The sequence below is a fragment of the Prinia subflava genome, chromosome 5 (genome assembly GCF_021018805.1).
Source record: "Prinia subflava isolate CZ2003 ecotype Zambia chromosome 5, Cam_Psub_1.2, whole genome shotgun sequence".
Lineage (NCBI taxonomy): Eukaryota > Metazoa > Chordata > Aves > Passeriformes > Cisticolidae > Prinia > Prinia subflava.
In genome coordinates, this window is record NC_086251.1 from 23,790,069 (window position 1) to 24,916,515 (window position 1,126,447).

At 41.6% G+C, this 1,126,447-nt stretch overlaps 27 protein-coding genes, 1 long non-coding RNA gene and 1 other non-coding gene across 89 annotated transcripts; 16 read left to right on the forward strand and 13 right to left on the reverse strand.

The window, feature by feature from the left end:
• Positions 1-8,251: 8,251 nt before the first annotated feature.
• Positions 8,252-74,472, reverse strand: FUT8 (fucosyltransferase 8). The gene is made up of 10 exons (XM_063398381.1): positions 74,378-74,472; positions 64,819-65,234; positions 56,497-56,612; positions 56,198-56,366; positions 50,183-50,297; positions 43,945-44,182; positions 30,295-30,541; positions 28,962-29,138; positions 22,587-22,737; positions 8,252-18,798 (listed from the first exon to the last, which is right to left on the reverse strand). The coding sequence occupies exons 2-10, from the start codon at positions 65,019-65,021 to the stop codon at positions 18,481-18,483; spliced, it is 1,734 nt and encodes a 577-aa protein (XP_063254451.1). The 5' UTR covers positions 65,022-65,234; positions 74,378-74,472; the 3' UTR covers positions 8,252-18,480.
• A 59,055-nt stretch (positions 74,473-133,527) lies between these two features.
• LOC134551157 (uncharacterized) lies at positions 133,528-144,277 on the reverse strand. 3 transcript variants are annotated; one of them, XR_010080537.1, is made up of 5 exons: positions 143,908-144,277; positions 139,811-140,026; positions 138,302-138,454; positions 137,274-137,491; positions 133,528-135,432 (listed from the first exon to the last, which is right to left on the reverse strand). It is a non-coding gene; the product is annotated as an uncharacterized LOC134551157 (long non-coding RNA). The 3 variants fall into 3 exon arrangements; XR_010080535.1 differs by having other exon boundaries at positions 133,528-137,491; XR_010080536.1 differs by lacking the exon at positions 139,811-140,026 and having other exon boundaries at positions 133,528-137,491.
• Positions 144,278-175,023: 30,746 nt separating this feature from the next.
• C1QTNF4 (C1q and TNF related 4) lies at positions 175,024-224,086 on the forward strand. 9 transcript variants are annotated; one of them, XM_063398388.1, is made up of 6 exons: positions 175,331-175,449; positions 176,402-176,691; positions 186,187-186,292; positions 187,106-187,193; positions 216,937-216,996; positions 222,579-224,085. In XM_063398388.1, exon 6 carries the CDS (start codon positions 222,584-222,586, stop codon positions 223,685-223,687), a length of 1,104 nt encoding a protein of 367 aa, XP_063254458.1. In that variant the 5' UTR covers positions 175,331-175,449; positions 176,402-176,691; positions 186,187-186,292; positions 187,106-187,193; positions 216,937-216,996; positions 222,579-222,583; the 3' UTR covers positions 223,688-224,085. The 9 variants fall into 9 exon arrangements, with proteins under 9 accessions (XP_063254452.1, XP_063254453.1, XP_063254456.1 ...); XM_063398384.1 differs by lacking the exon at positions 216,937-216,996 and having other exon boundaries at positions 222,579-224,086; XM_063398386.1 differs by lacking the exons at positions 176,402-176,691; positions 216,937-216,996 and having other exon boundaries at positions 175,323-175,449; positions 222,579-224,086.
• Positions 224,087-224,376: 290 nt separating this feature from the next.
• FAM180B (family with sequence similarity 180 member B) lies at positions 224,377-229,969 on the reverse strand. Of its 2 annotated transcripts, XM_063397327.1 has the most exons (3): positions 229,557-229,969; positions 227,653-227,720; positions 224,379-227,146 (listed from the first exon to the last, which is right to left on the reverse strand). In XM_063397327.1, the coding sequence occupies exons 1-3, from the start codon at positions 229,744-229,746 to the stop codon at positions 226,703-226,705; spliced, it is 702 nt and encodes a 233-aa protein (XP_063253397.1). In that variant the 5' UTR covers positions 229,747-229,969; the 3' UTR covers positions 224,379-226,702. The 2 variants fall into 2 exon arrangements, with proteins under 2 accessions (XP_063253398.1, XP_063253397.1); XM_063397328.1 differs by lacking the exons at positions 227,653-227,720; positions 229,557-229,969 and adding an exon at positions 227,385-227,580 and having other exon boundaries at positions 224,377-227,146.
• Positions 229,970-234,670: 4,701 nt separating this feature from the next.
• NDUFS3 (NADH:ubiquinone oxidoreductase core subunit S3) lies at positions 234,671-238,986 on the reverse strand. The gene is made up of 7 exons (XM_063398415.1): positions 238,915-238,986; positions 238,731-238,793; positions 237,863-237,960; positions 237,453-237,602; positions 236,524-236,649; positions 236,120-236,239; positions 234,671-234,916 (listed from the first exon to the last, which is right to left on the reverse strand). The coding sequence occupies exons 1-7, from the start codon at positions 238,958-238,960 to the stop codon at positions 234,749-234,751; spliced, it is 771 nt and encodes a 256-aa protein (XP_063254485.1). The 5' UTR covers positions 238,961-238,986; the 3' UTR covers positions 234,671-234,748.
• Positions 238,987-239,006: 20 nt separating this feature from the next.
• On the forward strand, positions 239,007-247,018 carry KBTBD4 (kelch repeat and BTB domain containing 4). 2 transcript variants are annotated; one of them, XM_063398393.1, is made up of 4 exons: positions 239,007-239,117; positions 241,570-242,190; positions 244,692-244,798; positions 245,377-247,018. In XM_063398393.1, the coding sequence occupies exons 2-4, from the start codon at positions 241,599-241,601 to the stop codon at positions 246,235-246,237; spliced, it is 1,560 nt and encodes a 519-aa protein (XP_063254463.1). In that variant the 5' UTR covers positions 239,007-239,117; positions 241,570-241,598; the 3' UTR covers positions 246,238-247,018. The 2 variants fall into 2 exon arrangements, with proteins under 2 accessions (XP_063254463.1, XP_063254462.1); XM_063398392.1 differs by having other exon boundaries at positions 239,014-239,179.
• A 218-nt stretch (positions 247,019-247,236) lies between these two features.
• Positions 247,237-249,484, reverse strand: PTPMT1 (protein tyrosine phosphatase mitochondrial 1). Its single transcript, XM_063398414.1, has 4 exons — positions 249,225-249,484; positions 249,069-249,149; positions 248,366-248,557; positions 247,237-247,433 (listed from the first exon to the last, which is right to left on the reverse strand). Exons 1-4 carry the CDS (start codon positions 249,393-249,395, stop codon positions 247,302-247,304), a joined length of 576 nt encoding a protein of 191 aa, XP_063254484.1. The 5' UTR covers positions 249,396-249,484; the 3' UTR covers positions 247,237-247,301.
• A 111-nt stretch (positions 249,485-249,595) lies between these two features.
• CELF1 (CUGBP Elav-like family member 1) lies at positions 249,596-311,346 on the forward strand. 18 transcript variants are annotated; one of them, XM_063398401.1, is made up of 16 exons: positions 249,633-249,706; positions 260,943-261,027; positions 265,871-265,911; positions 283,830-284,017; positions 284,806-284,888; positions 285,294-285,342; positions 288,415-288,546; positions 288,738-288,817; positions 289,205-289,366; positions 290,689-290,770; positions 293,752-293,880; positions 299,461-299,571; positions 299,753-299,938; positions 300,798-300,941; positions 302,492-302,659; positions 308,357-311,346. In XM_063398401.1, the coding sequence occupies exons 4-15, from the start codon at positions 283,840-283,842 to the stop codon at positions 302,617-302,619; spliced, it is 1,464 nt and encodes a 487-aa protein (XP_063254471.1). In that variant the 5' UTR covers positions 249,633-249,706; positions 260,943-261,027; positions 265,871-265,911; positions 283,830-283,839; the 3' UTR covers positions 302,620-302,659; positions 308,357-311,346. The 18 variants fall into 18 exon arrangements, with proteins under 18 accessions (XP_063254477.1, XP_063254478.1, XP_063254480.1 ...); XM_063398394.1 differs by having other exon boundaries at positions 249,634-249,706; positions 288,412-288,546; positions 299,458-299,571; XM_063398399.1 differs by having other exon boundaries at positions 249,634-249,706; positions 288,412-288,546.
• A 4,158-nt stretch (positions 311,347-315,504) lies between these two features.
• Positions 315,505-324,984, forward strand: RAPSN (receptor associated protein of the synapse). The gene is made up of 8 exons (XM_063398418.1): positions 315,505-316,056; positions 318,550-318,888; positions 319,996-320,154; positions 320,481-320,579; positions 320,675-320,797; positions 323,210-323,263; positions 323,805-324,004; positions 324,765-324,984. The coding sequence occupies exons 1-8, from the start codon at positions 315,841-315,843 to the stop codon at positions 324,835-324,837; spliced, it is 1,263 nt and encodes a 420-aa protein (XP_063254488.1). The 5' UTR covers positions 315,505-315,840; the 3' UTR covers positions 324,838-324,984.
• A 179-nt stretch (positions 324,985-325,163) lies between these two features.
• Positions 325,164-332,033, forward strand: PSMC3 (proteasome 26S subunit, ATPase 3). Its single transcript, XM_063398417.1, has 12 exons — positions 325,164-325,326; positions 325,409-325,489; positions 328,241-328,366; positions 329,099-329,203; positions 329,298-329,360; positions 329,821-329,958; positions 330,085-330,228; positions 330,454-330,602; positions 331,071-331,167; positions 331,305-331,450; positions 331,613-331,694; positions 331,814-332,033. The coding sequence occupies exons 1-12, from the start codon at positions 325,300-325,302 to the stop codon at positions 331,922-331,924; spliced, it is 1,269 nt and encodes a 422-aa protein (XP_063254487.1). The 5' UTR covers positions 325,164-325,299; the 3' UTR covers positions 331,925-332,033.
• A 2,325-nt stretch (positions 332,034-334,358) lies between these two features.
• Positions 334,359-346,415, reverse strand: LOC134551166 (transmembrane protein 178B-like). The gene is made up of 4 exons (XM_063398419.1): positions 345,616-346,415; positions 338,545-338,658; positions 337,154-337,291; positions 334,359-336,031 (listed from the first exon to the last, which is right to left on the reverse strand). The coding sequence occupies exons 1-4, from the start codon at positions 345,995-345,997 to the stop codon at positions 335,787-335,789; spliced, it is 879 nt and encodes a 292-aa protein (XP_063254489.1). The 5' UTR covers positions 345,998-346,415; the 3' UTR covers positions 334,359-335,786.
• Positions 346,416-348,324: 1,909 nt separating this feature from the next.
• Positions 348,325-368,886, reverse strand: SLC39A13 (solute carrier family 39 member 13). Of its 4 annotated transcripts, none has more exons than XM_063398422.1 (11): positions 368,727-368,819; positions 364,196-364,254; positions 362,668-362,967; positions 362,106-362,219; positions 360,351-360,469; positions 358,958-359,101; positions 353,698-353,787; positions 353,109-353,159; positions 352,741-352,873; positions 352,527-352,626; positions 348,325-351,028 (listed from the first exon to the last, which is right to left on the reverse strand). In XM_063398422.1, the coding sequence occupies exons 3-11, from the start codon at positions 362,933-362,935 to the stop codon at positions 350,953-350,955; spliced, it is 1,095 nt and encodes a 364-aa protein (XP_063254492.1). In that variant the 5' UTR covers positions 362,936-362,967; positions 364,196-364,254; positions 368,727-368,819; the 3' UTR covers positions 348,325-350,952. The 4 variants fall into 4 exon arrangements, with proteins under 4 accessions (XP_063254492.1, XP_063254491.1, XP_063254490.1 ...); XM_063398421.1 differs by having other exon boundaries at positions 364,156-364,254; positions 368,727-368,776; XM_063398420.1 differs by lacking the exon at positions 364,196-364,254 and having other exon boundaries at positions 368,727-368,886.
• Positions 368,887-400,356: 31,470 nt separating this feature from the next.
• Positions 400,357-420,524, forward strand: SPI1 (Spi-1 proto-oncogene). The gene is made up of 5 exons (XM_063398424.1): positions 400,357-400,999; positions 407,445-407,538; positions 414,947-415,134; positions 418,850-418,997; positions 419,680-420,524. The coding sequence occupies exons 1-5, from the start codon at positions 400,955-400,957 to the stop codon at positions 419,994-419,996; spliced, it is 792 nt and encodes a 263-aa protein (XP_063254494.1). The 5' UTR covers positions 400,357-400,954; the 3' UTR covers positions 419,997-420,524.
• An 8,536-nt stretch (positions 420,525-429,060) lies between these two features.
• On the forward strand, positions 429,061-489,072 carry MYBPC3 (myosin binding protein C3). Its single transcript, XM_063398425.1, has 32 exons — positions 429,061-429,198; positions 437,860-438,126; positions 440,036-440,131; positions 440,355-440,441; positions 440,581-440,729; positions 441,655-441,772; positions 443,132-443,180; positions 446,406-446,462; positions 451,110-451,133; positions 451,879-452,045; positions 452,822-452,954; positions 453,189-453,191; positions 453,609-453,733; positions 454,327-454,432; positions 458,432-458,598; positions 458,982-459,147; positions 460,060-460,166; positions 460,531-460,560; positions 460,720-460,856; positions 462,341-462,418; positions 463,521-463,680; positions 465,672-465,776; positions 468,998-469,186; positions 471,133-471,267; positions 472,490-472,657; positions 473,937-474,025; positions 478,970-479,165; positions 483,644-483,783; positions 484,531-484,690; positions 485,283-485,419; positions 487,929-488,115; positions 489,032-489,072. The coding sequence occupies exons 1-32, from the start codon at positions 429,174-429,176 to the stop codon at positions 489,040-489,042; spliced, it is 3,768 nt and encodes a 1,255-aa protein (XP_063254495.1). The 5' UTR covers positions 429,061-429,173; the 3' UTR covers positions 489,043-489,072.
• Positions 489,073-499,393: 10,321 nt separating this feature from the next.
• Positions 499,394-568,626, reverse strand: MADD (MAP kinase activating death domain). 7 transcript variants are annotated; one of them, XM_063398430.1, is made up of 34 exons: positions 568,538-568,626; positions 554,099-554,290; positions 550,964-551,578; positions 548,042-548,345; positions 547,553-547,684; positions 546,231-546,344; positions 545,473-545,553; positions 544,250-544,306; positions 543,320-543,498; positions 542,503-542,738; positions 541,984-542,140; positions 540,903-541,006; positions 539,879-540,072; positions 538,976-539,256; positions 538,175-538,314; positions 536,850-536,951; positions 534,341-534,443; positions 533,126-533,312; positions 532,807-532,957; positions 530,226-530,432; positions 522,233-522,330; positions 521,811-521,894; positions 521,185-521,343; positions 519,617-519,725; positions 518,495-518,615; positions 517,276-517,381; positions 516,135-516,245; positions 515,134-515,241; positions 514,879-515,043; positions 513,682-513,754; positions 512,646-512,752; positions 507,249-507,318; positions 502,294-502,340; positions 499,394-500,865 (listed from the first exon to the last, which is right to left on the reverse strand). In XM_063398430.1, exons 2-34 carry the CDS (start codon positions 554,158-554,160, stop codon positions 500,758-500,760), a joined length of 4,872 nt encoding a protein of 1,623 aa, XP_063254500.1. In that variant the 5' UTR covers positions 554,161-554,290; positions 568,538-568,626; the 3' UTR covers positions 499,394-500,757. The 7 variants fall into 7 exon arrangements, with proteins under 7 accessions (XP_063254500.1, XP_063254497.1, XP_063254498.1 ...); XM_063398427.1 differs by having other exon boundaries at positions 538,976-539,307; XM_063398428.1 differs by having other exon boundaries at positions 540,903-541,009.
• Positions 568,627-571,243: 2,617 nt separating this feature from the next.
• On the reverse strand, positions 571,244-602,121 carry NR1H3 (nuclear receptor subfamily 1 group H member 3). 4 transcript variants are annotated; one of them, XM_063398454.1, is made up of 10 exons: positions 601,985-602,091; positions 601,147-601,232; positions 584,028-584,271; positions 580,966-581,232; positions 577,055-577,263; positions 576,638-576,817; positions 576,109-576,208; positions 574,500-574,613; positions 573,577-573,671; positions 571,244-573,179 (listed from the first exon to the last, which is right to left on the reverse strand). In XM_063398454.1, exons 3-10 carry the CDS (start codon positions 584,143-584,145, stop codon positions 573,033-573,035), a joined length of 1,230 nt encoding a protein of 409 aa, XP_063254524.1. In that variant the 5' UTR covers positions 584,146-584,271; positions 601,147-601,232; positions 601,985-602,091; the 3' UTR covers positions 571,244-573,032. The 4 variants fall into 4 exon arrangements, with proteins under 4 accessions (XP_063254524.1, XP_063254523.1, XP_063254522.1 ...); XM_063398453.1 differs by lacking the exons at positions 601,147-601,232; positions 601,985-602,091 and adding exons at positions 588,498-588,591; positions 600,724-600,863; XM_063398452.1 differs by lacking the exon at positions 601,147-601,232 and having other exon boundaries at positions 601,985-602,121.
• On the reverse strand, positions 590,712-919,952 carry F2 (coagulation factor II, thrombin). 2 transcript variants are annotated; one of them, XR_010080538.1, is made up of 15 exons: positions 919,798-919,952; positions 918,738-918,901; positions 917,719-917,743; positions 917,449-917,499; positions 916,854-916,959; positions 916,642-916,772; positions 914,735-915,031; positions 914,263-914,376; positions 913,864-913,987; positions 913,235-913,402; positions 912,731-912,904; positions 912,437-912,615; positions 911,100-911,170; positions 910,112-910,364; positions 590,712-590,725 (listed from the first exon to the last, which is right to left on the reverse strand). XR_010080538.1 is itself a non-coding variant. In XM_063398444.1 (14 exons), exons 1-14 carry the CDS (start codon positions 919,874-919,876, stop codon positions 910,221-910,223), a joined length of 1,827 nt encoding a protein of 608 aa, XP_063254514.1. In that variant the 5' UTR covers positions 919,877-919,952; the 3' UTR covers positions 907,350-910,220. The 2 variants fall into 2 exon arrangements, 1 of the variants encoding a protein (XP_063254514.1); XM_063398444.1 differs by lacking the exon at positions 590,712-590,725 and having other exon boundaries at positions 907,350-910,364.
• ACP2 (acid phosphatase 2, lysosomal) lies at positions 602,015-611,515 on the forward strand. Its single transcript, XM_063398445.1, has 11 exons — positions 602,015-602,326; positions 602,401-602,496; positions 602,578-602,664; positions 605,063-605,215; positions 605,550-605,648; positions 605,799-605,888; positions 608,144-608,276; positions 608,352-608,440; positions 609,057-609,163; positions 609,380-609,555; positions 609,638-611,515. Exons 1-11 carry the CDS (start codon positions 602,015-602,017, stop codon positions 609,772-609,774), a joined length of 1,479 nt encoding a protein of 492 aa, XP_063254515.1. The 3' UTR covers positions 609,775-611,515.
• DDB2 (damage specific DNA binding protein 2) lies at positions 611,863-625,650 on the reverse strand. The gene is made up of 11 exons (XM_063398446.1): positions 625,491-625,650; positions 624,409-624,592; positions 621,484-621,614; positions 620,669-620,860; positions 617,835-618,001; positions 616,693-616,792; positions 615,120-615,297; positions 614,292-614,437; positions 613,876-614,040; positions 613,521-613,566; positions 611,863-613,076 (listed from the first exon to the last, which is right to left on the reverse strand). Exons 2-11 carry the CDS (start codon positions 624,578-624,580, stop codon positions 612,982-612,984), a joined length of 1,392 nt encoding a protein of 463 aa, XP_063254516.1. The 5' UTR covers positions 624,581-624,592; positions 625,491-625,650; the 3' UTR covers positions 611,863-612,981.
• On the forward strand, positions 629,384-653,739 carry PACSIN3 (protein kinase C and casein kinase substrate in neurons 3). Of its 3 annotated transcripts, none has more exons than XM_063398449.1 (12): positions 629,384-629,579; positions 641,690-641,771; positions 643,229-643,329; positions 643,767-643,923; positions 644,703-644,938; positions 645,337-645,492; positions 646,049-646,224; positions 647,042-647,162; positions 647,626-647,756; positions 648,485-648,550; positions 649,062-649,222; positions 650,771-653,739. In XM_063398449.1, exons 3-12 carry the CDS (start codon positions 643,276-643,278, stop codon positions 650,884-650,886), a joined length of 1,374 nt encoding a protein of 457 aa, XP_063254519.1. In that variant the 5' UTR covers positions 629,384-629,579; positions 641,690-641,771; positions 643,229-643,275; the 3' UTR covers positions 650,887-653,739. The 3 variants fall into 3 exon arrangements, with proteins under 3 accessions (XP_063254519.1, XP_063254518.1, XP_063254520.1); XM_063398448.1 differs by lacking the exon at positions 629,384-629,579 and adding an exon at positions 629,744-629,871; XM_063398450.1 differs by lacking the exons at positions 629,384-629,579; positions 648,485-648,550 and adding an exon at positions 629,744-629,871.
• ARFGAP2 (ADP ribosylation factor GTPase activating protein 2) lies at positions 661,473-671,105 on the forward strand. 2 transcript variants are annotated; one of them, XM_063398434.1, is made up of 17 exons: positions 661,473-661,630; positions 661,875-661,993; positions 662,934-663,006; positions 663,510-663,641; positions 663,723-663,803; positions 664,569-664,668; positions 665,297-665,353; positions 665,896-665,940; positions 667,023-667,075; positions 667,488-667,624; positions 668,156-668,287; positions 668,766-668,894; positions 668,974-669,102; positions 669,484-669,610; positions 669,728-669,818; positions 669,935-670,053; positions 670,476-671,105. In XM_063398434.1, exons 1-17 carry the CDS (start codon positions 661,559-661,561, stop codon positions 670,494-670,496), a joined length of 1,617 nt encoding a protein of 538 aa, XP_063254504.1. In that variant the 5' UTR covers positions 661,473-661,558; the 3' UTR covers positions 670,497-671,105. The 2 variants fall into 2 exon arrangements, with proteins under 2 accessions (XP_063254504.1, XP_063254505.1); XM_063398435.1 differs by lacking the exon at positions 665,896-665,940.
• CSTPP1 (centriolar satellite-associated tubulin polyglutamylase complex regulator 1) lies at positions 671,778-756,876 on the reverse strand. Its single transcript, XM_063398436.1, has 9 exons — positions 756,709-756,876; positions 747,709-747,811; positions 731,986-732,116; positions 686,345-686,429; positions 681,301-681,386; positions 678,687-678,882; positions 676,892-677,001; positions 673,752-673,815; positions 671,778-673,266 (listed from the first exon to the last, which is right to left on the reverse strand). Exons 1-9 carry the CDS (start codon positions 756,752-756,754, stop codon positions 673,086-673,088), a joined length of 1,002 nt encoding a protein of 333 aa, XP_063254506.1. The 5' UTR covers positions 756,755-756,876; the 3' UTR covers positions 671,778-673,085.
• LRP4 (LDL receptor related protein 4) lies at positions 771,355-854,689 on the forward strand. Of its 2 annotated transcripts, none has more exons than XM_063398437.1 (38): positions 771,355-771,571; positions 812,055-812,201; positions 822,800-822,916; positions 824,501-824,614; positions 825,053-825,169; positions 827,583-827,711; positions 828,057-828,176; positions 828,307-828,432; positions 830,681-830,806; positions 831,255-831,389; positions 831,555-831,680; positions 832,701-832,931; positions 833,188-833,344; positions 833,691-833,908; positions 834,827-835,003; positions 835,559-835,684; positions 836,392-836,600; positions 837,186-837,267; positions 837,873-837,978; positions 838,782-838,983; positions 839,384-839,573; positions 839,812-839,943; positions 840,621-840,761; positions 841,458-841,544; positions 841,738-841,909; positions 841,993-842,155; positions 842,410-842,635; positions 844,033-844,336; positions 844,626-844,844; positions 845,150-845,284; positions 845,524-845,632; positions 845,962-846,106; positions 846,644-846,757; positions 847,060-847,183; positions 848,167-848,234; positions 848,839-848,926; positions 849,456-849,597; positions 851,364-854,689. In XM_063398437.1, exons 1-38 carry the CDS (start codon positions 771,487-771,489, stop codon positions 851,697-851,699), a joined length of 5,745 nt encoding a protein of 1,914 aa, XP_063254507.1. In that variant the 5' UTR covers positions 771,355-771,486; the 3' UTR covers positions 851,700-854,689. The 2 variants fall into 2 exon arrangements, with proteins under 2 accessions (XP_063254507.1, XP_063254508.1); XM_063398438.1 differs by having other exon boundaries at positions 835,562-835,684.
• CKAP5 (cytoskeleton associated protein 5) lies at positions 856,128-907,195 on the forward strand. 4 transcript variants are annotated; one of them, XM_063398439.1, is made up of 45 exons: positions 856,128-856,264; positions 866,002-866,093; positions 866,611-866,804; positions 867,917-868,123; positions 870,563-870,734; positions 871,586-871,718; positions 871,991-872,094; positions 872,445-872,558; positions 872,809-872,913; positions 875,903-875,992; positions 876,096-876,260; positions 877,051-877,179; positions 877,868-878,050; positions 878,950-879,063; positions 880,258-880,368; positions 881,554-881,646; positions 882,229-882,414; positions 883,330-883,424; positions 884,738-884,795; positions 884,877-885,002; positions 885,342-885,478; positions 885,643-885,817; positions 886,282-886,395; positions 888,474-888,602; positions 889,185-889,379; positions 889,938-890,073; positions 890,794-890,882; positions 891,687-891,797; positions 892,080-892,205; positions 892,862-893,011; positions 893,375-893,578; positions 894,264-894,399; positions 895,161-895,354; positions 897,566-897,738; positions 898,814-898,987; positions 899,413-899,533; positions 900,197-900,376; positions 900,801-900,988; positions 901,391-901,466; positions 902,246-902,434; positions 902,544-902,678; positions 903,194-903,277; positions 903,371-903,530; positions 905,125-905,279; positions 906,462-907,195. In XM_063398439.1, the coding sequence occupies exons 2-45, from the start codon at positions 866,037-866,039 to the stop codon at positions 906,714-906,716; spliced, it is 6,222 nt and encodes a 2,073-aa protein (XP_063254509.1). In that variant the 5' UTR covers positions 856,128-856,264; positions 866,002-866,036; the 3' UTR covers positions 906,717-907,195. The 4 variants fall into 4 exon arrangements, with proteins under 4 accessions (XP_063254509.1, XP_063254512.1, XP_063254511.1 ...); XM_063398441.1 differs by lacking the exon at positions 856,128-856,264 and adding an exon at positions 856,276-856,294; XM_063398440.1 differs by lacking the exon at positions 856,128-856,264 and adding an exon at positions 860,000-860,033.
• On the forward strand, positions 899,581-899,691 carry LOC134551781 (small nucleolar RNA SNORD67). Its single transcript, XR_010080681.1, has one exon. It is a non-coding gene; the product is annotated as a small nucleolar RNA SNORD67 (small nucleolar RNA).
• A 6,641-nt stretch (positions 919,953-926,593) lies between the features above and the next one.
• Positions 926,594-952,540, forward strand: ARHGAP1 (Rho GTPase activating protein 1). 5 transcript variants are annotated; one of them, XM_063398460.1, is made up of 14 exons: positions 926,594-926,734; positions 931,658-931,829; positions 932,598-932,690; positions 937,903-937,932; positions 943,103-943,190; positions 943,430-943,561; positions 944,065-944,151; positions 944,749-944,847; positions 945,554-945,661; positions 946,870-946,946; positions 947,332-947,409; positions 947,943-948,071; positions 948,224-948,327; positions 948,753-952,540. In XM_063398460.1, exons 2-14 carry the CDS (start codon positions 931,691-931,693, stop codon positions 948,930-948,932), a joined length of 1,344 nt encoding a protein of 447 aa, XP_063254530.1. In that variant the 5' UTR covers positions 926,594-926,734; positions 931,658-931,690; the 3' UTR covers positions 948,933-952,540. The 5 variants fall into 5 exon arrangements, with proteins under 5 accessions (XP_063254530.1, XP_063254534.1, XP_063254532.1 ...); XM_063398462.1 differs by having other exon boundaries at positions 926,666-926,729; positions 931,656-931,829; XM_063398463.1 differs by lacking the exon at positions 926,594-926,734 and adding an exon at positions 926,800-926,820.
• Positions 952,541-954,638: 2,098 nt separating this feature from the next.
• On the reverse strand, positions 954,639-978,971 carry ATG13 (autophagy related 13). Of its 4 annotated transcripts, none has more exons than XM_063398457.1 (17): positions 978,644-978,971; positions 974,236-974,290; positions 973,028-973,109; positions 971,971-972,051; positions 971,222-971,341; positions 970,667-970,713; positions 969,963-970,103; positions 968,875-968,915; positions 968,241-968,337; positions 967,795-967,893; positions 966,983-967,073; positions 962,041-962,174; positions 960,736-960,853; positions 959,945-960,022; positions 959,524-959,640; positions 958,918-959,046; positions 954,639-957,674 (listed from the first exon to the last, which is right to left on the reverse strand). In XM_063398457.1, exons 3-17 carry the CDS (start codon positions 973,094-973,096, stop codon positions 957,597-957,599), a joined length of 1,440 nt encoding a protein of 479 aa, XP_063254527.1. In that variant the 5' UTR covers positions 973,097-973,109; positions 974,236-974,290; positions 978,644-978,971; the 3' UTR covers positions 954,639-957,596. The 4 variants fall into 4 exon arrangements, with proteins under 4 accessions (XP_063254527.1, XP_063254528.1, XP_063254525.1 ...); XM_063398458.1 differs by lacking the exon at positions 974,236-974,290 and adding an exon at positions 976,977-977,070; XM_063398455.1 differs by lacking the exon at positions 974,236-974,290 and having other exon boundaries at positions 978,644-978,970.
• A 143-nt stretch (positions 978,972-979,114) lies between these two features.
• HARBI1 (harbinger transposase derived 1) lies at positions 979,115-981,672 on the forward strand. Of its 3 annotated transcripts, none has more exons than XM_063398465.1 (3): positions 979,115-979,249; positions 979,587-980,318; positions 980,858-981,672. In XM_063398465.1, exons 2-3 carry the CDS (start codon positions 979,649-979,651, stop codon positions 981,232-981,234), a joined length of 1,047 nt encoding a protein of 348 aa, XP_063254535.1. In that variant the 5' UTR covers positions 979,115-979,249; positions 979,587-979,648; the 3' UTR covers positions 981,235-981,672. The 3 variants fall into 3 exon arrangements, with proteins under 3 accessions (XP_063254535.1, XP_063254536.1, XP_063254537.1); XM_063398466.1 differs by lacking the exon at positions 979,115-979,249 and adding an exon at positions 979,256-979,494; XM_063398467.1 differs by lacking the exon at positions 979,115-979,249 and adding an exon at positions 979,256-979,408.
• A 3,187-nt stretch (positions 981,673-984,859) lies between these two features.
• On the forward strand, positions 984,860-1,112,228 carry AMBRA1 (autophagy and beclin 1 regulator 1). 3 transcript variants are annotated; one of them, XM_063398470.1, is made up of 19 exons: positions 984,864-985,064; positions 995,545-995,800; positions 996,051-996,109; positions 996,835-997,018; positions 997,689-997,861; positions 998,649-998,715; positions 999,289-999,435; positions 1,000,594-1,000,748; positions 1,017,688-1,017,774; positions 1,022,088-1,022,270; positions 1,034,192-1,034,275; positions 1,034,829-1,034,929; positions 1,060,740-1,060,850; positions 1,069,689-1,069,877; positions 1,070,325-1,070,479; positions 1,083,878-1,084,017; positions 1,100,314-1,100,406; positions 1,101,937-1,102,130; positions 1,110,646-1,112,228. In XM_063398470.1, the coding sequence occupies exons 2-19, from the start codon at positions 995,666-995,668 to the stop codon at positions 1,111,134-1,111,136; spliced, it is 2,748 nt and encodes a 915-aa protein (XP_063254540.1). In that variant the 5' UTR covers positions 984,864-985,064; positions 995,545-995,665; the 3' UTR covers positions 1,111,137-1,112,228. The 3 variants fall into 3 exon arrangements, with proteins under 3 accessions (XP_063254538.1, XP_063254539.1, XP_063254540.1); XM_063398468.1 differs by having other exon boundaries at positions 984,860-985,064; positions 999,289-1,000,748; XM_063398469.1 differs by having other exon boundaries at positions 984,861-985,064; positions 999,289-1,000,748; positions 1,034,195-1,034,275.
• The last annotated feature ends 14,219 nt before the right edge of the window (positions 1,112,229-1,126,447 follow it).

Sequence of the window (1,126,447 nt, forward strand, 5' to 3'; positions counted from 1 at the left end):
TTTAAAGCATTGATATATTTTTGTTGTATGTGTATACAGTTCCCAAAACCCTAAGCCAAGCTTCTAGGTGCTCCTACAAGGGCAAAATAAACTTTTAAGAACCTATAATCGGCGAGCTCTTTGAACAAACATGGATATCCTCAAAGCCTTCCCTTTTCCCTTCAATAATCTCAAAAAATGCCATTATCACTATTCATTATGTTGTTGTTCTTGAGTTATCAATCGAAAATAGCAATTGCTCTGACTCCTGTTACAGGAAAAAACAAGTACACAAGACAATTTTTAAATTAAATTCCTAATGGTAGTTTAAATAAAATTCCTTAAACTCTGAAATGCATGCTAAAGAGCTCTGTGTTTCTTTTTACATGATCAGTTAAAGTTTTAGCTGAGAGCAGACAGGAAGAAGACAGTTAGTGCTGGAACATTGACTCTGACTCAAATAGCGAGATGAACGCGTATGTTAATACCGCTGAAGACGAAAAATTTGTGAAGTGGAAGGAAAGAAGCAGCTCCATGAGCCTATGTAGACAGTAGCTTTAGATAATGATCCAAGAATTTAGCATTTCTGGCTCAGGGAAGCAAAAAAAATGTGCAATGAGGAACGTCAGAACTGTTTAAATCTCTTCCCTCAGATGCATTATGTTCAGTACACAAGGAAATTCAGGGCAATACCCCTGTGGTCAGGAGTATCAGTAAGCATAAAAAACACTGCACACCCCCAAGCATGTTTGTCAGCTGCACCATTCAGCTAATTTCAGAAGCAACCTAATGTGGAAGTGTCTACAGTTAATGTGTGATCAAGCTACACAAATTGTAAAACCAATCTGGCTATATACGATTTCTTTGGTTGGCTAATGCCTTTCCAAGACCATGGATGCAGACCATAATTTTTACTACCTGACTGCTTTTCAGGACTATACTGGGGGTTGTGTTATGCAAGTCTTCATCAGCAACAATTTCTTCTAGGCTGGCTGCCATCAACAAGAGCTTTAAAAGCAAGGTAGATCTCCTAACTGACCTTTTTTCTGAAATACAAGGGCTTACTTTGAGCTGCTGTGCTTACAGAGCAGGAGATGCCACCACTAACATTGTTCTCACAAATGGGCTATGATGATTAGGCAACTTTCTCAGTCTATTTTTGAAAGACCTTTCAGATTGTTAAGGTCTTGCTTATACCTGCACAGGCAGGCCTCAGTGTTTGTCCTTGGTTAAAGAGGATACTTTTTTTGCTTTAAAATATCTGATAGGTTTCCTCCCCTCAAAGTCTTCCCCAGGATGAACAATCCCAGCTGATTCAGCATGGCCAGTTTTTCAATCCCTTAATCTTCATGGCCTTTCCCTGGACTCATTCCAAGTCCACATTTTTCTTGTACTGTTGAGCCCAGAGCTGAATACAGCATTTCAGATGTGCCCTCAACCAGCGCTGAGGAGAGGGGAATAATCACTTTTCCTGACCTGCTGGGGATAATTTCCTCATGCAGCCTAAGACAAATGCTAACATTTGTTGCTGATTCATTCATCTTTTCATCCAGCAGGAACTCCAGGTCTTTTTTTTTTTTGCCAAGCTCTTTTTCAGCCATTTGGTTTTCAGTGCTGCTCCAGTGCGTGGAGTTGTTCCTCCCCAGGTGCAGAGGAGGAACTTGGCACTTCCCCCTGTTGAACTCTACCAGATTCCTGGCAGCCCATTCTCTGGGCTGTCAGGGTCCCTTAGAATATCAGGGTGTAAAACTGAGCCCCCATCATCCATGTCTTCCCTGAAGCTGCTAAACAATATTGGTCCTACCATTCTGGGTCACACCACCAGTGACTAGACTCCATCTGGACTTTCTGCTAATGGAAAACCTTTGAGCCAGCAGCTCAGCTAATTTTCACTCCACCCCACTGCCCACTTCTCTAGTCATAACTTACTTTGTAAGTTTGACTTGAGGATGCATTTCAGACTCTGTCAAAAGCTCAGATCAAGATAAACAGCGTTCACAGCTCTCCTCTCATCCACTGAGCCAGTCAATCTTGCAGGCTGCCAGGCTGATTGAGCAAAAAAGTCCTTTCGTAATTGCATGTCAACACCAAATCACCTTCTGTCTTTAATATGTTTAGAAGCTGATTATCAGCCCCATGGACTCCCTTCCCTTGAAGAAAGGCTGGCCAGTTTGTACATCCCAAGATCCTCTTCCCCAAGGATAAGAATGACATTTGTGACATTTGGCTTCTTCTAGCTCTTAGGAATCTCTCCCAAACACAATGACTCCTCAAAACCACTTAAGAGTGTCCTTGCAACGGCATTAGCCAATTCCATCAGCACTTGCTGTCAGGTTTCTCATGGACTTGGGTATGTCCAGTTTTTTAAATCTTCCCTAAACCAACTCTCTAAAAGAAGATGTGGCTATATTGATCCTGTCAAAGATGATTGAAGTACTCACAGCAGATGCCTGAATTACCCTTGGGTGAGGACTTTGCTAATCCTGTTTTATGCCAGATCAATCTGAATGACGAATACAATGACCAGAAACTGCCACACAGCCTCAGTGAATCTTCTGGAATACATTCACTGCAATACCATTTGAGTGCATGAGACTAGGGGAGTAAAATAGAATAGCAGTTTCATTTCTTCTGGACTGAGGTTATGATCAGGAATTAAACTCTCCATGTTTAATAGTGCAGAGAGAATTATCATGCTCAAATTATGTTGCCTCAGTGGGCTCCCCACTTATGCTATGGAAAGGAGTATCACTAAAGAAGAATCGTCTTTGTCAGGAATGTAACATTGCAGTGCTTTGCAGAAGAATTATATGACTTAAATAAAAATTAAATAAGTAACTAAAAACTTGGAGAAAAATAAAAAGCATGTCAGATCTCAGGACGCTTCTGTGGCAAAGTGGAAAACATATTTGCCTAAGGGAAAAAACCCACACAAAATTATTCTTTCTATAAGGTTTTCTGGTTTGCAGCAGAAATTCTTTTCACACTCTCAGAATAATCATAACATTATTCAAATAATGTCCAAACAATTAGAAACAGGGATAATGGAGCATGCTGAAAAGTTTTGTCTTACAAGGATCCACCATCAAGGCATAACAGGTCATAAATGACAGGTAGCAAACAGAAAGGAAACTTTTTATCTATACTACCTTATCCTTGAAAGAGTAATAGAAAAATGAAGTACAAACATAGATAAAGGTTCTATTCAATTAAAAATATAACATGCATTAAATATCCTTGAGTCCTCCCTCAGAATTTATTTCCTAGAGAGAGCTGTCACAAGTAAACAGACTTGAGAAACTCTATTTTTCAAAGAGCACATTGACTTCAGATCTCTTCACAGGACACAACACTACTTGGTAAGTTCATCTGCTAAGATGTCATTTGTGTTTCAAGGACAAACAAAGCAAACAGTACCTCCCCCATGGCTATGGTATGTTAATTAACCTATCATTTCTAGAATATAATAGCTTGTCAGCAGAAATTGTTAACTGACTTCAGTAAGGTTCCCCATTCCAGATGATAAGTATTTTTAATTAGTATTTAAGCACTACTAGGTAGCCATATTTGGATGGTTCAAACTGCTTTTATTAGGCTTGATAGCCATTAGGAGTTTAAAAAGAGCATCCTACATTAAACTTTGTCCTCAAGACATATTCTCAAAAGGGCAACTAGCAAGTCCCTGCTGGCCATCTTAACAGTAATTTTTTTCAAGTGCATCTACAATGAGGACTTCAGTGTTGTGTAGGTGTGTTTAATCTAGAGTTACACTGAATGGAAGTGTAATCAGGCTGTGATGACTTCACTTTTCTGTGGTTAGCTGCTGTGTCCCTCCCTGGTGTATTCAAACTATCTGAAGTATGTCTGACCACAATCCAGTGGAGTACTGGCAACAGACCACTGAGAAATTGATATACATGATGAACAGGACTTTGCTGACAGCTGTACCACCTTCCAGCAGATACGGACTAAGGCACGATTAAAGCAAAATTCAATTAATTTATAATTATGCAGCAATAATGATTATGTTTTCTCTTTCTCTGAACATCTGTCATGAAATGTTTTCATCCTCACTGAACATTAGTCAAACACCTGCTTCTCTGAGCTGTGATGCTGTGGGGAATCATTCTCCAACAGGGGTTTAATGTGTGTTGAAATGGGAATGAGTATCTGGGCCTTTAATTAACAAGGAAAAATGTAATAATACCAAAATCCTCTAACAGCTCTTGGAAGCTGAAACATAAACTTAAGTTCTCTTTCAAACTGAATTGAACCACTTGAAGTCATTTCAAAATAAGAATCAAGACCAATTATGAGGGGTTTCATATCTGAAACAGAGTGCACTATCATTAATCTTCAGGGCTCAGAATTCCTCCTCCACTTTGTCTTTGGCACATTTCATTTCCTGTAAAACCAGGATCCAAGCATTTTGGAGTAGTTTAAGTGCTTGTGTTTTTACTTGGCACATGTAGTTCAATCTATATTTCCCATTGTCATTCCTCATATATAAATTATACCTTGTTTTCAGAAGAAATTGTCCATTACTTAGATTGAAAATAGATAAAATGTACATGACCACACTTACAAAACAGGAATATTTTGTTTAACAAAAACCTTATTAAAAGATTACTGTTAACAAATGGTGACACAATATGAACTCAAACATGGGGTTCTTATGTTTCATATATTTTAAGGCTTGTATTACACACTGGCAGGCTGAAACCTGAGTTAGTCCTGCCACTGGCCTAATCTAAATGATGTCAAGGCAGCTGCAAACAGAGATCACCACCTGGTGACATTTTCATGAATAATGTTTAGGACCATTAGCATTGTTCAGAATATATGTGCTGAAATTAGGCACATTTCCCAGCCATTACAGCCTTTATCAGTGCCAACTTCTGGAGACCAACATGGCTCTTGAAAATAGAGAAATAAAGAGAAAATCACAGTAGGCATAAATTACAATGCAGTTGAATAAATGATAATGGAAAAGTAGTGAATCAACCTGAGTATCAGACAGATTGTTATAAGTTCAGTAAAGAAATTAGCAAGCTGCAGTAGATGGTTACATACAGGGACAGCTCAGCTCCTGTTCTTTTATTCCCTTTCTGGAGTGAGACTACCAAACACCAGATTTTTACTGTAAACCTCTCCATACATGCAAAAATCCAAGGCCCTCACTAACACTCTGCTAGATTTCAACTACCATTTCAGATTCCACATTGTCTAAGTGCATTCTCCATCAAGAGACTACAATGCTAGTATTGTGTATGCACAGGCTATTGATATACTCACTTAGAAAACAAATTTCTGGGATTTCTTCTCTAACCACGTGAATATATAGAATAGTGCTGGATGTGAGGGTTTTACTGCACAAAAGCAAACTGCTAGCTGAGTTGTGTTTAGTCCCTGCCCCCTAAACTTGGGTGAAGATTAAACTAATTTTGACCTCCAAGCAATTAAATTCTCAAAGGGATGACTGCCTGGGTTTCACTAATTTGCATCTTTTAATTCTGCTGAACGAGAGAAGGACTCTCAGCTGTATTACCACACTGCAATAATAGCTACAGACAGTGTGTGGCTGGTGCTAATGGAGACAAGGCTTTGCAGTAGTGCTAGAATGATTGCAATTATCCTGAGCCAAACTTTGTATCTAGCTCAAAAATCTGAGACCTTCAGTTCAAGTCTCCTTAGGGCCTCATGCTAGTATTATATCTAATTTAATGAAGAAGGAAAACTTACACTGGTTTCAAGAAAATAATTGAGCAGGCCTCAGTTCTGGTAAGATCAAAATATAAAACTATAGGGAACCAAAGGAATTGCAGCTTAGTGGTAAAAATATTAATTATTCACATTGCTATCTGCACATTTCTTTTATTCCCTTGACCACCCAGAGTGGTCACCATAATTTCTAGATACCTGGACAATAAGGGAAAACATCCTAAAATGAGTGACTTAAATTTTCTAATAAAAGGACTCAGTCCGCCCTAACAATATTTTCTCAAAACACAAACTCTAACAATAACATAGAATGATATATACACACATTCTATAACATGGATAAATAATCTTAAGTCAGTAATGACTAAAACAGAAAACTATCACTATGAATTTAGGAATAACATGTTGGGGGAAAAGCACTGCTAATTATTTCATCTTTTAATAAGGCTGTAAGGGAAAGAACTGACAGAGAACTGAGCTGGGTTTCTTGCCATAAACCCTCAGAAACCCTATTAAGTCCAAGAGTGTAGGGGCTGATAACTAAAACATCCAGGACACCTCATACTGAAGAGCAGAATAAATAATTAAGGCAACCACTGAGAGAAGAGCAGATGCACAACTATCTCAATATTAAAACCCTAATAATTAAAAAATACACACTTGTAAAGTATCTTACTTTTTCCTGAAGCCTCACTAAAATGTGCACTCCACTGGGGCTGGGTAGGCATTCCTGCACCTAGATCAAGAAAACTGAGGCTCTTCAATTCGTAAGTACACTTCAGCACACTGTAAGGGAAACACTCCACACTTATTTCTTTTTCATTATCAAGTTCATGAGGTATAAGAATGAAACACAAAGCAAGTGGGAAGTTGGGAAAACTGGAACACATTAGGGAACAGCACACTACAAACATAAATCTGTTAGAGGCAATTAACTTTTCTCTTTCTTGACCTGTTTATTCCTATCCAGTGGACATTTTATTCCAAACAATCAATGAATGAGGTAAGAAATCAGTCCTTTTTCAAGGGACTGAATAGAAAGATATGACTAATTAAAAAACATACTCAGAAGAATAATTGTTAAAAATATTTTGGAAAAGTTCCCTAGAGAAATCTATGTTATTTTTTTGTACTGGCCAATGAGTAAAGCTGGTGAAAATTTTTGGACATGTTTGGTTTACACTGAGCAGTCCTGTCCTTGACCATTCACAGCACTGCACTCCACTCACATCTAGCTTGAAATTTTCTGGTGCAAACTATAAGACTTATAAGACCCTGAAAAGAGAAAAAATCTGAACAGCTTAATTTAAAACCAAATCAGGATTGCAGTCATTATGACACCTGAGTTGTGTATATTAATCAGTATTTTTAGAAGCATTGGTTATGATTCAATGAAAACTTTGTAATGATGAAACACAGAGTATTTGTACATGTCTAGGGCCTTCTGATATCAAAACTTTCAAAAGTCTGTTCTAGCTACTGAAGTTTTAAAAAATACATACCTATCACAAAGAGACAAAGAAAGGCAACACATGCATGAAGAACACTGCAAAGAAAAAATTTAGGAATGTTAATAGGGTATAAGACAAAGTGTGGTGGTGTGGATGGTTGAATTTTCCCCATTTAGTGTGTTAAACCCTGGCCGGACCCTCCAGAGAAGGTTGGACAGTGTAAGCAGGAGACAGCAGGTGCTTCGAAGGAATGTGTCAAGGAGAAGAAAGACAGACGAGAGAGAAGATTTAATAAGAGACTCGAGGAAGAGAGAGAGGGAGCAGAAAGAAGGATATTAAAGAAAGGATTTTGGAGATAGGGTAGAGCTGAAAGACATATGGGGGGTTTACCGGGTGGAGTGGATTTAGGCATAAAATGATTGAAAAAAGTTAGAAGGTTGATGGGTCCAATACTGTATGTTCTATGTACCCCTTCCCCTAATTGATATTCATAAGTTGATACATCCTCCCTACAAGCTTCTATTTTTAGCTCCCTTCAGTTACATGTTATTCCCCCTTTCTTCCCGCCACTATGTTCTCCCTCCCCTACTCCCCAATTGGCCCAAGGAGTGCAACCCCTCCCTTTATCTCCTTGGTGACAAGTTATGATTGGAGGCCACAAAGAGGAACTCCCATTTCCCCTCCCCTTCCCTGAAAGTTTATAAGCCCCTGAATTCCTTTGTTCTGGGTCCAGTCCAACCTGGCCCCGACAGTGTTGGTGAAGATTAAAGTTACTGTTTTAACTGTCTGGCTGACTGGGCCCTCCTTTCTTACTCTCTGCGTTGTCGCTTGATACACCTTATCGCCTTTCAGCCTTCTCCCAGGGAAAAGGACCCACAAGGGCTGACTCCTCACAAATTGCCGAGGAGCAGCTCAGACTCACGCTTGCTCCGGTGACTGGGCTGGCTCGGGGCGAAGCCGTGGGGCTTCAATTTCGGCACCGCGACAACAAAGGATGCTGCCTTTTAAGGGACAGAAGACTCTAACTACTGGCACAAAGTCCTTGGAGTAGTCCAAAACTTGCGAAGAAAACTATGAAGAAAACAACACTCATCGGAAGCTGCAGTTAAACAAACAACTTTATTTCCATATTTAATTTTTTGGTAGATATTTTTCCTAGTATTCAGATTAACCTTTTCTTGAATGTAACCTGTATACATCAGAAATGCATACAAGAGCAATCTTCCTAGATGCTGTTGAAAAATGTTACATATTACATGTTTCAGCATGAAACAAATACCTTGTCATCAGTCAGAAAAATCATTATTTTCCCCACAAAGCACTCAGATAATTTGAACTACCCTGTGGAGTGTGTTTTCCTTGTCTATGAAGAAATTGCCAGAATAAAATGCTTCAGCTGAATTTTTGAGACATCTCAGTAGCAAGAGAATTGTAAGGAATGCTTCCATCAGCAAACCTCCCTGGGATTGAAAAGGCATCCTCAGGAAAACATGGATTCCAACAGGCTCTGATGAAAGGCTCGCTGCCTTCCATTGCAAACAGATACATCACAAATTGGTACTGCTGAAAATAAGGATCACCCATCTAAGCAATTTTCAATTGTGATTCCTTGAAAAACATTTTCTCTAATTGCAAGCATGCTAGAGATACTTAACTTCAAGTATTGACAGGATAATCTTATGACACTCTCAGGCATCCATTCCAGAGCACAAATAATAATGTATACAGAAGGAAAAAGGATTTATGGAATTTGGAACATCCTTGTCTGCTTGTGCATATATTACTATATTGTTATACACAAATAGCAGCTTGACCTATGTGAGGAATCCTGAGAAAGCATTACATCAGCAACATAAAATTCCTCAGACAAGCAGTAATAATAAGAAAATATGGGTAAAGTGCACTGTTCTGATACACACTTGGAAAACTCAATCCTCCATAGACAGAATCTGAAAACTCCAGATCAGAGAGTTTTCACTGAAATCTGTATGAGTATTTTTGTCCAATAACATGTTCTGAAGTGATTTGTGAGACTCAACTACCCCTTGAATCTGTCTCCAGTCATAAAATGTAGTTCCCACTCTTGATTACTCAGCCAGTGAGAGTGTGCCATGATAAACAAGTGGCAGACTTCAAAGTAAAACTGTTGGTCATAGACACTGTCCTTTAATAAAAACATCCCAGTTAGAATGGACAGTGATTTCATGAATCATTTGCTAGCCATACTGCTGTGCAGCAAACACTGATCCACTCTGTACTTCCTACGACTTGAAAATGATTAATTAACATGACACATCAATGTCTTGCCTTATGCATAAACAGCTGTTCCATTCCATATCCAGATGGATATACTTAAAGTTCTATCATTCATGTTATATATCGCTCACAAGTGGTTCTCTGAAAACCTCAAGATGCCAAAATACTAAATACCCTAAGAGAACATCAAGGTAATTTTGTAGTTTGATTTAAAAAGTCTTGATACCTAATTTCATGTAGCTATTCTGACATGCAGCCTGCACACTAAAGGGTCTGTCCAGTTCCACAGATGCAAATTAATGCGGATTCCTCACAGATAAGCAGAAATTTAGATGAGCTGTGAAACCAACAGGGGAAAACCAAATTATAATCCCATGTATTTCTACTCTGGCACTCTCAGTAGTCTTTCACCCAGGTCTACTCTTGGGAATTCAATAAGCTTTCTATTTTTCATTGTTCGTGCTAGGGCTAAATGATCTACTGTTTCTGGAAAAGCTTTACTTCTCCTAGAAACCTTTTTGTTCATTGTTTCAGGATTAAGATGTCTGAACAAAAAGGATTTTTTTTCTTGTTTTTGCTTCAGAGAACCTACCATTTAAAAATGTGATATATAGAAGATAAAATTTGATTTAAAAATCAGATGTGTTGATAATATCTTTGCATTTAGTTTTCTGTTTTCAGTTTTTGTACATATGCAGGGGTTTTTTGATATATAAAGGCACAAAGTAGAAGACCACTCCATCTATAAGCAGAGACCTATAAGGGAGGCAATCAGTTTGAAAGAAAAGAAGTTGGAAACAGCAGTAGAAAACTTGCTGGAGAAGTTATTGCACAAATTAAGAGAGTAATGTTATGCCTTGTACTATCAGCATTATTAACACACTTATTTACAACTCTCTTTCAATCAGACAACACTATTGCCTTGTTTCTAAATTCTAAAATTAATTCAAACTGGATAAAAGAGACTTAGGTAAAAGAGTGGCAATATTGAGAGAAAAATTGTATAACATGGTATTAGCCCTAACTAGTTCTTGTGAACTCCATACATCTGCTGTCAGGAGGGGTCACAACTCTTTCTCAGACAGTAATAAGAGACAGAAATATTTTCAGAGACTTAAAGCTTCTTTTCAGCACCAAATTGTTGGCAACAGCTAACAGTAGTAAGCTACTTGCTAGAGGAGAGAAGTTGAAATCTACTTTGTGGATTTGTATGCCAGCAAGGCCAGTTACAGCTACTTCAGAAATAAAGTATCAGACACTTAGCGGTAAAGAATGGTGTTATTTTCTTTTTTTCAACCACTGTGTGTGGCTTTACCAAAAGGAGACTTTTCATGAGAAACGATGAAGAGGGAGTAACATCAACATTGCTCTGAGAAAACCCAGACTGTTTCACTACAGAGGCAGTACAGCAGAGCACCTGTATTAACATGATGCATCTTATGAAAAACAAACAGGATGTTCTGGAACCAGTGCCCATCCAGCATGAAATCATGACAAAATGATTTCATGAGGAAGAGAAGAACAACAAGACCTCCAGGTAATTACAAGTCTGGCACACCTTCATATCAAGCCAAGACTGTGTTTTGGTCTTCTCAAGGTTTCTTCAGATGGTTCAACAGGTTTTATCCCTTTGTATAAGATACATTACTGTCTATCTGTGCATATTAAAAATAAAAAAGGGCATAAGTAAGCCCTAGCCACTTCACCAAAAGGTTAGAAAAGCCTGTTATTCCAATGGCTCCTTCACTTATTCTCCTACTCAGTTTTAAAAGCACAGAAATGAAGGATATACATTCATGCTTACTGCCAAAATTAGCTTTGACTAACATACACCAAACCAATCAGCATGGCAACGAACCTGTTTCAATTCACAGTTAAATAGATTTAGCATACACATGGTCGGTTATTAACTTCCAAGAGAAGAAGTGAGAGCAGAAAAAGTACACAAGATAATTCCTTCAATCACTGTGCTGTTTCAGAACCAAAGACTTAAATATACTATCAATGACAAAGGTCATAAGCATGCAGGAGATATCTAAGACAACTTCTTGAATCTGACTTCTGATATTTGGATTCCTTGAGGGTTAAGTAATTTTTTTCATACACACACAATGGCAAATAAGCAATATAAATAACTAAATAAAATATTAATGTTACATAAATAAAAGAAAACACTAAAAAATCATTATGCATTTAGCATTACAGATTAAATGTTTAAGCCATTTTATGGCTACAGTAATTATTCTTAGTACTGTACTGTCTAGGGATCCTACTGAATGAAGAATCTCATTGGGACAAAGAGGTGGAAACAAACAAAGGCAACTCCAGAACCGTAAATCTTACAGTCTAAACATTGGACCAAAGGAATGAGCAATACACTCAGAAACATACAAACAAGCTAATATAAATCATTGTCATAAAAAGCAGTCATAGCACATCACCAGCCCCAAAGAAATACATTTTGAGCAGGGAGACACATTGTAACTTTAACTTTCTAATATTAACAAAACAATTTTTCAGTTGTTTATAAACAAAAGGATCAGTTAAGGGAACGAATCTATCAATCCCAAATCTATTACATAATGATTCTCTAGCCCCTGTATAATCTCTGCTGATGTACAGGTTAAAAAATGGTCAAGCCAGCCTAAAAAGATTTTTCTATCTTTGCTGAATAACTGAATCTTATTCATGAGCAAACATCTTTTTAAGCAAAGCTAACACACCATCTGAAGCAAGAATGAAACTTTTTAATTCCACAAGTCTCAACTTATTGTGTATAACAGTTTTATTCTTAAGTGAAAACAAAATTTTATAGATGTTACAAACTGACCAGAGATTTAGAATTATAAACTCATCATCACAGGTCATTCTCCAGCAATAAGCTGAAGTACTGAAGCAAAATACTTCCACCAACTTAACACAGTCCCAATTCCTTCTCATTCACAAAGAAGCGTGTAGGATGTCCTGGTTTTTGGTCTCTTTCCATTCTTCCAGTTTGCTACTGCTTGGAATGGTGTCAGCAAATAGACTTGGCTTCTTTAAGAAGATCTTCTTTAAGAAGAAGAGACAGATCTTCTGTAGACAGCCAAATTGGACAGCAACCTCTACATCCAGTGGCTTCTCACAGCTGAGCTGCAATATCCTCATGGCTCTGCTTGCAGTGGACGTATTAACTGAGAATGGTGCAAATTATCTGTATGGTCCTGTAAAAAGACTGCATCCACATTTTGTCTCTTGCAAATGAAGCTGCAGGCACTAGTGTACAATAAGCACTAGCCAAAAATGAATAGGGAATGCTATGAAAATGCATCCTTCATCTGGTCAAGATACTTGTCATGGTATGAGCTGTAAACCTTATTATTAAAGGTGTTTCTATGCCTTGGAAGTCTCCTAAACACTTATCAGGTACATCAGATTATAGTTTTTCCTCTTTGAATCCTTGACTATACTAAGGAGGGAGAACACAAAAATGCATTTCTAAAAAATAAAAACAAAAATGCAAACATGCCAGAAATATAATTTCACGTGTTATTATGAAACACCAAATACAGACTTGTCCCTTGGAATCCTGCTCAAGTAATGACCACTGGATTAGGAAATCAAAATATGTGAAGCAGAAAGGTGTGAAGAAGGTTCACACAACCATGGTCGATCAGGATCAGATGCAAGTAGGTGGTAGGGCTAATAGAAGAGCAAAAAAATGCCACAGTCTTCAGGAAACATCAAGCTAGCTGCTTCTACTAAAATGGTGCAACTGAAGGATGTCTTTAAGACAGTTAAGAGGAAATGGGATGAGGTCTGTTATACTACTTGAAGAAAATGTAGGATATTTGGGACTTCATCTCATTATCCTCAGAAAACCCTTCATAAATATACTAAAATGAAAACCAAACCTTGAGTCTGGATAAAGTGGCGAAATCATGCAAAGCTGAAAGCAAAAGCAGCACATGTACTGCCAGGAGTTATGAAATGTGCAGTACAGTGCAGTGGAGATGGCTCCCTCCCTCAACAGCACCTCCCAAAGAGCCAGCCTGAGTGTGACATTAATTCTGAGCAATGGCAAAGATTATTTTGTGCAAACAACTGACATGCCTTTGCATTAATCCGAACTTGTTTGAACTGCAGTGGCAATAGGATTCTGCTGACAAGCTGAGTCAAAGGAAACGAACATAAAAAATAAAGGGATTCCACTGAATAACAAATATCACCAGCACTGTCTGTGCACAGTACCAAAAGGCCTGAAGACAGCAAACATCAGTGGAAGGGATTCAGCAGTAACACTGAAAGACCTCTGCCTTATGTACTTAGATTCCTAAATAATCTTGTACACAGTGAATGTGACCAGCAATGCAGGCAAACAGACAAGCAATTCTTTTGTGCAGACTTGGGAATTTTATACTATCCTCTTATTTATATCATGCAGGGCCACGTTTCATGCTTTTTGGAAATGAACAGGATCCTAGGAAGTCAAACACAACCTGTATGCAGTTCATATTTATAAATAAATTTCATTGTTTCAGTCCTGCTCCAGGTAAATTTCCAGGTAGATAGAGAGGACCTCGACACAAGTCTGGAGATTACAATTACAAATCTAGGGGCACCTCATGGAAGTAGAATTTAAATGAGCCTCAAAAGCAATTTTAATTCCATACAATAAGAATACCCAACAACCTTTTGAGCTCCTTGACACCCTGCTCCCATGCCATCAAAATAGAAATTAAACTGTAGTATATTAACGACCAAGAATCAGAATATGACCATGAAGTTTATACATGACTCGGACTGGTATTAGGAAAAATCAAAGGGAGGATTGCAAATTCTATGTATGATTTCACTATCAGAGGTGCTTAACCCAGTACAGAAATGTTTATTTGTGGCTTTATAAAATGATATAGCAACTCATAGTAAAAGCACAATATCATATCTTACTAGACTCTCTCTCCTTCCCATTTTGCAAACTAAGCAAATTATTTTTATCTGGGTTCCTCAGTCACATCAGAGATTATATTGTGAAGAAACTAATGACCTGGAAAAACCAAGTTCAATTCACTGTTATGAAAAGGTTCCAAAAGGTAGGTGCTACTCCACTGGCATAAAGAATATCAGTATCTCCCTCCCCATATCAAGAATTTGTCATGAAAATTTTCCATTTATTTTCTATGATGTTCCTAGATCAGAAGACTCTTATTTTATAATTGCAAACCAAGGAAACAAAAAGCCCATTATGAAGGAAACATTTACATCGTGAACATCTCTCTGTAAAAAAAAGGTATCATTAGATCTCCTTTCAGAAAATTTGTAAAGGAGAAAAATCTTTCTGTTTTTCCTAAGGTTTTCTTAAAATTCAGTGATAGAAGGGTTAAACAAAAGACTTATCTGAAGTAAACATTTAAAAACATTTATCTGAAGGTAAACATTTCAAATATGTAAAAACTTTGAAATAAAACATCGCCCTTCATGAACAAATCCATAATACTCAGCAGTTCACATGGGCAGGATGCTGGTAGAGAAAGCCTGTAAATCCCACACATTGCACTGTGGGCTGGCCTGAGAACCAAGAACTCAGGTCGGTGGTACATCAGTGTCACAGAAGAGAAGTTAACTGAACCACTCAGAACAAACCTCTTAGCTCCCAAGCAGCACGTAGGATAACAAGGTTTCCAAAGATTCCATTTACCTGGCCAGTAAGTTTTCACAGACAATGTGACAGTGATAATGTAAAATAGCAAAGAACACAAGAGTGCTGTTCACATTGGGTTTTATGTATGCCACATGCCTATGCACACACACGCACCAAAGTTTCTTAGAGAGGAAAAGTTTAATTAAACAGCAGCTGTTTAAGGGGGTATGAGGGTTTGTTGTTTTATGGATATCAGAGAGGGTGGGGTTTGGTATGAGGCAAAAATTACAAGACTAGACTGCTGCAGAGCTACAAGGTAAACAGAAGGAACACGATGTATGCTTGCTTCTTCACAAGCATTCTGGCTAGTAATTTAATGAGTTCATAGCTTTCAAAAGATTCAGCTTTCTCCCAGGTATTCAAGACAAAATTTTTATTTCCTATTATTTCACTTTTCTGTGAGCTACAATAAAAATCTGGGGGTCTCTTTTCCATGTTCCCATCAATCCATCTATATTACCTGGACCCCACTGTACACCGAGAATAAAGTCTCGAATATTCATTTTGTTTAATATAAAACAAAATCAGTTTTAATGTACCAATGTCCCAGGATTCCAAAATATAACTAATTGGTAGTCTTAAAGGAAATAAATCTCTAGGAACATGCATCTAGCAAGCAGGGTATTGCTAGATTTCTTCCTCTGAGAAGTATTGAAGCACTAGAGGATCATACTGCCCTGGGGAATAAGATCATAGCATCTACATTAGTACAGTTCTGAATTATTAACAGTAATGCTGTAATTTTGTATCATTTCATGATCATTTTCTCAAAGATGGTGACCTAATTATTCATTAGGTACTTAGAATATGTAAGGAGGCATGTGTACCTTGCCAATATTTTGTCAGATACAGTCTGCTGAGGAATTGCCACATTATACAGGTACAGCTTCTACAACATCAGTGTTTTCAGTTCTCTCATTACCACACCAGAAGATGTGCTTTTGCCTTTGGGCTCATCTTAGATATTCTTTTATCTTCTTATGTTGTATTTTTAACTGAGTTACCTGACTACAGAAAAATTTTAGTGTTAATTTATTTATGAATACTATTGCTTAATCACACTCTAAGAAATGAGCTAGAAATGAGGGGCTGTAAGTAAATAGCTTAAAAAAAAAACATTTTCAAAATCTATAAATCTATATCAATTGGCTAATGCAGTATTTGTGGAGAAACAACTAAACTAGTTTTTCCCAAAAATAAAATGCATTGACCTAATTGCTGAGGAAGAAACATTCATGGGTTTGGATTTTTTTTCAAGTTGGAAAGGAAAGTACTAGTGGCTTTATATGTACAATTCAAAATAAAGTAAAAAAAAAAAGTTATTATTTAGCCCACATTTGTACCTCTGAAATACAATATTTGCCTGAGTTAGTGGAAAATTTACCAAAATCACTTAGGAAACTAACATAAAGCTGCTTCCTTAGCAGCACCAAAATACAGAAACATCAGTTGACTCTAGGCATCTTCCGTCGTAAAAATTCATCTTTATCACTTCCTGGCTGCTCTTACTAATAATATTCCATCATCCTTTAATCAATCTTTTTAAATCTTGTTTTGTATCTAAGCTCGTTTTCACTGATATATCTATTTAACACTATGGTAAACGTATTCTTTTTCCCCCAAAATTTTTCAACTTTGATTTTGTTACTCTTTTTCAAGACACAAAATAATTCTTCAGTTGAAGGACACGTCACTGGAGGGGATCTACAGGATTAGTCCTGCAAGTCATGTCAGGAAGTACTACTTTGTAATTCCTTCACACACCAACCCAGTTCCATCTCACCACTATTTCAATTGGAAGCCTGCTGCTGCACTGCACATTGCCAGAGATTTCCTTTTATTTTTCAGCCTAAAATTTATTCATAGTCAAGTGCATCCATTCATTATGTTAACACTGTCCTTAGCCTATTCATAAACATAATTAAGTGTACTTTTGCTTTGCTAAGGTCAACTAGCCATGCTGTTTTAACCTTTACTGACGTGGCATTTCCTCGGTCTCTGAACAGTAAACATTTTCTGCACTTCCAGTAATCCAAATTGGATTGCACTGGAAGCTACAAAATGCTATTAAATATTCTTTTTACTTGGAAACAATCTCTCATCATCTTACATATTACATGGATCCATATATACAACCATCAAATTTATGAATTTTTCTGTAAAATTATTTTGTAAATTATCTATTTTCTTAATGAGAGATGACTGGCAAGAGATTTCAAAACACTAAGAATTACTAACAATCTTATGACATGCATAAAAATTCATCCTTGTAAATTTCTTGTAACCTATTACTTTGGGGTAAACTGTTGAATTTTTCTAAAGTAGTCCAGACTGACAGGTTCTATAAATGGGATAACCTGATGTATTCTACTTAAAAGTAATTACACTCAATGCCAAAATGCTAAGTGGACATCCATAATAACCCCAAACCCTGAATTATTTTCAGAAGACAACCAGAAAAGGTAAGAAAATAGTGTCAGAGGGTAAATGTAAGCAATTTAGCACTGAAGTAATCCTGCCTTTACCTACTGTCCACAAAGCTGAGCAGCACTGTGCCCTACACAACTGCTGTACTGCACAAGTGTTTTAAAATTCAATGAAACTCAGGCTACATTTTCCTTCTTTTGTGGATTTTGTGTTGTTGGTTTTTTCAATCAAAGGCAATGTCCAGAAATCACCAGTACTAAAGAATCTGTCCATGGTATTGTTTACAAAAGCTCCTAAGAGACAGTGACCGCTTTATTGTTGAATGTAACTTTTATTTTATTAATGATGAGAAGTAATCAATGGAATGCTAAAAAAACCCCAAAATTGTAACGAAATCTAGTCTGAAATCTGAATCTGTTGTTTGAAGCAAGTTCAGTGGTCATGGTAACACCAGATGAAAGTGGACTCTTGCCCATTTTGAAACAGGCATGGCTCTTCTAAAAAGGTCACAAACTTTTCAAATATAGGCACCATGTTCCAAATTTTGCACATACAAAATATGTTCATGTCACTCAAATTACACAATGTGGCAGTGTTGTAAGTCTGAACATTATTGTCAATTAATGGCGCAGAAAAGAGCCCAAAGCTCACGTAAGACTAATGACTGGGACAGCTCCTGGAAAGAGACAAGAAGTATAAAACAACAGTTTTCCTGTTGTACGTGGGTTTGTGTGTGCATGTGTGAGACTGCATATAACAAAAATGTTTAAGAGTAAGTTCAGACAACAGCCCATCCACTTGTTCTCAGCTTCTTCTCCAGTTTCATTGCAAAGGCTTTGATTTTAACCGCATGATAAAATGCAAATTCGAATCCCATAGAAACCAATAGTTAGTGTGTTGTTGACTGGTTTGAACCAATCAAAATCGAGTTTTTTTATAATAACTGCTGAATGTCTTCCTTTTAATCTACTTGTCAGCCTCTGGGTATGTAGGATACTTGACTGTCTCAATTTTCTCCTTAACTTTATAGGATGGGTACAGGCCTGTTCTTCCTAATTTCCTATTGATGCCTTTTGAATAACCATCCCAGTGGTTTCCAGCTACTCCAATTATATCTCCAGGTTCCATAGGAATTTCATCAGCAGTTCGTGGATGATGAGCATAAATAGCAATCTGGTTGTGAGCGTTCTGTCCCCCAAAGTAGTAGATATCATCCAACGAATGGAAATACGCCGAAGCATCCGGATGCAACGTCTGCATAATTTCATAGGCAACTCGACAAACCTTAAAAATAAAAACAGAAGTCATTAATATGGTGTGTGACTGAAATATATCACAGAAATCAACCACCAATGTATACATTTCCTAAGAGTATCAGAGTCTGGAATGTCTGGGTTAAAAAAATCAACTAACGAACCAACCAATAAAAATAGTCCCCAAAAAATCAAAAACCAAGTGAAACCAAACCAAATAGCCCACCAAAAAACCCCACAGAATCCCTGCACATTTGCTACTAAAAAGCATGAAGTTTTGCAGAATCTTAATTAGGCCTCTGGTGATCAGATCTGGTAAACAAATAAATAAATAAGTGATAGATAAATAATTAGTACAGTCTACTCTTCAGTATAAAATGAAAACATTTACATGAACACTAGCAATTCTGCTTTTTTAAATTAATGATCTGTAACCAATCAAATGTAAAAGCAATACAGTTTTTTTTTTCTACAACTACTACTAAAAATTGTATTTGCTTCCCTTTGAATCTTTAGAATTTACGTTTTTAAATTTATCCTGCAATGATGAGGCCTTGCATTTACTTTTCTAAAGGAAATTTTCACAATCAAACAGTACCATAAGGTTTTAAAAACAGTACCAAGGATTTAAAATATATTAAAATATATTTTAAAATATATAATCTGTTTATATTAGAAGAGTAATAGAATTGTGACTACTGACAACTTAGAAGACAAATAAACGAAACTGAATTCCATCAAGACAATGATTATGTCAGAGAGGAGAAAGATGCATTTTTATTTGTCATTGTATCCCATTTCATGAAGGGAATTTTCTTCAGATTGAACAGATGGCCCCACATCAGAATTACGTTGTATTTCCCAGAGTTGCCAGAGACACAAAAGCTTATCACTATATTAAAAAAGATATTTTTTTCAACAACTGACTAGAAAGCTTTTCTCTGTCAGGTGTCTGACTCGGCTACTGTGGGTTTTCTGACTTCTGACCTCCATTACAGTGTCTTTCTCTGATTTTGCACAAGTTTGATAAAGACTGATTAACAATACAGCAGATTTCTTCAATATGAAGAAGCATTTGAGCTTTTTCATAATTTTCAGTCTATGTTAATATAGTAAAGCTTGATTTTGATTTTGCTTTTATTTTCTCCCTTTGAAGATACAGTGAATAGAACTTTGATCAGTCATACGAGACGTATTTGTACTTTCTTAGCTCCTTTGAGAGAGGCATTTGCTTTAAAAATGTAATAGATTTCCTTTTATCCCTCTGCATCTGAACTTCAAAATAACTTTTCAGAAGTACCTTTCAGAAGATCAGGCTGAAGTTAATTATTTCAAAGTACCTGTTACCCACCACAATATAGAAACAAATTTGATTACCCATATATTTGCAAAAGGCTATTTATTTTATAGCTTTGTTTTGTTGTCTGCATGTCTGTGTACCCCTGGAAGCAGACATACACAATACACACTACAAAGATTTTAAATCTTTTCAGTAGAAATGCCTTTAATAAGTGTGTCCTGCATATCTGACATAAAACATTCAACATATCCTCTCAGCAACTGTTTTCTTTGTAGCACCAAACCTGGGAGACTAAACTGTAAACTGTTGAGGACAGCAGGCAAAACATCCACCAGCAGAAATATAGCTAAAGCCAGCCCCCTATTTTTTTATTCCTAGATCCCTTGTTCTGCAGCCTGTATACTTACCTGTACAATGAAAAATACCAAGACTAATAAATTCTGGAAGGAAATGTCAGTCAGAGGGAGCTATGACTTCATCTCAATGAAGACTGAAGAGACAAGAAAAAGTCTTTGTTCTAACACGTAATCTTAACTCTCCTACTGAGTTATGATTTGTGTAACTCCCATGTGGCTTTTCTATAAAATTAAATAGTCTATTCAATTAATGTGACACTGCTGAAATGTAGTGCCAAGGTAGGTTGCTTTCCTTGACTCTCCATTACATGGTAGGACTAATTCCTTAACTAAGCAAATACCTATTCTTCAACTTCTACCAGTGTTCTTTTATTTTCAGCACCATAAAATCCAATCAATACAGGGGAATTCCTGATTCTATTCACGTATAGCATCATTTTCTCTTAATACCTCTGTAATGGAGTTTAGAGTCCTTTTGGAAAAATGGAAAAAAAAAGTCAGCATAGAATTGATTAATGAGAAAGTCCAAAACCACAATGGAAATAAATAAGAAAACATTTTTAACCTTACTTTCTCTTCATACCTTTTGGACAAAAGATGCTCATTAAGCGCCTTATTTTGCTTATCTTCAATACCAAAGTAACTATCAAATACTTTATTTTATTGGTGAAAGGACAAGGATGGCATTTCAAATGTTAGAGATAAGAGAATCACATTTTAAACCCCTTAAAAGGAAACTTTATGAATAATGAGAAAACTTGCAACAGACCTTAGAAAAGCCCAATATATGAAGATTCTGTAGAGATCCACAATGTTGCATGCCCAGAAAAACTGGTATTAAACTATTATTGAGGAGTTTGAATTATTAAAGCACAATAAATTGCCTAGAATAAATTAAGTAAAATACTGGACCGAATTCATAGTCCAGCTATGGATAGTAACACTCTAATATTGGATCTAATGTACTTCAGTAGAATTTTCTGCAGCTCTGGAAAACCAAATATGTTATCCAAATAAACAAGTCTAGTGTCAAATGCATGGTGAAAGAGAATGAGAGTTGAGCTCCAAGACACCATGTACCTCAAAGGGGGTTGTAGCAGATGCCCTCCAGAGGTCCTGATCAACCCGTATCCCCTGTATACAACTGTACTGATGTATTTTAAACACATATTCTTCTTTCAAAATGACTCCAACACTTAAAATTCAATTACAAGATATTCTGGCCAAGCCATTTAGAGCTGTAGTGAAAGTATGTTTATACCCAGGGTTTTACTTAAAGCAAACACTTATCACTTTTAACACAGCTATCTGAATATAATAACAGCAGAAAATGCTACAGATTTTTCATTAAGTTTTTATCCAAAGCTACATAATTCTTCCTTCAGACTATGAACTGTCTCTATACCAATGCATGTGTGGCATTTAAGACATACAGCCACAGGTTTTGTTTCTTTCACTGTGATATGTGTGCACTGGATGTGCTTCAGCTAAATCAAACATTATTATTAAAGTGGATGGCTCCTCACAGCTCTTCTTAGTGAGGATTTTTACTTTGGATTTCACTCAGGTCTTTTGTCTGAAACAGCCTGTACTAATAACTTTCTAAATATGCTATAAAATGTCATTCTCTCTACAGGATGTGGTGAATGGTAAAATGTATCCACAAGCATGATTTAGGGATGAGAGGCTTTTCTATACTTTTTGTGGTTTTGCTGTCTTCTTGCTATGGCAATTTTATTAAGAATTCTGCCAAGGTCAATATATCACTGTATTGACCACCTATTGATATTAATATTGTGGTTTTTACCTATTTGCCATTACAGTGCAGCAGAAAATTACATTTGAGGATATGGAAAACATTAAGTTTTTAAGTGAATTTACCGTTTGACTTTTGCGTCCACTTCCATCTAACAGTACAATCATGTGTGATTGTGTCACCCAAGAGAATTTTACAACAGCAAGTAAAAAACATTCAATCTGATAGAAATTGTGTCTTGCCATATGTGAATAAGCTGGATCAGCGTATTAGCCACAAAATACTCCTTGGTGATTTTTTTCCTGTGCTTTTAATCTTAGAACAGATTTTTATAAACAGAAGTATGAAGAAAACTAAGATTCAGAACTAGTACATATAATCAACATTGTCTCTGCATTGCAATTTACCTGGGATGAAAATGTACAGACCAGGAAGTCTGCCTGAGACAAAAAGTGAATATCCAGAATGACACCTCTCAGGGAGTTTTCAGTGTATCGGTTATGGAGTCCTGCTGACCACGATATGGAGTTATCACTGATAAATTCATAATTTGGGTACCTGTGAAAATACAATACACAGTTAATAGCAGGGTTCTGTTTATTTTTTTTAAGAAGCATTACCTCTGCTGCAAGATAGAGTTGTTAATTCATTTTAAGTGGGTCTCTGCTTTACAGGGAATTCATTACAATTTCTCTGAATCCTCTAGAATGTCACTGCTGCCTCCAAGCATGCTCTCTCTTTATCTAGAAAGAATAATTAAATACAAAGATCCTGTAAGTCTGTCTAATACATAACAAAGTAGAAGTGAAAGAAATATCAGGAAGTATATACCACATTCTGCAAATGATGCTGACTTCAGATGAAATATACTCTGACCACTGAGTTTTCTCTGCTGCTAAATGGGATATGGGATTCTGACTTTACTAGGTTACATTTATTACCATACTATTAGATACTGATCAGGACGTTGCAAAAAAATCAGTCACCTGTAAAAGGGACATATTAAATAAGTGCATGTTAACTAATGAAAATTTTAAAAAAAGGCCATATGGAGAACAAATTTTGCAATTCACTGGTCAAAAGGAAATAAATGTAAAATTCCATGCCAATACACTTTTCTTGACTTATTACAAAAAAAATTAGTACTACTATAAGGCAAAATATATTTTTTTTTAATATGAAACCTTAGTTCATATTATATTAAAATAAAATATTTTATAATGTAACAATAACTTCAAAAAATCAAATCCTTTTAAAAAATATTGGAAAAATGGTCTTTCTCAAAATATTTACACTTCTGTACTGGGGAACTGAAATCTGAACAAAACTGTGGAAAGGAGCACAAATCAACCAAATTTTCAGTCAGCCTCCTACCAAGAAAATTATTACAGATGTAACAAAGGTGGTAACTACATTGCTGTTACATAGCCATTATATTTCAATCATGAAGTCACTCACATGACTAACCAGGCAACTACAAAATTTCAACTATATGGCTTATCATAAAACAAAACTATATATATAAGAGCTTTTTTTTTTTTTCAAATTTGTAACTTCATTGCAAATATAAATAAATACATTATATAAGAGAGCAAGAGAGGTAATATAAATAACGTGCCGAATTCATTCCATTTTAATGTTAAAAATACAGAGAAACTATATTCAAAAGTGAAATGGTCAAATATAGCTGCCTTTTGTGACTACCAAATCAGCAAATTTATCTCAAGGGTAAATCGAAAAACTGAAAGCAAAATGTCCACTTTTGATGTGGAATGCATGGGACAACTTTAAAGGGTGCACCTGATCATCAGTGTCAGGGAAAGTTCCTACAACATTACAAACAATAAAAAAACAAAAGAAAACCAACAGAAAAAAGGAAGAGAAGGTGGAAATAGTATTAGAATAACTTAAAATTCTTCTTCTGAGAAATTACAGAAGCTTATATGAAGCTAAAAATAGTTTTTTCAGTAAGAACTCTTTCACAATTTTAATTTTATTTCTGATCTTTTTGTGTCTAACATTTTTGTCAATATTTAACCAGCTCTCAAAACACAACAGATGACACCACAATATTTGTTGCATATTCTAATTTCCATTGTGTTAATCATATTTGTATTTTTTAAAAGAAGGAAGAAGTACAGACCAAATGGAAAGACATCATACTCTGAGAACTAGCTGAGAAACAGAGCTCAGCATCAGCCTTATCTCAGTAAACAACTGGGAGTGGAGCAACATGAAGAACATTTAACAGAAGATGGCATTTCTACAGACAACCAACGTGGTAAAGATATTGGCAGACCCTTTGCAAGTTCTTGGTATCAGGAATATCAAGATTAATCACTTCCTTCAGACTTCAAAAATCAGAATCCATATGGCTAAGCAGACACAAAAGAACTTCTCTTCTTCACAAAAGAAGAATCTGATTTTTTTATTATCAAAAGATCACTCTAATAACTTTAAGGAATGAAGCACAAGGAAAAAAGTGTCATATCTGATCTGGCAAAAAGCAAAAGGTCAGAATTATTTACACGTCTTTATTAGGCATACATTTAAAATGTTCTCCTTCTTTCCATTAATCTGGAAACAGTCGAGATGCTTTTAGATCTGGTCTTCAATTCCATTTTATAAAGTTGATCCAAATTCATCTCACCAATGGTTTCAGAGCCCCTCGTCAAAACAATCATCAAAGCTTGTAATTTATCCACTCACATGTTGAACTTTTCAAACAAGCACTTTTATGTTGTCTCCCACACACAATGCCTGGGAAAAGAGGCTTCTTTTAAGATGTGAGTGAAAAGCAGCCATGCTCAGTGTGACCAAAGAATCTTCTGGTCCTCTATCCTATCCCCAATTGAGGCTGAAAGCAGAGTATAAAGAACAATACAGGAAAAGGCCAGGTGCACACTCCTCTCCAGCTGTATGTGGCCCACTGAGTTCCTGCACCAGGAGAGGTTTAATTCTCCTTCCCACTCACTACAGTGCTTGAGATTTTATTTGAAGCTATTCTTGCCACAATGACTGCAAAGAATAAAGGAAGTGAAACTATCAAAGTTCTATAGTTAGCTCTTGCTTCCTTCCATTCCCTTTTCCATCTATATTTATATTACGATTAATATAATGCTTACATTTTAGGTTTTTGGAGAATTTTTTTTTCTTTTTTAAGTAGAACTTCGGCACAATGCTTTTATTAGGATTCCTGAATGTGTAGAAAATGATTCATATGTAGTAAGTTGTCATATTTTTATTGACAGAATCACCAAAACACAATGTTGTGTAGGATGCCTTCTAGCTTTTCTCACAGTCTCTTCTCTGAAACAGGAAAGGCCCAGATTGTGAATCGTGGAATCATTTAAGTTAGAAAAGACCTTTAAGGCCATTGAGTCCAACTATAAACCCAGCAATGCCAAGTCCACCACTAAACCACGTCCCTAAAGTGCTACACAACTTTTAAATACCTCCAGAGACACTTCCTTGGGCGGTCTGCTCAAAGATAAAACCAAATAATGGAAACTGGCACAACTCTGTTTTCTTTGTAATGGATTACATAGAGATTGTGTATATCTCTTCCACATATCTAAAAATAATTCCCACTTCTTCTAAAGCTATCTACAAGACTCCTGAAATCTATCTAAAGGTCAGGAAGAATTTTATTTTTTTTCCCTCTTATGAGCAAAGGAAATTGAGAAATCAAAAGAAGGTGGGGAGAAGATAGTTAAACATCTTTCCTTCCTTCACCTAACAGCCTCAGATAAGGACACAAATCAAGCACAGTTAAGGGACTGTTTCAAGTTTCCACTGGCTTCAGAAGCTGATCAGCTCCTTGTGTAACTACAGCTCATCACTGCAGGTGCAAAGCAAGGCTCCTGTCCTCATTTGCTAGGCCTGTGGAAGTGTCCAGAACAGGCACTGAAAATTTTCTTCCCCCTGAAAGAAGATTGGGAGTACGTGTCAACAGATCAAGTAAAAAATAATGTGTTTTCTCAGGTCTTGCTCTGAAAAAAATTGGAAAATATATGAGCTGTTCATCAGATTCTAGTACTTTGAAGCACTGCTGAATTCTATCTATCAGGCATGCTATGACTTGGGGCAGTGGGAGGGTTAGCCAAACTACACATAGCAGAAAGGGAGCAAAGACATTAACCTGATACTGTGGAAGTAAATAAACAGTAAAAAAAGGAGAAAAAAGAAAATACAGATGACTTTAGAGGTAAACATTCTGGAAGGAAGAATGTGATTTGTTGAATTTTTGGTGCTCATATACAACAGAAAGACACCTAAATAGGTTCATATACAAACCAGAAATATATTAAATAAGGCCTCCTAAGAATTTAGGTATATATCATCTGTATTATTTTGAATACCTTGAAGAGTGAAGATACTGCAAGTAGTATTATAGACTAGAAACACATATACTAGACATTCAATAACTTGCATGTGAAAATTATTAAATCAACCAAAGAAAAAGCAATTTACACCATCCCTAACACATCACTTACCCAAGATAAATACCATGACCTCTGCTTACCAGAAGCTGTCAAATGTTTTAATCCCCTGTTCATTACAGTTGTTGAACTCTCAACCCTGCTACGCTCTACTGAAATTGTTCTATATGATCCTAAGTCTGAAAATTTATCACTTCTTTCCTTCTTTTGGAAATAGAACACAAACACTCTACAAACTGCTGGTAGTGACTGCACTATCTTTACTTCTGTACTTGCAGTTTGTAGACATCTGACTGCAAGGGAAGTTTTGGAAACTTAAAGTCAAAACATTTCTGTTTTCATGACTACGAATAGTTTAAAATACGTCTCTTGCTAGAAACAACATGCCTATTCATGTGAATGTTGGCTAAAATTTCTTTACTTAAATGCCAACGCTGTTTGACAGCCAGTCACTCTCTTGTGGAGAGATACAGTATCTTATACTTACTAATATTATTGCACCAAATAATGGATGCAACAGAAGCTACCGCAATGTGACAGCTGTTCCTATCAAAGCTGGGTAGTTCAATGTGACTAGAACATTTTTGTCACAAGCGTAAACCAATTTATAGCCTATTTCACAAGAAGAGAAAGAAAAGCTTCTTTGCTGCCAAAACATGACCTTAACCTGCCTTCAGATACTATTAAATGCCCAGACATCAAACTGCATCTTGCCTTCTGTGAAATCACAGGAAGTTTCAAACGCCTTCCACTCAAGGCATCTTGCTGCAAGCAACAGTAGGGTGCAAGCAACATAGGAAATTATCTTCCAGTGTAAGCTGTGACCTGAAAATGCAGCAGCAACACCTAAAAATTCTTCAATACCTACAGATTCTATGCCTTTGATGAAGAAAACATAAAATTAATGCTGTTTGACTGACCTGTGTCTTAACATATTAAAGTAAAATTATGATTTAGAATGGACTTGAGTTGTAGTTCTTAATAAAATTCAGTACTGTTTTACTGAATAAGTTACAATTCTACAATTATTTTTTGTTGCTATTAAAAACTTGGGGTGATATGTTTACACAGGTAGAGCATCTCATTATTATTCACAAAGAATGCCCAGGTTTGAAAGTTAAACAAAAATAAAGAAAAATGCATAAGATTGTTACATCAATATTGAATTCTGAATATAAACTGTTACAAACAGTTATTAAAGTTATTTAGGACAATATAATGAATTAAATATTATAACCTCAACTTTGTATTATCTGTCTTTTCATTGTTTAGATTTGCACTTTCAATGCTATAATTGTTTCTGCTATTGTTCTTGCCTCTACACATACAAAACCAGAAGGATTATGTTGCCATCATCTGGAGTTGAGTTTGTTCATTTAGTTTTTACAAAACACCATAATGTTAAACACCAGCCTTTGATAGATATGACAGAAAAACAGAAACAGCACCGTTGAAACAGACAGGTTTGCAATCCTGTAGAAAATGCTTCTACAACAAAATAATTTTCTGCTTACCTTGCATATGCCAAAGAAAATCTGCTATGTCATATGTTATCTTATATACTTTTCCAAGGATGTAACCAAGAATAGAACAGTTCAAAAATTTACCACTAAACTGCTTTGATTTTAGAAAGAATTAATTAATTTACAAGGAAATACAAGCTATGTAGGAGTAAATTAATGTTTACTGTGTATCCACGTTCTAGGCAGCTAGGATACAGAGTGAAAAAAAGGGATGAAGACACTGTAAGAATTTGAGAATCCCACCTATATTTAAGGAAAAATTTACTCAACATGTAGGATGAAAGGCCTCTATGTTATCACTACAGAAGTCTTTCTGAAAGAGGGAGGAGCTTCATCATAAACATTTCAACCCACTTATAAAAATTCCCCAGGCAACTGTGCAAAGAGAGGTATTTTTTGAACAGATTTTATATACTTCTTAATATATTAACCAGTTTTTACAATATTTCTAAGTAGTTTCTTTTTAAGATGTATGTTCAATAGGAATTTGTGTGTTTATTATTTATATTTATATTACTTATATGTATATTATTTTTATTTACCTGCCTTCTGCAGCATTGATTTGCTTTTGCACAGCCACATATATCTTGCTCAACTCTTCTAGATTTTTAACATTAGGCTTTGAAAACCTTACTTGGGAGAAAAAAATCCCAAAAAAGCCTATCTGAGAGAAAAATCAAAATCACTGGAAAATGGAATGCAGTCTTAACTGAACAAAGGGTTAAAAAATTATACTAGAACTTGTGGTGCACAATAGTCAGAAACTGTAAAGCTAACCATAAGGAAGGAACTGTAATATAAACATAATTCATCTTACTTTGATTTTGCCTCTTGCAACAATGAAGGGTCGTCTGTGGCCAAGTACACTCTTTTTTTATCCACGTGCATCCTGCGAGCCAGCAGCTCAAACCTCTCCTCCACGTGCACCATGTACTCCTCGATGGGGTGGAACGCTGCCTCTGTCCCTACTTTGTCTGTCCTTCGCACGTGAATGCTGGAAAAAAGGAGGAACTAGGAATTACACTTACAAATACTACACACGCTTTAGCAAATGAAATTTTGAATTGAATCCGTACATAAAACAAGGAGGGATTAAAACTCATCGGTGCCCATCGAGACACACTGACAATAAGACGTTAGTCTGTTCTCAAAAGCAATACAATAATCTGACAAGGAAGGCAAAGGGTAACTGAAAGAAAGGAATGGAGGACATTGAATTACAGCATATAAGGTGGCACTCCTTTTGTGCACAAGGTTAAGTTATCTACTGTAGATAGATAATGCTTGATCAATACAGGTCAAAAGGAAAATGGGAATATTTGCACCATATAATGACTAGTTTGAATTAAGGTAGTTACAAATTGATTTTTTGACCTCCTTGAAACGTAACAAGTCTTCAGATACAGCAGCAGTGAAGTGCCCTACTGGCTCAATGTCAAAAGCCAACTAACATTTGGACAACCTACTGTGTACTCCTAGAAGAAGAAAGCTTAAGGACTGAAGGAAATTCTGGCATAAGGAAGAAGAGTCTGCACAGCAGTAGCAACATTTTTCACACTACATGATGGAAAAACCTTTCTCCCAATAGCTGCTTTTCACTGCTTTTTTTCCTTCTCCCCGTATCTCCCCACACAGTCCTTTCCAAGTCACCAGCATCACTGAGAAACTACAACTGTGAAAACAGCAGCAGGAAAGGTAAAGGCACATACCATGTTCATATGTACCCAGTGATAAAATCAGTTGTGAATTGTGGCATGTAAAATGTAGGTTTAGCCTTCTTTCCTTAAATGTTAAAGCTATAGGCACTGGAAAGAAGACACAGACAGTAAAGTGCCTGGAATACAAGCAGTAAGGCAATTATATTAATGAAATTTTCTATTACCAGATGTGGAAGGATGTGTTAAAAAACCTTCTATTGAGCTGCCTTTTATATATCTCTCCAAATACAGGTAGACAAGTGTGCTGAAGTACTTGTAATCAACTTGTATTATGAACAGTTAAAAAATATGAGGTTCATCCAGAAATCACCCTCTCTCCCCACAGAATACTTCAAGACTCTGATTATCATCATAAAACAATTTTTCCTGAACACGAATCACTATATACACATACTAAAGCACAGACAGTTAAAAAGAAAACTAAATACCCACCCGATCACTGGATGTTTGAAACCAAGTTTCCTTGTGGCTTCCTCTATTTCTTTTTCTAGCCAAGGCTGTGGACGAATCAAGTATTTCACAAACTGTGAGACCCACCACACTGCAGGATCCCCATGTACACGAATTAGTCTATCAGCCAAGTCTTCAGGGACAGCCAAGGGCAAGTAGGGTGGCCGTGGGTGTAAGCTGTCAACAATGGGAAGTTCCACCACCTGAACGTCCTTGTCATTAGCCTCACCTGTTTTAAAATACATACTAAGATGAGTCAAGTAGTTTATTAACAAGCTTTATCATTGGCAAATAATAGCTCAAACATATCAACTCATCTGCATCTTCAATTTCAAAATCCTTGCTCAACTTCTTCAGAAACAGAATTAACAAATCTGATAAAAATCACAGCTTTAGACTAGATTTATATACAAACTTTATCTAACAATGCATTCAAGCAGAATTCTTAGCAGCTGGTAGTTAATAAAATATAAAATGTGTTTCTGTTTATATATTGATACCTTCTTATATATAACTATGCCATTACTGTGTGCGAAGGCTTATCCGGACAGACTATCTAAAATGTTTAAAATTCAGTTACTCATTTAAAAATTAAACAAAGAAATATTTTAAGGCATAAGAAATTGTTTAAAAAGTAAAGCTCTGCCGCTCCTTTGACATTTTTATTGCAGTAAATTTCAGCATTTCAGACATCATTATAACCACTGAATTAGCTACTCTGTTGTTTGAAGAGGAGCAAGACAATTCCTGTCTTCAAGACCTTAAACTATGAAGCAGCAAATTAAAAAGATCATGGAAAACACAAGCACTATATAAGTATGTGTTGTACATACAGTTAAGAATTTGTTATGTTTCAAATATTAACTACAGTAGAATATACAGATGGTTAAGACAGGATTTTAATTCAAGGCTTAACTGCCGCCAAACATCTTTTAAGAGCTTTTACAAATTACACAAACACAACTGTCTACATAACTGATAATTCAAAGCTATTCATTCACATACTGAAATAAATTATAATACATGACAATATAAAACAAAGCATTACATTTTTAAAGCATTGAACATTTCAGCTAATATTTCTAGTGCGCTTATTTCCTTCAAAATAATGTTTCCATTGTCTGAAGTATTTACTGGCAAAGATGGTTAGTTCTCCCTTTAGTGCTCACCAGCCAGGAAAAAAAACTGCTTTAAATATAAGCAAATCAAACTCATATAATTGTTGATGACCAAGTAAATCTTAATGCTGAAAAAATCAATTCAGGGAAAGAATAATGAGTTTAAGAACAGTTAAAAGATCCCAAAGGTTTTTTTTTAAAGACTAGTCAAAATTCTGCAGTAACTCTCTGATATATAGTTATTTAAATAAGGAATGTTTGTTATGCTCAGGTGTATTTTCAACTCATTCTTACCAGATTTGAAAATCTACCTTCCAAGATGTACCTATATGTCAGTATTTCATCACTGCACTGTACACCATCACTGTAAGGGATTCTTTGGAAGAATTTCCCATACTACAGATATGGATGATTCTTTTTAATTCAAGAAGCCAGTTCATATTTTTATCATCTATTATATCACACTCACAGGAAAAGATCTAATAAAAGTTCATAAATTCAGCAAAAAATATTGAGCATTTAAATCTTATAATATGGTGGATAATACTTTATTAGTATGACTTCAGAAAGCCGCAATAAAGAAAAGCAGCATGAAGCCAGAGAAGTGCTAAATCTGGTGCAGATGTGAAGTATCAGGCAAAAGTTTAGACAATAAAAGTTTAGCTTGGGATGAAAGAATGCTTGAGGTTCCATTCTTTTTATGTTTTTCCTCTCAGCTGACAATGGGAGAAGAAACAGGGTGGCAAATAAAACAATTGCAGCCTTAGCCAAGAGAAGGAAGAAAAGATTTCCATCTTAAGTTAGAGAAGGAAATTTGCTGCAAACCTTTTTAGGGGAAAAAGCAGGTGATGCAAAGCTGCGTAAAAAAGGTGTATTTTTATTAAGTACAGCATCACTGATAAGCTTTTAAACTTTGTTCTGTGACTAATAAATAAATTCTGTGAATAAATATGCTGGTCTGTAAAGACAGTGATTTGTAAAATCTTGCTATTGATAAAGGTGATTGAGCACTCTGACCTACTATTTGACATTCCTACCCTGAAAAGCACTCAATATATTGTTCCATCCTATTTAAAGGATGAATTCTAAAAATTTCCCTAGGCTATCTTAAGGTTTTGAAGAAAATGAAATTCGCCAGAAAGAACTAGGAAAACTCTCAGCATATATAGTAAACTATATTCAAGTATACCAAAATCACAGACTATCAAAGAAAATTGTGAAAAAATAATCAGATTTCAGCTTTCAGCTCTATGTGACATGCTGTTTGAATAGTAATGAAGCTGCAAGACTTGCTGCAAATCAAATTCAGAAACAAACAAAATGTATTCCATTAAGGAAAAACAATTTGATAGTTCAAAATTAACTAGTAGGTTGAGTGCTGTCTTCAAAAAAATTACTAAACAGATCATAAATATGGTCATGGCTATTTCAATGATGCTGTAGTTTGTTAATTGCTTACATACAATTATCATCTACATAATCAAACACACAGATATGAATTTCAGAAAACCTTATGGCAAGTCTCTAGATTGTATTACCTATATTATCATATCCAAATAAAGGAAAAACTCCCTATTAGTCTTCATTCACTTTTCAAAGTATGAGATAATAAATGCAATGAAAGGAAAGCTTACAGCAACTGTTTGCTTTTGCACTGGACAAAACAAATGTAGAGTAACTCTTTAGTGACCCTGAAGGAGGAAACAACTCTCTGCAACAGCCAGACACAGCCAAGAGACAGCATTCTTACCCTACTGATCCCTTTTTCAGTATTTGTGAAAAGATTCCTAATAGGCAATGAGCGTGTCCTATTTTCAACATACTTTAGAAAACTGTTATCCTTTTTTGGACAGCAGGATATTGTTCTATTTTACGCAGAAATAAGCTGCAATCAAAATCAATGATACAGGAGATAACCAAAAGTCAGTCAGATCAATAGACAAGCAGATACATTAGAAAATGGTAACTCACACTGCTGATTCATATGAATTTTCAACTGAAGATAATGAAACCTAGTTAAAAATACAGAATGAATTTTTAATCCACACTTCTGTTGTTAGCTACATTTTGTCTGATTTGTAAAATATTTGAGTTTTTTCTACTTGACAGATGTATTTTGTTAAGTAATAGATAAGCCATAAAAGGTAATAATCCATACTAATGTTTATGTATTTTTCTCCTGTTAGTAGTTTTAATCACACCATTATGTCAATCAGGTCTAAATCCCTGCTCAGTGGTGGTACAATTTTGACATCTGATAACATAATAGTAGAATTATTAGGTCGGAAGATACCTCTAGAGTTGTTATACATAACTTACATGTCAGCAATATTTCAAGTTCCTTCTCCTGATGTGATTTATTTTACTTTTACAGCTGTCAAAATTTGTCACTATAATTCTACTTATAGCTTAACTTTCATATGATTCCAGGTGCTATTTTTCAGTTTGGAATAACCTAAAAAATTCTCCCCCAGAGTTCTGTAGCTTAATCCTGTTTTGGATTTTACTTCACCGAGTAACCAAAGATTGGGTGTTTTTCAAGAGTCATAAAGTACTGCAATACTGAAAACACTCCTACCATAACAACATGCTCTGGAGGAAGGTCCTGGACTGAAATTGATTTTAATTCAGATGACCCATGCTAATTGTACCATCTAGTTCGTATTTATTACGTTTTTGGATATGCTGATCACTAATACATCAGTAACACAGTTTCAATTTCCAGGAGACACACTGAATACTTTTTAAATACTGAAAAGAGCTCTGTGTGTTACAAAAAGCATAACTTAGCTTTGCCACAGCATCCCAATATGCTTTAATCACTTTATAGCTCTCAGAACTTATATAATTTTTGTGATTTGGCATAACCTTACCATCTGTCTACTTTTCAAATTTATTCTAATTTAAAGCCCTTTTAAAAACATTTGTTATTTGTATCTTTCTTACCAACTTCCTTTTCTTGGAAGCCTGAAAAATGTTGGTTTGACTCAAAAAGACCTTTGGAATTTTGTCATTTTAGGTAACCTTACTTCCTGCCATCTGAACATTGGCTCATACCTGCACTTGGATGGGCATTTTCATTGGGTGCTGATTAATTTCTCACCTGAAAGGAGTAAGGAGATTGCATTTTACCCTGCAGTCACTACTTTTAGTTAATGTTAACTGAAAACCTGCCTGATCATTCATTCTCCTATTATTTCAAAATTCATCAGCTAATTTCATTTTTTTCAAGAAATCCTTAAAAGCATGCCAAAGAACGCCATGCTATGGACATTCCTGTCTTGTAACTGAGAACTTCAATTTAATTTCAGTTTGTCTTGCTAGAAACACAACTGAATAAACTTATGTAAAAATGGAATAGCTTGCTGCTTCTCTGTCTCTATAATATACTTAATTAAGGTGATACCAACTTGCATAGACTTATCACAGATATACTTAACCAAGCCCTACAGCACAAAGGACTGGCTGCCAATTTGGAACCTTACCCAAGTGAACAACTCTAAATTCAGCTGCAGGAGATGTGTCAGGGTGCTGGGAAAGCTGTTTGATTAGCATAGGGTATGGTGAGAGGACTGTGCTGAATTCTCTCAAGGCTCTTCATTGTCCTGCTTGTTCCTGTTATGTATTGCAAAGGACAGCAGGTTCAGGGTTCATCAATGATATTTCAGTGCTTTTCTTTTCAGACATTGTAAAAAGTGAAAAATATGTAAAGTTATGGCATGTTACTCTCTGTATGAATTGTCAAATAGTTCAGAAGAGAGTAAAAGTATGCTTTTATCTGTTTTGTGATGCAGACTACACCTCCTACGACTATCTTCTGGGCATTTGCAAACTTAAATAAAGTTACTTCGTAAGAGCTTTATGCCATGGTTGAATTATAAAATGGAATTGATACAAGGTAAAAATCATATTTTTCTTTTAAAGTAGTCAATGTAAAATATAACTCATATACCTAAATGCTTTTTTCTCTAAGCTTCTGCTTTGTACAATTTTAATACAGAATTTTTAAACTTGTTTTCTGAATTATTTCTCATTAGTGTTCCACTTATTAATTTCTTAATAATCCTTTATGTAACCAAGCCTTTTAAGACAGACGGGTGTTGAACAAATTTGCTGCAATTCTGTTTTAAAGAAACTGAAAATACAGTTCTTTCTTCGCAGGTTTCATATGCCATATGGATAGTGTTGTCCCATTTGTCATCTCAAGGGGCTGAATCTCGATACCTTCAGGAGTGAATAAACCAAAATGTTTTCAAACATGCCAACTTGCCTTCTATTACTTTTCTCAACCCAGCACTTCCAAGGGTTTTTTCCTGCATTCTTTCCTCTCCTCTCCTGCACAACTCTTGCAAATACCCTCACTTGCTCTCAAGTCTCTTACCTCTCTGGATACTGTTTGTGTTGAAAAGTGGCATCTGTGGTCAGTCACTGCCTCTTGCTTCCTCACAGGCCTGAATGTTGACTCCAGTGAATGTTTACACACACCCAGTTTATCTATTTTGAGGACTTTTAAGAGACCTTAACAAGACCTATTTCTTTTAGCCAAATCTGGCCAAATCCAATATTCTAAGTTAGGCTTAAGAAGAAAAAGAGCAGATAGACAGGTAAAGCATGATGACAAAACTTTTGCTCTCACAAGAAACCAGTCTAAAAAAAATCTGTAAAGATATTATTTAATCATCTCCCTCCCAAAACCTAAAACTTTCATGCTTTAAGTGTTTTCTGCTCCTGCAAAAATTGTAACTTCCAGAGCTACTGAACTACCAACATGTCTTTGTAACACAAGTGACAGTCTTGCAATAATATTTATTTTCCCATGTTACTCCAGTTCTTTGATAATCCTACCCACAATCAAAACCACAGCATGAAGATGAACAGTGCTGTTTCTGTCCTAACAAGTGATGAGATTCCAGTGAATGTTTTCCCTTTTGACGTGATGGAGGCCTCGACTGAGTGTAACAATTTCTGCATTTGCAATAGCTCTGTCCCTCACAGAACAAAAGCAGCGGTGCCTTTAGAGCCTCTGTGCCCTTTTTAGCATCTCAGATGAGCTGCATTATATAGACCTGTATTTCTGTTTCACTCTACTGAAAACTCCTTATTGCTTACTAGAAGCTTTATGCAGCAACTGTCACATCACTTTGAGAGAACTTTAAAAAGTAAAGATTTTTCCTATCTTCAATTGTTTAGATACCCAGTGTGTCAGCTGCAAAGTTTACAGATGAAGAGATTGCAAAAATGGACTTCATAGAACACTCAGAAGACTAAAATAGGTAGAAATCAAGAAGCTTACTAGCAATTTATTTTTCCTTTTATCTTTATATATTCAAACTGCTTTTGAATAATGCCCCATTTCATCTAAACAGCCAATATGGAAGGGGTACCTGTTAAAGAGGAGCTCCAGTTCCCTGGCTGCCAAAAAACATCATGAAATGTATGTGCAAAGGCAAATACACTTTTATAAATGCAAAGGCGTTCTGCCATGTTACCCAAGTTTAGTCATTCAAGTAAACAGTAAACAGAATTGATGTTTTAAAAGTAAGATCATACGTAAGGATAGCCAAAATAACTCAGGAACACATACAAAAGATCATTATAGCTATATTGATGAAAAAACAATTTTGGATTACTTTTCAAACAATTCCACTGAAGATTTTTCTCTATTTCAGTCTAATGTTAATTATTATATATTTGAAAATGGTTCCAGATACTTGCTTGCAATATTAGGTTATCTTCTCTGGAATAGAAAATAGGTTATTTTTATAACAATCCTTCAACAGCTTCAGAGATTTATCTCTTGCATGCATATGCTGACTGGACATACACTCAAGCCTGTAACAGGCATGTGTAAGCATGTAAAAAACAAGACAACATGCAGACAATATCTCGTATCTCATGACCTAGAAGTTTCCAATAAGTCATGACAATGGAGCTGAATATTTGCAGCTGGCTGTCCTGGCATGTAGTAGAGAAGCACTCCCATTTATTGTCTTTTTGAGATAGTGGTTTGTAACTCCCAGTCTTGTATTGTTCTAATTTGAACACTTGGAGGACTCCTCTTTCAATGAATTAGTAAAAGTACCTCCATATGCAAATCCAGATGGAACACAGCTCTCAAGGTATTTGTACACAAAAGGACATTTTAGTTACCCATAAATAAAACAGAATGGAATAAACCTTCATTGTTGTTTGAGATTCATAGCAGTGAGGCACATGTCACCTTAACAATGCATCTGAAAGAAACAAGGATGCATTCTACTTCAAATGGTCTACCAAGAAAATCAAGAGTGTAAGCCTGCAAAAATGGCAAAGGAAATTGTTCTGATCTTCAGTCATAGGGGAAAATGTAATTGAAGTATTAGAAAAAAACCAAAATGCATGAAGAGAAAGAATGGCCACCAAAATAATTGATATATTCACAAGCATCAGAGCTAAAACCCATAGTGCTGGTGGGGCTCTGGGATGTCTCCCACCTGGAAATGGCAGTAGTCATTTTCAAGACATAGGAAGGGTTTGCATTACTTCAATTGAACTCCACAGCTGCCAGTTCAGGTTACCCTTGTTTAAAGATTACTTTAAAATACGTAATGTTACTTAACTAGAACATTGTAATGACCAGTGCAATACATTCGAAAGCTCAAAACTTGAATGCATTCCCCAAAAACCTAACAATGATTCAGTCTGGACTGAAATTTATGCAGCCAAACAAAGAACTCAGATTAACACTTCAAACTTTGCAGTTTGAGACCTAACATACTTAGTTTACCTCATGCCATCTCTTCATATTAAAAAAAAAAACCTGATTTTTTTTCATTTGAATACAAAACACACTATTTTCCCCTACTATGCATGCTGCAGTACAATGTTTCAAGTAAAGAATGGTTACCTTAAATTAAATAAACTCTAATATTAAGTGAAAAAGCTACAAATTTGCTTATTAAACAATTCCTAGAAGGGCAACAGTTAAGCAAAAACCTTATTTACAATTTGTAATGGACACTTTTTTGGCCAATCTGTAATTTGTCACCCAAGATTTAATGTTCTTGAGGAAAGTTTGTAATTAACCCCTAACCCACAGGTACTAGTTTTGCTACTACATCGTGGGGGGGGCAACATCAATCTGCTAGGAGAAAGGGAAAGTCATGCTTCAAAGTGTAGTATTTCATATGAACAGCATAAGATCTGTGATCAAATGTGAGACTGATTATTCCTACCACTGAACAGGCCAGAACCAAGAATCCTTTCCCCCACATCCATGCACTCTTTGGATTTCTAAATCTTCAGCTTCAGCTTCCCCTTATCAAGAAATGTAGGGAAAGAAGCCCCTGCTATTTGGAAAGTAATGATTTCAGTGGGCATATTTAAATTCCCTTCCTTCATTTCAACACAGTGAAAGAATTCTCATGGAAGGTGTTTGCTAATCTGCTTATGGTGGTCCTGCCCATGCAAGGAACTCTTATCAAACACTCATTTGCTTTTTATACAGACATCAAATCTTCATCTAAACTAGCCATGACGTAAGGAGAACTCACTGTATACAATCCCAACGTTTTTGCTTCTTGAACATTTCTTTATAGATAGCACAATTGTACACATCAACCTTTAAAGAAATAGACATTCTTACTTCAGCTATCAGAAAATTTACTAGAGAATGGCTGTATTTAAATGAAAGTATTTTCCATTTATCTCTCATTCTGTTAAAAGATACTACTGACATGCAAAACAACTTCCAAGAGCACCATTCTTTTACCAAGAATAGATTTGATGAAATTCCTCATATAATTAGATGAGAGACAGTGGTACATTTAGGCCACATAAATGGCTTAATTAGGATCATCTTGGCTTGATTGATAATAGCATGACAGAACACACAGATGTATTTTATGATAACCTCCTTAAAATACAAATTAATTTAGTTTAGTATGGCAGATTTGGGACTACACAAGTGAACTTTGTGACACAAGTTGTAAGACAATATTAGTACAACTACAAAATAATAGTACAGCTACAAAATAAACAAAGTAAAAAACCCCACACCCACTCAAAAACCAAAGGCAAACATTCTTCTGTGTTAAAAATCCCCAAAAGAAATAAAGCCAGTTACAAGAAAAGACTGCATCTCCTGTAATTCCAATTTCAGATCATGTAATTTTCTTGCTTTTCTGCTTCTGGACCATAATAGGTCAACGGCAGCAGCGAGTTGCTAAAAAGCAGATCTCATCTCTAATCAAAATTGTCCAGCCACATCTTTGACTAAATGTAGAAATACTTCCCATATGGAAATACCTACAAAATGTGGCAGGACCAGCTTTTCACGCCTGCTTTATTTTAGAACTGAATTATGGTTTTTCATCTCCCACTGAAATGCAGCTTTTTTATGTCCTTGAATCAGTGTAGGTCTTTCTCAGAATCCTTTCATATTTATCAATATTCATTTTGAAGGCCAGATAACCCAAGCAGACAATGTCCTGCAGCCTGTCTTTGCTCTGCACAGTGAAAATAACTTCTTGCTAGTATTCAATAACCCTTAGATATGAATAAGGATCACTTAGCTCTTTTAGGCTACTGCATTGCTCTGAAAATTCAGATCTACCTCATTAGAATTCCAAGGTCCTTTTAAGAGTTACCACTTCCTAAATATATTTATGGGTTTACACAGCCAAATGTCTTTACATAGAGCATCTTACAAGGCACCTTGAGGACAAAAAAAAAATCTACACAATATCAGTAGCTTGATTTCAAGATTACACAATTGAAAAAGAGAGAAAATTCAGAGGTTGTTGTTATACTCTGTTCTGTTCTCTCAACTCCGTTCCCCAGCTTGCTTCACAGAAATGGAACTTGCTTGAATTAAAATGTAAATAATGAAAGTCACTGTATAAAAACAATGTTAAGAACTAGAACTAGAAATGAATCCATTTTTTTCTGAAGATTTTATAAATAAGAGTGAGATGTGGCAGCAAAACATAATTCATACAATTATATGCAATTTAAAGGGGTTTTTAGGCCAATACTAAATATTCAGCTGATTTCCATAAAAAACTACTTTCAAGGAATATCTAGTTCATGGAGTGAAACTTTTTAATTTATTGCAATTAATTCTGTACAACTTTTTATGATTTGATTTTGCAATTTTTATTTAGTCCTCTTGATTACTGTTGCCAGATAGGCTTTAATAAATTAAACATTCATTTTGTGTACCCACAGTATCCTTCACACTTGAATTATACATATAAACATATTAGTTAATTCATATTTTAAGATTGTAGTTCAATTAATACTTAAAAGCTGGCACTACCGACAAATGAAGAGCTCTGCCATTTTCTCCCCTCTGGGTATCCCTTCCTCAAAAGCATTAACTCATCAAACCAAAGTTAGAGGCAGCAAAATCAATATTCAGTGATAACTGCAGGAAACTTTGTTTCAGGTTTCCTTTTTCAAGTTATCTTTCATCTTTCTGGTTTTTAAGTCTTATGGGAAGGAGCACAGAGTGTTATTTAAAGCAAGTTGATGGCTTCTTTACCTCCACATCCCTTCATTTTCCAGCTGGAAATGCAGATATGACTTATAAAAGTACATTAATCTGTCCTTCCTAATAATCTGTTTTCTTTTTCATTTATTTTATAATTCTTTTTGTCTAGTTATATTATAGACCTCTTTCAATTTATTATTGGGGAATGCCACCATAAAACATCATAAATCAGCAAGTAAAAATTGATAAGAAGAGGCTCCGTTTCAGCATGCAGCAATGATAACAGAACATCATGACCTGCCTAACTAATTAATTTAAAGAAAATTAATCAAAAATTTCATGATAAATATGTCTTCACAAGTTCTCTACGTTTTGGCTCTTACTGCTAGTAAATCATTCATGTTTCTTATAGAAATTCATACCTAAATTATTCATAAACAGCTTGACCATAGATATCAAAGCAAAAATGAACTACAAGAAAGATGCAATTACAGGCAAGACAATTTTAGAACTAAAAAGAGCATATATACAATCATATCTTGAGATTTTTTTCCCCTGGAATGACAGTATGAGTGAAATAAAGGACAAGGAAAACTTATGCAACAGTGTAAAATAACTGCTGTATTTACAGAAATCTGCAATAGAATTCTCAATCATTTAATATGCTTAAGCCAGAAAAGTTAACCTTGATTCCAGAACTACCATGTCAAACACAAAGAACAATTCCTGCAAGATTAATACGTGGGCTGAGCTGACCCTTAATTCTTCACAGATGAGAACAGGTCCTACTTATCTTCTTCTATCAGGCAAATATCAGCTTGCTCATTAAAATTCACTCTACTTCCCAATTCCAAAAACAAGCTTAGCTTTTATACCTAGCAAGAAGAGGACTGGACAAAGAAAATTCCAGAACTATATGTATTCTCAGCTTATATAAGCCTCTTAATTCTTTGGAGAAGGTATTACTATCTAAATTGTTTCACTGAAGATAAAGTTCAGAAACAGCAAAATTTGTGCTGCAAATAAAATGTCAAGCAGAAGCAATTAAAATAAAAAGAAGATAAAGGTACAAATGTAAACAATTTTGTCATGAAGCACATTTTACTAAATTATTATCTATTCAGGTCTACAAATTACATGAAAGCATTTCTCTTAGATGATATACTTTTCTGATTTGTTGGCCTAGTTCTCTAATTTCTATTGAACACTTGCTATAATTATTCACTTGTGCAAATATTTTTAATGCATAATTTTACAAAATCATGAAAAATCCCTAAACTACACAGGAGAAACATTTTTTTATGAAAATGAAAACCGATAAATGCCATTACATTTTAATACATTTATTTTGAAAATCTAGAAAATCTAATACTGGCCTCAAAATTTGTAGAGAAAAGAAAAAATTAAAGCTGTTGTTTTGCAAACAAACTGCTCTTAATTGGAGTTAAGACTTTCAGACTTATTTGTCCCTGAAAAAACAGAATAAATAAATAGATATACATGCTTTTAAAAATCTATATAAATTTAGGGAGATATAAAAAACACACAGAAGTCTTCAGCAAAATACATTGTCTTTAAAACTTTGCAGCAGTGAAGTATCCAGTGAAGACTCCTACTGACTATTCCTTTCATAGCTCAGTGTCCCCTAGCTCTAGAATATCAACACTCAAATGAGTGGCATTCATTATTTAAAAAATAATTGATCAAAAAAAAAAGAATCAACCAACAAACAAAAAACCAAACTCAAGCTGTAGGTACCTAAACTGAAGCATTATTTGTATTTTCATCAGCAAGAGCCTTTTGCTGGAATATTGCAGGAAATTATCATCTATTTAAATAGATTTTCACGAAAGTATATAATCTTTTGAAGCCATGTGTGCATGAGTGCACTGTTTTCCAGCTTACTGTGCTCTAATATTGCTCACAAAACTCCTTGCATCTAAATTCTGGAGTCACAGAGAGGAGCCCACTGAGAGCCATGACCAGACAGTAGTTTCACTTACTAACTTTGCCAAACACAAATAAAACTTCATCTGGAGTTCTCAATACCTGTTTTCCATTTATAGCTGTTTTTACAAAACATCCAATCATTTCTAAGAAGAATCTTCTTGCAAAAAAAATTCATTCACAAAACCCACTAGAATTCTCACAGCTAATTTTTGTAGCATCATGAAGCTCTGAAGAACAGATGCTATTTCAATGTGAAAATGCTGTTTCAATGTGTAAACAGATAAATTTACATGCAATCTGTAAACTGGATTTTGTAAATCTGATTAAGTTATTTTCAGACCTGTAAAACTTTAATAGTTACTTTAAGATTCCATATGCACTGGGTATACAGCATCCCAGTGAAAAGACCAAAGATGTTGATATGTTTTGACTATCAATCACATGGAGAAAGATGTCATTTAAAACAAATATTGTTTACTTTGATACAAACAAAGCTACCTGATCCTCCAAACATCAGTGCCTAGTGCTTATTCTAGGTACATTGTTCCACATGATATAAGAATGGACCAACTTGCTGTTGTACAAATAAAATTCATATGTAACATTGCCATTGTTTTTACAACATGAATTTTGGATCTGTTCAGCTTGCATTAGGAATTATTTCAACTATTTCTTGCTTTTGTTGAGGTGTGAATAACTATTGGATACCATTTCTTTTATATTTCTATTGCTTAATATTGGCAACATCCCTTATTTTTAAAAAAGTTTATTAACAACAGCCTCTATTTAATACTCTCTTCCCATCAAAATGAGATTAGTATCTAGCAAAGAACACAGCAGCAACCTCCTGAAAATTTGTAATTTACATGTCAAATACAAAACTTTCATACTAAAAAACCTCTGCCAATGCAGAGCTATCCTGCCAAAGAATTGTTTTTCAATACAGTGGGCAAATAAGACGTAAAAAGTGCTTACGTACATAACTCAGTCATAGTCACCATGCTCCGCACAACATGACAGAGACAATGAATCAGTTCTGTGGGAATGGACCTGCAAAAGCCAGGAGCTGTGGTGGGGGTGGTGAAGCCTCACCTGACCAGTGGCCCGTGGAGGAGCCGGCCCTGTCGGTGCAGGTCTCGCTGACGGGGCGGAACACGGTCTCCCAGCCGCCGGTGGCGTAGCGCCAGTTCTGCGACTCCAGGATGAGCGTGCGCTGCGTGCCGTACGCGATCATGAAGCAATACACCACGTGGTGCAGCTGGCAGCCATAGCCACAGCCTTTGTTGATGTTGCACACCAGCTTCTTGGCTTTGCTGCAGTCCTTCGGGTTCTGTAAGGAGGGATGAAGAAGTGAGCTGAAGACAGGATTCACCAAAGGCTTGCGTCTTTCCGAAAAACTGGCAAATGTCATAAATCACAGCAGCCATCCCGCTATAACACATCTCCAATTAAAATGGATGAGCAAGCTTCAGCTCCATGAAATTTTTATGTGAATTCCTCACTGTGAACATGAACAGTTATTGAACGTACTTCACAATCCTAATGTAAAATAGAATACATTTAAGATTTTAAATTACTTTCTCATTTGTAAATCTGTCAGAATAAGCCAACATTTGGACTCCGAGTTCACATTTCATCAACATGATTCTCAGTATTGGAATGCTTTTTCCTTTGGTATTTTTTCAAGTTTGTTAGTTCTCTTCCAATAAGCATGCATGTCATCCAATAAAAGAAAATTTCCACCTGTCTACAACGTACAGAATAAAACAAACGGTACAGAATAAAACAAATGCTTTTAAGGGACTGTTTCCCAGGCAAACTGGCCACATAGTAAATACAGAATGTAAAACACATACCTGAGCAGACTGATGAAGGACAGAATTTTAATCTGCATACACTTTCCATAAAATAACATACTTCACTTCCACAAAACAAGAAACCACAAGATAGCAGGCAAATGCCTACATTGTATGAATGCTTCGTTTAAAATTACAAACTAATAAACATTTTTAGGTATGTGGAATTTTTCGGTATGTGGACCATGCAACATCATAACCAACAGAATTTTTTTGTTATGTAAAAGATAATACTTTTTTTGTACATATTCATACTTGCGTGACTCCAGACATACTTCTAAATTCTAGAAAGGTCTTCCATAAATTCTACAGGATGAAAGTTTCAGATAAGGCACGAGAATACTGATATTTGAGCATCAAGATTCTGTTTCAAAATCAAGATTCTGTTTCTTTCACATCTAACAACTTTAAATAAAATTTTCTGTACATTTGCCACAATCAAATCAAATCTTAAAAAAACAGTGATCAGTGTCTGGAGAACTGAGATCCCTCCTTCAAGTGATCTTAAAGACAGGCTGAATATCCTAAAATACTTTAAAAGAAAATTAATTTGTGCATTTAGTGGTATAAAGGAGGGGACAACAATTCAGACTGAGGGGAGGCAGGAATAATAAAACATCCAAAACAAACCCAAAACTGTACAACATGTGCTATAATTTCAGCATTTTATTTTTTTCATTTTAAATACACCTGATTCCAAGCCTAACTAGGTATGAAAACAATAAATTAAATAAAATTTCCATTCCCAATTTTTGTTGTTCAGACCAGTACTTTTGTCATCACAAATCTAATGGATAACTTGAGACTAAACCAAACATGTATCTTTGAAATTATAACAAATGTATTTCCCACAGTCTTTCAGAAGAGAAAAAGGGCCTTTCTAGTATTCTCTCCAAGTCCACACAGAAAGAACTCCATGAAAAAATACCTCTTCATATCTTTATTATTAGCAGTATTATACCTTTATTATTACTATTGTCATTAATATTACCATATTTTGCTTGGTTTCAGTTAATAAATTGTTCTTATCTCAACCCACAATGGCGTTTCTTTGTGGGGTTTGTTTGTTTGTTTTGGGGGCTTTTTTCCCATTTATTCTCCACCCTGTCCTACCAGGGAGGAGGAGGAGAGAGTGTCTGGGGGGTTCTTTGTTGCTAGCCTGGGTAAAGCCATAACACTATTGTTTTTGAAAGGCATAATCTCTGTGAATTTTTAGAAAATGCCCTTAGATTTTGCTTTCTGCAGTTGCCATTGCCCTCAAATGCTTGTGTCCTCTAAAATGAAAGCATTTAATCAATGGCATATTTGAAATATTGTCAAAGTGTGACCTTCTCACTTTCTTTCATGCAAATGCAAGCTTCATAAAATAGCTTATGAACAATACTATGGAAATCAAGTAGTAATCACACAATAAAACAATGTGATAGTGTGACTGCTTACCAATGTTAATATAATGCACTTACACGGGTTTTACCATTATTTGTAGATTTAACTGAAAACTCTATATATTAGTATTAGTTTGTGAGTTTAAAAGGAAGCTATTTAACCAATCTCTTTATGACTGTGGGGTTTTTTCAAATTGCTATACTCAAGTAGCAAAAAGACAAAGCTGTATTTGAGCTTCAATTGTCTACTGAGAATTTTAGAAGAAAAAAGAAAGTAGAGATACTTGGATATATTGCAATTTCAACTGGTGTTTCCAGGAAAAGGTGGAAATATTATCTACTGATAAGGAAGAAAAGTTACATTTCAAGCATCAGAACAGCTTGGGTGTTCACAACCAGAACTGCCAACTAAAGCAACCAGTAAAAGTATTGAGCTGATAAAGGATAACAGTCATCTTCAAAACCAATTAAGACTGACAAAAGAGTTTTCCTCCTGGCACAAAGTCACAGAAAAGGATTATAAATCCCTGATTTGAATGGGTAGTACATTCTGTTCTCAACCCTAATGACACTGCTCATCACACCCCTATCTCCAATTTAATGATCTGTATAATGAAGAGAGGGATGAAAGGGACCTCCACGAATGTCAGCCCCTGTAAAGTAACAGCCATACAACTGCAATAAAAACAAATACCAAAAAAATCCAAACAAAAATTAAACAAACCCACACAAAATCAAAAACAAACCAAAAACCTACAGGTGACGAATCACACAAAACATACTTCAATATACAGACTAGATTATCAAGCCTATCCAGAGTTTACACCTTTTATCTTCCTCAGAATAACTTCTAGGAACAATGCAACTGAAAAAATTAACAAACTTTCAGAACAGCAAAACAGTTAGAATTACATATTTCTATGGAAGAGAGTACCATATAAAATAAAAGTAGATTTTTGTAACTGGCAAGATGGATTTGATGGTCTTTCATCACAAAGAACATGGGCATATACTCTTGCTCTCACAAAATTCAGGATTTCCACTGTATTCTTCTTCCAGGGCTCTTGGCTGGCCTGTTCACAGAAAGCAGGCTCAGATGGGAATAATGTCCCAAGTGCTGCCTCAACGTCTCACCATCTTCCAGTGCTTTCAAGTGTGTAGTCAAACACCAAAACACAAGACAAACTGGCAAAAGTAAACCCTGTTCCTTAACATATTTTACTAGATGAGAAATGACTGTGTTGTTAATGAATATGAAACAGCTCACAGAAATGTACTCAATCCAATGAATACCAGCAGGTTAGAGTGGAGGGGGAAAGCACTCTGCTACCATTTACTGATCAACCTCATAAACACAGTATGATGCTCATTAACAAAGCTGCTATTTTTTTATATTTTCAATAAATTTTATTTTTTATGCTACACAGTCTGCTGGAGAAGAGAGTCCCACACAAAATCTTTGGAAAATCTCATTTTTTAGAGAAATATGTCAAAAGTGGGTGTTTCTCATCCTAATTATCACAAATGTAATTCATACCATCTTCTATTTCCCTTCCTTCGTGATGTCATTTGTAATCCTCCCTTTTTATACCAGCTCCCCTCAAGACTTCGGGGGTCAGAAAGAATCCCAAGAAACAAAGAAAGACCAAGCAAACCACAGAAGTTTCTTCCAGCTGCTGGAAGAAAACATTCTTCTCTCCCTAGTCAGAAATAGTAAGTATTTGATTTGAGAGACAGAGATCTCAAATCTTCCTCTAATATTAATTCCTCTAGTTTGCACCTACCCTCCTACAACACATAAGTTTCAGCTTAAGTAAAACATTTCAGCATGCAGATGGACTTAAACACACTGTGCTCCTCAATCCTACAGAAATCACAGATATCAGCAGTGATCACACCTTCTTAGGTGGTTATTGTACTGAAACCATAAAATAACTTTTGATTTGATTGATTACAGCTGTACCGGGAGTATGTACATGTATGCAGAGTGCCCAGAGCTGCCTTTGTTGTTGTTGTTGTCATTTCAGTATGAGGAATTTTATTAAAAGTTATTTTAATGTGAGAGAGAGGGCTTAATACACCTTAAGACAGAAAAATCTAAGTGACACATCAAATTGCCAAAAATACTGCAAAGTCCAGTAACCTCAGAAAGAAGTCTTCTGACCAACTTTCTTTTCTCTGCATACATACAAAGCCCCAACTAAATAATATGGCAGAATATGACTAGAATATGGCAAACCATGACTAATATAATTGATGCGTTGTTGAGTACTTAGTAACCTTTCTCACCTGATTGTATTTTTAACCTTCAAAACTGAACAAAAAGGTTTGTGTTTTTTTTAAATCAGAGGCAAAAATATTCTGCTTTTGAGAGACTGCATGCTGAATCACAAACTTCCTAAAATAAACAGAACAAAAATAAGCACAAGAGAAGGGACAGAAAACTGCTGCCTTCATAGTAATTTACTCACTTGATTGCAGTACTACAGGTTCTCTTATCTGACTTTTCCTGCACATTCTCTTCAACTATGTGATAAAAAGCATCTCTGAAAATAAAGCCTCTTCCTTAAATATAAAGTTCTTGCTTCTTAAATGTTGCTCCAACTATAGGGAATTAGTTACATGTAGCCTCATTAAATCAAATTTATGGTAATGTCTTCCAAATGAAGCAGCAGTCATCATCATTCACAATCACTCAGCTAAATGACTTCCCAATGAGATGTCCCAAAATAATGCAGCTGTCACTGTTCAACATGTACCAGAAAAAAAACTATGCAGTACTTTCATACTTAACTAAAAAACAATTACAAATATAATTCTTTTTGGCATCAACTTGAGGGCCAAAGGTTGTTGAATTTTTCATTTTATTTTATTTTTAATACAGTTTTATCTTTAATAGAGGTGTATCAATATGTATAATTTCAAACCATTTGACTGCTTTACATTGGTGCATATTTGTAAAAGCAAATTACTGTGTGCTCTTTTTGATGACTTGCACACTTGTATTACTAAATAGGACAACAAATGTATAGTGAAAAACAAGGAAAAGGTAGAGAAAGGCTGTATTTATCAGCATAAAAAGCAGTTACAGTATACTACTGCCAAATAGTGGAATCAAAATGAAAAAATAAGGAACAATTCTCAGAAAGGAGTTGAAGTACTATAAAGTGATGACTCCTGCACAATTTAGAGAGATTTTTCTCCTCAGAAGGGTGTCCTCTTTTATTTAACAAGCAACAAATACATAGCTTCATCACAGAAGAGCAGTTTCCAACAGCTGAACTGTGAAATAATGAAAATCTGAGAAAAATTTCAGTGTTTACATAAGAGTAAAAATCAGACATTAGGAGTGACCATACAAAACAGCTGTACACATACCATAAAAAAAAACCAATAATAAAACAGACTACAGTGAATATCGTTTTGATATTCACTACATAAATAGCTGCATGCATTCAATCGTGGAAAAAAGTCCAAGCACCTTTGGATCAAGTTTTATTTAAATTTTATACACACACAAAAAAGGCCTTATACACTCAAAAATATGAGCATCTAGAGAAGTCTCAAACATCTGTTGAAACAGTCTAGGACTAGATAATGCACTACGCAAGCACTTCAATTTTGCTTCCTTATGTTTTTAAAAACGGGCTGCTAGTTCAGAAGTTTGATACAAGAATTTTTATATCATTAATACTATGCAAATGTATTTATGCACTTTGATATGCTAAAGAGGAAAATGAAAAAACATCAAGCAGAGAATTATCTTTTACAATAAAGTGAAGCATTCAGACAGGTAAGTACAGCCCAGTAAAAACCACGGATCCAAAAAAAAACCATAAACAAAGAAACAAATAAACCAAAATAACCAACAAGAAAAATACTAATACCAATGATTGCCTTGGAATATTACCTTCCATACACATGTAAAATAATGTTTGAAACAAATGTAATAATTCCTACACAATTCAGTCATATATCAACATCCATTTTAAGCTGCAATGTAATTATTCTATTGCAAGGTTTTAGCTAAGTCCTATGTGTACAAGAAGGAAAAATGTTTACCATGATTCAAAAGCTCTATCCTCTCACCTGTAAATAAGTTATTCTTCTCTGTACCAAATCTGTTAGATCTTTGGCCTCTTTTTCCCGCCAATCCCCAGCTCCATCTGTTTGACTGAGGTAGTACAAGTCGGTCATTATTGACCTACAAACAACAATGGAAAACAACCTTAACATTACTAAATTGGAGGATTAAATTAAATCAAAGACAAATTAAAGAGATATTTCAATTGTAGCTTCGAAGTCAGTTTCATGCCACCTCCTACTGCACAATTCACAGCAGCCAAGACAGACTGACTACATCCTTCATCTCACTCATTAGCAATTAAAAATTAAAAATTCTAAACAGACTCATGGCCATGCAAGTCCATACTACAGAATGTGAAATTTGAGGAACTATCAAATACTAACTTGACATTATCCAATACATTAGAGATTTTCTTCTTAGGGTTATAACATTTCATTTGCCAAATGGGAGAATAAAGAATTCATCATCATGAAAATGCAAATGTTATATGATATTTATTTGTTAAAATTTGAAGATTAGTCAAAATTACCGATTTTGTACAAACAGTACCACCCTAGAAAAGATTTTTTTTAATATCTGTGGCTTTTGGGAAGAAATAGAAAACTAGAGACAAACTATTCAAAGTGTTTCTAGAAATGTTAATGGTTATTCTAAAAGTAAAAGGCAGCCCAGTTCAGAACCAGTAATCTCAGAGTTGGTTTCATAGATTGAGAATATTTAATATTGCTAAACATTTCTCTATAACAGTGCTAAACTTGTAAGTTTAAACCACTTTCTTAATACTTTCATCTGAACTTCAGATGCTGCTATTTATTGCCTGAAATTCTTGACAAACCACAAGTTTGATCACTCAGAACAAGAAGACACCGAACAAAGGCAGAGAAATTTGGGAGATGACCAAAAAACAGCATGAGGATAAGACAAATACATTCCTAACAACATCTGAAGTGGTCTTGTCAAGCTGTTGGCAGCACTTGTTAGCACGGGAAGCACAAACCCCATTGGCCGAGGCTACCCCTTGTTCACAAGTGAGAGGAGCAGGCTGCATATCTCTACTAGGGAACTACTCCCAATGACACAATATTCAAGCAGTAAACATCGAGATAAATCAAATCAGGGCATCCCTATCTTTATCAGCAGAGTTACCAGACAAACTTTTCCTGCTAATTTAGTAACTGGATTTATGGATCTGTAGTTTTATTCTCATACACTCATTCTGGTCTTTATCCCCATGCTTCTACACAGGGTAACAGAGACACTGATTATGGCATCTACTCTTCTTGTATTAAATACTTCACCTAAATTATTCAGCAGCAGTAATCCTCACCTTCTGTCAATCAACTGGAAGAACTTTATCTACATTCTAATCTGAAACTACGTAAACTGGATTTTCTTTTACAAGGCAATTGAGCTTGAAACACTCTATTGCAGCTTGGCATAAAAATTAATTTAAAGTATCACCAGGTAACTAGTTTTAAATCAGTAACTATTAAAGACAGATAATACTCACAGCAACACGCACACACAGTTTAAAGAGAATAAGAACAGAACTAATGATGGCCTAGTTCTAATACAATGGATTATATACAGATAACTGAAGAGATAAAGGGTCTGCTCCTCTTAAGACATTTTCCTTATTTATAGAAAACACATAGGATAGCAGGCATACTAGAAATGGAAACTAATGCATTTCCTTGGGAGTTTAAATATATTTTTCTTCCCATCAGGATGTAACCATGTTGGGTGTTTAAAGAAAAAATACAAAGTTAAGGTTTACACATTAAAAATGAAGAAAAATCCTCTATCATTAAAAGCACCTATGCAACCACATAGCCACATTTTAAACCATTTTCAAATGCTTTCATTAGCCTTAAAAAAGTATTTTCTGTACCTGTGATGTAAGCAATCACTGTACTCTCCCTACACTTTATAGAAATATATTTCTATTAAATATTGAAAAAATAACTGAAAATACAATGTTTACCAATTAAAAAAAAAATCTGTCAGCTCTTAAGTAAATTTTCCTATTTCCACAGAAAAAAAGTGTTGCCCAAATCTTACTTTTTATATTACTGGCCATGGTGACCATGACAAAGAAAAGGCAGTAGCTTAGTTTTAATCATCAGCCTTATGGATGAAATATAATTACTTGGATAATTTTTGAGGTAAGAGAAATGTGACAGCGTCCTTGCACAGCCTCAATGACTCACCACATTAGGTAAAGGCAGTTTTGCTTGGTAGAAACCATAAAAAATATCAAATGAGTTGCAGGAAATGTTATAAATTCATGAGTTCTCAGACAGTATCCATAATCTTAAAAAAAATTATAAAACCCTGAAGTAAACCAGAAAGCAAAGAATTCACAGGTTCTATCACAGAAATGATTATAAGGTAGTGCTGTTTTAAGACACAGTGACAGAGATCTTCTTTCTTTCATTGTTACTGCTCAGAAATGTCCATTTTCTAGATACATCTGCTAGGGTTTCTTGAATGTGACAGGTCACTGTGATAACTTATTAATACAGATTTAGAAGAGACACAAACACCAAAGAGCAGGGTCATGCTCCATGCAGAGAGTTAAAAGCACAGGGATGGTGACCCATGAGCCCCAGATAGCTCCGTGCAGACCAGGATGAGCCTGCACAGGGTTATTAGAGGCTGCTGCAGGAGGTAAAATGGCAGGAAATTTCACTTACTAACCAACAACATTAACTTGTTGCTGTTGTTGCTTCATATCATAAAATAAATCTTAGAGCTGCACTTAAAAGCATTTTGCTCCTGGAAAGCAGAATTGAAGAAAAAAATCTGGCTGTGTTTTATCTGTATTTGATTGCCAAAATAAAGAGGGGAAGGGTGGGCGTTTTTAACAATCAGTCTAGACATTTAGTCCAGTCACATGGAAAAATTTAAACCTCCTACAAAATTTACATCAACAAATAAAAACTCAAAGGAAAATATGTAATTCAAAGGAAATAACGCGAAATTGTCCAAACACTATGCATCAAATGTTGGCCAGTTACTACTAAATCCCTGATGACCACTACTCCCCGGGAGAAGGAATGAAACTCAGTTACACAGCCACCTTGCAAACAACTTTTGTCAACACAGGAAACAACCATGACAACTACAGGATTAATATGCTCTTTTTTAATAACTCAATATCAAATAGGCTTTCCAATGTTTAGATGAATTTACTCTCAACAGCCCTCTTCCCTATAGCAACTACGAGAATACAATTACGTAATTCTCAAGGAAACTCTTGTGTTGGGCAACACTGCTTCTCAAACAGAATCACCACTGAAATACTGGACAAAAATATATGCAAGAGCAGCACTCTCCCAGAGAAAATCCACACAGCTCCTAGGGCATAGCCAACAGTGATTAAGGCATCCAACAAGAAGCACTATGATATTAGTAAACAATTTGCTTAACATCACCAAAATTAACAAAGAACTCGAATACTGCTTGTCCAGAACCACAGAAACGAAAGTTTATCATCTCTTAGAAACTCTTGATCTATGACACAGTAGGCTTTCCTCAAACAAAACAAAATAAATATTAGCCTCTTTCCTTATGCAGCTATCTCATGATTTGATATACACCTCTTTGTTTTCACACATAAGGACAGCATGAAAACTCTTTAAGTACTTATAATTAACACTAATCTTTCTAATCCAAACATTAGATTATAATATATATTAAAATTTCTGAGATATCTTCATGTATATTTATGTGCATATATATATATATAAAAGTAAGTAGTAACAGCTTCACTTGTAGTGTTCCATTTATCTAAAACATAACTTTTTAAGACACTACTGTAAACAAAAGAGCATTTGGCAACAGGTTCAACCCCTTTAAAAAAAAAATTGGAAAGTACTTAAAAAAACAACCAAATCAACAAACAGGCAATAGGAAAAAAACAAACAAAAATCCCAAACAAACCAACAAAAAATCTAAACAAACAAACAAAAAGGAAAAATAAAAAAAAGAAAGGAAAAATATTTAAAAAACCAAAACACTGTGCTTCTCAGCACAATGAGTAAATCAGATGTTCTCATTCCAAACTTATGCTCTGTTCCTCTCAGAGGAGAGACCAGATGGACAGCGTGGAGGGGAGATGAGACCGCTCCTTCCCTGGGGAGCTCCTGTGCACTGTCAGGAAAAGAACACCCCAGAGACAGCAGCGCACCACATGCCAAAGGATGTGCACACAAAAAACTGGGAATTTTCCTGCAATTCACACAACAAGACTGAAAGATTAAAGGGAATAAAGGAGACAGCTTGACCTCAAAGGTGCAGGAGAAAATTTCTTCAGGACCAGAGGCAACCAAGAAGTGCACTCTGCAACACAAGATAATTCTACTGCTTGAAGGCAACATTGCAAATGCACCAGGAATACAGGCTGAATATTGTAGAAACATTTTTGTGTCTGTTTTTTCCTAATGCAATTCCTTTGAATTTCTATATTGTAAACAGATTGTCTAGATTCAGTTTAATAAAAACTAGTTTATGGCTGTTTGATTTCAGCTTAAATTACTTCTTTACTTTGACTTCACCAGACAGGAAGGTCTACACAGACATATTACTAAGACTAAATAGACTTCAGATTATTGTATATTTAATAACCACCTTGACAACTGACGGAATACTTGGACTCAACATAAAAATTCTCAGAGGAAAAAAAAAGAAAAAAAGAGCAGTTGTGATTGGTTACATCATATACAAACTTCTTTCAGTTCCACAGTGAGATTCACATTATAATTTCAAGGTCTACTGGACAGTTTTATAATTCAATGCAAAGGAGTTTATGCACCTCTCGAATGGGTTTCACCTCATCCTGAAGTATAGAGTGACATGAACATAAGGGTGTCAGAAATGCAGAACCTTGCAATTAAAGATTTAATGATTTAATAATCACTGGTGTAGAACAGAAAGGACTAAGGAAAAGGACTCATTCTGGGAGATGGCAACATAAAAACCTTCCGGCATCAAACACAACATTATTCAAGGTTTCATGTGATGTCTGCCTCATCCTGGCTTTACAAACAGAGCAATAACGAGCACACAAGTGATTTTGTTACCATGACCTATGTCAGAAAGTCTGGTATTAGACTACTTGCTCCAGTTTATAGCAGAGATAGTTTAAAAGGTTCTTAAGAATCCATGACCTAAAGTTCAAGAAGCCCAGACAGAAACAACTTCTATGGAGAAGAAATATTTCTGAGAGGAGATAACTATTGAAACAAACCATCCAGGGAAGTGGCAGCTTCTCTGTCAGTTCACTGCTCAAGTGAAGATCTCAAGTCTTTTAGAAAATTCTGCTTCAGGCAAGCACTACTTTTATTTCAGTCAAATATATAAAACTGCACTTGGCAGAGCACTAATTGGATGAAGTTTAATCATGTCTTTCATATAAACACTAACTCTCAATAATTGAATAGTCCCTTCTCACTTTCAACTCAATCTGTGACAAAATGAATTTTGGAATTGTGGAATATTAAATTACAAAATTTAATGGACTATACTATTTGCCCATATTAATAATCAAATTCATAATGTCTTTATGTTTTAGATAATTTTTGCATTATTTCTAAGGAATTGAAAATTCTTGTGATTTTTTTCCCATTACTATATTATTATTTTCAAAGGCTCTTGCTTTATTATTGATGTTCACACATCACAGCTTTTTTCAGGGCATTTAAGGTAGTATATTTAGTTAATTCAACTATTTTTGTTCAACTGCTTACTGATGAGACACAAACTGTCATTGCAATCCTGTTGGGAACAGAGTTATAATATGCTTAAAGACAGATGTCACTGAATTTTTAACAGTTCCTGGATTAATTTTGTTCAGCACAAACAAAACTCACACAGAATATTTTAATATAATACAAAAGGTACTCCAACAATAAGGAGGCCTGACAATTGACAGCAATGAAAAATGCAATTGCCACACATCTCTGAACAACATAATGACAGTTAAATCAAAGGTCAGAATCAATGAATGCAAGTACCTTTCCTGATGACCCAAATCAGACAGAAATTCATCAATGCGGGTTTGCAGTTCACTTCCTTCCAGATTTTTCAACTTCTTCAGTTCACTCTGGAGGAAAAACCAAAGTTCCTTAGCCCCATTTTCAATCCTCCTTCTCAGTATTTCATGGTCTTTTCCAAGGCCTTCAACTTAAAAAAAAAAAAAAAGGCATAAAAGCATCAGTACTTGTAGTTGAATTACTTCTTAAGAAGCCAATACATCTGTGATTGCAAAACACCAAAACTTGTTTTAGAAGTAAAACAAAACTTATCTACCAACCATCTCCTGTCCGCTTCTTATAGTTTTCTATCTGTTCTTTGGCCTTTAGAAGTTGCTCCTCTAAAGCATGTACCCTTCCTGCAGCTGGTCCCTGATCAACAGGACCATCTGGTATCCTAGAGACAGAAAATAAAGAAATTGCATGATTTAGAAATATAATTATTTGATAAATTATTTGCATTAACAATTCAGCTCTTTCCTCATTTTCATTTCATACTGTTGTACTGATAAACCTTCATCAGATTTCCTTAGAACCATAAGAAATGAAACATATTGACCAAGATTTTAAAAGCACAATCCAAAGGAGAAAAACAGTGAACAACACAGCTGCAAGGTATGATCCAGCCTGAACCTAAATGTGTTTTTTACAAGACTTCTACTCACCGACAAGAACAACCCAAGGCTCTGCTTGTGAAAATGGTATCTGTGGCAGTGGAATTGTTACCCTGACTGGCGCACAAACAAAGCCATCCTGCTCTGGAACCCTGGGCGTACATCCTGAGAGAACCGGGGCTCCAGCGCTTGATCTCCAGTTAAGTCTCCTACACATTCACACAGGATGATTTCAATGTGTCTGGACTCAGAACAAGATCCAACCTTCTTCAATGTACCACTATCATGAGTTTTTATGACAACTCAAGTATTCTAAAGTGTAAATCACCTAAAAAAACACCAGCAATTGTAACATCCATCTGTTAAACTTCTGATATGGAAATACATATCCTGAAATCTATGAGCCATAAATCAGCCTCATTATTGAGGTATCTTCATCATCTCAACTTGAATCCACATATTAATAATGCAAAATTAAAGTTTAAAAATTAGATGCTCACTTCTTTTTGGCTCACAAATGTAATGCAGGAAAAATAAAACCCCTTTTCATTTCAAGAGAAAACACCCTTCTGGTTAAAACTTACTCCAGTTTTATTAGCTTTTTTAAGAGCTGACCCTAGAAAGAAAAAGAGAAGCAGACATGCAATGAGAAGTCTTTAGAATGGCAAAGAACACTGAATTCTTGCACAACGTGAAGATGATACTTCCTTCATAAAGGAATATGAACATAAATAGAAAGATATTCTCTGCACACACAAACACACAGAGTTTCACAGCACCATACACAGGAAGAGTCCTTGACAGACAAAAGATGCCTCAAGCATAGAGAAAACAGTGGTTTGAGGGAGCACCTTCCCTGTAAAAATGAAATGACAGCATTCTATATATCCTGAGATGTTATTAATTTTAATGTCTCTCAGGTATGGATAACTAAATGCCAATAACATTTCAGGAACTGATGAAAAGTTCATTTTCCCGGGAACAGCTGAACAGAACAAATACCTAATGTAAGCATCAGAAATGTGCATCACATGGAGCATTGCATTTAAGCACTTTTTTTAAGAAGGGGGTAGGAGAGGTGGAGAAAGAAGCAGTCACGTAGCCTGGCAGATATTTAGTAAAAAATTCTGCAGTCTTAATGCTTCCTGTTGAAAACTATCCTATGCCTATCTCACTAGGGATAATTAAGTTATTGAAAAAAAACATTCGTGTTCCAAAAGTACTATGGTAAACAAAAAGGAATTATCATTAACTGTTCATACATCTGCTTTTTCATGCACTGATGAAACAAGCATGTCAGAACTGTGTAAATTATCCTAATCTTAAAAATGTGCACTCCCTAAATATCCTCTGTTTCAACAATCCATTTGTAAATTTGTTTCTACAAAAAATGTCCGGTGTTATATCCTACTGAGACAGTATTGTATTGCCATGTACAACACAAACAAGCCTCTAAAAAGTATATTGAAGGACAATTACGCTCTTACACTAATTTAAAACCACCAGATGGAAATGTGTTTGTGATCTGCTGACTTGCTACCACAATTTGAGTTGTGAAGGAACAACTAACCACAAAATTACCAGAAAAAAATTGGAGTTTCTTGTGTACAAGTCACATACCCTAAAGTCAGAATCTGTGAACAACAGGGTGAAAGGATAGAAAATCATCACCATAAGAAGTCTTGAGACAGTGCACACATCCTCTCAGCATAAGGAAAGTCTGTAAAGTAGCAATTAGAGAATCCTAATGGAAGGATGGTTGTGGATGACATGCAAGAAGCACAGTAATGTTGATCATTTGATATAATTAAGATCTTAAAAAGAAAAGTACCATTTTACCATTTAACATTCATCTTGCTTTGGCACACTGCAATAAAAAATTTTATTATACTTAGAATGTTAGATAAAAGAGCTGGAATGGGGGACATTCTCTAAGCTAGTTGCTTGGACTTCCAAAAATCACACCTTTTTAGGATGAAACCAAGATAGCTTATTCTTTTTTCATTTGTGTCTACATCTGTTATCTCATCAGATTTGGAACTGCTGTTTTCCTCATTTTCATCCAGTCTCAAAATTAAGGAAAGATTCTTCTCTGCAACCAGCACAGCTTGGGTGTTATTACCCTCTACAAGTACTTCAACTGAGTTGGAGGTAAGAAGACATTTGAGGGAAAAGCATTTGAATTAAAATCCTTGTCTAGTCTCATGGCATCCTGTATGCAGATAACATCTAGTGCAGAATACCCTAGTAATTATGCATACTTATGAATAAGAATTCCTATTGAAAAACTGGATTTTTTACCAAAAAAATTTTTACTGAAGTCCTGACACCTATTTTACTCATTAAAATATGACAAATGAGTTTAAAGTGAGTTCATCTAAACTAAGATGATGCTAAGCAGTAATAAAAACCACATCAGTTCAGTAAGCACCTAGTGCAGAGTATTCTTCACTTGTTACTATGGTAAAACTGTATATTAAGTTATGAACACAAAATATAAACCATTATAATCCACTTAAACAGTCAGTCAAGCTAATAAACCAAGCAGTGGGTTTATTTCAATTCTCAAGAGTTACAAGGTATGATGTTTGCATGCTGCTTCCATCTGATAGCAAATATAAATTATGTTTTCCATCATCAACTCATCAAATAAAGATATTATCATATAACTTTAAACAACAAAAAGATTATGTTTTATAGATGACCTGTTCCAGCTTTGTCCCTTGTTAGTAACCCAGATAAAGAAAAATAATTCTTTGTACATAATCCATATGACTGAGGCCACTTTCTCACCACCTTCAGGTGACAGAGGGGCAATGACAAAGCAATGATCTCTAGTCTGGATCTCTGAAGGCAAAAAGAACCCTTAAAAATTAATCATAGTGACATTCAATTTAGCTGGAAGAACTGCCATACTGTGTAAAATAATTGTAAAAATAGTTTTTAAAAACCCATAAATTATAAAAACCATTCTAACCTTTTCCTATTTCCAATATATCTAAAAGGTTACACTAATTTATCAGCAAAAGGAAAAATGTAAGATTTCACAAGTTCACACTCAAATACTTTCTCATTCTTTCATTTATATCCAAGTTCTTTGTATGGAGCTAGAAGGTTCATAACTAACTAAAGCCACATTATGACTGCCTTTTATTTTTTCACTTTTTTCTCTTCTCCAAGAAGAAAATCATGCTCAATTATTAATGACCACTAGCACACACAAACCAAAAGAATACAGGCTGTCTGTCACTTCATCCTTCCTAGATAAAATCTCCTCAGTAAATAAAACTGAAATAAAAGAGTCCATGTCATCTGCAAATAAAGAGCCAATCCCTTATCAATTTAGATCAGCACAGCCCTGATCAGCACTGATTTACATCCACTGCACATCTTCCCTTAACTCAGAACTGCACAAAAAACAGTAAAAAGAGCAGAGGTGCCCACCATTTAGTTCAATTCCCTTCATTTTTCCCACACTGACCTATGCAATATCCCCGGCTTCACACTTGAGATATTTTAAACACATGTAGTAGAAAAGTGTGCCTTAATATTTTAATTTTTATCAACCCAAAACTATTTTTTTCTACAACTCTAATAGACCCAAAAACTGCCCAGAGTAGTTGATAGAAGTACTCTAATAGAGTTGTTCATGATTCATTGATCTTGAGTTTGGATTCTCCATCAGCCTCAGCACCAGCTAGATTAAAGCAACTCTAGTGCTCCTTCAAAATTAAAATCTGATCTCTTCTTTCTGAAGTTACACTCAGAAATATAAGAATAATGTGTAGAGATACTGGGGTTTGGTTTTATGTATTTGATGACATTTTGCTCTTTTCCACCTCTGTTCTACTTTATAACACACGCTCCTAATTCAAAGTGAGAAACAGTTCATATTTATTAAAAGAATTGCAGGTTCTACAAAATGCAATATTTAAAAGACTCCAGGAAGCAAATATAGTCCAAATGTGATGTATTCATAACATGAACACAGTATGAATCCATTTAACAAGATTCTCTATTTCCCTGAGGAGAACTGTGAAATTACTGGTTTCTAAACTGCCAGGTTTATCTTCCATCAAAATACCCTAAAATATAAAAATTTGACTACCACCCAGTAATACACAAAGAAGCACATGAACACTATGAAGCATTCCTGTATTGCACAAATAAAGCAAGCCTGGGACAAGGATGAAATCATACACAGCTTCACATTTTCCATCCAAGAAAATGGGACATGATGAAAGTTGCAATTTTAAACTCTCCTATTCCTAAAAGCCTTTTATCATCTCTATGCAACAGGGACAGTCTTTAGCAGTCATATCAAAATCCTAATAGTAAGTAAAATTTTCAGGTAAAACTACTGGTTTTAGGAAACAACCTTATGTAATACTTTGATTTGATTATTACTCCCTCTCAAGTTTCCCTTAAATAACTACAAAAATTGCAGTAAAGATTTCCAGTTTTGCTGTTGCACCCACTACATCTGTAATAAGTGTCCCTGAAAGGACTCTTCCAGGTCTACTGGATATAAAATACTAAAACAACAACCTATAAAAAAACCTCAGATTTATTACTATTTTGCACTAATGAAATCTAGAATGTTTCTAAAATCAACCAGATCTGCTCCCACAATATGGGTTATAATCATATACAGACTATGGTAACTCTCTATACTACAATATTCATGCACATAATTTCTAAAACTCAGACAATACAAAACACTTTTAATTCCATTTATCTTCTGCATCATTAATATACATCTGTGCCTCGTTCTAGCCCACAAGGAAGGTTTTTACAAAGCATCATATTGGCAAAAGAAAAACTTCTCACCTAAGGCTTTTTAAATACACCATAAAAACTATGTGGTACCTGATGTAATTTCAAGTAATCAGAAGACCACCACAAAAGTATACTCAGTCCCTAAAGGAATATTTTTTTTTTATTTCAGGCCATTTTTAGGAAGATGTGACTGTTCCAAGTTACACTCCTGCAAAGGTACATCTTAGAAAATAACTACCAAAAAATATGCTCACCACAAATCCTTGCAAAAATATGAACTACTCTTAACTAATATGGGCAGTAAATTAAAAATATTTTAAAAATCATAAATTTATAAGAACATAACATGTTTTTTGAAATCAAACATACAAATGGTTGCAGTGGGTAGGAAATAAACCAGAATAACCCAAACAACTACCCATCCCTGCCCTAAAGCCTAATGCTACTCCCTATATATCTTGTGTGAAAAGAAGCAAGCAAGAGAAAATTAGAAAATCATATATAAGTATCACAGAGCAAAATAGGTTAAGCAAGATTTTAGAAACTTTTCGTACATATGATCTTTGTCAAGTTTTGAATGGTTGGTTTTGCACACACATAAGATATGTTTCACAAGGCACACTTGTGGTTTTCTTCTCTGTGGTCTTTGGGGATGAGAAGCTGCTACATAAATTGGCAGCAAAGGAGGATTCAGATCTCAGAGTGGAAAGATCACTTCTTGTCATTGTATGCTGGCATTCATAGCGAGATGAATGGAAACAAGCACAGCCAGCTCCTGATTTCAACCATCCCAGAAGATGACACTTTTATCAGGTGATATGGAAGTCACAGGAATCCATTATAATGAAAAAGTCCAGGCAATTGAAATGTACTGAAATGCATTTTAACTAACAGTTAAAGACAAAATACCAATTTTCTCTAACTTCAAAATGGAACATAAAATCAACTTACAGTTTTGTTAAGTTACTAATTCTTGTAACCATACCTGCCTTCTGCCCCTTCCTGCCTGCCCTAACTAGCTATTATTATTAGCACTAATATTCATTATGATTTCCAACATTCACAAAACTTCTTTGCTCACTAAGGTAAATTCGGTTAACTTGGAGCTTTTTACCATGCAGAAGTTTTATCTAATAGTGCCAAAATACTTTAACTAGTATAGTTAACTAGTATAGTTAATCAGATGTTTGTTTACTGTTTCAATTTTACAGGTAGGCATTGCCATCTTGTATAAACTCATCCACAAGTAACATTAAGTTCTTATTTGGAATATTCCTAATTTCAGGTATTATGTTAGCCCTGTTGCATACCATAATATATGCTATATTTTAACCACAAAACATGCTGGATTGTTCTCTAGATATAAAATCTTAGTGGAAAAGGGCAGCAAACCCAAGTTTTTACCTCATGCCCTTTAAGAGCTGTACTGATGTAGAGAGTATTGTCTTATCCACTCAGATTTAATTGCCAGTATGAGTAATTAGAGTTTTCAACACAAAACAAAAAAAAATCCAGCAATTAAATCATGTTCAAATAATTGTTTCAGTCTTTCTGTCTTTGATCAGTAAAGCCTAAAATAAATCATGTCTTTACTTTAAGATGTAAACTGAAGCAAAAGTAATGTTTTCCATCTAATTGGACTTCTGAAGTTAAGAGGTGTTTTGTTTCTACAATGTATGCTCACATACATTGATCATCAGCAGTGATCTCTTCCAGGAGAGGACTGCTGGTTAGTGCCTCATTTTAAGCAGACACACTGCTACAAAACTACAAATGGGACAGTTTTAAAGCTAACAGGTATTTTCCACACAGCTTATTCTATCTGGCAAACAAAGAAATGAGATACTGAAATTCTGTACCACATTACGATTTAATACTTCAATAATACAGGTTGACCAGGATATTTCTAAAACCTATTTATGATGTTTCTGTGTAAACAGTACCATGGATTTGACACAGTAAAAATAATGAAAAGGCCCTATATTGTCATGCCTCATTTCCCTCAAAGTCCAGTACTTCACCAATCTCAGATTACTTCCAGCAAAAGCTATGCCTGCTGATCTTTCAGTCTCAAGCTGGCTCCCTCCTGGAGAGCCTGCTGACTGCTGAACCTGGACATGTGTGACTATTCAACTGCTACTCATTTGGGATTTCTCATGCTAGAATTTCAGATTCTCCTGCAGATATGACATACAAACACTCTCAGGAAAGGTCTCAGAAATATTGTTAAACAACAAGTTACAAAAAAGCTGAACAGAGTCCAGTCAACACGGTTTTTCATCTAATTCCAGCATCCTGGCACCATTAATGGAATCATAGAGAAGGAATGTTGGAATACTGTAGCATGTTTAGAGTAGATATAAACTGCTGGTTTTAGTTTTATAAATCATGGGAAATTATCAACAATACAAGCTATTATTAAAAACTTGCCCACCAAAAATGTAATATTTATTGGAATATAGATAAAGTTAGTGAAATATAGAAAGGTATTCAGAAAAAACATCACTGCCTAAAATATAGTTTAGCCTCTATGTATCATCTCCTGTCTCTACTGCCTCCTTCTTGAGAGGCAAACAGTACCCTGTCACCAGTAAAATCATTTACTCTCTTCTAGTCACTGTGTAATTTGAATGGGTTATATTTCAATGACTGTGTAATTGTAAAAAAGGAGATGATCCTACTGTTTTACAAGTATTTCTACAAGTTTAGCAGCAAGCCAAGAGAGAAAACTTAGATAAAAGAATTTGTATAATGCAGCAATCTATTGCAGATCATCTTCAGCAAGTCAGCATTTATCTTCAACAAGCTGTACAAATGTTTTCAGCAATTTTAAAACGAGCTCTTCCAATTACTGCATGCAGAAGTATAAAGAACTAGATGTTCTAATTTGTATGAATGTCATAATAACTGCACTTGTTTAAAGCTGGCACTGAGGGGTGAATCACCTACAGAACTCTGTTATTGTGACAGCAACTTCCACACCATTAAGTGGCTCTTAAGTGATGATTAGGTTAGACCAGAACTAAATGTATATTGTTTATTTAAAGGTTTTGCAATATATTTTCAGCTACTTATAGCACTTATATATACTTGTAAATAATGTGAAATATAATTTTGCAAGAACTCCCACAAACAACCCTTACAATTTAAATTCTATTATTTCATATTCCAAACATTTTCTGAACAGCTTTAATTACTTTGCGATCCTACCTGAGAGATTCTGCCATGCGCCTTAGGTCCTCATTTTGCTGCTTTAACCGTTCCAGTTTAGCAAGGATCTTGGACAATTCCCGACTGGAGTGATCCGGGTGCTCGCTGTCTCGTACCAGGTGCCCACCAATATAAAAGAGTAAAGTTCCCCAAGCAAAGAGGATGAGCATAATCCAACGCCAGGAACCAGTCCATGGCCGCATTTTCAGAAGTCAATTCACTCCAGAGATGCTTCCACTCACAAAATAGCAAACATTTTCCAAGCTTGGACAAAGGTGGACAATTCCAGTTCCTCTGCTTCAACACATTGTACCAGGGAAAAGTTGTTTTCAGTGTTTGTCTTACTGCAGCTCCTTAAAGAAGATTCTTATAAGGTTGTACATACAAAGAATATTGCATCATTCTTCATTTATATTCTGTGGGGGAAAAAAATCAGACATTATAATTCTGACATGTAAAAATATAGTGGACTGAAACTGAGCTAAGTGTATTGACATTAACATTCAAGAATGACAATAGACAATATTACTACTTTCTGTCACAGAGACAAAGAAAAAAGCTTTTAACTTTCCACAGAACACTATGCTGAATTCACCAATGAATGACAAAGAATATGCAATTAATCCTGGCTTTGAAATGGCTAGAAGAAATGCTGCTTTTTATAAGAGAAATATTTACCATTTCATGTGTCATTTCAGACATTAAAATAACTTAAAAGTCACTGTGTAAACTTGATGTTTTCCTTTACTACCAACAAATCGCTTTTATTCAACTACAAATACATCTTTTCACTTTCATTAACTTTATTCTTCATTTTTATCTTGCTATCTATGATTGCTACTCTAACAAATGAATTATAGCCATTTTAACTGTCTATTCTGCTATTTGCAAGTATTTAAAAATCAAGCATGACTTTAGAAACACTTCTCTGCTGGTTCAAAACTATCAAACCCATTTTGACAAGTTATTATTAAAACTATTAAACGAAAAAAAAAAAGTGCTCCAAAGGTCATATCGTCCCTCACAAAAAAACCACCACGCCATTTTAAAAAATGCAAAATCACCTCAACTAATTTTCTGCTTGGCAAAACATCATTCAATTAGGGAAAATTTCCTCATCTTTCTAGATCAAATTTTAACTGACAGCATGTTCAGAATTTTCTTTAAGTATTTCTCCCCTCTCCTTTCTCAGGATGTAACATTGCTACCTTTTCTAAAGGGCACATATATGCCATTCTGACTCAATTTTCAAAGTAACCCATTTTTTGAACTCACAAATCTCTAAATCCACTGTGTTTCCTCTGAGATACCATCCACATCTACCTTCTTCCAAATTATTCTTTTCTGTTTGATCCTTCTTTCACCTTAACTACTTTCTAATTTCATTTAATTATTTAATTCTGTTCCAACTCATTTAAACTCTAGAGCAAAATCTTCCCAAAATGCAATAACTTCCAAACTCATCCAGTTATGGAAATATGCCTGGAGCACACACCTCCAGATACAATAACTAACATTGAAAATGCTTAGTGTTTTCAACAGCACTGAAAATGCTGAGAAATTTCTTTAGTTATCTTGAGAAGAAGGGTAGTTTGTATACGTTTAAAAGAGGAAAAAAATCCAGTTATGACTAATAAGATGGGACACAATTGTTTATATAGAGTACTTTGAAAGCAAAATACTGAGTTTATTTTTTTGCAATCTGTTTCTCATAAAACATGGACTTAAGCAGACTCACAAATCAGGTATCTTTTTCACAGGCAGTATGTTTGTCTGTCTCAAACAACAGTGTTAGTAGATTAGACAATCAAAAATCAAAAAAATTGACATAAGAAGTCATCAGGAACGGATGGTACTCTTCCAGCTGTTCTAAAGAAGTTAAAGAATGCAATAGTTTAATTATTAACAGAGGTGTGCAACCCCTTACTTATAACAACTTTGTAGCAGGGGAATGGAAAATTAAAAAAGTAAACGGAATTATTTCCAAGGGCTACAGCAAGGAACCCTGCAATTATAGGCCAGGAAAAAATACATTTATGTCAGCAAAACTGGCAGAAATAATAAGATGAAATAAATCTGCAGACATTAGGATGAAAGTAATCAAAGTAAAAAAAGTACTAACATTACTTTTAGAAAGACAAATTGTGCCCCATAAATTTATTAAAGCTGTTCTGAGGATGTAAACAAACATACAGGCACAACAGAACCGGTTCTAATTGTTATGTAATTGATTCAGTCAATATGGATTTTCAAATGGCATTCAACAAGATGCCCAAAATGTTCCAAGAAACCTAAGCTGAATGGAAGAAGAAAGATCACCATGTGAGTCCCCACCCCACTAGAAGAGAAGAAACATGCAGTACGACCAGGCAATCAGTGTAAGGGGAAAGAGTGAGCAGGGACTTCTCTGCACCCATGGCAGAGTTCATACAGCTTGATATATTCATAAGTCTTGGAAAACAAGGTGAAACATGAGGTGGAGAAGTCTGATAGCAGTGAACTGGAGTTAATCAAGATGTTTAATGAGGAAAAAATCAAAAATGGGGAAAAAATCAGTGTGTAGCAGATCAGTGTGTAGAGCTGTGTATAGATGACCTTTGAGGCCCATTAGGAATGAGCTTTAGCTGTGATTAGTAATTCCATGAAATATCAGTTCAGCATTGGCCTAAATGCAACAAAGTCCTCACAGGTTTTATCAGGTTGCTATAAATCTCTGAAGATGTCATTGTTCTCTTCATAAGTTAAGTCACAGTACAGTTAAATACAAAATACAGATGTCAAACAACAAATGAATAGGAAGAACATTCTGAAAAAAAACATTAAAAAGCCTGTGTTTCAAATGTGGTACATCTAATTATACGTGATTTCCAACAACAATTAAGTATCAACTTGGTGCTGTAATATGACTTTCACATTAATTCTTTCATTTCATACTGTTCTGCGAATGAACAGAGTCAAGTATTTGACATTTTGTCACAGTATTTGACATTCCAGGGATGAGACATCCAGTATCCCTGGATGCCCAATCTCTGGAAGAGTTGGAAGCCAGGCTGGATGGGACTTTGAGCAACCTGATCTAGTGAGTGACATCCCTGCTCATGGCAGGGGAGTTGGAACTGGATGATCTTTAAGGTTCCTTCCAACCAAACCATTCTGTCATTCTGTGATCATTATTTCAAAGTTCACACAAGATCTTTAGATAAATCAAATTAAAGGAAAAAATCCTCACATTTTTAAAACTGTTCAATTCTTATAGTTTGTCTCAGGTTTCTGAAAGATCTCCACATGCAGATGTATCCCACAGCTATCTGCCTGACAGAAAGCCAAGATATAATGTCAATATTTTACTTGTTTAATTTTCTACAGCTATTTATGAGGTTTCATACTGTAAAAGAAGCTCAAGACTGGCAAGATTGAAAGTATGATCCTTGAGTTAGGGAAAAAAGCCACAGCAGCAGCCCACAAATGCAGCAATTCAAACCTGTCATGGATCGTAACATGGTTATTAACACCATCTGACACCGAATATCTAAATAAAAGTCCACCAAACCCAAAAGGTGGGGCAGAGCAACACCAATAAATATATTTTATTAAGCAGGAGACAGAAAAATATCTAAATAGCACTTGTCAGTGTTATTATAAATTTATGTTATAATTATATAGTGAAGGTCCTTTATCTGTGAATATTATGTTACTTTTATTTTACCAGAGAAAGCCATGGTTTTAATTTAGTAGTTAGTTATCCCCTGAGATCTACTATGATTTCTTGTCTTACGTTTGATTAGATTTACCCATACCCTGGCATTTTCCAGGGCATAAGCACATCAAAATATAATATATTGGCAATTAGCTTATTTTTTTCCTTAAATTTTAGATTAGTTCTTGTTTCCTTTCTAGAAGATCCTGAGAATGGCTGGCTACATTCTTACAATGTTACTATCTAAAAAAATGTAAAAAAAAATCTCATATCTCTTTCAAAAGGCTTAGCCTGGATATATGGACTGAAAAAGAATGTATTACTCTATTCACCCCAGCAGCTCTAGGGTAATCTTTCAAACTAATTTTCTTTACAAATTTCATCACTACACACAGCTAAGAGGGTTTTTCAACCTGATCCCTCAGGTAAATCATCTCCATTTATAAGAGTCCAGCTACCAACCACAGAAATGCCAACCACAGGTGCTAGGCAAGGATGGAAAGGCAAAGCTCAGGACAAGAAGGAGCTTCCATCAGTGCAGGAAATCAAAGCCAGCTCTAGTGCCAGTATCAGTGTGGGGCTGCAGGTGCCACAGTGACATTGGCAACCTTCAGTCACTCCTGAAGGCATGGCTGTAGACACAACTTTAGCTGCCGTGAAATAAAGCAAATTGCTATGACATTAGCAGTGCAAAATCTTCCATACACAAATTAAAAAGGTCTCCTGGCTCCCTAAGAGAGAAGATGAACAGACTACAGACATCTATAAAATTTTCTCAACATAATGAGAAATAAAACAGCCCATTGATGTTGATTAAAATGAATGCTTTTTGTTTTTAAATGCAGGAGTTCTCTATCACTCCTTACAAATTGATTTGTTACTTAAGGCACTAAAGACATCAAACCAATATTGGGAAAAGGTTTTGTAAAATAAGAATGAAGTAACATTAAAAGCAAATGCTAAGTTGAAAGTATCACAGACAGTAAGCTATTTCGCAGGTTTAATTTAATCTTTTAGGTCTATTACAAAAAGTCACTACAAAATGTGCAGCATTATCTAATGAACCAGAATAGGTAAGTAGTGGCTACCATAAATTATTTGGACTACATAATATTCAATAAATCAGTTGAATGAAAAATAACACTGTGAGAAAGGAACTCAAGTTTAAATTTATTTATTGTAAGTGCATAACAAAAAAATGTGGTTAGTGTCACAAACTTATTTAGACTCCATGAAGAGGAGACAGAATATTTACCTAAAAATAAAGGTCCACTTCAAGCCTTAATTAGCAAATTAAATTGTGCATACTACACCCGTAAGCCACAGTTGATTTTAAGAATATGAAAATGGTTTTTTGCCAAATAACAAGAAAAATTTGGTTAAAAAACATTGCTTCAATGCAATGGAATGCACTGAATGACTGAGTAAAAACAACTAAATGAAACATGAAAGAGACTTGATTAAAATGATAACTAAAAAAAGAGACTAAAGTGTAGCACCAATAACTTAATGAGAAATAATGTGCATCCATGTTGAAGTTATTTTGCTATAGCAAAAATGATTAATAAAAAAACCCCAAAACATACTACCTTTCTTCACCTTGCTACCATAAAGCCTTCAAGTTATTTTAAACCTTTAAAAGGTACTTAAAAATTAGAAAATTGAATAGCCCAATACTATGTAATTTCAAATGGATGGGCATCTTATGTGACTTAAATAAAGTTCTTTTTCATGTACTATTTCAAACATGTTTTCAATAGTAAATTCAGTCATGCAGTGTGTATTTTCTCCTTGTGTATTTTTGCTTCCTACAGAATTACAGCCCCAGAACAGCATTATGATTTTTCTTGGCAATGTACTGTTTCAAGTTATTTTAGATTAAATTCAAAGCAAACTAAGCAAGTCTACTTTTGGCTCAACCACCTACTGGCCTAGATTCACTCAAAGAAAGTGTACCTTATGTAAGCTGAAAAGGAGAAAATTACTCATGAAGTAAAGCACACACACCACTATAGCTAACATTTACAGCACTGTATTTTAACACATGTATATAACCTAAAGTTATACAATGTACAGAACATGAAATTCATTCCAGTCTAAGAGCTGTCACAATGACTTACCACTAATTGTGACACACTCAAAAAGCATGTTACACCAGATATACAACTTAGATTGAACTCTCACAACACTGTTAGTTTCCCTTAAAAGTAAATTTATATAAGTATTTTTAAGATTTTGTATTTTTAAGATTTCAGTAACAAAAATTACCTTCTTAGGAAAGCATTCTACTCTAAGTAATGTTAGCCTGTTGTGCTCTCATAAAAACGAAAATTAAAACCAACTTTCTGATTCTAGTTCCTATTTAAGAATAATGTGATGGTACAGCCTCTGACAAAATATTAGAGCCTAAGGAAATAATCCTTTTAGGATATTAAGATAAAACTAAGGATCAAAGGACAAAAGTAACAAGTAAATCCTTCTGTAGTGTTCGATAAAAGTAAGCAAACCTTACAAATATTATTCATGGTGTATGCAATGCATTCTTTATGAAGTTCTTACACAGTAATTCAATCAGAATTCTACATGTAACACACAAGGCATTGCTGGAGTCTTGTATGAACCAAATATTTGCTTTTCTCTCTTGGACCTGCCTACTGTGATGTATCCCAAAACAGGATTTCTCTTTTCATGCCTGCATTGCTCTGGCAGTCAGCAACCATTTTGCAAGGACATAATACATTCAAACCTTTTTGCATCTGTCTCTCTTCAAATTCATAAGCTCCTATCTTATATACAGAAATTCTTATTTTTCATCTTTTTACTTTTATGTTATTACACTTTATCCCATTCTACCACTCTAGTATCCCAAGTAAAAAATAATTGTACATTTTTCTGACCCCATCAGAACCCTCCTCTGATTTGTGACCTATATTTCATTATAAACTACTATATTTTTGTGACATTCTCACTGCTGAAAACATCCAAGATGAATAACACATGTAATCCACAGCCTCTCCTCCAGGCTGATACTCTTCCTTGCGGCACAAGTCCCTGTCACTTCATCCCTTCAGCTACTTCCTTTTCCAACAAATGATTCTATTTTTCATCCACAATTTCTCTCACTCAATACAGAACTTTCTATGTGCCAAGAAATGCTGAAAAGGATACATACACATTATCTCCCCAACTGTGTTTCATTGGGAAACTGACTTCATTGAAACAGTAAGTAAACCCAGAATAATACAGATCAAAAAATCTTTGATAACAAATCTATGTTGCATTTATCTAATTTCCCATTTTTATCTACCTCTACCTTGTTAATCATCATTTCTTTGAAATTTGTCCCCATGTTTTGCACCTTACTGTGATCAAGCCAGGACTGGTAATTATTTCTAATTCTAGCATTCATAGATATCAATCCCAAGAGACATTTTCCCATTTAGTTGCAAGCATTTTTAGAATTGTGACTGGAAACAATTTGGAAAGCATTTCATTCATCTATAACTTTTTAATTACCTTTATTACCATACAAATTATATCTATTGTTTTCCACAATCAGAGACCAGAAATCCATTCACAGAGCATGCACTAAAGTTTATTTTCTAAAAGTATCCAAAATGAAGTTCATTTAGTTTCCTAGTCAAGCTCACTGTTTTAGTTATTTTTTTTCCCATAAAAACTATCCACTTCCTCTTTTTTCTGGAACAAGGAAATAAAATCATAGTATTCCACATATATATATATATATATATATACTCAATTATTGTAAAAATTTATTTCTTTTTCCTTAACTTCTATTCACATGTATCAGAGGCCATAAATTGACGTAACCATTAGACTTGCTCACTATTTACTCATACATCCACAACTCCCTCTTTACTACTGCTTCTTTCTGTAAAACTCCAATTTTATATCTGTGCAGGTTGCTCTGAGCAATTTGCATGATATTCTCTTCATACAGTCCCTTATTATTGTATGTGAATGAACATGGTCCATGCATCTGATACAGTCTGCAGATTATTCTCAAATTAAACATTTGAGAAGGAAGACATGGTACTGAGGAACTTCCTTAACTGTGTGAAAGCTACAGGCTCGCTCATTTGGTTAGAAAACAAAACCTTAACCAAGCAGAACAAGCTTTGGAGAATGACAAACGTGGTTGATCCTTCCTGAAATTTCGCTAAAGAGGTTCTGCCACTGAATGTAGAAGCTTGATGATTTTTCAGACTTAGAGAGATTATAAAGGATGTGAATTGCTAGGACTTGAGGAAGTAAAACCTCAACTCTAAAAGCAAGGTTATCAACTTGAGAAGAGTCATCTGAAGATCCATTTAGAAGCTTCGGCAGAATACATATTACAATACAAACAAAACATTCAAAGCAGGGGAATGTAAGGGAAGATTCTGATATTATTTTGGAGTTTATAGTGTGTATTTGATGTAAAATGCTCAGCTGAGGAGCACAGAAACCATTTTCAATTTAACTGCATAGCATTTTATACCTGAAAACAACTTTGCAAAAATCTGAAATGAAAACACCTTCAGAATGGAAGGCAGAGGACAAATACTCAGAATGACCAATTAGTAATCTTGTGCCAAATTTATTCTTCTTTTAGGAAGTCAATATTTACTGATGCAACAAAAATAAATCAACAGGATAAAAATTCAACACACAGAACACAAACTAAGAGATGATCAACAGCTCAAGTTGTTGCATTTGCAACTGAAGTAGCATCAATAAATTTCCCACAGTGACTGACAATCAGTGAAGACATGACAGAAATCACCAAACCAAGGTGGCTACTGCCTTTTCCAAGGCCTTAAGGTGGTGTGTAGCAGAAAAACTGAAGCTGAGAGAATACTAAGTGCTATTTCCCTCACAAGTCTAAGTTTAATCAAAATCATGTAGAAAAGTAATTAAGGAATATATGCAATTATTTCCTATAAGCCGCCTCCTCCTCCTCCATCAGTGATCTCTAACTATTACAAATACCTGAGTTGTTATCAAGAATAATAATCTTTCAGGCACTGAACAAGGTCTTAGTTCTTTCAACCCAAAAGAATTTCTAATATTACTTCTATTTTATTCTATTCCTTTACATTATTCCTTACATTATCTCCTTGCTGTTCAAAATGGTAGAAATTATCCAAGAAATTTCTGGATTTTTATCCTGCGCAAGTCTAAATATTCACCATTAAGAAGAAGAAAAGAAAAAAAAAAAAGCTACCCACAAAACACAAAACCAAAACCCACATAATTAGGAAGTTTCACATCAATCAGAGGTTAATGGAAATGATTCCTCAAAAAAAAAAAAACCAAAACAAAAGTGGTTATAATAAATACAAGTGTTTGATGCAAATTTTTTGAAAAAATAGAAAAGATTGATTCAGAATATCTAGAAAAAGAAAACTCTTGGATACTTGCTAGTTATTTGTTTTTCATGATCAAAAAAACAGTTCATTATTAAAAGCTCCCATGACAGCTTATTTTATACAGCATGTTACATTGTAACAAATTCCTTGTATTTAGTACAGCCCGTGGTCACACTGGTGAATGTGCAGCAAGAGGTGTCCATGAAGTCTCCATCCCTGGAAGCTGGGCAAAGACCCAAGCAATGCACTCCAATCAACCCTGCTTTGATCACTGGTATTGGACTAGAAGATCCCCAAAGAAACTTTCCAAAGCAAGCTATGATGTGATTCCATGAAATAAAAAAAACTTTTACAGCTTTTGGTGTGTAAAAAAATACTATTCTAAAAGGCATAACATGCAAATGTGCAATGTATTTTATCGGTCACACAGAGACTACAGTAAATTTTAAAAAAAGTCCTGTCTTGGTAACACACACGAAGAAGGGCTTACCCTCTCCGTGACAGCAGGAATGAAACACAATTGCATCATGGAGGTTGGAGGTTAACACGTAATTCCACTATTCCAGCAGCCAGTGAAATTAGTAACTGTTTGAAAGAAAAAAACCAAGTCCCTTTAATTTCACATTCTGTAAGAACAAGTTCCTTTTGATTTACTCTTTATCATAACAGTGAGAAAGAATCTAATGTTCTCTTTTAAAGTACCACATTTTCTACTTGTTATTTAGCTAATCATGGATTATCCACAAAGATCAATCACTCAATCAGAATATTTTTAACTACCATCTTTCATTATATCTAGATTAGATACAATGTGATCTAGCAACCAAAGAATTAAATCAAAGAATATTTTAGGCTCTGTATCGATTTAATGAGCAAATTTTACAAGTCAGTCTCACCAGGCCCCAATTTCCCTTGTTAATATTTGCCAACTTCAAAATTATGTTTGAAGTTGATTCATTAATATTTACAGATACCATCAAATTTGCAGCTGAAAGATGTTATACATGATGAATGAAAGATATAAATCTGCATAATCAATTAAAGCAGTTCAGCCATTTAGCAGTTTTGTCAAATAATTGTTTCCCCATCTCAAAGTGTTACTCCCTGCTGAAAATACCACGCAAAAGTATGAAATGGAAAAAAATAAAATCCAAGATAGAACATTTACCCTTAATTTAAATAAAATTAACAGAAGAATACTGAAATACTCTTCCATATCTTTTGTCATTTATGTATTTTTATCATTGATAAAAATTATGATTATGTTAAGGAAACCTTGGAAAGAATTTTCTTTTAATCAAAATTTTAGAAGTCACTAGAATGATCACTGGAGAAATCACAGATGTGGAGATTTGGAGAAAACAAAACACAAAAGTTAAACAGCTCTTTAAAAGTATTCCATAGCAAAAGAATACAACTTCCAAAATTTCAAGGAAATTCCTGCTGTCTTCCACAGAAACATAAGCTTTCTTCATGCAATTCAAGGCTTAAAGGCACTGAATTAACTGTGAGCAAGTAGAAGCAACAGTACACTCACAATTGCAATGTGGGCAGAGAAAACCTTGTAGAAAAATTTTCCCTTTTCTTCTTTTTTCCCTATTCTCTGAGTTTGCAATACTTAAAGTGTTAATTATCCAAACTGTTAGCCTAATAAAACTTGGCACCCTTTCAGTTAAAAAAACTTTGGTTTTCTTTGAGGAGCTAATTACACAGAGAACACCTAAGGTGAATCACATAAAAATTATGGCCAGCTCCTATGCCCCTGTAGTTACTGAATTTATTTCTACTGGAAGAAAAAAAACCCAAAGCACACACATACAATAACAAAAACACAATGGAGTTAAGTACTAATCCTACTTCAACTACATAGCTTCTGGTCAGAGATAAAAAACAAACAATCAAAACACCAATTTAGATACTTTTAACATCAGAGTCACAATATTCCTCAAAATTATGCTATGTGAACACCTAAAGATTCAGATGTCATAGCAGCAGTGGCTCAGAGAAGTCCATACCCACAGCACTTGGGGGCTTTTAAGCTAAAGCTAAACATAGAACACTGACCTTGAAAGAGTTTATCAGGAGTTAAGAATCTAATCAGAATTATTTACTTTTCTAAACTAGATAAAAGAATCGACAGTACATCAACAGTAACAAATACAGTTTGGAAATAATAAGCACTCTACATTACACAGTAATAAATATAAGTGCTTGTGATTCTTGTAACATAGTAACATTTGAAAGCTTCAAAAATGATACAGTAATTTCTTTTTTTTTTTAATCAATGTTATTTTGAACAAAAGAGGGAATTGTACCTTGAAAGAAAAAGAGCGGTGTAGTTGTCAAATATAGACAAGATTTTCTGTCAAACAGACAAAAACTTAGTGGTGTTTCTTCTCTTAGAAAGATAAAAGAGTCAATTGTAGAAACAATGCACTCCTCCAATGAAATTATACATATGGATTCACTTTAATATGTAAAATGAGTCCATATATATATATATATATATATATATATATATATATATATATGGATAAAGCAGTCTTCACTTTTGCAGTCCTTTTTAACTACTAAGATAATACTTTAACCAGAAACACAGTGGAGTGAGAAGTTACCTTCATTTAATCTGAACTAATAAAACGTCTTTGTAACATAAAAATTACCTCAGAAAATTAAAAATTTCTGACAATCACATGATAGTAAAGGTGTATTTTCTCTTGTTGACTTACTCCACACAACCCTATTCTAATGTAACCACAGTTGATGAATAATAAAAATTCAAACCTATGCCTCTAACATCAAGCATGATCTTCCCCCACTATAGTAAGTGAATAATCTACTGATAACCCTTGCAGAAGCCTCATTCTGAAAAAAAAAAACAGGAGGAAAATCTTTGGAAGCAATGAATAAAAGAACAGACTGTGGAAGTTAGAAGGACATAACTTATGTGTTACAAAAAGAAAGAATTTGTGACATTGAATTGTTTCTTGTACTCACAAATAAACACATAACAAAATCTGAGGATTAGCAGTTCCACCTGGATAAATTTGGCTCATGAGGTAGGAGAAAATAGTTCCTGAACATGTAAGTGCAAAACAGATAAAGGAAACAGCCACTGAAACAGATGATTTCTTTAAGTAATGGATTCCCAGTTGCTCATTCCCTTTTAACTGAAGCACCAAAAATGCTTTCTAAAACACACAGTAGTTGAATCAAGAAGCTGAGCAGACCAGGGCTTTCTGCCCTGCATTAGTTACAAACAGAATGGTGCACTCCTTTCTTAACAGAACTTAATAGAACGTTTGCCTCCTGTTTCAGTACTAATCTGGGACCAAAGTACAGCTGCCTCTTCTTGGGAAAGTGCAGCTCCCTATCAGTAGAATAATCTGGATACCTTGGGAAAGGAACAGAGAGGGAGGAAAAAAACCAATGGACAACCTTAAGGTAATATTGACTTTTCTATTCTTGTTTCTGCTGAAGCGCACCACAAAATTTTCTCATCTTTTCCACTTGCTTCCCTCTATCATTCCTTAATGGCTGCAAACATCAGAAGCAAGATCAGAGGTAAGATCTTTCCTCTCCGGCTGGCATCAAAGCAACATGCAAAAATCTAATAACCAGGAAACTTAACATCAGTCTGTTCACAACTCAGCTGGATGTTTATAAATCAAGATGAAAAACGGGCAGATGAGAGAGCTGCTGAGTTTGTAATAGTTATGCAAAAATGTATGACATTTGGCAGCCATAAGAAAACTGAAGTGATATTTGCAGCCAGGAGGTTTTGCAAAATCAAAGCCTAGTGAAGGCTATATGGTATTCAGATGCTGAGAAAAAAAAAGTCACAGAACGGAGCTAAAGACTTTCTTCTTACATATGGCAGGCTTGGAGACTGGATGATTTGACAGAAATACTGGAATACAGTTTTGAGTGGGCCACATCAGGGAAAGAATGTCAAATGGGATCATTAACTAAATAATCAGACTTGCTTCATATCCTCATTTCCTAGTTCAAATTGAACAATATTTTATGCAGTACTTTTATTAGAGCAAGACGAATTTTACTGAGGATTGCAAATAGTAATATTGCCATTTGATAAAGAAGTATCTGCCTTGACTTTAATTCCACTCTGCCAAACTACGCAAATCTTAGTCTGTAAAAATTTCCCTTGGCACTCCAGTTTTCTTTTACTTGGGATACAGAACTTTACATACTAAAAAGCACCAAAAAAGGCACCTAATGTGCTAATTCAAGTATGGGAAACAATTTACTTGCATTAGCATATAGGTTCCTGCTGTCTAATTTACACTGGTTTACAGCTTTTGTAGAGCTCCATGCCACCACAAATTGATTGCTTTCTGCATGTGATCCTCACCATCACCATGGCTCAAGTGTACCACTGATCTAAGATCTGTGCATTTATTTAAAAGTGAAGGAACTGAAAAACACAAAGCACTTTGTACAATAGTAAGGCTATGAATAAAACAGAGCTGTGAAGTTGCAAGTCAAAACCTCACATAATGCTGCCAATGCCTTTTCCTCTCAAAATTGGTGTGACACATTATTAAGGAAAAATGACAGGTGAGTTTAAGACTTACTGAGTTTAAAACACCTTTGAAAGTATTAGCTTCTTGCTTAGCTCCTTTTATGTCCTTTTAAACTTAATACTTCAAGTTTACACTGTTAATCAGAACTCCCATTTTTATTTATAACAACTATCACTAATGCATAAATTTGCTGTCAAACCATGGCAATGTTAGCAACTATCGGCTTTATGGAGTGAGCTATTTTCTGTTGTATGTAAGATGGGATTTTTGTGTCTGTGTGCCCAGAGATATATATAACCTTTTCTACAGCAATTAAAGCAAGCTTGATGTTTTTTACCAAAGAATATTTTCTTTTATAAGCTAAATATTCTAGAAATAAGATTTCAAATTCATTTTCCATATAAAGTCTGTAATTATTAAAGTAATATTAATACTTTACAGTAACAAAAGACTTCAAAGCTAAATTTGCATATGTCCTCAAAGGTAATTCTAGTGAAATCCCATTCAAGTATTTCAGACTGATAATAAGTAACAAAATGCAGCATTTTAAATCACCATTTGAATCAATTTGGAAGTCAAGCACTTGCAGGAAAAACCTGAAATCGTATTATTCTTACTGTTTCCTAAGCAAACTTACATAGCAACACAGCCATTTACTTCATAGAATAATTGTGTATAAACTTATTATTTGTGAGAAAAGCAGTACTTTCCTTTGTGGTGAGCACATTATAATAAGGATGTGACTATCGTAGCCAGCGGCTCCAATGTTTAGCTGCTCTCCAGCAGTATCTCACAATTCCTTACCTTGCAAGTTAGGCTTTTTCCACCTACACTTTTATAACATGTATTACATTCTTGTTCCTACTTTCAGTGTAGACTTTTTATAGCCCTTCAGTTTCCTTCATTTCTGAATAGCTCAGGCTAATTTTAGCAACAATAACAAGAAAAAATCAAGGATGCCCATTATTGCCCATACTGGAATTTGAAAGAGCTCTCCATGGTTCTGAGCTGCCTCCTGCAAGAGTCACATACACTCCACAAACTCTTTCTTACTCAAGAGTCTGGCTAAGGCCCAAACACAGATAGGAGGCTTTTGGTTTATAAATCTTTGTATTCTTTCTAAAGCAAGCAAACCTGCTTTAGCAAATTGAGTCTCAGGACAGAATCTCCTAGTAATTTAAAGGAGATTCTGGATGGCATTGAGAGTTCAGTTCCACAAGGAAGGGGGGCATGAAGGGTCTACATCTCTAGCCCCTGAGTTACTCACAAAATCAAAAAGCAACAATGAAACAAGAAAATCAGTCTGCAACCCAACTTGAAAATTGCAAATGAAGACTATAACAAATGGCAGCAGAAGATTAAAGGCAGGGGCTACCCCATCATACAGCATTATACATGTAATTATCTACGCTGAGGTAGGTAAGTGAGGAACTTAAGTGAAACACTGGTTTTTAAAGTTGGTTTTGCTAAGATCAAAATATTCTAGACAGACAAGTAGACTTATACAGTCAGAGAACTTTTTAGCTTGGAAAAGACCTCTAGATCATGTAGTCCAACCACAACCCAGCATTGCCAAGTCCACCACCAAACCATGTCCCAAAGTGCCACATCTACACATAAGTACACCAAACAATTTTTTTAATACTTTGAGCTCTCTGGACTCACAAGTCAACGGAGCCTCAAGAAGATTTTGGAAAAGAAATGGTCCCATAAGTAGTTGATACCAACATCCTTCTTATGTAGAGACTAACAGGCATTCTAAAGGATAGAAGGCAGGTTACACAGTAAGGTATAAAAATACCACCTGTATAGGATAACAAGCTGTTTAACAGTAGTGATTGCTCTGTGGTGAAGTGACTGCCAAGAATAAAGACAGAATTTTATAAGAAAACCAGATGGTCTTTTAGAAAATGCTGGGAAGGAGCTGATCACTTCAAGTCCACAATCACTTCCAGTAACAACACCAGAAGCAGCAAAAAAGAAGTCTTTGGAGTACAATTTAAGCTGCTTTATAAAATACCAATGACCAAGTTTTTGCTCCCTATGACACTTAAACCAAGCAGAGAAGTTGTGATGAGGCTTAATTGGAAGATACTAAATTGACAGCCGACAGAAGTTTTGAGAAGCCAATTCTTACATGTATAAAAGCTACATCAAATATTTTTAAAGCACAATGGAACTGAAAGACTTGCATAAGTGCAAATGATGTTTGAGCTGATCATTACAGCACATTAAATACAGGACCACAGCAGGAAAGCTAAATGAAATAAATCCATTAGCAGTTAATAGAAGGAACTTAAATTGATGCCGATATTGAAATCTTTATTCACAAAGATGACAGAAGAATTCTTGCAGCTAGGAAACTACAATACTCATCAGGAAAAATAAGCACATCAATTAACACTAGATACTGGGAAATAAAGAACATTGTTTTTATGAGGGATGTCATGCCTCAGAAGGTGACTAAGTTTTATAAATTAAATTAGCATGGAATTAGGGAAACCTGGTTGATGTAGAATATTAGGATTTTCAGAAGGCACTACTAGATTGTGAAATTCACAGTAATTAAAATGTTTGAGTTTTAGGAATTTGATATGTTAAAGAAAGCAGACTTAGATATTCTTTCTACAAAAATCCATCCATGGATACTATACTGCATCTGTCTTAGAACAACCCAAGTCCTGGAAGCTCAGAAAGTAAGCTACAAGGGTCATGGCTCCTTGCTTCCACTTCTACAGATAACTGCTACTGACATTTGAGTAGGACAGGGAGCCTTTTCAGACAAAAGCTCAGATCACATTAACTTTAAACATGACTTTTTCTGACTAGATCTTATGTAGGCATGGTCATTGCAGAAAATCTATTCAGTAAGTGAAGGAAAAAAGTGAAGAAGATTGCAACAAAATACAGTAAATAAACAGTGCCATGGAACTCAGCCCATTCTGACAGAGCTTTGATACTGTTCTTAAGAGTCTTTAAGATACCCAAAATAATAAACTTGAACTTCTGAAGACCAGAGTTAGAGAGAATATCTTGACTGCAAGAATTTCAAAAGCAATTATTTGGGAGTGGAATGATACAGTGCATGTGTGTGCATTTGGAAGTAGGTAGCAAGAGTTGAATTCTGCAGATACACAACAAACCCACACTGCTGGAGAATTTAGGGAAAACTTTTTCAAAGCTTTACCATTCAATGTTAATGCAGGTTAAATATATAATAGAGAAAATAAATTTTACTTTTAAGATCACTTTCTCTCACACTCTTCTTTTTATGAAAAGCAGCAGTAAACCATAGAAAGAAAGAAGTCACAATGTGTGACCAGTCATGTAAAAACAAAAGAAGATGAGACAACACAAGCATTTCCAGAAAAGAAATGTTATGAAAGACGCTTGGATGGTAAACTAAAACATGAAACCTGACTTTTTTACCTGTAGTTTATAAAACAATCAGTATTGGAGCTTAGAGGAAACAAACCTATTACATTCTGTCTGTAACTTTGTTCTTATCAGAGAGCTTTCCATCCCTCATAACAAATTGATTAAAAATCCCAATAATAAGTTTTGTAAATGCAGTAATTACTATGTTCTTCTACAAACTAACAGAGCATTATTAGTACAAACACAGTTAAAGGCTCCAAAAAGCAGTCTATTAGGAAAACAAGATCAAAGAAATTTTGTAACTGTATGTGATTTTTATATCCTAATGAAATCTGTGCATATGAACACTTTGTGTTCAAGTTTTAATGTAGGGACCTCACCATTCCATCTGTATATGTACTACTTGAAACACAGGCAGACTGCACTTCTCAGAACAATGTAATAAATAAAAGTGCTCACAGGGTGTCATGTGCTGCTGCTGGTATAATTAAGTCTTTCTGCATTCAGAGGAGTTACTGTTCCTGCTTTGCACCCCTAGCTTAGATCCTGGTCCTGCAACCAGCATTCACAGAAGCATCCATACACATCCAAGGTGTCAGCTGCAATCAACACAGGAGAATTCCAGGAAACAAAACAGAACCTCATCCTACCTATGTGATTTCACAAGCTTTCATTTTCTGAAAAATGGTCTGAATTATTTCTAATCTTTTCAGAACAATATCCAATCATCAATTTGGAGGAAAACTAATAATTTTTCCTTTTTTTATTTACATTCATTTATGTAACTGATGTCAAATAAATTAAATATTTACTAAGTACAGTTATTGGATGGGGGAAAAGCCCAAGAAATACCAACACTGCATTCTCAGCACAATAGTGCCTGACCCATTTTCTAACCACATTATATAGAGGAAAACAATTAGATTGCCAAAACACCAAAACCCAGAGGCTTCATTTAAAATATACAAAATCATAAGGCATTACACTTCAAGTCAGTCAGAGGGAAAAAACATGTACATTTAGATAATACCAAAACTTGTTTTCAAAGTTCAGAGAACACTGTATGTTTTAAATTCTAAAAATTCTAAAAATTCTTTATGTTTGCTATTCAGCTATCCCGAAAGTGCAGTATAGGGGAAACATGAACTGAAAATTGGACAAATAATTGATAAAGTGATTTTCTCCCTGCACTCCAACCATCATGACACAATACTACCAACATAACAAGCACTGGAATTCTTTCTTCAGAACAGATTCCTTATGCTCAATTGAACTTTTCAGATACACCAGCTCTCCAGCAGCTTTTGCCTGCTGCATATTCCTATGCTTTCAGAGAGACTGAATCAAACAGACACCAAAATTCTGACTGCATTTTACAATCTGTAAACAATTGTAAATTTTAAACGTGTAAAATTCAACCTGTATTTTACAGATTTAGAATTTGCAATACAACATGTATAACATGTCTTTTACAATGTTCTTTTTCTCAGCCTCTGTAATTTGCAAACACTGACTTGTTTGCAAAGACAAGAGAATCAAAATACCCTTACAGTATCTCAAATACAATTCTAATTCTGTCTCCTCTACTCACAGTTATTTCAAATTTGATATAAACCTAAATCATCTCAGACCACATACATTTGCTGTCTTCAGATTTTTCATAAAGGCACCAACTTGAAATGTAATACTAATGCAAACACATTGGTGTCCCGTTTTTGAGATGCTGAGCAATAATAATGTCACCTGAGGTTGAAAATGTTATGATAACTGGTTCCTCTGAAAAACAGTTTTATGGTCTGTTCAGCCACCTTTTCAGGTGCTGATTAATTCCCCATAAATGACTTCAGGACTGTTAGCAGCTGTCACTACATTTATTTGGAGAAAATTCTTAGCATTTTCCTTTATGAAGTTAAGCAGTTGTATGGCAAAAGGAACATTCACGTTGAATTTCTTTCAGAAGATGTGCCAAAATTTTGCGGAAACATTTGTCCTTTTTAACTTCAGAACAAAACAAAGTGATAAATTCCTTCAATAAACTATAACACCAAGGTTAAACAAGAATGTTGTGCTTTTTATTTTCACCTAGAGCAGCACCACTAATTCCTTCTGTCATTGCTATCTTGCCTCTCACTACCAAAGTGTTTGTTCAACACAAGTGAATAACTCTTTTGCTATGGTCAGTATAATTCTTTAGCAGTTCAAAATATTTACAAGTATGGAGGCAAGATGTTGTACTTCACAATATAACCATCACTTTTCTGAAGCATAGTGGTGATAGACATCAGCTTTCTTATATCAGGAAGTTAAATCTGATGTAAACTTGCTTAAACAAATGAAACAAAACAAAAAAAAAAGTAGCTACCAGAATATGACAGCAAGATGAATTTTGCTATCTACTTACTAAACAGATTTCAAATCAATAATAAAGACAGCAATATTGAGAGAAAGACAGCCAAGAGTAACCAGATACTTATTAAAAAATTAATGCAATATCACAACATCCTACTACTGTACTAGCCCAGGATGTGTTCATTAGCTAAATTAGATAAATTTCAGAAACTTAATTTCAAATACCAGATCTGTAGCAAAATAGCTTTGTTTTCTTTTGAAAAACAATGGAGTGATAGGCACATAATTTATGGTTATAAACATTTACTCATTATTTCACAGAAATATATAACATTACTAAAAGATTCCCTAATGACATATAAAAAGAACCACTACTTCCTACTTTTATACATCACCTATAAATAGTCTAAATATTTATTAATTGATTTCATAAGACTTCCCTAGGAAAAACTCTCTATGCAACAATTGATAGAAACTTCATACACTGTGTTCATCTCACTGTGATTTACATAGCTAGTTCCAGAGATAAATAAATAATTTAGCTCCAAAGTTGAGCCTGGAGATCTTTATTCATTTCAGTCATACACAAGAAATTATGCTTTTCAAAAACAGGCATGCAATGGAAGATGTGTTTTAAATATACTGGTAGTATATCTTCTTTACAGCAATGATGGTAGATGAAAGTCTAAGACAGCATTAGGTGATCAAAATTCAACACTGGTATTTAAAAAAATCCCACATGACTCTGATTTGCTTTAAATGGATCCATTACTACACATTCTGTACTGAGTAACACATATCATGTGGTCCTATTCTCATGGAATGCTACATGCACAGGTCTATTTAGTACCATTCAGAATGTTTTATTCATTATCTGACCACAGGAAGACCTCTTCCCAAATCTCAATATGAGCTCACCTCTAACTTCCTTCACTCCCTATCTATATTAGAGAAGCACACACATACAAAAAAAATTAAAACATTATGCCAAGATTATTTGGTTGTAAATATAATTCTAAAGTTTCCTATATAGGTTCTATCCAGAAAAGCTCAAGAGACTCTATTTTCCAGACAATTTATTCTAATGATGAAGTACACATGACCCAGCACAGCCCCTTGAGCAGGATAAGATGAAACCTTGCATTACACTGCTACCATTATGAAAATAACCATATATTCTGGGTTTTTTCTATTCCATTATGGAGTTACAAATCAAATTCACAAAAAAAACCTGTTTCTCTTTTCTCCCAGAAATTTCATTTTTCTAAAAGCAATTGTTGAAAAGCCTTGCCAAAAACAGGCAGTTTAATTACAGTTTATTGATCAGGTCACCTCTGCATTGGCTCTTCTTCAATATACCATACTTGAATACACATCAAATAACCCTTTTCAGGGTTGTGTTTAAGAGGAGTTAAACTCAGAGATCTTTCACCTCGAAGACCATCTTTGGAATTCTTGTAAAATAAGGTTCTCTTAAATAGAACCTCTAGCACCTTCTGGTTTCCCAGTATCGAGACCAATATAAGCAACAGCTACACAAGGAAGTCAGTTCTAGGCATAGAATTAATAGGATCTGATCCTAGCACAAATATAGTCAACTAAGGTGAAGCTATAACCTAGAAAAGAGTCACATTTATGCAGAGCAGTGTGGGCCATAATTCTGCAGTCCTGTTGAAAAAGGTTTCTCACATGCAAGACTGACTTTTGGCACAGCTTGGTTATGGCTTTGGGGTTTTTTTCCCTTTTTTATTTTGTTTTTCTTTTTTGTTGTTTGTTTGTTGGTTTGGGACATTTTAATGTTTAAACTGTTGAGCTGACTCTTCTCTCCTGCCCCTTTCTCTCAGATTTTCTCTGCTTGACCAAAAAAAATATAGATCAAACACAATGAATGTTAGGATACCAATAAAAAGGCAGGAAATTGGATATAGCATTACAATACACACTGCCAAAACATTCTTAATGTACAGTTCTGAGCTTTCTAGAAATGAGGATCATTATTTTAAAATGCTTGAGGAGAGTTAACATGAAAATAGAGGAATGGGAATCAATTTTTAAACCAGTTCATCCAAATCATCCCAAAAATAATATATTCGATATTTTTAAAAAAACCCCATAAGATTTTATTAATTATCTGGTTGTAAGCTTGTTATGAAACAACTTGTCCTCCCTGTTTGCTTAAGAAAAATGCATTTTTATATTTCATTCCTTAATCTTGTCTAATTAAATGGCAGGTGGAGAAAGATAAAAACATGCTCACATGGCAAAAAAATCTAGAACCCTCTCCACAATCTGACTGCATGAACTGGGCCAGAGAAACAGAGTAAAAAAAAGATAAAACTCTTCTTGCTTTGAAGGACATTGAACACCGAGAAACAGAATTGAGAAATTTAGCGGCTGAAGAAAGATAATCAATTCATAAACACAACAATCATACTAGATGAAAGAAACACTTGATTACTCATCATAACAGGCCAGGAATTAGACCAAAAAAAGTTACATCCTTAAGCAGAGTACTAGAATAAATTACATTTTAGAAAAAGTACTGTAGATCTGAATAAAACAGAAAAAACATTTCTTCATACTATGACTGCTAAAAAGGGTGTCAATAATTTTTTTAAGTTCTTTATTGTGTGCATATGGATACAGAACATGCTCCTAACATCTCTAAGGAAATGGCGCAGATTAAAATACCATTGAAATACAATGACTTAGTGAGCAACTACATGGAAAGAGGATACATGCACAGGAGTACTGAATTTCATCCAAGTTCTGTTTATTTTCTGTATCAAACTATCAATTAACTTTTCTGATGCTTCTTTACAGAAGAGATTTGAGTCTCCCTGCAGAGAGATCTGGAAAAACCCACAAATTTTTAGAAAATCACACAAAACCTATTCATTATATTTGGCATGCACTAGGAAAAGATCCCATTCTCTCTGCCATCAACTCCATCTCTAGGTGATGTTTACAACGGTTACAGTTACTAAAATATGAAAAAGTTGATGCAAAGGAATAAATGAAGAGCAGGCAATAAGCTATGCTTTGACAGAAGACAAATGCAAAAACCCTCAAGTTCTGCCAAATTCAAGGGATTGGAGAGTTCAAGACTGAAAGATCAGTGTTCCAAAAAGGCATGTGGAAGAAAAAAAGCAGAACGAGAGGTGGAAAGCTTATGTTACTAAGACACTCTCTGAAGCCTTTAGAATGCATGAACTACATTCCACTAATTTTCTGAACAGAGCTCAAGTTTTCCTTTCTCTTGACCTTGCTTCAAGCTATGCTCCCTGCTCTAGTGAGACATCAAAACATTAGCCCACTCTAATACATGTTGCCATAAAATTCTCCCAAACTCAGAGATTATTTGTCACTGGTGTCACATCCTAATAACACTCTCTGGTGTACAATACTGCGGTAGGACTAAAGAGCCAAAACAAAATGTAAGCTGCTAGCTGAAAAATCAAAAGGATCAGTGGAACACTTCTGATTTAGTGACTTTTGACTTCAAGTGTATGCTTTAGAACAGTACTAGTTTTCAAAAATATACCATTTCAAATAAACTGTGCAGCACTGATGTAGAATGAATGTTCAATTTTCAGGTTTAGCAAAATAACTTCCAAAAATATCCGCATTAATTTTTCCCATCCAATGGAGCTTAGTAATCCAGATTCATCATACAGATCATTTTACATCAGAACACATTTTAAGAAATACATATTAGTTAACAGCAACAATTATTAAATGAAAAACAGAGATTCCATGTATATTAGTAAAAGTAAATTACTTTCTGGACAATGTAAATTATTAAACAATGTAAATTAGTTTTCTGGAATATCTGGAACACTAGGATAGAATGTTAGAAAATAATAAGAAAACATGTAGATCAGCAAACTGGACACAACTAGATGACTTGTTTGAATGGAACCATTGGGACAAAATTAGTGCAAGCATTTTTAATGTGAATGTTCATTTAAAACAGAAATAGTTTAGTAACAGAAAAATACAAAGATCACAAAACATTTCTAGTAAAATAACTTAAGAATCTATTCTAATAGTATTGCTGCACCAGAAAAAGTTTTATTCCTTTTATTCTTTATTCCAGCAAGCATTAATTGTCATACTGCTGCTACAAGTAGCTCATCACAGCACACATACACTTGTTTTTGTAAATATTCTGCCCTCTCTTCACAAGATCATGTAACCACAGAAAGGTGCACAATACAGCTGACATTCCAGAGCCTTCTTTATCACTGACTATGATTAATGAACTGCCTTACAATGCTCTGTGGGATGCTAATCACAGCATTCAGGAAATTATGAGGACTCAAGAGTCCACTTCCCACAACTTCATTAGTGGCTTTTTAGTGTACCCTTTATAAAATACATGTGGCTCATCACACCAGTTTTCATCCAGCCACTCTCCAGAAGATACATGAATTCTTCTCAGAGGAGTGTTATGAACATGTAACAATAGCATTCATAATTTTTCCGTATTTGTTTGACTTCAGCAACTACCAAAACACACTGAAACAAAGACAAGATGATCAGGAAGAAAGGATGCATGACACAGATGGTGCACAAAAACCATCAACTGCTGCAAGTATTCACTGACCACCTGCACAGTGCTGAGTGGTGCTTTTGGGTGAGGAAAGCACCGAGCAGCAAGTTCATCACTCCTACATTTACAGGACAAGCAGCAACCTCCTTGCACCCTTCAGACTGTGTTCTTGCCAAACACAAGTGCACATAACTCTGACAACACAATCAAAGTCCTTGGACAATGCAAAATGGAAAGACTGCAATTCCAGACTACTGTCTGCCTGAAGGGAAATACAAAGTAAATAGCTATTCTCATACATTTAGAGACACTAAAAACACAACCTTTGCCCAGCGCTGCAACTGTGACATGCAGGAAAAAGTGCATTTCAAGACACGGGAATTTCTAAGCTGTGATGAATCAAGAGAGGAGAGATACACAGTAGTTCTGCCTTCCTAAACCCATCGTAAACACAGAGGGGAAAAGAGTACTTTTCAATGGTTAAAAAAAAAGAATACCACAAATATTAATGCAGTTGGGAAGGAAGGTGCAAAAAGCAGTCTTTTAAAAACAGAACTTTGTGAAAACATTAGCATATTGCCTGATTTCCTGGAAAGGAACATGTTCAGTGGCAGAATTGCAAAGCCAACATTCATTCAGAAGGATTCTACCATTAGCTCGACAGGTGAAAAATCTATACACCATCTAGAAATGAGAAAGGACTAATACAACTACTGCATAAGAAGATGCAACATGATGCTTGAAAATGCATTTGGCTGGCAGAAAAGGAGCTGGTAGAGGATGGATTTCAGAGATTTATATTCCTGTTACTGTAACACACATCGTTTTACATAGTATTTGTGGAAAATGTTGCCAGTAACATGCTGACTGGGGTAAGAGTGTATTAATACCCTGCCCCCCAGAGGGGAATTGGATTGGGATGCCTCTGTAGTCTGTAATATCTTTGTTTCCTGACCCCAGTTCCATCTGCAAGGCCAATGGCAATCCTTGCTTTCTTTCCATCTAATGTGTATTCTCTCCTATTTCTTGCATCAGCACCACACATGTTCTCCAAGAAAGGGCACGTTTTACTGAAACCATCCATGAGATTCAAACATTAAAAGAAAGAATGAGAGAACAAATGATTCCCAGATAAATTGCTCAAGTACTTAGTTACCAAATGTCTGTTTTCAGCTCTCACCAATGCCTTTTCATTCAGGATTAAAGTTCAAATCTTCAAAACTTCTCAAGTAACACTTCAACAGAACAAGCTTCTTGAATCTCTAAAATGAGATACATTTTCCCAGAACCCGCATTTTTACAGCTCTCTTCTAAACCTCTTAAGACTATTTCTGACTAATCTTAGGAACCCCAAACTAGCCATTATACACTCACCACAGCCCATTAATATTGTATACAGCAGTTTATCACCTCCCCTACATCCCTTCTACTGGTTGTTATCCAATACCATTGTCCCTAATCCATAAGTGCAATCTACAGTATTGGTCCCTAGACCTGGGATCACACATTTGGCTCTACCCAAATACTTCCCAGTTCAACTTGCCAAGCAATTTAACAGTTAGTGATCTCTTTCTATCAAATTTAGACATTTATTAGGAGCAATGTATTCCCTCAAGAGCCAAAGCCAATGACCAAGAACCTCCTGCCATGCAGCAATGAGGGAGCCTTCCTTGGAGTTTGAGAGTTCCCTCCTTACTGACAGGTTTTTGGATTCATTAACCAATTTTAATACAGTTAACATGAGTTACAACAAATATGCTTAGGCAAAATCAATCTAATTAAAAGACAGTATCATTAGGATCAGTTTCAAGTGAATCACCCTATAATTAACCTCTGTCTTGATTAGGTTTTTTTTCCACATACCAGCAAGCATCTAATTTTTCTCATTCCCCTTAGACTTGGCTTATTTCAACATTTGTTTAAGAACAAAAGAATTAACAAAAAAACCCCACCAAGACTGAAGTGCAAAAACAATTAAATGAAGAGTTTCCTATGCTAACAGGATCTGCCAATTTCAGAAGTGTTTATTAACCACTATTTAATATAATCCAAACAATAAAGAAGTACTGAATTATCAGCGTAGTGTAATTACATCATTAAAAAAAGAGCAAAGCCAAGACAACTGCAGAGTATTTCTACACTGTAGAATTCGCCTTGACATTTATCCACATCTTGTTCTCCCCATGACAACTGCAATTTCTTTCACTTAACAGCAAAATGTGCAAGACTATTTCCTCCTCTACTATTTCATCTAAAAAAGATAACATTAAATAAAAATTTACACTATCCCTCTGTATTTCATAATAAAAACAAGATTTTAAAAACCCTATGATGTACATCCTCACCTGTTTAACTGAAAGAACTTGTAAGCAGGAAACTTCTTGCCTGGCTATTTCCTCTGATCTTGTCCCGTTAAACAATTTGTCAATACAAAAGGATAGTTTCATGTAACAGACTAATCCTAGACATTTGAAAAGGTACAGACTACCAGTGGTATTTGAAATTCAGCACTGTAAAAATAATACTAATTTAGAGCCAAATAATACCCACCAGGTTATCATGTCCAGGTTTTTTTCAAATTTTCAGTTGACGTTTTAGATTTGGACTATTTAAGTTTAAACTTAGATGCATCCGAGATGAAACTTTACTTGGTCCATTGGAAGAAGTATTTAAGCTAAAAAAAATCTGAAATAAAAAATACTGCAATATGCAGAAAGAGATCCTATGCTTCTTCTCAGCAGCTTTTTCAAAAACCTGCTCTCCCTATACTTTATTCACAAGAGACAGACAATTAAGGGGGGAAAAAATTTTGCTCCTTAATCAGCCTCTTATTATTTCAACCTCTCCTCACAGGTCTTGGATCAAGTGTTATATTTCCAATACTATTTTCTTCTGAACTCTACAATTCAGCAAGAAAATTTTGATTTCTTTGCGTGCATTAAGTGCACGGTTCCAAATTGGGCACAATGACCTAGTTGACTTCATTTTTACTCTAGGTTGTGCAGAGAGATTTACATCACTTTTGCAGTGTAGAATGACAGTGCTTTTATTTACTCATCCTGGGTGTGATGTTACATTCTCAGAACTACTTTTTGTGCATGATACTCTTGATTTCAGGTCAGCTCTTAACCCTCAGTCTCTTTCTTCAGAACTCTCAGCCATTCCTTATCCTGGACTCACCTGTTTTCTTTAATTTAAAAGCAGTATTTTAAGTTTGCCCTTAATGGCTTGAATCCCATTTTTCCCTGCTCATTCCAATTTCTTGCTTCATGTTAAATTCCCCTCCAATCTTCCAACCTCTCTGCAGTGTCTCAGCCTGGTATAATTTTTCACTGCAGTAAATGTGTGTGTCAGTGGATCCATTAGCATCCTCTTTTCTTGAAAAGAAAAACATAAAAGACTGCTGTTTGTGCTGCTGCATCAGAAATGACTTATCTAGAACACTTTATTCTTTAACAAAGAATACAGTTCAGAGAGACAGAGGAGCAGGAAGCAATCTTTCATAGAAGAATCCAAGCTAAATGCCTACCAGGATAGAAGAGCACACTGAAGCCAAATGACTTTGCTGATCCTCAAGCAAGAGGGAAAGTAGCAAGTAAGATCACAGATACTCCAGAACCACAGAGGGACAGTCCTGATAAAATAGCAGGGCTAAACCAGCTATTTATCCTCCTGAAAAGGTATTTTCCATCAGGAATCATACACTGATCTATTTAGATATGTAGAAACAGAGAATATCTATCCAAGACTTTAGGTGCCCTTACAATAAATAAAACTCAAGATATACAGGCCTTTTCCAGAGATTAGTTTATCTTGAAAAGCCGATTGCAGAATAATCTAACATACAGAATATCTGAGAAAGGATAAGAAAGTGTTTTAGAATGCAATAAAAAATGTTGATTTGATCTTTATTTCTCAACAAACTACAGAACAGCAGTTCATAGATGGAATGGATTAGACTAAGTGTGAAACATGATTCGCAGAAAAAAAAAGGAAAGGCTACCATGGAAACATTTTTTTATATCCGAAAATAATCAGGAAAAATATTAAATAAGTATATGGATGATATAGTTTAGTTTTCCTAAGTCAGACTGTGATAGCAAGAAATAATTCCCATGCAGCTTGTTACAAAATCTGACTGGAAGCAGGAATCCAACACAATCCATGGATTGCAAAATTGAGTAATACAGGAAAGATAACACCTTCACTGTAGTGCTCAGCCCATCAGCACTACCTAGATCTTACCTAGACACCTAGCCCAAATCACTTTCCTCCACTGCTCAACATCCCTCAGTAGCTGAGCAATGCATGTACCAAACCACTGGTTTAACTACAGCTCCAGGCACTGCATTTTATAGACCTGCACAAATCCTTTAATTACCTTCCCACACAAACGAAACAGAAAAGGCAAGAAGAGGATTCATGCAATTCTCAACCACTGTGCCTCTTTCTTGCTAAAGGAATGAACACATCTCTGCTAAAGACAGTCAAACTATCACCACAGCTTCCAGACAAATCCAGTTAGTATGAACATGGAACAACAGGAAGTACAAAAGTAAGTAATTACATATGCATGCCTGCAAGCAGGCTCTCACAAAGAAACAAACTTTAATTTACCAAACTTCAAATCAAGATACAAATTATTGTATTAAATAACATCATGTACAAGGGACCAACCAATTCTGACTATAAGGGAGGTTTTGAGAAGTCATGGAAGTTCTTCTATGTTTCATTCATTTTCAGAGCCTGGAACGCACAGACACTACACATTGGGGTGGAGAGTTGGAGGGTGGGGTGGGGGAAAGACTGTTACAAATTCCCTAGTTACCTGCTAAGATTTTTTCCCCTCTGAATCATTGTTTCTACTTCACACCAATAAACCATTCGGACTACCTGCAATGGCTGGGAGGGATCTGGCAAGATGAGCCACTTCCAGTCTGAAGTTTCCACAGAAGCCTGCTCTTCTCCAAAGTCAAATCACGTATTCCCAGCCCAGCAACTTCAAGAGAGCATTACCACAAACTGCTGGGTTCAGGAAATGGAAACAAGTCCTCTCACCAACAGAAGCAGTCACAACAGCTAACCCAGCTTCAAGACACCTACCTGGACACTGGACACTTGGAAAGCTATCACCATATTCTTTGTTCTGGCCTGGCCCTAGAACATGACTTGAAATCCCACTTCCTTTTTTTCTTTTTTTTTTTTTTTTTTTTAATAAACTGTTCACTAAACTCTTACAATACCACAGTACTTCTAGAATAAGTGCACAAAATAAATCAAAATAATTGAGAGCACTTTAGATGTTGCCAGCTTGACAACCACTAGTGAAGTTGGGTGAACTCTAAAAGCATCAAATCTGCAACAAATTAGCATGAACTCTTAGTCCAATTTGTTCAATTGCCGAAGTTTAAGAAATTTTCACAACTTTCTTATCATAGTTAAGAATACTGATCATAACAGTCTTTTCTACAGTTGTATCAAAAAAAAAGAATAATGTCATCATATGCTTGGTTTCCAAGTTCACACGTGGATTCATATTTCAGTGAAGTTCACTTCATTCTTTACGCATTCTTCTCAAAAAGAAGAGAGTTACCTTTCTGCTAAGTTTTATTTAAATAAACAAAAATGTGTCCTCAAACATGACTATTATGGTACTTGCCCAGACCTTCAAAATCATAAGAATCTGAAGCATTAACTAGCACTGGATCTGGGATATCCCAGAGCATGCAATACTTTCCCCCCACAACACTCCAGTTGCTTATAACTCTTGAAAAACTTCATGGAGTAGGGCCTGTGCCCAGCCTCTGCAGAAGTACAGCTTATCTCTGAGAAATACATGTAATATTTGCAATACACAAGGAAAGGGCCCAGAAATGCTGCCAAAGAAATATAGGATTCTGTATGAAACACAGAGGGTACATAATGAACCCACAAAAGAACTTCTCTTTCTAGAGATGAGAGACAAAGAGGAGAAGGGAGAGAAATAGGTCTAAGGAGAAACGAAAGGTGAAACAGGTATCTGGTTGACCCATTTTGTCAGTGATCAGTGAAAAGTGAAGGACCTGACCTCTCTTTTGCAGTTTCCCTTTCTCAGTTGGCACTTATCAATAGAAGAGCAGTTTTCAGTTGTGAAAGCAAAATCACAAAGAATGAGAAGTATTTACTTACAAGCAATAATTATTGTTCACATTAATACTTTTGGGGATTCTTCTTCCTCACTTTCATTTTGAAGCATGGGCAATTCTCTGAAAGTAGAAAGGGGAAAGATCATTAGTTTTTATCACAGAATCATTTAGGTTAGAAAAGACCTTTAAGATGATCAAGTCCAGCCATAAACCTACCACTGCCAAGTCCACCACTAACCCACGTCCTCAAGTGCCACACCTACATATCTTTTAAAATCACCCAGGGAAGGATGCTCAACAACTTCACTGGGCAGTCTATTAGAGTGCTTGACAACTCTTTCAGTGAAGAAACAATTGTTTAAAACAAAATTTTACTTTGGGGTTATCCAGGCATGGAGTTAGCACATCATTTCCTAACAGTAGTCTCACTAATTCAGAATGGCAGCACGCTACAGAACTCAATGTTGACTCCTGGCCATTTAACAGAAGAGCAATCAAAAGGTGAACTATCAGACTCTGAAACAGCAATAAATTGGTTGTATAAAAAGCTTATTTGTGAACCTGACTTCAAGGAAAGGAATGAAAGCAAGAAAAAAAAAATAAACAGGAAACCAATTAAGGCAACAATAGTTCCAGGAACAAAGGAAAAAAATTATAAATGCTTCAGATAACTGACTTTCACTGCGATAAAAATTCTGCAATAAAAGACAAATCAGTCTTATTTTTGAATGAAAATTAAGTTATTCTCTATTTCAAAGAAGCCTCAGCAGCTGTACAGTTACATGAACAAGATGAACTGGCAACTCAAAAGCTCTCAAAAGCAGCAACAGTGATAAAAAACAAATCTGAATTCAGTGTTTTCCTATTCATGTAATAAATTATTTAAAGTAATCAACACCTACAAAGTCAGAGCCCATGAACTTCCAAAAATGGAAAGCCTGAGGGAAATAGAGAGATAGCCTATTTTCACTTCTATTTGAGATTGATAGTTGGGGTATACTTTGGCTAAGGCACTCAATGAAATGGTTACAGCTTTTGCTGTGATAAAGTATCTCAGAAATTCAAACAAAAAATACAACCTGGTTACTCCATGTATAAAAAGTAAAATCATAAAAAATAACTCATTCTTTTATTATAGCTCTCATCAAATCAGCTACACTGCCTGCTTCACAAAAATGGAGAGGTGAAACTTTCAGCTGAAGGTGACTCAAGAAGCCAAGCAGAACAAAATTTGGAGTCCACAAGTTCCAAGAGGTAGATCTACGGGGAATACATTAGAGCATGGTCCAGAATGATGCTTACTCTTACTTCTGTATGAAGCATGATGATGTATTTTCTCACAAGTTCATATTTCCAACCTCATTAACAAGTAGAAGGTAGTACATTATGTGAAAAATAGATTTTGACAGATTGGCTCATGGTAAACATGAAGTGGTAACATTTACATTTCATATAACGAAAAGAACTATTACTAAACTTACAAGTTGATCTATTTTTAAGCAATAGAATTGCAAGCAGTACCAAAAGGCCTTCCAGTCCTACCGGGCTGGGCAAATCACCATGTCCTGCGTTCCTAAGAGGACAGAAACAAAGCTCTTTGGGTTTTTTCCCACAGTTCCATAAAAAGAAAAGACAGTCACTTTACATAAATTATGATTATCTTAAAACAGCCAGCCTGCTCTGAAACATTCAAAACTACCAAAACTTACAATTTCACAGCCTAGTGATCATTACGATTCGGGACAGCAAAGTAACAATGTGAGTCTCCAAGCCTTCATCAGAGGGCTTACAGAAAAGGTTTATTACAAACACACTCCTTTTATAAAGTGCTTCAGTACAAGGAATACAATTGGTCATTCAGAACAACACCCCTGGACCATTATTTCCAAGTAAATAACAAGCTAGAAAATCACCAGTTGTCAGAAGTGGGGTATCTACAAGGATTGTTTGGATTCCTCCTTATGAGTTCCCAGACCAGGGTGAGAAAGCCGTGCACTGGACTCTCCCCCAGGCTCAAGCTAGTGCCTGAAGCTGAAAATCTCTCATTTGACCACTGTCAATTCCCACACCTGGTATTGCTACTAAATCCCTGAGATTGAATTCCATTCATAATGTAAAAACTGAAAGTATTTTAAAAAATCTTTGCATTTGTGTTTCAACCACTTCAAGAATATTTAATAATATCACTAATTAGCCAGTAATTCCTTCCAGATAAATTGGCCCTCTTACACAGATCTTTTTGGAAATAAAAGTCATGAAGTAATCTCATGGACAGGAAATTTTAGTTATACATCCAATTCAGACTTAGAATTGCTGGATGTATACAGACTAGTCATTACCTTTTTTCTTTTTTCTTTTTTTTTAATTAATCTATTTATTTTAAAAATAGATATCCTTGTAAAGGATTCAATAACATCTGCAGTGTTCAACCTAGACTCCTGCATTACAACCAAAACCAAGTCCAAAACATTCCTTCAAAACTTTTCATATACTTTAAGTGGCATTTTATAAAGACACAAAATTTGAAAGCACAAGAGCAAGGTAATAGAGTTCAAGGATGACACGCTTTAGTAACTGCAGCTACAGAACTATTAGATGAAAATACCTACATCACCTTAGGAGTACAGAGAGTTGCAGCAAGGAGGAAGAAAAAAAGAAAACACTTCTCCCATCCCTTCTGCATTGGACTGGGGCAATCTGATTCAATTTTGAACACAGACACTAGACCCATATGCCAGGCCAGGACTACTTTCCCAATGCCACAGGACAGATCAGATACATCACTCAAAATCCCACCTTTAGAGAATGGCAAATTGCCTCTGCTTCAGAAGAAAATAAACTATGCACTAAAATGAGAAATCATTAAATATTCCCTTCAGATATGTACAGGATACCAGAGGTAGCTCTGAGGAACAGCATTCATAAAACTGAAAATTTTTTGACAAATAACAATCAAATATATCCTTATCTGCTCTACCCTCATTCTCAGAGATTTCTGTTACTCTAGTACCAAGAAATCTCAAATGTTCATTTCTAATTTCTGAGTCCAGGATCAACCTTATCATCCTACACAGTACTCTTAAATATATAAGATCATCTTGAACCACTGAGCTCCTTTCTCCCCATTACTGAGACAAGACCTCATCCTCTGATTTTCAAACAAGATTTTTTCTTAAATATAGGCCTCAGATATATTTATTTTCAGATGTTTCGCTCCCATATATGCCCTCATACACAATAAAGATTATTGTTATTTCTTCCCAGGTCTTACTTGCAAATGGTTTTTTTCTCCTTTAAGAAGGCAAGTTCAGCTTAATCATACTAACAGTTCTTTCTTATCCAAATGACTTGCTCTTCTCTGAGTGTGACTGTGATCAGCATTAATGCCAATCTAAATGTAAATCAACAAAAGCTTATTGGCTGGTCCTATCAACCTGTTTTTAAAAGCTAGAAACCAGCTAGTGTGGTTTAGAATCATGTTACTCCCACCAAGCCACATCATCTGAGAAGGAGGCAGATCAGGAGCTGGGTCATACAACAGCAATCTGCCTCTCATCACCAGTCTGGCTCTATCAGGAGTTCTCATCAATGCTCAAGTATGTGAATTTGCAATTTTTTTTTTATTTATCAAACATTTTCTCTTCTCCAAACACATAAATCTGCTCCTAAGCATGATAACCCTACCTTCTCTAGTACAAGCAATTTCTGAAGCACACAGCTTTAAGGCACAAAGTGCCTTCATGATATTGAAATTTTGACACATAGGTTTCTCAAGGCACAAACTCAGAACACTCTACAAAACTGATGCAGTGCACAGAACAGTGCACAATCCGCTGACTTCATTCAAGGACATATTCAAGTGACAAAGAAAGAAAGAAGTTATAAAAAAATCCCAAATATAAACACATTTTTAACCTACCCACTTGCCAGGAGGTAGGTGACTCAGAAGGTAATAAACCTATGTAACACTGCACAGTTCTCAAGTTCTTTTCTGCTTCTCTCCTTCAAGACACACTGGCCCAATCACCTGACTGATTTCTCCCTTTTATTTACATGGCCCTAGCTGACACATGCCATTATTCCTGGAAGACACATCACTGTTGTTCAGTGTCTGCAGGCCCACATTTTTCACTTTACAAAGTTTCGTGTATGCTAGAGTGACATTGTTAATACATTACACCACTGCATGTGTAGTGCAAATTTGGGGAAAATTTGGAAAAACACTTCAAGCACTGGACCTCTTTTAGCTCTCTCAAATCCAGGAAAACATATGCTTCTTTTCCCCAGAGTTCCACTTTTTCTCAGCAGTGTGAAGTGCCATCTGTGCTTCCCAGCCTGGCAGGCTAAAACTCTGCTGTCATTCAAATCACCAGTGAGCAAATTAAAGGCAAAGACTGTCCTCTTTAATAAAATAACAAGACTTACAAATGGCAACCTAGATCACAGCTCCAAAGGAATGAGTGGCACGTGTGGGCAGCTAAAGGGTCACAGGGAGGAGGAAGGTGGCAAACAGGAGAATATCTCCAGAGCTTCCTTGTAAACTTCTGCTTCCCAGCAAACTACCACAAGAACTATGGGAATAAAAACAAGGGTAGATGGAAATCTCAGAAAGTAAACAAAAATATAACTCACACCACACATTTCGTGAGATACTACATCCTGTTAGAAGGCACACTTGGCTCAGAGAGAGCAGATATATAGGGTGGGGCAGGAAATCTTATCTTGAAAATCTTAAGATTAGTATATCTGTTCTCAAATACAGAACGCAACAGAAGCCAAACACTTCATATAACAGTAGAATGGAGAAGTTACACTGAGCAGGAAAATGTAGACCTCTTATAAATTTCCAAACCAGAAAATTTAAGTGGATAAGGGAGTTTGATGGACTATTGAGTTGTTTTTGGTGAGGTTTTTTTGTTGGTGGGGTGGGGGTTTTTTTGTTTTTTTGTGGGTTGGTGGGGTTTTTTTGGTTGTTCGGTATGGTTTTTTTCTAGACAGCTTACAGAATTATTCAAAGCATAAGATTTAATATTAATGATTCACAGAGTAGGCCTTTTAGGAAGCAGATCACAGATAAACTAAGTTAACCTCTAGCTGGTAACTGGCTTAACTATTGCCTTTATAATACAATGCCTTACAAAGTTAACCTTAAAGGTTACGTCAATATATTAATGACTGAAACTTTCCCAGACACTGAAATGCAAATCAGCATGTGAGGAGAAGTCCTGAAATACTTCTGATAAAGGCCAACTGCACTCTCCCAACCTCTGGGAACAATCCGAGGGTTATCACATGGCTGGGAAAACTTCCAGCAGCACTGCGCACACAGCTACCTGTTTTAGGGCTGAAAGATTAACAGAAAGGACAAATCTCAATCTGTGCCAGCTGTCCTCTGGAACAGACAATGGTCCACTTTAATAGCGATGATGCAGTCAAAAGGGATTTGAAATCAAACCAGCTTAAGGAAACTAAAATTAAGTGCAGATAAAGTCTGGGAAAGCACATTAAAAAAAGCAGAGAAAGTAGTAACTATCTTCAGAAATTCAACCAAAAGAATGAGAAAACTTAAAGGAAAGAAAATCACACAGAAAGAACACTCTCTGTAGACACAGGCTAATGAATTAAAAGACTGGAAAAAAACCAATTAAGGAAAACCCAATTAAGAATGTTCTTAAGTGAGACTACAGTCAACATACAGAAGAAATAATCTACAAGCTGAAATGCTGGCAAAACCCGCTCATTTAAAATCAAGTCAAGAAACAAAATTTAAAAAATCAAACCTGGGTTTGAATTTGAGGGAGGAAATTGCTCATGCAATACAGCCTCATGTTTATTTGTTACTAGTTGCAGTAATAGTTCAAAAGAGAAAGTTTGACAAAAAGACAATGTTTGACAATCACGGGAAAAAAAAAATCAGCAAGCTTCATAGAAGAAGACAGTACCATACATGTCACTGAAAAACAACTGTGATGTTGAAAACACAACACAAAGGAACATGGCTGTAAGCTAATTAAAAAAAGTCTTATTTGTTTCTAGTTCATATTTATATTTAAAAAAGCTAGAGAACCTTGCTATTCATTTTGCAGGATCATTTTAAACTGTGAAATTTAATTCACAGTATCAAAGTTCTGACATAAAGCAGGTAAAGTTTTTTTACAAATTAAAAATGTGCACCTTCCTACCCACTGCAAATACCAGCTATGCCTACAAATACCATTACTCAAGTCTTTTACAGTCAGAGAAAATTTATATTGAAATATGTGAGCACACAAGAGAAATATCAACATCAATAGAATTATTAAAAATCCTCTATGTATGAATTAAAATAATTCATTTAGTAAATTAAAAGAAAGAAAATACATTTTCTATTGTGCCTTAGACGTCTCACCCTTTTCCTTCTTCATTTTTTTCTACTTTCTGAAAAAGGTAAGTTCTTCAGACCTACCCACAGTGAACACATGGTTTGATTTTGCTCTCGAAATTATACTAGGAATTCATATATAATTTTATCTTTCCTTTAAAGCTTTTCAAACAAGAACCAAATAAAAATCAGAGCACTTTATTCCAAAGTCTATGATCGATCAGCTTGAGTGACTCTGCTTTTATTAACTGAGTGGTCAAGTAGCAGTGCATTAACAAGATTGTGGTCAGCCTCACTGCTGTGACTCAGACCCACACCAGCAGCTGTGCAGATTTCAAAGATAGTTTCAATTCTGTGCTGCTGCCTCTGCTCCTCCACGGGAAGGCTAAGAACAGATGCAAGCAGCGCTCAGCCACCAGGAAGCTGAGAATAAAAGGGACACACAACACTGCTTCCCTTGAGAGAGCAGGGCAGCTTCGTGTTTATCAGACATGGTAAACGTTCATGTTTATCAGACAGGTTAACCAAAGGCAGATCTTCAAACACATCTTCAAAGTCAAGAAGACTATTAAAGTTAAGATCCTGGTAATTATGGTCAAAAAAGTGGTGAGGTATTTTCAATAACAAAATCTGAAAGATCATCCTGCAATGTCCGTTAGGTGCCTGATAATGAAGGAAGCTGAAAATCTGTATAAAATATAATTTCATCAGTATAAATATGATACAGAAAACCATGCAATTTATATCATTCAGTGCAGCAGAAAATGACTTTGAATATATTTCTTGATACTACACACTAAGTGTTAAGTGTTAGGGGAAAAAAAGTACTAATACTAGAGAACATTTTATTTCAAAGAGATTTCAGGTCTTTTAAGTTGCTGGTATTTGAAAAATTTTTGACATCTTCTCCTTGAGCAGGCTTCACCAGAAACAGACTAAAAGAATGTGATATTAAGAGACTATTCCTTCAAATGTACACTTCAATGTCCCTCCTGAAGTGGTTGTTATTTTCCTATCTCCCACTTTTACTATCCATTAGTCAATCTTGTTTAACTTACTCCTCTCATGCTTAATTTATGAAGAAAATGTTTTGCAAGTTACATATACGTCCTTCCTACTTAGGGATAGAAAGCAAAAAAGTTACATGTTGATTTTTAATCAAGTTGAGTTTCATCTTTTTTTTCTCTTTCAGTTTATAATGTGTGAAGGAGAGCAGACAGACACTGCAATCATTTACTGTGGGTTAAAGGTTCCACAAAGAAGTGCTTCATTCATACCCAAGGCAAATACACATTGGTGGTAAGTCAGGCTTCCCTACACTGCCCAATGACTGTGGTTCGAGCCACCCTATGTGACCTGGTATAATTATAGAGTTTTGTAAAACTGGTACAAAACTGGTATAATTATAAACTGGTATAATTATAGAGTTTTGAATAAGCATCTGCCTATAATATGGATATATCTAATCTATACTATACATACAACCCAGTTTTCAAAAAGAACTTGATAAATTGTTTAATAAATTCTGTTTTCCTTTCTAACAGCTGCTTCATTTAACCACAGAGCACCCTTTCCCGTCAGTCAAGAGATGCTTACAGAGACAAGCAAAGGAAACAGGGCAGTACTCAAACATCAAGAGATCATGAAAATAGCATTTCCGCTAAATCCTGATACCAGGAACAGGACAGTAGGAAAAGAAAAGGTAGTATATGGATGAACTCCGGGAAACATGAAAGAAAAGACATTGAGACAATGTTAAAAAAAATCATATGTAATCTTAAGCCTGATAGACAAGCAAAATTTGTAGCAGGTTTCACTGTACACTAAGTTTTACAGCGATACAGTTTGACATGAGTCTGTCCATCATTGGACTCATTAGAGAGCCTGCTGGAAAAAGAAGGGCAAACTTGTCACTGCATTTCATACATTTCCATCAGGAGATAGAAAGACTAAGGCTGAAAAAGTGCAAGAAAAAAGACAGATGAGAAACAAAATGTTTTGTTGAAGCTCAAAATGCACCCTCAAGAACTAATGAGTCTGTCTTCCAAATATCTTTCTCTACACACTATTGTCACCAATTACACATATGTAATTACTGCAATTAAAGGGAGACAGACACCTGTAATAGTACAAGTGTCATTAGAAGTCAGTTCAAATGACAGTGTTCCATTTTGGTTTACCATTGTTTATTCTTAAATACTGTCACACTGTATTTTTTTATGTTAGCACATACCAACTGCACACCTGGGACTATCCACCTTCAAAAGAACAGTAAGTCTTCACACAGCATATCCAAACACAGCTGAAGAATTCCCACATGGGAACCCACAGTTCACACCATTTTTTTATCTACAATCACATTTGACCTAACATAACAATAAGAAAAGCCACAATCTGAGGGCCCTGAGCTCTAGATACAATTCAACACCAGGTGATGACAGTTAATAAACACCATATTAATAAAATATTTTCAAGAAACAGCCAAGAAAAGAACTGCCCAAAGCAGCATTCCAAATGTTTCCATTTCACAGTACTAATGATTTCAAAACAAACAGTTAAAATCTTGACCTTTTTTTTTATAAGATATGCTTAAACCAGATAAATAATCAACTTCATTGCAGTTGCTTCTGCCAGGGACAGTAAGAAGTTAAATACTACACAACTGTAGAAAACGAAAAGAGAAAAGCCACTAACAAAAGGTTATCAATCTAAAGATTCTCTATTTGCTTATGACTTTAAGGAGCTCCTGCGTAACAAAACGGCACAGAGAACATTAAGTACACAAACACTTCTTTACTGTCCTACAAGTCAGATCACAGTAAACCCCTTAAGGAAACAAAAAACTGGCTAAATATGTGTGACTTGCAGTTGCCAGTGAGTTTTACCCACTATTTACAAACGTCTCAGCAGGAAACAGTTTTCAGGAATACCCAGGTTGCATCTTTGCCATCTAACACAGTGTGACCATATTGCAGCATTTCACATCAGCATCACGAGGAAACATATTTAAATGAAAATTTAAGGACTGTGAAAAAGTGTTTCTGTATTTATATTAGCTATAGAAACATGAAAAAAGTCAAAAGACATGACTCAGCATGAAAGCTGTTCAGAATCTGCATGCACCTTCAAGATAGCACTCTGACATTAACAAGATACAATTCTGCTTACTATTTCTCCCACTTGTTTTCAAATATAACCATGTAATTGACACCCTGGTTAACACTTCTAATGGGACACTAAACTATTACCTCCATTTACCAGCTCAGATTTTTGAAAGCATAAAAAATTAGTCATATAAATCTATAAAATCAAAAGGCCAAGATTAATCGTTTCATTTTCTACACAATCTATAGCAAAACACCTCTCCTATGAGAAGAAAGACTGACAGAATTGGGTTTGTTCAGCCTGAAATAGAGAAGGCTTCAGGATAACCTAATTGCTGCCTTCCAGTACCTGAAGGGAGCCTGCAAGAAAGACAGAGTGACTTCTGACAAGAGCATGTAGTGGCAGGACAGCTGGGGATGGCCTCAAACTGAGAATAGATCTAGATCAGATAACAGGAAGAAATTGTTTCCTGGCAGGGTGGTGAGGCACTGAAACAGGTTGCCTGGAGAAGTTGAGGTACCCCATCCCTGGAAGCATTCAAGGCCAGGCTGGGGCTCTGAGAAACCTGGTCTAGTGAAAGATGTCCCTGCCCATGGTAGGGGGATTGGAACTGAATTATCTTTAAGGTCTCTTCCAACACAAACCATTCTATGACTCGATGACATTCAGGATATCATACCAACGCCTTAAACAGCATGGCATGACTTGAAAATCTGTACTATATTGTACCACAGTCAATCTTATGATCGTCTTCCAAATCTCTTCTCTAAGGAAAGGGCTCTCCACCAGAGAAAGAGGAATGTTATGTAAGCAAGAGTAAAGCTGGAATCAGACACGCCAAAGTACTACAAAAGGAATCCTCAAAGTTAACAAATATAAAAGGACCAATCAAAGATCAGATGGGGCAGGGGAAATACATGTCACATCAACAAAAACTGCAGATAAAAAGGACTTAGATTTAATCTTTTCCTAATGACAACTGATCTCCACTTGACATAAAAAGTTGGATAATAGGGTATCTTAACCACAGATGAAATCTGTAACTGTGAACAAACCAACACTGGGGACATGCATGCAGATAACCAACCCACTTAGCAGGCATACAAATGTGACAGTCCCCTTCTGTTCTTGTGAAGAATGAGCAAGCCCACCCCAAAGAGGAACAGCACTCAAACCTGAGACTGATCCAGCTGGAATAGTTAAATGTACTCACAATCTACGTAAGAACATGGACCACAAAAGGCATAGTCTTGGAAGTCTAACTGAAAATACAGTTGGTCACAAAAGTGTGACTTTCTTCAAAGCCAGCACAGCAGGACCTTATCTGCTGCAGGACTTCGGGAAACAGGGGACTGGAACTAAGCAAAAATCAATGCTCTGTAAAACAGTATTTCAAACTCATTCTTTGGAAAGTCCAGCATCAAAACATCTCTGGTGAAGAGATGCCAGCATATACTGTTACATCTCAACACATGGGTTTATGCCTTATGTCAGATTTCAGTATTTGGGATATTTCCTATTCTTGTCCCAACAGCTTGAAGCAACTAGATGTGTTCAGTGTGCCTAAGGATAAACTGCAAGTGACTTCACACACACATACAGAAGGGTTTTAAGAGCAAACAACTGAATACATTCCGTGTTCTCTCAGCTCTTCTGTAGACATAAAATCTGCAGAATTATTAACATTACCTATGCATGATGCTGCAGTACGTCGTACGGGAAAACCACACAAGCATTTTTAAATTATGCTGATTTTTGTATCTCATATGTATACCTGGCTCCTTGAGAGACAATATTTCTTTGCTCTACTCATACTGAATTTCTCATCTCTATGAGCACTATCTGTTGTAATTAAGTGAAGAAAGAAAAAAGGGCTTTTTCACATGCATTACAAGGATCCTGCTGCCACTAAAAAAAAAATTACATCAACCACCTGCTAGGGAACATCCCCTGCTCCCTTGGAAGTACACAAAGCATATATCTGCAGAATTTGAAAATATTGTCATAGGGTGTTGTGTAAGCTGCCATATTACCACCATTGCCATCCATCTTCACTGCCTGCCAGAGAAAACTTTAGAGTATTGATACCTAGTCCAGCATCACTTCACTGATGTTAGAAGACAAAAAACATTGCAAAGAGAATGTCTAGCAGTTCAATCCAAAATCCAGACTGCTGAGTAGGCAGTAGGCATCTGCAATGAAGAATAACTCAAGGAGAACATATTTCAATGCCACTGAATGCCTCCAGTGGGCCACATGAGGAAAAAGGTGTAATTCATGCTGTCCTAGCTGCTATAACTTAAAAACACCCCAAGCAATAGACAGATCAAAAAGTCAGATGCTGTACTGTTAAAAAACAAATCCCAAGATAACCGTGAAACAGATTTAGTTATCGAACAGAAATGTGAAGACGTGCATTGAGATGATTGTGAACTGTGAACAAGTCATTCTAAACCCAGACTACAGAAAAAGGAAGGGCAGAGGCCTTCTAAGTACACTGAGACATGGCACAATACCCTAAAGGTGTCTCAGTGAAACCCTCAAAAGTAAGGAAAACATTTATGTTTGTTTTTTTCTCCTGTATATTCAAATCCTGCCCTAAATAAGAAACAAATGCTTGCCTAGGCAGCTGAGAGAAACTAAAGCCAGAGGTGCCCTGCCATGAATGGTTTTATACAACCCAGAGTAGGAGAAAATCAAAAAAGGGGGTGGGGAGAGAGTATCCATCAACACACTACATCCACATTAGATGATTGTATCCTTGAGAGGGAACAGTTTTTGTTGCTGCTGTGTGAGCACTGACTGTCAAACAAAGGAAATCATTTAGCAAACACCCAAAAGGAGAAAGAATGTGAGCTAAGTATAGCATATCGGGTATACCGCATATTTTATCATCATAAATAGAGGCACGGAGCTAAAGACAAAGGTTCCAGGAAATCTGAAAGCTTATATTCTGCACTTGGTCAACAATATTTTCCTCAGAGGCAGAGGGTTTTAAGAAGAAATTTTTCTAATTGAATACATTAATAATTTAAACAAATATTTTTACAAATATGTTTTATGAACTCTTCAATAACCAGCATATTGGATAAATACTTACTTTAGTATTTATTACGTATGTGCACAAAAACACCTTCAAAAAATAAACTCCAAAAAGCTTAACAAATATATTGGTACCCATAAAAATCAGATTTACCTTGAAAAGTTACTGTGTCACTGTGCAAACAAATTATGGTGAAGTAAAACATAAGTAATATAATAAACTAAAGATGAACATTGGGACATTATTGGAAGAGAATTCCTACTGCTCCTTTACAAAACCTTTTGTAAGAGCAATGCTTTGAAGAAAGAGCTTAATTCACAGCAAGTCAAAATTGATGTCCACAAGATATTCACAGCAATATTCCACAAGCTTCTAAAGAGTCTGCAGCATGCAGAATTAATAACGTTATAGTGATATTTATTGCTATTAACTGCCTCACAAAAGAAATTCTCTAACATTACAGAAAATTATTCATCATAAGATTATGAAGCAAACATATAATGAAAGCACACTCCTAAAAAGCATTTACATTCAGAATATTGCTACCACAAAGCAACTATAGCAGCACAAACTTCATCAAGTTCTAGATCAACCAACAGATGAAGTATTTATTTTTACTGTTATATATTCTGAAAATAAATTATGCACATTATGCTTTATAAATATCTAATATTTGAAGGAACTAAATACAATCATTCATTCATCCATGGAAACTGTGCTTTGCTATAGAAATCACCATTTGTTTTGGGGAGGATACCTAAGGCATACAGGTTAAAAAATACAAATGAAGAGACAAAAACCTCAGAAAAAAATCATACCTCATGTAACATCTCATACTTAAGCAACAAAAAATGAAAAATAAATTTTAAATATACATATACACCTATCCTGTTATTTCACACTAGTTCTCTGCTACAGGGAACTCCTTTGATTAGAAGACTTTTAGCCAAAAGTCTTCCAAAACAGTTACTGGGTTCCTTGCATCTTAGGACTACTTCTCCTCCTTTATTTATTCCCCACCCTGAAAATGTGGCAGGGGAGGGAGAAAGAGCAGGAAGAAACAATAATCATGTGAGGGATTTTAGTATGTAATATTTGGGGGTGAGGAATCAGAATTGATTGCAACTGATTTAACAGATTGTCAGAAAATCATCACCTTGAAATGATGCATTATGGGCTACGTAATATGAATTTACATACTTATCATGATAAATGACCAAGAGACACCACCAATTTTTAAGGCTGACAGATATTTCCTTGTAGAAGAATCATTTTTCAGTTTAAGTTGCCAAAGGCTTTTCAGAATGACCCATTCTGTGCCAGTGTCCATGTCAAAGCTGCTTCAACGTTTACATGGTATGCAAAACGTATTTTTCCTCTTTCCAAGGAAAGCAACATAAAAATACACTATCAGCTCATTACAAGAGGTTCTTTTTCTTCAAAAAGTTTAAACACTCATATGCTTTAAGCTCTACATGCATCTTTCTAAGAGACAGCAAAGCACTTACCCTGACAGACAAGTGATGCTTTTGTCAAGCTCACTGTAATGTTACTGTTACTGATTTTGTTTTGATATGTTGCAGCTGAGCCACCTACATATTCCATCTGTACTTACTCCATTCCTGTAAGGCTTCTGGGAACTAAAGATCCACAGCTGTAGACTCACAGGATAACAGAGCTTGGAAGGGACCTCCACATGTCCCTCAGTCCCATCTCCTGCTCAAAGTTAGATATGAGATAATATTACCATGGAATGAGTTTCTCTTTATATCCAGCCTGAACCTTCTTTGTTTCAATTTATGAACACTGCCTCATGTTCTCTCCCCACATATGTCAGTAAAAGAGCCTGACTCCATCTTCTCAGCGATGTCCTCAGAAATACCAGTATGTTGTTGTTTGATCCCACTGAGATCCCCTGTTTCTCTAGCTGAACAAACCTATCTCTCTCAGCCTCTCCTCACAGGACTAGTGTTGCAGCTCCCTAATCATCTTGGTAGTCCTCCACCACCTCCACTTCTATTCATCAATGTCTTTCCAGTATTGAGAGTCCCAAAACTGAGCAAGCACTTTAGATGCAGTCTAATGAGAACCAGGCAGAGAGGGACAACCACTTTCCTCCATCTGCTGGCTATGTTCCTTCTCACAGAGTCCAGGATGTTGTCACCCATCTTTTCTTTAGGCTGAGAGTCAGGGTTGTGGAGAGCTAGAGGAAAAGGGAAAGGAAAAGGAGAGAAGGCTCCTGTGACACCTTAGAGCACTTTCCAGTACCCTACAGGGGTCTACATGACAGCTGGAGAGGGACTTCTGACAAGGGCATGTAGTGATGGGGCAAGGGGAAATGGCCTTCAGCTGAAAGAGGGAAAGTTTAGGCAAGATACCAGGAAGAAATGCTTTGCTGTCAAAGTGGTGGAACCCTGAACCAGTTTGCCCAGCAAGGTTGTGGATGCCCCATCCCTGGAGGTGTTCCAGGCCAGGTTGGATGGGGCTCTGAACAACCTGGTCTAGTGGAAGGTGTCCCTGCCCATGGCAGGGGGGTTGGAAGCAGACAATCTTTTATGTCCCTTTGTACAGGGTCTGACTGAGATTGAGTTTATTTGTTTTCCTCAGCAGCGCTCGGTGCTGTGCTTTACACGGGTAGCTGGGAACCACTCTATGATTCTGCAGGGGCATGCTGCTGCTGATCCATGGTCAGAGTGCTGTCTGCCAGGACCCCAGGTTTCTCCAGCAGAGCTGCTTCCCAGCCTGTATCACTCTTTCACCAGTGCGGGACCTTGCAGTTGTTCTTGAATAAAGCTCCAGATGGGCATTGTGTTCACAAAATCCCTCTCAATGGCAACCTCATCATCATGCATAGCAACTGTTTCCCCCCAGTTTGGTGTCATCTGCCAGCACGAGAGCACACACTTGTCACTACTCAGGACAAATCTCTGCAGCACCCCTCTTGTTACCAACCTCCCTATATAACACATTAAGCACTTCTGAGTCCATCCATCCAACCAATCTTATTTATATCACCTAGTTCTCCAGCAAACTGTAATGTGCAAATCTGGATACAAGAATGTTGTTGGAGACAGAGTTGAAAATCCTGGCAAAGTCCAGGAAAATTAAATGTACTGTCCTTACCTCATCCAAACATTCAGTCAGCTTACCACAGAAGGCAATCTGATCATGCATGATCTACCTGTGATAAATCCATGCTGATTGTTCCCATTCACTTCCTTCTTGTGACCAGAAATATGCTCCAAGAACACTCATGCCTTATTTTCCCAGGGACAAAATGGGTTCTACCCAGTTTGTACTTTTTGGGCTGTGTGTTGGACTTTTTTGGAGGGTGCAACATATGCATTTGTTCAGCCATTGGGAGGGTCTTCTGACATCCAAGATGTTTCAAAGGTGATGGGGAAGGACCTCGCTGTGACTCTGGCCAGCTCTATCAAAATTCACAGGCACGGTCCATTTGGCCCCATGCACTGGCAGGATTTGAGTTCTCTCAATAATCCCCAGCTGAATCCTCAGCCACTGCTGGCAGCTTCTCTCCTCAAACCCTTGTTACTAAGCTCAGAGGTCTGGCAGTCCTTGCTGGCGGTGTCTCACTAGGGAACAGAGGGATCAGGGTACCTCAGCCTTATCTGTATCCTTGTCACTATGACATGCCACATTCCAAAAGAAGCTCCTCTTTTACTTGCCCTGCTTTTTACTACTCAAGTACTAGAAGAAACTCTTCTTGCTGCCCTTAATCTCCCTCCTAAGTGTCATCTCTAGGTGGAGCATTGGCTCTCTTGATGTCATCCCTACACACCAGGACAATTTTTCTGTATTTCTCCTTCATAGCCTGTCCCAGCTGCCCCTGTTTGTATATCCCATTTTTGCACTGCAGCTCAGACATGAGTTCCCCACAAAGTCAAGCTCATCTCTTGACAGGCCTGCTTACTTTCCTGACGATCAAGATGGATCATTGGCATCTAAATTTACTCTCAGTGATACCCCTGCTGGATCCAACAAGTATGAAAACATAAGCTATCCACATAAAAGGGTGGAAAAGAGAGGAGCCAATAAAATTTGACTAAAGAAAGAACGGCAATGTGGGAAAAAGCTGATACAGTTGAGACAGTGGACACAATCTTGAGTTTGGGATACAGACCAAGTCTGAGATGGGTAGGAAGACAGGCAGGAAAGGAAAAAACAAATTCACATGAGGGAAGCCAGGAAGAATGAAGCACAAAATTGGAGGTGGAAAACTACAGAAGACAGAACAACAGGAGCCAGTGGAAATACACAACACAGAGAGGAGAGATCCTTTTTATGCCAGAGAACTGGATGTGAAACTGAGGGTAGTGGACAGAAACTGAGACCAGCAGACAGGACTGTGAAAAGCCAGAAAGGATTCAAAGAGTGAAAGAAACTGGCACAATTTATTAGTTAAAACCTCTATGCATAGCAGTACTGGATGTCAGATAAGAAGCCCTTTAGCAAGAAACAAACTGTTTACTTGGGGAAAATAGGATTGTGATAAAAATTTCAGAATAGGGCAAAGAAGATTGGGACAGAGATATCACACAAGGAATAGGCAAAAAACATCAGCATCCATCAGAACAAGCTCAGTCCCAGAGCCTGGAACAGAACCCAAGATTCCAGAGCTTCACCTCTACTTTCAAACACTTAAAAATCTCAGAAAACCATACACAGACAACATCATTTGGAGCTCAGATGAATTACAAGTTACTAGTATCACATTCCCAGCTAGCTCAAGTGGCACAAGTCTCATGGCAAAATAGACAAATGGCAGCATTTTTAAAGACTTATGTGCTATATTGCATATTAGTCATATGTGCAGTCTCACAGGACAGAGGGTTTCCTCCTGCACATCAGGCTTGCTGACCTTTCTTTTTTTTTTTTAATCTAGAATGTTGAACATTTTGGTTATGTGAAAAGAATTTTGTGGAGTTTTAAACAGCTGACTATCAAAAACCTAACCATCAGTTAAAAAAAAATATAGTCACTTCACAAAAATTAAAGGTTATTTGATCTTGTTCTCTGTGCCCTTGTGCCCAAGGTACTCTTGCTTTGTTACTGAACAAAGTGCTAGGAAAAAAATAACAACATAATATTATATAAGGACCTTGCCACATGCACTGCAAATGTTGATTTGTAAGACAGGTATTGTAGGAAAAGTGAGGGAATTATTACTGTCCTGGAAAATTTTATTTTCTTCTTCTTTCTTGCACACAAATAATCGTAAAAAGAAAAAAAAAATCAAACACCCCCACAAACTTTTAATGAGCAATCTACTCTTCATCAAAAATATGGACTTAGTACCTTGGGGTTAACACTGCAACAGATCTAAGTATTTATACTTGTAGTCTAAATCAACACACACCATACTACAAATCAAGCAATGAAGTCTTTTCTAGATATGCATTCATGGATCCCTGTTGAGGGGTTTATTAAAAACAACAACAAAAAAGCCAGATTATTGTTAGTAAATTAGACCTTTATGGGAAAACATCCTAGAACACATAAATCATTAAAACACTGATAGATTATTTTGAAAAATTATATCATAAAGGTCCTAAATTGGATATCCAACACAAAGGAACACATATCTCTGGAGACATATGTGAAAATACTACTGGTGAAACGTGCAGGCACTAGAGACTGAAGGTAATGAAACAGCAATGGAGGAAATTAAGGAAGTACAGTATGAACAGCATATAAACAAATAGTGAGGCCACACATTATTTGATACCAAGAAAAAGGATTCAGCATTGCACACTGAACACCATCTATACCATTCCATGCTATATCCTGAAAGCAACATTGTAGGGAAACATGTAACATTTAACCCTACACTTACAGACCACATTACCTGTCTTACAAGAAACTCTAATTCTGCCATTTCATGATTTATAAGAGCTTACAATTTCAAAGTTCTTTGGATATAGTTTTTGCTGCACAATAGCAAAACACATCGTCTATTTCCTTAAAAAAATCTCACATCACTTCACTTGCAGATTCTTTTCATCATACAAGAGATGCATATTAATGCAATCATACATAGCATGCATTATCTATATTTGTTTTCCTTATTGCATTAGAAGCATATTCTATGACCAAACAACAAGCTTTTGAAGGAGTCCAGAAAATTAAGTCACTTTTGCTTTGACGCTAGCTCCCCCTCCAGACCAGACTAAGATTATAGTAATGACTTTTTACTTTAATTCTGACTCTGCAACAAGATATAAATACTCAAATCCAAACCTTCTTCATCTTTATCCACTGAAATGTCAATGAACAGATTGATCTGATAAACCATAAATAAAATTATCATTTATTATTTTTAACCGCATACATTCCAAGCCTGGGAAAGTCATTTGGTTTAGAAAAGATCTGACAGATAAAGCACCTATTCCATACAGCCACACAAAGACAGAAATGGACCAAAAATAAAATATTTACATTACAAATGGTGTGCAATATTTTTAACACATAAGCATTCAATTATACAATCAAGTCTGTATTTGCAGTCTCAATAAAGTGATCATAAACCACAGATGTGAAACCAAAGAGAAGCCCCTACGTAGTTTAGTACAACATTTGCTGATTCAATTAAGGTGAAGCACCTTCATTTCTACTCCAGCAAGTATAGCTAACATTGCTTTTTCTCACATTAGCTAGAACTAGTATATTTTAGGTTGTTCTGCTCATGAACTGCCAAAATTTCAAACAAATAAAGACAACAGACTAAAAGAGAAAGCAAGCTACAACTTCCAACTGACCTCCCGTATTTCCCAGTTGTAAAATGTCCTGGCAGCTACATCACTAAAAGAGCAAATTTGCCTGATTCAACACTCCAAGCTGATTCCTGCTTTTCCCTCAGCGTTGAACTTCTTGCTCAGAAAATATGAGTAATTAATTACACTTCCAACTTTGAAAAAGGCTGTCTTATTACACGTAGTTGGGAAAATATGCAAACTTTGCAATATGCTAGGGTGGCTGCTTAAGGTACATATACATATGAAACCCTCACAAGCACCAATAAAAATCTGGCAGTAAGCATACCTGCAATAACCGGAGAAACAGACGCAACTGGAAATACATCAAAGCACAGTCACCAACTCCTCATAGCTAGTTTTCTTTAATAATGAAAGGAACTGTAACACTCATCTGTAAAAGCACCCCAAGCACCAGCAGTGCAGGCAAGTTGGCCATTTATTTGCTTTTGCAGTTCAGACTTTTCTGAAGTTTTTGATGACTTGCAGTGGAAAATTACTTGGAAAAATAAGTAAGATTGATACTTTAAAATCAAGAAACCTTTTCGTGGTCACTCTTTCTGAAGTATTTACTCCATTAACTTTCAGGCCTAGACATTAAGATCCTCTAAGGGATAGAAAGAGTATGTATATGTATGCATGCGCATATATATATATATATATATATATACACATGTAGACTGAAACATACGATTTTCACCTGATGTGTATGTTTCAGTATATAAACACACACACACACAGAGAACAAGAGGTGCCAAGTGCTAATACAAGATCGCAGATAAAGTACAGGAATGTTCTGGACTCAGGGCTGTTGGCCACATCCATGTACACACAGCGTGTACATCACAGCGTACCGTGTGTGTGTTGAGGGCGCAAGGAGAGCAGGTACTGCCCCAAGGAAGTTACAGTCTTTCAACAAGCAATTTTACAGCTGATTTTTGCCCTTGGGCTTCTTGGTACAACCTGCACCACGCCACTGTAGTTCCTGCCTCTTGTACCCTCAGCCTGGAGCTTGTGAAAGCAGAGGGTCACAGCCTGGTCCTTGCAGCGCATCAGGAACACAGTGCGCGCACTACTTGCACACTCGTGTGAAAGCCTGAGCGTACATCAGGCACTAACTCGCCTGGGGTAAGTCGCCAGAGCCTTACCAGTAACAGGATCCACGGCCAAAGTCAATTGTGCCGAAATACAGGAAAGGTCGCCGTGGGAAAAGCCCCAGGCGACAACGAATGGCTCTGTACCCGTGTCAGACAAGCACTTTCTCGAGCTACCGGGCGGCCGTAGAGCGCAAGGTCCGCCCTCAAAGCCCACGTTTCCCGTGTATTCCTCGCTGCCAAAAGCAGGCGTCCCCTCGGGCGGCCGCAGTTCCCGGGACAGGGAAAGTTGGAGGCCGCCTCCCGCGCCCTGCGGCCGCGGCGCACGGGACGGCGGCAGCCGCGCTCCGCGCTGCGGGAGCCCGGGGCTCCGCCGCCGCCCGGGGCTCGCACGCATCTCCCTCCCGGCCCGGCCCGGCCCCGCCGCCGACGGTGATGCCCCGGCCGCCCGCCGAGCCCCGGCCTCCCCTTCCTCCGCCGCGCTCTCTCAGGCCCTACCGGCGACCCTCAGGTGAGGGAGCCCACGGGGACCCCGGCACACGGCGGGGACCGGCCTCCTCCCCGCCATCACCGCCCCGGCGGCGGCGGCAGCGGTTGCTGAGCAGCGCCCGAGTCGCAAAAGCGGCGGCGCCAGGCCCGGGGAAGGGATGGGGAGCGCTGGCCGGAGCAGCCCCGTCTCGCCTCGGTACCCGCTTCCCCGCCGCCGCGGCTGTCGCCGAGCCCCCGCATCCCCTTACCGGAGTGCCGGCGCCGCCGGCGGAGCCCGCGCTGCCGCCGCCGCGGGTGCGGGGCGGGGGGCGGCGGGAGGAGACGGAAGCAGGAACCCGCGGGCGGCGGAGCGGAGCCGAGCGGAGCCGGCGGGGACGGGGCGCGGGCAGGGCGCGCGCGGAGGGCGGGGAGCGGCGCGCGGGCAGCTGTGACAGCGGCGCACGGCCCGGGCAGCGCGCGCCCCCGCGAGCGCGGTAGGAAGAGCCGCGCCGCGGGCGCGCGCCTGGCGGGGGAAGCAGCCTATGGGAGCGCGAGCCGGGCCCCGGTGCCGCGGGAGCGCCCCCGTCACCGAGCGCCGGAGCGCGCATGCGCGTCCCGGACCGCCCCGCGCCGCCGCCGCTCCCCCCGCGCCGCCGCCTCCTCCCGCGCGCCCCCGCCCCGGGAGCGGCCGGGACGGGCGGGACGGGCTCGGCAGCGGCCCCGCATCGCCGCGCGGCCCGGCCCCGCCGGGCGGGGAACCGCGGGGCGGCGGCCAGAGCCGGCGGGAGGCGCGGGAGCGGCCGCGTTTGCCCCGGCGATGGGCGTGAGCGCGGAGCAGCAGCGCCCGGCTGAGCGCCGCCGCGGCGGTCCCGCCGCCCGCAGGGAGCGCGGCGGAGATGGGCGCGGGGGCGGCCCTGCGGGCACCGCTGCTGCCGCTCTGTCCCCGGGAGGGCGGCCCTGCCCGCCAGCCTCTGTCCCCGGCGGCGATGCCGTGCCCGGGCAGGGCCGCCCGCAGCCCCGGCAGCGCTGCTGCCCGCAACAGGCTGGTCCCGCCCGCGGCGCCAGCGCATCCTGCCCGGGAACAGGCGGAGCGGCTCGGATGCAAAGATCCCTACAAAAGACAGCAATCTCACGAAATTTTCTATTATGGGAGAAAAAGGAGTGCTGTGTCTGCTGGGTGACAGCAGGACTGCGGAGAGGCCCGCTCTTGTCCGAGCACCCTTGACTGTTCCGCCTTTGTGGCTCAACAAAACCCTTCCCAGAAGTGCACGTAAACGGGTGAACTCGGATGGATGCGGAATTTCAGCGCGTTTAACGTAGCTACAGTTTCCTAAACATTCGTGTGGGAAAGCTACATACATTTTAAAAGTTTGTAATGTGCACTGGTAATGTTTGAGTGTGTTTGGGAGGCGAAATGGCAGAGATGGGAAGGTATCACGTGAAGTAGAAATTGTAGTAAGAGTATGTTCGAGGATACTGTGGTTTCGGTAACACCCAGAGCTGGTAAGGATGGATATTTTGTAACTCTCACATCCTCCTTGCACCCCCTCCCAGACTCAGAAGAGCTGTCCTGCATACCGGCATTCTGTCCTGTATTCCTTCACACTTGTCTTCTCCGGTTAATTTCACAAGCCTTCTTGTTAGTTTTTGTTTTGTTTCCCCCAGAACTAGTAAACATTCACAAATGTGCTTGTCAGGTGTGAGACATTATGCCAGTGTCTGTGGATTTTCTTTTTTGACTTCATACATTCTGGATCAGCTTCGTGCTAACATGGAGCTTGGGGCACAACCACCACCAGCATTGTCTGGGGGATGGAAAGAAGAGTTACAATATTCTGTGCCCATAGCAACCTTCCAGAGTGATCTGGAAATGCAGAAATAATTAATATATTTTTTTCCCCCTAAGGTTTTAATTCCTAACTGACAATAATAGAGATTAGTTGAGAAATTGAGATCATAAGCAGATTGCTGATGGTTGTCAAGTGCTGAGTGGTTGCTAGCTCCTATGACTGTGACAGTTGTTATACCTACTAACAATTGTGCTTATTGCTTGACAAATTTAGTCAAGGATTTGTATTCCAAAACCCAATTCCATAAATCAAAAACATTCTAAAAGTCTAGGTATGTGCAAAAGGGCCAATAGTGTTTGCAGTGCAAGGAAGGGAAGAAAGACCCCGTGCCTGGAAATATTCAATGTCAGACTGAACAGGGTCTTTGAGCAACCACATCTGGGTTGAAGGTGTCCTTGCTTATTGCAGGGGCTTTGGACTTAGATGACCTTTAAAGGCCCCTTTCCAACACAAATCATTCTGTGACTCAAAGCTGATGATGATCCAGAAACCAAGGCATGGCTTCCCAAATGGTACATTTAACTGTATGTTGCCTTTGCTTGGAGGATGTCACCTAATGAAGGATTCTAAAAAAAAAGTAAAATTGTTCAGGAGACTTCTGAAAAGTGGACATCTGATGGGTCTTTCCTGTCTGGTCAGAAAATACTATTTTATAGACATAAATCTGATTATTAACCCACAAAATATTAGGATACTTTCAAGGTAAACAGTTCTTAGATACAGTGTTTGCAAACTGGACAAAAAATCAGGCCAAAATAGATGGGCTCTTTGATACACTCGTGGTGATTTCAGTTGTACTTACTGTGGTGTGAAATTAAGTTCAAGTGGAGTATTGTAAGTAATTAAGTATAAGTGGAGTTGTGTTGTTTAATACAACTAGTAAACTACTGCTGCTTTACTTGCTTTCAAGCCCATGATATTCTGTGCTACAGGCATATGATCTTAGAAAATGACACCAGTATCCACTGGAGATACCAGTGGGTAAAATGTGATCAATCTGCACATAACTTGTACAGTTAGGAGCTATTTTTATTTATATTGCAGTTCTAACCATACTAGCCACATTATAGCACCTACTGCTATCAGCCTCATTTTTATTTTGAGGAATTTGTGACCTGAGCTGTGCTAAGCCATGAAATAATGGGAGAAAGAAAATTAAATTACTAGGGAGAGAGATGAAAAGCTAGTGAGGAGAGTGCTGTTACAGAGCACTAACTTTTTACAAATGCTAAATGCAGCAGGTACATACAATTTGAAGTACATTTCCCAAATTATACTGAAAGGCCAGCAGCTAATTTTATTTTCACCACAAAAAGCTCATTTTTATGTGTAGAATGCCTCTTGTGACTCCAACAACTTCTTCATCCCGTGACCAATGGGCAGAGCCTTAATTTGTTGGTACTCTGAAACCCTTGGAAAGGGAAATTTACTCTGGAATATGGGACAGTTTTTCACTACCATGGTTAGGAAAATAATTTCCTTAAACAATTTTAAGGTGCAGGATTCTACTTCTCATTGTGGAGTGTACAGTTTCTAGTGCTCAATCTCACAGCCTGATGAATCACTTTTACCTGATACAGACCCAAAATCTGCTGGAGCTGGCTAATTCTTTCCACTTGGCAAGAAGGTGGTAGCACTTTTACATAGCAGGTGGAATCTCAGCAGGGCAACTCTAGTTTCACTTTGATGAGACATTCTGCCACCTGTCTCAGAAGTTCCTCTGAGTAGCAACTTGAGTTAAAGTGGCATGTAAAGGTATTTCGACTTTTTCCCGCAAATACATGCACACATACTGAAGCCCACATTTAAATCTCCCTAGGAAAAAATTCTATTTTCATTATATTTTTCTTTCTCTGCGCAGTGTTAACAAGTTGTATCTTATCCTTCACTATCTCTGAACCCCAGAGCCATAAAGCATTCTTAATGGATAAGAAGAATTCCTCCAAACATACCTGAAATCCTTATCTCTTTATATTAAATGATTAGAAGCAAATTCAGGTTTTAGCTGTCATAGTAGTAAAAGTAAATTTGAAAGGAAGAATCACCAGAGCTAGAAGGGATGTTAAAAAGTAGTTCTCAAATTAATTTGTTTGGGGTTTTTTTCTTTTTTAATTAAACATCGTTTTGGGGCTTTAGTTGCCTTACTTTTTGTGGACACTTTTTATTTATGGCAGTATAACTGTACCTTGGAAATACTTCACTGATAAAGACATCCAATTCTCCAGGTGACACCAGAGTTAAACCACACATTTATCTGAATCCTCCCATATGCAGCTTGGTGCTGGAAATTGGCTTTATTCCATACCAACTATTCTATATTACCTGTTGCAGACCACTGTAAAATGATAATACTCAAGGATCACTACAACTAAAATCCAAACAGGAGAGTGTTACAGGTATTTTTCTCTTTGCTTACTATACAGAATAATACGGTGTCTAGCACAATTTATCCAAGTTTGTTTGTTTTGTTTAGGTTTGGTTTGGTTTGGTTTTTTTGTCATATGAAGTAGGAAGAAGACATGGGTAGGAAGAGCTCAAGAACCAGTATATTCAAGAAACAAAAGTAGAAATTACATGTGAAAAAAAAAAATGCAACTGGAGTGGAGAGTGGAAGGGTGTTATGCCTTTGTCCCTCTTAAATAAAGACTGTATATATTAAGGAGGATGAGTTGGGAGGGAAAAAAAAAAAAACCACCAAAAATCTAAATCAGTTAATTTTTCCTCCCTGTAGAAGTCAACATGCTATGGGTACCCAGACACTGCACCAGTCAGAAAACTGCAGAAATGCAACTGTAACATAAGAATTATAGAAAACATGTCACAAGGGTTAAAGGAAATTCAAGACACAATAGGAATGAGATTACAGAAACTGCCAATGTTACATAAAACTTAAAAATTCTAAGACTATTACCAAACATTTACTATAAAACCAAATTTCTTAAATTCTAAAAAACATTTTAAAAGATCCATCAAATGCTTCTGTTGTAACTGTCAGAATTTTTCCTGGTTTTTCCATTGGTTTGAAATCAGGTCTCATACTTGTTTGGTCTCACCTTCACATGGAAAAGAATTTCCAGTACTTGAACCTCCCACCCCCAAGTTAGTAGTGTTGTAAGAAAAGTTTTAAAACATTTTTAGTAAGACTTATATCTGTGTCCATTAAAGGATATCAAGAAAAACTTATTTATTTCTGCTTTTCCAGGAAATGGCAGCAGGTACAGCCAGTCATTCCAAGTGCAGTACAAAGCAATGGTTCCTCCTCTGTGGAAAAAAAAAAAAAAGAAACCAAAACAAGCAGAACAAAAAAAGCTGAATTACTGAAGATGCATTGCTGTTAAAAGATGTGAGACAGTAGTTCAGCATAACATACAGAAGTACTTGCAGCTGCAGAGCAACTCAAGAAACTTTTCTGTCCCATTAACCAAAACACTTTCAGTTTCCAGCTTGAAGCAGGTGAAACCATAACAAACATTGCCCAAGGACTGTTTATCTGTACCCAAAGCATTTGAATAAAGTGTTTATATGAATCAGAGCAAACTTATTCTTTCTTGACACTTCCACATTTACAATTCTTCCCTTTGAATTCTAGCAGGACTTGGTGTTGCATAGCAGTTTGTTTCTGTCTATTTACTGATTTTATTGCAAGCAGAGGCTTAAAGGTCAAAAGGAACAAAGGGCAAACACAATTAAAATGTGCTGAGTGGGTTGTGTAATCAAAAAATCATATTGTGCATGTTCATTAAACATCAGAGATGCCTATGGTTATGTGGAAAATACTGCTGCACAGTGGTATCTTCTGGGGCATTGAAGCAGGGACAGCTTCACTAACAGCAGCAGTCTGTGTTCTCAGCAGAACAGAGACGATACATGCGTGATGTTGGAAAGGCAGTAATGTAAATGCAAAGGCAGAAGAATCTTCTCCATGGGTACATTCTTTTTTTTAAATTGAGCCTCAAGTAGTACAGCTGTGTAAACACAATCATTTGGCCCTGCAGATGAGTAAGTAAAATACAGATTATCCAAAAGTTGTGATTTGGATTATCCAAAATTATGCACAGTAAAAGCTACTTCAGGATTAAAATCCAACAATGTAACTTGCATTACAAACTAGATGAGCTGCAAGGTAGACACTAACACCTGCAGCTGGCCCAGCACTTTGCACTTAAAGATCTCATTTCAGTTGCTGACAGCAGAAATACTTGATTTCATAAACTGTCAGCCGCTTGGACCAGCATTTTTAAAGCTCTGTCCCTTTTTTTCTCAAATGCCTTAAGTTTTGGAGTGACACTTGCAAATTTCTGCTGGTGAAAAAATGTGCCTTTGGTTTTTCCTTTAAAAATCTATTTGTATTTAGCCAGACAACACCTGTAAGGAGCAAGGGAGAGGATGACTTTAAAACTTTAAAGACTTTTCACGCACTCAGAACTGCCATATAAACAAATCAACTTTTTCAACTAGATTTTCTTATAAAATTTTCTGAATAAGCTAGTAGATGTGGCCTGCTCTATTAGTGGGACCTAATCTGAAACTGAGTTTCTGGTCTAGCTGTATATGGAGACAAAAAGGAAGTCCTGTCTCATGTTTCACTTCATCTCCATGCATTTCTTGCACCCTAAGTAGCTAGAATATCCTTACAAAGAAACTTATCACTTTTTCTACTGTAAAATACTAGAAGAAGCAGCATTTCTAGAGCTGAGTAGTAATTACAAACTTGTAAATATGTCAATGTGGTATTGCTAAGATGCTAATTGCCACAATATTTCAAGGTTTCCTTGCTCAGATTCATTTCAGAAGAACTGAATGCAAGGCATTCAAAAAAGTGCTGGTGTCTACACTATTTTCATAGTACTTTACAGCTGCATTAATTCTTTCTTCTGGACTTCTTTCCATCTACAGAGAAAATGCACTTCTTCATCACCAACACATTTTCTATCTTTACTCAGCTCCTATTTCTGCCACAAGAGGGAAGGGGAAAGTGCTAAATTTTTTTTGAATGCTTGACTGTGCAAAAATGTTTCTTCAGAGTAGTTTTTGGTTTGTATACATCCAGAAGGGAATAAATAAAGCTACTAGGTTGCCAGTGTTTTTGTACAACAGGTCAGGCTCTCTTGCTTTAAGATCTTAGCCCTGGAATTTGGGTGCTTGCTAACTTGCAGTAATTTATTCCAGATTGATGATTTATCTTTGCATTGGACTGGACATTAAAATTCCTGCTTGCTAATTTGCTTCCTCTTTTAGATCAAATTACCAACCCCAACAGATTTGTGTAAATAAATGTATCATTTCTTGTAAGATTTTCAATATTGCAATTTAACAATAGCATTATCAGATAATTTCTAGGCATTCATGGAGAACAAGAACTTATCTGAGAGCCTCATCTGTGTGCTCACAGGGTGTGGTGATTCCATTACCTTTCCAAACAATGGATTTCCTGTGAAGGTAAACTTACACTCAAGAACAGCCCGGTCTGGTTTACGGCCTGAAATAGAAACGTGAAACGTTTTATCTGTGTCTTATAGAGAAAATACTATCAGCTTTTCAAATAATAACCCCAGCTGTCCTCTTTCTCAGCACGGCCTTTGCTAGAGGTTTATGCACACGCTGGCAAAGAATGAGCAGCCAATAGAAGATCTGCTGGAGAAGGACAGTCTGCAGCACTGGCCTGGCATGTCAAGTGGAGCTCTGCTGCATTCTGGACATAAATAATTCTGTAAACTAAAACCAGGCAATACTCACACATTTTATTCAATTAAGCTTTCATTAGACTCAATTATTTTGTTTTCCTTTTGACTAATTTATGTGAATTTATTATTACATCAGTAGCTGCAATTGAAATAGTTCTTAAATTTCCCAAGGGCATTTCATTGTTATTGCGTCTATCAGTATTTGGTGCAAATGGGAAAGCAGCTAATAAGCAAGCAAAACCAATTTATCGGTGCAATTTACTTATCAGCCCGTTCTCACGTCACATGTCCCACATGTAACTTGAACGACCAGTTTCTCCTTCCATTAGCAAGTAGATTAAGAAAAGGGATCTACCTCCTAGCAAGTGCCAGATAAACCAGATACTATACCCCACCTGGAAATTTAAAAGTTATATGCAGGGCCTTCACTTGAATTGCGTTCCTGTTTCTAACAGCACTGACACAAAGCAAAGGCTGTGGCTAACAATCAAGTATATAGCATGGCTTTGTATCTCATCAAATAAAATAAACTCCCCACAGTCACAGAAAAGAAATAAAGCCTTCACTTCTACCAGTTCTACAATTGAAGCAAAACATCTACTTGTAGCTCTGGAAGTGGGTCTTGCTACCATAATAGATGTACTCAAGACTTGATTTCTAACTTATTAAACTGCATTATCCCTGGGGGCGGAACCAACCAAACAAATAAAAAACTAGGGGAAAAAAACCTCCTCCAGATGGTTAAAAACATACCAGGCCCTTTGCTGGGAGTGAAAGACTGTAGGGAATAAAGGGATCTTGTGAGCAAGCTACTCTGATATGCCCATCTGTGTTGTTTCTCCACCAAATGCCAAGGTTGTTTAAGGTTTTGCTTCTAACATCCAGCATTCCATCTTGGTGGCAGCTCCCCGAGTGTCCCACTGTAATCAGAAAGCTGTCAGCTAGTGGAGAGAAGCAAAGTTTTCATCAGTAGTGCTCAGAGGCCCTGCACTGCTACCAGGCTTTAGAACTGGCTATCTCATTTCGTAATATTCTCTGGATTCTTTTGATAATCAGTTTACTTCTAACCTTAAAGAAGGAAAATGATTCAATATAGTTAGAAAAGCCAAATAATTAAGACTTCTCTAGTAATTTTGGAAAATGTTATATTGCATGATATGAAGGATTGAAACATTTTTCCTTGCTAACTCTTCACCTTTTTTAAATTAACATTCAAGTGATTACTTCAGAGCATCTCTAACAATCAGCCAGGGAGGGTTAAATTCCAGTAATATACAGGTACACCTTTTATAAAGTGTGATAGTTCTTAGATTAAGTATTAAAGCATTGCCTAAGGCAGCCTTCTCTGCTCAGTTATGCCAGATTAAGCTGACCTGTTGCCACACCTTCTAGCAGCACAAAAAGCAGCAGAGCAAGGCCCGGGTTAGGACCTGGTTACTGCTGAAGGCAGCTACTGATCTGACCAGTGCTGGAAGAGGGCTCAAAGACCAACTTTTGCTTTCTTATCAAATATGTATTTGGCTATTGTAGTGATGTTTATTTGCACTAATCCTTAGATATCTACTATTTGCAAGCTTTTTCCAATTCTGAGGTAAAATGTGGATATGGTGCTTATGTGAGATTAAAATTTATTTTATCTAAACTGGTTGCACAAAACTTTAATTTGCGCAGGGAATAAAGAGAGAAGTGGTTTACTAATTTGAGAGTTATGCCCAGAAGTCTGCAGTAGGTAAGTAAGGATTCCTACCTCATAAGGACTCAAAATGGATGAGCCTCTTTTTGTGCTCTTCCCTTTCCCCGTATGCTGCAGATGGTAGATAGACTGAGCTTGGAACACATATATAATCCATCTAGTCTTATCTTAGCAAAGGTAAACCAAAATTCTTTCCTAATTCCGCCTAACTGAATTTATCTTTGCAGGGTGGCCACAAAGAACAACTGATAAGTTGCAGCAGCATTTTACTCCACCCTCTGTGATGGCTAGTGCAGCAAAGCAATCTTACAAAGCCAACATGGGCTACATTTATATTGTGTTCAAATAAGACTTGCTATTTGTCTGAACTCAAAGAGTTGCCTCCAGGGAGGAGTTGAAGAAAGCTTAGCTCCTCTGTCATTGGAGACATCAAGGGTGAAAAGTTTACGTAATCTTTTACAAACATATTTTAATACTAATTATTACTTTCTTTTGATGTTTCTATTTCCTCTTGATCCTAGAGCCAAGTTCATATTTGATAACAGAAATAGGAGTGCCATGAGAGAGGACTGGTAAAAACTGACATATGTAGATACAGCTTAAACACTGAGGAGTCAAAAACACATTAATGGCAGCACAGATCTTGGAGCAGAAAGATTCATATAGCAGGGATCAGTCATTCCAGGGTTCCTCTATAGCAATGCCATGAAGGATAGGCACAATTCAGTAAGCCTTCAGACCTGTAGTAATTATTATAAGCTTACTTTTTATGATTTTCTCTTTCACACTTGAGTAACACAAAACTTCACATAGCTAAAATAATGCAATTAGAGAATTAAATAATAAATTGTATTGTTATGAAGTACCTGCACATGTATTTCCAATTACTGCAAATATGTCAGTCAGTCAAAACCCAAAAAGGATTTGGATGCAGAAGCAACTCAGGAATACTTTCTAAAGGCAGAGTCCTAGAGAGTGGCCAGCAGCAATTCATGGAAAGTAACCATGTGTGCCCATCTGATTGACATTATATTTTACATAGCTAGGGTGAGCAAAGCAGCTTCTGTTCCCACTTAAACAAATGATGCAGGTCATGTCTCATCTGCCAATGACTCCTCTGAGTTCTGTGTGGCAGTCAGCCATACCTCACGCTCATCATCAATACAGCTGTAAAAATATGTACAAAACCTTTGACCATTTCACCTCTTAAAATAGTAGAGTTGTTAACAAGTTTTTAATATTCTGAATCAGAACATGCACATGTAAAAGAACACTGTGAATCTCTACTGTAGTAGCTTGAAATGTTTCAAAATATCCACTGGATGAAAAAAATAGCTGCTATTGCCAGAAATTATTATTAGTCACTAGTGGAGAGAAACTTTCATGCTATTCTGTTACACTGAGTGTCGGTAGTCTCTTTCCAAGAAGAAAGAGAAATACATGAAGTGGCTGAAAGATAAACATGGGAAGTGGCTTTTGCTAGTTTTGCTGGATAATCATGCAATTCATGCAAACTGCCTTTCATAAGACCAACTGCTCCCTTGGGCTGAAGTGGCTATGAGCTTCACCAGCACTGTAAAACTGATCTGGATTTCCTGTCTAAGTTTTTTTTTTTTTCCTCCCCAATCCACACTTCTCCAATTTATTCTGTCCCGATTTTAAATTTGGTTTTGTCTGCTTTTGAAGTAGATGGTAAAACTCTACTCCATCACTCTGATGGACGGGTGTGGAATCGGCATGCTGGATGGAGGGCGTAGCTGTGGTGTAGCTGTGTTACATTAACCCATACCTTGACAGGGCAGCTGCACAAAACCTGACACACTTTGTATACAATAACCTGGCCGGATAAACCCACTGTTAGATACACCTTGCAAATGTAGACAAATATGGTTACAGTACATTAACTGGGATGAAGATGTTTCTCCTATCAGCTCTGCTGTTGATTTTTTGTGTGAACTTTGATCACTTTATAACTCTATTCATCATTACCTTCCCTGCTCTCATCTACAGAATGGTGAGATAACAACTCTCTCAAAGGCAACGAGGTCACACATGCAGAGGAGATCTGAGATGACCAGATAGAAGGTGGCTCTCACAGGATAGCAATGGGATGTATCAAGTACCAATGCTACAGTTTCTTTTTAAATAGTATTGGACACTGGATTTTCATCAGAATTTATTGCAAAGTTTTATTTCTTTGTTGGCATGACAAAGATGTTCTTTATTGCTATCTTGGGGAGGTTAATTGCATTGGAGTGTTTTGTTTCAAAGTTCAAACCTTCAGTGAATGCAGGCGAGCTGCTTTTTTAATCATAAGATTTCATCACACACCCCATTCCTGGGGGATTTTTTGGCTGTTAACAGTCCTATTGGTTCAAATTTTATTTCAGTAGATATTATATTCTCTGGTATTGCCACCTCTCATCAACTCTTGAACTCTCCCAGACACCCACTCTATGAAGGCTCTGAATGCAGGTTTTATTGAATGGGTGAAATATTTACTGAGCCGTAATAAGCCCCACACAGTGCTCAGTAAATGACACATGTATATTGTTTTGGAAAATGCTCTGAGATCCTGCAGGGTGAGCAGTTGAAAATACTCCCTGTTACATAGATGGCTTTGCAAAATTGACCTCAGGTACTACAGAGTCAGTTTAGCACCCAAAAGAGAATATTAGACCACACTTCCCAAAATGCTGCTGCGTGCACACCAAGGGAACGCTCCATGGCTATCAGTTTTGTAAAGGAAAATGTCAGAAATGTGGACACAGAACAATATAAGTAAAATCCCCGTGTTCACGTAAGTGTGAATAGCATTGAGCTCCATGCAGCTTTTTTCCACCTGGCACACTGTGTGCATTTTTAAACAAGGCTTCACAAATTAGACGATCATGTAGCACAGAAGGCAGTTCATTGCAGGAGTCTAACCAGCTTAATTCCAGATAATGGTATAGCTTTGGCAGGAATTTCATAAGGAATTGGTCCTTTTCCTTGACACCAAGGGGAAGATATGGCCCAGAATCCACACTGAGGGGTGTGAGTGGCAAATAGTTTGGAAAAGGTTTACATCCTGTGCCATGCATAATTTAGGGAAACTGGTAGAAACTATTATTTGATAAATCATCATCAGTTGATTGTATAAGTAACTAAGAGACAGCAGCATAGACACTGATGTCCCAAGCTGGCACTATGAAATAGCACAGATGTGAATTATTCTGGAAGTGTTGGAAACAATAGAACTTCTTAATAATTTTAGTTATTAGTTTTAATTAACTTCTAAATTAATTGTTTAATTGTAACCTATATATGTACATGAATTATAAATAGTGTGTTATTCTTAAATTACTCTTAGCCAGCGTTTAGCAGAGTTGTCATAAGCAGCTAGGGTGGGAATAGAGCTTGGGAAAATTAATGAAACTTTAAATTTTGCTAGGCTCACCTTGATATGCTTCAATGAACGAGGCCTGGGAGAGAGTGATGTATTGTTGAAATTGGATACAAGAAGCACAGAATTTATGGACTACAAGGACATTTTGCAGAAACTAGAAGATAGAGAAGAAGCTAACAAAGACTCAGGATATGTGTGTGGAAAAGTCCCTTCCTGGAAAAAAGATACTAAAAAGACTGAAAAATATAAACAAATTAGCATGAAAAGTGAGAAATCAATAACCAATAGAAAACAGAATACTGATTAATGGAAGACAGTTATATAATTTAGATCCAATTAACATTAATTTCTTTGTTTGCTAAAAATGTATAAATAAATGAATACGTTTTGTATCTGCATTTGTATAGAGGCCAGAATTTTGTTGGCCACACACATGCCTCCGGGCTAATAATAAAGTAATGCCTTATTCACTGACACTAAAAAGACAGTGTTAGAGAGTCTTATTTATCCTGACAGTTTCAGAGGATTTGGTAGCTGAAATGTCATTCAGCATTCAGGGTTCTTACTCTACTGTGACTTGCTGTGGCCTCTCAGCATTCCCTGTGTGTTCTGAAAGCACTGCGGAAGGTTCCCTGTAAGCTGAGAGTAACAGAGCAGTGGCAAAGATCTGCACCTAACAGTTACCAAATAACCCACCTGCCACAGCAAATGTCTCCATTCTCTATTCGGTAATAAAAGGCACTTAATTAGTTAAGTGTGACAGTCTACATCCCTGGCTAACCTTTAATTTCAATGCTTTAGCAAAATCATCTGGTAAAAAACTGGACATCTCTGTCTCTGAAGGAGTGGAAACTATGATACAGCAGCAAACTCTTCAGGCTGTCACCTTCTACCCAAAGTTTACCAGGCCAAAAAGAAGCTAAAATCTATTCTCATAAAGGCATAAAATTTGTCTCAAAAGGCAGCAAGGAGTGACAGAGTTGTTCTATATCTTAAATGTGAAATACAATTTGCCATGTGACAGGTTTCAATGTGTCAGTTATCTGACTTGCTTCCTGTTAAATGTTATCTTCAGAAATTCAGAAATTGTAACCAAACTCTATCGCATTATTGCCTCTGATGACTGCTCAAACTATTGAAAAAGGGCATATGTGTGGATCCAAGTCAATATTTATGTACTGAATTCATGCACTAGAGTTGTGCCCAGCTCTACAAAGCGCAGCCCAGCTGTGTGCGCTGGGTGCCAGTTCCTTGGGCGGTGCTTGGATTATTGCGACGTCGCAGCGCCGATATTCCCCGAAGCTCTTGCTGGCAGTTCTGAGGCGTGATGTAACAAATCTTCTGCGGGTGGAATGCTGCCCAGTTCTGAGGTAGTTTGCTTGGTTTGGTTTTGACTTCTGCATAAACAATCTGCATGTTGATTTTTAACGTGGTAATTAAAAAGGCAGACTGTGCCTACACCTTTTCCTGTTTCTTCCACAGACTCCTTGAATAAAGCATTTAGTCAGCTTCACTTTACTTATTTTATGATCTTCCTTTGTTTCACTAGGGTTCACATTTAATTTGAATGCTATTGAATATTTCTTCTAAAAGTGCACAATTTAAAACACTTTTCATGTATAGAGGCTACTCATCTATGCCAATCACTGTTGTCAGATTTTCACTGAAGTATTCACTATTGAAATATGCTGTGTTCTCACACTACCCATGGAATAAACTACATAAGGCACTCCTGTTTCCATAATCCAAATTCTCACCAGAGCAGTAATATCAGACAAAATTCAATTGGCAAGTAGGATTAAGTCCAAAATGGTGAAAACACAGCTCTACTTTGTTTTACACACTTCTCTTTATAATTTAATTCTGTACAGAGATTATTTTGAAGATTTAGGTCATTGATTATCTTTAAGGTAGGCCACAAGAGTTGTAAAAACTTCAAACACCTATTAAATTTACATCATCATCAATAAACAGAAAGGCAAATCCCCAGTGACAGCTTCATCTGGTCTAAACAGATAGAGCTGTTTTGAAAACAGCAAATTTACAGATTTGCATTCTACCAGGATCAGACATATAGGTACACAGAAATACACAAGAGTTAAATATTTCCATGCAATAGGAGTTGTGCGATCAGCTGTTCTAAAAGCTACCAAACAACTTCTGTTATGAAAGGGCAGAAGGGTCTAATCTAGCAGTAATGCTGAAAGGCAAAAGGAAGTATTTCCATTTAGAGCATGACTTAAATTGGTTCGGGCTCCCAGGTCTCAAAGAGATTGGATTGGATTAGACTGGACCTTACAGATCATCTAGAGAAGAGCCTGGCAGCAGCCAGGTTCAAAGCAAACAAGAAAGGTAATTTTCCATGGGACTAGTGGTGGACCTGTGCAACCGCTTGCCACAACTGCAGATAGTAAAGCTCACATGGGCACAAAGAGAGGTGTTCTAAGAGTTACTTAAGACTGCAAAACAACATCCAGCCCTAGGAAAGAGAGCTGGAAACAGCTGGAGTGTAGGAATGTGTTAGGAGAAAGGTGTCATTCCTGCCTGCCTTGTGCTTCTCTCCTGGGCCTCTCTGTATGGCCGGTGCTGGTCATGGGGCACTGGGCTAGCTGGGCCTCTTGTCTGGTTCTTGGATGAAAACATCAATGGTGCGTTTCAGAGTAAATGGAGCCTTACCTCCATGACTGCAGTGATAGTAAACTTAACCATCTCTTCCTATTCCAGAGCAGCACACTACCAAATAAGCCTGGTTTACAGTTTGTTGCTAAATCAGCCCTCATAATCACAGCATGGCAAAATCTGGATATGCTAATTTTTAATCAAATAAATTACGGACAATTGCCAATTTGAAGTACCAGCAAATATCTAGCCTTTTAATCTGACATCCTAACACTCTGGCTCACTGATTTCTGTGTAACCCCAAAGAGTTAATCATACTTTATATGTTATACAGAATATATAAGTGTTGGTATAAAAGGTGTCACCATCTTGAATTTATATTAATTATGTGTTCCTTGACTGAGTTATACAATTACTCAAACAATGACAAAAAACTTACATGGTGGTGTGGTATAAAATTGTCTCCACGTACTAACATGAAGAAAGAGTGAAGAGGGACAAATAATTAGGAAATAGTTTCCTAAATAATTAGGAAAGCTTTGATTCAAATTTGATTTTCATTCAAATTGCTTTACTTGTAAAGTGAGGTGACTCCATCATCACAAGTTCTGCTGCAGAGTGTTCTGGGGAAACCATTAACACACTAACAGAGACTAATGGGCTTGTCCACAAGGGGTAATCAGTGCACAATAAAGCAGGATATAAATCCAAAGCATCTCAGCCAGCTTGCAATAACTATTATAGTCTATTTCCACAGGCAGGAAAAAATTAATGTCACAGAATTTTATACCTGATAACTCATACAAAGTTGGAAGTGACAGACACTGTGAGAAGTATCATGGTCTCTCTAACTGCTAAAAACCTTCTCTCTATTTTCTAAAAACCATCCTTAGTCCCCTGAAGTCTTTCCACCTTCACACACAGAAAACATTGTAGTTGCCCATATGAGGCACTACACAGAGGTTATTTTAATAAGGAAATTCTGCATGTAAAGAAGTAACACTTTTCTTTGAAATACACATGCAGCTATTAATTGTAAAGCTGGAAGGACTGTGCTGGGTTTGACTGGAGGAATGCACAGGTCTTTGAAAGTGATTGAGCTTGTCTTCCACAGACTGTTCATACACAAGTGGCATATCCATGAAGAAACACAGTGGTCCCTTGGTTAGTAAACCAGGGGAGAAGAATAACATTTACCAACATAATCACACTCAATTCACAGCCTTAGAAACAGGTAGAAAAAACAGGTCCACAAAGTCAGTCTTGATAGGTGAACTCACCTTTGCTACTCTGGGTGAGTGTTCATGGGAGATGGACTCAGTATGTGTCTTCTGCCAACTTTATGAGATGAACAATTTCCATTCAGTGTGTGTGCTTGGACACATATGCATTCTGAATAAACAGATCTCCCACAGACTCTACAGTACCTTTTACAAGTATCATCAAAATCAACTCAAAATCCCAAAATGGAGACTAATCAAAGAGATGCTGTGAAGATGCTGAAGCAGGTTCAGTGATCTGTCTCATCCCCATATAGTGGTCATGTGTTTCTGAACAGTCCAGACACAAACAAGAACAAAACAAACTGTGGATTAAAAATTTTGCCCATCTTCTGTTCAGTACAAGCTGATATGGACTTTAATCTTATTTGTATTTATGAAAAAATTAAAGCCATTTCAGTAATGTCATATTTCATTCAATATACATTTGTAGGTTAGCTATCAAGTCAAATCTGGTTTTCAGAAGTTTTGTAAAAAACCTCCATGAAAGCCAGCACTGTATCTTTACTGTTTAGGATGGCTTGGCTTACTCTTGTTCTTGCTCAGTCTGTAAAATAAAACAGGAGCTTACTGGGATGCAGGGCTATAAAACTGGGGCATCTATTATATCCTTTTAGCAAATTTTAGTCCTAAATTATGTATAGACACTTCATCTTATTATGGATCTTTGTAGGTTTATGACCCAGAGAACCCTTGTTTTGAAAGAAAAATGTGGCAGAGAGGTAAGGCAAAATTCTGGCTTAAATACTGTTAAATGCCATTGAGTTCACCTCATTCGGCAACATCTTTCAATACCTCTGGTTATACTGCAGTTTGTAGCAATAGTTTTTAATTATTACATTTCCTACAGTGTCTTATATTATATTAATACAGTAATAGATGGGAAGAAGACAAACAGGGGCTCATTAACAAAAAAGATGAAGGTAGTAAGCAAGCGGAGAACTGGTCACAAACTGCTGGGTCACAAAAAAAACCTACTGTAAGGAATAGCATAAAGCCAGACACCCACACAGTGTTACTTCATGGAGCCAGAAGTCCAGTAAAAGAATTTGTGTATCAAGTTTTCCTGTATGTGCCCCAAAATAAACTACAAACAATTTTGTGTAGATAATTTCTTGCTGCTTCTAGCATGCATGTTAATTACTGCAAGTGTTTTTAATTAATCAGAATTTTAAATATGGGATACATGCTTTATGCAATAGTAATGGGGTTCTACAGAAGCTTAAGCTTTCAACTACTCGAAGTTCAACATAAAAATGTTGTGTTCCATTTTAATTTACTATTCAGGGCTTTGCTATAATTTTGTGCAAACAGGCAATGAGGGACCACTAAAATGCAACTAGTCCTGCTGGCACAGCCCTGCAATGAATTTAACATAAAGGTCTGTTTCTCTAATGCTAATTTAGTGAGGCTATAAGCTGAAAGCAGAAACAGATTTAAATGAGATAATGGCAGAGGTTTACACTACTTTTATTTTCTGCTACAGAAGAACTGGGGAAAATATTCCACCTAAGTGGCTGCATTTCACTCAGTTTCCTGGATAAATGTTATTGAATAAAATCCCACAAATTTAAAAGGAAATGCCAGAAAATTGAAATCAACAACAAACAGAAAACTGAAGAAATGTAAAATAAATCAAGTGAGGAAAGGTTTGCCATTTAATCCAGGGGCAAGGGAGATTTTGAGGAGATTTAAGAATATAAATAAGGCAACTATGTTTCTTAACTGTTTTCACTAAAATGGTCTGGAGAAAAGAATGTACATCATAATATCTGAGGTACAAAATCAATGCTATTGAGACAATATGAATCAATTTACCCTTTTCTTCCAGCAGCTGATTCAGTGTGTCTGCAGCGTCTGCTGGATTCCACTTGAAATGTTCATATGAAGAAGGTTCTCATAGACAAAACATGCAGTACTCCTTTTATTTTTGTTTAACTATGTGTATATGTACCCATAATTGCTTCCCCTTTCTCCTGCATGTTTCATACAGTCAATGTTTCTGGTAACTGAAGTAGGCACTTTTTAACTACTTGTCTGCTCCGACTCTAGAAAAATACTGACCTGAAGAATTTCTCCACATTTCACTGCAATTATATAACCATTACTATTAGCCTCAACTGCTACCCACTTCCATGAGCTATTTTATCATAGACAGATAATTTCATGGTTCCCTACAAGCAGTGCATAAGAAGCAGATTGTGACTTAACAGCAAATAACTATTCAACCAAAACACTAAAATTTGATGGCAATTACATGAATGGTAGTGCATTACAAGGCAGCCAGCTATTACAAATTTAAAGCATAAACTGCTTTCCACACAATAGGTTTTGACACATATATTAAATAATATTTTGAGAAGCTTTCTTTTTCTAGCCTGACATAAAGACTAAATTCCAGTTAAAAAAAAATATTTCAAAACTCTCCAGCTTTTGGTCAGAACTGGGGTTATTGCCTGTCCACTATGCCCATTTATCTCATGTTAGTGTAAGAGCTATGGTCTGATATGATGGTACACAAGCAAGCTGCAATTTCCTTGCACCTATTTACTTGACTTCCTTTTGCTCAATTTAGGTATGAAACTGGGAGCTGAACCTACTGTCACTCAGGAGCTCTTACTGTTGTGGAAATGAAGCTGTCTGTCGTAACACTGTGCCTGTAATACTTCACAGGCTGAAGCACTAAGAAAATTTTCTGCAGAAATTGCTCAGGGCAAAATCAAATTCTCACTTAGTACAGGATCTTAATTTCACTCCTATGCAGGCAGTTGTGTGTGGTCTCTAGGATTTATGAAATACAGTGATTGAAAACTCTGCTGGAGAGATTGCTCTATGTGCTCCTGGGCTGAAAATGAGGAGCATCCCTCATAACCAGGCCCACAAGAGAGCATCTATTCTCTGCTGCTTCTCATTATCTATCACTCAATTATAAAAGACTTCTATCCTTTATTTCTTGCATCAGTTTTATTTTTATTTCAGGTTGTAAGAAATTCTCTCAGCAAGTATGTGATTTAGGATCCTGGCTCTGAAATGCTGAATTTAACTCATTGTTGGTATTTCTGAAACAATTCCGATGATATTTCAGGAGGAAGGAACAATTTATCCTGCTCACTTTTTTCATGTCTCTTCTTCTTCTTGTTTTTTAATACATTTCCATGCCAAGTATTGATATTCTTCTATTCAGAAATTCCCAACTTCATTTCTCACTTTTTTTAATATTAGTTACTATTGAGAGGTCACTGAGAATAAAATAAGCAAAATAAGACTTGTATGACTTGAAAGCCTTACAGCCTTCTCATTGCATGAACTAGTGTGCAGAATAACTTGACTTGTCTCAGAAATAAATCTGCATCTCAACTTGTAATAAGAGAAAGATTTCTTCTGCATGTGACAGAACTGTGAACATTTAAATGAAAATTTATCAAGTCTGATAAAAGGGCAGATCAGCTTTCACTGTGGCTATGAATTAATTTACGAGGTTACAGAAAGGTTCTATATTCTCCCCTTCTCTTCCAGAAAAATCAATGCTTTTTTTTCCTTTTTTTTTTAGTTCTGCATTTAAAAGGCAATTTTCTCCTTACAGAGGCACAGACTATAAAGAAGGTGCTATGGGATGGTGGCAGTCACCAGCAGCTACAAAACTAGGGAACTGACATTCATGAGAAGAGTCCTCAGACAGAAGATAAGAGAAATTGCAGCATTAAGGGAGAAGACAATGCATAAAGGTGAATTTGGACACATGAAGGGAGATAACTTGAAGAAGAAGTCAAGATGCAGAAAGAACAGGTTCACAAACAGAGGTCAAACCAGAAACCTGAGAGACTAAAAATTTGTATGAGACATTTTGATAAAACCTAGATAAAAGTAGCTAAGAAATAAAAAAATAAAACTTCAAAGTTAAATAAGGAAACACTGAGTGAAAGAGTGAAAAAGACCAGTTCCATGAGCAACAGAATTCCTGTTGTCTGATTTCTTAAAAATTTGTTTCTTACAACTTCATTTTCTTTTATTGAGGAAAATGCAAACTCTGAGCAAAGTTTTTCCTGGTGTTGACTATTAATAGTAACTAATAATTGCATATGCACTGGAAGAAGGAGCACATGCTGCAACCAACCTTTCCAGCAGGAAAGGCAAGTGCAAATCTTTTTTCTTCAACCAGTCATCAATCTTCATGAAAACTGCAGGAAGTTGGTATTTTTAAGATCCTCACTCTGTTATTGCTGAGGTTTCAGCTTACCAATGGGTTAAAGAATGGGTCATTAGATTTAGATGTTCACATAAACACACACATAGCTGAATGAAATAAGCCTTAAGAAATAAGACAAATTGGGTGGAACAAATCCCAGTGGAAGAAGAGCTAGGGTTATTGAGTGGAAAGGAGATGAATGAGGCAAGACAAAGAGAAAACTGACTTTGTCATGGCTCCAGGACAAATGGTGAAAGAGGAGGTAAAACATTGAGACGGTGTTTAATAGAAAGAGACCTGAGAAGAAGGCAGAAGAGACTGAATTATTGAAAAGCAGGAGAGGAAGGGAGAGGATGTGAGAAGGCTGTGTCTGACTGCTTCTGGAGTAGGAAGGGGAAGAGGAAGCTCTGGCTCCCCAGTGATAGGCAATATGGAAAAAGATTGAAGGCAGAAGAGAGCTCAGTAAACTGAAGGAGGAGATAATGAGAAGAAAAGTAAGCATATGCATCAGTGGAAAATTCAGTAGTGCCACCTAACTGAAGGGACAGAAGGCAGTGGGCCAAGGCAGCCATGGGCAGAGATGTGGATATGGGGAAAGGATAGGCTGATATAAGGATGAACTGTGTGAAGACAATTGGGTAATGGGCATTAGATCACTTCTGCCTTGCAACTGTGTGCCAGGGCATGAGGATGAAGGCTGGAAAGGGCTGGCAGGCCTGCTCAGCTATTCCGTGTTGTGGACACTGCCAAAGGGGCAGGTGGAGCATAACTGGTAAATGCTTTGCTCATGGGAGAAATACTGAATTATGTCTGGTAATTGTACAGCAAGGGAACTAATGATAATGATGTGCCTGTGTATCAGTGTTTCTGGGAGTATCAATTAACCATTTTTACCAGTCAAAGGTGGTTGTGAACTTTCCAACAAGACATGGCTTCATCAGAACAGGCTGGTATCAGCACTGGGATGGGATCAGCACCTTTGATGAATGGTGGAGTGGGATTCCAAGGGACTGCCAGGCATCCAGCCCCTACAAGCAAGGGAGCCAACTGGCTTGGGGCTTAGAAACTCTGGAACTGCTTCCAGAGGGCAGACACATCCCAGCGATCCAGACCTGGGAAGCAAAATTAACACAATCATGAAAGTCACAGCTGCTGTTCAGGAGGTGGGCAGCACTGAGCCCAGTGAGCACCACACCAATTTCAGCCAGCAGCTGCCAAGGGTTATACTTCATTTCAGAAATCCCATGTGTTGGTATTTGCAGGTTATCTTTTCAACAGAAATTCCATCTTACAGGAAACATCAGAAAATGGTGTCTTTCCCAGTCTAAATAAAATATATCTGCATTTCTAAGATTTGGCCAACTTTCTTTGCCACATGTATTTGCTACATGCAGGATCATAGGTTTCTGAGTCATGGTGAATCATTAAAAGGTTTTCGCACATGGAAATTTGTGCATCATTCTTCAACACACAATCACTGATTTGATATTGGATATAAAATATTTCTGGCATGACTTGAGTCTTCTCAAATGCAGTTCATGCAAAGGGGAAGAGATCCTCTCCTGACACTGTTCCAGATCAGCAAAGGTACAGAACAGACAGATACAAACTGAGCCAAAAAACTGTAAACACTCATCATTGATATTTTGTGAGGGAATATTGGTTCCTTAACTCAAAAGAAGTTTCAAAAATTTCAACCTATGATTTACTACACTTGTATTTCACCATCTGTAAATAGGAAACAGGCTTCTATACTCTGAGATGAAATCCCAATCATTTTAGTGTATACATAGGCCAGAAGATGCTTGTGGGTCTTTTCCTGGGGACAGTATGGTGGATTTTTTTGTTTGTTTGGATATGGCTTCACTAAAATCCAAGCTTTCTAAACACACAAAAGATTATACAAAACTAAAAAGACTTACTTTTCTTCCAAAAGGTTTCTTCAGCTAATTTCTCCTCCCTCTCACTATTTATGGTATCCCCTTTCTTGTCTTTCTCTGTCATCTTCTCTGAGGTTGCTGCAATGTCCTGTCCTTCACACAGTCAGAGGTTAGCCACAGTGACGTTACAGCAGCCTGCACAGGGATGATAAAAAGCAGATTTGCTTCCCTTTAAGCACTGCTGAAACACAGAAGCTGGAAACTGTTTAGGATCATAGGGTTTGTTTCTTGCAGTGACAAGTTGGCAGGACCTACTCTCCTTGTTACATATCAGAAAGAAGTTAGCTGCCTTTAACGTGATCTCTCATTGCTGCTGTCTTAACTGTACTTTTGGTAGCATTCTGACACAGACCAAGTCTAAAACGTCACCTTATCATGTCCCATGTTGTAATTTAGAAATATTCCTATTACAAGAAAAAATAGCCTTCTTTATCTGGCTTTAGGATGTAGGTATAAAATAGAAAATACAGAAAAAATATTTAACCCTCAGTTGTGAGTACTATGTAACTGTAAGGTTATCTTTACTAGTGCCATTACTGTCTCCCATTTCAAGTATCTGTAATATTGAATCATCCTTCTAGATATAAACATTTTCCCTATATTATTTATGTGTTTAGTATTATACATAGATGAGCTTTGGACAGGGTTTTTATAGCAAGTTACTGGTCTGTGACAAAACAAAAATAATGACCAAGCCCTTTCCCAGCAAGGACTGTAGAATCATGGCCATCTGGAAGAGATCATTAGCTGATATAACCACATTTGTTTTCTCTCATGGGTCTCTTGGTCAATTCCAAGCTGTAGCTCTGGATTTCTTATCTACAGAAGTGTTTAACACAGAAAAAGTATCAGTATTAACCAGTGGTTAGCTCAAGGAAACACACAGTGCTGGACACAGTCTTGACAATCTTGTTCAGTACACAGCCTTGGATGGGGTAACTTTCCAAGGAAGATATACTGGCAGGTCAGTCCAGAATGCTCTGATGGATATAACTGGACTAATGAAAAAGACTTCTCAACTATAATTGGAAAAAAGTGTTCCACCTGCCGCTGGCTGCTGTTTTCTTCCTGTTCCCAAGCAGTGCAAATCTTGTAATCAATAAATAAGTAGGACTGTACGGATCTTTTGTCTGCAAGAAGCACGTACAGCTGTGTGGGAAATGAAGCTGGAACAATATAAAACTCCCAGCTAAATACGGTTAGAACATTTGAATAACCTGGGTTAAGCTCCCTGAAGAAAATCACAAGTTAACTATTAACGAGTCTGCAAAGCCAGAAGGAGAATAGACCACACAAGCCAGCAACAACAAAACAGTGACTAATTGTGTGGAGTCGTGACACTCAATAAACAGCAGGTTAGAAGAGGATGCGATGGCTAAATATAATACATTAGTGTCACAGCTGCCACTGTCTATATCGCTTTTCTCCTTGTTTTCAAGATGAGATTAACTGTATTATCTATAAATAGACCAGACTGTGCAAGTCCCTTACCTACAAATAGCACACACAGCTCTTCACAAAGCACCTTGCTCAGGCTGGTCTGAGCAAAAGGAAAGATGTGTTGTGTAATGGTGGAGAAGATGCTGGTGACAGTGGTTGCTGAGGCCAAAATCTTCCATGCAGCCACAGACCTGCGACAGCAATGGTACGAACTTCTTCCAGACTTTGCCATTATTGTTATTTTATGTTGATCCATGGGAGATAACTCTGCAGGTGAAAGATATATCTATAACCTTGGCATCTTATTTCCTTGGTTACCAAGTGTGACCTTGATACTACTTCTTGTTTCTAGCCACTAGAAAATGCACTGCATAATCATATACCAAGACAAATGTATGCCCCTAAGTAATCAACCCTGCTGGAATAAAATGAAGTAGTTGAGAACACAGTGAGATATTTTCCAGCAGGGATAGAATTCCACTCCCAGGAATTGGCAAAAATCATCCAGAAAAAAATAAGTGTTTATTTTTAATCTTGCACATATCTTTTCTATCAGCACTTTCTGTGATTTTCTGCTTAGCTGGGTCTCATAGTCCTCTCCACACAAGATCCTGTAATCATTCTCTGATAGCCATTATCATCAAAATTCAGGAACACTTTTAAAGCTAAGTTTCTTCCAAGCAATTTGTTCCCTTTCTCAGAATTATACAAGAGTCTCAGTTTGCATTTCATGCTTCAGAAATGACTTTCTCCTTCACCAAAACAAGAGTAACATTTGCCTATTCCCCCATGTGAAGCAATTCAGAAATCCATCCTCCCTTTCTCCTTCCTACCCTGTTCAATCCCCTTGCTCCTTTTCCCATGTTACAGAAGGTTGTATTCAGAGTCCAGCGGAACAAGGTAAGCAACTCCTGGCCAGAAGCAGTCGTAGAAGAAAGCCTTTTGTACCCAACACCATGGTCAGCCAGGTTGTCTCACTGATAAACATCAATCCCCATCCCTCCACACCCCTGCCTTGGGGCCCAGGGAAGCTGGGCAGTGCAGTCCAGTCAGACATGCAGCACATTCCTCCTGCCTCAACAGCAGGCAGGATGCCACAGTGCAAGACACCTGGGCTTTGGTCACATGCATCTGACCAGGAAAAGACATTGGAGTCCCATCTCCCTGTCTGCTTCCTGCAGGAGTGCTGAAAGGAGATACAAATGCATTTGTACCAGTGTAAAATTCTCCCTAGTCTTTGTCTCACTGGCATTATGCTGTGCTAGAAAATTATATTTATTTTACAGTGTAATTCTAAAGGAAGTCAGGAAAAGTTTTCTGAAGAAACACAAATAATCCTTCATTTTAAAAATTGGAAAGAATAATAAGTTGTTACACAACAATACGTTGAAACAAGTAGTTTTTCTAGATCAAAGTGCTGTCAATTTATATTAATAGTTTCATTATGATACAAACAGAAGATACTCCGATCTAGAAAACAGATAAAATACCTCAACCATTACAAAGCAGCAAACTCAGTTCATTAGTTTTGAAATAAACACTACTCTTTTATCATCAAATATGGCAGTAGTAACATAAAACGTTCACTAGTAGTTAAAACTTAGGGAACAAGTACATTAAAGTAAAAACATCCTATTCCAAACTGAAATACTGAAATACTGAAATTAATTTGTCCAAAACTAGTTTTCATTTTAGAGCATTTTCCTGTTGCATATGTTCTTTTGAGACATATGATTGCCAAGCTGTTTTAATTACCCTTTCTGGCCAGTGGTTTACTTGTGGAATTTTACTGTACAGATCCTAAAGTGAAGTGTCCCATTCTGTGTGGAAGTACGTGTGTGAGAAATCCTCATTCAGCTTTATACCTGCAGTGAACTCAGCTGTTCAAATCTTAGGTCAGGCATGTCGCTACAAGCTCAACAGCATTTTTGCCTCCTAAAGGCAAATGATCATTAGCAGCCCTTGCCTCATGCCAAGTTCAAATCCGGGTGCTGGGGAGCCTCTACTACCTACAGACACTACTCTGGAGATGGTGAGACTCCCAGCCCTTGCTTCTAGAGCAGCTCTGCTCTGTACCATTTGAAGTATCCATTAGCACCCATCCAAGAGGTAGATGACTTGTACTGGAGGTAAACTGAGGCATGAAGTAATTATGCTTAGGTGGTAAACATTACCCTGAAATTACAGAAATCCAGAATACCAGTGTCCTTTTTTGAAGAGACTTCTGAATTTGGTATCCTTTGGACTGTACTAGAGAAGCTGTCTTCATGTCTTCTTTAAAAAGTGCACACAAGCTGACCAAACAGTAAACAGGAGTCTGGATGTCAGGGCACATTCAGAGGACCTGCTCTCATCTACTCCTGTTTATCTTCCTGCTGCTCAACACCTGGTCAATGGGGGATGTCAGGAAATCAAACAAGCTCCAGCTATATCTGAGCTCTGAGGGACTGTCTCCAGGTTGAGACAACTCACATGGGCAGTCTGGCTGACCATCCCTTCAGCAGGGCAACATTTTTGCTACAAAACAACATTTAAATTGAAATATTGTCATTTATTGATCCACACAAATAGTTGCTTATAAACTTAAGTTGCTTGAATTTTAGGCTATACAACGAATGTCTGTACTCCTGGAGGCCTTCAAGTGGTCTCAGTGGTCCCACATTCATAGGTATGGAGACAGAGCTGTGCCATTGTTGGTCATAGCCTGAAAAGCCTGAAGCCATGGGTCAGAGTCCCCAGTTTCACAGCAGCCTCACAGGGAAGATCAGAGATACCCAGTTCTGTGGACTCCTGGTCTATCTGCACATCCATATGAACAATGAGCAGGGGAGCCCAGTGGGTTTAAGCCTTGGGCTATTTTCAGGGAAGGCAACCAATCTCATCAGCCTTAGCAGCAGCCGAAGAAAACCAGCATCCCTCCCCGTACAGAGAAGTGTACTGCTGTGAAGGTTTTCAGTAGCTCTGTTTCTTTGACTGGATTATGTCTCTGATTCTTTTTTCTACATTTTGAGTAACTGTGCTGGCAAAACTAGTTTATGGTTTAAACCAAAACTCAGTCTAAAGCAAAAATAGACTGAAGTAATCTTGAGAGGTCAAGAACTCGTTCACTCAATAACAGAGTTATCAAAGGCTTTGTGTGTGGCTGCTCTTTTATCATTTTTGGGCAGGTTTTCTTGCCTTCATAAAGATCACTGCAGCTTCTGTTTAATGTAATGACCTTTAGAGAAACAATGGCAAGATTTCACGTGGGCACAGAGGCACTCAGACCCTTAACCATTTGGGGAGAGTCATGCAAGAGACAAACTCACCAATCTGAAAGATAAAAGAGGAAGATGATGCAAAATAATATTAGCACAATAGCATTCACCAATCTGTATCCTCAGGACCATGGTAATACATTAAATAGTATTTTCACCAACTCATGGTGGGTATTATCCCCACTATGAGACAAGTAAATTAGGAAGAGAATCACAAAAAGAGCTGAAAGGATCTTTTCCACAAGAAGTCTATGGAAAAAAATTACTGAATGCTCTGAGGTTTTATTCTTAGCTAAGATACCACTAGTTTTGGACTTGATGACATTTAAAATAGCATTGTGTCATGTTCCACTATGATGTCACTTAATGACATCAGTCAGGACATGAGAGGCTCTGTGTAAGTGCAGCAGAATTCAAACACCTAGCTCAAATCTATGAAATTTTCCTCCAGTTAATTTCTTTTACTGGGTAATCATATTTTCATGCTATTTCATGTAGGAGAACATGAAAAACAAAAGTCCAAATTTAAGACAGTTAATTATCCTTTATATATCTCATAATAATTGTACATTGAATTGAGGATCTATTACACTCCTTCCATACCTACATAATTTACCACTTACCTATTTGGGTCAAGAATTACTGACTTTTGGGTTGTAACATCTCTATTGCACTTACCAGTGTAAAAAGATGAAAACATTACTGAGACCTAGACAGTTCCTGACACTTTGAGTCTTTGCCGTGGCAGGAACAACAGTAACACAACTCGAGTCACCCTGCTGCTATTCCAGTTAACCAAATCCAAAGCCTGAGTCATATTTCCTGCTGTCAACAGCACATTGGTCATCTACGGGGATTTGCCCTCACAAGAGTGAGAGCTGGCTTTGTTACCTGACTTCCTGCTGGAACACAGCATTGTCTGAGGAACCAAAAGTCTGCTGAAGAATGCCCTCCTTGGTGTCTGTAGCCCTGGCCCTGCTCAGGTCCCAGGCAGTGCAGCACTGCTCTTGTTTTTGTGCCCTGAGAGGCAGGGAGCTGATGCAACTCACGCTACAGTGGCCTCCACTCCTGGGTGAGGTTTCACTGCCTTCAATTACAGCTTATGTCAACAGGAGCTGACTGAAACAAGGATTAAATGTAGCTGTGCTTCGGTGTGACTATTCACACATACAAGGAAGGTGATGAAAAATAAATGAAGAGTGTATTATAGTTTTGGAGTTTTTTACTTTGTAATATATTTTAAAGATATTTCCCAGCACTGCTCTCTTTTTCCAAATTTGACTGGAAGCTGGGACCTAATTCTCTGCTGCTTTGCATTTAACAGGGAAAAAATGCTGCTATCACAAGTTAGGTTTCTGCAACTCACAGTTTTTAAATATGTAAATACAAGGGTCTCACTGCAAATCAGACCTAGACAGCAAGATTTTCAGCTGAAGTTAAATGATCTCTTCTGACTTACCCAAACTCATTACACCAATTTGGTCTTTACTTGAAGCTTAATGTGCTTCGTGTTTGAACTTACCAAAGAAATCTGATGGTAACTGACTGACAAGCCCACAGCTGCATAACAAAGCAGCTTTCACTTTTCATTTGAAATCATATTTAGTTAAGAAAAGCAAATTCTCCATTCATATGAGCTATCCAACAGAAGCATAGAGAAGATAATGCAAAGAAACTCATGGATAGCTTTTGCCATTTAACTGTCACTTGAAGACAGAATCACTTAATTTTCACTACAGTGATTACTGATTAATGCTAAATATTTTAATTTCAGCCTTCTGGGTGAATTTTATCATCTTTATCAATTGTGATTAATCAGATATTTGCTCCAAAATACTAGATACCAATGAATTCAAATGCTTCCTGTTTATAAACACCTTTCTTCCCTGTCAGCATTCACAAATCCTACTTAAATAAAGCTTCACTACTGCACCAGACATAAAGATTCTCAAAAATTATTTGGCTGCATGCAAGAAAGCTCAATAATTTCTTAGATAAACAGTAGGCTTCAGTTAAACCTCACATATACTAGCATTTTCAGGGGTTTTGTTGGTCTTGTCCCATTTTTTTCTCTTGTTGGGGGTGAGGTGTACTCTAAGAACCTCCCAGTACCTCACTATGAGTTGCCTGAAAATGCAAGATGATGCAGAACAATGCAGACTTTCTCCATGAGATTAAAAACATGTTAATAGCATCTAAAACTTTGATATCTTGAAAATCCCAGACAGCTCATGTATTTGGCAAAGACAGACTCTGTAAGTGATGAAGTCACAGGCATTAGGGATTTGAGTGATCTCAAATGAATGTGTCCAGTCAGCCACACTATCCTTTAAAGACAAAAACAGTATACTTAAAAAGCAATGCTGTTTACAGCTTCAGAGCATTTTAGAAAATAAGCTCTAGCGAACAAGCAAATCAAGACAATTTGTTTTGCTGCAAGAGATAGTATGAAACAGATTTCAAAAAGTCTGATTCTAATACAAGGAAAGAGCCTGGTGAACTCAGCAAGACAATGAAATTCTTGAAAATGAAGGAGACTTGAACAAATGGATGTGCTCATAAATGCTGCATAATGTTTGAGATACAGCCATCTCCCTGATTATAAGAACACTTCACTATGGTGACAGAAGGCTTGCTGATCATCAGCTTGTCACAAAGAGGCAATTTTAAAACTTAAACCAAATATGGAATTTTTTAAATCCAGAGTCTCATAGACCTCATTCTTGATGTAAGTGAAAGAGTTTAAAATGCTGCTATTGAGGATTGTGCACAGAAATATTTACAAGGGTGAAGTAGTACCCAAAAGGCTTTACAAAAGAAGGATCTCTTTGGTACATATAAATATAATAATATAAAAGAGTATTTCTCCATATGGAATAGCAAACCCAGAATATGAAGAAAACTTTACCATTTTAGCTATCAATGGTAAGTGCATCATATTTTTGAGAAGTTATTTTGGGATTCATTTTCAAATGGATCAAAAATATCTACAAAAATCATCTGCCCTATCCTGGAGGGGAAAAAAAGTTGAAAAACTAAACAAAAATCATTGTTTATAAATTAAGACATTAATTAGAGCCCTGTGTGGTAGTTCAAGCAGGTGAAATTATGTGGTGAAATTCAGAAACTTCTTGTCCCTCTTTCACCAGAACAAGCAAACAAAGCCAAAAGCACAAAGAAATATTTCAGAAGAGATTCCAATGCCCAAGCATAGGAATAAAACACAGTTACTGAGAACATGTTTCAAACATGTTGTGTTTGCACAAACATGCGCACGAGAACCTTTGAAGATGGGGCACTGAAGGCAATTATGACTCGATCATAAAATGGCAAACTAACTCTCATTATAGCAGTTACAAGATTTTCCCCCCAAAACTCTGGCACCCATGAAATATCACCTGGTAATTAAAACTATATTTACTAATTGGTTGCATAAAAGACAAGCTTTAGAGTAAAAAAAAAAAAAAAAAAAGGATCAGAACTCAGAAATTTCTCTTAATCAGAAGGAGAACAAAAATTCTTTCATATCTTCATTAAAAGAAACTGTAGCAAATAGATGATTTCTTACCAGGAGGAAGGGGGAAAACTAGGGAACAAGAAAGGAGGCCATTCAGTATAAATGTATATTGTTTGCTGATGTTATTTATAATATTTCCGGACAAGAGACAAACTAGGCTGGCTTCATTAGAAAGTATAATGCAAAGGCTGAAGTTTCCATGATCAAGAGTATGTCTGGAATATATGATTCATAGCTGGTTTTAAAAGACAAACTGCAAAAAAACTATTAAGTTATTTAGTCTAGACTGTAAATATGAAATAACAGCAGAAGACTGAGATGAGATCACGCACATGATAAATTCTTGTTCCAAAACTAACTGTCAGGCAGGATTCAGTACAATCTAGTTTACAGAATGTGTATTTCCCTATTGTTATCTCACAAAATACGTAATATTGCCCCAGATGTCTGTATGAAATGCAAAACAGTCTGGTTTTCCTTCATACATACAATATGGGAATACTAGATGGTAAAAATGTTTTGAAAATCCATCTTGAAAGCAATAAAAAATTGTTAGAGACAGAACTTGAACAGGACTTATAGACATGTGTATTGGGATTCAGTCCATTCAGAAGATTTAAGATGGGCATGAGGAAGCTACTCTTGCTGCTGCTCTTTGTAGGCAAAAAAAAAAAAAAAAGAGCAATCTAAAAACCATGGACCCAAAGAACAGCTCCCTTTATATATCGCTGGAAAAAAATGGTTAGTGCACTATCTAATAATGGAAAACTTGACATATTCTGTGAGAGTTGTGCCACAAAAATTCTCAAAATTGGACAAAAGGGTGGTGTACCTTGCAAAGAAAACATGACAGCAGAAGAACTGAGCTTATGGAGAAGCTTTGAGACAGATAGTGCAATTTAAAAAGAAAAGCAAAAGTAGTTCAATCGAAAAAGAAAAGAAGTAAAAAACATCCCAAGGAAAAAAACAATTGAATTGGGTATTTCTGCTTCTCTAATCTCCAGTACTGCCTTCCTTCCAAAGCATTTTCACCTCCTCCCTACTAGCAAATTTTCAGCTCCACTGTAAAAGCTACTGGAAAAGGTTAACAATTCATAAAATTTAAAAACAGAGGGGAGCTACACTCAATATGTGGTTGTGTATTCTTAGTCTGGTAGAAAGCTGTCAATGCCTACCACAGTAACTGCAATGGAAATGTTTTTACTACAAATGGATAAAAATAAATACTCTAAATTTGAAGACATTGTTTTAATTTTTTTTTTTACAAAAACACTCTATTCTCTGTTTCTTTTTCCTACTCAAGTTCTTTAATTTACAGAGGACAAATAACTAATCTGCAAAGAGACGCAAAGGAAAATGAGTTTAGTGGGGCAGATCAAAACCAGCTTCTTTCCTTCAGCATCTTGGCTACTTAGATTACTTTAGGACTGTTACCACAAGAGTGGAATGATTCAGAGGCACAACATCCTTATTTGTCCTGATGCTTGAAGGTGAAAATTGCAGCTGCATATATGCATTCAAAGCATTAAAGTACAGATCAAGTCAGTGAAAGCTCTTTAATTATTTAAGAAATGGAGATGATAGATGAAAATAAGGAAGCAAATACAGCCTGGTCAGAAAGCTAGATGCATGTCAGGAAAAAGAGAACTCCACTTTCTGTCATTGGAACAAGAGCAGACATGAGCAGAAGCTGTTTGTACCACATCCAGACTTTCTACCTGTAAAATTTGCTTTGCAGAGGGTTGGAGAGGAATTAAAACAGATAAGGGAGGTACCCTTGCCCTGCAGCTCTGGTCCTTGCAGGCTAAATGCCATGGTGTTAGGATTACTGCAAAATCTTGTCATCACAGGGAATTTAGAGTTTACTCTTATACACAAGAATGAACTGCACTGGGAAGGACACAATTCAAATCAATATTGATGTACCTTTCCAAACATCTTCTGTTTTTACAATCTACAAATTAAGCATCAATACCAGCTTTTAGATGTCTCTTTTCACACCTAAAATAAAACAAGAAGAAAAAAAGAATAGTGATACAGTGTGGGACTATACAACAAAACATTTACAATTTCGGAGAGTTTCCATGTTTTGAAGTATTTTTTTGTTTCAAAGCAAGGATGAAGAAGCAGTATTAATGGTAAGACAGAAATTTGTAGTTCAGTCAAATAAACAGTTCAAAATTAAATAGGAAGTAATTTGTGTTCTCTCTTTTGCAGTTCCATTCTGTACAGACAAGGCTAAATAACCTTGACATTAAGACTCCAAACTATATCTGTGAGGTCAGGTTTCCACTCCCAGCCTCTGCTGAACTGCTGTATCACCTCAAGCCAGGATTTTCCCCTCTTTGTGGCCTCAGTTGCCATCGGAACACAAGGGGTCATATGACAGTCATACTCAGCTTCGTACAATTTATTGCATTTTAAATTTTAAAGCAGACAGTGAATCTTGCTGCTTGTTCATGTAGACACAAAAACAATCCTATTTTTGTCTTGCAGCTATTCAAAGGGTTTTGTTGTTGGCTGTGTCTCTGTATTTGTGCTTGGAGCCAACACTGCAAGTGCCAGTGTGTCAGGATTCAAGGTGATCTCACAGCCCGTACAGAACCAGGTGATGTCCACAGTGGTATGAAAACACTCTGCCCCTCTCACACACATGAACACTAAGCCACCTGTCTGCACTGGTCTGGCATTCAAAGGAAGTTCCAAAAAAGCTTCTGAGAAATTCTTGTGGTATTATCTGAACCATATCTTGTGAAAGATTCATTTCAATAATTTTATTACAAGCACAAGGAGTTATGAGTGCATGAACTGCAAGTTGCCTACCCCACAGCCTCTCAATAACAAAAAAAGGAATTAAGAAGTTTTATGACATCACTGTTCTGCTGTTGTAGTGCATTCACCACCTGAGCACAGAACTGATTTACTTCAAGCAATGAAAAATATGCTCTGGAGTCATGGAAATTGCATGTCTTCCATGCAAGGGATCCAAACAAGAAAAATGGCTGTGGAAAATTGCTGCAAACAGCAAGCCAGCCTCTTTTCCTTGTATGTTGTTTTACGTGGCGTAACACTACAAATTATGCTTTGAAGATCAAATCTGCCCTGCCAGCCAGATGGTGCCAGCACCTTTCTTGCCCAGCTCTACTATTTTAATGATCAATGACAGAATCTAGTGTCATTATCACTCTTCTACTGTGTCATCCTCAGCTCTTGAACTAAGGATCATCCATCAGTATCCCTCAAAAAAGCTACCTGTAATGCTGTTCTACACATGTTCTTGATAAACTGAGATGAACCAAAGTCTTAGAAATATCTAGAATAATCTCTAATATAATTAATTCAGCACTGACCTCCCAGCTATTCTCTGATGCAGAGTTAAGAATAGAAGACATTTTCACAGCACTGCTTGGAGACAGTTGTTTGACAGGAGGCTGTTTATAGGACTGTTATTAGACCTAATATTGAAGATGAAGGCAAAAAAATATCCTTTGTCAAATAAATAGTCAAAAATAAATCAGAAAACATTTGATACTATTTTTTTCCTGCAGTTCCTTTCTGTTCAGAAAAGGCTGAATGACCTTGACAGCAAGACTTCAGACCATACTTGTGAGATCAGGTTTCCATTCCCAGCCTCTGTTGAAGAATTGTAAGACTTAAGAAGCCTCTGCTGTTGCACAAAGATTGAATTTCATTAACATGAAACAAACAACGCAGGGTTCAGAATGCTGCAAAGTAGATCAAAAGGTTAATTCTTCCTTTGATGGAACAAGAAAGAGCTTTTAATACTTCAGGATACTCACAATGCTGACAGTAATAGGGGATTGTGGGTTTGTCAGTCTCAGGCTGAAAGGTGATAGCATTAGTCACTTAGAAGAGATCTGGGCCTGAATCCTGCCGGGTGACAAACATGTGACAAAGCACTTTCACTGACAAACAGCGGAATGCATAAAACACATGAAGATTTCATTGCCAGAGCACAATATTCTCTAATGGAAACAATGGCCCTCTGAAAGCAGCTTTGTTCTCAGAAAAACAGCCCCACTGGGTTTTAGTTACTATGCTGGTGCTCCATCAGCGTCTACAAGGTTTCATCCCATGCAGACAAAGCCTGATTATAAGCCTTCTTTTTCCTTGTACCTCTTTACCTTTTTCCTTTTTTGGGGTGGCAGACGGGGTGCAAAGTTGCAAATTTTTTTTCTAAGATCTGCCTATTAGTTTTAGATATTTTCCCAAAGTGCTTTTGACCAAGTTATAGAAACATTTTCTGAATTTGAAAGACCTCCAGTTCATTTCTTACCCACAAGGTAAGTCTCCTACTGGAATAAAGGCTGGACAAAGCATTCTTTTCTCTTCGGGTCATTTTCTACAAACATACTGGAGTTTGGGGGTTTTTCTTAGGTAACTGGGACTTTCAGAATTGTCAAACTAATGAAATTTCTGCTTTTTTTTCCCCTCAAAGTTGAAAATATTAAATGTTTCAGTGTTCCTGGAGGGAAATCTTAGGTTTGCTCTGTCTCAGCACAATGTCAAACCACAACTCCTTAGACTGGCATATGCTTCATGCCCACACTCTCCCCTGGAGGCTGAGCTCTCCTTCAGCTTACACCTTCTGCAAGGCACAGTGACCTCACTTCTTGCTCTTTTCCATAGTGCAGGTACCATCGAGTTTGACAGACAAATCCAGGGACTGAAAATAGCTCTCGAAATCCATTTTACTGCTTGAAAAAATGTTCAACCCTTTGATTTTTTTTCCCCTCAATGAAAGCTGTCTGCAAAAAGAAATTCTTGGCAAATGTGTTCAGCTGAAACCTCTTTCTCCATCAGGTGTTTCCTCTAGATTTTGGATTTGAGCCCTAGATTTATTTTTTTGTTTGTTTGCTTGTAGTAATTTTTTTTTTTAATTTCTACCCTATTTAGACATGAGCCTTTACTGCTAAAGTCTTGTAACAGCTGGGGAACAGGACAGGACAGGACAGGAGAGGAGAGAAAGGGAATTCTGCTCTACCAATGCATTAAGCTATTTTCACACAGAATATTTAGATCTCACTTCCTAGTTTGGAAACCAACTTGTAAGCTTCCACTTATGGAAAAATGCTTCCGCACTTAACGCCTGGTACATGGGGTTGCTCCTCCTCCGCTATACTCCACAGATCCTGCACTTGAACATGTGTGTAATATCACAGACTGGGAGCTGTAGTCCTTGCAAACTGCCCTTCATAAACACAGCCAATGTTGCCATCTGCTTTATTTTTTAAAAGCACTAATTCTTGCAAAGTGAAGTATTGGTGTGCCTGCTGTCCACCAGCCTGGAAAAAGGTACAGAACGGGGAAGTTCTTAGGTAATATCTTCCCACACCATCATCTTTTGGAGTCTTTAAATGGCTGGTACTATCATGCAAAGAGAGATGATATCTGCATTTATGTTCAGATACATCTGAATGATCTTCACCTGTAAGGTGAGACAAAGATTTCCATTATTTAAGCTGTTGGCAAAACCAGCTCCAGCATTTACTGTAAGAGAAATCCAAGCTTTTTGCAGCTTCCTGATAACACTGTAACAGATATGTTGTTTCTGAAAGAACTGTTATCTTCAGGATGATGTTCCCATTCTTTGCTGAATCTGGTTTGTAGGAGACACTAGCACAACATTTTCAAAACAAATCCAGTCTTTTGTGGAAAAGGTTTGGTCGATCTCCTTCATCTTTTGCCATCAATGAAGAGGGATTTTCCTTCTCTTTCAGTACAACTTAGTCAGATACTTTATCTCAGCTCTCAGTCCAGATTCAAGGAAAGGGAAACAACTAGGAACTACCTCACTGCAGAAATGCTGTACACCAAAGAATACACTGACTTCTATCAGGAAGAAAGAGATCTGAAAAAGGGTCTTGTGGCTTTGTATCACTGGTGGCAGATGCCAGTTTTCATTCAACCTGATGTTTTAAAACATATAAAACAACAAGCTATCACCCATCAGAATAATTTTTAAACAATTATGTCAACCCAATGGGTCCTTTAAATCCCATAGTGGGAAAATGTAATTTAGGAAATAACACAGCTCTAGCTGAGGACACATTTATCGCCAAGTACAGGCAATGAGAGCCTTTGCCATTTTAGTCAAAGTATTGACTCTGCAGGTGCTGCTCTGCACAAAATAGGACCTGGGTCTGAAATTAAAGACTCTGTCTGGTACATGAGCTTTTACTTTGGCAGGGGAATCAAAGGTAGATAATGCCCTTTCTAGCTTTTAACTCTGGAGTGAGCAGGGGTCAGCTTCTGTTCAAAAAGCTTCAGGGCATTCTGTCCACAGATTCCTTTCAAACCATTCTTCTAACCTGGGACTGATGGACTGCATTGCATCCTAGCTCCCCCTACTACCATCTTCAATGTATCCCTCAAGCCAAAGGCAGCAATCAGAAAATTAATCCATTGTGTTCATTCAAGCAATGACAGCACAAGAACTGGTTGTGAGGCTGGTGTGGAGGGCATATATCCATGTTACTCCTCCCATTCAAAGGGTCTTGTTGGGGACTGAAACTCTGGCCCTTTGTTTTCAGGTGTAATTCACCTCTGAAATACAGTATTTCCCAGTGCAAACATTTCTTACCTAGATCAACCTTCACGCTCCTGGCAACAAACAAACAGGGATCAGCAGAGCTTCTTACCATAAGAAGGGCTTAGCTCAGGCACAGTGTCTGATCAAGCCTCAAACTGTGCTGGACACCTCACAGCACTGACCTTGTACCCCAAAGGCTTCAGCTGCTCACCACATCAGGTACAGCAAAGAGGCAGGAAGCTGTGGGGGGGAAAATAAAACGGGAAACAACAGGAATCCAAGAGCAAAACATCAGATGGGATGTGGGCACAGCAGGACTCGTTGTTCCTAATGAACCACAACAGAGCTCAGGTTGCCTCCTGTTTGTGGAAGATTCTGTTCTTATGGAGAGATTTGAGCATGGTGAGTGACAACAGGAAGGTATTCTTGCCATTCTGGGTATACAGCCATCCCACTGACTACTGTACAGCACAGAGATGTGTCCATGTTTAAAATTAGCTACACTGGGTACAGTGTGCAATATTGATCTCACAGAGTGAAGGTCGGAATGGGATCAAAATCCAGCTAAGGAGCTGAAGAAAATGAGCTTATGCTGGGCTCTGTGCAGCACTGAACCAATGGCAAAATGAGGCAGTTCAAATCTAGCTAGGATGCCTCTCTAAACATGCTACTAGTTTGAGAGCAGTGTAGCTGTATCCTGGCTGAGGTTGGACAAAGAGACTTCTCCTCTTCCCCCTCTCACACACAGATGCACATGTGATTTGACAAATTTTCATCTTCCTTCCACAGCTGCTCCTGGGGCAATCCACTGTCACCCTGTTCTTTCAGAAATTTTTTAGCCTTCTGATTCTTTAATTTCTTGGAGTCAGATTCTCACCCTTCTAACAATTTCTTAATATAAAAATAGCACTGTTTACCTAACGGTATTTTTTTTGGAGGAGGAGGAGAAGAACTGATTGACTGTCTGTTTGACTAGTGTGGTTGGAGGGGTGGTGATTCCATCCACCAATCCACAACTGGTGCCAAAAATGTATAAATATGAAAGAAAGTAAAGTTCTGCCCTTCTTTCCTGCTGGGACATCTGTGAATCACATGGTTCTTTCATGTCTAAATGTGTAACCTTGTCCCACAAGGCAGAGTTTTGGCAGAAGGATGACTAAAAATTTCTTTTCTTTCCAGAGAGGTGTCTCTGGAACTATGGAGTCTTGTGTGTTGGGGTTTTTTTTTGTTGGTTTGGGGTTTGTTTTCGTTTGTTCGGGGTTTTTTTGTGGTTTTGGTTTTGGTTTTGGTTTGGGGCTTTTTGGTGGGGGTTTTTTTTGTTGTTGTTTTTTGGGGTTTTTTGGTGGTTTTTTTTGTTTGGTTGGTTGGTTGTTTTTTTTTTTTTTTAGTCTTAGCACATTTTATTAGGTGGAGAACAAGCCTATACCTCTTCCAGTTCCAGTACAGCTTGTACAGTTATTGTAATCAACTGGAGATCTCTGCATCACAGTCTGTTGAGGGGTATGCACATACCCTTACAAGCTTCTTAAAGGGGATCTCCCATAACACATGGGGTAGTATTATTCTTGAAGAGTTTATTTGTTCAAGGAGACTCATCAAGGAGAGAAGAAACCCTTAATGTCTGGAAGCTCCTAATGCCCTTCAGTTCTCCAAGCCCGGGTAGCAGGTTATTTCTCCTACCCTAAATATTTACAATGGCAAATATTCAAGTAATGTCATCATTTATCTGAGTGGACTGTGGGAAAAGACTTCTTGTGCCAACACCTAGGTACATAGTGTCAGACATTAAATCTATTTGAAAGGCTTCTACATAAAAATAGCCATGTTTCCATGAATTCTCAAAATTTGAATGTAAGGTGCTCAACATTAGTTTCTGGCTTGAAAAATATTGACCCCAGGTTGAAAACTCAGAGACAGAATCAAAAGCAAGAGCGCAGTATTCACAACTTGCTGATGAAGCATTCACATCTGAGTATTCCCTCCTGGCTACAGCATACACAGAAAAAGTGTTCTCTAAGACTCCCAAGCAATAAGACTACAGGCCCATTAAACCTGCAAGGGTTTGAAGGACAATGTCAAAGAATCATAAAAATTACAAGCCCTATTAATTAACATCCTGCCTATATGTCTGCCAAAGAAGGGATTATTTTCTTTGACTCGTCCAGTTTTAAAATGGATGAGGAGATCCCATTTTATTGCAAAGGAGCTCTAATTAATGTTCATTTACAGCTCTGGGGAGTTAATTCCAATTCTGAGCTGCATATACAGCATTGCAGCTATCAACCCAAAAACACCAAAAGATATGTGAGCTCAAGAGCAGCTATGTCTCTTTCTGTGATATTCCCCTGTTTTACTTTGTCCTTCCTTTCTGATACTATCTATAAGAAAACAGGATTTTTTAGCAGTTCATCTGCTCCTGCTGCATAATCCTCTGCAGCACACTGCTGGCAGCTGCAGGGATAATTATGTGACCAGGAAGGTTCTGGCAGTGGGTAGCACCCAGTGGCAAGAATGAATGAATTTGAAAAGATTAGCTTATTTCCATGAAGAGTCCTTTGAGAAAGACAGAGGAATGCTGAGAAATCAGTGGGAAGGAATGTCTTTCCAATAAAACCACAGAATTTGCAGGCAGTACCCCAAATCCGTCTACCCAGCACTGCCACGGTACTTTGACCAGGGGTGTTCCGTTTCTGTCTCAAGACAGGGCTTGCAAGTTGGGCACTGCTGAAATATTTTCAGATTCATGGAACTAGGTTTAAATCTTATTAAACACAGAAGACAGTTGAATTCCTTAACAGAATGTGCTTTAGACAGGGCTCAGTGTTTTCTTAAAGGGTTTTTGTATGGTAATGTGACATTTCATGGCCTACATGGAGGCAATTATCTTTGAAAGAAAAATGACCAATTTTTTTTTTTTTTTTTTGAGAAGACCCTTTGATTAAAACATTTCTTGGGGAGCTGATAAGCAAGGACAGAATCTGGATACAAAGCTGATTCAAGATCTGGAGCTGTTACTAAAGATACAGAATTAAGGGGCTTGAGGAGGCCTTAGCAAGGGGCATTCAGGCAGCATCAGACTCTGGCACCAACTGGAACCAGTGTAATCTGTTGTGTCTGTAAATTATTTTGCAGTATCTCCCAGGTCTTCCACAACTAGATAACTGTGCTCCAACAAGATTCCAAATTAATGACAGAAAAAAATAATCACAAGGCTTGTTGTTGCTGCTTAGCATCTCAAAAATGGTTGGAATATTGCGTAAACAGGACACTCAGAATGAAACATAGTATCTGCTTGTATTGGTTTGAGTGCAAATTCACTAATAATTCTTTTTGTTCTCAGAAGGCATTATTCCTTGCTCCTACAGCAATGAAATCAGTAGAATTTTTACCACAATCATACTGAGAACAGGAAGAGGTCTTATGGATAGAGGCTTAGAAACTGCAGTCTAAAACAGCCATATCATCTCCATCCATATAGCACCTTTGCTGTGTGAGCAGAAATATTTCTTTTGCTTTTGCTCACAACCAGCACCAAAAGTTCCCCTGGTTACAGTGCATGTAGCATTTCTGTGCACGGTGCCTGGTGCCATTACCTGCTCAGGACACAGGAGATCAGAAGCATTCCCAGCTCACAAACAGCTGACTGAACAAGACTTCTGGATGCTGGGTAATCTGCAAGCCACGAACATGCAGCCTGTATTCTCAACCATTCCTACCAAGCTCATTTGGTTTTCCACCTACATTCTTTCTGTTATAATTTGAAATTCATCTACAGTTCCTACATTCCACAGTTACATCAACAAAAGAATAAATTTAGATCCCTTCAAACACTTTCTTTAACCACTCCTTCCTTCCATACTCTCTCTCACATATGACAGTCATACATTTATAAGTTTATGGTTGAAAGTGCTCATCACAGAGATAAATAATGAGGCAGGAAGGCAGGTTGGGCAGCAAACTGAAAAATCACAAATGTAAATGTCTTTAGGATTCAACATTTCAGTGTCTGTGCTGGATGTCAGTACTTTTGAAGTAATGTTTTATCCATCTGCTTCCCTCGGTGTATAGTCCAGGAGATCTGAAAAATAACAGAGGTTTCGTTTAACAGCATAAAGAATGACAATGGGGGGTTTAGGCTAGGACTACATAAATGTATACTGCAACCAGTCCTGTGTAAATTAGAGGGGACAAAGATAAGGAAAATAAAATATCATTTTTTAAAAGGAGTTATTTTTCTTTCAGGCTGAAAATACAACCAGATTTTGGGCAGCTTCATTCACAAGCCTTTGCTTGTAAGTAATGTCAAGTCAATTACAGAAACTTGTTAATTTCTTCTCCTTCTTCTTCTACATTGTATTTCCTGGGTTTTGTCTTTCTTGGCCTGAAGATAAAATATGAGCCAGAGAACAAACAGTACCACTCCTTCTCTATCAAGAAAGCAATCTATTCAGCTTTGTTATGGAATAGTTTGCTTCTTCCTGGGTATCTGAAGAGCAACCAGGTTGACAGAGCAAGGACTTCAGCAGGGAGCAGTAGGCTGCTTACACAATTTCTCATTACCAGAGAGTCTGTCAGAGCAGTGAGGTGTTTATTCTACTGGAAAGCAAGTTGGGTGTGATGTTGCTTAAGCCATCTAGCTGAATCACCTCTAACATAAGAAATGTATTCCCTCAACATCTTTGGAATTTTGGTCTGTATTTTGAAAGAAATGTGTCAATACCTTTCTACTGTTAGACACCACTTTCAAAAATCTGTTAGCCAGTTTGAAACAAATTCATCAGAGGGGGTAGATTCCTCACTAATGTTGTGGAACTAGGCAGACAGGTAGGAAAATGCAGGAATGCTGTTGCTGCAGTATGGGAAGTAAGTAGCCTCTCTTCAAAATTCAAAGGATCTACGGAGAGCCCTACCCCAAGACAAAATCCTCTGGGAAACCAGGTTTTATTGGTTCAGCTGCTGCTGCAAACATTTATTTGGGTTTTTAATGTCAGGTGAGAGGGAAAAAAAAGGCTGTTAATGACTCTTGTTATTGCAAGAAACCTGTCAGATAGCCTTCTCTTACACTGATCACAGACCATTGTAAAACCACTTGTGTTTCTTTTCCCGCGATTTTATTTAAAAGGCTGCCTCAGAATGTCACTGCTCTAACTGTCAGAAGTCTGAAGTCTAGAAAACTAGAAGGAAGTTCAGTATGTCTTGGCTCTACTCTAAAGCCAACATTGCCCTTCAGCTGAAAGACCTCTTCTTCTCTTCCACCTGCCCTCCTCAGACTCCACTGTGAATTTCCAGAACCTCTGCCCTTTACCAAGGCTAAACCAGCCAAATTCAGTTAATTCCCTTTGTATTAAAAAGTCTCCATTCCCATCATCACCTGTTCTGTTTTAGTTCTCATTTCCTGAACATGCTTACTCAGATGCCTACAAGCAATGTCTTGTATCTTGCTGTTAGTATTTTATTTCTTCTTTTACTTGCTTGAGAAAAGTTCTAAGATTGCACTTACTTTTTTATTATTATATTGCACTGATATCTCACAGATATCCTGCATCTTTCTCCCCCTCTGTAATTTTCAACTCATGATTTCTGAGTACATCCCAATTCTGGTCGTTAATTCTATGCATGATCTTAATACTTTGAAATATTAAAAATCAACCTGTCCCTCAGACTCAGATTCTTAAGGTCATTTGGTTCTTTCTGTACCACATCCCAGTTTGTCATCTGATGGTATCTCCCTACTTTAGGCCAGACATATTTTCATCAGCATAATTTTGGTTATGTGTCAATATTTTAAGAAAAAACATAAATTGGATTGGTCTCAGAACAGGTCCTTCAGAAGCTTCATCATTAATTTCCCTCTAAGATAGTTCTTTCATCACAATAACTTTCTATCACAATTTTAATGGAATAGAGTTCAGTTAATCAGTCTTCTCATCTCGCGAATTTTTTGCATATTCAAAAATTTGTCCCTTTTCAGACTTTCTATTTCATTCCATGACAAATTATTCCTATATAGTAACATTTACAATTATTCCAGTCAGCATCTTGGACCTACATCACTTACACTGACCAGTTTAACATTAACAGGACCCAGCACAATCCTCTTGCCAGCCACAGATGATAATAAACGTTTTTCACCTCCACGGCTACTGATTGTGCAGTACAGGTGAAGTGGACCCTAAGGCTTGCATTCAATGGGAGTGATTGCTGTTGAGGAAGAGCACTTCCATCTGACCACTTTTTCTCAGTGGTTTCATTACTGTCTTATCTAACTTCCAGCCATCTCTTCAGGGCATGGAAGCTGTGAGATCATGATGGTTTCAATTAATATTAGACAGCCTAGAATATGGGACCATCCACAGAATACTGGGCTTCAGATTCTCGCCGCCTTTCCTGATGTCCCCATGTATACTCTGGTAGAGAAGCTGAGCTTTCAGGTTACATATATGAAAAGAGAGAAATTGTTTACTGGTTAGAAGTTCAGTCAGTAGCACAGCTCTGTTCCTATGGGGTCTGAGAAAGAATGGGCAGGGAACAGAATACAAGCAACTTATCTGACTATCCAAGAAAGCAAATGTGAACTTGAATGTATGCAAAGGACAGGAATTATAAACCAAATAAATAAAAACAGTATTACTTTCAACCTTCTCCCATATAATTCAGTTTGAAGAGGCCCGCTACTGATTCTTGATTCAGCCTCTTAAACACAATAGTAATTTTTGAGGTTATGATGCCTTCCATCCTTAAGATCAGTTATGTTGCTGAGAAAGCAGGTGTCCTTCTCAAAATTTCCCAAGATAAGGGATAAGAAGCAGACTTCTTTTGATAGCATTATCTTTTAACTAAACACATACAAGCTATTAGAGAGCACCCCAAGGAGAGCCACGAGGACAGTGAAGGGCCTCGAAGGGAAGCCAAATGAGGAGTGGCTGAGGTCGCTTGTTCTGTTCAGCCTGGAGGAGTCTGAGGGCAAACCTCACTGTAGTCTGCAACTTCCCCGTGAGGAAGAGGAAGGGCAAGCACCAACCTCTTCATCTCATAACCAGGGACAAAACTAGAGGAAACAGCATGAAGCTGAGTCAGGGGAAGTTTGGGTTGTATATCAGGAGAAAGTTGTTCACTGAGAGGTGGACCAGTCTCAGGTACATGGTATGCCTCTTGGGGTTGTCCTGTCCAGGGCCAGGTGTTACACTTGATGATCCTTGTGGGTCCCTTCCAGCTGAGACTATTGTATGATTCTCTCATTAGTTGTTTTGGAGAATTCACACAAAAAATGAATTCATAAAGAACTGTCCTTATTGCTTTCGGAGACTGGGATTGCAAGACACCTTTCTCCAAAAGTCAATATCCACTGATCTCTCAAAAAAAGCTTTTAGTATCCGGCCTAAATTTCAAACCACAGAAAGTGGCTACTATCACTAAAAATGGGAAGTTCTACATGCATTCAATAATTAAAGATGAACATTCCAATAAACTCTCATTTTTGCAGGTTTTCAATGATCCATTCATTTATGATCACAATTAAAGCAGCGTTTTCCATAATAGAAAACCACAAAAGATGCTCAGCTATTGTACCAAACATAGTTCTCTAAATATAAGAGAGATTCAAAGATTTTTTTTAATTTATCACTGTAATCCATTTCTTTCATCCAGTTGCCTACTGCCTCCAAGCTCATTGGTCTTGGGTTTTGGCCTAAATAACACTTGTTTTTGGCCATTATTGAAGACAAGATATTGATCCATATTGTCTATTGGTCTGATCAGGTATAACTGGGTTTACATTCTTAGATTCATGCTATTAGACTCAACACTTTGTATTCAGACACAGCAGGCTCTATCCCAGTGGAGCAGGAGTAACATTAATGCTCAAATATTGTAATGTTCTACATCGGCAAAAAGCCTCTTTGAGATGAAAGACAGTGGACTCACAAACCACATTTGGTCATGTTGACAGAGTTACACTGATTGTCTGAGAAATTAACAGACTCACAACTTAAATAAAACCCTCCAACTTATGTTATGTAGACAGCCTGTTTAATATTTTATGGTTTATTACCATTCTTTTGGTAAATTATTCAAAGGCATAGCTTGGCAAAGCACACGGGAAGTCCACAGTGTCAGGTCAATTAGTTGTTTAAGCATTATGTAAAATTTCAACTGTTTCTTTGCAATTACAGAAAAAAAAGGTTTGATTTTGGGAATAAGAAGAAATGAGGTACATTAGATAGGTCTCTTTTTAAAAAATTCACTTAAATACTTGGGGATTAGTACCCCAAGTGTTACACCTCACCCTGTCACTACAGTTCTTGTAGCAATGATAGTTCTGAGGCAAAGACGTATGTTGTTTTATGCTAGCTGAGAAATATCAGACATGTAATGGAGAATTTAATTTTTGTATGCCTTTATCATGATTAAGTGAACAAACTGACTAGCTATAGAGGCAGCTACTCTATTAGGGATGGTTTAACAATCCTATCCAAGGTTTGTGAAATTTCAGAAAGGGAGAAAACAATCATTAGCTGATGCATTCCACCCTCCTGCTACTGTGAGATTGTTCTCTACTGAATGTTTCCGATTGATCCCTCCAGGCCACTAAACCTTTTTAAGTCCTAGCTATAAGAAGCCATGCCTCGCTTCGAAGGTTCCTTACAACAGAGCAGAGCTCATCAGGAAAGACAGCCAGCCCAAGAATTACTCTTCTTAATTGAATCTCCTATATGTCTCTCCCACTCTGGAAATAGCTGTGGTCTTTTGAGGTGTATATACATACCACTCTGGTGTGTAAACATTCTCAACATGCTCTTAATTACTCCATCGGTTTAGCTATAACTCTGGTGCTTCCAGTTTAGGGACATTAAATGTTTCAGCATTTCATGGGAAAGATCTCTAATTATTCACAGTTTTCCTTAACGACTGTCATGGTAGTTCCCTCATTTTTCTTCAGTCCTTGATTACAAGACAAAAAGAAAATGAATGCTTTTCTTTGGGGAACCTGTATATTTTACCCTTTTTATTCTCAGAGGAGTTTGACAAGCCATGCATCCTTTGGCAGACTGCTTTCTGTTTAGCACCACAGTGAAAGAAGTACATCAGCACCAGCTCCAATAGTATCAACTTTACAAACTCTTGGTGAGAGAACTGAAACTCTGCTCTGCCAGACTGTTTCCACCTGCCAGTTGGTGCTAAATTTATACAATAAGAGACAGCAGAAATCTCCAGGAAGAAGTCAAATTTCGATCTTTTCTGACTACCCTTGCAGAAAATGATACCTCTGATGGTTCTGATGAGGTGAATTGTGGGTTTCCTTTTTTCTTTTGCCTGGCTCTGCAGGAAATTTAAACGCTTTCAGATAATTTAATAATAATATTTAGTACTTTGAAGGATTATCTATTAATCTTTTTGGCACATGTAAGGGAACCAACCTTCCCAATATGCCACTTTAGCAGCTTGACTGCTGCTAGACATCTATCTTTTACATTTCCTGTCTTACTGCCCCTGGTACGGATGACAGCTTCTTAAGTGAAACTCTTCTTAAGCCACAGCTGAACATGAAACATCCCACTTGATTGCAGGAGGCAGAGAACCAATAGATACACAACCAAGCCTTTGCCTTTGACATAACAGAGCTACTGCAATGTGCACCTCTGTGTGGACTGGGCCAGGCTGCAGCATCCTACACTGCTCCAGGAACCACGCTGTGCCAGAAACGCAGCATGCACTGCTGCTAACATCCTCTGCAAACACTGCAGAGGATCATGTCACCTTTACCAGACTTTCCTCTAATTTCCCAAAGAGGACACATCTTCCATGATGTACTTTCTCACATTAACATTCTCAGTTCCTTCGGATTTCTCTACCCTATACAAAAATAGATGTCATGTTTTTAGGAGACCCATGCATATTTCTTGACAGTGACTCACTGCAGCTCTACAAGGATACATATTTTCCCCCACAGAGTCAGAGCATACTTCACACATAATTTAAAAGGAAGAGATCTTAAGAGTACATAGGGACAGCACAAGTAGACTCATATGCTGGAAAAATAATTTGTTGATTTAATCTTACACTTTTTAATTCTGCATAGCTTTGCAACTCTAAAATCATTTTTCATTGAAAATTGACATCAAAACAATGACTGCGTATGACCAGATCCCCCTGTGATACCATAGCAAAGCATGAGATGGCAGGGGAAAAAAATGTAAATTAAAGGGACCAAAACCAAACTGTAATTTTAAAATAGTCTACAGAAATTTTTGAGGGCACTGATGCAAAGCAACCCAGTTTCAAATTTCCACATGGTTTTCATTTCCCAAAAAAAAAAAATAAACCCCGTTATGGTTCTGCAAAAGCCAAGCCCACAATATCCTCTCTAACACAAAGCACTTCTAGCATTTCTCATGCCATTCAAGGGAAACTATCACCCTAGCCTCCAGTGAATTTCATGTGGCAAGATCAGAACATTTCACTGGTTTCTCAGTCTCCTTCTCGAACTTCTGACTTTACTGTCATTTCTTCACTACCTTTAACAGGCTCACACAAATTAAAAAGCAATGGCTTTTTTGAGTCATAAAGACAAATTACTGTAGAGATCAAAGAGTAAGGATAATTATATTTTAAGTGTGCCCAAACTAGAAGTGGAAAAGATTAGTGAGAGGAGGTACTTTTTAGTAGTAATCTCTCGGTCAGCTGGTTCATTATTTTAGCATCAGGTGAACACATTCAGGTAGAACTGTACAACCAAATGGTCTTGCACTGGGAAACTGCAGATCACTTTGTTTCCATACAATAGGAATAAAAACCCTAATGAGCACACAGCAGCCCTTTAAGTTTCATACAAGATGTGTATGTGGGGAAATATCATACAGATGACACCTTGGTAGCCTCCCTGCCAGCATGCCCCATCAGGATTGGCATCACCAGCATGTCACCAGAAAAGCACTTCACAGATCCTTGCACTCAAGTTTCTTATTCTGTAAATTCCTCCTGGAGCATTTGCCATCATATTCTCTATATATGCAATGCCAAAATGCTATATGTATATATATGTATATGTATATACATGTACATATATGTGTATATGTATATATACCAAAATGCTATATACATATATGCATCTGTTCAGGACTTTCTCTGACAGGTAGCCTAAGCAGTTTGTTTTTTAGCTCCAGGCTCCTGCTAGTTGTTCTTCAAAGTTCAGGGACTGTGGGCAACTCATTTGCATCTGTTATTATGCCTTATCCTGTACATGTCACTTCAAGCATACATGACAGTTTAGAAAAAATTAATGCTATCCTTTCTCCAGAGTTACAAAACATACATGAAATCATCATTCAGGGATAAATTCATATATTGCAAAGGGAGTTAAGGGAGTAGTGGAGCCTTTGCCTTTGGGGCCAGATGTCAATTTAAGGAACAATTAAAAGGGAGATCACATTTTATATATGTATATGATAATACATAAATATAGAAAATACAATAATGTGCAATAAATGCACACATATTTATCACAGATGTTGGAAGCCTGGAGGTGGAGAGGAATCCCAGCAAAAAGTTCTGTGTGGGAGAGACACAAAAGGAACAGTTGAGAGACAATATTGGCAAAAACAGCATGTGAATTTGTGGGCAGAAAGTTGTGTGGGCAGAGTTGTTTACAGCCTTGAAAGCAAGGATGGGAAATATGAATTTAAAGTGGATTTTCTATAAATTACATTGAGATATTTTACAATTACTTGGTTAGCAATTCTAGACTGCTCTACCATCTAATCTAGACTGCCTCTTCTAAGAACCTCTTAAGTCCTTTAGCTTATAAAAGTAAGGATAAGGGACAGATCCAGTACTGTGATGGAAAGCTTAAATGCCTGATATATGGAAAACTCCATCAGCAGAAACTTCCCAAGAATATGTCAGTCTACATCATCTCTGGTTTGCTCAAATTATTATTTTCTTGCAGAAATGTCTGGATACTTTTGGTCTTAGTCATGCATCAGTCTGGTGTCAGAAGGGTATATGACAGCAAGTTTTCCACTCTTAAAAATCGTGTTTCATAAAGTTCTGCAAATAATGACACCATTTTTGTCAAAATGGGTAAAAAACATGCTGCTGACACATGGACATGAGAAAATGTGAGGGAAAGAAATGATCACACTCCTGTTGCTTGACTCACCTAATGGACAGTAAATATATATGCCGTGTATCTTCAGTGCATTAAATCCCTGCATCAGAAGGGTGCCATGGGCAATCTTTCCACTGTACATGCTGCCTTTGAGACATGCAGCCTTTGAGACATCAAGCAGGTTCAAAATCTCACAGACTTTTGTCCTAATTGAGAACAAGGGCAGTAAATTAATCTGCGTCTCTCAGATATCATGGTAAGTATTATGCTTCTCTAAACTTTTCTGTCCTGAAACTTGAAATGGATGGAAAGTGCTACTCTTACATCTTTGGGATATGCTGACAGCTGCAGTTTATCTTGGGTGGGACCACAATCATGGGTAGGAAAGGAAACCACAAAAATGCTTTCTGTATAAAAAGTCTCCACAATCAATGTAAGCCTAGCTTGTTAAATCTTCTCCAAAACCCTTGACCTAGGGTGGCAGGCAGAATGTGTCCAAGGAGAGAGAATATAGTATTACAGTAACTCCCTGTTCCTACAGGCCTGCAGAGAGCTGTCTGGGGGGGACAGCAGCCCCAAAGCAGAGCTTATTTACATCTATGGAATTGTGTAGTTTAACCCCAGCCAGGAACCATTCCCCACACAGCCACTTGTTCACACACACCCACCTCAGTAGGATGGAAGAGAGAATCAGTAGAAGTGAGAACACTGGTAGGTTGAGATAAAGACAGTTCAATGGGTAAAGCAAGAGCCGTGCACACAAGAAAAGTCAAACAAGGAACTCATTCACTGCTTCCCATCCACAGTCAGGTGCTCAGCCATCTCCAGCAAAGCAGGGCTCCATCATACATAACAGTTACTCATGAGCACAAAATGCTATGACTCCAAATGTCCCTGTCTTTCTTCCTCTTCACCCACTTTTATGATCTGAGGATGTTCCCTATGGTGTGGGATGTCCCTTTGGTCAGTTGGGCTCAGCTGTCCTGGCTGTGTCCTCTGCCACCTAACTTGTACATCCCTGCCCTCCTCCCTGAGAGGTGGGGTGAGGAGCAGAAAAAGCCTTGGCTCTGTGTGAGCACTGCTCAGCAGTAATGAAGCCATCCCTGTTATCAACACTGTGTGCAGCACAAATCCAAAAACAGCCTCATTCCAGCTACTGGGAAGAAAATTAACTCTATCCCAGCCTAAACCAGCACAGAAGGTGAAGTCTTCCTGTGCCCACACAGAGAAAGCTCATTGCAATCAACAATACAGGAATAAAATAATTGAGATTGCAGTCTTCTAGTCTCAGCAGGAAGTACAGGAGGCTAAATTTGCCCCCCTCAGAGAACCTCACCTGTCATTTGACATAAGTAGTTTCAGAGGCAAGAAAGCAATTCACTCTCCACAGTGCCTCACAGACTTCACATTTTTCGAGATAATTCTAAAAATTGGACTAAATTATCATATGTGTAAGACATGAATGTTCATCAGTGTAGGCTCAAATGAGGTCATAATCTACTTGTTTGTCATGTTTGGAGGGACATTTTGTGCCCAAGCAGTGCAATAGTGGAGACACTACTTTTTACAGCCAATAGCACAGAAGGGACAGTTTTAGCTACCAGCTTGTCCAATTACCTTTGATTTCTCCTTCTCCCCCACAAATAACTAAATATGTGCCTGCAGCTCAACTGAAAGGAAAGCTGAAACCCAAAGACAAATGTAGACTTGTACTACACAAACAGACACAAGACGCTTTGAGCGTTTCATATCTTTTTGCTGGAACAGATAGTGAAATTACTAGCCTCTACCAATGGGCATCAATATAAAGCTCCCCCATCTTTGCTTAAAAACCAATCTTCCCACAGTATGGATGTCTACAGCACATGGAACACAATCCAGACATAACCCATTCACATGACCAGCACTCACATCAATGTCCTTATGTGTTTGTGCCAACTGGATGCACATCTCCATAACGTGGGGCAAGGAGTCCTCAGGAAAGAAGTATTAGGGGTGAAGTTGCAAGCAAAGTAAATTGTGCTGAAAGGCTGGATCTGTGTTGTAAATCATCAATTGCCTGGTTTTTGCCAACACAGTGCTAAGCATGTTTTTGTTTGTCTGCGCCAATCAGCTGCACAGAACTGGCAATCAAATCTTCAGCTAGGTCAGGAAACATTTTTTTGCTTTGTACCATAACACTGCCACATTTGCCTCTCAGTAGGAAAGCAGCAGAAAACAGATTACTTTTTTTTTTTTTACAGAAACTCATTTAGTAAGAAGTAACTACCTCTCCTAAACTCACATTATTTGGAACTACTCTCTCACTGGGCCTCATTTTATTCACAGATTTGCAAAAACCCAATCAAGTCCAAAATCTCTACGACTCTTGGCCATTCAGAGAACTTCTTTCTTTGCACAACTTATTATAGCACACTTTTATTTTCTTCATAGCAGGGGAGAGGTGCCTGCCACACTGAATTAACAGAGCTCCTTTAATGCTGACCCAGTGCACTCAGCAGCAGCCAGGAGAGGGGGACCTGTTTCAGCCAGACACAGCTCACAGCTGCAGGAGCAAGGACACTATTTTGGTCACATTGTCTCAGGGCTAGCAATGAAAAGTAATGTCCTCAGAATTTCTGAAGTGAAAATCCTGGTTCCCAGAAGTAACCTGCAAGCCACTTAGGCAGGAGTGTGGCCAAGCATGTCTGGTTTCAAGCTTTCCTCAGAGACAGCTGCTCCAGGAACATTGCAGAGAGGGGAGAAACAGCATGGAATGTTTACTGCTTTAACTATGTCCATCCCTCTCTTTCTCTGTGATCTTTGCAGAGGAAAGGGTTTCAGATTTGCTGGGAAGGGAAGGAGTCAGGAGGCTACATGAGGCAGGGAGATGCATGGAGGGTCCAGGAGGTGACTTCTCCCCTCCTGCCACCTCAGCCTCCTAAGAGATGGGACACAGTGTGCACACACCAGCTTTCACCAGATGGCTCCATGAGCAAGACAGAGCTCTTACCATTTCTGCAGGAATCCGGCCTTGCTCCAGCCCTGCTCAGCCTCCCTGCTCCCCACATGGCAAAGGAGTATTTTCTGACAAAGTAGTGAGAGAAGGAGAGCAGAAACTGCTGTGTGGATCAAGGGAGTGCTTCCCTCTCTCTCCTCTGGTAAAAAGGAGTTGGCTCTTCTCTCTGTCTCTTTGCCTCTTCTTCCATGCCTCTTCCTTCCCTCACAACACCATACCACTCACTCCCCTCCCTCACTTCCACCCCAGTCAGCCCTACAGATAAGCCTGAGGAGGGTGAAGCCCCACCACAGTGGTGGCAAGTGGAACAGGGTACACAAGGTGCACCATGGACATTAGGCAGACAATGGAGAGGGGAGAGGCAAAAATGGTTTGAGTTGTCAGCACATTGTGAATCACTGCGCCATAAACAGATTGGGATGGCTTGGTCTCATATAAGTACATGGCAATGGCTTATACTATGCTAGCTGCAGTGCTCATCTGTGGGTAACATCCTGCCACCCTCATCTCTCACCCCATGCTCTGGATTGCACTGCTTCAGTGAAAATATAGACAACAGCAACTCCTTATCAGTATTTGACATATATTGTTGGATTTTTTTAAACTATATATTTTCCAAGCACGGGGAATCCCATTTTCAGGCTATGAGCAACACAGTGGCATTCATTTGCAAAGGGATTCTCTTTCACAGCCAGGCCTAGCTGTGTCACATCAGATGGGTAACCTTTGCAGACTCAGGAAGCTCCAAATTACTTTTTAACTTTGTTTTATAGGTTACATAGGTGCCCTGCTCTAATTGCTGATTTTGTTGTTGTTCTACAAGTTGGGTTGGAGTGTTGATCTGCTGGAGGACAGCAAGGTTCTGCAGAATGATCTGGAGAAGCTGGATCATGGGCTGAGGCCAATTGCATGAGGTCCAACAAAGTGAATGTCCTGCCCTTCAGTAACAACAACTTGTGCAGTTCTGCAGGCTGGGGGAAGAGAGGCTGTAAAGGTGCTCAGCAGGAAAGGACCAGGGGCGCTGGTCAACAGCAGCTGAACATGAACAAGTGGCCAAGAAGACCATGAAGAATAGTGGCCAGCAGGGTCAGGGCAGTGATTGTCCCCCTGTACTTGGCACTGGTGAGTTCAGTTTTGAGAGCCTCACTGTAATAAAGACATTGAGGTGCTGGAGCAGGTCCACAGAAGGGCAATGAAGGTGGTGAACGGTCTGGAGCACAAGTCTGATGAGGAGTGGCTGAGGGAATAGGGGCTGTTTAGTCTGGAGAAAAGAAGGCTCAGGAGGGACCTCACTGCTCTCTCCAACCTGAAAGGAGGTTTTAGCCAGGTTGGGATTTGTGTCTTGTCTCAGACAACCAGCAACAGGACAAGATGAAACAGCCTCAAGTTGTGCCAACGGAGGTTCAGGTTGGATATTAGGGAAAAGATGCTTCACTGAAAGGGCAGTTAAGCATTGGAACAGGCTCCCCAGGGAAGTTCTGGAATCACCATCCCTAGAAGTGTTCAAAAAATGAATGTGGCACTTTGAGATATGGATTACTGGGCATGGTGGTATTCATTCAAAGATTGGACTTGATGTTCTTGGACGTCTTTTCCAAGCTCAGTGATTCTATGATTCTAGATTATAACATCTCATGATATTTCATTTATAGATTAACCATTCTTTGTAAAACATGGGAATGAAAAGTACCTGCCTCACTCAAGCAGTTCTCAAAGCAGTTTGCATTCACTACAGGTAACATAGAGTAGGCTTTTGCTCATCCCAGGGTGCCTGTCATCTGTATGTCTCTCTGGAGAAGACAAGCAATGATTTACTAACACCTGTGCAATTGCAACGTCAAAATCCAGCTCCTGAAATACGAAGTTCTGTGATATATGGCAAAACATCCAAAAGTACATACATCACCACTACAAAATCTGCCAGGGACCAATCCTTTATCAACTCAGATATCAGGGTCCTTCATTAATGCAAACTACTACGGGCTGAAGATTTTAATACCAATGTCTCTCCACTGTACAATGTTAACCAGTTGTGAACTTCTTTATGTTCACTGGTGACACACCTGGTAAATCCTGAAATTTTTGTTGTTGTTGTTTTTTGGGGTTTGTTTGTTTGTTTGTTTGTTTGTTTTTTGGTGGTTTTTTGAGAGGGTAATTCAGGAGCAATAGAAAATACTTCTTCAGTTAAATAAAACAAGAAACTGAATCAGCTGTAAAAGATTCACAAGTACAGATCTGTGGGCAGAAGAACTGTAATTTATTAATATGATATTTGACATCCTGAAAATTCATTTAAGTTGAAACAGCCCACAACATAACTGAAAGTTAAGCAACATAAAATCTATTTATTGGAACAAGTTCTTGGTCAGTCTGGCAATGTTATGAAAGGGTGATATGATGATACATGCATCCCACTACAAAATTCCTTAAATTTCTGTAGGAGTAATAGCCAAGACATTAACTGATTCTGTTAAACTCCTTCTTTCCTACTCGGCCTGTTCCTCCAAGCAATACCTGTAGGGACTTAAGATTCATAGTCAACATTTTTCAGTAATGTCCTTGAACTGAAAAATGATCTTTGGCAAGCATGCAAAAAGACAAACACAAGCCATTGGCACTTATAGCTTTTCATATCGTTACGCAGTTATATAGTAAGCATTTTCACTGCTGTTCCTACAATCTGTTCCAAGAATCTCAGGAATTTGCAGAGTGGGTTGTTGAGTTTTTCCTGCAGTAAGGAATCTGAGGAATCAATTCTTATTCCCTGGGTACCTAATAATCCTTGACATTCTCAATTAACAACAGGAACAATAGCTGACATTACAATATTTATGATGATCCAAGACATTTTTAAACTCCTTCCCTAAGTTGTTTCTTTGCCTTTTAACCCATCTCCCACCAATTATTACATAAGGTAGGACTCAGGTTTGATATCATCTAAATTTTAAGATATGGTGAAGGTATTAGGGATAATTACCTTTCTATGTGTTTTGTGCTAGGCAGGTGAAACCCAAGGGAGAGGCAGGAGAACTGAACCATTGTACATTCTGTTTCTCAGCAAATGGCTCAAAGTCAGTCAGCCTCTGAACAGACACAGACCTTGAGGACATCTAGGCCTGTTGCTGGGAAAAGAGATATATAGCACTTAAGGGTACAAATCATACAGATCCATGAGAAATTAGATTTACCTTACTTACTCTGTACCTCTTGGAAAAACTCATTCTAATTCTGTGTATTACTAAAGGTTTGGTGTATCGGCCAGATAAGATTTTTGTGTCTTCTTTTTTTTCATTTTTCTGTTCACATTTAGTATTTGGAAGACACTTGCAAAGTAAAATCTTCCTTCATCTTACAGATCTACATAGCAGTAAATCTCAATTTTGTATTGTCATGTCTAGTTTTCTTTCTGTGGCATTTCTCTCAGCTTTCTCATTATTATTAGGTTACCTCAATAAGGAACTGGCAGATTTTACTGCATGTCTAAAAGTCTTCCTGAGAGTTGGTACTCAATGTCAATCCTCAGAACTTTCCAGTTTTTCTGCATTGCAAAGTTCGATTTTATCCCAGAAGCCATCATTCAGTAGCTTTGACAGCTTCATGACTTTTGAATACAATTTGATTAGCCAGAGATACTTTTCTTTGTCATACTCAAAGTAAAGCTCCTCCTCCCACTCCCTCCACCCCAAATTTTGCTTTGATTTGTGCATGTATACATTACTATAGATCAGTTCTTTGTTTATTCTCTTCAGAAGCAATTATGTGTATCATATTGAATTGCCCTGTATCTTATCTAAATGTTCCTTCAAAGTGGAACGAAATACTGCTTCTCATTTGGTTACATTTTTCTTTTCCTAGATGGCTAGTTTATATGTCAGCAGATACTTCTTTCTCTGTGCTACTGGGATAATCACTCAGTCTTCTATTAGTAAAATGCCCATCTTAATAAATTCTTTCCTAAAGTGCTGACTTTGTGCTCTAAATCTCTGCTTTCTTCCAACCATCCTTGTACAATTCCAGCTTATGCTAAAAAAAAATCCTATATAAGTTCCAGTGTAAAGTTCTGTTAATTTTGAAATTATAAAAGGAGCATGCTTCACTACTTAAGTTTCATACCCATCGATATCTCTTTCATGTAGTATTGATCTGTTTATCACCCTACACAAGAAATCCATATTTCCTTCCTTATTTATATTCTACAGAAAATTCTTGTCCCTATAGCTTCAGGATCAGAAGTACAATTTTAACTGGTAGTAAACAGAAAACTTTCTACAATGTGAGCAAATCTGGAACTCTTGCAAGTTTGATATGTACACTTCAAACGCCCTTACTGGAATCAGTTCTAACTAATTCATTTTAAAATTTGAAGTATTTTCTGCCACAGCAAATGAGATCTCAGGGAATATACAGGTGACTGTTTTTGAGGACAGTCAAGTCTGTATTTTCGCCTGTGCTGAAAATTAACCTGTCAAAAGCAGATCCTTTGCATTTGCTGTTTGCCTGCATTAAGTAAATCTTACATTTGATTCTCAGTATTAACAAAGCTCCTAATACAGTATGCAATGACTCCATTCTACATAAGGAAATGAAGAATTAATTTATTAAATGTGGTTTTGAAAATGTAGTTCATCAAATGGGTCAGGTAAGTCATCTCACCCTTCCAGTAGCCTGTGGGAGGGCAAACACATATTCTTAGCAGGAAAAGAAAATGAGAAGGAAGAGTTGTTCAGCACTTCCATCACTGGTTTAAATGCCATGTGAGATTGTTATTTTTCCTAAGATCACAGAAAGCCCTGTACAGACAAACCTGTTTTAATATTTCTATTGTGAGGAGATTTTTATTTTCACAAGAAGAAGCTTTTGAGCACCAGGGGGTTTAGTTGCTGACCAACTACACAGATGTTTTTTAAGCTACTTTGTTCCCTGTATTTCATAGGCACTCGAGTGACTATGAATGAAGGTGATTCAAAATAGGTTTTGTGGTAGGAAGCAACTCAGTAACAAAGATATCAAGGCCAGCTGCAGGACAGGCATGTTAAAAAGTGAGCAGATGTACAAAATTAACAAATCAGAGGAGAAGATTTCTCTTATCTGCAATGTTCCATTATTTTTCCTTCACAGCAAGCAAAGATCAGCCGCCAGACCTGAGAGAAGAGATGATGCTTCAGGTAGCTCCTGATACAGTCAGTCCTAGATCAAATCTATATCTGTAACATCTGTCTCTGTCTCATCCTTTTCTTAAGATCAGAAATGTATTTCAACATTTAATGAGCCATTTGTAACAGCCCAAAGCACACAGGTGTTATTGCCACTCCGTTTACTTGTCTGGATAAACCCCTACTATACAGCCAAGTGGCTGCCCAAGGTTTAACATCTCCAAGCCAGATAAAAAGTATAAGTAATACCAATATGGATTGAGGCAGAGATTACCCTGAATGAGGTACAAGCTTATATTCCATAGCATCTAAAGAAACAGGAACTTCTTATGTAGACACTCAATTTCATGATTCAGACATATAAGAAATCAAAGAGAATTTTATAATATCTTTCACTTTACTTTTGTTTTCTTTTCTTGTGTACAATAAAAAATAGCTACAGGCAGCTGCCTGCACTATTTGGATGATAATTTAAACCTCAATTTTCTGGTAGAACGCCAAGTCTTTGGTTCTGTAAAATCCAAAATATATGGAACAGTCTTTGGGAATTAACCCTTACTCTGTAATTCCATAGAGAATCTAATGTGAATATAATTTTCTGCTGTGTTTGCAGCTTATTCAAAGTGGTCTTGTTCTAATGCAAAAAAGTCTTAAGCAGAAGTGAAACTTTCTGGTCTGTTTTCAGTATGCATGCCCCAAAATGAGTGATAAACCAAACACTGCTAATGATAAGAAATAAATAATTTCCATTCTTTCAGTAGTAGATGGTAACTTTAACATTTTATTATGATCTTTTACAGTGATGGCATCCTCTTAAAATAAAATAATAGCTTAATTAAGGAAGTAAATGTGTCCATAAATATATGCAGAAAAAATTAAATGGCCCCATTTTTCTGTGTGAGCAGGAAGTACGAAATAAAAAAGGTACAGGAAGAGGTTGATCTGTACCATTTTCTTAAGTTGCTACATGGTGGAGGAAAAGGAAAGGGGATGGTGTCCATTGTGGAGCATGCATTTATATCAAACCCCTTGGATAAATAATGCTTGTAAAAGAATTTGTTGAACCAGATCCTTGTAGAGCTGGGGTTTTAGTCCTTGGTGGAAGTAAATAAACTCACTTGATGTGAGACAAGTGTTTAACAAGGATGGAAAGAATAAAAGGGCTTTTTGAGTAATCAGGGTTTCAGTAATCAGCTTACAGGAAACAAATGTCAACTTGCTAGAGGTCACTTCACCTTCATACTACAGGCATTCATGGTGGAGGAGTCACAGTCTAAGCTGTGGACAGTGACTGCTGTAAAGAAACCGTAAAAGGTTCCTTCCATTAACCAGAACTCCAAGAATAATGCAACTGACAATGCAGAGCTTTGCATCAGAAAGCAAACAGAGGTGTTTTGCATCTAACTAGGTATCTAAAGGTTTTGTGAGACATCAGTTAGAGCCTGGAATCAGAAATAAAATGTAAGTGAAAGTAAACCTCCACATCATTATCATAACAGAACTGGTGATGAATTTCTTTATCATAACAGTAGTGGTGATGAGTTCTCCAGAAGTCCAGTGTAGAAGTTTTGTTGATGCCCCTCCTTGTTTCACCAAATATTGAAAACTCTATTATTTCACAGTCACTGTACCCCAGACAGCCTCCAACCACTGTGAGAGTCAGGGCCCGAGGGTCCCTGGTTTTGCCTCACGACCTTCGTCAAGGTCCCCTGTCAAGGAAGGGACTGTGTGCAAGGGGCTTGGGCCTAAGCCAAGGTGTGTGTGTGTACCAAGCACTGAACTGCAGGTGTGTCCACCGGACCGGAGCTGGCTCCCATGGGAACTTGTACACAGACAATGGATGGCTGGACAGCCTGTGCTTACCTGCGGCCAGGCCCAGACCTGCTTGTCCCAGACCTGCCTGATCTGAACGGTTGCACCTGATTCCCAGAGCAACGGGGCTCCTCACAATGACTTTCGGGTGCTCCCCCCGTGTTGGCCAGGTGTGCCCCGCTTCTGAAATGACTATAAAAGCTTCCCCCTGTGACTCACACTTTGAGATCTCCCCACGGACAGAAGACGGATCCATTGGCCAGACGCCACGCCACGAGGACGCCTCTGCCATTGGTAGCTATATCCCCCTGCCCCCCTTTCCTCGCTCTGTATCCTATTTTTCCTTTCTCATTCCCTCTATCGCAAGTGTTGTTGGCACTCAATAAAGGTGCATTTGTTGTATGATTAAACTATTGTCCCCTTGAGTACTTTTTGCACTCTGAGATCACATGAACCTATCACGATTCCTGCTTGGATCGTGACAACCACCACATCTGCCACCAGCCCTTCTCTGCTTGTAAACAGGAGGTTTATAGCATGATATAGCATGGACTTCCCATTTCCTCCAAAGGGCAGAGAAGCATCTGGGAGATTCCTGTCTCACCATGTCAAAACAGCACCTACAAATCTTGAAATAAGTATCAAAGGCTTCTGAATGATCCCTGCCACCTTGGTGAGAAGGTGTCTAATGTCTTCTGAGTTCCAAGGAAAGATAATGACATAAGGAAATCGGAAATTTTAAGCAAGTATCTCCCAGTTCCCTAAAATTATTCTGGATGGTCCTACTTGAATCTCAGATTGGTGCATGTAGTTTCACTGAATATGGCTGCCCAGATCTCTCCCTGGTTATTCTCTATGGCCTTTAGGATGGAAAGTCCCCACATCAGTCTTACTCAGCTTTTGCACTGATCTGGAGAGACCACCTGTAGGATTATGAAAGAAGTTTGTTCTCCAAGATGTATTAAGCTTCTGGACTCTGTCAGGGGCTGATATATGGCTTATTAATACCAACTTTGATGATGAATTTCAATTTAGAATTTGGGCAGTGACTTTTCTGAGTACTGAGGTGTGAACATTTAACAGAAATTTATCAGTTCTTTCTCTCTTCCATGTGCTTGTCAATATGGTTTCTCTGGCCTACTCAGAGAAAGTGAACTGATTTGCCATAGCCTGTAATTATTGGAAGAAGAGCAGGCAGCATTTTGAAACCTCAAAAAGTTACAGGAACAATTTATATCATCAACAGGTTCAGTTACACCCCGGCATATGCAGCTGAAAACAGAAACTTTCTGTGATGTGCTATCATTATCCTCCTGTGATGGTGATATTAAATTGTGCACAATGGCAAGAAAAGCAAAGAGACCAAACCGACTGACTACTGTGATAAGAGAGAAAATCCTGAAGTGAACAGGACTACAGTGGGATTGTGACATTTTAATGATAGTTTAGAAATACAAAAATGTCTGAAGTGGAGATAGTCAGTCTTCTATTCCTTCTCTTTCTGTGTGAATAACAGTCACCTGATGGAAGCATAAGGTAAAATTTGTCCTCTAGACTTGCAGTTTTGTAACAAGAGATTGAAGAAATTATTTTAAACCAAGTACTTTTGTCTGAAAATAATATAATGTGTTTTAGTTTTGCTTCTACCAAGTTCTGTGTATAATCAGTGATACCAACACATTGCACATGACCCTGCTTTCTTCTTTTTTTATTCCCCAATGCTCACAGGACCTGAGCCATACTTAATGACTCACAAACCCCCAAAATAGTATCTTCCTAAGTTTTTAGGATTTTCCAGTAGATCTCATGATGTAAGGCTAGAAATGCCATCAGTCTGACATACAATTGTTATCAACAGGCTGTTCAATACAAAATTGTAGCTATCAGGCTAAGTTAGTAACTACTGTTTTGCCACTGAGAGTGATGGAACTATGAAGGTAGACTAAGGTGGGGAGAGAGACAGAGTATAGGTGAAGAAGGTTTAGGATGGAGAGAGATCACAGCTGTATTAAGGAAGCAAGTTCTGTTAAAAATGTGATGTTTCAGTCAGTGCAACCTCTAGGCTGCCTTCAGGACTCATTAAAAACATTTTCCATCACTTCCACTAGGGCTTTGGGAAGCCAAGAGCTTTGAAAAGCTTTTTAAAAATATATCTTATATCTAGGCAAAATGTAGTTTTGAGAAAGCAGTGGAAGAAGAAAGTGTAGAGTAGAGAGTATTTTGCGGTGTCAAATGAAGGAAATTTAATACGTATATATGGGTTTTGGGGAGGATCTGTAGCATAAAAAGGCCTGTTTGTGGAACACTGTATTTGTCTTACATCCCATCACACCACAAGATTTCTTAGTTTAATTCAGGAAAAAAAAAAGGTTTTGAAATATCTATTTGCTTTATATAGTTGCATAAAATTGTAAAACTGAGATAGCAGTACCCAGTCTGTAATTATTAGAAGGCATTGGACAACTGGCACTAAGCCTGCAAATAGTTAGCATCTGGTCAGGCCACAGTGAGCTGGCTTCTGCCTGTGAGAGGAAATAACCCTTTGGATCATATTGATCCTGGCCCATGCTGAAGGGCTTACAAACAGCATTTATACACCAGGGTCTAATGGTCAGGACGAGATCTTCATTTCCAGTGTACCTCATGGAATCATAGAATGGTTTGGTTTGGAAGGGACCTTAAAGATCCTTTAGCTCCCCCCTTTTTCAGTGTCTCACCCTCAGTAAAGAATTTCTTTCTAATATCTAATCTAAACCTACTCCCTTTCAGTTTAATACCATTATCTCTTATGCTATGCCTAGGCTCCCCAATAAGCAATCCCTCCCTATGCTTGTAGGCCCTCTTTAGGTACTGAAAGGCTTCTGTATGGCTTTCTTGAATTCTTCTCTTTTTCAGGATGAATAATCCCAACTGTCTCAGCTGGTCTTGAATTCTTCTCTTCTTCAGGATGAACAATCCCAACTGTCTCAGCTGGTCTTCATAGCAGAGATGTTTCAGGCCCCTGTTCATTTTAGGGACCCCCTTTGAACCCACCCCAACAGGTCCATATCCTTTTTATGCTGGGGACCACAGAGCTGGGCGTAGTACTCAGGTGGTGTCTCATGAGAGCAGAGATGAGGGAGAGAATTCTCTCCCTTACCCTGGTGGCCATGCTGCTTTTGGCGCAGCCCAGGACATGGTTGGCTTTCTGGACTGCAAGAGCTCATTGCTGGCTCATGTGGAGCTTCTCATCCACCAGTCTCCCTGGTTCTTCTCCTCAGGACTGTTCTCAATCCATTCTTTTCCCTGAGGACAAACCTGTGTTTGCACTTGGGATTGCCCCAACCCATGTGCAGGACCTTGCACTTGGCCGTGTTGGACATCATGAGGTTCACACAGGCCAATCTCTCAAGCCTGCCAAGGTCCCTCTGGATGCCATCCCTTCCCTCCAGAGTGTCAGTCACAGCACACAGCCTGGTGCTGTCAGCAGCCTTGCTGAGGGTGTGCTCAGTCCCACTGTCCATGTCATGGACAAAGGTGTGGCATAAACAGTGCCAGTCCTAATACCAACCCCTGGGGAACACATCAAACAGCTCTCAATCCAGATAATCTTAATCTTGAAAAATAAGAACCACAGCAGTGGCCCCCAAGACAAAATGCCATTGAATTCACAGTCTGAAGACTTATCTAACAAGTTTGATATGTGCTTGGACTTTAGTTGTCCGCAGGTGAACAGCCTAGTTGGAGTTATGAGACTTCACAGTGTCCCAGTTCCACAGGTGTTCCTGTCACAGTGGACACGGGAAGAACCACACGAGGACATACTGGTGAGCGAAGCAGGAAAAGAGAGCGAGTTTATTTACAAAACCCAGTTTTATACATTTCCCATGGTGCCCATGGATTGGAGGATGGAATTCCACCTCTCAATCCACGTTGGTCGAGCTAACTGTCAATCACATTTCTCCTCCTACCTAGAAATATGTAAACAATAAAAGACAGTTAGCAAAATATGGCCAGTGTTTATAGTAGAAAGTGTGATAAGGTGAAACTTCTGACTCCAATATGAAGAACATAACAGAAGGCTTAAAAAAGTCTTCAAAACCAGGGTGACATGTTCCCATCATAATGGCCTCAGTTACGTGGTTACTCTTGCAGTAGATCCAGTGTGAGCAATAGCAAGGTTTTATGGAGATGGATCCCATGTTTGAACAGACCACAAGGGAATAGGTATATGTTTGCTTGACTTTGAGGGATAAGCTCTAGAGTTTGAAAGTACTATAGCCAGAGACATGAACAGCTTCATTAGAACAGAGGAGCTGAGGAGCTGAGAGAAGTCCCTTCTAACCAGTGCCTGCCTGTATAAACTCAGTGTACCAGGCAGTGGCCAGTAGCTTCCTGAGCTGACAAGTCATTCAAAAATTAATCAAAGTTTGATGGAACAGTAAACATGACTGTCACCGATTGCATGTCCCAGAAGAAATACCATCACTGTGTACCATAGCCTTTTGAGGTCTGCCTTCAGTTCTGCTCCACTGTATCATGTTATTAACTCTTCCTTAAATCACTCTCTCCTCTTCCAAATCTGCCTATATTCTCTTGCTAAATAATACATGGCAGAAGTAATAAATTTATCATAAGGGATTTAAATAAAAAGCCTCTTTCCACACCCAGTAAGGTTAGAAGAGGAGTAATCATGGCTTCAAATATTCATATTTTGTTGCCCTTTGCCTTGATGAAATATATTACTTCTTTATAGGATATGAATGAGAACAGGTACCTTCAGTTAATGAGTTATACTTCTGCCTTCAGCAGCTGAAAAACAAAATAACCAAAACAGTACTGTGATTCTGGTTGAAAAACAATGCAGTCCAGGGTTTTTCACTTTATCATGGGGATTTAACAGACTCAGCCTAAGATAAGCACTGTTAGCTTCTCAAGTGTTTTACGAACACAAATTTGCTCTGGTGCACTGTTGAAAATACGCCAGCTATTAGATATAACTAACTACACTTTCTGTAAGGACCTGGGATTATATTTGCATTTCACTGGCTCACTAGAAAAGATTTTTACTTAAGAAGGGGCTCCAGTGACCTGGTGTGAGGGAGCAGAGGAGAGCTGCTCTGCAAGGCAAGGTGAGCTGGGAGCCAAGGGTCATAGCAGGGCAATGCCCTCACCAACAAGGGTGAAGTCCCACCCTACCTGAGCAGGTCTGGTGACACTACACAGGGTCAGAGGACAATCCAGTGCTTGCCAGACAAGTCTTCAGGGATGTAGCAGATCAAAGGCAATCCAGACACTGAGATCAGGGGATCTGGCTCAGGAAGGAACATGGCCAGACTACAAAACAGCAACACAGCTCAGCCAGGACTGTGGAAGGGCTTGAGCCTAAGAGGATGGGAGGCTCCCCGCAGCCCTGCAGGGAGGCTCCCGGCAGCCCAGCCTCACAGAGCTCCTTGCACAGCAGCCTCACTCCTGGTTACAGGTGCAGGAATCAGTGCTGACCACGGCACAGGCAGCCAAGTCCTCACAGCAGGGAAAGACTGTGCCCAGGGCTCTGACAACTGAAGCTCAGGAGCGCTTCAGGACAGACATGGCTTGCTTATCTACAAGGATTGCAAGTATGTTTAAGAGGTCAAAATCGTTACATATGCCTCATTCACATTAAACCAGATTTCTCAGTTAAACTTGCATTAACAAATTTACAGTAACAGTCTATCCCCAAGTGATCCACTTTGATATGAACGTATTTTTAATCACAGAATAAAAGTTATGGTGGTAGCTCTTCCTTTTAGCCAGATGTTTACGAGTCATACCTGAGATAATTGAAAATCCAGACAGTGATAGTTGGAAATAGTGGAGCTACAGGGCTTCCAGATTCAATTAAAGTAACAATACTTGCCTGGTTCCACATTTGCACAATTAATTGTCTGTTCTCTGATATCTTAAAGCCATATGCTTCATTTCCTCCAGCAACACAGGAGAGGCAGAGTTACACACAGAGGTTGTAAATGCTGAGGCACACTCCTATAGGAGACGAGGCAGGGCTGCAGCCCATCTTACCACTCTCATGGAAATTCAGTCTTAAAGCCCTTGACCTCTGCAAGCACAAGCTGAGATGTTCAGCTGGCTGGACAAAGAGCACACACTATCAAACAGATACTTGTCTCCTCTCGGGAAGCAGAGATGGGCTGGACCATGCTGAATTCAAAGAAGAAATTCTCATAACGCTTGCTTATGTTTGTCTGCTAGGTCCCTTTGGACTGTAAGATGTAGTAAGCAACTAATTCTGACTACAGAAGATTATGTTCCTCATAGTTACAATTTAACTCAGCACTTCAAAAAAAGCTACTAAATATTTCATAAGGAATCTTGATTGATAGTCAAAGTAAAATATTTTCTTTTTTATTAAACCTGGGAGGAATAATTTACACAGGAGAGGCCATCCTTGCCAGTGAATATTTGAACCTATATTTGTTTTGATTAATTCTGATATGAGTTTTATTTCCTTTTTTTTTTTTTAATGCCTAAAGCATGTTCCTCTTCTGCTGTTTGTAGTATAACTGATGTATTCAAATGCAAATATCATGGAAGCAAATATTTCACATGTCACAGAAACAGAATCTAAAGTGTAATTTAGGTTAAGAAACTTATGAAAGTTGTCCAGTAAATCTCAGAGCTCATTAAAAAAAACTGAAATATCAACACAATTTTGAAAGACTAATTACTTAATAATACAAGTTACATTATAAAGAAATAAACCTTACAACAGGAGAAATATTATGGGTATTAATAATGTCCATAAAAGTAAAAAGGCTGCTCTTAAATTCTTTTAAATTAAACATGAGAATCTAACAAAGATAAGTCCGATCAACTTAGTTACTTCTACAAAAATTACACTGATTTTTTTTTTTATTGGCTCCTGCCATCTACTGCATGGTGTAGGGAATGCAGCATAGAAATGTGAAAACCTTGCAAAGTATATTTGCTGACAGTTCCATGTAACAGATGCAGTCCCAAATTTCTAACAATTTCAAAGCTTAAATATCCTGCATGACATATTTTCCTCACCTCTTTGTATTCAGAAAATTGTTTTCCAGCGTATCCTTCATTCAGTGCATCAGGGTCACTCTGGTTCTCTGGTGCGAGGGGCAGCTGAGTGAAACCAAGTAAGGGCTGACAAAGGGTAAAAAACTGCCCGCAGCCTGTAAGGCTGCACAAGTCCTGCGGGGAACAGCAGTCACCTTGGATTATGCTCACGGATCAAAGCTTTGCAGACTGATTGCACCTGATCTGCAACCCACTGTGATTAGTGGTGAAGTCTGGACAAAGATGTCCTGAAGGCAGAACATAGAGAGAGAGCCTTTGGTGTAGTGATGCTGCTTACAGCCACGTGTCTTCTTTTTGGCACTGAAAGCAAAAAACACACAGGTGGGGTCTGCGTCTTTTGTTCAGTAAGCTGATGAAGTTTAATTCCAGAAATATTGCTCAAAGTAAGCTTCATGTTGCATGGTATCATGCTTAGAAATGCGTCAGCTACTAAGGGAAGCACCTGTAAGATCACTTAGCACTGTTAAGTTACGAAACCATTACCTCCGTGAATTTTATTTTTAGTAAAGAAGGCAACATCTGTGTACTATTTAGACTCACACTATTTTAAAAAAGGGGGGTGTTTGCCTAGGCAACCAGGATTCATTGTAACAACTTTTTGTAATCCGGTTAATGGGGATCCAGCCTAAATATGCTACCCCTCAGGAGATTTTCATATCCATGTGGGCAGCCTTTCTATAACTGTCCTTACATGACCCCTGCCCATCTCGAACCTGCTTTAATTGATGGTTATTGTGAAAGTCAGAGGATGGTTTCCAAGGCTGGCAGGCTGACAACCACCCAAACGGGCAGAAGACAGTGGCATTTATCTCTCCCGCTGGTGTGCAAGGGGCAGACGGCAGGGCACCTGTGTCCTGGGGAATGCGCGCTGTGAGCCGGGTGTCTCCTGCCTACAGGAGGCTCTGTCTGTCAGGGCTGGAGCGCTGCTGGAGCAGCGCCAACAGCCCTGATGGCTCTGCCGGCTTCCCCCGGGGCCTGCCGCCCTGCGGGGGCCGGGTGCGCGTTTGAACTCCGCCCTGGGCCGGCCGTGCCGTGGCCTTTGTCTATTGTGTGTCTATTGTGTGTCTATGGCCGCTGTGCCTCACCGTGCCTGTGGGCACTGTGGGGCCAGGCCCGGCTCGGGCGGGGTGCCAGCCCGGCTTTGGGCCCGTCACTGCCGGTGCCCTGGGCTCCGAGCTGGGCCTGCCCCTCTCCCTGGCTGCTCTGCCTGGCTCTGCCCAGCTGGGTCCTCGGGCTGCCTGTGCCTCTGAGCCCTGTCCCTGTGCCTCTGAGCCCTGTCCCTGTGTTGCTGAGCCCTGTCCCTGTGTCTCTGAGCCCTGTCCCTGTGCCTCTGAGCCCTGTCCCTGTGCCTCTGAGCCTGTCCCTGTGCCTCTGAGCCCTGTCCCTGTGCCTCTGAGCCTGTCCCTGTGCCTCTGAGCCCTGTCCCTGTGCCTCTGAGCCCTGTCCCTGTGCCTCTGAGCCTGTCCCTGTTTCTCTGAGCCCTGTCCCTGTGCCTCTGAGCCTGTCCCTGTGCCTTTGAGCCCTGTTCCTGTGCCTCTGAGCCTGTCCCTGTGTCTCTGAGCCCTGTCCCTGTGCCTCTGAGCCCTGTCCCTGTCCCGCTGAGCCTGTCCCTGTGCCTCTGAGCCCTGTCCCTGTGTCGCTGAGCCCTGTCCCTGTGTTGCTGAGCCCTGTCCCTGTGCCTCTGAGCCTGTCCCTGTGCCTCTGAGCCTGTCCCTGTTTCTCTGAGCCCTATCCCTGTGCCTCTGAGCCCTGTCCCTGTGTCGCTGAGCCCTGTACCTGTGTCGCTGAGCCCTGTCCCTGTGTCGCTGAGCCTGTCCCTGTTTCTCTGAGCCCTGTCCCTGTGCCTCTGAGCCCTGTCCCTGTGCCTCTGAGCCCTGTCCCTGTGCCTCTGAGCCTGTCCCTGTTTCTCTGAGCCCTGTCCCTGTGCCTCTGAGCCCTGTCCCTGTGTCGCTGAGCCCTGTACCTGTGTCGCTGAGCCCTGTGCCTCTGAGCCTGTCCCTGTGCCTCTGAGCCCTGTCCCTGTTTCTCTGAGCCTGTCCCTGTGCCTCTGAGCCTGTCCCTGTTTCTCTGAGCCCTGTCCCTGTGCCTCTGAGCCCTGTCCCTGTGCCGCTGAGCCTGTCCCTGTGCCTCTGAGCCTGTCCCTGTGTCGCTGAGCCCTGTCCCTGTGTCGCTGAGCCTGTCCCTGTGCCTCTGAGCCCTGTGCCTCTGAGCCTGTCCCTGTGCCTCTGAGCCTGTCCCTGTGTCGCTGAGCCCTGTCCCTGTGTCGCTGAGCCCTGTGCCTCTGAGCCTGTCCCTGTGTCGCTGAGCCCTGTCCCTGTGCCTCTGAGCCCTGTCCCTGTGCCTCTGAGCCCTGTCCCCGTGCCTCTGAGCCTGTCCCTGTGTCTCTGAGCCCTGTCCCTGTGCCTCTGAGCCCTGTCCCTGTCCCGCTGAGCCTGTCCCTGTGCCTCTGAGCCCTGTCCCTGTGTTGCTGAGCCCTGTCCCTGTGTCTCTGAGCCTGTCCCTGTGTTGCTGAGCCCTGTCCCTGTGTCTCTGAGCCTGTCCCTGTGTTGCTGAGCCCTGTCCCTGTGTCTCTGAGCCTGTCCCTGTGTCTCTGAGCCCTGTCCCTGTGCCTCTGAGCCCTGTCCCTGTCCCGCTGAGCCTGTCCCTGTGCCTCTGAGCCCTGTCCCTGTGTTGCTGAGCCCTGTCCCCGTCCCCTGGTGACCAAGCAGCTCTGGCCACCCTGTGGGTCATGCACGAGGAGCAGGAGGCCTCCGAAACTGCTGTGCCAAATCCCCGCTGTCCCTTCCAGACAGGGAGGGAGGGAAAACAGCATTTCCCATTCGAAATTCAAAGAGAGAAATAGAGCTTGAGGTGCCTTCCAATCCAAACCATTCTATGAGTCTTCCTTCAACTTACAGCTTGATTTCTTCAGTTCGGAGATCAGAAAATTATCCCCTAGCCTTTTGTTAAATTACATTGCCCTAAATATGATGAAAATATTCCGTGATGCCTATCGGCATCAGTTGTTCTGCTGCAAGTGCCTCCTCTAAAAACTTGCTCTAAGTCTGTGGGTGAAATTTTAATATATTGTGATTGACTACATCCCCTAAAGAACCAATTCACTGAAAAAATGGCTACAGCTACAGATGTGGTTGTCTCTGGGTCAAGACTGGACTCTGTTGAAGGCTCCATTTTTTGCCCTGGCTCTGGCAAAATGGCATTCCGATGTGCATAGGACACAAAAGGACTTAAGGTCCATCAAGTCTTTGCTATTGCTCATGGCCTTATCAGGAAATCCTAAGAAAAAGCTACAGTTCTCTCAAGAATAAGAAAGATGAAAAAATTAGAATTCCTTATGTCCCAATTTCCTCTATAGTTTGAATTCTCTTTGCCATGAAATGGCATTTCAGAATAAATTTTAGATAGTAGGTTAACAGCAGACTTTTGCTAATTAAATGAGTTACCATGTGAGAAATTGAATTCGGAATAATTTCTAACATCCAAACTTGCAAGACCCTTTCCAGGTTAAGGGTTCTTAGATTAAATTTTAGTAATTATAGGCTTCCTGTTCCATATTCTTCTTAAAATGTCAGTATTTCAAGCATTTGATTGAACTATAAGTCCTGTAAATTCTGTATCTCTTAAAATTAATAGCAATTCAAGAAGCATTGTTGAAACTTGTCTTAAGACCTATTGACTTGCTTTACTTAATTGGGAAGTGGTCACTAAGTGGTCACATGTATTTAAATGTATTTAAAACCCACAAGCATGATAAAAATTGAAATAAAACTCAGATGTCGGCTGCTGCTTTGTTTTGGTGGATGAAATTCAAACACGAACAATGTTTGTTCATCACTATTAAAACAGTAAATAATTGTTAATGCTGCAGTAGAGTGTGTATGTCTGTGCAGATCTGTCTGCATGAAAGTAGTGCTGTCCTCTAATGATGTAAGCATTTTGAAACAGGTCAAGTCTCATATATTTGCAACCCAGGGAGCTGGAGGACTGAAAAGAAAAAAACACAAGTTGCAAGTCAGAGGTAGTTCATCGTAATTGTCCTGCAGTTCAAGAGGTAATCTCATTGCTTTGGGATTTCTACATGGTTTTGGATGTCAGTAAGGGCCATCAATTAAGCATAGAACATGCTTTGTAATTCTACTCTCTCCTCTGCAACAAAGAACTCTAAAATGTGAGAGAAGCGCCAAGAAAATCCCTTGGCTTGATGTCTATTTAGCAAATTGGTTGTTTAGTCAGTAGCGGAAATAATGTGCCCTAGTGACCTACAGAACTGTGTCCCTAGATTTTCCTCCTTTCTTCTACTGTGTCAGTAGCTCCAGATCGATTGCTCCCCCAGCTTCTACTTGTTTGGCTGCACAAAGGACAGCATGGTTTGCTGGGTTACTAGGTTGCAATTACATTTGTGCCCACTCAGCTCTCCAGGCTCTCTCCCTGGCCAGCTAACACCTCTTAAATGTGTCTCTCCTCATGACACGTGATCTTCGTTGCATAGGAAAACCAGATTTAAAAAACGTCAAGGAGTCACTAAGTTGGAGGCTTCTGTTTGAAATTCTTCACTTTGGCATTTGGGCCTGTTTTGTCAAATGCAGAAACATTACTGGTGCTCTATTTTGTCCCTTTCCAGTAATTTGTAGGGAAAATCACCACACTTTTAGATTTGGGCTATGTTGGGGATAATTCCAATAAGGTAAACCCTAATTTCTGTCCTTGATAACACTCACAGTGTGTGATTCGAGAAATGTTATTATGCTATCATTTACATAAATAGGATTTCCCCCTCAAAGTCACCACAATTCTAAAAGACAAAGGAGGAGTGTTGATCTATCAGACTGATAATTCTCTTGAAAACCTTCCTTTTCTTTTACAGCACACTGTGTCATCTGGCCACATAGTCTGAGGAGAAATATTTATTAATATGTGGGAGCGACTGCAAGACTTTTATGTGTCTGCACAAGGTAGGAAGAAGGCACAGATTATCAAAGTGTGAGAGAATCTTGGTCCTTCATTTCTAATAGAACATGAAATATTAGCATCTGACATGTTTCTCCAATTTCCTTATATGAAATGAAGATGGCTCATTTCAGATTTCTATGTTAAGGTGTTTCTTAGGCTTTATTCCTAGGAGAGAACCAGTGCGTAGGCACTGAAACAATATACCATTGTATTTCAAGCGCTCAAGGGTACTTGAACTTTCTTTGAGAAATTTAAGATAGCTCGTCCCAAACCAACTTGTGACTGTTTAGGCAGAGATTTGTAAAAATAGATGATGTGAAATATTTTTCCTTAGCCAGTAATGACTATTAATTTAGTAATTCAGAGCTGACCTACTTGTGTCTGTACATGCTTTCCCCTCAAAAGAGCTCACTTGAATATGCTTTTTGCTTACCACTTTTGACTTCTTTCTTTTTTAAAATCTTTTCAGTATTTTATTAATGTCCCAGAGCTCTGTCAGTCTCCAATCACACTCCTACTCTCTATTATTTCTCTCAATCTACAATTGTACACCCGCATAGTGATAACAATTCTCTCACCAAAAGAAGCACTGGATAGAGATTATTTCAAGGGACACTCCACATTATTTTGTACAACTGCTCTCCCCTCCTGTTTTATTTTACACTCTTTGATTCTGCCAGTCTTTCCTGATACTCATTTCTTGTACAAGTCTGTGTGTTTTATTAAAAAGAAAATAAATCTCCATTTTCAGAGAACTTAGTGAGTTCCTCTTTACCATCCAGGAGGGAGCAGCAACAAAAGGAAATTACTGATCTGTTTTGTAGATGAAACACAGTAGTTTATAATTTAACCACAGGGTCTTCTAAGAACTGATGTAGCAGCAAGAATTAAATTTGTATTGCCCAAGATAAGTTTACTTAGATGACTGGATCATATTTTAAGAGATTAAGGGCTTTGACTCTAAAAGCTTTTTGTATCATAAGTATTGCCTTAAGCTTTATTTTAAACTTAGTATTCTTTTTCTCTCAAAGCAAAAGAGGTTGCATGTCCCTTGTGCATCCTTCTTACTTTTCTGTGTTTGCTGATAGCAAGCATGAAAGTTTCTTTCTGCATCTGAGGACACATAAAGTTGTTTCTTTGACTAGTCAGCCTTTGGCTTGAAATGTTCCAGAATCAAGCCAAACAGGAACTTCCTGTTTACACACCAAAAGTTTTTTCCCCTTTGTATCTAACAAGTTGGTATTTCAATTGTCACAAGACTTTTTTCACAAGTTGGTATTTCAATTGTCACAAACCTAACTGGTTTTATTCTTCCAGGAGTACATAATTCATCCTTCTAGGTGTCCACAATTATACTGTTTTTCCTCTTGAAAGAAGGAAGTTTTTACATTCTAATGAGCGGTATCAGATAGAGAAAGCAATCATCTGTGTGCTTCCAAAATCTAAAATGTGATCTGTTCTGCCCATCATGGTTTCATAACTCATTGGCCAAAGAATGGCATTTATAGGACAGCACGTGCTCATGATCCTTTACATCTGCCAGAAGGATTCCATTGTTTTGAACAAGTTTCCACTTCTGGATGGAAAAGGTCAACAGCATTTCTCTGCAAGAATGACACTGTGTTTTTCATTGTACATTCCCAAGTATTCATCAAAAGCAATGATGAACTTAACTCACAGTGTTTTCCCAACAATTTTAGTCAGTTCATCTTCTGTTGTGGCATTGCACATTACCTGTTCTAGTTTTCTGAAATCTACACAACAGAAAAAGGAGACAAGCTATACATACGTGGAGGCAGAATACAAAGCTCTGTTTCTCAAAGCACACATGAAATGCAGCTCTGCAATATATGAGAAAGAATCTCTCACCAAATAAATCCATTGGTTGAGTTGCCTTCTTTCTTTATAGTTCCTACCCTTCTCTCAGGTTGAGGATTGTTATCACAGTTGGAAACTGTTAGTTTCAGAAAGTAGGACAAAGAGGTAAAGTCCCTTTTCATGTTTTTCCTCTCGAGCTGTTTTTTACTTTCTTGTTTTGTGATATATGGTGCTGAATCACTGACCAGCTGGACTTTTCTGTTAGATGGAATGAGAAAAACAACCAAGAAAGCAGCAATAAGTAATACTTAATTTTCCAACAAAGAATTACATTTCACTGAATTGGAAATCAAGAACCAGAAATATAATATACTGCACAAATCCTACTATAAGTCCATCTAAAACTTTGGTAAAAGATGCCTTTGAAAACTCTTCCCTAAAGGACTTGTTTCTTACAAAGAGGAATAAAAGGGGAAGATGGCAAAAGAGAAATAGAAGGAGACAGTGTGAGGCCTCAGAGTTATTCTTTATTAAACTTCATGTTAAAACCAAACTGCGAACTGGCAAAGCTTCCAGGAAAATTTAGCAGAGAAACAGCTTGCAGTAATCTACCAACCAGGGTTACTATGGCAATTGCAGTACACTGTGAAATTTAGTAGATATAATTTTCCATGATTCACTGTATATTTTTAGCTATTTTTCTTTTTGTTCTCTCAGGCTAGTTTCCTTTCCAAAGAAAAAGAAGGATTGAATGGTTAGGTCATGCCCTCAGAAAAGATAGAAAGGTGTTAGTTGATGCTTAAATGAAGCTCTTGTGTTCTAGCCTCAAATGATCAACTGTCCTAAGGAAATCCTGGGGTCTCAAATCCTACTCCTTTCTTCTTATCTTGAATCTTTAAGACTTCTGTTCCCTGCTTCTTGAAATCCTGCCAACCCTTGTTCACCTTAATTTACTTCTCTAATGATTCTTCTTGCTAGTTCACTGTCTGAATCACATGAATAATTTTTCTCCTTTCCTTTTTTTCCAGCTATTATACGAAACTATTCTTTTCTAGAATACCACCTCTTTTCATGTTGCATGTTTCCATCTCAGGGTCTCAAAAATCTCCCATGTCCTCTCAATACAATTGCACATCACCTGCTGACTGATGCCCAGCCCATCCCTGAGCATCAATCTGCAGGACCCTAGACAACTCCCCTCAGTTTATATACTGAGTATGATGTTCCATGGTGCAGAATCTTCCTTACTTCAGGTCAGCTGCTCTCTCCCAGCTCCTTGTGCAGCTCCTTACCAACAGCCTGGGAAACTGAAAAGTCCTTGCCTTAGGGTAAGCACTACCCAACAACAACTAAAAACATCAGTGTGTTATCAACATTATTCTCATATGAAATCCAAAACACAGCACTGCACCAGCTACAAGGAAGAAAATTATCTCTACCCCAGCTGAAACCATGACACACCTTACATGTCAGCATCCAAGTACATTTAGGCAAATAGAAAACTACATGGAATCCCAGGCAATCACCAGACTGTGCTCGTGCTAATATTAGTTGACCTTCCTTACTCTTCACTTCTGACCAATTGTTAGTTGAATTAATTTTTGGATTGTCAGTCTGCATTGTCAAAAGGGCTCTGTGGAATCTCCGAAGACAACATGTATGTCTCAAACACTGATAGCTGGATGACTGTGGAGCCAACCAAGGATCACTGGCAATAACAGACAAGGATAGCAATACCTGGGGGATTGTTGGTTATAACATGCTGTGATTGGAGAAGGTGGCCATGCAGAAGTAAGGTAGCAATTTCTGTGACATAAGTCCTTGTTCTTGTTACTGGAGATAAGCACAGCACAGTACAGCACAAGCACGGGAATGAGGCTGAGAAATTGGAATGGACTGTGGTGGGGGGCAAGAGCCCCAAAGATTTTTAAGCCCTCTGACCCTTTTCCAGAAAGGTCTGAAAGAATGGAGTGTGCGTGATATCTAATTTGAAGAGAAAGCAAGAAACTGGTGATCCTTCCTTCCTTCCTTCCTTCCTTCCTTCCTTCCTTCCTTCCTTCCTTCCTTCCTTCCTTCCTTCCTTCCTTCCTTCCTTCCTTCCTTCCTTCCTTCCTTCCTTCCTTCCTTCCTTCCTTCCTTCCTTCCTTCCTTCCTTCCTTCCTTCCTTCCTTCCTTCCTTCCTTCCTTCCTTCCTTCCTTCCTTCCTTCCTTCCTTCCTTCCTTCCTTCCTTCCTTCCTTCCTTCCTTCCTTCCTTCCTTCCTTCCTTCCTTCCTTCCTTCCTTCCTTCCTTCCTTCCTTCCTTCCTTCTCTCTTCCCTTTCATCTCACCCTTATGCAAAACCCACTGCCATGCGCTTCTGGAGTAGGTCAGGGACTAACATTAGGGTTAGGGTTAGCATTACGGTTAGGTCAGACCCTCTAACTTTTGTTGTTCCTTTTGACCATGAGAAACTACAAATCGTGGGTGCTCCCTTACCCTTAAGGGTGGAACACTGCAGCCTCGAAGTGTTTCAAGACTGGGACTGTGTGCCTGCTATACTGCTGTATATAAACAGCTCTGTGAAGCTTCTACGAATTTTGCAAGGAAGGTATAAATAGAAGGAGCAGCAAAAAATGCTGAAAAAGGGCAATTCTTTAAGCCAGTCAAGACTGGAGAGGCTTACAAAGATCTGTGTTGGACTTTAATAAAAGGCCAGAACCTGGATACCCACCATAGTCAGCTCCTACATATTACAGTTTTAGCTGCTAGTAGCACCATACATAAATACAAATAAACACATCAAAGATAAGAAAACATTACTAGAAACCAAGTTAAACCCACACCAACAATTATTTACTACAGCACAGTATATTTGTATATTCAAACTTCCTGCTGCAAGGTGCCGAAAAAGGCAGTGCATTTGTTTATGTATATTCATGAGCATTTAAAAGGAACACGGTACTTTTTCTCAAGACACAGCTGATCAGTAGCTGGGGCTATGGTGCAGTGTTATATAATGCAACTTTGTGACTTTGTAAGATGTCATTTTCCTTTCCAGTATTTATGGGTTTCCTTTTTTTCTCTGTTTCAAAAGCACAGTATTTCAAAGATATACTTGCTTTGTAGGGTTTTTTTACACCATGTAGGACATACTAAATGCGATCCCAGTATAAAATATAACAATTCTGATTGTCTTCTGTCACAGAGGATAGTAGACTAAAAATATCCTCATCTGTTCCGTGACAACAACCCTGTGTTCCTGAAATTCGGTATTTCTTTCTCTGAACATCCGTGAGCCCTCGCAATACGGGCATGAGGAGAAGTCAAAGGAAAAGCTTCTCAGTCCTAAGCAGCTCTTGGAAATGCTGCATCCTTTGGAATTTCCTGATTTTAGACAGGGGGTTAATGCAAAGAGTGAGCAGTCCTGGGGTCTTCTGTAGCATCAGCAGACCCTCATGGTGCATCAGGCCAGCTCATGCAGTATCTGCTGTGCTCTGGTGGGGCAGGCACCCCCAGGGTGGGAGCTCTTGTCCAGCCCCCAGCACGGCTGCCCTGCTGCAGGCATTGGGCCTTCTGCTGAGAGCCCAGCACCGCCCTTGCAAAAAAAATGGAGCCAGGAGTAAATTAAACAGTAACTCATCTGTGTCATTATAGCTGTTCATGATTCTCAACATCTGCTCAGTTTTGGAGAGGTTTAGAACAATCACTGTAGAGTACTGCTGATGTAATTTTTGAACAGCCTTTTCCATACATCCCATTCTGCCAAATTAATGTCTGGCATCTCTTACAGCCAAGACATTCAAGACTTCAATTTCCCACCGTGCTATATGTTTTTCTGGCACAACTCTAATTCGTATTTCCTCTTTAAGGTAACTTGGACTGCTGCCTGGGGACTGTAAGTTCTTTTTTGGGTTTCATTGTAAAGATGTTCAAATTGTTCTACAGCTAAAATAATTAAGCCCCTTTTTATAAATGTTACTTTCGTAATTAAATTCCAATATTCTATACCAATATCCTGTTCCTACAGTTATCACATAGCACTTTCTGCTACATGAAGCTAGGACTTTTTAGGCAGAAATCCCCAGGTTTTACCAGAGGAAAATGTTCCAGAAATAAAAGAAAATGTGAAATGTTCTAAAAAAGGAGTCTGAACTGTTCTGCCTGTTCTGCATGGCTTGCCAAATACAATAATGATATGTATCATACTTAGTATTGCAGTTTCCAAACTGTATTCCCTGCACTATCCAGCAGATGATGCTAATGTATTATAAACTGTTCTCGGTTCAATTTTAGTCAGAGGAAAGATGTCCAGTGACAAAATGTAGCCCTGTCGCATGCTAGGCATTTTAAATAATTTTCAATTGTCCTTTTTAATTCTTCCATTTCTAAAATGTGTGAGTCTCTGTGTCGGGATAAGTTGGTTTTTTGAAAAATTTTTGTTACTAAAGATTGACCTTTTCAAGTAGCAACCTACCAATCTTTCATAACCCTCTGACATTCAGTGTGTTTGATACATGTTTGACCATTTTCAGAAGTCCCTTGGCTATATTTACCATCTTTTTACTCATTTTTTGTGACATACAGCTTAAGGTCTTCTGCTGTGTTGATCATTTATTCCTGGTTTCAGACTGCAGTAAATAAGTGAAGACAAATCCTTGCACTAAAGAGACAAAAACTAGAAAACACCATTCATGTATATGAATGAGAAAGGCAGAACTGAGTTTCCATGAATCTTCCAGGATATTTAGCTTTCTGATCTAAAACTATACTTTAATTCTAGACTATGAATGGAAGCTTTATAATCACTTCTACGTTGTAATATATTCTGATTTTCTTACTCAGTGAGATTTGCTCCTAATTTCACAAGAAGCCTCCACAGACACATTTGGAATTACTTGCAGAATGAAAATGCTACTAATCATTTATATCAGAGCCCAAGATTTTTCAGAGTGATAGTGCCTGCATAGCATTTACAAATATTGTTTACCTTTTGCTGCTAAAATGAACATAAGGTATAAAGAACAGGTTTTCCAAGGTGGTTGCAGAGGGAAAAAAAAATTAATTTTCTCTGGTTGCTCAGTCTTGACCTCATTCTCCAAAGTGGTGGGGTTGTAGCCAGCCCTCTCCAGAAGCTAGGCACTACTGGCTAGCAGGCCAGCCCTTGTAGTCCTTCCAGCCATTGTATCCTGCTACCTGCCTGCTGAATAGCTGCACTGCTAGGAGATGGGCCAAGAGGACCACATCTCAACTTCTCAGGAGAAAATAAAAACAAGAAAAGAGGAAATGGAGCTGTCTTTCTTTGGCCTTTATTTCTTTTTCCGTCTCTTTCTTTTTTTAACTCTGCTCCTCTGGGAAAAGTATGTGCCCCTGAGGAGAAGGAAAAAGGACCATCCTGCTTCCTGCAGTGCAGAGCGCTGATGTCGGTCCTTTCCAGACTCTGAGTCTGAGACTAATTAGACCATTTGGCTTCTCTTATACTTTTTTCCCCCCAGGAGGGCTGAGTTATATGAGAAAGTTGAAGCTTCTAGTGTCACTCTGCAGCAGGCTCAAGGACAGGCAAAGCCCATTACTGATAATTGTATTGCCAGAGTTTGGCAGCATAGAGGAGATCTAAGAATAGGCTGCCCAACAATCATCTGGGGCATGAAGTAGACAGGATATTCGAGGTGTAGACCTTAGGGCTTGTGTGTCTTGGGCTAACAACTGGGGGGAAAGTTATTACAAATAAATCAGCACAAAACCCTTCATCAGAAGCCTATTTAGTCCTGTAAATCATAGGGGCATAATTGTGTGGCTGGTTGCTGTAGAGTCATTAAAGTGAATGAAAACATGAAATCAGTGGGCGGGCAAATAGAACAGAGACCACACAGGAGTCACGCGAGCTTTGTTTCCCTGGCATCAGTCACTAATAAACACACTTTTGGCACCATCTGCAAGGAGAAGAGGAGGAAGTGAGAGAGGAAAAGAGAAAAGAGAAAGAATAACTTCAGCCAATAACACCTCCTTTCCCCTGAAGAAGAGCCACTTGCTTGGCCAGAAACCTGCCTGAAACCTGGTTTTGTGATGTGCCAGTCCTGAACTTCATGCAAGTGTAGCAAAGATACTATATTAATGCTAGAGGTAAATCACTAAAGTACAGAATAAGTGTTGAACACTTATCTCCAACCATCTAAGAAGGGTCCTACCACAATGTCCTGTTAGGTAGAGAGCTGGAGGGCTTAATACAAGTATTTGGGTTCTGCAGTTCAGTGATTGTCTCTGTGAAGCAAGAGATGAAAAAAACATTTCATTGAAATTCGAAAGAAAGGGGAATGAGAAAACACAGAGGGAGCTTGCCTTTAGCCATAGAACCGGGGAGACAAATATTAAACAACTGGATGTGTTTTCTTTTAATTTGAATTTTGATACACCTACACACTGGAGAGGGGCAGACTTTTTTGTATAACTGACAGGGATTTTAACATAGAAGTACAGCTGGATGATGGGAAAGAAGCTGCTGGTTGCTGTAGCTTAGCTTGATAGAATTCATCAAGGATGACTGCTTCCTGTGATGAGTAGGCACAGGAGACATTTGATTGCTACTGTGGGGACTGTTTTTAATTCACTGAATACATTTGGGTTAAGAGGATGAGCTTTATGGGCCATCATATTAAAGTAATTTGGAACAATAATATGAAGTATTACAGGGGAAGCTAAGTTTAGAGTGTGTTGATCACCAGGAAGAAACATAGTCAGCCTCCCTAAAGTTGTGGTCGAAGTAATATGTGTAATATGCACAGCTTTGCATGTGCACTGCATTGTATGCATTAAGCTGGGTACCTTTTAGTTTAGTAGAACAATTTTACCTTTAAATGATTTAGCTTTAGGGTATACAAACATGAATTTTTGGGCTGAATGCCTGGATCTGGAGAAACCTTCAGGTATAATAAAGATGCATCTGAAAAAGGTAGATAGTGGGAAATTAAATTAATTTCCAAACAATTAGCAGGAGTGCAGATATCCAAGAGGTGTTATCTAGAATGGCCACAATGTGGAAGGATTTTCTTTCAAGATATTAGTTATTTCTTTAGGAGAAACTGAATTTTTACTGAGAAAAAGGTTTACAAGGCTTACATTCAATATTTAATATTACTTAACAATATTTAATATTACTTGTACTTAGCATTTCAAAGGAATACCAGGTTCCTTGTCACTTTGAATAGTGCACAATAAAAGAACAAAAACTTTAATTTCTATCACTTACTTTTGTATGCAATATCTGCATGCCTAAATTACCTAGCAAATTGTACAGCTAGCAATCCAAGACTGCATGATTCACTCGTGAGATTTCAGGGGGATTGGAGTATACTGGGTAAGAAGTTACACATCAGAATGTGAATATTTGGGATCTCAGGAAGAACTGTAAATTTTCTAAACAGCTTAATGCATGGAAAGACTATTTACAGAGTTAGAAACTACCAAACAGTAGAAATTTGATCAAATTTACTTTTCCTATAGAGAAGCAGGGAATGAGAGCAGAGCTGCAAAGAAAGTAGGGCATGATGAGAGTTTCTGTCCCGTTATGTATGCTATTTAGAAGAAAATGGAATTCAGTTTTGTACATCAATATTTCTGCTTCAAGGAGTAACAAGAAAAGAAAATTACTCGTATATTATAATTAATTGAATGTGTGTTAGGTTCAAACTATAATTTCAGTTAGAGACATGAATATCAGGAAAATATTTTTATTCAAACAACAAAGCTCATTGTTTGCAGACAAAGGACCTGGCATAGATGGAAAGACAAAAGTACCTTCTTCTGTCTGTTGAGTTACATATGTATAACTTAACACAGATAGCAGCTGGGTAGGAAATTTTTTGAAGGAAAAATACTTTTTGAGTGATAAACTTGGAGCCATCTTCCATAGCACCTGTCTCAAGAGTGGCAGGGAAGGTTTCCAAATGTAGAAGTTGTCTTCAAAATATATGCTGTTCATTTCTCTTTTTTAAATGAGTTAAGGACACTGCTGCTCTCTGATCACTGATTCTTCTCAGAAACATATATGCAGTAAAAAGCTTGGACTTTGTTATGAAGATCTGGGCTTCAATCAGAGTTGTCTTTAACAGGGAATGAAAATAGGAGGCTGCTATTTTTCAGCACTGTTTGAAATAAAAAATAGTGAAGAAATCATCACTCAAGAAATGAGACTTTATGGCTGTGTTCTGTTGAGTGGGCAGGGTAGTGTAGATGGGTGATTTATTGCAGACACTTCTGTTGTGTCATAATTCACTCAAAATAATGTGACTTATCACACATGCAGACTGGTAGCTTATTTCAACAGACACAGTTAAGTGCTAAATTGAGAACCATGGAAGTGAAAAAGGCTATCTTGAAGAGCTGGGGTGTTTCTATATGATTATTGGCCTGTGCTCACGTTTAGAAAAAGGGGGATTTTACTGACAATTAAGATAGTTGAAGGAACTACCTAAGTACAGCCAGGTTTATATAAGCCCTGTTAAAAAGACCTAACATGGTGTTTCCAGCAGGCTGTGTATGAGCTTGAGGATGCTGATTGACAGATATTTCTTCTACTGCCTTAGGCTGTCCTTGCCCACGACCAATTTCTGACAGATGCCAGGGCAGTAGTTTGTGGAAATGTGCAATGATCAGGACTAGGAACCTCATCCAGGTGATGAATTGCATTTTCTTTTCTTCTTCAACTATTTTTCACACATATCCATTTCCTAATGTGGATTACCACATGGGAGTCTATGTACTCATTCAGAAACATTTAAGAACACAATTGAGGGGCAAGAAAAAAAATGCAGAAGGTTAGAGGTTACTGCTCAACCAGTGTTGTTTACATTTGTTCAGTTATATTCACAGAGGTTCAAGATTTCCAAGCATGTTGTTATTGGTAAAAATAGCTTAGCAACATGTTTATTCTATAATTTCAACTAATAAGGAGAGTTCTTAAATCTCAAGGATCCCTAAAGGAGAACTGATAGTAATAAAAATGTGTCCATTTACAGAATGTGAAAAATGTGGAAACTCAAATGCACATAAAAATGAGGAATACGTTGGAATTCTGAGGATATGCACATTTTCAAATTGAAACCTTGAAGACCTTAGTTACTGAAAAGATTGATCAACCCTGTAAAGATTTTTCTCAGTGTCTTTGACACATATTCTGATTAGTCTCGTGGAGAGAAGATGAGGGTTTAATATTCAGATTTTTAGGAACACAGCTCAGAAATTAAAAGTAATTTTAGCTGTTGTGAGTAAATGCCCACATAATTCAGAATTTAATTCAAAGGACATACAGGAAAACCAGAGATACATACATATAGGTACACACTGTGGAAAGGAAGATTTCAAAATGGCTTTATTATGAGTCTAAATAGAGACTTATATTGTCTTCATTTAGATATGAAAGATAGTTTTGTAAAAAAAATCAGTGAGTTTTAATGGACAAATTTTATTATCACTAAGAAAACTCTGAGCTTAGCTGTCAGTGGATACCATTTTAGTTAAAATATTTATGCATTAAGGAAATAATTGCTTCTCTGTTTCTGCAGCTACCATCTACAAATTTTAGGGTTTTATTTGGGATTCTGAATGGATCCAATTACAATGATATTGTTAAGTTTCCTGCTTGCATATGCTAACTGATCTTCATCTTTAGATGAAGATGGATCAGTATTATTCAATATAGACATTAAAGTCTTGGTTATGATATTCAACTTGTACCCTATTTATCAATTTCCTGTGAAAGGAATAAATTTTCCAGAATATTTGTAAGGAAAAAGGACAAAGACTGTAAGAAAAAGGGGATAGCCTATACCTGTAAAGATGGTTTTCTTCTTTAGTAGTTGGATAGGAACTAACTTCTTGTTAGGCAAACTGTTCTAAAGTTTTAAACCCAATTGTTGTTTGGGTTTCTTTTTGTCTGTTTGCTTGCTTGCTTCCTTGTTTGTTTCTCCTAACTGGGTGAGATAGATTTGATTGTGGTGTCAGGCGATCTCTTGCTGAGTTTGTACAAGACCTATACATGTGTCTGCAGGTGTCCCAGTGGAATTCAGAGTTGTACATCTCTCTGACATATGTCAACTTCTTCAAATATAAGGGAAAATACTTCATTTCTTCCAGGAGAATTTTGACATTCTTTTCATGTTTGGTCATTGTGAAATGCTTGTCAGAAGTTCAAGTTTCATGGAATTATACCTCACCTTCCTTCCCACACAGGTTATGTAAACCCTCAGCATTCTAGTCAGAGAATCATTCTGACAGCCCTGTGTTGTCAGTTATATCAAAATTCTCTTTATCATCAAGAATTGTATTTTATTATTTTTCTTCTCAGGCTCTAGGAGACAAACAAGTGAAATAGTTCTCTAAATATTTCTTTGACACCTTATTGTGTTCCATATACTGAGTTCAAAATATATTTTTCTACGTTCTTCTATTGTGTTTTTTGTGTTCCTGACTGCTTCTCTGGTAGAAAGATCAGCATTTGTTTTGTCAAGTGCATTAAAATTGCAGCATTCTGCCTGGTTATCACTGTGCTGTTTGCTTCACCTGTCCTTTTTCTTCATGGAGTCACCAGCAGCTATTGCTCACCTTCTTGCAAGAACTTCCATCAGATATCTCCCGAAATTTTCTATTACATCTTGCCAGACAAGTTCCTCAGTAGGTGTCTTGCTGGGAGTCTAATATCTATTCAATAAGTTGAGTGTTTACCAGATTTTTTTTACCAATCAGTCACAAAGGTTTCAGCCTTTCTTCATTTTCCTGGTGCTATTTTCTCTGTGGCCCCTGCCAGTGATTCCCAATGTAGTCTTTCAAGAAATATTAATCAGCTCTCACTATATGCAGAATTGCACTTCAATCACGTGAACATAACTTACACTGCATTTCTGCTGGCATGCACCACATGCATCCAGCATCTCTCGCAATTGGCAAGAAAAGGAAAACACATGCAAGGAAAGCACATCCAGCACTGATCACAGCTGTTGTTCCCTCCTCATTCATGCACTCTAAGATGTGATCATGGCTGCCCTCTGATCTACCTTTCTAGATTGAGATACTCCAAATTTCAACACAAAATTTGTCTACACTTGTTTTTCTGCCATTACAACACTCTCCAGACACCTGATATGATCAATGACCCTCAAGGCTCAAGCTTTAAATTCTTCTAAGGGAAATGGTACACATACCTCTCTTAAGGAGGCTATTCAGAATCATAGAAACCCAGACCATGAAAAGAAACAAACTAAAACAAAGCTCACCAAATCTCTCCATTTCCAAGAACAGTATTTGCAGATGGGGTCTCAAAAAATCATTTTAGTTATTCACCCATGATAGTCATTAATGATGTATTCTGCTGTTGAGAGACGTCACTGTAAGTCAAGTGATAACATCTGCCAAGAGCTGATCATTCCATTTCCAGGTTTGTAATAAATAAGTAAACAGTAGCAGCCTAATGCAGGATTTTTGACACATGGACCACAGAGGTTTATTTCTTTTAGCCTTACACTGTCCCACTATAGGTTGGTTTATGTATTGGTGAGTCTATATATTCTTCAGGTATTCTTCTTAATCCTTAGGCTTGTTTGAATCACCATTTACTTTGACATTTTTTATCATTATAGTGATACAATAAACATCAAGGCTTAAAAATATGGCACATATTTTTTGAACAAGGGTACAAGCAACAGTAATACGGCAGGTAGTAAGGAATATGCATACCTCAGGACCAGAAGGTCTGTCCTCCAACACAGTCAAATCAAAGGTGGCCCATCCCTTCTCTCTCAACAGGAAGGTGGCAGTAAAGACATCCAGAATGAGAAAATAAAGATGATGGGCAGCAGCGTTGCCTAAGAATTAGGGAGGATGAAAAACGCAAAACTGAGGTCATAGTTATGCCATGATATCCTGACTCCCAGGAGTAAAATAGCTTGTCAGTACTGAGGTTTGTTGTGCCTGATCAAGACAAACCTAAGAGGCATCCCAAGGACTCAGGAGTGACTGTCCCCTGTCTGTGTCACACACACACACAGAGTCCTGAGCAGACCACACACTCACACATCTTGGTGCTTGTGACTATGAGTGAATGTGTGCAATAGGAGTGAATGGGTGCAAGTGACCAAAATCAGTTTCATTTAAAATAAATATAAGCATCCTCTTCCACAGTCTTGAACTTTATAACACTGATTCTTATACTTCAAATATACTTCATTTATTAATGAGTTATGCCATGAGAATTTTCAGAATACTAACACCAAAAAAAAGCATTCCAGTGCACCCATGGGGCTTCATGTCCTTGTGGGAAGGACTATCACCTGCAGTGAAGGCAACAGTATGAGGTGGGAGTAAAAGGTCTTTTTCCACTCTCCATTTTTGGGAAGTCTTCCTTTCCCCCCACAAAACCTTCTCCAGCCTCTTTCCTGGGAACCCAAAGATAAGGCTACTCTGCTCAGTTTTAGCACTTCCCCAAGGGGACGCAGTAAATCCACCAGCTGCTACTGGGTGGAAGCACAGTTGTCTTTGCAGCCCTCTGCCTTTCCTCCGCTGGGGCACAGGAGGCATGTACTAGCATTGGCCCATGGAGAAAGAAAAACTGTCTGGCAGAGGCAGAACAGAGCACTGCTCATCTGGACTGCACAGGACAATGCAAAATACACATCTATTTTATAATACTGTAGTATCTTAGTACTCGATCACTGAGACCCCAGTGGCAACATAGAGATTTAGAAGGATAGTTTATCATGCTGTTGATAATTACTCATCACTGCTATCATTGCTAGATGATTAAAAGGAACAGATTTGTCTAGTTTATATCCAAGATGAGCATTCTCATATCCTGGGAGTCAGTGGTCCATTCATCCCTCCAGAAGCAGTGAATTGAGTGTTGAGTAATCTGTCCTTTGAAATGTGTAAAGAAGCTGTTAAGAGAGCACAAAATATGTTTAGCCAGCAGTACCAGCTGGATGTGAGCCCATCCAGGATATACTCTGCTCAGCTGACAGACCCACATGAGGGTTAGTCTCTAACTCTCTCATGTTTCATTCTGCCTGTCATCAACACCTTTGTTTTCCTCTGTAGGAGGGAGGGAAAAGATACAACACAGGGACAATGCAGTGCCTGGTGAGTACAGAGTTAGGGAGGATTTGCAGGGTGACAGGTATTTAATATATGCACACCATGTTAGACAAGATATGGAACATTAGGAAGTTCTTGTTATGCCATAAATTGCATCCTCGCACCAAAGAGTAAATTACTTTATGGTCATCCCATCTGTCAGTCCTCTTCCTCTCAGAAGAAAACTTTTTAGTTTGGGTTTTTGTTGTTTTTTTTTTCCCTTTCTGTCTACTGTAAGAATCAGCCTTGTGACTGGTACACGTCTTTTGTGAAAACTGATTCAAATGTGTCTGCTGCTGCAACAGGAGAAAGTCCTGGTGTCTGCCACAAGAGGGTAAGTGGAGATGGAGCTTGGATGGCAGAGCCGGAACATTTCTTAATCATCCACATCTTTAAATCTTCTGTTTGGAAGTCAGCATTAGATTTTACAGGGTTAATAATAAACACACTTTACAAAACCCCAAATTTGCTCTTCAGCTCAGATCAGGAATGTGAAAAGCCTACTATTTTGCTGTCAGCAAAAATCAATGCCAGCCTTCAAAGGAACAAGTAGTAGCCTCGTTGTTGTTAGGTGATGATCTAAGGCAAACCAAGCTTTCTAGAGAGAGATACAAGCTTTTGATAAACCAGATAACACAGTTAGTCTACAGACATGCTTTGGGACTCACAAATCCCCAGAGCAGAAGATCAGACATGAACATGATCTTGGGCAGCCAAAAGCCTGTCGCTTACTGCAGTCACCTCCTTTGGTCTAGCTAAGGCTGTTTGCTCTCCCTCACCGGCCTGACCGAGTTCGTGCCCCCCGTCCCGGGCGGCTCGGCCCGGGACTGGAGGGCGCTGCGCTGCCGCCCCGGCGCTCCGGGCGCTCCCGCACCGCTGCCCTGTGCCCCGGGCGGGGACGGGCGCCGGGAGCTCGCCCGCCTCGCTCAGCCGCCGCTGTGCTGAGCGAGGGGCATCATCCCGTAGCGTCCCCAGCGCCCTCTCCTCCCGGGAAGGCAGCGGGGAGCCCGGCCCGGCCGTCTCACAGCGCCGCATCGCCCGGTCACCCCTGTCCTTGTGGGCGCCCGCACGCCGCCCCGGCCCGCAGCGCCCGCGGCCGCCGGCGCCTCCCGGAGGCCGCCGGGGCTGCGGCGCTGACAGGGGCTCCAAGCCCCTCGCCCCGCCGCCCCCTCCCCTTCCCCGCTCCCGCCCGCCCCCGGGCCCTCCTCCCGTCACTGATTCGGCGCCGGAGCCCCGGGTGCCCGAGGCCCCCTCCCAGCCCCGGCCCCCGCCGCCGCCGCGGCTCCCGAGCTGTCAGTGCGCAGGCAGCGCCCGGCCCCGCTCCGCACCGCGCTCCGCACCGCGCTCCGAGCCCGCCGCCGCCGCGGGGCGCAGCAGGTACCGTGCCGGGGGAGCCGCCGGGGCCGCGCTGCACCTGCAGGGCCGGGCACGGGGACGGGAACCCCCGCTCGGACGGGGGCGATGGGCGCGGGGCCGCGAGCGGGCCTGGCCCCGGCGGCCCCTGAGGGGTGGCCGCCGGTGCGGAGCGGAGGGGCCGTCGGGGCTCTGGCGGCGGCCGCCGCGGTCCTGCAGGAGGGGGCTGCGCTCGGGGCATCCGCGGTGTCCCAGCCCGTGGCCCTCGGAGCGGCGGGCAGGGCGTGGGCGGCCGCCCGGGCGGGCTGCGCTCCCTCCGCTCCCAGCGAGCGGCTGGACAATAGCGGGAAATGCCCGAGTTACCCTCCCTCACGCCTATCATTCCCAATATTAAATGGCTGCAGAGTTTGTGTGGGAAAGGGGATAAAATTTTGGCCCCACTTGACATGGAGACAAGGTAGGAAAACCTCCCAGGGACTCGCCATGGTGAAGAACATCCTGGCAAATTCTCAGAGGGACAGTTTCTCAGGTCGGAAATAGCATTCATCTTGCATGGATTTCTGGTTTCTCGGTGGAACAAAGTCCCGAGGGTTTTTCCAAGAGTAGCATATGCAACTGATTCTGTAATGTACGGTTTTCTGTTAGATAATATGATTTAATCCTCTGTGTATTTGGCCATCCCACTGTCATCTCCTGAACCCCCTCTGTAAAAGCTCCCAGAGAAGTAGGTCAGTATCTCCAGACGATGTTTCTATTAGACACTGGTGAGTTTCTGCACTGCCGGCTGACTAGAAGGCAGCATCGTGACCCTTCCGTTTATGCACATACTGAATGAGCCGAGCTTCAATTATTCATTCTGATGCTATTGCAACCTTCTGCAGTTTCTCTTCTCCAGGGACATGATGTGTAACAAGAGTTTGAAACACTTTACCAGTGAGGCTGCAATCCTATCTTGGCATATGGCAGCTGTTCGCTTGTCTAGCCATTTTTAAGGGTTAATTTGTAGCACTAAGAGATATGTCAAGGAAGAATGAGGATTCCCAATGGAGTAGCATTACCCTGTGCATTCCTTCTGTTTCCCTCTAAAAAGCTATAATTCAAAGTGCTGAATGGCTCATGGACTAGGCTCTGCAGATGAGTTTTGTATTTTCCATCTGAAGGAAGCAATGCCTTCAGAGGGCATTTGGTTACCATAATGGAGAACTCATAGCTTTGATATAAAATTGGTTTAAATCTGATCATTTATTAGTGTTATAGACATTTGCTGTTTTGTAGGTGAAGAAACAGATGCAGAAGTAAAATGCATTGGAACCAGAGATTTGGCGCCAAAACTCAGAACCCTTTTTGTTGTTATTTATGTTTTAGTTGTGTTGTTGCTATTTGTATTTTACTTGTATAATCATCTATCCATTGTGCTGTGCTCTTCATTCATAAACTGGGAACCATTCATATTTTCCAAGTACAGAAGGCTGTCTGGGCCCACAATGGCAGCGGCTATACTTGTGAAAAAAACAGAGTAACTATTCTGTGACCTGTAGTCATGTACTGTGTGGTAGCTTCTATAGTCTCCATTTTAATAAAAGGTGTATTTTGGAAGAGCAGCAAGGCTGCCTGTTCATCACCAGCTCTGGGAAGACTTACTCTTGTATAAAATAGTGACCTAGATGAACACAGGCATACAGAGAAAAATGATATGTCAAAGGTGTAAACAGTCAAGATAGTTTGAACCTTCTGTGCAGAGCACCCTGTAATATGAAGACCAAAAGAAAAAGAGGCCAGTGCTAGCAGAAAGTGGACAGGCAGTGAGCCTTTGAGTGATCACTGTCATTGTGCTAGAATTTCACCCATTCTTATGGTTAGTCATAGGCAGAAAGCAATGAAATGAACTGGTACTGGTAGTGACAGTAGATTTCCAAGGAGGTGAGTACCTCTGAGAGTATAGTATTTTCAGCTGAGAAACATCTGCCTCCAAGAGCTACTCATCTCTGCATTGACTTTTAGGCAAAAGAATAGAGAAAAAATAGCGTTTAAAATTGCTATAGTCGTACAGATGCTGAAGCCTAGGGCTGAGGTCAGATGTTAGGATTTGGTGGGTTTTACTCCTGAACTCTTCCATGCAGTCATCTTTTTAAGTCACCAAAGTATGAAGCATGAATGCTACTGCAAGGTGCACAGTTAAGGAAAATGATGGTCCACCGAATTACAGTTTACTGACTAGTCTGTAGGGATGAGGTTCTTTGTACTGTCTTGGAAGACACATTAAGACTTGGAAATTTCATAGTTCATCTTACAATATTTGAAATACTGTCTCTGATTTTCACCCAGTAGAAATTAAAAGCCTCTTACTTCTCGTTTGGCACTCAGAAATTTAGTGTAGATCCTGTTGGCCAACCAATCCAAGCCAAAGTAAAGTCAGGACTTCTTTGTTTTTCCTTTCAGCTTTTCTGTACCTTTTGCTTTGACCCTCTCCTAGATAAAGCAATTTGTGTGATGTTCAAATGAGATAAGCCAGTACTACAAAACTGCTGGGCTGCTGGTGCTCTGTGAATACCAAGTCTACCCCTGAGTTCTTTCTTGTCCCTGTAAAGCTTCTCTCTAGTTGCATGCTTCCTCCAGACAGGTTAGAGAACAAAGGAGGAATTCCTGCTGCATCTAATCAAAGGTCTGAGGTTTCCAGCAGAGGAAACACTGCCAGAATCAGATGATCACAGAGCAAGCAGTAAGTTACTCCTCCAGGGGCTAATAATTGATTACTAGGGCCCCATTGGGAAATGGGGAACATTTATAATTTCCCTCTCTTTACCCTCCTGCTGGTTAATTTGCAGCACACATGTTTTCTGCTGTGCCAGGGCCTCAGTCACAGTGCCAGGAAAACTGTCCATGTTGGGTTAAGGAATCTGGGGGCACAGTAGTAATGACTGCTGGGATAAGAGTCAGGGCTAGATGAGAGAGTTAAGCCTCTGTTGTCAGGAGGAATACCAGATCATCTTTATTGCAATGTACACAAAGGCTTACTGTCTGCGATGTGCCTGCCTGTGAACAGGGCTGGCGCTTCAGCTCCAAGCAAAAGATCCTGCAGTCACTGGTCTAGAGCAGATGCCAAGGAGATGTTCAGTCCATTGAAATCAGCCAGCTGCCTTGGTGCTGCCCTTGGAGCCCATGCTGCTGTTGTAACTACAGCGAATGTAATGGATCAGGACATTTCTATCATATCCCTACATCTGTGAAGAGAAATGGTCACATCTTTCCCAATTATTTTGTCAGTATTCCAGCAAGTTCTAACAGAATTGGCTTTTGTTCAGCTTACATACTAAAGGCTATTTGTAGAATAAGTGTGAGATTTAATTTGGGGCTTGGGTTTTTTTAATATAAAAATTGAGATTCTGGACTATGGTTGCACATTAATAGCAAATATTTGTTTTGCTATAAACAAAACTCACCCTGTTGAAAAGGTGAGGCATGGGGCATAGCAGGTGAAGGAGCCTATAAACTGGGTAAACATGATTATCTGAACAGGCAGATCTTCTTCAACTAGTACCAGAAGATTCAGAGCTCATATGCTTTTAGTATGTGCCAGTCCTTCAGAGAGGCCATAAGTTGTTTGACACTGACACAGCAGCTGCATTGGGATGTCCTGGATCTGCTTTTATTCAGTGTTTTCTTAGAGGACCTGAATGGTAATATGAGGAGTGGGTATATCACATTTTCAAGGGACATGAAACTGTGACAGCTGAAATATGCTGGAGGAAAATACTAGAATTCAAAATTTTTCCAATAAACTGGAAGACCTTCTAGGAAAAGAGTGAAATGAAACTCAGTAGGGATAAATACAAGGTACTACAATACGGCAGAAATTACCAACCAGATAAGCACAAGCCAGAAGTAAATGACTAGGTTGCAACTCCACAGAAAAGAATCTGTTATGATAGATCACAAGCTGAACATGAGTCAATGTCATGCTGTTGCAAATAAAGGCAAACATCTTGCTCGGATATATAAAAGACATGGAAGCTTGGAAGACATGAAGCAATCCTTTTGCACTGAGGCCAAAGCCTCAGCTTGGCTTAGCTGTGCTAAGCTTTGGTTGTTGCACTTTGAGACAGGTGCAATTCAATCAGAGGGAGTCCAGAGGAGGGCAGCAGGATTCATCAAAGGTCAGAAAAATGTGACCTGCAAGATGATTTGAAATGACTGTAATTCTTAGACCAGAAATTTGACAGGAGAATATAACATTCTTCAGATAAAAAATAGAGGAAGGAATGATCTTTTCTTTGGGCTCATAGTGGATGGAGAAGAAAGCAAGAAGCATCAGAAAGGATGATTATTTAAAACTACAAAAATAATTTTCTAGGGCCTAGGATAATAAAAACAGTTGAATATTTGATATAGGGAGGTTCTGAAGACATATTAAGAACAGGTTAGACAATTATCTGTGAAGAATCCAATAAGTCCAGTGATCCTATATGGGGAAAACACCTTGGATTGTTTAATGCCTTAAGGTCTCCTCTAGATGATTCTTCTATCATTTTATGAAGGTGATCATTTCATATGAATGAAACAAAAGAAGTCTGCTGGATATGTTCTGATGTTTGTCTGATATCCAGGGGTAGCAAAGCACCACAGACCAGCTCTTTCTGAAAAGAGCCTGAAAGAAGAGTAAGAGCTTACTAGAAGACAATTAGAAGAGGTCTCTCTTTTTGGAAGAAAAGGAAAGGAATGGGACATTCTCATTTCCTGGGAGCAGATGCTTGATTGAGTCTATGAATGCTGAAAACAATGCTATGGAAGAAGAAAAATTAATCAAAATTAGCAGTTAGTAAAATTATCTGAACTGAAAATACAAACTCTTCTAGTATTTTATTCCTTGAATGAAAGGGTATAATCCAAAAAGGGTTTTTAGAGGTAAAATGAAATAAAATAATAGAATTCAGAATAGGAATAAAATAAATCATAGTCCTGTGATTCATATTTTTAGGCATTTATCCAGGGAGAGAAAATCTAGGTCCTGTAGTATTCATGGTTTAACATATATTGTTTAATATAAATGGAACAGAGAGTCCCCTGTGCATGGTGAAAACCCCTGGATCTCTGTGAGGAGACAGATAGAAGGAAAAAAGAGAGCAATGATCAACACTTTCGGATGCTGAAGTGGTGAGCTGCACATAAGATCCTGAATAGAACACATTCTGAGTCCAACCAAATAATTTTTTAATCCTCTAAAGGGAGAGGGATTTTTCTCTCTCCTCAGGCTTTAGACCTTTTCACTCAGAAAAAAAGCAAAGCTCTTAAAGAAGTTAGAGACACACTGGGAGGAGTGGAAGTGTTTTTATACCAAGCAGGCAACAGGGAATTTTTTCTGTGAAAGCAGGTACCCTCTAGGACTGAAAGGCTGCAAAACAACTGCTGGAAAGAATCTGTGTTGAATGAACAAGACAAGGAGAAAATGAAGACTTCAGCTGCACTTTTTAGTAGCCTGTTTTCACGGGGCTGTTGCTCAGTGAACGAGTAGCATAATATTCTCTCGTAATTTAAACACTCTTACACTGGAATTATCCATAAACTGATGGCAATCCTCATTTTTTATTTACTCTGGGACACGTGAGCACAAACTGTGACACTGTATAAGCAGTGATGGATTTCCCCCCTCCCCCCATCTTCCATCACTGCTGGAACACCTTGGGAAAAATAATTATGTGCTTAGAAAGCCAGCCACTTGATGGCCCAGATATTTCAAAGTGAATTCACATCCCTTCCACCCAAGGACTGAGTGGTGCTTGACATCAGCTGGTACCACTTTGCCTGAGTTTATTTCATCATTCCTCTTGCCATCCTTGCTTTTACTGTCTTTATTTCTCAGATGAGTTTATGAAACAGTCTTTATTTGGGAGAGACCAAGGGCATCCAAAAGAAGGCTTACTGTGATCCAGTGCTAAAGGAAATTTAGCTTTGGAACAAGGTGGTTCTGGAAGGCGATAAAGCAAATATAGCTAATGTAAAAAAATCCTATTTTTACTATTAGGAGGAGACAACAAGGTGAGGGGGTTATTCTCCAGGAAACTTGTGAGGAAATCTGAGACAGGCTGTGCAGAAAAACACTGAACATGCTGGAGGGGGTTCTACAGATGGTAAATGTTTCTCCTGGTGGAAAATGTTGGTAATTATCTTGAAAAGGAGAGGTGTTAGACAGAAGTAGCTACAAGGAAGGTAGGGAACTGGAAGAATTTGAATAGAGGAAGCACTGTCTTGAAATATGAACTGAATATGAATGTTTGGGTTTAGGGTGCATGACTGGAATTTCCCACTGTGGCTGTGAGAAAATTGTGTAGGCTCTTGCAAATGGCCCTCCTTTCAGTATGAGCTGTGTATTTAATGCAAAGGAATGCTATCCAAGCCTGCTTTAAATGAAGCATCTGCATAGCAGGGTTCAGAGCAGCCATGTCCTTCATGTTTTGTATATCATGTCCAACTAGAGTCTAAAAGTCAAGTAAAACCTGCCAATGCATTGCTGCAGTTGTTATTTCAGTATTTTAACAAGATTCTTTTCCTATAAGCAAAATCAGAGGCATCAGCTCCAACCTGTCAAGGGCAGTTTTGCCTGGGAGGAAAGTGGCTGGTCCCGGGAATCGGTGAGCACTTGACAGGCACTGAGCGCTCCTCCCTGGGAAAGAGGAGCTGAGGAGAGAGCAGCAGTGCCCGGCAGCGCCTTTGCCTGGCAGTGCCAAAGCCCTCTACCAGCGCTCCCAGCGCAGATGGAGTTCTACAGAAATGGTCACACCAGCGCTTCCGCTGCCATTAGGGGGGGACTGACATTTTTTAAATACTGAAAGCAATATAAAGCTAGAAAGCAGCTATTGGCAAAGCCTTGTAAAGGTGTGTATTGAGGGCATTGTTCAGGAATGCTTCTCTCTGTCCCTCCATCCAGGGCCTCAGATTCTGCCTCGTAGGCGGCAGCACCTCTGTGCCAGATTGACACAGAAAAATCCAGGTTCAAAAACTTGTGAAGTGAAAACTTGATTTATGCAGGGTGTTGGGGAGGAACTTCACAGTTCCCTGTTGAAAAAGATGACAAGCTGGTTAAATCAATGGACCAAAATATACTCAATGTTTTAAAAGTGGAAGAAAAAACTGTGGTTTTCCTGAAGATATCAAATATCAAATCACAGCCTTGGGTTGCCTCATTTGCAACAGCTATAGCCTTCTGAGAAATAATTGCTAGTAAAATGACTAAAAAATCAAAAGAGCTCAGGTTCTTCAGCTGTCTATAGATCTTCCTCAGAGAGGTCTGGTCACAAGGGATTTGGCAGGTAAGACCACTGAAAATGGGGAACTACACATTGCTGGTTGTGAAGTGTTATTAACCCTGTTGATTTACTTTGCTGCTTTTAATTGCGTATCTGTAGACATAAAAGAAAGAGTGCTCATGGGGCAAGTATTGGACAAACCTGATTCATTAAAAGCAATTGATATTGAAGGTCACTATATGTATGGAAGAATATCAATGTTCGTCAAGAACTTCTGTCCAGGGGAAGTCTCTATCTCAAGGTATCTCAACTGTGTGGTGACAAAAATGAGGGTAGTCCCAGGCAGGGATTATTCTTCCAATGATTATTTCTTGATCTGTCTACCAATTCACTGGGTACAAAAGCAACAGGAATATCATGGATAATAGGAAGAAATTCTTTCTTGTGAGGGTGATGAAGCACTGGAACGGGTTGCCCAGCAAGGTTGTGAGTGCCCATCCTTGGAAGTGCTCAAGGCCAGATTGGATGGGACTCTGAGCAACCTGGTCTAATGGAAGGTGTCCCTGATGGGCAGAGGGTTGGAACCAGGTGATCTTCAAGGTCTTCTCCAATCCATATCACTCTATTATTCTGTGATCCAGTTGGACAGTTGGAGAACAGGACCAGAAAAAAGACTTACTAGCATATGTGGACTTTGACTGACACCCCTTTTTCCCCAGACAGAGTTTTCATTCTAGAATAATCCACTGACCTCTGCTGCGTGCATGATGCTTGGTCTCTGGTTCCAGGTCTGTGTCCTGACCCAGCAGGAGGAGGGGCAGAAATGAACGTGCCAGAGCAGAGATATAAGATACATGGCTCTTAATGCCTTTTATCACCTTCTTCACTAAACTAGAGCTCAGTGAATTTCCAAATTGAGATGTTGCCGCATGTTGACAGTGCAGACCAGCACTGCAGTGCAATTCAGTGTTTTCTGAGTTTCTTCACAGTAATGAAACAGCAGGGAATGAAAAGAAATGAATGTGGGTTTTGGCTGAGTGTGATGGCAGATGTTAAAAGACAGCATGTTTTCCTGACTTACCTGTCAAGACACGCTAAAAAACTCGCAAGGAAGGCAGCATTCCTGTAGGAAAATGCCCCAGTACATGGAGAGTTTTTCAGATAGATTTGCAAAGCCTACTGTCAGAAAACAGTAGTCAGTAGCATGTGATGTTTTCTCAAAGTGTATTGTAGTGTAGCCTTTGATGGTAAAATGACCAAAGCAATGTTTCCACTGGTAAAACATAGCGTTAGAAGTTGATTTATCAAACAAAGTGAAATTAATCTCATCCTTTCTGAAAGTTTTCTATTAACTGCAGGTAGTCAGGATGGAGACCAGACTTACTCAACTTGTGAAAATTTTTGGATTGCTAAATTAGCTCATAGCAGACAGTGAGTTCAGACATAACGATGAAACAAAAATGTTTTTTGTTGTCATGGTGTGTAATCCCATCTGGCACTCAGCTATCCATTTGTTCCCATGGGGGACCACTGCTGGACTCCACAGGTTTATCCTAACCTGAGATTTGATGATTAACCAGAAAGAACCAGCATATTCCCTCTAGCTTTTACTCAGGTGGGTGATGTGGCAGGCCTTGGAGAAATGACTGGAGGGCAGCATTCCAGTGAGTGGGGGAAGGGTTTGAAAACAACTTCTGCAGGTGCAGAGTTCCAGGAAAAAATTATTATTATTTGCCCATTGAAGTGAGAAAGAGAGAGAAGATGTGGCTATGCAGCTACAAAAGAAAACAGAAAAGAAAAATCTAAAACTTGTTCTTTGTTTTATTAGGACCTTACCTTGCAGTTAAATCAAAATTGTATTATTGACTGATACAAAGTGCAGGAGCACAAACTCGCAGGAGGAAAATTGAGGACATAAAAGCAGTACAGAAAGGACAATGAACAAGCCTTGAGAGCACACCACAGGTTCCAGTATCTCTTGTAACATCATCACAATTTCCAGGGCAACAGTCTTCAACAGGAAGGTGTAACACAAAAGTTGCAATTCCTGTAATGTATAGACAGTCAAAATTGCTTTCCTATTTGCTACATCTTTGTGGGGCTCAGGTTTCACAGGCTCCTATTAGTTCCTGGACGAATAAACCTACTATTAACAGTTGTTCTCATTCTTAGTGAGGAAATGAGAGAAGAGTCTTAAAGAATCACTGCAAGATTTTGCCCAACTGATGGTGCCATAGCATGCTGCTGGATGAATGGAAATGTGAATGAACGTGGAAGGCAACAGGGAACAGAAAGGAAAGCCCGTACAGCCTGTGTTTAACTGAAATATTTACTCTCATCTTGATGACCTTTACTTTAATGTCTCTAAGTATTTGTTACAACTAAGGATTAAAAGAAAATTGACAAATACAGCATCAACTCTGGGATTAACCCAGAAACCTCATCTACTGGTGAGCATGATTGGAGGATAAAAATAAAAATTTAGCTGCACTGAAGCAAACTATTGCTTAGCTCCATAGAGGAAAGTATGGTTCAAAAAAAGTCAAATATCTGCCCATACTGTAGATATATTTACTTATAGTAAACACCTACTGATGGTCTCTGAACTTGCTGGATTTTCCTTTGTTAGCAGAGGGAGTGGAGATTTTCCTGAGAGCTAAACTTTACTTCACTGGAAGAAAGTAGTTTAGAAAAACTGCCAGAAAAAGCTATGATGTGTAACAGTAAAACAGAAAGAATAAAGGGGTTAGAATTTGAGTTGATTCCAGTATCATTCTGCCTACTTAGTGTTTCCACTTTATCACTTACAGCTCAGTTTACCCAACTGAGTTTAAAGCAGAGAATTTTTTTATTCATGTCCCTAAGGATTTGAACTATCCTGCCACTTCAGGAATGCCCTAATAAGCCTGTGATCAGTGGGGCTGTCCAAACAGTTTGTCTTTCTGTATGAACCCTCTAAAGTCCCCATACCTCATATGTTATTGGGAAAAATTATTTCTCCTTTTCCTGTAAAAATTCTTACTAAAAGAAAAATTTGGAGTAGTCTGGGATGCTGAACTTATCTGCATTTCCCTTAGGTTCCCAGTTTTTTTCTCCAACCAAGAAAAGTCTTTTGTAAACACTTCTAAATTTTCTTCCTCATTGCCTCTTAAGAGTCTCTCATTTGTATAGTCATTGCCTTCCTCTTCACCTTCTCCTTTAGCACTGCTGTGGTACTGACTGGTCTTGCTTGTTCATTTCAGGTCTGTCACATGGTGAAACAAAACCATTTTATTTCATAGAATCATAGAATCATGTAATGGTTTGGGTTGGAACAGACCTTAGAGATCATTTAGTTCCAACCCCCCGTCATGGGCAGGGACACCTTCCACTAGACCAGGTTGCTCCAAGTCCCATCCAGCCCAGACTTGAACACTTCCAGGGATGGGGCATCCACAACTCTCTGGGCAACCTGTGCCAGTGCTTCACCACCCTCACAGGAAAGATGTTTTTCTCAATATCTAATCTGAACCTACTCTCTTTCAGTTTAAAGCCATTCCCCCTTGTCCTATCACTATGTGCCCTTGTGACAAATCTGTCTTCTGCTTTCTCACAGCCCTTTAGGTATTGGAAAGCTGCAATAAGGTCACCCTGGGGCCTTCCCTAAACTGAACAAATCCAACTCTTTCAGCCAGTCTTCATAGAAGAGGTGCTCCAGCCCTCTGGTTATCTTTGTAGCCCTCCTCTGGACTCACACACACATCTTTAATATCAACATCCATGATATTAAGTTTAAGTATCTTAAGCCAGGTGAGAAGTTTAAAATAAAAACCCTGTGAATAAGTCTTGTTCATTTTTAAAGAATATTTTCACATTGGAATAGCCTGAATTGCACTGCTTGTACTCAGCATTCTTTCTTATAAAGTGTCTGTCACCCCAGTAGGTCTGTTGCTGGTAGAGTCTCTCTGGCAGTGTTCTTTTCTTCATATGGTTTTTTCTTCACAGGCAGAAAAACCCAGGGCTTTTGTGGGAAAGTCCTCCTGCTACATGGCTTCTAGCCCATCTACCTGGACCAAGGAAATTGTCCTCTACTCCATCCTCTGCATTCTATGAATCCTCTCCCTCTAGAACTCGATTGCAGTGTGCAGTCTGCCCTGGGGCCTTCCTCTCTCACACTCTCTTAACTGAGATCTTTATGGTGTTTGCTACCAAAGTGTCAGATACTTTCTTTTGCCCATCAAAATACCTCCTTGTATTCCAGGTCAGACTCTTCGCTAATCCTTTATGCCAGTGTGATCTGCCTTCTGGTGCAACAACATGATTCCTGCTTGGAGAGATGAAATTCTCCAATAAAGCCTTATGCCACAGTCTCAGCATCTCTTGTGCACACCAGGAAAAAGAAATGCACACATAAACCAAGTTTAAAAAGGAAATTATGTTTGTGGGTGAGAAAAGAAATGATTTAACTTTGGCATTACTGTAACTGTAATGGGATCCATGTGAAAATTCCAGCTGCTGAAATGGTCTCAGTGTTATATGTCTAAAGGTAGCAGTGTTAAATAAACACTGCACAGCAACAGACTTTTGGTTTTCTCAAGATGTGGTTTCCAGTCTCCTCTGGCCCCTGCTTTCACAGAAGCTGTTTGTCACTGAACTCCTTCCCTTCAAGGGCTAGCTTTTTTCACTGTTTATTGCTGGTGTAATTTCAATGGTTGCTTATCAACGGTTGATTTAACGGCATGTGCAAAACAAATTTACAGTATTCAACACATTTTATGAACTACAATTTAAACTCAAATGTTCTAGCAATGTTTTCAGTTCTTCCACTTCTGGCCAGTGTTAGAGTATGTTTCTTTGCTTTAAAGTTTTAGTCCTGTTTTCTTGAGCAGTGTGTATGTGGTGAAGAGTTGGATTTGTGTAATGTGTTCATTTAGAAAAGGATGTAAAAAATTATTACATCTTAAAGCATTAGTTTGCTGGAATAACTCCTTGCTCCTACCTAGGATTTATTCAGCCATGTTCTCTATCAAAACACCATTTTGTCTAAATTAATATATTTTAAAATATAATGGTAGCCAAAAAGGCAGATGCAGTGTGTCACCCTGGCACTTCAAATGTATATGACAAACTTTCTTAAATGATGTTAAAGAAGAAAAATCTTAGTGTCAGAACTATCATGTTTTCACTTTGGTCAGTGAATTTACATCATTTTACATAACATCATTTTAGCTTTAACAGAGTTTTTAGGGCTTTGTTTGAAACAGCAGGTTTAATCATATTCTGAAATGCAGAGTAGCAGTAGTGGCTTCTGCCAAAAAAGTCTCTCCATTTCCTTTTCTTGAGTATGGCTGGAGTTGAGGGACCTGAAAATAATTTTTGCCTTTCCACAGATCTTTGAGTCCACAGAAACTGGATTATTATGTTAAAGGACTCTCCCTGACTCAGGGAAATGTTCAAAATTAAGCACTTTCTATGTTAGTGCCATAATACATGTCTGTCATTCAAGGTGTGACATATAGTTTCCAAAATGCATCCTGAATGCTTCAGACAGTGTTTTACCTCCCAGGATTGTGCCAGAGTTAAAAAAATAACCATGTTCATCAAAAGCAGAGAAAGGCCAGAGCCATAAGTGAATCACTGATTCTGTTACTCGTATACTCTTACACATATTTTGCTTTTGAGGATGTGCTACAAATAATTTCTCTTTGATGTTGGAAGAACTGATGCATTTGCATCATTATCTGATGCTCTTAATCTGTATTGGATGAGTAGAACAGACAGTATGTGGTATCTTGGGAAAAGAAATCTTGCTAACTATAGTCCAAGAAGGATGTTCATTACACAGGCTTTTACTGATTCAAATAATTGAAACATTTGCAGCTGTCCTTAAATATTAGGGTGAGAGCTATGGAGAACAGGGCTTTGCTCTTGCAGCTTACAGGATTTAAAAAACCTTTTAGTAACGGCTGATCCCACTGTAATGCTTCAATTTTGTTTTATATCTCATCCTTCAGTGATATTCCTGGCAAAACTCCCACTGAAATTAAAGGACTCTTGCATAAGGTAGGACTAGGGAATCTGGATAATTAATATTTTGGAATAAAAAGAAAACCCTTGTGGGTATCACAAGTAGGTCTGTCCTGCAAGTGTAGAAATGGGGTGACCTTTCTATTGTTGAATGTCCTTTTGTAAATCCATGTGTCTCAATAGAAGAGTAAAGCTAATTGTCTTTTCACTGGTGGATTGATTCTGTTCCAGGACAGAAAAATCACCTCCAGCAAACTCAAAGCTATTAAAATTTCCTGGGTCATGCAAATGGTGAGTTCTGACTTTCTTTTCAAGAAAGTTTTGCAGCTCTTATTCTACTATGTGAGTCAGTACCACTTTAATCCCTTCTTTTCAGGTCACTAATTTAATGCCAGTGTCTTTGAGAATTGTTTAGCTGCATCATGTGTTTTGTGCCTCCTATTCCAAAATTAGTTTCTTGACTTCTCTGTGGGCTGCTGTCCCTGCTGGTACTGCCTCAATTAAAAGCAGTAGCCTACCTAATTTATCCCTTGGGTCTGCTTAGCTTCATTCCATGCTTCTATGATGTTGGGACAATAAGGAATGGCAGAGTGGGGGGAAAGGGCCCTGATTTCTGTGTAAATGGAATGAGAATAACACAGCTGCCACATGCTGAAGACCCACTTTCCATTTCTAGCCTGGGTCTTTCACCTCACGCTTCAGTTTTAAAGCTTTGATCATAGCATGAACTCAAGGCTGATGCCACAGTGTCCATGGCCAGCCTCTCATCCTCAGTGCTATCTCTTCCCTGACAGAAGAAAACTATACCAGAAAAAGAGATTTGGGCACCAAAAACAATTTTTGGGGAAGAAACAGGGCATTTTGGCAGTTTTATCTTTCAGAACTATTATGACAATACTCAACTCCAAAAGCTGTCATGAGTGAACTCTGTTTATGGCACCCCTGTAGCTGGGTATGGCTTCCTAATGATTGGCAAATTATTCTTAGACTGGTTTAGTGTGAGAGGCAGTTATTAGATACTTTCTAAATTATTTTTAAAAGAACCTAAATAGTGCTGAAAGTGGTGAGTGGGAGCTGTCAAGGAAACAACTTGCTAATGGAAGCGCAGCATAATTAACTGCCTTATTTAAATGAGTTGCTTTTGGAAAGAGCAGATAAATAAGGGACAGCAGCAGCAGAGGATCTTTGCAACTGTACTGAGTGATCCAATCTTTAAGAAGTGATCTTATTACACAGAAAGGAGCTTTCAAACAGAAACAAGGATAGTGGTCATTTGAAGGATCACAAGGTCAGATTCACTACACACTTTATTAAGCTTTGTCTGTTTTGTCTTTCTGTGCTTTTTAGCCAGCAGTGATGTGTTTTCAGTATCCCCCCGACTCCTGGATATGCTGAACAAGGTCTGGAGCACAAGCAGCATTTCACAGAAGCAGGCTTGTCACTAAAAATGCAAAAGCCAAATCCTTTCCTGTCATTTGTTGTCTCAAGAGCATGCAGCCATGTCACAGTCATCCTGGTTCTCCATGCAGCCACACCATGGTGATCACTGGAATAACAATGAATAAGAATCAGGAACATCTAATAGCCCTTATAAGTTTGCCTTTGGGGCTTGGTTTTCTAAGCTGAAAGCTAGAATGAGCCTGCCATGCTAGATGCAGCACTGTGCAAAAATAATACTGCTGCACTAGAAGCTGAGCTCACGAGTGTGACAGTTTGGGATTTAGTTCTTAGTGGATATTAGGGTCTATTAGTATTGTTTAAATGGCAGCAGTAGCCAAATGCTGTACAGACATTGCCCTGAGGAACACATAAACTACAAAGTAAGGGAAAATAAAGACAGCATGGAAGCAGATGCGTGACACTTAGCTATGGATTAATAGTTTCATTGAAAATGCTTCAATTTGATGGTTGGAAAATAATCTGTCTGATAGACTTGCTGCTAGCTGGTTAATTCCATGTAAGGCCCATGGCTAGGGTTACTAGGGAGTGAATTTTAACTGCGAGAAGGCAGTAGCTATGAGATTCAGTTACAGAATCAGGAATCATGACTTAGGAAATCTCTAGTCCAAGTTCCTGCTGAATGCAAGACCAACACTGAATGCAGAGCAGGTTGCTCACAGCTTAATCCAGTCTTGTTTGTAAACTTCCAAGGATGGAGATCTCGCAATCTCTTTGGGCAAACTGTTCTATTCTTTGTTGCCTCATCATGGAGTTATTTTGCTTATATCTGGGCTGAGTCTTCCCCTTTGGGGTTTTATGACCATTGTCTGTTATTCTTCCACCATGCTCATCAGTGCAGTACCTCACACTGTCAGGAACCACTAAAGGCACTGGAAGGCTGCTACTAGATCCCCCCCAAAGTTTTCTCTTTTCTGTGCCAAACAAGCCCTGTTCAACGAGCCTCTCCTCGTCGGGCAGGTGCATCAGACCTCAGCTGTCTTGGCTCCCTCTTCTGGAGTCACTCAAGTGCCAGGTAAAGAGGAATTATCACAGTCTGTGGTTCCTGGCTGTGTTCTGTTCTGCACCCCAGAGTGCTGTAAGCCTTCAGGACCTGCAGGGCACAGCAGGTACTATCTCAGGTACAAAATACTGTTTTCCTGGACCCCTAGATCCTTTTCAGATCCTTTTAAGATGGACTCCTAATCAGTTAGTCACCAGTCTGTACCAACACACAGGTTAGTCCATGCAGGTACAGTATTTTACATTTATTGTCACAGAATTTCTTTTCAGTCCATTCCACCAGTCAGTCTGGGTCCCTCTGAACAGCAGCTGTGCCTCCAAGTATAGTGGTAAACCATCTTTTTTGGTGTCATCTGCAGTCTTGATCAGTGGGTATTCTTTCTGCTTCTCAGGACATTGATAAATAATATTGAAGAGGACATCTGAAATTAAACATTAAACACTAGTTCTCACACTACTTCTCAAGCCTGCTAATCCAGTCAGTTTTTCACTATTCTAGTAGTCCACTTATCTAACATCACAATTTGGATAGAGGGATGTTCTGGGACACTGAAGCAAAAGCCTTGCTAAAATGCAGGTGACATCCACTGATCTCTTCCCACAAGAAGGCAATCAGTTTGATTAGTCTAAGCTCAATTAAATAACGTGTGCTAAATTACATGTCCTTTGACTAGAAATATGTTCTAAGAAGAACATTCCATGATTTTCCAGGAACCAAAGTGAGGGGCTAACTGGTCAACCACCCTATTTTGCAGGTAGTGTCACTTGTCCTTTCTGAAGATGAGTGTCACATTTGCCTTTCTCCAGTCACCAGGGACCTCTTTTGATCTCCATCACATTTCAAAGATGATAGAGAGTGGCCTCAAAATGACATTAGTCAGCTCACTCAGCAACCTTCGGTTCTGCCCATGGGGGCCTGGAGGAGCAGGCTGTGTCAGGAAAAGCATTCTGAATTCAGAGGCATGAAGGAAAATACTGAGATGTTGCAGGCAGAATGAGAACTTCAGACAAAGTTTATTAGAGAAGCCCTCCCTTCACAAACAGAAACCACAAGGTACAGAAAGGACTCTCTCACTTTCTAAATTCTCTCTGAGAGAGGAGCTGAGGTACAGCTGGATACAACCTTAGCCCCAGACTTAGACAATGGTTTATCACTAAGGAGCTACACAGGTGTAATTGAGCTTTTATACAACTTCATCCTGCAGAATTAAGGATGGCAAACCAGATATATTTATATAAATAAAATTAATTGTTTATTTAAATTTATTGCAATAATGATTAAGGGAGAAAAGCTTAATCAGAATTATTTACTACACAGTATGAATCACTATTACTACTGGGTTAGTGCACTGTTTTTGAAGCAATTATATTAAAGCAATTATATTCAAGCTAGCAGAATAATTATTAAGCAGAGATTGATGTTACTTACCCACACCAATAACTGGGAAAATCTCTTTAATTTAGCCTCAAGGAATAACCTTGAGGAGTGTCCTCACTAAAGGGAAGGATCTTCACACACCTTAGGGAGGTATGCTAGAAATCTTTGCTGTGCAAAAGTGACACTGGCCTTTTATAGTATAAAGGGATTGACTTTAATATGCATTCAAAATAGGCATTTTTTAGATGATGTGTTCTCAGGCTTACTCAGCAAAATATGCTTTCTGCTGAAAAATGTGTTGGCAGAGTTTAGTTTCTCCTCTTCAACATTTCTGACCCTCACTTCCAAATCAGGACCTGCACATCCTTGCTGCTCCCAGCGTCAGTCAAAGGACCCTTAGTCTTGCATGTCCTTGCAGGGGCGGATGAGAGTTTGGTCAAGCTGGTCTCAGCATTCTTCAGCACTAAGAAGAGCAGTGTTATCCTTGCTCAGTGTTATCACTGATCAGCAGCCTGTCCTTGCTCCACTGAACAGCAAACTCTCCTTGCTCAGCCCTTCACCGACAAATTTATAAGCCTGCTTAGGCTGAGAGCCCTGCTACAGATGTCTGTGAGAGAAGTGATCTAAGGTAAAACTGGGACATGGATGGATATTTCTTTTCATCTTTGCTAGTGTGGCATTTTCATGTAATTGAGAATCTAATTTATTCTTGGGTTCTTATATATTAAATCCTCAGATTTCTCTTTTATTCTCCAGTTTGAAAGAGCAGGGATCAAGCTGAATTCCTGCTGGTGAGTGATTCTAGATATTACGTCTTGCCAAAGCAGGATCCCATTGCCACCTCACAGTCTATGTGCATTCTGTCTGCCTTACTAGGCCATCTCAGATGATTCAAATATTTACCCCTTTATCCTTTTTAATGCAGGATTTGTCTTCAACCCTCCCCCCACAATGAGTTGCATGTTTTGCTTCTGTTCTGCTGGTCTGTGAATTCATTGTTTGCACGCTGGCAAGGCACCAGTCTTGGGGTGACAGATGGAGCAGACTGCAAACCAGGCAGTTGCCTCCTAGCCTGAATGATATTTTAATAAGCAGAGAGAGGTGACAGAAAGAGAAGCTTCTCACTGGAATGACTGGCAGTTTTGTTTCCAGCCTGAAAGCACTAATAGATAATTTTTGGCCTCAGTCCAAAAAAAAAAAAAAATCACAGAAAATAGAAGCAGAAAATCCTATTAGCTCCTACCTTTTTTAGGGGTCAAAGAAGTTTTTATGTCTGGTCTGTTATCCATTTGGGGAGTTGTTTCCCCATATTTGGTATTTTAGTTCTCTCTCAGGAACTGTACATTTTGGGAGACTTTCTTTTTACTTACCATTTTGTCTTCCTTCTTGTTTTTTTTATTATTTCAGTAATTTTCTCAATTGTCTTCCTTCCCTAAACATTCCCTTTTCGTCATATCTCTTTATACTTTTCACAGATTCATGTTGGAATAATGGGATCCAACAACTTCCTTGGCTTCCTGTGAAACAGCTACTGCACTGCGAGGCAATGGCATCTGCATGGGAATCTCTGGAGCATATGCCCTCTTCTCCCTGCCCCTCAGCTGTGTCTCACTTGTATAATACAGGGTTTGTGTAGGGCTTTGTTTCATCCTTGGTCTTACAAATAAAAAAAGGCACAACAAAAGGGAGTTCTGGCAAAGCCCCAGCAGGCTCTGAGATCCTCTACAGTGTGAGCAACATGGTGTTTTGCAGACAAGCTGTAGGATAGACAGGCTTTCAAAGCAGAAGATTCTTTTTCTTTCCATGAGTACAGGTTAAAAAAGGTCCAGCTCTCAGTATGAAAATACAAGAGTGCTGCTGGGATCTGAACTACGATGTGGTCCCGTACGCTGCTCAGAGAACACTCTGGAAATTTCTCAATATTTGGACATAGATCTTCATGTTTATTCAGCAATATTCAGGTCTGGACTTCAACTGGCATGTGAGCTGTAAATTAATGCTATTCCTGCTAAAATATGCTTCTTTTTTCTTCCAGATACAATGATGACACTAAATGTTCAGATCGTCTTTGCCCTCCTTTGCTGCATGATTTTTCTTCCTACGGATGGCTTCCCAGCAGACACCAGTGCTGAATTCCGCTCTGCTTTCTCTGTGGCCAGAACCAGCAGCATGGAAGGGAGCTCTGAGATGGTGATTACCTTTGACAAAGTGTATGTGAATATTGGCAATGATTTTGACCCCAAGACTGGATTGTTCCGTTGCCGGATCCCAGGAGCCTACTACTTCTCCTTCACTGTTGGGAAATACCCAAAGAAAAACTTGTCTGTCATGCTGATGAGAAACAAGAACGAGGTGCAGGTAATTGTGTATGACGAACATCACCGCAAGGAACGGAAGGTGGCCAGCCAGAGTGCCATGCTGCAGCTGGACTACGGGGACACAGTTTGGCTGCGTTTACATGGAGATCCCAAGTACGCTCTTTACAGCAATGTGGGCCCCTATACAACTTTCAATGGCTACCTGATCTATCCAGACACTTCTGCCTTCTTCCAGAATGCTCTTAGCTCTCAGGAGCTCGGCCCACACCCTCACACAATTCAGCAGCTTCCCAGAGAGCAAAATGAAGCTTCACAGCGACATGTGTTGTCTGACCAACCAAACAGGGTACAAGACCCTCGCTCTGCGTTTTCTGTTGCCCGCTCACAAAGTCTCCTGGGGACAGATGAGAAGCAGACCCAGCACGAGCCAATCACATTTGATACAGAGTTCGTGAATATTGGAAAAGATTTCAATTCCTCCACTGGCGTCTTCACGTGCCGCATACCTGGTGCATACTATTTCTCCTTCACCATTGGCAAAATGCCCTTTAAGACCATGTCAGTGAAACTGATGAAGAACCACAATGAGGTGCAGGCCATGATCTATGATGACAACCACTCCAAGAGGCGGGAGATGCAGAGCCAGAGCATCATGCTGCCTCTGCAATACGGGGACACCGTTTGGCTCTACAGCCATCAGCACGATGGCTATGGTGCCTACAGCAACCACGGCAAGTACATCACCTTCACAGGCTTCCTCATCTATTCAGAGGCTCAGCCAAAGTGGCTTCCAGGTGCCAGCTCACCTCAAGGGTCAAACAATTAAATGCAGATGTGAAAGGAGCATAAGAAGAGCCAAGATGCCATAAACTGGGGTATAGCTTCTCTGAATATCATCCTCTACCTTGAGCATGCTGTCATGTGTCCAGTGCTTTCCTTATGCTGCACGCTTGTGGCCTGTCTGCAGGGCCGCTGCTGTGTGTGCCATTCATCCATAGAGAGCCCTTCCAGGCTGTAGCTGCGTGTCCTGTGTTGGTGTTTGATTTAACATAAAGCATGAGGTAGTTTTGGGGCAGGGGTGGGGCAGCGTAGTGAGATGCTGAGGATCAGAGAACTACTGCAGATCTCCAGCATCCAGAGAGCAAAGGGTGTGGTGACTTTCCTTGTTTATCCGGGGAGGGAATAAATGTAATGAAAATGAATGTAATAAAAATACAAAAGATGTGAATGTTCTCAGTTTGGCATTTATGCTACTTTGTGAGACTTGTGTGCTTATCACTGGCTGAGGTACCAGCTCAGGTGAGAGAGAAGTATGATAAGTGAGCTGAGGATGTGTTACTGAGCCAATCTGTCTGTATACACTCTTTGTAATAATTTGTGTGTGTGAACGTTTGGTACCTCTTCTGATTTTATTGCAAGTTTCACAGTGGTTTGTGGTTTTCTTTGTCGGATGTAGATGAAGTCAAGAAGCTGTGGTTGAGAATCTCAGCTTCCATTTAATGTAAAGAATACATTTAGAAACTTAACAAAAGAGCAGGCATCTTGTAGTGAAAGATAAGAGCCCAAATCTGTGAATAGACCGTGCTCTGAAAGCCCAGAAGCAAGGTAAGTAAGAAGAATAAGAAATGCATTCTTAAATCTCCAAAGATTTGGATCAGGAGCAGGCACATAACACTGAGTGTGAGTAGTAGCACGCCAGGCAGTGGCACTGCTGACCGCAGGGGCGTTACCTTCCCCACAAACGAGCCCCGTGAGCGCAGGGGTGCTGCCCTGACAGCCCCCTGCAGGCGGGGTCAGAGGAGCCGCCAGGTGATGTTTGCAGCATCCATGTTCCAGTGGCTCCGTACGTGCCGAGTTCTCCGGGGAGTTTGTCGTGTGGAGAGGCGGCCGTGGCTGTAGAGGACGCTGCTGTGTTCCTCCAGTCCGACAAACAGGCGGATGGGCGCCCGGCGGGATCCGCTGAGGAGGCAGTGAGAGCACAGGAGGCTTCATCGTAGCACCACAGGTGCGGTTTCAGTTGAGCTAAACCCTGGTTTGTATCCCAAAAATACATAAACTGCAAAAGTGCATCATCTTAAGCATGTACAAAGCTTCATGGCATCACTTCAGTGTACTTTATAATCCGTTCAACAGGCAGCGATACTCTAAAACTGCTCCTAACAAAATCCTGAGTTCAAAGCAGCGTGTTGGCGTCTGAGTCACAAGCCAACCCACTCAGCCTTTTTCCATATATTCCTGTGGCTCAGGCTGTATATTCTCCAGAAGACAGTATTTTCATGCACTAGTGCCATCTCAGCTCAGCTCTTTGATGATACTCTGCTCAAACTGGACTTGAATGCAACCACACAGTGCTTCTGTCGCTCCATACATGTCCTAGACATTACAGACTGGGGGCGTATTTGCCAAAAGGGTGAAGGGTAAAGATTGGAAGTATGTAAAAAAACAGCATAAGAATAGAACATTAGGTGAGACAAGAAGTTTTACTTCAAATAAAATTCTAATTTTAATTCCTATACCCTTGGGGGTGAAAAACAAAGAAACAAACAAAATTCCAAAGCACAAACCAAAATGAAACAAACACACAAAACAAAAATCCAGCAACAAACGATCTATCTCCTTCTGTCATAACCCTAAGCTGACCTCTAAAACCATTGTCTGTGGCATCTTGCTTCCAGGCTTCTTGTACCTGCTTTACCATTTCTCCTCTCCATCTGTTGGGCTACAATGGCTTGGAATAAGATTAACTAGGTCAGAAGCTAGCAGTGCTCACTTTGAAGGTCACACATGCCTCTTTTGTTGAACATGGAAAAATTATATTGCTAGGAAATTATGGATCCCATCGTCTAAGCACATGCAATGAATGTTCAAAATTGATATACCTATAGTGGCAGCAGGAAGTCTGGTGGAAACAACAAGAACCAAAATCAAAACCCTCCTGAGGAGATAATTACATTTATTTAGTTCCACACCACAGTGTGTTATGCCACACAGATGTTAATGATGTCTTTCTATAAAATAATTATATTTCTGGTTTTGAGGATAGAGATTATGTATTTATTATGTTTGGCTGGTAAAATGCCATGGCTGTACAGAAGAAAAACTTCATAGAATAGAGGCAAGATCTGCTGAAGAAATAACTAGGTCAGGATCCTTCAGAATTTAAATGAGATTTCAGGAAGTATATTCCAAAATAATAACTGAAACAAAGCTGTGTATATGTGTAAATATGATATGCAAATATTAGAAAGCTTCATAGAATACATACATTTTCAGGTTGCTTTTTAAAGAAAAATGAATACATGACATGGGAAATTGCTGTTGATACATAAAATATGATGCCACATGAGGAGAAAAATGAAATTAAAGATTTGACCTATATCATGAAACACAACAAATCCTGCTTAGCTGGCACTGGAGAGGAGAAAAGATCTTTTATTTCTCTGAAACCACAGGGAGAATATAAGGAGAGTGAACTGAATTATCTAAAATAAAGTCAGCTATGACACCAGCATAATATCCTGGAAAAATACTTCCAAGCCATCTCTCCTAAGCATCAGTGATCAAGATGGATAAGACATCTAAATAGCACTGTCCCCTTCAGCATAGCCCACTTAGCAAAAAAATCAGGAAAGGGAGAAATGCACTTTACAGTTTTGTCCTTTTTTCATTTAAAAATAAAAGCTTGTGCATAAATCCTGAGAGGGTTTTCTGCACAGTGCAGAAAGCAGGACAAGAAGGTGTGGCATATTTATACAAAGTCCTGCACACTGTGGAAAGCATTGAAAATAAGTAAGGATGCAGCTGAAGCCAGGTGCGTCCTTTCCTATGGTGGGTTCCGTCATTAGGTGTCTCTCTTGGTCCTGGCCAGGTTAGAGCGATAGAAATCTTTCAGGGATGCTAAATGTGAAGGCTTCTCCTTCCAAGGCCAGGAAGCCTGGAGGAGAGTGGTATTTGCTGGGCAGAGCCCCTTGCACAGATCACGAAAGATTTCATCAACCAGCTGAGAGAAAAAGCCAATCCAGGGGGTTTTATCCAGACCCTGCATGGAGCGAACCTGATAGGCACTGTAAACACTGGTGAAAACGAGACGGTCAAACTCTCTCGGAGGCAAGAGAGTGTCAGTCAGTGAATAATATCTCAGATGCTGCTCGATCTCTGCCGGTGTTTTGGGAACTTCCTCCTCTAAAATCTGCAGGAACCGCCGTGCCGGGCGTAGGGAGGCCAGCTCTTCATCCCGCAGCCGGACTGTCCCGTTGGCCTGAATATCCAGCTTTCCCCAGAGCATCTGGAAGAGAGGAGCAGCCCCGTCACGGAAAGCCCAGCACAACTCCATCACCCGCGGACGCGCTGCGCAGCAGAGCCCTCCGCAGCGCTGCCAAACCGCCCAGGGGCGGCCGCTCCCTCACGGCCGGCTACTCCCGCTCCATGTCCTTCTCTGCCAGCCCCCCGGCCCGTTTGTGACCAGCCCCACACCTCGTGTCCCCCGTGCCGCCCTCCTGTCCCCGCAGTCCCGCCTGCAGCACCTCCCGGCGCGGCCGCCGCGGGCAGTCCCGAGCCCGGCGGGGACGGGCCCCGGCCCCAGCGCGGCCAGGCCGTGAGGCGCCGCGGGGCAGAGCCCCCTCGGGGCAGGAGGGAGCACAAACGCCGCTGGGCATCGCCGAGGCGTTCTGCAGGGGCTCTGAAATCCGTCAGGGATGAGAACAGATAGAACGGGTGAGTTTTTACGTGCAGGCAGGTGGGAGCATGGGCACGAACAGTGCCTCGGCCCAGGGCCCCCAGCGCTCAGGAGACCTCTAACATGATGGCAGCGTCCTCTGGGCCGCGACGGGCTGTGCCGGTGCCGCTGTGAGGGTGCGCATCTGGAAAACATCAGACAGAGCTTGGTAGCACGAGACCTTCCTGTTTACTGCTTTTGCCATTTGGTTGTCAATAACGTCTTCAGCATTCCTGAGCTACCACTCAGCTTGCCAAATATGACAGATGCTGACCACGGGGTTTTGATAAGCAAAACAAGCCTTTTAAGAGAAGCAGCAGTGGTTGAGGCGAGGTTTTGGATATCACGGCCCTTAGTCCTGCCAACAGAGCTAAAGCGTGCAGCAGCAAAGGCACTGTTTTGACAGGCAGCAAGGAGGCCTCTTTCTCTGAGAAGGGATGGGGTTTGAACAGATGGGGTTTGGTTGGTTGGCAGTTTTTGCTGGAGAAAGTAATGCTGTCCTATGAGAGGAGGGTGCTGGCAGGCTCCTCAAGCTGCTGCTAGAAACAAACTGATGCTTATCCTGGTTTTCTACTTCTTCCCTAAGCTTCTGCTGCTGGAAGAGTGTGAGGATAAAAGAAACCTTGTCAGATCTGTTATGGCTCATTTGATATCCGGCTAATTACTTGCTAGGACACATGATATCGTAATCTGGGAAAAATGGATATGAGGCCAGAGGAATGGCAGGTTTTGAATATAAAAGTCACATTAATCCTAAGAATTGTTTGATTTTCATTTCCTAATACTTACAGTGCTTTAACTGTCTGCATTTATTTCTTTTTCTGTGTGTGTGAAAAAGGGGACACAAGCAATCTTGGTCCAGGACTGTGAGAGAGAGGCTGCATCCCCTCCCTCCTCTGTGTAATCAGTGTCATGAGGTAGCCAAGACCCTCTTCTACTTCTTACAGACTCATCCTTCAGGTTAAGAAATGTGAAATGGAAAAAGCTCATATAAAATAGTAAGCTCTCTGATACATTTATGGGTTTTTTTTTTTATTTTTAAATGGATGATGGCTTTTTTATATATTAAAAAGAGTGAAGATTTACATTGAATATTCCAGAGTTAAAGTCAGCAGGTGCATATAAAAAGCAGAAAAATTATTTAGTATTATGCATGTGTGATGACTGCTACCAAAAGACACTTCCAAATCTCCATTTTTGATTAGACCTTTTCAGGGAGATGTGTGAGCTGCCTGAAAAAGTGCACCACCAGCCCACAGGCTGCAGAGGTTTGTGTCTCTGCACAGCTGCAGGCTCTGTGATCCAAGCCAGCTGTGGCTCTGGAATGTGAGCAGGGAGGTAGCTTCTCTTTCCTACTCCTCCATAGATGTACCAGCTTTTAGCTCAGGTGAAAGCATTATATCATCTGAACATTTCTTTGCTGGCCTTGTCTCTAGCAACTGATCCTCTGGGTTCACAGGTCCCTCTCCTGAGAGATGTCTGGCTGGCTGCAAAGTCAGTGCATTTGTTGAATAGGTGCCAAACTGCCATTATTAGTAACTGCCTCATAAATATACACAGTGGTAGATTTTTTGCGTAGAGAAATATTAACAAAGCATAACAAATAATGTATTGAAATAACAGCATAAATACACTCTGGGGAAGGGAAAAATCCTTACTTAATTTATCACTCAACAGGGTTGGGTGGGGTTTTGTTTCCCAGAAAGCATATAGAAAATCCACAAACAGTATTGCAGGAGATTATTTTTTTCAGTGGAGACCCAAGAAAGTCCTCCCCTTGCCACCAAACACAGCAGCAGGTCTTCAACCTGCAAGTGGGTGCCAGTGCCCCCACAACAACCCCCCCTAGCTGGACTCCAGCTCCCTCCCGTGCCAGTGCAGCTGCCTGAGGCCTCGGGCCACATTTGAAGGAGCAGCAAAGCATCACACAAATGACATTGCCAAGCCAAGGAGCCGTGTCGCTAACAGATGTGCTCCCTACCTGTCAGCCTGTGGGATGCAGCAAACACACAGAGGAGCAGCCAGGAGCTGAGCTGTGCGGGGGCCATGGCAGCACTGCCGAGCAGCTGCCACCGCTCTGCCACAGTGCCGCGCCAGAAGCCACAGCAGCGCGCTGGGGCGTCTTCCCCTGCTGCCTCGGATCCCAGCAGCCTCTCCTGGAGTGGATCCATCTTTCTGTGTTTCTGGTCACAGCCCTGGGAAGGGCTTGCAGTTCAACTTGCTGACCCCGAGGGATATTTTCCATCATATTTTGGAAACTTGGAAAACTTTGTTGTGATGTTTTTGGCAGAATTGTTTAAGCTTCCTTTTCAAAGACTGACTTTCCACTACAATGATTATGGGAAGCTGTTAGTTGCAAGAAATTCCACTACATATGTTTGCCTCTTAAAAAGGGAGGACCCCCTAGTCCCTTCCATCTCTACACAGTGCCTGTCACATACTGTAGCACTTCTGCTCCTCCCCTTGGCTTCATTTTCAGTTTTCCTTTTTCTTGGGTTTGAAAACTGAAAACAATCCTGGAATGTCACAAACAGATAAAGCTAGCAGACTGCAGATTCATGGAAGGGCAGTAGCAGCCAAAACATACAAGCAGGCAGGAGACATGTCACTGGTTCAGTTCTGTATCAAACCCCCTGGAGGGAGAACTCAGTGACCTAACAAACACCAAGTATCAAAATGACTCGGGCTTTAGCACCTCATCCTCTCTCTTGTGAGTGGACTTCTGGATTACAATGAGCACAGTCTGCCTTCGATAGTCTAAATTACACAGATAAACCTTCATTTGATTCACTTTACAGCAAGTATCTGCTCTCTAGACATCTTTATATATTTATTAGTGCCAAGTCCCCAGTCAAATTATTCTGTGTTTCTACTCTGTATGGCACAGTGTGTGATGCCAGCATTACACAAATATGTGGTAATATGTATAAATAAGGGCTAAAACCATCTCCCCCAGGTTAAAGGAAGAAAGAAGTCTGCCCAGAAATGAGAGAAGGACTGAAATGCATCCCTTGCTCAGCAAGTTACAGGACGTCAGTCAGGACATTCTGTCACCAGATAGTGTACTATGGGCTGTGGTGATGTCCTGGTTGGTAAGTTGTCTGTGTGCAAAGGACCAAATCTTCTGGAATATCCACGATCTGTAGCTGTACCTAGCAATACCTGGACTCACATTAGCCAAGAGAAGCAGTACTTAATGGAAGAGTCATAGAGGAGCCCACAATATCCGGAGCAACTCTTCCCTTCAGTTTGGATTCAAAGGAAGACCTGTGTTTCTGTCATGGCCTCAGGTATTTTCAAGTCACGCTGCGCTGTTTTCATTTTTCATTATTTTCTGCTGTTACTCTTCAGTTGCATCCCTTTCTTCTTTATTAAACGGAATCACAAGCTACCCAAGAGGCAGACACTAATGGCCCATCTGTGCAGAGAGATTGGTGTGCCTTCTGCTTTGTGCCAGAGTCCCTTTCAGGCCACAGTGCACACATGACTTTGTCTAGAAGCTGCTATGGAAAAACCCCTGTGTTCTGTGGGCCATGAAACAGCCTCCCTTTAACTTGCAGCACATGACATGAAGAGCATTGCCCAACAGGATTTTGGCTAACATCTGTGAGGACTGTACATGGTTTTGTCAACAGGAGAATTTCCAAGGAATGGTTTGCAGCTGCAGTGCCTAGAGGGGGACACAGCCACGTTGCTGGGGCTGTGCTCAGGTGACTGACACAGTGGCAGATGAGGGACAAGCATCAGTGTGGATGCTGCCTTGAGCTAGGGGAATTTTGTAGAATTACCTCACTATCCCACAAAGAAAGGTAATTTCAGAGTCATAAACATATTCCTTAGCTGTCTGTTCAGCAGCAGTACTTGCACAGAAACAAGGGTGAGTTTCTGACAGCTGCACTAAGTCCCTGCATGTACGACTGCAATGTTGGGCAGTGCACCTGCTCCTCCTGAAGGATTTTGTCCTTGCCAGGTACTCACAGCTGAGCACAGCCCTACCACTCTGCACTCCCCTGGCCATACCGTCTGTTGTTGGAGCAGTTTCAAAAGTCGCAAGCCAGGTTTATGCAGGGACACCTTGACTGGTTTCTTGTTTTTCACCATGACCTCCTGAAGCAGGAACATGGGAACTGAGACAAGAGAAGAGGGGTCAAAAACTGCAGGAACTGGTTGGATGCCAATTAAGGTACAAGGTATGGCACAAGAAGAGCCTCTTTAGGAGTAGGGACTGCAGGGAGATAGCATATTCCCAAAGGGAAATTCTCCTTATAGAACTGAAGAAATCACTGCCTTCAATCATCTCGGCCAGAACTTGGGGAGATTACTCTCCAGCCTGGGGCTGTCTGGTAGAGGCTCAGGGAAGGAAGAAGATTGAAGAAAGAGGGGATGGAAGAAGGACATATGTGGCTCCCAGAAAAGGTGATTTTGAGTTACTGGAGTAACTTACTGGAAGAAGTAAGAAAACCTTGAGGGAAGCACGAGTGAAGCACTGACAGTAACCAGACAGGACCACTGTAATACAGGTATTTTCCAGGTATGGTGCTCCCAGTCCTTATGAGGATGCTTTCCTTCTCTTTTTGCTTCAGTTTGTGAACAGCATCTACTGCTAGAAGGAGTAGTGAGCTGTGTAAAAGTGACAGGGAGGGCCCATCCTACTGCACATGAGGTGGGTGGACACTGACACTGTCAATGGCCACATCCTCAGGGAGGACAGTCTGCTTCCTGCCTGTAGGGAGAAATGCCAGCATTCTGGAAAACACCAACAAAACCTACTCAGCTGAGGAAGCTCAACATGGTGACTGTGAGTCATAGCCTAAAGTCTATTTGTCCCTTCAGTACCAGAAAATCTCTCTCCTGTATAGTGTGTCTGTAAGTCAGCTACATCCCACATCCTCCTGCAGTTGGGGAATCCAACCCAGGCAAACAAACCCCACAGAAGCTGGCAGAATGCAAAAAACAGGGACAGAGGATTTGGAAGACAGCTTTATGCTTGGCCAAGTTGACCACAGCCTTGTCCAGCACAAAGCAAGTGTCCACCAGCCACAAAGAACCCAGAGTGAACAGGCTACATAAGCAGAATGGCCTCTGGAGTTCAGGAGCAGTGGTGGAAGCAAACTGCACAAGTATTCTGTGAGGCTGGGCAACCTCTTATGCCCTGAGAAAATGAGCCTAGGTGAGTAAATTTCAGCCTTCCTGATCTCCCAGGCTTCACTAATGAAAAGAGATTCAGGTCCGCTTGCAACCACTACACATAAAGACCTGCTGGAGGCAATGCCTGTTCCCACAGGGCTGGCCACTTTTTGAGTACACACATTCTTGAGCAAACCTTGCATATTGGCTAACTTGACAGGCATCGTGTCTGACATTTCTTGATGTCGATCAAATTCTCCCTCTGCACAAACATTAATTTTGAAAGGCAAATTTCTCAGTGTTCCTGCTACCATCAGTCTTAACTTATTATACTGGGAAATACATATTTTTTATAATATATAGACCATAAGTCTTGATGTGGTGTCTCAAGCAACCTGGGATGAAGGAGATCATGGAGAGGAAATGTGAATTATAAAGAATTTTCATGGTGATAGAAGTGGCACTAGGAACTTTTCTGTCTTGCACAGCAGGCATCAGCATGCATGAGCCACTGCAAATAAAACAACCAGGTGTGGAACAACTTGTAGGAGGAACTAAAAGTTCATTTCCTATTTAATCTGCTCAACTGAAGACAGATCCAAAATAGAGCTAAGAATTGTATAAACCCCCAAACTTCTGCTGATCTGTGTTCACTTCTCCTTCCCATGTAGAGCTGTGACTTTTAAGGTGAGAGGCAAATGCTATTTATTTTAACCAGAGAACACTATTGAGTCACATCCCAAACACTTCTGGCAACAGCAGCTGAAACAAAATTTAATAAATAAATAAATAAATAAATTAACCAGCCCATGCTTACAAGGCTGGGGTGGAAACAAATATGAAACCCAATTCTTAGAATACAGTTCAGTCCTGAAAAGAGATCACATTCTAGTCACAGCAAGTAGGGGTTTTTTCTTAATTAAATTTACTTTTGTTGTATCTCTTGCTCCATCCCATAATCTAATCTCCCCCAACCCCTATTTTAATTAGTGCTTTTACAATCTAAAAGCTTAAGTACCCATTCAGGGAATCTCTACAAACCCCTTGTGAATTATTTTATGAAATCTCTTATACAACAGTTTTCAGATCTTAATGAAGTCACTCAGCTTTCTGATGCAGAACAGCATTATGCATTTTCTGGACCAAGGACAAGGGACATTATTAATTGATGACTGCTGTAATGTAATCCCATTCAAACAGGTGGTGGATGGACTGGAACTACAGCATTCTTCCAGCTTTTCTGGAAAAAAAGAGATTTTCCACAAGAGCAAAGAAAGTGCTAATGCTGTTGTATCATAGACCTCAAAATAACTGGAATACTGACAAAAATAAAGAGACTCCTGTCCAGGAGACAAGGGAGGGGTATATATTTTGGCTGCAGGGAAAAAAAGCACACTCTGAAGATGCTGGAGAAAATAAAGATTGCTTGATTGATTGTGAAGAAAAAGCCAGATTGAGGGAGTGTCACATCAGAAGTTTTCTGCAGCTCCCATTGGGAGAAAAGGCACTGACCTAATTCCCATGGCAACAATAGAGATTTCCATAATTGTTCTGGTTTGGACCCACGTTTGTGTTGTCCTGACAAGAACTGTATTAGAACCATTTACACAGGCTTTGCCTTTTTGCCATGTTATTACCATCTTCCCAACACTCATCCTGGAGCTAAGAAACTGCTGTTCCATGACTCAAATTCCACAGCTGCTTCAGTGCAGTGTCCTAGGGAGCGCTCAGGTTCTGATTTTTACCTGCAGGGGCAGGTGGCAGCAGTAGTGTTCAGGAAACACTTAGCCACAGGCAATGCCTGCACTCTGTTCAATTTGCAAACCAAAAGACAAATCCCCCTTTTACAACTCAAAGCACCAGATAACACCTACCAGCTGGATCATAAGGATTGTAAATTAGCATTGCCAACCTCCTGGTTTTCATCTAGTTTGAAAACATTATTCACAAACTCACGACAGGCACGTATCTCATATCAATTTTTATTATTATAAATACTATATTAGAACAGAAAGGATGGTGCTGCACATCCGCTTCCTTCTGCTGCTATTTGGCATCTTCTTTCTTGGCTCCTGCTTCTATTTTCAGGGGCTCTGGAGCTTGACGATAGGCAGGAAATGCCTCCCACGGGCTATTCAGATCGAACTTGCGGAATTCCTGAGCTAGCTCCACGGGCTCTGCCACCACCCGTTTGACTTCATCATCATACCGCACCTGGAACAGCACAAAGGCCACAGGGCAGTCATTTCCACCCTGCTCCTGCAGCATGTCTGCCGTGCACAGTGACCCAGCAATGACCCAGACCACCCTCTGTGCAGACAACTCTGCTTCTTACCCATGGAAAAACCACAGGAAAAACCAGAGGCCACAGCCTCAGTTCTCCTGTTACTAAACAAGAGCCCTCCAGATGCTACTGAGATCTCTGGAGTGTCCAAGAAAGCCCTCCTCTTTGCTTTGCTACCATGCCCCTCAGGTGTCATGACTAAGCACCGAGAATTAGGAGCACCCACCCCAACAGTCCACATGAAGTTCAAGAACATATTTAATTTGTAAGTTGACAAAGGAATTTCTCCTGAGTCACTGAAATAAGATGGCCCATCCTGGCCTGCATGGCTGAGGACTACACTCATGAATCTTGGTAATATGGCATTTGTGTGGTTTTAGTTGTTCTAATTTTTAGCATAACACTCAGAACAAGGGGAGAAAAAGAAGACAACCAGGATGGAATGCAGGTGAGTACCAGACACTTCTGATTTGCTTGCTTTATCCTCCCTGTGCCAGTCCAGATCTCTGAATGCCAGCTCAGGAGATGCTGCCTTATCCTTGCTTACAGGATTTTGTTATTTCTACATTTCTTAAAACAGCCTCTTTTTTGCAGAACTTCACTGTTTCCTTCTGAGACCTCTCAGTCTTAACACTGCACCAAATACCCCTGCTTCTGCAGGGCAGTAATTTGAAACTAGAGAGATACTAAACACTCCCATTACACCTGTGGCTGGCACACAAACGTAAACGATAAAACAGCAAGAGTCAGTTTAATCAGTTTTATAATCTGGGCCTACAAACACTCAACAAAGTGAAGTTCCAACTGAATCAAGAACAGTTCAGACATTTATCCTTCTAGACATCTCAGTTTTGCAGTGGAAACTTTAATCTTCCAGAAAAGGTGCCAAAAGCAGAAGCACTTTCTCTGCCTGACAAGTATCTTGGATATACAGCACATAACATTTGCTCAATTTCTCCAGTCTTAGGCTGCCTTACAGATGATATTTTGTGATAATTCAAATTTCTATGCAGATTTATACAACTCCTCTGAAACACAGACAAGCGATTGTAAAGCAGTAACATCTTTGTACTGGAACTCAGAAAAGTGCATTGGAGAGACTTGCTAACTTTAGTCATTACTGCATCTCCTACCTCCACATAACCAGAGAGTGGGAAGTCCTTCCGGAATGGATGGCCCTCAAACCCATAATCTGTGAGGATTCGCCTTAGATCAGGGTGGTTGGCAAAGAAAACACCATACATGTCCCAAACCTAAATGAAAGGGAGCCAAGTTAGTTGAATTGTTTTTGAAAAAAACTCAAAAACCTGCATGTGTTATGTCCATAAAATTTCAGTTACGTGCCTGGCCTTGTACAGTGCCAGCAAAACTGATGCAGGAATTCATTCCAAAGCAAATCAAACACCATTTTATCTCCTACTCTGACAAGGCAGCCAGGGAAACACTTCTGTCTTCCTGAGGGCACTGGGGAATCACTTTAATTGGGAAAACAGAGCCTCTGTGCACAGACTCTGTTCCCAAGCACAGCAGCACTCACCTCTCTTTCATACCAGTTTGCTGCCTTGTGCACAGGCACGGCTGAGTCGACGGGGGTCAGCTCATCGGTGTACGTCTTCACACGGATCCGGCTGTTGAACCGCAGCGACAACAGGTTGTACACAATCTGAGGAACAGGAACAGGACCACTTAGGGATCTCTTTGCAGTACACCAAAAAGCCACACAAGGACTACCTCAAATACGCTTTATGAGCAGGATCATATTCAGAGCTGGCCACTAAAAGACACTTCTACGACTGAGGTTCCAATAGCTAATCACTTTCATCCTTAGAAGTGTGACAAAAGTTAGGAGAGACTTAGCCATCATGACTGATGATGAAGAAGTAAAGAGAGATGCTAAATCTTGAGACTACTGGAGGGATGGAAACACTTGACAGTGGTCTGTCTCAAAGAAAATGGCCATCAATCACTCTTGCAATTCCTGTGAGTGGGAGAAAGCTAAAAAAAAAATACACTTCATTTTCAGCAAGGGACTTCGACACCAGAGAACATTTGCAACTTCTATGGTGATGAAGTCTACCACAAAGGCTGTTTATGAGGATTATTATAATCTCTGTAGAGGAAATACATACTACAAGCAGACTAAAAAAAAGATCCCAAAATTTTGTAAGGAATTCTAAAGCCTTGTTTGATACTGCCTTGGTAACTGGAAAACATGAATAAATTAGGGTATACATTTCTATTATTTCTATGAATCTACTACCTTGATTTTTGAAAGAAAAGTATTGATTTAATAATGTATTCCACTTCTTCAGCAACTGGAGGCCTTTGACTTAAAGAATTATATCTACAGTGCTCAAAATTTTTTTCCCCCACTGCCAGAAACCATGAAAGGAGTCAGAGCTGAAACAGCACCCACAGCCATCAGCACTTGTGAAGTCCTCCAAGTACCCTCTGAGCAGTTCCTACCTCAAAGCGGTACTGCCGAGAGGGGACATCAACAGCAGTCAGGTCAGCCAAGGATTTGAACTGGGCATTGGTGTGATCACGAAGGAAGGTCAGGACAGGAATGATCCCATCTGGGTGGATCAGAAGTTCCAGCTCATTGAAACAGGTCACCTGATGAAAACAGAACAGTGGGAAGGGCACGAGTACAAACACCAACAAGACCAAACATGATGCTGCTTTCAGCAAAACAAGAGACACAGCAGACACAAAAAAGCATCAGATCAAGGGGCTTAACAACAGCAGTACTTTCCATGGAATTCTGACCATTTCTCTTCCCCAGAACAACTTCTCTGAACAGGTAACAAAGAAGTGGTGTGGTGTGCTCACTGGATCCTGTCCTGTCAAAGAATAGTTTCTTGAACAGCACCTACCTGTACTTGCTGGATATACTTGGGCAGAATCTCAGCGACATACTCCCCAAAAGCACATAGCTGCTTGTGTTCTACTTCATTTTTTGGTCTGACAGTAGCTAAGGAGAAAAATAAAGTTTCCAAGGTTAGGACAGGGAATATAGAAAGCCAGAGAAAGAAGATGGTAACTCCCTTTAACCCGTTGAGCTGTCTGTCAGGGACTTCACTATAGCAAAATACTTGTGTTACACAGAGGTGGAACTAGACATTTGGATAATGAAGGAAATTTGTGTCAGTGCTACAATTTTATTGACTCTATAGAGCAGCACAAATTGTCCAATAAGATGATAGAGAAGTAAATAGCCAGATGAAAAAGAGGGCAGCAGAGATGACAGAACGATCTGAACTTAGGACCCACTCATGTCATTCAACCTAGGTCTAGAAAGGGCCTTGTTTTCTGGGTTTGCTGGATGTGCCAACATCAACACAAGCCCTCATAACCAACACACTCTAGGAACCAGGTTGCTGGGGTGGGCTTTTTCACTGTTACCACTGAAGGCCTTTAAGAGTCGGGGCGGTGAGGGGCTATGAAACTGTTGCCGAGGCACAGGTTTGCAGGAGAAGCCTTGCATCTGAGAAAGGATGCAGACAGGAGCCCAGAGCAAGCACGGGACCGCACAGCAAGCACGGTTACCAACACAGTCAGTTCCCTGCGCAACTGGGTTTTCGGGTGACCGGACTAACCCTTTCCCGACACGCTCACTACAGCGGTTCCACCGCCCAGGAGCGTCCGTGGGGCGGTTCGGTGCCCTCCCGCCGGCTGGCAGCGGCACAACCGAACGCCTCGGGCCCCCTCCGCCCCCCGCCCCCAAACCGGCCCCGCACTTACGGCGAGTGTCCGCGGCGGAGCTCCCCGCCAGCCGGGCCCGTGCCGCCGCCGGTGCCGCGCCAGCTGCGGAGAGAAACGGACACGTCTCACCGACCGCCGCCAACCGCCCGGCCCGGCCCAGCCCGCGGCCCCGGCACGGCCCCGGTACGGCCCCGGTACGGTCCCCGAGCCCCCGCGGCCTCACCTCGCAGCGCGGCCCGCGCCAGGCCCCGCGCCGCCGCCGCCCACATCCCGCCGGGACACGGACGGGCAAGGGCACGGGGCGGAAGCGGAAAGCGCCGCCGCCGCCGCGCTTCCCCCGGGGGCGGAAGCGCGCGAAGAGCTTCCCGGGGACGGCTCCGGGGCGGTGGGCGGAATCGGCGAGTGCCCGGCGGCGCCTGGCGCAGGGTGAGGGCCGGGAGCAGCCGCTGGGGCAGCCCGGGGCGGCGGCATGAAGGGAGGCGCCGCAGGTGGGTGCTGCGGGCGAGCAGCGCGGCCGGGGCGAGCAGCGCGGCCGCCGGCCCGGGGACGGAGCAGCGAGCGCCGGGAGGTGTGGGCGCGGAGGGCGGCGGAGCCCGGGCTGAGCCAGCGCCGAGCCTTGCACGGCGTCAGCGCGGCCCTGATGGGAATCTGCGTTTCTCCAGGATCAGCCCCCTTCCTTCGTTCCCCCTCGAACCGTGAGATCGCCGTCAGTTGTGCTTAGGGGTTCTCCGATCCTGGGCACCGCTCTGGCATTCGCGACCGTGTCAGGAGCAAGGAAAGAAGGAAGCTGAAGCACAGGTCCTGTGAGGAGCGGCTGAGGGAGCTAGGTTTGTTTAGCCTGGAGAAAAGAAGCCTCAAAGATGACCTTATCACCCTCTCCAAGTGCCTGAAAGGGGCTGTAGCCAGGTGGGGGTTGGCCTCTTCTCCCAGGCAACCAGCGACAGGGCGAGAGAACCCAGGCTTAAGCTGCAGCAGGCGAGGTTTAGGCTGGACATCAGGAAGAATTTCTTCACAGTAAGGATGATTAGAGACTGGAATGGACTGCCCAGGGAGGTGGTGGTGTTCCTGTCCCTGGAAGTGTTTCAGGAAAGAGTGAATGTGCCACTCAGTGCCATGGCCTGGTTGACATGGTGGTGTTCAGCCATAGGTTGGGCTCGATGGTCTCAGAGGATTTTTCCGACTTGAGTGATTCTGTAATTCCGTGAAGGAGGCGTTCCAGGTGTTGTTTAAACCACCGTCACTGATAGCCTGGCCTGTGGAATGTATGGAGCATATGATTTGGCTTTATGGGACAGTTAACTGTCCTGCACGCCTCTTTCTTTATCGCAGAGACACCATGGGTGCAAAGGAGTACTTTGTCTGGTGTCTGCAAGGAAGATGTGAGATTTGCGTAGTCTTTAGCTGTTTCTTGGCATTTCTTTTGTGACTTGGCATCAGTCCTCTGGGAGTTGTGCAGGGCAGTGTGGGCAGCTGGTTCTGCCGTGCCAAGGGGGCAGAGTAGTTCATCTGTCCATATCCTGTGGAGGCTCTTCTGCATTCTGGGCTGCAGTTCCTAAGCACCTTGACTGTAGTGATAAAGAGCTTTAACTGAAGTGGAAGCCAATTTGCAGGATAGGCTCATACTTAGTAAAGCTGGAAAAATAGTGCTGACGTGTTCTATGCTGACTGCAGTTCCTTAGTCTGTTACAGACTAATGGATAGGTACTTTTCAGAGAGACCAGAACTACTGTAAAATCGAGATAAGAGTATAATTAAGGCAGGCTGTCACCAGAGAGGAGATGGACTTCTCCAGCCAATTAGGGATGTGGACACTACTTCCCATGGACAGAATTTGATCAAAGAACTTAGAAGCCCTCCTGATCAAGCAGAGTAATTTTACGAAAATGCATGTTTGACATGATAAACCATGGAAGAGTAACTATGAATCTGTTGGAGAAAAAGAACACATCTATGTAAAACATTTTACTTGAAATAACGTTCATTGTTAAATGGAAGAAAATTCTGATATCAGACGTCATGGCTGGTAGTTCAGTTATAAAAATGAGTCTAAAGTGAATGCAGGTAGGCAACTGTTCCTAATGCTGTCAAGAGCCATGGTAAAGAGGAGCTCCTTGGTGTAGTAGCCTTTCTGTGTTTCAGAAGCTTTTCTGACCCACAAATTACCTGGAGTTCTGCAAACATGGTACCTACTAAGAGGTGTTTTCTTTTAAATTTTGTTCCCCTTTCCACTTGGGAGGCAGTGACTAACAACATCTAACATGTTGTTTTGCATGCTGAAGTTGATTGGCACATTAACAAACAGCATAACCATCAGTTATCTCATTTGATTTGCTTGAAGGACCGGTGGTTATGTCGGGCAGACATCTCATGCATCTTTTTGGTAAAAACAAGTTCGCCTTGATCATCATTTGGTTTGGACAGTAATTAACACCTCCTGATGATAGGAACTGCTGCCTGTGCTCTTTTTTAGTATGTCACTGCAATCGTTTTCACATCTAGTCCAGCTATGCTGCTGCCACTTTTTTTGGCGTTGCAAGTTTCCTAGGGCGGTTGCTGGACTTCACACTTGAATTAACTTGCCGCATTTCTTTGTGTCAGTGAAATGAGTGGTGAAAAGATATGCATGTCTTCTAGCCCTGCTGGATGTGATGTTCACTGTACTGGAAGTTTGGTATATATTATAATTTTAATTACGCCAGCTTCTCATTTGCTGTTTGAGATTCTGAAGCTCAAGCACCGGTTTCTAGCTGTGCTATTTATGTTCAGTCTAAAATATGCTGGACTCTTACCAATATGTTTGATTTCTCCCTGTACCCTTAAGTACTGCATAATCTTGTTAGTGGTGAGAGAAAGCCGTATAATTATTGTGATTTTACAGATTGCTGGAGGTCTGATTTGTGCAGCACCATGGAGTCGTCAGAAGAGACTGGAGGCTCCTCTGCAGAAGAAAACTACTTTGTGAACTACACCTTCACCGACCGCTCCCACTCAGGCCGTGTGGCACAGGGTATTATGAAATTATGCTTGGAGGATGAGCTCTTTGCTGATGTTACAATATCAGTGGAAGGCAAAGAATTCCAGCTGCACCGTTTGGTCCTCTCAGCTCAGAGCTGCTTTTTTCGTTCCATGTTCACTTCCAACCTAAAGGAGGCCCACAACCGGGTGATTGAGCTGCAGGATGTTAGCGAGAGTGTCTTTCAGCTCCTCGTGGACTATATTTACCATGGAACTGTAAAACTGAGGGCAGAGGAGTTGCAGGAAACCTATGAAGTGGCAGACATGTACCAGCTGACTGCCCTTTTTGAAGAGTGCTCCCGTTTTCTGGCCCGTACAGTGCAGGTTAGAAACTGTCTGCAGGTCATGTGGTTGGCAGACCAACACAGTGACATGGAGCTCTACACAGCTGCCAAACACTGTGCAAAGTCACATTTGTCTCAGCTGCAGGAGACAGAGGAGTTCCTACACCTGCCTCTCCGCCTGCTGACAGACATCCTTACAGGTAAGGAGTTCTTGAAACTACCTAGGATATGGATGTAGAAAGAGACTTTCAGACCCTGGTCAAGTAGGGAATGAAATAGATGGAAAGATACAAACTTTCATAATCACTGTCTATTCAGAGATTTAGCTAAGCAAGGCAGAGCAAAACATTCTGGATACCTTTATCAGAAAAAGCCCCAAACTATGAATTGTTACTGGACATAAAACATCTCACCTGTAGAAAAGGGACATACAGGATGCCGGAAATTCACAGCAGTTCTGAGTCAACAGGTTAGAAGTGTTACACGTTTTTTCAACACAACTTGCAACAATTTGTTGTATTTTTGTTTGCATTAAAAGTAAAACAAAGAAGCTTTACCAGAAGTACACATCTGATGAAAGTCTTTTTAATCCCTTTAGCTCAAAATAATTTAACATAGTAATGCAATAACTCAAATCTGTAAGAAGACTTGAGCACATATTTTCAGACTATTTTAGTGTTATTTACTATTGTATATAATTGTTAGGATTACTTAGGCACTCAACTGACTGAAATAGAGGCATTGTAACATCTTGAGTAATAAAGTAATTGCCCTTCTTCTTAAGGTAATAGCCTTCCACAGTAATGGATGCCATGACTCAGAGTTGGAAAGGACATGTCAACACATAAACAACTTAGTCCAGTTTCCAGCAATCCTTAAAGATCTGCTGCCCTAGTAGGTACAGTCAGACCTTGTTACCTCTCCAGGATGCTGCAGCCACAAGTCCATTCTTCTGCAGTTTTGTATCATTGCTAGAGGAAGCCAGAACGTAGAAGCAGCTCATACATCCCCATGTGCCTCTTTCTCACTTTTAATTACTCTTTGTAACTGAGTAAGTAACTAGACTTTGTGTGTCATGTGTTTTATATGCAGGTGCAAAAATAAACCTATCATGACTGCCTTCTTTGGAACACTGGCAAATCTATCCAAAAGACATAAACTAGCCTTCAGAGTTGATGCTATGCATATGAGAGTCTTTACAGATACTACATTAAATTATCTCTATTGCATCTAAAGAAATTTACAGTCAAGAAACTATTGAGTATATGTACTGATAGCTCAAGAACTGTGATAAACTTAGAGTAATTTTGATAACTATCTCTAATGTTTTTAAAGCAAGTTGCAAGTTCATCTAAAAAACCTGTAAAATCACGAAATAAGACTGTAGAGGTCAATCACCTTTAATTTCCTAGGGATTCCACATCAAAAACCAGTTTTAGGACTATGGATTTTAGCACTTGTGGTCCTAAATTAAAACAATTACTCAGTATAACTTTTTTCCATGTATCATCTATTTTCATATGTAGAGTCACATTACTTAGCATTTATGCCACAACTTAGCTCATAAAATGGATTAAAATCTGAAATACTTCCCAACTGCTGGTAGGAAAAATCCTTTTATTTTGCCTTTCCTGCATCTTTGTTTAGTTAATGGAGAATTAAATAGAAGAAACTTTCAGTGGCAAGGATAAAATTAGTTTTATGAAATAGTAATTTACTAAGTTTACCTTCTGTTGCATTCTAGGACTAATTTCAAAACCTTTTTTTTTCCATTTAAGCACTACATGTGATGGTTAGCTTATGGGAATCCTTTTAAACAGAGTTGAAATACCTGCTTTTGTGCCACACTCTTTCCACTCCCTTCCACTATAAAGAAAAGCATTGGAATCTGTCTGGTGCCTTCAGCATCATTGAATTCAGAGTTTGTTATGAGAACAGACTGCAAAATCAGAGAGTCTTCATGGGGAAGTTTCTCAATGAGCACTGGCATAATTGCTGGCTTTCAAACTGGAAGGAAATGCCTAAAATCTTTTAGGTAGTGTACTGATCATGGTCATGCAAGACTTTGTGGCTTAACCAAAACTTCCAGTTATGTCTGGAAGGAGATTTAAATCTGATGCAGTCTGTGGAGTGTTTCCTACTGTCACACAGCTAAGAAAAGCTCTAATAGCTCATTGGGGATTTCCAAATGTTAAGAGGATAGCAGCAACACCAGATGTACAGTCATGAGAGTCAGCTGCCTGACAGCGCTCAGACACGTTTTGTAGATGACTTTTGCTGCACAGGTTTCTAGGACCAGCCAGAAAGAAAGACAGGTGCTGAGAATCTCAATAACAGATTTTTTTTTTTTTGCCTAAATGATTAAATAAGAAAATATTTGTCATCACCAAGCATGTAAGTTCTCTTTCCTGTCTTCTTTCTCTTGGACATAGATTCCTGAATAGATTGCTGAATCATCTGAAGTGCTTAACATCTGACAGCTCTGTCCTCTTATAGTTATCCAAATTAATTTCATATAGTTGGCTGCCTGGCAGTGCTGATCGTGCCTGGCAAAAGCTATGAACACCTGTGCCTGTTTTTCCTCTCTACAGCGTGGGGTTTGTGGTGGGAGTGGGGGGAGGCAGCCGCAGGAAAAGGGTGTTCCTGCCTACATTCACCTTTGTCTAGATACCATAGCTGCCTTTCTGTCCCCGAACCACAGATGGCGTTCCATGTTCTCAGAATCCAACAGTTGCCATAGAAACCTGGATCAACTTCAACAAGGAGGAGCGAGCGGGCTTTTCAGAGACTCTGCGATCGAGTCTGAAGGTATAAACAGACCTTATGTTCTGGGGCTGATGTAGCACTTGCTGGTTTCACACTTCTCAGGGCAGGGCATTCTGCTCACAGGTGTGACTTGGAAGTCACAGAACACAAATGTCATTGAAATTCATCATGCTTGTGAGAGGATACTTTCAGTGTCATAAATAGCAACCCCACTGACAGCTTCTTTTCATTTAACCTGAGGCTGCTTTCACTGGTGATTGGAGCAGTGCCACAAATAACTTATTTAACCTCAGTTATCAAATAAACTTTTCAGAAATCTACGTTTGGCATTCCCCTTGTAGCAACTGTACTCCCTCAGTGATGTAACTGGCCCTTACCTAAACCATGAGCACTTGTGTTCAGTGACATCTGTGGCTTTTTTACTGTGTCAGATATGAATGGTGTCTTGAAAAGGCCTTGAGGCCCTGAATCCTGAATGTTCTAGGGTGGCAGGACTTGGGAAGGAGGTTATACACCTCAGGCCCACAGGTGGGTCCTAAACTAAAAAATTCAGTCTTGGGCATTGCTGATGTTTGTGTGAGCAGATCTAATTCTGCTGACACACTTGTACTTTCGCTCAGGTGATTGGAGAAAACGTTCACATCTACCTGATTGGAAAGGAGTCATCACGCACACATTCCCTCGCCGTCTCCTTGCACTGTGCTGACGATGACTCCATCAGTGTGAGTGGCCAGAACAGCCTGTGTCACCAGATCACCGCGGCCTGCAAGCACGGCAGTGACCTGTACGTCGTCGGTGGCTCCATTCCACGGCGCATGTGGAAGTGCAACAACGCCACTATAGATTGGGAATGGTGTGCTCCTCTGCCCCGTGACCGGCTCCAGCACACCCTCGTCTCCGTGCCAAGCAAGGATGCAATATATTCACTGGGGGGGAAAACCCTACAGGACACTCTCTCTAATGCTGTCATATATTACAGAGTACGAGACAACGTCTGGACAGAGACCAGCCAGTTGGAAGTGGCAGTCTCTGGAGCTGCAGGGGTGAACCTTAATGGTGTCATTTACCTGCTGGGTGGGGAGGAAAACGACTTAGACTTCTTCACCAAGCCCTCTCGGCTCATCCAGTGCTATGATACCAACACAGAGAAATGCCACGTGAAGCCCTACGTACTGCCGTTCGCGGGGCGCATGCACGCGGCCGTGCACAAGGATGTGGTGTTCATTGTGGCCGAGGGGGATTCACTGCTCTGCTACAATCCCCTGCTGGATAGCTTCACCCGCCTGTGCCTCCCAGACGCCTGGAGCTCAGTACCGTCCCTCTGGAAAATTGCCAGCTGCAATGGCAGCATCTATGTCTTTCGCGACCGCTATAAAAAGGGTGATGCAAATACTTTTAAACTTAACCCAGCCACCTCTGTTGTAACAGTCACGAGTGGCATCAAAGTGCTGCTCACTAACCTGCAGTTTGTCCTGGCCTGAGCAGGCCCGGTGATAGACAACAGCAACAGTGTCTTGCTGTGCAGCTCGAACAACACCTATGACCCTCAGCACCAGTCCCAATTACTACAAGCTCACAACATCCAGTAAAGACCCCATCCTCTGTACCTGTGCAGAGGAAGTACAGGCTTTCTGACTGTGGGCCTATTCTTTTACTTAGCACTGTCAAAACTGTATTGAACTGTTGTATCTTAGATTTCAGACGGACTAAATACTATTACTTTGATTGCCTGATGATAAGCTGCTTGCGTTTGAGGTGCAAACGGCAGCAAAAGGCTATTTTAGCCTGGAACCAATCCACCACTAAAAAATCCTGTGGCATATGGAGAACATTCTCCTTGTCCCAGACTGCTAATTTTAACTGCCTAGGAGACTGCGTGTTGCTGCTGTGTCAGTCACAGAATTAGACGTGCACTGTGTCCCCCAGGGATGCCCCATTTAAACATTTCTGTGTCCTACTGCAGAAGGAGGGCCTGGCAGACAGATTCCAGAACTGACCCCAGGACCCTTAGGTTACATTCAGCACTTCTCCTAGAGGAGTGGTAACCAACTGAGTACTTGCTTACTGCTCTGTCATCACCTAGTATAAAGAGGGAGATCATTTTTAGAGCATTTGCTTCCTTTTCTGTACAGGAAATCCCCACCTGTAATTATAACATAGTGTTGGTGAAAAGACAGAAATAAGACCACTTCCTCCTACCCCTCTCTGTTGGCACTGTAACCCTTTGGGTAAGAATCTGAATAAAGTCTCTACTGAGACAAATTATTTTGGTTTTTTTTCTCTTTGCTTCAAATACAAATGTTTTTGAACTTCCTGTGGATTGCAGTTCCGCTCAGCACTGATGTATGGAAAAGAACTATGGGGCTCCAAGAGATCTAGGATGTTAGCCATAAGGAAAGAAAGCTTTCATGAAACAGCCCTATTTCCCCTTTACTGTAAAACTGGTCTTTAATGATGGGCAAGAATGAAAACACTGAAGCTTTTGTTAGATCATAAAAACTTTTTAATAGCAGCTGAGATGAGGATTTTGATAGTTCTTACTAAGTCATGCAGTCCTCCCAGTGATCGTGTTCCTGTGAAATTTCTCCAGGACCTGGACTTGCTTGCGTCGGATGAGGATGTGGGGACGAATCTTGGCAATGGCCTCTATTGCTTCCTGAGGGCTCCAGTGATGCAGCTGAAAAGGCAGAAACCCAGCAAGTGAAAATCCAGTCCATCTTTGCAGCACTTAATGGAACCCCCCTGGAGGCTATGGGCAATATTAGAGGTGTTAGAAGGCCTGCTGCTGCTTTGCCCCTTAGGTTTACTTGATGTTCTTCTCAGACAGGCCTGCAAGTCACACATTCATGAAATGAGTCCCTCAGTTAAAATGGAATGGGTGCTGCCTGGGCCCTCTTGCTCACTCTTCCTTCATATTGTGAATAGTTTCTTGTCCTAGCTCCATTAGACCAGAGCAAAAGTGCAGCTTGCTTTTTAAAATTTTTAAAGAAATCTTGAAAAACATTTTTTAAAAAAATTCTTTTCAAAATCTTAAAATTTTTTTTTTAAAATCTACTGGTACTCCCATCGCATTTCGGCACTTAGTGAGAAAATTTTCTCTTCAACACGAATGGAAAATCTTCCAGGGAGTGCTTAATAACACCAAGGGAAGAATCTACAGGTGGGATTTAGTTCTCAGTGCAGGCTTCCCCAGATGGGTTGGTAGAGGAACTTAGAAAACAAGTCAGTTGTCTTGATCCTGAATTGTATGTATGGAAAGCATAGGAAGGCTCACCACTCCAGTGAACCAGTATGAAAATATGGAGAAAATACGAACAAAAAAAATGGATGTTTATCTGCTCAGTGAACCCACGCTCATGAGTGACTTGTTATTCCTACCTCAGTCACAGAAAGAATTAAGAAAAGCGGAATAATTCTAAATTTGCATTTGTATTCAAAACGAGGCAAGTTTGAGGCCTCTCTTAAAATCGGTGTCCAAGCTCTGTAAAATTATGGAATATTAACCTCTACCCGCTCAGGTTTCCTGAGCGAGAATTAACTAAAAAGACTGTCTGCATTTTATTTCCATTTATTACTGAAAATTAACCCCATTTAGCAGAGACTGCTGACCTGTATTAAGTACGCTGCCACCATGGTGGCACTGCGGGAGCGTCCTGCCTTGCAGTGCACATAGACGCTGTTCCCACAGGCTCGGTGTCTCAGGATGAACTCCACACCCTTGTGCAGGTTTTCCAAGGTGGGGACTCCGGTTAGATCCACAGTGCCTAGCCGCAGTTGCTCCACTCCCATTGCCTCCCATTCCTGGAACACACATGGCAGATTGGCTCAGGGAACTTCTGGGTTGGTTTTTTTACTGAAGGAAACTCAGAACCTTTTGAGACAGTTGAGAAATCAGAGAGGCTGTAAACAGACTTTGGGAATCCTTCAAATCAGAGGTATGAAAATTCAGTGCTGGCCATCAGAAGGTAGTAGTTAAAGGGGACTGAAAAAGTGTGTTTCAGCTAAAGGAAAAGAGAGAGGCTGAGATCTCTTCCCGACCCAAAGGCATTCCTGTATAGTGATGTACGCTCCATGTTCCCTGTCCCTCCCTGCCACTGTAGCAGTAGTTCACTCGCAAGTTCACGTTTTCCTGGTTTCTCGCATAGTTTTTAAAGTCGGCTTAGGTAGGAGTAGTCCCGTCTGTACTGCCACGGGACTTGGCGGTCGCTGCCGGGATGACGGCAGGAGGCCGCTAAAGCCTCACCTGTGCCGGGACAGGCAGCGACCAGAGACCCGTCCGGGGTGGGGGGTCACCGGCAATCCCGGGGCTCACCTGGGGGGAGAAACAGAGGAAACGGGTCTCGTAGTCCTCGGTGAGGGTGACCACGCCGCGCACGTTCTCCTCCGCCACCAGCTGCGGGCACAGGCACCGTCAGGGACCTCCGTTCCTCCCGGCCCGGCCCGGCCCGCCCCGCTGCGCCCGCCTTACCCTGCGGATGCGCCCCCGCAGCGGCAGCGCCCCGAGCAGCACCGCCTCATCGATGCGGTGGAACCAGGGCCGGCGGGAGCCGGGCAGCCGCGCCCGCGCCACCGTGTACAGCAGCGACGGGTAGAAGAGCAGCCGCGCCGCGCCGGCGCCCAGCGCCTCCGCCACCCCCATGCGCGCCGGGGCCGCGCCGCGCCGGCCGGGCCCGGGCCGACGGGCGGGAGAGCGGGGCGGCCGCGCGCCCCCAGCGGCACCAGCGGGAAGTGTCTCGGCGGGGCCGGGCGGCGGGCGGGAGGCGCCCGGCGGGGACGGAGCGGGGCGGGGCGCGGCGGGGAGCGGCGGGGCGGGGGGAGCGGGCGCTCCGCCCCGGCCCCCCCACGCCGCGCCCGCCGTGGTCTCTCCCGGAAGCGCCGCCATCTTGCAGAGCCGGCCCGAGGCGGCGCAGGGAGCGGAGCGGAGCGGGGCGCGGGCGGATCCCGGGGCAGGTGAGGGCGGCGCCGCCGGGAGGAGCTGGGGCCGCGCACGGCACGGCAGGGGCGGCACGGCAGGAACGGCGCGGCGCGGGGCCGAGCCGGGCCGAGCCGAGCCGGCGGGAAGCGCGATCTGTCTCGCGCAGGTAACGGCTCCGTGCCCCTTCTTCCCCGGTCCCCGGCGCTCCCGCCGCGAGGCCGCTCGGGCCGGGCCCAGGCGGCCGCGCCGCTCCCGCCCGCGGGGGAGCCGCCGCCGCCCCGTGCGCGCCATCCCGGGGCGGTGCCGCCCCGCCGGGAGCCCCTCCGGGCCCGGAGCCGGAGCCTGCCGGGTGCCGTATCTGATCCGAGCGCTGACAGCGCTGCGGGCGGTGGCGGTGGCGCTGCGGGTGCGAGCTCGGCCCTCGGCGCCGCCGCCATTCGGGGCGGGGGGGCTGCGGCGAGGCCGGGCGGACCCCGGGGCCGGGGAGCGGCTGCCCCGGGCTCGGCCGCCGTCAGCCTGCAGGGCCGGGAGCCCCGGGCACTTAGAGGAGCCCGGGGTGCGGTGGGTGTTGCCGTCGGTGTGGTGGGGGTCTGTCCGCCGGAGCGGTGAAATGTGTGCCGGTGCACCAGGGGGTGGAGGCGAGTCAGGCATAGCAGAAGTACGAGCAGCGAAATCGGAGTTGAGCGCAGTGTGAGGATTTGCGGTCCTCAAGTATGAGAAGGCCTGACAGGCAGTACTGGAATGAAGTAGGAAGAGGAATATAAAAGCCAGGAGAGACGGAGCGTAAAATGGGTGATAAATACATGAAGAAGCAGTAAAGGTTGATAAGAGCGTGCCTTTTTGATAGGACTGTTACGAGAAGGAAGTTTGGGAGGCAACCTTAGAATACACTCCTTTAAATTCCTGAGGAATTGTGGCCCGGACATTTTCACCTTTAAGGCGCAGGCATTCTCTTCTGCCAGAAGTTGTCGGGGAACATTTTTCAAGCATTGCAGCTTTCTTGTATGTCCTGCTTGAGTGTGGTCCTTGGGTGTGTTTCACCAGTTCGTTGGATTTAGGAAAGTATTTGGTGGGGCTTTATAACATGAAGCACGCTTGACTTCTGGCTTACAAGAGCTTGCGTTTTCTGACTATCTTGAATTTGTGTTTTTATTTTTTGTGTATGTCTTACTCTTTGTACCAGTGATCACAAAATTTGCTGAACTCTCCTAGTGTCTTTTATTGTCTCCTCTATTGTTTTTCTCTAGTTTAGTTCATCAGATAGATTTTACTGCACTGACTTGGCATTGCACAGCTATAATAAACCTATCACATTTTTATTCTTTTTTTCTATTCCCCTCGGCTTCGTTCTTGGGATCTCTGCATAAAATGAGATACTACATCTTCCTAGAATTATGTCTGGACCAAAGTCTTGAAGAAGCAGCATTGTTGGAAATACTGCTGCTGTGGTAGATGTTTAAAATTAATCCATGTCTTTAGGCTGAGCTAGGAAGTGTTAGGGTGGGTACAGCTTGCATCTAGCAGCATAATATGATCAATTGCATTCCTGCTGATGAAGAGCCCCCGGGACAGGGACACAAATCTTATATCTGCTCAGAGATGTGGGTGCAAAAGCATATAATACTAGAATTCCTCAGTAGGAATTTTAAAATACGGTGATGTAAAGAATTCTTTTTTCTTTAGGTGCTTACCATTTTTTCTTTATGTGCTTATTGTTCTCTTTCAGCCTCTGCTCACATTCAAAATTATTGCTGATACTTATTTTGGGAAGATGTATGCTGTTCTGGGGAGTGTTTTCACCCTTTTGGAATGGTCATTCTTGCATGGCTGTGTTTTTTCTGGTTTTCCTTTCCCTGCCTAAGTTTCTAATGTTACACTGGGGAAAAATCAATGCCTGATCTTAACTGCTGGGTTACATGTTTCCCCTTTTGTATCTGGTTGTTTGGGGTTTTTTTTTAATAGGTAACAAAATACTTGATCCAGGCCTAGGACATTTTGTTTACCTGCAAAAGAAAGCAGGAACACAGCGTCTGTAGAAGAGCAGATGATTAAAAAGTGACTGTTATAAAATCATGAACAGTAAAACATGAAGATTTATGGGTTAGGTAGTTTTGTTTTGAAAATAAATGACCTACAAAGTGAGAAGAATGTACCCATCTTTCACTATGGGACATGGGGTAAAGAAATCCATGATGGTACTGCTGTGTACTTACTATATCCATGTTTCTGCTAGGCCTCCAAAACTTGATGCACTTGCAGGATTATCTTTGTATGGTAGGGGGAAGGTTCCTTTAGTTCTTCTGCTACTAGCAGGGGCTCTGAGAACATGCTGCCTGGCACTACTTCTCTAAAGGGGAAAGCGGGAAATGTGACAGGATCATCGATATACAATAGTTGTCCATCTCATTAATAATAAATTCATACCTTGCCAAGTAACCTGTACATCAGTTGAAGAATCATTGGTTGAAACAAAATATGATGCTTTGAAGTAAGGAGAGTATTTATATTTGAAATTTATATTGAAATAAGGGAATATTTGTGTAAATTTTCTTCCAAAATCACTAACAATGTCCTGAATTGGTTGAATTTCATAAAAGGCAGATGTTTATATGATTCTTAAATATTTAGATTCGCTTTGAGTTAAGTAAGATTTTACCTGAAATCCAGTATCTAATTGAACTTACTGGGAAACTTTGCTGTGAGCAGGTTGCTCCTTAACTATTTCTTGTGTATTTTTCTGACATACAGCTACTGATTATCACTTACTGAGTCATCTGCCACAAATCTCTTCAGAATGCCCACTCTGATTTTTCCTTTAGTGCCTATTTTAGAGTAGGTGGGAAGTGAGACAAATTCTCATGGTTTTTGAGATTTCCTGGTTATTAGTCTTTAGCACTGAGATCCAAGAACCCACTGTTCTGGCTGTTGAACTGGAGGCTGTTCTTCAGTGAGTATGTCCAGTTTTCCAAGTCATAATGTGAGTTTGGTTACTGAGCTGCAATAGTCAAGTGGACTCAGATCTGTATTTCTGCTTTCTTATTTTTCAGTCTTGTCCTGAGTGTCTGAAGTGTTTTATTTCAGTCTGGATATGGTTAGGATGACTTGTCCTTCCAGACTATGTGCAGAGTTAGTCACTGCCTTGGTAACTGCTTTCAGGCAAGAAGGTATTATTTTTTATCCATTTATCAGGTATTTCACAGGAGAAAAAGTAGTATAGAGGAAAAGAAGACTAAAATATTTCAGTATTTATTAGAATGGAATTGTAAATTGAGACAAGTTATCTAGGGCCTCTGATGGGTATTTCTCAAAGAAATCACAGCACAGGAGCTTGAGTGGTGATCCCATTACAAGATTTCTTGAAGCAGGAGAGATTGTCTTGATTGGAAAAAGTGACCAGTGATTTTACTGCCTTCTTCCAGTCATCAGAGATACTTGTTATATGAATAAATACAAGAATGCAAGATACCATATTTTCTGCTATTGCTCAACAACCTATTTTACAAAGATGCCAAGACACTTCATGTTTGGGACATGAGAATGAAAAGAGAGAGCTTTAGCATTCACACTTCAAGAGGAGATTTCCCAAGCATCAACTGAACATCATCTTGTTTGCACCTGATGTGAGGCTCAAGCAAGTAGAACTAAAATATACATTGGGTCAAAGCTGCAGTGCCACTTATTCTGCAAGTGCTGTGCTGTAGGGAGGAATAGCTCACGAGTCTGAACGGTGATGGACAGAGCAGCTTATTTGTGTGACAGCAGTGGAGTGCAGCACAGCCATCATCCCAGGGAAAGGAAGTCATCTTTGACATCTTGAGTAGCTTCAAACTTCCAGCTGTCTTAGCTCTGTGCTAGAGAAAATGCATCATTGCTAGCTGAATTCAGGATGAGCAATGAGCAACTAGATGGCTGAACAGAAATCTTCAGTGGTTTCCAACTCTTAATGAAGAATTTCAGTTTAGCTGATGCAGTTTGTGTCACAGGTATATGTAAGGGAAAGCCTTATGCCAGCAGAGAAATCCTTCTTTTGTTTTTAGAAAAGGTGTGCTGGCTTACTGGCTGCTCTGTTAGAGGCAGAGTATTAGTGGCAAACTGGCAGACTGCAAGTTTTGGTAATGAGTCTTTACCAATTTGGAGTAGATTTATAACTGGCTTGGCTGGCGATGATAAACTCCCAGGTAGATTTAAGATTATGTAAACTGGGCTTAAAACCATGTCACTCTGATTTTTACATTGGTGTGACTAAATTGTTTGTAATATAGCATGGAATAACTAGCTTGAGTATTGCTGAAATGCATGCAAATGAGCAGGCAGTTTGGGTTCTTTGTTCTTTTCAGCAGCACACCTTAAGGAGATCTTGAATGAGCGTGTGGATGAGAGGATGGGTGTTTGTTGAATATCAGGTGTCATGCTGGTGTGGTATCTGGCAGGCTTTCCTTTGCAGAGCATTCCTTTTAATGATTGCATGCTCTGTATTCTCTCAGAACTGAATGCTCTCCCAGTTCATTTAAAAACCCAGGTGACTGTCTTACACTGTTTTTACTTTAAATTAATTTGAGTTTTTCAGGACCTTGGCTTCTTTTTTACACCACTATCAAAACTGTTCTTTCAGGTAGCTTTCACTTCTGTCTGCAGGCTCTTTTGTACTGCACCTTTCACAAAAATAATGTAGTTGTTATCCACTAGATTTCAGTATTTCACATGTCAGAGTGAAACTGTTGTCCTTCAAACATCTTATCACTTAAAATTCAGGCTTTCACTGAACCCTTGCATATTCTTTGCTATTTTTGTCCCAAACTATGCAGTTCAAAAGATATTCCAATGTAGGCATGCAATCCACAAATTTTTTAGACTCTGTTGGAAAGGGAATATTCATGTCTGCTTTTTCCACAGCAGAGGAGTTTGTAATTCAAATCAGGCACTTAGCAGACAATGTCCAAGTCTACATACAAAAACGATAGCATCTTTCTTAGTATACCTAGAGATTTGCAGGATGGACACCAGGCATCTGATTATCTCTGCAAAATCTTACAAGATAGAGTTTTGATAAATGTTTCTTCAGAAGGCAATGAAATATTGATCTTTTAGGAAGAGAGAATGTATTTTGAACATCACATCTAGCCTTTGCATTTTGTGTAGGCACAATACAGTGTCAAAGTAATTCTCTAATTTATAGTTTTGTTTTCCAAAACAGAGCACCATCTGAAAATATTTTTTGCCTACTTACCTGTATTTTATTATTTGTCTTCAAAAATTTTCTGTTCTCCATTTAAAATTCTGAATTAAAAAATACTTGGATGACAGGTCATCTTAGTGATGAGTTATATTTATTCGTGGTTTTTTGTTGGTTTTCTTGCACGTGATTGTCCAATGAGTGTGCAAGGTGTAGCACAGCTGAGCATGAGTTGAAACAGTAAAAAATCCTTGCACAGTCCTAAGTGACATTAGAAGTGATACCTTTGAAAGTATCAATATGCAAACTCTTTGGTGAAGAAAAATGATTGTATATTTACTTCTGTAAAGCAGTTTTGACTGCTCAGAAATCCATGATTAAAGGCATTGGAGACTTAGGAAAAATTGATAATATTCTGATACTTATGAACTACCTACTCTAAAGCTACCCCGTGTTGCCCTCTGGATTATGCATTCAGTGCCAGAATTTGCTCACTATCAGAGATGGGCTGTAGGTGGTACTGTCTGTATTTCACAGTGTGGAAGCTGCTGTGACACTTAATTGTCTGATGCAGAATTTGCTTTGGAATTTCTCTGGCTTTAAAATTATTTTTTCCTTTAATTCAAGACTAAGTTTAATAGGCATTTGTTGGGGAGCAAGATAGGACACATATTCTTGATCCTTTTTTGTAAGGAATATATAATTTAGGCTCTACTTAGGTGTAGTGCTAATTCTGCATATGCTGTTGTCTTCTGAATTTGCAGCAAGCCTAAACCATTATCTCAGTCATGAGAAATTTGAAAAAATGTCAGGATTGTTGGTTTGAATGCCAGCACTTTTGTATCTTCTTGCCATGACATTAACAAAGCTACCTGACTGCTGTGCTTCTCTGAGTTCTGAATTGGCTGCTGCATTCCTGATACAGCTGGAACTTGCAGCTTCCACTTGTATGAAAGAACTTTTCTGGTAACTCCTGTAAAGTAGTTTGGTATCACCACATAAACGTGGGATACACCAAGGAGAAGCAATAGACAGCAGCATGCAGTAATAAAGCTCTCATTAAAAAATAATGCTTTTTGATATAAATGAAACTGCTTTTGAGTTTGTGAACTGTCTTACTTGTGTACTAAAAAAACCAGACTGTGCCACTTTTTTTTTTTTTTTTCTATGAAGAAAGGGAGGTTTGGGTCTTCAATTATGCTTACTGTACTCTTTCTGCACCAAAATGTGAAAGGGATGAGGTGGATGGAGAGAGAAGAGGATAGATAGAAGTGCATTTCTTCTGTTTTTAAGAAGAATGCATAGGAAAAGGTTTAGCGTTTAAACACTGGCAGAAAGGACTACAGGGAAAGCAGACAAGGAACGGCAGGTCACCATAGTAATTAGTGTCAACCAACGAGAAAGGTCATGCTTCCTGGTCCAGGACAATACTTGAAAAGGGAGAAGGGTTTAAAAAGATTTCTGTAATTCAATTTGGGCTGGAGGGGGGAGAAGGTCAAACCAAGAACTTTATGTGTGGATGTGTGTCCAAAAGCAACAAGGAAGACTTTACTAGTTCAATAGTTATTGAAATGCTGGTGGATGTGGGGATTCCCTGGGAGGAAGATTTTTGTCTTGTTTCTGAGTTGCTGCCCAGATTTTGTTGGTGAATAGTGTTAGACATTTGTGCATTATTAAGATGGGCACAAACAAAGTGGAGTTGGAACTGATTTCAAAACAGTAACTCCTTTAGGTTTGTATGCTTTAGTTCTTTCCTTTCCTTTCACGGTGTGACAGTGAATGAGGGTGTGCGTGTGTAAAGGAACTTGTCTTAGCAATGGTCCCTTTCAGAGACCATGTATGGGTAAAGCAGTTCGGCTGGTTCAGCTCCTGCTCCTCCCTCTCGGGGAGCTGAGCAGAATCTCTTCTGCTGAAAGGGTTGTTCCACTTTCTGCTTTCTATATTTGTCCAGCAGAGCACACTGGCTTGCCAGGCAGTGTGGCTGGCCTGGTGGGCATTTGCTGAGCAGAATTGAAAGCCAGGGCTTATAGTCTGTTACGTCCGTCTGTCTGTCTGTCTGTGGGGATGACTGGTGTTCCAAGTGAAAGGTGATCTGTTTGTGGATGTTGTCTTTTTTGTAAAATGCAGTTCATCCAAACTGGGGAGTCTAGGGACTGGAAATGGAGGAATTAGTTGTCTTGCAGAGACAGTTTGTAGTGGGTGGCAGTGGCATCCGAAAGACACAGATTTAACCTGCAAAAGAGCTGCTGTCTTCTGGGATGAGGATTTTAATCTCCCTTCCTGCTTTGGGGAGTGATTAGCCAAGGCCTGTATCCTTCCATAAAAGGTTTGTTGTCACTGTCTGCCTTGAAGATTAATGAAAGCTAGATCCTGTCCTGGAAGATCTGAGTGCTGTCTTTGCTTGTTATGGGCAATGGGGATTAATGAGGAGCTAGACCCTGGCCTGCCTAGTTTGGAATCGGGAGTTGGTGTTCAGGGATGGGCTTGTAGGAAATACCTTGTTAGGAAGGACTGGAAACTTGCAGTTAAGACTTCCCAGACCGTGTGCTTGCGTAAACTTTGTATTAAGGCCCTGCACACATCGGGATGACTGTTCACAATTGCTTTTTTTAAATAGTAGATCAGATGAACAAATAGTGCAGAAAGGCTACTAGCTGCTACACTATAGTAAACTGTTGATACAGTCTTATTTGAGTAGCAGAAAGGTGCTCAAAATAGTGGCAGCAATTGAATACACCATTAACTGTGGCAATAATTTTTTGAGAGGGAGAATGAGGGTTATTGTTTATAAGGTACTTCTGAATTTTAAGAAATACTGTCTCCTTAAAATTCTGCTGTCTTTTGAATATCTATGCAAATAGGCATCAACCTTTTGTTTCTGGAATTTGAGAGAGAAAAACATTGTTTCAGTTGTGAAGTTGATTTTCCCAAGAGTCTGCCTTTTTTCTTAAGGACCATATTCCATAAACTCAGTTTGAATTCTTTTTCTTTCCTACCACTGCAGTGTCTTCAGTGTATTTCCTCCTGAGAAAGCTGTGTGTCTCTTGAATTTGGAAGGAGATTTTGGAGGCAAATTGGTGGATCTAAGCTACCTGGCAATGTCTGGATTGTACTGATGTCTGCAGGCAGGGACCTGTGACTGATGTGTGACAGAGGGTCATCTTCATCTTCTTGAACTCATTGAACTCAAGCAGCTTAGTTGTGTGGCTGTTTTCTGATCATTCTGTGTAACGGGGACACACGGCAGTAGCTTTTTCCATCTTCATGTGGAAAACCTATGGAATTTGTTGTAAATATGCAGCCTGTGGAATGTTAAGCTTGTTACCTGAAGTGTCTTGGTATTTTGCCTAATTCTGGCATCCTTTGCCAGAATTAGGTCCTCTGCTTGCCTGTCTTCCCAGTTTTCCACTTGCTGACTCCCTAGCTGACAACTTTTCATTTATAGGAGTTACCAGTTAAAAACAAATCTTGGTACTGTTTGAGGCCAGTGATTGGAGTTTTATGATTCCTCAGCTTTCGAGTGTTTTCTTGAAGCATACTCACCTTTTCCTCCAAGTAGTCTTGGAGCAGGAATATGGTTAGGCAATTTCAAAGGCCTCTTAGAAGTACACTATTGCATGTTTAAAAATACTGTGTGTCTGCTCTGTGAAAGATGCCATGATAAATGGACAGAACTCTGAATAAATAATAAATATATGTGCACCAAGTGCATTTGAGTAGCACAATGACACTGGGGAATTTCAATCATACCATTTTGTTAGAATCTTCCTAAAGGCAATATATGAGAAAGTGACATTGTTCTGAGCTAAGCCAAGCTGTCAAGACAGGAAATCTTGTTTGCTGTATATACTTTTGTGTTTAAGGGAGAATACCAAATAATCCATTCTGTCTTGACTGTGTTACCCTGTCTGCAGAAAAGGCTTAATCATGGTGGGACACAAATTAACTTTTGTCTGATGTCCTTTGAAAGTACTGAAATTCCACAGGAAGGTGTAATTTTTCATGTTCTTCTCGCCCTATTGCTTTTTTTCCCCTTTTTCTCTTTTTTTTACAAAAATAAGCCCTTTCAAAAAAATATTATAATTATGCAGTTGAATAATAAAGTTAGGTTAAAGGTGGACATATGGAAAGATTACAGAAATTTTGAATTAAGTCCAGTGTGCATTTCAGATTTATGAAACTTAAAACTGCTATTGTAAAGTAATTACAGATATTAAACTCCAGGAAGAATAAATGAAAGTCAGAAAACATTTACTTGTGATGTTAAGAAGTTAAATCATATTGTTTAATCAAGAATATGGAGTGACATGTCTCTAATATCTGAGGCAGTCCACTGACAAAGAAGTGGAGCAGTGAAGATGATTATATGGAAGGACATGTATGTAGTTCTTACAAGCATAGTATTTTCTTTACAGAAGCAGTGGAAGCCTTATTCATCACTTGGGGCCTTTAAAAAGGATCAGTCAGTAGAGATTTAATTGTGTGAAATTCAGTACCTAAATCTGATGATCTAGTTCCATGAGTAATTTAAATGAGCATCTGCCAGTATTGCTTAGAAAGAGGCTTGTGCCATTTTTCATGCCTTTTTCCTTTCTTTTGTGCTACCAAGAACATCTGTGTGGTTGTGCAGTGAATTGAATCCAGGAGCATGTCTGAGTTTAAACTATTATCTTCCTGTTGGTGGTGGTGGACAAGGTCACACCTTGACCATTTCCTTTCTCAGGCTTGTTACACAGAGGTGGGGATGGACAGCTGGTGAGAAAAGAGTTGTGCACTATTTTGGCAAGAGCACCAGCTTAAACTGGACCTATAGCAGGAGTATCTCAATCTATTCCTTTGTGTTTCTTCCCCATTTCTGTTGAATGTTTATGGAGAACTCGTATCCACTCTTCTCAGATGTATAACCTGAAAATATTAAGTGAGAATTCTTTGCCTGTGTTGCATGCTGGGGCACATGTAATTAGGACAGGGAAGTCCTAAATGTTGTCTTAACATACTTCTTAATGAATGCAGTATTTGGTACATGCTGTGTTTGATGCTGCTCTGCAGAAAGCCTGCTGTTCATTTGGGAAGTTGGTGAGCTTTTCTGATATGAGGACAGAGAGAAAATGATGTGCCACGTAGACTGTAAGGGTTTAGAAGTATAAGATGCCTCCAGAATCTAGGCATGAGGTATAGAGAATCCAGAAAGATATTTATTTTATGTCTGTTCTGCATGCTCATGCAGCCAAAGATGCATTATAGCACTTGTTTTTGCCATAAAGTTCATGGAGTGTCTTCCTGCTAGCACTGGAAAACGCCTAGCAGGTGTCATACCATGCCTTCCAATAAAAGTGAATGGAAATGAACTGATGGATAAGTGTGTCAGTGAGGAATATCTGAAAATACATCCATAAGACTTCAAGCAAGTACTGACCCTCTAGCTCTGGCAAAGTACATTGACACTCTTGATCCTTCTCCACACATCCAGCATTACATTTGTGATTGGCAGTCACACAAAAATGATGCTTCATGGCATGTTCATGTAGTCATGTGTTTTCAGTAGATCATAAATGAACGCAGGGTTTTTTTAATGCAGTTTTTCTGTATTATTTACAGTTGTATGTTTCAGATACTATATAAAGATACCGAGGAGGGGAGTAAATGTTGCAAAAAAGAAATCAAAGTATATACAAATTATGACAAATGAGAAACCTTCAGAGATGTGGACTAGAAGCTTAGTAAGACCTGTTTTGCAGTGAAATGATTACATTTTATTAAATTTGTGTTTTAGAGCAAAAGTGGGGCATTCATAAGTTAATGTTCCTGCAGCAATGCCAGCATTTGCCTCTGTTGGAGAAAAAGAAATAGTATGAAATATTTTTTAAAGCTTCAGCTCAAGCCAGTATTAAACCTCATTAAGTGTTAATGAAAATTACTTGCTGTTAAAAGTGATTTGAATCAATATTCATTGTTTATAATAGAACAGTAACTCCTGTTCTTTGCAGATGTAAATGAGTGTGATTTGAATCCATTTATTTCTGCAAAGGGTTTACCGTGTGCCTGTTACAAAATAAAGATAAAAATAATTGAGCATATTTTTACTCTTTGGTTTGCAGGCGTGGCAATGGCAGATTCTGCACGGTAGAGTTCATGGCAAGTATTTGTCTAATATAAGCCAAGCAAGACACATACAAGCTTCAGGTAAATCAGTCTTTCTTAGCTGTGCTTCTTTGAAATAAAAGAAAAGCATTTATACTTAAACATTTTGCAAATATACGATTTCAGACCTAGTCAGAATTTTGTGTACCATTCAATTCTGATCTTTCAAAATTGGAGCACCTCAAAATGATTTTCCTCCTGAAGCTAGGAGTAGATGCTGGAAACAGCCATGTACACTTTGTGTGCATTCCTTTGGCATTTTAGGTGTGGTAATACAGAATAGTGATTGCATTTGAAGATCTTTGTGGGTGACCTGCAATGCATCCTTATTCTGTTTGCTTTTGAATCTATTTCCTTTTGTAAAATCAGAAAAAAGATGTGTAAAAGGTTTTGACACAGAGCCATGCAAACTGTGTCTGTCTAAACATTGTGCAGGGGCAGTTTCCCCACTGAGATTTTTTTTATCTTGCATTTGAAGATAGGTAAGTCAAAAGTGTTACTGTTTGAGCTCTTGTGGCTGAGATGGATGAGATTGTTAAAGTTCAGCTAAAGTTGCTGAACTAGGAGTTCAGTTGCTTCTAGGAATAAGCTTAGTGGTTAAACTGAGAATATTGTTTGTGGTCACTAAAACTCAATCTTTTACCCAAAAGAAGACCAAACTCTGCTGTATGTGACAGGTCTTCCTGTGGCTTGTAGAGTCTCCATAAAGCAATACATGAATGCAGGCTTTCTGACCTTCATTCAAAAAATAAATGAAATCTTGTTTTAGTTTCTTCTCTATTTGCAACTCCTGATAGATTTTGAGAGTCCCTTCATACCATAATCTGGCGAGAGATAGCAAGCTAAAATCTTTTGTTGGCGAGATTCTTTGGATTCTTATTAACAGACATATGTTTTGTGGAAAATTTTTTTGTGAAGTTGTTTGCAAGGTTTTCAGCTGAGATGCAGCTGTAACAATGTGATGACACTCCTGACTGATTAAATACATTCTGTCACTAGTTTTCAAAAAACCTTTTCACAAAGAAATACGATTATAATCTTTGTACATATTTCTCCATATTGTACAAATGGAAACTCTTAGGACCAAAAAGTTACTATTCAGCCACTTAGTTAATAATAGAAGTTATGTCTTCTAAGCCCCAGTCCCATGTTTTCAACAGTAGATTATGGAATTAGTTTGTACTGTTCAAGTGTGTCTTTGACACTTTCATTTTGGATTGTAAGACTTAATGATCAATCTTGGAGGTGTTTAGGCTTTAAATGCTGACTGGACATGGAACAGACATTGCAAATATGATCAACATCCCAAATCTTAAGTATTTTATGATGTCCTGGTTAAAGTAACTTGAAGCATAGCATTTTAACTGTTTTCCTGCCTTTTTGTTTTTGTCTGCAGTAGTCCCAAAATGTGCACTTCTTCTATTCTTCAGTCTGTTCTTCCTATTACGTTTAAGTTGAAAAAACTTACATTCTTGTAGTAGAACATACTGTAGTGAGTAAATCAACTTGCTAACTGTATAGTTTGTCTGCTACCCTGTATACCCTTTAGTTTGTGTGCTGGCAGCACTGAGAAAAACAGTGTTTGACAGCTCTGTCTGCCAAAATAAATGAAGCAGGCGCAGTGACTGAGCTGTGGCCTCACATTGAACAAGGAGCTTTTGGTGCTGAGAGTTTGGCTGGTGTAAAGATTGCAGTAGACGGGCACTTCTCGGATAAAAAACTACATCTCCTTCTCTTTTATACCATAAAAGTAGGGGTTTATACCGTAGGAGTTTCCGCTTGCTATCTCTGTTGTGTTGTTGCCTCATTAGTAAGAGTGGCTACAAAGTGACACTTTCTGTGGGTTGTGGCCTGAGCTGTGCAGTGACTGAGACTTCCCCTGGTTGTGTAGCACTCTCTGTTCAGTTTGCAGTCTCTAGAGCACTTGCTCCGTCGCTCTTTGATGCATCGTTATCTCCCTCCCGTTCTTCTTCCAAAGAACTAGTTCCTTCTGTATGTTCAAATTTTCATTATTGGTCAAATGGGTTCCTAAAAGTATGTAAATCTGCAGTGAGTCCAGACTGGATGCTGATTTATGTGAGAGACTGTTGACGCCAGGATGTATCTGAGGTTGAGCTACGTGGTCAGTTTGATCTGTTGGCCTCTTTTATTGCCAATGGTAACCTTGACATCCCATAAATATTAGTTCCTGGAAAGTGTAATGAGAAATCAGAACTAACTGGTCTAGACAAAGTGCTGACTGTGACAGTAATTTCATTGATCAGAATCCATTAAATGATCTGATATTCTCTTAGATGGTCCAGGCTGCTTGTGAGACAGAAGTTTTACCACTTAGTAGAAAAGCAGTATTACTGGATTTATTGGGCTCATATCCTTTGTGTATTACTTAGTAGAGCCACTTGTTTTCATTACCAGCTGCAGTTCTATTTATATTACGTTGCATATCAAAAGTTGCAACTGTTCATCAGTGAGGGTATATGTTGTCACCTTTTGATCTGGCAGGGCCATTAAATCTAAGCATTAAACCTTTGTTTTTCTGCATGGGGTACTCAGGTAGTGTCAGTAGTTCCTCTCAGCCTTGTGCAGTAGTTGGAAGTGACAACTGTACTGAGATGCAGCACCTTAGTAAGGGGACAACTTCAGGAAAATTTTTATAAAAGCTGTGATGAGAGATCAGAATTTACCCCATTAACTGTTTTGCTGACCTCACTAAGAACAGTCTTGCAGCTATGAGAACAGCTGGCTATTAGCATCAAATGCTGGCTGGGGAGAACCTACTTTGCACAAGAGCTTACTGCCCCATCAGGTAATTACAGAAGTGACTGTGCTGCACATATGGCTAGCAGCACTCAGCTGTGTGTATGTATAAACCTGAGTCTGAGGGATCTAAGACCAGATTTTTCCTGAGAAGAAACACAGTTGTCAGATTCTTTGGCCTTTGGGCCAGGTTTATCTGATGTATGAACTTGGATAAATTATTCAGTGTATTTATGTTCTGCATGCAATTAAATAAACCATACTAAAATAATCTGAGCACTCTCCCAGGCTTTCTACAGGTGATTGTCAGATTTGCTGCTTGTTTTTTGAAGTTTTTATTGTCTTGGATTTTGCCTTTGATTCAGTGAAGTGTGTATTTTTTCATAAAGGTATCCAAGAGTTGTGGCTTCCTCTGGCTATGTTAGCTGCACTTCTGGTTTCTTTGAAGTTTTTAAATTAATTCACTAGAGTTACAGTTACATGTGTGAAGTGAAGAATTTCTTTTTAACATCAAAAAGTTGTTTATACAGATATTCTTAACCATTCCAAGATCAAGTAGCTGTGTATTTCTTTTTTTTTTTCTGAAAGCTGATTATCAAAGTAGTATAACTTAGCATATAAGCAAAAAATCTGTGATACGTGTTGTTTTGAATAAATTAAAAGTTAGGCATGAGGAAGGTCTGTTAGCAGGGATCTGAGACCATTTTTTGTCCATAAACAAATATTTTGTAATTAAACTTCAGAAAAGCAGAGGAATCTGGCTGAGGTGGAAGAAGTGTCTTAAGGTAACATTTGCCTCAATCACTAATTGGAGCTTCATAATTCAGAATGTTGTTGTAAAACAGAACAAAAATAAATATGTAAAGTGTTCCCTGAACAATAGTCAGTTTTGAGTAATATTCTAGGAAAGAAAAATTAATAATTTTAAAAATGCACATTTCATATAACTGTGTTATGTTTGTCAGGATTCATGGATTGGCTTTTGTTTTCAATAAGTATTGTAAGAAAATTAATTTTGTTCTTGTGTTTAGGATTCTTTGTTCCTTTAGAGGCTTTAGTACTTTATTAAATAAATTGAACAAATAAGAAGAATTTAGAAGAATTGAAAATTATCAAGAGATCTCCCTTTGAAAAAGAGGGCATGAGTACATGTGACAAATAACCAAGTATATTACATGGCAAGTTAGAAGAGGGCGTGGCTTGCTTATTCTCACTTACTGAAAAAATACAGAACAGAGGTTAAGCAGGGGCCTGCAAAGCAGTCAAAATATGGGAGTTCAGATAGTCTTGTATAATTCTTCTTGCTGGTGAATGCAGTTTTTAGTTTGGTAACTATGGATAAGTAAATAGATTTAGATTTTCTGTAAAATACTGCTAGACTGACAAGAGTGGAGTTCTGCAAAATAACCCAGGAGAAGGCATAGAAGAAATTATTTGAGGGGGAAAAATAGTCAAGAAACCTCACAAATAAAAAATCCCAAGTTTGTTTTCAAATATGGACTAGCTTGTGTTGAGAGTCTGTTACTGAGTTTGCAAAAAGAAAACTCTGAATCATGAAGTAGCATCCCCTATTTATGAGGTGCTAGTACAGAAAATCTGTATGGTTCCTGGCTGATTATTTGCTTAAGATGTAGAAATAACATTTTTTCCTTATGTTGTTCAATTCTGTGTTCCCTATTTCAGTGCTTTTTGATAAATTTCCATTTATGCAGTCATACATTAAAGTTCCCCTCTGCAGGTTCATGGTCATCTGTTAGTGCTGCAGCTGGCAAAATAACACCAAATAGGAGTTTAGGATTGTGGCTACTGCTGTTGGTAGCTGCTTCTGTTGTGACAGCCAAAAAGTCAGATAGGTGGCATAAGTCCACTGAAGATTGCTGGGAAGCTCTAAGACTTCTGTTTTCAGCCATGTTGTGTTTGCAGTCCGGTTTTGTGCACCCTTTCATTTACCCTGTTTATTTAAAATATGACTGGTTAGGGTTGTTACCACCTCATGATGACTTCTGTTATTAGAAAAAAGCTTTGCTTTCCCAGTCCCAGTGCTTTACCAGGTAGAATTCCTGTAATGATTGTTATTACCTGATGTTAACTCTGGAGTCCTCAATGTGTGCTTTTCTTTATCTTTTAGAGTGAAGACTGGAACGGCTGGAGGGAGGTGCGTAGCTGCAGGTATGAACCCACTAAAGCTTGTATCCCTCAGTTGTGTAGTAGAGCTTCCTTTCAGAGGTTTGGAGAGATGTTGTTTTTACATTCAGTGATGAAAGGAGTCATTTTCCACTGCAGTGAGCAGTGCTCCCTGAACCTTAAACTCTGCAGTTTCCTGCCTTTGTGCTGCCAAAGGGGGTTGGGAGTGTTAACAGTTCAGAACTGTGAGTACTGAGTCAATAGACATCTTTAACTCCATCTATAATTTAATTATTTTAGAAACATAACTGCGAAGTAGGAATGCATGTCTTCACAGTAATTTCTTGACCAGAATAAATCTGCAGTATTCTGTAGTACCCTGAAGGTGAGTATTAGTGGAACAACTCCTTCTGGGCTGAGAGAAATTTGATTATGTGCAGCAGAATGAGAACATAGTCTAGTATGAAAATGCATGGAGTCAAACGTGAGGATCTTCTGGTGCAATTTTCTTAGTGCTAGGAAGTCCAGTAAGGTGTAGTTTCATGTGACAGCAGAGACAAATGCCCCTTGCAGGTGAGAGTTTAGTGCTGTGTCCTTTAGTTATGTTTGGTTCTCATGGTAGCTTGCATTATAGACAGAGTCAGCTTGTCAGCCCAGTAAAAAGTTCTTCTGTGATCTAGTTGTTTCTCAGGTTTAGGAAGTTGGTATGATTTCCTCTGTGGTCAGAAGAGTACAAAAGAACATATCAGACTGTTTGTACTGCACCTCAAGAGTTTCAGTTAACTGCTGTGTTAAGTAACATTATCAGTATCACCTCAACCAAAGTTTGGGGATTTTTGTTCTTCCAGTGAATTGCCTCTGCTATGGCAAACATTTAAGGTGTGCTATGGTCTGTAGACAGCCAGGGAGAACTGAGTTTTTATATTGTCTTGAGGAAAGATTTGTTTTCTGCTATGGACAGACATTTGATACAGTTTTCATAAATACATTGGGAAGGATTTAGTTATGTCTGTATCAGAAAGAAAAACAAATTAGTCTTTAAAGTGCAGGATATCCTGTCTCTCCATATGTTATTCATCAGGATAGAAAGATCTAAAGTTTGTTTAAGAAATCCAGGAACGCCTTCATTTTCAAGTGATTTTTTAGAGAATTGGTGATTGACCTCTGTGTTTGGAAATACAAGTTTAAGGGCATTTGTCTCCAGGCATTGTGTGGGTTGCAAAACACTCAGCCTCTTTTCTAGTGACTGATGCTCTGTACTTTGCGCTTCCTGGTCCTTTGTTGTCCTTTAGGACCATACAGAAGATTAGAAAGAGAGAATACTGATCATTTTTCTGGCTTTTTTCTGAAGAATTTGCATCTTTTGAGACAGACTATACTGATTAGGCCTAGTTTTTCAAACTCATGGGATTCTCCAATTGGGACCCAGGTCCAGAATCAATATATTTGGAATACTTAAATAACAAACCAATCAGATTATTTAAATAGCAAGATAATCACCAAGCTTCTGGTTGATGAGAATAAGTCACTGTGATTTGGTGCAAGATCCATGGTTTCTCATCTTAAGAGCTAAATAAAGTGGAATTCATCTGCCTAAATGTGAATAAGAAGGGTGTCCAAATGGAAGAGGGTGGAGTCTTTTCCTGGGCATCTAATAATGGTATATAAAATTGTTTGTATATGTCCCAGTAGGAAATGCCTCATCATTATTAACTCTACAGAGATATATCAGAATAAAACTGATGGCATTCTGCTTCTGGTCAGGTACAGAGAATAAAAATGAGGAAGAGTGAGCTTTGTTTTGAGGTAAGGAGACAGTCTTACCTCTGTATTGACTCTTGTCATATACACATTTACCATGCTGAAATGTGTCTGTGTTCAAATAAAATTTCTGCAGATACAGGCCCCTTCCAAAATGGAAGTCTTTGGCACTTCCATGGGTATAAAAATGGTCATTAAAAGATTGTGGATTGTCAAATGATAGTCATGGAATCTTTAAGGTTGGAGAAGACTCTTAAGATAACAGAGTTCAACCATTAACAGAAAACTGCCAAGTCTGGCACTAAACCTGTGCCTAAGCATCACATCTACACATTTTTCAAGTACCTCCAGGGATGGAGATTTTAACACTTCTCTGGGCAGCCTGTTCCAATGCTTGACACCCTTTCAGTGAAGAAATTCTTCCTAATATCCAATCTGAACTCCTTCTGGTGTGACTTGGGGTCATTTAGTCTGGTCTTGTTACTTGAGATAAAAGACTGACCCCCACCTCAGTACAACCTCCTTTTGGGCAGTAGTAAAGAGAATAAGGTGTCCCTTCAGCCCCCTTTTCTCCAGTCTAAACAACCCCATCTCATTCAAGTTCTCCCTATAAGACTTGTACTCCAGACCCTTCACCAGCCCCATTGCCCTCCTCTGGACATGCTGCAGCCCCTCAGTGCCTTTCTTGTAGTGAGGAGCCTAAAACTGGACACAGCTCTTGAGGTGCAGCCTCAACAGTGCCAGGACAGGGGGACAATCCCTGCCCTGGTCCTGCTGGCCACACTGCTGCTGATGCAGGTCAGGATGGCATTGGCCTTCTTGGCCACCTGGGCACTGCTGGCTCATGTTCAGCTGCTCTCAACCAACCTTCCTAAGTCCTGCTCTGCTGTGCAGCTTTCCAGCCCCACTTCCATCAGCCTGCAGTGCTGCCTGGGGTTGTTGTGACCCAAGTGCAGGACCTGGCACTGAGCCTTGCTGAGACACACACAGCTGGCCTCAGTCCATTGATCCAGCCTACCCTGATCCCTCTGCAGCGTCTTCCTATCCTCTGGCAGATCAACAGCCCCACAGAGCTTGGTGTTTCCTTCACACTTGCTGAGGATGCATTTGATCCCTTCATTCAGGCCATTGATAAGAGATTAAACAGAGCTGGCCTCAGTACCGAGACCTGCAGATCACCACTGGTGACTGACCATCAACTGGATGTAACTCCAGTCACCACCATTCTCTGGGCCCAGCAATCCAGCCAGATTTTACCCAGCAAAGAGTACATGTACCATTCACATCATGGGAAGTCACTTTGTCCAGGAGGATGCTGTGGAAAACAATGTCAAAGGCTTTATTGAAGTTCAGGTAGACAACATCAAAAGCCTTTTGCTCATACACTCAGCCGGTCACCTTGACGTAGGAGATAAAGTTGGTAAAGCAGGACCTGCCTTTCACAAACCCCTGCTGTCTGGGCCTGATCCCCTGCTTGTTCAGTGTGTGTTGTGTGATGGCACTCAGGATGATCTGCTCCATGACCTTCCCCATCCCAGAGGTCAGGCTCACAGGCCTGTGCTAATGCCTTCAGTTTTAGCTTTCCAGATTCTGTACTGCATTAGTATGTAACTCTGAACTTCATATAAAATGTTAGCAAGTTCTTTTCACAGGGTAGTTAGACAAAACAATCCTTTTCCAGCCTGAAAACCAAGAACACCATTGCAGCTTCAGGCCCAAAAGGTATAAACAGCAGTAAATTGAGGAGAGCAATCTGGGAGGATGGGACTTCATAACTTGAAGCTGTAATGGGACAATTAATTCCTATGTGTAAACGGACTGAAACTTATAAAAGTGTGAAAACTTGTGACCTGTCATCCATCCATCTTGGGTAGAGCCATGACCAGGCTCTTATACTGCCCAGGTGTATCCTTTGAAGGCCTTTTAATAAATACCTATTTTATTCCTTTAACACTGTTTAGCCTCTGTTCCAGGCAGCCTCTCTAGGCATCAGTGGTTCCCCAGATCCTCCTTTCAATCCTTCATGTAGATGGGATGTAACATTTGCTAACTTCCAGTCAGCTGGGACCTGTCTGGTTGGGCAGGACTGCTGGTGAATGGTGGAAAGTGACTTGGCTGCTTTTTCATCAGCTCTCTCAGTACCCATGGGTAGATGCCATTAGGTCCCATGGACTTAAACAAGTCTGTAACCCTTTCTTCCTAGATTATGCTCCCCATCTCTGTCTTCCATCTCAGGGGCCTGGGTACCTTGAGAAAACTGGACTTATTATCAAAGACTAAGGCAAAAAAGGCTGTAAGTACCCCTGCCTTTTTCTCATCCTTTTCCACTGTTTCCCTCTGCATCCAGATGGAGATTTTCCTTAACCCTCCTTTTATTGCTAATGCATTTTGAAAAACATTTCTTATTGTCTTCTGTAGCAGTAGCCAACTTAAGTTCTAGTTGGGCTTTGGCCTTTCTAATTTTCTTCCTGCATAACATCAGGACGTCTTTGTAGTCCTTCCAAGTTGCCTGCCCCTGTTCCCAAGGTGATACACTTTTTCCTTTCCCAACTGAGTTCCAACCAAAGCTCTCTGTTCAGCCAGCCTGGTCATCTTCCTCGCTGGCTCATCTGTCAGCATATAGGCCTGCTCCTGAGCCTTTAGTTTTCCTTCTTAAAGCATGTCCAGCCCTCCTGGACTCCTTTGCCCCTTGGGACTGCCTCCCGAGGGATTCCGTCAACTAGCTCCTCCTCAGGCCAAAGTCTACCCTCCAGATATCCAGGATGGCAGTTCTGCTGGCATTACCTTCTTCCTTCTCCAAAATTCAAAACCTGTCCTTTTGTGATTGTGATGCCCAAGGCAGCTTCCAGCATCACCCACCAGTCGTTCCCTGTTCGTAAACAGCAGGTCCAGTGGGATGCCTTCCCTACTGGCTCCCTCACTGTCTGTGTCAGGAAGTTACCACCCACACACTCCAAGAATTTCCCGGACTGTTTCCTCTCTGCTGTGTTGTATTTCCAGCAAACATCTGGTAAGCTGAAGTCCTCCACAAGAACAAAGGCTGGGGACAGTGAGACTTCTCCCAGCTGTGTGCATTGGTGTAGGTGCACTTCAGCTGGGCTATCTGTCCTTCTGCCTCTTCAGCTAGAGAAGCTGTAATTCCTGCAGGAAACCTACAAGGCATTTAGGCTCTTCTGCTGTATAAAGTTAATTCTTCCTCAATACTTCTAAAGCCATTTGTAGTTTAGGAAAGTAGACATAAATTTATTTGATGATAGAATTATTCGTTAATTTGAAGGAACTGCATCAGAGTAGTATTCTTCATTCTTTTTGGGCTTAGCTCTTCCTGAACTTGAAAGCTATTACAGTATCTAATGGTTATTTAGACGTTATTAAAGAGTAAATGTTTAAATCAACATGGCTGTATTTTCTTGATTGATTTGAAAAACTGAGGTATATATATCATACTGATTCTATTTTGACTCTGGAGATGCTTTTTCAGAAATAAACTCTCTGATACTTAGATTGTGGTCCTGAGTAGCTTAAAAGCTAGTGAAGTTTTGCAAATGGCTGTTTATCCAGAGTAGGCAGCAGGAGTCCCAGCTTTGACTAGGAGAAAAAATAACTTACTCAGTCTCATTTGTCCTGTACCAGTAGTGATCCTGGAGCTTCTCTTGTTGCTTCTGGTTTTACCTCGCAGTGTATGTGGTAGGTTGAATTGTTTGTCTTTTCAGGGACACCACATCCCACTTCCATTCCACTCTCTTCATGGACAGTGCTGGAGCTGTGCCTGTGTAGCCTCATGCCATGGGGAAATGATGCCTTATTGTGTTCTAAGTTAGTGCTCAACATAAAAATTATCATTGCAGCAATTACTATTTAAAGTGTATAATGTACTCTCCTAGACAGCCCCTGTCTAGGCTACATTTGAGCTTTCTTAAGGTGACATGCAACAAAAAGCTTTCCTTTGGATAAAATGAAATGAGAGAGAGATAGTGACTTTTTGTAGTATAATATTAACTGATCCTTGTTTGTATCTGGTACTATTCATAAAAACAATTTGAGATTAAAGAACTCCTCAAAATGGCTTGTGCAACTGTTCTGATGGATGCAAATGACAATGAAACTTGAGACTTGTTGCTTTTAGTCCAAAAGGTCTCTTGAAACTTAGAAGAAGAAAATAAAAGGCTATCATAAAAATTTTAAATGTGTATAACTGCTATTCTAAGACATTTCAGTAAGGAGAATAATAATTTGTAGTTTGTTTCTTTGAGTTAAGATAACATATTACATTTCTTAAGTAAAAAAAAAAAGTGACTCTGGCCAGTTCTTAATTTAAGGTTTTAGTTTACATGTGCACAAGATGTGTTGCTTGCTCTAAACTTAAAGGCATTTTTGATTCAGAGGTTCTCCTCCTGCAGGTTAATATAAATAATATAAATATGAAAATCTTTGTGCATGGTATTGTCCTGGAATTGTATAGCTGGTTCTTTGTTGCCCTTGGCTCCAGCATGCAGCCATACAGCCTTCTCTGTGTAAATGCAGTCGCTTGGCCTGCTGTAATGCTTTATGGCATGTTTGGCTTGAGGACAAGCAGACTGCTGAGAGCTTTCCAAGAATGACTGGATTTCCAGGTCCTTACTAGAGGAATAATTTCTGGCTCTGTTTCAGTGTCAGAAGATTCTCCTAAAATGTGTAGATGAGTCCTTAAAAATCTGGTGAATATTGTAGAGATTGCAAAATGTTTTTTTCCAGTGTATCTTTTTGACTAAGTACAGAGCTGCAGATCCACATCATACAGGAAAGGACAGGAAAATACAGAGATACCTGAAACCAGATTTATAAATGCTGTGTTTGTATTGACAAGGTAAAAAAGTTGAAACATATTTGAAGTTTTCTGTTCCATAGAATAGCGTGCGGGATTGTTTCTTGCACAAAAAGATGGCCAGAAGTTTACCTTCAGCTATCTTGCTATCTTAAAAACAAACAAACAAAGAAACCAAACTCAGAGGCAACATTTACTGGAAAGAAAGAGGGCAAAGACACTCTTAAGTGGGATCTGTACCTTGCCTTCAGCACAAGATTACTTGCAAGCATTATATTCTTATTCTCTTGCAGTAAGGATTTGAGCATTGTAGTGCAAGTGTGATTTGTCCCCTGTATTTCTGTGTTTCAGGGTCTGAATTCAGTCAGTAAACCAAAGGGTGCAAGAGGAAAACTCAAACCTTGCTGCTGCCTTAAATGTTCCATCCTGTGTCCTGTCCTTCCACAGGGTAGAAATGTGTGTCCTCTCTTCTTGTACTCATTTCCTGCTTTGTCTCCTGTGTCAGACAGCTCCCTTAATTTCCTCTTACTATTGTTGTGACCAAGCCACTTTTCCTACTTTCTCAAGAAGTTTTTTCTGTCTGCAGTGCCAAAGTGTCTACAGGTCTTTTCAATCTCTCTTAGGTACTTGAGGTTTCCATAGATTTTTATCTCTTCCAAAGTGAAAGCATTTTTATGTTCTAGCACTGTGTTTATAAAAATTCAAAATGCTTCTCAACATCAAACTACAGGAATGTTTCCATATGTTAAAAAAATACTATTTTAAATTTTCTTTTATTTCTTTATTTTCTTTTTTGTAATTTTATGTAAATTTTCTTTGACATACCTTACTGTAGAGCTTAAGCAGTATCTGAAATAGACATTTCACATCTATTTACAAAAAAAAAAAAACCAAAACAAAACAAACTAGAACCTAGAGGTAAGGATAAAGAGCTGCTTTTTTTTTTTTTTTTTTTTTTTTTTTTTTTTTTTTTTTTTTATCTGTTATTGTTGTCTTTAGTATACTACTAGAACGAGGGGAAGAAATTTGTACATTCTGCTTTAAAAGCAATTGCCCTGGGATACATCAATGCTTTTCCTGATATAAATTATTAATTGTAAAATGTCTTGCAAAGAGGTTTAAGCATGTGATGTTTACTCCTTGTCTGCGATTTTACAAAATTAATTTTTCTAGGAAAGCTGCGTTGAGGCTTGTTGTTATCTCTTCTACAGGTACTGGTGCTGTAAGGGATTGTCCTGCATTAATTGCTTCAAATTAATTATTTGGTCTTTTTGCAGTTTGTTTGCTTATATGCTTTGTGTCTGGTACCTGTAATACAGTGTCTTCTGAGCCAGACTTTTGTTGTCTTCTTTGCATCACAGTAAGTTTGTCCGTGTGTTCTGTGCCTTAGTTTTAAATTCACAACTACAATTTGCCTCCCTCTTCGTTCCTGTAGTCTGAAAAAGACAAGGAAATTTGCAAAGTAAGCAAAATGTATCAGGGCAAGACAGAAATGTAACATAAATTTCAGATCACTATTCTGAAGGCAACAATTGAGAACTTTAATTACAAATTAAAGCTAGCAAAAGAAAATGTATTGCAATATAAGGAAAAGAAAACAATCCAGGTACCTCTTCTTATATTTCTATGAAGATTAATGTAAGCATGTAATGTATCATTGGAGTACAGGTATATGAAGGAGATAATTAAACACCAAAGAGAAGATGAAGTTTCTAAGAAACTGTCTTAATTTGAGGATTTTACTTACAGATAGGCGTATTTTTTCCTTCTTTCACTGAGCTAGTGTAGTAATCTACTGTCCTAATGCTGCACAAGTACTCTCCTTGAAAACAGGGTGAGTACATACTGTGCTAACTGAAGTTGTCTGTCACTGTGTACATACCACTATAGCAGACTAAGATATTTGACAGTCATTGGAGTTTTTTTTTTATGTAAAAGAAATAATTAAATAAATACAGATTCTGGAAAGAATAGTTGTGATCAAGGTAATGCTGTGAAGCCTATCAGCTTTCATATTCCCCATTGACAATAGGGTAATGAGAAATTTTAGGGTCAGAGGTGGGTGTTTTAGGTCCCTGTCAGGAGGTAGTCTCATGGCCAGGCTTTTCCATTTTTCTCTCTTTGGTAATGCCTGTGCCAGCCTTTGTAGCAGCATCACTGAAGCTGCAGACACAGCTGCAGCGGGTCAAGCACTGGGTTAGCAGCCTCATGGTGCTGTATTTGCTGACAGCTGTGCACTAAGACAGTAAAACTCAGGCTAGCATCATGCAGCTGTTCTGGCCTAGAGAAGCAGATCATTGTCTGCAGAGCTGTGGGTTACTCACATCGTAGAATTCCAGTACCCACAGTCCCGTCAGGATATTCACAGCACAATCCTGGGTCCCCTGTCAGGCAAGCAGATGAAGAGACAATGTATCAGAAGATGAGAGGAAAATTGTAGGCCACTGCCTTAAACTTCGTGGACTTCAGTCATGTGTTATAAGAGGGTCCTAAGACTGATAATTCAGCTACCAAGTTCTTGTTAGATGTGCTGTCAGTAGCAGTTACTGGCAGAGCAGGACCTATTTGCAGTGTGGGGTGGGGTTTTTTTGGCTTCTTGGATTTGAACAGATGTTGTAACCTGTTTCCTGGTAGATAAGCTCTCATATTGGAGAGCTACCGTCTGCCATTTGATTGTCCTCAGGAGTGAGCCAGATATTGAGTATAGCACAGATTGAATTTGTTCATCAGTTGTGTGGTGGCACAGTGAAAGCAATTGCAAGGCATCTTAAAAGAAGGGAACTGTGTATACTGGTTTCTGTCTGTGCTTTCACATTTCCTGAAGTCCAGAGATGTGGGGTTTGGGGTTTTTGTTGTGTAGTTTGTGGTGTTGGGGGAGCTGTTGGGGAGGGTTTAGTGTTACTTGCTAAAGCAAATGAATATAGTGCAGATATTTTTAATGACCATTTGCATTAAATGTGTATAGTTCAATTCTTGAGTAGCTTTAACAGGACAACTCTTCTCTCTCTTTTCTTTTCTTTTTTTTTTTCTTTTTTTTTTTCTTTTTTTTCTTTTTTTTTTTCTTTTTTTTTTCATGCAGTATGGTTTGTTTTGTCCTAGCACAAATGCATAGGCAAATTCCTGCTCTTTGGCATGTTTTAGGCCTAGCAGTGCCATTGCTAGAGGTTAATAACCTCTAGTGTTTCTTATCACCACAGAACTGACTCAGTGGTCTCTCTGTTTTAAGCTCAGAACCTCACCTGTTGTGATTTGTCTGGTAGCCTCTGGTGGGTCTCTTCCAAGTATTTGTCTAATCTGTTCTTCCATTCACATAAGTTTGTTGCATCTGTACTATCCTGCCAAGGAGTTCCAAAAAGGTACTAACCTGTGTGTGAAATACATCCTCTTTCTCAGAGGGGGAATGCTGTTGTATCAGTAGTTAGGATTTTGCTTTCTTAGCTGTCATTTGAAAAGTTGCTTTGGAGATAGAACCTGCCTGAGGTAGTAGCCACATGTGCCCTATGACAATTTGTGCAGCCATGTGCGTTCGCTCCACTGCTTGTTTGAAGTTAGAGGGACACCTAGACTGTTCAGACCAAGAAATGTATGGCAGTCAAAGCAGACCTGTTTGGCACCATCAGTTCCCAAAGGGAGCCTGCAAGAAAGATGGGAGACTGTTTACAAGGGCATGTATTGACAGAATGAGCGGCCATGGCTTCAGATTGGTAGTAGGTTTAGGTCGGATGTTAGGAAAAATTCTTTACTGTGAGAGTGATGAGGTTGCCTCCTCACCTGAGTGGAACAGGTTGCCAGGAGAATTTGTGGATGCTCCATCCTTGGAGATGTTCAAAGCCAGGTTGGATCAGGCTCTGAGCAACCTGTTCTAGTGAAAGGTGTTCCATGGTAAGGGGTGTTGGAAATAACTGAGCTTTAAGGTCCATTCCAACCCAAGCACATCTATGATTGTGTAATTGTACAGTTCCTTCTTGAAACACTTGAATCCGCTGTTCATGTTCGAATTAATTTGCCAGACCAATAAATATGTCAAGGCATTAAGTTCTTAATAATTTAGCATTAAGTGAAGGGGAAGTGAAAATAGAACATTCAGCTCTTGCTCTTTTCCCATCAATGTGCAACTAACTGTGAGCTGGTCTGTCTGTTGGCTGTGGTCTACGCATAAATAAACAGGGAAAAGTCATTGAAAATCTTGAGATATACGGGATTTAGTCTAAGAAGGTACAACATATCCATAGGAAGAGCTTTTTTAAAAAAATTCTGCTTTTGGTATGTATTGACATATTTATGTTAAGGGGAACCTCTCTAGTTGGGGGTTTATTGTATAGCAAACAGTATTCTCAGTTCTCAGTCCTCCAGGAAAGCTTCACTTGCCTCCTGGTTTGTCAGTCTGGAAATTGAATAGCTAAGGGAAGTTGCTTGGATTTTTGCATTGAGTTGGTACAAAGCTGGGAACAAAGCCTTCTCTTCTAACCACAGCTTTCAATACCTTGATTTCTCTCTTGAAATACCATTTTCAAGCAATAGGTCTTTCCTGACCACCTTAGCTCAGAACCTCTTTATCCAACAGGCTTACAGAGGTATAAAACTTTATATACTGCTTTGCCACCTCGTAGTATCAGTGGCTACAGAGAAGCAGTAACTTTTGTGTGTTTAATTCAAACATTGTCCTCCTTATCTGTTTTCATATGAAGAATTTGTACTGCATTTATTGATTTAGAAAGGTAAAAAGTTGTGACTAGGGACATGAGAACTGCCAGACTGGACATATTCTGGCTTTTGATTTCTTTCTGATAATGCCTAGTACTATGTGCATTAGACAAATGGGTCTGAAGTCTTTATTGATTACTCTGTGTTTAAAGATGAGGTTACTTAGTTGTTCCTTCCTAATGTTAACTAGAAGGTGTAATTCATATATGCAGTACTGTGAGGCAGATAACCCATGGGTTATCTGTTAAAAAAAAAGTTGGGATTTTTATATATGTACAGTAAATAAAAGTGGGAAAAATTGTAAATGAATTAAATATTTGTCTATGAATTGGTATTAAATATGTCTATGAATTTAGTAAGAATTGTTCCCTCTTAAGAGTTTCAATTTGCTTTGCTAGATTCCTGTTTTACTCCTGTAAACATAGGAAACTCCAGCTGCTTTGTGAATAGTGGGGAAGGAGATTCTGTGTGAAGTGAATGTTGCATAGCAGGAAGAACAGATAAGCATATGTATTTGAGGAGGCCCATACAAGTACCTGTATGCGTTTGTCTATCTTTTTATAAGCTTCACTGTTTAGAATTAATTAGAATAATAAATTTGTACACTTCAGTGCAAACTTTCATCTCCTTTTTCAAGAAAAAAAATTCCTAACTTTTCAAAATAAATTTTATGTAATTTACTGCCATAATTTGTCTTTACTATCAAAAAATGCTATGTTTAGCTGCTGTTTCATTTTTCTCTTTCTAAGAGTACTTAGGCAGAGAAGCCTCATCCTGTAAGCCAGAAGGCTTGGGTGACTTGCTGTTTCATCTGCTGGCAGAGAGCTGGAAGTCCTGGGGATTCTTCAGTCAGACGAAAGTTCATAATTTATTCCTTTTGAGCTTTCACAGAATTAATTGAAGTAGAAGCTGCAGGACTTCATTCACAAGCCAGAGAAGTAGATCAAGAATATATTGAGCTCAAAAATTTTTCCACAGAAATAGTTTGAGAAAGGAGAGGGGGGAAAAAGCTTATAGTAGGATCTGTTTTTAGAATTAAATTTACTAACCTAATTTGTAAAAATTCGTCTGCGTTTAGATCTCATTTATCTGCGCTCGGATAAATGCTTAAGAGGGGGCACTACGAAACTTCAGTATTTCCGAGGTAAAGGCAGTTGTCTTCCCCTCCTATCCCTTTTCTCCACCTGGGAACTTCTACAAAAGTTCATATAAATAAAATGTTCTTCAGTTAATTTAATTGGAATTGTAGGCAGTCCAAAAAACTTGATGTATTTTGATGGTAAATTCAATATTCTCAATGTGTCAGATTTGTGTACTCATAGTGCATAACAGTCAAAGAGATTGGCAGAGGAAGAAACTGCAGTTTTGGCAACTAGGTAAGGGGCTTTTTGTACCCAGTGAGGCATGGGAAGACAGTTTGGATTTCAGCACAGGCAGAAAACATTCTGACCACATGCTTACACGATCAACAATGAAACAACAAAATATTGACAAGCAGCTACTGTACTTTGATGCATGTAATCTAGGGGTTATCAGTTTAAAAACAAAACTGCAATTCAGCACCACTGTAAGAATCTGGATATGCACAGATAATACCAGGGGAAGTTTATTCTAGGGCCTGTCTCCTTCAGAACTTCACAGTGTCTGATTTCCCCATAGCCTACATCCTTTCCCATAGCTTGCTCTCACTGTGCTAGTAGTCCTTCAGCTTCAGATTTGTGTATGCTGAGTACAGAATGTATAAAATAAAAGATATTATCTTCAACTTTCAGAATTAATTGGTCACTAGAACTAGGCTTTCTTAGGAAAGAAAATATGATACAGGATTTTTGGGTTTGTGGTGAATTTGGGGGATTTTTTTGCCCTAGGACGTGATGTAATTCTGTAAACTTAAATGCCAAAAACTTTCAGCATTTGTCCTCTGCAGTCTCTGAGGAGCAGATATAGTGACACATTCTGCAGCATCATCTAGAACTTCAGATGTCTAAAAATTGAGATCTAATGTGTACTATGTAGACGTTTTTTAATGTTCATATTGTCAGATGAGCACCACATTTAAACGTGTAGCTACAGTCCATGGGGCTTGGAATTTCAGACATTGTTTCTGTTATCCTTTGAATAGAAACAGTCAAAGAATGGATCTGGAAGCCAGCAGGAATTTGACATCTGAGCAAAAAATAAGTGTGTTTAGCTCCCCTATTTTCCTTTCTTTGTGAGAAATGGTTAAGATGACTTCTGTTTTTTTTCTAATTTTAAAGAAACACTTTTTCCTCATTTAAGTCTTATTTCTGTGCAGTAGTGAAATACCATCTTTTTCCACTCTTTCTCATATTTTCAGAAGTAAAGTCTGTAAATCTTCTAATTTCACCAGCATTTGTACACTGTTTTGTCACTGAAGTGGCCAACATTACTTCAGAAGTATGGCACCCAGAGGCACTGAGCCTTGGCTAACATATCTTCAGGTATTTATTCACCATTCTAGTATTGATTCTTCCTTTCCGACAAATTGTGCCTATAAGCTTGCAGTTTTGTCATAATGGAACAAGAAGATAGGGCTTTGATTTTGAGGAGCAGAGAGATGGGGGAAAGGGTGAGCATAGGATCAAATCATAACGGTGTAGTGATTTTCTTCATAAACTAATCAATCTCAGTAACATTGTTAAAACTCATTTTCTAGACTATGTCGCCAGCATTGTCTTTCTTCAAACCTACAGTGAGCAGGGCAGCTGGGGCTGCTGGAAAAAGCTAAAAATGAGTGAAATATCAGAAGGAATGAGTTCTGGTCTTCCTGGATAGGGCCAGAATGTACTGGTTTGGTCTATAGATTCATGTCATCTAGGAATCACACCCTGTGGTCTATTGTTCTAATCATATAAATCTGAAAAGCTTTTCTCTGCAGTCTCATTTTAGACAAATGCATGAAATGGGCTCTAGGATCAGTTTAACATTTGAATATGATAAAGATAACGGGCTTTACTCAACATGGCATTTTTCAAGTTGGAAGCCTGTAATATGTCTAAAGGTAGATAGAACAATTTAATTTACTGAAAGCTGAAAAATTGACCTGTGCTCCCTAATGCCTATTTGCATGTTCTTAACAGTGGTGCTTAGCAGATAGCTTACACCTCTTTCTTTAAAGAGAAAGCTGTCTTGCATTTATCACATAGTAAGCGCATGCATGAAGTAGTTACTGTTGAATATCTGATGTGTGAGAAACTCATGTCCTCTCTTATTTTGCAGTGTATGCATCTTTTTGTATTACAAGGCCTAGCTCCTTTTAATTAACCTCACTGCTGGCAAAAGATAAGAAATGTTCTCTTTTCAATTTTTTTTTCAGAGGTTGGAAATGTTATTTATGAAAAAAACAATTGACATGCTGTAACTGCAAGCTTAAATAAAGCTGTGTGTACTGACCAGTCAAAATAACTGTAAATACATATTGCAGTCATTGACAGAGGAGAAAGATGTGATCACAGCTGCTCCAGCATGCAGTCCTTGATGCCCTGAGAGGTTATTTTGTGGTTATATCGACCATATTTAAGGGTTTTTGGTCTCACATTAGACTCCAACTAGCCATTCCTCTGGAGTGCTCCAACAGACCCAGCTACCTCTGCAGCACTCACTTCCCACAATCAAATCTTTCTGCATTTCACAGTGTATCCAGTTTTATGCAGGTTATCTCCCCATTAGTTTGGGTATTGGAGATTTAACAAGAAGCCTGTACTGCATATATAATGCATCTCACAGTTCCTTGATCAACATGCTTTGTCTGTTTTAATGATGAAGCAGCTGAGGTGTTCTGATCAGTGTTCTCAAAGATTATAAAATGGTTTTCAATAAATCACCGGGTTTTTTCCCTTACTTGGTCATTTATAGACTCTGCATATCTGAATTTTTAGAAAAAGTATTGTTTCTCAAACAAATTATGGTTTGCTTCTATAAAAGGAATCGCTTTTGATGTTCGGTAGTTGCTAAGGAATTTTTGAATAATCAGATCTTCCTAGCTTTCATTTTTTTGGCAGGTTTTGAGAAAAAATGTAGTATGGCATTTTTTGCCATAGACGGTGAGAGTGTCAATAGTAGAGGACAAGGTGAAGAGAGTGAAATGAGCTATTAAAAATGGTTATGGTGAAGGAACCTCTTGACTTCACAACTTAGTATTGCTGATTTGGAAAGTGTCTGAACTTCAAGGCCTTGGTCTGCCATTTTGGGAGACAAGGAGTTAGTTGGGGGTGGAAAGACTGGAGTTTGTATTCTTTCTGCTCTGTTACCCATTGCTATCTTCATGGATCTGACACACTGTTTATCTGACAGTGCACTCAGTACTGCTTCGCCAGGGAAAATTGCACAAAACAAGCCCAGTGCATCAGCATTTTCATTGTGTATTAAGCTGAGCCTCCCTTCACATGGTCACATCCCCTTTTTAATCTGGGATTCCATGTCCCTTTCCCAGTCCAGCCTGTTTCTGTGGTGTCTATTGCTGGTCTCCCTGAGCTTCTGTTTCTGTGGTTTGAGTGTTTTTTGTGTGGCTGAGTGTTAAGACCTGCAGGACTTTTGGAAGTGGTGTTGTTTGGGGGTTAGGCAGTACATTATTTAGTGTTAGTAGTTTGTCATAGACTGAGGTGATGGCTGCGTTCAAGTTGGATTTCCTCCCAGAGATGATGGTGGACCATTGCTCCTTAAATGCAAGCCCTGTGTAAGTACTTTCTCTCCATGTCTAAGTTGTAACTAAAATGGTATTTGGAATTGCTGTCTAAAACCCCTGCTGTCTGTTGGGACAGAGGGGGACAGGAAGCAGTTTGTTTTCTTGAAGAAATCCTAATGGTCATGGAAGATTGATGTTGGTTTCTAGATGGGGGAAATGGTCTGATAATTGTGGTGATAAGGACTAAGGAGGAATAAAGCTGTTTGATATTGTTTGTAGTACACTACAGGTGCTGATATTATAAAATGGATTATTGAAATCACTTGTGGGTAGAACGGTTTCTGTTCTTCCCTGTTAGTGACTCCAGACTGAACCTCTTAATTGGGAGTAAAATATTCCTTGAATACTGTTGAAGTCATATTAAGAGTTGCCCAATTAACAGGAGCCATGTTGTGCTCTTGAAGCTACCCATGGAAGGCAGAGCTGAAAATTATTGTCGGAGAGGGTAAGAAATTCCCAACTGTTTTTAACTGAAACAAAAAGAACTATTTTACATCTTTGCAAGAAGATTGTTGTTTTCCTTGAGTATTTGGAGAGGTGCTGACTCTTTCTGAGTGGAAAGGTGGAGAGGAATGAAAGGATTTATGATTATTCCCTTTCCTTTGAGGAAGAAGCTTCGTTGTTTTTGAGGTCTGTTCATACAGCTATAAAATTATGAGCTTTCCCTAACATCAGTTTTTCCTTAGGCTCTGAACAGCAGTGTTTTGATGGGAAAAAGTACTAAACCATACAGGGCTTGGATTTTTTTTTTTTTTAATCTTTTCAGGGGGGAATACAATTTCAGATGGGCAGTGAGAGGAATACTGTTACTACTGTTTACTATCACGTGCAATAAATAAACCATTCAAATTATCTTCAAAAGAACAAAGCAGAGATTAGGAGAACTGGCTACTCTGGAAGAAGATCACCTGTATTCTTCAACAAAGAGTTTGGGTGTGGGGGGAATCATTGTATAGTTGCTGTTCCACCCCCATGTCCTTTCTAGATTATGTAGGGATTGGTCAGCTATTTTAACCGACTAATCACTATAGCTACAATAGGATGTCATTACAGTCAGACTTCTGCAGTCTTGTGCTCTGGTGTACCAGGCTGGAAGTGCTGATAACAGAAATCACACTGCACCTAACAGATAATGAGGAGTCAATACAGGGAGCAGTGTAGGACTTGTCAACTGGCTGGGTGGAGCATAACACAACTTTATTAATAGGGTATAAACTACTCATTCATTGACAGAATGCCTTGACACCTACTGAGGATTCCTGTACTCAAAACTTCCGTGTTGTAGCCTAAGAAGTGACTTTTTTGTGTGCGTTAGGATCGTGACATTATTGAACCTGGCTCAGTCTGTGACTAACTGAATTGTCCAATCCCAGCCTTTTCATGTAAAATCTAAGCCTGTGTTTTTGCCAATTCTTGAAAGCTGCCTGGTTTCGCAAAGAGGTATTGCCTTGTAAACCTTTAAAGAAACTTACCATTGGATCAGTTGATTCTGTTGCTCTGTTTTAAAATGGCTCTTGTTTAAGATGGCACCTTGGGAAACAGTTACAATTAGTCTCATTTAAAAACCTTGTAATAACAATCTCTGGTTTTCAGTGATTACTTTTGGAATTTGTAGGTAGACTGAGCTTAGGTTCCTTACGGTTCTGGTTTCTTCTAAAATTTTACTAGTGGTTGCACTAGTAAACTAGTGATATTTCTCAGTTATCTCAGCAGATACATATCCTGTATCCCAGATGTTGACTACATTATGGGAACAGAGTTTCAAACAGCTGTGTAGAGTGTGTTTGGTTTCCAAGTATACAGCTTGGCAATGATGTGACTGCACTCTGGTATGCATAGAGGGAATGTGCAAGAGTTTCTCTTTATATTTTTGTCATACACATTTATATGTATGTAGATAATTATTTTTTCTTTAATTTTGTTGTAAGCATGCTTTTGTCTAGATCTGAAGGAAGATATAATCCAGAAATTCCTTCTTGTTTCTTGTAGCTCAAAGAAAATGAATGGCACACTGGATCACCCAGACCAACCTGATCTAGATGCTATCAAAATGTTTGTGGGCCAAGTCCCACGGAGCTGGTGTGAGAAGGATCTGAGAGAACTTTTTGAACAGTATGGTGCTGTCTATGAAATCAATGTCTTGCGGGACAGGAGCCAAAACCCTCCTCAAAGCAAAGGTGAGAACTAGGGAACTTCTCTTGCAAGACTTGGGGTTTCAGCCACTTTCACATAGTTGCAGTCTTCACTGTGTGGTTATTCAAACAGCCCTGTAGGAGCTCTGTGTGACCAGGTCTGCATGCAAACCCAGACTTTACAGAGTCTTTAAGTATGTTTGTCTAGTTATACTTGAACTTTGATCCAGTCATTATCTGAGCTCAGAAAAGTCATAATTTCTTCTAGAGCTCAGCAGTGATGAAGATGCTTGAGGAGTTAGGATTATAATTGCAAACCAGAACATCCAGTAATACTGTGTTGCTCCAGAGCATCACTGTGATGCTGTGATATGATCAAAATGTTGCTGGATGGGACACAGTTTCAGATAAATAAGAAATTGAGGTTTTAGTCGTTCATGTTCATCAAATGCTTGTAAACATTAAATCCTTACTAGATTTTGTGCCTGGATTTGCAGTTCAGTTATATGCAGTATTTCCTGTGCAGCTAGGTAGGGTTTTTGTACTTGGAAATAATTGAGTTTGAAAATGAGTCAGCCAGCAGATGTATCTGTTTGTTTTAATGATGCAGTGATGTTGGGTCAGTTATGAACATACTCTATTTTATTACACTTGGAAATCTTTTCTAAACTGTCACAAAGAGTAGCACCTACCTGTTTCAGTGCCTAGCCTCTTCTACTTATCATACATTTTGCGTTGGAAGGATGGAAGTGGGGCTTGCAATTTGTGTACAGCACTCCAAGATGGAGTGTTCTTTCCAAGATGGAGTGGCTAATATTTTGTTTCAATTGCAGGGTGCTGTTTTGTTACATTTTATACCCGTAAAGCTGCACTAGAAGCACAGAATGCTCTTCACAACATGAAAATCCTCCCAGGGGTAAGAGCAGAGCCCTGCTTTCTATACAATTCTGTCTTGTTTCTCTAAGCTCCAGCACCACTGAAGTACAAACACATTATGTTGCCCTAAAATAATACTGTAAAAAACTATTCAAAAGATCAGTGTTATGAGATCTATACAATAATAGATCTTATGGGAATTTTGGAGTACTTAAAAGAATTATATGGCAGTGAAGTGGATGGGCATGGCTCTTATAATACTGTGAGGAGGAATGATGGTATATAACTAGGAAAACCTTTCTTGGATTTTTTTTAGTGTTACATACACAGCTCTCTCTAGAGGCAATTTAGGCTGTAATTTCTTTCTTTCACAATTCTTATGGGATGTATTTAATATAGAATGAAGTAAATGTATCTGGGATTAAATAATCTTTTTACATTATAGATGCACCATCCTATCCAGATGAAACCAGCTGACAGCGAAAAGAGTAATGGTAAGCTTTACTAAAGTCTCCGTTTGGTGTCATTATTTGTGCTAGTCAGGAAGCTTGAGGATTTCCCTTTTGCCTAACAGCTTTTGATGAAGCCTTCAATTGGAGGCCTGTTTTTTTAAAAGAAAAAAGTGAAAACAGAAAGATGTGTTTTCAATAATAGGTAGTGTGAGTGATGTCTCTCAAATTCCATGACTCAGAGTATCTCCCTGCTGCTGCTTGTGGTAGAACCGTGTTGTCAGTTAGGGAAACATCCAGTGAGTTCTTCTTTGTACTAAGGTGGTTTAAATCTTTGTTGGGGACATGGACAGTGGGATTGAGTGCATCCTCAGCAAGCTTATGGGTGATGTCAAGCTGGATGCTGTGGTTGATACCCTAGAGGGAAAGGAAGCCACCCAGAGGAGCTTTCATGGGCTGGAGAGGTCAGCCTGTACCAACCTCACCACGTTCAGCAAGGCCAGGGTCCTGCAAACAGGGGTACAGGCTGAGTGATGAGTGGATTGAGAGCAGCCCTGAGAGAAAAAATGAATATAAACAGGCAGTGTGCACTTGCAGCCCAGAAAGCCAGTCATATCCTGGGCTACATCTAAAGGAGGGAATAACAGGTTCAGGGGGTGATTCTCCCTCTCTGCTGTCATGAGACCCCATCACAGCTCTGGGGCCCTCACCATAAGACGTGGACCTGCTCAAGCACATTCAGGGGGATGGACACCTCCCCTATAACGACAGGCTGAGAGAGTTGGGGTCTTCCACCTGGAGAAGAAAGACTCCAGGGAGACTTTCTAGCAGCCTTCCAGTACCTGAAGGGGGCTTACAAGAGGATGTGGAGGGATTGTTTATCTAGGAGTATAGTGATAACACAAGGGATAGCAGTATTAAACTGAAAGAGACTTAGATTAGATTTTATGAAGAAATTCTTTACTGTCAGGATGGTGAGACACTGGAACACATTACCCAGAGGAACTGTGGGTGCCCCATCCTTGGAAGTGTTCAAGACCTGTCTGGATGGGGCTCTAAGCAGCCTGGTCTGGTCAAAGAAATGAGGTGATCTTTAAGTCCTTTCCAAACCAAACTATTCTATGATTTTATGAAATCTAGAAATGCTTTTTCAGGTGTTTGTCCAATGTGAAGCAAGGCCTGTTGCAGCTAGGGTGGAAGTCAAAAATACTTGTAGCATGCAAGAGATTTTGAGAGTTTAACAGCAGTTCAGTGGAGAAGAAAAACTGAGTATTTCTGCACTTCAGCAATTTCAGTTGAAATAAGAATTTAGCGTCGACCACTGGATAAATGATCATTTATCCATGCATTTCCTTGTGAGTTTATGTGCATACATATATGCATGTTCAAATATGTATGTATCTGTATTGCTGCAACCTAAGCCAAGAAAGCATTTGGCATCCTGTAGTTTCAGTCTTTCTAGGCTTGGCCAAATTTTATTTTGTTCATTTCCAGTAGTTTGTGTTGCATCTTAGAGAAGATAGTCCTGGTTTGAGAAAGCTTACCTCTTAATATAATTTGAAACAGAAGATGGAATGCATGGGTAGCATACAGTAGGAGTATTCCATCTGCAGATTCCTCCGTGGGTATACAGGACATGTTCCTGTGTAAATATATCTAGAAAGGAGTCATTCTTTTGAAGTATTTTTGGAAGGAGAGCAGAATAGGTTCTCTAAACTAAAACTGACCTTGCATTACATACAAACACACATACAAATATCCTGGGAAAATAATGGAAAATGACAAAAGTATTCAGTGGAATTTTAGGATGGTAATTCTGAGGCTATTGTTTAACTCTGAGTGTTAATAAAAAGTGAAGGTGACAACAATAAATAAGAAAGCATTAGTTATGAAAATACTTGAACTTGCCACCGAGACAAGAGATTCTGGATCTCTTGAACTAAAATAGACTGCTAAAAGGATTTGAAAGCAGCTTTCTGCTCTAAGACCAAAAAATTAATTTGGTACAACATGAAGATTTAATGACCAGTTAAAGTCATGTGTGCTGGAATAGTTTGGAGTCTTAGAAGACTCAACATAAAAGTTGATTTCCCCTCACTATAGCACTAAATAGGAGAAGACTTTATTGAATCTTCAAAATGTGGTAGAGCCTTCATCATTCTATATTTTATATTGTGATGAATGTTGTATATCTAAACTATTTTATATTTTCAAGTGATATTCTGAATAATTCACTTCATCCTTTAAAAGGAAGTGTTTCAGAGGTGATTAGCATCCTTAAATAAGTAAATGGAGAGTATAAAATTCTGCTCTGAATTCAAATTTACCCCACTCACTCAAGTGACCTTTAGCTGACATTAGTAACAACTAACTGAAAAGTTAAGAGAAATGTCTTTCTGAACCATTTATTTTAAAACACTGAAAGATATTCTTCAACTCTAATATATCTAATAGCATCAGTATTTAGAGCCAGGAAATGATACCACGCAGTTTGTGGTTTGATCTGAGGTGTCATTTTTGTGCTTTTGGTGTAGATCAGAGTGGATGTATCACTAACAGAAGTAAAAGTGTTCTGTTTTAGCAACTGCTGTTGCTTCCACTGTAGAGAGAGGAGCATGAGCAAATGGGCATATCTAAATTTAGGTGATTGACATGAGGCTAAAAGGAAGCTTTCTGCAGTTCACTTGCTTATTTATATGCAGTTAGGTATATGTTGGTAGTCTAAAGATAGAATAAGCAGAGAAAAGACAATGAAAATAGTCCAGTAAACCACATTCAAGCCTTCTCTCAACTAGAACTGAAGAGATACAGGGAAGTGTATGTCAGATCTGACATACTTATTTTCCTTTTTTTTTTACATTCCTTTTGTTCAGACTTCACACGCTAAAAATACTCAGCAAATCATAAACATAAAATCATAAAACAGACATCTGTCAGGGTCATTGAAGTATCTCATGTGTATCTGTAAGCTGAAGACACAGTCCATTGCTGGGAATGTGGTTTTGATAATCCCATATCCTAAATACAAGGGAAATAACTGCAGTTAATAGAGAAGACCTAAGATCTTATAAGCACCTATTTGCTGGTAATACTCTTTATCTTTTGATTCCTTAGCAGTAGAAGATAGGAAGTTGTTTATTGGAATGATATCCAAGAAGTGCAATGAAAATGATATTCGAGTGATGTTCTCCCCCTTTGGGCAGATTGAAGAATGCAGGATATTACGGGGCCCGGATGGCCTGAGCCGAGGTAAGCAAAGCAAGAAGCTTTTTTGGCAGTTTGAGGATGCTGGATGCTGCCTTTTTCATCTATCATTTGAGCTTTCTCTGTGATTCCCACCTACACCCCCTCCCTGGCCAGTAAGCATTTTCGTTCCTGTATTCATCCCAATAATTGTGGAGGTTGTGAACAACTTGATTCCTTTTTTGTTCTTTCCCCAGGTTGTGCATTTGTGACTTTTACAACAAGAGCCATGGCGCAAACAGCAATCAAAACAATGCACCAAGCACAAACCATGGAGGTAAAACAAGTTACTAGTGGCTGTCAGGAGCAGATGTAATTTGTCAGGCAGTCACTATGGGGAGGGACTAGAGAACAGAGAGAAGGACAAGTGCAGTTGTGTGTTTCTTCACAAAAACTGCTCCTGGACCTTTTTGTTTGTTTTGCTCGCTTTTTGGAGTTTGAGATAGAAATTTCATCTGCAGAGAAAATACCAAAATACAAAATAGAATTAAAAGCAAACAAGATTTTGAGCCTTTGATGAAATGTGCTGTTTAAATATATATATACATGTCTGTATGTATGCATAGAGGAGGAGGGGAATGCTTCCAGTGACTGGGTCTTAATTCAGTATTTTTGTGACTGCTGGGGATAGCAAGTATGTAATTGTTTGAATTGCTGTTTGCAGGGTTGCTCTTCTCCCATTGTTGTAAAATTTGCAGACACGCAGAAGGACAAAGAGCAGAAACGAATTGCTCAGCAACTTCAGCAACAAATGCAACAGATCAGTGCTGCCTCAATATGGGGAAACCTGGCTGGTCTCAACACACTTGGACCCCAGTACTTAGCAGTGAGTTTCTGATTTGAGTTCTTTTCATCTCTTCAGGGATTGAAGTGTCTGAGTGTTTTGCAGTGTTTAATATATTCATTTTGAGAAGGCTCCTGGTAGATAGGAGCTGAGTTCTTAATCCCCATTTTGTGGATGAGAAGGCTGAAATTGTATTATGTACTCTCATCTAGCTGGGATACTTTTATAGGAAGATTTCAACCCCAGTCACAGTAGCCCTAATTACTGAAACCTTGAGTTTTTCTCCTGCATTCTGTAGAATATGCTTTTTCTCTATATAGTACTGCCTCAACATTTACCATGTAAATGCCCTTTTCATGTCTATCTGATGACTTGTACTCCTTTATCATTTTCTTTTATTTCTGTCATCCTCTTCCAGTGAAATCTGGAACAGTACTTGCTACTGTCCAAAGAGAAAAGATGATTAGTTTGGAAGCAGAGTAAATAAACCCGAACAACAACCAACTGAATAAAAGCAAATCCTACAGGAAATAGAGAGAAGCTACTCTCTTTAGCAAAAATGATGTAACAGAGGGTAGACTGCAGTTTCATTACAGTTGATTTTGCTAGGTCCTTAAAGGATGAACTTTTCAAAAACTGATCTGCTGTTACTCATGAGGGTTGCCAGAGTAGTTCTGACAACTGTATTCATGCAATATAAAGTCTGAGGAACAGAGAAGGAAAATTTCATCTCGTTCTTGGTATGGTGTATAGTTGAAATGGGGAAATTCTCTTGCTATTTTTTTAGTTTTGGTAGATTGGATTTTTTTATAACAGCTACTTAATGGAAAAAGGAATTGGAAACCTCTAAAAACCTTCTGAGCTGAAGCTTGAAATGTCTCTTATGTCTACTGTGCATAAGTAGAGGAGGTTCCCTCTCCTTGTGGCTCTGGTTTTGGTGTGGCATTGCCATTTGTCCCATGCTGGCAGTGTCAGCTGTAAAGTCTGTTTTGAGGTAGCATATCCTTAGGGGTGGCAATCCTGCCTTTGGTGATTTGAAGAGGAATCCTCTCTCACGGCTGATTCTGCTGGTTTTGTCTTGGTGTATTGGGTGTAATTTTCCCTCAGCATTGCTGATGTTGGTGTGGAAAGCAGTGTGCTGTTGCTTTGGCTGCAATGTGCTGCATGGGCTACGTGGAGCTTCACTGTGGTGGTGCTCTGGCTGTGGTGTTCAGGAATTCTCTTTACGCTTTGCTCTGATGGTGTGCATGGGCTGCAGGAATTCATTTGTGACGGCGCTCTGGCTGTGGTGTGATGCAGTTTCTCCCAGAAGCAGAGCCAGCCCTCACTCTCACTCTTGTTTTGTTTTTTGGTGTAATGTCTAGCTTTATTTGCAGCTCCTTCAGCAGACAGCAGCTGCTTCATCTGGGAACCTGAACACACTGAGCAGCCTCCACCCAATGGGAGGTGAGTTTTCTTCCACCAGAAGACAAATTCACTGCCAATGAAAAGAGAACAAGGGTAGACAAAGTAGCCAAAAAGCATTTTAATCTCATTTGAATAAGTAGTCCTGAGTTTGCCTACTCCTTTGAAATGACAGGAATTCTCTGTTACAAGTGTGGATGTTCCTTCTTAATCTTAGTTAACTATTGCCCCAAGGTAAGTGGTGGTATCTCCCCAGCCTCTGGCATTTAAAATTATCTTCCCTTATGGGTAGTGCAAAGAATGCTCTCTATGTTTGTTTTCATCCAAACCAGGTGCGTATGTGAAGAACTTTGTTTTGAAATAAGCACTCACTAATGCACGTTTTCAGTGAGTCTGGATTCGTAGTTTTTCCATTTTCAGTGCATTTAGGAACAAAGCATTTAAGCTGGAAATACACTGTTGTTAGGAATGTGAGCTAGAGCTTCATTCAGATTCTTTTATTCATTCATTTGAATTACAGTTAATTATGCTCTTACTGTTAGAGAAAATCAGCCTCATAGATATGACCCAAATTCCTTGCTGTGGACTCCCAGTCAGAATATTCAGTGAGTAGAGCAGTCCTGGGACTGTATATCGGTTGTCCCTTTTGTCTTCACACAGTTGGGAATAATAAAACACAGGTTAGCAACTCCATTCACCACATTCTCTAAATTCTTCTGCTGGCAGAAAAATATACACTTTTGATTTTAATACTGAAGATTTTTAACTTTCCAAATTGCCTCCTGGAGTTTTACAGTAGTTGCCAATATCATGTGCCTTTCGGTGCAGAAGTTCGTTCAAAAGTGTCTTTGTAGATCTGACTTGTGTTGGCTGGTGCACCCATCAGTAACAATTACAAGTATTTGCAGTGTTACAATGTAATTTGTAAGGATTTTGATTTATACTGGAAGTTGATTCTAAATTCAGCTTCCTACATTGACTTCTTTCATGTTAGACCACTTCAGAGCTCTCAGATCTAAGACTCTTGCAAAAGCAATTTTTTAAAAAAACCTTCTCTCTAATATCCTGTGTGGGGGTGATCTATAATGGATTTTGTTATGCACATGATCCTGCCTTTTCCCTCCTCTTGTGTCTGCTTAAAAACAAGATGTAATAAAGAAGAAAGTACAGCAGTAAGGACTGGGGCAAATAGAAGGGGGTAACTAGCTGAGATTGAGAAGTTTCCAGGGTAATTCTGTCTTCACTATTAAAAAAAAAAACCACCAAAAAACCACCACAACAAAACAAAAAACCAACCAAAAAACACTTAAAAATTTAGAAATGAGACATATAAATAGTATGTTGCATGGTTATTCCAAATCTGTGATTCTCTACCAAAAAAGTTGTAGTTTTAAGGTCTTATTAACATCTCAGCTGATCTCCTTTCTTGAAATTCATAGAAAGAAAAATTAAGTAGGTAATTAGATCCCAAACTGTATCAGACTTTGCAGACAAAATTTAATCTCGGCGCTGTTTGAAAGCAGATGGGAAAACAGTGTGATGACAAGAGGACAGGTGCAGTGTGCACATGACAAACTGCTTCAGTAAGGAACAAGCTGCCCTGTTCTTCATCAGCTCCAACACTTGCACTTTTAACCCTCTGTAGCACAATAAAAGCAAAATAGAAAACTTTTTGATTTTTAACTTCATGCTTTTGTGTTACAATGGAATCTTGAGAATCTAAATAAAGACAGAATCCGCTTCTTTTGGGAACTAAATTTGCCAAAGGAAACATATCCTACCACAAACAGAAAACAATTGAAAAAGAGTTTAAAAAACCAAACTGTACTAAAGGTGTTAGAAGTGCGTTAGAAAATAATTCGTTTATAATGCATTGTCACATTCATATGTTGTCTGTTTACGTGCTTAAATTACAAAACTGAGGTTTAATTATTTGAGATGTACTTTGCTCTCAAGGTCTTACTAAGTATCCAAAAGCTTAGGATGTTGTGATGTTGTTAAAGGAAGGGTCATCAATTCAATTTTGGTTTTAAATATGTTGGGAATAAATGTTAGGGATTATCTGAAGTCAGATGAAGAGAGTAGGAGTTGTTAAAATAATCAAAGGTGGAGACAAAAAATGGAAAATAAGGGAAAAGTGAAGGGAGGCAGAATTGGAAGAATGGAGCTAGTCTACCAAAGGATAGTTAAAACACAGAATTCTGGAGGAGATCCATTTTAATGGAGTCTCTGGCAGCAAAAGAGGGTAAAATGCAGTCAGTACTGACCAAATGGTTTCATTCAAAAACAGTGGCTCAAAATGAAGGTGAGTCAGATGAATAATTGACCAGTAAAATTCATAAAAACAACGGTCCCTTCCTCCCTCTGCAGTATTCCTTGCTCCCTATGCATAACATGCCTGAGGTTTCCTGATTTCCTTGCCAGTGTGCTTGACCAGCCTGAACATACAGTGGCTGATCCTGTGGTCACAAGTGGCCACTCAACAATTGTCTCACAATTGACTGTTGCTTCTTGGCTGCCAGGGGGACCAAACAAAACATGCTGATGCTCAGTTGGCGGTGGGTTGAAGCCATGACTTTATGGCCTCTGTGGTGTGAGGTCTTCGTGAAAGAGTTTTGCAGTTACTGCTGTCCCCATACAAAGAGTGTGGAGGGACATGAGAGCGGGAGAAGTTACTGGCCTGGTGTCTGTCTAGGCAAGTTCTGTTGCTTGCACATGAGCTCTCAGACCCTGACTTAACTCCTGCACTTTCATTGATTGGAAAGAACACCACTTTAAAATTTCTGTACTTAGGAGTCTCCATCTGGCATAATGACTACCTGGCCTTTTCCTGAATCACATCTATCTGGGCAAAGAAAAAGATTTTCAATTATGGCAAGGAATCGCAATGTTGAAAACTGGTATTAAGGCTGTTGCTTTTAAGCTCCTCCTGTTTGTCCCTTGTGATGAGCTTGCTGGATGTGTTACCCTTGGATGGCGGTGGCTCTGACAGGAGAAACTGGGCATTCTTCCCTGTGTTGCAGGACTGAATGCGATGCAGTTACAGAACCTGGCAGCGTTGGCAGCTGCGGCCAGCGCGGCTCAGAACACGCCCAGCGGCACCGCTGCGCTCACCTCCTCCAGCAGCCCCCTGAGTGTGCTCACCAGCTCAGGTAAGAGGCTGCCCGTGCTGTGGCCTGGCATCCGTTGCCCTGGGAGTCCTTTCAGGACAGATGTCACCTGTTTTGTCTATCCCTTTTTGTCTCTTTCATGTTGGTCTTTAATAGAGAAACAGCTTACTCATAGATTCACTGGCCTCTGTTTAGGGTACATATCTTTGCCACCAGCAAAAGCTTTTTTACCTGCTGTGTCTCTTCCTCCAAATGGTCAGATTAATTTAGAGTAAAAAGAATTTTTGAGGTCATCATGAAGCAGAAAGGTAGGTGACCTCCTTCCAGTCATGTTATTACAATCTCATCACATATTTGGTTTATCTGTGATTTTAGGCAGGCACTGAGGTAAATACCCTGTTCCTCTCAATATGGAAACAGAAAATGCCTTTAGCATGAGGTAATGCATTCTGTGCACTAGAACAGAACAGTTTATATTCCATTTATGAAGACAAGGATATTACAACTTCCTCATAAAAGTAGAATGAACAGACGTCTAGCACTTTTACTGGAAAGTAGTTGTCTAGAATTTAGTGTATGCGTTACACGTAAAAATCAGTATCTTCCTTTTGCATGGCTTTTTTTGTGTCTTGTTTGTTTTGGGTTGGGTTTTTTTAACTTTAGGTTATGTACATTAACCAGAGATACTAGAATATCCAAGCAGTGTTCTTTTGCTTCCTTATTGTTAAATATGATCATTAAATGCAAAAAGCAAAAAACTAAAAATAAATTCAGTTGTGCTTATGGTAGACATACTAAGTTTTTATCACAGACAAGGGTCACTATTCTGCTCAGTTATTTCTATCCTATTTTGAATTATTACTAAATCCTGGCATGAGAAGGGAGACTTTGTATTTTCAGGGTGTCAGTTTTTCAGCATCTGTCCTGCAGAGTTGACATCCTCACTTGTGATTGTGAGAGACCAAAGAGGGTTGGAGGAAGGGGGCATAAATTTCCGCAGGTAGATTTTGAGTTGCGTAGGAGGACCAAGGAGCCAGGCTAAGAAATTATAAAGAGATTACATAGAAAAGCTGTTTAGAAGACCTTCTGTCACATGATTGGGAGTTAAACCATGGGTGCTTTGCACAGTTTTCTACTTAAAGAAATTCCCAAGAAAGAATTAGTCCAAAGAGTGTTCTGTTGCAGGACATTTTTTACATAAAACCTTTGTGGTCTGCAATCCTTAAAAGATTGGAATTTTAAAATTTAACTTGACTCACAGCTATATATACTCTTCTGTAATTAAAAAACAAAAGAAAACAAAAACCTGTGAAGAGTTCAGAGTACAGAAAAGCTGCATTTATAACCCACTAAGGCTTCTTCATCATAAAGGAAGCATGAAGGTGAATATATCTAACAGTTTCTCCTATATTTCTTCATGCTTTGTCAGGTTCCAATTTGTTGTGACTGGCATTTAGAACTAAGATTTGCTTATTGGCTGTCTTCTCTGATGACTGTAGTGAGTTTGTTCTCTGTTTTGTTGAGGTGGAGAAGGGCTAGCAGGTTGTGAAGTTCAAATGTCAGATGTGCTAGAAAAAGCAGAGACAGCCCCTTCTCAGAAGTGTGCAGTGAAAGGACGAGGGCAATGGACACAAGGTGCAGTGACGAAATCCTGATTAGATAGAAAAATAAAATTAGTGGCAAGAGTGATCAAGCTCAGGAACAAGGTGCCAGAGGGGCTGTGAAATCTCCATCATTTCAGAGACTGAGAATGCAATTGGAAAGGACCTTTTCAAATTCAGAGGTTAGATCAGCTCTGAGCAGACTTTTGGACAGGATGATCCACAGAGGTATCTTTCAAATGAAGTTGTGCTACTATTGAGTGATTCTTTGGAACTGGCTTCCACTCTGTGAATTCTGACTGTTCCACAGAACTATGTAGGTTCCTTTTTCCTTGATGAGAGCTATTTCAGGACTCTCTTCCATTTTTTATCATGCCTGTGGAGGGGCAAGGGGCTGGGAAACAGCTCATTTTCCAGTACTTCCAGTGCTGAATTCAAATAACCTTCTGATCATCAGTAATATCAATAAAAGATTGTGTGTCAACAATTCAGTTATCATGCTGGATCATTTGTATTAATATCCTATACAGATTTATCAGTTAACTCTTCACAGGCTTGTAACATGCAGCAGGCACTCTTGTATTGTTCTTTAAACCTAATTTCAAGTATAATTTTAAGGAGTAAAGCTTTGTTCAAAAGGAAAAGTTTTTGAGGGCATGTTGTCTGTAAGTAGTCACTGGCATCCAATTCTGAAACAATTCTAGTGCTTTTTGTTAGAGGTATAAACATGCTTCACCTTTTAAACGTGCACTCAAACTGGGATGAGAAGCCTCAATGTGTACTGACACATTCAATCCTATGGTACTTCCTGAAATTACACAGCTTTTTAATGCTTTAGTCTTCAAGCAAACTTGAAATTGTGTTGTGATTAATATTCATGTGTGCATCCACTCTGTATTCGCATAGAAGGCTGTTGGGCTCCACACTGAAATCTATCCCTCCGGAGCCACACCCAGGGCCTGAAGAAACTCAGTATACAGCAGTTCAGTACTGTGTGTTAGTAAGTGCCTGCCTTGTCTGAGGGACATATGGCAACATCTACCAGGATAACCTCTTAAACCTAACTGCAGATGAGGTGACTAACTCCTTGACTTCTCTCCATCTGTCATCCAAATGTTCACCTGATGCTTATTTGGACACCTCTCCTCAGACTGCATAATTGGTGGAAAAATCCAGACAGTCCTTCTGCATAGTTGCCTTCTTGGTTTTCTTTCATCTGCACTGATATCATTTGTGTCTGGGGAACTTGGCAGTAACACAGTGCAGTCCATCAACCTATGGATGGGTTACACGTCGGAATGGTGGAACTCAGAGGCGTTACATGTTGTTGTTGTGCTGCCTTCCTACCCATTCCAGACAATTTTCTTTAGATAGTTCCAAGCACAGTTGTGTATTTTGATGTAAGATTGGGTGAAGTAAAACCTTCAGCCTCGCTGAAGATCAGCTCTTGGAACTGAACAGGCTGCTGCTGTTATGTAGTCATTGTTGCAGAGACCATGGCCGTAAATAAACTGAAACTGCTAGCTTCTGAAAGGGACATCCATCCATTTTCAATTCTGAAAGGAACTCCTATCCTGAGATACTATAGGAGTATGAAGATGAATAGGGTAATAACAGTCATTAGATATTTCAAGAACAGAAATGCAGGCTATCAGGTCAAGTTGTCACCTAATAATTTAAAAATAAAAACCAGATTTTTCTTAGCACAGTGCATGATTAAATTGCAGAAGTTGTGCCTTAGAACATAGTAAAGTCCAACAATTTGGTTTTCACATTGCACTGAAAGTAATGGATGAAAATTGTAATTTTATTACAAAGACATTGGCCTTTTGCTGAAAAGGCAAAGGCCTTTGGCTGAAAAAATCTTAGATTGACAGATGGCTGTGTTGGTATATAGGCTATACACAGGAAGTATTCCTTTGTAATTGCCCTGTATTTCTGCACTACTGTTACTTGTCTGTCTTTTGTCATCGTCAGAAATGGGATGCTATCTTCAATTCCTACATATGTAGGATAAAGAAAATACAGACAAGTGTTTGGTTTTCTTGGCATTTTCAGTACTAAAGGATTTCTTGTTTTGCCTAAAGATATTTCTGATAAAGGCAGCTAAATTAAAATAACTGTGTGATCAGTTTTTAAAGTGGTTTAACTTAATTTATTAAAAAGTATAGCCTTGTAAAGTAGAGAAGGTATCCATTTTCTCTCTCACTTTGTTCTCTAGTGGTTTTTTTTTCCTTAGCTGCTGCTATTTTATTTGGGATAGGTTTGGAAGGGTTTTTAAATGGTGTTCTCATCTGTCAAATATAGTCTTTTTGAAATATAAAGATCAGCAATGAAATGTTGCAGAAACAAGTGATATTCTAAAATCAAGGTAACTATGATTTCTGAACTCTTTTATTTAGCCAGCTGTGCTAATTTTTCTACCAGCTTGAGGGTTATATTGAAACTTGTTCTCTGTGTTTCCCAACATTTTTTATGTTACTGATAGTAAGACAAAGTGTCTCCTTTCTGGAGACATCTTAAAATAGTTTAAGATGTTTAAAAGCATCTTAAAAGCATCTTAAAATAGTTTGGGACATTGTCTTTCCATTTTTGATTTATTAGTAGAGTTTGTCTTTACACCTACTAGAGGAGGTTTATCATTCCATTATTACAAAAAGTGGTGTGAAGTGCAACTCTCTGGTTCTCATGCAGCTTTGGTTAGGTACAACTACTTTTGTTAGGGAGTTGTTAGGCTGTATTCCATTTCAATAGTTCCAATATCCAACCCTAGCAGAGACTTTGTGCTACAGACATGAAGTGGTAAATATGTGGTGCATGTGAAACTGCTTGAAAGATGCTAACAATTGTTTTAAAAGTTTTAATGGATGTATGCAGCATCATTGAGAATCACAAAAACATGAGGAAAACTGAAAAGGCCTCAAATTCAGTTCTTCTTTTACCTCCTTGGTCAAACCAATAAATTCCTTTTGCAAGCAGACTACAAGATGCCTTTACAGCATCAGTCTTCAGCATCTTTTGATTTTTAGCAGCCATAAATATTTTGTAGTGCATCCTGTGGAGTAAATATAAACTTCTTGGTTCATAGCAATACACATAGCTTTTCTTCTGCAGTAGTGCACAAACCTATTAGAAAAACCACTGCTATATAATCATAAAAATACTGTGCATTTCTTATTTTATCATGTCCATAAATCTTTGCAGATGACTTCAAGGTAAACTTCTTTTTCTTTTGACATGCCAGCTTATTTTTCTCATGATTTTTGATGTTGACTTCTGTAGAACTAACTCTACCTGGTGTAGAATTTGGTGGCCATGTAAGCTGTTACTGTCCTAGGTACTTTATTAGTAGACTTCTCTTACTGAGTCAATGTAGTTGAAGATGTTGCTGGAATAGAGGACAGACTATTTCTTTTTGGATGTACATTTCAAGACATTTCTCAGTCCTAGTCCCAGCTGCGGCAGCAGGATTTTTAATAGAAAATTATTTAACATGTCAAAATAATCTGGGCATGTGGTGTTCCTGCTCTGGCAGGATGGGAAAAGCGAATGTTCAGCCTTCTTTGATGTCCCTGGTATCTGTGTTGCAGGTCTTTTTCACCTTGAGTGATGTTTCAAGGGTATATGTTTATACATAGCAAGTGACTCTTACTTTAGGCAGCAGGAAACAGGGCATCACTGCTGGTTACCTTATGCTGAGATACAGAGTTCAGCCAACATTTGTATAACGTCTCAATCTTACATGTCTTACACTTACTGACAGTATTATTAGTATGAAGAGTAGATGTTATGATGAAGTAGAAATTTTTAAAAAATGTAAGAAGGGCTTAGAGTGTATAAGCAGTATGATAAATCAAATTGTGTGGGTTTTTTTTTTTTTTTTTTTTACATAAAGTATCCTGTGTTGCCTGAATCTGTTCCTTACAAGTTTTTTCTACTGGAATAATTACTTAAAGAAGAAGTTGAATTATCAGGACTAAAAAATATTAGTTGAAGTTTAATTGTTTTATTTTAATAGCAGGTTCCTCACCTAGTTCCAGTAGCAGCTCCTCCGTTAATCCAATGGCTTCTCTTGGAGCATTGCAGACGCTGGCAGGTGCTACAGCAGGCCTCAACGTTAGCTCTTTAGCAGGTAAGTTATGTGTAGTGGTGCCTTGGGGGAATAGCTGATTATCATTCCTCAGCCTGTGATAAGTCTCTGGGGTGATGTTTTCTGCTCCCTGCTTTTTGTAATCGTGCAGAGCATTTGAAAGGTTATTGATCAGTCTCGGTGGAAGCACTCAGTCATCTTTTATTTCCTCTTTCTTATACAGGAATGGCAGCCTTAAATGGAGGACTTGGCAGTGGTGGTCTCTCAAATGGGACAGGTAGCACAATGGAAGCCCTCACACAGGCTTATTCTGGAATCCAGCAATATGCTGCTGCTGCACTGCCCACACTCTATAACCAGAGTCTCTTACAACAGCAGAGTATTGGTGCAGCAGGAAGTCAAAAAGAAGGTAGGCAGAATGTTGTAGAAATTACTTGAGAGGGGTTTTCAAAAGGGCAAGCTTAGCCCTTGCACCTACCTTACCTGCAGATTTTTTATTTGGTGTCCTTTTTTAGAGTCCAGGAGTTACTGAAGATAAAAAAGGTCTGTGGGCTTTCTACTAAGTGCTGCCCAGAGTAGTTTTTATGCAAGATGTTTCTCATGGGGTTTGTCTGCTATTGAGTGTTTCCTTAATCATACTGCTGCATGTTCTCAGAAGGAAGGGGAACATGAGTCTACAGCCTGGTGCATCCCACTGTCAGAGAATCAGATGTGGTTTTGTTAATGATGTTTTTTGGGTCCTTCACCTCTTCCAACAGCTACTTATGCCAGTCTTTTCACTCTTCAGATCCAGGTTAAATTTAATATATAGTGTAAAGTAATGTATAATGTAGGAGTGAGTTTTCTGCAGAATGTAGCATGTTTAGAAGAGAATCTGTCAGATTACAAGCATTGTGATTATTTGTATTTTGTTTGGAAATTTACTTAGTTGCTTTGGGACCACAAGTTTTGCCATTTTTTGTTTAGTCAACATCTCGCACTCAGACTTACTGTTAAGCTGTCATTACAGCAAATATCTGAACCAGTTTGGCACAATGTATTAAGTACAAACAAAAGTGGTCCAAAAGAGCTAGAATTATTTGAATGATCAATTCCAGCAAAGGGTCATGCTCGTTTATTCTGGAATCAAGTGCTCTGCAGTACTGTAAATCACAGTTTCAATTCTTTTACCTAGAAAAGTTTTCTTGACTGGCTCTTCCACCTTTTTTAGTGCAGTGGGTATGTGGTATCCACGCTCTTTCTGAATTTATTTTTCTGCTTGTTTGAAGGTCCAGAGGGAGCCAATCTATTTATCTACCATCTTCCCCAGGAGTTTGGGGATCAGGATCTGCTGCAGATGTTCATGCCATTTGGAAATGTCGTCTCTGCCAAGGTTTTCATTGACAAGCAGACCAATCTAAGCAAGTGTTTTGGTATGTTGGATCTACAGCTTCCTTACTAGGGGAAGCAATGGGACAGACATTGACCAATGACAGGACCCGAGATAAAGGCCTGAAGCTGAGTCAGGAGAGGTTTAGGTTGGATATTAGGAAAAGGCTTTTCACCCAGAGGGTGCACAGGCACTGGAACAGGCTCCCCAGGGAAGTGGTCGCAGCACCAGCCTGACAGAGTTTAGGAAGTGTTTGGAAAGTGCTCTCAGATGAACAGTGTGATTCTCAGGGTGTCCTGTGCAGGGACTTCAGTCGTCTTTGTGGATCCATTCCAACTTGGGATATTTTGTCATTCTATAAATCGTTATCTGTAAAAAGGTGGCTTTTATGGTAATCTCTTTTTCAGTGTATTGTCTAGTCCAGCTATTAAGTAAGTAGGGAATCTCTGCATATTCGTAAAAAATAAATAAACCAAGCACTTCCAGCAATAAACTGTATCTTCCTGATTTTCAGTGTGACTTTTGCTTTTCACAATTTCATATTATTGTGCTCTATTATAGTGTTCTGGCCCTGGACAATTCTTCCTGAGATTAGCTCAACTAGTTAGGTGCTAATAATGCCAAGGTTGTGGGTTCAATCCCCTTATGGGCCATTCATTTAGAAGCTGGATTCCTTGAGCCTTGTGGATCCCTTCTAACTCAGAATGTTCTGTGATTAATATTTGTGTTTGCAGACTGTAATCCTGAGATAGTTCTTCCTATTGCCTCTTCCTGTCTTTTCAATAATCTCAATAATAATTTCTATATATTACTTAGTCCATTATAATTATGAATGATTTCTATTAATATCTTTATAAATAACTATTGTAGGTGCCATATTGCGTTTTTGTAGTGCCATAATCTCTTGTGACTGTTTTGATAGATTTTTTTCCTATTTGAGCCAGAAGATGTAGACAATCTGATGCTTTGTGAGAGCACAGAAATGTGCTGATCATTCAGCTGTAACACCTACATGTTATGGACACATAGCCATTGACTGGAGTGGGAGTTATTCTCACTCCAGGCATTGAGTGGAGCTATTTAAAATAGGCTCCTTCAAAACACTGGAGAAGTTTATTTTCAGGATAATCTTTCCCAGGAATAATATGCAACCTCCCATCTGAGAGCAACCTAAACACAACAGTGGTACCAGTGCTACCCTTCCTTGGCAGCTATTTCACTCCAAACAAATCCGCTCCCATAAAGTCATGACGGTGATTTCAGGCTTGTATCCTTAATGAGCTTTTGCATCTGGGTGAACATTTGCCAGGTTTGGTTTTCTCCCCAGTTTGAGTTCTTATAAATAGCAGTACTTGAAAAGTGTTAATTTCGTGAGCTGTGAGTGCCTGCATTCTGGCCAAAGTTCCATACATCAGAAAGTGATGCTTTGTTTGAGAGCCTTTAGAAGTTATGAGGAGTCTAAAACAGTTGTGAGCTTCTGCAAATGGCACTTCATGCAAGCCCCTCTGACCCTGTGAGTGCCTGCATTTCCAGCTGTGAGCAGCCACTGCAGGCAGCTCTGGCACGGGGTAATTGTGTGTTTTCTCCCCTCAGGTTTTGTAAGTTACGACAATCCTGTCTCGGCGCAGGCTGCCATTCAGTCAATGAACGGCTTCCAGATCGGCATGAAGCGGCTGAAAGTACAGCTCAAGCGCTCCAAGAACGACAGCAAGCCATACTGAGCAGCCTCCCCTCCGGGACTGGAGTGAGAAGGATCTTCTGGTAAGTTGGAGAGGAGCGCACTTAGTGATTCGAAGCCCTAAGGCTGTGTTTTTACAGTCCTGGAAGCTGATCCATGCCTTCTATCTGGCACATCTTCCCTTGAAGACTCTGCTGCAGCCTCTGCTGAGAATCCTGCTTCGGATGGAGGACAAGTTTGTGCTTTTGTTTCCAGTGTTTTACTTTGGAGTTTAGGTGCCATATCGCTGAGGTTTTTTTGTTTAGTTTTGTTTTTTTTTTCCCTCCCTTATTTGAAGTTTGCTGTGTTTGTAACCAGTGTGTGTTGAGAAGGACCAATGCCAGCTCCTTGGGGGTGGAGAGAGAAGGTTAAAGGGAGCAGCAGAAACTGACACCACACTGCCTTGGGGTAGAGAGGAGAAGGGAAAGCAGAAATAACACAGAACAGCTGATGAAAACAAAGATGGGCAAGGAGAGCAGAGAACTGGGGGAGGAAGAACCGACTCCATGTAGCCTTTGTCGTGTCCCATCCGCTCTTTGAAATTTCCTTAACTGTATGCCCCAGTGGGGATTTATTAAATCATCTCTTAAGCAGGAGATGGGCTCAAAGGGTGAACGCATTAACAAGCCAAAGGAAAACTGCAGTGATTCTTTTTTTTCTTTGCTCTATATAAATCAGCATTTATATAGCAGTGTGAATGTACACAGCACTTTATAAAACTATCAGATAATGTCTCTGCCCAGAAAATTTCACTCTCTATCTACAGTGGAATATTAATGAAATGCAGTGAATTTCTCCATCTATAAGAAAACTTAACCTGTGTACTTGATCTAGGTTTTGTGGAAAGGTAGATGCAGCTTAGTCTGGATGAATACATCTGGGTCTGGAAACAAGAAACTTTAGATCCCTGGTAACCTGCAGAAATTTTTGACAATTTTTCTTAACAGTTGATCACATTCCCCATTTCTGTGGAATAATGTCGGTTTTTTGCAGAGATTGCTATGAATTCCTTTCCATAAGCATAATGTAAGTGCTGATTGTTTATTGAAATGATAACTTTCTGTTTTGTTGAGGTTTTTTGTTGATTTTTTTTTAATGAAGAAAACTCATGGAGTGACTTGGTCTAGTAATTAGGTGTATCTCTCTACTGCAGTTTTCCTTTAAGGGGTTGTGTACCAGTGCAAAACAGGCTAAACCAGGAGCTGTGGAACCAGAGTATTGAGTCATTCAGTCTTTTTCTGCCTTTCGGTACAAGCTGTTACCTTTTATATTGAAGGAAAATCGAACACACCCCTTAACTGAACACACACTTTCCCTACACACCAGTGAAATTGTGAGTGCATTGCTAAGGGTCTTTGATATTCACTGGTTTTAGGGGGCTCAAAGGACTTTTGACACTCTGGCCTGAGCTGTTTTAAGAAATCAGTGTAGAGTTCTATTTTATAACCACCAAAATCCACCTCTGTCACAAGAGGAAGTTCACAACTTCTGTGTCTTTAACAGAAGTTCGATTTACCTCATAATATCTCCTTTTCCTTGTTTTCTTTGTATTCCTGGGTTGTAAGGCTGTTTCCTAGGGCTCCAGCTAACACTGCAGTCTGGGAGCTAAATGATGTGTGTGGGTCAGACATGGGGTCAGGCCTTTGTGTTCAGCTCCAGCAGGAGGAGCACTAAACCCGTCAAACCTGAGACCTCAGGTCCGAATCCCCACTTGTGTGCGGCGATCTGTTGGGAATGTTGGGCATTTCCAGGGACTGGGCCCCCTGGGATCTCAAACCTCACAATTACAAGGCCTGATATGTAACATCCAAGGGGAGCCTTTTCCAGTTCTTAGATTGAAAATCAAACAGTCGATGTCAGTCTGTCCATATTGATGGCAGACGGGTAAATCCGTCAGTATTATTTAAATGATTTTGTGGTGGCAAAGTTTCAAAGGCCAGATTGCCAAATTTCCCAGTTATGCTGGCATGTGGTACCCTTCTATGTTAATTATTTGAATCTCTCTAGAAACGTAAACATACACTGAAGTGAACCATGTACACTTGAATTCTGCACCATAGGAAAGATGTGTCCTGGTTTTCTGAGAAAAGAGTGTTGGAGTGTGAAGGCCTCCAGGGTGATCATGGGATTTTTTTATATATATATAAATTATATACTTTTCAAAAAAAAAGGAAAAAAGAAAAAAAAACATAAAAAAGGTAGTTGGGAGCAACTGCTCCAAGTTGAACCTGCTGTAACCAAGAATGTTGTTTCTATTTTTATAGAAGTTTTATACCGCTCCAGGGTGGAGAATATTTATTATCTAAATTATTTCACTGGAAAAAAAGGCCAGGGTTTTGTAGAATCCTGAATGTGATTGTTTTACACACATAATGATGTGCATGATTGAAACTACTGATTTTCAGTGGCCTGTTTGCAGCCCAACAACTGCTAAACGAGGAGGATGAATGCTGTGAACCAGTGGAGGAGAGCACTGTGCTCTGGGGTCTCTACAGTCACTCTTACCTTCTTTGCACCCTACCCCACTGTACTATCCAAGACCTTTGTCCTGTTTTTCTTTTAACCTGATGCTCTGGCCTGTTTACTAGTCATTTCAGTTGCCCAGAATTAGTTATTTTAGCTTCTTCATCCTATAGTGTGTCCTCAATACTGTAACTTACAGATCAAGCTTGGCATTGTTGCAAATAGGTGCGACTCCTATTAACTTCAGGGGAGTCACCAGTTTACACTGTGGCTTAGTTTGATCAGTGACTCCTCCCAGACATAATCACCTTAAGACACCTAACTTGGGCTAGTTCTTGTGCCTTACTGGCGTAACTATAAGTATTGCCAAAAAGAAAAAGAAAAGAAATCTATGCAGGTTAAATTTTAAAAGATACAATCCTCAGATGGTTTGAATCAATGCAGTTCAGCTCTCTGAACTCAGTAGAGCTGCATCAGTTTTCACCAGCTGAAGATGTTGCCCTGTTTGTGTTGTTTCAGATTTCCCTTTCTTGGTGTATCAATGTGTATGTTGCCAAAGTTAATAAATGTATCAAGTTTGTGACTTGGGCAGATTTTTTTTCTGATAACAAAACTGATCAGATAAAGTCAACATTTCTGTGTCTGTTTGGTGGCTGCCGCTGATTGTCGGGATTTAGGCTGCTCTTGCCTTTCAGTCTTAAGCCAGTTTTCTTCCTCAGTTGTTGGCAGGAAAGTCTGGGATTCTGGGGCCTTGGGGCTTTTAAATTTTAGTTCATATCATGCTCTCATTCAAGTGCAAATCAAATCAAATCAGTGTCAAATGCTCTTTCCTGGATAGTAAGATAAGAGTTGGGGGAGTTCAAATAAACTGCAGAAGGTTGGCTGAGGCAGCCACATGGACAAAATGTGCTGTATGCTTAAAACCAAAGAACCTGATTTTCTACAAGAAAAGCTAAAAGAATTTCTGATGAAATAGATTTCCTTATTATGTGTGCCACCAGGAAATACTTAAAATACTTCTCGTTTACAAGGTGGAAATGGTCTACTTCATAGATTTATTCTTTTTCTCAGGAGATATTTGATTTTACTGCTGTAATAAGGTGAAAGAATTATGAACTTAGTCTGATACTACTTAGTGTCAGTACTATAGTAAATGAAATCATCTTTTCTTCAGTCCCCTAGATAATCAATGGTCCAAAATAGGAGAGCTCTTTGTAGTTCAACTCTTTTTTTTAATACAAATCTGGCATTATTTAAAAATTCCAGCCCAGAGAAATCTCACTGGAAAATGCTTCTATCAGGAAAAAGCTTTTCACCTGAATACTGAAAGTCACATATTATGATAATTCTATCATGCAAGCTGAATCTAACTGAACTGGTAATGTCTGTGGATTAGGGAAGAACAGCAAAGCAGAAAGAAGTTGTTCCTATTTCATTTGGAAATACTTAAAAACAACTTGGATAAAGCAAATTGCAAATGGAGGGTGCAACTATGAACAGGTAAAATGCTTTGAAAGCTTCTTGTTGCAGACATTTAAACCTAAAGATGATTGACATCCCTAGTATACGTGCCACAAAATAAAAAACACAGAAGGCAGAGTTATCACTATTGTGAGAATAAAAGAAGGACAAACTGGAATAACTTTCTCCAAGTCATTAAGACCTTATCCAGCATCTCTTGGTTCTGTTTTTGTAGGCCAGTCTTTCCACGGGGCTTTGACAAAACTCAGTCTTTGCCCTCAACATAGCTGAGTGAAATATTTGAAAAATCCATGTCAAGAAAATCTCCAGACAAATCACACAGAGGATTTCAGTGGTGCATACTAAGATGTCACTTGATTTCATGCTTCTTGTTGTTTCTCATGCCTCGGTTCATTATAAATTTGCTTTTCTGGTTTAAGAGTGAGTTCTTGCACCTATCTGCAAATTATCTAGAGTATTTCTTGAACTATAGAAATAAGGGCAAGAGTTGCATTGTACTCTGCTGGAGTTGGTTTAAACTCTGTACTAAACTCATTTCCCTTTATTGGAAAGCATGAAAAGCAAATTAATCTCAGCAGTTCTAATAAGAGGAGTGCTGCTGATTTAGTAGACAATGTGTTTCTTGTTGCTTTGGAACGAGAATGCAACACTTGCTATTCTCAAATTATGTTAGATAATATGCAAATCTCACCTTGTTCTAGTCTGTAACCAGAAGTTTTGAGAGATGCTGAAGATTAAGGCCACAAACAGGAGCTAAAGGGGAGTTGAGGGTGTGGGGAGGCAGAATAAGAAAATAAACCTCTCTTCTCTCTTCTGCCTCCCACTCTCATCCCAAAATGTTCCTTGTCACTTGCAGCTCACAAGCTGAGGGGAGGGAACAGAGGTATTTATGTCACTTAATACAAGAATTTTTTTTATAAACTCTTCAAGAAAATTTCAGGAAATGCATTTTTTCTGCTCATCAAACTTGCAACAGTGACTGTAGAGCTTCTCAGAGCCCAGAATCTCCTCCTCATGAAGCCAGGGAGCTGAGGGCTGTTACATAAAAGGTTGGGAATGGAAAATCCCTGTGCAGGTCTAATGGTATGACAAGTGCTCAGCTAGGACAAGTCTTAACTTGCAGTCAAGTCTTAAGGAATTCTTCTCTGATGTGTGGGCTTTTTGTCTTGTATAATCTTTTTTTTTTCCTCTTTTCCAAATCACCCACCCCCAGTTACATGGGCTCCTAGGGAATGAGAAGAGACTGTAGCTAAAGGAAAGAGCATGGATTTGCTGGGCTACTACTGCCTGAGAACTTCCCATGTTAGAGTGCAAGAAAAGTCTCAAACGTCAAACCACCTGTGAACCCCTTGTGTCCTCTGTCTTGTCTCTCATGGTCTCAGTCTCTGTGGGCAGATGTTTGCCCTGGAGTCATATTTTTTGGAATTGGTCTCCTGGGGAGGGAGCTTACTCTGTTCTAGACAGAGGTAATAGACACACTGGGCATGGGGCAAGGTGAACGCATGCTAACCAGTGTGTCGCTAGGCTGTGGAATGCTCCACAGACTGGGTGCTGAGAGGGAAATCCAGGCCTCTGCTTCCATTTGGTCTCTGGCAGTTTGATGTTTACTTGGTGTCCTTCATGTACCTTGACTTTTACTTGTCCATCGTTGGCATGTGCTGCCCTTCCCTGTCAACTCCCTTCCCCAGGAGATCTCATTGTACAGTGCCCATTCTTGTTCTCTCTCTCCGTGTTTGGATGTACTGCTCTGTGTAACTCAGTGGGTCTCCCTCTTTCTGGTTTGTTTTTTTTTCTAGATTCCTGCCGTTTGTTCATCGTTGTGCCTAAAGCATGTCGATGTGGCGTTCAAGTACATCGTCCAAATCCTTGTCTCTTCAGCTTCTCTGATGCTTGAACTCTCACCTTTGACCTTGTGTTGACCTTTGATGCTGATGTGTATTTTTATTATGTTTGTTTCTTTTCTTTTTTTTTTCTTTTTTTTTTTTTTTTCTTTTTTTTTTTTTTGTGCTGCCAAATTGGTTTTGCTAGAAAGACTGCTGAAGGGGAATATTTAAACTTGCATTTGAATATAAAAGAATTTCTATTTTTCTAGACCTTCGTAAGATAACCACTTGATTTTGTGAATCTGATTCTTTGTAATTTGTCTTCAGAGCAGCCTTGCTAGCATACCTTGTGGAGTATTTGTATTTCTGTGAACATACAGCCAATCACTTTCTAGGCTTAGTTTTTTCTGTGTGCTTAGTTTTAAAAACACAGTTCGAAGAAAAAGTCAATTATATGGTGTGACTCAATCTTTCAGAAGACTTCCTAGTCACATTTTGCTGATCTGGTTTCTGTGCTTGAGGAGACAGCATGTGTTTTTATGAGTTCAAACTTGTGACTTGAAGTGGCATCAACAGAAAACACTTGAACTACATTTTTCTCCGATTGTAGCTACATTTTTGCCCTGGCATTTACTGATTTTTTTTTTTTAATTATTATTATTTTTATTTTTCCCCTGCTTCCGTGTGATTATCAGTCTGCAGTGAAAATTTGATCAAAGTTGATGTTGTATTTTGTTAAGCTCTGGCATGCTTGGTTTTTTTGTAACTACAATCTCCTCAGCAAAATGTGATGGTTTTGTTTTAATCTTTCAAACTAAGATAGTGCCCAGAAATGTTGTGCATGTTTCCTGCTGTTTTCTTCACACCCTCGTATATATCACCTTCACCTCTCTGTTTTCTATAGTTTGTGCAAAAACTGAGCAATTTAATGGGTTTCAAAGGTATCCTTTAAATTGGTGGTTTCGGTATGACAAATATCTGATCAGAAGCCACCTGAGGGCATCTACCTGTGCACTTAGACTGTCTGCCTGACAGAGCACCTGGGCCTTGCTCCATCTCCAGTGCTGTCAGAAGCTCTGAGGGTGCTCGGTCACACTGTTCCCTAGTGGAAGTTTTGGTGGAAGGGGATAGCTGGGAGCAGGAAGGTGGGGGAACTCACAGTATTTCTGTTTCCAAAGCTATCTGAAGCTAGGGCTCATTTCGAATACTGAGCATTTTGTACAACTCAGGGCACATTTCTGTGAAGTCCAGCCCCAGTCTAACACCATCAGAGTTTGGTGGCAGGATTCTGGAAGGATCTAGGTTAGCTCATGAAATAAAGTGTTTTAAATATCCCAGAGAAAGCATTTGTAACACTGGTCCTGCAACTGCTGGCTCTTTTCCCAAATGACAAGCACAATACAACAGCCTCTGAAGCTGTTACCTGAACAGGGTACCATCCCCAGCTCTCTTTTCAAGGGCTTAGCTGGGGAATCTCTGCGGAGATTTTTTAGTTTTTGTTTCGTTTTTAATTGGGTAATGAGCTGAGCAGTTTTTCTGGCCTGCAGGATGACTAGAACAGGTCACTGCTCTCTGGGTAGCAGGCTTCCCCTGCCCTATGTACCATCTGCACAGGTAGAAACTGGGAGGTAGCTTCTAGATGAAGGCACCTGAAGAGTGTGTGCTGTGATGAAGTTTCAGTCAGAAGCAGCAGCAAGCTAGTGTAGGTATATTAACAGTTGAAATAATGTGAAATGGAATTCCAGGAGAGGTCTTTTTGCTGAGAAAACAAGTAGAGTTTGATTGGATAGAAATCTTAATTTTGTCCAGTGTTTGGGATAATGTAAAGATTCAAAGATTGTTTTCTACCCTACTCCTGAGTTGGTCGAGGATACTGTATTCTCACTGGGTATTGACCAGACTTGTGTAGACAGTGCTTAATCTGGTTCCAAAAGAGAACAAATTGAATATGTACATGTACCTGGGAGTGAATCGTGAGGCTGAATGCAGAAGGGCGGGGACTCGTTTCTGTGGGAAGTAGGGTTGGGGGCTGGCTGCTGTTAGTCCCACAGTCTGAATGCACAGGGCTGTGTGCTGGGGGCACTGATAGCCTGCAGTGTACGGAGGGACTGCCAGCACGTTTCTGTACGTGTGCATCTGGTTCCCTAAGGAACCTTGGGGGAAGCCTGTGGAAAAATATCTGAAGAAAACCAAAATGCCAAATGTTGGGTGTTTCTTTCCTTTCTTCTTTCCTTTTCTTCCTTTGGTTGTTTTAATTGTTCTGTGGTGGTTTTAATGGATTTGAGACAGTGGAGCAGCAGCTGCCTTTCTGATTTTTGGCTGCTTTTTGTGAATAATTTAAAAAGAAAATTTACATTTTGGAGACAAACCTGTGGGCTTTTTTATTGGTACAAACATTGTATTTAACACTAGGGGTTTTGTACAGTTTTTTGCCTTTTCTACTAGAAAACAATGTAAAGTGATTCACAATGTGATGAGAAAACAAATTGCCACTATGACCAAATGTAGAGTCTGTTCTGCAGTTAACGGGATTTAATCAACTCGAAGTCGTGGTTCAGTCGTAGAAATGCTTTTCTTTACCTTGTTTGAGCTGTTCCTTTTTTTCTTGTTTTGATTTGCAAAACAAAATGTCTTTTTGTGTGAAATTGTGTTGTACTCTGTAGAGAATTACAGATTTTACTTTAATGGTTTAAAAAGCAGAGGAGCGCGTGTTGCTTTTCTGATCTGATCACAGAGTTTGTGTAGTGGATTTAAAAATGAAAAGATTTGTTACAAGTTTGGAACAAGCGAGTATGTGTTAAAGGAATTTTCTTCCTTTTGTGTGTGTGTTTTTTTTTCTTTTTGTCCCAAAGGGCAACTTAAAGCTGTTTTAATTGCACAGACACACCGACAACAAGTCATTTTGTATATGCCAAGTGTGGTACCTTCCTTTGTTTATTTGCTATTAAACTGTTTGAGAAGAATCCTTCTGTGTTGTATTTGTGTCCTAAACTTGAGGTTCTTTTTGGGGTCCAAGTGTGAGAAGATGAAGAGAGAGATGAGAGAACTATTTTTACAGTTTCTTAGGTGTGAGACACAAAAATATTCATGGCCCAATACCACTTGTTCTGGATGTACAGTATCGCCCTGGATTTTTACCTCTGTGTAAATGAGCTACTTTGAGTAAAAATGGAAAAGGTTTTCTGGTTTATATACCTCCATTTTGGGTCATTTGACAGTCAAGTTTCCTTTAGATACAGAAAAGCTGATGATCTTGGATAACGCAAATACGTGCAACACTTGGGAGTGAGGGGTAGGCACGTGCAGCCTCACAGAACTGGTGCCATGCAGCTACTTGCCTGTCCATGCACTTGTGCTTCAGGGTGTTTCAGGGCTCAATACCTTGGGCAGAGCAGCAGCCCTCAGCTCTGCAGGAGCAGCACGAGTGTGGGATTAGACAGGCACCAGCTGATGCCACTCTCACAAGCCCCACACTTGCCACCGCCTCCTTCCCCTTCCAGCAACACAGCCAAGCTTGCTGAATCTAGCAAGGTACCTGCAGCCCCCAGTGCTCCTGGTCCTGGAAGTACTACACAGGGAAACTGCAAATGGATTTGGATTACTTACTAGTGATAAGAAAAGGCTACCTGCTTTGCTCTTGGAACTAAGATATCTTTTATGATAGCTCATTTCAAGTTAATAAAAAGTGTTTGGCATAGCCAAAGCAGAATTCATCTAGAAACCTGCCACAAGTTTGACATGAATATTGCCTCTCAGAAGAAAAGTACTACAATGGCCATGATTTTGCTGCATTTCTGAAAGCTCCTAAAATTCCCTGATTTTATTCCTTCCTTCTGCTGTCTTGCATCTTGGAGATTTGCAAGGATTTTTAGGACAGCTCTGTTTCTCCTCCGTGTCCTTTTCCTGTGTTATCTGGCATACTCTGTTTCACCCCATCACTTCCTACACGATTGTAAATCTGAGAGCACTTGCAAAGCGTCAGGATTCAGTGCTGCATTCCTTGCCCTGAGCGCACCAATTGCGGCACGAGGCACGGAGCCACCTGTTACAGGCTGTGCTGGGATCCCTGCAGTTAATTTGCAGCTGTTGGGAAGAGAGCATGGAGGGATTTCAGTTTAGATACAACTTGAGGCCAAGGATGGAGAGAAACAATTGAATCAGAAAAAGGGGTTGTCTAGGCAGAATGGAAGATTCCAGCTTGTGCAGAATGTTCACTCACCTTGTCTTACACAATCAAAGCTTTGTCAGCCACATCTTTCAGAACTGACACCGGATCCCTCTTGGAACAGTGCCTTTTTTAATTTTTTAAGGCTTTTTCTTCAATTTAAAAGGCCACCACCAATCAATACACAATCAAACTACACCCAAGAGTCAAACTACAACTAAGAGCCAGTATATTTATCTCTGAAAATAATCAGCATTTTCACATGAGTTGTTATATTTATCAGCATTTGTAGGAAATACACAAAGTTGTAGGTGAAATCCTGATGCTGAATGTTTTAGGAGAAACCTTTTTCCTCTCACATCCACCTCCACCTTTCACTATTTGTTTTGACTCCAGTCTTCCTGACTTTACCCGCCACATTCTGCTCTCTTCCTACGGCCCAGGATCAGGGACATTTTGAAGTGCAGTGGGAGGAGGAGAAGCAGGTCAGTGTGGTCACTCTGAAGAGGTGAGTGCATGATGAGCCACACTGCATGTATGACAGGTAAGATTCCCTAATTTGATGTTGCCAAGCACCAATGAGGCTAATTTATTTGCACTTCCTGAGGAGAAACTGTGGATTGTCTGTGGAAGCTGTACCTAAATCTTGTATGATTTACATCTGTCTTGAGCCACAAAAGGATGCCATTGCTTTTCTTGAAGTAGCACAGGCAGTCAGTGTTGATTTTTTTATCCCTCCTTATTTAGGCAGCTGCAGCTGGACTCAGAGTGGTACATTCCATATCAGAGCATGGTCTCAGTTTTTTGAAAATCACCAGTTTGAACTTGATGGATTTAGTCCTTATTTTACTAAGGTGCTTTTGTCTCAACAGGTGAGAGTTGTGCATTGATTCCTAAGAAACTAAGCACCGTTTCACAGTGCTCAAAAGCAAGGAGGTAAAGTGAGGTTAACAAAATGCAGGGCAGATCATCTGTTAGATGGATTTTGGAAAGAACCCTCTTCATTTTGGCTGTGCTGTGCTGTGTGGGTAAGGGAGCATTGCTTTGCTGATGTGGTCCAGAAGAATTTCAGGATGAGTTTGAGTTACAGGCAGCTCACTTGTGGAAGGTTAATTTTTCAAAGTAGTCTGATCGGCCAAGAATGATACAATTTTTGTTTTCCTGAGTCCTGGCTTGATCCTGTTCCATAGCAGGCTCCTTTCCTGGCTGCTTTCAAAGTGGCTGCCTTCCTGGTCTCTTAACTTCTCCAAGTCTAGAAATCTGAATGGCCTCACCATTATCAATGCTTTCCATGGGGACTGATCATCTGTTTCTTCTACCACCTACATCCAGAGAGACATACAAGAATTACTGCAAAGAGAAGAGATTTTTAAAATTCTGAATCAGACTTTTATGCAAGTCTTACAATCTATGGAGTACCCAGCTAATAATTCTAACAGTGCTGCTGAAGTGATTTTTGCACATTAACCAGCCGTGCCTCACCGTTCGTTTTCTTCAGCTTCTGTAGGTTTTTCCCTAGTTTCTACTTCCAGAGTTAGAGACTATATATAGTCTATGCTGAAATGTCATCTAGCACATTGTGTCTCTGAAAAACAAAGCTAAGTTAAATAATGCAAATACCATAGTGTATATGAGCTCCCACAAGAGAATCAGTCTTACTGTAGCAAAACCCTTCTACAATTTAAAGTGTTTTTCTTTTTGAAATATTTTTCAGAGGGAATTTTGAATAAAGGACAGATGTAATCTCTCAAGATCATGACTGCTATGATGTAAAGCCTCTAGGTAGACTGTCATTCCTTTTTTTGTGTCCTGCTTTCCTTAAAGATATTACCTCAGGAAGGCTCCCTTGGGTTTTTGTTGACAGACCAGGATAATATGATTGGTGCCCTTTGCTTGGGGAAGAACTGCCACCAAATTCACCAAGAAGCAAGGAGGCAGCTGGAGACATGACTGCTTTTGCAGGCAGATCTGTTAAAACTTCAAATTACTTCTCTTTGCCCAGTAAAAGGATCACAAAACTGGTTCTTGGAACTTGTGCATCTGAAAAACATTAGAAATCCCTGTAACATTCTCCACCTGGCCCCCTCCCCCCAGGTTTGGTGTATCTTCTTGAGAAGGACTGAACAGATCTCTAGACCACCAAGGCTGCAGCACATTGGTGAGAGTATTAAATGTGACTCCTACAGAACCAGGCTGATTTTTTCAGTGGAGGGTGGGAGACATAAAGCAGTCTTTTAATGGGGCTAACACTTCTCTCCTGTAACCAAAACATGCAGATATCTGTTGTTCTGTGTCTTTATTGTTATTCATCATAAAAGATTGTCAAGTTCTGGATGCAGAACTTGAGCAGTGCTGTTGACAACTTCTGTCGGAAGCTTTAGGACTGCCACACTCATCTGAGGGCAGGGAGCAACGTTCAGTCAAGAACAAAGGTTTTCAGGATGGTTAGCTCCTTGTCCCTAAAATTAGGAAGTCAGAGGTGCATTTGCAGCAAATTTGTGTCAGAGCTGACCTACGTCCACAAAAACACTCCATGATGCCAGCAGAGGTCCTCAAAAGGGAGGCTGAATTTTGTGCCTAGCAAAGTATCAAGTACATTGTTGCAAGTGTAACACTGCACCTCTGTACACACTGAAGTTGCCTTGTTCACACCTGACTTTTAAGGCATATTTTTTTCCTGAAGCTACTATTCCACCTGAGTCTTCTTCCTCCCAAGCTAACCCACCACCAGCAGTGTTTGTCTAAGGGGATGGTCAGAGAGGAAAGAGACAGCCAAGGCATCCTGAGGCTGTGACTGCAGCCAATTGTCTCTCCTGGGGTATTTATAAGCTGCATACCGGCGGGCAGGGTGGGCAGTTGGCACCATGACCTTGGGAGCTGGGCAGCCTGGCTAGAATTCCTGGGAGCCACGTGAGCTGGACTGGCAGGAGCAGCTGCAGCCAATGGGGAGGAGACCAGCACTGGCTGTTCAGATTGAGTTTCACTCCTGCGGCTTGAGATTTTTCTCTTTCTCTCCCTGTCGTGCTTTTCCTTTTTGTTTACGGGATTGGACAGACGAATGCACTGATGGAGCCCTAGCAAGCAAGATGTTTGCCTAGTGGATTTGGGATTTTGCCTCCAGTGCTGAGCAACCACTTCCTGCCATTGCCTAGCACAGCTCCAGCCCCCTGACATGGCTGGGCTTTTACGGCTCTGGGCCTTCTGAGCACACAACCCGCCCTCTTCCAGCGGGGCATTTTCCGTTGTGTTCTCTTGTAAGCACGTCCTTTTTGCTCTCCTTAGAGGTTAGTGTATGAGGCTTTTTAATCCATGGGAGATGGGTCAGGACCAGACAAAGCAACAGATAGAGAAAGGACTCCATCTTTACCAGTCTAATCAGACCGAAAAGGCCCTGCGAGTCTGGATGAGGGTTTTGGAGAAGTCTGCGGATCCTGCTGGCAGGTTTCGGGTGTTGGGTTGCCTCATCACTGCTCATGCAGAGATGGGCAGGTACAAAGACATGCTGAAGGTAAGGCGAACTGGAGATGAATGCATGCCATTGTGTCGCACCCACGATGGAGCGTGGCCGGAGATCAGAACCTGCAGTGGGGGGTATTTTGTGTGTACCAGAAATACCAGCAGTGGAGTGCGTGTTCTGGGCTGCTGGAATTGCTGTGCTCACCAGGAGCTCCAGCTCACAGGATACACAGAGTAGGATTTTACACTGGGTCTGGTTCCTCAAGATTCCTGCGTTATTTAAGTTCTCCAGTTAGTCGTGGGAACCTTTCTTGATTATTTCCCACATGCAGGCACACCATGTTAGGCTTCAGGAAAAGGTATGAGAACAAGGCCTTTGTCCACTACAAGCTGTTTACAGCATGTATGTCAGCATAAAAGGAGAAATCCAAGTGGATTCTGAATAAACATCGATCTTGTGGAGACATGTCTGTTATCTTGTTCAGCTTCTGGCTGATATCTAATATAGATCTTATATTGGGGTTTTTTAATTACAATTATTTGTTTGCCAGGGGCCTGATTAAGAGGGAAAAGAAGATGCTGTTTTGGTGAGGTAATTGAAACATCCCAGATGTCTCACAGTTGAGATCAGAGAGCAGCTTCCAGTTGTCAGGAGAATGTAGAAAAAAGAAGGAAGGATGTGGGGCTTGATGGAAGAATGGTAAAAGGCAGCTGAAGTTACATTCAAGTGCATGAGGATAAACAGTTTAATTAAATGAACAAAAAGAAGTTGGTGTGTGGATCTGAGAAGTAAGAGGATGTACAGAGAGCAGCAGGCAGCATTTGGGAGGGTGACTCAAGAGTCTGTAAGACAAGGCAAGAGAGTGTTGTAATAGTGTTAAGAAACTATCCCAGCCTGAAATAGGGTCTTACTAAAGGGCTTTGATATTCTTGCCCCAGTGTTTTGGGTTGCCTCTTACTAGACTGGTTATCATTCAGCATTTAGAACAAAACATGAAAGGGGTGTCTAAATCTCAGTGAAAAGTTTTTAGTAGCTCTGTTTGGAATTGCAGAGGGGAACATCTTACAGGTAAACCCATGCACATGTCAAAGCCCTGTATTGAAACCAAACACTTAGGATGAAGAAGAAAGGAGAGGTATTAATACACTTGGAAAACATTTTAAGACAAACAATTCTGTTAAGTGGTGTGAAATTAAATGCTGGCAAAAACAACAGACTGATTGGGGAAGAAAAGAAAGAATGAGATGTAGCTACTTGAAGGAAATACTGAAGACTTCATGGGAAAAAAAAAAAGGCAAAGGAATGAGCTTAGTATACTCAACCATAAATCCTTACCTGAGAACAGAAAGTGGGGTCAGAGTAGGTGAATTGTAGTTTTTCACAGTATTAGGAAGAAAAAATGGCTTCAGTCAAACTAAAGATTTTACACAGCAACTGGTCAAAGGATAGAGAAAGGAGAACTTCAGCAATAAGCCATTGAGAGAGGAAATAGCAGGAGAAAAAGGGTCAGAATTAAAGGCATGAAATAAAAAGTGATTTAAGAAGGGTTGTGATGCTCAGCATCTTTTGGAGAGGAAAGAATTACTTTGCACCAAGAAAAGAGGCTGTGGCAATCGGGAAATATTGAAGAACTTGTGCAAGTTAAGGGAATGTGGGGAAGCATGAGCTAGTACACATCACTGAGTCCACACAGCAGCTTTCCTAAACTGTAATGCAAACTGAGAAGATAATTACAAACCAAACATACACAATTTATGGTTGCTGATGTTTGGAGGTTTCATTTGGGTTTGTTGGTTTGTTTGTTTGTTTGTTTCCAAAGAATGTAAAATGTTCTAGTAGCCTAAATTATTATGAGTAGCCACTATACAAAAAGGAAGTCATTGATTCCCTTGGAATTTTCCATCCATAATCCTAACTGATAATGTCTAATGAAAATTGCTAACTATTTACTTTTGCTACTGATACTAATTCAAGCCAGCAGTGTGCTTGCTTCATCACAAAACATGAGTTACTGCTTAGAAGAGTTTGCAGTCTGAAAGAGACTTCATTTAAGAGAACAGTATGTGACAAATTCTGGAGGTTATAGAACTAAAACTGTCAGGATCAAGACTGTAATTTATTAGTAAAAAATTCATTAAAGAAGTAGCATACTTCCTTCTATTAATAGAATACTTTCAGCTTAGGAATTCCAGAGAAAGTGGGATACATTACACTGAGTGAAAGAAACAGAACTGCATTGTGTCAGATGTTTCCTGCTTTACCAGCTTCTCTTTAGGTCCATTTAACAGCTGTTTTCCCCTCACTGCCAGCCTAGTTCACCTTCTCTGCCCAGAGACTATGTGAAGAGAGGGAGAGGTTTCTTCACAGGCCTTTTAAAGCACCAGATAGAGAACTGCTCAGGGCATACGATGCTCCTCCATGTGCTGGATGGCCTTGTTTGCCCTGCTCAGAGATGAGCCTCTTCTACAGTACTACTCTGTGGGTGCTTGAGCTGTATTTAAATAAACTACACACTTTTGTGAACACTGTCTTCTCCACTTGAAGTTTGCAGTGGTACAGATTGACACAGCACGGGAGCTGGAAGACCCAGATTTCCTTACAGAGAGCTACCTAAACCTGGCTCGCAGCAATGAGAAACTCTGTGAATTCCAGAAAACAATCTCCTACTGTAAGACGTGCCTGAACATGCAGGGCACCACCGTGAGCCTGCAGCTGAACGGCCAGGTGAGCCTCAGCATGGGCAATGCCTTCTTGGGCCTCAGCATTTTCCAGAAGGCTTTGGAGTGCTTCGAGAAAGCTTTGCGCTACGCACACAACAACGACGACAAGATGCTGGAATGTCGAGTCTGCTGCAGCCTGGGGAACTTCTACACCCAGATAAAGGTACAGTAACCTGAGGGACAGAAGGGTCATTGTCCCACAGATTCAGGGAAGCATTGGAAATCACGTGAACTTCAGCCTTGGTCTTTCCTGTAGGAAGTGAAGCACTGAGAGAGCGTTGTAAGCTAAAATCCCTTTGTAAAACCCAAATGGAATACTCCCCTCCACAGTAAGGATGGGAGGATTAGTGTCATGTTTATACAGCACAGCAGAAGCAGCTGTGAATATGCGTGTTGAAAAGACCAAACATAGCTTCAAAGAAGATCACATCAGAGACACATGGCTGGCAGCCAAAACCCATGGATTCTCTGTTTCTACCATGATTGTAGGCAAATACTGCCAGCAAGCAGTAAAACCAGGTAGGGACTGAGCATGGGAGTGATTTGCCAGTTCTAACTTCTGATACAAACAGCAAAAAATAGGTTTTTCTCACAAAGTCTTGATTTCTTCACTCATAGAAGACTCATCACATGAAGGGTGGTGACCAAAAATAAGGAAAATAACACTGTGCTGAATAATTTTCAGGTGTGAAATAAGAAGGGAGAAAGGAAAATTGAGAAGTTATGGTTTCCTTTGTGCCTTGTGGAGAACTAAAAAAACATGAAGACTTTTTCACTTCTGCAGTCTCACATAACTTATTTGGGAATGGTTTTTGATATTTAGATAAATTTTACATAATTATTGTAAAATAAGATTTATTTCTAACATGCTTTTAATGCAAAAAATGTTTAAAAATTAAAATGTTTTATTACCTATTGTGAATTTGATAAGGTCATGAGTCTTAGTTCCTCTTTCCTGCAATGATGGACAATGAGCTTCTTGGAGATCCGAGCTCACTGTATGGAGAAAATGAAGGCTCCATGTAGATGTTACAAGTAGAGATGATGTAAGAGCAGAGAAAGTTTTTCAGCCTTTGCTTATAGAGGAGGGTAAATGGTTCCTGCAGAATAAAGTTAATGGCATTAACTTTATGTTAATGAGTTTAAAGATGTACAGAAATCCGGTAGCTGTTGCAGTGTTAGTAAATAAAAAATAGTTGGGCTTTTTTCTTCTCTCCTTTTCCCTTTGTTTTTGCTGTGACTGCTGTCTGTGTGCTTGCCTGCCTTCCAGGACTACGAGAAAGCCTTGTTTTTCCCGTGTAAAGCTGCCGAACTGGTGAACGATTACGGCAAGGGCTGGAGCCTGAAGTACCGCGCCATGAGCCAGTACCACATGGCCGTGGCCTATCGCAAGCTGGGGCGCCTGGCAGACGCCATGGACTGCTGTGAGGTATGGGGGGTGGGAGACAGGGCTGTGGGGGCTCTGCCGGGGGATCCTGCCACAGGACTGCAGCAGGAGACACCCTGGCATTCACACTGGACTGCAGACCTCCCTGCTGCCTTCCAGTCTTAGAGCTGTGGTTTCTGTAGCCCAGGGAACTTCAAAATTTGAGTCTATGAATGGCCCTTGGTTAGGAACATGTGAAAAAGATTTTCCTTGCCTTAAAAGCTGGTGCTGCTTCTTTGGAGCTGACCTTTCAGTGGCCAGAGCGCAGAGTGCCAGCCTTGCTGTTTTGAAGCAGGAACAAGCTCTTCCACAGACCTCCTTTCTTTCAGGAGTCCATGAAGATCGCCCTGCAGCACGGTGACCGGCCGCTGCAAGCACTGTGTCTGCTCTGCTTTGCAGACATCCACCGCAGTCGCAGAGACGTGCAGGTACAGCTCTTTCCTGCCAGGAAGGAGAGAGGGAATGGCAAGAGGGCAAGAAAAGCAGTTCATAGCAAAACGTGTTTTCCTCCCTGCTTCTGCAGACAGCCTTCCCTCGGTATGATTCCTCCATGAGCATCATGACAGAGATTGGAAACCGCCTGGGCCTGATCCAGGTGCTGCTGGGAGTGACTAAGTGCTGGATGATTCAAAAGGAGCTGGACAAGGTCAGTTCAAACTTGTTTCTACAGAGGTTTGTAGGACAAGATTAGAGCACAGTCTTGTTCTGCACTTTGGTGAGGATACAGTTCAGAAGCGACCTGTACCCCCTTGGTTCTACCAACAGGGTCTGTTGCTTGTGGAGTTGTATTTCTTTGAATGGTCTCTCCCAGCAAGGAACTTGTTACTAATCGTAGGAGCATCCATTCTGAGTCAGACTGCTAAGTTACAGAATTGCCTCATTAGTCAATCCTGATGACTTTTAAGCTCTGTGCTGAGAAACCAGCACTGGAGGAAGGAAAGCTTATGCTCTGAAATAGATTTCCCTGCCTACTTTTTAGTTATATGACTAAGCTCACTGATGTGCTAATGATATTTAGACAGCTCTACAGCTCCACCATGTGCTTTGCAGGCAAATGTGGCATAAAATTCCTGGAGAAACTTTGACGGTCTATAAACTCTGATGTGAAACAGAGGATGAGAGGAGGAATTTATTTGGGGATAGACAACCAGTCCATATAGAACAAGGGGGTGAAGTTACTTATTTTGAAAATGCTTAGGCAGTGTGTACGTGTGTTAAAGTCCAGACTGCACTAGATGCAGCACATTGCACAGCAGGAACATTATTCAGCCACAGAATGAAACGCTCAAAGGTTAGCCCTGAACTAGCTCTGAACAAGCTGCAGTACCTGCACAGTGCCACATCAAGATGCTGGTTGGGTCTAAATACGGTGAAGACTTTTATCACTCATATTGAGACACCAATGGAAGAAGAAACTGTGGACTTGAAAAGTTTGCTCAGTGTCAAAAGTATGGGACAGGACACAGCAGGTAGGCCTCTGTAGGAGAGAATATTCAGAGCACTCATCAAACCATTACATTTACTGATTTTATCTCCAGCCACTGTCAGTCTCTGATATCAGGCAGCTCTCGCTTGTGAGAACATGATGAGGGCTTTGCACAGAATCCTAATCTCACCAAATCCCACAGAAGAAGGAAGTGGAGGAATCTTGTATTCTGTCCCAGGTATTAGAGGGAAGTCTGCCCTGCTGGGTCAGGGACCTTATGTCTGTTGACCAAATGTGACCTCCTTAGACGTCACACCCCTGCATATTCACCCAAGCCTGATCTTCAACTTGACAGGCCCAGTTTCCATTTCTCATGCTACTCATCCCTATATCAGTTACTTAATAAAGTCATTTGCTAACTTTACACTTGGAGATTCCCTGTTTTTGTCCAAGCTTCCTCCAGCTTCCCAGTCTCTTTGGCTAGTCAGTCCATTTCATTTGTGTGTAAGGTAATCAATGCTATTCCAGATCCTCCCAGGCTGCTCACAGCTTGCTTGCCCTCATTATTGTGCAGTCCAAGACAAACTGTCCCCTAGACTTGTCAACATCTTTTGCCCTACCCCACACATTTCACTTTGATTCTTAGTCACAGTCATTAATTTCAGGAGTTTCCAGTACACACTCAGTCTTCCTATGCACAGTTCTCAGTTACATTCTCCCTACTGGCCTTTTGTTCCTGCTTCCCTCTCCTACCATTTCCTTACCCTAGGCTGGTGCTGCCACCACAAGTCTAATGCCATTCTCCTCTGCATTCACAGTGCATTTCTGCATCTCATCTGGTCCTCTCCTCCTACAGTAGCAGTAATGCCAAATTATAGGGTAGAAATTTTACAACATGCATCACAAGGGAGACCTCTTCTTCCCCTTGGACAAATAGGAAGCAGATCTCAGTAGTTCTGGAAAAGAGAGACTAATTATCAGAACAGGAAGGAACACTGTGACATCTAGGGGAAAGCAGGGAGACATTTGGTATGACAGCTGCTATGCTAAATATTTCCTTCAGATTTAAAAAATGGGTAGCAGAACACTCCTACATCACACCACGTGTAAGTAAGGCAAAGTGGATATATGAACAGCAGGGGAAAATGGATGAGTGTGGTGTATGATGCTGGTGATCCCTTTCCTCGCCTCTGGTACAAGTGAAAGTAGAGTTGCCCAACAATGATTGAGCCTGCAAGGTAGGATGGGGACAAAGCTTGCTTTGCTTGTGCTCCATCCCAGCCCCAAATGAGCATGTGGGACTGAGTTTAAATAAGTCTGTATTCTCTCTGCTTAGGGACCAGCCTCTGCTAACACTGACATTGAGTGTCTGCAACAGAAATGTAGCTCTTGCATTACTTGTGGCCTGTCAGAAACCAACCTTTTCTCATGGATGAACTTTTGGGAGGGGAAGGAAATCTGCCCTCCCAAAAAAGCTTTCTTGATTCTCCAGGGTTGCAGGGATGTTTGTTTATCCAAATTTTACTCTGTACTTCTTCACCTATTTTTAAAATAATTCTCATAGGGCATTCATACAAGCTGGTTTTTAATATATTTGACTGAGAACTAATGACCAGTGCTCTCAATTCACAGGCTCTGGAAAGCATTGAAAAGGCACAGGAGCTGGCAGAGGGACTAGGGAACAAGGTAGGATCATACAGCTTCTTTTCAGCACTCTTCATAGTCTTGTATCAGGCAATATCAGATGGCAAACACTGAAGTATCCAGGCTTGTGTTGCTCATTAGCTTTCCTATTAACCAGTGAGTGCTTGGGATTTGCTTTGCCATGAAGTGTTTGGCTGTGGGCAGTTGCACAGATATTCATCAGTGGGCAAATCTGAACAGTGAATGAGGAGTCACAATGGGATACGCAAAGGGGAATGGGAAGCAGTGAAAATGGGGTGTAAAACAGGCAGAAAATGAGAGGTCTCTTCCCGAAAAACATTTTTGCCCTGAGCAGCTGCTGAACTGTGTGCTAGGTGGAGGCAAAGGGTAGCTCAGGGAAACCATGAGTGGAAGAGCTGCCAAGTGTCTCAAACCTGGCGTTGCCTTTTGTGACACAAAGAAGAAGGGTTAATGGGAGCAAGCGTTGAAACCTGCTGACGGGGCTGTGGCACTCCCACTCCTGTTTCTGGTCTGTGTTCACCCTGTTGTTCACTTGTCTTGTGTTTCTGTCCTGCACATGCAGCTCAGCCTGCTGAAGCTCCACTGCCTGTGTGAAAGGATCTATCGCACAAAGGAGCAGCAGCGAGAATTGCGTGACCACGTAGTGAAGTTCCATGAATGTGTGGAGGAGATGGAGCTCTACTGTGGCATGTGTGGAGAGTCCATCGGGGAGAAGAACAACCAGCTCCAGGCACTACCTTGCTCCCACTTCTTTCACTTGAAGTAATTAGCTGGCAGTACTAAATAGTATTGTCATGGCATTAGTCATAGGAAAGAACTGCTTATGCCCGTAGTTGTCCTATCCCTGCTGTTCCCCTTTGACTGGATTACCTGCTTACCTTTGTCTTGATCCTGCCTTGCAGGGTCCCATTGCAGTGCAAAGAGTCTCACAGCCTTAGAGGGTGAGATTTAGCCATCATATCCATCACATCCCACCTGTCCTCTAAATGATTATTCACTGATGTCCTTGCTTTGTAGGTGGTCAGCGCAGTTCATAGATTCTTCTTATTTGAGCCTCCCTGGGGAATCAGTTCTTTGCTCTCAGCAGCAGTTAGGATTTTTCCCAAACCCCCTCACTTTCTCCTTTGGCTAGCGGCACACTGAGGTGAAGAAGCCATTCAGCCTGTTATCATGCTACCGCCATGAAAGTTAGCTATATCATCATTTTATTGTAGAAGACACACGAGTGTTACAAAACACATTGATCTGAAAACCAAGAATTTAGTAGCAAAGTCTCACACTGACACCAGAATTAGGATCAAACTACTGGGCAGTGAGAGACGCCCGATGAGCTCTGTGGACTTGTCTCCAGCAGTACAGGAACAAACTTGTAGAGGAATCTGCCGATCCCGGAAGGGATGGGAAAGAGATCCAGTCTCTGGCGGTGGCGGGCGGGCCCAGGGGAGCAGCTTTGTGGTGTACGGCGGTGGGGGAGCCTCCGGCCGCGGCAGAGCCCCCCCGACCCGACCTCCTCCCGTTGCAGGTGCCTCCAGACCAACGGGACCGGCGGCTGCCCCAACTGCCGCCGCTTGTCGGTGAAGCCCGGCTACGTCTGAGCCCGCCGGAGCCGCTCCGGGCCCCCTCGGGCTGTGCCTGGCGGGGGACCCCTGCCTCCCCTGCGCGGGGCCGGCCCCGCCCCGCCCCGCCCCGCGGCCCGGCCCCCTCCCTCCCCCTGGCTGCTGTGTACGGGCACTGGCTGTAATAAAGGCTTTCTCCGGGAGACCGCCCCGTCTGCCTGCGCCGGGCCCGCCCCGCCGTGGCGGCGCCGCCATGGCTCAGCAGCTTCGGCAGCCGCACGTGACCCGCCGGCAGATTCGGCACGGCCGCGGGCGGCGGGGTCGCGATCGGGGCGGGGGCAGCAGCACCGGGGCAGGGGAGGGTGCGCGGAACCCCCGGGCCGCCCGTCCCGCCCGTCCCGCCCGCGGCGCTGCCCCCGGCCTGCGCCGCCGGGAATCCGCAGTGCGGAATCTGCCGCGCCGAACCCGCCGCGCCGTGCGCGCCCGCGGGCCGGCGGAAAGATGGCGTCCGTGTGGGATGAGTCGGAGGTGAGGGGCCGGGCCGGGGGCGGCGGGGCCGGGGCGAGCCGCGGGCCGGGCCGAGGGTGACGCTGCCGTTGTGCCCCCGCAGGACGGCGTCGGCGAGGAGGTGCTGAAGATGTCCACGGAGGAGATCGTGCAGCGCACCCGCCTCCTCGACAGCGAGATCAAGGTAGCGGCGGGGGCCGAGCCGGGCCGGGAGCGGAGCCGGGCCGGGAGCGGAGCCGGGCCGGGAGCGGAGCCGGGCCGGGCCGCCCTCCCGGGAGCTCTGTGCTGCTGTTGTTCGGGGCGGGCGGGCTAGCACAGCCCGGGGACAGCAAAGAATTAAACACGGTTAATTGACTCGAGGAGGGCAGATTGAGGAATACTGAACCGCGAAGGTAGGGAAGAGACACTGAAGAGCACGGACCCGAGGAGGCTGAGCGGGCGGTGGTTCGCCGCAGCCATGGAGACTTCAGCTAAAGTTACACAGGCCCTCCCTGCCTCGTAGGCGCAGGGGAGGGGGAAAGCTGTTCTGTGGCCTGAGTCAGGTACAATCCTTGGGTAATTCAGGTTGGAAGGGACTTGAGCAGACCTCCAGGCCAAACTCCTCAAAGCAGGGTCAGGTGGCTGCTTAGGGTTTTATCCGATTGTGTCTTGAAAGCCTTTAAAGACAGATATTGCACCGCTTCACAGAGTGTTCAGTGCTGCTGCTTGACAGACCTCATGAGGATAGAGATTTGCTTTGCATACAGTGTGAGCCGCACCTGTTTCAGTCTTACTTCATCTGCTCTTTGTGTACTCCCGTGAAGTGTCTGGTTCAGTCTCTCTGATATCTCCTTCCCAAGCAGTTCTGTTCTCCAGCTGAGCAAACCCAGCTCCCTCAGCTGTTTCTCACATGGCCCATGCTCCAGCTCCCGGCCATCTTTGTGACCCTATACCAAACTCAGTCCAGCTTTTCAGTGTCTTTGCTTGTATGGGGGGACACCAAAACTGGACTGAGTGCTTTAGGTCGGATCTAAAAGTATTGAATAAAGGGGACTGAACACTTCTCTCCATCTACTGCCTGCAGTCCTGACAGTACAGCTCAGGATGCTGCTTGCCACCCTTGCTGTCAGGGCACATTGCTGGCTCCTGCTCAGTTTATTGTCTTATGGAGACCCCCAGGTCCATTGCTCGGCCAGACAGTCACCAGCATGTGTCACTGCAAGGTGCATTTGCCTCCCTGCTGCGGGGCTTTGCATGTGTCCTCGTATTTTATAAGGTTTCTGTGTGCAGCTCTGCCTTTGAACACAGAGACTTTCTCCCCCCAATTTGGTGTCATCTGCAAGCATGATGAGAAAACATTCCATCCTCTTGCTTGTTAATTCATGGAGATGTTAAGTAGACAGACCTCTCTGGAGATAGACACGTTTGGCATAAAAGAGCACTTACAAATTTAGAGTGTTTGCTGCCCAGTGCTAGCAGTATTGAAATAAAGTATTTCATAAATTCTACAGAGTAACTTCATCCTATATTGCTTCAGGCTCCACAAGTAATTCTGACTTACTAAGTCTATTTATTTTATTATTCTTTAAAGATTGTAAAGGTAAACGTGTGTCTTATTTTTAAACTGCAGACTACAGTAAGGAGTAGAAGTAGCCTTCTTCATTTTAGAGTAAGAGCATTATAATTGCAAAATGTATGTCAGAACCCTCCCTTCAGGCAGTTTTCCTTGAATCATTTCTAGGCTATTCTGTTAAATTTATTAAGTTTTTTGCATTTTTATTTAACAGATTCTGTATTGGCTCCTGTAACAGTCCTGTCCTGGGAATGTATTACAGCCCAGTATAATGCTTGGGCATAAAGACTCGAGTATTGTCTCTTAGTGAAGAGCAGATTTCCCCCTTGAGCAGAATCACACGCACCAGTTCAGGTGTGAGCAGTTCTCTGGAGCTCTCCTGGTGCTCCAGTCACTTCAGCAGGATCCCAGAGTGTGTTTGCACACTGTGTGCCTAGCAGGAGAGGGAGGGACAGGCCTGGCGGTGCCAGCCAGACAGCGTCGCCGACACCTGCATGGGCATGTTAGTGTTGGCTGTAAATGTGCTCACTGGTGGAGGGGGAGTACAGAACTCCTTTCTTAGAGGTTTTTCCTTACAGTTAGTAGGATCATAGAATAGTTTGGGTTGGAAGGGACCTTTAAAGGCCAACTCCTGCAGTGAGTAGGGATGTCTTTAACTAGACCAGGTTGCTCAGAGCCCTAGCCAACCTGGTCTTGAATGTTTCCAGGAATGGGGCATCCACCATGGTTCTGGGCAACCTGTTGCAGTGTTTTACTATCCTTACCATAAAAAAAACTGACATCTAGTGTAAATTTACCCTCTTGAAATTTAAAACCCCCTTGTCTTGTTGCAACAGGTCTCACTAAAAAGTCTGTTTCTTGCAAGACACTTTAAATACAGAATGGCCACCATGAGGTCTTCCTGGAGCCCTCTCTTCCCCAGGCTGAATCATAGAATGGTTTGGCTTGCAAAGGACCATAAAGATCATCTAGTTCCAACCAAAACATAACTAACATAGGTGTGTATATGTAGTTACTTGTGTATCTGTATATATTAAAAGATCACAACCAAACCACAGTTGCCATATCTGTGCCATATTGTTATGTAGGTCACATTGCAGCCCTGTAAGCTGTTGCACTGATTAGGCTGAAGCTACCAAGTGACACTGGGAAGAAATTGTTTGGGGTTATTGATGAGTTAGAGACCAGAGTGGACTGTGTAGCCTTGATTCCTAACAAATTTTGGCTAATTTGCTGGCTCTGGTTTTTTTATGTATTACATTTCCCTTTATTCCTCAGACTTAGATTTCTGTCACTGTTTGCTTTTGGAATAATCTATTAATTTTATCTTGGCTCAGTCTGGTGACACTATTCCTTTTTCTGTCTTCTGCATACTGCTTGCAGATCATGAAGAGTGAGGTACTGAGAGTGACCCACGAGCTCCAGGCCATGAAAGACAAGATCAAAGAGAACAGTGAGAAGATCAAAGTGAACAAAACACTGCCATACCTTGTCTCCAATGTTATTGAGGTGAGGGTGGTGGGCTCTTATGTAGTGACATGAAAAGCGTGTGCAATTTACGGTGACAGGGAGAAAGGCAGGGAACTCATCAGGGATTCAGGACCCGCAGTATTCTCAGACTACCAATGCTGCCAGAGCCAGGACTTTCAGGTTTTTCTGTTGGATTTATTTGTGACCTGGAAGTGCAGTCTCTTGCCCACTTGTTCTCTGGGTTGTTCCTTAGCTTGGGTACCATTCATCTGTACCTAACAACCATCAGAGGGTGACACAGCCCTTCTGAGCGTAAACTGGAGCATCTGAAATTGGACACATGCTCTCTGAAACTTGTGAAACAGTGATTGAAAGGCCATGGCTCTGTTCCTCCATCACGTTCTTTCTGTAATTCAGTGATTTTGATGGTAGGAAAAAGAATGCTGATAGTATGCTATTAAGAGTGGGATTGCTTTGTCCTACTGTTTTAAAACTTAATGAGCTTAAGCCTTAATGTGAGCTGCTGTATGGGAGAAGGAATCACTTTGTTCTGATTTCTGTAGTATCTTTCTAGGCACTATTGCATGCTGCTTTGTAAGGAAAGGAAGAAATCAATTTTTACAGGAGGGCTTTAATGCTTTCGGGATTCTACTGCTGATGGATGCTGGAAAGTTTTATTTCTTCCAATGCATGTATGTTAGAAGTATTAACCCTGGGGTCATCCTGCTGGCCTGCCTACACTGTCATGAACTCTTTCACCCTGGTTTTCAGCTGCTGGATGTTGACCCAAATGACCAGGAGGAGGATGGAGCAAACATTGACCTGGATTCCCAGAGAAAGGGCAAGTGTGCTGTGATCAAGACCTCTACACGTCAGGTAAGGCGTATGTGCCCAGCCAGGTGTGAGGAGTGATGCAAAGGATCTTCTCGTGGTACATCTGGTTTTGCTCAATTTGATTTCTCTTTTACAGACATATTTCCTGCCTGTTATTGGGTTGGTTGATGCTGAGAAGTTGAAGCCTGGAGATTTGGTGGTGAGTGATTCTATTGTGACAGTTAGATATGATGGTGGCCAGAAAATTGGGTATGTCTTGCCTTTAACAAAGAAGACAAATCTGTCCAGATTTCCCCAAGACCATTTCTCTATTAAAATTTTAATAGAAAGGTATTATGGGTTCAGTTGCATTTGCAGTAAAGAAAAGCAGTTTTGTATGTGTGTCCTTTATACATACAATTATGTGCTGAAAGTTTAGAGAGCACTCAATAAGTTTTTTGAACCCCATCTTTTCTATTGTAAAAAAACTGGACCACTCATTTAAAATGTGGAAGGATGAGTGTGGCATTGTCCACTCTGCCAGCTGAGATGATTTGATGAATGCCAGGGTCAAAGCTGGTTATTCCTGCATTCTTGAGGTCTAGTAAATCAGTTTTGATTGCATGTTTATTCAGTGGTCTCTGAGGGACCTGTTAAACGCAAAGGACTTGTGTTTACAGGGGGTGAACAAAGACTCTTACTTGATCCTGGAGACTCTGCCTACTGAGTATGATTCACGGGTGAAAGCCATGGAGGTGGATGAGAGGCCCACAGAGCAGTACAGTGACATCGGGGGGCTGGATAAACAAATCCAAGAGGTGATACTTTTTGTATAATTTCTGGAGGGACTGGGACAACAGCCTTTGAACTTCAATTCAAAAGCAGACAGCCTGGATCTGTGGAGAAGAATGGGTTTGTGTATTAATATTTTTCTTTTGTTGTAGCTTGTGGAGGCCATTGTCCTGCCGATGAATCATAAGGAGAAATTTGAAAATTTGGGTATACAGCCACCCAAAGGAGTCCTTATGTACGGGCCTCCAGGAACAGGGAAGACACTTCTAGCTCGAGCATGTGCTGCCCAGACCAAGGTAAAAGGAATCCTGCGAAAGTGTGTGCTGCTGTAGAATAGTACCTGACAAAGAGTAAGAATACCTCTAGGGGAAGAAGGTCATACACACAAATTGGTGTTACAAAGGGTGGGACTTTCCTGTCTATTTGCTTGCTTGCTGTTTTTAATGAAGGGCTTCTTATAGTACTCAGAAGTGACCCTATTGTGAAATGAGGCCTAGGATTAATTCTCTTTCACTTCCCAGGCCACATTCCTGAAGCTGGCTGGTCCTCAGCTTGTGCAGATGTTCATTGGCGATGGAGCGAAGCTGGTACGCGATGCTTTTGCTCTCGCAAAGGAAAAAGCTCCTTCCATCATCTTTATTGATGAACTGGATGCCATTGGCACTAAAAGGTGAGCTGTAGTCCATGTTGTAAAGTTCTTGGGAGCTGCCTAGCAGCCTCCTTTGCCTGTGTATGTAAGTAGAGCCTTTTAAAGCATGGCTTACTCAGAAGGAGAGTGTGAACACAGTCACAGATAGCACTTGCCACAATCTTTGGGCTCAGGAGCAGTTTGTTAGACTTGGGATCTGTCTGATAGTCTCCTGCTGTTTTCTGATCACTGCAGCAGGCACCTGGAGATGTTCACTTTCATTCACTGCTTGGGTCTGGACAACATAAACCCTATTCAGCTGTTAGGACTAAATAAGTCTCAGATGCTGCTGACAGTTATGCTAGTTGCAGTCCTCGTCATGGTAAGACTGTAGTTTCAAGGAAGAATTTGGGCCAGGGACTGCTGTCATTCTGTGTTTTGATGTGGTTAAAAACATAGGGACAGGGTGGTCAGGTTCATACTGACAGTTCTACCCTTGTTTCCCCTCAGGTTTGATAGTGAGAAGGCCGGTGACCGGGAGGTGCAGAGGACCATGCTGGAGCTGCTTAATCAACTTGATGGTTTCCAGCCCAACACACAAGTCAAGGTTGGGAGCTAGCAGGGAGTGCTACTGAGGTCCAGAGCGCTCTAGCAGGGGATGGAAAGCAATGTGGAGGGAAGAAGCTTGGTGAATCTTTGCCTGTCGTCCAGGTGCCTCACACTGATGATCCTGTTTCTACTTAGGTGATTGCTGCTACCAACCGGGTTGATATCTTGGACCCAGCTCTGCTCCGCTCTGGACGATTAGATCGGAAGATTGAGTTCCCAATGCCTAACGAAGAGGCCAGAGCCAGAATTATGCAGATCCATTCACGCAAAATGAATGTCAGGTATGGCCTTCTGGGCCTCCTTTTGTCTCACGATGGTACCTCAGGGCTGGGAAGTGGTTGGCAGTCACTTGGGAGCTCTCCGTGGGGCTGAGGAGACTCCCTACGTTGCTTTTTCTATTTGGTACATGTTCTCAGACTTTTTTTCCCATTTGCTCCTATCAGCCCTGATGTGAACTATGAGGAACTGGCTCGTTGCACAGATGATTTCAATGGAGCCCAGTGCAAGGCTGTGTGTGTTGAAGCGGTAAGCATCCCTCCATAGGAGTAGAACTGATGGGAGGGAAATGTGAAACTAGCATGGAGTAATTATTTGGGATGATGTGCTGCTCACATTCCCTCTCTAAATGCTGTCTCATTGGGCAGGGGATGATTGCTCTCCGCCGTGGAGCTACAGAGCTCACCCACGAGGACTACATGGAAGGAATCCTGGAGGTTCAAGCAAAGAAAAAAGCCAATCTGCAGTACTATGCCTGATCCCTGCCCAGTCAAAGTTGTGGCCTTGGCAGAGGACAGGAGTAGACTGGACTGTATCTCTTACTTTATGTCTGGAAAAAATAAAGCATTTTTTCCCTTTAAAAACAAATCCATGATGTGTTGGGGCTGTCCCCCTTGTTTGGTGGTTCTACATCTGTGTAAGGGAGGCTAAAAGCCTCCTCTCCACAGTCCCCATCATGCTGCCTTTGGACCCTCCTCCAACCAGGACTGGATTAAGCCCTACTCTGATATTGTAATAAGTTAGCTGAGACTCCATTTTCTTCATGCGGGAAAAGCCATTTTTTTCTTGACTTCTATTTTATACAGTTTTCACAGACCTCGTGTGCAACACTTATTGGCTGGTAGTTTTCCTACTATTTCATAAAAAGGCACAAAGCGCTGTGGCTCCCACGTCCCGCCCCGGAGCCCGGCCGAGCCGCCGGGGCTGTTGGAAATCCCGCGCAGGGAGCGGGAGGGAACGGGGCAGCGGCATTGGAGCCCTCAGCTGTGGGGAGGAGCCGGGAGCGGGAAATGCGCTCCGGTTCCGGCCGTCTGCAGAGCTGGCGCGTTCCGCATGGAGCCGCGAACGCAGCGGTGCCGGGGCTCGGGGGTTGTGGAGGATAAAACCTCACCCGAGCGGAGCCGCCGCGGCCCCCGCGGCTTCCCGGGGAGCGGGAGCGGCCCCCGCGCCCGGGACGCTGCGCCCCGCCGGAGCCCTTTCACTGAGGCGCACGCACAGAGTCCGCCCGCGGGCGTTTGTGCGGCCGGGGGATTGACACGGCTTGGACTGAGAGCAGTGTCACAGTGGATGTAACCTTTTAAATGGTCTTTCAACGTGAAAAGCGGAATTAAAAGGTAACTTTTCCATCGTTCGTGGCTAGAGGGAAGAGAAACGGACCTGCAGACACGGGAGGTACTGACCGAGAGGTCTCTGGAGCCCGCGGGGGGCGGCTGCCGCAGCAGCTGCGGGCCCTTCAGCAGATTGTAACTTTTTAAACGAATTTCTAATAAATTACCATGTGGGTAACGATTTTGTGGCTACAACATCTTCCCCTAAGGCCGCTGCCCACAAAAACTGCCCCAACTCGTCCCACCTTTCGATAGAAAAGGCATTTTGTACATCTGCTCTCACGTTGTTTTCTACACCATAGCAAAAAAAGTTCGCAGTTTCCTTTTATCCTGTTTTATTCCGTTTTGGCAATTTAAGTGCCCACACACGTATTATCGCTTTTTCGTCAGCTGACATTCGTGCTCTAAGATTTCCCGTATTTTACCCCTTTTTTAAACTCACACTCTGCGTTACCCCGCGGCCCCGGGTGCGCTCCGCGGATCCTCCGCTGCCTCCCCGCGCCCCCCCCCCTCGGTCTCAGTGGGCGCAAGGCATTTTTCGGTCCATGTTCACTCCCCCCTAGGCGGTGCCTTCCCGGGAGCTCTGTTTGTTTCTGTGTTTGTGTCTGTGTTTGTGTCTGTGCGCTCCCGCTCGGGTCCCGCTCCTCCGGCCTGTTCTTGTCTTTGCGTATTTCGTGCCGTCCGCTGTAGCCGGAGCCTTTCGCTGCTTCGTGTATTCGCTGCTTGAATCTCGCCTCGCTGCAGGCTGCTCGTTCCCGACTTGGTGTATTCCGGCTCTCGAGTCCCGTCTCTGCTGGGCCCGCCTCCTTTTCCGCGGCAGGCTCGGCTGTCGCCTCCCTCGATCGCGTCGGGTCAGATATTGTAATAAGTTAGCCGAGATTCCATTTTCTTCATGCGGGAAAAGCCAATTCTTTATTCCCATCACTTATTTTATACAGTTTTCACACACCTCGTGTGCAACACCTATCGGCTGGTAGTTTTCTTACTACTTCATTTTCTGGTCAGAAGATGATTTGTGTGTACGAGCTAAGATTCAGGTTGTTTACATTTTTCCTTTATGGGTTCTCATGGCACAGATCTTATTGTTTACACAGATGCACTTATTTTTCAACCCAAGAACAGGTTGTTGTATTAACAAACCTTTCATACCAAGATTGTTTTCACATGGCAACTTGCAAATTGCTTCACTACACTTAAAAGAGATGACAGGCTAGCTATTAATTTAATGGAGCAGGCCTGATTTTATGAGGCCTTTCTTTTATAAGTCTTCTACCTGTCACATCACTCTGACACTTCCTCATGAGGCCCAAGAGGCTATAGTGCAGTAGGGGTACCGTGACACTGATGACCTGCACCTCAAACAGCAGCCTGGTTCTTGCCTGCACAGCCAGTGAACAGCCTGCAGCCCTGTTAGAGGCTGAAACTTCGGAACGCTCATTTTGCAAGGCTGAACACCATTCACATGAGTGATGTTTTAACTTTGACACTTGAACTTTTGAAGCTTTAACACTGTTGCTGGTATGGGTATGTGAGCTCTCTGGGGAATCGGTCGGGTCATTAGTCATAAAGAATTCGAGGTTTCATCCACTGAGCAAGTCTTTCAGTACTTTTAATGCCAGTTGAGAATTACAACTTCCATTTAAAAATTACACTTTTCATAAATACACTGACTTTAGCATTAAGTATCTTACATGCCACTGTATTGTATTTTAAATACAATGTAAACATCTCCAAATGCTGGCCATCTCATCTTTACCTGTGCAGTTTTTGGACGCTTGGGAGAGGGGCGAGGATGTGGGAAGGAAAAAATAATAGATGGATGAAAGAAAAATGCACTCCAGAGTACTTTGGCTGATGTTCCTGAGTTAGCCCTAGTACTTGTGCTGGTACCAAGGTCCTTAGTGCTCATTTTGGAGAGGGATCTTGTTCCAGCAGAACACGCGTGTCCTGGACACGCTGCGCTCAGGGTGTTCTGACATTGGAAGGGCTGAGTGGAGAACTGAGCAGAAGCCACACGTTCCTGAGGAAAATAACTGTGGTTCCTTTGGACACTAATATTAGAGGGGGCTGTACATCTGCTATTTTAGCAGTACTGTTATTTGAGCTCAGGGAGAATTACTCATCTCCTTTCACAGAACAGGAGCTGCACCCACAAGTTAGTTCAGAAGTGAAAGTTGATCCTGGCAGCTCAAACTATGACGTATTTTGAAAAATGTACCTCTGGTGGAAATAGTAAAAAGCTGCATGTTGTATACATCTCCCCATTAAAAGAAGGGTATGCTAGTTAGCCAAATGAGTAACCTTCACTGTGTAAGAAGCTGAGAAAAACTTTCCTCTGCTTTCCCAGAGTGCGTAAGAGTTTTCTTGGAGTCTTGCTGCTCAGTTACAGCTAGCTCCTTTTGGAAACAGTTTGAGTAGTGATTAAATAGCTGAATCCACAGCATGGAATAGCACAGGTTTTTGAATTAAATATTTAAATAAATTAATACTAAGAATGGGCTAATTCTTTGGCCTAAACCTCGGCTTAGATCAAGGTTCTTTTGGGAAAGGATGGCCTTAGCCAACACTAGACATGCCTGTTGCAAAAGTGTTCAAGCCAACTTCACTTAGCTCCTTGCCCTAAATTGGGTCTGAATTACACAGACCTGCAGCAATAGAGTTGGTGCGTAAACATCCCTTACAACTGGACAATAACAGGACCATGGAGGTACAGTTCAAAAAACAGCACAAAAAAAGACACAACCTTGGACTTAATCCCTTGTAAACAGAAGAAAAACAAATCGAAAGAACTGTCCCCCTTAAACCATCAATGATCAAGTTGCCAATAATTCAAACCTGGAGTTACTTGCAATGTCCGTGTCTGCGACTGGAGGCTGTAGCAGTGTCCCGTGGGCTGGCGTTTCACCAGCTCGGGCGCTGCTCTCCACACGCTGACATGCCACCTCTTCCCGGTGTTAACCCACAGCTCTGCCCAGGCTGCGCTTTCCAGAGTCTCTCCTCGCTCCCTGCGGGGTCACACGGCCCCGTTTTCTTGTCTGGGTTTTTGTACGGATGCCCGGGAGGTGTTGAGTGACGGGGCCAATGTGCAGAGGAACCCAGCCAGCAGGGTGAGGCCCAGGCCCCCCCAGGCACAGAACATGGACCAGCCATAGCCATGACTGATGTCCTCTGGCAGCCCATAGACGTAGCGAGGGTAGCGGGACAACTCAAAATTGATCCCAGCTACGCACGTGCAGAGTGAGATGATACAGCAAGTACCTGCAGGACAAAAGCAAGAGGGTTCTACACTGCCCTCAGACAGGTTAATTATGCTCTGTTTCTCCCCCTCAGGATTTTCAAAGTCATGAATTTTCAAAATCAAGGAATTACCCTTGGGTTTTTTTCTGCAATCCTACCAGCCACTCTCTGTATAAGGCAGAGAAAAAAAAAAGGCAAAACACGTAGGACTAGATGATACCTCACTTCACGAATAACCTTAGCACCTTTCATTGCAATTTTGAACTCAGTCATAGTTTATCATGTTTTGATTGTCCTGAGACTATTTCCAGTGTTTAATGTCATCAGGTTCCAGACAGCACTTGGGCAGTTTCTCCTATGAACAGTAATTGGCTCACTGAATCCCAGGGCTGCAAAGTGCAGCACTTTTTGGTTTCCACTAGGAACACCCACACTTCTGCCAGCTATACCCTGGGCCCACAAAGCATGCCCAGGTTTTTGTCATCTGCAACACATTTACTGAACACATATATAGAGGAGAAAAAAGCCTAAGAAGACACAAGGCACTCTAGTATCTCTAATATACACTAGTACACCAGACTCCAGGTCTACACTGTCCATTTTCAAGTTGAACAATCAAAGTTCAGAAAAACCTTTGGTCATACAGAAAGTCTGCCTCCCACCCAGGACAAACACCCTGGCAAGCACTGTGCTCACATCCTTATCACCGGGCCAGCATCCTCCCAGGCTTGGCTGGTTTGGACTTCATCATTACATGAAGATCTAAGCATCTCTGAGTACCAGAAAGGAGCTCTACATTAACTTATGTTATTATTCCTAGGGAAAACTGGGCTGAGCTGTCTGACAGGAGCCACAGGCTGCACACTTGGAGCCAGCCAGAGGGCTGTGCTTATTGTGCACACGGTCCCTGTGGCTACACACCAGCTCTCTAGAGCAGAAGGCTCCTACACACACATTGGGGTCTGCTGAGAAACATGCAATACCCATGCAGGCACAGGCCCTGCCCAGAGCTGGAAGTGATCACTGCACCGTGCTGACAGTTTGATGCTTCATGTGCTTGCTGTGGGCTGACATTACTTTTACTGCTACAAAGCAGCAATACTGAATCTGGTGACCTGAGGAGCAATAGCGAATGGCTCTCACCTCCCATTAGGAAGAGCAGCCCAGCCACATACTGCATGAGCTCCTGCTGTTTGCAGCAGCCCAGCACACCAATGATCCACCCAAACAGGATGATGGAGACTGCCATGCCAATGAAGCCAGCTGTCATCCTCCGCAGATCTGAAGGAAAAGGACAAAAGCAGGACAAAAGACATGAAGGTGGCAGTACCTAGAGAGAAGAGCCAGGGCAGAGTCCAGACAGATGTGGATTTACTGGTTCCAAAGTTTATACTTCAACCATGGATTTCTCCTCCTGTAGCTTCTTTGAGATAGATAGTTTGCCCACACTGCAACTAAAGGAATCCATCTACAATGGCTCCACTGTGCAGCTGGAGAGCATTTCTGTCCCAATCCAGAGAAGTACCAGCCAAATACTCCCCAGCATGGGACAGAAGGGGTGCACCACAAACTCATGTTAGGGTGGGGTGGTGGTTTTTCTGGTTTGGGGTTTTTGTGGGTTTTGTGGGTTTTTTTGTGGCATCTTTTTTTTTTTGTCAGAGTTTGTTGGGGGAGAAAATTTTCTGCTGAAAATAGAAACGAAAGAAGCAAGAGGGGACACTGGAGAGGACTAAAGGATTAGCGCATGGGAGACACATAGTGTGAACTGAAAAGAGGAATGGTGAGAGGACAGAAGCAGACAGCAGATCAATACAGTATTATGGGAACAACTCCAGTAACAAGCTCTAAAAAAACCAGCTTGGTTACCAGTGACAGTGACATGAACAGCACTTTGTTATCCATAGTAAAACTGCTGTTCTTGTGTCCTCCTAATTCAGTCTGAAATGAAGATTTCCTTGGTGCTGACTCTCACATGACAGGGACTATGTTGAGTTATGGGAGCAATAGAAAAAAAAAACAGAGAGAAGCGGGAACAGAAAAAAATTGATTAAATCATTCTCAGTCACAGGCTACAAGTCAGTTATCTGTGTGGGAAGGACTTGAGCATGAGGCAGCCTGCAGGCCAGGTGCTGGTGCAAAGACAAACTGAGATGTTCCCTAAAAGGATTGGTCACCAGGGGGTTGCATTAGGTCACTGGTGTGCACACAGAAAATTGCAACAGGATCTACACAGTGATGCAGCACCTTTGCTGTAAGCCAGCTAGGAACTGTCTGTGCCCAGATCCAGAATATGATTACACCTTGCAATCCACTACACATGTCTGTATTCCTGAATTCCCGGCTTTAAGCCCCTCCAAATCTCATGTCCCCCTCCAATCATACAGTTGGCCGCCTGCATTTCCTCACTACTCAGTCTGTATCTGTGCCTAGAGCCCAGTGCCGTGCTTAGATGAGGGGTTTCCGAGCCCTCAGCTGGCACTGCTGTAAGGCCTTTAGTGACCCAGCACTCCTCTGCCCCACTCTGGGCTACTTACGGAGCGCGTGCCACTCGTCCTGCCGGATGGTGTTGGTGATGTTGATGGGTAAGTTGCGAGGCAGAGAGCTGGAGGTGTAGTGGTACTTCACAGCAGTGCAGCGCTGAATGACTCCTGCAAAGAGACAGCAGTGTGAAACAGCGTGAAACCCCTCTGCCTTGCACTTGCTGCTCAGTGGCCTGGCAGAGCTCACACAGGGAAAGCTTTAGTTCAGTAATGGCAAATGTAACCAAAAAAGAGCTGTTTACTTCAAAGGCTTTGGGATCAGAAGGGGAGGGAACCTACAAAGAAACACTGGAAAAGCAGGAGCCAGGTGCTCTCTCCAAGAAGCAACAGCTGAAGTTAAACAGTAATGGCAGTCAGGAAAAACATCTCTAAAAGCTTTCTAGAGTAACCGCTACGATCTTTTTGGGATGTCTAAGGAGACAAGAACATGGCCAAGTACCAACAGGACCACTTCATCTCTAAGATGACAGAATTGAAACACTTTGAAAATTTTGAATGAATGCTGGAAAATGAACTGCATAGGAGAACCTTTTGAATTCACTCCAGTAGTCATTGGCTCTTTGCTTTACTTTCAATGAACAGTAGTACCTAGGTAGGCTTGTTTCCATTATAGCTTAACGAAAAGTATACCGCAGACGTAAATGTTAACTTACAAGCACGCTCTTCTTGAAAGGCATTTTTAATTTAGAAAATGGGGGAGAAAAACCATGGATGGTGGAGTAGAAGAGAGCAACCAGAAAGGTAAAAGAGCTAAATAGTACAAAAAGTTCCTCTTAAACAATGGCTACAGGGTCATTACGGCTATTTGAATGTTGGAACAGAAGAACCATTCAAAAACAATCAACTAGCCAGTGAGCTAATTAAGCTGGTGAACAATCACTACTAGGGAGCTGCAGATTCAGTGATCAGCTTCGCAAAAGACACTGGAAAACCCAGGAGAAGAACTGAGTTTTGTGTGGCTCTCACAGCAATGAGAAGCATAATTTTGTTCTCTAACATTGTTCACTGAGACTGTACTGACCTGGTTTCTGCAAGGACCTGCAGAGAGGAAGCCCCCATTTCACAAGATCAGAAGCTGCACATCAGAGGCCCAGGCAATTCCAGGCCAGGGAAGGAAAGGTGAGCTGAATTTCCTCCCATTTCAAGCAGGCTCCCATTCTCAGTTGTGCTTCCCAGCACCCCTTCCCTCGCTGTGGCTCCAGCTGCTTCCCCAGCACCACCGAGCACTTCCAGCTGCACAATACACAGAGGTGCTGCCCTCCCCCTGCAGCCAGTGGCCCTCTCCTGCTGAGCAGTGCTCCCTCCCTGCACTTACCTCGGGACAAGGCTGTGGAGCCACCTGAGCCAAGGACCAGCAGGACAACCCAGTGCCAGAGGCTGCCAGTTCATTTGCAAAGGCTGCAGACACTGGAGTTAAGAACTTGGGCGATACACAACACATCACAGTATCTAATCAGATTTCACCTGTAACTGCTGACTGAACTCAATTTCAATATGGACACCATTTGCATGTGTTGTTAGCAATATGTATATAGAACAAACAAATGATATCAGATGCACTGCATTCATTAAAAGTATGATCTGTGCACTTACATTTCCTGATCATAAAAGTAGTACACATGAAGCAGCATTTTAAACAAGAGCGAGGATTACTATTTTTATAGCTCATTAAAGAAAAAGCAAAGACTAGAGATGTACATCCCTTATGATCAAAGCTATGGGCTTCTCAGCTCAGAAAAATATTTGCTCTTTTTAATTCCAAGAGTTTAACATGTAAATTAAACTGAAACCTTTCCACCTTCTTATACAAAACTGGTTATTCAGAAATTTTTTGACATCAATTCATTTTACCTCTGGTTTAAAAACTGTACTCCTAATCTTTTCTTCCGCAGATTTCAAAGTGCTAATTTTGTACAGGTAGCACATACAATAATCTTAAAACTGCAAGTTTGCAAAAAAAAAAAAAAAATGATCAGGAGTGCACAGACTTCAGGGCTTTTGCTCAGCGCTGACCTCTAATCCATAGGCTTGGTAGCAGCCTTTGATTACACCAGCACAAGCCATTTTTCCAACAAGACTCCATTTTCCCAAGATCACAGGCTGGACCCACTCTGATGTGAGCCACTACAGGCAAAACATGGGAGGCCTCTCTCTGGAGATCTGCTCGAAAAGCTGAAATAGGCAGGCAAGAGAGTCAGGGAATCAGGGAAGCAGTGAGTGTGAGCTCTCAGCTGAGTACCTAAGGCACTTTCTCCATTCTCAGTTGTGCTTCCCACCATCCCTTCCCTCGCTGTGGCTCCAGCTGCTTCCCCAGCACCACCGAGCACTTCCAGCTGCACAATACACAGAGGTGCTGCCCTGCCCCTGCAGCCAGTGGCCCTCTCCTGCTGAGCAGTGCTCCCTCCTGGCACTTACCTCAAGACAAGGCTGTGGAGGACAGAACAAGGAAATTTTAGCATGCACCCCAGCAACCTTCAGTACCTGGATTTTGCATTTGCCATCACTAGTCTGTGTTGCCCATTTTTTGAGTGAATCTCTAGGTCTCACTTGCAGAGATGCCGTGCACTCAAATATGGCCAGGTACTCTACAGGACTGCATTTAAAGTCCTATAACACCTTGTTTTCTAAGTACTCAAGAAAAAACGTAAAACTCAAAATCAGGTTTGCAGTCCCAAAGTTATCGTTCAGTAAAAGGTGTTTGAAAGGTACTCCAGTAATTCCTTGGACCTGGGCCTTACATACCTGAAATTGCAGTCTACAAAATAGGGACAGCATCCTGCCCTCCATTTCAGAAACCTGCTAGCAAAGTAATTTCCCTTTTGTTTACAACACACTCAGACAAGCACCATAAGAAAGCCTGCCACAGTTAAAACCTTTGCCTTCAGGCAAGGGCTTGAATAGAAGGGAATCATGTGGTGAACAACAGGTGAGTGTTGTCTGTTTTGGCACACAAGTACATGGGAATACAGGACAGAAGGAGGCAGGTGCACAGGTCATTAGCTTACCATAAAGCACACATCCAAGAAAAAGGTTAGATGGATCCCTGATCCCAGCATTTTGAAGGCTTTAATAGAACACTGTGAGAGTCACACTGTATGTACAATTTTCTTGATTAAAAAATAAACATGAACTGCAATGAACTGCATCCAGCAGTGTCAGATCGACACTTTCATGGCCCAGCTACATCCCCGTGCCTTCTCACAGCCAACATTGTTTCTAACACCTTGTGCTCAACATGTTTTTTTTACCCCTCAGGACTGCAGCTGCAGGCAGACTCCCCTTGGAACTCACATAGCCCTTGGCAGTGTACATGTGAGTGTCTCTGGATGAGTCCTTTCTCCTGATTGAACACGAAGGATGGGAAAGGTCAGAGGATGCTTGCTAGACGAGCCAGATACCCAGGCAGAGCACAGGCCCCTTGTTCCTAAGCTGCCAGAAACATGGAAACACCAACCCTGCTGTGATACATTCAGTCTGTAATCCTGGGTCAGCACACCCTGACTTTCAGTTTAGCTTTTGTCTCCAACTTTGAGACATATGGGTTTTCTTTACACAATGTGCTAGAAGTTTATCAAGAAACAGAGAGGTTCATTTTCAATTTGCTATGTGGCCTAGCATCAGAGCAGTTTGACTCTCACACAGCTGGGAGAGACCCCCTCCTGCCCATGAGCAGCCACAGCCAGTTAACAACTAAACACCATGTGAGGCCTGGCCCTCCCCTCCCTCATGCCCCACGACCAAGTGGCCATTGAAGCTTCCTGACATCCTCCTACCATTTCTGCCCAGGATTGTGAGGAGCATCACAGCCATGTCTTCACTCAGTCCACATCGTCACCCAAAGGGCCACCAGATCAAATAAATCAACCTTCCTTTAAAATACCACAAGAACTCTTTCAGAGCACACCAACAGATCATACTTACCAAGGGTCATGACCAAACAGATCAAGTTTATTAAACATGCCACTATAATAGATCCTCTACAGACCTCACAGGTAATCCTTCCAGCTTATAAAATAACTCTTCCAGCTTATCATCAGTCAGAAAGAGTGGGAAGTACAGACACCAGGACTGAGCAGTTTCTCTCAAGGGCCTCACTACGGCCCCAAACTGTTGTGTTCCTCTGCTCAGGCATACAGTGGTTCTCCTCACTTTCCCAGCTACACTGTGGTACCAGGAAGTCTTTTCAGTATGTATGAGATGTATCACCCCAGAGACTTTTCAGAGCAAGTCTGAAAAGCAATAAAATCCCTGGTTTATCAAAATTGATGAACCTTTTATTTGTTAATTCCTTCAGTTTAGGGACGTTAAAGTGCAGGTTGTTCAATGAGCCCACCAAGTTATCCAAAGCAGCCTTTGGATCTTTCCCAAATCATCATTTTCTACTGTCACCATTTTGTACGCAACACTTTTTTACTCTACTAATAGGTAGAGAAGACCCCTAAACAAGACATAATAAATCCCTGCACTACTGCTCTGCTCTTACTACTTAAGAGCAGTCCCTGCAGATGGTTTTTGTTGTAGCATCAGTTACTGAATGTGGAATCCACATAGCACAGGCTCTACAACATGACGTGCAGGGCTCATGTTCTTACACTCAGAGAACCTCTCATACCTGCACAGAGATCCTCTCAGTTTCCTCAACAAATGGTTCAGTCCTTTGGCTTCTATCTCTTACTGATTGCTGATCTCCATTTTCCCCATGTGGTTTTTACATTATTTCTTCTTTGGCCTTTTAATTGTATTTTTTAAATGAAACTCTGTATTTTTTCACAGTTCCAAAATAGTGTATTTTGCATTTTAAGAAAAATCTCACATATCATTTCCATCTTACATTTAAACATTTCCCACCTCTCCATTTTGCACTACATTTTCTGACTTGTTTTTTCCTTTAAAATATATGAAGTGAATATATTTTGCTTTTTTTAATATCCTAGATATATAAATGGATGCTTGTATATGCATCATTAGCTACAATGCTCAAGTATGCAAGTTTCCATGAAACTGCTTTGTATTAATAGCAGCAGATAAATACAGGACTAGAAATTCATGGAATTATCTATATGGGTAAGTGTATTTATGGATTTAAGTAATTTATTCAGAATTCAGGAGAGATGCAGAAAGGAAAAAAATTTTACTCCAGAGAGACCAGAAAAAAATGGAGACTATAAATCCAAACCAAAATTACCACAGAACTGTGAGAAAAAATAAAATTTACTCCTCTGTCACTAAAAGACCATAAAATATGTAGATTAAGGAATACTAGGAATAAAGAAAGGCATCACACATCACCAAAGAGCCAGCTGAAAACTTAGGGCAAATTGAGGAGGAAGTAGGACTTTCAGCGGTGCACAGTAGTGATCTTCAGGTCACACCAGGTGAAAAAATACCTGCTTTCCTTTTCATAGGCCCCAGATCTGGTATCATGCTTGAGAGAACAGCTCAGATGCAGCCACACCTGAGCATCAGTCAGAAAAGGCTGCTTAATCACAGTTGTCAGAGAAAAGACAGACAGTGGGAATGAGGAAAGGCTGCTAGTAAAGCAGGTCAGGAGAAGGGATGATAGAGTCATATCTATTTAAAGATCTGATTCTACAAGAACTGTTATTAATAATTTCCCTCTATAAGATGACATATAAATCTTTACAGTAGCAACTGCAGACCTAAAAGGCAAAGAATATAAGGGGAGAGGGGCTTTTTTGTAGGAAAGGCAAGGTCTTTTATTAGAACAGGTGGGGAAAAAAGGGAAATAAAGTAGACAGTAAGCATTTTGGATTTAGAGTTTCCAGTTTTACACATCAAACACTGAGGAAGACCATTCACCACCTGTAATGCCCTGCATGTAGAATGCAGACTCAAGCCTCTCTGTGTGACTTGTAGTGTTGGGAAAATACCTCAGAAAGAGAAGTATTGAAGACCAAACTAGTATTCTTCCCACCCCTTCCCCCATCTTAGCTAATCTCAGTGGGAGCTGAAAGCATTTGGCTTGATGTGAATGAAAAAAATAGATAAATATTTTACATGACAGCCACAATTAATAGAAAGAAATTAATGAACTTTTCCTTTTAGCGAAAGGAGTTCAGCATGGAAATAAAAATGAAATCATGTAAAATGTATCCTAGGAGAATAAATAGAGGAAGAAGCTAAGCACACAGCACTAGAGTTTTGAGAAGTAAGAGTCACTGCTGTGCATTGGAAAGAAGGGACAAAGACGAGCTGAGATTCACAGTGCCAGTCTATCCAGCCTCTGCTGAGCAGGACTGGCGTCACAGTTGGAAGCCAAGCTGAAGAACTGCTCTTGCTTTCTTAAGATAGCATTTCCATTTTGTGCCTCAATGGAAGCACTTTTCCCAACTCCTACTCTCTCTGTGCTAATATGTACCTGCCAGAACGCTAAGTCTTGTTACTTATCATTAACCATACATAACCCATTGACTTCATGGGTCAGCCCACTATGTTATTTGTACCATCAAATGCAGGACTTTTGTTTATACTTTATGGCCTGCTTGGCTTTGTACCATGTGCCACAATAGTAGAAGATCCATAGCTTTCTCTCCTGTCACCCCGGGGGCCCTGACTGACATCTGCCACCATGAACGCCTGGCAATCTACCGCAGCAATGAGAACTCCCTCACGCTAGAATGGGAACAACAGGTCCCTTTCACCTTGCTGCAAAAACCACAGTGCTATAAACAACACCGCACGTTTCTCAGCACTCGATTAGAAGAAAGTGTCGGGGCTGGGAGGACGCCCACAGAGAGTCAGGCCCTGCACCGGGCCCCCGAAGGGGCTCTCTGAGGACGCGGTCCCACCCAGCGCTGCAGCATTTTTAGCCGAGAGGGAGGCGCACAAGACCCCGGGATGGGGTCAGGGCCGCGCTCGCCGCTTCCCGCACGCCAGGGACACCGGGAGCCACGGCTCCGCGGGGCTCCATCCGCGCCCGCCCGCCGGCCCGGTCTCGTCCCGGCAGCGGCAGCCGCCGCCCCACCCGCAGCCGCGGCGGGGCCGCGCCGGCACCGCGCTCAGCACCACGGACAGCGGCGGGGCCGCCGCCCCCCGCCCCCGCACCTTTCCGGATGAGCTCCTCGCTGTCCGGCTCGTAGCCCGCGCGGTGGCAGCGCCTCCAGAGCCCCGAGACGGTGGAGTTGAAGCGGCGGCCGCAGTGCGAGTCCAGCGCGGCGGAAGCGGCGGCGGCCGGGGCGGGGGCCGGGGGGCGCCCGGGCAGGAGCGCCCGCGGGGGTCGGGCGCGGAGCGGCAGGTGCGAGCTGGGCGCCGACATGGAGCCGGGCGGGTCGCTGCGCTTGTGGCCGAAGCCGCGGCAGCGCTCGCGGTGCCGCCGCGCGTCCGTCTCGTACCAGGAGTCGGTGCCGATGGCCACGGCCAGGAGGGCGAGGGCGGCGGCGGCCAGGAGCAGCCCGGTGCCGCTCAGCGCCTGAGCCGCGGCCGCCATCTTACCGCGCCGGGGGCGGCAGGGGCGGGCGCTTCCCTGCAGCCCGGCTGGGGCCGCCGCCCGCGGCACCGCCCCCGGAAGGGACACGGGGCCCGCGCCCCCCGCGCCGGGCCCGGCCCCGCTCCGCGGCAGCCCCGGGCACGGCCTCGGGGGGTCCTGAACGGCGCCCGGCTCCTGCTCCGCGGACCGAGGGCCCCTCTCTTGGCGGAGCCCGTGTCAGGGCGGTGCGGGGGTGGCCGTGGGCAGCTACCGGCGGATGGGTGACCGGAGGAAGGGGTGAGCGGACCCGCCGAGCCTTTCCGCGGCCTCCTGGGCCTGGCAGTCGCCCGTCCCGCTGGCTTGCCCCGGGCAGAAAGGCAGAGATCAGCCCTGCTCAGGCCGCGGGAGCCAGCAGTTTTTCAAATGTAGATTAAATACAAACACCACCCGCAACATCATTTGTTAGCATTTGGATTATGACTTCTCCTCCACCCTTCATTATCAGTTAATGGAAAACAAGGCCTGAAAAAGCTGAAAAATTTCCATCTATTTTATGCAATGAGAAGGCGATTAAATCCAAGCCATTAGTTAAATGCGGCATTTATAGGGGCACAAAATCCCTTCTGATCCCGCTTGCTGTATAGGACTTGTTCCTCCAGCTGCAGCGCTATCAGTCAGTCCCCAAAGCCAGTTGTTAGGGCATTGTCTCATCAGTTCTGGCCTCCAGATTAAATGATCTAGTGATATGCCCAAACTACTGCTTTAATGTTATTTTCCACAATGTCCAATTTTGAAATCCTTAGTTTTGGGGTTTTTTGTTAAAAGTAGTTTTAATTGGTTCCCAGGAGCTCAACTGTAGGAGATTCCAGTTCTTTCCCCCCACCACCGCCTCCCCCGTGTCACTTCTTGGTCTCTCGGCCACACTGAGCACAAGCTAAACACCCTCCCCAGCACTTCTCCCAGCAACCCTGCCCAGAACAGAGCACTGCTTATCTCCCCTGAGCACTCTGCCTGGTGGAAACATGCAGCAGCCACAGCTACAGCTTGTTCTAACCACATTTCTGCATGATCCTCTTCCGCAGTTTGCTGGACAGATGGGATTACCATCCATGCAGCTGCACACTAGTGCCTTCAAGGCAGACAAATTGAAAGGGCTGCTGTCAAAAGAATTTTCTTACACATATCAGCTAAATTAAGTCTTCCACAGCAAGAATGAAAAATAATTTTCAAATACAATCACTGCTCTAGCTAACATGGAAAAATCCTTCAGTTGTAATAGGTCTTTCCAAGAAAGATCCAAATATTCACATTTCCCAAGTCTGCAATCCTATTATGTCACCCTACTCTCCATGTGAGTTCCTCAGGCTACAGTTACAGAAGACAGGGGCTTCAGCAACACCATCACCTTAGAAAGTTCCCATGAATGAAACTCTCATTGTTCTCCTTTCTGTGCTACTGCAAATGTGTCAGAGCCATTCTTCCCAGAGCCTGTGAAACAGCTGATGCATGCGTGATAATTTTGATTACTTTTGAGAAGGAAAAGGGATGAGGGAGAGAGGCTCATAGCACAGCCCTAAGGGCAGGAGTACCAGCCCAAGAGTGCTTTGTGGTAAATCCAGGGACAGAGATTCGAAAATGTAGATTACTGGCAAAATCCACAGACTGTGACATCATGCCCTTGATCACCTACCTGCCTTTATCTTCTTCCAGCTCTTGGGTTATGGTTTTCCTTCTTTTTACAGAAGACTTTGGGTAAGAAGATACATAAATGCACCATTTATAGCTGAAAATCTTCCAAATGAAGGGTGGTATAAGACATTTTCTGAACCCACGTTTTTGAAGGGTAGAGAATTTCCTTTTAGTCCGTTCTGGGCAACTGGAACACATAACCTTTGATGATTGCACCTTTGTCCTACATGGCAGGTATCCAGTTTAGTGTTAACTGAAACCAGACAGGCCTTGAGGTTTTTGGATTAAAAAAATAACCGATTACAGTCAAGAATGATTACAAAACTCTCTGAACAGTAATGTCACCATGCAAGCTTTCCCCTGAAAGAGGAGAAACTTACTTGGTGATGCCTTTCAATGAACTCAAAGCAGCAGACAAGAATTATGACTCTACCACACTGCTCCTGGACAACAGTTCCATGGCAATAGAAAGAAGCAACTGGAATAGAACTTTTTCTTTCAAGTGTGGAAGTCTGGGGAAAGTCTGACCAGAGTCCAGAGTCCAGACTAACTCAGAGATATGTCTCTGTAATTCAAACGAAATTTGAATTGAATTTTTAAATCAAAGGAAAGTAGGAACTTAAAAAATATATATATATAATAACCCAACAACACAAACCAACATGGAAAACTATTTATTTCATCTCTATTGTCTCCATGCAGAGCAGACCAATACAGATGAAGGGGGAAAATGCATAAGAGCAGCTGAAAAAATAGAGCTAGAAAATACAATTCTCTCTGCATTTCCAAAAGTGACAAATGTGGTGGAGTGATGCTCCATTTCCTCCCAAGGCTCTCAATCCTCAGCCCCAGGGCTGACGCAGTAGAAATCTATCGAACCCCTCCCTCCCACAAGCCCCATGCTACCTCCTACCAGGGTATCTTCCCAAGAACCACAGACTATCCATGCCTGTGATAGCAGCCAAGAAAAACAGCTCAGAAATTCTTTCTTCAGTCTCATCCACTTCACATTCCTGAACGCTGAGTATAAAATCCTGACTGTGGTTTTCAGTCTTGGCAAGGCTCGGTGCTGATGCAACAACGCCAACTCATGGGCACTCACCTGGCAATGCCTCAACTTAAATGCCAGCCTTATTTTGGGAAAGACATCTTGAGAAACAGCAGGCACAACTTTCTGTGCAAGCCTGCTTCCTCCAGAACCCTGCTACAGGGTCTGCTTAGCTGCAGTCTCTGGGCAGGAGGAACGTCCAAAGCTAAAACCAGAGGGCTGGCATACTCCCCCAGTCCCTGCAGGCTAACTGGATTAACCATCCTTCCAGGAAAGCAGGAAGTGGATGCTACCTTCAGACCTCACGACAATTGAATGATGGGAGAGAGTAGTTGGCACGGGAAGGCAACTTTGTAAAGAGGAATAAACAATTGCACTAAGCCTCCCTCCTCGTTGCAGTGGAACTAGTTACTAATGTAAGTCCAGGGAAAGGAAAGTTGAAAAAATTTCAGACAGCAGTTCCTGGGCAGACAGAACTGCAAGCATGAGCTCTCCAGCACTCCCTGAAAAGTAGGACAAGAGCTGTCATAACAAAGAACTGTGTCAACAGTTCAGGAATCTCTTAGGGAAGTAATGCCTCTGCTGTGGGCAGCATACCTGCCTTGCTGCTCTGACCCAAATCGCCCTCTCAAGGCACAAGCCCTCTTGGTAAGGCCCTGGGCAGACTGGAGAGCTGCACTGCTTCACAAAAGCTGTTAAAAGACTGAGCTAAGCTGGTGTACATCTCACTGTGGCACCTGTTTAGTGTTCAGTGACTCCACTAGTTCAATTAGATCTGTTTTTGAACAAATTTAGGCAAAGCAAAACAAACTTCTACAGAAGGGATGATCTAGTAATTGTGCACATCTCAGTGGCAATGAAACATCCCTGTGGAATTATGGCCTGGTCAGCCCTGTGAGCTGGCATGAAGGAAAGCATTAGAAATTTTATTTATTTTTATTGGTCTCAAATTGCCAAAAATTTTATCCCAAGCATCACATAACAGAAAGCTCTTCTTAAAGCATACTTTTTGTCACCTTTTCATCTCCCTTTCTCACCTTACTTAAAAATATTTTCCCCAGCAGTTTCAACCTTCCCATCTAAAAGCTGTCAGTATTATTTCTTATTCATTCATCCTCAACAGATGAACTCCAGTATGAGGTAAGAACACCAGAAATAGGCTACCATCTACAGTTTGCTCTTAAATAGTTTGCACTGAACAGAGGAAAAGCTAACCAGGAGTTATCAATTGCTGACCAGGCTGTAGTGTTCAGGCACCTCTGCCCTGACAGTCTGGGGGTGCTCTAGCATGCTGGACAGGTCTGACATGCTACACCTCAAGAAAGCTCTGATACACAGTGTGGGGCAGATGGTGCATGAATCAGGCCTCAGAGCAGGCTCAGAGGCCTGTTCAGCTAATGGTTATGAGGAGAGGGAGCTCAGTCACAACAGCTACATGGCTTTCCCTCAGATTGAGTGAGCTGGTAGTTGCCAATTGAAGAAACATTTACTGATCATTTACCAGATAAACAGTTGGGCTGTGCTGGCTACTGGAGCGCGTTAGGGCTGAGGCAAGTAATCTCCAAGCCGAGTCGTTTAATTGTAGTGACCTACCCTACAGTGCCTCAAGCTTTTGGCTCAATTTCAATGTAAACAAAATAGACCAAAAGAGCTGGACTGCTGAGACCAATACTACCTTTAGGAACAAGTGGTGTCAACGAACAGCTGGAGATCAAGTTGGAAAAGGTCTCTTCCCCTCTATCTCATAGCACCATCAACTTCTCATGGGTAGGGGGTTCTGGCTAAAACTGTTTATTGTTGCTTTGTCATGCCTATTCTGGCTCCAGCCCTTAAAGTGGTAGGAAAAATCCTTTATCTTCATCAGCTACAGGAATCACCTCTGTTGTTTTCATGAAAGAGCTTGGGAGGTGCAGTTCCATCAGAACAAACCGAATGAACCATCATTCACTCATAGTGGAGCAGTTGTTCAGTTCATTTCTGCCCAGTGTATCTTTTGCTCCATAAAAACAAACCAAATAAAAAAAGAACAGAAGCCCTCGTGTGGATTTTAGCAGAACAGGGACAGGAGAGCCAGGGAATGAAGTCTTGCACAGCCAGACCTCTCTCTCACCTGCTTCTCATACTAGCAGCCAGATCTGCGCGCACACACGTAGGAAGTAACTTTAGTGTTCCTTATTGCTTTGTAAAGCTCAGAGTCACCGTGGTGGCTCTGGGAGGCATCGTGAGGTCTGCGCAGAGGTCACTCCGTTGTGAGCGCAAGTAGCACCATGACTGTAATGCCCGTACACAGGAGCAGAATCTGCTGCAGGGAATTCCTGGGAAAGAAACAGAAAATTAGGAGGAGCCATAGACCAATCCCCATAGGCACCTGCACAGAGCTCGCCAATGATTTGTTCTTTCCCTTCCAAATCTACCACGTGGAGAAAACACAACAGCTGTGTGAAGTCACTAACACAGATGAGACCTTCCCAGCACCCCAAGCAAAGAAGTTGTCTATAAACTGACATGGACTCGTTCCACTCAGCTGCAAGGGCCAGCTCCAGGCTTCCAAATCAATTCAAGCTGATTCAGTCATGCAGCTATTCAGATACATATTCATGCCCTTCCACTCATGAGGAAACCAACATTTATGCAGCGTGTGCACAGACACTTTAGGGATGTCATCCAGCTAACAACTACAATTACAGAAAAAAAACCCCAAACAATAAATTTGGCCATTCTTTTAGCACTATCTCAGATTTATGTTGGATTGAAGTGACTGTGTGCCTCCCACTTCTGCATATTCTGCCAACAACCAAGAGGTTGTTGCCAATTCTTGCCAACACAAGAGGTTACAAACCCAAATTAACATTTCTCCACAAAAAGTTTCTAGTTCCTCAGATAGAGCTGTGGAGCTGGTTTTTTGAGCACTGTTTCAGTCAAAATTAACTAGATGAACCAAGGCATCTTATTTAAACTACTAAAGTTAGATGTCTTATTACAACTAAAATAGGAGGGAACATTCAGGGGCAGCTCTGCCAGCAGATCTGAGAGGGCCTTTACTGTGGCTCAGCCTTAATTAGACTGCAAGAAACTAAAATAATACATGAGGGAAACCCAAATATATTGGAATATATATACACCAGTGAAGAAGAGAGATGTCTGAGGTGGAATACAATGACAGACTATGAAATGCTGAGTGATAAAGAGAAGAAAACTATTATTTTTCTACTCACACAGCAACAGTGTGATACCTAATAAAAAAAAAATCAATAAGCAAGAGTATAAAAACCAAATAAGAAGCATCACTTAACACAGTACAGTCAAACTCTGCAAACTGCTGCCAAAAGGAGGTTGCAGAGGCCTGAATTAATGGATAGGGTCAGAAAGGGATGAGAGAAGGATAGAAGGATAGATTCACATGTGGTTATCAGACACACACCTCTGTGGGGCCCTGGTTCAGACACTCCCCACTCCCTTATGTGCTGGAAGCTGAAAACACAGACTGGGCAGTGGTGTCCTTACTGAACACGTTTCCCAGGAACTTGCTCTAGCTGGCCCTGCTGCATACTGTGCCAGCACAATCTTTGGATCACAAACTCACCCAGGTGAAAGCTCTCATGCTACAGAGGGTCTTTGTAGTCCCACAAATGCAATAGATAGCACAGCTATCTATTAAATCTAATCAGAATAGCAATCTATTTTGATTCCAGCCTTGTCCATAGCATTTGGAAGGCTGGCATTCACACACTTCCAGAAGAGGCAGAGGGAAGGGTTATATCCCTGCCCCCTGGCACCACAAATTGCTGCAGAGGAACAGGAGGGAAGACTTACCAAGGATTCTTTTCTTCCAGGAGATCAGGCACAACATTTACCAAGGCAATGTACAGAAATCCTCCAGAAGTGAAAGGGAGGATCCAGGCTACTGTTTCTCCTGCACAAACAAGGAAAGCTTTGATTATTACTCAGACAGTACCACAGGAGACAACACAGAAGGGAAAGAAGATACACAAGGATGACAAGCACTGCCTCCCCCAGGGAACCTTACCTGCTCCTTTTGGTGACTGAGCACATATTGCAAAGCAGGCTCCTAGAATTCCCCCCAGAGCTGTGGAAAGCTGCATCTTGGCTGCACTCCAGCGGTCAAAGCCAGCCCGAAGCAGGATCGCAAAGTCTCCAACCTAAGAAAACCAAGAGCTGACAGTTAATAAACCTGAATGCTAAATTTTCAGTCACAAAGGCCATTCACAACAAGGCCAGTGCTTCAGGACTGTTCCTGGTTTTCAATGTTGTCAGTCTCCCCAGAGGGAGCAGCTTTCAAGAAGACAAGAAAATGTTAACTAGACCCAGACTTCCTCTTAGTAGATGAAGCACATCGTAATCCCCCTCATGATGGCAGGATCCAAACCCTCTCACCTCGTGTGGGATTTCATGCAGGAGAATGGCCATTGTGGTGAGGAACCCAACCTGCAGCACAGAGAAAGTGATTAGGAAACAGTACAGAATCCCAGTATTTTTGGATGAATCCCATCAGGTCCCATACACTTACAGGGATCCAGCTGTTGCAGCAGATCCCACATGAGTGCAGCGTTGACTGGGAGTTTATCATTCTCACACTCATGGTACTCCAGCTCAGGGCAGTGGGGACCCCATAGCCCACCATCAGTATTGAAGATCAAAGCAAAAATGCAATAAACATCTCTGCCTTGTCTACGTCTCAGTTTCTGAGGTGACCATCCTCATCATGTTATTTCTGGACTGCCTTTTGAGTAGATGAGCTAATCCATACCCTAATGCCAGTACAAATGACTAACATGTCCCAAATTCAAAGAAGCTCTACATCAGATGATCAGGATAGGGTTGGGTTTTACTGTAGCCTGAATTTTCTCAGAAAATTCCAGCAAACAGGAAGGAATTCCTTGTATTTTTTGCTGTTTTGCATGTTATATCAGATTTGAGACAAGGCCTCTCCATTTCAGTACACAGCTGGGGACAGAAACCTTACCTTCCTGCTAACCAAGAAGCTGGCTGCTACTGCCAGGCCGTGTGTGAAGTTATCAATGGTGTTGGCCAGCAGATTGAGGTATCCACTAATCTGCAAAGAGAAGGAAGAGCCCCTGATAAAGGGAGAGACTCAGGAAAATAAAAGAAAGCATATGGCTTAGACATGGATTATGCAGTCACAATCACATGGGAAAGGACAGAGCACGATGCTTCTGCTGAAAATCCTTAACTGTGTCAGTGCTTGAGTACAAATTAAATGCAATTTTTGGTTTTAGAGTAAACTAAGTTTTAGGGCAGGCAAGTATTGTCTGAGACTAGAATAATTATTGCATGCACATGATCAAGAGCTCTAGAAACAGAAAAAGAAAGGAAAAGTAGAAAGCCAAAATGCAAGAACATATTTAATTCTAAGTCAAACCAATTTTAGGTAACACTAACTAATTTACACAGGTGATTGGCTTCAAATATGACTTGATCTTGTTTTCAAGTCATGTACTTTAATATCCAACTGTTAAATATCTGCTCTTCAAAAGCTGGCAAGAACAATGCAACAGAACAAATGCTGCTGGAATTGCTTTCTATAACTAAATAAATCTTCAAACATTGTACCAAAAAAGTTCGTGCTTGTGGGTTTGCTTTCTCTTAACAAAGAATCAAAAGAGAAGATAGTGATGACAGTCACCAAAAAACCACCTACTAGAAGGCTGGATAGAATGTATCAGCATTTGCATATAAACACATTTCTTAAAATTACAAGCATAAAGCAGTTGCCTTCCTCAGAAGTCCATCTCCATGTTAAAATTCCATGTCATTCTAACTAGGATCATCTCCTCACAAAATCTGAGTATTTGACCTAAAGTAATTTTATGAGAGTAACACCTCAGCTCTTTAGCTCACAGGTTTTGGGGTTTTTTCCCATCATATTTAACAAAGACTACTGCATGTTGGTCCTGAGATACTGCAGTTCACTATATGGCACTTCAGTTTAAATTATTATCAAATCAGGTGTTAGCCCATATCTCAGGCTGTCTCTGGACTGCAAGAACTCCAGATACAGGGCAGTATCCAGTGAGTGGAGAGACTGTCTGGAAACTGTGAAGCATTCACCTCTTACTTCACCCCAGCATCAGATGTCAAAGTTCAGCTGGACAGCCACAAGTGCTGATGGACTTCATTAGCTCTCTTTGGTCTAGTGCTCTTCCTGTTTCTATCAGCTCTGCTTGGGGCGTCTTTCTGTCATTTGTATGCCACAGCTCAGGAGCCTTCTGTCAAACCTCTCCCTCCAAAGCACCACCTTTCTGCAGGGCACTTTTACAGCACTATCTTGGGGCACCTCCGTAGCCTCTAAATTTTTTAAGTGCATTTATGATTAAATATGAAAATTAAGGATTCAGCAGAGCCTAGCCTACTTTTAAGTAATAAACCAAGTAGTATTTGCACATTGAATGCAAAGAAGATCCCTGCATGCTTTTATAAGAAAGGAAACACAAACAGATGCATGCAGGCAGACCCAAGAATGCCACGGTTTTACTTCTCATTCTTCACTCTCATTCCTAGACAGTCAAATACGACAAAAATTCTCCTTTTCACGTTGTTTTTTTACATGGTGGTTTTTTTACATGGTATTTTACGCACAGGATAATAATAATTACTCACAGAAGTTTTACACAAAAATGCTTTCCCATACCACCATATAGGGAAAAAATAGACTTCATGATTAAAACATTATGACTTTTTGTTGTCAGTGGCTTGGGCAAAAGCTGTCACTGAAAGAAGCAAAGCTTTGGAGTGCTCAGAAATAAATTGGGTTGACTTGACAGTTATAAGCCTCTGACATTTACATTCTGCGAATCCCTAATAGGATGTTCTCGTTGCTCATAAAGAGCACAGCCAGATGAAGTGTTTATGTTCATGCCTCAGAATTAATGTCACTGTGTAACAAAACATACTTCCACAAATCAACCAGGACCCCATGTGCCACAGGGAGAAAGAAAGAATAAGCAAGGCAAAACTACTGTACACAATGTTTTTACTTGTAGAGGGAATAAAGGCTGCAATGAGGGACAGAACTGATATATGTTTGCATGCAAAGAAAACCTCCCACCTGCCGTTTTCAAGCTAGGACAAATTCTAGCAGCAGCTAAAAAGCAGAAGTTCTAATATATATGTGGACAACAGTCGACTCAGTACAACTTACTAGTCACCAAGTCCTGAAGGGTGACTTTGCTCCTTCAAATAGTACCTTTCACTTTTTGTTCACTGAAAAAATAGGTGTTCCTGAGTGAACAGAAGAACCAAAAAAATCTGCCGTGCTCTGGATTTCACCCTTTCCTTGGCAAGCACCTACTCTGCTCAGTCCCAGCAGCACCAGCTCCCTGCAGTGGTGCCTGCCCAGCACACGTGGTGTGGCAGCCCTGTCCCCAGCAGGCCGGGCCAGGCACATCTGCAGGGGCACCCGAGCTCCAACCACGCCTCGCAGCAGGGCATCCCTTTGCACTCCTCCTCGCCTGGCATGCGGGCTTGTACGGGACTCTCATCACCCTCAAGACTCCTATCCTCTCTTGAACTCAAGGAAAATTAATTATGGGTTCAAAAGTTATTGAAAATGAGGGGCAGAACAGATGGACAGACAGATGGAATGACTGCTTATGTTGTTGCCTAAGGAAACAGGCTAACAACGCAGGAGTATCTTGGTAGGTTTGATAATTGCCACCCTACCAGGAAGACTACTAAAATATTCAGATTATAAGATCAGAAGGTAGAAAGTTAAAACTACACCCATTTAGTTTCTAATTCATGCATATTGACAACCATCTGTAAAACTGAACAGATGTGTTAGGATTTTAAAGCTAGAAGGGCTCTCTAAACCTTCCTAACATAACACAACTGAAAGAACTTAGTTTAATTTATGCACAAAGTTCACTGTTTCTTAAGCTACCATGTACTCTGTAGAGAGCAGCTTAAACCATAGCTTATAGCTCACAAGTGACAAAAAATCTGCTATCTCTAAGGCAAGTTGGTCCATTGGAAAGTTACCCTCAGTTAGAGTTGTCCCTGAGTTCTAGTCTGCTAGTTTGCTATAGCTGTAACTATTCAAGTTTAGTAATTCCTCTAACATGGGTATTTGTATACCCTAAGTCACCCTTGATCTGTCATGACTACAGAGCTAAACTAAAGAAAGCCACTTATCATGTACTGCAAACTTCAAATATTATTTCACCTCTTTCCGGGCTCCTTTACAAATTATCAATAGTATTTTGGATATTTGGAATAGCACTACTGGAAAGAGTCAGACAGCTGTTTCACTACTGCTATACAGAAAGAGGAACTCTCACCTCTCCTCTTACATATTATTTCCTACACACTCATCGTCCTGGCTGCAGCACCATGAGGGAAGAATGTGTTCAGACAGTTTCCTACTCTAATCCTCATGTTTTTCCAAGGCATTGACTAACTAGAAACTATCCCTATCTTGTAAATATGATCTGTGGTCCCTCTTATCTATTCCTTATAATTGCATGTATCAAAACCTGTTAAAAATTCAGCACTTTTGATGAAGTTACTCAGTTTAGCTGCTATCACTGACTTCATGCAGTCACAATGTGCCATTTATATAACGCAGTACCTGCAAATGCGAAGATACACTGTTTTTATAAATAATGACTTAGAAAAATCATAACCCACCAGTGAACAGATTTCAGGGGGGCTGCATTAAACCAGTTCCTTTTGATAACACATCAGAATAACAGATTTTTAATACAGCTAATATTAGCATAGTTGATTAGAATGGGGGAGAAAGTTATGTTTTATATACATTTATCATGAACTTTATTAAACAATTTTATGCCTGAAAAAGAGGCAGGAAAAATGTTTGGTTGATAAGAATTTATCTTACATAAAATCATATCAATTAGCATTAATTACATGATTTTTTTATATTAGGACCATGCCCTGAGCAATTGTATCACCTCTCAGTGTTTCATTTCTATTTCAAACCAGTAGTCTATAGTTCCTTACATAAACCCTTCCAAAATTAGGGCACCATGTTTCATAACCCAGTAATATTGGAGTCTTCACCACTACCACCTCTAGAAACATCCACATGGAACCTTGCACTTTGTGCAGTGTTACGTACAAATTACACGAATGTGACAGATGTCAAAAATACTCAGTGACCTCAGCCTAACTTTCTCTTTCTGTAGGAAGAGCTACAAGGTTACAGCAAAACAGATTTAAAATAGAAATACTGAAGAGCCTCTGCCTGACCACATATCCAGCTTTGGGCTAGTTCATGCAAGCACACTTTCTGTTCATAGTTACTCTCATACAGTCATGCACATTTTTATGGGCTTTCAAACTCATATTGCAAGATCTCCTTCACCAAAGTAGTTGTTTACTCTCTCACTTGTCAGGTTCACTCAGAAAAGGGTTTTCCACAGTACAAAGATAGAAACATTGAACAGAAAGCAAAGCCAATGTAAAGGTTATCCACTTCCCAAGGTGCAGGACTCCTCCACCCCCAGTCCTATGAGCCTGCTGATCTCCCTTATCCCAGCACTACAGGCTGCCTGTCTGCATGCCAAGCTGATTCAAGAAGTTAAGTTGGGAGAGAAATAGACCGGGGGGTGGGAGGTGGGTGTGTGGGTGTAGACAAGCAAATTCTTTGCCTGTTTAGCTCCCTGAATAGGCCCACTGTGAGGTCAGATGAGACCCAGTGCAAAGGAAGTGATGGGAAATACAGGTCTGGAGACAGGAGTGGACAAGAAGTCCTTTTTGGCAGCAGGTAAACCGATAATCTGAGAAACTGAACATTTAAATTCTACACTGGGTAGCTTAAACACACTTCCTAAAGGTGTCAAAACACTTCCAAAAGGTGCCTTAAAAGGAAGAGTGCAGCTCAAAATCAGTACAATGCAGGCAGTAAAGAAGAGAAAAATTATGGTGCAAAAAATTCAGCAAATGAAGACATATTAACTAGGTAATATAGGGTAACAAAACATGAAATTCTGTAGTTTGGTATCAGAATTCAGTCAAAACACACATCATCAGACTTATGCCTTTATAATATTGACTTTGCCTCTTCCACATAAGCTGCAGTGTAGATTTTCTCTAAGTCTGCTATTCCTTCTCTGCTCTGACCAGGACACACTTTGACAGAGCAAAATTAAGCACAACTCAAATGCCGAGTTCCCCACTCAAGCAGAGTCTTTCCTCAGACAATTCCTGACTAAAAAGTGGAGGTGAGTTTGTGGGTCTCTTACCTTGATTCTGTTGTTTTTTGGACCAGACTGGAGAGAGGAGCCATTACACTGAGCTCGTGCTCTTTGGGACTGAGAGGACCCCTTTGGCAGGGGGCAGCCACTTCCATTGGGAATCTTTCCAGATGGTGCTTTGGAATCACAGTCCTATTAGGGGAAACAAACTCGTCACTGATTTTTTTCCAGTGATGAACGAGCATGAATCAGGATCAGAAATCCAACCCTCACCCTTAATCCTTTAGTCCTTACAGTGTGATTCAGCAGCTTCAACACCCCAGTTTAATAACAACTGCTAGGAATGAGACAAATTCAGAGAGCATTGTGACTTCTGCCCTCAAAGACAACAAAAGCTAAAACCTCCCGATCCTCAAGAGAAATAGAAAGAGGAGGAATTGGAGTCATAGCCCCTTGGCATGAGTCAGGTTCCACTAGAAAGATAAGGGACTGAGCCTGCCCCTCCTACTAGCAGCTGCTGCCCAGAGAAATACAACTCCATCTGGGTAGGAGATGGGGTAAAAGAGTCTTGCTCTCCCCGGTGCATCAGAATAACTAAGTCTACAGAATCATTCTAGAGCTGGGATCATCATCTTTCAAACAAAAAGATATTTATCCAGGATTTCAGCCTCTCTTTAAAAGAGAGGATGAAGTTCCTTTCAAGCCTAAAGTCTCATATTGAGTCAAAGTTAACACCTAATTGCTCTTATGTACTGCCTGACCTGCAGTTTCACCTCTCAAAAGTCATGGCACAGCAGGGACTGAACAGTCTGAAGGAGCTGCAAGTAGGAGTTGATCAGATGTCAGAACAGTAGGTGCTCTCCTCTGTCTTGGAATCACCTTCTGCTACCTCATCTACAAAGGAGACCCTTTGCAGCTGGGTGACTCCTTTGAACTTAGGATTACCTGGCCAATCCCTTCTACCACACGAAGTCACCCAGACAAACATCTGGTCCAGGACATAATCAAGAAGAAACATCTTCAAGAAGGCTGGCCTTTGTCCTGACTGAGGGCCCAGAAAGAGAATGGGTCATGATGGGTCCATGGAACGTGCATCAGCAAGCTGTCACCCCTCAAAGCTTACTTAAGCAAGTTTCATTTGCAGAGTGCTCCAGCTTCCAGTCCTCACAAAAGAGGAGCTCTCTTTTACACTTACCACATGAAGAACAAAACCAAACCAGAAGTGAGAAATCTCAGTTAAAACCACAAAACAAAAGCCTGAAGATGAAACCTACTCCTACAGACCAGTGGCAAAAAAAGCAGCAAAAAACCCCCAAAGGGTAATGACAAGGTACTCACAGCTACAGAATAATTTCCTGACGCTGTCAGATAGGGCAGATAAGGTATTTAGTACAGAGCTTCAAATACAAGAGCACTCCTTCCCCTCAGGCTGCTAACTTACCACACCAGGGTACTCCTCCTCTTTCTCTAGGAAGATCTTCTCTAGCACCAGGAAGGTCAGGAAACCAATGATCACCCAGAGACCAAGAAGCTTCTGCTGCTGAAAGCTCTGCCCATCTCCTGAAGGACAAAAGAGAAATCTTCATGTCTCTATTCAAGTACATAGTTTTTCATGCAGTTCCAAAACAAAAAAAAAAAAAAAAAAATGACAGTGGAAAAACTCCCTGCAAGGTAGGAGGAGTAAACACATCTCAAAACAGATTAGCTTAACTTGCTCTTTCTTGATCTAACAGATATCATCTTCTCGAGACACCCAGAGTGAGAGCTACCATCCCTTTTTCTGCATCAGCTCAACACAGAAAATTTCCTGACAACACTGGGAATTTCCCTGAGCTCCAGAGGCAAGTGAACATTAAACAAATATTCCAGCAGCTCTATCTACTGAGCAGCAAGCCCTAACATGAAATCTGCCATTAGTGGAGTTACAAACTCACCTTACCCTTTCTGCCACACCTTGGCAAGTTATTAAGCCCAAAGCTATAAACTTTCTTTTCAATTACAGCCAAGCTTGTGAGATAATAATCCATTCAGCCTCACTGCAGAAATGGAAATTGTTCTTTGCAAGAACAGAATGACTCTAATAGGACTTACATGGGTCAAGGAAACCTTTATGCTTCAGGACAGTTTGGCAGAAGCAAATAAGATTTAGCAGGAAGACAGAATAATTTGGGAACCACTGTAGAAAGGGTGAAAAAAAGTACAGCAGGTTCTGCTGACAGTGCTAGCTGTAAGGAAGAAGAGGACTAAAGGCCCGGCAGATTTTAAACCCCAGGACATAGGTGCAAGAAAGTCTGGGAAACCCAGGGCATCATCTTCCCTCTCCCACATTTTCATCAGGAAAATGACTTGTTGGTTTCTCAACAGGTGGGATGCAGCAGCACTTGCCTTTTATGATATCAGTTTGCTGAAGCAGAGAGACACAAACATTATAGGTTTCAGCAACCCTGGCTGTTTGAGGGATGAAGGAGCTACACCGATACCACAAGGTCTATATCAACTCAGTGTTTAGCTGCTGGCAAACATGAGTTTCTATCACCTCCATTTCCTTTTTCTTCCCCTGCCCACCCTCCAATCCTAATTGTGGCTCTGTAGACAACGTTCCATGATTTCTCATGGAGCAAAGACTGCAGCACATGAGCTCCCATAAATCAAAGCATCCAACAGAGGGGCCCCAGTTAGTGCCAAGAAAGAGGTTCTAGGAGTAACACTGTTATAGGGACAGATTTGTAAAAAAGGTGCACCTGATCCCCAACTAGGATGGTGAACATGCTCATGTACCAGACCACACACACATTCATAACCTCCCATCAGGTTAAAGAAGCATTCCCTTTCCTTACAGAAGTGACAAAGGAAAATCAACAGAGATTTACAGGAGTCCAAGGCATGACAGGAAAACTTGTAGTCAAGAAAACCATTCCAATTTACTAAACATAAAGAAACCATGGCCAACTGAGGAAGCCTCTAATTTCAAAGTCTTTGGACCACCGTTGAGTACAGAGATGAAGTATTACGTGTGTAGTTTTTTATTCTCATATCCTTCCCTAGGCATTTGCTTTTATATATTACTTTAAAAAGGATACCAGCCTAGACCAGTTTTTGGGCTGACCCAGACTGGCTGGTCTTGGGCTTTCAGGGCAGAACAGACTCAAAACAGGCACACCACAAGGCTGCTTCCAGGCACAAAAGGCTCTCATACCTGCTGCTGCACTGCAAGTGTAGGCCCAGGCTTCAGGAAGCAGGTGGAGAAACACATTTCCCAGGAGTCCACCAATTGCAAAACTCAACAACTGCTTCAAACGCTGTGACCCAGCTAAAAAAAAAAAAAAAAAGAAGAATAAGAAACAAGAAGGAAAAGAACTGATCACTACTTAGCTGGGAACCAAAACATCTCTAGCTGAGAGTTTGCACAAAGAAACCCAAATTGGAAGCATCTGCAAAGCAAGCTGTTGAAGGAGAGAGCACAAACCAAATGGAGTGCAAGAAAAAGCCCTTGCACCACTTGGCTGGGACAGTAGTGGGTGGGAGGGTCCTGAACTAAGGAGGGTGACAAGCAGTGCTCTCTGCACAAGCTCCACATAGGGCTTACATTTGTCAAAGGATTCTCCTTCAAATGCACAGGTATGGCTTAAAGCACCGAAAACAGACTTTCTATTTTAGAGAACAGCATTTCTGCAACAAGGTCCTGCTCAGCACAAGGTGCTGCTGTCACTCCCCAGGACATTCAGCCTCAGACAGGCCAGTGCAGCTGGCAGGTTTACCTTCCGACCGCAGCGCAGCTCCCGTCTCAAGCGGGATCACCAGCAAGGGGAAGACCCCACTCAGCCCCACCATGAGGGAACCGATGAGGGAACAGATCCAGGCATCCAGCCGCTCACTGCTGAACAGCTGTCCCCAGGACTCTGCCTCCGTGTCACACAGAGACCCAGGACTGGCAGCAACATGGCTCCTTGGGAGCTGCTGAGCTTCGCAGGCCGCGAGCAGAAACAAGGAGAGCGTCCCATCAAGCAGGAGGTTTTGTTTTGTCATTGCTAAGTGGTCTCAGCCGGGCTGGCCAATCTCTGAAAAGAGAAGGGGAAAGCAGTCCTGAAAACATGTTCAACCCTCTGCTGCACCATCCCACAGGAGATGCCTTTGCCACACCAAGCCCTCCCCTCAGTGTCTTAGCACAGGTATGAATACCCATGAGGAACACCTGAAGCTCTTCTTGATTTCAACGCAGCACTAAAGGACAGAGAGGCTGTTTATCAATGGGTGTATGAAACTCAGACAGTTTGGGAAAGCATCAGGCTTTCACTGTTTCCCTTCAGATGGACTGAACAAGGACTCCAAGTACCCTTGTTCTTGCCCTTCATTGTCTCAAGGCTTCAGCAAAAGGTATTGACCAGAGATGCTACCAGGTAAGTCTTCTCTTTGCCATGGAACAGCACCCCTGTAACAAATTAGGATGCAAGACAGGCAACATAATAGAAGTCTCTAAACTCATGAGTGGGGAAAAGATGAGGAACAGGGTAGATTATTCACCATCTCGTCAGACACAAGAGCTGACACCCATCCACATGGAGCCAGGGAGGGCCAGCTTCAAAACAAGTATGACCCTTCATCAGCATGTAACTTGTGTGGTAGCACTTCTCCAAAAATGATGAAAAATTTTACATGCACTCATCCAAGGACAGGACAAGTACTAGAAAGACAAATCTATTCATTGTTAGTGGTTAAACAGCTCACATGAAACTCAGGAAATTCCCTGATATGAGAGGAGCTGGAAAATGGAAGTGTACTTGAAAAATACCATATCTACTTGTCCTGTTTTTATCCTTCTGTAGAAGAATACTGGATTAGATGATCTCTTAGTCAAAATCAGCACAGCTGTTAGTAAGAGCTCTGCAGTCACAAGAAAACTGGAGAAGAGGGCATGTTAGAAGATAAAAAGATAATTACACTCATTGACAAAGAGGGAAGGAAAGCAAATGATGTAAAGGCTGAAGTACAAGTGTTCCTTCAATCTCCAGAGGAAAAAGTGAAATGTGACAAGAAAATTTAATTTGGAAATGGGAGAAAAGGGTGTGTTAGAAAAAGATAGACCTAACAAATGTTCACAAAACAGCTCTTGAGAAGTAATAACAGCATTCACCTGAAAGCATGGAAGAAACCAGTCTAATCTCTGAAGCACCAGTGACCATCTTTGAAAATTTACAGGAGTATGGGAAGGGCACAAGAAGGCTGGAGAAGCATCATGCCTCACCTACCTTTATAAAGGGAAAAAAAAACTTGGGAGAAATTACACACCAGTAACTTCAATCCTCTGAAGGACTCTTGATCAAATTAAATGATCAGTTTGTAGTTACCTATAAGATAAGAAATTGATAAAGATATCAAAGCATTAACAGCCAGATATAAAGGGACCTAAGGCTGTGGATGAAAAGGGTGCTATTGCCCTTGCCCCCCCCTCCATCATGAAGTATCAGCTCTCCATGCTCACACCAGACTCCACCAGTGAGTGGCATCAGAACAAATGAGCAGGAAAAACTACGTTTTTAAAAACTCGTGGCCCTTTGCCAGTTTCAGTCCCTGAACAAAAACACTGCAGGAGGAAGGCCAAGCTGCAATCAAAAGCAATTAAAAAGAAATTAAGGGCCAGGGTCCCATGGCTTCTCTGAAGGAGAACACCAGTCTCCAAGCAGAGAGATCATGGACATCAGGAGCAAGGATGCTAAAAGGAATCAGTGAAGACGTTGGCTTGGTGAGTTGAGCAAGGACCACTAATGCTATCACTTTTCTCCTACAACAACAACAACAACAACAAATCCTTCAACACAGCAAGTTCAAAGCAGCTCAGGATTTTGGGATGTCTTACTGCAGTGTTTTCATCTGGCTGCAGGAACCTCACACCCACCTAAAGCCTACTATCAAACCAATCTCAGTACAGAACAGTACACTGAGGGCAGGGGAGGCAGGTGTGGAATCAAACAGAAATAACACAACAGTAATTCCAACATGCCACAGGGAAAAAGCACACACTGACTGAGAAATTAATTCCAAGCCAGCAGGTCTATGTTGCTACAAAAAAAGGTAAATGTCATACTGGGACGTAGTGGTAAGGCCACTGTAGGTCTCACACAGGTGAGACTTTAGTCAGCAGACGGCCACACATATTCTTCCTCATAAAACACATGCAAAAATCTGAGACACTGCAGTGGAAAGAAACAAAAGCTAGAGGGTAGAGAGCATGACCTGGAAAAACAACCTGAAGGACCTGAGTGTGTTTAGTCTTAAAAAGATAACGCCAAAGGAACAGAACAGCTTGCATACATTAGAAATCACAAGAAGGGGGGAAAGCACTCAACTCTTCTTCCACATCAGTTCAAATGGTAAACAAGATTAAGCCTGAATACAAAGAAACAAATATACATAGTGCCAAAGTGAAGATATACTGAAACAGGTTACCTAGGATGCAGAATCTCCAGCACTATTTTTTGTTGGAGTTTTTTGTTTTGGCTGGGGTTTTTTTGGGTTTTATGTTTGGTTGGTTTTGGTTTTTTGTTGAGTTTTTTTTGTTGTTGTTGTTGTTGTTTTTTGTTTTGGTTTGGTTTTTTTTTAATTTTGAGAAAAAGAAATAGCTGATGCAGATATCATTTCATTGCAAAGATTAGATCCCTTCTTTGAAGTCCTTCAGGCCTACAACCCCTTCCAAACCCTGGAGTGGGCCTGATGGATGTCCTCATCCTTTATGATAGGATTGGACCTATAAAACGACTGAGAACTTTGTGAGGAACACACCAAAAATAAATCAGAATTTATATAACTATACATGCCTACGAAGAAGCAACAAACACACACAGCTCCGCAATGATGAGAAGCACCACGAATCTCCTCTGTAACATTGTCACAGCTTTTGAGAATCAATCTGGAAAAGTAAACACTGTGATTGATTCAACAGATCGATTTCTTGCATTTCACTGTCCACACTCACAACCCACAAACGCCCCAAGGGACACCTGAAAGGGTCTTAGAGACAGAGACAGCAGCACACAGGACAAAGGGCATGTCCAGGACTCTGCAAAAGGTTTGCACACTTGGCTGCCTGTTGCTCTTCCAGCCACAAAAGGGATCAGGTTCCTCAAAAAGGGGATGATGGTAGAAAACAAATGGGTATAAAGGTGTAGAAAACTGATTCCCCTAACTCACATTAGTGTTGGTCAACTTTCTGTGGCCCACAGGTCTTTATTGTGCTGTTACTCACATGAGGAAAAAGCAGCACATTTCTTTACTCCTGTGCAGCCAGACCATCATTACATCATGCCTCAGGAAAAACCCCATCCCTCATGCGATAAATTCCTCATATTTATAAAACATCTACGAGAAACTCAGTGTATTGTCCAGGACACACGTGAACTGCTCTTTGTGTCCAGCTAATTGTTTAGAGCATATTTCCCAGCATTTCCTTATTCCTAACACATCATAACCACTTGCCACCCCCCAAAATAAAGCACTTTTTATCTCTACAGCCCCTTTGCTTCTCCAGCTCACTAGTACATTAGCAAAGTCTCTAAACTCAAACATTCAAACTGGTTGTTCCTATGGAAAATACTTAGGAGGAAGAAAATAAGCAATGAAGACACAGTCATAGGAAAAAACTGCTCAAGAGGAAAATAATACCCCATAAATGCAAAGCCTGGAGGAAGTCTCTACCTACCCTAAGTTTTAGACAACAGCATCTGTTTTAGGAACCCAGTCAGAGAATGCCTTGAAAAATTTCTAGAGAAAGCACTGCAGGTTCTCAGAGACATCTGTGGCCACGAGGCAGAGGCATAAGCAGGTTTAGAGATGTGTTTTCTCAAGAAAGGTTTATCACATACTTAAGAGCACGCAGCTCTGGGAGGAAAATAGCCAGTGGTTCGTTTACTTATCAGTTTTGACAATTCTCCGTCTGGGATAACAGCTCCCAGCTGTGCTTGACTCACAGCCTGGTGACCACGACCACTCTCTAGAGCACCACTTGTCTGAGCATTCAGGACTCAGGTCTGCTCAGCTCCTCCTGCAACGGCCTCACAACTGGAATTACCATTAGGTTTTCCCAGCCCAGAAAGAACAAATAAATGAGAATTTGCCAGTTACACACTCCTGAGCAGGGGCAGAGGAAGCTGCACACCAAGCCAGGAGATCCATGAGGCTCCGAGGGCCTCCCCTATCTCACAGTAGCAGTCAGGGACTGAGAAAGCATGGACAAAATTCAGATGCCAAGGCAAAAACCTACTGGAAAAGAGAAAATTAAATACTGACATGATGACCATGCCTCTATCAATTACTCTCTTCTATCAATTATTCTGTGGCTTTCTCAGACCACAGAATTTCTTCTTTGGTGCAATTGCTCATTGCCACATAATAACATCTTAGATGTTGTTGAAAGGGAGAAATATAAAAGAAAAGGCTTTTTTTACAAGTGTTTTCCCTGGAAGCCAGTTGCCTGGTCTTACAGCTGAAAAAGAGTACTGCATGGAATGGAAAAAAAGTTATTTTCCAGGGAGGAAGCATAATTTTCAGCCAAAAAACTCCACATGAGCCACCTCCCTCCATTAGCCCTGTGGAGAGTTTTGAATTCCTCCTGGAAACCCTGACCTCGGCAAAAGCACAAAAGGTCTCCAGTACTCACTGAGCACGCCCTTCTCTCTGAATCACTGCCCGTCTCTAAGGAATGCACTGCTCTGGTGGGACCCTTCCCTTCTGCCCCATCCCTCCCATAAAAAACCACTCTGCAGACTCACATTTCTGCAAATGACAGCATGCGCAGCTAAGAGGTGGGGATGCACAGGGTTACAAAGGATGGAGTCGCAGATCAGAACAGATTACAGACCCAGGGGAAACCTACGAGCTGGCAAGGAAGGCATTTGAAAGGCACCGACTGAACACTAACGGAGTTAGGGAAACTGCGACTCCTTCCCCATCCTGCATCCTTTCATCCCTAGGATGAGGGAAGTTTGAGGACCAGGCAACGGCGCTCATTCCCTCTGGGCTAGGCTGGATTTCTCTCCCCCCAGCCCACTGTCCGCGGCAGCCCGAAGCACAGGCCGGGCAGTCCGCCCCGCTCTCTCCGCAGGCGATTAACGCGGCGGGCCGCTCGCGTCATTGTCCCTCACAGCGCGGCGGACGGGACACACTGCGCGGGTTTTCCATTAGAGGAACGCTGAGCGATGCAAAGCGAGACATATTTGCCGCGGGGCGAATTAGTAATGAGTGCTGCTCACGCACCTCTCTGGAGCGGCACAGGAGTTGCCGCCCGGGGTCCCTGTGCCGCTGTGGCCGTGCAGACCCGGCCCCCGCCCCGCGGGGCAGCCCCTGCGCCGGGACCTTCTCGCGGCACCGTCCCCCGGAGGAGGGACTTCCAAAACTTTCTCGGCTGCGTCCCGCGGGGACTGCGCTCGCAGCCCCGAGCACGCCCGCAGCGGCAGCGCCCGGCACCGCTCCCGGGAGCTGCGGCAAAGCCGGGCTGCGCGGGGGACGCGGCCCGGGAGCCCGGGGGCAGCCGCGGCCCCGGAGCGGGCGGCGCGCAGCCCACGGTCCCGCCGGGCCGGGGCACGGCTGCCGGCAGCAGCGGCCCCGCCGGGCGCTCCCCGCCACGTCTTTCCCGAAGTTGTCCCTCGCTCGGCCGGGCCGGACGCCCCCAGAGCCGGACTCGGCTCCGCTGCGTGTGGCGCTGCCCGCCCCCCCTCACCCCGTCCCGCCGCTGCCGCCCCCGGCCCGGCCCGGCCCCGCCGCCCCCCTCGCACCGCAGCAGCGGAGCGGCCGTGGCCCGCCGACCCGCGCCCCCGGCCGCAGTTACCGTGCGCCACCGCCGCCGTGCCCCGGGCCGCCGCTGCCATCCAGCCGCGGCTCGGCGCGGGCCTGCCCCGCCCGGCCGCCCCTCGGCTCCGCCTCCCCCGGCCGGCCACGTCGGTCTCGGCCTTCCTCGGCTCCAGCGCCGCCGCCCCGCCGGGCATCCTCGGCCGCCGCCGCGCTGCGCTTCCGGCCGCCGCCGCCGCGTCCAGCGGGGCCGGAGCGGGGCCGCCACGGGCACACGGCGAAACAAAGTCCCGGCACACAGCCCCTGGTGCGCGCTGCGGTGTTTGCACACATCCCCGGCTCGGGCTGCGGGGCACAAACGTGCTGTGCGACACCCGCACTTCTGGAACATGCTTGCTGAGATTTTTTTTTCTTCGTTTTTTATTCTCCCTAAATGGATTATAAATTCTTTGGGCTGCAGATGGGTAGAGACAAGCACAGTGTGAAACCGGGGTTTGAGCCGAATTTCTGGAAGTTGTTAGAGCACAAGAAAATGTGGCTGAGGACTGAACCTCGAAATGATTTTGAAAGATATAATAACTTTAAAACAAACTTGCTTCCTCTTCACACGTTCGTTGCAACCTTCATGATAACTTGCTAAACACCAGAGCTCCCTAAGCACTGGTGTCCTGTTAGTGGTGAAGGTTACCCATGGTTCTTGCAGAGATTTGCAGACACTGTGTGTGCTTAGGAAACTAGGTCAGAAGAGAAGATTTACCTTTATACAAGCCAAGCTAGGTTGGACCTATATTGTTTCCAATACAGACACTTTCCAAAATGTACTGATGTACCCTTAAGTTCCATGTCTTGCCATTTTCCCGGAGACACAGAACTTGATTCTCGTTCCAGTTTTCGGAATGAATCCTATTTCCCAAGAAGGCAGTGCTGATGTTGGTGCTTCTCGCTACGGTTTCACCCCGGTCTCATTACATCATACCAAAGTCATGCCCTGGAGCAAGAGTTAGGAATTAAGTCAGCCGCAGTCTCCTGCAATGGTTTAGCTGCTTTTTCTGCATTCATGTAACAAGAGCACAGTCCTACAGGCTACTGCGCTGCAAATGCAGTTAAATTGTATCTTTCTTGCTTAGAAGCAGAACGTTTATATAGGAAGCCGAATTCTGAAAGCAAACTTTTAAGAGAAAGTGTTTTGCATTTTGCTCTCAAATTGTATGATTTATGGGGTTTGTGTTCCATAGATGCCTTCCTACTGCTTGAATAACTATCCTCAGCCTCCCTGAGCCGTGCTCCAGTGACAGAGTTTGCTGTGCTGATGGATCATAGCTGTGATTATCACAGTTACAACAGGCAACCCTTCAGGTAAAACAAAACACACCGAGAATTTCAACTATTGCAATCAGTAGGGGTATCGTGGTCTCTGAAATGAGTGGGAGTTTGCTTTTGGCTCCAGTGATGCAGGAATTCACTCCAAGGCTCTCGGTTTTTACGACATCCTGCTGTTAGTCAACACAGGAAGAATTCTGGATTAAATGTTCGCTCTGTACCTCATGTCATCAGGTGTCACCTGCTGAGCATCAAATGGAGCTTTTGCACAGTTGGTGGCTGTGCAGTGAAATTTTGAGTGATAATCTAGAGATCCATACGAAAAAATCAGAGATCTGAGACCTTCTCCTGCCTCCCCCAAGCCACAGAATCACTTCAGTATGATTTATCTGAAAATGACTTTTAGGTTTCTGTATTCTTTCCTGAATTATTACCCAGCTGAGGGAAAAAACTAGATCACTTTTAAAGGTAGACTAGCAAAACAGTCACTATATATTCAGTTCTCTTTGACTTGTAACTGATGCTCTTGCCTCCCTAAGGTCTGAGTGTCTCCAATGCTTACCCTTATTTACAACCTCTGTGATCTTCTTGGATTGTGTGTATTGAACTGACGGAGCCTTACAGGGTAGAGTTAAAAACAAAAAAAGTAAACCCATTATAGTTCAGTGGTACCCATGGAGGCAGAGACGTGGGGTACACCTCATGCACAGCCCCCAAAGGCTGGTGTGTTGTGCATCCACAAAAGGCAAGAGATAGCAGTGGAGCATGGCACGTACATTGGGTACTGAAAAATTAAGTCACTCAAAAGTATTAGTCAGTTAATGACAAATTCTACACGCATATTATTATTATTATTATTATTATTATTATTATTATTATTATTATCTTTTAAAATCCTACTTTAATCGATGAAGGAGTATATTATTAGCTAGGTCACCCACATGAAAAATCATTTACAGTATTTCTGCTGGAAAAACAATGAAATTAATAACTATGAAAGGGAAGGCGGAGGATCAGTTTTCTCGCGGTCCCGGTTCTCCCCGGGGCGGTTCCGGGCTGCCGGAGCACGCCGGGGCTGCAGTGGCGCGGGGGCCCCGCGGGGCGGCGCTGCCCGCCCGCCGAACGGCGCCGCCGGCAGCGCGGGCCGGGCCCGGAGCGCCCTCAGGGGGAACGGGGACTCCCGCCCGCGGGGAGGAGGGTGTGGCCCGGTGGGGGCGAGCCCGTCCGGCGGACACGGGCAGCTTCACCCGTGTGAGGCACCTGAACGCCGCTCCTGGGAGCTCGTGGCACCCGAGGGGCGCCGCGGTTGGCAGCGGGGCGCGGGAGCGGCCCCTGCGGTGCCCAGCCGGGCGTGGGGAGTGAGGCCGTGCCGCTGGTGGTCTGTCCCCACCGTGCTGCGCTGCCAGGACACGAACAACCCGAGCCCAGGGATGGTGTCACTTCCCCCGGTCACTCCGGCGCCGTGGGAGGCTTTCCTTTAGCCAGGCACGGTCTCGGGTGTCTCAGAAAGCCTGGCAAGCTTCTGCTCTGCCTGAGGGACGGGGCGCTGCAGAGGAGCCTGGCTCCCTGGCCGCGGCAGGGGAGTGGTCTTCCCTAGTCCTGACAGCTGAATTTCCACCACAAAAACTGCTAATATGGGGTCAGAGTAGCTTAGGAAATTCATGCTTCCTCGCACCTAATAGAGCTCTCTATACTCTGTCCCCAGAACCTTCTAAAACATACTTTTTCTTGTGGTACTGTAAGTAGCTCACTTTTTTAAAGGCTGGGGCATGAGTGGTGCCCTGAAACTGCACTTGCTGCAGGGAAAGGGTACCAGAGCCCCAGCAAAATCCCCGGAGAGATCACATCAAAACATCTCTGAGGCCTGCACGTGGAGGACTTGAAGCACTGACAGGGGACACAGGCAAGCTGAGAAACAGGCAGACCATGAATGTGGACAGGGCAGAAAGATTTTTAAATTTCTCAGTAAAGGTGGTCAGGCACTGGGAGAGATGTCCAAGGTCTCTGTGGTATCTCTTGGAGATTTTCAGCAGTTCAGCTGGTCCAACCTTGAGCAACTTAATCTACTCTTGAAGCTTGGAGCAGGAGACTGGACAAAACGACCTCCCAGAGGTCCTTGTCAACCTAATCTTTTCTATGATCCTCTGATTCAGAAAAAATCAGTATCAAGAGGTACCTGAATCAGAGAGAGCCCTCAAAGTATGTGAAAGGAGCTCCGAGGCCTCAGCAGAGGCATTTTTGCCCACTGTTTGGTGGGGCCAAAGGCAGTAACACTGTTGCCTGGAAGTCCTCCTCTGACTCATCCCAGGAGACATTTCTGCAAGGCAGGGCAGAAAAGGAGAAGTGACTGCTGAGCCCTGAAGGGGGATGGGGAGGGGAGCTGGCCCCATGGAAGCTCAGAACAGGGAATTTTAGTCTTACTCATCATATTATTTTTGTATTTGGGTTTTCAGATGTAAAGCTCAGTATTTCTGCCAGCATATTAACTCTGTGTGCACTTCAAGTTTGACCACTAGCCCCAGTGACTCCTTGTATGCCTGACTCCATGCACAGACACACAAGTTGTGTAACTTCCAGCTGGGGAGCTCAGTCTGACTAGCACTTGACTAGTGTTTGTAAGGAGTAATTGAACTGCCTGGTCAGTGCTGCTTAGTCTGGGCAGAATTCAGTGTCATTCTGGAGGAAGAAGAAAAAAGATGGGCCTGGTCTGGGAAAGAGAAAGCCAGATAGCAGGTTGGGGCAGATGAGTGAAATGTGGCAGATTAGAAAAATGTTGCAGGTGAACAATAGAGGATTTACAAAAGTTAGAATGGAGATTCATGCTGATTTACCTCATCTTAACAAGTGTGAGCAAGAAATGGAAGGGAAATCTATGCGATCATGAAAAACAAACAGTGCTGGAAGGTCTAGCAGAATCTAAACCTCTAGCAGAAGACCAGCATGTGTTTGTTCCTCACTGGAGTTTCAGACTTAAATAACAAGGTCACAATACTACCCTACCAAGCTGGGTATGTGTTTTGTGTTTTATACACAATTGTCTTTGTCTTAGATCTAAATGTAGTTCATGCTGGGTTCTGACCATGAAAGAAGGCTTCCTTATGTGTTTCAGTGCTCAGTAATGAAAAACCTGATTTCTATAACCTAGCACAGCTTTATGTCTCTGGAGTAGAGACGCAGCTCTGGTTGCTGCCCTTCAGCTGGCAGAGGACAGGCTGCAGTTCTGTATGCATGTTTCAGTATCAGTGCTGCAGGCATACACCTCCTTCCTAGCCAACATTCACACCTCCATTCTCTGCACAGAGTGAGATCTACACCCCTCCCTAGTGAGGGCCGTATTCTCAATGCTGGTGCCAAGACTCACACTCTCAGCTACTGTGAGTAGTGAGGCCTGTGCTGTCACTCATCTTGATTACTGTAGGCTTCACACTGTCCAGAGCTACCAACCCTGTAAGTGGAGGAGCCATCACTTGGCAGAGCTGTAAGAGTAGTAGTTGTAAGGCATGGTGTGAAGAGAAGGTTTAAATATCAGGCCTCTCTAATGGAGGGGTTGATGGAGTACAAAAGGATCTCCGAAGCTACTACTGTGGTTCAGAACAATGCCTACCTCAAGCCAGCAGAGACAGAATTAAATCTTACAGCTTCTTAAATTCAGGAGGAACCATTATTAGCATTGACCACTTAAATTTTAAGTGCAATTATTGCAGCCTAGTCCAGTTTTCTTCTAATGAGGAAGTCACAATGGTGTAGAGGTCAGGGGTTTACAGTCTCCTTCCAGACCTGTGATGAATCTATGCCATCTCCATTTGGATAAAACACAGAACTACTCAGTAGGTTGGTACAAATAGCTCTGTAAAAAGACCAAGGAGGACACCTCCTGCTGTGTTTTAGTCTGGAATCCTGCATTATGAAATAAGTTCTCAGAGGTGGAAGAAAACGGTGAGATCAGGGTTTTTCCATTTCTGTTTGTCTAAGGTGACAGAAGTTGTATAAAGCTGGCACTAAAAAAAGTGCAATTGATAGCTAAGTTTATTCAAGGTACTCAAAGTAGGTGGGGGAAGCCCTTTTTTTCTTTTCTAGTTGACAAAGAAGCCCGGGACTGGAGTAATAGTGGGAGTGTCACAGGTAATACTGAAACTTAGTGGCAGACATTATGAAGGAGGATTCAGAAGAAGAATAGCAAAGGGAATTGTCACTTAATCACAACTAACATTCACAAGAGCATGTTACCAGTAATCTGAGGAAACCTGATGTTTTGGTTAAACAGAACAATTCACATGCAACGTCAAGATGAGCAATCCCATACGCAGAGATGGTTTCCTGGTAATCAGGGATAGAAATGTGTAAGCATGAGTAAATTTAGCAGAGAATCAACGGGTCCAGTAGAAGTAGGAAACAAGCAGCTTGGGGCAAGAAAAACTGTGTAGAGTCCAACTCAAAGTAAGCCTTAGGAGGAGAAAATTGGGATGCAGGCATAGCATCTCAAAGATGAGGTCTGTAAAACTGATCTTTGTTGGATACAGGTGGTCTCAGATGCAGTAGTGATAAAGATAGCTGAGAAAAGTTGTGAGACACAGTACTGCCAAATCCCTTTTCACCCCACAACTTCATACTAGGTGTTTTGTATTTCATCTCAGAAGCCAAACCTCTTGGCATAGCAAGAGGTCCCATGGAATCTCAGGCTCTCTGTGTTTCAGAAGTTTTTAATTAGGCAGCTTGAAAAATTTTGAAACATGAACCTGACAAAATTGAAAAAAACTGAACACAGAAATAACAACTCCAAATTAATATTGCAAGGATCTAAAAATGTTTTAACCAGCCATGATATTTTTTAGGTTAATTCTATGTTTCTGAGTGTCACAAATTTTGCACTATCAGAAATGGGCTATACTCTGAACACTATGTTTTTTCCCAGGTCAGGCATTTACTTACACCATGGAAATACATCTGCTGCTTGGCAGAGCCAGTGGCCCCACAAAGATCACAGATCCTGAGTTTGAAAGCTTATCTGCCACCCTTATTTCTTGCTATTACCTCGGGCCTCTTCTCAGCAGTCTGGGGCTTTGCTCCCCTAATGTTGGGCTTGTCCTACACAGCTGCCCACCCCTGATAACACAGCTGAGGAGCCAAAGGAAGTTGTACAAGATGCTTTTGTCGACACTCCTTCCCACATAGACCATCTCCCGTCTCCTTTGTTACTGTAAATTGACATCAGAGCTGCTGAATCATGATAGGAGAGTCACAAAAATGTTATTTATGTTGTAGAAACAAGGCCCCCTCCCTCTCATTGTTTCCTGCCTGTGTCAAAATGGAGTCACTGATTTTTGTCCTAGCTCCTCCTGCACTGGCACTTGAGATGAAGCACTCCGAATTCTCCTCCTTTGGGGTGGGGTAAAATCCATGTACAGACACAACCAGTATTTGATTCTGGCTTGTGAAAAGATAGCCTTGCTGAGCAGACACTGTCTGGACAGCTCACCATGAAAAGCCACTTGATACCAGTTTTTCTAAGAGATTTGCCTACAAGGTCAGAGCCCCAAGGGAGTTCTTCAAGTGAACTGCTGCACCTTTGAAAAGCTGACCTCCCACACAAGGAGTTATTTGGACTACAAAAATATTTTGTTAGGGTGCTTAGTTGCAACAGGCTTTATTCCCAAGCCTGTAGATGGAGCTGAAGTGGTTTGCCCTTTCAGCACTGTGACGGGGTTCCCAACAAACCACCGTGTTGAGGAAAGAACAGTGCTGTGTCTGGAAAGAGGTTCATGGAACAGGATGACTTGGCAGCTTCAGACATCATAGATAGACACAAGAAGGACATTAAAAAAAAGACAAGAAAGAGGCAGGAGGAGACACTGATGACCAGAGACAACAAGTTACCAAATCATTGAAAATACACAGGGAACAAGAGTAAAATATGTCAAAGGGGAAGTCTGAGAGGCCTGGGAAAACACAAGGAAGGGAAGAGACCATTAGCAAGCTGTCCAAAAACTTCATGATGATCAAAGTTTTCTGTGTATAAAGTCATAAGCATTTAAAAGTTTTACATGCAGATAAATGCTTTTCAAACCCATACCAGTGAGATTTAACTTTCCTACTTTAAACTAATACATAGGCCCCACATAGAGTTGTCAAAGAACTCAGGGGAAACTTCCAGACTTTTACTGTATAAAAAATTTACCAGGATAAAATACCTATTCTCTTGCAGAAATTTAATTTAAAACTACAATATCAGTTAGAAAAATCTAGGAAAATTCACAAATTAATTAATTTAATTCACAAATGAAAAGAAAGTTTAGTTTCTTTCACCAGAATCCTATTCCTCTACTGTTCTCTTCCAAATTCTTATTTTCCAACCAACTAACAAACAGACAAAATTGTACTCTAAAAGAAAATATGGAAAAGCAATAAAAATTTCAGTTCTTCATTTACTGAGTCTTCCCCACTATGACTCACCCTAAGATTTTCAAAATGCATAATGAATTCAAAATAACAAACTAGCCTGGAATTATGACATAATGTAGCCAACACAAATCATTGACTTCTAAGGCATTATGAAATTGTTATTATTGCTATTATTGTAGAAGTAGGTAAGAAAACATTTGGCTGAAATTATATCTGTGCAGGAAAAAATATTGTAACATAGTTAGAAATCAAATTAAAAATGTGCATGACAGAACCTATAGAAGAAATCATTAAAGAGAAAAGAAGATAAATTTTAAAAATATGTTACTGACTTACATTAACTATGTGACTTAGGTCATGTGAAAAATTTCTTTTTTAACAACAAATGAAATCATCTTTCTTGCTCAATTCAGCTGCCATTGTTTGGCTCATAACACACTAAAACAGGACAAAATTAAAAATACTTGCATAGTCATTACTATGTGTCTAGTTAAAAACAGAGCATAAAACTCTGCATAAACTTCCCTATCATGTGCTTTATGTATTTCATAGTTTCAAACATATCCATCCCAATTCTATTGAGAAAACATCCTGTTGTACCACTGTTATACAATTGTTTATAGAACTGTGCTGAAATATCACTGGCTTTTAAACTACAATCTCTTTGCAATCATTGCCCTAAGTAAAGTTGACACCACTTTTGCCACTGTATTTCCATTAAAGGTAGGGCAGATTCAAGACAAAGTGAGTGATTTATGCACCATAACTGATAAAGACTGAGTGGCAGTAAGGACAGAGGAACAAGTCTTTCATTGGACTTTTTTTTTCCTGGACTTGCATGGATTTTAAGGTCTGTAGCACAGTTTCAGCTGGCTTTTCATTGCGGTAATACAATTTAGTGCTGGTATTGCAGCTTTTTTTTTTTTTTAATTTACAGATCTCAAAATACTTAATTCTTCTTTACACAGAAGAATTCTGTGTAATAAAGAATTCTTCTTTACACTTTACACAGTATTTTACATCAAATAAGGCACTAAACATGTGCCTGCCATGACCAAGAGGGAAAATAAAAGCATAGAGGGTGCAAGTGGCCAGCTAATGAGTCAAGGAGTCAGAAAATTAATATCTGAGATTGCAAACCAGACCCTAAACAGTGGAACATGTTCTCCTGTGTCAGCATTTGCTATTCCATTTTCTTTCATGAAATCTGCCATTCCATAATTCAGAGGTTACAGTTAGCTAAAGTGACGTTTCTGCAAGTATTTGAAGACTTTTTTGAAGGGAGCACCAAAGGTAGTAGGAGAGGTGGTTAGGGAAAGAGCACAGCGATGGTCCCATCACCCGGCTTTAATACAGACAGGTAAGGACCTTTAAATTTTAAAGGTAAAAGGAAAATTTTAGGGGTTTGAAGAATGATATTATTGGAAGCAGCAGGTTAGTCACCTTTCATGTTGAGGAGGAGTTATTTATAGCTCTTTGTTTTCCACATGGTTTGCTGTGGGACTTTGACAGAAAACACATGGTTTCTATGTCTGACAATATGGAGAAGATGACAGAATGGGCTTAAGAGCCACACGAGTCTTCAGACTTCTGAATTTGCCAGTGCAATTAGTTGTTTTCCAGCTGCAGCTCTTCAAAAAACTTCCACTGTGTATCTTTAGTAGTTTATAATAGGGTAAAATAAAAGGTTTGAATATTCTTCCCCTTTGTGTTGCCATGAAATTTATCCAGTTACACATGCAACGTTTACTTGGATTTTTTCCTCAGAATTAATTTCAAATCAGTCATATTATGAACAGGAAATCAGGGTGGCCTAAGTACAGACTTGTCAAAAAGTCTCTAAAATTTGAGCTTGTGTTTGTCAACTGTTTAATACTCTCCATTCCTAAGGGACTGAGAGAATTTAGCAGATGGTCTGCAAAGCAAAACTGTAGAATTTGAGGCTCGATGGGAGATGTGCATTTTGGCCAAGAGACATGTACAATCTTGCCTGCTATTTATTTCCTTTAACAATTAAGACATGCATCCATAACTCAATGAAATGGCTGCAAAACAGCTGTTCCTAGGCATCATATGCCAGTCCTAGGAGGGGTTTTGTCATACAGTTGAAACTGCTGTAGAACAACATAGGAACACTGAGCAAAAAGGTAGCTTGACAAGTCATTCAAATACAAAGGACAGGCCTGTTTCTGTTGCAGGATGGATGCAAGCTCAGAAAAGATGAGGCAGAGACTGATATCTGTAAAGGCCTTGTGCCTGAGAGACTATTTAAGAAACACTAAATCTTAAAGCCACCCACATCTGTCACAAAAGGAGCTGCTTTTTCAAAGTCTGCTAAAAGGGGGCTGGCCCTGCTAACAGACAAGGAGATGGTCTCAATGCACTAATGGTTCTTTCCATCCAAATTTCCTGTGTGTGTCACAGCTGCTGATCTGTGCAGCTGTCTCTGCTGGTTTAGAGATTTTTGCCTAGCCCATCTCATCTTTATATAGACAGTATCATTTTATACTGTATATCAGGAAAGTGAAGAGTAAGAAATACTATTCTAATTCCTGCAATATATTGATCATGAAACCCTCAACAGTCAAGTATCTGTCCTGTTTATTAGCAATTAAATAGTAAATACCAACATATTCTTACTCAGACAAAACTTCAGCCAGGGTGATTAGATTTTCTTTTGTTTTCTCTTTGTTCTCCAGGCATGTACAGTCAGGGATTTATCCCTTTCCAAAGGCTTTAGAAGGTCCCACTCTGCTGAACTCCAATATGCACCTCTCTTCTCCCTATAGAGATGAGTTACAGCGATGCATAAAAGGGTGAAATTAGTTTCCCTACTTATTTGTGGGGTTTAACAAATTTCAATTAATACATGAGGTGATGTGGCTCTGTAGTAATGGAACTTCAGGGGGGCTGCTGCCAGCAGCACAGATATATCCGGGTGCAATACATAATGTCCCCTGGGACTGGGGGGACACTGGTGTTAGTCATGGGTGCCTTCCGGCAGACTGGAGCAGGTGCTGAACCCTCTGATTCCGTCAGCTTTCTCTCACCTCATTCAGTAGTTGTTAGTCAAATTCACTTCTCATCAACCAGAGGTAAAGACAACACCTTGGCACAAAAAATAAATGACTGATGAAAAGTCCCTCCTGAGCACTCCAAAGCTCACACACTTTGGCAGGGAGTGGATTGGCACTGGTTTGTGAGAGTATTGCTCCATGATTGTTAGTCCTTGCGCTGCCCACCCATCTTATGTTCATGTCATCCTCCTTTTCCTGTTCCATTCTTTGGGCAGATAGACCCCAGTTGCTGAGTGTTGCCTCAGTATAAAATAACACGTGGTGCTTGTGGTGTGGGAAGGAAGCTGGCTGTGAGAGATAAAGGTCTGAGGTTAGGAGCAGACCGACTGTTATGCTCCTGGGGCTTTGCTGCTCTTTGTATAACCTTAGTGTGGCTGGGTGATACAAATCAGCACTACCTTTTCTGATAAAATCCATCGAGCAGAGGCAAGCAGCAGCCATACCTCCACATATTTTTGTAGTTTATTACAGTCCTGGTGTTCCAAAGGGTCTGCATGGGTCAAAGGTTAGTTTGTCACTATATTACTGGAAGACGGCGACCAAGTTTGGTTGGGGCTCAGAGACTTAGGAAAGAAACTGAAGGGAAAAAAATGTAACAGAGAACTTGCAAGAAACAAAAGCCTTTAGGGAAATTCCAAGATTGCAAAGTAAAGAACAGTCGCTGACAATATTTGAGCAAAATCATCATCTTCTTCCTTCCAACAAAGATTAGTACAACTCACTTTGAAAGAGAAAGAAAGAATAAGAGAGCAAGAAACACTTCACCCAGCTGTCCCACTCCGCAAAGCCCCACTGCTCTACTTCACCCAAAGCAGCAGGCAGAAATGCAAAATCATACCATTTGTGATCGACAGAAACAAAGTTCAGTGTTTGCATGGGTGGGGGAGAGAGACAGTCAGGCTTATCACCAACTGGAAAAAATGCAGAATAGAAATGCTCTAGGTACTCTTTAAAACTTTTTTCTTTTTAATTATTTTTTCTCATTGTGCAAACTTTAATTTTTATTCACAGAAATATAAATCCTGAATGAAGCTTCATTGCACATAACAATAGAGATTGAGCTGTAGTTTTGAAGACTAGAGAATGAAAGTAATGGTTCAGGAAGGTGCTGCACCAAAATCAATCTTTAACTGTTCAGTGGCAAACAATAACTAAAATTAAGTCAGGAGACATGGAAAAAAATAGAGAATATCTGGCCTGATCTCCTCAAAGTGTTTCTTAGCCTTAAGAAAAATCTTCTACCTGATTTTCTGAAGTTCTACGCAGTAAAGAGAAATCTTAGAGTCCTGAGGGCTACAGAATAAGCAAGTGTGGGTTTACCAGGCAGGTTTATGGCAGCTGCAGTCTCTTCTTTTGCAATGTCCAGAGCAGAACAGACATTGTCCTCAGACAACCTTGTCCAACCATTCTGTCATCTGATTCAGACTCAAGCTGACTGCTCAAAGGGAAAAAGTACTGTGGGCATCTGCATAACTGAAACCCGAGGCAAGCAGAATGTTAAATAAGTCTAGAACTGCTAAAAATTTTCACAAAGAAGGGAAACAAAAATCTGCTTTTTCTGTGAGGTCAGCTCTGTCCTGAACATTGCTCTAGCTCTGTCACATAATCCTGACATAAGGAAGTTGCTCCATCTATGAAAATTTGGTGGATCCAGAATGGAATTGGCATGTAGAAAATCTGTAATTCAAAACATAGAGTTTATATATTTTAGATACAGATTTTGTTAAAGCTAATAAAGTACTTCTGATACTAGAAAATCCTTTGTAGATCATATTCAGCTCTGAAGATTATATTATTTATTGGTAAAATATCTAGTAGTCTTAATGTTCCAACAAATGCAGGTGAAATCACTAGAACTCAAGAACTATGAAAATCAAGTCTGAAGTGCATAAGAGTAGAACAAACTGTCTGCCTTTCACACTGTAAGTTGTGAAATTGAACAAAATTATGCTTCAATTGATGTAATGAAAATATGCCTTGATCTAAGGTTGAATTGATAAACTGATGGATGAAAATATATATTACTCTGAAACTGATGAAACTGTGTTTTGAGTTTTCAGCCTTCCTTCTGTTTTTCTCTTTCTCCATTGTTCCAATTCCTTTTTGGCTTTCAGTTTTGTCAACGAATACAAACAAACAAACAATGGAATGACCAAATAAATCTGAAACATATTTCACAAAAGGAGATCTAAATATCTCCTAGCTTAGAAAAAGTAGGTTATGAGGAGTTGGAAGAAGCTACTGACTGGTGAAAATACAGTACAGATACCAAATAAAACCTTGCCGGTCAATTTAAGAGAACAAATGAAGGGACAGGATGAAGTGTGCAGGGTGACTTAACTAAAAACCCAGATGGGTTTGAAGTAAGAAATGTGTGTTAGCACACATCTACTGCAGAAACGGTTCTTCCTCTTTCTCTCAGTGAAGGTCCATAAATCAAAGCATTTATGGGCTTTACTTAAGGCCTCCTAAACTCTTGGTAACAACAGCTGAAAGGAAAACTGGAGGAGCCAGCTCAGAGACTGCCCAGGCAGAGCCATAGGCAGGAGGGATAGCAGCAGCTTGCAACTTTGCAAAAGTTCTCTCTGAAAAAACAGTAAGAAATACTTGATTGAAATCCCATCAAATGTAACTAATGTAGCCTCCTGTAAGACAGATTTTGTTCTCCAAATTACTTATCATGTCCATTTTTTAAAGGCTGCTTTCCATTTTCCAATCCGCACCCACATGATGCAGTTTAATACAATATCTGTAACACATATCTTTGTGCAGAGAGGGTGTCTTTCCAAGCTTTAAGGGCAATTTTGACTTGCAAAGGGCAATGTCAAATCCTATCAAATCAATGCTTTCTCCAATGAGAGACACGGAAAAAGTCTGACAACAGGAATCTGACAGTTTGCAAAGCACTGAAAACTCACTAGTCCTGAACACTTTCTGGGTTTATTTGCATAAAACGCACCCCTTTCCTTCTATTTCTCGCCTCACACATTAGATTATTTTCATAATGCATATTAGACCACTAATAAGGCACACATTTCAGAGAGCATGATCTAGTCTAATAAACATATAGAGTTTAGGACTGAACCCCCCTGGTTTCCCATATCATCTTCTATGGCTCCATGTTTTAGTGCAATAACAATTAATAATAATGCATGATTTTTTCACACAGACTTAAATTTCTATCTCCAGAAGTTATTAACACTCAGTTTGGAGAGCTCATAAGGAAAAAAAAATTAATCTCAATACTAAGCACAAAACAGGCTTAGAAAAATCATCAGAACTTTGAAAAGAAACTGAAAGCAAATTGTGAGTTTTAATGAATGTTGAATAAAATAAATGAGGAAGAACTGATGGAGTAATTTTTTCTAAATATTTGGTTTCCATGTGGACATCCAGTATGTATTTTCACAGTAAAAGATGCAATAAGAATCTCTTCCTTGCTCAGAATAGGCTAATTTTCATCTTTATATGGCTAAGAGTTCCACAAGTCCAACCTTAAGGACATGCATGATATTCCCAAAGGGACAGAACTTAATGTTGACCTAAAAATTTAGTGAGCTAGTGGGGTTTTTTCCTTGTTTTTAGTGTGAATGCACCGTGGTAAGACATATCTTGAAGTTTAAGTATATGCTGATTTGTTGTCCCACTCCCAAAAAAACACTAAGCTCTCCATGCAAAATCCACAAGTTTGTGAACCAGGGCATTTTAGTAGAAACAAACAGGATCAATCTTATATTTTGCTTAGCCTGATACCAAGAGAAGCAGTAACTATCATAATTTTCAGGAGAAAAGACATGACCAGCATGGCAGAATTTTGTCCAGTAAATGTATTAAGATTTTAATAATATCTTTAGAAGTATGAAAACAGCCAACAGACAGAACAACCAGCAGGAAGAGAGAGATTTAGATCAAAATGAGAAGAATATGGATATGCTAATTTTGGAACTAGTCATGTTACTAATTCTGAGCACATTTGAAATTAAAATTTATTTCATGGCAAGAAAAAAACATGGCTGTCATCTTTAGAAAAATTCCAAAGTGTGTTGTTAAGAGAATTAATGCAATGAGGGGAGTTACAAGGCAACCTGATGTTGCCTGCTGAATGACTGCAAAACAGAAGCAATCTGTACAGAATGAGTTGCTTCAGAAAGAAGTATAATGAAGTTCATCTCAGATTAGGCATTTTCAAAATTAACCTGTGCTGGAAGTGTTATAAATTCCATTATAAAGCAATCTGGAGAACAGAAATGTGGGTAGAAGTCTCTCCATAGTAAAGCAGGAGGTAAAATATTGAATTTCATTTCAGTGGAGCTACATTTCCATTTGTTGTAGATTAAGTTCAATTGAACTGTGACAGGAAAGAAGAGACTTAGGAGCTAGTGACAAAGAGAGAAAGCATTCATCCATTCTGAATGAGATATTTATCTAAAATCCACATCCAGGCAAGATCACTTGAAGATTCTACATAGAACTTTGCTGCTTTGTTAAAACCAAGCCAACTTCCTAGGGATATTTGTTTAATGTTCTGAAGACGTTTTCTTCAAATCTACATTTAGTGTCTGTATAGGACTTTCAGCACTCTGGCAGTACAGCTCTTTATCTGACTGCTTTTCTCAGTTTGATTGAAGTTAAACCAATAATTGACTTTTACTGGCTGAATATAAAAAAACAAACATAAACAAACAAAACCCACACATACAACAATAACAATGACAAAAACAAAACAAAAAAAAAAAAAAGAAAGAAAAGCTAGGTAATTCATTTTCACTTGAAATATTGACAAAACAATTCAGAGAATTTAACAAGAATTTAGAAATAGTTTGGTTTCCATGACCAGATTCTCAAATCTGCATTTATTGGACAACTGAAACATCTAATAGAAATATAAACCCTGGATCCAGTCTCAACAGCTAACACCAAATTCCGCTCCTGACCCTTTCCTTCCTTCCTATTCTTAGACTTCTTTTGAAGCAACTTTTCTAATTAAGAAATCCTGGTTTTTTAATGTCTAATCCTCTACTAAAATTTTACTTGCCTGTTATTGGCATATAAACTTGCACTTTTCCCCTTTGTCTTTGCAGAATAAATTTTCAAGATTATTTTAGTACTCAAAAATAACAAAAAATGTTCTCAAATTTAAAACATTTTTTGCATGTTGTGCATCTCTTGTCTCTTTTGTTTGTTGTGGAATATCCTGTTCGTCTCTTTCAGCCTTTCCTAGTTCTACTCCATGCCCCACAGCACCTCTGAGGAATGGTTTCCTACTTGAGAGCAGTCTGTCCTCCACCTCCTTTTATAAGAAGAAAGCACCTCTATTCTCTGAAAACTTACGGTACACTCTGTTCTCTGCAACCATGAGTGTGAGAAATAATCTCGCTTTTTTAGTATGAAAAACATCCAAATCACAAGGTATACTGATAAATCTCTCCTCTAAAAACACCCATTTCTTCCATGTTGCCAAGGAAATGAGTACACAGTTAATCACGATCAACAAAACACAGTCCTCTCCACCTTCTCTATTTCTATCTTTCAGTCTGTCAGCCTTCTAGACAAGAACCTTCTTACTGCATTTTAGTATAAATTTGGGGTTGAAACAAAATAATTAAGAAAAAGCCTTTGCATTCTGCGTAAGAGAATCCTACAAGAGGGACGCAGGACATGTTGGTGACTGAGTTAGGCTGTGGGCCTGAGAAACTGAAGCCAGGAGTTGCACAGGCACCCGAAGGTCAGCAGATTTCTCATCTCTTTCTCAGTGTATCCTGCAGTGTTCTGTTAACATTTTGCAATAGGTTCAGTAGCTAAGTTTTTGGGGTGGGTGTAAGAGTGCACCGCTTCCTGTGGTGTTCTGCTTCCTGTTTTCTCAAGGCCGATGGAGACGAGCTGGCGGGGCTGCTGATTTTGAAACAGGGACAGATGCATGATTGTCTTGTGAGAGCACAGAATGAATCATCATCATCATCATTTTCTTACAGAAAAATCCCGAATCTTTCCAGAGTTGGAATTCTAACTCTGTGGCTTTGGGCTACCTGCTCTTTCATTAGGAAGAGGGTGGGAAATGCCCAGAACACCAAGGAGTCAAAAATCAAGAGCCTAACCACAATAGATTATGAGATTAGTTTAAAAATCATATAAATTTTGGAATATATTTTCTGTGTTCACTGAATTTCCATAGTCTAAGCTACATTCTATTCTCTGCAATGAAAGTAAGAAATATTTTCTTTTTTAATATGAAAAGCTTGAAGTATCATGAGACTTTTAACAAAACCACAAGTCAGTAGCCATAGATGGACAGAAAGATTACTGAAACACAGAACTACTTTTATGCAGGTTTTGACAGACATGCAAACAAAATGAATATTCAAACCATTGAAGGATTCAAGGGTGCAGTAATTCGGTTTATTAGTAAAAGAAGATAAATCTTTGGTAAAAGACAGGAAAGGACGGAAAGTAAATTGACAAAAGAAAAATCTTCTTCTGTAAGATAAAAGACACAGAATAAATCTATCCTGGTGCAACTTTACCTGGTTATTGTTATCAAAACCTTAGTGTCAATATTATAGAGAGATCCCCCAAAACTGTTTACAAATAACTATAATATAACCAGGATTACAGAAGATGCTTCCCTGAATAGGACATTCTCAAAATTGAAATGAATATTTGAAGAACCTGTTTGCAAGAGCAAACACCACCCTGTACTAAAAAAAACCCAAAAGGCAGTCAAATTAATACTGTACTTAGAGCTTCAGACTCATAACACCTCCTAGATTGTCTAGAAATTTTGAGGCTAACACCTGTTAGCTAATGTATGCTAATCAATATGCTTGAGAAATCTTGTATAGACAAGGCAGTGTGCATTTTACTGTGCACTAAGCTCACATATTTATATATTAGGCTTTCCTCTATGCTTTGTTATCTGTCATAGCACTAGATGTTTTTGGCAAACTGATTTTTTCTTAATCTGTTTCAGTTCATATGCAAGCTCCTCAGTGTTCTCCAGACTGTTTCATGATTAAAGGCTTAATACATTGCTCTTGTCATCAGTTCCATGCCCCCAAGCTGCCTGGGTCTACATTTTGGAACAAGACCTATGCAAAACGGAAAGAAGACAGTGAAAAAATAAAAGCATAAAAGACCTCTCCTAAGGCTGAAGGGAGTGATGGTAAAAGGAAGGACTGGGCGGGGACCCCTCATGAGGTGGTAAATGTGGTCACTCTTGATATTTGGAGCCAGCCCAGAAAGGAGCAGAGACTACTATTTAAACCAAATGGCTCTGGTGTTTCTCCTTGATCTCACTGTAAGGCTCATGCCTCAAAGTATGCTCAACCCAACTGACTGTCAAGAATTTACTTTGGGCTAGATGAATTTAACATACTCAAGAATATTTTTATATTCCATTACCTGTATACAAACACCTCTGCTTTTGACCATCTATTTGAACCTCATGATACCTCGTCTAAAGTGCTTGAAAATATTTGCATATCATTTTCCACTTCCTGGACCCCCATACTCTCCTAATCTTCCTGTTCCCTTATAATCTTGGGCTGTGTTTAACATAAATATTTTATATGAGTGAATATCCCATTGCTTTCTGAATTCTTGTCATGAGCCTGCCCTGAGTTTTCACAGAGAAGTGAATATGAAAGAGCTTGAGTTCCTCTCCTCACACTGCATTTGTTTCACTTTCTCCTCTTTTCACTCACTCATTTAATCTGAATCTCTCTGAGTTGCCAGTTCACTGGATGAAGACCTTGGTGCTGCTGCAGTATGTAAGCAATGAGAACACCCCATTAGATATCTTCCTGATCTGTGTCATTGGCTCTACCTTCAAGCATCCCTTCCTTTAATTACATTTTTTTTCCAAAAATCTCGTCAAGACTGTTTAGTGGTATCTACACAGGGTTTTGCATACAAAACTCTAGAATAAGAAAGAGCACTTCCCAGTTTCCTTACCATATGACTGAGCAAAATATTTCTGAGAATCAGTCTATGGTGCACTACAGGATAATTTATTTATTTTTCCTTCCTGGCTCTAAAAGCAGAATGACTGCAGTCATCAATCGCACAGAGCTTTGACAGTCTGGCATGCAGCTCAGTCTGCAGCCATATGGGGCTAGCACGGTTATTGTGGGGCAACTATTTATAACCCCAGCTGAGGGGTCCACAAACTAGAGCAGCAGTGTAGAGAGGTGCAAACAGGTCTTGGAACATGAGAGGAAATGTAATCCTAGATGACATGGTGCATGGTGGAAAAAAAATGAATGGGAATGGAAGTAAAAAAAGAGAAACTCCAGAGTTATGTCATCTGTGGACTTATCAGTGTCCATCAGTTTGGAAGACATGATGAGTAATAACAACTTTCCAAAAATGTCCTACACTGGTTTCTGGATCTGCACTAATACAGATGATCAAATCCCGTCACTTTGCAATTACTGATGTACTGCAGTAGCTCCAAAACCCCTGTGAGGAAGCAGAGCCTTACAGAGCTGTGTGCTCAAGCTACCCAGCCCTTTGCCAGCCCATGCTGTGAGTGTCAGGGCCCGTGCTGGCCAGAAAGGCAGGCTGCAATCTGCACAGTGCCTGCCCAGGGCTGCTACCAGCCCGTGGCTAACCATCGAGTCAACTGTCAGGCTGCTGGCTGGGGGTGGGGGCATTGCAGTCAGATTATGAAAGTTGTTTATCCACTGATTATCAGCAGCAAGAACATATATGAAATAACTGCAGGCTTTTACAGAAAGAGCCTCTAAAATTGCAGTATGGTAACAGGCAGTGCATTTTTCCATGGTTTATGCTCCAGCAGAAACCCTGAATAGGTAAATTAAAATCAATCCTACTCTTCTTTCAAGGCTTGATAAGCACAGACAGATCAACACCAATTGGAACAGCAGTAGCAAAGTTTGGAATTGGGAGTTCTAGGGAAATAATGCATATGCAGTGCTGGACACTCCAGGACCTGACTCTTTCCCGTACAGGTAATCATTAGCAGAGTACAGGCACTGCTACTCTGCAGTTCTGTCCTTTCACAGACACTTTAGGTGTTCAGCAGGCACAAGCACAAATGCAAGCTTGAACTTACAGCTGTCAGTTACATAAACCTTAAGTCTGTTAAAGAGGAAAAAATTGTGGTGACAGCATTTTCCAGATTTCAATAAATTCATGTCACTGCATAAAAGAACACATTTGTGAGAAGTTGCAGGGCTGGGCTGGATGATAATTCAAAAAAAAAGTAGTTAGGCATGCAGGGCCCAATAGCCATTTTCCAAGTAATCTCTCTTGTCTGCTCAGGACCAAGGCTCTGTGTGTGTATCAAATCCATTTTTTTTTTAATTTGGATAAAAGAGTATGGAATATGAAAGAACAAGATCTTCTGTTCTCATGTAAGAGGCCCATAAAAAATACTACTACTTCAAAAAGAAAAGTTCTTCATCTTGTTTTCACTCCTGCTTTTTGGTTCCTTTCATCATCAAACTAAGAAAACACTAAAAAATGTTCTTTCATCAGTGTAATAAGAAACTATTAAAAAAAATGAAAACCTTCTTGGCTTGGGTGAAACTTTTTTGACTCCGTTCTATATATGAACCTAAGCAAACGTTGGAGACAGATATGCAATATGAAAGGAGTAGCAAAGCTTAGGAAAAAACTGTTACAAGGTGTGTTTTCTGATTGTTTTCTGAATATTGTTCTATGTAATTTGAAGAAATTGGACCTATGGGGAAAATTACTAAAAAAACCCCTTGGATTTCCAGTCCAGTCAAATAAAATAAACGTGGTCCCCTGAAACATATGCACAAAATCTAGGGATAATTAATCTAGTGATTTTTCACTATCCAGAGACACTCTCTTGTAAGAAACAATATTCCTCACCTGTGCAAGGCTGGTGAGGATAGAATACATTTGTAGTAAACTTGCATGTGTGAAAGACCTTAATTTTTTTGTCCAATAATTGGTGCTGAACAACTGGATCTGAACTGTGTATCCTTTATCCTTATACAGCTGGAAGAAAAATAAAGAAAATTAGTACCTTGTCTTTATAGCTGTATGTTCCAACATTTCATTGGTAAAACACACACAACAAACGTGAAGGAAGAAAGAGCCTGGGGAGCTATGCACACAAAACCAGAAACCCAGGAGTACATCATCACTTTAAAACCATTTCAGATGTTTTGTTCATACTGTTGCCAAGTGGATTCCCCAATAACAAATCAGCAATTTCTGACTGCTAGGATGATGAGCACTCCACTACAGATTCTAGAAGAGGTCTCCTGCAAAATCTAGCATTTAATCTGTCAGTCAGAGCTCAAAGTAATGTAATGTAAATGTAATACATCTAAGACAGGCGGAGACAACAGTTTTAGCCTGTGTGGAGTGTGCTAAAATGCTAAAAGAAGAGGAAGGTCCTGCTGGCTGACAGGATTTGTGAGAAAATGTTCGAAGACCAAGACAATTCTCTGGGGGTGTTTTCTTTTTTGGTGTGCTACAAACTGTCACAAAGCATGTCTTCCCCGAGTAACATATTACTGTGCAGAAATCTTCAAGCTGATGCCTACGGAGGTATGTGACGTAAGGTGGCATGGCCAGGCCCATGGCTAAGCTGAAGTTTCTTTTTAGTGCCTTGGTGCCCAGGTGTACCTGTTTGTCTGGAGGATCTTGAAGGTGCTGCTGCACTCTGGGGTCTGACTGTGAGCCTTCTAAACTATGTGGTCTTTATTCTGAGAACAGAAGGCCCTAATTGCCTAATTTAGGATCCTAACACATAGGAATTAAGTTTAGGGAAAAATCCCCGAGAGACTGTAAACTCCCTGACATTGAAATTATCAGTTATTTTAGTTACTCTTTTATGTCTTTTATGAGGCCTTATTGCCACAAGATGACATTATAAGGAGGATCTGCCAAAAGTAATTATGTTTGGACAACTTGCCCTTTCTGGAGTGACAGCAACAATAAACAAATTTTGATGAAAAAGCTGTAAATAAACAGACTATCACAGATGTGACAAATTTAACTAACTGGATTTCAAAATTGGAGGTGGTTCTCTATAGGAAAATAAACACAAGATCAGATTTAATAAGAATGTAAAGCCTTTTAAACGTAGAACTACAGGGTAAGATATCTAGTTTCAAAAGTTAAGCCTTGGTTGTTTAAAGACTAAAGAATAAAGATTTTGAAAATTAATTTGGGATGTATTAAGACTTCAATTTAAAAAAAAATGTTTTATATTTAATTTCATTGAAACAGGATAGTAATGATTTCCTGATTTGGGTTATTTTTCATGTTTCAGCCAAGCACTTTTCATCAGTGACATTCCCAACACCAAGCCTGATATAGTCCTTTGTGGTCAAGATGAAAAATTTGCCCTTTTTTCTTTGAAAACCTGTCTAAGACACTGATGATGACTGACCTTGAAGATGTTGAAGATCTGTAAAATATCCTTATCTCAGGAATCATGTTTTATCAGTAAGTGCAACAACTGCATTCAGTTTTGATCTTTCTAAGAACAGATTGTATCAGGAGAATAAACAAAAAATATTTAAGAAACTTTTTATCCATGACAGGAAAAAGGCAGCTAGGAGTGATTCCAGGCCTGTGCTCATTGTAGAAGAAAGAAGTGTATTTGTTGGATGGAAGGGGAGCTGCACAGAGCTTCTCTCCAAACCTACACAAATCGGCCATGAAGAAAAGCCTGGTCTCTTCTGACCTCCTACAAAATGGGAATGGAAAAAAAGGGACTGTTCTCTGAAGGAGATTCTGAGGAGGATAATCATTTTTTACTAGGCCATTCTTACATCACCAAGAGGGAGCTTGTGAAAAGAAGTAATTTTAGTGTTGACTCTCTTGAGGAATTTATGTTAATATTTCAGCAAGAGTAAGAGAAAAAGCACTGCGGATCCCAGTACCCACTCATAGCTGTTTGATAAATATAAAGGGCTCTGGCACCTTGGTATATACTCATACCTCAGGCCCTGCAAGAAAATGTACTCATCCAATTGGAGCCAAAAAAGCAGTGATGAAGGAAAAGAAATCATTATTATAAATTTTGTGCACTTAACCCTTTGCAAGGACTAAAATGCTCAGGATTTTAGCTGCTGGGAAATCATAGGAGTGGTGTTCTGTTGCTGCCTTTTGCTTCCCACTGATGGACTGATTGCAGATTGGTTGTCCTCAGTTTGTCCTCATGGATCATGCTCAATTCTTCCAGGGCCAATGCCAATGGCAGCCCTCTCCCTAGGACTAGCACAGCCACTATAAACAGACTGTGACATTTGTATGGCTTCTGTTTTGACTCTTTGTGTTCAGATTCAGAGCAGTAAACATGCAGAGAGACCCTGCCAGGTCCTTCCTTCAAGAACTATACAGTGTAACACAAAATGCAGTTCACCTGCAAAGCCCCTAAGGTCTTTCCCTCTGCAAATTTTTCTTTTGACTAGCTCTACAAAAAGTCTATCCCATCTCAACTAAAATACATGGAATCAAAGATGTGAACCCAGAATGTCACAAAATAAAGGAGTTGCTAACGCAACTAATTTTTAACATCATCCTTTCTCACATTATTTCTCATCCTTCTGAGTTTACCTTTTAGTCTCCCACTTTGATGCAGCATCTCTTCCACCACCTAGTTTAGCACTTGTAGTGCCCAAAGTGGAAGCCGTAAACCTGTGCCCCACTCCCCAGCCGAGCTCTTCAAGACCACCTTCCCACAGACCTCACACCCAGTGCAGGCAATTTGGGCAATATATTGTGCCTTAGATGATTTTCTGATGCTGGTGGTTTGAGGATGAGAAGCAGTTTTTAATGTTCCATAGGACAAGAAGAACAATCAAGTTAATCCACAGAATGAAGTGGATGTAAACATCAGGAAACAATCTCAGGAGAACAGCTCAGCATATCGTGCAAAGGGGGAGTGAAATGGCAAAAGCTGTTCTAGTAAACTTCTATTTACTGGCATGCTGTTGAGCAATAGCCTCAGTGACATGGTGTGTATTCCTGCTCACATACTTAGATTCTCATACATATGCACAAAACCACAGAGGAGTCCCCTTGAATCTGGGTGTGATTTGCAGGTGGTATTCAGAAAGGGATAAATATTGTGATGATCAGTTTGTAAGATTTCACAGCAACTTAGAGCCAAATCTATTTAAAAACAGTAAAGGCAGAGAAGTGAAGTTGCCTTTGGTTGTGATGTTTTTCTCTTTCCCGTTGTAGCTTCCTCTTTCTCTTCACCAGCTCAGCACTGCTGGCAGCTTTTTATAAACCACGATTCCTACTGCTGTCAGCTTGTTTGGAAACTACATGGTGAGCTCAGTCCCGCAGCTCTTGCTGTGGCTTTGTGTTTCATTGCAGGCCGGATTTGCTCTAAGTTCTGTACCCACCACCAAAATTTTGATTCCAAAGCACTCAAAATGCTCTGTATTTTGAAAAAATCTTCAGCTCAAACCAGAATTTTCCACTAAGTGTGCATAGTTATGTAGCATAAGCTAAAAGTGGAAATGCAATCTCTTAAATACATAGTCAAAAACTTCTGCACAGAGTGACAGCCTCTGCAAGGTTAAACTGGCAGGGTGGGCAGTAGTGCTGGGTAATTCTAGGTTGACAGGAATCTGCACTGAGCATGCAAAGTGATGTCATGACCAGAACAATAGCTGTGGAACAAAAAGCAATATTAAGATTTTCCTTTTTGAGGAATCTTTAAAATTCCTCAGACAGCAGACCCCTCAGTCTCCACCAGAGACAGGGTGGATAAGTGAGTAGAGCACTGTTCAGAAAGATTTTGATTACAGGAATGATTAGGAATGAAACAGTGAAAAAGCTTTATTTAGTCATGGCATCAGGGAGAGATTCCTAGCAAAGCAGGCAGAAGCAAGGGGAAGGAGCAGGAGCAGGACTGAGGAAACACCGTGGATTGGGGTAGTGAGATAAACAGCACCAGCACCCCTGCAGACTTTGTACTCTGCCTGCTACTCCAGTGACCATCTTTGCCATTGGTTTACTGGAGAAGCTGTTGGGACAGACATGTTCTGGTTTTTCTCAACAAAGTAGAGATCCTACAGCCAGTTATGGACTGGGGGATGATGGCAAGATCTTGGCTGGAGACAAGTGGTACTCAGAAGAAAAGGTATACAAAGAAAATAAGAGGGTACCTCTAGGTCTCAGAGTTAAAAAATATTTTTACTTATAGATCTCTAAAATTTATCTATGTAGGTGCAAACATACATGCATTTTACATGGCCAGCTTAAGCCCACTTATAAGAGGGTTATATTTTATTTTTCTCAGATTTCTCAGAAATGCTTCATTGACTTGCAAAGGTCTACAGACCATGAGCTGATAACTCCCTAAATACTGATTGGAAAATATAGGTCTAAACATGATACTTTTACTGCTTAAACTAAGTTTATTCTGTATTACTGAATCAAAGGAAAACAACAACTTTGGTAACATGCTGCAGCTGTAAACTATGTTAAATTTCGCCATTGTTTAAAATATGCAATTCAGTACTTTAAATTTTAAAGGCTTTGTATATAGGTGAGGTCTGTGACTGAACAGACAAGAAACTTGAGTGAGTGCATGGGCATGGGAGTGGGAATAAGGTCACTGCAGAGGAGCTGAAGCTTTGTTCATCAGCAGAGCATATTTTATCAGGACCTTTACCTATATTTGCCCATGCTGTATATAACTGCACATAGTATTTCTTGTAGAACTGTAAGGATCTCAGCCTCTTGTGTTATCAGTCACAGAGGGTCACAGTGGTTACCAGCAAGACCCCCAGTCAACAGAAAAAGCCATGGAGAAAATCTGTCCCCTTCTGAGCTGGCAGGAGTCCTGCAATCTGAGTTATAAATACTCAGCCATGGCTCTGTTTTGGTGTCTACTCCTCTGTCTCCTACCATCTCCTACTCAGAAAAGAACCATTTCCCTTTTCTTAATGACCACTGAAATCATTTAGGGAATTTCCAGCACATGGTGTGCAGATTCTGATTCACTTTAACCCCAGAAAATGTTTAACTCCTTCTGGTAATTATTGTGAATTGATCCAGTCCTACAAATGAAGTTACCCCAAGTTCCTCTTTCCCTTTTCCCCCCTCAGCCATATACAAGCACTTTGAATTCAAAGCATTCTGCTCCTCTGCACCCCACTGCCTCTGCACTGAAATCCTTGTCATAAAACCTTAGGCACTCCACATGGTTAATTTGTTCAGATTTGTGACTGTTTCTTCTCCTAAAACAGGAAAATAATTACATTTTTCTAATTTTCCAAGATGCATACCTCTTAGTTTATTCTTCCGTAACAGTCTTTAAAATCCTACCACTAATATGGTCCCACTAATATATATAATAAATAAATTCTATTTAAGATATAATATTATATAAAATATAATGTAATGGTTATATAATATATATGTAGGTATTTTATTATATTTTATAATATAATAAAACAAAGCCTCTCGGTTTCCTCCTACCTCCTTCTATTAGCAAAGATATTGTAAGGCTTGCTGTCCTTGGGGGTTGTCTTTGACATTAGGCCAATCTACACAACCAGGCTTTATCAAGGATGTGCAGCTTCCTCCCACAGAGCACCTGTAAGAACAAAGTTTTTCTACTTTCCTTTCATTGCTTAAACTCTTGCCCACCAATGACCTGAACAACAAGAGTCTCCTTCTTTCTGGTGTTCCTGGCTTCAGACTCTCTTTTTCTTTTGTCTGCTTTCTCCAGTTTAAAAAGGGAGATCAAATCAGTGTTCAAAAACTTTCTGTTGTCTTTCTCTACTATTTTCCTTTAAACTAGCACATCAAAACCGAGTTCTGAGGTCTTAAAAAGACCCTTCTTACAACTATTCCCCCCTAATATTTATTTCTTTAATGAGCAATATGTAATGTAATTGTTTAATGTTTGATGTAATAGTTCTGGTGCAACAAAAAAAAATGAAATAGAGTTCGGTACAGTACCTACTGTGCTATAGGTACAGCAAATTGCTTGCATTAAAAAGAAAAGACTGCAACATTAGAAGACCAACAGCCATAGTCATGCAAACAAGAGGAGGGAGGAAATAAAGCATGAAGCCACATATTGTTAGCAGAACAACTTTGCAAAAAACATAGTACCAAAAAAATAGAGCAAAAGAACTGCAACCAAACAAAAATTTATGAACCTCTTCAATGAGCCTGTAGTCTTTACCTGGCTGATGTAGTATTTGTTAAAGCAGTAAGCAAACTTTGCTCCTAAAGAAAGGTAGAGCTTAAGATGGAGCTACTTATCTCTAGGCTGTTAATTTTTTCTACCAGATTAGGGAAGGATTTCAGCTTTTTACCAAACCCTTCAGATTTCAAGACATCTGAAAAAAATCACTGGCAAAAAAAGTAAAAATGAAGACTGAATAATCTAACTGCATGTGACTTATTTAGTAAAGATGGTCTGAGGTTACAAAAGAATGAGTTGTAATTAATTATAACACAATTTTTCTAATTGGTAAAAAGTTTCTACAGATATATACTCCTGTGTCATACACACCTGCCTAGTCACACACAAAAAGCTGTGACCTAGGGCTTGCATACATGCTTCAGCTCTTATGCAGCAAATGTCCATGGGGAGGACGTAAGAAAAGCACTGTCTCCCAGTACTTCCTTTGTCTCTGCAACATTCCAAGCACAAAATCCTTGTCCAAGCTGTGGCAGAGAGCCAGAAGCACAGCTACAAATCCACCAGCTACCTAAGCAGATTTATTTGTGAAAAGTGTTGTTCTCTTTCAAATTCTGAGAGATTGCTAAGAGGTATAATCCTAATAAGATGCAAGTCTGGAAAGTCTTATTTACATTAGGAGAGCAAGACTAGGTACAGCTGAGCTCTCAGGAAAGAACTGCTGCCTAAATATCCAAATCAAGCTCCACACAGCAAAGACATCTCTGACACAGCTTGGCAGAGGTCACTACAGACTCAAAGTAAGAATCCTCTCCCATGGTGAATGTAGATCAACAATATATTTCAGATCAAAAGACCGCTTCTAAAATCAATATCCTCATCCTTCCCACTACACTTTGCACCACACAGCAGTACTAGAATGCATAAACCGGATTCTTTTCAGATTAAACTGAAGATGTAGCTCAGGTCTCCAGCTGCAAATGGGAATTCCATGGCATCAGACTAGAAACAGTCTGAAGTGATGCCTTGTCAAAAGAAATACAGGGTGTATTGAGCCTCCATCAGCAGCAAGTATTTCTCTCTACAAGTATATTCTTCTCAAGCCGAATCACAGATTCACCTTAACCTTATAACTTAATTTTTACCATTAAAGTATCCAATTTTGGGGGCGGTGAGGGGAGGTGGTGTGGAGGTGAGAGGGAATGTAACCTGTATTGGACTGTAGGTTCTTTATGGAGGGATGTTAGACAATACTACCACTGGATGTAGACTTCAAAAGTAGATGCTGTTAAAGCATTCTTCCACGTTAATTGCTTGAAAGGATAGAAAGGTTTTGAGAAATTGGATGACAATAAACAAGCAGAAATGTGCAAATTGAAAGTCTGTTGCCCACAGAATGCAGACCATTAAAAACCATATAAAATCTTACAGTTATTTGAAAGTACCTTATAACCCAAACAAGTTTTCCCAAATACAGTGAATAATAAAATGCAGCTGACATGAAAACAGATCTTAAAGCCATATAAATTGCCAAAGAGAGATTTTCTTCTTTGATATATTCTGTTTCATGGAGACTTTAAAAGTTACTAGTCAAACAAAAAAATAAATGCTTTTCATTTCCGTAAGTGATTGCTTATCATCAAAAGTTTTCTCTTCCTGCAAATGGAAATGGTTTTCCTCACTCTGATATGGATGCAGTCTAGTCTGTGCTTAAAAATCTTTGCCAATATATAAAAGTTAGTCAAAACTGATGTTTTAATGACATCTTTATGACATTTCTCACTAGCAAAAGTCTTTGTACAGATGCTGTTACATAAAACTCAGGAACTCATGAAAGCTGAACTGTCAAAAGCACTTTTTTGCAAGTACAAACTTCATCAGCTCTGGGAGGGTATACTCACATAGTGAGGAAAAGTCTTTAGTCAAATATAGGCATTCCAATAAAACTGTGGGTATCACAAAGGAACATCAGTGAGTGCTACTGCCACAGTAGAAATGGGAGCACATATTTCAGGAGAATCTATAGTCAGACTGTTAAAATTCCTAAGGTGCAGGTCCACATTAGAAAAAGAGGTAATAAATTCTTTTCAGCCAGAATTTGGAGCAGCCATTTTCTGCCTCCTACTCTCTCATATCAAAATGTGCAATGAAGATATTTCAACTCCTATCTTCAACTCGGTAGCAGTGCATGCAACAAGCAGTCCTATGGAGAGGACTGTCCTCCAGACCCCACAGGTTCCACAGTCAGAGACCTATGTCATCTCAATGGACAGTAAATGTTAAAGGATGGATTCAAGGCCTACAAGCCATATTAGGTCTAGATAAAAACAAGTTCCATGCTAAAACATAGTACTGTGAAGAATATGGAGCACACAGGGGAATCCCTTGCTTTAAAGTATTGTCCTTCTGTTACAAGAAAACTCAGTAGCAGAATCTGTGTAGACACCTGTCTCTGATGAAAGGACTACAGAATGAGTGATGCTGTCTGTGGTTTTAGTAGGGGGAAAATCACCTTCCAAGCACCAAACAGGGTTTGAGGTGACGAGACCTCTCTGTGATGTGGCTGCTAGATGAAACACTTTTGCTTTGGTAGTTTGTGGTTAGAAACAGCTTAAAGAACAAATGGCTAGAGGTAGGGCAAGAAATGTTTTAAAAAACTGCACACAGTGAGGTGATGCTTGGAGGGAAAAGATTCATATTAATGTTAGATGTTATCAGAAATAATCTTTCAAAAACTTAATCCTTCAACTCATCAGTTTTTTCTCTAGTTCTTAAAATTCCATTGTGGAGAAGGATCCCCACCCTATTTCACAAGCCTTTTTTGAAGGTCAGAATGCATTCTGTGCATAGTAGTTCACATCACATACCTCTGGAAATCAGTTCCCTACTACACAATGTTTTGTAATTTCATCTGTTTTCTGCATGTAAGTCATCTAATAAGGCAACTGCAAAGATCTGGGGCAAATGTGTCACCTCCAGTAGGCCTTGCTTTAGAGGTGAGAAAATTCTGTGTTTACAAACTTAGGATAAAGTACCAGTTATATGCAATTGTGAGAAACCAGTCTGTGTTTTAGCAAGGTTAATAGTGTTAATAGTGATGTTCCTATACAAATATGACAAACAAGTGTTTTAGTTCACTTTGAGCATTTCCATTTATGGAGATACCCTCTTTCCTGGAAGACTGTTCAATTGCTGGACTTTCTGCTGGTCCTGAAACCTTATGGCATATAATTTAGTTTTGATTCAGCATACAGAGGATCAGTTTAATTCTTTACATTGATTGCCTTGGTGCACTTACGATTACTGTATGTTTGGACCTGGTCGATAACACTGGCAATCTAGCATTCCCCGAGTGCAATAAGGCTGCTGCAAAATATCTGCCCTTATTAGGTAATTTCCTGTGCTAAAAGACAGCATAGAAATATCCTCCAGCCTATGGAATATAGTTTAATTCCACCTTAATAGAAGCCTCTCTGTATAAAGCACATTTTTAACACTTGCAGAAGCTGCTTAAGCTATCTTTCAGTGTGCAGTGAATCAGATAGCATATCTTCCTTGCTCTGAATAGCCTTGTAAATAGACACACAATTTCCACAATTGCTTTTATCACCTATTATTCAATTACCCACTGTAAGATTTGTGTGTTCACTCCCTTCTCCTCTGTTTGCACTGAATTTTATCATCAGGGTGGTACTTTGCTTCTCTCCTTTTCCCCAGGTGGTTTGATCACTTTTAGGCTGCCATCCAGGGGGAGACTTGAGAACCATCTCAGAGACAGAAGTGGACTGTTAAGAAGCTTGCTTATTCCCAGGCTGAAGTCAAGAGTTCATGGTATGAACCAAGTAAGAATTAAATGCTTGTGTATCAACTAATGCTGATGAAATTCAATCTGAGGCTTCAAGAGTTAATATCCCATCATGTTCTTGATGTTATCCCAATTGCTAATATGGTTTTCTTGTTGAGTTTCTGAGGGTGGGGAATGAGAGGAACTTGTGAGTGGCCTCTGGTTTTACCAGTGTACAAGGGAGGAAGTCTGGAGTGGCTGAAATTCCCCCTCGTACACAGATCCAGGTGAGTGGTGAACAGGCTGCTTTCAAAAGCAGAACCTGTGGCACATGGGCATAGACTGAAGGGGAACAAACCAGACAAAGAAACTTCACTTTTCCAAGACACTAGTAACTAACTGCAAAGCAAGAAGGCATTTTGCAGAATGAGAGCACTCTCCCCTTGTTACCAGGCCCATCCTGCCCCGTGCCTCACTCGCCTCTGCCACTGCCAGAACCTGTAAATGAAGGGAATTTGTTCAGCACAGCCACATGCAAACATAATAGTGGGATACAGAGAGGGAAGAAAATCAAGTGAGCAGAGCTAACACAAAATCTCTACAAGGTATTTCTGCACCTGACTCTTTGAACAGGAATCTATAAATCTTGTTCTCTATTCACTGTTAAAGGCACTCAGAGCCTGAGGGAAGTCATCGAGAGGGACATGTTATACTTTCTCCTTTTCCCCACTCACTTTCTCCTCACAGGAATTGTAAAAGAAAAAAGTTCACAAGAAACAATTAAGAGAATAAAGTATCTTTCACTGAATTTACTCTCGTGCAAAGCTGATGACAAAAGTCTCATGGGCATAACTTCAGTGTTTTGTATAAACCTAAGGCTGTGTGTTTGAAATTGCATACTCTTTTTTTCCAACCTGCTAAGTATTGCCACATAATTTCAACACAGGACAATTACCAACGCAAGTGTGTGCCACTGCTCTGGACTCAGAGAAGTTGTCAGGACCGTGTCTTTCTGAAATATCATTAAACCCGAGATCAGCAGCACGGTTATGGTTCACGCAGAGTGGGAAGGCCGCAGCCTTCCCCCGAGTGCTGCACCCACAGCTTGCAGACGCAGGCCCGGGCTGCGCTGCTGATTGCGAGCACAGCACCTGTCCATGGCTGGGGCAGACTTCCTGCCACAGCGCCACAGCTCCCTGAAATGAAATTTATGCAAACTGGCTACAGTGTGATGTCACAGTGAGCTGATAGACCCAGGGGCTATCTGCCTTCTACAGACATTTGATAAAATCAGGAACTTCGCATGCAAGTCGGGAAGAAGTTCACCTCAGAACTTATTAGGGCAAACTATGAAAACTTGTTAGGGTCCTCCTATCCTGAGATCCACCACTGCTAAGGGACTTCACGGAGTCCGAGGATCTCACTTTTTTTTTCTTTTTTTCTTTTTTTTCTTTTTTTTCTTTTTCCTTTTTCCCCTCTTTTTTTAATATGATTTTTTGCAAGTCAGTTATTCTGGATGTTTGAAAACTGAATTAAGAAAAACTCACTCAGAAGTTGGCTGAATGTTGCAAGCTTGCAAAATGGAAGGATTTCCCCTTATTCCCCCTGTGAGTATATGGATTTATTTGTAAAATGTATCATTGGGTTCACTAGCAAAAGGCAAAGTAAACCAGGTTTTGTTATTTGAGAATATATCTGTTTTGGTCTGTATTTGTAATGCCAGGAAGTTTGGCTTAGGCCAATATATAAAACTAGTGACAACACTGCAATGAAAGGGAAATTAACATTTCCTCCCCAAACTTGTATCTGATATTGATCTCCATTTGTTTTCACAGATTAAATGTATGGTATTTTTGTACAGGATGTTTATAGCAAGTTAGTAAATCTCTTTTCTTCAGTGCCACCAACATGATATAAAAGCCGTCTTTCTTCAGATTATACTTCTTAATCATCTGAAGTCTCTGACATAGTTTATATATTTAACTGTCTACTAATCTGAGAGAGAAGAATTATAGAATGTTGATTTACATATTGCAGATTTTAGGACTCTCTGTTTTCTTTGCAATGATGGCATTTTAGTTTTTAATTTAATCTTTTCTTGACCTAAATTCTCTTGATTTCACTGACTATGAAAAAGCAATTGGCAAATGGGGAAAAAAACCTGTGGTCTTTATTTGGATCTTTCAACGTTTTCTCTAAGATGAATTTTTTTCTGTGTGCTTATGGGGCATGTGTATCCTTTCCTTAACTCTGAAGCATTGTTGCACTGCTGTAATTCACTGTATGGTGAGTTCAAAAATTATTATTTATGAAGAAAATAATGTCGCTAACCTGTTGTTCAGAAACCAGCCTTAATGGGAAATCTCAAAGCAGAAGGGCTACAAGAGGCCTTAATTAGATTTCATTAAGTTTGTAGAAGCTGAAGAGGTGTCAGATAAGATGGTTCGCTTGGCTTTTTATGTGGTAGATGGCTCACAGTTATGGTTATACATGTGTCAGACAACAGAATGAGATCCAAAACAAAAGTTTAACAAAAACTTGTATCAAGTTTTGGTTTTGTCTTGTACAATTTAATAAAGACTAAACACATTTCTTATCTTCCATCCAGAAAGATGGCCCTTTGAATTCCTGTCATCTTCAGAATTCATGATGACTGAAAGTATTTATCTTCTTTTTGGGGGAGACCCTTTATTTTCTCAGTTTATCATCAGTGTCACTGAAATCACCTATCTACCCAAAGGGCAAGTAGACCCTAAAAATAGTTTTTCTTTTTCTTAAATACACAGAATTTCCCAGTGGGTCTGCTGTAAGTGCAACAGAACAGAAATCTTAAGAGAAACCAAGAAAATAAAAACGGATATAGAGATTTCTCAGTGTGCTACTTGTTGGGTTTAAGAAAAATAAAATTAAAAAGAAACAAAAACTTTGTCCTTAGTTACCCGAGAAAACTTCATCTCCATTCAAAAAACCCCAATTGTTCATTTTCTATCCATTCATTAACTCATAGCCAAGTTTTCTGTCTTTTTTTTTCTAGCTTTGAATTCCAGGGCATATGTTGAATAGACTGAGTGAAAATCTAACACAGTTTGGCCCATATTCCAATTTGTGTTGCAGTTCATATTCTCTCTGAACTGTGTTCAGATGAGTGATACAACCAGCAGTGAAAACACAATTACATCTTACTGAAGCACTTGACAGGGCAATTTGATTTTTTATTTTTGTGATTAAATGGTCAAAAAATTAATAATTTTGTGGTTTGTACTTTCAAAATTGCCTTAAGTGCACTTTGAGCTACAGCCCTGCATGTCTATGTCTCCTGGGACTTTTTCAGCGGGGAGACACGAGCCTGTTTCTAGGCAGGGGTTGCAGAAACACTTCCCTCCTCCACCCTTCCCTGCTCAGTTGAGGGTGGGTCAGTAACTGTTTTCTCTTGCCTGTGCTAGGAAATTCTTATCCTTCAGCTGGAAAACGCTGTTTAAATGGTTTAGGAGTACTGCATCTTCCTCTGAAGATGAGGAATTTTGTGGGGAAAAATTCTGCAGACAGGGTCTGTGTCTTCCACTGCGTGATAGAGTTCAGTTTTGTTGTGGGTCAAAAAATTAAGTCAAACACATTTGCCTGAAGAGGGTTCCAGTTATATATGAATCCTTAAGTAGCCACCTGTAGAAATCACAGCTTTGAATGAAGTATTTTTGCATGAGAGCAAAAATGCCCCACAGAAGTACTCTGTTCCACATAACTGCATTGTCAACACGGTCCAGTGAGGCTGGCCCAATGAGTAATCAAGCTAATATATTTACTCATCTTTTCTAAAATAGTTATACTGTATTTTTTTTCCAAGGAAATATAGTTAATCTTGGCCTTAATGCTTGTCTCAGCAGCACATCATTGGAAATTGTCTGAAGTATTTTTGAATCACATGCCAGTGAATAGTTGTATCAAGATAACAAAAAGATCAGCATTTAGTGATTTCACAATTCCCTGGAATCATCCAATAAAGGCTTGGGGAGTAACAAGATTTTCAGACTGCTGAAAATTTAGTTGAGTCCAAAGTGTCTCTCCTAACCAATGCCAACTGAGCTTTCTCTCACTGTTTTTGTGGCCTTTCCCTTGAGTTTAAGGGCAAAGGTGGAAGACTGAGGCCACTCTTCATTATCAAAGTCTGTGACAGAAAGTATTGTTTGTTGGCCTATTACCTGAGGGTAGAATACTGTCTTAGATAGTGTACTGCACCTCATGGCATGCATGAAAGGAGACACCAACTTTAGACCACAACTATGGGATCCCAACAAAGCTTTCAGTCACTCTTTTACATGGAAACAACCAATAGAACAAATGGCCATTGACATCAGTTACAGATTAAACATAAACTATTCTTTGCTTTTTGTCAGGAGTAACAAAACAGTTCAGTGTCATAGATGTGCTGTCAGTAAGATGATGAAATGGGTGTGGGTGGGGAGGTTCCAGAAAAGAACAGGGCAAGTGGGTAAAGAATGGCACAAGAGGCAACAGCAGTACATGGTGAAACCTCTCTAATTAGAGAAAACACGTCTAAAGAAACCTTTCTAAAAAAAAACCAAAACAACAAACCACCCCCAAAAAACAGAAAGCTATTAAAACCAGGTTATAAATATCTCACTTTCCTATAGGATAATCAGAGAGATTACATGCTGTTCTATGTGCTTTAACCACCTTCTGATTAAGTTTGTGATAAGTAGACTTTTAAATATTTAATATAGATCTTGCCATGTTAGTTACAACGCCCTTGAAGATCAGACGTCAAGCTAGGAAGTGGTGGCATTACAACTCATTTGTGGAGGAGGATTGGTCCAGTTGCATGAGTTAACAAGGATATACACATATGTATTTTATCAAAAGGATCACGGGACAGGAAAAAAATCCAAGGGCAAAAATTCCAAGAATCCATAATAAAGAGATTTTGAGCCCCAGTCTTTCAAATGAGAGTTCATAGTACCCCAATGCCCTATGTAAAAACATTTTTAGATGTTGAGTATCTGCAAGTTATTCTGCAGTCTGTCAGATCTGTAAATATTAATGGAATTATTGTTTTAAGAGTCTGTTTAACACTCCTCCCTTTAGCTCTGGTCATTGAATATGCATCTGAACTGTAAAATAGCTTTTGAATGGTAACATACTTCATTCTCAGCTGTCAGACTGAGACTCCACTGCCTGTTAATGTATATTGGTCTGAAGTGGGGGAGTTTGGAGACTGAGAAAAGAGTACAAAGGAAAAGAACAATTAGGAAAAGCCAAATGTTCTTTTCCATGCCTAAAATACATATTGCTTATCTACTTTTGGACTGATGAGTGGCCTTCCTGCCAAGCTATATTTCTGTGAAGATACTTTGTTGTATCAGTGGAAATTTTAGCAAGTTAAGCCTAGAACAACAGGATACTGGTTTCTTTCGAAATCAGTTTATTTTTGGCTAAATAGTTATCAGCGTTAAAAACTTCAATGCATTTAGGTATTAAATTCTTAATTTCTGTAAGTTTCTAGTATTTCAGTTGAGAAGAAACAGAGATTTTTCCTTCAAACAATGTATATTTATATGACTCTTTAATCTCCATTTTTCCCAACTAGTATGATATGCATTTTCCATTTAGATGTTGACATTTCCCCTTTCACAGAATATGAATGCTTTCCTTTGAATTATAGTAATTTATAATACTAATCATAAATTTAGTTTATAATTTATAATATAAATTATAATATTTTAAAATGCTGAATATGAAGGCATAAGTTTATATATTTAACAGGAAGCATATATTTAGGGAAAGGAAATGAGGGAGTGAGATGAACTAATTTGCAAAGATAATGAAAAGGAGGAATTCCATTCAGATCTTTATCCTCAAGAAAGCAAAATACAGTCTCATTCCTTTTTCTTGTCAGACATCAGAGTACACCAAAGGTTAAAGGAATGAAGATGAGTAAATACATATAACCACAGAGAGAATACCAAGAAAATGCATAGAGAAAAACAGAAACATTGAGAAAATGCATGCTGTACTGTCTTCTTTGACCACTCCCCTGAAATGTGGAAAATAGGCTATATTTCCTATTGTATTTCTGTATGAATAAAGGGCAATACTATTGTAATCACACAGTTTTGGAAAGGGAGACTGTACCTACAGTGCAGCTCTGGAGACCAGAGAAGAGTCCCGTGACTGCTATTCCTGCTATGGATGTAATTAAATGATGACTTGTCCCTTTTCCTTAGTCTTTCCCTCAGACAGCCTTTATTGTCTCCTTTATTATGATAACCTGTAGGTTGTCATCTTCTCAAGATTTCCCCAAAACAATTATCCACCACCCACAGTTATATTTGGAACTTGGAGCCAGGTGATGGATTTTCTCCTGAGGCTTTAAATATTCCATGGATCTGACTCCCAGTTAGTGTGTGTGCTGAAAGTCATGAAGTTTTAGACAATCTTACCAGGGCATTTTAATGATACACTGCTACTACACATGGCTGCTACTAAGGATTTACCAAGTTCCAATGTAACTTCTGAAAGTGCTTTGTTGGGGTTTTTTGGTATGTGTCCTAACATCTTAATCCTCAGAAAGGGACAGTCTTTAAATCCCCAAATTCCAACAGAACAGACCAAAGGAGTTAACCAGAAGAATTAAAGAAACCAGAAAAAAATGTCCTTTCCTTTTGCTAGCTGCTTATCTACCACCTCCATCTGGAGTTTAGTGGCAGCTGCTAAAGCCACTAAAGGTTCCATGTTCTTAAGCAGTCTAGAGGAGTAAGAAAAAGAGAAGCTCTCCTGTTTATGCTGTCACCGCAGCATAAACTTTAAAAATGCAAATGTTCCAAAAATGTGATAGATTCATGAAGGGAGAGAAAGGATTTGGGATGTACAGATAGGCATATGAAATATAAACACAAGAAATACACCTGTCATGTAAGTTATCATGTTATTTTAAATATTTGTCCTTCAAAAATGGTTATGATGGAGTCATTAATAGAATTAAAATGTTTCTATTAGCATCTAGAAATACTACTAATAATTTCCTTTCCAAAAAAAGGCAGGAAGGTGGCTGAGTTCTCCTTTGTTGTTGACAGAGCAAGAATTTGTTTGGATTGGAAGGAAATTCTGTAACAGACTTAACTGGACTAAGGTTTAATAAAACCCCGTGACAGACACTGTCTTTCTCTAACTCTTAATTCTGGAAACAAACAAGAAGGAACATTAAATGAAGCAACAAAATTGTGCACAACTAATAATAAACAACCTTTATTCCAACAACATAAGATCTTAATCAGTATTCACACGGGGATACTAGGCCTGAGGAGGAAGAGAAGAGGGCAAGTTACCCTACGTCACCTGTTTTAAGAAGATAGAGAAGACTTCAGTTCTACAGCTAAGCATCCAACAGGTCACAACTCACTATTTGCCCCACATTTGGACTTTTTAAGTCTTCACTGTGCGTATCTAAAAGCCCTGTGCAGCTGACTTGAACCAGCAAATATTTAGAGGTCACCTAGGACAGTAAGTGAGAAAGAAAATGTGTTTATGCTTTCTGTCAGTGTCACCACCCTCCAACAGACTGCCACCATTTAGTCAGACCTTGTAGAAACAATCAGAATAATATATTGAGGCAAGACAAGTTTCTGCTTTCTCTTTTGTGTGCAGGAATAATCATCATCATCATCATCAATAAAAGAAAATGTCTATTACTACCAAAGAAAATATTTCACCTTTACTTGTGCCTAATATCTACAACAGCTCTAAAGCAGTATCCTCAGAAGACTGGAGTGAGGGATACAAGGGATTTCTGTATTACAACTGGACAATTTTGCTGCATAGGCTAGGTCTCTTCTACTGGGTTTACTTTTTTTTTTCCCCAAAAACAGTGTTTGGCATCACACATTTTATTTCTGCTGATTCATTAATAACTTGAAGTCTCCCCTTTCTTTCCCTAAGCAATATAAAATGGGTTGGCATTAGCCCTTCACTAACTGTATGAATAATTTGGAAAGGATTTGTGTGAGCTTACTGTTCTAAAAATTCCTCTTCTTTTTACAGCCCTCTGAAGATATGGTACCCTATGAGTCAGACCTCTACAGACAGCCCCATGACTATTACCAGTATCTCAACAGTGATGGAGAGAGTCATGGTGGTAAGTCAAAAAATACCTCTTTGGAGCATAAAGTCTCATGGATTACCACAGAAAACAGATTAGGGCATACAAGAAAATAACAAATTTATTGCTGTGATCTATAATATATAGGAACACATTTTTGAATCAGGAACAAAAATTATTTTAATAATAATATAATATCATTATATTATTTGTTCCAACCCAGCAACTACAACATGGTTTCTCTGAAAGAACATTTTAAAAAGCACTCTATGGTGCAAGGAATTTCCAGGAAAGTAGGATCTCATGATCTCTATCCTTCATTATCTTTACTGTGCTTTTATTTTCCTCTGCAGATCAAAAGCATTCAGTTTGCTTCTCAGCTTTTGAGAACATGGACTTGCAACACTGTATTCCTCTTCTTGTGTTCCCATATCCAATTCCCATTTCACTTAGGTCCTAGATAATCTATTTGTCCTTTTATTTTAATTATGTTTCTTTGGTATTTAGCCTTTTTCAACTCCATCTATTTCTCTCTTTCTTTTGATCTCTGTTGCATGCTGCCACACCTAACTTTAACTTTCACTCTTCCTCCAGTACACCCAAGTACTTCCTCTCTCTAAATCTATGAAAAACTTCCTTGTAGCTGTTTGTACATAAACATAACTCAATGTAAAAATGCTGTATGATTATTTATTACTTCGATTTATGTATGTGATTCCAAAGCTTTGGTGTCTATATTTTAATGTTGTCTGGGCACTGGACTCTAAATCAACGCAGAGGCGAGAGTCTTGCTTTGTGAATTTTGTGTCCTGTGCAATACAATGGTCCAGCAACACCACCCTGGAAATACCAGAGTCAATATTGACTCAGGAAGGAAAAGCACCGTTCCACATTATTACTGGTGGCAGTCCCTGCAGCTCCTGGAGTTTCCCTGAAAGACTCCCCCTGATACAGCAACCAGACCCATTGCTGTTATAATTTAAGACATGAACTAACCATAGCACAGCACTGTTTTGTCTGTGGCAACAGGAGCTATCTTAAAGAGCAGTGAGTTACTGAAGAAGATCACTCTGAGCATTTAGCTGAAAGAGATTCCTACCTAAATTTGTTCTCTAGATTTCATTCAGGAAACACCTGTGATAATCTTAACACCTGAAGACAAAGAATTAACTCAGGTTTTGTAAGTTATCTCATGGCATCTGTCAAGTCTCATTAATCAAACCCAGCAAATTCCACATGGAAATTCAGGGTTTTTACATTATACCTTGTACCTGTTTGCACACTCATAAAACAGGATAACATTGATTACCTCAAAAGGCAATTGTGACAATGAAACAATAAATATAAAAGATGCCATGTAGGAAAGGCATTTGGAAATAACTTTTCTGTCATTAAGTCTAGGCTACCTCAAGCAAAAACATCCCTTTATCTTTCATAATTTTATCACCCCGTCTGGTTTACTGCCTATTTTTCTATTGAGAGGCTGTTCCTAAGCTACATTTCTCAGATCACTTACATGATTTTCTTCATCATAATGAATACAACAAAAACTGGATAGTGACCTATATGGGGTATAGCCTAAGCAGTGCCTAAACATGCACTTTAAACAGAAATTTGTCTGTTCCTAAGGTTGTGCTACATTTGTCCTAAAGACCCCTAAATCATATTTGTAACTCCTACAGTAAGTGCTTATGAAAGAGGCAACCTAAACCCAGGCTGCAGATTTCAATCAAATTTTTATGAAAGCGCCTTACTGTAGCTGGTTGTGTATACATATCTATGTCCTGTGCTGTCCTAAATTGCTCACAGTCCAAAAGAGCAATGAACAACTAAAACATAGATGGAGACTAAAATACACAAATTATTGTAGTTTCCTTCTTTCCAATAAACACTGGAAAACTCCGCTTTGGCTTTCAATTAGTTTACATGACAGAAGTATAGAGTCTTGAGCCATGCAGAAGAGCAGGAAAAGGATGCCACAAAGTGCATTTAGAAATATGTACTAAGTGTTCAGAACAAAGTAGATAAAGGCACAATGATTGAAAATTTGAGGGGAAAGGAATAAAAAAGGTGCTGCAGTGACAGCAGGGACAGAGACAAGGACCTGATTAGATAGGAGGATAAAAGAAGAAATAAGAACAGAATTGTGAGAGAGAAGTTCAGCTTGGGATACAGTGAGATCACTGACAATACATAAAAATAATTTTGCAGGTCCACTCAGTACCACTATGCACGTCAATTCTACCAGTTAATGCAAATAGATGCCACTAGACAGAATACTCCTGATTTTGCTGACAAGGAACTGTTAAAGAAATAGGAAAATTTCCTGAGGTGACAGACTACATCTCTCTCACTTCTAGAAAATTATTTTGTGAAAGGGAGATAGCAATGTCATAATCTGTAGATTTGTTTTACATTCATTACTGTCCTTTTTCCTCAAATATAGTATTGAAGAAAACCCTTAATCCATATTTACACAAATAGGTAGTAAAGTCCACAAAAAAATCTGTAGATCTGTGCCATTAGTGAAGGAAATAATTTCCAATAAGTGAACATTGAAATTAGCAAGCAAAACCACAACATGATATCATTATCACCACAAGCATTGTGTGCAATTAGTTTCTGTACTGCAGTGCACCTATGTTTTAAATAGTGTAATAAATGCAGAGACACAGTCATGCAGGACATAAGCTGCTTTGACTGATCATGTATTAGTCCATCACCCTACCCTGAGCTTGTAAATCTGTCAGCACAACACAGCATATTTTGTAACACTAATGCAATCTTAGTAATTACAAAATTCCACTGCAGCTTTGTCTCTATGCTATTACCAAACATTATAGGTTTAGTAAAAATCACTTTTTGTATGAAGCTGGGTGCTGACCCTTATTCACTTCATTGCTAGCATCATGGAACTTACTAGATTTCATGATCTGGGATTTTATTTTTGTTCCACATCCTGGAGTAAGTAACATGACCATTTAGGAATCTCAACATTGATTTTATTAGTCCACATAGAAGTGGAGGAAAGTCCAAACATGTGAACCTTAGTCTTAAATGCTGTATGAAAAAGAGAAAGAATTCCAAACTTCATTTAAAAATCCCCTCTCTTCAAATATATTCTCATGATTTGATGGAGCCTGACCCATAGGCTTTTGAACATTTGGCATAATTAAAGTCATGTAGTTTGTAAAGTGAGAGATAATGAGATTATAACATTGTTTTAGATAAGACTGATGCTCTGCCCAGGACCACAACACTCTTCTCAGGAGTGATTCTGTAGTGTCTGATCAAGACACTGATTTCCCAACGTCCTTCAATATTTTTCTCATTTCCTCTAGGGTTTTTTTCCTTGACTTGTTTTGTCAGATGTGCAAAACACAGTGGGAATTTGTAAGCTATGTGGTGTGGGTCTGTGAGAGGAACCCTCCCCTCGCTCCCCATGTGCTGGAAAGCCAGCCCAGGGCAGGGCAGAAGCGCCCAGAGAGGCTGGGCAGAGCTCCCGAGGGCAGGCAGGGCAGGGCAGGCGCTGTCTGCGGGCCCGGCAGAGCGCGGTGCTGATGGAGCGCTCACGGTTCTGCTTTGAGAGCTGGCTCGTGAATTCCTGCACAGTTCCGCACTGCACAGTGCAGATTTAGCCCCTTTTAGCTCCACATTTATTATAAATACCTTCCCTGGGCCTGTTTCATATTCTGACTGCTGGTGCTACCATTACTCATCTATTAAAACAGGAGCAAAGCAATTTGCAGCGATGAGAAGGTGAATGAAAAAGTTCAGTCAGATTTTCTCACCTGTGGAGTGAGAATCTACCTCCATGGTGAATATTAACACAATGCCTTTAGGTCAGCTATGCTTCCCAACAGGCTGACATCCTCTCTGTCATGGGAGGGAGGTCAGAATTCATGGCTGTCCTTCCTCTAACCTTTCACTACATACAGGACCAAAACAAACACGATCTCCATGTCCTGTAAGAGAGAATTTTTTTCACATCCTCTTTCACTTCACGTGAAATTTCTCATAATGACTCCATTGTGTAGGTATAACTTGGCTTTTAATGACATTTTCCTTTGCCCAAAGAACAGGCACTTTCCATTTCTAGAATTTTTATCTCCTGTCTTTTTTCTTCCTTCCACCTTCATGTTTTAGAGAAAAGAACAAATTTGCTATGTGTAACTGACATAACACTAATAAAGAGCACAGAAGTAAAGAGTTTCTGGTAACTCAAATATCTGCAGACACAGATATTTAAATTTTTTTCTTTTTATTTTCATGTGCCATAACTTAGCCAGTACAATTAACTGCAGAAGGGCTTGTGGAGACAGATTTGTAATTTCTTTTCTAGTGTTACTAAAACTATATTGTTTTTCCCAAGCATTACTGGGAAATTATAGATAATTTGGAAAGAATAAGGACTTTGCTCCCTATCACAACTTGAATATTTGGATGTAAGTTTGTGTTGAAGTAATTTCTGACACAGTTTTTTGTAGCGTAATACTATTAGGTTATTACTTTAAATCCTATGTGCTGTGCTAATAGTATTATTTTATTACTTTATTTTTACAGCAGCATCTAATTCCATCAAAAATAACTTAGTAATTAATATGATAATTACTAATTAGTTATTAGCATGAATATGCATAATGTTCCATAGGTTAATTGATCTGCCAAGGGAAAAGTTAAAACAGTTCTGGAGCAACAGCAACCTTGTCAGAGGCTCCAAAAAACTAAGAGGTATCTCAAAGTATAAAAACATTACTGCTGATAAAAAATATTTTTAACTAATCAAAAGTAGACCACCTAGAGAGTGCACAGATACCCATGGCTATGCAGGTTGGAAATGTTCTTTGTTCTCTCTTGGCCACCATATTTGCTGCCAGTAGGGCAGCTGAAGACCTGCCACCGACAGCCTCAGAGCCTTTTTCCTGGGCTTTGTCATCCTCCCAATTGTGCATTGATCTCATTTGCTGTTGCAGATTATCAGTGACAAGGGAGCTTTGGGAATATACATTGCCCTCTGACAGAGCACATTCCACACAGCCAGCAGAGACAGATCATTCTAAGGAACAAGAGTTTAGATTATTCCTGCGATGTGTTCTCAACAATTTAATACACAGGACTGCCTGTGGTATGACAGGCAGTCATACCAATTTAATACACAGGACTGCCTGTCTCTAAGTAGAGACAACCTCAATGGTTGTCTCTACTTAGAGAAATCTGCAGTAATTTAATCCAGAGAAAACATGAATTAGTGTGGCTCAGTCTTCCAACTAAATGGAAAGGTTTCACACTGAAAGTGCTCAGAGCTCCCTACCAGGACATAGCCTTAGGTAAATTATGGATTTCAACTCTCACACTCTGCTATTTCCTGGGTTGAAGTAGATGTGGATGTAAACACACCCAGGTCCTTTGCACCCATAAACCCCAAATTTTCAGCCTAGAGACTGAATTTTTTCTCTTGAACTGCAAACTGAAGAAGTGCTTCTGTGCATTGTAATTATCTTTGGGCTATAAAATCCATACATAGACCATAGAAAATGCCATACAACAAAGCAAAGAAATGACAAAGTAATGCAGCAGCCCCCTGGATGCTTTTATAAGAACATTCCCACCCCTTTCACATGCAGTGATGATGCTTATTCATTAATCAAAAAAGCAGAAAGTACAAAAAAGTAAGTGCTGCTGACACAAATGGTCTAATAGAGCCCCCACATAAGTTTCTACAGGACTGAGCATGAAGACAGCTGAAAGGGTTTACAGCTTCTCAGGTATAACTATGCTTGGTACAAACCTATCACTGAGTTCACTCTAAGGGAAGCCACAATCAAAGTCACTCCCCTGGATTTCAAATGTGACTCCACTTGTTTCCTCAATGTGACTACACTTAACTGTTTGAAAAATAAATGGGGAAGGATGAGAAGATAGGAGATGAGAAAAAGAATGAACTTGATATTTAAGAAAAATACTCATAGCTCATTAGTATCCAGATCATGTCATGCACAATAACAGATATTGCAGAACCCAACAATTGTTCCTCCAAAAATTTAACTACATTTAGGAGAACATGTTCAGTTCTGTCCATTGTGTTATTGGAAGGATGTCAACAGCTGGGCAGGAGCTTGGAGAAGTGTGCAAGTGTGAATAGGGGGGTGAATATACTGATTTACACTGAAAGACTCAGAACTGAACCTAGCTAAAGTGATAATTAGAAGTAGATTGTTAGAGAACATGACAGCGACCTGAAAACATGTGAAGGGAAGGACAGAAATGATTTTTAATACTTTAATAAGGGAAGAGAACATGGAAACAATAGGATATAAATTAGAATTGGAACAATAAGATATAAATTAGAACTGTTACACAGAAAAAAGAAAATTATAAAGAAACTTCAGCCATGCATATAGTGATGCACAAAAAGGTGAACCTTGGAAGATTAGTTCCAAGCTCAGAGCAAAGGACATAGTGTTGATCCTGATTTTAAAAACAGGTTGCACATAAATATGTGCAAAATTATGTATGCAGCTGTTGTATATGAGAAATAGAATTAGCAATACTTCACCTTTCTTGTAGAAAATTTTAAATTTTGAGCAGCAAATATGACATTCTAAAAACTTGAAGGCTTATGTTGAACTAAAAAAGCGAGAAATCTAAAACTGAGAATGATATGGAACTTAATTTCAAAGATAAATTAAAAAGGAGACATGATAGTGGTTATTTATGTACTTCTTTATATTTTTGAAAAAAAATCCAAATTATCACAGAAATTTCAATTGTACTAAAGAGATAAAAAGGTAGAGAAAGAGTATGCATTGGAATTTAGCTTTCCTGTATATAGTGTACACCAGATTTCCACATGTGTTTATCCTTTTATTCTCTAGTATTGGTACTTAAAAATATGTGATATAGCAACACAGCAGGAAATATTTAGAAAAGTGTCTTTTCTGCAGCACTCCTGAAATATTGCTAGCACAGTAAAATAAAGACTAAAAATAGCTGCAGAATAATCTTTATATTTTTTCCACCTCCTCATTTCCATGCCATGAGGAAGAGTGTAATAAGAATATGACAGTATGTAGATCAGTAGAATTTGTTGTCCCAAGATTGACAATGTTTTGAAACTTGCCATGGTCTCTTCTTGAGAAAGGTGCCAGCATTAATATCTTCTGCATCTTGTGTTAAATTATCATTGAAGTCCATCTCACTATCTGAGAGTATTGTCCTACTTGAAGTGGCCTGAGTATTACTTCCCAGTCTCAGGAATTTATGAGATTAGGAAAAAAAACTTCACAGAGATATATACAGATGGTCAGCAGAGACAGACAGGTCAACAGGAGTGGTTTGGAGAGGGCAGAAAGGGCAGTGACAGGAGTAAGACTCAATGAAAGCCAGGTAAATGCCATGCTTTTAAATCTTGCAATGACAGACAATCTATTTTTACTTTCTTTAGATCATTATTGGGAATATCATCCACACCACATGCACAGTGAGTTTGAGACCTTTGGAGACAACCATTTCACAGAACTGCAGAGCGTGCAGCCTCCCCAGCTACAGCAGCTCTACAGGCACATGGAGATCGAGCAGATGCACGTCTTGGATTCTGCAATCCCAACCACACACATCGGGCTCAACCATCAGGTATGGTCACCAGCCCCTGCTCAGAATGTCCCATGACAATGGAAAGAACACGATAGCAGTAAAGAAAATAAGACATCAGGGAATGCATATTAGTAAGTGAAAGAGATTGCTGAAATGAGTCACTCAAGTTCTTAGGACATGTAGATCTCTTCATTTTCAGGACAAATGTATTTTAAACATTCTTTTTACCTGGATAATGAGAACTCATGCTCCCCATAATATCTAAAAAGAGAACTGAATTTTGTGGAGGTGTTTGTGATTTCAAATTTTTGTTTCATTTGGAATGAAAATCAACTGGTTTGCAATTCTACAGATGAACTGGACCTGAGAAGCTTTGTTATCATTGTAGCAAGGTTACCCATGACCATTAAGAAGTAATTCTGAGCTTTGAAGCAGTAGTAAAGTTTTAAATATTTCCAAGGAACCCTGACAGTTTTATTTGACTTGTCTGAGAAATGCTAACAAAGACATGTTACTGGGAATTCTACCACAAGCTGAGGAGACCCTATTTGTGCTTCTACCTGGGAATAAATAAGTCACAAGCCAAAGCACCCTGTCTTGGCTTTGCTCAGATTTTACATTAAGCCAGGCTGTAAAAAAAGGTACTCTGACATGCAGTAGTCACCAAAGCACCAATGAATTCTCACTGAAGCTGAAATTATAAGGTGTTCCATCATACTGTAAGGATACTAAGCACAGCAGGTGTGGAAATCACTCTTGATGCTACAAGAGTATGCCCAAAGTAATTACTGGGAGCAGTAAGAAACCTGGGACATCTTGTGCTAAAGAGTTTCCCAATGCACATGAAAAATCCTAAATACAAGACAGAGTAGAACTGAAGAAAACAGTGTTTGCTGATTTCAGTGCTGCATGTAACAGTACCCTTGCTGAAACTTTGTGAGAAAAACCGCATACGTGGTCTTATCTTTTTGGGGTTTTCTGCTCAAAGCAAACTGAAATTGTATGTTACTACTGTATTAATCAAAAAGAAAGAAGAGAAAAAATAGAATGAGTAAGTTAACCCTGACAACAGGAAACTGCAAGCCATCAAAAAATCAGGAATAGAATATAAGATGTAGATACAAACAAAGAATTAGGAACAGAAAGTTACAAATATAAAAAAATGCATCATGGAACTGCAGTCTGTGGGAAGCTTCAAGTTGTTTCAGTTGCTCATTGCAACTGCTAATACCTAATAACCAACCATTACCTCTGGCCAGGGGCAAAGGATGAAAATGAGCCCCTTTAGGGATGTCTTTGGAAGCACAACCAAAAAACAAGAGAGGGCACTTCTCCTTATCCTCGTTCATTCTACTCAGTTGTCATCTTTCATTTCAGGATGAAAGGCCAGGAACTAACTCTGTTACAACTTTTGGTAAAGAGCACTGTGATCTCCCTGCCCCACACCCTACCTACACATTAGTATGTAGAATTCACCACTACCCTCCTTTTCCTTATCAGCAGGAGATCTTTGGCTTTTTTACTTTATTTTATACCTAGAATAGCTCATGCAAATAGTACTTGGCATGCTCTGAAGCTCAGCTTCTGGTGTGTCCCAGTCACAGTCCCTAGCAAAGAAAAAGAAGCAGGAAGCAAGTTTTAATCCTCCTCTAAATTTGCTAGTTTTTAACTAGCATGCTTGTCCTGCAATATCAGCTGCTCTTTGCAATAAAGGAAGAACATACAAAGGTATTTCTTTAATTTTCTGTCGATTTCACATTACTTGGTGAAATCAAATTTGAAGTTTAACCTGTTCCTGAACAAGATCTGTTTGAAAAGTTTTGTTAGCCTGCCAACAGGGACCTCAGAAATAATAAAATAAGAAAAAAAATATTCACTCTGAAGAGGGAATGAAAGAGAAGGTTGGAAAGCTGCGAGAAGAACTTTAGAAAGAGGAAAATCAGTCCATAGACCCTGAGAAAACATCACAATATGGAAAGTAGCTAGCAGTTCCTTAAGTTTTCTCTCTCCAGAATTGTATTGGTAACCTGACAGCACATGGGCCGCTCCTCTGTGACTGTCCCAGAGCTGTGTGACACTGGATTGCCCTTGCCGAGTTTCAGGTGCAGAGGATGTGTAAGCAAAGATACAGCAGTCAGGGAAAGTGGGGAAAGCTTATTCAGCTTCCCAGGCTGGCCTCTGCAACTACCTTTGCCTGGAAGCCACCATGTCCCCTCCCACTGTCCCACTCCAGCCCCAGAGATGCAGTTCCTTACTCCCAGACTTCCCAAACCACGCCAGGTCTCCACAGCCCTTTTCCCCTCAGGAACACCCCTCTCCGCTCCCCTCCCCTGCAGGACACTGTCCCACCTTCTCATGCCCCTTCCCTCATGGCACAGTCTCTCCCTTCCTTCCCACCCCGAGGCTGCAGCTTTAACTGTAAAAAGCTGGAGGTGACTGTGGTGAGGGCTGAAGTTTCTTTCCTGGGGATCTGACAGGAAGCTTACACGCACTCTTGCCCAATCCTGCCCTTCCTGCCAGACCAATCTGCCGACTCATTAACTGCCTGCTGCTGTGCCCCAAACCAGCCCTTGGCACACGCCTTATTGGGACATTTTAAGGTGGTGCGAAACTCATCCGAAAAGCACCACAGGGTGAGTGGTGTGACTCATCCACACCCACTGCCCACTTCAGCATCTGAGATCCCCCGGGGCGGGCATCAGGCTCAAAACACCCTTCCCTGGTGAGGAGGAGCAGTACAGAAGGAGCTCACTTTCAAGGACTATCGTCTGTCCCATTTCATGAAAGCTACATAAAATATGCTGCTGGATTTGGGGGATGTTTGTTGGGTTTTTTAAATGTAGGGACTGGGTTCTTATTCCCTACCCCTCAGGCCAACCTGTTTCACATTATTAAATGAGAAGATACAATAAATTGTGGTCATATTTCCTAGCAAACCAGACCACAACTGAGAATTTACAGAGCTGAGGTATATTCCACACTGCTTCTGACAACACATCTATATAAGGGCAAGAGAATAGAACACAAAAAGTGGCTTGCTAGCTTTGCAGAAGAAAAATTCCCCCCTAATGGGGAATTTTCAGATAGCCATTTGGGAAAAGAGAATATGGGGTGATATGGTATATCCTTTATTTTAGTGTTAAGGCTACTCCTCTCCTCATGGGGGAAGTTTAAGACAGAAAGTGATGGACTGGTATAATCCCATCTCCAAATTTGTCCCACAGCGCTAGGGTGCCATCAGGAGGTACTATCCCTGAGAAAGGAAGGGGACAACAGAGCCAAAGCCAGCCATGATAGGGCAGAACTGTTCATCTCTTCCAAATTTAGCTCCAGACTGTGTGTTAGGAAAAAAGCTGTTCTGAAAAGCAGTTTAATTGTGGGGATAGACAACTGGGATCAGAAACTCATTAGGAAGAAAGCAAGCTTTGGGGAGATATGAGGGGCAGTGTTACTTGCATAAGATATAAGATATGAGAAAGTTCTGACGTTCACAACATTATTCATTCTTCCCTCTTGTAAAGGTGCATCGTTGTACATGTGTGTTGACTGTTATCTGAAAGGGTTCCTTCATAGGATGGCATTTATTATAAATGTCAACAACTAAGTCATTCAGCATTACTCTAAACATTTTCCCTTACCTCTTGCTTTCTCCTGCCTTTCCTCTGTGCCTCTTTTCATCACATTTCCTTTTTTAATCTTGATGCCCTTGACCTGTATCCCTGCCTTCTCCCTCTACTATCCTATTCTCCAAAAGGTGTCCTACTTGCCCCGGATGTACTTCTCTCCACCTCAGCCCAGCTCTGACGAGGAGGACGTAGAGAGGCAGAGCCCCCCCTTGGAGGTATCAGATGGGGAGAATGATGGTGTGGAGCCTGGGCCTGGAATTATGCATGGAGAAACAGGTCAGTGAAAACAGAAGGATTTTGTCAAGCTATGAACTGAGCAGGTGTTTATATTACCATGATAATGATGAATAAAACTGCAGAACTGCTGTGCTAGTATTTTATGCCACTGCCAAAGCTTTTCTTTCCCCGACTCCTTGCACTCTCCCCTCCTCTGAATCTTTCGCAATGGTAACTATCTCAAACCTCATTTCTTAAAGTACTCCCCTGCCTCCTTCGGCTTTGTCTATTCAGGCTTCCTGAATGGAAATGGCTTTTGCCATTTGTACTCCAATTTCTATTAACAGCCAGGAAAACCAAGAGAAAAACTTCAAGGAAGAATCAATTTAAAGAAAAATTAGCTGTCTTTGCTCAGCACCTGAGAGACACATTCTGTATAACCTGCCAAAACTAGGTTTAGGTTATTTTCAAATTAGCAATGTTTATCAATTAGCTTCAAATTAGCAAATAAATTTCAGAAGTTTAGTATTTGGAATTACTTATTCTTGCTTTTTCTTCTTAGTACTTCAACCCACATTTTGTCCTCACAATGTTACATTGTCTACTGTTATAAATGCTACAAACTGAGGAAGTTATGCATCTCCCAAGCTAGCTGAAATACTTAGATACTTTCTGCTGTTTCACCAGGAACTACACTCAAATACTAATGCTCCCCTGGCTTTCTTCTTTGACTCTCACGCAGGCAGCAAGAAAAAGATACGTCTGTATCAGTTCCTTCTGGACCTTCTCCGCAGCGGGGACATGAAGGACAGCATTTGGTGGGTGGACAAGGAGAAAGGTACTTTCCAGTTCTCCTCCAAACACAAAGAGGCATTGGCTCATCGCTGGGGCATCCAGAAAGGCAATCGCAAGAAAATGACCTACCAGAAGATGGCACGGGCTTTGAGAAACTATGGCAAGACAGGGGAGGTCAAGAAAGTCAAGAAGAAGCTGACCTACCAGTTTAGTGGAGAGGTGATGGGAAGGGGGGCCACTGATAGGAAGCATTATCCTCACTGAGGCCATGGGACCCTAAGCAAGAAAAATATTGAGAGCTCCTGGCTGGACCCCAGCAGAGGAGATGGACGCATCTTTCTCTTTGCTTCCTGTGCCCCCTTCTCTGCCTTTAAACAGCCTTTATCATCAGATGTCTCTGGTACGAATTCCCTTCTTCAGCATCTGAGAATCTTAATCATGACAGAATTCTTTGCTTCCATCCTCCAGGTTGGACAGAGATGGGAAATTGAAACAATGTACAAATATATTGTCATCAGGAAAGATTTTTTTTTTTTTTTTTTTTTTTTTTTTTTTTTTTTTTTGATTATTGAGTGTTGTAACTAAAGAATTCATCCGATGAAGTTTTGCCTCCAGAGGTGGTGCTGTGTCACTCACAGTGACACTGAGTTAGCTTCCAGCTTTTAAACTAGCATTAATACAGGCTCTGCCGCAGCTCTCAGAGCTAGAGAGAAGTTTGCAGATCTTGGAGTGATACCCGTTCTTTTAAAAAGTAATAACATGTACATATTTAATAAAATTAGATATAACGAAGGTTTGATGTTTGCATAATAAATGATTACTTCACAAACAAAAGTCACGCATTCAGTAATGCAGATACAGCTCCTGTGTGGTGTCTGAACAAAAGGTGCACTGGCTTGTAGGGCCTTATTCATCTGTAGCTACTTTTTCATTTACCTGGAAGCATCATTAGTAGTGTCAAACTCAGTAACAAATGTAAGAGGTGAAATACATTACTGTGAAAGAGACTACAGTACTGAAGGAAATTTAAAAATACCTATATGTATATGTTTCTCACTATTTTTTCCTGTGCAAGAACCCTGCCAGCTGAACATTTTCTGGTCATGTATACCGAGAAGTGCATTTATACCCCTATCCTGTTTAGAACATAACAATTAACCATGTTCTTCTGTGGTTTTACTTATTTTCCTGCTCCTGTTATTTCATCTTGTGTTCCTCCACAGTAATACCTTGATTCTAGCTTATGAATCTTTCTTGGAAATAAGTTGTGTTTAGTCATATCTTTGTAGAATTCCAGTACAAAGGAGTTTCAAGATTTTAACTGTGGATTTTAATCCCTACTGTAAAACAACTAATAGTAACTAATAACAATTGCACTGTGCAGATAACACTCAAAATGCAAAATAAATGATAATTCAATACCTGAGACACCATGGTAAATTTGCCCAGTACATCTAAACACAGAAATTAAATCCAAATTCAAGCAACAGTAAGAAAATTATCATTTTTAGTTTTAATGTTATTTAACATAACTCTTTCAAACACTCAAAAATCAGGAAATATCATCACAGCTTTCCCAAAATAGATGTGGTGAAATGAGGCAGATCGAGAATGAAGAGCATGGGGTTTTCTAACAATACTGAAATGCAACATGCCAAATATCACTAAATAACTTGAAACTTTTCAGAGTTTGCTTCTCAGTGAAACCAGAAATAGTTGAAAGTGATGAGCTTCTTACAGACCTGAGTTCTCAGAATTAAATCTAAACACAGTCAGTGTTATCTACACTAACAATCTCACCGTGGAAGTGAAAAGTCTGGTGACATCACAACCTACAGTGTCCCTTTGGAGCCAAACTAGAAAGAAGCTCCTGGTTAAAAAGCATCACAAAGTACTACTTCCCAATTCTTATTCCCAGTTCATGAACATGATAAATACATCAGACAGTGCCAAAAATTAACAGAGTGTTATCTTTCATCCTTCTAAAAATCTTGTAATCCAACCTTTAGTTGCTGTGCTTTGCGGATCATGTCAAATATTTTTCATTCACTTAGGGTTATGGTAAATTAGGAAGATATTTGTTTCCAAAATTGTACTGGAAGGATTTACTTCCTATAGGAAATAATGTAATACTCACTAAAGCAGACTCTGATAACTCCATCTGCATGCATACTGAAGTTTCAGGATGGAAGATGAAGATGTTGAAGGCAGCTCTCAGAAGACAAGAACACCAAACACTGACACAATTAAGGTTTCCTCTTGCTGAGCTAGAAACTTGGGACTTCTCTGCTTGGTACTGATGATGACTCTCCACTGCTAGCCTGGAATTAAAAAGAGATTAAAGGCATTTGCACTCATCAGACTTCCAGACTTGATATTCAAGAAAACTAGTGTGATAATTCCTCTCTCCATAAAAATATCTTTGTCACAAACAGTTTCAAAAGCAGAACTGATCCTTCTCTGACACTGTAATTTGGAGGAGAAGGATCATTTCCTCTTGCAGGAAAACTATGATAACTGAAGAGCCAACTGGTGAGTTAATTGTGGAGATGCTTAGGATATCACAAAAGCCATTTCAAGCTTACCAAAAAAGCTTTCTAAGATCTATGAGACCTATTTTTTCCATTTCCTTAGGAAGTCTTGCATAAAATCCAATTAGATGCTGGAGAAATAATACAAAATTAAAATAAGCATTCAAACAGAAATGACAAGAACCTTTAAATGAGCTATTTGAGCACTGTGCATTACTATAAAATGTTAATTTGGAGCAACTACTTCTACTTGCATTAGAGCATTTGCATTTTACACTGGTTTTGACTACTAGAAATATGGAAATAGAAGAATCTGAGAAAAATATTTGAGGCGAGAGTATTATTAATAATTTTTAAAAATTAAAACTAATATCAAATGTACTTTAGCAAGAAGGCTTACAATTTTATCTGCAAAGCTGAAAACTTTTTCTCTTCCTCTTGTTAATGCTTTGAAATACTGTTTCTAAAAATATTCGCTCCCCATCTGTTTCTGGTTAAGTTTTTCATCTGTGGCATAAAGAGTGAATAGTCATGTGTTGCAGCTGTGAAGGAGCCCAAATGATGATGCTTCTCTGAGTACTGTTAGTCTGCCACACAGTCCAACTGCTGGGGACACCAGGCTGTGTAAGCAAGCTGAATTGTCACCACTCAGCTGCACATGCAGGCAGAAGCTCTTCGGCCGTTTTTGGACAAAAATAGCGAAACGAACATGACTAAATCACAGGTTCTGCAAAATTACAGAGGGACAAGCACTCCATTGTCTCTGAAAGTGGCCAAGTACTAGACAGGCAGACGTGCCCGAAAAAGGTCAGGGAGGTCTTTATTTGGAGAGGTGACCCATGATTAGCACAAGTACATTGGAACATTTTGCAGCCCACTGCTGTTAGAGATCATCAGTCCTCTTTCAAAGCAAGTGTTCATACTACAGCTGGATATTCAACTTATATTTGGCCCTTTGCAGCCTGCTTTAAAAATCAGCTTTATTAGCTGCTGAATGGTTCCTAATCAGTTCTTGTGGGAAGCTTATTCAGAAAACTATCAGTGAGCTAAATTCAAAATACTGAACTGCTCCTACAATATATTAGACTCCCCCTAGTTGTACATCAGAGGCATCAAAGTTCAAAAAAATGTACTGGCTATACAGATAATCTGCTTATAATTTACAGTGGTAGCATGTATTTTTAAATTCTACTCAGTCAAAGAGAGTTTTAGACATTTCTGGATGTAAACTAGTACTTACCTACATTAGACAGAACTGCATTTAAAGGTGCCATTATTTATTCTTGCCTGAAAGCCTACATTTATTGACTCCTCTAAACTTCCTGAAAAATGCATACATACACATCCTGATATATCTGCTGAAGGTTTTTTTTCTCCTCCTTCATGAAATTTTATCTCTATACCCTCATTTCAAGATTCATACACTGACAGTCTTATAAATCGTGTTTGTCTTCACTTGTGATTACAACAGGGCTTAGGTTCTATATATTGCCAGGTTTCTTTTCCTCAGTAAGCCTTTTGCCTTAGTTTATTTTTCTATTTGTATCACTTAATCTCTTTGCCTTTCTTCCATTTCTTTCTATTTCTTCCTATTTTTTCCTCCCTCATTCAAATCTCCACACAACAAAATTCACTTCATAATCATTGAGCTTAATTCAAACTATAGTGGCAGCTTTATAACTAGTACATATATCACATGACAGTTCAGTTCAATCTATTTATACTGTTGCTTAGAATTTTCCTTATACTCTAGCTGCACATTGTAAATTCCTAGCAAAGACCTTATTACTGATCACAACACAATAAGCATTTTTTCTTTGAGAATGCCCAGAACAGTATGGAAATCCCACACTTGGGTATTGAAAATGTATGGATGGGGGATAGAAAAGACTATGATATGACAGAGACTGTGGTACCAATTCCAAGAAATTGCATTTAATTTATTCTGTGTGTTAACTTGCTATTTGACCACCTTTCCTTGTTCTAAGAAATACTCAAATCAGATTTACATAGTTTTGCATACTCATGTACCTAAAACAGTAAAAATGTAGCACTTGTAAAGAAAACACTAATGTAAAGGATCCCCTGATATTACAGTCAAATAGATGAAGATCTTGCTCTTTAAAGCAACTGTGACAGTAGCTAAAACTTCACCAAGTTTCACCTTTTTTCTCTAACAAATTTGCAAGTTGCAATTCAGTTGGCTCAGCTGAGCCTGTGCTATTAGAGAAGTCTGTATATAAACCAAATAATCAGAGTCCTATTCCAAGAGCTGGGGAATGTGAACTTCTTCCAGAGAACATGAGAACAGCAGTAGTCTGAGATATTCTTTCTCATTTCCTCACCCATAACTCATCCGTGTCTGCCTCAGCCCAACACCTCACATCAGCACACAGGATCACAGAGCAACCTGGGTTGGAAGGGACGTTTGGAGGTCACTCCATCCAACCCCCTACTTGAAGCAGGCCTAGTAGATCGGGTTTTTCAGGGCAACTTTCTTTCCATTCTGAGTTTCTTTCCATTCTCTCCACTCATCCAGCCACATCCTCCTTCTTCATGCCTTTAGTTCCCCACAGTGTTACTTTTTTGCTATTGGGGAGCCAAAGCAGTACGTGAGAATGAGCAGAGCAGTCTATGGACAGGAGGGGAATGAGGATGTGGTGGAGCAGATAAGGGTTAGCAGGAGGTGGTGGAGGAGAAAGAAGGGTGGGAGGAGGTATTGGGGAGACCAAGGTTATGCAAAGGATTGGGGAAGCGGCTTTGTGGTAGGAAGGAATGCAGTTTCTGTGCCTTAAGGGCTCCCCCTGAGCTGCTGTTTTGACTCCCCAGCAGCGCTCTAGGTATAAGAACCTCTTTGACCACTGGTGCCTTTGTGCAGAATGCTTCGATTCCTCTGCCTTATGCAAAGTGAAGAATGTTTGGGTGCTGAGCTGGGCATTTGCGTATACAAATCAGTTTGGGTTCTTTTAGATCTACCTAAGTTTCTGAGTTTTGGGTGTCTGCTTTCAAAAACACAATTTTCGATTTCTTCTCTTGATATTCCCTCTTCCATTTTTTCCCCACTCACCCACACATTGCTTTCCTTTCTCTGCCAGCCTGAGCTATCAGTTCCCAGCTCTTTGCTCAGCTTTTCTCCATGCCTAGATCCAGCCAGTAGATGCCTCCATACTGAGTAGATTCTAACTGCTTTATTCTCAACGTCCATTTTCAACTTTTACCCAGCTAGTTTATTGCTTCCTCTCCGGCCAACTTTTCTCACATATGCCTCCAGTCAGCTTCTCTTTATGTGAAAGGTTCTCAGTTCCAATGTATCTGTTCAGCCATTTATAGTTTTGCCATCCCACATCCTCTTACAGTTTCAATCTTATCACCAGTTCTCTTCCCTCGCCCCATTTCTATCCCAGCTCCCCATCTAATATTCTTGTCCTTTGAGAATGTATTTCAAATCCCTCCCATATTACGTAGAAAAATCAATTTTCTCTCCTCACCCATGCCCTTCAATCACATATTTTTACTTCCTCCTCCTACTGTACTTGGTGTGATCCCTTTCCTCTCTGAAGTTCCATCTATTTGCCCCTCAGCCATGCCAGTTCTCCCCTTTATTTTGATGTGCCTGAGGGAGATAATATTTGGAGCACAGAACACAAAGGCTGTTTGCTTTCAGTTCAGGTGCGTGGATCAAGTTCAAGTCCCACATTAGCCCAGAGATAAACGCATAGAACACCCTGCTGACCCCTGCACTGGACCTCGCTGGCACAAACAATACTCCTTCAAAGGATGAAATGTAGAAAGTTCTCACTGGGCATATGCAGGCTGCATTTTTTCCCCTTAGTCTAGAATCTGCAGAAACTCAGGTTGTTTATCATGAAGCCAGTTAAAAGAACATCCCTGAAACGAAAGCAAGTTACTGACAAATATACAGAAAGAACTCAAATACAGAGTGTGAAGGGTAGGGATACAAAATGGTTGTGCAGAGGGAAGCTCAAAGGAGCAGCACCAGCATTACCCAAGTCTCCTAAATCCCTGTAAACTCCAGTTCTGTCAGTAAGGTCAAGGGCTTGGCACTGTACACGCCAGCACTCTGTGATTTAGAAACTCAAAGGAAACAGCGAGGTTTAGGTTGATCCTTCACCCAGAGGATCTAGAACTAGAACAGAACGCCCAGAAAAGTCACAGCAGGAGCCTGCCAGAGTTCAAGAATCATTTGGATAACAGCCTTAGGCACATGGTATGAGTATTAGGGCTGTCCTGTGCAAGGTCAGGAGCTGGACTTGATCCTTGTGGATCCCTTCCAGCCCAGGATATTCTGTGGTTCCATGAGCTCTTCAGTGGATGAGTCCTGCTGGGCCTGTGCTCTGCACTGGGCCACCTCAGCTTCCCACCACTCACACCAGTAAATCTGCAGCCAATTTTACTGCCTTGTCCTCAGAAACTGCCAAACCACCAAGGAGGTGATGTTTTCTTGAAACCAAACAAAGAGGCAGAGAAGCAAAGAAACAGAAATAAAGACAAGAAATTAAATGGCATGACAGAAACTATCAGGAAAAGAAGCCCAAAACAGAAAAGCAATATATAGACTTTCCGCCTGGTTAGCTACATTTGGGCAAAGTCACAAGCACCTAAATACATAGACTTTTAATAAGAAGCTGAATAGTCTTTTTAGAAGGAGGGGCTGCTAACTTTGGCTATAAATAAATTTTTAAAAAGTAAATCCTTGGTTTTGTCTGCGTAAGCCATGGTGCAACTATCCAAAATCACACAGCTTTTCACTGCAGGCCAGCAATTTCTGTCATTTTTGAACTTGATTTTTAATTACATGGTGAAAGTCACTGCCTGAAACACAACCATTTCAGAGTATTTCTTCTGACAAGGAAGAATTTTCCCTCTCAGTCACTTTTAAGCACAGGCCCTGAAACATTTATTGCATCTTCACTGTTCTTGTATATCAGTTTCATTTGAATACAGGATGAAGCTTCACACACTTGCTAAACAACCTAGTGTTGCAGTGCACTGGAAAGTAGTTATCACAACCCACTACACATCTGCTTTGGGTCAGTGTAGCCATTGAAATTATGTATTTCATTTGCATAGAAGTTTTGTTGTTAAAATATATAGTATAATACAATATAAGGATATGTCATCTCAATATGATATTATATAATATTCTATGATATAATGCAACATAACATAACGTAACTTAAACATAACATAACATCATTAATATAGAAAATGCTAGAAAAAGTTTACTATTACAACAATGCTGCCACCTGGTAACCTAAGATGTAATGGCAGACAAAACATTTCTTTTTCCCCATCTTGAACATAGCAAACATTTGAAATGTTATTTTAAATAACATTAAAAAATCACAAAATCTGCAAAGTTATTATTAGGTTCAGATCATTTCCCTGCATCAGATTAAATCCTCATAGCTCTGTTTCACTGTGGGGAAGAAGTGAGACCCAAGCCCTTTGAAAGGTTTCAAGTCAAGGCAAATAGCTAAGATTTCCTGACTCCCAGTGAAATACCCCAGGCACAAGATCATCAAATACATTTCGTGGTAACCTGTGCTCCACTAGAAACAGAGGCAATGGGAAATAAGCACAGATGACATCCTGCTTGTCTTCCTCACTCGAGGAGATATTTGGCCCTAAATCAGGAGAGGTATCAGCAATGTTTCTTGCATGTTCACATTTGTCCTGTCAGCCTACTGAGAGAAAGACAGACACAGTGACTGATGAGCTGCTTGCACATTGGTCTATTCTGAACTCCGTGCCAAAAGATGAAATCCTTTAAAAATTAGTTTTTTACAGGATAGTAAAGCTGGGGGAAAAAATGAAAACTACACCTTTTTTTGAAAATAATTTTGTCAATACTAGTGGTGGCTAAAATATGCTAAATATTTGGCCTCCAGAGTTTCTTTGGTAAACCTTAAAACTCAAAATTGGTAAACCATCACAATGATAACAGAATGATTGTCCACAGTTATTATTTTTCCATATGCTAAATATATGAATAAACAAGAAGCAATGATTAGAATAGGAAATGGCCATACAAGAACAATTTTCTAGTGAGATTTTCCCCCAGGTCTTTTCTATATGATTAAGCAAAATTGAAATGTCTAGTGATGAAAAACAGAACCTTGGAACTATTTTTAAAATGATTTTTTAAAGAAGGAAAAAAAAACTTGCTAGTTATCAAGAAATGCATGCTGTGGATCATGTGGGTGGATGGGGAGGGAGGACTAAGACTATTTAAGTAGTGTCATGCTTTCTACTTGTGACTGCAAATGTCAGTAATGTGTAAGTGTCCCTGCAACAAAAAGTTCTTTCCTTAAGGTTCAGTTAGTTCTACAAATACAGTCTTCAGTAGAAGAGCTAAAATAAGAAACAAGAAAAACAGTTTCTATGGGGCTGTTCAGCTCTGACCCAATTATGACAAAAACAAAACCTGAAATAAGCAGTAAGAATGTAAGCAAATACACACTTAGAGTAAGCAGGAGCCAGCATGCAGGAGCTGTAACTATCAGATCTAGCCTGCTGAACATGCTCTAAACATGGCACTGCTGGACAATACATGCCTGGAGCTAGCAAATGCTCCGTACGCATGTGCAGCATCGCACTGTGCTCTGGTTTATACCAGCAGATCCGTGGTAGCCAGTCCGGGTGGCTTGAGCTCCCTGCTCCTGGAACTTGGCTATATTTATCCCAGCTGATGCAGCCTGCCAGGCGTGCCCTGCTGCTGATAAAGTGCCGTGGTTGACAACAGTGGGGGATCAAGGGGGAGGAGCAGGATGGGGGCTCCCTTCGAGTGGCTCTTGAGGGGTCTCAGAAGCCCTGCAGCCACATTCCTGTGTAACTCACACCCTGCTTTCCAGACACTACTGGGAGCTTCACCACAAACAGAGTGAGGATGCCAGAGCCTGCAAAGAAAACAGGTAAGGATCATAACTCACAGACAAAACTAAGAACAGGGAAAAACATGAGTCAATTGTGTATTCTAAAGAAATGAGATGCCTCAAAGGGAAAGAAAAATAGACAGAAAAAAGAAATTTTATTTCATTAAGTTATAAGTGTAGGAGATATTGAGTGATCTTGCAGATAAATCACTAACTCCTTTGATAACCCTCAGCCACAGAATTTTCTCGAGACTATGGATGAGGAAAAAATGGGGGTGAAATGCATATAACTCTCAGATGCTTTTAATTTTCTATCCTTTCCTAGTACCTTTAGGACTCTGAAAAAAATAAGAATGAAGCCTTGTAGTCTCTCTCTTGGACAGTTAGTATAAACCTCTCCTGCTTTTCTATTGGGTTTGAGGGTTTTTTCCCCCGACAATTTGTAGAAGTATTACTGGCAAAATTTGATGGTATTTATTGTTAATGAAATCTCTGTGGAAATGAAAGCAAACGGTGTCTGGTTTGGAGTTTATTCTTTCTAGTTCTTTCAACCACTGACAACAGAACTCTAGGAAAAAAGGCAACATTTTACTGTGAGGAATACATGCAGTTTCTTTCCCCTTGCCCTCCTTCATCCTTTCCCCTTGAGCCAGAAGATAGCTAGCCCTTTTCAGAAAGCCAAGGTCACAGAGCCACAGAGAAAAATGCCAGGAAACTGTTTCAGATTTATGAATGTTTTAATTTAAAATCTTCAAATAAGGACTCGCCCAGAGGCTGCCCACATAGAGAAGGCCTAGGATGGGGTGCAAGGTGCAATGGATCGGGTGTTTTGAGGAGGAAGACAGCCTAGGTAGAGAAGGTAGGGACAGTTTAACTTCAGGACACCTGCAGAGAAAGATGCCTCAGGAGCACTTTGTGTCCACAAGTAAGTTTGGGGGAAAAAACTGACAAAAGCTGAAGTTATGATTGTTTGTCAAATGTGAACATACTCAGTAGTCAGGTCTGGAGAAACCTGTAGTAAATCTGGATTCTCCACTTTACAGCTGTCACTTCATTGATGCCAGTGCACACCCAGAACCACCACTACCTGAATTACAGTACAAGGTGCATGAGTTTTTAATAATGTGCAGTTTCCAGAGTTAACCAGTGACAGCTGTGAGACTTATTAATAATGGTCTTTGTGCTTTGCAAAGGCCTGAGCAGGCATTGGTCTCCTCTCAGTTTGGCCAATGAGACAACCTCCTATGGTCCCAATAACAAAAGAAGAACTTGTTAAGAAAAACCTTCATTTGACCAAAATATTTTAAATCAGCCGCTCCCAGAGGCAGAGTCATTACACACCCAGATGCTCTCCCATTACAAACTGCAAAGCACAAAACCATGGCTAACTCCAACAAGATTCTTTGTGTTCCCTCTATTTGATAACCCTAAAGCAACAGTGGTGTCAGCAATCCTTCCATTTTATTACAAATATAACAACATTTCATATTCATAAGGCTTCCATTTCTAATGAAAGTAGATTTATATATATAAAAAGAAATATATTAGATGCTGCAATTGTAGACAAAAACTTGAAAATATAAGCTGCAAACGTTCAGTAATCACCCCAAAAATGAGAAAATCATACTCATATTCTGCTTTTAAAGTCACCCAATTTTTAAGTTTTATTGAAATGTCTAATTGTTATGAATGCAGTAAAAGAAAAATACAACAAAGTAGGCAAAATTTGACAGTGTGATCACCTTGGCTTTATGACATCTGATTTCTAATTGTTTAATTGCCTTTAAATTAACACTTTCACTCTCTGTGGAAGAGAGACAATGTCTCTGTGAAGATGCCCACTTTTGCTGGCTAATGGTGAAGAGAAATTCTGTTCCAATTTATTTCTCCAGAGAAATCCAACAGGTGTCTAACATCACTAGTCCTACACAGTTCTTATGAACAAACCAGACCAAACACTGGGATTATCACAGCAGGGGGAGGAAAAGCTCTTGTTACCACTCTGAGCGAGACAGAACCACTCACATGGCCCATAATTTTTAGAGAGGATCTTCTCAGTCTCCCAGGAGACACTAATCCCTTTGGTTTTCTATTTCATGTTGTTTATACAGTTCAAGCATTTCAAGATGGGATAATGTTGAGCACCATCTCGGGAGGGCCAAATAACCATTGGGCAATTCAGACTTGGATAAATCACCATTCCTGTATTTCACACACCACAGAGTTAGATTACTGAAGAGCCCAAAGAAGTCCCTAGGCTGTATTACTGAAATTTGTGCATCTGGTGTATAGGCAAAAGAAAATTCTTCATGTCAAAGAATGGTCAGAGATATTCTGCTTATATCTGCTGTTTTAACAGGCCTTTTACAGGTTATAAGAGACAAACAACAACAAAACACTCCCAAAAACCCCCAAACTAAAAAAAAACACCCACCAATAATCCCACCAAAACACAAAAAAATCATTGAATAAACCATTAAACTTAAAATGGTATGGTGAAGTAGATTTTCCCACAGACATTCTTTCACTTTAAACTGCCCAACTAAAATACTTCAGGATAAAGCACTCCCCTACCTATTTCAAGAATGCCAAAAGAGCTGTCTTACCATTCTAGAAAATCTATACCATCCACAAGAGCAACAGAACTTATAAGACCGATAAAAGTTTAGTGTCAGAGCAAACAATCAAACTTTGAAAAGCACCACTTTTTGCAGGATTCTGTTGCAGAAATTTTATGTTCTTCTCCCTTTGATTTAAACATTTCCTAGTTAATCTTAGTTCAAAAGCTCACTGTTTGGAAAATTTTGACTATTTTTTTGTTGTGAGAATTCAGAAAGGTTAAGAAAACCCCAACCATTTCCCTAGCAATATTTTATGACATTAGGAGGAAATAGTTGACTTTTTAAACATCAAATTTAGTAGATAAATGGGACTTAATGGGAAGTGTGTGCATTATTATAGCTGGAAAAGGAGAAGTCTACATTACTCACCTTCTCTGAAAATCAGTCAACTTTTACTCACATATTTTATAGATTGAAGAGTCTAGATTTTACAGTTCTGATTAGGACATTTTGTCAAGAATTGACAAATAGCTTATAAGTATGCAGAGGCTTCCATCATCGTCATCATCATCATCATCATCATGATGTTACATAATGAAGAGTAAACTGCAGAATTTTAGTTCAACTATGAGATCATTCTTTCACATTTGCAAGCACCTTGCACAACAAAGTACTGCAACAAACTTCTGTGCACCACAGGAATGCAGAAAACCCCCAAATTCATACAGACATAGTTCCCTCTTTTGTGAGTCAAGCTTCAAACCAAGCTGAGCATGACTGTCCCCCTTGCACAGAAAGTGCAATGGATGCAGAGAGAGGTGACTGATTAGTGAAACTATTCCTCGCCTGTTGCTCATGTTGCAGGAATTTGCAATCTCAGCTGCTGAAGCAGGGAAGGAATGATAAGATTGAGGCTTTCAATAGCTTTTGGATCATGGAATGATTAAGCTTGTAATTGCAAGAAGCCACTTAGGGCCTGACCGAGGAATGTGCAGCATCTTTATATAGTTCCTCAGAAAGGAATTTAGAAGCTCCATTACTGAAATCTGCTTATCCTCAGTTTGGCTTTTAACTCAATGGAAGAGCAAATGATATAGAAGCAAAACCAGATGCCATGTGTAAGCAAAGATCAATTTTAAACACTAAGTATTAACAAATTAAAGAATTCCAAAAGCTAATACTACTTTTTAAATATTAATTAAATATATTGACCAATACATATTTTAAGACCAAATACAGAGAATGTGCAATAAGAGAACTCAGCTTTGTGGGAGAAACCTGTGATTATTTTCTCTAATTTCACTCATCACAAACTTCTACTGTAGTTTCTAGCATCTACATTCAACCAGATACATTAGATTCTCCTCAAGAATTTATACCTTTAACAGGTTTTATTTCAGAAAGGCAGAAATATCATCTGAAAATGTCATCTAACACATATTCTCCTCTACCACTCTATGTAGTTAAAATCACTCTGGTAGAATCCACATTTCTTGCTCACTTTCATTTCACATAATTCACACATACTTTGAAATTTCAGTATTTCAGGCATAGGTTTTCAGCTGATGCTTAAGACTCTAAGACAGATTATTTAGGGAATGTTGCTAGCAAATCAAATTATTTTGGTAATTTGAATATTATTTTAATATACACCTTACCTCCACTTTTTCTGACAATAATGAAATAAGAATTGCTCTTCTAGCTTCTATACTAATTTTTATTCTTTTTAGAGATACAACTGTACTTAGCAGCTACCTACTAACAGTTTGATGCTGGACAAAGACAACAGAAAAACTGTGTCTGCCTCAAAACACTCATAAAAGAAAAGCCCAGTAAATAGATAGATAGTTCAACAGGAGAGTAAAGGAAACAATTATTAGTACAATAGATGTAAACCCTGGTAGTAGCTTAGCCATTTCTTGGATTTTGCACAGGAGAGCATGAAAAGGACTTGAAGCATAACAGTGAACTCGTTTGATGATGGCTGTTAGAAGGACATTGCTTCAAAGCAGGCCAGAAAGTAAAGGAGAAAACATGAAGGTACTAGTATGGAGATTTAATAAATGGCAGCAGAATGAAGGCAGAATACGAGTTTTGTTATTTTATATAGGTGATTATTACAGAAAATTAGTTTTGGAACTGAAATTCTTTCTTTCTAGTTTAATTTGGCCCAAAGCAAATGTGTTTCATTTTTCTTCATCCTTCTGATTGAAAGAGTTACTAATAAATTTTCAAAATACAATCTGATCACAGACCTCCAAACAGCAGCTTTTATTACTGACCAATTAAACTGCAACTTCTGTAACACGTACAGTGTTATGGCTGATGTGTAAATCTTCAGGTGTTTCAAGAGTTTTAGAGAATGCAAGTTCTGGTAGCTGCAGCCTTAACCACCAAAAAGTTTCTGCAAGATAACTGCAGACCACATACAGCTGTTTCCTCTTCTGCCTGGCATAAAAATTGCTGGTTTACACTACTGAGAAATTATGTGACTGTGTTGGCATTATGGAAGCTAGAAGTGATAAGGAATCCCTGGGTTATGAGAGGTGAAGTGTTGAAAAATGGGTTAGTACAAAAAGGTCCTAGGCTCATTTTTCTTTATTAGCTTCACATCCCTCTTCTCTCCCTCCATTAAATCCCCACAGCAATACCAATTCCACCCCCACTAAACACACACACAGAGCACCTTCAATACTTTCTGTCTTCATCACACTGGTAACTCACAGGGGTCTCTGCTCTCTCTCCAGAGCTGCCATGGTGTGCTGGTACTAAAGTCACCTTCCTCTCCCCTTGTGGGCTGGGTTAGAACACACCAGGAATCAGAGAGCTAACACAGTGGGCAGCAGGGGACACCAGGTGCCCCAGCCCTACAGCTCCTGACTCACGGGCACCTGGAGTCAGGGACACACAGGACAGTGCCTGAGACCTGCCAGGGGCTGACAGACACATTCCACAACATCACACAAGAGGTGTCACAGGCATTGGGTTTTCCACAGCCTCATGGTGGTGGTCATACTCAAGAGTGCTTAGAGTACGTGATGGATGTATAGAACTCAGAGGGGTATATCTGGGTAGAAGCCAAAAATTGAAGTGAGAGAGATTGTCAGATGGGGAATATGTTTCTGATAAAAGCAGGCAAAAGTGTCTTTCTCAGGACAGACCAGAAGTTTTGGATGGTGAGTGTTTAGGAGTATTCCTAATGAGGAAATACCCAAGTTAGATTGGAATGACTGCATGAGAAAAAGAAAACTTCTGGCCAGCTTGGATTTACACATTACTTAAACGAGCAGGCACAATGAAGGGTGGAGAATAACTGAACTGAACAGTGAAAGATGAAAGAGAATACAACTGTATAGAGAGAAGCCTGGACACTGCCCTGCACTGACTGAATCTCAAGTACAGGAAAAAGACTCAATTAAAACCCAAGCCTCTTCTTTACCAGTTAAGAAGTGGGTACACAACAACTGTTCTTGCAGGCCTTTGTTCTCATGGGAGATTTTTGGCTTTTCCAATTCTGCACTTACAAGAAATACTCACAGTCATTTTAAGTTGGAATTAAAGTGAGTCTTTTGGCAGGAAAGGGGGGAGGGAATACAAGTAGCCTTACTTATAAAATTCTGCATATGTGTTTAGATTTCCTAAAGCCAGGAATGCAGTGGTGGAGATTTCTCACTGTGTTCTCGCCAACAATTTTGTTCTTGTTGAGTCATCTACAAAGCAAATGTAAGAAACCTAATCACTTTACAGGGTGTGCAGCAGATCACAGAGTCACTTCCAAGTATGTGTGTCATGAAACCCTGACACTGTAGGCTGGAAGCTTTACAAATCACTTTGCTGTTAGGTAATTAATATATTTATAGATTCTTTTGTGCTTAAATAGAAGAGCGATGATAATAGCGCTCAAAGTCTGAAAACACGCCTCTGCTGCTTTGTCTGTAGAATCATAGAGAAAGGAGCCAGCAGTGGAGAGGGTCCCAGAAGGGACCTGCCTGCCCACTGTGCAGCAGCCTGGCCACCTTTACGTGTCTTTTGAATCGTGCATGTCCAGCCTGCTGTGCACAGCACCTCTCCTGCAGTTATTCAGGATATGCTGCATCAATGCCCTCCCTGCTGTGTTATTTACAGAAGTGCAACGCGGTATCCGCGTTGTGTGCAACAGGTAACAGGCAGCACACTTTGGGACACTGCAGTGCACAGCCCCATATTCTACAAAGCACTGTGGTTTTAAAGGACTGGTGCACCAGATTGGAAAAAAACTCAATTATAAGCATGCAGGAATATTGCACTCACCCCAGAGGAACTTTCCCACGCTTTTAACAGGGAAGGAAAACATGAAGAAGAATAAAACAGGAGGTCAGTCAAGGCGTTTTTAGGCTCAGTGAAAAAGAAAATTGTGTTTTCATCAGAAATATAAAATGGGGAGGAAGAAAAAGAATTTGAAAAAATGTAATTTTTTTATATATAATGAAGAAAAGCAAAATTCAATATTTGCTAAACTCTAAAGGTGTTTGTAGTTCATATTTTAACTGAGGCTTAAGAAGGTTTGAATCATTTGTAAAACAATGCAAGGAGCATGTATTTAATATTATGACTAAAGACCATCAGATGAAATCTTTGCAGATGTAACTCCACTAAGGTCAACTAATTATGCAGTCTGAAGACATGCTACAAGAATAGAGATTTTATAAAAAGAAAAGATGGTATTATTAACAATATACCAATGTACATGAACCAAAGCACCTGTTTGAACATGAATATAAACTTTTTCTTTTAAAACATTTTCATGCCATGTTCCTTTCATTTTTATAAAGCAGAACTAAAAGTTCAAGGCTAATTATAACCATGTCGTGTTGTTTGGAAGAGTTCTTGTGGCTGCCTGAGGAGGAGAGCTATAGACAATATGCCACAGAGGTGACTGATAAAATTAGATGTGATGAAATTACTAGAATTTTATAAAAATGTAGTTATACAGGGGTGAGTCAATAGAAAGATGGCAGAATGATGCACAAAAAACTATGCAGTGTATGAATCAGAGTGTTAATTGCTGGTATTTTTACACATGAACATAGCTCATGGCAATTAGCAAATCATAACAGATTTTATGAAGTCAGAAACACAAGCATAAAATTTAAAACTTGATTCAAAATAAAGATGAATAAATATAAATAAATAAACTCAGGTTTAAGAAATTGCTAAAATAAGTTACTTTACTAAAACCTAATCTTGAGAGAGATTAGGATACCTGTGGATCAAAATCATGATACATTGCTTGTTTACAATTTCTTATCTGCTGTGCTACTTTGATTGCATACGAATTAAAACATTGTTTGGTTGACATTTGTTCACCCTATATATTAATAATTTCATTAATTCTCATTATAAGCTTCCTAAGTGTCTCTTGACACGTTAAGGAAATATTTTAATCTACCTTCTAAGTAATTAGAAAATTAATTGTTATAGAGTGTCATTTAGTCAAGTACTTCAACTTTTAATGCTGAAGTAAGCTTCTGAATACAAACAACAATTGATATCATTTTAGCTGGAATGAAATGACAAGGGTCATCATAAGAATGTGAATCCCTTTCCATTAAAGCCTTGATCAGTCAAACAGAAGGACTGAAGCTGAACCATTAATTCAGTGTGGTGTATTAGGGCACAGGTTAGTGCACAAACTGCAGTGTTGTTGAAGAACAGATCGTGATCCTCTGTAACAACCATATTAAGCAGCTATTAGGACAAAATTGATAATTCTAGATAAAAGTGCATGGCAAATTAGTGTAGACAGCTAGATATGTAAGAATATTTACCACGCTATCTTATCACAGACCACAACATTCACTTATGGAAAATCAGAGCTCAGTATGGGGGAAAAGAAAGAGGAAGACAGAAAGGGAGGTGAATTTGCCATCCATTCCACTTTATTTCATGACAGTGTGGAGGATATGACATCTCAGTGAGACACAGAACCTGATAAACTCAAAGACAATTCCACAACTTCTCTGTGGAAAGTGTTGTAATTTATATCTTGCATGGGCAGATGGGAGAGCAAGGAGACAGCTGCTGCAGCCACAACAGCTGACTACACCAGATACGCCACAATTGCAAAACAGATTTTAGTGAGCCCTCTCTCTTTTTTTAGTTTCTGCGTTTACCAAGAAGCCAAAGACAACAGAGGTGACAGCCGGAAACACAGCTGTGTTTGAAGCAGAGACAGAAAAATCTGGCATCAAGGTGAAATGGCAGCGAGCCGGCACAGAAATTACTGAAAGTGAAAAATATGTCATCAAGACAGAAGGCAACAAGCATTCACTGACAATTAATAATGTGGGAAAAGAAGATGATGTGACATATGCTGTAATAGCTGGAAGTTCCAAGGTCAAATTTGAACTCAAGGTCAAGGAACCAGGTACAACATTTCCTAAGCAATTCTGGTCTCATCAGTATTTCCAGTCCCACGTGCAACCTTCATGAATAAGGCCCATTTTAACACTGTAAAATTTCTCTACCAGCAATACATCTGTTTTGCCCAGTTATTTGAAGGTACTAATTCATATTAAGATGAGGAATACATTTCCTGTGGCTAAGACACCTCTTTCCAGGTGTCAGGAGTCCACAGAGAGGAGATCACAGGGGAAACATCAGTTTACATCTTTAGCATTCTGTCAAGCTCTTACACTTAACTACTGTAAAGCAAAGCTAATCTAACCCCCACCCTGACCTAAACGAAGATGCCCGATCTTAGGATTTCTTATCATAATTTAATTTAAATACAAAATTGTAACAATTGACAAAACATTACAAGTTATACTGTAATGTTTCTAGAAGCTCGTACATTCCCCAAAATTGTCCCAAAATCTCCTGCTACCAAAAATGTGTATTTCAAGAAGGGCTTGAATATGAAGAGTAACCTTTGTGTTATTTGTGTATCTCTCATTATTACTACCTTCTTACACATTAAAAGACCAGTTACATGGAAGTTTCAAAAACTTTCCCTGGCTTTTCCTGGGAATAAATCTAAAGAGTCAAATTCCCTAGAATTGTCTCATGAAACAAATATCTGAAGATGCTTAGGATAGATGAAATCACTTGTTTTTTGAAATGTTTTGACCTTCCAGATCCCTTTTCCCCTCCAAAATTGTATCCATTTACCACTTCTTGTATTTGACTTTGCTTTTTAACTTGGTGAAAAGCCTCAAACTCAGGTTGTTCGTATCACTTCCTTTTCTTTGCTATCACTGTTTGTTCTAGCAACATGATGAGGCCTTGTGAGACCTTCTGGTCAGCTGGACAGAAACTGAGGAATGTTTAACGTGATTCAAGATGTCCTGTTCCATATTCAAAGACAGGGCATGACAGATTATGTGTAAAGGGAAATCCTGGTATGGATTAGGACAACTTGACAGCTGCCAGAGCATGCAGAAATAAGGTCCTGCTGACTATCTCATCCCAAAAGCAAAGTGATCCATACTGTACTCATTATATTTTCCTCATTGCCTTTCAGGTTAGTTCCATGTAGAGCCTGCCATGGGCAGATAACTTGCAAATAATGCTATGGAGCACAGTGGAGTGTGTAATGTTACAGAGTAACTGGATTGCCCATTATTATTTGGAAGTGGCTCCACTACCTACAGGGAAAAAATATCTTGCTGCAACTGATCTATTTCAAGAAATTCTACCTCCCTCCCTCTGCTCCAGTTGCTCACTCCTACTCCATTTTCAGACAATTCTGTCTTCTCCATTGTGCCAAATGCATTTGCCTGAATTTGTCTCTGAGGTCACGGTTTAATTGAGAGGATATAAACTTCCATAAGCCAGGGGAAGAAATTACAGATGGATTTTTAGAATACTTTATCCATATGGTTTACTAGCAGTGTCTAGAGCTTTTTCCAAGCTGCACAACAATAGCCTTTGTAACACTACATTCCAACAGCATCGCTGAACAAAATCTCATGAATAAGCAAACTGTTTACAAAGATAATAATTACATCATTTTTCATTACCTTTTCTGTTTAGACTACTGATGTTTGCAACAAATAATAGCATTATTCATCAGCTGACAAGTTTCTACACATCAAGACTGTAGAATTTAATAAAAACAGGCATCAGTTCTTTCTGGGCTCAGCCAAAGAAAAAGCCTTATCATCCAGCTTCAGTGGGCCCCTTCTGCTCCCAGCACATTGTCTAAGCTCTAGGAAAAAACAGCTAATTTCTCTGCATTTCCTAACATATATTAAAGGCAGTTCTTTTGCAAAATTTCTCTAAGAAAGAAAGAGGAAATATGACTTTCTCTAATCTTGGCTTACATTAATTTCCAGAAAAGAGTGAGACAGTCACTCCTGCAGAAGCTGTTCCAGCCCCAGCTGCCTCAGAGTCACCTGCTCCACCAGCAGAAAGCAGCCAAAACACAGAAGGTAAGAGAATCAACATTGTCATCAAGTCTGGTTTATTAGCAGAAGGGAAGAACATACACAGGGACTCCTTGGAGTGAGATAGAGATAGTAGATGAAAGCAGATCATAAAGAATACGGAATCTCAGAGGCAGAAGAAATCTACTGAGATATTTTAAAATTTAACTAATGAGCTATGTTGTATGAGGCAAAAAATCCTAAACAGTAATTATGATGTTTATTTCAGTTTCATCTGCTGAGACACAACCAGAAGAACCCCTGGACCCCATTGGGCTCTTTGTGGCACGACCACAGGATGGAGAAGTTACTGTTGGTGAGTGCAAAACGTTAATCAAATGAGGTTTGTAAACTACCTGGTGCTTGACTATTGGCTCTCCAACTACAGGGTGACAACAGTGATATAACAGATAAACATTATTCATAATCTTACTTTAATCTACTTCTCCTACAAGGTGGAAACATCACATTCACTGCCAAAGTTGCAGGTGAGAGCCTGCTGAAGAAGCCATCAGTGAAATGGTTCAAAGGAAAGTGGATGGACCTGGGAAGCAAAGTGGGGAAACACCTCCAGCTACATGACAATTATGATCGAAATACCAAGGTACAATTGGCAGAATAGGGTTCTCAGTCTTCTAGGTACTGACCTTTAATCTGAGGAAAATATAAACTAAAATAGGAATGGTTTGGTGTTAAGGTACACAAAGCAACACACAAGGCTTTATTTATCCATACAAGTCTGTATTTGGACCACACAGATAAGAGACAACCTCTACATATGGACTCTTGAATACTTTATCTATGAAATGATAAAACTTTTAGAGGACTAGGGGAATGGTTTTGCACTGTCTACTGCAGGATTCCTTTCATCTTCCTCTCAAGAAGCTTGCTATATTTAAGAGAAAACTATAATCAGTCAGCTATTTAAGCATACTCTATCTTGGTCTTAATAGAGCAATCATTCTGCTGTTAGTGCTGGAAATTTTTGCCCTCTTGGATTAGCTAGAATGCTTTAAGCAGCTGAGTAAGACCCATTTTTTACCACAAACATGTCCAAAGGTGCACGAGCAGGAACACAAGTCTGTACCACGACTTTGCATCCTCTGTGGTACATGAGCCACTACCACCCTCTCCTGGATGGAACTGGACAGACTTGCTCACAGTAGCCACTCCTTTCACTGAATGTGAATGTGGCATGTTCTGAACGTTCTGGGGAGAGGCTAAAACTGCCTAATGAAAGCTTTATCCTGGTTTCCAGTGCACATGAAATTAGTGTATGTCCCAGCATAGTTTGCTGTGTATCCTCAGGAATACCTGTACTGCCAGCACTCCTCAGCTGTTTCTACTGAATTGGGGATTATAGGTAATTTTTTGTTACAGTAATGAGTTGCACACTCAGGAGGTTCTTAGTTCTAAAAGGACACAAAGACATAGTTCATCCCTTGTCTATTTCTCTCCATGTATTCCCTCTCCGTGTTTCACAATTTCATTTTCTAACTCAATTATTGTATCATTGGTCCCTGGTCTAGGTGTACACCTTTCAAATGGAAATCATAGAAGCAAACATGACTTTTGCAGGAGGGTACAGATGTGAGGTGTCTACCAAGGACAAGTTTGATAGCTCTAATTTCAACCTGACAGTCAATGGTAAGGTGAATTCCTCCCATCTATATATTTTTTTTTAATCTTCCTGCCCCTGTATTTTTTTTTTCCTGTCCACCAACAATTCTTCCTGCTAGGTAATGGTTACTAGACAAGCACAAAGCTGAAGTATAGACCTGAAGACCTAGAGGTACACCTAGAGGAGCCCACAGAGGAGATGGGATTGAGAGCATTAGAAGAAGCACCTCTTGGTCATCACTCAAGTCAGAACTGTGATGCTCTTTAAAAAAGCACAGGCAAAAATGCAAAACTGCCCACCTTTTCTCTGGCTTTATTCTGGTTTCAGATTCATTCTTTCATGATGTGTAATTCCACTAGAATAGAAGATAAGTTCATTCTTATTTTGGCAAAGGTTCAGTACTAAAAATGGATATTTGGAAAAAAAAGATTTAGACATATGACACTATTGTCAATTCCTTTTTCCTTCCTATATAAATAAATTCAACTCATACAGAAGGACCTTGTGAGATAAAATTGCTTTAAGAGCAGATGACTCTACCTAATGCATGGTGCCACCCTCATAAGTGCTATACTGAAAAGTTTATAAAAATTGAAAAGGAAGTGCATTTTAACATCAATTTGCCTCAAGTGTGGAAAAGTTTAAGTAAAACAGTATAAGCATGGATTGTCTGAAAGAGCTGAATGTTTGGACCCTTTCCTGTTTCAGCAATTCTGTTGAAGGGGCTGCAACATTAACTTGTGTCCAGCTACCAGTTTGCCTAACATAAAGACAAAAGTTTATTAAATTACCTGATCTGTTAATTTTTGGAGTTTTACAAGCTGGGACTCATGAGAGTTAGGAGCAGCAACTGAGAACAGTTTTTCTCCCACCAGCACACCAATTTATACCAATAGTGCCATAAAATTCCCTCTATACAACACCCGCAATTAAGTTTCTGTACCTCTCTACATAGTTCCAGAAATTTACCTCTGCTGTCAGAGGATAGATTATAATTTATTATTAATAATAGTATTCAGTTGATGTCCAGTCATATTCTCATTAGGGTTTAAATACTCTGTGAAGACACTATTGAAATTAAAATTTTGCAGCAGGAGAATTGAAGAGCAAGAGATAAGACACTCCATCAGGCTCCAGGTTATTATGAAACATGAGACAGAAATAAATTATCTAAAAAGAGCACAGGATATCTTGAAAGTTAATTAGTGAAGGCTACAAGTTTAAAGAGAATGCATCAATCTTTCAATATGCAATTAATCACAATTTACAAGACAAGAATTTATTTCTAAAAATGTCTGCAAAGGAAAACTTTAGAAATAGCAGCACATTTTTGCGTTTTGTTGACTTGCTCTCCCATTCTTCTTCATTACTTTTTGTCACATCAGAAGCACCTGCAAGTGGAGACTTGGACATTCGAGCTGCCTTCCGCCGCACGTGAGTATGCACAGCAGAAACCTGTCTGGAGCAGGTTACACATCCGTGTGGAACCAGCAGGGTGGAGTTTGGTGTGAGCTCCATAAGCAGCAATAACATTCCTGATAACATTCCTGCAAGCGTTTTGATTGTATCTGTTGTCATGTTCTATACCTACATTAGTTGAACGAAGACAAGGACATTGTGAGTGTCTGTGTGAAAACTCAGGTACACATGGTCTTAGATAATAGAGACTGGTGTTGAAAAGGCCAATCTCCCCCCATCTTTAACACCTTCTGAACTGATGTAACTCTTAAGGGAATAGTGTTCCCCTTTGGTAGTAAGAGTCACCAAATTGGATGGATTTGTTTTTTTAAATTTTAACAATTATTAATATGTGCTCTCTTTTTTCTTTGTGTAATAATAAAGATTCTATTTTAGTTTTTTATGTATTTTCAAAAAGTTACTAGATCAAGACTATTCCTACACCTATTTCTCTATACAGCACAAATCATCTGTGGCAACTCTTTGAGTATTTCTCTATAAGTCCTATTTTTATATGAGAATTCTTCTAACATTTATCACAAAGAATTAAACAAGGCTAGCAGAATTTGTCTGCAGTTAAGTCCATCTGTAGGTAGCTGACCAGCCTCGCTGTAAAATAGTGGACACTCCATGCATGACTGCATTGTGTTATTTCACTGCAGTGAAAAGAGGCTTCAAGAGTTTCTCTTCTTGCTAGCACAATTAAAAGAATTCTGAATCAGTCTGAAGGGAGTGCAGCGTGAGCAGCTTCAGGCTGTTCAGGTTGTCAGTTTGTCCTGTAAGAATGAAGCAGATTTTGAACTGAACTGTTTAAATCTGAAGCTTTGTCTCTGGTACCCTCACTCAGGAGCCTAGCAGGAGGGGGGAGACGGATGACTTCAGCCTTTCTCAGGTAGCCACTGACTGTGCCAGCAGACAAATTTAAGCCTTACAATGAACTGTCTCTCTCTGCTTAGGAAAAGAAAAAAAAAAACAAGCCCACAGAATCAAGCTGCAGCCTTAATTCCAAATAAATCACTGTTTATAATGCGTAATCTCATTATAATTAATGAGACTAATACATATAAATAAAAGTAATGTAAGACAAATGAAGAAAAATCTAAAAGATAAAACATAAGCGTATAAAAGCATAGATAATAACAGATTATTAAAAATAAAAAAAGAGTAGCTTGGCAGTTCAGTGAGAGGCAGATTCATCTACAGAGAACGCATGTGTTTGGCAGGTGACGTCTTCTCACCCTTGTCAGAAGAAAAAAAGTAACTTTAAATTACATGCATGTCTGCCCTCTCTGTTTTACATGTTTTCCTCTCTACAGAGCACATTTTGACTAAAAGTGCTGTTGCTCACAGAAATGTACCAACACAAATGAAAATCTGTTGTTTCCTGGCACACTCCTTATCATCTTATCATTGAATTTTTCACTCTGTGCCTTTTGCTTCTAATGTTTTCTACTATAGCAAAAAAGCAGGAGTTCTGAGATTAGACTTAACCATATGCATGTTAAAGTAATTATTAGGATCTTATTCTTCAAAGAAGCTAAAGCTTGATTGCTGGTCTTTCCTGAAATTTTAACTACCACTTGTGAACCAATAAGGTGAATAGTCATTCTCCCAGCTGTAGACCTGATTTACTGAATATCTAATGACAGGAAATACTTTTCAAATTTGAAATTATAATCGTTATTTTTATGTACATTTTATGCCTGCAAACATGTAAGTTTAATGAAATTTTAAAAGTGAAAGCAGGGCCAAAAACACACTTCTCTGTTTGAGCTTTATACCCACGAAACTATCTTTTCCAGTACTGTACTATTCTGAAAGTAATCAAAGATGTAAATCAACATTTTCTTGAAAAAAAGATCTCTTCTCACAACTTATTTCAAATTACACAGACTCTAAATTGTTATTTAACCTTATATTGTCAGCAGCACAAGAAGCTTGGCACTTGTTTCTGTTTAATTTTTTTAACAGTACTGCTAAAATGCCTGTCATTTTTCTGTTGAAGCTGTTTTCTTACTTCTAAAAATTCTTGTTCCTGCAGTACTGAATTTTCCCAACACTGTGATTTAAATTCTATAGAAAGACGAGTTTTTCTGAAGCAATTAGGACTGTGTGTTGACAGAGGTCCACAACCATGGTCTACACCATGGTCTACAACTACCACCAGTACAACTGGAAAGAAATAATTCTGCTTATAAAACAATAATTATATGTAAGGTGTTGCTTCTGGAAGAATATGAATGCTGTGAGCTGGAATCACCAGATTCTTGCACTCAAGACAACAGAGATGTTAAGAGCAGCTGGCCATTGATGATGCCTGAGATGAAGAAAATACCTTTGGGCTTTAAACCCTGTCTGAATGCAAAGATGACTTTTTTTAGGAATTACATCTAAAGCAGTGATTGTAGTGAATTTATGCTGTTTTCAGAATAGGTCAGTATTACAAATGCTCAGAAGTACACCTAAAACCCACTGGATTCCTAATACTAAAAATAATATTGTGCATTCCATCTGAGTTCACCATATGTAAAAGCCAAAACTATCCATCAAAAAACTTTTGCCTGGTGCTTTTTGTTTTCACAGACCAACTCATCACAGCATTGTCATGATGCTTGTTTAACAAATGCACATTGAGCCTCTGTCAGGCTGAAAGCCAGATCACAGAATTCCTCTTTCAACTCTCCTAGTCACCAATGATGTGACACTTTTTTTTTCAGTGTAATGAATTCCAGTATCACAAAGAGCCTCAAGGAGCAATTACAACTGGGATCATACTAGGGGTAAAAACAGTGATTTTAGATTGTGAGGCATTCCACAAAAGTCTTGATTAAATACTGCCCCAACTGTAAACAATATCCATACTCCTGAATGATAGAGGAAAGAGGGAAGTTTCTGCAACACCTGTGTGATAATGAATACATTCCAAATTAATATGATGACCAAATTAATACCCTGTACAGCTTCATGGACAATCAGCACAGAAAAGATACAATTACTTAACATATATTTTTAAAACCTATATGCAAATGAATATGAACACAGAGCCTACTTTAGTCACCTTGCATGTCAATGCACATTCCAATTCATTATAAACCCATCTACTACTCCCCTAGAAAAATATGTCCTCTATACAATGTTATAGTCTCACAAGCTATTCCCATTTCCTTCTGAAACTAATGATGGCTTTCTATTACTACACAGTACTGAGGGACATGATGACGGGGCAGAGTTTAATTTCAGCTCCCTACTGAAAAAAAGGTGAGTAAAAATCCATAGACTTAGAGAAAAAGGCTTCTGTTGAACAACTCTGAAGCACCAGAACTGGAATAAGTGAAAGTTTCATCAACTCAGAATCCTTGTTTTCCTAAAGAGTTCTAAATGGAAAAAGCATGACAGGTAATTATGGCTGCTTCCTGAAATGCACAGCATTTGCTGCATTTCTGCTAGGTTTATACAGGAGAGAAAAAAAATGAAAAAAAAATCTTTCCCAAGATAGAAAAGGCCAGGACTCAGGTAATTACATGTTTCCATCAGCCCTTTTCATGAGGGCAAGAGGGGGAATCAAGAACCAGACAGCTGGAAAGACAAACTTTTTTATTAGATACCTAAATGTTAATATTACACAGTTCAACTATATATTAGCTGTTATATAGATAGTATATGTTGCATAAATATGACAGATATTTTTACTCTTCCAATTGTAATTCTTATTTTTTTCTGTTACTTTTAGTTTCACTTTTTTTGCTGTAATTTCTTCTCTAATTCTCATCTTTCCTTGATGTACCTGTTTTCATAACCTGTTTACTTATGCTCTTCTCTTTTTACCAACTCTTAATATGAATGTTTTGGATTCCACTGTTGCCAACAGAGAGTAAGCTTTCTATTTAATTGTATTATAAATGCATGGGTCAGACTGAATATAAGAACCATTTCATTTCAAATAATGCATGCATCTTTGTCTTCTTTACATATAGAACATGACAAAAATTGCATAGTGTGAAAGAAAATTATTGACTGCTAATTTCTGAGACAGAAGTTCTTTTAAACAGTTTTAAGGTTAAAGTTAAGACAGTTTGATACAATCAATGTATCTGAATGTCCTTTGGTTTTTACCATAACTTTCTTTCATATAACCAGCTCTAAAATTTTCTCGAATATCCAGATTTTCTCCATAACCTGCTGCTTTGCTTTCCTGTCGTCATAGTATTTAGAATCAGAAAAAACATTTGCAGATTATTGTTGCCTGTCAAGTGGGTGACAAAGTTTTGCTTGCTTCTTTCTGCTCACTGACCCTGGCCACTCACTCTGTCTTTCCAGCACCTGAAACTCCTATAAAAACTTGTCACTTGGATTCATGTTTTGCAGATCTAAATTTTCTTAGTTTAAATTTTCACAATCAACTCCTTGGATGAGTGTTGTTGTGAACCTGTGTTCTGTTGCTGCTCAGGTAGCAGGATCACTGTTTATAAAAAGTGTTTTATCCTCACAGGGGGTACAGGATCATGCAGATGGATGCAGTAACTTTGTCTAGACGGCACTAAAGCCACAGTGGCCTCAGGTTAACTCACCCCAGCTTCAGTGGGGCCAACAAGGCCATGTGCTGCACAAACCCCTGTGTCACACTCTCTGCAGGGCACCTGTCTGTAGGTGAGTCCTGGCTTTGCAGTAACACCAAAGGCAGAACACTGCAGGGGGACAGACAGGTGAGATAAATGTTCAAACTTCCAGAAAACCTATCAAACTTTCTGTAGCTGACACCGATATATAAATTTCTTGTTTCAGCATGAACCCAAATTGTTTCAAACAGACTCTAGTTTCCACAGAAGACATAAGGCATAAAGCAATCACTTATCTTATTTATAAAAATTTAAATAAATGAAAACAGGCATGAAAATATTTGCATAATTTCATAAAATCTCCATCTAGAATGAGGTGCTGAGTACCATGAGCCCCTCTCCTCATGCCTTTCCCTTTTGTTCTCATAATTAGTTTTGAGTAGTGATCAAACTCAAAAAAAGGAGTAAATATCTTCAGTATTTACAGAAATATTAAATTTATTGATTTAACTATTCATTATTTTTTAGGCTCGAAATGTAATTTATTAAAAGAAGCTTATAAATTTCACTGCATTTTAAGTGTTTCTGCCATGTTTTCACTTAAAAATCTCTGCCTAGTGAATTTAAGAACATAAATTCACTGCTCCTAGTTGTTTTTCACAGCCACTTCAGAAGTAATTTGTGGACTCTTCAGGCTTTGCACACCTCAGATTGAAGACCACTTATATTAATGAGAACAAACAGGCATAAAATCTCATAATGTAATTAAAGAATTCTTCATTAAAATAGAACAGGAAAAGGGATCTCATGCTGGGGAACTCTCAAGAGCTATGCAGATTCAAACAGAATTGAGAATTATTCTCTTACCATTTCTGCTTTATTACACCATTTTACAGGAGTCCCTCGATCACAGGTAATGATCATTGTATAATAAATAGGCCCACTATAATAAAGAGCTTCATTTAACACTGTATCTCCTATCACTGTAATTTAATTAACTGGTGTTGACATACAGATGTCATGGGCCAAGGAGAGGTCATTGGGAAGAGGAAGGGAACAGCTGTCACAGGACTATTAAATGGGACAGTGAGCAGAGACCTTGAAGGAGGTGACAGCTGACAGGGTCCAATCAGTTGACAGTAACTGGATAGGAAGGAACCATTTCTGGGATGTACAAAACTATTTTTAACCCCTCCACATATGTTTAAAACATATCAGCTGCATATTCCATTTACAGCAGGTTCACTGAGCTGCATCTTGATGGCCTCAAGTGCATAGCTAACCTATGAGGTGATCTCTGTGAATAAGGATCCCCAGCATCAGGGAGAAGAACAGAGGAGTGGGAGAAACCTCATGAGCCCCAGTGCTCTATTATTTTTCATACACTGCTTAGTTCCTCTTGGTCGTGGAGGAGTACAGCTTCTCTCTGCAAACTCTGGGTCTTTCTGGGATCAAAGAGAATGTTTTAACAAATGAAATGGAGTACAGGGATGGGGAAAACTTTGCTCAAAGGCAAACATTTTTTTTCCATTTCATTTTCAGAACTCAGTTAAACAGAAATTACAACCTCTAGCTTTCAGTCCCATTTTGCGTGAAACTCCAAAGTCTTTTCTTTTAATTTAAAAAAGTAGTATTTCCAAGGAAGAGACTATATTCCTTCTTACATTTTAATTACTTATATTGCATACACCAGAACAGTATTGTCAGATGAAACAGTGGACTGATACTGAGTAATGGAAAAGCTAAAGCAAAAACTAAAGAGGTCTTCTCAATACTGAGAGATATTAGACTGTGGAACTTTAAAACTGGAAGATTTTTCTCATTATGTACTTAAAAATAACTCACATAAAACATTTTTTAACCTCTACGAATAGTCCGACCCGCAAATTTTCAGATACAGAATGTGAATATAGAGACAAGCCTATAAGTATGCAAATAGACAGTGAAACTACCAATATTTATGCAGTGTCTTAAGGAAGATCATAATATTTGAATCTCTTAAGTTTCTATGATCTTATATTTTTTTAAGATACAGTTTTTCCACAGAAGTTTGACTGTACTAGCACAAAGAATTAAACACATCTTAGAAATATTATATCCCTTAGTTTTATACAGTACTTAGTATTTTATACTGATTTTTATTTTTAAATTTATGTGTATTTGGAAATATTTGAAAGTCACTCCCTGATATGGTCAGGGCAACAAGCCCAAGAGCTGTTAAAAAGATCTTGCTCTATTGGCAAAGCTCCAGCTTGCCTGTCTCGTGCTAAGCAAAACTAAAATCTATTTGCAGCAGCCCCAAACTGAATGACAGGTATATAGAAGAGGAACCCTGGTGAAATTTGTGGGTGACGTTGATGCAGTGTTATGGCAAAGCAAATACCCAGTCTGCTGCTCTTATCATAGGCACTCAAACTTCAGCTCCTCCAATCAGTTCAGTGAGTGCTAGTGAGGGCTTTGGGCTTAGCGAGTGATAAAGCACTTGGAAGATATGAGATATTGCATACCATATTTCAGCTCAATCTCACTGGGCTGAAATCCTCTCCTCTTGCTTCCTTTCTGTTCAAGAGCTACAAGGTGCTGGAAATTCCAAGCTTGGACTGCAGCATTTTAATCAACACGTTATAAGCAAGCTTTTTCTTGGCAATAAAAGGAGTACCAGAAATGTTTGGTTATATCTGCTGTCTGGGCTGACTACAGTAGTACTGTTAAGTAATATTGCTCACAGACTAATTGGACTGTTATTTTCCTGCCAAAAATGTAAATACACCCAATAACACTCCACTTTTCTCTGCATCACTTGCTGCATAACTTATCTTCCTGTTGGGGTGCACCACTGAACATGACTTCATTATAAGGGTGTGTTCTGCTGCACTGGAATCTGCTTGGTCCTGGTGAAAATCTGAAACAACAGCCACAGGAAGTTCTTTCTCCTCAGAATTTTTTAGTAAAATGTTACTTTCTCCATCTTTTCTCTATTTACCAAAATGCAAACTATGACAGGCAAAAACACCTTGATAGTAGGGCAGAGTTATTAATTTTCCTGGAAGGTGATCAGCCATAAGTAGGAATAAACAGAAGTGCTTGCACTTGTCATATAAATCCCACAGTGGAACTGTGCAAAGCGTGGGAGTGAGTTTGATTTCAACATGGATCCGCATTTCCCTTAAGCTGATTTCAGAGCATTTGCATGAGTTCTTTCATCTCCCTGCTACTGAAGCACAGGCATGTTCTGCTAAGGGCGAAGATGACATTCATGGCTCTTTTGCATTAACACCTGATACCCTTTTTCTTGCCCACTGGGATGCTGCACGTTTTTCCAAATGGTTCTCTGCGTCGTTGAGTACAGCAGCTTCCTGCGCCCCTCAAACCGGTAAGGTTATGTTGATTTCTTGTTCTACTTATGATCTTTCAAACAAAAATATGACAGCAGATAAAAAAGAACGCCTCTCCCAAAGCCAGACAATCAAATTTTCCCTTAGTTTTACTAAACCAAATATTAATTCTTCCATAATCACTAGTTCTTCGGTTAAAATATAGAATAAGTACATCATTGTAAATACTGTCTTGTTTGCCACTACTCACCAGTGTCTTTATGTTTTATAGAATTACTATAGACAACAATTTTCTTCACAACAGATGATAAAACTCTTAGTAATCTGTGACTCTTTTTAGTGAAGATAAAAAATGTCTTGAGTAGAAAAGGATATGTCTCTTATTTACATAAACCAAGTGCATTTTTTCTAAGGTTGTTGCCAGCATATGAATTCAGTTCCTTCTTTGCCATGTTCCATGTTTTGTGCATTGACCACAACAAGAAAATAAGTTTCCTTATGTTTCCATTATCTACCATTAAAGAAGTTAAAGTGTATTAGAGTTTTAGTTGTTAGAAATAAACCCTTCAGGACAGAATTCAATTTTAATCACTATATATATCAATAAAATTAAAACTAGTGACTGGGTTTATTTCATTATTTTACATAATGATAATATAGTAAGAAGTTAGACTGATAAATTCCTTTTTTAAGAAATGGCTTCATCAAGGCAAGATGTAAACCCTATAGATTTTTTTAAATACTCCTATAGTAGTACTCAGAGACTCTAATCCCTTTCTGCAGAGGTGAAGGAAAATCTGAATCACAATCTGATGTTGATGTCTGGGATATCCTGAGGAAAGCTCCTCCTACGGAATACGAGAAAATTGCTTTCCAGTATGGTATCACAGATCTGCGTGGGATGCTGAAACGCCTCAAACGCATAAAGAAGGAAGAGAAAAAAAGCACAGGTTGGTGAGATGCATTTCTTCCAAACACAGTGTTCATACCTTCTTTACAACAGCGAGATACAAACCCATGAGAAACAGTAATTTCCTGTTGCAGTTGTTACCCAGCCTTTACAGAGGAAACACTGATTACCAAAGATTGCAGCTATGCCCAATCCTCTGACATTCCTTGCTCTGAAACTCAGGATATACTGAACATGCTCTCTTTATCAGTTCCACAAGCTTGGCCCCTATATTTCCCTGAACATAAAACAACAACCCCTACTTGCCCTCCACCCAAACTAGTCAGTATGTCAGGCAACAGTGATATATTTAAAGAATTTAATTTTCATTGGTATGATACATTTGGAATTCTTGAGCCTTTTATTGTCCTGTGAAGTATTAGTTGCTTAATTATAACTGACTTTTTAAAAAGTCTGAAACAAACAAGGCAAACAGTCATTCAACAGTACTGAGAAGACTGAGTATAATTTCCCTACATGGGCAGACGTAACTCTATTTAGGATGTGTTGAAGTACATATTCACATTTTATTTAGAATATTCTACTTTGCTTATTTTGGTTTATACACATGCTTGTCATCCTACTTTAAGGAAAAATGACACAGGATGAAGAACAGACAGAAAGGGTAAAAATTCAAACAGGGATGCAGAAATTGGGGAACGTTTAAGCTGATAGTAAACAACATCAAAGAGAATAAAGATTTGTTTCATGACCCAGAATGAAAAAAACAACTATAGAAATGATAAGGTTTTCTTTTTTAATCATTTTTCATCACAGCATTCCTGAAGAAACTGGATCCAGCTTACCAAGTAGACAAGGGACAAAAGATTAAATTAATGGTTGAAGTTGCCAATCCAGATGCTGATGTGAAATGGCTGAAGAATGGACAGGAGATCCAAGTGAGCGGCAGGTAAACTCGAAATATGAGAAATCCAAAAAAGGAATGAGCTACAGCTTGGACAAAGTGAAAAAACTAGCTTTTCTTAAAAAGAAAGGAATAAACAGGGAGAAATAGGAGCTGAGAAAGAATCTATGTAGTGCTATGACTCAGGGTCAGTTGGCTGTTGTCATAACTTTTTCCTTTTTCTTCCCTCTGTTCTATATATCCACATGTGGGACTGGATGCTTCCATCTACCAACTTAGCAAGTAAGTCCTGAGATTATATTCTGCTCTTTATGTGTATATCCAGGGTTCAGCTGTATTTTCTCTGATCTGGGATATATGTCAGCATAACTTGTTTGTAAAACCAATTTCCAGTGATTTTGTGCTGAAGCCATTTTTAATGGTAGTCATGCTCGATCTCAGAACAGCCTCCAATGCCTTTCACAGGAGTTTGTACATCTCCCACTTGGAGGAAGATTCCCCATCATTTCCTGTGCTAGTTTTTCAAACACTGCTGCTGTTCACTGCACTAGGACAGGCCTACTGGGCTTGAGCCCTTACAAATCTTACCACTGATGTCAGAAAAAGAGTAGGAATCTTTTTCTCTTCCAGACAGGAGAAGACAATGACTGGGTTCAGAAGAGTTTTTCCCTGATAATTACATTTAGATTCTCTTTTCAGATATATTTTTGAGGCAGTTGGGAATAAGAGAATACTGACCATAAACCACTGCTCTCTGGCCGACGATGCAGCATATGAATGTGTGGTAGGGGATGAGAAGAGCTTCACAGAATTATTTGTAAAAGGTGAGCAATGGTAGCAAAAGGAAAGATCTCCCCTAACTTTTGGCCTTGAATTACTGTCATCCTCTATACTCTCAGATTTATCTTACAGGGAAGGAAATTCTTAAACATATTAACAAATTCTGAGATCTATTGAAGTAGATATTTTTCTTACTGTTAAACAGAGGAAAATTTTGCCTAACAGCAACCAGGAAAGCAGCACAATGATATTCTGATTAATTCTCGTTTGGAAAGTTATTTATATCTCAACAATGGGACTAGAAACTTACTTTAAAAATTTGATTCCACTCAAGACAAACATGTGCCCCAAGCTCTACAAGCAGATCAAATAGTACAGAAAAGTACTGCCTCCTGTTTCAGAAATGTAGAATATGTATGAAAACTGTTTAATCCTATATTCTTATTCCTATTAAAGGAAAATCTAATTTGAAAATTCTGATAAGGTGATCCGGCATAAAAAATTTTAGGTTCTAAGACAGAGATCATCACTGTTTATCTGTCCAGGAACTCTTCCTGTGAAGTAGAGAATGGTGAAATCTACCTCTGGTCTCCATCCTTTCTGAATAATGTTTTAATAAAATTCTCTTTATTTCCAGAACCTCCAATCCTGATCACTCACCCACTGGAGGACCAGATGGTGATGGTTGGAGAGAGAGTGGAGTTCGAGTGTGAAGTATCTGAGGAAGGAGCTACTGTGAAATGGTGAGGGAATAGAAGAAAAAACCCAAAGTAAACCAAACCAAGATGAAACCATCTTCCTCCATGGGACATACCAGGAGGAGTGGAGTAAAAAGGGAGAACGCATCCTACATAATTGTTCTCATGAAAAGATTGTCCCTCCTCCTATATGTCAAGCACTGAGGAGGAACTGAAAAGCAAAAATATGACACAAAAACCCCAATTAAGCACAGATATTTTATAGTGTCTCTAGAATTTCTTGCTCAGTGTTTACATTTCAGCAATGTCTAAGTATTGCCCAGACTAATCAGATCCATATTGTGACGAGTCTGCTGTACTTTTTGAAATCTTTTGGTCTTCTCAACTGCAGAGAGGTGTTTGGATTTCTAAAGTATTTTTTCCTAGGTAAAAAGTGTCTCTTGAGACACAATGAACAGATCTGCTGTAGCAGTCCTGCAAAGCTGGTCATTGTCCATATGCAGTGAGACAGATAAGGATGACAAACAGGAGCCTGTTTTCTCAGGCACTGCTGCTGAGCAGAAGCTGGAAGGTGCACGCTGCTTGGGCAGGCATGACGAGCAGGGCTCATATGCCCTGTCTCACACGCACCATTCTCACTTCATTTCTCCAGCAGATGAAATTCCCTTGTGCTTGTTAACAGCTTCAGGCACATGGTTATCAAGCATTCCCACAATGCCCATTACATTCCTGGAAAGTGCCAGCTAATGATCTGCTGTCCCAAAGGAAGGAACTGAGAATTTAGATGGAGTCCAAGAGCTAGTACAGGGTGTGCATTACATTGTTAAAGCCACAAGCATGGGGACACATATTCTATTGTTCAGGAACTGCCTATAGATGCCTGGTCACAAGAGACGGGGACAAGCAGATCTGTCCCTCTCAGAACACCGTGCAGCTGCCACACTTTGATCCCGTGCCTTTGAACAACTCCCAGACATCTCGCAGAGCTGTTATCTGTGGGATGGGCATTTGATGTGACAAGGGCAAACCAGCAGCTGTCTCAGTCTGAAATGCAGCAAGCGGTCAGAGAAACTCATCAAATCATGCCAATGGAAAACTGAGCAGTTAGACATTCACACTGTATTTTACTGGTTTTGTTATGTGAGACTCTGTCAATGCTCTTTGGCAGCGAAAGGGAACATTTTGGACAGCGGAGAGAAGTGTCCAGGGAAAACTTGAAACAGTGTGGAGAAAGAGCTCCAGTTTTATGGCTCATTAGGGAAATGCTCACCAGTTTAAGCCAAGTAACAGGTGCTAACTCAGAGCACCTGTTACAGCTCTTGCACTCTTCAAACCCAGGACATAAAACCAGAAGCACATGAGCAAAGGCAATTATGTGATTTGCACAAGACAGACATAAGGGTGAGGCATGGCCATCAGACTAGGGCTAAAAGAATTCATTGTGTGGGTCTCCTCTGAGAAATCAGAAAAGAATGTTCTCTTGATCACCAAGAAAGGTTTCACATCATTACAACTCTTGCAGTACAGGTTTTTTCAAAACTTCAGATGATCTTGGAAATAATATAATTCTTGAAGAAAAAGATGTAATAAAATACATAGTTGTAGTAGTTTGATATAATTTTTGATCTATTTTTTCCACCTCTGAATGCTGGATGTACCATCTTATCAGCTCCAAATCAAAACAAACCATGGCAGTGTATATTTATAGCAACAAATCTGTGTGTCCGAATTATCACATAGTACCTACATAAATGACATGTCAGAAGACATTAACCAATTAATCCTTAGAATCCAAATGGGAAACAGGAAAGCATTTCCAGACAAAGAGGCATTGAGTGGTGAAGTTGAGGACAGATATTTGATCTTGCAGATATTCAGGACTTGGAAATACTAAACCACAACTGACCCACCTATTACTGCACTAGTTCTGCTTCAAATGTGAGGCTGGACTAATGACCAAGTGTTCTGTAAACCAACACTTCTGATTCTGTATAATGCTTCACTTACACTTTAATATCAACAGATCTTTCTACTTTAGTAGAGAAACTTCTACTAAAACTACTTCTACTGTTGTTCCAGTTGCCAAAGGCAGGCCTGTAATACTACCTTAAAGAGGTTTTCTGCTTTTCACAGCAGCAGTGTATTATTTTAAGCCAAATGATATCTGGGAACTATTTTTCAAGGTTTACAGTCTCTATTTGTCACTATACCCCTCTGCAAACTCTCTGCTCATCCCCAGGATCAGCAATGTGCTAGTCAGTAAAACAAACACAAGTTAAAGGCAATATTCCCTTCCTAGAGGTTAAAGACACTAATCATTACAAAAAGAGCATTTTCATTATTTAGTCAAGATTTCAAGAGAACTCTTTCTTACCAGTGGGTGAATATAACATTCAGGTATTTTTCATGAGCCACGTATCAAAACAGACCATGGAAAAAGAAATTTAAAAGTTCAGCTCCAAAAGTCTAGCCACGGTGTGTGTGCTTGGCTTTGCATTTAGTGACAGCAGCATGCTGAACTTTGGGATTACAGTCCATTTTCAGCAATTCAGCAAAGGTTTCTGTATTGCATTGTAGCTCTTATTCCAGAACTAACTTGCCTGAACCACAGCACCAGCCTTAGGAGATCGTCTTACATGTTGTCTCAGACTCCGTCTGAAGAAGAATGAAGAGGAAAGAAAAGGAAACATTATCTGACAACAATACTAAGAGCTGTGTTTCAAGTGGTTGTGAAAGGCATCCTCTGCTTCCTCCCTTACTGTTCTGTGACCTGGAAGGGAGGCCAGTCCTTCACTAAAGCAGCTCTAAGCTCCAGTGGGCTCTGCTGTAGCAAACAGTTCTGAGGGAGTAATACCTCTCGGTATTCTGAAATGCAGTTGCATCAGGAACATCGAAGTCACATCCTTGTCTCTGCTTAAAGCTTTGATCTTGTGGTTCACTTTAGCAGACTTTGACAGAGGTAGAAAGTTTTCTCACATATATCAAGTTAGAAATTAGAGTTATCATATTTTAATGAGTCCCAAGTAGCATTTCAATTTGCTATCCTGCAAGCTCATTTGTTAAGCTGAATAGTCACTGAGTCACTGGTCACAAATAAGTCACAAACATGGGAAATGACAAAAAAAAAGTAGAAAAAATATTTTTACTCTGTTAAAATCACATATATTTTCTATTTGTTTTTCCACATGACTATCAAAGAGAAAATCTTTTTCATTTACAAACTGCAGCTGTATTCAAGTAACATAATAGATATATATTCAAGTAATGATGAAAAATGTAATGCTACAAAATTAGTAAATGGAAGAAATTACAAATATTCCCTTGTAGCCTGTTTATGATATTTAGGATTAGGAACATGAAACCCTTAAAACACCTTACGTATTTTTGTATGACCTTGATTAAACAGCATGAGTCCTCTCTGCTCATTTCCCTTCATGATGACTGGAAATTACAATAATTAAATTTCCTCCTGGGCTGGATGGTGAAGCTTAATTTAGTAAAGTCTTAAGTATACTGTGGCATCCTTGAATAGAAAGAGTTACAAAATCCAAAATACACATTCATTTGAATCCATCCTAAAATTTTCTCCTTTTGCCGATGCCCATAAATCATGGATTTATTACAATTATATTTCAAACCAGGAAAATTAAGACTTTTAAGTAATATCCCATCAAGTCCCATTTACTTTCTGGCTGTTTTTAAGACAGTAAATTTTCTGCTGGTGAAGTGTGTTTTCAACCTTTATCTTCTACAGCATTTAACATACTTTCATGTTTATCTATAGCATATAAATAGAAAAAAATCAAGTAATTACTTGTGGTGAATTCTCTTGAACCAGCAGTCAAATACCTAGGGAAAATTATTGATCAAGATACAGGCATTCTGGTTCCACTAACATTTGTGCAACAAGCCCTTTTTGCTAACTTGAAGTGGCACAAAGATTGGATTCACCTTGTGTCTTCCAATCCCTAGTAACATTGAGCTGGCCCCTACTCTCCTCTTCCAACCACAACAAAAATGACTCAACACTATTTGGTATTTCAGGGAAAAGGATGGAGTTGAACTGACACGGGAAGAGACATTTAAATACCGATTCAAGAAAGATGGGAAAAAACAGTATCTCATCATTAATGAGTCAACCAAGGAGGACAGTGGACACTACACCGTGAAGACCAACGGTGGGGTATCAGTGGCCGAACTGATTGTGCAAGGTAGGCACGGGGAATACCCCAGAACCAGAGGAGCTGAAAAATGAGAACAGGCTGAAGGTAACCTTCTCCAGATAGTGCAGAGTGGTTGCATAATCCTCCTGACAGGGGAAAAGAAGATGCAATAAGGGGCATAGGGGTTTGATAATAAAGGCTTCAAGGAGAACTCAGACCTCTGTGCCGGATATAACAGATACTCTGATAACAACAGGTGCTCAGCTATCTGTCCTGTTAAAGCCCTGCATGCTGTGCATTTCCCTTCATATTTCCTCCTTCCACAGACAGCTTGCTCAGCCCTTGCCTTTTCTACTCAGTTAATCCACACCATCTTCTTAAAGAGCTATTCTGATTTTTGATGTGTGTATCGATTATTCTCATAATATCAGAGAAAAAGCTGGAAGTTTATCAGAGCATTGCAGACCTGACAGTGAAGGCACGTGACCAGGCAGTCTTCAAGTGTGAAGTCTCTGATGAAAACGTGAAAGGAATCTGGCTGAAAAACGGAAAGGAGGTGATCCCAGATGAAAGGATAAAGATCTCCCACATTGGCAGGTCAGTCTTGTTTCAGAAAGCAGCTACAGGCTCAGGTATTGCAGTGCAATCCATAAGAATTGTTATCTACATGGATAAGAATACAAAGAGAGACTTTGTCCTGGCTCCAGCTGAAAAGTAAGAAGTTTAAAAGCTTGTCATATGCAACCAACGTTTAGTGGCAGGCTTATTTTGGTATGTGTGCAGTCTTTCCAAGTTGGTGCATTTTATGTATGACTTCAGCAGTATATCAGCAAAACTAAATTTTAGTCTTCATTACTACATGGACTACGTGGTGTTTTGGTATTCAAACAATCTACAATACATATTGTTGATAACTTTAAAACTAACAGTGGTGTTTAGACAGTACATGTGAGTAAACTCTACAGAAGAATTGGCTTTTATATTAACATATACAATTGTGTAATTCTGTGCTCCAGTTTCCTAGCAGTCTAGCTACTAATGGGAATGGAGACCAAGAAGATTCAGCATTAAATACTAGGTGAAGTCCTTCCTGGTACTCTTTTCTGTATTCTGTTTTGGACTTAAGATAATACAGGGATGGAGACTCACTTTTGTTTAGTCAGAGTTACTGTTTCACAATCGGATCAAGTGAAAACAGTCAGCAGCATTGCAGCTGCCCTTGCAATGGTAAAGGACTGGGCTAGAGCAAGGAAACTGCTTCCTCTCTTCAAACAATCTATCTTGACAAAAAAACCCCATTCATAGGCAACATGCTGATATGGATTGGCTTTAAGACTGAAAGCAGAACAGTCTACAGCCCTGGTGGTTGTTGACTTGTGTCATGGCAAGGGAAGAAGGAATAATAATTTCTCTTAGTATCCTATAGCCTGCAGCTTGTCTCTCAAGGTAGCCCTGTTTCTCCTGGGGAGGTAAGGTAAGGGAGTGGAATATATTTGTTCATGTTTCCAGAATCCATAAGTTGACAATTGAGGATGTAACACCAGAGGACGAGGCTGATTATTCCTTCATTCCACAAGGATTTGCTTACAACCTTTCTGCCAAGCTGCAGTTTTTGGGTAAGTTCTGTTAGACCTTGTAATGGGAATTCCACAGGGATAAATGAAATGGTGACTTTAATCATGGTTATACCAGGAAAGAGAATGCCAATCTCTTCTCTGATATCTCAGTGTAGGCACATTGCTTTGCCCTGTTATTTTGCATTACCATTATCACACTGGTTTACAGACCCTATTTTTTAACTGTTGCAAGCAAATTTACATTGGGTGTTAGGAGAGTAAGCCTTTGTATAAATCTGCTGATTAATATGCCTTATGAAGTTTCAATCAGTTTTAAAATTATTTTGTGGGTGCAGATGCTATATAAATTCTGTTCTCTGATCTATTTCTCCTTCCTCGTCTCCTCTTTTCTTTCCTCCCACAGAGGTCAAGATAGATTTTGTACCAAGAGAAGGTAAGAACAGCAGTCATTATTTATATGCAAGTAAGAATGTTTTCAATAGCAAAATCAGCAGCAATTTTTTTCATTTTTAATTTAATGCATGAATATTCTTATATTTTTTCATATTACTCAAACTATATTTAAAATTTATTTTCTCTGCCTTTTCTATAGAACCCCCTAAAATCCACCTTGACTGTCTGGGCCAATCCCCTGACACTATTGTTGTGGTAGCTGGGAATAAACTGAGATTGGATGTTCCTGTATCAGGAGATCCAACACCCACTGTCATCTGGCAGAAAGTAAACAAGGTAATGTACAACCTGATACAGTGTCTGAGGCAAGTCACAACAGCAAATTTATTTCTCTTTCTCAGATATTACTTTAGTTTACAGTTATTTACAAGTATTTCCATATTCCTTTCAACTGTATGTTTTTTAAACCTCAAGAAAAAAAAAATTAAATGCCTGCACTGCAGCTGCTTAGGACATAGCTGGTTTTGTGATTCATCCTGAACTGTTCCTTTTTATGGACTGTTCCCTGTTTTTTCAGTCCAAAAGAAGGGGCTGACTGTATATGAGTAGACATATGTACATGCAGCTAGAAGGTTATCATACACATTTATTCTCTTCCTACCTCAGAGAAAAATAAATAAATTATGAGTCATCCCCATCACCTTCACCTGACAGAACATTTTCTGGAGGTGGCAGCTTCTTTTTTTTAATCTTTATCAAGGATTCTACAATTTGTGAAGAAAATGTCATTTTAACAGATTAGTGGCATAAAACTGAATTTCATATAATAAAAATAGAGGAACCTTGCTATTTACCTTATCAAAGCAATTACAAAACACCAGAAAAGGAATTTAGAAGCTAGACTTAAAATGTTAAGTGAGCTTCCTTTCTGGATATCTCAAAATATCCCCACCCCTCACCATCTGTGGGCTTTTGAGCTATAACTAGCACAAAACAGAAATATTTTGCATAACATTCTACAGCATCATTACACTTCTGTGTAGATACAGAAAGAAATAATATTTCCAATTCTGTTAATTCCCCCGATCTCCTATTTCTTCAGGATTATGCCACATTCTTGTTCAGGTTAGCATATCAAATAACACTCAGAAGTTTTTTCTGCAGACAAATTTTTAAAAAGCCAAGAAACTGACTCTTCCATACAGAAGTTTCTCTGATGAAATGATGATTGGTATCAGACAACCTCCATACAGTGTTACCCCTGAGATGTGAGGTCTCAACACATGAGGAAAAGCAGCCAGTCTTGATTGAAGGTTGTGTAAAATATACTTACTAATGAAATTCTAAACGAAGAGTAGCACAGCCTCAAAAGATGATGATCAATGAGTGTTACAGACCTGACTGTATTTCTGCTTGTTAAAATATTCATATCAATTTCCCATCCCATTGTTAAAGAGAGAAGTAATCCTTATTTTTCTACTTACACATATAGAGTAACTAGTACCAGAGGACACAGACAGGTTCACAACCAGTTACAACAATACTGCAGGAATGTCATGCTTCTTCCTTTGCTAAGCTGCAAATCTGAGTTTGCTGACTTATTCTTCCCTTCATTCACCACATTCAGATACTTTTTTTCCCATTTCTGCTTTTTACTTTGGTTTTGGTAGATGTCCTTCCCAGGTCTGCTTGCTGCCTCACTTTGCTTTTCTCACACCTCCGTATTCAAGCCCCCTAACAAACTCTTCTCTATCGTGCAGAACAGCTTTACTGCTCTGCTCAGCCTTAGATGACTTTCTGTGGTTTCTTTGCTTGTCTAGAAAAACGACCTAATTCGAAACAATGATGATTCCATGACTCCCTCAGAAAACAGCAGTGATTTAAATACTGATAATAAGGTAAGTTCCTTATTATTTACACAATCACACAAGTGTTCTTAGCGTTTACCAGATAAAAGGTCATACTCACAAGAAAATAAAATTTAAGTCAGTAGATATTAAAATGGTGACTTCAACAGCACATCAGGCCCACTATCCTGCCTCACAGTGGTAACTACCAGACACTGCCGGGCACAAGGGATCTGGGGAGCAATCTCAGAGTAAGAAGCTGATTGAGAAAGTCTTTCTGATCAACATCACATGGTGGCTGGGTTACATCAAAGCAGTTATTTGAAAACTCTTTTAGATTTATTTGTGGGGAGTTTTCTTCCTCGGTAACCTGTAGGACAAAATCTTACAGGGCCACCGAAAGATGACAATGGGTCAAGAGAGTGGATGGCTATGAAGCAGTGAAACAGGACTCACTTTACAAAAACTTTCACTTTACATGTAAATTACTTCTCTCTGGATAGAGTAAAAAATATTTTACATTTATTATACAGCAATAAACCATTCTCAGGGTTAGGAGCCTGCTGCACTAACCACTGTTTGGAGATGTAGTCTTTCTAATGGTCCATGTTCTAAATCTAAAGATCCATAGGCTCATAAGGAAGAAAGGAGTGTATTACATATGTACAAGAAAATTGTGGTCATTTTGTTTGGATTTTAGCAAAAAATAGAAAGTTTCCCTATATGACATTATTGACTGGCAGAAGTCACACTGATGTCATTAACACTTACAAGAATCTTATTTTAATTTATAAAGTAACCAACTGTTATCCATGAAACTCTTCACAGCAATACTGGCAGCTGTCCCAAGTAGGAATTTCTGGGAGTACTTAGTAAATTCTTTGAATTGTAACTGGCTTTGTGTAACTAGTGGTGAATTTCAACAACCTGCAGACTCTAAGAATCAATTTTCTCAAATGTTATTTATGTGAGCCAAGCAGCATATTTTTTTTTCTCTTCTACATAAAAATAGAATTTGAAAAATTTTACAGCTTTCCAATAATTACAGTAATATACAGTGATTTGTAGTTTTTCACCAGCTTACACACAGACTCATCAGGCTGTCCCTGGCACAACTTGCAATGATTTTATCTGTCACTTTCACTGCCCACAGCTCCTGTTTGAATCTGAAGGCAGAGTCCGTGTGGAGATGCATGAAGACCACTGTGTCTTCATCATTGAAGGGGCAGAAAAAGAGGATGAGGGAGTTTACAGGGTTATACTTAAGAATCCAGTTGGAGAAGATAAGGCTGATATCACAGTCAAAGTTATTGGTAAGTAAAGAAACAACCAGAGCATGAAAGAATCTTAAGTCTGCTTAAACTCACCCTTCTCTAAAAGTCTAAAAGTATGTCCAATACAAGTTCTGACTTTAGGTTTAGAAAAATGGGAAAGGATCATAAGGAGAGGAACATTATCAATCAGAAATTTGGCAAAAGTATTTTTTCAGAGGTGAAAAGTTAAGAGAACAACTCCCAGTAGTAATCAATGTATTTGCCGTTTCAGGTGATTCTGTCATTTTATGGATGACATTCCATTCTGAAGTTCATGTTACATGCTTGTCAGAGATAAGAAAAGTTTCTAGTAATTTTGTCATGGGTTATGTTTTTAAACAGAGGTTACTTCATTCTATAAGCAGTAAATGGTTAATGTAACAAAGAAACATAATGTATCTGACAGAAGATGAACAGATTGACAGACTCTTCAATGAGTCACAAAAGACCTGGCAGGGATATGATTTTGAGTCAGTAAGTTTTATAAATTTTTCATATTTAATTTGCTGATACCCTGGCAGACATAACAAAAGGACAAGTTATAAGCAAATCAGAAATGATAAAAGAAAATCACTTTCACCTACAAAAAATGTAGAACTGCTTGGAAAATACTAAGTTTTCTTCCATCTTTTATAAATATTAAATCAGGGTATTTACTATGAATATCTCCAAAGTGACATAATATGTGAGACATGCAGTCATATTTCATAAAATTTATGCTAGAGAAAATGGGAAATCCTGGAGCAAGCCTCATCTTACAGAACAGAATTACCTTACATTTTTGCAAAAATTTTATTATGTCTGGGAAGAACAAGGGAGCTGAATAATCAATGGTATGTAAAGGAAACCAACCTAACAAAGAAGCATCAAAGAGCAGGATTCCCTTTAGACTAAGTTAATATATTCTGGTTGTGCCTATTGTTCCTGACAAGGCTGTACCACAGAATCACATAATAAATTTGGTTGGAAAAGATTGCTGATCTCATCAAGTCCAACCCCACCACGTCAATTAGATTAGGTACTGACTGCCACATCTAGTCTACAAAAACACCTCCAGGGATGGAGACTCCCTGGGTGGCCAATTCCAAAACTGGATCACCCTTTCTGTGAAGAACTTCTTCCTAATGCCTAACCTAAACCTCTCCTGGTGCAGCTTAAGCCTGTGTCCTCTCATCCTGTTGCTGGTTGCCTGGGAGAAGAGGCCAAACCCCACCTTGCTACACCTTCCTTTCAGGCAGCTGTAGAGAACAATAATTTCACCCCCGAGCCTCTTTTTCTCCATGTTAAACAACCCCAGCTCCATCAGCCACTCCTCATAGGATTTGTGCTCCAGACCCTTCCCCAGCTCTATTGCCCTTCTCTGGATGTGCTCCAGCACTTCAGTGACCTTCTTGTAGTGAGGAGCCCAAAACTGGACACAGCCCTTGAGGTGCAGCCTCACCAGTGCTGAGAACAAGGAGACAATCACTGCCCTGGTCCTCATGGCCACACTATTGCCAATAAAGGCCAGGGTACCATTGGCCTTCTTGACCACCTGGACACACACTGGATCACGTTCAGCTGCTGTCAGCCAGCACCCCCAGGTCCTTTTCCACTGGACCCCTTTCCAGCCACTCTTCTCCAAGCCTGTAGTGCTGGAGGAGGTTATTGTGGCCAAAGTGCAGCACCCAGCACTTGATCCTGTTGAAGCTCATGCCATTGGCCTTGGCCCACGATCCAGCCTGTCCTGGTCCCTCAGCAGAGCCCTCCTGCCCTCCAGCAAATCAACACTGACCCAACTTGATGTCATCTATGAATTTGCTCATGATAAATTCAATACCCTCATTCAGATCATCAATAAAGATATTAAACATGACTGGACCCAACACTGATTCCTGAGGGACACCACCACACCAATACCACAGAGAAAAAAAGTGTTACAAATACTTAATTTACTTGCATGAAGAAATTGAAACAGTAACAACTCTCTTTCATTCTCACACTTTCTTCAGATGTTCCCGACCCTCCAGAAGCTCCCACAATCAGCAACATTGGAGAAGATTACTGTACTGTGCAGTGGCAACCCCCTAAATACGATGGTGGGCAACCAGTACTTGGTAAGAGTCCAAACTCATGAAGTCCACTGCAGCTTGGCAGGTGTTTTTGCTGCTCCTTTGGAATGGCACAGAAGGATTCTGAGTTTAGACACAAGGGAGGCTGACCCCCAGACAGGAGCTGCTCTGGTGCACGGAACCTTCACCCTGCCTGGGCTCTGCCCCTCCAGTTCTGAGGGGAGAGTGCCCTCTGCCTGTGCCATTGGAGTCAGAGAAGTATTTCAGCAAACCAAAGCGTGAAAAGGGGGTGTGAAATATACCTAAAGCTAACTATTCTCACTCAAGACTGAACTTTTAAGTCAGTATACAGGCCTTCGTGCTTACCTAGGAATATCAAAACAGATCTGTGGCCACCTCAGTCACCAATTCCAGACATATGCAATCTCAGGCACTCATGCAATACATGTTTTATTACAGAAAACTGCTTCATAATTTTACTTCATATAAAACAACGGGTCATAAAACAGCTTCAATCATTTTAGTTACCTTAGAATCTGTACGTAAAACTAGAGTGCAAGGTTATCATGTGATGCAGGAAACCAGCAGGCACAATCAAGATTACCACTGCTACCATTTTAAGTTCTGCAAAGAGCATAGTGAATTTTAGATAGAAATGTCTGTGATCCTCACAAGAAAAAGAAAATAATGCAGGGTCTTCACCAATTTTAGGGGGAAAATTCCTCCGGAGAGTCCATATCTAGCAATTTGTTTAATAAAGATCTCTGGAGCTTGAGCTTCTTTAAAAAAATACATTAAAAGCTATATGGACTCCCACGGGGATGGCAGAGCTAGAAGTGTCCAGAATTCTTTTGATCTCATGAATAGTATCTGGAGGAGAGGAGTTTGTATTTGCTTTTGGATGTTTGGACTTCATTAATTTCCACAAGGTCTGCCTCATTTAAATCAAAGATTTTACCCATGCAGGAATAAATAAGGTACTGCTGGGCCAGTGCTTTGTGGTTTCATCTATTCTGACAGGAAGCAAGCAGGAAGTCAGCAGTTTCAAATATTATGTGCAAAGATATTTAGCAGTGGTTGTGTCATTAGCACAGGCAACCCCCATCTCAGTGACTATACAAAGCCTGTGATTTTGTTTTGTAGGGTTTTCAGGGTACATATTTTGAAAAGTTCTTTGCTTTGTTTTCACTGCCAAAAGAAGGATTTTGTTAATGTCCAGGTAATGACCCTTTGCACTGGCTGAGGAGGTTTCTTCAACTAGCACTGGTAGAGCTCCAACAAAACACCTGCAGCAGGGGGAGAGGAAAACCCGAGATGCAGCACTACCCATTCAAATAGAGCTTTTTAAACAAGCTAAAAATGTGGGAGGGAAAGGCATATTCATTCTTATCTGTCTTCGTATTGTTACAGATGGCAGTCAGATACAATCTTTATTAGCTATATCCAACAGATATAAAAAGGAAATTCACACCCCATCTTCACCTTTCCTGGAGTTTTGTGTGTTTTTTTTATTACTAAAACAGTATCTTTCACATATTTGGTGCATTTGGGGAAATAATCTGCTTTACCAAGAGTTACCAATATGACCAGTATTGTCATTTTATCTCCTTTTTGCCAGTTGTTTTTGTTGTTGTTGTGTGGTGGTTTGTTTTTTTGGTTTTTTGGAGGGTTTTTTTTTTGGGGGGGGGGGGGGTTCTGTGGTTTTTTGGAGGGGTTTGTTGTTGTTGTTGGTTGGTTGGTTGGTTTTCTGAATTGCAAAAGTCTTCATTTTGACACTTACAAGCTTAACACTGCTTTTCTGTAGCGGCAAAAAGCCCCAGAAACTATTGATGAAACTTCTCTCAGTCTCATAGACCCTGGTGAAGAGAGAAAAAAACAGGAACATACCAAAAGAACCACAGGTTCTTTGCTTACAGCATTTAATTCTGAAAGCTACTGGGAAAAAAGCACGCCAGGATCACTTCTTCATGACTTTAAAGTGATGATACAACCTGTCAGCTTAAAGATACCTCCACTGTTCTTTCCCCAGAACATTCTGTAGACTCCCATGCTCCTCTTGCATTTCAGCATTGACAGGAAGGGCTGCAGGGTGTCTGTGCCTTCGGCATGCCAGCAAATCAAATGTGCCTGTCATTCCCCTCATCCCTGGAGACACCTTAAGGGTGACTCATACTTCTCAGGTATACCAAAGGGACTTGTGCAAGTGTGATGACCAAATGACCTTGGTGAGCAGCACAGCTCAACCATGTAAGTCCTTGCTAGGGACCTACACTGTTGCAGCTGACCCCTGTTACAGACACCCTACAGACCTCTGCAGCCTATGGGTAGGAACACACCTATACAATACACTAAATTCATGGCATGTGTACATGACTGCTCAGTGTGTGCTCTGATTATTCATTCTGCTCTAAAAGATGAATAGCTTTCATAGCAGTTGTTTAAAAGAAGCCTACGTAGATCACATCCACTCACGCTAACACAGAGAAGCAGCAGAAATTTAATACAGCTAAATGGAAAGAAAACTCCAGTAGGCCTTTGTAGCAGATCAACTGGAAAATATCTGACATGTATGTTTCCAATGGGATATACAACCATCCTCTGTATTAAGCATCAGGAATCACAGATTCGATTCCCAGTTTTGGGAAATGAGAAGTTTATCTTTTATACTGATAATCCAGCCTCACTTAGTCATTCTGGAAAACAGCATGGTAGTGTTGGAAAGGCTATGGATGTTCTGGGTGGACAAGTGCTAAGACATGGATTCCAGGGATACAGAGGGCACCTTAAGCTGTACTACAGATTTGCTCTGCACTGCACCCGGCTCTCTTTGTTCTCTGTTATTATACAGGCTCACTTTCCTTCCCAAGGAAATCAGAGCAAGAAAAACGGTGAGTGGCCATATCTCACTCACTGTAGGGCTGAAGGAAGGTGAGACCTGCACTGTCTGGGAAGCATTCTGCATTTTCACTGCTTTGCAAAGAACACAGAGATCTAGAATCAGTTCTTTGATAAAACATTAATAACGAATTTTTAAAAAAAGGAATTGTCAAACTGTTCATCCAATTAATTCTTTGTGGGAGGTTTAGGCTGTTAGTCAAGATTAGTGAATTGAAGCAGAATAGATGAGAGAAATTAATTTTTAACACTATACCACATCTTAGACATTTCAAGGAAATTTCTCCTTCACTTAACAGGATTTTTGTTTTTCCTGCATGTGAGATAACAATTTCCAGTTCTTTTACATCATTAACAGCTGTTCTTTCCAGGCTACATTTTAGAGAGAAAGAAGAAGAAGAGCTACCGATGGATGAGACTGAACTTTGACCTTTTAAAGGAGCTAACCTACGAAGCCAAGCGCATGATTGAAGGCGTGGTTTATGAGATGCGGATTTATGCTGTGAATTCTATTGGCATGTCCCGGCCAAGCCCTGCCTCACAACCCTTCATGCCAATCGGTGAGTTTTGAAACTCCATGGTATTTCTAGGATAAAACCAAGACAGGACAATTTTGAACTCTTCAAGTGCTCTTACAGCTAAAGAGAATGTGTCAGAAAAGAGGCTATCAACCATCTCTATATTCTATATTTAATCAACCTTTTCCTTTGTAATGCTCCTCTTCTCTATCTCTCATTCCTCTTCCTGAAGAGCACAGAGGTTCCAGTTTCATAAAATTGCTGATCAATTTTTAGTTGTTATAATTAGAAGTGTGAGAGTCAAGCTGTATCTGGAAAGGAGGAGAACTAATTGACAGAGATTTCCCTGTCCCTCTCAGCTTCTCCCATTCCCTTATGGGTGCAAATATCACAGTATCCCGTCCAGTGCTCCCTTAATCCCAGCCCTCTCCACAGCTAAAAGGATAGATGATTAAGAAAATATTTGAGGAATGATTTTCTATAAATAATCCTGCCCAACACAGCAGCACAGTGTCTCCTGCAGTTCCCTGAGCAAGGAGCAAACTAAAGGAGTCCTCAGGAAGCCTGCCTACTAATACTTTTAGGGAGAAGACCCACAAAAATACAAATAGCTGGAGATTAAAATGACTAGAGTTTCTCAATCTACAAGTAACAGCGAAGAGGGACAGCCTGCTGACGGAGATAATGTAAAAGCAGATGATGCAGTGAAGGAGTCAGAAGGGAAGGCTGAAGTGCAAGAAGGGTCTCTTAATTCTGGATTTCAGACACACAACGGCTGGTCCACAACAAAAGAGGTCAAACAAGAACCATCAAGTGGAGCCACTGAAAAAAAAGGTCCAAAGTTTTCATGGGATAGGCAGAGTTTTACTTGATTAAGGATAAAGTTCACACTTACTTCTTCAGAGAAGAGGTTTGGGGTTTTGATCGTGTACTGTGTGGTTGTGTATGCTCCCAATTGCATTTTCCTCCTGTGTGCTGTCCTTGCTACCATGTGAATATGAACATTTTTGACAGTTACAGAAATGAATGTGGGTGATATTTTTGTTGGTGTTTTTACAATACCTTTGGGAACTAAGACTGATTACAATTAGTTCCACAATTTGTGAACCTGTATTTAATTTACCTTGTAAAATTTGTTATGTATATTCAGAAGCTGTTTAGTTTATAATACACATATACACAGATTATGCCAAACATACCTTTTGTTACCATGATTGCTCTTATGGTACTTACATGAAATTTTATGGTCTTGTACCCTAAATGTTATTTTGAAAAAATTGTTTTCTGTTTGCTTTTTGGTATCAATTATTTCACAGTAACATTTATGTGTATTTTGGGTCCTCTAGTCAGGGCTTTTCTTGATTATTTTTAAATTAGTAGATAATAGTCATGCTGCAGAAGACTGAATTTAGCTAGTGGTTTTTCTGAACTGTGGGTTTATAAAAAGCCATGACACACCTGTTCTGAAAAAGCTGCATCTAAATCAAAATTTTTCATCTCCAAAATATTTTTCTCAAATATGTCTCTGTTACATATGCACAAATGCACAAATCAGAAGTAGTGTTTCTATAAACATGTAGTCATAACTTTTGATCATTTTCTTTACTGTGTGAGTGAAGTGAAATGTAGCCACTGTCAATTTGGTCCTCTGACCATGCAAATTTTGTCCAGTTACAATCAGGGTGTAAGTACAGAATACAAAAGGTACATATTTTCATTTCTAGACTTCTCTGCAGACTTATGATGACAATTTGACTCCCTTCTACAAGTCTTCTTTATTCAGTGGCTTTTCTCATAAGGGAGCATCTGTGAATAGGATCTACTATCTTAACCTCTTGTTCCCCGTCCTATTAGAGGAATCTTATGTGTGTTTTTGTCAAATTATGTAATAGGTGTTGCATTTTACAACTGAGCTTCAGGTAGATTTATTTTAATTCTCATAGTTGTATTGCTATTTCTCAGAATCTACTTGCTGTATTTCCTTACAGCTCCTCCAAGTGAACCAACCCACTTTACAGTGGAAGATGTTTCTGACAGCACTGTTTCCTTGAAGTGGAGGCCCCCTGAGCGGATTGGAGCGGGGGGATTAGATGGTTACATGGTGGAATACTGCAAAGATGGATGTAAGTAAGCATGAGTACTAGGCAGCAGCAACAGAGCATTTAAAAAATGCTACAATTGCAATAACTTCACCTCAATACATTACCAACAACATAACCACGTCCAGCATGATCAAATTTTAACCCTAATCTCTGCCTACCATCCTTGCCAACCATCACCATACTCACTATGATGTGACTGTAAAACCATGGAAGTCACATCCATAATGTCATCTTCACACACAATCATCATAAGCTTTAATACACATAAGTAATGCAAAAATATCATTGCTGTTCTAGAGTCACTACTATACTTCTGTATCATTCACGGATTGCATAGTCCTTAAAACAAATAAAATAACATGATTGTGACAACATCAGTCAAACTTTAAAGTAACCATTACCCTACCTCATTTAATACTTGCACTGGTAATAAAGAGTGTAACAGCACCATATCTACAAAATTTAACGTTCTGTGATGCTACAACATAATACTTATGTCATAAAAGTCAAACAACAAACTGAATATTGACATTTTCCCTGACACTAGGCTTGATTGCCAAATAATCTAAACTAGAGAGTTTACAGGGCATAATTTATGAAATAAGAAATACAAAGAAATAATTTATAGTCTTTAATGAGCCATCACTATAAAATTGCCAGAATCTCCATGTCATTGTCATAGCAGAATGATTTTATCCGTCATATATCTGTGCTTTATAATAAGGAAGCACTAAGAATTCTGTTCTACTGTGTCCATTGAGAATTAAACAATAAATTCCAACAGTTGTGTGCTCTATTATTGTTTTCAGTATATGTGACTCTCACTGATCTGTTTGGACAGCCACAGAAGGTATACTCACTCCAAGAAAAAAAATTAAATTAAGGCTTGACTTTTTTGCTAAAGCTACTTCCAAAATTCTTCCCCTTTCCGTGTAGTAAAAATAAATGTCAAGAAGTCCCACAGCTCTAAGCTCCATAAAACAAAATGCCAGAGGAACTACCTAAAGATTATTCCCTTATCCTTAGCTATTTTGAATAACAAAGTGTAGAGATTCCTTAACTCCATATGTAAACACATCTCCTCGATCCAGAGTTCTTCTTCCAACTTATTTTATTCCATTTTAAGTGTGGTGTTGTGACTTGAATTCATTTTACCCTAATAGAATTTTACTTTCAATTGCAAGCAAGCCATCAGTTTGGAAAAATAATGTATTATTGCAATATGCCAATATTGTACTTGCAGCTACGGAATGGATTCCTGCTCTTCCTGGCCTAACTGAGCGCACGTCTGCACTGATTAAAGATCTGGTCACGGGGGACAAACTCTATTTCCGTATCAAGGCTGTAAACCTGGCTGGCGAGAGCGGAGCAGCAACAATAAAAGAGCCTGTTACTGTCCAAGAGATCCTGCGTGAGTATCTACACTGAATAAATCCTACTCATTTATCCCCTCTGGCCAAAATTCTGCCTCTCTCTAAGAATATCACACAAACTGCTCTTCCACTTTGATAGGTGCCCAGTGTCTTCTGACTCTGAGAACATCTCTACAGCACCCAGGTCTTATATTTGTAAAGCATAGCTCTTAAAGTAAAATTCTACTTCTTACTTTCAAAATATGGACGTTTCACCTCTTGCAATGGCACTGTCAGCATTTAAGAAACATTTATTTAATATTTACCTCCCTGCTTGGAAAACTGCTGTATCACTGCCAAATGATTCTGTTGGCTATGGCAAGAGATCTATTTACTTCATTGTCGCAGATTACTAATTACCACCCTGGGTATCACCCAACAGCTGTAGATTAAAACTCATTTGACTGGAGTCCAAAAGACATCAAGAGCTGCTAATAGTGGATTCCTCAACCTTGGCTCACACCAAGTGTCTGCCAGTCTCACTGGCAGTAAATTGAGCCAATGTAAATAAAACAAAGTTTTAATGCATCTCATTACCAAATGGTCATGAAGACAGAGAGTCCAACTGTATGTTAAGAAATTCCTTCTGTAATTGACAGAGAAAAGAGTAAGGATAAAAGGAGAGCCTGGAAAGCTTTCCAGTGAGGTAGAGGAAAGCAGAGACTAGATGAAGAATACATGCAGTAGAGTCCTTCTTTGTTAATGAAAAGTAAGATGCTACAAAGAGATTACACTACATCCATCTCAAAGAAAGAATTATAACTGAATGACTGTAGTAAGATAAAGGAATCCATGAGTTTCTGGGCTTTCTGAGTATGCCCATAAATACCTCCAAGTGCTAATTTACAAGGTGCTTCAGTATCAATAGAGCAATAGATAATCATAATCTATAATCATTCTTTTACTCCAATACATCCCTTGTCTCATCCTTTCTACTGAACTGAGTAATTTCTCCAAAGAAGCACAGTCCATAGAGAAGACTCACATCCAACAGAAGCCATCCAAATTTGGCATTTCAGATGAGACACATTTTCACAAATGCTGCTGTCACTGAAAATATGCTCAGATGTAAATACATAACTGAGACTTAATACTAACTTTTTATCCAGGAGACAAATACATTTGAAACTACTGAGAGACTGAGCTACTCCCTCAAAGTATAAACAGTGTCTCCACAATTTTCTTATGCTTACAATTATCCATTGCCTTATTTTTGCTATAAGTAATGTTGCATATTATCAAAAGTTTTGTATTTAGTGTACTAATGCTTAACTGCAGAGCGTCCCAAATTCTGGCTGCCACGTCACCTCAGACAGACTCTGGTGAAGAAAGTGGGTGAGACAATCAACATTGTGATCCCTTTTCAGGTATGTATCAGCTTTTCTGTTTTGTCATGGTTATTTATGATTACTTACATAAATTAGTTTCCCTAATGCAAGTTCCCATTCCTTCACTGCTTAAGCAGAATTACATAAATATGGCGTATGATTCATTAAACCCTCTTGAACATTTGAGAAGGGGAGGGAACCCCTCTTTTTTCAGTCACATTTTTTTAACAGTCAGAATTTCTTCTTTAATCCCACCTTTTGGGGAAGAAGAAAAAAAGTGGTGCAAGTGTGTGCAAGTCCATTCGTGCTTACTGAGCACAGGAGGCACCTTAGAGAGAAGCAGACAAAACTGTAAGAATCCAGCTAATTACTCTTCTGGAAACAAGGTCTGTGATGTCACTGGGCAACTTCTCTGGCAAAAGTGTGTATGTTAATTTCTGAGAGGCTGACTGCAAAACTCAGTTTGCACATAAACACAAGACCCTGCTGGCCCTGGGATGCAGAACCTGAGTGTGTGTACAAAGACCCCCTTGGGCATTGCCTTGCATGAGCTGGAGGTACAAACAGAGCATGATGAGGATTATCAAGGGTGCCTGTATGTAACTACACTTCACTAAAGCATGCACAAAACTGCTAAAATATACACAAAGACTGACTTGACTGGTTGCCTCGCCTTGGCATTTTCTAGAGCTGTACAGAACCTGTCTGACTGTTTCTAAAACCCCACACGCCTTTTTTCAGATGCAAGTCTATAATATCAATAGAGTGCAAGAATTAGGGTGTGTAAGGAAATAATTTTCTAAGGGAGAAATAACAAAATAAATTGTAAATTACAGACTCTGGCTCTGAGAGAGAGATCCTCAGTACTAACAGATATATCACCTAATCAAGTCCTCAGTTCAAATTTGAAGACACTGAAACTTCTCTACAGTCCAGGATTGACATTTATAGAAATGTAATCCTGTTATTAGTGAAGACCTTTGAAATTCTCATATAAAAGATGCTGGAGATACACAAAACATCTTTTCCACAGGGGAGACATATATGCACACATCACCTGTATTCTTTTGTTTGAGCAGCACCAGCAAGAAAATAAAAATTGTTAGAGAAAGATCTATCTAAGCGTAAAGGCACATGTCTTTTTGCCCTGTGGTTACTGGGTTATATGGAAAGTAAATTTTTTCACTAATGAGATACATCTCATTAGTACACAATTGCAAGCCCTTGAATGGAGAAACTTTCTTGAATTGAATGCTTGAATTATTTCAGCATAATCACAAGCCTATTTTTTTTCTTTCACATTTCTTATCTCCAAAATTGTTAAAATGACTTTCTCACTAACGTCTAGCCACAGACAAAATTCAAGATTTGTACATCTGCTATTTCTGAGTTACGCAATTACTTTAAACAAAACCTAAAATAAACAGACATTTTTCCTGCTTTGATGTCCAAATTGAAGAAAAATTGCACCAATTTGACAAGCTTTGACAAGCAGGGGAATAAAGTTTAACATTTTAGAGATTTGTGTCTTATGTCCCTTGTGCTGGTTTTGACTGGGCAGAGTTAATTTTCTTCATGGAAGCTACTGTGGGGTCATGTTTTGAACTAGTGCTGAAAAGAGTATTGATGATTTTAGGGTGTTTTAGCTGTTGCTGAGAGCAGTGCACACACAGAGTCAGGGCCCTTTCTGCTCCCTACAAGACTCTGCCAGGAAGGGAGGTGTTAAACCATGACACCCCCACATGACCACCCCTTCCCAGCACATCCAGCCACTCCTCTGCTGAGAGCAGCCTCACTGCAATATTCCGAGATTTGCCAGTTCTTTGTCTTCCTCCCCTGACTGACATGTCCTCAGTTCCCTGGCCAGGGTAAGTGCATGTAGCAACTAATCCAGAGCTTCACTTAATCCTGCCTCATCATTCAGCTGTTGCCAAACAAATTAGTTAAAAGACCAAGCTTTCCCTGACTTTTCCTCAGTGGGGACACTAACTGAGGTTTTGGCATTTCATTCTGTCATCATTTTTACACAGAACTGTATTAAGCTAATCTTAGAGATCTCTGTCAAATTTGGCCAAATTGAACCAACTGATTGAGAAGTTATTTGAGTAACTGACTGACAAATCATCTGCTGGTGTAAGCTCTTGTCTCCTAAAAGGTAAGGCTAACAAAAAATGCTAAAATCTATCCATCAACACCAGATTTTACTCTGAGAACAAAGCCAGTAGACTTTAATTCAAGAAGTATTTTTTGAGTGAATTAAATTTGTCATAGTGTTGAATTGCAGCTGGCACAGTACTAAGAGTCGTGGCTTTAGCTATTTAGAATATGTAATACTGATGACCTGAAAAAAAAAAAAAGGCAAATCAAAAAGAACCTTTCCCTTCACATTTTGAAAACATTTAAATCACTGGCCATTTCTATTGCAGAAGAAGACTCTAAGTAGATACAGTTCTAGGGAAGGTGGAAGTCAGTGCTTCTACTATTTTACAGTCTCTGTGCAACTTTTCCAGTGACCTGTGTGGTCACTACAGTGAAGTTCTGTGAAATACATTGTCAAGATAGCCTGGGTTTAATGGTACTGGAAGATTTATTTAAATCTTTAGATCAAAATGTCCCTCCAAAAAACCGAAACATTTTTACTAACTTTTTTTTCTGTTGCGTGCACTAAGCAGGTGGAACATTCAGGTGAAAGGACGAAAATCAACACATTCTTGCTTCAAAATTAACTACATGGCACATGATTGGAGGGGTATTATGTGCTATTAGTGGATAAAATTCACAGTAGTACTGAGCAGTCTTTTTGTCCATCATATATGTGTGAATATAAATATCTAAGAGCATATTTAAATTCATTCTTCCCTGGCTGTGAACTCCCTGAAGTTTCTCTGGTGCTATTTAGCCACTCTGTCACTCACTGTTCTCTCTCAGATTATCTATTACACATTGCAGAAATCCAATCCTCTGACATATGTATTAGGAACATGCTTTCTATCTGTTTATGCTTTTCACAGTCTATAAATATAAGAGTATATGAAAACCAACACTTTGAACACTTGCAAACTGGCACTCACAGCACCTCCAGAAAAGGAGGAGCTGTGAGTGAACATATCTGATCGACCACACTAGAACACCAGCAGCAACAATCTTGTAACCACTCTGAGAACCTGCCAAGTATTTGTCTGGACAAAGTAGAAATTTAAATAAATGTCCATAGAACTATACTATTTAGGCAGATTATTTTTATTTTGAAAGCATTCCCTAGCTAAATTTTTCAGGGAGGATCTTAGTATCACTTTAAAATACATGCATATGGGGGAAGTAAAACAGAGTCAGTTCTTAGCATATTCACTAACAATAAGACACAGTTATGGAAAATAAAACACAAAACAACCCAAACCCTTTCATTTGTTCCAGAATTTCTACTATACATTCCAGCTGAAGAGAGGAAGCCTTTTCTTGCTCTAATAGGTTTTTGTGAGGATTCTGTGAAAGGAGACCAGGGTACAGGTAGATTAGAACAGGATAAAATGATCTTCTATCTATTATTTCAGAGCTACAGGCCAGAGGTGCTCTTAACTATGCTCCTTAGCAGGAATCTGTAAGGAAATCATTTACCAGAGAGAGAAAATGGAAGATCCAAAACCATTGCTCATTCAAAGTGTGTTTCAGCCCTGATGTAAAATGAACTACAATACATCTGATGAGTTAGAGAAAAGAGCATCAATGAACAAACAGAAATTTCTAGGTGTTTTGGACAATTTTGGACACATCTTGGCCTGACTCTTATAAAAGATAAAGTTTTTTCCTAATAGCACTGAAAAAAAAAAAGATGATACAGAGACCATCTGAACGAATACCAGACAAGCCTGAAATAAAGCTGTAGCAATGCACAAAGATTCTTCATTATTCTGTCTACCTTTAGGCACCAAAACCAAGAGTCTGAATATCTTAATCTCCCTCTGTAGGCTAAGGGAAGAGATACAGTCTTTCAGAGTCTGTTCCAGACACCCAGTGGATTGAGGAACCTTCCAGAGCTGCTTTCCCTGCTGTTTACTGGAGGCAGAGTGTCCCAATTTCAGTGCCTTAGGCTTCAGTTCCAGTTCAGCCTGAGCAGAGCTGACTGCTGGCTTGCAAGGTCCTGCTTTCCCTCCCACCCTTGAACTGCTCCAGGCCTCTGCTGCACTGTTTCACCTTGGTAAACTGGCAGAAACTTAAAATCCCCACTGAGATATTTCCTGTTGGATTAACTATTGACACACTTAACAAATATGTTATGGCCATTTTCTGTTTTCTTGGGATTCCTTGTTTGGAGTTGTACTGTGGAAGTAGCACTCCAAGAACTTTTAAAGAACTAAATAGTACTTGCCATTTTTCCTGGAAATGGCTGGATGAGGGTGATGCACACCACTGACAGCTCACTGATTCCACAATGCCATCTTCCATGGGAGTAGCAACACTGACTGCTTAGTCTGACAGCCACCAAAACAATTCTGCAGTGCCGAAAGAATGATACAGTAAATTTCACATCCCAAGACTGCAAGATGAAGATGGTTTTTCAAAAGATCTTAAAAATGCCTGGGGACAAAGCATCAAACATTTTAAGAAAGGGAGAAGGAGGGGAGCAGAGCTAATAAAGTCCTCAGGTGTTTAAGGGTTCTGCTGATAACAATCAGAACAAGTCAGATCACCTGATGGCTTCACTGGTGCCTGGGAAAGAGCACCAGAGCAGCACAGGTAGAGTATTCCTGGATTTGTTCTCAGTATCATTTCAGTCTCTAACTAAATGGCATCCTCAAAGCATGGTGCCACTAAACCACACAGATGGCAGCAAATATTTGTCTGGAAGAAAATAGATATTGTAAAGTATTTATAGAGTTTACTATCTCAGCTCTGTGTAATATATGAAGCTTTCTAGATTTATAGATCATTAAGAGAAAAATGGAAATACTGAAGTGCTTTTTTTTTTTTTTTTAATATCTTTAGGGTAAACCAAGACCCAAAATCACTTGGCTGAAAGATGGTCAAACTCTAGACTCCAAAGATGTGGGAATTCGGAACAGCAGCACAGACACAATCCTTTTCATCAGAAAGGCAGAGCTTCATCACTCAGGAGCATATGAAGTCACTCTGCAGATAGAAAACATGTCTGATAAAGTTGCAATAACAATACAAATCATAGGTAAGACCCTGACAACACCAGAATGAAGCAGATCATGCAAAACAAAATAGTGGCCAGACTGAGACAACCCAAAGATCCAACTACCTCAGAATCTCTTCTCTTTCAATGGTTGGTTGCAGATGGCAGCACAAAGGTCAGAGCAGGGCTAGCATGTGTCCTTATTTTCCTACTGCATTTCCCCACCTTGAAATTATCTGTGTCCTAGAGACCTTCAAAGAGTAAGGGATATCCTTTCAGTTCCATTGTTCTTTAAGGATCTTTTTCTTGCCTAGTTTTATCCAGTCTGTATTCTAATCCAGGTCTAGTTTGAGAATCCAAACGTCCTTTTATAAGGAATTTAATTTTAAATTCATTACCTATCTGTTTTTATTTGAGTCTGTCTCCTGACAATCTCATTTGTTGTCCATACAATGTTGTATCAGAAAAAAACATGAATAATCCTTCAGCTTTTCCATGTTACTCATGATTTTATAGCCTTCAGTCACACTTAACTCAGTTAACTTCCTCAAGTTTTATTCTCTTCATTTTGATTATTTTCAAACAGATGCCATTCCATATCTTTGATCAACCTTATCAATCTCTTTTCTATCACATTGAGAGAGATAAAATTTGAGAGTTCTGGTGTTCTTAGGCATAGGCATATTCTACTCAAGGAAGGAAATATGAACCTTGGAATGGATGTACTCCTACATGGGGTTTTTTTCATTAGATAAGGATAGGGAAGATAAAAGCATTGCCATAATATACCTTTACAGTGCCAAGAACTAGAAGGCACAGTCGGTGAATTTAGAAAATTCACATTTAATGCTTTACTCTGTTACAAGTGTCTAGTTAGTCTGAGGCTAATTCTCTATTACACAATTTCCAGTCTCTTTTCTAATGTCATTTTAAAGGAATGCATTGTGAAAGTTTCCATGACTTCTGTTGAGGTTATGTGAGAGGTATTCTGAGATCTTGCCTATTCAGATTTCATTAATGTTCAGCCAGAGCTTTTCTATTTCTCCTCATTACTGCTCTTTTTAATATTCTTGATAAGTGTTTTTATTTCTTTCCCCACACTTACATAATGTTATCCCAATTTTTTTCCAGTGTATCAGTACATTTTTAGAATATGTGTTTTGGCTCAACTCCTAATGTTTTGGAATTAAAAATGCTGACTTTGCTCTGCTTAAAGTTTTATTAATTATGTTGGCAGAATGGGTATGCAATGGTGCCAACAGCAAACAAGAACGGCAAAAAAAAATGGAGCAAATATGTCTTAGTATCAGCAGCTGCTTCTGCTCAAGAGGATGGCTGCAGTTCTGCAAGAGTAAAATATCTAAATGGCAGCCAAAACAAAATAATCCCAAGAGTACCCAGAGAATGTGTGGATGCCCCATCCCTGGTGGGGTTCAAGGCCAGGCTGGATGGGGCTCTGAGCAATCTGACCTGCTGGGAGGTGTCCCTGCCATGGCAGGGGGGTGGAACTGAAAGATCTTTGAGGTCTCTTCCAACCCAAACCATTCTCTAACTCTGTGACTCAGGCAAAGGGGAGTGATGCACCCTACACTCTAAATTATCTTTCTAAAACTGGTTAGTGACTCTTGATTCTGGCCATTGCTCTTAGGCCATAGCACCAAGTATCTTCTGCCCATTGTTTGATACTGTAGAAAGTCACAAAAACACATCCATCTATCATTGTCAGAGAGTTCTATCATACAGAAAATGATTGACAAAAAGAACTAATCTTATCACACAGGTAAGAGTTGGAGGACAGGCAGTAACTTTGTACTTCTTGGGCAGTTTGGTCAAACGAATGGGAATATCTGTATTTCATGTAATTCATGACCAAGAAGACAAAGGGCTTGTAACATATGCAGATATTTCTGCAATCAGGGCATCTACTCTGATTCTTGATTCTGTTATTCTTTCATCAGAACTACCTCTTCTCAATTCTCTCAACTGCACTTTTGGTTCCCCAGATTTTATATTCTCTTGGCAGGACAGAAATATGGATGTTTCAGGCACTCTGTCTACACTCCCAGTGGTGCTTTAGGTGCTGTATTACAGCAGGCTGAAAACCCAGCCTGGCTTTCAGAGACGTAACAAGTCAATCAATGATCTTTTGAGGTGTCTTTTCATCAGCTAACTTCCCTTGGCAAAAGTCTCTTTGAAGAAGAAGTAATGCTTGTGGCTTCAGCCCCTATCTTCTTTTTGGGGGGTAAGGCACGAGGGCAGGCAGCCAAAAGCTCTGCTGCTGTGATGAGTCAGATCAGCTCCAAATAAGAGGAAACAACTCTGTTACTGCCATCGCCTTCCCTTGTTGCCAAAACAGTTGCTGCCATTTACTCTATTGATCAAAAAACCCCATTTTTCTATGGGAATACAGTATTTATGGAAGACTTTTAGAAAGTTCTTAGATAATGAAAATATCTCCAATCTCTGGAGAATACAGTTGCCTCGACTTCTTTCACCCTCTACATGAATCCATAAATTGTCTTTCATCATGACTTCTATTGACTGAAGCAAACCTCAGTTCTATACTTTATTTTTTTTAACTGGAATTAATTATTTTTCTCATTATGTATTATTTGAAAATATAAATTATAATTTATCTTTGAAAGATAATTCACACTTTATCTCTTCTTCCCATTGTATAATTTTCATTAGTTTGCAAAACTCCTCAGCTGAGCTTGTGCTGAGGGCAACACAGAGTATTTCCTCAGAATATAAATCCCCACTCTGAGACAGTGCCCTACAGAGGAAAATAATTTGGGTCAGAAGCATCTCTAAGTTTAACTTTCCCCATCCTCTATTCACAAGCTAGAGATGTACTGGTTATTACTGAGAAACATTCTACTATTTTACACAGAAATTTTGAATAGATATTCTTGCAGATTGCATTATGCCACTGAACCACAAAGATTAAGAATATAAAAGCCCACGTAGCAAATTTAGCCATCTCTGCCTTTTTTGAGGTTGTTCTTCACACATATGCAGACAGGTATGTAGTATGAAAAAATCTTCCCTTAAATCAGAATAGATTAATTGATTTCTGTATAATGAAGATACACATCTAACAAAACAACTAGGGTTTTTTTCTTTTAAGTTGTGATTCAAGTTAACAACAATTGCATTTCCACATCCCCATAAGCAATGTTGTTCTTTTGACAACATACTGGCATTCCCTACTTCAGAAACAGGGAAGAAAATGTAAGAAGACTTTACCTGGTTGGTGGCTGTTGAGAAGCACAGAAGAATGCAGGTGTTTCTCTGAAATGTTAGGGTAAGGTAGGCAGTAAGAGGATGATAAATGGAATGAGAGCCATGCATTCCATATCCCTTATCAGGCATCATGCAGTGTTCTACTTGGCACCATTTTGAAGGAGGACAGTAGGGGTCAAACCTAATTATAAAGCAGTTTTCAATTCCAAAGTTTGTCAGTGAAAAGAGAATTAGCACATTATGCTTTGATGTAGAAAGTCACAGTTCCCCTAATAACAAAAGCTGATTTATTACTGATTTGTATGTCCTTCTTTAAGGAATTAAATCACAAACCACCTATAATTACATTCCTCTCTGCTTTGCTCATCTCAAACCTACATCCATCAGATTCTTACCATTTTCTTAATTTTTCCAGCTTAGCTAAAAAAAAAAAAGGGGGGAGACAGTTTCCCTTCAGCTGTCTGGAATGATCTCGAACTATTTTTCACTCAATACCAACAACCCAGCCATCCCCAGCAAGCCCCATAACTGGATGCAACAATCTAACATCAAAAAGGTGAACTAGTGTCCTCAAATTAAAAAAGACAAATATTATTTAATAAATCTAATCTAAGTCTTACAGCATTTGACTAAACAACATGGTATAAATAAGACTGATCCTCAAAAAGAAAATTATTATAATTTGATACTATGTTGTTTTTCTCTAGATTTCCATGTATCTTTAAAAGGACACAGATTTCTCTGTCTCTTTGAGAGTTTGTTCTTTTTCTAGTTCTTACAAAGAAATCACCTAGTGGGCAAACTCACAAGCACTGAGCCAAGAGGGAAAAGGTGTATTCCCAAATGGCTGTCCTTCCTCAGCTGGCAGGCACATACCCCATTGCCCTGCTTGTTATAGCAATGTAGATAAATGGTCAAGAAATTGCACTGAGGTAACCAAGTGAGTAATAAAACTGCAGTAAAGAGTTAATCACATCCATCCAAACAACACAAACTTCTTATCACATTTTAAAGAAGAGTTTATTTCCCATGTTACTAATTCCAGTGTGTTGTCTATTTCTCGGTAGCATTCAGGTCTCTCAGAAGAGTATTAAGAGGGTATTTGAACATTTCCCAACTTTCTTATTTGCAGATTTAGCTTCACATAAATGGAATGTGTTGCTATGGAATGTTATCAATTGCTATTAGGTTCTATTTTTTTTTTCCCTGCATGAGGAAATGATAAAGCTCTTGGATGTCAAACTAAAAGCTGTTTTCTTATGTCTCCTCTGCAGACAAGCCTGGTCCTCCTCAGAATATAAAGCTTGTAGATGTTTGGGGATTTAATGCAGCCCTGGAGTGGACACCTCCCCAGGATGATGGCAATGCTCAGATCTTGGGCTACACAGTCCAGAAAGCTGACAAAAAAACAATGGTAAGAACTTGCACTGGGTCCCTGGCTTTGTAGGGAGTTAAACCAGCACCTGCCCTGGGAACACAAAGACTTGAGGGAAATTCCTGAATTCATGACACTCACTTGTGTCCAAGGTGTCCTATGGCACCTCAGAGGCAATTAACATTGAAAATTAGAATCTAAAACCCCCCCAAAATGTTTAAATTAAATGCTCAGTAGAAAATGGAAGAGAGACCAAGCCTGTGCAGTCTCTGGTGGTGACTGCATAGACAGCTCTCCTTAGAAGGTGGAATTATATTTTTTATTTGGAATGACTTTTTTCATAAATGCAGCAAAAAATTGAAGGGGAGGGAGGAAGAGTTAGACTTGAAGTGAGATGCTAGGCATACTGGGGTTTATACTGGGACAGGTATGTATGCCAGTCAAACTGGAAAATATCTTTCTCATGGAGGACCCCATTAAGTAGTCACAATCTGATTACATATCTGGTTCCAGATTCCCCAGATATGAGAATGGCCAAATATGGTAGAGAGTTGCAACATTTTTTTTCTCAAATGGAGGTACTCATATGTCTATCACACCGCCAGAAAATAAAAGTAACAAAATAGATCAGCTGATCTTCACAGGAAGCAACATAATATTCATTTCACAGGTTAAACACCTGTCTGCCTGTCTTTTCCTCAGAGCAAAAAAATTCTCTCCATGCCAAAAGTAGCACCGTGTCTGACCTCTCATGACACCTTTCTAAGCAGTACAGTCTTGTTACAGGAATGGTACACTGTTTTCGATCACTATCGTCGCACAAACTGTATAGTGTCAGACCTGATCATGGGAAATGAGTATTTTTTCCGAGTCTTCAGTGAAAATTTGTGTGGACTGAGTGAAACTGCTGCAACCACCAAAAATCCTGCCCATATCCAAAAAACAGGTAACATATTCTACAAAACAAAGATCACAACAGCCACTAAGTACCAGAAGTAATACACAGAAAAATGGAAAACACCATTTTACTAGCTGCATCCCTAAAGATCTTTTCATTATACTTATAAAGAATTTTAGCATCAAGAGCCCTTATCTGGGCAGATTCCTGTACTAATGCAAATACCAGTTAAAAACTATTTAATCACACAGTCTTCCTAAACTATATTAAGTAAATAATACAACTGAGAGATTATATTTATATTTTGGGGTTAAACATTGAAGATGTCGGTGGTAAAGGCTTTCCCTGCTCTCATATTTTTAACAGAAGCTGAAAACCCATGATTGCTGGGACCTTTTATCTTAACTAGCACATTGTTAGTTAAGAGAACTAACTAGCACTAACACATTTCTTTTAACTAACACATTAAACATAAGATGTGTTTTAGAATGAAATGCGTTTAAAGACTTTTTATATCACGAATGCCAAAAGCTTTGAAGCTTCCTAAAATCATGTAGAAAAAACATGTACAAATGACAGACTGTACCCAAGTCAGCAGAGCTGACAACACGGTTCTTACTATTTTGTCTCTGAATTGCAGGCACCACTTACAAACCCCCCTGCTACAAAGAACACGACTTCTCGGAGGCTCCCAAGTTCACGCACCCCCTGGTGAACCGCTCCGTGGTCGCGGGGTACAACACCACGCTCAGCTGCGCCGTCAGGGGCATCCCCAAGGTACCACCACCACTGCCACCGAGGCTGCTGCAGCAGGCCAAGGCTCCTGCCAGCTCGGGGTGGCCGAGTGTGGCGTGGCTGTGCACGGGAGAGCAGAGGGCACTGCTCCTGTCCCACCTCAGTGACACCCGGGGCAGAGGGCAGGGCCGGGTTCGGGTGGGTCTGGGCACAGCCGGGGGCAGCACAGTGAGGGGACAGAGGGAAGGACACCCCCTGCTCGTGGTGACACCACACCACTGGAAATGCACCACGCCTGCACAAACCCCACTCCTGCACAAACCCCACTCCCTGGGGAAGGTAAACAACAACAAAATGAACTGCTCACGATCAGACTTTGCTCTCTTCAGACTAAAGAAAACAGCAGCTAAATGTCACCTGCTGTTCCATTAACCAAATGATACAGAAGAACAGCAGTGTTTCTGTTACACCAATACATCCACAAGTTTTTAACAATCTGGGCTATTTTGCAAAACTAACTAGTATAAGGCCTGGTCTCGTGTGAAGCTTTTTTGTGGGGGGTTTTTAGTTTGGGGTTTTAATTTCGCAGGAATATTTTCTCATTCTAAATATATCTATTAAAGTCCCATCAAAGAGTACATAAAGACGTACTGTTTTGTTAATCAGGAACAAGCAGTAAAAAACTGAATCATCTAGGGGCTAAATTTAGACTTCTCAGAAAAGGGAAGTAAGATTTTTGTCTGCAGTGAAGGAATTTACCATATTATGACATAATCTTGTCATAAATTTAAATTAGTACAATCTGTTCATGTCTGGCTGCTTATTTTCAGCTTCTTTTACTACCTCATACCTGTGCAAGGATCTGATTGCTGCAGAGCAAAACATGTAACAATCACTCAGAGTCCAAATTAAAAAAAAATCATCATTTGTTGCAGTTCATTGGATGAAGAAGGAGCTCCAGACAAAGCTCAAAAGTTAAAAGGAAGCATAGCCATGTAAACTGCCTCAGAAAAACAAGAACATTACAGAACAAACACCAGCAACTGTAGGGAAAATCCATCTTCTAAGCTGCCTCAGCTTAGAAGTGACAGTGTTATTGACAATTATTCCCTCTTGGCAAATTGACGTTTTTGTGCATCTGCATCCACTTCATTCTGTTTCCATGGTTTTAAGAAGATTCTTGAAAAACCTTCTCAGTTTTACAGCTGTTATTGTACAGTAATGGCTGGCTTTGGAATGCAGGCATGCTAGCTCCTCCTTCACATTAGCCTGAAGGATCCAAGTTGTCCTCAGCCTTCAGTACACCCAATACTCTTAAAGCAGCTTTTCCCAATATGTCTTTGTACTTCCATTGCCCAAATTAACCTTGATAAAATGTTTCAGTACCTGCAGCAGTACTCTGCAAAAGCTCTCATTACCTTCTGTGGATGAAAGTTTCCACTTCTTAATAACTGTAGATTCTCAAGCACGTCTCAGGACGGTCTGTATGGCATGGAAAAGTTACCCCTGCAGGCAGAGACAGCACTCATGCCCTGCCAGTAATGAAGTACAACAAGAGACACAGATCCAGAAAGATAAAGAGGCTATAGAGAAACAAGGGAAAAATGTTAAGGCAGGAAAAATTCCAGCAGAGATCTGTCAAGAAAATCAGGCAAGTGGCAGGTGGGATTCACTGGACTGATGGATCACAGGTCAAAACCAAAAGCGATTCAGTAGATTTGAATGCACTCTGTAAAAACAGTGCAGTAGTTTTGGGGTTTATAGATGAAGAAACAGAAGTCATTAATTCTGAAAAGAAAACAGATAAATGTAAAGCTTGGTCTTCTACTCTTTAAAGACTGTTTCTTCACTGTAAGTACTAATGAGCTTGAAATAAACCAAAGCAGTTTGTTTCATATCAGATTTTTCATTTTCAAAATTTCATTTATAAAAGTTAAAGGCACATTTTCAGGTACTGGAAACAAACATAAAAGCCTGAACTGGTATAGAAGCAACCACTTCATTCAGTAGCGGAAGCCAACAGGAACCTAATTTTTAAAGTTTCTAAAGATACACTAGAGGGTTTGGAAAATCCTTTCCTAGACCAAACCTGGGCGTCCTAATTTGGCCACCCAGCATCTGAGGACTTTTATAACACTTCTTTTCTAATAATCTGTGACATTTAATTTCCCTTCTGTAAGATACTTGTAGCATTCAAATACCTTTTAATAAGCACAGCTAAATAACTCCTAAATGAATGAATTTGTAGAGAATTAATGAATTTGTAGACAATTAATAGGGGTTGGGTTTTTTTAAAATTGCAATAAAACAGGGCACAAACGTACATTTTCTACGTGCTATTTGTGAGTTAACAGAAATACTGAGCTTTTGAACTATTGGTTTCATGAATTTGTACTGAAAGAGATGTTCCTTGAAAAATTATTAACACTGCTTTGTAAATAGCCCTCCTAATACTGTTCAGCCTGCAATGGCTATATTGAGGCTGCCAGATCAGGTGGAAATCTTCTACTCTCTACCTTCTATTTTAAAAATCTTATTGTTTCTTCTGTAGCCAAAGATATTCTGGTTCAAAAACAAGATGGATCTCTCTGGGGATGCCAAGTACCGCATGTTCAGCAAGCAGGGGGTGCTGACCCTGGAGATCCGGAAACCCACTCCCTTCGACGGCGGCATTTACACCTGCAGAGCTGTGAACGAGTGCGGGGAGGCTGAAATAGAGTGCAGGCTGGATGTCAGAGGTAATCACATGGATCCTATGGATAAGCCTGACACTGCAATGAAGAGGGAGCAATGGGTTGTTAACAAAACATAAAATCATAGTTCTCCTTTATCTAACCCTGACTTTTTGGGTGGTATATAAAAAGTTTGTCAATTCCATGCACCAGCAAGATTGTTTTTTCCTTCTGAAGCATTATGACAGAATTAGGTTACTTGCTCGGTAATACAGGTTTGATGGTGTTCAATTATTGCACTTCTGACTTTCTATTTCTAGAGCAGTTACTTAGCAGTGGAAGGGAGATGTATCTACAACCACTGCATTGAGCATAACTTCATTAGACTTTGTGCTTATTCCATAACTGAAAGTTTTAAATCAAGTCATTGGTTATTAAACATATGTAAGATGCTACATCATAAATATTTTTGGAACACTAACAAACTATTTTGTTTGTCAAAAGGACCAGGAACAAAAGTCATATATTTATAACACAATAAAAATATCAAATATTAAATATTTTTTGTAAAGCTGCCAGTAAAGTATCTATTTATCATTACAAATGTATGTAGCATTACTTTAAGTGCTCAGACTCAGCAAAAGCTGCAAAAGTGACCTACATAACAGTAATTGATGGAAATCCATTTTCAGCACAGCAAGCCTGAATGTATTTCTACACAGAACTGAGCTGAATATTTGGCTCAGTGCTAAATGAGGAATGTGCATACAGCACTCCTTGCTGAGTGCCAATACCCTCAGGGCACAAAAATTAATTTTATCATCATCTGCAGCTTGCTTTAGGAACGTTAAATCTTCTTAGAATCATCAGATATAAGCAACTACTAGAGAGGGTCCATATTTCACCATCAGTACCAAGTCTCAATTTAAAATTAGCACTCTTTAATGTCTGATAATATCTTCAACTTTTTTTCATTCTCCAGCACCTCAGTAAAACTGAATCTCAGCTGATCTGCAAGACAAGGTAAGAATAAAAGTAATTCAGCTGGATAAAGGAGCAATGACTGTTTGTTCAGACATATGAGTAAACAATCATTAGATATTCATGGTAGAGACTTTTTAGAATGTTTTTAATGTTGGTGGGGGTATGTGTGTTTATTTTGAGTTCTGTTTGTTTTTTCAATAGTCAGTATTTCATGGGTCTCCACCTTTAATACACTGTGCCAATGTAAAAATCTGTAAGAATAACAGAATACTTTGTTGTCATTTTTTCATTGGAAAACTACATGACTAATATCATGAAAATGACTCCCTCTAAGAGACTGTTATTTATTAAAGGAGAGCTAACTGATATCAACACTGTTGCTTCAACAAAGAAAGCATAGTTAACATTTAAATGCATCTAGAAGTGTAGTGTACATTTTTGACTTTAAAAGAATGAAGTAGTATAATAGCAATAATGTATTTGACAATAAATCCATCTCCCCGCATTTTCTGTCTTAGCACTAGAATGGAACAAAGAAGAAAAGTGAAGAGATTAATGAAACATGATTTCTGCTCATTTAGTAGTCCTGCTCATCTTAGAAGTCACTTAATACACATGTCCAAGGAGGCAGCAGTGTCTTGTAATGTCCTGCTTACTCAGTGTGTTTTCAGACAATATTTCCTCTTTTCATATATCTGTTGTAGTTACATTGCCCTTGTCTCCACATGAAGAAATTGAAAGAAATCAAGATAAAACTTTTTCCCATTACATACATAAAATAGGTATTAAAATAGTAAAATTATGTAAAATCAAAAAAACTCTAGTCCTTTCCTAGTGTCTTAAACAAGCATAAATCCCCCAATTCTACAGTTTACTCCATTTTCTCTTTGCAGAACTCTGACATTCTTCATAAGAAACAAATAGCTCAGAATCATGAAGCAGTCAGATATTATTTACAATATATAATCATTATATTCATCTCTATACACAGAATGTAACTTGCATTCCTACTGTTTTTACTGTCAGTGAATGCTTGAAATAACTCAAGCAGAATTGTGTCCAAAACACACCACTTGGGAACCACTGGCTATAGCTAGGATTCTGCTTTTTATAGAAAATAATTCCTTTGATAATTACTCACTGCTTGATTATTGCTTTTAAAAAGACACCAGGATAGAATTCATTATTAGATAGTTTTTGCTACCAGTCAGAGACATCACATGAATCTACAAGGATAATTTTTCATGTCAGATGAAACAGTGAAAATTCTAGCAAGGAGCACTATTTGTGTGTAAATAAAAAACCTTAAAGCAGAAGCTTGGAATGAATGTAATAAATTCACTGTCATAACTCTTCCTGAAGGTTTGTGAAAGGCTAGGAGTGATATGTAAGCATTTTTGCAGATGATTTTGTCTAAGCAAATGACACAGCGTTTCCAGTTTCTCACCTACAAGTCTGGAGAGTATTTGGGGTAGTTTTTTCCAGATCTGTAGTAGGTGATAGTTTCTGGCTGGGAAGAACTTTTTAATGATCACAGTACAGGAGACAGCAGGAAGATGACATTCATCCAGGCAGCATTGCCTTTTGGAAGAATCTACACAAGGGAACTGAAGTAAAAGTCCTCCCCTGCCTCCAACATGCCACTTGGGATAGCAAAGCATGTCTGACACAGCGTGTTGTACTAAACAAGCAAATGCATCTTCATAATAAAAGCACTGATGGTCATGAGATGTGTGTTGTAATTATTTTGTTATGATATTAGAACAAAAAAGGATACCCTCTAAAATCACAGCAAACTTATTCCAGGTTAACACTTGTCTGTTGCACATGGTTGTTATTCAACAAATAAATAAAAAATTGAAAAGGAAAATACGCAGCCAAATTTACATTGTTTTGTACTTACATTTTCTGAGTGATGCATTCTATTATTTAAAAAATAAGGCATATACCACAAATAAAAGACAGAGATGATCCATATTCTAAAGATCCTGTGACCAGAATGCAGAGGACCAAGAGGACCATCCCAGCATCTGTGGGAGAATGCATATTGCAAAGCAGTGACTGAATTGCAAGAGTTGGAGCCTAATCCCACAGGGCCTTCTAAAAAACACAAATTAGTTTTAATTTCCAGCACTTACAATGACAATGAGTCAAATGCAAATCCAAAGCCTTACAAAAAAACAAGCACTAACTCTGGTTAGGTTTCTGAAAAGTCTTCATAAAAATGAGAATTCTGAGTTCCAAATGCTAACCAATCCTTACCTGAAAAGAGGAAAAGGGGAAAGGTGCACCTGCAAGGTTTCAATTTCTGTAATTATTTCTAGAAAGGTCTTCAGAAAATGGTAGGTGTTTATTGATGTTTTGCCAGCATATACTATTCTCATTTATCTGTTCAGTGGCTGACATAGATCCTAAAAGTAGAGTCATTAATTGCCATTAATGCTGGTAATAAATAAATGATTAAGTAAATAACATTCATCCCAATCTGATTAAAACTATATACTCTGAGAAGCTTCTCCCAAACCTACCTGGCTAAGAAAAACAAAGTGTCTCCCAATTTCTCCCCCATCACACCTGCAAAACTACTTGATGAAAGACAGTTTACACTGCCATTTCCAGATCAGGGTGAGATCTCTTCGGATGTAAAATCAGATGGCTTTATCTCTAAATGTCATACAAATATTCTTACCTTGTAGTTGTTTAGTACTGTTAGAAGTGTGCAAGGTAAGTTCAATAGTAACAGAAAAAATTAACATAGGTCATACTTTAAAAATTCCCACCTAGCAGCATCCTCTTTTAGCACAGTAAGTGCCTTTCAGAGCTGACAGCAGTTTCTTTCAAAAACAGCAGTCCTGCTGAAGTCTTTCCAGTTTTCCCCACCAAGCCAAAAAACCCTGTTATTGTTCTAGTAAAAAGACCCTTCCATGTGAAAAGTATATGCAACTTTGGCAAACATAACCTCTTCAGGCTGATAATTTCTATCCAGTTTGATGCGAAACTGACTAAGTTCTGCTGCTTCCACAATTTCCATTTAAATCCTGTCGATTCAGGCTGCTGGCTGCCTGTTCAGTGTGTATGCCTTTCCTTCAGACTACAAACCATGTACCTGATGGAGATACTTGGATGCCTTGAATTAACATATGTAAGACTCATTTGAAGCACAGGGGTGTTGCAGAGCATTACTAAAGCCCAGTGCTTCACTTCAGGTAAAAAACATCAACTCTAAAATATTATGACAAGAAAAAGGACTTCAAATACTTTCTAGCCCAGCTCTCTCAGGGTGGGATTACCTGCCAAAAACCCTCTGCTGACATTTTAGCCTAGGAGAGCACACATTTCACACCACAGCATCAATTCTTTTGTTTCATTTGTGTTTTCAGCACTGTTGTATAAATACTCTAATTAAACAATATTTACTCGCTCCTGGCAATGGGAAGCTTCATGTAATACTCTTCATAAAAGCCACCAGCAGGAATTAAACTGTCAGATGCAAACAAACCTTATCTGAACACCTTGTTTCCTTGAGATTGCCTTAGTCTTCTAATCCTGACCATTATTCTGTGAGCAAATAATACTAGCAAAATGAATTAATGGTTGCCCATTACTTCTTAAAATAACAAAGAGAAGGGCCAAAGAGCTCCTCTTGCTGCAGCACCAGCTCCCCCCTTCAGTGCCAGGAGCTCCCCCACCCACTTGTCAGCTCTTGCTCTGAGAGATGATTGCTTCAGACCTGCAAGGCCTGAAGAAAATCTCTTCAAACTGTGGTGTAAGCACAGCAGATTAAGGTAAAGCTCCTGGGTTTCCTCCTTCTCCTCTTCAGCAGGCTTACACAGAAGCTGTCAAAGGCTGTGTGGGAGTTAACGGATGGTCCCCCATGGAGAGAATTATTTTTTCCTATTAACAAATAAGAAGTGGATCAGTTGAAGCTAAGAAGGAAATTATAGTTATGTCCACACAGAAGTCAGGACAGTGACTGTTGGGCAGAGCTTCTCAGGCTGCAGTCTGTTCTGTATTCTGCTATCACAGATCCGTGACCATTACTTTAAAACCAGCAGGCTTATCTGGGGTAACAGCTGCAGAATAGAAGTGACTGTTGTTTCTTTCCTGAGCCTTAGTTTTCTGACTGGTTAATAAAAATGTCAGGAGTATTTCATTCCCAAGTCACTGTAAATCCAAGTATATGCTCTAGTACTAAAGCTATTCTTGCAGAAAGGGTGCCAACTCCTAATATATTTTTATACCATCCACAGTGCAGGTGAATACCTGTGTGTCCAAGGAAGGATAACCTGTGTAGTAAGAAGCTAGGTTTCCATCAGTGTATGTTGTCACCAATTAGGTACTAATGCATTTTATTCAGCTACCCAAGCTATGGTTAATTACACCACTCAGTGCTTGTACCTGACAGTGCACTAGCAGCCATGCAGACAGAAATATTCTAAAATGAAGCAGTCCTAAATTTTCACACATCCACATATTTGCTAATAAACCATTGCTTGGATGATCATTCTACTACTAGGCAGAAATCAGTGCAAAATAGAGATTACTTGCATTCAGTATCATGTTTGGAAAAATCTCACTTTCCTTAGTAGCTTCTGAATTCTGAACCTTGTCTTTGATGGATTGTTTCAGTTTAGATGATCACTTCAGGCAATGCATGACCTGCTTTTAGCACAAGCTGATGATACAGATGATGGCCTAGGTGATCTAGATGACCTTCAAGGGTCCCTTTCAACCCAAACTGTTCTATTATTCTATTATTCTTAAGCAGCTTCACTACCTAAGTTACAATACTTGCATGATACAGTGGGGTAAAATGCAAATTAAATTGATTGAGTTCAAATTGTCCCAACAGAATGTTTATGACAAGTGCCTCACCAGTCTTGAGATTATCTTCCTCTCTGTAAGAGGGAAGTTATCTTTACCAAATTTTCAGATTTTTCTAGGCTTACTATATCAAATTGTATATAAAAATTCACTTCTACATGTTGAAAATTACAGTGAGAGATCAAGAGGTTCCTATACATTATTTTAGCAAATTTTTCAAAGTTGACATGCCAGACATTTAAAGATAGCCTCAGTACATCTGACCTGCAGGTTTCATTCCTTATGAGAAAGGGTTATTGTTACAGCTATTTCAAAAGAGATCTACAATTGAGTAGAATGAATCAAAACACAAGAAAACATTATTTGGTAGAACTTTTTCTTTAACTGAATCATACAATGGCCATTCAAAGGACAGCAGGAAAATATTTTCTGTAAATCAGAAAAATCATTTATGTTGGTTTGATCACAGAATTCCTTTGAAACAAAATCCTTGTATGTATTTAGGAGAGAAATTTGTCACCAACATGTCGTCTCAGAGCAGGTTTAGAACTACAAGCTGTTCCTGTCTCCTTACAAATGAATTTTATAAGAACAGTCTGCTGAGATTAAAAATAGCCCCACTGATACCTTTCAAGTGCTTCCCAAGAAGAGAACTCTATTTTAGGGAAACAAAAGCTGTCATAGAGATGTCCTTTACTTGTCATTGGGCAGGGTCCCCACATAAGCAACACATCCTAAACAGCATGAACTGGTGAAAGTTTAAAAGAAACAGATAAGAACAGCCTCACTTATTAGGTCCAGATTTGGTAAAAAACAGTCAAGCATCTGCTTTCTGTGCCAGACAGAAACATTGACAATAACCAGCCCTGAAAGCACAGATAAATGTCATAGTTATGAACACATTTCAGTCAACAATTGTGTATTAGGACAGCTGTACCAAAGACAAATAATCTAAAAAGGTGACTAATCTTAAATATATAAAACATCAGTGGGTATGCAAATGTAAAGCAGAAATAAGTAAAAAAGTGCTCTCTTTTTTTTCTTAACCATGGATAACAGTCTGAAAGTGATTTTGTGTTCCATACAATGTATTTAGCAAACATAGACAATATCATACATACTTTCCATTGTTTTGCTTGGAGGTATAAATTGTTAGGCCCAAATACATGAACTCAAATTGTGGATGAATACAATTTAACCTTCAATAAGGTTGCTTAGTATCTGTCATAATGCTAACAATTGCCCCAGAAATTCAGATATATTCCAGGAAATTATGATCACAAAAAGACTAAGTATCAATACAACTCTCAAATACGTTTCTCTTATTTACTCATAGCTTTGATATACCAAGGAAAAAAATGGCCAAAAAATCCAGGCTTCTCTTCTGCTTTGTAGGATAGCTCATTGCATGTGATGCCTGAAAAGAAAACCCCAAGAATAGTATATTTTGATCACAGGAAAAGTCCTCAAAAATTTCAACCTAAAACAGGACTTGTTCTTCCTCACTGGTATAGGGAGGGGTAACTGGACTGTGTACTTACAAAGCATAGTACTTGCTTTTATTATTTTTGTTTCCTACAGTACTGAAAAATGCTAACAATTTATGAAAAATTTTAGGCTACAAATCTGATTTAGACAAATTTATTTCTTTTTAGTATCAGATTAAATGGTTGAGCCATTTGTAACAAGCAGTGCAGAGATGAGCTGCTGCTGGGAGCTATCACAGAACAGCACCACTAAGACTGGAAACCTTTTCCCTTCCCTCTAGAGCACTCTTCAGCACTCCACTAAAAATAACTTGACTTAAATAAAAGAGGAGTAAGCATGGAATAAGGCTGAGAATGAAAGATCACAGAGCACTTAGTAAGGACAGGAGAGAGGGATGAGAGACTATGACAGGAAGCTGGAAAGGGGCAGGGACTGGTTGAAGCAGTGACTGGGAAGAGTGTAAGTATGAAATGCCTGGGCAAAGAGGCTGGGAGATGATGATGGCCACAGAGGCAAGAAGAATGTATGAAAGAGCTACAAAGAGAAACAGATGGAGATGATCTGATGGGAAATTGAGGTGCAAAGCTGAGCCTTGGAATATAGTCGAAGGATGTGTGAGGAAACAGTGAGGAATCCAAGCAGGGTGACGTGTAAAAAGAGAAGAAGGAGAGTTCTTTGATACCCAGAGCACTAAGGACAGACTTGCACTCCCTGGAATTAACATGAGAAACTGAAAAGGCAAAAATAAGAATGAGAATACAGAACCAGAGTTTTCACATTCTTGAAGGAAGCAACTATTTAGAGTTTTACTGGTGTTTTTCCTGACACCGTTAGTTCCTTTTTATATAGAGCTATTTGGGGAGATGGGGATTTCTATTTCTATGTAGGTTCCTATACCACGTTTATCACTATAGTAACTGTTGCAATAGAAGCAGGACTGTTTGCCCTTGGCTGACATATATATGCTTCTTTGTTGGACTGATGCTTTAAAACAAAATCAACCGGAGCTAGAGCTACTATGATGCAGAAGTTTCATAACATTGTACATCTGTCAACAGAAAGTTAACTTACAATTCTACTAACCTTGGTATAAACAATAAGATCATTTTTATCACATCTGAGTACAGTACCTGTCTGAAAGAGGTCCTCTCTCAGCCTGTCATGTACTTAATTGCACTCAAACCTGCCTTGTCACCAACATCAAGCTTTTTAAACCTTCAGACAGTGCTGGAAAGGGGAATCACATACCTATCATTATTTAAAGCTTCATCACATTTTGACAATTTCAGTGAAATGGCCACACTGGCAATGGCTGTAGAATCTCAGAGCTGTTGTTCACACTGACCACCTTCCAGGGTGGTGAAGGGTAGGGCTCTGTGTGAAGCCTTGGCCACCAGCACAGGCAAAGTCAGCACTCAGCTGCCTGGGAGTGTCCTGCCCTTATGACAAGCAGATGCCTCTGGCTGAATTGTGACTTCTGGAACAGCAAAAAGCTCTTTGGCACTCCCTTCTGTATGACAAGGTCCTTTGCACAAGGCTGCTGCTTCTTGGTCCCAATTCCCTCTTCCTCTGAGCTCGGAGATGTTCTGTTTCAACTCCACCTGGCTTGTCTAAGAGCAGAGACTTTGAGTTTGTGAACACCACTGGAGTCAGAGTTAAGCAGAAACCATTTTTTTCTCAGAAGGAAGATCTTGCCTCAGAGGCAACATCATCTGATTTTCATCCCTTTGGCACTCAAGGGGAACTGGGATGTAAATACTGCTCCTTGTGAGAGGCTTAGCTTCTATTTTCTGCCTAGTTCTGAATTCAGTGATAACAGGAGCCAATGCCTGACACTGGGGCAAGCAGCTGATTCGTCACCATTGCAGGCAACTGCATCCTTATTAGAAACACACTCTGTGAGCCGAAAGCCCTCTTCTGGCATAAGCAGCATCATTCTAGAAATATTTTCAATATTTTTGCAACATAAAGGTTCCTAAGGCTTACAACACAGCCAATTTCCCCATCCACTTCGATTACTAAGCTAGAACTTTAATTGGAATTGCAATTCTTAATGACTTACATTTACTATGAATTTAGCTTTTTAATACCCAGGTGAACATTTCATCTTAGTCTGCAGTCCTGAAAGTGTTACAGTAGGATAGCAGGGATTATCTGAAGTTAGGAATCAGGGTGTAGGAAATTTTCACAACAGATTTCCTAAAGGTTTTTAACAGGTTTCTAAGCTCTTTCCTTCATTAGACCTTCAAAATGCTTTTTCTAGATATATCTTTAACAAATATCACTTAATAAGTACCAGCATCATGACACTCACTGATGCCTAAACTTTTAACCTTTAAAATGCAGACCCACGCATATTATAAGTGGGCACTGCATTCACAAATAAAACAAAAGCATTTTTGGAACATCACAATGAAGATTTGATAAACAGAATACAGACAATTTAGTAATTTAGGTTCCACTTTGAAAACTGCCAGGAAGACCACTTACAAATTCCAGTGTTAGCAGAGAACACTTAACTGTCACTGTGAAAACCAACTTCCACAAACAAGAAATTGTAGCAGAAAAAGAAACCTGTTCGGCCATAAGGAAGTTTTAAGATTTTTATGTTCTCTGTCACATTTGTGTAAGTGCCTTGGAAATAACACAAGTGTTAAAATAAAAAGGTTGCAATTTTGGAAATCTTAAAAACTAAGACACATGCTCCTCCTAGTGGTAAAAATGTAGGAATTATTCTTTTTGTGTTAAGAAATTTCTAGCATGATTTATAGTTACCAATCAGTCTGTTAGCTTTCCACTTGGTTCTGGAAGGTTTAGGGATCTCTAAGTTCTTACCTATTGCCAAGGAATCGTTACCTAAATATCAAAATGAGTGGGACATAACATTGCAAATCAGAGTAACTGTATTTTTTCCTCCAAAATGAAGTTTATCTATCTCTTAGTGCTTCAGAGTGATGGAGTGGAAAGGATGGAAGACTGTATTCCAAAAGATTGACAATTTTGTAACAATTTAAAATCCAACCTGTATTTGCATTTGGTATCCAAACAGCAGCACTGGGCATTTAGTGGTGGAAATCTGCACAGCATGTCTTGGCTCAGATGAATATGCTGTACCTTCAACATCAAGTACACAAAAGACTTTATATATTTCAAAAATGTCTTCAATTCTGAAGCCAAGTCTCACCTAAAGAGCAGAAGGCCAGTGTCAGTGCAGCTGCTGAGCTTGTTACTGATTCATCCCAGCCACGGAACAGCAAGGACTATATTTAGCTGCAATAGTTCATCAAAACAAATTCTGTCAAAAGGGACAGAGGGCCATTTTTATTATCAGGTCCTTTAAAAGTCTTATTCTGCACTGACGTTTCTCATCAGCCTAAAGCAGACAGCAGCTTATGTAATTTAAAAAGGAGCTGTATATAGTAAATGATGTTGTGCATTTAATGATCTTCCCCCCATAATTTTAAGTTGATTATGTTAATAGGCCTACTAACATAATTACAACCTAAAAACTGAAAATGTCTACCTCAGTGGGACCCAGCATTGCATAAATGGAACCTCTGTTGTAGACCAGTGTTTTCAGTCTTAACTGTGCTTGAAATATAGTAGTACGCAGAAAACCACAAAAGCTAAAAATTCAGATATTGCCATAAGAAAATTTACAGTCTCAGAAGACAAAAGAAAGAAACTAAACTGAAGCCAGGGTGATTTCCTTATTTGCCAATTTCAGTTTTGCTTTTATGTTAGGAAAGGATGAAAGATCATTCATGCACCACTTTAACTTGCAAGCATGCAAAAGAAATTTCCATATTTCAGATGTGTCTGTTTTCCCTATTCATGTTTTTCAAACACTTTCGTTTTAATGACAAATGACAAAGATGTTGCATTAGAAGAAAATAAAAAAGATTATTTAAAGCTGCTTATGTGGAAAGAAATTTAGACTGTCCATTTAGAGTCTTCTCTTTTCCACTGTTTCACGTGTGTGTGTGGTGTATTTTGTATATAATTACATTTGTTTCAGAATAACAAATGATAGAAAAGCACAGGAGGATGAAAACTAGTTGCTGGTTGAATGACATTTTATTTTCACATTCAGAGAGCTGTACAGTTTCTATAAATAGATGTGATACTGTAATATTTACATCATCCTCACCCATACTAGTATATTCCATTTTAAATGGTAGATAACCTGACCAAGCCAAAACAGGGCTATTTCTGGGTGCATTTAGTCAGAATTCTATGTCAAAACATACATCAGTTTGTATCAGAGCAATTTTTCCTGGTATTTTACATGTAACATTATTTTCTCTAGACAGTCTCACCTTCCAGCATCCTAAGAGCTTTCCAGACAAGTGCAGTACAGTTCAAGAACAAAAACAGGATGCAGAAAAAACATTCATATCCAGCTTATTTAAAATAAGGAATGCGATGGATAGTTTAACTACGTGAGTTTCATTATACATAAACACAATATTTTCAAGATCCCTTCATACACATACATTGAAAAAAAAAAAGCAATAGCTTAAAAAATTTAGAGACAGCAAAATCCTCTGGGCTTCTGAACATGTTCTGCAGATTGCTGTACTGTGCTTCTGGCAGTTATTTTTCCAAGTTTTACACTGCTTTATTCATTTTCTAATCCCTGTGATTACCTGCTTTAGAGAGTGCTTATTTGCATCTGTGAACTCTACTGCTGGGGTAGCTACAAATGTTACCTAATTCCCATTTGAAAATCCACAGAACCCATGAAGTGTTGAGACTTTTTACACTAAACTACCTCCAAAGTTTCTCCCTCCACTTGAGAAGCAGTCATCTCCACAGATGGACCAAATAAATAACCAACTTCAACTGTCACATGATATTTTAAGACTATGACAGCTAAACTGTTCATCTCTACCCAAAGGGACTGTAGAACTATGTGACAGGAACTCCGTGTTGGTAATTAAAAATAAACAACACAGAAGGAAAACAACAAAAACACGACACTGAAACAACATACAGGACCAGGCTGCTTCCACTGTGCACATACCAGAAAATCTGAAAGCAGAAGCCTGCAGTTGTAAAGTGATCAAATTGTAACAAGTACCACTAGAACAAAAAAACAACCAAACTCAAGCTATTAGTCATCTTAACAAAAAAGGATTTCAAAGGAATGTCCAGAGTAAGTCACTCACAGCTGGATGCAGATGCTCAAAACTGTCTGAATAAAAGCTCATTTAAAAACTTCATTAAGGATGAATTCAGAAGGAGACTGAACAGGGAAGGCTTAGGTTTTTCAATGGGGATAGACTTGCAGGGTCATACATAAATAATCAAGTTCTCATAAAAGACAGAAAGTGAGCTCCAGTAACTGCAGTAAAACTGGGAGTGCTGCATATCAGTGTGCCAAATGGTAGATATTCCCAAGTATCATGATCAGCTGGAAACTGGTCGAGGTGGTTTGCTTTTGTTTTCTGCCTCTTTTCCACGAATTGCAGCCACATAAGAGAAGAGACACAGCACGGAGTAGCAGATCTCATGAGCCTATAAGAATTTAGAAGAAGAGATACTGAAATTCAGATTAAGTGTTTTACATAATCCACTGTACATTTGTATTTTCTTGCATGTCTTCCTTCATGGGACAGCTACTCTGGCTACAAACAAAATCAGGAAAATGTGTCCCCTACCACCTTCTAACTGAGACAGAGAGAGAAGAGCTCTAAAACAAACTAAAAAAATTCCTTTTGGATAAAAACATTAGCTGCTTAACAGTATGATTTTATAATTTTTAAGAACAGTATGCTAAGCTAGAAAGTTGGCCAAGTGGCTTCAGAAAAACCATTCTGCGTATTTGCTTTTGGTCTGTTGCATGAAATTACAAGATATTTTCTGGGAAGCATTGGAAGAGCTAACTAAAGAGAGGGTTTCACCTAGCACTACTCAGTTTTACAATTATTTAACTGATTAATGGCTATTATTTAACTGAAAATCCTCTTTTACCATATGACTGGCAGCACAATTCAGTGAAAATAAGACTAAGATTTAATTTATATACCAGTTCTAATACCAGCTGTTCTGGTGATCTGAAAAATTCTTGTCCTTTAAACTGACATTTAAAATTTTTGTAAATATAATAAGCATAACAACATGCTTTGCTGTATTAGAGTACAAGCTAAAACATTTCCATAAAATACTTTTTTTCCACTAAACTGGCTTTTCTTACTAAGAGATACAGCTGTTTGCTTCTTAAACTACATATATTCTAAGCATTTTGTTCTAAAATATTTCCAGCTTCTTCAAATAATTTTGGTCTCTCTTCTCTTGAGTTTCCATGAAATCACCAAATGTGTACACTGCACTTCAGACATAAAATGGAATTTCAGTTCTGATGATAATCATTGGTTTCTATTTCTTCTTATATAAGCCTGACCATGTATAAAAATGCTAAGTATCATTATCAACTGCTGGTGTTCACAAAAATGTTACAAAAACTGAACATTATACCAGAACAAGAACTCATCTATGCAGCAGGAATCAATACTTTTACTGTTCTCTCACAAGTCATTGCTCATGAGGAGATGGGAATTTTTTGCAAACTATTAACAATAATTTTATTTTTAGGAAGTAGTCTCCCTTTCCATCATTCCATGGAGTAAGGGTTGTGTTCTGCACTGTCTTAAAATTAACAGTTCCACCAGTTCTTACTGTGCTAAAGTTCAATGCCAAATTGGCTACCTTTCACCTTTATCAGTCTTAAAAAAGGGGACAGTGCTTTCTGCACTACTGGTGAGTTGCTCTGAATTCACAGATTCAACAATCACTGAGTTTGCTGTCTTCCCCTAAAGAAAATACCATAAAGAGCAGCTGGTGTTTCACTGTAAATCCTGCAGTCTCAATGTAATTCTTTCCTCCACATGAAAATGTAAAGATACATCCTCTAGAGAACCACCAGAGGCATCACAATCAACTCACCATTGGCGTCTTGTACTTGTGGCTCACCACTTCTTTAGTTTCAGGAACTAAAACCGGACGGGCGAGAGACAAAACAAAAAGTTCAAAAAACGAGAGGCAAATGGGAAAGAAATAGCACAACGTTCCCATGGGAAAGGGAAGGGATGCAGACAGACAGCAGGTGCAGGTACAGGGCACTTCACTATCCCTCACTTCTACATACTTCTTTTCATTCACATTATATGTATCCTTGGAAGACACTGGTAATGTCATCATGAATTACACAAGCTGGCAAAAATTTCCACTGCCTCTGTTTGGAACAGCAGATATTTGATGGTTCTTAAGAGACTCTGGCTTTTCTCATAGTACTTATTCCTGCTAGACAGTTAAAAAAATGAAAAAAGTACGCCTAATGTCAAAATACGCCTAATGCCTACTACAATAAAACATAACCCAAATTTCCATGAGAATTTGTCACTGTGAGTCTCAAAGATTTTATCAAGATTTCTGAACCCTTCTCTGCTGAATAACAGATCTTAAAAGAACTGTTGGACAGTGTATAGTAAGTTAGCGAAATCTAGTGGGGAAAAAATGAAGCTGAGAGAGAATTTTTTCTTAACTGGAAGACTGTTTTCCGGCTCTATTTTAAGTTTTTCAAGATATTCTTTCTCCTGTATAGGATGTGTGTGATGGTATTTACTTGACATACTCACTGCAAACATTCATAGTTTTTGAATAGTTGCCGTAAAATAAAATGCCGAGTTCAGTGACATGTATTCCTAAAATATCAGGCTGGTTGGTTTATAGAAATCTTTGTATAAAAAGATCATTAAGGCACCGATGAAAAAAATCTATTATCCAGAAAATTTGACCTTATTCCGCTGCACTGCCTCAAAGTGATAGAAAGAAAACTGGCATAATATAGCTAAAGGAAATTTGTCTTTTTTTCTCATTGTGGAATGCATAACAAAGCAAACTGTAACCACCCTGTTTGTGTGCAACGTATCTGAACTGTGCCTTTGGCCCGCACTTGGTCTGTAAATGTTGTGAACAGATACCATGGGAAATCACCAGAACAAAGACCACACTAGAACATACAACTGGCAAATTTAAAATGTCAGTATCAGGTAATACCACGACCAACTCCAAGTACTTCCCTTCCAGAATAGCTGGAATTTGCCATGAAATTTCTGTGTCACAACAAAAGAATTTAGAAGAAGCAGTACAGAAATTATGCAAAACCAAATCATTCCAGGTTCATAGAGGAAGGATAAATGTTTTATTACATATAGTACTAGTGACAAGAAAAGAAACAGAGGCAGATGAGTTCAGTATGAAGAACCAGGAAAAGTCCACAACAAAACCTATCCATGCAGATGTCATCTCTTCAACTATGATATGACACAGCTAAACGCTGGAGAAGGAGACGGATCACACTCTAAGGGGCCAAGAGTAGGCAGTGCAGACTGGGTTTGAGAAAGTTCTCAAAATATAAACCAGTACCTACTAATTCTTGTACATCATGGTATTGTCATTCTTGAAAATAATCTATTGAAAAGTACAGAATACAATGGTAAAAAGTAGTATTTGTGTTTTATTTTTCAACTCTCACTCTCCTTGGAGCTGGCAGCTGAATGAAAGGCTGAGAACCAAGGGAAGTGCACACCCAGGCTGCACTGCCCCAGTGATACCAGAGACTAAAGCTGGGGAGATAAGGAGGTGCACATCCAAGCTACCTTACCCGTTGGCACCAGATGTTCCAAATTAACTCCATGTCACCAGGGGATAAAGGTGGGAGTGAGGCTGGTGCACAGCCAAATAGGGTAGGACTTTTACAGCTGTGTAAGTCTCACTGCCCACTGGATAACATACAACTGTTCATATACTCTTCAAAAAGCAGGAAGGGAAAGCTGTAAGGACCTTGTGCCACAAGGGAAGGAGAGAAGGGAAGCTGTAAAGTCCTGCATCATAACTGAGAATAGGAAGAGAGGGAACAGGAGAGCAGCTAGGCAAGGTACTGTCTCTCCACTTCACAGCAAGTTGCCTTGTCTTTACTTAAAGTACTCCTTCACAGTCCCTCCAATGCAGAAAATTCTCCTGAGAGGACGGAGTTAGGAAGATTAAGAAGAGTGGGTTTGCATTTACAAACACAGAAGTCAAAGCACTACCACTCCAGAATACAAAGAAAAAAGGAAAAAAGAAACTGCCCTCCCACAAAAAAAAAAAAAAAAAAAAAAAAAAAAAAAAAAAAAAAAAAAAGACCACCACCACCAGAAAAAAACCCAAAGAAAAAGACCAAGCTTTCAAAGATTCAAGCCTCAAAATGAGAGATTAGCACTCTCCTTCTAAGATTATAAATTATTCCTAATGGTATTGAACTGAGCGAATGAAGGGAGTAAATTAAGCACCATCCTACAGCCTTTGGTCCTGAAAATGAAAATATGGTACTACCACAAAATGAGTTTAGGGGAGATCACTTTACCTGCTGGAGAATGAAGGTTTTCATAGCAGCGGCGGTGAAGGGGCCACAAGAAAGTAAAGCACAAGTACACAGCAGTAACTCAAATTCCAGAGGGAAGAACCTTACATTTCCTCACTTAGCTAAGTTTACACTTTCACCTGTGGGACACAATTCCTGAACTTCTGCTTGCATCCTGCTCTGAAACCACAGGTCCAATTGTGATGCTCCAATCTAAACCCAGCATTAACACCAACAGACCTTCAATTTCCTCCTGTGCTATCACTAATCTGGAGCACTCATGCTTGGTAAAATCAAAATCTTGCATTGAAGTACTTCCCATCAGACTGGAGTTTGCACACTTACCAGACGCTACCTTTCTAAGGGCATCTATTACTTCAATATGCTCCTACTAGAATAAATCTGATGGCAAGCTTAATAATGTTTAACACTCAATAACTTCATTCTTAAGAAGTCCAAGCATGTTTTTGCTGAATACTTTTGCTCTACTACTACCAAACATGCTTAATTATCTTGAACAGGACAGAGCGTCACATCCTCTCACCTTTACAACAATTCAAAAAACAGCTCTGAGGTAGCCTCTAATCTCAGCATAAGAAGAAAAGTCCCCTGCCACATCCTGCTTTTTTTTTTTCTTTCTTTTTTTTTTTTTTTTTTTCTTTTTTTTTTTTTTTTTTTTTTTTCTTTTCTCTGTATTAGGTGGATGGGCAAATTGTCAATCTCATTTGGTACACCTAAATTGGTTCTTGCCTTTGACCTCTGTTTCGTGAGATTTTTAACTCAAGTGGTTTAATTTCTCAGTTTTTCCTCACAGATTTCAACTCCCAGTTTATTTTTAATTACTTCTTAAAATTACCCTTTTATAAGTTGCATATGACCATTCTACCAATTGCAATAGGCCCTTGATTACAAAATCTTTTATAAAAAAATAAGAACTACTTTTTCTTACATTTATTACAGCCATTATTTAGGGGCTAAATGCTCTGTTACAGAATCACAAGTACAAATTAACTAGAAATAACCAAGTCAAACACTGTCTTTCTTCTTGTGTAATATAAACAAACTATTAAAATAAGTACTTTGCACTAAAACCTCAAAAATTATGCAAAATTAATTTCTGATCCAAGTAATTTCTTTTAAGTAAAGATTTCAGTGGCTGAAGCCATTCTTTAAGCTAATGATATGGCTTCTGAATTCCCATCTTTGTAAAACCCATCCATAATCTTTTACTGACTTAAGAAATTTCTGAAAGTAATAGAATGAATCATGCCCATCAGCATGAAAACATGATATCAAAGGAACAGAAACTGAACAGAACTTATGAACATCCAAACTACTAGAAAAATTTCATGGTTTAAATATACAGATCTGATCATATGAACCATGAATATTTTTAAAAAATGGGAAAAATAGTTCACAAATTCAAATCTGAAACATCTGGGAGATTTACAGTAAACAACAAGCAAACTGCAACAGTCAGAAGGGTTTTATCACTTAGAACTTTGTGTCACCCAAAGGCGACAACACATTGTCATGGACAACAACATTAATTTCAGAATCTCATACTAATAGTCTTCTATAATTCATGGGAGAATCCCTCAGCCATAACTTTCTACAAAGAACAATGACAGTCTTGGTAATGGGAGCTGCAGATTCAGATTCTGATTAATGGCCAGAGTAAGCAGGCTGATTTACTATGGAACGTTGCAAACTTCAGTTTCAGTGTTTCATACATAGAAAGACCTAAACAAATGTCTCAAGGATGGCTGGAAGAATAAACCGATTTGGGTTTCAAGAGAAGCACGTGGATCACCCTTCCAGTGAGCTGCATCTGAAGTCATTCCTATTTTTCAGACCCTAATTAAGAATATTGTGACTGACACTAACATTGAAGAGTAACCTGAAATTTTGCCCAGCCTCCGGCACAGGCAGATATGCAATAGCAATAACTGACCAAAAATAGCACACATTATCTGATCTCCTTAACTTTTACTTTTCCACTCATGCTCGAAAATAAAAATTGCAGGATAAATAAAGTACAACTTGACAGAACAGCTTCTGCTCCATTCAACAAAAATTAAACTACACCTAGAGCAAAAAGAAAGCTTTGCAATTAACAGTAATTCTTTGTAATGAAAATGTGGCATGTTGAGAAAGTCCAGCTTTAAATCCTGCTTTAAAAATGCGGTTTCTCAGATCAAAAAGGAACATACTAAAGAAAATTCACACACGCATCCACACCTGGTTTTTGTTACTTCAGAAGACTCAGGACCTTTTCTCTGTCTTATAATAAAAAGCATCTAAATCACAAATCTTAATATGACAAAAATTAATGTGCAAATTTTTATGTGAAGTCACCCATCTCTCAGGAAACTCCTTATATGCAGTCTACGTTCTCTCCCATCTTTGAAATTGCAGTGCAACTCTGAATCTGAAGACTGGAAATTTGAGTTACTGCCATGTGAGTACAGACCTAATATCAAAATAATGTAATTACCAAATTCCTCCAGGACAAAGACTCCTCGCACAGTATTGCACTTTTTAATGTGATTCAGCTCTATGAAAACCTAGAAAAACAGGAGAAAAAGGAACATAAAATTAGTTGCATTTGGAGGTTCTTTTTAACCAAAAATCAAAATTAAACAAAAACATCATCACAACAGATACAACCTGAAGTTTTACAGCATACACTACCAGTTCATTTACAGTTTAAAATATAAATAAAGGATGAAATAAATATTCAGAAGACAAACTTGCCACAATGCTAGAAATCAACGAAAAACTTAAAAGTGCTAAGAAGCGAAGACAGCAGAAGATGAAGTACCTTCCGCTCCTTGCAGGAGGAGAAAGCATGGAAGAGAAACGAAGGAGTTAGTAACTCTGACATATCCAACATTGCTACCCCTTCAGGCACTCAAATGAGTTATTGCAAAAAGAATACCAACACACCTGAAATACAGCAAAAGAGGGGGACGAGAATAAAGCTGGCTCCCAAATTTGGCATTATTTGTAGCCTCTGATCCATCCCAGGTAGTTTCTGCCCCTCCATGCATCCTCCTCCAGCACAGAGGGCAGGTAAGGGGCACTCTACTTCCCACCCTGATACTGATCCTCCCAACCTACCAAGCAGTCAAACTGAATCCAGTGAGGAACCACTAACCTTTCTTCTCCCTGACAGTTTTGCCTCGTAAGATTTTACTAGAGTCTATGATATATAATCTTCAGAGTTACTCTTGGAACCATCTCCTTTTAATAGTCAATACCAGTTTTCTGCTTTGAGCAGGATGGGAGAGTTTGGATCCTTCTCTATGGTTTGCTCACTTCACATATGGCTCTGCCAGCTGAGCAAGTCATTTAGAAAACAATTCTGCCTTAAAGTCATGTTTTACATACATGAACCCCAAAAGACAAAAGCAGTTGAACTACATGACAAGATTTTTCAGTCCAGAACGTAGATGCCAAGATTGCATGAATAAACAAGTTCTCCCTGCATAAGGAGTTTGTTTAATATTCAATGTATTTGAAGATACAAAATAGCCCCTTCATCTCCAGAAGGGTCAAAGTCAGTACACCAACATAAGAAGCTGTAGCAAGCGCTCTAAGGACTCTAATCCATATCCCAGTTTCTAGTAGACTTGCTTTTCAAGGCAAGAGAACCACTAAGAATAACATTGCCCTAATATTCAGAGTGTCTATGTCAAACACCTTAGAGAGGTCCATGCAAAACTGTATTACAATAGTGTGGTTTGATACTTTGAGTGCCTATGCCTTTAGGACACCACGATCTCAGGACCTTTTTTAAAATGGCACTGGAGAAATTTCACTGTCTTGGAAAGAAGGGAAAGGAGAACTCCGCAACCCCTTGAATCCCATATTAGCAGCACCAATGGAGTCATGCATTCTATGCTCCGCATGAAAGACAAGGAATGTCAACACTAGAAATTGTTGTGGGGTTTTTTGAAGAGACTTATCTGTATCAAGAGAGATCAGTAAATGCACTGTACATCTGAGATAAGACATGCTGATTTTCAAATCAAAGGATTTTTATTGTTATTTTTATTGGCAGAGAACTAACCAACAGACCCGAGATACTTTTTGTTCAAGATAAAAACCCAAAACTTCCACTTAGTTAACCAAAAATCTTGCTTTCTGCTTATGTTCAAGCACTCAAGGGAAAGGAGACTTAATCCCATCTTTTTTTTGTTTGCCTGTGTTCATTCATGTTCTATATCAATTTACTTGGTCAAAAACATTTTCTTTTTTGAAGTATACTTACAGAATAAACAAATCAATAACAAAATACTTTCTTTACTGGACTTAGTTCTAGATTTTTGTAATCTTTTCAGTGAAAAGTTTTGGCTAATAGTCTGAAGTACAAAAATTCAGAAAATCAATAGAAAGGCTCAGGCAAAACACTGGCCATTTTATTTGGGAAGAGTAAAACTGTCTAAGGGACTTGACTGCCCCAGGTGCTCACAAGCTGAGTTAATGTTACAGAGTGCTGCATTTCCACAAGACCTATGAGCAAGACGAAAATTTATCAAGTTTGTCACATTACAATCCATTCTCAGAAGATATGAGTTAAAGGGCAATTTCTTGCTATATTGTTTAAGGGACAGAGATGCTCTCTTCTCACTCTATCAGTAAACACGCATAAAGGAAATTGGAATTGTTACTTACCCTAGGGAACCTGTTGCTCCTAAAGACAGAGCATTCAGTGTCGATCCTACTGTAGATAGGCATGGGCTTTATGCACCTTATTAAGCTTCCATCTGTTTTTGACACAGATGAATTCATAATGGGCACAGGCTACCGAGTCCCAGTATTCCAACAGAGTTTGTACATGTGAACTCAGAATTATCTGCCAATGCCACAGGTACACTTGGTTCCTTCCTACTCTAAAGAACATTCTCTGACCTGCTAGGCACAGACAGATTACATTTTTTATTCTTAAACTTTCATGTGCTGCAGCATGGTGAGACAATCTGTGAACAGTAAAAACAACTCTCACATGTCAATAACAGGTTGTCCCACCATGTGTCTGAGACATTTCCTAAGGAATTCACAAGAGGGTAAGAAAGTACACACACAGCAAATCAAGAGCCTTCAAAAGTGGCTTCTTAACAGCAAGCTTCACACTGAAGCAGTATGGTCAGTCTTCTCAGGTAGAGCCCATTTATACTTTTCTTTTAAAAAGTGGGAACCCCTCTTTCTATGTTCTAAGTGAATTCTGCGACGTCCAGTCAAGCACAGCAATAGAAATCCCTTTTACTAGTAAGCCACAATACTAAAAAGAATACTTGGAAAGAGAGCCAAGAACAGGGCCTTCATATTAAGTAAGGAGAGGAAGATGAAGAAAAAGCTGGGCCTGATGAGATCCTGTAGGCTTTTGTTGGTCAGTACCCCCATTCAAACTCAACAGAAATAGAAAACGCCATTTTCAATACCGAAAAACGGCTGTGGGGTCCTGGTTTTAATGATGCTTATATAAATATTCTGAAATCAACTGCCTTAGGGAGCAATTCACACCATGTATACATGAACTGAAAAGAAAAAATCATCCAGAATAGCAGACCTTTTATTAAGAAAACAAACTGGTTGATGAGTGTCAGAATAGGAAAGCCAACATCCTTTAGCTCCAGAGATTATGAAACTGGAGGGATTTTTTTTCTTTTTTGCATGGTGCAACTAATAGGAGTCCTTTATGTAACTGCTACAGTTGTCCATTCTACAGAAACTCTCAAATGACACACATTTGAGTAGTATCTGTCTGGACACTTTGCTTTGAGAAGGAAAACAAGGATGTATCTCTTAGATCCCCTAAAAGGTATTGAATGCTCTGGTCAGTTGGCAATATAATCAAATAGACCAAGAATTAAACATGTTGAATAAATGCAGTGTATTTTCCAGAACTGCACTTGTTTCAATATCCATCTTAAGTAATGGCAACTCATCTGGCTACAGCTTCATTGGAAAGGTGATGAAGAGAAGGAATAATCCTTCAGGAGGGAGATTGTTGGCATATGTCCTGGGTCTGACCTGCACAGACTCTTTTCCAGAAAAGAGACAGGAATCTTCACAACAGACAGCAAATTAGAACATCATTCTCTCTAAGGAAGGATATGATAAAGCTTGTATTCTACGAGTTCTGGTAGTAGTACAGGTCTGAATATCTGTTGTACAAAATTAAAGTCACGCTCCAGACAGTCCCATACTAAAAACCAACACAAGGTTTCCCCTAAAGTTTCTTTCTGAATGTCATTCCAGCCTTTCAAGGAAAAAAAAAAGGCTCAAATCTGGAGTTTTTCCTTTGCACAGATCCATGTGTGCTCACTATGTGCTTAGCACCGAGCACCTTTGTCTTGTGAAGATGCCTGTTACACTTAAAAACCATGCTGCTGCTGATGTGGCTATTTTCATACATCTTTTCTCACTGCAAATGTGAATGTGCTTGCATTTAGTTTATGAAATGGAGTCATCTCCAGAGAGATGAGCAGTTTGAGCAGAAACTGCTCATTTTTTGACTTCTGGGTGAAGTAGCAAACAGAACATTCCTATTGTGTGTCCTTACCTTAGGACAAAGTAATTTGTATTATATGCATCAATGACGATATCAAACTGTTGCTTTGAGACTAAGGTTTAATTTTCAAAGGCTTTGGACCTGCCATTTTCAAGAACTATGAAAATTCATTCTGTACAACCAATAACTTCCTCTAACAGCTCTTTGTATTTCAGCACATCCAATGAAAAAATAAAATCTGTAACTTAGTCAAGTAGAGTGTTCCATCACAGAGTAGGTCTCAAACTCTACAGCAGGTTGGACATAATCCAGGTTCTACTCTTGGAAGAGACAGCAAGGAAACTGAAGAAGGTTCACAACTCTCCACTTATACTGGCACATAAGAACATGGTGCTGCTGTGACCTTGGGAGAAGCATTAAAGATTCTGGGCATGTGTGTTTGAGATGCATGAGCACTTCCAGTGGGATCTACACTGATGTATCCTCAAAGAAAAACAAAGCTTGTGTGGGGAGAAAAGTCTAGTCAGGAGGAAAGGAAAAAACACTCCACAGAGAACTGACAGAAGCTTTTCTTTCTTTCTCTCTCTCTCTCTCTCTCTCACACACACACATACACACACTCTCCCTTCTCCCTTAAAAATTGATTCTACTGTCTAGCATAGCATGCATTTAATATATGCAAAACAAAAAAAACATAAAGCAAAATAAAAAACAAGGACCAAAGGAAGCAACAGAAACAACATCCAGAGATAGGAAGAAATGACAACTCTACTTGTGTTTCCTCTATGCCCACAATATCTGCTATTTGGAAGGAAAAAGAAATTAGTACTTGTTTCTTATTTTTGTGAATTACATCAAGAGCCAGTTTCCTATTGTATTTTCATATAAATTTCTAGAGAAAATTTCTAAAATTTTAAAATATGAGACTAAATATAATGCAGAATGTTGCCTTCTGTACCTGCAATATTCAAACACTGTATCTTTAAGGCTGACTGATTATGCAATGAGGATTTGTTCACTGTGTGATGCATTATAGCAGCTTAGATTATTATTGATCACTTTTTCTGTCCCTTAATACAGGGTCACACTTGTTTTGTGCTTAGGCAATTCAGACCACAAGAAACAAGAAGCTGAAAGACGTGTCTACATGTTTTTCTTTAACAGATTATAGTTTTCCTGAGGATATTTCATTTCAGTGTGTTTTCACCTCTATATATTGATACATGCCTGTGGGTTTGCATGTAAATATTCTAAGTTTTTTTACCCACATCAAGCTATCCCCTGTCCTTATTGATACTCTGGGAAGAGGAAACACCTATACAGGCATGCTGTGAAAAGCTTCATGCTCAGTCTTCTCGTAGATTTCCCTCATACCTGACTGTGCATAAATTTCAGGTTAATTCCTTCCAGTGTGACCTGAAGAAGACCTCCTTCACCGGTTTTCATATCCTGCACAGGGAACTCACCACCCAACTCAGGGCCTGTGATGTTAGCAAAGTAAAAAAAAAACCCAAAACAAAACCAACAACAAACCAAAACAAAAATCCAGAGAGAGAGAGAGAGAGAGGAGAGAGAGAGAGAAGAAAACAGTCAGCCAAGTCATGGAAGGTGAAAGGGGAATATAAAATAGTAAAAAAATAGTAAAAACATAATTCCTATTGTGCATAGCAAAAGGACACTACTAAGAATATTAGGGGTCATTTCAGTGAGTCCACTCACTAATGACAGCTTTCTGAGAACCACTAGAATTTTAAGTATTGTAATAAATTTCATTCTGGTGACACAAAGTAACATCAATATCAGTTCATCCTGCATTTATTGTACATCATATTGGGGAATTGTTTGTTTGCTTTAAATGCTACATTTCATTTCTGCATAGTAAGACCCTGCAATCACATAATACCATAGAGAGCATAGTCTTAAGTACAGATATGTAAGCAGCACAAAGGAGACTTGTATTTGTGAGCTGCATTACATGGCATTGTCTTAAGAAATTAAAACATCAAAACATTATTAAAATAATTATTTTATAGAGGGTATTAATAGGTGAATAATTTAGACATGTTCATCTAGTTTCTTCTGCATTATTCAGTTCAGCTAAAAAGTGCATTCTTAAAATGATTTTTGAAAAACTATCATTTTTTACAGAACCACTGAGCTCTGGGGAATGGCTTTTAACAAAATTCAAACAATTTTCGAACACATTTTTAATACTAAATTATTGCCCAATTCTTAAAATACCTTTCAAATACACTCCTGCTAATGACAACAATCTGCTACTTGCACATGGATGCACAAATATATCCCAAGATTTCCAAGTAAAAGGGGATTATGTTCAAAAGAGTTATTAATAAAAAAATTGATGATTGAAGATAAAATAACAATGTTCCCAACATGTAAGATCTTGTACCTGGTTTAATGCTTTGCTGCCTTGCTGCTGCTCGTTCCATACTGTCTTTTACACAGTAGTACAGTTCCCGACACTAACAGATGTAAGAAGAGTAATACAATGTTATTTCTCCAAATTACTGAGGCAGGGAAAAGAACAGCAAGACTCTTAAGATTCTACAAAAACAACACACCCCATGGTGCCAAATGACCAAAAGCCTATTCAAGTTCAAGCACATCTAATTACTAGTTAGTATTTATATTTGTTTTACAAGATGATAGAGAAACTATTCATAGCATTTAATCACACAAGCTAGGGAAGAGTTCATGCCTTGGCACATTCTAACCAAGCCTCTGCATTTTATTACTGCAGAAAAAGCATCAAAATAATCTCTCCCTTTCTTTCAGCTTCCCGCAATCAATATTGCTAGTCATGCATATAATACCTATTTTTTTGTTATTTATATCAATTTCCTTATGGCATATTCTTCTCTTCTTCTTCTTCCTTCGATTCTGAGATTAAGCCATAATCTCAGAGCTAAATGTATGAAAATTTTCTATCTATAGCCCAAGATCCAGGACACAGAGAAGGTTGAACTGCTCTATACTAGAAAGGAACAAATTTGATGGATGGACAAACTCAAAAGAGTTGAGATCAGTGACTCAACATCCAAGTAGAAACCAGAGAAAAGTGGTGTTCCTTGGGTGTCAGTACTGGGTCCGATGCTGTTTAACACCTCTGTCAGTGACATGGACAATGGGACTAATGAGAGGTGTCCCGTGGCACTGGGGAGCTGAAAGCAGGTGAGCTCCAACCCAAGCTGTTCTATGATTCTAAGATTAAAAATTATACAATTAACTCCTAGGGCATAGCTTTATTTAGGTTTTGCCCATGAATACTCTGTAATATTTTTACTATCTTCACAAGCCTGCAAGCTCACACAGTATTTAGTAATACTGATGCTTTTCTTCTTGTAACAAAAAATACTACATGTCATTTCTTAAATTGCTTTCTGGTGGACAACTGTCTTCAAGTAAATGACAGGGCACAATGCCAGCTTCAGATGTCAGTGCTGCTAAACAGCCATTGCAGTTCAGTAACCAGTGCTGGAAAGAGACTGGTGTTTTTTGATTAAACATGGAATGTGATACACAAAGGATTTGGTTTTTTCTGTGCTGTTATCCCTGCAGTATTGTGTATATTAAACAAGATACAAACCTTCTTTGTGTAGAACTTGTTCAGTTGTGTCTCCTGACCATTCCTGCGCCAGAGGCAAAGCACTTTTGTTTTGGGACAGTAAGTCATGTTGATGAGTTTCTCATACCACCAACGTTCATACACAGTTCCAATGTTGCTTCTCAGCACAATACAATCATCACATACCTGGGAGCACAAAATATTACAGAAGATTTTTAAATCTATTTCTCTTATTTCTTCTGCTACTAGGTGCATTAGTATTATTCTTGTCTCTACCTCCATGAAAAATATGTCTCCTGTTGTGTCTGTCCCAGCATGTACTACAAAAGTTTGCTTCTTGATGTGGCGGCTGCCACTGGGTCTCACAGGGAGTTCCCGTCCATTCTAGAAAAAAACCCACACGCAATCATTAATGAACTTTGAAAAAATCCAGTAAGTGACACAAATGAAAGAAAGAAGAATTTTTAACAGTATTTAATGAGCTTACTGGAAACAATTTTGACAAAGCTGTAAGCAAGATACTCTAGTAAGTTTAGTTTCAACAAGTGTGACTGTGAGAGTTACCGCAGCATACAACGTTCATATAGTACCATACTCAGTGTGGGAAAGTGAGGGGTCTGAGTTCTGGTATCATTGCAGTAAACTGGTCTGATTTTCCCCAATTAATTGTAAGATAATTCTGTGTCTTTTCTGTGCAGAAAAGTAAGTTCCAAATGTAGAAATTACCTTTAGAAGAGTCTAACTTGTGTTCATCCAGGTGATGGTTGTGTTAAAAACCACCTAGATTTACTAACTAAGGCTTTAGCCTATATTCTTATTGATATTATTCTTATTCTTACTGGTTCATTACAGGACATCAGATTTATTCTGTATGAATAGTGGAAACAGTTTTGTTCAGAAACTGATTGCCACAAATCTTATACAAGACTTCCAGTGGCCTGGAAACTGACAGAAAGAGAAACACTTCTTACAGTCATAGTGATCATAAAGGCTCCTGCCAGCAAGTTATGAAGAAAACATAATTGTTGCACAGAACTGTGGATAAGTGTCATGATTATTGCAGCTCTAACTGATAACTGCATAACATTAAATTATAAACAGGGTCATACAGTCACAGTCTTAATTCTATACTTGTGAAGAGTAGCATTTAAAAATTCAATTAATTATTTTTAATATTTTTAAATTAGTGTTGCAGAGAATATACGTAAGATTTTTCAGACAATTGATATCCTCCACCGTAGATCCAGAAGTATATCATTCACCACTGTTTTACTTACCAGATTGGCAAGTTTGTCTAGAATATCATTTATCTGCTGGCTGTGCACCAATCCAATATGAGATTTTCCCATTAGACGACGCACCTTTTTCCTAATATCATTCTTGTTCACCTAGAAAGCAGACACACAGACAGTTGCATACTCTATTCATAGAAGGCAACTCTGATCTCCCAAACACATCTTGGTTTCCATTGCTAAGAAGCAAAACAACTGATCTCAGTTCACTCATGCCGGGGCCTCCTTAATTCAGCAGTACAGGACCACATTGCACATATCCCACTTTTTCCAGCTACTGTGTAAGTGATGCTGTGCACAACAGATTTCCTGCCTGCCCCTGAGCACAAACTGCAGTTCCACTACCCACCACTTCCAGCTACTGACATCAAAAGTCTCATTTCTCCATGTTACCACTTCTGAGTCTCATTGGCCAGAGCAGCTTCTCCACCTCTTCCTCTGCCCTCACTCAAGTTAAGAAGCTGTGGAGCCCTCAACACAACATGGTATCTTTCAGAATTCTCATTCTTTCACCATGTGTTTCCTGGTCACTAGGCTATGGCTATAACACTCCTAGAGGGCCTTCAAACAGCAAAAGGTTTTTCCTGAAGATGAGTTGCAGGCAAGCTCAGAAGCAAAATATTTCAGCCTCAGGTGCCATTTCAAAAGGCTACTATGAATGTCAGCCATTGATACTAAAGGCTTCAAAGACGGTACACTAACGTTTGAGAGCTGATTTCAAGCTGGATCAAACGTTGTTTTTTAACACATTTACATTATTACCTTAATGTGGAGTATACAAAACAATCTGCTTCCTTCCTTTGGAAAAAATTCTTTGTGCTGGAAAGCATTATATTTTTCAATATATTTTAAAATTAAAACCTACTACACTCTGCTATGCAAAACAAGAAAATAAATTAAACTACCAAAGTACTGAGTTTGCAAGATTATGCTTCCCTTGATAGCTCAAACAAATTCACCTCTCTAGCAACAGAAAGCCTTCCAACTTTTCAGTTTCTACTAGAAACTGCCCTTATTATCCCCTGTTCTGAGTTTCATAAACAGAGATGTATGGTTTCAAGACAACACCAATGAAATACACTGCTTAAATCTGAGCAGCAATCTATTACAAGGAACAAGAATTCACCTTTATCATAAGCATATAAGCAATCATATTATGCAGCAGTGTAGCCAACAAGCGATCCTCATCATCCTCCAAGCGCTTTCGATCGTGTTCTCCCAGGGACAGATATCTGCAAGAAGAGCTACATCTGAAGCAGGCTCACAGGCACTTCACCAAAGCACTGGCAGAGCACACAGCACTGCTTGTGAAGTGTATGGTAAATAAAACCTCTAAAACACTAAGTCAAATGGGCATTTTCCAGTAAAACACTGTGATCAGTAATTAAACGTTTCCCTTAATTATTAACTAGTTGAAGCAAACAACATCTGCTCAGTGGGAAATTTGTTAGCAGTCCACTGGGCTTATCTGTTCTCTGCAGTCGCTGCTCCATGACAACTACAACTGTCAGAAGAGGAACACACAACTCAGCACAAGAGTATCCAGCATTAGAGCTTAAATACAGCTGCAAGGCAGAAGCAGGCTGATGAAGGAAGTAGACCAGGCACTCTCTTTTTCCAGTAGGGCAGCAGCTTCTGGAGTAACAATATTGAAACTAGCACCCCAAACTAGCTCTTATTTTGGCTACCAGATTTCATGTTCCATGATAGCATGGATGGAGGCAGTAGAGCTGCAGGTGGTAGACAAGAGCACAGAATGATCAGCTGTCACAGAGCTGGGAGGAAGAAGAGGAAGTCAGCCAAGATAGGCATCTTAGAAGCAGTCAAGCCTTAGGCAACCATGCAGATATTTCTAGAGAGTGGTTTCCTCATGGGTTTTTTGTTTAACTACAAGCTGTGAAAATACCTTTAAGATACTTAGCATTTTAAGAAGGCTCAAAATGCCATTTCTGGAAATATTTAATTATTTCACTTTATGTCAACACACTATTGTTCTAGAATAGAGTCATCCTGCCACAGAAATTTCTTGCTTTATTAATGATCCAGTCTATTCCATCCATTCATATTGTTATTATGCTTACATTACCCATTTCTCTGGAAATAGCTCACCACAAGAGTTAAAAAATGTGTATGTCATAACTAAAGACAAGTATTTCAGTATCAGGGGCTACTGACCAGCAGATAGAGAAAAGGTTCCCATTGGAATAGTCAGGCAGAGTAACAAGGTTCACAAAGTGACAATATCATGTTAAGCAGAATTAAAGTAAATTTTTGCCCCTTCTATTTTTACTATTTCAGTCCCAGGTGAAACAATGAGGAGGAAAAAGGTCTACTAAAGAGTTTACCTGTCAATCATCTCCTGAGGTCCCTGGTCCATCCCCATTCCTTCTCTCTCTAACATCACAGCATCCAAAAATGCATCTTCCCAGAACTGCATCTGGTCCCACAAAGTTGAACGCTCTTTGCCTATGCAATGTATAAAAAATCTGAGCATTGAGCATTTATTCTGTTTACTCCAGTCAGATACTTTAGGATTAATTACTGTTCTCCCACTCCTTGAAAATACCATAAGCCAACACACAATGAAACTATATTAAAAAAATTTTAAAAGGTTACTTGTAAACCACAAGCAATATCACAACTGAAGAAAACTGTAAAAGAAAAGACAAGACAAAACTCTTATTCTAATTAATGACCCAATATTTTTAATCCCTTACAGTAAAGTATCTCTCATCTCTATTCTTTAAGGAGTATAACTTCTTCTATAAACTGTCAACATTGCCCGAAAGAGACAGGAATATCTCACACAGACACAGATCACAGCAAACACACAGAGGAGTGGAAAGAAAAGATTATTACTCAGAGAGAAGGTTTCCATTGCAGCATCCTCTAACTGGTCCCAGACAGATCCTTTATCCCTACCTGCACCATTCCAAGCAGGTAGGAACGATAAATGGGAAGGATGAAAAACACAGGAAGAGAGAGCTTTTGATTAACAGCAAGTTCAGACAAAATACAAAAAAGCCAATGTACTCCTAATTCAAGGATACACTTGAAGCCCTTCAGTATTCTGAGTTTAGCCCTCTGTTCAGTGACTTAAGCTGAATGACCATTTTTCAAGATCAGTAATGTATTTTAGCTTTCCATACATAGCTAACTTCATTCTCCCCTTCTTTGCACTGTTTAAAGAACTCATATTCAAGAAGAGCAAGAGACTTGGACAGACTGAATTTTATGCAAACTACACCACTCACACCAATCTCCTCTTACACTTATTCAATTTCCACAGCAAAACTTTGGCTTTATTCTGAATGGTCTGACGTGCCTTCCTATGCTACCAGCATGGAAAACAGTTAGAGGTTAAAAACAGTGTCAGGGAAAGCAGAAATTCCAGTCTGTCCTACACATGATTTAATCTGAACTTCAACCTGAAAGATTCCCTCCCCACAAAAAAAAAAGTAGCTTACCCAAAAGTCCTTCATATAGATAGACACGCTGGTTCCCATCCTCTGGACCTCTCCCTGGAGTACTCCCTTTGCTATCCTTCACACTCTGCTTCAGGTTGTGAGACTTGGCCTGAAAATAATACAAGAGGTATTGGCAATTTAACTCTGCACCCTGCAGGGCTCTCTCCTGGGCTGTTGGGTTTAACAGACGCAGTTTGCAAGCTATACTTCAAAAAAACTTCTACTGCAACCATTCACAAAACAACTGTTTGGTTCAAAGGGGAGCGCAATACACTTAAACAGAGTCAGATGAAGAAAAATCAAAGAGAGACAAATAGAGAAATCAAAACACAGAGGAGGCACAGTGCTTCCCTGAAGGAAAACTGAAGCAAAACAAAAATGCAAGCCCCGGACTAAACGAAAGAACCTCATCCACCATATTTCACAGTTATGCATTCATAAAAGTATGATATTATGCAAATATTTACATATATTCTGGCCTGAAAAGTGAGAGCTGGGACTGCCAGCCAGAAGGAACTGTGACAACAAAGCCGGCCCATTTATTTCTCTACCACCAGGTAAATTACGGTGCAATATTTGAATTCATGGCCCATCCTATACACCCATCATCTTTGTTATACATCTCTTGCAAGGGTTCTTAGAATTCTGTTTAGTTTCTATTTAGTTCTATTTCGTTTAGTAGAAAAATGCAGAAAAGTAAATGTTAAAAAAAATTTGACTCTTCAGTAACTAAGAAGACACCCTCTTGCAATAAAGGAAGCAGACACAGTTAAATCAATTTTCATGCTTTTTGTAGAAAACTGCCATGAAACACAATGGTTTTGTTTATTTCTTAACATTAGAAGTAGAAACCCTGTAAAGGCTTTTACAATCTTATCAGGATTATAAAATAATGAACACAGACTGATCTTGAGGCACTGCAAGTTGTTTTCTTATTTCACTGACAGCTTGACTTAGCCAAATCAAGTGTATCACTGTTTTCTTGGTAAGATGTATATTAGAGGTTATACACAATAATCAAGGACTTTACAAAATGAAGTGCTCACCAATCATTTGGATTTTACCACATACAGATCCTCCAACTAGGCAAATATATTTAAATGTTATGATTACACTTCAAATAGAACTCAAGTAATATTTTAAAGAAACAGCTGCTAAAACTAGAATGGATCACTCCTTTACTCTTATCAAACAGCTGCTAAAAGAAACAGGGACTTTTCCTTTTAGTTAAGGATGAACAATGCCCACCAATGTTATACTGCATTTGAAAGGTAATTAAATGTCGCTTCGGTTGAGAGAAATATTGAATTAATATTAAACATTACTAGAGTCTCTAAGGTGGTGCAAGATGTGAACCTACTACTTTCAAAAAACTATTTATTGCACAGGAAATGAAGAAAGATATGTGGATCCAGACAAAACTACATCTTTGACATTGTAATATTGTAAGTCATTGCTGATTAACCCACAGAAATGAATCAGAGATCCTCTTCCATACATGCACACACATTGAAATATTACTATACAAGATAAACTAAAAACAAAAAGGAAGTCTGCAATGCCCTTACAAAGATAGAGCTAGTAGCAGAGTTTGTCTCAATTTCACTGTCTGACACAGTGCCTCTGGATCCTGCTAAATTGCCACCATTTTCCACACTTGGGCCATCACCAGCATTGCTACTCAAGTCACTGTCTGCTCCTAGTGTCTCTCCAGAGCTGTTACTAACCTGTGGAGAAAAATAAAGCAATTACCTTCAACAGATAATATTGAAAATATGAATTACCTTCATCAGAGAATTTGTTCTTATTTTTAATGCATCAATCTGCCTTTTTTGCTCTCAGGTTACCTTCTTAAACTTCCATTTTTAATATATGGTTTATACACAACTAAGACATGTTTAGAGAATTGTTGCAATCCACCAGTTCCATAAATACACCGATATGTAGGAATGTGTAACAGCAACGAGCACCACATATGAAGGCTGCAATCTGCCCATAAAGCAAGCACTATATATGTTCTGCCAGACACACATGCTTGCTACCCACACTGAGGCTCTGGAGAGAGACCTCACAGGGTACACGACGCATGTGTGACACTTTGCTGCCACACCACATGAGATGTAGGCATGAAATGCCCTTCCCCACTTTAACAAGCAGTCAATCACATCCAGATCTCACTCCGGGCATATCCTACCACAGTGCTGACTTCAGAATCCTGGCTTGTACTTCGGACCATAACTGTTGGTCCTCCACTGGGAAGAGAGTCAAAATCACTCTTCTGCAACCAAAACACACAAAGGACAAGAGGAGTCACATTAGTTTTTGCCATATGGAGAGAACATCATTTCCCATCCTTCTGGGCTCTTGAATCACATGCCTTAAGCTTCTTTAGTTTATTTAGCAAATCAAATGGAAACTACTGTCTGAGTGTCAAAAAGACCAGTGTCTGGTAATTGAGTTTACAAAGACCAATGCCCTAGAGAAAGGGGCAAAGAAATTTTACCAAATGAGCTTCTCAAGAATACTCAAATCCTAGAAGTCTTCCCATCATTAAGTAATGAACAGAAAAATCTTGTCTCTTACCATAGAAATAAAGCAAGCATAGGAGCCACTGACCTGAGAACCTGAGGCCAAACTGAGGCCACTGTCTGCACTGATTTGAGATTTCTTCTCATCCGTTTCTCCCAAATCAAATTGTTTCACACCTTCTGGTCCTGAACAAAGGAAAAAGTAAATAATTACTGTACCAGGAAAAAACAGCAGAGGAGAAAGCAGATGACAGACTGGAAGCAGGCACAGTACCAAGAAAACAGATTTCTTTCTCATTTCTTTCATTTTTAATGTATTTTTTATCATGTCTTGGTACTGAAAACAACAAGACCAGCAGAACATATCTGCTAGTCTTCAAATAATAGTTTGAATTACAAATACTCTGAAGTCTAGGAGTGACTACAATTAGACAGTACCTTTCTTAGCCATTCAAGAGAGATAAGAGGACAGACAACAGTGAAGTAACTTCCAGTTACAATAACACATGCAGAGCAGTTGACATTCAACTCTAGGAAGCCACTTTCTTTGATTATTGGTAATAAAAAAGAATACCTGTTTATTTAAAAGTCAGAATCTTTTTTTGAACAGCTAAACTGCTCAAAGTTCTGGACTGAGTTTTTCTGGTTGCCCACTGCAACTATCTAGGCAAAAATCAGGCAACACATGACAAGAAAATAAACAGTGACAATTGGTGTTACCCAGTAAGATTTTCAAAGACTAAACTTGTATGATGCTGTACTTCACAACATTCCCCAATTACATTAACAAATGGCTCTCCAGAGTTGGCAATCACATAGGTAGGAGAGAGAGAGGGAATCAGCAAGCTTTTAAGTCATGCATTCATTAACTCAACAGTCCAAAAAACAAAAGAGGGAAAGAAAGGATAAAGAACTTTATGTTCAATTTCCCATGCACTCCTAGAATCATATCATCTATTGTCCTCAGATGGGATGGCAGAAGGAAAAGAGAAAAATGGAGAGGTAGAGCCTGAAAAGAAATTTGGATAAGCACTGAATGAAGTAAATAACAATGCAAGAAAATAATGTGTTATAGGCTGTACATAGAATGTTAATACTCTCAGAAAGGGGAAGAGACTGAATGCAATACTTCTGCCATAGCCATATCTGCCAACTATTCAGTAACAGGAAGACATGATCAGCTGTTGGAATATTTGTATTATACACTCCTGTCTGTAGCCAGTTTCTCTAAGCAAACAATGCCACTATCTCTGTAACCACTGATCACAACAACCTGGGAATTATGAACATGTTTGTATTATATGTAATATTAGACAGCATAGGACATTGAAAAGGAAAGAAAAAGGGAAGGGAGGAGAGAGAGAGAGAGAGAGAAGGATAATATACAAAGATTTGTGGGAGTGAGTTTGAGATGATATGTAAACTCATGAATAGCAAGGCCATAAGCGGGCTGTGCAGACCATAGTAGCTCACTACTCAACCACCAACTCTTCCTGTGAAGTGTTTACAGAAAGTATTCTTCATTTGTAATCATATTTTGTCTTAGACCCAAATGCCTTAGTTACTGTAAATCACCTCCTCAAAGACTCTAAGACAAAGCATAAACAAAATTTATTAAGAAAAATAACTAAAAGTATCTTTTCTAAGAATTTGGAATATTATTTTCCACTGAAATAGACACAGTTCACTTCTAGAGATCTATTTCCACTCATTCAAGTGGTCATCATTTCTAGTTCTGATACAGCGAAAAGTTTTATGTTGCATTACTACAGCAATAACACGAAATTTCAGCCTTGTGTTTTAAGCAATTTAGGAGTTTCCTGTCCCAACACATAATTCAGATATGTTTCTGGCAGTCTGACTTTTAAAGGAATTGAAGTTGACCGAAGCAGTTCAGATATTTGAGAGCCGTAACTGAGTTTAAGGAGCACAATAGCCACAATTACATTGTTGTCACTGTCAATTTACAGGCACTTAAAACCCTTCCTTTCCCTTCCTTATGGAGCCATATGTCTAATCCACATGGAACACTAAAACCTCAATTTATCCCTCCCAATGCAGGCACCGACCTGAAAGGCTCAGTTTGGGAGAGCAAGTGTGTGCATGTGCTGTGTGTCTGTCTCGCACAGTCCTGCCTCAGCAGACAGCGATTCACAGCCTAAGCAGAGGAAGCTGTACTGCAGAGCTGCCCCGTTCATTGTCCCTGAACTAACTCGGGATCTAAGCTCTGCTTAACAGAAGTACTCAACTGAGGTGCCCAGAACTAATGCAAGCAAACCCAGGCCTAGTCAGAATGTTAAGAATCTTCACTCATTCATCTCAGCTATTAATCCTTCCCAAACTTCATTCTGTGAAACAGGCAGCATCAGCTCTGCAAAGTACAAACTAAGCTTTCAGTTAGGAAACACCTACCACAACATGGTTGTTATAAATTGGATGTTGCCCTTATGTCATACGTCCCTATTTACAACAGTGACAACCAGAAGAGCAAAACCTGGTATTGCACCTGCAGAGTATTCAATACAATTCAACATATTCAATATTTTATTCGTTATCACATTTCAATAGATGTTCAGATTTGTGTAGATTTAGATTATTATTTAGACTCTGCAACAGCCTCAAACTATTTCACTCCTTCTTTACCAAGGGATATGAAAAACAAAATCAAGTTGATTCCTTATTATGAGGCTATTTTCTAGAAGCCATCAGTAAATACAATTCTTCACATACACCTTCTCTCTCCCCCTCAGAAGTATTTTGTGTTGCAGACTGACTGCTCATGGTTGATGCCAGTTAACAAAATTCACCATCCCATAGCTTGAACAAACAGGATTTCTTCATTCCAGTAACATTTAATCAATCCACATAGCCATGTCAACAACTTGTTTAATAAGTTTTAACTTTTAGGGAAGGAGATGGAGTATCTTAAAATTCTTCCACATTTATCTGATTGGTGAGGATGCAGAAAACCTGCTTTCCCTTCTTTGAAGGCAACATTAAGGGGAGAAAAAAAGAAAGGAAAAAAAAAAGACATTTGAACACAATTTCCTCAGGGCAAACAGATCTGTTTGGTCTCTTTAATGGAGACTTTCTTGACAGATTTTGTTCTTGTGAGTATAAAACTTGTGTGCCATAGATGCAAGCTCACCCTGCACCTGGGGAGTTGGCAGTTATGGGGAGGCTGGAGGAATCAGCTTCTACTTTTTTTTTAATATCCTTACTCGTTTTTTCCAAAGATTTTTGCTTTTTCACTTCCTGGTGCTTGTTCCACAATTCTACCCAAGAGGCATTGAAAGCAGGAGAGAAAGAGAAAGAGTCAGCAGCTGGTCGGACAGGTGAAAATGGGGAAAAAAAATTTCAAACAAAAACCCCACCCCTTCACCTCAAAAAGAAAAAAAAAAGGAAAAAAAAAAAAGAAAAAAAAGGCAGACAACTATTGAGTGAAGGGTTAATTAACACCATTTTAAAAGAAATCAATGTTAGCCATTGAGCACTGCATCATCTCTTAGTCACAGTATTCAAACGTTAGAGATGACTTCATACAGTTGTGGTGGTGCATCCCTCCTCCCCTTCTGAGGCCACACTTTGATAGCAGTGAATCAACTGAGGAAAAACAGCTCTTATGAACAAATAATTCATCACTTTTTCTGAGAAAGGGATTTAACACTGTCAGGTATTTACTCCTCTAAAACATAGGCATCACAGAAGCTCTAATTACCAGAAACATTTTAATGTCTCTAGTTTATATCACTGGAAGGAGAAAGACACAAAACCAGTGGCAGGAGTTCCAAAAATAATACAGTGTAGGTTAACACAACATTTAACCAATATTATATCTTACATATTATCACAAAGTTTACAAGCTATTTTTGACCTGAGAACACTCTCAATAAATTCCTGGCTCTGCCTATGAACCTGCCCTATTTGCAAGGAGTTGAACCTCTCTGCATCCAGTTGCTCCTACCAGGGTACAGAGAAAGCAAAATGGCAAAGAACTAAAATGAACAAGATCTCAGACATGCTTAACTCCCACTTCCAACCTCAAAGTCACAGCACTCTAATCAAGTGTACAAATCTTGTGGACAAATTCCATAAGAGCATATACAATGCACAAACCAGCAAAACAGTCTGAAGTTTTCTTAAAACTGAATTTGAAACTTAGCCCTGGCACAAAACAGTGATGAGGCACTTGCAGTTTTCTATCACTCACATTGTTCAAGTCTCTGAGATGCAGTCGTGTTTCTGCTCAGAAACATCAGATCATTCCAGGTGCTGGCCTGTTGGCCAAAGGAAACATTACAAGCTGACATGCTGAGCTGACTCTAAGTGTTAGGCACTGTCCTGTCTCACTAGCACCATTAAAACTGGGGACACTACAGAGAAAGAACTCTGAGAAAAGTGGCAAAGGGAAGGAAAAAGAAGAAAATGTTCTTTTACTGCTCTTTAAGAAAACTTCTTGAGCAACTGAAAGGTCACTTAAGTGTGTTAGAAACCCATTCCCCCCGCAAATAGCAGAAATAAGGTCAAGACAGGCTCTAAATAAATTCTATTGAGCAAAATGTCCACTGAAAAAAATTAAAAGGATATGTTACAAGCCTAAAAGGAAGGTTCCAAAGTATTATGAAAAAGGTCATCAGGAGTGATACAAATGCAACAAGGTAGAAAAAGCTAGAAAGATGGCTTCTAGGCTACCAATTTCTAGATCTGCTTCATGATTGATGGATGTTCCTTCAACATTCACAAACAAACAGATGGGTAAGATAAAATTGCTGAGGGATCCAAACAGCATCCTACAGGCTTATCCAGCTGAGCACACACTGACACAGATAACAATCTCTAAGATGGACTGAATTTGTTTGTTAAAGGGCTTTTAAAACATCTGCCCTCTTCCGTGCTCAGTCTATATGGCTTTACTTTAAAAATCACCAATCTAAAAGATGCAACACCTGCCAGTGATCTATTTTTAGCTGACTTGCCTGTTAATTGAGTGTAGAGTAAATCCTAGCACATTAAAAAGAGACTAGATTTTACTTTCAACTACTTAATTGAAGAAGAAAAACAAAACTGAAAAAAAAATCACAGGGCATAAAATACTACACCTATAGCTTTGTTACATGACCCTGAACTAAACAGGATAGCAGGTCCAAAAAGGACCTGATGTGGATGAAGTACACAGCACAGTCTTTTCTGTTTAAAAAAAACCTGCCAAAATAAAATGATCTGACTGGATTAAAGAAATATTTAAAAATTAGTAATGGAAACTTCAGTAAGTACTGACATTTTCATTAACAGTTATGGAAAGTATGCAATAAACCAAACTTATCACTAACATAAAACGGTAAATTAACTACCAATTTAAAAGCCACCAATGTCCTAACAAAAAGATCTACACTACAGATGATGGCCTACACTACAGGTGAATAACCCCAGAAGACAAGAACCCCAGAAGTAAGAAGTTTGTGAGTATCAGAATCATCATCTTCACACTGAATTATTTAGGTAGGAATTAGGTATCAAAACACAGTCAAGATCAAAGCTCAGGCGCTAAAAATCCATCCCACTCCACCTCAGAAATAGGAAACCCTGTGAACTTCATGGCCATTTGTTCCTGTAGTACCAGAAAAGTGCACAGATTCAGCTACCACAGATTCAGCCCTAAATCTGAGATGCAGTTTAATCACCACATTAACATACACTTTACATATGACTACTGCAAACAGAGCTATACATTATTTTACTCCATCCTTCTGAAGACTTCTTATTCTAGTATTTTCTCCCGTAACTAAGTAAAAAGGTTACCAGCCCAATTTGCATTTCATCTATACAATACCAAGAGATTAATTCAAGTTTTATTTACATATCTGCAACCTGAGGCTGTAAGTACCTTCCAAACTTCACAGAATCAAGGAACTGCTGAAGTTCAAAGGGACCTGTGGACACCATCTAGTCCAACCTCCCTGTTTAAAGCAGGATTGACTAAAGCTGCCTACCATAGGACCACATCCAGTCAGGTATTCGTTTTCTCCACAGATGGAGAACTCATCATCTTTCCATGAAACTTGTTCCAGTGTTGGATCATCATCGTATAAAAACATTTTTTCCCATGTTTAAAAGGAACTACTTACAAATACATGGTTATTTCAGCAACATATGAATGTTTACCAAATGCTCTTCCCTAAATAAATTAGTTTAAATGACAACATCTGCATTTCACAGCCAAGCCATGACTAATGCCAGTCCTGTCTTATTCTGAAGTTTCCATGACAGAACATAAAGGAAGTATAATAGGCAAGCAAGTTTAAATTATCTCTCTGCAACACAAGAGAAACAGCCTTTACTTCCAGATCACACAAGTCAGATGAACATGGAGACTACACTGGTTTTACAGCAATTTCCTAAAAAGTGACTTGCATACCAGTCCTTTCTTTGTGGTGAAAGACAAAAGCAGTTAGAAAAAAAGGCTTCAGGAAACACATTGAAGTCCTTTGAACTTGGTCAGTCTAGGTAAAACCATACCCTTCTTGTAATTTAGCTCCATAAAAGACAAGTGGAAACCATCATAGCATCAGAACCAATGAGAATGGAGCTTTGCCTGTCCTTGAAGACTGTGAATTGTTTAAGGCTAATACTCTGGCAACAGTAGTTAACATGGCATATTACATAGCACTTCTTTTGAAAAGCACTTCTTATATTGCTTCACAAACAGGAATCATCTGATCTCTATGATTTCCATTTATATGAGGCTTTAATTTCATCTAAGGGAAAGAAGCAGTCTTAGCAATTTCATCAAAAGATCTGTCTTCATTCTTTAGAAGTACACTGTCCTAGAATCTGGTTTATTCTTAGTTGTGCCAGAAGCATACTTTCCTTTTTCTCTTCTACAGGAAAATAATGAAGTACCCAGAGCAAACCAAACAACCAACTGAAATGCTGGAAATCTGAAACTCTTGCAGCTTCCTGACAGCTTTTCAAATGGAGTGTGAGACTAGTTTCTGAGCAACTGCCTCCACAGATTACCTCTTTAAACAAGAAAGCCACTCAACTCAGAGGGGTTCAGTATCAGTTCAGGACTCAACAGCACCCAGCCTGCAGTTATTGTGTGTCTAAGAATGAATGTCTGTGGTCCTGTCACTCAGCTGCTCAACAATCACATTCCCTTGTCTTATGCCACAAACTACACATGTATCCTCACACCACCACACTTTGAGAAGATTAATCGTTCATGCAGTGATTCCACAAAAATGTTATTTTTAACAGGCTCTAAGAAGTAATGTCTATAATTCAACATGACATATTTTTGCAGTTGACAAAAAATTCTCATATGCTGATGGTACTTCTCATGTTTACCACCCACAGCCCACAGGATTCAACCAAAGTAAATGTCTTATTTCTCCTCCACCAAAAAAAAAATCTGTAAAGCCCTTTTTAAATAAAACAGTTCTGAAAGCCCTACTTCAAACTTTTTCCCAAGACAGGGGAAAGCTATACCATCTAAGAGTAACTCAGGAAAATCTCCAGTGATCAGCCTAGCAGATGCTGTTTAGAAGAACACACATTCTATTTGCTTTTGCATAGAAGGAAAATCCATCAGTCCTGCTCACTGAAACTGTAACACTTCAACTAAAATCTTTTTGGAAATTTTGTTGTGAACAAACAGCAGATTTTAGATCCCACTTATATCAGGATACAATCTACATAATTCACAGGTAGCCAGCAATGTCAGAAAACCTTTGTTTCACGTTTCCCTTCCACAGCTGCCCTTCCTGAAGTCCTGCTGTCCCTGTTACTCATTTGCCATTTCCCATTGCTTGAAAATAGCAACCACAGAGCAAAAAATAAGGCTGTTTAAGGTGTAATGAAATATAGAAACAATTAAGATTAGACAGCTTCTGGAAGGAAACTGCGGGGGATAGTTTATCCGAGAGTAGGGTGGAAACACATATGATTGTTCCTTGTGATCCAAGGTGTAAATGAAGCATGTTACAGTAGCAATGCAGCGTGTTAAAATGGAGAGAATGCAAACAGAACCTAGTGCCAAACCAGCAGTCCCCCCTGCACTTCACATCCACCTCAATACACACCAATGGAAGCAATAAAATTTTCTTCCTTTAGACTCCTTGTGTCAAACTCCCTCGGCCCTTTGCCAGCAGGGCTCGGTGGCTTTGGCATTAGCTGAGGTACCGGCAGCTGCATCGCAGGTTTTGGCTCCACTCTCGGGGATGATGCAGGGTCCTTGCCAACTGGAGTGACAGATCCATCTGTAGGACTTCGTTTCCTCTTTTCTGGTTCTTTAAATAAAAAGAACAGTGTTGCGAGAAAATGAACAAATAAATAAATAGAAAGAAACATAAGGAAAAAGGAAATGAGAGCAGGAGAATAAAGATGAGACAGATGGTCTCACCTAAATCATTAAGCCTGGCACTGAAACAGCTCAGCGTCACATTTGCTCCCATAGGTCAACATGGCTTGCTGATAGCCTGACACACTGGTGGAAACAGTAGAGGAGAAGGCCAGAGTACTGTTTTAGGGATACTCAAGTATCTCCTGTCTGTATATCTGAAACCTAGGAATGTTCTCTGACACAGTAACTGTAGCATCTCCTCTGCCAAATTGTGAAAAATTAAACAACTCTGCCTAAACTACCAAGAATACAATTTACAGAAGATAAGTAAATTCCTCTCACAGTGCAAAGATGACAAATACAATCAGTTTCATGGGTAACACTAAAAACTTCAGTTAGGGAAAAAACCCCCAAAATAGCAATCAGCTATAGCTCTCCATCAGTCTCTGAGACTTCCTATAACTATATGTCCCTAAAGGCAGTTTGGATTATTTCTCTGTATCAAATCCCACAGTTTGAATTACAGCAAAACTTTCAGAAAAGAATAATTAAAACCATGAAGACCCTCCTGCACAAACTATTCCAATACCTGATGAATCTAATAGTCAAAACTCCATATCCTATTATCTCAACCTGTCATACCACTAGATCTTGTGATACCTTTGTTTCAGTGGATTTAAAATTCTGCTATCAGTAGCACCTTTCTATTCAGATAGTAATTGAAAAGAATCAACACCTAGCACTCAACAAAGTGAACACTTCCATCCTTCAGAACAAAAGTGTTTCCCCAGTTCCTTGTAGATCTTGTCAGAAACCTCCTCAGTTTTGCAAGATGTGATGACCAGAACTGGGAGCACTACCTCAGCTGTGGGTCTTGTTACTGATACATCAAGATACTACACAGTAGCAGCATTCCAAATGTGTATTCATAGATACACAGTGCCCTCCTTCCCAGGTTTTACAGACACAGTAAATAGTGGGAAGTTCACATACAGCAGCAGGAGACTGCTTCCTAGGATATACCTCCCAATCTTATTACTATTGCCAACTATCCTTGTTCCTAAAAACAAGTCCTTAGTTTGACCATTTTATATTAACTTAATCACAACAATGCTTAATTAAGATTTAGCTTACTCTAGACAAATATTTCCTCTAGACAAATAAGCTATATCCATCATGTCTTGTAGGACTACTAGTTTATTACTATATGTTAAATAATATCAACATAAGGACTGATTTCTATAAAACATTTCTAGAAACAAATACTAATTTCAGCTAAATGAAAACAAGTAAAACATACCAAACAGCTAAAATTTGACTACAAATTAAGATGTTATGCAAATATGAGAAGAGTTTTTAAAAGTTTGCAGCAGATTTTTTCTGTCATGACCACAATTAGTTTACTGGGAAAACTCTACTTACCATCAAATTATGCTCTTTGGTCTTCACTCTGAAACTACTGAGTTTTACATCAGTTTTTACTGCAATTTTCCTTAGAATCAGTGTCAGACTAAAAGCTTGTAATTATCAAGATCAGCCTATTCTCCACATTCAGGACTGTTCTACTAGCACAGCCTTCCTTACCTTCCTCAGCATTTTAACAATAACTGGAAAGGAACACAGGACATATCTAAGCCAACTCAAAAAATCTCTGATGTGAGACCCAGAACACCAACTATAAAGGGTTTAGTAGATGCTACTCCTCTTCTACTATGTAGTAAGTAACTTTCCATCATTTGGGATTACAGAAAAGTCAGATACTAAGTAGAGATTTTGCTTTTCGTCATCTTTTGCTTTCTCCCTTAGCGTGCATTTTCTTATTTTGCATTAAGAATCAGATTCTTAAGAAACAGTTGAAAAATAAGGAGATACTTTCAGACTTTCTTCTCTAAGAGTATTTAGTTGTATGAGAATAATTGTGTAGTGCAATGTGGTTGGTGAGATGTGAGTCTCTCATGGTTCCACATTACAGGTATCTCCCTCCCTACTGAGGTTGCCTGCAAGAACTTTCCAAGATTGTGGCTGGGACAGTTTTAGCTGAAGGTCTTCATTCCCAGAATTTCCACTTCAGCTATAGAAGTGCCAGGTTTTGTATCTCACTGTAGAGTTTCCATTTTTAATTAAATATCAGTTCAGCTATTATTTTGCTCTGGTTCAGTAACATGTACAAGAAATGTAAAACAGGCTTCAAGCTTTATAAGGCTTCAGTACCATTTTGGAAGTGTTGGAAAAGCCCTGAAACATCAAAAAGTACAAAACCAGCTACCTTCCCAATCTTGTTTGGTTCATAAAAACTGTATTCTCATTAATCCTTTTCTTACCTTTATTATAGTAGTGAGTATGTGCTATCTCTAGCAGGCCAAAAACACTGGCCATGCCTCCCAGGCCAGCATTTGCATATGACTGCTCCAGGCTTAACACAGTGCACTTCAGCAGGTCCAGCATGCCTTTATAAACTTTGCGGCTGATCTCCTGCAATGAAATCCCCATTAATGCTGCTATTTCAGAAGTGAGAAAGTAACTCAAGAACGTAAATTCTGAAACTGCTGTAACGTCAGCTTCTCACAACTGACAAAAACTTCCTGTGCCCTGAGCCCCAGCAGGCAGTCAGCGTGAGGAGCCTGCTGATCCAGCACTGACCACGTCCTGTATGACGTCCTGGCGAGCATCCTCCTCTGACTGGATGGTGCGATTCAGCTTGCTCAGGACAAACACACGGAGCTGCTCGCTCTCCAGCAGACGCCGCACTCTCTTCATGTTCAGCCAGCCTACGCCTTGCCCATCAAGAACATTGTGCACCACCTCCTTCAGGAACTGCTGGTTCTCACTGACATATTCAAGAGAAAGCAGGCAAAAGTTAGTCACCCTCTGCTTACTTTGGCTTGCATAGGAAGAGAGCAATGGCCAGGCCACACACAGAAGTACCTTCTCTATCCACAGTAGCTGACATTTAGCTCTGTCTGCTGCACACAGCCCAAGCTCTGCTCCATAGGGGTAGTATCAATTCCTTTATTTTTCCTTTATGTCCTATAAAAAGCCATAATCAGGCTTTCCTCTAGCTCCTCTTGGTCCCACTCTACCCTTCACTTTCACAGCACCCCTCAGAATCCATAGGAATCCTTTATGCCTCAACCTTCTTACACAGCCCCCATGTCTGAGCTGTAGGCTTTCTCTGAAAGAGGAAGTGCAACACTACTAATGCACTACTGCAGCAGCCTTGGCACATGCTTTATGTGGCACACGTTTGCTCAGCTTCTCTTGCCACAGAGGGAAAGGTAAGAAGGAAACTCCTGTGCAACCTGCTGCATTCCCCAGTCTGAACTGCAGTTATTGTTCTTACTTGTCCCCCAAACTCAGTAGATCAAAATAAATTCACTCTACCCATGACTGCTACATAAGCAAGTGAGAAGAAAGCACAGACACAGGTCAGGTAATGTTTACTTGCACCATTCTGAGCCCCTCCCCAAGGTTGAGAAAAGTACTTCACATGAATTTATGGAATCAAACTGCTTAATTGGACTCAGCTGATCCCCCTGCACGGTGCATTAAAACTCCACTGGGCTACTGTGGAAAACTCACCTTGTTCAGAACACTCATGTACAAAGAATTTCAACTGAGTTAAAGTAGAAGCCTAGAACATTTTGGATCTCAGACAGGAGGATACATTTTGGAGCACAGAAAAACAAGCGTGTGCACTATTAGCTGCAAGATATCTGTACCAAATCTTAGGCAATAATATGTCTAGGTCTAGGGCAACAGAAAAGTAACATTTAGTTTTTAAACAGCTAGACTTCTGAGAAAACATTGGCTAGGTATGAGGCCACTCACATTGTACACTGGGAAAAAAAATATTACCTGGAATTGCTAGTTCGTCCCTGAGGTGATGGAGATTCTCTTTTCACTGTTGGGCTGTGCTTTATGACTGAGGACTTCTGATCAACAAGTGCCCGCCTGTTTCCTAAAAAGTAGAGGAAACAGAATGAGAGGAAAGGGCAGGAAGAGAACAATCTGATCCCAGAACAGTAACAAGCAACACTAAAGTTGGCTAACACACCTATTTGAATTACAGGTAACAGACTTCAAACAAAATGGAAACTCCAAAAAAGCAGTAGCGTATATCATATTCTAGCATCACACATCGGCAGAAAACAGTAATGGGAGTAATGCAGAGAGAAAAAGAGAAGATGGTAATGGGAGCAGGAGGAGAGAGGCAGGAAAAGTCTGGCTGCTCTGCATGCAGTTCCACAACAAGAATCATCTTCAAATTAGTCACTATATGTAAAAGCATAATGCATTGAGGGTGACTAGTATAGATCATGTGGTACTGGTTACCCAGCGAGAAAGGTAGCCCGAAGTCAGGCACAGGGAATGCTGGAAATTGTCACATCATGCACAGCTCATGCTGTAGGGAACCCACCTTCATTGCTTACTGGGCCAGCTTCAGTAATAATCTCCATTATAGTATTTAACCCAAATACTGGGACACAAAATATACAATTAGTAGTGTACTGAAATATCTATACTCCCCACTGTCAGCATCAAAAGAATCCAACTAGCAGTTTCTTCCCAGCCCTCCCTCAAAATAAAACCCAAATGACACTAGAGCAGGAAGGATGTTTGAAAGCCCAAAACCACAAGGGCCAGAATAACTTGATAGTGCTTGACTTGAAATTTGGCATCGTGGAACCAGTGTATTGCATCTTCAAGGACATTACTGCACATATTATATTTGAATGGCACTACAAAAACCATCTGCATCACCAAGGAAAAAATATCAATGGATGTGCATGAAATAAAAATTAAAAAGCAAAATGGAAAGTGGTCAAACAGCAGCAATGAAATGGAGTCCCAGCATCATTTCCCATTACAGTTAGAAACACACATTTGGCAAGAACAAGTTAATGCAGCAACTTTGTATCTCTACAACAGAGACAAAAACATCTAAAAACACTGAAGTGCCCAGTGGGAATCCCACTGAGCCAGCATGCACATGTAAATGAACACACACACACTCACACACACTTGCACATGCATAAAACAGACTGAGCTACTTCATGGAAATCCCCTCCTCATATCTGTACAGTAACATTAAAGGCCCTACGGGATTAAAATAGTCAAGAAAAGAATACCAAAGTGCAGAAGATGAGGCACAAAGCATGAATGTGGAATGGCAAACCCCATCACTGTTTTCTTCCAATGCATGGAATCAGTCATTAAGTTTACCCATGGAAACAACCCTGACATGAAGCATGTTTCTTATCCAGTACAACCAGACATGAAAGCATAACCAACTGGTAAAAGGTTGTCAAAAACAGCCGTGCAGAATCTCTGCTAGTGTTTTCACCCTACCAGTCCTGTTACTCCTCATTTTACACACAGGAATGATTACTTGTCTCAAAAACAAAGTCCAAAGCAGGAACACAAAATCCAGCTTTTGGTCTTTGTTTCTACAAGGTCAAAGGTCAGCAAAATATCATACCAACCTTCATCCACATCCCTTCCCAATTCCAGATTAAAGTAATCTTTACCGATAAAAGTGATGAGGAGGAAAAAATAAATGAAAAAAAAATCAACACATTAAAACAAAAGCAGTAAGTTCTAATCAGATAGAGTAACTCAAAAGGCAAAATAATATCTCTCCTCAGTACAGCAGAAAAGAGACCTGAAAAGGTCTCAACACTACGACACCAGTGCAAGCTCAGTCACCCCTGCGATACTACACTCGGTACAAGGATGACCAGGCTAACACCCATGGTGTGAGGCCATCTCTCCAGTGCCCATTCAGACACATTATCTAGTGATACTGCAGACAAACAGGAGATGTTCTAATGAAAAGATTGTGCATCTATGCCAGGGATTGATCTTCACTCTCACAGAACCAAAAGCATGGTTGTAATTTGATTTGCTATTTAGCAATCTGAAAAGAAGATAAACACTTTTGAAACTCACATAATCTGCAGTCTCTATGGGAGGCTGGCATTACCTCCATTTACAAATGCAGCATCATCACTCTCATAAATTACCTAAGGCTAAACATGAAGCTAGTGGCAGTACAAAAGCAGTGGGTCACCTCTGGGTTTCCATTCTTTATACTAAGTACTTAAAAATAAAACAAAATACACTATGAATGCTGGTTTTGTTTTGTATCTGTTAACTCAGCCTAGACTGGACACTCTCCCATCCCAGCATAGCCCAGTTGTTGGGAAAAAGACTGAGAAATACCATAACAATTTACTGTCTTGCTCCTTAATACAGATACTACCCAAATGACATCACTCCCAGGACTCCTGATGGGGATAGGACCTCATAGTGCCAAGGCACATGAACTGAAAAGGCTGTAGAAGACAAAGAGAAAAATGGTTACCTTTCAGGCTGGGAAAGGGGGTATTCTTGTCTCTCCCAACTTTGGTTGGTAGGGCTAAGTTGGACAGACTGAAACTTGTGCTGTGGTTTCTGTACAGGCTGCCTATGACAGAAAACAAAAACAATTAAATGCCTGCTGCTCACTGCACACACCCAAAGTTCCTGTAATTCACCATCTTATTTCAGATCCTTAATGATTAAGTTCTTCTTTATTACCAAGAAGTCTCAAACCATAACATGACCGCATTTACACTGCAACCACATCTGTAATCAGATTATTCTACACAGTACAAAAACACAAGTCTTAGCATTCGTGTCACAATAACTGATGTTGGATCTTTGAGTCTGAAATGCAACAGCAAAATCCTCCTCTCTTCCTGCACACAGATCCCATCACCTTAGCTCTGCCTTCTAGTTTGATTCTGGTTTTGGGAGCAAATGAATGGCTGGGCCACATGAGAAAACAGGATGATAGAGGATCTGCAAAACATGTAACTCTGAAGTGAGGACTGTGCGCTGTGTCTTATGAAGCACTGTAAATCTGCCATGGAACCATGCTTTGAAATAGAAGCTTTTCATTTATTAGGAAAAAACATACATTCTTCCTGGTACAGGCAGATCTTAAGGACACAATTATGCACCATCATCTGCTTAAACCCACAGAGAGCCTAAAAGCATCACATTTAGATAAAGGAGCTGATTAATACTTCAAGTTATTAATTTAAAGTATCAACGTATTATTTCAATTTGCTTTGGCTCTTTGTTTTTATGTAGCCTTATTTTAGTAACATTTTACCGGAAACATTTAATATATTTTTCCCCATTGCTACAAACTTCTTTCACTGCTTTTTACTGTAGTGCAAGACTGAAGTGGCTGTGTCTTCTGTCACTCATTAAGAGATTCTAGATTCATGTTCCACACCTGTGATTTTTTTCTTATTAAAATATAATTGAAAGCAGGCAGTCAGGGAATTGAATTTAGCACCTAAACACACAATATGGCAGCATGGAAGGCATATTACTGTAAGATTTTTTATCAATTTCATAAAACTGCACAATGCTTTGTTTAAGTGAAACTGAAGAAATTTCTGATCTGCACCCTTAAGTGCCATACAGCTCAAGGAGCTAACCATGAAACCAGAGTCCTTCTTAATGAAGAATATATAAAGCAGTAGTTGTCAGCAGCTGTCAGTAAGCCACCATGACTACTGGAGAGCTGGTAACAATTTGACAACTCATTCTCTTGACTAGCCATCCCTCGATTCCATCTCTCTGTACACTCTGACATGATAAATAAAACTAGCTTAATGAATGCTTCATACATACTTGCAAAAGACATGATGCCCCCAAAACCTTCGCTGCTGTTGTTGGAGACAGTAGAGTTTGGGGAGCTGGCCCTGGAATCTGAATCTGCATCAGAATCACTGGCCAGTTTTAAACTGTTTGGCCGGAGTAACTTCTGAGACCTTTAAAGAAATTAAGTACAATTGTTATTAGCATTCCCCTTCCCACCCCAAATCAACACATTGTATGGCTGTGGGAGACTGATGTCGGTGTCACTCCCACCAGTTTTCACCACACTACCTGCACCTTCTGGGAAAGAAAAAAACCCACCAAAACAAACAAGGAAAAGAAAAAAAAGGAGAACTGAAACATCTTTACATTCAGGCTTTTTTAGCCTTTCAGGGCATGCTGAAAATTTGTCTACAAAAGGACATTGGCAGACTTGCAGGTGAAAGGAAAATGGAAAATTTCACTCTGGTTTGAAAGGAGTAACAAGAAAACCCACTGCCACCAATCACTGCAGTGTATTTCCCCCAAAAGTCAAAGATTTAGCAAAATAGCTTAAGAAAATCAGTATATGATATACTAGAGCATGTGAATGCTCTAGAAAGAACTCTTAATTCTCATAGCTTCTACTGTTTACATAAAAGTAAGGAACTGAAGGATTAAGCAAGTGTTTTTATTCAAACCAGATGGGCTGACAGCATTTCTGTATTAAATTAAAACAATCAACAATACATCTCAGGTGTCACAGACATTTGAGTGCATGAATGTTAAACTACATGAAGCAGAGAGAAACCCCAGAAGTGGTGTACAGAAGGGCAGGAGACAAGGAGGACTCGCCTGCTTCCATTGAGATTCTGGTTAAATCTTGGGGTGTAGCTCTCTTCCTGCTCATCGTCCTCATCCTCCGTAGGAAAACCATACTGTGGTTCAAAGTATGGATTGTCATACTCTCGCTTCCTCACCACCCCCTCTGAGGAGCTCATGCTGCCAGCTGCGATGTCACTCTCGCGACGATCCAAGCTTATCTTGGGAAAGCTTGCTTGCAGTGGCAAGGAAGAGAGATGGTTTGAAAATCCAGCAGCCAACTTCTCTTCTATTTCTGCTGAGTCTGCTGCCTCCTGTGGACCAGTCAAATCATTGATCTGTTCGCTAATTTGCGTTACATACAACTGAAGGGCAGGACAAGAACAATTATTTCAAACTGGGAAATCTGCACAGTCCTCACTCCCACACATCCCCACTATCTGTGTCTCTAAACTAGGATTTTACATACACTGCAGTATTTGTGCATTGTTCTAGGGACTCACTCCCCTTTAAAAAAGTTCTGACTAGTAAGTGTTAGCTCAGGATAATGCCTTTCATTACCATGTTCCCATTCTTCTTAAAAGACCAGAAATTCATGGGTTTCCCCACCCCCATCCCTGTTCCTCTAAAAACATGGGGTCTTTCCAGACTCTGTAAAAGCAGTTCCTGCAGTCCCAACCTGGACCATTTCTCTCTGCTAACGCTGCATTTTTCAATGCAGTGGAACTTTTTGTACAGGAATGGTCTATCCCAGCATAAGAGGATACCAGCAAACTCCACCTTGCTCAGAAAGTCCAGGGTGAGCATGCAATTTAATCTGTGCATGGTGTCACAGTCCTATTAGCTTTTGCCCTTCTCAGAAAGAACCAAGTGCATTCTCCCATTCTTTATATCCTAAAACGCTGATCTTGAGGCTGAACTCATCTCAGTACACACATGATTCACTCCATGGATGACAGTGCTGGGGCTGCTACTGGCTGTAGTGCTGGAACTTGAACGAGGCTGGTTATTCTCTTGGGAGTTCTCACTGTCCATGGTCTGTTCATCAGGATCCCCTGAATATTCTTGAAAATCATCAAATTCCACTTCACTAGCATCACCAAGGGCTGCATGAGTCAGGGGGTCAACATCTGCAAACACATCATTATTCATTAAACAACTTTGCCTTCCTCAGCCTTTTGCCCATCTAACTAAATATCCCTAGAACAGGACTGCTCAACAGAATCAACTTGAATAAAAATTTAGGTTGTAAAGGCCTTTTGGAGGTCATCCATTCCAATTCTCTCCTCTAAGCAGGAGCACCTTCATAATTAAAGCAGGTTGCTCAGGGCTTTGTCCCACTGAGTTTTGAAAGTTTTCAAGGCTTGACATTCTACAGTGATCCTGGGAACCTGTTCAACTACAATAATCATTAAGTTCTTTTCCTTATGTCCAAATAGTTTCTTCTGTTGCAGCTTATGGTTATTATCTCTTGTCCTTGGGACAGGTAATGTCTTGGGACTTCTAGATTTAGTTTATTGAACAAAAAAGTGTTTATGCAGCTTCCATATAAGCCACAGAGAATGCATTTTTCTGTCCCCACTAGGACAGAGTAATACTTCACAGCTAACACTGAGAACCAATATACAGGGGTAGGAGAGAGCTCATACTCTTCTGTCCATACTGCACAGTATTTACTGGCAGCAGCAGGTTGTTTCCAGATCCAGTGAACCAGTTTTGGTCAGCAGCATGTATTTCTGTTCTTCCTCTTCACAGTGTCCTTTGGAGGAAGTTGCTTACAGGTAGGAAATGTCCTTTTTCAGTCTACTGACATGCTTTTACCTCAGAGCAAGACCACAATGGAAAAATACTTTGTTCAGATTCAGGGATTTAGGGGAGGCCTTTTTCTCAAAGTGCTTCAGATGAACTGGGAAAGGGAACCTATGTGGACCTTGTGAGAGTAAAAGCAAAAGTTACTCACTTGGGGTATCACCATTAATGTCACATTTCATCATCTCACTGACAAAGTCACCAAGGGAGGAGTAGGAGGAACTTGAGTCGTCATAGTCGACACTGTCACTGCCACTGCCGCACAGGTGAGAGAGAGAGAGATGAGTGGCAGCATCAAAGCAGCAGCAGGCTCTGATGCTTTAAAGATGTGAATCAGCACTGTTTTCATGGACCTCCCAAAAATCTCTTATTATAGTAGCTATAAACAAATTTCACAGGCCAGCTTCATGATAGGTAAGAGCAAAAAACCATAACTTTCAGGTATGTGAATAGGTAGGGGAAGACATTTAAAATCACTTAGCTAAGTTAATGAAGCCAAACACAAGTGAGTAGAGAATAATGTATTCATTCACAAAACACATGTCTGTTTATTTAGGACAACTTCAAGGGAACTGGGAATCACAAGTAAAAGCACTTTCTTTTTACACTAGTGATAAATCCCATTCTGTTAGGACCACTAGTGCTGTGTAGAATGCAAAATATGTGCAAGTGCAAGTCCAAGGCTGAAAGATCTCACAAACCAGTAAGGAACAAAAGGGAATAAAACTAGACACAAAACTCCAGGAAATATGGCTAAAAACTACTATATAAAGTTTCCTTTCATTTACTGAACACACAAGGTGGTCACAGGCAGTGGGTAGTACTAACAAGCTTTGCATAACTACAGATAGGGAAGAGATATTTGAAAGAGTGGTAGAATGAGTGGGAGTATTTATAGTGCTGCAACAGAAATAGCCAGAGAAAGAATAGCACGGAAGAAAAGAGAATTAGGGTGTGAGGAAATGACAAAGGTCAAGTGGCACATGGGTAGCAAAAGAAGACAGGAAAATAAGTATGGAGAATCACATTGAATGAATACACTAGCAAAGGGTTAAGAGGTTTGCTGTGGTAACAGAGCAGTGAGAAAATTTACTTCAGTGTCAGTATTCTACCCAGACAAGAAACGAAACAACAGTCTGGCAGGCTACAGGAAAAGACTGCAAATGCGGAGTAGGAGAGGTCCAGCAATCTGAAATAACCCCGATGTGACTACGGGCATGTCCCCCACTAACCTGTCATCAGTGGGATCAGAATCTGTTTCCTTCTCTGCTGGGACATTCAGGGCTTCAGCCAGCTGTGAATTGCTGTCATAGACTCGATAGTGGATGGGCTGCAGCTGGTGAGCATACCACTTGGGTTTGTCACCAATGAGGGCTGGGTCAAACATGTCTGCACAAAAAAAACAAGGAGAGCGTTAATCAAACTCATTTACTGGTGTCAAAGGCTTCATTCACAGTGACACTACCCTCTCCTGAGTCTTGCACAAAGGGACAGTCTGTACTCTAACAAGCCTACAGCACTTCTCCATAATCAAACAAGAGGTAAAATTAATTGGAGGAGCAACTCACCAAGAGCACGGCTAAATTGCGAGAAACACAAGGCCACACATAAAAATAGAAAAATACTCCTTGAACTAGATTTTCCTCCCCAGCAGGACTAATATGGGATATAATTAAATCCTTCCCTACAATGTCTGGTTTTTAAGTTCCTGCATTACATCTAAGTGTAGGAAAGGCAAGACCAACACTTACTGTTATGAATTCTTTGGAAAGCATAATTAGTAGGGTTGAGTGACCATTCTCCAAAGTATTCTACTGCCTGTGTTCTGGAAAGCTTATCTGCAAAAGGTGTTTGCTTCGGCCTAGAGGCAAGAAATGAATTTGCCTGGAAGGCCACCACTGGTCGTGGGAAGAGGCGAAGAGTGCGGGTATGCATTTGGAAACCTTGCAAAACATTTGGTGAGTTGAAGAATCTCACCATAGCAACCCTAAAAAGAAACAGAGAACAATATATTAGATAAAAACACAGAGCAGAACAAAAAAGAGGAATGAGAGCACTTGAAAGGTATGCCACAGACAATATTTCAAACCTTTGAAGAATGGTAACCTAACTCTTCTTAGAAAACAGCTGTCTTGTAAAAAATAAAAGAAAAATCCAAACAAAGCAAGACCCAGGGAATCCCTTTGTTCTAATTCACTATCTTAACACAAACACCACTCAGTGAAGGACGTCATTCTTGCTTCTACTACCAGGGGTAAGAAATAAGCCCCCAGGGTTATTTTTCTGTAGTTCAAGGCTTGTGATTTAAACTGAGGATACACTATCAGACTGACAAATCCAGGTAAATTGGATGACCTATGGGAAAATGAAAGAAGGAAAACACCCCCTCAAGATACACAGTTATGTTCATGCAGGTAATAGATATAACACTGCAATTGCTGCTCTTTTTCCCCACATGATGTCAAGTAGAAACTACAATAATACCTGACAGATGCTGTTTCACACACAGAAATGTGTGAAGTGCAAAATTTCATGAAGACTCAATGCTACCTTCCTGTTAAGCCTCACCTGGTAGCCACATCGACAGAGTCCACATCATTTCCATAGATCAAAGGATTGAATTCTGTGGAGGGAGTAGACTGCAAATCATTCTGTGGTCTTCCCAGCAGCAGAGGCACCTCCTGCCCCTCATGAAACTTCTCTAGATTAAGAATGGGCTGAGTATTCAGGCTCATGCTGGCCAGGGCCTATTGAAGGACATTATGCACACATTCAGCAAGAACAGTTATTTAAGGAACAAAAGATCAGAGCTACCCTGCCCTCTAGGCAATTGCAACAATTATGCATGCTCCATTAATTTGTCTTAAACCACCTCCACATTGAGTCAACAAGTATCTCCAAGCCCTCCTTTATGCTGATTGTCAAAATGGTCTCCTCAAGTTGAAACGGTCCTGGAGCCAGTCAAGGAGTAGCACAGAATTCCACTTTGCTAGATCATTCACAACATGAGAACAGATAGTCCTAACTGGACCACTAGTAGTATGGCACTGCATAACTCTACTGCTCGTAGATTTATTTCCATGTGTAATTTGAATACATCTTGAGAACTAGAGGCCTTGAAACTTGCTCTTAAAGGTGGCTATTCAACCAGTAATTTGATAGTCCAGGAAAATGTGGAGACACCTCTACACAAACATCTGCTCGTAGCCCTGAAAACTTCCACTCTCCATTTGAATGAAGTCTTCATCTGTCCATAAAGCTACCTCTTCAACCCTCATAAAGTCTTCAAGGAGCAGCACAAATGGTGAATCAGTCCTGGACACCCAGGCCTATCCTACATTTTCCTCATTTTTCCCATTTGCACACTGAGGCTTCATCTTTTAATTTTAAAAATAAATAAACATATAAAACCAAAACAAACAAACAAACAAACAAAAAAAAACTCCAAAGGAAAAGGGTAAAATGGAAAATTGAGGGGAAAAGAATAAAATAAAGAACCTTGTTGTCAGGAGTGAGCAGCTGTTTCTGAGTGATTGCAGTCATGCTAACCAGACACTGGAGGCAAGATGGAAGATCATATGATAACACCACAGCAGCCCATCAGAGCCAAGACGAACACATGACCACAGAGAAACAGATGGAAGGAAAAAAAAATATCTATTACTACCAAATATCACAAATGAGAGGAAAACAAAAGGGATCACAAAATAGACACATCTTAGGAAAGAGGTATAACTGCCCCACCCCCAAACATTCATATCTGGCCACTTTGGAAACTGGCAAGCCTGTTGTCCTTAATGATGCAGCTGAGAACTTCCTATAACAGTTTAAAAGCAGATATCCTGAAATTCATTTATGGATTCTAAAACCCAAAGGCACACAGAAGTGTTAACCTTAGTAATGTGGCCACAATTTGCCTACTTTGTACCAGCAGCACTCCTTTGCCAATGGCAAACCCTGTATGATGATGTCCATAGGAATACACAGGGGATGTAAGCTGAATTTGGGTGAACACTGAGAATTTTAAATGTATCTTCAAAATAATTGCAATTTGTTCTTCTGATATTCAAGTTTGCCTTTGCACTAGTGAGAAAGTTTTGCTAAATAGTGCCTGAAATTGCAAGGGGGTGAGGCAGCAGTGGGGAGAAGGTTATCTAACGAAACTCCAGGCAAAACATCACTTCCATCTGTGCTGACAGCAGGTACTGGGGTATCAGAGAGGTTACACACTTTGCTCTCCTGGTCTATGAGGAAAGAGAAAGGGCAAACCTCATCACATTAGTAACACACTTTACCTTTAGATACTGCATGCAGCGTGCATAAGGAAAACAGAAATAAAAGAGATAAAACCTGCTTGACACGATCAGCCAGGATGACCCAAGCTGATTAATGGCTTAGCAGGACCTGAGAGGAGAGACTGACACTTCACACACAGATCTGTGAATGGAGGGGAAACAAAGATGATCATAGCTTGATGGATCAAGTCACAGTTTAAAGCCCACATGGCAAACTTAAAGGAGGAATCTGGAACTTTCTGCATTGACTGGAAACAAGTTAGCCCCAAACAATAGTAAAAATAAGAAACCATCTGTTGTGTAAAGGGACATTTCAGCTTTACATTCACTGACTTGCACTCTCATCCACTATAGCAGAAGAGCTGGGAAACACTACATATGCTATGTTCTACTAAATCTGAGTCCTTTCCCCAAAGTGCATATTACCTGTTTCAGGTGCTTTTTCAGCTCTGAAGCTTCTGGTTCTGGCAGTGCTGGCAAAGATTCTGCATTTGTGGGAACAATCACCTGGAATTAAGCACAACAACAGACTAAAAATTCCCCAGCTGCAGTCATTTCCAAAACAGAATCCCCTGAATCTCCAGCACTCCAGACACCAAGGAATAAAAGACACAAAAGTAAAATAAGAATAAAAAAACCCCCACAATCTCAGACACAGACCCCTGCTTTTCACTTCTTTATGGTTGTTATTGTTTACAATACAACAAACAGTGGAGTTGCTTTATCATTTACCACAAAAATGAGAAGTTTGAATCAACCAACACTTTCCATCAAGTAGATGATGTTATACACATTTTCCTTGAATTAGCCTTGCTCATACCCTTGCAGAAAGTGAGATACATAGCCCCATTTGCATCATGACAACCAAAGCTGTGGGAAGGCTCTTAAAAGATTGGGTTTCTTAGGTAGGGCTGTAAGACACAGTCTGACAACTAGTCACAAAGAAAGTTCTATTATTTCCTTGAGGATTTACCTTCTAATGATATAGCCAGATCAATTACCTGAAAAACAATGCCTAATGCAAAAGACATGGGGACTTGAAACACAACAAGGAATGGAATCCTAAAGTTTAAGATGGGACAAAGGCAGACTGAGGCCAGACATTACTAAATTCACAGTGGTACACTGGTGACAGTACACAGTTCCTGGAAATGAAGCCGCAAGTTCTTATGGGTGCCACTTACCCTATTGGTATCCAGGTCAATAAGCCACACATCGTCAGGCATCTTAAAATCCAGTTTGTAAAGGAAGAAACTTGCTGGAACACCAATGATATAAGGTGTAGGGGCTAGAAGCAACTGAGAGAAAGACAGACTTTACTGCATTTGGTATCATCATGTTCTTCCCAAGTATTTCTTTACTGACTACAGTATGTTTATAGCAGAGTAGACAACACAAAAGGCATTGATAAATAAGTAATTAATACCATACAATGGAAGCATTAAAAAAACCCACCAAAACAAACAACCAAATAAAAGTTCTTGCTCAGAAAGCCTCAATTTTCATCTAGGAGAAAATACATTTCCATTTCCCATGTTTCACATCCCACTCCCACCCAGGATGTAATTCACATGGTTACATGACTCTTTGGAAACACCTTGCCATGTCTATCATGGTCCAAAAAACAAAAAACAAATGTTCAGAGTAAGAGTCTAAGCTGAAAAGCAAGAAGTCGTGGATGAATACATCCTCAGCTCAAACTGAGTCTGTCCAATGTAAAGAGGCACATACAAGGACTTTACCCTTATGCTTGTAGTGGTAATTTGGTTTCAAAATAATAACATCTCTAAGAAGTGTAAGACAGATATATTTTTTCAGATGTACGTGGAAAACCTGTGGGGAAATTCAGGTTGCTTCTGACAAGGGAATGAGCACAGCAAAAAAGTTTAAATCAACTAGGCACATAGCAGCTTGAGACCAGTGGCTTGGGAGGTTAATTCATTCTTTTAATCTAGAACTGCTGGTCACCTCCAAGGAGTGGTACAAGAACAAACCTGCAGCATCAGTTGCAAGATAGCACTGAAGTAGTAAGATGGCCTGAATTCTATCTTTCCAAGTCAGCTCCTGCAAAGAGTTGACTACTGGCAAAACCCAGGCCCTCAGATTTATATTTCTGAGATTGTGGGCAATAGTTTCTGAACTCTGAATCAAAGAGCCCTAAAGCATCCTTAAATATTACTCTGGACCCTCCTTAAGAAACTTTAATACTCAGTTTAGAGGGAGGAGAGGGTAAATATCACCATAATATTGTCGATCTATGGTCATTTAGTCCATTGTTTGTGAACTACTGCTTTGAATCATTCTATTCACTGAGAGTGCCCTGAAGATATTCCACATCAGTTGTGTTACCTTCAATTTAAATAGTCACACTCAAGCCATGCTCTTTGCAAGGCAGACTTTGGTACAATCTCTGAAGATAGTGAATGAAAGAAGGCCCACAACTACATGAGTTTTAGACATCACAGAAACATCTATTGTGAAAGACCAATAAAGGAAAAATATGTACCTGTTCTGCAGAGGCCATGCAGGTGGGAAGCAGTGGGATCACTGGGAACATGTACTCTAGCGGGTAGATCATGGCCACAAAGGCCATCACTGACATTGAAAGTGCATTATAATCTCGGGACTGCAATACAACCTGCAAATAAAGGAACTCCCATTAGCACTGCAGCAACCATTCACTTCTAATACTCCCCTCAAGTGTTTATAAGACCACAGATTTTGTGATCTCTGCAGACTCAAATTCGATGGCTGTGAACTCAGTAACCCTCCATTAATCCATCTGAAAACAAGCTTCAGGTGTTTTTTTTGAATGAGAACAGAACTTTTCGGAACAGGAACCTCAGAAGGAGCTATTTATTCCCCTTATCCTGCACAGACAATATTCATTCCAGGCAGTGCAGAGAGACAGCTGTTCTACACATCCAGCCTACCCTGGTTTTGAAGAGGGCAGAACTTCCTACATATTTATCAAGATCAACTCTTCCCTTCTTACCTTGTGCTCCAGAAGGATGCAGGTTAGCACCTGCAGGCAGGCATCCACTCCCAGCAACTCCAAAGGCAGATGTAATGGAAAATCCACCAAAGTGAAGCGAGATGGATCAGGAAGAGCAAAGGTCAAAGCTGGCTGCAACTCGTGTGGCAAGACCTCCACATCCACCCGCTTCTGCCCAGCAACGGGCATGGGTGAGCGCAGCAGCCGATATATCCAAGCCTCAATCTCCCGCAAGTCGTGAAGCAAAGCGCTGGACTTCTCTTCCACCAGGAGGGAGCCCGTGAAAATCCGCCACATCGTGTCCCTGCACAGGGAGAACGCCGTGGTTAACACCCCAGGAACTTCACTTGACAGCCATTCCACAAGGCTCTTCCAGAGAAAAGGTAGATCCACCAAGGATTAAAAGGGGCAACTAACAAACATTTGATCACACAAAGGAATGGAAGACAGCCATTTAAGCTTACTGACACCACCAACAATGTGAGGAAGAATAAATCTTTCTGTGACAGGAACCAACACAAGTACGTCAATTGAGTTTAAAGGATTCAGTCAGGTCCAGATCTCTGAAGAACTCTCATCACCCTCATGCTTGAAATTCAGCAGGTACACAGGATACTCTCCTATTGCACCCAGAACTGTAGCAGATTGACTGTAGCACTCTGCTTCTAACAGTCTACAAACCTTTGCAAGAACAGGAATTAAACCTGAGATAATAAAAATATGCCACATCCAAGATCTCCCAGATGTTTTGGTACTGTCAAATACCCTTTATCATTCTGTCCTAAAATGCACTGTGTCACTCTTAAGAGCTGAATAACCCATAGGAAAAATGGATCTAATTCAGCTAAATCTCTGAAAGCTGTGTAAAAAACATTTAGGTAACTTAGCAAAATAAGAAGCAAGTTTTCTTGATAACACTCTAAACTGGCAATCTGCAAACCTGTAGCTCACAGACAGGCTGGCCAAAAAGCATGTACAGCATTGCTCAGGGCCTTCAGAGCTTCAAAACTGGGTCTGACAAAGGGAGCACAGAATCTTGACCATTTCAGCCCTTTAGCCTGTAGCACAGTGAAGGCTGCAAACTTCCTGTATTCATTCTCCAAACAACTTCAGCCTGATAAATACCTTCAGTTACTGTAACAGATCCCTTACAGATCCCTTAGAAAGCTATGGGTTCAAATTGGAGGTTCTACTTTACAGTTCACAATTAAAAAAAAAAAAACAAACCCAACAAACCGAAAAGGAAAAAAGATAACGACACTGGAGGCTTCACAAAAAAGAGTAATTGGAGACATTTGGATGGCTCAAAATAAGGGCAGTTTGAGATTACACGGCGTACATGATACACCTCTCAAGAACTGTGATGCTTCTCATCCTCCACTGGTCCTTCAGCTACTTGCCATGCATAAGACCTTACGCTAAGAGGTGTGCTCCACCTTTTGCCGGCTGCAAGGATTCAGTTTCACCTTTATTCTGCCACACGTCAAACCTATCCTACTTTTCCAGATACCAAGAAACCACATCGTAATTCAAACCTGCTGCTTTACTTTTCCCAGATATGTATGCTCAATATTCCTTTTCTTGCCATCCCCATCCATCACTCAATTATTCTTTTTAGGAATTATATCCAATAAGAGCAAATTTTTCAAATACCAGGTCATTCAAACACCAAATTAAGGAAAATGATGAAATTCAGTGGGGTGTTTTTTCCTCAATAATTATCAGGCTAAACCAAGTGACAAAATAACATTCCTTAACACATACTTCCATTGGGGGGAGTAGTTTTTCTCTGACAAAATAATTTATTCTCCATCGGTGGATTCAAGTGACAAATCTGCTAATGCAGGAGTCAGTCATACTAGCCCAGAACACTCTCCTAGAACTATTCCAGGGCAGTAGCTCACAAAGTAGGCCACTGCTTTATGAATAGGACACATTTTCCATTTCATGCAAAATGTAAAGTGCTTATAAAGATAAAAACTGTAATAATTATAATCTTGTCATCTTTTGCTTTTGACAAGTTTAATTTGGAGTGTACTAAGCTCCTTAACTCACATTATGTACAGTATCACAGTCCTGTCCCTCAAACTGTTGAGATAATCCCCTGCTTCTCCAGAGATTCATTTCACACTTTTTCTATTCAGTTAGCACATTGGAAAGGAAAACACCATCCTGGAATGAAGGTGTCAGGCACAGTAGCACAGATACACATCCTTGACTGAAATACATAAAAACATTGCTCCTTCCATACCCTACGTGTAACTGCTTCTGTTACATACTCAACAATGTAACAGCAGATACCTTAAGATTACTACTTTATATTAAATCTACACCAAGTTCCGGTCAATTTGCTGTTACCAACAACCATTCCCATGTTTCCTAGACAACTATTTTGTTTTCTGCCTCTCCTCCCTCTCTCCTTCAAATATTGTACTTTGACCTACTTCAGCTGATCCTGCTTCTCTAGTCTTTTCTCTCCCACACAGAAGTTCAGACTGTTTCATAAGCTTGTTAAGCACATTTTCATAATTTCCCTCCTGCCCCAAGTAGAAATTCTCTCTGTTATTTCTTGGCTGCTTCTAATTTCCCAGAGAATCAGTCCTGACATATACTGCCACAGAGCTTAAATGCCAAAGCAACAGCAACAGTATCAGCACTCAGCTTCAGCCTCAGAAGGGTAGTGCCTCCTTAGCTGCATCAAAAACGAAAATCATACCAGATTACAGAATCAGAGAGAGAAGTTTTAAAGAAATTGTTATAAAAAATTCCTTTTCCTACTGTGAACCTGGGTTAAAACACTGGAAAAGGCCAACCTTGGTGTTTGGCTGCTTCTGCATCCACAACTGCAGCCACAATTCACCATGCAAGTAAACGGTAGCACTGAACACAAGCAGTAGGAGGAAAAAGTCCCTCTCAACGTACCTCTGCACCCCACGTGGAATCCCCAACTTCTTGCCCAACAGTCTCTCGCTACAGCAGTCCACAAGTCTCTTGAGGGTGTACAGACACTCACGGAAGGTGGAAAAGAAGGGATAATGACTAAGGATGCACAGAGAAGTCAGAGTGCTGTTCCGAGAGCGATGGCTGCCTTTGGCCAGGCGCTTACTGCGCGGGGACCGATTCACGTCAGGGGTCGACTCTGCACTGGGAGCCTGCAGTGAAGAACCGCTCTCTGAACTCTCAGTGCCCACTTCCTCTTGGGGTGCTGACACATCCCCAGATTTAGGGATCTTCTGTCCCTCTCGAGCTCGATGTCCCCCCGCGCCCTCTCCCTTCTCCTTGGGCACTCGCTTCTGGAAGGAGCGGTAGAAGTTGACACAGATGCCATAGCGAGTGACGCCCGTGTCCTTGTCCGTGAGGGTGAAGACAAAGGAGGTGTCATCGCGGAAGCTCATGCGCCTCTGCCGCACGCTCAGGCATCCTTCCGGCTGGCAGAAGAACACAACGTCGGGCGGCAGAGGAAAGTCTGCGTGGTCTTCCAGAGGGTAACGCCGCAGCAGCTCAGGAGTCTGAGCAACACTATCGCTGCTCGGGTGCCTGCAAAAGAAGCAAACAAAAAAACCCATATGGAGTTGACTAATAATAAATATTTTTGAGAACTTCCTACTAACGTCTCAGGAGCCTGTGGACTCAGCTTCATCTTTGTTTCCTCTCTTCCCTGCTATCCAGGGAAAGTGCAGCTTCTCAGTCACTAGCCACAAAGCTTACTCACCAGTACAAGGCAGAAAGGTTAAGTAAAGAAGTCTAAGTCTATACAATCACTAGCAAGGAGACTGTTCAAATTCGATTGAGAAAAAGCCTTCCAGGAGTATTGCTGTTCCCAGGAGAACACTGTGTTGTCATGTTGCTCTGACTTTGACTTTCAAAATTAATTTAACTGCACAGGTCTCTGGGCAACACTTCAGCAGGAAACATACTGTCCTGCTCCAAATACACAGTCAGAGGAAAAGCTCCTAGATTTCAGCCATTTATGAAGAAAATGAAAAATTAAATGAGAAAATCCAGTATCAATTCCTAACTGGGAAAGCAAGAATTTACAAGGAAAGAACTAAGATGAACACTGGGGTGATATGGACCTCACCCTAAAAACACTTTCATTAAAAAGTTCTAGCAACCACACAAGCATATGTGTTTGATTTTTAGATTAAGAGTTAAAGTGTAATTTATATAAAAACTCTATGGTAACATGCACAGCTATTTACCACTGTGACTCACTAATCTTCGTACCACAAATCACTACAAAAACACGAAGACAGAAAAGCAATACTGTTGTTTCCTAATTTTCCACTAGAATCTTTTAAGAAATTATGCTTTTGCCTATTTCAAAATACAAATGACACTTGCTTTTCTCATTTAAGAGATGTGAAAAAACTCAAACAAGTAGTAATAGAATGTTCGTAATTTACAAAAGAAAATCACTAGTGTGAATAGCTCTGCTGACTAATTCTTCCAAACTAATATTTTATTTAAAACCAGTAAAAATGCTTTCATAATAAAACTGCTAACAAGATTTATACTGACTGTATAGTTAGATATCAAAATACTGTATAAAAAAAAGAAAAACTAAAATGCTTTTATATGTTAATGGATGCAACTAATGCATCATCTGCATTAAAAAGAAATGTCAAATAATGCTGGTACTGTTTAGACAATCTATTAAGCAGCAAATGGTCAAAAAAATGACATCAACAAAGTACGAGTACATGTATCACCACTTCATGCCTTCGCTGTAATATCAGCTACAAGGACAGAGTTTTCTCAGACACTGAGAAAGTTTCAACCTAACAGTTCCAGAAAGCATTGCAATTTGTGCAGTGGATAACAAGATGTAACAGTAGAGGTCACATGGAGCTCCTAAGGGCTTTGTAGGAGAAGCTACTTCAGTCAGCTCCACCTCTCATCACAGGCGTTTGCTGAAGCTCCAATGAGACAGCCCCTCTGAGCAGCAGCAGCAGCAGCAGTCTAAGCAGCACGGGCTGGCAAAAAGCAAGAGAACTGTAGGAGTCCAGAAGTGATAGTAGCAAATTTCTAAGTGAGAACATCAGACACTATAAGCCTCACTGGAGGAGGTAGCTAACATTTCTCCTGCCTCTTCCTAGTTGGTGACACACAGACAGAATATTTGGTTGTTTTTCTACAGACAGTAAGAAGTATTAAACTATTACAGTATTCTGTCCATAAAATACAACAATAAAATAACTACTAATCAGGATTATGTAATTTCCTCCACTCAGCCTATTTAAATATTGCTTTTAAATTACTCTGAAAAGAAAGCAAGATGTACAGCAACAGGCTGATGCACATGAACCACTGATATTTAGAAATGAAAGGAAAATAGACTTTGGCGTACACCCATTACATAGAAATTGCAGAAAGCTGCTGCCTAAACTTTGAATAAGGAAAAAATAATATTTACTGAGCACCCATATGTTAGACAAACAGAATACATCAACCCTACATTTCATACGTGCTTTAAGTAAATATGCATAACATTTTATCTATTAATAAGACTTTAAAACCAGAAAGCATTAATGTCATTCCTACGAGGATAAATAAGAATTAGAGGGAGAAACAGCAAGTAAAGCAAGTTCCAGATTTTTTATAAACTGAGTTTACAAAGTACATTTCAAAAGCTGGAAAAGTAGTACTATTCTATTAGTAGTACATTACTAGTAATAAAAGTAGTAGAAAGCTTGTATTTTACTTGCATTTAGCTTACAATGTTTTCAATTTGTGAATCCCTCTGTCCTGATGCCAGTAGAAGCCAAGTTCAGACACACAGACTACCAGAGAGTGATAGATAAATTAGCTTTTCTTAGTCACCCTTTGCAGACCCTTGAAAAGAAATCTAAAGACCACAAGTTACAAAAATCTGACTGCACTAGTATCTTTCAAGAAGTGCTCTGGCTCAAGAAGGTGTTCCCCTTGGGGAGCATTCTGCACACATTTCAGACAGCACTTCCTGAACATCAGGCACGGCTTCATCAGTAGATGCAAGGCTATTTATCCCCACTCTACTGCCCAAGCAAAAGCTCTGCTGAGACTGTTTCACATTACCTGGCTCCAATGATCACGAGATAGTCAAGTAGCCGAGAGCAGATTTTCTTTTTCTGCACCATTGTCCTTGATGCCCCTCCCTATGTCATCTCAAGGAATTTCTGCTCATTGATCCAGTGGTCAGTTATCCCATCAGCCGTGATCGCTGCCTTGGGGAACAGAATCTGCTTGGAACTGTCTGCCAAGTCCAATCTATAACCAAGAAAAGCAAGAGTGTCAAAAGCACAACCAGGAATATCCAATACATACAAGCAACTTAATGACCTTCACTGTATTCCCAAAAAGCCTCAACGTTCTGTGCAGTCATGGTCATCCACAGATCTCTATTTTCATGAGTATAAAAACACAGCCATATGCCCATAAAAGCAGAGAGATGAAAAACACAAAAAAGTACAAGAGTATCTCAAGAATTAATGGTTGGAGTCAATCATCTTAAATGTCTTTTCCAATGTAAATGATTCTATGATTCTGTTCTAAGGAAGAACACAGACAAACAAAGCTGCCTACCACTGGCAAAAAGCTACTCATTAAATGGTTTGTGTGTTGCTTAGGCAAATCCATAAGATCCCAAGAGTGCTAGGGAAGGGAGCTTCAACTGGCAAAACTGAAGAAAAAAACCCACAATTTGAACGGTAGCTGTGGGACAAACAGAACAACTAACAAAGGGGTAATACCAGAAACCCAATTTGATAACATGCATCCCACCATCCCAAACCTGCAAATGGGTGTCAGCAGGAATGATCTCCAAAATTCCCAAAGACTGTGAGCTCTAACACTTTTTCTGTGAAGGACTCAGTTCTACAGAATTGCAGTCTGCAATAGCAAAAGTGCATCTTATAAATCATATTTGCGTTTTCACTTACTTCATTCAGTTCCATTAATCTTGTTTAACTTCACTCCTTACTCTTGATACCCATGCCTCCTGCAGCTAATTTACCTGAAAACTTCATGATAGAAACATCCTCTTGCTAAAACTGAGATTTTACTGCAGCATTACTACTTGTCAACAGTTATGCTTAATAGATATCCAGAAAATAATTATTTCCAATCCCACCATTCATAGTTAATAGAATTGATGAAAGAATTGGATGAAAAATAAAGCTTCAAAAAGTAATACAGTTCCACATTATAGTGTTCCCTACAGTGTTTGAAACCAACCTGAAAACAGAAACTTCCTCAAATTGAAAGGTCTCGGAACTCTAAAAATCAGAGATGCTCAGAGTATTCCAGAAGATTACTGAGCATTCCAATGAAATTTGAGTAAGTTATTTTATATTTAAAAAATTGAATTGATTGCTTTGGGGGGCATATTCAGAAGAAGGTTTCCATTTCAATTCATGTTTACATTCTAAAGCCATCACAGAATTATTATTACTGTACTAAATTCCTTCAGTTCTACAGCATAAATGTTTAGATTTTATTTGTAAAGAAGTATAACATCTTTACTAACAACCTGTAAATCTCAGCAAAATCGGGTCATTTTCTTGATATTTCCCTCATTACTTCATAATTGCCAGCATCTCAGAATGACATTCAAAGTCCAGCAACATATCTGGTTTTTTCCCAGTCCTTCACATTGCAAGAACAGAGCAGGGAAATACTATTCATTAGCCCTCCAAACAGCAGTAAGAACACAAAAGCATTACAACACTAAGAACAAAAAAGCACGTATGTAATTTATAAAAAAGGAAAATCATGCTAGTCAGTAAGTACTAATTAGGGAATAATAAACTGAAAGAAACTATAACCCTTACACATAAAAAATCCCACATTTTGTGAAACTTTGTGGCATGTTTTTTAGTAAATCCTCAACTACAGTTGCTGTAAATTCCTATGTAACAGCACTACAAATTATCTTCTCTGAGCAGCAATACTGTTGTAAATTATCTTCTCTGAACAACAGAGAAAATACAGACACAGGAAGCAAAGTTTCTGTTTCTACATTTTATTGACATTATTGAAAACATTGTAGAATCTGTCCTGGAAAAGCCCTTGTTCCTTGATATTGTGCAAATATCTTGGCACAGAAAAACTCAAGAGGAACAAGATGAAGTTGGGATATCAAGTGGTCCTTTTGGCCTCCAGTTTGAAGAACTACTTTATCTGTTTTCTTTCCAAATGGCTTTACCCAGAACTCTTTAAGCAACAAACTGCTCAGTCACAGACAGGGGCACAGCAATAAGTCATCACAAAGCAACCTAGAAGTAGGACTTTGAGGGAATTCTTCCACTTAGTGGTAACCAAAAATGTTTTTCCTCGAAAACAGAGGCTACCCAACCCCTCACTGAAGGAGAAAATACACTGCATTTTTCTTATGACTGCAATTCCTTACACATATTTCTCACAGCTGCAAAGGAGTTAGCAAGGTATGTATTACGAAGGTCTCAGAAACCATGGAATTTCAAGAATATCTGAGCAGTCAAGTACAAGTAACACATGCAGGGCTTACAATGTCCCTGGAATGGCTGAAGCTACATTCCACCGACATCAGACACTGAAGTTTCTGTCAGTTTTTATAAAAAAGATCTGAGCACTTTTCATGATTTCTGCTTTCTATTGCAACACAAGTACAAGGGAGACCAAACTGCTGCAGATGTTGTGCCAGGGCTTCCAGAGCCACCTGTACTGATATACTATACTTAACCACACAACAGTTACAGTGAGACAAAGAGGACAAAGGCTTTTTTCAGGAAGATGATTTGTTTTTGGATTGGAGAAGAGGTAGAAGAATTAGAACCCAGTGCAGGTTTTTTGCCTTCCTCTATTCAATCTCTGGTTTCTTCAGAGATCTAGCAATAGCTGATGACAGCAGCTATTGAGTATTGCATCAGTATTTGTTGGAACTCATCTTCCTACTCCTGCTTGGAATCAGACACCACAGTTGATGATCTGTAAAAGGCAACACAAACAGGCATCCCAGTCCTGCCTCCCCCTCTCTATCTGCTAAAAGCTTGCTTCCAGGCCAGTGTCATTCCCTTCTCTGTGCTGGCACAAGAACTGGGGTAGCTACAGGTCAAAACAGACTATGGAATTGATACAGACTAAACCCAGCACCTTCTCTTCTTCTCCCTCGCCGCTTTTGTTTTTACAAGGTTATTTTTTTTTTACTTAATTCACCAAGTGGCCCCACAAATGCCTCTGCAGGCACCAAGAAAAGGTATGAGAGTGCAGTTAAGGGAACCCAGAAGAGTTGACTGAACAGTGTGATCACAGAACTACAGACAGCACCTCTACAGGCAATACAGAAGTAGTTGCTCTGTAAGAGATTTCCTATCACCCTTCCAGTACCTCCTAGATTTTAGAGACTAAGTACATTAGGACAGAAAAAGATCAAGCAACCAAGAGATACTTCAGTTTTTCCTCTCTGATGTTGGAATTTGGACCTGAACCAAGAGATTATCTTGACTCTGAGATGGTACAGGTTTTGACATATCAAAGTGAAAACCTCTTCACTCTCTCAAACTGCTTTAACTTTGGATTGTGTTCTCTGAAAAGGTCTTGGCAGTGTCTTTTCTCTTTGCAAATGCATTGGAACCAGCCCTTTGAAGGCTGAATCCTCAAGCAGCACCTGAGAAGAGATCTTCTGCAACTTCAACTCTAGAAAAGGAGAAAAATAGAGAAGTGAAGGCCCACCACAGAAACATACTGCACCAACAGATCACGTCTCAGACAACATCAAAACTGAAATAAGCACTTATATGGATGGTGAACGGGTTGGTGAGAACTAACACTACCCACACACTGTAGCAGCTGTCAGCAATACTCACTAGTAAAAGTTGGCACCGTAGCCTAGGCACAAAGACAAAAGGCCAGAACCAGCACAAAACCACGGCTTACCAGTAACTCAAGACATGAAAAAAGTGTTCAAAACAACAAACACTTCGATTATTGGCATTACTCTGCATTTCAAAATTCCCCAAACACCCACATTTCAGATTGTAGCACAACTTCTTAGAGAACAATCTGCACGGATTCTGCAATTTAAAGTCCTCCCAGAAATAAAAGTCTATATAAACAAACACACACACTCATGAAAAGCACCACAGCACACGATGGATAGGGCAGCATGAAAGAACCACAGCACACTTTCCATCAGTTCAGAGTCATCTGTGTCAGAGCCATGCCCTGCATTAGTCCCAAGAGACATCAGTTGTGCAGTAACCCTGTTTCATCTATCCCTTGGAGTCCTCAATCTTTGTTAAGAGTCTTCTAATTGTAGACACAAATCTAAAGGAACAAAGCAATTTAGTCAAAGAATAACTTCAATACAACAAACTGTTAACGCAACCTTTGTCACTATATGGGGTCTGGCTGAGATGTAGGTTTTTTTCCCCACAGCAGCCTCCCAGTGATGTGCTGGGTACTGTAAAGATGCTGACAACACATCAGTGTTTTGGCTACTGCTGAGCAGTGCTGGAACAGCATCAAGGCTGCGTCTCCAACATCTTCCCCCAGCAGTGCTGGGGAGTATGCAAAGTCTTGGGAGGGGACACAGCCAGGACTGCTGACCCAAACTGACCCAAGGATATCCCATATGACCTCTGCTCAGGATAAAACCTAAGAGAGAGGAGGAGAACGGTGGAGAATCCATTATTTAAAATACTCATAATTTGGAGCAACCACTAAGCCTACTGAAGCTCTGCTTCCTAGGAAACGGCTGGACAGAACTTGCTTCTGGGAAGTAGCTAATAAAATTTCTTGGGCTTCTTTGCTTCCATGAATACAATCTTTGCTTTATTAAACTGCCTCTACTTTGACCCACAAGGTTTTTCCATCTTATTTTCTTCCCCCTGTCCTGCTGAGGAGGGGTGTGATAGAGTGGCTTGGTGGACAAGTGGCATCCAGCCAAGGTCAACCCTCCACACTCACCTGCAGTTCTTTTCCTCACACAGAGGCTTCTGGCTTTGATGGGCCAGGCTTACACTGAACTGCACAATGCCCAGCAGGTATTTACACCACTGCTTGCAAAAATGGTATGAAGACAGCACATTAATTTACCTTTAGGAAGGTGCTAAGCCCTGCTTTCCTTACAACTCTTCCATGCTTTAAGATGGTACCAGAAAGGCTTCTCCTTCCATTATCTCCAGCTTTTACGGGGTAAAAGGATCACACTGCACCGTTCACCAGTGCATGGATACCTTTAGAATATAAATCAGCATCATACAATTCAATTTGCACACTGACTGAATAAAGAGCATGCATGGAACATTAATTTGTAAGAGAAAAGAGGAAATTGTGAAGGAGACAGAACAAATTACAGGATAGAAGCCACATAAATTACAGTTCACTGAAGCTGCACCTTGTGGAAGACCAAATTTCCAGTCACACCCAAAAGGAACTAAATTTTCAGTTTCCTTGGAACATTCTGAATTTCTATTTACTCTCAGCCAAGACAGTCTGTACTGAGTTCAGCTCTAATAGCCACTATGCCTGACCTTGGTGCATTGTTTTCTGTGAACTCAAGACTCACCAATCGAACTAAACAGAAAGCTGAAACAACACAAATAGGACCAGGAGTTTCAATGCTCACTTCTGGGTTGATTTACATTTCTTTTTCTCACATCACACATCTTGACCTATCTGCTAAGCTATGAGAAATAGGTGTGAGTACCTCAGGACCAGCCAACCTCACCCGTGTGGGCAGGAACTCAATTTAACTCACTGCTGAACTGGAAACAACATGGTTTGAAGAACAATATGAACTGTTCATGGTAGCTTTGACCTGTCTTTAGACATTTTAATAATCTTTATGGAATCTGTACCAGTAAAATTTTGGTTAGTTCTTCTTCCAAGTGTGTTTCAAATGATCCCAGACATTATCTCTGGTATAGCACATGCTATTTTTGCTTGTACTAATCTTTTAAAGAAGCAGACAGGCAGTCCTCTTTTCACATGAGCCATTTTTCATTTCCTGTACTTAACAACTATATAAAACACTGCTAATAGTTTTATACTTTGATACTACAGTGTTTCTGCTAACACAAGAAACACAGCAGGAGAGATGAGAACACCTCCCCTTCTCCAGAACGGGACAGAACATGGAACAATTGCTAAAATCCAACCTGGATGGACTTGCTATACTGGTGCAGCTGCTTTGTGTGTTACCATGCACCTTGGCAAGGCAGCAGTGCCTGCCAACACTGGGACTCCTAAGAAGATACTTGCACTTCGGAGGGAAAAAAAAAAAAGGGCATTTTCAAGAATTGCAAGCATACCTAAACAGACAATGACATATTTATCTAGTATGGCTAACCTATAACATGGGTGTGGCTCTGCAAAATGCCTAGGGGGAGTTCCAAGCATGAGAAATCACCCAGTAGAGAACAGGACTGCAGGCAAATTCTAAAAGCATCCACCCTGGAGCACGTGCATCACCTCAATCAATTGCTTGCAGGTAAATAAGCAACAAGAATTGCTTACAGGTAAAACAGTAGATGCACCCCAATTATTTCCATTTTTCATCTATCAATAAATCTTGAGGGAAAGGACAGAACCAACCAGATTAAAGAACATTAAAGAATTAATGGGCAAAACAGGTTTTGGCAGTACAAGAAGACTTCTTTTGAAGGCCTTCTCAATAATTATAATGATTTAAAGATTTCTTCCTTTCCTACTAAATAATATTATCTCTTTGCCTTCTGAAAACAGTACTGACACAGCCAAGCATCTTTAGCCTCCACATCAGTTTTCAAGAGCAAAATGGAAGTAGCATGGGCAGGGGTGGTGACAGATAGGCTGAAAACACGCAGAATTAGTCCACAAACAGAAGTATCCTGCCACACAGATGGGGACCTTTTTGCAGCATCACGGAGTGAAGCTGGACTGATTCGGGTTCCCGGTTGCTATAGTGACAGATTTCCCCGTCCTTGCCATATGTTGGCCCTTCAGTGTTGCTTCCTCTCTCCCGCCTGCTGCAGCCAAAAGCTTGGCTAAAGCAGCCTGCTGTACATGCAAGATCACGCAGTCACCACACATGCACATGCTGTGAAAACAGACCCTCAGGTAATCTGATTCAGATCAATCACCATAGCAACCCAATCTTTTAGTCCCCAGATTTTAGCCCGTCAGGTATATTTATAGAGCAGCTGCAGCGCTCCACCCCCTCTGCTCCACCACCAGAGCTCCCAGCACTGCCCACACGAGCGACACGCTTCCCCCAGACACAAGGAGTGCCTGGAGTCAGCACTGAAACAGAGCCCTGCCGGCACCTGCAGGCCCCGGGCCAGATGACAGCAGTGTCTGCACCACGCTAAACGCCTCCCAGCCCATGGGCTTTCCATAGCCACGAGTACTACAAATACCAGGAGCCATTCTGCCCACGGAGAGCCACGTACCAACCACAGCTGCCAAAATCCACTTATCCAGGTACCCACAGGACGCTTACACTGACATGCATCAGGCACAAAAAGAACGCGCAGTGTGCTAACACAAACACACCATCCTAAGAGGAACTCGCAGGCAGCAGCAAAGGCCAAGGAGTGGTTCCAGCAGCACCTGCCCACAGAGCCCCAGCTGCACCCAGCACTAGGTACCTGAAAGCCATTAGGAAAAATCAAGACCAGGTCTTGAATGAGCAACAAGAGATAAGCATGTGAGGAAAAACGGTATGTAAATACTGTTGTCCATTTTATTCCATTACACTCTTGGGGAAAACCATCAACAATAAACCAATGCAGGAAAAGCACACCCTTTTATAGTACTCCACTTCCTAATAGGAAGGAGATGACAGATTTTAGCCTCAGCCACAGGACATTTCACACGCTTCAGTTTAGATTAAAGACCTTATTCTCCTCCCCTCCTTCACTGTGTGGACCATCTCTCTCGTGATCCTTCCCAGGCAGGATCATTGTGCAGGGCACCACACACTACAGAATCATAGAACAAATTCTGGCAATAAAACCCTCTGCCGATCTGGCCAGTTCTCCTGCTCTACACTGTTTGAATTTAAACTCATCTCTTATTCAAAAATAATCTCTGGAGATTTGCATGAGAGAACTGTAATACAATGCCAACTCTTACGAAGACTGTCCTTTTTTGCCCCTCCTTGTGAAACCTCACCATCACAAAATACGAGAGCCTTCTCATTTTCTCTGTCTCATCAGCTTTTCACTGATCCTCAAATCTGCACTCATATATTTTGCAAGGAGTGGGGGTGGGAGGAAGGAAGGGCAAACCAAAACCTATACAATGCCCCCAAGCTGCATTAGCCTCACACCACCAGCAACCACTACAGCATCACATCCTCTTCCAAACCAGAACTGCTTTTGGCTTGAGCTTTGAGCTGAGAAACATTGGTGCTGCTTCTGAGTGCAGCCTAGGCCCCAGCACCCACAAAATGCTTCCATGGCCAGCCCTCTGCCCCATTCCCATTTGAGCAGTAGGCCACAGTTCCCATAATGCAGGCATCGAAGGTTTTTTTCCAAAAGCCAAACAGTGTAAATGTACAGCCATAAAAAAATTAACAAGAAAACAACAAAGCATGTGACATTTGAGAGAGCTGCTGGATGCAGCTGCAGCTGCTAAATTATTCACTGCTTTCCCTTGGTACGGCGCCTCCCCCAGCCACAGTGAGCAGCCCTGGGCCAGGAGACATCACTCACGGCACCACCTCCACCACATACAGGCACATTCGACTCTTTCCTGGAAATCAGTCCCACAGACTAAGGGCATCCCAACAACAAATTACAGCCCTTTGTAGGATAGAGGAGGGGGAATGCTCACAACCAGTGTGGAAACACTGAAACATTGTTCAGGATAATGTGAACCAGAAAATAAGGTACTTTAAATAATCCAGTCACTTGGCTGTTGTTAGCACCTCAGAACTGAGAGCCCCATATCTGTTTTGCCTTGTGTGTTAGAAGCACTCAGCCTGTCTCCCCACAAGTGCCACCTGCTTGTTATTCCTTCCTCTTACACACCTTCCCCTTCTCTTCATCAACACTGGGAGATCAGAAATTCCTACTCTCAAACCGATCCTACTATTAATTTTGGTGATAAATCATAGTGCCAGCTGGTCAAAACTGAAAGGAAATGAAGAGACAAGCCCATTTTCTCTCTACAAGAGCTCTGGGGTGTGAGAAGCGTGTGTTTGGCAGATTCACCCACACGTAAACATTGGGGCAAGCAAGCTGAGAGTGAAGAAGGGACAGGAACTGCCTCAAGGGACTGCTGGAGCCAGCAAATGACAGAGCAAGGGCTCCTGAGAGGTCTTCTCGCCACTGGCAGTGGCAGTCACCGCAGCAAAAGAAGGAGGGAAACATCACCCTGCTGGGCACGTCTTAAGGCTACTAACACGAGAGGAGGGAGAAACCAGGTGGCCTGGGGACAGAAGCAGCGTGCCCGGCTCGTGCCTCCAGCAGAGCACTTTATCTGCTTATCAAGAGGAAACAGACACCGCAGCAGAGCGCCTCAGCGTTCATGGCTGCAGCAAATTTTGGTGGATACTGGTTTTGATTGTTAATTATCTGTATCACAAAAAACACTCCTCCCACTAGCTGATGACATGGAAACAGGCCGAGGCACAACCTCCTCATCTCCTGTCTCACATGTCTTTCCAGAGCAAGGACAAGATACCCAGGCAAGCAGAGATCCAGGGAAGCTGGTGTCAAAGGTAAAGGCAAGAAGGTCATGAAAAGTTTTACACTGACATTGGGAAATTCAGTTAGAATATAATGGGAAGCAGGACACAACCAGGGCACTGATCTTGTAGATACAACAAAGTAACAGGATATGAAATAAAAGGATGCTCTGCTCACAAGATAACACACAGCTCCTGGAGGTCATCAGATAACAAATTTGACAGTAATGTATCTTTGTCCCTTGTATAAAAAAAGAATGTTAATTCCCTGATTCACACAACTGTTCAGAGATTAGTTACAAACAAAACAAAAAGGTGGTATCTGACAAACATTACTGGGTACATCAAAGGCAACAGGATGACCAGCTCTGTTTTGACGAATGCTGCTGCTTTGAAATAATGAAGGCTGTAGAAGAAACAGAAAACCATAAAACCTTGTTCCTTGCTGCTACACTGATGCATTATTTCTCACAGCAACCCAGAAACACAAGAGTCTGTCATTTAACTGTAGTGTCTGGGATCACAGCATGAGAACTGCCTCAGCTTAGGTAATTCAGGCATATGCAAGCAGCACTTCTTATTTTTAAATCCCTGCAAGGGTCCTGCTAGTAGCAGTGATCTAAAGTGAACACAGCCTCTCACGATCCAGTTTCTGGGCACCAACAGGAACAACCTCCCCATCTGGGAGCTCCCCAGTGTAAAGATATTCCAGAGCTCCTGGCAGTACGTGGGTCAGTTCTTCAGTTTACCTGGTTTGGGGTTTCAGCTGGTTATTCCAGTTCCAAGACAGAAATCAGGAGCATGTTTGTCAATAATCAACAGTAATTTCCATGTGGTTTTGACAGGTTTAAGGAGATCCACTGACAGAATCTAACTGCTCTAAAATTATTTTCTAGCTCAAACAACAGAGCAAAGACCAGATGAATTATACAGGTTCAGAAACAGAGTGAGCAGTAGGCTGATGTAAGTTTTTCATAGCTCTCACGGTAGAGGAGCAAAAGCAGCAAAGAATTCTGTCTTCAAAAGAAATAATACAATTATTCCACAGACTACAGATTATCCCACTAAAATACACTCCTTTCTAACTGATGTCTCATGATGCTCACTTTTATTTCACTTTGTTTCTTATTAGGTCACTGACAATGCTTTTACTTGACAAAAATTCATATCTTGAGATAGATAAAAGCTCTTTAAACTGGGGACATGATATTAATCTGGCACATCAAGCTCTTTCATTCTTTTTTTTCTAAATCCTTTCCTCATTGCTGCAAATCCCTAATCAGAAGCTGTATTTGTATTTTCTACCAGTGCATTGAATAACTACATCAACTGCCCGGAAATTTAATGCAGTATATCTTAAATGCAGACACAAGAGGACCAAAGGACATTTCAGGAATTCATCTGGGTTGTAATATATGCATTGCGTGTCTCCAGTTCCTTCCTAATGGAAAGTAAGTGAACTATTCACCTGTGTACTAAGTTTTAACATAAAAGTATCAATTACCATCTTGAGAGTATGATGGCAAATCCAGTTTAAAAAATGACAGTGTGAAATGACAGGGAAGACATGGTATTTTACACCATTTTTTATCCCCTCTCAGACACTAAATCTCTACCAACTTTTTCCCCAAAAAAAGAAAACCATTCCTCTAACAAATGTATCTGGAAAGGAGTATCAGAGAAAATCTGTTAGCTGGAATGCTGTAAATTAAAAACCTTGAAGAAATTTATTCTCTTAGAATTTTGCAGTACTTGTGACTTTCTAATTTAATACTCAAAATTTTCATAAATATTTGGTTTTTCAACTGGCTCACCACAGAAGATATTAAATAGACCAGACTGAACATCTTGACAGAGGTATGCCTGGTATATCCTGTCTATACAGAACCTGAGTATTTGATACGGCTTGGGGTGAGAGGAGAAAAGCTGCAAATTATGAGCCTCTATGCCCCTGAGCCTAAGGCAGATAAAATCGAAGCCAACACTAATTTAATTCAGGAAGATGATATGAACAAGTGTTTTAGTAAGGCCTGAAATGCACTGATGCTTCCACCATTTCTACTGAACCACCAGTCCTGATGTTCTAAAATCTAAAAAGATACTTTGGCTAGGTGGGCAAAGATTAGTGTTAAAAATCCTCAGAACTTTTACTCCTCTAACCCCCAAATCCTTGTAAAACAAGCAGAAGTTTGACTTAACAGTCTCAGGCACATGGTGTGGCTCTTGGGGATGGTTCTGGGAAGGGCCAGGAGTTGGATTCAATCACCCTTATGAGTCCCTTCCAACCCAGCACACTCTGTGATTCATTGCACACACAGCCTGTCTCCTTCCAAACCAGTTACAGAACGGTGTCATTGCTGGGGCGGACACCACACAGGGTGACACGGTGAAACCTTCAGCAGCCCCAGAAGGCTCTTTATTAGGGCTGCATGCTGGTTTTAAACAGTTTTTACAAACCTCGAGGGCAACTTCTGATTGGTTAATAGCTTTCTTGTTAATTATTCTATTGGTTAGTAAAGGACATTTTACTTGTCCATCAAAACTATCTATTCTCGGATTGTTTACATATTTTATTTACTGATTCCCATGGGAAGAATCCCTTGTTATTACAGGTGCACTTGTTTTTCACCCTCAGAATAGGTTGTTGTGCTAAAGGAACTCCTCATTCTCAAAATAGCTTCATATGTGAACTTAGAAATTGCTTGTTAGCTGCACTTAGAAGAAATGACAGGCTAGCTTTTTTACCCTGTTCCTACAGAATGGTACCATGGCTGAAGAGGTTTACTCTCTAGTAAATATTTATGGTTTTTCACAAAAAACTTTAAACTAGAAGACTTTTTTTTTTCCACACAGGCTTTGGTTCACCACCATTCACAGCTTTGGCATATATCACACATCCTAGAACTGTGTCTTGGTCATGTTAAGCATTTTGTGCAGGCAACATTCTTTCAGTGAGGATACTGTTTTGCTTTTTTCCCCATCCAGTAAAATTAGAACTACTTTAAAAGCAGTAATGTTGTGGAAAACAATGCAGTAGGACTCTGAAGCTCACAGCTTGAAACCTGTTAATTTGGTAAGAACACAGGAGTCCAGACCTGTGATACAACTGCAGCACCACTGGACAGGCAAGTATGAGATCTTTTAGTGAGGACAAGGCTGTATTACTCTCCAAAAAAAAAGCATTCTAGAGCCTTGCTGATGATTTTGCATTTTGTTAAACACACAGTAAGATACTTAATGAGTGTGCATTTAATTACAGGGTCTATTAAATTATGTTCAAAAGCTGTGCATTTTCTAACAATACAACAGTAAGGCAAAAATAGTATTTTATAGCTGGAATGATCTATCAGTTCAGTGTTACATAACGTGCTGTGAGGGGATGGCCAGATCAGATCCTGTAAAAACTGTATTTTAGCTATGTTGGATGTGAAGTGCTCTCTCGGATGTGTCAGGATTGCAGCTTTTCATTAGTGCTGAAAACAGCAAGTACTTCTTGTGCCCAATCCAAAACAGTTCCCTAGATCCAAGCAGTAAAAAGTCCAAAAATAGAGACACTTCCCAAATAACCTATATTTGGCTGACTTTGGTTTGATTGTGTGACCCTCAGGACACCACAATAAATCTTCCCTCCTCTTGCTTGTGTCTACAAGTAGCATCCTTTTTGCAGATAAGGGATGGTGCAAGGGCACTAAGAGCACACCAACAGAAATGCTGACCCAGAGTCGCTCTGGACGCAGAGAAAATGGCTGGCTTGTCTAGGGAGAGCACAGCTTAATGCCAGGTCACAGTTCTGCCCCATCTCCGTGGGGCTGCACATTTATAATGCATGTTATTTTGCATACGACTGAAAGCAGTGTGGTGTATGGAGGAGCTCAGGGGAGAAAGGGAGAAAAGAAAGACGGGAACCAAATCAGTTTCCTTCAAAGCTTATCATTTCTCAAAACACTTCTTTATCGTGACTCCACACAGTGACACAGACCAAGCTTTCTTCCCCTCCTCCACCTGACAATAAAAGCGAGCAACACAACAAGGTGGTGACACCCATTTCTGAGGGAAAACGCTTTTGATTTATAGTCGACTTCATATGAAATTGCCCAGTATAAAGTGGATTTCCTATTCTATTGTCTTGCGAAGTAACAGGATCTGCCGTTTACAAACCAAGGAGTAAAAGCACCTTTCCAGTCACATTACCGCAGCAACCCCTTCACACGGCTGCACACCTCACCCTTTCCAAGGGGTTCTGTCCGCCCTGGGCCGCCCTTCTCCCTTCCCTCCCCATCCTGCCCGCTCCCACCCGGCAGGGAGCGAGGGGCCACAGCCCGCAGCCCGCCGCCGGCAGAGCCCCGCTCCCGGCCGGCCACGCCGCTATTCCCACAGCGGGCCAGTCCCGCCTGGAAACCCGCCGGCGGCTCCGCGGGGGCTGCTGCGGCTCCCGCGCGGGGACGGCTCCGACAGCGGCCGGCGGAGCCCCGCGGCCACAGCGGGACCCCGCGGCCCCGCCCGCCGCCGGCGCCCCGCGACCACGGAGCCGAACGGGCCCCGCTCTCTGCCCGCCGCCGGCCGTGACCTTGCGGAAGGGCTCGCCTCTCCCGAGCATCACCACCGCGCCCGGCCGGGCGGCTGCGGCAGCGCTCGGGACGGGCGGGGGGGCCCCGCCGCCAGCTGTCCGGGTGCGGGTCACCGCAGGCGGCGCCGCCGGCCGCGCTCCGCGCTCCCCAGCCCGACCCACACCTAGGGTCGGTGGGGCAGGCTCCGCTTCTGCCATGTGCACGCACCGTGCGGTACCGGTACCGGTACCGGGTACCGGTACCGGGCACCGGGCACCGGCACCGGGCCCCGCCCGGCCGGGCCGCCCCGCTCACCTGCGCCGCCGCCGCCGCCGCCGCTCTGCGCCGCCCGCCCAGTTCCGCATCGAGCGCCAGCGGCGGCGCGCGCCACGGCCGGCGCGGGGGGGCAGCGCGGGCGGGCGGAGCGAACCACTCGCAGCAGGGGCGGGGGAGCCGCCCCGCCGGCCGCCCGCAGGGGGCGCTGCAGCCGCGGAGGAGGAGGCGGGGCGGGGGCGGCGCTGAGGCGGGGCTGAGACGGGGCTGAGGCGGGGGCCGGGGGCGGGGCGGGGGCTGAGGCGGGGCGGGATGTCGGAGCGTGAGAGAAAGAGCTCGGCCTGCGTCGAGAGTAGCGGGAACACTTCATCCACCTGAAGTGTCGAATTGGGGCCTTCAGACCTCGTCCTGGCAAGCAGCAGCTGAAGCCTCGCCGCAAAGCCCGGCTGCAGAGGGACAAGGACACGCTGCCTGGAGGCACAGTGCCGTGTACTCGCACCCTCTGTACTGAGCTATATACTTGCCGATTTGCAAATAGCTTCATAAGATTACAAGAGAATTTGGTTATTAAATCTTGACATACAGCTTTTTAAAATTCTTTCCAAGCTCCTAAAAACCAGTACGCTGCAGAAACAAAATCCATTTACTATCAAAACCAAAACTACCAAAGTAAACCCAAAATGCAACCAAAAGTAACCCACAGTTTTTATACATATGGAGTGCAAAATGGAGAAGCACTATTTGATATTCCTCATTTATACTTGGACCTACTTCTTTGTAGAAGAATTGGGTTTGCAGAAATACCTTTCCTCCCTCCCCATTGATCTGAATGCATCATGAGCAAATACAGCTGTTGAATAAGGGTACAGCCAGCCAGGAATACCTCCCAGGACTGTAATTCAAGCACCCCAAGATTTCTCCAGCAGCCAAATCAGCAAAATTAATTTGAAGTAGATCAGGTATAGAGACTTAGAGCAGCAGGACTTAATCTCAGGTCTAGATAGCATTTTGTCAACATAAGTACAAATGGTCACCAATCTCATGGACAGTTCTGCCCCCATACACACGTACTTGAGCTCCATGGACTAACCTGGGAAGCTTCTGAAAGACAAAAAGTGGTTCTGTACTGATTTGCACTTTCAAAGAAAGTGAGAATGTGAAGATGTAAACAAGGACATTGTATTTGCCTACAGGAAAATGAAAAGGGATGCACAAGGCAGAGTGTGCTGGTTTGGGCTGACAGTTAATTTTCTTCATGGAGGCTGGTATGAGGCTGTGTTTTGGATTTGTGCAGAGCACAGGGTTGATAATACAGAGGTGTTTTTGTCACTGCTGAGTAGGGCTCACACAGAGCCAAGGCCTTTTCTGCTTTCCACGGTGGTGAGGAAGCTGGGGCTGCATGAGAGGTTGGGAGGAGACACAGCCAGGACAGGTGACCCAGCTGACCAAAGGGACATTCCAGACCATATGGCACCATGCTGAGCACACAAAACGCACAGAAGAAGAAAGAAGAGGGGGATGGTTTGGAGTGATGGTGTTTGTCTTCCCAAGCAACAATTACACATGGTAAGGCCCCACTCTCCTGGAGATGGCTGAACACCCGCTTGTCCACAGGTAACAGTGAATTAAGTCCTTGCTTTGCTTTGCTCTCCCTCTTCAACCATCTTCATCTGAACTCATGAGTTTTCTGGCTTTTACCCTTCTGATTCTCTTCCCAGTCCTGCTGCTGAGTGAGCCAGTGATTGTGTGAGGCTAGGCAGCTGTCTGGGTTAAACCACAACACAGAGGCAAGGAAAATCACTGTTTTCACCACTGCCATCCACAGCAATTTTATAGGCTGTACCTTGAGAATCCCCCAAATTCACATTTTCTCTTCAAGTTAAGGAGATGCAGCCCAAAGGATATAAAGCTGGAAGTTAAGCTGCAGCTCTTCTGTTGACAGCAGAGCCCAGCCACCCCTCTAATCCACCCAGCATTGATGAGCTCTTGAGCTCTGCTCATTACTCCCCCACTCATACCCCGCTCCAGTCTCCTGTAAGCCTACTCCTATTCCTTCTTCCTCTGGTTCAGTAGATTGCAATTCAAATTTCATACTCCAGAGTAACACAGAGGCTGCAGCAGAACAGCCCGTGGTGTGGAACCTTGTTAAACTGACCATTGCTTTCCTTTTCCAGTGGGGCAGGGGATCATCGAGAACTTAGGAAGCAGCTAATGCTGGACAGCTGTCTGCTTTCCCCAGCCTGCTGCTCCCTTTGAGGTCATGCACGTGTTCATTTCCTGGTGTTTCGCCTATGAATGCATCAGAGATGAGCAGCATATCAGGGGTCAGGCAAGGCCCTACTGAAATCCACTTGACAGCCGGGGCACACTGGACTCCTCTTTCAATTTTGGTGAGCCACAAAAAGCAGAAAATGGAGTAGAGCACATGCAACAAAAGGTTACATTCTGAATGCAGCTGTACGAATCGAGGTGAGGTGTGTAGGTATAATGCATGGTCTTGGTGACACACTCTTAATCCACTTCACTTATTGCCAGCTCTGCACACAGCAAGGTGCATGCCGAGCTACAAATCTCCTACTAAAGGCCAAAAACAAACTGCCTGGGGTTGCACTGCTATTTCTTTCCCAGCATTTCTAGCTTCTCCCCAACACATATACTCATCATTTCTTATCAGCTTTGAGGTTGTTACAGCAAGAACTTATTCCACCCTTCTCCAGTCTCATGACGGCACATCAGAGAATGTCAAAATCCTGTATTAGGCTTTATTCTTTTATATAAACATTAACATTTCTCAAACAGATTAGTTAAAAATACAGATTTAAACAAGAATTTTTGCAATTGCAATGAGTTATAAAAAACAACAGATTATTTTACAGATTGTTACAAGTGCTTTACAAAGGTGCAGAGTGAAGGCCAGTGGCAGGGGACCAACCTCAAGTGCAAAATGGACACGATACCCTCACCGCGGGCATAGCGCTCAGATACACAGCCAAAAAACGACAAACAAACCAAAAAACAGACAGACAAAAACAAACCCGAGCCATGTGAACCTATGCTCTGGGGATGCTCACCGGGCAAGCAAACATAGACCCCTATGACAGAGAAGACTCATGAGACCAAGCTACCAGGATACTTAAGGTTACATCTCTGAGATCAGCCGTAAGATGTTTTTTCTTGGAAAATAAGGAACATGTTTTATAACAGTATATTTCTCTTCTGTCACACAAAATATTGCTGTAAATCCTAGAATACTTATGGATGTGGATACTTAAAACTTGGGCCATAAATCCAGTGTGGATCTCACAATGCCCAAAGTGGAGAAAGGATACAAGACCCAAGTGTCCTTCTGAAGCGGTTGGCACTCCTCACACAGGAGGGACCTCCATACCCTGTGATCATTACTGAAACCTTGAGCAAGTACCTTGGAAATACTTTGGCAAAAGGAAGACGATGCAAGTGGATCTGATTACACCCAATATTCCTGCAGCCTGTGATCTGAGAGTTGTCCAGCCCACAGCTTATGCAATGCCCACGTATTTCACTAAATGCAGTGTGCCCTCTCTCCTTGGTCGGTACATCTTCACACCCACCTTGGAACACATACTGCATGCTCCAGATTCTTGGAAGTTTTTGAGATCCTTCCACCACACCCACCTTACCTAGGTATCAGGCCTACCCACCTGTCTTTCTTCTATTCCACCCTTAAAGATAAAATCTATGCCCTGATTTGTTTTGAACTAAAGTTGTCCAGCTGTTAGCAAATCAAAGGTAAAATGAGCTGAGAACCACCATGAGATAAAACCGTGATGCATTACATTAAAAAATATCCACTACTTAATGCCTGACGTCTTTTTTTGATACACAATGTTCCCTACCCAGAGGACCTCCTTGTTAGACAAAGGGCACTACACATTACAGGAATCCTTTTTCCAAAGGAGGGCCAGAATAAAGGGCAGCTCTAGAGATGAAGTCTCAAAGAAAAAAAGCTACTTCTCTTGGAATCATTGTAAAGGGCAGCACATTCAAGAGATTTTATTTATAGGAAACCCAGTGAAACCCCTAGAACATCCACACTGACTTCCCTGAGCTTCTCAGATCCAGGTACACTGGGGACCCTGCAGAAGCCTTTTGAGCTGGGTGACTCTCAACAGAGAGCTTTTGGCAAGTTCCTGCAAATTCATTTTTATAATCAGCAAGAAGAGGATCAATGGGCAAACCCTCAGCATATGCTTAGAGAAGAGAAAGACTCTGAAGAAAAAGGAGTTGAGGGGCAGGGGAAAGGTCTTCATTTCTACCGTTTCCAAACGTTTCACGTTATTCCTTTGGGGTACGGGCACTACATCGAAACCAACCCCTCCGTCTGATCTACCCCAGCTGCCTCCTGCACAGTCCCATAACAACACTGAAACCCCAGGCTCATCACTCCCTGCATGCCCAGCCCAGGGTTCCGTGCTTTGGAGAGGGGAGGCTGGCTTCTCGTTAGCAAAGGCCGGGAGATGGCATTATGTCAGCATGTCAGCGCCCTGGGAGCATGCAGTCACTCATGCACATCCCAGATTTCTGAAAGCAGGGGCGGGAGCTTCTTGTCCTGCAGCCGAAGGGCAAACACCTGTTCAGAGTGGACACTGCTCAGTGTCCGAAGACTGACCAGCTTCATTAACATCCGTGGAAACATCAAGCGGTCCTGCAGGGCCAAACAGACAGTTGTTAGTAAATTCACCTAAAACTTTGTTCGGAAAAAAAAAATCCCACAACTGATGATACACTGTAATCACAATCCTTCCTTCCTCTAGACCCAGCACTCTCCAGGAGAATGCAGTGGGAAAGAACACAAGTAGTACATCATGTTCCAAAACCCCAGACTTTCCATGCTGGCTAAACTATGGAACATGATACAAGACAGCAGATTGTGACAGCTCACAAACCCTGCATTTACAGCTGCTATCAAAGAGCCCAGAAGGGACTAGCACGACAGTACAGGCAGCAAGAGACCTGTTACAGATTGTACTGCAGGAACTCTGCCTGCATAAACACAAAATCTGCTTGCATCATCACCGGACATATTCTGGTCAGGCACTTACATTTGGTCTGTTGATGCAAATGTAAGAATGAAGCGCTTCCACATAGGTGTGCTGCAGCCTCTCCACCAGGGACTGATCCTGCACATTCGGTCGGTCTGCCAAAAAGCAGGTTAGGAGTAAGCAGATCAGACGTAAGCAGATTGCCACAGGCAGCTTCACTGGATTTAACATCTCCATCTAGCCCCACTTCCTCCTACAGTGTCTTCCTAACACTTCATCTCACATTCACCCAGCCCAGCTGGAAGAGATGTATCCATGACACTGTGGCATCTGTCTCAGTTGCCTGTAATTGTTTTTTCTCAGTCATGTCTACTGCACATGGGGAGTCCAATCCGACTCCTACAGAGGTGGGAGGTTAGAGAGACCAAATGCATTTACACAGTGCTGTTTGGTCTCATGTTCCTGTCCCAGAAAAAATGCAAAGCCACCTATTCGAGAGCAATGGCAAAGTCTCTCCAGCAGTTGAGCCAGTTAGAAAACAGGAACAAAGAAAAACAGTCATTAATCAGGTCACAAGACAGAAGAGTAGAGGTGGCTTCTTGGCAAAGCCTTGTCCTGGCCCGGAGCAATACTGCCTCTTGTCCAGAGTATGTCTGCTTGCCCACTAGATGTCACTCATGCTGTGGGACCTGCACCACACCAGAGAGGCGCCAAGGACATTAAGGAGACAATAAAATAGCAATTTCTAAATGAGGAAGGTAAATACTGGCTGGTTTTTCTGCACACTTTTCTGCACACACAGTGAGGAATTCAATTTTCTCTAGAACACTAGAAAATTCAGAATAGAATGAATAATATGCTCCCTTTATCACTAGACTCTATACACACTTTATTACTCCTTTTCTGCTTTAATATCCCTTCACTCTCCTTTCTTTGCTCTCTGACTCACTGCTGCAGCTCTTCAGATTTTCCTGGCTTTTTACCTGCAGAGAAAATGTTGATGGCAATTAAAAGTGCATATTCAGCATCATTAAGCTGTAGCTCATTCATTCCCTTTGAGAACTCAAAGATGGGGTTAATGAACTCAAACTGTAGACCTGCAACAAACAGAAGAGAACAAGGTGAGGCAGTAACAATTGTCTCCCCTCTCTCCCCCTCCTTTTAATGGAAAAGGCTGCCAGAAAACCAATGCTATACACCAGGGAGTGTGGAAGAGAGAGAGGCAGGGAAAAACCCTTACACTGTGTTCTAATGAATCCTCCCTTTACATCCACTACTGGATGTGAGCACCAAACCACAGTGGCTGGGGAGTCAGGTTCTAACAGTAAAATGACTGTTTCTGGGTTTTCCTAAAGCTTTAAATGCCCCACAGCACATGACTGGGTAACAGCTAAAGGAACACAACATCAGCTATCAGGTAAGTCCATCAAAACATCAGAAGGTCACAAGCACAACATTTATACTGTCCACTCTCACAGCATCAACTCCTTCACAACCCGTAGCCTTCATGCTTTCAACAAAACCTTTAATTCCACATTCCAGGTCCATCTGAACTATGTATGAGCTGAAAATATGTGGTTCCAAGAACTCTGAACTATGCCATTTCCTTCAGCTCAAAGACCTGAGAGAGCTGAGGCAGAGCCTGACCTAGGCTTCCAATCACCTCATTTGATAAATGCAGTCAGACAGAAATGCACTAATATTTACTGCCGTAACAGAGATCACTGTCAAATCATACTGAAAACTTCAGGCCTTTCCTCCAAAATCGCATCCAAGTTTCTAATTTCCTCTATTACAAATGCATCAGAGAAGGAGGAACAAAATGGAGGGAATTTTTCTGGATCCCTGTATTTTGCCTTTCTAATAACCTGAACAAAATCCTACCAGGAAAAGTGTCATAAAGAAAAGTTGTATATAAAGGCCATCTCCAGAATAAATGGTTCAATAGCTACTCAAGGAATAAAATTTAAAAAAAATCAGCTGAAGCACAGCTAAGGTCATGTTTTTAGAAATGCTAAAGATACACACTTCTTGTTACTCCATCTGAAATTACAAACACTCATAGCTCCTGGAAAAATATACTTCAGATGTCACAAAAGCATAGGCTACCATGTATTATTATGATAAAATATCAAAAGCAGTCTCTGGCGATCCTCAGTGCATAGTATAGACTTTGTATCAACTGAAGTGTAATCAGAGTAATGTCATCACTCCAAGCATCCATCCGGATTAGCGAGTACACTTGAAAAGAACAGAACAGTGTGGATTGGATTGGTATGATCTGATACAGCTCCATGATCACACCACAAGCAACGAATTTCACACCAACTACTGCTCCTAGGTGGACACTTGGAGCAATATTTTCATGCTTTAAGAGTCCAGATTTTCCCAAGCAAATTGAAACCAAGAAAAAGACATGAACTGAGCTGATACCATACATTAAAAGCAAAAAAAAATTGGTTTGTGGGGCTATTGGTTTAGTCCTGTTCTAAACCTCTCACCACCAACTACTTTCAGCTGCCCATATTAAAAAGGAAAATATGTAAGAACACAAAACACTGGGGAGGAGGAAACACCTGTCTAATGCACCACCTGCTTTGGCGAAGTCATCCCGATTATAGCTCAGGTCCTTAAGAAAGGTGATGCTCTCAATCTCTGGATTGTAGCGCCGAGATGTCTCCAACAACATCACCTGAACACAAAAGACATACTCAGTTTGAAAGCAGGACAAAATGTTACAACATCAATAATTTGCTGACTGTTGAAGCATCTTTGAAAAAAAAAATACCACCAAACAAAACCTCTCCAGTTTTTCTGAGAGTGCTTAAAAATTCCAAGGTAAAGTCTGCAGCCATCCTTTGGTGGTGTGTGCTTCTGGGAAAAAGGAAATTCCTGCTTACCACTACCAAGACACTTGCCTCATTCCCTTCCTGTATAACCAGGCACTGCAGTATATAACCAGGCATCTTGCCAATAAAACCTCGCACTGCAGTGATGGCCCAACAGCTGAGGTCCTTCAGTCTGCCATCCTCAAAAAAGGGATGGAACCAGCTCTCTAGGTGGGTCACTCCAAATTCTTTCATCCCTGCTACTATGTACTGGGGTGGAGTCAAACCCTCACCTCTATGGTAGATGTCTTCAGTAAAGCAATCTGATCTTCCCTGGTGAGCTCCAGGAAGCCAGGTAATTGCTTGGCAAAGTCCACAATCTCTTGCACAGAGATAATTGCAAGTTCTGTGAAGTGAGCAAAACGCTGCTGCCTTGCTTCACGGTTATTTGGATCAGGAATCTGGGGCCATGGCTGTAGGAATGGGAAGAGACAGCATATATTTGTGAAAGATGGAGCCAAAGATGAAAGATGAAGAGAACAAGAAAAGAAAATGACAGCTTCAGGACATCATCCTTTGCTATTCTTCACAGAGCTTTAGCCCACAGATGCAATGCCTAAAGTAACTCCATTCTCCCTAATATTTTACCTAAAATGCAACTCCCCAAACTTCACTTTTGCTTATTCTGGGTACGCTGGTAAGGTTTTTACCGTCACTTTGAGTCTGTCAGTGAAGGAGCGCTGGTTGCACTGCTGCTGAGCGGCCACGAGCTTTTTTATCATGCTCAGCTGTTCCGGAGTCAGTTTCTGGGAAGGGCTTGGCGGATTTGGAGGGTTTGGACGCACCACAACTGTCCGAGCCTGATCGTCTTCCTGCTTCTTCAGTTTCTTCAGTCGGATCTGCTCTTCAGACAGAACATCTAAAGCAGGAATAAGCTCCTGATCAATCACAGGAACACAATGGAAACCACACTAAACATAGGGTGATGTGCTGTGGTTGGAGAGGCAGAGATCACAGCTGCCTGTACCAGGCATAGCCGAGTGTACACAACAAAGCCAACAGTGATACTTGTTCCTCCCTCTATTCCCTGCTTTAAGTTGTTTCATTGCCTTCTAATCATACTGTCATGTAAAGTGTTCAAAAAAAGGCAAAAGCTCCCCTCATGATGCCCTGCAGATCTCACAAAAACAACAGTGACTTTCTGCACAAAGCAATTCCCTAAAATGTCATGTTACAACAGGTGCTCCCTTCATATGCCATGGTGTGCCCACTGTGTTTTATATTAGCCTACTGTTATGTCTTTTTTTCAATATTGTTAATTTAACAGCTTGTATCATTTCACCTTCTTCAAAGGTTAGGCTCAGTCCTGGGTGGAGTTTGAGAGTGAAAGGATAATTTACTATACACGCCATCTGCAGCAAACTCTAGAGCAGTAACATACCCCAGGATGAATAATGGAAGAGTAACTTTGCAGAAATGTACTGAGAACCAACCGCAGGCCCTTCAGGAATAGGGTTACAAGTCTCCTTCAGTGTTAAGGCAAAGGGGAGATGCTATTTGGATGTAACACTATAAGGAACAGAAGAACTCAAAGGCATCTGGTCTACTGAGGGCTGAGGGAGTTCCTCTGTCAGAGAAAGGGAAGCACTGCTTCTTCATAGGCTTGCCAAGCAGTGAAGAGGGATTTAAACTAAAGCTGCCTAGGGACAGGAATCTCAATCCATCCCTCTCTCCTCTCCCAATCCAGTTTGATGCCAGGGCCAGTAGGAGATGCCCAGAGCCTGGAGAGGGTATGCAGGTCAGCAGGAGAGCACCTGAAGAGCAGCACAATGGAATTCCTGACAGTCCATCCAGTAAGTCAGGTTCATTGGGAGCCCAACTTAAATGCCTCTGTGCTAATGCACATAGCATACAAAACAAGTAAGAAGAGTTAGAGACATGCACACACCTGCAGGGCTGTAATCATATTGGCATCACAGAGATAGGGTGCACAGCAAGTTCACTGGCCTGGACTTTGGGAAAGCAGACTCTGGCCTCTTCAGGGATCTGCTCAGTAGAGTACTATCAGATAAAGTGCTGGAGGGAAGAGGGGCCCAAGAAAGCTGGTTAATATTCAAAGATCACCTCCAAGCTCAAGAGTGATGCATCCTTGTCTCTAAATCGGAATAGCATGGATTTGACATACAGATCACTTGGAGGATAAAAGATTGGTTGGATGATCACACTCAAAGAGTTGTGGCCCATGGCTCAGTGTCCAGGTGCAGACCAGTGACGAGTGCCATTCCCCAGGGGTCGTACTGGGATTGGGCCTGTTGAACACCTTTGTCAGTGACAGGGACAGTGGGACTGAGCACACCTCAGCAAGGCTGCTGACAGCACCAGGCTGTGTGCTGTGACTGACACTCCGGAGGGAAAGGAAGCAGAAAAGGAACTGATTGGAAAAAAACCCAAAATCTCTGTATCTTCAGGAACAAAGATAAATAAACAAAGCTTGATTTTACAAACAAGACTTAGAAGTGCTGAAAGATTCTTTGGCCATTTATTTTTATGCACAGATAACAGAAAATAAAGGAGGTTGTAATGAGGTGAGGGTTAATCTCTTGCCATGCCCACAGTGAGAGGACAAGAAGAAATGGCCTCAAAGTGAGGGGAGATTCAGACTAGGTATTAAAAAAAAATTCCTTGTTAGGACATGCATTGGAACAAGTTGCCCTGAGAGGTGATGGAGTCACCAGCCCTGGAGTGTTTAAAGGACACCTGGATCTGTGCTCAGTGATATGGTTTAGTGGTTTAAGGGTTACAGTGGTACTGCTGAGTAGACATTTGGACTTGATCTCAAAAGATCTCTTCCAACCTTGATGATTCTTCGATTCTAGAGCTGCTACAGAGAAAAGCAGGCCCTAAAACTGTATATACAAGTATATAACTGCATTTCTTAACAGAACCACATTAAATGAAGACAAGAACTGCAGAGCTACTGTAAGACAGCATTCTTTGGATTGGAAGGATAGAAAAAGAACATAACACAGTCAAGCTGAGAGTAACCTTTATCCCTGACTTCTAACAGGGAGGATGTGTGCACAGGTACATGCACCATGCACAAAATTTACAATTCTAACAGTAAAGGCATTCAATACATTTATCAAAATAAGGGGGAACTATAAGATTAGAGAATGTTACTTACAGTGTCAGTTTAAGGAGGGAAGTAATTGATCCAAGTGATTACAGTCCCTCATCTTGGGACTCCGATGCACAATTTTTCTTTATCTGCTAACATGTTACTTGGCTATTAATGAACCTTGAAAACTGTCTATGTGCAAGCTCCTACATCATGCTAAATTCAAAGCAATCTAACTTACTTGGTTTGTCAGGAAGGAATTATTTAACCTCATGGTTCACACTGGCTTAAGAATAATAAACTGGCCATGAATAACTTCAGTCTGGGAATTAGAAGAATGTTTCCAGCAATTACTAGGGAGGAAGTTCTGGAATGACCTTCCAAGTGAAACAGCTGGAGGAAAAAGCCCTCAGTTTCTGTCAAAACTAACAAGGCAAATTTGCAGTGGGGATTACAGTGTCGACAAGAATTGCCAAGTTCTTGATAATAACACCAAGATTCCTTTTGACCTAATTTTCCTGAGCTCTCTTCAACACAAAACAATGACTAACGTATGCAGAAACATACTGAGGCTCTCTGTACCTACTTGCCACAAAAGAGAAGCAAAGTGAACAAGTGGTCTTACTGCATCACTTTTCAATTACTTCTGTTTTGTAGCTCTTGGGAACGGGGCAATGGGGTAAAGACAGCACACGTAATGCTGACACAAACCACTGAGACAAAGATACTGATGGGCTGTGTTTCACGCTGAAGAACTGAGTGTCTCCTAACTCAGTGGGACTTAACTTTTGCAAAATTATGTTATGTTTCTGAAATACCTGCTGTTCCTAGCTGTTCTGGGTGCTGGATGTCAGAAAAGATGACTTCACACAGATCTAACATTAATTGAGCATTCATTCAGTCAGTCTTGACGAGCAAAGGGATGAAGCCTGGATACCTTGGCCAAGGAGGGCTGTTCCGGATATGCAGGCAGAAATCCTGGTGACTATTCCCAAACAGCAGCCTTATGGCTCGCGTGAGAAAAATAGCAGAGATCACTGAAGGAAGCAATGAGATCAGCTCATGCACAAACACAGCTGCAGTACTGTGGTGCTGCCCCTGACCTCTTTTGCAAGCTCACAGTAGGAAGCAAAGAAAAGATGCCTGTTGTTCAAGGAGCACGGCGACCAATCTCACAGTCCTGGTCACGAGCCTGACGTTACTGACACACTTTCAGTACCCTGATAAACACGTGAGTCTTTCCTCTACTGGCATATTCCACGAGTTCTTACAAGGAGTAAAGCATGGCTGGGGTTCTCAGCACACCAGTGGTTTTCCACCAACAGCCTCACCTCCCGACATGATCCCTGTTGAGCTCTCAGTCACTTCCCACGCACATTCCAACATCCAGCCTGCATGGCTTCCACGTCCCCCTCCCAGGCCCTCGCACTGCCCCCGCCTTAGAGCCATCGTGCCCAGAGCCCTGCTGCCCCGTGGCAGCCCCAGTGCCGGCGCTGCACTCACACTGCTCCCGCATGCCGGCCTCCTGGCACTTGCGCAGCCGGCACTCCTGGCACTTGCGGCGCATGTACATGTCCATCTCGCACTTGCCGCCGTTCTTGCACACGTACTGCGCGCCCTTGATGACGCTGCGGCGGAAGAAGCCCTTGCAGCCTTCGCAGCTCAGCACGTTGTAGTGGAAGCCGGAGGCCTTGTCCCCACACACGCTGCACACTTCATTTCCCAGCATCTTAGGGGCTGGGCCCTTCTTCCGCTTCAAGGGGGGATTTTCTACCGAAATGAATGGTAGCGAGGAGAAAAAACAAAAAACAAAAGAAAAGAAAACACACAGACATGAAGGAAGCGTGGTGTTTGCAGCTGACTGCCCCATTCCTGACAACCAACATCTTCACTCAAACCCACTATCTCCCAAGCACACAGATGAAAATATTAACTCTACCTTTTCACACACACACACCTTCTGGGCAAGCAAGTCTTCTGTAACAAACTTACTGACATAATACACAAGGTTTCATCTCAACTATATAAACAAATACAGCTTCACACTTGTTCCACTCCAAAACAGAGTGAAAGAGCCAAAACATGCTCAGGCCAAGTGTTCTTCTGCACTTTCCAATTACAGTTAAGTTACCAATGTGAGAAAGACCTACAAAAAAGTTGAGTTGAAATCCAAGATTGTGCACAAGTAAATTTCTTCAGAATTCACCTCCAGCTCTCTGCCATATGTATGCAAAGAATAAGGAAAAATGTTTCCTCATTTCAATAGTGACAGAAAGCCAGTGCTGAAACTGTGACCCTACAAAAACCAGACTGAGCAGACAATCCCTGTAACTGGAACACTTGGGGAAACTGTCCAGATAGAGGACAGCAGCATGTGGAGTTAGCTGCAATAAGCAGAGAAGCAGAACACCACAAGCTCTGTGAGCCTTTGGAATCCTGAAGCTGTAATTTCCTCTTCAAGAAGAGCGCTTCCCACTCCTAAAACTGAAACAACTCTCAGTGATTTTTTTTTTTTACTAAAGCTTGTTGTTCTATCTCAAACACAGGGCCTTCACTACTGCTTCACATTTTAGATGCTCTTGCACAGCAGCTTCCAATTCTTCCTACATCATTCTGACAGATTTTAATCTTATCAGTGGCTCTGCATTTTGAAAACATCTTTGATCTGCTCCAACACATCTGACCTTAAGCACTCCAGTCAAAGGCTTGCCAATATTATATGTGCATTGCCTTCCTATTAGCCCTCTCCCTTTTCCATCCATTTAATTCTAGCTATGTTGACATGTGGTATTCCACACAGCTCATATCTGTATGTCAAATATTATAGATTTTTCTATGGCAGCAGTTATAAAGATTACAATCAGCATGTCTTGACAAATCTCCAGATTATCTATAGATATGCCTGGTCTGGAAGCCTTTACACTGGAATTAATGCTTAGTTTGAAGAACAAGGCTACTGCATTTCTGGATCAGCATCAGGACTACAGTTGCACGTCTCATTTTTGTACTTACTGTTCCAATATTTCTACTCTTACTTGTGTTTACATTTACTATTCTGCTCAAGTTCCTTGAATGGTAACAAGTTTTATGTGAGTCTCAGATATTATTATTTGTGTTCCTCAATACAAGTTTTCAGCCATAAGTATCTTGGTGGCAATTTTCGATCCCACTGACTTTACAGAGGCCTGGAGGTCACTCATTTTGGCCTGCACTTCTCACTGCAGATTGGACAGCAAGAAAATGTCATCAGAAAGGTTAAATTATTGATATTCTCCTCTCTTGTTCAACTGTGTTTCTCTTCACACAATATACTACCAAAAAAATATGCAACGCCTGCAGTTATTTCAGATTACTCAGTATAAACACGTGTAATGGCAGACTAACTGGTATAACAACTTTGCTGAAGCCTCAAGTGATGTTCATATGCTTCTAAGGAACAGCAGAGTAATCCAATGACTTCCACAGATAAATCTGTCCATCTTTTGGATTTCTTAGCTGTCTTGAAGACATTACATAAACTTCTTATTACCTTTTCTATGACTGCTTTATTGAGACAGATAGGCTTCTTCTTCTTCTTTCATCTATGCAAATTATTCTCCATCTCTGTGCATGAAGCATTTTAGTTATATAGATAATTATTGTTATTTTCTGTAGTCAAAGATAACATAGAAATAATGTAAGATGTATAAAGAAAGCATGAATGCCACCTCTGAACCTTTAGCTCTCATTAGGGTCCTCCTTCCTTGGTAGATATCCTATTTAATAATATTTTCTGCATTTTGTGTATTTTTTTTAATATTTTCACAATCTATCAGTTGCTCTTTTTTCAAGTCCTCAAACCCATTTTAAAGACTTTTACTGGGTAATCTCATATCACCTTTTAACTACTCTTTGTTTCTACACTACTGATGACTCCTCATTCAATGTTCAGATTATCTCTTCATTTTCTAACAAGATTGCCCATTGCTTCAGTGCTGAGAAAACACATTAATTTGTCATATTTCCATTAAGATGATGACCCTAGGCACTTAGGCTTTCCTTGTTTTCATGTTACCTGTCCAGAGATGTTACACTGTCTTCTTACAGTTTGACAGTGTAGGACTGTGGCCATGAGCAGCAGCCTTAATTACAGAATCTCAGTGCTGTCTGATACTCTACATCCTCAGTTAACATAACAAATACATGGAGAAACTCCTACTGTCTTCCCATTGTATGAATCTGCCAAATCCTGTAATTTCTTTGCACCACCCACCCTTGTTGTATTGTCACCTGTAGCAAAGCTGTATTGTTCAGCGACTCTTGATAAGGCAAAAAAAAATCAATTTATCTTACTGCCATGGACCTAGCCTCTAGAAGGTCAAATAAGCAAAATATTCAACACATTTATCAGTCAGATAAACCCAGTCCTCAGCTATCAACAACTGACTCTACTCCCAGATATGATCTCTGAGTGCCTCAAGCACAGCAGAACTTGTGCTAGAATTTTGCCAAGTATCAATTCTGCTTGCAGCTGAAAGAATGGATAGCCTTTATCTTGCATGGATTTAGTGGGAATTTTTGCATACCTGCATGCTCAGGGGGGTTCTCTGAGCCAGGGAAGAGCGGGAGCCCTTCCTCCTCCATCTCAAATACACTTGCCACCCTCTTCCCATGATCCTGTGTGCTGAGTTGAGTGGGACCCATGGAGGTCACACAGGCAGGGCTTGCTATAATCTCATCGCTGCAGCATTGTTTCTGCCAAGCAAGGAGCCACAGGCATCTAGCTTCAAAGTCCTTAGTTTCTCTCTCCTACTGAAAGTCAGGAAGTACCTGTGGAAAAAACAAAGAGATGCAAAAGAGGCAAGAGTTCAGCTATTGAGACTATTAACTTCCAAAATCTATTACAAGTTTTATCACAAGCAAGCTTTGAGATTTTGTTTCCGTAATTAGCTTTATCAATGTTTATACTCTTAAACACAATATTTTAACAAACTGTGGTAAAAGGTACAAGACCAGCACATCCAGGTGCAAAACTATTCTTTCACTGCCAACAGATTTATCAAAGCAAGACAAGTCTTCATTACTGCTAACATTACCAGTACACTTCATCCCTCATCTCTCCAAGTGTGTAAGAGGGACATTCCTGGCATTATAACCAGTGGCCTTTGTTAAAGCTTCCACTAACAAACAGCTCAGTGCTGCCAGCTGCCCTGAATTTTGGTGTGTGTATTGCAGAGTATATAGAAAACTGGAAAAGAGATTTTTCATACAATTATTTAGCAGACTACAAACCAGCAAATTTCCCTCTTACTATCAGTAGCCAAAGACTGCAACAAAGGCTGATGATGCATCAAAGATAAGGATGACAAATCCTTTCCCTTATCTACACTAAGAAATTGAAAGCCAGCAATCCTCCCTATGGGAAATGGCCATGATGCCATTCTCAGGAAATGGATTCACCACCAACCTTCTGAGGACACCCTTTTTTGGAACCTAGAAACCACACTGGAAAGCTTCTTCATTATACAGCCCTGACTCTATTACAGAACCTGAAACTGGAAAGCAAATCCAACCACTTTTTCCAAAAAAGCCCCATCTGCACAGAAAAGGACCCTACTCGTTTGATTGCACAGATTCAGTGAAACTGATGCAAATTGCTAATGTAAACACCCCTAAGCTGATTGATGTCAGTTGATCTTAACTCAGTGATTTACCAATGCAAGCTAAAGAGATTAACTGATTTAAAAAGCAGCTACGTGAAAGGCCTGTACTAGTTCGAGTGATTGAGTTCAGGACTGGAAAGAAGCCTATCAGTCCCTGAAAGACAGGAGGTGACAGCAAGCTCTGAAGCAGCCCAGAGACAAGATCATCATGCAAGCAGGGGCATGCCTCAGACACTGTAGTGCTGACCATGAAGAGGCAGAGAACCACTGTCCCAGGTCCCTTCTTTCTTCCTGTTTATTTGGACCAGACCATACAACTTTTCTCAGAATGTCAAAAACAAAGATGAAAGCAATGCTTCCACAAACAAACCCCCTCCCAGAACTCTGAAACAGGCACGAGTATAAAGCAAGTCACACTGTCAGGCCTGTTGAGCTCCTGTCATCTCCAATTACACTGCGGATGCAGGTGTTAAAAGCCACAGGGCACATTAATTCACGTGACATTTGTAAACACAGCCTCAGACTGCATCAGGAATTCAGAGTTCCCTTTGCTGAGGGAGCTGGAGAAACATGCTACCTAGGAAAAAAGCAGTGACAGCAAATATGAAACTTAAACTTCCAGACAGAAAGAAGTCCAACCATGAGAGAGTACAACCTAACCAATGTGATTTCCAACCAATCTGAAGAAACTCATGGTCCTCAAAGGAACAATGTCACTACCACAATCAGTTGGTTTTTTTTAAAAAAAAAGTCCCCCCAGAAAACCTTGCAGAATCTGAAAACCTTGTGGAAGCAGCATAGAGCATCAGATGGAGATAGGAACTTTATTGCAATAAATCCAAACCCGACTTGTTCTCCTAGTCCTATGTAAGCTCCTCACCAATGCTGACACAAATGTCTCCGGACATGTTTGGGCATGAAACAAGAAAGCTAAGAGTAAGCCTCTGCATCTCCACATTCCTTTAAACCACGCAAAAGACTCAAAGATTAATTATTGTGCAGAATGAATCACCAGCAGCACTACTGCAGCAATTTTTCAAAGGAAGAGTTTGATCACCCATCTGAGGGACGGAGTGACAGTGCTCAGGCCCAGGCCTTCAGTTCAGTGACCCATTCCTAGTGCATCCCACCCACAACTGAAACTTATTTCAGAAAACAAAAGAGGAGGGTACAATCTGATGGGATTTCAAAACTGTGATCTGCACCATGACTGACATTGCAAGAGTGAAACTTGCTGTCAGCAGGACACCTGGAGCCCAAAGGGAAGTGTCTGAGAGATGCAAGCCACCAAGAGGGAACGGAATATAAATCCATGTGCACATCCAGGACATGGCAACAGAGCAGCCACTATCTGTGCTGCAGAACTACCCAGCGTGTTCCTGCTTCATGCACCAGCCTCCAATCTTTCCAAAACAGAATGGGCCAGAGAGAAAAGGTTATTTGTCTTCTCTGCTCCTAAGACAGAGCATTTTTTCTTTCATATGTGCAATAACAGCTGCAGGCTGTGGAAAACCGACCTGACCACAAACAGCAGCACTCTGGTGCTAGGTAAAGAAGTCTACTGAGGATTTTCCTCACATGCACACAAGTCAGAGGCTGCAGGAGAGCCCTGAGGCTTCGTTTTCACAGAAACGCGTGAGGATTGTTTTTACATGACTAAAAATCTTGCCGAGTTCTGTACTAACAACCATGTTATTAGAGATTCACACCTTCCAATCTGTACCACCACTTCAACAAGAATGCAGAAAGGTGATGCAAGCCATAACTGCAAGAGGGAATACTGTCTTCCTCACACAGTCTGCTGTGCTGCCTCCCACTGTCTGTCTCAACTCCTTCGGTTTTAGAAACCAGGACTGGCCGTGTGACAAGAGATGAAGCAATCACTTCTCTCAAATGCAGCATCTTGAAGAGAGTAACCTGATGAGCAGACATACCCCAGTGAGGAAATACGTAGAGATGAAAGACTGAGGGAAACAAATTTCTGCCAGCCCTTGCTGGCAGAAATGTCTCAAACATGACATTAAATACTTCTGAAATGTGTCACCATCAGCTTCACCCTACTCCATTTTTTACATCTCCCCTTCTTTTCTGAGGAAACAGAACAACTCATACTGATGGTCTCCAGGTCAGCACTCTTACAACAAAGCACTGGCTTTTTCAGAGACTAAAGATGGCAGCCCTGGCTCTTGTCCCTCATGCTAAAAACCACAAACATTCATCACTTGCTCCAGCAGCAATCTCATCTCATTCCCTCAGCTGAGTCCTTGTCCTAAGCCAGCTGAAACACTTACACATTCTTCTGGAAAACTTTGATTTGACCTGTCATCAACGCACTAAGCTACAGAATATACCAAACTACTGTCCCGTGTTCATTGAGGACAAGTAAAGGAGATACCATCGGGCAGCACAGAATATATAGAAACCAAATGGCCCAAAAATATATAGAAATCAAATGACCCAAATGCAGTTACTGTGATACTTCTGCTTAAGAGTGCCGTCTCCCTCGTGTTTTTAGTTTGGCATTTCTGCGAGGAGTTTAAGGATCAGGAACCAGACCAGATGCAAGCACATTTCTGAAGAAACTGTACTGCATAACCCATGAATAATCAAAGGAACAGTACAACAAGCCCTTTACCTCCAAATAATGGATGCTGAGGGGAAAGAGCAGCTTTTTAGGAAGTTTGTTCAAGTCTCTGTGATCCTTCAAAACAGGATTTACTCATCACAGTCCTGGTTGTGTAAATTACAGTATCCTACAGTTTCTGCCGAGGCAAATATTTACAGCTATGTTTCAGTTCTGTAATGAATCACAAGCAGGCACTCTGCAGCATGTCAGCATCAGCAGAAGAGACCTCATGTTTGTAAACATACACCAACATGGCTGTGCTCACTGTGTGTCAACAGGACAGCACCCTTCTGTGTGGGCCTTTGTCTTGGGTTAACATCCTTAATGGGCAGCTGGTGAACAAATACATCTGACAGGAAGGGTTACCTTTCAGAGGTAACTAAAGCAGGGATAGAATTTGGCATTTTGTCTGCTAATTGTGCTCTGACATGCAGTATAGGTTCACACTGGCTGCTAGCATTTATCTCTGAAAGTTGGGCCCACGGCAGTGCATGATGACCTCTGCTGAAACCTGAACACACAACTCACACAGTCAGAATGCTACCTTGGGTATCAAATGCTGGCTGCAGATCTAAACAGCCAAGTAAAAACACCAGTTAGACAGCTTCCACAGGACCCTACAGCACCAGCAGAGAACTAAGCCCCTTGAGAGGCACCACTGCTCCAATCCTTTCATATAGAGTAACCATATTTTGTGACCCAATGCTTTTCCTATGCTGTGTCTGGGGCAGCCAGAGTATTTTCACAAGTCTTCCCTAGGATACTACCTTGTAGCTGTTTCAGACAAACAGAGATTATTCCCAGCTCATCTTGGATCATTCTTCTTCCTTCCTTCTACATCGTCACATTTCTCAAGAAATGCTGAAACAGACAGCAGGTCTATGAGTGAGGTAAAAATATAAATATGACATGCTTCAATTAGGAAAAAGTTGAAAAAGACACCTTGTACCTATCAAGATGGAAAATGAATCCGTTGCTTTGAAAATGATGTAATATTACACGCCAAAACTCACGTGGAAGAATAGCAATTTCAGTCTGACAATGGGAGAGACCAATCACGAAAACGTAAAATGTGAAAAGAAGTGCAACAGGATACTGTAAAGAATGATTTTGAACAGTATGTTTACCAAGAATGGAAAAAACAGTTTTGCAGCTCTCAGGGAACAGTGCCCCTGCTGTAAATCCCTCTCTCAGAGAACTGCAGGGACAGTCTGAAATCGCATTACCCATTTTGATCTCCCAGAAGCATAAAGACAACCACAAACTGGAAAGAGTTTGCAAGCCACCGTCAGTGGCTGATAAAGAAAAGCTACAACCTCCAGATTGCTTTCATTTGCTGTCCAGCTAAGCTTCAGCTGACCATGAGCAGCTGTCCAAGATTGTAGCTATGCTTTGTGAGCCTTTTAAGTTGTTGCCACCATTGACAATTGTGCAGAAGAGTCCTACAAGTCACTCCCAGCTGCGCAGCTGCATTCCCATTTCTCGCCCTCAAGTTAAGGGTCTCAATTGCCTCCTCTCCCTCCCTAGCTCAGTCCCAGAGCCTGCCTGCCCCTGTCCCCTGCCTTACTTTGGGTTTTACTCCTGCTGTTGACCAACTCCTCTATTACCCGTAACTTTGCTGATTCCTGGCATGGCCTTTGCCCAGGCATTTGTCTCTCCCTTTGAAGTGGGTTCACTGCAGCATCCAGCTCTCATTGGGTTTTGTTTGCTCTCAACACAAGGCACGCTGTCTTCCTACCCACGTCAGGCCACCACAAAGTTCAGAGAACAACAGTAGAAGTGATTAACAACTGAAAAGACTAAAATAAACAAATGTATGTCACTTGGTTGAAAGAGTACTGGGAAGAGAAGAAAGGCATAACAACGGTTTCTTGAAAAGTGTTACTCTGAAAGACAGTATGTCCAAAAGGACACTGAGAAGCAAAAAGTCTGGCTATTACAGAAAAAGACCCTAAAGCTGAGTTCTGGGAGACTGGAAGTCTCTATAACTTTCCTTCTACAATTAGACCTTATAATTACAACCAAAATGCAGAGTCCTATGGACACTTATGAATCTGAACTTAATATGGCTTAGTTATTCTGTGGGTGAAGAGTGTCCATTACAAACAAACAATGGTAGCAACAGGAGTTCCAAGCCAGTTTCACCCCACATCAGGCAAGAAGGAATGTAGGACTGAAACAAGTGAACAAATGGGTTAGCAAAGTGAATTAGGATTTAAGGCACAACTGCATGACCAAAAACAATGTAATAAAACAGGGCAGAATAAGCCCGAAGTACTTCTGCTTTGCTCCACATAAGAAGTCCAAACAACCAAACCTGCTCTTTGCCCATGATCTGCAGAGTATAAGATTCGTTCCTTTGCTGCAGAACCTCATTTTGGAAACATGGTTCCCAAATTTTAAATCAGATGACGACGGAATGCACTGATTCCAGTCCCACCCAGGGAACTACAGGCTCTGCACAGCTCGTCCCCAACAACAACTGTTTTCCAAGTCAGCTCTCCTGCTCACATGGCTCATCCAGCAGAAGGTGCTCCCTGCTCTCTCATTATACCTTGCCTGGCAAAGGCTGAGGGTTTGGGTTTGCCCTTCCCTTCAACTCCTGGTTTCTGCGTGATCAAAGAGAGCCATGTCAACACTAGGCACAAGAGCAAAAGAGAGCCTACGTGTGACTACTTTCAGGGTGGGTAGGATCCTGAAATGGGCTGTGCCTTTATTTTTCCTTCCTCCCTCTCTCCCAACTGCCAGATGTCCTTGGTTCTGCAACTGAGCGGAGGAGAAAGGAGATGAGGTTATTTGAGTTCATTCACACCGCACACAGGGCTGCTCTCGCCTCTCTTCCTGTTTGCAAGGAAGTATTCGTCCCTCTGACAACAGGAGACAGAAAGAGGCAGACAAGTGGATAGGGGAAGAGGGAGAGGAAGAGAGAAGAGAGACAGGGGAGGGAAACAGGGAGAGGGAGGGAGAGATTATGGTAAGAAGATAAGACTTTTCCCTGGTTAATGAACTGGAAATGAATAACGAGTAATATCAGGAGTGATGTAGCCACCTTGCTGCCATGAAATTCCTTTAAAAGGTCATTGACACAAGTTCCTTTGAACTCTGGAAAACAACACAACCCTGATCTGGATAAAAAAATCTCTATCCCTTTCTAGGCTTTCTACTGTCACCTCAGCTTTCAAACTTCTAGCTAACCTAGAGTACAGCCACCTCAGGAACGGCCAAAACCAGGGCGTGCACAGGCTTACAGCAAGGAAGACGTGACAGTAGCAGCATCCCTCCATGTTCCCCTCCTCTCCAAGCCATCCCTCCTCAGTTCTGTCTGGCCAGGGGAGCTGTGAAGCCAGTGTCCAACACAGGGAGGTGGACAGAGCAGAGTCACTTTAGAGGAATCCCAACTTCTGTAGCACTCACAGGGATGAACGTGAGCAGAACTTGCTGTTTGTAGCTGAACTGCAATAATCCCCCGTGTCTGGCCACGACTCCAACCCACTGAGAGCTCAACACCATTATCAGCACTGCCCTTCAGATGGCAGGAAGCATGACTGAGTCTGTGATAGTGGCTTCCTGCAGGAAAAATTCCATCTGTGCTCCTCCCAGGAGGATGAAACACTCAGGGCAGCTGCCCCCTCCTGCTAGCAGAAAAGCAAAGGGCAGCTCTGTGCCACGTCTTGGGAAGCGGAAGGGAGGGAATCCAGCCTGGGTCCTTGTCCACAGAATGTGTCAGCATCAACTATAATAGCAATTTTTCCCTATGGAAATTCACTTTAAATTGGAAACAACGTTCTTTTGCCAGCAGCACTCAATTTCTCCAAGGAAATTTAGCTATCCTAGCAGTAAGTCTTTTTTCCCCTTGCACATCTAAATGTATCCATGCAAAGGTGGTTTTGGTTTACATGTCTGTTTTTCTTTCTAGGGTCCCTGTGTGGCTATAGTGTCATTCCTTTACATTTCTAGCCACAGTACCAGATACATACAACACCAAACAAACAAACAAACCAACCCAACATGTAAAAAGTGTTCAAGCAACCAACAAAACTTCCTGCTATACAATCTGCTAACAAAATCCCCCTTCAGTTTGGAAAATTAAAGTTGAGGTGTCTGCAGCTCATTAGTCCTGCTGCTGACCAGCTCTTACACACCCTTCATGCAGTGACAGCTCATCACATCCTACTTGAAGGCTGAAAATGAAATCTGATCCCACCACTTTGGTTTCTTTATAAATGCCACTGCATGACATCATGAAAACAGGACCACAGACACAGTTTCTTTCTGGATGTTTTCTCTATATTTACACAGCCATCAATATCTTGTTCTGTGCAATTATACATAGCTATACAAAATGTAACAGTCAGGCATTCTTTGAAGCAACAGTTCTACAACCCAGAGCTTCCTTTGTCTTTCCAGAGAACAGAGTTTAAAAGAGATGAGAAGTAACAGTGTCACTGAGATCAGAAGCAATTACAATAACCAACTAGGTCCAAAAAGCTCAGTTTTTTAAAATAGAGCCTGCATAGAAGTTGGAAGGGAGTGGGGAGAATTGGAGAAGCCTCTCTCTTCAGTAATTGTGGACTTTCTTGGGAGCACCACATTAGAGAACAAAAACTTCACCGTGGATCCTACATTCCTCCTTTATGACCCTTGGTCCCACAGATGTTATAGCCCTGCTTCAGGGAAACATGAGTCTGACTCACAGCAGATTTGAGAAGACACCCAACGCTTTTCCAATCTGAAGCAAGAGATCAAAACTTTCAAAAAAAAAAAAAAAAAAAAAAAAAAAAAAAAAAAAAAAGAGAGAGAGAAGCAAGAATGAATACCCAAAATAACATCCTGGTAGCAGAGAAGCCAGGGAAAAAAGGGCTAAACCTAGTCCACAAGGAATAAAAGGACCAATGAGATTATGTCTAGAAAAGAGCATTGCAGGCCTTTTTTCTGCAGACAGAAAACAGTAGTGATAAATAATCCCACAGCATACTAAGGTTTTTTTACCTGATTATTTAATCTCAGCTATGCAGTAAGACAACAATATTTCATGATCCATGCCTATTCTAGCCAAGCACCTTTATCACCTAGAATCACTAAAGGGAAATCTCCTCAGCTCTCAAGGCTCAGTGCATCTCTTCCACACAGAACCTCAAGCTGCTGTTGATTCCTCTAAGTAGGAACATGGCACAGTCCACTCAGCACTGAGCAACTAAAACAGATGAAAGCAAAAAAGAAGCAGCTGCACCACTTTATCAGGAAGACAAGACGACAAAAGACACATAAAGCCATAGGATATATCACAGCAAAGCCAAAAACAGAACTTAAAAGCCCTGAACTCCTATTTCTTGTCCAGACCACCTTCTTTCTCAAACTGGTCTCCTCCATCTTCTCCAGCTATGAAATTAGAGGACATGAACAAGAGAGGCAAAAGAGCAAAGAACAGAAGGGGAGGGCTGCTTACAGTAAAAATGTTCATTTTTCTGACTTTCTCCTTTCCTCCCACCTCAAGAGTACTTCCATCAGCATGCTGCACATCACCATAACTGATACAAGATTGTTTCTGGGAAACAGCCTCTTAATAATCTCTCTATATAACACACTGTATCCAAGCACCATTCCACTCAAAAGCATCAATCAAAACAAATACTACTGCTCACAGGCAAACCAGAAATACAGTACTGGATTGCAAAACAGGCAGGAAACTCATTAAGATTCCCTTCAGGGCAGTAGGGGAAAAGCACCAATTCCCATTCACAGAAGGCTCATCCCTAGATGTAGCACAGAGGGCAGGAAGAAATTACAGTACTACAGAAATACCCATATAAAGAACGCATCAGAGGGATACTGTAACAGAGTAAACTGCTTCAGAGTAAGCTTGACAGGTAGTCTATTCCCCTCTCCAGCATCATTAGGGATCTGTTTTGTCAGGTTTTGCTAATACTGCTCTAAGACGAGCAGGACGAGAGAGGTAGGGTTGCAGATGTACATATGCAAACACAGATCAGCCAGAAGACTGCAGCAGAGCAATAAAGGAGATCAGAAGAGCTGCCAAGAAACACAGTGAAGACTGGCAGAGGGGTGCAGGTCAGAATAAAGGACTATTAAGAGCTTTGCTGCAAAGTAAACTTGCCCTGCTTTTGACTACTCTTCTGGATTCTGGCCTGTATGGGCCATTTCTGCTTTGGGGGTCACTGCAACTGAACCCTTACAAGGTACAGTATCAACAAATAACGCAGGACTTCTCTGAGTTTTATAAAGCCACCGAGCAGAAGCTAGGAGAGAAGGGTTAAAGGTCTAAAAATGAGAGAAAGAGATCTGTGTGACAGGAAGGGAGCATGTGAGAGGGCGTGTGACAGGCTGTGTAGCAGAATGTGTGTGTCGATCTCATTCCCTTCGAGGCTCTTGGCCAAATGTAGAGCTGAACTTTCTGCAGACTTTGTCCTGCCAAGTCATGTTCCCTTCTCACACTGCCTGACATCACCACAAACACTCAGCTGGAAAACAGTCCGAGGCGGACAGAATGCACGGCTCCAAGGGCAGCCAGTGAAATGGCCGCGCTCAGGGCACACCCACCGCACGGGAAACCAGAGCCACCCGCTCTCCTCGCACGTTGTCTCCCAGTGCCGAGGAGCCCTCACCTCATCCACGCACAGAGCGTGCTACCAAGGAACAAAGACACCACAGGAGAGAACACACTAAGGTTTGCCTACTGCCCCAGTAACGGCGCAGAACAGACTGAAAAGCTCCAACAGAAAAATGCAGAAGAATGTAACCAGCAGAGCATCTGAGTTTGTCACAAGCATCCTGCTGCAAGGAGTGCACTCTATTCCCAACTCTGGCACAACCCTGCCAAAAGGAGCCACCACACGTGACCCACGGACAAATGAGAAGCCAGCGATCCTGCAAAGACTGATGCTCCAGCAGGGTCTGCACAAAGCCAGCAAGCAAATATCATCCCATCAGAGCACTCCTATAACCTTGACTTCTCAGAAATAAGTGCAAATCCAAGATCAAGGCTGCAAAATGCAGCACATGTCCAAGTGTGTGGGAGTAGGCAATGGGACTAAGCCAACAAGTGGCTCCATTTCTTATTTTGATCCTTGTGTCAAGGAAGAAGGGTGTGGATGGCCCACTGATTCTGGGACACTGCTAAAGGCACCACCCAGAGCAAGTATCAGGGAGTAGCAGTGGAAGATAATACTGAAACAAGGGAGAACAATGTCTGCACTCTCTTCTTGTTCTTTTCTTCAGCCTTCACCCCCAGTCAGCTGCTTAAAAGCAGCACTTTCGAAAATGCCCTCTAAGTACAATTGATAGGGAGAGAATTCACATTTTCTTCAGGCAAAGGGTTCTCCTTTCTCCACTCCTGTTCCATTTCTACAAGAACAAACAGCATTTTGGGAGCTTTCTGCAGACCAAGGTGAAATTTTTCTTCAGTCCCATAGAGGCCAGAAAGTTATGTCCCCGCTTTTCAGACACACACTGATAACAGAGGCTATGACTATTGTATGATCCACAGTTATTTCATATCTTACATTTTAAATTTTTATTTTTCGTTTTAAAACACTCCTCACAACAGAAGTTCCCTCTTCCTTTGCTAAAGAAGGGGTTCTGACACTTTCCTTAAGGTGCATTAGTGCAACCTTGCCTGTCCACATGCTATATGGATCTTAAATCATATCCTTACCTAAGGCTTCCTGTCCAGACACGCAGATGCCTGAGAATGTCCATCTCACCAGCTGTGAACACAAAAGCCATCTTTTGAACTCCTTCCTAGCTCTGTCACAAAAATCAGCATATTTTTCCTCTCCTGCACAGAACGGCCAAAGGCAGGAAGCAGTCAATCAGAAGACTGGAATCACAAAGTTGTTGTTTGAGGGCCAGGTGACAGCTTTTCCTTCTGCTCTTGGAGCTTGCAGCTGGCTGAGCTGAGCTGCCCTGCCTCGGTGGCACTTCTCATGCAAGCCAATGCACGCTGCTGAGGGCTGCCCACAGGACTCTGGGTGTGCATGTGTGCCTGCATGTCAAGGCATGCACCACCACAGCAAGTCCCAAAGGCTGTTCAGTGCAAGTTCATGTGCCCACACAAAGCTGCATGTGAGTTTCTGCTGGTAGGTGTGCAAGAAGCCACTCTGTGTGCACCTCTGACTGTGAAATCCTGCAGCAAAAACCTCTGGCAAGCCATGTGGAGTCCTTTGGGGGCTGGCATATTTCTGCATGTGTGTCTGTGGCAACCAAGACATACTGCAGAGCTGTTACAGAAGCCTGCCTGTTCACCCTCATCTCATAAGAGCTCTAGATGAGTCTACTTAAATTCCAAACATTTTCCTTTAAATGGGTTTTACACACAGGTTTCAAGATTACTTGTTAATTTATTTTCTAAGTTAATGGCAATTTATGATGAAGTCTAAAACAGCCACTTAAACACACACAGGCCCTATCCAAGCAGGACATGGCTACTGGACAATGTTTAAAAAGTCTGATTCTTAAACTCAAGAAAGTCATTAAGTCCACAGAATCAGTACAAAACAATTCTTTCTTAAAAAGGCAGAAAGATGAGTTTTTCCAATTCATTTATTAAATTAGTTTAGTTCACTCAAAGCTAGGGGAGGCAGCATAAAATGCGTGGGAGGTACCTCTCTCTTAAAATCTTCAAATGAGAACAAGGAATGATGAGCTATGCTCATTCTAAGATCTGGAAAGAGACAATTACCAAAACCAACCAGTTCATTCTGCTAAATACAGATAACACTATCCTGACAGAATCAGTTATTTAATAGCACACTCCAGCAAGTATATTTTCTCTTATGTATCCAGTGCATGTTTTGTGTGATTATAGTATAACTATAAAAAAGTGCATATTTGATTTGACCTTTTTATTCAAATGCAGTTTTGTACATGTCATGAAGAGAGAAATTCACCCAGTAATTACGACTGACCATTTTATAATGGAAACATTTACTGTGATATAACAGCATGAACAGATGTATGCAGATACACTGTATCATCCTGTTTGGCAAGAAGCAGTAATAGATGAGCCTGATTAGACTAAAGCTGCCTTTTAAGAAATTATCAAATGCAAAACAAACTTTAAATTAATTATTTAAATCACTATCTTTAATCATGATTTCTATCAGCAAGTGGGAAGCCTTCATTTAAACCAATCGACCTTGTTTGCCTCAGAACTGCAGCATGACCAGTGGGCCAACACTGCCCTGCTCCCTGGAGAAAGAGAGAGAGGATAAGGCTTCCATGCCCTCTTGGTTTCAAGAAATTTTATGAGCATATTTGCCAATATTTTTTAAATCCTAGAACAAACTAGAAAGCCAGGAGACACCTACTCTCTTGTCAGTCATGTGCTTTAGCAATCAGTCTGATACTCACCTAGCATCTTATTTACATCTCAGAGAGGTTTCTCTGAGTACACAATATAACCTGACTCTGCAACATGGCTTTCAAATTGCTTCAATTCTCACATCCCACGAGATAGTTCTCCTACTTAATCCTTACAGGCACCAGTTTGAGTGCCTGTACAAAACAAGAATTAGATTTCTCATTCTCCAACATTTTCTCTTCATTTCTTCACCGACTTTCCACTAAATAAACCTTTATTTTTCCCCTCCATAAACCTATTGGGAAGGTCTGCAATGCTCTGCTCTCCTCTGTGCACTACCTTAGTTAACCTTTGTCCTCCCCAAATAAGACTGTTAAGAGCTTGACAGTGTATACTTCAAAATGATTTATAATATTACACAAAAATTATGTAAATCACCTTAACATTTTCTTTTTGACACTCCACAAAGCAAGTAATTTTGCTTTACAGGAAATCTGGTTTTGAGATCTCCAGATATAAAAGTACGAGTTACACTAGGTTTAGGGGTATCTCCCTTTCAGTGGGAACACAAGAAAGGAATTTGTCTATGTTCCAAATATGGGAAAAAAAAAGTATCTGGTCATAAGCAGGAAGTCACAAAACAAAATTGACACAGGAATGCCAAAAGAAGCCATTGTACCATTTCTAAGTGATATATTTTTAAGGTCTGACTGAACACGGACAGCCTCTTTTCATTTAACAATATTATACACATCTCTCAAACCTGAAGTAACTACAAAGAAAATACTAAGTCAAACACAGTATTTGTATACCAGCAGAAGTATGATCTAATGACCCAGTTCACCCTGTTTATAGCCTTAATACAGACCTGTACCTATCAGAAGGAAGCACTCCCCTGAATTCCCTCCTAAGATGAAGTTCCTTCATACTGAGACAGTTTGCACAGCCAAGAGAATGTGACTCTGCCTTCCTGAGTCATTATGCTGTAAGGAAAACAAGTTAATACATCCTACAGAAGACCAGCAGAACATTCTCCCTCAATGAAACAAGGTATGTTTGTAGAGAATCATAAAATGGTTTCACGTGGACTTGAAAAAGCAAGGGGATTCAACCCCACCATCCTGGGCAGGAACACCTATGACAGCTCGGGGAGACTGACTTTTCTCCAAGGCTGTCAGGTGTGCGAATCCCATGACTTCGTCGGGGAGGGAGAAGAGGGAGAGTGACAAACAATCCGATAAGCCTTCCTACTCAACCTGCAAAGACCCACACATCTGCAAGGAGCCCTACACACAGTGGCTCCCAGAGCAGAAAGCAGGATCATCCTTCAATGCACCCAAGACAAAGCACAGTATATTCTATGCTCTTCCTGAGGCAGGTGGGATCACAACTTCTGAAAAACAGCAACAATTAAAGACTTTTCAATTTAAAACTTGAAATTTTGAAACCTGTCAGTCTTGACAGCCACACAATCACTGGCCAGATCTAATTACAAGAGACATACTTCTCAGATGTGAGACCATCACCATTTGATCTAACATTCAACAACAGCAAAATCTTAATCCCTCTGTTTACTTCAGAACAAGCATGCAGAGTTGCGAGGACTAACCCAAGAGAAAGGAAGTCATAGCAATCAAATGCACTTTAACACACTGAAACACGACTCTTCCTGCAGGTGTAAGACAGGGACAAGGCAGCAAACTCCTACTCTGTATTTGTCGGGCTGCCTGCCTGTCCTGCACAGCCTCCCTGCACAGCCAGCTGGTAAGAGAAACATGCTGACAAGGCACAGGGAGCTGCAGCAGCAGTAACTGGAAACAGCAAGCGACAGAAACCCCAGGCACGCTGCCAGGACACACTGATTCTGTGATAAAGTTTCCTGTCCACTTTTTTTTTTTTTTTTTTTTTTTTTTTTTTTTTTTTTTTTTTTTAGATTAGACAATTTATATATATATATGCACATACACATATATACAGTCCCTGCTGTCGTACTTCTCCCTGCATCCCTTCACAACAAGAGTAGCTGCAAGTTTCCTCTGGCAGCTACAGAACTCCCATGCAGCTCCACAATGACCCATTTTCTGTCCTCTCTCGGGCTGGTTTTAGGTTTATTTCCTCCACCTTTTTATTTTGGGGGTCTGGAAGAAAGCTGTCCAATATTTTCACCCTGTTTTTTCTCTCGCAAAAGCTGCCCTTCCTGCATGAAAAAGGATGCATGGGCATATGCATGTATGAGAAAGCAGCATCACTGCAAATGCTAGATTTCCAAAAGGGGGCACACCAGGAGGTCACACAGTCAGCCTGCCCTCAGAAGCCTTGCAGCAGCGGTATCTTCTGCTGAACACACCACAGGTGAGGTGGCAAAGAAGTGTAGCAAGACCAACCTCCACAATGTGCATCGTGTCCAATGCCCTCTTTTCCACAGCCCAAATGATGGAAAGGTAGAGCTCAACAACAACTGGCTGAACTTTCAAACTGTTTTTGTTTCCATAATTAAAATACAAGGAATGTTTTTCTACCTCAGCAAGGGGTTTATGTCTTGATTCAGACTCAATTAAAAAATCAAGCCAACCACTCAGTAAAGCAAATAAAATCCAGGTTTTCTATTCTCTTTTGTCTGTCCTCAGGTACAGCCTTCTCTCTTGACACCCCGGAACAGCAGACCAACTGCATGTACCTTGGAACAAGGAGCAGATCCGAGAGGACTCTTCCCTACAGACAAACATAACCTGCAGTCACAGCCAGAACCTGACACACAGGGATCCAAACTGTTAGTCAGAAACGTGACTCAGTGTTGGAGACTCCCTCAAAAAGCCTTGCAAGGAAGGGCCCAGCAGTCCCTTCAGGAAAAAGAAAAGAAGGAAAGGAGGTTTCACGAGACAGAGCATTTCTCTTTCACCTGTGATCCAAGGTTTGCTTCCAGCCCATAACGAAATCCTGTCTTGACAAATCTGTGGACCTCAGCATCATAAGCATCAGTGAAATGGGACAATGAAGAGAAAGCACCAATGTAAGCTTTTAAAAGCACCACGCAAACTGACAGCCATACAGACAAGTTTCTGTCTGAGAAAACTCACGACCTGTGTTGATAGGATGCAACAGGTGAATGACACAGAGAACTTCAAGTTGAGCAGAGAGGAAAGCTAACAAAGCAAGTAAACATCTCCTGACAGCACCTCCGGAGACAGCACACGGACACCCGGGCTCTTCAGATGCACGACAACAGCCACGAGAAGCTGACACCGCTCCCCGGACGCCTCCGACCCCCTCAGCAAAGAGACTCTCCGAGAGCGCGACCGCGCATCAGGGCCGGCGCTGGGCTGGGGACGCAGGCCGCCTGAGGGACCGCTTCCCTCCCGTCCGCCGGGCCCCACTCGGGGGACACCGCCGGCCCGGCCCGCACCCCGCCAGGCCCCGGGCGCCTCAGAGGGACGGGCCGCCGCCGTCCCTCTTCCTTCCAGCACCTTCCAGCGCCGCCCGGCCCGGCCCGGCCCGGCCCGGCCGGCAGCACGACGCGGGCGGCGGCGCTGCGGCTCCGGGTCGCAGGGAACGCTGCGGCGCTCGGGCCGGCGCAGGCCGCGGGGCAGCGCGTCCCCGTCCCCCGCCGTGAGTCACGGCCCCGCGGGCGGCGAGAAGGAGGCGCCGCCGCCCCCACAGCCAGCGCGAAAAGTTACCGGCGCGGGCCGCGGCTCCCGGCGATGCGCGGCCGCCACCCCCCGTGGCGCAGGTGCCCGAGCCGCGGGCGGCCCGGCCCGGCGCTGCTCCCGGCGGTGTTCCCGGCGCTCTTCCCGGAGCTGTTCCCGGCGCCGCGGCGGAGCGGCCGTGATGTCACGCGGGCCCGGTCACGTGCAGGCGCCGCCCGCCCCGCTCCGCCCCCGCGGGTCCTGCGGGACGCGAGGGCTCCGGGCCCCGGACGGTCCCACCAGCCGGGAGTCACCGCCCGGAGCCCCGTCCCCGCCGCGCCCGCCTCACCGAGCCTCTGTTGCCCGCCCGCCCGCAGCTCAGCCCGCAGCAGCGGAGCAAAACCAGCAGCAGCAGCGGAACAATCCCAGAGCAGGTGCCGCGGGAACAGCGCGCCTTCCCCCGCCGCAGAGAACCTTTTCCTTCCAGCACTCGCCAAGAACCTCCTCGGTGGCGGGGTATCGGTAAACAAAGAAAAAAAAGAACACGGCTTCGTGCTGTCCTAGAGATAAGAAACAGATTTTAGTTTAAATTCACCAAGCATTCAAGCATGAGCAAATGAAACATGTTATTCCGTCCAGTTGAGCCTCCTCTATTGCACCAACCCTGCCCTGAAATAACCCCTCTGCTTCACAAGCAGTTTGGCACGCTTATTGAGACCTTACACACAACTTTCTAATCCTGCAAACTACGGAAAGTTTTAAGCAAATAAACAGGTACAAAAGCGCTGGGGTTATGAGCTGCTGTGCTTCGTGACGCCAAACGATGTTTGCAAACGCGACAGTCGTGTACACTTCTGCACAGAAGAAATAAACACTAAGTAGCACTAAATTCGTTTAACTGCCTATGATTTTTCGCTCTACACGGCACCTACGAGATCCTCGGCCAACGAGCCAGTGGATGCACAGGCAGCAGCAGAAGCTGAGTTTCGTCGCACACTCGTCTAATCTGACCAAGTTTCGTAAAGAGCAACCAAAACCGGGCAAGACCCGCCAACCCTCTTTGCCAAGAGCCAGGAGCAGCAGCAGCTTTCCATTCCACACGGGCATCCTCAGGCCGACCCGAGAGATGCGACGATGAGCGCCGCACGGCGCCGCGGCTGCCGGGCTGTGCGTGCCAGGCCGCCGTCCCTGCTCCTGCCCACGAGTTCACCCAGAGCACACGGCCAGCGCCAGGACACTGCGGAACCTCGTGTCCTAGAGCGAACTGCGGCGGCACTGACACCGCCGCGCCCTCGCTCCCCCCTGCTCCTACCGAGCGCCTCCGCGGCTGCGGCCCGGGGCGATGCCTCCGTGGAGCTCAGAGCGGAGGTCAGCTCCGCCAGGCCGGCGGGCCCCGCGCGGCTGCTCCGGGCGCAGAGCGGGGCCGTCCCGCCGCCCGGATCCTCCCCCTCGGGGGCGGGCGCAGCGCCGGGAGGGCGGCCGGGGCTGTGCGCTGCGAAACCGCGTCCGCGCGGGCCCGCGGCCGGCGGCGCTGGGTTCCGGGCGGTGTGCGAGCGCCATGGCGGGCGGGCGGGGCGGTGCTGTCCTGCTGCTCCTGGCGCTGTGCCTGCAGCCGCCGCCTGCCCGGGCCCGCAGCCTCCGCTTCGTGACGCTGGTGAGGGGGACGGGGGGATGCGGGGGGAGCCGGGCCGGCCGGCCCGGGCCGGAGTAACGGGGTGCCGCCCGCAGGTGTACCGGCACGGAGACCGCTCGCCCATCAAGGCCTTCCCGCGGGACCCGCACCAGGAGAGCGCCTGGCCGCAGGGATTCGGGCAGCTCACGCAGGTGAGCGCAGCGCGGCGCGGCGCGGCGGGCGGCGGGGCCGGCCGGGGTGCGGAGCGCCGGTGACGCCCGGGGCCGTTGCAGGTGGGGATGCGGCAGCAGTGGGAGCTGGGCCAGGCCCTGCGGCGGCGCTACCGAGACTTCCTCAGCAAAACGTACCGGCGGCAGGAGGTGAGTGCCAGCTCCCCCCGCTCGGCGAGCGCCGCGCTCGGCCACCCCACGGGCCAGGGCTGCGGGTGGCTCCTCTGGGAAGGGAAACGCCGGCGCCGGGACTTGTCTCCAAGTATTTTCGTTCCTTAGCCCGTCCCAATGCAGGAAGAAGAAGAAGGGCCCAAGCACAGGCTCTGTGCTGAGTCTGGCCGCGGAGCACGGATCGGCCCCGTCTCAGCGCTGCCCTCGCAGCGGGTGCGAAGGCAAATCCAGCCCGAGCTGTGAGACTGCTCGAGCCGCCCGCTCTGAAGTCCAGGGAACTAAACAGCGATACGTGTTGTAGCTGGTATTTGTTTCTTACTCGAGCTTGTGAGATTTCTTTTTCCCCTGTTACAATAGCTCACAAGAATGCAGCCCGTGTTGGCCCTGCCCTACCCAGTGCACTTGAGGTACAATCTCACCAGAGCCTGTAAATATAAGTAGTAGTTACTGGCCGGCAATGACTCTCTCATTTCCTTTCACCTGTAAAGTATTGACAGCTTCAGTCGCCCAAAGCCATTCATTCCCTTCTCTCTCATTAAGATGCTCTCACACTTCATAATAGTTCTTGAGAAACTGGTAGGTTTCTTTTGGAAATAGTCACAGAGCCCTTGTGGAACCATGTACTAAGCACAGGGGAAATTATAAAAGATGAAAAAAAGAAAGGAAATCAAAAATCCTCCCAAGAACCCCTGCCAATAATCAACTGGTATTGAGTCAATTGAAACATGAACAGGTATCCAGAGAAGAGGCTGGGTCAGATGGACAGCAGGCAGCCAAGGCCCTTTGTCCTCTTCACCTCTTCACCACTTCAGGTATTTTATCTGAGCTCAGTTAAGCTGATTGAACAGATGGGGCAAACTAAGAGTCTCTATACACTTTTCCTGGTTTGTCCCCTTCTAGGGCTTCCCAGTAAGAACCCAGCTTGTCACAGTTAAGATTACATTCCTTCTTTGATATTTACTTCATCAACAAAACTTCCAGCATTGGCTCAAACACAGATCCTTTAACTGTCCTCAGTAGTTCCTTTCCAAACATACTTCACTCTTATACAGCTTCTGCAAGTTGAAACTGTTTTCCTTCTCTTGCTTGAGAAAGAAAAACAAACCAAGACATGTGCAAACAAAAGCTGTTCTGCTAACCAAGCCTGAACTCTTGCTCAAGTTGAGCAACCTCCCTTGTAAGAAGTGTTGCCTCTGGGTGACACCATATGACCGTCTGTCACCTGACTCAGCGACAAGCTGGAGCCTGGCAAAAGGTGCTGAAGAAAGCATGTACACTCAGGGCTTAATTGCTTGGGGGTTTTATGATACTTCTAGAATTAGGTCCTTATCTTTTAAAATATTTCCTTTTTATTTCTTCAGTTACTAAGGATAAAAGCAAACCTGTGTAATGAGGGTCAGTTTTTTCAGCCCACAGTTAAGAGGTAAAAGTGGGCAGGCATTGATTTCAGAGCAATGACTGTGACTGTAAAGTTTTTGAGGTACACTTCACATGAGACAGATTATACAGGGCATATATATTTTATGTTTCTCTCCTAGAGAAAAAATCCCTATCTTTACATTGTATTTCATTCTTCAGGCTTTTTGTTCGTTTCAGATCAAACATGCTGTTTCCTGGGACATTCTTTTATGATTTCCTGTTGTTCCTCTTGTTTTATCACTGGTTTCTCTCCGGTTTCCCCTTAACTGTTTTCAGTACACAGATACCAGAATACTGAAGTTTTGCCATTTTGACCTTCTGAACATTACTGTATTTTTCTCATTTCTCCTTTTTTTCAGGCTCAGATGTCTCTTCTGAGCCCTAGAATCATCAAGTCTTGGCTCATTAATCCCAAGAGCCCACAGGGATCAAATAAAATCCCAGCCCTCTCTGGTTTTGTTTACTCTCTTGTTAGTCAGATCACTCCTGTCTTTGTTTCTCAGATGGAAAAACTGAGGCTTGAAGAAGCCATTTCTTTTCCTGAGCACAGTCAGTTATTCCTAGAACTGACAAGAGAATGCAGGAGTTTGCCTCAGTCCTGCTCTGCAAATACAGCACATTTCCTATCTGTGCCCATGGTTTTCTGAACCTTTATCTGCCTCTTCTCTGACTCTTCCTCAGACTCCTTTCTGTCTCTAACCTCTGCACAGTGCACCTAGGTATGCCACTGATCCAGACCAGACAGCTGCAGTATTAGACAGCAGATTGTCTCAGTGTGTGTGCTTACAGTTTTGTCCAGGCCAGCGTGAGCAGGCTTGGTCCCTTCCCCTCCTGCTCCCCTGTTCCCTGTGAGCAGCTGCAGGGCCCTTGGCAGCGTTCCTGGGCAAGTGCCTCTGCTGTGCCTGAGCAGCACCACTTGCAGGAGTGTTGGTAATGGTGCACTGTCCCTGTCCTGCAGATCTTCGTCCGCAGCACGGACTGTGATCGGACGCTGATGAGTGCAGAGGCCAATCTCGCAGGCTTCTATCCCCCAGGAGGACAAGAGATGTTCAACCCTAACATCTCCTGGCAGCCTATCCCTGTGCACACAGTGCCTGAGTCTGACGAAAGGGTAAGTGCATCTCAAAGACACATACTGACTATTCAAGTAGTGTAGTGTCCAAAAGTATTGGCTACGGTCTTGATTCAGATCGTCTGGAACTTCTCCTGGGACCTACCTTTAAGAGGTATACCTATTTTCAGAAAAAGATGAGGAGATTCAGGGGCTGGGTTCACTCAACATGTCAGGTGCAACACCCAAGCAGACTACCCATGGTCTGGAGTATGTTAGCAGGCAGTACTTGAGGCTGTTTATAGATGCAGTCAGGGTTTCATTAGTTGTGCATGTTTAGTGCAAATTGTGTACCAGCATTCTTGGTGACCTGGCTGCTCTTGTCTCTGTGCAGCTACTGAAGTTCCCTTTGACCCCTTGTCCACGGTATGAACAGCTACAGACTGAAACACGGCACTCAGCAGAATACATAAATAAGACCAAAGAGAATTGGGTAAGTGATTGCAAGAGATAAGGTGGTTCTAGGCTTGTAGTTGCCACCTCCACATAATCAGAGCTCTGGGAAAAGGGAAGGGATACCTGTGCATATAATACAGTATGAGATTAGAAAATTGAAGACCTTTCTCTTTTCTCCAACCTACAGCAATTCCTGCAGATGGTGGCAAAGGAGACTGGGATCCGGGAAATCTCTCTTGAGAGTGTATGGAGTGTGTATGACACATTGTTCTGTGAAGTAAGTCTGGCCATCATCTTCCACCCGGTGGAACATGGTCTGTAGGATTCACTGGATTTGATGGAAATTATTTTACAAAATCCATGAAACAACTTTTCACCCTACAATCAGAAGTAATGTTCTAATTTCAGAACAATAACAGTTCCTACTCACCAGAGGCATGTGCCAAGAATTACCTATTTTTGCACCCTATAACCTCCCACTCTGTAGCTCACATATATATCATGTCAGAGTCAGAAAAAGACCCACCTGCATAATAAGTATTTCTTGAAAGTCACTAGAAAATGACTGCAATCTGAAATCTTTAGACCTCTGTGGACAAGCCTAACTCCAATAGGGTAGAAATGAGATCTCTGCAAAGTGAAGAAACATTATGATTTAGGTTGGGACCTTAAATACGACTATTCCTGGTGCTACCTCTCTCTCTCTTTTTAAATCAATCACTTTTCTCTCTGTGCTTCTGTTAATGCCATATCTAAAAGAAAATAATGCTATCCTAAGTTAAGTGGGGTTCACTCACATCTGGTTTTGACCTATTTTAAGGTCCTTTGTCCAAGAAAAACTCTATAGATAGATGTTACCCTTTACCATTTGGGATGGGAACACCAAACTATATTTGAGTTGATTTCTGTTGAAAGCATGTCTCAAGACTTAAACAAAATCACAAATTGGGTTAGCTGTGCTGTGGTAATGCTAAACTAAAGATCACATATCCAGGAGACTTGTTACACACAAGTTTCTCGGTGTATAACTGTACAGTGTGATGAAGTAAATTAAGGACATCTTTCATGTCAAACTAGTGAATTATTAAATTAAGGACACAGTAAACCAAAGCATTCTGACACTGTGTCACACTAATTCTTTGGATGTGCAAGACTGCTTCACTTGCTGGCAGTGGTATACAGTGGTGTGCACTGTTTTGGGGGTGTAAAAGATAAATCAGCAGGAAATTGCACTTTGCTATGCAAAGTAGCAGCCTGGGTTGCTGCAAGCTGAGAATATTCCAGTCCAGAGCTGCATTGTGCGATGTGAATTTGCCCTTTGTATCACAAACCTGATTTCCTGTCTGGTAACAATCACAATGAATTAACTTCTATTGGTAACAAAATATCCTTTGGTCAGAGGGATCAAGAATTTCAGGTCTTCATTTTCAGGAGTCACTTAATGACCTTGCAGATTGGGCCTGGAAGGCCAGCTGACAACCGCTATGATACCCATGGCCTTGGAGAACAGTCCAGAGTTCCAAAGCAAAACCAGAATGTTGTTAAGGAAAGAGTATTTCTCACTCAGAACTGTACCCTCAGGCTGATTGCTCTCTTCAGCTCCTTTGGAATTCCTCCTTTTTAGTAGGTCATGCAAAAAGTGCCCTGAAGAGGATTGTTTTTCTCACTTGAGCCAGTAGAGTCACTTTGCTATCTGGATGGAGACAATAAAAAAGTCCAAGAAATAGCTAAACTTACCAGCTATTCTCTTCGTAAATTAATGAAGAGCTAACTAAATATTTAGGCTGCTGATGGAATTTCTCTGAACTGCTTAGACAGAATGGGCCCTTAAGGATATTCAGCCTCAACTTCTGGAAGTCTAATGGGATGTGGTAAAGAAAATTGTTCTCAGTAATGCTGGGAAACCACAACTGCTGTTTGCCTGCCATTATAACTAATCCTTTCATGTAATGGGTTGGCTGTAAAGCAAGTTCTTCTCTTGGTTCCCAGTTCTCGGGCTCCTGGGTTTGAGTACAGGGTTTTGTCAGTGGTGTATCACACTGTTACGTCCACATAGCACTTGCTAACTTTGTCCAGTGTCTTTCAGTGGCCCTCAGAGCCTGCAGGGAAGCAGGTGGAGGTACACCAGAAAGCCTGAGTTTGTGTTCACTCACTTATCTGTATTTTTTTCTTTGACCACATGCCATCTGCAGCTCAGAATCAGCCACGTGTAAAGCTAATGCCCTAAGAGTATTGTATCAATCACAACCTAACCTTGCATTCCAGCTGTGCTTTCACAGAAATGTAGCTCCTAGGTTACAATCTTTATTCTTCTCATTACTGTTTTCTGAAACAACATCAAAACCCACATATATTCTTTGTATACAGCATAGCAGTGTGAGGTCAGAAGCACAAATAGGAAAGGGGCATATTGAATATTTAAAATAGTGTAGGAAAGCAGCAGCAGTATGGGCAGGTCTCCAGACCCCCTCCCCTTCTCTGTTTAATCTGTGACCTGTGCCACCTGCACATGAATATTGTTTCTCTTTCTAGCAAGCACACAAAATGGATTTGCCTGGGTGGGTGACTCCAGATGTCATGACTCACTTGAAGGAATTAAAAGACTTTGGTTTTGAATTTCTGTTTGGGATCCACAATCAGGTAGAGAAGGCTCGTCTGCAAGGCGGTGAGTGCACCAGGGAGGGAGCCTTGTGCTGCTCTGTCTGGCTTTTGCCTCTTACCAGCTGTTCTCTTTCCTCAGGGGTCCTGCTGGATCACATAAGGAAAAATCTAACCAAAGCAGCAAATGTTTCTGCCCATCAGAACCTAAAACTACTTGCCTATTCAGCGGTAAGTTAGACCTGGGGCTGGCTTTTAGCCACCTCCTCCTGCTTACAGGGGAATTTGGCCTGGTGATAGTTTTAACCCTTTCTAGCTTCCCTACAGCCCATGCAGTGATCAGGACATGCATCTGTGCCTCTGACTGGGTGGGAGATGCAGTATCTGGCATCGTTCCTCTGGGATCCCTGAGGAAAATTCCCAATGTGTCCTTGTTCCTGTTAGCTCAGGCTCATGAGTGAGACTGGCAGACTTTGGGGAGCCACTGCTCTATTTATTTGCTAGATGGGTTGATGCTACTCCAATGTGATGTTTCAGAAGTGTGGACACAGTTGTCTCCCCATTCCAGCAGCCTACTGCCTGGAAAGTCAAGCATCTCTTCCAAATTGCTCTCTAGAGATTAATTCTCAAAAACCAGTGCAGGATATATATGGCTGTTTCACTTCCTCCCCTTCTCTGGCACCATCACAGACCACTGTTCTAGCAGTACAGTTCCTCTCCCATTTTCCAGATGGAAGTTACAAGGGTGACGTCCCCTCAGCACTGCCTTGTCCGTTACTGGTATGGTCTGAGCTGCCCTGCCACATCCCTAAGGGTGACTGATTCGGTTTTTTTCCCTCTTTCTCAGCATGACACCACACTTGTGGCACTGCAGATGGCTCTAGATGTCTACAACAAGATCCAAGCACCATACGCCTCATGTCATTTATTTGAACTGTACCAAGAGGATGATGGGTGAGGGCTGCAGTAAAGATGTCTGCTGTGATTTCACCTTGAGGGTTAGAGACCTAGGCTAGGCTCCACTCTTGGGGCGTGCAATATTGCTCCTAGTGGCAGACTCTCATGAGGAAAACCTATCACCAGAATAAAGGAAAGGGTGTGCACACTGAGTTTTTGGGAAGGGATGACTTTAACTTGAGAAAAAAAAACTATCTTGTGTTTCATTTTCAGTAACTTCTCTGTGGAGATGTTTTACCGGAATGATAGCGGGAAGGAACCCTTCCCACTGACAATCCCTGGCTGTCAGCATAAATGCCCATTGCAAAGATTCTTGGAACTTACAGACCCTGTTGTTCCCCAGGACTGGGAGCAAGAATGCAAGGTATCAAGCAGCATGCATGACACAGGTGAGTCCAGGCTTGACCCGAGTGTGGCAGAAGGGGAAAGTCTGGATGATACTGTGCTGACCACTTATTTTCTCCCTTACAGAACTCTTTGTGGGTTTGGCTGTGTGTGGATCCATTCTCCTTCTCCTTATTATTCTGCTCTTGACTGTACTCTTTCGCATACAGTCTCAGCCCCCTGGCTACCGGCACGTTTCCAATGAAGGAGAAGAGCAGGCCTGACAGTTGCTTCAACTCCTTCCCAGGCAGTAGGAGGGAGCTGTGTTGCCCGTAAGGATGATTGGGCACCTTCAGTTACTCAGCATTCTTCTATTTTGGCCTTTACTTCCCAGAAGAAGGCTGGACTTGATTCCTGGATGTTTTCTAAAGGTGACATCCTTTCGCAAGAACTGAGGAAAAAACCTGAGCTACCCTAAGGAAATGACACCTTAACTTTGAAGCCAATAAACTGTGTGGTGCCCCGGTCCTCATACAGCTTACCCAGTCTGGGATTCTCAACATGGCCAGTTTCAAGTTTTCCTCCTTTCAAGTGACTGCAAACATTATTACTCACCGTGACTGTGGCAGATAACTTTGGCCTTCAGCAGCTGCCACATCCAGTCACATTTCTTTTCAGGGTCAACCTACTTGGAGTGCTTTTCCCACACCCTAGGGGTGCTGATGTTGGAAAAACTGGGCTGGAGCTCACCAACAATGCACCCAGACTCATTTACTGTCCATGCAGAGGGAACTGCTGCAGATGATGGGAAGACATGTAAAGTGTTTCTTGAGGTTGCTGTCAAATAGTTGCTGCTGGCAACTGGGTTTTTTTCCCCCTCTTCATATTGTGGGTTAAGAGAGGACTATTGAAATCAGGACAAGACTTAAAACCTAGCAGTTTTCAATCAATCCTAGAATTTGACTTAGAGTAGAATCAGAGTAGAACCCAAAGAAGCTCTAAGAGCTTCATGAGAGAGAGCAATTCTTGTGACCGAAGCAAACCCGCACTCAATTTCTTGTGCAACGTTTGCTCTAGAAAGAAAAGTTGCCCTAGATAAGAAACTTGGTTTCTGTCTAAAGATTCCATGTTTAAATTTTACTTCCTACATCTGAACTTCAAAGACCTATTAAAGGGAGTATCGAGTACTCCAGGCAGTCCAGATTTCAGCCCAAAGGAATATGCTTTACTAGCAGAATGTTTTTATGCTGTAATTAAGAGATGTAGTAGAGCTGTTTACCTAAGACTAGATTAAATGCCAAATTCTATCGTTTTCCTTCCTATCTTCCCTACCAGATGGACAACAAACAAACATTAAGGATCAGAGTTGGCAGGTGACTGTGGATTCCTTTGTCACACTTGGACATTTTGTCCAGAGTGTGATTCTTTCTCCAGCCTGGCCTCTCTGCGCACTGCAGCTGCTGCAGAGACCTTCACACCAAGTGCTCACCACCTGCCTTGTAGTTTTTGGCAGAAAATGAGAGACTGCAGCAGGCACCAGAAGCACAGGCTCTTCACATGGTGATATTGCACATTCACTTCCCACTTTTACTTCCCTTTCTGGTGCAGTTCCCTTCCCCTCTTGGATGCCGAAGCAAGTTCTTAGGTTACAAACATTTCCTTTTTTTTCCCCTAAGGAGTACCGTGGGGACTTTTCTCCACACCTAATCAGCATCTGCCAGCATGGGAACCCTAAATCAGCAGAAGCAGCTTGCTGTTCTCAGCATCTTTCTCACCTTTTTGTCCTCTGAAGATACAAACTAGGTCTCCTGCACACAAGACACTCATAAAGAAAAAGCTACTGCCTGTGGGAACAGGCACAAGAGGTAACAGTGCATTTAAGAGGACCAGACCTGTTATTTTTAAAGGCACCAAATTTTGCACACACAAAGGAAAGGTTTCGATGATGATTAGACATTTTAACTGTGAATGACTTTCTGTACTTGTTCCAATACATTTCGTTATTAAAATCAATTTCGCACTGAACTCCACTCCTCTTCTTCTCTAGGAGTTCACAAGGTTAGCACCAGTGTGCTCAGTGTTGGAAAGCAGGCAGAATTTACTGCAGCATACCCCCCCAAAGGAATTCCCTGTTTCACAATGCCACACACTGCGCAGGGAGTTTTGACATAACCTGGTTTGGACTGCAGCAGCTGTGCATGGATACAGCTGGTGATGCCTCCTGCCCACCAAGGAGGCTCTGCTGCAGGCCCAGTACTATCACTGGTACTTCTACCATGGCTGTAAGTCTCATCACCCTCCTGTAGAAAGGTCTCAAACCTCCCCCTACAAAAGCAGTTCAGCAGTATCCTCAAAGCAGCCACTCTGTCAAAGAATTTTAGTACAAAATTTTATTGATATTAATATTGCAAAACTATAAACGTGAATGTGGAGAATCTGCACAGGCCTGGAGCCCATCCCATCAACCTCTGGGACAGCAGCAAGGCCCCAGGCAGCCTTGTAAACAAACTAGAAAAAGCAAAACTTAACTGTTTAACAACAGTCTTGAGATTTGGCTCTGAGCAGGGGTATTTGGAAGAAATCCCTCACTTCTGCTTTATAACACTCTTACCAAACATTCTGAAGCACATAGGCATGAGTGAAAAAAATTACCTAATCATTGGCAAGGAACAGCCTAGAACTCTGAAAATAGAAACTACAGAATCAGTAGGTGCCCAGCTCCATACTGTCCTTGCAATCAATGATAGAGACCTCTGGCATCCTGTTCTTTGTGGTCCAGTTAAACAGCTGCAAGCAGAGAACAAGCTAAGCCTGATGTCTTGACAAACACATTTTCCAGGCTTGCATATGCAAGAGCTTGGTGTTTTCTAGGATACCCAAGCTATCCATGACTTCACCCCTGGGAACATTCTACCTTTTCAGGATGTCCATCCTGTTAGCAAATGGTTTCTCACCTTGGTTGGACTAGAACAATCTGGGGACCCTCAGTCGTGAGCTGCTCCACTGCAGACTACAGGAAATGGGAACCTCTGACAAGTGATGACACACAGATATGGTAGTCTGAAAGCAGTAACTTCAGCAAGATCTAGGAACATTTTTGAAGTTTTTCTAGTGCCTCAGAAAACAAGTAGTAACTCCACTTGGAGGAACCAAGTACTGACACAACTTCCTACAAAGGGAGGCCAAGAGGATCAGGGAAGCAACATCAGATCCAGGAAGGAAGGACAAAGTCTAATTCCCTGCATGGGTTACACTGCCCATTGCCAACAACTGAGTTTGCACCCTGGGATTCAGAAAGGATCAAAATACTAAATCAGGTCTCTAGATCCGTCTCTTTCCACTTCCTTCCCTGTGGTTTAGAATCACTGCTTCTTGTTTTCATCTCCTCCAGCTCCCAGACATTAACTTAGCTTTTGAGTTTGCTTGTGCCAGGTTTGCCTGCCTCTGCCCTCCACATCTGGATGAGCTCCAGCTTCCAATCTCCTGTTCTCTCATGGTTCAATCTCCTCATTTGTCATGGCTTTCAAAAGATGTTCATGCTTCTTGGCTGCCATCTCCTCCTGATTCCAGATCAGAATATTAAAGCCTGAGAAGAAAAATGCTGCGCATCAGAAACTACATCAATCATAATACCTTAGGCTATGTCACTTAAATGCCAGAAATTCAAAAGACTTGTTCTAAGTATTTCCGAAGTATAGAGGACGCAAAAATAGTTATTGCAGATGCTGTGTCCACAGATCTAACTAAGAAATACAAGTAGTTCCTAGTCTCTTCTGTGACAGGTCTAAGACCTGTATCTATAGCCAGCTAACTTAATCCCACATAACTTGCAAAAAACTGACTGAACTTAGCTCTGCAGCCTAGGAAATGAGATAAATTAAACAAAGGGAAACGGTACAGCCTAGCAAGAAAAGGCTTTTCTCCCTCCATTGTTTTCTTCTACTGCTTCATGGATGGCATGGAATAGCAAGCCAGCCCTTTTCTGGGACTAGAACACACACGTTTAGTGGCCCAGCTTCTCTTTACTTACCCATGCCAGAAGCCAGTGTGTCTCCCATAGGGTTAAATTTATTGAGCTGAAAATGAAAACACAGAGTCTGTAAGAGCATCATTGCTTATGTAACAGCCATAAGAGCACCACAGCTTATATAACAGCAACAAACCATCTGGAAAAAACAGTGCTCCCTAGGAGTATCACAAAACCCCCACAAAGGACCATGGAATAGCCCTGCTCAAGTCAGCAGTTTTAGCTGGCTGTCATATCCCATGACAGCCTGAGTCTGTCACAAGTAAACTGGATATGGTGCTAGTCCCTAAGCCGTGCCTCTCTCCCAGAGACACAGCAGTGCTGCTGACAGCCCCTTGAGGCGCAGTGCTCGGCTCACCGAGATGATCCCGGAGGCGTTGGGATCGTAGAGCTGACAAACCATCTCGCCCGTGTTCCCATCGAACACATCCACGGTCCGCAGCTCGTTCAGCGTGTACCCGGGGAACTTGGGGTCTGGGTAGCGACCCACCACAATGAGGTCATAGCGAGGATGCCACGTTGCCTGATCACAAAACACAGTCAGAGAGCTGAGAGAAAGGGACAGAGCTCAGCACGGACACAATCCAGACAACTGACACTGGCAGCAGCTCCTACTGTATCCCACCCACAGCCTGAGGAACAGTGCTCCACTGGGAGTTACAACAGTGTAAATATCCGCCCACCAGTGGAGTGCCTTGGCCAGAAATCAGACCATTGCTGATTTGCAGATGGCTGCTAGCACCAAGCATAATGCTCCTTTTAGACTTAACTCACCTTAATAGGTGTGAGGTGCTGAAACTGCCTGTGTGGATGTGGAATCAGATGCTGTGGTTTGGTCCAGTCTGAAGATGAGTAAACCCTGATTTCATTGTGTTGGTCTGTGCTCAGAAGCTTGGCACCATGTGTTGGGCTGAAGTAAGCTAGGAAAGTGGGACAACAAGGCAAACTAAAGATCACAATGCCGTGACTGACAAGAAATGTGTCACATTCACTGACTGAAAATCCATCACTATTTCTTTAATTTGGATGCGAATATGGCTGTGTGTCCCAACAGGTAAGACTTTTACAAGACAGACTACCTGTCTCAAACAAACTCAAAACTCTTACAAAAAGTAAGCTGAAACCTACCGTGCTGGGTTACCTAAGAAGAAAGTTTTTTCTCATTTCAGAATCACAGGAGGAAGCATTGCAAAGAAAGGAACTTGCTCATTCAAATGGAAAGACAGAGGAATAATGAGATAGACACCTGCAGCTTGGACTCCCATCAACTGGTAAAGTTGCACCCAAGAAACAGAGGTGTGAGTTCCATTTTCTGCTCTTGTTAAAGGGATTGCCCCAATAAATTCAGTTTTCCAATTTCAGCCACTGCTGCTTTCAAACTCACTTCTAAGGTACAGTGTCACAGTTTGTATGGCAAGTGTTAAGAAGGTGCTGCAGCTGCCCTAGCCACCTCCCTGCCTCTGGCCACACATTCCTAATAGCTTCCTTGCTTTAATTAGCATGCAACTTGGAATCTGAGCAAAACCTAACACCACCACCACAATAAAAGATGAGCCAAGGGTACTCTCTGCGGCCATCTATGCAATGAAAGCCTTAACTCACCTGCATTGACAGGTTTCTCATGTGGAAGCACATGAAGAAAGTTTGTTTTGTTTTTGATATTTCTGAGGTCCCAGATTTTGACTGTCTGATCCACAGATGCTGTGGCAAACATCCACTCACATCGGGAGTTAAACTCTACATGAGTTACTTTCTTCTTGTGCAATTTCAGCTTCCAGATCTGCAGCAAACAGAAAAACATGTAGAAAATAATAATAAAGATCTGGAGTAAAGAAATTAAATTATATTTTACTAGTGCCGAGTAAAGAGGTCTCACATCTACAGAGTAACAAAACTTCTAAAATGCACCAAGAGTATATTCATTGGAAACAAGAAATGAAAGGAATGACCTTGGGAAATAACTATTTCATTCTAGAAAAACTCTGATCTGTCAATTTATTACAGCTATGAGAAAAGAAAACACAACCCTGCCCCTTCATGGAGGGAAGTATTAGTGCCACTGTACAAAGCAAGATCACATTTGGAAGACTTTAAGCAGTGTCAGCCTTTCACCTGCAGAAAGATTTAAACAACTGGAACACATAGAGAAAATCTGCTGCCAAGATAACAAGAAGGAAGGAACTGCTTTGTGTGGAAAACCAAAGAACCTCGCTTTAAGTAAAAAAGGTGCAAGGAGATATGACTGCCTTCTAAAAATGTGTGAGCAAAGAAACATGAGGGTAGGACAAATATTTCAATTAACACCAAAAATAACAAATAAACCCAAAGAAGCCATGAATAAATTTTTATAGAAGCCAGAAAGTTATCTCTAATCTAAAGGCTGAAGCTGGCCATCCTCCCTAGGATAATGGATATCTCCCAACTGCAGAAAAGATTGTCACAGTCTTTCAGGGGGAACAAAAAGTCAGCAACTAATGCTGAATAAGGCCAAGTCACTTGGAGCGCTCCTGACTCTGCCCACTACTTTACACAGCTGCCTCTGGCCACAGCTCATTGGGTAGCAAGCTTTTACAAATATTACCCTTCCATGCAGGGGACAGGGCAGTGCCAGTGTGACAGTACAGCAGGCTCTTGAAGCAGGGTCCACTCCAGCTATTCTCTCTTCTTTTGCTACTACTCCAGACTCAAAGTCTGCCTCTGCCTGCCCTCTCGTGTCCAACGGCGGGAGTGCAATTTCCATCCAAGTATTCACTGCATTACTGCTCCGTGCCTACCCCCAGGTCAGGGAAGGGTGTAGAGCAAAGCAGGACCTCCTGAATGACTCCCATCGGGGCACTAAGTTTCTGCAAGTGTGAAGGTTTTGGCACAGGGTGCTCACATCTTCAGGTTACCCTGTAATTACTCTGGCTAGTAGCAAATACTCTTAAGGAAAAGGTAGCACATTACAGGTTTAGAAATTACTTCCATTGTTTAGAAATGTTTACCATTACACTCAACAATGTAAAATGTCTACTGGGTGGCAGAAGTGGAGGATTTCTCACCACCCAGACAATGAGTGAACTCATCTCCTGAGCTGCAAGTCACTTGCTCCTCTTTCCAGGGTCCCTGTAGAGTAGGAAAGCACATGAGCCATGAAGATTCCTGTAGAGGAGAAGCTGCATGGAGCCATACAAACCTCTTCACCAGAAGTGCTGAGCAGGACCACGTTGCCCACATTATCACCTGTCACCACTGCACGGCAGCTTGCAGAAACGTCCACACTGCAGTACCAGCAACTAGAGAGAAAGACACAAATCAGTGCTGTTGCTACAGAAAGGGAAGGCAGGGGAGTTCTGGTTCACATCTCCTCCCTGACAAGGGAGACTGCACCAGACTGTAACTGCAATCTCCTGCCTGGAGGTGTGGGCCTGAGTATCAGGAAGAAGGACAGCTTATCAGTAGCACTTTCTGTTGGTGACTGAATGTGAAACAACTTCAAAGTCATTTTGAACTGCTTAATAGGTGGAGTGTAACACATTGCAACAGTGGAACATAATTGGGACTGAAGAACCACTTGGTGCCTGCACATGAAAATACCTTGGGAAAGATCAGATCATCCTTGGGACTCCAACAAATGTGGAGAAATAGCTTTAAACTTACATTTTCTACAAAACACTGAAGCAGCAGTAAAGACAGAAGCTTTGGACTGAAAAGTTGCACATCAAACTGTCTCAACTTCATGCTCCAGGAAACAAAACTGAATAGAAACTTATCTGATAAAGACCTAGTCTTTATGCCAGCTCTCCCAGGAGAACGGCAGTGAGAATGAAGCTGGGTCCTTTGGGAACTTGTTGCAAAAGCTTCACTCACAAGATAAATTATTCTAAGAATTCAAGGCCATGGAAATTAACCTAGAGAACCTGAAGTCTGCAAAAGGGCCACAGGGTAAACTCAATAAACTGAAATTCAGTTTGTGCAGGAATGTTGTGTGGCTTTCCTTATGCTACCTGAGCTTCCACTGACAAAACCCACTACAAATGAAGAGAAGGAAGTTACCCTGCTCTTCTCACCTCACATTTCATAAAGTGAAAAGCCACCAGCATCTGCAAGATAGGAGATGGCATCACCAGTAAGTAACATGGGAAGATGTGGGCAGCACCCTCAGCTAATGTAAAACCCTAAGTGCCCTGTGGCTGCCCAGCAACCAGAACCATGTCTCCAGGCTCTTCCATGGGACCAATTTATACAAAGAGTCTCCTAACACTGGCAGAGATAAAGAAGCAATACAGCATTAACCCCAAGGAACAGAGAAATAACCTTGCAGGGCCCTCTTCTCACCAAACATTATGATGCTCATGGCCACAGTCCAGGGCACGAGAGATCACCTGCACCGCTCTGCCCTCAAGATCCTGCAGACTTAGGGTGCCATCACCTGATGCCACATAAAGCTTCTCTGCCTCAAAAGGACTGAACTTGATGTCTCCGAGAGAATCTCCTGGCCCTTTCTGAAATACACACAAAGCCAAGAGACATCAAGGTTAGACTGAAAGTGAAAACCTTAATTCAACAGTCACCTCCTGGTACACACTGTCAGTTTCTTTAGGTACAAGCCCTGCTTTCTGGCAGAGCACATACACAAGAACTCTTTTTTTCTAACCTGTTTCAAATCCATGTACATAAATTTTGAGCCTTCAAACTGTGGGCTGCAAACCTCATTAGCAGGAAGCACTGCTGCTTCTATTATGGAGGTAGGACTAATCTGCAGTGAACTACCTGGCTCAGACCAGGCTTAGGAAATCACAAGCAACATCAGCATCATTCCACGCATAAACCACATAAAATCTCATGATAGGCCAGTACCAAGCTTTTCTTAGAGAGACTACTCTGAGTAGCTCCCTACAGGCTGCTTCCAGTGCTGTATCTGGTCTTTCTCAAGGTACCAACAAGCAGGAAAAGCCAAGTGCAAATCTTACTGCTAACCCCATGGCACAGGAATCTTATGTTCTCTGTTATGTTGTATTGTTATTGTTGTTATGTTGTTTTCCCCAGCCTGTCTATTGAGGAAAAGTGAAAACCCTGCACAAAGACAGGAAAAAAACAGAGAGCTAGCTGGGAGTCCCCAGACTCTTTGGTACTCAAGGGCACTCCATCTGCTGCTCACAGAACAACTACTTAGAAAAGTCTCACTGTAAATACTAGGTTTCAAGAGGCCAATGAAGATTAAAAAAGCCTGCCCATGGAGCCTGCCTGTCCTCACAGCAGTAGAAGGAGGATGGCATGCCCTTTCAAATCCAGGCATCACTGTTGTGACAGGCATCCCACTGGGATACGAGATCCTCATGTCTCAGGACTCAGTTTATCTCTCCTTACTCACCCCACCAGTCATCCCAGCACAACTTGGTTCATCTTCTGCCCTATTACAATGTTTCAGGTGAACAGCCAAATTAAAAAGTAACCTTGAAAGCTGCACTCAAGAAAGAAATGGGTGGGGGAACGTACAGTGAAAGCCAACTCAGATTCTCTCACCTACAAGCACAGAACTCAAGTTACTAACTGAAGAACTCAGGCTTCCTCATGAGTCCAAAGAAAGCAACAGTCTTGAGAAGGTAATTCTGAGATCTGCTTCTAGAAATTCATCTCCTCTTTTCACTCACTACTGAAGGAACCCAGACTTTTAATTTTGGTATTTTAGATAAGCACCAGCAGCTCAGTGGGATGAACTGGTGTGACCCTAATGGCAGGCACTGCTTGAAGTCAGTGGCATTTGTGAAGCATGGAGAGAACTATGAATTGTCCTGTAAAAACCATCTGACAACAAGCAGCACTGCTAGCAGGTGAAGAGGTTAGAAGGTCCCCAGGGCACAGAGCTTTTGATGTGTTAAGAAGAGACAACTAAGGAAATCCACTGGATCCCCACTCACTCATGTGCAAAAGGGAGTAAGCAGCATCAAAGAGTCCCTCCCCATTAGTGAAAAGGTATTTCCTACCCACTACCCCATTTCAAGGAAAAACAAAAAGAATGAGCCTCCCTGAAGTTCAGAGGATAAAGGACATGTATATGGGAAAGAGGAAGCCCAGCTCCCACATATTAGAGACAAACATATCTCTCTCTGTTTCTCTTGCTCTCTGCAGTGCTTCTGCCAGCAGGACACAGAGGCCCAAAGCATTACTGTATTCTTACTCCCAGTCCTCGGTGCTGGTGAAGACCCGGACAGTATGGCCATTAAAATCCTGCAGGGTGGTAGTGCCGGCAACTGACGCAGTGTACAGCTGACTAGGGTTAAAAGGGTTAAACTTCATTGCTGTGATGGCCCCTCCAGCTCCCATCTACAAGGAAGGGGATGAACAAAAGAAAAATCCACTGAGTGATGGGGAAGGAGAAAAGTGTGTTCTGTAAGTCTACAGGCACTGCTATGTCTTTAACAGTAACAGTGAAACACACCACAGTCCTCTAAGCAGGAAAGACAACCATGTCTCCCACATGACAGTCGTCTAAACCAGGAGCTGCCCTCCTGGAGGACAAATCTGCAATTCCTTCAGTCCCCAGGCAAGGTATTCCCTTGCTGTCTGGCACCACACTGTTCAAAAAAGAGAAAGGTGACTCTGGAATTTCTGGAGGATAGACCTCTCAATGTGTATCTATCTTAACTTAAAAAGGTGATAAAAATTACCAAGTCTTTGAGCCCCTTTTGGAATGGAAATGGCTGAATACAGCAATGAGGAGGTATGCCAGCTGTACAAACCATTCATTCTACCTCAGTTTCTCACTTGAGATGAAGGTACCTTGTTTCTCCCCGAAGATGCTTCTTCATCTGCCACAATAAAAGGTGAGCAGAGAAAGATCAAGAGCTAGACAGACCCTCTCTGCCTATTTGTTAATGGCATCCCTTGAAGATAATTGTTTTGCCAGTTGCTCTATTCTTTTCCCACTGAGCACACACCAAATGCTGCTTCATTACAAACTTAATCACCATGCCTCAGCTCTCCCCAGTGCTAAAACAGTGTGGGACGTGGGAAGAGACACGTTAATGTATCTCAGTCCTACCTGTAACTGGCTACTCTGAAACCTGAGACCCTTATGTGCTTCTCACAACAGACCTCAGTTTTTACCTGCAGTATTTCACAGCAGTCCAGCTTTCCCTCCCACCCATTCCTCACATGCAGAGGCTTACCCCCTTTATGAAGCAGGTCTTAGCAAGTACTTCACAGTCCCAAAGGATGATGTCTCCACCTTTGGAACCGACAGCCAGCGTACTGGGGTGTGTTGGGTGCCATTCCAGACACGTCACTCTCCTGTCAAAGGGACTTGCTCTTCGAAAGAGGCAGTATGAGGAAAGAGAACGCAGAAAAGCCAGCTCCAATCTCTGTTAAAAAGGTAAAGAGAATTATCACTTTTGCAAGCATCCCTGAGATTCCCTGAATGAGGAATGCTAACAACTTTGAATTGTCATTAATGTTAGCATGTTCCCACAAAATTCTTAACAACAAAGCTTGCCCAAGTGCTTCCCACCTGTGGATGTTACAGAAAGAATTAATTTTCAAATGAAAGGCGTTCAGCTCTGCGAAACAGTAAAACATTATGGACTTGATGGCTATGTCTGTGAAGAGGAAAAAATTCAACACTTAACCTGACCAGACTGGCAAAGTAGAGTGGATACAAGAACAATATCACAAAACAGTCAGATCAGCAAGCAAAAGTATCACTACAATAGCTCAACTTGGAGAGTGGGGAAGTTTAAATATGATTCAAGAAGTACAGAATTAACAGAGGATAAAAACTGGCAGGGCTGGGTCAACCAAAAGGGAAAGCCATCTCAGCTCTTGCTTTTTACAGGATTAAGACACATAAGGGTACACCAGACTTGGAGCCACAAACTGTGTATGTGGAGAACTTTTTAGGCTCCTTAAAGTTCCTCTGCTTGTGTTGAAAACCTTTTTATGTAGGGAGCTGAGATGTCCAACAGGCCCTGAAAGAGACCCTCCTCACCTGCCTGAGCTGTGCCTGCATGGAGCCTCCCAGCATTTTCTGGTACACATAATGAACAATGCTGCACCGCCGCTCCAGCTGAGAGGAAAGGGCTCTCTTGTTTTTCATCACAAATCCACCTCCACTGCAACCTGCCAGTGAGCAAAAGAGTAAAACTGATTAGCAACGCCTGTCGTGCTCATTCACTAAACACTATAGGAAGACATCTGCATTTGCTGCTACACCCATTAAAAGCTTCCACCACAAGATAAAAGCCTCTAAATAATTCTTACACATCTCAGGTGCAGCAGCTTCTGCAGTTATGGAGTCCAGTGCATCCCACAGCCCACCAGAGCTTTGTGTATGCTTTCTCTTGTTAAACCTTTCTTCCCTTTCCCAAAGATTTATCAAAGACAACAGGAAAGGACTAAAGCAATGCCACAGGTGAGTGGTGCACCTGTTGGACAGCATACAATTTGAATGTTTTATACCCAAACCACAATGCTGCTATCCAAAGCCCCAGCAACTTGGAAACACGCCATGGGAAGTGGTAAGCCCCTGCATACAGCAAAAGAAAAGTCACATGTGTGATCAGCAGGAACACCTGAAAGTTTCCCAAGTATGGCAACACGAGGTCCCACACAGTTCCTGAAATGCCTGCTGTGAATCAGAACTTTCTGTCTGCTCACGCTGTAGCCCGCACAGTCTGCTTACAGCGCTGCCAGTTCTGGTTTTGATAATAGACTTGCTGACACCTCACTGCCTGAAAACCTTTCTGTTCAGAGTGATTTCTGCTGAGAGCACAGCTTGTTTCTACATTTTGTTCATGTTCCAAGTGTTTGTCTTCAGGGACCTTTACGTAAAAACTAGATGTGTTCAGTCCCATGTCTGTGATCTAATCATCCCCACACCAGTGGTCTGTAACACCCCAGGGGATGTAAATGTCAGATGCATTTCTTAAGAAGAAACACAAATGCTATTTTCATTTAAGGACACTTGTTTAGAAAAAAAACAAAACTCAGAAGACTGAAAACACATGGATCATCCTATATGATTAGAACCTATATTAAATCTTTCTTTAATGCGGTGATGGAGAAAAGCACTTTTTGTTCACATGCCAACATAGTAAGAACACTTGTCACACCTGCTGAAATAGGTACAAAAGTATTTCTATTCTAATTCCTTTTTTTTAAAACTGGAGAATTGGTATACACAGTTCCTGCATCAGAGGTGACAAAAATTGAGGTATTTTTTTCAGATTCCAGTTTATAATGATGGATAATTTATTAAGAAACAAAGCTCCAGGCCTTTTTAGAATCAGCTGAAAGAAACCTTCTAAAAAGGTGGTTTAATTGTAAGAAACGGAAACTGTCCTATATGGATCAGGAGTAAAAAAGAAATTTCAAACACATACAAACTGGAACACAGAATGGAAAAGTACTCTTTTATACTTCTCAAATACTAAGCTCTTCATCTTTTTAAGAAAGGGTTATGGGAAAAATATGATTAGCCTCATTTTTCTGAATTATCTTACAAGAATGGCAGATGCTTACCAAATACAAAAATCAGGTCATGAAGTTAAAATAACATCCTGTAGCTAAATTAACTACAGAAGATGTTTTAACTATCTACAATTATAGACAGAACTCCTTTCAAACAGAGCATTTTGCCCCCACAGTCACTGTTCACCCTGCTAACTCCTCCAAGTTTGGACTTACAGACCACAGTGGAAATGTGCAAAATCGAAGAACCCCTGTATCTCTGACTTTTGAAAAACACTTCAGTAATTTCTGGATCCTTAAGCCGGATCCTTAAGCAAAATTGTACAGAAAACTCGTCGTATCTCCACACAAGGCAGTAACCCTAGTGATCTCCTAAACCACGGATGGAATTCAAGGTTTCATCTGAGAAAAGGAGACTGAGGGGAGACCATTTTGCTCTCTACAACCACCTGAAAGGAGGCTGTAGGGAGAAGGGTGTTGGTCTCTTCTCCCAAGTAACAAGTGATAGGAAGGAGGAAAGGGTCTCCAGTTGCACCAGGAGACATTTAGGTTGGTTCTCATGAAAAATTTCTTCACTAAAAAAGTTGTCAACCATTGGAACAGGTTGCCCAGGGAAGCAGATGAGTCCCCATTCCTAAAGATATTTAGAAGCTCTGTAGATGTGGCACTTAAGGACATGTTTTAGTGGTGGATTTGGCAGTGCTGGGCTATTCTACGATCTTAAAGGTCTTTTTGAACCTAAAAGATTTTATGAAGTTGCTGTAGGTAAAGTCTAGACAACTTCCTCGATAATGCAAAGCATTAAACTTTCCAGTATATTAGAAATTAATCACAGCTCCACATTACATCAAAAATCTTTAAGATTTTTTTTAACATAAGTTAGACACTAAAGGAAAAAAATGCACATGAGAAGTAATAAAAAGAAATTCTGTCCATTCTAATCAGAACAGAGGTAGGAAATATTCCTACTTACTGTAGCAAAAGTTAGAACAGAGAAGAAATGGGGTGCAAATGGCAGCTCAGACTGGATGCTGTAGGACACCAACCTTAAAACTAACAGCTGCATTCAGAATTACATGAGAGTAAGAACAGATTACTAAGATTAGTCTGTCCTAATCTAAAGCAGAGATCTGGTAATACAGGAATTCCTCAAAACTTAACCACCCTCAAATGAGCTGTAACAGCATCTTCAGTACTTCAGGCCTTTACCAAGTGGTAGAGAGTCTCAAACCTAAACATTCATGCATGCACACAGACTCACTAGACAAAAACTTGGAGGATGTACTATCCCAACACAAGTCTGCCTATTACTTCAACACCTAACCCCACATGAACACTCATGTCTGAACATGCTTCTTGGCATTCTCCCTCTTCAACTAGTCAATGCCTGTCATTTGCAGTAAATGTGGTAGAGAGAAAGAGTAAGAATCTGACGAAATGTTACCAATTTTCCCTGAGGGTTTAGATGTTTTTCTCCCAAACAACTTCTTTTCTTGTTTCTCATTCCCTCGTTCCCCATAATCCCGTTTCCTCTTCCCAGCTGTTTTTGCCTCTTCTGGCCAATGCTGACATGCCCTCTCACGCTTCTTGTCCTTAGGCTGGTTCACTGGAGCCATTCTGTCCAACCACTGAAAACAAACAAAGCATGGAAAGTCAGACTGTCATACACTTAACCAGAGGACAGAGAGGAAAACAGGAATGGAACATATCCCAGTCAGTCTGAAGGCAGTGATTAGACCTGTGTCCTCTCTCATTGGGATGACACTAGCTTTTTGTTATTCACTACTGAACAGAGGAACAGGTTCAATAAAATCTTCTTTGTTCACATATGAAAATTAACATACCGTAAAGCACTAGAATATGTTTTGACAGATGTGCCTTCAACAAACATTTATGCCTGAAACCCAAGGATCTGCATAAAGTATGTCTGTGAAACCACATAATACCGTAACTGTTTCTCTGATAGCTCACACTGAGTTCTCTAGATTCAAGCTAAGTGAAAGGTCACAGTTTTTATGACAATGGCCAGGGCTGACTGGCCTTGCAACAAATGGGCGCAGAAGGTATTTCGTGCATAATGGCCCCTTTTCCTCCCAACCGCCACCTGGTATTGGGACTGGGCTCCTCCCCGCCTGGCACCACAGCGGAAGTGCTCTTCAGGCGGGGGTGGGACTCAGCCACCCGTGTCCCGTGTTATGCCGGCCACAACACAACGCCGCCAGGCCCCTCAGGAAAGGCACGGGCCTCGCACGGCTCCCTCCGCAGCCAGCGGGCCGTGCGCCAAACGCCGCCCGCAGCCGCAGTCCCTTCCCGCACGGCATCCCCGGGCTGAGCCTGTGCTCGGCTGAGCTTACTTGGAGTTCCCTAATGGCCGTCACGGATATCTGCCCGTGTCAGACCCAGCTCGGCGGGCACCGCGCAGGCTCTGGCCCAGGCAGCGCCCGCCCTCCGGCGCCTCCGGGCCCCGCGCGGCCCCGCAGCCCCCGGCGCCCCCGCGGCCCGGGCGGGAAGAGCCCCCGCTCTCACCTGCGCTCCCGCGGCCTCGGCTCTCCCGGTGCCGCCGCGGCCGGCGGGCGGCACTGGCCCCTCCCCCGCGGTTTCATAACCTGGGCGGGAACGGGGGGCAGCGGCCTCGGCCCGGCCCCCGGAGCGGCACCGAGTTCGCCGGCCGTGGCGGGCCCCGCCACCCTTCGCTGCAGAGGGGCAGCGGCATCGACACGGGGAGGCTGGAGTGGGCTCGGGGTGCTTGCCTGGCCCCTGCCCGCCTCCGCCGCCCCTATCAGCGTGAGCAGCACCTCCGGCTCCCCGGGAGCGAGAGGCGGCTGCCAGGGCCACGCTGGCCTGAAACGCGCGATCCGTCTTTGTCTGCCTGTTGTTTGTTTGGTGCAGCACGTAAAATCATACGCCCCTCACTAGTTTCTAGAGCATCAAATTGTCCTATTAAAGCTGTTTCATAAGGGCCCCAAACACGGCAATCAAAATCAAAAAAAAGTCAAAACACCATTTCCACAAGAAAATGCACCTGGTGTTGGAACACAACAACATCAGCAACAGCAGCAACACTATCAACAACAAAAGGCGCTTCCAAAGCTGATAACAAAGTCCCGAGAGCAGCTCAGAGAGTACCAGATCCTACATGACGAAGCTGACAAGAATGAGGAAGGAAGAGCTCTACCAACACAGAGGGAGGTACCAGCATTTCCCCCACACCTGCAAGGGAGGCTGCTGTCTGCTGGCCATGCTGTGGGGGGAACCTTGTCCCTCATCTCTGGAGCAGTAAGGTCCCCTGCTTCAGGCCTACCAGTAACTATGCTGAATAATTAAGGCACAGTCATCCACACAAGTGCCTATCAACACAGGTTCTAAAATAGCTGTGCATGACCATGGCTTCTCTAGGGTTTAGTTTGGTATTTTTTGTGCTAAAACTAAAGTTACCTATGGATTTTCTCCCATACTAGAAAATGCATGGAAAAACTCCCCAGAAAAACAACATACTCAGTCTCCATACTTTTTCCCTGAACAGTAACTAAGTTGTATTAGTTGCTATATCAGAATGCCATACACAAAAATTATAATAACGAATACAATCTGGTTTTGGACATATACATCAGCCCAATTAGCAAGTCTTAAAGTCTCATCAGGCACTTTTGTAATACACAGCATTTGTCTTAGAACTGTACCCATGAGCAAAAAAACAGTGTAACCTACACATTTCCATCTTGGAGCTATCACAGTTAGCATTTTATAGAAATGGAATGGAACAGAAAAGAGTAGAAAATGATATTTCCTATGGAAGGAACCTACAATGAGCATCTAGTCCAGCTGCCTGACCAGTTCAGGGATAACCTAGTTTAAGCCTGGTATTAAGGGCATTGTCCAAATGCCTCTTGAAAACTGACAGCTTGGGGCATTGGCTACCTCTCTAGGAAGATTGTTCTAGTGTTTGATTCTCTGTAAAAAAATGCTTCTTAATGTCCCGTCTAAGCCTCCCCTGGTGCAGCTTCAAACCACTCCCACGCATCTGTGGATCGCCGGAGAAGAGATCAGCACCTCCCTCTCCACTTCCCCTTCTCAGGAAGCTGTAGGGAGCCATGAAATCACTCCTCAGCCTGCTTTTCTCTAACCTAGACAAGCTAAACTCTAGACACAATCGAGGACTTCAACATCATTCTTAAAATTTGAGTCCTAAAACTGCACACAGTACTCAAGATGAGGCCACATGCTAAATAGAGTGTTTGTGTCAGTAGGTAACACCATTTGATTTCTCTCAAGAGAATCATGAGATATTTTTGTAATTATTATCCACTAAGCAAGAACAGCAGACAATATACAACTCATGCACAACTGATGTCCCACAGCTCAGTGTCTGGATGGTACTCTGAGCAAGCAAGAGAAAGACTGATTTGAGAAAATAGTCTTCCATGTATTTAAAGTCTCACACTCTTCAAACTGCAGTATGCAACAAAGTCAGAGGAGTAGAATTCTGCATGGGCAGGATATTAGGCTTATTTTTATGATGCCTTTTCTCAGATGTACGATTATGTTGAGGCTCTGCCTCAGTTAATGGGACATGGTTCTCTCCCACAGAATCAAGTTGTCACTGGGTCTGGTAAAGCTATATTGTAACTAAGATCAGCTTCATGGTATTAGTAATAACTATAGGTATTCTGCCTCCTTGTTGGCAGGATCTTTGTCCAGAGCACGAATATTTTTGGCTACTTTAGTCTCATTACTGATGTATATATCATTAGAGCAACTAGAGTTTGCCATGCATATGAAAACAGCCCTCTATTCCATGAAACCTCTAGAGATCAAGGAGTAAATATCATGCTATCTGACCTCCTTCTGTCCCATGACCATTGCTAAGCTGCCTATACCACGAAAATTAACAAAAAAAATCACTATCATTTTGACCTCATATACCCCAGCACCCTATCTTTCCCAGGCCATTCCAGCCTTGGAAGACAGGATTGCAAGAGCCAAGCAGTTTAGTACTCTCACCTTGCAATCATTACTGGCACTGGCCATGGACAGCATCTGTCTTAGACACTCTTAGATGCACGTGGGATCTCCATATAGAAATCAGCATGAAAACATAACACAGGGCAAACAATGGATATAGACTATAAATAGATGACAGGTGTTTGCCTTTTCTGACTTTCATTAATGTACATTAATCTGATAATGGAAATCAAAAACTCGATTGAATTAGGGAGTATCTGTGCCAAAGAGTTGAGTTCAGTTTTGTTCTAGTTAAAGACAAAGTTGTTGCTTATAGTCTCAATTGTCATTAACATTGAGGATAAGAATCTTTCCTCACTTTTTTGAAGGATGCTCATGGTGACACCATAGGCAATGACCTGCCATGGGTGTCCACCTTCCAGGGACCCTGTGCTAGTAAAAGTGAATAGAGGATTGGTCTCAGAAGAAATTAAAAGGAATGGTTTCTAATGTCCATTTTCTAACACAGCATTTCACTGTATGGGAAGAACATCAGCATAGTTTTTTCTGGCTCTTATGAAATCTAGGGCACTTGTAAAGAAAGGCAAAACACCCAAGTACTGCTCCAGAGAAGTGGAAGATTTATGGCATGCTCTTTCCTCTCGTCCTTCTGCAAGGCTCTCAGTCTTTCCTTTTTCCACCAATTGAATAAACATCACTGCACACTCACAGCTGGTCCTTGGAATTGTGTCCCAAATCACTTGGAAGGAGTCAAGAGGAGGCAGGCCAGCAAGGTCTCCAAGTGCTCCTTGTACAAGCCCTGCCCCAGGGGAAATTGCACTCAAGGGCCTGGCGTTACAAAAGGAAACGCTGGCAGGCAAACCCCTGGCATTTAGAAAACAGCTGGTGTCATCTGAAAGGCTCCGAGGACTTAAAGATGTCTGAATTATTCCAATAGAGGTTTTCAGAAGATTGGAAAAGTGACTGAAAACAGTTAGCAGGATCGGGCTGAAAGAGCAAGACGGATGCCAGGGTGAACTGAAGTGATGCCACCCTCTAAGCCCAGGGAGAGTGACCCATGCCACTCTCCCAGGCGAGATCACAGCTCTTCACTTGGGTGGGAGCCGGCCTTGGGGAACCTCCTGCTCCAACACACCAGGGCGGCTCCGGGCCCTGCAGGTCAGCTGCCCGGTACAGCACACAGATGAACGAACTCACGGACAGGAGCCGAATTCAGGGCTGGGCCAAGCGGGCAGCTCCTCCCAGGGCTGCCTCCCTCCCGCCCCCGCCACGAGGGGGATCCCGGCCAGGAAGACTTCCCTCAGTCCCCTCCTCGTCCCACGGCTCCAGGCCCCCACAACGTGGAGGTGGAGGGGACCGACGGGAGCCAGCGTTGCCCTCCCGGCACCCTCCCCCGACCCCACCTGCCTGGGCAGAGCCCGCTCCCGTTAATTGGATCAAGAGCCGGGCGGCGGGGGCGGGGAGGCGGGAGCCACGCCGAAGCTGCCCCGCCGCTGCCACCGGAGCAGCCCGAGCTCGGGCCCGCCCCGCGGGAGCTGCTGGAGGCGGGGTGGGACCCCCGAGTCCCGCGGTTGAAATATAGGGGGAGGGCTCAAGCCGCGCCTCTCCCAGGTGGCCGCCGCCCGCCGAGCGTCCCTCCGCGCCGCCTGCGAGGTAAGCGGCGGGGTCACCGCTGCGGGCTCCGCTGCCCCGGGCCCGGCGCCTTTCGGACCTGTGCCCCGCGGGGTGCCGGCGGTCCTGGCGGCAGAGCCCGGCCAGGTCCCGGCGCCGCCTTCCCGCGGCGGGCAGCGCGTCTCGGGACGCGCTGGCAACTGTGAGGGAAAAGTTTCCTCATGGAAAGGGGGCGGGTGGGGGAGGCGGTACCCGGCTGGGCGCTGGCTGTGGGCAGGAGGGGACTGTGAGGTGGCTCGGCGCGGCTCGTCTGGAGGCGCAGCGAAGACCCCCGGTAGGTGCGGGAGCGGCGGGGCTGGGAAGGGCAGCGGGGCTGCGGTCCCGGAGGGTTGTTCGCGAGGGGCTGGAGAAGCTCTCGCCAGAGCTTTGCTCCCTTTGCGTCCCTAAGCTTCGCCGGGTGCCCCTCCGCCGGCCTCCCGGGGCCGGCCCGCTGCCGCCGCCCCGTCACTGGGGGCTGCCGAGGCTCCCCCTCCCTCCCTCCCTCCGGAGCCCGCGCCTCCGCTCCGCCGCGGGGACAGGGGCCTCTTTGTGCCGGCTCCGCGCAGAGCCGCTTCCCACTCTGAAACCGGAGCCGCGGGCGCTGGCAGCCCTTGGAGAGTGGGGATAAAGCGGCTCCCAGGACCCCTGGGGAAAGGGGCCGCGCCGGGGCCACGCTCGCGGGGCTGCAGTCCCTTGTCTCGGCGTCCGTGTTGCCGCTCTATGAGCCGGACTGTGGGCAGCTGGATGGAGAAGTTCGGCAGATGGGACAGTTCTGTCCTTGTTTGTCCTCCTCTTCTGGCTGCCGGCAGCAGGGAAGGGAGGGCGAGGGGCAGGCACTAGGGGTGCTGCCTGCGGCCGTGTCACCGGGCCCCTGGCAGGCTGCTGGGGTTACCGTGTCCTCTCCAGCCTAGGGCAGGAGAAAGCTGATAAACAGAGAGGGTATTAGTGGGCCTGGATATCCAGTGCTTGAGAAGACAGTCTGATTTGTAACTGGGCACGGGAGGAGGGTTCCATGATCTCTGCAAAGCTATCGATAAGTGAAGCTAGCGTGGCCCAAACGCATTAACCTGTTCCACCACTTTCTGAGCCAACTATGTGTTCTTTACTTGCTTCAGTTCTTCAGGCATGCAGGAAGGCTCAGCGCTTGGTGGGGCAGGCGAGGTTAGCTGACCACCGCCAGACACTTGTTCCTGGCCCTAGGAAATAATCTGCCCTTTTTGTTCACTTTTTGACCCTCCTGATAGAACTGGTGCTCCCTGTTTCCTGAAACTGGAAATGAACTTCTGTCCCCTTCAAATCAACCGCTGGTCTAATTCACACAAAGGAATTTCTGATATGATGGTAATTGATTGCAGTACAGAACCCAAGCAGAGCCTCTCACTCCACCCTGGAACTGAAGTGTCACTAAGCCTTACAGAGGGTGACTCAAGTCATTCTCAGGAAGGAATGAGCGCAGAATGCACAACTGCAGTGTGTGGGCTAAAATGATGAGGTCCAGATACTCCTTGCTCCAGGTGTGATCTGGTCTCGGGGTGGAGTCAAAGTGGAGCTTCTCCCCATGAATTGCATAACTGGGCACATTCTTTCATGCAAGGATTCACCTTTCCCTGAAGTCCACAATGTGCTTTGTATGAGATGGAGTCTGCTTTGATAGTGTTTTGTGTAATAAATGGTATTTCTCTAGAAGTTCCCTAAAATATTTACTAGATTGTACTTTGACTTGCAGCTTGGAACAGAATGAATGTGGGAGCTTGATCAGCTGCCTGCTGCCTTCCCTATTCTGTGCCTGGTCTATTGTATTGCTTTATTGCCTTTTTAAATTTTTTTGTTTTGACCTTTGTGTTTGAGCTTCTCTGGCTTGCCTGCACTTGTTCAAGTGAAGACTGTCTCCTTCTCAGGCTGTAAAAAGCAGTAACTTCAGTGTGTCACCTGTGTGTAGGGCTGAGAACAACTGCCCACCTGGAACTCTATTATCAAATATCAGTAAGTGAATAGGCTTGTGTGTGACTGGACTGCAACAAAATGCTGCAGGTCACTGGCAGACTGTGTGTGTAACTAAGTCATAAAAGCCTGAATTAATTTCTTCACAGGGTAATGACTGGTGCTTTTAGTCATTTTAGAGTTTTGTGGATTATATAAGACCTAGCCTGAGTCTTCTTTCCTTGGATGATCATGAATTTCTAACAAAAAGAAAATAATTATAGAGGAGAGAATTAATATATATTTACATACACACATGCATATATATGTACAAGATGCAATAATGGGGCTTCTTAGGAGATGCAAAGCTGTAAGAATGCCTTCACCACCACAACGGGGTGATGGGAGCTTCTGTCAGAACTCGTGATATCAGCAAACATGGCAAACACTGTATATTCTTTATTCTGGCCATCTTAGCAGCTGGCAATTATTCAGTTGCTGTTTGAACCATTTGGTCTGTGTCATGGCTGGCATCCAGGGATTGAACTGTGGACCTCAAAAGCTAAATGTATCTACTTGTAGCCTGAGTGGAAAAAGCTATACTCTTGATCAGAGAGCATTAATAAACTGCCTCTATTTTTGCCATCAGCTGATCAGTGATCTGTGAATTTGGGCTGCTTTTGAGAGTTCATGGGGAAATGCCTGAACAATAGGAGAGCTGTTCAAGCCCTTTAAGGAGCTCTTATCTTTTTAAGGCAGACTCTGTGATCAGGCAAGCTGTTTTATCACTAGTTATTCAGTGCAATGGGTGTAGAGGGTACTCTGTGAGCGGCAACTGTGACAGATAGATTAAAAAAAAGCCTTAATATTTTAGTCTGAGACTTTAGTGGATGGGTCAGAAAACAGGGACTATTGTATCTGGAAGTTTTCACAAAGAATTTAGGATTTTGCTCTTTAAAGAATTACAAAGGAACTTGGCATCCTTGGAGCACTTAAGAAGCTGTTCAAGTGGTAGCTCTTTGCCACTACCTTGCAGCAAGTAATTTAACAGCATCACTGTAATTTAACATCAAAATGCACTCTGTTTGGGCATAAGTTTTTCCAGCAGCACAAAGGAAAATGTTGTTGCAAAGCACCTGGTGCATCCTCTGCTGTAATCATCCAGCTTTGTTTCAGTGACTGGTATATTAATCTCAAGTTCCTTCATGCTGAAATGTGGGCTGAAGCTGGGCACTGCTATAAGGCAGTAAATGTGACTGGCATCCTAATCACATTTCAGCCTTCACTGGTTTCTCCGTGCTGTGAATGGGACGATGGGAATGAGCCTTTCAGACTTGTGATAGTTGGAATTTGTGTGTTAAATCTAGTGATTGTCACTGGGCACTGTAGTTTGGTGAAAAGGCATGTGAGAGATCTCCATGGTACCCAGGGCCTGGATCCAGAGGCATTAGGTTTGTGAGGGATTTCATGCTCTCTTAATAGGTGACTGTGGTAAGACTGTTTATTGCAACTAAGTTTTTCCAGGCTAGAGGAGTTACAATTGCTGCAGGCAACCCCTAAGTAACAGTGCTAGCAAGTCTTCAGCCTCCTCAGTCCTGTCCCTACTGTGAGCTTGGCCAAGCTGTGTCTCTCCTGTTTGCAGGAAGATGGGGTACTTGCCTTCTGGGCACTCAGGGACATAGTCAGTCCTTTCAGTCACCTACAGGTGATTTGCTATTGGTAGTAACTTCCTGCCACCCTTCAGTACAGTACCCCTGCTGCTGAGCCAAACCTCTCCTCCTCCTGAGGGTGCTGAGCTGCTCAGCTGCAGTACTGCTGTGCAGAGCTCTGAAGTGGGCTTGCTGCCTTTTCTTACAATGGCAAGAGTTGTCATGGAGGATTGGGAGAAGATGTAACATATTTCACTTCTTGAAGCATTACAGGTATTTAGTTCTGCTTCCTGATGGTTTCAGTCAGCTCTGCCTTGTACAAGGACTGGTGAGCTGTGGTAACCCATGTGAAAGCTTGCTGTTGACTCCAGCAGGCTTCTATCCCAATACAAGCAACCAGCTAGGGTTTTGAGCTGCTTCAGGAAGCATTGCAGGAAGTAAAGCTCACTGGATTGCCTTGTTGTGTTTGTGGGTTTTTTAAAAACCCTCTCAGTGTTCTTTCCTTACGTGTCAGGTTGAATCCTGAGAACCAGAAACTGAAATCATTCCTTTGGGCAGTGAACTGAGAAAGCAAATGACATTCCAGTGATGCTGAACATTAAAATCTATCCTGTCACGTGTGCACTTTGGGCTGACTGCCCCATTTGCTTCTGTTCTCCTAAAGTATTTTGAATAACATTTGAGATATAAAGTGTTAATAGTCCTGTTTTTCAGCCTGAGATTCAAAAATTTATTTTAAGAGGCACTACTGACATGAAAGAGCGGATTCCGTGCAGATACTATGAAAGTAGATAAAAGTTGCTCCATGACATGCAGGGCAATGAACTTCAAGAAGAATGTGTGAAGTATTCATGGCCTTTCAGTAGAAGAATTTCAGCCTTTCAGTACTTAAAAAGAGCTTATAAAAAAGAGGGAGAGCAACTTTTTACATTGGCAGATGGTGATCAGACAAGAAGGAATTATTTTAAGCTAGAGGAGAGATTTTGATTAGATGCTGTGAAGAAATTCTTTACTCAAAATGTTGTTAGAACAGGTTGCCCAGAGAAGTTGTGGATGCCCCATCCCTGGTAGTGTTTAAGGCCAGGTTGGATGGGGTTTTGAACAACCTGGTCTAGTGGGTGGCATCCAAGCCCATGGAGATGGGTGTGAAACTAGATGATCTTTGTGGTCTCTTCCAACCCAAACATTCTATGATTCAGTGAAGTATGAATTGCCACAGTGCACGCCAGTTCCTAATGGCTTTCCTACTTCAACCTTGTTACCTGTGTTTATCTCTGGGAAATCTGTAAGGAAGGTACATGAATATGTTTAGGAGTAGAATACCTCCAGAGTGGCTGATCTGCCAAATTCTTATTGAACCAGGAGATAATACAAAGGAAATACAAGGTCTCTCCAGTCCACAGAAGAAATTATGCTTTCTTTTCACGTGTCTGGTCCCATAAAAGACTCTGCAAAATGACTCTGTGTAAAAGCTGCCCTACAGTCCTCCCAGTTCATATGGTATTGAAATCTGTCTTAAGTTGCAGTTGTTTTTATGCTGTTTAGATTTTCCTGCAGAGTAAACCTAGCTCTGGTAAAAGGTGAAAAAAGAGCCTTGCTGTCAAAGTGGAGGAACTGGTCACACCTGGAACAGAACTAATGAGTGTGATGCTTTAACCTCATTCTTCTTTACCTTAAGAGATGCCCTGGCACTCACTCTTATCTTACTCAGCTTTCAATTCAAGGAGTTGGTTGTTTTCCCTTCTACAGACTGTTTGGGACTTGAAACTCTGCAGGGAACTGGATGAACTTCAGAAATGCCTTGAGGATGATCTTTCATGTTTTTGTCCCCATTATATGAATATTTGGAAGGAAAGTATTCACATAATAAGCAGTTCTAGTAAATCAGCTTTTACCATGTAAAACCAGAAATCTATTTGATGCAACCATAGATAAAGAAATGCAGTACTTTGAAATAATTTGCCACATGATTGTCACACACTTGGTCTGAAGCATAAATTTCTTGCCAACTCTTATCTCCTATTCCCCTTCCTCAAAAAGCAGCCAGTCGATAAGACAACTATTGGTAAAGGAAACCCAGAAGCTGCAGAACTGCAGATGAGTTAAAAACTCACTGTGCCTTCCAAGTGGGAGCAAGGAGCAGAGAAGGCTGGAGACTTCTGACTCTGTGCAGCCTAGTGAAGCAAGAAACCACCAGAAGCTCAGTGTTAAAATGGGGCTAAGTGGCTTGTGGTCCCACCAAGGTTGTTTGATTGCATTGATTGTAGTCTGCTTCCTTAGGAGTTCCTAATGCATCCATGTAAACTTGATCCCTGCTCTTGGCATTGCAAGGTGATTCAATCACAGGAAAATATTCCAGTGGCAGGAACTTCCTGGAGTTTGCCCCCCTACCTGCTCCCCATCCACAACCACAGGGAGCACCCCTGATCACCACTTCCATTATTTCTGCCTTCCTTACTCAGGGTTAGATGAGTCCAGGGAATTTTATTCTGTTTCGATCAGTGCTGTTCATGTAAAAATCCAAACAAACCAAACTTCTTACTCAAGCCTAGCTGGAGAGGGTAGACTGGTCCAACCTGCTGCTACAGTAACTTACCTTTACTAAGTTCCATGCAACTGTGCACAGGATGGACTCCTGATCTTACCAGTCAATAAGGGCAGAAAAAAAAAACATTACCAGGTAAGATGTAGATTAAATCCTGGAAAATGTTTGCATTCAGTGTGCATTGAGACTGCTGAGGAGGGATATACTAGCTTTGGCTAGAGCTTTAAACACCTGTTTATCAGTGATTTAGGAAGAAAGAACTTTCAGTTGTTTGGGGTCCCATCTGATGAAAAGGGAAGTGCACGTACTTGCTGGCAAGCTTGGTGTTTGCTTGCAGACACTGATGAAGCAGGGTGGGAAGTACCCTGGGAAATATCCAGCATAGAAGCAAACAAGTGAAGAGGCCAGGGAGTGGGACGGTAGCAATTACAGGTTCTCAATATCTGCCTGGGCTAAAACCTTGCCCTGAGAGAGTGGTAAGACAGGGAATATGAGAGCTGGCAAGTGGGCATGCTGGGACTAAGGAGTGGAACAGGAATGATGCTGTTCACAGGTCTAAGAAAGCAGCTGGGGTAGTGCTGTTCCTGGTAACTTGTACATGTGGCTTCTTACTAAGCTGTCAGCTGGTCTGCTAAACACTTGGACCCAACATATATGTTTAAATTATTCCAGTAACCATTTTGAATAAAAATGAACATAGCCTGTTGCCCTGTTTGAGTATGGCACACAATGGTTCGGTGCTGGCTTCTTCCCTCCTTCAGCTTTGTATTTGATCTATCTATCTATATATATATAAATACAAAGAACAACTAGGAGAAAAAGTGACACGTACCTTGATAGCCCACTACATTCCTAACATTGTCTCATACTGTCATGTTAACCAGAATAGACCTGTGCTCCTATAATATTAAAGATCTTCTATGTCATATTGGAAATGAAAGCAGATTTTTTCCTTTTCTTGATAAAACAATTTCTGCCTGGTAAAGCTATGTCAGCCAGGAACCTTAACCCCTAGATCAGCAGCAGTGTATTAGTAGAAGCCTGTCTTGTTGCCATGGCTGCTGACAGGGAATAGCTAATAAATACAGAAAGGATTGAGTTCTGCATGAACATTTTGAAAACAGCTTGGGATGGCAATGGGGGATGTCTCTCATCAGTACATTAGCTTGGTCTGAATGTGAGGACTAAGTAAAGAAACTGTGGTCTGGACTCAGGGGGTCAGCCTGTCAAGTGGAACAAGATCTTGTCTGCATTTATACTTTGGTATAATCATGGAGAATTTTGCTAGTGGACAGCCACATGATCTCTAGAGAATCATGGCCTGGGAGATTGGCTTCTGTTACAGGCTTGCACAGAGCTGAAGTGACCTCTGTGTGTAGTTACTGTTCTGCCTGATGTCTCTCTGACCTTTCCCTGGCTGGAGAGATGAGCTGAAATCTTGCTTGAAACTGTATTAGACAGCCCTGGCAGGCTTCAGTCCCTAGGGAGAGGCTGGGAAACACTGGCTTAGTCCCTTTCCCAGTCAGGTGACTGCTGGAGGCGTGACACTGCAATAAGATAAATACCTCTAAGGGAAGTTTTGGAGGATCTTCATGTTAATTGGCATCCTTTCTAGCAGTAAACAAGAACTGTCCCCTCTTCAGAAAGGTGAGTATGCCTGTAAATACCAGACCTACTATATAATGTCAGTGGAGAGCACGTTACTGAGCATCATCCCAGTTACTGGTTCAGAGCTACTGAATGTGCAATTCCAGAGATGGTGAGTCTGGAAAAGACACTTTGTCGCATGCCCCATTTCATTCTCTCTGTTGGGGATCTTCCTAGCTCTGCTGTACCAACAGCAGTCAAGTTTGTTACACTGCTGGAGTGACGTGGAACCTCCTGGCTTCAGCTTTCTAGTTTCATTCTGACAAGTTAAAAGGAGAAAAAAGAAAAAGGGATTTCATGCTAGTCATTCTGTAAGGGAAGAGGGGCTGCCATCTTTTTGTATATTTGGATTGTTCAAATTGAAATAGTTATCTGCAACCCATACCAGAGTGGCAGTGTTTTGGGAGGGAAAAGAATACCTTGACCACTGTGTGCAGTACAGAAAAGTGACCTGGGAATGAAACAAATTTGGTGCAGTTTCAAATTCCTGCCTTGTGGTGGTAGTTGTCTTGAGGTGGAAATTAGTTTGGAGCAACTTACTACTGATTAAAACTTTTGCTTAGCTTGGCTTTAACACCTTCATGGAAATTGATCCACAATAGAAATGTGTCTCCACCAAAGCCTCAGTTACTAGAGAAATGTAACTCAATTTGTTCCTACATGAGTCTGCATCCAGCATTTGCTGTTGTAGCTGGGAAAGGGAAGAGGAGTTGGGTAGAAGGCCTTGTCTGGTGCAATACACGAGCTTTGTTTCTATGGATGAATTCCTGCAGGGCTGCAGCCCTTTGAGCCCTTGAGTAGAGTTGAATTGCTTGATCTTGGGGGAACTTAAGAAAACAATTGCTCACAAGGATTCTCAGGAGGCAGTCAAGCAATGCATAGAAGTGGTGCCTTGGGCATTTGGAGGCTGGAAGTATTGGAATGTGGTGTAGATGGAAGAGAATTTCTGTGGTTTACCTGCCTGAGGGAAAGCTCTCAATGGAGAAGAGCTACTATTACCTTTGGAGCTGGAAGTTTTCTTTGTGGATCAGACCCTGTTGCACAGATACTGTGAAAGCATGAAACAACAAGGCACTCCCTACAATGCGTAAAGGGTGTCCTGTGTTTTTGAAAGGCAAGGTTTTAGCCTGGCACCTTGGTCTGAGGGCAGAGATCTGTGGTCAGAGACACATCTCTGGATCACAAGTGGCACTAACAACATGGCTCAAAGGTAGAAGCAGCTCTATCACAATGAGCCCTATGGTATTTTCCTGAGGGGAGCTCAGTACCAGTGAGACAGTCATGAGCCATTCCACCTTTCTGCAGCAAAAGAACAAGATGCATTTTTTGATAAGTTAATAGGGAGTTGATAGCAGGTGTGGCCTAATTATTATCTTGGTTCCTAAGTGAGAGCAGGTATGTGGGGGAAGAAGGGAGGTATTTTTTTTAACACAGCAAGTGGAAATATTTGTAGCTGTCATTTGCATGGTTCAGTCTGCCTGATGTTGCTAGTTGTAGTGGTGCCTTTATCTGTAATCATCTGGAGGTGTGAATTGAATAGCAATTCATCTTGAAGGAGCTGCAGTGGGCTCTTAAGTAGCTCTTAACTATGAGAGCTGATAAAGAAAGGTGAGAAGGTAGGGATAAACATTCCTTTGCCCTGCAAATATGATTTGCTAGATAGCCTCCTCTTAGCAGAGGTGGCAGTGGCATCAGGAGGAGTCTTGTACATGCTGGTGGCCCACATAAAACTCTAGTCGACCCGATATAACTCCAGCTCCATTGCTCATACTATACAGGCTCTGCCAGCCTTCCTGAATCATTTGGTGGCTCTTGCTAAATCAGGCTGTCCACGAGGTATCCCTGTCATCTTTACTTTGCTGTAAAACAACCTCCAGGCTTGGGCACGTATATTTACTTTTCCCGTCAAACTCGGGGTTTCCCTGGTCTCAAACCCTTGGTGGCTCACACCATGTGGTATTTCATTAATAAACAGGCATGAAGGGGTGGGCTGGCAATCTACTTGCTCTTCTAGGGCTCACTCAGGGTGACAGCAGCAGCTATTTTCAGCCCCTCTGTGCAGTACTAAGTGCCTTCCCTATGTCTGCATGCACATCCAATTTGATCTGCTGACTGACATGGGCTCAAGAAGTATGTAAAGTCCAGCAAAAGCCCAGCAGGAAGGGTCCTTCTTGTTCTTTGACCTTCTTGTTTCTACCAACCTGGATTTTTCTGGATTTTTATAAAGGCTATACAACTGCTATGGAAATACGTACTCAACTGACTGCTGCTCAGGTCATGGGGATTAACCTGTAGAAATATTATACCACTTCATTGTATTTTCCCTCCATCAGCATTACTGTGCTGATGACTACAGTAAAGCCTTAAGCTGTCACATACTTTGCCACATGATATTATAGATGATGAAAAATCATGAGAGTTTAAAAGCAGGTTGAAGAAATTAATGGAAGAGAACTTTGTTGAATGCTCATTCATAAATGGCACATCCAACTCAGGGAAGTTCCTGTCAGCAAGTGGTTAGAGGCTTGGAGAGCATGCAGGGAGGCATCATGTATGCTTGCTCTGGTGTCAAAGCAAGAGAAGGTATCTCCTTTTGGCTGATGTCTAGAAAAGGCCATGAGGCCATGATGAACCTTAGTCTGATCCAGCACAGCTACTATTATATTTCAGAGCCTGTTAGGGATAGTAAATCTGGCTATTTGAGGTGGTAACTCCTGAGAAAGCAAGCAGATGTGACTCAAATTCTAACATGCAAACTGCAGAAAGAATGGATTCAGGTTTTAAGATGTTTGGTTAGCTTCACTGTCCCTCAAATGAACAAGCATATACTGCCATACAACAGCTTTCCACATTTACCCCCCAAATTCTAGTACCATGTAGTCAGCCTGAATTGGAAACCAGAGATGGGAAGGCATGTTTGTGATTCACTGCTTCCTGATAAAGTGGGGATGGGGGAGTAGCATGGAAAAAGTGATACAGCATTCATGTGTCATCTATAATTGATCTATTCATCAGCAGAAACAAAGAATGGATTTTAAATACACTTTTACCCAACTTCATGAAGTTATTTTTTAATCACAGCAATTTCAGGAATGTTTAGTCTGGTTTTATTGGGGACCGCTGGAAAGCCTTACAAGGTTTTTGATGAGCTTTAACCTTTTATCCAGTGACTTGGACCACTCAGTCACAACTCTTCCCCCTCAACCTCTTGCCCTCCCCTTCCTCACCAAAAGTCTTTAGTTTGGAATAACCCAGTCTGCTTTTCTTTCCTTCCTTCTCTTTCCCTACCTTCTTTCATTTCTTCTCAAAAACAGTCTTATCATCTGGCTAAAAATCCCACTTCCAGGTTTTGCAGTTTCTACTCTCAGCTGTCCTAACCTTCCAGCCTCAGCTGAGTGCATATTGGTGACTCAGAAGGGATTTTTTTTTTGCTTGTCTGTAGTTGAGGTTTTTTGTTGGTTTTGTCTCGGGGTTTTTTTGGGTTTTTTTTAATAAATAAACTTTTTGCATTGGAGTAAGTCCCCAGGGATGTAAATGTGAGATAAACAAAAATGCCTTATTCTGCCCTTGCTTTTCTTAGCCTCTGCAGATCTTTTACTTCTCTTTGCTCTGTGGAAAGCTGATGACAGTTACCTGTATCATATAGCAAAATAAAGTATTTCTGAGAATGTGATAGGAACACCTTACAGAAGCAAGGGACAGAAAGGCTCTCCTGCTAGAGGGCCACATCCTACCAGTGCAGTGCTACATGTTCTGCTACTAAAGGGACTGTAGACCAGAATATGCATTCTGGTGAGTTTTGGTGGCTTTTTCTTTTTTCTTTACGTAGAGTTATCAAGTTCTTTGACTTGTGTATAAATCTTTGTCTTTAGTTAAAAGACACTGGAGAAGGTATGTATGTGTCCTTCCCTCTTTCTCCCAAGGGCAGCTGTGTGTAAAAGTATATGCAGCAGGGCATGGACGTGGTGGGGTTTGCTAAACTGGAACCGTCCAGTGAGGGGGAACCAGGCCCCACATGGGGTGCCTGGGGTCTGTGCTTATTTTAGGTCTTTCTGGCCCAGGCTGTTCCCTGTGCTCAGCTGTTGTGATGCTACCTTTCCTGCCCAGTGCTGTCAGCCACCCCAGTGTTTCTATTTTAACTCTCTCTGGGGCTAGATCTTGTGACACAGGGATTTGGCATCTCTCCTACGTGCTGGAACATGGCATCTTGGGAGGCACAGTGGCTGCAGCTGCTATATCAGAGGGTGCCCCTCCTAGCTGGTAGAAAAGGGACACCCCTAGCACTGCAGTGCATCAGAAAAGACATCGTCCCTACAAAGGAGTGTCTGACTGTGTCCACCTCTCTCCTCCAGTCTTTTTTCAGAGTCTGAAGAGCTTGGGACACACTTGCTGGCTTCCCCTGTGCCCCTGCGGCATCCCACTTTCAGCTTTCAGGTATGTAGGTGCTGGGGCCAGGAGTAGAGTTGCATGGCCTGGAGGCTGTAAGATGGCTTTGCAGTCAGATGACAAACGTGGTGGGGAGGGAGGACAGGGACAGCTGGTGGCATGGTGGATGAATTAATTTTTCAAGGTTCATGTACCTGAATGTCATATCCCATTTAAGAACTTGCTTCAGTGACTGGAACTCAGCATTTTCAGCCTCCTGAAGTAGGCCAGAGAAGCAGCATTAATATACTTCTGACACACTCCGTGGGATGACACTGGGCAAACACAGCAAAATGTCAGAAATTCCTGAAGTCTGGCTTGGGTGCTTCACTACGTGGCTCATGCCACACAGAAGAAGGATTTGCATGAAGTGGGAGATGTGGACTCTTGACCTGATCTTCATCTCTGCTGTGTGCCCTGTGGGCTGGCAGAATGAGCAGATACCTCTCTGGGGTGTGAGGGAAGCTTTTTATAACTAGGAATGTGCAAGAGGAGAAGTGGCAGCAAAGGCCATGCATGCTGCATTAACCTGGGCTTGTCTGGAAAGAACTGGGTTTGTCAGCAAGTGACTGGGATTGGGTCCTGTTACTCCTTCTCTCATTCTTGCACAAGAACAATCCTGAACCTCTCCTCAAGGAATTCATTGTGTTGTACCACATCAGGAACAAATTGGCAGTGCAGGCCAGCACAGGGGAATGGGTAAAAGTTCCGAGACAGCAGAGAATAAGATGAATCTTTTACCTTCCTAGATTTTGAGGCTAATGCAGTGAGTGTAATGCAAAGAGCAGCTGTGCAGGGATGTTTCTGGGGAAGCAGTGCTGCTGGGTAAAAGGCACATGTGCTGCACTGCCCTTTGGCTGGGTACGCCCCAGCATGTTTCTGTACTTCTGCTCAAGCCCAGCTCAGCTGGTGGGCAGCTTACAGGGCTCCTCCCCATTCAAGACATGCCTGCCTGCTGACTGCTCAGCCTTGCTTTCCCCAGTCAGTTGTTGTAATCCTGTAATCCTGAGTCATACTGGGAAGCTGGAGTCATCTCCATTGACACAAGACTTATTTAAAATCTTTCACAGCAGATTTTAAATAGCTTTAGCTAGCCCAGTTTCCCGAGGGCCTTAGTTAAGAAGGGAATCTCTGCAGAAGTATTTGGTGCTGCTGAAGTTTTGGATTCATGAGCATCTCCAAAATCTGCACAGCCAAGGTTTGGCAAGATTGTCTTCTACAGCATCCTTTCCCAATGTGTTACAGGCCTGCCAAGGAGGCCTCCTGTCTGCAGGGAGGGAGGAGGCCAGTTCAGCCCTGGGTGTATCTGCTGGACCTTGCTGGCTGCAGCTGGAGGGGCACTGATGACAGTACTTGACTGCAGGGCAACAAGCTGGGCTCCTCCAGCTCGGAGAGTCATGGAGAACTATGCTGGCTCCAAAGGTTCAGCCAGTACTTTGTTTGAAATCACTTTTCTCTCTTCTCAGGTTAACCGAAATCTGCAAACATTCCCTGCTGCAAGAAAAAGAGGGTGATGTCATCAGAAGATGATGCCGGTGGGGAGGCTCCTGGGGGCAGTTTCTGGGAGGTAAGGAAGGATAATTGGAGTGTGAGGGAGGTAGGAGTGTCATTTTACCACCCACTGGTGGAATTAGAGGGTTGAGTTCCAGGTCTGTGGGTGACATGTTGCCCTTGTGGAGTGGAAGGGAGGAGCTGTGGGAAGGTTCAGTACCATGCTGTGTGTTACTGCAGGGAGCAGTGACTCTTTCTTCCACAGATATTGTGGAATTAGAGTTCCTTGTTCAGCTGACATTGATCTGAGTTGTGAGAGAAGCAAACAAAACATCTCAGCTTCTTCCCTCCAGTGCTGCATCAGCCTGAGACTGCCAAAGGAGGGTCTGAGCCCAGATGCTGGCTTCAGAAGGGCCCACGTTCCCTCCCTGTGCAGTATGGACCTGCTGTTGTCTGTGCTGAAGGAACGTGACAGTCAGTGTGGTATAAACAATAATGTGTGTGACATTTCAGGCTGGAAACTACAAGCGGACGGTGAAACGTGTGGATGATGGGTACCGGCTCTGCAATGACCTTATCTCCTGCTTCCAGGAGCGAGCCAAGATAGAGAAGAACTATGCCCAGCAGCTAACGGAGTGGTCCCGTAAGTGGAGGACCAATGTGGAGAGAGGTAAAGCTGGCATACTAGACTGGGAACAGGAAACAAGCATTGCCCTCCCCTCTTTGAGCGCTGTCTCTTACTGAGGTGACACTGTTTCCTTGAGGGACAGGCTTTTCTTCCCCAGGAAGGGGGTGACTTTCTTGGATGTCTTTTTTGTGTGTGTGCCTGGTTTTTAGTCAGTCCTCTGATTCACTTGGAGAGGTGTTCTCTTGTCATGTGCTTGGTTCTTTAAAAAAATAAAATTGCATGCTTAGTTTGGCAAATCCTTGGGCAGTCCATGTCTTAAATCAAGCTGGAGATACCGCCCTTTTAAGGATGGCTTAGCTGTCTTGTCCTCCAGCCTGTGAATAACTACTCATGCTGTGACTTACTGGCAGTGTGCTCAAACTGATAGTGTCTCACAAAGTAACAGGAAACAATGGGACAGAGGTCCCAAAAGACCTGATGGTCTGTGGAGCAGAAGACTAGCCTCCGTCATGAATTAATGTTGCTGTCTGCTCTGAAGCTCAGGCAGATTTGGGAAGAGAATTTTCTATAGAAATCTTCTCCTCGCAGGCACCATCTGGGACAGCTGAGGCTGCCCAAAGAAATGCCCATCTCATCCAGCTCTAACAGCCAGTCCAAATACTGCCTAGTGGGACCATGGAGACCAGTCAGTGCTGACGTGTTTGATGGGGCAGAGTTAGGGAAGTGACTCCATACTGGTAGATGTATGTAGGAGGAAAAGAATCTGCATTCCCTTCTGTGGGCAGTAGGTATGAGAGCCCCTCCGGTGCTTGTTCCTGCAGGTCCGCAGTATGGGACTCTGGAAAAGGCCTGGCATGCCTTCCTGACAGCGGCAGACAAACTGAGCGAAATTCACTTGGCTGTCCGGAACCACTTGGCTGGTGAAGATTCGGATAAGATCAAGGCCTGGCAGAAGGAGGCGTACCACAAGCAGATGATTGGAGGCTTCAAGGAAACAAAGGATGCAGAGGAGGGGTTCCGCAAGGCCCAGAAGCCCTGGGTGAAGAAGATGAAAGATGTAAGCAAAGTGTGAATGGGGAAAGAGAGAGAAGGATAGTTGAGCTGGCTTCCTGATTTAAAGAGTCACTGGGCAAACAAACTAGGTTAGCCAGAGTAGCAGAGAATTCCAGAGAGGGAGGGATGTCTCAGGGGGTCTCTTGTTCTTGTGGTTTTATAACTTCCTTCCCATATGGGAAGACTGTGGTAACAGGTTCTGTATTCCTGCACAGCAGGTGCACACTGAAAAAGAGAACATTTGAAGGTACCTCTTCCCACTGCACTGTTGTTTACTAAATGCCAAATTGGCATTCTTGTTATGTTGCTGCAGACTCTAACAAATGTTAACATGCCTCCTCTGAGTACTGGAGGATCAGTGTGGGCAGGATCATGGCTTTTTCTGCATCCCTTTTCCTGCAGGTGGAGACTTCTAAGAAAAACTATCATGCAGCCCGGAAGGAGGAGAAAACGGCCCATACCAGGGAGAACCATGCCAAGGCAGACTCGTCTGTCTCTCAGGAGCAGATGCGCAAGTTGCAGGAGCGTGTAGAGAAGTGCACTCAGGAGGCTGAGAAGGTGTGCGTGTGTGTTGTACGGACGGGGGTCACAAGGATGCTCCTTTCAAGGGAAAAGCATTAGTGGTAATGTCCCTCAGGGAAATGACTCAGCTGAAGCCTGTAAGAAGATGTGAAATCCCATCATCTGAGGTTTTAGTGAGCTAGGCTGAGACTTTAGTAACTAAGGTCTCCGTCTTTGGAGCTGGGCAAGATCCTAATTTATACATAAATTTAAAATAAAAAAGGAAAACGTGTAGGGGATTTGGTGCAGGGTGTGGAACCTGTAGCACTGAAGACTTGGCTGCCTAAAATAGCTGATTTGTCTGTCCACAAGAGGGAAAGTGTGGAAAGTCCTGTATGGAAGAGAGTAGTAAGGAAGAACAGGAAACTTGAAAGAATATTAGGAGAGCAATGGACCGGGACATCAGCTGTGTGATTTCTTCTTACTTCTCTGGTGTGTTTGTTTAGCAATGCTGACAGGAAAAAACTTGTCAGTCCCAAGCCTGAGTAGGGAGGGTTTTTACTTGTTTGCCATCAGGGCAGCGCATCTCACCCTTGCTGTGCTCCTGCTACAGTGCAAGGATCAGTATGAGAAGATGCTGGAAGAACTGAACCGCTACAATCCCCGCTACATGGAGGACATGGAGCAAGTGTTTGAGGGCTGTCAGGAGGCAGAGCGCAAGCGGTTGTGCTTCTTTAAGGAGATGCTGCTGAATCTGCACCAGCATCTCAACCTCTCCACCAGTGAAAGGTACTGGCCCTGATGCACAGGGGAATTCTGCTAGCCTGGAGTGCTTAGAGCTCTGGTGAAGGGTGCCAATTCTGGTGTCGCTGGAAGCTGCTTGCTTCTATCAGCCAGATCTCGCTCCTTCCCCTTTCAAGTGTATGTTAGAGTTGGCATTTGGTCTCTTTAGAGTGACTGGTGCTGGGGTCTGTCATTGTAGACAGTACAGGCTCCCCAGAGAGGCTTTTCTGCCTTTGAATCCTTCCTTTTTCACTACTGTCCAGTACTGTCCTGTGTGTGTATTTCTAGCCTCTGAAATGCCTCCATGTTGCTATATGTAATCCCAGGCTAAGGAATGTAGCTCTATTGCCTTCTGGTATTGATGGTTATTCCACCCATTTTGCCCTTAGTAGAGAGACCTTTTGTGAAGTAGTGCCTGCAAGCCCACAAGTTGCCCTAAGTAGAGGTTACACAGGGGTAGCAGGCACAGCTAAAAATTTTCTGTGCCCGTTTTATGGTAGAGGCAACAAATCTGAGCCACCTCCCTGTCCGTGTGCAAGAATGTGCCGAGTTATTTCAGTGCTCACTTAATGAGCTGTGCTGAGAGCTGGCACTCGTTAGGCACTGCCACATCAAACAAGCCTGTCCCGTTTGCCAGGCTGACTCTCCAGTGAGGGAGGCTGTGTTTTCCTAGGGCTGAATAGGTGCTGCTCCAGCATCCTTAATCCTGTGGGATTGAGATGCTATGTAATTGTGCATGAGGTTAATCTCTTCCTTCCTACTTGGCTTTTGGGAAACTGCCGAGGGATTTGATTACTGGTGGTTCTGTCTGTTCTGGTCGTAGCTTTCACGCGTTGTATCGGGATCTCCACCAAGTCATCATGGCCGCGGACAACCAGGAGGACCTGAAGTGGTGGCGCAACACTCACGGACCGGGCATGGCCATGAACTGGCCTCAGTTTGAGGTGGGGTAGCATTCTAGAGTGCCTTAATGCTATTTCCAAACCATTAGCTGCTTATCTGAAATTGGCCATTACTAGTCTTGTGTTGGAAAGACTGTGTCTTTGCTCAGCAGGCTCAGGATGCCGGGCTCCTCTGAAATTGTTGTGTTGCAAGCTGTCTGCTGCCCAAAGGGCACACGTGGGCTGCCAAGCTGTACTCCAGCCATGCAGCTGCAAAGTCAAAGAACAGGACGTGGGCCTCAGGGCTGTGGGGCAGCTTTCTGTGATGATTTTCTCACAGCCTCTCTTGTTGCACCCTGAGATTCAACAGAAATGAGCCTGCTATACCAGCGAGGCTATTCAGCTGACCAGTTCAGTTGCTACTGAAGTACAACCTGATCTTCTATCGTTCTATACTGGGCAGAAAAGATGCGCAGAGCTTTCCTATCTGAGTGGCTTGATGGTATTACTGGTTTTCCTTGGACAGGAATGGTCCCTTGAAACACAGAGGCAAATCACCAAGAAGGAGAAGAGTGACAAGATGGCTGATGATGTTACCCTGACCAGCATTTTGCCTACACGAGATGGTGTTGTCTCACAGACCCCTCTGAAGACAAGGTAAAGGCTGAATTCTGAGATACATCAGGTTAGGATACATCGGTCCTGCCTAGGGTCATGGCCTTACCTGTGGCACTCTGGAAAAGGCCGTGTAGAAAACACAGTTTAGGGTAGCTGTTTGGTTTTGGGTTTATTTTTTGTTGGTTGGTTGGTTTTTGGGTTGGTTGTTGTTGTTGTTGGTTTTTTGGTGTTTTTTTGGTGTTTTTTTTTTTTTTTTTGTGGTTTTTTTTTGTGGTTTTTTTTGTTTGTTTGTTTTGTTTGTTTGTTTGTTTGTTTGTTTGTTTTTCTTTTTGTCTAGCACATTCTGCCTCACAAAGTGCCTTCCTAGTAAGGATCCTTCTAGTGACAAGATTTAGCCCAGTCTGACCAGTGCTGTCTGATTCTGGCATGCATTTCCCCAATTCTTCCTCCCAGACACGGTGAGAAGAGTTGAGAGTAGTGTGGTTTCCTAAATGAAGGCAACAAATTCTTACTGTTTTTCCCTGGTATGGTGCTGAGTAGTACCTGACAAGTTTGGGTTAGCTGCTTCCCTTGCCAGGATGCAAGCCTGGAGAATAGGGAGAGGCAGAACAGACTCATCCTACTGTTCCAGGAGCTGTCCTGCTTTAAAAGGTAGAATCTGGCCAAAGTGAACTGAGCAGAGAAGAATGGGGATATGGAGATTTTTCAAGGCCACTACTGTATTTCACAGTCTATTGGATTCAGGGGCCCTATTTGCCAATCTACAGGTTTTCCTATCAAGAGGAGCAGAACAGCCTCTTCTATGACACCCTGAAGGCACCAACCCATGTGAAGTTAGTATGGAATATAGCCTCTGCAGGGTTTTTTGGGTTCCAGGTGTCTGTCCTCTGCTGCTCTTCCCCTCTGCTCTTGTCTCTGACTTGGAAAACAAAATTCCAGGCATCTCTTCAGGATGCAAAACATAGCTTTTCTTCTCTGTTGTATTCTTGGCTGGAATAACTCTGGATGCAGATGGGCTATCCAGTTAGGACTGGCCTTCCTTGTGTGAGAGGGCCTGCTAGAGTAGGAGGAGGTCATGAAGACTGCATGTGTTTGAAAATACTTTGAGAATGAGTTATCTTCCTGGCCCTCAGGGTTCTAGTGCTGGGGTGCTTTCAACAAAATCTACTATCTCCTGGGATCTCTCTTCCCTGTTTGCCCCTGCTTGACTTTTGGGCCTCTTGCACCCTGTCCTATAGCAGAGCAGTCTCATGGGGAGTCAGTGGTGCATGATTCAGGAGCAGGTGGGTGAAAGATCAATCTACTAACAACCACCCTGTCCCCTCTTGCCTTGCACATGCACAGCGGAGGGAAGGAAGACATTTCGGAGTGGTCAGATGAGGACACTCCCAAGAAGTGCCTGGATGCCAACGGGCACGAGGAAGACCTAAAGGTACCAGGTGTCCGGGTACGAGCACTCTACGATTACACAGGACAGGAGGCTGATGAGCTGAGCTTTAAAGCAGGTACAGAAGCATTAATCTCTTACTAGCCTTTCACTGTCCTCACTTGGGCTCACTGAATGATTGAAACGCTCTGTAAGAATTGGATGTCCACTTGAAAACTGACATTTAATTCTTCCCTTGGTCTGACCACTGCTAGCTCCTTTGAAATGCATGACACAGTGGCAAATCCTGTTTTTTCTAGATCAGAAGATAGTGAGGCCACATGGAAAGAGATCGTCTAGGCCTTGGCCACAGTGCAGGGAGAGCAGACCCCTGCGTCTTCTTAGGGCATTTATTCTGAATTTTCTTGAACCTTTATTAAATGCTTCTCCCTTGCACCATTGATACAAAAATTACATGGGTGTTCTGGATTGTCTTTTCAAATAATGTGAAGGTAGATATTCTGGGAGAAGCTCAACTGGCTGACATGTACTACTGAAGGCAGAGGTCAACTGGCGAAAAATAGCTATGCAAACCATTGCTCAAAATGGGTGTTTAGAGAATGGAGATCCTGGCTTGCAGCACTGGAGCAAACAGACCTGTCCTCTCTTCTTCTTTTAGTTAAATTTAAGTTTGCATGTGCTGTCATCTTCAAGTGGACACTCTTGGGAGTGTCTCTGATCTTGCTTGTTTTGAGTTTTACATGGTATCTCTGTGCTATACCTTTCCAAAACACACCCACTGAAAGTCACTGAAGTCCTTCAGTAGCAAGGCTTTGTGCCTGAGGCCAATATCTGTGCTGCAGTGTTACCATACTAGTAAACTTCCTAATGCTAACTTGCTGCTTTAAAATATCCTGCAATATGGGTGCTCTAGAACTTGACTTTGTTCTTTCTTTCCACTCAGCAGATGAAATGGGGTATGACTTGTTAGCTGTAGTCATCTCCTTTTTGAATCCGTTCTGAGCAACACGTACCAGCAAGGCTTCAGCTTAACAGCAGTGGCTTTCTGAGACTCTGCCAGTGTGGGATTACTGATGCAGTCAGACCTCCCTCTCTGGCAGAAGTGTGACCTTCTACTGGTGGAGGAGGGGATCTTTCTGCCCCTTCCCAAAGCAGATGTGTGAATGTTAAAAATAATTCCTGGTCATAATCTGAGAAATCAGTTGATTTCATGCCTTACTGGCCAAACCAGACACTCCATCATGGAATAGGCATTTTGGGTCCTAACAGCCAGAGCTTAGCAGCTTCTTGTATTTCCTTCCCATCTGCCTATCAGAGGAGCCACTAAGAAAAAAGTCTCAGATCTGTCTGATCACTCTGGCTTGTAAGCATGTTCCTTAGGGCGAGAAAAGCAGGCAGAACTATAGGGCACAAGAGATTTCTGATGCTGAATAGAAGAAGCGAAGGTCTGTTTAAGTTTGTTGGCCGAGGTGATAGTACTGAGTATAAATACAGAGCAGTCATTCTGGCTTTGAGTAAACTGCATTATGATAAAGGTGTTGATAAGGGGAGAAGAGTGTGGTGATTGAGACCAATAGTCTTGTTTCTTATCAAGTCGTTTTAGGTGGGTAAAAATGCCATGCTACCTTTCTCAAGGCTGTCTCCTAATGACTGTTCTTACTTTTAGGTGAAGAACTAATGAAGATTAGTGAGGAAGATGAGCAGGGCTGGTGCAAGGGCCGACTTCTCACTGGTCAAGTTGGACTCTATCCTGCTAATTATGTTGAGAAGGTTGGATCATGATTGCTGCTGCCCTGCCAGTGCCTCACAGCCATACCAGCATCTCCTGCAGAGGTCACTGGGTCACTTCTGGCCCCAATCCACCTTTGCAGTATATCCAGCAGCTTCTGGACTTTAAAGGCACATATTCCATGTAACTAATGCTTCATTTTGAACATCTAGATCTGTAGGGATTTTCTAAAAAATAAACAAGGATGAATAAAGACTTTTCTGAGCACTACAGTAGTGTAGGAGTGCAGAAAGAAACAGATCCTTTTGACTTGCACTCAGAGAAAGGAGATAACTGTTTTCATGGAGCCCAAAAGCATGCTTCCTTGACCTCAATGCACATGCATCCATAGGGTGTTGAGGTCTGCCCTGTCTCCAGGCTTCCTGTTCAAGGAATCTTGGATATGCAGGGTAATAGGGAACTTCTACATTTGTTTCCCATTTTTAGCACCATCAAGCTGACTAGAAGAAAGGTCTTTATTCTCCCATGTCTTTTGTAAGTTTTCAGTATCCCTCACTTGCAAGCTTTTTGTCTTCCCTGGTTAAGGCAGCTGGTATAAGTGACACAGCTTCAACCTGAACATCCCTTTTCACTGCCCTCATATTTATTGGGATAATCCCAGAAATGAATGATAGTGTAGCTGAGGCACAGGAGAAAGAAGCTTCTGTCTTGCATGGTCTGGCTGTTCAGGCTAATGAGTTGTGAACAGACCTGTTGTGCAGCAAGCTGGAGTTGACTGAATGCTCCCTGAACTAACAGGGACTTTGACACATGCTAAAGGCTGGTTTTGACAAAATGACAGCCACGTTCCAGTGCTGTTCTGCTTAGGATTCCTAAATGCACTTGTGTATGTTGGGGTTTCTAATGCATCTAGATTATTTTGGCTACACCTCTCTTCAAGAGCACTTAGTGCACAGCAGAGACCCTCTTTTTTTCCTTTCCAATATCTTCTTGACTTACACAGGGCTAGAAGTGCACTCCCTGCTTTGCCAAAGACCCCTGCACTGTGATGAGGGTTGCACTGTGGAAGCTGCCTGCTGGCTGGCACAGATTACCCATAGAGAGGTAGCTCCCCTTTTTGTCCTGAATTGCTGCAAGTGCACTTATGCCCAGTTGTTAAGTGCCATTCAGCAGGGAGGATGTATCAAACATCTTTATCTCACCTGTCCTTCTGCCTTTGAAAGGCTTGTGAGGCTGCTGGGAAGACCTGGCATCCTGATCTGCATATTCTAGCATTGGGACTGATAAGCCCAAGAGCTTGAGGGAACAAAAACCAGGAAAAGTTACCATTGTTGGAGAAACAGAGGCGAACAAGCAGTTGCTTAAAAATGGCTTACTTAGTACATCTGCTTGAAACTGCTCCTGAAATGCATTTTGAGTTTGTAGTGACATTCTTCTTCTGACCTAGCAAGTGTGAGTGAACTGGCTAAGTCAGACTCACAAAACTCAGTCAAGCCTCCACCAACCACTTGGGGTGGTGAACTGCTTCAGAGCTGCTTGGAAAAAGGGTGCTACATATAAAGGCTGAAGTAGTGGGTGAACATCAGGATTAAATGGTTATTATTGTGTTAACAGCAGCTAGGATGCCAAAATGTAGACTGAAACAGAGGAGGGGATGGACATATTCAAAAAAGCCTGGATTTAGCTATGAATTTAATTAGTATTCTAGGTTCAGTATCTGAAGGTACCTCTAAGCTTATGCCACGTAATTAGAGGTGGTGGTATATAAGCACTTGGATTAATTTAAAGATCCAGTCTCTGCTTTCAGTGCTGTGTCCCAGGTAAAAGCATCATTAGTGTTGAGCAGTAATTGCAAGAATTGCAAGTATTCCACTTGCTGACCCACAATGAAATGATTTGTTGCTCCTTTGACCTAGCACACATGAATGTGAAGAGAGGCATGCCTGCCAGGCTTCTGAGAGAACTGAAACTAAAACAGCACTAAAATGAGCTGAGATGTCCTGTAAACAATCCTGAAGTTTCCCTGATTAACCTGCATCGTTCAAACACTAATGCTAGACTTTCATGTAAGGTCAAAAAATGGTAGAAGGGAGCTACAGACGATAATGTGGAAAATTGTCTTAAACTCCTTCTCTGAGTTCTAGTCAGGCTGTAATTAGGGATGGAGATAGGTGTGGCCAGAATGTGCTAAAGGACAGAAATGTCCAGTAGACAGGACCTCTGATTACAGTACAAATAACCTCAAATTCCACAGGACAAAGTCTGAACAGACTTGTTTGTCCTAGGAAAACATGACCACCTGATTATAATGGGCTGCTTGAAAGTTTCCAGAAATACTGACATACTGCATCTTATATGAACAAGTTCTCTAAGGAATGTTTGCACATCAGAAATTCCTGCCAAGAGCTGAAGTAATGGACAGGAGATAACACACTGAGAATGAAAAATTGCTTCACTGGACTATACCTCACAAATGGGCAGGGCACTTAGTCCTGGCTACCCAAAACCATCTGGATTAGTAAAAGAGAGCCTGTGTAGTAAAGATCCAGCTGGAGGGAAGGAAGAAAAAAAACCCCAACCAACCCACATCTAATGACCTTATATTAAAGTAATAGCTCTGCCTGGATGCTTGGTTTTCCACAGGAGCAAATGAGGTTTTGTTAACCACAAAGGTTCTAGTTGAAACTTGCCATCCATGCCATGCCAAAAGCTTTGTGTGTGAACAGAGACATATACACATAAACTAATTGCTGTGCCTGAATTCCAGAAGCCAAGTGAAGCCTGTTCTTCCCCCATGGTCTTTGTAAAAAAATACAAATGCATCTCTGTGCCTGATGGGCAACATAGTGAATAATTATCTAGTCATATTTTATTTTTTAATAAAGCCATTCCTTGTGGAAAGCGCATACACCTGTGGTATTAGCAGATAATTCATTTGGTTCTGGCATCTTCCTGGAAAAGAATTTTGGAAGTATCATGCAAAGCTTGGATTTCCTGTTGATGATAAATTTTCTAGGAAGAGGAAGTTAAAGATTCTCTATGATGGATCACACCCATTTCCTCAAAGTAGCAGCTGAGCTTGTCTAACACAGTAGTGGTTTTGCCCTGTAGGCAAAATCTGGGCCGCAGAGCCCAGGGCCAGCTGTGCTGTGGGATGGCAGCTGTGCTGTGGTTAGCCTCCAGCTCTGGGTGGCACTCCCACAGCCCTGCCTGGAGCTTGGCAGTTTACTTTCCATACCACTTCCCATCCCCTGTGTCCTTGTGGCTGTTTTGCTTGGCACTAAACACTGAGGCAGGTGCAAGTATGTGGCAATCCTGCACAGAGATCCATCAGTGCTGTTAAAAATTGTCCTGCACCGCCACTGCTGCTGCCCTGTTTGCAGGTCCAGCTCAAGGCCACAGCTGGGAGGCTGTGGAGCTCAGCTCTGTTGTCTCCTGCAGGTTGCCCCAACTGCAGAGCAGCCTCTGCATGAACTTGCCTTGGTTGCATTTGTGGAGCTGCTGGCATGCTTAGTGACAGCAGGCTGCAAAAATCCCTTCTGCTTGGGAAGAAACCTGGTGTTGCACTCAAAATGCCCTTCAACACTCCACTTAGATCTGTAGGTGATAATTTTTAGGCTAACTGCACTGAGACCAGCTGCTGGTCTGAACATGTGGCTGAACATGAGGCAAAGCCAGTGCCACAAACCCCATTTCGACCCATGGAAATATGGTTGGAAAATACCCAGTGCAGGCTGGCAGCAAAGGCTGTGCAAAATAAATAAGAATAGTAAGGTGGCCTGATACAAGGCAAAGTGCCTTCAGAGGGACCTTGTGCCAAACCAACGCAAAACCAAAAAAGGAGAAATAAAAAAAACCTGCAACCACGTGTTGAACCGCTGCCCAGGTCCAGGCTACAAGGAGCTGAAAAGCTCTGAGCTGCAACAGAGTGAGACTTCACCAAGCTACCGAGGTTCTTAGCAGATCAAAGAGGATTCATATGAGATGATGAACAAATCCTTGCTGAAAGGGAGGAGAAGGGGGCAGCGGAGTAGGTTCTGTAAGTGGAAGAAACTGGCTAATTATCTTTGGAACATCTTGACTAAGCAACATGGCTCCAGTGAATTTTTCCAAACTAAATTTCAGGCCAAATCACCTCGGCTGTTTTCAGCACATCCATTTTCTGGCCATGTCCTCCCGTTTTTCATCATTCAGTAACCCTGCTTGCAGAGGTTTCTGGTTTGTCAGTCTCTCAACTTAAGGCAATTACAGCTGCAGCTTGAGACACCTCAACAGGCAGTATAGTCGTGCTCAGCATTTCGTCCCCCTTAGTGTGGGGGTCCATAAGCTCTCCTCTTCAATTTCAGCACTTTCACTGGGTCCTTCTAGTTACACATCCTGTGATTCCTTCCTCCCTGCATTTCCTTTCTGTCCAAGCAGCTGGAAGTCTTCAAGGTCCTCCACTCTCCCCCTCTGACTTCACTACCTCCTTCCTGAGTCTATTGTTCCTGCTCCCAGCAGGAGGCTGACACTAAAACAGTCGCTGCCCCCAGCTGTGTCCACAGTAGCCCTTTCTCTCAAATTCTCTGCAGGGCTTCCCCACAGGTGCCACACAGTTCCTAAGCTCCTAACAAGTTCCTTTGTTTCACCAGTGGCTCTGCATCCCCTCCACACATTGCAGCCACCTGTGGAGCTGAGGCACTGCTACCTACTCCCCTGCACCCAAATCCTTCATAGAGACCTGTTTGACAGCGATGATTCCACTATGAAAATTCTTTGTTTTCAAAAGAGTCTTTTCATTTTGCCTTGCTTATTTACCTTGTCTTCTGGGCAGCTCTGCCTGCCTTTCTTTCATGGGTCACTGTCTTCTGCTTAAGGCATGGTCCCGATGCTTGTAGGGACTGCAGGCAATAGTCCCTGTACTAGAGGGATTCAGTTTATTTAGAAAACTCCTGAGTGAGGGGATTTGCAGGGAAGAGAGATTACAAACCTACTGGAAAATCTGGAAGAGTCATGTCTGATGGGTGGACAGCCCTGCTGGTTCTGACCTCAGGCAAGTTAGTGCCTGTGCTGTCAACTGCCCTTGAAAGAAGAGAGCTCGGGGTCTGCTCATTTCCCAGTTTTTCACCTTGCTTCCATGTGGTGTGATGTGTCTTCCATCACTTGAGTGATTGTCCCCTGCCAAACAGCCTGCTTCCAGCAGGGACACCTGTAACATCTCCAAACAGACCACCACAGCAAGATCTAAAAGTAGTCCTCAGATTCAGGAAACCCAGGCCACATCAGCCACCACACCCCTACTTTGAGGTATAGCTAAAGCTTCCCAGGTACAAAGCACCTGCCCGGCCAGAGATGGTATTACCAGACATTTGCAAATCAACATTTAATTGTAATATTAATTTAATTGTAATGGAAATGGAGCAACAAAAGCAAAGCCTGAAGACAGACATGTACATACACACAGACACTCACTTAACAAGTACGCAGGAGCAGCACACTCCTGCCCTGGCCCTACACTCCCGTCACCCTTTCCATCAAATCACAGCAGTTTTGCTTGGCAGCCCAGCAGCACAGTCTGGCACAGCTGAAAGGGCCAGGCCTCTCTTCTCCCTTTCAAGGCTTCTAGCCCTTGCCTTAGCTATTCAGCACTTGCACAAGCAGGAGATCAGCTCAGCAATGCAGTGACAGTCACTGTTTGAGCAGAGCTAGGGACACGCCTCAGCCAGAGCCACTTCCCAGAGTAGCTGCAAGGGACAGCACGTGCAGCAGGACCAGGCTTTTGGCTGCAACACAACCCCAAATCAGAGCAAGCCATCCATGACTACACTCCTCAATATCTCTCAAGTTACCCACCTGTTGTGTTCCTGAAATCATGTGTTCCTTCAACCTTTGCTGGCTTTTCTTCAAGCAACACTTGCAAGACTGCAGTGAAATTGTGTAAATTGTAAACTTTATTCACTCTACACATACTGTATTAGCTCCTTATCTTAGATCTTGCTGGCAGCATTGCATGGAGCCAGTGAGTGACATGACTGCCTGCCTTGGTGCTATACTTTTTCCTAGGGAGGCAGCTACTAATTACACTCAGTCCAGCACACTGGCAGCCTGGTCAGCCACAACCCTCAGCCAGTTGCTTCCCTTGCATCAACCCAAGTGAATATATGGTAAGGCAGTTTGCTGACTTGACAGAAACCTAACCTAACCCAAGGAAAAGTTTTCCATATGATCCCTGAAACCATAGATAATTAGGAGCATCTTCTTACACATTGTCCCTTTCAGCTGGGAAGGAGCATATCTGCTGACAACCTGTCCCTTGTTGTAGTGAGAAGGAGAATCCTTTCTACTTGATTTTCTTCTCCTCCATTCATGGCTGTGTTTGCTCCTTCCAGTACTGAAAATAGCCAGGCTGCCCTAAAATACTGAGCAGAGCTTTTTCCCAGAGTTACTGGCTATCCCCAAGGGAAATCATGTGGACTAGTTAGTGTCTGTGAACGGCTTAGTAAGAGAGGAGGAAAACAAATTTTAAAAAAGATTTGTGTCAGGAATTGCTTCTTTGCCCAAGGCATCATTGTAGATTTCTGGTACCAAACCCCTCAACATTGTGATCCATGGGAAACTGTATCTCTCTGTTACTTTTTTGGGTAGTTTACTGAATTTGCCAGCCTCTTTCCCAAAACCTATCATTGAGCAAAAGTGTGAAAGGCCAATGGGTCTGAATAGGAGAGGAGGACTCAGCCACCTCATCTCTCTCCTGCACAGTCCTATCACCCATGTTTTTTGCTGCGCAGTGAGAAAAGAGCAAGGTTCCTTTTTCCCTCTACCACCCTGCTTTTGGACAGACTCACAGAGAAACACTTTCTCATACCTTTGGCTCAGGCCTGAAAATGCAGGGCATGTTTTATACCCATCACAGCACTTCCCCCCGAATCTTTCCAGCTCTTTCACAGTAACCTCATGCCCTCAGATAACCAGACTTCTGTATTGAAAATGCGTCCCTGGTAGCATGGCAGACTCCAAGATCATGCCTGGTCATCTTCCTTTGCTTTCCTTTGCTCTCTTGGATAATGCTGGGAACTATCTTTTATTGGCAGAGGTGGATAACAGCAAGGTGATCTCTGATTAGAAGGCTACATCAGGCTCAGGATCTGGTGTCACAGCAGTCAGGAGGAAGGAGGTAGGTGACAGATGGGATGTAGATGGATAGGGAAGCTGAGAGCCAAAGAGCAGACTGCCAGCTTAGAGCTCAGAAATTCCGCACTAAAGCACATGAGGTGCAAAAGAAACAGATGCAGGAAATTGAAAGAACAGTGCAGTGACAGCACTCATTCACAGGGAACAGTCAGCAGCAGGAGGTCCTTCCTGTACTGACAAAGACAACAAAAAGAAGCTGATTATTTCACAGACCAGCAGCATGCTCTCCCTGCTGCTTTTATGCAAAACTGATGGACAGGATCAGCAGCCTTGCCAGGATCTGCAGCAACCAGCATGGGTTTGAAGGCTTGCAAGAGACCCTGCTGAGGTCAAGAAGCTGAAGTAACCCTGCTGTAGCAAGCATTCTGAGGACACAATGCAGTGAACAGAAACTGTGCTTCCTCCATGTAGGAGAGGAGCTTGCACTCTATCTCCCCATGTCTCCTAGCACAGACAGGCAGAGACAAAGTGTTACACTGACCTACTGGCCTCTGAGGCTGCCTTGGCTCCTCCTGAGCATGTGCCAATTCTCTCTGTCATGACTTAACCTTGCTTCCAAGCATCACACAGCTCACTCCAACCACCCCACACCACCCACTGGGATGGGGAAGAGAATTGGAAAAAGGTAAAATTGGTGGGTGGAGGTGAGAACAATTTAATAACTGAAATAAATAATAATATTAATAATAATAGGAAAAAAGGAATTCAACCTAAGAAAAACAAGTGATGTATAATACAATTGCTCACTGCCTGCTGAGTGATGCCCATCCCATTCCCAAACACAAGAAAGAAACAAGCAGAGGAGGGGAGCAGCACCACACAACTGATGCTGACAGGGCAAGAGCAAACAACTCATGCTGAGGCAGCTCCAGCCAACACGAACACAAACACTCCCAATGCACCCTCATCATCTGAACTCCCTCCTCTACACAAGATGCAGCTTACACCACCCAGCACCAGAGACTCCCTCTCCTGCCCTTCTGTATCTTCAGCTTGTCAGGGCCCTGAATGCACTAACAGGCCTCTACTGTCCAGAGCAGCCTCACCTGTGGTTTTACCCAAAGCCCCTGCCCATGGTTTTGGAGGGGTTGTGTTTGCAATTAAACTCAGCTCAGAGTTCCCAGGCCCTGTCTGAGCTACATTAGCAGAGTATTAGTGTCTGGCTGTACTTTGTTGATCTTAACCTGTAGACTGGTTTATCAGCCTGACCTCAGGCTTGCCTTGCCTTATCACCACAGGCACAACTGGCAATCCACTGGGCCTGATCCCAACCCAGTTTGACTGCAAGCAACCTCATCACCATGAGCTTGTCCAGCTCTCTCAATTCTTGGTCAAATGCAGACGCTATGCCAGGCCTGCTGGGCTCTCTGTGGCCAGGTACTGCGGGAATGGGCCAGGAGGGCCCTGGCTGCTGGCCTCAGGAACAGCTGTCCTTGTCCTGGTTTACAGCCAGCCCCTACTGCACCCTGACATCAGCTCTCCTGGTATGACTGCCAGGACAGCTGCACCATGAATGGTATCAGAGAACTCAACTTGTTTAAAAATAGCCGTGAGGAAAATGCTATCAGTTACTTCTACCTGCATTGCTTCCCCAGCACATGTGTGTGCAATCCCAGAGATGGCGTATAGGCACCATTAAGGTAGCAGAAAAAAGGCAACAGAAACCGGGGACTACTCAAGACAAGACTGCTGCCGAGAATGAGCTCTGTCAGGTTAGATCAGGCTTCACTACCCAGCTCAGAAATTCATCTCAGAGCAGCTTCAATCAGATGTGTCAGCCAGAAGCCTCTCATTTTACTGCATGTGCCTAACATATCAGCTCTCACTGAGATCATACAGTTGGAGCTTTGCTGATTCCCAGAACACAAGACCCTGCTAAACCGGCAAGGTTTTTTTCTGCAGGGCTTTTTTTTTTCCTCAACAGTTCTGTTGCTCCTGATTGCATCTCTATGTCCCAAATCTTTATGTATCCTCCTAAGACCATGGGTCCTAGGTTCCCATTACAAGGAATTCTATTGTTCTGCCTTAACATCTGTGGATAATGTGGAAATGAGTGAAGAAAGCCTTTAAATTTGAACTGGAAGTTGCCTTGTCCAGGTATTAGTACATTTCATTTATGAGTTTCTTTTAGTGACAAGCTGGTCCTGCAGAGCAACCTCTTTTCAGAGGTAAGGAAATCCCAGTGCATTCCATCATTCCATCTCTGTAATACTTTTGTTGTTGTTGTTATCCTTCCTGAACCTCTCATTGCTCTGCAGTCACTTTTTTTTTTTTTTTGCTAAAGCATGAAATGGACTATATGACATTGACTTTCAGTTCACAGCACAACCATACAACCATATTTTTTTGCCTTTTTTTTTTTTTTTTTTTTTTTTTTTTTTTTTTTTTTGCATTATAACTGAATGACTTTCTAGCCAATACCCTAATGCTTCTAGGCAGGTAACACAGCGGTTAAGGGCCCTGACATCATCTGCTCTGAAGTAAAATCTTCCCTACCTTGATTACTGCCTCATGATGCCTTGATTACTGCATAGCCAAGCAAGAGCTTCTTGAGAGGTCTCCCCTGATTAAATCAGGGCTATGAAGAATCTGAAGGGGAAGCCATACCAGGCATGGGTGAAGTCACTCGGTCTTTCAGCCTGGAGAGAACTGAAGGGACCTCATCCCTCATCGTGGTCTCCAATATCCTCACAAGGAAAAGCACAGGGGCAGGTACTGATCTCTTCTCTTTAATGACCAGTGACAGGAATGACCCGAGGGAACGGCCTAGAGTTGTGTCGGCGGAGATTAAGGTTTGATATTAGAAAAGTTTTCATCACCCAGAGGGTGTTCGGGCACTGGAACAGCCTCCCCAGGGAAGTGGTCGCAGCACCAGCCTGACAGAGCTCAAGTGTTAAGACAATGCTCTTGGGCACATGGTGTGACTCTTACGGATATCCTGTGCAGGGCCAGGAGTTGGACTCGATGATGTCTGTGGGTGCCTTCCAACTCAGGACATCCTATGGTTCTATAAATCATTTCCAAATCCCCGTTCGTTTGTGCAGTGTACCGGGCCCGGTGCCCCGAGGTCGGCTGCTGCACCAGGTGACGCCTGTAAACGCCGCTCTGAGCTTTTTCCCCGGCAGCAGATGACCCACGGCAGGGACTCCCCCATTGCTATTCTAAGCGCCCTTCTCTCGGTCCGGGCCGCAGCGGCCCCACACGGAGGGGCACAGGCAGCAGGGCTCCCCAGCAGCGCCGAGCAGGGCGCTGCGGGACGGCCGCAAGCGCTGCGAGCTCACGGGGGGCTCGGGCCGTGCAACGTCCGATGTGTAAGGGGATGCCCTGACCCCGCGAGGCGTCGGGCCGGCAGCCGGCGCAGCGGCCGGGGTGACCCGCAGCTAACGCTGCCCCACGTCCCGGGACCGCAGGGACACAGGGACCTCGCTCTCTCCTCGCCGTTCACACCCACGGACGCGGCGCGGGGGCCGGCCCAGCACGGCTCTACCGCGGCCGCGGCGGCGATTGGGCCCGGCCGGCTGCCGTCCCCGCGGGGGTGGCTGGGAAGGAGAGATCATGGCGGCGGAGCCGAGCAAGACGGAGATCCAGACCCTCTTCAAGCGGCTTCGGGCAGCGCCGGCCAACAAGGTAGCGGGGAGCGGCCGGGGTCCGCCGGACTGTCCGTGCCGGGCTGTTGCCCTGCGGTCGCGGCCTGCGCTCCGACCGGGCCCTGGTGGGCTCCGGGCCGCGCTGCGGCGCCTGTAGGGGCGGCCAGGCAGGGGCCCTTGGGGAGAGCCTGGGCAGAGCGGTCGGGGCCGCCGAGCTGCGGCAGGGGGTGGCGGAGCGGCAGAGCCGTCGCTTCAACCTGGCTGTCCCTCTGCCTTCGCTTTAGTCATGCTTCGACTGCGGCGCCAAGAACCCGAGCTGGGCCAGTATCACCTACGGGGTGTTCCTGTGCATCGACTGCTCCGGCGTCCACAGGTCCCTGGGCGTGCACCTCAGCTTCATCAGGTGCGTGCGGAGCGCGGGCCGCGGTACCGCCGGCAGCCTGCAGCAGCCGTCCCGCCTTGGGCTGGGAGCACCAGGGACCGGGAGAGAAGCCTCAACACCGGGCCGTCACCTCGGGGTTTATGTGGCTGCTCGCTGGAGGTTCTGGGTCACTCAGCACTTGCAGTTCCAAAATGGAGTTTCTAAAGCACCCCAAGTGGAATGTCGACATGTTGCTTTCGCTAACGTTGCGGAAACGCTGTCTGGACTTGGCATTGTAGGAGCCGAGACGAGAGTGTGCTGTGTGAATCTTGCCAGTAAGGCAGCAGCAGGGTATATACTTTTTCGTAATGCTGAACAAGGCAAGAAGAGGAACATTTAATCTTTTTGCTCTCAGCCTAATGGGGAAGATAGTGTCGGGGTTTGAGCCTAGTACTTGTTTTCAGTAGTTGTAAAAATTAGCATTTTAAGTTAACTGTGACCTGTAACTGTAACTGTGTTAGCATTTTAAGTTAAGAACTGTGACCTTTACTTGTTAGGAGGGAAATTGAGTAACCAGTATGAGACACTCTGTGTCCCTTAGCTTTACTTGGCTGTATTCTCAGTTGCTGTGTCACGTGTTTTGGCCTAACCTGTGGGACGGGCTGAATATGAGTTTCAAGTTGTGAGATCACATGTAGAAAGAAAGTTCTTGGCCGTGCTTTCCTAGCTCAAGCTCTGCCCTCTAAACAAGCAGTACAAGGGAGAGAGCCTCAAAACTTGGATAAAAGCTGGTCTCTTTCCTCACTTTAAAAGTTGAAATTAATTTTTTACAGGAGCAAAGAAATTCCCAAGATGTTCTTTCCCACCTTTGGCTCCTACACTTTGGAATAGTAGTGGGATATCTGACCATTTTAGGCCAGAGTTTGGTTTTGTGTTTGGTTTGTCTGGTCTTTATTAATAGAAATAATTGGTTCTCACGCAGGTCCACAGAGTTGGATTCTAACTGGAACTGGTTCCAGCTGAGGTGTATGCAAGTGGGCAGCAATGCCAACGCGGTGAGGATCCTCTGTAGGCATTGTGCTTGCTTTCCCTCTTGCTAACCCACATCCTCTGTTTCTTGTCCCTTTGTGTGGCTTTCTTGGTACCAGTCTCACCTGAAATGTGTAATAAGGGGGGTATTTGTCAAGTGTGCTTGGAAGTCAGACTGTGACCTTTGAATGCTTTGTTTTGTGATATGCAGATCTCTCATTTTTTGCACCTCATTTAAATGAGAGCCACAGCCTTCCTAAATGATTGGAGTTAATAACACTGATCAGTTTGAAAGCTCATGCTCAGCATTGTGACTCAGAATCATCCCCCTGTAGAGGAGATGGATGATTTTCATGGGCCCTGCAGTGAGACTTCTTGTAGAAAGCTGATCAGTGAATGGTTGGTTCATGCCGTGTTCTCAGTTTTTCATCCTCTGTTTCTGGGACATTTTGTTTCTCTGTTGAGTTTGTCTAGTGCTTGCTTGAGTATGATGTAGCAGTCAGGAGACTGACTTTTCCTCTCTTTTCAGACTGCTTTCTTCCGCCAGCACGGCTGTACCACCACAGATGCCAATGCTAAATATAACAGCCGAGCTGCCCAGATGTACAGGGAGAAGATCCGGCAGCTGGCAAGCGCTGCCATGGCCAAGTACGGCACTGATGTAAGTCTGAGAGCTCGGCAGTGCTAGTGCTGGATGCTGAGTCTTGTAGGATACCTTCCTTCACACCTCTCTTCTCTTTAGTTGCTTATAGATGGACTGAGTGGCGCCCCTGGGCACTCCCCTGACAAGAGTGATGCTGATTTCTTCATGGAGCACACACAGGTGAGAAGAGCTGCTCTCCAATAGCCAGCTGTCCAGGCAGGAGCAGTCCCACTTAGCTTGGAAGGACTCTAAATTGTGTAATTATTCAGTAGTAACATGGAGGAAGTCACATTCAGTCATCTGCCTGGGACATTGTTACAGATCTAAACAGTCCCTGTAATATCCATGTCCTTTGTTTTAGCTTCAGGAAGTACTCAAAGCTACAACTTATGCCCTGGAAGATGCTTTGTGTGCTGTGTTAATGCTTAGTTTCTTTGTACTGTTAAAGTAAGCTATTACTTTGAACTTCTGGTTTAGAAGAAACTTTTCGGTGCATAGACCCTGGTAAGGTGGATTTGGGCAACTGCACCATGCCAGGCAGACTTTCTCAGGTAATGTGAGAATTGGCTGTATGGCAAAAAGAGACAGTGGAAGTGGAGATTAATTTTTTCCAGGAAAACTCATTCACATTTTCACCCAGATTTAAACTCATTACTTTTAAGCTGGCAAGTCTTCACATTAGGCAGCTTGTGAAATGATTCTGTAATTTCTCCCGGCCTTACATTCAGCTTAGCTTCGTTTTTGTTTTTTTTTTTTTAAATTTTTGTCCCTGCTAAGGGAATGTCAACTTGTTCATATGTTTTGTTCAAGGAAGGCATAGTCTGAAGTTTGGAATAAGTTTCCTTTGGCCTAAAATTGAATATAGGTCACTAAACCTGTAGTAAATTCAGGATTGTTTGGTTCATTCATCTTCTGCAAATAACTGGAATGAATATCTCCTTGCAGTCTTCCAGTACCTGGGATGTAGCAGATGCCAGCCAGAATCCTGCACAGTCTTCTCTAGAGGTGGAAAAAGCAAAGTCATCAGAAGGCAGTGAAGTTTCGAGTGAGTTCTTTACTGAATAATTTTTTCAAGAACCTGCCTCCATTTCCAGGAGAACACAGTTCTGTACCACTGTTGGAAGGGCTGAAGTTGCCCTTTGGTTCAGGCCTGAAGGAGTGGAAGTTTTGTGCACTCTTATGATGTTTAGTGAAATTAGTGGAGACTTCTAAAAACACTGCTCCATTTGGGGTCAGTTCTTCACTTTTCCTGAAATGCACACAAAACTCATTAGCTGCCCCATTTCCCTGCTTTCAGATGTAACTATTTGTCTAAACATTCTTCTCCACCCCTTGAGTTTGGTGGGTCCGAAAATGACATTGGACAGAAAACTTTCTACGGTGAAGGACAAGGAGACCAAGAACCTGGGGGCTTAGCTGTAATTTGAAACAGCTTTGTATACTTCTCTGTAGAGTGTTTGCTTTCTTTTACTGTGTTAAGAACACTGCAGAAGCGGTAATTTGCTCTGTGGAGACGTAAAGTTGTTTTGCTTGGGAAATTGCATATTTCAAGCTTTAACTGGATTTATTTGTGGGAGCAGAGGAGCTAGGAGAGATGTAGTGGAACTGTGAACATACTGGAAAGAAAAGAGAATCAATCTGCTGAATGTTCTCTTCTGGTTTTGTGCCCACAGATTCCAGCCAAGGTCCGTCCATTGACTTGTTGAGCACATCTCCTAAAGCTCCTCTAGGTAAGACTCTTCACTCTCAGATCAGCCTTGCTCGTACCCACTGCTCAGCAGTAAGCTCAGTGAAGATGGAAGCAATGAGCCAGTTTCCAGAATGTCTAAACGAACTCATCCCTGTTGAGCCAGTACTTAGGATGTTCCTGAAGCCCAAAATCAAGTCACCGTTTTCTGGAGGTTTCCTCTTGTTTGGATAATTGAGTTCAAAGCTGTTGCTTTCCTAAAAGCATCTCCCCCTGGTTTTGAGCTTTGGACAAAACTTGGCACTTGCATACCTGGAACTTGGGTGATCAAGGCCACGTGGCTATTTTTTTTGGTTTGTTTCCCCACACAACCTTTGGAGGCAAATGAATTTTTAGCTTTCAGGATAATAGGGATTTGTATCTGATTCTCCCTGCCATTACAGTCCTGGATGCACACAAAACACCTAGCTGGAGCTTCTTTCCTTATTGAGAGCATGCTCGTAGCCCACAGTGGGTTCATTCTGGGTGGAAGGCCTGTGTCCTCAAGTGTCTGTTCATTGCCCATGTTTTACATCTCTTCCTCAGACATGTCCATGTATCTGTCAACACAAGGGGCTGCTCCTGCTGGAGGTAACTGGCTAACAGCTGGCCTGCGCTGGCTGCTTGTGACAACTCTGCTTGCCCCTCCTGAGACTCTGCCTTCAATTCTAGCTTTAGCTTCCTGTGCGTAGAGGAGAGAACAAGACAAAGCTCATATTCTTGTATTGAGATCGGAACCAGACATGTCGTATATGTAGAGAGACCTCATTAGCATTTCTGTTAAATGTTTCCTGAAATATAAAAAACCCCAAACACAAACTCAAAAAACTTGGAATAAAGTGTTAGCAACAACGAGCGGAAAACAGTTTCAGATAGTGTGAATGTTTTGAATCCCCTTATTTAAAAAGACTTATTGTAAGACTAGAAGAGATAAAAGAAAATGTGTCAAGAATAATTTATGGACTAACAAAAATCATGTGGCTGTAGAAAGTCAGGAGATACACAGACACAAAAGAAAAGCCCATCAGGGGCAATAAAAGATTTTGGACTTACCGAAAGGAAGCTGGAAAATGTTTTGGGCAGTCCCTCTCTGCTTTGTTCTTACACTTTTCCCCAGACATCTGCTGCTTGGCTGGCCTTGTCTGGTTTTACAAGTGTGGCATGCCCTCAAGAGTAACAAGCGCAAGGTGTTGGGGAACCTGTTGCTTTTACAGCTTGCTGCACATAAGGTCCATTTTTTTTGGTATGTTCATGTAAACACAACTGTAGGGTTCTTGCTGCTTTGTCCCTAAGGCATTGGTGAGGCTCTGACCTTCACATGCCTCTGAGGCTGCATTTTCATTAATTTGTGTATAAGAGAAACCTAGTCTTTGTCTAACTACCCTGATATGTACTGCATAACACTCAGAGGAGTTAGTCACAGTTCTTAATTCAGTTAGAAGCTGCTCCAGAAACGGACATGCTTCTTTAGGCCACCAGCCTGCAACTGTGGAGCTTCTACATGCAGCTTTCTTGCCTGGATGAAATCACCCAGGCTTCTGATGTGAAGCTGCATGGTGTGCCCTGGACGCTACTGCAGCTGGACTGTGGTAGATGTTGCTGTGGGTTGCTGTCTAATTTTGGCCTCTTAAATAATTCCCTTCTGCTTATTTGCTGCTTCCCTCCTTTTGCAGAACTTAAATCCTCCCTCATTGGAAAGAAGAAGCCAGGAGCTGCCAAGAAAGGGGTATGTCTGAGCTCTTTTATGGAGGGGAGGTAAAGCATGTCTTGCATTTCTGCTGTCCTTTCCTTGATCTTTGCTTTCTGCTTAACAAAGCTGTGTGACAAAGCTGTAGAGATCTGTTTTGGGAAAGGAGACCTTAAGCAGCCTGTATATTACTGCCAAAAATGTCATGTTCTGGATCATTACTGGTTCTGGTCTGAAGCATACGTGGTTGATCTCTAAGTGTTGGCCAATGGTGGATTAACTCTTGGGTGTTCTTCCATACTGTGTTGCAAGCTCTTTTGGGTCTGGAGGCTGTGACTACACAGGGAGACTGAAGGCCTCATTGGTGTAGCAAGAAGTAGGATTTGGGTTTTCTTCTACAATGAACAACCTAGGATGAGGAATTCACAGGATTTTGTTTTTGTTTTTCAAGCTGGGTGCAAAAAAAGGTCTTGGAGCCCAGAAAGTCAGCAGCCAGAGCTTCAGTGAGATTGAGCGGCAAGCCCAGGTGGCAGAACAGCTGAGGGAGCAGCAGGCAGCAGAGTCCAGAAAACAAGCTGAGGAGTCCATGTAAGTGCCCTGCTTGAGATGAGTATCTTGCATACCTAAGGCAGAAGTAGTGTAAGGTTAATGCTGTTCACCCTAGGATCACCAAACGTGACTACAGAGCATACTGCATGAGAGAGCATATGTCAGTATGGCCCTTGCAGCAGGGCCCAGGTTATACTGCTGTATTTTATTGAATTTAGCATTCCTGGAAGAGTGTAGGGAGCAGATACTCCTGTATCATGTATTTCTGTTCACCTTTGGACAGGACTGGAAAAGCCAAAGGCTGAACTGGATGGGTCATTCTGGGTGCAGGGGTGGGGAGAAGATAGACATTGTGATGCCTACAGTAAGGAAATCATCGTTAGCCAAAGAAGAGTTGAATCCCAATGGAGGAGATGTCAAAACAAGCTTCTCTGCAAGGATTTTTGGCAGAGCTGTTGTGAAAGTGACTGTGTTGAAGGGTGGTTGGGGTTACTTAACCACTTGTTCCTCTACAACATGGACAGCAAGGGAGGGTAATGAGCTGGCTCCCACCATGGCTCTTTCCCTTAGAGTCACCTCGATGCGACTGGCGTATCAGGAACTGCAGCTTGATCGGAAGAAGGAAGAGAAGAAACTCCAGAACCTTGAAGGGAAGAAACGTGAACAAGCAGAGAGGCTGGGCATGGGATTGGTGTCCAGAAGGTACTTGGCTGTAGATGGCATAGGACAGACAGGTGTCTTAGAAGTACCCTGCTCTGGAAAAGTTTCTTGAAAGCAGTAGTTTGTTCTTGTAATAGACAAGAAGATGAGTTAAAGTGCTCATATGCTGGTCTCTGACTGAAAATGCTTCGGGCCCCAGAAGGAATAGGGACTCTGTTCAAAGGCTCTGGTTCTCATTTGAGCTTTTCCACAGATACATGTGGCCTGTCAGTGTCTAGCACTAGAGCCTTGCTGCTTGACAGGTGTCCCCCTGCAGAATCCTTCCTTTAAGACGGTAGCTCAAGACTTCTGCAGGAGCATAGATAAGTGATGAAAGGGGCTAACATCTCACAACTCTTCCTCAAAACTTGTGTCACCTGTCCTGCCTGTGAAGGCCAGATTCAGTTTCAAGGTAGACTGGATGTAGGGACTGGATGCTGTCAGACCCATCAGCCCTGACTCTGCCTGTTTGTTGTGCTAGTTCTGTTTCACACTCCGTGATGTCTGAGATGCAAGTAATTGAGCAGGAGACGCCGCTGGTTGCAAAATCTTCCCGCTCCCAATTGGACTTGTTTGAAGATGGTGGAAGCTTCACATCTGGACCCCCCAAGTAAGACTTAGCTTCAGTGTAGTCTTTGCTTATTCCTGAATTTCACATCTGGTGTAAATTACCTATTTTTGGTACCTAGGTACAAATACAGTCCCTTCTCATTTGAAGATGCATTTGGTTCACGATGGGAAACGGACTCTTCATGGGGTATGGACAAAGAGGAGGAACCAGAGGTGACCATTTCCAGCATTCGTCCGGTTTCAGAGAGGTAAAGTGCTTGCCACTGCTAGTGTGCCTTGTGCCCCTTGTGTAGGGGACAAAGGATGAGTGTGGGAGCTGTGGCATAGATGCTGCTGTGTTATAGCCAGAGCCTTGTGCTGCAGAAAATGATTTGCACAGGCTCAGACAAGCCCAAGAAAAAGGGCCTCGAGTGAAAGGGCCTTGAACACTTCTGTGCCTGTCATGTCCGTAATTTTATACAGCCTCTGTGGTCATCGAGTGCTGCCTGTCCTAAGGTGGGGAGAGCCCCAGTGTAACTGACGCTTAAGGATGACTTGCTTCCCTTTCATTACATGAAATCTGAGACAGAAGTCTGGTTCTTCACTGTGTTGATGAGCTTAATCTGAGATGTCTCCTCTTGTTTCCTCAGACCCACCAGTAGGCGGGAGATTGAGAACAGGCCATCCATGGTGGAATCCAACGAAGCTCGGCAGAAGTTTGCAGGGGCTAAAGCTATCTCTTCAGATATGTTTTTTGGGCGGGAGGCAGATGCTGAGGTAGATGCATTCTGCAGTGCTTACACTGGTACAGCTCTGGCTTTACCTCCTCCTGTTCGCTCAGGTCCTACTTTGTTCCCTTCCTATATAATCTTTTTCTTTTGTCTTCTGCTGTAGTATGAAGCCAGATCCCGACTGCAGCAGCTCTCAGGCAGCAGTGCCATCAGCTCTGCAGACCTGTTTGGAGAGGCTGACAATGTGCACTCAGGTTTGTTAGCACTCAGGGGGTTGAGGAAGGGGGCAGCTTTGGAACACAGACTGGAGGGGATCAGGGTGCTTTCTGGAGCTGAGGGACTCTGGGCTTACTCCTCCTGGTTCTTGTAGGTGGTGTGTCTATTGGAAATGTCCTGCCTGCAGCTGACATTGCACAATTCAAGCAAGGAGTGAAATCAGTTGCTGGCAAGATGGCTGTCCTGGCCAATGGGGTGATGAATTCTCTTCAGGTGAGTTTACATTATGTCACCTTCAGAAAGGCTGTTGTCATGTTCAGGGACTTTCACCAAAACCTGGCCTCCATTGGAATTATCACTGTCTTCTCAAATGCCTGGAAAGTCTCAAGTAGACACCTGTCTTTTATAGCTGTTGACTGCAGTACAATAGCTGAGCAATTGCAGGTGGCCAGTGAACTCTACTTGGCCAGCCTTACCCTCCTGCTGCACAGGACATCTTGTTATGTCAGATACATCTTTTCACACAAATTCCAGGCAGAATTTTAAAAGTCAAGGTCATTTTACCTTCTGCCTTTTTACACTGTCCTGTCTAGATAACCTCACACGGCATTAAAATACCAAACCCCCCAATTTCTTGTTTTAGGATTTTGCACAAAGGTGTTGTAACAAGATGTCTCTGTCTGTTTCCTCCTTAGGATCGTTATGGTTCATATTAATGACCCAGGGACTGCAAAGGGAAGCCAGCAAGAGGCACTGATGCCACCTTTGCCTGGAGTAAACTCTGCAGGATTGTCTTATTTGCCTGGGTTGGGTGGGGAGGGGAGAAGGTAAGCAGAGGGTGTCAGGACATGGCTGTGCCCAGGATGCTTTCTGAATATCTCTGGATTCCACTCTATTAAAATTCAATGTGCCCTCATACCCACTGCTATCTACTAGCCAGTGGAGACAGGCCTTCTTACAGGGTTAACTTCACTGCTGTAAAAGATATGACAGGAACTCCTGGGCTGCCCTCATCAGTGCTCCTGCCCTTCTTTGGCCCATATCTTAGCTCACCAAGTGACAGAGAAAAGGGGAATGCTATTTTTCTGAACATCATGTGACATGACTGTTTTTTGTTCTGATCACTACTCCCAATCCATGGTGCTGTGGAGTCCTCTGTATTTGCAGGGTTTGCCTTTTACCGTGATCTAGTCCTTTTTACTGTCTTCTAAACCAGCATATATGAAGGCCGGAGAAAAAAAATCAAATCAAAGATTATTTTTTTAGCTTCTAACCACATCATCAGTAAAAAAGGCCCAGGTAAAGAAGTAAAGAAATGTATTGGATCCCTGGTTTATTTTATTGCCCAGCTTTGGATCAGATCTAAGTACTGAGCCTCTGACTTAACCATGAGGTGCAGCAGTGGACACTGTCATTTTAGTCCTGTTCAGCTTGGTCTCTGGTTTTAACAAGAGTGCTTTGCTCTTCCTTGACTATGGTGTTGAGGACCAGGTAGTAAGAAGGGTGGGTAAGGGCTAGTTACTCGCAGTTAGCTAAAGAGAGGCTGGGGTTTTTGTTCTGGAGCCTTCTGTCTGGGACTGGGAAGGGGCTTCCACGGGATTTCCTCTCCTATCCAGCTGAGGGGCTGTGGCAGCTGTGGGTTGAGGGGGAGGGTTCACTCAGCTGCTCTGTGCTGATGTTTTACCTTTGTGGCGCATGAGGGGGGTGAGGCTTGGGTGTTCCTGTTCCTTGTCTCTGTGCTCTGATGCGGTTGTGTCAGTGTCACAGCACCCCAGCAAGGCTGGGGCTGCGGGGAGCGGTGCTGCGGGGAGCGGTGGCGGTCCAGGCACTCGGGGGTGGGGCCGGCGCCTTCCCCGCCTCGGCGGGGCTTTCCTGGAGCCCTGGGAGAGGGCCGGGGCTCTGCACTGGCCCTGCCCACCAGAAGGGGCCTGGTCCACCGCTCCCCCTGAGGAGGGCCCGAGTCAGCCCAGAAAACCGGATGACCCAGACGCAGCAGAGGCCTGACACAGCGTGCTTTATTGCCAGGCTGTCACAGCCACTCACCCAGCTCGGAGAGAATGCACAGATCATAAATAATTTAACTTACAATAAATAAATAACCCTGCAGGCACCCTGCTACAAGCTTTGGGTTACCAGCTCCTGGTGGCCCGTGCTGCAGCACTTTATGACCAGGAGGACAAGGAGGCTCCCAAAGCAGCATGAGAAACTGAAGTTCCCCAAGAAGTACCTAGTCTATGCAAGCTGGGGCACAGGAGCTGGGCTAGACAAAGCATTCGGGTCTGTGGAGGTTTAAACTGCTGAGTTGGTTGCCATTAATGCAGTGTGATGCTACTTATTTTTTGTGGTTTTAAGGGCTACACTGCTGCTCCAACAATAGCAATATTTACACAAATAACCCCCAACTGCATCTTATTTGAAGACTGCTTCCTTTTCCCCTAGTGCTGCCCACCCAACCCCAGTAGGTGCTCTACAATGCTTGCAAGCCATAGCACCTGTGGCCAAGGAATTGAATGACCCTATTCCTCTCTTCCAAATCCTCTGAAATTCACTTTTCCAGATGCCCCTAATATGCTGTTGGAGGGATGGGTAGACCTCACAGAAGGGCACTCAGTACAGCAGAGCCAGACAGCACCATGCAGTACTTACTGCAATCTAGCTTATTTGCTGTATTTGCTTTGGCAAGTCTTGGACACACGGAGGAGAAAGCACAAAGCAGAGACAGGTTGCATGGCAATACGTAAGCTGCCCTTTTTTAGGAACTTCAGGAATTTCCTGACATTTGATCATAATGCAAATGCAGCTTTACTGAGAACTATGACGGCATGCAAGTGCAGAGTGCTGCTTGCCGGCGATTTAACCACTCTGTTATCTGGGCCAGATCTGAACAGAGCTACACAACAACACACTGGCAAGCGGCCTGTACTAGTGCTCCTGCTGCCACAGCACCTGCCGCCCTGCGGAACTGGGAGGGAGCGCCTCGGTGAGAGCACACCCGGCTGGTTCCAAGCAGCGGCAGAGCTGGTGACTGCTGCCTTGTCTTGCCTGCCAGCAGAGGGAAGCATAACTCTAGCTGTAAATGGTTTCTGCAGAGGCGCTATTCCTGCACGGATTTGGAGCTAAGAAAAAGGCAAGTTGTTCCTGGGAAGAGATGGGTGAATCCAGCACCGGGGATTAGCACAGCCACACAACACGCTGCTGATGTAGACAGGGCCCACTGTTGGAGCAGATGCTCTGGGAGGAGGTGCTGTTCCTCCAGTAGGTTCTGGAGAAACCCAAGATGGGAATGGTGCCCACCCTCAAAACCTTCAGTTTTCAGAGGAGTCTGTCTCTTCATTGGAGCCTTCACTCTCAGCATCCATTTTTCGACGATGGTGTAGAGGTTTCCAAGGTGAGTTAATCCTGGGTGAGTTACGAATGGGCATATTTGCTGTGTCTGCACTGGAGCTGGCAGGACCAGAGACAGAAAGTCCTGAAACCTGAGCTACCCTGAAAGAGAAAAGACAAATGCTAGGCAGCATGTTGTGGAAACTTCCACTGCAGCACTCTTGAAGTGAACCTGGGAGAAAGATTTAAAAGGGATGGAAAGATGTTCACGGCATAGAGGGGAAACACATTGCATTGGTACCTCCCAGACTCACTATGTGAATCTTCTATTTAAACATATCTTGTGGGCTGATCTCTTTCCTTCCAACACTCAACTTTTCACCATCCAAATGAAATTTCCATGTTTCCTTCTAGATTGCTTCCTCTAGATCCCTCTTTGAGTCACACTCTTCCCCTCTGTTTCTGAAGCCTTTTTTAAGGATTTTGTTAACTGCACTGAGGCACCACAAAGAAAGAAGCCCTTCCTGTTCAGGCTGCTCTTTCAGCTCTGTTGTAGTAGAGCAGAGGAATAGGACACTATTACACTCTTCTTTAGCATGCTACCCTTAATCTGTTGCTTTACCTCCTAGTTTAGGCAATCCACTTACAATTTCTCAAGTTCCTGATCCATGGCAGGGTCCAGGAACAAGTCTCCTTTATCTGGCAGAGCCCCTGGGGGGAAAAAAAAAAACCAACGAAAGTATCAGCAGAGTTAGGCTATTCATTCTTCAAGAAAAAGTGTTCAAGCCATAGCAGCATCCAAAATCTGGCCTGCAAGACAGAGAACACTTTTCCTTATACCTATTAGTGAAGTGGACACAATGTTGAGGATCATAGATAAAGAATGATGATCCATTTTCTTTATCTTTCATACATGCTGTAGGTGAGCTCAGACTAAATGGGAGGCAGCCTCAGTAGTCTCACTTCCTATAGCCCTGAGGATTGGCAGTTTTCATTCACTGTACAAAATTAGAGTACTGACTGTCAGAGAGATGGCAGTCAGCTTTGGGCCTCTGTTCATTGCCCAGTCTAGTCACCAGTACCAGATGTAAAAGATGTGGTGTTGTCAGTGCCACAGCCTGCAACATGCACTATAGCATCCAGGGTTATTTATGTTTTTGTGCCAACTTTCCTGTGGCGCGCTGATCTTGGGAATCAAAACACTCTGCAGATTTAAGGCTTTTGCTTCCCTTGCCACTCAGGAAAGTCAGGCCTGACTCTCATGCACATTGTCTACAGGAGTTTAGCAATGAACTGTGCTCTAGCATTGCTTGGTGTCTGGGTCTGAGCATGAAAGGCTGAGCCAGTACTTGGGTACCCTGTCAGCGTAAGAACAACATGCTCCTTTTCAATTAGAAACCTTACTGCAGGTGAAGGACATAGTATAGTTAAGGCCTGGAACAGCTGATTGATAATCCTTGCTCTTTGAAAACACTGGGACCTTAGCAGAGCCAGAAAGGAAGATGGGGCTCTTAGGAAAGCCCTCCTTCCTAATTCTTTAACAAACTCCACTTTGTATAGGGGTCATGGGGGAGTGTGATCAGCCAGCACAGAAATGACAGAGAACACAGAGATTGCCTACCAGAGCCTGGAGAGTACTGCTGCACACCACGACAAAAATCCTATTTGATAATCTATACTAACAGTACAGTGAGGAATGCTCTTTCTAAGATTTTTCAGGAGACTTGGGTGCTACTTGCAACACCTTTGGGAAGGGGCTTTGTGTTCCTTGTGGGGATGCAAATCTGTTTGCTGGCTCTGTTACCTTGCTCTTGCAGGAGAGGCTGCAGAGCCACCTGTCCCACAGACGCAAGCTGGCAGCAGTCATCAAAAATGACTGCCTGAAATGAATGCCTGAAAACTAGAGTAAATTTAGACCTGGAGCGATTCCCCCATTTATCTGGGTTCTGGTCTCCTCCTGTAAATGAGCAGGAAAGTCTGGCACTGCAAAACAGTGTCAGGAGATCTACAGTAGTGTCCCAGTCTGCTTCTTTTTGTGGGCTCAATTAAAAGAATAAGCAACTAAACTTAACTTGTTTCTGTAGTTGCAGAGTGCACAGTGAAGCCTCTAGGGCACAAGATTTACTTGGGAGAGTTGACAAATGGCACTTGAAGAATTCACAAATCAACATTGTCATTGGAGATACACTGCAGATTCCAGTGTGCCTGGCAAACTCAGCAGCACTGTCCCAGTCTGAACAAGCTGCTTTAATCCCTATCCCTGTTCCTCAAGAGGAGCTGCTGGCTTTGTGAGACCAAAACCTCCTCTGCCTTAAACTGCTCTCACTGAAGGGCTTTGGGGAGCTTGTGATCCCCTACAGACCAAAGACTATTGAAATCACCCTTCAGGAGAGATTAAAAGACACCAGGAAAAGAATCCTCTTTTCCTTGCCAAAAACGCTAGCACCTGTCAGACTTGTGGCTGCTGCCCCTCCTCTGAGAGAGGCCTCAGCAGGAGGCTGGCAGAGGGCCAGAGGACGGGCCTACATTAATGGAAACGAAAACCCACTCACTTTGTGGATGGCACAATGAAGGCTGTGGGCAGGATTTTTTTTTTCTTTTCATCTATTTTCTTTATGCTTGACTAGAAGTGGATTTCATAGGGCAAAGGAAAAAAGATTTTGCTTGCTGCCATCCAGGCATCACCTTCCTCGCAGTGAATACACTGCTTTCTAAGCCTGTTTTCAGAGGGGATTGCAGGGCTGTATTCATGCACCTTTGATATATAATCTGCCCTGCCCCAGAGGAGCATTAGCAGCTTAAATGGTTTGCTGTAAGAAGGGGCTCAGCCAGGGAAGACACACTTTTACTGTACTATGACACACACCTGTGCAAAAGAAGCAGCCCTCAGGGAAGGTACACCTTTTCATGGAGTTTTGTCTTTGCAATTAGGGACTGGGACATACCCAGACCCAGAAGTAGAGGAAGGGGATACTTTCCTAAAGGCAGAGAAAGACATCTACCCTTAATGTCCGGGTGATTTGCTGAGTGGAGATGAGTGTTTGGGAACACCCCCACACACAGCCCTCCCTCCCTGCTCCTGCCATTTGAATTTATCTCCTGGACACAGTCTTGTCAAACAGAGAAGCCATTTCTGTTCCTCTTTGTAGGAGGAGGAAGAGCACAAGCAAGGCATATGGGGGAAATATGAAACCATGAGTGAATTATGGATGGGTTACATAGTGTCTTTTGCCAATGTAACACTGCTTCCTTGCTTCAAACCAGCACAACATAGAAACAAGCAGTGAGATGCTGGTTGGTAATACCTGTGGTTCCCACAGCAGTGTGGTACAGATTTTTGTAGCAGTTTGTGTTTTTATGACTGGATTTTCAGCAGGCCAAAGATAGCTACTAGCAAGATCACATTGCCTTGAGGGAAAATGGGGAAGAGCTGGGAAAGACTGGGCTTTTAACCGTTGAGCCAAGGAGACAGCAGAGGTTTTCCATTAGGTGTGCCTTCTTTACTTATGGATGAGAGCAGCCATTTAAAATCTGTGGGAGCACAAAGGGCTAAAATTTAGGATTACCCAATTCAAAGTAATCCTTGAGGAAGCTCCACAGCTTCGGGCAGACACAGTAAGGCACAGTGTTATATTTTTAAAGTTAATCAATCAAAAAAAAAAAAAGATTAAAAACTTCCCTTACTCTCTTCCTGACAGTGTAAAATGTGGGTTATAACTACAAAGGAAATTCCACAGAAATACAGAATGACTGAAATCTAGAGCTGTATCATTTAGAGAAGCCTTACCTAGGGCTCGATTGATGCTCTGATCCTTTGCAAGAGCCAAAACGAATCCACAGAAGGTCATTCTCTGCACACTACTCAGTATTTCCTTCACAAGAGCAGAAGGTGGGCAGCTAGGAAAAGAAAGACAGAAATAATCTTGTCTTCTAAGTTATAATCTTTTTTTTTCTAAGACCCAGCTCAAAATTAAGAAATAAACCCTTTTACCTGTTTTAACACTGTCAGGTTGCCCTGACTCAGTTTAAAATGAACAGCCACTAGCTTGGTCATTGAGCATTGGATCTGCCCCCCATTTTCTAAGCAAGATCTTTGAGCTGGGGGACATCCTTAGGAGCAGTCTTACCTGTCTTCATTCCAAGGACAGTGAGAAAAGCCTAGATTCACTCAGAGATATGTACACATCCCAAATCTTAGCATGTGCTTTCAAAAATCCTCTGGGAAATTCTTTCAGAAGTCAATAAACTTTCATAGAAGTGTTAAGTTTGGAAAAGACTAAGACCACTAAGTCCAGTGGTTAATGGAGCAGTGCTGTGTTCACCACTAAACCCTGTCCCCAACTGCCACATCTACACATTTTTGAACACTTTCAGCCATGCTGTTATCTCACTATTATCAGTGATAGCCATCCAAGGGGCAAATAAACCTTTCCAATGATAGCCTAAATATGCCAGAGAACATTATTTAGGTGAGGGCTAAATTAGCATATTCCCTTCTTCTACACTCACCTTGACCCCTGGTCCTGAGTTCTAAGCAGTATTTTCATGGTGATTCCTGCTCTTGACCAATACTCCTTGAAGGATTTCAGGCAAAATGAAACTGTCTCATAAAGAGGAAGTGTTGAACAGTCAATGGTGGAGTGGTACCCCCGGGAGATGCGGGGGTGGGCAGGTGATCACTCAGGCAGAAGTGGTTACCAAAGCCTGATTGAGTAGTGAGCTACTGCATGAAAGGCTGGGAATGGCTCCCCTCATAGTGTTGTGCAAAGCCTGACCTACCAAATGGGACCACAGTGCTCTCCCATCTGATGTTCTTAGGACATACAGGGAATGTAGAGCTTTTGTTGTTTAAAAGAACAAAACAACCCATCCACTCCATGCTTAGATCCATAGCACTGGACAGCAGTTCAGCAGTAATTTTGTGGGTCACAAATCTGGATTTGGAAACCTAAAGTAGAAATCAGGTGGAACTTGTTGTGAGTTATCGTCCTGAGTTATTTTGTGTTTCTAGACCATGACTTTCTAGGAGGGCATATTGTCACTACATGCAAGAATCTATGATGAAAGTGTCTGTCCAAGCTATACAGTAAGGTCTGGTGTTGCTCCATGCTCTGCTGAACTAAAGCTTGTCTTGTGCCTGGGATCTGTAGCGGGAGAACAGCTCCAACACAGCTTGGTACAGACTGACAGTGTGAACTCACCTAGGTACTAAGTCTTCAGGCTCCATCCACCCAGTGGGCTCTTTCAACTCGCAGGAACACAACTGCACTTGTTTATCCCCTCTAGCTAACTCATGATGGATCTCTCCTTGATGAAAGTGTCAATGCAGAAGTGAGAGCAGAGACCCAAATCCATGTATTACTTCAAGAATCAGTTCAAACCCCATGTTTCTTTGGTCCATGAAATTGTTTCTCTCATTCAGTTAAAGCTGTTCAGCCTAATGTTTCCCTTTGTACTTCTTCAGAGAGAGCCATGTGGGAATATCTGCTTGTTCAAAGTCCTCTCTTTCCTCCCAGCTCCAACCTTACAAAGGGCCTCCAGAGACAGAGACTTCAAATTTGTATTTTAGACTCCACTCGTACCTGTATTTTGATCTGTCACACAAAGACTCTAGGCACTGGTAGAACAGAGATGCCTCTACTCCTTCGAGTGGGTTGCAGTCATTTGGGGGCTGGCGCTGCCGATGTTGCCCAGAGGATGATGTTGGCACAATCACAGTATTTGGATTCTTACCAGCCAGCAGGTCTTGATAAATGGCAGCCACACTTTCTAGGAACTCTAAAAGAACAGAAAGCAATTTAAAACTCAGGGCTGGAACCAGCAAAGCATCCTCCTGGCCCACCAGACTGTGGCTTAAATTGTTGTTCTGTGTTGTACATAGCACTAACTGGAAATAAGCACAACTCTACAGCATCCTGCATGTTCAGAACAGATATTATGCACGCCCATATAGCCATTTCCATAGAAATTTCTGTCTTTTTTTTATTAAGGTGATTATGAGAGGTCACTCACTCTGTTGAGAAGATTCATCTCAAGGGAACAAAGGCTAGCTAGCACACTGATAAAACAGTGAAGTGTGAAAGCTAATGTCAAACACAAAACTAGTTTGTGAAGTCTAAAATGTTTTCCTTCTCCACCTCTTGCCACTAATTAAGAACTCATCCAAGCTGGGAGCAAACTATATTGACCTTCAACAGAAGGAAGGGAGCATGTTAGTTAGGGCTCCAGGCTGTATCCCAGCTTGCCTCCGCGCTGCTCCAAAGTAAATACAACACAGGATCTAGAAGAAGGGCCAGGGCAGGTCAGGGCTAGAGTTGGCAGAAAGCCTCTCCCCGGGCTCCTCATACTACCCACTGTTTACTGCAGGAGTCTAATTTTAAACAAGTTTGTTTATGGATGTGGTCAGCAGTTTACAAATCTAGATTCCATTTGGAGTGGTTTGCATGTGTGTGGGTTGGTGGGAGAGTGCACGACAGGCTGTGTGTTCACTGTGCCTGGGTGAACATGAAGGGATGGGATCTTTGAGTGTGGGTACACAAGAATGAGCTTGCCAGGACTCCAGTGGCATTTCATTTCTGCGTGAATGGAAGTGCAGTGCTGTGCGTGAGGTGGGTGGAGAGGAAAGTCAGGATGTCAGCAGGCCCTGAGGCTGTGCTGAGGTTCTGCAACTCCATGGAAGTATTCGTTATATCAGAGAAAATTTTCCAAATATATTTTCTGTCCCTGGCTAAAAGCATTGCAAGTCTGGTTCTGCCCAACTCAAAATCACCATTTTGAACTGTTTTTTTACAATGAGTTGTCATGGATAAAGTTGTGATAAGCACAGCAGAGTTACAAGGGGAGTATATACAGAGAAGTATTGAGAAAAAGAGATTTTTGTATTAGGGATAGCAGCAGACTGCTAGTGCTAGAAAGATGGGAACTCACAGGTTGGATCAGATCAGAAGGCCACCTAAGTTTACTCTCTGACCACAGACCCTGCTCACAACAGCTTCTAGCCAGTGTTTCTGAGTATCCAAACCAGACCCATTTGCCCTGGTCGAGGCCAGTTGTGAGTTGTGTCCATGAGAGGGAGCCATTTCAGTGTGAGTGGACAGAAATCCATGAGTTTTATGTTCGGAAGTGCTGTGTACAAGGAGGGGAGAAAGTGGCACGCTGGCCAGTGCTTGGAAGCATATCTGATGCTTCCCTCTTTTTGTCCCAAATGAAATTCTCATTTCTCAGTCACAATGTAGAGGGGCTAGGGCAGCAGGATGATGGATTTCAAAGCAGTCTGCCCATACAGGACAATGCTCATCCAAGTTTCTCCACCTTGTCTCCTGAACTTTAAAAATACCTGGGGATTTTACAGATGTATATGGGTGAGCATGAGAAAATACACAAACACAAACCAATACTATTTGATTTGTACTTTTCCCGCCAAGAATTTTAGAAGTATCCCATCAGGTTAAAACTCAGACTGGGGAAGTGGGATAGAATACAATAAATGACCAACAATACAAACACTGTTCGGATGGATTATCTGTTCCTTTTGCTTTCCAACTAGGGGGTCTCAAATCAAACAAAAGAGGGGGTTCATCACAGGACAGGTGTCAAACCTGTGCAGTACCTTGCCAAAAGCTGTGGAGGTTACAATTTTATGTGATTTCAAGGGGAGGCCAGAGAAATTGTTGGAAGTGGAGTCTACTGAGGGTTCCTAAACCCATGGGAATTATACCCAGTTCAGAAACTCTCTGAGCTGAAACCAGCTCATAGTTGAGCAAATATTAAGGGGAAGGATTACATTGATTTATCCAGTTGCTTTTCCTTTAAAGGCACCAGCTGGTGGGCTGTCCTGTCTCCAGCAGGACTGAATAATTTCCTTAAAGAAAGAAAAAAATGTTCCTAGTAAAAGCTAATTGTTAGCTGTTAACATCATCTAGATAAAGCTGGAAATTCATGTCTCAAGGCCAAGACAAATAAATGCATCAGACACAGCAGTTGCAGGTATGTCGTTATTCACAACAATTTGGAACCTTCTTATTAAGTCTCCTAATCTCTTGACATCTGTGATGCTTTTTGTTGGTAGAGTCCATTAGCTATATGTTTTCTGTGAAAAACACATATCCTTTCAGATTTCAAAAAAGTGCAAAGATTGGGAAGCTGTAAAGTTTTAATGCTACAAATGGGAGAAGTCAACAGCTTCCCAGCATTTACCTGAGTAGTAGAACTGGATCTGGAAAGCAAAGAGGAAATCAGAAAAAGACATCAGGCAATCCATTGCATCATCCATCAGCACAATCCTATGATAAGATGAGAGAAACAGTTTAGCATCTATGAAAAAACTAAAGTCTGTAACCAGGAACCCCAGATCTTGCGAAAATGCAGCCAAGGAACTATGTGCAACTCAGGATTGCTAGTGGCCCAGTATGAGAAGTTATGAGAGAGAAATGGGAACACCATTGCTGCATGGATGTGGATGCCCTAATATCAAATGAAGGCAGCTTAAGAAGCTGAAGCAAGGAGAAGATCCTGAACGTCAATCACACACTTCAGCTACAGTGTGAACAGAGCAGTGCAACATTCAAAGCCTGGTGGACATGATGGAACAAACACTGGTACAAAAACTGCAAGGCTGGTTCACATTGTTATATAGAATTGTAGAATATCATGAGTTGGAAGGGATCCACAAAGATCATCAAAGTCCAACTTCTGACTAATGTGACTACAGACAGGACAGTTACACAAATAGTAAACTGGTATAAGCAGAACGAGGCATGCTATTCCTCTGCATATCAGAATTCATCAAACTGGGACATTTTTCAGATTCATAAAGGTCACAATAATTGTAATTCATCATCTGTACTCAAACAAACTCTGCTTGTCTACAGAGGAAATAACATTGCACCAACCGTCAGCTTCCTAACTGCACTCTGAACATCTTCCCCTCCTGATAAAAGCATCGGTCTCTTCTCCTATTAGGTCTATTATTTGACTATCAAGTCAAATTTCATGGCAACTGAAGACTTCTTGGGCCAGGAACAATCTTTTTTGCCCCTGCTAAGTCATAGGTGCATGTAGGGAGCTACATGCATCCCTGTTTTGAAGCGTATTTCCTGAAAATGGGAAATACCAGTCACAGGTCATAAAGATCACATATAAGTGATAGCAAAGTCCAACTCTTCCTTTAAGGAAAAAAACCTGTGGATTTCAGGGCAAAAATGAAAATGAAAACAAAAACAATGCTCTGGTCCCTGCTACCACTACCTAAGGATAAAAAGGTCAGTCTCTGAAGTGGGGAAAAGCAAACTCATCTTGACATGACAATGACAGCTTAGACTGTAAAACAGAAGAAAATACTCCACTTTGATGGGAAAAACCCCAGAGTATTCAGGCAATACTAAAGAAAGGCAATTGGTATTTCTTTTCAACTGCATGTAGGTCTACTGAACCTGTAGAGTCAGCATCTGGCATATTGTGCCATATGAGGATTGCCAGTTCATTACAGCCAAGGTATGGGTCATCCAGAAGGACCCTTTTGAACACAGGGCCAGATGCAATCTGCACACCAACTCCTGCAGCATCAATTGTCTAAATACATTGCTGGGGGAACACTGTTCTGTCTCATGTAAAAGACTCCAGGGAGCTGTGTGGGAGGCTGACCTAGAAGAACATAGGATCTTGCAAGACTTCCCCGCCACTCAGACCAGTTCTGTTCACTGTGGCAAAATCAAACATGTAGAGCAGCTTGAATTAATTATCTCAAAGAAGAAAGACTGGGGCTAAGAGGGTCCCCAGGAGAAAAGCCAGTATTTAAAACAAAACCCTTTGAAGATGTCAAAGTGCTTCTGATTTATTTATTACATTCCAGAAGCCTCCTCTCCTCCTGTCTAAAGAAGCAGTAGCTTCAGTTCTTAATTCTCACTAATAAGCATGTTACTGAGATTGTCAGTGGCCACATCAAGGAAATGGCTTTGAAGCTGGCAGGCAGAGCATCTTCATCTCTCAGGCAACAGTGCTCAGCCACTGGCATTTCCAACCACTATTTAAGCACTGGAAATGAGATTGGCCACATCACTGATGAGCTGCACTCCCTCCTTTGAAATGATGGTCTGTCTCCCAGACACCCTCCAAGCACCGAAGCTGTCTTCTCAAAGATGCAAGAAAACAAGAGTGGAGAGTGGTTTTACATATTTGTTATGTGCAGAGACAATATTGCATCACCTTCACAACAGGAAACTCATTTCACTTGTTAAATCTAAAACTCTGGCCAATGGCAGTGCTCTGCACACCGAGTTCCAGTCTCTTACTTAGAGGAGAGCATGAGGAAGTATGCAGAAGTATGACAATTTGCTGGACAGTTTTTGCTGTTAAAGGCAGCAAGGAGCCTCTGAGGAAGCCTGTACAGCACATATGTGATGGAGGAGCATCTAAATAGAAGCAGGTGCACTCTGGTGCTGGGTTACTGACTCCGCTTGGCCCAGGGGTCTGCACGCCGGAAATGTTGAGAGGTCTTTAAATCCCATACAATCATTGATGAGGAGATTGACTGCAGCTGGCAATTCCCCCACGCAGCCAGCTGACTAAGCACTGAAGGAAGCTGAGAAAGCATCGTATGCAACATATCTGCACCTCTTCCTTGAAATATCTGGTAAGGAGAAAAACCTAGCTATGGACTGTAACCTAGACAGCAGGACCAAAATTGAGGACAAAATCTGAAAGGCTGAACTGCAACTCAAAAATGTTCATCAGGTATCTCATAATTCAAGGGATTTTTTTTCTTGTTCAAATTAGACTTTATACCCTGAGGCCACAGATGTATTTAAAGTTAATAGTTGGCACTCAGTAAATAATGAAAATCAAGGAGGAACTTTGGAAAGGACTGAAGAAAAATGCCTACGCTTGAGGCATTCTGGTAGAGGGTATAGTGGTCTTTCAGTGTTCAAGTGGGTTTGGCTGGCAGGAAAGCCTTACTATTGTGCCAATGAGGAAATTTTATGGTCTCCTGATTGTGGTTAAAATCTCAGAAATCCAGACTAGACAGGATGTTCCCAGGACAAACTCTAGACCAGGCAAGTTGAAAGGACTTTTACCATTTTCTGCTACCATTAAAGGCTAACTGACACAATCTGTTTTAAATCCAGGCTGGCTCAAATGAGTTTTCAGAGACTTGGTTTATTTACTGAGACATGGAGGCAAAAATAAGCAAAACATACAAAACAGTCTGCACTCTTAGGCAATCTTTTAACAACCGGGGTACTGAATTATAAGCCCCAGTTCCTTTAGTACTGATCAGTGCAACATGAGCTCACACACCAAATAAAACAGCATAGGAGCTGTGAACTACTTGGCTGTCACCACTCAAATGTGGGCAATGAGTTCCTTGTGTTTCTCTTACAATAGAAAAATCAGTGCTCAGGTACAGATCTTAAAATCATGGCATCAAACCAGAAAAAATTCCTTCATTTTCTGTCCTGCAGTTTCAAGATTCAGAAAGCCAAAAGGTGTCTCTAACGATCAATGCTGTCCCTGTATCCCTGTAGATAAAAGTCTTTAATCTGCTAATGGCTATGACCATTAAAAAAAAAAATCTCACAGACATAGATACATAGATATCCTGGTTCATTTCTTGGGTACAACTTCTGCATTTGTGCAGCACCAGGAACAGGAAAATAGAGCTCTCTGATGTCATGTGGATAAAACCTATATTGTTGTCATCTCTGTTCTTACATTCTGACATAGCCTGATCTTAGTCCTGTTGTTTGTTATCAGAGCATAGCAACAGCTCCTGCATGAGTGGACTGCACTGGACTGTGAGATCATCCCAGTCATGCAGCACTGAAGATACAGCTGTGACTGCCCCCTCCCCAGCAGCACCAATGCAGGTCCTGGCTGTATCACTGAATATTGTGGCTACTCCCGCTGCTACTTCATTTAATTCCTTTCATAAGAAAACTAGCAACAGAACTGTTGAGGGCATGCAGATTGAAGAAGGACCAATGTCTCTAGGTTTGCTTGTGACACTCATGTTTTGCAAAGACTTGGTTTACTGGTGCTGTAAGAAAGTCTGCAGAGCTCACCCTTCTAACAGGCAGAGACCAAGGAGGACAATGGGAAGTGCAGACCAGAAAAAGAACAAGAGAGTGAGCAACAGTTGTAAGCAAAGAGAAAAATGGTTTAGAAATATGAAAAATGTTACTGAAATTGTTCAAATAGATTAGCTTGTTACAGAGCTAGCAATGTGCAAGTAGATCTCTAGCCAGCCAAAAGTAGGAGTGAGGTCACCCCCTCCTGAGCCTGGGTGCCCCTCTCTGGAGAGATCTCATGTCTCTCCAACACCTGCTCCCAAAGCCAGCTTTGTCTGTCTCTATGGCACATGCACAACAGAGGCCCCTGAATGGGGCCTCTAGTTTACAGCAGCCTTGTGGACTAAATTCCTTGACACAAACATCACAACATGTGTAGATATGCTGAACTCTCCTTCATTGCATGCACCATCACAAATTCCTGCCCAGTTCAGCTGGAGCCCTATCAAATACACACCAGCACACAGGACTGGTGCTTGTGTACCTCCATGAAAGGAAGCAGCAGATACATCTTTGCTACAGGGCTAGTGTTCTTTCTTAGTCTGTCATTGGGGGACAAGCAACTGAACAGATGTGTGTACCTTATTACATTTTCAATATCAGATAGTTAACAATCAGCTGCCCGGGCTGGACTGGAATCAGCGAGCACAATCAGTAAAATATTCCCTATCACATTAGCAATGCCCTGAGCCAACTACCTGCTTTTTGCCTTGTCTAGATTAAAATAAAATTTCAAACAGATTATCTGCCAGTTCTTACCAAACATACTTTAAAACACTGGCAATCCTTCAGAGCTTAGTGTGTTTAAATGGGATCAACCATAGAAGCTGGGGCAAGAGGGAACACATTTTAGGATGGTAAACAGTATTTGAAATAGAGTTTAAAAATCATGTCAGTTAAAAACATATTGGCTAACATTCTTTTATCTGCAACTCATCTGAACATAGAGCCAACAGCAGCATTCTGCATTGATATTTCAATTTTTGTATATCTTAAATATACACTCTTTCACATTGCTAGAGAAACATCCTGCTCTTAACCTCAAAAGATAGTGTCTCTTTTCCCCAAAACCTTAAAAGCTGAAGGTCCCTTTTCATACCTTTACCCATAGGTCTAATTCCTAAGTCCATGTATGTAGGACTAATCTTGCCTTTCAAGAGAGAATGAGGACCCACCTTGCTGCTTTCTGAGTGAGTTCCATTGGGAAGTCAGGGCAGAGCAACTGCAGCAGGCAGTGGTATTCCTGTGCTGTCAGCAAATCTGCAGGAAAAGAGAGGTGAGAACATTGTAATTCTTTTATAGGCTGTTCCCTCCCCTTGCTTCCTCTCTAGGAAAAAAGCCTCATATTTCCTTGACTCCCAATTTAAGTAGCCTGAGTATTAAAGACAATATAACTGTTCCCTAGACTTTCAGAGTTGGGCTCTTCAGATGGAATTTCCAGCACCATCTGAAAAGAGGCCTGAGGAAGGGGAAATCCTATTGAACAGGCTCCTGCAGAGAAACTAGTAACAGGTAGTGATTCTGTGTGAAAAAGGGGTAACCAAAACAGGGCAGTTTCAAGTGAGAACACAGTTTGGTTTGACTTGAATATAACCATGTGGAAAAAGAAATAATTTCAAAGTTGCTTAAATTTGCTGAAATTCACTGGCACAGTGACATTCCCCACAATACACTTGAAAATCATCCACAGAACATCTGGCAGCAGTAACAAAGGCAAACAAGGGTTTTGGGTTGTGTATGGAAGGCTACAGAGTATAAACCACAGACGTTATTACTTTGGCATTCAGTAAGGCAGCTGGATGGTCTCTTTTGGAATAATGTGTACAAATCTGGTCACTGTATTATAGGAAGCACAGAACAAAGATCCAAAAAACACAATAAAACCAATCAAATGATTCATGTTTTAGAGAGCAGCTTTGTGAAAGACTGGTCAAAAAGGAACTCTGTGGCTCAGCAGAAGAAGTCTAAAAGAGGTGACTCTTAGGGAAGCTTATAGGATCTCAAGGGAATGGAAACATCCTGATGTCAAAAAGCCCTACATGATTGTATGTTCATAGTCCAAAAGGCTGTGGACTGGGGTTAAGAAGAAGACTAGCTGAACAGCAGCAATTTTGCAGTACTTCTATATACAGAAGAATGCAAAGAATGGAAGAAAGAGCCAAAGCTGGAAGTAGAGCCAAGCAGTAGTCAGGGAGGGGATCTCAAGGGCACTGGCAGTGGGACTGAGGTACAGAGCATAAGTTCTTTTGCCACACACGTTAATCTTCATTAGGCTCTCATCCAAATAATTAACCTGGTTTCAGATGATAGCCACAGCTTAGAACTACAGAATCATTAACATCCAACCATTAACCAACACTGCCAAGTCCACCATTGAACCACAGCCCTAAGCATCACATCTACGTGTTTTTGAAACACTTCCAAGGATGGTGATTCCATAACTTCCCTGGGGGGGAGGCAGGAGGGGGGATACCAATATTTGACCACACTTTCAGTGAAGAAATTTTTCCTAATATCCAATCTAAACTTTCCCTGGTACAACTGGAGGCCATTTTCTCTAGCTTTGTTACTTGGGAGGAGAGACTGACCCCCATCTCTCTACAACCTCTTTCCAGGTAAATGTAGAGAGCAGTTAGATTTCCCCTGAGCCTCCTTTTCTCCAGGTTAAAAACCACCAGCTCCTTCAGCCAGACTTGTGCTCCAGACCCTTCACCAGCTCCATTGCCCTTCTCTGGACACACTCCAGCCCCTCAATGTCTTTGTTGCAGTGAGGGGCCCAAAACTGGATGCAGGGTTCAAGGTGTGGCCTTACCACTGCTGAGTACAGAGGGACCATCACTGGTCCTGCTGGCCACACTATTGCTGAGACAGGCCAGGCCATTTGCCTTCCTGGCCACCTGGGCTGCCATTCAGAAAGACCTCAACAGGTTGAAGAGATGGGCAGAGAGGAACCAACTGAAATTTGGTTCCAACTGAATGAAGACAAGTGCATGGTCCTGGACCTGGGAAAGAAAAACCACGTGCACCAGCACAGGCTGGGTGCTGACCTGCTGGAAAGCAGCTCTGCAGAGAAGGACCTGGGGGTCCTGATGGACAACAAGCTGTCCTTGAGCCAGCAGTGCCCTTGTGGCCAAGAAGGCAAATGGTATCCTGGGGTGCACAAGGAAGAGCATTGCCAGCATGTCCAGGGATGTGATCCTGCCCTTCTACTCAGCCCTGGTAAGGCCACATCAGGAGCTGTGTCCAGTTCTGGGATCCTCAGGACAAGAGAGACATGGAGCTCCTGAAGCAGGTCCAGTGGAGGGTTACAAAGGTTATTCAGGGTCTGGAGAATCTCTCTTACAAGCACACGCTGAGTAACTTGGGGCTCTTCACCTTGAGAAGAGACAGCTGAGAGGGGACCTCATCAATGTCTATCAGTATCTGAAGGGACGGTGCCAAGAGGATGGAGCTCTTTTTGATGGTACCAAGCAGCAGAACAAGGAGCAACAGGCAGAAACAGATACACAGGAATTTCCACATGAATTTGAGGAAGAACTTCTTTACTGTGGGAATGACCACGCACTAGGTTGTCCAACAAGGTTGTGGAATCTCTCTCACTGGAGATACTCAAGAACCATCTGGATGCAATCCTGTGTCATGTGCTCTAGGATGAACTTGCTTGTGCAGGAAGGTTGGACCAAATGACCCACTGTGGTCTGTGACCCATCCTGTGATTCTGCACAGGTCCAGCACAGGAAGCAGGTTACATGACAACAGAGAATTTGTGCATATAAAAGTTCTTGTTGAAACAGACACTTTCTCGTAAGTGAACAGGATAGTATGGACCTCTTAGTCTTCAAGGATTTCTAAATCTAGCTGAATAATGGTGGGCAATAAATTTCAGACTTTTGCTAAAAAGCTTAGATGTTGGTCTGAAGGAATCACATCAATTGGAAGCTTTATGCAATACTCACTTTCCATTTTTTATTTGCTTAAATTAAAATTCCTATTTATGCATCCTTACACCTCTTGCTTATTATTTTTTCTTTCATTTGTCAACAGACCACTATAATAACCCTTTCTTCGTACTGTATCTTATTCAATCTACTTAACAGATAACTACATTTATCTAAAGTTAAATCTGTTTACCTTACCCTCTACTTCTTTCCCTACTTAGCCCAGTTATATCTGTTCCTCTGTTTTGGTCCCCTTTAGATTTTCACAGTGTGGTGTCCACCAGTATACAAAGCATTCTTCATGCATTCAGAACAGACAGGCTCTAGGAGGATAATCTGCCTGCTTTAATCAGCTAAGGCACTTTTCATTAATTTTGGTTTTTAGTCTCTTCACCCTGAAGGTGAAGGAGTTTGAGGCTGGTTTTTTTTTTTTTTTGAAGGATGACGTTTCCACAGAAAGATGCACTTTTTTCTCAGTCTCTGTCTGACTGATAGACAAAAGCTCAAGAAGGTAACTGGGCCCTAAGACAGCATTAGTCTTGAGGCATAAATAGAGATCTCTCACTTGGCAGAAATAACAAAGTTCAAAAATCTATAATAATTTATGCTATCTTTTTCTTCTCTCTCTTCTTACCAAATCATAGCATCATCCTTACTCCTCTACCATAAAACAACAAAACAATATAGAATAAAAGCAAAAGTCTGCTCAGAAAGAATTTGGGAAAAGGTAGTAGAGATCCTCTCCAAACCAGCACATTAGAGAATGAAGTTTATAAAAAAAAAAAAAAAAAAAAAAAAAAAAAAAAAAAAAAAAAAAAAAAAGTGGAATTAATTACAATTTCAATCTTTGGGCAAATGGTCCATTTAGACTAGAAACTGCCCATAAAGCCAAAGTGGTACAGGGATGTTCCTGCTCTAAAGAAACCCTTTGTTTCTAATGCCTGGGGAAATGGCACCAAATTATTCACTGAAGTACACAGCAAGACTTTTTTAGGCTGTAACACAACTCAGCCTGTAGATACCCCAGGGTCCTGACCAAGAAATCATACCAATTTTTCAGACTATAGTTGGGTACCTTTTATATAGGAAGTGGGATCACCACAGACCTTAGGAGGTGTCTTCAGTTTGCTGTGATCACTGTTTTCCTATCCCCTACAGCAAGGTCAGTGAAGACCATGCAGAAAATTACATTTGCCCATGTACCACATTGACTGCCAAGAGCTGCTTGGAATAAACAAAGGCAGTTTTGGTGCATGACCACGTTGCTCCTTCCTGTCTCCAGGCCACAGCTGAGTAAATAGAGTTCAATGTTGCTTGATGAAGAAACAAAGAAAAGAAGGAAGGTACCAGTCAGAATGAGTGAAAACTGGAATCCACAACTGCTACTTTGGTTGCTACCACAAATTACTGCATCTCAAGTTCCAGTAACAAATGAAGCAAATCATGGAGTGTTTAATTTTGACCCCACAGCACAGGGCAGTGAGATACACACACTTACCGTGCCCTTGCAGTGGAACAAACTTGCTCATAACCATATGCTTAAGGATGGAGATTGCAGTCTCCATGTTAATCACGTTCATTTACAGCTGAACTAACACTTGCTCTTCTACTAAAGAAGAACTACTAACAAGTTCCAAAGTCATTTTAAAACAACAGCTCATTAAGAAGAAACTTAACAGGAAGTAGTTTGACCATTCAGCATAATTTTTGCTCAATTAATTTGCTCAAATTGTTGCCTAGCTTGTACTGCTACTGAGACCATGCCACTAGCAAAATCCTAACCCTTTCCTACAGATTGGATTGTCCTCTGAATAGTTTATTGTCTTTTAGTGCCTGAGGCAGACTGTTTCTCATGTTTCAGAGGTATAGTGGAGAAAGAATTTTGTCCATGTGGTACAGTCTTAGAAGGTACCACTTTCTGGATAAAAAAAAGGTACCATTTTCTGGATAAAAATGGCCTACCTTGAGAAACATGGAGGCAGCTGCTTTATACTTCCCTGGCTTTTAAAGCACATACTAAAGCTGTTTCTGGTTTGTATGTGGCTAACAGATGGCACACAATCTGGAGTGATGCAAACTCCAGGAATACTAAATGATGTGTTAATGCTGCTGTCAGTGTTGTGCATTAAGTGTAGACACACCTGAATTATCTTAAAACCAGTTATCTTTCATAATGACAGCAGCCTAGACATAGAAGCCTGGAGCTCAGTGAAGGCTGTAAAATCTACCCAGGAAGCCAATAAATATTTAGGACTTAGCCTGAATTGCAGTCATTGCTGCTGTATCTAGGCTGCTTTCAGCACAAGAAGTAGCTATCTGCAACATTGTCACAACATTGTGACAGCTATAAAAATGCCCAAAGCGGTAGGAGAATATTTACTGCAGCTGGTGTATGAAATCTGCCCCAAAAAGTCACATTATTAGCTTCTCAGAAACACAAGGATTGCCTTGATGAATATACATTAAAGTCTCCTATTCCCATAATTTTTTATGTACAACCAGTATCCAAGCAGACTGGAACCCTGAGCAATGTAGCTGTCCCCTTTGAATTATGGTAGGACACACAATTTCCACAGGTTGTTCTTCTACTACATGAAGTCTCCTGCAAATATAATAGAGAACAGACAAATTCATATATATTTTTTTTAAGTGTTGAAAGAGTCTTTGCTGGCCTTTGCTTTTTTAGTATTTCTGGTGTATGTACCACATATTTAGGATTCTCTTTATATCTGTGAAGGATGGCAACCTTGTAGAAAACAACAACAACAAAAAAACCAAAAGGCCCCCAAAATAAAAGTCTATGTGTTCTCATGCTGTCTACAGGAACTACAGTTTTACAAAAAAATGAACATAAACATGAGCATTGATAATATTGCAACTTCACAAGTATCATCTGGCTAGTAGGCTAAACCCTGCACATGCCTTATTCAGAGGATACCTATGGTCTAATTTCCTCCATACATCTAGTGCTAAGAACAATCAGAAAGCCAAGAATTCTAAGGAAATCAATCCATGGATAGGATTGAGCATGTTCATATAAGACATGTACAGCAGGATTCAGTTTGCTCTTGAAGTGTACAGAGAGCTTCTACATTCATTGAATCATAGTCTAAAGAGTGTAGGAAAATCAGAAGAAAATGGAGAGAGACCCACTTGTTACTTCTAAGCAATAGGAAAATGCTCTAAAAGCCAAAGATTGATGCCAGGTTAGATAAAAAAACAACTTAATTTTTAAAGGAAGATTTTCTAGTGAACAGTTTAAAGAGGATAATGTTAAATTCTGTATCATGGATCAACATAAGAACCTGTTCTTTACATGGAGTCTTGGGCATAAGTAGCTCTAAATACTGTGGCTTTGTACCAAGGTCTGGCTCAATCTTATATATAGCATGTATTATTTCTATATTTTATACATTTTATAAATTACCAGCATGTATTTTCTTATTTTAAAAACTGGATGCATTAACTCTGTCTTCCTGATGATGTTCAGCATACACCTAAGCCAACCTAAACTTTTACTCCTGCTGAAAGGGACAGGTGGCCACATGGTGCTGAACCACCCCTGTATCAGCTCTGGCACTCGGCAGGCCTCTTGCTGAGAGAATTCAACTTTTTCCCTGGGCTAGTGAACTGCACTGGCTCTCAGAAATATGTGATGAAAGCTCATGCAAAGCAAGCTGTGGAAGAGCACAGCCAGGTGCAGGGAAGAGGGAAGGAGGTGGATAAGGACAGCAGGTTCACCCCTCCTCAGCAGAGCAAAACTCTTAGATAGGCTTAAGTAGTTCCCTGCTTAAGACATTTTAATCCTTAAAGTTCAGGATGTATGCAAGGCAATGTCATAGGATTAGTGATCCTCCTAATCAAAAGCAGGTTCAGCTTCACCTGCTGTACTTGCACCCTGCCTGCTGTGACTGTTTGTGAACACTCTGGTATCAGACACATTTAAGACAGAACTTCTGGCATCCTTACTATCCAAGCAGGCAGATGACATCAGGTTACTCACAAACCTACTCTTTCCACTGATAATGATTAGGTCCTCCCAGATGGGATCCCAGGACATCATCAGGAAAGGACCCCAAAAGCCTTTGTGTCTGACATGATATGACATGATAGCAAAACCAGACAGGGTAACTGAAGAATGCATAGAATTACTACAGTTTGCCTTGGATAGGAAGGTACCTTCAGTAACTGGCTGCACCCTGGATTGCCTCTCCTAACCTGTGAGAATACGAGCAAAGTCCTGCCAGACACAAGGGAAGGGTGTTGCTGCAGCTGAGCAGTCTCCACAAACAAGATGTTTTGCACTCTACAAAAGGAGCATGGCTGCAAACAGCACTTAGGTGACTCCTGCTGACAATAGGTAAAAAGAGCCAGTTTATGATGTGAAAAAACAAAGACTGAAAGAGATTTGCCTGGAACAACCTATGTCCAATTCAGGACGAATATAGTGGAGAGCTAAGCAGACTGACCTAAAAAGATTTGTTGGGGGAGTGCTGCAAGAGAGAACAAGAGAGAGGATTAACACTGTGATTGAGCAGAAAGCTAGTTTTGAAGTACTCGGGTAGGAAGGAAAAGATTCAGCTCAGCTGATATGAGGAATGAAGTCATTTGTTCTGGAGGTAGCCCAGACAGTTCATATGAACTCAGAAGTGGGTCCATTATGGGCAAAGCTGGTAGCACCCTATTTTTGAGCAAGCTAAAGGTTTTTTAAAAAGTTACATCTTCTAGACAGTGTGGTTGTTCTCCTGCACTTTGTTCTTCGGCCCTTTTATCAATAAACCACTTGCCAGATTAACAAAACCAGAAAATTAATTTATATAGAACTGCTCCAATTCTGTCCCCAGAATCCAGATTTTTTCTGTTTATACAAATGTTAATCATTCTCTAGTCTCTTTCAAATGCCCCATAATTACCCTTTATATGAAGTGTTTCATGTGGCAGCATTACTTCAGCTTTGAGTGAATGTTACTCAGGGCACCATGAGCTATGCCAAAGGTACAGTCCAAGGCTATCATTTCGTGTGCTTATGTGGCTAATGTGGCACATCCACAAACTGAAAAATTCAAACTTTCATTAGAAACAAAGTTTTCAGCTCTTATGGTTGTAAAGAAAACATTCCAGTATTGGAAGAGTTTGACTGATGCAGTGTGATATTCCTGAATCCACAGAAAATCTGAAACATGACGAAGTTTGATCTTTTCCCTTTAGGAACCTAAACACCATACCTAATACAACACTAAAGACAATGTTAACTCTTTAATTGCTTTTTTTAAGTCTAGAATGGGCCTTTGAATGTGGTTTGGGCTTAAAGAATTCAGAGTTCCTAAAGTGCAAGAACAGCAAACAATAAGAAAGGAGAAGCACCCACAACTTCTGGCAGTATTTCCAGAAGCAGAAAAAGAAGATAGAAGATGACAAACAAAAGAGTCTGGTTTAAATTTTCCAGTACATAGTTGACTACAGGAACCAGATGGTGACTTAAATGGACAATCAATTTTTCCATGCAATGTTCTTTAACATTTACAAAGATAAATCCATGCATATTCCAAAGCACGTGTAATCCTAAAGATATGCTCAGCTCCTTGTGTATGATCTCTAAGGATATTCAGCTTTCTCTAATGGACACAGGCCTAGTTTTGTAGACTACAGTATGAGAATGTATGACTACCCGTCATGTTTCAGAGGGATAGCAAACTCAGACCAAAATAATGCAAGACAGATAAACGGCTTTAAAGACAGATAAACTAGAAAACTAGAAATAAGGCACCATTTCAGAGTGAAAGTAACTTATAACTGAAATGCCATAACATTTGACATGTTTTGTATGTGTCCATTATGAAATGATTTTTTCCTTTCATTATAATCTTACTAAAGACATGACTAGCACATCTCCCCAGCTATAGGTGATTTAGTCTGCTTTTATCTTGTTCAACAGTCGACTTTTCCTCACTTTGAGAAGTTTTCAATCACTCATGTAGAAAATAATCAATCCAATGCCAGAGCTAATTGGTCTTGTAAACAATAAGGAGAAAACATTCCTGTTGAAGTTCTGGCCATCTGGGGGGCAGACTGCTCAACCACTTGAAACAGGACCCACAGCACTCTTCATAGTGAAGTACAGCAGTGCCGGCAACACTTCACTGAAGGGGACCATCAACATTTCCCCAAGCTCTCAAACAGCAGCAGTAATCTTTAGACAAGATGTGGATCAGCCTCTACTCAAGAAAACAAGTTGTCGTTAAGCTTAAGATCTTCAAAACAACTGAAGAATTCATGGCTACACATCACGAGATGGGCAGAGTAAATGGGCAGGTGGTATGCAGCTGTATTTCATTCAGTGTAGGACCTTACATACAACCCCTCCTCCCTCGGATATGTACTAGGACTAGTGACAATATGGCCAGTCTTCAATTAGTGTTTGGTATTTCCTTTCTGCTTTGTGAGCCCCAAGAAATATAGTTAGCTGGCAGACAGCTCATCTGTGTCACGTACACAAGGTCAGGGAGCAGAAGAAAGACATTGACCTAAAACAAAAAGGAGGTAGAGGATAAGGAGGACACACAGTGAATTGTAGAAATGCAGATTGCTGTAGCAATGTAAGATCAAAGATTTCCTTGATTTCCAGTTTCTGTCTAGACAACTTTTCCAGGAAACATCAGTGAATGGTTCCAACGAACCACTGCTGGTAGAATCAGGTATTTTCAAATACATGTTCATATGGCACAAAGTGCCATGTAAAAGTATGAGGTGCAACAGTCAACAATCTTCTCAGAATAATGAATAAAACAGGAATGTTTTGGACTTTCCTCTTTCAGTGATTTCTTTGGAAGAAGCATTCAAAGAACAATGCAGCTGCTACAAGCACCCAATGGAAAAGAGACAAATCATTTCAGCATAATTTATATCATGACTAGGGATAGCCTTGTATGTCTCCCCTGACCCTGCTTCCACATCAACTCTTAACTAATCCACTGCAAAGTTTTGAACAGTTAACTGCATCTTCACCACCAGCTGTCATCACAGTAGGCATTCTGATACTGCTTCTCTGAAACACACCCATCATAAACCCAGCCATGAAGGAGATAAATTCAGGCACGTGAAGAATGGAGAATTCCTCATGCCACCAAGTGTGCCACCAGTGTGTAATTACATAAAGCAGTCAACTCACTATGGTTGAAACTCAAGAAGCTAGTTGTGATCTACAAAGCACTGAAGGGTCTAGAACATCTTTCTCTGTGCACTTGTGCTCACCTGGAACCATCTGACTACCTAACATAAACATGCACCTTCCAAGAACTGAAAGCCACCAGCAGGCCTGGCCATTCTCTTACTTTACTGCACAGTGTATGTACTAGAAGTTTACACAGAGACTATGCAGTATAAACCCAGTACCCAGACTGTGGGCTAGTTTTTTCCAATTTTCTTTCACAAATAATAATGCCTAAAAAAACAGTCTGAAAGGAAAGGGCATTGTTTTTAGGAGCCTCCAAGTCAACAGTTAAAGTCTCAATTCATAAAAACAAATATATCTGGACCCATGCTTGGGGAGTGTTGTTCAGTCATGTAAAACGCTCTTAAACACACAAATATTGAGTCTCTTTTATGAGTGTGAAAACTTAAAAAGAAAATGGACCTCAAATGAAGCAAATCTATAAGACAACTGGCTGGAGAAAGGTCATCTGGTTAATGACAAGACTGAAGAAGTCATCATTAGTTATTTAGAAAGAAATGCAGTGGAGCATGTAAGCTTCACAGAGAATACTTGGAGCCCATTACAATATCAATGAGCTAGATTAATGATTGTAAACGACCACCACTACGGAACTGGTCTGAATACAGAACAGAATGAATGCACTAAGAGAAACCTGAAACAACAAGGCATCCAACTGCCCCTTTTAAGGGTATGCTTTTGGCTAAGGTTCTGTAATGTCCCTTGATTTTAACTCTTACAATACTCTAGTGAGCTATGTGTCCAAAAAAAAAAAAATTTAAGATTGAAAAGAGAGAGAAAGAATGTTCAGTTTCTCTGTATTTCACCTGGAAAAATAACTGTTTAATAAGAACTTAACATAGATACTAATTTTTAAAAAATTAAACAAAGCCTTTTTTTTTAATGTTGCTTTAAGAAAGTTCTAAACTTTTCCATTCATCCTAAAGGTTTTTTATGGATATCATGCATCTTTGTCAAAGTTTAACTTAAAAGCCACCTATTTTACAGCTAAATAAACTTCAATGGACCATCTACCATGAACCACAAGTTAAGAATATTTTGCTGGAAGAAAGTTCAAACACATGTCCCAAATATTGAAGCACTATGCCCTAACACTGATGCTATGCATATATTATGGTAATCAGAGAAGTGTAAGAAACTAGACAAAAGAGCAAGTTGTTGCAGAAAGAGAAAAGGACACTTTCTTGTTGCACAGTGCTTTCTAGAGGGGAGTAAAAGGCCATCTACTGGAAGACAAGTGTAGAGAGGAATCCACACCATAGTTCTGGCTTGTTGAAACTGAAAACATAATTCAGTTGTGTAATCTTTTCCAACCTCATAATGAGGTCAGGCTCTTCAAGATCTTAGTAAGAATCTTTATAGCAGGAGCAATAAAAAGGAATATCACTTAACTGATTAGTTGTGGGATGATAATTTAGTATAGTGAGCAAATGATTTTTACTAGATATGTGTAAGAGTCGGTCCGAAAATCCCTCATTTCTGCCTCACGACTGTCAGAGGCTGAGACCCCCCCTGGACCCTGGGCCACAGCACAGGAGAGATCCAAGCTTCTCCCTGCAGCTGCACCCACTGGACCAAGGCGCCCTCCTCAGGGACCCATGCAGGAACAATGGACACTGTCACGGTTCCTGGGCCGTGTTTGCAGAGGCCGTGTTTGCTTTGACTGACTGTGCTGTGCCTGCTGCAGAGCCCAGACCTGCTTGCCCCAAACCTGCCTGATCTGAATGGTTGCACCTGATTCCCAGAGCAACGGGGCTCCTCACAATGACTCTTGGGTGCTCCCCCCACGTTGGCCAGGTGCCCCCCACTTCTGCCTGCATTGTGCATTGGCCGGGTGCCCCCTGCTTCTGCAATGACTATAAAAGCGTCCCCCTGCGACTCACACTTTGAGGCCTCCCCAGCGGACGACGGCTCTATTGACCTACGTGCCACGGAGACTGCGAAGGTGGTCTGTTGGCAACGGCGTCACGAGGACCCCCGTCTGTCAGTTGGTAGCTATACCCTTTCTTTACCCCCCTTTCTCTCTCTCTCTCTCTCCCTCTCTTCTTTCCCCTTCTTTTCTATCGCATAACTGTGTGTATCAATAAAGATACAATTGATTTCACTTGAATTAAGTTATCACTGCCTCTTTTTGCACTCTGAAATCAAAACGAACCATCACGACCATCCTTTGGCTCGTGACATTAAATTGGCGTCACGGACAGGATCCTGATTGACAGAGGGGTTGCAGGTTGTCTATAGTCTGTACTAGGAAGAGGAAGATTTGCCTCAGCCGCACCTAGCCCGTCACTTCGGTGAACGAAGCTAGAAAGCAAGGGGGGCTTTTCTGATTCTTCACACACTGTAGACACCTAGGTGAAAAGCATCCCTATACTCTATTGAGGTGTATCTGTCTTCAGGATTTCACAAAAGATCTCCTAGTGCAAAAAGAGAAACTGTTTTTTGTGTGTGAACTGTCTTGTTGAGAGAAGGGACACCTTGACGTAACTAAACAGTGCCTCAGCAGACAGATTTTGTCCCTTCACCCACCCCAGGGAAAGAGGGGAGACGCAGCATAGCTGTGTGTGTGTACAACCAAGCATTACCTCCCTGTAGTGGTTTTCTGATCCCCTGTACAAAATGACTAATGATTTTATACATAAAACTGAATTTTATGCTCTACTAGCTAAACACAATGCCAGACCCTCTCCAGAGGTGGAATTTTGGGCTAATAATAACTGGTCTAATTTGGAAAGTGTGGTTGATAAAGTATGTTCTTTACAACATGAAACAAAATTTAAACTGGGCAAAAATAAAACCATACTGTGCTCAGTTCTGGGAGCCTGCCTTACCGCAGCTGTAGAAACTCGCTTTAAGCGAAGAAGTGAAGAAAATGCAATAATAGACTCCCTTCAAAATTTAGTTGAAATTTTGCAAAATGAAAATCATTTGCTGCGAGATGAAAATAATTTGCTACGGACTGCCTTGGGAGATGAATATTCTAAAAATTTAGAGAATGCTGACTTCCCAAAAAAGGCAGAAGAAAAAGAAACTCCTCACATTTATCAGATTTACCCCCAGAAAGAATTAGTGTTAGTAAAAAATTGTGAGGAACACTGCTGCCCTAACACAACACCTCTAGTTAAAACAGAATGCAACTATATTGATGAAAATTCAGACCCACAAATAATCACTAAAGAAATCCCAGACACCACCACTGAATTATCTAAGCTAAAAGGAGAGTACTCGCGGTTCCCTCATGAATCAGAGACAGGACATGTTTCCCGAGTTTCTCTCGGTGGTGGAGATCAAATTAAATTGACAGAACAAGAAGTTAGTGGGTATTGGGGACATGGAGTTTCCTTAAAACATAATTCATGGTCCCTGATTCAATGCTCAGCTCACTGGGCAGAGGGGTATAACCCCTTGGAAAAGGGAAACCATTTAACTTTAATTGGTACTCCCGAACAGCCCATGGAAAACATTCACAAAGCTGCCTGCCTGCAAATGATACATGATGACTCTCCAATGCAATTGCCTGTAAAGCCTGAAATTATGATTCCTTTAATTCAAAAGCCTTTGGAATTACTTAAACCTATAGCAATTGTTTTAAGTTCTGTAGAAAAGCTAGACAGATCCCTCGGAAACCCAAGTGAACCAACCGGATCTACAGATCGTGGTTTCAGTCCTTATCCTACCCCCTCCCAGCCCCCAGCCCCTCAATCTAATTCACCTGCTGGTGATCGTAATGTCTGTGTATTAAGTGAAATTGCAGTAGAAGTGACCAACTATGTTAAAACTCCTAGTAGTGAAAAACCAGAGAAAAGTAAACAAATCACTAGCCGCCAACACTTGTTGCTATTAGATATTAAAAAAGGGGTCCCCAAACAAAACCCAAATTTGCCAGGGCAACCCCTCCCTAAAAAGTCACAGCAAATTACACACCTTTCTTCTGAGAATCTGGGCAGTGAGCCCAGAAACAGTCTAACAATCCAACCCCCCCCACCCTCCCCCTCTCAGCACCCAGGCAACGAGCCAAAGCAAAGCCTTCCTTCTCAAGGGAACCGACATTCACCCACCCGTGCCCACCCTGCTTTGGCCCAAGAGTTAGAAAAAATACCCATAGCTGACAATGTAGCTGTTTACCAATGCATCGATGATATTTTTGTGGGTAGGGATGAAATAGAAGTGGAAGATCCTCAACAGAAAATAATCTCCAACTTTGAAAGCTTTGATCTACAAATTTCCCCTGAAAGTAAAATTTCTGGGAATTTGATGGAAAAGAAGCATGATACGCATTTGATAACCTCCTTCAATCAAATTAAAATGCCAGAATCTACGAAGGAACTGCAACAAGTTTCAGAATTACTAGTGCTTTGCAGAAAACACATCCCTGATTTTTCTATAATTGCCAGAACCCTTTACAGCCTGCTGAGAAAAGGAAAAATTTGGGAATGGGGTGATTCTCATCATGAGGCTTTAAAATTGTTAATTTTTGAGGCAACCGCCCACCAAACACTTGGTCCTACTTATCCTACAGATCCTTTCCACATGGAATGGTGTTTTGCTTTTTCAGGATTGTCAGTACAACAACCTGTTGTCCTGAGAGGCCCTTCTCCATATGCAACCCCCCCACCTGACGGGGTGGCCGAAGGAGCCTCATTTGGAGCTGTAAAAAATCTGACAGTGAACTTGGATGGTAACCCAGACAAACCTGCCTCAGTCACTGGAACAGCCCCTCCCTTTTGCCCCAAGCAGTCTCACTTTTCTGCAGAAATTGTCCCAGATTGGGCAAAACGTGAAAAGATCAAATGGGCTTCTCATACCTGTTATGGATGGGAGGCTAACAAATGTTCCAAAATCACTGCTTTTTGCCCGGCAGTTCCAAGCATAAACACACCCTGGATAATTCCTTCATACTAACTTTTCTGCCTTTGAAGGCAGATTCTGTTGTGTTTACTTTTCACAGGAGAACTCCGATGGACATAAAGACCACATAAAACCATGATAAAACTGGTGATATCTTAAACATTATTTGTGTTATAGGAACAAAATTAAGAATTTTAAACAGTATTGATTTAGAAATATTCGTTAATAAATTGGTTGTTACAATTAAGAATTTGACAACACCTTTTACAGTCGTCCTTATTGGCTTTGGGAATGACTCAGTGGCTATTATCAAACATATTATCAAACTGAGAACTGGTAAATGTGAATGATTATAAATTGATAATTGATCGCAAAACTAAATCTTTTAGCTCTTAGCTGCCTCCAGTCTCAGTAGTGGATGCAGTTAGTGGCTGCCTCAATTATAAAAGATGGCAGCTTTTTCTACTGAAATTTGGAAAGTAATTTGGAACAATGCCAATGATTTCAAAAGAGATTTTCAATTCTAGTTGAACTTAGTGAATTTTATTTATGACTCTTTTATAAACACAGCCACAGCTTTTGTATTGACCATATGTAATGCTTTGATACATTTGATATTCCCTATTATTGTGTTAATATTAAAACATGATGGAGCTATTCTCTATCTTTTCCAGTATAGGGAGTGGGCCCGTCAAGTCGATAAAAAATGGCAAACTGTTAACTTAGAATCCTGCATAGTCCGAGAACAACAAGGCTTTATTTGTGAAAGTAATAAAATTACATTTGTTTAGACATAGAACAAAATATTTGTCATTTTAAAGTTTATCCTAACGAGACTCCTGAAACAGTGCTTTTATATGTAGGCAATGGATGTGTATGCTTTAGGACTGCTTGTGATGTTGTAACTGTAGAAAATGTTATACTAGAAACCAAAAATCATTCGAACTTTTGTGCTTGTAACTTTACTAAAATTACAGCTTTTGATTTTTCTTTTTCAGCTCCAGTTACTTCTTACCAGCTTTTACAATCTAATTACACACTGATCCACAAGCTACGGCCTACTCTGATTGGGATGAACCTCACTTTGGTAAAGTAATTGTTGCTCCATCAGGATCTAAGTGAAATTTTAGATAAAACCAAGACCTTGATAACAAATTATGTCATCCCATCGTTGTTCTTTTAACTTTATTTTGATTGGCTTTTGTTTTGCAGCAATCTCATTCTTTACTTAGAAACAATCGATATACTTAGAGATGTTGACACAAGACAAACTTTACAAGTAGGCCATAGCCGCGGACTGTGAAATGGATTTTGCCTAAGTAATACATATATTTACAGAAAATTATGTATTTTGATTCTTGTGATTTGTGTTAATCATTTTTAAATTTGTTTATGCTACTTGAAAATTGTTTTACAATAAAAATTGTTTTAAGATTTTTTTTTTTTTTTGCTTTGAATACTTGAAAAATTGTTTAATTAATAATATTATTTTAATTAATATTGTTAAGATTTTGTCTTGATTATTTGATTTTGTGAATCATTTATCATCATGAAGAGTTTTATTAATCTACAACAATTATTTGTTTTGAAATTTTAATGTCATTGGATTTGTTTTGTCATAATGATTTGTTAACAATCAATATTAATCATTATGATATCTCTTGTTTTTCCTTCTCCCTTCTCTATTTCTTTTCCCCCTCTCTTTTTCTCTCGACTCTATTTTCCTGGGTATACTACTGACACTGACAATGAGTCCTGAAGACTTCAGAACAACGCAACGAACTCGACTGATGGAGCTCTCCTGCCGACCAGTCGTGAGTCACGGGGTGGTGTAAGAGTCGGTCCGAAAATCCCTCATTTCTGCCTCACGACTGTCAGAGGCTGAGACCCCCCCTGGACCCTGGGCCACAGCACAGGAGAGATCCAAGCTTCTCCCTGCAGCTGCACCCACTGGACCAAGGCGCCCTCCTCAGGGACCCATGCAGGAACAATGGACACTGTCACGGTTCCTGGGCCGTGTTTGCAGAGGCCGTGTTTGCTTTGACTGACTGTGCTGTGCCTGCTGCAGAGCCCAGACCTGCTTGCCCCAAACCTGCCTGATCTGAATGGTTGCACCTGATTCCCAGAGCAACGGGGCTCCTCACAATGACTCTTGGGTGCTCCCCCCACGTTGGCCAGGTGCCCCCCACTTCTGCCTGCATTGTGCATTGGCCGGGTGCCCCCTGCTTCTGCAATGACTATAAAAGCGTCCCCCTGCGACTCACACTTTGAGGCCTCCCCAGCGGACGACGGCTCTATTGACCTACGTGCCACGGAGACTGCGAAGGTGGTCTGTTGGCAACGGCGTCACGAGGACCCCCGTCTGTCAGTTGGTAGCTATACCCTTTCTTTACCCCCCTTTCTCTCTCTCTCTCTCTCCCTCTCTTCTTTCCCCTTCTTTTCTATCGCATAACTGTGTGTATCAATAAAGATACAATTGATTTCACTTGAATTAAGTTATCACTGCCTCTTTTTGCACTCTGAAATCAAAACGAACCATCACGACCATCCTTTGGCTCGTGACAATATGATATGCAAGTTTCTCCTAAAGGAAGCATGATCAGTTTTCTGTAGAATTCTGGAGGGATTGCTGCTGTGATGCAGGCTACTAAGGAGACAACAACAACAAAAAAAGAGAAACCAAACACCATCTCTAAAAGATATATGACTGTCTTTAGCTGGAACAGAAGATGGCAGGAGTACTGAAACCCCACAGTTGCTGCTGACTAACCCATTAATGCCAACAGTCAGTGAGATGGGCCATCCTCACTGAGTAACACAGTATTAACATCTACTAGCAGCTGGGGTCTCAGCTACATTGCTCTAACACAACTGTACTCTTTGTGGTTTCGCTTACATTTTTTCATCTCCCAAGCAACAATATCCTGACTGTTCAGAAAAAAAACCATCATGGAAATGCAAGTATGGTAAACCCTCAGAGGAGGAGTGAGATGAAAGCTGCTCTTTAAGCATCTCCAGCCATTGAAGACTTAGAACACACATGTTCCTTTTATTTCCTGCAACATTTGCCCTTTTTTTGCCATTCGATGTTAAGACTTATGGAGCAAGTCTGAAAATCAGATGGCGCAAATCGTACAGCAATATGGCTGTAAGAAGTACTTAAATGTAATGTATTTCAGCATGTGTTCCTCACTCAAAGGAAATGTGCTGCATCTTTCAAAGCAAAGCTTGAAAGCTGAGGTCCTATTTGCTCCCTGCAATTAGAAATATTTCTTAATACTGCCCTGATGGGAAAAAAATGCCTCCTGTTGTTTCTGGCAAAAGACCTCTATCTCAATTCACTGCATCAGATGTACTTTATGTGAAGTGGACAGTAAGAAGGGGGATGCTATACAAATGTATTAATTCATCTCCTCTCACTTTCATGCCACATTTAAAGGTAGCATCCATCCTTTCAGTTGTCTTTCACATGAGTTATCTTCTGTCTGGATCTGTTTCAGGCTTTGCTGTGCCAAGCCCCCGCCTACATGCAGTACTAAGGGCTCCAAAACTAGTAGTGCTAGCTCTTGAGAGATTCAAGATCAAATGAAATTATTAACACATCGGGGATCTAAAAGGAAAGCAAAAAATATCCCATCTCTAAGAATCCTCAGAAACATTCAGCAGACAAATGCAAGAGACAGTTCCTCAGTTATAAGAAAAATACAGAAAGTGACTGTTTGGACAGGAGAACATGGGTCCATGTGCCGAAACAAGACTTAACTGATCCTGGATTTGGAAACAGGAAGAATAGGGGCCTTTAGGATTCATGTTTGTGGGCAACAAACAATGAAGTTCAAGGTTTCTAAATTATCTCCACTAAATAGGATATGTTTAGAAAGTCACTTTGCATGACATGTTTATCAAGGGAAAAAACAAATCTTCTCACTATTTACTTTTGTGCTTTCCTTTTAGGAGGATGTTTTCTGGGGTTTGGTAAAGAACAAACAGATGAATGCTACAAAGGGAAATAGACTGAGAGCCTTTATGTGTACATCTCATTTTCACTGCAGCTTTGTATACACAGCTGTGACCAGAACAGACTTTTCCTGAATGAAAGACACACAGTTCTGCAGCCACTGCAACAGCAAAAGGAAGACGATCATTACTTGCTTTGCAGTTAAGGTTTGAAATAACAAATCAGTGAATTATTTGGAAATTTAATTAGCTTTTCTTCTGATTTCCTTTTCTTTTTGAACTGCTATCTGTATCACTCTGAATTCTGTGCATGAATACAGTGTGGATTGGAAAGCTTTCATAGGTAGACAGATTAGATTCTATTTTCAATTAGAATGCCTACTAATTTCAAAGTCTGAGTAAAAATGTTAACTATTCTAGATGTTAAAAAGAAGTACAGAAAATACTCTCTATTATACCTATTAGGAAACAAAAAGAAAACCATAAAACTGCTTTTAGAAGTGTCTTGTATAGCAGGAATATGTGGAGATGCAGAAGCAAATTTGTTGCTGCAGTAATGTGCCTTCAGATGGACCACAGGAATAGGGACAGAAGAGTTTTGACTAGATAATATAACATATTCTTCTTTTCAGTATTTTAGTATTTCTAAGTGTGAATACTACTGGTCATGATTAATGATAATGATATATCACCAAGCAGCCATATCTGACTCAAAATGTCCAAAAGCTATAAGGAAAAAAATAATTAAGGAGTAAATTTAAGCAGGCAAAATAGTATCTAGAATGTTTAAGCAGAAAGATAAAAAGTATTTATGATTTTCTCAAAAGAGTGATGATGTTCAGCTCAGTGATTGTCATATTTGCCACAGATTAAACACATAGCTGCACACAGGATGTTTGGGATCCAGTCACATTTTCTTCCCTGCCTAGGAATACAGGAGAAGAACATAGTCCTCTAATTATTCATGTTTAGGCATTTTAGAATAGGCTAAAAGTTGATACGTAACACTATAAACAGAGATCTGCAATTATTTTACAAACTTGGGTATCATAGCCTACAAGCATTAATGGGAATAGAAAACATGGTATGAATGAACAATCTAGAGAATTGAGAAGTTATAAAAAGACCAAAATTGACACTGTCCACAGAAATCTGGTATAGAAGGTACAAGACACTTGTACATTTGCATGTTTCAGGTAGAAAAGCCACATCACTTTTCTATGCAGAGATCGAAAACAAATCAACCAATCCCTAAGAAACAAAGTACTGGCACTCTTAATTCCCCAAAAGGTAGAGATCCCTTGGAGAAAGAAAATGGTCATCTGACAGGAAAAACCCAGTGATCTGGGATACAAATACAAACTGACATGGAGAGGTGAAATAAGAAAGTGGCTGGAGAAATTCTACATGTTCCTCAGGTAGAAGATGACAGTGTACCTGTCAAACAAGCCTACATAACATTTGCTTTCAACACTTTTCTCTAGGGAGACTTGGAAAACCTAGCACTGGTATCTCAGACAGAATGTACATTTCAGTCACATCAACTAGAGGACTCTAATTTAGGAACAGCGACTGCAGAATCAGGAACACAGCAGACAGTAAGAAAAATCATAATTACTTCATCCTGCATCAGGTCTGACACTGAAGAAGAATACCTGATATTACACAAGGAAAGGTCAGAGGTTCAGCCAGTCTGGTAATTGTGACACTGCTTATTTCCCACTGTGCACCCGGCCATACTGGTGTGTGCACACGGCAGAAGTCTTGCCATTTCCTAAGACAATGAATGTAGTGCTTTCTTGCTCTGAACATTAGCTAGAGATGAAGTAGAACAGTAAGGTAAAGAAGCTTGTTTCCTCCTTTTTATCTAAGACAGGCACAACCTCTTCCTATACTCTTAAATTATGTCCCCCAGACTTTTCACTTTGAAAGCAGAAGGCCTTGGGTCAGGAGAGACTCTGCTGTCACAGAATGAAAAAGAAATTAGAGTACCTAATGTATTCAGAGACCTAGAGATACACTACTGCCTGTTCAGTATAGAACATCCACAGGACAGAGTCATGCATTTAAGTCAGGCACCCAACACTAGCTAGATCTTTCCGATATGGGTCTGGTCTCAAAATGCTGAAAATTTTCTTCATTAATTTGACTGGGTAGATTATTGCTGAAAGTCTAAATTAAGCATTCTTGCTAACTGAATGGATGAGAAACAAATGAACCAAATCCTCAATGAAGAGATCTAAAAGCACAGCAAAGCAGACAATCACTAGTGTTCTGAACAAAACCTCTGTTTATTAAACTGGTTGGCATTTGAATTTTTAAAATTTAAGGACATACGTGTTTCTATTTCTAGGGTTTTCCTTGTCTGTTCTAAGACAGATCATCCTGTGAAATTGGAGCCCAACATTAACTGTACAGAAGGAAAGTCTTTAAGTGATAGTACATGATACCACATTTAACAGTGTTCCTGTGCCAATCTGCATAATGAGTGGGGGATGAAAAGCAATCGTTTTTCTTCATGTACAGCTCAGTGAGGACAGTTCCAAGCCTGCCACGCAAAACTGCTTTAATAATGCAATCCAGTCCCTTTGATTTGAGGAACACGCAAAAGAATAAACAACCTATTAATCTAAATTTTCTCGTTTGCCTGAAAGTACAAAGCAGCAATGAACAAACCTCTTGGCTACATTAAGTGCACTGAAATGCAAAACTGCTTCTTTTCTCACCCTACAGTTACTCAGGAAAAAGAAGGGTAGACAAGAGGGGAAGAAGAGAATAGGCAAGGGAAGCAGAAATGGTTTTAATATAAACTGCTCAGTTAAAACACAGGGCACAACAAATTCCGAAGGAAGGCTTTCAAGTATTGCCACACAAAGACACTTTAATACAAGTGGATATGCCCAGAAGATGAGTGCTAGAGATAGCACTACCTAGCAAAGAGAAAGAATCCTTAGGCTAACTAGCTCTGAATTGAGCTGGTACTGTCAAGACTAAGGAACCACTGGTAATAGCCTGAATAATGTTTTCAGTGGTTTTGTTTGTTTTGGGAAGCTTCAATACAAAATACAGGTGAGGACCTTGATTAATGTTAGTCTCCTGACTGTCTGCAGTGGTGTGTTTTGCTCAGTTATTCTAATGTACTTGCAGTCAGCAGAGGTGCTTTCATTATCCAGCCACTAATTTTAGCATCTGAAACAGAATTATTCTAGAAACACTGTCAGCCTCACTCAGTCCAAGTCTGCTGTGCTCAAGCACTATGAGTGTGGTTGGAGGATATGTTTAGGCATTTGGCTAAGCAGTTTTGGCAAACATTCTTGGTTCCCCTAGAGCCTTTTTCACAGTTTGAGAAGGGCAGAGATATATTAAAGTTGCTTGTCAAAGCAACTTCATTACATCTATGGTCTGAGTAAAACATGCATACTTTTGTTCAAACTCTTTTCTGTGTGTATAGCAAATTATAACATGGATCAGAGAGTTAAGAAAAAGAATAAAGCTACTTCATTGGCTGTAGCACCAGTGGGCTTTAGGAGAAAAATAGCAAAAATATTCTGACAACTTTGGGACAAACAGAAGAACAACAAACTAAAAAATTGCCAGTACCTTAGAGGATTTAATATTTGTCAGGTAAGCTTCCATAATACTTTTTATATGGAAGGTTCAGGAAAACACTAGAAATACCCGCAACCAGGATGTTTTCAGTAAAATGTTATGTGAGCCAGTAAACAAATCATCTTTCTGCTTTGGCTCCCACTCTTCCACATGCAGTTAAAGCCAGACAAGACAAATTCAACAAGCTGTTGATAGCTTATGCTAGAATTACAAACAAGAGATCCAAAGTTATATATAAATTGTTTTCTGAGGAAGAGAAGTTTGATGGTATTAAGAGCAGGTCTGGTCTATCAGGCCCTTTATAAAACCATCAGACAGAGCTGTAATACAAACACAGATTTTATACAGCATTTTCTACTGCAAAGGGAAGTCTTATTCTCCCTTACATTTCATTCCCATCCTCTCCATTATTCTACCACAGCTGCCTATACAGCCTCATTATGAATAGGACAAGAACTAATGAAACTGAAAAGAAATTTCTTTTTTACAGGTTATTTTTTGTTTGAACCAGCTCTGTGCTGTCTTGACTCCACAGCCATCTGCACCCCCACAAAGAAAGGGAAGAAAATCAGGAGTAGGAAGGAAGGCAAGGACTACTCCTTCTCTCACCATGCCAACCTAACAGTCCTTTTCTGGCCACAGGCTCAGTTGCCTTCCTTGGGAAGAAGCAGTTTCCTTGCAAGCCACCTTGCAGCACAGCTGACCACAGGACTCCCAGGCAAACTCTTTTCTCCAGTGTCTGAAAGCAATGCATCACCTTCTTCAGAATGCTATCCAAAAATGTCCCTACCTCCAAAGCACACAGGAGATAATGACAGACAATGCTTTATAAATGATAGTAGCTGCAATTAGAAAACGTGACTGAAATCCATAATATTCCTGTTTAAAAAAAAAAAGGAAGTCAATGCCAGTGCAAAAGCAGGAAATTAATCTCCTGGAGAGTAAGCTTAACTATCTCCTGCATCACACAATTCTAAATCATTAAGGAAATAGCTTATGGTTATTAGAGCTAGAGCATTAAAAGGATAAATCATTCTGAATTTATCTACTGAAGAATCTCTTACAAGAGTAAAATCTTGAACTAAAGTTAGTGAATAAGTGTCAGGTGCCTCCAATTATATCCTCCAGTAGCCACGGTGCGAAGAAATTTAAGGCCATCTTAATTAAGGACAAATGAATCTTTAACCAGTCACTTTAGCACTCAGCAGTGGTGTATGAGCCTCTATTTTGTAGCATCAGAGACTGCATTTTATTAAACAGCAGTGGAACATCCCTTGCTCTGGGCAAAAAAGTCATTAGTGCAGCTAGTTCCGCCCCCTCTTATGCGTTTATGTATTTGACTTGGAAAGGTGCATCTGCTTCAAAAGTGCCACATTTGCCTTAAGGTATTCCAGACAAGTCAATTTTCTTTCCTAATAATGGGAGTACATACCCTTTTGAAGTTTTGGAGTTTGTTGGTTTGGGTGGATTTTTTTCAAGAGTTACTCATGACTATCAGGTGGTTGAAAGTGTGATAATTAATTTTGAAATTACCAGATTAGATTTCTCTGCAGAGAGTGGGTTATTAATAGCTAAAGAGTTCAAAATTCTGAAAATCCACCCACAGTTGAACTGATATGCCACCATAATGCTTATTTTGCCTTTGTTGTCAGCTTTTATCATTTAGAAGACTTATTATTCAGCTTTATATATGGCAAATGTCATTACAGCAAACCACTCTAACTTGAGTAAACTGAAAAACCTGCTTTTGGATCTTCACAGTTTAAACAAATCTTACTTTCCACTCAATAGAATAAGATAAGGATGAGCAGAGATAAATCCATTTATAGAAAATAACCCTTTTAGAAACTTTATGACATTGACTAAGCACTGAATTTTTCATCTTATGTTACAAATTCCTGTATCTGAAACTGAAATTTTCCCCTGTTTACTCTTCAGATGTTTTGGAAGTCATGCAAAGAATAGAACAAGACTGTGTCCAAGCTGTCACCTAATTTTATGCACAAGTTATAAGATGAACAAAAAAGAACCACCTGCTATGGAATTTGTTCAGTACATGGAATACATGGCAGTACATGGAGTAAGAAGGCTGTTAGTATTCATCAATTATTTCAGTAATGTAAGACCTTGTTTATCTCAAAAAAACTCAAGGAAAAGCTATTTAAAAGCATGACAGTAATACAACATTGTAAATGTCAAAAAATGCTAAAATCAGGAATGTGCAGAAAACTACCTCAAGTCTGTATAAATTATATCAACACTTCCTCCATTATGCAAAAAATATTTTGAAGCATTATGCTATTATAGATTTTCTCCTTTTTTTCTTCACAATATTTTTCATTCTTGCATACCTCATACAAACTTCATTGTCACAGTGCTGCCAAACATTTTTATTGACACATTTTTTATTATACTTTATTTGGATGAAGTATCACACATTTCCTTGAGAAGAGGGGCAGGGACTGATCTCTGTGCTGACCAGAGACAGGATCTGTGAGAATGGCCTGAAGTTGTGTCAGGGGAGGTTTGGGCTGGATATTAGGAAAAGGTTCTTCCCCCAGAGGGTGGCTGGGCACTGGAACAGGCTCCCCAGAGAACTGATCCCAGCACCAGCCTGACAGAGCTCAGGAGGTTTGGACAATACACTTGGACTCATGGTGTCACTCCTGGGGATGATCCTGTGCAGGGCCAGGATTTGGACTCAACGATCCTTATGGGTCCCTTCCAACTGAGCATATTCTGTGACATATTCCTTTCCAAAAGGTGCACAGCCTACCCAAGATGAAATTCAGATAGTAGGAGGGATTAAGTTCTCTGCCAAACATTGACAATATTTAACTACCTTTTTGTTATATTTCAAGTGGAAGATTCAAGTAAAGTTCATCTAATATTAGCATAAATATCTTTCATAGATTCCTAAACAGTATAAAAACAAATAATGCAATGTAAAAAAAAAAAAAGCATCTGACAGCAGCAAATAATACTGAGAAGCCAGGAATTTGCAAAAAACTGTGAAGAGAAACAAAATGAAGCTGGTAAAAAAACCAGAAGGGGAAAAAAGACAAAGATAATGGTATGCATATCAGGAGAAAACTGTAGTAATGATAGTCCTCTTGACATTTTGCTACATGGGGGGAAAAATAAGGTACTGTTCAGAAAAGGCATGTGCTTTTAATCTGATACATATCAACCTTCTTCTTCTGCAGAATCCAAAACATTTTCCATTTCAATGATAATTTGCAAGGATGTCAGTAGTGGAGTGGTACTTAACATATTAAAAAATTAAAAGCAGATGCTCATCATTTCTGTGAGAATTTTGAAGAGGGTTGGTTGACAAGCTCTCAGCACTACTGAGAAGTGATTTTCAAAGCCTGAAACACCTGGGAAATTTTACAGAACTAGAAAAAAGCTGAAGTCACTTTAGCACTTAAAAATTCTGCGACTGGGGCTTACTCTGAGTGAAGTGCCTACCCAACAGGAGCACACAGTACACTGATGAGAGCAAGGATGGGGTCAAAATAACACTTAAAGTACTGCCACCAGTTGAGACAACCTGGGCGTCTGTACCATGGCCACTTTGATAGCACTCCCAAACACAATATTCAAACAGGAAATACTGCATTTTATAGTAAATAACTGATAGCTATGAAACATGAAGAAAAGTTTCTTGGTGAATTAAGCAATCTTTTCAAAGGGGAACACAAGTCTAGGTGTAAAAAAGCATCAAAAACAGTTTTTCTGAGACATTACACTTAATACAAACAAAGCTGTGATTAAAAATTTTGAGTTACTCCAAACAACAACTAGCTGCATTAACTATTACATCTCAAAATTAGGATGAGGAATCACTACATAGGAGATGTACTTCTCTCAGGATTGCCTAGAATACCTCCTCAGTTCTACATTTTAAAGCAATTTCTCAATCAATGGCCTAGAAGAGAAAAAAAATAATTATGGTATCTGTGAGTCATATACAAACTGTGGAAACTAAAAATTTAAAAGGAGTGAGTAGTAACATGGAAAAACCTGATGGGCATAGTCGGCTCACATGCAGCTTAGAGCCTCATACCTTTGTCTGTGTATCTAGATACACTGAATGCAAAGCAAAGAATGCAGAGGGCTCCACCCGGGTAAAGAGTTTCTACAAAGACAGGTGAAGAAGCTAGTTCACGAGAAATGCTCAGAAAAATGCAATTAGGAGAATAATATGGTCCTGAGATGAGTTAACACTGCAATGTCAAGTAGAGAGGCTCAGTTACCAGCATCTGACCAATCTGAAACACCCACAATTTTGGAATGATGGTAGAATTGCAAAGGAGTTAGAAGCGCTGCAGGTATGATCATGTGCTTACACAACAGGCCTCACAGAGAGAGGCTCAAGGTGATAATTTACTTAGCTTGTCAAAAACAAGAATAAGGAATTGATTTTAACATACGATTGAAACACTTCATAAAGTTAAAAAAAATCAGGTGAAGATAATCACACTGTTAAAGACTACCACAAGATGAGACCATAGCAAGTGTGCTCAGGAATCTGATTTTACAGGCCCCCAAAGCGATGTTTCAGTTCAAAATCCAGTAAGTCTTAGCAAGTTCTGACCTCCAACAAAACACACAGGTTACCAGTAAACAACCTTCCTCCCCTGTCAGGCCAATTTCTTTCTCACCTGGCCCCTCTATCTTCATAAGCCAGTGGCCCTCAGCAGCAGCAGCAGCATGGAGGTGCCCAAGGGCCGCCCCAGTGCGTGTCTGCAGAAGGGCTCGGCGCGGCGGGCCCTGCTGAGGAAGGTGTCCCAGCACAGGCACTTTGCAGACGCGCTCCTTCCCATGAAACTCGCTACTCCATGGGCACCGGGCTGCAGGCCAGCCTAATTGCTCTGGCAGCACCGGCGGCTCACTGCTTCCTCCTGCTATTTTTCCCAGGGGCCCTTCGGCCCCTTCAGGCTCACATGACTTAATCAAACCTGAATGCCCTTCTGGAAGATATGCAAATTATTTTACAGTCAGACAAAAGTGTTTTGGCTCAATACTGGTGTTACTAAGTGAAGTTTAATGATGTGCTATACAGGTCAAACTTCATGGCCTAATGGTACTTTTTGGCTATAAACGCAACAAGTGTATTACTCTCTAAAGGAGCTTTTAAAGCCAAATATTAATATATTCAGTATACTGCCTAATTAGATTAGACTAAATATCAACACGAAGCAATCTGACCTGTATTTTCAGGTCAGGTTTGTCATCGCTGGGAGTTTTGCACTTAGGAACTGTTGGCAGTTTGAGTTCGGCCATGGCTGCGGAGTACCACCCTCAGCACTCCACCTCTCTGTGACCTCGCACTGGCGCGTTTCAATGTGCTCTGCTGGGAGAAAACTAACTCAAGCAGCAGGAGCACTGAATAGTTTGCTGCCAGTTTAGCATGCTGAGACAGATCAGCACAAGATGGAACAAGTGCTGGAGCTGCCATGAGAAGGATGCAAGAAGGCAGTACCTCACTAGCCAGCAATTAAATCAGGTTATGCTGACATGGTACTGCAGATTTAATTAAGGCATTAGTAAAGTCTCAGACACATTCAATTCTGTGAGGACAACACCTTCAGTTTCCAATTTATCTTGGGGATATGACCAGAATTGGTCTCTTTTTCCCGTCTAGCTCTTACCACAAGAAACTGAATCACTAGGATATCTTAAATACTGGGCCTTTTTCCACTGCAAGGTAGAATAAACCAACCATAAGTGTTTCATAGCCACGTGAAGCACGGTGGTTTGGTTTTAAAGCCATTTTAAAAAAATGATTCTGAAGAGAGAAAAATGATATTGCTTCCAAGGGAATGAAAGCACAATTTCTATAATAACAGGTTTCAACTTGCAGTATTCCTGAGCAACTCATTTGCACTGTGGGGTGCAACATACAGTCCAGTATATTTCCTTTATTTAAATATACAGTGTGGGATCGTAACATGCATTACTGGCAACAGCACTTAACCGAATACTGGACAACTCTACAGGACACACACATGTACCTTCTTGGTTCTCTTTCACCTCATAAGATCAATTGAAAAAAACCAAGGACACTAGAGGTAGTACTAAGACAAGATGGTGTCAGCTGTTCTTGTTACAATAAGGATTCTGGGATAAAGTGCCAAGCATTTAACTGGGTGCAGGGGTTAGTTCTTTCTAAATAATAATGGTATCTCTACCTTATCCAGTCAGCTGCATGTCCTTGCATACATTATTAGAATTAATACTACACAGAATTCAAAATAATTTGTTGTTTATTTACAATCACCCTTCTCACATACTAAGTGACATCAGCTCTTCAGAGGGAGAATTTGCCTTTTTCTTGCCAATGCATCTTTGGCAGACTCTGCCCTCAAAATAGAAGACTTCAGGGAGAGACTGAACAAAAGAGAGGGAAGGCACGGAAGGATAGTATGATATGAGAAGAATACTTGCAATTTTACATGGAGAAAACCCAGCCGCCAGTTATTCAGACGTTTGAACTCGCATAGATACTCTGCTGTTCCATCAACAAAAGGTAGACACTTCGATACTCAGTGGCCAGGGAACAGGCGCTTCTCTGTGCCCAAACCTGCTTATGCACTCCTAGTCAAAAATGGCTGCATTAACAAATAATACAATACATTGTGTTTTGTCCCACTCCCTAAAAACATCTGTATTACAACACCTTCACCTCCATGCTACACAAAGCTTATACAGACAATGTAGTTACTGGGCAGCTTCTTCAAACTCACCTGTGACTCAGGTAAAATATTGTGGAATTGGGACTTTTCAACAAGCAAAAATTTAAAATACTTTAGAACTTTGAACTCCTTCAAAACCAGTGAAGTAATTTGCCTTTCTTTTGTTGTCTTGCAAGCTTATGTCATGGTGTTTGTGGCCCTTTCCACATCACTTGATGCTACTTGGAAGTAAGGGGATTGCATGCAGCAGTTCTATCAGAATTTGTCTATTCCGTGAATCTAAAGTCTGCAACAATGTCCATGGACAAAGCAACTGAACTACCACAATGTTTTAGTGATCCCTAGATGTCTTCTGGCTCTCAGGCATGGAAGTCACATGCTAAAAGTGTAGAAGATAACCAAAGGATGTTTTGTAGAGGTACCATCCAAACCAGGCTAAAACTGCAGAACACAGTATCCCTTCAGGTTCTCACCTGTACCTTAACATAACTGGAAAAAAATTATATAATTACACATGCAGAAATGGGACAACAAATTCTGCAACAACTGTCAAAGATATTAACTCTAGCAGAATTTGAAGTAGTTCACTTAAAGCCAAAACTGAATTCTGTGAAAAGTCACCCAACTGATTTCCAGCTCATCCCACTGAGATAATCCAATGTCAAAATTTCAGAGAACTCTAATTATGAAAGTGATCTGAGTTAAAAACAAGCTTTAAAAAATTCACAAGTAGTGAAATGATAGAAGAACACTGTATTGAGTATATGTGGAGAATTCCCCAGTTAGCAAAGGGAAAATAAATTCTTGTGCAGAAACATTGGCAGCCTACATGCTGCTCTGACTGCATTGAAGTCCCAAGAAGTTCTGCATTGCACTTCCAAGTACAGCAGATGGGAGTCAGTCTCAGAGGCTTAATTGAAGGCGTGCTCTGTGAGATGTTTTCTTCAACAGTTCTTTCTCAGGGTGGTCACTTTTGCTTATTTGGTTTTTTTTCTCCTCAAAATCATCCTAGAGACATAAAATGCTGTTTTTTCTTTAAGGCTCAAGGATAATAATATCTGTCAAATCTGCATTTACCTTGAAACCATTTTAAGTTCAAAGTGATCTGAACAAGGCTCCTGAAGAGCAGAAAAGACACTTCCTGATACCTTAATAACTGAAAACTGCAGTATTTTGAAGAAAACTCTTTTGACATTTTCTTGAAATCATCTCTTCTGCAGAGGTACAATCTATTTAATTTTTTTCCTGTATTTCTTTATTTATTTTTGCTCGTATTTTCTCAAAAAGCTACTACTACTTGTCTGAAAACAAGATTTTATAAAACTTCTGGCTATAACTTGAACAATCACGTTCCTAGGTTGTAAGGAATATGTTTGATGACACAGCTAACTCCTTAAGGATTCAGGCTCCTCTACAATCAATTACCACTTCGCTCGAGTTTCAAAATGAACACTATTGTGTAACTTTAGGAGTTACGTAAATTCCTTTTGCTATGGTGCCTATAAAAGATCTTAAAAGACAAATAATTTTCTAAGGTGAGTCAACTTAGTAGCAAGCAAATATCCAGCATTTTGAGGTTGCATAAAATATTAGATTAACTTAACACTTAAGCTTCTTCTAAAAATACCTTAGAGCCACTGTTTAGAACTGATATAACAGTGAGGTCTCTGCCCTGCAGAGGAGTCATAAGTGAGTAAAAAGTAAAATTCTTCTCTAACAGTATCTCCATTACATAAAAAATGCTCACAAAAATAAAAGGTAATTAAGACAGATTTGCTTGTATGATGACACTTTCCTAATCTAAATTTGTACATATTTTATATGTTCAGTCTGTGCCAATTAGAAACATACAAATATCCACAAATTAAGTATTAGACGTGTTTGACCAACCTCATTTTTTATTAAACATTTAGCAAATGCTTAATACAAAGAGAGTAAGAAAAGGCAAAGGAGCAAATGTTAACAACTGGGCTGAGAAGAAAGGTACACCTCACACTCTTCTGAAACTGTTCCAGGTCTGAAGGATTTCAAGATGATTGCGTACATTGTGTGTGACAATCCTGTGCAACCAGACCACAACAAACAGAGCCGCCACTTTCATATTTACTCTCTGCAGGTTTGGTTAGTTTGCACATGAATAGATATAACTCTTGAAATCCAGTTCTATCTATCATAAAGCCTTTCCTCCCTTCCTCCAGAACTGATTTTAATATCACCAGAGAACTGTTAAAAGGCAGGAAAATTCCCATAGGAAAAAACTTTGAGTCTGAACAAGGGGACAGGGGAGGAAAGAAGAGAAGAAAGACTGATATTAAAGGTTTTTTATGGTAAAGTTTTTAAATTTCAAATGTTTATAATGTTTTACTCTTTTTTTCTGTATTCAAAAAAGAGTTAAATTATTTTAATGCAAAGAAGCTGCAAGTTTAAATGGATCTGTCTAAAATTAACTGTTTGTCACTAACAAAAAAGAAAGAGTTCATTAAGGCCTTCATTCAATCAAATTTGATCTATACAGATAGCTAAATACTCTTAGTTTTACCAATCCAGCCAGCACTTGTATGTCCAAAGATTACTTAATTCAATCTAACAGGTGTAATTCCAGGTTATAAATAGAAAAATGAAGGTACAGTGAGATTAAAGGATTTGCCAAGGATATGGATTAGCAGGATTAGGATTCAGGAGTTGCCAGTTTGAATTTCCTTGCTTATCCCATATTTGTTCCAGCAAACTAAGTACAACAAGGACAGCAGAGAACAGAGGAAAATGCTTATATCTTCCACTTGGCACCAAGAAAAAAAAGTTCAAACCCCTATTCAGTATCAGCTGAATATTCTGAGTACACAGGAACTAATTTAATTTATTTTAAATCAGCATAAGACCTTGTAAAACAAAGCTTCAGGCTCTGTGTGTGTACAGGAATGTTCCAGATACATTCTTCTAACAGAGAAAGACAAAAGAAATAACAAACAAAGCTTTCAGTAGCTGTATTACTTCTTTAAAAACTGCTTCCCTTAGTAACCCTGTTTATTTCCTGCATCTGTGTATTGGATTTGTGTGGCAAGGTTTTGGGTGGTGGGCGAAGATGCAGGGACGGTTTGTGTGAGAAGTTTTAAGAAGCTTCACCCCCAGGTGTGACAGAGTCAATCCCAGCCTGGACCAAGATCAATCCATCACTGGCCAAGGCTGAGCCAATCGGCCTTGGTGCCTCTGGGATAACATATTTAAGAAGGGGTAAAAAATCCCAAACCCCAAACTGCAGAGCTGCAGCTGGAGAGAGGAGTGAGACTATGTATGAGAAACAGCTGTCACACAAAGGTCAGGGCACAAGGAGGGCAGAAGATGCTCCAGACACCAGAGCAGAAATACCCCTGTAGCTCTGGTGGGGCAAGGAGGTACAGAAATCCAGAGTGCGGTTGAGCCTAGGAAGAAGGGAGGGCTGGCTGGAAGGTGTTTTTAAGATCTGGTTTTCTCTTTCTCCTACTCTTGATTTCATTGGTAATAAATTCAGTTAATTTCTACAAGTCGTGTCAGTTTTGCCCATGACAGTAACTGGTCAGTGATCTCTCCCCAGCCTCATCTTGACCTTCAAGCCTTTAGTTATATTTTTCTCTTGATTCTCCAGTTAAGGAGGGGAAGTGAGAAAGCAGCCTTGGTGGGTACCTGGCATTCAGTTAGGGTCCAACCACCACAATCTGCCAAAGCAAACAGTGTTTACTTATCAAGAAACAGATAAAGAACATTTTACTAGACTTTTTTTTCTTTACTATTAGATCTGCAAGATATCTTAGCTGGGGTTCAAAGGAAATACCTGAAGAGATTACGAATTCAATTTCAGTGACCATTGATTTATTTCTTAGCTCCTCTAGTCTAGTAAGATTTAATATAGTATTCACTTCCCTTTGCTTTGCTTAGGGGATACTTCAGATACAAAAGCTGGGGCAGATTTATAATGGATAAAAAGCATCATGGAATAAAAAAACTTTCCTAAAATGTATTCATGAACTTTACAGAATAGTGAGTGCCAGAATAAATTAACACAGCATCATTAGAAAGACACATTTTGTTAAGGGTTTAACATACTGATCCGGAAAACAGAAAATGTTTGAAATGCAGTGTGAAATGTAATTTTTATTTTGCCTTTCCTCAAGCTCCAAACTTAGAGACTCAGTGAAAAGGCTTCTCTACCTAAACTCCTAATGTAAACAAAAGGAGAAGGATAGTGACCAGAAGCCCATCAGAAATATTCAAAACTACCCTATGGATCAGACATTCTCTGCTGACTACCAAAGAAGTGCATTAGATTTTGAGTTTGGGCATCAAACTTGTATATTCACAGGACAAGACATGATGGACACAACATGCAACAAGGGACAAGCTCCAGCAGGTATTCTTTAGCTTTGGCTTCAGCTACCCCATGCACATACTCAACTTTCCCATGGAGCAGCCTCTTCAGAGCAAATGCCAAAATCCCACTTTTCTGGGTTTGAGACCCAGAGTTCAGCTTTTAAGCCTGTTTTTCCAGATAAATAGCAAGATATGACACAGTCAGATCAGGTTCTAAGCTTCATTGTTTTTAAATGAAAGAACTCAGAAGATGGCCCTTCACAGAACAGATTTGTTTAAGACATCTTTCCCTAGACATTGTATGCAACTTGACTAGTAGACTGGACCTAAGGGGAAAGAAGAGTCTGCTATTTTATAAGGTGGTCCCTTGAAGAGCAACATGCTTGAACAAGATTCTACTAGTTAGCACTTTGAAGCTAAGCAAAAACAACAAAAGACAACAATCTCTGTATAAAAGAGAAACACTCTGAATTTACAATGAGGGAAGATGAATAAAGAATATACTTCAGCATATAAAGCAGTTTCTATTTTGAGCTCCTTCAAAAGGGAAATTCTCTTGCCAATTTTTCTTTAGAAGCCAGCAACTTCCATACACCAAGACTGGCTTTCTAAGTGCTACAGTTACCATCTAAGCACCGGACTGCTTATGGGCCAAGGCCCTTTCCAACAGGGTATTGGTATTGCACACACAAGAAATAACCTTCCCCTCCTGAAGAGGGAAAATTTGTCAGGAAAATAATACTGAGCATGTGGTTCTACAAGAGAGGTGATGAACTTGATGACATATGTTAATTAAACTGATTTCTATCTTGCTCTAAAGACTTTGTTGAGAAAAGCATGTAGCAAAGGGGGCTATACATCAAACCTGAAAACAACTACAAATACATCCTGCATCATCCCACACAGCTCATGCACAGTGATCTACTATTCTGAGTAAGAAGAGTACTCTCAAAACATTTAAAAAAGAAAAAAGATGACAGATTCTTACGAACAATTTATGTATACAATGTTGCTTCATACTAACATATATGTGTTTTCTTACTTGTTTCACAGTAAAACAATCCTGTATCTGTAAAAATACAACTTTAGTATATAAAATTAAAGTAATATATCAAAAGGCCAAACATCTTCAACTTGACTAGGAAACTTCAGCTAATTACTTCATTTCCCTGTCTCACTTTCTGGAACTGTGAAGTGAAAATAGTATTGTCAAAAATTTTGGGAAGCTTCATTCCTTAATGTGTGTAAAATACCTGGAGATCCTTAGAGAGCAGGCACAGTTATCAATAATCATCATTCTGAAATTAAGACATCACATTTGAGGTCTGTCCATCACAGAAGAAAGCCACGAAACACTTCTCAGCACCTTAAGGACAATTATACTTGCTCAGTCATTTCAAGGGTATGATAAGAGAAATTTTCAATCAAAGTAGACAAAAAAAATTAAATTCTTTCAGGAATAAGCTGCAATATTAACTGCTTGCTATCCTAACCATGTTAACTAGTATTTGCTTTGCATGGTAACTTTTCACAGCACACCTGTCCCTCTGCCTCTGCCAGCAGAATGAAGAAATACCTAATAGCAGCATGGGGAATGGGGATGAGAAAGAGGAAATAAAGAAAAAGCTTTGTTTCTGACATCAGATAGTGATGCAGAGACAGCTTCATGCCAAAAGCACTGACAGCTTGACTTCTATTCAGATAATATTAAAGTTATTCTGGGAATTAGATAAGGGAACTTTGACTGAAAAGTAGAGGAGCACTTTGAATATGCAATACCTAAACTCCAGCAGAAAGAGTAGGGAGAAAAGTAGTAACAGATAGGCAGATACCATAGCTGGAAGGAAACAAATATTTGACAAACAGATGATCAAAACAGAGATAATAATAAAAACCTGGGCAGGTAAAGAGCTAACTGGAGAAGGGGATGAATATAGTTCACAATGGAGTTTGTCCTACAACACCAAGGAACTAAAGGGGACAAGTTTAAATTCTATTCAGGATAATATTGCCTTTCCTGACATCTCTCCCCACCCTCTATTAAAATTAACACTAGTAACACTTTGGAACCTCACATACTTGCATTTCCAAACAGAAAAAAAAGAGTTCAAATGTTCAGTTTTCTTTAGGTTTATTGTGTACTCTGTGTACTCTCTAGCTGTGGCTTGATGCTATGGCTTCTTCTGTTGAGAACACCAGGTAACTGCATTACAAATATTACCAAAGTTCTACAGGAGAATCTGTACAAATTCATTAAAATAGCTGATGTAAATTTTGACCATTTTTTGGTCTGAACCTTAATGCAGGAAAACCTCAGAGAGGGCAGGATTTGACATGTATCTACATGAGCACTAGAATTAGCAAAGCTTTTATCCTACGGATTTTTGGGTTTAGGCTAACTGACATGGCAGCCTAGGAAAGTGTGAACTTCTGTGTAAGCTTTTCCTGTGCTTGAGGCATTTCTCAGGTCTTTTTCTTTATATCTGAAAAAACATTTAATAAAAGTTTCAGAAATGTATCTACCTGGCAATTAGAAGGACCATAACCCTGGATTTCAGGAGAGCAGACTTTAATGACTTCAGAGATCTCCTTGGAAGAATCCTATGGGATATGGCTCTAAAGAGAAAAAGGGGTCAAGAAGAGATGGATATTTAAGTATCTCTTCATCCAAGAAAAAGAAAGGTCCATTTTTCCAACAGAAGTTATAAGATTCATGCTTAGTAGGAACACAGAATGCAAATCACTCTCAGATCAGGTTAGGAAGGAAGGTATCACAGACTCTGCATTGCCACAATCACGTCCTGTGGCAAATTCAAAACGGATCAAGCTTAACTTACAAATATTACCAAACTACATTTCATAACTCATTTGCAGATTACAGGTTTTCCATAACAGTACCTTATCCCCATTTCACAGAGTAGTAGTAGCATATCAAAGTACTAATCATGCATGCAGATCACTCCTGCTGATACTCATCTAGAATCCTTGAAAGAGGCATAACAAAGTATAAGCCAACCATCGTTTTCATCATATACAACCACTTCATACATGATCATATTGATTTAAACCAAATTTAGAGATGTTTACTGAGGTAAGGATGCAAGAATTTCTGTACTTAATTCAACATCCCACTTTAGTCAAACATGGACATACTGAATGGAACCAAGGCCTCAAAAGAAAGTGAAAAGTAGGGACTTCCTGAAAGGTTTTAATTTTCTAGAGTTGAATTATCTTGCTTAACAAGAAAAGGCTTAGTAGAAGAGTTCAGTAATATAGATACAGAATCAGAAATTCACTCAGTCTTTTTAACAACACAGGGAAAAATCAGTTCCTCGAAAGAAATAATTGGCATCCCCAAGCTTATTTTATCAAATAACTGAATGTAAAGCTTTTGTGAGTATAACTAATAGATGAAATGGAAGAACAGGGGCTAGAAATTATAGTGGTGCAAATTGCCAACGAACAAACAAAAAAACTTGTAGATACAAGTCAGATCTGCTCAATCCAATGAGAGATACATATTGTAGAGTCAGGAGCACACTAAATAAATCAGTTGGGTTGATTTAGGAAAGCTAGGAAGTGAATATGTAGTGATGGAAACTATAAATAACAAAATGATGAGAGAGAAAAAGCTGAAGAAGAACATGGGATGATGATAAAGACACAAACATTATTGTTTTTTGTGCAGCTGGACAAAAAGGTATTTATCTCTTCACTTCAAATGATAACTTCTAGTACCAAGGCTACAGCAAAGACTTAATTGCATGTGTGTAAAGGAGAGTCCTCACTCTTCTGCTTATGCTAAACACACATTCCTCCTTCACAGTGCTCTTCCTCAGATTGTATCTACAATGCTCACAGCAGGTCAGCACAAGAGATGCCAGGGTTTATTCCACAGAAATGAGTGCAGACACACCATAACAACACACCCCATACATCAGCTGGTCTGCTGAGACAGATCAACTAGGCTCAGGCTGCTGTCAGAGCAATGCAGCTCTGCAACTTCCAGGTCCCATAGCTAGAATCTGAAATGCTGAATTGTACCATGTGGAAATACAAACCCTGAGCTTAGCTGTCTAGGTAAACATTGCATTACACAGCATAGACACACACTTGAGGCCAACAGCCTGGGCAGAAGTATGCTTTAGGGTTCCCAGAGAAGGGATGAAGGTATGCATTCCTCAGTTTAGGCACTTTCACCTCTCAGGGCAGACTAAGAGCCAACACTGGGCTGAAAGCAGATGTGGGCTTCACAGACACTCTTCTCTTAAAACCTCTTTGCAGAAAGTCACAGTATATGGAATTGAGATAAACCAAAATTTTCATCTACTTTCTCTACCTCTCTCTCCCTTTCAGCATCTCTGCTGTTGAAGAATTGATCAGCAATATTATAAAACATACAAATTAATGAAACTAAGGCTTCATAGACATTCTACTGGATGATCACCTATGCATATGAAATGTGCAGATCATCTTTCAAGACATGTCACAAGTGAGAGAAGAGATAGACCAAGTTTGTTTAATATAAGAAACATGGAGCATTCAGAATCCCCAGCCAGGTCAAACAATCTAAAACTAGTTTTGTTCCAGGGAACTTACCCACAATTTGTAATACTAACTCTCCAAGACTATATTGGAACCTAAAAAAGTCTTAATTAAAAAAATCCATTTCAGTTGGTTTGAATAGGAATGCTGTCATAGGGATGGGAAACTTGCCAGAAGACTGCAAAGCAAATAGTAATAACAATTACCAGTTGAATTTTGGATAATTGCTTAGCAGAATGCAAGAATGATCACTGCTTATTTAAATGTTTCACTCAACTGGGATTAGAAGTAAAGAACATATTAATTTAATTTGCCAATAACACAACCAGTGAAGAAGTGTCAAAAGACATAAAATAGCCAAAAACATTAGAAAACAAACAGAAAAGTTTATCGGTTTTTAAAAAAAAATTTAAAAATCTGGAGAGACATACATCTGGAATCTGAAATTGAAAAAAACCATTTGAATATTAAGAAGAGCTGGTGTATGCTCAGAGACAGTTGAAAAGGAAATATAATACTGGGGTGAAAAATAAATCCCAAACCAGATTAGACAAGGAGGATTTTCAGTGTACTACATTTAATTTCACAAACTGCCTAGACAGAATGGCGTGAACTGAATTCAGGGACAGACTAGCTGAAGACTCCATCCCTGACCCACTTCTACAAATGATTACTGCAATGCATTTTAGATCTATGTAATGCAGATGTTTTAATTTACAATGGCTTGTAGATATATCTCACAATCTCTAAAATGTAATCCTCCACTTATGTCTCCCCAGCTTCAGAAACCCTTTGTCCTGATACTCCAGAGTCATGAATGCTTCCAGGCAGAGCTACAATGATAAATCTATAAATACCAGCAGCTGTAACTATAGCATGAAGGAACTGATGTAAGGTTGGAGATCAATCATTTCAGCCAAGGCTATTTCACTGCAGAATGAATTTCCAGAAAACACTGCATTAAAATTCACAGCTTACATCTTTAGGACATGCTGTGAGACCTCACTGATTCATGAAAGATTTCCTACAATAACATGGTGTAAAAATCCAATTTGGCTTTAATAACAAAAAGGAAAGGAAAAAGGATTCTGATATTTACTGTGATCGTCACCGTATTGTTCTAAACATCTCATTTAGCAGAGACTGGCTAAGCGAAAAATGGAGATAGTCTAAAAGCTTACAAGAGAGGGAGTAAAAACAGACAGAGCAGTTTAATATAAAGAAAAACATGTGGAAGCATTAGAATGACACCAGCAAAGGAAGGGATTTTTTAACCTCAGGAAAGTAATCTTGTCAGCAAAAATGCATTAAAATAGCATCTTTCAAAACTGAGCTGGGAGAACAGTGGTCCATTTAGCTCTTCTCCATCTCCAAGTTACATGAATTATACAGATAAAACACTTCTTTAATTTTTGTAAGGAATCTAGCCTTCCTGGCAAACACAAGTAGAGCTAGTCATAAAGGCTTACCACTCTTCTCATTTCATGACACAGTTTGTGTGCTTGGTTGTGGAAAACCTCCCTTTCCCCAAGCTCCAGAGACAGCTAGGCTTCCAGTTTCCTAATTCAAGTGTACAGAAGCAAAGAGGTAGCCATCACACCATGTGATGAATGTGAAAGAAACATGGTCATTTTATAAGATTTTATTTCAAGATGAACAGTAACAGTACCTTTTGTCTGAAGGGGAGGCAAGTGTCTGCAAAAAGGATTCTCAGGCAATATAGTCTGACACACTTTCTGCAGCAGTTTCGCATTTCAACGCTATATCTAAGGTATCAAACAACAGCTATTTTTGCTGGAAGCAGTTCTAAATTGGGAGGGGGGGAGGTGCAAAGAAACAAAAAAGAGAAAAGCTGTTGAAAGGCACCAAAGAAAGCTGTGGCTCTAGAAAAGAAGTGCCAATGGTCCTGACTGAGCTTTCTGTTCACTTCTCAGTACATCAGGCCTGGAACAAGTTTCTCAGTGCAAAATTTCTCTAATTGGCTGGAAAGCATTTAAGGAAAAATCTTTTTAATTAAAAACAGAGAGCCAACAAGACATGAAAGCCATGGGGGTTGGGAGAGGCATATGTTGACCTTATGAGGCTTCACAGCAGAACTCTGCAGGGGCCGTTTAAACTGAGAAAGCACAGTTTTAATTAAAGAGTCCTGAGGAACAGACAATTCAAAAGAGCAGGTCAGATAGATTCCAAGAGGTCAATTTAAGCACAAGCAGAGGGAAAACAAGACTTCTGGCCATTCTGCCTTCCTCTGGGAGAAATCTGTTGCTAACTGATCATTATGCTTCAACAAACACTAGCTGTCCTCTAACCACCTCTGTGAGTGTTGCCTATCACTGGTACCAGTTAAAAGGAGGGCACAAAGGGTTGTAGTGAATGGGGTAACAGACTGGGGACCTCGCACTAGTGGGGTTCTGCACAGCTCCATCTTAGCCCCAGTTGTCAACATCTTCATAAATGCCCTGGATGTGGGACTCAAAGGAATACTAAGTAAGTTTGTCAATGACACTAAATTGGGCAGAGCTATTGACTTTCTCAAGGGCAGAAAGGCCCTGCAGAGAGACCTTGACAAATCAGAGGTCTGGTTATTCACCAACCATATGAAATTTAACAAGGGCAAGTGTCAGATTCTGCACCTGGGATGGGATGTGTGGACAGACTGGGAACAAAAGGCTGGAGAGCAGTGCCACAGGAAAGGGACATGGGGGTCCTGTTGACAGAAAGTGGATTATGAGTCAGCAGTGCCCTGGCAGCTGGGAGGGCCAAGCGTGTCCAGGGGTGCATCAGGCCCAGCATCACCAGCCAGGCAAGGGAGGGGATTGTCCTGCTCTGCTCTGCATGGGGATGGCCTCACCTACAGTCCTGTGGGCAGTTTTGGGAGCCACAATATAAGAAAGGCATGAAACTATTATAGATTGTTCAAAGGATGGCTACAACAACGGTGAAAGGTCTGGAGGGAAAGCCATAAGAGGAGCAGCTGTGGTCACTTGCTCTGTTCTGCCTGGAGTAGAAACTGAGGTCTTCAGCATCCTCACAAGAGGAAGTAGAGGGTCACTGATCTCTTCTCTCTTGTGACCAGGGGCTAGAATCAAGGAAGGCATGAGGAAGACATGAAGATGAGTCAGGGGAGGTTTGGACTGGATATTAGGAAAAGGATTCATCACCTAGGGGGTGGCTGGGCACTGGAACAGGCTCTCCAGGGAACTGGTAACAGCACGAGACTGACAAAGGTCAAGAAGCATCTAAAAATGCTCTCAGGCACATGGTGTGATTCTTGGGGTGGTCCTGTGCAGGGCCAGGAACTGGATTCAGTGACCATAGTGGGTCCCTTCCAACTCAGCATATTCTATGATTCTATCATAAGAAATTCTGTGAAGGTTTTTTTTCACCAAGAAACCTCAGTTTCTTGACACTGGTTCACATTCATCTGTTTCCTTCTAGTCCTGGGATCACATTCTCAATGCATGGAATCCCAGATATGCTCATGCATACTTGAAAATAGAACTCTGCATCTTACTAAGCTTCTAAAACCACTGGAAAATCCTGTAAAATGGATCCAGCATATCACCAGAAAGAAATCCTCTTAAGAAAAAAAATAAACAAACAACCCCCCCCCCCAACAACAAACTTTTCTTTACTTTTTAAAGTGTTACCATCACATTTATTGAAGCTAGTAATTTTCCCTGGCTATTCGGAGACAAAAGAAAAATACTAGTCTCCAAACAGAAGGACTTTAAAAGGTTATTGTAACCAGAACTCAGGTTCAAGTAACTCACCTAAAAGAGCTAACATCATAGAAAAGTAACATAAAATCTCTATATTTCTCCAAGACCTATTTCCCAGTAATTCAAAAGGATAAAGAATTAAGTAGAAAAGTAACATCTACAGGAATTTTCCAAGCGAAAAGTAATGTTAGTGCATTTCAATTGCTGTATCCATGGTTCTGCAAACACACAGATTGTTACATTTAAGCACGGCTTGTGTTCAGACAGATTTCTCTGTTATTGGCCATTTGAGAACCCCTGGCTAGATGCATCTGCTTGAGTGAATGACATGCACATTCCAAGTCAAGGCATGGTCAAGACTGACAGACAAAGCAGTAAATTTCCCTGCATCAAGGAGGAACAGTCAGCAGCCAGATTAAGCAATCACTTAACATATTTGTGAGATTTTGTCTACTTTTCTAAAACCCCAGTTACACACTCATACGAGAAAAGATGAAAGTTTTGTTTGTTTGGGGTTTTGTAAGTTTGTATAAGCTTGGAAATTGCATCATCTTACATCTTTAATATTCTTCCCTGCTTCCTCCAGCCAGGGTACAAGCTTTGATGTAAGTTATTTATTAGGTGCACTTATATCCTAGTAGGGTTGGCATTTATGTCATTTATCAGGGATACCCTCCACAGATGGAGAAAATTAAGAAAAAGCCACCATTCCCTCCTAAAACATGAAACTCAAATCTGGAATGAAATTTAAAGTAAATGAGAGAGGGGGAAACAGCAGTAAACACTTTTATGACAAAGGAATAAATAAAACCAAGAACACCCTAGAAGACATGAAAGTTAGTGAATGTAATACTTTTGACAAAGGAAGACAAAAGATGCCTTCATAGTTCTTCACAGACACAAATCAACGACACAGAATGGAGCAATCCCTGCCCAGAAACAAACCCAGAGAGAAAACTGGGGCAGATCAGAATCGTGTTGTAGAAAACAAAGGGTTTCTGCACACAGAAATTCCACTGACACAAAGCACCATTTGATGAATAACACTCCATTACCTGACATAGCGCATCAAATGCAGAAATTCTAGTTCAGGTTTCAAAAGCAATATTCCTATGTTAGCCCAAGCTCCACAGCTACTAATTTCAGAAACAGCAGGTTGGTTGTCCCATGCTCTGTTGCATAGTATATAACCATAAGCAGAATTTCTTACCAGGACTCCATAATTTACCTACTGTTCCCTGTGGTGGTTTGACCCTGGCTGGACACCAGGTGCCCACCAAAGTTACTCTGTAACTTTCTCCCCTCAAATGGACAATCAAGAGAAAATATTATGAAACACTCCTGGGGCATGAGTAGGAGAGGGAGAGATCACTCACCAGTTACTATCACAGGCAAAACAGACTCAGCTTGGGGAAATGAAATTGAATTTCTTACCAATGAAATCCGAGTAGGATAGTAAGAAATAAAACCAAATCTTAAACCTTCCACTCAGCCCTGCCTTCTTTCTGGGCTCAACCTCACTCCTGATTTCTTTATCCCCTTCCCACCCCCAAGTGACATAGGGAGACCAGGAAGCTGGTCACACATTGCCTCTGCCATTTCTATCTCCTTGCTCTCTTCCCTAGCTCCAATATGGCATTCCACCCATGGGAGACATTCCTCCATAAACCTCTGCAGCATAAAACCCTCTCAAGGGCTGGAGCTCATCACAAACTGCCCAGGGTAGGTCCCTTCCAAGGGGTACAGTCCTTCAGGAATGCACTGCACCAGCGTGAGTGCCCCATGGAGTCACAAGTCCTGCCAAGAAAGCTGCTCCAGCATGGGCTCCTGTCTCCATGGGTCCACAGGCCCTTCCAGGAGTCTGCTCCAGCATAGGCTTCCCATCCAAACACAGCCAAGAAAAAAATCTAGGTCTAGTCTATGCCTGAGTGTGGTAATGACCATAATTCACCCATCACATCACACAGGTTCAGCTTCTCAGTAAATTAGTTTAATTCTTAAGTGGCCCTGAATGGTGTATGTTCCCCTACACACAGGTATAGCAAAAGAAAGTCCATAGCAAGTAAAACTGAAATGAAAAATATCGAGGTTCTAGTCCATAATTATGGCTAGAGAATCAGAGAAATTGGACTAAGTGGATGAAAATATTGACAGTAATTTATCTAAAATGATGCATTTCTGTCTCTGGTTAGTGTAAGAAGAAAATGTATGTAGATGTATAAATATACAGTTAAACATGTAATATTTACTCAGACTAAAAAGTGAAGCTACTGGACTTCAAAGTTCAAAAAATATACACTGAATTCCTTTTAGGTCACAACCAGAGCTTAGCAACATCCACCTGAGCTTTTATTCCTGTGCTCTTCCTTTTATTCCTGTGCTCTTCCTTTTATTCCTGTGCTCTTCCCTTTCTCTTCAGAGTACCTTGGTGATCCACGGCCTTTTCCATACTCACATAAAACTACTAAAAGTTAAAGGGGATGGAGATATTACAAAGCTAAAACTCTTCCGTTCTTTTCAACAAACCCAGGTGCCCTTCATCTGGCTGAGGTTGGTGCTGGATAAATGAAGCCCGATGAAAATTGCACTGAAAGTACTTCAGTGGATACTTTGCATCAGAGAACTGCTTCTCAATTTTTCAATATGGTTTACCACTAACAGCTGTAGTTCTGGTAGAGACTTCTTCACTATCATCTCTAACTCCTCCACAGAAATATGTTCTAGGAGTCTACATTTTATTTTTCCTGATTATGACCTGATCTCAAATCAGATATGTCCTCACTGCATACTGTTAAATTAATATTATATAATTTACCTGAAATCTTTAAAGTATTATCCCTGAACTAAAGTAAATTATAACATAACAAAGTACTTCTCACTGGGAAGAAGGTGATACCACAGTCAGTTACTTCAGTAGCTTACTATAGATTTTGTCATGTTTAACTATGATTGCCGAATTGCAAAGATCTAGATGGCATATGTCAAAAAAGTCTTTATTCACAGTCTGGCAAACTCTGTTCATCTAAAGCAAAGCTTAGCCAGAAGGCAAGGTTTTATCTATATTTAAGAGATGGGTCTAGTCTTTTCTGCAAAAAGAAATGAGGCTGAATACCTTGAAAAAAAATGAGGCTTATAGTAAAAAGAACCCCACCAACATTCATATTTGTACAGCAACTTTCAGTATATTTGCTTAAAATACTAAATTAAAAATCAAAACAAAACTTAACTTTAGTTGCATGTAGTTACAGGAATTTATTTTGAACTCTGGCCAGTTCTGTGATACCTAATATACCAAGTGCAATATAAGAATAGCTAGACATGATAGCACAGTGCCGAGTATTTGTTTTGGCACTGGAGCTTTTTCCTTGTGGGTAGGGTTGGGGAAGAGGTCACACAGTTGTCAGTGGTCCCTCTGCCACCAGGATTCTGATGATTCATCATCATCCAGGAGCTGTGGCAGGACTATTGAGGCCCGGCTCAGGTGGCAGCGTTAACCACCCCCACCGCTATGAACCCAACCTCCAGCAGGCTCCTAATGAAGGCACTCAGGAGCCCAACTGGCTGAGGATCTCAGCACCCCTTCCCTCGTGCTCCGCACCAATATCCTAACCTTCTCTGGGTCCCACCACCAGCCTCCAGCACATCTTTTTTCCCATCCATCTTGATGCACAGTCCCACAATGTCCTCCCTCTGATCTACTGTTGCTTGTCACGCTGTTCTGTAACAGAAGGTGTTTCTACACTGCTGTATTCTGGGAGCCATTTAAACAATTCTGCAGGGAAATGTGATGTTGTCTCCCCACTGATAATGTTAGACTATTAGAACACAATGTGAAGGGTCAGTATTTGTAGTGCATTAATAGCCTGGCTAACAATTTTCACGTCAAGGTAACAGGACTGCAGCAGATGCTGGAATACTTGCCTCCATTCTTCCCCACAGTTCGGAAACACCTCCAGAAGGTTCGAAGAAAAGATGCCCTGTTATGAGGGGTGGCTTGAACAAAGCTGAACTCACGGAACAAAATGTGTGTTCCTTGCCGCACGCTGTTAAAACTGTGGACATAAAGTCAAAACAATAATGTTAGAAAGCTGAACCAACATGAGTGTTCTGGGAACAACTAGAACAGCAGCAAGAAAACCACTGGCCATTACATTTTGTGAAACCAAATCTCCAAAGTTTATACCCATCTGTTCTCTAGAGAGAAGACCATTTGCAAAAACCACACACTGAAATTTAATTATAGGAATTAGAGGTTTGTGAAAGTAAAATTCATTTTAAAGAATCCCAGCAAGGAGTGTCCAAGACCCACTTATTTGAAAACAATCCATTGGAAAATGGCTCACCAAGAGTAACTGTTGTTTATTTGACCAGGAGATGCCCTTTCTTTTAGTACCCTTTGAACTTCACTGCTATTTTCATTACAGTTTTCTTTAAAGCCACAGGAAAAAAACCTCTTTAAGAGAAGCCTCAAGATATCATCTCTAGATTACTGAAAACTGACTATTGGATGTATAAAATTTACTGCAGTTGTGATGAAAAGCTGATTGACACATCACTAAGCAATTTGCACTAACACATTTTCAAAACAGTAGCTGGTCATTATGGTGGATCTTCAATTCAACGCTCATGTTTTTGTATTTTAGTATAAATTTCTATAATATGAATTGTAAGCACTTTAGGCTAACTTCTTACAGCAAACATTTGTCTTACAAAGGTTTCTCTGAAGTGCAAGAAGTTCTCCTTTGGGCATGCTAAAGCTCAACATACAAGAACAAAAGAAATGCAAATACAAACATTATATACCAAAAGGTATAATGACAGGGTTGCCTCAAAGATAGATTTTGTGCATTTTGCTCGGCATCATGCAAGTGGGACAAAGCTTTGAAACACTCCAGAGAGGTCATTAAAACATTCACTTGGGACAGCAGCTTAGCTCTGCCTCATAGGAGAGAATTAATGAAAAGATACAAGTTTACTTTCATCACAGCAGATCCTCTCCATAGGTAGCACCTCCACAACTGACAAAATCTGGCTGTCAGTGTGAGCCCTCTCAGTTTGCAATTTTAAATCACCTCTTTAAATAGAAAGACTTTAAATCACTTTATCCTTCATAGTACAGAAAAGGGTCTCACATTTGAAACAGAATAATACCAGACAGAGTTGAGCAAAATTTAAAAGTCATGTAACAACTGTGTGTGGGTGTGGTGGGGTGTGTGTGGCAGTGTGTGTGTGGAGAGAAGCCATTCAATTTTTACAAAAGGAATCACGATTTCTCATTTTTAATATCCTGGTTCTCAAACACATCTGTTGTCATGTGTTGAAAGGTAGTACAGAACACAGTTTCTGTGGTAATGTTTCACAGGGCCCCTTACTCAGAAGGAAAGGTAACTCAAATAAAATAAGTACAATCACCTTATGATTAAGAAAGAGTCATGACACTTGAATCCTGGAATCAGGAATATTTTTTCTGTAAATATCATGGACAAATACAGTATTTCATATTTATGAAACCTTATTCATGCAAAGTAAAGCACAATCATTGTCCCAAGAGATTAAAGTAAATAAATAAATCATGTGCTGGATCAAAATATGCCAAAATTTCATGACTATCATTGTGAGTAAAGAGTACTCGTTACAAAGTGCTGTCACTCACTGCCTTAGAGTGAACAAGTTCAGAATAAGTTAAAGTAACTTGCAAAAAGTCCCACAAGATGCCTGTGACAAAGCTGGAAATGGAATTTCAGATCTTCTTATCCCAAACCACAGCCTGTAGGACTTTTTTCATTTCTGATCTGCATTGTTTTGCTCATGATTTGACAGACTGATGGAGACAAGAAGGATACATATGAAAAAGAAAAATCTTGGTGTAATAGAAAAAGGCAGCTTTCAGAAAGATAACACACATATGGGAGACATTTTGGAAGAAAATGAAGGCACAATGATACAATTAAATGCACCAAATTATGCTGCTCAGAACATCTACAGAACATGCACATTTTGGAAGCAGATCCTGGCACAATTGTAACAGAAAGGTCCAGACACGAAGCTAACACACTATTAATTCACATCAGACAGGCCTACTATATTACTCCTTATTTCTAATAAGCAAAAACTCTAGTCACTTGCATTTCCAGCATGGAATGGCTCTAAACCTACCAGGCAGAAGAGTATGATATCATTTGTTGCTTACTCATTTAAGAGTGGGTGGATATGCTGGAACATCAGCACACCTGGATGTGCTGACAGCCAAGTGCCGCCAGCTAGTTGAGTAAAGGAGGATTTTAAGTATACAATGGAAGGATTTTCCCCCAAAAGCTCAAGATTGGAAGCCTGGGAGTCAGAATTTTATACCAGTTAAGATGGTACATTTCAGACACCCTACTTTATGAATTCTTTTTGATAAGTAGTAAAAGTTCAGCTCAAAGGAACCAGCCCATGATGGAGCTATCCAGCAAACAGCCCAATAACAAATCTATTCTCAGACAGGGACAAGAGCACCACAAAGGACAGGAACACTATATATTTTGAATAAACTATATATGTTGAAATTCCTATATCATGGGTAGATGGGCAGGACCAAAATAACTTGGCCACCTTTGTTTTAACAGCTGCCCAGAGATGAAGTTACCATCGGTATGGCAATGTTACAGGTAAACATTTCTGGAAGAAAGAAAAATTAAGACAACCCAAAGTTCTCACAGGTATTCCAACAGTAGATAGGGCATCTGACCAACACCTTACCTTGATTTTTATACACATGCAAACAGATGTTTTTTCCAATTCCTTTGAATACAAAAATGAAACATGCTGCACTCAGAGGAATGGCTTAAGCAAGATATCAACAATAAAGGAACAAACTTAACCATTCAACTCAATCATTCTCAGCAAGTTGAACAGCTGCTGAGATTCTTCCCTTAGGATTGCTCAGTCTTCCCCCTATCTGTCCTCCGCTCACTGAACAGCTCATACTGTTAGCAAAGTTAACTGGCCAGAGCTTTTCAGCCCGTTTGAAGAAGACTTGAGAAAAAAACAAGGTACCTCAACAAGTTACTATTTTGTCCTCAATCATTCAGAAATGGGTTTGGAAACCCAGATGCAGGGAAAATAATTTTTCACTTCTCTGGTTAACTTCTCTTTTTCCCCTTTTAGGCATTTAAAGTGCAGCCATCTGCTAGAGATTCCTTCAAGAAGAAAGCTTTCAACAGCTGTGCTAGTCTCCAGGCTCCTATTGCAAACCTAATGATTACTTCAATCCTCTATATTACCAAATTAGAAGAGTAACAACAGCTACTCATGATATGATTTTATTTGTCTTGCTGAAACCAAGACTACAAATTGAATTGAATGTTCATTAGTTAATACCGGTTTACTGTGAGCACTCGTATTTCACACAAGAATTGTTAGGCAACTGGATACTCTGTTAACAAAACAGCTCTTTCCATTCCCTTGTGAGAAAATCCTGAAGAAAGACGAGAGAAGAATAGAGCAAGATTCCCACTTGGTGGGGATATCTAAAGAAACTCTTACAGTAGGGCTTCAGGATGCTTTCTCACTCCTTTCCTTCCTGTGCCCCAGAGCAGCCAAACCCCAGAACAGTCTCCTCCAACAGCGCTGCTGAGAGGGCTGCACACTGCAGCACACCCAGGCTATGCTTGTGGGATGGCACATACACGTGAGGGGAAGAAAAAAGGTTTGGGAGGAGACAGTGATAAAACAGCCTCAGCTCTCAAAAATGGCTGTGCTGGGAATTCTAGCACTCAGGTGCTGTTTCTCTGAACAGAGCAGCTTTCATAAGGCTTTGTCTCTTGTTTATTTACATTTCGGCAACCTGCCAGAGTTCAGAAACTTTCAAGTACTCTTTTCAAACCTTTGGACTTCTAAATAGATTGTAAAAGTCCCAGGATGCTATGGTAACATCTCAATTGAAACCCATTATAGGAGTTAGCCTCTGCCTGCTGAACTCAGGCAAAGCCAAATATGCACAATGCAGAGTCCCAAGTCCTCGAGAACGATGGAAGAGCTTGCCAGGACCCTGCTGTCCCCCTAGCAGGTGCCACCTTTGGTTACCATGCAAAGAGCTGAACAACCTCACAGGACCCCTCCTCTACCACATGGAATACAAGGAACAGTGACCATTTTTCCTTATTTGACAGCATTACTGCTCGCATTTTCTATCAAGAGCATGATGAAGAAAAAATTCTGAAGGCTTCTTGAGCATGAACCATTCACACACGCACACACCCCAACACCCTTTTCTTGCCAGTTATATATATAAGTGTCTAAGTCATTAAAAGAGAATTGAGTGTCTCAAGCAAAAATAAGGGAGTCTCAAATGCAAAGTTGCTGTCAGAGGCTATGTTTAGACTGACCAAAACGTCTGCAGAGAAAAACAGTGCAGAGGATTTGATGTCAACATTATGGGCATCCCAGGATTTGTTTTTTCTTGACATAGGCTCTGGACTAGTTCTAATCTAGTCCCATTGACTGAATGCTCATTTGCAGAAGGAACACATCTAGTTTAGCTCCATCTGAAAGGAGCCCAGAGCTCCAAGATGTGTGAATTAAAGCACAGTAAGAAGGGATAACCAGGAGTATTAGGATTAGAGACTATGCTACAATGGGTAACAAAGAACTAGCTCTAGCAACAGAAAATACTGAAATACAAAAGGCGTTAAAAAACAAGCCATTTCTGTTGTTAAACAACTTAACCACAACAAAGCATCCCCAAATGACCAATTGCACTTAGCCCGAGGCTATGGTCTGTGATACTAAAGTGAGGTTTACCTTGCCTAGAAGGAACCCAGAAAGGGAACACCTAAAACTAGAGGCATAACTGGGTAAAAAAAAATCACTGTTGTACTGATTAAAGTACATGAATGTAGTTTAAGATCAATTTATTCTTCACCTCTTGTTTTAAGTGTACTACAATATTTGCAATACTCAGATGAATCACTGGACTGGTTTTTTGGCTATCTCACTTGAAAGGTAGTGTAGGACCATTTTTTAAATTCCACAGATCTTAGAACTTGGGACACTGAGGTCAGCCTCAAGGAAACCACCATCTTCCTCTAATGAAATTATCAGTGCTTTTTAGGCATTTCCTCGGAAATGTGTTAAGACAAAACAGATGCTAAAAGTTACTCCTGATGACTGGCTTTAAGGGAAAATAGTTGGGTTTTTTTAACAACCAGGCAGATAGGAAATCATTAACACTACAAAATTTGGGCAAGACTGGGTGATATAACACTGCAAACACAGAGACTGGATTTTTTGAGACCCTTTCTATCTCACCCACTCAAGTTTACTACAGCTGAAGGGTGTGGAAACAGGGAAAGGAGTGACACAAATTTTAACTGTGTGTTTTCAGACTTCTTGATATAGACTAGGAATCTCTGTATTCATGGCAGACTTAATACAGGTGGCACAGAGATTATCCCATGTACTGGGATGAAGGAAATGAACCACAGCACCTGTGACACAGCTCAGGGTAGGCAGTGAACAAGCTTTCTTATGTTGCTTTGTAGCAAATCAAACCCTCTGAGACCAGTTTACAGATTCTGGAGAAGGAAAGGATTAAAGGAGTTGCTGTGCTTGCTTGTTATTACCCAGAAAGCCTTTATCTTTTTTAGAGTCCCTCTCCCTTAATTTTTCATATGCTAGGTCAGTAATTTAACACCTCAAGGCTTGCAAATCACAAGATAAAATCACCGCACTGTGTTGCGTTATTAGCCCAGGATTAAAAAAAAAAAAAAAAAAAAAAAAAAGAAAGAAAGAAAAAAAAAAGGCAAATGGGGAGGCGTGGGGACATGGGAATCTTTAAAAACAGAGGCCTTTTGATCAGAGCAGCATCCTGCAGTTTGCTGTAACTCAAGCTGACCATTCTTACATAACAGGAATTAAGGACTCCCCCTACCAGGCAGGGCCCTATTAAAACACAATAGCTGTTTGAAAAGGGTAAGCAAGCTGATATGGATATAATAGGCCACATATTGGGGCCCCTTTCTACTGTGAAATAAAGCTTCTTCTTAGAATTATGAGCAGGGAAGCCTAGCATTCAGGAGGATGGGAAAGGGCATACAATGAAAGGCCATGAATAGCCCTGCAGAAACCCTCCAAGGTGCTTAAGGGAGAAGTAAAGAAGCCTTCACAGATAAGCATCTATCACCCATGACCAGCTCTTTCAGTCTGATCAGGTGCAATTTCAGACTACAGGGTGTTTCAGCGACTCTGGAGAGGTCTTGCTGCTATAAACAGAGATTGCATTTTTACAGTAGGAAACTGAGTAAGTTGCACACTACAGGAACAACTACATGAACACCATTGTAACTAACTTTTATAGAGATCACAGCAAGTTGCTACCCCAGCTTCCCTCAAAAATCTTGCCTTTTTCTGCCCAAACCTAAACTAAATATATAAATAATAATCCAATCCAGAATTATAACTACACAAGGAAAACTGATAACTCTCCAGCTAATCTGTTTAGTATTTGTTCAAACTGGCCCAACTTGACATACTGGGGCAAGAAGAAAATTCCTTCTGAACTGCTCTACAACCCTCTATATTCTGAAGGTTTGGGAGATGCAAGTCCTCTGTTAGCTTCATTATCATACAGCCATGATCTCCATTCTTTGGCTTCCTTTATTAAGAAGCAAGTATTTCTGTCCTCCCTGTTGTGCTGTGGAATTCATTCACTAGCTTCAAGATGGCACAGAAACCACATGGTGAATCTGCAGCAAGAATGAGAAGATGGCACAAAGATGAAAAACACCATGAAAAACAAGCCACACAAGGCAACATTCTGATTTCTTCTTGTCTAACAGTTGAGAAAGTAGCTATGGAATTGACATCAGCTGGAGATGGATTTTGATACCAAAGCATAAACGTCCACCAAAGCAGCAGTGTGGATTTGAGTATTACTGAGGAACTGCACCCATCTTGAACTCCTGAGAGGGCAGTAAAATGCCAAGTAAAGGCAAATTGACTTCTCAGAAAGTTGAGGCCAAAGTATAAGTACAAGTAAGGGCCTGCTTGCTCCATTCTGGATGAATTCTCCTGTTGTAAGACAGTTCCATGTTTTATAAACTAGACTTCTAATTATTTTAAAAGGTAGCAGCCCAATCATGTTATGACTGTGATGACACATGAAATACTGAAATATAACTAAACAACTGTTCCAAAGAGATTCAGTACTTGTGCCATGCAAACAGATTCCATATTTGCTCATTTCAGTCTTGGTTTGACTGGAGAATTTCAGAAGAAAAAATTTACAACTGGTACTCTCTCACCTATTCAATTGCCTTGGCAAGAACTACAGCACATCAAAGACTGAGCAGCTTCCAATATTTTCATCATGGCAACAAATGAACCTTGCCAAAATTCCTTAATATAGATGAAGTTACATCATTTGACATTAATGCTAGCTCTGCATTTGGAGATTGCTTAGCTAGACCACTTTGTTCTCACTATTAACGCTTGGCTACAGTGTTGACCAGCTACAGGTTCTTTAATTCACTTGAAGATACACAAGAACATTAAATTTCCAGGATGTGATTATTGCAAGTCACTAAAGCTAATGTATTCTGGGTTCTGTATTGTTTCAACACAGCATTGCACAGAAAATCTCAGGTTCTCGGAAGATGTCCAGATTTCTAGAAAATAGACTTTTTGCTTTTTTGCTCTTGTTAGGTCTTGGGTTTTTTTTTTTTAAAAAAAGAAAATAAACCACGTTTTAAAAATGCATTTTTCAGGCTTGCAAGACTTCTAGTGTTTGATATTCATGAAGATGCAGACATAGTTAAGGGATTTTATCCTGTAAAGGATAAGGAATCCTATTATGGGATCTTATCAGATCCCATTGCTGCAAATATTTGCTGATTTTTACAGTTTGGTATATCTAATTTAGGAAAAATTTTCCATTTGTTGGCCTTGTCCACAAGTGAACATATATATTCTTAGCAAAGCAATTAGAAATGTTCCTCAAAGTTTTCTGTGATGCCTCAACATTTTTCAGCCTAAGAATAAGCACAAAAGTCCTTCCAACAACACAAAACTGGGAAAAAACCTCAAACCAACAACGAAAAAACCAAACCCCAACTTCAGTTCTGATCTATCCTTCCTTAAAGATATTTCTGGGAAAAAATAAAGTGTTCCTCAAACTTACACTACTTGAATCTAATTTAATAGAAAGCCTTATAGGTTTAGACAGATGGAAGCCAAGAACTCTAAAACTGATCTCCTATATACATAAAATAGCCTAGAGCCGTGCCAAAGTACTTCATTAAAACAAGAACTAAACCATGTGAGTTAGTAATACAGAGAAGTACTGCTACTCATGAAGTTACCATGTATCCAACAGTGGTACTCTTACTGCCTGAGACATCAAAAGCTTCATTGCAGAAAATAGTATGTTAAAAAGAAAATATCACTAACATAAAATTATAAAACTCTGCCTTTCATTCTTAAGAATAATTTTAAAACCCCCATATATAATATGGGAAAAAACACCATGTACCAAACTTTCTATGCTGCTATGTTTTTTCACAGCTGCTATTCACATGTGCATTTCTATTGAATTCCAGTTCCCAATTTCAAATTACTAAAACAGTTTTCTTAAAAAACTTAAGGAAACTGCAGGAAATCAAATCTTTCCAGCATGTGACCAAGCACGAAGTGAGATTACTGCTTTATATACACATTGCAGATTGCATGCAAAAGACTGTAAGTAGTCCCACTGCATCTGTGGTAGACACATCATTATTTATCTTTCTCACCTTTTCCTATATATTCCAACAGTGACTCAGCAAACACAGCTGAGCAATTTTCCAGAATGATGGAGAAAGTTGTTTGCCAAACAGTTACACTGGCAATGAACACCTAATTTGCATCATGGCAAACTCTGCTACAGACCTTTGATCAGTGGAAGATGTACAATGTAAGATTTCCAGAGCTCCCCAGTTCTGACTTGAGGGCCCTTTCACTTCTGCAAGATACAAACAAAAGCACAGCAGAGATGCATGATAAGAAATGCAAGAACGGGGCAGGAAATAGCCAATATCACAGATACAAAAAAATAGCAGACTGATAGAAAAAGTAAAACTAAACAGATGACTCTGTGACATCCCAGAAAGGGTGTGATGCACATTGCCAGCTCATGTGCAGCCTCTCATCCACCAGTATCCCAAGGCTTCCTTGGCAGGGCTGCTCTCAATCTGTTCATCCCTCAGCCTGTATAAGTTCATACATTTGAAGTCACAAAAGTCTGATTTTAACTCCCAGCTGGGATCATATACTTATCCAAATTTGTACCAGTAATATCAGCAACTATGATGAAAAGCAATAAAAAAAATTGGAAGCATAAACAAAACTTTTACTAGAGTTAAAAACTAAAGGTAGAGAGAGGATAATACATTCAACTCTACCACAGAGAAAAAGCACAAACACAGTTAACTCAGATATATATTGTCTTGATGCTTGTACCATTTGCCACATTCCTGGACTCTGGCTTTTGGGAAATTTCTTTCCAGTTTTATTAGCTATTCACATTCCCTGTATGCAGTTGGCTTTAACGTAAAGGAAGCTCAATTTCATGGCAGATGTGTTGTATTTCAACCTTCAAGGCTGTAAGAACAAATAAAAAATACCAAATTACATAAGGTCTCCATAAAGTAGTCAGCCAACTCCTGCTGCAGCTATTCTGAAAAAGACCACAAGTAAATATGTAATTTCCATGAAGTAAAGGAATAGGAAAGAAGTGGGCAAAGACTGCACTGCTACTCCAGAGAATCTATAGTAGGAGCATCATAATCTGATCACACTGCACATGGAAATTGTGATTATCTGTCTTCAAAGAGCAAGAGCACGGTGCAAGTCAGTGTGTAAGTGCAGAGTTATCATGGATAACTACTCTATGCTGACAAGATGCTGATATCAAGTGCTAACATTCATATGCTTTGGCAAATCCTGCAGATTCTTCTGTCACCAAAACAGTATGAGAAGTTTCTTATGTGGAGTATATTACCACACACAACATCACTGGTGCATGCTTTCTTTTAAGTTCAATTCTGTTACTGCTTTGGTACAATTCTTCCAAGATAATCCTGTTCACCAAAAAGATTCTTTACCTTATCCCCCCTGTATTTCTTTGCAAGGGACACACCTGAGTATCCACTCATCTTTAAGATTCTCAAGAATAAGATAAGAAAATACGACATCTTCTAATATATTGGCAACATGTACAAACTACAGTGGGAATTAAGTGTGTTATTGAAATTAATATATGCATTTTTTCCAGCTGTTTACTCAACAGCAGTTATCCCTATCAGCATATTTGTCAGGTTGGGACTTGTTGCAATGTTTGTTACAGAGAAACAACTCTGGGAAAATCAGGAGTTCATAGATCCTGGCTGTCATATCAAAATCCCAATTCTGTTTCTGCCATAAATCAATCCTATAATAAAAACATTGGGTGACAGATCTACAGGTTCCAGACAAAATCACATAATTTAAATCTTAACTAGAGTTATCCACAACGTCCAGATCTTCCACAGCTCGGATACAAAACACATACCCCATGCACAGTGGGCAGGAGGCATTGAAATCCCATTTCTAAGGTGGGCTGGAGAAATTCAATTACAAGAAAGAGACTTTGCCCTTCTGACAATGCTTCTCTGTAGAGGTGAGACTGGAAGGCAACAAAGGGACTAACAGAAAGGCTTTGTGTCCATTAGCAACACTCTTAGTGGAGAAATATGCAATTACTGTAGGTTTCCCAGAAAGATTTATCAACAAATTCAGTCCTGCAAATCCATGTTCTCCGTGGAGAGAGACTTTCAAAATGTTTCTTTCACAGCAACTTACTCACATTAGCTGCAAAACCTCCTCAGAGCTTCTGGCACAAATGCTGTGTCTGAGCTCACATATTCACCCTCTTCCCACTGATAACTGCAGAGCAAAGGAGAGGCAGACAGCAGTCTTATGCAGTGCCCTAGGGATCAAGGAATCCCAGGCAAAAGCCTGTCAGGAACCATCAAGCACATTATCCCTGAGATTTTCAGCCCAAAGGCTGCTGCACAGCTAGGTCATTGACAGCAGCAGCTTGATACCGATCACATGGCATCATTTCATCTTTTCCTCTCCGGAACAGAAAACATGTAGGAATCAGGACAGTATTTATAAAATACATGAAATGTTGTGGGGTTTTTTGCAGTTATTCAGAAGATTATATCAGAGAGAATATAAATATTTTAGGTAATATCCTGAAAGTATTCCTACCTCACAAATACTACCGATTTGCCCAAAACACAAAGAACTAACACTAAAAAAACCCAACAACCAATGCCCCTCCCCCAAACAGTTGTACTGAGAAATTCTAATGAATGGCTTCATCTCTAAGAAAGGGAATCTGGCACAACTTGTCAAAGCCCTAAGGACCTTCTCACTACTGTTTCTGCTGTTTGTACTGTAATTGTACAAAGCACAGGATCGACATTGTACAATGCTAGGTGCTGTAAAGTACATGCAGTACAATATCACTTCTGTCTTGAAGAGCTTACACCATCCTCGCAAACAAGACAAAACAAGTTACTCTGAAAAGGAGAAAGATGCAGAGCAGATGACAGCAAGATGATGACAGTGATAAGGCCTACATACACAGATGCAAAGAAAAAAGAAAATTGATGGCTCTAAGCTAGCTCTAAGAATCTCTCCTTTTCATAATCAGATAATTCAGCTTATTTCCAGTTGCCAATTAAGGTTGCCTTCAGTGAGTGGCTTAGTTCTCATGGGCATCCCATCTGTCTTGTTCCTGGCCCTTCCCCCCCACCCTCCTCCCCCAAGGGGATTGAGACGTTTTTAAAGAGGAGGACATTGTTTACTCTACAGATTTATTTCTGTAATGTTGTACAGCAATAAAAGACTGAACAAGCCAAAAGTTTGTCTGATACCAAATCTATTGCCAGAGAAAGCCAAGGGAGCGGTATCATATTTGTCCCTAAGGAAAGAGTTGAACAAATTGTTCCAGCCAGTCCAGACAGCAAGAGAAAATGAGGTACTTTCATTGCTAGAAGTTGATACTTCTCACCATGATAACATCTTACTTCCCAAGGATCCCAAACTATATAGCACTGGTAGTCTTGTTACTAGGAACAAAGCAAATGTTCCTTTCTGTAAAACAGGGCTCTGCACAGTGCAGAGCTGGTATTTTGAATTGCCAGGCACACAATAGAGCCAAAAGCAGTATCTGACCCTCAGCCCTGTCACACATGTCACAGATGCCTTCTCAGATAAATACTGTTAAACTGTCACACAAGAGCCAGTAGGGATGTTCAAGTGAGAGCCAGCAGAGACATCTTTTACAGAAAAAGGGGATCTCAGACAGTTTGCAGAGTCCAGTGGAAGCAGTCTGCAAGCTAAAAGCAAGATGTTTTTCTCAGTCATGCTGCAGCTGGCAGGTGGTTAGGAGACATTTTATCAGAAACAAAACAAAAGAAGTGTTTTGCGACAAGTATATAGACTCAAAAAAGAAAAAATCAAGCCCATTCCTGTGTCTCCAATTCATTTGTGTTTGATTTATCAAACAAACAATCAAAGTTATGGAAAAAACAGTTTCCTTACCAAGGTAAGTTACTGGTTATTATTTCTGAGCTTTCCAAAGAGTCTTGAACAGAGCAGCACATCTACCTGCACAGTGGAAGAGAAAGTCTCAGGCAAAGCGCTAGCCTACAAGAAAAGTAAAATGTACTAGTAGGAAGTCTCTTCATCCATTTCTTTTTTTTTTTTTTTTTGCTGGTTCTTTAAGCTGAAGTGAAAATAAAGACACACAGATTTCTTTTAAGAGCCCAGAAAATATAAAGTGGGATGCTCTGCACATTCTCTGTGTGTGAGCAAATGCATTAGCGTGGAGGCCCTGTTTTTCTTCAGTATAGGAAAGATCAAGAAAACAGGATGATAAATAATGTATAGGGGGAGCATGTTCCTTTAAGATATGCTGGCACAGACATTAGGCTGGAAGAAGCAAAGCAGCATTAGAGTCTAATTACACAGAGGGTTTTCAAGAGTCTGCATTTCATAGAGATTCAAGAGCAGAGCTGAGATTTCTCAGGTTTGTAATGAACAAGTACCAGTAGCATTTAAGCAGATCTATAAAATCAAGATTAGTCCTAAGACAGGCATAATTTTACTTGTTTAACTAAAAGATGTGGATTAATTGGCAGAGGGGTGATTGATCCCTGTTCCTGTAAGGGTCGAGAGTGAGCCAGATGAGGGAAGCCTCAAGGTACTCCCAAGATTGAAAGCAGATGTCCTCATGATTGGGACAAATGAACCCTGGCATAAAGTGGGAGAAAAAAACGATCCTTGAAGACTAAAACTATTCTAGAAGGAAAACTGCAGAGATTAAGGTCGGGCCTCTGCAATCAGCAATCATAATACTAGATGGAGGATAGCAGTGAAATACCCAATTCCATTTCTTAGAAACAACTGGAAATACTCATTGCCAGTAAAACACTTAATTCTTGATCCACACAGAGCTAAATGAGCACATAATTTTCAATTCTGAAATTCACTCGGGTATGCTAAGTCCCAATCAAATTTTCCTAATTACCAAAAAAAAAAAAAAAAAAAAAAAAAAAAAAAAAAAAAAAAAGGAGTTGTAACTGGCTCAAAGACTTGAACTGATTTATGGTAAAGTGGGGCATTGCAATGCATGATGGAAATGCCATCAGGTTGCTCTTCAGCAGTGAATCCAGCAGAGAGGTCCATGGAACACCACTGTATTGAAAAGTATGCCCTCTGAGAGGAGTTTGGAGAATATACAACACCTGTTCTTGACAGACTCATTTCAATTTCTAAAAAGTTACAGAAGTATTTTTTCGCCCCATAAACACTTTAAAAGAAAGTTACTTGTTTGGGCTTGCCTGCTAGCTTTCTAAACCTTGGGCTTGGTCTCTAATTTTATGTCAGCATAAATAAGGAAAGGACAATTTTAAAAACTGGACATTCTAATACCAAGTCTCTTTATCTCAAATCACTGCAGCATACTTCAAAACACGCACATTCCAATCCTCTCCTTCAGAGAAACATGGAGTAAGGAAAACACTGGGGGAGTGCCCAAAAACCTTCAAGAATCTCACAAGTTATCTTTGAGTTTGAAGATGCTGAGACTAAAGATCAAGTTTATTTGCTTGGGAGAGAAGTGTAGCCTTCAAAGCACAGCCAGAACAAACGCTGATAGTTGAGTGGATGAACAGAAATCTTTTGGGCAGTGAGGGCTTACCAGTAAGCCCTGGGAGCCAGAACATATGACATTTGCATAATATGAAACTTTGCATTCTACACCCATATTGGCTATCACTTATTCTCCACTTTAAATGAAGAATCTTACATTTCAAATCTTCACAGCTCTCAAAACTACTAAGCTTGTTTGTGCTTTGGTATGGGGACACAGTTTCATCTGCTAAGCCTCAGATATTTTATAAAAGAAAAAAAGAGAACTACTAGTTCTGTATTACAGAATGAATGAACATGCAGCCTTTTTCTGTCTTTCATGAAATCAGAAACTCCACAAAACACTCACTCTGAACAAAAAACCATTGTAAAAGTCATATCTCTGAAAATAAATGGAAAAACAAGATCTCCAGCAACAATGGCAATCTGAGGGTTTTGCTCTATGGTGACAGTTTTGTTTGTATTAATGGTCTTGAATCACTACTTAGTCTTTTAAAGGTAGAAGAGCAACAGGAAGTGAAAAGAAAATGGTTGTCATGTCAAGATGAAGAAATACTACAGAGAAGGATTTTGAACAGTTTCACTGCGTGAACAACCTCTTGCTCACCTTTTAAGTTTTGAAGTATACATGATCAGAAGTTTTGAAAAGGCACAGAAATGTCAGTTTGAAATTAGATGCAAACTAAATCTAATCTGCAGAGATGCCTAAACAACGATTTCAGCTGGGTATTTCAAAGCCACCTTGCCTTCAACTCTGGTAAAGAAATCCTGTAGCTGGGTAGAGGTCATTGTAATCCTGCTCTTTATCTTTCTTAAGCTCTTGTTTACTGATTATTTGATCAGCTGACTAATGTCAGTATTATTTTCTGTGGACAGAAAACACACAGCTTTTCCCTCAAGAATTTTTTTGTAGATTAGTAAGCAGAGACAGTGCACACATCCAGTATTTAAGGACTTATGCAGGTTTTAAGGGAAGAGGAGGCATCCTACTAAAGTATTCAACAGGAAAGCCATCACACAAGGAGACAAACAGTTCAAATTCATACTCAGAAAAAGGAAGAATGAGTGCTGCTGAAACCAGAAGCAGTCTGTGAAACAGTTTGCTTCAGTATTTCTCAAGCAGTTTGATACTAACAGTCCTGACCAAGACAAGCAGAATTTGATTTTCCATATTTTCAAAATCGCTGTTCCCCAGAGTGACTGCTTCACACGAATGTTGAATGTTTGCCATAGAAGAGGAACTGAACTGTACAAAACCCATGTACATTTCCAAAACATACTCAGGGAGCCCTTGGCTAACCCAGTAAAATCCAGCATTTACAACATAACCAGCACATGTCCAGCTCCACTCTCCATGTACTCTGTTTCCAAAAGCCCCCCCTCAGGCTGGCCCTGATGTATTTAGCATCCTGATGTACTTACTATTCAGTGAAGAACCTGGCAATGCCATACTGACTAATATCTTCTCTGTTCTCCAGCAGCTGGCTCACTGCATCCTCCATGTATGTGAGGACATGTCGCTGAGCTGCAAATAAAAGACAGTAAGAGACAGAGGTTAGAATGTAAGGGGGCTGCAAAGCCCAGAGCCAGACAAGCCCAGCGCTGTGCCTTACAGAAGACATCAAGCATTTGCTTCCTCAGTTAGAGAGTGGAGGTTTCTTTCTCCCAGAAACAAACAGCAAAACTCATCACCTAAATCCTGCTTTCCTTCCTGGCTACATAGAGTTAGCTGTTAAGAGTGCTGACTCTTTTTTAGAATCCTCTGAGATTTTGGTATTGAAGGAAGATAAGGAGTTGTGAGGCAGTTTCACTGGAAGATGCTTACTCCAGAGGAGTTCCTGAGCTCTGTTCTGATCCATCTTTCCTACACAGATTGTCAATGCTGCTTCAATGGGGCTGTTGTAGAGCTTTAGGTGTTCCTTGCTCTTCCCTCTATACCAAGGCCAAGGTAGCTTTAAGGTTGTTCTGTAAAGGTTTCTTCCCAAAGGTGCAAATAAAAGTACATCTGTTTCCAAACAAGCATCAGTGAATGTGGCAGGTGGGGAACAGGTCTGAATGTCAAGAGAGATTTATATTGCTCAACAGCTGGTCTCAAATAACTGCCTAGGCCAAACACAGGAGAATTTCAGAAAAGGTGCATCTGCCAATACCACAGAATGACACTCACTTATAAGACTCCTCAGTAGAGAGAGTTTGGTGCAACACAAACTGTTTTTCTGCTTCTACAGGGGCCAGACTGTACAAAACAAGCATTTGCCAGGGAGGAAGCAGCACAGATTTACCACTGAGCCCTTTTGATGTTTTTGGCTAGAAACCAAGTTGGAGCAACAAAGAGCCGAGTCGGAGGTGATGTGCCAGCTAGCAAGCAGTAGACTTTCCAAATCTACAAGTTCAACAATCAGAAGACAAGTTACAACGAACCCAGGAAAATCATTCCTAACCTGGATAGCACACAAACCCTGTTCCCAAACCACACACCTCCATCCTAAACACGTATCCTACTGCACCTTTGCAAGTAGTGTCGTGTCCTAAAAAGTGCGGGAGAAAACCCTCAGGGAATATAGGGAAGGCAAGGGCTGCTCTTGCTCCTTGCCAATCTCCAGACTTGGCAGAATCACCCCCTCACCAGCAACTGGCCAACCTCAGACCCACATCAATGTTCTCCAAACCATTTTAATTTGTGTTTAATATCCTGGTAAGCATAAAGCCTGTGCCACTTGGTACACAGCGTGGAAGGCCCTTTCATCTTAGTGTGGGGCAGGTGGACTTCAGGAGAGGCCCGGAAATGATTATTCCCAGTGGATACAGGCATTAAAAGTATGCATGAATATTGACTGCTATCAGGGGATTTCTCTGCCTAGAACACTTTTCAGGACAATGGTAAAATTGGTTAAGCACACCCTGGAAAATACCTTGCAGCTGATAGCAAAGTGGTGAGCCAAAGGTTTAAAGATATTATCTGGCACTAAAAGATATAGGGCGTAGTTTTATTTAATTATTTTAATGCAAAGGAATAAATTTAATTTATGTGAGTGATTAAAGAAAAATAGCTCTGCGCACCTGTGTCCCCTGAGGGAAGGATGAGTCCGTGCAGCTCAGTCATAGGCTCAAGATAGCAACAACTGGGTAACTTTACTACAGCCCATCCTTCCTTCCCTCCTCCTGCAGTCCATCTCACACTCAGCAATCGTCTCCTCACACCCCTCTGGATGTATCAGCAGTACCAGATTATGCCAGGAAACAGTACTAGCAGACAGACCTCCACTCATCTCAGCCTGCAGTGAACTTCTGCTCAGCTGCAAAACCATTCTCAACACTTTGTGGGAAGTATACACTCCTTTCATAGAACAGTCCCTATCAATGAACCATAGTTCTGTTATTTTGCTTCGTTAGAGTCATAAACCTCCCCTAAAAGCCTTTGAGAATAGACAGGCATGGTCTCACAGTGCTGCACAGCACAATGTGGCTGACCTCTATAATAAATACCTTCGAATTTGCTCCTGGAGAATAAAATCACTTTCAACATAGAATTTTAGACATTTCAAAATGTACACAAAAATATAGAGGTCACTATTGAATACAATTGCTTTTAAAAGGGTATTTCTCTAAATCTTTCTGTTGCACAGCCTAAGGATCTTGGCAAAGATCCTTTCTCCCTATTTCCCAGAAGAGTGGGTAGAGGTGTGGTGAAGGGAAGAAAACTGTGAGCAGAGAAATTAAAAGAAAATAGCACTTGAAATCTCCTTGAGAAGTCTCCCTCTTTGTCTCTTTGGCTGCTGTGCTCTTTTTTCCAGGTAGCACAGTTCACACTGCCAAACCGAATTCCAGCTCTGGCTTCCTGTTCACTCACTGCCCAGTTCCATGGAACGATGCAAGTAATATGTTTTATAACCCAACTAATGCTTCACTATACAGAAAAGTCATAGAACAAAATGTAATTTGCAGACAGGTTATAGCAGGCCAGAGAGGCAAAATAAAGTATCAGGAGTCTGGTTATAGCAAAAGAGTAGTTCCTTAATTTATACAAATGGTACTTTCCATAACAAACACTGGAACCATACTGGAGCATTAACTGTTTATGCAAGCATAGTCAAAAATCTGTGGAGTTGTAGGCAAAATAAATGAGATGATTCGTATATTTTAATAGCTGTTGAAAATTCAGGGATAATGATGTACTGGTTGCTCATATTTTTCAGGCCCACTTTGCAATAACCAAGTAGCAAGTCCAAATCAGAATGTAAACCTCAAACACTCATGCCACTGTGCTATTACAGCTTCCTATCTCTACTAATTTTCTTCCTGACAGAACTCCAGTACATTGCAGTCTCCACACAGGAGGTGTTACATCAGGACATCATCCTGGGCATTTGTTTGTTTCAGGCTTGTCGTAACAGAAGTTCTCTACTCATACAGAATTTTCTGATGCAATCCATATTCTGTAAATATAACAAAAATTCTCAACTCTGAAATCCCAGGCAATTACCTCAAACAGGAAGTCAGCATGGCTGCCACACTCATTTAGTAGGTGCCACACTCTTTGCTGTCAGATTTAAAAACTAACTGTCAGCTTTCACAAAGCAATCTGATAGAGTAAGTTCACAGAGGATTTTTCAGGCAGCCCATAACTGATGTTAAGTAAATACTTTTGCACAGAATATCTTAATTCTTATCACCAAACCACCAGCAGTGATGTTATACTTGGAGCCTCAGTCCAACCAGCAGCAGCATTTAGAGCTCCTCCAAACTGCCTCCTGCACTTAAGAGAACAGCCTCTGACACTCACATCTTCACATCCCATCATCACTCACATGCTCAATGTTTAAAGTGAATTTTGGAATGAATGCACTTCTGGCTCAGAACCAAATTCAGGGCTGTTCAACGCAAGCATGGCCAGACCAAGTCACAAAAATCTTCAGCTTACAAGTACAAGGCATAATGAGGATTACACCCACAGTCAATCCACAATCTCCATGGATTTCTCTACAACAGATTAGGCAATCACAACTAATTCCATTTAGCCATAACCACGTCAAATAATTTTGCGTATGTATTTAACATAGTAAAATAGTCTCTTTATAAGCCACCAAGTTACTTGTTTCAATCTTCTGATGAGAACAAACAATCCACTACTTTGTAGGTTTGGTTACAAATGTTGTAAGAACAAGCACTGATACCTGAAAAGTCTTGAAGGAAATTTTAATGCAAATAATATCACTGCACAAAACTGAATACATGCACTGAAATTCTCAGAGCCAGAAATTCAGGTGGAAGGAAGGAAATAGATGTCACCTTTAAATCATGATAATATGTATGTGTAATGGCTCATTATCCAAGTGGTTATATTATTGCTTAACTCTTCAGGAGACATGACTTCTTATGACTTCTTCTGAAACATGAGCTGTCTATTAAAGCAATTTGTTCTGTAAGCACACAAGAGGGGTTGTTTTTTTTTTTCTTTTTAAGTTGGGGTCGTTCCTGGCATAACTGAATGTGCTGAAAATTCAGGAGTGGGAATTCCTGGAAAATAAGACCAGCTTTTCTTACCTATTTGCCTCCTCCTCAGCTGAAGTGCTGAAAAGACACACTACTTGATGCAATTAAGGTTATGATTCATTTCAGTTATCAGAAGCTCAAGAGCATAACAGGCTTTAATGTATCTGGAGTATTTCTGGCATTTTTTAATCTTTGAGAACACATACTCTGAGAGCATAAGGTAATAGCTAAATACCCTTTCAGTATTTGTTCTAAACTGGAGCTTAACTAAAGACACTACCGTATTACACAAATTGGAAAAGATACACCTATAGTAACATAAAATCAATTTCCTGCAAGCATTATCAAAACAATAATGACGCAGGAGAGAAATAGTAAGAACATAAACTGCAACAACAAAATCCCATGAACTCTGGAAATTTTTCCAGCACTAATGGTTTTCCAGGATGCTCTTCATAATGTTTTCAGATATCATTAAAGACTTAATCTCTTCAGATGTTGCAAAGAAATGGCCTGGGAAAGAGAAGGAAGTGAACAAAACTATTAACTTAAATGCTACATCTCTGTACTGTCATAGTTCCTTCCAGCTTTGCATAGCTTCACAGTGTAACTTCCTATTGACCCTCAAAAGCAAAATGTTTTTTGAAGGATAGAACATATAAGTACAAGCAGACCTTGTCATACCAGAGGTATCACACAACATGAGATGTGCTGTTACTCAGGAGCACATGCCAAGGGGCCACACAGGGTAGCTACAGCACATTTCATATGTTTGAGCTTTCAAAACCATTTTAAACCAAAAAATTAAGAAATGTTTCCATTTATAATTTGATCTTGACCATAGCTGAGAATTTGTTTCAAACAATGAGCATAATACTGCACACAGACTGACTTAATTGTGCGAGTCCTTCCAGCAGACCGCTTCCTGCAAGGTGACACAGCTGCTGGAAACCATCCCCTCACCAAAGCAAATCGTTAAGCTCTCTTTTTTTTTGTTTGGTTGGGGTTTTTGGAGGTTTTTGTTTAAATCTAGAATTATTAATCATGGAAAAAATTGTCATTCCAGTTTGTTGTAAGGCATTAAGCAGCCTAATGGTTCCCTACCTGTTTATGCTCCGAAGGACTGTACTCTCCAGTTCTAGAACTCCACCTAATTCAGGATCAGATTTTACCTGCACCTTTCAAGTTAAGGTGGGAATCCTGTGGTGCAACAGCAGTGTGGTGGTGAAACCTCCATCTTTTGGACAAAGTGCTAGACTGAGTCTAAGAAGATTCAAATTTAACTAACATTTCTATAAGCAAACTCTTACACATTACATTCAACTTCTACATTACAGTCCTCCTATGTGTACAACAGAGCAAGAAATAAAACTTTTAAAAAGGCATCCTCTTCTCTTTTTCAAGACCATGAGATCTTTCAGCCACAGTGCTTCACAGAAGTTCACCAAATATCTGTACTAAGAGGAGAATTGGTGTCAGTGGAGATGTCTGGATGACAATATAGCCTATGTGTTGATTATGCTGTTAAAGGAAACAATTGTACTTGCACTTTCCAGATCAATATTTCTTAAGACTATTCAGAGGAAGAGTAAGCCTTAGGCTTCAGCAAAGTCTCTACACAACTGAAGTTCTCTGTTGGGAGCTACTCAGTTTTGTAAAAGAGTGTATACCCTTTCTAATCATCAATCCTGAGACCTTTTATGAGAGCGATGAGGAAACACAACCATGCTTCTGGCACTTGACAGGGCCATGCTTTACTAATAAGGCACTTTCCTAGCAGAGTATTTGCATTCTTACATGCTTTATATTGGCAAAGAAGGACAAGAAACAACATCCTGGAGTTGGGTAGTAGAAGGCAGGAGAATACATAGAAAATAGAAGTTTGGAAATTTGCAGTACTCTACTGCTTTTTCTCCATAACTGGAAAGGGGAGCAGGGAAGTAATACAATATGAGCCTTCAGAGACAGCTGCATGAGCAGAACAATGCACTAAGTCCTCCACTGCCTGCTATAAATAACTGAGCAATCACCAGTTATTAAACCATAATGAGGAAGGCATGAAGAAGTGTCTCAAATAAGCCTCATTTTGCCTACTGTAGTTCCAGTCTCATCCATCAAACGAGAAACACATTATCATCACTATACCCAAACAATAAATGTTGTTTATTCAGTGAAAATACAGTTTATAATGTCCTGCTCGTAACAACATCATCTTCATTGTAGCCTTTCTGCCAGTTCTGCAGACTCCATCTCCACTTCTATTCACTAAGTAATGGTCATCTCTTTTCTTCTACTTACTGTCTCATTGTGGCATGAGACATGTTGCCCTGATTTTTGTATTCCAGGAACTTTGGCATAACAAAGCTTTGCAATTATTTTTCATCTCAAGTGAATATGTAATTCTCTCCTTGTTCATTTCTGTTTTAACTCACAACTGCTTTTATTTCTCTCTTAGCATTCTAGAGAAACAGAACTGTTTGTAGAAGAGATATCTCAAATAGAGGAAGTGAGGGTGTGGAATAACACAAGTAGCACATTATGTTATTCTGGCTGCTCGATTTATGTGTTGTCCTGGTTTTGATAATGAGAAAGAGAAGAGGGGAAGAAGGGTTTTGATGAGTTACCCAATCCAGCTCAGAAATGGCAGGGTCATCTGGTCTGTGAGAGCCAGAGAACACCCTAAGTGGCAAGCTAGGGCAACACAGCTTCAGAACGAAATTATAGAAAGTGAAAAATACCACAGCTCCTTACAACCCCACTTCAGACAACTGTATTAGCAAGACTTCGAGGTGCACAACAAAACAATCCAAATAACGGTGGTTTCAGAATGCCAACGTAGAAAACGGAAAAGCGAATTAGAAAAATATGTGGGGAGGTGTGTTTATTTGGGGTGGGAGGAGGGGGTTGTTTTGGTTTGGTTTTTAACCATTTTCCTACTGCTAATACACACTAAATTCCTTTAGGATCTGTGAGCAGTTTGGTAAGTCACAAAGTCTCACCAAGGCAGACACACTGGTTTTGGTTTTTATTTATAGCTAATAAGAATACACTTCCTCCCTCTAACAGACAACAGCAACTGCAATCTAAATCCAAGGTATACTAAGTAATGAACAGAACAGACTCTTACACAGGTTATTCCTCAACCGAACATGGTCACATGTGTCTTTTCCTGACCCCAATGTCAGAATAATCCAGAAAGTTGTACAAAATGGAAAGGGAATTCCAAATCAGCATGTGGAACAGAGCTAAAAGGAGGCTCACTTAAGTAGCTAGTAAAGCTGCTTGCACCTAACAATCTTGTACATCTAAGAAATCTCACGTCTTACCTTCAGATGTGCAACAGAAAACTGGATTATTTTCACACTTAAAGTATTTTTAGACTGTTTCCTAGATTGTTTTGAGTGATTCAATCCTTACCAACACATTGCACACAAGTAAAAGTGCCTATTTCACTAAAAACAATGACAAGAACCTAAAATTAAGTTGGCCCATTAAGAAAAAGAAATTTTGCAGGTTTCAACCTTGAGCCACTCTGGAAAAGTTATGAACTTCTCTATTAGCATGCAGGTTGAAAATGCTGAGGGGATGTGACAGAATAGCACAAACCCAAAGGGTGTGTCTGGTGTGTGTACATGACACTGTGATGCTGTTCCCAACACCCAAACTGAAATCAGCAGTAAGAACTTCAGCCAGGTCCCAGGAGAGCCACCCTGGATACAGAAGTAAACAAACCCATTTCTGCCTTGAGCTTCCTTGACACAGAACTGGCACTGCAGTTATGCAGGAATGCACAAGGCACCCTAACAGCAGCCTAGCTGCAACAGCACAGTGAGATTCTACTCTGAGACAACTTAGATCATTCCTGTGCTTAAATGGTTAAACAAAATTCTTTTAGTCTAGTGCCCCTTGCAAGACAGGTTTTCCATTGACAGCAGGGTTTCTACACTCTCGTTCCATTTTGACTTACAGAAATGGCAAAATCATGATTCAACAAATAGCACAAAACAATCCATTCTATTTCTGACCTCCCCTTGTACAAGAAAACCACAGAAAATTATGTACACCTTTGTAAGAGTTATTACCAAACAGTCTCTTGGGCCTAGGAAGTATTGGCTGAAGAGTTTCACTTCACAAACACTCTCTTGAACACAATCCAAATGCTTACTACTCGTAATTCATCTCATCTTCATCAATTAAATGAAATCATATTGACTTTATTCCATCCTAATTATTTTTATTTGACACATTAACATCAAATCACTTTGCTGTTTAGTTTCCTGGAACATCAAGCCATTACAGCCAGCTTGAAAAGGATGTAGTTTTCAAAGGGGTAGCTGCTTCACAGGCTGAAAGGTTTTCATTTATACAGGAAGCATTACCGATGCTACCTAATGTCGAAACAAAAGCTAACATTCGAACCATCTCGCAACATAAGAGCAGCACTCCTTCCTATTGTTGGGAAACAAGCATAAAATAAGGACGCTCACAGAGATCTCTGAAAAAGAGGTTGGTAATGGGTGAAGTCTATGACAGAAAGGCTGGACCACGCCGCTTGCTACTACTCCCACCGCCAAAGCGGGCGGAGGAGGAGACGGCAGCCGAGCTCCCGCCGGCTGCTGGCGGAGCCCGCACCTCCGGGCACCGGAGGGACGCTCCCTGTGCCGAGAGGGCTCTGCAGCCCTCCCACCTCAGCGTCGACAACCCCGGCGTGTTCCGGCCCGGTGCTGCCCGCCCCAGGCAAGGCGGACACGGAGCCACTGCGAGCCCCCTCAGCCCGGCCCAGCCCGGGGCCGCTCGCCGCAGTCCCCGGGAAGGACGGGCCGGGCCGCGGCCACCCCGGCCCCGCCGAGCTCTTCCACGCCGGGCCGCAGCACAGCATGGGGACAGAGTCCTCAGGAAGCCTCCCCGCCCCGCCGCGCCGCTCCTCACCCAGGTACTCGGGCCCGGGCAGCGAGAGCCGCTCGGGGCTCAGCATCCTCCTCCTGCAGCTCCTTCCCGGCTTCCGCCCGTTTCCAAGGCGCCCGACGCTCCCGGCGCCGCTCGGCCGCGCGGCCCGGCTGGGAACACGCCCTCGCCGCCACAGTTCCGCCCCGCCGCCCGGCAGCCCCGCCGCCCGGCAGCCCCGCCGCCCGGCAGCCCCGCCGCCCGGCAGCCCCGCCGCCCGGCAGCCCCGCCGCCCGGCAGCCCCGCCGCCCGGCAGCCCCGCCGCCCGGCAGCCCCGCCGCCCGTGCCCTCGGGGCCGGGGCAGGGCCGGGAGAGCCCGGGGAGGGGACGGGGCCCGGGGCCCGGAGCCCGCTGGCGGCGCCGTGAGGAGCGGGCTGCGCGCAGGGCGCGGCGGGCGGTGCCCGGGGCAGCCGCCCCAGGGCCGAGAGACGCCTCAGAGAGGGGCGGGCGAGGCAGCGGGCTCTCCTGAAGAGCCGAAATAGCCAGAGGAGGAGCACGTGTAAGGCCATTCTGATTAGATTCAAGTTGTCTAATTCAAGGTGTCTACTGCTAGGAGTTATTTAGGACTACAGCTGCGGAGGAAAGACCTTGATTTGAAGGTGAATTTTAGTAAGTTAAAATCGTAGAATATGCTGTGTTGGAAGGGACCCATCAGAATCATTGAGTTCAGCTCCTGGCCCTACACAGGACGCCCCAAAAATCACACCGTGATTTATTAAAATATGAATATCGATCTAATATCAATATCCACCTGTGACGGACAAAAAAATTCTCTAACAGTTAGAAAGTGTATGTTTATTGTGACGCTGGGCAGTGTGGGATAGCTCCCTAATGCAAGGATCACAGGTGCAATGCAAAGCCTTTTATTTACAAAAATGTTGAATACACAAAATACAAATGCATAATCATACCCCTCTCATTCCTCTTCTCCACTTCATATGCTAATGGACAAAAAGTCCATTAAGCATGTGTAGTTTGTTCCTTTTGTGAGGAGTGGTCACCAAAAGGAGGTAGTAAAATGAGTCTTCCTCGTTCTAAACTTTCAACCTTTTCAATGCAGATGTGATTAATGGACGGTAGAACTCCCTGTTTCCTGTTTTCCAGGACTATTTCAGTGGCTTTCTGAAAACAGGAGGTCTTGTGTTGTATTGATTAGTTTCTCTGTTTGACAAGCAATGAGTTATTAGATCCAGGGTAGCTTATCTTAAATCCGGTTTCTTTTAACCATCCTCTAACTTTTAACTGATTTCAGCAAAGCTTATCTATTCATTTCAGCTAAATCAGCAACATCTATTGTTAACTATAACCTTAGCTTTTCTCAGATCTTCAATATTAGTGTCTCAATGAGCCTGAAAGCATTGTTCAGATGCTTCTTGAACTCCACCAGGCTTGGTGCTTTGACCACTTCCCTGGGTTAATGAAATTTATGTGTAACAGCTTTGTCCCAGAGAGCAAGGATTGAAAGTGTGACCAAGGAGATCCTTTGAAGTTGTGTCCTTCTGTCCATACTATCCCGGAGCTGGGATTTTTGCATCCCTTGTGCTCAGGAGAGTTAGGTATGGGGAGCCTCAGGAATTGTCCCTTCTGTAGATTCAAGTAGAAATGAGCAGGAAAGTCCTAAGTCACAGAGATCTTTCTGTTCTTGGCTGGGAACTTGTCTGGGAATGGCCACTGTACCAGGGATGTAGGAGAGGCAGAGCTCTTCATGTGGCTGGGAGCAAGTCTGCTGGGCTCCTTTTTCCCAGAAGCTGATGTGGCTAAAATTCCCAAATTACTTCAGAGTTTCTTTCATCACCATTAGAAAAACTGCCTGCCCAGGATGTAAAATAACATCAGGTGTTGTCTATGTTTTTAATGACAAATGCAGAAGAAGAGAAATTAAGTGAAACATTTGTACATGTGTGCCTTTATTCCATTAGAGGAAAATGCTGAGGCATTGGCCACTCAACTTTAATCTATATTTAAAGGACGGACACATTTTAAAAGGGCAAACAAGATGATGTAACTTAACTGTTAATATCCCACATAAGATTGCCTGGACCATTCCTCTGTCTTTCATTCTGTCTTTAAAAGCATACGGCTGAGATAGAAATATTTCAAAGATGAGTAGAGAGAATAGTTCAGGGAGCAGACAATGAGACACTCCAGTGTGAAGAATGATTGAAAAAATGTAGGATTGCCTTAAAGAGGATAAGCATAACATAGAAAATGATGTTATCTAAAATTATTTGTGCTACAATGAAACTCATTCAAAACTCCACTTTGTTCAGTTTTGCACTTCGTGCATTTTGTTATAGTCTATAAATTTAAATATGGGATATTTTTAAGTAATAGACACAATTAGACCACAGAATACATTGATACAAGATATTTTTGAGCCCAGAAATTCAGCAGAATTTAGAAAGGAAGTGGATTCAAGCAGAACGAGAAAACACGGGATTATGTTGTTACACACATAAGCAGTGTCACTGTTTAAAAACCTCTTCCATAATGCTGATCAGCTGAACTGGTAGGAGCCTTCCACAGGTTGTGCACTGTTTTCTTTTTGTTCTTTAAACCATTTCTGTAAACCAGAGTTTAGCCTTGGTCAGCATCTGGAGCACTGATTTACAAGAGGCCTTTAAAATACAGTTTTGAATACTACATATTCTGACATCTCTCTGGTTTGTCTTTGGGAGTTCTCTTCTCTTCTCTTCTCTTCTCTTCTCTTCTCTTCTCTTCTCTTCTCTTCTCTTCTCTTCTCTTCTCTTCTCTTCTCTTCTCTTCTCTTCTCTTCTCTTCTCTTCTCTTCTCTTCTCTTCTCTTCTCTTCTCTTCTCTTCTCTTCTCTTCTCTTCTCTTCCCTTCCCTTCCCTTCCCTTCCCTTCCCTTCCCTTCCCTTCCCTTCCCTTCCCTTCCCTTCCCTTCCCTTCCCTTCCCTTCCCTTCCCTTCCCTTCCCTTCCCTTCCCTTCCCTTCCCTTCCCTTCCCTTCCCTTCCCTTCCCTTCCCTTCCCTTCCCTTCCCTTCCCTTCCCTTCCCTTCCCTTCCCTTCCCTTCCCTTCCCTTCCCTTCCCTTCCCTTCCCTTCCCTTCCCTTCCCTTCCCTTCCCTTCCCTTCCCTTCCCTTCCCTTCCCTTCCCTTCCCTTCCCTTCCCTTCCCTTCCCTTCCCTTCCCTTCCCTTCCCTTCCCTTCCCTTCCCTTCCCTTCCCTTCCCTTCCCTTCCCTTCCCTTCCCTTCCCTTCCCTTCCCTTCCCTTCCCTTCCCTTCCCTTCCCTTCCCTTCCCTTCCCTTCCCTTCCCTTCCCTTCCCTTCCCTTCCCTTCCCTTCCCTTCCCTTCCCTTCCCTTCCCTTTTTTCCTTTTTTCCTTTTTTTCTTTTTTTTCCTTTTCTTTTCTTTTTTCTTTTTTCCCCTTTTTTCACTTGCTACTCTTTGGTCTCTATGGGTTACACTTTGTTATTTCCTTCAGACTGGCTTAGGGAAATCTTTTGGACTCTGGTTCCATTTGCAGTTTTAATAACAGTGAGTTTCAGTAGTAATGGTGCCTGACTGTTAACAACTTAAAGAAAATTATATAAAAACAAAATATCATTTCTGGAGCTATTTAGAGACCTCCCTGTTTACTATTATTTCTCCCCTGGCTTGCCAGAGCCCGGATTAGGTGATGTAACAGATCAGCAGCACTCACCTGTTCCCTCACTCTCATGACCTGAAAAGGGAGAAACGCTGCCACTCCATAGGTGTTAAGTTTGTTTTACCAATTTGATTTTATAACCCTAGACTAGTGCATTTTAATAAATTGAGAGGGCTTTTCTGGGCCACTGGAAACCATCTGGAGGTTTAATGGCTGCCCCCAGAGGGGCACATCTAACAAGGGCTTAATGTCCTTTTGGACCCAGCTGGAAGAATGATGGTGAAAAAAATATTTTTTCCCTGTCACAGCCCCTTGGCAGATTATCAGAGTTACAGATCTTACTTGAGGGCAAGCCTATGGAGTACACTTCTACTATGGTGGTGCTTGCATCTCTTAACTAAAATTGCTGCATTTTGTTTACCAGAGACATTTGGGTATCCAAATCAGTCTTTCAAGGAGGATTAGTTGTATTACATTGGTACATTTTGTGCACACCCTCTTTCAGAGTTAATGTGATCTTGATTTGATTTTGTTTAATTTACTTTGAAGTGTGGTTTAAGTAGAATTTCAAAAATCATACATTTAGTGAACTGGGCTAACCTAGTTACGTAAGAATCCATGTGACCACAAGTTTGAAAATAGTGGTGTAATTTAAATTATGTAATGAAATAAAAAGGCTTTATTATGTTAAGATGCATGGACTGAAAATCACTTTCCTGTGTAAGTTTTGTAAGTGTTTCTCAGCAACTTAGCTAAAATCAGATTTCTCTTTTTCTCCAGAAACACGTACTTTGTCCCCACTATGGTAATTGCTTAGCTTACTCTCTGCTATCTGATCATCTTCCTGAATTATACAATCAATGTTGAACTGAAATATTTTCCTTTTATTAGACAAAGATCTCCTGAGAAACAGCTCCTCTTCCAGAGAGAGTATTATATAGAATAATAAACAGGGCTAGATATCAAGAAAGAAATTCCAGAGGAAATGCCTTGTTTTAAGCAGACTGAGTCGCTTTGCCTGGCTTCTATGACTTTTCTTGGAATGAGATGTTTCATTTGCTTAGAATTTTAACAATTATTACTAAGGTAGTTACAATACAGCCTGTTAGGTGTATTAGAGGAAACAAAGTTATTTTTTTCTTCAAGGGAGTGATGGAAATGCTGTTGCTACAATGTACAAAGAACTAAGCTGTGGGCAGTCTTCACTATTGTTCCATGTGAAATCAATGTAAGGGAGTTTCATGGAAATACTAAGAAAATGTCTCTAGCCTTTCTTGTTTATCTTTTGAGCATCCAAAGCTTTATCCTATTTTAAAACACAGTTAGCTAAAAGTCTGTCTTGTGCAGAACTCAGCTTTTTTGACTTTGATAGTGCTTTGTGTTCTTTGAGGCTTCCCATGTATTTTCCAGATGAGCTTTTCCTTGTACACAGAAATTAATAAAATTGCAGGTGTGATAACAAAAAGACACAGGAAAACCAAATTATACTATGAGGACAAAAACACTGACATAAACAATTATCAATCTTTATTGATAATCTATTCTTTTAGGCACAGTAGCAAAGATAAGTTTTGAGGAGAGATCTGAAGAAATGGAAAATAAGGGGTTTACAGGCTATTATTTATGTAAATTATTGGAAATCTTGTAAGTGAAATTAGAATTATATTTTGCAAGTCATTTTAAAAATCAATGGCACTGGAGCTGGATGATTCATTTATGAGTCAGTTGCAAACCCATAAAAACCTCTCATTATTTTTTTATTTAATAATTCTTTATATAAATTATGATCAAACTTTCTAAACACATGCACTAAAAATAAGATTATCTTAAATAAAACGGTCAGCCAAAACCACAATGAAATTATGTGATGAAATCCATATTTTTATGTTGTTGGTTCCTCAGGAGTCATCCACAGAAGAAGATCCAGTACTTCTAGAGTTTATCCTAATCTGAGCCTCCTCAAACTGAATGAACTGTTTATCTGGTTCACCTATAACACAGTGGTTTTGCACAAGTAAATCAATTATTTTTCCCAAATAATGCAGTATTAATACTGGTTTCCTCTTCAGGTAAGACCTAGACAAGCAGATAGGTCTGAAATAAGATTCACCAAGTTTCTCCTAACCACAATATGAGTTCTGGGAGCAACTGTGTGTTTTCCAGTCAGTGATAGATAACATGATAACAGCAGCAGCTCTCTTAAGTAGCCAGCATTACACAGTTTAACCAGTAATGTACCTGGAAATCAGGTATCAGGAATATACTTAACTAATAAGATGTCATAAGCATACAGAAAACAGTGCTGTGAACATGATGCCATCATAATTTCTATTTTATTTACTAGTTTAACTGCATTTTAATCTGGATTGCTAAGATTTTATTTTCCCTCTTGAACTGGTGGACAGACAGAAAATAAAGAGAGATCTGATCTCATGTTCAGATCTGTCTGTATTGTTGATCATTTAGGTCTAAACAAGCTCCAAGATCCTTGTATTTTAAATACAAGTTGGTGGGGGAAAAAAACCCTTGAAATATTCTTCTGCTCCTCAGCCACAGGAGTACTTTTGAACTCTGCATGATGTGCTTATGAGAAAAGGGAATAGTGCCATGACAGATTCTGTGGCTCATGGAGGCCACATGTTCATTCTCAATCAATGGTAGCTGTAAGTTGTATAATAGATTCCTGGCATGTATTAAATGCACTGTCCAAATTCTGATTTTGAGTTTAGTGTTTAGTAAGCAAAGTTGGCTTTTTTGTAAGAGCAAACTGTTGAAAGATTTTCCTCCAGTTTTTGTTCCCATTATCTCATCAGGAAGGAAAAGACATCTTTAAAAGTACTTAAGTACCAAGTGAGTGACCCTTCTCTGTTGGAATGCCGCCCCACTAATGATGCAGAGAAGAAAAACAGCCATTTCTGGCAGAGTTTGCAGAATCTCTCATGCCAAACAACAACAAAAAAGTTTAAAATGCCTGGTAAAAATAAATATCACTATGAAATTCTGGCATGGGAAGCATTTCTGACAGCCAAGGCTTAGCTCATCCTGGGGGGTAACCCAAAAAGGCCAGCAATTTTCATTCTTTGTTTCTACTTATCAAATGTTCCTTGCAAACATAAGCTGCCAGACTCTGTTATCCATTAGACAAGGTGTCTGTGTGAGAAAATTACAATAAGTTAATGGCTCTTTGTGTGTGCAGGAGAGCAGGCAGGTCTAAGTGGGAGTGGGCTGTTGTGTCTGGGGATGAAGAGAAGCCATAACTCTGATGGCTGCAGTGGCCAGCTCTTATGAGAAAGGGGTTTCTGTGTGCAGAACAGAGATTCATCACATGCAAAAGACTCTGAAAGTATTTTGTCTTATAACATCTGCAAGGAAAAGCAAATGATGGAATCAAGGGAAAAAAATGACAAAATGAAAGAAAGAGGAGATCACAGATTCATTGAAATAGTGGAATTCTTGCAAAACAATTCTTAGTTCTGTCTGTTAGCTACACAAAAGGGCATTCTGAAGACAGCACTGCAGAACCCTGCCACTGTACAGGAGTTGCAGTCAAAATATTTTTCCAGCAAAAGCACACATCCATAGCCTGGTGATTCACTCCATAATATAAGAGGACATAGTGATTAATGTTTTTTCCTTTTTGCTACATGTATAAGGTGTTTTCAAAAGTAACACCTTTATGGAGTCACTAGAGAAGATAGAAATCAGACGATGATATAATGGTTGGAGTACTTAGGAAGAGAAGCAAATCTGAGAGAGAATATAAATCAACTGAGACTGAAACAGTTAATGAAGGTTATGGCAATTAATTCTAAACAGACTAGAAGAAGCATGGAACATTCTTCAGAATATAGTAGAAAATTAAGACCTAATTAAGTTTTATCTGAGGAATGTTTTTAAATTTTTCTTTTGATTTGTTAACGTTATCATTCTAATTTCTATACCACAGCAAAATAGATTGACCATTCTGCATTTGAATCTGATAATAACATTAGATATTAAGAAAATATCCCCAAGATTCTAACTGTACATGTTAAATTTTACACTGTGTTAGTGAAGGAAGTGGTGTTCCTTGAATATGTGAAGTTTAGATGTCAATCAGAGTTTCTCTCAAATTCTGTGGCTAGAATCCATTTCTGATACTTGCTAAACATACTCAGTGTGCTCTAAGTTATGTGAAACAGAAACAAGAGAAACCTGTGACATGGTCTTCCCTGTGCATTAGAAGTGTTGAGTTTTGCTCACTCAAGTCTCTGATAGAGTTTTCAGCAGCTCTGCTGACCTAGAATGAAGCACAAATGGAAATGCAATGCACAAACCTACATTACCTTAAACTCTTAGAATGTTAATATCATGTTAATGTGTTAAGTTTCTAAAATCCTAAACTTGCAATGATATGGACACAAGTATATGTGACTGGGAAGGAGGCTAGATGTGTGTGCATATGTGTGACTCATGTGAAGGGGGTGTGCCAGTCTGGATCTTGCTCCCACCTGTGCTTTTATTTAGGTCTCACCCAGTGAGGAGCAATTAATTTGTTCCCTCACTCACATTTATCAAGAGCTAGTATGACAGAGGGAGAGGTGTTAAGAAGTATCTCTGATTCAGGCACCTGATAGGAAAACTGATGGTTGACATCTTATCAGAAACACTCAAGGGTTATATCTTGTTTGCGTTGGCAGTATTTGCCAGACCCATCATGCCAATAAAGTATTAGAAGTGAATCATCTTCAAAAAAGAAAACTCTCTTTTTTGTTCTGTCTCCATTTTTACATCTCCATAGTGGCTTCTGAGAGCAAGAAAGATGTGTGAGCTGAGAGAAAGATGTTTATGTCTTTCACATCTATTCCCATGACCACTTGTTTCTTTACAGGCCAACTTTATGTATTCTAGGTTTTTTAAGAAAGGAAGTCAGCCCATCGAAGATATTCCACATACTGAGATATAACATCACCTTTCCTTCTGATTGTGTGATTGATTTTTACCACAAACTTCTTATCTGAGTCCAGAGACTATTGATGGCAAACTACATTAATAGCTGGAAGTCGAAGAAAGACACAGGTCTTCAGTTCTTTAGAAAATGCTTCTCTGTGAAGTAAAAAATTAATTTAGGAGACACAACTTGCTACTTATCCATTTGAATGTGTTTGGGGAACAAAGGTGGCTAGGCTTCTGTCTTCAAGCTGAATTCTTCTTTTGCTGGCTTTCAAGAGAACATTTCCCTTTTAAGCTCTTCCTCTTTTCCTGTTTTCCTGTGCCAGAGTCAAGGCATTAAGCTGTGCAGTTCCTAAGGGTAGGCCATAGGCTACCTTTGCAATGCAGACATTCTGCAAGGCCTGGATAATTGCCATTTCACTGCAGGGAGGAGTCTCATCATGAATAGAAGAGGGTGTTTGTTTGCATTATTTTTACATAGAGAATGTTATGGAACCAGCAAAAGAAGGAGCAGAACCAGCTTTCAAAAACACAGGAAGAGTTACCATCTCAAAGAAAATATGAAGAAAGGTTTGGTTTGGTCTGTTGTTTGGTTTTAGGGTTTTTTTTTTCCTATTTTGAGAGTCAATTTACTTATGGTATTGTTTTTGGTTTTTTTATTTTGTTCCTAGAGGGGAAGATTAAAGAGCCTTGGAGGTTGGTTTCTGTCCCACCTTCTAGACACACACACGAAAAGGGGTGGGGTTAGATGAATCTGTACTTTGGACATTACAGTACAAAGGACCTTTTGCAAAAGTCTTAATATCTCAGCTTTTGAATGTAGACATTTAAAGTAATCTTTAGTTTTTCTGGTCTGCACTGCAAAGTAGAATTGGTAGAAACAGTGGTCCATGAGATGATCATAAAGTTTCCCCCCCAAAAAAAGTGCAATTGGAATGCTTAGAAAGCAGTAGTTAAATGAAAGGTTAATAAGATTAAGTAACACATAAACTCTGACCTGCTAAGCTGAATTTTATATTTTTGGAAATGAAAACAATTGTGGTAATGCTGCAGAAGATGGCATATGGTTTTATTAAGAGTAAGTGAGCAGCAGCTTGAGAAACACTGTAGGGGACAATGGTGACAATATTTGAATGTTTATGACACCTACAAGCATCTCTGGGTACACAGTAGTACTGCCAGTACTTAGAGAACTTAAGGAAGGGCAACAAAGGAAAACGTGATAACATAAAATATAAACCAATATTAATCAATAAAATACAAATAATTAAAATATTAACCAATAAAATATAAATCACTGTTAAAATTTCATTTAATGTATTTCACAGAGAGACCATTATTACAAACTAGGTAATCAGATGCAAAAGCTCTCAGTCCCTCAGCTCTCACCTCATCAGTGAAGTTGGACACCCAACAGTCCTGTATGTACAGGTAAAATCTGACACTTAGCTTACCTGGTAATCCCATCTACCACCTCTTTAGTTCACTGGCGGTATGGAAGAGGAAACTGATGTGGGTAATGTACCAGTGAAATAACTAAAGAAATTAAAAGGGCCACTGGAAAAATCTCATGGTCTAATACCTATGATTTTTTCTTGAACTTAGAGCCCTGTTGGGAATGTTTTGGTGTTTTCCTGGCTTTTCTGTTTATTTAGTGGAGCTCACTAGTAAAACACAATTTGATCAATCAGAGTGCAGAGTTTGTAGTTGTCTTTCCAGTTAGGATTTCCTGAACTATATCCATTGTAGAACCTAAGTTTGGTAGGGGTTCCAAAAGATCGCCTAGTCCAGTCTGTACTGCATCAAGACTAAACACATCAAGGTTAGTACCAGCATGCTTATCAAATTGTGTTCTTATAAAACTCCTGTGGAAGAGATTCTTCAGTCCTCCTAGACAGTCTGCTCCACCGTTGAAAAATCCTCAGCTGGAATGCTGATCAGAAAAATCTTTTAAGTATTTCTTGTTGCAAATGAAGTTGACTCTTTCATGTCTTTCTACTGGAGCCATAGAGAATGGCTGATCAACATCTCAGTAATTAGCTCTTATAAATATCAGAAAGCTGCATCTGGCTTGAAGCTTTTATTTCTTCACTAGGCATACCTAATTCTTTCAGCTTTGTCTCAAAGGGTTTGATCTATACACTTCTTGTTCCTATTATTTTCTTGTTTCTCTTCAGAGGTTTTTATGTTTCTGTGGTGTTCAGGCAGGACCAGGCACAGTATCCAACTGCAGATTCAGTATTACGCGAATTAAGGAAATCAAATTGTCTCATATATGACACACCTGTTAAGATGTTCCAGAATTCCTGGCAGTGCTGCTGCACTATTGGTTTATATTGTTTGTTATCCTAAGATGCTGTATTTCTGTCTAGTCCAAAATTCCATGCAGTTTATTAATTTTTCATTCTGTTTCCCAAGAATATGTTTTTAACTACTGTATTCATTCTTGTTGGTTTTTGGACAACCTGACCAATCTGTCAATAGGATTTGGGGTGTCTGATCTCATCCTTCCTAGTGTTTTCAGTTCTTTGCCTTTGTTTTGAGGTTATCAGTTGTTATAGCACAGATTTTACAAGCATAAATATTGCATTGTTTAAGTTGTCAGTGAACATAGTAGACAAAACAGAACTCAGGACGTATCTTGAAACAGATCTGAAGTGCCTTTGCCTTTTGACAAATAATGACTAATGGCCACTGTGGTTTCCTTCTGTCAGATGCTTGCACACCTTCCCATATCTGTATTTAAAATGTCGTTCTATGAAAGAGTCTTGTGACATGATGCCAAAAGCCATACAAGGTGTATTGTGTCTGTTGCCTTCTCTTCACACAGTGAGCTTTACATTACTTTAAAAAGCAAAAATTTTTAACACAAATTCATTCTGCCCATTTCTCATTCTAGTAAATTAATTCACTCTATCTCAAGTACTCAAAAGACGATTGCTCCAAACCTTTCTGAACAGAATTAAGCTACCCAATGTGTCATTCTCTTTTAGGAAACTTGAGGTGCGGAGAAGCATCTTTGCAAGGAAAAGCTCATTTGAACATTTAAAAATACTTTGATAGGTAAGACTTAGACCATTTTTTTTCTCTTTCTTTCTTTAAACCTCTTATTAACATCTTTGCAGTTTCAAAATAGATAAAGTGTGTTTTCCTTAATAATCCTACCTTGTTCTGGTCCCCTTCTTTCTTCTTTTTCCAAAGACACCATGTTCTTGGTTGTCCTTTTCCTGACATGGGTTTGTTATTTAAAATCACACTGAAAATGATGCAACTATCAGTATTATTTCACAGCACTTATTTTCTATCACTGGATTGGTTTATTTCTCTAATGTTTCTTTTTGGAGGGGGGTGTATCTGAATTATGTCTCAAAATTATTATTAGGATAATAATCTTCTTCCTGTTCCATTTATAATGACTAGTGGAAGTTTTTTGCTTGGGCATGTTGTAATATAAATTAATTGTTAATTATATTTTAATTACTTCTTTCTCATCTGTCTCACAATACTTGCGTTACATATCACTTATCAGTGATCTATAAATTATTGCAGGTTACTTCATGATGCTCCTCCCTCATAGGTGTGGGTAGAAGCAAGTACCTACATTGTGCATGGGTTGAAGTGTATTCTGATATTTACATAATCTTAAAGCTATTTGGTCTGAAAGAGGCAAGACCAAAGCACATGGTTAAATTTTACCAACATTATTTAGCAACTCTTCTGCTTTTACCATAAATATCCATTTGGGACGACATAAATCTACTTTATAATTATTCCTTAAAGATCTCACATGTAATCAGGGCTATATTCAATCAAAGTATTTATCAACAGGTTGGTAATTGAGAAGGTTATAATATAAATTTTCATCTGTTCAATTGCAACCTATTCAGGAGATGTTTGTGAAAGATAATGCTATGTGCTTCTCTAACATTTCACCAGGGGATTTTAAAATTACTAATAAGATAGAGATATAGTTTAAGGAAGTTTAGCTTAGAGAGGAAAGTGATTTGCCAGAATACAGTGCAGGATGCAGAGGACTGGTAAATACACTTTAACAGAGTGGGTAAAAATGTTTGTTCCCTGGGGAGAGAAGAACTGAAGAGCTAACAAGTGAATTTACTTGTATGTAGGACAATATTTTTCAATATTTTTCAAGAGGCTTTTGTTTCAGACACAGGAAAATACCCATCTCAAAAGCTGAGTGTTCCATGACCTAAGTATGTAATTATCAGGAGGTTCTGGGGCCTGTTTCCGTGCTTTATCACACTCAGTACTTCAGCACCTAAACTTCTAAAGGCTTCTGTGAGCCTGAAGTCAGAAGGACTCCTCTGAGTTATACTACCTGATGATCTAGCTTTAGCAGAGAATACAAACTTATGTGAATTTTGGTTATGTTGCTCTGTATTTTAGGGAGGTACAGTGGGGGTTTTGCATTCTAGTCAGTCACCCAGTCAGTGTGAGGTTATTGTTTTCTCTCTCTTAAATGTAACTAACTATTCAGAATTCTTCTCCTTCAACCATCTTAAACTCTGATAACTCGGAGTTTATTACTTTACAATAATTGTGTGTACTTTCTGTGCCTCAGTGTGTCACTGATTCCAAGTCAATATTAGAATAGAGAAGTTTTTTAGTCTCTTCACCTCAACCAGTCCCTCTTGACTGCCTGTATGTGTTGTTACTCTTCTGCAACTTCGCACACTTTGTGTATCTTCCACTAATGTGGATCTATTCCTATCTTGAAGCAGTGGTTCTGCATATAAAGAAAAGAGTCTGCTTTTTAAAAATTTTGGTAGCCAAATTTAAACGATTTGCTGCTTACTGTTTCTTGTGGTGTTCTGCTCTTGGGAGTTCTCCTCAGAAGCTGCATTGGATTATTTTCTCTTTACACTGAGCACAATTTGTCAAGACTCAGTCCCTGTTTTAATTTTACGTTGACATTTTTAATAATACCCCTTGTCTTCACCATTTTACACTTAATTAATAGAAGTGGCATAATTCTCTCTATCACATGCTGTGCCATTTTCTTACTCTTGTGATTGTTTAAAGGATGGGATTAATTGCAACTTCCTCTGGATTCATCTATGGGAAGGCTTTAAATAAGATCATTTCTGTTACTGGCCCTTTGGTGTCAATTCGACAAAATTCTCATTTCCCCTGTGGTCAGGGTTTGGACTATCCGAGTCAGCTTTCCATTCAAGTAATACTTTGAAATAAACTGAGATTAGTTATTTAACAACAGTTCCTTGCACTGTCAACCCTATGTATTAAAATGTCTAATCACGCCAAAAGGATCATAAAACTGGCTCTAAGGGTGATCTCCAGTAAAAGCCTGTCTGCTTTTTAATGCAGCACCGAACAGAAGGCACATAAGCCAATTGTCCAAGTATTAATTTCTATTCCTGCAGGAAATGACCCTAATTTTTTTAGGGTACCTGACATTCATATATAGTTAGCTGTCTTCGGACACCGCGGCTATAAGGAAAACACCAAATCGCAGAATATTGTCACGAACGGAGGGAAAAATGAGACGTTCCCATAGGTGGCAACATGCATGCTGGGCGAAGGGCTCGTGAATGTTTCCCCTTCGAAGGGAGTTTGGCAAACGGGGACGGGACGGGCAAGAGGGCTCTGCGATTTGTCCTGGGTACAGCCAGCTGCCGCAAGTCGGGAAGCGGTGGCAGCGCGCTGGGACCAGAGGATACGGGGCAGCCCTGCGGCGGGCAGCCGAGAGCCCGGAGCAATGTTCCTTGGCAATGCTGCGGGAGCTGGACAGGGAGAGCCGACACCGACGGCCCCGAGCACAGGAGCCGCTTTAGGAAGGGCTTCCCCGCCCGCGGTGAGGGTGCCGTACCCGGGGCAAGGGCTGAGGCGGTCCGGGGGCTCTGGGCGGCCCCAGGGGTCCCGCAGCGGTGACGGGCGACGGCCCCACCGGGTGCGGAAGAGAGGTGAGCGCATCGCCGCGTGCCTCGGCCGCGGGACCGCCTCTGCCGCACGGAAAGTTTGCGAAGTGCCTCGGCGCTGGGGGGAGCGGGGCGGGGGCTGCCCCGGCGGGGCTCCTCCTTCGGGGCCGGGCCTGGGCGGGCGGAGCGGGGAGGGAGCCCCCGGCCCCGGAGTTGCCGCGGCTGCGGACGGAGCGAGCGGCGGTCGTGCCGGGGTGCTCCGCGCAGGAGGAACCCGCGACGTCGCTGCGGGCGGCCCGGGCGCGGGGCCGGGGCGCTGCCACCATGAGGCGGCGCGGCGGGGGTTGTCTCCTGCCCGCGCCTCCGCAGCTCCTGCTGGTGCTGCTGGGAGCGCTGCTCCGCTCCAGAGGTAAGCGGCTGCAGCGGCACGCTCTGCCCCGCGGCAGCGCGGGGGGCCCGGCTGCCGTCCCGGGCTCGGCGGCGGCGATCCGTGCCCGGGCGGAGAGCCCTGCCAGCCGTGCCGCTCACCTGCCCGCGCCCGCCGGGCGGGGAGCCGTGCCCCGCGCCGCCCCGCCGCCGCCGCGCTTTGTCCGCGCCCCGTCCCGCGCCCGGACGGGGGGCTCTCGCCTTCGCCGTGTCCCGGCGCGGCGGGCTGGAGCCGGCAGAGTGCCCCGGCAGGCCGGAGCGCGGGTCGCGGAGAGGTGCTGCCCTGGGCAGCGGGCTCTCCCCGGCGGAGAGCCCGCAGCGCCCACGCGGCCGCTGCCCCCGCGGAAGTTTGGCGGCGGGCGCGGGCTTTGTTCCCGCGGTGCGAGCGGCGGGCCGGGCCGGGGCGGGCGCGCAGGTTGCCTCGCAGGCTGCCGTGCCCGGCGTGTCGGGACAGCCGCCGCTCCGGAGCAGGAATGCAGCCGCGCACCCGCCGCGACGGGCCCCTTAAAGGTACAGCCCGGCTCCGCGGTGGCGCCCCGGGCTACCTGCCTCGCCTCGGCGGGGACTGCGAGTCCTCCCGCAGCGCCGTGGCACAGCGGGGCCAGAGCAGAAGTACCAAAAATAGTGGCGAGGGAAGGGTTTCGTTCCGCTCTTAGCGAGCCGGGAGGTAGTCCCATGAAGTCTCGCCATGAAAACTTCAGCTCTGCAGTTGCTCCGTCAAGTGGCATCTGCTGTTTCTTCGTCTTGTGTGGTGGTTGTTGATTTTAAAGTGCGCCCGGTGGAGAAGAAAACATCTAAACAGTTCGCAAAATTGTTTATAAAGAGTTAGAAGGCTTTTGGGGGAGGGGTGTGGAGAGGAGATACCTACCTCATTTCTTTCCCTTCACTGCCTTGGCAGCTGCTGTATAATTTCACCCATCCGTTTTCTCCCGTGCTACTCTGAAATTACAGGAAGCATTTGCAGTAGTGCTGCTGACCTCCATCATTCTACAAGTATTGCCCCTGGGGCACAATCATAGGGAGTTTGGGTTTCAGGTAATATTATTTCTCTTCTAACAAGAAACCTAATTGCAGGCAGCTTTGAAGAATGTGCTACGGCAGCTTAGACTGACTAGAGAGGGCTGTAGTTCTGTGTATCAGAAAGCCTGTTTTTTAGGAGCCAGAAGTACTCTTGAGTTCCCAAATGCCACACAGATACTTAGCTGCCCTCTGGGAGTGAGAAGGAGCTAAAAGATAGATCTTGGTGTAGGCACAGATCTGGATGTGTTTTATTTTGGCTGTTACCCAGGTGCTCCTAGTTAATGTGTCTGGGCTGTTAACAGCCATGTGGGGGATGTCTGATTGTAAAATGCAAGTTTGCTAGTAGGTGGTTGTTCCTTGATGTCTCTAGGATGCTTTTTTTATGGCAGCTTGTTTCTCTTTCAAGCAGTTTTCCCGTCAGTGCAGTTTTGTGTATCCTCTTGTCAGATGACTGTAAGTTTACGACTGGATGTGCCTGCTGCTTCCAGAAGTGAATATTCTCTTTCCTTCATTGAAATATAAGGAAATAGGGATGCAATTTTGCAATAAGGACACAATTCCTGGGCAAGCTTTTTCCTATTTGAAGCAAGGAAAAACATGAGAAGATAGCAGGATGGAGGTGGCAGAGAAAATGCCAAAATTTGTGATGAGTTGGTGTTCCTCCACTTAGCTAGAAAATCTTCAAAGTTGTCCCGTAGAAGTGCCTGCAGGGGGGTGATGTGCTGCTTAACTGTCATAAGGCATCCATGGAAGTTGCCATGCCAAACAGGTAAATTGTTAGAGACACTTGGTCATTTACTACTCTGCCTCAGTACAGGAGTGTGTAAAGCAAACAAGTCTGCAAGACTGACCTTTGACTCTTGTAGTGGATAGAGGCAGATCAAACTGGGGAAGTCTGTGCCAAAAAAATCCCCAAACCAGCAAAGGAGGTCTGCAAGTATCTTAAACTCTCGGAAAAGTGTATCAGGCAAAAGCAGGTATAGAGAGGGAATTTAATGCTAATGTCATGCCCTGCTGGTGGCTGGAGTGAGAATGACCTGGTGTTAAGATGGTCTGTGTTGGTATAAATACAGAATGTCACAGAACCTGTCTGGCTGATGTGTTTGCTGTTCTGGCTCCTGGAGCTCTGCCAGAAAAATACATAGCTAATATCAGAGCTTCACTTCTGAAACATGTTGTCTACGTTTTATAGTTGGAAAGCTGAACGTGTTACTTCTGTAGAAGTATATTTTGCGGTGGGAATCACAATTTGCACTGCCTGTGCTTGGCATTGCTGTTGGTTCCACAGCTATTAGCCAAGTGCAAAGCACCCGTTTTCTTATTGTCAACTTGGATAATGTTCTGCTTCCTGGGTGTGCTGAGAGTGCCAGGGTTTGCTGGTCATCAGTTTGCATGATATTCACAGATCTCTTGGTCATCCTGAATTATCTTGACTTTCTTTTTTCCAAAGTGGTGATGGCACTGAGTTCCATTCCCTATATTTCTAAAATGAAGAGCAAGATGCAGGTGGTGACAAGTGGTGTTTTTTTTTGTTTTGCTTTTGACAATTCTGTCTACCAAAACATACTGGAAAAGCATATAGCATAAATCTTCCAGTATGAAGTTACCACTATTGTTTTGTTTAGTGTGTATAAGTGTTTTTCTTTCATATTCTCTTTCTAGAAGCTTTCAGTTGTGTGCCATAGCACTGTTTTCTGCAATAGAGAAACTCTTCTTGTATCTTGGAAGTGTGGGTGTATGCAGCAAGAAAATTAATAGGTGCATAGTTACATAAAGTGCTTGCATTTCCAGAGTGTCTTGTGAACCTTGAAGAGGGATATTCTCTTCCTGTGAGCCACAAAATGTGATTTCAATGTGTTTTTCTACATTGTGTTCTTTGAAGTTACTGAAGAACAAGTGGTTAGATATAAACATTACGCAGTTGTTTGTAGTTCAGACCAGAAAGCAGTACTTGCTGTATGTTAAATAGAAAAAGAAATTAAAGTGATTTGTATTTTGTTTTTACTTGCAAATGGTCTCCAAACTAGTGAAATTAACATTAAAAAATAGTTAAAACATTAATTCTATGAGAATGATCTGTAGTCTGATAGTGCTCTTGAATCTTGGTGCACTCTTGTGAAATAGGCAAATATTATCCTTGTTTTGTAAATGTGGGAAGTGAAGTAGAAATTGTCTTGCCCAAGGCCAACTCCATTTGCCCTAGAATGCAACTTACTGTTGAACACAATAGAATGTATGCTTCATAACACTTATAAAAGCTGATAAAGAGATATTATCTTAAAAACCAGTCAAGGTTTTAAAAATAGATTTATATAGTAAGTGCATGTTCTGCACCTTCATTAAATTGCCTTGCTGCATGTGACTATTTCTCTTTCTAATAATATTTACATTTCTCTTGCTGATGGTCAAAAGATCATAAAACCACAGAAATTTTACCAACTGTCTGTTGGAAAGGGTGATTTGGTAAGTAAAGTGTTATTAAAAGAAATGTAAAAGAAAGATGGATACTTAGTTTCTCTAATCCTCCATTATTTCTAGTTTAGCTCTGGCATATAACAAACTCAGTCCCTCAAATGGCATACTGTACTTAGCAGCTGGCTGTGTTTCACACAGTCATGCAGAAAACACTAAATGTAATTGTCATCCATGAATCCCATGTCCTTGATGGTTAGGCTCTTACTTTTAAGTCTGTGGTGCCAATGGTTCTTTGCCATTGCTGTTAGGTTAGGTATTACTCTTTTATGGGATTTTGTTGTCTCTACTGAATGAAAGCTGGGTGCTGTAATGCTGTTGAATCTCTTCTTTATTCTGTCTGTAGATTTCCATTTCCCTGTACAAACGATAGTAAGCTTATGGATCCAGAGGCTTGTTATTCTGTAGACTTGTGGTTTATTCATGCTATATATCTGGTTGCTCTAGGACTGCTACCTGGGAGTATTTGACTGCCCTCCTGTTGTGAGTGAATTCACGTTGGGGTTTTTCAGCTTTCCAGGCATGTTTTTCGGCCTCTCTTATGCAGAACTGTCTGTTAGATGCTGAAGTGTTCCAGCCTGTGCCTTTGGTCTGGGCAACTCTTGAGCTGCAGTCACTCTGTGAGCAGCAGATCTCCTTGGCCGTTTTCAGCCTAGATGAAAGGAGAATCACTGTGAAAGGGCAGGAAAATAAGTTTTCATAAAGACTTCATTAACATCAGATGGCACTGATGTTTGTTGACTTTTGTAGTGCTGAATTGTGAACTACTGAAATTTTTTATATCAGGAATTACTTAATTTAATATAGAAGACAAAAGAAAAAAGCCAACTGAAGTGTCATGAACCTAATTCTGCTGGTATGAGATATATTAAGCATTCTCATATAAGCATGTTAGCACACCTGTGGGTTGAAACGTGGTAACAGAAGCTTTGTCTGTCATGAGGTTCTTAGGTGATTAGGTTCTTCTGGTATTAGTCACCAGTCAGCAAGTCAAAAACCATTGAGATTAACAGACTGTAATGTAGATGCATATTCAATGTTTGTACTGCCAATTGCAGTTTTGTCAAAAAGTGTATGACCAAAGACAGCAGAAGACAAAGACAGATTTTGTTTCTCAAGCTGTTGTATGTTGATAGCAACTTTCTGATGTTGCAATACTCAGAGGTAAAAAGAGTTAGAACAGAATTCACCTTCCTGTACTATAGTGATAAGGTTGTGTAAAGAACTGTTGTCCAGCCAAGCTTCTAGTAGATAACATATTTGCCTGAAGACAGACCCCGTGTTCTGTAGTGTCAGGATGGAATTTTACTCTTGGAGTTAAATCTGCCAACAGTGAGACGTTATCATGACTCCAGGCAGAGGAGACCCCTCTCCTGGCTACCAGCATGGTGACTTCCTCCGTATGCCCTAGCAGGGCATAGTCTTCTGTGTCTCTTTGTTACTGCCCGACAGCCCCTCCCAGCTGCTGGAGCTTTCTGTTTCTATTGCATAGCAGCAGTTCTTTAATCAGAAATCTTGTTAGTATTCAAGGATAATTGATCCGACTCTCTGGTAGGGGGTGGGGACCCAGCCTTGCATCCTTCTCCTCCTTGCCACCCCCAGTTTGACCCCTGTTGTCCCTTTGTTTCTGCTGTTAAGTTTGTGCCAGTGATATGTGTGTGTGTGCTGTTTTTCCAAGCAGCCTGAAGTTGGCTGTAACCAAGAGCAGCAGTTAAATAGAGCCCGATTTCCCCGCTTCCTGGCGTTCAGTTGTTCGGCTCCATTTTCTGGTCTTCTGTGTTTTTGATTTGCAGAGAAGGAACTTACTTGGTGCCCCCGGGCATCTCTTAAACCCATTAGAACAAACTCCATTATTTCACTGTACTTAGAAATCCTCCTCCTTTAGTCCCAGCATCCATCAAAATAATGTATCCTCTGTAAGGCCCTCTGGAAAATGTTTAATAGGATCTTTTCAAACTCAAGGAGAGTTCCAGTTGGAAAGGGGGAGGGGAGAAGGCTAATGGAAGATCTGACTGTGACTCGCAGTAAGCCTGAACTTGGCCTGTGTCAGCTCTCCCTTCACCTCCATGCTGAGGGAAAGCTGAACAGAGCGGATCCAACACTGGGATCAAAGCTGGAAACAAAAGGCTTTGGGAGAAAAATTTCCCGTCTGGCCAAGAGGCAGCCACACAAAAGTGGTGCATAATTTATCACTCGAGGTTTATTTCTGCTGTGCTCCTTCTGGAGAGAGGAGGAAAAAAGAAGTGACTCTCCTGCTGTTTCAAAGTGGATAAGTGATGGCTTTGGAGATTTGAGGCAGGAAGGAGCTAGAGATACCATGGAAAAACCTTTTCAGTGCATTCTGTACTGAGCTCCTCTCTTCTCAGACATGGTCAGGCATTATTTCTGTTGAGGGGAACCCTATTCTTGCATTTTGAAGTTTCAAAGAGTGAGGACTTTTAACTTCTCTGGTAATTTCCAAATCACAGTGGAGTGGTGTTGCCCTTGGCAAAATCAAGTTCTTTGACTTTCCAAGGTGTTTTTCTTAACTTAAGGATTGGTTGAGGTGCTGTGGCTCTTCATGTGTAACATGAAGGAGGAGGCTACGTTTGCCCCAAAGGCTTTATAGTCTTAATTGGACATCTGACATCCGATAAGGATCAGGGGTGTGATAATTCTACTGGGATAGATAAGGTCAATATTAAAATGGTATCGCTTTCTAATTAAATTTCCTTTAGCTTTGGTTTAATGGGAAAAGCTTCCAAAGTTTTTCATTTCAATCACTTCTTAGAACGAGGATAGAGAGGAGTTTTGGGTAGGAGTTGGCATCAAAGACTACTGAAAGCTGGTAACTGTGTAAATAAGGATGAGGAAGCAGATGCAAGAGTAGTGTAAACCATAAGAAGGTAAAGGGCTATAGGAGTATAGATATTAACAGAAGCAAAGATAGGCATTTAGGAAATGAAAGCCAAGGACTTGAGCTGGCAAAGGAACAGAGGAGTCATGTAAGGAAATCCAAGTGGAGTAATTATGTGGGATCTGATGGCAGAAAGAATTGTTAATTAGGTAGGATAAAAGATGGAAATTTTGAAAGTGAAGATGAGTGTTGAGCATAATTTAACTGCTGAGACAGGGAAAGACGTATTTTACTAATGCTTTAAAGGAGGATGATTCCTAACAAATTGTTAGGAATCCGTGACAGTAGAGCCCCTGACCTAATAGAGTGATTTTATGAAATACTAGGAACTGAGCAATGCAGTCAGAGGTGGAAAGGGAGACTATTAGCAGAACACTGAGATGGTGAGCCCATGAGATAGCTCCATCACCACCTCTGTCTGCGGTGGTGGAACGTGGAATCTGTCAGCTTTGGGAGCACATAAGCCAGAAGGATTTTTGAGTGGGATGTCTAGGAAGGTATTTTCAGGACAGTATTGTCTGAAAAAGTGCATGAAATGGGAGGGCAGAACTGAAGTGAGAAGGTAGAATTTTGGAGATAATTGAACAAAAGCATAAAGTGAGAATAGGCGATTACTTTGGGTTTGGTAAGAAGTCTGGATATAGAAACAAGTGTAAGTCTGGTGGCAGAAAATTGCTCCTTTCCTGGAAGAGCAGCCTACTTCTCTTCCCCTTCCCCATTAAGAATTGCTGTGTGAAAGAGTGAGTCACTATTGTGAGCAGTTAAAACATAGACACCTGATGTTCTCAGCCTTCTTCTCTGAAAGGCTCATAAGAAGCATTTTGTGACTATGCAAGGTTAGAGGGAAATACATACTCTGCTCCTTTGGCCTGAATCTCCAGCTCTGTCAGTTCGTTTGACTTGGTGACAGCTAGTAGTGCTGGGAGAGGTTCTTGCTTAAGGTGCAGGCATTCAGTGTATCAGAACTGTCTCGTGGGATCTAGGATTAGAATAAAATAAAGACACACCTTCTTTCTTTTTTTTTCTTCTCTTCTTTTTTTCCCCTTTTTGCTCTCACCCAATTTTAGTTCTGAATTTCCATAACTGCTGAATAGTCAAATCCTTTCGTTGCAACTCTGAGGGCAGAAGAAAAAAAAAGGAGAGAAGTCTTGGGGTTGTAATTTCCTGCTTCTGTTCCAAGCTTCTGAGGATGAACCAGGAGGTGGGATAATTCTGTGAATTAAAACTGCATTTGTTAAGAAGAAGCCAGCTTTACTGCTGTCCTTTCTTTGTTATTCAGACTTTGCCACTTCTTCAGGCTTGACAAATTTAAGAAATTAGGTTTTTGAGGCCTCAGAGACTGTATTCTCCTCAATGTGATTTTTGAAGCCTGCTACTCCTGAAAAGCCTGAATTGTGTTTCTTGTGGCTGGAGGACATGCCACTAATTTGTGCTGCCTTTATAAAAGGGCCTTGATCAGCAGAGTACCTATTAGCATGAGGAAAAACATAATGAATCTGTCTGTGAGAGAAAACTATAGAGTTTGTGGTATGGGAAAGGGGAGATAGACTGGAGGCTGCTATTCTGGAGGCTTTAATGGCCAAGAAACAGGAGAGAATGGTCTTTGGTGAATAGGAATGCTAGAGGACTACTTGCATGTTTGTCATGGATCTCAGACAGTAGTATTCAGTGTTTAAATCTCAGACAGTGAGATACAGGAGTAGGTGAGAGACTGGGTCAGGAATCCTTCAAGAAGTCCTTCAGGTCACTGCCCTGCAAACAGATCTAAGTTACTACATACAAGGAAAGAGCAGGCTGAGCTCAGAGCTGTATGCATGCAGAGAGGAAGTGGTGAAGGGAATTTTCTTGGGCATTGTCTTGGAAACAGGGAAGGACTGATTTGTCTGGTTGATGGGGTTATGCCCTTTGCTATCTTAGGGAAGGCTGCCTCTGCATCTGACTTCTTCCCTGATCCAGTGAACAGCAGCTGCAAGAGGGTGTTGACTCATGAAGAGCTGATTGCCGAGAGGTTGTCTCCACCACAAGGGTGGTAACCTCATGTGTTCCAGTTTGAACTGTCACCACTCATAAATCAATACTGTCTGTAGGCCTTTGTTCACTGCATTTATTGAATGTGTGGAAGAATTCAGACCTGCAGTCAGCATTACCTTAAACAACAGAAGACCTCTAGGCCTTTTGGGTGTTAGTTGTTGGTTTTAGGGGGTTTGTTTTTGTTGTTTGTTTGTTTTGTTGGTTTTCTTTTTTTCCCAGGCACAAGGTTCTTTTATCTGGGAAGCCCATGGATCCCCTGCCTGTGCCTCAGCTCCTCTAGAAGGGCAGATTTGTCATCATTGCATTTTTGACAGTTATGCTGAGTAATTTCTATGCTACCAGTACTCAAGCAAGAGCAACCTTGGTGTTCCCTGACTTCTGCAACCTTCAACTACAAACTTTGGCTTGAAGCAGCTTGCTCACTAACAGGAGAAGCCTGTTATTTCTCTGAGGTTTTTCTTGTTTGTGACCTGCCTTCTGTGAACTGGAAGATGAGGAGCTTTAATACTCTGTTGCTCTTAGTGGAAATTCCAGACTAGAACAAAATAAACAAATTACTTAGGTTTAAGTTTTACAGTCAATTGTCCCTAGAAAATGTCGGGCCTTTTTTGGTGCTTCTTTTCTTGCCTTGTTGTGGTTAGCTCTTCACCCGTAAGTCTTTAGAAGTCTGGAAGCAAACTTTTAATCTTGAAAACAATGTCAGAAAAAAAAAAAGGATAATTCCTGGGATACTCTGTAGTAACTTTTTCTTGGTTAGTTGTGCTGGAGAAGCAAACTTGATGATGGTAATATTTATGCTGGAAGAACAAGAGAAACCCAGATGATCATTTTTTGAGAAAGGACCTGTGAGCAATTTTTGTGATGAGATGCTTTAGAACAGACTGGTAAGAAAAAGGGGGGTGGCAGACACTTCCCTCCTTTAAATGCTTAGCAAAACCCCACTTAGCTTAATTGGGTACACAAGGTGAAGCCTAACACAGTTACAATATAAAAATAATGGGAGATACAGGACAAATTAGACCTATGTACAGTTCATCAATTGTAGGATAAAAATAAACAGTACTCAGACAGAAGCCTTCGAGCAAGGAGGGGAGTGAGGCAGAGGTGACATCTCTGCTATGTACATCTTGACTTACCCGCTCAGGCGAAACAGCCTCTGAGCTTGGGCTTCGATGAAGTGACTGGGACAGCTGCCAAAACACCTACCTTTGCTGGCTAATGTACTGCAGTGCTCTGGTCCTGGAGGTTCATCTGGGAAAGGTGTGGAGTTTTTTCTTGAACAACATCATAACAACATGCTTTGCATCCTGGGTCAAGATCTTAAAGTAATTGTGGTGGCAATGCTAAAACTGCTTCTTGAAGTGTCGTGAGGACAGAGGGCCACTGGAGTTACACCCCAGAAGAGCAGGTAGCCTAAGGAACCAGCTTTTCTGACTGTGCAGGCTGCATACCAAAGTTTCTAAGGTATGTGCTTTATGGCTCCATGCCCTTTAGAGACAAGCAGAAGGGGAGTGGCTCACAGGAGCAATATGACAGTAACTCTATAAGGAGAACATTACCTTTTGTGGGATGGGACTGAGCTGAGGTGGGTAGACAGCACAGACCCTCTACAGCCCCACAGTAATGAGCCTCAGGATCCTTTGCATACCTAAGGCTCTGTGTGGCTGTGCTGGCTGTAAGTGGCCGTAGCAAGTAGGACATGTTTGAACTGTTCAAACCATTAGAACTGAAAACAATGCTGAGATTTTCCTCCTATACTAATCAAGGGTGATTTGAATATTTGACTCCCACAAGAACGAACTCCAGGGCTCTGTATGTTCTTCCATTGTAATCAAAGGGAAGTCAACTTTTTTATTTTCAGATGCGCAAAGACATGAAATGACAAGATCTATGAGATCTGTGTAATGATTGCTACAGAGTAGGACTGGGAGGATTTCCATTGCTGATCCTAGCAGCACCAAAACCAATTCTTTTTATGCATCTCATCCAAAGTTGTAAAAATTGTCTCCACCTAAAAGCACAAAAGAAGCATAGACTGAAATCAAATGAAAATGCTATCCATACCTATGAAAACATTGTTTCTGGGGTTTGACACTCCTTTTGAGGCTTGGAAAGCAAATAATTTAATCCAAAATTCACAAGAGAAGCTAGTCAGAATCTAAACCAGAACACAAGTTTCTACAGCAGAAAAAAGAAGTTCCAACCTGCCAGTCAACTAGACTGCCACAACTTAATGTGCAAAGTTATTCTGCTGGCACCTAGTGCCAAGTGAAATGTGCAAAATCAAATCAGACTTTTACCAGTTCCTGAACTGGCATGTGGAATTTGGATTTCAAATTGGATACAGGGAGAATATCATAAACAATAAATGTTAGAATGAGAAGTAAAAGGAGACACTGAGAAGAAAATTTTATAATCTTATAAGTAAACCATATAATATATTAGAGCAAGGAACACTTACTAGAAATAAAATGTTATTCTTTGGAACATTTTCATTTCTATCCTTGAACTCCATGCCATGTATCCCTTTCTCTTATAGTCTCTGTGGAGACAGGCCCTTCATATGTTGAATCAACTTCTGGAAGAAATTCAAGCATGCTGCTTTTTACATGTGGGTAACACTTGCAGAGCTTGTTTTGCCAATAAAAGTGTCTTCGAATTGATTATGATGGGATGTGGTGCAAGTTCTGATGTAACTTGAGGCTCTTTGCAAGTGCAGATTTTGATGAGAACTCATCTCTAAAATCTCTAGTAATTTTGTTTTCTTGTTGCTGTTGTGAATTAGCTGCTTTCTTTCTGTGGTCCATTGTTGTATGGATGATGTTTGGAAATGAAATATCTTCCATCTGGTCAAGAAATTTGATTTATCCTTGGAGGCCTGAACTGCTGTCTTTGCTAGCAGGAAATAAACAATGTTCCAACTGTCCCCAATTATCACCCACTTGCCTTTCTGCCGATCCATGTCTTTTGCAAGGATCCAAGAAGAGATGACTTATGGGTCATGAATTGCATTTTGCCAATCTTCTGTTCCTTCATATCTATCAATTTAGTCTTCTCCTCCTGTTTAAACTTGGTAAATTAAACACACTGCTTAAAACAATTAAACAGTGGGCTGGACCACAGAGGTGTGGTTTGTCTGGACACAGTTGGTGGCTTGTTTTAGGTGGCACTAGGAATGCAACTCCAAATGACTTACAAGGGCATGTTACTGATTCAGAGTAGGGTTTATATATAATCTTGCTTTAGGGGAAATATTACCATCAAAATGCAGTTTTATGGTAATATAAAGCCCATGTTTTGGAATAGCAGAATTGGAAGAGTTTTTGCTCCTGCTGCCTTTCCTTTTAGTAAACTTGATATCTCTCTGAGAGAATTTTTTTTGGTGGGGATGCTGGGATGTTGTCACTGCTGAGGATTGTTCTTCTCTGCCCGCAGTGTATGTGGCTTGGCCTCCAGCTGCTGGGCTTCCTTGGCCCAGGGGTGTGGTTTCTTGTTGTGCCTAGTCTGGTGTAACTGTGGGTTGCCCCAGAGAGCAGTCTCACTCCCTTGTCACTTTGATAGGTCTGTGTAGATGTCTGCTGGATGAATCAGTCCAGCTTGTTGGTCTGTCACAGAACTGGCCTGCAGAATGGCAAAACCACAGGTTGTGTGGTGTTGGCAAACTGAAGTGAATTGCTCTTCAGTGAGCTCATCAGTATAGACCTGATGGAAGGACAGAGGGAGGCAAGACCAACCATTTTTTTTTCACTGACTTGCTGCTTCTTCACCTTGTCTTGATAGTAATTTGGAAAAGCTTTCCCTAGAAACAAGGAAAGGTGAGAATTCGAGCCCACGATTTGATTTCTGTGGCTCACGTAAGCATAGGCCTCTTTATCGTATTGTTATTTGTATGACAGCCGTAGCGCTGTATTAGCATCCAAGTGTGGTGAAAGATCAACCCATAGATGTTGCAACTGGTGCAGTACATTAATTGGTGATGCCCTTTGTGGTGGAAACTTCTATTCATTAGGGTTGGAAGAAAAGACCTACTATCTTATTTTAGTTGGGCTACCACACACTAATGTTGCGCATTGCTGCCAGAGAAATGATCAATCTGAATATGAAAAGCTTTATTGCCTTGCTAGTGCCTTGGTTCTTCTTCTTTAATTTTGCCTTTTAATGACTGGTGTCTAGCAGAGAGTTGATTTTTGACCCTTATTTGCAGACTCTGGTTCAGAATTTTCCTTGCTCTCCCCACCACTCTCCATGGATGAAGTGTGTTGTTGTGGTTTGACAAGCCTGGCCTGGGCATGCACACAAAAGAAGGCACAATCCGCTCTCCTCCCAAGCTGCCGTGGAAATGGCAGTGCTGATGCACAGTGTCTGGTTAGTCACAGGAAGACAGAGCTAGCTGTGGGAAAACATAAGCTGTCTAAGTGGCCATTCCTGTTCTCCCTGAATGAATATGTGGCAGGCTGAAGGGGAAGATGTACATAGGATGAATCTTACACATGAATTGTCAATTGGATCACGTAAAGATTCACTCTAATGGAAATCAGAGCTTCACTGTTACATGCAGCATGTGCATACAATAGGGACAATCCCTACTCCAAAGAATTAATAATTTCTACATGTAGTAAATTGACAGATGTGTGAAATTATGAGAGGAAAAAAACCCGCAATGAAATACTGATTCATGTAGTAAATAGAGGTTTCACTTAAGCTTTGCCTTTTAGCCTGTACGGTGATGCTTCTTCCTGCCTTTCTGTTGAAGCTGCCTTTCTCCATTTGTTCTTTTCCCCCTCTGATACACTGCACGCAGGATTATCACAATTACACACGTTTGTTGTGTCTGAGGTCTGATACTGGGAGAATGAAAATTATTCTCAGATGTAATGTCCTTCTAAAAGGATTTAGTTGCTCTTTTTGTCCTGGATAGTGCGTGTTCCTGTTATCTGCCAGCATATTCAATAAACAGTTGGCACTAGTGTAATGAGGAGCATCATATCTAAACCCAGCTTGCAAAGATCTGTTCTGTATCTGTGACTCTTCCACCCTTTCCCCTATCCTGACTGTAGCATCTCTTAGGATGGATCACAAAATGGTATTTAACTATGTCATCAAAAAGGTCAAGAAATTTGAGAACAGAAGCTTAACTTGGACTTGGTTAGAAGTCCAAGTTTTAACCCTAGATTCCTGATTTGGGATAGTTTAGCTGTGGCCAACTTTACCTAATAATTATCAAATGTTCCTTTTTGTTGCTTTGTAGCAGCAAGCTAGATTGCTGGGTAGAAGTCTGTAAATACATAATTGGCTCCAGTGGCTGTATTTACCCAATAGCTCAAGTGTTTTTCCCTGCACCCCCTGGAGATCAGCTTGGTGTACAGAACTTGGGTTGGGAGTGCCATCTTTGCAAGCTTTTACATAAGGATTCCCTATGGTTGTTGGGCCAGGTGTGCTAACAGCTAGGTCTGGGATTTTTTTACATTTCTCTCAGGATAACTGACAACCTTATTTTGGAGTCTATAGACTTTTTTCTTTTGAGGGTAAAGAAGTTAACCACGGTGACTGATTGCTTAATAGCTGTTTTTTTCTGCACACTAAAGTCAGTGGTTTTTTTCCCAGATTAGAATGTTACATTTTAAAACATTTACTTACTCAGTGTAGAATGCTCTTATTCACTGTGTTTATTCCTTTTCATAAGAGTTTTCGGCACAGTAGCATGCCTATTCTACTTCCAAATGTACAAACACTTTGTAAGCAGACTTTAAGAAGAAAATCACTCATGACCCATAGTAGTAAATACATTTGTAAAGCCTTAAACAGGAAATGACCCCAGCTATTTCTGTCAGTTTGCCTCTGAGGCCATGGTTCTGCAAGCACTGAAGCAACAGAAGGAATCAAACTGGGCCGGGTGAGGAGAAGTTGGAAGATCCTTCAAGTTTGCATCTTTTTGAAGCTCCTTGCCCACTGTGCCACTTTTGCTTATCCTTTTTTTATCAGGCTGCACAAAGGTATGCCACTTTATGGGGGTTGTAGGGTTGGCAGTAAGAGAAGGAGGGCTAAGAGCTCTTTAGGGTAGCACAACTGATGAATATAGAATCACCATCCTGAAGCTTCTTTCTCATTTTGAGCAAACATCTTTGTGTTTCTGGAGAAACTGAGAGTTGTGTTATCACTTAAATATAGTTAAATCAGGATTGCTTTCTGTCCTTTGCTTACTGGACACAGAAGAAAGTTTGTTTCAGAGGGATACCTGGAAAGAAATCAAGAAATTAGATTACAGCATGAAGGACAGAAAACAGACCAAGTTCCATATTCCTCTGAGGCCTTGATATCTACGTCATCATCTATGTGTTCAGTTTGCCAAGTGTTTTTGCAGTTTTAAGGAGGGGTATGGGAATGATTTCTCAAATGCTGTTGCTGTTTGTAATTCGACATTGTTTGATAACATACAGTAAAAAATTGAAGGGATGGTAATGAAACTCTAAGCAAGCCTCTCAGAATCTGAGTGGACCACATTCAGCCCCAGAATAAAGGACCAGGAAATGGGAAAGCTAACTGAGCTCAGCCTCTGAAGCTGAGATGGATGCTGTCAGGACTGTAATGCTGTGTAGCTTAATTGGGTACTGTGACTTAAGCTGACCTGATCTTGACTCATCAAGGCTTGTTGGCTGAAGGTCCAGTTGTACCAGATGTTCTTACTTAGAGAATGATCCATAGGAGTAAATGTTATGTTCTTACCATGTCTGGGAATGGTAGCGTAAGGTACCAGAAAAATTCAGCAAATTTAGTCAAGATACAAAATGTACACTAAGGCCTTTCCTCCCGCCTCAGAAATACTTTTTTTTTTCTTTTTTCTTCCTGACTGAAAAAGGTAATTTTACTGCACAACTATTGAAAAGAATAACTCCCCTACTTAAGAGACGAAAGAGAGGAAAAAAAGTCTGTATTCAACTGAAAAAACTCGCAGGAACTTCTCAAGGTAGACTGTAATTACTGGAGATAAAATTCTGCTACAAGTAGACAAGTAGCCCTGTGTTCTGTCACTTCTCTACTGTTTTCCAGTCATTTTAGGTAGCATTTATAGCACTGATGGGCTTGGGTTGCTCTTTGATCAGAGGAAGTACTCTATATTTGGCTGAATAATATTATGTCTTGCAATGCCCAAATTGGCTCAAAAGCCTGATTCAACTTAATTTGTTGTACCCTACTCCCCAAAGTATGGTGGAATAACAGAAGGAAAATTGCTCTTGAGTCATTGTGGTAAATGCATCTGTAAGACAGGAGACATCACACTGTCTATTCATGGGTTTTGGCTCTGAGATCATGGTTCTAGCAAAAGGAAGTATGCTTGCATGGGGGGTACAGAAGAGTTTAGAAGCTTTTCAAGTATGAAAAATTCTTCTTCCAGGGCTGAATGATGTGTCTGCTGAAATGGTTTCTGAGCTGTATGAGGAATCTTTTATTTAGATAGGCACTTCAAATCCTGGAACTTGGTCCAGGAAGTAGCATCAGAAGCACTTCTTAATAATGTTGTTAATACAGACTATTCTCATGAGAAAAATCCACAGGCGTCTTTAGCCTGCTTTTGTATGGAAGCAGTGGTTATTTCAATACGTGTGTGTATCTTCTCACCCAAAAAAACTGGTCCCAGAGAATAGAAGTTTCATGAAAACAGGCAGCACAATAAAGGGAAAGGACCACAGAAGCAGCTTGGCTGTGGGTGAAGATTCCTCATGAGTTTGCATTTTGTTAGACATGAAAGAATCCCCTCCCTCCATTTGGCAACAGATGCATCAAAATTGACTGTTAAGAGACGAATCCATCTGAAACTGGCTTTGTGAATCGTGTTTCCCATGTAGCTGTTGAGATTATTCAGGTGTGCAGGTTGGGGTCTTACTGGACATAAGCCTATTTCCAGGTCCCCAGGCAGTGGCAATGGTCTGAGTGGTTAGTTCAGCAAGCCCAGGAGATGTTTAGTCCTCTCTCATTAGGAGGCAGAGGTCTTTAATGGGCTTTAATTGGGTTGCACTTTAGGACTGCTCAAAAGCTTGGTTTGGTTTAGGATGTGGCTGCTTGGTTAGAGAGTAGTATTTCTGGAAAGAAGCATGTTAAACCTGTGTTTTGAGCTAACTGGTTGCTGGCTATTTCCCAAATATGAATGAGGTTTTTTGGGTGGGGTTTTTAGGTTGAGTGTTTGGGGGTTTTTTTCCTGTTTAAACTTGTGACGTTTTTGGATTGGATTTTACCTCTTAAGGTTCTGATACTTTGCTCGTCCCCAGCTTAAGGGTCCATGGAGGCAGTGCTCTCTTATATACCAAGAAATTTTAAGTAGAATATCTGAAATAATTACTTCTCCCAGTGATCTGCCCTGTGCCTCTGCGTGGCTGAATATGAGGTAAAATACTGCTGAATGTCACAGTTTACAGCCTGGCAACTTCGATTTATTTTAGCATGCTGGGTTATAAACTGGAGCTTTAGGAACTGTGCACAAGTGTCCTGAGGTAATGTATTGCCAGATAAGATCCTTGGGATTGCTGGGTCTAGTCTGATTGAACTGGAAGGAAGCTGCAGGCATGACTCTTTTTCCTCTGGAGACGTGCCTCTCCTCTTCAGGCTGTGTCACAAGGCCTGTGTGCCTCAGCCTGGCCAGGGCAGAAGACAGCTGAGGGCTTTTGCTGAGGGCAGGGAAAGGAGGGAAAGGTGTCCTATGTATTCCTAAACATCCTCAGCGTCTTTAAGCACAAGAGAGACATTTTATAATGCAAGTTGAACCAGTTCTGGTGGTTTTTCCTAACTAGTTACATCAGAAAGGCCAAGGATCATTACCTCTTTTGCTGATTTTTTTCTTTTTTTTTTCTTTCAGCCTTCCTCCCCCTCCACCTTTTGTCTTGCTTTCAGTTCACCCATCTGCATCTGGTCTTGCCCAGGCAGCTGCTGCTCTATTTGTATGTTCCCTGGGGGAGCTCTGGAGCGCCTTTAAGATCTCCTGTTGCTTTGGGAATTCACCTTTTAGACGTGGTGCTTCATTAGCCTCTCTCATTTATTTAGTACTGTGAGAAAAGATTTCCTCTCCCAAAAAGCAGAAGAACGAGTTTCCAGCAGCATGTGCTTGAGAGAAGAGTGTCTCTATGTAAATAGAACAGGTTTAAAAGCTATTGGCAAGGGAGCAGCTGGAGAGCTTTTGGAGGAATATTGTTTGACCGAGTTGGCACTGTGAGGCCCTTAGGAGGCTGAGGCTGAAGAAATCCCCCCTGCTCTTTCTCGCTGGGGAAGGTTTGTCCACTGATGAGTGACCGCACTGCCCCTGTGTACTGTTGCCTCTTGTCCCCTGCCTCGGTCTCAGCACGGTTGCTCCTTTTTGTTGCAGCTCGTTAGAGGAAAAATAGCCATTTGGGATTTTTTCAGCCATTGGGTTCTGCATTTCCTCGTTTGCCGGCCCTCTCCCCTGCCAGGCGTTGTGGGAGCCGTCCCCTCTGCAGGCGATGGTGGGAACGACTCGGGCCTCACTTATCATCAGTGACAAATCAATGGCAGCCTTCAGAAAGCTGGCCCCCAGGATCCCCGCTCGGCCCAGCTCTGGAGCAGTGGGAGGCTTCCCTGGTGGATAAAGGACTCCTTGCAGCCCTGACTTGTTGCCTTAAATCTAACTGAGGAAACCTTTTCAGTCTCTTCATCAGTGCCCCCCTCCCCTCTCGAGTTGTCTTGGGGAAGGTGGCGGCTGGCGGAAGGGAGGCACATGGGGAGGTGGGGGGAGATGAGAGTGGGAGAGCATTGGGGTTTGGAACACTTTTTTCTGTTTCCCTTTCACAATAGCCTGGCTAGTGCATGCAGAGCTGGGCTCACAAAGCCTCCCTGAAGCGCCTGGAGTCCCGCAGGGCTCCTCACAGTGAAAGTTTGCTGTGTGTATTCCTACCAACAATACAGCTGGGCCCAGCAACAGGCTCCAGCTTTGGGCAAATATTTCTACAGCTTTTCCTTAATCGCTTTTGAGGGGAGGAGGGTGAGATGGGTTTAAGAGGCAGGAGGGTGAAAGAAATTTTTTATATGCATAGGAATTTATCTATCTCAAAATAGATATGGGTGGACAAATTTATTTCTGGCTTCTGTGGTCCAGGTTTCTAAAAGAAACCTTTCTCAGCATCCATGCTAAAGCTAGAGAGGGTTTGGAGAGCATCAGGGTTGGATCTGAAGGAGAAGGGAGATTAAGGCAGACAGCGGGTAGTGGTTTCAGCTCCACCAGTCTAGTTTTTTTGTTTTTCTTTGAGAAGGAAGCATAGCTGACAGCCCCTTTCTGTGTAGTTTAATCCAAAGTGTTGGTGTAGACTGAAAGTATAATCTTTTTTTGTGCTAAGTTATGTCTAGCTTATTTCTGCTTAGCTGTTCTGTAAGGTTTATGCTTGATTTCCTATTCTCTCTATTATCTGTGAATTATCTCTCAATTTCTAGTTTATTTGATCTGGGTCGAAGCTCCAGACTGGAAGAAATCAGAGAAGTGATGTCCCTTTACAGCAAATTATTTCACCTTCACTGTCTGATAGGTTTTGGCCTTGGATGTTGCTTGAACCCACTGCTATAGCCCTGGGATGGACAGGTAGGGTTAAATCAATGTGCTGGTTTTGACTCCTATTTCTAAAGCTGCAGTGGACATATCTAAACAGCAAGAAACCGCTTGATTGGGTCAAGGAGAGATGATGTGAGCCCACTTCTGTCACATTATGAGGAAAAATTAGCCAGGTCACCTCCTTTAAACATTGCTTTCCACCTCTGCAGGGCTGGCAGCAAGCTTGGTGTTCCTACAGTTTGGAGCTAAATTCTTACATTGGTTAAGTGTTGCATATGTATTAAAGGTTCAAATGCCATCTTAGACCTGATGTTTATGTTACAGTAGGAATGATGCCAGAAGCATAATCCTTTTTCCAGGTATGTTATGTCAGAAATTAAGTTTGGGCAGAAGGTACTTAGCTGTGTCAGTGTTCTCCCAGAACAGGGAATGCTTTTGCTCTAAGGTCATGGTTCCACAGATGCTTCACACTGAGCATAACTAGGGGCTGCACACATGGAGACTGAGCTTCCTGGACTCTCTGTCCAAGGCCAAATGCAGGATGAGCGAGACTACTGTGCAATGGTAGAGCTGAGAGTAAAGTTCTTAGCATGGATGTAACCGATGCTTTTAAATAAGGAATGTCCTTGCCTTTCATTTGGAGATGAGCACAGAATATGAATCCTTATTTGTAGGAGCAAATTACTAATAGGCCAAATACATATCTGAGTAAAAAGAACATAGAATAACATCTGTCCTTATGGAGTTGTTCAAGCACCCTTAACCTCGCTAGCATCTAATGACTGCCCTGTTGTTTTCTGTTACTGATGATACAGTATTTGTAAAAGCATTCTGTCCATAGGACATCACAACTACTAGTGAGGCAAGGTTTGTAAGAAAAGAGAACAACTTTAGTTAGACCAACTAATGTGGCTGGAAAAACAAACAAGATTCTGGGAGCAGTTTGTCATGAGAATTAAAATAGAAGCCTAAGTCTTTAAATTAAGCACAAGTTGAGAACAGTTGCTTTGAGTTCAGCTTGACTGTGTTATTGAATTGGATATTACAAAGAAAGTTCTGGATACTTCTGGACCAGAAGGGGAATGATATGTAGGAAAGGAGTTGGTGCATTAGGGGCCAAGCCTACTCCAATCCTTGCCTGATTTTCTCTTGCAGTTACTTAAAGTGTCACCAATTGCTAACCTTCCAGGCTGAAACTTGAGGGAGCGAGAGAAGAGTTTCTGCTTAAAACTTTCTGTGTAACTTAAGTTAGAAATGATTTGGTGAGTCTGGAGAATAAGGATGGAGAGTGCTTCTCCTCTCCATGTTTTAAACCTTGCTGTAGTACAGACAAGTTTGAAAATGTTAGAGAGCCTCTCGTACTCTAGAAATAAAAAAAAAACAACTCAACCTCCCCCCTCCAAAAAAAACAACCCCAAACCCAACAACAACCCAATCCAAAACCAGAAGAAGCTTAAGGATTGTTTGGTTTTGGAAATTCACCCATGAATAGTGGAGTTGTAAATACTTTGCAAATATTCAAACATTTCTAATATTTTGAAAACTTTGAATCAGCATTTGTATGTGCTGAGCAGGAGTCAAAAACCCTGCCAGCAAAAGCCTCTTTGATGCTCACTGTGGTGGACATTGACTGTCCAGTCACAGGCTTGAGTTACCCAGGAACTGCTGCAGTTACTGCCCCCAGCAAAGGGCTCCAGAGGAATTCTGGTCAGGATAATGTCTTCTGAGAGGCTGCCCTATGGGCTGAGGGCTTCTTTGCTGGCCTACAGGCTGTGAGGAGGAGAAGGCAGCTGCAGGAGGCTATTTCTGTGTGCCACAAAGCAGTGTTGAAGATTGTGTTGCAATGCACGAAATAGCATGGAGAGCTGAGTCTGTCATCCCACAAGGGATACAGGCAAAAACAGTGCACCTGTGTGAGGTCAAATACCAAATAATGCACCCTGTCTCCCTGCTCAAATTATTCCAGGTAATTTTAATGGGTTAATTTTTTTGGTAGCTAAGTGATCCAGATGGTAAAGAACTATTCTTTTGCCATCAGCTTGCACCTGGCTTAAACTTCTATATTTGTACTCCGTGGAAATGGAGAGAAAAGTTACTGTGCTGGCATTTGTTTTGGACTGAGTTTGAATTTATGGGCATTTTTCAGTGGAGGGAAAAAAAGAGTAAAGTTTGGGAGGTAGGAGTAGCAGAAGAGAATTGAAGAATATAGAAGTAGGGAAGCTTGTTAAAAGAAAGAAATGAGGGAATGTGGGCCAGGTGGAAGGAGGGTAGTGGGTGTGAGAAGAGACATTCTGCCTTGTGCTCTCTTTTCCTCCATCACAGCTCATACATCTAGCCTGTACCTTTTACTCCCAAGTTCCATTTTCCTGTAGTGGCTCACCCACAAAGCAACTTTAGTCTCTCACATTCTTCTCTGTGGCCAGTCCTTTTTTCTTAGAAAAAGGGGACTTGCTAGTTTGAGAGGCCTGAGGCTGACCTGTTTGGCACCGTATTTTACCTCCATATCACCTGCATTACTCCCCTTTCCTTCTCTAGTGCTTTACAAGCATCCAGCCTTTGTGCAAACCATTCTTTAGCTTTTCAACTTGGACACAGGTTTCTGACATGGGACTCTGTCAGAGATGTAGAAAACAGAGCTGATGATACCATTTAAAGAAGTAAGATGTGAAGGTGAATCCGTGTTTATGGATTGCTTGACTGTTCTGGTGATGAATGAATACTATATAATACTTGTGCACTGAGTTTAGGACCTTGTGTTGCAAATAATATGGAGATTGTGTGGTGCCATAAAAGTGCAGAAGCTGTGCAGGTGAATTTAATTCTGGGATTTCATTAAAGCTTTTTCTAATTTGTTTATAATGGATTTTAAATGTTCTGTGTAATCAATAGCAGCTGGATTTTTCTTCTGAAGCATGCTGCATAAGATGCTGTCTTTGCCAGACTATTGCTCAGTTCTGCATACCAGGAAGCAGCCCTTTTAAATTCACACCTGTGAAACTAAATTTACTAAAATCTTCCAGACCTTGGCCCCTCATTTCCTTTCAATGGAGGGAGAGCTGGTGTAGGGGGTGTGTCTCTAGCATGGTGTTTACAGCTACCTCTGTGGTTAACCTGTTCCTCATGGACCAGTCAATGCATTCAATTACAGCACATATTTCCTCCTCTACTGAGGAGTGTCTTTGTATGTAGTACAATATTTTTACTTGAGGTTATCCCTTAGCAGTTCCTTTCTCTTTCTGCTCCTGCAGAAACAGAAGGCCCAGGTCTATGGTAACCCTGTGTTTGCAGCCTCTTTCAGCCTCTTTTGACCCATTCCCTGTTGAATGAGAAAGTTGAGTAAAGGCCACAGGTCTGCAGATCAAAAACACAGGGAACATGAGTTGAGATCCATGTTAATTTCCCTCCGGAAACTGTCTCTCTGTAATTACAGTTCCAACATCCTCCAGAAGAAAAGGGCCCCGTCCCCCCTACAGCCCCCTGGCAAATTTGATGTTCCTTGCAGCAGGGAAACCAGGCGTGGAGCAGAGCAGGTCAGCTGGGGCTTGAGAACGCTCTCTTTTGGTGTCTTCGTTGTTGAAGGGGGGTGGGGACTCTTGCTGTTCTCAACCCCCTTCTTGCCCCTTCCCTCAAATCTCCCAAGTAAATACAATTTTATTTTATTATATTGCTGCTGATCTGCTGTTGTTTTAGGTACAAAAAAGGTGGAAGGGGCAAGAAGGAACGAAAGAGTCTGGCGACAGGAAGAGATGAATTGCTGAAGAATGACACTGGCAGGGACTATTGTTCATTTTAACGCTGGAGCAGGAGCAGAGAGAAATGTTCACACGCCATTCTTGGGCATCCTGCTGGGCAGGCTAGGAAAGGGGCATTCCAGCTGGTCGTGAGATTTGGCTGGACAGATTGAATTGGGCTGAATAGAATGCTCGCCGTTTTTTATTATTATTATTTTTTTCTTATAAAGAAACCCACTGATTAATTGCAATGGAACCCGATTAAAGGGATAGTCTGAAACCCACACAGACATTACAGACATAAAGCTGTCAGCCTACCAGCGTGTGATGACTGGGCCTTAACCCTTTACAAGGCTAATGGGGGAGGGGGATCCTCACTGGAGTCAACATTGCTCAGTCTGTGTATACGTGTTTGTGAGAGAGAGGACTTCTGTCACTTGGGGAAGGAGTTGTGTGCACAGCAGGAGACCTGTAAATCGACTGTATCTCATGAAACACAAGGGACTGAAGAATGAAAATAGGGTTTAGGGTCATTTTGTTCGTGGAGAGGTTGTATGAGGGTTTGCTCAAATGTTACTGGATATATTTTAATAGTTTTGCAGAATTCAGTAGCCCCTGTCCACCCGTATCTGTCTCTCCTTCTGTGCAAGCCTGAATGTGGCACTAGGAAAAATTCTGTGAAGAAACCTGTAAAGTTCCACAGACTGTTTGGCGAATGTTGCAAAAAAAACTTGGTAGAAACATGAAGAACATAAAAACCAGGTAAGTATATAAAGGAATGCTATGAGTGTGAGAACAATGCTGTAGTTGAACTCAATTTGGGGTCTGGTGTGGAAAGTGGATGGCAGCTTGGAGATATGTTGTCTCAGCAAGGATGGGGTGGAATTTCAGAATGCTTAGAAATTCCTTTCTAGGACTAAAAACTCATTTTTATTATATATTGATTTAATTTTAAAGTTTTGAAAAAACTATGTGGTGTGATACTTGTGGATTTCTTTAACCTATTTTTTGCTCATCTGATTTAGTGTCTGGACATGGTTCAATGCTCTCTGCTCATTTTCTTCTTTAATACCCTGTTTGTAGCTTGCTTCTGTTGAGAAGCACAGATGATTTATTCAAATAGACTCTTCAAGCTTTGAAAGGAGTCTCTGTGCTGCAGTGCGAGGAGATTGGTGGGGGGGCAGATGCTGTTGCCCCCCAGCAATGCTCAGCTTCAAGTGTGGCACAGTAAAGGATGGCACATAAGTCCTCTAATGAGTGTGCTCTCCAGTCGTTTTATCTTTTTCTACAGCACCGTGTGCACATGTGTGCCCACTGGCTTGGAAATGTTTCTGTAGAGAAGTGGAAAGAGTGGAGATACGGTTGGAGCAAACAAAGGTCCTTTGTGGGCTCTGGGAAAATGACAGAAGGGTTGCTTTTTGCTCTCTAAAGCTCCTCATTCCTTCCAATTCATTGAATAGTTAAGGTTGGAAAAGGCCTTTAAGATCAATGAGTCCAACTCTTAACCAAGTACTGCCAAGTCCACCCCTAATCTATATCGTTAAGTACAATGTCTATATGCCTTTGGAATACCTCCAGGAATGGTGACTCTACCACTTCCCTGGGCAGCCTGTTCTTCCAATGCTTGACAGACCTTTTGAGGAAGAAATTTTTCCTAATAAAGCTAAACTAAGCCTTCCCATGTGTAACTTAAGACCGCTTCCACTTGTCTTATTGCTTGTTACTTGGAAGAAGAGACTGACCCCCATTTCATTACAGCCTCCCTTCAGGGAGTTGTAATGGTCTTCCCAAGCCTCCTTTTCTCCAGGCTAAACACTCCTGGCTCCCTCAGCTGCTCTACATTAGACTTGTGCTCCAGAGCCTTCTCCAGCATCATTGCCCTTCTCTGGATGTGCTCCAGCACTTCAGTGACCTTCTTGTAGTGAGTGAGGGGCCCAAAACTGGATACAGCACTTGAGGTGTGGCCTCACCAGTGCTGAGAACAAGGAGACAATCACTGCCCTGGTCCTGCTGCTCACACTATTGCCAATAAAGGCCTGGATGCCATTGGCTTTCTTGGCCCCTGGACACACACTGGATCACGTTCAGCTGCTGTCAGCCAGCACCCCCAGGTCCTTTTCTACTGGGCAACATTCCAGCCACTCTTCCCCAAGCCTGTAGTACTGTCTGCAATTGTTGTGATCCGTGGACAGGACCCGACACTTCACCTTGTTGAGCCTCGTGCAATTGGCTTTGGCCCATGATCCAGCCTGTCCAGTTCCCTCTGCAGTGCCTTCCTGCCCTCCAGCAGATCAACACTCCCACCCAACTTGTCTGTAAATAATTGAGGGTGCACTTCTTCTCCTCGTCCAGACTGATAAAGACAATAAAAAAGCCTGATCCTGAGCCCTGGGGATCGCCACTGGTGACCGGCCACCAGCTGGATGTAACTCCAGGCACCACCACTCTCTGGGTCTGGCTGTCCAGCTGGTTTTCATCCAGTGAACTCATGCACAAGCAACCAGTTTTCCCAGGAGAATGCTGTGGGAAACCATGTCAAATGCTTTACTGAAGAGGAGGTAGATAACATCCAGAGCCTTCCACTCATCCAGTGAACAGATCAAATTGTCATAGGAGCTTTCTGAGGTGGAAGTTGGTTATCTTCCTTTTTTTGTCCTGCATCTCTGGTCACTTCATTCAGAATACAGGTTGTGCCTTCACTGGCTTGGCTTCACAGGAAGCGGCTGTCAAATGGAAGGACTTGTCATGCTCATTTCCTGTTGGGAAAAGAAAAAAAAAAGTCAAAACATCATCTTTAAACTCTCTCTGTGTAGACTTTTGTATTAGATTATTGAGTGTTCAAGGAAGAAGGGCATTATGCTAAGTCCTACAATTCATCAATAAAGTGAAGAACAACATGAACAGACAGGATCTTGCATTATTTTCACTGCATCCTGTTAATGAAAAAGAGACTGCTGCAAAAGTTGTTTCTGCAGACAGCTACCTTTGAGAAGATGGGATCTCTTGAGATCCTATCAAGGGATACTGGAAATATTCACTCACTCTCAACTGACCAAGGATGAGAGTCAAATTTTGTGGTAACTCAGCATCAGTGTAGCTCAAGGAATCAGGAATTGACAGTTTCCTGAGATTCTTATGCTGTAATTTGAACATGGGGGTAGGAAGGTAGATGTTAACCACTGTAGTGCAAAAACCCCTATGAGCAAGTGGGACTTACAAAGTCTGCTGTTCATGCAGTCAAGTGTAGAGAGGGAGGGACGGGGGGAATCACTTCTGTACAAAAATCTCTTTACTCTTTGGTCACTTCCCATGTGTTCTGATTTCTCTTTCTGCTGTTTATTTGAGGCTTCCCTTCCTCTTCCCTACCACCTACTAGTCCTGCTGTAGTTCTTTCCTGCAGCTCTGTTAACGTTTAACAAATTTCCCTCCAGTTCCTATGTTTCTTTTGGCTGTAGCTCAAGGCAAACTCCCCAGATCCAAAACTAATTTAGGGCTCTGAGCAACAGTAGCATTTAAATGTTGGCTTTGTGCCATCAGGCGGGCAGCCTCTTCACTGAGAAGAAATCTAATTCCAGTGTTTATTAGATTAACAGTGGCCTCAGGACTGGACTTCCTTTTAATGCTGTCCTTTTAAGAATTGTAAGGCTAATACAGGAACTTGGGAACCCCCAGGAGGGTCTCAGGAGCCTGACTCTGACCTTTTTTTTTTGGAAGCAGGACTTGGATCTGACTTAATTTGGGTCAGATGGCATAGGGGAACAGACTGGTGAGGTGGAGCAGGAGGTGTTATTTTGACTTCCCAAGCAGTGTGTGTAAATCCTTCCATGTTTGTGCAATAGCGGCTTTGATTTCCTGCAAGTTTGTTTCAATAAGCTCTCTGGGGTGAGAACCTAGGTATGGAAGGGCAAATTGTGCCCTGGTTAAGAAGTGGACTGGGACTGGGTAGGATCTGTTTTAATTTCTCAGTTTGGCCACAAGCTCTTTGGGAAGTCACTTAAGGCTCAGGTTTCCACTCATGAAGACTGCCTGTGGTAGAAGGTATGAGTATTTTGTAATATTCAGAGCCAGGTCTAAGTCTCTTTGACCAGCTGTGTAATGATGGTTAAATGTCTAATTTTCTACTGATTTTAATTGACTTAGGCACCCAATACTCACTGTTTGGTGCTGTTTGGCTTCTGGTTTTTTTGCTCCTGTACTGAAGATAATACTTCTCGGCTTTTTAGGAGGTGTTCAAATGTTTCATTAGTAGGAAAAGGCAACTCGACACTATAACAGTAGAGACCACACACATACCTAGAAAGATGTGGCTCCCTGACTGGGCCATTTTGCTTTTTTGTGTGTCTTCCTCTGCCTGCCTCAGTGCTGTTGCTATTATTTAATTGAAAGTGAAGCCCAATGTGAACAGTATGAAACTGGCTGTAAAGGATTCTGTGGTGCTTTTCACTATTGTGGTTATTTTTTCAGGGGTGTGAGTACAGATGAACTGTGGAACTTGCAGCTTTGTAGAAGCAGCAGCTGTGAGACTTCCAGTTTAAGCAGAGGAAGAGTTTTATGATCATGTTCTAAGTGTTGCAAAGGAGTCTGAAGTCCAGGTGCTGTGTGAGGTGTAGGTCGGTGCTTCGTGGGCTGCCCAGAAAGCAAACAAATGTGGGTGGGCTAAATAGGGGCTGATGTACAGTATAGCTGCCCTGCAGTAACCCCAACAACTGACAGTCTTGTTCTTCCTGTTGGCAGTTCTGTTAGAAAGAACTTATCCCACTTGATCCCATAAAACACATTTGCATTAAACTTGTGTTTTTGAGTGCATGTGTGTGTATGTCTGCATATATATATATTTTAAAAATGCTGGTAAAGGTTTCTTTTTTCATTTTAAGTTAATCCAGTTCTCTGCTAGGCAGAACAGTTGCTGTGATGTCTCTGTGGTTGTGTGGTACCTCTTTCTTTGCCAGACCCAGCTCTCTTCTTCCAGCTCAATCTTGGCCAGTTAATAATTGCCTCTTTGCCCCTCATCCTCTGAGGGCAACATAATATCATGTGTGGAGTTACTTTTTAGAAAACAACATACAGAACAACTCTTCTTTGTCCCAAGATAGTTCCATTTATCTTGTGGTTTGTGCTTTTGAAGTCCTCCTGCCCTTGGGATTGCAAAAATGAGCTCCTGCCTCCTTATTGCCACAAAACCACATTGTGTATCCTATCCCTTCCCTGGAGGACTCCTCTGCTAAGCTGAGCTCTTGTGGTTGGTTTCCCAGTCTCTTGTGTGGCAGAGCTGGAAAGCTACAAAGCTCAGATGCTCCACTGCTAACATGAGGGCCTCTTTATGGAAGACCAAAATAAACTCCTTAAAATGATCTCGCTATAAGAAAACCACCTCTATCTTGTCCAGGAACCTGGTCTTTTTTGTATCATGCCATAGTGATGGGAAGAATCTGACTGCAGCCCACAAAAGCCAAAGTGGGCTTTTTTGGAGCCAGAGTTGATCTCTTTGCACTATGTGCCTGAACAACTGCAGTCCTGCTAGAACATAAAGTTCCTTGAAAAGGAAGACTTTTCAATGTTTTCACTTTTACTTTCTGTAAAGAAGTGTATGGCTATCAGTATTGGTGAGTTCCAGAACTGGTCAAGAGAGAAGTCTTGAAAAGGTTAAACAAACAAAAGAGTTTTCTGGGAGAGAAGTTCTGGAGGGTAGAACATCCTTTCAGCTTGTCCAGCACCTGGAGCATCTGAAAGATGAAAGAAGCTGCCTGATAGTTTCCTGTGGGACTGATTTACTTGGAGTAATTCAGAGAGCCAGTGCCAGGTGAAACCTTAAAGACATAATAAAAATGGCTTTGAAATTGTGTTGAGCAAGGTTATGGGTAATTTGTAAATCCAGAGAGCACTAGACAAACATTGGTGAAGTAATCAACAAAGATCATGAGTGGTGTGGCAGAAGAGAAACTAAAGGGTCAAGGAGCTTCTGAACCAAAAGGAGAAGGATTTTCCTGTAGACTTTGTGGTAAGGAAGTGCCTGGATTCTGAATTTTCTGAAACACATTTATCTTTGCAACCCAGATTGAAAAATGCGACTTCTAGTTTTTCTTGGATCCCTGAAGCCTCTGAGCACTTCTCAAGCAAAGATGGCAGTGGTGCTTCCTCCTCTTAGCTGCCATTTTTTGACCACTCAATTTTCATTTTGCCTCACTTTGAGACACCTTAGCTGCTCATGACACTGCAGGTAAATCAGTGCAGTTTACAGACAGTAGATGAAAACAAATTTGCGTTAATTTCAGTTTTTGTTAATGCTGTGACGTGTAACTGGTTCCTTAATAGTCTTTGTGATGGTTGGAAGCCATTACTGTTCAACACTATGTGCAGACAGGAAGATGCATAGCTCTCCTGTATGAAACTGCAAACTGAGTGAGTTTTTCTTTGCTTGTTTCTAGCTCAATTCATATTTAGTTAGTTGTGAAATGCCAGCTGTGTCTTTCTCAGTTGTGAAGCAAGGAATTCAGTGAAATCTTAAGGATGCTTGCAGCTTGAAAGAGGACATGACAGTAGTGGGAGCAGAAGCAGAATAAATGTTGGAAAAGCACTGATTGTTTGTTTGCCTTAAAAGTTAAAACTTGAGTTACTTAAAATAAGAGAAGTGAAGTAGAAGAGGGAGGAATACATGTATTCAAATTAAGTCTTTATTTTCTCGTATTGTAGTTATGAGTGACAGATGCCAAGCTGGTTTTCATTAGGTCTTGTAGGTTGCTTGCATTCTTCTCCATTGAGTGAAGGACTGCAAAGCTTCAGAATTTCTGCAATAGCTCTGAGATTCTGATTCTTTTAAGTTGTTTCCCTGAAGTGAGAGAGCATATCCTTGCTGTGACTATAGTAAACCTTTAGTTGAGATAATGCTCCTTTAGTGCTCCTTTAGTTGAGATAATGTAAGGATCACTTTGGGATAATTACTTCAAGGATGAGTGAAATCTGTCTATGAAGTAATGGAAAAGTAAAAGGAAAGCTCACAGAACCTAAAATTCTGATGTTTTTCTGCCCCATAACTGGGAAAACAAAGTCCAGTGTTTCACCTCCATGAACTTTGATATAGCAGAAAGTTTTCTGGCTGTTCAGTGGCCTTCATTCATAAGTGTTGTCATGCCACTGAAACTCACAGGTGACATTACTAGGTGAAATGCATCAGAAGTACCTTTTTCCTGTGGATTATCTGCTTAAAAACAGCAGGTTGCTTCTCTAGCTGGTGCTTAGTAATTTTGAAAGTCATTTGGTAACTTTTCTGCTTTTGCTATTATTTTCTAAATTTTAGTGTACTGCATGATTCATGATAAATGAACAGTAAATTGTTTGCAACCTTTATGGAACAGGAAAGGGTAGAGGTTAGTGTGTGGGTTTAAAAAACAAAACACCACAGTGAAAGAAATAGGAAGTTATGTGTCTCATGTTGCTGGAGTGACTAATTCTTGCAAAGCATGATGTAGGCTTAAGGTATTATTTTCAAGTGTTTGTCTAGTGTGTGTGTGTATTCTGAAAGCGTCTGAGTCCCGTAGCTCTGCCTGTCGGGCTCTTGTGGTCCAGCTAAACATTCCAGCAATGTTTTAGTTTGCGTGATGATGTCCTTGGGTGATGGTATGCAGTAACAACCTTTTACTATTCAGTCCGTTTCTGCATTGACAGTGGACAGTATTTCATTTCTGTTTTAATGTGCTTGAGTGGAATCATCCTGCAGGACAAGTACTTTATTGCTGGGGTAAGTCCCTTGGATTCTTTGTTGTAATTATCTATTGACATGCAGTTGCACAGGAGCTTGCAGCTATGTAAGAAAATGCTGCTTCATGTTAATATCAGCAAAGCATATTTCTTGATGGCATCCTTCAGGTATCACTCTACACTTCATAATATAAAATGGATGATATGCTTTCTGCTTAAGAGAGAAAATCTACAGGTAATGAAATGCCAAGGCTGAAGGGATGCTTTTAACTGTAACATGAAAAAAAAATTCACATGGTGGGAAACAATGTTCCTGCTCCTTGGAATCCATGTTTAGAGGTAGAAAAAATTATTTTGTCTGCAGAGAAAATAAAAGTATTTGGGTTAAAAGTATGTAGGAGGCTTCCAGTTAGGGCCTTGGAGATAAGAAGCAGAGGTAGCATACTGCAGCTCATGGCTTTCTGAGGTCTTTGCAGCTTCACAGATTCTTGGTAAAACAAACAAATGCTCCCACTATCTAATGTTTTGTACACACTTGTAGAGGGAGTGGGAGAACCATCATACTGAATCCTGATCTTTTGAAAGGCTCAGAGACTTTTTTACAAGGGCTATTTAATTAATATAGGACAAGGTGTTTGAAGCAGGCTGATCTGGTGCTTGGTTTCTTGGATGTCAGCAGTGTTTGACAGGCTTGTGGAGCTACAGAAAAAACCCAGAATTTTCTACTCTCCTGCCAGTTCCAAATGTTTGAGGGAGCCTTGTAGTTACAGAAAGGACATTTGCTATTTAATGGCTATTAAATATGCAAAATGTATCACTGTATGGTCACATTTCAGCCAAAATATCTGGAAATCAGAGCTGAGGTGTTTTACCAGGTCCTTACAAACTAGTTCTGGTGTTCCCAGGAAAGAGCTGCATAGGATTCTAAAGAGAAGGCTGGTGGAAAAAGTCACAGAATGGATCAGGTTTGAAGGGTCTGCAGTAAGTATTGTGGTCCAACGTCCTGCTCAAGGAAGGTTATCCTAAAGCACATGGCACTGGATTGCACCTAGATAATTTTTGAATATCTCCTGTAGAGGAGACTCCACAACCTCTCTGGGAAACCTGTTCCAGTGCTCAGTCACCTGCAGAGCAAAGAAGTTCTTATGCTTGAGAGGAACTTACTGTGCATCAGTTTCTTCCCATTGCCTCTTGTCCTATTGCTTGGCACCACTGAGCAGAGCCTGGCTCCATCCCCTGACACCCTCCCTTCAGACACTGATAGACATTGATGAGGTCCCCTCACAGTTGTCTCTTCTCAAAGCTGAACAGGCCCAACTCCTTCAGCCTTTCCTCGTAAGAGAGATTCTTCATCCCCTTAATCATCTTCATAACCCTCCGCTGGACCTGCTTCAGGAGCTCCATGTCTCTCATGCTGAGGAACTGAGAGCTGGAGATAACATTGCAGGTGTGGTCACTCACATACACCTTTCTCCTGTCTAGCCTCGGCTGTTAAAATTTCTTGGCCCATTTGAAATAGTTGTCGTTTACCTGGTACTTCATGCCTACTTTTGGACAAGAACTTAAGGCTGTAGTTTTGATGTGTTTAAAATGCTTTAGTGGTTGAAAGGTTCCTGTTTCTATACTGAGACACCATGTGTTGTCCACCATGAGCTTCTTCCATAGGCAACTAAGTTACTCAGGAAACAGAGGATAATATATTTCCTATTCAGAGAAAACCCTCATAGAATCGGTAATTGTTGCCTTTTGTCTGATTTCAAGAACTAAATAGTCAGCAGGGAATAAAAATATACAATGTTGGTTCAGGCTTCAAACAGAATCTTTTTGGAGTCTTGAGGGAACTGTGTGCCATAACACACTTTTGAGAAACATTGTGTTACTGTTAGAGTATGTTGCTTGATTTCCCTGTACAAGCCTCAGTATGGACTTAATCTTACACTCCACTTGTGCAAATAGGGGAAAAGTTTCTTCCTCAATGATGTGACATTTGTGCATAAGTAGCTTAAAGTATTCTTTTTTGGCTGACATATTGTCATAGCAGAAACCAATGGCTGGTCTTTTATTATTGCTCCTTGATTTTTCCAGGCATTGCTGCATCCCAGCCTTTTCTATTAATTTGTTCAATCTGTTTCAAATTAATTTCCACCAGATGCACTAGTTTAAAAAAATATTTTTTAAAAGGTTGATTCTGAATTTCCTGCCCATAATTCTAATCTTCTGAGGTCTCTTCTATATTATTTCTTTTTCCTCTGTTGTGTTTGGAGCAGAATATTTCCTATTTTGGTATCATTTTCAGACTCCTTTCACTTGATACTTATTCTTTCTTCCAAATCATTAATGAAGTTATTTAATGGGACTGGATCTAATGCTGATCCCTATAATACCTACTAGCTATGTCTACCCCCTGCAGCTTGACTTGCTGCCATTTCTCATTATCTTTTGTTTACGGTCCTTCAGCTGACTTTTTTGATCTGTGTTTGCTGGTAACCCAGCCAATTTGAATAAGATTTTCGTGGCAATAATCATGCACCTTCTGTTCAAAGACTCTGTATATGTAGAAACAGATTAAACATTGAGCCTCAGTACACTGTGGTGGCATAATGGCATACCCACTTGCAGAAGGGAAGAAGAAATTTTGTTCTTCTGAAATCAGGTTCTGTAGAAGATACAGATAGAGTTAGAACAAGCATCTAGAGACCTCAATTATAGTCACATTGATAACTGCAAGGTGTTAATTTATGACTTTAAAGTTTTGGGAGAAGGAACTGTAACAATCGCTTCTTAATCCTTGAGTCTTTTTAGGTTCAAATCAAATGCTTCTTCAGTATTTTTTTTCAGTAGTTGTTTCTGTAAATGCTTTCCTATTTCCTGGGTGCAGGTAGAGGTTTTCAGTGGGATTGCTGGTCTTTAATTCTGTGAGATCAGAATTGGGATCCTTAGACTCAAGCATGTTTTAAAGGCCTCCTATTTCTCTCCCCATGCAGTATTTCTGAAAATAGAGCTTCTGTTCCAGTCTCACTCTAACTCAGTCAGTTTGCACTTTGTTGCACCCCTTATTTTCTTCAAGTCCTAATTAGCAGATACCCTGTGGAATTTCTCTTCCTTATGCTTTCTGTTCTTTGTGCTCACATTAAGTGTACCATTTTTGAGGTCTGAGATGCGTAGTTGTGCAGTTTAATATGGTAACTGAAGGTGATTGTGCTTGATAACATGTCTCTCCCTAGCACTTTGTTTTGTCATGTGTTTAACTGAGAGCAAGCTGGTTCAGGATTGAGGTATCCCTGCTTTTTCAAATTGAAAGGAGAACTTCTAGGCTAGGAAACGTTCATTCTCACTTGGAGACAGCCAAAGTAGGCACCATATTCCATTACCAGAAAGGAGTAACATCTTCAGTCTCTTCTCTGGTTCATGTGGTTTTGTTGAGGGTTATGTCTTTTTTTTTTTTTTTCCTTAACCTTACCACTATCACCTACTTCCTCAAAACTGTAACAATTCTGTTTAAAGCTTTGAAAACTTTTGGATTACTCTTCCCAGTGATGTTAACTTTAGTCTAGGCAGGCTTCAACAACTTGAAGACCATGTGGGTACCTGATCAGAACTGCTTCAGATGCTTCTGTAATGGGACTAGAAAAGAAGAGAAAATTGTTGGCGTTTATCAGTGCATGGTGCCCCTTCTGACATCAGCCTGTTGTGCTGTAATGTTGCCTTTGCTGTGTCTGCCAGCAGAGCTCTGAGTTTAAACAATGGTCAGCAAATCCCTCTTCTAAAGCTGGATTAACTGTACTTTTTCCTTCAGTGGAAACTGCTATTTGGGTAAGAGAAGAATCCAAAATTTTCATTTTCCCTCAAGACAGGCAAGCAAATAAAGCTGAGCTTCTCTGCTGTGGGAATTCAGGGAAGTGCTGGATAAAGAGGGAAAGTGTATCATCTCAACTATGCTCAAGACTATCTGACATATCCAACATCTGCCCTCATCAAGTTGTGTATGTGATGGGAGTGCAAAAGTGAGTCTGGGCTGGAAGTAGAGAAAGAGGGATAATTGTTATCTGGCACAGACCTTCTAGCAACAGGTGGGCAAGGTATTAAGTAGGCTATTAAAGGCTGTGCTATAGAATTCATTAATTTTAACCCCAAGTAAACAATCAAATGCTCATGAGTTCTTAAAATACAGAAAGAAGAATTTCAGTGTGTCTGTTGAAGCCAGGGCAAAATACTCTGATGCTTATTCTAGATTTGTTCAAAAATGCATCTGGGGATACCCTTCCATGTTTTCTCTGTGGAAGAAACCCTACAGCCTTATGCCCATCACTATTAGGACTTTAGTTCTGTACTTTTGCCTTTAATTCCTTTAACCATATACTGTTTCATTTACACAGCCCTGGATTTCTTTTTCCCTCTTTGTCACTCTGTGTCAAATGTGTTCTGTATTTTCACACTCGTTCGATATCCACTTATACCTTCTGTTCTCCCATCATTTTTCTGTGGTAGAGTTAAAATTGTAAAAGATGGTATTGTCATATTTTTGGTTCTTTCTCCTGTAATAATGAGGTTTGCAGAAAGATCTGTCTTCCATGGAATGTCTTCTGTAGGGTAGAATTAGGTGCCTGTGCATGAAGGGGAGCAAACCCAGATCCATATTACCAGATCCATCCAGTTACTCCGTGCTGGACCAAGAGAATGATTGTTCTTTCCAGAGGCTTCTGATTCTGAGCTGAACAGTTTGCAACTGTAAATAATGCCAAATCTGTTTGTAGTTCTGGGTTTTCTAAAGCTGTTAATGCTGTTTTCCTTGCAGCATAGAAGCACTTAGCCATGGTTTTAGCTGTGCTGTGTTGCAGGTACATGAAGAATTGGAGTGTGGTGCAAACAAACTCATGCCTGTGAACTTCCTACTGCTGATTTTAAAAATAACAGTAAGGGGTTCTGTGTTAGGATCAAAGGGAAAAGATACAATCAACAGAGGTGTGGAGTGGGAGTCTCTTTTATGTAGCTGGTTCTTGATACCTGGATAAAAGGAAATTTGAAAGGTAGCATGGCATTGACCATTGAAGCCGGGATCTTTTGCAGTTGTTCATTGAGGAAACTCCATCCATATATGAATATGATAAAATCCTGATAGTTCTAGAATGCTGCTGGAGACTGAAAGAAATGTATCATCAAAAGATGCTTTTTACAGTGAGAACAATCATGCTACCTCCCCAGAGACATGATAGAGACCCCATCACTGGAGGTTCTCAAGATGCAACTGTGCAGGGTGCTGGATAGTCTCATCCAGGCTCCATTTTCCACTAAACGTTGGACCAGGTGATCTTTTGAGGTCCCTTCCAAACTGGGCTGTTGCATGATTTCATGTTGAAGCAACAGCCTGTCAAAGATTGAATTGCTGCAAAACAGTGTTCAGAGCTGCCGTGTGCCATTATTTTTACTGAAGAGGGAGTGGGTTAGAGTCTTTCTTTTTGGAATAAAGCATGCCATCAGGACTTAAATAAAATAATGTTGTCACTCTCCATCAGAAATCTGCTGTTTCTATCAAAGCAACAGCTACAGAGCCCAGTTTGGTAATTATCCTGTGTACTTAAGTTTTCTTTGTAATGTCAATATTTTTATGAATCTGTGGCAAAAACAGGGCTGCTCTGTAATAGCTCTGAGGGCTGCAAGTGGCCTTATCAGCAAAATGAACCTTTGTATATTAGGTTTTGCTTTATGGGGCTGTATTGTTTGGCCTGATGAAGAGTTGCTGGGAGATGAGGGAAGCAGAGTAACAACCTACTGTTTAAGCAGCCCTGCCCTTGCTTCCTCCCCCCCTCCAAAAAAAAAAAAGATATGCAGAAATAACAGGTTGATAATTGACTTCTGCTTTTCAGCCAGAAATGACTTAACTGCTTTGCCAGCTTTAGACATAAAACTACATAGATCCTAACTATTGTTTTAAGAGGAGTGGGGGCAATGCACCCTTACTCAGGAGACACTTCATTTGTGAGATAAATATGAAGATGTGGAGGATATTTGGAAGGAAGCTGAAGAAACTGAGCATACCATGCTAAATTTAAGGTGATGGCAGATGTTAAGTATGAGGTCTGTGTTTAGACTGACTTCCTGTTTTTAAAATCTGGAGGTTGTTTGTATACTTTGCTAGAAAACTGTTTGGTTACTGGATCCTGCCACTGTGCATGTTGAGGGAACCAAACTACAGACAGTGGAGATGGTTTTTTGGTTGTTTATACCCAAGGGCAAATGAGAGTAGGAAATTTTTGTTGTGGTCACATGAGGGATCAGGAGAAGCCATGAAAATTGAGGGATATCAGCTCAGCATGTGACAATATCTCTGTTTAGCTTTTTTGTATCATTTTGTATATATTGCATTGCTAAAATATGTCAGGGTTTTGCCTCGTGCCTAAGTGAAAAGGTTTTTGAATCCAGAGTTGGTAAAATATCCAAGCCTGCAATGTGATATAAAGTTTCAGGAAAAATATTTGTCATTACTAAGCCCAGAGGTGCCTCTTGTTGTTCCTGCTCCAGAATAATGTGTAGAAGTGCAATTAGATACGTCCCCTTTGATTGTTGGTCCAGTTGCCTGAACAGCAAGCGGTGATTTCCGTCCTGTGCTGGCCCACTGAGTAACTGGGATTGGAATGTGACACTGGAGCTCTATGTGTGTGTTTGGTCAGCCCTCTGTCTCATGCTCCCAGCGTTTAATGAGAGTTGGAGGTGAGAGGGTAGATCTTCTGGTAAGGCTTCTCACACCAAGTGCACCACTTCCGCTTAGAGTTGGAAAAAACATGCTTCTCATCTTTATCCTTCCTGACCCTCTCCTGTTACAGATACAGTTACAGGGTAGTGTCACTGGAGCTCTGAGCACTGGGAAGTAATCATAAGACACCAAAGGTGAAATACTACCCACACTGAAATCATTGAGAAAATTCCTGCTGCCTTCAGGTGTGCCAGCTTTTATTCTCCTGGTTCTTTTTCCTGGGAAAGACTAGCCATCCAGGGTTGCTTCTGAAACTGTTCACAGGGTGAAATTGGTCTGTTTTCCCAACAATCCTGTGCATTACTTGACAAGTGCAAAACCAGGGTAGATCACGATTTATAGTGACTAGAAGGTTAGTTCCCCTAAAGGTCACAAATCACAAACCATTAGATCTGCAAATGTTGTAATTCGAAATAGTTAAGCAAAGTATGCTTACATAGCAGCACTACAGGCACCAGCTAGTGCATATGACAGAGTGTTGGTATCTAGGTCACAACGTGTCCTTCAGCTTCCAACAGTTTCAGTAGCATGGTAAAATAGCAGAGCAGAGGTGATGGAACAAGCGACTTTAATGAGGTGAGAAGAACAGATTTAATATGTGTGTGCTTATATATAACCTAATATTAGTAGCAACTGTGAAGAGAACTGTGTGTTTGACAATACAGCAGATTAAGTTACACTTTGCAGACTGGGACAGCTGCACTAATTCTTTCTTTGCTGTTGCAGAGCTGTGCCTCCATGCTGCTCATGGGGAAGGCCAGAAAAGCTGGTGAAAGGATTAAAGATCAAGTCTTCAGAGTAGGGGCTGAAGGAGCTAGGGTTGTTTAGCCTGGAGAAAAGGAGGCTCAGAGGGGAGACTCTTACCACTCTCCACAACTATTTGAAAGGAGGTTGTAGGGAAGTAGGTGTGTTTTCTCCCAGGTACAAAGTGACAGGACGAGCAGAAATGGCCTCAAGTAGTGCCAGAGGAGGTTCAGATTAGATATTAGGCAAAATTTCTTCATCCAAAGGTTTGTCAACACTGGAGGATGGGCTGCCCAGGGAATGGTAGAGTCTCCGTTTCTGGAGGTATTTAAAAGGTGTATGGATGTGGCACTCAGATATGGTTTAATGGTGGACCTGGCAGTATTGAGTTAAATGGTTAGACTTGGTGACCTTAGAGATCTTTTCCAACCTAAATGATAGTGGTCTTGTGTAATCCAGCAGAAAGGGGTACTGGAGCTAACAGTAGCTGAAATGAGTGTTTTGATGAGGATAATGGTAGAAAATTGCTTTGGAAAAGGTAGTTTAAACAGCAGCTACTTTGGCTACAATATACAACTAGTTCTGCCTTTTTAAAAGGTTGTAGGTGACAGCAGAAGATAATTTGTCCTGAATTCTCTGTGTTGTTGGTTTGAAGAAACCTGTTTGATTTTTGTGGGTGGTTGTGGTTCTTCTGAATTTCCCTTAGTTTATTTCTACTAGTCTGAAATTTTTGCGTAGATGATGAATTGCTTTTCCTTAGCAATGTCTGTTGCTTTTTTTGCCTTCTGGCTACATCACCCACTTGCTGTCCTTTCAAGCCAGCCATTGCCCTGGCCATACCTGGTAAGTCCTCTGAAGATCTGACCACTCTGCCCTCTTTCATTCCTTATTCACCTCCTGATTTTTTAGTCTTTATCCCTCATTACACCAGGTGATTGCTGCTTTTCTGTTGTATGCAGATCTCTATACCTTGAGATGTATTGTTTTGTACTAAACCTTTCAAAGGTAACTTGTAATGGACATGAGTGAAAGAATAAAAGGATTTTTACGCCCAGTACAGACTGAATAGAAATCCCACCACCAATTTGTTGGGTGCAGTTCAGCATGGAAAATAGTCTGTAGTTAAGGCTTTGCAACCTGCAGTGTAGCATTTGCAAGCAGGCAGTTGAGGCTGGCAGAAACCTCTCCAGCCAGTTTTGTGCAGAGGAAACATAATGTGATCCTTTTCAAGGAAGTGCATCCCCTCTGAAGTTAAATCTTTGCTTTACTTGCACAAGTGGATGTCTTCACTGGAGGGAATTCTGCTGTTGAAAGAGTTGCAGAAGTATTACATCAATCTTGCAGATATTGCTTTTCTCAATTAGAATGAAAAATAAGGAAATTATGAGGCTTGTGTGGGATTTTTTTTTTACTTAGATTGATACAGTTTATGGTTTATCACAGGTATACTAGACGTGTGAATGAGATCAATGAAATCAAAAAGCCTGAAAATAGTTCAGTGTGTATGTGATTACCACTTGGGCCAGGTACTTCTCTGTAATTCTTTCCTTATGATCTATTGTTTAATCTAAGAGCTTTATGTTTGTTTGAATTGGAGAAAGAAGGAACCATGCAAAAAAATCCAACCACACTAGCGTGAGGGAGTTGATGATTGATAGAGTAATCATTTGTTTAACAGTGATATTGATTATATAGATTGACTAGATAATGTCAGACAGAAGTTCAGGCATGACCTTTTTCTTTTGGGAAGGGTGTTATAGCCTGTTCTTTCTCAAGGCAGAGATTTTTTTAAGAGGAAGTGTGGGATAATATCATAAATATTTGCATTTGCACGGGGATGAGAGTCAAGAGTTGTGTTAGAGTATTGTTCTGAAGATGGGGAAGGAGGCCTGGGAGGTCCTTAGGCTAACTTTAAGGCTGGAAAAAATTTTCTTATCAGGTTAATATATTATCATTTAGACTGCATTTTTTTGGTCAGTTTGTAAAACGGAAAATCCTCTTGCTCTTATAAATGTCAGTTATGCACAGCCTAATGTAACAGTTTAATGTTTACAGGTAAATAATAAAAGATTATTTTCCAACTTCACTGGAGTCTGAAATGTATAAAATAGTGACATGCCAAAGGTTTGCATCTGAGAAGTTTGGGGTTTGGAGATGACCCTACAAATAGCAAGGATTCTCCTTCAGAGAATTTGCTTTGTATTGTGGTGTCATATCTAAATGAAGAGCAGCAGCAACACTGTGGTCTGGGAGAAGACTGAGTTTGTAAAATAAAAGGGGTGTTCTGGTACCTGGCATTCCTTGAATGTTTGTGATTAGTGCTGAGTTATTTTTCAGCTGATTCCCAAGTCTCTTTCTGGCAGGTTGCATTTGACTGTGTCCTTCTAAGAGCCCTTTTCCAAGAAAGTGCAAAATTGATCTCCAATTTCAGGAGGGTGAATATTTTCCTTTGCTGTCAAGGATTTGTTTGTACACACTCGTGTGTACACAGAGAAAAATTTATGTCACTTTGTATTTAATGTTTACTCTAAAAGAGATGGGATCTCTTCAAAACAGCTTTCTTTTTTTCTTCCTTTACAGGTGTTACAAGTAGCACTGAGTGCTCCTGTGGACGTAATCACTTTACGTGTGCTGTCAGTGCTTTTGGTGAATGCACGTGCATCCCTGCTCAGTGGCAATGTGATGGAGACAATGACTGTGGGGACCACAGTGATGAAGATGGCTGCAGTAAGAATACCATCCTTGGCTTATGTTTGGGAAAATTGAGTGTCTTTTTCTCTGCAGGTGCTTCCCTGTTTCACAGGCACATCCTACCATTTGTATGACAAAAGTTTTTGATTGTAGATGGTGTACTTTTGACTGACTGGGAGTCTAACAGAGCCATTGTCCACTGATATGAAATGCAGTGAAAGCCCAACTTTGGCTTTTTTTGCAGCTGGTTTTAGGTGCTGGTTGGACATGATTATGTTAGAGGGAGAGGAGGGACAGAGAAAAGTAGCTCGCATTTTTCCACTCTTGCAAAAGCACTATCTCTGAATTAAATTGTATGATTTTGCTGTAAATATTAATGGAAAAAAAACAGTGTGAAGAGGCGTATTGTCTGCCCTCTTAAGTTACATTCTAGCTTGTATCCTGGCTGCCATGTGAAGAGAGGGAATCAAACTGAAATAACATTCATTGGCCTTGGGATTTGCTGAGAGACCTTACCTTGCAGGTACTGTGTCTCTGCATGGTGTTGGCATCTGTGTAGCTGAGCCCAGCTAGGTGAGAACTGATGTGAAATGTCACTTTGAGTGGGTGTAGCATGATGGAGATGAATAGAGAAAGCCTCTTTCCATGGGAACACAAGTAAATTCCTTTTTTACCTCATCTCTTTGGATTCCACAGAGCATGGTAGAATTGAAGAGTGAAAAAAAAAGTCTGGTGTCATGAAACTCCCTACCTAAAAGTTGCCCTAGAGCTGAAAATTTAAGCTCCTGTCAACATTCTTTTAAAAATTGTCTTAAAGAATCTCTTCTTCCTTAAACTAGGAGATGTCAACCCAGCTTCTTGAAAATTTCCTTCCTTCTCAATTCTTGTTTCTTAAAATTTTGCAAACGTTGAGCAACGTGGCAGACCTTGAGTATTGGGGAGAAAAGGCATATCCAATTGCTAAGCTGGTTTTACTGGCTTTTTACTAAGCACAGAAGAAAATTCCTTTTTTTGTAATTTTGGGGTTTTTTTGCAATTAGGCGAGGAGATTCGGGGATGGTAGTGGGATTATTTTAACTTTTGTTTTTGTGGGCTCAGTAATGACTTAAAGAAGTGATAATTCTTGATATGATTTTCTTTGTAATTTAACAACTTCCAGCACCAAAAATTTCAAGCTAAGCAGGCATGGTAGCACTTGGGGCAGGAAAGATAAGATCATACATAGGAGCCAGCAGGAGGTTGCTTCATACAACATATGCTTAAACTGTGAATCTTCTTGCCAAAAAACATGGATTCTGCAACCTCAAACATTCTCAAACAGCAATCTGACAAGTTTATGGATGTATAATCCATTAAGGTCTGTTAAAGATGAATATGCCACCTCTTTTTTGGGAAGTCTTTGTATTACAAGTAGAGGCAAAATTTGTGTTTTGAGGAAGAGCATTTAATTTCATGCTACTTTCTTCTGCTCTTGGCATCTACTGATGCATCATGTCTCTCCTTCTGTGGCCTGAAAGGGAGGAACCTTTTGGTCTTGCAAGTAAGATATAATATGTTAAGGAGATACAATAAGGAGATCTGGCCTGTATCTATTTGAATGGAAGCTGTGCAAACTAGGAAGCAGTACTGAAGTGTGAGCAATCTGCTGATATTCTAAGGCAGTGGAGGTTGGGAAGAATATAAAATAAGGGTAGGCATATAAGAGACAGAATATAAAGTGATGCAGAGAATGTGGGAACTGGGCTTGGCTTCTGCCTGTTTTAATCTACAGTTTCTAAGAAGGTTGGGCACTGCAGTTAAGACAACAACAAAAAATTTCTATAAATACATTGGCAGCAAAAGGAGGGCTGAGGAGAATCTTCACCCTTAGCTGAATGTAGAGGTAACATAGTGTCAGGGAAATGAGAAAAAGGCTGAGTGACTTCATGCCTTCTTTGCCTTAGTCTTTAATGTCAAAACCAGTTGTCCTCAGGATACCCTGTTCCTTGAGCTGGAACTTAGTGACAGATGGCTGAGTGAAGCCCCATAATCCAGAAGGAAGTAGTTAGTGACCTGCTACACAAATTAAAAACCCACAAGTCTATGAGCCCAGATGGGATGCACCTAAAAGTAATGAGGATGAAAGAACTTGCCAACTACTTTTAGTCATTTAGCAGCAGTCTTGAATTACCAGAGAAGTTCCAGTTGAATGGAGACTGGCAAATAAAACACCCACCTACAAGAAGAGTTGGAAGGATTGTCCAGGGAACTAAAGGCCTGTCAGCCTGCCCTCGGTACCGGGATGGTCATTGAGCAGATCATGCCAGTGCCATCATGCAACATGTGCAGAACAACCGGGGATCAGGCCCAGACAATATGGTTTCACAAAACGCAGGTCCTGCTTGACCAACTTGATCTCCTTCTGTGACAAGATGACCCAGCCAGTGGATGAGGAAAAGGCTGGGTCCATGGCCTGAGACCAATTGTGCAAGGTTTGACAAGGTGAAGTGTCAGGTCCTGCCTGTGGGTCACAACAACCCCAAGGCAGCATTGCAGGCTGGAAAAGCTGCGCAGCAGAAAAGGACCTGGGGGTGCTGGACAATATCAGCTGAACATGAGCCAGCAGCACCCAGGTGGCCAAGAAGGCCAATGCCATCCTGGCCTGTATCAGCAGCAGTGTGGCCAGCAGGACCAGGGCAGGGATTGTCTCCCTGTCCTGGCACTGATGAGGCTGCACCTCAAGTTCTATGTCCTGTTTTGGGCCCCTTGCTGCAAGAGGGACACTGAGGTGCTGGAGTGTGTCCAGAGAAGCAATGGAGCTGGTGAAGGGTTTAGAAAACATGTCCTGGAAGAAGTAGCTGAGGGACCTGGGGTTTAGCCTGGAGCAAAGAAGGCTAGAGAGACCTCATTGCCCTCTACAACTACCTGAAAGGAGGCTGTAGTGAGGTGGGAGTTGGTCTCTTCTACCATGTCTCAAGTGAAAGGATGAGAGCAAATGGCCTTAAGCTGCATCAGGCAAGGTACAGACAATAGAAAAGAACTTTTTGCTGAAAGAATGATGAAGTGTTGGAATAATTTGCCCAGGGAGATGGTGGAGTTGTGGTCTCTGGAAGCGTCTGAGAGTGTCTGGATGTGGCACTTGAAAATATGGCTTGGGGGAAGTATTGGTTGACTGTTGGACTAGATGGTTTTGAGGCTCTTTTCCAACCCTGGTGATTCTGTGATCTTATTCAGGATAAAACTTGTGCTGTAGGTCTCTGCAATTTAGTGGCAGAGAAAAGCTAGCATGTACAGAGAAGGACAGTAGGTTTGACAAGATGGAAGGGAGAAAAGGAGCTCCATTTATACAGAGTAGTAAAGTGATTCAAGGGGAAGGACTAAAATAGGAGCTGCCTTTTTAAATATTGCATCCTGGTAGAATAGATACAAAGAGAACTTTTTCAGCTGACAGCCAGCCTTACTTGAAGTGCAATTTAGGGGAAAGAAAACAGCAAAAATAAAAGTTAACATTTCTATAGCATCCTTCACCCCATTGCTTAAGTGCAAGACTTCAGCACATGCAAGGTTGAAGTGGAGGAGCCCGAGGAACACTTACTCCTTTAAGCCTGTTGTATCTTGCTCTGAGTGGCTGCTCATTATGAATCCAAGTATGATACTATTCTTAGCTTGTAAGAATTAGATCAGCTCTACAGCGTAGGTTTGTGGTAGATGTCTGTCTGTTTGTCAGGGCTGTTCCCTGTCTTGCTTAGTTATTATAGCACCAAACCTTTTTGCCAGAGCAGCTTGCTTGCTGAATCCCTCCCTTCTGCTTGGCATACAGGAGCCTTTGGAAGGTGCACTCATTTGTGGGGTGAACCTTCCATTTGCTCTGCTTGCTGGCTGTGCCAAGCATGAACAGGGCAGCAAGAGTGCAAGAGCAGGGGTAGGGCTTGAGCCCCTTGGAACAGCAACTTGAACTTTAAATCAATTTAAGCTTCTCGTGAATCAGCAGTGATGCACATAGTACATGAGAACAGTTGGTTCACTAATTTTTCTTTCCTTCCCTGGCTGTTTGTCTGTGACATGCATGAAGTTTCCTGGTTAGAGTGAAATTTTGAGCTTCTCTGTTTTGAACTTGATTTAAGGTTTTATTTATTGACTGAAATTACTAAATTTCTTTTAATACAAATACTGAGCTAAAGATTTGCATTGCTCTGATAAAGTCATCCAGCGAGCCCCAGATAAAAGCCTACTTAACAAATTCCTGAAAAAACATGGGGGTAGTCTTCACTCCAGAGTGGGCCCAGTTGTTTTTTCTGACTTATGAACCTTAGTCTGCAACTACTTTATATGGAGTCTTCTGAGATGCTAAAGCTATTGATATTCTTTTCCAGCAATTATATCAGTGTGCAGCTCTGAATTTTACAGGCAGGAATTATAATATCAAGTAGATGTCTCTGATTGGAAGAGTGAACAGATGTGTTTGCAAGGAATCCTACCTTTCCACTGGTCTGCTGCAAGCTAGTTTTAGAGTTGCAGGATTTTCTTTTTTCTCCTGTGAATGTCCCAACTAGAGTTGCAAGATTTTTTTTCTCCTGTGAATGTCCAAACTATCCAGAGAAATAAAGCTGCAACCATACCTTTTTAAGGTGTACTTTTCTTCAGTGTATCATATGCTCATATGTATACTGTAAGCCAATTCAACAAGAAGAATGAGTTCTCTCTACTTCCTTGGGAAGAGGAGAGGAAAGTGGGAAGACAATGGACTACTGAACTCTTAATAAAGCAAAAGAGTCAAACAGGCTGGGGGTTAAGGTGAAAGTTACTTTAGCAAATCAAGATTCAGTCTTGCACCTGTGTCTATTCAGTACTGCATATATGCTTGAGTAGTTGATTGGAGTTTGCTAAATTCTGTATTAATGCAATTTGCTACCCTTGAATTGGTAATCTGTCATTTTGGTTAAAGAATAACTGTTTGAAATGCAGTGTGTGGTGTAAAAAAAAGGCAAGATACATGGTAGCAAGTGGAGTTCGAACTACAAAAACCAGGAGCAGACATGGGAAACACTGCTTCTGAGAGATATATTGAATTTTGAGAGAAATTCCTAAAATATGGTGTGTTTTATTTTGGTTCTTTTTTTTTTTTAATACTGTGTTGCACACTATAAAACAAATTACCACTTCTTGAGTCAGTTGCACTAATTTTTTTTTAACTGTTTCTGCACACCCCAGGCACTTCACATTTGTATTCATGTCCTTGGGATGTCTGCCTCTCCATAGGTATTTTCCATTGGTTTTGGGAAAGCCCTGCCTCTGCTTACCTGTGACAGACACTGTTCTCCTTGCAGATTTGAAGCCCTGCAGTGATGGAAGCCAATTATTCCGTGACATGTTTGCTTCCTGCCCTGGATCATGTTTACAAGCCAGAGTCCTGCAGTAATAATAGCAATAAGCCACCTGGCAGCTGTCATGCCAGCTCCGTAGACTTGGTGTGGTGTCAGCTCTCTGGCTTGCTGACAGTGTCTGGCTGGGAAGCCCTCGCTGCACATGCACAGCGTGGCTCAGCTCCTTCCTGCCTCGTGCCAGCAGAGACTGCCTTGGCCTGTCCCTAACGAAAGCCGCATGCAAGCAGAGGAATGGTTTTCATTCTGCCCTCCTGCGCCCTTTGAAGTGCTGCGTCGTGTCAGTGAGCCTCACTTCCTGTGGCAAGGGTGAACGGACAACTGAGCAAACTGGGCCTGAGGGCTGATAAATAGTTCTGTTTCTCATAAGATACACCAAATCTCCCCGTAACCATCCCCCCAGATGAGCCTTTTGCTCTGAATTTTGGATCTGTATCGTACTTAATTAACTTAAGTAAATGTGTTACTTTTCGGGACACAGACTTGCTTGCTTCGCTCCATGCACTGTTGTACAACACTTCTTCATTTGAAGGGACTGAAGAAAAATCTACTTCTTTTACCTGAAAGATTACTGAAAGTGATCTGTTGTTCCCATCTCATGGAGAAATTTACACAGTTCCTGTTGAGCTACAGCTCGTTCAAGCCCACTAGAGGGTCTCTTCCTTGCCAGGCAGGACTATCAGTATAACCTGTGCATCAGTCCCACAACAAAAATTTTTAAGGTGAGGTTAAAATAAAAATATCAGAGGTCTTCTATTAAAATTAATGGAAACTTCGAAAGAATAATTTTCCTTCTGCCATTCACTTTAATCATGAGTATTGAGCTCAGATGCAATGGCTCAGGTGAAGCTTTGCTTCTAAATTTAATATTCCGGTGAAAACACACCAGTTCTTTATCTGCAAATTTGTAATGTTATTGGGCCTGGAGTATGTGTGTTTCCTTTAAAAGGCATCAGAATTAATGCAATGCCCCCTCAGGCAGAGTGCTTGTGATCAAAGGGCTGTGAAAGATTGGATGCTGATAGTCTTTTAATTTTCTTTTTTTTTTTTTTCTTTTGACCGGCAACATCAATACAGTTCAGCAGTGTAAGAACATTTTATGTTATTCTGGAACTAGATTTTCCAACATGTTAGTTAGTGAAATGCAATTTCTCATTTTTCTTTGTGAGATTGGACTAGCCTCCTCTTTTTTTGTCCCTGGACCTTTTGCCTGCAGACCTCAGCAAACAGATCTGTCTGTGGGTACGTGTGTGTTTATACACATGCATGAGTATGAACATAGCTGGGGGTCAGGCTGCACTATTCTGATGTAGGTAGCATGATTTTTCGTTTTGGTTGTATTTATTTTTAAAATTAACTTCTCGTTCTTCACGTGAATGAGAGTTTTTCTAATTAAGCAGCCAGTATTGTTCAAGCCTCTCTGTGTTCCAGAACTCTGAACACCAGTTGCTTGCTGTCCTTGGGTACAAAGCAACCTGCTCACCACAGGCAACAGGGATAAAGTGTTCAAAGGACAGTGGGACGTGATTCAGTCTGCGTTTCACCTTATAAACTTCCCTTTTTGCCCACCCTCCCCCTTCTCCTGCTTGGCAATAAAAGAGTGTCCTGTGTAATAGGAGTTGGGAGAGGGGGAGGAATAGCAGGCTTATGATAGACCTAGCTTTGCTGAAACATTGGATGATGTCCAGTGTGACCATGCAGAGGGATGAGCTCAGGGAAATGGTTGGAAGTTCAAAGGCCTTTTTGTATTGCTCACTGTCAGTTGACAGATGTGCTCTCTTTGGCTGTTGCTGCCCAGCCTAGTTCTTCCACTGGCTACCCTTCTCTGGATTTGCTCCCCATCCTGCCTCTGGCTCTGCCTGGGGAGGCAAGTTAATGTCTGTCTGTCTGGGCATTTGCCTGCCTTCAGCTCCATCCTGGGACTTGCCTTTGCTCATCCCTTTTAGGAAAATATTGTTTCTTTGCATTGATACGGAGAGATCAGGCTGGAACTGAGCAGAGAAGGGGGGTTGAGGCTTAACTGTGTTTACTGTTTGGCACGGCCTAATCCTGCTGTGCATACTGGTGAGAGCATGTTGCTACCACCTATGATTGCTTTCTTATCAGTGGAAGTGATCCTATGAAGGACTTGTAGCTGTTTCAGAAAATAATAAACATCCTTCATTTGAGAGGTTGGAGAAGGGGCTAAAGAGGCAGAACTGTCCCAGGATCATGCATCAATAGCAAGCTGGGATGAGAATATGGGGATTCAGTTTCTAGTCTTCTTGATGCTAATCCTCCAACAAGAGGGAGAGGTCTTGTTCCACCTCTGTCAGTGAAAAGAGTTCTTGCTGCTTCATTTGTATTGCCTGTACCTGTCTTCTGACTATAGCTTTTAAAATTATCTAAGTAAAAGCAATACACTTATCAGATTGTATAGCTGCTCCATTGTGTCAGAGCAAGACACAGTGGTGGTTGTTTGAGTGTCCTAAGTGTGACCTCCTAACTTTTGAATTTCCCCTTAACTTCAAATTTCCAAACGCTTTGGATATATTTACAACAGCACTAAGCATTCGCTGTGGGCTAGTGATATGGCCTCAGCTTTACCTCTATAGAACTAAAATTCATCAAAATATGAAGTAATAAATGGCCAACAGAAGAGCTGATCAGTAACAGCCCTAGAGCAAAGGGCTGTGCAGTGGAACTGGAGCCTGATGTGCTTAGAACAAATAGAAGGAAACAGGTTTGTGTGTAAGCAGTGTGCTTTTTAGTGGGAAGAAGTGATTGGGAGGGCAGAGCTAGGAAGAGGTTGCCCCCATGTGAAAGCTGCTCCCAGAATTTCTTGCATTTTTATTTGAAGCGTCTGTTTCTGACCATTATTAGATTCAGGTTACAAGTTTATATGGATCCCTGCCCTGATCCCATTGACAGTTCCTCTGCTCTATGAGACATCAGCCCTCATTCATTAGTTTGGGATTTTGGGGGTCTCAAGTGTGTTTGTGGTTTTTCTTCCTCCTTTAAAGGAGAGCTCCTGCAGAAAGAGATTTAATCCCACCCTGCCCCCACCCCAGTGTTGTCTGTGCTAGCACACACTTGCTCTCTGCTGGGTTGGGGAATTTGGTCCTCCTTTGTATATGGCAATTTGTGTTTTGCTCTCTTCCCTTGTGCTTGAAGCTTGATTTTTATATCTAGGGGGAGTATGAAATTGGCTGAATTGCTCCCTGTAGGGGTGGAATTTCATTTTATGTCGCTCGTGAAGGGATGCAGCAGTTCAGTGGGATAATGGTATCCGCTCTGAACCAGCGCTAATGGTTTAACCCTCTGGGAGCCTGAAGAATTCTCCCCTGGAGAGCGAGCATGCAAATTCCCTTCCAGGTGGCTCCTGTGCAGTCCTTTGGTGATTAGTCATGCTAAAGCATGTGCTGGGAGGATGGTCTTAGTCCTGAAATTGCTGCTGAGGCCAGGGAAGGTTTTCTCAGCGTGTGGTGTTTGGAAGTTGTGCTTGGGGGAGAGAGGTCTGATCTGTGGGACTGATCATCTGAGTCCAAAAATGATTTGGTTATATTTGGAAGCAGAGTTTGGAAAGTGGAGAGTTTTCTGCTTCTACCTGCCTTGAGGAAGAAGCAGAAACTCCTTCTTCATTTTGCTGCAACAGCCCAGAGAAAGTGTGATGTAAGGAAAGGGGTCAGCTATTGGAAGATCAGGGTGCTGTCAAACCTATAAAAGGAAAATACAGATTTTTGTGCTTTCTTCTCCTTCATACCCCTCTAAGGCCTAGAAGTAGCTGGATATGAGATGGATAGATATCTGCGTGGGATAGCCTGGACATGATGGGAAGGACCTTTTCCCAAGGGCAGTGCCAAATTCTTTGAATTTTGAGAGCAATTACATCTGCAGTGATGTCCTCAGATAAGAGGTGCCTGCCGCACTACAGGAACAGCTGAGAGGATGATGCAAATTTGTGGTTAGAAAAATGGATGTTAGAGAAAGTATGCTTTTATCTGCCCTAATATATTATTACAAAGAGGGGCTTTTAGGACAGGCCCTTGGTGAGACATGTTGGAGGACTTGCTATGGAGAGCAGTGAATGATTTAGTATGTATAATCCATGCTTCTTTAACAGGACACTGGCAGCAGTCCTGGGCCAAAGGGGAACAGAGAGAAAGCTGGAAAAACTGAAAATGTGACTATTTGTTTTCCTCATTAAATCATCCTCCTTTTCTGTGCGGCTGCTGTCTTCACCTTCCTTTTTTACCCACCTCCCTGCACTCTCACTCCCACCTCCAGGATAGTGTTGGCAGGAAAGGGAGTAGCAGCATAGCAGAGAAGGGCTGGCCTGCCTGCTGACAGATGGGAGTTGCTGTCGGCAGGCTGGGCTGGGATGAAAGGGTTTCAGGCAGTAGCCTTTCTAGCCCTCACCCCGTCACATCACCAAGCGAATGCTGCTCTTTGGAGAACACACCTGTCAGGAGCAGGCTTGTGCAGCCCCTTGCCTACCACAGCTGGCAGCACTTGAAAGCATGAACCTCTCGGGGTTGAGTGTTCCTCTCATCTGTGGGGGAAAGAACAGGGCTGATGCTCCCCCTTGAATTCCAGCTTTGTGGCTCCGGGCCTCTTCAGACACTGTGGATTTGTGGTTCCACTCCATTGCAGACACTCCTGTATAGGCAAGAATCATCCCTTGTCTGTCCCCTTCTTCCATCCTTTCTGCATGGAAACTTCGAGCAAGGTTTGGACTCTGTTGTCCATACCTGAGATACAGCAAATTATCCCCAGCAGTGGATTCCTGCCTCTCAGCTTTTCCTTGCAGATTTCTTAGATAAAAAACCCGACACAGTCCCCATGCTGAAACACACTGTTGCATGTTACTTTGTAAAGTTAAAACATTGCTTCTGATAGTTCTCACTCTTAAAGAACTTGCTGTGTAATAGAAACAGGATGGACGCATCCTGGGAAGCATGCAGGAAAGATGTTGATAGTTTAATTTTGCTTGTTATAAAACAAATGCATTTATGGGAGGACCGCAGGCTCAAGGATGAAAGAGGAAAAAGGAACTCAGTGAGGGAATTGTGACAGCTACTTAATTGTGGGAAGGTCAGTGTTTCTCTGGGGAAGAGAGGCTGCCAAGGTACAGACCTACCCTGACTGCCCTCTAAGGAACAGCTCTTCCTGATGACTTGAAATTTTGTCTTTTGTTTCTAAGAGATTTAGTTCTGCTCCCTCAGGAGGGAAGGAGCTTTGTTTTCAGGAAGGAAGCTGGCTGCAGCTCCATGAGGTGTTTCTTTGCTCTTTCAGTGCTGCCCACTTGCTCCCCCTTGGACTTCCACTGTGACAATGGAAAATGTATCCGCCGGTCGTGGGTCTGCGATGGAGACAATGACTGCGAGGATGACTCCGATGAGCAGGACTGCCGTAAGTCACCTGCCTGAGGGAAGAGGGTGGGTGCAGTGCCCGCCTGCTGCGACTGGGGAAAGCTGACCCTTTTGATTAGAGGCATGTAAGGGTCTATCCATTGAATTGGACCTCTGGCTTGTAATAAGCTGTATTCTGCCCGTGACAGAGGTGTGTACCTGTAAGCTCTGCTGCCTTGGCACCTGGCTTGCTGTTCAGCTGCCTGTCTTGGGGGAGGGGATGCTTCTCCATCCAGCTGTAGAACCGTTTATGCCCTACAGCCTTGATAGTTAATGTCCCATGAAGCACTTCCCTGAGCTGGGCTTCATGCCCTCCCCTGTTAGTGGAAACACCTAACCCCTGCCAAATCCTACTGAACTGCCTGTCTGGCTGACTTCCTGTGGCCTCAGGTTCCACTGTCTGACTTTCCTGCAGTGCTGGCCTGCCACCAGCATCCTGTCCCTTCAAAGAGGGCTCCTTGAGGAGAGGGTGGTGCTGTAGGTGTACTGCCTACACAGAGTTGTGTGCATGGTGTTCCAGAGTGACTCTGATGGAGAACCCCATCTGAAGAAATGTAGAAATAAAACTCTTCACTGTAAAGTGTTCCACGTCCACTGCATGCATGGAAATGAGTTCACTTTCTTACCAGTATATCCCTCATCTTTGCCTGCCTTTTTGGGCAAAGAACTGGGAAGCAAAGTTCAGGGGCTGACATCCTGTGTGATGCTCTGGAATGCAAGACTAAGCTCAATTTTCCAGTCTATTAAAATATATTCATGAAGGAAAAGATATGTAGATCTGGGTCTCTGGTTTTCTGTTTTTCATAAAAGGTTGAGATGCCCTCATATCTAAGAAAACAGTGGAGAAGGGTGTGATCAAAAGATCTGGAGACTAATGAAAGGAGAAAGACAAGGTTCTGTGCATGAGAAATTTGTGGGGAGTTATTCAGACTAGCAGTAACCACAGAAGGGTGTCTGTTGGACTGAAGTCCTTGGGTGCTAAATTTGCAGTCCCTTTTCTTTCCTTACTGGTCTGCAGACAAGCTTCCTTAGAAAACTGGCAAGGAGAGTGGAATGAGTTTGCAAAGACTGAGGTGTTCAGAAGAGGAAGTTCAAATTTTCTCTCTCCCTCTTCAGTGAACATGTCCTTTGCTTTGAAGACAGCTTTGACATTGTTCTGAAAAGGTGGAAATACAACACTGCTAGCAGTTATTTGTTAGATAATGATAGGGACTATTAACTCATTTAAAAAGAGGCATGGATTACCTTTTTTCTGTGCAGGGTTACCTTGAGTCTGGCTTGGGACTGTGCTATAATACATCCAGCATAGAATGGGTGGCTTCATCTCTGTTCCAGCTATTTTCTTCAACCTATGTTCTCAAGTTTTAGAGCCTGCTGTATTGTTGGTGTGTGAACAGAGTAGAAAAGAGACACTCAAGAAATCTCCCAGTGGCTCTCCTGGTATTTGTTAGGGGAATCAGCTCTCCAGCATCACCGTGTCCTTGGAGGATGATGTTGCTTGATTTGTAACATGTCACACATTTGATGTTCTGCAAGCTAAATCTTCTTGCCTTGCCTTCACCTTATTCCCATTTTGTCCCTGCAGCTCCAAGGGAGTGTGAGGAAGATGAGTTCTCGTGTCAGAATGGATACTGCATTCGCAGCCTGTGGCACTGTGATGGTGACAATGACTGTGGGGACAACAGTGATGAGCAGTGTGGTGAGTAATGTAAATACTGCCCTCCCTTTAAAGGGAGTTGTGCAGAGTCCAGCCTGTGCAGTTCTAGGAGTTCCTGAACACGGATAAGACTCCCAGCTGATTTTCTTGGGCTGAACTTGTCAAATATTCCATTCCAAGGGCTGGCTGCTTAGGATTTTGGGCTATGTAGCTTACCTGCCAGACAAAAAAAAATTACTTGAGACCTTTCATTCCTTGACATGGCATTGTGAAGTCCCCTTGGATTCCTGTTGAATCCAGCACTCTGTGTCAGTTCAGTGAACAATGATGGTTTTGCTCAGTCCCTGCCTGACATGGGGACGTGTGGTTTAATGAGCAGTCTTGTTTGTGGGTGTCCTGGGAGCTTCAGGAGGATGGTGTGGTGTTCTCCTGGCCACTCTGAAAAAAACCAAGGCTTTGTTGGCATTGCTGTCTCTGCAGATATGAGAAAGTGCTCAGAGAAGGAGTTCCGTTGCAGCGATGGCAGCTGCATAGCTGAGCACTGGTTCTGCGATGGGGACACAGACTGCAAGGATGGCTCAGATGAAGAGAATTGCCGTAAGTGCTTTCCTTTGGAATTGCAGGAAATAGCCCTTTGGACCTGCTCTTGCCTTGGGTTTTGGCATGTTTTCTGCAGCAGAGATCAGAAAACAAGTTAGTTCTGCCTGTACTGGCAGCTATGCTACCTTCTGCTGCCTACCCCAGAGGGCACAAAAGAATGGTGTCTCTCTTGTGTAACCTCACAGGCATTCTTCATCTGTGCCTTGCTGCTTCTCTTCCTTTCCATGGCTGTGACCTTGAGTCAGAGCAGGAGGTTTATGCTTTACTGAATATAGCTCTCTGTAAAACTGGAGGAGTTGAAGGGCAGCTGGAAGGCGAGAATACCACTCATTTCTTTTTCCTCTTGTCGGATTCTGGAGTGAAATTTTGCAAGTGGAGAGGTACTCTGCTTATTGAAAGCACCCTCAGGTATTGCACACTGAAGACACCTCCTACCTGCCCAGTCTCTTTTTACTTAAATGCTTTTTGCAGGATGTTGCTCAATAAATGACTGATGCTGAAGGAGGGGGGTGGTGTTGGGGCATGAGAAGCCACAACAGTTGTTTCCTTCTTCACCTTCACAGGCATGTAGCAAGTGGGACAGGAGTGTGTGTCCCTTTCTGACCAACACTGCCTCTCTCCTGAGTCTGTGAGCACTGTCCATGTCTCTGGAACTTGCAGTGGTCCCTTCCCCCTCTCTGCTCTCAAAGGCATTTTGCAGAATTTGTTCTAGATAGCAGAAAACTTCAAAAGGCTCTGGGAGGGGGATGAGGGCCGCCAGCTCCTGAAGGGCAGGGGGAGTGGATGCATGGGGGAGTTGTCTTTTATCTTTCCAGATAATGAGAGTTGGCAGAAAGCCAGGGGCTGCAAACATTTCTAAACCAGGAAAGGACTTTAAGAGGAAGCCAGCCTGTCTCCCTCTCCTTTCGCTCTCTGCCTTCCTCGTTCCCTTGCCTGTCACTTCACCGAAGACCATGAATACACCCTCAGGAGGGGAAGAGAGATGCTTCAGTGTTGCCTCCTGCGGGAGTGCAGGGGCACCCAGAAGTGGTGTCCCTGTTTCTCTGAGCTGAAATGCTATTCCAGTTCTGGCTGGCAGTTGTCTCTATAAGACATTTTAAGTAACTTGCTAAGAAGTTCAGTTTGGCTACCTCCTGCTCTTTTATCTTCATCCATGTGGTTGTCATCTTTTCCTTAACTACAGTCATGCTTGTCATTCATCTGGGACAAGGTGGGATTACATTCTTCTCTTTTGTCTGGGTTTTATTATTTTTGTTTCTTTTGGGGATGTGTGTGTTATAATTGAATCACACAATATGATAATTTAAGTCACTGACTTCATTTTGTCAAGGAAACTGAAACACTCAGGCTCCTTTGGTGAGGGACACATTAACACACATTTTCATATCCAGCCAGTGACACTCACTGAATTAAAGCTCTTAATTCATGCCTTCAGGCATGCCCATTTCTTCAGGTTAGAGAGGCAGGTGGTGTTCACTTTTTAGACTACTCTTTCTTTTCAGTCTTTCTTTTCCTTTTTGTTTCATAGATTTATATTCAGAACTCCTCAGCTGGGAGACTTGTATATCTGATATGTAGAGTGCATTCTCCAGATAGTATGAGAAGAGGTGTCAGATTCTGTTGTGTGGGACTCAAAATATTTTTCATGCCTTCCCACTTAGTGTACTGTTGAACAGAGAGCAGTAGGCAAATCCTTGACCAGTAGTTTGTTTGGCTTTGCCCAGGGTCATCTCTCTGGCAGTGCTCCTTACTGAATAGGCATGGTTATTTTGGCCAGAGCTTGAGAGGAAAGGGAGGGAGAGAGCCTCAAAGGTCAGGTGCTGGCCTGGATATCCTGCTGCTTGCTTGCCCCCTTTGGTCTTCAAGTGCTTATTTTTGTTAAAATTTTAAGGGAATTGTTCCCTACTTTAACCTTGCAGTCTGGCATGCCTCAGTCCTTAATATGGAGCTATCCCTAAGGTTTCATTGTTTTTCTGTTTTTCTATCTACCTTTTTTCAGATTTATTAAAAAATTTAAACACTTTCTTGTCACTAAGACATAGTGTTTCAAGCATAACATGGAAGGTGACACTCTTGGATCCTTTTTGAGGCTTTCCCATCAGTTCTTCCTTCATATCTTTTTGCTTCTCTAGAATTTAACAGCTCTTGAAAAGTTCCATCTTTATAGCCTATTACCCTATGTAACTTTTAAAAATATTGTATTTACTGGATTGTCTGCAGGAGTGTCTTTATATATAAGTTTAACCTGCTTTTCAATGAAGCAAAATCAGCATTCCTCTCTGTAACACAAATCATGCAGAGATAAGCAGCAATGAATAGTTGCCAATTCATTATGGGACTGAGAAGGTTGCCTCTAAACTGGACTGTGCCTTGTCACCTCACATATTTTTTTCTTGGATTCCCTTGTTAGCATCAGATGTTCCAGCTGCCACCTGCAGCTTGGAGGAGTTCCAGTGTGCATATGGACGCTGCATCTTGGACATCTACCACTGTGATGGTGATGATGACTGTGGCGACTGGTCTGATGAATCTGACTGCTGTAAGTTAGGGCAGGGTGATGACCTTGTTCAAGTATCAGAGTTGCAAACCTAAATGCATTTTGCATTGCCTGGAGAAGGGCTTACAGTGTAGATAGCAATCTAATTGTTCACACATAAGCTGACTCCTTCATTATTAGGGGTTTTGTTTAACTCTGGAAAATGAGAATAGTGATGAGATCTGTGTAGTCAGTGCACTTCTGCATACAAGAATTGCTGCAGTTTCCAGAAGAAATCTACTCAGAACCAAGTTCCTTAATAATGGAGGGTAAGGATGTTACTGAGAGGCTTTGGGGATTGTTACACTGGTCTGAGTTTGCTCTTTCTGTGTTTTATCATCTCTGCAGCATCTCACCAGCCTTGTCGCTCTGGAGAGTTCATGTGCAACAGTGGCTTATGCATTAATGCTGGCTGGAGGTGTGATGGCGACTTTGACTGTGATGACCAGTCAGATGAGAGGAACTGCAGTGAGTGCTGGGAACTGGTGGAAGCATTCCGTTTCTGTGGATGCAAAAGAGCATTTGGGACAGTTAGCTTTGGAATTGGGTCTCTTCTGAGCCTTTTTGCTCATCTAATGTCCCTTTTTTGGACCCTCAGCCACGTCTATGTGTACAGCTGACCAGTTCCGCTGCAAGTCAGGACGCTGTGTCCGTCTGTCCTGGCGTTGTGATGGGGAAGATGACTGCTCTGACAACAGTGATGAGGAGAACTGTGAGAACACAGGTTTGACTTGCCTTGCTGCTTAATAGCTAATTAAGTTTCCATCCTGATGGTAGTAGGTAGTGCAGTCTCTTTTGTATTGCTTCAGGGAGTTCAGCCTAGAGTTTCTGTTTTTCTCAGAGAATGGGACCTGCAGGCTGTCTTATATGCTTGGCAGCTTGTGCAGGTCTGTGTGCACAAACTAACTTAGGTGAAGGTGTTTTCTGGTCAGGTATCCTCCTGTCTTGTCCCAACACTGTGAATTACTACAGAGCTCTGGGACAATTCCATTCAGATTTGGAAACATCAATAATGTGCCAAATCCTTTGTCACATGGACTGTATTAACTTATGCCTTCTCGGTAGTTCTGGATAGCTTTCCTGTTGCATTGTGAAGTTGTGAACAATTCTAGCAGGCAGTGGAATCAAAAAGTACATTTAGTGAACGGGAAGAATGAAGCCCTTGTTTTAGAGGATTAAGTGTGTCAGCTTCCCCTTTAGATATTTGCTCAGGAGTTACTCTTTCTAGTATTAATTTCACATATTGCTATTCTTCTGTATGATAGTGGTTATGGAGAGGAGGGTTTCAACAGACTCTAGTGTTATAGTAGGATTCAAGGAATGTGTAGAACCTTCTCTTTTCCTTAAAGCCTTCAGGATGCCCATAGGCTTTGTTGAGGAATAGAGTGTGCTGGTCCATGAATTCATCGTAGTGAGTGGAAACCAGCTTTGTGTACTGATCCTTCTGGATCAGTGTATTCTGAACAGTGATTTCAGGGGTGACAAAATGGATTTATGAAACTGTACCTCTTGTTTTGGGGCTATTGAGGAGCGGAGAGTGGGTGTTCTACAAGGACAGCTGAGCTCAGAGGACCTGGAGAGGTACACTTTGTAGTCATTTGAGAGCAGCTGCTCTCGATCAGCTGTTGTGAGCATCAGTGGGGTGATCTGGAAAAAGCAATCGTACTTAAAGACAAGCTGGTAACCCTGTTTCCTTGTCTTGATGATAAAGGTATTTAGAGGTACTGAAAGAAACCAAGTCAAACTTCCAGAGCCAATGAAATTCACTATCTCCATATCAAACCAAACACAAGGAATAGTTACTGTAAGGTTAGTTGTGCAGTTCTACATTAGGTCCATGGTGACAGTGAAAGGGCAATGGTGAAAGTTAAACTAGTTTTTCCAGGACGTGTACTGGCTCATCTAAGTGACTTAGTGTGGTGTCCCAATGTCTGTAGCAAGAGTTAAAATCCTCTTGGTTTTAAAGCAGAGATATACTTTTATTTGCCATAGAGAAGATTCCTAAAATACAATCAGCTAGTGTAAGGATCTTTATGTTCGATACGGCAAACAAAGTCAAAGTTTCAGAATCCTTCATATACGTTATTCCTGTGCTCTGAAGAGTGAATCTGCATGTGGTCTGGTTTTGTGTTCCCACTTGGTGTGTCTGTAATTCTTAACTCTACTTGTTAATCTCACTACTCTTCCACACTGTTCACAGGCAATCTGCCAATCTGATTGTTTCTCTGCTGGTAACTATATTGTCCTATTATCTTCATAAGATTATCAGAGGGTGATGATTTAGGGACCACTAATCAAGTCAGCTCAAGAGGTTCAAGAAGTAAGAGACAACAGGACAGTGCAGTTACTGCTGAAGAAACAATCAGTTTGGCAAAGTCCCGACAAACAGTAGTAATTTGCTTGCAAGAATTCTGTATGGTCTCCTTGCCAACAGCAGAAGTTGAAGCATGTAGGTCACATGAAATCCTGTTGCCTGAGCTCACATTTCAGGGATGCATGTAAATCTCATTCCAAGTCCATCAAAGTGCAGTTAGGGCTAGACAAGATGTTCCTTCCTAGGCAAGCTTAAGATCCATAGCTGTGCTGGTGTGACAGATCCGGTTATTAAAGTGAGGAACTGACTCCTCCTATGCACAGGCTGTGTTGGGTTGTGGATTCTGGAACCACAAAGGGAGCTAAGCCAGGACCTTGCAGTCATTCTAAGAGAAACTAGTCAGACGAACTTTATAGTAAAGCAACAGTGGACTCGGACTGGTGGAGAGTTTGTAGAACTCCAAATCAGCATAAAAATATGCAGAGCAGTAAGGAGTGCTAGATGAGCTGAATTCAAGGGAAGAGAAAGTCACAGATTTGTGCTCATATGAAAAGTTTGTAACAAATCTTAGAAAATGTTCTGTATATTATTTTCTTCACCATGACTATTGTTCCATCAGTAAGCTGTGATGTGCTACTTTTCCCTTCTTCTATTGCAGGCACCCCTCAGTGTGCCCCAGACCAGTTCCTGTGTGGGAATGGGCGTTGTATTGGCCAGAGGAAGCTGTGCAATGGAGCAAATGATTGTGGAGATGGCAGTGATGAGAGCCCACATCAAAACTGCCGTAAGTCCTCCCTAGCTCAGTCTTAGACATAAATGGAGGCCCATTCATGTGTGGGAGTCTATCTGGTGTTACTGAAGAATGTGTGTAGGAAAGAAAGTCTGAGCTGTGATAATGGGAGTGAGTTAAAGATTGAGGAAAAAAACCTTGTTGGTTTTGCCAGTTAAAGACTGCACATGAGGAATGATGGAGGAAAGATTATGATCTCAGGTATCACCATTTGTCTGCAGAGACACTGAACCCTAAAAACACGTTAATCTGAGCTCTGTTGTCCTGTTCAGTTGTGGCCTGCAGAGGAGAGCTCTGGCTACAAAGAGGAAGCTTCCAGCACAGCTTGTGTCCTCCCCCTCTTGTTCAGCCTGCTTTGAAGGGTGACTGCTGCCTAACAGCTGAAGGCAAGAGCAGCTGTCTTGTGGTTTCAGCTCAGTTATCTTCATGTGTTATTCTGCAGGTCCACGAACAGGGGAGGAAAATTGCAATGTCAACAATGGTGGCTGTGCTCAGAAGTGCCAGATGGTACGAGGGATGGTGCAGTGCACCTGCCACACAGGTTACAGGCTCCTGGAAGATGGCCGATCGTGCCAAGGTGGGTTTTTGGAGCAGTAGCCTCCTCCCTGTTGCTTTGGTATGTTTGAAGTTGGTGACTATGATAGGGTGAAAAACAGAGTATGAAAGCAGATGCAGTCTATCTGCTGAGATTGTTGGGTTGGTTGATGATCTACCTAATGGTAACTTTCTCTGTAACATGCAGATGTGAATGAGTGTGCTGAGGAAGGCTACTGCAGCCAAGGCTGTACCAACAGTGAAGGAGGCTTCCAGTGCTGGTGTGAGCAAGGCTACGAACTGCGACCTGACAAACGTAGCTGCAAAGCTCTAGGTAAAGGGGAGATCAACCTAACAACAAAACTGGTGTGCATCAGTTAGTCCAGTTCTCGTAATTATGTTTCCAGTGCTTCACTGGCAGTATTGTGCTGTGTACTAAATGAACATGTGAAGGAAAGGAGGTGCTTGGATTTGTGTTAGATATGCCCACACTGTTGATAAATGCTTGTGAAAATTTTGTGTGATTTTGACTATGGAGAGAGGTAATACACTGTTTCCTTTCCCTGACAGGGAGACAGCACTTGCCTTCTCTTCCTAGTCCTTTGTCATTCCTTGTGACTCAGAAGCTGGGACAAAAAGAGCTTTCTGTCTCTGTTCAGGAAGTGGCTTAGCCTTTCCGATGAGTGAGGCTCTATCACACCTCCTTGTGGTTTGACCCTCGATGCTGGTCACCAGTCCTGAATGCTGTGAATGGCTGCTGTATGGAGATCCGCTGGATTTTTTTGAAGATATTTAGACACTTCTTTATCCCTCCTCTAATGTAGGAGCTGAGGAATTAGTAATTCCACTTAAAGACTTTAGATTTCATTAGGAATTTACCTAGTGGAATCCATAAAGGATGTTGATATTTTGGGGATGGTTTTTTGTAGTGGAAGTACCTGCTGAATTTATATCTGGCTGAGGCAGATTTCAGCTGTGTCCTCCTATCTGTGATGGAAGGTGTAGTAGAGCATGTGTGTTTGCATGGGTAGGAAATGCATATAGGAAAAAGAAACTCTGGTCCAGCTGCTAAGTGGCTGTCTAGTGATACAGTTTCAGAGGCTGAGGTGAGGCAGGCTTAGGTAGGACCTGGAATGATTGCTTCTTGCTGAGAAGGTTTAAAACTGCTCATCTTTGAGTTAAGACTGTGTATAGAGGATATAAAAACAGCTCTCTGAAGTGTTTTGCACTTGGGGGTTGATTTCTGCTGTCAGTACTGCAAAATTCTGTTCTAGTATTGGCGCAGAGGGAATGGTAGGCAGGACCAGTGAAATGCTGTCAAATACTCCAATGCTGTCTTCCTGTATATTCTTAGGGCCAGAGCCCGTGCTTCTCTTTGCCAATCGAATTGATATCCGACAAGTGTTGCCTCATCGCTCTGAGTATACGCTGCTCCTGAACAACCTGGAAAATGCCATTGCCCTTGATTTCCACCACAGCAAGGAGCTGGTGTTCTGGTCGGATGTCACACTTGATCGCATCATGAGGGCCAACCTGAATGGCAGCAATGTGGAAGAGGTGGTTTCCACAGGGCTGGAGAGCCCAGGTGCGTCATCACAGAAAAGGCAACAGTGTAGGGTGGGTGAGTGGAGAAAAGTGGGGACCCAGCGTTCAGAACAGAGTGCAGCTCCCTGAGGAAGGGTATGGGTTGGATGGAATGGGTGTGAGGTGAGTGTTGCTCTGGAGTTAATCTTGGCTGGCAGGAGAAGAAACTGCCTCTTCTGAGGTGGACAGAGAAAAGGAACTATTTTTGTATGCAGATCCATGCTTTCATTCTGTGCTTAATTCTGTCTTGTACATAGGTGGACTTGCTATTGATTGGATCCATGACAAATTATACTGGACAGACTCTGGGACATCTCGAATTGAGGTAGCAAACTTGGATGGCACTCACAGGAAAGTGCTTTTGTGGCAGAACCTGGAGAAGCCCCGGGCAATTGCCCTACATCCTATGGAGGGGTGAGTGAAAACATAGGAAACCAGGGGGAAACCCTGTGAGCTCTCCATGTACATGCTTCTCGTTGAACATTGTAAACCCCATTCTTGTCACAAGGGTTACCTCAGGATTCAAGGCTTCAGCTGGCACTGACAGTTTGGGGAACCTGGCAATGCTGAGACCCTTCAGAGCCTTAATCCTGCTCTGGGCCCTTCAGCTTTCAGCAGGCTGATTTTCACTTTTGCCATGGCTGTGACCCACTGTCGTGCTCGAGGTCACAGGACTGATACCGTGTTGGCCCCATAGGCAATGATGCTGGGTGCAGTATGTGGACCACAAGTTTTCTCTCTCTCTCCCTGCCTCCTCCAGTACTATCTACTGGACTGACTGGGGCAACACTCCCCGCATTGAGTACTCCAACATGGACGGCTCTAACCGGCGCATCATTGCGGACACACACCTCTTCTGGCCCAATGGACTGACCATTGACTATGCAGGGCATCGAATGTACTGGGTGGATGCCAAACACCATGTCATTGAGAGGGCTGACCTTGATGGACGCAATAGGAAGGCTGTTATTAGCCAAGGTAAGCAACAGGCTTTCTCCAGGGAGTGCTTTCTGCAATAAAGACGACAGAGTAGCACAGGGCTGATCTGAGGCTGAGACCCTGCCTCCTGCATCTGTGCTTGTCTGCTATTCTTTCACTGTGGAATGAATTCTGTCACCACTGAGGGATGGAGTTTGCTGCCCAGTCATCCATAGTTGCATCAAAAGCAGGTTGAGGGAGGTGATTCTGCTCTTGTGAGACTCCACCTGGAACACTGCATCCATCTCTGGGGCCCTAACATAAGAAGAACATGGAACTGTTGGAGGAAGTCTAGAGGAGGGCCACAAAGTTAAGAGGCCTGGTGCACACCCCTACAAAGCCTGGAAAGAAAGTTTGGGCTGTCCAGCCTGGAGAGAAGGTTGTGTGGAGACCTCATTGCATCCAGTATGTGAAGGGAACCTACCAGGAAGCAGGAGAGGGACTCTTCATCAGGAACTGTAGTGTTAGGACAAGGCATACTGGATACAAATTAAAAGAGGGGAAATTCAGTTTAGGTATTAGGAAGAAATTTTTTTACTGTGAGGATGGTAAAGTGGTGGAACAGGTTGCCCAGGAAGGTTATGAGTGCCCCAAAACTGGCACTGTTCAAAGCCAGGTTAAATAAGGCCTTGAGCAGTCTGGTCTAGTGGGACGTGTCCCTGGTGGGGACAGGTTATGGTTCCTGGTGGGGGAATGGTGGGGGGATTTGGACTAGACGATCTTTAAGGTCCATTCCAGCCCCCTAACATTCTATCTATGATTATAGGACAGCAGAGAGGAATTTTCTTAAATTAGTGTAAAGCATATTTGAGCAGGTTGAGTGTGGTGAAGGCTAAGGGGCAGTGGAAAGAGCATTCCCTCAGCTAGCCCGAGTTGTGCTAGATGTGGTTCTATTCCTGTATTGCATGTCTGTTACAGGGCTCCCACACCCATTTGCTATCACCGTGTTTGAGGACAGTCTGTACTGGACAGACTGGCACACCAAGAGCATCAACAGTGCCAACAAATTCACGGGCAAGAACCAGGAGATCATCCGCAACAAACTCCACTTCCCTATGGACATCCACACGCTGCATCCTCAGCGTCAGCCAGCAGGTAACTGCAGAGAGGGTAGAGACTCATTTGAGCCAGTACAAGACCTGGAGACACCTGTCCCCTGTAAAGCCGGGAAATGACATCCTGAACCCAGCATGTGGACACACCCCCGCCTGTGCCCGGGCCTGTGGCAGAACTTGCTCCACCGCCCGCGCGTTGAGGTCGCTCGCCCGGTACCTCGGCGTTGGTGTTACCGCAGCTCCCCCTGCTGACACCGGGGGTGGAGGCCCTTCAGTAGGAAATACCTGGGGCTTGTTTACACAAGAGATGTTCTGGGACGGGGGAAAAATCATAAGTGGGCATCATTATGATTGACGTCTCCCTTACTCCTCTTCAGTTGCCATTATCTGCTCTCAGAGTGGATTGAGTTAAATGTTCATTTTAAAATTTAGCCCTAAAAATGGAGTTAGTGCTTTAGTTTATATGTTTCCTTATTTTCAATTAACTTCTGGGTTGGGAACTTACATCCATGTGGTCTTGACACCTCAACTAGTTTTTCCTCCTTTCTTTACTCTTTGCTTTATGTGTGGTTGCTTTTGTCTTTGGCTACTTGAGCAGGGAGAAACCGTTGTGGGGACAACAACGGGGGCTGCACTCACCTGTGCCTGCCGAGCAGCAAGGACTACACGTGCGCCTGCCCCACGGGCTTCCGCAAAACCAGCAGCCATGCCTGTGCCCAGAGTAAGTGAGGTGGGACCACGTGCTCAGACGATCAGTGGGTGGCAGAGGGCTGGCCGTGGGACTAAGCATCAGCAACACTTGCTTCTGAGGAAATGCAGCTGGATAGACTGAGTTAGAAGTATTAAGGGACCTGCCAGAGGATGCTTCACCTTTTTGATGCATTCCCCTCTTGTGTATTCTCACTGCCCTCATTAGGCTTCATGGGTGGGGATGCTCCCACCCTTGGTCCTTATTTTAGGGCTGCTATTGGCATCATGCTACTTGGCACAGCTGATTGTGTCCCTGAAATTCCCATCGTGGCTGTGTCAGTGATGAACAAAAAATGCAGTCCTCATCATTGCCACATTTTTCTTAGTTTACAACTATGTGAAAGAATTAGACCAACTATTTCCCAGATTCTCAACAGCTATTTTTAAATACCTGTTTGATTTGGAGGGACATCTGTGCCACCTTTTGAAGAATATGGTTGCCCTGGTTCCCTCAGCATAGGTTACACCCCAGGAGAGATCTCACAACTCACTCTGATCCCCCTTGCCCATAATCTCCCAGCGATATTTTGCTTCTAGTAAAAAAAAAAAAGACCAAAGACCTGCCAGTGAGAGAAGATGTAGGTGGTTAAGGTTGTGGATATAGCAGGGAATTGTCTGTCTATCACTGTATTGTTGAACTTAGAGAAATTAAAAGAAGACCTTTCGACCTTTGATCAGGTCTTGACAAGTTCCTGCTTTTTGCCCGAAGGATGGACATCCGTCGGATCAGCTTTGACACAGATGACCTGTCAGATGATGTCATCCCCCTTGCTGATGTTCGCAGCGCTGTGGCTCTAGACTGGGACTCAAAGGATGACTATGTCTACTGGACAGATGTTAGCACTGACTCAATCAGCCGAGCAAAATGGGATGGATCGAACCAGGAGGTACAGTGTTCACTGTATGTGGAGGCCAGGAGACTCCTTGAGCATCTGATTCGAAGCCACTGGGATACACTGGCTTTTTAAGGCACTGCAGTTCATGGTGGATCTTTTGTTCATTAGTTTGCCTAGTTCTGGCAAACACTTCATAAACAGTTGGGTGTATGGAGAACCTTGAATGGAGACATGAAGTGTGGTGATTTGTGGGCTGTGGTCAATGCCTTTGTTGTAGCCCTAGAATCTGAAAAGAAGAGGTATGAAATCCTCTGTAACATTCTATATTTGGAATGAGAGTCATGCTCTTTGGGAGTGTTTTTTGCACACACTCCTAGGCTGATGGTACTATAAATGAAGCAGGGTTCAAAGTTTGGATCTGTTTGAACAGGCACAAAAAAATAGATGTTTCTGTAAATAAAACCTTTATTTGGACTTCTAAGTCCTTAATGCTCTCTCTTGTGTGGCATTGCTCTGCTCGGGCTTTTGCCTTTATAAAGCCAACGTTGTTTGTGAATGGGTAGTGCACTGGACAAGTACTTTCTCCCTAAGGTCTAGTTTCACTAAGGATTTTTTGTTGTTGTTGTTTTTGTTTAGGTTGTGGTAGACACCAGCCTGGAAAGTCCAGCTGGACTTGCAATTGACTGGGTCACCAACAAACTGTACTGGACTGATGCAGGTACTGGGATCCTCTGCTTTACATAGACTTCTGTCTTCCTTATCAATCATAAAAACTGAAAATCTGCTGGGTAGTTCTGTCTGTTTCATTCCAAATCGGTCTTATTTCTGTGTAGCAAGAAGATCGAGTTTCATGTTATGTGCTCCTAACTGAGTGTGAATTGAGGCACAACGCTTAGTTTCATTCTCTTTGCCCTATCCCCAGTATTAATTCTGTAAAAATATTGGTCACTGCTGTCCTGCTGCACAGCTTGTGATAGTATGCATTTATGTATCTTCCAGCAGTGGGTCGGGGTGCAGCAGGTAATACTTGAAGCATGTTCCCTGCTGGAGAGTCATAGTTGAGAGAGATGTGAGGAAGAGAATTCTTTTCTAGCTGTTCTCTCATGGCTTAGGGGCTTAGGTAAGAGGATTCCACATCAGTGACAGCCACAGAGGTGACTTGAGAGGATGGAAAGTGACACTTTAAGCCCAATTTCTTACCCATCTTCCAGCTAAGAACACAAATGGCTAAAGGGAAGAATGCATTGTTGTATGGAGGCTTTTTTGCCATAGCTCTTGAAATTCCAATTTGATCTCTGTTATTTTCTCTCTTGACTTTTGTAGGAACAGATCGGATAGAGGTCTCCAATACAGATGGAACCATGAGAACTGTTCTAATCTGGGAAAACCTAGACAGACCTAGAGATATTGTGGTGGATCCTGTTGGAGGGTAAGGGATTCTTTCTTCTGGGATGACATAACAATTCTTGCATGTCTAAAGACTTTCTAGTTCTTTGGTTTTGTACAATTTTCTTTCTCACTCGTGCCATTGTTCTACAACCTGCTAATGACTGAAACTAGAGACTTGATTTTAGATGCTAATGGAACAAGATAAGCAGAGGTAATTGCTTGTTGTGCTGTGGAGCTTGCAGGAGCTGGGTGGTGTTCTCCTGCACCACTCCTATTTTTTTTATCCTGGGGATGTAATAACTAAAGATGTGGTACAAAAATACTAAAAATGAGGCCATCTAGATGTTTTCTATTTCTCTATTTCACATGTATGTTGAATTCAAGCTCCTTGCTTATCAACTAGAGTTTCAGTCAGAAGGATGTCCTCAGACCTTGTGGAGGTGGGGAGAGAGGGGGTAGGAAAAAGCTTGCCAGCCATTGCTTTAGAAGTGTTGAATGTCTTGGATGAAAGAATGCCATTCTTTCTTTGAGTGGATTACTGGAAGACAAATGCAGAAAAAATGTAAAGGGCTAGTGTTGTACATTGGTAAATAATCAGTTAATTTTTAGACCTTGACCTATTTTCTTGAACTTTTTCCTACACATTGTAATTAGGCCAGCCCATGGACAGTAGAATGTACATAAATTTGAGTATCTTAGGTACATTATAAGAACTTAAGGCTGGACATGAGTACAGTAATACTTTAATGCTTCTTCCTGCTCGGGCCTGAGGGCAGCAGACTCACTTGCTTCTCTGGCAGTGAAAAGGTGTGGTCATTCACTCCTGTCCGGGCTTCTTCTTAGGTTCATGTACTGGACTGACTGGGGAGCTAACCCAAAAATTGAACGTGCTGGGATGGATGCCTCAAACCGCTTGGTGATCATCTCCTCCAACCTGACATGGCCCAATGGCTTGGCCATCGACTACGAGTCACAGCGCTTGTACTGGGCAGACGCAGGAATGAAGACCATCGAGTATGCCAGCCTGGATGGAAGCCACAGGAAGGTAAGGAAGTCATCTTTAAGGAGCAGCTCAGGGAGCCTGAACACAAAGTGGTGATGGCTCCTGCCTCTTTTTCCAATGGAAAGGGAAATTTACAAATCAAAGTACACAGCGACTTTCACAGGGAGAAAAGAACTCCCTTTCAATTTGAAACTGTGAGTGAGGGAAGTTTCAGGGCTAAGGTTGCCTCATCATTCTCCATTTGCTGTGATTGTATGTTATGATGTTTAAAGGGAGCAAGGGAAGCCTCTTCTCCTTAGTGACTTCATAGTCACTAATATATATAATATATATGTCTATATATATTAAAAATACAATATAATAAATATAAATATATAATTATTGTATAATATTTATAGATAATATAATCTTTTTCTTGGGGTGATGGGGGTAATCTGAGCAGGTGCTGATTGGGAGCAATCTGCCTCATCCCTTTGGACTTACTCTTTATGGTGAGAGAATCTACTGGACAGACTGGCAGGCCAAAAGCATCCAGAGCGCGGATAGGAGGACTGGGCAGGCTCGGGAGACACTGCAGGACAATCTGGAGAATCTTATGGATATTCATGTTTTCCACCGGCACAGGCCACCAGGTACAGAGCTCAGGCCCAAGCCCCACTGTGCTGAGAGCCTGCCCAGGCTCTGCCGTGTGGCATGTCTTTTCTGCAAGCAGCTGACCTGTCAGCCCTCATTGTCTTAAGCGTCTGTGTGGACTATGAGAGTTTGAGGCTTGGTATTTGAGGGCATTCTAGGATGCATTTCTACAGCTGCTGCATCCCTTTTGTGTGCCAGTGCTACTGGCTCATGGATTTCTCATTCTCTTTTCCATAGTACATACAGCATGTGAAGTTAACAATGGAGGCTGCAGTCACCTGTGCCTTTTGGCACCTCTTCCAAAAGGTTACAGCTGTACTTGCCCTACAGGGATCAACCTGCAATCTGATGGCAAGACCTGCTCCTCTGGTGAGTGTTCTCTGTAGAATCCTCATTGCAGTTTTGTATCAGAACTACATTTTGCCTCTGCCTTGTTAGAGAACAAATTTCACTTTTATGTGCTTACCTGCTTTATGCCTTGAAAAACCCATTTGGTGCCTGTACCTTCAAATGTGAATGGGAATGACTGTAAAGAAATTTACTGATAAATGGATTGATGAAGGAGACATTTTTCTTGAAATTACATTGGACAAGTAAACCAAATGTCACTTTTTTTTCCGTACTTTTGCCCTGATGTTGAGGTGAATTCTTAAACTACAAGGTGATACATTCTTTAATAGGTCTGTGTACACTCCTCCTGTGGACCTTCTTTTGAGGATGGTGGAAAGTGCTTTGCTTCAGGCCATGGTACATCCACTTTTCCTCCCTAGCAGGAAAAAAGTGACTCCTAATTTCCATTTCCTACACATACTAACAGAAGTAACTCTTCTATGAATGTAATGCTTTTCAACTTGGTTGTAAAGAAGCATTAAGTAATGTTTAATGAAGTGATCCTTTGTACACAGACTGTTGGTAAACCAAGATCTGTCTGAGACACTTTGCCTTTTCCACTGAATTGGATGTAACCTCTAGAATATTTCATAAATGATGCCTACAGTTTACTGAACTTGTTCTTCACGAGTATGTGTCCATTGTCCACTCTGCAGGAATGACCAGCTTTCTGATCTTTGCCAGAAGGACTGACATCCGGATGGTCTCTCTGGATATCCCCTACTTTGCAGATGTTGTTGTCTCAGTCAATGTCACCATGAAGAACACCATTGCAATTGGAGTGGATCCTCATGAAGGTCTGAACTTCTTTCTGTATCTCACTGTGTTTGAAAAGCAACAAGTAACTTCCTACCTAAATGTCTGAGTAAAGACTCAGGCACCTTACTGTAGGCTGTGGATTTGGGTAGTTTTTATTTTCCTTGTATGTGCTGTGAATAATTCGTTTCCAGTGAGGAAAGGAATATCCTTACAGAAAAGCAGAGAACCCAAACTATATGGAAAAAACTGCCTGCAATATTGAGTGAGGTTCCTGTGCATTTTGGATTTAATAAAGTTCCTCTTGCTGAGGCCTTTTACAACAGTAGAACTGAGACCCTGGTTGTTCATGTATAGTAAACATCTGATGCTGTGCTGGATGTAAACAGCGTTGCACTGTAAGGTAGATTATTTCATTTTGAGAAGTCAAATGTGGAACTCTATTACTAGCTGATGATATTAGGTGTTCTCTGTCCCTGTGTGAAGGTCAGACCTTGTGTAAAGGTCCTACATATTTTGGGGAGAATTGGAAGAAGAAAATTTGCACTGTTTTATCATTCTACCTTAATAATCTTGTGCTGTTATTATTTCTGTACAATCAGATCCATTTTGAATCATGTAGCAGGTAGTCAGAGACCTGGATCTGACTTTTTTTGAAGATTTTGCTGTTTGGTTGTTGGGGTTTGGTTTGGTTTTGTTCTGGGCTTTTTCAAGTTTCTTTCCCTTCTTCAACCCAGGAAAGGTTTACTGGTCAGACAGCACATTGAGGAAAATCAGTCGCGCTGCCCTTGATGGCTCACAATTCGAGGACATCATCACTACAGGTGAGGGAGATTTGGATCTGAGAGCCTCTTGCTTCTATGCAGTATGAAAAGAGAGATTTTCTGATACCCTGATAGAATACATACAGAAAGGCAAGCAAAGCCTAGAGCAGTTGCCTACAAGATGGACAAGAGAAATACTGAAAGTTCCTGACTAAATTGGGAGAATAAGCAAAATATTTTTCTATTTTCTCAGGTCTGTTGACTACAGATGGACTGGCTGTGGATGCTGTCGGCAGGAAGATATATTGGACAGATACAGGAACAAACCGGATTGAAGTGGGAAATCTCGACGGCTCCATGAGGAAAGTCTTGGTCTGGCAGAACCTCGACAGCCCTCGGGCAATAGCTTTATACCATGAAATGGGGTTAGTGTTTTCAAGAGATTGTCTAGGAGTTATATAGGACTTCTGATCTCCTTTTCTATAATAACTTGCTGACTTTTCCCCAGGTATATGTACTGGACAGACTGGGGTGAGAATGCCAAGCTGGAACGCTCTGGGATGGATGGCTCTGGACGTGTGGTGTTGATCAGCAACAACTTGGGCTGGCCTAATGGGCTGGCAGTGGATAAGGCTGGATCCCAGCTGCTCTGGGCTGATGCACACACTGAGGTCTGGTTCTGTTCTTCAGTGTTCTGTGTCATTGGGTAATTGGTAGCCTGGAGGCTGCTTTGAAGCTCTTGAGCAAGTTGTTGAAAGAGCAAGGGGAGTGTAAGCTTTTCTGAGAGTATGGGCTATGGAGGGAGGGTGAACCTGAGCAACATCACTCAAGTTCACACCTGAGACTGTTTCGCACTTGCTACAGTAAGTGCTAGCAAGAGGAGATGTGTTTTGAGTATGGGGTGATGTTCTGCTCCTTCCTGTAGCGGATCGAGGCTGCGGATCTCAACGGCGCCAACCGCCGCACCCTGCTGTCTCCAGTGCAGCATCCCTATGGCCTCACCCTGCTGGACTCTTACATCTACTGGACTGACTGGCAAACTCGCAGCATTCACAGGGCTGACAAGGACACTGGTGCTAACGTCATCTTGGTGAGGGCAAACCTGCCTGGCCTCATGGATATTCAAGCTGTTGACAGGGCACGGCCCCTGGGTAAGTTGCTCCTCAGTTGGTGGGTGTTGGTGGTGGTGAGAGGAGTCCTTCAGAGCTGTCATTGGAAAGAGTCCATTGGTGTAAAGTCCTTTGGTGATAGAATGACTTCTCAAAAATCAGCTTTTCTTCTGATGCTCTCTTTTAAGGCATCACTTCTTCCCCCTTCAACTATTTTTGCACTCCTTCCTGTTTACCCAGCTCTGTAGGTCTAATAGGTCTAGTGTTTATTACTGCATGCTTTTTGGCCCCTTTATCCCATTTTCTTCACTGGATTGCACTGACAACCTCATTCTTGCACACAGCAGAGCCGCTTTTTTAGAGGAACTGCACAAGGCATACCTTATTAGGCTTCACCAGACCGTACTGCCGTTGGACAATTTCCCTTTTTTAACTTCAAAATACTCTAATTCTTCTTAAACCAGTTGCTGAAATTTTATTTCAAGTTCTAGTATTACTTCCCAATCATTACAGTCTTCATCTTTTTGTCTGCCTCTTTGCTCTGCATAATCTCTGCTGCTTTAGTTGCTCTTAATATATCATGCTGTCCAACTATTCTGTGCCAGAGTCAATTCTTTGTCACTCTTTGGGGATCCTATAACACCCCATCTTGCCTCCTTGCTTTTCAGTGGAAGTTGTTGCTTTGTGTTGTAGTTTTATTTTGGTAGAATTTCCCCAATACATAATTCAACAGAAAACTGTGCTGCTTTTCCTGTGGTTACTAACAGCAGAACATCATTCTTGACTGTGTAACTTGGCAATATAACTTAGAGGTGACCAAAAGTCTAGCCATCATATCCACATTGTCTTCTTCCCACTCCCTGCACCTGTCTCCTGGGCTTATTCCCTCCTAGTAAATGTATGCTGGGTTCTTTACAATTAAAAAAAAAACTTATATGACCCTAATATGTCAGGCGCTTCCAGCAGGCTTCTCTGATGCCTTTGTTTACTTGCCACTGTGTGCAGCTAAGTTGAAACAGAAGCTTCTTTGTCAGCCTGGCCTCTGGTACATTGTCACACTATTTCCCCACAGGATTGGATCTTTGTCAGCATTACCATTTCCAGCAGTAATAAAGTTAAACTGCAGTTGCATAAATCTGTGAGCATTTGGCTGTTTCTTTTTCCATGGGAAAACTATGATTAACAAGGAATACAGGTTAAGATTTTTCTTCTAATGATCCCTCTTCTTCTGGACCCTCCTGTTGTCCTTGCCAATCATGCCAATACCTACCACGAATCTTGGAGAGGGAGAGTGTCTCTGTACAAAGGGCTGTAGATTCCCAGCAAGGCTGGGATGGTAAGGGTGAACTCAGCTGCTAGCAAGTTGTGCATGTATGTAGCCTTGAAAATAAAGCTTTGGTCTGTGAGATCCTAAAACTACGCTTTCCCTGTTTCTAAAGGCTTCAATAAATGTGGAGTTCGTAATGGTGGCTGCTCCCACCTTTGCCTACCTCACCCCACTGGTTTCTCCTGTGCCTGCCCCACTGGCATCCAGCTAAAGAGAGATGAGCAGACATGTGACTCTTCTCCAGAGACCTACCTGCTTTTCTCCAGCCGTGCTTCCATCCGTCGTATCTCGCTGGATACCAGTGACCACACAGATGTGCACATACCTGTCCCTGAGCTGAACAATGTCATTTCTCTGGACTACGATAGTGTGGATGGCAAGATTTACTACACAGACGTATTTCTTGATGTTATCAGGTGGGTGCCAGTCAACTGCTTGGCCGGTGCCCAGGTCACCCAGGGGCACGTGCTGAGTGTACCAGTAAACTGGGGAGACTGAGCACTACACCACTACCTACCCCTTGTCTTTGGTACACAGCATCATGTGTATCAGTGAACTCATGCTGAAGGTGTGTTTAACCTGCTGGAGACTGGGGGGAAAGGTATTAGGGAGGTAGTAGTATGCAGTGGCCCTGTGACTGATGGAGATCCAGCTTTCCAGGAGCTGCCTGTTCCTCACTGCCATTTGTCACTGATTTCTATCCAGGCGGGCTGATCTGAACGGCAGCAACATGGAAACTGTTATTGGTCAGGGTTTGAAGACTACAGATGGCCTGGCAGTGGACTGGGTTGCCAGGAACCTCTACTGGACAGACACAGGACGCAATACCATCGAAGTGGCCAGACTGGATGGAAGCTCCAGGAAAGTGCTGATCAATAACAGCCTAGATGAACCTCGAGCCATTGCTGTCTTTCCCAAGAAGGGGTAGGTGTGGGGTTATTGATAGGGCAGGGGAAGGGCTGCACAGAGGCAGACTGAAAGAGGAGGTTGTGGGAGGAAGAAGAGATGTGCCACGTGAATCTGCAGGTACCAGCAAGAGGATGACTCTGAGTCCCTTGTAGTAGTAGGAGGCAGACGGTGAATTTAAAGGTTGGACAGATAGCTGTGAGAAGAAGACTAGAGACTCTTTTTTGAATCTGAAGAATCTGGCAGTTTCATTCATAACTAAAACTTTCCTTAGGCCAAATGAAATGATCTTTTCTTCTTACACTTGCCTTTTATCTCTTCAGGTATCTCTTCTGGACAGATTGGGGTCACATTGCTAAAATTGAACGGGCAAACTTGGATGGCTCTGAACGTAAAATCCTGATTAACACTGACCTAGGATGGCCCAATGGATTGACTTTAGATTATGACACCAGGAGGTCAGTGCAAGTCATACTTGCATATGCTTAAGGGATGTTATGAGTTTTTTAGCCCTCTTAGCTTCATTTATTGGAGTAGCACTGTAGGTTTGGTTTTGGTTTGGGGGTGTTTTGGGGCTTTCTTCTTTAGTTTTTATTTCCTGATCCATCTTATGATTCCATGATCTTGGCCAGAAAATAACTAGAAGGTAAGGAGAGGTTGATTCGATGGAAGCTCACCTCTTCTCCTGTGCCTTCAGGATATACTGGGTGGATGCGCATCTGGATCGCATAGAGAGTTGTGACCTCAGTGGGAAGCTACGGCAAGTGTTGGTCAGCCAGGTGTCACATCCCTTTGCTCTGACACAGGTGAGAAGATTTTCCTGCTGACACCATTCTCCCTGGTGTGTTGGTGAGTTTGTACAGTGGACTTTGGGAACAGAGAAGTGTTAAAGTCTGAGGAAACCAAGATGGCTGAGGAGATAGTACTTAAATCCTCTCTGGAGCTAACAAAGAAAGTTTGTTGGAATTGTGGGGTGTAGACAGTCATCTTCTTTACAATAAGAGGGTAAGGGTTAGAAAAGGCTTTTGTTTTGGGCCTTCTGCCACTGGGATATGTTTTTTATAGGCATCCTGTGTCTACATGACTAAGCATGCTAATAATGGCTGTGATTTTTCTTTGCTGTCTCCCCGAGCAGCAGGACAGATGGATATACTGGACTGACTGGCAAACAAAATCCATCCAGAGAGTGGACAAATATTCTGGGCGGAACAAAGAGACAGTCCTAGCCAATGTTGAGGGGTTGATGGATATCATTGTGGTTTCTCCTCAGAGACAGACAGGTAAATAGAAGGACCTTGATTCAGGCCAATGTTAATTGTAGAACCAAAAAGAATCTGGAACCACTGCACTATTGTGGATGTCAAGTGAGGATGACATCTTTTTTTATGCTGAAACTATTCACACATCTTCCCTTAGCACATTCCTTGTCTGCCTGTGACTTTTCAGTCAGGTACATCTTAATGGTGTTTTGTTAAAGCTTTGATTAGCAAATGCCACTTACTTGTTGTTCACCCAACATTGTGTTGAAAGAGAAGAATGTGAGGTTTTTATTTTTTTTTTCTCTGCAACTGTGTTGTCTGGGCTTCTGTCTAAAGATTTCCAGTGCCTTCCTTTCAAGACTGCCCTAATCCAATTCAGTGTCTGGCTATTGTCATCTTAGCACTTTCTTAGCAATCAGATGATGGGCACATGCCAAGGACATGATAACTTTCTGGATTTGTAATAAGTATTTCTGGCTGAGCAGGAAAGATGGTTGTTACTCTGAGCCCCTTTTTGTTCAGATGTAACATATTTAGAAAATTGTTTGTTCCTTCCAGGTAGTAATGCTTGTGGAGTGAACAATGGAGGCTGCACTCACCTCTGCTTTGCCAGGGCCTCTGACTTTGTCTGCGCGTGTCCGGATGAACCAGACGGGCGGCCCTGCTCTACCAGTGAGTTTCCTGAGTGTCACTTGGGTAGTGGCTTCCATGAGTGAGCCACTGCTACTGCTTATGCAGTGGCAGCCAGAGCAGCTGGGGCTCTCCAGTATGTACATCTCATGCAGAGTCGTATATTGGAGCTAAAGCCAGCGGTTGTGAGCAGTAGAGCCTTCTTCTGTCCTTTTTGCTGACAGACTGAGTTTGAGATGGGAAGGCTGCTCATATAAGCTATAGAGAGTTTTGGAAATGGCCTATCAGACTTGTTCATCTGTCCCACACATTTGGAGTCCTGCTTATTTTCTTTGTTGTTCTAGTTCCTGGTGTGGTGCCCCCTGGTCCAGAACCAACCAGTGTAAGTGAGAGAAGTCAGACACCGCCTGGCAGACTAGGTACTTCAACAACCAAACCTCTCACATCTCTGGAAACAGTGGAAGGAAAGTAAGTGTTCTTGTTCTCTTGGAACTGGGGTGTGAAAGTCCCAGCTTTTGCAAGGTGCCACATGCAAGCCCTCCCTGGTTGCTATCATCCAAATATACCTATTCCTAGCCAAAAGAGGATATTCCAGCTCCAGATTTCACGTTCTTAATGGATGACACTATTATGACAAAGATGCAGAACATTGTTGAGATGGCAAGAAACAGCTGCAGATTCTTTCTGTCTGTTTTGTTGAAATGTGTGTGTAGGCTGACTGTACTTAAGTGTTAAAATCTGCCTTTAGCTCATGTGTTATTCATTGGATTGATTTTTGAATCTCCTAATTTTGAGAACCTATTTCTGAGAGGAGGACAGAGGAGTCTGTTGCCTCACTTCACTGAGACATCTCAGACTAGACCCACATAGCTGAGGAAACGGTTCTGTGCTGGGAAGGGGATAGCTTGCTTTGGGCAGAACAGAATCTTTGTAGCTCTAACATTTAAGTTACAATGCAGGTAGTTAAGAGACTCTTTTCTGCTAATTCCCTACAGCCTGCTATTTATACAGCTCAGCAAAAGAGTGGCTCTATAGTATATGGTTGAGTTATTTACAGAGCACAACTTGCACTTTGTTGAGTGTTATTTATTGGACAGAAATGTCTTCATGCTGACTCTTAAGACATTTTCATTTTTGCTTCAGCACTGATGCTGAAATTTGTTTCCTCAAATATACACCTGAGAGGGTACACCTGAGAGGCAAATCTAGAATGAATCAGATATAAAGATACTGCAGACTGTTCATTGAAACATCCATGCACCCCCCATATATATGTTTGTATATGGTTGTCTCTTCTCTGGATGCAGAGTATTGAAGAAGAGAAAGGAAGACCTGTGTTTTTTAACTGGAAAGGGAAGGGATATCAGTGCTAGCACATTCCATCCTGTTTCTTGATACCTTTGAGACTGTTGATTCTACTTTCAGTAAATAACTGTTCTTCTGTCATTCAGCTGCTCTGACAAAGATGCTAGGCAAGGCTTGTGCACTCGTACCAATGAGGCAGTGTTGGCCACCATGGGTGAGTTGCTTTTCTTTAACTCTTCTCCACTAGAGTTGTTCCTCCATATGTGCTCAGGGCATTCCAGTCCATACTGTCTGAAACTGAAATTGCTAAAACTCAGACTTGAGTTACTCAAATGCCCTCTGAGTACAGCAAAATGCCTCTCTAGACATTCATTAGATGGGGACTTTTCCAAATGACTTCTTGGTCTGAAGAGTAGTTCTGTTTTCTTTCGTTCTATACCTCATTCATTGGCTCTTCCCCTTAATAATACTCTTTTTCACTGTCCCCTTTGTGTTTAGTTGAAAATGGTTGACTGTGGTAATTGCTTCCCACTGCAGGAGTGACCTTCCAGCAAGGGGGTCTAACTCCTCCATTCCAACCCCTTTACAAAGATCTTGATGCTCCTTGGTTTGCTGCGGCCTGGGTGGGAGGAAAGTTTACTGTGTGTTTGTTTCATATGAAGCCAAACAAAACCCTCTGCTAAACCTTAATGTGCTGACATTTTAGTTTAGATATTTCTGTATGTGTAAAGCCCCAGCATTAGGCATTACACCAAGGTCAGTATTATCCAGTGAAATATAAAATGAGTGCATAAATTACTCTTGGTGTTCACTTTCAGGAGAAGGACTGCACGTCAGCTACATTATTGGAGGTCTTCTCAGCATCTTGTTTATTTTGCTGCTTATTGCTGCTTTAATTATATATAGGTAAGTGATCTTTTTTCCCTCTCTGGGCCAATTGTAAACTCTTGGGTTGTAGGAGAAGAAAGTCCATGAAAGCACAAAATCTTCCTTTATTGTCATTTACAGTCTTTTTTTCCTCCATTGGAAAGCATGTTTGATGATTTTATTTGCAAAGTTTGAGTCCTGTGCCTCTAAAGTGTTGGTCATGCAGTTCTACTATTTGAAACTTTATTGGCTAAATTTTCTGCAGAGAGCTTATGAGTTATGGACAGGGATGTGAGATAATTCGTATCTCAGTAAATGTGTGAGCTCATGTACTTTCTGACAGATAACTTCACCAGTTACTGCCATGATAGCTTTTGTGGTTACATGGCAGTGCCTTGCCCTACTGGTAGCTAGTAAATGGACTCATAGCTGAAGAGCCAGGTGAAGCCAGGATTCTCTCTTTGAGGGACAGTGGAGATGGCTGGAGACATCCACTTGCTGAGCACTCAGGAACTTTGGATCCTGGCGGTGGGTTCCTGTGACTTTTCTGACGGCTCTCTTCCTCTAGGCATAATAAGTCCAAGTTTACGGACCCTGGCTTGGGGAACCTAACCTACAGTAACCCTTCATATCGGACATCTACCCAGGAGGTGAAGATTGAATCCATTCCCAAACCAACTATGTACAACCAGTTGTGCTACAAGAAAGAGGTAAGGGCTGCTACTGAGGACATAGGAGCCCAGCTCAAGCTGCTGTTGAATATTACAGGCCTCACTGCGTGGAAGGATTGCAGCTTGTGAGCTTGTACTTCTAGGACATAGAAGGACAGCTTTAGTGAATTGTTCAGACTGCTATGGAGCTCAGCCAGCAGCACTTCTTCCCCAGTGAGCTGTAGTGAATTTGACCTGTCTTCGGTTTCCTGCTTCTCATCCATTTTCACAGTGTCTTGCATTTCATTTGCATTGGGTGCTGTCCCTTGAAAGTGTGTGAGCCAATTGGAATTGTCTTCCTTGGATACAAGTCCCGGTTAGTGACTGTGGCACCAAGGTTGCTTTGGACAGTCACCAAGGGAACCAGGCAGCCAGAAGGGGTTTGGTGACAAGAATGTGGCTCCTGGCTGTGCACAGCCTGAAAGGGGTGGGGTAGGGGAAGAAAAGAGAACCCTTATTAAATAGAGCATTTTAAAGGCCCTTCAGAGGTTCATACTTTGGGCCACATGATGGAGAGAGTTTAATATGATATCTTGCAACTCTTAGTTTCTCCTCTCTTTTCTCCTCAGAAGCTTTCTTATCACACAGATAGCTTCTCATCTTCCCTCTTCTGATTTCCGTCCACATCCTCACGTCAGGTATCACTGCTCCCTGTGTTTGATCCCGCCTCCCTCACTCAAGCTCTGTTGTGTGCCTCAAGCGCTGTCCATACTAATTGCTTGGTTTTGGTTTCCCCTCCACCCTGCTTTCATGTCCTTAAACTAGCTCTAATGTCTTGTCAGGAACATATAAGTAATTTTCTGTGGGGGATTCTTTAGTCTGGACTTTAGCTATTCATACTCAGTGGTATCTTAAAAAGGCAGTTTCTGTTAGGACTATTTATGATTATCTGTTAGATCGGTTAGTTCCTCTAGCAGGGATCACAGACTTATGCAGGGGAGAATTTTCCCTTACTGTGCTTTTCAAAGGTACTATCCAACAGATTCCCCAAATCTTCAAGCCGTTTTAGCCTTATCTATTAAAGATAAACCAGGATTATTTATCTGGGAATCTAAATCCTTTCCATTTTTCTGTTAATTCTGATGCTCCTTGATATACACAGATGTATATTTCCTCACTCCCTCCACTTTCTCCTCAGGGATAGATGAGATGCTCCTTATTTGTCAGTGAGCCAAGTCAGATTTCACTACTTTAATCTCAGTGTGGTCCCTTTAGCCTCTGATCATTTTAATTGTTTCCCTATAATCTCCTCCTGTGTTGCTGTGAGACTTTGGCTCAATAGTGGTATTCCAGCTGTGCTTTGCTGACAGGTGAATCTAGAATGACTCAGATGTAAAGATTGGCAAACCTAGAATTGATCTCCTGCCTACTTTTACCATGAGGTTTTCTGTCTGTTTCTGCTTCCATTTTGTTTGGTGGGTTTTTTTCCTTCCTTTTTAGGCTCAGTGTGCTTGCTCCCTTCTGTCAGGGAATATGTATAGTTGAATGAGAAGAGCAGCCTCATCCTCATTCCCCTTCCACGAGTGAAGAATCATGGAGTTGGGCATGAGAGCCTTTGCAGGGAGGACTCATCTGGGGGTGGCAAAGAACTAAAGGAAGCTTAAAAATGGGTTTTGTCATTATGGCAGTTAAAGCCAGTGGCTGTTTACATGGAGGTCCAGCTTTTTGTCTGCTTCACTGTCGTCATTCCAGCTCTGCACTGCTCTTTGCCATATTTTTCCATAGACGTATTTTTTTCATCTATCATTCATCTGTCTTCTCCCTAGACTGGTCCTGACCACAGCTATACTAAGGAGAAGATCAAGATTGTGGAGGGAATATGCCTTTTATCCAGTGATGATTCCGAATGGGATGACCTCAAGCAGATTCGGAGCTCCCGTGGAGGGATCCTCCGGGACCACGTCTGCATGAAGACGGATACGGTCTCTATCCAGGCTAGTTCTGCTTCACTGGATGACACCGAAACTGAGCAGCTGCTGCAGGAAGAACAGTCTGAATGCAGCAGTGTTAACACAGCAGCAGCCACTCCTGAGCGGCGGGGCTCCCTCCCAGACACAGGCTGGAAACACCAACGCAAGCCCTCCACAGAGAGCGAGGTCTAAAGTACACGTGACTTTGGAAGCAGTCGTACCCTCCCAACCCTCTGCTCTGCACAAAAAAGACAGGACTCTGCCTGCCTGGCCAGGAAGGGCGCAGAGACCAGCCTCCCTTGCAAGAGGCCTGGGACTGGGACTGCCTTTCAGCATGGAGCTTGGGCTGCTGTGTTGTTGGAGATGGAGGATGGGTGGGTTTGTTGGAACCCAGAGACCCTTTTGACTCATTTTCACTGTCTGTGGTTTATTTATATGTTCCCTTTTCCTGGAAGCTGCCACATTAACTTTTTCAGTGACTCGTCTGGCCTGAATCTGGTTTGGAGTCTCTGTTCCCTGGCAACCTGCAAGTCCTGTGCCATCCAGCTCACGGTCAATGCCCATGAAGAGAGCAGAGCTGCCTCATTGCTGGCTCCTGGTCACAGAAGCACCCCTAGTCATTCCAGCACTAGCAGCACTCTTTGAGGCTTTGTGTTGAGGGGTCTCTGACATGAGAGAGGTCTTGGTATAGATGGGATATACTTTGGGGCTCAAGAGGACACTGACACAGCATCGGGTCACCTTGTAAAGGCATAAAGAGGGTAACCACAGTTGCTGAGACTCACTTCATGAGAGCATCACTGCTTACTTTCATATCTGCTACTAAAAACTTTAAGGAATGCTCAGATTAGAGCACCGTGTCTGTTGCTGGCAGCAGACACTGCTCCTGTTCTCCCCTTTCCTGTTACAACATGTTTCTACTCTGGAAAAACAAGAGTCAGCAAATGGCCCTTTCCAAACTGTTCCCTGTGGGTACTGGAGTTTGAGTGCTGAACTTGAGATGAGAAGAGATTGGTATTTTACTGAGCTCTACAGAGCTAATGGAAGGAAATGGATCACAGCAAGACCTAAATTTTACTGATCTTTGCATAACTGATAAATTAAAAAAGAAAATTTGCTAGATCCCCACTAGTCCCAATTCTGCAAGGTCCCAATTATTTTGGCCTTTAGGACCTTTGATTACCATAGTAAGGGAAAAGAGAGGCTTCCTAGGTCGAGTCTTTCCCAGGGGAATGCTCAGTGCTGACAGTTAGGAACTGCTTTATTACTAGGCTGAGCCCATTTGACCTAGAAAGAGAGACAATAATCAGGGAGCTTCAAGGGCCATTTTAAGTAGTTGTTTATCAGATAGAATTGCACTTTAAGTTCTTCTGTTACCACTTAATAGCTCTCCTTGCCAAATAATTTTTCCCATCAGCTGCATGAGCTTCAGTTGTTCTCTGGCCTCTAAGACTGTTACCCTTTAGGGAATGTCATCCTACCCTTACAGCCAAAACCCAGCAGCATTTGGAGCTGGGTCTTGCATGCTCCCAAAGGACTATTGACACCTCTTCATATTCTCTTGTCATCTGTTTGTTCAAAAAGAAAAAAGAGAAATTATTGCTTGACACTTCTTCAAAAATGAAATTGATATGAACTCCTCAAATCACATGGTGAAATATTAAGCATTAAGCCAGATCCTTGGAAGCAGAACTTCCCAGTGCAGAATTTCTCACTGCAAACTTTGTAACCTGTATTATTGCCTGGAAAGAGGTCAAGTACATTCCCACCCCTGGTGTAAAGAGAGCAAAACATACACTGGAGTATGGTTCAGAGGCAGGGGGAGGGTACATCTCCCATGCAGTGTTCTTCAGCTGATTAAAAAGGAGAATCATTCTACTCTGCTTGAACCTTGTTTATATACTAACAGGCCTGCTACCCCTGAAAAACACAACAGTTGCTAGTGGTTTGCCTGTACTTTCCACAGCAGAGGTAGCTTTATAGATAGGGGAAGGTTGCAGCTTCAACCTGGCTAGATGGCTTGAGACTCTGTCCCTAACTGCACCACTGAGCAGACTGGTGTATATTCCTGTGGAAAATGAACTGGAGCTAAGGCTTGGATTTCCCTGTGTTAATGTGGGGCTCTTCCCTACTCCTAGAGGGATTTATTTTTTTTTAATTAGATTTTTATTTAATTATTTATTTGTTTGACTCCAGCCTTGGAAGCATTGGTTTTGTTGGGCAGAGGCACTTTTGGATTGAGGTGTGGACTCAGCTGGGAACTGAGAAAGGAGTGTGTATCACTGGCAGAACCCTGCCCACCTAAGCCACTTCATGCAGGGACAAAACCAGAGAGCTCAAGCATAGGCAGAAGAATCAATTTGAGCAGAAACCATGTGTAGGGGCAGGGGCATCAGGGCTGGGAGTGGGGGGATCGGGGATTGGGGAGGAAGGCTCTGACTTGTAGGAGAGAAGGATTTCTTTGGGTTTTGGAATGGATTGTTAGGTTTTTTTCCCAATAGCTTATGTGACCATGCACCAAAATCCTGAGGTGGGACAGGGGTGAAGGGAAACATCTGCCCAGACCTGTCACTTAAGATTAAGTCAGCCTGTCAGAGTAATTGCTGTCCAAGTCGAGAGTGTGGAGTGGAATGAAAAGGAAAAACAAAGTCATTCTTTTCAACAATTCCTGGTGTTTGTGATCTCTACCTTGATCAATATTCTCTGCTGCTTCTTAGGAGAGACCCTGCACACTCGAGCCTAACAACCATTCATAACTGCTCTCTGCTCCCTTCCTCAAATGATTATGGTGAAAAAGAGCAATAAAATATCACAGAGCCTCCTCTGCCAGTGAGGTTAGCAGAAACTCGTGTCTTTCCCAGAGACAGCCCCAGTGAGATCCTGCCTTGGGGATGCATCATGGTTCCCCATTCCAGAAAAGAGAAGACCCTCGTTGCACTTGGGATGTTAAGAATGTAGAAAGGCTGCTGGAAGATGATCTCTTGAGCACTGATTTACTATGTAAAAAGCAAACCTCTCTCCTGTCTGTCCCGAGCTAATGTCAGTGATTTCCGTGTGTTCCTGTGTAATGGTTTTAACGTTACTCACTGGAGACATTGGATTTTTCTGGAGTTATTTAACCACTGTGTTCAATATTTTAGGGGTTGATGATAATTTAATATAAATTTAGCTTTTCTTAACCACTCTGCCTGGCTTTTGGTTGTGAATCATGCATTTTATTTGGACTCTGAATGAGGAACTCCCAAACCTGTTCAGACAGAACCTCAACTTTGCTTTATTTGAGAGGAGCAAGAAGGTAGGAATAGATTTGGGTTCTTAGAAACCTGATTGTAGCACACACTGTACCACTGATTTTGAATCAAGGGCCTGATAGATACACCCACTTTTGCAGATTTCTTCACACACTAAATACCTCTCACTCTTCCTCACCTTGCTATTTTCTCCCTCTTAACAACATGGCTGTTTATTTTGGTGTGTATTAGAACTGTAGGGATCTCAAGCCTTTTCCATGAGGAAAATAAAGCTCTGCAGAAGAGCTGCTTTTTCTTTCTGCAGGGAGTTTAGTTTAAGCTTCTGTTGCGTTTTTTATAACCAAGAGTTTAAATAGTGCAAACACCTGAGTAATGAATGAAACATCCACTAATAATTGACACTACAGTACTGGTGCCAATCTTGTAACACATTCTGTCCCTTTCTGCTGAAAGAACTACCTGAAACATTTAAAACAACTGTATTTCTGCTCATTTCACAATTCAAGCACAGTACAGAAGCCATTTCAGTCAGGTCATGATAAAATAGCCTCACTTTCAAAAAACTCATGGTGCTTATGTGGCATGGTGGAGAGAGGGCAGTGTAAGATTAATTACAGTTGTGTGCATGGCACTCTGCTGTCCCTTGTCTACCCATCAAAATTTTTCCTTCAACTTTTGAAGCTGAAGAAACAGGGAAAACACACTGTGCTCCAAAACCAGGTCACAGAATAGGTCACGGTGGAAAGGACACTGTGGGTCACCGGACCCAACCTCCCTGATCAAGAAGGGTCACCCCAGAGCACATGGCACAGGACTGATCCTGCGATCTCCAGTGAGGGAGACTCCACAACTTCTCTGGGCCACACAGCGAAGAAGTTCCTCCTCTTCGTGTGGAATTCCCTGTGCATCAGTTTCTACCCGTTGCGTCTTGTGCTATTGCTTGGCATCACTGAGCAGAGCCTGGCTCCATCCTCTGGCACCCTCCCTTCAGACACTGACAGACATTGATGAGGTCCCCTCAGTCATTTTTTGAGTTGCTGACTTGCAAGCTCACTGACCCTAGGAAAGAGAATGCCCATTCCTCTGTAATAGGATCTTCCTCAATCCATCAGCTCCGAGATGCTTTAGCCCTTTGCCAAAGGGTCCTGCGGCCTGAGCCGGCTGCCTTAGGACCCGGCGCTGCTCTGGCCGAGGCCCGGCCGCCCGCTGGCGTTCCCTCCCCGGGGGCGCGGCCGGGACCGTCCCGGTGGCTACCGGGCGGGGCCGGGCCGGGCCGCTGGGGGCTGCGCGCTCCCGCGGCGCTGCCGCCGTCTCGGGAGCGCGCGGAGAGCACGCGCTGCAGCTGCCGGATTCAAACGGGCCAATGAGGGGCGCGGGCGCGAGGGCGGGCGGGGCCGGCAGCGGCCAATGGGCGCGGCGGACACTGGGAGGTGCGGGCGGTGCTGGCGATTTCAAACCCCGCCGAGCAGCCGCCGGACCGTCGCCGGCCGGACCCGCCGGGCCCAGGTGAGCCCCGATGTCCTTGTCCCGTCCCCGGTGAGCCCCGGCCCCCTTCCCGTCCGCTGTCCGCGCCCGTGGGAGGTGGCTAGGCCTTCCTCCGCCGCCAGGCCCGAGCCTCCTCGTTTCTCCCGGGGACCGTGTGGAGGCGCAGTCCCAGCGGCGCGACATCTCCCCGCGGGGATGGCCCGGGCCCGCGCCGGCATCCGCCCGCCGAGCCCGGCGGCGTGAGGATTGCGGCCGGTAGCGGCGAGAGGCCGCGGCCTGTACCGCCGCGCTGCTCGCTCAGGCCGCCCGCCAGCCGGGGGCGGTGGGAGCCGCGGGCTCGGCGGCTCCGCTGCGGCCGCCTCCGTCCGTTGTGGGCCTGGGCTGCTGAGGGGGTTCCGTAAGGGGCGGCCGGGAGAGTGGGCACGGGGGCCGGCGGGGGAACCGGGCACCCTTTAAGGGAAATGCGGACCGGGCGCCTGCTGTCTCCTGAGGCTGCGTGCAGAATCGGTTCCCCCTCTAGAATGTCCTAAGAAAAAACATTCTCTGAGGTGATTGTAATGCTAAACCCAAAGGCGCGAGCTCATCTCTGATTTCTGCAGTTCTGTTGTTGGGTGCAAGTGTTAAGATTACCAGAGCCCCTCACTAGGAGATGCTTCCTGTTGAATCCTCTCTAGTATATGCGAAGAAGGGCTGCATAGAAGTGTGTGTCCCATGTTTCTACACACGCGCCTTTCCTGCATTTCATTTGATTTTGCTTCTGAATCAGACAGTCTTGTGGTTCTTCCGAAGACAGTAGTTTTCAGGTTGGCGTACAGAGGGTTTTCCTCCTGAATGCGGTCTTCTGTCAGTGGGAGACCCAAAGTTTTGGGGTCGAAAGACAGGCTGAGGAATGATACTTCAGTGTACCTTAAGCAAACCAAGTTTCTGTTTTAAGAATGAAATTTTAAAAAAATCATATGTGCTACAGTTTTCTAACTGATTTGTGTTTGTTGTGTAGCATTTATCTCATTATTCTGAGGTTTTTGCTTTTTGCTGATCTTAGTGTTTCATTTTCTGCTATTTCAGCGCAGTTCAAGGTGTGTGGTGCAGGTGAGAAGGGGATGAGTAGTTGTCAGGATGTTGAGCCACCAGCAATGGGAGCCCTTCCTAATGTATCACTGGTGTATCAAAGAAAGTGTTTCTCTAGGCTTTCAGTGAATCTATTAGTTTGAAACTGTAAAGCTGCTTAGTTCAGAATGTGTGGAGTCTCGAATATTGGAGTATTCTAAAAGTCTACTCAGAAAAGTCTGTCACTAAAACTTTGAGAAAGGTTCACCTCAGAAGGTAGAATGATCGAGTGTAAATTGCCTGTGTAGTTTTGACTTTGGTGTCCAACATGAGATCAGTTGATTGTGCAAAATTTAGAATTTAGAATTTGGTTTTCTTGCCTCAGGCTTGGCCTTTGTTTAAACTTCACTGTTTTGGTAGCTTCCTCCCATACTGAACTTACAGATTCACCGTTTGGGTTTTTTTCTGCTTCAGGATTTGTGATAGGGCTAAGCCTTATAAGCAACTTCGAGAGAGTGATACATCAAAGCACAATCACTGGCAAATTAACTAGGGGACCTGCTCTAGGAAAAGCTATGTGACGACTTGACAAGAAGAAATTTGAATTTTAGGAGTATGAAAGTTGTTGAGACTGCTTTAGATCTGTATTGATGGAAGGTTTCTCCTTCCTCTCCCTCCTCTCCATATTCTAATATGAAAAAGGGAATGCATGGTGATGGAGCATGATTCCTGGTTCTTGTACACATAGGACTTGTATTTTGTCAGACTGAACTTTCCTGCTGGCTCTCGTCCTTCCCCTGGTGTGGGCCAGTTATGTAAGCTGGGCCTCTGCCCCTGCAAACATGGTCTGCCACGGTGGGGCTGTGCTCCCATCCCAGTGTCTGCTAAGCGGGCAGATCTTGTTTCTATTTAGTAGTCAATGCAAACCTGAATTCAGAAAACCTGAATTTCAGTGTAATGTTATAAATTGTTTCACTCTGGGTGTTTAGTGATAAATTTATAGCTGAAAAGCACTTAGCATGTTGTAAGTGTCTTCAGTCAATCCTGGTTTGATTGTTTGGGGTTTTTTTGCTGCCCAGTTGTCATCTGCAAATGCAGCACTTCTGTTTCCCTCTTCTTATATATCACTTATGTACGTCTTGAACAGTGCATCCAATTAGAAACTGCTCTGAATGTTTTGTGGAGCAAAGATAACTATCTTAATTATCTAATTTTGAGGATTTTGTTGTGTAGGATGCATGACTGGAAGGACACTTGAGAGATGTAAATGCTTGCAAACCTTTAATTAAGGTTTTCAAAATCACGGTCAGTATTCATCTGGTTCCCTTTTTCTCTGTTCCTACCTCTCCTGTGTTCCACACTACCAGCAGCTGTCCTTATATGGTTTATAAAAGAAATATATAAACTTGTATTGCTAATTTGTTTGTAAACTATTCAATGTAAGTGGTTTGTCAAGTCTCTGCTAGAGCAGGATGGCATTAAAGCTATTTGCATCTGTAGCAGAGTGGTTGACTCAAGACAACATAGTCCAAGACTAATTTGGTGTTGCTTTGCAGATGCTTTGTTGTAGACTGTTCCCAGTGGTTCGTGTTATATGGGTGGAGTTCTGAAGTGACATTGAAAAGCCTTGTACCCTTTTGTTTAAATATTGCCTTGTGCTGGGCCGTGTTGCTCTGGCTTGTTTGAATAAAGACTCTGGATCTGAGCACTTGGACATTGTCTGGGGTTGTCTGTGACAGCTCGATCGCTGCGAATGTCAGATGCTGAAAAGCAGAAGCTGCTGTGCGTGTTCGTGCTTTCCTACTGAAGGGGCTAGAGGGAGGTGGTAGGAAAAGTAACTTGCACAGTGATTCAGTGGGAAGTACGGCTGGTGCTGGCGGTGCTTGGATGAGGCTTCTTTCTTCAGCTAGCTGAAAAAGATGGCTGGAGAAATACAGCCTTGCATCATATGGCTTGATGCTCTGCTGAGGAGGAATCAAGTGACACCCAGTCTTCCACCCTACCAGATTCTTCAGTTGCTATTGTCACTATAGAAAAGGCATCTTAAAATGTCAGACGATGGGCTAGAGAGATTGCTGATGAATCAGCTCTACCAGAGTGCTGTCATTACACATCTCGCAGCAGCATGAAATGCGGTGATGCTATGGTGCCAGCGCCTCGTTTGTACCTCCTTTGGAAGGCACCGTTTCTCCTTCCCCACGGCTGGCCTTGTTCCTCCTGTCGGGTTTCAGAACCGCTCCCTCCTTCAGTTAGGGATTGCTGGATGATTGGTGGCCGGGGATAATGTCTGCTGCATGCTCGGGTACGAGCGCAGCTCCCTGTTAGAGCAGTAATTGTTCTGACGGGTATGGGCGTTCGGGGTATGACTCATGAGCACAGCAGGCCTGGCGGGCCAAGCTGGTCACTGGTCACCGGCCCGGCGGCCCCTTCCTCGCCGAGAGGCGGCACCGCGGCCGCCGGCAGGGCCGGGCAGCGCCTGCTGCCGCTTGCCGGGCCCCGCGGGGGCTGCTCGGCGGCGGCGGGAAGGGAGCGCGATGTGCCCGGGGCTGCTGCGGGGTCAGCGCGGCGGGGCTGGCCCTGCCCTGCCCTTCCCTGCCCGCCTTTGTCTGGCCCCGGCGCGGGCCGGCTCCCGCCCAGGTGCGGCCGCGGCGCCCCGAGCCCCGCCCGCGGCGGGGAGGGGCTCGTCCCGGCCCGCCCGCGGTTCCCGCCCGCTGCCGCCGGGAGCCGGCCCGGAGCTGTCAGGGTGAGTGTCCGGCCGGGCCCGGCCGAGCCGCGGGCGGTGCGCGGCGGCGCTGGCAGGGCCCGGCTCGGCCCGGCCGTGGGGCGGGGGCGGCGGGCACAGACAATGCCGGGCGGGAGGCCTGCTCGCCGTGCCCGGCCGCGGCCTGCGGCCAGACACCCGCGGAACGGGAAACGTCGCCGGGGTGCGGGCACGCATCTGGGGCTGCAGGCAGAAGTCGAGGGGATGCTCTTCTGGAAGGTGCTGGGGATGGTGGGGGCGCCGCTAGTTGCAGAGGGAAGCCGTGCTGGAGAGAGCTTCCCTTGGAGAAGGAGGGAGCTAGTGATGTCTCCGCGGGAGCTTTCCTTCATCAGCAGTTTAGGCCGTCCTTTTAAAGAACATCACATGAGCCTTTTCATGCCCGAGCTTTGTAAAACCTCTTGAGGGATGGGGGGCTTTGCAGCCTACAAGCACAGTCCCACTGACATCTTTCACTCCCGACTGTCCACCCTTAGAATTATGTCAGTGCATGCCTGTGCACTTGCCCGTGTGTTGCCCTTTTCCCTTTTGCCCTTCTCGGCTCCTTAAGACTGGCTTCACTCCAGGTTTACCCATGCAGTTACAAATTGCTTTTGGTCTTAGCTGTAACAGAAGGTCAGTTTATTTTGCATTGTCTCTCACTTCCAGATGAACGTAAAAGAACAGCCCGAGTTACTTTCAGAGGCCATGTATTAAAGTGTATTTTTCCAGAGAAATTAAATATTTATATATCTTACCAATAACTCGTTGTTTGTGCTATTAAAATTTCACTGAGGTGAGTTAGGACATAAAAGATAGAGTAGGCAAGAGACAATATAATGCTTTTTGTTATTGAATGCCATTTCATTGCTGCTGAAGCAGTATCTTCCCTTTAGCATGCATTTCTACTTTTTCTTTTCTTTATTCTGAGGTCTTTCTGTTTTTTCATCGAGTCTGTGTATCCTGCAACTTATCATTCATCTACCAATTGGAAATGCCAGCCTTTAAAATTCTATAAAATTTTTATTGCTTACTGTGTTACGATTACTTGAGTCTTCAGCCGATTTTCTGAGCTACTTTATGTTGTGTCTAATGGGAAGGTTTGGCTGGCAAATACAAAAGAAACTGTGTTGGGCTAAACTTCTAAGAAAGTGAAACTTCATCATTTCAGAGCCAAAGAGCAAATGTGACCCAAAACTGCCATTAAACAAATAAACAAACAAACAATTCTTTCTGCTGGGAAAACTGTGGCTGTGCTACCAGAGATCTGTCTGCCAAGAAGTAGTTTTACCTGAAATGTGACATCCAACTATATACACCCCAAATTTGTGCCCTGCTGTATAGCAACATTTCAAACTGATTTTTCCTTTAAAAAGACCTGTCTTGAGTTCTCAGAACTTATTCTTGAGTAATCTTTTCGAGAATCTTTCAAAATATGAAAATATTTGACGGTGTACTTGTGCAACTGTAATATTCAATAGGTGAAAGTGGATAGGCAGAAGTAGACAATCAGTATCAATAACCAGCTGGTTTCGTTTAGCATAAAATGACTTCCTAGTCTGCCATTGTACATCTTCTGTAGAAAATGATCTGGAAGCTGGCACTTCACATTAAATACAGTGATAGGTGATGAACGTGTGCTTCAAAAGGAATCACATTTTAGAATGTTAATGATGTAAAGACTCCTCCTTAGCAGTACTCCATACTATGAGCTGTGATGTTAATGCGGTTCAGCTCTCCAAATTGTAGCAGGAAAAGCGTTTGTTTAGAAGTTGAGTAAGAGCTGTTCAGATTGGTGCATGGTGAATCGAAAGTTTGATTTTTTGATACTTTTCAATCTTTTAATGTGTTGATACATTTGTTTCCCAAACTTATGTATATTCATTTGGGAATTCTCATTTTTATGTTTGAAATTCTTGCATTTGTGCTGTCTTGTAACTTCTTTCCACTCTTGTTGCATTTTGCATGATCTCCCTTCAAAAGGTCCTGTTCTTTTCTTGATGGTCTTCATTTTCTCACTGTTCCATAATATAAACTTGCCCTGCCAAGAACTGTCAGAAAAGATTTGTTATTCATCTCCACTACAGATTTCTCGGGTGACTTGCTTTTGAAAATGTTGCATTGACCACTTTTATGACAAATGTCTCTCACAAAACTTACTTTGGCAGCTCAGTTGCTTCAGAGGTCTTGTTTTCTGGATTTTAGCAGAATGAATATTGTTACTGAAAGACTTAATTCTGTTTGTTCCAAGTTGTGGCAACAAAAAAACCTATGTAGGTCAAACACTTCATTGCTGCAAATTCACTAGTAATAACAGAATTTAGCTGTGTTATCATATAATGAGGCCACTTGCTATTTGGATGTTGACAAGTAATGACTTGAGGTTTACATGTCTTTGCAAAGAACCTTTTAAGGAAAACCTTTCTGTCAAATGTGGGATACTCTGTGATCACACAGAACCCAGTGACTTAATTGTAAGGAGAAAGCACCGTCTTTTATTCTGGTAAATGCAAGATGTAGACAGCACAAAATCTTGGCATTAGGACAGACATGAGCAGTGATGAAGCTAGAAAGACTGGATGTTTAAGAAGGAGATTTCCCTTTGTGACCGTGGAATACTTTCTGAGAAATTGTCTGTTCTAAAGGGATTTTTAAATTACTGGGGGGAGTTCAATTTTACCACTATTTTTAGATGCCAGATTCAGTGCAGAAGGCAACTTAACCCATTTTGTAATTGAAGTATCGATTGTAGATGTTAATGACTAAAAATAGTGGGGGAACTGAGTTGACCAGACTGAAAAAAATAGGTGAATCACTGTTTCATGGTCATTCAGCTCCCTTCCCTGTGTTTCTCTTATCATTGTGTGAGCCCCCCAAGTTTAGTACATTGTGATGTGGGGAGGGAAATTCTAGATTCTGTAGCGTATCACTAGGGTACAAGCAAGAGGTTGTACTTTATGGCAGTGAACTGATGTATATGTGTAAGGATAAAAATAATTGTAAATCAGTATCAGTCTGGTAGTGGACCAGCCTTTTTAATAGAGTTGCTATTGACTTCAGGGTTTGAACTGAATTGAGATTCGTAGTACTTGATTGAGGACTGTCCTACAGTAAGACTTCTTTCCTTCGCAGAACACATCCCTGGAGAGAAAGAAATGCTTCTTTTTATTGTTGAAGTAGGAAGCTCATGCTTTGTCAGTTTTCTAAAAACACAGAATGTAGATGTGTAGTACAGGTGCTAAAATTTTATCCTGGCCTTTCTGTTGCTGGCAGGTGTGTTCATCCTTTCTTCCCCTTTCGGTTTTTGTTCAGAATAACTTTTGTCCTTGTATTGGTTCCTTATGTGTTCTTCAGCCAAAAATATAAAGAAGCAATAGCTTGAATTAGTTCCAAGTTTCTCATTAAGAATCAGAACTACCTAATTTTCTATAAAGTTCACTGTGCTTGTTCTTCACAAAGGTGCATGTGACTTTGGGAAGAGACCACTGCATCTATTTACATTGTCTGCATCCATATTGAGGAAGTACTCCATTATTTCTGTATTGGTGCATTCAAATGAAGACATTCCTAATGCAAGCTCAGTTTATGCTGGCAAAGCTGTCTTTGTTGATGGCATTTGGCTGCAGAGCCAATTTGAGGGATGGGGAGTTTTACTGCTGGAAACTGTGTTCACTACAGGACATGCCTGCATCCATTGCTAGGTGGGCTGTTTGGAAAGCTTTTCATGTGAATTCAGTCTCATTTCTTGCTTTTGGAGAGAAGTCATCACCTCCATAGTGTTAGATATATTTTAACCCCGATTTCTGTTTTTGCCATGAGCATCCTGCTTTTGGGTGTGGAGTGGTGCTTTTTGTGTTGTTTCCATGTGTGTGTTTGGTTTTTGGTGGATTGGGTTGGGTTTTTTTAGTTGGTTTTTTTACTAGATAACATGCATTGAGTTTGAATCAGGAGTCTGTTGATTTCTATTTAATTTTGAACTCTCGGCTGACTGAAGGAGGTTTGGATGCAGTAACTCACTTGCCCTTTTGACCTCCTGATTGTTTAGGATTGGTATGACCTTTGAGTTCTCATCCCTCAAATTCTCATTGTAAATTTTAATCTAGAGTACCTTTTTCTGTCAATTCCTGACATGGAGGAATGCTGTGACTAAGGGGGGGGATTTGTTTTGCTTTTAGTAAGATGAACATTAAAAAAGATAGTGAAAGAGAATTAACAGTTCAGTAGAATGGGTTTTAGGTAGCCTCACTTCTGAGTACTTTGGAAGATCCTTTCATTCTCAGTGGTTAACACTGAGAGGTTCTGAGGTTCTTTGGACTTCTCCCCAGTTTTTTTTTCTTTAGAAGCACACGTGGTACCACCATGCTGATATCAAGAAAAAACAGCCATATTGTTTGTTTGAAGAGAAAGGAAATGAGAAGGACAAACCATAATAGTGCTTGGATACACTTGTTCATGTAGTCAGCTTGTGTTCTGACATTGACTCTTTGTTTTACTGCCATTGGGCAAATTAATAGTTGATGCGATTATAGTGAGAACAGTATTAAAATCCATAGGAACTTGTAAATATTTAAGGCAAGCTTAGTGTAATTTGCAGTGGGGCTGTGTGTGTCAGTGACAGGTAGGGGTCTTGGAGTTCTTTGTGTCTTACAGCTTTTCTTCTTTATTTATTGGGAGGTTGAGTTGTTGCTTAAGTATTTTCTAACTAATCCAGGAAGGAATAAAAAAGATTGTTTTTACTGTATGCTGTTGCTAACCTAATTTTGCTGTTGAGTTAGCTGTATGTGTTAGTGTTGCGTGGCTGACAGAAGGCTTTGAAGTACTTGCTTGTATTAATTTATGTGAGTGAAAATACACCCCTAATTCAAGGGATTAATTTTCTACAGAGAGCCTCTGAGTATTAGGTGAAATAGTTTCTGGGCTGAAGTATACAGCTTTGCTGGCATGGGCTGCATTTCTGTTAGGAGCATTCTGCTAGCATTGTGTACTTACATGCCTGTAGTGATAAATGGTTGTGTGTGGCTGGGTTATAGAGTTTTTGGCTTGGTCTGTGAATTCAGACTGGTGTATTGAAACGTGTTACTCCCTCTCTGTTTTTATTTTGTGCTTATAAATAACACTGGGAGCCCTTTCTACTGCTGCTATTTTAATTTTGCTGACCTCTCTGCATCAGACATGTTCTCTCATTATTTTCTGAGCAGTCAGGTTAGTTGTACCCTGAGTCTGAGATGAGCATTGAGCCTGAGGTCTCATCTGTCATACCCTAGTAGTCAATGTTCTTGTTTTAATCTAAAGGTCAGGGAGAAGGGGAAAACCACTAAAACTTGAATGACTAAGGATTTCAGCCCTACACGTGGCAAGAAATTGATCTCTTGTTGACAATTGCTGATGCTGGCTGTGTTAGAATTAGGGCAAAAATGGGTTTTGTTCTTCTGGGTAACTGTTCATTTCAGCTGTGCTGTTTGTAAAGCTGTTAAAATGACTGTCCTTATACTTGCATCTGATTATTTTTTGACACTGATTCATGGCACCTGTTGCTAAAAGCACGTGGCAGTAAGAGTCAGTTTTAGTGTTGATGGGAACACATTTTCGTTTAGTGCCTTAGCTGTAGTACATTCTTCCTAAAACTTAGGTGAGGTTATATTCCACATGCCTTTTCAGCTTACTAAAGGTTTCACAAATTGAGACTTCTAGTGTCCAAAATACTACAAATTGCACCGCTCTCTAATCTTTAATGGCTTCTGGTAATTTTCTAGAGCTAAAAAAAAATAATGGTCTGCTCTTCAAAGTGTGCATCTAAATATAGTTACAACCTTAGATTGCATATTAGCAATGAGATTTGCTACAGAACTGGGGGGAGGAGTTAGGGTTGGTTGGGTTTTTTTATAATTTTTTTAAAGTTTTTATGTTTTTAGGTGTAAGTATGTATACATCCAATATGTATTTTTCTTTTTCCAACTTGTCCTTATCTCCACAGAAATTACTGTAATTATAGAGAGAACCTGATTTACGATGGGGGACGACAGTGAGTGGATGAAACTGCCCATCGATCAGAAATGTGAACATAAGGTAGGCAGTCGTGGATTTGGCTTGCTGTGTATCCCTGCTCATGGTGATTTTGTAATGCTTCTGTATCTAAATGTGCTGCAATTGGGAAGTCTTGACAGCTGCACGGTGTGAGTATCAACAGATCTGAAACTGCATCAGCTCCAGCCAGCCTGGAGGCTGAATAACCTCTGTTAAAGCAGACTGCAGGAGCGTTATGTGTGCCGAAAGATCAGTACACTCATTCACGGGGAGAAATTACTCATCTGTAGCTGAAACTATTGCTGGGCTCCCACTTCTTCATTGGTGGCTGCTAGAACTTAGAAAGAGCAGGGGGGAAGACTGGCATCTCTCTAGATCATTCCTGGCGGGAGAAAAACAAGTGTTTTGTCCTGTTGCATGTTATTCATATAGACATTGAAGAGAAATCTCCAAGTGCCAGCTTGCTGAGCACACTTTCAAATATGGTTGAAGAGCTTTGTGAGCCTAGTGAGTTAGGTTGTAATAGCACAACATTTAAATGTCCAATTTCTGCTTCCAGCTATGGAAAGCCAGATTAAACGGTTATGAAGAAGCCCTTAAGCTCTTCCAGAAGATAGATGATGAAAAGAGTCCTGAATGGTCCAAGTATCTTGGATTGATAAAGAAGTTTGTGACCGACTCCAATGCAGTGGCTCAGCTGAAAGGACTGGAAGCAGCGCTTGCTTATGTTGAAAATGCTCATGTGGCTGGGAAGTAAGTAGCCTTTTCTTGCTGCTCTTAGGCTGGTAGGACAGTTTAATGTGCCTCTCTGAGAAAGGCTGCAGCTGCACCTAAACTGTGCACTAACAATTCTGATCTGTGTTGTTAAGAGCAGAACTTGCTTTCTACTCCGGAGACTTGCCGAATGGCAGGCTTTCCTTGTGGGTCGCCTCCATGTGCATATTAACTTACCACAAATTGCTTGCAGTGTTCTAAAAAACTGTTGAAGGCACTAGTAAAAATTTCTGAAATGGCAAAAACAGTGAATCACTCATGTGGTGGTGTAAGTGCTGTGAACTGGAACCTCTGGTCTTGTTTGACTGAAACAGTCTTATCTGTACAGGAGGGAGCCTTTTTTTTCAGGGGGATATTTGTGTAATTCATACATGAAATAAAATGTAGTTATGTTTATGTGACATTGCATCCAGCATAACCAATATGAATGAATCTTCATACCTGCCAGTTTCTTCACTGGATGTGTTTTAGTACTTCTGTGTTGTTTAGCCCATGAAATGGGCCATAGTCCTGAGGGTGAAATAAAAGCACATATAACAGGCCAGGTTAGTGCCTTGGTCCACTGACTTTGTGACCTGATGAAATGAATAAAGGTCTTACTTAAAAACAAATAAAGAAACCCAAAGCTTTGTTTGAAAATCTAGCAACCTTGCACACTCCTTGATTTAAAACTGAGGTCAGTGATCTAGTTTATCTGAAGCTTGGAAGTATATGTCAAATACTGTGCTGGGATTATGTACTGATACTGTTATGGCTAACATACTGCAGTATATATAATTTCAGGACATGGCATTTATTTGTGAATCTCAGCTCGTGAATGTTAATACACTTTTGGGAATGTCTACTATTCACTGATGTAGTCTGGTATTAGATTCATATTAACTATGATCTGTGTTCTTTTATAAAACTACATGGCAAAGTAATCCCTTATGGTTATTTCCTTCAAGGTTATCTCAGGATGTCCCTTTTATGTGAAGACTTGTTGGGTTTTAAGCTGGATTTGGTGCTGTGTGTGTTTCATTCTGTGGATAATGATGTAGAACACTTAATTCACATAAATGTTCTAAAAGTAATACTCTCTCATCTTTCAGGACAACAGGAGAAGTAGCATCTGGAGTTGTAAATAAAGTGTTCAATCAGCCAAAGGCTAGAGCAAAAGAGCTAGGTGAAGATATATGTCTAATGTATATAGAAATTGAGAAAGGAGAGGCAATACAAGAGGAATTATTAAAGGGTCTGGACAACAAAAACCCTAAAATCATAGTAGCGTGTATAGAGACACTGAGGAAAGCACTAAGGTAAGCTTTTTAGTTCTTTTTTTTTGTGGTTTTCTTTGCTTTTTCCTCACCCCAGCAATATGTGGAGTCTAATTTTATTGCTAAAGTCTTTAGCAGGCCCTTGTTATTGCTGAGTAGAAAGCATCTTGCCTGAACTGGTATTTTTTGACAGTAATGGTTGACAACATCATGGGATTTGTTAGATGTGAGGGCTGTCTATGTTTTTCAAGCCTCTTCTGGATCTCTTTCTTTCATGGTAAATGTTTACAAACTTCCTTTTTCTCAGCCTCTGAGAGAAGGGCAAGATTAGTGAGTCTTGTTCCAGACTGTGAAGTGTCTCTTCTGAATGTCTGTAATAAACTCACTGATGTGAAAACTGAAACCTAGTTTGATTTTTTTGCCTTTTTTTTTTTTAAACTGCTGTTTTCCTCACTGATGTGAGCATGTTTAATTGGGTACACAGTGTGTGTTTTTAGAAGAAATGGAAAAAAAACCCCAAAAACAACAAGCTCATTGCACAGTAAGCTTCTATTGTCCATATAATAATTCCTTTATTGAAAAGGAGAGCTGCTGGTGCTCCCTAAAATCAAATCCAGTTTAAGATGATGTAGTAGGCCTTAGTATTTGATTATTTTTTGGTTCCATATCAAGTTTGTGTGCTACCTTTGTGTGGAAGAAACTCTGGGGCTTTATGAAATTCTTATACTTGGTGTATATATAATTTACTGACCATTAGGGTTTTTTTAAAGGAAACATCAAATTTTGGAATTAGTGGACAGAACACTTCTTTCTGAGTAAAGTAGTTCATGTCAAAACTATATAATGTATGTGGAGAATGCCTTGTGTTATCTTTTAGAGAACTTGCTGAGGCATACATAAAGATGATCCGTGTTAAACTGATTGTTTCAGGCTTCACTGATGTCAAAATAAAGCTTTGGGCTTAACATAACCTGTGCTTCTGCTAAGTGAAACTCCTGTCCTATATTTAAGAATATATTTCACCTATTTTAAATTGCTTATCTGGTTAAATGTCCTTTTAACAGTGCAGTGTAATTAGAAACCTGCATAACCTTCCTCAGTATCTTTCGACTAAGGATTTCTGTAAAATGTGCCACATATTTTTTCTTCTTAGATGCAGTATTTTATTATCTTTGTGATATTAAAATGAAATACTCTCATACAGCCTTCTTGGCTTAAACTCCATCTTCTGCTTCTGAGCTGTGTTGCATCTTAAATTTTTCTTATACTTTGGTAGGCTTTCTACATTGATAACAAAATTTGTCTGTGTTTTACCTAGGTGGGTAGCTTGAACGCATAACTAGTTTAATTTCTGGTATTTTCTGTCTTGTGCTAAGGTTTCTGTTATTTCTTGTTATATCAATTAGATTATATGAACTAGATACAAATAAGTTTGCATAGGCATTTCTCCTAATATGCTCTCTTTTTGAGTCGTGATAGAAAAATTGAATTCTTGGGCAACTCATTAGTTCACATATTTAAATTGTGTTACTTCCAAGACCTCTTTTCAAGGTTTTCATATTTAGTATTGTTTAAAGTTGGTATGGAAATAAAATGATGTGCACTAGAATTTCTAGAAAGACATGTAGATTTTAGCTCTTGAGCAGCCTTTTTTACTAGCTTTTTTTTTATGTGGGACTTGAATTGGAGGGAACCATAAGAAGAAATGTGATTGGTAGAAAGGTTAATTCAGAATTAAGAAGAAATGTTTCTGAATCAAAAAAATTACTGCTTTTGAGGTGTTTTATATATGATACCTTAGTAACTACAGCAGTTAACTTCACTGTGAAAATAAAGTTCTTGTGTTCTCATTCATCAGTGATTGAAGTAGGAAGTTTTGTGTAGTAAGTGCAAGAGCATGTAGAGTCTTCTGTCAAGAAAGGGTGATTGGCTGGGGAAGTTTGTTTTGTGTGTTCCTTCAGTGGCATATATTTCAGCACGTATGTTTTTTTGTGAAGATGACCCAAGCTCATTATAATTATCTGGGCCAACAAGTGGAAAAGTGACTAATGCTTTTACTGCAGTTTGCTTCCAAGGATAGACAAAGGAGATGCTATTCTGATTTAAAAAGGGAAAAAAAAAAAGTAGGTCATACAAATTTTGGTCTAAGGACAACTTCTTTCTTTCTTCTGTCTTGTCTTTTTCCCCCTGGCAAGGAAACCGATTTAAGCACTGGATTGGATTAAGTACTTTGAAGTAATTTGAGAGGCCTGATTTTGTAATTCCAAGTTGGGTGTGGATGTTAATTTTGATAGGGCATATATTTTTTAAAATTTACAGTGGTAGTCTCAAAATAACATCTAGGATAATGGTTCGAGTAAATGACAAAACGGCTAAATGTGCACTGGAAGACTTTCATAGACTATTTTTTTTAAAAAATGAGTTGTTTGTGGATTGCTCCCTGTTTGTGGATACTGATACTATTCTGTGTTTACCTTTCAGTGAATTTGGTTCAAAGATAATCTCACTGAAGCCAATCATCAAAGTGTTGCCAAAACTTTTTGAATCTCGGGAAAAGGCTGTTCGAGACGAAGCCAAGCTCCTTGCTGTGGAGATCTACCGTTGGATAAGGGATGCTCTGCGACCTCCATTGCAGAACATAAATTCCGTTCAAGTAGGCAGGAAGTATTTCTGTATCCAAACATTTGATGCTCATCCTCTCTGATTCTGTAATGTTGGGCATTCTTAAAGCCAGAATGGGAATGTATTTTTTTGGCTGCATTAAACTTTACCCAAAACCTTGGTCATTCCTAGTCACGCGTAAGGAAATCGTAACAATATTTGGTTGCTCTGAACATACATGAAGTTGAGGGGTGAAGCCTCATATTGAAACTGAGGATGGCAACTGAGCAGCAGTAGAATGTAGCAGAATGGTTGCCTTTGAGAGACCCTTGCACTGAAAGTCTTCAACTCAATAATTTTCATTCTCAGTTTTCTTTTTTCCTGAAGTTTTTTCCTCTGTGCATCCCTTCATACTTACTCTGATGATGCTTAGGATGTGACTGTTTCCCTTGAGGAAGTAGCATTGCATTATGATAGATAGATAGAATATTTCATCATTTTAAAACTTTATAAATTATGCATCCTTTCCTCCTACTTACTTGAGTTAATTATGTTCAGGTGGAAAGCAGTATCTTGCTTTAAAAGGGCATGGTTAAAAAAAGCCAAACTTGTTCCATGAAAAGTAGCTCAGCATGTTTGTTTCATCTTCGTTTTACTGTGTAATAATAACATGGTTGTGAAGGAAAGCTTCCTTCATGCTCAACCATTTTTATTTCGAAGTGTCTACAGAGGGACCGCAGCATTCTGAATGGTGAATGTGAAGTCACTCTTAGTGGCAGAATAAAAGATAGTACTGAAAGGTAGTGCTGTCCTGGCTTCGAAATGGGGAAACTGTAATGGCTTGCTTGTCTTGGAGTATGTCCATTATGTCTTTGATGTGATGATTCTTTTCCCTTTTGGCAGCTAAAAGAACTGGAAGAGGAATGGATCAAAGTGTCATCAGCTGCTCCTAAGCAGACCAGGTTCCTGCGTTCCCAGCAGGAGCTGAAAGCAAAATTTGAACAGCAGCAGGGACTTGGAGGAGATGCAGATGGAGGTAAACTAATCTCTGAGCTCTATTGACAAGTATATTGTATATAGTTTGTGAAGGGATGCATTAAATTGTAAAGGAGCTTTTACTCAAGCTGGTGCAAAACATGGAGGAAGAAAATGTGTCTGAGGCAGAAACTTTTATATTAAAGAGTATCTGTCTTTTGAAATAGCAAAATTGCAACTGCTGATAGCGTTTTTTGAACAATGAGCCTTAGGTGGTGCTCTAGTCAAAAGTTTGTGTCACTCTGCTTATATATTTCTCCCTCCTGGTTGCAGGAGATGATGATGAGGAAGAGGCGGTGCCGCAGGTAGATGCATATGAGTTGCTTGAAGCTGTAGAAATTCTCTCCAAGCTTCCCAAAGACTTCTATGAGAAAATAGTAAGCATGAACTTAAATAATCCCTGTTAATTCTTGAGTTTTAAGACTATCGGGCAATTCTGGAATGTGTGCTTTAGTGCCACGTGGATAATAACAAACTAGTGTTAATAATATATGGGCTATCATAAATAAGTTTAAAAGTTGGATTTAGCAGCAAGAACGTTGTAATTTTAAGGGGCTGAAGTATGTCCTGGGAAAGGACTGTATTTCATATTTCATTGCAATTTCTGATGTTGAACTGTAGAAAGAAAACTTGGTTTTCTCAGGATGGAATAAAGGTTTTTAATGTTTGTGGCAAGTATGCTTCTCTAGAAATGCTTGTAGATTAATGTAAATTGTTTGCTCTGCAGGAAGCAAAGAAGTGGCAAGAAAGGAAAGAAGCTCTAGAGGCTGTTGAACTGCTAGTGAAAAATCCCAAGCTGGAATCAGGAGACTATGCAGACTTGGTGAAAGCTCTCAAAAAGGTAGTAAATAAAACTCAGAGTGCACATATAGTTGTTGTGGGGGTTTTTTTGTTTGTTTTTTTGGTTTTTGGGGTTTTTTGTGGGGTTTTTTTGTAATCTATTTGTATGATAGTTTAAATGTTACAGTTGATTTAATATTCATGAGTAGAAAATGACTAGCTGGAACAGTTATGGAAATAACCCAATCGGTGGCTCACTGATTATTGAAAGGAATTTTTCCCTGTCTCTGAAACTCGGATTTTCTCTTCAGGTTGTTGGAAAGGATACAAATGTTATGTTAGTTGCTTTGGCTGCCAAATGCCTTGCTGGACTAGCTACGGGCCTGCGAAAGAAATTTGGACAGTATGCAGGGCATGTAAGTAAGAGTATCTACTTTTTTCCTGGTTTTATTCATGCTGGACACCTTTTCTTCCCTTTCCCTTTTTCCTGTCAAGCCGTAGGATTTGCCCAAGGCTATTCTTTGTACAATCAGGAATGCTTACCAACCCCTTAAAAGAGTATGCATTGAAATACTTGCCTAGATCTTTGTCACCTAAATTTTAAAGGACCTTCTTCATTCATATTCAGCAACATGAAACTTTCTGTTGCAATGTAAATCTTCTGAACTAAGAAAATGATTCTGTCATTAAATGGACTTTATTTACATTACCTCATCCTAGAGATACCCCCACAGGAATCCATTTGTAGGCCACAGTGAAAAAGACAGCTTCTAAATCCTAGTGCTACTTTAGCACCTCCATGGTGCTTTTATGGTGGTTGGGTTTGTTTGACTGTTGGGGGATGGTAGGTGGTGGGTGTTCTGTTTCCTTGTTGCCTGGGTTTTGTGGGGGTTTTTGTCTGCTTTAAATAGCAAAAAAATCTGAGATTTTTGGTACCAAAATGTTCCGGTGCTCCAGTTTAGTGCTGTTTGTTGTCTCCTTTGCTGCTCATCTCTTATCAGTAGCTAATATCAGGAAATACAGGAAAACTTAACCAGTATGTGGAAACAAAGAGTGCTTTCAATGAATTTCAATTCTCACTCGTTTCTCAAGCCTGTGTCACTGTGTTCTTTAAGCTGCTCAATCAAATTTTTCGTATGAGAAGCAAGAGTAATGGGGTTAAAGAACTGGTGGGCCTGGCTGCTGGTAGTATTGTCTCTGAATTGGGAAGTTGGAGAATCTCACTGCTCCAGAAATATTCAAGTCTCCTGAACTCTGAACAATAGCTTGGACAGTCACTTTGATTCTGAAAGCTGTCTGTAGTTACAAAAATCATTCTTGCATTTGTTTTGTAGTTGATTTCTGAAGATTAACCCTTATAGCTGCAGAGTTAGTGTTGAAAAAGCCAAGCTCCTAAAATAAGGGTGTAGCTCTGTGGTTGCCAGGAAAATGGTGCTGAGAAGATGACTTTTTCAGTACTGTAATGGCAGCTCTGAATTGCATAATCTCCGTACTCATTTTAGCAATTCACTTGATTTTTTGGCTGGATTTATTTACTTGTGAGGAAGATGTAGAGTTCTGAGAGTGGGCATTGAAGTGTTATGAAACAGAATTGTTGCTAGAATTGTATGATTATAAACTCTATTGCTTAAATATAGGACTGCAGTGCTAGTCTGCAATCTGTGTTCTGACAAGAGTAGTGAAATCATGCATAGAATCATACTCCTCACTATAATTGAGTATGTGTGTGCCAGCTTCACCTCTGACTGCATTTGTACCCCTGGACTAATTTTTCTTCTTTCCTTCTCACATGGGCCACGGTTTCTAACTTCCACATTAAAAAATGCTCATTTTACCTGTCAGCATTTTCTGAAACAGAGGCTTAGTGATTTTAAATATCTCCTCCTTATGACTTTGTTCTCTGTAAGGTGTAGGGGTGTCTAGCACCTGCAATAGCACGTATGATGGCCTTTGTGGTACCATCTGTATTATCTGAAGGTTTTTTGAGTGTTGAAGTCTGTGAACTGGGAATTTGGAAGTTGCAGCCCAAAGAAAGGATACCACCTTGAGCCTAGATCACAGTGCATCACAAGGGGTTGAGATCCCATACCTTCTGAGTAGAAAGCAAATCTATTTTTCGTTATGCAAGAGCCTGTAGCTTCTGTAAAGCATCTGACTGCTTCCAAACTATGAACTGTTAGGTTTATGAAAATTTTGAAAGTGGCCTGCTTTCCACAGTTAAGATCTGCATGTTTCTGGCTCAGTGACAGAAGTCCTTACTGTTACAGATCCCATGTTAAAGTGGACCTGCTCATATTACTGGCACATGGGAATGTCTGCAGTGTAGTAGTTATTTTTACTTTTTTTTCCCCCCCTTGAATATTTTATTTATTTGTTTTTTCAGCAGTGGCTGTCTGAGCACCTAGACTAGGTAGAAATTGCTGTCAGATTCCAGGATGGCATAGTTTACTGTCAGATGTGCTTTTTCAAGGTGATAGATCTGAAAAATATTGCTGCGGAAGATTCTGGTTGCTTTAGAGTCATGATCTTGTCAGCTGGATCAGATGAGGACTTCTTAATGAGCCATGCTTAGTGCTGTCAGAAAACTGGGAAAGAGGGACAGGTTAAATATCTTTTAGATTCTTAGAATACAAGAGCACAGCACCATTTATGTTGTAAAATTGTTCATTTCCATTCTGTTGCTCTGTATTCCAGCATAATTCCATAATCTGTATTTATGTGAATTTATAGGTCTGCCTTTTGATGTGAAATTGTTTGAAAATCTGTATTTGTTAATAGAGTGACTGGAATGAGTTTAATATTGGAGAACAGCAAAAATAAACTAGTTCAGACTGCTGTTGAGTACACTGAGGTGTTTGAATTACTGGCTTCTCTGCAAAGTACCAGGGCACAGACTATCAGGCTTTCCAGTTACATTAGTGAAGAGGGCATTGACTGTGGGATTGCGTTTTATGGAAATGGTATACTCTGGCTCACCCCTGGAAAATGTATGGTTTATCCCAAGTCTGTACCCTCCCTGCAGTATCGTGTATCTGTAACCTCATTGGCTGTAGAATCTTACCGCGCCCACTTTGAACCTCTGTGTTAAGGGTGCAATCCGAGAGGGCTCTTCCTCTTTTGCCCTGGTGGTCTTCGGAGACTGCTCCCTCCCCATCCTCTCCCCTTCTCCCTCTCCCCCCATTTCCTTCTCCCCCCCCCAGTGACCCCATGTGCTGCCTTCCTGGGGTAAGACTCTGAATAAACCCTCATCTCATCAGCACCTCAGCAGCCGTCTGAAGTCTCTTTGCCTGCCAGCAGGGGAACACCCACGACCCTAGGGCCTGGGGGGCTCCTGGGGAACCTTCCCCGGGGACCCCCCCAAAATTTAAACTACAACAATTGGCATTTTTGTTTCCTTTTCCATAGGTTGTTCCAACAATCCTGGAGAAATTCAAAGAGAAGAAGCCCCAGGTAGTGCAAGCACTGCAGGAGGCCATTGATGCAATCTTTCTTACAGTAAGTAAGAGTGAAAATTTCCCCATTGTCTGAGAATTGGTCTCTAATTTTGATTTGCTTTTCTCTTTACTGAAATAATGACTTTTTTTATTCAACACTGTAGACCACATTGCAGAACATAAGTGAAGATATTTTGGCAGTCATGGACAACAAAAACCCAACAATTAAGCAACAAACATCCCTTTTCATTGCAAGAAGCTTCCGACACTGCACACCTTCTACTCTGCCAAAAAGCCTGTTAAAACCTTTCTGTGCTGCACTTCTCAAGGTAAAGCAGGAGGAGTTGACACTTGTCTGGCATTGACTTTAGCACTGTTGTGGTGAAACCTTGGATTGTTTGAGGAGAAAGACCTGAAGGTAGTGCAGAGACCAGAGAGTTCTTGTGTGCTGTGCAGCCCTCAGAGTCAGTTTTGGCTGATGTCAAACTCGAAGGTGACTCTCAGTCAGGGGAACAGTTCCGTTTCCTTTATCTTAGCTTTTTTGAAGCTGTAGACTCACTAAGTTTGTAATAGATTAAGACAGGGGTTTACAACTATTATCCCAGACACCACCACTTGCTTCTTGCAAACGTTTCTAACAAGTTTTTGTTGGAATGCTGTTGTTCACTATGAATAAAGGAGCAACCATCATTGATTCATACGTGGCAGTGACACTAGATCATTTATCAGTGTAAATGACAACGATGTATACTTTTTTCTTATTGCAAATAGCCCTTTCCTTAGGGTATAGGCAATATCCCTAGCATAAAAAATGGAGATTTGAACAAGATTGAAGAACTTTAAACTCTGTATGAACTTCCATGATGTTTAAAGCATTAAATGTTCAACCTCTTCTTGTGGGAAAAAACCAAAGCTGAGAAAATGGCTTTATCTGAGAAAAAGTGGACTTGGTTAGTACATAGGAAAACAGAAGTGGAAAACAACCTTTTTCTTTCTGCAGTGGAATGTCAAAGATTACTCTGTAGTAGAATCAGATTTTAAATAATGGGAGAAGATTTATGTAGAAGATGTTTAGATATGAGCCACAAGTCACATAACATAAATTGTCTTTCTCTGCAGCATATCAATGATTCTGCTCCTGAAGTAAGAGATGCTGGATTTGAAGCATTAGGCACTGCCTTGAAAGTAGCTGGAGAAAAAGCTGTGAATCCATTTCTAGCAGATGTAGACAAACTAAAGCTCGATCGGGTGAGTATTGTTATAAATGCTGTAAAAACATTTCCATTTGTCCATTTAAGATGCATCTTAGGGTAGAGAAGGTGAAAGACAATGCTTTAGCCTAGTTAATCTCTTCATTCTTACATAAATTATCTGGCTGTATTATCTGTGAGGTGGGTTGTCAGATTTAGTTGTGGTTTTGGTTGGTGGTATTTGGAGTTTTGTTTGTTTTTTAACACTTTGGTGTCTGAAACCAGCTTTTAGATCACAACCATATGGTCCAATTTTTTATTATTAGATAGGATTTGTTATTAAAGACTTACTTCCCAACAACAAAGTTGTTATACTTTTGCACAAGCTGACAGGTATGTTGCCTGAATGAAGATTTTGTAATTTAAGGTGCTCAGACTTAGTCTTAGAGCATCTATGAGTATCAGTGTTTTCAGAGGTGTCAATGTTTTCTTTGTACATAAATGCACTTCATTTTGAGGACAATTATTTTCTCAATACAGTGATGACTGATGTCACTGATTGGTTAACCTTACTATTGAAGGAACACCAGATAACAAAATTTTGTGAAGTAAACATCTTAAACTCTTCACATTTTTTCCACATTAGTCAAGTTTGAGCCACTGGTAAAGGGACATTGTGCAGCCAATTGTGGTAGCTAAATAGCTTCTTTCCACCCCCACCTTCTTTTTTCCCCACTGCTTGGCAGATTAAAGAGTGTGCTGAAAAGGTAGAAGTGGTTTATGGTAAAAAACCAGGAGGAGCAGCTGAGAAAAAAGAAGGCAAGCCTATTACTGGGAAGACTGCTGCTCTTGCAGGGTCTGCAGGAGATAAAGAAACAAAAGATGCAGCAGCCAAACCAGGACCACTGAAAAAAGCATCTGCAGTGAAGGTAAGAGATTGTCAGACAATCAGTCATCTGTGATTGCATCAAATAGTTACTTACTGCAGATCAGAGGTGATCTTTTGAACATCTGCCTCAACTGAGCTATCACTGTCCTTTTGCAGGAGGAGGTGAGCCTAACAGCAAAAGGGATCTGTGACGTTCTGGGAATGTAATGAAATCTCAGTTTTTAATGATACAAATTGTCTTGCCACGTCTTAATATCAGATTTTGAAATAGTGATAAAAGACTGGAGGCATTCAGAGGAGCCTCTTGTTGTAACATTGATGTGCTCTGGGATATAGTATTACTTGGCCGAAGTCAACATTTCTTCTAACTAGCCAGGTTACTAATTAACTATTGGATATTTTTTCACTGTTGTTTTTAGTTTGTTCCTTTGTATATTTTGAAGTAATTTGAGCTATTAGCCTGTATTTCTTTAATATTATTCTTCTGGGTTTTAAAAATTGACTGCAGTAGATGGTCTTTGTAATATGCTACTTAGTTCTTCAGGTGGGATACCAGGAAGTGAATAGAAGAATAGATAAAATTTTTGAAATCTATTTGTGCTCAGATAACCTGAGAAAGAGACACCAGTCACAAGTTTAGTATCTGAGCAGTATTCATAGGAAAACATACAGACGATGTTGTTATTTCCTGACCTGTCACAAATAAATCATTCTTTCCTTTTTCGTCTTTTGTTGTCCTATTATGTGTTGTAAAACCTCTAGTGTAAAAGCAATTTATGAATTAAATGAGCTCTAGCTTATCTCTGCCTGCAGTTGTTATTCTGTCAGAGATATGTATTTTTTTACATTAGAAGCACAGTATAGGAAAAACAGCCATTCTTTTGATGTCTGAGCTGGAGACCTATTTGATCTTGGCTAACTTGTCCATTAACTTTCCAGGCTGGGGTCCCCCCAAAGAAAGGCAAACCAGCTACAGCTGCAGGTACAGGAGGTGCTGGGGCTAAAGGCAAGAAGGCTCCTGAGACCAAAGAGATCTTTGAGTCAGAGCTCTCTGTGAGTATTCTGCTGTTCTCTGAAATACAAAGCCCTCTGTGACTACAGATGGCAGCTTTGGTTAATCAGATCTCCAGGTACTACAGAGTTTTTCAGGGAGATTCTGTTTTTGTTAGGAGAAGGGAAAACAGTATGTACAAATCTGTAACTGGTGAAATGGGTCTTTAGTAAATACACCTGTTCTTCAGGCTGTTGTTGGAACCAGGCCATATAAGACAGTAAGCAGTAAATCATGCTTTTATACCCTTATAATAGGGTATATTGGTGTTCCTGAAATCGGAAGAGATGAAAAAACCAGTGATACTTAATACGGAATTTAGGACATCTGATTTGATGAAGGAGTCTGATATTAAAAGCACGAGAATACATTATTGTGGAGTTTACATTGAAATTTGAAGTGAAATAAAGTAATAATTAAATGAACTAATAAAAATCTGTTCTGTGCTGCTTATATTGTTACGCTTCAAAAAAAAAATCACTGAATTCTGCATGTTAGCTCAGCATCTACCTACTTTCTTGGTAGGGAACTGGGTAAACTCAGGTATCTGTGGGTTAACAAAAAACCTATTGAAGCTTTGCTAGATGCATTTGCAAGTTTTTTGGACTGTCAGTCCAAACCATAGTTATATTTGGAGTGTTGCTTAGAGGGAATAATTTCTATTGTGTATCCAGTTTGTATTGCTAGTTACACAGTAGAAAATGAGAATACAGTTCCTGAAGGTGATGCAGACATCAGTGAAACAAGGGAAGTTTTTATCACTAAATAACTTTCATTTTCTATTTTGCTAAAATGGAGACAGAAGATAGGTCTTCTCTATTCTCATCAACTTCTGATTCATTGTTGTCAGTGTTTATTCAGATTTGATCCAAAATTACATTGCAAATTTTAGGTTACCTCTGCTTGATTCTTTAAGCAGGTGGTTGGTATTCAAGATTATTTTTGACTGTCTGCACAGTTTCTCATACTTCCCAGAAATTACTTTTCTGTTGCAGTGCAATTTTAGCAGCTTTCTAAATGCATAAGACCCCTAAACTACAATCCATAAAAGCTTTCAATCTTCAACAGAACCCTTTTCCTATTTTGTAAATGCCCCACAGTACAAGGTCAGTCCAGTATCTTACCTGTCCTTAAGGTTGCTGCACTCCTCTGAAGGGGTGCAGTGGAGTGTTAACCTTGTTCTGATCTGTCTGCAGATAGAAGTATGTGAAGAGAAAGCTGCTGCTGTCCTTCCAGCTTCTTGTATCCAGCAGTTGGACAGTGGTAACTGGAAAGAGAGGCTTGCCTGCATGGAGGAGTTTCAGAAGGTATGTTGGAATGGTTGATAAGAGGGGCAGTAGGGAAAGAGAAAACAAGTAATAATTTCTTCAGCTCTTTAACCCTGGTAAGTCTCATGAAATACTCATTAGTAGTAGTTGCTTGTCAGCACTTCAAATGAATTAAACAGTACTTGCAAAAACCAAATGGCTTATGTGGTTTAAATTCCATGACAATAGTGGAGTAAGTATTTCACCTTAATGTAGATAGTTGTGCTTTTGTCAAAAATACTTATATTTTCACTGAGAATACTCAGAGGTCTTTTTAAAACTACAAGTAACTGTAAAGCTTGGTCTCAAAGATAGCTAGATTTAAACAGAAGGTTTTGCAACAACTAGGCCAAATCTGTTGCAAATAAGTTCCTGCTGTTTGTGTCTTAGGCAGGGATTGATTATAATCAACTACTTGTTGATAAAGTTGAAATCTTTGTTTAGAGACTTGTACAGTACTGTCTGTCTTCACAGCTAGCGTCAAGTGCTTCATAGTCACAAACAAAAACAGCATCAGATGTCCCTCAGATAGTATCCATTAGAAGACCTTTGAGAGTTCACACTGAAAAAGCTTCAACTGTAGATGTACAAGTATTTCAAGCAACTACACCAGTACAGTCATGACTGAGATTTTAATATTTTAGTGGGAAAAGTGACTAACTTCAGTTAGGAAATGGTGACTGGCTGCATTGAAATGCTGCTGCAGAAGCCCACTTTATTAAAATGTTGCCATTTCAGTTGAATGAATAAGCCTAACAACAGCTAAACCCCATTATTTAGATTATATTCAGGCTTTATCTCTGCTATGTCGTCAACGTTCCAACATAAAAGCTGCATAATATACTTCATCTTAAAATGAAGCTTTTTGAGGAGCAGATGGGTTCAGGAATTCTGTTTGTTTCTTTTTAATTAAGTATTAAATTCCTAGGGATGGAATGGCCAATAGTGAGTGTTAAGGACATTTGTTAAAGAACATAAAAAGAGCAGTGATGTGAATGTTGTAGGTTAAATGTTGGCTCAGTACCCCAGACTCCTTGTAAAAGTGACTCTTCAGGTAAATTATTATGCTGAGAATTTCTGTAATTTAATTCAGTATTAAGAAAATACTTTGAGGACAGTTGAGAATTTCTGTTTAAATTTTGTATAATTTGTGACCCACTGGCTAACTTAATGTTTATCCTTTAGGCTGTTGAGCTTATGGAAAGAAGTGAAATGCCTTGCCAAGCCCTAGTAAGAATGCTGGCCAAGAAACCTGGTTGGAAGGAAACAAATTTTCAGGTAATACATTATCCTTCAGTAACTAAATAGTCTATTTTTGTTAATGTAAAATAGTTTCCAGCTAAAAGGCTGTAAGTGTATATGTCACAGTGGCCACAGATTTATCTGTGATCAATGAGAATATAAACTCTCAAATTGGATTTTATTTCTGTTGAGAATTGAGACTCTAGAATTCATCTAAGGTATGTCAGTGTTGTCTTTAGATGTATGTGTATACATGTGCATATATATAAGCATGTGTGTATATAAGTTCTAAAAGTAGATAATGGCAGCCCAATGTTATTTGTGTTGTGTGTGTATATATATAATAGTATGTATTTGTGTGTACACACAGTTTGTGTATAATGACACAAAACACCTGTATGTGTGTGTACAAAATATCTGTGTGCATGAATACTTTTACATATTCAAGTGTGTGTGTATATATATGTATACACACAAATACTAATTTTGTGCATACGTTAGTATTTACCCACAAATCCATATAATTCTTATATGTATCTGTAGATACACAGAATGAGAAAAACTAGTCTAAACTACATGAAGACGTGAGTAACTTTCTTGCTGTTTTGGACATTGCAGGTGATGCAGATGAAACTGCATATAGTTGCATTGATTGCACAGAAAGGAAACTTCTCCAAAACTTCAGCACAGGTAGTGCTGGATGGTCTTGTGGACAAGGTTGGTGATGTGAAATGTGGAACTAATGCAAAAGAGGCCATGACAGCAATAGCAGAAGCATGTCAGTTGCCATGGACTGCTGAGCAGGTGAGTGAGCAGCAAAGATATTCTTTCAGTAAATAAAATCAGAAATAATATGTAGGGTGTCCTTTCAGTCTGAGGAGTAAATCTCAAATCTTTGATTTTTCTCTCTTGCATTAAAGTGATTTGTTTGCTCTCAAGATGCTTCCTGAGGTAGAAGTTAAATATATATTCCTCTAAAATTGAAAATAGAATCACGGGATGGTTTGAATTGGAAGGCACCTTAAAGATCATCTAGGTCCTCCTCCCACACCATAGGCAGGGATATCTTCTACTAGACCAGGTTGCTCAAAGTCCCATCCCACCTGGCCTTGAACATTTCCAGGGATGGGGCAGCCACAACTCCTCTTTCAGTTCAGACCCATTCCGCTTTGTCCAACCACTGTATGCCTATTTCAAAAGTTTTCTTGGAGGCCTCCTTCAAGTACCGAAGGGCCACAAAATCACTCTGGAGCCTTATCTAGGCTGAAAAATTCCAGTTCTGTCTGCCTTTCCTCATAGGAAAGGTGGTCCATCCTTCTGATCGTGGTGGCCCTGCTCTGCGCTCATTCCAACAGATCCCTGTCCTTCCTGTGCTGAATGCCCCAGCACTGCTGCTGAGGTCTCACAAGAGCAGGGCACAGGGGCAGAATCCCCTCTCTCACCCTGCTGGCCCCACTGCTCTTGGTGCAGCCCAGGACACCGTTGGCTTTCTGGGCTGTGAGTGCTCATTTCTGGGTCATGCCCAGCCTCCTTGGAGGAGCTGGACCCTCTCTCTTGTGCATGCTCCCTCTTCATTCGTCCCCCATGTGTTGATTCGAGAGCTGCCCCAACCCAGGTGCAACACCTTGGCTTGCTGAACCTCTTCAGGTTTCCATTATTATAGTGCTTTGTCACCTGGTTTGCCAGCGAAAGTTTACACTTAACTCTCTTCTATTCCAGGTTGTGGCTATGGCTTTCGCTCAGAAGAATCCTAAAAACCAGTCAGAAACTTTGAACTGGCTTTCAAATGCAATTAAAGAGTTTGGCTTTTCTGGGTAAGTCTTTTAAGTAGATTGCTGAGAGAAACTTGAATGAAAATGTTTCTAATCTGAACTCTAGTTCCTTAAACTCTGACGCTAGCGATGTTCTTCCATCTCGTTAGTATATAACTGAAAGTATCTGGCATTACTAGTACGATAGTATGTGCTTACAGTTCTAGCTACTTTATCCATCACTCCATCTTCTCTGAAGAGCATTTGTCTTAAAGTACTTACGGATGTGGGCTGGGCACAGAGCTGTGGTATTGCATGTCTGTTATACTCCTACTTGGATACACCTGCACCCAGGTGGACCACTATATTTTATAGTGTACAAGGAAAAAACACAACAACTGAACCTGACAACATACAGAAGCGTACATTCCAGCATGCCTGTTAATCTCTGTTGGAGACATTTTGAGGTTGATTACAGATGGATGAAGTTTTAGCCAAGAAAATAGCTGTTATGTCTGGCATTGTGAGAGTAAGAAAGAAATAAATTCTCCATCAGAACCAGGGGTAGCATGCCTTAATTTTTAACTGCTTGTCTTTCAACTGAATGTGGTCAAACATGTGTAATAGAGTTTAATCCTGAGGGAAAAAATATCTAAGCAAGGAAAACTTCAAATACCGCTTTATTTGACTAATTGGGCAGTTACTATGCCTGTCTTAAGATATTTTGTGGCTTTTAAATGGATAGTGGCAATGATTAAGTCTGGGAAATAAACTCTACTTTAGTAAATTCCCCCAAAAATATATATTCACAGCATAGTAATGTTTTACTAAAAAAGCAGTGTTTGAGACTGCACAGACAATAGAGAAGATTCAGGAATTTAAACCTTCCTTTATTTTACTTGTAAATATCCTTTTGAAAATTGTGCCTTTTTCTGGAACATCATGAGACTAACACAAAAAAAAAAGACCCACCACAACAATAATATACCCTCACCTTTGTTGTGTAGTTATGTTTCAGGTACTTAAAATGTTTCTAGATTCATTCCTCAACATTTCAGTCCTAGCAGTCACGTGGATTGCGTAGTTTAAGAAACTTTCCAGCTGTGATAATAGTAGGCTTTGATATAAATTGTTTACTGACTGATTTTTCACAGCAGGCTATTCTCCAAACTGATCTTTTAGTAGTTATTTAAGCAACTGCTATCTACACTGTACCTGTGATGATATTTTATGAGTATACATGTCTTCTGCATTTAAGTTAGTTGTGTAAATCTGTCAAGGAGTATCTTTTTTATTTAACATATTGTGATGATTTTGTTTGTTGGTGCTGTTTCCTGTGTTGAGTTTTATTTATGGGAGACATCTTTTTTCCACAGATTGAATGTCAAAGCTTTCATCAGTAATGTGAAGACAGCTCTTGCTGCAACTAACCCAGTGAGTAAATTTAGAATCTTAATCCTGAATTATTATCAGTCCTTAATTTGAAGACTGAGTGCTTTTTGCTCTTTCTGGCAGGCTGTGAGGACTTCTGCCATTACATTGCTGGGAGTAATGTATCTTTATGTGGGACCTTCTCTGCGAATGTTTTTTGAAGATGAGAAGCCAGCCCTTCTCTCACAGATAGATGCAGAATTTGAAAAGGTATGAAGTGGAGCTCTCTTGCTACCAAGTGTCATTAAAGCTGCTTTGAAACTTCAGTAGCTGGAGTTTGTAGTATTATTGTGGTCTAACCCTTGGGCTGGTAATTGAACCAGATTCTTTAAGATGGTGCACTAAGGTTGCAAATTCATTATGTGTAACTATCCCAATAGTCATTTTTTAATTACGAATTTAAAAAGTTCCTAGGTGTATTTCAATAGTGTAATGGTTTAGGAGTCTGTTGTCCTGAGCCAGTGCATTTGTATCATAGAAGTGGTTTTATTTTTAATGTCAAATGAAAAGTTGTAAAATTGTTGTTGCTGATTTTTGTGATGCTTGCAGATGCAAGGACAGACAGCACCAGCTCCAACTCGTGGCATTTCCAGAAACAGTGTGGGAGGTGGGGATGATGGTGAAGAAGAAGAACAGGAGGAGGCTGGGAATGATACTGTGGATCTCTTGCCAAGAACAGATATTGGGTAGGTTTGGATTCTAGCACCTGAATATACACTTCCACTGCAGTTCAAAACTTTGCATTTATAAATGCTTTCTAAGCATTCATAAATCTATGGTGTAAAAGCACTCACATACTAATAGAGATATTAATAAGTAAATGGGCACTTTACCTGTTTTTCTCTTGCAGTGATAAGATCACAGCTGAACTAGTGTCTAAGATTGGGGATAAAAATTGGAAGATCAGAAAGGAAGGTCTAGATGAAGTGACAAGCATAATAAATGAAGCAAAGTTCATACAACCAAACATAGGAGAACTTCCAGCTGCTCTGAAGGGTCGTCTCAATGACTCCAACAAAATCTTGGTATGTTTTCCAAAATCCTGTTTCAGTTGTTTCCAGCTTAAGGTATAATTTCTGAACCTTGCTTATTATTGTGTGGTCTCTTTCAATGTCATTAAATCAGCAGTTGGAAAGCAGTGAACTGTGTGATTACAAATCATATATTTGCCTATTTTTATAAATACTTGTGGGGTTTTTTTCATTTAAAAATGCTTCAAAGGAAAGGAAAATCTACCTTTACTTTCAGTGTAATATAATGACATCTTAAAAGAATTTGACTTGAAATTTAATTTGCTCAGAATATGGAAGTATTTTTTATTTTTCAGTGTGATGCTGAAATGAATGCTGAAATAGTTGTCATTGAGCAGGCATTCTAAAGTAAAAGCTTAATATATAGCAGTGTCTCTTTTCCCTGTATAACTGGGAGGTTTTGCATAAATGCTTGTAACACTGTTTTATTTAAAACCCTTTTTTTTCCTTATATGCAGGTGCAACAAACATTGAGCATTCTTCAGCAACTAGCAACAGCAATGGGCCCAAATATCAAACAGTATGTGAAAAATTTGGGGATTCCTGTCATTACAGTCCTAGGAGATAGTAAGGTAGGACAGATGTAAAGATCTCTTTGCTTTTTGTATCAAAGCTGTGCCTGAAAGGTTAATGGATGGTAGTTAAAACTCCATTGGAAGCTTACCAATTTTTTTAAAAGTTCTTGCCTGAATGACAACTTAATATTCAAATATAAATATATGCCTGAATGTATATTCAGATGTATTCTCCTCTTTGTTACTAGACCCAGTGAAACAATCTGGCTTTTAAATGAGTGTGGTGACTATATGCATATTTCTGCTGATGAAAATACACTATTTTAGACACTGAACAGGTTTGCTTGGTAAAGTTTCTTGTAGAATTTTTAGCATATCACTGTGGATTCCTGTATACATTGTTGGTGTCCTTGGTACTGTGTAGGAGAGCTTTGAATTGTAGGTAGACATAGGACATTCACAACTGACACTGAAGCTTGTAGAAATAACATCAGCATCAAGTTTGCCAGGATGCTGTGTCAAAATCAAGCTTAGGACCATGGGAAAGAGCTATTGGAAGCAATGGGTAAAGAGGCTTGGGAATGTGCCAGTATCTTGCGCCAAAAGTCATGGGCAGTTATCAAAGATGGCATACCTCAGCTGTCTCTGCTTGGAATGTGATAGGAGAAAGAGCAGAAGCTGCATCTACCTGTCTCAAACAATGGAAGGACCTGGACAGGTTCTAGGGCTAGATAAAAATCTCCTGGTTCAAATTGTTTTCTCTTTAAGAATCTTCAAGAACTGAGATTTTATGTGACTGTTAAATTCTTCTTTTAACTCACCAATTATCCTGAGGTAACAGCAAGCTACTTCTGTAGAGTCATAGAACTTTTTAGGTTGGAGGGGAACCCCACAAACCATCTAGTTCCAACACCACTGCCATAGGCAGGGACACTTTCCGCTAGACCAGGTTGCTCAGAGCCCCAGATTGGTAGGAGAGTTTGTGGTTTAAGGATAAGACCAATTGTGATTAACTTAAACTGTTATTAAAATGCATAATACTGACATAACTTGTAAGCACTGTAATGCTGACAGGAGATTATATGCTCATTTGAACACTGTTACAGTGGTAATTTTTTTTAAGTACTGCAAGATTTAACTAGTTTATCAAATTTGTCAGGTTTTTGAAAATGAGGATGCTCCATTTTGGGTCCTTCTTCGATGTTTATAAAGGATCCACTGAATAGTTGAGGAAAATAATCAGCTTGAAGCATGAGTGAAGACAAATTGAATTTGGGTGATGGGAACCAAGGCCTTATCAGAGGGGCTGATGAGTGTGTGTTTATCTGCAATAAGATGGGAGAAGTTGGTAAAGCAAGGATACTGACTTCTTGTTCACATATATTGCCTGGATGTTACTTCTGCATTTAATATGGTTCATAATTATCTAAATTGAGTCTGCTATGTTATTAGCTTTCCTCAGAAATTCAGCCTACAGGAGAGGGTCATGTACAGAGTCATGTCTAGACTGATAGCATTTTAAAGAACCATGATTGTTAAACATTCCATCTGGCTTCTCATAACTTCATACAATTTCTTCAAAAAAGGGTGCTGTTCTAAATTTTGCTTGGAAAAAAACACTAAAGATGGAAATCAGTAGGAGTTAGAGGGCTCCCTCATTCCTGATTTGACTTTTGCTCATGTGTATCCTAAATGAGAGTGCCCTAATAGCAGGCTCCATAATCCTCTTGCCTTGATTTATGAATGTGCAGTCTATTTTAAGCACTATATAAGTCACTAACATTATTTTTTAGCTTCTTTGACAGTTTGACTCCTAGGATTGTCGCCAGTGAATGATAACGTGTAAAAGTAATTTTAGAGATACCCTTTCACCCTCTTTATTAAACTAATTTTTAAAAAATTGTGGTAGATAAGTATAATGTCTGATTTGGAGATTGCTGCAGCTGATATCTTCACTGAAACTAAATTCTTCAGAATCTTAAACTTCTCAAGCTGCAAATAAAAAAGAGATTTCAAAACCTGTGATGTGGAAGCTTTTTGCTTTAGCAAAAAGGAAGGACGACTGTTGCGTCTTCTGTCATAATCTTCTGGCCCTTCTTTAGATTTATTCTTTTGAAATCTCTTCCTTGCTGCAGACTAATGTTCGTGCTGCTGCACTAGCAACTGTAAATGCCTGGGCCGAACAAACTGGCATGAAAGAGTGGTTGGAAGGGGAAGACCTGTCTGAAGAGCTCAAAAAAGAAAATCCTTTCCTAAGACAAGAGGTAGGCTTCTGTCAAGTAAACCTGTGTGTGTCAAGTCAGAATAACCTGATGTGCTATGGACTCTATCTGTGCAGACTGAAATGGCACAATGCTACCATTATATGGGAAAACAGGTAGCTGTGTATTTGTACTACATAAAATTGTTAAGCCTCAAAAGGCTAGTAACGAGCTTTCTTCCTGCATGATAGCTATAATTTAGACTTCAGTGCCTCTAAAATAAGACTTTGTCTGTTTTGATTAGCATTTTAAGAGCTAGTGTATGTTCCCTCAAATTCACCACGGAACAGAACTGGAGAGCAGCTGGAATTCTGTTCCTTTCAAAGGGAAGAAACTTGCAGAGAGACCAGGCTTAAAACTTTAAGATAGTTGTGGGTTAACATGCTGTACTTAACTTTTAATTCTTGTAGTTGTTGATACAAAAATTGATGTTGTTCAAAAATACTTGTCTGAAAAAAGTTTGGGTGGGCTTTTCCTTCTTACATTTTAGAATGTAATGGTGTATGAAGGACTGCTATTCAGACTCTCGTGGCTGACAGAGCACTTTTTTTTAAAAAAAGCTTTTATTTTAAAACTTTCTTTCAGCTTCTGGGTTGGTTAGCTGAAAAATTGCCTACCCTCCGTTCTGTTCCTTCTGACCTACTCTTGTGTGTGCCTCACTTGTACTCCTGCCTTGAAGATCGAAATGGGGACGTGCGCAAAAAGGCACAGGATGCCCTGCCCTTCTTCATGATGCATCTTGGCTTTGAGAAGATGGCAAAAGCCACTGGCAAGCTGAAGGTACTTCTGTTACAAAGATTAGATCACGTGATCTTGAAGGAGTGAATATTAAGTCTTATTCTCAGTCTCATGACTTGCTGTCTTGAGTCATGTAAGCTTGTTTGCATTGGGTATTTTCAGGGTGACTGAAAATAGTATCAGAAGCTGTGAGCTACAGCTTTCTCTGCTTCAAAAATGGTTACTGCCATTACAGGCTTCAAGAGCTTGATATTTATTCACTCTGCTTTTCTTCTGAGAAAAATCTACCTGCAGATAGCTTCCATACCAGTTCCTGTCCCACTCTGTGCCTTTGTACTCATATTTCACCATGATTTCTAGCAGTATATCGAAGATATCAATAAACTTTATCGATATAACTTTATTGAAAGATATTTTAACTCAGAACAAGAGTGTCTGAGAACAATGATTTTTATTTAAGATGAGCATCCTCTGAGATGCTTAACAGGGCATGGATTGTTTCAAACTACTTTTTTTTTGTTGTCTGTGGCATGTCTTGGAAAGATTAGTGATAGACATTACTAAATTTATCATTATTTTTTTGCACTTTTTGTTCTCTAGCCAACTTCCAAAGACCAGGTACTGGCCATGCTTGAGAAAGCCAAAGCCAACATGCCAGCCAAACCAGCTCCTCCTGCTAAAGCATCTTCCAGAGTGGTAGGAGGAGCAGCTCCAGCCAAATTCCAACCTGCATCAGGTAACCTCTCTGACATTTTGGGAAATGACTGAGGAAATGGTGGATTTTGAAGCTTTTTGACATGCTAGATGAATAAAGATACTTAGCTGGAGAAGAGGTATTCATTATAGTTAGAGTTCTGGTCTTTCTTGCATTTGAATCAGCTTCCAGTGTAGGAGGGTGTTTCCTTTCCACACAACCATCTGCCAGCTGCTATTTGAAAACTTGAAAATATCTACTTGGTATTGAAGCTAAAACCAAGCTGGGCTTAAGGGGGAGGTTTTTTCTAATACTAATCTGATTTTAATATAATATATTTTTAAATGTTTTCACCCCTTTTTTTTCCCCTGGACTATTTCCTCAGTGTAGTTCACTGTGGGACCGCCAGGATGCTTTTGTGATGGGATTAGGGGGCAATTGGTTTGAAGTTGTCCTGCCTGCTAGGGCTAGCTTGCCTGCTCAAGCCAGGTGCAGCCACAGCTCTAGACATTAGCCTGCACAGTATATATATATATTTTTAATTGTTTTGAAAAATGACAAACTGGCTGACGTGATCTTAATTAGGAAAACTTTGTATGCTAACATAGAATTTATGGGACTTCCTCAGTGGGTCTAAAATCCTCAGATGTATGTGTGGTTAATCATATTGTATCCACAGTTTTTCTTATGTCCTAAGAACAGAAAACTGATCACCTAAAATGATCTTCTGGTTAACTTTAAATGGTTCCATTGTTTCTCCAGCATATGCTGATGATTTGGGGTCTAATACCATGGAATCCAAGCCTGATCTCAAAAAAGCCAAAGCAGGAGGACTCTCCTCTAAAACTAAGGTGTGTTTTTTGCATTGTGTGTAAAATCAGTTTTATGAAGTTAGCTGTGGTTTGCTAATGTGTTATAGGTAGAAGAATGTAGTCCTTGGTAGAGACAACTTTTATTTAAAATCTTCATGCTTGTCTAAACTTTGAAATAACAGGCATTCCCATATCACTTACCTGATCACTGCTTTTGTCATTACCTGTTTAATTCCTGAAGTCCACATTGTCCAAAAATCAGTCTTATGAGCAACTCAGTCTGTTCTAAATTTTCTCGGCCTCTTTGATTTTGTGCTATTGAGAATTCATTCCAGGTCCAATGTTACACTTGAATGTTGATTTTGAACCCGTGTATCAAAAGAAATTAATCTCTGCCTTATAGTATGAAGGGAAAAAGTTCTCAATCAAAAGTGCAAAAAGGGAAGGACTATACTTAAAAACATAATAATCTCAATTTATTAAAGTCAATTTTTTGTTAGGTTTTTCTGTTGTTTGGTGTTACAGTAATTTTTCTTTTTGCTGTTAATAATGAAGTTTGTTCTATGTATGTAACTAAAAATAACCCCAGTTGTTCTACAGTCCCGTTGTCTCCATTGTCTGAAGTAGTGCTGTGACAAGAACATTTGATGTAGGTCCATATTAGTGGCAAGAATGAGCCAAACAATCTTGAAGGATGTAGTAGGTTTGCTGAGGTCGATGCAGTGTTCTGTCAGAGCTCTGCAGAGTTGAGACCTTTGTTGGCAGACAGCTGTTTACTCCTCAGTTTCCATTCGGAGCCTTGTAGCACATTCACACAAAGTCTTTTCTGTGGCTTATTTACAGCAGTCAGACGTTAATAGCAATACGTCCAAGGGTAACGCCCGCCCGTCCAAAGCTAGCACAAGCCTCAGCAAGGGCAGTTCAAGTCTGACTAAGAGCCAGTCTGTCAAACAGGTACCACGCTGGGTGCTAGGGATGTGTGTGGGTGACTAGCACACTGGTTGAGAGTGATGTGTCATGATTCACAGGGTACTACTCTGCACACTGTCATGGGTATTGCTTCCACAGCAGCTGAGCACGTACTTTTAAACTTCTAATCAACATTTTTCTTTCAGTTTCTCTCTGGCTCTTGTACACATAAACAGCATGAGGGTAGCAAATATCTAACACTTGCAGTTGCTGGGACTGAGGCAGAAATACGGCTTGTGTTGTCTGCTAATACCTTGCTTCTTTCAGGGTGTGCAGGGAAAGAAGGTGCCAAGCAAGCCTAGTCTGAAGGAAGATGATGATAAATCAGGCCCTATTTTTATCATTGTCCCAAATGGGAAGGAACAGAGGATGAAAGAAGAGAGAGCTCTGAAGGTGAGAAATCAGAATGTGTTCACGAGTTTTGAGGAGGCCTTCAATGCATTCTTTAGTTTTTAATTTAGAATTAAACATACTGTGGCATGTGTTAGCCACTGTCCATCTCTTGGAGTCTGATTCTTGAGTTGAATTTCATACATCAATAGTGGCCTTACTGTGGTGTTTCTTTTTTGATTTTCAAATTTTGTGCAATATATGCTGCCATAAAAGCCAACAGCCTTTTTACATTTTTCATGTGAAGTATCATTAGGCTTAGTCAATTGTTTTTAGGTTCAATATCAGAGTTCTAGGGTACATTGCAAATGCTTTAATATTTTGAGCAGCCTCACTTAGCAATTTGTTGGGAAATTCTGTTATTGAAAATATGCATGTTATTTGTAACTTGCCAGTTGATAGGCCTGTCTGGAGCTTAAAACCAACAACTTTATGTGATAATTATTAAGATTATGGCATAAGGATAACCAGTCCATATGAAGAAAACCTGTCATGTAAAAAAAAAGGTGAGCAAACACCACTGACTTTTCATTACTTATTGGCAGTAAGAAGGCCTTGAGAACAGATTCCAAAGCAGAATTAAAAGATGTTCAATCTGCAGTGTCTGTCAGGAAGAAAAGGTATTGCTTGCTGTGAGTTCTAAATGCTGCCTTTTGCAGGTGTTAAAGTGGAATTTCACTACTCCCCGTGATGAGTATATTGAACAGCTGAAAACTCAGATGTCCACTTGTGTGGCCAAGTGGCTACAGGATGAGATGTTTCATGCAGACTTCCAGCACCACAACAAAGCACTGACTGTTATGATTGAGGTGAGTTTGGATTTGTGGTAGAAGATGAGACTGATGGAATTACTCTCCGCTATGAAAGATACTGCTTGAATTAAAATCAAGTAGAAATTCTCTGAAGAGCCAGGGGTCATTGTTCTGTGTAGCTGAAACCTGAACATATATAGAAGTAATTTTCAGAGGTATGAGGAAGTTGATATTAATACTGTTTCCCAGGAGAAGGGAAAAGTTCCTCAGCAGAGACTTCTCTTACAATTTCAGAAAGCCATATAAGTTAAAAGTGAGTATGTAGATTATCTTACCAGACATAGCTTAGCTTGTCTTCTATTTGAATAACGTATATGTGTGTTTCATTTGCATAACCTTTTTTTTTTTACTTCCTTCAAGCACTTGGAGAGTGAAAAAGATGGAGTCATCAGCTGCCTGGATTTGATCCTAAAATGGCTTACCCTGCGGTTCTTTGATACCAACACAAGTGTTTTGATGAAAGCACTTGAATACCTTAAATTGCTTTTCAATTTGCTGAGTCAAGAGGAGTATCACCTCACTGAAAATGAAGCATCCTCTTTCATCCCATATCTTATCCTAAAGGTAGGATTTGTTTTATGGAAACTACTGTTATTTTTCATGAGGAATATGGCAGAATACCATCAAACACTGCAATATGTTAATTCTAAATAAATTGTGAATGGAGTTAAATCCAGTTGGTGGCTGATGTGAGATTCAACAGACCGTGTTTTTTTAACTTGGAGAAAAGGAGGCTCAGGGGAGATCTTAGTGCTCTTTATAACTACCTGAAAGGAGATTGTAGTGAGGGGGATGTTGGTATTGTCTTGTCAGGTAGCAAGTGAATAGAATGAGAGCAAAAGGCCACAAGCTCTTCTAGGGGAGGCTTACATTGGATATTCAGAAAAATTTCTTCACTGAACAGGTTGTCAATCACTGAAACAGGCTACCCAGGGAAGAGGTTGAGTCTCCATTACTGGAAGTATTTAAAAGACATGTAGATGTGACACCTGGGGACATGGTTTAGTGGTAAACTTGGCAGTGTTGGTTTAGTGGTTTGACTTGATGATTTTAAGGTTGTCTTTTTTCACCTTTATGGTTCTGTATTGTGTATTTCCCTTTAAAAGCCTTCGGCAAAAAGACATTTTTCCTTGAGAATGATTCTGGCTTTCCTAAGACTATTTAGACTAGTCAAAAGTATCATGAGGCTGTATAAAATAGTCTGTATTTCTTCCCCTCTTTCATTTTTTTTACATTAATTTTCCATTAGGTAGGAGAACCAAAAGATGTCATCCGTAAGGATGTACGTGCCATTCTGAACAGAATGTGTCTCATCTATCCAGCCAGCAAGATGTTCCCTTTTATCATGGAGGGGACAAAATCAAAAAACTCCAAACAACGTGCAGGTGGGAAATGGCCTGTTGAACTGCACATGTTCAAAGTACTTGAAATTGCTTTGGTTTGCATCTTGAAAAACACAGCATAAGAGTGTTGGGTGGGATGTTTGCATGCACATGGCATTTCATGCAGATCTTTGTAAGTGATGAAAGGATCAGAATTTCAAGTAGTATCATATTGCTTTTTATTTTTTGGTGTCTTTGTACCTTCCAAAGACAAGTAACCTCTTAAGTTGCTATGAGTATTGAGTCCCTTGAGTAGGCTTGTTTTCTTAGTGAAACAGTGCTGGGGAGAGGGGTGGCAGCACTATTTTCCTACTCACCAAGGGAATCAGTTAATCTGATCAAGAAATGTCTCTACTGTACACCTGTCTCACCACAAGTAATCTCTATAATGAAGTTGTGATGTTTGTAGTTCAAACAACTGCCTGGTCACTTTGAAAATATCTTATTCTGGTATAAGCAGAAAGTTAAATTCTATACATAATATAGTATTGCAAGCTCACAGTTGTTTACCCGAATGTGCTGTCGACTGTATGAGCTGTAATATTGCTCATACATGGTTATGGAAAATACTTGAAGTGTAGAGGGGTGGCTGACAGCTTTTAGATACTATCTGTGAAGTACTCTGGAGTATATGTATCATCAGCTTTGTGATTGGCAGTTCTCCACAGTGAATGTTCAAGTTGTGCAAGCAACATAGGAATTGGGAGGGCTCTCTTTCCAGCATCTTTAAAGTTGAATGTGGATATGCTATTTTCTTCTTTTAGAATGCTTGGAAGAGCTTGGATGTCTGGTTGAATCGTATGGCATGAATGTATGCCAGCCAACTCCAGGAAAAGCCTTAAAAGAAATGGCAATTCACATTGGCGACCGGGACAACACTGTGCGCAACGCTGCACTGAACACCATCGTCACCGTCTACAACGTCCATGGTGACCAAGTGTTCAAGCTGATTGGAAATGTCAGTATAACTGCAAATAAGTTTATGGGACATTTGGGGTTACGGTGCTGTGCTTGGTTTGGTTTGTGGAATTGTTTGTTAGGGATTTTTTTGTTTGGGGTTTAGTGGTTTGGTTTTTCTTCAAGTCTGTACAGTTTCGTAGGGGATTAGCACTGTTTTGCTTGTGCTTGGTCATGGTACATCTTGCTGTTGGCATCAAGAACATTTTATAGTTTTGAAAATAACTTACTACATCATAAATCCTCTGATGGCTATTTGGGTAATCCCAGATTGTAGAATATATTAAGTCATAAAATGTTTTGGGAAGGGACCTTACCATTTAGGTTCAACCCCCCTACCATGGGCAGAGATACTAGAACACTTCCAGGGACTGGGTATCCTGCTTCATTGCCCCAGCCAGTCTCACAGTCAAGAGTTTCTAATCCAATTTAAATTTAGGTTCTTTCATTTTAAGTAATTACCACTTTCCTGTCACTGCATGCTCCTGTTCGAAGTCCCTCTCCAGCTTCCTTGTAGCCCCCTTTTAGGTACTGGAAGACTGCAATGAGGTCTCTCCAGAGCCTTCTCTTCAGCATGCTCCCAACCCCAACTCTCAGCCTGTCTCCAGTAAGAGAGGTGTATATAACATGGATGTGCGTGAAAAAAAAAAAAAAGAAAACTGGAAAAAAACTCGAGAAAAATACTGACCTTTATGGGAATTAAATTGTTCGTAAAGAGTAACTTGCGCTATAGTCAACTGTACAAGTGAGACATCTGATTCAGAATATTTGGATAACTTACTTGGCCAAAAAAGGCTAGTTGTTTGGGCTCCATTAAGTCCTCAGCATTTTTTTATGCTCAACTTATCCAAGTGGTTTGCAGTTGAAGTCTGGTAAGTTTGGTTTACTTGCTTTATCTTACTGCATTTAATTTTTAAAGTGTCAGTATTATGTTGCTTTGTATTGCTGCTGTTTTGCTCTCTGAAAATCATACTTAGCCATTATCATCTAAAATGTAGTAAAAGTTAAAAGTGGCAAAACTCAGTTTCCAGTGTCCAGCAATGGAAAGCTAATTCACTGTGTTTATAATTACTGTGCATATCAGATTAAGTACTCTGAATTCTAATGTGAATCAAGAACAGTTAGATAATTTTTTACAGTTCTGTTCTCTGGATTTGGTCTTGGTAATGTTTCTAGCAGCTCTAAAACTAATTGGAATGTGATATTTTGATGCTTTTGCAGCTTTGTTGTGTTGTATATGCCATAGGGTACACAGGCTATTGGATGGGTGTTTTATAGGAGCAATGCTGTCCCTCCTTTTTTTTTTTTTTTAACTTTCAGCTTCTTGAAAAGTTGGCATTTAATGTGACTCTTACTGTCTTTGGTAACTGTTCCCGTGATAGTTAATGTTGCATTTTCATTAGTGTTTTAGATTTCCATCCTATTTAACTATTGTTCAGAGTGCAATCTGCTTCTGCCTCAGTTCTACTAGTACGTTTGCTTTTGAATTTTCAAGGTAAAGGAAAAGGTAGCATTTGAACAATTCAGCCCTTTCTAACCATGACTTTCTGACCTTCAGTATGGTCCATCTGTGGGTTCTCAGGAAGGTTTCTAAATCATAGGGGATGCTGAAGAGTACTTCTCATGAAATTGTAATGCCTGCTTTTGTTCAATTGAGTTTATTGGTAGTCTTTGGTATGGTAGATAAGCAGGTAAATATGAATCTTTTCACTGTCTGAGTTGAAGCACTGCCTGAGTTGCCTGATCTGGTGTTCATATTGAATTATGAGTAATAGAACAGGACAACTATCAGAAGGACTCTGGCTTCTGTGGCAGGGTCAGGAGTGTTAAAGCACTGCCTGGTCTGCTAATAGGGAATATAGAGAAGTGGGTGGTGTCTCTTTGTTTAGGGTTTTTGCAGCAACACATGCAACAATTACAAACACAGGATAATACTATAGTTTGAATTCAAGATGAATTATTTCTTGAAAGTTATGTGGGCTAGAAATAGGTGTATTCTGTATTACAGCTTGTCAAGATGGGTTCATTAGCTCTTGAAGTAGCTCCTGACAGTCCAGTGTCCTGGTGAGTTTGCTGCTAGGAGGTAGCATTGACAGTTCCCACCTTTCTGTTAGAGAACTTCAGTCTGCACTAACAACTATGGTGCAAATCCTGTACTGAGATTTCTAAAACCCATACAACTCAGGCTGAGTGAAAGCATCGTGTGTTACAGCTCTCAGAGAAAGACATGAGCATGCTGGAGGAAAGAATAAAGCGGTCAGCCAAGAGACCCTCTTCTGCTCCAGTGAGACAGGCAGAGGAGAAACCTCAGCGCACCCAGAACATCAGCGCCAACGCCAGCATGATGCGCAAGGGACAACCTGAGGACATGTCCTCCAAACTCAAGTATGTCATGTTACATTATCGTTTCTAGCCTGCATAGTGTATGTGCTGATATGTCTGACAATGTCATTTTAGTTCTTGTATCATCATCTTTGCATGTTGTGAAAAATGGCCAAATAATATAAATCTAAATGTCTGAAATTTTTTTGTCTTGTCTGTCTTAAAATCTTTCTAAATGGTCTTGTGCCTTTTTTCACTGCTTCTCCATGGACAGAATTATGTATCGCACTTATAGGATGTAAGTACTGCCCACTAACTCTTTGGTAGCAAGGCTCTTCTATTTTTCAATTTCTATCCTAGCCATCCCTTCCTGAGGGTGACAGGTTTGCCATGGCTAGCTCTAGGTTATTTACAAGTCCCCGAATTACAGAAAAGAAAAAAACAGTAATACAGCTTTCTGCCAAGGTGACTGTGGATGAAGCTGCAGACAGACATGGCACTTCCACATTAAGCCACTGTTAAAGATATTGGGAGAACATTCAATGCGTTGCAGTGAACTTGGTATTTGTTAGACCCTGTTCTAATTATGTAATGGATAAGCATTTGTGAATTGTAGAGCCTGGGGCAACAGTACCCAAAACAAAAAGCTCAGAAACTATTCCTTGGCACCTGCTCATTATTTTGGAATAAAAGTCTATGCTGAAAACAATGTATTAAAATATTTCCTTGGAAAATCTGATATGCAACCTAGATCATGTGAGGATGCCAGGGGTCTTGGATTCAGAGGAGCTTGTGAGGTTGCTCTATACATGTGCATGCTGTCCATTATTTAAAAACCAAAGGCAAAAACAAGCCACTCAAACTTTCAAGTTATATTCCTTTAATGGTATTGTAAACTGTGGTTTACAAGAGAAACTAGGAGGGGGCAAGTAAGTAGCAGCTGCTCTTCTGGCCTTCAGGACTAGAGGAAAGGCAGAGGAAGTTAAGGGGCTGGAATATAATCCAAACTGCAAAGCCTGTGCTAGTATGAGAGCTTTAGGGCTACCAGTGGATGCTAGTGCTAATATTCTTGCCTCTTGTGTATGTATAATAAACACTGTATGTGTAATAAACTAAAATTCTCTCCTGGTTTCTACAGCCAAAATCGCAACATGGGCAGCCACTCTGAGACAACACATACGGTTCCACGGGAATTTCAGCTGGATCTTGATGAAATTGAAAATGACAATGGAACCGTCAGATGTGAGATGCCAGCACTTGTACAGCACAAACTAGATGACATCTTTGAGCCAGTCTTGATTCCTGAGCCCAAGTGAGTGTAGTTTTAACTCCTAAGTGAAATCAGCAGGGCTGCCTAAAAAGTATTTTGAGAAGGTGAATTGATAGTGCCAGTTTCTACATTCAGATTTGTTTTCATAAGAGGATAACTTGAAGAGAGGACAAAACAAAGATCTGTTGTACTCTCCTGAAATCTGGAGACCAGTTATTTTTAGCGAAAGACATGAGTTTTACTTAGACATTTTTATAGTTAGAGGATCTTGAGTTTGTAAATGCATCATCAGTGTCTTTACAAATAGTGCGATAGTCATGGTAAAAGGAATGATTCCTTCATTGAGAATCCTCAGTGAAGAATGAAATCCTTTTCCCTTGTCACTAAATCATTATTGAAATACAGCAGTTAAGTGTATATTAAAGTAGCTCTCCAAAAAGTAATGAATCCTGTTTTCAACCCTTTAGAATCCGTGCTGTGTCCCCACACTTTGATGACATGCACAGTAACACAGCTTCTACTATCAACTTTGTCATTTCCCAAGTAGCCAGTGGTGATATAAACACAAGCATCCAGGCTCTCACACAGGTAAGTGAATTAAGGCAGCAACTAATCCCACTGTACCAGACTTGGCCTGCGAGGGTGATGAGTTGCACTGTGGTGGAGCAATCATGTCAGGTGACGTGGGCTCTGCTCAGAATCTCCCTGATGACAAAACTAAGTGCACAGGGGCCATCTGACTCGCTTTAGCAATAGAAATTCCACTTGAAAGACGCAGGTTAAACTTAATGCTTTTTCATTAGTGATATTTTTGGTTTTGTCAAATTATTTGTGCTATGAATTTGTAAAAGCCAATAAGTCAGCGAGGCTTAACTGTTTCAGAGATCCTTCGCAAAAGGATTGTCTTGCCCCATCGTTTTTGCGTGGGTTTAGGCTGGCTTTAACTACTTAAAAGTTTTTTTGTCCAGAAGATTTCATAAAGCTGTAAATTCCAGAATTTATAATGTTGATGTTTTCTTTTGTGTACAGGATAGGATTGCAGTTCTCTAAAATATCAGTAATTGGCTGTATTTGGATTAGCAATACAAGTCTCTAGCTACTGATTTTGGGTGAAAGCTTAGAATACAACTGCCTTGGCAAATGGATTGGTCAGGGCAAAACCCTTCCTACAGAACAGTATTTAAATTACTGTCATTTTGCACTGTTTGCATTATGTTGACTTTACTAGAGTGTTTTGTTTTTAAATCTTAGATTGATGAGGTACTCAAACAGGAGGACAAAGCAGAAGCTATGTCTGGCCACATCGACCAATTCCTAATAGCCACATTTATGCAGCTCCGGTTAATCTACAATACACACATGGCCGATGAGAAGCTGGACAAAGATGAGATTGTCAGACTTTACAGCTGTATTATTGGGAGCATGATCACGGTAAGGCTTTGCTATAGCAGGTAACTTCTGTGCAGAAGTTGTGGGAGAATGGAATGTTTCTCTACCTAGATTAGCTTGCTGTGTTGAGTCTTTCTTACGAAGGTTTGTTGCCATCTGCTCATTAATGCACCTTTATAGAGCAGGTGGGGAATGAGAAGTTGGGGAAGAAGGTCTCTGCTGCTGCAAAATACAGCCATTAAGACTTCTATTAAGTTCTGTTTTTAATATTCTTTACCTTTTGAGTACTGTGGCCTGAGTGTTTTCAGAAGTCAGTCAGTAGAAATAACTTCTTTCATACCTGTGTTTGGACTGTTTTCACTCTTTGGGAAACAGGGTGATGTCAAGGTTTGACAGTGTAGTCCAGAGAAGTCCCTATACTAAAGGATCATGTGCAGGGAAAACTAACGCTTTCTTCAATCTGTAGCTATTTCAGATAGAGAGTCTGGCTCGAGAGGCATCCACTGGTGTGCTTAAAGACCTGATGCATGGTCTTATTACATTAATGCTGGATTCTCGGGTTGAAGATCTTGAGGAGGGTGAGCAGGTCATCCGATCAGTCAACCTCTTGGTAGTGAAAGTCCTGGAGAAGTCTGACCAGACCAACATCTTGAGGTATGTAATGAAAACTGCACAGTTACTGCTTTTCTTTACCTGTTCTCTTGTGTTCCTCAAACCGCTGAGCTTGTTAGTCACTTTGTAAGCAAAGACCCATGTCTGTAGATTCATTCAGGTAGCTAATAAAGAATTATCACTGATTGATATCAGTGATCAGAAATTGACTGCACAGCTGGAGGCAAACTGAACAAACCAGCTTAGTATGAATTTTTGTGCTTTGAAGTTCAGCAGACTGTCTCTTAAATTCTTGTAACATACTAGAAAGAAAGAAGGAAAGAGCTGTTGCACAACTGCTGGACTAACCCCAGTCTCTGATGTGATAGTCTGTGGTGAGTTGGAATCTTTTTTCTTGTGTATAGCACTTTTTCTGTGTAACCTTTATAAATTTATTCCTTTTAGTGCTCTGCTTGTTTTGCTGCAAGATAGTCTTCTAGCAACAGCCAGTTCTCCCAAGTTTTCAGAACTTGTCATGAAGGTGAGCCTGTTGTAGAGATTTTGAACTTATGATGTTTATCTGAATCATCTTACCTGAAAAAACAGATGGAGTTAAAAAAGTTAATGTCCATAACACGAACTATAATTTCTATAATTCTGATCTTTAGATGTCACATATATAGAGACCTTAGGAGGGAGCTTTACACCTGTTGTTAGTTTAGAGAAACTTGTGTACACTAATACCAACTCCATACAGAGGTGTACAGTCACCTGCTGGGCTTGTTTGCTTGGGCACCGCACTGTACCAGGGATTCAAACAGTGCCAGGCTGGAGCTGACTTGTGTCCTGTCATCTGTATTAAAAGGCAGAGCAAACAGGCACATGTCTGCGTTGAAGGCAAGAGCATGATCTTTCCTTACCATACAACACCCTTCTGTAACTGGCATGATTTAAGGACAGCTCAGGCATTCTTAATGAGGTTAAACCTAAAGAAATTATGCTCTGTGTGGGTGTACGCAGCACATATGTACTATCTGCTGAAATTTCTTCGCAGAAAGCATTTAGTCTCCTGTTATAGGCAGAGAAGTCAGCACCTCATTTATGCATCAGCTCTAAAGAAAGATCTGGATACTTACAGCCAGTTACAAAGAGAAAGTACGTACCACTGCAAATATAGCTTGAGCAGCAGACAGAGTGTGTGCCTGTATGATGTGCTAGCAGAGGGAAGTGGCTCAGTGATAGTGTTGTGTAACTTCTGCTTATATAATCAAGTGTTTCCTTCTTGAGTTGTCTTGCTTTAAAGTCTACCTCTCGTTCCAGTGTCTGTGGAGGATGGTGCGTCTTCTTCCAGAAACCATTAATAGCATCAATCTGGATCGGATTCTGCTGGATATCCACATCTTCATGAAGGTCTTTCCCAAAGAGAAGCTGAAGCAATGTAAGAGTGAGTTCCCCATTAGGACATTGAAGACTCTGCTTCACACCCTGTGCAAGTTGAAAGGGCCCAAGGTTAGAGCAATCACGAGTCATGTATTTTTAAATTGGATGTTCATGCAGTCTCTAGGATATTTCCATTTTTTTCTTTTTTTTTTTTAATTCCCCTTTTTTCTCATTTTAGATCTTAGATCATTTAACAATGATAGACAACAAAAATGAGTCTGAGCTAGAAGCTCACCTTTGTAGAGTAATGAAACATGCCATGGACCAGGCTGGAAAAGCTGATAAGGATACAGAAAAAGGAGCTTCTCGCATAGTAAGTAACGAAAATGTGTTGGCAGGGGAAGGGAGTGTAAAGTAATTTATTTAAGAAATAAACTTAATTTTGTGTTTGTGGAATATCAAGTAGTAATTCCCTTTTCAACGTGCAAATAATGTTGGAAATACTCTTATAAAGCGAAATTTTCATTTACGGCTGTTTCGAGAATTTGTTGTGTGTGTTGACCTGAGTATTCTGTGCATATCCCAGGATGAAGTACTCTTCAGGATATTCAAATGTGTGGCACTAGTTTTGTGCTGCATGGTACTGCATGTGATCTACTAAAAGTTAGCCATATCCAAAATAGGTTTTAAACACTTAACTTCTCAGAAGGAGTCTACAGCCCTTGCTCACATTCTGTGTAAAGTGGCCATGTAGAACCCTGATCACTGAAAGGTTTTCTTCACCTTGGGAAGCTCTGTATCCAACTAGTAGGTCTGAGGGTGTCATGGATTTTTCTGTTTGGTTTTATTCATTTTGTTTTAAAAGTCTCTTTTTCTTTATTTGTTTAGGAGGAAAAGGCTTCAAAAGCCAAAGTCAATGATATTTTGGCAGAAATATTTAAGAAGATTGGCTCAAAGGAGAACACCAAGGAGGTGAGTGCCCCCTTCCTGTGAGGAAGAGAACATAACACACTAGAATGGTATATGCAGCAGTTGTAGTAATACACAGCAACTCTTCCCTCCCAGGGCCTGGCAGAACTGTATGAATACAAAAAGAAATATTCTGATGCAGACATTGAGCCCTTCCTGAAAAACTCCTCTCAGTTCTTCCAAAGCTATGTGGAGAGAGGCCTCCGACTGATAGAAACAGAACGAGAAGGGAAAGGACGCATTGCTACTTCTACAGGTACACCTTGTAGCAAAACTGATTGGTTTATGAGAAGCAGAGATAGAACAGTTACATGTCTCCTGGTAGAAATAAATATTTGCTTACATTTATGGGTTTCTGAAGCAAGCCATGTATTTTCTTGCTGCTCATGTTGTTTCACGAGGCACCATTTGTAGGGAGTATGCATTCTTTACAAAAACAGAAGTAATAACCACACTAAATGTAGAAAACATCTGAAAGACTTGGCAAACATCTGGTTCTAATCCATATCCTGTAGTGTGGGTTGTTTCATATGTCTGGTATCAAGAATTGGTTCTGCAAGGTATAAAGCTGGTTTAAAACAGTAGCAGCAGCTTTCAGAATTTCCTTTTACCTTTTTACTAAAAACATATAGGAGGCTTTTTATAGTAGTATTTTCTGTTTCTGCAGAATTTGTGATGATCTCTTTCCAATAAATTAGCATTTTAGTTGGGTGAATTACTGTAAAACTGTTCATTGTTGAGTCCTTTCACTGCAGATAAATACAAAGGAGTAATGGAATATTAGGGAAGGAATGTGACAAATTATTAGCTGCCAGTAAAAGCTGATACACAGTCTAGCAAAACTACCTCTAACTTCTATTTCTTACTCGTTTCATAGTGTCCTGTGAAACATTAGCCTTTTCTCTACTACTGCTCCTTCTCCTATCCCTGTATTGTAGATTCCTTTAGGAAGATAGATAGTACGAGGTTCTTTCAGAACTTCTAAATGTGTCCAACTATGCAGGACAGAAAATTCTACCTCTAATTGTGAAAGTTTGTACAGCTGAGAAATAGAAGTTCAACAGTTTTCAACCCCAAATTTATGTGCCATGGTTGTCTTTTTTTTTTTTCTTCCCTAACTTTGTCTGATATAATAAAACATGCTGTTCCATATTGTAACAGTGCTTTATGTAGAGTAAGGTATAAATGCTTAACCTTAATTCTCCTTTTATCTATTTTAAACACCGTTGTAGTAAATCAGTGAGAACAAATCCTTGTCCATGCTAAGTCTTAGAATTTGCAATTCTTCTAATAATGGAAAAGGTTTTTCATCATGTAAATTCCTTTTCTAGTCTCTTGGTAGGGAAGCTTTAAAAACCTTGTTATGTGCATTCCAGAAGTCACTCTTTGAGACTGAGTTGGAAAAAAAACCTTCAAGTTGCACAAATGGGAGATAAAGAAGGGTTAGAATCAGTGGTTATCCCAAAAGTATGACTAAACTAGAAATAGACAGACAACGCTAAGTATTTCCCTCCTTGCCAATTGCTCGGTTCTACCATTGGACATTATGGTCACTGCTGATGCATATCAGCATCTTCCTCTCCCTGCACTGTTCTCTCAGCTATTGGCTTCACCTTCTAGAGCTGCTCTGCAGCCACTCCTTAAATTTGTCCATTTCTTCTCTTGGTTTTCAATTGTCACTTTTGCAAGGAAACGAAAGGCCAGATATGTCTATACTAGCAAATGCAAATAAGAGGTTGATTATTTTGTCATCCATTGCATCTTATTTCAAGGAACTGACCAAGAGATTTACTCTTTTCTGATGTTTTAAATTTTTTTAACTTTCCTCCTTCCTTCCCCTCATCCTCCAGGAATTTCTCCTCAGATGGAAGGAACATGTGTTCCTGCGTCTACCCACACTGTATCTTCATCTATAGGAAACACAAATGGGGAGGAAGTGGGGCCTTCAGTTTACTTGGAAAGATTAAAAATCCTCAGGCAGCGTTGTGGCCTTGACAACGCAAAGGTATTGTACTTGACAACACTTGTCAATCCCCTGGGGAGGCACTTCGTTTGCACTTTTTTTTTTTTTAAGAATTCAAATGCCAGAAGGCAGATTCCAATCAGAATTTATGATCTTTTATTTATAATGCATGTCCTAGCTACTCACTGCATGTCACTATGTCTAGTAGAAAAGGCTTTAAACTCATTACTTGGCCAAGTAGGCTTGCATTTCAGCCACTCTGTCTGCATCACTGGTGTTATGTGCAGGTTGTTTCTACAGGCCTGTTGCTTATTATCTTCTCTTGCTGGGAAGTTGAGTCTCAAAAAGGTTCAAACAACAACTGTTCTCTAATAGTTAACACCTCAGAGATGAATGATGTGGAAAATGTAGATCTTTCTGCTCTGAAACAAAGATGACAGCTGAATTAAAGCTTTGAAGTTTTATATATTTTGGGTGTATGGATACTGAGGTACAGGAATGCTGAATGAGCTTGGCATTGGAAACCTGTGAAGCAAAATTTCTTTCAGTTCAGTGATCTGTGTGTTGGGAATCTAGTGCCAATTCCTGAAATTTGAATTTGGCCTCATGAGAAGTGATGTTCACTCTAGGAATAGTCATCCAGATGCATCACTGTTTTAACCTTTGACACAAGTTTGAGTTCAGTTTAGAGCTCTGATGAGGGGAAATGTTTCCTAGATGATACTAACAAGGTAAGTAACTCAGATGGAAATATCAGTTGGTAAAAGAACAGTGAATTGACACAAAGAAGTCTTTGACAGGTTCAGTCTTGCCAGTCAGTTAAAGTTTCCTCTTCTCATTCTTCCAGAAAATTCATTGTCTGCTGATGTTGCACATAGGCAGGGATTTTTCTCTTGTGTTGGAATTTAGGCTGTTCAAGACTCTGGCAGTCTATCTTAATAAAACTCTGGTCTGCAGATAATTTTTTGGTCTTGAAAGACAAGTTTCTTTGTGTCCCTGTTGACATAAAATTAAAAATTAACTACTCAGATGATAAGAATTGAGTACTGTAATTAGCTTTGCATGGTACTGACTTTATTGCTCCAGATCGCCTTTGTTGTAGTGCTTCTTGCCTTTCCTGTTTTTATTGTTTTCTGTAGAGATGAAAAAACATTGATTATGATTTCTACTTTCTATATGGCCTTTACCACTATGTATTTAACACTTCACTTTCCTCCCTCACAGCAGGAAGACAGACCCCCTCTGACGTCTCTGCTCTCTAAACCAACACTCCCTACAGTTGCATCCTCTACAGATATGCTTCACAGCAAGCTCTCCCAGCTGCGTGAGTCCCGGGAGCAGTACCAACATCTGGACCTGGACTCCAATCAGACTCATTCCTCTGGCATTGGAACTACCCTGGCTTCATCCTCCTCTGCAGCGGCCAATATTGATGACTTGAAAAAAAGATTGGAGAGAATAAAAAGCAGTCGCAAATAGAGATGCAAAGAGACGGTATCGCTGTTGCTTGGGGCTGTCTTCAGCTTTAGTTTACTAAACTAGAAGTCTTCATAGTTAAATGGCCTCGTTTAGGCCTAATGTATACAAACTGGTTTATGTATAATACAGTGGATTTTGGGGGGTTGAGTCATTGTGGCACAAGTATTTGTACATAATCTGCTTCTCAATGAGCATCTCTTTGACAATAGAAGGCTGTCTGTGTATTAGTTTTAGTGTACAGACCTGTAAACAACCATCCTCTTGCTCAGACTAGTTTCTCATGACTTGGGGTTTTTATTTGTAAAGTTGTCTGTAAAATCTTTTCCTAGTTCTTAACTCTTAGAAGACCTTTAGTGATTTCACTTTTAATTTTGTGAATTTTTCTCCATGTAATCCTTCAACCGTTGATTCTGTATGGACACATGGCATGAAGTAACTAATTTAAGTGTCTTTTGTAAATAAAGTTTGCATTAACTATACCAGCCTCTATAGGAACAGCAGTGACTGCTGGTTAGAGGTCACTCTCTATTTCTGAATGTTAGTGACTGGGCATCTAGCAACTGAACTAAGCTGGCATGAACCTTGGGGCTTGGATACACTATAAGGAAGATGAGTGGAAATATGTGGGTGCAGTCCTGAGACTTTGCACTCTTACTTCTATGAGCAGTAGTACATTTTTCATATAGTTGCTTTTTTGTTTTGGAATAAGTTTCTGTAACTTGAAAATACTTCGTTTGCTGAAATGCTTATTTTGAATTATCTAGTCCTTGTGATGCTTTTACCCAGACTGTGTGGTCACATCTGAGGGAGCTTTCTTTGAGGGAGCCTGTTGGTATGGAATAGCGTAGCAGTGTACAGTCAGTGGACTCATTTGTCCTGAGCTCATCTGGTTAAGCAGTGTTCCTCATGCAGGTAAACCTCACTCACTACTTCTTTTTATTCTTAAACATCAGATGTTACCATGTTGTAACTAAGACACCTAATAGAGCTAGTCTGCAAAAGTTGTAGCCACTTTTTTTTTTTTTTTTTTTTTTTTTTTTTTTTTTTTTTTTTTTTTTTTTTTATGAGTGATTAGCCTTTTTCAGAAGCTCCAAATAGTGAAGATTAAGACACACTGTGTATCCTTTCTAGCCCTTTCATTTCTAGGGAGGTGATGTATTTTCACCTTATTACTGCACTTCCATGTGAAAACTGGTTGTGAAGCATGAATTGCACATCTGTTCCATAGCTAGAACAGAGTTATTGAAGAGTTGGACAGGCAGACTTAAAATAACACACTTCTATGCTAGATTTTAATCTGTTCCATATAACTGCTGCTTTTGTTGTTTGCTATGTGGACCAGCCGTCTGCATAAGAGCCATTACTGAAACTGTCTTGCCTGATTACACTAAAAGCGTGGCTTTAAATTAGTACTTGTACAGCAGATCTATGCCAGAGCTTCTGCAAATGTCTAAAATCTTCCTTTCCCAGGACCTCTAGGCTGGGGTTGCAGTTGACATAATGCTGCTTGGTGCTTATGGTGAGTTTGCACACCGTGATAGCAGGTGATCACGAGCGTTCTCCATCCTGTGTTAACTGATAGGATGCCATTCAGTGCTCCACTGCCTCGATTCAGTAGTCAGTCTCCTCTCATAACCTGAAATGGGCATGCACTTATGGAACAGCTCTCTTACAAGTGGAGGTTTGGCTCTTATTGGTAAGTGCTGTGGTTTTCTGCACTTAAACTGGGGCAGTTTGTGAATAGTTTGTGTCAGCTGACACTAGAGTTACTGCCACTACCTCTCAATTACTAGCTGCTCTCTGAAACTTAGTGACATTTAAAATAATCCCTATGTTCCTTTACCATATTCAGCAGACATTCTGAAGAACTATTTGTTAATTAGCTCAGGATGTTAAAACAGCAATGCCTGCAAATCTGTATAAACTATTTTAAATTTGAAGCTGAATCAGAAGTGAAATACAGGAATAATTGAGTAGCAGAAGATACAGTTGTTTTTATGAATGAGTTTTTGCCCTGTGTCTTTGTAGTGTTTGGTTGGACTCAATATCCTGGGAGTTCTGAACTAAAACTTGTGCACATAAATTAATAAAGCCTAATCTTTAGCCCAGACAATATTTAAATAACATTAAACTGAATTTTAAAAATGATTCCTCTGTATTGTTTGTAACAAGTCAATATGAACAGTAACTTCTCCAGAAACGGTATGGTCCTGGTTCCCCTCTTTGTCACAGATTATTTGATACTAGTGAAGGCATGAGGCTTAAAATTTAAACATTAGAAAGGCTAAACATTTTCAGTGTTCAGTGTCTGTGCTTATCAATGAGTTTAAACAGTCATGAAACTTAAGCTTTTGAGGTTTTGTTCTTCAGATTTCTTTGAGAGGTTGGTTTTTATGCTTTATTTAGGCAATCAAGTTGGGCTGCTTCAACTTGGTTCCCAGATGAGCTATCTAAAAGGAGGTGGCCAGACACTAATTGATCAGTAACTTTTTTTTAGAATAACTAACTTCACTGTTGCCTGTTCCTGGGACGTTATGGCATTGTGAGTGAGAAGTTTAGAAACGTGGTGCCATAGGGAGCAAAGAGAATTTTCTGATCTCATGATTGTGTTAGTAGAAAATTGGGCTGAACAAATTCAGTGGTGAAGAATTTGTGTTTACTGCTGTCCCTCTGGGTCCTCAGTCGTCCACAAATTCCTGCTAAAGAGGAGTTTATGAAAGACTGAAGCTGGCTTTTGGAGTGATCCCTAAACAGCCTTTATAACACAAGCAAACAGGTATTGTGCAGGATGCTTCCATTGCAGGCTTTGACAAGGACTGCATGAATTGCTTCCTTCAGAATCTTGCTGTGCAGGTGGAAAATACACAATGAGGACCCAGCACCACCTGCTGTGTAGGAACTTACTGGAAGTGCTGCTTAATGTATTCAAGCCACTATTCCTTTGTAGGATGGATTGCACACAGTGGTGCTGGTATTTATTGCCTGCTGTTGTAGCTGGGAACACTTTGTCTGTTCAAAACAACTTCAAATTGCTTTACTTTTGACATTGGTGTTTTGTGTAATGCCACAGGTACTGTAGGGTTGTTATCTCCAGTACATATGTGGGTCAAAAACTAAAACAGAAAATTAGTTGTCTTGAAGGGAGGAAAAGGATAGTGCATGAGGCCACAATCTTTCTTGCTGTGACTGACAAGGCTGTTATGTGAGGTCCAAAACCTGTTCATTATAGCTGATGGAAGGGAGGGGAATTTGTTTGAAGCACAACAGGTAATTAGCAGTGTAGCTCATGCTGTGGTAATCCTGGCTTCTGTCATGACTTAGATCCAACTGCAACTAAACTCAGCATGAATAAAAAGAAGATGGGTTTCAGAGCTTTTATTTTGAAGGGATAAGACTTTGTCAGGTTGTAAGGATATAACTTGTTTTACTTCAGGATTTTCTATGCTTATGTTTTAAAGTGGAGCATTGTAACAAAACTGAGATCAAGTAAGGTAAATGTTTCATCTATCGCGCATGATTTTCGATGGCTTTTCGTATCCACTTTTTCAGGCGGAATACATGGGTGTAAAATCCATATTTGCCATCTCGGTCACAGCCTTCTCCCCATGAAACGATTCCTGCTTGATACCAACGGTTGTCATCTGGGTTCTAAAGTAAAGAAAAAATGGGATTGGCACAAGGAGCAAGAGACTTTATAGAGTCCGAGAATCATTAAGGTTGGAAAAGACTTCCAAGATCTTTGACCAAACACCTCCATGTTAATTAAACCACATCACTGAGTGCACTCTTTCAGTGAAGAAGTTTCTCCTGATGTCCAACTTGAACCTCCCTTGGCACAGCTTGAGGCCGTTTTCTCTTGTCTTTGCTTGACAGGAAAAGGAGGCCAAGTGCCCCCTAGCTACATCCTTCTTTCAGGAGGTCTCCCCCGAGTGTCCTTTTCTCCAGGCTAAACAAGCCCAACTCCCCCAGCCACGCCTCATAAGACTTGTGCTCTGGATTGTTTAGCAAGCTGCTAAACAATCTCAGATCTAAACCTTGGATGTGCACCAGCCTTTTTAATGATGGATGCTACTTTGGGATTCACACTGGCATCTCCAACAGAGTGTATTGGAGTCATTTTGTCTCTAGTCTTAAATGTCCAGTTAAGAATTGGCCATCACTCAGGGGTCCTGCAGGTCATCTCCCAATATGCTGAGAGCTCAATATATAGAAATGGGGCTGGATGACTGCAGGATTTATCTCCATTGCTCACCTTGGGTGAGCTGGGTTTGCTTCAGCCACTCAGCAGTGGCTCAACTCTGCTGCTGTTTTTCAGACTATGAAGTTCAGCATGGAACAAACCTATCTCCATATATCTTAAAAGCTTGAATTTGTTGAACTTACCTTCATTACAAAAGGTCCCCCACTGTCTCCTTCACAGGCGTCTCCTCTCTTTGACTCATCAGGACTGTAACCTACAGGCAAGAAAAATGGACATTTGGCTGTAGGGGGAGTGGCTGGTGTTGGCCATGTTTTCTTTAAAGTTTTGGGATAAATAGTGTAAATATTTTGGGAGCCATGAGATTGTTTGTTGATTCTGTCAACTCTTGGACTTTTGTTTTTCATCCATGTAAAAATTCTAACACTGCATCTGTCTTTGCAGCATTCTTGAATCTACCCTCTGTGCTCTCATTCCCGTATTTTCATCAGAATTGCTGTTGGTGTCACTTGCACTGACATTGTACAACACCTGTAACTTGAGCTACGGTGCTTTTCTTGTCTTAGAAATTTACTTGTAATAGTCTGTGTTCCCTGTTCTTCTATTTACTGTAGAGGCACATTGCTGTACCCATTTTGACCTTCCTGTCACTGTAAGTTCTGCTTTTCCTCTCCCCAGCTATCTTCCTAAAGTCTCACTGTGAAGAGGAAGAGGATTTCATTCATTCCTGATGAACTAGATAGTTTCTCTGCATTTTCCCGTCACCTGTGTCTTCATTCTTTTCTGTATGTCTGCATCTCAGCTGTTTCAAAGAATGTCATCTTGAAAAAGAATCCATAAGAGCTCTGTATTTTCAGCACACTCGTGTAATTGGCTTCCATCCTAACTCAAGCAATCGCATGCATTTAGATGCAAGCAGCACAAATTTAGTCAAAACCCACAATACTTGCTTGTAGGAACTGATAGTCTACACAAATGAAGAATACAGCAGAAACTATTGACTGGTACATAAATCCATAGTCTCTTGGTAACTTGAATTCTGTGTCCCCTTCTCACTTGAAAAGGGTACGATGCTAGAATAGATTTAGGAAGGCGGGAGCCTTCAAAATTTGTAGCCATAAGTATGAATGGGCACCAAGAGATTGAGACATGCTAGTAGACAGGATAATGGGTGTGCTAGTAAATAGGATAATGGGTTAATTTAGAAAGTCACAGAACTGCTCTATGTACTGGCGAAAAGATAATTTTATCTGTACTCTACTTGTCCCACAGCTGCTGCTAGCTAGTACCATTAGACCAGTGCCTGACACAGGTTGGTGTTGCAAACTTCATTCCTAGCTTTAAGTTCTCCAGCCTTCATGTTTTCTGAGAGCTGAGAAGGTTCTTATCATAGGGAAGTTACTCTTTGTGGAGAGCATTTGCAAATTTATCAGAAAGTAACCTTGCTGCACAAGTCACACCAGGAGCTCAGAGCCCTTGACTTCTCTAGCAAGTTGTGCCTGTGGACTCCAGTGTTACTTACCTGCACAGAACATGTTGTCAGTGACTTTAACTCTGGTGGATGCCTTGCAGGTACGTTGATCTACAATGGGCACATTGACCTGTTGCAGGACTGTGGGCAGGTTGGAGGGGTTAGTGGCCCACGTTTCTTTCAGGTTTCCCCAACCAGTTACCCTCCCTTTGTAACCTGCCAGCATCAGCCTGTGGAAGGAAACACAAGTGTAATTTAAATGTATTGTAACAGCTTTCTCCTGCCTGGCCCTCTTACTGCAAATAGCCTTGAGAAGTCATCCTTTTCTCTCTCTCTTCTCCTCACCTCTGCACGACCTCTTTGGTAGGCAGGCAGACAGGATGGATGTAGTCACTGAAGCTGATGGGTCTCTTTAAGTGCATGAGTGCAATGTCTCGGTCCATGTTCTCCTTCCAGTTGTACTTGGGATGGATGATGATTTTATCCAAAAGAGCAATCTTTTCTTTATTCTTTTCATATCTGAAATAGTTATGAAGGAAAGAACTCGCTGTACAGTAGCAGCTGAGAGTCTTGTGGAGTTTGTGATACTCTCAGCTTTGTACCCTCTGAGACAATGCTGTCTTTACATATGTGCACCCTTTTAGATTTCCCAGGCTTCCTTTCTCCCTTTCAATTCAACTTTCAGGATCAGCAAAAGCAGCAAACAACGGCCCCGTTAGATCCTGTTATTGTGAGGCATCCAACATTAGCTATAATACTTCCTCAGATACTGAATGACAGCCCAACTGCAAAGTATCTTGTTACTTCTAGGGGAAGCCTAGTTGCTTCTCACTTCATTCAGACTCTTACTTTGCTCTTACGTGCTTGCCAATCCGCACCAGTATGTCACTTGTACTTAAATTCTTGTCCCAGGGTGGATAAAAAAGACAATGAGCAGCAGTCAGGATCCAGCTGTCACTGATGAGGCTGGCACCACACAGCAGCTCCTGGGGAGACTTTTTGTAGAGCATCACCTGCCTGAGAGATGTGAAGGAAGGAAGCCCTTAGCAGAATTAAATGGGTCCTGGTGTAGAATTGGCAGTGAGCAGGAAGCAGCATTGCACTATACTGACAAAACTGCCTAAGTAGCTCTGTAGCAAAAGTCTTCCCTGGACATGCATATCTTATTTAGTAGGCCATTTACCCCATTTCTTTCACCTGGAGAAGTTTCTCATCTTTTGTTCCAGCAAAGGTGGAAATAGGAGGACATGAAGATGAAATACACCAACACATTTGCTTTTTCTGGTGGTTGCATACTTGATTCAAAATGCAAGTTTCTTTCCAGGTATTTTAGTACTACTCTGTTAACCACTTTGAGAAGCTTTGATTAGAATCTGTAATTTCTGCATGCTGCCTAAGATAGGCAAGCCCTTTCATTTCTACCTGCTTGAGCTGAAGAGAAGGAAGACACAATTCCCAAATGCAAAGACAGTACTTACCAGGGGGAGCTGCCGACTTCTGCATCATCCCCATTGACAATTCTTCCTGTGTAGGAATCCAACAACTCCCTCTCACTTTTGTCTGTTATCTTTTTCTTCTCAAATAAAGGACGAGTGCCACAATCTGAAAAAATATGTAATCTGGCTTTGCTACTCTACCTCATTGACAGCGAAGAACTGTTGTCTTTAGTCAGCATGCAAAACTGGAAGATTTTAGAAAGGAACTGCTACTAGCTCCATGATTGGAACTGGATATTGACTTCTGAGAGGTCTTCAAGAAACTTAAGTATCTTCCCCAGCTTTTAACAGCTTTTGGTTAGCTGATGTTTCTGAGGAACAGTGAATAGGAAGAAGCTACAGTCCTTCTGCAAATATGCTGTATCTAGAGTTTTTGCTCACCTGCTTCACCAGAACCAAAAGTTTTTTCATCAAAGAAGGTTTTGAACTCTTTAGGAATAGTAGAACGTCCTGCTAGTCCCTCAGACTCTTGGTTCTCATCCTCTAGTAAGCTGTCTGAGAGATGGAAAGACAAACATGGTAAAAGGCTTAAGTGTCAGTGCCATAATTATCAGCCACGTATACGTTCCTTTCCCTACACAGTGGGTCTGATGAAGGAATGATGTGTTAAAACACCAGTGCTCTTTAATGTGCCTTGTCCACCAGTGTGAGTTTTCAGGGAGAACCCCTGACAGAGGTAACAGTGTCATGCACCTGAGGCAGGGTAGTGCATGTGATACATGGACAAACAGGACTCATGTGCGTAGTGCACGTACATCCTTGTCTATGCCTCCTGGCCAAGCACTTCATTCTACTCCTGTTATTTTCCACTGCTTCAAATGTGTGCCTACCCAAACCTATGCAGACTTCTCACCGCAGTAGTGCAGATCACAGTAGTCAAAGTAGGGTGGTTCATCTGTGACACACCAGACACCCTCGTCATCTCTGTCTGGATTCCGACAGTAATTCTCTTGCAGCTCCACTTCTTGGTCGATGTGTTTTCCATGGAGCACCTCTTTGGCTCTCTCAGAGTTCCATGGCAGACACTTAGCTCCAGACATAGTGACTGAGAGGGTCCCTGTGTAAAGCATGCCTTTCTCTGGTTCACAAGGCTCCATTGGTGCAGGTTCTACGGCCAGTGGAGTAAATGGAACTGTTGTTCTATCTTCACCTGGAAAGACAGAGAGCTGTGATTTAAGCCATAGCTGCGCACTCAGAAGTGCTGTTAGCAAATAGCACCACAGCCCCTCTACTAAAGCCTACAGTTCTGTGGGGACTCCCATTATGTTTGGAAGCTCCCACTGTGTTTCCATGCATGTGGTGGCCCCCTAAAATATTGCAGTGTCAGAGGTGGTCCAGCAGTATGTGAAGTGAGGCTGGCACTATTCATCACACTTCTCTTTGTCACTAAGATATGAGGAACAGTATTCTGTTCCCTTCCGGGGCATCTGAGAACCAGCTCAAGAGAGATGGATTGGTGTCTCAGGCATCATAATTCTGCTTTATTAGGTTCTCCAATACCTTATTCTAAAATGCTTAACTAGGCCATATTTGGGGGAGCGTTTTACTGTGGTATTCTACTAAAATGGCAAATTTAACTTATGCCGGTGCTTGTAAATCTAGTAAGTGAAAATTTTCCCTGCAAGCCTTCTCATAGTTTTTCTTACAAGTGTCCTAATGACTGCAAGTCTTAAGCAGTATTTCCTGAGGGAGTGGGTATCCAATCTGTTCTTGCTTGGCTTCAAGGTGCCTTCTCCTTGTGCACAATGGGAGTCCCCATGTGAAGGGAGACCCCATTTGACTATTCACTCTGCTGCACAGCAGCCACTGGGCAAGTAGCCTTCACCTTAATCAGTGAAACTGCTTCTGTTTTTTGACTCATGTCAACATGATTATAAAAGAACTGTGCACAAAACTGAGGTTTTTCTAATCTTGTTATATCCACGCACATGGAAGTGTAACTGTAAGATTACTGCAGGTCAGAAATTAACTGATGAACAGAGTTAGCACTTGATGGCCTCAAAGCAGAGCAGCATTTCATCTCAGTTTGTTAGATTCTGCAGACCAGAGCAATGGTAATGGCTTTCAGAATTTCGAAATAGCCCATGTCAAAATGGTTGCTGACCTCTAACTTTTGATTATGAGTTGTTGCTTCTAGTTTCTGTTTTGGGAAGAGAAACTTCAGTGTGAGAAGGTTCTTTCCTTTACCAGTTCTGAGACAGAGGTCGAGCCCCAAGGGAGATACCTCTGTACTGGGGAGAAACGGGAATGTGTAAGTGTAGGGGGATGGTCATCCATGTCCAATGCAGTGATGAGAGAAGGGCATCTTCTCTTTACTTGAGATTGTGAGTATTAAACTGCACACCTCCACAGGAGAGAATGTTGAGGCAGGCAGTCAAGCCCAAACTGAAATTATTTTGTCCTAAAGGTAGGAATTCAGACCAAAAAACATTGACTCATGGCTGTCACAAATTAGAGATAACCAGGCAAGGATTTTGGGGTGACTGACTAGAAAATACTGTACTACATTCCACAAGACTGCTGATACTGGTTTTAATTTAGACCTAGATTAGCATAATCTAGAGAAAACAGCTCATTATGTATGGGCAACTCAGTGACTTTTCTTCCTCAGCTCTTTTACCCTTTAAGATGCAGCTTCTCTACTTCTACTGGCCTCTGTTCATGTAAGCATTCCTCCTCCTTAACCCTCTCTTTGGCTGCTTTAGTATCAGTGCAGTGTTTAGCTGTGAGTGAAGGGCTCTCTGCAGTGCTGGGGCATACCACACACAGGGATGGGACACGCCTCCCGTTCCACCGTTGGGTCTCGGGTGTAGCACCATGGCCCTTCCGAGTTGTTGTCTGGGTTCCTGCAGTGGTTCTCAATGAGGTTGGGATAAATGGTGGCATTAAATCTATGAGAGACAGAGCCTGTTAGGCTAGGAAGAAAGGACACCCTGGAGAACTCTTAAGGGGTATGCAGGAGATGAACTTACTTAGGAATATGTGGGTATTTGCTTGTCCACACTTGACATTCAATCCCAGACTTGGTGTGGCTAATTGTTCCCCGATAGTTCTGGCCCAGCCCAAGAGCACAGTTACCTGACAAAATCCCAACACAGTGTAAGCCAGGGTCAGTGGAACTGGATCTTGCATTTTTCAAGGTCAGAAGTACCTTCTCACATATCCCTTTAACTTTTGCTGGGTGCGTGAGCCTGCACGAGCAGAGGCATCCTCTTCCCATGAGAAGAGCACACAGCCTAAGCTGTCTCGGCCTCATCAGAGGGAGCTGTCCCTGAGGGCTCTGTGCTTTGCTTTGGCTCAGAGCCTTTCTGAGAGGCTGCTCACACCTAACTGTCGCAAGGATAAAGATATTTACCCCGTGCTATTTCAGTGCACAAGCCAGATTATTGAAATAGTTAGTGGGAAAGCAGAGTAAGAAGTAATTTCAAATTCCTCCCCTGGTATTTTTCTGTATAATTAGAAGGCTTCTCTAATATCAGTTTATTTTTTTTCTGTACAATCTCTGTAGGAAGCAAGTTCCTGGAACTCACTGTATCTAGGAGATTGAGGTCAGCATGAAGTTCATACCTTCTAGACAAGCATCCAGAACTGTCCTGGACATTCCCAGGCCCTGACATACTAGCAAAATAAGAAGAAAGAGACACATTATATAAAAGTGATGCTTTGAGAGGCATCATCATCAATCCACATAAGCATCATCACCAGTTTTTCACTCATCTAGAGACCAAGTACAAGTGCTTAGCCCTGGAAAGTGAGCTCTTAAAAGAAGGAGCCCTCTCTCCAGGAGAGAGTGCATCCTAAGGGATAAGAGTACCTGCAGGACTCAAAACAACCTACCTTGATATTTTGACCAAAAAATGTCCTGTAAAAAAGAAAAAGAAAAAAATATATTTAGGGCCACAAAACATGAAACCTTTTTCTTGGCTACTGCAATTCAAACCAGTAAGCGAATGTCCCATCACAAAAAAAAACCAACAAAAAAACCCCACTAATCTAGCTCTGTTTGTACCAATTACTATGGAGTCAAAGCAAAAAGTCTGATACAAAACCACATTCCCACACATCAGACTCAGGAATCAAGACAGGACTGTTGTTTCTAAAGAGACCAAAGATGCTTACAACCTTCATCAACCTGCAGAGCAAGCAGAGCTTTCTGTAGAGCAGTTGGCTACAGTGCAGAAGTCCAAGCAACTGAACCTGGAATTTCTAAGGCCACAGATCACATGTAGGTATTGTTCAGCTCTTTGGATCTACATCTCTACCATGTAGCCTGTGGCTGATTGCTTTTGAAGTACTCCACAGAGGTAGTGTCTTGTGGCTTAGGCTCCTAACTGTTTATCTGTTGTATTTTTGGGGTGTGTAAAAATACAGGGACACCAGCCTTGGGGCTAGGAGCAAATCCCAAAAGGATGCAGCACAAATTTAGCAGAGTGAGTGAGTCTGGAAACTGGAAAAAGGGACAGGGCATGCAAAAACTTGAGCTCAAAGGCGTCTGAGGCACCTGCACTCAGAGTTTGGCTGCTATGCCAGTGCTTCTGCGAGTGTCTGGGACAGGAGCTCACATGTGTGAGGTACCATGCTGAACGAGTGGAAGATGCTGTTCAGGACCAATGGCACCTTGTCACTTCATGCATAGAGAGGAAGAGAAAAGAACCTGAGCTTTCAGATGTATTCCCTGCAGTGACTCAAGAAGGGAAGCTCCCTAAGGAAGCCTGAGCTTGCCTTGGGGCGTGCACACATCAGCCTCATCTTTGCTTCACAGAACTGACTATTACAGCCCTGGCCCCTGGCTGTGTGTGCAGCCTGCTGGTGTGTCCCTGCAGAGGCTGCCTGGGGCAATGTTTCCTGGTACGTACCGTCTGATCGATGGATTCAAGGGCTTCGAAAGCCTCCTCGTAACTGCATTTCTCCTCCAGGCACTCTCGCTCCAGGTTTCCCTTAAGCATCTCTTCCAGAAATCCCTTGTTGGCACGTCGGTGGCGCTTGAGCACTGACAGTGCCTGCCCCTTTTCCAGGAAAACTATCAGGTCAGAACACTGCCAGTCAAAGGGCTGCTCACAGCCAGAGGGCACCTTTGTCTCCCCTTGCAGTTTCCAAAATCCACATGCAGCTGATGTGGTGATCCCACAGCCCAGCCTCCCCCAGCGCACCATACAGAGACGAGAAGCCCTGTCAGGTGTACGCTTAATGATCAAAGCAGGTTCTCTGGAATTCATCTCGTCACAGCTCCCATCACTTAGGGAACAGAAGTGACAGGAACACTGCTTCCTCAGCAAAACTGCTCTGCTTATTTGCAGTTACATAGAAGCTTGTTTGCTTTGAGCTTGCTGCTGTCCCTGTCCCCAGCCACTGTATTTCTGTCTTGCTAGCCTCAGATCACTTTGATAAGCACAGCTTGTTTCCATTTCATGTTCACAGCCCCTGATTTGAGACCTGGAGACAGGTCTTCCCCCACATAGTAGTGGGTCTGAGAGGACTTAACCTCGTGTTAAGAAAAGACAATTAGAGGCTCTAAAAAAGGAGCAGTGAGCAGGAAGCTGGCATATTTTGTATGACCTAAAGTTCTGACAAGGGACAGCTGGGGAAGCAATGGAGAATTTAAGTCACCTAGGTCCAGCTGAAGAACTCTATCCCCAAAAGCCCCATAGCTGTGTTAATCTTGATCCTGGACTGAGCCACAGTCCCCTTCCCTGCTATTTCCCAGGTGACCCGTAAAATCCACTGAGTGCTGTCACCAGCTGACAGGTGCATCCTCCTATGTTCACTCAATTCTTAGCACCCTTTTGCTCCCAACTTCAAGCTTTTAGCCTGTCCTCCTGACTTGAGGAAGAAAACTTGCCACCTGTGCTACCCATAGAAAGAACTAAGCCTTTCTTCCTCCTGTCATCTACTTGTTCTTCTGCCCTTGAGTCTTACCTCCAGCGTGGCTCAAGGTGAGGTGCAGAAGGCTGGAGAAGAGCAGGCCCCTCAGTATGCTGGTTTTGGTGTGCGCCATGCTGCTCAGCCCTGGCTGCAGGGGGATTGCAAAGGAAGCAGAATAAGTGGAGTCACAGCCCTGCTGGGTTAATATTGAACCAGAATGAAGAAACAGGACTCCAGGTCGTGGTATGTCAGGGACAGTGGGACTCTTACCCCTCCTCTCTTGGCATCTTTCCCTCCCTTCAGAGCATCTTCGTTTCCTTACTTAACTTCCTATTTCATATCTAGGACGATGGCACGAGTAGCAAGAGGACAGGTGTGTCCCAGGGCACAGGGAGAACTTGGGCTGGAGAGAGGTCCCTCTGCCAGCTCACAGCCATCCCAGCCAGAGAGTTTGCTCCTTTTCCCTGGCATTGCTCCTGTGCAGTCTCTGGAACCATCGCTGCCTCCCCACCATGCTGGTTCAGGTCCCTGCTACTGACTCTTCTCAGAGGCTGTACTCTAGCAGCCTCAAATGCAGGAAGACTTTGAGACTTCCTTAGCCATTCCCAGTCCTGTTTTTAGCTGCAAGCCCCCCTGATTCTTCCTAGTGCTCAGTTGTCTTTCCTTCCTGCAGTTATCAGCAAGCTCAGCCTCAGCTATTTTGGCACCACAACACACACTTTCAATGTTCCCCCTTCTCCCTTGCCCATGACAAGGAGCAGAAAGGGTGCCTTCGACAGCCCTTTGGGAATTTAAATTTTCCTCCCAGTTAGGTCAGCAGTTCCATTTGCAGTGCATTCTTCCCAATGCCTTGTAATTCCCAGCTGAGTCGAGGAGGATGAGGCAGCATGAAGGCTGAGTTCCCCCTTTCCCCCATAGTGGAACCTACCAAAGTCCATCCAAAAGGAAACAGAAACTCTGACAAGCAGGGAACTAGCACACCCAAAACCAGCCAGGAAAACAAGGGCTTCCAGGAACAGGGGGACAGGAATGGTCTGGATGTCATGAAATCAGCTATTAAGTCAAGAACCGGACTACCTGAGCTGTGAAGGCTCTGATGATTGCTACAGCAAGCAGACCATTAGCAAGAGTGGGAAAAACAGCAGAAAGCAGGGCAGGAATTGCCACATGGAACAAAAGTGCTTCCTGCCAGCAGGGAGCGTATTTTGTGCTGTGCCTCTGTGCAGCTAATACATCTGTAATGTTTATCTCCATAGAAGGAGTGCAAATATTAGCATTAGGGTGGCTGAGGAATGACTCTGGACACTGGTACAAAGAGCAGTTGCAGAGGCTTCCTTCCTCACATGAGAGTATCTCCTGTTCTCATCCACACACATCTCTACTCCTTGCTCTGGATTTTAGAGAGACACCTTTAGGAATGGCTGGGATTCCCTGGGTGGAAATTACTTGAGTGGAAAGTGTGTGCATGGGATTAGACACAGCCCTAGAAATACCCATGTTACTTAGCATTTAGGCAGAGAGCATGGGCAGGGACAGGAAAAAGCACAAACAAGAGTGGTGAGGTCAGAGCTGCTGCTGTGTCCCACACAGCCATCTCCACTCCTCACTGGAAGAGGAGGCACAAGCAACTTTCAATATCCTCAACCACTTTCTTTTTCATTTCTGCATCTCTGCTTCTTCTTTATAATAACTAGGCAGCTTTTACACTGCAGCTTAAGTCAACTTTGTTATACTTGTGCATAGATTTTTACCCTCTTCTTGTCTTTCTTTTAAAGGAATGGTCTTACCACCTTCCATGGGATCATGCAGTATATAAGGCTAACTTTAAGCAATGCTACAATACAGCAGTTAAGCTGTTATAAGTTAAGCTTGGTTATCAGAGAGGTATAAATGTCTTCTAATACTTAACTATGGCATCTTCCTTTAACATTACTTCTGTTCTGGTTCCTACATTCATTTTGTTGCTTAAGCATTTGTTTGAAAAACCTTTACTGAAACTAATGATGATTCTGTCACTATGTCTGGCTGCTTCTTTCCCAGCTGCTCTTCTTGTTTCCCCTGTGATACAAGACAAACCCACCCATCAGGGCAACTAGGTTGTTAACTGTAACTGCTGAAACCTTTTATCTCTAGATTACTCAAGACCACATCTGTCACTTAGGTTTCTTTTATTTCTTTACTATGGGTTTGCATTGTAATTGGAGATTTTCACTACATCCTGGGATACTTTCCAGCCCTTTCTGCTGTCTCACAACATTGTTAGTAATTAAAGATGCTCACTCTTCACATTGTGGCCTTTTCTCATTCCATAATGTGCTTCTAGGGCTCCTCCCTGTTTTTCCCATTCCTGTGGTTAGCCTCTGCAGCAGCACAGCATGCATCAGGTATCACCTCTCCAGGGATGACTCCCACCCCTCCAACATTTAACCCTTCCATTCCTATAAGCAAATTTTTATAATTTCATTTTCTTTCTGCCTTCACTCACCCATGAATGATGGATGCTATTTACTTTCTTAGGACAAGAGATTTAGGATACCTTTACCATCCAGAGTTACGGCTTGTAACGCAGTTGGGAGTTTTGATCTTTCCTTCTGTGTGTTGATTCTTCTTTTTAAGTAAAAAAAGAAGAAAGCCTTTGGCTTTTTTTTTTTTCCTGTGTAACTACTTTTTCAACTTCCAGGGAGCAGAATATAGGGGGTTTGGCCTTGGCCCATTGGACCTTTGTCTGCTCTGTGATGGATACGGTTTGCTGGTTCAATAGTTGGGACATTTATCAGTCTGTTCCTAAAGTGAATTATACAGTTTGATCAAAGCAACACCTTGGATACAATCAGAAAGATGAAACCCTTATCCCTTCACATGGGGGTTCCCCTGTCTGTGAGGACCAGGGAGCTGCCAGGTGGGGGAGGACTTCAGGACCCAGAGAATTGTCTCCTTCCCTTGCAGCCTGCTCCTTTTCATTCAAACACCTTGGTCGGGTTTAAGCCAGTTTACAAGTTGGCCAGGGGTGGAACCCTGATGGGGTGTGAGGTTTAAATGTAACACTTGTGTGCATGCCTGACACCTGGTGCAGCCCTGCCACCCCAAAGGACCCCAATCGTCCAAAACACCTTGACACTTGTCACCCAGGAGTGCTCCAGCAGCACCCCAAAGCTTTGGTGAAGCCCTGCCAGCGTGGTGGACGTCACCACTGAGAAAATCTCTGTGCTTGCTGCCTGAACATGCAGTGGTAATGGGTGTGCATGATCTGCAGCCAGCTGGGCAATCCGTGTGTCTGCTGTCCCGAAGCATAAACCCCACTGGCATTGAAAGGCCGCACACTGTGTAACTCCTCCCTGTGCCAGCACATGGCACCAGGCAGGCACACACCCTTTTCCTTGCTATCCTTTTTCCCTTCTCACCAGGATCCTGACAGCTGCACCAAATGTAATGCACTGGCGTGAGGACCTGTTATGGGTCCAATTAAAAAAACCACTCAGAGCCCACAGTGTAGTCATTAAAACACCATTTATTGGACATAATACAAGAAAGGGCATAGCATTAGATAATCCCACACCCCTTCAGATGCTGTGAATACCAAGCTATAGAGCACTGCACAGCTATCTAGTCAGGCCACAGCACCCTGTACAGATCCCATCCATGTTGAGGCTCTCCAGCACCATGGTCTTCAGGGCTTTTATAAGAATTTCCTAGGAGTAAACAACTTTATGCATCATTTTGCTGTCAAGCAAAAGGTTGTTCACATGAGAACGTGCTGTTTCTAAGACAAAGACAAAGACACAGTGGTGGCATCACCACCCTGGGAGTCACCTATGGGCTCCTCAGAATTAGCCAGCTAAGTTTATCTTGCAGCCAACTGATACGTGCAGCACAGCACAGACATGCTCCCAGCTACTCAGATCAACTGTTAGGTGAACAATGTTTCTGTGAAGACCTCCTAAATTCGTAACTGCTCTTCTATTTCTCTCCTGTTACCTCAGAATAAAGCAGGTTAGCTATTTAGGCAACAGGGGTCTTGGTTCTCCCTGCCCCTTCCCCCCATTGCTCCCCCTTCTCTCCCAGTTCTGCTGTGACAGAGGGCACATGCTTCAAACACAGCACACGAGCCCAGCTCCAGTGAGAACATTCTGCAGCTGTGTCAATATTTGAGTTTGGATAGGCACCAAAGACAGAACAGTAGGAAGCACTGCAGCTTCAAATACAGGCCCCCTCACATGCCTGTGCTCCAAGCACTCAGGGAAGACTTAGCTCATGTGCCCCTATAGAGAAAATAATTTAAAATTACGACACCCAAAGGTTTATCAACTGAAGTCACTTTCCATCTTTACATCACATCAAAGTGTCATGGATGTCATTGGTACCTTGTCTGCAAATAGGTTGTAAAAAGTTCATGAAAAAAATAATGTAGAAACCACAAAGAGCAGTGTTTAGGAATGTCACATAACTGCATTCATAGCACCCCAACAGGGAACTGTGCTACCTAAGAATCCTTGGTGCCTCTATATTTTCCTCTTGTGCAGTAGGCATAAGAAACCCAGAGAATTTAAATCCACTAAGCAAGACTAAAAAAAAAAGGGGGGGGGGGTAATTGCGGGAGTGTAGAGCAGGCAAGTCTGAAAGACCTGTTGGGTCTGGTATTGTCAGCCCTTCCTAGGAGGTCAAGTTGACATAGCTGTGCACTTCCTTCCTGCAGCAGGACTGATTTACATCAGCATGCCTCAGATGGCAAACAGGCACTGAAGAAGACGGAGCAGAGGGGATATTGGGATGTAGCTGTGGCTGTGCTGTCTTTTAATGTTTTGGTGCAGGGGTAGGAAAGAAGGGGAAGAGAGGAAGCAAGAATGTGTGAAGAAAAACAAGGAAAAAAATTATTGAACCCAAATTGAACATGGAGAAGAAATGGAAAATCTTCTGAGCACAGATGAACTAGTCAACCTTTATTTGGAGAGGTGAGGAGCCTTTCAGCTGGGGACACTGAAAATTGCACAGAGACAAAGAATATCCTTTTCACGTCCTCAGACAGCCTGTCCGGTCACCGTAAGTGAAGGAAACTGACAGCAAGCAAAGCAGGTAACAGCAGAGAAGGAACACTCAGCCCTAGCTCCAAGGCAGGATTTTTGCTTCTGCTAATTGTGAAAAATGCTCTTCATATTACAAGGTACCTTGTAAACACTTGGGAAGCTGCTTACCAGTAATGTCTGGCACCAGCATGAGCTTCAAATGATCAGAAGCGTTGCTTAGCTACAACAGTAAAAGCCCAGGAAAGCACTTGAATAGCAACAAGTAATTAAAAAACTTGAAAGGAAGGCACTGTTCAAAGTCACTGCTTTGAGACTTTTCCTGCCTTCCCCACAGTGCACTGTCACTGACTGTGTAACACAGGCAGAACAGAAGCATTGCTCATTAATGCTGTGTCTTCTCTAGGAAGTTATTCCCATCAACAGCCAATGCCTTCCCTGTGCCAGGCCCAGCATGTGGCATGTGTAGGCTCATAGTTTCAATGAGCAGCTACTGCAAAGACCCACGTCTATAGAAGCAGTTACCTCCCAGACTGCTAATTCTGCCTGTGGCTGAGCCACAGAGGCTTGTTGCTAACAGAGACATGAGAGAGCTAGGTTTGGTTTTTTACTTTGTTTTAATAAGTACAGAAGAAGATCAGCCAGGGCATGTTGGGACAGCCAATATCAGTCTTGACCTCTACCACTTCTGCCATGGCTCCTGAAGCCCATCCCCTTCTGGATGATGACCACGTCACTGAATGAGGCCTCGTCCTACATCATAATGCATTTGTCCTTATGCTCAGAGAGGATGATTTTGTATACTCTTCCTGCCACTCAGGCCCCTCCGGTGAGCCCTTCCCCCCATGCTCTGGGAATGCCAGCCTGAAGTTTTTGGAAGCTTTGCTCTCCTTCGCAAAAATCTCTACAGTCTCTCCTTCTGTAGGACTGGGCTTCTGGGGTTTCTGCTCAGTTGTCCTGCCACCAGAGTCCTGCAGGCACTTCTGGAGTGGGCTGGCAAGAGCAGTCACATTGCATGGCTTGCCAACCAAGGGAGCACTGAATTAAACCCTACTTGAGGGAGACAACAGATCCAGGTCTCCAAAATTTGCTGCCTGCTGTCCCATTTCCAATTTTTTCTGCTGCAGATCTGGGATTCACACCCTTATCCAATTCCTCTTTGCACCTGCCGCTGGTCTTAATGGTTGAGATGGGCTCCACATGCTGACTCTCAGTCCCCAGCACCCTGGCTTGCCATGGCTCATGTTTGGAAGCTTCCTGCAGCCTGTGGAAATATTTGGTGGACAGCCTGCTAACAGGGTCATTGAGAACTGTGGTTTCAACTGCTGCCTTGGAAACCTCGGGATCCCCTGCACAAACACAAAGGCAGGATGGATGAATTACTGCTGGCTGTTATGTGACATGATTGCTGCTGGATAAGAGGAATATGAACACTGGAGATGGATACTCTGCTATGCAGTAATCCTGGGGCTCTGCCATGAGAACCATTACTTTTATGATCTTTTCCCCCTTTAAACCGGGGAAGAGGGACAAATCTCTGATTTCTCACACAGACAGTACCCGCGCAGCATTCCTATTGTTTCACGAGCAGTATTTCTAGGACGTATCGTCATGACTAGCATAAAACAGGGCGACACGCTCTCTCTCGGCCGGTGGTTCCTACAAGCGACGCAAGGCCCGGACCACCGTCCCGCAGGGGCTGCAGGCTGCACACACGCCGGGGACAGCTGAAGGCGCAAACCCGGCGCTGGGGAAGCCCGGGCCGCTCATCCCACCCACTCTGGGGCTCGGCACGCACCCACGAGGAGGCTCGGGCCCCCCGGCCCCGGGCGCTCCGTGCCGGCGGAACGCCGCGAGGGAGCGGCGGACGCGCCCGGACGGCGGCCGGCAGCGCGCGGGGCGGGGCGGGCTCTCCCGGCGGCGAGGCCGCGCTTCCGGCGGGCGCGGTGACAGGCGGGCGGCGGCGGCAGCAGGTACCGGCACCGGCGGGGCGGCGTGGCGTGTCCGGGGAGCGCGGCCGGGCACTGCCTGCAGCAGCGGGGCCCGGCGGCCTGTCCTGGTGCTGCTGGGGCGGGGGAGCGGCCCGGCGGCGGGGCTGGGGCTGGGGCCGGGGCTGAGGCTGAGCGGGCCGGGGCTGGGCCCGGAGCCCCGAGCGCTCCGCCCGGGTGTTGCCGGGCTCGCCCTGTGTGAGGGAGCGGCTGGGTTCGCCCGCGGTGCGCGGGCGGTGAAGCGCTGCGGGCACCTGGGCGGGGAGAGCCGGGCCGGCAGCCCGCGATGTCCTGTCACCGCGATCGGTGCTGGCGGTGCGGGTACCGCCGGAGCGGCTCCGCCGGGCCTGCCTCTGGCTCCTCCCGACATCGGCGGCTGCAGCGGGGCTGGGGCTGGCTGCCATTAACCGCGGTGCCCAGCAGCAGGGGCTGGAACTTGCCCTGCCCTCAGGCTGTTGGCGTGTTCTAGGGCACCTTTGTTTTAACAGTGTAAATAGCAGACCTGTGAGTCTCGTTAGCAGTCTTGGGGTCTCACAGGAGGTGAGTGGAAGGGAACGGGGCAGAACGGGTGTCTGGTGGAGGAGGAGGACTGCAGCCCGCGCAGGGCTGTGTGTGCCCCACTGCCTCCCTCACAGGTGAGTCCCGGGTGGGTCCCGCACGGCACCGAGGGCAGCCTCTGAACTTTGTGCAGCAGCTCCGGAGAGGACACTTGCGGAGTTCGGCACTTCTGCTCTCAGACTCTGCAGAGAGGAGAGGTTGACTGCTCCCTAGGGTGGATTTCCAGCGGGCACGGAGGTGGCCTTCAGCAGATGGATTCAGATGACTGGGGAAACAAGGCTGCTCAATTAAAAAGCTGTTGGAATAATGAAGGACCAAAGAACTTTCCTGAGCAATAGTGTGTCAGTCCTGAGTTTACTTGTCATGGCTCACTGTGACAAGGTCTGGCCCTTGACCTCTAGGCTCTTTCAGGATAGTACCAGGGTAGTGATGCTTTCAGTGGTATCGTCAGTCTTGGTGTGAGGGAAGACACGTGGTGGGCTTTGTGGGTGAGTCTTGGTTCTGGATCTCATTCATCGCGTGAGTACTCCGAAGGTCTGCTGCTGAGGAACTGCTCCCTTTTATTGCACTGTGCTTGTTGCACTACAGCAAGGTACAGGGTCTTGATGGATGTGTACAAAGAAAGAGACACTTGTGCAAATAAGCTGAAACTGGGAGGAGGTGTGGATGGCGGCAGAGTCAGAGAAATAATCCCAGAACTGTGTTGCATTTGACCATTGCTTGTTCATCTTGCGTGGAAGAAGAGGCCACTTTGCTTCTGTAATTCTTTATTGTATGTACAGGGTGTGGTAATATATGCATGGACATATTTTGAAGTGTAATTCACTTCTGAACTATCTCTGGAAGAAAAATAGGAAAAAGAAACTACCAAGCAGGTGTAGCTTAGAAGTAAGTGGTAGAAAAGTAGTGAATCTGAAATTGCAGAAAAAACTAGTTTGCATGAACAGCAGCTACCAAGATTTCCTGGATATAAGTGAATGGTCTTCCCTGGGTACATTCTGGATTTTATATAAGGAATCTTCATCTCAGAATTTGTGTGAAAATTGTATTTTAATGGTCTGAGTTCTCTTCTTTAGCAGAATGTGCTGGTCTCCATCACATGTCTCTCTTATCGAGGAAAGTTAATTTTTATTACACAGCAAGTGTTCAAGTGCAGTGTAGTTTCAGAAAACATACTTAAATACTTGGGAAAAAAGATAATAGTTGGCTCTTCAGAGCATGGCAGTAAGTAAATGCTTCTGCTGCTGTGTATGATTCTTCAGTTTTTAAATGTTTGGCTAGAATTTTTGTTTTTTAAATCTGTGTAATTTTTTTACCTTATTATTTGCTATATGGAATGTACCACTTGCATCTTGTCATGACCTGTATGTAAAACAGGTGCAGTTTTTAAACTGAGTTAAATCTGTTGAAATGCTCTTTTATTGTTAGAAAACATGAAATGTTCTTAACAAACACTTTACTCATTCTAACAACTATATCATCATGATACATATGGACTTTCTGTTTAATGTCAGATCCTTAGGGGTCATTTTTGAGTACACAGGGAAGCATCTCATGCAGCTGCACTATTGGAAAGTGAAATGTGTATCCTTAGATGAAGATCTTCAATTTGTGTCTTGCATCCTAACTCCAGTTATCTCCTTCTCAGAGCCTACTAGTTCCCAAGCATTTAGAGGATTACATATCCTAAACTGCTGTGTGATTATCTGGTGGGAGACCTCATGCTTTTGCCTTTTGAATGTTGGGAAAGGGCTGGAGAAAGTTCTGGAAAACCTTCTGGGGCTCTCTGTGTACTACAGTCTGGTTCACAAGAAGCACCTGAAATCTAAGAGGTCTTCTGCTCTTAGAGGGTCCTGCTTCCATTAACACCATGGAGCAGAAACCTGCAGCCAAGGAATGGAGCTGGCTGTGAAAACCACATGAGGGTATCTGGAGAGCTGTGTCTGTTTTTTCCAAGGGGTGAGACCAGAGCACTATCCACTGGGCTCTTCTTGCAGTGTGGATCCTATTAACAACTTTCTTCTTCCTCATGGTGCCACAGTAAGATTAGTTTTACACCTCAGGGGAAATCCCCCAGTGCTGTCTAGTAACCTGCTCTTCTGTCTCTGGACAAGTGCTGCAAGTGGACTGTGAGGCCAAGTGGTGATCTGTGTAGGGATAAGTGAGGACACTCGGTGACTTGCTGGCCCTGTGGCAGTGCCATCACTGCTCTATGGGGGCATTTGGATTTGGTGCCTAAGCATTTCAGGACCTGGCTTTGAGGAGGTGGTTGCTACTGGGCATCCCCAAGAATGTCCCATGAAAGGCATCTCAGTGGATGGCAGCAGTTGAATGTCGGTCCCCTGTGCCCACTAGTGCTGGGAAGTCTCTGAGAGCTGCCCTGGGGAGCCATGGATGCATCCTCAGCATGGAGCACTGGCCTTTGGGGCTGCTGAGCTCCTGTGGGAAATGCTTTAAGCTCGCTGAGTCATAGGAGTCAGTGCCTGCTGTTACCATGGAAATCGGATCAGCTGCTAGGGGTGGGGAGTCCTTGTCCCTTGGCTCCAGTGGTGCACGGTTCCAGCGTGAGCTCACGGTGCTAGGGAACCTGGTTTCTTGCTCCTTGCCCTGTAGAGATCCGGGGAGGTCAGGCAGCTCTGGCAGCCCTCAGCAGAGGGCAAGGAGTAATTTTACTTGGATCTTTGCATGGTTGCAGTGGTGGGACCCTGTGTGTCTGATGTGCTGTCTTGATGACCTGCTGCCTGTATATATCATGGTCTTTCATATTTTGGGAAACATTGCATTTGATTAGCAATAGCTTCCAGTCCTTTGGGAGCCCCAGAGAGGTGAAAACTGGTTGTAAACTGGTGAGCAGCAGATAAGGGAGGACAAGAAGTAAATAATATGTTTGGAATGGCCCAAAAGGAGAGGAAAACTACTGAATATCCAATTTCCTGTGCTCTCAAAGTGCATACCCAAGCTTGGTGCAAGTGTAGACCTGAGCATGGACCTGACATTTCCAGAGCTCAATCTCTCACAGGTTTTGTCCTCTGTGCTCAGTCTAAGTAACTGTTTCATTGTTTTCCCTGGATGAATATACACATTCAAGCTCTAGGGATGGAAGATGCAAAACATTGTTGCCCCCTCTCCATTCTGCTGAAGGAAATAGCTTTACTGCAGATATACTTTTCACACTAAAGTTTTGTGCCTCCTCAGATCATCTTTGAACCCTTTGTTTTCCTCATAAAGCAAAATAAGCACAAGCCATCTCTGTGAAAGTGTTATCTATAGACTCTCACTGATGCAAGGTATCACTTTGTTTTTCTACAGTTCCTCTTGGCTTGCTGCCTGCTGATCACTGAATTACTGTCCATGTGGTCTGTGTGAGCAATCCAGATCTACATAGTTGTCCTTTTTAATGTTTCCGTGCTTACTTCCAGGAGACTGAATTCAGAGGATAACAGCTGCTTCTCAAGGATTGTCCCTAAGAGTTGGTACTCTTAGAAGGTCCTGTATGGTGTGCTAGCTCAGTCCCAGCTTTAATGTATCATCTGCTTCAGATGAGAGTGAGAAATACTTGCAAACAACAGCAAATGCACTGACCTCTCTGTTTCTTGGACCCTCTTAGTTCTTTGGTCTCCTTACGGCATGCTTGGTGAAAAATACTCATTCAGGCAGTAATGAAAGGCATGATTCCTTACTGCTAGCTATTGTGTAGGAGAAAGGATTTACCGGGTGATGCTGAAAGGAGATGAGGATTGTATCTGTATTGTTCTCCCTGTTTTACTAGCTCAGCCTAAAAAATTCCTGTTTTAAGGAGCTGTTCACTTCTCTGTTCAGATCCCAGCACACTGAAGCACCCACTTCAGTGTTGTTGAGAGCTCTGGTTCTCCATTATGGGGAGGAGGAGGGGGGTGATTCTCGGGAAAGCTTCCAGCACTAGGCCAACTGTGGAGACAGCCGGGCTTTGTGCCAGCCGTCCAGAGGGAGGGGGAGCTCAGAGCCATACAGGGAGTGTATCAGGCAGGGGCTGGTGCAGCCTGTCGCCTTCCGCAGGGTCCTGGTGCTGCTTCTGCTTCGGGAGAGAAAAGCTGTTCTGTCCAGAGCTGTGGTCAGGCAGAGACTCCTTGAGAGGGTTGGTGCAGCTCTTGATGGCCTTTGATAGCAATTGGCATGAAAAAATCTGGCATGTCGTGCCTCTGGCGAGGAGGAGGAGTTCCTGCTTGTATTAAGGGGGAGGGGAAACAATCCTTGGATAAGTGAAGATAAGAGAGTATGGGGGGAGACAGTGAGAAGAGGAAGCGCCTGTGTGGGGAGGCAGATTTGTGATCTCTGTGTCTCACCTAGCAATCTCTGCTGTCCCTGGTTTAGACACTGCAAAATACACTGCGGTATTTGGGGACCATGGCTACAGACCCACTCTCGGAGCTTCAGGATGACCTGAACTTGGATGATACCAACGAGTCCCTCAGCCAGCTCAAACTGGCCTCCATAGATGATAAGAACTGGCCAGCAGATGAAGTCCATGCTTTTCCCAAATCAGGTAAGTATCGTGCTTGCTTGGGATCTGGGTTTTGGCCAAAAAGCAGTTTGTCCTGCAGTGTTGTGGTCATATCTACAGATCCAGAGAGCCCCAGCTCCATTTAAAAGCTTTATAGACACATTAAACTTGCGCCACACCCAAGTGAATCAACCTCAGTATTGAACAGCACTAAAAAGTGCAGAGCCAGCTGCTGTAAATATGCTCTTCTCAGTCCTGTGCCTGGCTACATTTTTGTGCTGACAGTATAGATGTGCTGTAAATCCTTGAGTGTCCTCCATTATGGTGTCTTGCAGGAGAGTTTGGCCTTCTGGACTGGAATGGTCTCAAACTTCATCTGGGAGGTGGGGCTGGAGACCTGAGCTGTTGCTCTGAACAAACTATGAACAAAGAGGTCAGGGAAATTAGTTCAGGGACGTACAGGATGACCATCCATCAAAGGACTATGTTAAGATGCTCCTTTCCAAAAAAACCATAATGGTGTCCTTGGGTTTTGTCTTTGTGAATATTTATGACATATCTGAAGTTGTTTGAGAGAATGTACGTTCTGAGGGACACGTATAGATCTCGTAGGACTGACAGGACTCTTCTGAAGTAATTGCTGCTCTTGTCCACTCAGAATTTCAAAAGTGGGTTTTCAAGGTGTACAGTTGCATACATTAGTCCCTCCCATGTAGAAGTGCCATTTTTTCTTATACCTCTGTCTCTTTGTCCTTGCCAATGCGCTCCAGATCCCTTCTTCTGATTGCTTGTTTCTTGTGCTTTGTGCAGATGACTCCAAAGGCTCCCCTGAGCCTGTCACTCACCTGCAGTGGGATGATCCCTACTATGATATCGCCAGGCACCACATTGTGGAAGTAGCAGGTGGGAACCTTTCTGTTTTCTCCTTTGATGTCTTTGCAGCTGGGCTGAGGAAGGACTTTTCTAATAGGGCTCTGGGGCATCTGCTGTTTGCCAAGACAACTGGCAATGAAGTGACACAGAAGGAACACCAAACTTCTTGAATGTTTGTAATATGTGTGATTTTCCATTGACTTCAGCTAAACTTGGGTTACTTCTTGGCTCTTGCTGACTTGATTATATTATTATCAGGACTCAGTTGCTGTTGCTGAATTGTTTGAGATATGGCCCTTTTCTACATCCTGAGCACAAAACTGGTTTTTGCTTGATAATGCCACAGAAATTACCTAGTTAAGGAATACAGTTGTAAGGTCCTCTGCTGACTGAGTAATCCACAGTAGGTGGCATCACTCATATCTGAATGGTCAGACCTTGCCATCCTGTCCAGAAATAACACGTACAAAAACGGGGAATAGGCCCATGTTCCACTGCAAAGAAAGACCTGTTCATTCAGGATAACAAGCATTTGTATTTTCTTTGTGTTTTCTTGTGCATATTATTTTATTTACACTAACCCTTGGTGATATACTGCTGGGACCTCCATAAGAAAGAGGTTTGGGGGTATTCTCCAGGTGCTCTGGTGAGCCTGAGTGAAGGGTAAGGCCAGTTTGTCTTGTGCTCCTTATTTTTTAAAAAAGAAGCACTTCCTCAACTTGTGACTTCATTCATACTTCCTGCTTGACTATAGCCACCTCCTACCCCTCCTGCTGCCACCTCCTACCCCTCCTACTGCCATCTCTGTACCTTGGTCCCTGCCTCCTGTGTGAATTTTCAAAGAAGCAGAGGCACAAGCTGGAGTCCTCCTGATTCAGGGTTGTTCTGCAGCAGAGTTTGACCACAGCAGAAAGAGTTTCAGGCACTTACTTTGGTAAGAGTTGTCTTAATATCATTCTTTTCTGGGCAGTTTTCTCAAATGAGCTTTCTTTTTCCTGATTTCTCATGTTCCTAATTTTGTGGAACAAAATTATGATGGCAGACTCAAAACCTTGTTATTTATTGTCTCCTGCTCAGTTTGACAGGCTGGGTGTTTGGCGTTTGTGCCGTTATGGCTTATAGATTACTCAGAAGTGTTTTCATTTACAAATGTGTTACTAAGCATCTTTTCCATGGGGCTGGAGTTTCAGGACTGAGGTTTATAGAAGTCTGCACCCCTGGTCTCTGCTGCTGAAACTGGGAAGGGACAGATGTGTGGATTCCACCATTTCAGTGGTAATAGCCAGAATATTTGGAATGCGAATGGCAGCAGTAACTGGTGTTTGAGGACTCTGGGAAAGGGTGAGTTAAATGATGCAGTGCAGTCATCAGACTAAGTTTCAGACTAAGTGCTTAGCAGAGTTCAGATTAGGCACATTGATAACACTGGAATGTCAGCCCAAACCAAGGATATACTTTGTCTGCTGCCTCCTGACATAAACACCACTCCTTCTGTGGGATTTCTGTTCCAAGGTAACGTGACTTTTTCTTTGACAAGCTCTCTGAATGGAGTGTCACTCCGGTGGAGGTGTGTGTCAGCGGCGTTTGGAATGTAGCCATTGGACTCAGTCTAGGGCAGCAAATGAAGAATTAGCCAGCTTCCTGAAAAGCTTCTGGGGTGGGATGGTGGCTGACTGGGAGCTGTGCCTGCATTCTGAACTCTTTCCCGTTGTGGTTTAAATTTGTATTCCTGGTGAGCTCTGTGTCCCTGCAGTGTCTCTATAGTGTAGAAAGTGCTCAGAGAAGCTTCTGTTCTTGGCTCTTGCTGGCCAATTTTCACCGGTAGCTGATGTGTCTGAAAGCATGTGATGGTCCCACATATCACAGTGTGTGCTGTGATGCCTTTCTTGGCGCTGGGAGAGCTTGGAGCACAGCTCCAGATAGAGGATTTGCTGCCATATAGATTTGAGACTTGCTGGTTTCTCATCTCCTGAAAGGAGAATTTATCAAGTTGACCAAAGAGGTCTGACTTGCAATCTTGGTTTCAGGGTGAAGCTGTTAATTTTTTTTTTTTTGTTCAATAATTTATAATTTGAACTGTTCAGATTATCAGACAGGGTAGTGTTCTCTGGATTGTTGTTGAAGGCAAACAATCTGGGAAAGTCTGGAAAAATCCTATTACAGGTAGCCTGGAGAATAAAAATCTCACTGGAGGATTAATATGAAGCTGTTTAGATCTGGCTTTGCTGACAAATTGTGTTTTTCAACAGCTCCAGGTGCAATGAACACTGGCTGTGCTGAGCCTGAAATAAAATTTCACTAGTTCTCTTGTAAATATTAGCAAATGGCAGCAGATCGAGGATAGTTTTATCCATTCTGTTGATTAATGAGCTTTCTGTCCGGTGTCCTTCCCTGTTCTCCACTTCAGAGAAGAAAGTTTGTGGCTAACTCTGTTCCTGCCTGCCCTGAAATATGTTCTGGGATGATGATGCTATTTTGAGACAACAGCAGAAGGCTGGTTCCCATCCTCGGGCTGAACTCCATGATCCCAGTGTTATCCTGTGTGGTCAGAAAAGTAATTGCTTCTTGCTGGATGTGTGCATGATGTTAATAACTTAATAAAAACCCAGTTTTGATGACAGAAAGTTAGCACACTCATTCTCTACCTGACCTTAATTTCTGATTCAGTCCAAGGCATGCTGGATTTGAAAAGCCTGGCTATCTGACCTAGGAGGGGACAGTACTGAAAAACATTTTGCAGAATTTGTTAGTTTTTCCTACCAAAAACCCCTAAGTTTTTGGGGGTTTTTTTTTCACATAAAAATAGTGCAGCAGTTTTTCATGGAGACTCTCCTTTGTGCCCTGTGCTCCTGTCTCTTCTGGGGACTGGGATCTTGCAGGAAGAGGCTGTCCATGGGAAAGGACCAGGCATGTTACTTCTGTCCCATGTGATGGTGTGTGTTACACAAAGATGACAGCAAAAGGCATCTGAACCACAGTCCTGAGGGAGTACTCAGAACTGGAGAATTGTTAGGAATCACAGTATTTTAGTTTAAGGAAACATTCTTTTGGTTTAGGGACTCAATGCTTTTCTGAAGGAAGATGTTGGTGCCCTACTGGTCTTTTCAGACCTGCCTTAAAGTGTATGTTTATGGAGTATTTCATGCAGGCTCTGGAGAGGTCTCTGCGTGGTTTTGTTCTTCTTGATTCTGAGTGCCTCTTTTTGTGAGCACTGTAGCAGTGGAATTCTTTACACGTGGCCAGAAGCTGAAAGAGAGGAGGTTTGATTTCATTGCGCAATCCACTTCTGCAAAGTGTGTTTTTCCCTTGTTCACGTCACATAGCATTTGGAGGAAACACAAACTCCTGGTTGAGGGCTGTTAAGGAACTATCCCAAATTTCTATTATGTTGAGAGTTTCTGTGTTCTCCTGCCAGTTCTACAATGGCAAAGGTGCTGCTTCCATCTTCCTGGGGCTTGAGGCAGACTAGATGTGACATAGTCTTGGCCTTGAATTTTAGCACAGGCTGAATTGCAAAACTGAGGCAGGTAGTTAATAATAGTCTGAAGGAGGTCTCTGGAGATGGCAGTTCATACTGGACACCTGTGGCTGTGTGGGAAAAGCAGGGCTCTTGTCAACTCTGGCAAGGTGTTCCTTCCTTGTTCTGCTGCCCATCTGAAATACTGGTCTCTTCTTTGTGGTCAATATGCAAAACTATGGCTATGAGGTTCATCAGCATTCTCATTTAACACAATGACTGCCTTGCTTTCTTTTGGGATAAGACAATGGGGGCCTAACGTGTATTGGCATATGAATTTCTCACTGCCGTGGAGAGTAGAAGATAGTGTATCAGTGGTCAGAAAAGTGGCTGTCACTATATACTCCAGCTACATAGTCCCTGCCCAGTAATGAACTTCAAAATTTTGCTGGAGCTCAAAGCATGTTTGTGTGGGAGATCTGCTGCCTCACACCATTAATTGTCAATCTGTAGGGCTGCCCTCGCAGAAAAGCTGTGATGCCAATATGTGTGGAGAGCTGTGAGTGTACCTTCTTTTGTGTTACTGGATTGAAGCTGCAATTGTAGCAGTAAATCTATTTTCATTGGTGAATCTGGTACCAAACCTACCAGCAAACGTGGCTGCAGGTGCCAAAGCTGTAGCTAGTGCTGATGATTTGCTGTAGAAGTTGGTGATTGACGTGGCGAGGTAAAATCCATTTTGGAGCACCGGTAGCTATTGTTTCTCTAGCAGGCAAAGGTAGAAGTGGCAGACAAAACTTATGTTGAAGGTGTGTTGCAGAGTGTCTTTGGTGGCTAACAGACTTAGCAAAGGCCCATCAGCAAAGGGTAACAAGGGTCCTTTTCCCTTCAGGTGTGGTACAGTGTTACTGCCTCCATTAATGCAGACTGCCTGCATTTCTGCTGGTTTTGGATGTAGTTTACGGCTTTTATCTTTTTTATTTGTTCGTTTGTTTAAGAATATTTTGGATGATAATAAATGATGAGTTGCCTCTGTAGAGTTGAGTCCATGCAAAGCAAGCCCAGCTTGTACACCATATTTTGATATGCAAGGTCAAGGTGGGGGAGAGTATCTAAGTAATTCTAAGTTTCTAAGGGAGGCTAAGAGAATGGAGATTTTTTTCCTAGAGACCTGCTCTGCAAAGGCTCCTGTCTTGATAGGCCCATGTGGGTCTGTTGAGTATATAGCTGTGAGAGTGATGGAAAGGGGCTGGGTGTGACAATAAATGCCTTCATAAACTAGAGGAACCTTTTTTAAAAATTCTTATTGGCGGTTAATTTCTTTTATTCAGAATCTACTAATCATGAAAAACAAGTTATGGGTGTGGGATGTGTTGTTCATATGGTATGATGCCATTCTCTGTACACTTCCGAAGTTGTTCAGAGGACTTCAGAATTAATTGCAATTAACCCTTTTAAAAGTGGCAGTACAGCAGTTGGCATTTTGGTGGTAGAAGAAGTGTAACAGTAAAGGCAAGAAATTTGAATATACAGAATTAGTTGCAAATTAAAAAAAAAAGATTTGGGAATCAAAGGTTGCTGTTACTGCCTGTAATTGTTAGATAAGGCTGCTTTGGAGAGGAGCATGGGGGAAAGATGAGATGGAAGGAGGTCGAATGCTGCAAGACAACAGCTAAATGCATCCCAGTGGCAATCTGGCTAGGCTCTCAGACTTTACCCTCATGACTACTTTCTGGGAAAGGATACAAAGCTTGGCTTGCTATAACTTTTTTTCTGTTCCTCCAGACCAGGGTGCACTTGATGGGGCCCAACCAGGTAGGTAGATTTTTTGTGGCACTAACATTTGGTTCTGTAGATCATGGTATTCCTTTAGCATGACCATGGCCTGTAGCTGGACTGTCTCAGGGGAGCCCAAACTTTGCTCAGCCTTAGGCTGCACTGCCAGTTTTTCAGGAGTCCAAAGGCTGCACAAAATTGTTGTCTGAGGGCTGCAACTCTGCCTCAGGCACAGCAGAATCATCTGAGCCAAATTTGGTTTGTGGGCTTTACTTCGGGCACTTTGGGGTTCAGGGGTCTCAGTGTAAGTCCTGTTCCTGTCCTGTCATGGTGGTGGCCTGCTCGGACCAGTTCAGTTTGAACTTCAGTTTGTCCTGTTATCATATGTGCTTTGGAAGTTCATTCTAGGATTGCTTCCTATTCTTTCACATGATCTGCTGCTGCACTCACGTGCTGAGCAGCTGGCACTTAAACTGGATCCTCCATCTGAAACAACTGTTACCTGTCTCTTCTCCATTTGGCTGCAGAGATGTTGTGTTCTGGTAACTTGTTTGCCCGAAGCTGTGCTTGACTGCCTTGGGCTTGCTGAGCATTTGTTAATACTCTCCGGACTTCAGTCCGAAGTCTCAATAATTTGGCTGCTGGTGCTTTCATGCTTCTCAATGTACATGAAAAATTCAATTGGTGTGAAATTCTTACTTCTAAGACCTTCACACAATTCATGGAAATGCTGATTCTCATTTCCTCATTATGTGGAGTCTTCTCCCCCTTTTTCTATGCTCTCAGACATCCTCCCATTCTGCATTCTTTAATCTGACCCTCTAGTATATTTTTGTATCAGTTAAAGCTATATTCACTTCATAAGGCTTTCTGATTCTGGCAGTGTTTGGATATTGGGAATATCGAGATGGATGAAATAATGTATTAAAATACTTCTTCTTTGAGTTCCTTACCTTCTTTTCCTTCAGGCTAAATCCAGTCTGGAATTCAACAGGCAACTAAAATCTACTATACTTAAACATCTCCCAGCTGTGCTATAAGCTTAGCGCAGCAAATTGAAATGAAATTACATTTGACAGGATTTTTTACTGACAATGGCTCTGATCAAACATGCTAAGCTTTGTGAAACTTGTGTAGTAATGTTCCAGTATTCTGTAGTGATGCCCTTTCCTTGTACCTGAACTCTGTTAACTTTGCTGTTTTAGCAGTAACACTAGCTTTTGATGGCAAGTTTTATCTGCATTCTCTCAGTATCAGAGGACTAGGATATTCCTATTTGAATCTTTCAGCAGGGTGGGTACTTAACTGAGGTGACCTCATGAAGGTAGGAATGAGCAGTCTCTGGACTGCAGTTAGGCTGCTGGAAATCAGGACATAAATACTGAAGGATATGTTTCAGGAGATGTGATGGATATATTTCTATTTACCTAGAAATAATAAATAACAGGATTTGCGTGCCAAGGTTGTATTTTCCGTGTTGGCTGTGCAGATTATTTAGTGCCCTGTCTTGGGACGTTACTGCCATCTTGATGTGGATTTCTGCTGTAATACATGTGTATTGCTGCAGGTTTCAATCTGAAGCATTTGCCTTAGTATTTCAATTTCAGCCCTTTTAGAAGTTTGGCCTTGCACTCATGGCTTGGAAACACAGCAGTGATTTTCCTTGCCCCTCATCTTAGAAATGCCCTGGAAATGCTGCTTTTCCAGTGAGAGGAAGAACACAGTTCAGGCCTGAAAAGTGCCATAACAATGTTCAGGAGCTTATGTCCATCTGTGCTACAAGTTTATATCTCTTTAGTTAAGCAGATGTCTTGACTGGAAAGGCTTTAGATATTGGCTACTGTCTTGCTCTTCGTTGTTAAAAGCAAAATAATCTGAATCACATCCTTCAGGGAGGTAGTTTAATTCCAGTGTACATTGAAAATATCTTTTATGCATGAACTTATAATTGGTTATTGGTTTGTTGTTAACTGTTGAAGATTCCTCATCTGGGAGAGTTAGGAGGCAGCCTGAGAGGCCAAGTGATGGTTCATGGTCTGTAGTTGTGTTCAGTGGAAACTTCAGCTATTTGCAATTGCAAACAAGGGGTGAAAACCTAGATACATGAGATTAATGCTGTAAACAGGAAAGCAAATAGTACAAGGGACGGAGCATCTGGGAAAGATCAAACCTTATAAGAATCTATTCTGTAGGAGGCAGAGGGGCCTCCTGAAGGTAGTTTCCTCCAACAAGAATGCATGGAATGGGCTTTTATCTGTTGATTCTTGTTTCTAAATTGAAGCAACTGATTGTTCAGCTTTGATGCTGAATTTTTGATTATGTCATGTCTGGAGCAAGGAAACCAATCAGATATATGTCAGGTAGAAACAAGACTAGCAGTTGATGGTTTCTGAAAGTTTGTGTAGACAGGCTGAGCTCAGTGTGATGAGACTGGAGCAAAACCCAGAACTCAAAAAAGGGCATGCTGGTTCCTTTGTAGGTCTCATGCATAAATTCATTCTGATTTGGAAGGCAAAACAGGCCACTCCTTTTTCAGTCATCCAGGGCACTGTAGATTATCTTTTGATGTACTTGGCCCTGGAAATTGTCCAGAGGATACATGCCATCTCCCCTTTGGCAGAATCATGGATTGTCTGTTTATTCTTTACCAGACGTTTTCACCAAGGCTATATAAGGAACAGGATTGTAGACTTTGCATAGGCCTTGCTGTAGGCTTTTATGTCGTTTCAGAGAAAGCTATTTAAGGTATGTCGTTCCTGAACTGTGACTTGTCAGGTCTGATAATCAGTGCCCAGCAGCCTGAGCTGAGTGTACGGCCACCCACAACATGGCCTGAACATGGTGCTGTACTGCACACCACGAAGGCCTGCCTTGAGTAAGCTTGCAGTCTGCATCTGGCCCTCAGACCATCCACTCTGCTGTGAAATGCAGCCTCTCAGTTAACTGAAGATATCACCCGTTCTGAATTTAGCACAGAGCTGTGGATGATCTGCAAAGATCTGTTGTCTTTCTGACCATTCTCTTTCATCACTATAAAACTCAACAGATTCTTAAATGCTGCATCTTCTTGGTGCTTTATACAGGCAGGACCCTTTGTCCTTCAGATAGAGACATATGAGTGGCTCAAGACCTATGGGAAGGGTCACAATATGCCGTGTTCCTTACCCTGGACTTTGTAACCTGCACTTAGTCTTTTAGACAACTCAGTTACATTAGACCTGGCCCTAAGGCTCATAGCAAGCTACCAAGAAACTCTGGGCTAGGCAGAGAGTGGGCTGCCGTGGGATATGTGATGTGATGTTGGTCTCGTGGCCTGGCTGTGGCTGTCTCCAGTTGTCCCAGATGAGCCTTGCATCACTCCCCTGGTCCTGCATCCCAGGTCACGCGTGCTCCCTAGTGCCCTGTATCTCCGCATGTGTGTGTCAGTGTGATGGCCTCTGCCGCCCCTCTCCCGCTCCGTACCTAGTGCTGCCACAGTGTCCTTAGCGTTGGTAGAGTTTCTGGCTTGTGCACATCACCAAATTCGGTGTTGTCTGGTGAGTGACTTGAAAATGGGACATGGAAGTGAAAATAAAAATGAACAAGTAGCAAGAGAACCTGTTCTGGCAAGATGAGTGCAGAAGGGTGGCATCTGAATGTCATGGCTGGTGTGTATGGGTTCTCTGGCTGCCACTGCAGCACCAAGTGGCCATCTGGTACTAACAGGCAGTGTTCCCAGAAATATCAGGTTTGCTATTCCGAGACCTCACTTGCTGCATGACAAATGTGGCCAAGTGGTAGTTGAGAGCCAGAGCCTGTGCAAAGGTGACAAAATGACTGCATGAATATTGTACATCCATGCTGGGAAAAGGATATATTTTAAGAGGAATGATGTATCAGAGGTCTGTCCTACATAGGTAGTGATCCTTGCTGCTTTTCTGTGCAGTAATCTGTGTGAGATGGTTTACTATATGGGAGTAAGGAGGGTGTTGTTGAGCATAACCTCAGCAGCCCCATTCATTGTTGCACTCTGCCTGTCAAGAAAACACAGGTTTCAGAGCAGGGTGAGTAGCTAAAAAGGTGGGAAGACTTTCAGCCTTCATACTAAGAGAACCATTTCATCTCCACTGCTGCTAAAAGCAAGGCATCTTTGTGGAAATGGATTGGGTGTTGTGTCTGGGAGAGAATCAGACTTTCCCTCAAACTCTGTATGTCCACAAGATTTGTGACCTGGTTCTTATTTATCCAAATCTTTCTATTCCCCAGCATGTCTGCTAAGCTTGGCCATGTGTGTCTGCTTGGGCTTTGCTCATGGGGCTGAGATCTCTGCTGGCAGAAGTCCACTGACAGTTGAAGACTTGCTTTGGGAAAAACTTGGCTCGTTGTCTCTGAAGCCTCAAGTGGTGGCTGGGAGTGTCCTCCATGACATGATGGTGCTTTATGGGTTATTTGGCTCCAGTGTGATGGGGATTGTTTTCTGCATGGCTTTCACAAAGAATGCTTTGTCGCTGCTGCACTTTGCAGCTCTGTCCATCTCAGGCTGGAAAAATCTCTCTGTGGATGGAAAATCTAGGAAGCAGTGAAGAGCTTATTCTACAATCACCCTGGAGAATCCAGCAGCCCTGCTTGGCCCATCTGTAGAAGAGACTTGGGATGATGCTTGTTTCTCATATTTGGGATGCGACTGGAACTGGTCTTTTTCTAGGAATTTCTTGGTTTCCAGGGTATGAAATGGCCTGTGTTCTGTGCAGGACTGAGCTTCAGGTGAAGCAAGAAACAGATGAACCAGACTGTTAGAAGTTAGTCTGGGACTGTGCAGGGTGGAAGGAGCTAATGTGTCAGTAGGGGGCAGTTTTCCCTGTGCCTCTCTGTACACTTGTGCATCAGGAGCAGTGCCCAGGGACAGCTTTGCAGGATTAATGCTCTGAGCACTCTGCTCTGTACTTGCCTCCATCCCTGTGTGCCTCAAGGCATCCTAGTTTCCAGTCCTTTCTCTCCTTTCAGGGCTGGAGCAGGGAATCTGTTCTTCATTCTCATTGTTGACTTGCCAGGCCCTTGGTGTTCAGCTTTCTGCTTCCACACTAGGCCCATGATGACTGCTGAAAATCAGATTTAGCTTTGCTGGCAGCTGTGCCTTGTTATGGTGGTTTCTCATTCTTTCTTTATCCCTTGCTGCCAAGACCACAGTGAAGTCCTTAACTCCCTGTAATCTCTGGCATTTTATCTGCAGGTGATGACAAATATGGAAGAAAAGTCATTTTGTTCAGTGCCTGCCGGATGCCCCCTAGTCATCAACTAGATCATGTGAAACTGCTGGGGTAAGTAGAGTCTTAGCAGGCTGCTGTTAATTTCTTAAGTCTGACCTAATTCTCAGCTGCTGGTTTCCTGGGGACAGATCCATCTGCAGTAGCTTCTTTTGCTGGATGTGTCGTCCCGAGTGCTTGCCTCCATTGCTGGAGGTGCAAATCCTCTGTTACGGCACACACAGAGTCCTAAAGGGAGGAGGAGCCTCTCTGTAGCAGAGCACAAAGTGACTTCATCAGTTCTTTCTTCTCAGGTACCTGAAATTCACACTGGACCAGTATGTGGAGAGTGATTACACTCTGGTCTACCTGCATTATGGCCTGACCAGTGAGAACAAGCCATCCCTGAGCTGGCTGCGGGATGCCTACAGGGAATTTGATCGCAAGTAAGTAAAAAAATCATCCTGCAAGCAAGGATGTTACGTGCTGTTCTGTAGCCTAACGTAGAGGATCTTCCCCAGGCCCCCTGTGTAGCTTGCTGATCTTAATTTGCTGTCACTTATTCTCCTGCTTAAGGAGGTGGATTGTTGTTTAATGCAGACTGAATCATAGGATAAACAGCTCCATCTGTAGTTACAGCCTTCAAGCCAGCAGGCAAGCAGCAAACCCAGGACCTGGTGCAAGGGTGTCAGCCCCATGACATAATTGTAGGGTCCTGGGGAGGCTGCTCCCTGCTTTTAGATGAGTCTTAGAACACAGGGTACTGTGGCCTTAGGCTGCTGAGTAGCCTGACACAGCTACAGAGCGTGGGACAGCAGAGGCCATGGGTGCTGGGGTGTGGTGAGGCTCAGTGCAAAAGAGATGAAGAAGCCAGGGTGCCTTAATCTTGTGGAAAGGTTGGTTCCTCTGCTTCAAGTGCAGCTTGTCATTACTGGGTTTCTCTTGACAGGTACAAGAAGAACATCAAAGCCTTGTATATTGTGCACCCAACCCTGTTCATCAAGACCCTACTGATACTCTTCAAGCCTCTGATCAGGTAGGGAGGAAGCACTACTGGAGGCTCACCCGCATGCTCACACTCAGGGGAACAGTGGGGCATTCTCAGAGGGGCACAAGCTGAACCCAGGCTGCCAAGCCTGTCCTGGAGTCTCTCACCTTTTTCTCTCTCCTCCCACTTCTGAGCTCAGAAATACTCACACACCAGAAATAGCTCCTTAGGGACCTACAGAGTTTGCAGCTCTGTGCTTTTCTCTCCAGCCAAGTAGAAGTAAAAAGTTGCAGGCTCTCCAACTCAAATATTTTATTTATTGTGATACTGAAACCATAATTCTATGAAATAATTGGGAGTAAAGTCTTCTCAAGCCTACTGCTGAACATAGGAAAAAGAAAACCAGCATTTGAGGGAGCCTGCTGCTGGTAGGGCTTCTGATGTGTCTTGGAAAGCCTTTGCATCTCCTGGTAAAATAGATGGAGTGGGAGAGTGATGTGGGTGACATCTCTGCTGCTCAGCCATACCTGCCCTTTGCCCCACTGATGTTTCTTGCAGCCCCATGCTCTCCTTTTCGGTAAGAAGTCAGTTCTGTTACTGGATTTCCCAAATCCTCATGTATCTATATTTCTCTCTTTTTTTCAGCTTTAAATTTGGACGAAAGATTTTTTATGTGAATTACCTTAGTGAGCTGGAGGAGTATGTGAAGCTGGAACAGCTGGGGATCCCAAGCCAAGTGCTGAAGTGAGAATACTGCCTGTCTCCCCCTTGCTTAGGGCTCTGTAAGAGGGGACTTTTTGTAAAGAGTGGCAAGGGAAGGAAGAGATGGTTCCACTCAGGCAGTGTTTTGCAGGGTGTGGTGACAAGCTGCCTTCAAGACTGATTTCTCTCTATAGTCCTTCCTCTGTGTCCTTGGCCCCAGTCCCCAGTTCTGTCTTTGAGTTAAAAATCCTCCCCCAGTGGAGCACCAATCCTGCATCTCCCACTCAGCCTCTGGGGACTTTCTGTGAGATACTGACCTTAACACTGACCTGGAGCTCCTGGTGTGCATCTGCTATTGTCTGGGCACCTGCTTAGCTCATTCTGCACTGCTCAGCTTGTCTGCAGGGCTTCCCAGACTTGCCATCATCTCAGTCCTACCAGATTGCTTTCCTGTCCCACACCCACATATGCATCTGTCTCATCACAAGCAGTGCTGTCCTGGCCTCCTGCCCACGCTCTTACTCAGCTACTCCAACTCTTGATTATAGATGGATAACTCTTTTTCTCCCTGCCTTTTTTCTGGCAACCAGATGTTTGTTCTTGTGCTCCAGAGCTGCCTGCTGTGGTTTTTAATAGGTGTAATCGACCATACTAGTCTGGTGCTGTTACCAGTGGGTGAGCAGTGCTGGGTTCATGCACTTTCTGGGAGATGGAGTGGCTAGGAACACTAGTCTGTGTTTTGCTACAGGTATGATGAATACCTGAGATCACTGCAGAAACCTTTGCAAGTGCCCCAGAAGCCAACACTCCAACATCCACCGCTGCCAAACCAGCAGTTTGGAGTCTCCCTACAGCAGTAAGTATTTCTGGACTGTGTTGCTTTTGCCCTGACTTGCTTGATATGAGGTCATTGTATTTATTACTGAATAACAGCAGAAAATGGCTGCGAAATTTCTTGCAGTTCAGCCTTCCTATGAAACTTAAATCATTTTCCTGAGGAACTCTGTGCTCATGTCAAGATCCTGACTAAGTCAGTTCAGTTCCACCCTCTTGATCCCTGGGTTAGATTGTTTTTGCAACTTAGGGTCACTAAGGGAGAAGCAAAATAAGGGCCATGGGGACTGCTTTATGGCACTAGAAACTTCCTTTTAAGCAAAAGAAGTCTGTAGGAGCTCACAGGGATCTCTTTAGGACTATGCTACTCTGAGCAGTGCTGCAGATTTGTTTCTCAGTTGTTTTCCAAATCATAAATTCTATTTTAAAAGCACCTCTATTCAGCCTTGTAGTGAATCCCACTCCCCATTCCTGCACAGTGACAAAGGCAATCACAGACACTGGCAAGGGCTGGTGATACTGAGTAAGTGTTGTAGGTATTTTTAATTCTGAGTGTTGTTTTGCCTCCCTGGGGAATGAGGAGGAGCCAGTACAGTGTAGCTGGACACATCCTCTCAGGCAGTCTGGGAACACATTCCCAGCTTCAGTGCAACATTTCCAGATGGTGTTTGCCGTGGTGCTGTGGTGCCTGAGCTTGTTACAGCCTGGGAGGGGTGAACAGCTCCAAGCTATCAAGTGGTCTGGACAATCCAATGTGAGGGTGGCAGTGAGCACCTTGGCATCATGAAGTTTTCCCTGACAGCCATTTTGTTGATAGCTCTTCTGTCACAGGAATGTGATGGCCAATTTTTTTTTCTCATTTGTGTCAGGTTCTTTCTGCCCTTGCTCCTAGGGGAAGGGAAAAGGGAAGTGTAACCTTTTTCACCTGATTCATAACTACCACCCTTGCCTTGTGGGAAACCCTTTGCCCTGGTATATACAGGCTGAGACCTTTACAGAAGATGGAAAAACATTTCTGTGGTCTAGTTGAGCTCAGAGTTGCTCCAGTGAATGATGTAACGTGATGGTTGAGGAGGATAGAAGGCTGGAATAATGGCTGAACCAGGGATGGGGACAGCAAGATCATACATAGTATAGCTTGTGTGGGCAAATTCAAGAGTTGGAGGCTGCATGTGGGGCAGGAACAGTCCTGTGTACCAGGCATGTGTGACCTGTTATTTCTTGCTGCAGTCTCAGGGAGAAGAGCCCTGATCTGCGTCCTATTCCTCTGGTGGTCAGCGACACCATTGCTCATTTGCTGGAGCATGGTAAGTGTCTGGGGAAGCTGCAATCTTATTATCAGTGACCTCTGTTCTGTCCAAGCTCCCAACAAGACTGTGGTAAGATAAAGAAGAGCAGAATCGGGCATAAAGCCAGAACTAGGTGAGTTAGCCTTCAAGTGAGATTGTGGAGGGCTTAGGAGACCTCCTACTTTCAGGAGTCCATGTTCCCACTTGTACAAAAGTAGCCAAATGCTCCTTGTATCCTTTGTCTGATAGTGGAAGCAGAAAGAATTGTTGTATTCTTAAAAAGGGGCTTGTTGATATCTGTCTCAATGCCCCATGGTATGGATTTATAATTGTTAAGGTCAGCATTTTTAGAGACTCGCACATGGCTGATTTTTTTTCATCTCCATCTGCTGTCACTTCGCAGCTCTTGATACAGAGGGGATTTTCCGGAGATCAGCAAATACACAGGTTGTCAAAGAGGTCCAGCAAAAATACAATATGGGTAAGTGCCCAAGCACATCAGAGGTCCTCTCATTCCCTAATTACTACTGTCCAACTGCGACTGTGTTGGAACTAGTCCATCATGGATCCTCTCCTTCTCAGCCTCCTCTTGGGGTATGACCTGAGTCAAGGGAGAAATACCTGGTACTTCTGCTGTGTGGAAAGCATATTCCTTCCCACTCATATTCCTCTTACTACCCTATTTTTTTTTCCCCCTGAAAGTTTCCCTGTTTCTTGGGGTGGGATATACGATCTTACTCTGGTTATACTGAAGGGACTTAAGATGACCAGGATGAAACTTAGTCCAGTTTCATTTGATCACTTCTAAAGGTGTAGTGCTGGATTCAGCACTGCTTTGTATATGATTTTGGGACCTATTTTTCTACTCTGCTAGAAGATGTGGTACTTCAAGATTCTGTGTTCTTTAAAATACCCCTTCCTTAATTTTGGGCTCTGGCCATCGTGTCCTGTCCTTTGTCTGGAGGAGGTGCTGCTTTGGTCAGTGAGCACTGAGTCTCTGCTGTGCTTTCTCAGGTGTGCCTGTAGATTTCCGGGAGTATGAAGATGTCCACCTCCCTGCTGTGATTCTCAAGACCTTCTTCAGGGAGCTGCCTGAGCCCCTCCTCACTTTTGGCCTCTACAGCCACGTTGTCAGCTTCCAGAGTGAGTTGTAACAAGTGTGCTACTCCCTGAATGTTGCCCTGGCTAAGGGCAAAGATGTCTTAGTGGGGACATGCATAAGGTACCTTGTGACTGCCAGCGGGGCCTTCGTCAGGATGAGCGCTGAGGATTGTCCCATCTCTCTTGGTTTTTAGGTGTGGAGGAGGAGAAGCGTGTGGATGTTGTTCGCAAAACACTCCAGGATTTGCCAGAAGAAAACTACGAAGTGCTCCGTTTACTGACAGCCTTTCTGGTGCAGGTGAGTGCTAGCCTAAGCATTTGCTTGTCGTAACGCTGAGAGGTGCAGGCAGGCCTTCAGCCTAGAAGGTGCAGGTGTACAGCCTGTGTGGTCTGTACCATCGTGGCTGCAAACTCCCCAGGGTGGAGGTAGAACTACAAAGTAGCTGAGTAGAAGAGGGCTCTCAGATCTGCTTTACAGTACTCCTGCTGCCAGGAAAGCCACTGCAAGGCCGTTCAAGCAAGAGGGAAGATCATGAGTGGTGATCTGGACTTGTAGTGATAGTGTCTGACAGTGCTCTTGCTCCTGTTGTTACGATATGGCTTGGCCAGGTTTTCTCATCTTATTTTCTCTGTGAGTCTGTCAGCTCTGGCTTTGGGGAGGGTAGAGGGCAGCTGCTCTGCTGTTCTGTAGGATTCACGATGGTCTCTTTCCTTCCCACATAGGTTTCTGCTCACAGCGACAGAAACAAGATGACAAACAGCAACCTGGCAGTTGTGTTTGGCCCCAATCTGCTCTGGGCCAAAGATGTGGCCATCACTCTAAAAGCCATCAATCCCATCAATACCTTTACTAAATTCCTGCTGGACCACCAGAAGGAGCTGTTTGAGGATGCAGAGGCCTGAATCCAGGCCAGCCCACACCCGCACACTGTGCCCACCTTCCCCCTTTGTCTTGGAGCTGTGACCAAGATGTCTCCAGTACAAAGGGACCATTGATCTTCTGGGTGATGAGCAGAGTGAGGGCTGTGGAGATGATGGTGAAAGTGTGCAAGTAAGTGAGCAGGAGACCTGCAGCTCTGGATGGGCAGGGGAGCTGGTCTCCCAGCTGCTGAGACTGGAGTCCTAACCCACCTGCGCAGCTCCTCCAGGGCTCATCACCAGTCTTCTGCCCTATCAAATAGCCTGCCTTCCTTTCCTCCTTCCCTTATGTGCAGTTTTTCTGCCCTCCTGGTCCCTTCCTCAGCACAGATCTTTTTGTTCAAGCTCCCAATAGCCCCAGCTCACCCCTCCTTGCCTCAGCTGGGCTGTCTGGGCTAGGGTGGGCTTGCTGGGTTTTGTGACGGAGACATTCTTACTGTGAGTGCCATTTCTTAGCACTGAATATGCATCCTGCCTTTCCCCAGGGGCACCTAAAGCAGGGAAGGGAGCAGCAGCCCTTGTGCTTCAGGTAGCAGCATGTCCTGCACTTGCAGACACCACTCTAGACCCCCTGCTTTTGGCAGGCAGGTGAAGGACAGGCTCACGGCAATGGGCTGTGTTACCTGCCAGACTCCAAGACAATGAAGGTGAGTTTAGCCCAAAGCCCAGCCCCTCTGGGGTCACCACTCCAGGTACTGTTCAGTGTTTGCTGGACTGTAGTGGGGGACTTGCATCCCGTAGTTACCCAGCTCAGGTGTGTTTGTCCCTCCAGCACTTCCAGCCTGCCTGGGAAGGTTCATGCCAGGCCTGGCTGTGCGTGTGAGCCAGCTGTGACCCTTTGACAGCTGGTGAGTCGGAATGGCAGGAGCAAGTGCCCTGGTGGCACTGAGATGCTGAGCACCATGAGGATCACCGTCTGTCCTGGCAGCAGCACAAGGCCTCTTCTGGCACATGTATCTGTGCTGACTGGCACAGACCGCCTTGACTAGTTAGTTGTCTTTTTGAGCACAACTTTCCCCAGCACAGTGTAACAGAGAGCATGGCCTTGAGGGAAGGTCTGGGGACTGGGACCAACCCTCACCATGGAGTGCACCAGGCCTGGGTTACAAATTTCTCCCTAGGTGCTGAGCACTCGTGCCAAAGCTATGAGGGAACAGCTATTCCATGCCAAGGGTCTTTGCTGTGTCTCCTGTGTTCATACCTTCCACCCTGCCATCTGTCAGATGCATCCTGTATGCCCTGGGCACAGCTGGAGAGATTGTGTTCTTTGCAAGGCAGGCTCAGAGTGGGGTACTCATGGCACCTCCCTGCAGCAACTGAGATACTGTTACAGCATCTGTGTTGCGTTTGGGTTGCCTCATTCCCATTACCTGAGCTAAAAGAGATCCTTCTCCTGGGCCTGGGCCTGTCAGGGTTTTGGGAGGGAGCTTCTAGGCCTTACTTCACAGGTGTGATTTATCTTTGTATCTTGTGCCCTGTGTGCCTGGGCCAGACCTCCCTGCTGCATCTGGCCTCAGGGACAAATCTTTCGGACCAAGCAGAAATGTTTTTTTAAAAGCTACTGGATGCTAAATAGAATTTGCTTTTTCATAGTACTTAAGCTTGCCTTTAAACACTGACCAAGGGTAGGTGCCCCTGGTGTAACCTAAGTGGCATCTCCTGCAGGAATTAAGGAGACTGCTCTTTTTGCTAAACTCTGGAATTGGGATGGGTGCACGCGCCGGCAGCTCCGCAAGGCAGCGCAGGTCCAGCCAGCTGGTGTGGAGGAGGCACACCGATGTGTTGGTGTGAACAGTGAACAAGAATGTGACCATTACTAAGACTGGAGAAAGAGATGTTCTAAGATAGGACTGGATCTGATCCTTTCTAGATACTGGGAGACTTGGCCCTATGGAAACTACCAGGCTGCTGACTTCTTCAAGTCTCCGCCTTCCAAGGGTAGGAGCCTGCCCTGTTTGGCCAGGATATGAATTGTTTCATCCTGAACAACTCACAGCAGTAACTAAGTAAATGTTTTGGAGGGAGAGATAATCTGCTCCTAATTCATCTGTGATCTCTTCTAGAGTGAGTTAGCAGGGCTGATGTGCTGTGGAGGAGTAATCTGGGGTGGACTAGTGTGGAGAGAGGTGTACTTGCCCCAGTGTTTAGGGGCAAGGCTGTGGAGGCTGAGGGAGCCCAGTGCAGCCCCTCTTTCCTTGCAGGCATCCTGCTCTGTGGAGGCTTTGGTAGGGGGAGGAGGAGACTTGGTGCTCTGACTGTATCTGCAGCTGACACTGGCTCCACCTTCATCTCCCTAGAGGAAAGGCAAGCCCAGCTGACTTCTGGGACGAACACCCAAGCTTGGCAACCTGGAATCCAAGTGCCTGCATGCATGAGGCCTGACCCTCTCTGAGGCCTGGCACTCTCTGGGGAAGGTGGCTTGTTCTGGCCTTGCAGAGCAGCAAGGACTGTTCCCTGCCCAGTAGCCAGAGGAGCAGTGCTGGAGTAGCTCCTGTCCAGGGGGAAAGTGGGGAATACTGCAAGTTTCTGAGTTCTGGCTGGAGTCTGGTGGTTTATTTTAGGGATTTTTTTGAGATTTAGGTTTGGTTTGGGTTTTTTTTAGTGAATTCTTGAAATGACGTTTCCTTTTTTAGCAAAATAGAGGCTGGTTCATCCCCTGCAGGCAGGGATAAAAGCCTGCTCCAGTTCAGTGCCTGCAGGGAGCAGATTCGGAGAGTGTTTAGGGAACTGCTACTGCTCATGGTGGAAAAGCGCTTGCAAATCCTGAAAGGGACCCACTGTAAATATCCTCTTTCCACTGCTGCTGCTTGTGCTGGAGCTGCTGAGGGCCCTGGAGCAGGCACAGTAACCAGGGTTGCTTTTGCAGTCTGTTCTCCTGAATGCCTTGTATTGAAATACTCCTCCTGTGATCTGAGCAAGGAACTGGCCCAGGCCTGCCTGCAGCCTGTGTCAGGTGAGCGGTCACCAGAGCCCGCACCTGCCAAGGCCAGAGGGTTAAATTCCCTCCTCACATGGGCAGGGTGCTGCCTGGGCTGGGTTTCTCTGCCTTGTCATAGATCAGGGGCCGTATACAATTAAAGTGCCGGCCCTTGTCGCTTTTCTCCTTGCTCTAGAGCTGCCCAAGGGTCTCTTCCCTGGCTTTCCTTTCAGGTTAGCTATTAGCCATTTCTTCCTGTGGGGGTACTTGTACTGCATCAACCTCCTGCTTTTAGCACCTGGAACATTCCCCTCTCTAAGCCTCCTGCTGTCTTAATGGCCTCTGATCACTCCCTGGCCCAACCTGTGAACTGACACCAGAGCTTTTGGGTGGTGCAAGGGGTCTGGGGCCATCCAGATGCCTTCTGTGCTAACATGAGAGAGTCGAGGGCCAGTTTGGTCCCAGTTTCCTTTTTTATGCACAGGGGCTCCTGTGCAAAAATTTTGGCTTTGCTTTTGTTGCTGGCATTCCTTGCCTTCTTCTTTGTTGATGTTCATCAGGTGCAGGCCTGGGTTTTCATGGTTCACACTGTTTATTTTCTTTTAATCTGCACCAATCTTGTATTTTACAGTTTGCACTTTTTGTATTTCAATAAAAATCAAACTGTAATCTCAGATTCATGTATGTCTGTCAAGTGGCAGCAGCAGTGCCACATCTACAAGAAAAAAGTAAAGCTGTCTATGGTGCCAACCACAACCATGCTGCAAGGGGGGAAAGAAAGTATGAAATACCTCTTATGTGAATAACTCCGAAGAAGTATTGGTTTGCAGAAGTCTTGGACTGGAAACAGTTAAAACAAAAATGAAGTACTATAGATTTGGCTCTTTCCTGAAGAGAGCTGTTCTTCCACATTACCATCTTCCTGTTGTGATGAGCAGTCTGCCTAGGATTGCCAAAGGTGCCAAGTGGGAGCCACCTTAGGATTAGCTGGCTGAGTTTATCCTGTGGCCAGGTGCTACATGCAGGAGAAGCCTGCAGCTTCTCCTTTCCATGTATGTGGATTGCTAACTTGATGAACAGTAGTCTGGTTAGGACCACCAGACTCCCCTTGATCCGTACTCAGTTCACTACCTTTTCCTAAAGACTGCAGTTTGCCTGTTACATCAGTAAGCTTTTTGGCTAGAGTGCAAGGATTAGGAGAATGGAGAACGCTGGAGCTCAAACCAGCAGCATTGGACAGTAGCCTGACTGCTGGGATGTCACAAATGATGTGTCAGGGTGATGTGTTAATGCTGATGTTGACACTTGCATGTCTGCTGTGTGCTGCTTGTCAGTTTTTACTGTTCATAAACTGTGCAGTTAAGGGCTTCCCAGTGTTGCCAGTTCCCCTTCTGCATGTTGACATGGCCCCTGTAATGGGGTTAACATCAGCTATACAGCGAGGTCTCAAACCTTCTCCCAGTGTAGCAGCTGGTCCTGACCCTGGGCTTTCTCACAGTGACCTGCTGGCATTGTGCTGTAGCAACAGCAGCTCGGAGAAGCTGGGGAGCAGCATCTGTCCCTGACCAGGAGCTGGCATTGGCAGGACCTACGTGACATGCAACCATGGGCAGTCCTGGATGCAGTGTGAACACCATTGCAACTGGACATGTTCTCATGAGTAGCTGCCCCCTGGCTTTATGGACACTGTTCTGAGAACATTTTCTTATAAATACATACAGTAGGCTCACAAGGCAACGGTATTTAATTGTTCATGACCTTGGTGATTAATCATACTTCTGTGATTGTTTACTTTCTCACTTATTTGCTGATGGTTTTCCCAATCTCTTGTTTTACTGGTGACATGGTGTAAATGATGAAAGCCCTGTAGTAAGCCCCAGATCCTTCAGGATGGTTTCTGTGAGTTTTTGACACAGTTTTTAAGTTCATGAAATGACACACATAAATATACATGCATATAATGTAGACAGATTGGTATCCATAAGATTGTAGTGGGATGCTCAGTTTACCTTCTGAAGATGTGATTAAGAAAAGATTGCTTTTATTAGTTACCCTTGTATTGCAAGCTGGAATATTCCCTTTATAGCTTCTAATACAGAGTAGTTTCCTTTTTTTTTTCCCATTCCTGCCATTTTATCCAGTGTCCTTTTTATAATAACCAGACATCCTTTACACTGAAGTTTAAATCAGTAGTTCTTATTAGTACACAGATTTTTATAATCTTATCTTCCCTTTAAAGGGAAGGTGTTGGCACCATACCTGGCATAGTGTGTTGTACAGGGTTAACTTTTATCAATACTAGAATCATCTGTTAAGTCTGGTTATTCTTTCTGTATTTTGCTAGTCTCTGCTATCTCTCCTGTCAACTCAAAACATTGCTATGCTTTCCATGTAGCAACCATGTACAATGCAAATTCTGTGGGTATATTTTTTCCCCTTTTCCCACCCTTTTCCTCTGGAGACGAGTTAATATTTCAGTTTCCCAATTCACTGGTGAGGTCAGCAGGGTCAAACGCTGTTGTGACTGTTCCTCACGCCTCCAGGCCCCTGCTCTGTCTGTCCCTCGCTGTCCTTTCAGTAGGCTGATCTCAGTAGGATCCCACTGACTGCTGCAACTGTAATGCACCAGTCCATTTTGCCCTCTGATAGAGGCAGCAACTTGCTCTGCCCTGCATTCACTGACAGTCCCCTGCCCCTCCTCTTTCCTGGAGGAAAACAAGCATGAGCCTGGGACTGTCCCAGGCCTGTTGGTACACAGAGAAAAATGCAGAGAGTGTTGCTTACATAAAAGTTTTATTGGAAATTCTTTGAATACTTGAAGTACACTGGAGACTATCCAAAACAATAGACTTGAGGAGCCTTCCCCTCCACCCAAAATATCTGTAAATTTGCAGCTACATACATACTGTCCTTACGACTGAGTCGAGCAGAGAGCTGCTAAAAGAAACAACCTTCATAACACAACCTGTGGCAGGCCACAGCAGCAGCTAGACCTTCACTGAAGCTAAGCATTTGTGCAGTGGTCAGGGAACTCAGAGCCTAGATGTAGCAACTGTGTGTTGAAACTGGGGACTGTCCAGGGAAGAGGCAGGTAACTCAGCCCTGGAGAATCTCTTATTGCTATGGCCATCCAGCTCAACACTAGCAGCTTATATAGGCAATTTTCCAGCCTTTTGAAGAGATGAAAATGTGCCACAGTGACATTCTGCCTTATGAGATGTGAGAGCTCTAGCCACATGGGGAACTTCATCAGTAAAGGAGCACAAGTACGAGCCCTGACCTCCTAGGTAGGATTAACAGGAACAGTAGTGCTCCCTGCCAGCTCCACAGCTTGTCAGCAGAAGAGCACAGCAGGAGTGCTGGCTAGATGAAGTTTAACCTAGACTATTCTTTATTCATACAGTGTGAACCAGCACTTTGCCTCATCTCTGCTGCTATGTAGCCCAGATAGTATCACTTTAGAGAATAAAGGTGACAACCACCTGCTACCACCTGAGCTACTTCCTACGAAGTGGCAGACCAGCTTCCTGAGCACAGGTGAGAGACAGTTGATCTATTAATTCCTTGTGTTCCTGCACCTTTCTGTGACCCTTTCCACCTGTGAAACAAGGTGGCTCTTGGATGGGGATCAAGTATTTCCTACAGCCCATGTAACTAAAGCCGTGTTATAAACTGTTTCATCTTGGAAACTTTCTTAAATGTTCATGCATCTTACTTTGCACGGACAAAGCAATTTCCATGTGAGGTTGCTAAAAAGTTGAATTGGATGAGTAAAATAAAAAGGTTCTGGTAGGTTCTAGGAAGCCCTTACCTGGAGTTTTAGAAGTTAAAAGGCCTCCCACTAAACACATCTCTCAAAAAAATCTTATGAAGTTCAAAGCATTGCATTGCTCTTGCCTTGCAGTAGGCTCTGTTCTGAATTTGGCTCCTCGCTCCAGCAGTGGCACAGAAATAGTGTTCCAGTGCAAAGCTGGGGTTCCCCCATCAGCTGCAGACAATCTCTTCCAGCTATGAATGCAGCTAAGCTGAAGAAGCTGCCACACTGCCCAACGAGAAGGTGGGTTACTCAGCCACTCTGAGGAAATGAAGATGGTTTCTCAGTATTCAAGCAACACAACTCCACTTAAAAGAAGGAACAAGGGGAAAAAGTGGTTTTGGATAGTAATGGGTCTTGCAGTTGCTCAGTCTAGTTACATGGGGGAAGAGGAGAGAGAACCACAAGAAAACCCACCTTACCCAAGTTTCTGTTTAGTGTCACTTTTTCTGCTCCCCTCCTTACATGAGGCAGAAGACATGCAACAGCCAAATCACCCATAGAGCAATGCCAGCCAGTCACACTGTTGGTGGCCGGATTATTACAAAAATAAAATTTCAGCTACTCAAAAGCCAGCTGATAAAAAAGTACCATAAGCTTCCCAAAAAAGTGTGCTTCTTTGAAGAAGCTGCCTTCTGAATAGCCAAAGAATCTTACAAATTCATCCATGCCTATCAGAAAACAGCTTTTTACCAAATCCCTGCCACTCCATTCCACTGATGTGTGCATTTCATTCTATCAGTGAGCCCTGACTGGATGCAATGGACACACAGTCCCTAAAACAGAGGATAATATTAATCAAGTCTGTCTTAGAAAATAAATATCTTGGATATTTTCCTGCAAAGAGAGACCAGTCTCACTGGCAAGGGTTCCACAGCACACTTGCTCTCTGCAGTGATCAGGACAGAATGACCCGCACTATAACATGAAAACAGAACATCTTTTAAATATAGGTTTCTTTAAAAGCAATAAATATTTTTTTTAATTCTTAAGATAATCTATTAACCATAAAGCAGGAAGGCTTGCAAGTATTAGAGGAAAAAATCTTGGACTAAGACTCCTAGTTACATAACCCTAAAGAAATAGGATTCCTAGTATTTACAGTTATGTTTCAGAAGCAGAGACTATGAATTCAGCATCATCACAGCTGCTACGTGCAGGCTTGCCAACAGTCAACACTTTGAACTCAGCATGGCCGAGTGTCAGTGCACTCGGGAAGGAAATGTGGAAAGCATTCCTGTAGTTTCACTCCTGCTAATCAGCCCCCTAACAGAGGGCCTTGCACAAAATCACTGTGGAGAGACCCAGTTCCTTAGAAGCAGGAAAACAAAGGTAACTTGTATTATGCAGGTCCCAAAGCTGATGTGTCTCCCTGGGCTCCAAGCACGCACTCTGAAGTCAGGATGAAATGCCCAGTTCTGTGGAATGGATGTCCTGGACTTCAAACAGCTGAATTTGCTGAACTCACAGATCCTGGAAATAAACCAAAGCTTTCTATGCTCTAACAGGATCAGAGTGTAGGGAAAAGTCTGTTAGCAAGAAGCTCTACCTAGGGAACTTACACCATGGGACCCTTGGAGGAAGCATATGGCAACTTTCCACAAAGCCCCTCCATACAGAACACAAACTGAGGAGAAAGTAAGTTCTCATACACTGGAGTTTGACTTCCTGTGTCCCTACTGAAGTCTTAGAACTGACTGTAAGCAGGAAAAGCAGTCCAGAACTATGTGGTGGAAAAGTTGAGGAGAATCAGCAGATGAGCGATATCTGTCATTGAAGAGAGAAAAGAAAGCTCACTTGATGGAACGGAACTCGTCAGTGTGAACAAAAGGCAGAGCAGGGGCGATAGAGATGTTTGTTGATGTCACCTCCAGGATGCCTTGAGGAGGAAGAATTGCAACGGAACTGGGAAACAGTTTCACTGTAAGGTTTCCACAAAAGCATCAAATTCTTTGACGTTTTTCTCGTGGACTGCCAGCTTCTCTGGTAACGAGTCCTGGAAGGGTAAGGGAAGGTGTGGATCAGTGCTCATTCACAGCAGACAGAAGGAAATTTTAAAACACACTAGGAAAAAAAAGTCTCTTTCTGAGTCATGCCATCCCTTGCCAATGCTCTGGGCTCACCTTTTTACGTGCACAAAACCAGGAACCCTCTGGCAGCATCCAGCAAGTGACCCTGAGAAGGGCACTCTGCCCAGAGTCTGTTTGTTCTGCAGGAACAGGAGGTGCACTAGGGCCTCACCTTGTGCAATCCCCACCAGCTGCAGCACAATAACCTGCTCACATCACTGCCTTCATCAAGTCTTTTGCTGCTCTCAGACTCTGGTTTTCATTTTTCTCCAGAGTATGGTACAATGCCAGAGAGCCTAATAGAGCACTCACCCAGATAGGACTTTCACCAGCCACACCAGAACTCCAGCTCTGCTCAGGCTGCAAAGTCAGGCCTGATTTGCCACCAAGTGAGACACCCCAGAGGCAGGATGAGTTTGGCAGGTTTCAATGACAAACAGAACAAGCATGCTGCAGCAGCCTTCAGCTTCAATACAAACACACCGGTTTTGGAGGCTCAGGTGTGCCACAAACAAATCTATTTTGGAATATATTTGGAATTTGCATTTGCATTTATTTGGAATATATTAGTGATGGACTCCCTTTGGGCAGGGTCCCTTTTCTGAGAAGTGTAGGAAAGACATTGGGCTTAGGAGAGTGGGTCCAGAGGAAGACCATAAAAATGATCAGAGGGCTGGAGCACCTCTCCTGCTAAGACAGGCTGAGAGACCTGGGGTCATTCAGCCTGGAGATGAGAAGGCTCTGAGGAAACCTTATTGTGGCTTTTCAGGACTAAAAGGAGACCTTTAAGAAAAATGGGAACAGACTTTTTAGCAGGGGCTGTTGTGAAAGGACAAGGGGCAATGGTTTTAAATTGAAAGAGAGTAGATTAATACTAGATAAAAGAAATTTTTATGAAACTGGTAAAAAACTGTAACAGGCTGCCCAGAGAGGTGATAGATGCCCCATCCATGTAAATAATCTAGGCCAGGTTAGATGGGGTTGAGCAACCTCATTTAGTTGAAGATGTCCCTGCTCATTGCAGAGGGGTTGGACTAGATGACCTTGAAAGGTTCCTTCCAGCCCAAACTATTCTACAATTCTATGAAGATACTTTTTTCAAACTAGGAATAGGGAGAGCATTATAAAGTACATATGATTCCCACAAACAGAGATTTCAGGGTTCCATACCAAATCCTCTGCCATGGACTGTGCACCAATGTCAATGGAGAGGCTGCTAAGTTGAGGGGGGTTCTGAAATTCACGGTAAAATGTCCCCAGGTCCATTGGAAGAATGTCATCTTTTGAAAATGCTGGTTTCTAGAATCAAAGACACTGCTGTTAATTCCCACAGACACTGGCTTCCCTATTGTTATAATCTCAGGTAAAGTCATGAAGTACCTGCTATCAGTAAACATCTTGGCATTACAACCGTTGCTGCAATAATGCCTTTTAAGTAACTGAAGAATAGCCAATATCACTTGATATCACAGTATCACCTGAGCAGTTGGAAGAGAACACTCCTTTGGAATCTGGCTCCTCTAGGTGCTAAGAGAGAGGATGCCAAGCCCAGATGTAAGTAGAGAACTGAAATGGTATTTAATTTGTAACTGTTGATTCTTGGTACCAGTCTCTTTGCCGTTCTGGCACTGTCACACCCTCCTAGTGTGGTACTGTGAGTGATGTGTCTTTTCCACTCCCACTGAAATCTGCTCTGACATCATTTGCCATCACACCAGCACGTGAAGCCCACCTAAGGTGTAGGTGTTGTGTAAGAGCTGTGATGAGGGCACTTACAAAGTCAACCATAACAAAGTCGTCATGGGTGTTCCCTGTGCTGCTGCCACTGGAGCCCTCCGAGTGTAAGCTGCCTTGGAGAGGAGACTCTGTTTCTGGAGATGCAGGAGGATTGACCTGCCCAAGAAAGCAAAGACGGTGAGTACTGATCGCACAGTCATGTCTGTCTGTGTACTTTGGCAGTGTGGGGGTGGTTAGGAGGCTGGACAATAAACATTAACTAGAGCAGGGGCAGCAAACACATGCTGTTATTTGCATGTCTACAGAGCCCAAGATTCAACACAGGAGACTTCTCAAAATCAAACAAATCTGAATAACGAGTTATTTTCTCCAAAACCAAAGTGTATTCAAGGCAGAGAATAGCATGGATGTTTGCATAAGGGATGCTGAGAAGGCACGTATACCTCTGGAAGAGTCTTACCATGGGGTCGTTATCTTCCAGCTCAACATTCTTGGGAGCAAACATGGCAAAAGGAATGTCTAAGTTGGCCATGGTCACCTGAGGAGATTTAGCAAACAGAATTTCACTCAGATGTTCTGCTTACCCAGCACAGGAAAGGATATTGAACGTCTTTGTCAGGCCAGCTAAAAATGGCCCCAAATCACGTCAGCAGTTAGGCATGAAGCTGACAATTTTAAAAGGCATGAAATCCAGAGATAACACTCAGTTGACCTAATGCAGATACATAGCTTGAGGTGGGATTGCTTCCATGCATATCTTGTATAGTACAGGCAAGGATAATTGAACTGCTACACATCAAAATAATTCTCCTTCCTTCATCCAAAAGGCCTAGAACTGCAGCCCTAGGAACTAAGCAGATCTCTAATCTGTGCTAGCTGAACTTAAATGCTTGCTTCTAGTGATGAACTGGTCTACTGCATGTTCTTCAGGGAAGGGAGGCTTGCTACCAGCTTTCCTCATTTATGGACCTGTGGTAGTGGCAGATCGTTGTGAGACCCAAGTGGAGTATCAAGTCATCTGTTCTCAAATAGAGTGTTGGCAAAGTGGAGCAAATTCAATAGCTATCACATCCCAAAAGGATTTTATGAAAAACAAAATACATCTTGGCAAAACCTTGTAGAGAAATGCAGCAGGCAGAAATAAGCACTCTCAGTCTCTGAGATTGCCCTGCCTTTTTGCTCCTCTGTGTATGAACAGATGGGAAAGGAAGGGTATTATGGTGCTCTCTGAGAAGATCTACTGCTTGTTACCTGGTTAATGGGTTTGTTGACGAAAGCTCCCACCTTCCGGATAAAGATGGTCTCCAAAAGGTCATGTGGGGAGCCACACTTTCCTTCGCTGCTGTTGGATACTGTTTCTGTGTCCTCACTGGGAGAGGAAAACACATAATTAGTGCCTCCTGACACAAACAGGGTAGATAAATAACATTCTTTATGAGACTCCTTCATTTTTGTTAGTTTACTCCTAGTATTGGAAGGACAACAGAAGTCTCTCCTTGTACCATACCTTCCTCCTCAGTCAGGAGCACAAAAGGAAAGTGGACACTTGTGGAATCAGATTTTTGTTTAAAGCTGGACAAAAACTGTTTAGTTGAATATAAAGTTGCTGAAATAGGCTTTTCTTCTGCGAAATGGACATTCAACTCGTGTGTGTTCACAGCAATTCCTGTTCATCACTGTTTTTTCAGTAACACAGCAGTGACAGATCTCTCAGGAGGTGAGGGCAAAAACCACAGTTGTATCTCTCACTCAGTTTACAAATGCAGCAGCCTGGTACATCACAACAGCCACTCCCAGTATGATTAATTCACTCCATGGCTATTAGGGACTTCCATGACCTATTTCTTTTGATTTTTTTTCCTACCACAGGTATTCAGAACTTTAAAACAAAAAAATAGTTTTGTCCCATGGAAAGAAGATTACCTAGATAGTGTGCCCAGGAAAGTGCTAGTGCAACTGAGTTTTGGTTTCCTCAGAGCAAAATCTCTGTGACTCACAACTATGTGACCCCAAGAGGGATTTCTCAAGAAATAAATATGGTAATCAAAAAAACAGAAGGCTTTAATTAGCTGTGAGGGAGTTGATTTAGCATAGTTTGAGGTTGCATTGTTTCCTTTTAAATAACTTTGTGCCTAAAGTTTCTAACTAAAATGGTGAACAGATTTATGGTAACTACAACTGGCTTTTGTAACAACACACATTAAGTCTCTAGAGAATTTAAGATTCATTTGTGAATTTACTGCATCTTGTTTTACAATCAGCAAAACCAGCAGAAGATTGAAAAAAAAATAAAATTGATAATAAAGTTGACATAGAAGATACATTACATAGAAGAAGGAAATTACATGGACTAGGATGTTTAAATATATGGGTAAGATCATTGTTTGGAGAAAGGCTGAAAAAGCCCCAATCAGAGAAAGCTGTAAGTTGATTTGAGGGATGGAAAGGCAACAGTTATGCTACAAACAATAGATAAAAAGGGGAAACAAAAAGTTTTATCTTAGTAGGCTTATAAATGGGTAAGCAAAAGTGGCGGATCATCCAAAACCTACCTACCTGCTAGAAGGAGTAGCTGTTGAGTAATGGACTCCATCCAGTGGGGTGCACATCCTATCTTGGTCAGCCTGAGTGCCATGTGCTGGCTGGCTAGGGACTGGGGGAACTCCCCCTTCTTTGCCTGGACCAATCAACTGAGATAGAAAGGAACAGTCGAGTTAAGAGAGCTCAAAATCAAACCAACACCATAGTGCAATACAAAGTAGATTCCATCACACTGGGCATAAGTTGTGGGGAGTTTTGCTGTATGACTGGGTTCTAGCCCCTGTAAGCCTTGGAGAGATGTAGGATTGGATTATCACAATACAAACTCATTTTTTACTCCCTTTGTACTCTACTCTCCACTTCAGGCATGTTTTACACTACAGAGTTCACCGGCTGTAAGTCCTCTGCTTCATGGGTGGGACTGGAGGGAAAAAAACCTTACATCCCTTTGCTAAAACCCCATGGCTCCCTACGGCTTCAGGAGAAGGGGAGGTGGAGAGGGAGGTGCTGATCTCTTCTCCCTGGTATCCAGTGATAGGATGCATGGGAGTGGTTTGAAGCTGCACCAGGGGAGACTTAGACTGGACATTAGACAGACTGGACTGTGTTTCTTTGCAGAGAGGGTGGTCAAAAACTGGAACAGCGTTTTCTTCCTAGAGATATGGTCAATGCCCCAAGCTGTCTGTTTTTAAGAGGCATTTGGACAATTGCCTTAATGCCAGGCTTTAACTTGGCCAGCCCTGAACTGGTCCAGGCAGGTGGATTAGATGCTCACTGTAGGACCATTCCAACTGAAATTATTTTATTTTATTAATACTGTGTCAGAAAAACTGGTGTAACACCAATATAACAAGCAGAAAAAAACTTCTGTCAACTTGGCTTATTTGTCTGATGAACCAATAACGATGTCAATATGAACTGTCAGTGTATCCTATGTCTAACCTACAGAACTGTGCTTGCACAGCTACAGGGGCAGCAGCTCTGTAAGACAGGCAATGTTTGGAATCAGTTACAAGCTACTGCAGGCAGTCAGGTCTGGTGCCTACTCTCCTGGCAGTTTTTCCACATGCCTCCATAGCCCAGTAAAGTGAGGGATGCTGAGGAGCCAATTCCTAACTCCTGTGGAATTTGTGCTTTCTCTGTATTTACATTCTTTCCATACCCCACAGACAGGACACCAATGCATGCACTAATTTCAATGCCTCTCTCGGGTGTACAAGTGACACAACTGGCTGCAATACCAGCCACACTGGTTCTACTCTCTACAAGTACCTGGTGAGGGTGTGCAGCATTCAAGCCACCAGCAAAGAGTACAGGATACCCCATGTCAGCTGATCCAACTCCCAGGGCAGCAGGCTGATAGGAAAGACGAGAGCTGGAAAGCTGAGAAAGAAGAGAAAAAACAAGGGCAAAGGGAGAGGAGAGAGGAAAGGGAAGGGGAATGCCCCACAGCCTGAATAATCACCAGTCACTGAAGAAGGAACAGGAAAAAGTCAGAGGCACAGCATTTCAGGCTGGCAGAAGGATGCTAGGTTTTCACTAGAACCGATAATGTAGTGTAGTTATTGTTCTAAAAAATTCTTACTGCTATGAGGACTATTGTCAAGTCAGGGGACCAAGTCTGAGCCTTGACAGGAAACAAGATTGGCTTTCTACACATGTAGGAGGAGGCTGTGCAAGGTATGACTAACATCCAGTCTCAGGGAAGCTCTGCTCTACAGGCCTATTTCAGATACTGGTGTAGTGGGTTGACACTGGCCAGATGCATGAATGCCATTATGAACTTAATAAAGAGCTAATATTTGATATTTTTTCATTCCAAAACAACTTCATTATCAACTGTTTGCAACTCCCATTGCAAATTAAAACAGCTGTTTTAAATCTGTTCAAATAGCTTCAGTGAAAGAATACATGGTCCCATAAATGTGCCAAGTAAAGAGAACTGGGAAGCTAACCCTTAGCATTGCTTTAGGAATTAAAGTTGGGAGCAATGAAACCCAGGAGAAATTCCTTATACATCCCAGGTAGGCATCTACCCAGTCAGGTTAGATAAAACTTCCCTGTTTTGACTTGCCTGACCTCAACAGGAACATTTCTTCCAGAGCTCAGTGTGAGCTCCAGCAGCACCAAAGCTGATGTCCTTTACAGGAATCAAAATGAGGAACAGCACTCTCATTCACATGAGGCTAGTTAAGCTGAGTGGAGCTCTAATGACTGCACAGGTTCTAGGAACATTGGCTGTTAACAGAAAACACTCAGAATTGTGCCTTACTACTCGTGTCTTTCACTAACAATCCTTGACAGCTGCTGTGTTTTCAGGGGTGCTTGTCCTGTCTTTGGGAGACCTTCATCTGCAAAGGCATTTAAGAAGCCAGTCTCAGTGAAGTGCCTGGCTCATTGCGGGTCCACCAGTCTTGCCCATGCACAGCAAACACTCCACATTGTCAAACTGGTATTTCCCTGTATTGGTTTTGCCATGCCAGAACTCATATTCTAGCCAGGTAGAGCATATTCTATTGACAACTCACTTGATGTGAAAAGGCCAGTCCCATCACTGGGACCTTCAAGGTGTCCGTCACCAGAGGAGGAGGGGTCTGAAAATGTGCCTTTGTGACAGTAAAAACACACTGTGCACAGACACAGACAAACAGGGAAACAAGGAAAAGAGAGAGTGAGGGGGGAGAGAGAAAGAGAGAGAGAAGGACTTCAGACAGGAATTATGAAGAGTTGGATGAACTGAATGCTAGTGAAGAGGTTTTGGCTGCAGCAGCCACACCTACACAGAGAGCAGAAGTCTCAGTATTGCCAGAAGCACATTCATTTTGTAAAGAATTGACTGTTTTTCAATCTGAGTGAACCACTGAACACAGGTAATATTTTAGACTCCAGTGTACCCTGACAGAAAGTAACTGCCAGAGACTCTGTTCCACAGTTAATTATAATTGGTACTAGCCAATTTGCAAGGAGAAGGCTGAGCAGATGCCAGAAAAAGTCTTTTTTTTTTTTTTTTTAATTTACAAATGGCTTGTATTTCAGCAGTCTCCATCCATCCATACTCCCTATCCTCCAGCTTTCTGAAGAATCCTATCTTGGCAGATCCGTGCTGCACCCTTAGAATAAAGGGGACTCAGACTACAGTGCAATTCAAACATCTTGATGTGAAGCAGGAACTTTATCAACAGGAGCAAAACTCCAGAAGTAAACAGTCTCTCAGAGGGTGCTAATGCAAAAAGGGCAATCCAAATCTGGTTCAGTCCCATAACTCCTCCCAGTCATCTTCCTACCAAGTGGTTTTCACTTTGAGGAAAGCTTCAGCTTCATTTCTGGGTGGCCTCATGGCCGGACTCCTGAATTTTGGGCTACTTCACAACACACACACACAGACATGCAAGCTCACAGAGAGGGTAACAACTATCTCCTTGTACCACACAGGTTAGGCCTCACTTTTACTGAGAAGTCAGGTAGAGATTCACACAATTTGCCCACAAAATCACACAGTTCCTAGCATTTTACTAGTCATTAACCTGGACAGGACATACAGAAAGCTGGAGAAAAAAATTAACTTCTTCTTTCCCTTTTAATTTGAAGTCCACGCTGCCAAGGCAGCCTTACAATTCTAACTGCGGTAACAAAGACTGGCAGTTGCTTTACAAATAAGGGCAGAGCATATGGCAACTATGAGCCACAGAAAAAGCAAGAATGTAGGCTCATTCTTTATGTGAATCCTCAAGGTTCAAGTGGTTTCATAAAGCTTTTCCTCCTCAATGACAGTAGAGTTTCCTGACCCCTGGGGAAATGTCAACCTCAATGTAGTTACATACACTACTACTGTTAAGTAACACTGGCACAAGCAAGCCACTGGAAACTTCCTTATGAAATCTTTTGTATTTACCCCACTTGAGGGAAACACAGGACACAATTCAGCCACAAACTCATTTCCCGAACTGTGTACTGAAGAATAAGAAAAGCTTTATTCCATCAGACTTACTGTGAGTGGTGGCTAATTAGTTCAACATTGCCTGATGCCTGGTCACCTGAAATCACCTTGGCACAAAAATGCTTCCTAAGAGAAGCTCATTTCTAGCTCATTCATACAGCAGAATACATTCTGCTAAACCAGGCATATTAATTCCTCTGAAGCAGCAGAAAGACCCTTAGCAAATTCTTTCAGTTTGGAACAGCATTCCAGTTATACGTCATTCTATGTTTTCACATTGACAGTTAAAGAGATTTAGAGTCTTTGGATTGTATTTAAAGGTCAGTAGAGCCATCTGCTTCTTGGCTAGACAGCAAGGCAGGGCAATCCTGAATATTTAAAGTGATAGGACAACTGCAACTCTGGCCAAGTCTTCAAAATACAGAACTGTGGAGTCAGATCCGTAAGAGAGTAAAAGAACTTGGGAGTTTCTGGGGTTTTATATTCAAAAGGAAACCATTATCTATTTATTTTAAAATTGAAACTTAAATGAAGTTTGCATGGGCAATTTTTTTGCCAATACTTATTCCTGCTGCCCCAACTACTTTTAGATGGTCCAACAAATACAGCTTTTTGCTTTTTTCTGTCTTTCTCCAGCATTTTACTGGTATCAGTGTTTCTTTTTCAATGTCAGTCTGTTACTCCTACTTAGGCTGCCTAGCATCAATGTCTTGGATTCCTCCTCTTGCAGTACTGGTATGTAAAATGTGTAAGTACACTGCTTCTTCACACATCCTCTTCAAGCACACCTCAAACCAGCTACAGGATTAGGCACTTTTAATCCTTCTCAGTAATTCAGTCTTTCTAGGCCCCTGGAGTTTTGTTGAAACCAGTATCTAATTTCAGTCGATTTTACTCAAGAACCCACATGTTAAATTTAATTAGCAGGAAGCATTCTGTTTGTACAATACCTGCTGTAGGAATATGTGAACTATTCTTACAGCAATTGTTCTATAAAGTAAAGAGCCTGGACTCTCTTACCTGAGATGGAGGAGAGGTGGAAAACGATGTGGTACACACTTCTTGGGAATCTTCTACTGAGGGGTATACTGCACCATTGTCCTCACCAGCTCTAAAGCAGCAAGAAAAGACAGGTTTCCTAACTGGAAATATTCCTTAAAACAAACAAATAGTAAAACACACTGGGACAAACACTGCAGGGAGGTTGAGAGTATTTGGGTGTCGTTGAAAGGAGAAATATGAAGGGCTCTCATCTACTTGCCAAAACCGAGGAAAACCAAGTGGGAAAATGTCAGATTTTCTTCGGTGCTTTTATTCTACCCCACTTAAAATAACAGGTGTTTCTAACTAATGCTTTTGTTATATCAGCTAATGCTACTTTGGTGTTTGCACATTGTCAAACATCACCACTGGTCCCAATTTGAATGCCCTCACATTCATTTCAGAGAAGACAAACCTCTCATCTCCAAAGAGAAATTAAACTGATCTTCCCCAGTGGAAATGTCCAGGGATGCATGCATCTAGACATGCAGCTCTGCATCAGGATTAACCATTACACTTTCAAATTCCTGAAGGCGGCCAAGATTAAACATTCCTTGTGTCCAAGTGCTTCAGTGAAGAATTTGGGAAAATACTGGGGCTTGCTGCACTCACTTGTCTCAATGTGAGGAGAAAAATGTCACCCTTCATCACATTTAACTATGCCAATATGACTGACACTAATTCTCCAGTGTCCCTTCCCATGCTGTCAACAAATAGTGGAAAAGGCTCTGTATTTGGGCATAATGGATGCCTTTACCATGGCCCATGACTTCAACTCAGTATTTCCTCACCTGTAATTGCAGGGATGCATGGGTGAAGAGCTGGGATAGGGACGGTCCACAAAGTGATCAATTATAATCCCCATGATAGGAGGGGTCCTCTCAAACTGCCTGCAAGGCAACAAGCAATGGTGTTATTGGCTTCTTCTCTCTACTCTTCCCAATTCGTGGTGCCCTCACAGAAAACCTTTGCTTCTATTGATGGGACCAGAGCATCTTTATAATTTAGTCCTGTGACTCCAGGCATGCATCAACAATTTGGAGTTCTAGAGCCTGGCTCAGGGCTACCCAAATACTCCCCTTGCTGCAAGGCTTAAGCGTGAGAGAGAGCGTTCTTCTTGAAAGAGAATCTCAGCAGGAAAGGATAAGCAGAAGGGAAAGATTTGGAGGCTCAGAATATGAGGGGTTTAACAGTAAATTATTGTAAAACACTTTCTGGCATGATCACAGTGTCTCACCTGGTTGACATGAAAGCCAGGTTGATTCTGTAGGCACAAGACAAAGTGATGGTGCCCACTGGGGTACCCACTGTCCCAACACGGACTGTCTGGAAACCTGTAAAGTTAAGGAATATTTATCAGTTTCACTGATCATTTATGACCATACTTTTTTATTCTGAGGTCACGTTATCTTATTTCAGTAGTGTTTCCATTATCTCTTGCAATCTGAACTCCAAAAACACATGTAGAACCTATAAAAAACCAGCCGCACTAGGTTGCCTTGCTGGTAGGCTTCACCTGCAAGACTTCTGATGTTGCTTCCTGGCTTCTTGGTCTAAAATATTGTTCTGAAGTGCTTCTTGTTCCTCAGTAGATCATGACCTCCTTTATCAGTCCTGTCCCTTATCAACATAATTCCATATTCTTATTTCAGTTCTGTATCACTAGAGTCAAAATGGCAATCACATGGGACTTTGTCCAAGTACCACCACGATACTTGTCACCTTGTGACAGAAGGCTGCACTGGCAGATCAAGACAAAAAGCATATATAAGCTTCAGACTAATTTTCCTTATGGTACTTGGGAACAGTAACCAAAAGGTACTCAGAATGAAACATAATTCTGCTCTTTTTTGTGTGTTGTCTAATCATACCTTCTCCCAGGCCACTCAGCTGGACTTCACCAAAATATATCCTGAAGAAAATGAAAAAAAAAAGCTGTTAGATCCAGTTGGGACATAATGCTATACATATCCTTGTTTCTTATGTAATTTTGGGAGCTTAAAGGCTTGAACTACTTTTTCTCTTCAGGAAAACCCAAAATAAATGGCTGGAATGCCCATCTCAAAAAATCTTACAGCTGCTTCAGAAGAACAGGTCATGTAAAAGAAAGGAGAAAGAGAAAATGCTAGTCCAATCAAAACTTTCTCTTTAAGTTTTTTAAGCCTCTGTGGTTAAATCTACAGTTCAGAGCAAAAATGTGAAGTGATACAAACTTCACAGATAGATAAAAACTGATGCTCATCACACAACATAAAAGATTAACTGTGCTGTAAAGAGACCTGCTTTTAAGTACACACCAAGTCAGCAATGGAGGCAAAAATGAGAAAATGGCTGGAATTTCTCTGAGTTCTCAACTGTGAAAATGATACCAAACCTGAGATTTACAATTATATAAATTAGCTATGCAAACATGTCAAAGATTTTTCTCACAGCCAAAAACAGGAAGATAACGATGATCCACAAGCCAGTCAGACTCACAGCCCAAACAGAGCTGAACCCAGTATTTGGATGAGTAAACTGCTGGAACTACAGGAAGTGGAGTTAAGGATGCATCTTTAAAATGGAGTAACAGGAGAGCTCTGTATCTATGTTGCAAAAGCACACATTGCAGTTATGTGCAATGTAGAGAGGCATTTATCAAATACAGGCCAGATACCAAACAATTGGATGCTAGTAAGCAATTTAACCAGGGATTGCCTGTAGAATTTTTTTTTTACTCTTCCTAACATGGTAGGCAAACACTTCAAAGCCTGTGCTTAGCTTTTCTTTCAATGGCTTAAGTGAAGGCTATAAGGTGATACATAGACCAAAGGATTTTTTCTGTCACTGCTCAGTAGTAGTTCTATGCAAATAATTTGGTTTTATTATTACTCATCCATTTTTAACTACATTTGCAGCTACACTGTGCAAGTCTAGAGTCTCTGCTGTTTGCATTTCAAATGAGGAATTGCTGCTTTACCTGTACAATATTACATATTCATGGCCTTGTTTCCTTGAGAGTCTGTAGGCTGGAGTAACTCTGGTTATAGCAAGCAAAGACTTCAGCAGTAGAGACAGCCTGTTGTATACAGTGTATGAAACTTTAATTTCTTTGTCACACCTAGAGAACAAAGAAAAAAATTAGTCTTTTGCACACAACTAAGTTGCCTGGGTTTGGAGATCTTGTTTGTTTTGGTTTGCAGTTGCTTTTGTTTATTTTATTTTAAATAAAAATTAGTCTGGGCCAGTTATTTAATTTTATTGCCAAAATGATAAATAAAGGTCCAGTGTGGCCGCCTGTACTGACAAACCAGCTAAGAGTCCTGCTTCAACCTAGTCACCTGCTGTAGAAGAAATTGCTGGAAAATGCCATGCAGCCTTCTACTAAACGAAGACATCTTTTCAATATTAAAAGCATTTGGCATTACCAAGACTATGAATTCTTGGACCTGAGGAAGCCTAGTTGTAATGGAAGAATGAAGAAGGAATTAAATTAGTAGTTTGCTTTCTTGACACTGGTGTTAAAACAGTTTGACTGCTGCTCTAGACAAAAAGAGGAGTTCCCTCTGAAGTGCCCCTGGCCACAGCCAGTATGTGCTCATTGATCACCATGGATTAACCACCTGCACCCATTTCATCAGCTAAAAACTACAAACACAAAGAATGTGTGAAGGATGCACTTACTTTTCATTCATTTCTAGACACCAAATTTCCAGCTCCATGGAGTCCCCCTGGATCAGAGAAAAGATGGCAAAGGCTCATTTCAGAACACAGACCTTTTCAAATCTCATTAGTGATCAGCAATGGCCACACCCTCAGTGATTTGTCTGCTGGCTCCCACTTTCTTGTGATGCTATGATAGAAAAAGGTGCACTGGAAATGTCCCTGCATAATTATATCACCTGAGGGAATACCTTCCTCAGAATGCCTAAGTTCTTCATGGTCTAAGAAATTAGTTTCTTAAAAATTACAGATTTAATTTTCTTAAAATTAGTTTCTTATAAAATTTAGATTTTGCTGCTGTGTCATTTGTGTGTTTGGCCTCAGATTTCTGCAGTGAATTGCTTCTGTTAAACAATACATTTCCCTTCATTAGCTATCACCTTATCTAGTAACATTTAGATATTCTCACGTTGGATTCTTGGATTAAAGGGCAAGAGCTCTGGTAGTTGAGTGAAGATTCAGGCAAAAAAGCCCACAAAGAAAAAAAAAGGGCATCTGTTTTGATTCAGTTCTCACCTCTGAGGTTTTGAGAGAAATCTCCACGCACATAGAGCGTCCAACAGCGGGCAGCTGTCCTGCCAGGGCTTTCTTTGCTTCATGAGTAACCTCTGGTATATCTTTGATTGCCAAATTGAACTGCAGAATCAAAGAGATGGTTCCATTTTTTTATTTCTTTGAAAAACTGCCTGATGGTACATTTCAGACAGGCTCACAGACCCATATATAACATACTAGGTCAGTGTCCACTGAAATATTTATGAAACAGAAAATTCCCAGCTGGTTCAAGCTTTTCATATTCACAGAGATTCCCATGGCTGCTAATTCAAATGTTTTTCTTGATCCTTCTATAAAAATTTTGCCCCTTTTTGCTCACTTCAGTCTTATCTTCACCCACAGAGTATCTTGAGTCTTTTCCATTTAATAAAGGTCATTATTAAAAAGTCCTGATTTGCAGAGTAGCAAACTTCTGCCAGGTAAGAACTCATCAGCCCACCCCCAAGCAGATCTGGGAAATGTGCCTCAGCTGGCAGGAGCTGCTGAGAGGCGTCATTTCTCTTACGCCCCTCATCAGCCTGTGAGAGTCCAGACTGATCTGTTGCCTGTGAACAACAACCACCAACCCTCACACAACATCAGCAATGAACAGAACTAAATATAGTACCCATTCCATGCATAATTATTGTCTGCACAAGGCTGTAGTAACCACGTGGTGTTCTCAGCACACACACAGAGTTATGGAGCTGCTTTGACAAATATGACCTTACCCAGTCAGAACCTGTTGGGGAGGATGATGAGCGGGTACAGATTTTCTCTCCAAGTCGGGCCTGGACAATTACTTGTACTGTCTGGAACAGAAAGAAAAGGATTCAGAGAAATGTTTTGGGCTCAGTACAGCCCTTCGTTCAGAGCCTGAGCTGCACAAGCTACAAGTGAAAAAAAAGGAAGGACTGACTAGGATGTAGAGAAGTAGAGTTTGCTACACCGATCTTCAGTTCTAATCAATTTAAATTTTACATTTAACAGAGAAATGTATTTCAGAAAGAAAATCATTTTAGGCTGACCTTTCTCTGTAACAACATTAAGTGACTAAGTCAATTTTGCAATCAAGATTTGCACTTTTCAACAGAAAATTCAGAAAAATTTGCAAAAATATTCCAAGCCTGGACAACTAAACTAAAGCCAAATGAAGCTGTACATTTATATCAAAGCCACTGACAGATTATCTACTTGCACCTATGCATGAAGTGAGGCCAAATTTTATAATTACATAGCAACATCATTCATAAGAACATTCTGCTATTATTGTTTTGGGAAGCAATACAAAAATTTAGATAGGCTGAAAGAGCTGGGGCCAGCAGAATAAACTATCCAACAGCTGGGTGGTTAGACATGCTGCTAGAAACCCAAAGCTGACAGAGTGTGAAGTGCCCACAACTGATTCCAAAGCAGGATGCTTCTGGAGGATGGAAGAGGATTTGAGGGTAGAAAAAAGGAGAAAAGATGTTTTTCTAGTTGCTCTCAGGAATCTCCTAAATTTGACATCAGCTTTTCTTGCTTCTTTCTTCAGCAAAACAAAAAAACACAAAAAAACCAAACCAAACCAAAACCAAAAAAAAACAAAACAAACCAAACAAAAAAATACACACACACACACAAAACCCCACCAAAACAAACAAACAAACAACAACAACAAAAACCACAAAAAAACCCAACAAACCCACACCTCAATCTTGTTACTCTAGCCACACCAAGCATGTTGTTTGTTTTGGGGTTTTTTTTAAACAAGGAAGAAGAGGCATTTGTCCAAATGAGAAAAGCTACCTTTAAAGCAAAAAATTTGATGAACTTGTCCAGGTCCTTCCTGTCCTGGGAGCTGAGATCAGTGTCCATTGCATATGGCAATCTGAAATATAGCAGAGATCTGGGAATGAAGTCTTCCTCCAGCTTTTTGTTTAGATTTCAAAATATTTTTTGCCATTAAAGGCCACCTCTTAAGAAATACGAAGCACCAAAGCCTTCTACCTGTCAAAATCCAAACATGCTAAGATCTGTGGGATGTGTGAGGTGTAAATGCACATTGATAGTTTATCTGGTCAGTGCAAAGATCAAAAAATTAAAAAAACCAAAGAAGATTCACAATTAGAACTCAGAACAAGTTCTAGAATTTTGCTAGTTGAAATTTAAAAGGAAAACAAATAAACAAACTACAAAAAATACCCCTGGGACACCCCAACACCACAGTGACTGCATTCCATGCCAAACTAATCATCAGAGGTCTCTCCTTCAAAAATAACGTGTCTTCACCTATCAGCACTGGTGAAAACAAGCTAAATGGCTTTCTTGAGCCTGAAATTCTTAAAGCAGTATTTCAATCCTATTTCAGTGGTATTTCAGCATAAATCTATATAATAAACCATTGCTGGAACAGGCTACACTGCTTCTTTACTTTCAACAAATAGTACTTGCAGTAAAACTATACAACTACAAAATTTACCTACAACCAACTGAAAAGACACATTTTTGTCAAGAAATAGACCAAAATCCTCTGTTTGCTTCTCTTGAAAGCTCTGATAATAAATATTTAGCTTTCACATTGACACTGCCTTGTTTTTCAAAATACAACTGTTTCCAGGAACACAATGAACTTGCACAGTGTCTGAAGCAGGGCAGGGCAAGGCACTAATCCTGTGTCTGCCATCGTGTCACATGGCTTGGGATAAATCACCATTCTTCTGTCTCTCAGTTTCTTCACACGTAAGTTAATAATCATAGAGACCATTGGGGAGGAACACCTTAATTAGCAGCATACATTGTAGTTTTTGCTCATAAGCCTCCAAAGTATTAATCCACTCTTAAGCCCTGTTGCAGTTCTGGACAGCTAATCAGCCTGAAGCAGCGTGTCAGGCGTGTTGTATTTATGGAACGTGCCGCTCGTCACAGCAACGCCCGCAAGCCGAGGCCAGCGAGCACCAGCAGCTGCTGTGCACAGGGTACCCAGTGTTCAACCCCTGAGCAAAGGCTGAACTTACAGCAAGGTGTGCTACTCGTGCAAATGAAAGCTTGCAGGGCAAAAGGGCCGATAACCTGTTCACACAGAAAATACAGGATCTTTAATGACCACGCGCATGCAATGCTTCCATTGAAAATACCGCACTTAATGACAGTAAAGGCCTGATGCTTTAGGAGCATCAATCAAAAAGGCTGCAGGATAAGAGTACTGCAATTTACAGAGCATTTTATAGAGAACAGCGCTGCTTTCTGAATGACTGTAAAAAGAAAGCTAGACATGTGGTTGAAAGTTCCTAGGCTACACTCACACCACATCTCCTTAAGCTGTAGTGTTCTCATTACAAATTGTAACTTAAATTAAGAACAACACAAGTGATTCAACATCAGATGCATTATCAAATTATCCTTCAGATATTTTAACCTCCTTATTAAAACTGTTATGCCTTCTTTCCCTGCATTTACCTCCACTAGACAGATTACAGACTCTTTCCACTGTGGGGGGTGCAAAAGGAAGTCAGCATTTAAAGTGCTTGATGCAGCACTTAAAATTTTAAAAAATAACCATTTAGTACAGACATGTACCACTACAAAAAAACCACAACCCCCCAAACAAACAAACAAAAACCCAAGCAAGAACAACCTGTTATTATTCTTCTGATTTAATTAAGTAAAGCACTGTAACAGTTGAGGAGATCTGAAATCTCTGACAAACCTGGCTGATACAGGCAGTAAAATACTGCATTAAAAATATATTTTTCTCAGTGAAGAGAATGCTGACATTTAAATACTAAAAAAAATCATACTGGCTTTTAATGTGAAAAGTGGTATGTGACCCCTGCAGAAAGATGCAAGGAAATGTATATATACTGATATTATGGGAGAGCTGTCAAGTAAAGCACCCACATTTGCCTTTTGAGGCTGGAAAGAAGTTCTGATATCAACTATTTCAAGATGCTAAGGAACTAATGGAGGGTGTTGGGCTCACTGGTCTATTAGGAAAGGAAACAAAGATGATCATCAGCATGGCACTATGTGCAGTACAGGAATTAGTTCTAATGACCTCAATATCTCTAGAGGAGAGAAACAGTCACCAGAGGGTTCAAAAATGAGAGCCTCATGGTTCTGCCCTGCTGCAGCAGAACTGGGACTCTTCCTGGAAGATCTGAAACTACCTGTAACATTCATGAAAAATTTGGAGATTCTTCCTGTTACCTCCCAAGCTCCAAATGCCAGCAACAGTTGACTCACCAGAGCCCAAAGCAGAGCAGAAAGTATCAGGCAAGATTTCCTGGAAAGGAATAAGTAATTTCATGGGGAATCTGGGACTTTGGAACTCAGCTTCTGAAATGTCTAAGGGCTCTCATCTGACAACCATCATCTCCTCATTTTTGTAGGAGGGCCTCTGGTGATTGCCTGAGACCTAAGGCTTAGAAGAGTGCTCACCTTTAGAAACAGGCTTGGTAAGAGTTAAGATGGAGCTGGAATTACAGCAAACTTTTTATTTACATAAGTTCTTTGGTACTCTAAGGTTAGCTGCCACAGCTGACCTGAACAGCAAGGAAATTCTTTAAACTTAGTTCCACCAAACTCAATCCACTTGTCATGTCCTGTAGGTTGCAATGTCAGCACTTCTAGTTAAGTGCTACTGCACAGGCCTATGCTTAACTCAAGAAAACTGTTTCATTTTTTACACCGAGTGAAAACTTAGAAGGAAATAACCTTTGGTCTAGCTTAGAAAAATACAGATGACTGGTTTCCACTCAACCAGGTAATCCCTTAAGTAAACTGATATATTTGCCAGCACATGATGCAACCAGCATCTTGTCCATTGGCATTTTTCTTTGTCTCCCACTTTCTGCAATATCCATTTTTATACTATTGCTTTTATTTATATGCCTTTGTCTTCACTTTGCTGTGAACAGAACCATCAGAAACTGCATGCTCAAAGGAGAACTGCCACATGTGGCTCTCTTGACTAACTCCTTATTCCTTCTCCCAAGGTTCAGATTTTATCCAACATAAATTTAACATCTAAGCGCTATCTATAGCGTCACTGCTATTTACACCCTCCTCCTCTGAGGAGAAGGACACATCAGCATAAGGTGATGGCGCTGTTTGCATGATGCAAGGAACTGCAAGAGCCCTCCCCTTAATGCCTCGGCAAGCCCAGAGGAACTACAGCGACCGGCACGCAGCGCTCCCGGCCCCGCGCCGCGCTCCCGGCCCCGCGCCGCGCTCCCGGCGCCGATCCGCGCTCCCGGCGCCGATCCGCGCTCCCGGCGCCGATCCGCGCTCCCGGCGCCGATCCGCGCTCCCGGCGCCGATCCGCGCTCCCGGCGCCGCCGCCGGCAGACACCGGTGAATGGTGCACGGGAGCACCTGGGAGCACCTGGGATCACCGGCATCACGCCACGTGTTCCGTACATGGGAACGGAGCGAGTACATCTCTCTGACAGCCCCATAAACAGGAAAGGAGCAGAAGCACCCGACATATGCTCAGGAGGAAGGGCATTATTATTGCTCCTGGGGAAACCATATACAGGCTGCTTCCATCATCTGTATTTCTCTCTGAGCCATGGCTGCTACAACTAAAAGTTATCTTGCTTTCCTTTCAACTAGGCATTCTTCGATGCAAAATAATTACTCATGGTTCTTATCGCAGAGTGAAATTGAAAAGACAGGAGGGAAGAAACCAGAGTGGGTGTAGCTGTAAGGAGAGGGCTGTGGAAAGCTTTCATCCCAGATGTTTGTTCCCAGTTACCTGACTGTGCCCCCCAAACTGTGCTCCTTGTCCGTAGCACTCTTCCAGAACTTCTTTTCTAATACAGGACCCAAATCCAATCTCCAAGGATGTCCTATGAGAAGCTCAGAAAAGCCTCGTTGAATCACGCAGTAAACAAGAAGCACATGAAAGTTTCTGAAGCTTTTCAGGGTGCCTAGAACACATCCTCCCTTCAATGAACAAGAGGCTTCACTGCAAGCAGGTATTTTCAGCACATTAATAAGCAACTATAAAAAGATCTTCATAAACACAGTGCTCTGTTTCCAGACTGGGCCTGCAAGTCAAACTCCAGTATCCTACAATTACTTAAAATTAGTCTCCATTTTGCCTTCTTAGTAGATTAGTCAGAAACATAGGGAGAAGTAGCAAACAGTTCTAAGGTAACACTCTCATTCTTTAAAGTTGGTGGATTTTTTTTAAAGAGAAGATTAAATTCTAGCAGAAAAACTGTTTGACATAATATAAACACTCTGATGTAATCAAAGGCTCTGCAGTTCACTATATGCTCAAGTTTTGACTGATAAAGAGGTAATATTTCCTCCTGATCAGGAAACAGATTCACTTTATAACCAATAAACAGTAAATACCTTTAGTAAACACCTTACTAAAGCCAGCACTGCCAGTTCCACTGACTTACAAACAAAATGAAGCAATTCCTGTTGACCAGCAGTTACATTCTGTACTTCCCTATGCTCTATAAATGGTATCAGTTCCAAAGTCCATCCTCTCAATTTGTTTGTCAAGCCAAAGTATACAGACTAAACCAGAATCTGCTTCTACATACCCTATACTATAACCACCAACATAATCACCACCTCTCAAGTACTGTATGAACACATGTTCAGAAGTGTTATACTATAAGATTATACAATACCATCTTAGCAAAAGTGATCCTGTATGATCCTTCTAGATATTTACACACAGCCTGGCTCATCTGAAGGACTTAGTTCTTGCCACAAGAAGGAAGGTCAGGCCTCCAGGACCTCCAGATCAGGCCACTCCTGCAATAATGTGGAGATGCTCTAAACTTTATTTGGACAGCAAACTAATTTTCAGCTAAGGCAGTAATTTGCCATGTTTTTCCCTCTTGGTATGTGCCTCGTCACACCACTTTTCAGATTTGTAAGTAGGCAGTTTGTAGGCCTAGTCCAAAGAGTCCCTCTTCCACCTGTGCACTGGCATGGAAGGTGTCTCTGCTGCCACCGAATCCACAGGAATGACTCTGTGCCCTAAGAGCCACACCTCCAACAGGAAAAAAGATATGACCACCTGTAACCTCTGCTCTTTCCCAGCAGCATACTGCCAACCCTCATGTTACAGGAAGACTGTACAATGGAGCGTGCGGTCTCACATTCTACTATTTCCCACAGGCTCTGAAGCATTTTGATTTTCAGTGACCTCGCTGAGATTACAGCGGGCCGCATCTTTCCCCGGCTCCACTGACAGCCACCAGTCGTTAGGGAAACGAATCGCAGCCGACACGTGGCTCTCAGGAACCGACCCCGCGAGCAGCGAAGCAAAGCAAAGCGAAGCGGAGACACGAAGCCGTAGCCAGAGGCTTAAGGCGCACGCCGCGGCCCCCTCCCCTCGAAGGGCCTCCCGCAGGCTGCGGAGCTCCCGGCCCTGCCCCGCGGGGCCCGCGGTACCTGCGCGGGGCCGGCAGTGCTGGCGGCGCGGCGGCTCATCCCGCGCCGGGCCCGCTCCGCCGCCGCGCCTCCTCCGCGCCCCGGCCGGGCACGGGGAGAGCCCCGCGGCCCGGGACCGCGACCGCCGCCTACAAGCCCCGAAGCCGCCCCGGGGCTCCGGCCGGCGGCCCTCCTCCTCCTCGTTCCCGGCCCGGGGGTCTCGCCGCCAATGTCAGCGCCGGCGGGGGTGCGCGGCCGGGGGCCGGGCCGGGGCTGCCGCTGCCCTCAGAGCCGCGGGCTGCGCCGCGCCGCCATCGCCGCCGCCATCGCCGCTGTTTGTTTTCATCCGCTGCGGGCAGGGAGGGGGGGAAGGAAGGGAGGAGGAAGGGCGGGCACAAGGGAGGTACCTGAGTGTCTGCAGCGGCACTTTCCGCACGCAGCCGCCGCTCCGCGCCCGCCCGCGGCGCGCTGAGCCCGCCGTCCGGCGGGGCAGGAGGTCGCCGAGGCCGAGAAATGCGGGACAGCGCCCGGGGCCGCTCCCGCCGGTAGCCCGTGCCTATGGCGAATCTGTCACGGCGAATGTGGGGCCGGGCCCGCGGGGACCGCCTGGGAGCGGCCGCGGGGCCGGTAAGGGGTGGGACGAATCCGGCGAGGGTCGGGGACCCGTGGGGTCCGGGGCGCCCGGCAGGAGCAGCGCCCGCCGGGCTGCGGGACCGCCCGGCTCGCGTCTGCCCAGGCCCGCCGGCGGGGACTGGGGACGGCTCCGGCCCCTCGCCGCCACGGGAGGTAAATTCCTGTCAGCGCCACGCAGAGTGCTCGGCTCCGCGGTGAGCCCCCTGACTGCCCGTGTATTTAAAAACAGAAAAAGAAAAGTAAGAATGATCAGACTGAAAGGGAAATGGTAACGAGTCTGGAAAGCTCACCAGTAATGACTGTTCTGAGTGTCCTCTTTTGTTTTATGCAGGTGAAGCCTCTGGGAAAGCCGTGTCAGAGCGGAGCCCCAGGGGACGCCCCTGGCCGTCAGCCATGGCCGTACCTATCGCGGTTCTTGACTGCGACCTCTTGCTCTACGGCCGCGGACACAGGACTTTGGATCGCTTCAAGCTGGAGGATGTCACGGATGAGTATCTGGTATCCACGTACGGCTTTCCCCGACGGTTCATTTGCTACCTGGTGGATCTCCTGGGAGCCACTCTCTCACGCCCTACACAGCGGTCCAGGGCCATCAGTCCAGAGACGCAAATACTTGCTGCGCTGGGTTTCTATACCTCTGGCTCCTTCCAGACTCGCATGGGGGATGCTATTGGAATTAGCCAAGCCTCGATGAGCCGCTGTGTTGCCAATGTAACCGAGGCACTGGTGGAAAGAGCCTCACAGTTCATTCACTTTCCTAAAGATGAAGCCACTGTACAGACCCTGAAGGAGGACTTTTATGGGCTGGCAGGAATGCCGGGAGTGCTGGGGGTGGTTGACTGCACCCACGTGGCAATCAAAGCGCCAAATGCTGAGGACCTGTCCTATGTGAACCGAAAGGGTCTCCATTCCCTGAACTGCCTCATGGTGTGCGATTCCAGAGGAGTCCTCCTTAGTGCTGAAACGCACTGGCCGGGCAGCCTGGCTGACTGCACGGTGTTAGAGCAGGCAGCCCTCACAAGCCAGTTTGAAACTGAGCTGCATAAAGATGGCTGGCTACTTGGTGAGTCAGTTTTTCATCGTTGTTTTCAGTAGAAAGTCTCATTACTGAGTGAGAACCTCTGGGCACAAGTGATACGTTTATTTTCAATTGCTCTCCTCAAATTGCATTGAGATTTATGGTTCAGGGTGGACAACCCTTATCTTGGAAGCTTAGAACAGTAACTTCTAATCTGTTTTATACAGTCTGATTATTGTATGTATTAATCCTCATTCATTCTGTTAATAGCTTTCTTTCAGTATTCTACACCTTTCCATGCTGAATCATGCTATTTTTAATTCTAGGTACTACCCGACTCCAACTGTTTTCCTCTGTTTTATGCAGTAAATTTATTCTCTTAAAACTCTTCCGTGGAGAGTCTTCCAGGATTTTTTTGTGTAAAACTTAATGCCTTTACTGTGTCACATTTGTGAACCAGAATTACCTCTTCCGTGCCTTTTCTTTTAGCGAGAGGAAGAATTTCCTCAGTATCTGCTGTAGCAGAAAACCAGGCTGAAATCTGTGGCTAACCGTGGTGTGCTGCTCCTTTCCCCTGCTGGCAGGTGACAGCTCCTTCCTGCTGCGCACGTGGCTGATGACCCCGCTGCACATCCCCGAGACGCCGGCCGAGTACCGCTACAACATGGCCCATTCCGCCACCCACAACGTCATCGAGCGCACCTTCCGGACCATCCGCTCGCGCTTCCGCTGCCTCGACGGCTCCAAGGGCACCCTGCAGTACTCTCCGGAGAAGTCCAGCCACATCATCCTGGCCTGCTGCGTGCTTCATAACATCTCCCTGCAGCACGGACTGGACGTGTGGTCTGCACCAGCCGCAGGACACACGGAACAGTCGGAAGAGGAATACGAGCAGATGGAATCAGTAGACTCGGAAGCCTGTCGTGTTCGTCAGGAACTTTTACTTTCTCATTTTAGCTAGCGCTGGGACAGAGAGAAGGCTTCTAACAGTTCATCTGGGAAGTTATCTGGAGCAAATGTGCCCCCTCCTCTTCTTTAAGCCTATAGAGATTTAAGGAGATGTGAGATGAGAAGAAATTTACTCTCTTCATTTCAGGCAAATTTCTGAACTTCTCTCAGTCTCTCCAGAGATTCAATTTAATTGGTACATTTTTGCTGTCACGATGCTTAGAGACGCCCCTTTCACTTGACATAGAGAACAGTGACTAATGTGACAACAGTGGGGAAATTAGGGAATTGTCTTTTATAGTGATGGAAAATCTGTAAACTTTGTGCTGTTTTACAAAGCAATGATTCTATTCCACTGTGTAACTCAAAACACTTATGATTGATTTTTTAAACAGTATTTTGCACAAATTAAATTTCCACATGAGCTCCTCTCTACTATGAATTCATGAGCAGCAACGCATTTATATTTTTGTTTGCAGGTATAAATTCTTGCTCAACACCATTTTGCCGTTTTGCACATCTCACAAACCCCAGTGATTTCTCTGAAAGCTGGCAGCTGTGTTCTGGGAGGGGTCTGGCATTTTGCTGGGCACACACTAGTGCTTGCACACATCTAGAAGGGTTGAACATTCCTTCTTTCCCAAACAGGGTGGAGAAGATGTTAAGCTCTGGTGACTGTGTCACCTAACAGATATCAGGATATAGGCTAGTGGAGGTGAGGGTGGTTTTCTCCTGCAGCAGGAAAATGGTCATCTTGTTGGCTGCTGTAAAAGAAATGCCAAGGACTGCCTGGGTCACAGAGATTGAATCAATTGCAAAAGTTCTCCATTTAGATCCAAGCAGAGGTGTGGAAAGGCTGCTCCAGCACTGCTGGCAATCTGCTTCAGTGGAACAAGATGACTGATGCACGCAGTTGTTGTTGGCACAAGGCTGAGCAGTTTCCTGGAAATGTTCTCTTTCTAAAAGGCACAAGTGTTTCCAAGGATCTCATGACAGCAGTCTAAGAAAATTTTGTTTCTTAGATTTTATTGTTTACTGGGCAGTAAATGTAACCAAAGTGGTAGGAAATGCAGAAAACTACAAAACTGTAAATACTTACAGTAGCAATGCAACTGCCTGACATTGTGGTCTGTCCTTTTAGAGGAAGTGAGGCTGGATCATGCCCCACATATGATGAACACAAGCGTATGGGGCACGTTTTGCAGTGCAGGGTGGACATGCAGGGTTAGATACACTCTGCCAGGTTTGCAGTGGCAGTAAACACTTACTGTATCACAGAACACCAAGCATGCTTGATGACCTGTAAACAAGACGTTTTCAGAAGCCTCAATGAGAGCTGTAACATGTTATGTACAAAGACCTCAGATGTAATTCAGTTTTCTTTACACAAGGTATTATACAAGAACTGCTATTGGTCACTACAGCAAAACTCCTGCTCCTTTTACCTAGGAAAAAGCAGACAAGTATTGTTTTCTAAAATAAGCATTTTTAAGGTAAGAGTTGCTGCCGTATATGGTGCCTGATGGCTCATAATCACATCTGATGGTCTGTGCTAAAAATACTGTTCACTAGACCAAAACACCAGCAGACATTGAATGAGCTGTGTGGGTGGCGCTAAGGTCAAGTGAGACTTGGACATGTGTAGATACAAACATTGTCACTTAATGACAAGCTGGAGTTTCTCAATTTACGCTATGAATAGCTCTTCCCAGCGTGTGCTGAGGCAAACTCAGAGTGAAGGCACTTCCTGGAACACATTTGCTGCTTCTTTCAGCCACTGTTACCTGTGCTAGACTATATTTTCTAAACTGAGCTCACTGCTTGTCAGTTTGGGCACAAACTGCACCAGGCCATACCAGAAAAACCAATCCACTGAACGGTATTCTTGCCTGAGTCAGATGTCAGTATCCTTCTCTTCTCTCAGGAAATGTAGGGAGCAGTTTCCATCATGTTATAAATGCCAATACGATATTCCAATTAAAATAATAATTTGGTTTATTAATAAAAGTTCAAATCGCAGAGTTTCGATAACCCACCAACAGCAGAGATACTTGACAGAGTTTTCCCGGGAAATGCCAAGGATGAACCGTGAGATACAGGGTCTGGCAGCCTGCTATCTCCCCAAATGGTTCACAAATTAGCCCGGTTCAGGGCTTGGTTTTTATACACTTTATTCTGCCCCTGGCAATATTTCCCCGTATTTCCCATTGTTTCCCGACCAGCTATACAAATTCGGGAATTTCCGAAGTTTCTTTTCGAGCAGAAAAGAGTTCTTTTCTTAGTTCAAATGTTAATGTCCAATTTCTATAGGTCCTTATAGTTGATGAATGATCGAGATACCGATGATGTCGCTTGATGGTCTGTGAAGGTGGCACCCAAGGTGTGAGTTGCTGGTGCCAGCTTACCTGACAGGTCCCCTCCCGGTGCTTGAGAAGGCTGCAAGCTTTTCTGAATGGAGGCGCAGGCTGTTTCAGGGTGGTCAGTTTCACCATCTGCTGCAAAGTCTCTTAAAACATAAACTTTTACCTGATACAACTTTATACAGTTTTATAATTTTCCAATTTACCATAAGAACATGAATTAATCATTTCACGTTTATAACAACCACATATTCTTAATCAGCCTCCTTCAAAACAATTCACCCAGACTTTTTTCTTTTCCCTCATGGGGCCAGGTTGCTTAGAGCTCCCTCCATCCAACCTGGCCTTGAACACTTCAGGGATGGGGCACTCACAGCTTCTTTGGACAACCTGGTCCTGTGCCTCACCACCCTCACAGTAAAGAATTTTTTCTATTATCTAAACCTACTCTCGTTCAATTTAAAGCCCTTCTCCTTTGTCCTGTCACTACACGTTCATGTAAATAGTCTTGCCCCATCTTTCCTCTAAGTTCCCGTCAAGTACCAGAAGGCAGCAGTTAAGTCATCCAGAAACCTTCGCTTTTCCAGGCTGAAAACAACCTGAAAAAAAAACCTTTTCTGCAAATTGCTTTGAGATTTGTGATTTGGTTTATACAGAAAATCTCTCTGTGAAAAGCCAGTGACCACAAAGGACACAGAGGAGTCCTGCAACTTTATTTACTTTATTTGAATAAAGGGAGTTTCCCGCGCCATTCTCCCGCGGGGTCTCAGGATTCTGGAGGACGCAGCCTCCTTTAATCCGAGACTCCCGAGCGCGCTTTGCCCTCCTCCTTTCCGCATTGCCTGCGGAGTTGGGACGGTACAGCCTTCGCGACCCTCCTGCTCCGTGTTCCCCTAAAGCTGGGGAGGTCAAAGCGGGTTCTGCGGCAGCCCGGGGCCCTCCGCAGCACCGCTCCAGCACCGGGCCCGTTCCCTCACACCCGGGCTCTTGTGAAGACATTAACACCCGCTTCTCCTTTCAAGTCTGGACCACCCTTATCTTGGAAGTTTAGAACAGTAACTTCCAACCTGTTTTATACAGTCTGACTATCGTACGTATTGGTTTACATTCATTATGTTAAGTGCATTTTTCCGGTATCCCACACCTCTCTAAGATAAATTAGGCAGTTTTTAAAATTCTGGGCAGGGGCGCTACCCCGCCGTTCTCGGGGCTCGACTGCTCTCGCCTGCCCTCCGTCTCCCCCGGGCGGCGGTGGAAGATCTCGTCGCTCGGCTGGCGCTGCCTGGCGGCGTTCTAGCCTCGGCTGCTCGGGCCTTGGTCCCGCGCTCGGCGCCGCCGCCGTTGGGCCCCGCTCGGCGCTCGGCTGGCCCGCCTGGCCGGAGCTCGGCGCGGCGGCGGCGACGACCGACCCCGGGGCCGCTCCGCCCGCCCGGCCCGGCCCGGCCCGGCCCCGCTCCGCTCCGCTCCGGCCCCGCCGCTGCAGGTACGCTCCGGGCCTACGCGCGCCGCCGGCCCCGCGCCGAGGCCGCGCCGCCGCTCCCGGCCGGGCGCGGCCGACCCCGCGGCGGCGCCCCAGAAGGCGGCGGTGCGGACCCGTGTGAGGCCGCGACGGGTGGAGCGCGCTCGGGAGGGATTCGGGGCTCGCTGCCGGGCCTTTGTACGGGAGTTCCGGGACCGCGGCCTTACGGTGGGGGGAGCCGGGAGGCCGGCGCGCTGCCCCGGGCCGGGCGCCGTGGCGGGAGGGGGAAACCCGCGGCGCTGCCTCCCGCCGGCCGGCGGGCACCGGAGCGCCCGGGGAGAGCAGCCCGTGCCCCGCTGCCGCCCTCCTGAGCGTGCCTCAGACCGGATTTTCTGTCCCAGCTTGGGTGCCCGGCGCTCCCCTGTCTATCGCCACGGCACCGTCCGGGGGCCCGCGGTCCAGGCTCGGTCCGGCTGCCTTCTGGTGCTGTTCTTTGACATAATGGTGGTTGTTGTTGTTGTTGTTGTTTTCTGGCCTTACCCAATAAAAGGTGCAGCAAGTGTTGTCTGCTCTCTCTCTCCTGTTGTTCAAGTATGTTGCAGAGCACTTGCTTGTGAAAGTAGTGTTTGGCATAAAATGTATTCAGGTGTGCCTCTAGTTACGTCTTGTCTTGTGAGGAAACGAACCCAGCTAATTCGCCAGCTATGGGAACGTTTTTTGTTGTCATCTACCACATTTTTCCTGACAGCACATAAATTTCTGTCGTGTTCGTGTAGCATTTTTTGGATTGCTTGTGGTCCTGTCAGTACTATGCGTCCGGCTGCCTTTGGAAAGCATTTGGAAATTTTTTCCTGCACTAAATGAGCGTTTCATCTTCAAAAGACCCTGTAGATGATTACAAGTAGCTTTTCTCATTACACACTTTTGAGTATTGTTCTGTGGCAACAGACTGATTCAAGAATTGTTATCTAGATCAAGCCTGTCTTCAGGAAGATCAGTTGTATGAATGTGAAGTCTGTGTAAATATGGTCAGTGCTCCGTGCTGCTCCGTTTTCTCCTCTGCATGAAGTGTTCTTTGGTCTTTATTTAAAAACCCAGTGTGTTTTGCTATATTTGTCCTTGTTTACTGCTCCACCCAGCTTGGTGTCCTCTGCAAATGTCATCTGGCTTCTTTGCCTTTGCCACTCCCATCCTCTTTCAAATTGCTAATGGGGATGTTAAAAAGGGACCTAAGAATGACCTGCTGGTAATGTGCACTTATTGCCGGTCCATTACTGGTGTGTGAAGTTTGTTGTTGGGTCAGTTTTCAGAATGTGGTATGGGGTTAAATCCATGCAGATTTGAATGCCTTATGGGTGATGCAGGCAGCAGGACCTGAAATTCTCTGCTGAATTCCTTTCTTGTGTTTTGAAGGGCGGCTGTAGCGCATTTCCTAACATTCATAACTCTTCAGTGTAGCTTGTGTGCTGGTTCTGGAGTCCACAATTGATGCTTCTCTGGGTAATTTTTTTTTTTATGGGTCCATTTCTATTTTGATGGTCACAAGTAAGTGTGTTATTTGTGGCACTGTGGCTCTTAATGAGTAGGGCCATCCACTGGCATTTATATTTTTCCTAATACTTGGAATGAAGCATGTTTTTGGATCCAAATGTCTGGACACGCCTTTTCAGATTGAGTTGCTGGGCAGTTTCTGCTGAATGTTTACTTTGCTGACAGTTTCTTCTCAGTTTTCTTTCTTTTGCCCTTTTCTGAGTCATAACTGACCCTCTAGAGTCTTGTTTGGTTGTTTCCTACTTTTCCATTTTCTGAGCAGCACTTGTAACTTCTATGCAGCTGTAACAACCAGTTCTAAAGAAGGCAAGCGCTGATCCAGTCTGCTGCTGTCCCTCTGCCAGAAGTTTGGCATTTGAATAATTATTTTTTAAAGAAATTTCTGGAAAGAAACTTTAGTTTCTTTTATGCCATGGTTAACAAGCTGACTGAACTCATGAGTCTTGCACAGTTATTGTTGATGTGAATACTTACTACTAAGGTACTTTGTTTTTCCCCTGTTGAGTTTCTGGGGGCCTGATAAAGGGTCCAGTGCATGGTGATAGTTATCTTGTGTGTTTTGTGTTAGTAACCCTCTATTGTCCTAGCAAGGAGGGTGATAGAAACAAAATATTAGTAAGATAAGGATAGGAGGGTTTTGGTTCACAAAAGTGAATGACAGTGTGATATGCAGAGGAAGAGGATTAATATTAGGAATATTTTACTGGAAGGTTATTACAGGATACAGTAGTTGCCTAATGAAAGACCCATTGACTGGGTTGCTAGAAACAAGAAGAGATGTGCTTTGCTCTACAAGATGAAGCAGTACTTGTCTGCATCTCAGGACTTGGTTTGTTGTTAGGAATTCTGACTGGGATTGTTATCTAGTAGCTGTTTGTTGGATGGGATGATGAGGTGTCAGGTTTGAGCATGGAGAGCATCATCTTAATCCATGTGCTCGCACAGCTCCACATGTTCTCAGTGAGGTGTTTTGGGTTGTCCTTGAGTGATTCCTGCTTCCTTCTTCCTGGTACGTATTACTAATTCACCACCTTGAGCAGTGCAGAGTTGCTGAGAGGAATCTCTGACTCATGTTTTGGACACGTTTTCCCCTCCCTTTATATTTGTCCCACAGACTCAGTCTAAGGCCAAGAAGGGCAGTGGTGTCAAGAATTGCCTCTGTTTCTTTGTTCAGAGTCTAAATCTTCATTGTCTCCCACCTCTTCTATAATTCTGACACATCTTTGTGTGAAGACTTCAGCTCCTGTGTGGATCATTTTTGCTTTTTGTCTTGTTACTGTATTTCCATGTGAGCAAGAAATTATATGACCTGTATTTTCCAAAGCATGTTCTTGCTTCCAGTTGCCTTTTCTTTTTCACTTGGATAAGGTGCCTGTGCCTTAAGTGCAGCCTTGAATGCATAAACACTTTGTCTTCACCTTGGGGGTATGAGATGCTTCTGCTGCTCTGTGGTGATGGCACTCCCACGTTGCTGTGGAATGTGTGATGTCACTTGGGGGCACTTGGCTGTGGCCCTTGAGCTTGAGGAACCTTGATGTGACTATTAATGTAAATAATGGGATTTGGGATTGAAAATTGCTTTGCCTTTCTATCTAAATGAGAATAATTTTTTAGGGGGTTAATCTGAGTTCTGTATCGCTGTGTTTGTCTCTATATTGCTCTGGCTTTCTCTTCTCTCTGTGTCTCATTTTCTGCTGTGTATAGTACTTAACAGAAGATGATTTGAGTATGGAATTGTGGAAACCAACTCTTAATCTTCCAGATCTCAGTTCTGCTGTTTGACTTACCTTACAGCTTTGTGAAATTATATTTATTCTCTTCCTATCTTCTGGATTGAAACTAATATCTCTCTTCTCAAGAATTCATTAAGTTTATGTGGAAGCTGTAATAATAGTTATGAAAGTGCTCCATATTCTCATTGGTAAATGAAGCTGTCAGACTCCAGACATGGGTTATCACTTACATTTATTATTATTACTTCCCTTTTCATATTTACCATTCATTTTCTGACCTTTAGGAGTTGATATCTGCAAGTTTCTCTTCCATGTCTTCATCACTTTGCTGTAAATAGCCAGCATTTTAATGTACTTACTTTGACTGAAAAGTTCTTTTATGTGTATTTAGCTCATTTAATCCAGACTGAGAAGACAAATTAAGATTCTAATGGCAGTTTGCCCCTTGTTGCAGTCATACAGGATCTTGAAATAACAAAGTACTATTGAAATCTTTGTAATGTAATTGAATTTCCTGAGCTGTTTGTAGTTGCAGTTTAAAACACAGCCTTGAGATGTGAATTTTTCAATCATGAAGCACTAAGACAAGTTATTTTTCTTTAGGAATCCTGTTTTATGTGTAAACACTTACTGCAGTGAGTGCAATTTAGAGCAGTGTGTCTAGTGCATCTACAGAAAATGTACTTTTGAATTACTTTCCATCTCTGGCTTTAATCAAGGAAAAACTTCAGCTTACAGTATAATACTTTGGGGAGTGTTTAAAAACTTGGAAGAGTAAAACCAGGACCATATAATGGAAGTGCCTTCATGGTATTAGTTTTGGATTCTGTTGGATAGTTGCATCATAAACTTTCACTTCTCCTAAGTGTGGGGTTTTTTTGTTTTTATTCTCCATTTAGGGGCACTTGGTTGAAGGCTGACTCTTGTTCTAATTAAATTCTTAAATTAAGCAGCTTTTTTTTTTCTAAGCATAATCAAGGACGCAAGTAGAAACAGAACAAAATGATGGGTTCTAGTTTTGCTTTTTTCATTGTTTTGATTAATCATGCTTAAGATAGTTGTTGTTACCCATCTGTAGACTGTTTTTGTTTGTGGGTTAGCCTTGTTTAAAGATTCTAGTTTAATGTAGCTTTATTTTCAATTTTTTGTTCATTTAGATATTACTGTAAGGTGTCTCGAAGTTTGCTCTACGCAAAATGTTTTCTGGTGTCTGGGATTTTTTTGTTTGGTTGTTTGTTTGTTTGTTTGTGACCCAAGAAGAGCTAATACCTCTACAGACAGTCTCAAGGCTCATCTGGAACTACCACACATGGAGTTAAGGGAAGACAAACCATGTTGTCTGAAGTAAATTTAAACAGATATAACTAATCAGGTGCATTGCCAGAAATTCATATGGTCCTGTAATTTAAGAATGAACGTAGTCCAGATCTTCCAATACTTGTGTTTTGACCTGTGCATCTATTTGGGATATGAGTCCTGTCACCTACATTTTACTGATTTTGTTGTTGTTACAGCATTGTTCAAATGCCAGTGCTACTGGCAAATCAGGCAAACCAGGACTTACTTACCAAACTAGGACTCCTTGAGTTGTCTTGTTTGTTAAGCCGAGTTGATGCAGTGCAAAGAGGGCAAATCAGCTTTTTAGTTTTGTTTTTACATAAACCTGTTTTTAAATTTTGCTCAGTTTTTCAGGTGGAGACACAAAAAAGGTTAATGGGAATGGCATGACATTTGATGTGGATTGAATTAGTATTTTTAATAAAACTGCAAGTATAACTCAGTCTTCTATCCAGTGTAGTGCTTCCTGAGCTTCTTATGTGGTATTGTTTAATGCAATTTAGGAAAATGATGGCCTCAAAATCTCCATGTTGCAGAAAGGAGGGAAACACAGATTGTAAACAAGGAAGGGAACTAGGAAGTCCCTGGAGCTGTGTGATTGCTTATGTATTTTCCAAATTACGTTCTAGGCATCTGGTTTGTTCTTGAAGATCTCTGTCTGTGTGTGTCAGAACCAGATTTTATTGTTTTATCAGTGAGTGCCTGCAAAAGGAGGAGCTGTGTGGTTCGTAGTCCTTGGCAAGATGATCTTTGGCTGTTTTTGGCACTTCTTGCTCTTTTGAGCTTCTGAAAAGCAGAAGGGGTCTTGGTAAGGCAGTTTGCTTCAAAATTAAGCTGTGTAAAATACAAGGGAAACCGACTTGTAGGAAATCTTTAGAGGAAATAGCCTGTCTTGTGACTGCAGCCTTCATTAGGATCACTGTCAGCAAAGATAAAGCATTTGGGCTGTAGTGCTGCAGACACTGTTTTCATGCCTGTCTGATGATCTGATTGCTCTTGGAGAACCCACATACACATGCAGTAGTGGGAATGCTAAATTATTGCTAATATTTAGTAAATGAAACTTAAATTACTAACATTTATTAACTGCCATAAGCAGTTCTCTCGAAATTTTTAGTATGTTGCTGGTGTTAAAGCCTGAGATGCTGCACTTTAACTTGGAATAACTGTGGTGACATTGTTAGTACTTAACAGAGTGCTTAAGAACAGAGATTTTGAAAAGAGAAGTAGCTCTGGCTTACAAGATAGGTAGGCCCCTGGCCAGAGCTGGGGGAGTTGAGTGTAATAACCTGTTTCCTCTTCTTTTCTGGAGGCAAGTTTGCTTGTGGTTTTCCATGACAGTGGCGTGCCTCATTGTTCACCACAGTTTTGCTTTTGTTGTGTTTTGAGTCTGTTTTTTCCTCATGCGTGTTCTCTTAATACAAAGTGTACAGCCCTGGCCCATCAGCTGTGTGTGGATCATGGCTGTTTTACAGCCAGTTCGTTCTGGGAATCTTGGAACTTGATAAAGGGACTTGGAGACGAAAACTACTGGCATGTGGTTTTTTTCCTCTGGTCTCTTACAAGGAGCCTTATAAATGCATTCTGTCTGTGGAACCCAGATTGCAAAGTCAGTGACAGCTTTAATATTTCACTTCATATTGCCTCTTTCTTCGTCAGTCACATGAGATCTCTTTGGGCAGCAAAATTGTCTGAAATTATTTGGACATTTGTATCTTCAGGACAGATTTCCCATTGTAAATATCATTTACTGATTGCAGCCTTTTTTTCCCTTTTTAAACACTGATGGAGCTGTTTACACTGATTGTCTGCACTTGCATTAGGAAAGGCTTTTAGTGTTGGGCTCAGCACACAACCGCAAAGTTCTTTGCAGTGGTAATAGATTAGTCTGAGAGCTGAAGGCTACATGAAATAATGTTTTTCCCCCGTGAAGAACAGAATAACGTGAAGGTAGAATTGCAATATTTGTCTTTGTATCAAAGTCAGCTGTGCTCCCAGTGTGTTGGTACCAGAATCTACACAAAATTAATAGCAACAAAGATAGGAAGGGGGCATGTTAAGAGATGGGACCATCATCTCTGTAAAGTGCTGAAATTTTGAACTAGAATGGTGAGCCATTGCATAATGCATAAAAGATCTTGACATTCTTTTTATATGGCACATTGAATGCGTTTCTCTTTATTCCTCTTCTCGCCCTTTTTGTCAGTGTTTTCAGGGGGTCATGTACCACTACGAGGTATTGCCACTTTGCAGCTTCACTTTGGTTTTTTTAGAGGTTCAGCATCTGTAAGGTGATAATTACAAGTGAACCTATATTACTCCAGTACTGGGAATTCTTCAGCTTTCTTTGAGGACAGCTGGTACACAGCAAGTAAAAGGCTTGGGTTTGGGCTGTGTAATGCTCTTTCCAAAACTGTAAACAGCCCAGCATGTTGTCCTGAAATGCCCTGAAGGCAGAAAACACTTAGGGAAAAAAAAGCTGCCAATTATAGAAAAACTTCTTGACTCGCCATTTTCTGCATTTTCTGTGGTGCTCTGGATCACATTCAGGGCATCAGCTAATATTGCAACTGTTGGACACTTCTGGTCATCCTGATTAAACCAACCATCCAAATCTCCCTTCCTCCCCTCAAAAACAAGTAAAACAATCTCAACAAGAAGAAGAAAACAGAACAATACCAGTCCCTCTTTAGGTGGTCAGCTGTTTATCAGTTGTGATAGTTGTGGGTATTTGTAATAGACACTGCTACTGAATCAGTCCACCACTTGCCTGAACAGGTTTGATCCTGTGACCCACAAGCTTTATTTATGCTGAGTCCCAAGAAGTATTTTCAAACCCCCTGCATTTAATTTAAACTTTGTTAGTCAGAGGGCTGATGAGTGGCTGTAAATATGGTTGGCGCTTCAGTGGCTTATCTGCTAATGTTATTTAATAATATGCTGTCATTGTTCAGCTTGTATTTGAGCAAAATATTTGGAGTTGGTGGGTATCTTTACTAGGTTAGAGAAAAAATTGGCTCCTTTAATACCTTCACAAAAAACTCCTACAAACCAGAAACCTAAAGAAAAAAAACCCCAAAAGCCTCACACCAAAACAAACTGAAGCTGAACACATGTTCGAATAGAAAGGTTAAAGGCTTCCTGCTAAAATGAATAAAGATAATGCCTGTCAGTGCTACACTACGTCTGTTTCTTCTGAAGGCTCTGAGTGTCTTTGCCTGCCCGAAGTGTTGCTGCGTGTGTCTCCAGCTAGTGGCGCAGTTCCTGTGTCCGGTCTAATTCAGGCAAAGGATAAAGTCTGGCCCCCGAAGGGACCCGAGGTAACACTGGAATCTCAGCACTGCTCAAGAAGGATACATTCAGTGTTTTCTGAAGAGATCCCAGCTCTTAAAAATATTGAACAGGTTAGCAGGGTACTGTGAAGGCATTAGAGCCCTGGATGTTTCCTTTGTTTACTTTTAAAATGGGATAAAGACAGGAATAAGAGGAAGCTGAAAAATCGAGGGAAAAACATGAAGTTCAAACACTATGAAGTGTTTGTTATAGCCAGATTAGTTGAATAAATTAGGACACACATACAGAGCTTTAGATAAGCTGTCTTAAGGTATGTACTTGGTTTTATATAGTGGAGATGACTTGGTCCTTCAATAAGGTGAATACTAGAACTTCACTGACTGCAGTTGTAGGAGTTACCTCCCCATTTATTTTACAATATGTAAACTTGTCCATGACATGAATAAGCTTAAAGTCTTTTGTTAAACCTCTTCATTTCCTTGTTGCTATTCTACTTTAGGGAACATTAGTTCTGATAGGAGTGAAATGTTGCTAGGTTGTCAGAGCTTGTTCTTTCTCATGAGTGATTGTTATCCTGCTTGTAAATTACCCTGATCTCAAGTTAGTTATGTGGTTTATCCTTTACAGCTATTGAAAGGCTATTCCAAAGTTTAAATCTTTTCAAACTTCCGGCTTATTCCAGCTGCAGGACCAGTCTTCCATTGGTATCCTGTTTATGTGTTTGTTCTTGGGTTGTTGTAGTCCGAATTCCTTGAATACACCCATATAGAATTCAGCTTTTGTTTTCTTAGTTTCACTAGCTTAAGGTTAAACTAGATGCACAGTTTCCTCCTGTAAAGTAGACTTCTTGTTGCCTGTATTGTTCTGAGCTATCCTTCTCCTCTATTCTATTCACCATCTCAATCTAGTAATTTCTGAACATGGGTGTCTATGGCTGTTTGCAGAATCCGGATCAGGATTTATTAGCATTTAGCTAAAGAAGATTTTTAGTTTAGGGATTCCTGTATTATATTGTGCTTTTAGATGTATCTATTCCAGTTATCCTTCTAGTTTTTTTGGATCTGGTCTTTTTTAATCTGTACAGTTATTTTTAAGAATTCTCCTGCAGCATGGTATCTTTAGTTTTTGTGTTGCTTTCCATCAAGGCTTTTATTTTGTAGAATAATTCCTACCTAATGTTTTGCTTTCACAAATTCTCAGAAGAAGGCTTATTGTACACCATGGAGTTCAGCTTTTCTAAAATACATGATCCCCATGCTGTTCACATTAAGCATCAGGGAATTTCCAGCTAGCTCGACTTTCTCTGTGGAGAATTTCTTTTCTAGGAAGATGGATGCCTTTACTTGTAATTACTTCAGTACTCATTATTTTACTTCTACAAATAAAAACTGGTATGCTTTTTTAGAACTCATTTTCCTGCCTTATCTCTTTAGACAGCTCCTCCCTGTAAGCTGCAGCTGTCTTCAGTCATCTGTTCAGGAGAGTTTTTTTAAGGGAGAGTGGGAGGAAAGAAAACATTGCTAATGACGATTCTGAGTTCAGTCATTTAACAATTTGTCTATTGTGCACATGAACCTTTTTCATCATGTTTTTTTTTCTTTTTTTAAATTGCTGTTTCCTTCTCTATTGAATATTGATGGTTTCGTTCAGTGTAACATGAGTAGGGTTTTTCTTTAGATTTTCATGTATCAAGAGATGGTAGAATGGTGTACACACTCTGCTGGGATCAGAAGGTAGTGGCATTGCAGCAGAGTTTCTTGGTTTGTCTGTTCTAAGAAACTTTTCTGGAGAACTTTTTGTGGCGAACTCCAACGTATGACCACTGAAAACCTGTGTCGCTTGCTATTAGAGTCACTATATTATTTATTTATTATATTTATTTAGCTTTTTTTGTAGGCAGTGGGTATTAAAGCTTTCCTTTGCAGTTCAAAGTGTTCCAAAAGCATTATCCTTTGCCACTGTGCATTACTTGGGTGAACTGCTGTTCTAAGAGCAATGCAGATTGAAAGATGATGTGCAGACAATGGAATAATATTGGTGGAGCTGTTCCATACATCATTGTTTTCATATTTTGTAAGATGTTTATGGAGTTGGAAATAATTTGGACTTGGTCTAGCAATCATCTGACCTTTACAGTTTGACCTGTTACTAAAATTTGATTAGTTCCTGGGAGATTCCGTTGTCATATTGTCAATTTGGTAATACTGTTCCTCTAGCTTTCAGGCACCCTTCCCAGGCAGGACCTAAATCTTCAAGGTGTCAAGACTGTATCTTCATAAATCTTTTTTCCTTGATTATATACTGCAAGAGATCAAGGGAAGGGAAAGAATTTGAAGGCCAGTTTTTAATTCTCCATATGTGTAGTGTGCCTAGGGCATGTGTACAAGGGAAGAGCTGGATGCTTTCAAAGTAATCTTTGGCTGCAGAAATGTCAAAGTGGGGCCTTGATAATGGAAGCAGGTAGCAAAGGCTGTGTAAGAAGAAAGATTTGTCTCTCCAATCTACTATTTTTGGGATTTTAAAGCTTTTACTTAATCTGTGTGATCAAAGTAAAAGCTGCCTTCCTTATCAGTCTCTTATCTTTTTAGGTTTCCATGAAGATAAACAACTGAAATGTGGATAGCTTATTTGTAGCTTGGTGGTGGTTGTCATCTGGAGCCTGCTGGTGTCTCCTCTCGGTAGCAGGCGTGGTGTTGGCAGCTGAGAGCCATGAAGGTTGTCCCAGAGAAGAATGCTGTCCGCATCCTGTGGGGTAGGGAGCGGGGCACCCAAGCCTTGGGCGCTCAGCGGCTGCTGCAGGAGCTGGTGGAGGATAAAACTCGATGGATGAAATGGGAGGGCAAGGTAAGGTTGTGGGACAGAGCTGCATATCTTGATCTTGGGGTGGGGGAAGGGAGGGATTTGATATAAATTGTCTTGTGATTATTCCTTTGATGTGTTACACATGATATGCTCTCTGGCTCTGTTCAGTTCCTGCAGTGATGTGATACTAGATATGTTCCTGCAGTGGGTTCCCCTTGTTGTCTGTGTGGCTTACAGTTAAAGTATGATCATATGACTCTTGCAACACTTCCTGCTTTGTTGGCTTTTTCAGAAAGTTGAGTTACCAGACAGTCCACGCTCCACCTTCTTGCTGGCGTTTAGTCCAGACAGGTAATTAACTCCTAGTTCGTTCCCTGTTTCAGCAGTCTCCCTACACTTACAAAAGTGATGGAGGCTTGTGCCCATTGAATTGTCCAGTCCTGAGCAGCTGAATGAAACTTCTGGTTCCTGACACGCATGGATGGAATGTGTGCACCTTCCTAATCCCACAGCTTCGAGCATAGTTGGTGTTTAATTTCTGAGGTACCCAGGTGACACAAAGTTCTAAGGAAAAAGGATCTGTGCAGACACCATGGGATTCCATAAGAAACTAAAGGGAGTAAAGGATACAACGTGCCCAAATGATGTGACACATTCACTGGGATATCTAGGAGTAAAGAACAGAGCAGAATGATATGTGTATTGGAAGTAGAAATGGAGGTGGGGTCTCTCATAGTATCACTTGATTTGCCAGTGATAGAGACGGTGTGGAGAGTTGGGAATATTTATGTGCCCTAGATTGTCACTCAGGAGTGCCTTCTGCATGTTCACTCTGATATTCAAGGTCAAGCTTGTGCTTGCAGATTCAGCTGAGCTCATGTTTGCATTGACCCTGAAATCTGGCTACAAAAAGCTTTGTGACCATTGGTGAAACAGTAGCCTCTTATCCTTTGAGCTCTGTGTGGGAGAGCTGCTGGGTTAGGTGTGAAAGGACCCTGTTGAGATGAAGCTAACCATGGTCTAATGTTGCTGTATTCTTCTCATGCTAATGTTTGCCATGCGTTCTGCATTCCCAGGACTCTAATGGCTTCCACACATGTGAACCACAACATCTACATCACAGAGGTGAAAACGGGCAAGTGTGTTCATTCCTTGGTTGGACATCGCCGCACTCCCTGGTGTGTCACCTTCCATCCCACCATCCCAGGCCTCATTGCTTCAGGATGCCTAGATGGGGAGGTTAGAATTTGGGATTTACATGTAAGTCTTTCCTGAAAAATATGTTCCTTTGATGTTTGGTGGGTGGTGACTTTTTCTGGCTGAGTTTGTTTTCCAAATGTTACCTGGTAAAAGAGGTGTTCGGAAGCTTTTCTGGGACCTGTGTCCAAAAGCATAGAACAGACCATAACCATCCTCTTCTCTCTAGAGAGGAGGTGACAGGTTCTTCATTCAGTCCTGCCAGGTGGGTCATACTTCTTAACAGTGCCTGTTTCATTGGTTGCAGCGGTACAGGTAGTGCTGGAGAACTTTGTGCAAGGCGCCTGTTTACCCTTTGTGAGAGACGTGCTGTTCATTATTCCACTGAACGTATTTGACCTGTTCATTAGAGAAGCTGCTGCTATGCCTGGTTTGGTAAATGACACAGAGACAAAACACATGGGCTTGTCTGTTTTTTTTTTTTTGACTTGAGGCATTTTTAGAGGCTGCTTGAGACACACTTACCTACAAAAATACATCTGTGGTCATTGTTGCAAGTAGTGTTACATTTTAGACCCGGAACCTTGACCTTGTGTGGGAACAGCTGTTGTTGCCGAGACAGCACCTCCCTTGCAATGCTCTAGGTGGGCTGGGAGGCATGGCAAGTACATGGAAACTTAACGATAGCAAACTTTGTGACAAACTGCTTGTGGTTCTTGACTCCTCACTCTAGGGTGGAAGCGAGAGCTGGTTCACAGATAGCAACAATGCCATTGCGTCACTTGCTTTTCATCCTACGGCTCAGCTCCTGCTGATTGCCACTGCCAATGAGATACATTTCTGGGACTGGAGTCGTCGGGAGCCTTTTGCAGTGGTGAAAACGGCCAGTGAGATGGAGCGGGTCAGGTGAGCTGCTGCTGCTGGGTGAAGAGAACCCTTGGATGGGAAAAATGGTCAGATTTGGGAAGTGTGTGTGAGGTTCCTCTGGGATGCTGCATCGTCTGCACTCAGGCAGTGGAGAGAAGTGTTGCTTGCAGCTCCTTAACTCAGCTGGTAGAAAACAGTTCTGTGGGCAGAAAGAAAAGCAATTGAAAGTAATAGATCAGCCTGGTTGTTGATATTTGTAATAGGGCATGTGTCCATTAAATGTCCAGAATCTACTTCATGTTGATTTGTAAGCTTAGTAATTGAACTTGTCAGCCATAAGAATGAGAAAACCCAGCAATTGCTGGAACAGAATGCTGAGCTATTACTTTGGCACATTTGTAGAGGAAACTGGATTGCTGGAAGCCTGCTGCCTGCTTTTGAGCAATTTAAAATAACACAATGATGTGACATTGAGGCAATTTAATCTCTCTCTTTGTACCAGTTTCATTTTGTAATATAAACATACCTATTCCTTTAAATTTTCTGGCTATTTCAGTTGATACAGCAGTACTTACTTCCAGCTTTTAACTTTGGTGTAGTGATGCTATGGACTATAAAATAACTGCAATCTTCAGCTAGATAGGTACATTTTGTGCTTCTTAATGCATGAACTTTTTGATATCCTTCATAAAAAGATGATGATAATGTAGTAATGTTCTCGTTGCAAACATATCATGTAGGGTTTTCTCCCCTGCTGTGTTCAGCTTCCAGTGTCAAGGTGGAATGTGAACTGATGATTGATATTCTGGCACTGCTTTTGTTTTAGGCTGGTACGGTTTGATCCCTTGGGACACTACTTGCTCACAGCGATAGTTAACCCTTCTAACCAGCAGGTAAGGGGAATGTCAGGACTTGTATTGACTGGCTGATTGCAAGGTGCTCTGTGTACTTTAGCCCTCGTCTGTTTTTAAGCAGACTTGTGTTTTTCTGAAAACCTGAAGTCTCCTTAAGCTGAGTTCTGTCTCACCTTGACTGGTCACATGAATGTTCTTGTGTTACCTGCGTGGCTAATTAAGTGCTTTCCAAAATGTTTGTTTTGCCCTCTCTGTTTGACTAACGGTGGGACAGAGGTCTCAGTGATCCTGTTCTTTTAGTTCTGTTGCGATGTTCTTTTGGATTTGAAGCTGAGGTATCAACAATTCTCCCCTCAGCTGCTGACCCTCAGACACTGATACCTCTGTTCATGAACAGTGTATTGTGAAAGCTCACTGGGATGTAGGAAGAGGTTGTCTAGATCCATAAAATGAACTTAGAAGTCATCTCAACTGGTTTCCTCCGAGTCAAGGCCTTTAGGAGGGGAGTTAGCATATCCTTTCATCTGTCCAGGCTGGTAGCTGACTTTCTGCTGTTTATTTGGAAGTCCAGGATTTTGCCTTGAGGTGAACTTTGGCTGTTTCCTTCTGCAGAGCGATGAGGAAGTGGAAATCTCCGTGGACAGCACAGAGATGCCTCATTATCGTCAGCGTGCTATCCTTCCGTCTCAGCCTGTGAGGCGCACACCCCTCCTCCACAACTTCCTGCATATGTTGTCCTCCCGCTCCTCTGGCATACAGGTGGGAGAGCAAAACAGTGTTCAAGACTCTGCTACCCCATCCCCTCCACCGCCTCCACCACCACCACCTCCGCCTCCAGCCAGTGAGAACACAAGGGCATCTGTCTATAACAGGCTCCGGGAGCGAGTCAGCTATCCCACAGCAGAGTGCTGCCAGCACCTGGGGATGTTGTGCCTTTGCAGCCGATGCTCTAGTGCAAGACTTCCTTCTTCTCTCTTCCCACACCAGGAAAATGCACCTTCCACGTCTTCTGGGGCCACTGGCACTTCCTTCTCCTCTGTGCAGACAGAGCCTTACCAACCCCCAGAGCAGGCATCCGTAGCGCAGGAGGAGCAGGGGATTCTTAACAGGCCCTCTGCTTTCAGCACAGTTCAGAGCAGCACTGCTGGCAACACCCTGCGCAACCTTAGCCTGGGCCCCACGCGGCGGTCCCTCAGCGGGTCCTTGGCAGGCCACCAGTCCCGGTACCAACAGTCTGCGAGAGAGATGGCTTCAGGCTTGGGTGGGTCTGACTGGTCCAGGACAGTGCTGAACATGAGCTCTCGGTCCGAGCTGGAAGCCATGCCTCCCCCTAGGACCAGTGCCTCCTCCGTCAGCTTGCTGTCCGTGCTCAGACAGCAGGAGGGAGGTTCCCAGGCGTCAGTCTATACCTCTGCAACAGAAGGGAGGGGCTTTCTGGCCCCGGGGGCTGAGGTGAACAGTGGTAGTGGTGCTGGCCCGAGCAATCCGGCCAGCATTCGTAATGAGCTCCAGTGTGATTTGAGGCGATTCTTCCTGGAATATGACCGGCTTCAGGAGTTAGATCAGGGGATTGGTGGGGAGCCCAGCCAGTCACAACAGGCTCAAGAAATGCTCAACAACAACATTGAGCCTGATCGACCGGGTCCCTCCCATCAGCAGACTCCACAAAGCAGTGAAAACAATTCCAATTTGTCCCGGGGTCACCTGAACCGCTGTCGTGCTTGTCATAACCTGCTGACCTTTAACAATGACACGCTGCGCTGGGAAAGAAGCACGCCTAGCTACACACCAGGGCAGGTCCAAAGCACATTTGAGGGTGTGCCTCCAAATACCAGCCAGGTGCAGCCTGCAGAGAGAACCGAGGGCAGAGCTCCTGCCTCTAGCAGACTGCAGCTGGGCAGCTCTTCCACCCCGCAGGAGGAGAGGACCGTGGGAGTGGTCTTTAACCAGGAGACGGGGCACTGGGAAAGAGTTTACAGCCAGTCGGCTTCAAGCAGACCTGGGAATGTATCACAGGAGGCCTTAAACCAGGAAATGCCTGAGGAAAGCTCAGAGGAGGATTCACTCAGGAGGTAAGATACATGCTTGCCCTTCCTCCTCTATTTTTTCTTAAACCTTTCCCATCTATTCTGAGGTTTTTCAATATTTTCAGAGTTACAAACCTTTTCTCATATGGCTGTGTACTATTCATGTACATGAAAATAGAGACATTGGTGTTGGTGTGTTTATAGCTGCTATTGTCATGCTGCAGATGGATTCTGAAGATTGTAAGGGCAGAGACTGGACCTCTCAGTGGTAGCACAGACAGGCCAAAGGATGGCTCTTGCAGATCTCTGGGGTAAACTTTGCTCCTGGTGTTTCTGAGACCCTGCAGAGGAGTGGAAACTCAGAATGCGTTAATGCTGTCCTTTGTCCCCCTTATCACACACCCTATCATCAAGTGCTATGCATGGAGAATCTGCCCAGGGTTGGCATGGAAAACTGGGCATGAGTAAGGTGTTAAGTTAAAAGGGTTAACAGTAATTTTCTTAGTGTTGACCAGAGGGGGAAAAAGTCAAAGCTCTGTGTCAGTGGTTTGGTTATATGCAGTAGGTTTGCCACTGATAAGAGAGGTAAGTTTTGAAAGTGGCTCCTGTTGACCTGAGCTGGGGGCATACTGATCACTGAAAATTTTAGGCTTTGCTGTCTTCTTTTTTAAGAAGGTGATTCTCTTTTTTTTTTTTTTGGAAAGATATTTTTCTTTTGCTTCAGATATGATACAAGAAACTGGATAAGCTGAATTGAACTTGTGTCAGGAAAGACCTGTCCATTGTGTGAAGGTGCCTTCACTGGCTTGTGTGGATGACAGAGCTACAGTGGTACTTTGGATAGGGTTTCCATACTGGATTTCAGTTTCACATTTTCTCTGTCAAGTGGTTGGTGCTGTCACCAGAGGAAAGGTTCAGTCTTGCTGTTTCTCTGAAACAAATGCCTTGAGCTGTAGAAAAGCAAAACTTCCAGATTGGATGGAGATGTATCTAAGAAGGTTTTGTAAACAGGAGTGCCTGAGGAAAGGGAATTCTTTCCTCTGTCCTGCAGATAAGCTGATTATACTGCGGCTGGAACAGTGACTGCCTTTCTTCTTGTTGTAGTTGCATAGCAAGTAAGTGGTGGTGGTCATAAAATTGTTCATCTGTTTCTAAATCCTTGCCCCAGTTTTGTTGGGTGTTTTTTTAATAGCCTGCCATAATGAGAGTGTCAGGCTGATTACTTTGGAGCTACTTCTTGGGCCTGAACTTACCTACTGTTAATTTAAGTCAGATATCCTCTTGTCCCCTATTAAAGGGCATAAAAGTAAGAAGGAGCTGACAAATTTAGCTTTAAAATGGCACTTGAGTAAGTCTTGCGTTCTCATTCTTTTGAAATAGTGGTACATACTTATGTCATCTCCACTGTGTCTCGTTTTCTGGTATGAGTCACTGTAGTGTCAGAAATAACGGGGCAAATAACCTTCTTATAGATCAGCAGTTGGCACATATTTGGACAGTGAGATGTAGTGGGATATGTAGATATGATCTTTTCTGTGGTAACTGTATAATTTAAAAGGCATTTCATTCAATCCACCACAGCCTGCATCAGTCTAACAACAAGAGTCCTATGACTGGATCTCTGGGTTGCTTCGCCTGTCATCCATGGTAGTTGCTGCTGCCTACTCCAGTAGCTGTAGCATTTGTGAAGGGTTACTCGCCTACCTGGTCACCTGAGCAAACAAGTGCTGAGACTTCTGGTTTGGAGTGGGTAGTTCGATGCATGAGCTTAATTCTAGAGGAATTCCTGTAAGGTGAAACCTTTCTGGCAGAGGTTGTTGAGAATCTTTTAGGGACTCCTGTTTCCTCAGTCTCCTGCTTCTATTATCAGGCCTTTCTAAAGAACAGGCTTGGCAGGGGTTTTCTGCTTCCCTTGTAACTGAAGTTGAGGTTATCTGTAGAGTTCTGAGGTAAGAAGCTGGAAGCAGTGGGCAGTCTGGTCTTAGTTGCTCCTGACAATTTCCTTGAAGTAGAACTTAATTTCCTTTCTTGTTAAACGCATTGGGTGGGCATGAGGCTTCATGAACTCTTTTTCTTAAAAGGAACCCTGCATGGAGGATAGCTCTGTCCTGCAGGTGTAATTTTCTGCCATTCTCAAATTAGCTGTATATTTTTCTTTATAGAAAGAGAGATAAGATTAGCTCAATTGGGTTAGAGAATGGTGCTAATAGCACCAAGGTTGTGGCTTCAATCCCCATATGGGCCATTTACTTAGGGGTTGGGCTTTGATCATCCATGTGGGTCCCTTCCAACTCAGAATATCCTGTGAATCTATTAACAAGTCAGCAAGCACCCACTTACCTAAATTTTGCATAGAGTGAACATCTCACTCCAAGCCTTCATGTCTCCCAGACCTGGGGTGTGCTTTCACAATGGGAAGTGCTGGAACCACTTCTGCACAGCGGAGTCCAAAATGTCTGTTAATCTTCGAAGCTACAGAAGCATGCAAAGCTGGAATCTGAGGGTGCTGAGGCATAAGCTATGTAATGCTGAAAGTGCTGATGAAATATAAGGGGGAGGATAAGCCTTCAAACCTGAGGGTACAAGTGGTAACTGCATCCACACTTCCAGTGAATTTACATTGATTGTGTATCAATTACATCATAGGCACAGATGCACACAATTTACATTGATTTTGTGCCTATCAGTCTCTGATTATTTTTAGTTTAGGAATCCAAGATGTGCTTATAACATGTTTTATACTTCTGTTCTTCTTTGTCTCTCCATTAGATGTCCTCATTGGGCAATTGAGCTCTATATTCTAAGGTCAGCCGAAAAACGTAAGATACGAATTGTATCTGGAAACTGTGTATGTTCTCATTCCCAGTCCATGGGCAGGATTCATTCCCTGACATGGCCTTCCTAGTAGAGAAGTAGCTTTCTGGGAAAACATTGCCACTGAGGGTCAATTAAGTTAACAGGGTAGTTTAGTGAAGGCTGCTCTTTGAATTCTGTTGATGCAACTATGTCAGCTGGGTAAGGAGAAAACTCTGCTCTTTCTGAGCAGAGTCTCTCATGGTCCTCGGCTAATTATCTTAGACTAATCACCAAAGCATTAATAAGCGTGTAATGACACTATTCCTACCTAACAGCTCTGGCACCTGTGTTAGGAGAAGCGTGTCACTGGGAGCCTCAGCAATACAAGGACTCCTGTCACATTCAGCTCGGACTGAGAGCACTGTGGCATTGAGCTGCGTGCTTCTTGAAGTTGTGCTGGTGAGGCATGGATTTGTGGGAAGTTTATGGTCTACATTAAGCAAAAGTTCATGAGACTGAGCTTCAGCTTTTCTGAGGCTGATCTTATTAATTCAAACATAGGGAGTTTTCCCCTGCAGATGTCTGCCTCACTTTTAACATCAAAATAAAAAGAATCTCAAATCTCTGAAGTTGCCTTGTGAAATGTGCTGTGTAAAATTGGTCATAGAAGCTGTTGGAAAGATGTGGATGAAGGAAGGATAACTGAGCAACAGATGGTAGCTGGTTTAATTTTTTTTATAACTACCGTTAATTGAAAAATGGATCGAGGAGGTATTGTATTAATACTGTAATCTCAATGAGGGAAAGGATCCTCTAAGTACTTGAAGCAATTGTTGCTGTGTGGGTCAATTCAGGTTGATAATGAAAAACTGAACAGGAAATGAAAGAGGATTCTTCTAGTCAGCTGCTTGTTTGAGAGGAGCTGGTGCCACCTTCTTAGGACTGATAAACAGAATCTAGCAGTGATCTCCACTGAAATATGTATCAACTCAGCAGTTAATGCTAGGTACAGTGCAATGCTGACTAACAAAATTGGTCCAGGTTTTCTCTTGGCTATTTCAGTATGACACAATTGACATCTACAGAATTAGTGTGGGGTTTTTAGAAAAAAAAAAAAAGGAAAATAACTAAGTTATAAATTTATTTTTGTTTCTGAGTTCTGGCATGGCACACTAGGCCACAGTATTTCTGGAATGGAAGCAAGGAGCAAGTAGCAATGTGTGTCTCTGCTAACATATTTCAAACCTTATTCAGTGAAGCATTTCTTATAGATGGGGAAAAGAAGAAATAGGAAAATTGTCGTCTGTAGATCTAGCTGCTTGTAATACATGACGGGGACAATTTTTATATGGTTTACCTGTTTATTTTGTCTAGAAATTTGAGTACATTACTGCAAATGAAAGGTGTGTTCTGTTCTATTGCCAGGCAGGTTTGCATGAAACTTATATTTCACAAGGAAATGCTTGTTATCCTCATTCTTCCGTGAAAAATCTTTGTCTGGCAATTATGTTAAACTTTTTTAACCGCTCCACTGTACTCATTCCAGAGGTCAAATTCTGTAGGCTGTGGTATGAGTAACTCTGTGCCTGCATTTATGAATGCATAATGTTTTCACCTTGCCTCCCCTATTTAGTTTGACAGATAAGATACATTATTGAAGTTACCTGAAAATCTGAGAAGTCTTTTGAAGCATCCTGGGTGACACTTGTCATGCACACAGGCAGAAAGGAAGTGAGCATGTGTGAAGTGGGGAAATTCTTGTCTGGGGACCCTTGTATAAACTCCTTTCTTTTGTTTGTGAGTGTATGAAAGGCAGAGTCCACCGTGCTGTGCATATATTTGACTTGTTGAAGTTGGTACAGTTCACCAAAGGCTTTGCTGTGTTTTAGTCTGTTGGATGCACTCTGCACAAGTGACATGTGAAACCATCTTCCCTGGAACTGTGTAACAAGGTCCAGGGACAAATCTGTGTTTTTCATGTTGTCAGGTCTCGTTTGAGGACTCTGCTCCCTCCTGCCTTGCTCTTGCTGTGTGGTGTGATGTACATTGACTCCAGCTCATTTCGTTTCTCTCAGCGTTGATGGCCTTGTAGCCGCATACAGCTCTTCTTACAGCAGCTGTGAAGAGAAGCACCTACTCTGTTCCCCTTTGAATCTCTCAGACCTTATTTCCAAATTGCTTTGCTGCCACAAGGGGGTAATGTTGCTTCTGCTCCTTTCTGAAATGGAAAGTTTCCCGTGCTTGTATAAGGGGAAGCTTGAGGACCCTCCCCACTGCCAAATGGCAGCTTATCTGTGTAGTTACCATGCAATTGCGAGTTCCTCAGTGCTTGGAGAAAGGGCTAAATGCGGGGATGCAGACGGAAATGACTCTGATACAAAATGCAGGCAAGGAGGAGCTTATCCTTTTGGCTTTTGTAAAGGTTTGAAAGAGGTAGATGTGTATCTGAGGTGAGACAGGTATGCTGTCTTTCTGATATGTAAATGCTCATGAGTTAGAGCTCTAAAAGACCTCGGCAACCTTGTAGAATTCGTCTGGACTTCTTGCTTATTGCCCACCAAGCCTGGAGCAAACCTTTCTTTGTAGTCTCCCTTCTCAAAGGTTTTGTTTTCATTTTAATGCTTGTTCACCCCCTCGGACTACTTTCATAACATGGAGCTTGTTTTCTGGAGGATTGCTTGGCAGATGTTGGTAGGAGTCTGGGCAATCACTTTTCCCCCCGAGGCTGTGTTTGTTCTCCAAGCATGCCTGGAGCTATTACCTAAATTTTGGAGCTTTTCCGTAAGAAGCCAAAGAATATGTTTGGGGTATTTTTGTGGGGTTTTGTTTGTTTTGTTTTTTGTTTGTTTTTTTTTTTAATTAGTGTGAATAGGTATGACTTGCTCAAGACTTGCTTGCTTGAGGGGATGCCTCTTCCTGCTCTAAGTTGTAGATACAGTGCTGACTTGTGATCAAATTGGGACCAGTCTGTGGTTGAAGTAGATTGACAGGGTAGGAGCAACCCCATTCCTGCCCAGCAGTGATCAGTGCTGTATATGAAATGGAAGAGAGCACAGTCAATTTTGCAGCTTTTGTTCCTGAGATCATGCCGGCAGAACCTGAGGTTCTTACATGCAGCTCTGGTTTTTGATGTGAATGACCAAGGCTGATCGGATCTCTGCATGTACTGACTTCTCTAAGTTTCTCACTGTGCAAAGCACTGAATGAAAGGGTGAATGTCACTCATATCCTTGCTTTGAAAACGAAACAAGCAGAACGCTTCCTTGTCCCCTGCCATGGATACAGAATTGCCTAGGAAGACACAGTTCTGTGATTGACATTTACCATCAAAATCAGAGAGGAGAGTGGTGCTACTCACTTTACTTTTTGGGGGAGAGGAACTAAAGCAGGAGAGAATTACCTTGCATAAAGCTAAAAATGTGTTTTATGGTGGAAACAGAACACATACCTAGTGTATTCTGCCTTTTGTTCCATTCCTTATTTCCCAAAATCATTGCAGTTGCTGTTTTTTTCCTAATTGTTTACAGCATTTGTGGCTTGCTTGTTCAAGTATTTAATATATGCTGTGGCACAGAGACAGGGAGGCTTGAGCAGAAGAAGGGCACACCTGAGCTGTGGAGAAGAGGCTGGCTGCTCAGACTGCACATCAGTGGGCATGAGGCCTGTGCTAAATCTAAATAGTCCTACTCAGCAAAATTTTCCTGACTCCTTGTTCTGACCCATTACTTGTGGAAACCTTGCTAGCCTTGTGTCCTGGCATTTGTAGTTTGAGCTCAGTATTTTGTTTAAAGTTACAGTGTGTCGACCTTCCCGGTGCTGTGGAAAGAAGGATTTTTCCGACAAGCCTTGTAGCCTCCATGTGCACTGCAATAGTTTTGGAAGAGTTTATGCTGTGCTGTTACTAGGCTTGGTAAGAAATCATTCCAAAGGTGCTTTGTTACAATTCTTAAAAATGGTGATGATAGAGCTAAGTCATATCTCAGCAGTTAGTGAGAGTGTTGGGGTAAATGGAAGTTGTAAATGGATTTGCAAGCAGAGAGAAGAGGTTAGGGTTTGTGCATGGGGAGACATGCTTGAGGGGAGAAAGCCAGAACTGTGTGGTATAGGAATGATTTCTGTGAACATTATCCAGGACAGGTAAGAGTGAACAAAGACTCTGTTTTTCTAGTTTGTCTGTTGTGAACATGAAGTGAAATGGTAGTCTGAAGGTGACATGAGCATTTGAACATGATAATTAGCAGTGTTTATGTGTGAGATGTGCAGGCTGTGGACAGACTTGACGACTATTGTTTGTTTGGCTTTCACTGAAAATAGAAAATACAAATTAGTTTTATCATGAGACTGCAAACATAGCCAGAACTATAGGAGAGGCTGCCATGATATCTGAATGGTCAGTTAATGCCTGTGTGAGCTCTGGAGTTATTACTGTCACCCTTCCAGCTTTGTGGTTTTTTCCCAGACCAAGCCTGCTCTCCTTGTGTGGGCAGGAAGGACTGTTTTGGTGAAGTCCTAGAAGTTTGAGCTCTTCAGTATGCTGCTAGTTACATGGAGGAACAAGTGAAAAAAGTGCCTGTTTTCTTGCACAAATATTCCTTCCCCTGGCTTTGCTAGTTTCCTGATTTAAGAATAATGTAAGGTTGCTAGAGCCCTATTCTTGTTCGCTGAGAGTTGATGGGCGAGAGGAATGATGCCTTGTGCTTTCCCTTCTTGCAGTAATTAATAGAGGTCACTCCCTGCTGCCGAGCTTCCCCCAGTGCTTTGGAAAGCTGGACATGTACCTGCAGCCTTCGCCAAACTTGCAGAAAGGCGTAAGCTGCTCTTTCTTTTTCTTGGCCTGAATTTAAATATGCAGCAATGACTGTAGCAGACTAAAAGAAATTCTTTTCCCCATGTTCTTCTTGTGGCAGCTTGACTTGCAAACTAGGCAAGTATAGAAATAACTCCTTATCAAATACCTTCATGGTACTTTCCCATTTGAACCACTGCCCTTCTTCCACCCCTCTTCTAAGTCCAAGCCTAGCAATGAGGAGCTCACCTATAAAAGAAATGGGTAAAGTTTGTTCCTCTGCAATCTCCAGGCAACAGAAACTTCTTTCCTTACAAGTGCCTTTTCTGTGGGAACTGTTCTGGAATTTCACCTGCTGCAGTGTGGCAGCAAGGAAGCTTACTGAATTTAAATTAAAGTGATGTTTATAGAGGTATATGCTTCCAAACTGGCTTTTACTTTTGCTTCTGTTGAGATCTAGAGTTGGATGGGGTTTCTGGGTTTTTTGGTGGTGGTTTTGTGTGTGTGTGTGTATGGGGGTTTTTTATTGGGTTGTGGGGGGTTTTTTGTTGTTTGGATGGCTGGGTGTTGGTTGTTGTTGTTTTGGGCAGGTTTTTTTGTGAGGTTGTTTGTTTTTTGGAGGAATGCGTATATGAGGTGACTGTAGTCCAAAGATCTTGAATAAACACAAATTGTTCAGAAGTTTAAAGACAGCTGACTTCAAACAGATAGCTATTTGAGGATACCATAAAACACATCAGTTCTCAACTTTCCTACAGAGAGGGAAGAAGTGTGAATAGCTTCCCTCTCATGAAAGCCATCCTTTGTTAGGATGTCTCTTCTGCTGTCTGCACATACCTTCCCTGCAGCCGCCTGATCCAGCTGTTGCAGGGTGGGCAGCATGTCCAGACAAGCTCACTTGACCAGGTACAGTTGCTCCTGTTTTTTTTACCTATGTGCCTTGAGTTAATGTAATTGTATTCTGTCTAGGAGATGATGATCAGCTTATGATTAATGGAGGTCTTGTGACATGCTTAAACTACCTAGCTGTGATTTTCTGAGCTTATAGTCTAGCTTCAGGTAAGTCACTTTAAAAGTGTCTAAGTTTCAATTTGGTTTTGGTTTTTGCCAGGAAACAAGTTTTGGGCAGGCTCTCAGACCTTCTGTTTCAGGCTTGCTTGCTCATCTAGAAGTTCTCTGTAGCTTTCTTCACTGTGGGGAAGAGCTAGGGATGTTGGCAGTGTAGTGTGCCTTTTTATTGTAATGCAACCCTGTAATTTTTAGATATGCATTCAATTTACATATACTTCGTGTGTGCACTCACTCTTTGTGCTCTTTAGAGATGCTCACAGCATGGTGTGTCTGGGGACAAAGTGCCCTTATCCAGTCATTTGCTCCCTATCACGGAATCTGGGCTGGAGAACTTGCAGTAGGGCAGCATTCATCTAATCTGTGGGCCTGGAGCAAGAGGACAGAGGGAGACCTGTGATCTGACTCAGTAATACAACTGTAACCAAAATACTAATGACTCTAGATTTCTACAGTTGAGCTGTTCTGGTCTGTTGAATAGCTAACATGCATTTTAAACATTTTCCACATACATATTTAACTGATTGCACCAAATGGCTGTTTGTGTGCTGATGCAAGTGACCTCCTCCCTTGCTCTTCTTGAGAGAGCACCTGCTGAAACTGAAGGCTGTAAATAAACAGGGTTCATTATCTGCCAGGAAACTGACTCATTTTTCTGCTTGAAATGCATTAGTATGAAATCATTCCCCTGTCTTCCCGAAGTGGGAAGGCTGGACTAATTGACTGAACTACCCTGCCAGTCATCTGTTGACCTGACTTTATTACTCCAGCGTGAACAAGAGTAATTTAAAGGAATTGCTTGATTTGTGATGAGACCTCTGTTTTCCTAGCCTTAGAAACCTATGGAAATAACGGTATGGCTTCTGCCCCCTCAAGAAAGACACCTCCTCTTCAATTCCCTGTAGAGAAACACGAGTCATATGTAATTATCCCAGAAGTTGACGCAGATCTGTGTGTGTGGGTAAGCAGAGATTTCTGCTGTCCACAAAGTCTGTGGTGTTGGGAACTCCCAGAACAAGGAGAATTTGAAGCAGACATACACATGAAGGTAGGCAGAAGAGCCCTTAGAAGCGTAAAGCTGCAGGCTGAGGGAGTTCAGTGTGTTGGCTATGTTCTGGCCATGCCTTTAAACCTTATGATCACTAGAAACCCTTATCCACTAGATGATTTTTTTGGTATAATGGCATGTTGTTAAGGGTCTAGGTGCAGAAATGTGATGTTTGTTTTCAACTTGGTGTGAGTGCCTGCCCCATCCTGAGCACTGGTGTGAAACTGCCACTGTAGACCAAAATAGCATGTGCAGAGGCTTGAACTGATTTTAATTTCTTCTCCTCTCCTGTCCCTCAAGCTTTGCCCCTGCAAAATGGAAGTGCAAGATTTTTCATTGTTCTTTTCATGTTAGTTAGTTACTGCCAAAACTAATCAATGCTGCTTGCTATAGCTGGTCTTGACCCTTTTAATGTCTGTCATGGATGTGTGTTCCCTCTTGCCTATTGAAGTAATGAACTAATCATTCCCCAGATGCTGTATGGTGAGGACCTCTCCATGCATCTTTTCTTCTGATGCATGGCCTTTTTTCAGCAGGTGAAGTAATAGATTAACAGCGCAGCCTTGAGTCTTCTCATAAGAACCTGTCACTTTCTGGAAAGCCACCCACTTGCCCTGTGATAAGCTCTAAAGTTGCTGTGTAGCTCCTGCAGCATCAGGTGGTAAATGGAAATTGGAGTTCCTAGTCCAAGAGCAGAGGTGCAGTAATAGCACAATTCATCATGTGATATCACTTTGTAGTTAAATTGAAGTAAATTTAAAGGGTTAATTAACCATGTTTTTCTTGAAACTCTGATCTCCATCTTGTAATTAGGTGAACTCAATTCCCAATCCTCATTTCTGCTGTTCAAACTCTTGCTGACACTTGTTTTGTGTAATTGTGCTCTTTTTCTCTGCACTCTTTCCCATCTTGGGTGAAGACCTTATGTGCTGTTGCTTTTCCAACTGAGAAATCCTTACAGTTTGTTTTCTACAGAATTCTTGCTGAGAATCAGTGAAGGGAGAAAAATCACTTTCTGTGATAACTTCTGCCTTATATCAAACCTGCTCCTCTGACCAACTCTGCACCTCCAGCTGAAGAGGATGTCTTCTCTGTCCCTAGTTGCACCTTCAGAGTTAACACGAGTTCTTTCCCACAAACAGCCAAAGTGTTCTATGAAGGCTGTGTTTGGAACTTCTCTGATCACATATTGCATCTCTCCTTTCCCTAAAAAAAAAGGAAATTATCTTATAAAGGTTTCTTATTGTATGGAATAACTTACCAAAAAGAAAACAACCCAAAAAAACAAAAACAAAAAAGAAAAAAGAGGAAAAAAAAAGGTGATGAAAAGGATGCCTAAGGATTTGGATAGAAAGACAGCCACCAACTCTAGGATGAGTTGTTTGGTACAGATGTGAACAAGGGTATGGAGGAGCTAACTAAGAAGTATAAAAGCGACTGTTGAGGTTTTAATGAATAGTGTTATTTTCAGGTTATTTATCTCTTTTAGATGGTTACAACTATCTTAAGAAAAGCTTCATCCTTTTGTTCAACTATATTTTTTCTCTTAATCATCCGTTTCTGACCTGTCTTAATCAAGTCTTGATGCCAGGCTAAATATGTCTAACCATAACCATGTGAAAGCTGAAGCAGTCTAGAAATGGTAGCTTAGAGGTATCAGAGCAGATTATGTTAAGAACTTAATTTTAGAAATCATTTTTTCAGGCAATCTTTAGAACTGCATACTGATTGCTTTTTTATTTTAAGCTCGAATATGAAACTGGTGAAAAGCAATAGTGTTTTTCTGTTTGACAAGGACTACAAAACTTTTATGGAAAATGAAGCTGTGGAACAAAATGCTTGATGGTTTCTGCTTACGTGATTTCAATTTGCTTTTTGAAAGTAGGCAGCACAATGCAGATGTCTGAAATAATTTTTTCCTATTCTTCTGAGAAAAGGGAAAGAAAGAATATCTCGGCCAGTAGATTGGGTTGTTTGAGGTTTTTATTTAAAACAGTTTTCTAGTGCTCTATCAAGGCTGTAATTGATCTCCAAGAATTAATTTGGCTTGTTAACAGTTAATTGAGTTCAAGGTTCGAGGGAGGGTATTTGTGTTATTGGACACCTGAAGAACATGCAGCTGTTGTCATGCTTTAGCTTTCTTATTATCTTTAGGTTATGCATTACCTGGCTGTAAAAGAAAGATGATTGAAGGGAATATAGTTTTAAACTGTTGCTATTCTTTACCTTCTTATGAGGATCCACAGGAGCACATTCACAGGGATGAGTGCTCAGGGGAACTGAGTGCTGGCTGTAAACTGGAGGGCTGAAAAAGGAATGTAATATGTACTGTGATAATTTTCACCTCTGAATGGGCAATATGCAATAGAAAAGTCTTTTCAGGGAAGACATAAAACCAGGGGAGGAAAGTCAGAGGCTGCCAAGAGTCATCAATATACTTTCCCTTCAAAGGATAACTGGGAATTTTCTGTTTTAAGCTCTCCTCATAGCTGAAGGCTGGGAGTAGAGGAGGGGTAGGTGTGATTGGTGTCCTTAGAGTGCCTCATTTTACTGGTTTGCCTTTGGTTGATGTAGAGCAGCTTTGGAGGATGGCAGCTGACTGAACACCCTTTTGATTCTAAGGAAACAACCTCAGTGCTGTTTATTAACACCTCCCTTTTGGACGGGGAGGAAAACCCTTCCCTCAGTGTCGCTTGGAGTAGCGTTACTGAGTAACGCTCATGCTGTGACAGCAAATCTAAGATGTGGTGTATAGATTGCATATCCTTAAACTATTACTGAAAGGTTAGACTTGCTGCAGTGAAGTATCTTCTCAAAGCCTGCTGAGACGAATTGCTCTTTCCCAAAAGGCTTTGGTGGTGATCCTCACCCCTGTGGGGAGAACGGGGCTATAGTCCAATGGCTGATTGCTATGAGGAGATTGCTTCAGGAACTTTTCCCCCTTGAACTGCAATTTCTGGCATTCGGCTTCATTCCTGAAAATCTTCCTCTTCTGCTTGTAATGTCTTGTGTCAGGGCTCTCTTTCTCTATCCCTTGTCTAGAGGTGTCCTGTAACTTGGAGTCTGCTTCCTTTACCCCCTTGCTAGTGATGGCTGCAGACCTGAGTTACCAGAGCCAGTGTAGAGCAGCAGTTCCAGAGCTGTTGATGTCTGACAGAAAAGGAACCTGATCTCAGAGAGTTGAGATTTCAATGCTGCTGAGCAGAGGTAATTTATATCCTGTAGTAGTTTTAATAAAAAAAATAAACCAAATAAAAACGACAATCCCCCTCCTCCTAATTTAGCAAGCTGGGACAGAAGCATCTCTCAGGGTGAGCAGAGTTAATCTTCATCATTTGCAGGATTGACTGACAACCTGGAGGATGATAATGTGTGATTTTTTTTTTCCCGGTGAGCGGGGGAAGAGAATAGAAATTGCAGTTTCTCTGCTAATTGTACTTTAGATGTCATTTGTGACAATTTCATATTGTCTAGACAGAGATAGTGGAGCAATTGCTTCCATAGAGCCTAGTGTTAGCCTGTTATATATCTGGATAGCAAAAATGGGGGATGTGGGAGAGGAGGAGGTTGCTGTAAGCTGGAGAAAGGATTCAGGAGTCAAGCATCATCTGCTGAAGTGTTTCAAAATGAGATGCAAGCAATATGCATTTCTGTTCTCTCTTCTCATGCTTCTCTGTTGGAAACTTAAATGTTTAGTGGCTAGCAGTTTACTGCAACAGAGCTACTTCTCTTGATCCATGGATTGTGTTTTTCCTCCTCATCAGAATTGCTCCCAACCTTACATTTACTGTGGACTACTTTTCACCTTGGGTTTACTGAAAACAAATAGTCTGTCTCTTTTGGGATTTTGGGTGCCAGAAGCTATGAGTGTGACACCTAAGACTTGGCAGAGTGCAGCATGACTTACTTTAAGAATTTTTATCTGCACCTTCCTGAGGGACAGTAGGTTACATTACCAGTGACACAGATGAGACACTTTGATGATTATAGCAGTGTATCTATCTCTTATGGAACCCATTTGTCAGTACTAAATGCATTTGGATTTGTAACTTTGGGTCTCAAGGGCTAAGTCTAGAATGAATTAGTTAAAAATGGATTTTAACTGTGCTTAGTACCCTGCCTCAGTACAGATATTGTTATTCTCTGGAGCATTAAGCACAGAGATGGTCTGTCTGAATCTCATGAGATTGCTTGTTGCCTTGTTTTGAATTTTTTCAGATTCAGTGTATATGTATTTATATCCCTCTGTTCATTACTCTGTGATCTGAGAGGGCAGAGTTGTAGGATAATTAACATCTACTAATCAAACATAAAATCAGCTCTGGCTTTTAGCCATTACTGTTAACTAATTATCTTTGTCCACGTGATCTGAATGTGGCCCTAGTATGTGGCCTGTGTGCCTCAGTGTGAGGTAGTGCAGGAGCTGGATTTGGTCTTGGCAGGTTTGGAAGGCTCTGCTGGAAAGGCCATCTTCCCTGAGACCATTCAACTCGGACAGTGCAAGCTCAGAGGGGTTCTGGGGAATGTATTAACCATTTGTAATCCTGTTCCGTACAACCCAGTAACTACTGGTCTTCCAAGGGAGCCCTTGTGGTGAAGGAGATGCTCCTGCTGCAGCAGCTTTTGTTGCTGCATGGGATGGAGTTGCAGCCTGTTCAGGTAATGTCATGGGGCTGTTGAAGCCCAGAGGAAGTCTCTTTACCTGGACTCTTGGCCATCCTGTGGCTCAGGCAACTGTTGGTTACTAAAGTTAGCTGTACCCATTCTCATCTGAGATGCCAAGTACCTGTGATAATAAGACACTTGAAATATTTATTTCAGGGATCTGTTGCAGTGTAGTGGTGAGAATTACAGATTCCCAAAAGTGCTGTTCCCAAGCCAAGCAGAGGGTCTCCTGGCAGACCCACACTAAGTTACAGTGCTGTAATTAAGATATGTGACCTGCTCCTGCACCCTTACGGCGTCTTCTGCTTAGCATAGATTTTGATTTCTTTCAGCATAGCTGCTGGATGCTTTCTGAAGGTGATCCCTCAAAGTCAATGATCATCCTAGGCAGTTGCCAGATTTTCTAAAGGTGAGAAGGCAAATATGGGTGGAGAATACCAGGAGATTTCTTTCTAACTGGCTTTGCTGGGCCATACATCTTCCCTTGTGGCTTTGATTTTACCATGCCACTTAGTGGACAGATGCTGAAAGTCTGGAAAAGAAGGTGGGATGTGTAGTGTGTAGGCACCAAGGCTTTTGATAGGGGTGAGTTTGATGATTATTTGTGTGTACACGTTATCAGAACACCATAGGCATTGCTTACATTAGGAGGAAGCTGCTGTTTCTAGATTTGTGACCCTGTCAGAATATGCATGCTCTGGAAGCTCTTTCTCCTTGACTAAGTCCAGTAATCAGGCAGGATGTTCCAGTAGGGTGGCAGCTTTGGCATATCCAGGTTGCTTGCAAAATGCTGTTTCTGGAGCAGCTTAGAAAAGCAGATTTCTCAAAAGCATGTTGGTATTGCAGTGGCAGTAATCTAGTGTCTGAACTCTGAGCCAGGGGTTTAGAAGGGACCAGCTGCCTGAGTAGGTAGAACATCCCTTCTGCTAATTTTAGTCTGTCTACCTTTCCCCTAGAAGGAATTAAAGCAGTTTATATGTGATGCAAGTAATAGATATACCTGTATACCTCACAGATACAGAGCTTGAGGTATACCTCGTAAAGCTGTAGCACTGTTTGTTCTGGATTGGCTGCTTTTTTGCACATACTGATATATAGCTGGAGCAGAAGGAAGGGTTTGGTGAGACAGGATTGAAGTATAATGACTTTCTGGGTAGCCAAGGGATTCATAATACCTAGCAGTATTGAATGTTAGAGCTTTTGACTCAATAACCCAGGAACCAGGGGAATTAATTAATCTCGAAGTTTAAGAAATTTAATAACTATTCTTAAATAAGACAAATGGTTGCCAAACAACTATTGTGCTAGAAAGGTCAGGATTTCTTGCCCTATGCATAGTGTCAGTGCTTTGCAGCAAATGCTGAGTTTCTCAAGCTGACACAGGCCTTTCCAACTGGGAAACTGAAGCAATCTCTTGCTATTTTCTGAATTCTAGATCTATAATGTAAAATTGGAGTAGTTTTTTCTCATTGCTGGGAGGCAGCAAAAATTTTTCCTGAGATCCTGATGGGTGGACTGCTGCTAGGAAAAAAGACTTCTCATTTCCAGTTCCGCTGTCTTTATAGAAATGGATGTGTTATAGAAATAGAAATGTTGGGTGTGGATTTTATCTGGTCCTTCTTCCTGTGTCCTGTGTTAATGCTCGCTGTCCTACACTGCAAAGGCTAATGGAGGATTATAAGTGTGGGGCTAAGACTGAAAGGTTCAAATCTTTCTCAAGAGATGTGTGTGTGAGTGAGCAGAAAAGATGTGGTGTTGGACCTCTTTGACTTTCAAACCACAACTGCTTTCATTAAGTTACAGACTGGAAAACAAAATTTAACAGGAGTTATGAGGCAGAAAGACTTGAAAGGAAATTCAGCAATCTTATAAACCTAGGGAGTTGTTTTTTCCACTTTCTATACCTGCCCCAAATCATCTCTCTTGTGTTAATCTAATAGCTGCAACAGGCCATGAATCAGGCTTGAAACAATGCTGCCCTCTGGTTCATGACAGAAGCTAGACAGAGGTGCATGTAGAAGCCAGGCTGGGGGATGTGTTCCTGCTGTATATTTAGACTCTGCTGCCTTCATGGCTCACTCTCACTTCTCACGTTTTCAGGCTATGTGGCTGCATTTACATGCATTTACTTCTTGAGTGAATATTTGTATCTTCCTGTGGCTGATTACAGTGTAGAGGAAAAGAACATTTTTAATTTTCGTAGTTGAAAACCTCTCTTTCAGAGATTTGAGACCAAGATTCAATAGACATCAGTGGTGCCCTTAAAGTCGGTAAGAATCTGACAGATAGCCAATGCAGTGGTAGTGTTTACAGACCTGACACATTGGGATGGGTTGTCTCCAGAGAAGTGACATCTGCATCTTCCTCTTGGAACCTGGAAGCGGATATAGGACCACTCTTCTTCCTTACCTGAGGTGTTCTTTCTCCTGTGCAGTGAGAATATAAAACTTTGAATACTTGTGTGGTGAAAACACTTGTGGCATCAGTGAGAGGTTCAGTAAGTTGCAGAATTCTCTGCACTAGTGATAGAAATAGTCTTAAGAGGTTTCAGAAAGCAGGTCACTTATAGAAGAGATGTTCCTGAATGGTCTTTGACGTTGTAATTTGTTTTTCCTTTCCAGGAGGTTGCTGGAGTCTTCCCTCATTTCATTATCTCGCTACGATGGAGCAGGATCCCGGGAACATCCAATCTACCCAGATCCAGCCAGGTAAGATCTAAATGCAGGCTAAAGGCATTGAAGTTTTGTATGCAAACGCATAACTTCAGTATAACTCACTGAAACCTCTGGCAATGGTTCTAATATTGGGCTTATCTCCTTCTTAATGACTTGCCATGGGGAAAGAAAGCAAAACAAGTGAGCAGATGCTGTTAAGTCTGGGGGGAAATGAGGAAAACAGGAAGGAATTATTGTTGAAATAAACGCATAAGAATTCATGAAATCATTTGGGATGGAGAACACTAGGTGGCAAACAGGTCCAACAGTAAATGAGCTATATCAATATATTAAAAATCTCTTTTGAAGAAAAATGAATTAAAAAACCAAATAGTCTATTCAGGAGAAAGAACGAATGCAGTAAAGGCAATTAGGAGCTGGTGTGAGGAGACAACATGCTTGGAAGCATGAATTGTCTCCATAAATGTATCTGGAGAAGAGAGAGCATAGCCAGAAGGTTATGTATACTTAACTAAGAACAAAATACTGACAATTATTTTTGAAGAGTCATGAATCATTGACATTAGACATAGAAACACCTGTAGTGCTGCTTAATCTTCAAAAGAAGTGGGAGTGTTTCAGAGGACTAGAAAAAGCAAATGTGGCAGTTATCAAAAATGGAAAGAAATGATCTTTGCAGTTTCTATTTAGTTTATTAAGAAAGCAACAGATGGGATAATGTGACCCAAAGACTCTGTCAGAAGAAATGATAGAATCGTGAACAGCGAGCAGCTTTGGAAACTTTCAAAGAATAAATCATGACAAATAAGCCTTCTTTAGATGGGTTTAGGAAACCTATGAATGAGGAAATTTAGTAAGTGTAAAACATACCTGATTTAGCCTTTTGGGGAACCTCTTGCATAGCTGCATGAATTGAAGGCTACTAGAATTATCATAAAGAAGAGTACAAGAATACCACTGAAAATTAAGTCTTGAGTTGCTGAAGGAGTTTTGTTGTTTTGTGAGGACTTGGGGGACAGGGATTTTGTTTTCTTCATCATTAACCACAAAATCTGCATATTTATACAGATGCTACTTTTAAGTACAAGTTCTGACGTAAAAGACTGCTTTGCACACTGGCCAGATGATGTAATTGTGTTGGTAAATAACTCCTTGCCAGCTGTCTCTGTAGATCAAGCCTTGTAGAGATGAAACCTTATATTTGACTTTTTTCCATTTATTGTAAAAAGTTGCCATATAAGGATAATTCAGAGGTTTAGGGATGATGTAAACATAAGTGTAGTGAAGTGAAAGCAGGGTGGAGTGTGCAGCCTTTGTATACAATCCTTGGGAAATCAACCTAGGTGACTGCTGAAGGTCTTGGCAACTGCGTGTCAGAAATGCTGATAAATGTAAAAGCTTCTAAATGGCAGTTGGTTAAATAGCAGGTAAAAGGATTGATTTACCTGGAAAGATGAAAATTATATTCTGCAAATGTTAGTTTAAAGGTATTACTGCGTTCAGCTTAATTTTTGAATGCCAAAAGCTGCTATATTGCTGGAAGCGCACCATTCCTTGTTTCTGGAATGCCTTGTCCAGGCAGACTGATAGAGCAGAAATTTTAAGAACTGATTCTAGCTCTCTGGGAGCTGCCTTTTAAGAAAGAAAAGGAGGGCCTGCTTAGGTATCTGAATTTTTTCTTCCCCTTCTGTCAAATGTCTGCTATGATGAAGCTCAGTAAAATGTATGAAAAGGGATCAATGCCTGAGACATTTCTTAGCATAAGGGACATGGTCAAAAATATTTTTCTACTTGAATCCATTTTAGAACTGATACAGTGCCCTTCATGTGACAATTCAGGTGGTTTTAGGTTGTGGTAGAAGCTATAGGAGCTTGAGTTTCTAAGGAGCCTTGGAAGAAAAGTCCAGTTTCAAAACTCTTCTAAGAGGGTTGGTTTGCTCCAGTAAATATTGCTGTCCTTTTCAGAGGATGAGATTCATAGAGGCATGATCAGTACCAGCTGGAAGTTTGAGCAGGAGAGGATTGGAGTCTTCATCCATAAACCTTACTGGTGTGCTGGGCTAGTTGGATATTTTTAACTGTCCTTTTAACTAGTTAGAAATTTGAAAAGTGATTAAGAAGAGTGTTACTGCATTTTGAAGGGATTTTTGTGGTAGTACCATAAGTTCCAAATGTAAAGTTGTCTTTGAGAAGTTGAATAACAAGGTGGAAAAGTGAAACAAAGGTGGAAGAAACACATAAACACAGACATATATAGATGTTTATTAATAGATATAGATGTGTTTTTAATGTATATTAAATATGTGTACCTCCTTAAGACCAAGCTGTCGCCAATGGAGTCTTTTTTTAAAGAGTACATAAACTACATGATCTGAAAAATTTATTTTTAAGAGCATGTGTATGTTGTTTCTGCATTTGCTGTCTGTAATGGTGCTATATTTGAATAACCTAGGTCAGCAGTGAGGCGGGGAGAATATTTTTTTAAGTTTTCTCAGATTTAGACTGAATATTTTGATGTAGACTGCAGCAGTATTTCTCAGTGGCCTTGCTGAACTTCACTAAGGTCAGCTTGGCTCTTCTGTCACTCTCCACAGTTTCCATATGTACTAGGCTCAGAAAAGAATCTGCAGAAGAATCAAATTAAACTGTCATCAGAGAACACCTATAGTAATGTTGTTTTAAAATAGAAACATTCAGTTAGAATTATATGCTCCCGGACTGCATATATAAAGCATCACAGGGTGTTTGTTGGATATATCTCTAGAAAAAAAAATTTAAGCAGCTAGAAAGTATTTTATCCCTTACACCTTTCTCTCTGTGTATCAGGCTTAAGCTTCTTGTGTTGCCTTTGGAGATCTTCTTCACTGTACACAGCATGTGCTGTCAGGAAGCTGAATCTGGCATCTTGTCATTGGTTATGGCCACTCTTTATTACCTACTCTTTCTTCTGACAAGCATCACCGTGTTTTTTCTTCGGGTGTCTTGCATAATTTTAGAAGACTGCTAAAAACATTCTTCATATTCTTCTGTAAAATTTTCCCATGGTGTCATAGTAGGAAAAAGAAAAGTTTCAGTGGCTACACTGCTGAGCTGCTGAGACCACTGTTCATGTTTTCCAGTGTCTGTTTCCATGTTCCTCTTTTTTTTCTCTGTACATGTTACACTGTGGATTTAATTTTAGACATGCACAAAGGCTTTGGCTTATGGGAAAGCCCAGAGGAGAGAACAGCTCCTTATTTATCAATGTGCATCTGTAATGCTTTGCTTTTTTTATTTGGCCTATTAAGTCTTTTGGGGAGTAGAGAGAAGTGATGCTTTTGTCCGGCAAAGCCTTCTTCTTTATGTAAGCTTGAACAGGTTTAACTCATCAAACAGTGCATAAAAGATACAGGAGGATCAAGCTGATTGTGCTTCTCTTACCCTTTGATGCTTATTGGCTTAAGTTTTTACATCCCTGAACCTGTAGTCTGTCTCCTAAAGTTGTCGTCCTCCCAAATTAGAATTCCAGTCTAACCAAGTAAGGCTAATGAAAGGATAAATCAAGCATCTGAGGTGTCTGGGTTTTAACACTAGGTGTGTCACAGAAATCAGGTGTGGGGAGCTGTGGATATACACAGGCTAGGCAAAAGAGAGTATGTGTTTGCCTGTCTCAGGAGAGTAATACTGGTGTGTGATAGCTGATGCAAATAAACGCTAGGTTATGCATGAGAGAGAATTAAGAGTTAATTACAGGAAAAAGATTTCCTTTCAGGTTAGATGCAAGGCTTTTAAAGCTCCACTTAACATATACCTAGTGGATCTGCTGAAATTGCAACTATATAAAATCCCTACCATTTAGATTACCAAGTAGTTAAAGATGTGAAACCTTTTTTTCTCCTGCATGATATTCCGTGGTACACCCTAAATACTATCAAAACAACAGCACCTTCCTTCCATGTTTATTTGAACAGCGCTGCTGTTTGGCATTGCAGGCAGAGTTCACATTGGGACTGGCTTGGTTCTTGTAAGTGATGCTTGCTGAGCTTACTTGAATGAACTGGTAATAAATGAAGCAGTGAGCTCCAGAGAGTCCTGAGAAGCAAATTTCTCTGTTCTGTGGATGAGCTTTTTGTCTGTAGGTACTGTGTGATGCTTCTGTTTGTGAAGGGGATCACACAGGAGTATAGCATATAAAGGGAAAACTACTTCTCCTTGCTTTCTTTATTTACTCTGTCTTATGGATAAAACGCAGACAATCTTGTGATAGGCTGTTACCGGCCTGGCACTTGGAGTTCAAAAGGAAAATTAGGACTGCCTGTCATTCTATCCTTATGTAAGGAGTATTTGTGTATCTTTTTTCTGCTCAGGTTGTCTCCTGCTGCATATTACGCTCAGAGGATGATCCAGTATCTTTCCCGGAGGGACAGCATTCGACAGCGCTCGATGCGATATCAGCAAAACCGTCTCCGCTCGTCCTCCTCCTCTGCTTCCAATTCAGAGAACTCAAGCCCATCTGTGGAGGGAAATGATCTGGAATTTGAAGATTTCGAGTAAGTGTGTGTGCTGCCTGGCCCTCTTGCTTGCGTCTGTTGTCAGCACAGGGCTGCTTTCTGGTTCCCCACTGTTTATCAACCACAGATACCCTAGGCTTCTTGTAAGAACAGGTTAAGTAATTCAATCAATGATTAGAGTATTGATTACTTAAAATAGGTCTTGTCATTTGTGTTACGAAAATTAAGAATGTTGTAGGCTACCTTCAATGCATTAGGGTATCTCAACCACATTTAGAAGACTGGTTAAATAAAGAAAATGAGAATCTTTTTCTCCAGTGGAGCAGATGGGGAACCAAGAGTTTGCTAGAGTTGTCAAATCTTGAGACAAAAAGGAGTCACTAAGAGGCTTTGCAAGACTTAGTTATTTGGTCTAAGGCCATAGGAGACAAACATGTCCTGTTGCTTTTTCTTGCTCTGTCTCTGTAGCTTTGTCAAATTAGCTGACATTCCTGGGATTGGGTTTGTTTGGTTGGTTGAGGATTTTTTAAAAATTTGGTGATTGTGAATCTATGATAAGGCTTAGTTTCCTGTAAAGAGCTAAAAAGGCCTCATGTGTCAGACTGAGGAATGGATCTGCATCCAAACCTCAGAAGAATATTCCTGTTAGCCATTGTGCTTCCTTCTGAGTGGTTCTGCTGATAAACTTTTAAAGTGTGTCCTCCAGCATCTGCTTTTGGACATCCAGTGATGTCCAGTGTAATCCCAGCAAAAAAAAAATTACTGGAAACCCCTTCTAAAAAAGGTAGAGTATAGTAATGTATTCTTTAGATGGCATGTAGTCTAAAAGCTCAGGAATTTAGATCAAAATCCATTTTAGCAGCAAAGAGAATATAACCTTTCTAGCCTGTCTTCAGTAATTTCCTTTAAAATATGGGATTTTCCCTGAGTAGCTTCAAGTATTTCACTGAATTTTCCCCCATTTGTGTATACTGCAATGAAAGCATAGGCTAATTCTGAGCATGGTTGTAGAAGCAGTCTATGGTTGTAGTGTAGTAGGGAGGTGTGTTTGATGGGAGCTGTGAGCTCCTCAAAAAATCTGGGTTTTCATGTTGCAGCTACCAGCAAAGGATGCTGTCAACTTCCCTACTCTTTTAATTTGCATTCACTTGCTGCAGTGGCACAAACTTGAGAAGACATATTGTTAAAGCTCCATGTCCTTTGTGACAAGGTGAAGTCCCTTTATGAAGGACTAGTCACACTAGCTATTCCCAAAAGCAAGATACTACTCCTTTTCTAACTTTCAAGTGATGGTAGACTATTTTTTTCTTAGGAAGTCTTTCTGTGAAGCTGTCATTTCATGCTCCAGCAATTGAATATTCTGAAGTTCAGAGTGAGAGAATGCCTTTCCCTCTCATTGTGGCTTTGTTTGTGTAAAATTTAAAGGAGGGCAGATAAGCTATTAGGCAGTGACTCTTCTGCATTTTCTCAAGCATCTTTGTGCTTGAGAGCAGAAATGAGGTTGAGGTCTGGAAGAGCAGAAATACGGTGGCTCCTGGGCCTCTTTTTGTGAAGTGAGTGTGTTTCAAGCATAGACCTTTCTATTTCCATTATTCCATTTTATTTGTCGGGGCAGCTTGTTCTGCTGGAGCAGTGAAAGACGGTATGTTCTTCGTTCACAGAGCCAGGCTGTGGAAAAATGTGTTCCCCTGCAGATAATGTTCACTCAGTAAGCACCCAGTCAGGGAAGCAATTCAATCAGCAATACTCAGGTTGTCTTTCATTTCATACTGAGTAAAAAGAAGTGTTTATTCCTTAATGTGCAGTGCATGAATTTGCTGAATATTTCATATCGAATTCTGCTATGTGCCTTCAAGACCTGCTGTCTTTTTACTTCTCTGCTTCATTATTTCTCTTGGCTGATTAGAGAGGGCTGCTGTGCAGGGGTCCTTAGAGCTGGAATGTCTCGTGACTCATTTGATTTCTTCTGCTGAGACTTCACAATTAAATGTCTTAGAGAGTTCTTGCTTCTCCTTTTGGCTCCTGTATCCCTCCTTCCTTGCTTGTTCACCTGTGCAGTCATGTATTACTTCACAGATATTTTTTCTTGCTGTGGTTTAGATGCTCTGACTTCCCTGTGTCTCCAGATTTGATACAGGGAAGGTTGTTGCTGCTGTGTCTAGCTGTCTGCAGCTCATGCTTTTCTCCTGAAATGCAGGGAACTTTTTTTTCCATAAAAGCCAGAAAATTGCCTTGGTACTTTATCTTTCTAATCTGGTTAATATAATTGGTAAATAATCTCTTTTCGTTTCCCCGAGATTAGGAGAAGGATGTAAGGGACATTAAGCACCAGTTGGTTTTACTATGCAAAAAGCACTGGACAAGGATCCTGTGCTTGTGTGGGATGCCTGGGAGACAAGCCTTCCTCTGCTTTCATATTTTGTGGGATTTAGAGGGTTTTTTTCTCCTCAAAAATTAGTTTTGTCTTTTTCAGTTTTGTTTACCTAATGGCCTAGTAAGGGGCATGAAAAACTTGGCCTATGCACTGTTTGTGTGCTCATGACCTCTAAATTTAAGTTAAAGCCTCTCCCGTGTCTCAGTCAAAGGTGAATTAATTCATAAATACATTTAGTTTGTGATGACGATAGAAGCAGCGTTGGTATAAGAATCTGAAGTAGTGTTTTTATAGCTGTTAGTAATATCCTTCTTTTACACCAGCTTTTATGGACAGGAGAGGAGGAGACACTCTGTACCTGTGTTTTTCAGTCTAATGAGATGTTCTCTCTCTACATGTGCTCCCTGTGTTTAACCTGTCACTGTTGTCATCTTGCTGCTTATTGAATGCAACTGTCAACTGTAAACTTAGTCATGTCTTCATAAAAGCATTTAATACAGTTTGTAATATATATACAGATTGTAATATTAGGTTATTACCAGATAGATTGATATGAGTGGGTTTTAAGGTTTGCTTTAGTAGAATCCTAAGCTAAAATGAAAAGGTTCCTGAGTTATGGAATAAGAACCTCTGAATGAAGAGTGACATCACTTTAGCCTTCCAGCATAACTAGTAAAAATAGATTCTTTAGAGACAAATTACACACCTTGGACTTTCTAATTTCAAGTCCTTATTTGAGTATCTTATGTTTGCATCCCATAGTAAATCTAGATTTTTAAAGCTATTTTCTTTTGACTTTTTCAAGATTTTTGATTTGGTCTCTTCTATAGACTTTCCTTAGTCTAGAACAGCTCGCTGTTGTTGAAGGCTGTGGCTGATGCTTCTAGGACTCCTTGGATAGTGCAGTCTCATTTCTTTCATTTGTAATTTTGAATTTGTCACCATAATCAGAATGTGAAGGTGTTTCTGTAAGTGAATTTTGGCCATCTGTATCCCTTTTTGTCTGCAGTAACTATGGGAACAAATACATAAATACAGGTTTGTTTCATCTGTCAGACTGAAAAGCAGATATATAGGACAGTGCACCAGCTCTGAAAGCCTGAGTCAAACCCTTCACTTTAGTTCAAAAAAGGCTTTCAAGCTAAGGCTAAAGGTGTGACTGTGGCTGACTCCTCTGTCCACTTTTGAGAGTGGGCTGCCTGACAGAATCAAGATACGAGGGAGCTTGGAGACTGTACTGTTTCCATGTCTGCAGCTTTTCCCTGTTCTGTTTTATCCTTTTTTCCTTCATCGTAGGAGGGTTTGTGCTGGTGTGGATCCACTCAGTTGTGCCATTGTCACAGACAGGAAGGTCTTCATTGTGTCTCTATAACAAGATGGGTTTTACCTCACAGGCCTGAAGTCTTGTTTTAGTGCTTCATCTGTTTAATTTCCTTTGAGACACCACGAGCATTCAGACACAAAATTTGAGAACTGTTGGCACTGTTTTACTGAAGACCCTAATGAACCTTCTAGTTTTTTTGAAAGCAGCCTCTTGCTTTGCAAAGATGATTAATCACATAGGGAAAGCTTACAAGATTCAGAGCGATGTTATTTGGCTTTATTTGTCACTTTAAAATCCTTTTGTTTAAGGCATGTTCTGAACCAAGAGTTGTGGTTTCTCAGATGGGCATCTTGCATGGGTCTCCTAGTAAGTGCATAACATACATGAGTATCTGTCATACTTGCCTGCTGCCATTTTTAGTTGCTTTATTGACGCCGTCTTGGCAAGAACTGCCAAATCTAAATTCTTCCAACAGCTTCTTGTCTTGAAAGGTTCTAAGATCGCAACCTGCCAGCCAATTGCCACTGTGTTAAAGCTGCAAGTCTTACTTCCAGTGTCCTGTATGTAATTTTTATTCATTTTGGAGAATAGTGTGGTAGATCCTTTTTGGCCTCTTCTATAGGTGAAGTGTTTGGTTTGGGAGTCTGGTTTGTGTTGTAGTGCTGCACTTCAAGTGGGCATGCTGGTTTAACTTCTTGTATTAAGAAGAAAAGTGCATGTCCGATTAGACATTTTTATGATATCCAGGAAATCACCCTTCTTTTCAAAAGTCTTCCTTTAAGGTATAATTTGTTGTTGGCTTCTTTAGGAGCCTTGACTGGGGCACTGATACTTGACAATATGAATTAGTAACTTTCTGGATGGAGTTGTGTCTGAACTGACATGATGCAGTGGGAGAGAAAAGGGAAGACAATGGCTGTGGCAATGTGGTTACTCAGTAGGGTATGTTTGGGTGGTAGGTTTGGTTTTGGATTCCATTCTCTGTATTGTTCCTCAAGTGGAACAGTAGAAGTGAGTTTTGAGAAGGGATTTGTGTCATGATGAGAATAAACATGTGGTTTGCTTGATGGCTGAGACAGAAAGTTTGAGTGAAGGGAAAGGCTGGAGATTGCCAGTTACTGAAATAACTTCTTCTTTACCCTTGTGACGAAAGTCCACGCGTGTGTTTAAATCCAGTCTCTGCCTTTTTAGTCTGGCTCTGTGTCACTGTTTGCTGGAGACACTGTGCAATGGGAGTACTAACCTGCAGCAGTGCAATCAATTCACTGTACACCTTCTGACTTCCCTTAGCACACCAAATACTGAAAGCATTCGGATAGAACTTGGACTCTTTTTGTAAAGTCTTGAGCTTTACTGCCCTCCTTCGCAGCTGTCCACCGTGCAGTCATGTATTTTAGAGTGTTTTTTCTTTTTCCTTTCTGACAACCTTGAATTTCTTGAAAAAAGAGAAACTTCTGCAAATAGTAGCCAGGTTTTCTTGGCAGGAGAAAGGAGAGATTGGAACGATTAAAGCATTTTTGTGACACTTTAAATAAGCGTAGTGCTTTTGATCTACAGCTCCAAAATGCTGAGACAAGCTCTGTCATTGTGGAGAGAGAAGCATGAGGAATCCCAGAGGTAACAAAAGACCCCGCTGTTAGGGGTCTGTAGGTTAAGGTGACACCTTAACCTTGAATGAATAGGATGCCAAGTGTTAAGCACTCACAGGACACAGTGAAGGTGCATCAGAGAGATGACTTGATCAGTGGTAGCCCTTTGTTGTAGACGTAGTGGTATCAAATCCAAACTACAAGATTTCTAAAGCAATTAGGCTGGGGTTTTTCATTTTTCTCCTTGCCATCCTGATGTTTACATCTGAAGTTAACAAAAGACATATAGGAGATGGGAGAATCTCAATAGGCTCTTCATGTCACGCAAGTGCTGACGGAAAAGGATTTTTAGGATCCATGACAGCTCAGTATACTGCAGAAAATGTAGACTTTTTTCCTGGAAGTCTTAGGTGGGACAGTTTATCTTTCTTGAGCATCTACAAGTAACATTGTTGCTAGCAATTTCCTATTTGAGTTCACGTAAAGCAGGATCGCTGTTTGTTGTAAGTACCTGCCTTTGTCTTTCTTCCTGGAGCTCCTTTACCTGTTTTTGTGCTTTTCTCATCTGCCATTGTTTCTTGCCTCATATGGTACTGCATCATTGTTTTTGATGAAGATAGGCCTTTTCAAAACTGGCTTTCAAAGCAGATGCAAATATGTGTAACTTGGTGGCCAATTTCTGGTTTGTTTTTTTTTCTTCTCTGCTAGAGGTTTCTGAAGCAGTTACCACTGGGATGTCACTTCCAGATACACAGCAATTTATGTTAACTGTATTCATCATCTTAAACACAGTTTCAGGCTAAGAAAGCTACAAGTGCTGGATGAATGGGAGTGATACTGAATCTAGTCTTTGAACTTAATTTTTCAAGGATTAGTTAGAGTGTTAATTTGTCTTGTGATCTACTCATGGTAGCCTGCAGCTTTACTTTCCCTATTCTTTTAATCCTTATCTTTTGTTAGAGTCTTTTATATTACCCTTTTCTTGGTCATAGTGTCTGGTAATGCTGCATCAATGCAGTGAACAGGCAGTAACTGTTTCCTTGCAGCAGTATTGCAGGGTTTTGCTAACCTCTCCAGCATAATGTTGCTTTACCATTGTCACATTCCAGCAAGGCAAGTGTCTTCACCACTATCAGGGTGGTGAAAGAGTGTGTGGTGAAAGGTAGCAGGTGCCAGAAAATCTCTGGTCATACTCCAAACTGTTGGTTGCCTGAGTCTGTAGAAACAGTGTTGATGTCAAGATGGTACCTCTGAGTTTTTCTGCCAAATCCAAACTCTCTCTATTGCTTTCCTTTTGCTTTTATTTTGTGTCTGTGCATCTCAGAAGTCAAACTAGGTCACCTAGTAGGTGAAGTCTGGTGTTAATGAGAGTAATTAGGAAGCAAGCTGTTACTGATTTGTTGCTGGCCATGCAAAGCAGGTAGTGGTCTGCATTCTTGAGGATTTCAGGAACTTATGGTTTCAGTTTAGTTTCCTTTGGAAACACAACAGTGCAATATATATTTTTTAAAAAGAGACAAAAATTGATGTCTCTCTAGCTTTGGCTACTGATGTTTCTGCTTTCTAATGATTCACTGTAGCTATGAAGTACATCAGTCTTATTCTGAAACAACGTCATTAATTTGTGAGCCCACCACACAGTGAGGTGATTAAAATAGAAATAACTGGATCATGAACCTAGAAAAGAGTGCTGCATTCTAGTTCCAAATCAGTCTTTCTCTGAAGCAGTTAATCCTTGGCATTTTACAGGCAAGTACTGCTATTTCTGTTGACCTCTCATAGTTGGTGCTTTTTTGAAACTCTTGATCTTCTGAAGTGCCATTTTTAATCTTGTAAATACATTTTCCCCTGAACAGTGCTCTGAGAGGCAATCATGGCTGGGTTTTTTTTTCTCTCAGGTCAGCAGAGCCATTAGTAACTCAGCAGTCTGTTGTTTTAGAGGAAGTTATAGCTGATAAATAGATACACATTTTCTCTGGGGTTCCTTAAAAAAAGCTCCTAGTGAGAGGTTGGCATTTCAGCCTTCAGAAGACCACAGGATGATGGAAAGGCTTGGGTGACTTCCCTAAATTCTTTATCAATTACTGTGTTAAAAATCTACTCTAGTTCCTGTCTCTCCAGCTGGTCACTATCACTCTTTGTAGTTTCTCTACTATTTTTATTCTTCAGTTGTTTTTGGCTTCCAGTGTTATGCTCAGGATTTTGCTCCACAGTCATATATTTAGTGCTAGGAAAGTCTTTTTGGGTAACAAATGCTTTTTTTTTCCTTGTTTTTCTTGTTTCTTCTTGTTTCCTTCAGTTCTGCCTTAAGTACTTCTCCTTCAGTAATGGTCATATCCTTCAAAGATAGGTGTATAAATGTATAACTTTTATTTTTACCGGAATATGTTTGTTCTTTTAGATATACTTTAAAAGAACCATGTGGTAATAGTTTTAATGTCTGTGGATGTCAATATTTGTACCCTTTTTATAGAACCTGTGCTCCTGACTTCCTTCTTTGTATCTACTTGTGGAATTAACTCTCTGCTTAGATAAGTTAGTTGTCTTTAATCTTTAACATAATCCCTCTTTAGAGGACTTGCAGTCAGACGTGGTAACCTCCTCTGAGCTCTTGATAGGGCCTTTGGGCTGCTCCTGCCCTCCATCCCATCTCCTCTGAGGTAACCTACTGCAATTAGGAACAAAAAAATGTAGCAAGTCAGTACAGATAGTTCACATTTTCTCAACACTTCAAACTTTTTTTCTGCTCCTTGAAGATGGTGCAACTTCCAGTGTCAACCTTTAAGGAAAATAGTAGGAGCCACTCAAACAATTATTTAGCATTTCTATTGTATGTGAGTGTCTAACCTCTGCAATACAAATTGATTTAGCATTTAAATTGGATTGCACAAAACATGATAAAATGCTGAAAATATGAAACAATTGGCTTGGTGTGACATAATTTGATTCTTTGAACTTACATGGCTTACTGGTGCTGGCTTTGGTAATTAAATGGCTTTTCAAAATGGTCATTGTTGACCTAATTCTGTTGGCAGTGTAGTCAGTGGGAGTTTTAATATTGACTACAATGGGAACAGTTAGACCAACAGATTGCATTAGAAATCCCATGCTGTGTGTTTAATTTCACTTCCTGATACAACAGTCTCTAAATATTAAAGTGAATCCTTGCCAAGACAGAAAAGCAGAATATGGCACTTTTTTTGTCCTTACTGTCTTCTGTATCCACTGTTATTAATGCAGGAGCCAAGTTACCAGATGAAAAAGAATTCCTTTTTCTCCAAACTTTAGGATGCAAAATTTTGTATCACTTTCTCTATTTTCAAAGCTGGCATTGCTGGTCCATTAAATTTACATTGATCAATTATTGGTCAATTTTTCTCTCAACAGGCAAAACAGAAGAAAAATCCAAGGGGATTTGACTGTCTATCCAATTTAGGATAAACTTGCATCCTTCTTATGCCCTATTAAATGTCCATAATTCTCCTGAATGTTTCAGAATTGCTTTCTTTTCATGCTCCATTGTAGGATAGTGTTAATACTATTTCGCCCCTACCAACTTTAATTCTCCACATCACTGTTTTGATTTGTCCCACCATGTATCTGAATAAATGATGAATAACCTGAATTTTGAGCCAGACCTTACAAGTTATTTTGACCATTTGTTGGTTATTGCAGTTTTCCTGGTGAGACAAATTAGTCTGTTAATAACTAGAGTATTATGTTTCCCTTGTCACCTTGCTGTGGTTTATTTCATTTACTTTAGCAAGGTTATTGAGTTGCTTTATAGAAGAGGCTTTTTTAATGTAGACACATACACTGACGGATTTGCTTTCCACTTCTGCAGGTAATATTAATTAAACTATCCACTGTGAATCATTAGCTAATGAATCTGTGGGTAGTTGACACTAAATAGAAAGTAGAGCATTAGATCTTCATCAATACTTTAGGGAGCCTTGGAAACTTCTCATTTCTTGCTGGAGTGTTTCACACAGTGTGCTAACATCTGCTTTCCTCCCTTTGTCAAAAGGCTGTATGTGGTACAGAAATAACACAAAGTGCCACTCATTTTCACTGATCTGTAGGGTGTTTTTTATTTTCCTTTTTAGAGGATGCAGAAATAATCTTCAGCTGGCACCAGGATAATATCAGCTGTTCTAGCTTTCCAATACTAGACTAGATACTCTTGCTTGTAGTTGTTGAGCATGGGAGTTTAGATATAAATGACTCTATAAATTAGTAATTCAGAGTAATGTTTAGTAATAGTCTTCTTTACCCCAGGGTAGTGTATCTTAGACTTCTAGTTACAGTAAATAGGAATTCTAGCATTCTTGAAGGATATCTGCTGTTTCTTACTTCTTGCAGTCTGAGTTATAGGGCAGGTGGCCATTGGGATGTGGGTTTTAATTTTTTTTTAGGGGATGTTAAAAATATATACCTTTCTTTTGAATTAGAAGAGGCTGTCTCTGTCATGGTGAAAGGTGAAAAAAACCCTGCCTAGTCTATATTTTTTCCCTTTTAGGCATTTTTCTGTATTGTGTGCATATTGTGTACACAGTAAATAAATAGGGAAGTACAGGATAGACTTCCCACATCAGAAAGTTGCCTTGGTTAGAAAATGTGTCTGAAAATGTTTTTGTGGATTCTAAGACCTGTGGCTAGTGGCAGTTAAAAAATCTTGAACAATTAGTTTGTCTAGGTCTCGTGATTTAGTCTGTCCTTTTATCTTTTGCCCTTTTATCTCCTTTTGTTTGCTGGAGCTAATTCCTCATTCCTTTTGAAACCTGCTGCAGAGATTCTCTTCAGCTGGAGAGTTCTGTAGAGTGTAGTCCTGCTGTTGTTCCTCTTGCTGATATTTGTCCATTTCAAAGGTATCTTCCAGTTCTAGTAAATGTCCAAAGCAAATGAAAACCCTGAAAACGGTTTTGTTGTTTTTGTCCCAGGGTTGCATATTAGTGTTGTTTCAAAAGCTGCTACATGGAGGTTTTTAAAAAGTATTTGTCTTCTGCTAGCTCTTCCTGTGTGTGGAAAGATCTGGAACATGACACTTCTTTTTCCTTTGGCCTTTTCTCTTTAGCAATAAGAGTTGATATGTCAGCATTCAAGTTTGCAGGATTCCTTCTGTTATTGATCTGCATCTTAATTGGCTGCATGCCTGTGATAAAAGAACAGCAGTAGCTTTTACATTTCTGATCTCAGGAACCCTGCTGGTTACACAAAATCCTGAGGGTGATGTGTGGCTTTGGCTGTGAACTGCAAATGCTGCATCTACAGTGGGAGGAGAAATGGAAGCTTTAAGCTTGGATTTAGATTTGATTTTGGTGAAAAAGCTTGAAATGCTAACGAGCTTTGCAGAAGAACCTCTGCTTTTGTGTTCCTGGGTTCCTCAAGCGTGTGGGAAACAGCCACGTAATAGACTTTCTTCTCAGCCCACGTTTCTTGCTCACTGACTTTAAAAAAGCAAAACGAAAAATAATTATAAAATGCACAGATTGCTGGAGTGGGTTAGAAATGTGCTGCTAGTGTGTTGCATAAGGAATATTTAGCTTCCTGGTGATTTCAAGGCTCTGCAAGTAATATTCTCCCCACAACTGCTTGGGAAGGAGACAGGGCTGCAATTACAGATGGGAATTTGGAATCCAGGGAGAACAGACTTGTTACTTGTGCAAGGTCATACAGAGAGTAAATTTCTGAACAGACAAGAAAGCACTGTCAAGGTCTCTTTCAGAACTCCAGAGTCACTAATGGAGTCTCATTATTTTCCTTACAGTTTTAGTGCTGTATAATTACACGTCCCCTTGTGGCCTAGGAATGCAGTATCAGGAATTTTGCGTGGTGGGGATTCTGAAGGTCCTCCAGTTTGACTTCCTGCTTGTTGTACAGCTGTCATTACCAAAATCAGAGTGGGCCACCCGTGAGTTTGTCTAGCTCCTGCCTTGAGACTTAAAAAGGTAGCAGCTTTGCAGCCTCTCTGTGAAACCTGTTCGGTGTTGCACTGCCCTCCTGGGGAAGCACCTTCCTGTGTCTGCTGTAGGACAATGGATGCTGGATCCTTTCCCCTCATTCCCCAAGGCCCAGATGTTTATTGTGAATCAGAATGAGATGTTGTTAAGGAGGTGCACTTTTGTCTGATACCACCTAATATTTCTGATTCTGACTGGAAAAGCTTATGAAAAGTGAGATAGTTTTAAGATCTGATGGCACTTAAACTGGACCTTCAGGGAAGGAACAGAAAAGAATAGTCTGCAGATTACTCTCTTTTGCCTGCACTTCTGGGAATGAAAATATGAACTTTAACAGATCTCTTTGACTAACCAAAGGTTCTTCTCAGGAGTGAGGTGAGCTTGCCTTTTGCTCTCCTGGTCAAAATTCCAAGGTTTTTCTTTCATTTCCTCAGGTGCTGACATTGATTCATTGACTCTGTGGTTTTGTTGATACTTTTGAGACATTGTCAAACAGTGAAAAAAGAGGACTTTAAGGTTACCCTTATATAAAACTGCCAAGAGGATTTGGCCCAGTTAGTTGTATAAATTTGGAACACTGGAAACATAAGAACCATATGAATCTCTATAGCATACTCAGGTTGACTAGGTGATGTCACTGTTGTTCTGTTTCTTCAGAAAATACTTCTATTACATAGTATATTTAGTGTACAATAATTTTCTTCCTTTTGCTGAAGGGACAATGGAGACCGATCGAGGCACCGAGCTCCCCGGAATGCCCGCATGTCTGCACCGTCGCTGGGGCGCTTTGTCCCGAGGTAAGGCATCTGTGTGGAAGAGCAAAAGGTGTGGAAATCCTGGAGATAGCAGTTGCAGTACACCTCTCTGGTGCTTTTAGTGGATTCATTTTCTTGCACAGGGCTTCTTTATCCTTGGTTTGCAGTTTCTGGGACTCCTGGGATGGCATGTTAGTATGAGCAGCTCATCCTGGGGCATTTGAAAGACAGCAGGGTCTTGGTGCTTTTTACTCACAGGTTGAGGTCATAGTGTGGAGGCAGAATAGGAGGAGAAAAGAATCTGATCAGAGATTCTCAGCACAATGTGCTGGTTTGAGGTTAGGAAACTATTGTGGGAGGTAGAAGATTTGTTTAGTGCTGATCTTTGCAGCCACATTGATCAGAGGAGGATCTAATCTGTAATTTACTTTTTGTTTGAAGCAGGGAAGTGGTTGGCTAAGCAGAGGATTCCAGCCTTCCCTCTACTGTAGTCTGCTGGAATGTAGTCATATTTCCTCAAAGTAATTGCAGTTGCTCTTCAGGGCTGTAGTACACAGGATGGCTTTCTCCATGTTTTACTCTCTTTGTTTTGCAGACGCTTCTTGCTCCCGGAGTACTTGCCTTATGCTGGGATTTTCCATGAGCGGGGACAGCCTGGCTTGGCCACCCATTCCTCTGTCAACAGGGTCTTGGCAGGTAATGAGACTTTCTTCTTTGCAGTAGTCATGTATATTAGTTGGGTTTTCTCATGAATCTGAGCAGAGAAGGATTGATGAGGAAAATCAATTCCTACTTTTGAGGTTTAAGTTGTCTGAAGCAAGAGAAAGGACTGTTGGATTGATGTAGTAAGCTGTCATTCAAGCACTTGAGCACTGCAGATTCCATGCTTCAGGTATATGTGTGGAAGTGTCTGCGTAAATTGGGGATGAGCGTTAACCATTCTCCCTTTATTTAACTTGTTCTCCTATTCCTAGATGTCTTTTTTTAAACAACCTGACAGACTAATGATCAGCTTGCTGCAGGTCCTTCTAATTGAATTATAGGGTGCCTTGTTCATGTTCCGGCTAGGAAGATGCACACAAGGCAATTTGGGATTCAATTAGGATCTTAATAAGTGCATATTAAAAAACTCAGCTGCCACCACATACAGCACACAGGCATTTGGGAGCCTTAGAGGGCAAGCGGAGGTGGGAAGGGAGGTGGGGGAAAGAGGAGGAGGAGGAGTATGGCAGTCTGGCAGTTCATGAATGAGAGGGTTATAGATGACACATATCTTGAGGGTGAGTCTTTTTTGGCTGGGTCTGAGTTGTTCTGTAATTAACCCCAGTGCGGAAGGGTAATTTTGGAGCTTGGGAAAGAACACAAAATGATGTACAGACAGGTAGGTTGGGGTGTGGTTTTCCTTCTTCCTTAAGGTCCTGGTAATCACAGGACCATCACTGAAAGAAGTGCTGAAAGGTTTCTCAAGAGGCTGCATGACCCTTAATGCTGTGCTAGGGCGCAATCAGCTATGCTTAAGCCATTTTTGACAGGATTTATCTAACTTATGTTTATTGGAGTGTTCCAAATCATTCTGGGGTAGAACTGTTGCTGATTTTGTAATGTTGGTTTAGTATGGCAGTGGCCTTGTCTTTGATAATAGATTTCCATCATCTTCCAGACTTCAGAATCCCTGGGCATTTTGGGTTGAGTGGTTCCTACTGTTGTTGCAATAATCATAAGAACTCGGCCAAAGTCTCATCCAAAGCACCTCTGCTTTTATCCCTTAGGAACCAGTGGAGCTAGCCTGCAGTGTTAGCTGACGCATGTACTTGCCTGTGCTTGCTGCCTGTGTGGGCTTTGGCTGTTGGCACGTGGAAGCAGCACACTGGCATAAAATTACTTGCTGCCAGGCAACACTGCAGAACTCTTGTGTCGCCCAGCTTTGCTGGAGACACCTGCCTTCATCCCTCCTCCAGGCCTTCACACAGTTTGCCTGTTCTGTTGTGGCTGGGAAATAGCCTGGCTTTTTCATCTACATTTTTTGGGGAATTTGAGCCTCAAAACACACATGCTTGCTGTTTCTTGCATGTATGACAAGAGTGCCAAAGGAAGACAGAAACTGTAATCATGGGAGTTTCAAAAAACAAGATCAATCTTTTCTGTGTGGTGCTGTGCTGAGCCTTTGTAAGGCAAGGTTTGTTAGCTCTGTCAGTGTCATGGAACCTTACAGTGGAATGGCTGGGACTCTACACTAAAGGCTTTTACTGGTTTAAATATAAAATTAATTCTTCCCGTAGCTGCTTGTGTGATGTTGTTTTAATATTTGGTTTATTTTACCCATGCTTTCAGCTTTCAAAGTTTTGGGGTTTTTTACATCCATCCTCAAAAACTTGTTTGTGTGTTGCAGAAAAAAGGAGAGTTGAAATTGCAAATATTAGGTGGAGGCATGACAGGCAAGAACTGGAACATGAGGTTGCAATTGTAGAATATCCAGAGAATTTCTTACACTGTTGCTGATCAGCAACATTGTCATTTTCAGTATTGTATTTCAGAGCCATTGGAAGTTACAGTGCTGATAGTATACTTTCCTTTGTATTTAGCCTGTGCTAAGGCTTGTGGTAGCTCTTTCTTCAGTATCATGGTGAAAAGCTTCTGTTCATACTCAAAAGTACTTCAACCCTGGTCTGGTAGTTATGGGTGAGGTTGACAGCCCTGGCTGAGGAAAATATCAATCATCTATTTTCCCATTAACACAGGCTAATCTAAGCATGAATGCTTTGAATTGCTTCATTCTACCATGTATCCAGACTGTCACTTCTGAATTACATTTAAATGCAAAAATGCCAAATGTATTTCTTATGTAAACTCTACAGCATTTCAGAAGAGATACTAAAAAACCCCGTATTGCTAACCTGACAATTTTTTGACAGTAGACTTCTGTGATCAAGTATGAGTGCGAGCTGCTGTTTGGGAAAAGACATCCAATTATACTTCTGCTCCTGTCCACTGCCCCATTTACTGCTATATGCTGAGAGGAAATCATAGAAGCAGATGGAGATCTTAGTGTGTGAATTACTGTGGTGTGCTGACTAAACTTCTTAATGTCAGAGCTCTTGCTGTCAGGTTCTGTCCATTTACTTTCAGCTCTCTACTTTATGTGGACAACTTTCTGGGTTTTTTTTCTCACGTGAGTGTTACACAGACAATCGCTGCATGCTAGGGAAGACTGCCTTGAGATGAAATCCTTAGAGTCAAGTTTAATGAACCCCTAAAAATTACATGTTATCTGTGCAGATGGACTGGTACAGCCATGCAGTGGGTTGGGCAGAATGACCAGGCAGAATGACCAGGAAGAGCTTAGGTCCCATCAGAGCCCTTTGTACTAGCCAAGGGACTGGTGGCCATCCCTGTGCCAAGGCACTTCCAGGCAAAGCATGGGAAAGGTGGCAACAGATGGGCAGAGTAGGTGGGAGCTCAGGGGAGAATGAAGTGATACCAGTCAACATGACAGACAGAGAGCTCTCCATGCCAGCAGCCTAATTTGCATGGAGCACTGGAACGGCAACTTCAGTAGCACCTGCCTGCCTCCATATCTCCTGCTGCAGTTCAGATCTCTCAGCTGATACAGAATGCTGCATCACTGTGCTTTCTGGCACCAAGTAAAACACCATGTGAAAATATATTACATCAACATTGTTACCTTTAGCATTGAAACTTGTAATCACACCAAAAAGTGTTGGTAGTTTGACAAGTTATATTTTTCTGTAAAGTCTACGTTGATTGGCAGTAATTACACTGTCCTCCTTTAATCCTTTATTAACTGAGTCTTATATCAGCTTGTTCATTATTTTGTCTGGAATCAATGTCAGGTTGACAAGACTGACAGTCTCATCCTATTTCAACCTTTTAAAATACTGGTATAACACTAGCATATTTTTCAGTCTTCCATATTCCCCTTTATTTCAAGACTCATCAAGAAACCTGAGAGTTCATTTGGCAGCTCTTTTAAGGCTCTTGATAGTGTGGGCTGCAAGCCACCCTCTGCGCTCTCCTCTCCTTGGTGAACTGCCCTAAGTGATGGAGTTGTGGTCTCCAAGGAAACATCCATACAGTGAAAGCTAGTTGAAGTGGTTGTTTGCTATAGTAATGATGAAAGCAGTGAGTATATTTTGGTTTCTCACTTCATGTGGCTGATTGATTGCATGTGACAATATAGGTGGAGGACTGCATCTTGGGGCTATTTCAATCTTAGAGTGTCTTGGGTTCTCTGCCATTTGTGGGCCAACAGAGTGGGGGTTTGATTTTTGGTTAGGTTTTCTTTTTCCTTCTTTTTTTTTTTTGCATTGTTTTTTTCCTTCTACATTTCCCAGGAGATACCAAAGAGATGTTCTGGGGCATGAGGTCACACCTATTCTAGTGGGAGTTAGTACTGCTGCAAAGCTCAGCAGCGTTAAAATGTCCAAGGAACATATACAGCTCAGTATTGTGTTTATTACCTCCTACTGCTTCTCTCAAATGTTTCTGTAAGCTGAGTATTTCTGCCCACTGTTTTGTTTGCATTTGCTTGTTTATTTGGTTCATTTATTTGTTGGTTTTGGTTTGGTGTTTTTGTTTGTTTTTTTAATAGATTTCTCTTTGTCCTAAGTTGCATTGTGAAGCAGGACACTGTTGTGATAGCCAAGTTATAGATATTTTTTGGCACCTGTAGCACAGACCAGGATGTCCATTTTAATATATTTTTTTAAATCAGTAAATACATTTAAAGGAAAAGGTCTACATCATTGCCACTGAAGTGCTTGTGACCTCTTGCTCCCCTCTGTGAACTTTTGCCTCAGGCTTTATAGTAATTGACTGCTTTGGGATGGACAGAGACATGCTAATGGTATAATGAAACAAAGAAGGCTTTAGTTTCAGTTCAGTGGAAGCTTAGGGGAAGAAGAGAATCAGTGTTTCCCAAGGAACTTTGAAGGCGGCTTTAAAAATTGACACAAATGCCATTTTGTTGGCATTTCTGTTACTCATTAGGAGATCTGCAGATGAAAGTTTATGGTAGAGTTACCTAGCTCTGTGAAATGCTTTTGTCTTGCCTCACTTTGTTTTAATGGGCTTCTATTCAGTTATGTGTATCTCAGCAAACAAAATATTTTTCCTTGTGTGGTCATAGGTTATGTTTATCTGATTTGGCTTTGTCACCAGACTCTTATCTGTTTAAACACAGTCCAACATAGTTGATCTGAGTCTTCCACTTTCTGGGGAGATCCAGATTCAGCAGGGCTTAAGGGTTGGACGATACAAAATCTGCCTTTAGAGTTTCTGAGTGATTTCATTGCTATCTCAGGGTAATAAATTCAGACCAGAGACTGAACATTTATATGTAGTCAAAGAATGAGCTTGGTTACAGATATTTCCATATTCCACACCTATTCAGGCTATAGCTGCCACAAGAGCAATAATGGTTCAGCTTTGGATATCTCTGCTGGACTTGCCAAAGCACTCTGTCTGTAGCCTTGTTACACTGGGCTGGGACTGGGGCTATTGATGAAGCTAAGAATCAGTTGATCCCTTTAATGGGAGTCTAGAATTTCAAAGTGTGAAGGTTGGCTGTTGTTTTCTCAAAATCCCATAAGCTGTGCTGTTCTTCAAAGCTTTACTTCCTGGGAGAATTCCAAGTCAAGTGTCTCCTGGGGAGTTTCTGTACTTCAGCCAGCAGCTGCTAACACACAATTGTTAGAGTGTATGAAGTTTCCTCATGGTGAAAATTAGGTATGATGGATAAATGTCACCCTTCTGGGACAGGAAGGATGTGATTGAGCCTGTGATAGTTCTCCTAATAAGAGTTATGGTGATGGCCTCTCACCAGTGACACAAACTAGTTAAGGTGCCTCCTGGTGCACGTTCTCAATCTGTTAATCACAGCTGTATTTAGGGCTAATGTTCACAAGTGAATGGCTCTAACCTAAAGCCAGCTAAATGGATATCGGTGAGCCTGTGGTACATGCAGCTGCACAGCTGCATTGGTTGCCATTGCAAGTAGAGTTAGCCCTACAGTAACCTTTCACTTCTGCCCTAATGATAGAAGTGATCATGATAAAAGGCTTCTTTGCCTTCAAAGCCATGTTGAAGGCAGATACCCAGTTCCTCTGGCATTTCAGGTCTGATTGCTTCCTGTGGCTCAAGTCGTCTCAACCTAATCCTGTTCTGTCAGTATGCTGTTAATTCTGTTTTGACATGCTCCCATCCCTCAAATGTGCTTGTAGTGATGCACAGCTGTGCAGAGTAAGACAGATAACTTGGGAGCTCCAGAAGGCCAGCCAAAGTTGATGGGAAGACACATTGCAAGTTGTCTCTGATGTACCCGTGTTTTTCTCAGTATTGGTAGTTCTGTATTTTCTGTACAGTTCCCTGAGATTTGAGTGTTATTCTGAATCTGTACCCTCAGCTGTCCATCACTGGCTTATTGATATTGGCTTGCTTCTGCCTTTTCATCCGAGATAACTGTGTGAATTTGAATTAGTGTCCTGATCTAATCCTGCTTTTCACAGCAGACAGTTCTGTAGAATAATAGAATCAATGAACATAGCTGTGTGGCTTTCTGTGCTGCATGTTTCTGTTATAAGTCTACTTGGTACTGCTAAATATGGAAAGATGTGAACCTTTGAGTAACTTTATTTTTATGGTCTTTCTGTGATCTACGTCAGTGGACACTAAATGGTATAAGAGGCTTAAAATATGCCTCAGATTCTTCTGTGTATAGATACCTGTCACCTTCATCACAGACTTGAGAACAGTTTATAATTTCTGTGAAAGTGCAGCCTTTCATGCAGAAATGTAAGGAAGAAAAGAGGCTGTATGGCTGAATTGCAAAGGAATTAACTTCTTAAAGGAGGGAATGATGGAGAGTGTCCCTTCATGGGACTGGTGAGAGGTATCCTCAGAGATGTTGATTTTTCTCAGCATGGTGCTTAAGCTTCTGAAGACAGTAAGATTTTGTGGTGAAGGCTTTAATTGCATGACATCCTCTTATCTAAGTGGTCATTTATAAATTTGCTTTGTGTATTCCAACAACACACTTGCAACCCTTGAGCTTTCACAGAGGTTAGCTGCTGCTCTTACCTGCCTTTGTCTCTCACCAGCTGGTGTTTTCCTAAATCAGCCTTCAACCATGAAAGTTTTTAATGTGTTGCTCAATTACAGTAGAATATCTCATAAATAAAATCCTGGTAGTTCAGTGTCCTATGTGCAGAATAAAGTCATCTGTGGGTTCACTTTCTCGTAGTTATAGATCGCTTCTTGACTTCCAGTTCACAGATTCTGTAGCTGTGGCTACAGGATTGTACCACATCATGATTATGGTCAGAAGGTGAACTTCTTAGCACACGTTCTTCAAATGAAATCCCTCTCCCAGAAGAGAGAAGACAGTTTGTTAATGCTAAAAAAAACAAGTCTAGAAAATAACTTGTAATACACAACTTTGATAACACTGGGATCAGATTGCTGCACCACAGATGCTACATTCTTCCTAGCAGGTCCATCTTTATAGTACTTTAGTAATTTTTGCTTTATTGCAAGACACCAGTGAGTTTGTTTTTTCCGGCTCTGTGCTTTAATTGGCAGTCCAGCTGCCTCTTTTCTGGTGCTGTAATCTGTGTCATCCTGTATTGTTGTACCTTGGCACAGTGAGGGCTGATAGGTAGTTGATGCAATTAGCCCTTGAGTGACCTACCGGCAATCTCTTCTGAAATGCTAGTCTAGTGCAAAGACCCCCAGAAATGTTCCTAAGCTGGTGGCATTCATTTTGATGCAGATGAATACTCCTCTGAGCTAAACAGGGTTTAGTTCTGTCTGTCTAGATGTCTCTTGAAAGTGTGTGATAGGTAGTGTTAAGAGAAAGCTAGTAACATATGCATTCATGTAATGGAAGAAGTTGTGTGTGTTGTTTCCAGTTAACCTTTCCCTCACATCCAAAATACCAAATTCTACATTGAGAGTTTGAGCAGTTACTCATCCTTATTTTGATGTCCACTCCTGCTGTACACTGTCATACACAAAAAGCATAAACAGCCAGAAAGTGTCGGGGTACTTTCTGTATGGAGTAACTTTAATCTGGCTGCCTGCCTATTATGCCCTGCTTGCTCTGTGTCTGTTCACTTGCATCTTCCACTTAGCAGCAGAAGTGCTCTGTGGTCACAAAGACTTCTCTGTTTACATCTGTGGATAAGTACAATGGATTCTTTGGTTGGAACATTAAAAGTGCATAGCACTAGAGATTGTAGGGCAGATGGAATGAACTTGCATCACACCCCTTGTAAGATGTTATTCCCTATTTGGTCCCAGAGACCAGAATACTCTAAAGGCTTGAGTGATTCCAAAACCAGTTTAATTTCTGAAATAAGTTTTGTGTATCAATGTCTTTGTATGTAAAGAACCTTCATACTTGAGAACTGGAGATTTTCCATGGATCTCTTAAATATTGCGCAGTAAAGGGGAGCCTAAGAGTCAAAACTGTGCTATTAGCACTTTAAAGCCTGTTATTGCTCAGTGCTTTTTGTTCTTGTCTTCCCTTTATGCTTTTGTAACTCAAGCCATAGTTTATCACAATCTGCTGTGTCTGGGAATGTGTTAATTGAGAGGACTGTGAGTCAACTGGAAATAGGAATCCACAGCTATGTGCACTATGGGAGGTATTTACACTGTAATTTTGGGGTCATCTGACTTGGGAGGCCAAGTTTCCTGTATAGTTAGCAGAGAAAAAGAAGCCTCTGCTCTGAGGATTCATCACCTGAAGTGAGCTGAAATGAGGTGCTCTGAATCTTCTGTGGAACTGCCACTTTATCTAACACTGATTAGGTAGAGAGTTTTGGAAGAACACTTCTGCTGTGGGTTACTTAGATGCCTAAAATTAGGCAGGCTACATCCTGCTCTGATGGCAGAAAGGATGTTACCTAGAAGAGGAGCTCTTCATTCATCTCTTGGATGATGGATCAGAGTGCATCCACAGCAAAACTGGGAGGAGTAGGTGATGAACCAGAAAGTTATGCTACTGTTCAGAGGGACTTTCATAGGGTGGGAAATGGACCAGCAAATCTCATTAAGTTCAGTGAAGAGGGATGCCAAGTCCTACCTGGGGGAGAATGACCCCATGCACCAGTAGAGGCTGCAGACTTACTGTCTGGAAAGCAGCTTTGCAATGAATGGCCTGAGGGTTCTGTGGGCAGCAAGTTGGACATGAGCCTGCAAATGTGCCCTTCAGAAATTGAGGCCATCATTGTACTGTGTTGAATTAGGAAGAGCATTGCCAGCAGATTGAGGGAGGTGATCTTTTTCTTCAGGCCTGGCAAGGCCACATTTGTAGTACTTTGTCCAGTTCTGGACCCCAGTGCAAGAAAGGCGTGGACATAATGGAGTAATTATAGTGAAGGGCCACAAAGATGAGTAAGGGTTTACAGCCTGACTTGAGAGAATAGGTTGAGAGAGACTCAACCTGGAACTCTTCAGCCTGCAGAAGAGAGGGCTTGAATTAGATCTTGACAATATGTATCAATAACTGAGGGAATGAAGAGAGCCAGATTCTTCTCAGGGATGCCCAGTGAAAGGACAAAAGGCAATGGACACAAATTGAAGTTCCATTTGAACTGAAGAAAACTTTCTTTCTGTAAGAGTGGTCAAATTCTGGAACAGTTTGCCTGTGGAGATTATGGGGTCTCTAACTTTGGAGACAGCCAAGTTTGACTGCAGATAGTCCCTGGTAACCTGCTGTAATTCATCCTACTCTGAGTAGAGGAGTGGTCTGGAGCATCTCAGAGATCCTTTCCACTCTCAGTCTTCAGCGATTCTCTGAAATGACTGAGTACACAGGAACAGTGAAATGATCTTGGGGTTCAGTGCAGAGAATAGATTGTTGTAGTTCTGTTAAACTCTGTGTTGCAGGCATAGGTACATCTGCTCCTGGTTGTATGTATTGGCATTGTCTGCTAATTCTATTGTAAACCCTTATGATGGTACTGGAGAGGATTCTGACTCTTCTAAGGTTTGTCTGAGAGAACAGATGTTACTAAGAATGCTTTGTTACTAACTTTCCATGAGTTTATATTTATTTTGTGCCAAGAGTCTCATTTTGTGTTCCCTTTGGTAACTGGAAGCTGAAAACTTCTCAATTACCTGTTTATGTAGCAGAAGTGTCCATAGAAAAACTTGGTCTGGATCAGTGGCTGTACATTGTGAGTATAATTTACAATTTTTATTTTAAAGTAAGATTAGAACTACGCACAACTCTTCTGGTCAGAGTGAGTGCAGGCCACTTAACAGGAGATGCTTGATGAGGCCTGAGGCAGCAGGGGATTCTTGACTAGTATCTGGAGATGATACTGCAGTGAGGTTAGCAGTAGTTGTAAACATCTGCATTTACTGAAGTGTGCCAGATATTGTCTGTGACTGGCTCCATTTCAATTTCAATTGTGGAGATGGTTTGCTGTGTTTTCTTTGGTTATGCTGCCTTGTGAGAGAGGTTAGAGCAATGTGTACAACTGTCCTCCATACAATAAAGTCATATTAGAGGGTTAAAAGGCCCCAAATACAGAGCCTTGAAATGCTTATTATACTTTTATTATCGTGTATCCAGAAGAGATGATGGTGCAGTTGCAGTGTTGTTACCAGCACTTCATAGGCTTTCATATGCATTTGTGGAAGACTGTTCAAATGGGAACAATGGTGCTCAGAGCCCTTGAATTAAGCTGAAGCAACAGGGAAGATTTTGGACAGATAAAGAAGCTGTTTTATGGGATAACTGGGCCATAGGCAAGATGTATGTCAAACAAACCAGCTGTTAAGCTCTCTTAATTGCAGTTGACCTTTGAAAGAACCAAGTGTTTGGGATCTGGGGCCAATGCACTTCCAACTGTAGATAGTAAAATATGGAGTGTAAGAGTGGCAGTCTAAATCTATTTACTTAGAGGGCAAATCTTTCCTGCAGTTGCTTTGTTCCCAGTGATGATCCAAGCAGTGATGCCATTGTGACTGATTATTATTACAGCCCAGGGTGAGATGAGGTACTTTGGGACCAGTAATGTGTATCTCATTTGACGTTTGTGAAGTCTTGTTTTGGGCAATGTAGTGACTCTGCAAATGGCTTTGGGGAGCTGCATGTGAACCAGTGGAGTATGAATTCCTGTCATGGAGCTACAGCTCTACAACCTTATGTAGGCAGGCAATATCAGGGACTATGAAACTACTGTTGACTCTTATATGGTCTTATTAACATCGTTCCAGATGATGTTCAAATCCATGTGCAACTCTGTCTCTACATTTCAGAAGGAATCAATATAGCTGAAGGAAGAATCAGCTGAGGAAAACTTCAGCTATAGAATGACATAAGCTTAATGTACTTGGCTAATCAAAGAAGTAGTAGGTAGTTGTTGTTACTTGATTGGTCTAGATATATCTGTGGGGGAAAGATTTCTGATAGAGCACCTTTTAATAGACAAAAGGCATAGAAAGATGCAGAACCTGTATCAGAACAATTTAGCTTGAAAAAAAGATACTTGAGCAGTGGTGTTGGGAGGTTTTTAGTTCTTGAAGTCTTGCTGCCTAAAGTTCACCACTTACCTTGAGGTAACGGATTGCTGAAGCAGTTTTTGTTTTCAGTACATGGCATGTTTAAACTAGCAAAATTATTGCCTAGTCCCAAAAGAAAATTTATGATAAGAGTACTGTCTCAAAGTTCCTGGTACATGTGCAAGAGTTTTCATAGAATGTCTTCAGTGGTCCTGTTGCTGGAGAGGTTCTTCCAGCCATTTGCATCGTGTCACAAGCTATAGTCTGTTCCAGTGCTGCAGGGTGGAAGCAAGCATTGCATCTGAGAAAGCTTGTATAATGTGTTTTCTGATGCTAACTGTTCCAGTAAGCCTTTCTTTGTATTGGTGGCTGTGAATCTAAAGCTGCCTTTGAGATTTAGAAAGGTATTGGAGAGAGGTGATCATGTTCTTAAAAGTGAAGGGTGCAGGCTGATTCCTTTTGTGTGCATTGTTAAAGAGATGAATTTCTAGATATCATTATATCAGAAAGGGGTAAGGCTTTGCAGAAGTGCTCATCTTTTGTGGGCGGTGAGGGCCCCTTGGGGACCTGTCTCTTTGTGGGTGGTAAAACTCACTTAGCCATAAAAGTATTTTCCCAGAGCTTGCTGCCTCCTTTTAAAAGGGGAAAAAATAATTAAAAAATTACCCACGCTGCAGAGCGCAGAGGGGAGGCAGGAACCCGTGTGATCTGCCATGCAGAGGGATAGGAGTCCTCGGTGGCCTGCCACGTTTGGCTGTCATCTTTGAAGAGATTAGTCATGATTTTCACTAATGTGTTTTATGGGTCTTGTGAGGGGGGCAATCCAACACCACAAAGCAAACCCTAAGCCAGATTCACTATGCCCAGTATGGAATATCTTCATAGACATTTTTATAGCCATTAAGATAGAGGAAGTTCTTGCTATGGCAACATAGTTGTGTTTTGAATAATGGGTCCGGTAAGAATGCCGTGTGCTGATCTCCTGGTCCCTTTTTTAGGTGGATAGGATTGTATCACTAGATATTTTATTTGTAATTAAGCATTAATGTCTCAGTCTGTTAGCACTTAATGCATACAAATCAAAGGTTGTGTTAGCTGTTAGATTCTGCAGTAGCGGTTCTTCCTCCACATGGTATCATTATTTAACTGGTACTGTTGGTTTTATGCTTCTGGTCTGCTGGCTTTCCTTGATTGTGGGGAAGATGTATGGGAAGATCTTGGCAGGATTAGTGACAACTTGCTTGCTTCCTCAGAGTTACTTTTGACTTGTGTGTTTATCTTACCTGGGTATTTTATCTTAACATTAGCCACTATAAGTTGCTCTCTGTGTGGAACCTGGAGGAGTTTTAGAAAAAGCCTGTGGCAAAGGCAGAGCATAGGAAATAAATTTAGACTTCAGACTTTCCTCAGAACATAAAGGCTGGATTTGTCAGTGTCTTTGCACTTGCCTTTGTTCTTGAAAATGTGGAAGGTGTTAAGTGTCTTGCATCAGGTGGGGAAGTTCTTGAAGAAAACTGAGTAGAGAAGCCAAGCAGCATTTGTGCAGCAGCAAACACAGGCTCTAGTTAGAATGAGAGTACTAGGTAAGTTTGTATTGGCTTTTTACTCATTGCCTCAGAACTCAAAAGTAAATGCAGATAACAGGAGATTTTGTACACTAGAAAATATAAACAGGATCCAGAGGCAGAGGTGCACCTCATACGTGTCCCTCTATTCCTTGGTTTAGGTGGGTGGTGGTTTTTTTTGTTTTGTTTTTGTTTTGGTTTGGTTTTTTTTGTTTTTGTTTTTGGTGCCTCCACCACCTCTGGAATGTGGCTGAAGTGGGAATAGTCTCCAGTGTCTGCAGGAGCTCAGAGCTGGTTTTGGACTAAGCAAGAGCTGCAAGTTAGTGCTACCAAAGGAAGCTGTGTTTTGCTTTCTTGAGCAGTAGGTTGATGTGCTCTCCTGTTGAGCTCAGTGTGGGCTGTAATCCAGAAGCCCTGGCAGGCAGGAGTTGTTATGTTTCTGAGAGTTCAAAATCAGCAAGAGCTGTGAGCCAGCCTCTGCAAATATAACAGCTCTGGACTCTGAGTTCCCTCATATCCTGGCTTCTGAGTTCCACTCTTGCTGCTCTGGGAACCAGATTCACATCTCTTCCCACCGCTTCAAGCACGCCTGAAACAAGGTCACAATTTCAGCTGTATCAATATGCTTCAACCCACCAGGTTTTGCAGCAATAGATGGGAAGGATTAGGTAGATGTGGCCCATGAGAACTTCAGGGCTGGCAGCAGAGTGTGGAAGAAGTAGTGATGGTCATAATTGCTTGGTTGTCTCTTTGAGCATCTTTGGGGTTGGTTAGAGTGGTAGTGGTAGGTAGAAGCCATTCACAGAAGGCAAGGGAGGAGAAATCAAAGAATCAAAAATTTTAGTACCTTTGCTAAGAAAGAGTTAACGAGAAGAGTTGGACTACTATTCTGAGTTTTGACCAGCAAGGGGGTCACTAGAAGTAGAGCAGGTTGGAAGATATGCTGGAGAGGAAAAAGAACAGTGACTGCCAGGAGTTCATATACAGTTTGAGAGCTAGAGATGAGAAGGACATATGGGACAATGCATTTCCTGTTCTTATCCTAGACATCCAAACTGTGATCCAGAGTCACTGAGAAATTTAGAAATGCAAGAAATTAATGCATATTTGTACTGTGAGAGGGAGGAGAAGAGCATACACACATTTACTGACAAATGGCAAGGGATAGAAATTGATACAAAAGAGGGGAAAATCATAGTGGAGTGGCTGATGGAGTGCTTAGAAGGGCTGGGAACATGCCTGTGTCTGTTTTGGGAAGAATTGCAGGAGGGGAAGGGAAGGTTGAAAAGGTAGAGGAAGTAATGTCACTTGGTAATTTTCTTATAAGCAGCTGAGATTCTGCGCAGAGACAAATGGAAGCTGGAGGAGGGGAGGGTTTGAGGAATGAGTCAAAGGTAGCTGGGATTGCAGGCGTGGGTTTCAGTTAAGCTGGAGAAACACTTTGTCTTCTTTCAAACAATTGTTCCTATTAGCATTCGTGGTGTGGGCATGCATGCACCCATCCATGTGATGTCTCCTGGTGTGCTGCACACAGAAGCTGTTTGAGGATGTGTCTTTTGGTTCACCACAGACCAACCAAGTCAGATCTCAAGGCTTCTCTGAGGTGCCAGAGTAGAAAAGTGTAGTGGAGGGAATTGGTCTGGTGGCAGTTTTCATTAGTGTTGTCTTGCAATAGATGGTGGAATGGGTACTGCAGAGGTGGGTCAGGCTCAAAATCCGTGGGTGGGAAGGAGGCAAATACCCAACAGGTATAGATACATCCCCCACAACCCCATTACAAGGACACTGAGAAGTGTAAAGGAAATCCAAAAGTACTTTGCCACAGTAGAAGGAACAGAAGGCACAGGAGAAACAAGGCTGAGGGGAGACAACTAACAATGCTTATGGACTGGAAATCATAGCAAGATGAAATAAAAGAGAAGGGCTGATGATAAATGCTGGAAGACATTAAGTTGTGACAGAGAGGGACACAATAATGAAGTTTAGAGAAAGATCTCATAGGCCAGATGGAGGGAGCAGATTTGCAAAGATTTTGAAAGGAAGGGTGAGAAAGCATTTTGCTGAGGTCTTTATTGGATTCTATATGTGGAACACATGTAAGTTATGCAAGGGGACTGTGTTTCTATGTTTTCCTGGCCCAGCTTGGCTGATGAGGTTCCATGGAAGAACCCTCATTCATGGAAACCTGCATGTCTGTTGACGCAAGAAACAGTGAAAACTGAAGGCAAAGCCCTGTCATGATTTCTCTGCTTGCAAAGAAACTAGCTGTAAGTGGATATTGGTCTCCCTGATCACTCCTGTGCGTTTAGTGAGCTACTGCCTAACTTCTGCTGTCCTATGATTTGTGAGGCCTAATGAAACTGTTACTTGGAACTGTAATTTTACACTGAATCCTAGTGAGAAGCTGGCTTGGAGTGTTCATCATCTTCTAGAATGTACCACTGCTGGTTCTTTGATCTGGTAGGAGCTGGACCTCTGCTGCTGTGAGATGAGATCCTGGAACATTTCACCACAGTTTCTTTTTAGTTTGTGACCCCTACTCTCCAGTAAAGGATGGCTTGCTCCAAATATTGATTGTGTTTAATTGAAAATCTTACTATAAACCAGTAAATTGTGATTGCCCTATTTTCATCATAAGAAATTTCCCTCCACTTTTGCTTGTAAATGCTGTATGGAGTAGCTGTATGTGGTGGTTATTTTGTACAGCTGCTTCTTGAGCAGGTCTACTTAGGACACTCTGGAAGCATTATGAGCTAATTCAAGATGGATTAAGGTCAAATCTGCCCAAAAAAAGAAATTAAAATCTTCTAAGTATCCATTCATTGTGCAGTGCAAGACCTACATGCTGAGTATCTAAGACGTACTTTGGCTTCCTTAGTTTTTTCTGGATGTGGCTTTGACTTTTAACACTTCTTAAAAACAATGGGATACAGTGGTAGTCTCCCTTCATCTTGGAGTCAGTTTTGTAATTGCAGTGGGTTGGACCTGTCTGTGATGAGCTGAGCTGTGGCACCAATTTAGAGAAGTCACTGCAAGGTTATGAGTTTGGCCAAACTTCTTGGTGGCGTCCTGACTTCTGGGAGCCCTCACCCTGCATCACTGTTCAAATGCTGCATGGTTACTTTCATGTTGTTTGTTACACGTGGTCTGTCAAGGTGTGGACTAAGGTGCTGTGTCAGTCCTGCTCTGCATACTCTGGGACCTGGGTTACCCCTTGAGCCTGAATCTCTGCACTGGCTCCAAACAGATCCCTGCACACTTGCTGAGATGCAGCAACCTCCTTTGTGCCTTAAAGCTACTGGCAATAAGGAGTGAGTCTTGTTTCCATTGTTGTCATCTAGATCATGCCAACCCACCTTCAAAACTTCTTCCATGGGAAAGTGTTCAGAACATTGTGATGGTGAAGTACTTTATTTGCTGTAGGTTTCTTTTACTTTGTTCTATTTCAGTTGGAATAATGTGGTCTCCCCATTACATTCTTCCAGTCTGGACTTCCTCTTTTCCATCTCACCATGCTTTAAATTTAAACTGCCTTCCCATGAGTTAAACTACTGTTCAATTTTCTGTTTTCTCAGCTTGCTCGTTTTCTGCTTTCTTTTGCCTGTGTGTCTGTTCACTGCTTTACCCAGCAAACAGCAAGTCTGTCTGCTTACTTTCCAGTTCCTGTCCTGCTTTCTCTTCTTCTCACTCTGTGGATTGGCGATACCTCTTGACGTGTCCTGCTCGCAGGATATTATTCCTGTGAAAATCCACCACTGAGCATGTTTAGCTAGTGCTCTGTATTGTGATGGTAGCTCAGTCTGTGTCACTAAGCTGACACAGCATTTTCATTGCAAGTTTGGGTGCACAGGGCTGGTGCTGTAATACAGCACTCCTGAAATATGTGTAAGGATAGCAATAAGTTTTGCAGGTCTTCCATTCACTGGCAATCCTTTGAATATGTTTTTGTGCTTGTTACTTTTATTAATACTATGTCCTGCTATTTCCACAACGGAAAGTGGCTCCATTGTGGAAGTTTGTTGTACTGATACACAGTTAAATGTATGGAATTCAAACTCTTCTAGGGAACATACTGCTTCTTGGACTAGTGAAAGTTTGTATTTTTGCAATGTGGTGGTTGACAAAGCATGCAGGTGCTCTAGAAAGATATTGCTGAGGTTTTTTCTCCACTGCAGATGGGTGTTTTGGCATAAGACATGCACATTTCAAGTTGTGCTAAGCACACATTCTTGCAGTAAGAGCTGCAGAGGCGGTAGCAGGAATTTGGCTTGCTGATTTGTTTGGATTTAATAGGATTTCATGTAGTTAAAATGCACACTCACAATGGAAAAGGCTTTTCTGTGTAAAGCAGTTTGACTTGTTATTTTTGTGTCTATTCTACATCTGTCTGTTGGTGTAGCTATATTGGTTAGATGGGAGTGCTGTTGCAACACTATTTGAGCCTCTTAGGAAGGGGAATTACTTAGTGTGAACTAAAACTGTGGTCACACTAACGAGCTATGGAATTGATGATAAAGTGTAACGTGCGTGGAATATGGACTAAGAGTTGGCAACAGTCTATATCTCAATAACAAGAAATTGCAAGACCTCTGAATTATCTAAAACTGTATACAACAGTTTTGGCAACATTGGATTAGTCTGATATGTGTTAGCATCTGTGTTAGAGAAGTGAACTGCAGTAGACCTCACAGACTGTGTGGAGGACACAAGCATTAGCCTTGGGTGGTAAGGATATTCTGGTTAGGTGACAGCAACCCTCTGAAGCCATTCAGCTGCACTGAAAATACTCCTCTGAATCCAGACACTGCTAATATAGAAAGCTAACTTCTTCACTGGCTGTTGGTAGCAAAAATGTCTTAATACCATACTGATTCAGTGTATCGGTGCCTCTGTTACTGGCCAAGGCACTGCTAGTGGAAGGGCCGACTGTGCGGGTGTGCCAGTGGGACCTTACAAAGTTTTTCTTTGCTATGAGAGCTGATGTTGGGATGTAGACAGGCAAATGGCCCTTAAAAGACAGACATTTAACATTTTCTTTGACAGCAGCAGTATTTGAGGACTGCTCACCCTGAGTCAGGTCACACAATGATCTCAGTGATGCTCTTTTGCTGGGAGGGCCATTTAGGCTGGAGAGGGTAAGTCTGGAAAGGCAAGTCCCCATTCCTGGTATAGCTACTTGTGGAAGTTTATCCTTGTGTTCTTCAGAAATGTGACAAAGTGAGACAGGAGAAACTCTGGAAACTGGAGTCTGGTGCCTGCTTACAGCTGCTTGGTGGAAGGATGCCCCCTTTGTCTAGTCTCTGCAAGACTCTCCATCTGCAGCAATTAGGATTAGCAGGCACATTTCATGCTCTGAAAAGTCAGAAAAGGAAAGAAGAAGGAGTTTTACAAAAGGAAATGCCTGCCAGGCATAGATTCCACTCTGTGCAGAGAATAAACACAGATGTGATGATTAAAAAGCGGACTTCCAAAAGCATTTAATGACAGGCTTGCTAATGGTGCAAGGGACTTAGTGATGGGAGAGAGCAGAGGCATCACGAGTTGCAGAGTAAGCAGAAGGGAGGAACCCCAGACACACAGAGCACACATTTGCTGTTGAGACCTTCACATTACCAGGGATTTCACTGAATTCTGGCAGGAGAGATATGGTGTTTTGATTTGGAGAGTCACCTGCTATTTCTGGAAATTTGCAAGGAAGCAGGGATGTGAACATGCGTGCATGTGTGGGTTCAGAGGTGAAGGAAGTCAATACACATTTCTTTAGAGACTGCAGAGTTCAGTTCTCTTCTGCCTTTTCATCTATCAGCATGTCTTGGACTCCTTCCCTGCTCCCCCTGCCCCACCCTCCATTAATTTGCAAAACCCTTTTTCCTTTGCAGAATCAGTTGCTTGAGAGCAGATATCAAACGTATTATCTTACTGGTTTTTTTAGTAGATTGATGTGGACCCCCAGATGCACAAATGCCTCCTGTAACCCAAATTATTGTTTCTCCTCACACTGACAAGATAAAGATTGTCTTTATTTCCCCAGTATTTTCCAGTTAGTAGATTTCAGGCACCCATTCCTGGGCAGTAGCTTGATGGCTCTTATAGCTGATTTTGTAAGAGAATTTTGTAACAGAAATTATGAAGAAAGTGTAAATCCCTTTCTCCAAGCATTTACTCATTGTTTTATGTTAGGGTTTTTAAATGCATACAGACAAATCGTATAAAAGGCTGCAAGTATGCAGAAAAGGTCAAACCAAAACATTAGTTAAATGAAATGCAGATTGGAATATATTTTTAGTGCTTGAATATTTTCCCTAAAAGGCTATACTGAAGGAAACATGTTTTACTGCCTGAATCATATGGTAGTGTGAGGCATGCTTTTAACACATGCCGCTATCGCATGGAAATAGAGAAGGGATCTCAGAACAAGTTGAACAGCTTCAGCAGTTTGCTGATAGGAAGACTCCAGCTTTGACTACCCTTCCCAGCAAGGGGCCTAAATGTAAGAGAGAGCTTGTTTGACCACCCACTTCTCGAACAGATTGCAGATTGTTTCAGCCAAGGGTAACAGGTGTTTCTTTTATACCCATAACCTTTTCCTGCTAAACTCTTTCGGTGATGCAGCATCTCAATTTCCAGAAAGATTTATTTTGAATTACCTGGACCCGTGACTCTTTTTTTTTTAACCTTAGGGCTTCATGGAGCACCAGCATCTCTTTATGTGCCATTCCAGTACAGTATCCAGCATCAGAATTCCAGGATTTTCTTGATTGTCTCTAAAAAAGTGGTGCTTTGCTTCTTTAAATGTGTATGCGTGCATCCTGTTACACAGTGTAAAGCAGTAGTGTACAAGAGCTTTCCCAGGGAACTTCCCATCCACTGCAGCTAAAAGCATCATAAATGACTAATGAGAACACAAACAGCTGAATCTAAACAGTCCTTTTTCATGAGGATTATCTTATAAAAAGAAAGGAGTATTTAACAGCTTCATTTGAGTTGTACAGATATAAGAGCATCACTAAGACTTAGAGTTCTGCGTCTTTTGCAAGTAGGATTTTCGGTTCTCTGGTGGATTGTACTTGCTACCCTACAAGCATGAACTTTCAAACTGTGCGTAAGCTAAATAATTATGTATCATTAACAACATACTACTGTTACTTTCTGTTCAGTTGCCAAAATCAAGATCTCACTTGTCTCATTCATCCCTTCTCCTTTCTAGCAGTTGTTGATCAGTTGCTCTCAACTCATCACTAAGGTGATGTGTAAGATACTCTGGCCTGCCCAAGGTTCAGATGATATTTCTCTCTGGTTTGTTGTGGGGGGTTTTGGGTGGTTTTGTCTGTTTGTTTTGAGTTTGGTTTTTTGTTTGTTTGTGGGTGGTGGTTTTTGGGTTTTTGGGTTTTTTGGTTGTTTTTTTTTCTTTTAGGACATAAGAGATTATGAATCTTACAGTAAAAGATAGTAAGCAGATACTGTTTAAATCCTGTCAGTCTTTTATTATAGCAGTGCCGTACTTGAAGTGATGATTGATAGAGATTTGGAAGGTAGAAGGAAGGAATTCTGTGTATTCCTCACAGTTTAATTGTTTGGGTTTTTTTCTGTTCAGTGGTGCATATCTGATACTGGATGGCTGGAGAAAGTTCTTACCAACTGGGTGACTTAGGCCATGATTTGTCACTACCAGAAGCTGAGAGGGTTGATATAGCTACAGCAAGGAAATGAAACTGCTTGTTCTTTATTGGTCACCCTGAGTAGGATGAGACCTTCTTAAACAGAGACATTTGCTTGCTCCAATGTGTATATGCAAAACTTATAATAAGATAATTTCTTTTTCTCAGGGTACAGGATTTTCCTTATCCTCTATTCTGTGCAAATATTGGCTCAACTTTTGCTCAGGAAACTGTCTGTGCTGTTGCATATCTGATTTTCCAACTCTCATGTGTAGCAAAGTGACATGAGCAGAGGAAGCTCTATAGTGAACAGCAACAGAGTGTGAATTCTCTTAAGAATTGCCAGCTTGCTTGATGGGATGCAAACAATATAGATAAGAGGGAATGCATTTGAAAAGGATCTTAATGTCTTCTAGTTTCCCTGAGGGAAAACTGGACTCTACCATCAAAGACAAATGCTTACTAGACACATTATTTTATTAATTGTTAGATGATCAGACAAAGAAATTAAATATAGGAAGGTGAGATGTCAGGGAGCCATCATGACTCTATTGGAGGTGGAGGCTTTTGGCCAGGCATGTGTTCTTTTATTGTTAGTGCTTGTTGCAAATTAACTGTTTTCCTTTTGAATTCTAAAACTTATGGCTGAAAATTTCCCTTTCCTATATGATGTTTGCATTGTTCTCTGTGTAAGTGGAGCCCGTGGGCACTTGACTGGCTCCTATCAGGATGGTCACCTTCACTTACCCACAGCTGACTCTGCTCCAATTCCTGTAGCTGATAGTTCTGTGGAGCTCAGCATGCTAAGTATTGCCCCTTTTAAAAGGAAATTTTGCAGTAGAAATGAACATGAATAGGAAATTACATTTCTTCTTATTTTATACATCTGGAATAAAGGAGAAACAATAGCCTTTGAAGGTTCAGCCTTCAGAGGGCATAGACCTCTCAGAAGCTTTCTCAATTAATGTTGAATCTAAGATCCTTTCAGTGCTTAGCGTATGCTGAACTACTCTTAGTAGCATATTGTGCATCCATTCATGAAAATCATTTTGCCCATTTCCTGTTTACAGCTTGCTTGTACATTGAAGAACAAGCAAAAGAAGTGGCTGAAAATACCTGGTTGCTCTGCATACTGTTTCTACAGCATTGGCCCAATCTTAGCTAGTTAGCTCGGCCACTTCAAAGGCTTTGTCTTTGAGGTAGCCTGGAACAGAGAATTGCTGGAACTTGTCCAATTCACATTCAGAATTTTATATATATGCTGTCATTAAAGGCAGTCCCCCAAACTAGGCTGACCTATAAAATACTTGAGGGTTGGAAGTGTATAAGAACGTCTTGCATCTTCCTTTGACTTCAGCAATTGTTTTGCCTGAATTCAAATTGTTTCAGAACTGGTTGAGAGAATCGAGTGTATTCTTGCAGCAAAGAGTCTTATCCTTGGTTTGTCAAATAGATGTGTTCTGTGTTTTGGACTTCTTGGAGCCTGGATTAGTAGATAGTAAATCTAGAATAAGTAAATGTAAAACCCATCAATTCTGATAGATCCTTTCTACAAGTATAGATTAACCTCAGTATCAGCTACAGTTACAAATGGTTTCATAGAGAGGTAATTACTATTCAAAGGTACTCATGCTTAGAGATGTAAGTACTAATCCAGGGTGAATTTTAGACCAGGGCCTAATGACTCCCGCAAACTGAGTCACAAACTAAGGGAATTCTCTAGCTTCCTCAAGCTTATCTGTAAGCATCATAATAAATTTTTCTCTTATTACAAGGGGACCTGCCAGACACTAACAAATTAAGGCTAAAGAATCTAGAAAAAAATTATAACTCTGGTTTCTGTTAAATGCATGGAAAAGAAATTCCCGTACTATGTTGATGTTTCATATTCCCAAAATGTGTACCCCAAAGCCTGTGTAGCTCTAGAGTATTAGTTGTTCTTTTGAGAGTTTGATAGTAGTAGTCTGAAGTTAGTTTGCTTTTCACTGAGGGGATGCTGGAGTACTAAGGGAACTGGTTTTGCACCCCTTTTTCCCCTTTCAGTCTAAACTCAGACATTGGCTTGCATGGCTTGATTCATAAATGAGCAATAGTTGACTGGCAAAGGTTCATTTCTCCGCATGCCAAGATACATTGGATCCTCTGGGGAGGTTGAGACTGATGGATAAATATCTGTCACGTGTAGGTGGCCTATAAGAAAAGATTTGAGGATTTTTTTATTTAAGTCTTTGTTAAGACTTTCTCCCCCCCCTCCACTCTTTAAACTCTTTTGTCATGTGCTGAGTGGGGGTGGATGGAGTTCAGGGTGGTGGAGGGAAAAAGGGGGGCTGCTGAAAGCATTTATCTTCATTCCTGCCATCATGCAGTGTTTATTACGCAGTGATAGACAGACGCAGGAAAGCTGCCAATCAAACCTACGTTCACTGCATCTCAATTGGCCCTGACTTTGGATTTCAGCATTTTGAAATCTACATCTTCTCTGCAGAAAAAGGTCGTTCTGTTCGTGAGCTTGACAAGCCCGAGACCCCTGGGTACCCACTGCAGTCATTTGTGGTCCCATCAAACAGTGGAGACCCAGGAATCACGACTGTCAGGTGCTTGGTGAGAACAGCTGCTGTAAGAGCTGATCTGTTGCTCCCCAAATTTAAGAAGCTGAAGTGTGTTGTTTGCCTCCAGGTTACATATATTACAACTTGACAAACAACAGCACTTTCTGCTCTCATCCAGACTGAAACCCTGACTGGGCAAAGCCAGCTGAGAATGAGTTCTCATGCTGCATGGTGAACAAAAGTTCTGTAGTGAGGATTTTAACTTTCCTAAGTCTTCCAACCATGGTCTAAAACGTTTTCCATAAACCAAAGAGGACAATATAGGTTAGGATAGCATATTTCTGTGCTGGGTATTTTCCTCTCTTAATTCATTGTCTGAAATGTTTACATGCTTTTAATCATCTTTGCTGTAGGACAGTGCATGCGTGTATGTGGGAGGCATCTGGCAGGACTTGTGATCCAAATGTTATTCCACTTTGTTATAAGTATATAGATATAATTTAATAATTGCACTCCTCAATTACATAATTAGTATAAGTAGAGATAATTACTTAATAAAAGATGTAGATCATGGATTTCTGATTAGTGTTAGTTACACTGGTTTGAAGCCTTTGAGAAATGGACAAAATTTTTCTGAATAGGCACCTTTCACACTAAGAACGGTGTTGCCTGTGTCCTAATCTCTTTGATAAAGGTACCTGTTACCTGAAGGATTAGCATTTCTCGATAGCTTGTGCTGCCTCTGAAATTTGCATGGGGCTGTCCTGGAGATGGGGAAGTACTGCTTTTTTCCATTGTTAATTTCTCTGCGTATGATGTGACTGCCTTTGCAGGTGAAGAGAATGCAAGGTTTAAATGAACACCATAACTAACTTGAAGGTTACAGGGAAAGGGATGCAAAGATGAGAAATTTTACAGAAAAAAAATCTTATCTGCTTTCCAGCTGCTTTTTATGGTACTTTTAGCAGTAGGGGCAGCAGTTGTGTGAGCCAGATGAACTTAGTGTTTGTGGAGCAGTTAGTGATTTTGCTAAGCTGCTCTGATGTAGACGGAGAGCATGATTGTTCTCCTAAGGTATGTTCCTCTTCATTTTATATATTGCTTGTTACACCTATGAAGGTTGTTCTCATTGCAGAACAGATTATGTAACTTTGCAATGGTCATCTGTGATAAGGTCAGTATTCTGGAATTATGTGCCCTCAGTAGAATTTCTGTTGCCTGTCTCGACAGAGTGTTTTCCTTGCCTGACTCTGTCCTATAAGACAGCTGCTACCTTGCTGGTGCTTAGTTCCTATTTCCCTGCAGCAAGAACCACTGCTTCACATTTGTAGAGCAGCTGTTTTGCTCTTCCCTTCCTAAGGGCTGCAGGCAAGACAGCAGAAGATCTGCCTTTGTGTAACAAATCCAGGCTTGCAGTGGGAAGAATTTGAAAGATGAAGCAACATAAAATTTAATTGTTCTTCTACTTCTGGTTGCAAAGTGTAATTTCATTAATTCATTGAATCTGCTTTCTCCAGTGCATATCTTCTGTTCAGAGGAGCCCTTTGTTTTGAGGAATGTAGAGAACGAGGCCTTGGGCATATGTTAGAGCAATGGAAATGTTTTTAATTCTGCCATCCAAGTGATCCATACACATCTGACAGAGGCAGGTACAGAGACAGGGCAGATGTACAATGGAGGTTGGCTGATTGCTGGAGGCCTGACAGAGCTGAGTGCACAGTGTAAAGCTGCCTACTCCGAAATTTTGTTCTTTGTATATTTCTGAGCTTTCTCTAGAACCAAAAATCAGGACTCAAGCAGCTTTCTTGGTGTATTTATTTATCAGCACCAGTTTAGAATTTGCTTACTTACTTTGCCCTGCCCACCTTGTTCTTTGCTTTGCTGAGAAAGCAAAAAACCTATTGGTGTTTGTGTGTTCAGGCATTTTGGGTTTCTTTCTTTCTTTTCCCATGCCTGAGTAGTCTTTTGGGATTTGATAAGGAAAGTAACTATCCAACCTACTCTTTCCATCTTCCTCCACACCGGTTTAACTTACTAGCAGTTAGCAAGCTCTTAACCCTGCACAGGTGTCTGACAGAGTTGTCAAAGTGATGTCTCTTCTATTATTGCTGCTGTGGCAGCAAAGTCCTGAGCCAGCCCTTCTGGGAGACTGAAGGCACTGACTTGGCTGTGTACTTCCCACTGGAGACAGTGCAGAGATGCTGAAATCCAGACTGCATAGACACTGGAGACTTTGCTTTTAGTCATTTGTTCTTGGGAGTGATCTTGCTTTGCTCTCTCTTTTCAAATTCTCTTAAGCTGAAATTCTCTCGTTGCCAGGATGTGTGTGTAATACGTGGGCTGCCTGTCCATGAAGGCCTTAAAGACTGCAAATAGCATGAGATTTTTGACTGTAGTACTACTATGGATGAAGTGTCTCTTGTCTCCATCTCCTTGGGAATCCCATTTAATGCGTCTCAGCTTTCTCAACTGTGTGTTGACTTGAGTAACCAGTGGCTGTTCCTTTGCGCTGGGAAAAACAGTTTCTTTGTGGTAGTTTCTGGTGAGTTGTGCTTAGCCTTCTCATTTTGGACTGCTGCCCAAATCCTTGGGCAGTTAGCAGGGGTCATGGTGTTTGCCTAGTCAGTGCAGCCCTTGCCTGCTGTAGGCTGGGCCACACAAAGCAGCAAAGGGCCAGCTCCTAGATCTTCCAGGCCAGTATTTTGTTACAGCTCTTACTGTGGACAAATACTGTAAGCAACCTGTATCTTTTGAGTGAAGTAGGAGCAGTGATTATATCCACAAATGTGTGTAATTTGCCAGGGCAATGCTTTTTCTCAGTTTGTATTCTGATCTGCCTTCTTAGCTGTACTAGACAATTTTGGGTCTGTGAAAATACAGCTTCACTCCTGTTGATAAGTAGAATGCATTCGCACCAAATGAGTTGATTAGGATTTCTACCTTGTGTTTCTGGGTAAGTCTTATCTCTTATCAACTTTATTTTCTTTCAGAAATGTGTTGCAGGGAGATGCTTTCCTGTTAATTTCCTGTGCTCTGTGGCTTATTGAGGACGTGCTGCCAATTCTGTAAATAAGATTTCTTTAAGAATCTAGAGTTTTGAGTATTGGATTTTGAAAGGTTTTCTATGGTTTTGTCTCCCCAGCTTATTTTCTGGTTATTCTTGTAGAGGTTAAATTGGTAATTATTTCCCCCCTTTCTATAGGTGCTGTGATTGGGGATGGACAGTCAGCCGTGGCCAGCAACATTGCCAACACCACCTACCGGCTCCAGTGGTGGGACTTCACTAAGTTTGATCTGCCTGAAATCAGCAATGGTAAGTTGGAAAAGACACCAGTACCTTATTTTAAGTCTCTGCTAACCAGAGCTAAGGTAAGCTCTAAGATCTTTCAAAGGCAGCTGCATGTTGCAGGTCTTGTTGGTCATGTTGCATTGGGAACTGTAAAATGCTTAACCTTTTGAGGAAGTTGACTAAAAGCTTGTAGAGCTGTTCCCACTCTACCTACATTGTGCATTCTTGCAATCAGCAAATCCACGTGTAAATAAGGCTTGTTTTTTGTGAGCCTTTTCATGGGCATACACCAACCATTCTCTTAAAATTCTGTATTCAGTGTCTTCATTCTCTTACTAGCAAGTTTCTAAAGATATATTGTCTTTATACCTTTAAATTAGAACCTGCTAATGAGCTGTGTCTGATTTCTCTAAGTTGTTGACATTACTGTGTGTTAAAGTGCTGCAGTACATTTTGGGAATCAGGACTGTAGTCTGTTGCTTACCATAGTTTTGTGAGCCCAGGGAAGTAGATACTCCTTCTAGTCACTTGCAAAAACAGTGATTCGTCCTGTTTCTCAGGCAAAAGCTATTTCCTAATCAGGAATCTGAGCAATACTGCTGATTTCATTTATTTTCTCTTTCATTTTGTGAAAATTGTACCATAGTTTCATATGTATTCTGTGCCATAAGCTAGCCCTCATGTTGGAAAAGACTTCCTTATGCAGGCACAAGCATGTTTGATACTTGCGGTCAGCTGATCAAAGAATGACATTTTCAGGGCTAAAACCAATTTGACTAGAAAGACTATTTTTAACCCAGAGTGCTATCCTGATATAGCTTGTTGCACAGCTGCAGAAATGTTTGTGGCAGCCTGGGATGAAGATAGGAGGTAGATACTCATCAATGTTTCTATGTGCTAGTGATTTTTAGCTTAGACCATCTCTGTGCATATGTGAAAATCACTGCTTGATTTCTCAGCAAGAGCAGATTGAGTTCTACTTTAAGGGACTGACTTTTTTTAGGGAGAACAGGGATTCTGTTTTCAGAGAGAGTTGTGCTTTCACAGGTAGTCACTAAAATGAATCGAGAACAACTCTCACAGTCTCAGCTCCGTGTGTTCTGCATTTCCAGAAATTGTATATCTGTAGGGTAATGTCCTGCTACCTAAAGAACCCACAAAAGGAGAATGTATGGTGACACTGCAGTAGGAGAAATACGGAGAATCAAAATCACAGAATCAAAGAATAATTTTGTCTGGAATGGAGTTTTAAACATTATCTTGTTCACCTTCCCTTCTATGAACAGAAACTTCTTTTATTAGATCAGGTTGCTCAAAGCTCCATCCAGCCTGGCTATCATGGTTTAGCCCCATGCAGCCACTTGCTCACTTCCTTCCTGCCCCCTCAGGATAGGGAGGACAAGCAGAAAAAGGTAAAACTCAAGGGTTGAAATAAAAACAGTTCAATAATTGAAATAAAGTTAATAATAACAACAGCAATAATAGCAATGAGAGGAGGAGTTGAGGAGGGGTGAGAGGAGAGGGAGTGGAAGTGGGGCAGGGAATAAAACCCAAGAAACACAAGTGATGCACAACTGACCACCCACTGACCAGTGCCCATCCCATTCCCAAACAGCGATCGGCCCCTTCCGGCAAACTCCCCCAGTTTATACACTGGGCATGGTGTCCTGTGATGTGGAAGATCCCTTTGAGCAGTTTGGATCACCCATCCTGACCATACTCCCTCCCAGCTTCTTGTAAGGATTGGTGCTCAAGGCAAAGCTTTGCCACATGGTGGCAATACTTTTGAGGTCCTGCCAGACTGTAGAACAGAATAAAGATGACATCAGAGGGGAAAGCAACTTAGGTTCTTTGGGACTTCTCTGTGAGTTGTAGAGTGGTTGAAGAGTGCTTCAGCTGCTCATAGCTTATTTCTTGCCTCATCTGGCTGCTGAGAAGGCTGTTAATTAAAAAAAAAAATCCAACAAAACAACATAAGATGTTTGTTTATAATTTGTGAAATCCCATAGAAATTAAGAACCATCTGCTACTCAATACATCAGTGTTTCAATCTTCTCCCTTTCACCTACCAGGATGCTTTTATTCTGAAAAAGCTTCCAATTAGCTGGAAATTGGGTATGGTTTCTGTTGTCATTATGCCTTCTTGTGGGCCACATTCCATCTACAAGTCCATCCCCAGCCCTTCCAACTCCCCATGCTGTACTTCATAGTATTTGGCTTGTCCATTCTGTCTGATTACCATTTGGAAATGTTAATTTTTGCTCTTCTTCTCCAATCCTGGCATTTCTAGTCTGTTAAGCTTATTTCCTTCTGCCAAGGTGTAGTAGGGATGTATGAAGATCTAGCAGCTGTGCTTATGCTAAACCAGATATTTGCCAAGCTTGCCTAGGCACAGAACAAAGGCAAGCTGCAAATTGGCCAAGGCACACGACTTAGAGATAGTAGAGCGTGGTGCTGAGAACATCAGTGTTGTGGCTTCAATCCCCATATGGGCCATTCACTTAAGAGTTGGGCTTGATGATCCTTGTGGGTCCCTTCCAACTCAGAATGTTCGTGATTCTCATATTCTCAAATGAGTAACAGTGGAGTGGTGGGTTGGATGAGTGTTTTGTGATTCTTCATGATATTGGAAATAAACTAGTTTCCCAGTAAAGCATGTGACCTTAGTAGCTCCTCTTTTTCCTCCCATTGTTTCCTGTAAATCAGAAGTGGTCTTCTGAGATAATCTGCTTACACAGAGGGGGCTATTGTACCTCCTGGGACTGGCTTAAGCCACAAGTAGTTTGGGAATTCAGGCAGATGAAACGATGCAGCTGAAGTTTGGGAGTGCCTGCCAGCTCCTCTCTCCATCAAAGCAGTGACTCTGGGGCCAGTCTCCATCTCTGAGCAGCTCTTCTTCCTGTAACTATTAAACAAAGAAAAGATAGCTTGGAAGTAGGATGTTTTCCACTGAAGCGGATGCATCCGAGTAAGTGACAGCAGCGTGATTAGTGCAGCCCTGTGATCTCAGTGTCTGGGCCCCAGCATCCTTGGAAGCCTTGGGCTCAGGATGTGGCTCTGCAGCAACAACCTCACTGCCAGCACGAGCACACAAAAGCGGATCCTGGCAGTCCTGGGAAAATGGCTGTGCAGGGACTGGTGGAATTTTAGCCCTGTCTTTCTCTGTTAATTGCAAAATGGAAAAAGATAGCTTCAGATTTCTTCTCTCCTTTTGCCAGTTTTGCTTTTAATAGCTCTGAAATAAACATGACCCGGTCTTATATTGAAATTGTCAGTCATATCAGCATAGGGGCGGAGAATTTATTTGACAGCAGAGACAATGCTATTTCTGCATTTATTTAATATTCTTCTAGTGAGTGTTGCATATCCTTAAAATTCCTGCAACCAAGTACTGAAAACAGTGTAGAATATAGGCTTTTCACAGTAAAATATTTGAACTTTCTCTCTTGTTTATATTTTTAATGTAGTTTCTCTCATGCTACTCATTGCTCATAATTTCAGTTTCTTGCCAGTTTCTAGTGTTGAACTGGTCTTGTTTAGGAATCAGGAATTTGTCCTGTTCTAACACTCTTTGGGTCTTGAGGAAGGTGATTTGATCAATACTTACTGTTCCACAGTGGAATGCAGGGTAACTTAGTAGAAGAAAAAAAAATAATACTAAACAAATTTTTAAATGGGAGCAACTGCTACGAGAGTGCCACCTCTAAGGGTGCCTAGGAGCGGATGGTGAGTCCAGCACAATTTTCCTTTGGCGAACAGTACTATTGCTGCTGGCATTCCCCAGCTTCAAGCATAATTAATGTTGTAGGTGTAAGCACTCCAAGTTGGCACAACAGCTTGATTAATTTGTTCTCTGATGTTTCTTTTGATCTGTTCTGTCAGTTCTGTGGTTGCATTAATGACAAAAAAAAAACCACAGGAGATGAAAGGGCAGTCTTCTTGCAAGTAGTTTTCCAAAAATAGCAATAATTTTTCCCCTAAAATCTTCTTTATTGGCTTCATCTTCATAGATGAGGCCTCAGGCTCAAAGAAATCAAATAGCCTCTTTGTCAAATGCATGGGTATGTTTACCTTTCTCATCGCTTGAGAACCTTGTAAATGCTGTCCTTAACACGAAACCATGCTGAGATTTCCACCTGTCACATTTAGATTTTTTTCTGATTGCACAGTAGGCTCTCTTGGTTCTAGATTTAGGTGCTACCTGAGTCCTCATCATTATTAAATGAGGGCAAAGCAGAGAATCATAATGCCAGTGTGAATCAGGTAATGAAAGACTGAAATAAATAACTCTTTCCTGTTAAGCACACTTTGCATCTGTAATGTTTTATGTTCCCAGCACACATCAAGGTGAGAAGATAGCTCCGTTTTGGCAGGAGGGCTCACATGTTATGTTTTGCCAAGCAACATTTGACATACGCAACAAAATTTAAAAACAAGATGATACCCATTCATACTGGTCATCAAAAACCTCTGTGCTGGAAAAAGAGCAGGTGTAGGGGGGAATCCTGTAGATAGAAAATGAGTGAACATGTGCCATATGACCGACTCCGGGTGACTGGTGATCCAAACCCAGCATTGTTCTAAAAAGACATATTATAAATCCTAGATGACGAAGAGGATTAGAGACCTGGAAATGAAAATAATAGCCATGGAACTGTGAGGATATGTACAAAACATGGCAATATCCCCAAATCTGTAAATGGTACAGAAAAGATACAATCATTTCTTACCTTGCAAAAATAAAACTTTGGGATTTTCTCTTGGGAATGTCCAATTTTGCGTTGGATTAAAAAACAAACTTCAAAACCTGAGAAGAGACATGGATTCTATAGACTGTGATTTTTCGGTAGTTACAGCAAAATGAGTATCTGTCCTCTCTAAACCTTCTTGTACCTCTTTGAAAAAAGCAGGAGTTCATTAGTACAGAATGGTCCCTGGGCTAAATAGGGACTGTTTAGGATCTGTCCCTGGACCTGCTGGAGGAAGTCCACAGGAGGACCATGAAGATGATCAGAGGGAAGGAGACCCTCTGCTATGAAGACAGGCTGAGAGAGCTGGTTTTCTTTAACCTGGAGAGGAGCAGGCTCCAGGCAGCCTTTCAGTACTTAAATGGACCTTAGGAAAAAAGGTGGAGAGAGACTCTTTGCTTGGCCAGATAGTAATAGGACAAAGGAGAATGATTTTAACTAAAAGAGAGGAGATTTAGGTTGGATATTAGGAGAAAATTCTTGCTTGGAGGGTTGAAACAAGTTGCCCAGAGAAGCTATGGGTGCCCCATCCTGGAAATGTTCAAGGCCATGTGTGATGGGGCCCTGAGCAACCTGATCTGGTCAAACGTGGCCCTTCCCATGGCAGCAGGGTTGAAATTATGTGATCTTAAAGGCCCCTTCCAACTCAAACTATCCTGTGATAAAATGACATGTGCTCTGAGGAATCAAGTCTATGATCTTGTGACTTCTAATATTGAACATCAAATGGCAGTAATTAAGAATATTGAGAAGCCATGGCTATCTCATGGAAACTGCAGCCAGATCCCAGAGGTGCAGGACAAACTTCCATATCTTGCAGAATAGGAATAAGAGAGAACAATTCTTACACCCCTCAGAAATGGACTGGACTATATCTTTTTTTTCAATAATCAAGGTTTTTTTGCATGGTTGGTGGTGGGGGTTTCATAGTTGTATCCCTAGCAAATGCTCTGCATGTGTGCTTTTATTAGCTCTGTTTGTTGTCTTCTTGCTTGGCTCTCTTTTAAGTAAAGTCTTGTGGCTGTGAGAGTCCAATACTCACCTTTTTAGTGTGTTCCCATTCCCTCATTTTTTTCTCCCCATTTTTTTAGATCACTGTTGATAAGAGTACCACTACAAAGGAATTGATGAGAAAGGACCCTTTATCCAAATAAACTAACTCCCTGCTGCCTTAGGCAAGCATACACTGTAGTTCCTAATATTCTGTCTTCCAATTGGTTAAATTCTTGCTCCTTTCATGTCTGTTGAAAAGGCTCTTTTAGAATCTTGCTATTTTTGTTGAAACCTTTTCATCTCCAAGCTCAATGCTTCTTTTACCCACTTACCCCTGGGTAGTGGTCAGTTTTCAACATTATTTGTAGAAAGCCGATGTTTTTATGGCACTTACTTTCTGTAGGTTTTGAAAACACAGTGATAGTATACAATTCCACTTCTTCCTTCCCACTTTTTGGGGGAGGGCTGGTGTTGGTGTTTTTTGTTTGTTTGAACATAGAATTCATGTTTCATTTTCCCCAGTCATCTTCTTTGCTGGACATGTTATCATTTAGGGTTTAATCTCTGTTGAACATGGCTGGCCCAAACTGTGCCCGGGGGTCCTGCATGTGTTCACAGCACAAGGCTGTGTATCATCACTGATATTTCTGCTGGAATTGTCCTCCCTAGTGCAACTTAGGATTGCTGTCACTTTCACTGTTACACTGGATGATGGCTCAGTTTTTGCTATGCTAACCACAGTTGATTCTCTCCTATTTTCAAGTTCCTGGGTGAAGCAGAAGTTTACAAATGTCAACACAACCTAGAATTCTTTCATTTCCCTTCTTTATGTCTCTGTGTACTTCAGTTCACTGTGTGGTCTCGTCATGCTCTGTTAATGAAATTTATCAAGAGGATTCATCGACCAGCTCCACTGTGTTCCTAGCCCATTGATAAAGCTAATAAATAGGACTGGTTTTGGAATGAGTCACCCAGCAGGAATCCTCCCAGTTTGACTGGGATTACAATGGTGCAACCTGTTGTCATGTATCCTTTACCTGCTTCACAGCACATACTGCGGTTCTTGTGTTGGTGCCCATCTTCTCTTGTGGTGACTTAATGAGTATTTAAATAAAGCCTAGATTTTTCTAAAAAGGGCACATTTAAAAATTTTTTTTTAATTAAACAGGGTAGTCTTTAATCTTTATTCTCTTGTCTTTCTGTTCAACCAGCTTCAGACTAAGCACTCAGGAATTTTGTCATCTTTTGAACCACTTGTTCTTTAAGGGCTGTGTGTATTTCATGTACTTGTATTGCAGCCTTGATAGTGACTACAGTTGTTTACCTTTTTCTGTTCAGCACCTTTCTGTTTATACTAGGCTGAAAATTACTGTTTTTAGCAGCTTCGAGACTGAAAATTGGTGGAACAAATTTAGGGTACAGGTGTAGGTGGTTTGGTAGAGAATGTAATTACATAGTCCACTTTTAATCCTCTTCTTCTTTTTCATCAGAGTTTCCTAAATGGAACAGTAGATAGAAGTTGATACTCAGCCACAGAGGAAAGCAGTTCCCAGGAGAAATGTCTTTGAGACCAGAAGAATTAAAGATGAGGTTCAGTGAATGCTTTAAATCAGCAATGCTGTAAGAAGGGCAGTCCTGTCTGCTTTCCTCCTGTGACTACTTTTTGTGCTGCTGCAAGCATCTATGCAGCCATGGGGTGTACTGGGTTGGCAAACTGTTCTGGCTAAAAAATGACCCAGACAGCAATCAGTAATTTCTCATAGCAGTTCCCTGATGCAGCTTTTTTCTACACAGGTGTTGGAAACAAAGGGTAGGATTTGTCAAAGTATTGAGTTATAGGCTTAATTTGATTTACAAGTTTGGACTTTCAGAAATATGCTCAAAGCATTCTTGGTACTGTTACTTGTTAAACTAATAACGAATCTAGACTAAGAAGTGCCTTCATAAACTTGCTTGCAGTTGTAGCTGAACATAGTAAGGCCAATTCTGGGCTAGGCGTAGTCTGATGGTTTAGAAGATAATTTCTGGACCATAGAAATGGGCAGTGTTCTGCATTGTTGATTTCTACAGGTGCTGTAGCTTCAAACATCTGAGATGACATGTCCCATCTTGTAGCACGCAAACTTTCTATATTGCAAACATGGGCTTTATTTGTGTTTTTTTTTAATATCTCTATACTCTTGGGTTTGAAAATACTAGAACCTGAAACTTCCCCATCCCAAAAATAGTGTATGCAGGTTCAGCTTCAAACCTCCTGAAGAACTGAAGCACATTTAGATTAGGCTGGTAGAAGGGACATCACTCCAGCCATGTCTTAACAAGGTGCCACTGAACTGTTGGTGTAGATGGTGCTTAGCGACCTTGAAATGTCATTGTACTAGAGCTTGTAGTCTTCATATGCAAGGTACAAAGGAGGTACTTGGATGAGGTCACCCAGCAACTTAGCAGCAGGGATTAAAATAAAACTATAGTTTTATGGATTGCTGCTCACTAGTCTGCTGAACAGTTACTTCACTGATACGCATGAGTGTCTCAAACACTGGAGCAATTAAATGGAGGACTGGCTGGAGAAGTCTCTGCCCTTTCTCACTGACCATATCCAAGATGAGTGTAGAAATCAGCTGTCAGAAATGAATGTCTGTATCTGCAGGGAGGAGTTTTTCACTCATCTCCTGTTTATTGGAGATGAGGAGAGCGGGAACCAGGCACTCCACGAGAGAAGCGGAAATGAATTAAGGTGTACTGTTTCTAATGAGAATGCTGCTGGAGTTTGTCAGTGTCATGATTTGAGACTTGTTTAAACTGTGCTGTCCTTTGCAAAGGATGCTGTTATGCTTAACGAAGGGAGGGGTTTGATAAAGTGCAATTGCTACTATTTCTTGGCCGAAGGCTTCAGGAGGTGAGTAAATTTAATTTCCTGGGCTCGGTGCAGTGCTTATCTCCGTTTCAGAGCAAGTTATACATTAATCAGGGTATTAACATTTCATAAACTTTCGAAGGAAGCTAAATGTCTTGAGTGCCTTTTGCATGTACTGTCCGTTGCCCAACATTAAGTTTCAATCTTACTTTAAATTCTGTTCAACCTTAGTACTTTAATGACTATTCATTTCTTTCTTTGCAGCCTCTGTGAATGTGCTTGTCCAAAACTGCAAGATTTACAACGATGCTAGCTGTGATATCTCTGCCGATGGGCAGCTGCTGGCAGCCTTCATTCCCAGCAGTCAGAGAGGCTTCCCTGATGAAGGAATACTGGCTGTATATTCTCTGGCACCCCACAACTTGGGCGAGATGCTTTACACAAAGCGATTTGGTAAGCATATGACAAGAAGTCAGGGTGGGTGAGTGTGTGAGAACCTCAGAACTTCAGCCTTCAGTAAGAAATGCAATAGCCTGCACATCAGTAATTGTAGCAACAGGAAACATTTGATTGACCATCTAGCCAGCCACAGACACAGTATTGCTGGGGAGAGGCTTGTAATGGGGTCTGGACAAGTAAGGTGCTGGTATGGGGGAGCTGCTAAAGAGTAGTTTTTATTTCTTAAAGGACTTCTTGTCTTAGAGACAGAACACCTGCAGCAAGGAAATGTCTTACAAAATTTGTAACTTGTCCAGGTCTCCTTATTCTCTACTCCTTATAAGAATGAGATTAGTATGGCATACATTATGGGAATGCTGGAAGGGAATGAAAAAGCTGTGAGGATGAAACATGGGGCAGGATGTCAACCCACGAGAGAAATAACCCTTTTTCTCTTCATAGGACCTAATGCAATTTCTGTGAGCCTGTCTCCAATGGGCAGGTATGTTATGGTGGGACTGGCTTCCCGACGTATCCTGTTGCACCCCACTACAGAACACATGGTTGCTCAAGTTTTCAGGCTGCAACAGCCCCATGGTGGAGAAACCTCTATGAGGGTGAGTATATGTGTATTCTGCTTCTGTGTGTTTGGTTCCAGCCTCATAGTTAGTTGCTAGGTTATGCTAACAAAGAGGTAGCGTGCTCCAGAGCCACTGAGTAATAAACATGTGAAGGAATTTGTTGCAGAGGTATGCAAATGTGGCAGGAGAATGTAAATACAACAGAAGTGTGAAACTTGTCTCTTGTTTCGAGGATGATGACAGACAAATACGGTCCATGTTGTGGAATACATTCCAAGGGCTAGACTTCATTCAGAGTACCTAGTAGGTGTCCTGTATTTTTTCGAGTGATATGCATCTTGCTTGTGGTACTGCAGTTGGCTTTGCTGAGGCAGCATAGCAGCTGAGTCTTTAGGACCATTTCCTATCATTCCTAAAAGCAACCTCTGGGACAGCAGCCACTGGAAGTTTCAGGAAGGATAGGAGCCAAGCTTCATAACCTACCTGCAAACTGAAGTTGACCATGCTTTTCTCCAAGAGGCTTTGTTGGCTATTTATTAGTTAATACTTAATGTATATGTAAGCATATTTTGGCAATGGAATCATCTTTATGTTCTTCTGCTTTGTGGGAAGGCTGAACCATGATCCACTCTGGCTCAGTACCTGAGGAAAAACCCTCATCTTTTCACTAACTGGCAGAGTTGAGAACGTGTGTGTCTTGCTTTCTTAATGAGTGAAGCACAACAGCTGTTCAGTGATAGTTCTAGGTAGTAAAAGCCACATCCAGTTCATAATGCACAAAGAGAGTTAAGGAGTCAGAACTAAATAATTTCTAAAGCTGAAATTTGGGTTGGATTCAAGTTCTAGACCATGTATCCAGGTGACTTGTTTTAGGAGATGAAAAATGTGTCTTCAAACTTTTTCACTTTAAGGGATAACTTTACTGTAGTAGAACTCATTCCGTGAGAAGTCTTTTGTTCCTGTCTTTTTTTTTTCTAAATTATTTTTCTTTTTTTTTTAAAGGTCTCTCTAATTGTTATTACTTTTGGCTATACACCATTTTCCCAATGTACAAGGATTGCAGTGAGGCATTTGTCTAGCGACCTGACACTGGGGAGGGACTTGTCACTGGGAGAAAGTCTTTTATTCACCTTTGGATACTGTAGTTGCTCTTGACAGTTCATGATTCAGAGAGGGTTGCTTTATCAGCTGATGTAAAACTCTTGTTTATTGTCATTATCTGCTCCATATTATAAGGCAGGGGAAGATAAATGATGAAGGTATTCTTGGGTGCACCAGTAGCACTTTTTCAGACCTGGATCTGAGCTACCATTCTGGTACAAGCCTCTCAAAGTAAGGGACAGAAATTAAAATCTATTTATGAAAAAAAGTACTATTTGCTTTACAACTACAGTTGGTAAAAGCTGTGTGGATATAACATCACAAAGTAGATGGATTCAGCATCCTATTAGATCCTTCTAAAAATCTAGTTTGCCCTGGTACTGTTTTTTTCAGCTATTTTAAGATCCTAGTGAAATGCTTTATTTTTTTCTGCCAGAAACCAGAGTAGCCCTCCCCACGGTCTTTTTATCATATCATAAGTTAAGACAGAGAAGCCCTATTAGCAAAAATCACATCTTCCTCTCAGCTGTCCTTTACATTTGCTCTAAACTCCAGTTGCTATGGCTTCTAGCCCTTACTTTTGGAGACATTTTTCTGTAGCCAGCTAGATCAGCAAGCTCACTGTCTAAATGTTTCATTTATATTTCTTCATCTCCATGTCTTCAAGTGCTTGTACTCCTGCTCTTAGTCACCATTTAGTGAAGTAATGCTTTGTATTCTTTAATCTTCTCGTGTAATTTAATCTTCCAGCTTTCATTTTTTTTCCTCTCTTGAATTCTCTCTTTTTTTTTTTCTTTATTTTTTTTCCCTGTCGTTCTGGGATGTGTTTAACTGTACATAATGTGATAAGCACAGTTTTACCAGAAGCCCACAGAGGGTAGGTTTTTTTCTATTTCTTTTGGAAAACAGCCTTTACTTATGCAGTCAGAAACCATCAAGGGGGAGTTCAGGTTTCAGGGGGGGTTGCTGTTTTGGTGCATTGAAAATTTTGTACAATTTTTTCCCACTCTTGCTTTTCAGACTTGCTCCACATCACTGCACTTCTGTCTTTCTCATCTGCTGTAGTTTTGGATTTTTTTTTTCTCCAGATGGAGTGCATGTATTCTAAAGGTTGCTTTTTTCATCTCTCTTGCACATGTATTTATAGCTTCCAAAAACCTTTTCCCCATCTTTTAAAATCCATCCAGTCTAGCAGGATTTGCTAACTATATTGCTGTTTTCCCCTTTTCCAAATCATGTTTAAAGATGTTAAAAATGTCTTGTTTGTCACTGCTTTGGACTTGAAGTTTTATGCGGGTGTGACAGGGTCACAGCTAGATCAGTTTGAATTAATTTGGTTAAAGAACCTTCCTGTTGAGTGATGTTGAGTATTATTTCAACATTTTGCTGTGCTGCTGGTTGTCTTTGTGCAATCCACAGGATCAAGCTTAGAAAGCATACAGCTATTAATTTCATTAATTAATTAAATGAATTAATTAAATATTACTCCTCCATCTAGTTGTAAAAATTAGTGCATCCATCACAGGTATTTCTTCTGCCTTGAGTTTTGCAATAAGACTGCTTCATAAGTTTGTAATATTTTTCAAGACATGCAAAATGAAAATAGAGTTTTAAGTAGGAAACTTTATCATATTCTTAGCACACTGTCCTTATAGTGGCTGACATATTCATATTCAGTTGAGTAAAATCTGTTTATAGCTTGGCCAGCATGCAGCACAAAAAGGTTTAGGAAACCTAGTGAAACTGTATTCTTTAATAACTAATTTAATGTGCACCTTAGAGAGAATCAGAAAGCATTTTTGTTGCCTCTCTGCCAACAGCTTGTAATACAAAGCACTTGTTACTCAAACTCTTAATTAAAAATGAGTCAGAGCCATGTTTGAAGCAATATTTTGTGGATATTTTAATTATACCCTACTCCAAAACTCCCGAAAGAAATGCTACATTACATTCTTTGAGAATTCTTGTAAGTTGTTTGACAGTTCTTCCTGCCTCCCTTATGGCTTTGGATTTGTAGTCAGTGAACTGAAAGAGTAGGGCTTGGCAACATGGCCTCTAAGCCACTGCTGACCAGTGCAGTACAGGGATTATTTCTGATGCAAATTAACCCCTCTTTCACATCCTGAACTAGCAGTCAGTGGAATGAAGATTTCTGTTGCTTGGAGAGTTTCTTCTATCTTGTATCTGATGCAATTATATAATTTTGTTACATGAAACTTTAATACATTCAACTGCACTAGAAATCCGCTGGCCATTGATGTCATTTTCTGAGAACTACATCACTTTTGGATTGTACTAAGGAGCACCTTGGTTATACAAGTGTACATTGTATACATCTTGCTGCTAATATTTCAGAGAGATTGGGTAGAGTTCACAACAGGTCAGGGCTGTCATGATTTGACAGCCAAGAATTTCGTTCAGAAATAAAGTCATGAATTGTCATCAAATGTGGTAGTTGTGAGCTAGAGGTTCATGATTTTTCTGTTCACGCCGTTCAGATTGGCCTGATTAGCATTTCACATGGAAACCTGGCTCTGCTAAAGAACAATTTTTAAATTTCAGTCTGAAAAACAAAAGCTCTCTAGTAGTGTTGACTTTTAACAGGAGGGGTATGCATGAACATCAAATGTTTGTTGCTTGTGTTCTTGGGGGTTTTTTTTGCAAATCTCTGAAATGTATCTGTAGCTGGAGAGTACAGGGAAGGAATTGCTTTTAGCAGATAAGATTGCTTTTAGCTTGGGGGTGGTACAGATAGCAGTGATGCTGGGAGTTCTCTGCAATTTGAGTTTCAGAGAGAGAAAGCTTGGAGACAGGACTCCAAATGTGGAGTAAGGATAGGTTTAGTAGCCTGTTTTGAAAACATAGGTGGAGTTTGTCTCTAAATAAAGTGTGTCTGTTTTCAAGCTGTTCGGTGTAGGGTGATTTTTGAATTCCACGTGCTTCCAAGCATATTTGGATGTTAAAGGACTTAGAAGAACACCAAATTAGAATCTTGTTTGGAACTGAAGGTCCTTAGAAACATGGGAAGAGTAAGGATCATATTGCCCTGGATCTGATAGCAGTGGGTACTAGTGAGAAAGGCAGCCAGAAGGTAGTTTTATTTCTAGCATTCAGAAATGCTAATGCCCTTGCAATGTTTAATGTTTTTCATTCTATCCAGAGGAAGATAACTTGGAAATGTCAGCAAAACATGATTACTGGAATCCAAATAAAATAAAACCTTGAAAGTAACTTTTAAGTTGAGGATACAAAAAGTGAGGTAGATGATAGAAAGATTTGATTGACATGAAGCTGAAGAGCAAATCATACAATTTGTGGGGATAAAGTGACTTAACCAATCCCCATCTCAAGTGCTGCACTTGCTTTGAATGTGGAAAAGAAATCAGGCTGTGGAGATCCAGAGTTAGTTCTTGACAAGACTGCTGCTCTTTGGGAAACATTCCTATTAAGCGGTCAGTCAATAGCCTGGATGGAACAGAGTATGTGTATGTTTCCATTGTAAACAGTTGGAGAATTCCAAATACCACAGGAAGGGCCTGAAACAGAAAGACTTGCAGAGTTTTAGCACAAAGCCAAGGTTTTTTTGTTCTAGCATATTAACTCTTAGTGAGTACAATGCACAGAATAATGTGAAAAGATGCACAGTTTTCCTTGAGTGCAGTTGCATTCTGAGCTTCATGCAAGTGTCAGTAGAATGTATCCACTGTGTCTGCAAAGGTCACTCACTGACTCTCTGGGTGAGCTACGCAAGCTCCTGCAGCCATAAGCAACCAAGCTTTAAGCCTGAAAGCAAATACCCTGCACATCTGCTTCACTGGGGCACAAGTTAGTTTTATCAGCATCCTTGGTAATGTGAAAACAAAACTGGTTAGGAGAATATGAGGAGATGGCTTACTGCAATACATGACCTCCAGTGAAAGAGTTCATGTGAACTAACATATTTCTGAGAACAAGAATAGTGTTTAAGAAAGTACTAGCCTCTTGCTGTGTTGTGGAAGAATGTGTTGGTGTGGTCCCTTGGGTTTTCTTTTAAGAAACCTTTGACATCTTCAGGTCAACAGGGTGATCTTCTGACAACTCCAAGAAGAACTGCAAACAATATGTTCAATTACTGCCCAAAGAAATTTTTCACTCTTGGCAGATGTCAAACCACATAGACGTTTTTTAGGCTTTCAAAAGGCCATGCAAAGTCACAGACTGCAGGCACTTGTTGATGCTAGAAAGAGGACATGGAAACAGAACCCTTTTTTGACTGAAATGGGAAATCCCTCTTTTTAATACAGTGGAGCATAATTGTCTGGCTGAGACCGAGTAGTTTATATACTCTATGTACTGGCAGATTCTATCAGATATCTTTAGGAAAACGGATCATATCCAAAACCCCTGTTGGTAAAGACTGCTTATGTAGGGTGCTGTAAAAAAGAGCTGTATTCAACATCACTGGAAAATGCAGCACAACCTTGGGGGTGCCGATGACATGAAGATTTGCACAGATGTGCACATTTGAGCATGGATGCAGAAATATGCAGGAACAGTATGTTGTAAGAGTTAGTTATATTGCAGTCTTGAGCTTTTCAGGTGTGTCTTCTTGACGTCTGCTAAGACAGAACTTTAAGGAAACTTGTTAGAACCCTTCATAAAATATTATGTTAATATCTCATGTTATAGTTAAACATGGGAGCAATGTCTGCTTCAGCAAACTGGTGTGAAGAAAAGGCAAATGACATCTCTTCAGGATGTTTTTACTTCATGGGATGTGAAACTGAGAGCCAAAACATTTTGTTTAATATGAGGTCCAGTATTTGGAATACAGAGCTTTTGCAGTTCAGATAAGGCCTTGAGCCTGTTTGCCCCACAGGAGCTACTGTTAGCTTTGGTTCAGTTTGGTACATAGTTTTAACTAGGTTTAAGAAATTAAACGCGAACATGGTTCCACATCTGAGGTTGTTTATGTGCAGTCATCTTGCCCAAGTCATTCAGGGGAAGGGAGCCAAAGTGAATTATTACCAATTTGTATTGAACTGGGCACGGGCTGAGAAGAAATGCTGTTTGCTATTCCATAAAAACTTTTTTCACTATTTCTTCCTACCATCTTCCTTGAATTAAATTTGAACCAACTCTTTCCTCCAGTATTTATTCCTTCCAGACATGTAGGCAGCTGGATGACAGCCTCTTTTCACCTAGATGAAGATGCATGTAGCTCTTTCATCAACATATTGTTGACATTTGATCTTGTATGCCATTCTGCTGAGGCTCAGCAGACGGAGAACAGAGTGGAATGGCAGCTGTGCGCAAATCCTTTGCTCTTGTCATTGGATTTTTAACACACTGTAGATGTTGCTGTTACAGTCTCAGCATGACATTTAATGAGGAATTCACAGATACTGGTTTTGGTTTGCAGTCTGAGTTAAGGGCAAAAATGGAAAAGGTTGTCGTTCCTATTGCCAGAGAAATGACCCTATCTCTATTATTTGGATGCAGCATTGAGAGCTGTGGGTGATTTTTGCAGAGAGAGTAGCAGTGGGATACAGTCCTGTTCACACAGTTCAGTTTGCTTGTGCATCTACACTGAATATACATACACGTGTATCTGTCTTCTGTCACTCCAATCCCTTTGGCATTCCTGTTTCTCTCCTTTCATCTTTTCCAACCATGTGCATGTGCAAATGAAAGGATAGTTGTTTTAACAGTTTCTTGCTTACTCAACCCTAGGTTTCAGATCCAGGTTTGGACCAGTTCCCTAAGGGAGGTTTGGAGCTATTACCCTGGTTTTACAGCCTTTGAAAGACAGGTAGTAAAAGAATGAGCCACTTCACTGCAAGTGTGTTATTTTCCTGAGTGAGAGCTTTGTTACCTAAGATGATCCATTTCTTCATAAGACCTTCCCACTAGTTATTTTTAAATGTTGTAGTTGCATGGCAGGCTTGTGAAATAAAATACCAGCTGATAATGCAAAGAACTCATCTAAAGAAGGAAAGGATTAGGTGTGCTTTAATGAGACTTCTCTGAATTTGAAATATCAGCAATAAATTACGTGATCAACCAGGATCAGGAAGAACCAACAATCTTTTACATTTGCAGAAAGGTTCTCAATCCATACAACAGCAATTTCTGGTGCTGACCTGTTTTAGGAATTGGATCAACTATCCACAGTTAAGGTTTCAGTTGTTGCTGAAAGTTAAGGGTTCTCATTTAATTTGCTGTGGCTCAGAAAGCAAAGCTAGGATTTTCTGCATGGAAACAGGTGCAGAAAAAGGCAGAGAGAGGTTTGTTGTATTGGTAAAGACTGAAGAAATATTTTATATATAATCCTGTTGCATCTGAGGAAGATAAATGGAGTTAAAAGAAATTTTATTTGTGCTGAGCACTGGATGATAAAATCCATTTGAGGATAGCACTGACAAATCCAAAAGGATAAGTGCATTATTTTTCACTTCTTCCATTTTAACAGAGAAGATCTATTGGAAAGATGTGTATGTTGGTAGCAGGAATCATCTGTGGGGGAGGGGCTAGGTACCATAGACCAACCTACCTAATAGGGAGAGACTGGGAGCAAGAAAGGAAATCTTTTCCCCATCTCATCTTGAAAAATGGATGCCTTTTTGTTTGTATCTTCATGTAGGCACAGACTCCTTCCAAACAAAGTGGAGGCATGCTGTGTTTCAAAATGCTGGTATACATTGTCATACGAATAAATGTATTGAGCAATCAGTCAGATATCCCAAGGAGTATTTTTTGCTTTGCTTTGCTGTGCTTTGGACAAGCCAGACTTGAATTTTGTTGTAGAAGGTTCTGAAGTTTGTCGTACTGAATTTCATCATATTTTGTGAAATTCATTAATAACACTGTCCTATTTATTAAGGAGATCAGGTTAGAATGTCTTCTTCTTATTATACTTCCGGGCCTTCAAAAAACATGAACTAATTGCATAATACAAGTCAGTGATGCAGGCTTACTGGCAAAGGACACGTTTATTCAGTGGAGTGGTAGATGCTTAATAGAAGCGGTGTCAGAGGTAAGTTAGTTAAGACATTGGCATTATAAAAATGTCAGGTAAGATATTTCAGTGGTAACACGCTATTGGGAGGAGGCAAAAAAAAAGATAATTAATTGATTTAAATGCTCTCTTGACATGGTTCTTGCAATCAAGAAAAATGAAATCAAACTTGCTCTGCTTATGCCTTCATGCTGTCACTGCATCTTATCTGCTGCTCTGGCAGATACAGTTGGAGTTCATCATTTTCTGCATTTGTTTTAATGCTCTTTGAGTAGTTTCAGACTGTATTTGTTTGGCCTTGACAGTAGTTTGGCCTTGCTTGGAGATGTACTTTCAGTGAACTTAATACAGTGTTGTGGATTGGCTGTGATTTTAGGGCTGCATCTGTGACATATTTCAAATATCTTAGAAAGCTAAATGAGGTATGAGGCACCTATGCTGGCCAGGGCCTCTAGTATAGCTGTAGTTGTATTTTCAAAGCTGTGCAGCCTCTAAAGTCACTGTGGTAGTATAACCCATACCCATATGAAGAGCATTTTGTTTACCAATACAAACTTTGCATCTGTGGAGGTGAAAGGTACAATTATTGGCTGCCATTGCAGTTATACTCATCCAGCAGGAATAAATGATCCTTTCTGAAGCTCTTCTGTGACAACCCAGGTCAGAGTAGCTGCAAAACTGTGTATTTTACCAGTCTTCAAAGAGGTTTCTGTAGCGTTTAACGCATCAGATATTTCTTTCCGTGTGTTTTCATTGTCTATCAGCCTTTGGTGACAGTGTCAATTCAGCTGAAAATTAATAATTATGTTTTAGGCTGATGATTTACAAACCCACCTTACCAGCTTCAGGGATGGCAGGATCTCCCCATGTAAAGGAGACAACAGCTGCCCCCCTCCCCAGGCAGTCTTTATCAAGGCTGATCTAATAGCCAAATTACTGCTTAGGCTAAGTAAAGGTAATGGCTTGAAATTTATTGGCATCTCAAAAGCAGATGCATCTAGACAAGAGCAGAAGTGTCTTTATTGAATTAAAAAAGATAAAAAGCAAGAGTTCCTGCTGACTTTTCCTACCTGCTTGTGCCAAAACTTTCTGTCCTCCAGCTTCAAAACATGTTTGTTCTTTCTTGAGTGCCAGAGAGAAGAAAGGTCTCACTTTGCCAAACAAGTAGTGTGCAGCATTCCCCTGCTTTTCATTGCTCTCCTTAGAGGTGGGAAGGCCTTGAGCAAAGAGGTGGCTGAGCAGATGATGCGATGCCTCTGCTCTGGCCAGGCACCGCTTGGATCAGGCGAGTGGTGCAGCACTGTGGCCAACTGGCAGCAGGAGCACAGACCTGGGACAGCCTGCTGCTGCTTTGATGACTGACAGCATCCTGGCGATTGCTTTGTCCAGCTTTCTAGTGTTGCTGCATCCCAGAAATGGGGGAGAAAGGTGGAATTGGAAGGATGTTTTAAAAAGCAGCAGCTTCCCTAGTACAGAACGGGAGGGGAAGGCAGAAGGACTAGCTCAGTAACGAGGACATAGCAGAGACTTTCAACAAAAGGTTTTCTTCCCCCTCCAGGGCAGGTATAAATTAACTGTCTAGCTCTGTGCTTATGTATTATGTCCTGGGCCTGTCAGCTTGACATTGAGAAAGAGATCATTGAGAAAGATTCCTTGAGGCTGTTGATTGTCATGCAGCCTCTCCTGGCACTCTGCCATAAGTAAATACCTAAGTTCATGGCTGTGACAGGTGAGACAGTACTGATGTGACAGCAGTGACAAGTTGGAGGGGAAGCAGCAGCAGTGGGGTTGAGGTGGCCTTTGCACTCCAAATGCAGCTTGTTTGTTGAATAATTTGAGGGCCTATTTTTTCCTTATCTTCATGCCTTATAGCCCTGCTTTCTTTGAGCCATCTTTTCCTATGGCTATGAAGTGATGAAAGGAGCTTTAGAGAGTTCAGTGCGTGATGTACATGCCCACTCTTGTTGAGTGTGGATGGAAAAGGCACACCAAAGAGATAAGTGGTTGCTTCTAGTACAGTTTTTGGAAATAGAAAAGTGCAGACAAAAATTGCTTTACCAAATCTTTCCCCGCACTTCATGATTACAGGAATGTAAAATGGAAGCAACTAACTTGTTTCTTTAGTGAGTGTTGTTTTCTCTTGGTATGAGTTGCCTTTTGTATGGAAGTTTAACTACCTAGACAGTTTTGGTTTTTCCTAGAGGAAGACTTTTTACCTTCCTTACATCCCCTGAACTCAAGGAGAGATGGATTCCTTGAAATGATAGGAGACTGCTGGAATCTCTGGCAAACTGTGGAGAGATCACCGGAGACAGAGTTTTCTACAAATATAACTACAGGTCAAGCAACTGTTCTGTGTAATCAGGATGGATTATAAGGCCCTAAAGGGAAGGAGTAGGACCTATCATGTATACTGAAATGATGTTTATATGTCATTGTTGTTGCAAGAAGAGAACAGTTTGCTATACTTGTTACCTGTTAGGGTTTAAGCTTTCGTAGGTATGTTCTGAAGCTCACACTCCTCATACTTCACCGTGTTTGTAGTTAGAGAAACATACCATTCAAAACTCTGTTTCAGAAGAGCATCTGGACATACAGGCAGCTGCCCACTTTGTAAAATGCTGAACTGCCACATTTGATGGTGTGGCTATGTATTATTAAATTGGTAGTAGAGTGATGCTAAGAGCAAGGTTGACATTGATTATGGTGAAGAGCATGGAAGCTTTCTGTGACTGCTGATGGTGATTATGGGCTGATAACGTGTGGTACAATGTGATATCTCCTAACCAAAAGTGCCACACTATTGAAAATGAGCTCTCTGGAAACTCTAATAGAGTATGCTGGGCACCTTAAAGCTCAGTCACTGTACTTTTACACTGTCACTGTTTCTAAACTGATTCCTGAACCCTTGGCCATCAACATGGCTGTTACACGTGGCCTGCAATTAATCTGCGGACCAGCCCTAAAGAAAAGAAACTCTTGAATTATCAACTTAATGTATTTGTATGGTTAATTTTAAGAGTTTGAGGGTTGGCAGTAATCACTTGACCTAGAAGCTGGAGAGTTGTACTTATGTAGGATTCCTGTAGTAACCTGAGTATTTTTCCTAGAAATTCAGAAGTACAAACCCTGAACAATCCACAGCAAACGGGTGTGGTCAGTCTGTGGTATGTTTCCAGGCTGGCTACTTTGGTTGAAATATCTCAGTATCTTTTTATAAGATTTAGCAATCAAAACAAGACAAAAGAAAAAAATCCAAAAGGAATTAGCTGTGACCTATGGCAAATAATGCTTCCTGGCAGACTTCTGACTTTCTTTGACGAGAAGGACCTGATGATGTTGAAGGAACTTGAAATTTTTTCCACTCTGTGTGTAGAGTAGGGGGTCTTGCTAATGGATGCAATTGCAACAGACAGTCTGTATGACTGCATCAGATTGATTAGCTGGGTCCTGGTTACTGCTGCGAGTGGTGATTATGCCAGTACAGCTGCTTTCTCTTTTTATATACTAATTACCACACGCATGGATGTCATCACCCTTAACACTGCATGGAGCTGTCCCATTAGCGTGGGAGTGGGAAGCAGCAGGGGAGGGGAGCTCTTCAGTGTGACAAGCTGTTTAGAATTGAATGGAGTGGAATGATGAAGCAACTATTCTGATGCAGAATTTTAAAGCTAACTTGTCTTCGAGATTCAGCCCTCAGCCAGCACTTGCAGGTTGTCAAAACCAGACTCATGTCCTTGGAGGAGCATTTTTCATGGAGTGCTGTTTACTTCAAAGCAGTAAAAGCAGTGAAGCTCAGCTGTAGCCAGCAGGTCTCCTGCCTTGGTGTAGCTGGTTACGGAGCATGTGGGACAAGAGCTGTGCAAGCTGACCTGCCAGTTGAGAGAGCTTGCTGCTAGCTCAGGAAGGTGATGGCTTCCTGTGATGTGACAAAGCCATTCTCAGTAGAAGAGAAACTGTTTTTGACTTTCCTAAGAAGGATGTGATGGAAGACCCTTGCAGTCTTGAGAGATTCAGAATGCTTATTTTATGAATTCATGCTCCTGGTTCCAGCAGATCACTCCCTTTCCCCTCCTTCCTCCTTCTCTTCCAAATCCAGTCTTCTCATCTGAGAGTGCACCCTAATCTCCTTGGTAACAGGTGTTAACATCTGGTTCCCCCCTACTTCTGTTTCTCCCCTTGCCCTTCCCTCCCTGCTGCCTCAGCAAGCAAGGCAGGGCAGGGGAATGGGACTGATGTGACAGAGATGGGTAAGACCTGGCTAAACCCTAAAGACCTGTTCCTTCTGCCCAAGTGCTTCTCTGAATACACTGAGTTGATAGCCAAGGCAAAGATGGTGTCCAGCATCTGCCATACAGAGAAATCTTTTTTTTTCCTCTAATGTGACCTCCTCAGAGGAGCAGTTAAATTTGTTACTGGTGATGGGAAATAATGTAGCTATATTGTTTTGCTCTGACTTACTTTGTGTGCATATAGGATGCGCAGGATGAAGGTCCTGGCAAGATAGGCAGTGAGCAACAGAGCTATGGAGTAAAATGTCCCCAGTTTGTTGTGATAGCTGATAAGTCTCATCCTAATGGCTTCTAATTATTTACTTCAAGTCACCTCAGAAGTGCAGTTGTGGTTCATGTGCATTTCCATCTACATTTATCCTGTTGTTCCAGCATACCATCATTCCCTTCCCTGCTTACTGGTTCACCACCATCCCCTTTCCTGTGGCGTCTGGAGGAAAGGTTTTGTGATGGTTGGATGCTTGCCCACTAGGAAATCTAATGAAAACCTATCTTTCACCTTGGATTTATCCATTTGAAAATCCAGATTTAAAGTCTATATTACTTGCAGTGATGACAGTTTACTAGCTAAATTTCTGCAGAAATTCTCTTAATGATTTGGTCTTGTAAATGCAGTTTTTGGTCCTACCCTTCCAAAGTCCTGATACTTTAAAGGCCCAGTATACTGAAGCATCTTGTCCTTGTCTATTCTAGGTAGCCAAACTCACTCATTACTGCTTTTCCTATTTCCCATGCCTTTGTTTTTATGATTTCCATGTGTCATATTTTTGGGCTAAATAGATTGTTGTCAGTATACCCAGTTCTGGTTGCTGGATACTTCACAGCTGTGTGCCAGTCAGCCTATTACAGATTTAAGGGCACATGTATGTGCGTTTCTAACAGCTGCTTATTCTCACTGCTGATTTTAGTGGTTTCTTGCAACATCCTGCAAAGTGACATGTCTCTGTGGCCATCTGTGTTGCTGCAGAGAAATTTGTTTGAGCTTCCTTGGCTCCCCTGCTTTGTATTGTCCTGTCAAGTAATCTCCTGTTATTGTTCCAGAGAGTTTTCAACGTTCTGTACCCAATGCCTGCTGACCAGAGAAGACACGTCAGCATTAACTCTGCTCGCTGGCTGCCTGAGCCGGGCCTGGGATTGGCGTATGGCACCAACAAAGGGGACCTGGTGATTTGCCGACCAGAGTAAGTGCTTGCTTTACATGGAGACCATACATGGAGATAAAAACTGCTTTAGCCATTCTGTTCTCAGGGTAGTGGGGATAACGCGTCTTTCCTTGTCCTCGAGGGATCCATAAACCCCAATTTCTAATACTTCTTTTGGACTGCTACAGTGTTTACCTGAGCTCTTAAAATCAGTATTTGTTTTGCTGATGGTAAACTTCAGAGTGTGTTTGAAGTGCATCTCGTTAGCTCGTGTTATTTCCAATGTCTTACTAGGATTTCTGGATCCTTTATTTGACTAGTGCAGTGTCTTTCAGCCTCTCTGGATTTATAGACTTCTAAAGGTTTACAGTGACAGGAAATTTGAGTTAGCAATATGCTTGCTTTCCAGGACCTCTTGAAGACCACCAAACAGATTGAAAGTTGCTGACCTAGAATTATCAAACACTTTTTACAGTATTCAAGCAAGAGATTCTATGAACTGCAAAGATCTTTGTCATGATTGTGAGCAAGCCAGTGAGCTGTTTTGGTATCCTCACTTAAAGCCCAGTGGTGTGACATGTACATTTCAGTTCTCTTTAATTTGTATAGAGCTGTGAAAGGTGTAACGGCCTCTTTGTAAGCTTACAATTCAACACAAGCTAATTTAATTGTTGTCTGACACAGGTGATAACAGTGACACATCACTTTCAGTGTTCTTGGGAGTGTCTGCATCATACTTTGTTGAAACCCTTCTCTTCATTATGTTGTCCAAGTGTTCTTTTGGAACCACGTTTCTTTTATGCTGCAGGGACACTTCAGGGGTTTCTCTGCTTTCTCTGTTATTTCCTCGTACCTTGGTATTCTGTTGGGTTGTGCTTCACATGTTGAAGTTCCTTGGAACTTAAAAGCTGGCAGCTAGAAACTTGCAGCACTGCTGGTGATCATACCACATGCAGGTGGACTCCATCTGTTGCGCCATGGCATCAGGCATGTGGTGCTTGAGGAGAGTTATACTGTCAGTTTAGAATCACTAGCTTAAATCAGAATAAATATATACAATTGTAACAGTGACTAGTTCATCCTTCTGGTGAAGCCTGTGGTTGGAACTCAGATTGGACCAGTTTTGGTAGTACAGAATGGCAGTGCTTTTCAAACAGCCCTCTTGTTCTCTTGAACATAATCTCTCAACAAGGTCTTATTTATACATGAAGTTCTACAAGATACTGTTACAGAATAAGCTATAATCACTCTCTCGAGATAAGTGGCTTTCTTTAAGAACAGTTGCTGTATTTTCCAAGCAGAAGAATTATTCAAGAATAATGAGAATTATTCTAAGAGATTTTCAGTATAGAAAAATGGTTAAGATTTAGTCTGCTGATTATGGTTCATGAGATGAACTTGGATGAGAACCCAGGGACATGAAGTCTCCCTTAGGGTGGATTCTTTGATTGAGTGCTGCAGAGTCAACCTTGATCTGGCTATCCTGGCTTCACACACCCCACATTACATTTCCAGTCCAGTGCTTGCTCCAGAGCTGAGTGGCATGCCTCTTCTTGGCACCTCACTAATTAAAGAGTCAATATGAACACTTTCATGGTATGGTGTGGGAGCACAGCCAGCCCTTCTGCAACATCTGTGAAAAACCTTCTTAACTCACCATGTTAATTATGCACAGTTCCAACAAAAATAGGTGTTTTGTATGTGAACATGAAACAAGGTGGCTATATAGGTGGGAGATTTATTGGGGGGTTGACAAAAGTGCTTCAGCAGGTTTCCTACTGGTGGGTTGGAGTGATTGATGCTTCTGGCGATAATTGTAAACATCACATGGACTGGTGGGGTCTTTCCGGAGCAGGACACCTGATGTGTTCTGTTCTCAATTGCACCATTTTATAGACCAACAACAGTCAAGAGTGACTTGTAAACCTCAGCATGAAGGTAGATACTCACTGAGCTGTATAATTTGCTTTGAGACACTAACCTCAGAACACAAAGGTGAGTGAGGCTCTATCAGAGTAGAAGTGGCTTGCAGCTGTGGTGTCTATTCCAGATCTACTTGAACAGATCCTTAGAGAAAGGAAAAGTCCTGACATGTGGATGCTATCTCAGTAGTTCTTGGCTTAATAAACTTGGTTTGAGATTGGTATGTGTATTGATTTTAACTTGAGAAGTGAGGGAGAAAAATGAAAAATATTTGTGTGGTTTCCATACACAGTAGTGCAGTGGAAGACAAATACTAAATGCAGGATTCAGCCATTGATAGAGTACTACTGTATGGAGGATAGTGAAGCAAACAGCGGAAAACACTGTACTGCTGGAACCCCTCTACTGTGCTAATTTGGCAAAGAAAACTATGGTCAGTAGCAAACAACAGGGTTTATTGTAATTCCCTGGGTCTTAATTCCCATATACAATGGAGGCATTTGAAACCAAGTAGTACCGGAATCATATAAACAGATTGAAATAGCAGCTGTTCCTCAAATAGAGGATTTAAATTAGTAGACTGGAAGTACAAGCTGACAAAAACCAAAAAAACCCAAAAAAACAAAAAAAAACCCAAAAAAACAAAAACAAACAAAAAAAAAACACACAAAACCCACTACAAATAAAAACAAAAAAACCAAAACAAAACCATAACTTGAAGCTCCATGGACTTGTGATGGGATGCTATACCAGTAGTCCTCCCAGAGTTCAAAAGAAACACTAGTTAAAAATGGAAATGGTGAGGTCATATTATGTTGGCAGTCCATAATTGTAATCTCAGAACACAATTTTACAGGGTATATTTTGAAGGTAAATAAAAAAAAACCATGGGAAGTGGGATTGAATAAACTGTGAGTTGACTAAAGTGGAGTACAGTAGGTTGTGAGAATTCCTTGAGAATTTTATGTTTTTATTTATAATTAAATGGTCAGCCAAGGATTTTCTCCAAGTCTAACATATCTGTGGTTTAGTAAGGCAGTTCCTGTACTGGAACTACAATAAATCTGGTTCATTTCCAAAGAACTAGAACAATATCAGGTAAAGAGTGAGTGAAGTCCTGGCTAAAGGAAAAAATACAAAGTTATTGACATCTGGACTCTGTGAAAAAAAGAGATCATTGGACTTCTCAAAAAAACAGTTCTGGAACTGGTTGATTAATACTATTTACACTAATGGCTGGTAAGGGTACACTGCATAAATTTGCTGAGGATGTGACATTAGCTTTGTCATTGCAGAGAAAAATTAAAGTATTGCAAAGGAATTGGATTGCTGTGAAAGTGGAGCTATAGAAATGAGAACTTAACAGTACAAAGTGCACTTAGTGACTAATTACACTGAGTTCAGTAGATAAAATGATGGAGGAGGAGAAAGACCTGAGGTTTTCGTTGATTATAGGTGATTAAGCCATCAATATATAAGGCTGTAAGAAAAAAAAATAGTTCTAGGATGAGATACAAGATGCATAACAGCAGAGATGGCAAAATATTAATATGGGTGTAGAAGAAGCTAGATATATAAGCTGGAATAGTTTAAAATTTGCCTTTTAACTGGCACAGTAGCTTAAGAGTGCTTGATAGTGGGATCAGGGGAACATTTTATCTAAGAAAATCTGCAATGTGGAGTCTTTATCAGGGCTAGAAAGGAAAGATAAGGAGGGGGTTATATAGCCTTCTATGAATATCTAAGAAGGGAGAACTATTTAAATATATTATCACAGAATGGGCAAGGTTGAAAGAGACCATTTGAAGTCATCTAGTCCAACCTCTGGTCAAGCAGCATCCCTTAGAGCACATAACTCAGGATAGTGACCAGAGGGCTTTTTTAATATCTCCAGGGAAGGAGGCAGTGAAATCTCACTGAGCAACCTGTTCCAGTGGTCAGTCACCTGGACAGTAAAGAAGTCCTTCCTCTTGTTTTGGTGGAACTTTGTGTTCTGATTTTTGCCCATTGCTTCTTGGCCTGTTGGTCAGCACTGTTAAGAAAAGCCTGGCTCCTTCCTCTTGAGACCCTCTCTTCAGTCCCCTAGTCATCAGTGTAGCCCTCCACTGGACCTGCTCCAGGAGCTCCATGTCTCTCTTGTCCTGAGAAGTCCAGAACTGGACACAGCTCCTGATTTGGCCTCACCATGGCTGGGTAGAGGGGCAGGGTCACCTCCCTTGACCTGTCACGAGCTGTTACAGCTCTTCTTAGTACAGCCCAGGATTCCATTGGCCTTCTTGGCCTCAAGGGCACTGCTGGCTCATGGATGGTTTGTCCACCAGGAGCCCCATGTGCTTTGCCACAGAGCTGCATTCCAGCAGATCAGCCTGTGCTAGTGCAGGTTCTCAGGTTCAGGACCTGCACATGCCTTGTTTTGAATTTCAGTCAGTTCTTCACTGCCCATCTCTTGTTCCTCTCAAGGTCCTTCTGAATGGCAGCCCAGCACTCAGGGATATTGGTCATCCCAGCTTTCTATCACCACTGAACTTGCTGAGGAGGCATCTGCCCCTTCATCCAAGTCATTGATGAATAAATTAAACAATACTGGGCCCAGCATTAGGCCTTAGGGGACACCACTAGTTACAGGACTCCATGTGACCCTCTGAGACCTGTCATTCAGCCACCTCAATCCACTACTGCGTCCTCTCATCCATCCTGCAGGTCCCATTTGCCTATGAGGATGTCATGGGAGACAGTGTTACAAGGCTTGCTGAAGTCCAGGTAGACAACATCCACTGCTCTTCCCTCATCTGTCTAACCAGTACTTCCACTGTAGGAGGCAATCATGTTGGTTAAGAGTGATTTCCCTTTGGTGAATCCAACACCAATATAAATGAAAATATTTCAGCTGTCATCCAGGTGAACGTGTGGCCACTTGGCTGCTTCAGTACTGGGATAATGGGGCTAGCAGTTTGGAACTAGATACATAAATATATATATATGGTTTTTTAACAGAGAGCAAAGAGGCATAAATTGACTATGACTAGGTTCTGACTGCAGATTCGAGGAAGGTGGCAACCAGGTGATTTCTGCAATAGCTTGTACAGCTATCGGTTGGGTGGGTGCAAAAGACTCAACTGTTTGGAAATGCAGCTCAGCTTGCAGACACAAGTGTATGACTTGAATACTTGTGACTGAGGGTGGGACTGAACTGCTGAGCCATGAGGCAGGTTTTGGTATTTTAAACCCAAGGTTCCCATCTCAACAGGTGTTGACAAGTTGGCTCTCAGAGCTGTTATGTTCTAGGTAGGTGAGAGCAGGTCTGTATGACCTGTTAAAAATTGTGTATTTTACCCTCTGAATCTAAGTCTTTGAGGAATGGTCTGTGTCGAAAAACCCAAGGGATTGGATTCCTGAGTGACAATAACCCAGCTTTTAGAAATAACTTCTTCTGCAAGTGACCAACAGGAGAAACTATTTACTTTTCACAAGTCTGATCTTGGAGCTGGAGCAAGAGGACTCAAGTCTGTGCTTCACAGACAAATCCTGCTGATAAGGGAGTGTTGGCTCAGATGTGATTTGGAAACAGGTTGCACTCTTTTATGAGGTTGTGACAGCCATTTTCTTTTCCGAGGGTATAGTAGCTCACTCTTATCAAGGCTGCAAACTGGTAGACTTGCATACACATTAGATTATGAGTCTGCTGTTTCCTTGCACATGGCTTCACATTAACTCATGGTGATCTGTGCTTTTTGGATTTAAGATGAGTTTGTGTTCAGTCCAAAAGTGTGGTATTGGAAGGCTCTCAGACTGCCATGTTTTCAAGGATGGGCACCACTGAGCTAAATCCAGACACTAAATTGATAACAGTGATACTCAGTGGAAGAGCCGTGTCAGATATAAGCAGGAATCCCTTTAGGCATACCATGTGAGGTGTAATGGGGTCCATTTAGGAGTGAAGTGAACTACTGTGTACTCCTCAGCTGTGGCCTGGAGGTCTATCACGGGAAATGATCACGGGAATTCACACAGAGCAGTGTGAATTCCCCCCACTCCTCTGTTGTCCTGCTGCACACTGACTTTTCTACATGGCTGCTAGTGCTTTTTTAGCCTCCTCAGTAATGTTTTTCCCTTGCTACATTTTACTTAATCATCCTTTGTAACTGTGAGCAGTAACAATCTTCAGTAAAGTTTTGTGCATCTTTCTTGACTCTGCATGCTTGTAGGTTTGATTCAGTTTCTGAATCTTTGGGTTTGCATCATGGAATGAAATCTTCTGTGTCTGGTTTATATGGTAGAAACACATATGTACTGAATGCACACACCTCTACTGAATTACAAAGGAATTTGATTCTTAATGCTCATAACCTTTCCTATCCTGTCACATCCCAACAAGAGCTTTCCCCTTCAGCAGCATCCCTGGTGGGGTGTCTCAAACATGAACTGTCTTGCAAACATAAACAGGTGAGACCAAAAGTGGTGAGGAGCAGACTGCATGCTGCCCTTTGCTGTCTGCTTGTGGAGGATCACCATGGGAGAAAGGCAGGGCATCCAAATATCAATTGTTTGTTGTTTCATCTTGAGTATCCTTTGCCCTGTGCTCAGGAGCAGGCTCTGGAAGTGTTCAGTGCTCACATGCTTTTGCAAATACTATTCTAGAAACCTCACTGTTCTGAGAAAACTTCAAGCTCTTGTAGCACCTTGTCTAAGGCTAACTTTTTAATGCAGGCATCCACAAGAGAGGAAGGATTTCTTTAGCAGTCAGAGCCTCTGGTAATGGAATTCATATACCCCTGAAGATGCATCTGGTTCAGAGGCAGCATCCCTTAGATTTCTCTCATTGGGAAGTAGGTGTGGAGAGTCTCAAACTGATTCAGTGCTATTCAGTGTGCATATTTTAATTCTTTGGGGTGAGATCTGCCTCTAACATGAAATTATTCCAGGAAAATTCTCTTTATGATAAATTCCTATGCTTTGCAAGCGATCACTGCATTTATCTGTCTGTGCCAATTTTTTTTTTTTTTTTTCTCTGAGGTTGGCATATCCTCCCATCTACTGATAGGGACAATGTGTCTACATCTAGCTATCAGCATTGGTAAAGAGATGGTAATCTATGCAGCTGCCTGGCACGTCATGTCTCGCCGCTGGCTGGCTGCATTCCTCAGGCTCTGCTGCCTCCAGCCATGGTGCCCCCAGCAGCATGAGAACTTCCTTTGCCTCTTAGGAATGGAGGATGGAGTAAACAAGGAGACAGAAGGAGGAGCTGTCTTCCTTCATGTGTAACCGGGGGGTGTTAGCAACCCTGCATAGGGAGTGTTCTCACAACTCTTAACTGGGGTTGCTGGAGGTACTGTTTATGTCTGAGCCGTCCCTGCAAGTGGCCTTTTGAAAGGCAGCATCTGCACTGGTTCTTTAACAAGGAAATGAATGCCTGTGTTGGGCTTCTGCTGCCTGTTAACCACAAGATACATTGAATTGTCTAAATGAGGATAAAAGATGCTTTTGATTGATAAAAGGACTGAAAAGGAGGAAAGATGGCAAATTTTGCACTATAGATATAGATAGATATAGTACGGCATCCTGCAAGCCATACATTTGGATTTTACTCTTCATGCATTTAAGAAAAAAACTAAATTAATTATTTCCAAATTCTGCACAGAAGCCTAGGTAACCTCAGTGCCAAGAGGGTTGGTCATTGCAGTTGCAGAAGTAGAATGCTAATGTGAAGGCTTGAAACAGTATTTCCATTCTGATACCGTTTTTTATTATTTTTCCCTTTTTGTATGTGAATGGGATATCTAGGATGACTGATGGCATTAAGTGAAAGTTGCCCTCATAAAATTCCACTTAATATTCTATGATTCCTAAAGATAAATTTTGAAAGCTGCTTTAAATCTTCAGTTATTAACAAGTTCATTTGTCCAATTCTTTAAGATATGCTGTAGCACTGACTACTTAGTGACATTTATTTCCCACCATGAGAAAGGGAACTTCGTACAGAACTCTGTGTTAAGAAATGGTAGCCTGGTATTTACCAGTTTGTGCTGCATTGCTGGCCATCTGCAGGTCCTAACTCGTTCTCAGTTTCAGCAGCACTCTTCGTAAGAGCACGGCTATGTGCTGTAAAAACCATTACCAAATGCTTCACTTCCATCTATTCAGATCACACCTGCCACCTTTTCTTCCTGTACTTTTTTCTAATTCTGTCTTCAAAAGCAGTTAAATTTCATGCAAGCAATTATTTTACTAACTGCCTACTGCATGTGGCTCACTCTTTCATTGTTTCAATATATCTTCTTTTTTCTATTTGTTATATTATTCTCTTTAAGGATAAAAGTTACACTTAGAAGACAATAATAGTCAGTTTTAAGTAAGGCTTTCTTTTTGAAGAATGCTGCTAAGTTGACTTTTTTGCCCTTTTGTCATTTCCTCTTTTTTTTTGGTAATGTATTAAAAAACAGGTGCGAATGACTCAAAAAAGTTAACTTTTAAAAAAAGTTTCTAAATGAGTGCAACTAGCTGCTATGTCTGGCATATTTCTTACTCCCTAATTGCACAAGTACCCTTGGATATTTCATAAGTGGAGACTTCAGAGAAGAGAGTTCAATATCTTGTCCACTTTGAAACATCATTGATTTTTGTCGTTAGCCTCACAAACGAGTAGATCTTTTTTCATTCTAATACCATTTTCCTCATGCTTATTTTTAGAATGTCTTTTCCTTTGCTTGCAGCACGAGTTCTCCGGCTGTCTTATAACCTTTCTTTTCTCCACGGATCTATACTAGACCTTCCTTGTTCACTTGTTTACTTCCTTGGCTTTCCAATAAGATTTTCTTTAATTTTCCAATCTTTAATCCATATTATTTGGGGAGTTTTATTTGGTGTCCCTTATGCCTATTTTTTTCCATCAGGACTCTGCTGATGAATCCAGCTAGCAAATAAAACAACCAATTCTTTTTTGTTTTCATTTTCTTTCCTAATTTTAAATCCTTCTGCAAATGGTCTTAACTTCATGTCTACAAACTGCGAGTAATTGAAGTAATAATTGCAGTTTGGGGTCCTTGATGATTTTTTTCTTTTCTTCCTTTTTTTTTTTTCTGGAGGTGGTTTCCCCTGTATGCTAAACAGAGTACTTTTTAGTTGGGTAATTTCTAAGCTGCTGAAGATTATAAATATAAAAGTTTGCTTGCCCTGTGGATCTCACTGAGATTTGACCAAACCAAGATCTTGGTTCTGGAGCTTGGCAGCTTTGTGTGTGCACATACCAGTGTTCTATTAAAAATAAGCATTTGCTATGCTTACTAATTTTAAACATTTATTTTGACGTTGCTTTCTCCTGTTCTAGATGCATTTTTCTGGTTTAGTTTGCTGGTGTAATATCTACAAAACAAGCCTCCTTCATAATGTTAGTTTCTGCTAAAACAATAATGAAATTTCAAGTATGACTGAAGAGTGACTTTGGCTCTGAACAATTTTAGCAGTTTAAGATGTTTTAAGGCCTTAGAAGGTGAAAACAATTTGCACTCCTCCAAAGACTCCTAACATCCTAAATTGTCTAAGCCACAGGAAGAACTGATAGATAATAAACAGCCTAAGATATTCTGAGGGTTCAAAGCTTATTTGGAGTGTAGTCTGCCTTAATCACTTTAAGCAGTTAACAAGCCTTTAGGTTTTTAGAGGACTTAAGCAAGTTATCCATCTTTAGAGCTGCGTGTATGATAATATCAAGCTGAACTGTGCTTGTTTGAAGACCTGGAATCTGAAGTTCTGGAATCTGTTCTTTACCTTCCAGAGGTGTCCCTACCGGGTACTTGGTGTGGTTGGAGCCAGATACAGAGGATACCATGGTATACTGGCAAGATATAGTGAGAAGAAAATCAGTGAAAATTCAGGAAATTCTTATTTGGTCTATTTCTGCCTTGTTTATTCCAGGCTATTTGGCCTGGGTGCTGTGCTCTTTTTCTCATAAACATGATACAAGCTACAACTTCCTGTGTCACGCTGTATGTAAGCACAGTCTGTTTACATGACAGTAATATAAAAAATTTTTGAGCAAATCTCTTTTTAAAACTGTTTTGGCAGAAGAATGAAGGCTGTCTGAGAGGGACTTTCCTTGTCCTAATTCTCAACACAGACTTTTTTTGTGCAGCCTTGCATTCCTTAAGGACAGCACTCTCAACCTCAATATTTGTACTTGAGTCCCAAGACAATCAAACATCCACACTTTCATACTAAGCTCTTTCCTTTTCGCTCTGTCATTGTCTTAGTGCTTAATTTCCATTTGTTACTCCTGTTGAATGTGTTGGAAGACTGATTCTTAATTGAAGACTTCTCCCATGGAATGTAAGACAAATTCCTCTTAATGCTTTCTGGTGGTGTGTCATCCTTTTCAAATTATTTTATGGCTCTGCTTATCTTCTACATGCAAACTCTAGGTAGGTTGCAAATGCTGACTCCTGGAAGTCACTTTGTTTTTAGCTACAGTGGTTCTGTAGATCAGAAGAAACGATCCTATTTACATTATTTTTATTGTATTAATCTGTATTTTCTTTCACTCCCTCTTCTTTCTCTCTGAAGTATCTACCAGCTTAGCAGATTCATGACTCTCTTCCTTAGCTGAGATACCAAAATTTTGTTCAGGGAAGATGGCTGTTAGGAGTGTGCCTTCTATCTAAATCTTATCCACTGGCCACAAGATCATGAACTGGATCCAGCCTTAGGTGTCCACTGATAGGCAAAGCAAACATGTATGTGTTTACATTGTTGAGACAGAAGAGCTACTGAACTAGCTACTGGTACCACCAGCTTTTCAGGGCTGACCACATATAAATGGTGTAAATTTGAATACAGCATCTTCAAAAATCCTAACATGTAACCTGACTGGCAGGACTGCACAATCAAATGAACAGGACCAGTCGTTTTGCAAAGTGTTCCAAGCTGAGCTGGCACCCTCCCTGAAGCAGGCACACAGCTACCAGCTGCACCAAGCTGCTTGCTGTCCTGCTTCTGCAGCACCTTGGACAAATCAAGTCGGTGTCGGTATATTTCTGCATGGTTGCTGGTTTTCACACAGGAAAAACTTGCAGGATTCTAGAAAATTAGTGGGTTGTATCAGTGTGAGGAGTAAAAATGAGGTTGCTCTTAGATGCATCATTCATCTCAATGTGATGAACAGGATGATGTCATACATCATTTAAATATCTGTGGTTGTCAATCACAAACTGCAGATCTTGTGTTCCTTGCATTCCTGTACTCGATCCCGTGCCCTTCCCCTGGCTAGTTACACACGGGCTGGCGCCAGTGAAGCTGCCACCTCTTCTTGGTCAGAGGGAGTTACTGCCCTGCAGAATTACTCCAGAAATCCTGTTTGCTGGTTCCATACAGTTTGCACTGCAGCCAGTTCTACTTGGATTTGTCTCTGCACGTGGTTCATTGCCTGCACAGAAAGCTAAATATTTATGAAGTAGGGCGTTAGAAATTATTGTTTTCCTATCCAGGCAGCTGCTGGGAGTGCCAAACTTTGCCTTGTACTAACAATACCGTTGCATAGCTAATCATGGGAGCTAGGGGTGGGCTTGCTGTGCTGATCATCACCACCCTGGCAGAGGAGATAATGAGCTGCTGACAAGGATGCATCTGGAATCTGGCCAGCATAGCATTGCACTGCACTGCACGAGATACTGCGTGCTACTCCTTCCTTCCCAAACCAGGACAACAGAGTCCTGTTCCTTAGCATAGTGCCACCTTGCTCTCTTGTAGCTCACTCTGTTTCCTTGATACAGTTTGAATGGCTTAAGAAGAACAAGTTTACACAAAGGGAAGAAAGCATGTCTTGGGAAACTCAAGTTCTTTGTAAACTAATCTGGTTTTGTATGCTTGCATTTAGTGATCGGGAATGGACAGTGTATTTGAGAAATCAGCTTTAAGGAGTATTTTCTTTTGTGGTGGAAGCAAACTTGGCAGCATGAAAATCGGGTGCATGCATGGCATCACTGTGCAGCTTCCTTTCTGTGTTGGGTTTGCCACAGTCTTCATTCTGGTAATGAGGCTGTGCTGATATGGTATTTTTAGATGAGATTGCAGACAGCAATGTTGTAATCAAAATTTAATTCGGTACTATAGCAAACAAGTGGGCTGCTGTTAGGCCTCTCCTTGTGGCAGGATTTGAAGGAGGAGAGCAGTGCATTTGCTCATTGCTGCTGCCTTCTTCAGATTTCACTTAAATCATCCCCTGATGCAAATTATGGGTTGTTTTGTCTTGCTGTCATGCTCCAGAGCTGTATTGTTATGGTAGAGTTGGGGAATTTTCATCCTAATCCCTCCTTCCCTTCAACTCCCAGTTTTGGATATGCCAGCGGGGGTTTTACCCAGATGTCTGAGCCTGTGCTGACCTGTGCTTTGTCAGTTTACCCTTCAAATACTGGTTAACCAAATGCAGTAAATTGTATTTCAGCTCTCTTGTCATTTGTTAATAATGTTGTCATTAATTCCTAGTACTTGGTCCTAGTTTCTTCCTGGAGGCATAACTGAGCTGTGTAGGTAATATCTCTGTGTAGAGGGAGAGGCTTGCTAAGTTGTTAGCTCTTGGTACTTAACAGGCTCCACTCTGAATCCTTATTTGACTTTCAGCAAAGCCTGCAAGTCTGTGCCCTTCATCCTCTCCAAGCTCGTTAATAATGTGAGCTGGACACAAGCGTGAAGGAAAAGTCCATCTTAGAACAGATCCCTGCTGGGAAATCCAGGCTGTGAGCAGCTCTGCATATAACAAAGCTAATGGAAATTTCCAGGGAGGGCTTAGAGAGCTTAGTGACAGCCATAAAAGGGAAGAAAGTAAGAACTTGACTAAGTGGACTTCACTGTCCATGACTGACACAGTGCAGAGAATTGCAATTTTTCACCCTAAAGCCCTGGGCAACAAATGTCCTTTTTACTGCATCCACATCCAAGTGGCTCCATGCTACACAGAGCTTCTACCTAATGCCTTGAAAAATGTAAAGTGCTTCTAGCATTTCTATGTCTAGAGTTTGATGAAGCAAAAGTTAAATGCTTACATTACCTGAAAAATATTCATTTCTCCAGTGTAAGATCTGCTTCTTTGGAATGAATCGTCAGGCCTTGATTTGCAAATCTCCTGGGAAACGTACTGTGAAAGGCTGCTCATTTACAAAATTCAAGCAGTATTTTGCAATGAGAGCTAAAAAACCTTCAGGCTTTCTGGAAAGGGAGATTGCACTGTTTTAAATAGGTGTGGCTAAACCAAAGCAAGTCTTCAGCCTAATTGAAAATCTGATTTAAACTAAGGTAATTGTGGTTGTCACACAGATCTTGTGTACTGAAGTTGGTTTAAGGTGTGATTTTGTGAAAGTTTCTGATGCAAGCATGGTGTTAAAACTGGCATTTAGCTCACACAATAGCATTATTTCTTTGATGACATTTTGATTCATTAGGAAGAGAAATTACCATCTTCATATAAAAGGTGCCCAATGAGTGCCCTTTGTTAAGTGCAAGTGTATGCTCTCCTCATTGTATCTTAATGCAGTTTGAAACATCTCTTCTGTAGGCTCAATCAATCATTTAAAGGCTGGAAAACCTAATCAGGGGCAATGTTGATACTGATCTTAGGGCTGTGAAGAGACCAATGTGGATTCCAGCTCAGAGATACACAGATGAACATTAAAGAGGACAAAGATGGTGCTGAGGGCCTTATGGCTTTTGCAAGAGGTAGAGTTGGGAAAGGGTAAGTTGTGTAGCTGGTTGAAGGAAGAGACTGCTGGAAGGTTGCAGTGAAATGGTTGCTGCTGCGGGGAGTGCCCGCTGTTTATTCTGAGCCACTTCTTTTACCCAGCAGGGAGACACACTTAGACCAACAAAACAGCCAGGTTAAAGTGCTGCTGAGAATATTGAACTCCTGTCGTGACCAAGTGTAGTGACCTTGGCTTAAGCCAAGGTTCCCCAAGTCAGCAGCAGGAGCAGTGGCACCATCTGCTGCAGGTCCTCCTTCTAGGGAAGGAAGGCAAAGCCCTTGACTCTCTGGCAGTAGAGGAATAGCTAATAGAACCCTGGCAACAAAGCTCAGTTGATAAATGGAAGTGTTTAAAACCAATATGAAAAGTTACGCATTAAATTTAATGCCTGTTGATTTTGCCATATGCAAAGTGACTGCATGGAGTTAGAGTGGACTTTGCTGTCCAACAACCCCACTGTACCATAGCGAGACTCTGTAGAATAGGCAGGAGCATGGTCAGGATCTTTTCATCTGCTGTACTGCGTGTCAGCTTGGTACCATGGTGCTTTTGTAGAAGTAAAATTGATCCACTCAAAGAAGTATGTGTGCAGGAGCTGGACTTTCTGTGTAGTAGAGGAAGACAGTGTTTGGGGGAAGAGAGGAAATATGGTATTGCCAGCTCATATCTTGTCCTGGGGGAAAGCTTTGTGGTCTTCTGGTTTCTTGTCTTGGGAGCTGGCAAGCTGGCAAAGACAAGGCACACATTGGCAAGGAATACCAATCATGTATGTAGCTGTGGGGGACCATACATGTTCTTTGGGAATCATGAAGACGTGTGGAGGAAGAGGGAGAAGATCACAGGTCGGCTCAGCTCTGTTGTGTAATAGCTTGTGTAGATACCAAGCACACTAGACTTTTTATGGAAGTTTTGACTACGAGGTCAGAAAGTCTCTCTTGCCTAGGAACTGTGCTACTTTGCAGACAGCAAAGTGTGACAGCCAAGCCTCAGCCAGTATATTAGACAGGGGACAGAGCAGCCAGAGGGACTGGCACAGTTTTAGTGACAAATTACCATCTGTCAGTAAACTCAGAAACCTTTGTCAACTGGCATCTCACTGGCAGCTGCTTTCTTGGGATATAATGCAGCACAGGAGTAGCTCAGCACAAAAAATAAAAAAGCAATGGCTGATTACTTCTTGTAGCTTCCATGTGTGATTTTGTTGACCTAATTTTGTTCATCTCTCACCTGGGTCCTAACCTGGGGTGCTGTCATCCTGGCAGCCTAGCCCCAGGCCTCCAGTACACACTGCTTTCCCATTGCGGCATGTCTGACCTGCAGCATTCTCTAAGCTGGGGCTCTTGCCAGTTCTGCTGAGGCATCTTGTTACAGGACAATAATTGTATATGTATGTTGTGTATATGTACATAAAACATCTCATTTTGCCTGAGCCTTACCCATCTACCAACTATTTGCCATGAATCCTTCGTTCAGATTATGGGACTACCCCTAGTTCTGAGATTGTCTGCAGGGTGATGGAAGTCCAGCTCTTAAGACACAGTTCCCTGGTGTCTACACAGGTCTTATTTTATTGGTTTGTTTTTGGGTTTTTTTTCCCCCACTTTCCTTGCTGTGACCTCTGCACAGCACTGCTAACTCTCCACCCAGTGCAATTAGGTGTGTACAGTCCATCATACACAACACCATTTCAAAACTTGGAGGCCAGCTCATACAGGCTGTCAGCAGGGTGTGGCAAAACACTCTAGTAAGTGCCTTCCATGGTAATGCAGCCCAGAGTGCTCCTGAAGGTGGAACACAGCAGTAGGTGGGAGATCTCTGTGCTGCCTTGGACAGCATAGTGAGTGCCCATCCTGTGACATTTCTGTGTGGCACAGAGTAAGCTGGATTCCCTCTCACCCTCTTAGTGGGATGCGTACTTGCAGCATTCTGGTGGTTTCGCTTCTGTGATTGCCTGTTGTCTTCAGCAGTGGTTGATAACCTTGTCTGTTCCTGTGAGTAGTAAGCCCTGATTTGGTGTATTTTTGGGGAGAATGCTCTGTGAGAGGTTTCCAGACTGTTGGCTGTTCCATTATACTTAGTAGCATTAGATGCAAAATTCAAGTTTAGACTTTTCAGACACACATGCTGTTGATGCAGTACAAGCTCTTCTGTGGAAACTTGTTAAAATATCCTCTACGTATGTCCTTGTTCCACAGTGGCTGTCAGTGAGAGGGATGTATAAAGATTATTTATAGGTAGAATTAGAATCATTTGCAAAGAAATTAAATGTTGAATAAGAGCAGAATCTTACTGACCATTACCTAGTGCAGGAAGTGCTTGCAGACACCACAGGGAGAATTGGCCTTTCCATTCCAATTCTTTGTTTAGTTACTTGGAGTTAGGGTAACCTGATTTTATACGCACAGTTGTATGTCTTCATTTCCTGAAAATTTCTCTGCTCCTGTTGCTGTGTCTTGGTGACAATACTGTATTGAAATGAATGGAATATTCCAGAGTAATCTGGTAATACAGCACTGTGTTTGCAACGTGGTTTATCATGATGAACCCTTTTAAAGAAAATGTGAAGTGAGCTAGAGCTGCAGTTTCTGTAGGGCAGGAATCAAATTCTTCGTGTTGTGGGGATGTAATGTGTGCTGGCTTGAACAGTGTTCTGTCATGCTAATATTTTTTCCTTCTTTGGCATTTTAAGAGCCTTAAACTCTGGAGTTGAGTACCACTGGGACCAGCTGAATGAGAATGTCTTCACTGTGCATTCCAGCAGCAGGAATACTGAGCGGCCCGGGTGAGTCTCCTGGGTGTTGGGTTAGAGAGACCTGACCCTTTCTGCTGTTTTTGTTAGATCTGAAAACGTCACTTCTTTGTTCCCTTACCACTGGCAGCTTTAAATATGCAATTTTCTGCCCCTTTGACATTGCTTAGTTGGGTCACCTGGCCTTCTTCCAGCAAGTGACATTCAGTGCCCAAAAGTGCCAGTGTTAGTAAAGCACATGTGTCATTCAGGGCCCCAGTAACAGCTGTGGGAAAAATGTGTGGGGATTGATGCATCAAAAACACCATGTAAAGCAAATGGCCTTTGGAGGGTAACTGAAGAACACGAGAGTTCACAGAGAAATGGGCAAATCTATGGTGCTGGCCTGGTGACTGATTTTCATCTTTTTAATTGCTGGTCATGGGACAGTTGTTTCTCAGTAATAGACTCTAAAAATCAAGCTAAAGCCCTTGATGTCCCTGTTGGCTATTTCAGCCTGTTCAGTGATGCACGTTGTTGCTCTAAACACAAGGGTGATGCTGCAGTCCATTGCTTCTTGCCATGGTGACAAGTATTCCTCCATAAGCCAGCTGTTCTCAGCTGTGTTTCTGAGTTGTGAGCTTCAGCATACCAAGGAAGTTGTGAGTCTGTTTACAGGCGAATGTCTGGGCTGCCCTACAGCCTTGGTCTGATTGTGAGTGAAAAGTAAGCAGTAGAGATTCCTTACACTGCTGTATGAGTGGATATTGCCACTACCAAAGTTTTTGACAGTACATACTCAATCTGGTATAGTGGCAGCTTGAAGGCAGAAATACTGGTCCAGAATGAACTAGCTCAAAGAGAGAGCAAAAGAAGTGTAGCAGATTTCAAAGCCTTATGAAAAAAACTTTGTGAATGAGGCAGTCTTTCCTTGAATCTCTTTACCATGCCAGCACTTACAGGTCAGTTTAGAAGAGAGCGTCGCTGCATTGTCAGGATTCAGCTGTAGCATCGTACACTTCAGCTGTTCGAGTCTGAGAAGCTAATGAGCCTTGAGGTGGTTCCTGTTGTTTGCTTTTGAGAACACAGGATTGCTCTTGTCTGACTGGAACAGGCAGAAATGCCTGCTGGAGTGCATTCATGTGTGACACTAACAATCTAGGAAGTCCAGGGGAGGAAAAGGGTACAGGCTACATCCATGGGAGTTAAAATGGCCCTGCTGTGCAGGTGGTTTTGTGTGTTTTTGTGCTTCTGCACTGCACATTGTGTTGCCTCCTCAACGCAGTGATTCCAAGACAGTTGTTCTGCAGGCTAAATAATGCTGCAGGGATATCTCTCTGTGCCTGTAAGGCACACTGCTTCTGTGGAAGAGTGAGTGGAATCTAAGACACTGTGGCTTAAAACTCAAGAGACCAGCGTGTGTAAATGAGTGCAGGTAACAATTCCTTTCATCCCCATCCTCGCAGTAGCAAGCAGGTGCCAGGTTGAAGTGGAGACAAGGAGAGCCTCACATTCATGTTTCAGTCTTGCTTGGGCATGTTGCCTCCAATAGTCCTGGTCTTACTTGTTTTTCTCTCATTTCAGAACCAGCAGAGCTACGTGGAGGACAGACAGAGACATGGGCCTGATGAATGCCATAGGCCTACAACCCCGAAATCCTCCCACCTCTGTGACATCACAGGGTACCCAGACCTTGGCACCTCAGCTACAGAATGCCGAGACTCAGACAGAGAGGGAGGTACAGGAGCAGGAATCCGCCTCTGCAGGGACTGGTGAAGGTAGGAGCGCTTACCTGGTGATTTAGGAATTTCCACATACATTCCACATCCTGTCAGTGCAGTTGGAGGCTCCTTTTTTCTCTTCAACAAAGCTTTCTCCAGCCTAAATTTTCAGTAGCCAGGCATAGATGATCAGGAGAGTGAATCTCTGGATATATGAATAAATAAATATAAATATGAATAATATGAAAAGTTGTCTTTTTCACGTGCTTTGAGAAAGGAAAATTAATTCTTCTCTAGATCATTGTGTCATTGTAGATTCAACTGTACTGCCTTCATTCCTCACAAATCTCCTGAACTCTTAACTATCAGTAAGGCTGAAAGCAGCTGAGTTACGATTTCTGCCTCTCTGTTAGAGTTCAGTGTGGTCCTCCAATTTATGCAAAAAGTCTGCAGGCTTCACAAGCTCATTTGGATACAAAATAAAAAATGCTGTAAGTCACTCCTCACAAAGCAGCTTTGAGAATTTTGTTTAGTTTGATTGATGAGATACGTGGCGAGTGCCCAGCTCAGCTCTACAAAAGTGTCTCTCATGGTTAGCAGTCCAGGAAAACTTACCAACATGTAAGGGGCTGGAAACAACTACCATGCAATTCCGGTATAATGATAAAGTCAGTGATCTGTTGAAAACGTGTTGATTTTTCCTGGCTTCTTGTCTCCATACTGTAACATTGTGCTTTCATTCAGCTCTGAAAGCTTGGTTAGGTAGGGGTTGGGCAGTATATACATAGCAAAGACAAGAGAAAATCAAGAAGATGGTTTTGGAGTTGTTGGTTCATGATGAACCTGCTTGGCTTTGGGAAGCAGCCCACAGTATGTCTGTTTGTGCCTGTGTGCCTGTTTGTTCTCTGTCACTCTGAAAGTTACTTTTTGGTATGTGACTCTTGCACAGTTTCTGCTGTGTAGTATCCAGCATGTGTGATACGGCTTTGTGTTTCTCTGATCTCAGCTCTTCTGTACAAGGTTAAGTGGGAAATTCCTGCCCGCTGGGGTTTCCGTCTGCTTATCTCAGCAGAGCTGAGATTAACCTCTCTGGAAGGTTAGTGCAATTGAGGGCGTGTGAACACGACTGGAGCACAGGCTGTCTGGACAAATGCTGAGCTCATGGGAACTGGTTCTTCCACTGCATGTGGTACAAGGCTGAGAACGTGGTACAGTGTGGGACCTTCTTACATCAAGGCTGTGATGGCTGATGCTGCAGGCTTTGGGAGTCTGTCAAACCAGGAGAGTTCTTCAGTGCTGCTTCTCCTCCTGCACTCATCTGACAGTTTCTTTATCTTGTTCCTTCTAACCTTTCAATTACCAGATCTAGATCATGGGTTTTAGCTAGACTGTTAATGAGATGGGGAAAGGGCTATTCTTTACCAGTGCCTTGGCAAGATATCTCTACAATGAAGCAAAACGTGTCACATTGGGAAGAAAAGGAATGTAAATAACAAGCCTAGGACAGGCACTTCTTTTCATCTCCCTTTCTTGCTTGGAAGATGATTGGCGAGTTCCACATGTGGTGTGATTTCCATCTCAGACATTGACTTACTACATGTTCCCTTGCAAATGGCCACAGCTGCAAAATGGGCTGTCACACTCCTGCCAGCTATATTAGGGCCTGCAGAACAAAGGAGTTACTGCAGTTTACACATGTGCACCAGAGATGAGCCAAGATGTTTTACCCTGTTGTTGGTCACTTCCTATGCCAGTTGCATCCTCAGTGGAAATTCCTGTGTAATGGCTCAAGAGTAACTTGAAACAGGGAACTGTGAAGACAATAATGGTCAGGAGCATGAAGGATCACAAAAATCAGTAGTAATCCATGAGAGAAGAATACTACAAAGACCTGACATGAAGCAGAAAGACAACACCTTAGCCAGGTACTTGTGGCAGCGGTGGTCTGGCTCATCTAAGTCTTTGTGCTTCACATTACACGTGAGCATTACTGGCTGCTTGTGACATTAAGCCAGCTGTCTTCCCAGCATCACCAACTCTTGTGATGCACGTCCAGTGTGTTCCAGCAGGTGAGATTAGGTGCTGTGGTGCTTTTCTGATGGCTAAATTGCCCACTATATTTACTCTGCCTGGTGGAAGGGAAGCTGTGTGTTTCCTAATAGCATAATCTAGACACAGGGGCAAAAAGGCAAAAAAAAAAAAAAAAAAAAGTGCTACCAGTAACTTGGGGTGTGACCCAGGGCAAATTATTAATCATCTACCAAATGGGAATAAATCTTCCCATAGTATGGCACACCAGGGGCTGTGGAGATTAATTAGTCTTTTGGATAGGGCTTTGAAGATGGAAATCATTATGTAAAGGCTTAGCAGCATTATCAGCAGCAGAATGGATAAATCAAGTGTGATTCTGAGTAATGTAAAGGAAAGTGGTTTAGTTATCACCTTGACATGAGAGGCAAAAAAGCCCAAACCAACCAACTGACGGACCAACCAAAAAAAACCCTCCTTGTGTGTTTAAAAAAAAAAAAAAAAGCAAAAAGAAAAAGGAAGGCTAATGCTACCCTGAGAGTGGGTTTCTGTCCTCTGTCCTATCAGCCCTGCTGTTGTGGGGAATTCTGGTGCAGGGCATTTCTTGCAGATATGTGCTTACTGTACCAAAAAAAAAAAAAAAAAAGGCAGAATTGCATCAGAAGTCTAATTAAGTTCTGTGCGGGTATAAATAGTTTCCTTTTCTCATGCAAAGCTCTGCGGGGACTTTGCTGCTCTGATTATCTTTCTACCTCCTTTGGAGGAATGAGTATATGATGACTTTATTAGAAGTGAATCCCTCTAATGTCTGAATCTTTCTGTTTTGCAGCAGTTAATAGCGGACTTGTGAACTCTGCTCCTACGCCACACATAAAGGAAAGGTAGTTAGAGTTGAGAGAAAACTAGGAGAGGTACCAAGAAATGCTTAAAACTGTGTTTGAGCTGTCTCCTGTTTTCTTTCAAGCTGACAGACATAGTGGAAATAGTGATAGTTGTAAGTTTGAGGCACCCTTAATTAGAAACAATCTGTTGGGCGTTATACTATGTTTTCCTTGCAAACAGACAGGCATGATGGGAGTGAGATCTGTATTCAGCTGGCAAATTGAATCTCACTTAAAACCTAACAAAAATTCCTAATGAGATTTAATGGCCCAAGGCTTTACCTTTAGAAATCGTAATTCCCGGTCCAGACTGGGTCAGGCTGTGGCTGCCACTTGTTCAGGCTGTTTGGAGTACAGTGCAAGGGGCAGTAACTACAGGGTCTGCAATTGTGCCAAAGCTGCTGCAGGGTGAGGGAGAGGGATCTCTGCAGAGCTGCAGGACACTTGTTTGATAGTGGGCCCATGCTGTCCTCTGGCTGTTGAGAGTATATCCATACATCTTTCAGGTACACCAGTTGTTAAAGAGAAAAAAACCCCACAAAAAACCAACAACAAACAACTGAAAAGCAAATGGCATCTCATTTTCTATCATCTGCGTTGTCTTCGGGGCTTAAAGTTCAGGTAGCTAGCTCAGTGCTTGTTGTGCAAGTAAGCACATGTTATGAGTTAGCCATCAGTGAAATTGTAGCCATCAGTGGATTGCTGCTTCACCTGTCTTTGGGGGAGCAACGTATTGACTACTGTCATGCCATAGACAGTTTTTAACTTGTTGGGTTGAAGTGTTTGTCAGCAGCCAGTACAAACTTCCATTAGTTCCAACTGCTTTCAGAGGTCACAGCAGATATATTTGAGAGGGAAGAGGGCTGTAAAATGAAGGATTGGATTTGTGAGACTCAGTCTGTTCAAACTGTTGGTAGTGAAAAGACAGCACGTGCAAGCAAAACTTTCCTGATATAAGTAAAGCCTCCTGAGGATGCCTGAGGAGCACTTAGAAGCAATCAGTGTGCCTGCATGTGATGTAACTTATTTAATCTGAGACATTAGGAATACGTGTCGAAGGGCTCCTTGGGCAGGAATATTCTGTCCCCAGCTGAGCCTCGTGAATGCTAACAAGAAGAAACATGTTGTTTTATGTTAGCTGAACACGTTCTTGCAATGCTGTTGTCAGATGTGATGTGACTTTTGTACAATTAGTGTGGAAATGGGAACTGGGACACCAGGGAACAGCTTCCAGATCTGCCTCTCATTCTCCAAGTGAAAACGTGGGTAGATCCCTTAGCCTTTCATCTGCCCATCCATCTGCATCCTATGTCCTATAGAAAATTTGGGTTCTCTTTAAAATCCTCTGAAAACCACTACCTAAAAAATAGACTTAGGTTCTAGAAGTATGTACTATGCAAGCCTTTACAGCGTGATCTACTCCAAGTACTTGGGTCTCTTGGGATTAAATTATGTGGGATACTTTAAAATTCTCATTACAAAAGTAAGTTTCACTCATATGAATAGCCAAGGTGAGATATTACTAAAAGAATTTTACAAGTTTAAATCAGTTGTGTCTTTTCTGAGTTCTGTGGAGTTGTTTGGATTAAATACCTCTGAAAGGAAGTGTGAACATATTTCTGGGCTTGGTTGAGAAGAAAAGTAACTAGTAGTATTTCTCGTGGCATTAAGGGAGATGTGATTATTCATAGCTGCTTATACTGTGGTGTGTCCCTCCCTTTTCTATTCTTATGCAAGAATTAATGTAAAAATGCTGATATTTTTATCTTTGAGCATCTGAATTAGTGGGTCAGCTCACACCTCAGAGCTATTATTTCATGTTCTCTGAAGACTTAGATATCTCTGCAGTGCTTACTGTTAGTTCTAATTTTGAAGGTTTGTTTGCAAACCAAGAGCAATGTCAGTATATTGCACAGATACAGGGGAGTCTGATCTCATCTTTGCTTCTGTGGACTTTGCATTTCATCAGAAGCGTGCTATCCATGCCCAGAGATACACAAGTTGTACTCCCTATAAGTACTTCAGAGTCCACTTCATTTAAAAGTGGAAATACCCTGCCTTATGCCCAATTCCATCAAAAGTTTGTAAGATGTTTTGCCTGCATAGATTTCTGTGCCAAATTCTTGTCTTACTGGAGTAGCATAGAAGACTTTTAAAAACAGATGCATTAGCTAGGGATTATTTAGTTAAATGTTTGAGACAGTCAGCTACATCGACAGAAATCCCCATGTCTTTGGGATAATTGCTCTCAAGAGTAATGTTTTGTTCTGTGTTTGGAAAAGATGGGAGTTTGGGCCTCTGGAAAGGTCACTCTGGTTACAGTAGAAAACATTTGTAGGAGCACAGCACTGCAGCAAGCTGTATGTGGTTTACAGCAGTGCTGTTGTTTTGGGTAAGTGCCTGTTTGCCCACCCTGAACCTTCACCAAATGGAAGTCAGCTTATTTCACTTACTCTGAGTACTAATGTAGTCTGCATTGGCAGCCTGGTGAAAGAATGTGTGTGGGAGTCACCAGGCAGTAGAAACGGGCTGTGTGTGAATCTGTGCTGTAGCTCAGCTCAAGGCAAATGGCACAGCAAGCTTTGCTCCTAACTAGACAGCCAAAGTCATCATTGAAGCTGGAGAGAAGAAAAGGGGAGGACAGTCTCCAAAGCAGAAGTGTTTGTTGGCTGCTTGAATGGTGAGACTCACTTCTGGCTCTTGATGGGCTGGGAATTTCCAACATTGCTGTATCTTGGGATCTGAAGGCTCATGCCTTGCTGATTCCTGCTGTCGCATCAGCCCTTGCTTGTCTTCTGAGCAAGCAGATGCCTCAGTTGGCAATTCAGCCATGGCATATGGTAGTTTAGGGGCAGGGAAGAGCAAGGGGTGCTGTGGCAAAGCACGTTTTTAATGCTGAGGAGCATTGGCTGGCTGGGAGTCCTTGCTGTTTTGGTGTTCCAGTGCTTCTGTACCGGTTTATAATAAATGATCTATCGAGAGCACGGTACCTGCTGTTTCAGGACTTGTGTAGATAGGACTGTCTGGCATGTCTCTAGACCAGGTTGCAAATCTTGGCTTTCTTGAGCTTCCTCTCTGGCCTGGCCAGATGGCTGGTAATGAAGTATGACTATGCCCTCAGAAGGAAGTGATGACTGCATCCAAAACCATGCTCCTCAAACTTTCCACTTATTTCTGCTCATGATTATGTTTCAATATCCCTTGGCATGCATGATTTCACACTGAAGTTTCCAGTATAATAACTGCCGTGTCCCCAGTCTTTGTACTGGTCAACCAAGTTCCTAGTTCAAGCATCAGCCACATCCTAATTCATACACCAGCCACAACCTGAATGTGATTTCTCTGCTAGAGTTGTGGGTCAGGCTCTGTCTGAGGGGTATTCTTGCTCACTCCTCTAAGGCCGTGCTGCAGATTCTCATGTGGTTACAGGTGTCTCTGTGATCCCACTGGTGCTCTAATCACGGGGATAGGTGTAGTGGATCTAGCAGGTTTACTGCATTCCTAGCAGAAACCTACATGCAAGTATCACTGAGCCCATGAGAAGAGGGAACAAGCTGTCACTGACTGACTGCATGATGTCTCCACAGTGACATAGTGTGGACTTTGCTAGGTATCTTAGTTCTCATGCTGGATGTGTGATCATACAACCATTTAGGTTGGAGAACACCTCTAGATCATCAAATCCAACCTTTGACCGAACACCACTATGTAACTGAACTACAGCACTAAGTACCATGTCCAGTCATTTCTTGAAAAATTCCAGGAATTGTGACTCCACCACTTCCCTGGGCAGTTAAAATGAGTAACCACCATCTCAGTGAAAAAATTCTTCCTAATGTCCAACCTGAACCTCCCCTGGGGCAGCTTGAGGCCGTTTCCTCTTATCCTGTTGCTGGTTAACTGGGAGAAGAGATTGACTGCTACCTGGCTGCAACCTTCCTTCAGGGAGTTGTAGAGAGTGATAAGGTCTCCCCTGAGCCTGCTTTTCTCCAGGTTAGACAACCTGAACTCCCCAGCTTCTCTTCTTATGACTTGTGTTCCAGACCCTTCCTTCATTACCTTCATTGCTGTTCCATGGATGTGCTCCAGTACCTCAATGTCCGTCCTTGTACTGGGGGGCCCAAAACTTGGCACAGGGTTCAAGGTGTGGCCTCACCAGTGCTGACTACAGGGAGGCAATCACTGCCCTGATCCTGCTGGCCACATTATTGCTCATATTGGCCAGGTTACCATTTGCCTTCTTGACCACCTGGACATACACTGGATCATGTTCAGCTGCTGTTGACCTGCACCTCAGGTCTTTTTCTGCCGGGCAGCTTTTCCCTCAGCCTATAGTCCTGCATGGGATTGTTGTGACCCAAGGGCACATTGGTGAACCTCATGCAGTTGGCCTTTGCCCATGGCCCAGCCTGTCCAGATCCCTCCTCAGACCCTTTCTACCCTCCAGCAGATCAACACTCCCAACTACCAACTTACTGTCATGTGTGAACTTACTGAGGGTGCACTTGAATCCCCTCATCCAAATCATGGATAAAGATACTAAACTCCACAGCCCCAAGTGTTTCGTTTTCCTAGTCAGTGTGGTGTTTGTTTTTTATTGTGTTTTAACTCCTCCCTACATCTAGCCTTGTTGACATTTGTGTTCATTTCCTTGGTGCCAAGAGAGCTTGTGGCTTTCTCCTCAAATCAGCACTGTGATAGCTTCATACTGGTGGGAGTGAGATTTATTTCTTTAATAAGAACCAGCAAGATCCCACTGTGGAATGTTTCTAGCAGTTTATTATTACAGATTGTTCTCCCCAAATGTTCCGGGTAGGGTTTCTAGCAAAAGGAGGATGCTGAGAAACTGAACTGAGATGAACTTCACTGTCATGATGATTTAATCTCCTACATGGACAATTCTTTTGTGAGATTTTGTTCTCCAAAGGTAATCTTGAGCATCCAAGGTATCTGATGATTGTTCTCTCCGAGCTCACTACAGCCCAACTGTAAAGGGAAGCCTCAATGATAAGAGTAGACAAAGACTGTAGGTCTTCAGGTGTTTTTTTGTATTCCTCAAAAGATATTATCAGTCAAGGGGAGCAGGAGCCCACACACTTGATCGTAGCTGATGTGGGAGACTGTGTTCTGTAGCTGCTATCTGCTGTTGGCCAGCTTCTTATGTCCTGCCTAGACTGACACTGGGGACATTGCCATCATGTCATCTGCCTACTTCTCAAACAGGTGAAGCAGGAAAAGCCATGGGTCTGTAACACCATGGGTGAAATGTTTGGTTTATTGCAGTGCAAACTGAGGTTTCTCTTCTGTCCCCACGGGACTGGCAGGATTGTCTCCATAGCTGTGATAAAGCATCCTGCCACTTTGACTATCACCCTTTACCCCATCTTTATGGCCAGGTAAGAGCTGCTTTTCCAAGGCTTGGACATGCAAGTCTGTGAGGGTTACCTGTGGAAGTGGCCAAGATTTTCGTGACAGAATTTCGTGCCTTTTTTTGACACTTAACCAAGTGGAAAGTTACGGAAAGAAAATACTGGGCTCCGTCTGGAATGAAACCCATCTTCTGTCCCAGTACATGCACACTGTGTGATGCAACTACTCAGCATGCTTTATTTTATGTTCTAGTTTGCCTTGTGCCCCAGAGTTGCTTCTGCTTTCTTTTGCAGGTGAAGGTGCAGAATATGGGGCCAGTGGGGAGGATGCCCTGAGCAGGATTCAAAGGCTGATGGCAGAAGGCGGCATGACTGCCGTGGTTCAGCGGGAGCAGAGCACCACCATGGCGTCCATGGGCGGCTTTGGCAACAACATCATTGTGAGCCACCGGATCCACCGCAGCTCTCAGACTGGCGCGGAGCCCGCCGGGGCCGAGGGCACGTCGGCACAGCAGTCCACCTCTCAGCAGCTGGGCACAGAGCTGGAGGGACGCGTCCTGTCGGAGTCTGTGCAGCTGCCGGAGCACGGCCCCAGCCCGCGGACAGCCCCTGGTGGGAGCGAAGGACAAAGCGCTGGTGAGCTGGACCTGCCGGAGCAGGCCCAGCCCTCCATGGACACCGAGGGACCAATTGAATACAGTGACCTAACTAATAATAACCATCTTCCTGACAGTACCAACTTCTATAGTAATGACAGCACCAGTGGGGAGTCGCGGAACAGGTAGAGATTGAGTTGTGTGTTGGTGCTACCCTTGTACTGCTCAGCAGAGACCTGTACCTCACAGCTGGCCAGGAGCTGGAAGAGTAGGGATGGGTGGCTCTAACAGGATGCTGGTGGTCCAGAGGGCTTCTCTATCCTGGGTGATGGGGGAAGGGACAAGAATTGCAAGGGAAGCCATGGGGAAGAAAACATATTAACTTCCAACATTCCGACTGCTGAAGAGTTAACAGGAATACAAACCATACTTACTGCACATCAGCCAAATTTTGAAGCCTCGTGGCATCCCCTGAGCTAAGCCCTGCAACTTGGTGTATCATCCTTTGTAAAGCCTTTTTCCTTTCCTTTTTCCTGCCCTTTTATATCCATGGAGCTGATCGGTGGAGTGAAGAAAGGGAAGGGGGCCTGCAGCATCCTTCTGGAGACAGGCAGTACTGGGCTAACCCGGGCGTGATGCTCCAGCTTTGCCACTGGAGTGGAGGAGTCTTCCAGGCCACAGTCCCTCTCCGTAGCACAGCACTGCTCCCCTAGAGTGTGGTGTTCTAACACCAGTCCTGCCTATGCTGTGGTCCTTTCTGGGAAGAAATGGGCTTCACCAGAACATGCATGGCTCAGGATATGTTCATAGGTGGGATCTTTCGTTTTTAGAGTTAGTTTAGGACTTGGCAGAGATGCAGAGATGCCGTATGGATGGGTAGAGGGACAAGGGCTGCTGCTCGCTAGTCAGGATGCAGTTCACACAAGGATGTTCTAAGCTGTGCCAATATTAACATGAATGAGCCACCCCAGTGGTTTCATGGTGCCAGGACTGAGCTGCACCTCCTTGGCAGGGGGCAGGAAATCTCTTTCAGCTCTAGGCCAGGATGTGAGGTATGGGTCTGTGATGTAAGGTGTTGCATGTGAAATCTTGACCTTGTACATGTAGTTTCTAGTGGAGAAGTCAAGGCTCTGATACTTTGTTTTTAGTCTCAAATGTGATTTTCCTTTTCGTTTGTAACTCTCCATCCCTAGCAGGCTTGTGGAGGAAATATGGGGAGAGTGTGAGTGCTAACGAGGGAAACACCAAAGATCAATGTCATTAAAATATGACAAACCCTTGCTTGATCTCCTGTCTTCATTTGTGTGATGGTTGTCTCTGTGTTTGGCCTTGGGGATAGACACATCCATCTCAGAAGCTCTAGGCAGCGTACAAATGTCAGGTGATGACCACTCCTTTCCTGGGAGGAAAGCAGACTCAGCCTGTGAGCTGGAAGTCCAGAATTGGGAAACAGGTACTTTTGGGAGTCTTGCTTGCAAATTGCATTTTAAACAGTCTGGAGATGGAGCGGGCACCTCTGCATTTCCCATCATTCAAGTACTGCAGTAAGGAAAAAGAGGAGCGTTTCACCTGTCCTGTGTAAAGAAGGTGTGTAGAGGTGCAGCACTGAACACCTTGGGCAAGCAGAGAGTGGTCTGTCTTGCTGACCCCTTGATGCAGAAGAGGGTTGCAGTATCAGGCTGTTCTGGATAGAAGAATGCATGCTCTCCTGTTACCACCGTGCTGTGAGAGATGTTTCCACTGCTGTCTGAGCACCTGCCAGCAGCTGCTGTGCTCCTGCCCAGCTCCTCGAGATTCTGTGCTGCTAAGACATTACAATAAATAAGTCTGTCATTAGGCAGCACTCAAGCTCCCAGTCAGAAGAGTCTGTTAGAGAACATTAAGCAAATCTTCCCTTAAATCACAGCCTGGAAATGAACCTTAAATCAAATCAGCTGCTGCCAGACCTCATTGCTGAGTGTTAATGAGGCTCTAAAACCTGCCCCAAGCCAACCACATTCCCAATCTGACAGGAGAGCAGCTTGAAAAATGGGATTCCCTTGCGTGGCAAGGAAGGTTTCATGCATCCCTGTATTGCCTTACTGTGGAGGGGCCTGAGGATGTGCTGGCAGTTGGGAGCCAGAAGAGCTGTATCTCAGATGGACAGACAAGGCAGTGAAGGTCTAGACAGAGCTGTTTATTGCTCTGCTTGAAAACAAACTAAAACAGAACCTGGAAAAAAACCTGCTGCAGCTCGGCCTGACATCACTTCTTTGCTCTTCCATGCATGATTCCTGGAAGAATCTTGAGGGGCATTCTTGCTAGATTGCAGAGCATTTATAGATACCATTTTCAGAATGAGCCAAGATATCTACAGAAAAATTTCCATCTCCGTTGGAGAAGTGTCTTGTGGGCCGCCTCGCTCTGGTGTTGGCAGATTCTCAAAGCCTGGCATGCCCTGTTGCTGGGTGCTGTGGCCAGGCTGCTGTGCAGAGGCCTGCAGCCTGCTCTGCTGATGGCTTCCCCTTGGTCCACACCTGCCACCCCTGGGGACTGTGGCAGAACAGGGGCTGAGCTGCAGTGGGAGCCAGAGCAAACCACAGCTGCTGTCTTTGCCACTGTGGACAGCTCTGAAGCTCTAAAGCGCTCTTCCATTCAAGACTTGGAGGGGAGGCTCTTCTGATGAGGTAAGGGTGGAGGCCTGCTCAGAGCAGGCAGCTTTGTAGCTCTGGGCCAAAGGCTGCTAACAGCTGAGCCTGACTGCACTCTGTGTTCCTACGGGCTTTTTAAGCAGGAGCAGTGGGCACAGTGGGTGTGGACAGGCTTCATCTGCTCGTGCTGCCTGGGACATGCTTTGTAGGTGACCTGCTGTGAGTACACAACTGAGCAGGTGCCTTCAGTGGTGATGGGCTTATGTGTACAGAGAGCAGTGTTTTTCTTCTGCGTTTCAGACCTAGGATCTGCCAAGCTCAGATTATCCCTGCATGAGACCTGATGGAGCTATGTGGGTGAATAGGTGAGAAGAGTAGGAGACAGGAGGGAAAATTGAGCCCAGTAATGCAAGGAGCTCACCCACCCCAATGCAATTTATTTATTATGCCTCCCATGCTCCTTGTGGGACAAAACTCTTTATTTGCTTTGGACTAGCCTGCTCCAGCCCAGCAGTCTTGCTCAGTTGTTTCAGACAGGGCTGATCTAACTGTACCCTCAAGCAACACCCTTGAATCTGCATGGTGACCTGATGGTTGCAGCCTGTGTAGAACAGCAGGAGGTGGGATTGCCCACGCCAGGGACAGCACCACAGCAGCTCGGGGCTCCTTCCCCAGGCCTTGCAGCTTCACCTGCTCACTGCAGTGTGACAATGCAGCACTGAGGCAAATGCTGTGCCAGGAGCAACATGGAAATTCAACAAGAGCTGCTTCAGGAAACCAAACCAGAGCTGTGCATACTTGCTGGCCCAATTTAGGAGGCAAAATGAGAGCTTTGCTGCGTAGGAGCAGGAAATAATCTTAAAAAGTGAAAGCTTTTCTCAGCCATAGACTGTCAGGAGCCTTTAAATGTGCTAACAAAATCCTGGGGAAAGGAGAAATACAGTGCAGAAAATTTTATTTAGCTTTCAAAAGGCTTTTGATAAAAGTCCCTCACAAGAGGCTATTAAAGAAACTTAGTCACCTCAAGGGTGAGGGGTAGAGTCCTTCTGGAGATAGAAGCCGTGGGAATTGGAGTCAAAAGTAAGAGCCATTTCTTGGCATGGAATGAGGTTAATGGTGGGTTGGTCAGGTTCGGTAGGAGCCAGTGTTCTCTAAAAGCCCTAATGAGCTGAAAGAGGAGGGGAACAGCTGATGATACAAGATTATTTAGGTTAGCTAGGAAGGGAGAATGTGCCAGAAACCTTGGGCAGTGGGAGGAGGTAGTGGTTGGAGCTTCTGTGCTGGAAGAGGACTTTTGTATGAATCCTTCACAGATGGAAACCTGCATGGGCGCTACTGCAGCCAGTGAATGCTCCGGCATCCCTGGGCCTGAGACCACACCAGAGGGTGAGCACTGCCCAGAGGGAGACTGGGATCCCAGAGAAGCCCTGGCAGGTGGTGCAGTGAAGAGGTGATGCCTGCTTGTCCCTGAGTCCCGGGTTTTCTGTCCTCACTTCTTGGCTTATCTATTGCTCCATCTCCAAGTACTTCTGTTTGACCCCCAAAAAAGTCCCACCCCTCGTGTAACTGGGTGTGCTGGGTCCCCAGCTGTATGTGACCACCGGGAGATGTGCTGGGCAGGAAGGAGAGGCAGGGATGTGCTCAGAGCTGGGTGCAGGGGGAGTCTCCCATTATTACTCATGCCAAGCCCTGTAACTGGTTCCTCCAGCTGCTGCTCAGGCTGCTGGCTAGGGAGTGGTTGCCCTCTCTGCTCAGTCCCAATCTGTCAGAGAAGTTATTCTCCAACAGGAAAAGGCAAATTAATTAAAGTGTGCAGCATGTGAGCCATCCACCACTAATTGGGATCTCGGTGTGCAGTGCATAAATGTCATGCCATTGCCACTTCTGCACGGAGAGGGCCCTCAGCACATGAGGGAGCTGGAAGGCAAAGCAGTCTTTCTTTCCAGCTGCCGCTCTCTGCCAGCTGATTAATGCCTGTGTCCCTCTGCCCTCACCCCCAGGATCAGAGACCTCTCCCCCGTCCCTGCCCGGCTCCTGCCCGTGCACCACTCCATGCACTCCGCCGAGCACAAGGATTCGTTTTCTTCCAGCATCTCAAGCAGAAGTGCCTCTCATCTGCTCCCAGCGAGCTCCCTCGGCTCCTCTGTTTTGCCTTCAAGCAGTTGTTGATGGCATATGGCACCGGTAGGAGCTGGCAGGGATCAAGCTGTCTTCCCCGGGATGCTGGCCCTGGGCATCAGCTCTCGTTCTGCCAGGAGCCAGCGTCCCAGAGAGGACACTGTGGGGCTTCCCCTTTGCCTCTCATCTGAAAATCAATATGCTGCTGCTTGGTCTCCAAGCATCTGCCTTCTCTGCCAGGATCTTGCCTGCCAATGCAGCCAGGCTCCTCCAGGTCAATGGTCCCACAGGGGAGGGACAGGGGATCCCATGCAAGCAGCTCAAATAACTCAGGGGACAGGCAAAGTGTGAGCAATGGGAGATGTGAGCACAGCAGGGAGCAAATGCCACTGCTGGCTCCAGGAGGACCTGTTGCTGAAACTCTCCACGGTATGTGGAGAGCTGCAGCTGGTTTCTGCCACCCCTCTGAGCCTTCACTTCAGCTGTGGCTGGCCAGCCAGTGAGCTTCAGGCAGGCACATGGAATTTGGCAGCTGCTGAGATTTGCTTTTCTGTCCTTACATCCTACCCTGCTTCAGCTTGGCTGGTGGAGTTGGAATTTGGAGTCCCTGCTCTTTCCAAGCCCAGTAAACACCTGAAGCTCCCTGGCCTTTCACCCTTTCCCTCTGAGCTCCTAGCTTCAGCTTCACAGAGGCTAGGGTAAATAGCAGACACTGCACAAAACATGGGATGTGGTAATTTAGGCTTGGTTCTCTCTATTTCTTAGGCTCATCTTCATGCCTTTTTCCTGGAGTTTAATGCTGGACCCCTGATACCATCACAGCTATTAAAGCCTGTCCCTCAATCCCCAGTTCAATAATACAGTAATGGCCTGATAGGATCAGGAGCTGACTCTGATGGCAGATGGACTCCAGTCCCTTCTCCAGCACAGCGTGGGGCATTGCCACCCCACTGCAGGGAAACTTTAATGTGCAGATTATTTGTTTTCAGTGCAGACTTTGGGGATGGGGGGATGTGAGTGGTGATGGCTGGCTGCTGTCCAGGCACTGCGGAGAGCCCTTTGCTGGCTGGTACTCAAGCCCAGCTTCTCTCCTTCCCGTGGGTCCTTGTCCAACTCCCCAGGGTGTTGTGGTGTGGCTCTGCCCTTTCCCTGGCAGTCATTACCTCGGGGTTTGCTGGTCCTGCCAGACAGGGCCATGCCCCACCCAGGGCTCCACGCTTGGGCAGGGGCCGTAAACTCCTTCCCCCTCCAGCCTCAGGCAGAATCAGAAAAGGCTCGGAGGGGCTAATGAGGACTGACTGGCAGCCACTGGGGAGGCTGATACTGGAACGTTTAAGTGCTACAGCAGTAGAGAGAGGGTTGTACTTATCTGTTTGCCCACTGTAAAAGTTCCCATGGAAGCCCTGCCAGCAGCTCTCTGTTAATCATCTATATCAGAGGAAATGCTAATTAAAACAATTATTTAGGGAGGGACTGAGGCTAGTCCTGCTGCATTGCTGAGTGGGGGACAAGTGCAGCCATTAAACAGCAGCTTTAGGGCTCTGGTACCTAGTGTGACTGGCAAGGGCAAGTGATATCCGAGAAGAACAAGGGTTTTTCATGCATAGGGAGTACCTGGGCCATGGATCCCGTCAAGGAGGACAAGAGCTGAGCATGCAAAAGCAGCAGTAACCCGGCACAAGATGCTGCCACACACCCAGCCTTTCCCACCCACAGTGTGGGAGTGAGAATCTTGCTCCACGAACTCTTTATTTAGTGTCACGCAAGCTCTGCTGGCTCTTGGTGGGGGGTTGGGGCTGCTCCCCGCAGAGCCGCAGCCCCGGGCTGAGTGGCTGGCAGCGCTCGGGGTGCAGTGACCCAGGAGAAGCCCTGGAGATGGGTTTGCTCCGGAGGCACTGAGGATGGCTAAGCCCAGCATTGCCTTTTTGATGAGATCCCAAATTTGGTTGACAAAGGTAGCTGTGTCGGCATAATATGCTTAGGCTCCTGTAAGGTATTTGACATAATACTTCCTGACAGCCTGATGGGAAATTAGCCCTATCCAGCACTCTGTGGGTTTAATGCAGCTGAGTGCCACGCCGTATGTTTGGGGAGCAGAATGTAGGTCACACAGTGAGACTGGGCTGCACGGCACCAGCAGCCAGGTGAAGGTCAGGGCACCCACAGCACCACTGGGCCTGTCCTGCACAGGGACTGAGCTCATTCCCTGCAAGTTACTTTGGAAATTAAACTTGAGAAATTACTCAGCTAAAACCCCACCAGGACTCGACTCCAAGGCGCCACAAAAATGTCAGCTCAGGGATAGCAGCAGTCGGAAAACCACCAGTGAGCAGAATTCCCATCCAGGTCCCACGTGCTGCTCCCTGCCTCGGTGCTGTCTGGGCTTGCACTTGCTTCCCTCAGTTCCTCCTTACAGGGTTCAGCAGGACATTACCTTTCCCCTGGATTTCTTCAGGCTCCAGTCCCTGTTTCCTTCTCTGCCTTTTGGCTCTTACCCCTGCCTCGGTGATTTTCTCTAGCAACCATCTTCTGCATTTTTCCCCTCCCCCTCTGGAACATTATTTCTCTTATGCTTGTCAGTGAACATGGGCTTTGCTGCCTAGGAGCACTGCTTCCCACAAAGTTAATGGGACTAATGGGAGCAGGGTGTTCTTGATGCTTGCCAGGATTTGGATCCATCCACAGGGGCACCCCAGGGTGGTGCAGATTTGCAGGATCTGCTGGATAACAGCACATCCAGGCTGTGAGTGCCCATGTCCTGCCCACACCACCGTGGGGGTCACTCACTGGTCATTTGAAGCTCTGCCTTTGGGCAGACCCACCCTCCGTGGAACTCCTCAGTGCTGCCAGCCCCAGCCCCACAGGCTGCACAAATGTTAGCTTAGGGAACAGCGAACAGCCCTCAAACTGCTGAGGTTCCTCCCACCTCGAGCAGCCCCTGCTCTGTCTCCATCAAGGCAGTTTAAGGCTGTCCAGATGGCCTAATGTACCTCATCAAAGTACAATCTGTATCGCAGCGATGTGAAGCATCCCGGCTTGGGGCTGGCAGTGACACTTTGGCAGTGACACGTCTGCCTCAGGTCACTGGGAGGTGGTGGATGGAGGACTGTGATCTGTAGCCCAGTGTGGGAAGGCTGGCCCAGCTGAGGACCGGGGGGCTTTTGCTGGCAGCTGTGGGCTGGTGCTGGTTGGGTCTCCCCGGGGCATTGGCAGCTACTGCTAGAGGGGTGGTGGGAGATGTAACAGGTCCTGTCCTTTGGGAAACAGCTGCAAAAGCCCTTTGAGCCTGGCAGGAGCATGGGGTTTGTCTCTCCAGCTGCCCTGACTCCACTTGCAGCCCCACTGGTTTTGTGCCAACCCTTTGCGCCCCCATAGGGTTGTTCCTTCCTACTGGCATCTTCAGCTATTTGGAGGAAATCTATTAAGCACTGCTTTGCCTTGCTTGCACTCTCTGGACAGGCTCTGTGTGCTGCAAGGGTTCTCCTGCAGCCTTCCTCACAAGGCTGATGTGCTCCTGCTCCATAGCTAAGGTGGGAGAGATCTTGACTTCTATTCCAGGGATGCTGCAAGGTTTCCAGGCTACGTCTCAGGCCTTGAATGAGTGAAAAAAGTAAATTTTCATAAAATAGTTTTGCCTTTCAAACAAATAAGACTGTAGCCAGTTACTTTCCTCTTTTGAAATACTATCACTATAGTAATGCTTCTTTAAATTTCAGTCATACAACCTGTTTAGGGTCAGACACTCAACTGGATATGAATTAATTCAGCTCATCAGAGTGTAGTATTCCTGAGAAGAAAATTCACCCTCAAAATGTGTTGCTCTCACTCAGCTCTGAATGCAAATATAGATTTTCCCCCTTTTACAGTAGCAAGAGGGGATCCTAGGGTTTTTTTGTTGTTGTTGTGCTATGGAAATGCCTGCCATGCCTCTTCCCATCAGTGCTGGGGGATGCTGGCACACCACAAGAGCTGGGGGAGAGCAGTGCTGGTGGGAGCAGCTGCCTGGGTGGGTGCATGAAGGGAGACTGGAGGAGTGGGATAAGGGTGGTTTGACCAAGTAGCTGCATGGACCAGCAGCTGGAAAAGGTACCGCCAGAGTGGGGATGGGAGTGCTGTGAAATGGGGTCTGGAGATCTCCCCCCTCCTCTGGTGACCTCAGCCAGTTCCCCCCTGGGGCAGTGGCTGGTAACACTGCAGCTCCAGTGAGGCAGTTGGAAGCACTTGCTCTCTGGAGGTGTTGACAGCTCCTCTCCTCACATTCCAGGTTTCAAGACCATGTACCCAATCCCCTCTTGGAAGAGGATCTGGTGCCTGACTGCATCTGAGTGGGCTCTGACTCTGCCTGGCTGCCTAGACTCATCCCTATCTGCAGCTCCATCCTCCAGCCGAATCACCCAGGGGCTGGAAATTACCTCCCATCACAAGCTCATTTTCATTAATAAAAACTCCAGGCTGGGCTGGGATTTTTATTTGTTTTGCTGATGTGATTACCTGCCTCCCACCTGTGGCTCCCCCAGCCCCTGCCCGACGGAGAGGGGGATGCTCCATGTGGGTTAATTTGCTCTCAGGGGCACCTTTGCTCTATGTCATGGCCAAAAAATCCCAAAGCTCCAAGATCCCTGCCCCAGACAGCTCTTCAGCCCAGACTGCTCTCGCTGCTGGGAAGGGGAGCTGCAGACCCTACTGCAGCTGCCGAGGAGCTGCAGTGCTGCACTGGAGCATCCCCCTGCCTCAAGCGAGGGTCTCAGCAGCAGGTGCCCAGGAAGAAGCGCTGTGCTGCCTGCCTGGCCACGCTTGCCAGCCCAAAGGCTGCTGGGGCTGGCATGGGCCCTGTGCCAAGGCAGAGCACAGCCAGCCTGGCCGTGGGGAGGACAGGAGGGCTCTGTGTGTGCACCTGTGTGTGCACCTGTGTGTGCACCTGTGTGTGCACCTGTGTGCACCTGTGTGTGTGCATGTGGGTGCATCTGTGTGTGTGCACCTGTGTGTGCACCTGTGTGTGCACCTGTGTGTGTGCACCTGTGTGCACCTGTGTGTGTGCACCTGTGTGTGCACCTGTGTGCGTGCACCTGTGTGTGTGCACCTGTGTGTGTGCACCTGTGTGCGTGCATGTGTGTGCACCTGTGTGCACCTGTGTGTGCGCACCTGTGTGCGTGCATGTGTGTGCACCTGTGTGTGTGCACCTGTGTGTGTGCATGTGTGTGCACCTGTGTGTGCACCTGTGTGTGTGCAAGGGAGCACCACGGAGCACAGAAGGGCTGCAGCATGAAAGGAGGGAGGGACAGAGCTGGGCTAGCAGCCTCCTGCCTTCTTCCTCTTGTGCTCTCTGCACTGAGAAATCTTATTTAAATTAATGATAAAATTACCGTGAATTAAGGGGAGGGATCAGTGCCAAAACAGGCTGCTCATTTCCAACTTCCCCACATCCTCCAGGTTTTTCTGAGTGCCCCCTCCCCTTTTCCTGAGGCGTCTCTTCCTCTCACTGAGATTGTTGGAGGGATGGAGACCTGCCTGGCTGGAGACTGGATCCCTTGTCCCTCCGTGTGAGCTTGCTGGCTTTGACTTTCGAGTCCTGTTGAGAGGGTTTGTGCCTCCACCCTCCCCAGGGTCCCCAGCTCCGGGGGGAGTTGTCCTGGGGCTGTGCCTTGCAGGCAGCCCAGGCTCCACCACGGCCCTGCTCTGCAGCCGCCTCCTGCTCGCCTCCCAATTCCCTGGCAGACACAGCAGTGAGATTATCGTAATGATGTCCGACAAGGCAGTATCAGGAATTACGCTGATAAATCTAAACAGACAGCTTACAAAAAACCCAACAAAAACAAAACAACCACAACTGAACCCAGGCTTGTAATTTAATACAGGGTTATTAGCCTGGCCATCAGAGAACAGAGCTCTTGCATTCTGCAGCCTCGAGCCTCCTCTGTCCCTGGCTCTGCCTTGAGATATGGCCTCTTGCCATATCACAAGAGACTTTAGCCATGTTTTTGGCTTGGCTTGGGGTGGTGAAGTCTCCCTGATGAGTGCTGGGGCTGGTGTGGGAGTGCACACCTGTGGGGTGAATGCAAAGCCCCAGTAGCAGCAGGCTGCCTTCATCCCTGCAGTGCTTGGCGGTTTGGTACCCATGGCCAACCCACGGTGGGCTCTTCTGCCCAGGGTAAACTTCAGTGGGCAGAGGCTGGGGAGAGGAGGTGAAAGGAGGGACAGCCTCATGTGTGGGAGGTGTCAGTGATGGGGGACTGCCCAACAACACACTCCATGCCCACAGGATGAAGACAAGTGGTCCATGGCCTTGTACCTTTCCTGGCACCAGGGTCTGGTCCCTGCCAAGCACAGGGAGATGGGACAGCATCTTTCTTGGGAAAGCAAGGATCTGCTTCATTCTTGCTGTATTAAATGCTTTCTTGGCACAGGAAATACTGACTGGTTTTTACCTGCTGTGGATTTGGCACACTTGCTGTGTTCCCCTTGGTTTCCTTCCCTGTGAAGAACAGTGGAGGTAGCATTAACTTTAGTGGGACCTCTAAGTGAGGTAAATGTGCCCACGGGGAGCACAAATTCTGTCCATGTGGGGATTGGAGCTGAGCTGCCTGAAGTGAGATGAGCACACATAGAGCTCTTTGTCCCCCAGCAGTGCCAGCAATTACCTCAAACTGAGGGAAATGCTCTTTTTAAAAAATACATTTAAAACAGGGAGTGCATTTATTAGACTGCATGTGTTTTAGAAGGCAGGCTCTGCCAAGCTGCTCGGTGAGGCAGATCTGATGGCAGGGTGATTGCGCTGCAGGGCTGCTGGCTCTCTGCCCCTGTGCTGGAGAATCCTGGCGGGGCTGCAGGGGAGCCCCAGAGAGGCTTGGGTTTGCCCCAGTGCAGGGAGGATGGCAAGGCACTGGGAGGCTGGGCTGAGTGCCTCAGTGCCCGTGGGGCTTGTCTCCTCATTTGCCATGAGTTTCTCCTCCGGGAGAAGCTACATGTGCCAAAGGTGGTGTTGGCTCCAAGGAGGTTTGCCAGGTTTAGGGGCTCCAACCGCTGCAGTCCAGGGATGAGCATTTCCTGTGGACATCCTCTCCTGCCGCTCTGCAGCAGCCGCTGGCACGTCCTGCAGAGCCCAGCAGAAATGGTTTGCACGGGCCACCTGAGCTGGAAGGTGTCAGGAGGGCACCAGACCCCGAAAGCCTTTGCAGGGCAGGCAGGCTCTGGCACTGGCCACGGGGCTGCTGGCAACTCCTGGGGGCTCCGTGCCACGCCAGGGGGGCAGCCTGGGCTGGCACTGCCAGCAGGGGAGCTGCCGTGGGAGTAAGCACGGTGGGTTAGTGAATTCATGAATTAATCAAGTAGTGAATTGGAAAATTAACTAATTAGACAAACCTGTTAAAGGGGCTCGAGCCCCTGTTTGCTTTTTGCCTGATGGCTGGGCAGCAAGCTGTGTGGGACAGTGCCTGGGAGAGGGCCTTGGGGAGCTCATGGCCGCAGGCAGGCACGGAGTTCCCATACACTGCCTGGCTCCACAGGCCAGACAGAGCCCCTGGGCACAGCAGGCACAGAGAGGATGTGTGTTTCTGTGCCATGTGAGAAATGGCAGGAGAGCAGCACAAACTTACAGTCCTCTTTTTTTTTTTTTTTTTTTTTTTTTTTTTTTTTTTTTTTTTTTTTTGATAATAGATATAATGAAGTGATTCAGAAACACTTTCCCCCTTCCATTACCCAGAAAGCAAGTAAGAGTTGCAAGAGTGGGGACTGCAACAAAACAATTATATTGAAGCATTCGAAGTCGTGCTTATACGGCAAATGTGACAAAACTGAGCGCAACCTTAAAAATAGCAGCAGCAATCTTTTAAAACACAAAAAGCAGATGATTATTGACTGAAGAGATTGCAGTGCACCAGGCTGGGTGCAGGCTGCTGTGTTTAACTCTCTCCAGAGGTGTCACATCAGGCTGCAGCTGCCCTCCTGCTTTTTGCTGAGCTCAAGCAACTGGCAGTGCATAACAGGCACCTTTCCAAGGGTGGCATCAGGTGACAGAAGTGTGTTTCACCTGCCATATCCCCTCGCTTCATTTAAGGCACTGATATTTGCGGCCAGACTGTGAGCACAGCTGTCTGGTGCTCCCCTGGCATTTCAAGGATGCTCATGGGCCCATGGGCTGGTGTGAATTGCATGCCTGTGGACCAGCCAGGCATGGGAGGATGGCTTTCTGTATCAGTCACTACTCTTTCATGCTCACCTGGCTTCCCTGCATGGGCCAGAGTGTCCATACCTTGCTTTCCTGGTTGTGCCCTGCCATGGACCCCAGGGCGAGTGGGGGCCTCTGGTGCCACCATCACCCCAGCCACTGGGGCCACACCTTCTCCATGGCTAAACACAGTCACTTGCTCCCTGGGGCTGTGGCTCTGGCATCCTTCATTGGTGCTAAAAACAACATTTTCCAAAAAAAGAAAGAATCTTTCATTACCTTGTCTCTGCAAGCAGCCCGGGAGGCTGGGAAGCAGCTGAGCACTAAGTGATGTGCTTAATGCAGCTTTGGCATTGGCATATTTTCCCTCTGTGTCCAGTTAAGGCATGCCATGAGGCATGAGAAGATGTGGCTCTGGATGACTGCTGGGGTCTGGCTGAGGCAGCAGTGCATGGCTGGGTGCCTTCAGCCGCCTTCTCTCTCAGGAAGGCTGCAGCAAACCTGCTTCTTGACCCTGCAAGTCCTCCCGCCCTGCTCCCTGCACTGGGATCTCATCCCAGCATGGTCTGGGGTCTGGCTCACCTTGCACCCATGAGTGAATGTCTTCCTGCAGAAATCATCTGTTCCTGATGTGCCCTGGGGACAGCTGGAATGATGGGAAGGGGCTGTTTCTCTGGGGATTGCATTGATGGGGAAGAGGAGGACTTGTGCACAAATGATCCTGTACCTCCCCAGTGGGGAGAACAGGGGTGGGAGGCTCCAGGCAAATGTGGCCTGAAATCAGTATTTATTTCAGACCTTTTAAACAGTTGTAAGTCTTTACAAATGTGCCATCCCATGACCTTAGGCAAATTATTAGGATAGGGGCAAGTAACCACAAGGTTCTGGCCCTTCTTCCATCTCCCACAGGGACGATACTGGCCAGGGGAATGATCCATGACCCTCATGGCTGTGTTTCACCCAGCAGCACACACAGGGCAAAAGCCCACCCAGAGGTGGCATCTCCCTGTTGCCTGCAGCCCTGGGCATGGGCAGGGAGTCTGAGTTACTGCCCTGGCATTTAGACAGCTCTGTCCTGCCAGGCAATGCCAGATCCACTCCAGTGAGTGAAGGGTGTCCTTGCTTGGCCAAGAGCAGGTAGAGCAGCTGCCTCTGCTCCCTTTGGAACACTTCACTCCTCTCACCGACTGCTGGGCAAAGCCTTCCTGCCCATCTCCTGTGGCAGTGTGGCAGCCCAGAGGCCTGAGCCTTTCTCATTGTCACCAGCTGCCTTTTCTCTCTCTGACTCTCCCCTTCTGAATTGGGTTTATTTTGGTTTTGAGCTGATAGATGGATTAGCATTTATCACCAGGCTGACTACCAGAGGGCTATTAAAAGTGATTTGCAATGTAAATACTTTCGTCATCAACCACATTTTCTTTAGACTGAGGTTGACTTTTATGAATATTAAAGCCTTGTAGATGGGTTCAGCAAGTTTGTGGGAGTATGTCTGTCAGAGGGAGGGGGACTGGCTGCCTGCATTGTGCTGGGGAAGCAATCTGGATGCACCGGAGGGCAGAGGGATCTGGTGCAGAGGGAGGGAAGTGGAGCATGAAAGGGTGTGTGAGGCAGAAAGAAGACCTGAGTGCCCTGAAGGACAGAAAAAAAGGAGAGTGAGCATGTGAGCATATGCAGGAGTGCATCTCTCTGTGAGCAGGATGGGAGGTCAGGGTTAGTCTGAAGTGTTTTTTCTGGAGGCTGGCAGAGACTGCCAGGCTAGGGGAGGACTTGTGGAAGGAAGGGGGAGACCTGGCCAGAGCTGATGGTGAGCAGATTTGTCCCTGGCAGAGCTCAGTGCCAGAGGCGTGTGTCTGAACTGGTACACGTCCCATGTACTACAGGGATGGGTGAAAACTGCTCCTTTACTTGAGGATGCCCTGCCATGAGTGTAGGGTTTTCTACAGTGTGCAGGGTTTCTACAGAGTGCAGGACCAGCAATGAATTCCCCAAGTCCCCCAACAGACACAGCCTGGCATTGGTTTGTGTGCCAGGAGCCAGTGCTGGCTGCTGCTGTGTCGGCTGCATGCTTGAGTACAGTTACTGGGAATCTGTCAGGGATAATGGGTGGATGTTCCTGGGCCTGTGGGAGAAGCCGGAGTAAATGACCTATAACTGCTTTTCCTGCTCCCCAAAAATATTCAACTCCTGCACACCTGCTCAGTGGTGTAACCACTGTGCCTCAGGATGGCTATGGGTGGGAACTGTCACAAGCCGAAGTGGAATATCAAGGTGGTCACTGGTTTCTGCATACCCCACTTCAGAGGCAGAGGTGAGAGGAGTGACTTTGTTCCTAGGTGTTCATGGTGTTTTGGTGCAAGGGCAATTTTGAGATGGAGGAACATGATGGAACATTGCCAGCTGATAATGGAAGACTAGCTAATGCTGATTAGAGAGCAAGCACAGCAGAGCACAGCATGGCTGAAAAGAAAAAAATAAGACAAAGAAGCTGTTCAAAAGAATAGAGGCTGGAAGTAGAGTGACGTGAAAAAATGGGAGATGTGCAGTTACACAAAAAATAGACAGCCCCAGGAGTATCCCAGATCCCTGCA

Coding starts and splice junctions, on each gene's coding strand:
- FUT8 (XM_063398381.1), bottom strand. CDS start 65,021: ATGCGGCCATGGACTGGTTCCTGGCGTTGGATTATGCTCATCCTCTTT. Junction 56,613..64,818: donor CGCATGGCAGAATCTCTCAG/GTAGGATCGCAA, acceptor TTCTGTCTCTAG/GATACCAGATGGTCCTGTTG. Junction 56,367..56,496: donor TAAGAAGCGGACAGGAGATG/GTTGGTAGATAA, acceptor TTTTTTTTTAAG/TTGAAGGCCTTGGAAAAGAC.
- C1QTNF4 (XM_063398382.1), top strand. CDS start 175,293: ATGACTTTCGGGTGCTCCCCCCGTGTTGGCCAGGTGTGCCCCGCTTCT. Junction 175,450..222,578: donor CGAGGACGCCTCTGCCATTG/GTAGCTATATCC, acceptor TTTTTCTTCCAG/ATACAATGATGACACTAAAT.
- FAM180B (XM_063397327.1), bottom strand. CDS start 229,746: ATGGATCCACTCCAGGAGAGGCTGCTGGGATCCGAGGCAGCAGGGGAA. Junction 227,721..229,556: donor TGCATCCCACAGGCTGACAG/GTAGGGAGCACA, acceptor GATGTTTTCCAG/ATGCGCACCCTCACAGCGGC. Junction 227,147..227,652: donor ACGCTGCCATCATGTTAGAG/GTCTCCTGAGCG, acceptor CCTCTCTTCCAG/ATGCTCTGGGGAAAGCTGGA.
- NDUFS3 (XM_063398415.1), bottom strand. CDS start 238,960: ATGTGGGCGGCGGCGGCGCGGGGCCTGGCGCGGGCCGCGCTGCGAG. Junction 236,650..237,452: donor CTCGGCAGTACCGCTTTGAG/GTAGGAACTGCT, acceptor CCTGTTCCTCAG/ATTGTGTACAACCTGTTGTC. Junction 236,240..236,523: donor CAAACTGGTATGAAAGAGAG/GTGAGTGCTGCT, acceptor CCTTTCATTTAG/GTTTGGGACATGTATGGTGT.
- KBTBD4 (XM_063398392.1), top strand. Junction 242,191..244,691: donor GCTGACAGACATCCTTACAG/GTAAGGAGTTCT, acceptor CCCGAACCACAG/ATGGCGTTCCATGTTCTCAG. Junction 244,799..245,376: donor CTCTGCGATCGAGTCTGAAG/GTATAAACAGAC, acceptor ACTTTCGCTCAG/GTGATTGGAGAAAACGTTCA.
- PTPMT1 (XM_063398414.1), bottom strand. CDS start 249,395: ATGGGGGTGGCGGAGGCGCTGGGCGCCGGCGCGGCGCGGCTGCTCTTC. Junction 248,558..249,068: donor TCCTCTGTTTCTCCCCCCAG/GTGAGCCCCGGG, acceptor TGTGTGTTCCAG/GAATGGGAGGCAATGGGAGT. Junction 247,434..248,365: donor TGGCAGCGTACTTAATACAG/GTCAGCAGTCTC, acceptor CTGCCTTTTCAG/CTGCATCACTGGAGCCCTCA.
- CELF1 (XM_063398407.1), top strand. CDS start 283,840: ATGAATGGCACACTGGATCACCCAGACCAACCTGATCTAGATGCTATC. Junction 284,889..285,293: donor ACATGAAAATCCTCCCAGGG/GTAAGAGCAGAG, acceptor TTTACATTATAG/ATGCACCATCCTATCCAGAT. Junction 293,881..299,457: donor GAGTGTGCTCACCAGCTCAG/GTAAGAGGCTGC, acceptor TTATTTTAATAG/CAGGTTCCTCACCTAGTTCC.
- RAPSN (XM_063398418.1), top strand. CDS start 315,841: ATGAGGCTTTTTAATCCATGGGAGATGGGTCAGGACCAGACAAAGCAA. Junction 320,580..320,674: donor GCAGTCGCAGAGACGTGCAG/GTACAGCTCTTT, acceptor CTGCTTCTGCAG/ACAGCCTTCCCTCGGTATGA. Junction 324,005..324,764: donor TCCCACTTCTTTCACTTGAA/GTAATTAGCTGG, acceptor CTCCCGTTGCAG/GTGCCTCCAGACCAACGGGA.
- PSMC3 (XM_063398417.1), top strand. CDS start 325,300: ATGGCGTCCGTGTGGGATGAGTCGGAG. Junction 325,327..325,408: donor CCGTGTGGGATGAGTCGGAG/GTGAGGGGCCGG, acceptor GTGCCCCCGCAG/GACGGCGTCGGCGAGGAGGT. Junction 330,229..330,453: donor CATGTGCTGCCCAGACCAAG/GTAAAAGGAATC, acceptor TTCACTTCCCAG/GCCACATTCCTGAAGCTGGC.
- LOC134551166 (XM_063398419.1), bottom strand. CDS start 345,997: ATGGCGGCCGCGGCTCAGGCGCTGAGCGGCACCGGGCTGCTCCTGGCC. Junction 338,659..345,615: donor CGAGGAGCTCATCCGGAAAG/GTGCGGGGGCGG, acceptor GTCTCTTTGCAG/GAGTCATTCAGCGCTGCACT. Junction 336,032..337,153: donor GCTGCTCTTCCTAATGGGAG/GTGAGAGCCATT, acceptor TTTGTCCTGCAG/GTACTTGCTGTATCATCTCA.
- SLC39A13 (XM_063398420.1), bottom strand. CDS start 362,935: ATGACAAAACAAAACCTCCTGCTTGATGGGACGCTCTCCTTGTTTCTG. Junction 362,220..362,667: donor AGCTGCGCTGCGGTCGGAAG/GTAAACCTGCCA, acceptor TTTTTTTTTTAG/CTGGGTCACAGCGTTTGAAG. Junction 351,029..352,526: donor CTGGAAGAAAAGAATCCTTG/GTAAGTCTTCCC, acceptor TTTCTTTCCCAG/GAATTCCCTGCAGCAGATTC.
- SPI1 (XM_063398424.1), top strand. CDS start 400,955: ATGTTGCAAGCTTGCAAAATGGAAGGATTTCCCCTTATTCCCCCT. Junction 401,000..407,444: donor GATTTCCCCTTATTCCCCCT/GTGAGTATATGG, acceptor TTCTTTTTACAG/CCCTCTGAAGATATGGTACC. Junction 418,998..419,679: donor AATTATGCATGGAGAAACAG/GTCAGTGAAAAC, acceptor ACTCTCACGCAG/GCAGCAAGAAAAAGATACGT.
- MYBPC3 (XM_063398425.1), top strand. CDS start 429,174: ATGCCAGAGCCTGCAAAGAAAACAG. Junction 446,463..451,109: donor AGCTCCCTACTGAAAAAAAG/GTGAGTAAAAAT, acceptor CGTTGAGTACAG/CAGCTTCCTGCGCCCCTCAA. Junction 479,166..483,643: donor AATAACAATACAAATCATAG/GTAAGACCCTGA, acceptor TCTCCTCTGCAG/ACAAGCCTGGTCCTCCTCAG.
- MADD (XM_063398426.1), bottom strand. CDS start 554,160: ATGGTGCAGAAAAAGAAAATCTGCTCTCGGCTACTTGACTATCTCGTG. Junction 534,444..536,849: donor CCCCTTTCCCAGCCTGAAAG/GTAACCATTTTT, acceptor TCTACTTTTTAG/GAAACAGGCGGGCACTTGTT. Junction 517,382..518,494: donor CCTCAGGAGATGATTGACAG/GTAAACTCTTTA, acceptor CTCTTCTTGCAG/ATATCTGTCCCTGGGAGAAC.
- NR1H3 (XM_063398452.1), bottom strand. CDS start 584,145: ATGGGTCCCACTCAACTCAGCACACAGGATCATGGGAAGAGGGTGGCA. Junction 581,233..584,027: donor GAACCCCCCTGAGCATGCAG/GTATGCAAAAAT, acceptor TCATTTCGGTAG/AAAATCCCCCCTTGAAGCGG. Junction 574,614..576,108: donor GGATGACTTCGCCAAAGCAG/GTGGTGCATTAG, acceptor TGTTTGTTGCAG/GTCTACAGTTTGAGTTCATT.
- ACP2 (XM_063398445.1), top strand. CDS start 602,015: ATGCCTCCGTGGAGCTCAGAGCGGAGGTCAGCTCCGCCAGGCCGGCGG. Junction 605,649..605,798: donor ATAAGACCAAAGAGAATTGG/GTAAGTGATTGC, acceptor TCCAACCTACAG/CAATTCCTGCAGATGGTGGC. Junction 605,889..608,143: donor ATGACACATTGTTCTGTGAA/GTAAGTCTGGCC, acceptor TTCTCTTTCTAG/CAAGCACACAAAATGGATTT.
- DDB2 (XM_063398446.1), bottom strand. CDS start 624,580: ATGGCTCCAGTGAACCAGCCTAAGGACAAGAAGCGTGAGAGGGCATGT. Junction 621,615..624,408: donor TAAACCCTCAGGGAAAATTG/GTAACATTTCGT, acceptor GCTCACTGGCAG/GTTGCAGTGGAGGTGGATTT. Junction 620,861..621,483: donor TGCAGGCACAGCTCAGGCAG/GTGAGGAGGGTC, acceptor CCTTTTTAACAG/AGATTGGAGCTGGCTTTTCT.
- PACSIN3 (XM_063398449.1), top strand. CDS start 643,276: ATGTCATCAGAAGATGATGCCGGTGGGGAGGCTCCTGGGGGCAGTTTC. Junction 646,225..647,041: donor AACCTCTCCACCAGTGAAAG/GTACTGGCCCTG, acceptor TTCTGGTCGTAG/CTTTCACGCGTTGTATCGGG. Junction 647,757..648,484: donor CAGACCCCTCTGAAGACAAG/GTAAAGGCTGAA, acceptor GCCAATCTACAG/GTTTTCCTATCAAGAGGAGC.
- ARFGAP2 (XM_063398434.1), top strand. CDS start 661,559: ATGGCGGCGGAGCCGAGCAAGACGGAGATCCAGACCCTCTTCAAGCGG. Junction 669,819..669,934: donor GGCTGACAATGTGCACTCAG/GTTTGTTAGCAC, acceptor TGGTTCTTGTAG/GTGGTGTGTCTATTGGAAAT. Junction 670,054..670,475: donor GGGTGATGAATTCTCTTCAG/GTGAGTTTACAT, acceptor TTTCCTCCTTAG/GATCGTTATGGTTCATATTA.
- CSTPP1 (XM_063398436.1), bottom strand. CDS start 756,754: ATGCTGAGCCCCGAGCGGCTCTCGCTGCCCGGGCCCGAGTACCTGG. Junction 747,812..756,708: donor GCCCGGGCCCGAGTACCTGG/GTGAGGAGCGGC, acceptor TTTTATTTGCAG/CTCAGCGACATGTCCTCACA. Junction 686,430..731,985: donor AACTGTGGGGAAGAATGGAG/GCAAGTATTCCA, acceptor CTTTTCCTGCAG/ATTTGCTGACAGCACAGGAA.
- LRP4 (XM_063398437.1), top strand. CDS start 771,487: ATGAGGCGGCGCGGCGGGGGTTGTCTCCTGCCCGCGCCTCCGCAGCTC. Junction 845,285..845,523: donor TTAGATTATGACACCAGGAG/GTCAGTGCAAGT, acceptor CTGTGCCTTCAG/GATATACTGGGTGGATGCGC. Junction 848,235..848,838: donor GGCAGTGTTGGCCACCATGG/GTGAGTTGCTTT, acceptor GTTCACTTTCAG/GAGAAGGACTGCACGTCAGC.
- CKAP5 (XM_063398439.1), top strand. CDS start 866,037: ATGGGGGACGACAGTGAGTGGATGAAACTGCCCATCGATCAGAAATGT. Junction 889,380..889,937: donor AAGCCACTGGCAAGCTGAAG/GTACTTCTGTTA, acceptor TTTGTTCTCTAG/CCAACTTCCAAAGACCAGGT. Junction 905,280..906,461: donor GTGGCCTTGACAACGCAAAG/GTATTGTACTTG, acceptor CCTCCCTCACAG/CAGGAAGACAGACCCCCTCT.
- F2 (XM_063398444.1), bottom strand. CDS start 919,876: ATGGCGCACACCAAAACCAGCATACTGAGGGGCCTGCTCTTCTCCAGC. Junction 917,500..917,718: donor TTTTTGGTCAAAATATCAAG/GTAGGTTGTTTT, acceptor TTATTTTGCTAG/TATGTCAGGGCCTGGGAATG. Junction 910,365..911,099: donor GGGGACCTTTTGTAATGAAG/GTAAGTTCAACA, acceptor TCTTTACTTTAG/AACCCAGATGACAACCGTTG.
- ARHGAP1 (XM_063398460.1), top strand. CDS start 931,691: ATGGCTACAGACCCACTCTCGGAGCTTCAGGATGACCTGAACTTGGAT. Junction 937,933..943,102: donor ACTTGATGGGGCCCAACCAG/GTAGGTAGATTT, acceptor TTTTATCTGCAG/GTGATGACAAATATGGAAGA. Junction 944,848..945,553: donor ATCCCAAGCCAAGTGCTGAA/GTGAGAATACTG, acceptor GTTTTGCTACAG/GTATGATGAATACCTGAGAT.
- ATG13 (XM_063398457.1), bottom strand. CDS start 973,096: ATGGACACTGATCTCAGCTCCCAGGACAGGAAGGACCTGGACAAGTTC. Junction 967,074..967,794: donor ATGCATCCCTGCAATTACAG/GTGAGGAAATAC, acceptor TTGCTGCTTTAG/AGCTGGTGAGGACAATGGTG. Junction 960,023..960,735: donor TCAACAAACCCATTAACCAG/GTAACAAGCAGT, acceptor AAATCTCCTCAG/GTGACCATGGCCAACTTAGA.
- HARBI1 (XM_063398465.1), top strand. CDS start 979,649: ATGGCCGTACCTATCGCGGTTCTTGACTGCGACCTCTTGCTCTACGGC. Junction 980,319..980,857: donor TAAAGATGGCTGGCTACTTG/GTGAGTCAGTTT, acceptor CCCTGCTGGCAG/GTGACAGCTCCTTCCTGCTG.
- AMBRA1 (XM_063398468.1), top strand. CDS start 995,666: ATGAAGGTTGTCCCAGAGAAGAATGCTGTCCGCATCCTGTGGGGTAGG. Junction 1,017,775..1,022,087: donor ATCTACCCAGATCCAGCCAG/GTAAGATCTAAA, acceptor TTTTCTGCTCAG/GTTGTCTCCTGCTGCATATT. Junction 1,034,276..1,034,828: donor CTGGGGCGCTTTGTCCCGAG/GTAAGGCATCTG, acceptor TTTGTTTTGCAG/ACGCTTCTTGCTCCCGGAGT.